Source organism: Pogona vitticeps, chromosome 3 (genome assembly GCF_051106095.1).
Source record: "Pogona vitticeps strain Pit_001003342236 chromosome 3, PviZW2.1, whole genome shotgun sequence".
NCBI classification, from domain to species: Eukaryota; Metazoa; Chordata; class Lepidosauria; order Squamata; family Agamidae; genus Pogona; species Pogona vitticeps.
The window spans coordinates 221,115,239-222,268,671 of NC_135785.1; the positions used below are offsets into that span (position 1 = coordinate 221,115,239).

The 1,153,433-nt window shown below is 39.6% G+C and overlaps 6 protein-coding genes, 4 long non-coding RNA genes and 1 pseudogene across 23 annotated transcripts; 6 read left to right on the forward strand and 5 right to left on the reverse strand.

Moving 5' to 3' along the window:
- The first annotated feature begins 7,439 nt into the window (after positions 1–7,439).
- GABRR3 (gamma-aminobutyric acid type A receptor subunit rho3) lies at positions 7,440–41,048 on the forward strand. Of its 4 annotated transcripts, none has more exons than XM_020811142.3 (9): positions 7,440–7,964; positions 19,599–19,711; positions 23,096–23,163; positions 27,752–27,975; positions 30,739–30,821; positions 31,678–31,818; positions 36,700–36,852; positions 37,524–37,720; positions 38,467–41,048. In XM_020811142.3, the coding sequence occupies exons 1-9, from the start codon at positions 7,831–7,833 to the stop codon at positions 38,767–38,769; spliced, it is 1,416 nt and encodes a 471-aa protein (XP_020666801.3). In that variant the 5' UTR covers positions 7,440–7,830; the 3' UTR covers positions 38,770–41,048. The 4 variants fall into 4 exon arrangements, with proteins under 4 accessions (XP_020666801.3, XP_020666808.3, XP_072850079.2 ...); XM_020811149.3 differs by having other exon boundaries at positions 37,665–37,720; XM_072993976.2 differs by lacking the exon at positions 7,440–7,964 and adding an exon at positions 19,014–19,111.
- A 464-nt stretch (positions 41,049–41,512) lies between these two features.
- Positions 41,513–66,590, forward strand: RIOX2 (ribosomal oxygenase 2). 4 transcript variants are annotated; one of them, XM_020810428.3, is made up of 10 exons: positions 41,513–41,601; positions 49,224–49,656; positions 53,583–53,702; positions 54,089–54,217; positions 54,903–55,006; positions 56,605–56,707; positions 58,937–59,102; positions 59,544–59,632; positions 62,924–63,028; positions 66,321–66,590. In XM_020810428.3, exons 2-10 carry the CDS (start codon positions 49,228–49,230, stop codon positions 66,477–66,479), a joined length of 1,404 nt encoding a protein of 467 aa, XP_020666087.3. In that variant the 5' UTR covers positions 41,513–41,601; positions 49,224–49,227; the 3' UTR covers positions 66,480–66,590. The 4 variants fall into 4 exon arrangements, with proteins under 4 accessions (XP_020666087.3, XP_020666067.3, XP_078245952.1 ...); XM_020810408.3 differs by lacking the exon at positions 41,513–41,601 and adding an exon at positions 42,437–42,537; XM_078389826.1 differs by lacking the exon at positions 41,513–41,601 and adding an exon at positions 43,267–43,388.
- Positions 66,591–71,796: 5,206 nt separating this feature from the next.
- Positions 71,797–148,171, reverse strand: CRYBG3 (crystallin beta-gamma domain containing 3). The gene is made up of 22 exons (XM_078389825.1): positions 147,898–148,171; positions 134,694–134,772; positions 132,231–132,670; positions 117,379–122,068; positions 115,436–115,483; positions 114,682–114,797; positions 112,363–112,507; positions 108,812–108,945; positions 106,950–107,064; positions 106,631–106,666; positions 105,702–105,835; positions 103,481–103,607; positions 101,498–101,640; positions 95,952–96,078; positions 92,062–92,094; positions 89,901–90,010; positions 88,195–88,321; positions 83,791–83,930; positions 81,717–81,840; positions 79,747–79,905; positions 76,966–77,125; positions 71,797–75,076 (listed from the first exon to the last, which is right to left on the reverse strand). The coding sequence occupies exons 1-22, from the start codon at positions 148,029–148,031 to the stop codon at positions 74,988–74,990; spliced, it is 7,410 nt and encodes a 2,469-aa protein (XP_078245951.1). The 5' UTR covers positions 148,032–148,171; the 3' UTR covers positions 71,797–74,987.
- An 11,145-nt stretch (positions 148,172–159,316) lies between these two features.
- ARL6 (ARF like GTPase 6) lies at positions 159,317–182,679 on the reverse strand. The gene is made up of 8 exons (XM_020810367.3): positions 182,589–182,679; positions 181,198–181,366; positions 178,358–178,419; positions 176,753–176,821; positions 170,540–170,634; positions 168,614–168,743; positions 163,973–164,028; positions 159,317–160,333 (listed from the first exon to the last, which is right to left on the reverse strand). The coding sequence occupies exons 2-8, from the start codon at positions 181,318–181,320 to the stop codon at positions 160,308–160,310; spliced, it is 561 nt and encodes a 186-aa protein (XP_020666026.1). The 5' UTR covers positions 181,321–181,366; positions 182,589–182,679; the 3' UTR covers positions 159,317–160,307.
- Positions 182,680–193,333: 10,654 nt separating this feature from the next.
- On the reverse strand, positions 193,334–751,516 carry EPHA6 (EPH receptor A6). Of its 5 annotated transcripts, XM_020810341.3 has the most exons (18): positions 751,312–751,516; positions 718,576–718,640; positions 629,651–630,314; positions 476,824–476,979; positions 472,831–473,166; positions 349,498–349,622; positions 338,435–338,597; positions 317,781–317,889; positions 313,313–313,383; positions 304,070–304,195; positions 297,689–297,874; positions 278,759–278,884; positions 262,875–262,936; positions 237,974–238,183; positions 203,132–203,281; positions 200,585–200,778; positions 199,368–199,517; positions 193,334–197,540 (listed from the first exon to the last, which is right to left on the reverse strand). In XM_020810341.3, exons 1-18 carry the CDS (start codon positions 751,412–751,414, stop codon positions 197,426–197,428), a joined length of 3,111 nt encoding a protein of 1,036 aa, XP_020666000.1. In that variant the 5' UTR covers positions 751,415–751,516; the 3' UTR covers positions 193,334–197,425. The 5 variants fall into 5 exon arrangements, with proteins under 5 accessions (XP_020666000.1, XP_020666008.1, XP_078245953.1 ...); XM_020810349.3 differs by lacking the exon at positions 278,759–278,884; XM_078389827.1 differs by lacking the exons at positions 338,435–338,597; positions 349,498–349,622.
- LOC144588514 (U1 spliceosomal RNA) lies at positions 667,397–667,549 on the forward strand (annotated as a pseudogene).
- Positions 751,517–841,569: 90,053 nt separating the features above from the next.
- Positions 841,570–861,314, reverse strand: LOC144587995 (uncharacterized). Its single transcript, XR_013543289.1, has 2 exons — positions 861,195–861,314; positions 841,570–853,856 (listed from the first exon to the last, which is right to left on the reverse strand). It is a non-coding gene; the product is annotated as an uncharacterized LOC144587995 (long non-coding RNA).
- An 842-nt stretch (positions 861,315–862,156) lies between these two features.
- On the forward strand, positions 862,157–867,864 carry LOC110088168 (cytoplasmic tRNA 2-thiolation protein 1). 3 transcript variants are annotated; one of them, XM_020810310.3, is made up of 3 exons: positions 862,157–862,307; positions 863,835–864,655; positions 866,404–867,864. In XM_020810310.3, the coding sequence occupies exons 2-3, from the start codon at positions 864,154–864,156 to the stop codon at positions 866,958–866,960; spliced, it is 1,059 nt and encodes a 352-aa protein (XP_020665969.3). In that variant the 5' UTR covers positions 862,157–862,307; positions 863,835–864,153; the 3' UTR covers positions 866,961–867,864. The 3 variants fall into 3 exon arrangements, with proteins under 3 accessions (XP_020665969.3, XP_020665978.3, XP_078245956.1); XM_020810319.3 differs by lacking the exon at positions 862,157–862,307 and adding an exon at positions 862,454–862,750; XM_078389830.1 differs by lacking the exon at positions 862,157–862,307 and adding an exon at positions 862,454–862,750 and having other exon boundaries at positions 863,835–864,119.
- A 12,989-nt stretch (positions 867,865–880,853) lies between these two features.
- On the reverse strand, positions 880,854–922,238 carry LOC140705634 (uncharacterized). 2 transcript variants are annotated; one of them, XR_012085069.2, is made up of 3 exons: positions 922,150–922,238; positions 894,580–894,737; positions 880,854–890,542 (listed from the first exon to the last, which is right to left on the reverse strand). It is a non-coding gene; the product is annotated as an uncharacterized LOC140705634 (long non-coding RNA). The 2 variants fall into 2 exon arrangements; XR_013543290.1 differs by lacking the exon at positions 922,150–922,238 and adding an exon at positions 895,629–895,902.
- Positions 922,239–925,333: 3,095 nt separating this feature from the next.
- Positions 925,334–926,322, forward strand: LOC144587996 (uncharacterized). The gene is made up of 2 exons (XR_013543291.1): positions 925,334–925,409; positions 925,781–926,322. It is a non-coding gene; the product is annotated as an uncharacterized LOC144587996 (long non-coding RNA).
- Positions 926,323–1,025,322: 99,000 nt separating this feature from the next.
- Positions 1,025,323–1,079,369, forward strand: LOC144587997 (uncharacterized). Its single transcript, XR_013543292.1, has 2 exons — positions 1,025,323–1,027,760; positions 1,072,428–1,079,369. It is a non-coding gene; the product is annotated as an uncharacterized LOC144587997 (long non-coding RNA).
- Positions 1,079,370–1,153,433: the final 74,064 nt, after the last annotated feature.

Genomic DNA, 1,153,433 nt, shown 5'->3' on the forward strand with positions numbered 1-1,153,433 from the left:
GGCGATGTGCGCAAGACAGCTGTCATTGACATGGAACTGAGTAGGCTGCAGATGGACATTGTTGCCCTGCAAGAGACAAGACTGCCAGACTCGGGATCTGTCAAAGAAAAAAACTTCTCATTCTTCTGGCAGGGAAAACCATCGAATGAGACCAGGGAGCATGGTATTGGCTTTGCAGTCAGAAACACCCTTCTGAGATGCATTGTTCCACCTACTGTGGGGAGTGAAAGAATCCTGTCTCTGCAGCTCCACTCATCAGCAGGACCAGTAACCCTCATTAGTGCATATGCACCAACACTGTCAGCCACTACAGAAGTGAAAGACAAATTCTATGACGATCTGGCAGCTACTATCAAAAAAGTCCCTGAAAGAGAAGCACTGTTCATTCTTGGAGACTTTAATGCTAGAGTTGGTGCTGATCACAATTCTTGGCCCACTTGTCTAGGCCGTTTTGGCATTGGAAAGATGAACGAAAATGGCCAACGCTTACTGGAGTTTTGCTGTTATTATGGTCTTTGTGTGAGCAACACATTCTTTAATACGAAGCTGCAACACAGAGTTTCCTGGAGACATCCAAGATCCAAGCATTGGCATCAGCTCGATTTGATCCTCACTAGACGTTCTAGCCTTCCTAGTGTTACGATCACACGCAGCTACCAGAGTGCTGATTGCGATACTGATCACTCCCTGGTGTGTAGTAGAGTAAAACTGCGAACAAAGAAATTGTATCACACGAAAAAGGAAGGAAGACCGCGTATTGACATCAGCAAGACTCACGATCAAAGAAAGGTGAAGGAATTTGCCCAAGCACTTGAGGAAACCCTTCCAGGTCCAGCTAATCTAAATGCACCTGAATGATGGGAACACTTCAAGACCGCTGTGTATAACACCGCCTTGTCCACCTTTGGCAAGAAGACCAGAAAGATGGCTGACTGGTTCAAAGCCCATTCGGAGGAGTTAATGCCAGCCATCGAGGATAAGAGAAGAGCTCTAACAGCATACAAAACCTGTCCTAGCGAGTACAACCTGCAAGCTCTTCAAGCTGCTCATAGCCAAGTCCAACAGGCTGCCAGGAGATGCTCCAATGATTATTGGCTTCAGCTCTGCTCTCAGATACAGATAGCAGCGGACACAGGTAACATCAAAGGAATGTATGATGGTATCAAGCAGGCCTTAGGTCCACTACAGAAGAAATCTGCTGCCTTGAAGTCTGCTAGAGGTGTGATCATCCAGGACCGAACACAGCAGATGGAATGCTGGGTGCAGCACTACTCTGAGCTATATTCCAGAGAGAGTGTAGTAACCGAAGAAGTATTAAATAACATTGAGTGTCTGCCTGTCTTGGAAGAGCTGGACAGCGAACCAACCCTAGCAGAAATAACTGCGGCCTTGGATTCCGTCGCCTCCGGCAAGGCACCTGGAAGGGACAACATCCCTGTTGAAGTGCTGAAATGTGGTAAGGAGATCATCACCACCGAACTGTATGAAATCTTTTGCCTCTGCTGGAGGGAAGGTGGAGTACCACAGGACATGAAGGATGCAAACATCGTCACATTGTACAAGAACAAAGGAGACAGGGGCGACTGCAATAACTACCGTGGTATCTCTCTTCTTAGCGTTGTAGGGAAGCTGCTTGCCCGTGTGGTGCTGAAGAGGCTCCAGATGCTTGCAGACAGAGTCTATCCAGAATCACAGTGTGGATTTCGAGCTAATAGATCGACCACTGACATGGTATTCTCCCTCCGACAGTTGCAGGAGAAATGCAGGGAACAACAACAGCCACTCTTAGTGGCCTTCATAGACCTTACAAAAGCATTTGACTTGGTTAGCAGGGATGGCCTTTTTAAAATACTTCCCAAGACTGGATGCCCACCTCGTCTCCTTAACATCATCAGATCCTTCCATGAGGGAATGAAAGGCACTGTAGTTTTGACGGCTCAACATCAGATCCCTTTGACATCCGAAGTGGAGTGAAACAGGGCTGTGTCCTTGCGCCGACCCTTTTTGGGATCTTTTTTGCTGTCATGCTGAGGCATGCCTTTGGAACTGCAACAGAAGGTGTCTATCTCCGGACTAGATCAGACGGAAAGCTCTTTAATCTCTCCAGATTGAGAGCAAAGACCAAAGTCCAACTGAAATGCATGCGGGACTTCCTCTTTGCAGATGATGGAGCCATTGTGGCTCACTCTGCTGAAGACCTCCAACAACTCATGAATCATTTCAGTAAGGCCTGTCAGGACTTTGGACTAACAATCAGCCTGAAGAAAACACAAGTCATGGGCCAGGGCGTGGACTCACCTCCTTCTATTACCATCTCCACACAAGAATTGGAGGTTGTTCATGACTTTGTGTACCTTGGCTCAACCATCTCTGACACCCTCTCCCTGGATGTCGAGCTGGATAAACGCATTGGCAAAGCAGCTACCATGTTCTCTAGACTCACAAAGAGAGTATGGCTCAATAAGAAGCTGACAACACATACCAAGATCCAGGTCTATAGAGCCTGTGTCCTGAGCACACTCCTGTACTGCAGTGAGTCCTGGACCCTTTGTGCACGTCAGGAGAGGAAGCTGAACACCTTCCATATGCGTTGCCTCTGACGGATTTTTGGCATCACCTGGCAGGACAAAGTTCCAAACAGAGTAGTCCTAGGACGAGCTGGAATATTCAGCATGTATACATTACTGAAACAGCGACGTCTACGTTGGCTTGGGCACGTCGTGAGAATGGCTGATGGTCGGATTCCAAAGCATCTCCTGTATGGAGAATTAGTGCAGGGAGATCGCCCCAGAGGGAGACCACAGCTGCGACACAAGGATATCTGCAAGCGGGATCTGAAGGCCTTAGGAATAGACCTCAACAGATGGGAAACCCTGACATCTGACCGTTCAGCCTGGAGGCAGGCCGTGCTTCACGGCCTCTCCCAATTTGAAGAGACCCTTGTCCAGCAGGCCGAGGCAAAGATGAAGTCACAAAAGCAGCAAAACCAGGGAGCTGGACAGGGGACAGATTGGATTTGTCTTCAGTGTGGAAGAGATTGCCACTCTCGAACTGGCCTCTTCAGCCACACTAGAGGCTGTTCCAAGTCCTCCATACAGAGCACGACACCATGGTCTTTCGAGACAGAAGGATGCCTAACTAGGTGTGTGCCTGTCTAGGGTTCCAGTGGGTATACCATTGTATCACCAAACTGTTTTATCTAGGGGTTGCCTGGCCATGAACTGGGGTAAGGGGGGGGGTCACCTTAGACAATTGAACGGATAATGTAGCTGAGTGGGAGATGCCATTTCCACCCACCCACTCCTGCCTGTGCCATAACCCATTGCCACTTCCCTAAATTGGCTGCCTCCTAGCCAGAAATTTACAATGGCTGGTTCATAGGGAGGTCTTGGAGACAAGGCACTGTGGGAAATACAAAAAAAGCAATCCCCCCCACAAAAACTCATCCAAAACAACAAAAAATTTTGGGGAGGGATGGAGAGAAATAAAATTAATTCACCTCTCCTGCTGTTTGTTTGTTTGTTTGTTTGTTTGTTTGTTTGTTTGTTTGTTATTTATTTATTTATTTATTTATTTATTTATTTATTTATTTATTTATTTATTTATTTATTTATTTATTTATTTATTTATTTATTTATTTGATTTTTACCCCGCCCCTCTAGACCATGTCTATTCGGGGTGGCTTACAAAATAAAACAGAACAGTATAATATATATATAAAATCATAAAATTACAATTTCAATTTAAAACAATTAATTTAAAGAGAAGATTACCAAGATGGAATAGCAAAGACAAGAAAAAAGGAGAAAGACTTAATTGACTGGAGGGAAGGCCTGCTTGAATAACCAAGTTTTTAATTGGCTTTTAAAAACACCCAGCGAGGGTGCCAGCCGAATTTCTGTTGGGAGGGCGTTCCAAAGCCGAGGAGCCACCGCCGAGAAGGCCCGGTTTCTTGTTTTTTCCTTCCGGGCCTCTCTCGGCGTCAGACCCCTCAGCCGCCCCTTCTGGCTATGTCGGGTGATTCGGGTAGATCTGGGTGGGAGAAGACGGTCTGTTACTAAAAAACTAGTTCTTCTTATGGATAATCTTCTACCTACACAATAAACTGGGACATAAACCCTGACCAAACGTCAGGTGGGGAGCTTAAAAGTATTTAATTTTATGTGGACCCTGTAATTTCCAAATACTGTTGTCATGACTCTCCAATTGCACATGCCAAAGGTCTTCTTGTGAGTATGCCAATCAATTCCTGAGGTTTTTTTGGGTGTATCTCTACTTGACCTATACATTCTGCAGATGAAAGGTCCCAGGTTCAGCCCCAATTCAAGCATATATACTTTCTATCAAGTGATTAAAAAATTCCATGCAAGCACCAGAATTTCATTGATTCTATAAAGGTTAGATTTGGCACATTCTCTATCAGCTGCCTGTTGTCTGATTCTGTGGAAACCTCATTTGTGAGCGATGTACAATCCAAAACATATACTGCTGAATCTCACACAGCCTTGTGAGACAAGATTTCATATGTATTGACAAAGCTAACAATCTAGTTGGGAAAAAAAAATCTAGATTTACCATTTAAAAAAAAAGAATCCAGTGGTTTCATCATTCTCTAATCTCAGCACTATTTTATCTGGACCAGCTGTTGGGGTCCAGAGTGAAATTTAGCATAACTCAAAGTGTCAGTCTTCTTTGAATTATTAATGTTCCTTTGTTTTTAAATTGTTTGCCTGTCCTGCATGTTATTATGAGGAAAACTACAGGTCAAACAAACGTGTGTGGAATGAACCTTTATTTCTTTTAGTTTTCACCCACAAGCATGAACACAGAGTTATGTCTATGTCTGTTATTCCCATTTGTAGGACTACTGCAGTCTATTATGTCATCCTTAAAAGCTAAGCATTATGAGCTTTGTAGGGGTAAAAAGTGGAGGGATAATGTTAAGAAAACATTTTAATGACAGCATAAAGCCAAATGTTCAGGTTTAATTGTTTGTATTTCTGGAGGGAAAATATATGTATCAATGACTAACCCATTATAAGCTTTGTCCATTAACTTTCTTTTATTTGATAGCATGGAAAATATATCTGTTACAACAGAAAGATTAACCTGTTCTTTAATGTCAGTTTATAATGATGCATAATACTCCAGTACAATTTTTCCCAGAGAAAAAGGAGATAACCGTGTAAGGGAATCAGCCTGTTGTTGATAGCCATGTTTGGTTACCTAACTGATTAAAACTGAACGTCTCTTGAAGGGCAGTTGATATTATTGGATTTTTTTTGGTAAAATTTTTTTGATTTAAACCACTCAAATTAGTAGAGAACTGATTTACACAACCTATTTTGTGTGGAGGGTTTTCCTGCACAAATGCAATTACAGCCTTTAATGGTTGAATGTAATGTGAACATAGCAATCATAAGTAAACATAAATAGGTATAGAAAGCACCAGCCAGGATCATAAAATGTGTGTCTGGCATGACCAGTTTGGAAAGTTGGCCTGCTGTTTGAATAAGACATGGTTACCCCTCCCAGTGGTTAGGTTCTGAGGATGCTCTCAAAGCCAGCCACTATTCAAATAGATGGTCTGCTTCCTCAAACAGCCAGGCACTGAGGTGTGGAAAACCTCTGCTTAAAGGTTGTAGCTGCATTCTGTTCCAGTGACGTGCAAACACTCCCGGCAGGATGCGGCAGCTGCCAGCAGGCGGGGTAGCCCCTTATTCTGCCCTTTTGCTTAGAGGTAGAGCATAAGATCAAAGGGTTGTTTTAGCCAAGCCTAGTTACGATTAGGTAACTAGCATCCTATCTGTTTCTCTCATAACATACTATGTACTAAGTCAATAAAAGAGCCCTCAGGGCATTGCCAGTTGGCTCCGCTGGCTCGGACTTTCGCTGTCAATTCCTTTGTTCTCTCTAAGGCAATTAGACTTCCTTTGTTCCGTGATCACCCACACTGAGGCATGGAGGAGATAGCAGCAGCTTTATCTTCACTGCTCCAACACTCTGTCACCTGAGGTAATTGCTTCACCTTGCCTAATGGCCTAGTCAACCATAGCAGCTGTTATTGGTTGCTAGTTGTAGCTGTATTTGCTCAGCTTATACCAATCTTTCCTTGTGCCAAGAAGACTGGACTTGCTGGACAGAGGAGAAAACCCAAAACTTAACATTTGAGCCACCTTTTAGATACAGGAGACATATATTTCCTGATATGTTTCTACTTCACTTTACTTGGTATTTCTCCACAAATTAGTGGTTTGAATTCTGAGCAAAAACATCAGCCCCCTCCAAAAGAAATAACAATTAATTGAGAGCCTAAAGCCTGAAGCCCTGGTCACACAAAGGAAATGTTTTCTAGTTCTTTGGATATTTTCCATACCTCAGTTGTACTGAATCGTGGTCACGTGGTTTATATTCCAGGACGAATATTCCAAGAATTTTAGCAGTACCAATTTATTTCCCCCTTTTTGAATCGTAATGGCTGATTACCCCATGGTACTGGTTTATTTTCTCTCTTGCTTCAAGGGACAATTTAGCCTCTTTATAAATATATATATTTCAAAAATAATATTTATTGATACATCAATATATCAGAAACAAGTCTCCCTCTAAGTTGCGTGACTGCTCAAGCATGACTGACTCCTCCCCTGCTCCGCACAGCTTCCTCCTCCTCCATGCACCCACAGCTATCATTTTGAGCCCTTTCATTCCTGTCACATCGGAACCTATGCAGGACTTGCACATGGAGGGGTGAAAATTTGAAGGAACATTGATGAGAAAGGGGGTTCTGTTTAGGAAAATGATCCTGAAACTAGGATCCTAAAACTAATCCTGTTTCACCACCCACATTGTCATCTTCTTGTTATGTCCCGTCAAGGTACAGGTACTTATAGCAATCCTAGTATAGTTGTCATGGTAACTGAGGTATTTAAGGTGACGAAGACAGACACATTCCCCCTAAAATATTTAATAAATGCTTCACTTTAATCAAGAAAACTGCAGTTTCCCTCTTTGCTGCAAACAGGAATCACCATTTTCACTCGTGAGTCAGGGTGAGAGAGAAAGAGTAAATTCTTATATCTTACTAAGAGTTGCGCCTTATGAATTTTTGGGGAAAGGAAAGTTTCTTGGCATTTCCAAATTTCAGATTAACTGCCAAGTATATTGACGCTAGCGAGCTATCCTAGTCAAAATGGATACTCATTGCTACATAAGGCATTTGGGGGAAATGTTTTATAGTCTGTGAAGCAAACATGCTACTTTACTAATTTAGTTATTATATTTATGTTTTCCAAATGATTTTCTTCTTATGCAGTAAGTAAGATTAATTTCCTGGCCTTTTCTCATTAATCACAGATTTTCATAGGGTAATGAAAGATTTTTTTAAAAAAACATGGTGTCGTGTGGGATTAAGGAGATTAAATCTTTGACATCACTCTTTTGTCTGTGTAAGAGCTCTATCAAAGAGTACACTGAGTGGGTGTTAGAGCACTGGCTAGGAATGTGCCCACAGGCAATGAAAGAATTGATGAAAATGGGGACAAGCTACATACAGTCTTCTCATATGTAGTTTTCTGAATATAAAACTGCAGCATCCAGCTGATGAAGCTGTACTGTACAATATGGATTTTATAGAATTATAAAACTTCAGGGGAAAAGAGGAGACACTAAAGAAGAATGAAAGCTGAGATGCTTTTGCCTCCTATATTCTCCAGTGCCTCATATTATTTACATCCTCTTCACTGTATGATGTTTCTTAAAATCTGGAGCACCAGAATGAAAGGATACTGATGCGGGCTGACTGAACCTGTTTTATTCCAGTGATTGGAAGACATGGTACTTGCAATAAAACTGTTGCTCCTTTTCACCTGTTTTTGGCCAACTTCTCTTTTAAACAATAATAGTGACCACCATCATCATTACCATCACCACCATCTTCAAAGGTCATTTATGAAAAGGCATAATAGGTGAGTAAGCTGGTTACTGGGCATCATGCCTGCCATTATGTTTATGTACTCTCTGTCTATCACTATCCTAAAGCTGACTTACTTCTGGCTCAAGCTGAAAGGTTGTTTTTGTTTGTTGATTTCGTACCAGGAAGATAAGAGAAGAATGCAAACGAAAGAGCATTTGGAGATGAAGCCAAACTAGTACTCTGACAAAAATCATCAAAAGTAAACACTTAAGCCAGTAAAATTTTCTTTCCAATATTTCTAATATGTGTTTTGCATATATGGAGTTTGTTTGCATTACATGCTAACGGGTGATCCACTTATAATTCTGTATCTAGTACAATATTTGGCTGTAGCACAATATACTGCAATAGCCCAAAGATGTAAACTGTTAAAAGGCTAAAATAACTGTTTTAAAGCCCAGTTTGCTCTTTGCAATATATTAATACCTAAGTTAGTATGATAATTTTAGAATTACTTTAGATATTAATAGTAAAGGTATACAATGAAGATTCTGTTTTTTATCAGGCTCAACTTTCATTCCAATCATATTACAGAAGGCTTGCTTTATAAAGTGTGCTTTAATTTATGGAATTGTTTTATCATCATTTTTAAATCCCAGTCTTAAAGCTAGTAATGTATTTCACTATTTCCAGTTGAGCATATGACTTTAATCACACTTAATATTATACACACGATTGCCTTGGGAGACAGTCCCCTGAAATGTTTGCGGACATTTTAACAAAAATGTAGTAAGGAGCTGTAAAACATTAGAATGAGGAGAATTTAAGGAAGACATTGTATTTATAATAATACACAATATAAGTGGGGTGGATCAACTTTCCAAAGCAGATTCCTAATAGAGCTAGGTTTTCCCATGTTTCATTTCCATCCTCCCTTCAAAAGGCTGCAACGGAAGAAGAGTGAAAAGCATTAGCCTACTATTAAATTATATGTTTTACATGTAGACATTCCAGCTGGGCATCTCCTAGTAGTCCTGCCTGAAATGCTTGAAATCAGCTGCTGCCACAGGCAGGATAGAGGAAGGACAATGGTAAGATGTACTAAGACAATTAGTGCCAACCACAGAGAGGAGCACTGACTGAGAATGGAGACACTGGCTTCATTATCTCATTCTCTGAATGAGGTTCTATGTGCATGGCAGCCTTTTGATCTTCTTTGGACAGAAAGGATAGTATCCTGACAAATCGATCAGTTGAACACAAGAAAAACTTACATAACAACAGATATACTTTGAAAAACTGTGACTTAAGGACCTGGCATGATTCCTGAGATTATGAGATAATATCTCCTTCCAGAGTGAAATAAATCAGGTGTATTGGATTTGTTACCAATAAGATAGAAGGTTTAAGGCAGTCCAGCTAGTGGAATGTTCTACAGACTGATGGGAGTTCCCTATCATCCTGCTATATAGAAAAAAACACCCTTTATTTTCTGAACCATTTAACAATCACCACCGTCACCACCAATTTGTTAAAAATAACACAAAATTTATTTTTTATCTTGTTTTAATATTCTTGCTGATATTGTTGTTAGCCGCCCAGAGTGGCCTGGTTGCCAGATGGTGCAGGATATAAATTAAATAAATAAATAAAACCCAGCGATATTACAAGCTTAGGTTTTTTGTATTTTTGAATAATGATAATAATCTTGCTTGTGGATGAAACATACTTCAGTAGACCCCACAGTCTTTTTTATTGGCTATGCCTAACAACAACAACAACGACAATGACAACAACAACAACAACAACAACTACTACTACTACTACTACTACTAATACTAATACTAATACTAATACTAATACTAATACTACTTCATTCAAATTAATCATTTGAATAATAATTATTATCTGGTAGAGAAGGTTTCAGAAAATGGGGACTTCCCCGATCCAATCTATTACTACTATGTCTGATGTGTTATGTTCAAGGTGTCTATCAATTTGGATCCAGAAATGCCAAATCTTGTTGTTGTTGTTGTTGTTGTTGTTGTTGTTGTTGTTGTTGTTGTTGTTGTTGTTGTTGTTGTTGTTGTTGTTGTTGTTGACACCTGATGTTCCCATGGGTTTTTTGGGGGTTGGCAAGTTATATTTTTTGCATAATGAGGAATGCACTAATTTTGCCATTCTGTCATGTCTAGTTTTGTAATCTGTGCAATCTTTTGACATTTGCAGATGAGGTGTGACCCAGTTTCATCTTTTTCTTGGCAGAATCAACATTTTCTGTTAGCAATAATTCCTTGGATCTTAGCTTTCATCACATTGGTTTGGAGTCCTTGTTCTTGTGTAGCAAAAATCAAGCCTTTGGTTTCTTTCTTAATTGACCCCAGTTTTAGCCATGCCCCTGTTGAATTACTATCATGCTTTCCATCAGTATTTCTCAGGTGTTGTCCATGTAGTTGTTTATTTTCCAGCTGTTTAATTTATTTTCAAATTGTTGTTTCTTATATTGAGCCTTTGTTTCTGTTGTTTTCAAAATATTCTCCATTTTCATCACCTTAACTAAGTTTTCTCTACTTGTACTAATATAATCAATTAGTCTTCTTTTTTCTTCCTGTACTACCCACTCTATTTGCAGTAATCTATGGCCTCCAAATTTTCATGGTAAATATAGGCTGTCCACATCACTTTTTGGAAGTAGTGTATGTTGCATTTTCATAAGTTTCTGTGTTTTTTGATCTGATTTTGATCCATTTTGGATCCAATCTATTATTCCAGCTGGGAACTTACTGGAACTGCCCATAAGTTTAAGACTTTGATAGTATTTCCACCATTTAATTTTGATTTTAAGATTTTTCCACAGTCTTTTGATGTATTCTCTTTCTGTGAGTTCTTTAACTTTTATGTGCAAGATGTTATCTGCTTCTAGTATCCCAAGGTATTTATAATTTTCATTACTTGATAGTGATTTTATAATACAATATCACAGTTTTGAACTCTATTCCATCTAGTTTTTGAATCTTGCCACAGTGTATAGACAGCTACAGATTTGTCAATTCCAAATTTCATTTGGATATCTTCACTAAATATTTGCACTGTGTTCAGCAGTGATTCTATCTCTGTGGAACTTTTTGCATATAGTTTTAGGTCATCCATGTATAAGAGATGATTGGTTTTTCCTCCTTGTTCTGAAATATGGTAGCCCAACACAGTTTTATTTAAAATTATTAATATGGGGATTAGTGAGATGTTAAACAGTGATAGTGACAAGGAATCCCCCTGAAATATTCCTCTTTTGATGCCAACTTCCCCATTTTCTTCACCATGTGCCATTAAGACAGTTTTCCATTTTTCCGTGTTTTTCTTGAGAAATTTCTCAATATTTTTACTAATCCCAAAAATTTTTAGGCAGGTGTTAATCCAGTTGTTCAGCAATGAGTCAAATGCATTTACAGTTTATCCAGGCCATGTTAAGATTTGTCTTTTGTCTTTTTGCATTCTTTGGTGTCTTTTTGTCAACAAACAGCTGATATTTCATGACTCTTAACTTTTTAAAATTACCTTTTTGTTCAGTTGGGTATAGGCAGTTTTCAGTGAAATAATTATATATTGACTTTGCAAGTACTCCTGTGAGGAATGTGAACATTGTTGGAAGGCATGTAACTGGTTGATAATTACTGGAGTCATTGCCCTTTTGATTATCTTTTTATTATCAGAAATGTGTGGCCTGTTGTCATCCAATTTTCAGTTGTAGAATTTTGAAATAAGTGATTAAATTACACTGCTATACGTTGATGGAGATTTGTTAAATGTTTTAACCACAATCTGTGCAGCTCACCTGAAGCAGGTATAATCCAGTTTTTTACATCCTTTACTTGTCTCTTAATCATTTCAGTTCACCCATATGTTTTCCTTAAGTTTTTTTTTTAGAAATTTCTTTAATCCATGTCCAGCTTTCCCAAATTTCTTCCCAGAAATAATAATTTCAGAATCATCATCATCAAGAGCATCTAATTCCTTTATGATTCCTGTTTGGTGGAGATTCTAAAAAGGGAGTATTTAAATATCTCCTTCTCTTCAGCCTTCTTTTAAAGGCAATAAAATTTGAGGATTCACTTTTAATTGATACCAGGATTGCTGGATACTCCAGAACCAGATTTCTGAATGACATGTTGCTTTTTAAAAAAAGAATATCACATGAAAATGTTACTTTTGTTATGCACCTTTCATCAGATTAATATTGTGTCCCGGTTCCCTCTTCCAAAGCTGTTTGTCTGCATTGCCTTGGAAAGATGATTTTAAAGCATTATCATTCCATGTCTGCATAGGGAATGTTATTCTTTTGGACATTAGCAAATACTCCAATGTATTTATTAAAACGGATATCCATTTATTTTTAATACAGTTGACATTTCCAGGTAAGTAGGTATAGGGTTGCAGCCATAGAGATTTAACTGGACGATTAAGCATGAATAGATTGACCTTTGTACCTCATTAAACAGAGTGGGGCCTACTTCTGAGTAAACATGAATGGATTAAATTTCACTGAAAGGCTCCAGTCTTAGGTACACTAAATAGTGAGTCAACCCAGTGGAACATTTGATTAAATATGAAATTCCGTGACAAAATATGAGTACTCAGTCGTATTATTTACTTAGTTTTATATATGATATTATTGTCATATATAAACTATTATATATAGTTTATATATAATAGTTTATATATGTAAACGTACTACACTATAGTTGAATGAATAAATATACATTGAAGTTGTTCTGGGGCTTTGGGAGAACTAGAATCTAGTTCCTCTTGAGCCATGAAAACTCACTGAATACTGTTGACCTTCCTTCCTTCCTTCCTTCCTGGATTGTCTTTCTCACCTAATTATTTACTGTGGGGCCTTCTTTTTCTCCCTTAATTTCATCTTCACTATGAAGTGAGACACAGAGATCTGTGACAGAAGAAAATGCTGATGGAAACCATACCTTTGCATAATTAACAACTTAATTATTAAACTAGCAACAGGTGTCTTTTACTTGTCATCTTTATTTTGGACTGTTTTTATATCAAAAGGGCAACCTTGCTCAATAACAAATGGGATAAGCATTAATGTCAGAATCCAGAGTGCCCTAGTATTGCTATTGGAATTAAATATGAAACAAATTGCTAAATTTTTCTTGATATCAGGTAAATGCAAACATGGCTAATATTATTTGAATTTTAGCAACATAATGTGAGTAAAGTCAGTTTATTTTCAGCCTTGTGTTTACATTTGATGAACAGCAATGAGGTAAACTAAAATTTACCAACCTTGGGCATCTTGCGGGAATTTGGGAAGCCACTGTCTGCCACCTGTGACATTCCCATGGAAATAAAGGCCGTTCCCCACTTAGTCTTGAACTTTAAGCAGCAAATCTAAACCCTCAAAATGTTTATCATTTTGCTCTAAAAAAGCCACAGCAGTTCTGCTTATATAAGCCAAATACTCCCCTCATAACTCTGGATTGTAGTGTAAGTTGTAGCCATAAGAAATCAATTTCTAAATACGCATTATATTAACATTTTGTTATGTGTGACCAGGAATGATCTTGTGTGACTGATTTTCAACAGTTTTCTCTCATGTGACATAGCTAGGAGACGAGATTTAGAAACATAGCAGTCAGTAATTTGATTGACATGGACGCAGACTTTCAGATGTGACTTCTGGCTAAATAAGTGCCAGCTAAATGAATGGTGTGTGCATGCAAAAGCTCTAAATATATGACCATCACTAGAAAATGGAGGTGAAATGAAAAAGTGCAGGTCAAAATATGAACATGACTCAGATTGTGAGTACCAAATAAATTCATGTGTATTTGGTACTCACAAATGTGCTTGGTTTTATCCACGTACAGTACAATGATTTCCACTCAGTACATTATTTCTTCTCTTCCCCATCTTCAATGTATTTTTCATGCTGGCCTTTATAATTCCTCCACTCCAGTAACCATTCGCCCCAGTACTAAAAGTTTGTTGAGCATTCAAACCACCTTTCACCCTGGAGCCATCTCTTTTTTCTTCTTTTCCTACCCCACCCCTTTGTTTCTTTTGTACTGGTTGGTTTCCCCCCCCCCCTTCAGCTTGTGCCACCTTAATGTAAAGCCCAGGAAATGACTAAAGCTGGCTGCTACCCAGTGCTAATTATCATTGGTCCCAACTGGGACTGGGGAAAAACCTATTTTTGACTGACTGACTAAATGACCTTTCTTTCTTTCTTTCCTTCATCCATCCGTCCATCCATTTATTTGATTTATATACCACCCCATTCATGCAAGCACTACTCTGGGCAGTTTACAAAATTAAACCTTAAAGCCCTCAAACCCTTACAGTAACACAAAATACATTCATAAACAGTACAGTACGGTGATACATGAACAGTAATTAAATCATAAATATAAATGACCCTATAGTAAATGCATACCTTAGTTACATCATACTTGGATTACTGTAACTTGCTCTACATGGAATTGCCTTGGAAGATGATTTGGAAACTACAGGTGGTTCAAAATGCAGCTGCTAGACTACTGATTGCGGCCACTTATAGGGAGCTTATAATGCCTCTGCTACAACAACTGCACTGGCTACCAGTCCGTTTCCGGGTCCAGTTCAAAGTGCTGGTCATTACCTGTAAAGCCTATATGGTTTGGGTTCAAGCTACCTGAAGGACCCTTTCTCCACATATGAGCCTTTTCAATGGTTAAGAGCTGTCTTCTTGGTGTCCGTGCAAGGACAGTTGATGGAGACACAAAAGAGTCTGCTCTCAGGTTATGGAATGCCTTGATATGGCATCCAGGAGATTCTCTTATTAAAAGAAGCTCTAAATAGTTCCGTCTTCACCAGCTTTCCAAACACGAAGAGGAAAGGAGACTCATGTATCTTGGTTGGCATTTTGTTCCAGACGCTAAAGGCCACAGTAGAAAAGTTTTGGTCTCCCTTGGTGTGGTCACTTCTAACAACATGGATTAATCCAATTATTTAAATTAGGAAATCTTTATTATCTCTTCAAAATTTAGTATTTCTAGCTCTTAGTATTTCAAAGACCTTTTAGGACATACAAACTGGAAAATAAACAAGCCGGGGTCAATGATTCCCAGTCTTGGGTCCCCAAATGTTATTGGACCGAAATTCTCAGAAACTTTTGCCACTAGCTGTGCTGGTTAGGATTTTTGGAAGCTGTAGTCCAAGATCATCTGGGGGTCCGAGGTTGGGAACCACTGCTCTAGGGAAATTGCTGCTGAACTATAGTTTGTCCAAGTTATTTAAACAGAGGAATGAGTAGTACTCAGCCATACAAAAGTAACATGCTTCTGGTTCATATAGTTTCTGAGATCTTTCAGGAGACAACTGCCCCTTTCAACCATGCTTATAAAGTAAGAGATACAGAGTTGGCCGAAAGCAAAAGCAAGCTAAGTGCCTTGTGTCATGGGAAAAGAACCCTGCCAACACAATTTGAAAGAGCCATGCATAGGCTATGTATAGTGCATCCCATTGGCTTGATAATACCAATTGCAGACCTGAGGACATAACTGAAAGGCTTCTTATTAGTTGCTTAACACATAAAAAGGAAAATGGAATGGAGACATTATGACCGAAATTGAGAATATACCACTTAACTTTTCACCCTTTACAATGTGTTTTTCTTATCTTGTTCTGGGGAAAGTGACCTGGAAAGCAAGACTGGATCCACAGAGTTGTATGGTGCTGGGAACTCAATCAAATTAATCTGAGGCCTGTGTATGGTATATGAGCTATAGTTCCCCCACCCTACATTACATTTGTGACCACATTATTTTCTTGAAAGAAAAGTACTGCTTTCCCTTCACCCTCCGTACCCCTTCTTATTGAAAATTCTGTGTGAAATGCGGTTGTGCACATGTTTGTAACATCTGTTCAGAAGTGTTTGTGACATCACAATAAAGCTATTTCTTTCTCTGAAACCTATCATATGCAAACTTGATGTGTTAGCACACACGTACGGAGGTGTCTCCTTAAGGCAGGGTTATGTTTCTGGCACTGCCTGATTGGAGGGGAAAGCTCTGGATGTGAAGACGACTTCAGAGCACAACCATAGGTCATTGGAAAACCACATGCTTTGCACCCAGAAGATCCTAGGTTCAGTCCCCTGCATCTGCAGTGGGGAAGCTAAGATGACAAAGGACATGCTTGACACCTGAGAAATCACTGACCACAAGAATAATCTAGCTGGAGAAAAAGCCTACTCCCTGTATTATCTAAGGCATCCCTCCATGTTGGGCTTTCAATATTAATCACTCTTACTCAAAGGCAAAAATGTGGGCATTGTTAATGTGGTTCTATCATTTGAATCCATAGCCTTTTCTTGTGATGTTGTAAAGAGTTCGGACTCAAGTTATTTGGAGAACAGCTTTAATTAATATTAGCCAGTGTGCACTCTGAGATGATCAGCAGATCATTTGGCTCTTACCAAGCATGGTTAATACAGCTCTGGATGAATACAAGAAAGAGGTCATTTTTTTATTTTGGTCCCACAACTTTACCATACTTAGGTGACAGGGAATGAACATACACACACACACACACACACACACACACACACACACACAAACACACACACACACACACACACATACAAACACACACACACACACACACACACACACACACACACACACACACACACTATTGGCCTGACCGTGCTACAGCCACTTGGGAAAGGCTCCATTGGTTTCCATTGCTTTCCAGGATAGCACTTTCCTGTATGAATTGCTCCGAGGGTGCTCAGAGGAGGTCTGATTAAAAACATTGCCAGTCCTGTGGCAATTAATTGGTGATCATTTTCATTTGTTTTGCCTGTGTGTCTGATTTTAATTTCCAGTAATTCTATTTCCATCTTGCTGTTATGCACAGTTAGGTTATTCTTTGGCAGTCATCTGGCCCAGGTACATATGGCCATTGCTTCTGATTTCCATCCCAGAGATCCTGGTCTCCCCCTCCTCCCAAAAAAATCCCTCAGAGAAATTTCTGCTGAGAATCCCATGTTCATTGGCCTGTATGTATTATTATATTCATTTGAAATATGGGACATGTAGCAGGCCACTCTCAAGCCTCTACCCATCCAGGCGTATAAGAGTGCCCACTACTTCTCTTCAAAAAACTTGCTGCCACCAACCTATCCTTATAATCAAAAGGACCAGGGTTTCTTTCAAACAAATAAAAGGTTTATTGATTACATGAAATAAAAGTAGTAAATCACAGGTATATAATCAAGTTGACAATCACTGTTTCTCAGACACTAGCTCACACAGACTTTTCCCTCACTGACAGGCACTTTCTCACTCACTATCAGTCTCTCTAATCACTCATCTCTCAAACTCTGATCTCTCCTCACACCTCACACACACCTTATATAACTCAGCTCCTCCCACTTCTGCACCACCCTCCGTCCTCTCATTGGCTGAGGTTCCCCTGCCCAGCTGTGATGGACAGGTGAGAGCAGAGCTGAATGCCACAGGACACATTAATATAAGAACAAGGCTTGACTATATATTTTTCACCATCATTGTTACTGCCACAATCATAATCCATTATGCATAATGACAGGAAGTGCATGAGCCTCTCCCTCCTCCATTGCCAGTTCAATTGCCCGCTAGATGTTGAAGGCAATGGTGTTACCAGGTGTGCTCTCAGAGCACATGTATGTGCCCACACTTTTGGATGCTCACACATTTGGACACACACCTGTAAGGAATCTTTGAACCATGACAATAGTGTATCCTGAGACGGATGGGACTCTGTATATCGCACTTACACAAAGCTATTTATAAGGGGAATTTTATTGAATTAAAATATAGCAAACATTCACAATAAAATATCTAATTAATATGAGGAAATGAAGACTCAAAAGAAGCAAACCTATATGGCTGATTCAGGCTGTTCGGCAAAGGTCTGCAGTACCTGAACAGACTATTTTTAGATGTACAACAAGGATTAGAAGAGGAAATAAAAGAAGGTTCTTTCTTGAGAAAGTGAGAGAGAGAAGAAATTAGGGGGCAGATTGAGAGACAAGTATTGCCTCTCCTTAGTCTCCTTTGACTGACTTGAAGCTGAGGAACTCCAGCTGGAACAATGGGAGGTAATTCTAGGGCAAGAATCAGAAGAGAGAACAGACTAACAGAGGTTCTAGGCCAGAAACTAGGAAATCAGGAAAGCAATATAGAGTAGCAGGATTCTCTGGTTAAATCCTGGATTTCTGAGGGTTATGATAGTGATTTCAGCTAAGAAATGAAGTTAGCACAAAGAGGCCTGGCAGAGACAAGTAGAGCCATTCAGGCAGAGAGAAAGCTAGAGAAAGAAGCTTCATCTGAGAACACCTCCTGAACAACTAAGGACTCATTTATGTTGAACTGTTTGGAATGGGCTGCTATGGTCTATAGTATAAAGACTTCAAGTGACCCTATTTAGTCCAATTCCTTTCACTGTCAGCTTCCAATATTGTGAAGTGAATAAGTGAGGTATTTCAGAACAGGGGCAAATGGAACACTTATTCTGCTTCTTGGCAGAGGGCCAGGGGAAGTGAAATTATAAGTAAAATAACATACCAGCAGCCTCCAGTGAAACAGAAATTTCACAGGTGAGTAGAAAGTAAAAATTGCTTTTAAAAACTCAAAAGTGATGACACCAAACTATTCAGCTTTGTAAGGCCTAAGAGGACTCAGCAACGATTGAGTTTGTACAGGGACACAGAGGATGTAAGGCAAGTTGAGTTGGAAAAGTAAAACAGAAAAGCGGAGTGTTGTGCTGAAAGAGGAGCAAACTGATCTGTCAGTTATATTCTCCTGTAGATGAACATGGCTTGGCAAGCTGACTTGTTGAGTTGGCAGTATGTCTTTTATATGGTTTCTGGCCAGGCTGACCAGTGATCTGGCCCGGTGTTGGCCATGTGTCCACTTAACATGCTTATCTTAGTCCTGCTCACTGGCTAATCCTATCTGATGATCCAGGACATTTCACAACAAGAAGAAGATGGACAGAGACTGCTTATGAAAATATAAAGCATTCTAGGCTGTTTGCTTCCCAGCCTTCCAGATAGTCCTCGCAGTACAAAAAAAGGAAAAGGAAAAGAATATGATCCAGTCTGTATGACCTCTTTACAGATGGGCTATCCTTGGAGATGACTCTTTGGCTGGGGTAATCATGTCTTCTTTGCAGTCTTGATGTTGTTGTTATGTATCGTCGAGTCACCTTCAATTTATGATGACCCTATGATGTAATTTTGATAGATGTCTTTTAGAGCTATATTCCAGTCTTTTCCTCTGGGGGGTCTTTCATCACAGCCACTGTTTTAAACATATACTGTACTTGTCTGTGGCCTGACAGGTTTTCTAGTTAAAACAGTCTGTGGCATACACATACATATCTTGGCAAAAAAATGCAACTCTGCAAGGGTGTTGTACAAACCTGGCCAGTGGTCTGAAGGGAAGCAAAGAGAAGAATAACCTGTTTCTCTGTTATTTTACTACTTGTTTTTTTTTTTCTCTGATTAGGAACATGCACTCCAATATAATTGTTCTTCTTTTACATATACTCTGTTAAAACTCTTAATCATGGTTTTAATTGTCTTAATAAAATAAAATCATATAAGGTACACACTTTATCTTAATTTTTTTTAATGCAGCAAACGAGAAATTAAGATGAGAAAACTAGACAGTACCAAAATTCGGCCCATGAAATCTGAACAACTTCTTCGCATAGAGGACCATGATTTTGCAATGAGACCTGGGTTTGGAGGTAGGTAAAGGTTAAGGTTCCCCTTGACAATTAGTCCAGTTGTGTCCAACTCTAGGTGCTCATCCCCATTTCCAAGCTGTAGAGCTAGCGTTTGTCCAAAGACATTCTTCTGTGGTCACGTGGCCAGCGCAAATGGACACGGAATGCCGTTACCTTTCCACCAAGGTGGTACCTATTTATCTACTTGCATTTACAAGCTTTCAAACTGCTAGGTTGGCAGGAGCTGGGACAAGCCACGGGAGCTCACTCCGTCACGTGGATTCACTCTTACGACTGCTGATCTTCTGACCTTGCAGCACAGAGGCTTCTGTGGTTTAACCCGCAGCAGCACCATGTCCCTCGGGGTTTGGAGGTAACAGTAGTTACCGGTAAATTTGTTTAACTGTACTGTTTTTGTTACTGTTGTTATTTTGGGTGGGTAAAAGCTCAGCTTGACTTCACACAATTCTTATTTGTTCCACATCCAACCCTCTGAGCAACTATTTTACTTCCAGGTGTGACATTTTGTTTCAAGCAAAGGATTATATATTGTTTATTATACTGACCATGCCCTAGAATTTATTTGCTTTTTTGTTTAGGTAACTGCGCTTAGAACTGAGTGTGTGTATGAATGTGGGATGGACAACTCTCTCTCTCTTGTGTGGGTATTGATTTCATAGGTCAAAGTAACACCAGGTAGTCCCAACCCAAATGCTGTTTTCTACTTTCCTTTAATTTTTTAAATGTCTGTTGTTGGTCTTTCTTTGTAGAACCATATTTTTCTTGCTGCAGGTGCCTCTGTTATGTTGTAGAATGGGTGGGTAGCAAATGTGCAGCACTCTGATTCTGGGCACACAGTGAGATCGCACACTTGAGAAAGCCTGGCTACTGACTGAGAATGCTAAGGGGACATATCCTACACTCCAAATTCATGCTTTCCCTGAGCACAACTCCAGGTAAAGGGTGGGTAGAAAGAAAGAAAGAAAGAAAGAAAGAAAGAAAGAAAGAAAGAAAGAAAGAAAGAAAGAAAGAAAGAAAGAAAGAAAGAAAGAAAGAAAGAAAGAAAGAAAGAAAGAAAGAAAGAAAGAAAGAAAGAAAGAAAGAAAGAAAGAAAGAAAGAAAGAAAGAAAGAAGCTGCTTACAAACATTCCCAAAGATAATGAGGCCATGAGGCACCCACATCCAGGTCAGAGCAATTTATTTTCCATAGACTGCCCCTTGATCAAGAAACATACAAATACATACTAAAATCTGCAGAAACCTAAGAATAGGTTCAGACCACTGCCACACCAGCTTGGGGTGCATTGCTCCTGATTAGAGATGGGCAGGGACTGTGCCATCAAGCTAGTTCTGACTTATAGTGGCCCTTTGTATGGTTTTCTAGGTAGAGAGTATTCAGAAGTGGTTTACCATTCCCTCCTTCTGGGAGCGGGGAAGTGTGCCCTAGGACTGTACAGCTTGCCCAAGGCCACACAGACTGGCTCTTCAGGGATGCACAGTGGGGAATTGAACTCTTAACCTCTGGCTCTGCATCCAGGTACCTAACTCAATGAGATATCCAGTCAGCTCAACTGGCATTACTAGATGGCAATTTAGACGGTCTGCAAGGGGTACTCAGTAGAGTCACTAAAGTAATTAATGAATACAGTGTAAAATGGCAAGATAACCAAGTTCACAGCAAACACTGAAAGGCAAGCAACTCCCCACAAAAGAAAGATAGACAGACAGACAGAAAAGAAAGTTAAGAAATCGCAATTAAAGTGCAGAGCATGTTGAGCAATATAACTACTTATATTTAGTTGACTGGATAGTGTTCATAGCCACATAATAAAAAACAGCACACGGATGGTTAGGGACAGGTTACTTGTAATGAAGAACATAATATACAACAAAATCTTAACATTGACTTGAAAAACACTCCTTGCATAGCACTATGTATCAATGATCTATAGCAGTGGTCCCCAACCTTGGGCTTCCAGATGTTCTTGGACTTCAACTCCCAGAAATCCTGGCCAGCAGAGGTGGTGGTGAAGGATTCTGGGAGGTGTAATTCAAGAACATCTGGAGGCCCAAGGTTGGGGACCACTGATCTATCTATAGCATTGAATTGGGGACTTTAACACAGGTTATTATAGCAATAAAGAAATATTTGAAATGTTAATTTATTGTACAATGCTAAACATTTCTTGGTTCAAGCGGGTGATACATGAGAAGTACTAAGGAAACTGTACAGAGACCAAGAAATTATAGAAATGGAACTTGTAAAAAAACAAAAAGCTAGAATACTTGGATTGCATAAAGAGAAATCAGAGGTATGAATTGTTGCTACTGGACATTCAAGGTAAAGAAAAAGGAGGAGAGGACTGTGTTGTCTGAAGAACCTGACAGATGGGTTTATGATGTAGCACAAATATATTGTTTAGAACTGTTATAATAGACTCCAGTCTCTGGTATAAGAGAAACAAGGGAAAGAGAAAAGAGACACATTTCTACCAAAACCCTATCTGATAAATTTAGTAGAAAACCACCGGAATGTGAACATCAATTGCATTTTCTCTGTGTGTCTGTTAATTACACCCAGGTACCCATGAGGTGGTGGGTTATTAACTGATTGATTAAGGAGCCTTGTGGTGCAGTGGTTAAACTGCTGTACTGCAGCCAAGACTGTGCTCATGACCCGGGGTTCAGTCCCAGGTAGCTGGGTCAAGGTTGACTCAACCTTCTATCCTTCTGAGGTTGGTAAAATGAGTACCCAGCTTGATAGCGGGGCAATATGTAGCCTGCATAATTAACTTGTAGACTGCCCAGAGAGTGCTTTGCGTGTTATGGGGTGGTATATAAGCAGCACACTTTGCTTTTTTTTTTTTTTTTTTTTTTGGCTTTGCTTTCTGACTTTGAACAGTCCTCAAACGGCAGAGAATAAAAAATGTTACCATCTGTATGTGGCACAGTTTTTAATTATGTAGCACCCATATGCAGCTACAATCTTTCCTTCACACCATTTAGGAAAAACAAACTAAAGTCTCTTAAGTGGTTTCAAATACAGAAAACAAGGAAACAAGTTTCATGTTTGTTAACTGTGTAAGAAATGTTATTTACAAATCACTATTGAAAACGATGTTGCAGAAACATGCCAGCAGTCTTTAAAGTTATAATGTTTAGAACAGAATGTGGTACTAGCTTAACCCTTAAACTGTTCTCAGACAGTTCAACTGCTGTCTTCCACAGTAACTTTCCCTATTTAAAAATGTGTACACACTCTCACTTCTGTATGCATGTTAACATGTACTTTGATTTTGACTGAATTCCGCATGCCAGTTCTGTCGCAGGTGATCAATTCATCTTACATTTCTAAAGGTTATAGTTATCCTGTCTGATAGCCACATAATCTCTGTTATTTTAAAGGCTCACCCATACCAGTGGGTATTGATGTACAAGTAGAGAGCATTGACAGCATTTCAGAAGTTGACATGGTAAGTTTTTGAACTAGAACTGTGATTTAATTAACTAGCAATTAGATGTTGGGAACGGAGGCACACAGCATTGTCTGTACTTCAAATAATGTTGTCTAGAAAAGTATAAAACTTCAAAGAATGGCGTGCTTCTGATGGATCCACACATTAGCCCAACTTTGCTTATTTCAGTTCACTGTGACCTTTCTACAGTATTTAGGATCAGGTCACAGTAATATTGTTATATATCAGCAATTCATTTTGAACGTCTAGTGACTCCAGTAAGGTTTTAGAGGCAAGTAAGATGTTCAGGCAGTGGTTTAACACTGTCACCAACATTGTTGTTGTTATGTGCCATCAAGTCAGAAACAATTTATAGCAACCCTAACAGGGCTTTCAGGTTTTACTTGGATTCCAGGCTTGCTGCCCTGCTGGTCCAAATTCCAATTTGCATTTTAAAAATATATACTGTCTCTAGTCCTTACAGACTGGAAATATGAAGCAAAACATGCACTAACCATTTTGTCCAATTATTTATTTGGGAAATTAGCCGTTTAAGATGATTAATCAATGGAGGAAGCTATCCACGCTTTAATATGATCTTATAGATTTACAAATAAAACCCTCATGATCTCCCAATTTAAGAGTAAATTTGCCATTGTGGGAAAGCCTTAGTTACTTGCAGATAGTTTAAACAACTTTTGTAGAGCTGCTCTGCAAATTTTTCATAGAGCCTGTCCACACTCTCTATGGATTGTTGAGTGCACAATTAGGCTTTTAAAAAAAGCTTGTGCCCACTTGTGTTTATCTTTAGATTGACTAATCCTTCTCTTTAAGAGCTGTTGCACACCTTTCTGACACAATAGTAGGGCACGGTGGGTTGTTTTTTTTGCATGTTCTGTTTAGCTGGGAGAAAGCACTCTCCAGCAGCCTCAGTATGGTGACTGCAGATTCCAAACGAGAGTTGGGGGAGAAGAAGAGAAAAGAAGCAGGGGTGGGGAGGGGAGGGAGAAAACAGAATGGCAAGGACAGGGGGAGAGAGGAGCAACTAAAAAGTACTTTTCCAGACAATCAGGCAAAGTGCTTAATTGACAGCTGATCAGGCTACAAAGCGTTGTTTGCTGTTGGGATGGGAAGAGCATTCCAAGTGGCATATCACTCCTTTCCCTACCTCAGCACACCCTTTGTAGCCCACTCCACTCCACACCCAAAATGGCCAGTCTGCACAGGCAACACAGAAGGTGGTGGAACCACAGGAATAAAGCGGTGTGTGTGTGTTTACAGGAAAAGTACCCATGCAGAGAAGGGTAGTCTTTTAATGACATTTTTGCATTTAAAGTGCTGTGGACTCTTGTTCTTGTTACAACAAAGTCGATACAGCAATATTATGTAAAGCTTGCAATTCCCTTGCTGTCTGGAGGTTATGGGAGCTATACTCCTAAAAAGGACTTATCCCAATCTCTAATAATAATAATCTCTAATAATAATAATCTCTAACAACAACAACAACAACAACAACAACAACAACAACAATAATAATAATCTCTAATGCCTCCTCCCAACAAGGTCTACCCAGATCACCCGCGTGAGTCAGGAGGTGAAGCTGAGGAGCCTGACGCCGAGAGAGGCCCAGAAGGAGAAGACACGAAACCGGGCCTTCTCGGCGGTGGCTCCTCGCCTCTGGAACAATCTCCCTCCGGAGATTCGCGCGGCCCCCACGCTGGGCACCTTTAAAACCCAATTAAAAACATGGCTGTTTATTCAGGCCTTCCCTCCAGCCAACTCTTGATTTTTTCTTACTTTTCCTTTTTATTTTTACTGCTGTTCTTGTTTGATTATTATGTATTTGTCTAAGTTTTATTATTTGATTTTATATTTGGAAGCCGCCTAGAGTGGTCCGGTGGGCCAGATAGGTGGGGTATAAATTAAATAAATAAATAAATAAATAAATAAATAAATAAATAAATAAATAAATAAATAAATAAATAAATAAATATTATGTATTTTAGTAGGTTTCTAGAAAATTCTAGTTTCTTTCTGCCTTCCAAAGACTTTGGGGGACTTAGGTGGGAATTTAACTAAATGATAAAATGAAGCATTGTAGAAACAAGAGAGAGAGAAGGTCGGATCATTAGAAATCTCTTTGAACTTCTGGATAAATTACAGTGGGGTCTTGACTTGAGAACTTAATCCGTATTGGAAGGCGGTTCTCAAGTCAAAAAGTTCTCAGGTCAAATCTGCATTTCCCATAGGAATGCATTGAAAACCATTTGATCCGTATCTGCTCTTTTCCGTCCATAGAAACTAATGGGAAGCTGCTATTCCGCCTTTGACCACTAGAGGGGGATATTTTTTCTTTTTTTCATAGGTCAAGAAAGGTTCAGGGAAGGCAGGGAAAATACAGTCCAGGCAGTACAGTACCAGGCAGTCCGAAGACTGTCTCCCAATCCACTCTCTAAACACTGGGAGGAGTGAGGAAGCAGACAGGCACCCTTTTCACTGGCCAACAGTTAACTGAAAGTTCTAATTTTGCACTTTCCCTGCCTCCCACGTGGTTTTTTTCAGTTCTTAACTCAAATCTAAGTATGTAAGTCAAGTCAATATTTTCCTATGAGAGTGGTTCTTAAGTCAAAATGTTCTTAACTCGAGCTGTTCTTAAGTCAAGACCCCACTGTAATGGTTTAGAGGTTGAGAGTTCAATTCCTCACTGTGCCTCCTCGACAGGGACTGGAGTCAATGATCCATAGGGTCCCTTCTAACTCTGCAGCTTTAAGGTTATTATCATTATTATATCATTATCTTCTTCAACTTATGATGGCTGAGTATCTGATATTTCTGGAAAGAGATTTCAAACCACGACAAGCCATCACAGATGGAAACTTTATTCCAAAAATTATGCCTTATCATTGTTTGAAACCCCTTTCCAGAAATATCAGATTTACATCAGCTAATGATAAGGTATATAAATAGCAGGAGTTTGGGAAGAATTAATTCCAAATTAGTTTTGGAAGAAATTGATAATTTTATCAGAATAACTAATTCTATATGTATCTGTATTAGGAATATGCTATGGCTCTTAGAAATGCTTTGAACTGCTGGATAGCTCTGTAGTTTTGGCGGGGTTGTGAGTTTGATTGCTCAATGTGCCTCCTTGACAATTGGTTGGACTCAAAGTCCCTTCCAGCTCTGCAGTTTTAATATTCTTAGTAATAATAAAACTATTATGTTTTGTATCTCAGTAAATGTGTGTTGAAGATTGATATAGTTATATTTATTAGGAAGTAGAGTTTTGCCTGACCCTGAAGTTAGGAAAATGTGAAGGCAAGAGGAGAAGGGGATGACAGAGGACGAGATGGTTGGACAGTGTCATCGAAGCTACAAACATGAATTTGACCCAACTCCGGGAGGTAGTGGAAGACAGGAGGGCCTGGCGTGCTCTGGTCGATGGGGTCATGGAGAGTCGGACACGACTTAACAACTGAACAACAACAAAAGAGTTTTGTCAGGTCATTTTATCTCCCAGAATTTCCTAGTCAACATGGCCCAGTAATTTTTATGGCTGAGGGATTCTGTATTGTGCAACTGAAAAAGTAAAATATCCCATTTCTGCTATGAATTTCATTCTTTCCTGTACTGTAGCCTGGAGCAGAATCAAGACAACAGTTAGGAGGGTTGGAAGATTACACAGGATTTATAATGTGGATAAGTGGAAGCAAAACATTGAAGCCACTTAACAGATTCTTGCTTTCATCTCTATCTGTATTGATCTGTATCTATATTGTAACCGTATCTATTGTGATGAAGGGTCAAATATGACAAAAATAGATTTAAGCTAGAGTACTTTCTAAAACATTCAGTGTATATCTCTGAAGAACACCTTGTTTTTCTGCAATTTGCCCTCATTTCTCCTTACATGCCCCCCCCAAAGATACTTTGGCACTCTTATGGGATTCCTGTGAAATTCTATATCATAAGTAAAAATGGATGGCAAAGAACAAGAGGCATATGATAATCATATCACCTATCTGTGACAAAATGCATTTATGTGTGTATATCTGGCAGAGCACCTTCTCCCACCCAGTTCAGCCAGAGTCACTCGTTCCAACCAGGACGGGCAACTGAGGGGCCTAACGCTAAGGGAGGTCCAGAAGGAAAGAACAAGGAACCAGGCCTTCTCGGCAGTGGCCCCTTGCCTCTGGAACAACTTGCCCTGGAGATCCGCCTGGCTCCCTCTCTGGGTGTCTTCAGAAGCAAACTCAAGACCTGGCTATTTTGGCAGACTTTTCCTCTTGCTGTATCTTAAATTCACTCCTTACCATTGTGGATTTATAGTGCATGTTTATTGGTTTAACTGTTTTTAAATTTGTTATTCCGCCCAGAGTAGACCTTTGGTCTAGATGGGTAGGGTAGAAATCCAATAAAATAAATAAAATAAATTAATATATGCACCAGCAAGGTACATAGCTGTTTTACATGATTTTTCTTCAGGGTAAAAATCTTTTGCAATGGCTATTTCTGAAGATAGTGGTATTAAGCTGATGAATTAATTTGTTTTGATTTATTGCTTTTTACAAAATCTTCCTCTGAATCTCTCTCTCTCTCTTTAAAGGACTTCACAATGACTTTGTATCTTAGACATTATTGGAAAGATGAGAGACTCTCATTCCCTAGTACCAGAAACAGAAGCATGACCTTTGATGGAAGACTAATTAAAAAGATCTGGGTACCTGACATATTTTTTGTTCACTCTAAAAGATCTTTCATCCATGACACAACTATGGAGAATGTTATGTTACGTGTCTATCCAGATGGCAATGTCCTCTTCAGTTTACGGTAAGTGGAATTGTCTTTATCTTCTAATCACATGAAAACAAATACCAAAGTGGCAGAAATGCCAGGAAACAATAAGTTAGTTTATTTTGGTATATAGGACAAATATGTATGTAACTACACAAATGGCATAATGTCTGGAGGCAAATTACTCTAAGTTAAGACATTTTCGTAAACATTACCAGTTGCATGCTGAGCCAGACAAGCTGGAGCAATTTGCCTCCAAACGTTATGCTATTTATGCTATGCCAGCATAACTAATAATAACTAGGTAAGAGAATTTGGTCCAATGTCTATGAAGAGTTAGGAAAAGTTACCTTTCAAAACTACAACTCCTGCCAGTTCTAGTCCAAAAAAGTAATAATTTTTAAGCTGCAAGCTTTAGTTTTCCATTGTGTGGTTTCCATTGTTGTCACTTGCTGAACTCACACAGATCAACTCCAGTCACCCAGAAACTGAAATCATAATTTGAGGCTCTTGGGTCCAGTCTTAAAGGTGAGATGGGCAGCAGCCATTTAAAGGTCTTTTTGAATGGAAGCCCCCCTTTGTGTGCAGCATTTTCCTTAAGAAAGCTTGCCTACTGCTCCCTTTGATGTAATTCCAGTATCAGACAGATTTAAAAATAAGTGTTCCCAGGCCTTTTAATCCTTCGAAGGACTGGAGGATTAACACACTTGTGCTCTGTGGAGCTTTTATTTCTTATGTTCTGCCGCTGTTTTTAATGGTTGTGTCATAATTTATCATTGTATTATTTAAACATATTGCATTTATTGTTGTTATTATTATTACTATTGGTAGTAAAGGTATAGTAGCAGTTGTTGCTTTTTTAATATTGTGTGAACTGCTTTTTAAATTCTTGCCCTTGGAATAATATTTGGTGAACATGTGTGATAAAAACAATAGAACTGCATTAATGAATAAAAAGCCATTCAAAACTGGAGCATTTGAACACCTAAGGCAGAAGTAACTTTGAGGTCAGTCTAAATTTTATTCCTAGTATAGTGAGTTAACAATCATATATGTGGTATGGACTGTTATATTTTAGGGTTTATTTATTTATTTATTTATTTATTTATTTATTTATTTATTTATTTATTTATTTATTTATTTATTTATTTATTTATTTATTTATTTATTTATTTATTTATTTATTTATTTATTTATTAGTAGTAAGACAGGCAGTTCTAATGGTTCAAATTTTACTGCTGTCATGAACTTTCAAAACAGTCTTAGGCAAGACAAGTTCTATCATCCTTTCTCACTCCATTCCCACCTGTGCATTAGGAATAGTAGATCACTATTCTGAAATTACTGGGATAATGTTTGCAAAACATATACATTACTCTTTTTACTGTTATTATTACTTTACAAAATATATTTCACCTAGTTTCGAAAATATTCACAATTTCAAATGTCCCAGTCTTACATGTCAGAGGGTCCCTTAGCCTATGATGTCTTCTCATTTTCCTGAGTAGCTCCATAGATAAATATATGCCATTGGCCTTATCCCTTTACCTAGTAGAGGTGTAAAAGCGTTTCTTCTTCCTGGCTAAATAAGCAACTGACCTGGGCCTCACAAGGAGCCAGCTTGTCTGCCTGCTCACTGGATGTTTTGTCAGGTTCTGGCTCCAAATAGTCATTTCTCCTGTTTTTCACTTTACTTATTGTTTCAAGAAGTTTGAAGAAAATGCCAGTTGCAAATCTATTTTGTGAAGCACACAGTATCCCTGGTGCTTTCAGTGTTTTGACTACAACCCTTATAAGGTCAGCCAGCATTACTACAAGTCAGGAATTATGGGATTTGCAGTCCAAAACATATGGAGTACCCTGTTTCCCCCAAAATAAGACCTAACCTGAAAATAAGCATAGTACGATTTTTCAGGGTGCTCGTAATATAAGCCTTACCCCAAAAATAAGCCCCAGTTAAGTGGAACCCCGCCTTCCACCATTGTGCAGCAACCAGAAGAAAATGATGTGAGTGGATGTGAATAAGTGTAGAATGCTGTACATTTTTTTTTAAAAAAAAATCCCCTGCAAATAAACCCTAATACATTTTTGGAGCAACAATTATTATAAGACCCTGTCTTATTTTCAGGGAAACATGGTATATATTGTGCCTACCCATAGGAATTGCACTGCAATTTCACCTTGGGAAACTTGAGGACAAAGATTAAGAATACTGAGATGGAAAAAAAAACCCAGAAAACAAAATTACAAAGAATTACAGCTATATCCAAAGCTGGTGGTAAACTGGTGAGAAAGGAAGTAGGTAGGAGAACTTGTACCTATAGTGCAAACCTCCTGCCTCCTTATAAGAGGAAATGAAAGCCACTTCCCATAGGAGAGAATTATACAAGAACATTTTCCCCATGTTGATAGAATTTATGGCAGTAGAGGACCATGAATTTACATATAGCACCACAGTCCTATGTTTCTTATCAAACTAGAGGTGATAAACCCTCATGACGAGTGGAGGAAGATTGGATTTTTAAGACATGATGCTTGGAATCAAATTTACTCTCAGGTGGCCTGCTGCTTTGCCAAAACAGAGGGAATTGGTCTTCCCTGTGGATTTTTCCAAGGCAGCATTATATTTTTTTTACTTCTGGATTAAACTATAATAAGGAAAAAAAGACTTGTTTGAGGAATATAGGAACCCCATGAAATCTGTCTTCACAGATTATAGTACTCTCATATACAGTATAACAAAGCTGTAATAGAGACACATAACATTTCAGATATGCTCCTCTGTTGGCTTTTTGACAGGATAACAGTGTCCGCCATGTGCTTCATGGACTTCAGTAGGTTCCCACTGGATACTCAGAACTGCTCTCTAGAGCTGGAAAGCTGTGAGTTTGATTCTACTATGGCATTATATATTCTCCATACCCATAGCATTATCATGAATGATGCAAGATATATGAGTGACTTAAGAATTTGAAATTTGTTCTAACTTTTCTTAGTTTTACTTAACAGCAATATTAACAAAAGCAAAGGATGCTACTGAATGTTATTGATCTGTCTGAAGACTTGGTTGCTGCCAGTTATTAACATTATAATGAGATGGAAGATTACACAGGTCCATGTTAAAGAATGTCCAAAACCTAATATAGTCTTGTCATCAAGTTCTCATGGCAGTTTTATTTAATTTTTAATGCAAAATATTTCTTCAGTGATCTTCTCCTCTTAAAGTATGAGCTTTGTTTAAGCAACCAAACTGTCTCCACCTACAGAGACAGATATTTCCAAATGTCATCTAATCCATAGCAAGTTAAAGAAACATCTATGCTAGGGATGGGACACCTATGAAGTCCATTGCATGGACTTCCTCTTTTTCCCAGTTCCCACCTCCACATCTGGACATGCCCTATTGTGTAGGTATAGGTATTTAAAAAACAGCCCAATCCATGCCTTTTATGCATTGTTCTCCAAATGTATGTATGATTTAAATTATACACATTGCTTGAATCAACTTCTTGCATTGAATGAAGTGTCTTGTGCACATTTGAAAGGCATACTTATTTCAAATGTTTTTCTAATGTGCACATTATTTAAGACATGTCCATAGCTGTCTGTCAGTGTGCAAATTATTTAGTGCAAATGGCACCCGATCTACAAAGTCTGCTGTCCTTGGACATATTTTGTGTGTGTATCTACCAGAAATAAGAGGATGGTATACTAATTTTTAAAGAAATTGTCCTACAGATGCCTACAATGAAGATGACTTGATGCTGTATTGGAAGCATGGGAATGAATCCCTCAGCACAGATGAACATATTTCTCTTTCCCAGTTCTTCATTGAAGAATTCAGTGCTTCTAGTGGATTGGCATTCTACAGCAGTACAGGTATGTCAAAAGACTTCTAAAACTTAAAAAATTCCTTCATACACTTCAGTGTTTGTTTGTTTTTTAAGTGTATTTGGAGGACAGGAATGCTGAGGGCCCCAAGATGTAAAAAAATTTGCTCTAGAGTGTACAAGGGGATATTTTGAACAATAAAACTTGGCAGGGGTGCTGCCTTTGAGCCCCTCTGGGACCTATTCAGTCTGTAGGCCACACATTGCTCACCCTCTCTCACATCCCCATGAAACCTTTCTCCAGTCATGGTCAGTCTCTCTCTCTCTCTCTCTCTCTCTCTCTCTCTCTCTCTCTCTCTCTCTCTCTCTCTCTCTCTCTCTCTCACACACACACACACACACACACACACACACACACACACACACACACACACACACACACACACACACACACACACACACACACACACACACGGCTCAGGAGAAACATGTCTGTTTCGAAGAAAGGCCATAAATGGGTGTACACACACAGCCTGTGCTTTTTGTTTGGAGAACTACTCTAGGTTGTTACACTCAATCCACAAATGCCAAAGCTGTAACTATTAAACAGCATCCAGTCTTCAGATGTACATCCAAGAGAGACTTCTAAGAGAGACACGCCTTGCGATTTCCACCTTGCCAAGAACTTTTTGAACTTTTCATCCAAGAGCAAAGTGCTTGGCAAAACCCATCATGCCATGTATGTTAGGACTTTACATTCTTCGCACTGGTACAAACCTGATGAAGTGGTGTTTTAATCCAAGAAAGCTTGTGAACTGCACAATGATTTTTAGTGATCTATAAAAGTATTGCCTATTTTGACACTTGTACTAATAGCTAGGGGGAAATAGCTGGAAGGCTCTAATAATAGAGCTAGTTGTGGCAGAGATGATGATGTACACGATATGCATAACTTTAGACAGAATTATTAAAGTGACATATAACACATTGTGACTTTCACCATAATAAGGAGAAATCTACTCTTGCAGTTACAGTATCTTTTAATTCCTTTAACATCAGTCCCATAGAATTGTGCTGGCAATTCACTAGATGGCAGTGTCTCTCCTGGATAGTGGGGTTGATCTAACAATTAAATGCTTAGTTTAACAGTAAAACAGTGAAGAAAATTATCCTTACGAAATTACTCAGAAAGCTTTTCACAGGGATAGGAGTGCTAACTGTGTTTGTCATTGTGAAGTTAATTTTGGGTTAATTGTAATTCTGTGTAGTTGTGTTCAGCTTGCTTTTTTCACTGTGTTTAAACAAAAACAACTTATGATCATTTAGCAATAGTCCTGCTCTTTTACATTGTTCTGATTCTACTCATTAGAGGTGGAAGAACTGTGTTAGTGAGCATATGGTAGCCAGGATTTAATCAGTAAATTCTATTCACTGGTTTCTGTGCTGCCGAAGTCTAACAACACTCATTCCCAACCAGGGGCAGCTTTACCATCAGGCAGAATGAGGATACTCCCTTAGGCAGCAGAGTTTTGGTGTCATATACTTTTCTTTTAAACAAAGTCCAAGATGGCAAGCTGATACTCTTGTTGGCAACAAAGATCTCCATTCAAGAGATAGTCATACAATTGGAGATTTGTACTATAATAAAAATCTGCGAAGCAACCAACATGAATTTGACACAACTCCGGGAGGCAGTAGAAGATAGGAGGGCCTGGCGTGCTCTGGTCCATGGGGTCACGAAGAGTCGGACACGACTAAACGACTAAACGACGACGAAAAATCTGTAATGAATGTTAAGGATCAAATGACAGAGAACACAGAGATATAAAGAGCAGTATAGCAAGAATGTACAGTCCTACTATCGATTCTCATTTTATACTTGTGAGCATCTTTAAATATACAGTACACTTGATGATTCAAATACAGTAAATGCATAATTTTCAATAGAGGTTATCAACAGCATCTATTTTGCAGGCAATACATTATTACTAGCTAGCTATATAGTCTGCAAAGCTTAACCAATAATGTCAATGAAGCAAGTCTCGTGGTGCAGTGGTTAAAACGCTGTACTGCAGCTAAAACTGTGCTCACGACCTGGGGTTCAAATCCCAGGTAGCTGGCTCAAGGTTGACTCAGCCTTCCATCCTTCCGAGGTCGGTAAAATGAGTACCCAGCTTGCTGGGGGGGGCAATGTGTAGCCTGTATAATTAAATTGTAAACCGCCCGGAGAGTGCTTGTAGCGCTATGGGGCGGTATATAAGTCCAATAAATAAATAAATAAATAAATAAATAAATAAACAAATAAATAAATAAATAAATAAATAAATAAATAAATAAATAAATAAATAAGTCATTAACTAGGTTTGGAAATTAATGTAACCAAAGGTAACCAAACTAATGGTAATCAATAAAAATCAAGAAGAACAGCAATTAAGGATTCAAAATGAAAGTGCAAAGTGCACCTTGGAATTCAGTTAAATGAACAGTGGGATCATAGCTACATAATAAAATCCAGAATAGAAATGCCCTAGAGAAGCATTCTAGTAGCAACAGACCCAAGTAGAATATAATTTTAGATCGTCTAACTTTAACACAGGGTACTATAAAAAAAATACAAGCAATGGAATTGTGGTTTTATTATAACATGAGAGGATGATAAATGCAGAAATACAATGGCGATTAAATAAAGACCAAGAAATCTTAGAACATATAAAATGCAAAAAGCTAGAACACCTCCATTACATAATGAAAAATGAAAAGTACATGCTGCAGCTGGTAATTCAAGATAGAATAAATAAAGTGCAGTGGAGAGAGGAATGTATGGATCGAATAACCTGAGATACTAGTTTAGAACTAACATACCTGTTTAATTTTGCTACATCCAAAGCTGAAAAAAGCAACGATGGTGATAGAAGACTGAGAAGAAGGCAAGAAGTTATGAATTAGATTTGTCATTATATTGTTGTTAGTTTTTTTTACTACTAGGGATGGAGAAATGAACTTGCTGGATTTTTAGCTTCCTGTGGTTATTACTGTGTGTGACGTCCACCCTCGTGCCCCTTTGCTTGACCTTCAAGCCCCAGAGCACATGAAGGCAAACACTCTCTTCTTTTACACTTGCTGCCACCAGGTGATCTCTAAATCACCATTACTTCAGAAAGATTCAGGTCCACACTTCAATTTCTTTAAAATAAAACTTTGCTTTATTGATTACAGAGATTCATAAATATCTTCAATAGCTAATCACACCTAAATTTCCCCAACTATACACTCTATTACTCTGTCTGGCTTTTCTCTCCTGCCTGACTCTTACATTTCTCTAACTGACGCTATCTGACTTAAACTGCTCTCTGACCCCGCCTCTTATAGCATCTCTCTTGACTCCACCTCTCAGCAACATGAATATTCATAAACCATTACATAATACAAGAACCATAGATCTAATAAATGGAAAACACTACACTGTGATTCCTCAAAAATAAGACAGGGTCTTGTATAAATTTTTGGTCCAAAAACCCATTAGGGTTTATTTACAGGGGATTTTTTTAAAAAATGTACAGCATTATACACTTATTCACATCCAGTCATATCATTTTCTTCTAGTTGCTGCACAATGGTGGAAGGCAGGGTTCCACTTAACTGGGGCTTATTTTTGGGGTAAGGCTTATATTACAAGCACCCTGAAAAATCATACTAGGGCTTATTTTCAGGTTAGGTCTTATTTTTCAGGAAACAGGTTAGCATGGTTCACTTTAAATACAAGGTAACTTGACTTAGTTGTATGACGGATGCTGTTTGCTGCTCCTCTTATGTGGCAATTTAGCTTGGACTACCAATTCTTACCTAGGTTGCTCAGTAACAAGGCATAGAAAAGCTACACATATGTAGCAAATCAGAAATACAGTCCCTGTAACACTTTGCATATATAATATATAATTGGGCATCTGCATTTTCCTGTTGTTCACAAAGTAATAATTTTACATGTACCTCTATGTTCTTTTCCAAAGAACCGTGCATCCGGTTCAGTAAGGTCAGTAGTGGTTAGACTTGGGACCTAGTTCAGCTTCTTGACTGAGCCATAGAACTTATTGGATGACCTTGGGCCAGCCACTCTTTCCCAGGCTGACCTACCTCACAAGGCAGAGGATAGTTGTGTTCACCGTCTTAGTTCATTGGAGAAACATGAAGAGGAAGAAGAGCAAGTGGAGGTGAAGGTTTTCTACCATTGCTATTTGCCCCATTCTGCCTAATAATGATAGGCCTAGTCTTTATAGACATCCCAATTAAGAATAAACAACAGTAAGCAATCTATCTATTATGGCAATAGGTGGAAGATATATCACTCTGGACAGGATTATTGAAGTAGAATTTTCCTACACAGACAGCAAAATACCTAAAGCACCTCTTTAATATACCATGGCTAGAACCCAAAGAGTTGCTTTAGGTATTTTGCTGTCTGTGTAGGAAAATTCTACTTCAATAATCCTGTCCAGAGTGATGTATCTTCCACCTTAAATGATGAGGCGCCTAAATGAGGTCCTGAGCTTATATCCTGTAGTAAAGCAAATATTTTGCATGCAGAAAGTCACAGGTTCAATCCTCACTCTATCCAGATAGGGTTTGGGAAGCCACTGCTGTTCAATATTGACATTATTGAGCTAAATGGACCTATGAAGGTAGCTTCCTTGTGTTCCAGTGAAAAAAATTTAAGCAAAGGAATGAAACTACCATATTTGTATATGATGCTAGATACTGACAACTTCCAGCTGATCCCTATTGCGAACACTGCGGTATTACAGGTCACTATCAAAGAAAAATATTGACATAAATAAAGAGTATGGGAAGTATATAGTTCTTAGTAAGGCTGTTGGGTGGAAGAAAGAATGGGTTGCCAACAAATGTTAGTAAACATAGTGTGATCTCTCAACAGGTTGGTACAATCGGCTTTTCATAAATTTTGCCCTGAGGAGGCATATATTCTTTTTTGTTCTGCAATCCTATTTCCCATCTATGCTGATGGTAATGCTGTCATGGGTTTCTTTTTGGATTGACCGAAGAGCTGTTCCTGCAAGAGTATCACTAGGTAAGGCTGCATCTGAAGATATTTTATTAAGAAAAGCTTAACAGTAGTTTGAATATGTTGGCTTTACAGGTAGCTTACAGATGCTGCCTATCTGTGTTATTAATATCTTTCTCTTCCTAAGTGATGTAACACTTATTTCATTACTGAGAAAAGAAATTTAATATTTCTGTGCTTATACCTGTTACATCTGAGATGTAGGGGCTTGAGGATAACCTGTACAACTTGTATGTTTCTCAAGAAGATAGTTACTTTTTACTAGCATTTTAACTGTCAGGATCTACTATATTAAACAAAACACAACATGTAGTTCCTACAGTGCAATTTATATCATTGAGTCTGTTTGTCACAGCAGAAACTTTTCACATATTCCTGGAATCTGCAAAGTAACTTGTTTTGTGATTGGTCATTGGGAGATATACAAAGGCTTCATGTGCAAGTATGGTTCCTTAAACACAGAACTCTGCCCTGAATCAGGTTTCTGGAACACTAATGGATATTAGCTTGTAATGATGGACTGTTTGTATTGTATAGTTTGGCCCTAATTTCTTATTACATATTCTATATTTTCTGACAGTGGAAGGCAGACACCAATCATATGCACCACCAATTTTAATGTATATTTTAGCGAAACACAACAGCAAACTGATGTCCTTTCCCCTCCCTTTTGGCAGGTATAACTACTGTGCTAACAATGTCAACCATAATCACAGGAGTAAGTGCCTCAATGCCTCAGGTGTCTTACATAAAAGCAGTGGATGTATACTTGTGGATCAGTTTTCTCTTTGTCTTCCTCTCTGTCATTGAATATGCAGCTGTAAATTATCTCACCACAGTAGAAGAACGAAAACAACTGAAAAAGAGAGGGAAGGTATACATTTGTTTGTGTTATATTACTTTTTTTTTTACATTTTAAAATTATGTTTAGACTGTCAAGGAAAGAGAGAGGAACCCATAACAGTGATAACAATACAACAATAATTTTCTAGTCTTCAAGACTGACATTTTAACATTTGAATGTGAATTTTTTTAAAAAAGGAAAGCTTCTCTGTTTTTTATTACACAATGGCCAGAATCCAATTAGCAATTTATATGTATGTGTAAATTGTGTAACTCGTCATCACAAATTGTCATTAATTAATCAGATGCTATTCATATTACTGTACCTTTTTGCAGACAATTACACACACACACACATGTATCCCTCATAAACTTGGCCAGTGCCTTATTAGTTAGTGGTAGTTCATTGTACACATGTAAATCAACAACAGAATTTAAGCCACTAACAGCATCAAATAATGATTGATGCATTTTAGATGGTGAAAATATCCTTACCATTGATACTCTTTTATCACATTACTCTGAAAGAGGGAACTTTTAAAAAATTGGTTGAAAGCCAGCAGTAATTCACAACTAGAGTAAGCCCACTGAATCAACAGAACTTACATGGGCATTGACTCACAAGATCTTCCGTTATTAAATGGATCTGTTCTAGTTATGATGTAGTACTGAATTCCAGCCATTATGTAGTACAATTACTGCTGAAATGGTCTTTGTTTTTCTGTGCATTCTTGCTCTTCTATCATCCTGCTCTGCTAGTAATCCTTTCTTTTGTAGGCTGCTGGACAGTATAACATTGATACCGTGCAAGCAATGGCCTTTGATGGCTGTTATCATGAACCAGATCCTGACATCGACTTCACTACCTTTTCAGTTCATTCCACAGAGAGTTCGACAAGGGAACGAGCACCTAGTATTGCCAATCCAGATGCACCTCGCATTAAGAGGAAGAGATCATTGCGAGGAAATGTAGGCAGAATTATTTTGCAGAACAACCATGTTATTGACACATATTCCAGAATTATATTTCCAATTGTATATATTGTGTTCAACTTTTTTTACTGGGGGTTGTATATATGAATGAAGAGGACCATAACCAAAACCTTTTTCGAGTACACCAGAAGAGTGGGCGTCACTAAATACATGGCATTCATTGAGATGCAATGCTTGAATAAGAGTAACAAACATATGATTCTGGCTGCTGAATGAAAAACCTGTGAATTAAGAAGAAAGGCTCCCACTGGCTCTGGGTTTGTTATGTGTTTGCTGTACTTTTGTCTCTGCTGTACTAAAAGATGAATCATTTTAACTGGCTTGCATATCTACTTTTGCTGTGTCACATGCAGAATTGGCATTTATGAGATTTGCTGTCATATTGATACATAGTGTACAGAACAATTTAAAAGCTACCATGACCACACTACTCTTAAAGCACATAATAGCCAGTCCTCCATTCTCTGTCCTCTCTTGCAAAGATGATCCAAACTAGTATGATGAAATCAGCACCAGATTTCTTCCCCAGATGATCCCACTCCTCATTTACCCTTCTGCATTCCTGGAGCATTTTTATATGTCCTTCAGTGGAATTCTGAAGGATGAATTCTGCCTGATGGGTTGATTAAAGACCAACTGTATCCATAGAGAAAGTCAACGAGAAGCCAAATCACACATAATGTTGAGATCAAGTAACTGGTGTACATGTGCAATCTGTCTGCCATGTGTTTTAACATGTCCTGTCATGCGCTTGGTTGTGCACTTAGGTGTCTATGCAGACATGTGATAGATGCCCCAAAGTGGTGAAAAACATATTATGTCCCTGGTAAAATATAGAAAGTTCAAAATATTAAAATATAATCAAGTCACTTATAATGTTAAAACACACTTAAATAGTTAAAACTTCTCAGTGAAGGTTAAAAATAAAAATAAAATTTAAAATAAAAAAGTAGGAAAATCAGTGAATCCATTTAAAACTCCTATCTTTTGCATGCTATAAGTAGCCAAAGGCTTCTACCTAAATAAAAAAAAAAGCTTTTTCTGCCAGTGGAAGGACAACAGGGACAGGCCCACCCTGAATTGTGTACCTTTCTTCATATCAGCTGGGCAACACAGTACAGGAAGGGCCCTGCCACTTTCCTAATCTGGATCGCTGCCACAGAGTCACCATTTGGCCTGCAGGAGGATATTTAGTGGTAGCTGCATGGAGCATGTCAGATTAGGAATTTTGAAACAGGAAGGTAGAGGGGTTAACCTCTCCTATCCCAGTATCTTCCCCCAATCCAAATTGTAGCCTCCCACTTCTGCTCTTGATATTTTTAAAAAATCACAGGACATCTTTCTGATTACAGATTTCCTGGATCACGTTGGATTGGTAACATGTGGTGGAACAATGGAGGCACACATTTTAGGCTACCCTGTAGCACTCCATTCAGATGCACAATGTAGAATGACTGAAAGTGAAGTTCTTTAAAATCAGATCTCTCATCTAAGTACCACAATAAGAAGATTGGGCTGGAAATATTTTCTGAAGTATTAATTCATAAAAATTAGAAAATGAGTTCTGATCTGTCAAGGAGTAAAAAGCATTTAATTAAATCAAACTATTTTAACATAGTATCTTTAAAAAAAGTTACAGCTGGAACCAAAATTTTTGTACTCTGATCCTATGTATATTTATTCAATAATAAACCCAGTGGTTTATGTGGCACAGACTCCTGGATAAGTCTGTATACGGCTGAACGGACACTGGATCTGGCACATGATTTCAAGTATAAACCACAACAGTTTTGAACTGCTGTGACTTTGAGTAAAAGAATGGCAGGGCATATAGAGACTGCTTAATACTTTTTTCCATTGGTTCTTTCCCCAATCCAAATCACCCTGTGATGGAAAAATGTAGATAGTCTCTCATTTTGCTACAAGACAGACCTCTAGGCCAGGGCATTGGTACCCAAGCATCAGTCTTCAGATGTTGGACTTTAACTCCCAGACATGTCCGCAATATAACCAATGATGGTTCAAAGTTGTGGTCCCAGTGAACCATTATTCCAGAGGTAAGTCACAATATTTGAAAAGATTGTATGTGCCCAGGACTGTGGGAAATGCTTTAGGGGAAAAAGAATATAATGTGAGTTCGCATGGGCAAATGACATCAAGATTATATTTCATAGCCTCCAATCCCAGATGAACAGTGGTGCAGAAGGCATTGTCCTTTAGTACACTTAAGCAACTGTGAAGCTTTGCCTTTGTTTCAATACCTACAGTATTTGCAAACCATGTTCAAACTCTGTTTGGGGGTCAATGAAACTATGTAAGGTATTAAGATTAATTAAAAACAAGGTGAAAACATTTTCCAAAATTGATCATGGCTTCCTTGATTTTCTTGACTGCAGTTACAGTATCACAAACACTGGAGAAATCCCACTGACTGTAATGGAACTACTCTAGAGAAAATGGTTTTTAGTTTGCAGTTTCTATTTTATGTTTTATAATGCATAATAATTCTGTGGTTTGATATGCAATATGGAACAACAACATACTGCCAAGTTAATTCTGATTTATGGCAACCCTTTCCAGGTATAAAATACTCTGAGGTTGTTTACCATTGCCTTCTATAGTTGCCTAGGACTGCATAGCTTGCCTAAGGCTACATAGAGTGGCTCTTCTCCCAGGATGCACAGGGTTCCCAACTGCTGGCTCTGCAACCAGATACTTACCTCATTGAGCATCTACTGATTTAAAAAAATGAGAAGAATATGGTATTAGTGGGTTAAATAGAATTTTTTTAAAAAGGTGTTAGCTGGCACATACATTTTCTCTGTTATGACAGTGAAAGAAATTGGGCTTCCAGTTTAGCAAAAAGTACTACCCAAAAGTCTCTACCCATCCAAGCAGAGAGAAGTTCTAAGGAGCACAGTGAGTACATGTTTGGTTTCCTTTAGAGTTATCCAAGGCAGTGAACTTATTTTGAGGATTGGGTTCAACACTCCTGTTGAGAGCAGACTAAAACTTGGAATAGATTCACAGCACCCTTGAAATTGCAGTTAACAGGCACCATTGCCTCCAAAAGTACTTTTCAGAAATCGCGGCCAGGGTTTTGCCTTTCTCTACCCAGCACAACAACTGTCGTTTGGATTATTTATTAAATATTTTGATTAAGTAATCCTTAGCTACAGGATACAACTTTGCTAAAATGTTGCTACTGTCCATTATTTGCTTTTTAATCCCACCCAACTAGTAGCAGTACTTCTGTTCAAGCCATTGAAACACTCAGACTCTTTGCTGTTAAATCTTACTAATGAGGCTTTCAATTTTTTCCCTAATTGTCCTGGCACTTAGGGATTGATAATGTTAGGAATTGAGTTCCGAGTGTTGTCTGCAAATATATAAACAATAGTGCAATGGCACAATTGCCACATATATCTAATACAGCTTCGAATCAAGACATTTGCTATAAAGCTATGAAACAGATTTGATACTTCTTGATTTTTATTATCGAAGACAGAAAAATCATAGAGGCACATCTCTGGGCACAACACTTGAAAAAAATACAGCAGTGGTAAAAGAAACAAACATACACAGGCATTTTGGGTAATTAACATAACCCAACAGAATTATAATCCTTGATGCCAATCAGTTTACTATAGTTCTGACTGTACTAACAGCCTCTAGTTAGTTCTCATCTCCCATAATCCAGGCATCAACTCTTCCACCTGGCCAGCAAAAAGGCAGGAAGGAGCAAGAAAAGAAGGTTCTTGCTTGTATTTTTAAAAACCCTTCAAGGACTCTGCATGATGTTAGTGAGGCCTTGGTTCATAGCTTTCTTTGGGTGTTCCCTTTCAACTGTCCCAGGTAGGTATGTGCAGCATGATAGATGAATCCACTGTGTTGATAGCTTCCTATCCAAAATGTTGAACTTTCTAATATTTAATCTTGTGCAAATGTGCTGCAAGAAAACAAAGCCCCAAACCTGCAATAATGACTTTAATTTATAAATACAAGAATATTTGTACGTATTCAGATTTCTGTTGTATTTTACAGTAATTTTAATGCCTCTTTTTGCTGGTCTTGTTTGGTGAAAAAAAAAGAAACCATGTATGTAGACAGTGATATGTTATCATGCTAGCTCCAAAGTACTATCTAAAAGTATGCTCAGGCAAGGCTCTTCCAGTCAAAATACAAAACTACCTCCACTTGTCGATTTCAAGCTACATCCGATGGAGGCCAGAAGTTAAAGGGATGCCTTGAAAGTCGTGTCTGCACCTTTAAGGTTTCATCCCTCCCACAAGGAACCTGTGGACTGCCAGTGTCACACTGCAACTCCCATGATCCCTTACAACTGACCGTACCAGCTAGTGCTGCTGGGAGTTGCAGTTCCAGGTCTAGAGGGCTGCAAATTTATCCCCGACTTGTATGAGGCACCTTCAAATCCCTTCTGATTGCTTGGGTACTATTCCATCTATATAAAATAGATGTACGTCGGGTGTGGAAAGCAAGAACTAACCAAGGCATTTACGGTATGTCCTCCTCCGACCCCAATAAAATATATTTTAAAAAAAAATCTGGTTCGATCCCAGTTTTGCTCCAGGGCTACAAAATTCTGTTGCAAAATCTCGCAGGATGCCACCTCCAGGCTTGTTCCAATCCTGCTGCCTTGGGCAGGGGCGGCGAAGGGTGAGAACCAGCTTGGAAAGCTGCAACAGGTGGGTCTCCTTTGAACTAAGTTGCAAACGCTGCGTCCTGATTTATTTTTATTCGCTTCCGTCTCAGACTTGGAAAGGGGAGACTCTCCACATGTTGCATACACTTCCCATCATCCTCCACCACGGGCCTTTCCAAGTGGGGCTGCTGGGAGTTGCAGTCCAAGTTCCTCTTGGAGCCGCGCTCCCCCACCGGTGCGGGTCCCTCCCCTGCTTTGGAAGAGCCTCGTTCCTTTAACCGCCGGCTGCCTGGTGAAAGCTCAACAGATGCCCCCGTTTCCTGTGAGGGAAACGCAAGCGGCAGGATCCCACCCCCTTCCTCCCTCGCTTTTCTCCGCCTCACGCACGACGCTTTTTGCGGGCACCTCGAGGCCGGGCCACGGTCCCTGCCGGTCTCCAGCGCCCTGACCGGGTTGAGCCACAGCTCGCGGTCCCGCCGAGTCCCTTGGCGGCCGGCCGGCGGGCGGGCGGGCAACGCAACAAGCCCCTTTCACTAGGAAGGAGCCCGGCTGGCGGCAAGAGCAGGAAGGGGCGCGCCCGCTGCTCGCTGGCTGGCTCGCCGCGCAGGAAAGGAGCCGCTGGGCCGCAGCCTTGGCTCACGCTGCCGCCCACGTGGCATTCATTGCTGGCCGCGCCGAGGCAGCGCTGAAGCCCGGAAAGGTCGGTATTACATTTCGTTGTTGTTTAGTCGTTAAGTCGTCTCCGACTCTTCGTGACCCTATGGACCGGAGCACGCCAGGCCCTCCTCTGTCTTCCACTGCCTCCTGGTGTTGGTAGCTTCGATTACACTGACACTGTCCAACCATCTCATCCTCTGTCGTCCCCTTCTCCTCTTGCCTGCACACTTTCCCAACATCAGGGTCTTTTCCAGGGAGTCTTCTCTTCTCATGAGATGGCCAAAGTAGTGGAGCCTCAGCTTCAGGATCTGCCCTTCCAGTGAGCACTCAGGCTTGATTTCCTTCAGAATGGATAGGGTTGTTCTCCTTGTAGTCCAAGGGACTCTCAAGAGCCACCTCCAGCACTACAGTTCAAAAGCATCAATTCTTTGGCGGTCATCCTTTATAGTAACTGCTCTCACTTCCATACATCACTACAGGGAAAACCATAGCTATGAAAGCTATGCGGACCTTTGTTGGCAAGGTGATATCTCTGCTTTTTAAGGTGCTGTCTAGGTTTGTCGTCGCTTTCCTCCCAAGAAGCAGGCGTCTTTTAATTTCGTGGCTGCTGTCACCATCTGCAGTGATCATGGAGCCTAAGAAAGTAAAACCTGTCATTGCCTCCGTATCTTCCCCTTCTATTTGCCAGGAGGTGATGGGACCAGTGGCCATGATCTTTGTTTTTTTAATGTTGAGCTTCAGACCATTTTTTGCGCTCTCCTCTTTCACCCTCATTAAGGGATTCTTTCATTCCTCCTCACTTTCTGCCATCAGAGTGGTATCATCTGAATATCGGAAGTTGTTGATATTTCTTCCAGCAATCTTAATTCCGGTTTGGGATTCCTCCAGTCCAGCCTCTTGCATGATGTATTCTGGATATAAGTTAAATAAGCTGGGGGACAATATACAGCCTTGTCACACTCCTTTCCCAATTTTGAACCAATCAGTTGTTCCAGATCCAGTTCTAACTGTTGCTTCCTCTCCCACGTATAGATTTTTCAGGTGATAAATAAGGTGTTCAGGCACTCGCATTTCTTTAAGGACTTGCCATAGTTTGCTGTGGCCCACACAGTCAAAGGCTTTTGTGTAGTCAGTGAAGCAGAAGTACAGTGGTGCCTCGCATAGCGATGTTAATCGGTGCAGCGAAAATCGCTGCAAAGCGATTTCGTCGCTATGCAATTAAAAAAACCCCATAGAAATGCATTGAAACCCCTTCAACGCGTTCCTATGGGCTTAAAACTGACTTTTAAGCGTAGACCCTCCATATGGTGGCCATTTTCGCTGCCCGGTAAGTGAGGAATCCGTCCCTAAACACAGCGGCTGGCCATTTTGTTTACCAGGTGGCCATTTTGAAATGGCGATCAGCTGTTCAAAAATCATCGCTTTGCGATAATCGGTAAGCGAAACGGTACCGATCATCGCAAAGCGATTTTTTCCCATTTAAAACATTGCAATGCGATCGCAAAAGCAATAGCAAAAAGTTCATCGGTATGCGATTTTGTCGTTAAACGGGGCACCCGTTAAGCGAGGCACCACTGTAAATGTTTTTCTGCAACTTTCTGGCTTTCTCCATAATCCAGCACATGTTAGCAATTTGGCCTCTAATTCCTCTGCCCTTTCGAAATCCAGCTTGTACTTTTGGGAGTTCTGGGTCCACATACTGCTGAAGCCTACCTTGGAGGATTTTAAGCATAACCTTTCTAGCGTGTGGTAAAGGTAAAGGTTCCCCTTGATATTTAGTCCAGTCGTGTTCGACTCTAGGGTGCAGTGCTCATCCTTGTCTCCAAGCCGTAAAGCCAGTGTTTGTCTGTAGACGGTTTCCATGGTCACATGGCCAGCGCGACTAGACATGAAATGCCATTACCTTCCCACCGCGGTGGTACCTATTTATCTACTCGCATTTACATGCTTTCGAACTGCTAGGTTGGCAGGAGCTGGGATAAGTGATGGGAGCTCACTCTCGTGGATTCCATCTTATAACTGCTGGTCTTCTGACCTTGCAGCACAGAGGCTTATGCAGTTTAACCCACAGCGCCACTATGTGTGAAATGAGTTCAATTGTACAGTAGTTGGAGCATTCTTTGGCGCTGCCGTTCTTTGGGATTGGGATTTAGACTGATCTTTTCCAGTCTTCTGGCCACTGCTGAGTTTTCCAAACTTGCTGGCATGTTGAGTGCAGCACCTTAACAGCACCATCTTTTAAGATTTTAAATAGTTCAGCTGGAATGCCATCACCTCCCATTATCTGGGTTGTCAGGAATATCCAAATCTTTTTGGTATAGTTCCTCTGTGTATTCTTGCCACATCTTCTTGATGTCTTCTGCTTCTGTTAGGTCTGTTAGGTACATATTAAATGCATATGGGCAAAAGAGCAATGGCGGCAGGACCAACTGCCTGTCTTCCAGAAGAAGATTTGCGCCCCTTTCCCATGAGAAAAGGATCCCGCCGAAGGAATGGGGGAGCAAGGCTCAGCCGCCCGTGCTCCCTTACCTCCTGGGCTGGGCAGGTGAACCCCTCTTGGCACGCCCTCCGAGCAAACTCTTAGAGCCATCGTGCCAGGCCCGACAGTTGTCCACCATTGGTGATACAGCCTGAGGCCTGGCTTCTGGGATGATGCCATCCCACTTTGTGTCCGCTTCCCGACGTGCTACATATAAGCGAGGATATTCCGTCGAGACCCGTGTCCCCATTCCCAGCTTTTGCCCTGCCGGTTTCTTCCCTCACCCCCCCCAACTTCCACGTGTTTTTTTTATTAGCTGATGCTCATTTTCTGCCCCATAGCGCCAATCCCCACGTCCATGCCGAGTTGCAGAGAAGGGTAAGGGAGCGGAAGGATGTCATCTGTTTTCTGGAGGGGCAGTGGCAGTAGCCGTGGGAGGAGTGACCTGTGGCCTTCCAGAGGTTGCCAGGGAGCAGCTCCCAACATGGACGATCACATGGGATTCTGGGAGGTTCAGTCCAAGCACATCAGGAAGGCCCCAGGTTGCCTACCCGTGGTTCTGAGGATTGGTCCCGTGCTGGGGAGCTGAGAGAGTGAGGAATACTGCCAGCCTGTGTGGGCCCATTTTCCTTCAAAGAAACAGCCTAAACTTGCTTGCAAGGCAGACAGTCCTTTTTGCTGTTGTGGGGCTGGCATTTGCTTCTTTGGGTTTGGTGGTGGGTCGTCTTTCAGTTTTGTCAGGCCCTTGGGGCAAGAGAGGGTGTAATTTGATAGGGAGCATTTCCAGATAACAGTCCATTTGTTCCTTTTAGATAAGTGCAGTGGTCTGTTCACTTGTTTTATTTTATTTGTTACTTTTATATCTCCCCTCTTTTCTCATGGGATTAAGGCAGAATGCAGGGTCTCTTTCACATAATCTTAATAGCCATAGAGCTGGGGTCATGTTAAAAGGGAGTGTTGTGGGACAACAGTCCAACAGGATGATGACTGGCCCAACCAGTGTTGGGAGTTTCATGGCTCAGTGAGGACAAAGATTTGCAGTTTCTGAGTCTGAGATTTTAATAGTGAGCACTACTCCAGCAGAGGGAGGATTTCCATGACATGTCATATTTCTTCTGCAGCCTACCTTAGAGTTTATGGGTGGTTTTGAACATGTTTACGAGTAACTGGTGAAAAAGGACAGATTACTCATAAACATGTTTGAATTTATGGTTTCAAATACAGGTTGCAGAGAAAATGTGAAACATCATAGAAATCCTCACACTATGATCCGTATATCTATCTCCCCTCCCACTGTGATTCACCTTTCTAGTTTCCATAGGCAATAGTTAGGGTTATTCTGAAACATTTCCAGAGATTGCAGGTCTGTGATGCTTATATTTCTTTTTCCAATATTTTGTTTTGGCTGCTTTCAGATATGTGTGTGGAACAAATTCTTGTTCCATTGTCCCATCTATTTGCTTCAATTGTTTCATATTTGCATCTGCCTTATCTTATCAGCACTGTTTTTTTCCTGTAGCTCTCAAGTATTTCTAAATGCAGGAGGGCATAAAGTGGTGCTCCTTAAAATATTTAGTTTAAGATGTAGCAGACAAGAAGAACTAATGTTTTATGAATTACCTTCATTACCAAGGGGCTGGCACAGGTTGTTAAATGGCATGATAGTGATGTGTGCATCATATATTGGTGCTCCTATTTCTGTGTGGCTTTTTAATCTCAAAATATTCTACATGATATGTTTCTCTGGCGATTCTAAGGCTGAAGCCAGCTGCTAATAGGCAGGCAGTGTTCTCCCAGCAGGGAGAATAGAAAGGTGGATTGAGGACACCAGGCAATTACCATTGTCACAGAAAATATCATGGGATCTCAGCAAGCAAGACAGAACAGCATTTTAAAAGCTTTATCTTAAAAGAAACATGTGTGCAATCTGATAATGGAGGTCTGAAAAGCTGAGGTGGCCCTGCTGAGATGAGATCCACCCACCCCCCACCCCACCCCACCCCCAGAAATCTGATTTTTTCAGACCTAGGAGAGAAACTGCAAGTCTTTCTGTAGCAGGAAAAAGTGTAAAAAAGGTGCTAATTCATGCCATAGTAAATTGTTTCAAATTAATTCACATACATGAACACCAGTGTCTTTATGCTTTTCCTCCATGGAGAGTAATGGGAATGGGAAATATTCATTGAATTTCTTTCTGCCTGTGCCCCTGGTGGGTTTAATTTTCACAGATAAGGAAATTTTGACTTGTGATAGTGACCCTGAACATGCATATTTGGTATGCTTTACCTCTGTTGATATGTGGTTCCAATACATGTTGTCCAGGGTTGCAGTCCTGTAGTCTGATTCCGGTACATGTTCACTTGGAAGAAGGTCTTGTGTAATGGGCTGGGAATTAAATGACTTGCTACAGCACACTGGCAAAAGAATAGGACCCTTGATTATGGATGGTTATATAGTATGTTCTTGAGCACATTGACTCAGAAATAAGTAATACTGAAATGAAGCAGTCTCAAAAGTGTCTACAGGAATTTTGGGGAGCATAGTGATATGTTAGCCTGATTTGTATGTATAGCTCATGACTACAGGGAAGCTGAAATCTCTACTATCTCTGTACTTCAAAATAATACATTTAGTGTTCTCCCTCCCTCCCCAATATTCATGAACAGTATTAAAATAAGCAGTGTAATACTTCACACAAATATGTGCTGGATGACTGTGTTAATTTCTTTTTTACTTACATAGGATCATGCCCAAGAAAGGAGAGATACGACGTAGCACAGAGAAGGAATCACATTTGCCATGCAAACAGGCAAAAGTGGAAGCAACCTGCCCTTTACTTTGGAAGTATGACCACCCAGAGAGTTTGTTTGAGTGTTTGATCTCTCCTATCAAACAAGATGTATTCTTCAGAGAATACTGGGAGCAGAAGCCGCTATTGCTTCAGAGAAATGACCCTTCTGTGGCATTGTACTACCAGTCTCTATTTCCATTAAGTGACTTGCAAGACATAGTCAAGCAGGGTTTATACTATGGAAGGGACATTAACATCTGCAGGTGTGTGAATGGGAAAAAAAAGATTTTTAACAAAGATGGCAAAGTCAGCTACACACAGCTGAAGAAAGACTTTGATCAGAAAAAGGCTACAATACAATTTCACCAGCCCCAAAGATTTAAGGTAAGGTTCCAGCAATTCTCTGTAGTGTGAAGTTGATTTTGCAACTGTAACCTTGGCTTGACATACAGGTAGCAAGTGAGCAGGCTGTGAAATTGTATGTGCCTGTTCTCTGCCAAGAGTTAAGGCTACATGTGACTCGCTGACCTGGATTGAAAAGTGTCCAGGGACATATCTAATTTGATTATGAAGCCGTGGATTGCTCAAGTTTTATAATATTGTATATCATCTGCTTCATGCACAGTTGCTTTTTTATTGAAATCACAGGAGTTAGAGAACTAATTTCAACTCATTGAACTGGGGATCACTTGGTAAAGAATGGAAATATAGTGTTTTAATACAGAATTTTGGAACTGAGGAAAATATTAGAACAGTGTATCTGCTGTACAGATTTGATTGAGAATGAAGATTGTGTCTTTTAAAACTATCATTGTTAGTGCTAATGTGGTTTTGTAAACACAAAATTTTTCACTACAGTGGGGTCTTGACTTAAGAACGGCTTGAGTTAAGAACATTTTGACTTAAGAACCGCTCTCATAGGAAAATATTGACTTGACTTAAGTACTTAGATTTGAGTTAAGAACTGAAAAAAACCCACGTGGGAGGCAGGGAAAGTGCAAAATTTGAACTTTCAGTTAACTGTTGGCCAGTGAAAAGGGTGCCTGTCTGCTTCCTCACTCCTCCCAGCGTTTAGAGAGTGGATTGGGAGACAGTCTTCAGACTGCCTGGTCCTGTACTGCCTGGACTGTATTTTCCCTGCCTTCCCTGAACCTTTCTTGACAAGAAAAAAAGAAACAAAATATCCCCCTCTAGTGGTCGAAGGCGGAATAGCAGCTTCCCATTAGTTTCTATGGACGGAAAAGAGCAGATATGGATCAAATGGTTTTCAGTGCATTCCTATGGGAAATGCAGATTTGACCTGAGAACTTTTTGACTTGAGAACCGCCTTCCAATACGGATTAAGTTCTCAAGTCAAGACCCCACTGTACTTTATATGCACTGCAGTTTTGGAAGCTATGATAATCAAGCATCAATTGATAGACTTGCCGATCTGTTCCAAACAGCTGCCTATGCTGCCTTTTAGGGGATGCTCTGTTTCTGCTGGTTTTTCTATGAAAAAAAAAACTTTGGTTGAAATCCAGTAGTAGGTTGCTGATAGAGTAGGCCCATTGAATCACTGGCAGTTAGAGAGGACTTGACTCACCAAATCCTGCTGATTCTGTGGACCTACTTCAATTGTGACTTACCACTGAATTTCAGATATTAATTCAAGAATATTTGTTGTGTTTGAGTAAAAATGATAGTAACTGTATGAATTTTGAGCATTTGTGTATGCATTTTGTTTGTTTAGTGTTATTTACAGTTGTGTGGTATGTATTAATAGGGTGATACTTGTGAGGGAGCTATGGTTTATAGAGTTAACACTATGTCTGTAACATCTACGGAGTGAGTAGAGGGTTATCAAGTTTTAAAGTCCTGCGAAATGCACCAACTGGGCTCGCTTATTTTGAGACTGGATTGTTTGTATCACTGTTCCCAGATAAGGAAGAAGCTAAGTCTTGACCTTGAAAATTCGTCTCAACTGGAGTTGAGCTAATTAAGCAACTTGATTGGTACAGCTAGGGCCAATTACAGGAAGACACATGACTGGTTGGTTTATGGGCTTGTGGTTGGTGAGATGAAGGATTTGAAGTAAGAAAGAACAAAGACACCCTCCATCTTGTATCATCATCATGGGCTGGTCATCATGATGTAGCATTCTTGTGTCATGCTAGCATGCTGTCGCCTACGAAGAACTTGTACATGTCTGTGAACATAGCTTAGAGCAGTGGTTCTTAACCTTTGTTACTCAGGTGTTTTTGAACTGCAACTCCCAGAAGCCTTCACCATCAGCTCTGCTGGCTGGGGTTTCTGGGAGTTGCAGTTCAAAAACACCTGAGTAACAAAGGTTAAGAAGCACTGGCTTAGAGAATTAGCTTTTCTTTGTTTTCTTTGGGAACAGCCTTGAGCTCTAACTGATGATTTTTTAAAAATTAATTGCTGGAATTAATGGAACCTTTTGGCTATGCTATGCCCCCTTTTTTCTTTTTAATAAAACAATATTTTTTTTAACTGAAGCTGTGGTTGATTCAGACAACTGTGAAAGATTTGAAGGTGCTAATCCAGTGTTTGAGAATGCTCAGAGATTCAGAAGTATTTTGGGTTATTTCATTTTCTGTGCAGGGTTAGTTTGCAACTAGGAGCAGCAATCTGCTGCTTGTGTATTTTCTCTGAGTTCCCTGGAGTAAGGGGCTCAGAGTGTGCTAGGGAAAGGCATGGGCCTTAGCAGGCATTTCCTGACCATTAGTACACTAGCCTCCTGGACGTGACCCATCCAGGCAGAGAAGGTAGTATGCCTGAGTGGTGAGAGGAACACCTCTATGTAACCCGTGGGTAAATAACATTTTTTCACAATTTATTTATTTGATTTATATACCGCCCATTTGGCAAACAACTAGACAGAACAGCAAAGTAACAGAATAAAACAATATCAGTACATTAAAAAGTGCAAATTAAATACCATAAAATGCAGTGGCGACAGAAATACAATACAAGAAATTACAATTAAAAGCATCAAAATGGAAAGAGTGCCCCCCCCAAAGGGAGGCACCTAGACTACAGACAGGGGGGCACCCGCAGGATTTTTGTCTTGTCCAGGTTCAGCCTCAGTCTATTATCCCTCATCCATCCCAGCACTGCATCTAGGCAGTGCTCAAGGGATGGGACAGCATCCACTGCAGAAGGATGGAAGGAGAAATAGAGCTGAATGTCATCCGCATATTAGTGACAAAAAGCTCCAAAATTCCTGATGACCTCCCCCAACGACCTCATATAGATGAGATGATTGACCCCTGCAGGACTCCGGAATTGAGAGTCCACAGAGTGAACAGCATCTTTCCAAGCTGAACTCTCTGAGGATGTTCCTCCAGGAAGGACTGAAGCCAGCCCAAGGCCTGACCACCAATCCCCAACCCCGAGAACCTCCCCAGGAGGATACCGTAGTTGATGGTACCAGTGGCTCAAAGGCCACTGATAGGTCCAGGAGGACGAACAAGGACGTTTTGTCCCTGTCACCATCCCTCAAGAGGTTATCCTGCAGGGCGACCAGTATCATCTCCATGTCGTGACATGGCCTGAACTGGAGTAGATCAAGGGCATTGGTTTCCTCCAGGAGAGCTTGAAGCTGGTCAGCCACCACTCTCTCCACCAGCTTGCCAATAAAGGGGATACTGGTGACTGGGTGATAGTTGTTAATATCATCAGACACCAGTCTTATTCTAGGAATATTCTTTACATATTCAGATCTTGATAGTGAGCTTCTTTTTCTTCATAGAGAGAAGAGCTTTGCCTGATATTTCACTGACTTACCTCTTCACACTTATCCATATCATAGCTCAGGCTTTTCACTGTGGAGGAGGAGGAGGAGGGGAAGGATCTTCCTCCTAACTTCCTTCTCACAAGTTTCCCTCGCCTCCATGAATTTAGTCTGAGAATTATAATTTGCCAAACTCCTGCAGTATAGGATCTGTTCAAATAGATTCAGAACCCCATGGACCAGAGCACGCCAGGCCCGCCTGTCTTCCATTGCCTCCCGGAGTTGGGTCAAATTCATGTTGGTAGCTTCGATGACACTGTCCATCCATCTCGTCCTCTGTCATGTGGCACAACAGCTGTATGTGCCAACAAGCTCCTTTTTTTCCCTAAGGGATGGTGCACAGTTTGCTGTTTGCCTTTTTGTCATGTAGGTCATTTGTACATCCCAATTAGAATGTTATATCTGTTTGGAACCATACAGTGTAGGCATGATGAATAATGAGGCTGGGAGGGGAAGGTCACTTACCCTTACATACTGACATGTCTGTTTCTCTCTTCCCTGCTCTCCTTTTAAGGATGAACTCTGGAAGATCCAGGAAAAGTTGGAATGCTATTTTGGTTCACTGGTTGGATCTAATGTTTACATTACTCCTTCGGGGTCCCAAGGCCTGCCTCCACACTATGATGATGTTGAGGTAAGGGGGACCTATGACCTATGATTGCACATCATAAATGTTTTCAAAAGTACAGTAAACTTTACTGTAAAAAAAAAATCAGAAATTGAATCTTTAAATGTTTTTGTCCAACCTTCTCTAAATTCGGCACAGAGCAAGCCCATAGTGTCTTCTGTTACTTTGCCAAATATGGTTGTGATTCGAGAACCCATTTAAAAGTTAAGATGCACTATTTGGACTGCCCTGTCCTGTTAGAAATGGCTTATGGTGGTTGTTTTGACTAATGGTGCAACATCAGTGGTGCTTTCCTGGGAACCTCTGTGAAAGGGGATTATATCTTGACATAAGACCCTCTTTCAGTGTTACAAAGAGATGTTTTGCTACTCATTGGCTTGTGTGCTTTCCAGGTTTTTATCTTACAACTGGAAGGAGAGAAACACTGGAGGCTCTACCAGCCTACTGTACCTCTTGCACAAGAATACAATGCTGAACCTGAGGAGAGAATTGGAACTCCAACACATGACTTCCTATTAAAGGTATTAGTGCTTCCTTTCCCTCCATGCTAAGCCATAGAGAAAGATAGATTTGTTTTTGATACAGTGCTTCCTTAAACATCTTCAAGAAACATTTCACTTGGGTTTTTTTTCATCCCAAAGGCCCCATTTTCGCACATCTGATCGGCGGTTCCAAAATGGCCGCCCACTGTGTTGCCTCGTTTTAGAGGCACCGAAAATGGCCGCCCCATGGAGGATTTTCGCATAAGGTGAGTTTTTAAGCCCATAGGAACACATTAAACACGTTTTTATGTGTTTCTATGGGCTTTTTAAAATCGCTTAGCAATGAAATCACTTAGCGACGTTTTTTCCTGCACGGATTAATGTCGCTAAGCGAGGCACCACTGTATTATATCATAATATTTAATGAGTTTGCAGCCACCATGAAAAACGTGTGTAATGATAGTGAATTAATTTCTCCTTCATCTGAATTGTGCAGTTTAAATGAAATATTATATACACGGTATAGTTTGCATACAAGATTTTGGATGAAAGTCGTGCTATAGTATAGCTCAGCATGAGACTGAAATCATTTTGTTGCAGGACAGAACTGTATCTTCAGTGGTTTGTATTTTTTTTGTTACTGAAAGTAATTTTTTTTTGTTTTTGCAAGCATAGCACTAAAACAGTTAAAATAGCTATTTGTCTTGTTTGCACTTCCTTCCAGCCAGGAGATTTGTTATATTTTCCAAGAGGAACTATTCATCAAGCTGACACACCTCCTGGGATATCTCATTCTACTCATGTGACCATCAGCACCTATCAGAACCAGTAAGCACCTTGTATATGTTGCTAGTTTAGGTTTCTTGCTCAGGACAGTGAACTGAACAAATCAGTGATTTTGTTAGCTAAAATGCTTTGCTTTGAGTGAAAGTGGGGAGAATCCGGACATGATGAGAATTGGAAAATTGCTGAGAATGACAATTTCTTTAACTGCTCATCACATCCTTAGGTTCCAATATAGTTATCCCATGTTAGATTTGGGGAATTGTTCCTCCTTGTATTTGTTCAGAAAGGATTGTGAAACTGCATTTTTTGATCTAGATTTTGTGACTTGTTCTAAGGTTTTTATTTAACTTGCTGTCTCATTTGTAGCTTTGTGTTTTTGGACATTTTCTTTATTTTACATATATTTTCCTTATGTATGATGCTTATAGGTCAGCTGATGTGATAACCCCTGTGCAATATGTTTGTCTCCCTGGGCACTGATACTCGGCTGCAGCTCTCTCCCCCCCCCCAAATTATGGCATTACATTCTCACTTACTGATCACTTGATTCCATTACAAGAGTTTGTTGGCACATTGTGAGGAATCATTAGAACAGAAAGTAAAGTGGTTGTGCTGCTGCTTTCTTCACTTCCTTGGGAAGCACACAAGTTTTCTTATAAAGATCTGTTAAAGAAAGCATGACTTTTTCCACCTTTTCTTTCAGTGCTTTTTGGTATTCTACAAGCTAGCCCTTGGTTCTGGTACACAGTTTGAGACAAATAATTTACTGACTAAAATCCAATAGTAAGTCGCGTGTCAAATAGGCTCATTGAATCAATGGAGCTTACATAGGTTTCACTCAAAAAATCTGATTCAGTTGCTCTACACCAGTTGCAACTTACTGGATTTCAGGCACTGTGTAATAATGTATTTCTCTGGAAGTAAGTTTCACTATTTTTTCAACAGGGGTTACTCTTAGGTAAATGTTCATTGGATCACAGTCTTGGTCATTTCCACACAGTTTGTTGTGTGGGATGTAGATTCAATGATCTTATCTCTTAATGCTGAAATTTTATAAAACTTTTAAGGCTTTTTTCCTAAACAAAAAAGTTATCTTAAGGAGTGCAGGCTCCCAGAATTATTTTCAAGTGAGCTTTGATTTATTAACAGAAAACCCCAACTCAGTGAAATTGCAGCTAATAAATTACTGAATGTGACTATAACAACAAACAGTTATTGAGATCAGACTATTAAATGTAACATGGAATTTTTGTGAGGGATAGGCAAAGGGACTTCAATTGCTCTTTCATATCTTGCTGAAACCAGAAATCTGCAAAACTCAACAGGCAAAATATAAAGAAAAAAAGGCTCTTTTAAAACTCAGTCATGCTGATCTTTGGAACCTTAGATAATATGCTGACGATTGCACAAGTGACTTCATAACAAGGGAAGAGCAACTGGATGGAAACAAGGAAATGTTGATTAGACTCAGAATTAGTCATAGTAAAGCCAGTGAAATCAGTGACAAACATAAGTCCCGTTTATTTTACTGAGTTTTTGAGTTAACTTTTAAAAATATGCTCTTTATTTTTAGCAAGAAACATTGCTTTAAACAGACATTTTTTTTTACCAGTGGCTTTGTTTTATTTTTTGTATGCCAGGTCTTGGAGAGATTTCTTCTTGGATGTAGTACCTGGACTTGTTTTGGCGACAGCAAAAGAAGACATAGAGTTTCGGAAGAGCATTCCAAGACAGTTATTGATGGTAATGTTTCAAGACTGAAGAAATAAAAAAAATCAGTACACATTCGCTCCTAGAATAAAAAGTTAATAGTTTCAGTTTTAAATATATACCAAATTCTTTGATCTGTACCAGGAGTTCCAAAACGATACTTCTTGAAAGAGGTATCTCTTTGCAGCAGGTATCATATTCTGTCTGGTTCCCTTTAACAGCCTTATGAGTAAAACCAGTATGCTGCCAGGTTTTATTTTCTCCTGTAGTTCTCTTATGTTAGAGATACTGTTTTTATGCTAGATTGCTTCCTGATAAAATCATAAAATAGCAACAGCTATTGTAGAAAGTCAAATCAGTCTTCAGAAAAGTTTTATTTTTAATTTTTTGCTTTAAAATGTTAGGCGATGTGAATTCTAATGCAGTATGATTGTTTGTTGTTGTTTAGTCATTTAGTCGTGTCCGACTCTTTGTGACCCCATGGACCACACATAGCACGCCAGGCCCTCCTGTCTCCCACTGCCTCCCGGAGTTGGGTCAAATTCATGTTTGTAGCTTCGTTGACACTGTCCAACCATCTCATCCTCTGTCGTCCTGTTCTCCTCCTGCCTTCACACTTTCCTAACATCAGGGTCTTTTCCAGGGAGTCTTCTCTTCTCATGAGATGGACAAGTATTGGAGCCTCAGTTTCAGAATCTGTCCTTCCAGTGAGCATTCAGGGTTGATTTCTTTTAGAAGTGATAAGTTTGTTCTCCTTGCAGTCCAGGGGACTCTCAAGAGCCTCCTCCAGCACCACAATTCAAAGGCATCAATTCAGCTTTCTTTATGGTCCAGCTCTCACTTCCATACATCACGACAGGAAAAACCATAGCTTTGACTATTCGGACTTTTGCTGGCAAGGTGGTGTCTCTGCTTTTAAAATGCTGTCTAAGTTTGTCATTGCTTTCCTCCCAGGAAAGCAGGCATCTTTTAATTTCGTGGCTGCTGTCACCATCTACAGTGATCATGGAGCGCAGGAGAGTAAAATCTGTCACTGCCTCCATCTCTTCCCCTTCTATTTGCCAGGAGGTGATGGGACCAGTGGCCATGATCTTAGTTTTTTTTATATTGAGCTTCACACCGGTTTTTGCACTCTCCTCTTTCATCCTCATTATGAGATTCTTTAATTCCTCCTCACTTTCTGCCATCAGAGTGGTATCATCTGCATATTGGAGGTTGTTGATATTTCTTCCGGCAATCTTAATTCCGATTTGGGATTCCTCTAGTCCGGCCTTTTGCATGATGTATTCTGCATATAAGTTAAATAAGCTGGGAGACAATATGCAGCCTTGTCATACTCCTTTCCCAATTTTGAACCTATCAGTTGTTCCATATCCAGTTCTAACTGTTGCTTCCTGTCCACTTATAGGTTTCTCAGGAGATAGATAAGGTGGTCAGGCACTCCCATTTCTTTAAGGACTTGCCATAGTTTGCTGTGGTCTACACAGTCAAAGGCCTTTGCATAGTCAATGAAGCAGAAGTAAATGTTTTTCTGGAACTCTCTGGCTTTCTTCATAATCCAGCACACGTTAGCAATTTGGTCTCTAGTTCCTCTGCCCCTTCGAAATCGAGCTTGTACTTCTGGGAGGTCTCAGTCCACATACTGCTGAAGCCTACCTTGGAGGATTTTGAGCATAACCTTGCTAGTATGTGGAATGAGTGCAATTCTACAGTAGTTGGAACATTCTTTGGCACTGCCCTTCTTTGGGACTGGGATGTAGACTGATCTTTTCCTGTCCTCTGGCCGGGGTTGAGTTTTCCAAACTTGTTGGCATATTGACTGTAGCACCTTAACAGTGTCATCTTTTAAGATTTTAACTAGTTCAACTGGTGTGATTAAAGGTAGGCAAAACCTGACTTGCGGGGTTGCTGCAGAGTTTGTTTAGATATCTTGTAATAAAAGGTGGACACAGATGAGGCTTTTATCCCTGGGGAAATGACAGACATGAAAGCTTTATAAATAAGAAAGTAGGTGAAAACTAAGCAAAAATAAACATCTGGATATTTGGTTTTATCATTGGGGCATCTGGTTCTATATAACTTGATCAGCCTTGCTTTCCAAAACTGTGGCAGTTGGAAGAGACATTCCAAAGAATTCTAGCCTTATTTCTGAAATGCTCCCAGCAGTGACACAACATATGGAATGCCTGAAGGATTTTAAATTGCCTTGTCTAGTAAGCTAAGTTCTTAGAAACTTGCATTCTTTTTGTTCCCTGTGTTTAGAAGGTGGATTTGTCTGAATCATCAAGGCAATTAAGTGGCTTCCTGAGGTGCCTTGCAGACCGTCTGGAAAGTGGCAAAGAACTGAAGTCATCTGACATGAAAAAAGACTTCATTATGAACAGATTGCCTCCCTTTTTGGGGACCAATTTTGACTCTTTAGCTGCAGGTGCTGTTTAAATTTATTCCGGGTGCTTTTTAATAAAGAGTAAGAAGTAATTTGTACCATAAGTATGTAGAATAATGTATGTATCAGACACAAAGAAATAACATAGCTAAATTAAAATGTGGGTTGTGTCAGGGATCGAATATAGATGTTATATTTCTGAGGAGTCTTCTGTTTTGCTGTTTTTTCTTTCATGTTGTCTTTAGTGTCTTTAGGGTGTGCATCAAAGCATGTGCAGCTACTTCCATTATTTTAAAAAAATGTATTTTGCAGTCTTTCTAATTAGGGAAATCGTCTCTGTAATCATCTCTGAGTCTTTACTTCATATAGTAATAGTACTCTTGCAGGAATTTGTCAGCTCTACTACTTCAAAATAGACAAAGAAGCATAGAGGTCTGGTTGTCTATCCTTCTGTCCAAAGTAATGTGACTATTCTTTATTTAGGTGGAGCTATGCCAAGGTTAGGCAGCACAATCAGATTACGGTTTAAAGACTATACAGTAATCACAGTAGAGCCAGAACAAGACCTTTTGGTGAGTTCAGATACTTGATTTTCATTGAAGATTTTTTTTCCTTATAGTGGCTGTGTGCTATTTTTATACTGCTTAGCTGAATCCCACAGCATGTGGTTAGGACTTGTCATGACATCACAGCAAATCCTACTGGACTGTTCAGAAAAAGAAAGGTGCTAACATTTTGTAGGAGTTGAAAAGCTAGATGTGGTTTCTTCTCTAAAATTGGGTTTAAAACACAAGGGAATGTGTGCGTGTGCGTGCACCCCCCCAAAAAATTTAATAATAGCTTACTATAGTCATAGCTCAACAGTATCTCTAAATAATGTTTGAAGAAATATATTTAATGAATGCTGGAATCCTGTTTGCAAGGTGCAATGTAAATTTATGCTGTTCTGAAAATGCTGGGTGTTCTTTCAGGTCAGGGAGTCTGATGCCCGAACCGCTTCCTAAGAGTCATACAGAACTTTGTAGACGTCCAGGTCAAAATCAGAACCCTGTGTTTGTCACAGCTGGCATTTATCTCCAAAGTGTTAATTCCAGTATAACCCAAAGGAATATTTTGCACATTGTACAAGTCTCGCTTTTTCTGAATATCCTTTAATTTCTTTGTCCCACACAAGACAGACAATAAATGTCCAATAAATTTTCTATTTTTTTCTTTTTATTGAACACGCACATTGCAGGCATATATAATAATAAGAATAATAAGAATAATCTTATATATTGTTGTTCATTGAATTTTCTATTGAAAATCCAAAAAAACTGAACTATAAAAACTCAATATAATGTTATAGGAATTTAACTATGAAAACTTAATGGACTAAATGGAAAATATCAGTAACTACTCTAACATTACTTAAAATGGTTAACAAAAATTAATATGGTGCTTAATGATGAAATAATTATCTGTAACTTAAGTGTTACAAATACTTAATAAAAAAGTATTACAAAGACATATTCTTTCAACTATAGAAATTAATTCTCAAAGTCACATCTATGAACATCTTGAGAGACGATGTAGTTAAGAGACTAAAGCAATTATTATAAGCAATTATATCAGTATATAAGAAACAAAAATATTACACACACAAACAAAGAGCAGAGTTTTCTCCTTTCTAACGGTGCTTTCCTGGCGTCCATTGCCCGTTATCTTTTCTGGCTGTTATTTATACCCTTATCTTTCCTTTATCAACTCTCAATAATTGTCTTTGTGGGACTTGGAGGTCCAGGGGCTTGGAGCACCAAGAAAAAAAATTAATAGGAAATTCTATGATTGTTGTATCTACTGTACCTCTAAGGGTGTCTAATTCAGAACCTGGCAAGCTGCCACTATGATGATAATGGAACTGTTTTGAATAAAATTTTGCAAAGCTTGGAGTAATAAAGACCTGTGGCATAAAGCATTTGATGCACCCAAGGTTCTAGAACAACAGACTGTTGTAACACAAAGGTATTAGAAATAAAAATATTACAAATTATATGTCTTACATCCTTTGTTTATGCTTTATTATCATTTGTAAAACATTTGTTGAACCACCAGAATTGTTATGGTATAGCAACTAGTGCTTTTAATTTTCGGGGATTTTTTTCCTGCACCTCCTTTAGTTATTTTAACTCTCTACACACCATATTTTATGTCTTGACAGTTCCACCCCAGCAACAAACTTTATAAGTTGATTGCCCGGTTAACCACGTGGTTCCCGTTTCAATTGATTGGTCAATACCCTGGCAGAAATGTTTCATGAATAGTATTTTTGTCTTGGTACAATTGTAGTGACTGTGTGCATAATGTCAGGTTCTTCTTCGTGGCCTCTGCGAATCACACCCTAGGTGATCCGCGCCTGCGCAGAGCTTCTTCGGCTCCAGAACCTTTTCCTCCAAAAAGAGTCAAATAATCTGAGGCTGTGGTCATCCGTCCACAGCCTCAACAACTCTCTTGAGTCAATTTTGGTTGGTTCTCCTCTGATGATCACAGACTCCTGTCCCATCAACCATGTTCTCAATAACCAGAATAAGATGATAGAGTTGATCGTCCTCTCCTCCTAGTCTGCAGCCTTCTATTCCATCGAGCAACCCCTCAGTTATTATTTCACCCGAGGGCATCTATCCTGAGGGACTCTACACCATTCCCTACTCGGTGCCATCCGACTGCCCACCGGTCCCTAAACAGAGGCATCGACAACAACAATCTCAACAGCCGGCTCCATCATATGTGGCTAAAACCCATGCTCAGCACAATCATCAGATTGCCATTTGCCTTGACCAGTGCTCGTTTCAACAAGCCTACCAGAAGAACCTACCAGCCGACCGGCCATTTTACCTGGTTCGATGGTACCATCTAGTAGTCGGCCTCCCTCTCGACAGCCATTGGTGTTGAAATGGCCATACCACCAAGACTCTACTATACCTCAAGCCGCTCCCTACCTGGTGCTGAAAAAGCCCAGAAAGGTCGAGGAGTTCTCTTCCACTTGCAAGGATTTTACAGCCCCAGCCTCCCAATAAGTTTCCTACCAGACCAGAGGATGGAAATCATTCTTCACGCTTGGCATCGCCAGTGTCTGTATATTCTACTGCTATGCCATCGCATCAGCAACCTCCATTTAGACACCACAGGGACACAGGCTCTGATATTGACGATCCACTATATCCATCCTGGTTCCATGGACATCCACTCCATCCCGTTACCTCTACAAGATTCCTGACCTCTGGTGAGTCCGAGACATCGACCCCGACACCATTATGATACCGGGCTTGACACTGAGGTCCATCCACACCAAACAAGGTCCATGCCCTGCCTCAAGGTAAGATAGCTTATTAGTCACCCAGGGTGTGATTCACAGAGGCCATGAAGAAGAACGACAGGTTACCCACCTGTAATTGTAGTTTTTCGAGTGGACCTCTGTGATTCACACATCCCACCCGTCCTCCCCTCTGTCACACCATTTTGCTTACTCTAAGCGGAGATTGATGTAACTGAAAAGGGACGCTTGGTGCCAAGGTACTTATACGGGGGAGGGGCTTATTCTAATGTGTTTTTTTGCTACCGCAGAAGCTCTAGAATCTTCTGATGAGGCTCCGCGCAGGCGCGGATCACCCAGGGTGTAAATTACAGAGGTCCACTCGATGAACTACAATTGCATGTGGGTAACCTGTTGTTATACCAGCCATAGTTAACTATCCCGAAAAGGGATAGATGGTAAGGCTTTTGAATTATCAAGCTCTGAAGGAGGTGGAAGTTGTACTACAACCTTCCATGTTGCTTGCTAGGCGATACATAACACGTGAGTTCTTTTTGTTCTTGTTTTCCAGGATGATTCTACCAAAGAAATTATTTTTGTGTATCATTCCTTAAAGAATAATAGGCAAAACCATATGATGGGAGATGAAAATATGGATGAAGAAGAAATAAGAGAGGTTAGTTTTTTTCCCTTGATTCTTTCCATTAGGCCCTTTTAGTGATGCAATCTGCGCTGAAATTCCTCATTTAAAAATCTCAGTTACCTTTGAAGAAATTGCACGGTCTGGCTGTTCTTTTGTCCCTTTATGCTGGTCACATGTCAATACTGTGTTAGGGTTTTGGTTAGTAGCATCCTTCTTCCTCTCTCTTTGAAGTTGCTTGCTTTCTTTGGAAACATGAGCATTCTCCCAAGTAGACCAAGGAGCCATGTGGACTGGCATCCTCTGTTCAGCAGTAGTTAGCTAGATGCCTTTAGGAAGCCCAGAAGTCAGGTATAAAGTCAACAACCCACCTTATTTATACTAGAGTAACATTCTGCTGCTGCTGCTGCTTCTTTTTTTAAACTTGTAATTTCCAGGATCCTTCAGCTAGCTTGACCAGTAATTATGCTGCCAGGTGATTCAGTCCAAAGAAATTAACTTTTTCAAGCTGCAGTACCTTTGATCCCTGAGGCTGAATTTGGTTTTTGTAGTAAACAGCTTTTATAGAAGTGACTGTGTTAGTTTGTGCAAGCATATCCACTCAGTAGAAACTGACTTTATCTGCAAAAGCTCACATGAAATGTAAGCTTTTAAGGTGTCAATAGCTTTTTGCTTTGTTTCTATCTGAATATAGTAAACAGCTGTGATTTTTATATGTGTCTTGTTCCCACTGTCGCATACTGAGTCATGTTTTAAAATACCTATGCTGTACATCATCTTGAATATTATTCATTGAAGTATGTTCTACTGAATTTTTAGATAAAAGTGGGGAATGGAAAGAACAGAAATGAGATGGATTTGGTTTGTTTCAGGTTTATTTATTTACAGTATAGCTATTTACTGTGTTGTAATGAAAGTTAAAGTCAACCTTCTGTGTAAACCTGTCTGTTGTTTCATTCTTGGACTGGGATTGGAATGTTCTGGGTTCAAAGTCCTACTCGGCCCTGAAGCATTTGGTTGGGCCCAGAACAGTCGCCCAAATGGGAAAGCCCCATTGTTGGTCCTCTGCTTCTGCAAGCCAGGTCGAGACAGACATGTAATGAATATAGCGAGTTACTGTAGTTTCTTTCCAAGTGTCTGTTAATTTTTCTACATCAGATTTTTTAGTGGGTAAATTGCTGTTTCTTCTTTCTAAAACAGCACTCTTCCTCCTACATGCTTGAGAAGGAGGAATTTTGTCTTACATTAAGGGCATTCGATTGTACATTTTTTTGGAACACAGAGGTATTGTTTTCGATAAGCTCTGCAGCTGACCTAACATGAATCGAAGCTGCTTAAAGCTCTCTTTTGGAGTTGTGTTAGTGCTGCACTTCTGCTGGTTATTGAAGTTTTTCATACGCCACCTGTCTTAAGAAATAAGAACGGACAATGAATTAGAATAAAAATGATGTGGCGCATAACTTTTCACAAACATATTAGCTAGCTGTCTCTTGGCCCTGTTCTCCAGGAAGCATTTCAAGCATGTTCTCCCAAAGTGGCATTTTGAGGCAGATTAATTGTACATTTACAATTTTGCAAGTAAGATTCTCTTCATACAAGGCTTTTGCTTTCATTGCTAATGAAAGCACAGCATATGAGAACAACATCCTAGATATATTTGCACTACAGGGGTGGACAACCTGTGCTCTCCAATTATTGTTGCACAACTGTTTCCCATATGAACTAATCTGACCTAAGACTGATGGCAGCTGTAGTCTGATAGCTGGAGGGCCATATGTTGCCTCTAAGGAATTAGGGATTCTGACATTGCCCACCCAGAATTGCCATCAGCCCTAGTTTTTAGCTGCAGATGTAGCAGCAAGGCCTGTTAACTTCAATAGCACTTAAATTTTCAAGTAGCCTAAGACATTTAGCCTACACCAACCTAAAAAGCTATAAGGTCCATTGAACGTGGTTGGATTTCCTTCTATGTGAATACGCTTTGGATTGTGTTGTGGAAGAAGAGTAGCTGATATGTGTAGTTAAGATGTTCACTAAACTCACATAGATTGGGCTGACTGCTTTGAATCCAGTTAATCCAGTAAAGTACTCTTAGTTTCCCTGGGGCAGGCAAATATTTGGAGTAAGCAAAGCAAGAAATGGCTTCTAGATTTAAGATGCTAGAGCTGCCATAAATATGATGGGAGTGTACAAGATTGTATGGTCCACAGCTTTTGCTTACGCACAGTAGATATTCTTCCACATTGCTGACACATACTGTTTAGTTGTTCAGAAATCACATTTATTCACCCTGGGAAACACTGCAACTGTGGCCTATTCTCTCCAGTGGAGACAGTGAGTCTATTTGTGGGTGATTTCCATGTAAGTCAGGATGCTGATTTTCCAGGACAAGGATTAACATGCAGAGTCTAATGGAAAGTTGGACACTCCCTTTTTCAGAGTTGTTTCTTTCCACATGTAAGGGAATAATGGCATCAGAAATAAGAGAGGATCAGGGCCACCATGTTCCATTTTACTGAGCACGTGTGATTTCTGAATGACTGAACAAAGCTGCCGTGTGCTCATTCTGTCCTGCTTCCTAGGCCGCTGCTAGAAATTTAATTCCCTGTATCAAGATGGCAGATAGCTTTCTTGTGATGATAAAACACACAGGATGTTGTAACCTTAACACATTAGGGATCATCAAGATAATTCAGCTGTACAGTGGACCCTCTACTTACGGAATTAATCCGTATTGGAATGGTGGCTGCAAGTCGAAAAGTCTGTAGGTCGAATCTCCATTGACCTACAATGCATTGAAAACCAATTAATTCCATAACTAGCAGTTTTTTTTCTATTTTTGTTCCATTTTGGTTTTTTTCTGGTCTGTAAGTCGATTCTCCTGCTGCAAGTCGAATCTAAATTTTGCGACCAGAGAAGTCTGTAACTCGAAAAGTCTGTAAGTCGAGCCGTCTGTAAGTCGAGGGTCCACTGTAGCAGGAATCTTAACTTAGCCTTTATAATTGTAAATAGTTCTAGCCTGTGATCAGCGGTTTAGGTATATGGCTGCAGAGCCAAAGGTTGGGAGTTTGATTCCCCACTGTGCCTCCTTGACAGGGGTAGGACTCAGTGATTCATAAGAGTCCCTTCCAGCTTTGGAGTTCTATGATGGTGATGGTATAAGAAGATACTTATAATGAATAGTGTTCATCTGCACAAGAGCAATTGTTAGTAGACCTGGTTACATATAAATCTGTGTAAAGTATTCTGTAGCAGATGTCTTAGGTTTGTTTCAATCTGGCATCCCTAATGTGCTTCATTTCTGTTCTTTTTTTTTTCTAAAATAAAGACTCATGGGCTACGGTTTCCCCTGTCTCACATGGATGCGCTGAAGCAGATTTGGAACTCTGATACTATCCGTGTTGAGGAATTGAACCTTTCTTCAGATGCAGAAAAAGAAAACTTGGTTCTTTCCCTGTGGAGCGAATCCTTAATTGAAGTAAATTGATACCCTGGATTTTGGTGGGTGGGCAAAGCATATGTGTAAATCTCTTGATTGCGGCAGAAGGGATGTAAAGCATGACCCAGCCAAAATTAAAAGTCTGTTACAACACAGGAACACCATGTTGTTGCCTCTTGCATGGTACAAAGGGTCCCTTACATGTTTTTTCAACAGATGTTGTGAAAATTGTGAAAGGCAGTTTGGTAGCCCAAAATTTGAAGTACTGTCAAAATTTATTTCATAAACTGAGACACAGACAGGTATCTAAAAGCTGGGAAGGATATTGCTGTTCCCTCTGCCGTCCGATCACCTCCTCCAGCGCCACTACCGGGGCTCACCTCCAGCTCATGTCGCCGCCTTGTCCCCTGCCTGAAGGGAGCCCGTGAGTGGTGCTGGAGGAGGCGATCCTGCAGCAGAGGCAGCAGGAGACGGAGGCAAAGGAGCCGCCACGGTCAGCTGCCTCTCGCTGCTGCCCATTGACTGCTGCCACCACTGCCAGATCGCCGCCTCCAGCGCCACTCGCAGGCTCCCTTCGGACGGGACAAGGCAGCAATGTGAGCTTGAGGTGAACCCCGGCAGTGGCACTGGAGGAGGCGATCAGGCGGCAGAGGCAGTAGCAGCAGGAGGTGGAGGCGGAGAAGCAGCCACGCTCGGCCACCTCTCGCAGCTGCCCAAAAATAGGGGGTCGTTTTATACATTGGGGGGTCATATACATGGAAAAATACAGTAATACTCTGGCCTACAAAGCCAAAAGTACTTTTTAATTGAATTGATTTTAGTAATTTTATGGTACATAGAAAACACTCTACATTCATATGTTACAAAGGTTGCAAATAGGGGAGTATTCCTGAACAGGGTCCAGGAAGGGGGATCCTTGAAAATGAGGTAGAGCCACTTTTGGTGACTGGAGCCCTTTTGTTCACAGATATCAAATTTGAGATCTAGGCTATTATCTGTTGGTACCATCAGAAGGCATCTGTCTAGATTAGCGATGGTGAACCTATGGCATGTGTGCCACACACACACACACACACTCACTCACTCACTCACTCACTCACTCACTCACTCACTCACCCCGGGCATGGAAATACCCGGCGCCTGCGCCTTTAAGGATTGCAGCCAGAGGTGGACTGGGGAGTGTCCCAGGCAGACGCTGGAGGTTGTGCGGCCAGGGGAATGGGGCTCTTCGGGATGGTGATGGTTTTGTGTTGTAATTTGGGCACTCATGCTCAAAAAATTTTGCCATCACTCGTCTAGATGTACCTTTATTTTAGAGGAAACATGCAGAGAATTGCAGCTTTAAGATTATGTTAACCTTCAGCTTGAAATCAATGGAAAGTTAAAAAAAAAACTAAATTGGGGGGAAAGCAAGTAGGGGATTATGCATTAACTGGTGACATGTGAAACAGTGCTGGAAGCACAAAAGTGACAATGGGTTATTTGTGTATTTTATGCAAATTTGCCTTTTGGAAATTATTGTGTATAAAAAACCTGTATATCCACTTGCTTAAAATAAATTTTCTGCCACCTCAGTGATCTCGCCAAGGTAAAACATTAACATACCTAGGAATATTATAATAGTAACATCAATTCTCTGAATACATTTTTGGGCTCTGTATTTGGGAGTCTTATGAGCACTCTCAGTTCCTGACAGTTGACACAGTATTATCTGAGGGTTACAGTTCAGAGAGAAGTAAACTAGGTTAACCTATCATTATAGATATGCACCTAACAGGAAAAGCACTATGTCAATGTTGCATGTGAAAAAACATTAGTTAAGCAACAAAGATTTGCTTTCTTGTAAGAGTTTTATAATATATAGTGTGATATACATGCATCATAATATAAATATATTGACAATATATGTTTTAAAGCTCTCCATCTTACAGGGAAGCAAATATTGTTGTTTGACTTTCATGTGCTATGGTGAGAGAACATTTTCCCTGTTAGGTAAACCTACAAGCTGGGGTAGAAAAAGTTAAACACAGTGTATAGTAGTTTTTCCCCACCTTATAATCTGTCTTTATTTGTTGTTAATAAAATAATAAAATAAACAAATATTTAGGCCACCCATAATTGCTTCCTTAATGCTTTATATATATATTTAAAGCATTTACCATAAAATAATGTAGCTGGAAGGGGGCCATAAAGCTATTAGTCCAACCTGTTTTCATTGCAGGAAACTAAATCAAAGTGTGTCTGACAGAGGGCTATCTAATACTTCCAGTGTTGGAAAGCTCATCAATTCCTGAGGCCATTGGTCCCACTGTCGGACTGCTCTAACAGTAAGGAAGTCTTTCCTGATGTTCAGCTGAAATCTGGCTTCCTGTAACTTGGGCCTCTTATTACATGTCCTGCATTGTGGAATGATTGGGAACAGATACTACCCCTCCTCTGCATGACTACCTTTTAAGTATTTGAAGAGCACTATTATAGAAAAAGAAGAGGTGGCAAAAATACACAGAGGAATTATATCAGAAAGAGTTGGATATCCCGGAAAACCCAGACAATATAGTTGCTGACCTTGAGACAGACATCCTGGAGAGTGAAGTCAAGTGGGCCTTGGAAAGCCTGGCTAAAAATAAGGCCAGTGGAGGTGATGACATTCCAGTTGAACTATTTAAAATCTTAAAAGATGATGCTGTTAAGGTGCTACATTCAATATGCCAGCAAGTTTGGAAAACTCAACAGTGGCCAGCGGATTGGAAAAGATCAGTCTACATCCCAATCCCAAAGAAAGGCAGTGCCAAAGAATGCTCCAACTACCGTACAATTGCACTCATTTCACACGCTAGCAAGGTTGTGCTCAAAATCCTCCAAGGTAGGCTTCAGCAGTACGTGGACCGAGAACTCCCAGAAGTACAAGCTGGATTCCGATGGGGCAGAGGAACTCGAGACCAAATTGCTAACATACGCTGGATTATGAAGAAAGCCAGAGAGTTCCAGAAAAATATCTACTTCTGCTTTATTGACTATGCAAAAGCCTTTGACTGTGTGGACCACAGCAAACTATGGCAGGTCCTTAAAGAAATGGGAGTGCCTGACCACCTTGTCTATCTCCTGAGAAACCTATATGTGGGACAGGAAGCAACAGTTAGAACTGGATATGGAACAACTGATAGGTTCAAAATTGGGAAAGGAGTACGACAAGGCTGTATATTGTCTGCTTATTTAACTTATATGCAGAATTCATCATGCCAAAGGCTGGACTGGAGGATTCCCAAAATGGAGTTAAGATTGCCGGAAGAAATATCAACAATCTCAGATATGCAGATGATACCACTCTGATGGCAGAAAGTGAGGAGGAATTAAAGAACCTTGTAATGAGGGTGAAAGAGGAGAGTGCAAAAAACGGCCTGAAACTCAATATCAAAAAAACTAAGATCATGGCCACTGGTCCCATCACCTCCTGGCAAATAGAAGGGGAAGATATGGAGGCAGTGACAGATTTTACTTTCTTGGGCTCCATGATCACTGCAGATGGAGACAGCAGCCACGAAATTAAAAGACGCCTGCTTCTGGGGAGGAAAGCGATGACAAACCTAGACAGCATCTTAAAAAGCAGAGACAAACCTTGCCAACAAAAGTCCGAATAGTCAAAGCTATGGTTTTTCCTGTCATGATGTATGGATGTGAGAGCTGGACCATAAAGAAAGCAGACCGCTGAAGAATTTATGCCTTTGAATTGTGGTGCTGGAGGAGGCTCCTGAGAGTCCCCTGGACTGCAAGGAGAACAAACCTATCAATTCTGAAGGAAATCAACCCTGAGTGCTCACTGGAAGGACAGATCCTGAAGCTGAGGCTCCACTACTCTGGCCATCTCATGAGAAGAGAAGACTCCTTGGAAAAGACCTTGATGTTAGGAAAGTGTGACGGCAAGAGGAGAAAGGGACGACAGAGGATGAGATGGTTGGACAGTGTCTGCGAAGCAACAAACATGAAATTGACAGAACTCCGGGAGGCAGTGGAAGATAGGAAGGCCTGGCGTGCTCTGGTCCATGAGGTCACGAAGAGTTGGACACGACTAAACCACGGCGATTATATCTCTCCTCAGTCTTCTTTTTTTCAAGGTTAAGCATGCCCAGCTCTTTCAGTCTTTCCTTTTAGGACTTGGTTTCTAGTCACCTGATTGTGTTTGTTGCCCTCCTTTGAACTTGTTCTAGTGTGTTGGCATCCTTCTTCAAGTGTGGTACAGTATCTAGAACTGGACACAGTACAGTAGATGAGGCCTAACCAATGCCGAATGGAGAGGGACTAGTAATAGGATTTGCATTGCACTGCTGGCTCATATTCAGCTTGTGATCTACAATTCCAAATCCTGAACTGGCCCACAATATGGCTGAGTATTTAAGCCAACCTGTGTTATTCTTTGCGTGTAAAAGTATTGGTCTACAATGAGACTGAATTCTGGTCCAAAAGCGTAATGAACTTAGTGAGTGAAAACAATGTTTGCCTATTATATTGCATATAAGGAAATGGTGGGTTATCTTTATTTGGTTTATTTTCTTCTTTCCCACTATACAGTAAAAAGCTGCTTATATGCCGCCCCATAGTGTTTAAAGCACTCTCTGGATGGATTACTTATCAGTATATATTAAAACATCAGTCTTGTTTTGTATCCCAGTAACTGGTACTTCAGAGCCACAGTAACCTAACCTGCTGGGAGTCAGCTTGGGAGAAAAGCTTGAGAGGCACACTCCATGGTGGGCCATTGGTATTTGCCTAAGCAGGGATAAAATGCCAACACACTATGGCAGTGTGTGCAGCGTCTGGTGTGCTGTGCCTCAGCGGGCTGCAACACCTGACATCCAACCCCATTGGCTAGGAGTATGTGCTTGTTAGGATTAATACCAAGCACGCTACACCTTTTGGAGGGCCACAAACTGCTCACACCCTTCTCTTCAGGCATCCTGGGAACTGGCTGACAGGGGAAGGGATTAAGATTCTTTAATGTGCTGTTCTATGTATGTTTACTCAAAAGCAGCACTCACTGTATTTTTAATTGGACTTACTCAAAGTGTGCTTCTAATTATGGCCTTATAGTAGATTCTGAAACATGTCTACTTTTAGAATTATGTCACGAGGCAGTTTGAACATTGGCAGGAAAAACAGGATAAAAATAAACTGAATAACGCAAGTCCTGTTAAATTCAATGAACCATAATGTTTTCCCCCCAAAAGCAATGTATTGCAGCCTTAATTGTGTAACACTGACACACCTGATGAGACCATCACAACTCCTGACTGAATTTTGCATAGTTATGGAAGTATATATTTTTAAAAAAGAAATACCAAGTGTATTCAAGACGTCTTTGACAGAGTAATATAGGAAAAAAACTTTATTAAGTACTTTGGAGGAAAGACACAGTGAAAGATCCTACTCACATAAAATATAAACACAAAAAATTAAGTACATAATTTATTTACAATCTAAAGTGCTATTAGGGTGCAATACAGACAGCAGCACACCCTTAGGAAGATCTAGCTTTACTACAGGATTAGGAGAGTGCAGGGCTGTTTTTAGTGATGGAAGTTATTGCAACAGCTTGGGGCTGGAAGTCCAGGTTGTTCTCAACAGCTCTCCCTAGTTTTCTAATCAGAGGCAGCAGTTTGACCTTTGGGCCCTGTTTCTCCAGATCCAGTCTGTTTCTGGGGTTGGTTTTGTGGCTGTTGACATAACAGATCCGAGTTGTAGATCAAGCCCTTAGGCAGATTTTCTTAAATATATTAATAATGCCATGTCTTCATATAAAAATAAAGGTTTTTCATTTGCCTGCTAATAAAATCTGTGCAGCGGTATATTAAAAAAAAAGCATGAGAAATCTCATCTACCTTTTGGTTTTAGCCAATTAATCTCGATTTTGTTAGATTCTGAAAGTACATTTAAGATACACTGAAACCTTACACTTTACAATCCTTAGTGTGCTCTCCCAGTTTCCAAGCACACATAGTCACCTTGCTGATGAACCAACTGTGCAAATATGTTGTGAGCACATAGTTCCCCTTTTCATTCATGGCAGCTCATGCTGCATTGATGAAGCCATTTAAAAATGATTTAAAATTACTTTTGCTTTACAATTGCTTTAGTTCCTACCAGCCTCCCCCTCCAAAACAAGAAAATCAGAGAAGGATTCATCATTCAGACTTTACTGTTCCATGTGCACTGCTTTGAACTGGAATAAACAGCTACAAAAATGCACTGCATTTACTGTTACACTGAACCAGTGTTGTGTATAACAATGCCTATTGTGGATGCAGTAATAGAAAGTAGAAGGGTTCTTTGGACAGTTAAAAAGGTGACCTGACTCTTGAATTTCAGTTCTACTGGCATTCTCTTGTGCATTTACACTACAAGTACAGACAGCTTTTGCATATCCATTTAAAAGCTCTTATGTAAGATGGCAGTTTTAAAAAATAACTCTGTGTAGGCAGAAAACAAGCTACAGTATTATGTCTTTTATTGTTTTGCTTTCTAGTGGGGACACAGTGTACAGATACGGTACGAGCCCTTGAGTCAGTTCTGCGCTATGGCAAGCATAATGGGGTCTTTGGGTTCCCCAGGTCTGTGAGACAGATAGAGGTTTCATTACTGTTGATTTGAATGACATTCTCAGAAAAGGGCACTCAATTAAAAATACAGGACAATCTAGCCAAAGTAACGGTGCAATCCTATACATTTTGTCACAGAACCTAAGTCTCACTAAGTTTAAGGGGGGCTTGTCCAGGCAAGTGAGTATAACGGTCCAGACTCTCCAGGAATCAGTGAGATTGAAGTGCTCAACTCTGACTCAATTGTACCCAAGGTAAACTGACCTCCCACCACCCATTGCTACCCAGTGCTGCCTTCATATTTAAGTCCTTTACAGGCATTCAGAAGAGATTTTAAGCTCCAACTGTGAGGAAATGGAGAAGGCTAGCTGTGTCCTGCATCTTCTCCGCATGGCGCTTCTCCACAGGATTGGAAACCCTGATTTCCACACGCATTACAGTCTTTCCTTTTTTTGGGAAATGACCATAACAAAAGGGAGGAAGGCCATGTACTTCTTTTTCACTCACATTCAATTTAACCCATGAATGCCTAAATCTGGCTCTTGGTTTTACTTATTTAGGTAGTTGCAATTGTCATGATAAGGTCCCCACATTAATTAACAACCAAATATACATTACATGGGAAATCTGTGAACTAGCTCCCAAAATACATTTTTTTCCACTTCAGTGCAATAGCAGGGGCTCTCCGCTCTGGACGGGAGCAGCATTTATATGGGAATAGGCTGTTTTATTTCCCCAATGCCATTTCCTTAATCAAGATCCTCAACCTCAGCTTTATTTGTATAAGTGTAACCTAGATTGGGAATGAGGGCCTAGGAGAAGCATTAATAATATACACTGTTATTAAACAGCAGTGCTGCTTCAATTTGTACTACTCTGAAGTAAAAACAAATCATGAGATGCCCAATCCTGAATCATCAACATAAGCTGTTTGGTCACTGTTCTTTGTATATATAGCAGTAGAGGAACAGCCTGCCACATATTTGGCATTTGTATATATTGCAGAACTCTTAAATAAACATGGCTAGGCTGCTATTCAGATAAATCTGTTAACTTCTGACAGACACAAATAATTCTTTCTTTTCTTGCAACAGGTGTAAACAAGGAGTTTCTATACAGAAGTCTGACTGCAGGTATTTTACTGCAACGGAGCTAGGTAGAGGCATTTTCTCTATCAAGCTGCCCTTTTACAATTTTGCTGTGCAAACAGCTGAAACCAGTCACTGGAAGCTTTACATAAAATTATCCTGCAGCATTTAATGAATAATAGAATACTTTTGAGAACAGAGAATTATCTGTGAGCTTAACTGGAAATGAGCTCCCTTTGACATACGGTATGAATTTCATCTCCATTTTGAGTTTTAAATTCAGGCAGCTGATGACCTGATGTGACTCTGCATTTAAAAATAGTCCAAAAATATATAGTGGATGTGATGTACAATTATGAAACATACCTGAGGCAGACACTCATCATTTCTATAAACTGTGAGCTAGTATGACAGAACAGTGCAAAAATCTAAAACTTCCTCTTAAGAGTTTAAGAACTGTAAAATATTATAGATGTATTCTAGTTTAGAGTTTTGCAGGTTAGTCTCACTAGCTCTTACATAATGAGGTAAAGCTTTTAAAGAATCATACGTTTTTACAGGACCATAAAGTTAAAAAGAAGACAAAAGTCTATGTAGCCCACACTGTAACATCTGATATTTGTTATTGCTTAATTATGACTCTGTCCTATATACCACATTTTTCTAATCTAGTACATCTGTTCACAAGTACAATCTGGTTAGTAATAAACTTAGCAGAGCTTTTCATGGCCTATTTAAAGACATGAAATGTGACAGTTGGTAGTTAGGCTGGTCCTACAACATGCATCATTTTTGTGTGGCTTCAGTAGTTAATTCAGTAGTGTTTTCCACCAACGTTGGTCCATATTTTTAAGTGTCTTCAATGTAGTGAGACTGACTCACAATATTTCAAAGTCCCATTTCTGTGAGCATTCGTTGTTGTCAGCCTGGTTTACAACAATGTGGTTCCTGTCGTAATAATATCCTCCTAAAACAGAAGTTTGAGAAAGGTCAGTTATTGTACAGCCCTTTTTGAACTATTTTGCTTGATATGTGCTGTTCTTATAAAATGACTCCTTTAAAAAAAACTTAAAATTGTCATTTTTTGCAATCTGGAAATATTATGCACCTGAGATCTATAATGAATTAGTTCTATACAACACAATTTCAGGAAGAGGAAAGTAGTTAGGAAGATACCACAGTTTAAAAGGTCAGCCAGCGCACAATATAATGGCTTAAAACACCCCTTTCTATCTTTGCTTTACAGTGGTACCTCGAGTTACGAACTTAATTGGTTCCGGAACTATGGTCGTAAGTTGAAGCACCATTTCCCATTGAAATGCAATTAATCTGTTCCGGCCAGGGGAAAAAAAATCTCTCTCTCTCTCTCTCTCTCTCTCTCTCTCTCTCTCTCTCTCTCTCTCTCTCTCTCTCTCTCACACACACACACACACACACACACACACACACACACACACACACACACACACACACACACACACACACACAAATCACTGCAAGATCAATTGGAAACCTGATTAATCCGTTCCGGCCGAGGGGGGGGGTAAGAAAAGCAAGCAAAGTGTGCAAGACCCATCGGAAATGCAAAATAAGCAAAGCAGAAAGCAAGTGAAGTGTGCAAGACCCATCAGAAATGGGGTAAAACTCCCAAAAAGCAAACAAACCCCCCAAGACCCATTGGAAATGAGGAAAAAACCCCAAAAAACAAAGACCCACCACAGCACAGAAACATAACCCCCCCAGTCCAAAACCATGCTGCAAAATTCACCCAGAACAGTTTTTAAAAAGCAGAAAGCAGCACCTTATGTTACCAAGCAGTCCAAAGCCTTTGATTGCACTCACTCTAACCTTTGGGGCGAAAGAGCTACAAAGAAGTAGCCTCTTTGCCTACCAACGGTTAGCAATCTGAATGTCCTGCCTTTTCCCCCTGCCTTTTTCTGTTCATAACTGGAAGCTCCAGCCGCAAGGCGAAGCAAAATTTTGTGGCCATAGCTGGTCGTAACTTGAAATGGTCATAAGTCGGGACATTCGTAAGTTGAGGCACCTCTGTATATTGTTTTCTGCTTATTGAGGTGTTTTCTATATAATCCAGTAGGTAACAGGTTTTAACCACTAGATAAAATTTTCTCTATGAATGGGACTTAAAGAATTGCAGCTACAGACACACGTGTCTCAGGATCCCACAGAATTGTTAGTTCTTTTCATTTAATACCCAGTTTTTTTTATCATAGGATGTTTATGAGAATTTGGAACACAAATTGAGAAACAGACCTACAGTAATTTGAGTCAGGCTGAGGTGGCTTATTCTAAAGTTCAGCATTTCAGGGGATTTTGCTTGGAAAAAAAAATAAAGCAAAGCATGAGCCATCTTCAACCTAATGCATTTCAGATGTTCAGGATGACAACTTCTTTCAGCGCCAACTATCAAGGATGAAGGCAGATACAGTTGAAAAATGGCTCTGTGCGTGTGTTTGCGTGCATGTACTAAATGGATGATTTAGAAAGAGTCTTTAAACCCATTGTTCCAGGGGGCAGGCTGGAAACGTATGTTGTGCATTCAATTTAATTTCAAACTGCAGCTGTTTGTACTGCAAAATACTATTATTATAGTTGTCCATGTAACTGGCAGCACAGAGCTGAGTACTTCTCAGACCTATTGAATGCCTGTTCCCAGGAAGTGTAATCTTTAGTACACATTTTGTTTTCATACCTATATGCACTTACTACATTATTCTAAGTAAACACAACCTCACCTTAAACTAGTGTAAGAGCAGTAAAAAGAAAAGGTGAAGTCATTCCTTTTTTGTTCTGTCTTAAAAGGGCAGATAAAACAACCAACTGGATGCTTGTCAGTACCTTTGACATCAAGAACAAGCTGATCACTGAGGTACGAACTGATGGTCCCATCTTTGTTAAATGTCCATTTCTGCCTTGCCTTTCCATGCTCTATCCACAAAGCTACTTTGGCTCCAGGTACGTCTCTGCCTCCAATGACATCAAGGCAAGCATCGTTAGCCTATATGTGTGCAGGGGTGAGGATGAGGAAGACAATTTATTCAACATTTCTCGCAGAGATATCTTTACAGAAAACACTTGTCAAATATGCTATGAAAACCCTGCAGCAACCACAAAGCAAAGTAATGAGGGAATCCCACTGAATAACTGCTATCTTAAGTCATTTGATACATATTACTGTGGCACAATCCAGCCACCGGTTAAGAAGGCAGCATTTGAATTTCTTGTTGTATGCCAAGTAATATGAAACCACATAAAGTTACAGTTGTTCTACACTCACTTATTCTTAGCCTTAAGTGGTCAAGAAGCCACTGCTGACTTGTTATGTGTTATGGCATCCCTATGAATCAGCAGTCTCCAGAATGTCATGTCCACAACAGTCCTGCTCAGCTTTTGTAGACTCAAGCCTGAGGTTCTTTTAGGGAGTCTGTCCATCTCATATTTGGTCTTCCTCTTTTACTGCTACTTTACATCTTTCCCAGAATGATTGTCTTTTCCAAAGAATCCTTCCTTCTCATGATGGACGTGAAAGGTGTCTGTCTCCTAAAGGTGGCAGTTTACCCAGAAGGCATAAGTAATAGCATTCTGGCCACTGACCTTTAATTCAGTGAAGGCTAAATGCATTATGATAGTGACACCTTAATTAGATTCTAATTAGTTTAACATTTGCCCACAACTTTAAAAGATTTAGCAGTTTTAGTTAATCTGTGTTGCTGGTCACGGAAAAGGTCTAAGCCACAACCAGGAAATGTGGGAGAGATAATTATGGCAGCAACAGTGGGCAGGAGCTGCTCCTTACTTCTATATTCTCTGACTGTAGCATAAAACTAACATCTGGGAGTGGCCAGAAACAGAGCCAGGTATGGTGCAGGATGTGTATATGTGAAAGAGAAAGAACACTGCACCCATCCTTTTAGATGGAGAAGAGGGAAATATATCCTTTGATTTGTATTCCTGTATCGAGCAGGGGGTTGAAAATGTATATGTCTGGACCTTTTAATACTTTAAACCATTCTTCTTAATTCTAAGTGGATGAGGAGGCAAAGGATGCAGCTATTCAATGCTGCAGAAAGAGATACCACATAAGCTCAGAGGCACTCAAAAGTATTTCTGCTTAATAATTCTGTACACTTTATCTACTGTACCTGACTAACCTTTGGAGTCATTAACCATTACATTTTGGCATTGCACTGGACCAGTGTCCCTTAATTGAACTAATGGCATCATTTTTTCATAACTGCTATTCTACTGAGATATGCAATCTGCAGTGTTTGAAGGAATAGTGAGCAACACAGAAATAGCTGGCAGGGAGAAGGGAAAGGAGATTCAGATCAACAACAAAGCTTAATTAAACAGATTGTTACGACCATTCAGCATTCTCCAACATGGCACTTTGTAGATGTGTTGGACTACATCAGTTTGAAGTAAACAACCAAATGCTACCTGAGAAAAGGATGTAAACCATAGTAATACATACTGTATATCATTTTCTATGGTTCCTTAAAAACTTAACAATTAAATGACTGAAATATTATTGCTTTAGCATAATAAGATGCACTAAAGTAGGCCTGCTGAACCTGGTGATTTGGTGAGTCACCTCCTCTGTAAGTTCCATTGATTCAAATAGTGTTTTTACACCAGTGTAATGCAATCTGCCTAAATATTGTTGGCAAATTATCATGTTCCGAAGTTAGCATAGACATTTACTATTCTGTACTGAGTTTAATGAAAAGGCATAAAAAGTGTTGATGGATAGAAATTATTACAATGGTTTCATTCCAAATCTTGATGCAAAATTATCTCTAACATCAAATATAAACTGGCATATCCTTGTGATAAAAAGGCACTAAAACAACATTTTAGGGAAGTTACAAGGAGGCTTTGCGCAAGTGAATGCACCACATTGAGCGCAACCGATCTTTAAAAAAAGACACAGAAATAAGAATTTGTTTCTCCCTCAAGGCTGATATAAAAACAAGCAACCTTTAAGTGATAAAAGTACTCTATTTGCTTTTAAAACATATGACCTAGTTTGCAGTTTTAAGTCTTTTTACAGTTTAAAGTTTAACAAGTAGGAAACATCAATTTGTGAATAGAATAAAAACATTGGCTAAAATCCTGTTGTTGTTTTTTTACACGACTAGAAGGCAAATGGTGCAACGCTCACTTGCTTCCAGCTGGCAATTAAGTCCCCACTTGGGATTCTTGATTGTACACCAAGCCAGTGGATGTGTGTGCTTCCAAGAATCACAGTGGTGACCTTTTAATGCTGGCTGGAAGTGATTAAATGTTACATGATTTCCCTTCTCCCTGTGCAGCCGTGCAAGAAGATCTCGGCCATTGGTTTGGAATCTGGATGGGCTAAGAACTCAGTTGGTGGAAAGGGCAGGCAAATATCAACTCTAGAATGATCTGAACAATCAAATGCACAGGCACAGAAGTCCATTGATGTAAGTGATGAAGACCACAAAGAAGAAGGGTTACATACCCTTCATCCCAGCTAAAGTTTATATGCCACAAATCACATCTTTCGATTCCTATGTACACTGTAGGAATAGCCTGACTTTAATGAGCCTAGGGAAGTGAAACAAGACATTGCAGTTTCAACAACTCGCAAAGTACCTTTGATTTGATAAGGCCACAACTGTAGCGCCAGATCTGGGTATTCTTGCAGTTTAATGGAGAAAGACATACTGATGTAGCTCTTGCATCCATTAGCTTTCCAGTTACTGTCAGATATTTGTCTTGGGATCTGTTCTTTATCCTGAAGTACACTGCTGGCTGAAAACAGAACATTTCATCATCTCATGCCTCACAGGAAAGATCTATCCTCTATTATTAAGCCATATGTATGAGTAACTTTTCCCCTGATAGAGGAATAGTTGGATCATGCGCCACTGTTGCAACACTTCTGTAACTGGCAGAAAGCTGAATGGCTTTGGTCATTTCACAAAACAGAAGCTCGGGTACATTTTTAAAAAGTGTGCATTGTCACCATTTTAAAACCACACCAGGGCTTCCATTCCAGCTGGCCAGTGCTGGGAGGCGTCTCAGCCGCTGACAGTACTGAGGTCAGGACTTGATGTGTGGCAAAAATGGAGCTGCTGAACTTGCCCCTCAAGCAAGAGCAGTGTCACCACCTGGCCAGTGCCAGGGAGGCTTCTCAGATACAGGTGGGCTGGTGACGTTTTAGCTTGAGGGTAAGCTCCAGCGGCTCCTTTTCCCCTGGCACAGGCTCTGGCACTGTCAGATTAGGCATCCTTCAGTCTTGAAAGACTATGGTTAACGTGCTCTGTATGGAGAACTTGGAACAGCATCTAGTGTGGCTGAAAAGGCCAATTCGAGAGTGTCAATCCCTTCCACACTGAAGACAAATGCAATTTGTCCTCTGTCCCTGATTTTGCTGCTTTCGGGGCTCCCACTTTGCCTCGGCCGGCAGGACAAGTGTCTCTTCAAATTGGGAGAGGCCATGATGCAATGCCTGCTTCCAGGCTGAACGCTCACCGATGTCAAGGTTTCCCATCTGTTGAGGTCCATTCCTATGGCCTTCAGATCCTGCTTGCAGATATCCTTGTATTGCAGCTGTGGTCTCCCTCTGGGGTGATTTCCCTGCACTAATTCTCCATACCGGAGATCTTTTGGAATCCGACCATCAGCCATTCTCATGACATGCCCAAGTCAACATAGACATCACTGTTTCAGTAATGTATACATACTAAAAATTCCAGCTCATTCTAGGACTACTTTATTTGGAACTTTGTCCTGCCAGGTGATACCAAATTTGCGTCGGAGGCAACGCATATGGAACGTGTTCGGTTTCCTCTCCTGCTGTGCACAAAGGGTCCAGGACTCACTGTAATACAGGAGTGTACTCCTGTACTGCAGTGTCAGTAGTGGCTGGCTGTAGCGTTGACTGGCTGATGGGTTAGTGGCTGCTCCATGTCTTGCTTTAAAGTAAGGACATGTGAAACAGGTGGTTTCATGACTGTTTTCAGATAGCCCATGGTAAAAAAGAAAAGAAAACCTCACTGCAGGTTATCTTAAACATCTACTTCCTGCCCTGATGTAAGATCCATTTGGAGGCTGGGGGGGGGGGCTTGGTGTCTTCGTGTTTAAAGAATTCAAGACCAAGATAAAAACACACATGCCTGTACAGTGGTGCCTCGCATAACAAGCGCCTCATAGAGCGATTAAATCGCTTAACGAGGGGCTCTGGGCCATCGCTGGAGCATTCGCTCAGCGATGGCCCCTATGGAGGTTTTTCGCATTGTGATATTCGCTAAGCGATTCGCTTAGCGAATATTGCATAACAAAGCGGGGGAGAACAGCTGATCGGCGGTTCCAAAATGGCCGCCGGAAGGTCCCCACCACATTTTCGCGCCCTGCCCTCGTTTACCGAGGGTGCGAAAATGGCGGCGCTATGGAAGAACTTTGCACAACGGTGAGTTTTCAAGCCATAGGAACGCACTGAACAAAGTTCAATGCGTTTCTGTGGCTTTTTTATTTCCGCACAGTGATGTTTCCCATAGCGAGGCACCACTGTATTTCTCTGTAAGAAACAAACTATTTGAAGGAAACCTTTGGTACAGTACCTGCTTCACAGGACGAAGGGAGCCAATTAATTTCCAGCCACTAAACTGAGTCCAGTTTGAAATCTTGCTAGGTTCAAGGAGAAATTGCTTTCCTAAGAAGTGACATCCTTCATATGCAATCCATCTGGTTTAAAATGGAATGTAAGTTATATTAACACTACCATTATAACTTTGTAAGTTTGAGATCAATCTCTTACATTTAAGAATATTCACGGTTTCCACAAGAGCATTATGCTAAATGCCGTTATAGGTAAGTTACGAAGGCTGCAATCTTATGCACATATAAATGGGAAACATACACATGCAGGATAGAGCACAAGCACTTCTACTAAAGTAGCCTGTTGGGGGGAAATGACAGCCAATCTCAGCTGTAAAGAAAGGAGAAGCGTTGTCATGTCAAGTCTTCACACAGCACATACTATTACCTTCCCCATTTGGATACAGGTTTAGTTACTTTAAAAATATAGGGCAGTAATTGGCATATTTGCCACGTTGGAAGTGCGGCAAATGTTAGCACTGTGCAATTTAGATTAATACATGTTTCAAAGAAGTAAACAACATTGAGTAAGCATTTGAAATGCTAAATTCCTTTAGGTGTATTCGAAGTGTAATTGCCTGTTTAGTCGCATCCCATTCCCTGAGATTTCAGGGTCAAAAACTGAGGGTGTGGTGGCTTTGTGGGATGTCACAGGTAAGTCACAGTGTCCAAAACTGCTTCTGATTGTGGAAATGGGCACTAAGAGTAAATGAGCCTAAGCAATTTGGCACCTACGTGACACCTCCAGGTAATATGCAGCTGCTTTGGTTTGTGGAAGGTCCACAGGTAGTTTTTGCAGCCCCTGGGTTGCTAGTGCCAGAGCTGTTGTCACAAGACGGACTGCAAGTTACAGCAAACCATTCCTTGTCTTCTTCCAAATGGCATGTGGGTCCCTATATTAATCAGCTTCTTCCTAGCCCCTTCACCCACTTCTGGCTTTTTGATGCACTAACATTCTGCATATACAAGCTGCATACAAATAGCTTCATGTTGAGACAGTGAACCCCAGCATTTGCTGGAAATGGGTGGAGATGGAAGGAAGAGAAAGATAAGTGCTGGAAGTCAAGTGCACAAACAACAACAAGTCTTTCTGCAATGCTGCTTAAAGTGAGACATGTCTCTAATCTTAGAGACCCAAAGAAGTATAGCAATCCCTGTGTTGGGGATCTGAGACCTGGTGGCTATAATTCAAAGCCTAGCACGTGTTCACAAGATCTTTCATTTGCTTTTTCTAAAAAGAGGCTCATTTTTCCTCCAGCTAACAATTTCTATTAAAATCTCTTATATGAGTCAGCTTTTGTGGGGGCACAGAGATAGGCATGTATTTTTGTCATGTAGTCTTCAACTGTAAGTGACTGGACAGTTCAGTGAGTTACGTTTCTGGCTGCAGTTGCCAGAAATTGGGGATTCTATTCTCCACTGTGCAGTTCCTGGGTGCTTCCAGAATAAGGGGCTGGTAAACCACTTCTGAGTATTTTGTACCAAGTAAACTCTAGAAAGAGCTGCCATATGTCAGAATCAACTTGTGATATTAATGATTATTATTAGAACATATTCAAGGCATGAACAGCTATCTAATTCAGTGCATCCATAAGGGATTGTGCCCCCCCAAAGAGCATTATCAAAGAACCACATGTAGAATCTAAACTGGCTGACGTTCAAATCTTTTGCTGACGTAAGTTTGTGTACCTCCTGTTTTGCAAGTCAGATGCTTTGATCTAAAACTGCAATTTATTGATGCACTTTTTCTCTTGTTCCAGCTTGTCTGCAACATATTCACTTCATGGTGGTGGCATGGCCATGGCTGATTACATCACTGACATAACTTATGCCAACAAAATTCCAGCCATGGTTCTATCCAGTATCATCCACTGTTATTTTTTAATATGGTCTGGAAAGATTATTACCCTCTGCCTTGAGTTCAGCTTGCAAAGACGAGGGAGGAAGCAGCAAAAGCTTGTTCCACTGTAGAAATAATGCAGAGACCCAGTTCTCAACATATTGCTGTATTCTATGATGTAAATGTCTCATACTTACAGTCCACTCCTCACCCACACAGACTGAGTAAGAAAATGAAGATCTTTATTCAGAACTGAACTGACAGCTTCTTGCAAACGCAGCTCCTTGCCTTCATAATTCTCCAAAGCAAAAAGGCTGATGAAAGGCTCAGCAAAAACCTGCAAGAGAGATTGGTAACAACTGTACTGTGCAAGACACTAATAATAGACTTTCTCCACTTCTCCAGCCTTCCAGCTTACAAGGTGACATCTCATTGCTGCCTAAATGTTATTTTGTGCAAACCCTGGTTAGTACTAACCTTGTAAATGTTCTGGCTGTGCAAAGCTGCCTGTTTATGGAAGGTTCTGCAGAGGTCTTACAAATCTAAGCAACTGCAAAGAAAACTATAGTTGCAATGGTTTGAATGGAACAACAAAAAAAAAAAAAGGCAGGGGAAAATTTTAATTTCCTGCCCTTTTCCCGTCTTTTTTCATTCGTAGGCCGAGGCTCCGTTCGCAAGTCGATACAGATTTTTGCGAACAGAGCCGTTCATAAGTTGAAATGTTTGTAGGTAGGGATGTTTGTAAGTCGAAGTCCCACTGTATGTATGTCACAGGAACTTTATCTTTAATCTTGCCGTACCACATGATCAACAGTTCCTACGTCTGTATCATAATCTTCAGTTGTTCTTGTTAGGATGGATCATTTGTTAACCTGTAATATTTTTTCCTAGCAGGAAAAACTGGCAATATTTCAGTATAACAAAGCTCTTAAGAGACAAACTAGCTGACACACTTTGTAGTCTGAAGAATAGTTTGTCAAAATCTAGATAAAATATATTGCCAGAAAGTTGTTTCCTGATTCTACTAGCTATTCAGCCATACAAAACAGTCATTGAAGCAAAATGAAAATGGGATGAGCTTAAGGTAAATACAACTAGGTAAGTGGTATGCTAGAAGTGTATGTGCAAATTATTTAAAATGTTTATGCAGCTACTGGTCTGTTATACACATCTGAGGCAGGAAATTGAAGTACACCCAGCATAAACATAGGGCTGGAGAAATATAGGGCCTAGTAGGGACCCTCATTGTTGACCCATATGTGTGCATTGGATAGACTCTTTAAAAGAACCCCTTGGTTCCCAGAGGGGTGCTGCATGCTTGTGGTGAAAGAACCAAGATTTTAATCCTTTCTCAAAGCTCCCAATGTGCTCTGGAGCAACACTAAATTGGTGACATGTGAGAGTGATTAAAATGGGCTCCCTTGTTTGCCATAAGCTGCTCCTATTAGCACTGAAGAGCAAGAGGAAAATATTTTTCCCCACTGCCCCCAGGGTGCTTGGTGTAGCTTCTCAGAGCTCCCCTCAATGCTCAGTGAACAGAGGAAAACCTTTCATGAAGGGATCTAATCAGCCTGATTGAGGTGGCTGCGCCAGGCCTTGCTGAGGGTAATTGTCAAGGGTACAAAAACAGCTGTCATTTTATTCTCTTGCTCCAGAAGCAGAAGCACCACATTGGGAGGACTGAATTGCTGCAGCAACATCCTTACTTCAGCTCCATGGCACTAATCCCAGTGCCACCACTGTTGCTTAATCTGCCCGAACTTCAGGAAACCCCACTCATGACAGAGGCAGGTTATCGAAGGCACTTTACGCAGTCTTCCTTCAAACGACACTATTATGTACCTTAAATGTGCTCCACATGAGGGAGAGGAAATAGCCAATACAGTGGTGCTTCGCATAGCGAGGTTAATCCGTTCCGGATTAACCTTCGCTATGTGAAAACTTCGTTAAACGGAAAGCAAAAAGCCATTGGAACGCATTAAACTTAGTTTAATGCGTTCCAATGGCTTCTGTACTCACCGTTCAGCGAAGTTCCTCCATACCGCTGCCATTTTCGCGCCCTCGGTAAGCGGAGTGCGAAACTGGTGGCCATTTTGGAACTGCCGATCAGCTGGGAGGCGGGCTCTTGCAAGGAGGGAGCCACCTCCCTCCTCTGCAAGAGCCCGCTGCCCAGCTGAAACGCCGGCCGGCTCTTGCGAAGGAGGGAGGTGGAGGTCCGTGCTCTCCTTCGCAAGAGCCTTTCTACCCAGCTGGGAGGCGGGCTCTTGCAAGGAGGGAGCCACCTCCCTCCTCTGCAAGAGCCCGCTGCCCAGCTGGGTAGAAACGCCGGCCGGCTCTTGCGAAGGAGAGCGGGGACCTCCACCTCCCTCTTTTGCAAGAGCCGGCCGGCGTTTCTACCCATCCTGGGCTTGGATCCGCCCTGTGCTCGGCTGAGCGCGGGGCGGATCCAAGCGGCGGCGGCGGCAGGGTGGGGGGGTGTCCCGAAGGCTTCCAGGCAAAGCACTGGAAGCCTTCCGGACCCCCCTACCCTGCCCCAGCCACCGGGAGCTGACCCGCGCCACCTATCCCAGTCATGCTAGCATGACTGGGATAGGCAGCGCGGGGCGACTTCAAGCGGCGGCGATGGCAGGGTGTGTGTGTTCGGGACGGCTTCCAGTGCTTTGCCTGGTAGCCTTCCGGATCCACCCAACCCTGCCCCCGCCGCCGCTGAGAGCCTTCCGAGCTCTCAAAGGGGTTCTCTCCAATGTCGGAGGGGGGCCCTTTGAGAGCTGGGAAGGCAAAATGTTGGCAGTTGGGCGGTGGCTTCGGGGTCCTTCCGAGGCTGCCGCCCACTGCCGACATTTTCCCCCAGCTGAGTGGTGGGAGCGGTCCTTCAGAGGCTCCCGCCGGTCAGATGGGGGAAAATGGTTGCCTATGGGGAAAAATCGCAAAGCGATTTTTCCCCATAGGCAACATCGTAATGCAATTGCAAAAGCGATCGCAAAATCCGCATCGGTATGCGGATTAATCGTTAAACGGTGCACTCGTTAAGCGAGGCACCACTGTAATGGCAATTTTGTTTTCTCCATCTATTTGTGAAGCTTAGAAGGAAATAGTTAACTGTTTGCAATTAGTTTCCAGTTCCAGTAACTAGAGTATAACTGTACTAGAACTGCAGATTAATAAGAGACATCAGTCCTCTTGGGTCACAACTGTAATTTTCAATTTACTTTTGCACTTATAGGAGTATAGCCTCACTAAAAAGCTGGAGTAAGAATAGGGCATGGTTTAAGTGCAACCTTGTGCTGTGCCTCTTGCTTCTGCCTTGAAGTCTGTGGTAATATTGAGGTGATGGTAAGGTAGATGGGAGGAGAGTATGTTTTATGCCAACAGTGAATGGCTTGTAGCATTCAGATATGTTTTTTAAAGAATCAAAAGGTAACTCAGTGCTGACATAAAACATACTCTCCTCCCACCCACCTTACCAACACCTCAATATTACCACAGATTTCAAGGCAGAATCAGGTTGCACTTGAACCATGCCCTATTCTTACTCCAGTAAAGAGAGAAGAGTTACTTAAAAAACACACCATACAATGGTAAAAGGGTTAATTAAATAATTATGTTGCCCAGAGAGTGCTTCAGCAGTATACAAATCAACAGCAACAACAATGACTACTAGCTACTACTTTTGGGGATCTAGGAATTATAATGGTAACTTGTTACTTATAAGACCTAGGAATTATAATGGTTGTTGTGGGTTTTTCAGGCTCTTTGGCCGTGTTCTGAAGGTTGTTCTTCCTAATGCTTCGCCAGTCTCTGTGGCTGGCATCTTCAGAGGACAGCACTCCATGCTCTGTGCTGTCCTCTGAAGATGCCGGCCACAGAGACTGGTGAAACGTTAGGAAGAACCACTTTCAGAACACGGCCAAAGAGCCCGAAAAACCCACAACAACCATTAGATCCTGGCCGTGAAAGCCTTCGAGACTACAAAGTATAATGGTAACTTAGTACTTTTAATACTCTGCTTATACCCATCCTAGACAAGCAGTATTAAGATGTGAGAGAACTACTATCATGTTTTGGCCACAAGGTCAGTTAGACTTGATAACTGCTCCAACCAAAGTTTTAATAACTGCCTATTTAAAATACAGGCATTTCTCACAAAAGATTAACATAGCTAAGCAGCCAAGTTCTGAAAAGCAATGCACATACTGTACATCTCTCTTTAGCCCAGCATTTCTTGGTATTATAAGCATATTTCTCAGAAATAATATGAATTAGGTTCCAAATGCAAGTAGCTGCTTTACTAGCTCTGCCAGACTGGTATGTGTGTCTACAAATCCTATTGTAGTCATGCTCTCCATTGTGTCAAGGTGTGTTAATACTTTGCTAGACCGCTTTTCAACCAATAATTAGTTTCTTTAGATAAATAAAATCAAAATCCCACTAGTATCTATGTACTTGTTTTGTCCCAACTCTCTTGCAGATCAAAATCCTTGAGCCAAAAAGACAATTCCTATGCTGAGTGCTATTTTCTCTGAATATAAGGCTCTGCAGTTTAGTAGATTTCCTCTGAATATAGCTGGTTATGGAAACAGACCTTTAAATAAAGTTCTTACATATTCAACAGGCTTAAGGGACTTGACCGCAGCGGCTGGACAGCCACAGGAAGCAAGGTCAGCATAGAGGTCTTCTTCCAGCACACACCAATTATCACCAGTTTCCCCTTGGTAACAGAGCAACCAGCTGAAAGGAGAGATCCAAGAAAAGGTTAACTGTTGCAACAAACCATTATGTTTTCCTACAAATAAAACAGTTATAGAAGAAAACTCTGAACAGACATTGATTCCATTCTAAGGAATTCGATCTAAACATAGCACTTTAGTAATTTAGCAGAAATAGAAAATAAAGAAATCAATCTGGCTCCAGGCTTGAGCTCCTCTTCTCTCAAACCACATGCCTTTCAGTGGTAATGGCCCTTGCAGGACCCTGTGGACGTCCAGGGAGAAGGGCTCAGAGCATACTGTTGCAGTAGAGATGGCAAAGAGAGGAACACTGCGCAGCTACGGTGCATGGATTTAAGTCTCTCAATGTCTCTTGAGAGAGCAGCCCTGTTCTGTCATACAGGAAAAAGTTACTTAATCAGAAGATGAAGTGTAATCCCTGGCCCTCCCCATTGCTTGCTTCATGTACAGAGCAAGTTTGAAAAGGAAAGCTTCTACTACACTGGTATTTTTTTAGTCTCCATTTGCACAGAAAATTTCTTCAGACTGTCACTCTGCACGACAACAGGGGGCGGGGGCAGGGGCTAGTACCGCCTCCTCCTCACAGATTAACCGCTTTCTGAATGCCCCGAACAGGGCCATTGTTGATCCAGAAATATACAGCTCAGTCTTGTTTAGTGAGACATTCTATGAAATTCAATAGCATTTCCTCCCAAACAGGCACTGTTACTTGCATTTACCTGAGTACATCCATGGCACCAAACCACCCTGACTTTCTTTCAAATGCATTATAATTAACATATGGGTATAAAATTCTAAAAGTAATGGAAATGAAAGGTGGATGGGTTGTTGCAATAATTCAAATTAAAAAGAGTATGAGTTTCGTTGCTTTAATGTATCTGGGGGCTTTTGCAAGTTAAATTAAATCGAGACAGGGCCATTTCATTTGAAAGGCAAACCTGCATACCCCTGCAAAGGCAGTCCTATTACACCATTTTGAACAAAATGTTTTGCAGTAAATCCCTTTGATCTCAGTGGGGTTTATTCCCTAACCAAGTGTAATGAGGACTGCAGCCCAAATCAAGAATACATTTCCATCTTTTGTTACAATGTCAAAATAATCCCAAAAGAACCTTTACTGAGCTTCTGGCATTCCTTACTCCCCACCCACTCCACCCTGGTTCTCTCTAGAACAATAGCAATGTCCAACAGAGACTGCTGCTACAAATAGCAACTTGACATGCCACACCACCAGCTTTTTCCTGGGCAGAATCTCTCTCAACCTTTTCACTGATCTGACCCTTGCAATGAATGGCTATCAAGGTCTTCTGCTTAGGATGTTAGGAGCAGGAGCTTGCAGAGAGAAAAAAACCTAAATTATCATTCCCCCTAAAGTCTGTACCGGACAGACACACCTGGAAGTCCTTCCCTCCTGCCCTGAGCTTTTCTCAATGCTAAGTGGGGTGGCAAGGGAGACAATATTTTCAAAAGGTCTACTGGTGCAGAAGTAGATGGCACTCGTGATGGTCCCTGCTGAGGCCCAGGGGCAGCAGTTTATAAGGGTTTCCAAGAGGCTTAAAAATGATTATAAACTCGCTCACCATCCCCGCAGAACCTTAAAAGAGCAAGGTGTGAATGATTCCAGGTCAGTGGCTTCTTCTGTAAAATCTATACATGTTCCCTGAAAATGTGTTTTATTGAAAGCTTTGATCTATAAAGAAACAGAATTTTGAAAAAGAAACAAATGTATACGCAGTTCCTAGAAAATTAATGTGTATAATATAATAAGTAGTTTTCTACAAGAAACAGTACTCAATTGTCTCAAAATTTAAAGAGAAAAAAATGCTATCGCCTAATCCAATAGCCTAAATTGGTCCATGAAATTTACATAAATGTTGACCTATGATTCAGCAATTTATTCAACAGCTGGAACTAGAAAAAAGATTTAGGTCATTCTTGCATCATAATTAATATCTGATTTAAAAATCCAATTAAAGAGTGCTAATAATAAATATATTCTAAACAATGCAGCAGTTGTGTATGTGGTATTTTTTTCTGTTTGGATTTATAGATATATCATTTCACAATACAGAATATACTATTTCGAATAAAATGAAATTATAGTTTAGAGGTCTTGGCAATGATCTGAAAACAAATAACATTGTTTTTAGTATGCTACCTAACTATTTGCAAAATATACATCTACTCAAGCTTGAAAACTGATGGAATGTGGAAAGTTTTCCCCACAAAAATGCTATAGTGAGGTAGACTAGAAGATACTGGTGTATAGGAAAGGATTCAAAAGATATTAAATACTGGAAATAAATCATACAGCGTACGAGTTGAAATCAGATCCCTTAAAGAAAGGCAATGCAGCAGATTTGGATGTCAGGATAAAACCAAATACAGTAGGTACTACTACAAGGGAAGATTTGCATCACCCATCCTTAGAGCCAATGGAAAAAGGGAAATGGGCAAAGCCATCCCTTGTGACTGCCTTAGCAAGAGTATGGGAGACAGGCCAGTTCTTCCCAGGACCCAGAAAAAGCAACAGAAATCCCTTGAAAAACAGGATTCAGTATTAGTTTCATACTTGTCATTCTCAGCATGCAAATCAGTGGTCCTCAGGAGGACATTGTAAGAACTATAGGACATTGTGGGTCTCCCCTTTTTATGGGAGGGAGCAAAGTCTAGAGCTAAAGGAAATCCACCACTGTTTAGCTTATTTGCTAATTTAGTTGAATAATCAGCAGGACAGAAAATCCCAACAGATTTTTTTCATTCTTAGGAATACTTCATTTTTGTACCGTTATAACAAATCCAAAATATAATCTTATTAGATAGCTAAAAGGGAAGGAAACGTAAAACTACAAGTAGAAGAACAGAGTTATTCCGCAAGAATGTGTAAAAGTGAAAAACATTCATCAGTTTAGACATGATTAAATACAGATGTTAGAGAAATAATTCATTCTTTAGGAAAATAACAAAGAATGCAAAGTGTAATGCAACAGTGAAATCTATTAATAAAGCAAAGCTTTGATGCTTAGGGTCTCTGATGTTTCCAATTTTTTCTACTCTTCCTTTTGCCCTCAGCTGTGGTTATGTTCCTCTCTATAATTCACCTTTATAAATACATCACATGTGTATGATTTGCATTTATAAATGTATGAATGTATAAATGTGTTATTCACAAATCTGAAGAAGTGAGCTCAAGTCCACAAACACTTACGTTCAATAAGATTTGTTAGCCTATAGGGTACCACTAGACTGTCTCTTGCTTTTGTTGCAACAGACTAGCATGCCTATCCCCGGTCCTGAAAATGATAATATCTGCCACGTAATCGTGCAGGAAACATACGTCTGGTAGGATTTTCTATTCTCCTGTGTTTTTTTTTTTTTACTAAATTATCAGACAAGTTAAATCAGTTAAGGTGCAGCATTTTAAAGAAACCTGGAGAAATCACTAAATCCTCTAATGGTGATTTTAGACACTGCTTAAGAAGTCCTTCATGTTCAAGAGGAAAACAGAAACACTGACAATAGCGGGGGGGAGGGGGAAGCAAATCTTTTTACAAATACCTTGTTCAAAATTCTGTAGTAGCAACTCATGAGTAATTTAAGGTCCACTGCTCTCTGACTTAGATCACAACTAATTTTAGTTGAATTTGGAATCCAGACTTAACGTTCAAAGAATTTTACAAAATACAAAGCATGTAACACAGACTTTTAAGAGAAGAATTTTATGTTCTTAGAAGAACTCACCCAGTGTGTGGGTTCATTGTTTCCTAGTGGCTCCTGCAAAAAAGGGCATGTACATCATGTAAATATGGGCACTTTATTAAGGGAATAACTGCAAACTCTCATAAAGGGCAAGGGAGTAGCTACACAAGACTGTGGACCTCCCTCTTTGCACTCAGAGTGGGAGGTGAGTTGTCAAAGCCTTCCACACTGCAACAATCAAGAACTGCTACTGTTGCTGACCTGATGGAAATTCAGGACCCAAAACCTCCTCATTCCACAAGACATTCTCCCATATAGGCTAAAAAAGTATGCCAACTAGTATACTGTACTTAATTCTTTCATTAAAAACAATTGGAGACAAAATTTAAAAGAACATGTTTTTCTCGGCTGACACAAATTGGTAGAGCTCTGAATGAGGTGCTCATTATGTCACAGATTTCCTTTATACAGGAAAGCAGGATTGCTATGCAAGAATTCTCAATTCACGCTAGAGGTTAAAGTTCATTTCTCACTACACACTTCAAACAAGTGAAATGGATTTCTCAAATAAACATAATATATATATTTATCCTATCTTGTCTTGAGTTTTATTACTTATAAGGTGAATAAGGTGCAAGTACTTGATGTTCCCATTAAAATTATTTGTAATTTTGAAACTGTAATTTGAAAATATTGATTTTTCTATGCTAATATCAATATAAATATGAAGGTGGTGTCATTTGCCATAGACACTTTTACAATTAATGATTCTTTTGAAATGTTGAACATATTGAATTACATCTGTTCTTATGTCTTTTGAACCAAATGTATTCTCTTTGAAGTGTTGTTGTTGTTTAGTCGTTAAGTCGTGTCCAACTCCTCATGACCCCATGGACCAGAACATACCAGGCCTTCCTATCTTCCACTGCCTCCCGTAGTTTGGTCAAATTCATGTTTGTAGCTTCGATGACACTGTCCAACTATCTCGTCCTCCGTCATCTCCTTCTCCTCTTGCCTTCACACTTTCCCAACATCAGGGTCTTTTCCAGGGAGTCTTCTCTTCTCATAAGATGGCCAAAGTATTGGAGACTCAGTTTCACAATCTGCCCTTCCAGTGAGCACTCAGGGTTGATTTCCTTCAAAATGGATAGGTTTGTGCTCTTTGCAGTCCAGGAGACTCTCAAGAGCCTCCTCCAGCATCACAATTCAAAAGCATCAATTCTTCGGCCTTCAGCCTTCTTTATGGTCCAGCTCTTATTTCCATACATCAGTACTGGAAAAAAATAGGTTTGACTTTGTGGACCTTTGTCGGCAAGGTGATGTCTCTGCTTTTTAAGATGCTGTCCAGGTTTGCCATCGCTTTCCTCCCAAGAAGCAGGCATCTTTTAATTTCGTGGCTGCTGTCACCATCTGCAGTGATCATGGGTGCAGGAAAGTAAAATCTGTCACTGCCTCCATATCTTCCCCTTCTATTTCCCAGGAGGTGATGGGACCAGTGGCCATGATCTTAGTTTTTTGATGTTGAGCTTCAGACCATTTTTTGCGCTCTCCTCTTTCACCCTCATTAAGAGGTTACTTAATTCCGCCTCACTTTCTGCCATCAGAGTGGTATCATCTGCATATCTGAGGTTGTTGATATTTCTTCCGGCAATCTTAATTCCCATTTGGGATTCCTCCAGTCCGTCCTTTCGCATGATGTATTCTGCATATAAGTTAAAGCCGCCTAGAGTGGTCCATTGGTCCAGATAGGCGGGGTACAAATCAAATCAAATCAAATCAAATCAAATAAATAAATAAATGAATGCTCATATTTGAGCAAAATGTTCCTCTAATATCTCCAATTTTCCTGAACAAATTTCTGGTTTTTCCTTTTCTGTTATTTTCCTCTATTTCTTTGTTCATTTAAGAAGGCCCTCTTGTCTCTCCTTGCTATTCTTTGGAAGTCTGCATTCAATTTTCTGTAACTTTCCCTATTTCCCTTGCATTTTATTTCCCTTCTCTGTTGTTTGTAAGGCCTTGTTGGATAGCCACTTTGCTTTCTTGCATTTCCTTTTCTTTGGGATGGTTTTTGTTGCTGCCTCCTGTACAATGTCACGAGCCTCCATCCATAGTTCTTCAGGCACTCTGTCCACCAAATCTGTTCTTCACTTCCACTGTGTATTCCTAAGGGATTTGGTTTAGATTAAACTGACTAGCCCAATGGTTTTTCCTACTCTCTTCAGTTAAACTTGAGTTTTGCTATAAGAAGGTGATGATCAGAGCCACAATCAGCTCCAGATCCTGTTTTTACTGACTGTATAGAGCTTCTCCATCTTTGGCTGCAGAGAACATAATCAATCTGATTTTGATATTGCTCATCTGGTGATTTCCATGTATAGAGTCGCCTCTTGTGTTGTTCGAAAAGAGTGTTTGTGATGACCAGCTTGTTCTTTTGACAAAACTTTATTAGCCTTTGCCCTGCTTCGTTTTGAACTCCAAGGCCAAACTTACCTGTTGTTCCTTTTATCTCTTGAGTCCCTACTTTAGCATTCCAGTCCCCTAGAATGAGAAGAACATATTTCTATGGTGTTAGTTCTAGGTGTTAGTTTCTATAGTGTTAGTTCTTGGCCTCCTCAGCCACACTAGACGCTGTTCCAAGTCCTCCATACACAGCACGTTACCATAGTCTTTCGAGACTGAAGGATGCCTACTAGTTCTAGAAAGTCTTGTAAGTCTTCACAGAGTTGGTCAATTTCAGCCTCTTCAGCATTGGTGGTTGGTGCATAATCTTGGATGACTGTGATGTTGAAAGGTCTGCTTTGGATTTGTATTGAAATCATTCTTTCATTTTTCAGATTGGATCCCAGTACAGCTTTATTAGGCCTACTCCATTTCTTCTACGGGATTCTTGCCCACAATAGTAGATATGATAATCATCTGAATTGAATTCGCCCATTCCTGTCCATTTTACTTCACTGATGTCCAGAATGTCAATGTTTATTCTTGCCATCTCCTGTTTGACCACATCCAGCTTACCAAGGTTCACAGACCTTACATTCCAGGTTCCTATGCAGTATTTTTCTTTGCAGAATGAGACTTTCCTTTCACTTCCATGATTGTCCGCACTGAACGTCCTTTCGGCCTTGGCCCAGCCACTTCATTAGCTCTGGAGCTACTTGTACTTGTCCTCCGCTCTTCCTCAGTAACATGTTGGACGCATTCCAGTCTGAGCGGCTCATCTTCCAGTGTCATATCTTTTAGCCTTTTGTTTCTGTACATGGAGTTTTCTTGGCAAAGATACTGGAGTAGCTTGCCAGTCCCTGCTCCATGTGGATTGCATTTAGTCAGAACTCTCCACTATGACCTGTCCATCTTGGGTGTCCCTGCACAGCATAGCCTATAGCTTCTCTGAATCACTCAAGCCCCTTTGCCACAACAAGGCAGCAGTCCATGACAGGGCTTCGAAGTGTACCCAAAGTGAATCTGGCTGTTTCTTCAATTTGACAGCACTTTTGATTCAATACAAGAAAAAGAACTCCATTTTTTTTGTCAAATATTTGATTTATCAGCACCTGGGTGTCTCCAGGAACAACAGTTTACAGTGGTTGAGGGCACCTTCCCAACCCCATTCTCAATTAAAATTTGAAATATGTAACCAAACAATTTTCCTCTCTTATTTGCAGAAGTACTTTTGGTTCTTTCCAGGCAATCTTGTGGCCAGTGGCAAATAATGGAGTTAAAATCTGGCCCACGAGTCTACCAAAGTTGTCCATCCCTTTCCTAACAGAATAGGAAAATGGTGAATAAATTTTGTAAAAAGAAGCCAGAATGCAAGGGATGAGAGAACATTTTTTACACAATGGGACAGTTTTAAAACTGCAAAGCATCTCATTTTGCTGATCAATTCTGGTCATCCTCTGCATTAAATAATTTTGTAGGCTATGATAACTCACCAATTTAACAGGACGTATTGACATGATATTTTCACTTGATCCTCCCCAGTCCAAAAAACATTTATATTTTCCTTTCTCCAATACATATTGCTCTCCACAGAAGTACTTCTGCTGGTACGCAACCCACCTAGATGTGACACACGATAGCAATACTGAATCAGAAATCCACAAAGACATTTGGTCATACACAAGTAATGTTCACTTCTGCATCTGTTCATCCAAACAGGGACGAGCGTGCCTGCTGACAGAGGGAACAAGAGACCATCTGCTGGCCACAGCCCACTGGGTGAGAGGCAGTGGAACTGTGGTTGGGCCCCTGTTGGATGCCAGCCCTTTCTCAAGGGAGCTGGCTCAACCTTCCCCTGTGCCTGCAGGATCAGGCCCTGCTGCTCCCGGCTGCCTCATCCCCTACCAACACCGGCCACCTGGCCCAGGGGGAGAGAAAGGTTTTAACCGGAGCTTCCTTTGGGACCTGACCGGATGAGCGTGCCTGCTGACAGAGGGAACAAGAGACCATCTGCCGGCCACAGCCCACTGGGTGAGAGGCAGTGGAACTGTGGTTGGGCCCCTGTTGGATGCCAGCCCTTTCTCAAGGGAGCTGGCTCAACCTTCCCCTGTGCCTGCAGGATCAGGCCCTGCTGCTCCCGGCTGCCTCATCCCCTACCAACACCAGCCACCTGGCCCAGGGGGAGAGAAAGGTTTTAACCGGAGCTTCCTTTGGGACCTGACCGGACGAGCGTGCCTGCTGACAGAGGGAACAAGAGACCATCTGCTGGCCACAGCCCACTGGGTGAGAGGCAGTGGAACTGTGGTTGGGCCCCTGTTGGATGCCAGCCCTTTCTCAAGGGAGCTGGCTCAACCTTCCCCTGTGCCTGCAGGATCAGGCCCTGCTGCTCCCGGCTGCCTCATCCCCTACCAACACCGGCCACCTGGCCCAGGGGGAGAGAAAGGTTTTAACCGGAGCTTCCTTTGGGACCTGACCGGATGAGCGTGCCTGCTGACAGAGGGAACAAGAGACCATCTGCCGGCCACAGCCCACTGGGTGAGAGGCAGTGGAACTGTGGTCGGGCCCCTGTTGGATGCCAGCCCTTTCTCAAGGGAGCTGGCTCAACCTTCCCCTGTGCCTGCAGGATCAGGCCCTGCTGCTCCCGGCTGCCTCATCCCCCTCTCAACATGAGCTACATGGCTGGGAGGGAGAGAAGGGGCTTTAGAAAAGTTTTATTTTATATATGTTTTAAATGTTTTTAAATTGTTATTAATTGCCATCAATGAAGAAGAGACCCACAGTGGATCTAATGGAACAGGAAGGGGGGAGGGTGTTGGAGGGGGCAGCCATTGAGGTGGTGCTGGGTAGGGGAAGGAATGGTGGTGGGGGTAGGACATGCCCGCGTAGGAGAAGAGAGGTTAGATATCTTACATCTATCCCCTCTTCTAGTTCTACCCCCAACCAGATGGTATCAGGCGACCATATCAGCAAACCCTCGAGCCACACGGTGCTGTTGATGAACGCCAGGTCAGTACAAAATAAAACTGCCCTCATCCATGATGTAATTCTGGATGAGGGGTCTGACCTGGCGTGCATAACTGAGACCTGGGTGGGAGAGGAGGGTGGTGTTCCCCTCTCCCAGCTATGTCCGCCTGGGTACTCAGTCCAGCACCAGGGTCGCTCAGAGGGTCGGGGAGGGGGAGTTGCTATAGTCTATAGGAGTTCTATCTCCTTGACCAGGCTTCCTGTCCCTTTGAGAGGAGGTCTCGAGGGCCTGTATTGTGTGTTGGGCTCGCGAGACAGGTTAGGGATTCTGTTGGTGTACCGCCCACCCTGCTGCGTACCAACAGTCTCCCTGCCTGAGCTGACAGAGGTAGTCTCGGACCTGATGTTGAGGACTCCCAGGCTGTTGGTGCTGGGGGACTTCAACATCCATGCCGAGGCTGCCTTGACCGGGGCGGCTCAGGACTTCATGGCCACCATGACAACCATGGGGCTGTCTCAATGTGTCATCGGTCCGACGCATGAGAAGGGCCACACCTTGGACCTGGTTTTCTCAACGGGACTGGAAGATGGTGGTTTGGATGTGGAGGGGCTGGTCGTGACCCCATTGTCATGGTCAGACCACTTCCTGGTCAAGTTCAGTCTATTAGCGTCTTCTTCCCTCTGCAAGGGTGGGGGATCTATTAAGATGATCCGCCCTCGGAGACTAATGGATCCAGATGGATTCCTGAATGCTCTGGGGGATTATCCGTCTGATATGGTCGGCGCTCCTGTCGAAGCTCAGGTCACCCTATGGAATAGGGAGATGACCCGGGCAGTTGACACGATTGCGCCTAAGCGTCCTCTCCCTGCTCGCCGAGCCCAGACAGCTCCTTGGTATACTTCTGAACTGCGGGCGATGAAGCGAGAGGGGAGACGGCTGGAGCGCAGGTGGAGGAAATCCCGCTGGGAGTCCGATCGAACACGACTTAGAGCCCATTATCGGGCCTATTTCGTGGCAATACGGCTGGCGAAACGGCAATATTTCTCCAGCCGTATTGCTTCCTCAGAATGTCGTCCAGCAGAGCTGTTTCGGGTGGTCCGGGATCTTCTTCAACCGGGAAATCCGGTGGAGGTCCCGGACTGCTCATCAGCTCGCTGTGATGAGTTTGCTATACATTTTGAGGGAAAAATCGCTCAGATTCGCAGTGGGTTGGACTCCACAGTTACTGCAGAATCAGAGGATGTGTCCAGTGCGCCGTGCTTAGGTCCAGTATTAATGGATGAGTTTCAATTGTTGAGACCCGATGATGTGGACAGGGTGCTTGGATCTGTCCGTTCTACCACCACTCCGCTCGACCCTTGCCCATCCTGGCTAATTGGAAGATCAGCCAGGGGGGTTCGCACCTGGGTCCAGGAGGCCGTGAATGCCTCTCTGAGAGAGGGAGTGGTCCCTACCGCCTTGAAAGAGGCGGTGATTCGACCACTCCTTAAAAAGCCTAACCTGGACCCAAGGCTGGTGGTCAACTACCGACCAGTGGCGAACCTCCCTTATTTGGGCAAGGTGTTGGAGCGGGTTGTGGCCGGGCAACTCCAGGCGCTGCTGGATGAAACGGATTTTCTGGATCCATTTCAATCGGGTTTCAGGCCGGGTTTTGGTACAGAGACTGCCTTGGTCGCCCTGTACGATGACCTTTGCCGGGAGAGAGACAGGGGGAGTGTGACCCTGTTGATACTCCTGGACCTCTCAGCGGCTTTCGACACCATCGACCATGGTGTCCTTCTGGATAGGCTGGCTGGGTTGGGAGTTGGGGGCACTGTTTTACAGTGGTTCCGCTCCTTCCTGGCTGACCGTGTCCAGAGGGTGGTGCTGGGGGACAGTTGCTCTGCCCCATGGCAGTTATGTCATGGGGTTCCTCAGGGCTCAATACTGTCCCCCATGCTGTTCAACATCTACATGAAACCGCTGGGAGAGGTCATCAGGAGGTTTGGGCTGAGGAGTCAGCAATATGCTGACGATACTCAGCTCTACCTCTCGTTTTCCACCAATCCAGGTGAGGCAGTTTCTGTGCTGAACTCGTGTCTGGACCTGATAATGGACTGGATGAGGGTTAATAAATTGAAACTCAATCCAGACAAGACGGAAGTGCTGTTAGTGGGTGCTTCGCCGGACAGGCTGGAGGGCCATTTCCCCGCCCTGAATGGGGTTACACTCCCCCTAAGGGACGGGGTCCGCAGCTTGGGGGTGCTCCTGGACCCCAGTCTAACACTGGAAGCCCAGGTGGACTCGGTGGCCAGGGGCGCCTTCCTTCAGCTGCGGAAATTATACCAGCTACGGACCTACCTGGACGAGCGGAGTCTCATGACAGTCACACATGCACTGGTAACATCCCGCATAGATTACTGCAATGCGCTTTACGTGGGGCTGCCTTTGAAGACGGTCCGGCGATTGCAACTGGTCCAGAATCGAGCTGCGCGGCTGGTGAGTGGTGCAGCTGCCACAGAACATATCAAGCCGATTCTGTATAAGTTACATTGGCTACCAGTTGCTGCCCGGGCCCAATTCAAAGTGCTTGTTTTGACATATAAAGCCCTAAACGGCTTGGGCCCTGGATACCTGAAGGACCGCCTCCTTCCATATGAACCTTCCCGGCAGTTAAGATCTAGCCAGGGGGCCCTTTTGAAAGAGCCGTCCCTTAAGGAGGTAAGAGGGACGGCTTGTAGACAAAGGGCCTTTTCGGCAGCTGCCCCCAGACTATGGAATGCCCTCCCGACTGAGATTCGTCTGGCGCCGACGCTGATGACATTTCGGCGCCAGGTCAAAACCTTCCTGTTCCAGAAGGCTTTTAATTGAAATTATATTAGCTGTGGGTCTGATGGCAATTTTAATTGTATTTTAATTGTATTTTAATTATTTTATCTTTTGCTATATTGAATTTTAATTATTGTAAGCCGCCCAGAGACCTCTGGGTAGTTTGGGCGGCATATAAATTGAATAAATAAATAAATAAATAAATAAACTGTTGCTATGACTCAATAGGTCCTAGTTCACATATGAACACCAATGGAAATTATAACCTTTCTTATTCTATTGGTCGTAGGAGAGAATGACTCAAGTACTTCCTATGCCTGCTACTTTCTAAAGCAGCAGGCAGAGGAGGCTGAGAACATCAGTACAAGACCTTCTAACAGAAAACACAGGACCGGGCACCTTCGTTTCCAAGCATGAAATTCTATCCAGGCAAAACACAAGGGCGGAGCAAACTGCTAGGGTGGGTAGTCATATTAGTCTTGTAGAACCTTAAAACTTAACCACTTTTATTTTGAATACATTTTCATGGATTGTATCGCTTCTTCAGATACATGACAAATCCACCTGAAGAATGCAAATATTTCTCTAACATTCCAAAGTCACTTATGCAGTCACTTTTTATGTGACCATGCCTGTTTTCATACTGAATTTTACTACAATGACCATGTCAAGTAGTTATAGTTGGCTAGATAGCTCACTCATCTGAAGGAAGAAACTGATTCCTCACTGTGCCTCCTGTGAGAAGCAGTCTGTATCATCTTGGGTCAAGCAACACAGTCTCAAAGTACACCCAGAAGAATGGATTGTTAGACCATTTCTAAGTATTTTATACCTAGAAACCCCTGAAAAGGGATGTCATAAATTGGAATCAACCTGACAATGTTAAAATAAATTGCACTTACAGCCTTGGGTCTACCAGCCAAATACATTGAGACATGGGTTGCTGAATGTTTTGCACTTACTTTCAAGTAAGTACAACTAAGAAAAACTTAGCATCTGAGTGCAGCTGTTTTTTTTAAAGTTTAGAGCTAATCTATTTAACTCTGAGTTAGTATTTACAGTTGCTCTCAACGTCAGAATTATTATTTTTACTACCCAAATTTTGTAAAGCCATGGCTGAAATATAGAAGTTAATTCTAAGTGAATATTTGCAAGATACCACTTAAAACTCAAATCTTCATTTAACAACCAAAAAGAAAAACTAATATATAGAACACAGGGAAGTTAATTACTTCAAAACACACATACATCTGAAATACAACTTACACTCCACTTTTCACATTAATTGATCTTGTAACTAAACCAAATCCAGCCAGTTCCAAATCAGGAATTTCTTGGTTGACAATATTTAACAATTTCCCATCATCTTCACCTGTTTTAGAAAGTGTTACTTCAGAATCCATAAAATCCTGGAATTTAAAACATAAAAATTAGGAAGCAATTTAGTCAAGTTCCTCACTTTTTATATACAATATAATCATAAACCAGTTGCCAAGTCTTACATACACATTTAGAGTTGACTCTGTTTTGGAATAAAGGGGATATTTTCATCAGATTATCTGGACAGTCCTGGTGCAACTATCAATTTAGTTTCCTTAACTAGATGCAAGTCTGTATTTTTCTGGTCAGAATTATAATTACCACTGCAGCAGTTGTAATTATGTTGACACAGGCTTTTATACAAAAGTCCTGCAGCTGACTGCAACTTTGTCCTCTAATATTCCTAGAATATTAGATTCTATGTGGAAGATGAGCCTTTTAATATCCATAATGATTCAGTCACTACTAAAGATATATAAATCCTATTCTTAAGTGGTACTTTTCTTCCTGTTTTGAATCTAGAAGAGTTTTAAGACTATGGTTAGTAAAGAAATTTTAAAAGTTCAGTGTTCAGTTCCAAATATATGCAACAGTTGAATGCCCACATGATGTCATGGGTCTATGTAGAAATAATGATTGGATGGTAGCCTTCTTTTTTCAGAAAAAGAACTTTATTGAACAAAACAGGTGCTTAATTTAGCCATCTTAAGAAACCCTTAGTGGATCAGGTTTCACCTATGAGCCCATAGTTTTTTGTGATTTGCAAGAAAAATGGGTATGTCAATCTGTCTCCAAAAAGAACGATGCACAGCATAAATAAGATTTTTTTTGGGGGGGGGATATGCCATGCATTAGACTCTGGTTTTCCTGGGGTCGCTGCTGACATTGCAGCTGGGAGATTCAGAAGTTCATTTGAGAATAACTTTTATTTTTGCTCACAATGTCTCTTGCCTTTCTATTTCAACCCTTATAACCCTTTTTCCTTACATAGTTCCTACACTTTAATCCAGAGAATGAGAGCTATGCATATTCAAGTGTGCCTCACTGAAACACAAAAACATTTTCCCCGTCAATTAAGTATATGTCACATTCAGGTGCACATCTGATTTATCCTTTAGATTTCTAATACACATACAGTGGCCCGATTCTACCTGTGTATCATCTTCTTGGATCAGGATGCTAAAATACAAAGCCCATTTATGTTCTTCCTACTTTAGTATATGTAAATTGTATTTAAAAGACTTAAGGCTGCCTTTTAGGGTGAGCTTTTTATGCATATAAAGCCACAAAACCTTGTAAAAATAACAAGGACAATGATAAAATCAAATTAACAGTTACATCATGGATAGGACACAATTCAGTTGTATGCCAAACTCAGCCACCCATCTTTAAGTAACATTTTTCCTATGTTGCTTATAGAATTGATTACATTTCACTTTGAGGAGAATTGTATGCTCTTTGTTAATCTGAGTTGCAATGAAAAAAGCAAACATTTAATGTGCCACCACCCACCCAAATTGATCCACAGATTAATCTGCTAAACACAATTACAAGGCTTAGAAATACAGTACTAAGCAAAATAATTCCAGTTTTGATTTTTACCCCACAATTAAAATGCCTGAAAAAGATCTTTTACATAAAAAAGTGAAAATGCAAGCCTTGTGCTCTTCAGTTTCCATAAGCACTCCAGTTAGTTGTGTATCCAAGGGGGTATGTGTGATATATATGAATAAAAGTAATGAGAAATGCAAAGAGGGAAAACAAATGAATTTTGCAGATACGTGAAATTCAGAACCAATCCTTTCTATCCCAAACTCTCATGCAGCTGTGAACAGTACTATCTTAATTAACGGATTTTGATGAAACAGAAAAATTAAGCAAGAATTAAGAAAGAACAAATAAATCCTGCAGACCAAAAGCACTTCTTACAGCTTGCAAAAACCGAAGAGACATCAAAGAGTTGTTCGTTCCACCCCAAGAATGCCAGTCTTCATATTCGCCCTCCTCTAACAGGTATTGCTGGCCCTTATATCGTTCCTTCTCATAAGCAACCCATCTGTAATTGTCACAACATACAAGGGGAAAAAGTATGAATTTCCCAGCAATAATGCTACAAGCATACCAAAACCATACTGTACTGCAACAGGCTTAGAAGTTTACCTTTCATGGATTATGAAAAAGTCAGGGTCAAAACACACATCTACCTACATTAGTACCCTGTTTCCCTGAAAATAAGACCTAACCTGAAAATAAGCCCTAGTATGATTTTTCAGGATGCTTGTAATATAATCCCTATCCCCCCAAAAAAGCCCATGTTAAGTGTTCGCCCACCCTCCACCATTGTGCAGCAACCAGAAGAAGATGACATGACTGTATTTGAATAAATGTAGATTGTTGTACATGAAAAAAAACACCACCCCCTGAAAATAAGCCCTAATGTGTTTTTTGGAGCAAAAATTAATATAAGACCCTGTCTTTTTTTCAGGGAAACGGTACATCCTTTAATCCAAGCAGCTCAAGGTGATACACAGAAGTTTATGACATAGTGCATGACATCCAGTAGGTTTTTATCTTCATAAGTGCTTTGGAGTATGATGGATCACCATCACTAACTCTCAGCCTACAGTCTGCTGTATGAGCTTGAGCTTCCAAGGTGAACAGGCAAACTGCATACTTATCGGACATTGCCAACCCGATTTTCTTTTGACTTGTTTGGAAATGCAGAATGAACAAAGTCATGCTAACAGTGCTGCTGCTCTTTTTACAATGTCTTTACTAATACTGGGGAAGTTCAAACACATCCACCCCAGGCAAGGTTTGAAGATACCCAGCAAAAACCTCTTAGGGATCCTCTTCACCCCTGCTGATCAATGAGATGTACAAATGTTAACAACATTAAAAGCTACAGAATCATCCCTCCAGTTAGATGGAATCTCTCTAGCAGTCATTATCTGTATACAAATTCTATAAAGGCTACCACTTTGTGTCAAAAATGGATTTTACTTTCAGTATTTGTTCTAAATCATCTCAATAATGAATATTACTTAAATACAAAGACAAATGATTGTGCAAGTGAGAGAATCATTACTTGTTAGATCTAGGATTTTCCACTTCAAAATAATTCGGAATTGTCCCTTTTTTCTGGCTGGATAGCTCAGTGGTTTAGGTATCAGGCTGTGGAGCCAGAGGTCAGGAATTTGATTCCCTGCTGTGCCTCCTGCAAAAAAGAACCAGCCTGTGTGGCCTTGGGCAAGCTGCACAATCCCAGGGTGCTCCCAGAAAAAGGGAATGATAAACCACTTCTGAGTATTCTCTACTTGGAAAACTCTGGAAAGGGTCACCGTAAGTCAGAACTGACTGGAGGGCATGCAGTTATTATTTTTTCCTGCCCAGTTTTGAAACACATGAAAATTGCAGAAAACCCAGAAATATTAAATTATCCATCACTTTATCCAACTCTATGCATTAAATGCTCTAGTCATCAGAATTATCACTTTCCATATATCAAAAAGATGAACTCTATAATTATTTAGAGCTGAAAAGGCATATAAGTATTTATTAATTAGTTTTAAAATGACATCTTTTAGCACAGAACATTTTAACCTTCAAAGCTCTACATAGTGCAAGACTAGGGCACCTAAGGGACTGCTCAACATAATGGTAAGCAGAGAGATCTTTTCTGAGGCACTCTTCCAAATTGCCCTTAAACATGGCAAACAGTAAATGGGAAAAGGTTTTTTTTTTTGGCTGTAGCATCCTATCTGTCCAGGAATGGTACTCTGGGCTGACTATTGTTTGCTTTGTTACGGGGCAGGTAAAGGCCTTGTGCTTATCCAAGTATTATACCTGTATATTGTAACACTAATGGCTTTTTCTGCTTTGTTGTTGTAATTGCATTTTATTTATAGAAATAAACAATTTAAATCTAATTTTTTTAAAACATTGTTCTAGACAGGCCTGGAAGATTTTTGTACAATACAGAAGTGGAACATTAATTTATTATTGAGCACTATAAGATGTTTCAGGGCACATACTGGTCAGGTGTATTGCAGGGAAATAAGGATTTCTCACGCCACTAGAATTAGAACCAATGTGGGATTCATCTGGAACGTGTGGAATAGAATCTAAAAGGGAATCAAATCATACTTACATTCCACCAATGACACGTACTGATCCAACTCCCTGGAAATCACCAGCATTTTCAAGGACCATTGGAACACAATCAGTATTTTCAGAGATCTCTTTACACCATCCTCCAAAGTGTGATTTTTCATATATTATCATCTGCAGAGGGCAGGACAGTTGGTCAATTAAAAGGTGCTTCTAAATCCTAGGTCTAATTACTAGGTGTTCTATGAGATTTTTTAAAACATCCCTTGTAATATACAGTTTAGATTACCTATTCCATTCATTTAATTCTTTTTGATGCTATGTATGCTCTCTACTGATAGCAAAACACAGCTGCCTGAAATGTTCAAATCAAATGCAGCACAGAATCTGATAGTTATTCCCTTTTTTGGACCACTAACTACCCAATTTGGCCCATCTAGAATTCCTCCTCGTGGGACCCTCCCACAGGGAAGAAGAGGGGAGTGGGTTTCACCAATTCTACCTAACTTTTACTTCCCCTTGTGCTCATAGATAGCCTTTTCCAAAGAGCAGGAGAATGCCCTACAGCAGAATAAGAAGCGATTTGGGGAGGGAGGAAATAGAACAATCATTTCTCCTCTTCTTCCAGTGGGAGCCTCTGCTGGATTGCAGTCTCTGCTGTGATGGAAAATATCTTTCTATTTGTGGAAGGACAACTTTTTCTTTCTTTCTTTGCTGCTTTTGCTCTTCCTCCCTCCCCCCCCCCCCTTCCCAGCTACTGTGTGCTCTAGGAAACATTTGCCTGGAAATTGGATGAGGGATATTAAGGTGAACAGGTAAGCTTCATGTCAGAGCATCCCCTACTATCTGTTCTCATATGTAATAGGTAATAGGTAAGAGGGAAAAAGTAAAATGTGTTTCTAACAGCAAATTATTCTTTAAAATTTATTTTTAACAAATTAATTTACTGATAACATGCTCCATACTTACTTTAACATTATGAGGCATCTGCACTTTTAGGCCTCCCTAAAAATGTAAGACAAATCAACATATTAGAAAGTATGTGAAATTTGAATGTCAGATGATTTGCATCAAAGGGTACCAGAAAAACTTGCAGATCTAGCTTTTGATATCAATACTTGAATTCTTGGAGGTTTGCTTATATTGGGATTCATAATATGGTACACTGATACAAAGCCATCCTCTGTGTTTACACCCTGAATAGATTCAGAAACAGATGCAAGAGTATAGTAGGGAAAAGACAGATTGGTGTAACATTGATTTTTTAAAACCTCTGTAAATTCTTTACCATTTTCAGTGGACGAAGGGATTTTATGTCAGCTGCTGAAGTTTCACATGAACCATGATTTTCTTCCAAAACCATCATTGTTCCTTTGTAATTAACATCTGAATAAGCAAGCCATCTATTACAGTGAAAAGAAAATGGGTGATTAACAGTGGTAAATCTGCAAAATGAACTGATCCTGCAAGGCTATCCTGTATTACTGATATAATCTCCAATGGTGGCCATTAAGATGTTTCTAAAAAACAGTCCAGCAAAAACGCCTGAAGGAAAACAATCATCTTTTTAATCCCAATGTGTTGGTATTTACCAAGAGCACTGCCTCTGAACAAGTCATTTTCATTTATTTATTATGGATACTATTACCACAGCCCTAATTTGTGCATCATGATTAGGCAAATAGCTTAGAATTGTCTTAGTGTGTTGGCTCTATAAGAAGAAATTAGCCCCATGGATATGTAGATAATTAGGCTACTTGGTGAGGGTACCCAGTGTGTGAGGGTACCCAGTGTGGTGGAGTGGATAGAGTGGTCAGCTAAGAATGAAAACCAGGGTTGAAATCCCTGCACAGCCATGGAAACTCACTGGGGGACTGTAACTGAGGGGGAGGGGAATCCTTAAGTATCTCACTCACCTTGAAAACCCTACGACTACACTATCCCCCTTGACTACACATAACTAAGAGTACTTAGCAGATGGAACTGCAGACACAGAAGGTCATACAGGTGCAAAAAGCAGCAGAAAATTCTGACAGATTCGAGCCTATGCAGGTGTTACTGCATCAGTTGTTTAGAGCAGTGGTTCTTAACGTGGGCGATAATGCCCCCCAGGGGGCGATTTCATTTTTCAGGGGGGCGGTAGAACAAAAAGGGGCGGCAGGGGGGCACTGGAGCAGAAGGGGGGTGGCAGGGGGGCACTGGAGCAAGCCAAACCTGTGAAGATGGCTGCAACCTTTTTACAATGTGCATGAATATATATTTTCCTCCAATCTTAATTTAGTTTCAGAGTTTTCGTCTTGAAATTTTTAGTTCCTGCATTGCGGTTTGTTTTTATGCTTTTTTATATTTCTTTTTCTGTCTTAAAATTTGCTTGCAACTAAATCATTAAATGTTACTTTTTGGGGGCATTTCATTTTCTTGGAATTGAATTTTGTTTTCAGGGGGTCATTGGATTTAAGTGTCTTAAATAAATAAATAAATAAATAAATAAATAAATAAATAAATAAATAAATAAATAAATAAATAAATAAATAAATAAATAAATAAATAAAAAGATATCATCACCGCGGGGAGGGGGGCGATGATAACTTCCTCAATGGTTCAAGGGGGCGTTTCTTTCAAAAAGGTTAAGAACCACTGGTTTAGAGGGGAGTTCTTGGCTCAGTTCCTCCATCTTCACTTTCTCTATCCTTCAGCAGTGAATCTCAAGAGAACAAAATCCTACTTGTACATAGATTCTTCATGTAAGGAAGAACCTTGGAAAATCTGGGTTCTTGGAAAATCATGGCAAACAAGGTGCAGAAGCAGTTGATGAAGAGGACAAGGCGGCTTTAAAAGGCCCAACAATACACATCTCAGTGCTGCTACACAAATGTGCAACCATAGTCACACCCAATATGAGAAAAATCTTAGGAAATCGAGTCAGTTCTTGTCAAACCTGTTTGTTTTACACTACTAGCAACAGGAAAGGCCTGCTGAAATGTGGTTATTTGATATTAGGGACAAATTCATTTGAAGGATACGCTTCTAAATTTTATGCCAAAAATTACACATTATTTTGCTTCCTCTTTTAGCTTTAGCCAGAAATTGCTGATGTCTTATTTGCTATGTCATTCCACTGTCCACAGACTTTTTAATATATATACTTACACTCCTGCTTTCACAGAAAGAGCAGGGTTTCTGACTCTTAGTTCCCCTACATCAGTAACTGCACTCTGAATGGAGATAGCAAAACAATCTGAACCATCTTGTGGATAAAGCTGAATCTCAGGCACACTGCAATCCTGTGCAAAAACAACCACAAATCAGACTGTAAGAATATGGCGATTTAAAAAAATCATACTAAAAAGAAAAAAGAGAGCAAGAAAATAAAAAATAAATTATTAGTATCATGCCATAATAAATCTGTTACTCTTTACAGTGTTACAAGCCAATCTGTGGTTTATGGTGCACATTAACATGGCTATATTTCCAGAAATTAAAACAATATATATAATCCAAGGTCCACAAACTCTGATTTCTACCTCTTTTTAACATATCTTTATTTCTAAATTCACTTTATGATTTTCATCACTACCTTTATGCTGAGCTCATAAGCTTGAAGAAAAAAAGAACTTACACAGCTAGAAAGCATGCTCTTTCTAGAAAAGCCTCAACAATTTGACCCTATTTATTTCAGTCTATGAGAGGAGAACATCTAAGTAACTGGAAAGAATTACCAGAGTGCCCCTGAAATCTATTTGAAGCAGACTATTAAGTAACAGTAGACTTAAACTATAGTGATTTAAGCCACCTTTTATACATTGTCTGAAGCACTGGATACTAGTTATTATTGTCACTTAATTCTGCCTAAGGTGAAATTCAACTGGTACTCTAAAATTCCTCTTGGGTAGAGATGCTGAGAAGCTGTCACAGCTGTTGCATGTCATTTGTGTTGATGAGGTGGAAGACAAAGTAGACCATGGTGGACAGAGGTGGGTGACAGGAAGACTTGGGGAAATAAATGAGTATTCATATACACACAGGTGCTGTCACCCATCCTGACTCACCCACATAGGCAGGCACGCATTCAGACATACATGCCCACCCTATTAATTCCCTCCACAACATAACTCAGCTGAGGAGCATAAAAATAGGCTTTCCTTCCACAGGGAAATAATTCCAATCTACTGCTGCTTGCCTCTATGCCTGCATTCAAAAGCTGGTCACAGGGGGCAACTAACTTGTTAAAGCACATGCATTATTTCAATTTCATTTGCCTTCCTCCATCCACACAGTCACACAGAATATGCTGAGGGTTCAGCAGGGAAAAGCGGTGTGTGCGTGTGGTAAGTCAGGAGGAAGGCAAGAATGGGTTGCCTGGGGAAACCCAAATTTCACATGTGTTAGTATTCCATTTGCCCTAACAGACCAGCTGCCACTGATGCCAAGACAGTCTTATTTGCCCCCGACTATGGAATTCTGCTTGCTTTGGAAAGAGTAAACAACTTAGTGACCTCCAGATATTTTATACCAGTGGTCCCCACCTTTTTGACACTAAGGACCAGTTTAGTTGAAGACCATTCTCCCAAGGACTGTATGCATGTGTGTCTGTGTACTTGTTATGCAGTAGGTTTTTGTAGGATAGCTTTGAATGGAAATTACATGTATTGTGTCGGGACAGATGAGCGGCGAGCAGTAGCAGGAGGGGAGCTGCAATTGAAGCTCCGCCTCCTGTTAGAATAGCAGCAGCTTAGAACCTAATAGGGAGTGCAGTTTCCTATTAGATTCTAATGCCACAGGCACAGCTGATCTAGCAGCAGCAGGAGGAGGGGAGTGGGGAGCAAAGTTCTGCCTCCTGTCAGATCAGCAGCGACATTAGAACCTAATAGGAGCACGCTGACAGGAGGCTGAGCTTTGCTCGCCACTCACCACTTGCTCGCCACTCATCTGTCCCGGCAGCCCAGTCCTTCCAAGGCCACAGACCAGTACTGGGGCTGGGGACCCCTGTTTTAGACTACAGCTCTCAAAAGCACAGCTCCTATCCCATGTGGGATATGGCTGATGGGATCTATAGTCTAGAACCCCTGGTCTAACAATTTAAATTTCAGAAACAATGGAAAATTTCTTCTGTGTTTGGGCTAATAGTCAACAACCATGAACAAGCAGACTACATGTGTATGATAACTTAGAAATAATCTGGAATAATTACAGCTCCCTAAATAGGGACTGATCAATAAGATTGCTCGTAAGTATCCATATGCAAGTATGAAAACAGGTTCTAGCATGGTCTCAGTGATCTTTCTACTTTAGCACAAGATCGATGAATCCAACATAACTATCATACCAATTTGCAAGTTATAGGTGCCCATGTTTTACCATATAAAGAAGACAGGCTTGTCTTCTTTATACCGTAAAACCAAAGGCTGGCTGAAATTAAGGCCTAGTTTTCTGAAATTTCTATTCTATACCTACTGATAGAACGCCTCCTCCTAATGAGATGTGCCCACCCTATACAATCTTCCCATGCTGGGCAGTTAATAGTATTGACCCCGAGAGAGGTCTGGAAAGAGAGAATCAAAAACTGGGCCTTCTCGGTGATGGCTCATCAGCTCTGGAATAACCTCCCACCCGAAATTCACCTGCCCCCTTCACTGGGGGTTTTCAAGGAACTGTTAAAAACATGTTTTTTGGGGGGGGGGGGTTGATAGGCCTTTCCGGACCTTACAACACCTTAATAAAGTGATTGGTCTTAAATTTTATTTTATTAGTCCTGCTGTCCTGCTTTTATAATATTTTATATTATTTTAATTAATATTACTTAAAATGTTGCTTGTTTGTCCTTCTTTTAATTTTACAACTATTATGTTTATTGTTTTCAATTGTTCATGTTTAATACGTAAACTGCCCAGAGTGGCCTGACAACCTGACGGGCAGTATAGAAGACAAACAAACAAACAAAGAAGCAAGCAAACAAGAATACTTAGTTTAGTTTTCCATTTAATTTCCTTCACCACTCATTTTTCTGATTTTATATCTCATTTTCTGCTTTTAGTTTTATTTCCTCTTGGCCATACAAAACAGTTCTCCTGAGGAATATTCTCAACATATACTTGTTTAACTTTATCTCTCTATATATTTTTGATTACTACATCACAAACTCTAGTAGTGATTAAATGTTTGACTGGCTCTAATCTCAAGCACTTTAGGTCAGGAAGTTGCTGATCTACATGTTTATTTTTAAAGAACAAGCAGATATGCCAGTTTTAAGTTTTAAGTGCAATAAAAAATCTACTTGAAGGAAAGAACATAAGTTGGCAAAGAGGTCTGATATGGAAGAGAGTGGAAGAAAAATCTGACGTACAGAAATAGAAACAAGTGGTATTGAAAAGCTGAGACAAATAGCTGGATCTATAAGGCTCCCTGTAAAGTTTCAATGATCAGGAAACTGTAGAAAGTAGAAAGAAGATAGAGGCAACAACAAGAATAAGGAGAAAGGCATTTTTGCCAGTGAAAAGAGCATTTGCTTTTTAACACTTAACATAAAAATGTCATGTTCCAACAATTCAATTACAAGTTACAGCAACCTTACTAGAATTTTCAAAGTACATGAGATTTTCAAGGAGTGGTTTATCACAGGGATTTGAACCCAGATCTCCTGAGTCCTAGTCTAACATTTTAGCTGCTACACTACACTGATTCTCTAACAGCAAAGTACACACCTTCATTATTTGTCTGACTGAACCAATGGTGATGTTTCCTTGGTGTTCCTCACAGTGAAGATTCAGGATATCACTTAGCATCTTCTCTCCTTCTTCTAGAATATATTTCTGACCTTGGTATCTTGGTTTTTCATACAAAACCCAGCTATATTAAAAAATATTACAATATAAATAAGCTGCCACACAGTTACCATTGCAACAACTATAACAGAAGCACTTGTTCCTTTTTATTACTCAACATTTTTGTATATACTCTGCCACAAAAGCATTGAAACAAATGCAGAATGAGTGCCCAACTGAATCCTTCCATTTTCTCTCTCACACACAACTTTATAAACAAAATTTTAACACCTTTAACAGCATTAACCCACACTTCATACTAACACTCAGCTCTTACTAATACTCTCACATTTAGTCCCATAAATACACAACAGGAGCTCTTTAGCCAGGAACCAAAAGTTTGTATTTCCATTCATAAATATTCTCTCACATATATCAGTTGTCAGAACTGCTCCTTCTGATATGTATATCTTCCATATCAATCAACCCCAGTAATTTACCGTGCAAGTCAATATACAAAATATATTTGTAGTGTAAAACAGGGGTTTTGCCTGTTGCTAATTCCACTGCTTGGCACAACTCACTCTTTGTCTCTTTTTAAAATGTGTTTTTTTCAGTCCCTTTCTAAACAACAAAACATGTCAAGTGTGTTCCTGAGCAGCTTATTTGACTAATTAAAAGCACTGGGGAAAATATAGTTTTCTAAGCACACTCTATAGATTTGGATTGTTACAGTATTGTTGTATATAGTTTGTCCTTCATTTTCAAAGACAACAATTTCCATGAGATTCACAATTTAGAGAAAAAAGAAGTGAGTGGCTAAGGTTTTGGTGACCATGCAGATGACTAACTAGCGCATCCCATGCCTGGAAGATACAGAAACAGTAGGGTCAAGTTAAAAGATCTTGACTTTATTGGGCTACTGAGATTTTACACCCTTGCCTTTTCATTCTCTTCTTCCTTTGTGCATCCTTGGTTCTTTTTATTTCAAAATGTTCAGCTCCTTGTTTGACAACATTTCACCAGATGTTTTGGTCAAAGGAGACAATTAATATTAAATTCCATCAATATCGTCTTTAGTGCAATGGTTTCCAACTTTGGGTCCCCAGATGTTCTTGGATTACAGCTCTCAAAATCTTGGCGAGCACAACTAGTGGTGAAAGCTTCTGAAAATTTTACACTCAAGAACATCTGCGGACCAGCATTTAGGAAATTTAGCAAAATCCAATGCCATCTGGCATCCTGATGACATGGCCAGTTCAATGAAATTGTCGTTGGTTCAAGAACATAAAAACATTTCTTGCACAACCGTTCTCTAAAAGCATGTATACAGAACATGCTGAGGAAACTATGTAATTAGTGATTGCTGGAGGCTACTCCAGCACTTGTAGTCTATCAGATGTGCTGCATGTGTTTTTGCACAGATTGCAATTTAAGTAAAGAAGCTGAAGAAAAGGTGAGTTTAAAACAGAGAAATACTGATCAGCTGGGGGAACGGCAGCTCCCATCAGGCTCGGGAGAGGGACTTGTAAAGTGGAATGAGAAATGGGATGAATTAATAACTCTCATTGAAAAATGTTTGTCCTGTGAAGCAAACAATGATAATGTTAATAGATGGCCTGATATAACATGTCAGGCCATCTATTTGAAGAACATAACATGTTTCTTTTCTTCTCTCTTTTTTGTATTTATTTATTTATTTTATTTATACCCCGCCCATCTGGTCTTACGACCACTATGGCTATCAACTCTGCTATTTTCTTTAGTCTCTCAAGTTATATATGCTATTTAGATGTTTTCTTACGCAACATTTGTTACATGCTAACCCACAATGGAAAATTATTTCCAAATATATTCACAAACATCAAATGTGATTGATTTTGCCAATTCTTGTAATTAACATCATACATGTTTTTCATTCTTTCAACTGAGTTTTTCTTTCTATTGTTTAGTTAGTAAGACATTATTTTTAACTTAAAGACATGCCAATTTTCAAGACGTTTCTACTCTCTTAGATGACAATCTGCATATATTCAAAAATGCAAATATTCAAACCATTGTATTAAATAAGTATTACTAACTATAGACTCCTCCTTTACAGTCAAAACTGACTACAGTTAAATGGATATTTAAATCTATTCCTGCTGTTAAATATCTGTCAAATATTCCTATTAATATATTATTTTTAAAAAATCAAAGCCAGTGTCATTAATTACAGTAAGCTAGAGGCCTTCAGTTATAAAAATACATGTTTCTTACCATCCTCTAACAACTCTGATCAATACTTCTTTTGACAACACCCATGCTGTAGCATCTACCACATCATGGTAAATTTCATGCTTCTTTATGTTGCCGTAAACACCACAAATAACCATCTGAAATACAATGCAATGACATTAATCAAAGGCTACAATATTTAGTTCCTTAACAAAACCAAAACACTGATGTACATATATTTACATATATGTTCTGCTCCCTGTTTTATGTAGTCAGCACTTTTAATCCATGCAACATACTGTATACTCAACTTGCTTTCAAGTTAAAAGTTTGCAAATGAAGTAAAAAAAATTTTAAAAGTTGTAGTTTTTCAGGTTGTTTGGCTGTGTTCTGGAGGTTTTTCTTCCTAATACTGCAGACAAGGCAGTAATAGTGGTCCGGTGGGCCAGATAGGCGGGGTACAAATCAAACAAACAAATGAACAAACAAACAAACAAACAAACAAACAATACAAACAATAACTCCTGTCCTCTGAAGATGCCGGCCACAGAGACTGGTGAAATGTTACAAAGGAAAACCTCCAGAACATGGCCAAACAGCTCAAAAAACCTACAACAACCATTGAATGTGAAAGCCTTCGGGAATAAATTCAAAAGTATTCTAGCGACCAGGTATGCTAATTACATTCCAGAAAAATGTGGATAGATTTCCACATTCAATAGATTCTCTGAAATGTTTCTGACAAAGAAGTCAATTCTTTATTCATATTCACTTATACAATGAAACGGTTACTCACTTTTCCGGGTCTTGGATTACATTTAAGCCTTTCCCTGTCAACAGGACACTGAAATTATAATGAAGAGGAAATAATTATTTCAGTGCTGCACTACACTAAGTGATATTTTAAGCAGTAGGCCTTTAGAGACATGTTCCTTTAATTGTATAAGCAGGCCTCTTGGGGGAAATAATTGGTAGTGGGTGGATGAAGGCTTATAATTTTTGCATTTCTTGTGTCACGTCTACACTAAAAATCACTGACAGGCGAAACTCACTGATTACTTTTATTTATTCAAAACATTTTCGGCCTGTCCTATCTCACAGGATCTCAGGATGGGTTACAGAGCAGTATAAAACCATTTGAAAACAAGATGTTTAAAACAATTTAAAATGAAACTGTTTAAAATGCAAAATTAAAATGTTCAAACATTAAAACCATTGTAAAACCTAAAAAGGTTACAATCCTCAACCCCCAGTTTCCTCAGGTCACAAGGTACTGCAAAGTGTTAACGTATTTTCTCCTTAAATGACAAGATTCACTATCATGTTCAAAACTCAGATAATATGCTGTGAGATCCTCTTTTTTAACTTTCATCCTTATACACTAGCAGTGAGATCCAGTACTAATAAGCTAGGCTGGAAACAGCCAAAAGTGTCTTCAAACATAAAATTGGTATATTAATTCAAGAAAAACCTAATCTGAATGCTTTGATTAAAGGCAGAAGCTATGCCCTGTGAAAGCATCCTGAGATCAGACTTGAAACCCCTTGCTATAGCCCGAAACTGACTTGATGACACATCGTAAATGATTAATGCATGACATTTCTGTCCCTCCTGTCCCCTTTCCTATATGACAGAAAATGGCAAGAGAGAGATGTGTGTTCTTCACTTCTGGTAATTGAGGTAATCCTCCTTTCATTTTACAAGTCTGTGAAACAAATAATCTCTATACCAGGTGAACTAGATGAATAAACATAACACATAACATTTCTCTTGCTCACTACAGCATGGATAATAGTACTGTATAGTGATACAAGAAATGGACTCCAACAATGTATTCAGCACAAGGATGTGTGCATGTTTCTTTTACTACAGCTGAACTATGGAAGTAATATCACCCCACCAACCATGATGACAGGATTAGTAAACCAAACCAAACCCAATTAAAAATGAAGGCCACATATTTTGGCCAGTATCCTGTTCAATCAACTGCACACATAGTTGTGATGACAGAGACGTCCAGTCACTTTCCTGGTCATGTAAGCTGCTGTGTGACCACACAGGCAACTGGACTTCTCTACACGGCTATACAGTGGACCCTCGACTTACGAAGGTCTCTACTTACAAAAATTTTGAGGTACAAAATGCTCTGGCCGCAAAATTTTGGCTTGACGTGCAGCCGGAGCTTCAACCTACGAAAGGCAGGGGGAAAGGGCAGGAAATTCAAAGCCGCCCCTGCTGCCCTCTGTCTCCCGTCCCCGTTGCCCTCTGCCTCCTGTCCCCACAGGAGGCAGAGGGCACCGTGGACAGGAGACAGAGGACAGCGGAAGGAGTTTTGAAGCCCGGGAAACCGAAAGCCGCTCTGCGCCTGCTGCCGGTTTCGGCTTCCTGGGCTTCGAACCCCCCTCCACTGCCCTCTGTCTCCCATCCCCGGTGCCCTCTGCTTCCCGTTGAGGGCAGTGGAGAGGGTTTTGAAGCCCGGGAAGCCAAAAGCTTGTGGCCACTGTTCTAATACGGATTAATTCTGTAAGTCGAGAGTCCACTGTAGCTGTTTTAGAAACAGAAAACCAACAAAAATATTGAACATAGTCAACCCAAACACACCCACACATTTGAATACAAAAGATTATATCTAAATAAAATGAAGTACATGCTATAGTTTTGTTACACATGTAATTCCATAAATGAAGTTAAATGCATATAGTTTTGTTATATACATGAAGTTGATGAAGAGCATTTTACCCCTTGAGAAGTTGTCAGTTTTTGTAAGCTGCTGTTTTCCGGTTGCTGATCCTTTGGCAGCAAAATGCTTCCAAACTGAGTTTCTTTCTCACCTAAGTAATTTCTCCTACTGTGCAAACGTTCACTATATGCACTTCTGGAAAAAGACTTGATGCTAGAATCAGATTTTTGTAAAAGGTGAGCCGAGTACGTTGATTTAAAAGGTAAGGCCTCTTCTGTGTTAAGAGCTTCACTAGAAAGAAAATGTGAGCATCTAAAAAGCAACTCACTCTGTGTAATGTTTTCTGGGACTGCAGTGCTTGAGTTGTTTGAGTAATGGCTATCAATATAGGCTTCTTCCTCATTCTCCTGGCTGCTACCTTCACATAGTTCCTCCTCCTCCTCTTCATTATAACAGTTACTAGATTTAAGTCGTTCAGATACTGACTGCAGAAGTGATAAAACAGATAAGGATTGGCTCTCTGTGGATTTTTCATTAAGATGACCTCCTGGTGATATGTCAGTGGAATGTATGTCCTCTTGAGAACTATCATCTTCGTATATAGGAGATAAAGAGAAGGGGTAAACTCTGTACCGTTTTGCTTCCACTGTCAGAAATGTTTCTGGACAGGTGTTGTCTAGCATTTTACGTGACTGGTCATTTTCTTTATAACGATGATCAGACTCAAGCTTGCCCTTTCCCGATACACACATTGCAAGCTGCTGATTATTATCCAAGGAATGATCAGGGGGAGATAAAGGATGCTCTGTTTCTTCTGTGGAAATACAGTCACTTTCATTGTAAAGAGCATCTTCATATAAAATTGTGAAGGAAGAATTGCCTTCCCACTCTGCTGGAGGAGAAAAAGTTAAAACCTTTGGGGATTTTGCTTCATCTCTGTCATCATGAACATCCAGATAACTTTCTTTGAAAACATTAGCCATACTAAAATCTTGCCCAGCTACTGCTTCTTCCTCCTGAGCAAAATCTGACTTTGGGCTTGTCTTTGGTGACTGGCTCGCTATAGACAAGTCAGATGCTATGCAAGATTTTTCAACTTTGCTGTAGCCTCCTTCACCAATTATTTCATAACAGCTTTCATGTGATTTCTCTCTTAAAAATGCAGCATCTTTGACTTCTTTGAAAATACATTCAGGATGAACTTTCCTCATATTATCTCCAAGGGAACCTATAGGTACATATTCATCTTTGGCTTTGCCTGAGGTGCAGGTATATGTCTCAGAATCTGAGGTGCAAGATGTCACACTGACTGACACCAAGGGGCAAGATAACAACTGTTCTTCTGTAATAACCACCTTTCCATTTATTGAACATGTAGAAATCTTAGATTTATTATCAGCAGTCCAGTTACCAATGTTGTCACCAGCATCTGTCCTATGTGTAATGTAATTGATATCTTTAGTATTTTTGTTATTATCTACTTCCGTATGACTGGGTTCTACTGCAACTATAGGGCCAAGCTGCTCATCTCCATTTGTCTGGCATGGAAAAACATTGTTTGGTATTATTTCTTGATCTTTGCTTTCTTCTTTCAAAGGTGTGAAGGAGCTTGCTACCTTACCCTGACCTATTAGTCTAGGAACTGCATCAGAGGATACTGAACAACATTCATCTGTTAATTCCCTGACTGTTTTAAGTTCCTCTGATACTTTGGTCTTAGACCCAAGACCTGAATTCTGAGAAACAGTCTTACTCAGATTTTCCTCGTGATTACACATCAGATTTTGTTTGGCTGCATTAATAACTTCCTCAACTATTTCTTTTGCTATTAGAGCTAGGTCAATTTCATCAGTAATGCCAAATGACATCCTTTTATCTGTGCCAAGTGTCTCTTCCCCTTTAACTCCAGCAAGCTTTCTGATACAACTTTCATTAACATGTATTAAAGCTGAGTTCCTTGATGGGATTTCTTTTGATTTTGACAGCATTTTTCTAGTTTTCTGATCTTTTTGAAGGCTGGGTTCTAATAAATTGTCCTTAATGTCATTAGTCTGGCAGACACCAGCTGTTTGCTTTGATCTTAATTCTTCGATGGCTAAATGCAGAACTGCATCAACCAGTTCATCAGCTATTTTAAACAAAACAGTTAAGTCTGGAGATCTATTTTGCACTCGCTTTTCTGTTTCAACATCTTTCAATGTTTTCTCGAAGAAGAGGCCATTTAATTCTGCAGACAAGGCAGTAACTGCTGGATTGTCCATTTCAGCAGGGTTTTTTGAAGTAGTCCCCGCAAGAGAGTGAAGGCTTGGTTGCCCTGAGGATGTTTCTTGAACATCTTTGCTTTCCTGTGTTCTGGAAGATACTCCTAAGACTGCTTTCACAGGTTCTACATCTGTCACATTATAGGCAACTGGCTGTAATAATGGAGACAGGTAAGCATGTTCAGAAGGTGATTCAGGGGGCAAAAAGTTTGATTCACGTTTAAGTGAAATCTGGCCTGCAAAATTTTCAGACTTAATAGGAAGAAAATTAATTTTGTGCAAGAAAACAACATCTGTTGTTTCACCAACAGGCGAACAACATTTTGAGGTATCTTCAGAGCAAGTAGCAGAGGAAGAAGTCTTTTCAACTGCAGAAATGGGAAGGTCTTCTTTTGCCAAAACTGATTTGGAGTGCACTGGACAAGATTCAGTTTTGTTGTCTCTTTCTTCAGAGCATGACCAAATCTCACATCTAGTGTCACTTATTTCAGCAGGGTCAGAGTGAATATTATTTTTAACGGTATTGCCAGCTTCCAGGGACGCATTAGAAAAACAAATTAGATTTTCAGATTCAGCAGCAGAAAGAGGACACAAGAATCCAGAGACTTTTGAATGAGGTACGTTTTCAAGAGGAGAGACTCTGCTACAGTTAGACTCTGCAGAACCAACTACTGCTGGGGCTCTCAAAGACTGCTTAATGTTTTCTTGTTTATCAGTCAGAGAACCTGAAGCCTCCAACAAACTCTGTTTTTCATAATTAGGCACAATTTTAGGCACAGTGTCCAAATGCATGTTATCTTCAAAGATGAAAGAATTAGCAACAAAATCTGTTAATGAAGGAGAATTAAAAATAGGTGCGGTGTTATTCTTTTCTAGATTTATATCAGGAAGAGAATCCTTGGGAAGGCATATGTCTGTAGGAGACACTGTGGTGACATCTTCAGTTTCAAGAGCAGGAAGAATTATTTTACTTTCCAAATGATTTCTCATTTCATTGAATAGTGGAACATTTGTTTCTGCAGATTTAGCCAAGCTATTTAGTGGTGAAAAAATATGTTTGGGTGTAGTAGCAGTTCCTGTGTTGTTTTCCAGTTGAAGAAGAACTTTTAAACTGCCTGATGTTTTGACCAGAATGTCAGCTTCATCTCTCTTGGCAAAATGATGGCAGCTGTCATCTTTAGCTTCAGAGCTTCGAATGACCCCATCTACTGGCACCACAGTTAAGTCAGGAGAACATGCTACCTGGGATTCCATATTGTTATATTCAACAACTAACAGACAAGTGTTTGTATTGTTTATCTCTGTAGCATCAAGCGGAACCTCTGTCATCCCAACGTGACCAAACTCCATAGCAGGCACACACAAATTTCTTATGGCAGCATCATTAATTTCAGTTTCGGAAATCACTGAAAAGTTAGAATTGTTCTGCATACCAGCATGCATCGGTAACCCAGTGCTATTTTCACTCTCTGTGCCATTCTTGTTGAATGTGCCTCTATCTGTAACAATGTCTGTGGGTTCCGCTGGGGTATTCACATCAACCTTTAATGTGACTTCTTTGCATTCTGAATTTTGCAGAAGTACTGGAAGTTCATCTTGTAAAATAACTTGATAGTTTTGTTCCTTGTGTTCAGTTTTTACATTTTTGTGTGTATCTTCCTTTATATTTACCACTTGGTCAACTGCTTCACCCTTCGAAACAGTATTATTCAAACTACATACTTGGCTAGGTGATTTTGATTTGAATTCCTCAGTCCAACTATAAGCAGAAGATTTATCTTCCAGCAATGGTTGCTCATTATCAGTTGAGTGTACACTGGGATGAAATGAAAATTCATGTTGTGTTGTTTCTTTTCTTTCTTTGTTAGAAAAAGCACAAATATGCATTGCTTTTTGAGAGCCAACAATGGCAGCACTGTTTGACTGGAGCTGCATTTGTATTTCTCCTAACATCTTCTCTCCCTCTCCAAGCAATCTGCTGTTTTCTGAATTCATTTTAACAGGATCTCTATTTTGGCAACTGGAATTGGCTTCCTTTGGTAGCAATACTGGCTCCAGAAAAAGGTTCCTATTACCTTCTGGGGTGTTGGAAACCAATGAATGTTTCACAGAAACTAGTTCTTCAATGCAATTTTTGATGGTTTCCATTTCTGTCATGAAAGTACTTTTGTTTTTCAGTTCTCTGTGTTCACCACTATCCAAGATATCCTTGGAACTTCCTTCCAAGTCCATTTCTGCCAAAGATATGTTTACTTGTAAATCCTTTTTGTCATCCTCACTTTCTGGGTTTGTTTTTATTGTAATTTCTGAGTTCGGAAAGTTTGCAGTCTGATTTTCCTTGATCTCAGTAGTAGAACTGTTAATGCTGGTTAGGTTTCCTTCTTCTTGCTCCAATTCTGCTTGCTTCTTAAGCAGCTGTTTAATCCTTGTAGACCCTCGATAAGTAGCATATGTAACTGAAGGTGCACCCAGGTCACATGTTGTTTTTCTGGAACGAAAGGGATAGCATTATTGGCACATTAGCAAACATTCCTTGGTGCGCTCAACCAAGCAGTTTTAAAGGAGGCACAAATATAAATAATTCAGTCCCCATAGTACTGCAATCATTAATGTAGTGATTTAAAAAAAACAGATTTGAGGCACACTTTGAGGAGTATTTCTGTCTAGGTAGGGCTAGGATCTGGTTAAATGCAAGCTATATGCAAGATCTGGTTAAATCCTAGTCCAATAACATCTGTCATGTTATTTTTGTCCCTACCACTGAAGATTGATGACATGTATGTAAACATGCATGCCACATTCTTCTATAATTTTAGCTGAATGCAGAAACTGCCTTCACAGAAAATATTGTGCAGCAGATATGAAAAGGGCTACTTATAGTTTTGATCTCTGTGATGCTCATTCAAGATGCACCTAAATGTATAACTGTGATGAATAAAGGGCAATTTCAAAATGAAATGGAGGAAAGAGATGGCTATGGGCAATCTCAACATTTTACCCTTGTTAGAAGAAGAGTTACTGAAACTGTGGAAAAGGATGACAGTTTCACAATGGAGTTATTCAATCAACCCATGTGCACAAGCTTTACAGATTAACCTATTATTTCAGTGTGCAAGAAGCAATCAGAATGTCAATTCAGAACACCTAACACGTTTTCAGTGACCCACAGTGAGGTGTCCAGCTTTATTAAGGCTATGGGGAAACTACTGCTTTTCTGTTATGGATACCTGTCTCTTGGATGGAATAATCAGAAGCACCCACACCTTATTTTTACAGTTAAATGTAATTTTAATGCATGAACTGAAGCAACTTACCTTTTCACTCTGAAGGTAAAATGTATTTTAGAAGTCTAAAACTATTCTAGACATAGAAACCTAAAGTAAATATGATACATTCTCTCTGCACATATAAAAACCCTAGTGCAGCTAATGGGAGTCACAGAGATACAGCTGGGACAGATTATCTGTATATAATTCAGGTGCCATTCTTAGTCTCTGGAGAAAAAGAAAGCAAATCATATATTCCAACAGCTCCATCTGTCTACACACTCTACTGCCTACACATTAAGAATTCTACGGTCAACATTTTGCCACTGCTGTGAAGGTCATAGCAGTGCTCAAGGCTAACAGTAGAGGGAGAGTAACAGCCGTTAAATGAAACGTTTTAAAAACAAGGTATCAAACTACTGAGTTATATTTTCTAGACATTTTTGAAATAATAATTCAGTTTACAACTAATAGTTTAAGTATTGTTTTAAGGTACATGAAACATACATGAAACATTGTGACCAGACATCATTTATTTCATTCTAGTAGCACTTTTTGTTTTGTAACATATGAAATTAAGGTGTTTCTCTTTACAGTACATCAACAGCACTCAATCCACTGAATTTTAAGTAATGGGAAGTTTTGGAAAATACATTTTGATCAACTGCATTAAAATAAAACTAAGCCTATGAAAAGTCAAACATTACCACAGTATATTGGTTTAATTCTGAGCACTTTTCCCTATGAAGTAGTAAACGTGGGAACTTCGTATTCATCTCCCAAGAGAGATAAATACGAAGTCTGCCAATACAGATGTTGTGACAGTTCTTCCCTGCCCCCCGGAACCAGCCCAGTCCACTTACCAGGCTCTTCAGTGCACATACACCTGGCAGTAGGGACATCACACCAACTGCAGAGTTAGTCCTGCAGGCACTGCCTTGCCTCTTCCCACAGCTGGCCATTCAAGTGAGGAGGTGGGAAGACAAGTCTCCCCGCTAAGCTGAATGGTCAGCTGAGGGGACAGGTGGGGAAGCACCAGCAGAACTACATCTGTGAGTGGTGTGATGTTGTTGCCACTAGTGCGCATTTGCACAGAGGAGCAGTAAGTGGACCAGGCTGGTTCTGGGAGGCAGGGAAGGACTAATAGGACACCTGTGCTGGTGGGCTTCATATTCGTCTCCCCCAGGAAATGAATATGAAACTCTCATGTCTAAGTACAAGTAAGCACGCACGCTTATTTAAACATGGAACAAAAGGTCTTCCCTTTCTTCATGCTAAAATTAAACCTTAATTTTACATTATTTAGATCTGGCTTTATCAACATGTCCATGAATCAATCAGGAGGAGGGCTCTAGGGGAAAAGGGAAGAAGCTATGTAAAGGAAACTATAAGGGACGAGAAGAGCTAGATCCACATGAAGTAAGAGTAATCTCACTATTTTACTTTCCTGCTAAGAAAAGTGGAGGGAAGATAGACATGGGTATATAGATGGGAAAGTGTGTGCATGCCTAAATATTTAGGTCCTCATGCTTCATGTACAAAACATGAATTCATTTTGTACTGTCAAAAAGCCTTCCAACCCCATAATCTTCAAACATACACTTGAATATATTATCCACTGTCTTTCTTTCTTTCTTTCTTTCTTTCTTTCTTTCTTTCTTTCTTTATTTATTTATTTATTTATTTATTTATTGCATTTATATGCCGCCCATCTAGACATAGTCTACTCTAATAAAAAGATTCTAGAATATCAGGAAAGTAATTATCCAAATTTAAATTCAAATTAATTAATTGTACTTTATTAGCTGGGTATTTTGCAGCCATGGCAATTGAGAAGCTAGGGCTAATACGATATAACACAAGTGGGAAGACATCAGGCACATGAAGAGAATTCTATCCACATTTCCTTCACAGCACAGTATAAGAATCACTGTTCAATATTTTCATATCTACCCACCGTTAGCTAATCTTACAAAAATTACAAATAGGTGTGGTGAAGAGGACAATAATAGATTCTCTAAGTTACTCAGTTTGCTGAATATATACTGGTCAAATACAATACCAGTGACTACATTTGGAAAGTATACAAACACTCTTAAACCTGATAAAGAGACAATAAGACACTATACCTGCAAATAAATACAATAAAGTTGCATAATTCTTGGGCATTCAGAAGCAAATTAGGACAGGTACTCAAAACTAAGTTTCCTGCTCATTTATAACCTGGTTGAAGGTCACTGGACCTAATAAGGATATGCCCATTTTCAAACCCATTAGTGCTACTAACATTTTAATTCTTTCTGGGAGGCCCATGGTCCACGAGATATGCACACAGTGAATGAACCACGTATACATTTCTACATAAGAATCACAAAAGTTGTGAGGCTCAAGAGACACAACGATGCTTGGATGCAATTTTTATAGTTCTTCAAAGTCTTACAAGGATCTCTTCTTCTGGCAATAGTTCGGGGAGAGAAGGAGCCACACGGCAGCTGGTCTCTCACCTACAGTCATGGCCAAAAATATTGGCACCCTTGCAATTCTGCCAGAAAATACAACCCTCCCCTCAGAAAATTGTTGCAGTTGCAAATATTTTGGTACTCACATGTTCGTTTCTTTGGTTTGCAATGGAACAACACAAAAAATCAGAAGAAAAGACAAATCTGATACAATCCCACATATAAACTGAAAAATACACTGGCCAACATTATTGGCACCCTTAACTTAATATTTGAGAGCACCCCTTTGGAAAAAAAATAACTGAAATCGATCATGAATGAGTTTCTTACAGATCTCTACTGGATTTTGGATCACTCTTCTTTTGCAAACTGCTCCAGGGACTTCAGACTTGAAGGATGCCTTCTCCCAACTGCTGTTTTGAGATCTCTCCACAGGTGTTCTATGGCAGGGGTCCATAAGCTAGTCCGTGGGCTTCCTGGAACTGGGCCACGGAGACAAATCTCCACCACCCCCCTGCACGGTGGGCGTGTCACATTTGTGGGTGGGCATGTTGCACTCATGGAGGAGCATCACGCTCGTGGACGGGCGTGTCACAATTGCAACACATCCTCTGCGAGCACGACACACACACCCCACGCAGAGCCCACACCCCCCAACCGGTCCATGGTCCCAAAAAGGTTGGGGATCGCTGTTCTATGGGATTCAGATCTGGACTCATTGCTGGCCATTTCAGAACTCTCCAGCGCTTTGTTTGTAACCATTTCTGAGTGCTTTTTGAGGTGCATTTTGGGTCACTGTCCTGCTGAAAGACCCATGACCTCTGGTGGAGATGCAGCTTTCTGACACTGGCCACTACTTTGCACCCCAAAATTCTTGGGTAATCATCAGATTTCATGATACTGTTTACACAGTCAAGGCATCCAGTTCCAGACACAGCAAAGCAACCCAAAAACATCTTTGAACCTCCAACATGTTTGACTGTAGGGACTGTGTTCTTTTCTTTGAATGCCTCATTTCTTTTTCTGTAAACAGTGTCAAGATGTCTTTGACCAAAAAGCTCTATTTTTGTCTCATCTGTCCACAGTATGTTTTCCCAGAAGGATTGTGGTTTTGTCACATAAGTTTTGGAATAATCCAGTCTTACTTTTTTATGCCTTTTTGTCAGCAGTTGTGTCCTCCTGGGTCTCCTACCCTAGCATCCCTTTTCATTCAGATGGTGACAGATAGTGTGAGCTGACACTGTTGCACCCTGCGTTTGCTGATCAGCTTGAATTTGTTTGGAAGTTAATCTGGGTTCTGTATTGACCATTTGAACAACCTGTCGTAAATTTTCAGTAATTTTGCTCTTCCGTCAACATCCAGAGAGGTTAGCTACAGTGCCATGGCTGTAAACCTCTTGATGATATTGTGCACAATGGACACAGGAACATTAAGATCTCTGGAGATGGACTTGTAGCCTTGAGATTGTCAATGTTTTTCCACAATTTTTTCTCTCGAATCCACAGACAACTCTTTACACTTCATTCTTTTCTCCATGCTCAGTGTCACACACAACACAAAGGTTTAGTCAACCTTTTTAACTGCAGAAATGGGAAGGTCCTATTCCTATTAAATATCTTGCCAGATATACTAGACTCTGAAAAATCATATTTAACTACAGTGGTGCCTCGCTAGACGATGATAATCCATTCCACTGAAATAGCTGTTTAGCGAAATCATTGTCTAACGAAAAGTATTTCCCCATTGGAATGCATTAAACCTGTTTAATGCGTTCCAATGGGGAAGAATTGTCATCTAGCGAAGATCAGCCATAGGAAAGCCGCTTTGCAAACCACCAATCAGCTGTTTTTAATCGCCGTGTTGCGAAAAATGGGCCCGAAAACACCCGGTTTGCGAGGATCATCCCTAGGGAAGCCATTTTGCAAACCGCCAATCAGCTGTTCTAAATTGTCGTGTTGCGAAAAAAACCGTCCATGAAGCACGGCCCAAATCCCCCATAGGAATCACTGTTTTGTGAAGCAAAATGGCTGCCGCAAAACGTCGTCGTCATGCGGATTCGTCATTTTGAGGGGTAACCGTCTTGCGAGGTACCACTGTATTCATATTATAACAGCAGCAAGAATAGTTTTTGCGAAACACTGGAAGGAACTTAGAACACCGCAAATAGATGAAGTAACAGATAATATCCTTGAAACCGCAGAAATGGACATACAGCAGTGGTCCTCAACCTTGGGCCTCCAGATGTTCTTGGACTACAACTCCCAGAAGCCTTCACTACAACATCTGCTGGCCAGGATTTCTGGGAGTTGAAGTCCAGGAACATCTGGAGGCCCAAGGTTGGGGACCACTGACATACAGTACTATCAGACTGGCTACATGCAAAAAAGAAAAAAGACCATCGGAAAATTTGGTCACAATTATATAGATGGTTACAAGGTAGATAGAATAGTGGACTGATACATAGTTATCCATATGGCTGCAGAAGAGACAGGATAGACTATCAGCTACATAATCAATAATTAGAATAACAATATATTTGTCTGAATTTGATTTTTCTGTCTCGTTCACTGTTTATATTTCTTTCTGATATGCAGAACTATTACTAGAAGAGAATGTATAGAATTACTATGAAAAATATTGATTTGTGTGTATCTGTTCAAATCCCCCCCCTCCAAGAGTACTCCTGTCCTCTGAAGACGCCGGCCACAGAGACTGGCGAAACCTTAGGAAGAACAACCTTCAGAACACGGCCAAAGAACTTGAAAAACCTACAACAACCTTTAGATCCCGGCCGTGAAAGCCTTTGCGAATACAAGTCTTTATTATGTTCTTGAGAATTGCATGAACTGAGGCTTCGCTCTATATATCTAATAAAGTAGCTTGCATTCAAAGGAAGCTTTCACCAAATAAATGTGTCCATCATCACAATGCCACAACACTATTGGCTGTTTTTCCTGCAACACTTGAAACAGTAAGGTGTATAAAAGTACTCCTATCTTCTGATCATTGAAACATATAACAAGGCTACTAGATGGAGGTATTTTAAAACACACAAGTTGTTTTACCAATGTTAAAATATTCAGATCTGCCACACTAAAAAACAAAGAATTGTTTTGTACAAATTTGATAAAATACATCTAATTTTTGAGCATTCTGAAAATCAAATAGCACTCAATTTTGCCTGATGGTAACCTACCATATTTATTCACTTTGTAAATATTATACCATGTTTTCTCCAACAGACTATGTATGCCATCCAGCTTTTCAAGTGATAAACTGCTGTACTTATCATTCCTAACTAAAAAGTGTCATACATCTGTCAGGGACAACTGTTTCTGTGAATCAGCCAGCTGGATTTGCTTAAAGGGTATTGTGGCCTCTATCCTTTGTTTCCTGCAAACATGCTGCAGGCTGAACACATGAATTCCACCTTTCTTGGCTCAAGGCCTGGAAAATGATGTCTTTGCCAAAAGCAAGTTATCCTAGGGAGTGCAAAATTAACCTCAGTCTTCACAGGTCACACAGTAGTTTGATTTCCTAGCTCTGCTGAAAAATATTGTTACAAGGTATTTGTTGAAGAGACGTGCCATTTAAAAAAGTTTTATAGGATTACTTTTTTTATGGGTTGCTTTTGCTATGGGACTTTTTCCTGATGACACAATTCAAATTGAGCTTTGCAATTTAAAAATCATTTAAATCATTTTAACTATACACAGAATGGCAGGAAATTAAGAAAGGCTAGCCAAAACAGATACAGTCATGCCCCGCTTAATGATTACACCTTATAACGATGAATCCGCTTCAAAACGATATTTTAATGGGGTTTTTTCGCTTTGCGATGATTGGTTCCCTGCTTCGGGAACCGATTCTTTGCATTACGATGATCAAAACAACTGATCATTGGGTTTCAAAATGGCCGCCGTCTGCTCAAAATGGCTCCCTAATGTTTTTAGGAGGCATTTTTCGCAAGACAGGCACCCGAAAATGGCCGCCATATGGAAGATCTTCGCTGGACGATTAGGTATTTCGCCCATTAGAACACATTAACCAGTTTTTAATGTGTTTTAATGGGTTTTTAAATTTCGTTTGATGTTTTCGCTCTACAGCGATTTCGTTGGAACAAATTAACGTCATCAAGCGAGGCACCACTGTACATGAAACCTATAAACAATGATACATTTACACTTGTCTTCTACAAGCTCTGGATCATAGCTTTTCAACACATTTTTCACAATGACCTTTTTCAAGTAGAGAAATAAAGTTGCATTAGGGGTCTCTAGAGAACTGAAAAGTAGAATATAACTTTAATTACAAAATAAGATGGAATTATTAAATGCAAAAGCACTGCAGTTGAGGAGTCCTCCACCTATCACATAAACCTAAACCTTTCATGCCTATATAAAAAGGAATGGCATGGATATACTGTATAAAGTTTGTTAGATCTGTGAAGAATCTGGCAAGATAGGGAACGAAGAAACAAAAACTAAAAATACAGTGCTATACAATTTAACACCATGATCTCCATGCCTGCCTCTCCTCTTGACATTCTCTCTTATAAAACAAAATGTGAGCCAAGCTCCACTAAAGCTGCTTACTAGGAGGTCCAGCTAATACTTTGCAGGAAAGCTGTAGTCACTGTGCCACATCATGTGAAATCAGGGGATCAGCCACAACTCAGTAATGCAGCAAGGGCATACTCTGCCTATAGAAAAACCATGACTCAGATGCTGGAATGGCCAGGAGGGACTTTGCCTGACTCTTGGCAAGCCATAGAGTATAGAGAGTAATGGACTGTGTCTCTATAAGGAAGCTTCTTAAAACTCAAATGTTTCAAAATTGGCCACCTACAGAAGAAGTTTGGCTCTACTGGCTTTGTATCTTTTTGGTGCTGCACTCTAAAAGGAGCATAGGCACATAAACTGTTGTTTCTCCCCCATTACTGTATCTTTTGTTTCTCATGCTGGAACATTTGAAACGTTTTCATCTTTTCCCTTCACTAGTCTCTACTGTTTGCTAGAATGCAATGAAATGATTTAACTACAGAACACTTCCTTGTATCACCATACTGAAATGAGTTCTATGTGAACTTTCAGAGAATAAGTGAAAACAAACATGGGCTATACAGTCATCAGCTTGGCAGGAAATACAGTCAAAAATCCCACACTAATGTGGCATGCAAGGTTGCCAAACTGGTTTTCAAACTTGGCAGTTATCCATAATCAGTGCTTATGTGCCACAAAATTTATTGAAACTGTCACGTCTGTAGTTCTTTAATGTTTGAATTATATTCTAATCTATATAGGGTGTGGTAGGACAGAAATATAACAATTTTCAAGAGATGGATTAAGTGGAAAAACAGGATATATTTCAGAGGAAACAGCCAATGCTTTTCAGACAATGTTTATAGGAGCAAAGTGATTTATTTAAAATAGGTGATTAGAGACTTCATAATACAGAACCCATGATTTCTGTACTTAAAAATGTTAAGTCCCGGTGGGGGGAGGAAGAGATAAAATGGAAAAGTTTGAATCTCTCCCATTTTTTTTCCATAGACAATTTTTTTAAAATTTCCAGTAGAATAAGTAGAAATGGGGGGGGGGGAGGGAATAACCAATAAGTATTTTCCCTTTTGGAAGTGAAATTGTTCTTAAGAACAAGTTTTACTCTCTCAAAATGCTAGGGATCGTCTAACTAATGCATCATCCAACTATGTCTACATAAAGAAGGAGAATTTAAAACAATTCATGTACATATTTCATAAATGTGGCAACTGTTACAATTATATATGTTAACTAAATTATGAATGAAGCATTTTATGTTGTTAAAGCAATAAAGTAAGTCTTGGTTTGATATGAAAATTAGTATTGATGATATTTCAATTTTTCCAAAATTTCAATTTCTCCTCAGAACAAACAAATGTGCCCCCACCAGCTTCAGAAGTCTGGATTTCTTTGTGTACCACACTCTGTCTACCATGACAATATATTACTTGTTAATTTACCAGCAAAGCAAAACTGAGAGCTAATACATTGCTTCCTTCTCTCTCCCCAACCAAACCATGACCTTGTAGGATTTTTTTCAAATCCTGCCCTGGTATATTTAAGTGTGCCTATCCAGCACAGGGTTGAAATTGTTGCTTCTGATTAATTTCAAAAACAATTTAAAAATAAAGTTATAATGGATGCTACTGACAAATAAAGCTTATATATCTGTTATTTTTATATCATTTAAAAGATTTTCTAAGAAATGAAAATTGATTTCAAACTTTGAGATGTATTTATATTTAATAGTAACAGTGAAGTACTACAATACTAAAGATTATTACTTATGAGTAGGGGAGGATTTCTATGACAGTTCACCCATAAGCAAGTTCGAACATGTTTATGAGTAATCTGGCTTTTCTCACCAGAGTATTCATAAACATGTTCAAATCTACCCATAAGCTCAAACATAGGCTGCAGAAAAACATATGACATGTCATAGAGACCCTTTCCATCCCACTTATGAGGTTTCCCCCCCATTATTCTGTGTTATAGTGTTACCGCTATCTAATACTTAAAATAAGAACCTGTATTAAAACAGTACTACCTAAATTCATAGCCTACAGTAGAAATGTAATTTCTGATAAATATGTTTATGATTAAACAGTGAATCCAACTGAATTCCATAGATTCTGCTACCCTGTAAAATGTAAATAAACATAGTACCCTGGATGGCTTTCCTTAGACATTTTTAATACACAACTAAAATACTACTATAGGGTCAGAGTTACTCTAGTATTCCCATATTGAGGCAACATGTATCTTCTAGGAACTGTCTGTCCAAGGACCTTTTAACAGATGCAGTACCGAACACCCCCACCCCCATGTCAGATCTTGTTAGCACAGATAAAAACATATTTTATATAGCTACTTTGGAACTTACTTAGATGCTTCAGCAAATTGCTTCTGTGGTTTCTGTAAATGCCATGAGCCAGAACTGGTTGCTTCAACAGCCTTAATGTCTTCATTTTTGCTTGATGCTCCCAGTTCATTTTCAGTAGTCGAAATGACAAATATTTCTGATTTGAGATGTTCGCTAGGTCCACTTTTATGATGGCTTGATACATCTGAAATGTCTTTTTCAGTTTTGTTTTGTACATCTCCAACTGTGGCTCGCTCATTTTCTTTGTATGAAGATTTTGAAGAAATACCAAATAAACTCCCAAGATACTGGAAAAATCCTTCTTTGATCTGTCTGTTATTGCTGGATGTTTTGCCTTCATGAGCCAAACTGGGAAGGCTTTTGGCTTTCTTTAATTCTTCCTGAGTGCTGGACCTGCTCAGCTCTTCTGTAGAGAGGTTCTTATTGTCAGAGATTGAAAACTATGAAGAAAAGAACAAGAGGATTTTATTAATGAATGATGAGAATGGAACTACATTTCATTTTAATGCAAAAGATTAATTTTATTTTACTTACTGCCTACATTATCCTGCCTGTCTTACAAGCTTGCACCACCAGTCAACAGTTTTCCCCTTTCAGATCTTGCCAACCACCTTATGAGGTAGCCTGAGGTAAGAGACTGCAATTGGTCGAAGATCAGAGAGTGATCCATGGCTGATAGCAAATTTAACCTGGGTCTCCCCAGTCTATGTCTATTATATGTTTAAACACAGTGCCCAATGGATGACAGTGTCATTCAAGAATAATTAATATTATCATATGTTTCATAATGGTGCCAAATAAACATCTAGCATCATAGAGAAATAAATATAGATGGAACATATTTGACATATCACCTGCCATTAAATTGTATCAATCAGCACGACCACCACATCTTATAGTAACAAATAACCTGTTATACAAAGATACATAAACTGAGAGGCAGAATAGCAGGTTAGACCTATGTTGTGCCTCATCACACAGGATGCCACTGTGATAACAATGACACATGCTTCTGTATGCTATTTCAGCTATGCATATTAACATGACAATTGCTCCTTGCTTTGATTGACTGCTGACTGTAAGATTTTGCTTTTATAAAATGCACCAACACAGTTGCAGATCCTTTTAACCCTGCTTACTCCTGTGTTTGGAATATAATTAATTCAATTCCAGTTATTCACATTATTTTTTTAATAAATCTGAACTGGGTCCATTTGTCTGATGACATCTGAAGATTCACATATTCAATATGATACCTGAAAACCGATGCAAGTTTGAATGCTGATCCAACAGAAGCTGTGACAATATACAATTTTACTTATTCTATGTCAATAATGTATTTTTAAAAACTGTAACATTTAATTGTTACATTGAATTAAATGAAAGGTCAAGCAATTATGTATGTAATACTCCCAGTGATCTCAAAATATGTAATTATGGGCAAAATCCAGTTGGGGCAGTTATGCCAGAGTAAACCAGATCTGTAAACACACCCCCATTTCAGCTTCTAAGGCACCCTAGGGCTGACTTTGGGGGGTTTGTGATGGAGGGGCAGGTGGGGATCTTTTAATATTAAAAAACCATCACCAAATTGATCCCAGTCCCAGTGTTAATTTCGTACTATTAAAATCTCTGCCCTCACCTGAAGCTTCCAAAGACTTCTGTGGGGCAAAATAGATTCTTGCTCATTACATACCATACCCTTAGACATACAGAAAACTTTGATCTAAACCTGGCGCTTTGCTCATGTTTAATTTCCTGGCCAGTCTGGTCAATACCCAGCTGCGTCATTCTGCAAATGTAAAATAATGTTACACTCCAAGACATCAGGTTTCAGGCTATGATTAAGGGGGAATCCAACACCATTTTCAGCTGCACTACTTGTGCAAGTGATCTGCCAAGGAATCATAAGAACAAGTCATCACCATTTGCACAACTGAAAAAAATTCCTTGATTTTGCTAGTACATAGTTCACATCTGCAAATGCTATAGCTCAGTGGTTTAGGTATCTGGCTGCGTAGCCAGGAGTATAGCCAGCCTGCATGGCCTTGGGCAAGCTCCACAGTTCCATCCCTCAGAAGGGAATAGTAAACCACTCTTCAGTATTCTCTACCTGGACATGCCTGAAAAAGGGTTGCTATAAGTCAGATTTGGTGGCGTATGATTACTAATTAATGTTATTTTGGATTTAGGCCTTAGTTTCCATGGCCTCTATTTTCAAATGACAGATTTCTATTTCAACTTTTGTCTATTTACTAATACATACATACATACATACATACATACATACATACATACATACATACATACATACATACATACATACATACATACATACATACATATATATGTATACACACATGTGTATGTTCTTCTTCACATCCTCCAGCTACTGAACACTTTGTAACTAAAGTGAAAAATAGTGTTTCCTAGCTCCTTAAAGTCAACAAATAAAAATCAGACCTTTAACAGCTCTGGAAGAGGGTTGCTTTCCTTTCTCTGACCCACCACATGTGCAGATTCGTGTTCATTAGTTTCAAAGCTGAAAAAGAGAGAAACAGCTACTCTGAAAGTCTGAACTGATTTGGAATATTCTGACAAAATACATAGGAATTAGGTATTTTCATTTTTTGTTTTTTGATCATAATCATTTCTTTTACCTGAACAGCTTTCTCATTTTAGTGAAAGCATTTCTTTTATCTGCAGAACACTTCTCCAAACCCAGTACTCTAGAAAAAAACATTATTGATCTACCAGTGTTTTTTCTTCTTCAGCTCAGCACCTTCTTCAGTTACTTCTTCACTAAAATATCCCAAGTTCACCAGTTTCCTCTCTCTAATTTCATCTTTCTGCTTTTCAACATGGCAGTTTCCCATACATCTTCAGAGGCATCTTCAGAGGACAGGAGTAGCACTCTGTGCTCTGGTGCAGTTTGTTTCTCAAACAAACTGCACCAGAGCACAGAATACTACTCCTGTTCTTTGAAGATAACAGACACAGAGACTGGCGAAATGTTAGGAAGAAGAACCTTCAGAACACGGCCAAAGAGCCCAAAAAACCCACAACAACCAATTTTAGGATGGATAAAACTGTGGCAAAAACAATGAATCTAAATACTGTATATTTTTCTGACACATTGTAATTACAGCTTAAACCCAATAGCAGCAATGTGGATTTGATTTAAATCAAATCAATATAATCATAATTTAAATCAAGATTTAAATTACAAAAAACAGATTTTTGACAAGTTAAATAAATAATAACGATTTAAAATTAAATTGATTTGATTTTTTAAAAAAAGTGTTGGTTTTTATTCACCCTGAAGAGCAGACACACTGAACCAATCGCTGAATAGCAAGTTGATATTTCTATAGTGAATTCCCCCAAACTATGGGCAGAATCATGGTGAGGAAGCACAGAGCGCAATACCCTATGTGTGTATTGCTCCACATGTACTTCAACCTACAGCTGTGTGGGCCAGAGATCACCTAGTTAAGTGCAACAGAGCCTCTGCATGCACAATGGAATAGCAGATGCTTACCAAAAAACCCCAAAACAAAACATGCATATAAAGGACCATTGCATATGCTGTAAAAATACAGTAAAAGTAATAAACAGGCAAGAAACAATTTCTGCCCTAATTTGCTTAAGTAAATCAAGCCTTATACCATCATTGAAGACCTATTATATCATTCTGTATCATATTAGGACAAAATTATTTTTGTATTGGGCCTTACTTCTGAGTGACTCTGCCCTCTACTATAGCTTTCAAGACACTTCAAAGACTTGTGAAGGTGCACCCTATGTAACTTAACTGAAGATAACTTTTTTTGCTATTTTAAAAGATAAACCTAAAAGACATGACAGCCCAGTATAGTGTGAAATTCTTGAAATAATTCATAAGGAATAAGAATCTATACATTAGATGCAGAAAGATTTATATAAAGGATAGGAGACAGTTATCAACCTTGACAGATTAGTAGCAATCAACATATTTATTGCACAAGAATTTCTACATTTTGATTTATGCTGTAACTCATATTTAACACTTAGGCTAACATAGTTCCTATTTTCACAAATAAGATTTGCCATACAACACTTTTGAGAACTGAGCTACAGTACTGTATAATTTACACTACCTGAAATCAAAAGCTATCACCTGCACTTACACAAACTGTGACTTAATTACAAAGACCTCTAAGATGAGTTCTGGTCACTGTTTTTACAAATTCCTGAGTATGTTATTAGTTGATTTAGTGTGCGAAAACATTGTTTTAAATCCAAGATCACTCTCTGCAGAACAAAACAAGATGAAAAGAAAAAGAAACAGCTATCAGATTGTTTATTTCTAAACAATCTTCTTTCTGGTTAATTGCAGAAACCTTCAGAAAAGAAAACAGTAAGCGTACCAACTGCATGTCCAAAATTATACTTGAAACTGGAGAATAAAACATTACTATAAAAGGGGGTAAAATCCTATTGCTTCTATCATAGAATGTTTGCATAACATGAGCAAAATAACAGAATATGGGGATGTGCTCTTGTGGTGTGTCTCCATCTCACATACTCCAAAAACTCTACTAGGATTTCCAAAAGTGAGAAATGACGAGACAGCAAAACAGCTCTTTATTCAGGATTTTACATCTGAGATTGACTAGGGTGTGTAAGTAGGAAACAAATAATTATTTTTTTATTTGCAATAGTACTGTTAAGAGCCAAAGATCTCTGGTCTTCCAAAGGGGGGACTGCTGTTCCACCACTAGGTACACTAGAGGGGGCCCCCCCAAATACTATACTTTTGAGTAAATGAAATGAGACAGCACACCAAAATTCTTTGGAGACATAGGCATAACTGAATCACCATAACTATGTTTAGACAAGCTTTCTTTCAGAAGAGGAGCATACAGCATATTGAGAGGAGAAGGTCATCTGTAGAGAAAACCAGCTAGTGGGAATGTTTAACCTTTACCTCTTCTTGTGAATTTCTCGTGCTTGTAAATGATATCTATTTTGTCCATTTGTTTTCCAATAGCTGGCAAATGGTTCCAATAATATGTATGTATGTATGTATGTATGTATGTATGTATGTATGTATGTATGTATGTATGTATGTATGTATGTATGTATGTATGTATGTATGTACGTACGTACGTACTTATTTATTTATTTATTTATTTAAATATCCCACACCATCTGGAAACCAGGCCACTCTGATGATCTGACTGGAACCTTTCCTTTACTATTTTTCCCTTCTACCATTCCTTCCTTCAGCTATTCTCTCCCCTCCTTTTTTTCCCAGCTAGTTCCAAGACTGGAAATGAGCACACGTCGAGGAGCTTAGACTTGGACATAGGCATGGACATAGGCGGTGGGCTGTGAGGAAGAACTGCCCACGTAGTAGAAATGTTCAGTCCCAGCTATTTATTTTCCCTAGCAAATGTCTGACCATATTTTTTGCTCCACTAACCATATACACAGATAACAGAAGAGAAATATAAAAATATTTAGTGCAATACCTTTCATGAAGTTGGCATAAACACATTAGTAAGAGATGTTCTGAAAAGGTTTTGCACTCATACAAGTAAAACAATGTAGCTTTACAAGTCTCAGTTTCTTAATTTAACAGTTTAAATTAAGAGAAAATGAAATCAAACTAAAATGTATACAGACTATTACTACAAACTCAGTGGCAACCTGCTAAAATGACTCGGTTCAATCACAGAAGCTGAAAACTTTTTCAAGCTTTCTTTGTAAAAAATTCGCATAAATGCACAATTAAATCTTCAAAGACTATCCAAGCATCTGATCACAAACACTTCCCTATCTTTGTTCTTTTAACAATGTCTTGGATGTATGAAAAAAAGCCCATCCCTTCTCTTCCTCTATTGAGTTACTCCACCCTAATTATGTACACAAACTTTTATTTGCAGTGTTAGACATCAATGTTTGGAACTCAGAAGGAAACAGAGCACTGGCAGAATAATTGAAATGTGTATTGGTTTCTGGTAATACAACTAGTGAGTTAGAGTAAGTGGCTAAGCAGCCTGGGACAGGATGTTTGATTCCCAGATATGTATTTCAGGAGAACAGCCAGTCTATGGAGCCTTGGGAAAAATACACAGTTCCAAAGCATCCCCAGAAGAAGAGAATGATAAACCATTTCTAAGTACCTTATACGTAGGGAACCCTGGCAACGACCACTGTAAATCAGAGGTGCGTTGGTGGCACATAATTATTAATTATCAAATTAAATGACATGGCTATGGCAACAGCAAAGGAAGAGGGATACTAGTGATGCGAAAAGATTCAAATTGCAGAAATTAGTGCAGAATGACAGATGATGACCAAAGCATGAATGGCATCACAGATCATTCCTCTAGGAGGATGATATGAAAATTGTTTCCAATTCAACAAACAATATACACATTCAGTGGAAAACTATTTCCTGTAGCATTCTGAGGTCATCTCATTTTAGGCACATTTCAAAAGTACAAATAATCCAAAAGGAAGCTCTAAGATATTTAAAAGATAAAAATTAATATTGATAAAATACAGTCTAACCAATTAGACACTTAACTACTGAGCAGCTGAAATGTCAGCACTGTGGTTTTATTTGCCTGTTCATTACTAAACCCTTTGATATTGAAAATGCAATTAGGGGAAGTGATTTTCGGATGACTGGAAGGCTATCTAGATTCCTGACATGGTTCAATGACTCTCCAGAACAGAATGGAAAGTGGTCCAGAGGTGTCATGGCTTCAGATGAGGTGAAATTTTTAAAAATCACCTTTAGCCATTCCATTCTACACAGGACCAAAGGCCATTACATTCACTCCTGATAACTATGCTTCAAAAATATTTATTAGGTTGTTTATTATTATCATTATCATACAAATATATTTTATGACTGTGTTTTATCCATTGATGTTTCACCTTTTCGACGTTTTTTTCTCAGACATTACATCATTCCTCATTTTTTATTTTTTCTGTGCATAACCAAATCACTATGTAAAGTATTCTGGGAAACTTGAGTCTCAAACCATCCCCCCCCCAAAAAAAACCCCTGCATTGAATGACCAACAAAAGTGAGGTTTGTTGCTGAAGTTATCCTGTGCGAATTCCTGGAAAATAATAATAAATCATCTTAGAACTGCAGAGCTGGAAGGGACCCTATGGATCATCAAGTTCAGCCCCTTGTCAAGGAGGCACAGTGGGGAATTGAACTCCCAACCTCTGGCTCTGCAACCAGATACCTAAACCACTGAGCTATCCAGCAGCTCAAAAATCAGCTGGAAGACAGCAATACCTTTGTATTAGAGCATAACTATTACTATATCAACCCTCTAGTACTATAAATACCAATTGTACAATGTGTTTTTCCAATGCATTCATAAAGGATACGTAGCATACTGCAGTGGAACAAAGAAACTGTTTGGAATGACTGCCGTGTAATTAATGTATAATTCTTTTAAAATGTGAAAAAAAGATGTGTGCATAATCTCTCTCATGAATATATATCAGAACAGTAAGAGAGTGGAACCAATCACCTCAAGAGCTGGTGAGTGCTCCAACATTGGAGGCATTCCAGAGAAACTTACGACAGCCACCTGGCAGATATCCTTTGATTTGTATTCCTACATCAAGCCAGGAGTTGGACTTGATGGCCTTATAGGCCCCTTCCAACTTCACTATTCTATGATTCCACCCAAACAAACAAAATCTTGCAATCATGAAGAAGGGTCTCATTTGTTCACCAGCTAAAAATGTTGGCCATTTCTGCTTTAGAGCACCAACTAAACAAAAATAATAAATACTACATTTTCCTTGATCTATCTATACTGCTTATGTTTTACATTTTTAATATGCCTGGGCAGAAGAGCTAAATGGAACAGCTTCATAAATTTCACTTGTCCAAAATACTAGGTAAATCTTTACAAATCAATCTTGCTTGTAATATAAACAATCCCAATTACAGTGGTGCCTCGCTTAACGAGTGCACCGTATAGCGATGTTTCCGTATAGCGATCCCTTTTTCGGGATTGCTATACGGAAACATACCCGATCTTTGCAATGGGGAAAACCCGCATTGCGAAGATCGGGTATTGCGGCGGCCATTTTGGAGCCGCCGAACAGCTGATCGGTGGTTCCAAAATGGCCGCCGGAAGCCCGGAAATGGCTGCCGGCAGCCGTTTTCGCGCCTTGCCCTCGCTTAGCGAAGGCGCGAAAATGGCTGCCGGCACCTGGAATCCTCGCTGAACGGGTAAGTAACGAAGGTATTGGAACGCATTAAACGAAGTTTAATGCGTTCCAATACCTTTCCCCTACCCATTTAGTGATGATTCCGTATAGCGAGGGTTAATCCGGAACGGATTAACCTCGCTATACGGGGCACCACTGTATGTTAAAATACATGTTTGATTAACATTTAACCTTCGTGAGGGAAAACTCACAAGTACTACAGCTACTCACATCATCAGAACCTTCTTACACATATTTGAACTGCTCAAAAACCTTTTTCCAGATTTTAGTTCCAACACTGAAAATCAGTACCATTGACCCACATGATTCAAAGCTAATATTTTAATCTGTACTACATATAAACAGCAAAAATGCTTTATTTTATGGGTCAATATTGAGCACCAGGCTTAAGGCAGATTACAGATTTTTCTTTTGGCATCTGTCAAACTCAGCAACTAGTATTAATACAAACAATGCATTAAACAAATAGGTCACATAAAATTTTCAACATGCTTTTCAAATTAAAAGGAATGCTGCTGCCATATTCATGTGGCACTCTGTAATAACACATTGGAAGCCTTTAGCTTTGATAAGATGTTAATACCCCTACAAAGAAAGCAGTAATATAAATGCATACATATTTGGAAACAAAATACTGGACTTAATATTTAGCAAATGCTGACCCATAACTCCAGTACATTAAACAAGATTATGTAAAGATTTCAAAAGTCTGATATTTATGTTTTTAAAAAGATAAAGTGAAATTTACATAGCAAGTATTTTAAATATTAAGAATTAATTTCATTTCTGCTATGAAATAATGGTACAAGAGCATTCTAGAGAATTTTTATAAGCTGAAGGAAATTTTATGTTGTAATGAACTATCACTTGTTGTTTTCAATGGCCACAAGAATTTCTACAGTTTGTACTTTGTCCTGTACAAAACTCAATTCCTTCTTTTCAAGGGATTAGTTGCAACACTGAATTTATTTACAGCATGTATCTGTTTTCATTCCTGAAAAGTTCAGGCTAACTTACAGAATGTGATCTTTTGCAACTTTGATACATCTGTATAGATTGCCAGGGAGAAAGAGAGGCAAATCCTTGTCTTCTTAGCTTTGAAATTCCTCTACTATTCTTTAAAATAGACAGGGGCCACATTAGTTACCTACTTTCTCCCCAACATCTAGCTTCTAAAATGTCCAATAATTTGGGATGTGTAATAAAGTCATCTAACACACTGGTTCCCATATGTGTTTGGCATCACACACTCCATTCTTATTACTGAAATACCCTCATGTCAACCCCTCCAAATTTTAAATAAGAGGTTGAATTTAAAAGATGGAGGTGGCAGTGGCTGTCAGGGGGCAAAAGGATGCAGACACTCCTACCTGCATGTTCTTGCTTTTCATGCCTGTGTACCACCTACTCATGGTGGTGATGGATGGCAGATGGCCAGGAGAAAGAGTGCTGCATACAGGCAGGGCCACTGTCCGTTCCTGGTGGCCAAGAGCCGCCACCACTTATCTTCAAGCTGCTTGTCTGGAAACTCCTTTGGCTTGGTAAAGGACAGGGCATAGAGGAAAAGAGGGAAATGTAGCCACCCAAATGTCTTCTAATAACCTGTCTGGGGATCATGTTCTCTATAAAGTCCCCATGTAATGGAGCCTACCTCTCCATATTATTTGTTGTATCTTGTTACTCCCACCTTCATATCGCAAAAGATATGTGCCCCTTGTTTGGGAAGCAGTGATCTACACAGCAGAAGCCAGTACAAAAACATTAGTTAAGGGACAGCTAGGAGTGACATTGGTAATGTGGATGGCGTAATCAGGAATATTCACCACAACTCTAGTTGTTGTTTGAAAGAACAAATATAGGGCCATGCCACAAACTCTTAGGCTTTAAGACTCTGGTTGTTGACGAGCCTCACAGCTGCCAGGTCCTTCTGTCAAATGCCCTCACAAAACCAGCAAATGAGAACATCCCCCACTGGACATCCTGTGCTCCAAAATCTCTTAGCAATGGTCACGGCATTGTTGTCTATTGACTCCACTGCGTTGCTACTCTCTTTCTATTGAATTATCTGCTTTCCAACCTATGCAGCTCAACCTCAGATGTACAGGCCAACATCAAGAGAAAGGTTTCACAGAAATCAAGCAAACAAACAAATGAATGTTTATATAGTACTTCTATATATGCAACCCTGAAAAATTTGGTTGTGAACAAAAACTCACTGTAGCAGATATACAGCAAAACTAGACTAAAATGTCCTATACTGAATATGTGGCTCACTAATATAATTTTATACAACACATGTAGAGATACAATACACAAGCACAATCTCTTAGAGATTAACATTTAAAAACGGGAAAAAGAGAATCAAGAGTGACAAGAGCAAAATAAGGGCATTCAGCCATGTTTGAAAGCTTAAAACAAAATCAGCTCATTTATGAAAAGACTGATTAAAATGTAACAGTAAAATCAAATAAAAGCCAGTATAAAAAACAGAGATATTTTTAAAATTAGTCTTTCAAAACCTGTATTAGCACACCCATTCTTAAAATTGTAAGTTTTAAATACTCCATTTTAAAAATACCACTGTCATATGAAGGCTTGATAAAAATTGCATAATTGATCCATGTCAACCACATACTACAAGCACAACCATATAGTTCAAATATTTGACGTCCAATTACACCATCCAAAGTTGCCATACAGCAAAATCTATTATCCTAATCTGTATCAAATTACACTCTCAGAAGATTAAAAAGATCTCATAAGCACTGTACACATTGTCTAAAAGTTTACCCAGTAAACCAAAGACTTGAGGGGAAGCAATCAGGTCAGCAGCCACTGATTTTCACTACATCATTGTAAAGACTCCTGTATTAGGCTACATCCAGTATCAATGAACATCATAGTCACTCACACCATCTAACTCTCTATGTCACAAAGCAGAGAGAGGCAACCAAGTGTCTAAATATTTGTTAACAGCACTAAGGTATTTGCATGAATCCAGTGGGGGGGGGGATTCACACATGTGAGAAAAACATGCCTAGTGTGGTCTGCTTCCAGTCTACAAATAACCTGATAGCTGTGTCCGAGGTGGATGGCTATTCTGTTCTAGGGTCTGGTCAGACACAATTAAGAGCAACCAGCAGTCAGTCTGGAAAAAAAAACCCTTTGCTTTAAGATTCATTATCTTAATTTTTCCCCCCAAAATGATATATCCATTGTATTATATACACTATATAGATGACTTAAAATCCTCAAAAAGTAAATGCTGGAGGTGTCGGTGATGTAATTGTTTAACAGCAGATATCCTGCATAGTTAAATTGTAGAAGACAAAAATAATACCTTTGCTTAAGGACTGGTTAGAGAAAGTACGACATGTGGTACAGTGGGGAAAAGATACATTCAAGAGAGAAGAGAACAATATCTGCGACAGGAGAACAGGCTTATACAATGATGGCCGTTGTTTTTAAATCACTGGAATAACGAGATTAGTTACAAAGTTTACTTACATAATTTATTTACCAAATTATAATTAAAGCAAAGCAAAGTATGCTGCTTATATACCACCCCATAGTGCTTCAAGCACTCTCTGGGCGGTTTACAAGTTAATTATGCAGGCTACACATTACACCCCCCCCCAGCAAGCTGGGTACTCATTTTACCGACTTCAGAAGGGTAGAAGGCTGAGTCAATCTTGAGCCGGCTACCTGGGATTGAACCCCAGGTCGTGAGCACAGTTTTAGCTGCAGTACAGTGGTTTAACCATTGTGCTACAAGTGGTTAAAATTGAGTCCTTTCTTTCTCCCTTTATAAAAGGACAGGTAGGAGTTGTTATAAAAGTGGCATAAATCATCAAAAGAATTTAATATGATGACTTTCTGGTTAATAGAAATAATATAGAATAATAACAAAATACAAAGTGATAAGACTATGTATGATTTTATGAACTATTCTTTGAGCTTCTAACAAATTCATTTTAAACTGATTTGTGGCCTATGCACAATTATGAACCTCACATTCATAATATTTTCCATCTGTATTACAAACTATAAGGAAATTCCAACTTATAGTAAGCAGACAAAGGGCCTTTGCAGGAGTTACTTATTTATATACACTTACCATAAACAAAAAAGGAGTGCTCTAGCCCTGCTATCTGTTACCACTTTTGTTGGTCTCATACACGTGGAGGGTCCCATGTCTTAGGAGCCCTGTTATCGGTGCAAACTCTTGACATGAGTGTGAGTCTAGAAAATCAGGATCCTGATTCAGATGGAGCACCCCTATTAATAGCAGCGCTTCCTTCTTCAGACTTACTGCTCCATGAATAGGAGGACAACAAAACTAAGTATTGACAGGTGCTGGGCTAGAGCACTCCCTCTTACACACAGTGAAATAAATAGATAACCCCTGAACAGACTTAAAATCCAAGAGCTAGTGAGTAGTTCTATACATTATTGCAAAAACTCTATGCATTAGTGCAAGGAAGTGCAATCTAAGTAAAAAAAAGAGGCTGAAGCAATTCCCTTGTGAGAAAAGGAAATGTCACAACTTTTGAGGCTTTTCAGCTTGGAAACAAGAGAAATAGCAGGGCACATGATAGAGGTGCATGAAATGAAGCCTCCAGTAGAGAAGGAAATATGTATTCCCTTTACTCATAATACTAGAACCCAAGTTATCCACTGGAGCTAACTGGTGAGAGTTTCAGGACAGATAAAAAAAATGCTCAGCAAAGAGCCTATAGCAGACCTGGGCAAAGTGTGGCCCACAGGCCACATATGGCCCGCAAGCCGCTCCTGTCCGGCCCACGCATCGCCGCTGAGTGAGCCAGAGCTCCGGCTCTGGTCAGCCAGCACGGCAGTAAGCAAAACTTGTGAGATCTGACGCTGGGACCTCGCGAGTTTTGACTGTTACTCTTGAGCCACAGGCTGCGGAGCCTGCAGCTCAAGAGGCCGGAAGTGATCCTTGCGCAACTGACGTGATGACGCATCACGTCTCATGCGTGGGATAGAAGACAGAGAGGAAGGCCGTGGGGGAATGGAGAACAGGTGAGTTAGCTCAGTGTCGGGGGTTTTTTCCTCCCCCCCCCCCCGCGGTGAACAAATTACAACACTCACATAGTTAACTCCCTAAAAAGTTTAGGGAGTTAACTATGTCAGCCTTGTAGTTCATTCACCACAGGGCCTCACCCAATGGGGTCCTATTACTACCCACAAATTTAGGGGCCTATTACTACCCACCTAATGGGGGCCTATTTTTAAGTAAAGTTGGTTAGACCCCTGAACACAGTTCAGATTTTTCATGTGGCCCCCTATAGAAATTAATTGCCCACCCCTGGCCTATAGGATTCTGCTACCCCACAGTGTCACAATTAGACACAGTTATGCAGAATAAGGCTACTACTAGTTACAACAACAACAAAAACTAGTACTACTACTAATAATAACAATAATAATGTTTACATTCATTTGCACAGCTTGTTGAGGCTCAATTTACGAAGTGCAAGGTGCATCTCTGCTGCATTTCTAGTCATGCCCCTGGTGAGTCCTGGTACCCTTTTAATATGCTGTAATATGTTACAGGAGCCTTAAGAGAGCACCAGTAGGACCTTAGTCATTCTGTATTACCTTCAATGTCATAGACAGCTTGCCTCTCAGTATCAGCTGTGGGGGAACACAAGTAGAGCAAGCAGTTGCACTTTCTACCACCCCAGGGTTTCCAGTGGGCACCTGGAACGCAAGTCTAGGAATGGAATGCTGAACAAGACACAACTTTGGTCTGATCTTGGGGGAAGAGGTCCTTTTATGTCATATAGTTTTTATATGTGAGCATGAATTATCCCCTATTTAATATTTAATAATCAAGGAAATTCTGTCATACTGTAACTGTGCTCATTGCTGAACAAGACAAGATACAAATTACCATTTCCCATGTAGTAAAATCCAAAGCATAAAGATAATTTTTTTCTCTGTGGAAGCATTATTCTTTAATTTCTACCAATGAAAACAGTAGATTCTAATTATGATTTAACTAAGACTCACAATAATATATTTACTGCCTACTTTAATATCCAATATTTCATACTGAATGGCTATAGGCACTAGTAATATTTTTTGAAAAAAAAGAAAAATTAGGTTACATTCCTAGATTTGGGCTACTAAATTACTTACCACTTGCTATTTTTATATGTACTTTTCTCTTACATGCCCACCCAAACTAAGCAACTGCAACACAGAATTAGGAGCACTTAAGTATTATTAGTACTTATTCAATTTAAGACAGGTTAACTCTGACTTAAGTATTAATACAAACAGACTCGAGGCAAGCAAGTCGTCACATATGATTTACTAAGAGAATTGCTGCACATTAGTGATGGAGGCTGGAATTTACTTATATAATTTATATGCTACCTTTCTTGCCATAGGGGCTTAGATAATTCTACCTGTGACTATATTTCAGTGGGGTTTAAGTCTGAATAGATATGGGTAGGGCTGCACTATAATTCCAAGGAAACTCATCAAACAGAAATCTGAAGTTGTATCACTCATAACTGAAACCTATACTAAATTGTACTTCTTTTCCCTAAATTTCCTAAAGGGAACCAGAACCAAGAGTGTATTTGATACTGTAGGAACCTGCTCTTCAACCATATTGATGTGAAGTATATAAACCATTGCAGAAAGCTCGATTCTAGAAGAGCATCTGCCATATGTAAATATTGCTGCAACGTATTTAAGGTCATTCGTAATATTTGCCTATCATAAAGTGTACTCCAGGGCGGTTTACTGCAAAATACAGTACAGTGATTTGGAATGCACTGCCCCGATGAGCTATCATCAGTCCTGACACCGATTCTCTTCAAGTGACATTTAGCACAGAGAGTTAACAGTTGATTAAAACTTTTTGTTTCCGAATAGAGTACCTCGCGTTTCGCAAGGGCTTTGGCAATGCTGCGCTCCAAATGTGCGCAAGCTCTTGCAATCAAAAATAGTTATTTTCCAGAGTTGAGGGAGCAGGTGGAAGGAAGAGTTAAGAAACAATCCACGAAACGCGGGCGACCCCAGCAGAAAAAGCACTCTGGTCACTTCCATAAACGGCTCAAAAGCGGGTCCTTCCCACAGAGCTTGGCCGTCTCGTCCCACCAGGAACTGCTTCAACGCCGGCTTCTCCAAGCAGGTGACGGGGCTTCCAACCCGCCCAAAGAGTGGCCTCCTCATCCCACCTACCCCCCCCCCACGCCCTATCGACTGTAAAACAGAATGGGAAGCGAGCGAAGGAAAGCGCGCCAGAGGGAGGAAAGAAAGGAGAGGGGAGGAAAGGCAGGAGTCACAAACTGGCTGACGGCGAGGCGCAAGGAAGCCAAGAAGCGCGGGCGGCCTCGGCTCTCCGGCGGCGGCGGCGGGTGGCTCCTACCTCGAGGCGCCCTGGCGCGGAGGGGCCACTTCGCTCCCTTCCTCCGGCTCCTTCGAGGGCGTCCTGGAGAAAAGTCGGGAGAAGCCACTGTGCCAAGAGGAGCCGGTTCTCCTCCGGCCACTCCCGCCGGACATCTCCGGCCGGCCGGGACTGAGGGCAGCACGCTGCCCTTCTCGCTCTGCGGCGTGGGCTGAGAGGGAGAGGCGGCCCCGGGTGGCGGAAGCGCTTCTTTCTTCCTAAGTTTCTAGTCCATTGCTCCGGCGAGGCGGGGAAACCGAAGCGCCTGAAGTAGCCAGCCGGGCTTTGAGCCCTGCCCCCGGCCGCGGTTGCACGGCGCCTCGGCCGCCCGGCCCACGAGGAGGAGCGAGGGCCGCGAACGACCCGCCTCCTCACGGCTCACGGCCCGCGTTTCCCGCGCGTCGCCTCCCAGGGGCCGGGCAGGCGCGCGGTTCCCGCCTCTTCCCTTCGGCCGGGTGAGCGAAGAACTTCGGGTTGGGCGGGTGTTTGCTTCCCTCCAGAGCTATCACCACAAAGCACCAATGGGCGCCTTCCTTTCTCGAGGGCAGCGCGAAGAGGACGCCACATTCCTTTTGTGCTCCGGCGCGGCGTGGGCGGCCGGCGCTCAGGCGCCTCCTGGTTAAGTGCGCTGAACACGAAAATGTTTGAAATCCGCTTGTACGTATCCCACCCGCGTATTTCCCTCCCAGAGGGACAGCCCTGGATTCCGAGGGCGCAAGTGGAGGTTAAACTTGGGTTCCACTTGACGAAGTGTGGCTGTGCCAAAATGAAACTCTCGGTTCTGGGCTTTAAAAGGCCACCAAGGTCTTTCCTTTTGCTGCAAGAAGCAAAAAAATTAAAAATAAAAAAACCCCACACGGCTACCCCCTCGGAAATTATAATAAACTGCCTTTTGCAGCAAAAAGTAACTTTGTGGCCCTTTGAGCAGCACCTTCAAAGAGGTAATGATGAAACTATTACTTCATTTAAGGCAGCAACAAGAGTTTGTGTCTGTCCCGTTAAAGCCGGGTTTCCGCCTTTTCCAAATTTTAGATTTAAAGAGTTCCTTTTAAACCAATTACAACTTTCTGTAAAAGAACTGGAATGAAAGTTGTCCACTTCAAACAGCCCCCCCCCCCGGCCATTCACTACTTTCAGTGGAAAACGAATCAGTTGGCTGCCTGTTACTGGCTCTAATGGCGAGGTATTTGGCCTGATCAGTGGGGGGGGGGGGTAGATAGAGGAGAAATAATGATTAAAAGGTGGCTAAGCTTGGAAACGGGATGAGCACTGCCCCTAGAGTCGGACACGACTGGACTAAATGTCAAGCGGACACTTTACCTTTACTAATCTTGTATTCCTGTCTCTCTTTGTAAAAAGCACAACCTGCAAGGCATTAGTCTTAAATAGCATCAAGTGCCTGCCTGTCTTGGAAGAGTTGGAAAGTGAACCAACTTTAGTAGAAATAAAAGCGGCCTCATCTCCAGCAAGGCACCTGGGAAGGATAACATCCGTGCTGAAGTGCTGTAAAGAGATGATCACCACCCAGCTGAATGAAATCTTTTGTCTTTGCTGGAGGGAAGGTGGAGTACCACAGGACATGAAGGATGAAAACATCGTCACATTGTATAAGAACAAGGGTGACAGGGGCAACTGCAATAACTACTGTGGCATCTCTCTTCACAGAATTGTAGGGAAGCTGCTTGCCTGTGTTCTGTTGAAGAAACTCCAGGTGCTTACAGACAGAGTGTATCCAGAATCACAGTGTGGATTTCGAGCTAACAGATCTACCACTGACATGGGATTCTCCCTCCAGTAGTTGTGAGAGAAATGTAGGAAACAACAATAGCCACTCTTTGTGGCCTTCATAGATCTTACAAAGGCCTTTGATTTGGTTAGCAGGGATAGCCTTCTTAAAATACTTCCCAAGATTGGATGTCCATTTCGACTCCTTAACATCATCAGGTCCTTTCATGAGGAAATGAAGGACACTGTGGTTTTTGATGGCTCAACATCAGATCCCTTTGACATCCGAAGCGCAGGGCTGTGTCCTTGCGCCAACTCTCTTTGGGATCTTTTTTGCTGTCATGCTGAAGCACGCCTTTGGAACTGCAACAGAAGGTGTTTATCTCTGGACTAGATCAGATGTAAAGCTCCTTAATCTCTCTAGATTGACAATGAAGACCAAAGTCCAGCTGAAATGCATGCAGGACTTCCTCCTCACTGATGATGCAGCTGTTGCGCCCCACTCTGCTGAAGACCTCCAACAACTCATGAATCGTTTTAGCAAGCCCTGCCAAGACTTTGGATTAACAATCAGCCTGAAGAAAACACAAGTCACAGGCCAGGGTGTGGACTTGCCTCCTTCTATTACCATCTCCACACAAGAATTGGAGGTTGTTCATGACTTTGTATACCTTGGCTCAACAATCTCTGACACCTTTATTATCCTGAAGTTGAGCTGGATAAATGCATTGGCAAAGCAGCTACCATGTTCTCTAGATTCACAAAGAGAGTATGGCTAAATAAGAAGCTGACGGCATATACCAAGATCCAGGTCTATAGAGCCTGTATCCTGAGTACACTCCTGTACTGCAGTAAGTCCTGGATCCTTTGTGCACAGCAGGAGAGGAAGCTGAACACATTCCATATGTGTTGTCTCTGAGACATTTTTCGTATCACCTGGCAGGACAAAGTTCCAAATAGAGTAGTCCTGGAACGAGCTGGAATTTTCAGCATGTATACATTACTGAAACAGCGACGTCTACGTTGGCTTGGGCATGTCGTGAGAATGGGTGATGGTCAGATTCCAAAAGATCTCCTGTATGGAGAATTAGTGCAGGGAAATCACCCCAGAGGGAGGCCACAGGTGCAATACAAGGATACAGTGATGTCTCAACTTACGAAATTAATTTGTATTGGATCGGTGGCTGTAACTCAAACATTTCGTAAGTTGAAGCAAAATTTCCCATAGGAATGCATTCAAAACCATTTAATCCATTCCGGCCAAAGAAAAAAAAACCACACACAAAAAATAAAATAAAAGCCGCCCCCGCTGCCCTCTGCCTTCCAAATCCACCCCTGCTGCCCTCTGCCCTCCTGCAGAGGCGGAGGCAGCGGGGACGGGAGGCAGAGGGCAGTGGGGACAGCTTTGGAAGCCCAGGAAGTGATGGTAAGTCTAATGGATAAAAATGATAAACACAAATGAAGGATTTTTTTCCAATGGCAGTAAAACTAACAAAGTTACAGTGCCTCTGCAAAGTAATTAATAACTCAATGAGTTCCTTTGAAAAAATAACATTTCAAGTACTGGACTGGAATCCAGGAAAGCATCTGCCATAACATATTTCTGTATAGTCCTGTCTGGAACGTATTTGCTCAGAAGTTAGTCTTTCTAAATGGGACTTCTTCTTCTGTTAGGTATGCACAGAACTGTAGCTTTAGATTGTACAGCTGTACTCAGTTACTGTACATTGGAGTAACCCACATTGAACTCAGTTTCTGAGATCCTATTGCATAACTTACACATGTGCACGTACACACACACACACACACACACACAGAGTCATATTCACATAAAAATGGTACATACTTTCTGCCTCTAAGGTAGCTGGAGGTAGCCTAAAGTGAGGTAGCACCCCACTTGCCCTAATGGGTGTTCTGCTAGTGCATTCTAAATAGACACATTTTTCCATTTTATTACGTTTTGATAACAAAAAGCACTCAAGCCAGTGTGTTCTTTACAAGTTCTGAAGGGTAGTGACTGAAAACAAAATACATGGACTAAATTCCATCAGTGGGAAAATGTGTTTGATTCTCTCCCAATATCAGTGTTATTTAATTTTGGATTGATCATGCCAGAAATACTACAGTGTCATCCTGGGTAAGAGCCAAAGTACTTATGAATTGGGCTGGCTTCATGTTTTAACCCTCTTCCTTGTAAAGATCCATTTAGTATCTTCCCTCTCCCCCCCTTCCACATGGCCTACCAGGAGTGGTGGGCAACAAACAGTAGTACTGATAACTGACAGATGATATAAAATGTCCTGATTTTTTTTTATTTTTTCACAATATTCTGATGTAGCATTGCAGTGAAGGATTGTGAGAAATGTAAAATGGCAGGCTGCTCACAGCCACCTTTCATAAGGGGTAAAAACTAAAGGATCCGGTGGTCTCAGACATCAGCATTGCCCACAGATACTGGGTGAAAATGCTGGTCCTGTGTATTAACAGCGTCCATGTGAGAAACACAAGTCAAAACAATTTGGGACATAGGGAACTAGCGTGTGACTCGTTGGTCATGCCACTCTGAATATCTATTCTTGATTTTAGGGAGTCTAATACTTCAGATAGGTGTGCAGGAGCACGGTTATGTGTTTTGTTTCCTTGGTTATTGTAAATAACCCTTATCTAATCTAATGATTATACTAAGCCACAGTGTGCGTCTTCACCCTTCCTGGAAATGTATTCATTTATTGAGATACAGTATCCCTATTAAAAGGATTAATCACCCTTTTCCAGCTCACTCTCATTACAACTTGTGGCCCTGCTTTTAGTTTCCTGTTACATTTATAACTAACTGATAATTTCTTTTCAAAACTTTTAAGCTATGGAGCCATGAAAATCTAATCAAGTGTTTACAGAGATTTGAATTCTAGCACAGGAAGTCCCAGGATGTTGTCCTGTCCACATTCTCTTACGTCTGTGGATACATTACTTAGAAAGGTCATTTCACTGAAACATGTGAATTCTGCCAATAGTCTTGTTATTGGCCCGCAGACAAAATGACTACGTAACCACACTTCAAGCTCTCATGCAGAAACAGTCTGTCCGCAGGTTTAAGAGCTGTGGACAGTGGTTTCCTCTTCTAATCAGTGTTAAAAAGCAGCTAATATCAATATGTAGCAGAACACTGTTCTGTATTTTTAAATGGTTACACTCAAAAGCTAAACTCCTCCAATTAACTGTACACTTTGGAATAATTTAAAGGTTATACCCTAAGATAGTTCATGTTGTTGTTGAATTAGGAATAATTACAATTTAAAAGATCTGGAATAAACTAAAATAGGACAAGTCATAGTTGATACCATGGACTTACAGGCAGTTTTTTTAAAAAACAACTCCCCCCCCCATCTTATTTGCTTCTACCACAGTATCTAAACTTTGAATGAAATATGGATGAAGTTTTGTTCCTCCAATAATTGAATTTGCCCAACATTCACTCCTCCAAGCTCCTTTCTGTAAGCACTTCAGGGACTAAAGGAAATATTTTGAATGGGTGCATATGAAAGAATGTAGAGGAGCGATATATAGTAAGAGGCAAGGCTGGACCACTACCTTGGCTTATTTAAATGTTGCCCTCCTCTGTCTGTTTGTCATCAAATAGTTACCATGAGACATGACAAAGATGTGGCAATATAAATTTGGGTATTAACCATCCATTCATATTTTTTATATAAAAGGGTATTTTATTATGTGGCAGGTGGCAGTGGTCTCTGGACACAGCTGTCAGCAATGATGGCCATGGAAATGCATGCAAATCAAGCAGATGGCAACGAGTCCTTAAGGTGCAGTGAATACAATGTAATAACATATGGCCCAAGGCAGCCAGCATGTCTGTAAAGAAAGAGTACTAAACACAGAGCATAGGGATGTATCTTGCACTTTAAAGTATCTCAGCTCATTTCCCTTAATTTTCACTGGACTTACAGCCTCCGAGGACAAAGAACACTGAATCTACATGACAAGCTGTTGTATCTGTTGCCATTCAGGCTGGAATAGTTTGCCCACATGGGGAACCTCTTGGCTGATTGCTGTTTCAGTGTGAACAGATGGAGGAATTAAATAATTGTACTTCATTTTCTGTATTTTCATCTTACATGTGCTATTTTAAATGTTTTGTTAATTTTTTTGTGTCCCAAAAGGAAGAAAACATTTTTAAAGATAATTTTTTTCTGACAAAATGCAGAACTTGGACATTTTGAGTGGTGGTTGTGATGATGATAGCAGTAGTAGTGTACCATCAAGTAAATTCTGACTTATGGCAGCCCAGTTTAGAGTTTTCTGGGAAGAGAACACTCAGAAGTAGCTTATCATTCCAGCCTTCTGGGAATGCCCTGAGGCTGTGTAGCTTGCCCAAGGCTACACAGGCTGACTCTTATGGGATGCACAGTGGGGAACTGATCTCTCAAACTCAAGCTTCGCAATCAGATACCTAACTCTCTGAGCTATCTAGTCAATAATAGATTATATATCAAGAAAATTTGAAACCAGTTATCCTTTTTAATTCACAAAAGGTTTAAAATCAGACAATACTACGTGAAAGCTATACAGAGATTTATTTCCAAGAATCCAGAGGGAATCAAATAATAACACAGTTTGTGGCTAAGATTTTATTTTCAGCTATGAGTATTCGCAAAACACTATAGCAAGATTTTTAAAATATACTATGTATTTATTCTATGTATTTATCTTTGTATAATGGGTCCATGACTGCATAAGAAAACTTCAAGATTATATAGCAAGAAAATGTGAAACTAGTTACCCATTTTAATTCACAAAAGGTTTAAAATCAGACAATACTATGTGAAAGCTATACAGAGATTTATGGGAGAAGATGCCCCAGGGCAAAGGCTCTAGCACGTGGGAAAAGAACCTCTGGAACATGAAGGCTGTTTGTTTTTTTTTGTTTTTTGGAATGTCAGAGCAAACCCACCCTCCCCCTTTCAGAAGGACCTCCTACATTTCTAGCCTACCTATGTGCAGCAGCTCCTGCAGCAGGGGTCTGGCACACCCTATGTGCAGGAAGAAGCTTTCACATATACAGTATATTTAGTTATACTGTATTTGGCTCCCTGTCCAGCTATATGCCTTACATATGGGATTCTAGGAGCTAAAATCCCAGCATATTTTTTTTGCTAGCGAGAATTAGGTGTAGTCCCTTGATTCCTTTTCCCCAGCAATCACAGTTACTGCCAAAAACTGAAGTTCTCTGCATCCTATTGAATGGATCAGGATGAGTCTTATGTTACATTAACAGAGGAACTTGTTTCTGCACTAATACACATGCCTGTATTGTTAACAGCGAGAGTTTATGATGAGTTTTTCTTGATCCCATGTTTGAACAGCAGCAGCACATAGGATTAGCTATTAGGCTTCAGCACAATGATACCATGACCCACATTCTATGAAGTCAGGACTATATAGTTTTAGTTCAAAGTGGCCTGTAATATTACTTGAGTAAACAAGTTCTGTTTGCCCTTTGCACAACAATGTATCGTAACTGAACTTTCCATAGCAACATTTAATTATAAATGGAATCAAACGACAATTCCCTTTTTACTGTGATCCCCATGCACTCACTGGACACCTAGAACAGAGAGGTTACTTACCTGTAACCATGGTTCTTCTAGTGGTCCTCTGTGAATTCACACAGTTGGGTTGTTCTACGCCTGCACAGACCTCTTGGAAGTTTCTAGAGCTTAAAGACGTGATTTGTGGGACGTTCCCCTGTGGAGCGCATGCTCCACCCGCCAGAAGTCCCCTCAGTTCCCAAAAGAGTCTGCTGCTGTCAAAGAGCTATATAAGAAGACAATATGATGGACAGAGGGGAGGCAGGGCGGGATGTGTGAATTCACAGAGGACCACTAGAAGAACCATGGTTACAGGCAAGTAACCTATCTTCTTTGTGGCCTATGTGAATGCACACAGTTGGGTGACTGGCAAGTTCACTTACCGTATGGTGGGACGTCACAATAGAAAGTAAGAAGTTGAGACAGCTCTGCCGAAAGCAGCATCTTTCTTTGCCCGGACATCCAAACAGTAATGTGTGACAAATGTTGATGGATTGGACCATGTAGCTGCACGGCAGATGTGAGGGATTTCTATTCCTCATTGGAAGGCAGTGGAGGTAGACAGTGCTCTAGTCAAGTGAGCCTTCAAGGGTTCAGGTGGTGTTTTGCCTGCCAGTTCATATGCCAGTGAAATTGTTTGAACAATCCACCTAGCCAACGTTTGAGGTGAAGCTGATTAACCTCTTTTAGGCCATGAAAACATAGGAAGAGTCTTGATGCTTTCCTAAACAACTTGGTTGTGTCAATTTTACATTGGCACTTAGTATTGGCACTTAGTATTGTTCTTGGTAGCAAAAACATTGACAGAAGGAGTCCCCCACTGATGGCAAAAAAGGGCGAAGACTTCATTGTCTAGAGACCACTCATGCGTCCTTGTGGTAAGGCGACTGAGATGGTCTGCAAGCAGATTGTCATCCGTAGCAATATGGCCTACTACTGGGAAGATGTGGTTAAGGTAGCACTATTCCCAGAGCTCAACAGCTATGTACAGTAAGGAAAGGGAATGTGTATCGCCCTGCTTGTTGACAAAATAAAGAGCTGTTGTATTGTCCATAGCAAGTTGGACTGTGTGTCCTGCAATGATAGGTAGGAAGGCATGGAAAGTTTTGCTAATAGCTAAGAGCTCTAGGACAGGAAGCAACAGTTAGAACTGGATATGGAACAACTGATTGGTTCAAAATTGGGAAAGGAGTACGACAAGGCTGTATATTGTCTCCCTGCTTATTTTATATGCAGAATACATCATGCGAAAGGCTGGACTGGACAAGCCGGAATTAAGATTGCCTGAAGAAATATCAACAACCTCAGATATGCAGATGATAGTAGTCAGTTGACTAAATGGGCGGGGTACAAATTCAATAAATAAAATAAATAAATGATACCACTCTGATGGCAGAAAGTGAGGAGGAATTAAGGAACCTCTTAATGAGGGTGAAAGAGGAGAGTGCAAAAAATGGTCTAAAGCTCAACATCAAAAAAACTAAGATCTTGGCCACTGGTCCCATCACTTCCTGACAAATAGAAGGGGAAGATATGGAGGCAATAACAGATTTTACTTTCTTGGGCTCCATGATCACTGCAGATGATGACAGCAACATGAAATTAAAAGACGCCTGCTTCTGGGGAGGAAAGCGATGACAAACCTAGACAGCATCTTAAAGAGCAGAGACATGATCAGCAAAGGTCCGCATAGTCAAAGCTATGGTTTTTCCAGTAGCGATGTACAGAAGTGAGAGCTGGACCATAAAGAAGGCTGACCACTGAAGAACTGATGCTTTTGAATTGTCATTCTGGAGGTGACTCTTGAGTGCCCTAGACTGCAAGGAGAACAAACCTATCCATTTTGAAGGAAATCAACCCTGAGGATTCACTGGAAGGACAGATCCTGAAGCTGAAGCTCCAATACTTTGGCCATCTCATGAGAAGAGAAGATTCCCTGGAAAAGACCCTGATGTTAGGAAAGTGTGAAGGCAAGAGGAGAAGGGGACGGCAGAGGATGAGATGATTGGACAGTGTCATCGAAACTGCCAACATGAATTAACCAAACTCTGGGAGGCAGTGGAAGACAGGAGGGCCTGGCGTGCTCTGCTCCATGGGGTCATGAAGAGTCAGACACAACAACTAAACAACAACTAAGAGCTCTAGGTGCTTGATTTGTAATGACTGCTCTTGTTTTGTCCATAGACCATGGATCCTGTGATGCTGACAGTGGGCGCCCCATCCCAACGGGCTGGCATCTTTGGTAACCTGTACTGTGAGCTGGAGACAGGAGAAGGGTCTTCTGACAAGAAGATGTAGGAGAAATGTCCACCACATATGTTGTTGGGCTAGTTCGCTTGTGACTCTGAGGCATCTGGATGGGTGATGTGTCATGGGGTCGAATAGGGAGAGGTATCATGACTGAAGAGACTTCATCTTTAACCTGGCATGCTGGATAACGGGAGCAGTGGAAGCCATGAGTCTGAGATGGTGTTGGGCTTGATGAGCTGATACTAAAGCATGAGGCTGGAATAGTTGTATAGCCGGTTTGAGTTTGATTATTCTCTCATAAGGGAGAAAGGTTCTGGCTTGTAGGAAATTGAAGTATGCCCCTATATAGGTGGCTGTCTGTGATGGTTCAAATTGGGATTTGGCATGGTTCACCTGGAGACCAAGGTCTTGAAGAGTGTCGAGAGTAATTTGGGTAGCTCTGACGGCATCGTGGTAGGAAGCAGAAACTATCATCCAGTTGTCTATATAAAGGAATATAGTGATTTCCTGAAGGCGGAGGTAGGCAGCAACTGGTGTCATACACTTGGTGAAGGTCCTTAGTGTGATGGAGAGTCCGAACGGAAGAGAATGGAACTGGTACGAGATGCCATCGAATCGGAATCGAAGAAATTTGTGGTGACTCGGATGGATAGAGATGTGAAAATACACGTCTTGGAGATCAATGACAACAAATCAGTCTCCCTGTGAAAGAAGAACGATAGTCAGCATTCTGAAACTAGGACGAATGAATTTATTGAGGTTTCTAAGGTCAAGGATGGATGGAGTCCATCCTTTTTCGGTACAGTGAAGTATCTAGAGTAGAAACCATCATGCAGGGCAGATGAAGGGACTAAGAGTATGGCTTGGAGAAGAAGGGAAATTTCTTCTTGAAGTGCGAATGAGTGGGGAGTAGTTTTAATGACAGTGAAAGGTGGAGTATGCTGAAATTCAATGAAACAGCCCTTTTCGATAATTGAAAGGACCCATTGGTCCTTGGTGATTCGACACCATGCACTGAAGAAAGGGTATAACCTGGTTTGAAACGGAGTGGAAACAGTGGTGGAAGATGGAAGGGATGCATTGATACTACTTACCCTTCTTCTGTTGGTGTCGAAAGGGTTGTCCCACTAATCACATGTCTTTAAGCTCTAGAAAATTCTGAGAGGTCCTGCGCAGGTGCAGAACAACCCAACTGTGTTCATTCACAGAGGCCACGAAGAACAAATTACACAAAACCTTGCAATTTAGCGCCAAAGTATTTCTGTATTGTACTTGTTACATTTGGTGTTCAACAGATTGTTCACAGAATGGTTGGAATCCTGTTCATGGAGCTGCATATGCATAAGCATATGCATATGCTGTAAGCTGCCCAGAGACCTTTGGGTAGAGTGGATAGCATATAAGTTAAATAAATAAATAAGGCTGATGATGTCATGAGTGATGGACTTTAATCATTAAGGCCTGAAAACTGCTGCCAATTCCATCCCATTCCCAAGGACCCCAGAGAATTTTCCCCAGGTGGAAAAGTTCCCTACTAGGCTCTGAGCATTGAGGTAGATAGCTTTTAATTAGAGATGAACATCCATGGCTGATTACAGCATTAGCCTTAGCCATGCAGAGCTATGTGAACAGAATTCCAGTCAATGAAGCATATTTACCAGGCCCTTTCTAATAGAGTTGTGCTTGTCATTGCTTATCTTCCCAACACACTGTTGTCACCTAACAATCTGTACTGGTGCTGCCATATATCTAAAGCAGGTCTGAAAGAGTTTTAAATGATCCAAACTTTGAAGAAAGTTTAAAATAAACACAATAGTATGTTAAGGATATTCTATATTTTATTTATCAAAATATTTCAGTTGTTACAGAACAGAATATAATTCAGCACATATCAAGGACAAAGTACTCATACACATCCATAGTGGCTTATAAAAACAATTCACATACAACTAAAAGATGGCAGAGAAATATTAAATGGTATAGGTCATTTCTATGAAAAATAGAATTTAAAATTAAGGTAAAATTCCACTGCAGTTGGCTAGCTTGCAGATTATGCTAAATCATGGTTTAACAAGATGTATTCAGTTAGGAAGGATATGGTGTAAACCCCAGTGTGGCATGCTTTCTTGTTTTGTTTCCACATGGCCTAGAGTACAAATTGGGCACCTTTCAGTTTCCCCAAACTGCCGTATCATTCAGAAGAGGGATTGTATTTTATAATACTCTAGTTGTTTTAACAAGACAGCTTCAGAAACCATTATCTGAAGTTGGCTGATCTGGAGAATAACCAGTTTGTATAAATTACATCCTGTTTGGATGATATAAGTCAATGTTTAGACAAACCACAGGAAGAAGATGCAGAAGTTTTCCTCCCAGGTAGATAGTTGAATAAGGAGTGGATATGAAAGCCTGAGAACCCACAACAGCTTCTTCCACCTCATGCACCTGTCACTAAAACAACATTTTACATGACTGGTACATTAGCCACTATGAGACATTATAAGGAGCATTAAGAGAGCAAAATTATTGTAGCTGCTTCTTTGGTCTCACTTTTTTTTATTTTAAAAAAGCATCTTTTGTTTGTATACAATGATTTTGATGTTCCATCAAACCACTTCCAAATTTTTGGTCAGTATCACGAATGTGCATGTCAGCAGTTACGTTTTTTACAAAAAATAATATTTTACTTTACGGGCTTTTATAAAAGCCAACAAAAAGAAACAAACAGACCTAAAAAAAGTCTTTATGATCAAGGCTCTTCATTTATGTCTACAAATGTTCTTTATGACATTTTCACAGCTCATTGGTTTTTCATGTCTTCATTAGCTGGATCTGATCTATGTAAAAATAAACAAAATTAAAATTAAAATGCTGCTTTCATTAGAAAAATTATTCTGTATTATTATTCTGAATACGTTTATGAAGTCAAATGAAATTATGTCATCAAATCTGTTTAGTTCCTTCGCAGAAATATTACCAAATTTGGGTTCATTTCAGACATGACCATGGTTTGATAATCCAGAGAATCTTTACAGTTCTACATAATCCTGTTCCCTCCTCCCTTTTTTTCTTTGCTAATCCTGCCTGCTGTTGTTTCCAAATTGGACCTTACAGGAAATTAAGGTTAATAAAATCTAGGAAGCAGAAGCAATAGGGTGTGCATTAGAGCAGAATAAGAAGCTTGTGAGAATACTCACAGTTCCCAATATGTTGACTAAATTTAGCCTTCCTGTTTCTATTTCCCTCTTAGAAGAGAAGGACAAACAGATGAACCTCAAACAAAATGTTTTAGTATGCATGTATTAAAATTCCCACCCACCCACCCCAATTCCTTGTAAAATCTAATTTTAGTCTTTGGCATCCTCCTCTTCTGATAATATGTAAAAAATTGAATTATATTAATAGCTTGGAAATGTATGCTTCAAGATGTGTATGAAGAGGTAATGTCTTCTGTACAAGTGCATGGCTTTGTAGAGATTGCCACGTATCACATACATTGAAAACAATCTTTCCCTTATACAGTACTTTTTAAATCTGTAGGTGTAAAAGATGTTTTGAAGGCAGAAGGAGAAGTTGCAAAAAACAAAACAAAACATTACTCTGCAAAAAAAACAAAAAACATATTCAACATTTTTATGGAGCTGCAGTGGATTTTAACCTTGGGTTAAAATGTACAGTCCATCAGGTAAACACCCCCTCCCTGCTCTCTACTTCCAGTCTCTGCTGACATCTAGTGGTCTATAAAATACTTGAGTGAGCTCAGTAACATAGAACATTTTCAAAAGCAGTGCTAAAGTTTTGGCCACTGGACTATGTAAAAGTTACAGACGTTCATCCTTAAATTAAAATGTATAAAGCCTGAACATTTATAAATTGTATGTATTATTTTTGCAATGCACTTTGAATCAAAGGTTGTAAACAGTGTGTACTGGTCAAAATCAAATGATTCATATGGAGTTGACTCCCATTGATTCAGTTGGTCTACTTGAATGAGATTTATTACACCAAGCAACAGGATTTGGGCTGCTGTGTTTTATTCCAACATCCAAACCCAACAGTGCTCAGAAGTCTGCCTGGCAGAGCTAGCTGTGTTGTCCTGGAGTTGGTGCTAGAGTTATCTCAGCTTGTTGTGCTGGGACACTTAAACATTCCTGCTAAGACTATGCAATCAGCTCAGGACATTGTGTCTGCCACAATGGCCATGGGGGTATCTCAAATTATATCTGGCCCCACACACTCTGGACCTGATTTTTTGTATTGATGGGATGACTGTGATCTAGATATGCAGGAGCTCTGTTGTCATAGGCAGATGGCTACCTGGTAGGGTTCAGATTCACTGGGACTCGAAACATCTGCATGATGTGGGACCAATTAAGATGATCCACCTGAAAAAGCTGATAGATCCAAATAGTTTTCAAACAGCTCTTGGGGAGGTTCCTGCCACCTTAGCAGATGAACCTTTTGAAGCCCTTGTTGACCTCTGGAATGGGGAAATAAAAAGGGTGATAGACATCATTGTTCTTAGGTTCCCTTCCCAGGGAATGGAGCCAGGCTTGTTCCCTGGTTTACTAGGGAACTGGTGGTGACGAAGCAAATGGGACATAGACTAGAATGATGATGGTGGAAATCTGGGAACAAGTCTTGACTAGAAATCATTGGAAAAACCTATTCTGTGGCAGTGTTGGCAGCGGAAAAAGTCTTTTGTCACCACTGTGTCTGTATAGAGTCATCTACTGGAGCTGCTTTGAGTCATTAGGGTCTATTATGATCTAATCTGCAAGAGGAGAATTTTAATCACTCAACAGCCTACTGTGAACAATTTGCATGACAATTACTCTGATCAATTCTGACTCAGATGCTGGAGTGATGCTGGAGTAAATGGAGGTCCTGGGATGGGCCTGGAAGGCACTATGTTGCAGTAGCTCTAGTTTTTACTGGGGTGGGGTGTGGGCACACCCAGAATTTGGTGGTGAGGGATGTCTATTTGACCAATACCTTAGCTGTTGGTCTGTATTCCCTATGCTATTTGAGCATCTACATGAAATTGCTAGAATTCTCCAGTGGTTTGTGATTTATTGTCACCAGTATGCCAAGGACACTCAACTCTATCTCTCTTTTCCATTTAAATCCAAGGGAGCTGCCTCTGCCCTAAACTAGTGCTTGAGATTGGTAATGTACAACAGTGAACAAACTGAAGCTTATTCCAGGCAAGGTGCTCTTGGTCAGTGGAAAGGCAGATCAGGAAACAGAAATTCAACCTGTGCTGGTGGAGGTTACACTTCCTCTGAAAATTCAAGTTCATAGCTTGGATGTTATTTCTGAGCCAGGTTACCCAGGTCTCAGGAGTGGTCAGAAGTGTATTTGTACAATTAAAACTAGTGCACCAGCAGTGACCATTCCTTAAGAGGCCTGACTTGGCTATGGTGACACAAACCTTGGTTACTTCCTATTTAGATTACTGCAGTGTGACAGACTGCTGACGGAGATGGTTTGGAAACTTCAGCTGGCCCAAAATGCTCCAGACAGACTACTGACAGGCTGGCTACTGGATTATGTTACACCCACCCATCCTTATTACAACTTTTACTGGCTGCCAGTTTCTGTGCACTATTCAAAATACTGGTCATGGCCTTTAAAGTCCTTTATGGCCGAGCTCCAGGCTATCTGAAAGACTGGATCTCGGCCCCAAGAGTTTTAAGATCCTCAATGGAGCACCTTCTTTCAGCCTTACTACTTTCTCAAGCTTGTCTGGTGAGGACATAAAAGAGGGTGGTTTCTTTGCCTGCTCCCAAATTATGGGACTCCCTTCTCTTCATTCCTTCTCTCAGCAATTGAAAATGTACCTTTTAAGAAAGGCCCTTGAGGTGAAGCAGTGATTTAAAATCTGATTCATCATTTTCAAATAATGTTTCTCAATGTTTGTATACATACTTTTGAGTTTTATTGGTACGTTTTTAGTTGTGGATTTAAAATATTTTTGTATACCAGTTTAGGATTCCATTAGGGAAGAAAGGTATAATAAATTTTTTATAAAAAATATATCATATCATATCATATCATAACATATGGAAGACAATAATTCTTGTACTAATTGTTCATAATGATAGGCATAAAGGTATGAGTCAGAAATTTAAAACAGTAAATATTTTATATTTTACACAGACTACAAGCAGCACTTTCGAAAATAATTTTAGTCTAAATTAATGTGCAAATTAGGAATAAACCTTTTTACTTTTTCTTTCCTTTTTTGTTAGCTTAAAGGGAAGTTCTAATGAGAGAGAAAGAGAAGTGCAGGGAAAAAGAAGAAGAAACAAGGATCTAAAAGACAATGGTTGATAAGGATACTCACTGTGTAATTTGATCTGGTGGCAGAAATAGGTGGGAAAAAAAGCAAAATGTAATGGTGGAAAAGATTATAAAAGAAAAAGAAAAAGATTAATGGAAAAGAGAAGGTAAGAAAAAATGATGAAACATACCTTGAAGCCAATCTACACCTTCTTGCAATCCTTCGCCTTTAAGAGCATCACTTGCACTACAATGAATAAAGAACATTAAGTAGGACCAGAAGTAGATGACATACGTGTAACTGCTGCCAATGTGCTGCTTCTACTAGTAAAAGAAAATGTTTTACTGGCAACCTGGCACCTCAGTAATTAGTTGCAGCAAATTACGCAAACACAAATAGGATTCTGGCTATTATGCCCAGTTTTCTGCTCCATAAGAGGTAGCTAAGGAAGTAAAGTGGGGGAGGGGACATCGAAACTCAAACTCTATTCAGTTGTGAGCCAGAACATAGAAAAAAGCAAGTTCTAATACATGTGGTGACTATATATGGAAACAACAGTTTCTTCCTCTTTGGACTGATAGCAAAGGGAGCAGAACTATTGCATACCCCTTATTGCATGTGTTGTCCACACAGTTTTAACACAATAGTGCTCTGTAAGTGTCTAATTCCAGTATCAAAGAGTCTTTAAATAGCTGAGACAGAACTGGTGAGATACCCACTGTGCTAGCACCATATTAAAATTCAATTAATACTCTTTACGTGCCAACATTATTTTAATTCTTTACCTTGATATTGGTATGGCAGAACAAGTGGTACTGGATCCTAAAGGTCATCAAATCCTTGTTAAGAGAGGGAGTAGTCCCTGCCCCATTAAAGGAGGCAGTGATTCGCCCACTCCTAAAAAAGCCTAATCTGGACCCAGATCTAGTGATCAACTATCAACCAGTGGCAAACCTCCCTTTTCTGGGCAAGGGGTTGGAATGTTTGGTGGCTGAGCAGCTCCAGGCTCTCCTGGATGAAACGGATTATCTAGATCCATTTCAATCAAGTATCAGACCGGGTTACGGGACGGAGACTGCCTTGGTCACCCTGTTTGACGACCTTTGCCGGGAGAGAGACAAGCGGAATGCATCCCTGTTGATTCTCCTAGACCTCTCAGCGGCTTTTGACACCATCGAGCATGGAGTCCTTCTGGACATATTGGCTGGGATGGGAGGCACCGTTTTACGGTGGTTCCACTCCTACCTGGCTGATTGGGTCCAGAAGGTGGTGCTGGGGGACAGTAGCTCTGATTCATGGCAGTTGCATCATGGGGTTCCTCAGGGCTCTATACTGCCCCCATGCTATTCAATATCTACATGAGCCGCCCAGAGTAGACTATGTCTAGATGGGCGGCATATAAAAGCAATAAATAAATAAGTAAGTAAATAAATAAATAGATGAAACCGATGGGGGAGGTCGTTAGGAGGTTTGGGCTGAGGAGTCAGCAATATACTGACGACACCCAGCTCTACCTCTCATTCTCTACCAATCCAGGTGTGGCAGTCGCTGTTCTGAACTCATGCCTGAACTCAATAATGGACTGGATGAGGGTCAATAAACTGAGGCTCAATCCAGACAAGTCTGAAGTGCTGCTGGTAGGTGCTCCACCAGATAGGTTAAAGGGCAATTTCCCTGCCCTAGACGTGGTTACACTCCCATAGATTAAAGGGCAATTTCCCTGCCCTAGACGTGGTTACACTCCCCTTTAAGGACAGCATCCACAGCTTGGGGGTGCTCCTTGACCCGGGTCTGACCTTGGAAGCCCAGGTCGACTCGGTGTTCAGGGGTGCCTTCTTATAGTTGCGGAGAATATATCAACTTCGCCCTTACTTGGATGAGTGCAGCCTGGCAACAGTCACACATCATTGGTAACAATGGAGTACTGCAATGCGCTATATGTGGGGCAGCCTTTGAAGATGGTCTGGTGACTGCAACTGGCATAGAACCTGGCAGCGCGGCTAGTAAGTGGTGCTGCCACGCAGACTCATATCACGTTGGTTCTGAAAAATTTACACTGGCTGCTGGATGCTGCTCAGGCCCAATTCAAAGTGCTTACTTTGACATACAAAGCCCTAAACAGCTTAGGACCTGGTTATTTAAAGCACTGGTTCTTAACCTTGGGTTACTCAGGAGTTTTGGACTGCAACTCCCAGAAGCCTTCACCACCAGCTGTCCTGACTGGGGTTTCTGGGGGTTGCAGTTCAAAAGCATCCGAGTAACAAAGGTTAAGAACCACTGATTTAAAGGACTGCCTTCTTCCGTACGAGCCTGCCCATACTCTAAGATCACGCCAGGAGGCCCTTCTGAAGGTGGCATCCCTGAAAGAGGTGAGGAGGATGGCATGCCGAAATAGGGCCTTCTCGACTGTCCCCCCCCCCCACTTTGGAACACCCTCCCTATAGAGAGCCACCTGGCTCCAACACTTTTGGCTTTTCGATGCCAGGCAAAGACCTTTCTGTTTAGCCAGGATTTTAATTAAATAGTATCCTTTAGCTGGCCGTATGAGCAGCAGGATTTATTAATGATAAATTGACTGTTTTAATATATGGTATTATTATAATATTACCTATTTTTAATGGTTTTAATGTTGTACACCACTCAGAGCATTGGTAATGGTGCGGCTAAAAATCTTGTAAATAAATGAACAAATAAATAAACAAATAAATAAATACAGACGTGAGACCACAACACATGTCAACAGATTATCTGTTCATCTATTGACTCTGCTATTTTGCATGTTATGTTATTCTTTGAAAATCAAAATTAGAGTGCTAATTGATATGAGAGTAAACATATGCAGTGTTCATTATATGTAATGAAGCAACAATACCCAATCAACTTCCTTAGAATTTTCTCCTTAGTGTTTGCAAAGGAGAACAGGCATTTAGGTAGATTTATCAGAAAGCGTGAGCTACTGAAGGACCAATCCAAATCTTTTACCCCATTACTCTTTGAAATGTATTATGCAACCTTCTACATCTACAATAACAATGGGGTGGACAGGATCAAAATAATGCATGTGCTTAGACCTATGGAGCAGATGGTGAGCAGGAATAGGATTTCTACCATGTCTACCACTTCCCTCTGACTAAATGAGGACTCCTAATCCTTTTAGCTAAAGAAAACTTAGTAGGCTAAGCGCCTGTAAATAGTTTAGTAACCAAGTAGTTCATGATGATGAGTTTTCTGTTAGGTATTTGAGATGTGTAAGTTTGGGGAGGGGCACCTTTTGTTCTCATTCTGTACAAATATTACAGGATTTGAAATGTTTTTATTCATCCCAATATTGCTGAATGTATAGTTTTCAGAATAAAATAGATAATGAATTATACACAGATTTGTTAGATAGCACAAATGGACAGCTTTTTCAGTTGCCAGATGTCTCATAATGAGCAGAACAAACATTTTTCCAATGAATAGAGGTATCAAATAGAGAAAATTGCAAAAATATTCAACATGAAAGAAGGTTAGTCTAAAGATTTGTTTCTATGTCAAATCAAAGAAAGATCATACAGCAGACAGAAGCATGCCAATGGGCAGTGGATGCAATTAGAATACATATGGAAGACTGCATTACAAGGGAATTAATAGTACTTGGGTTTAGAAGTGTACCTAATATCTTACCATAACAACCACAGATATATATTTCATTCAAATAAGAAAGACATGAATCTGAGAAGAGGCAGGAAAATTTCACACTATTTACTACTGTAATTCACTTTTTGGTAGAGTAATGGGCTAGCTAAACATTCTACAGGTACTTAATACATTACATGAATATTACTTCAGCTGAGTCCAACAGGCTTTGCAGTAGGTGTGTCTTTAAAGATAGTGAAAAACATCCATTGATGCTTTCAGAAGAGTACTAGTGGAAGCACACTACATTGGTTACCCTGGTTGCCAGTGCATGTCTGGGCTGAATTTAAAGGGCTTCAAACCTTTACATTGTTTAGGGCTACATTAGTTGAAGGACTACCTTTACCCACATCAACTTCCTTGCATTTTGCAATCAGTTTTCAAAGCCCTGCTATCATTTTTACTACTTAAGAAAAGCAGGCTGCTAACCATTAGGAAGCAGATTTTCACAGCTGTAGACTCACAGTGGTGGACCCGCAGTTGTGGAATACATTGCCAACTTGTCACTATAGGCCTTTTAAGAGTTAGTTGTCGTCTCTGAATTTTTACTAAAATATAAGCGCTTGTGATGGGTTACTGTAGTGAGATGGTTTCAGTACTTTTTTCTAGCCGCTTAGAGTGGTATAGATTTACCAGATGAGCGGGATATAAATCAAATTAATAATAATAATAATAATAATAATAATAATAATAATAATAATAATAATAATAATAATAATAATAATAATAATAATAATAATAATAATAATAATAATATTTTTCTATTTTCTCTTTTTTAAGTTTTGTAACTTGTGGATTTTGAAAAGCTGGTTTATGAATGGTTAATTTTGCATGGATGTTTACTAATTTATTGTTGTGTTTATATGATCCCTTGGAAGCTATATATTGTATATAAATACTTTGATGGAATTAAATTTAGAAACAAATATAACCTTAAGCATGAATTCCTCTTATGGTTTTAACCATACTATAATTTGTTAAGTTTCAGTCCATGTATGTAATCTGGTCCCAATAACAACAAGCTTTTGCAGTTTCTACAACTATGTACTACTACGTATGCCACTTGAATAAAAGAGCACTTCATGATACCAAAGTCAGTAGTTTAAACATTCCAGACCAATGGAAATACAAAACAATTGTATGCCAATTTTACCAGATATGCCATGGCTTGTCTTTGATGTTTTCCAATGCTAGTAAGTGAGAAACCTTTACAGAAGACACAGCATCTCTGAGGTCCATCTTGTTTGCAAAGAACAAAATTGGTATTCGTCGATGCTTAAGATCTAGGAGTAAGACAAGATTTTGCTAAATTTGTCACAATTTACAGAATACAAACTTTGAGAAAGAAGATGGATACATATCTTGCTTAGCTGCATCCTAGTAAAATGCACATTCTTTGGCCACAGTGACTCATGTGCCTGTTTCTGTAGAGTTCTGAAAGTAATATTCCCCAAACTCAAACAGATGTTCAAGGCTGCAGGTGCAAATTGTTTATAATGGAAATCCCCTATGCATCATCATAAACTCTCTCTTCAAATTAAAGTCGTACTAAGCAGGTCTTCATCAAGAATTAATCAAAGGAGCTAAGGAGATGATTCAGGGATGCAAAGTCTACTATTAAATGGTGGCACACCTATATGCAATAAGAATCCACATGAACAAGTCAACTTACTACAGACAGCATCTGGCCATTGTTACAAGCAAGGTTTTGATTTCTTAAAAAAAGAAAGATATTAAGCCTGCCCCAGATCCATGCCACTTGCCTTGGTAAGCTGGTTTCCCGAGCAGTTACTGTTGCTCGGTGATAAAGGAAAGGCACACAGAGACACTTTTTATTACTGTTATTACATCAGAGTCTGGACTCTGGCATAAAAAAATAGATTTTAGTACTGAATTCTGGTGTAAATTTACATTTAGGTTAAAAGACTCAGTATACCAAAGTACTGATCTTAATAAGCATAAATGATGTTCCCAGAATGCATGGGAATTTCAAAAGCAGAGGTCTTTCCCTTGCACACATCTACAAACAATGCATATTTAGGACATGGACAACAAACCATATTATGCTGGAAGCAGAGCCAGAGGTATGGCCCTACAGCTCCTTTTTCCAAGTAAAGGAAGCTGCTGTATTGTTGGTATAAAAAACACAAAATTAACAATAGTTTAAATAGAAAATAATGTATTGTATTAAAATTGTTCCCAAGTTGTCCCACAGCTCATTCAGAAGAATCCTAACTGATACCACTTCCTGCCTACAATCCTATTGCAAAGTTTCAAAAGCAAAACCATTGATATGCATTTTTGTTACACCCTACTCACCCCATTTTTCAACAGCACATAAATAGGAGGTGGGAACATGAGTTAGCTCTTGCTAGTAAAAGGAACAAGCCACAAGTAAAAAATTCACTAAGCCACAAAAATAATGTTCTCCATTTCCTTTTTGTATTTTAGTTTTCTAATTATTAAAAGGCATTTTATTACTTTAGCTCTTACTGCCTTCAGTTCAAATCAGAGGGTTGGGTTTAATGTTTATTGTATTAATTTTGAATTAAATCAGTTCCATAGTTGTGACATTTTTAAATAGAAAAATATGCCACAGGACTGGGAAACCTGTGACTCTCCAACTGTTGGACTGTCACAGGTTTCCCAGTCCTGGGCAGCACAGATAATGGTGAGGAGTAAGATGAGCCACATTTGACCAACATCTGGAGGACAACGCCGCTAAGTCTTTGTGTGTATTATGTGCTGTCAAGTCAAAACTGACTTGGAACAAACCCAATAAGGCTTTCAAGGATATATCCGGAATGTATTCGGGAAGGCTTTCACGGCCGGGATCTAATGGTTCTGGGTTTTTTTGGGCTCGTTGGCCGTGTTCTGAACACGACCAAAGAGCCTGAAAAACCCACAACAACCATATATCTGACATCTTAGTTGGTCACCCTCTCCACTACACCACATTGGGTGTCTCAATTTTGGTACAGCTACCAAAATTCTTTAATTCAACTCCTACCAGGAAAAGAATTGTTTTACACTGAAGACAGTTCATAGGATTAAAGCAAAGGATAAAGGGTCTCCTCACCTGGATGATTCAAGAGAGTGTCAAGTTCTTCTTTGGCCACAACCATTCTTAGTTTGTCACTGCTATCAATGACAAAAATAATGGCCTGGCAATCTCTGTACAATATAGAAAGCAAAAGAGTATATTACCGGTTCTCTAAAATAATGAATAGCAAAGTAAGTAGTCAGAATTCTACTACAATTATATATTGTTTTATTTTATTTTACAATTTATCAATGAAAGTACCACTTTTGTATCAGTGGGGAAGTATCTCAAAGCAGAAGATGGTAGTTCAACAATTCTTTAGACCAGACTACTTCCCCAGTTTCAAACTTGAACAAAGTTCACAGCAATGCATTAAAAGAAACCATCCAACCAATCACTGAATGCAAGAGTGCAAATTTCAAATACACAGACAAATTTAAATTATAGGTAAAGGTAAAGGTTCCACATGACATTTAGTCCAGTCGTGTCCGACTCTAGGGGGCGGTGCCCATGCCCGTTTCCAAGCCATAGAGCCAGCATTTGTCCGAAGACAGTTTCTGTGGTCACATGGCCAGCTCAATTAGACACGGAACGCTGTTACCTTCCCACCGAGGTGGTACCTATTTATCTACTCGCATTTTACATGCTTTTGAACTGCTAGGCTGCAGAAGCTGGGACAAGCGACGGGAGCTCACTCTGTTGTGTGGATTCGATCTTATGACTGCTGGTCTTCTGACCTTGCAGCGCAGAGGCTTCTGTGGTTTAACCCACAGCATCACCACATCCATTTTATTTAAATTATAATAACATATAATTATATGCTACCAAGTCAATTCTAATGTACGGTGACTGCCATTTAAAATAATTTGTATTACTGTCCATTAAGAGCCAAATAACTGGAATATACCTCTAGGCTTAAATCACCCCTTTTGATATTTGAAAGTATTTATTCTAATATATCAGCCAATAATCTATAAAAACAGCACTTTAGGCCAAGTAAACACTCAAAACACAACCAGTTACAAAACTGGTAAGTCAAGAAAAGCCTTGAAAAAATGTTTAACTGAAGGAAAAATACAGCACAGAGCAAGGAAAAGCAGGCATGCATGCTCATACCATATATATATACACCATCTAAAAAGCTAATAATAATAATAGATTGATTGACAGACAGACAGACAGATAGATGTAGAAAGCTAAAAATGATATCCCACAGCACAATTTGGTCTTTGAGTTATCCCATATGTGCAGTAACTAAACATGTATAATTGGATTATCTCCAATAAACTGTTTCAGGTTTTTAATCATTGCTGTTTCTATTTGAATCAACTGCTTTCTTACTTATACTCAGTCCAAATTAACAAATGACCAAAGGAATAAAATTAAATAATGAAATCTGTGAGTACCACACTACTATTTCTTCATATTTGTTCTTATCAACTTCTTATTTCTTGCAACATGATTTTTTTTTACCACTGAACACAAAACAACCAAAATTATGGTAGAAAAAGAAGGCAGAACCCCAAAAACTGTAACGGGGGGGGGGGAAATTATTTTTAAAAAGAAAGGTTACTTACAGTACCTGTAACTCTGGTTCTTTGAGTGGTCATTTGTGAATTCACACTATAGGGTTAATCTGTGCTTGCGCAGAAGTTCCTGGAATATTCTAGAGCTTTATCACATGTTTGTCAGGATCGCCCCATAGTACATGTGGTCTGCCCATCCCTGAGGCTGCCTCAGTTCCTAAGAACAGCCCGCTGCTGTGCAATAAGACAGATGTGACGGACAGAGGGGAGGACAGGTGGGAAGTGTGAATTCACAGATGACCACTTGAAGAACCAGAGTTACAGCTAAATAACCTCTCTTCTTTGTGGCCTCTCTGAATGCACACTATAGGGTGATTAACAAGCTGACTTATCGGAGGAGGGATGTCACAGAAGGATTGATGAGAGTACAGCTCTGCTGAAGGCCACATCCGTCTTGGCTCTAACATCAAGCCAGTTCGTTCGTTCGTTTAGTCGTTTAGTTGTGTCCGACTCTTCGTGACCCCATGGACCAGAGCACGCCAGGCCCGCCTATCTTCCACTGCCTCCCGGAGTTGTGTCAAATTCATGTTGGTTGCTTCGCAGACACTGTCCAGCCATCTCATCCTCGGTCGTCCCCTTCTCCTCTTGCCGTCACACTTTCCTAACATCAAGTTTTTTTCCAAGGAGTCTTTTCTTCTCATGAGATGGCCAAAGTACTGGAGCCTCAGCTTCAGGATCTGTCCTTCCAGTGAGCACCTAGGGTTGATTTCCTTTAGAACTGATAGGTTTGTTCTCCTTGCAGTCCAGGGGATTCTCAAGAGCCTCCTCCAGCACCACAATTCAAAGGCATCAATTCTTCAGCGGTCTGCTTTCTTTATGGTCCAGCTCTCACTTCCATACATCACTACAGGAAAAACCATAGCTTTGACTATTCGGACTTTTGTTGGCAATGTGATGTCTCTGCTTTTTAAGATGCTGTCAAGATTTGTCATCGCCTTCCTCCCAAGAAGCAGGCATCTTTTAATTTCGTGGCTGCTGTCTCCATCTGCAGTGATCATGGAGCCCAGGAAAATAAAATCTGTCACTGCCTCCATGTCTTCCCCTTCTATTTCCCAGGAAGTGATGGGACCAATGGCCATGATCTTAGTCTTTTTGATGTTGAGTTTCAGACCGTTTTTTGCACTCTCCTCTTTCACTCTCATTACAAGGTTCTTTAATTCCTCCTCACTTTCTGCCATCAGAGTGGTATCATCTGCATAGGCGAAGCAAAGGTGGACGGAGTCGACCAGGTGGAAGCCTTGCATATATCAGGAATAGGTACAACTCTGTGGAAGTAGCAACAGCCCTTGTGAAGTGTGCAGTAAGGTGTGATGGCAAAGGCTTACGGACAGGCTAGTAAGCCAGACGTATTGTTGCCATAATCCAGTGAGAAATGGTCTGAGAGGAAATACACGATCCCCTATTAGGTAAATGTGGAGTAACGAAAAGTCTGTTGGATTTGCGGAAAGAGGAAGTTCTGTTTATGTAAAACGCAAGGGCCCACTGAATGGGTAGCAATCGTTCGAGGTCGTTGGATGGCGATAGGGAAAAAAGATAGGTTGTTTTAGATGAAATTCAGAGAAAACTTTTGGTAAAAAGGAGACATCTGGATATAGAATGACTTTGTCCAGGTGAAGCTGGAGGTAAGGTGGGTCTATTTGGAGGGTGGAGAGTTTGCTTGCGGGCAGAGGTGACAGCAACAAGAAATAAGGTTTTGAATGACAGAAGGCGTTCAAATGTAGTCACTAGTGGTTTGAAAGGAGGTAAAGTAAGACAGCATAGGACTCTGTCCTTTGAAATTCTACTTTACATCATTTTATAAAACAGCAATGTTGTCATTAAATCATGTCCGACTCTTCGTGACCCCATGGACTAGAGCACGCCAGGCCCTTCTGTCTTCCACTGCCTCCCGGAGTTTAGTCAAATTCATGTTGGTAGCTTCGATGACACTGTCCAACCATCTCGTCCTCTGTCGTCCCCTTCTCCTCTTGCCCTCACACTTTCCCAACATCAGGGTCTTTTCCAGGAAGCCTTTTCTTCTCAATGGCCAAAGTATTGGAGCCTCAACTTCAGGATTTGCCCTTCCAGTGAGCACTCAGGGTTGATTTCCTTCAAAATGGATAGGTTTGTTCTCTTTGCAGTCCAGGATACTCTCAAGAGTCTCCTCCAGCACCACAATTCAAAAGCGTCAATTCTTTGGTGCTCAGCCTTCTTTATAGTTTAGCTCTCACTTTCATACATCACTACTGGAAAAACCATAGCTTTCACTATGCAGACCTTTGTTAGCAAGACAATGTCTCTACATTTTAAGGTGCTATCTAGATTTGTCATCGCTTTCCTCCCAAGAAGCAGGTGTCTTTTAATTTCATGGCTGCTGTCACCATCTGCAGTGATCATGGAGCCCAAGAAAATAAAATCTGTCACTGCCTCCATATCTTCCTCTTCTACAGTAGTGCCTCGCATTACGATGTTAATTCATTCCAGCGAAATCGTTGTAGAACGAAAACATCGTAAAGCGATTTTTAAAAGCCCATAGAAACACATTAAAACCCGATGAATGCATTCCTATGGGCTTGAAACTCACTGTTCAGTGAAGATCCTCCATAGCACGGCCATTTTCGCTGCCCGTGCAGTGAGGAATCCGTCCCAGAAAACAGCGGGTGGCCATTTTTTAACGCAGCAACCATTTTGAAACTGTTGATGAACTGTGCAAAAATCTTCATTTTGCGATAATCGGTTAGCGAAGGAGGTAACCAACCGATCATCACAAAGCGAAAAAACCCCATAGGAAACATCGTTTTGCAATCGCTTTTGCGATCACAAAAATTCTTCGTTATGCAATTTCATCATTAAACGAAGCGCTCGTCTTGCGAGGCACCATTGTATTTGCCAGGAGGTGATGGGGCCAGTGGCCATGATCTTAGTTTGTTTGATGTTGAGCTTCAGAACATTTTGGTACTCTCTTTCACCCTCAATATGAGGGTCCTTAATTCCTCCTCACTTTCTGCCATCAGAGTGGTATCATCTGCATATCTGAGGTTGTTGATATTTCTTCCGGCAGTTTTAATTCCGGTTTGCATATAAGTTAAATAAGCAGGGGGAAAATATACAGCCTTGTCGTACTTCTTTCCCAATTTTGAACCAATCAGTTGTTCCACGTCCATTTCTAACTGTTGCTTCCTATCCCACATAGAGATTTATTAGGAGATAGATAAGGGGGTCAGGCACTCCCATTTCTTTAAGAACTTGCCATAGTTTGCTGTGGTCCACGCAGTCAAAGGCTTTTGCGTAGTCAATGAAGCAGAAGCGGATGTTTTTCTAGAACTCTCTGGCTTTCTCCACAATTCAGTGCATGTTAGCAATTTGGTCTCTAGTTCCTCTGCCCCTTCAAAATCCAGCTTGTACTTCTGGGAGTTCTTGGTCCACATACTGCTGAAACTTAACTTGTGGGATTTTGAGCATAACCTTGCTAGTGTGTGAGATGAGTACAATTCTATGGTAGTTGGAGCATTCTTTGGCATTGCCCTTCTTTCGGATTGGGATGTCGAACAATCTTTTCCAGTCCTCTGGCCACTGCTGAGTTTTCCAAACTTGCTGGCAAATTGAGTGTAGCACCTCAACAGCATCATATTTTAAGATTTTAAATAGTTCAACTTGTATGCCATCACCTCCACCAGCCTTGTTGTTAGCCGTGATTTCTAAGGCCCACTTGACTTCACTCTCCAGGATGTCTGGCTCAAGGTCAGCAACCACGCTATCTGGGTTGTCTGGGACATCCATATCTTTCTGGTATAATTCTTCTATGTATTTTTGCCACCTCTTCTTGATGTCTTCTGCTTCTGTTAGGTCCCTACCATCACTTACAAAACAGCAATAGTCCTCTCCAAATTTTAAGAGCATATAAGTTATATACAAGAGCTGTACTCTCCTGTTTATATATTGAAGCCATTATTATTAAAAAGTGCTACAACAGGCCCTTTTACTGGTGTGTTAATAATCCTGATGCAAGAACAACTACTTGACTTTTTCATACCCCTACCTCCGCAATATCCTCCCCATAATCCTTTCTCATATCCCTACATCCCCAATATCCTCCCCATAATCCTTCATTACTTACAGCAGCGGTCCCCAACCTTTTTGTGGCCACGGACCAGTTGGGGGGAGCAAGCTCCTTGTGCAGGGGATGGGGGAACCCCTGCGTTCACATGGTAGGCATGTTTGTGAGTGCGACACGCCTCCCGCAGGCACAACACATACACCACATGAGCGCGACACACCCACCGCGCAAGCATGCAGGGGGGAGATCCGTATCCGCGGCCCAGTTCCGGGAAGCCCACGGACCGGGACTGGGTCGCAAATCAGGGCTTGACGACTCCTGATTTACCATGAAGATTTTATTGCTATGCAACATATACATCAGCAACTTATTTGTGAGGTACATACAGCTTTTATATCTGCGTGACATTTCCACACCTGAACTTTTACATTCATATTATAAATACTGGAAAACTCTGGAATACTGAATTCTGCATTGTTCCGGCCTGGTAAGGTTATTCTAGTTATACAGAAGCATCATAATCATATTACTCCACAACTTCTCAAGCCAAGTAATTAAAATAAATTTCATACAGAAAATATTAAATACTTAAAGTTTTTGATTGTGTTAGAACTAAAGACGACTTACTTGTAGTAATGCTCCCACAGATTTCTGTACCTGCCTTGACCTGACATATCAAATACAGTGAACGACAAACTGCAAGAAACAGTAAATCATAAAATTAAAACTGAAACACATTTAATGTAATCCTATGTAAAATCTCTGTGCCTACTCAACACAATAGTCTTTATTTCTCAGTATGTATTTCATAAAAAGTTTTGGGTAGCATATTAGTTTACTCAAGGTTTTGAGTGAACTTTCAAACTTACATAATCCTATACACATCTGTAGAGTCCTCTCCGGAATGGAACACACCTTCACTTAATATGCATCAGATTGCACTGCAAAGATCAACATCAGCTTTTGCAGTAATGAACATTTGTTGTTATTGTTTAGTCGTTAAGTCATGTTCGACTCTTCGTGACCCCCACGGACCAGAGCATGCCAGGCCCTCCTGTCTTCCACTACCTCCTGGAAATTTAGTAACAAAATTTATGTTTGAACCTGAATTTTCTATAAAAACCCAGAATATTGGGAAAAAATTTCCACTGAATTTAGGGTGTGATCAGATGGTGAGAAAGGTGTGTGTGACTGTACCAGAGAGGGTCTCTCTGTGATCTCCCTTGAAGTGGGCCTTCCGTCCACTGAGAAATCACTCCAGCCAAGCCCTCCTCCCCCCAAAAATAGTAGTCCTATTGCTGGCTTGAAATGGTGCAGCTTCGGCACAAATCGGGGATGGGCTGGAGTGCTATTGTGGGGAAGTAGCTCACACCAAACTGTTCTACAACTGTCCAAAATGTGAGCCCATGTGATCATACCCTTAGTGAGACTTACATTCAAGTTATCAAGCTTATATGTGAGCACGTCAAGAAACCACAAACAATATACAAATAACATACCGTATTTTTCGCTCCATAAGACGCACCTTTCCATAAGACACACCAATTTTTTAGGAGAAGAAAACAGGAAAATATAATCTGTTTTCTTCGCTCCATAAGACGCACAGACTTTCCACCCCCCTGTTTTGTGGGAAAAAAGTGAGTCTTATGGTGCAAAAAATACAGTAATACTCTATCAAGATCTCCACTATCTTTACTTGTTCATCTTTATGATTCATAAGTTCCAAACAATAATAGACTCAATAATACACGTTGAATGCTAAAATGGCTCACTTCCAAATAAATGCACACTGAATTCATGCTCTTAGCAGTTTTTTATGCTTTCACATGCCTTTTTGCTATAGCACAGTGCATGATGTTCAAAGTAAGAATGTTGAACATTTCAGATGATATGCCTGAGCTCCCAGTTGCAGCTTGGAGCCTCAGAACATTTCCTTTTAGCTCCTCCACACACTCATCAACTTTATTTGACAAAAACTGACAGAACACTGAAAGACATCAGAATTTCGCACAGTGTCCTTTTCAAGTCAACAGACAACTTATTCATATAGTTCTAAATGTTTGCAACTTGTGAACAACAGGGTTCTCATAACAAAGATACAATTACAGGTAGCATAGGATGAAGATATGACAATTCAAATGTTTTCACCAGTACACCCCACTAGAAAGCTTGTTCTTTAATACACAAATGTATAGCTTATTAAACAGGATATCCAAATGAAAAAGGTTCTACCTTGATGTCTTGAATTTTTCTATAGTAAATCCTATTGTGGGAACAATATCTTGGGTCTGAGCCTAGAAAGGACACAAATTTATCTTAAAAACAACAGCATAATTTAAAATGAGCAACTCTTCAGTTCTCCCTGATCCAAACAACACTGCAAGGATCAGGTGCAATCATATAATGATTCTTAGAAAATTTATGTTATGCAGTGATGTCTCCAATAGAAAAAAAAAAACACAAAAAGAAAGGGGTTATGAATAAATGAAATATTTTCTTTTAAAATTTGGCTCTCTGATTCTTATTACACAGAACTGCAACTCTGCATGGTTTTTCTAAAATTCAACTTGAATTCAAAATCAGCAGTCTATCACTTAAAGCATATCATACAGTGGTGCCTTGACTTATAAACATCCCTACTTACGACCATTTCGAGTTACAACCAGCTCCGGCTTATGAACAGAAAAAGGCAAGGAAAAATGTGAGAAATTCAAATTTCTAACTGTAGGTGGCGATGAGGCTGCTTCTTTGTAGCTCTTTCGCCCCAGCAGAGTGTGCGTCGGAGGCGGCTTTGGACTGCCTCCTTCTGCTTCTGAGTGAGTGTGTGTGTGTGTTTGCAAGGAGGCTTCGAGCTGCCTGGTAAGATAAGGTGCTGCTTTTTGCTTTTTAAAAACTGTTCTGGGTGTTTTTGCAGCGTGGTTTTGAGCTTGGGGGGTTATGTTTCTGTACTGTGATGGGTCTTGGGGGGTTTGTTTTTTGGTTCCCCCATTTCAGATGGGTCTTGGGGGTGTTGCTTTTGGGTTCCCCCCCATTTCTGATGGTTCTTGGGGGGCTTGTTTGTTTGGGTTGTTTTCCCATTTCCGATGGGTCCTGCATGCTGCCCTTGCTTTTTCCTTTGTTTTCTTCGCATTTCTGACCTGCGCCCTTTGTTCTCTGTGCATTTCCAAACTGCTGCATTTGTTTTCTGTGCATTTCCAATGGGCCTTGCATGCTTGATTGCTATTCTCCCTCCCCCCCCGCCAAAAGGGATTAATCGTGTTTCCAATGTCTTGCAGTGATTTTTTTTTGTGATTTTTTTCTTCGGCCGGAACACATTAATGGGGTTTCAATATATTTCTATGGGAAATGGTGCTTCGACAGACCATCCAATGGTTTCCAATGGAGAAAATTAAAAAAATCATCATAAATTAACGAAGTGTCAGAACAACACCAAAATCAGTTTGCATAGGTTTCAGGAGGTGGACTAACCATTGCAATCATTTAAAACAGTGTCCAAACATTGTAAGACACTTTTACAGGAGCGAAAAAGGACTTCGCAAAGGCATTGAAATGTATTGAGTCGGCTTCAATACATTCCAATATAGGAAACATTGTTTCACTCAATGATGTTTCCTATGGGGATTTTCACTGAACGATGGCAATCCGTTCCAATTGGAACGGATTAACCGGTTTTCAATGCATTCCTATGAGAAATGGTGTTTCACAGAACGATGTTTCACACAACGTTGATTTTTTTGGAACCAATTAACATCGTTGTGTGAGGCACCACTGTATGTGGGAACTGAAGACACTTTTGGTATCTTCAGAAGCGCCTTAACATGTGAAGACATTTTAGATGCTCCAAATATTTTAAAGATTGAAGGCAGTCTATCTTAACTCAGAAGGAAAATTATGCAACTGAATTTTATCTTGCAATATTAGCTGTTTATAAAATTGCATTATACGTTTAGGGTGCTTCTAATTTATGTGTGCATGTATGTTTTCTACCTTACTAACCATGGATTCAAATTACAAAATATAGCATTTCACCTTCGAATTTTCTGACATAGAGCACTATTTGACAGTGGTATGAACTATATCAGAATATCAGAAAATGATGGAGTTTCCTTTGGTGGTGGTTTTTAAGGAACGATTTGATGACAATTTATCAGGTATGCTTCAGCTGTTTATTTTGTACACTGCCAGGAGTAGACTTAATGACCCACTGCCAGCTTTATAATTATAGAATCCTATTCTAACCTGTTTCCCTGAAAATAAGACCTAACCTGAAAATAAGCCCTAGTCTGATTTTTCAGGATGCTCGTAATATAAGCCCTACCCCAAAAGACCTAATATCTTTATTCCTATCTGTTTCTTAAAAGCCAAAAGCATTAGAAAAATGATTTAATTTGAAAGCACAAATATGATAAAAAATCAGGTTAAATAGTATTTATTAAAGGTACATATACATATATGAGAAAATGTGTGTATTAGCAGATTTTCCTTCCTGTTTGCTACCAATAGCTAAAGCACACACAGAATCATCCAGAGGCCAAAGCAACAACTAAACTAAGCAAAAATAATTTTGAGTTTCCATCCAAAATATATACTGTATTGTATATTACATTATAGTTTTCAATCTATTTTTTACTTAATCCTTTGAGAAAAAAACTTGGCATAGCAGGTTTGTTTTATTTTTGGTATTTTCATTGCATTTCTTCTTTCAGCTGCACTATGCTGAACCGTATTAAACTGAAGGAAATTTTGTTTGACTACTCTGGACTGCTAAAGTTGCGTTCTTCATCTCCCTTATTAGAAAATACTGGCATATACTTCTGTTTAAATATCTGTAGGATTGCGCTGCAAATTACACGTAGTTGGAACATATGACAATTCTCATTAAAATACACATTTTAGTATTGTGATGCATATCAAAAATTAATGTAACAAAGTGATCTGTCCATACACACAATATCTTAAATGTTAATATCCTAACGTTGAACACAGATTTTTTTACAGATCTATCCAATGACAAGAATTAGTTTCTCAGCAGAATTTGTCAAACTGTGGATTGCATTGAAATGACTACTTACATTAGAAGGTTTCAGCTTGTTAATAATAGTTGTTTTGCCACTATTGTCTAATCCAAGGCACAAAACATGAACTTCTTTCTTCTTCAGGCCAAGCCAGCCTGCTAGTTTGTCAAACAATCCCATAATTTTGAGTGAATGGCACAAACAAAGCTGGTATCTGAGAAGTTGCCTATTTGAAAAAGTTGAAATTAGAAAATGTCCGGAGACATTAAAGACAAAACCATTGTGAGAGAAAATGGTTTCAAACAGTGTCACAGGAGGTTGGTTAATATAAGTAATTAGAAGATAAGCTGATTATTTCGGAAGAGTCTTCTTGTCAAGCAGTCTGACTACTTATTGCTCTGCCTAAAACAGCGTTATCTTAAGGTTAGTGGACAACTGTGAATTCAGTGCAACAAGATGCATAAATCTATTTAAAATATAAGTTATTTCTAATGCCATTAACACCTTGTAATTACATAATAAAAGAATGGGAAAAAAATCTGTGTACAAAGCTGTGCTGCTCAAAACTGTGCAATTAAAGGGAGAAGTGTAGATGCTGTATCATGTTTCTGCTGAGCTACTTTTATCACAAACATGAGATAGCTGGGCGCAACTAAGGTCAAAAGAAATAGCTCAGTTTTTCCTTAACAAGTTCCCACCTATGGGAAGAATATATCTACAGTGCTATAGGAGACAGCATAAACCAGTCACCCTAGGGTAGCACCATTCTTGAAGAAACCAAAAAGTTCTGACAACTTACACGTGAAACAGCAATATTTTCCAACCGGTTTTTAGTAAGAACCATAAATAAAATCGCCCAACATTCTGTGTTAAAAGACCAGCAGTAATAGCCATCTTGTTTATTTCTCTCGCATGCCAGAGCAGAGCCTGAGCATCAGGCCAGCAACCCTATGCCTGTGTAAGAGACGAGGAAACCCCAATAACGAACAGCTTCCTTTCAAACAGAACCGCGGCCTCCGCCTGCCATCCTACGACAGGCTCGGCAGATAGTAAATGATCCAGCTCTGAAGAGTCAGGTGGGGCAGCAGTGCCTAGTAGCCACTTCAGATGGGGAAGGCCCCGGTTCAAAATTCCGCCTCAGTTCGGAGACAGAACCTAAGGAAAGCCCCCTTGTCCTTCTCAGCCCAATTTAATTATCTCACAGGCATCTCGCAAGGGAGGGAGAGAAGAGGCTGCTCTCAATATCTCAGACGAAAAGCACGACACAATAATAACAATAATTTTTATTATTAATCTCCAAGCCGGGGCAGAACTCTTCAGCTCAGCCGATGCTGAGGGACTAAATATTGTAACACACACACACACACACACACACCTCACGCGCCAGCGCCTCTCTTTTCCTATCACTTCCTACGGGGGGGGGGGAAGGAACCCCCAAGGATACTCACGTAGGAAAGCCGTCAGCTTGGCCTTGAGAGAACGACCTCCAGCCTCCGGACGCTTGCGTCGTTGCCTAGGTAACAGAATCTCTTTCCCCCCCCCCGCCGCCGCCGCCGCCGCCGCCGCCGCCACGCCTTCTGTGGGATGGAGCGCTCTTTCCGCACCTTCTCATTGGCTGTATTATTTCAATAGTCCTCCGCGCCGCAAGGGACTGCTATCGCCGTGAAGGGCCGAGGGGGGGCGGAAAGACACCATAGAATAATAGAGGAGACCGTCACGACGCAGGTGGAACCTTTAAAGCAGACGCGCTCAGCGCAAGCCCCGGCATTCTCAGCTTGCCTGTCAGTCAGAGCTCATCCTGCGATAGCTCCGGTGGAACGGCAGAGGCCGCCACAATCCGAAACACAAAGGACTAAAGCGGCCGCCTGACAAAGTCCCCAAAGAGGGGAAGATGGAAAGAGGAGGAGTTCCCTCTGGGAGTGACTAGTCAGGATCATGTCCTTTCCCCAAGAGGAAGCAGGCAGGCAGCAAGGAAGATTGGAGCGTCTACAGTGTTGCTCAAGGCTTCACTTCGTCGTTTAGCGCTGAACTGGGGCGGAAAGGTGTCTGAGGAAACAGTTTAAATAGCGGGAACTTATTTGTGCCCCATGGCGTTGCCATGAGCTCAAGAGCTCCATGGTTTCTGTAGTTTAGGCTGTGGGCAGAGATGGGATCGATGATCCCGTAAAGAAAAAAAAATCATGTGAATCCCTGGGGATGCATGCATTGGATCCATGTTTTAGCATTACCATGCAGCAATGAACCCGTGATTTCTGTGGTTTAGTCAATGGGCACAGATGGGCTCTCTCATCTGAAGTTGGTTTGGGGAAAATCCCAAGTAAAAATCATGTGGATCCCTGAGGATATGAACCTTAGATCCACGTTTTTATGCCACTGAAAAGCTGTGTCGCAAATGGTTTGTGATTTCTGTGGTTTATTCTGTGAGCCTGGATTTGGTACTGTGGGTACTGGGATTCAATAGTGGTTTGGAGAGAGTTCAGTATAAAAATGGTAGGAAATCATTGGGATCTGTGCTTTGAGCCATGTTCTTGAGTCATCGTGAACTCTACTGGTCTGTCCAGGCAGCCAGAAATAGACATTAGAGATCATAATTAGAGCTGACAGAACATTACTGTTACAGGGAAGTGGCTGAGGTAGTCTTTCAACATTTTTGAAATCAGATTTCAAAGAAACTGTGCACTTAAATCTGGAAGACCAATAATGAAACAAACTCAGCTGATCTTCATAATCTTAGATGTGAGAGAAGCTGATGTTATGACACTCAGGCACAGAATTGTTAAGAATTCTCTTCATCCTGTCACTGGCTGAAACCCTTTAGTAATTCACAGCTAGGGCAGACCCATTGAATCAGCAGAATATTTGGTTCACCATATCCCCACTGATTCAGTGTAATGTAATTATCCATTATGGGCTATCTCTAATGTCTTTCTGGTGACACAAATTGGTGTTCAAACTTAACTCAAAGGATAAGTATATGAGTGATGTGCATATTTGTGTATAATTTTTTTTTCCTATCTGCTACTTTGGATACATTATGAATGTACATCTATGAATATGCTAATATACCCGTTATTTAAAAAATTGTTTCCAGAATTAATGGAGAAATTCACTGCGTCCATGCCAACTGTGCAGGTTTTCTCCTGGTTCTTGTTTTGTTGTCAGAGTATACCTTGGGTCTTTTACTGGTAGTGCACTTTGGATCGTGTTTGAGAGGAGAATCAGTTCAGTCACTAGACTGTTCATGTTTCTACATTCCATATGTGGATAGTTTACAACACTAACATTCAGAACAATAAAACAATATAAAGCAGAGAGATATAAGAAAGTGCTTCACAATTAATTAATTAATTAATTAATTAATTAATTAATTAATTAATTAATATATATATATATATATATCCTGCCTATCTGGTCGATAGGACCACTCTAGGCAAAGTTAAAGTGTGGAATTACAGCCCCAAGATATAGTAGCACCTGCAAAGCAGGATGCATTTATAGGAGGATTAGATAAATTTGGGAGGTTAAGATCATCAATGGCTACTAGTTAGGATGGCTGTTATAGATCACATAGTAGGCCTCTTTCTATCAGTTGCTGAGGAATCAGAAAGGGAAGATGCAGTTGCCCTCGTGTCTTGCTTATGGCCTTTCATATGCAAGTAGTTAGTATTATGAGAACAAAAAATGCTGGACTTGACAGGCCTTTCATTTGATTCTGTAGGACTCTGTTTAAGTTCTTAGGTCCTGGACACAAAGAGCTACTGCATACCGTGGCCCTTCCAGCATGGCAGTGGTAAAACCTTCCTTGAACATTTCACATACCTCAGAACCCCTCACAGCCTGTAAGTCAGAACTTACTTAATGGCACATAATAATAAACCTGTCTACCCACATTTGGAATGAGGTTAAAATGCTCTACCTTAAGTTTATTTTGGTTCCTATGTAATTTGATGTCGGGTTGGTTTTTCTTTATGATCCATAAGAACTTTTTTTGCTGTCCACAAGATTTCAGTTTAAAAGATGCACAGTTCCACTCAGAAATAACCACCAATACTGTACTTTTATTTGCTAATAAATATCATAGGAAACAGGCTTACTTCATCTGTAAGACCTGATAATGCCTCTTAGGAAATAATAGAAAAATAAAATACAGTAATCATCAGTAACTTGTACGTTGTACAAATATCTTATTATGTTGCTCAGCATGTAGCTTCGCTAAACCCCATATTCTTTCTGCAAATAGATGGCATATGAATGCAATTCACCTTAAAACGCCCTAGTTATCAGAGCTGAGCATTTTATTACACTACTAACTTAACAGGCATTCCAGGACATGAACATTTACAGGGAACATCATATTATCATAGTAGTAGATTGCAAATGAGGAAACCAGTAACAAGTCTCAAGTAAATGTGGATTACTCCATTTCTAATTTAAAATAGGAGCATGTCTATTTCCCCCTTAAGACATCAATTCAGTATGCAAGACTTTCTTTTGACCAATATTCCTGCTTTCTTATTAATGAAAGGAAAACATAAATAAAATATGAGTAGGAGATACATACTAAATGAAATGAATTGGAAATTCCAATGGGCAGCTTTGGCCCTCTACATGTTGTGCTAAAGCTTCTGTTATCTCCTATCATTGGATACATTGCCCAGGGTTGATAAGAGCTGCAGTCCAGCAATGGCTGTAAAGCCTCAGGTTGCCCACCCCTGCTGTAAGCAATACAGTAGTCCAAAGAGGAAAATACATTTTCAAAAAACTGTTTTTTTTAAATAAATGCACACCAAGCCCTTCTCTTCAAACATTATAGTTTTGATTTGCAGTTGGTAGTCAAACACACAGATAAGTACCCATAATTAGGATGGATATAGCTTTGAGTAGCCACATTTTAGAGGAGAGTATTGGCTGAAATCCACATGTAGAGGACTATAGGGAGATATGCACATTTCCAACAAGCAGACATGGGAACCTATGCATGAATTACCTTCCTCTTTTGAAATGGGTTTGAAGATGTCCAGAGTGGAAGCTCCTGCACTGGAGTGCTGAAACCCAGAGCAAACTGTCCAGATATTTCATTAATTAATTAATCAATCAATTAATTAATTATTCAATTTCTACCCTGCCCCTCTAGACAGTGCCATTGAGCACTGCTGAATGTACAAATATTGTTTGTTTTATTTTTAGGCCACCTTTCTCCAGATAAGGGGACCCAAGGTGGCTCACCATATTAAAATAATAGAACTAAATACAGAAGAAGTAAAACATTACAAAGCAAAGCAATTTAACTATACACTAATTAAAATAGAATTGAATAATTAAAATCAGATAAACATTAAAAACGATCTTCTTAAAAATAGCATCCTGAGACTCAATCATGATTGTTAAAGGCCTGCCTGAAAAGATGAATTTTCAGCTGTTGGTGGAAAGACAAAAGGGAGGGAGCCAACCTCATCTCCCAAGGGAGAGCATTCCTTAATGTGGGAACTGCCACAGAGAAGGCCCTTGTGTCACCATCAGCCATGCATGTGTTGGCAATTACTGATTTTTTTATTTTATTTATATCCCGCCTATCTGGTCGTGTTAGGACCACTCTAGGCGGCTAACAACATAAAAATAATACAATAATATACATATAAAACCATATTACATAACAGAAAATACTAAACAGAATGGGAGAGCTATAGGAGAAGGGAAAAGTCGTCAGGAGTTATCTGTTGGGAAGGCCTGCCTAAACATCCATGTTTTTAATTGTTTCTTAAAAATACCCAGCGAGGGAGCCGCGCGAATCTCAGGAGGTAGGTTGTTCCAGAGACGAGGAGCCACCGCCGAGAAGGCCCGATTTCTAGTCTTTTCCTTCTGGGCCTCCCTCGGCGTTAGGCTCCTCAGCCTCACCTCCTGGCTCGCGCGAGTGACACGGGTAGATCTTGGTGGGAGAAGGCGTTCTGCCAAGTATCGAGGTCCTAAACCGTTTAGGGCTTTGTACGTGAGCATCAACACTTTGAAGTCAATGCGGAATCGGATGGGCGGCCAATGCAGTGCGGCCAGAGTGGGTGAAATATGTTGGTATCTTCTCACTTCACTGAGTAATCAGGCCGCCGCATTCTGCACCACCTGTAGTTTCCGCAGCAGCCTCAAAGGTAGCCCCACGTAGAGCGCATTACAGTGGTCTAATCTTGAAAATACGAGCGCATGCACCAAGGTAGTGAGCGCCCCAACACCAAGGTAGGATCGCAGCTGGGCTATCCGCCTAAGATGAAAAAAGGCGGTATGGACCACGGACACCACCTGAGATTCCATAGTGAGCGCCGGGTCCAGATGGATCCCCAAGCTGCTGACCCCATCCTTGGCGGGCAGGGTCACCCCCCCAAAAGTGAGGGAGTTTCCCAAATCCCCAACTGTGGGGGCGCCCACCCTTAGTACCTCTGTCTTGTCCGGGTTTAGTCTCAGCCCGTTCTCCTGCATCCATTCCAGTACGGTCTCCAGGCAGCGCTGAAGGGACAGAACGGCATCTCCTGCAGTTGGTGAAAAGGAGATGTAGAGCTGCATGTCATCCGCATACTGATGACACAATGCTCCACACCCCCTGATGACCCCACCCAGCGGCCTCATATAGATGTTAAACAGCATTGGGGAGATGATCGACCCCTGTGGGACCCCACAATTGAGGCTCCATGGGGCCGAGATGCTCTCCCCAAGCTGTACTCTCTGGGGACGGTCCTCCAAGAAGGAACGGAGCCAGGTCAAAGCCCGGCCACCTATTCCCAACTCAGTGAGCCTCCCCAGGAGGATACTGTGGTCAATGGTATCAAAGGCCGCTGAGATGTCTAGGAGGACCAGCAGAGACAATTTGCCCCTGTCGGCCTCCCTCAATAGGTCATCACACAGGGCGACCAATGCCGTTTCTGTACCATGGCGTGGCCTGAAACCCAATTTACTAAATGTCATCATGATTTCACCCAAAAACATTTCCAGGAAAGAGTTGCATATGACCATTTACAAAAGCCGCAGCTTAGCTTTTAAACTGATGACACTTCACACACACATGCACACAGACACACATGTGCACGGACACACCAAAACGAGGTGAATTTCTTGGTGTGTTGGGGCAAATCTTTGAAGAGCTTGAATCCAAAGAACATGTCGCTGACAAAGGCAAAGAAGTATACCAGCTGTGGAGATGACATATTTTCACGCCTGTTAGGGTCAACATGAGGAAGAATGTTCAAAAGACAGAAAGGCGCTGGAAAAAGGGGTGGAGGGAATATTATCTATATATACTTTCTGTCTTGTTGGCATATGTTGGCAGAAATGAGTTCATTGACTAGTTACAGTATTCTCCTTTCCATGCCCTTATACAGTAATAACGGTAATAATGTTGCAGTTACAGAAAACCATGTACCTTGTGATTGGATGTAGCTGTTGTAATTATTCTTTAAAATGTTAATCATTTTATGTAATTCAACTCATTTCATGACTCTGTTACAAAAGCAGACAGTCCGGGACAGTAACCATAAAAAGGTAATGATAAAAATAATTCATTTATTTTAATTTTTATGTTTCAATTACTGATTGAGGCTCAAATAAGAACACAAAGTAATAGAACTTAGTTATTGAAAGAGAGCTATCGCCATGTTAATGCTCCAATCCATTTTTGGAGAATGGCAATGACATTTTAATACAGAAAGTAACTAAAAAGACATTACCAGAAAAAGCACTGATTCAATACCAGGAGTTTTACTCAAAATCATTCCTAATTAACCTCTGTAGAGTCAATTTCAATGATCTGCTACAAGAGTTTGGTATCATTTTATTGGAATATTTCATTTATAGGAGTGATCCTGAGAGTCATGTCTGTCATACGTATAAATGGCATCAAGTTCCATTTTATATTTTTTAGTTGTGTGCTAGGTGTTTATTATATGGGCCAGTATTCTACTACGTATTCTAGTAGCAAATTGCCACTTATTGAGACGGGACTGGGACCAGCAATGGTGGGTTTTGACACTAAAGACACCCACACTATCCTAGGGCCCTCAAAGTTTTCCCAGGTCAAAAGGGATTACTAGGGAGCCTCAGAACCTTGAGAGGACAGGTAAGATACTTTTAGTTAAAGATAAAAGACTGCAGCTGATGGCATCAACAGCCTTACATGTTCAGAGAAGCACCAACAGGATTCCAGCTATTATCTGCTTCAAAGCAAAAAATACCTTTCTCTTAACTATATTAAGTTCAGCATCTACCAACAGTACCTCAAAGCCGACTTCTGATGTATACTGTGAAAGAGTTCAGGTTTACAGTGCAGGTGAGAACAGGATTTCTGATCTACCTCATGATGTGATGGTTCAAATTTATAAAGATAGGATAATGAGGAAAAGTCCTTGCTCTCAATTGAGGGGCTCCCATTCATATTCCAAGTTTGCCTTTGGCCATATGCTGTTGTGGGCGAAAAGTGAAAACATTCAAGATCCACTTTATAGGCTGTTTGGGTACTGTATTGTAATGGTCATTTCACATGGTTAATAATAAAATAATTGATATTGGTACAGTACTTCAAACTCCTTTCATTTGGCACCAAAAGTTTTTTAAATCAGCCACAATAACATCTCACCAGTTCATAGCCAGGAATTCCTATGATGTATGCTGTAACAGTAACAAAATCAGTCTTAGAGACATTGACTTGACAATATAATCTACTGAAATCAGTGGGCTTCATTTTCAAGCATGTATGTGCATAGCTTGTAATGATGGGATGTGTGATCATAAGCCATTTACTTGCAAGTAAATTCAGCCTGAGATCAGCAATATAATTTTCTTTATAATAAGTTTAAGATCTGGATGTGAGTTAGCTGAAACAGTAACTTGAATAAATATGCCTTGTGACTGCTGGATAGCTCAGTGATTTAAGTATTGGGAGTTTGAGTCCCCACTGTGCCTCCCTGACAGGGCTGGACTTGATGATCTAGAAGGTCCCTTCCGGTTCTGCAGTTCTAAGATTATCAAAGTAATTTGATTCAGAGGTTGTTTCACATCTGGTCAGGAAAACAAAATGATTTTAAAAAGGAACACAACAACAGCAACAGCAAAGGTAGAGTAGGAAACTTAATATGATTATGGGTTGAATTGTTGTTGTTGTTATTATTTTATTTCCATTTTGAATTTTCTGTCATTTAAAAAAATCTCCATATATTCATAAAAAGCAGGATAGTATGCCAGTTTGCATAATGGAAACAGAAAGAAAAGGCTTTGAAATGACATCCTAGGACAGTGGTGATAAACCTTTTTGGGCTTGCGTGCCCAAACTGGAAAAAAAACACAAAACAGCGGGCGATGTGCTGCGGTGGTGGCGGAACTGGAAGTGGTAGCGGAAGGGGGAATCCTGGCAGGGAAGTGCCCCGAGACCCCACTCTGGATCCGCTGCCAGCACCAGCTGCTCCGGATCCGCCTGTCGAAGCGCCAGCACCGGCTGCAGCTGCCTTCTCAAGTTTGGCTGCATGGGGGGTGGGTGGGTGGAGTAGAGATCTGGCGACATGGCTCACGTGCTGGCAGACAGGGCTCCACGTGCCAGCTGTGGCATGCGTGCCATAGGTTCGCCATCACTGGCCTAGGAGATAATGAAAATCGATACTGGAATCAGTGTTTTTAGTATTAAAGGAAGTTTCCTAGTATTTAAGATACTTTATTTGAAAGACATGCCCTACATTATATGCTAGTAAAGTGTACTAACATTTAATACATCTTGATTTTTTTTTGTACTTTAACAATGCCCATTACAAAGAGGAAAAGCAAACTATCAAACTACATCTGAGAATACTATGGAAAAAACAGCAGTACTCTGTTTTTATTGCCTCCCCCCCCCTCAGGTGGTTTTGCCTTCTCTATAATTCCATATTATTTTGTTAAATGTTGTATATAAATTGCACAAATGAAATTATAGTGAAAGGAATCTAGTTTTAATGTTTTTAAATTTACTTCATTTCATTCAGCATCTGCTAGGCAGATGAAGTTAACTCTCATGTAGTAGTAGTAGTAGTAGTAGTAGTAGTAGTAGTAGTAGTAATACTAATAATACTAATACTAATACAGTACTACTACTACTACTACTACTACTACTACTACTACTAATAATAATAATAATAATAATAATAATAATAACAATAACAATAATAACAACAATAACAATAACAATAATAATAACAATAATAACAATAATAATAATACCATCTTTCCCTGAAAATAAGATGGGGTCTTATATTAATTTTTGCTCTAAGAAAGACATTACGGCTCTTTTTCAGGGGATGCTTTATTTTTTCATGTATAACAATCTGAATTTATTCAAATACATTCATGTCATCTTCTTCTGATTGCTGCGCAATGGTGGAGGGCAGGCTTTCACTTAACTAGGGCTTATTTTTGGGGTAAGGCTTACATTACGAGCATCCTGAAAAATCATAGTAGGGCTTATTTTCAGGTTAGGTCTTATTTTTGGGGAAACAGGGTAATAATAATAATAATAATAATAATAATAATAATAATAATAATAATAATAATAATAATAATAATAATAATAATAATAATAATAATGGTTGCATTTTAACATAACAAGGCAGGATGTTCATACTGATAAAAAATAATAACTTGAAGTTCAGTCCTTGAACTCCTCTGCCTGAAGTCTTTACTGAAAAGAATAGAAATAGGTCAGAGCTTTCGCAAAATAAGAACCTCTTGTCATGCAGCACAAGCCCACACATAGTTGTTCAGAATTAAGTAGTGTTGAGTTCAATGAGATTTTATAATTATGTGGATAGAGTATTATAGCCTCAAAGTTACAGACAAGCTATTCAGAATTACTTGCATTGAGCAATAAATACTCCTTGTTAATTAATTTACCTCGATCCAACAACATTATCACATACTGCATTGATCACCCTTTTGTGTGTGGTTTCAAGTGCAGCAAAGGAAGTAAGAGCAACTGGGGAGAAAAAACCTGGAGCCCAGCACAGCCCCTTTAGAATTTGAAAAAAAAGAGAAACAGGAGGGGAGAACTTCTTCCTCTATTTAAAAAAAAAAAGGCCTTTGAATCAGTCTGGTGAAAAGAAGTAATTCAGCAGCATATACAGGGCTGAAGGGTCCTTATTAAAAGCCATTTAAAACCTTGGCTGTTTAGGCAGGCCTTCCCTCCAGCCAATTAACTGATCTTTAGTCTTTATCTTTTAAACTATTTCATCTTAGCTATCATTTAAATAAGTGTCAAATTATGAGGTTTTAAATGATTTTATGATATTTGTTATATTGTGACATTTTTATTATTTATTTATTTATTTATTTTATATCCCGCCTATCTAGTCAATTAAGACCACTCTAGGCGGCTATGTGTGTAAGCCGCCCCGAGTAGACTTTGTCTAGGGGGCAGGGTAAAAATCTAATAAAAGTAAAAAGTAAAGTTATGCTTGGTGTACTCTGACTAGCACTTGCTTTTTAGAGGCTGAGGAAGAATCTTTGGCCTCACCTGCTACCTGACATTTTGAACAGGTGAGGGACTGAACTCTGGGACCTCTTGCAAGCAAGGCATGTAGTTTACCATGGAACTATGGTACCTCCTCTAAGATAAATGTCAGCCCACTACAGACCAGTGAAATCAAGATTCTGAAAGGATATGTAACTTATGTTAAAGGAAAATACAGGGGAAATTCTTGCCTATGAAGGTAATTTCATGTCCCATGGGGCTGAAGAGCATCCCGATTTCCTCCCGCTACCACAGTCTACGTCCATCACTTGAAATGAACAATACACCATAATGTGTGCCCTTTGTTCCATCTGTCCCCCCCCCCCCCACACACAAAGCTCTGTGAAGTTATTCAAGTTTGACTGACTGGGCAGAATGTGGCACATATCTATCACCCGCTCTTTATAGGCCTTTCATCCTGCCTTCTGTGAGATAAAAAATAAAATATATCTCTTGTCGTTTTTAAAATGCACTTTAAAGATTGTTGTTGCTGCAAATCAAAGCCTAAATCCCACTAGCATCCACAGTGCTTCGTGACATCCCAAAACCTGATGAAAGCTGTTCTATTAGCAGAACAGTCCCCTTGGATCCTCGTCCCAAAGCCCCAGAATAATACTAAAAGGCTTTAAATCAGCAGAAACTATGCATCACTTGGCTGAAGGAGACTAAAGCATACAGTATGCTGCATTTCTATCCAAGCAGTCTTGGTAACCAAATGATTTATTATTGATATAAACAGGTAATGTTAGTCCTCACATATTCTCATTTCTTTTCTACAGACACAGAATATCGAAGTGCAAATAAATAAACCTACATATAATATAGATCCTTGCTGCTTGAGAAAGCTTCTGTATGTATTAGAATGCAAAGGTTTTGCTTAGTGGGCTGAAGCATGATGATGACATTAAGTCGTCGTCATCCAGCCCATCTCAGGGATAAAACACAATTGTGTATCCTCACTGTTTAATTTTTTTTATATTGCTCTAAAAATATTGCCCTTTCAAAGTATTTTAAAGAATAGGCATTTACTTTTTCTTTTTAGTCTAAATTCCTCCCAAAACAATGATACACATACATAATTTATTTCTAAATATTTGCAAAATCTTTGTTATTAGATAAATAGTGAACTTGCACATGAAGGAAACAGTTTTTTACATATATTTGAGGTCCACATATATAATTTTGTGGAAATAAGAGCATAACAGAGAGTAATAATCTCCACTTTACCTTGTAGTCAAAGAATGATTTCACATAAGAGAATAAATTTACAAACACTCTTCCAAGGTGCAGCTTCTAATACTTGCTTATCATATTTTAAAACCATTCTTAAGGAAAACTTAAACAAGGCAGGGGAGAATAAATAAAGAAATCCCAAGCCAATCCATAAATAGCAACAAAATCCAGAACATTTTAAAGATTTTAGCGAGATAGTTATAAATAATGTCATTCTTTCCCACCTTTTCAGATGATTATTATAAAAATATATTTAATAAATGTTTATACTGTGATTTTTTCTATCATTTTCTATTGAAAATATATATTTCCATAGAGTGATAAATCTGTTAATGAATTTTTCATATAATGTAAGTACATTAATGAGTGTACAACATGCAACTTTTCAGCCACACAAATGGAAAGGTACACGTGTGTACATCTACGTTTGAGGAAGGGCTTGTCCATATAGTTTTAATAAAAGTTGAATGATATCAAATACTTGTTTGATTAAATAATGAGTTTGCAGTTCATATATTTATATATATACGTACCTTAGACTTAATCATATTTCCTTGAAAGCTAGGATTCTCCTCTCAGTGGCTTCATGTATCACCAGAGATATGCCCTCCTCTCAGCTAAATGCCTATCACATCTGCATTCATCTGGTGCTTTCTGGGCTGCACAAAGTAGAACTTGCATAGGAGAAATGTGCAGGGTGTTGCTGCATGCCACATCTGCAGAAGTTCCCTTTTTATATGAAACACCACCAGCTCAATGCGGAAACGGCTGTGCATCCCATCTGGCCACAATTTCTGAGATTTTCAATAATAAGTTCCAAAGAAGGATTGCATCTGTCTTGTCAATAAGTGTCTCCTTAAAACCACATACAATTACATTATTACGTCTGATTTTTTAAAATCGTTTTTTCATATGTTGAGCAAAGGGATTTGTGCCCTTTAAAATTGCCTGGCAATTGGCATTTGACACATTGACAATCTACAGAGTTTTGAAAACGAAGTCATTTAATGACAACTTCAAAATCAACCACGTGGAGTCTGTTCCAGCCAGTCAGCAATCCATGTAAAGCTGTTTGTTCTATGGGTGGTCACCACTGCTGTATGAGAGAAACTAATAAGAGGATGGCACTATAACTTGGTCGAGTCTATGAGATAATAGAGAAGCTCTAGTGGAGAAAATGTGGCTTCATGTCTGTTTGATGAACTAGTCCACACTCGTGGAATCTCAGCACAGCTTTAAAAGGATTGCTGGAAAGACCATCAGAGGAAGCAAGTGGAAAAACCAAACAGAAAAGAATTATTTTGTATGTGAGGCTCAACTTTTAGAAACTACAATTTGTATGGCTGCTTTCCCATAACAGATAAATACCCCCCCCATATTAAATGAGCATTTGAAAAAATGAAGTTTGTATACATGAAGGAAAACAAAGCATATTTCTTTCAAGCCTGCAGACACAACCTGATACACCGAATAGAAGTGTTTCTGTACATGAAGGGAACTTGCTTCATTATAGTCCAAACTTGCAAAAGAACCCTAAGAATCTTAGAATCTGTTCAGTAAAAGAGCTGTTAAAACGTTCTCATCAATCCCATTCCACCTTTTTAGAAAACCCTTTTTAAAAGGACTTGAATTACAGATAAATCCCCACAGATTTATAGCTCTTTGATAATGAAATCCATTTATACAGATAAAAATTAATAATTTTCTGGCAAGCCAACTGGGATTGTTTAATGAAACTTGATCAAAGATCAGCCTTCCTGGGTCATCTTGCTCTCTCTAACACAGTTACACGCGGGCCCCTGTGCATGGACACAACCCGTTTCAGCATCTCTGTCTCTTAAACTTGAAGTTGTAAACTGTAAGCTTCAGTTATTGTGTCATCTGTACATAATTGATTTATTTGGCATCTCCTTTGTTTAGATGCTACCCATAAGTTTATATTAGAAGTGCATGAATATAGTGTTGCTTTACAAAACAGTATAATGTTTTGCACTGTCCCTACATGTGAGATATTTGTAATTGTGCATGGCTTTCAGAGCATGCAAATGTGCTCATTTCTGTTACACAGTATCATATGTTCCATGCAGAGTATGGATGAAATAGCCCAGTAGATTTATGCTTTGCAGAGGTACAGATTTTCTGGAGCATTTGCCATCAGGTATATTATATGGCAATTAAAGTTTATAACTGTAAGGTCTAACTTATCTAAGGTATCATTAATGAGCAGTTAATCCACTTTCTGTATATCAAACTGGTTTCTATTCCCTCTAGCTTGGGTCATTTTTTGTGTTCATTGGTCATTTATGGATTATGGCATGATCCCTACTTCAAAGTATATGGTCATTACGGAGATCTCCAATTTGTATTAACTGGAAAGCCAGGAAACTGAAAATATCTTCAAGGCAGGGAAAAATGCAGTAAAATGAAGATTTTTCATGATTATTTTGGATTTGTTTTCAAACGTAACATTTTTGTTTCTTTATTTTTAAAATGGTTAGGCTGCCACAGAAGGTGAGCATGCCACAATCGAACTGCCATAGTTAAATAAGAAATTCCTCATGTGCAAACAGCAAATGTTTCTGGGTGTACAGCTCAAGTCGACATTTCTAAATACAACAAATAAACAAATAAAGTCTGCATAGATGCATTGCAGAATACCTGATAATTATCATGTATTGCATGTGGCTTTAAATCAGTTTTCTGGAGATTATTTAGTATGCAGTGGAGACATAGATTAATTTTTTTTTTCCAAAGTAAAAATAAAGCTAGCTGACAGTGAAAGTTGTTTTCTATGTGATTATAGTACTCTGAAATTTATAGGGTAAAAAAAAAACCTTGAAGTCAGAACAAATAAATTTAAATACTAGGCATCACAAAAATGTGACAGCCTGTTGTTCTCTTCAGTTATCCATTTCATCCTGTTCACACATACAAGCAATCACTATAAGTTGTTGTTATTCATTTTGGCCAAGAATTGTTCTATACTGGCATACCAGCAATTTAACTACTGTAATACAAAGTAAACATAATACAACCCATATACTTGGGATTTAGTTAACAATAAAATAAATATTTATGTCAAACTCTTTTTCTTCATTGCACATTTTATACTGGAAGCTAAATGGTCACAAAACATGAATGAAAATGTCAATTACTTTTTGTTTTGTTTTTGTAATCTACCATCACATTCTAACACATCAAGAAGGTAGTAGCCACTCCAAGCCACAATGGCTTTAACTTTCAAAAAGTCAGTGGAAGTTTTCCAAATATTTTTACTGTTATACAAAGTTTTACATCCATGCTGAGCTATTCACCGTTGTATAGCAATAGGCTTGCACTGGGGTCAAGATGTTGTTGGCAGTTAACTGAGGGAGAAACTATGCCATGTGATTAAAAATTCCAAGTTAGAAGGATTAACAGAACTGTTATGTGTTTATAGAATGAACCGGAAGTTGCAGTTCTCAAAGCTGGGAAGAGCAGAAAGAAGAAATGAGATTTTCCATTATAGAAATGTTGAGGCACAAAACACAGTCACTTCTAGAACTTTCATACATGAAATCCTTTCTCCTGTATGTGCATCATGTGTAATCGCAAAGTCTGTAAACTGCTCACTATTCGTCTCTGGTGTCCAATAAGTACAACACCAATTCTTCTAATATCACTGCAAAAGAAAGATTAGTTAAGGAACCATTTCAGGAGAAGCAGGTGAAATCATATCAGCATTATTTATCTTATTAATTTTATTTGTCTTATTTATAGGCCACCTTTTTCCTGATTAGGGGACTAAAGGCAGCTCATAGTATTAAAAATAATAGAATTAAAAATACCATAAATTATACATTAAAACAATTAAACTGTAAAACTGCTTAAAATGTACTGAATAATCAAAAACATGTAAAATAATAAAAATCATGGTAACTAAAAAAACGGCATTCAGAGACCTAGTCATGATTTATAAAAGCCTGTCTGAAAAGGTGGGTCTTCAGCTGTTGGAAGATGGATACTGATAGTGGGACAAAGCTTTTCAAGGAAGACATACTTTTTCACTATACATTTATTAAAAAATGCTCAGAAACATTTACCCCTCTCTCACAGATATGTCCCCTGAGGTATCCCTCATCTTGTAACATTTTAATTTAAAATAATAAATAAAAAGGATGACTGGTAGACACTCCCTCTTCCTCCCCTCCTTCCCTCACAATGCCCAAAGGCATTTTTATGAAAGGAACAGGTAAATGTGGGGCACTTGGAAGCAGGTGTTCTACATTTTTATATATAAAAAGAGTGAAAACTGTCTTTCTATATTTAAAAAAATTGGAAAAGGAGTGGGGAGAAGAGGGAAAACCTGCTGCCCTGACAAACTGATGGGCTGAGAGGGACGGGGCTTTTTAATGTGTAGACTGTACACTTCTAATGCGTGTCTCAGAAACACACAAAGAGAGCATTAAACAAAACCTAAAAACTTACTCAGTTGCCATGAACTTTTCATAATTTTAAGTATTCTATTGCAATTTATCATTGTGCTGTGGTATTTTGTGATCCCTGGTCATTCGACTGCGAGCTGTTATTGTCAGCTGTCACTTTTTAATTATGTAGTCTTTTTATTTAGAATTTCTGTATGATTTTTCAAATGTTGCTACATATTGGCTAAAACCTTATTGCCTTTGGTGTAGAAATAAATTAACACATTTTTCCACTTACAAGACGACCCAAAGTATAAGACGATCCCCCTTTTCTGACCCCAAATTAGAAAAAGGAGGTATCAAAGGGCTCCCTTTTGGCTGAGCCCAGTGCACCCTCGCCTTTTGAGAAGGCACGGAGCTTAGCAAAAAGGAAGAGAGCATAGCCTCCCCTTCCTTTTTGCTAAGCCCTTCACCTTCCCAAAAGGCAGTGGTAAAGAGCTGCCTTCCCTGTATAAAACAACCCTCAGTTTTTTTCCTCAAATTATTTAAAGAAAAAGTGTTGTTTTATACACGGAAAAATAGGGCATGCCTGCAGAAATTCACAAGGAGTTATGCCCAGACAGCCTACGTGTCTCATTGTGTAGCTGCCCAAATGCTCCTGCAGAGCTGCTTCATTATCCCAACTCCTGGCTTGTGCAACTTCAAGTAATGAAGGCGTAACTGTAAAACAGGATTTTGGTCATTGTTTTATTTATGTAACATTGTAAAGTGCTGTGTATGTCCGAAAATACTCAAAGCCTCATAACACAATGAGTCGGTCTTGAGTGCTAGGAATGTAGGATGATTCTGAAAAAGAGAAAATTGTGAGCTGAAAGGTTTGTGTTTCGAGGCACAGAATCTATGTCTGCCTTTTATTCTGTTATTCGTCTTTTACCTTTGTTTATCTTTCTGTGAAATGGGTGTCATGTGACCATTGGTACCTTCAATGGCAAATATCCAGTAATGGTGCCATTGACATTTCCTTACAACTCTAAATGTGCTCAGTGTCCTCCAGAAGCTGAGATTCTTCTAAACAATGTACTTACTCAATACTCATTCTTGAAACAAGATCCATAGTTGTATAACCTGCTGCAATGAAGTTTGTTTTGTATTGGCCCATTTTTATTGAGTCCAGCCAATCACTGACTGATACATAAAAAGGATATTCTGGAAGTTCACCAGGTGAATCTGGTATTCTGTAGAAAGAAAAGCAAATGCAAAATGCATGAACTCAAGGACAACGAAAACACACTCCAATATATTAATGCTTTTGTTGTTTGATACTATATTTGTAACTCATGTGAAAAATAAATCAGATGGCCCAAGTGGTGAAATTGTATCTAAAAGCAAAGTCATATTCACCACTAGGTTTTCTTCTTTTGCCTGAATATAAATCAACTCTAATTGTAAAAAATAAATTTGGCTTTGCCTTCTGTTTCTATTTAAAACCACACACCAGTAATTACTAAAACAAAATTGTGTGAAATCTATGTACTGTACTGTAGTTAATTCAGAATGGAACTGCCTGCCCTACTCGTTCATCCCAGGCGGGATGTCGGAGGGTGCTGACCCCAAGAGAGGCCTTGAGGGAAAAGACTAGAAGCTCGCTGGGCCTTATCAACAGTTACACACCAACTCTGGAACCAACTACCCCCAGACATCCGCCTGGCCTGCTTGATAACTTTTAAAAAACTTTTAAAAACTTGTCTGTTTAGACAGGCATTTCCATCAATGGAAACCCATTGAAATTTCAGCTATCAAGACAATCATACTGTCATTTAAAATATTTAATGTGTTAATGTGTAATTGTTTTATTGTTGTTTTATTTTGTGATGTTTATAGATTAAATTTATTTTATATTTGTAGTTACGTTTTATTATTTGACTATGTTGTGAACTGCCCAGAGTAGTCTTGGTCTGGATGGGTGGTATACAAACTTTAATTAATTAATTAATTAATTAATTAATGTATGTATGTATGTATGTATGTATGTATGTATTTATGTATGTATTTATTTATTTATTTATACCCCACCTATCTGGTCAAACTACCACTCTAGGCGGCTGAACTAAATAAATCTGAACTGGTAAATCACACATCAGGTACACAGAAAAATGGCGATGGGAGAGTTATAATGAAAAAGGAGAGGAATTACTAAGACAGTTGCCCATAGAAGACCTTGCTTTGTACAATTTTTCAATTAACATGATGCTCTCTGATGGCCATGACATACAAAAAATAAGCACACTGAGATGGATCTTACACAAGGATATCTTCTGCTAGGGTATGAAGAGAGCTGGGGTTGCGTATCAATTTGTCTAGGAAGCTGACAATGTCGCTGAACTTTGGCCGATGGTTTCTTTCCTTTTGCCAGCAATGAAGCATTAGTTGGTGGAGAGAAGCTGGGCAGCCCATGGGAGCTGGAAGCCTGTAACCTTCTTCAATGGACAGAATGACCTGAGCAGATATAGGAGAGGGAGGGAGGGAGAGAGATTGAAAGAGAACAAGGCAAGATGAGGTTAGCTGCTGGCTAGAGTCTCAGGCCAAAGATTATAGCCTGAATTGAAATAGAAGAACAATAATAGTTAATAAGGTACAGAAAGTCCCATGTACATTCCCTGCTAGTAAATAAAGACCCCACTGGGATTCTCAGGGTGCAAGCATCAAGCCAGCATGACTGCAACCCCACAACAATTGCAGTGCAGATTCTTTATTTACCAGCAAACAACAGATTGAAACTTACGACTTTGCTTTCATTATGCAACAGGATTTCATTGCCTGTTGTAGGTCATTATCACAGATTTAAAAATATAAAGTTTAAGCAATATTCAAACTATTTCATATAAGACTGTGATTTGCTCTAAATGCTAATAAGAAGAAAGGACATTTAAATAATCTACTTGTATGGATCAGAAATAGAAGAAGAATTATGCCTTGGTCTTAAAATCTTTGATTTCAGAGGAATTCAGTTTCAAGTACCTGTATTCAATATTAGAGCCTAAGCATAACTCTTAAAACATTTATCATCAAAGCATCTTGATCTCAGTGACTCTTGCTCTTAGCCTTGAACAATTTCTATGATATGCCCAAACCACTGGCTGAAATCCTGTTGCTTTGCATCGTATATCACAACTACTGTTAAGACCATTGAATCCGTGGAGATTTAGTGAGTCGATTTCTCTGTAAACTCCATTGATTGAATATGCCTACTCTAGTTGCGGGGTTCCTCTGCATGTCCTTATTTTTTGCCTCTGTGATGGAGAATCATTTTCAGATAGTAATGATTATAATAATACACCATCAAATTAATTCTGACTTCTGATGATCTCTGCTAGGGTTTGCAATGTATAAAGTGCTCAGAAGTGGTTTACCTGTCCTTTCTTCTGGTGGCATTCTGGGCCTTGGTAGCTTGTGTAAGGCTGAATAGTTTGGCTCTGGGGGGAGGGGGCATGGTGGAGATTCAAACTCTCAACCCACAGTTCTGCAGCCAGGTACTCCAATTCACTGAACCATCCATCCAGCTATTTCGGCATATTAACCATGTACAAAATAAGATTGATCTTAAAATGCCATGAGGGCTTATAGATTTCGTCACAGTATGTGAAAAAGCAGAGGCACACAAGGGACTTTGCCCCACACCTCTTCTCTCCTGAAAGCGCCAGTGAATATCCTTGCCAGCCTAATACAGTCTAGGCAGTTACATAAGCATAAATGTCTGGATTTAATAAATGCCCATTTATTTTCCTGATTTAATTTCCCTTCAGCAAAGAAGGTGCCATATGAAGTTTTCTAAGGGCCCTGTGGAGAAATCAGGGTCTCAGGGCTGCCTTCAGCTTCCCCTCTGGTTGTTAGAAAAGGTTAGGCACATTTGCTATCTAATGACTAAATATGGTACTGTAAGCTACATACAGACTTGAATTGATTAAAATTAATTGACGCACTAAAAAAGCTTCAGGATGCACATCCCTAAAGACCCTTCGTATCCATCGCAGGTTTCATGTGTTTAGGAAATGGACACATCCATTGTTTTTTATTATTAAAAATAAAAACGTGAGTACTCTGTCTCTAAGCTTAGGAACCTTACAAGCAATGAATACTGGCATAAATGCTAAAGCAAAACTGAGAAGATGTGGAAGGGTCAGCCGATACCCTAAAGATGAGTAGTTTACAAAAATGTCACAGAAAACTAACGTATCTCATTACTCTTCTATGTAGTAACTGTGCTGAATTTTACTATGTCCCAAAGCTAGGATATCAGCTTAGTCTGTGCATCAGCTTATTTTTCATAGAAAGTTCAACAGCCCCAGGCCAATATTTATTAATTATGCAATAAGGCATGAAAAAACGTGCAAGACCCACAATTAATGAATATTTCTAGTGCCTACCGCATTTTTGGTCAGATATGCTGGCTGGATGGCTCAGCAGTTTAGGTATCTGATTGTGGAGAAATAGGTTGAGAATCTGATTCCCCAATGTGCCTCCTAGGAAAAGAGCCATCCTGTTTAGCTATGAGCAAGTTGCATAGTCCCAGAAGTGCCCCAGAAGAAGGGACTAGTAAACCACTTCTGATATGTAGAAAACCCTGTAAGTAGTCTACATAAGCCAGAACTAACTTGATGACGTGCATTAATCAACAGTGCTCAATAATTGTCATGGTATACTCCAACTGATAATAATAAGAGTTATTCCCAGTAAGTTAGGTTAGACGCCTTCTCTCAAATGTATTCAGTAAACACAATGTAGGAGGCACGACCTGAAAACAGTACCACTCGCAAAATACAATCAATCTTTAGTAACTAGAAGTTCTTACATCCTGGTTGGACATCTCCCAGTATGGTCTTTCTCCGTATGACATAACTTCCCACATCACGATCCCGTAACTCCATGCATCACTTGCTGAAGAGAACTTTCTGTAGGCTATAGCTTCAGGTGCTGTCCATCTTATAGGAATTTTTCCACCCTGGGAAACATGTTTAAATTTTCTTTATATATAAATATAACATATAGCATTCTGCTGCTCACTGATTACTCTACACATTTGTGTGAAAAAAAGAGGAATATATATTTAGCTATTGATGGGAATATCAGATTTCTCCAGCAGTCTCATTCACCAATATGACACTGCTGGAGTAGTATCATCATTGAAAATCAAGAGCATCTTAGTCATTTTAGACACTGTATGTTCTTCAACATTCACAAATTGAGTCAGGCAACATCTTGCAACATCTTTGATAATGTTTATTATCAAAGCTCATCAAACATAACCAAGAAGTGAGAACTTCAACATTTATCATATTAAGATTTTATTTTAAATCTTTTCCCTGATATGTGCAGCTGTTGCCTAAATAGTTGAATTTTGTTGTATGCTTCTGTTTGTTTTTCAGGGGCTGGAGGTAGGGGGCGGATGCACATACTGCTCTGTAGGGGCAGCTCTGCATTCGGTGTGGCTGAGGGCGAAGGTATCAGCAATAGGTTTAGGGAGGAAGCCTTCTTAGAATGGGGTGGACAGCTGGACATGTGATGGGATGGCCTCAGACTAGTATTGGATGGGGAGCATACATTGTTGGTCCCATAGGTGGTCCTAGTGCATGGAGGGAGGGGCTCCCAATGATATAGATCTTACAGGAAAGAAGATCATTCAGATGGTTCAATGCAGATGGTCTGGTACAATACCGGTGTGGCTAGCCATTCTGGCCAAGAAAGTGTGGAGGAGTGAAGGGGATATCTGCTGCCTGGATTGGACCCAGAGGAGGACAAACAGAGGTTAGAGGATGAGTCTGTAAGAATTGATTTTTCCCCCTGGAACATCTGTTTTGATCACCCAGAGTTGTTTTGGGGACAAAGTGCACTTGTCTGACAGCAGGGTGTATATGTCCTCCGAAGACCTTGGTGGTGGGTAGGGGGCTATGTGTGACTTAGCCTCTCCCATAATGTGTAGTGCTGGTGAAGTGGTTGGTAGTGGTGAACTCTGGAAGGTGCTGTTCTGCCACTGGGCATCTTGGGTGTGTACCACGAATCACATGATTTAGTGACACAGGTAGGTGATTCTTCCAAGGCCAGCTTGGAGGATATAAATATGTATTGCTTATAATCACTATCAGAATTGATTGACCAGAAGAGGATAACTTTCCTCTTCACTTGTTTTCTATGTTTTCCTTTCAAATGTTTACCTGTAGCTTAATAAAGTTGGCTCTGGTTTAAGCCTCTAACCTAAAAAACAAAATACTGATTTTCCTTCTGTGGCACATATAACATAGAACTATGCTACAAGGATCCATATTCAAATTTTTCTTTCCTATGCATTGTTTCTTCCCTCTGCCCCCCCACCCCCATTGCTCTGTCATATGTGGCTTACTAGCCTTATTTCAAAGCATGTGTCGCATCAGATTCCTACTCTGTGATCTAATCTACTTTTCAAAAAGTTAATAATGTGTTCCCAGATTGTTATCTGCTCTGTTGAGTATAATGGCCCTGGATAATTTTCTTTGTACAGAAGGAAAAACAAAATTGGAACAGAAACAGCCACAATAATTCAGAGATAAATCTCGTCTGTAGATGGCATGTACGGGGTTTGACATGAGACAATCTCTAATGTTACTCCTAATAGCTGAGGGAAATTATGGTACATTCCATTGTTTATAGCCACATAAACAGTAATTTTTTCTAAAGCTAAACCATTATATACACAGTAATGGGAAATTTCATTACTTAATTACTTTTCTAAAGTATATTTTTTCTAAAAAAAGAGAGAATCTTTTATACTTTCCAGAGTTAAGTGAAAGGCTTAGACTAAGCAATATCTGTTCATGAATAATAGAAGGATACATTTGCTTCTGCACAGCTAAAACAATATTTTCAGTGCTGAATGGAATAGTAATAATAATATAAAAAAACCTTCTAGCTCTGCTGGGCATCTCATTCTAATAACATGATTATAATGAAAAATATTTATTACATTCTATTGTATACAATGTACTTCATCACCAAATTAAAATAAATATCCATTGATATAAATAACTAATTTCTATAGCAGATTGATCAAAAATTGGCAATGCCCACACACAGTACTAATTTTACAGGAGCAAGCATTTTCCTCCCATTTGAAGCCATGCTGCATTTTCACCTCGTTGCTTAAATTTATAATGAGCTTGGGGAAATGCTAATTTTGCTTTCCTGTTATAACACAGCAGTAATGGTGCTATTCAAATGCTTATGATGTAGCCTGATTTCATCTGCTACCTCCTGAATTATTCTTGATTGCAGCTCAGAGACAAGATGTCACCATGTGCTGCCACAAGCCCTTTATTTAATGAGTGAGGAAGTGCCAGATCACTCAAGCAGAATGACATATCAGTTTAGCAGGATCATCTCTTAAAATGAATCTTTTAAGGCACAAATCTGCTGGTCTTGTGGGTTGGAAACACAACCCACTGCTCTAAAGATAAGTGATGGAAATAAACCACAGATAATGCAAATTTTCTAGCTTTAAAAGTCCAGCTCACTGTAGGACTCTCTATCAACTCTCTAGCTTTTTCAGCCCAGCACACAGTTTTTTGGGCTTATCTATACAGGCTGATTTGGAATGGGCTGGTGCAGACTAAATAGGGTCACCTAAAGTAGAGGCCTGGTGTGCCATTGGGTGTGGTCCTTGCATCCAAATGGCATATGCATCTCAAGTGATCCTAATTGGTCTGGCTTCTATAAGAAAGCAAGAGAAATGGGAGGATGAGCCCTCCACCCTTGGCCCCTTCTGTCTCCTCTTGCTTCCAGGAAGAAGATTTCAATTTTTAATTTTTTTTTTCTAATTGATGCTGTGCATCAGCACTAACACAGTTTTTAAAACAGCCTTTTCATTTCTCTGTCTCTCCACAGAGAGTTTAATTTCCTAGTATTGTGAAGTAGCTAAGCTGTCTTCCTAATGAGGGGATCAAATTTAATCCCACAAACTCTACTTTGGTTCATTTCCAGCTATCACACATGCTGGAAATGAATGAAAAATGCAGTTGGTCCTACGCACACCAAAAAAAGTAGAAGCCCCCGATAAAAACCTAGAAAGGTGTGGGTAGGAATGATCTGCAGATGGGTTGGTTTGCTCTAGGAATTACATCGACAGATCACCAGAAAAAGGAGTGAACCAGCCTGCAGCAGAACAAATGTCTGATCTCACCTGTTGTTTATGATGGCACTGGACCAGGCTAATGAAAGCTGATACTCTGGAGTGTTTTGTTAACTGACAAAGAAGTCCACTAAAGTGAATACAATGAAGTTGTAAAATTAGGATAATGTGGATACCACCCAAACATCTTTCTCATTAAGAAAATTTGCATTTTCTAGGCACCTTGAAGAACAGAATGAAGCTGCCATAATAAATCATAAATATTTTCAACTGTCTTTCTCATTCCTGTGATATATGAGGCAGCCTCCAGTTCACCTGGTGTGCCTTCTTATGCAGAGGTTTGTCTCACGTCTGGTGCAACTTCTGTATGTAATTTGAGGTTCTTTCCCCATGTTGAAGTCACTTGCACCTCATCATACTGACTTGCCCTTGCTCCATCTATCATTCTGCTTTCTTCATATAATCTCTCCTACTAATAGTGCTCCTACCTAACTGCAGGCCTGAATAATGAAGGCATTTAAAAAAAACTATGTATAGCATGGGAAAACACCTTCCCGCAGATGACTTAAAAGAGGTAGTGACAAAGCCAAAGTCTTCTGAAAAGTACTTTTCATAATTTAGGAAAGTAGAGCATGTTATGTTACAGCTGGTGAAAAATGTCCTTAATAATTTGCTACTTTTTCTGCTACAATTAATGGCCAAAATCCAGTCAGCATACATTTACTTATTTTATTTATTTTTTGAAAATTTTACACTACCCATTTACACAGTGGAAGCAGATGACATTATCAGCTGACACATGTAAAATATAATTTAAATGAATTAAAAGCGTCCTGTCTCTTGCTTTAGGTTCTGAGGACCTTGGACTCCTTTTTGCCTGGGGAAAACCAGGACTGCTGGCAGTGACCTAGATTAGGCATCCTGCAGTCTCGAGAGACTGTGGTAACGTGCTCTGAATAGAGGACTTGGAACAGCATCTGGTGTGGCTGAGAAGGCCGATTCGAGAGTGACAATCCCTTCCACACTGAAGACAGTGTCCAGCTTTCTGATTTTGCTGCTTTCGTGACTGCCTCTTTGCCTCGGCCTGCTGGACAAGGGTCTCTTCAAAATGGGAGAGGCCGTGATGCACCGCCTGCCTCTGGGCTGAACACTCAGATGTCAAAATTTCCCATCTGTTGAGGTCCATTCCTAAGGCCTTCAGATCCCGCTTGCAGATATCCTTGTATCACAGCTGTGGTCTCCCTCTGGGGCGATCTCCCTGCACTAATTCTCCATACAGGAGATCTTTTGGAATCTGACCATCAGCCATTCTCATGACATGCCTAAGCTAATGTAGATGTTGCGGTTTCAGTAATGTATACATGCTAAAAATTCCAGCTCGTTCTAGGACTACTCTATTTGGAACTTTGTCCTGCCAGGTGATACCAAAAATGTGTCGGAGACAACACATATGAAAGGTGTTCACCTTCCTCTCCTGCTGTGCAGAAAGGGTCCAGGGCTGACTGCAGTACAGAAGTGTGCTCAGGACACAGGCTCTATAGACCTGGATCTTGGTATATGCTGTCAGCTTCTTATTGAGCTATACTCTCTTTGTGAGTCTTGAGAACATGGCAGTGACCTAGCAGTGCTCTTTCTGGCAGCTGTACATCCAAGCACTTTTCCATTAGAACTTGTCAGCTAAGGAGTGCTTTTCCTGACTTAAACCCAAACTGTATACAGTGGACCCTCGACATACAGATGGCTCGACTTTCAGACTTTTCGAGTTACAGACTTCTCTGGCTGCAAAATTTAGGTTCGACTTGCAGCCAGAGAATCGACCTACAGACCAGAAAAAAACAAAATGGAACAAAAACGGAACAAAAACAGCCGGTTACGGATTAATCGGTTTTCAATGCATTGTAGGTCAATGGAGATTCGACCTACAGACTTTTTGACCTGCAGCCACCGTTCCAATACGGATTAATTCTGTAAGTAGAGAGTCCACTGTATTGCTTATCTTACTTTCACAATTTACTTAAATTTTTTCCTTTATAATTTGAAGAAAGATCTTTAAATCTGGCTTTGTGAGCCTGCCCTGGCCACTGCTGGCCAGCATAGTAGGCAGACCACCTTGTCCAGTGTGGCAGGCATCATTTCTCAGAGTACTACACCTAGATCCTGGGGCAAGGCTAGGGATAATGCTACTGATGCCCTCACAGGTGTAGCTGTGGGGATGACTGAGCTAGAGATAAAAGGTGAATTGGAAGACTCAGAGGGGAAGGAGCACTGGCAACATGCAAAAGATTGGGCTGCGCTTGAGGGAGGAGAAGTCTGTACTGAAGTGAAGAGGGTTGATTGCAATGCCTGAAGAAACTGCCAAGCTAAGACAGGATGAGGTGAGGCTCAAAGAGCCAAGGCTGCGGGAAAGCTAGAGAGACACCAGGCACTGCTGGGGAGAAAGCAGGCAAGCAGCTGGTCACCACACTCAGCCTGGTTTTTGCCTCCATGCCATGTGCCCAGTCATCTCTCAAAGCAGTTTCTGCCTTGCCTCCAGTTGTGCCACCCAGAGGGATGTACAAATGTTCCTCCTGTTAGGAACCAAAGACTAGGGGGTGTGGCCTCAGAAGGGCAGGGGGCCTTCGACCTGGCAATTTTCTTTACAGACATTCTGGACTAATTAACTTTAGGAGTGAAGTAACTCTCTGGTGCCCATAGAACTGTGTTAACCCATTGGACTAGGGTCTGTGGCCAGGAGCTGGACCTAGTGGGGGACTTGCTTGTTACCTGCCTTGAGAGGCCTGAGTCCACAAGGACTTCTTCCGTCCTCAGATTGACACAGCCTGGATCTGACAAGAGTTGTGTTATGCCAGGCCCGGAGGGGCCCAATCCAGCCCAGGCGGTCTCAGGTCTGCAAAGGGCTATGTACTCACTGCCTGTAAGGGCCTAGATCTGCCAAAGCCTATTTCTGTTCGGGGGGAGGGGTTCAAGCTGGACCCAATTCTGCAAAAGACCTTTGGCACAAGTTGATTTCTCCCCTTCCCCACTTTAATAAAGCTTCTTTCCCTGCAAAGATTCATCTTCTCACCATGGGGGGCGGGGTGTGACCAAGAGTGGCTCACAGGCTTATCAACTAATTCTTCTATATTAATTGCACTTTTTTTTGCATTACTGTTTTTTGAATCATGAATTCAATGCCTCAAAAAACTCTGCAACCACAATTCAAAATGCCCGGAAGTGACCCAATATTGTTGCACAATATCGTGACCGTGTTGCCAGCAGGAAAAAAGATTCCAAGCTTTACATAGCTAGTCCTTCATCATTATCATTGGGATGATTTTGATTCTACAAGTTATAAAACTTTTCTTTAAAGTAATATACATACTGTATTATATTGCATATATAAATTAATACAAGTATGCAGAAAGGGGTGGAATTTGAAGTTTTTCTGTTAAAAAATTAAGAAGAACATCCTACTAGATGTTTCCTTTTGATTCAAAACAGCCAAAAAGTTTTAAAAATGATATTTTCTTTTCTTTTTGTATATTAATTAAATATTGGGGCAAATTAACACAGTCACTTCATTTTGGTACATGTTCACAGAAAGAAACCTATCCTACTGGATTTCAGTAAGGAACCCAGCTTGTAGCATTCAGGCCTTCTGTAATTAAAATGCATCCATCTGCTTAAATTACATCCAGATAGGTTTGACTGTTATCCTGGGGTACAAGCAATTGTCAGTGATGGGGCTATGGACATTCTGCCTAATAGTCCAAGTGTAATTTCAGTGGGGATCCTGTTCTGTGTACTACATAAAACAGGCATGTGTTCTCAATTTCTTCTTATTTTTGTAATCTCTGCTGATGTAATAGCTATATTAAAAAGCATTGAATAAAGAATTTCTGGAGTGCCAGCATGTGATCCGCTGGCATACAAACTTATGTGGATAGTACAGAAAGGAAGACCAAAGAGAATTTGTAGACATTAATCACAGACCAGGAATGCTCGCATCGCCTTTTCACACAAAGACAGAGCTTCAGATTTTGCTGCCAAATAAGAAAACATGGTCATTTGTAGGCTATAGTGTCACGCCTCAAGTAAGTTAAAATGAAATATTGTTACCTAGTAAAGGTAATTCAAAATGAACTATGAAAAGACTAATTCATATTGGGTGAGATGCATGCAAATGTAAAGTTTGTTTTTTCTTACTATTTCACAGAACCAAAGAGTGTTTATGACTGTGAAGAATGAAAACGTCTAGCCATTTTATATTTCTCTTTAATTATAATGTGGTTGCTTCCTGTGTACACATGGGGTTATTTGGGGTTTAGAGAATATCCTCACTAGGGTGCTCAAAAAGTCTTAATAGGCTGAATGCATCAGCCCAGAAAACAAAACCTAAAGTGGTTTTCTTTAAAAGGTGCTTGGGTTAAAAGGCGTTCTGTTTAGAAGGTGTTCCCTCCCCCCACCCTCTTTCCTGCCCTTTTTTTGACCTAAGTTCATCTTAGGTCAAAAGAAGAAGAATTCTCCCCCTAGTGGTAGAGTACGGATCAACTGGCTTTGCATTAGCACCTATAGCCAGTTCCTATAGGAACTAATGCTTCTACTTGCGAACGGCACCTCTAGATAAGAACGAAAAACAGCTGGAATGGATTAAATGGTTTTCAGTGCATTCCTATGGGAAATTTTGGTTCGATTTATGAATGTTTCGATGTACGAACACCGTTCCAATACGGATTAGGTTCGTAAATCGAGGTTCCACTGTATTATATTCTTATGCTGAAAAATACTCATATCTATTCTCTCTCTTTTAGCTTCTCTATAATCACATTTAATTTTAATATCCATATTTGATAAAGCATGGTCAATTACCTTCACAATGCCTGTATCAATATTAATTAGTCTAGAAAGCATATTCAAATATATAATCTGTCCTATATTAGTTTTTATACGCTGAAGAATTAAAAAATTAATATTTTATTGTCTCCTTTCAACTCTCTCCAAGCATATTTCAAATCAGCTTTACTTATCATTTTACAGTGGTGCCTCGCAAGACGAGTGCTCCGTTTTACGACGAAATCGCATAATGACAAAGTTTTTGTGATCGCAAAAGCGATTGCAAAACGTTGTTTCCTATGGAGGAATTTCGCTTTGTGATGATCAGTTCCCTGCTTCGGGAACCGATTCTCGCAAAATAATGATTTTCTTACAGCTGATCGGTGGTTTCAAAATGGCCACCAGGTAAAAAAAATGGCCGCCCGCTGTTTTCTGGGATGGATTCCAAGCTGCACGGGCAATGAAAATGGCCACACTATGGAGGATCTTCACTGGACGGTGACTTTCAAGCCCATAGGAACGAATTAATTGGGTTTTAATGCATTTCTATGGGCTTTTTAATTTCGCTTTACGATGTTTTTGTTCTACAGCGATTTCGCTGGAACGAATTAACATCGTAATGCAAGGCACCACTGTATTCAAAATTGCAGTGCTTTTTTTTGCTTTTTTGTGGGGTTTGATTTATTTTTCTTTATCCATTACCACATTAAAATCACCTGCCATTACTACAAACCCTTTCATATCTCTTCTAATAATTCATTAGATGCTTATTTTAAAAACCCACTCCATTATAATTCGGTGAATAAATATTAATCAAAATAACAAATGATGATGATGATGAAGAAGAAGAAAAAGAAGAAGAAAGGAATTAATACAAACTTATGAGGAAGGAAGAATGCCCAAAATTTAGGAATCAGACACCTATCTTTCTCAGAATTTATGTTTATGAAGTATAAAATGGAAATTGTGAGCATGGTTTCAGTTTAGCTCTAGCTTTGTTTCCCTGAATGTTATGGTCAAGGAAGAATTTGATGTTCATGCCCACCTGGAAAAGAGAGGCTTCTAATGGGACTTTGGAGAAAAAGACTTTTGAGGTATAACTACCATTGGATATGGGTTGTACTTGGTCAATGCGCTTACACATTCTCTGAGTAGGGTGTTCTACAGGTTTCTAGGTCTGGAAATTTTTACCTCTGAAACCAATATTTGCAATTGTTCTTGATTGGCTTGAGCAAATGTATATGTCTCAGGCATATAGCAGGTCTCTAGCTCTGAAAATTGTTTCTAGATCTGAAATGGGCTCTTGCGAGTCTTTACTCTTACAGCTACTGTTCTTATTGTCCACTTGCATGCATATCCTGGCCAATGTCCCAGTTGTTTTGGCAGATCTTAAATGGAGGTCAATATAAACAAACATTGGAAAGAAAAATCAAATGACAGCTTTGCAGCCTTGCACTTCTGAAGACATCTTATATAATAAATAATTCAAGGCTTTTAACAGGATGTTTCTGGGCACTCTTCTGAAATGGAAGACTACTCTGGATGACTATAATAACCACAAGAAATAAAGGCACTTGATTTTTGATCAACACATTGTTAAAATAGCTCTGGCTTTCTGAGATCCAGTTTTCATGTCAAATGTGCTTTAAAGACGGCCTGAGTCAGAAAAAAAAGCTTGTTTTCTATTGTTTCAAAAATATTTCTGCTGTTAAACGAAACCTCACAGCAAACTCTGATATAAAGATTTCCTGCCTGGAGACCAAAATCATTTGTCCATAGCTGTTTTTATATCCTGTTTCCCCTAACTATCTTTAATTACATTTAAAAAAAAGTTTGTGGAAACTCCTTAAAGTACAGAATTAATTTTCTCCAATTAAAGCCCTTGGCATTTTTTATTTTCAGTGTACTTTATACAGCTTTAACTAATTATTCTACATAAATTCTAAATATCTTCATTCATTTCTGTTTAGGGCATGCCCAGACCTATATTCATGTCACTTTTCATTCTCTTTCTTACTTCCTGGGAATGAATCTTCACATGTGTTCTGTATATGAATGTTTCCTTTGCCTAGAGGTGTGCCACTGGTTTTTGACTGTGTTCTGATTTTTCATGAACTAAACAACTTTGATAATGACAGTGAGCTCCTAAATCGGCTTTGATGCTATAGGTTTGGTGACTCTGTTTTAGATTCTGCTTGAAAACCAATCTATACTGGTGTTCAAGAAAAGCAAATGGCACTGCAGGGGACCAACCTCTTGATTCAACTACACTTGTTTTTTTTAATGCTGCTAGGACATTTTCTTTTTAAATAAAGACACTAAATGTATGGGGTAGTGGTGGTGACAGCACTGGGAGAAGAACAATGCATTTGCAAAATCAGTGCTCTGCACCTGAGGAGGACTGGTAATGATGAGTTTGCAAAATCTACTTTGTTTTTTTTTTCTCATTAGAGCCCCCAAATTCTTCAGCTGGAGCATGTGCAAGCTATGAAAGGTGAATGAACAGAGTTCACATTGAAAGTTGACCTAGTAAGATTCTAGCTAAACAGAGCAAGACCCAATTGTGTTTTTATTTCTGCAATTCTCTGCTGACAATGAAAGATAATGACCCCCACCTCTGTTGTGGGTAGTGGGCAATTTCCTCAGACTGTAGATGTTTAACAATCAATCCTTTATGATGAACTAATCCAAGCCTCACTGTACTGCCTTTAATTAGTTGGTTTTTACTTAAACAAAATCTAAGGCCCACTATTCTTTTTTTTCATAAACAAGCACAAATTCTTTTTCTTAATTTGATATTTGTCTCTGTTCCAACACATTTAAAGCTCAACACAGCCACACTATGTAGCAATCATATGCTTTTGGCTGGTTCTCTTTGAGCTGTTTAGATGAGACAGAGTATGTTTTTGTTTAATGAGACAGTGAAAGGGGAAATACAGAAAGCAGGGCATAGCCACTAAATACTGCTGAGATGCAATGTGGAGTTTATATTCCTTGAGTGCACATCCCTTGGTGAACATATTTTGTAGACTAGGGAAAGAAACTGGTATTCACAACATACTCTTTATTATTTCATTTCTTTTTCCTCTAAAAGAAATCACCTGCTAGCTACCTTCTTTGTTCTCTGTCTTACATCCGACAACTATGCCTTCTTCTCTGACTCTTAACACATATACCTGAAAAACCATTCTCCTACACTTTTTTGTCAAGCTATTTCATTTTCCTTCTTTAAACTTTTCACCCCCAAATCTACAAAGCCATCCTTGAATCACCTGCTCAATGCTGTCCGTTATACTTAACTCTCCCCCAGAAGCCATTTTTTTCTGCTTCATCAAACTGTGCCTCTCTGTTTAGCGCTATTTCCAGGCACCATAACATATATTGTGAGCCCACTGTGCAGCAACAACTTTAGTTCTGTTTTATGTGTCAAGCACAGTATTGATAGGATATGAAGGACCGGCAAGAACAGCAACAACAACATCCATGTAGACGGAGTAGTGACAAAACAGATATACTGGTGAACCAGTCAAAGGTTTGTCTGACATTCAGTTGACATTCAGCAACACTGAACACCTATTCTTCCTCTGAATCCATGCCAGAAGTAGAAACAGTTTATCCTCAGTAAACTTGTTCTCACAGTTAAAAGACTTTTTCCAGCACACAGTGTATAATAATCGTAATCACTATTATCATCATCACAATCCCTTTAGGCAGTTCCTGATTTAATACAAGTCATTGTTCTGTAGTCTAATTTCTTCTCACATGAGGAATAGTGTTGTAAGCCTGAGCAATTTGTACTGTGAAACACTGGAATAAGTACACCTTATTTTGTAGAAGCTGCATATGCATATTGTGCAGTAAGCCCCACTAGAGTCAATGAGACTTATATCTGAAAAGATATAAATGGTATTGTACTACTCAAATGTGTTGGACAGATAACAATAATTTATTCAAGTTTGCTTATTTATTTACTTTATTTATATTATATATTTCTTCCAATAAAGGAACAAACAATTTAAAAACTATGTGTATAAAATCACAACAAATTAAGAGATTATTATTAAAAGAGAGTTAAACCAAAAGAATAGTAAAATACCATTAGTTTAAAAAGTTAAAACAAATTTAAAACACTTGACCCCAAAACATACATATATACTAATAGAAATGTGTTGCATGCCCTCCTAAAAAATTTCAGAGTCAACTTCAGTTACCATTATCTAATTTATAAGGCTTTTACCCTATTTGATGAATCAGGTCAATCTGTTGAGTGGGAGAGGCAGAATAAAGTATGAATATATGCCTTCTGTGACCTTTTCTGGGTGGGAATGTTTTTTGTTTTGTCTTTAGAATGTCCCTGTATCTTGTTAAAAGCATTTAGAATTTGGATATTCCTTTTTCTGGTGCAAAGAGATTTGCTCAGTCTCACCCATTTCCTTGGAAAAGGAAAAATAATCACTCAGAATGTTTCTTGCATGATGTGTTTTGGAAACACAGTATAGAAATAAAATAAAATGAAATAAAACCTATAGTATATTAATCTTTTTTTTTTGTTAGATATACAATGTATACAGGAAGATGTTACTAAAGACAAAAAATATTGATGGAAGTTCCATTAACAGTGAGTAGCAAAAATCTTAGGTATCTGATGGGCGAGCAGAAACACATGGATCCTAACAAAATCTTGCTGTCCTCTGAAGATGCCAGCCACAGAGACTGGCGAAATGTTAGGAAGAACCACTTTCAGAACATGGCCAAGAAGCCCGAAAAACCCACAACAACCAAAATCTTTCTCTGTTACACCAGGTAGTAATGCAGAATCCCTAGATTTCCTTCACTTGCTGATTCAGTGTGTGGCCTCTAGCCTGACTGTAATCTTAATTCCCGTGGCTGGTCCATCTGGTTCAATGCCTAACCTCTAGCTCATTCGGCCTATTTGTTCCTTCTCTACCTGTGTTAGAGTCAAAGCACAGCTGCAGCTTGACACATCACTAGATTTGACATGGCATTACAAGAACAAAGATTATTTAATCACCAAGAATAACAAATCATACATCACCATGTCTTACAGCACTCATATCTCCAACTGTGGAACAATAAACAACCATAAAGGATAATAAGCCATTTCAGCTTGATATTTGTCATCTCGTCTGTAGTATTGCTAATGGTTTCTCTTTCATCTAAATGAGTGGAGTAACAATAATACAATGATTATACTCTTCAAATATCATAATTGTGAAAAGCTAAGAATAATTCAGGAGTAACCCCTGTGAATTTCCCATTCAGAAGCACCATGTGCTCAGTTTAAGAGGAAGGGGCGTGTCCTGATAATTGTTGAGAGCACTAGGCAGCATCTGTGAGTGCTGGGAGAGTCCTTCTGTTTGCTGACTCCTGAAAGAGCACAGCAACTGAGAGCGACCACAGGGAGCAAGCAAACAGGGAGAGCTAACAAGACTCCAATGAGGGAGGCCCAAGGGGAAGGCCTTTAACAACATATTTGGTCCTGGATATGGTTATATTTTAATGGACTTTTACAGCATCCGTCAAGGGAGGCAAGACAAAGTAAAGGGGACAACCAGAATAAAGTTTTAAAAAAGTAACAGGGATTATGGAAGGAGGAGACACTTCAGTGGTGGTGACTAGAGATGGGCAGAAATCTCAGTTTGGAGGTTCATGCTGGTTCAGAGCATTTCCTTCCCCCACTTCCCTGACTGTATCTCCCACTCACCAGGCAGTGTGCGCTCCTCTCCCCCTCTGTCATGAGTGCAGCTGAAGATCTGGAACCTGAAGGGTTAACTGTAGCTGAGGAGGATGCTGAGAAATCAGAAATACAAACACCTGAATCCCCTCCAGATTCTCCTCCCCCAGTAGACAGGCTGAGGGCCAGGCTGAGGGGAAGACTTATGACAAAAAGGTCAGAGAATCACTTGAAGGCTGCCCGCAGAAACATCTGATCAAATAGCCCTGAGTTCTGACAGGATGAAAAGGCTTCCAGCAGTTCAAGGGGCTGTTTTACCATATAAGCTCTCAGATGGCTGAAAATCCATGGAAGCAACAAGTCAAACCTCTGGCTTGCATCCACGCTCCTGACCACCTTGAACCTTGTTCCCTGGACTCTTGGCTTTGGACTCTGACCCTGGACTACGTTGTGCATTTTAGCTTTGGACTCTGATCCTGGACTACGTTGTGCATTTTGGCTTTGGACTCTGACCCTGGACTAGGTTGTGTGAGTTGGCTTTGGTATTTGGATATCGGCTCTGCATTCCCTGAATTCCTGACATAGGACTGGCTTATCGGACTCTGCTGTTGTAACCCCTGGGAATGTCACACCCTCCTCTTCAGCTGTTCAGTGACTATCTGGGAGGAGCACTGGCTTCCCTGCCTTGCCTCCTTGGCTGATCGCTCACTCAGACAAGGAGGCAAGATGGGCAAACAGCTGAAGAGGAGGAGGAGAGGACTATGCTCTGACCAGTGAATGGGTCATTAGCCACAAGGTGAGGAAAGGGAATGCGCAGCACATGAACCTTCAAACCGAGGTTCATGCCCATCTCTAGTGGTGACTTACAAAGTATGTGCCATGTTTGCCTTCACGCCTGATAATAACTGTGCACATGCAGCAAATACAAAAGTGTTAGCAATGGTGGAAGAAAAATGAAAGAGTTGTAAGAGTGAGTGACCATGCTTAATGCTTTAAGAAAAGATAAAGAGTACATAGACAGAACTCTTTAGCAGCAGCAGTCCTGGGAGGCACTGGAGGTGGAAGAGCAGCAGGACAAAGCAGAGGGGGAGAATACTGAGGAGAAAACAAAGTGGAAGAAGCATCATGGAAAAGAGTCCCAATTAGGAGCAAAAGAAGAAGACATTCTTCATCAGTGGAACTGCAAAACCACTTTCAGATTGTTTTACTTACAGTTAATGGCTTTGTTCTTTTCTAAATATAGTGTGGAGCTACAGTATAGCCCCCCATGCCCATCTTCTTTGGAGGGCAGAAAATGAGAGATTAAGGGCGACTAACAGAAGACAGGAGGGCCTCTCGTGCTCTGGTCCATGGGCTCACGAAGAGCCGGACACAACTTAACGACTAAACAACAATAGAAGAAGCAACAGGAAGAAAGGGGTGCTCACCCTGAGATATGTCTCCCTGCCTGAGTAGCATAGCCGTTTCGTGAGAGATTAGTCAGTGCCCTGAAACTTGCCAACCCTACATGGCAAATGGATGAAACTTGGGGATGCTGCTCACAACTCTTCAGGTAGCAATATCACAGAAAGCCTAGAGTATAAATCTGTTTTGTTCTGTGAAAATTCTTCAACAAAGAATGTTCTCATTTTGCTCTGGGGAATCAAAATGTCCTATTCCAGTGCATGACAATTAAAGGTGGTCACATTAGAACTACATTAGCCTAGAATGATTTTGTGGAGCTGCACTATCATCACAAGCTACAGTAGCAATCAAAGGTAGTCTTGGAAATGTGTAGAACTTTGTATTGCACAGGTCTCAATAAACTGAGGAATTTCACAAAAGAATATAATTTTTTTAGCTGTTTGCTGCATGACCAAAGAGCGTGGCCTTTGGTTGAAATATGTGTCCCCTTTTTCAAGAATTGGCTTGAAAAAACAGATCACATAATAAAAAAATATATAAAAGCACATGCTTTTTCAAGTTCTTAGGTCTTAGGACCACAACCCTCCCCTTCCCCCTGCACACTCCATGCTGAACCCAGTATTATTGCTCATATGAACAATGACACTTTCCCCATGTAAACAAGGATGGGACAACATCCAATTGTCAGAGAGACTAAGGGTCTTACTGCAAGTACAGGAATGCATATTAAAGAAAATTTGTTTTCCAAGGAAGCACATGCAGATATGTAAACTCACTATTAGAAATATATAATAAATTATTGTACTTATCAAAATTCAAACAAAACAACCTATTGTCCATTTAGAACATGAGAAATATGTTAATTTTGGCTAAAATGTACCATCAGCATAAAAGCTTTAAAAACCACACACAAAATCCATATATTAACTTAATGGATTCAAAATATTTATTTCAAACAGCAATCAGGCAGCCTTTTAAATACTTTATGAGGATTCTTCCTTGAGTCATAGCTTTTGTTAGCATTCATTTAGAAAACACTTTAAAAAGGGCTCTATATGTACAGCATCCATTACTTTTACTTAATAATTTACAATGAACAAAGGATAAGATTTCACTCTCTTTTTCTGTTGTTAGCTATTTTTGGTAACAGTGTTTCGCATTACACTGTGAGGTATATTTTACCTTGCGGCCATTACAGTTAGGAAACCAACTTTTCATTTGCTTTCCTGTTCCCTTTCCAATAATGACGATACAGTATTATTTATTAAGAGACAATCAAAATTAAGTTCATCATATTAATGAAAGGGAAAAGATTCAGTGCCCATACATGGCAAAAAGGTCTATTATGGTATGCAGCAATATTTCTCTTTGTGTCCAATATTTTAAATGCTGAAATAATATCAGCTGTGGGTATGATGGCGATTTTTAGAATATATATTTTAATTGCATTTTAATTATTTTGCCCTTTTATTTTGCCTTTTTATTATATTTTAAATGCTGTAAGCTGCCCAGAGACCTTCGGGTAGTGTGGGTGGCATGTAAGTTAAATAAATAAATAAATAAATAAATAAATAAATAAATAAATAAATAAATAAATAAATAAATAAAATATTTGAAGCAACAAAAGGTCTGGTTTATAGATGGATATCACCAGCCAGTCAATATAAAAATCAGATAGACAATACAATTGGAAACAGAAGGTAAAGAAGCTGTATGCTTTTCACTGAAACAAGACCAGAACTTGACTCTTATACAGACCTAGAATTGTTAATATAAAAAATTAGAATAAACCAGAAGAACAATAAAAAAGTTAATGCTAATATATAATTTAAATAATAATCCTGATAAAAGTAAAGTCCATGTAGAAAACAAATTGAACTATGAAACTCAATTGACTACAAACCAGAAGTGTGGATTAAAGAAAAAATTATCACAGAATACTACAAAAAGACTGTTCCTGTAGCCAAATGCAAAGAAAAGCCTCAATAGATAACTGAGGAAATACTTTAATTAGTTAATAACAGACAAGAAGTGAAAGCAAAAGTTGTCAGAAATAGGGTCAGATGGCTAAAATTGTACTTTTCAGCCACTTGCACATAGGAACAAAGAGAACAGTTATAATAATTCTTGCAGAGACATAGCAGAGCACATCAAGAGAGGAAAACAAAAGTTGATCCAAGAAAACTTCCTCTGGGCGATGCCTCTGAGTGGGCGCTTGCTGGAGGAAGTAGGGCTGGGAACTGCTGAACTGATGGTTCGTGCCCATCGCTAATTGGAACACCGAGGGTAGAAATGAACCCCTGCTGGTGGAGCTTCTTTCCACCACCACAGAGGCACCTCCACTCCATCTCAAACCCCATATGGATGGCTATGTCAGGACAGCTAGATCGTTCTGTTGATTTATAAATGGCTGGAATCCTGTTGCTTTGTGGAGTAAGTTACAGTAGAACTTATGGAGGAGTTGACTCACCAATTCCCCACTGATTCAATGACTCTATTCTAGTGCAGTTTACTACACTAAGCAAAAGGAGCTCAGCCAATACGTGTGGGCGTGTATGTGAAAAAGGAGCCATAAATTTGTATAAATCATAAGTACTCTCAAGATCATATTGTAAATGTAAATGTACTAGAGTGCACCAAAAAAATCTCAGATCACTCTATAGACTATAGCAAAGCCTTTGACTATGTGGCTGATGAGAAGCTGTAGATTGTTCTGAAAGAAATGGATGTGCTTTAGTAATTGATTATCCTAATGCACAACAAGAAGCTACTGTTAGGACAGAATATAAAGAAACAGAATGATTTCCTATAGACAAAGGGAGACAATGCATTTTATTCCTTGATCTGTTCAATCTGTATGTAGAACACATAATGCAGAAAGCTAGACTGGATTAAGATGAAGAAGGCATGAAAACTGGTGGAAGAAACATCAGTCATTTAAGATATGTAGATGACACATTTTATTGGCGGAAAGCAGAAATGACCTGAAATGACTTCTGAGGAAAGTGAAAGAAGAAAGTGCCAGAGGAGGACTGCAGTTGAACATTAAGAGGACAAAAATCATGACTACAGAAAAAACTACACAACATTAATGACAATGAAGAAGTTGAAATTGTTAAAAATTTTGTATAACTTGGTTCAATTATCAATCCAAAGGAAGACTGCAGCCAAGAAATCAGAAGAAGACTGAGAAGAGCAGCAATGAAGAACTTTTAAAAGGTAATAAAATGTAAGGATGTCTTACTGGAGACAAAGGCCAAGATCATCCACACTCTTGTATTCCTGATGTGCAGATGTGAAAGCTGGACAGTGAAAAAGGCTGATAGGAGAAAAAATGATTCTTTTGAAATATATTGTTAGAGGAAAGCTTTGTCGATACCCTGGACAAACCAAAAGATGAAAAAGTGATTCCTAGGTCAAATCAAGCCTGAACTATGTCTGGAGGCAAAATGGACAAAATTGAGGCTGTCATACTTTGGGCATATCATGAAAAGGCAAGATTCTCTGGAAAAAAAACAATAATGCTAGGAAAAGTTGAAGGCAGCAGAAAAAGAGGAAATCCAAATATAAGATAGATTGACTGCATAAAGAAAGCCACAGGCTTGAATTTACAAGAGCTGAAGCAGGGCTGTTGAGGACAGGAAAATTTGGAGGTCAATCATTCATAGGGTAGCCATAAGTAGAGGCAACTTGAAGACATGTAACAGCAGCAAATGATATATCAACACTGAGATGTTCAGATTAGTAGATACCCGGCAGATTCATGGCTTGCACATTTATTTCTGAAAAACAAGTCTTTACAAAAGTTATCCACTAAAGGGTCTGATTAACTGTAGCAATCTATTCCCCTTCTCCCTAGCTTTTCAAGCAATTTGTAATCCAATGAGATTTTTGTCAACAGGGAAAAGAAAAGACTCGGACAGTGGGAGCTTTTTAAAGTTTTGAAGCTCATCTATTCATTTATTTGATTGGTAATTAAAGTGCTCGTTTAATGCAATTTGGGAAGAAAGTCATGCATGACAAAAAAGTAGTGTCTAGTACCCAAACGGCTGATTTTGCCTTTAGTTCAGGCTAATTTCAGTAATAGCTGTGTCCTACAGAAGAATATTGCAAGGATACTGGATGAATCAGATTGCACCAAGTACAATAGCTAATCAGCACATCAAATATATAAAAAGCAAATGTAACTAAACATAATACAAAAGAAATAACTGATTATTTTGAAAAGTGAAGGTTAATCTTCAGTTTCTGAATCCAAAAATTCAGCATGGTACAGGAATGGACAATTTAAGCTTGTACTGTTTTTCCTGGTCACCAGACATACATGCACAGAATGGATGTACATTTAATCTATAGAGGTGAAAGATTTCCAAAAGCAGCTTGCGATTTGACATTTGTTGACAATATCAGTGTTGTGATATAATTCCAGTATAGCCACAGAGGGGCAGTCAAAGACAATGAATGATATACTAAATACAAAGGGACAAAGTTCTATGGAAAAAGTATTTACCTCAAGTAGGTAGATTTCCTGCTGAAACCATACAGTTTTTGTTTCAGTATTTACAAACTGAAATATGTGGTATCTGTGACAGGTTTCTTTAAATTAAAGAAGTCTGTAGGTGACAATTCAACACAGAACCTAATGCTCAACAACTTGAACTCTGCATTGGATTGTGATCACACTATAATATTTTAACTCACTCATTGGCTTGGATCTCTTTGTTCTAGTAAGAAACATTGTTCCATCAAGATAAATGAGAAAGCTAGATACATACAGGCTGAACTGACAAAACCACTGGACATATCAATATTAAAACAATAATAAGATATAGTCCAGAAAAAAAGATCCTAATCTCAATTTATTGCTTCTGAATTTGCACAAAAAATCCAACATATCTATTAATTTGTCTTCCTAATTAATTAATATTTTACATATCAAGTGAAGGAAACTTGTAGCATATGATGCAGAGTGTGTTGGACTCCATGGAACAGTTTCTGGGTCTTAAGTCTACACACTAGAGAAGAAGTGTATTACTTTTTTTTGGCAGAAGGCCTTCTTTAGCAATGAAAGACATATGCCATAGTAAGTGGTTTAACTCACCTACAAACCTTACATTTAGTATGCTTTGTTTTGTGACTGACCACTGGAAAGTAAACATGGCTTAATTTGCAAGTGTGATTGCTGAGGTATCTCTATGGAAACTTCCCCATGGGAGGTGAAATGGCTTAATCCCGGGGAGTCACTATTCATTTCAATGTCTAAACTCAGCAGAATGTCAATATCAGTAGAATGAAATACCCATTTAAGAAAAAATAAAAAAAGCAATTTTATTATAATAATGCTAAGGAAAACCCAATTTTATTTATCATTTGATATTGCATTTACTTATTGCATTTATGGAAAACCTATATGGAAATGAAACAATGCAAATCCTAGTTCTAGACGAGTATATTTTCATAAATAGATAAGTGCATTCTGTCCTTCCATAGAAACATAATAATTGTAATGAAGGTGTTTTATACTGTTTATAAAATAAATAGTTCAACTAGCATGAGCTAACTTCTATTAAAGTGAGCACATTATGCCCTTCCTTCCTTCCTTCCTTCCTTCCTTCCTTCCTTCCTTCCTTCCTTTTCTTTTGCTTTCTTTAAATACTAACCAAAGACAATCATATGTCATTTAAAATCTAAAAATAATATATAAAATAAAATATGTTTCATCCATACTTGGCCAACTGGAATCAAAAGGACTTAACGTTAGCCAAACAAGTTCCATAGATTTGAACTGAATAACTATAAATATGGATATGGCCAAATTACATTCCTATACAATTAGACAGACATTTTTAATTGGTTATTAAAAATAAAAATAAGGTAAATCTAATTTTTTACTCTTCTTAGCACATTTAAAACTTTATAATAACTACAGAAAGTAATTGTTCATCAATGGTTTATATAGACAAGACATTGCCATATATCTAAAGATGCCCTTTAGCTTGGAACCTTTTCTGAAATAGGAAGGCAGTAATTTCCCTGAATCCCTTCACGGATTGCTGCCTTGTCAGGGTGAAGGGGCTTGAGTAATTCAGAGAAGATATGGGTTATGCCATGCAGGGAGAGTTCTGACTAAAAGTCATAGTGGAGAGTTCTGACTAAAAGCGATCTACCTGGAGCAGGAACTTGCAAGCCACTCCAGTATCTTTGCCAAGAAAACTCCATGAACAGAAACAAAAGGCTAAAAGATATGATGCTGGAAGAAGAGCCCTTCAGGTTGGAAGGCGTCCAACATGCTACTGAGGAAGAGCGGAGGACAAGTACAAGTAACTCCAGAGCTAATGAAGTGGTTGGGCCAAAGCCGAAATGACAGTCAGCTGCGGACGTGCCTGGAAGTGAAAGCAAAGTCTGATGCTGCAAAGAAAAATACTGCATAGGAACCTGGAATGTAAGATCTATGAACTTTGGTAAGCTGGATGTGTTCAAAAAGGAGACAGCAAGAATAAACATTGACATCCTGGGCGTCAGTGAACTAAAATGGACGGGAATGGCCGAATTAAATTCAGACAATTATGATATCTACTATTGTGGGCAAGAACCCCATAGAAGAAATGGAGAAGCCCTCAGTCAACAAAAGAGTGGGAAAAACTGTCCTCGGATACAATCTCAAAAATGAATGATTCCAATACGAATCCAATGCAGACCTTTCAATATTACGGTCATCCAAGTTTATGCACCAACCACCAATGCTGACGAATTATATGAAGACTTACAACACCTTTTAGAATTGACACCAAAGAAAGATGTTCTTGTCATTACAGTATAGGGATCTGGAATGCTAGAGTAGGGAGTCAAGAGATAAAAGGAACAACAGGTAAGTTTGGCTTTGGAGTTCAAAATGAGTTAAAAAATACTTGCTTCTTGGGAGGAAAGCGATGACAAACCTAGACAGCATCTTAAAAAGCAGAGACATCACCTTGCTGACAAAGGTCTGCATAGTCAAAACTATGGTTTTTCCAGTAGTGCTGTGTTGAAGTGAGAGCTGGATCATAAAGAAGGCTGACAGCCGAAGAATTGATGCTTTTGAATTGTGCTGAAGGAGGCTCTTGAGAGTCCCCTGGACTGCAAGGAGAACAAACCTATCCATTCTGAAGGAAATCAACCCTGAGTGCTCACTGGAAAAACAGATCCTGAAACTGAGGCTGCAATACTTTGGCCATCTCATGAGAAGAGATATCTCCCTGGAAAATACTGTGATGTTGGGAAAGAGTGAAGGCAAGAGGAGAAGGGGACGATAGAGGATGAGATGGTTGGACAGTGACATCGAACCTACCATCATGAATTTGACCAAACTCTGGGAGACAGTGGAAGGCAGGAGGGCCTGGCGTGCTCTGCTCTATGCGGTCACGAAGAGTTGGGCATAACTTAACAACTAAAGAACAAATTTCCCTGACTGCCACTTCATCTTGTAGCTCCAAAGTACCATATCTATACAATTCTAAAGGATTCCTAAGCCCTCCATAGCAGAAATTGGGGGGACACAATGACACATTTGTAACTAATTTTTCACTCTGCATTATATGATGCTGACTAATTTCCACAAGTTCATATTAATATTCATTTTATTCCATAGCCCAAATATTCACAAACAGTACCACAATCTGATCCTGCTCTTGTTTTGATGGAGAGAATACAGCTTCTCCAGTGATAATGGAACTTAGGATTGTTTCCTCTGAAGGGCACGGTTAATACTAGCTGAAATGGGAATTCATCATTGTATGATGGTTTGTGGGCATGGGCATGTTCTTTCCATTAAGCATGCACCACATGGATCACCAATTTATTTAGAGAGCAGAATGATATATTCTTATTTGCAAATGTATAAACCATAATGCCAAATGTCATGTCATCCATTCTGACAGCAGGCATACATGTGTAAGCTAAATAAGGCTTGGTATACAAATTAAATAAATGAAAGTTAAAACACATATTTACTACCATATAATGCCTAGACAATACTAGGCTTGGTGACTACATAAGCCAGTTCTTTCCTAATGAATGACATATTATGACAGAAGAATTTAATCTTATTTTTAAAATGCAGATATTATGTTAAACCATAAAGTGGTCAAGAGTTTATTCTCTCTATCTATGGATAAGAATTTCTTCCTGCTCATAAAATAGACATACCAATGTATTTGCAGTTGTCCTGGCAACTTTCAGAATATACTGCTATAACGTTATGATGGCAGAAAAACAAGCTTTTGTGCTATCTTCTATGTTTCTTTATCCATTCGTGACACACAAATGCCATGGGTAAAATATTACTAGCTTGCAACAATTCCTGTTTTTCATTTTGTTTTGTTGTAAAATTATAGGTGACTACAACTCTTGCTTTCAGTGACATCTGGCAGAGAATTATCTCTTATTTCTACAAAACACAGAAACACTGAAACGGGATAAAGAAGAAAGGCATTTATTTAATTATTTTAATAATTAAACCATTTATATTCTGCCCAAGGAAATTCAAGGCAACTTACAATTATATCGATAATTCAGAAGCCACTGGCAATGGTGCGGCTAAAAAATATTGTAAATAAAATAAAATAAATAAATTATCCAAAAATATATCCTTCCAATTTATAACATAACATAAACATTGAATATATTATTTGTTTAAATAATAATTGAATAATCAAAACATTTAATTATTTTTTATCAATAGATTTAGAAGTTAATACAATTTATAGGAGCTTCCCTAATGAACAAGAAGCATGTTGGGGAGTATATCTGACTGGAAGCAAAGGGTTAAAGCTCCTTCCCCTACATCAAAGCCCAGTTTCCTCCCTTCTCACCACCATGCCAGCTATTTTTTTAAAAAAACTCAGTGACCAAATCCCTCTTGCTGTTCATATAAGGTCTATATAACTTATAGGCTGACTACACAGTCAATTTTCCTGCTGTTTAGTCTGCTGCTATGGGAAGCTGGTTTGGTCCTAAAGATGGCAATCAGACAATGTCTTTGCTAGAGCAAAGCAGTCTGCCTCCAGAGTAGTCCTAGCTGTACATTGGGCCATTTACTTTTTTGGTGCAGGTAGTGTTGCTCCAGTTTGGTTCCTTTCCAACACATGAATGCTGGAAATAAACCAACAGTGAGCCTTCTGGCTGTGAAGGCTCCTTGCAGTGCAAATTTCAGATATTGTGAAGTGGGTTAGTAAAACAGCCACTTCAGGACACTGGTTGGGAAACTGCCCACAGTTTACTAAGAAGGTGGAAGAAGACTAGGCATCTAACCTTGAGTGAATGTCTCAGGAGCAATTATCCTGCCTTCTCTATTCATTTGTAGCAAAAGCTGTATAGATGAATTTTTACAAACTGCTCGAAGTTCTAGGGCTTGATGGACACCAGCAAGAAGAGAGTTCTACAAGCAGAAGGAGATGGGTGATTATGGTAATCAGTGTGTTTTTGTTGTGGGTGTATTGTGATAAGGAGGAGAGAATATCTGTCACTGTGATTGATGGGTGTTGTTAGCTGGTCTTTTGTGTGTAGTGATCAACGGTCCTTGTGGTGGGGTAGAGTTCGTTGACCTTTTGCACACTGTAATTTTCAGTGCTGGGAGCCAAGCTTTGTTGAGTTTTAAACTTTCCTGAAAAGGACAAAAGCTGATCCCACAGCTATAAATACTCAACTCCCAAACAAACTGCTCCAGAGCACAGAGTGCTGCTCCTGTCCTCTGAAGATGCTGGCCACAGAGACAGGCAAAACGTTAGGAAGAACAACCTTCAGAACACAGCCAGAGCCAAAAAAACCCATAACAACCATTAGTTCCCGGCCTTGAAAGCCTTCGTGAATACATTACAGTGGTGCCTCGCACAACGGGCGCCTCATAGAGCGATTTCCCGTATAGGCGGGAAATCGCAGAACGAAGGTCGGTAAGCTGCTCGCTTACCGACCTTTGCTTTGCGACCCGACAATCAGCTGTTCCGCGGCTTCAAAATGGCCGCCGGAACAGCCGAAAGGGGCCGGGGTGCAGCGTTTTCGCGCCCTTGGTAAGCAAGGGGAGCACGTGAAAACGCTGCGGAAGCCCCGAAATGGCTGTGCGCAACCATTTCGGGGCTTCCGGCAGCGTTTTCGCGCACTCCCCTTGCTTACCAAGGGCGTGAAAACGCTGCACCCCGGCCCCTTTCGGCTGTTCCTGCGGCCATTTTGGACCCGCCGGACAGCTGATGGCAGCCATTTTGGCGCCCTCGTTGTGCAAGGGGAGGGCGCGAAAATGACTGCCGGCCCCTGGGAAACATCGCACAACGGTGAGTATTCTATGGCATTGGAACGCATTAAACGCTGTTTAATGCGTTCAAATGCCTTTTTGTGTTCCGTAGTGCGATGTTTCCCACAGCGAAGGTTAATCCGGAACGGATTAACCTCGCTGTGCGGGGCACCACTGTATTACTAAATTCTTTCAAAAAAAAAAAAAAAACCTGTTTATGAATGTGATATGTTGTGTTTCTCTAACTACGATACAAAAAGCCACGAAATGGCCCAATATTACTGCAAAATATTGTGTCCATGTTGCTGGCTCCTTTTTTCATCAGTTAACCACTTTTTATCCAAACACAAAACAATGATCATAGCTGTTTTTCAACAAATGTGAATGATAACATCATGTAAGACCATTTTGAGCCACAAAGCAAAAAGCAGTAAATTCACAACTTAAATGAGTGAGCTCCTAAATATTTATTCTCTTTTTACACTAGAAATAGAAACTCTTTTTAATGTCTGTTTGACAAAGAAGAAGTTAAAAAGTTCTACTCCTGAGAGTTATTTAATTTGGTCCTGGCTGGCAGCGTCAAATGTTCAGATCTTTCTTCCTGGCTTTCAGTGTTTATGTTTAAAATGTCAGTGCAGATAAGCAGTTGTAAGAAAGCCAGAAAATCAAAGTTTTTTCCACTTTGAAATGAGTTTTTTTTCAAAATCAGTATGACAGTCCCTAATGCTTGGATTCCTTCCAACTTTTTTTAAAGCAGCTGGGAGTAGCTATTCTCTTTCAAGATAAACAGGTTTGTTCTTTTCAACCCACAGGTATTTGACATGTTTTAAATCTGCAGACAGAAAAAGTAACCATTGTCTGCATGGGGCAGGGGTTAAAACAGTTTTGCTTTAAAAAAATTATAACTAGAAAATGTCCTCAAATTTGGCACAGAGCAAGAGCAGACTTTCTGCTATATCTCTGACAAATTTGGTGCCAACGTTCAGTTTCAACGTTATAATTTTTTTGTTTGGGGTGTCCAAACACAGAATTTTGCTTCTAACTCATATCATCTTTCTAAAAAGGACCACACCTCCCTAAATCCCTCAGCTAACTTCATCCTACAACAGCATGACCGCTGGAGATGAAAATTATCAAGTTAAATAAGGTGGGGAATCATTACTATCCATACAGATTCTGGCTGTTTTGGTAAATGGAATACAACTCCCAAAATTGTCCAGGCTGCATGACCAACAGAGATATAATCTATCCAGCTATACATATAAGGGTGTTCATCAGTGGTATCCATTCAAAGTTCACTCTTCTAGTTCTTACTGTTTTGATAATCTTTCAGAGGTAAATAAATACACGGATACAGATACTTTTGGCTCTATTTATATGAAGGTTATGCTTTTGTATACAACAGCACATGTTAGCTGGAGTATTCTATGAGTTGTACTGGGGAAAAACTTTCAAAAGCTCTGCCCATATCAGGTCAAATCACTGGCATAGGCAAACCAATACTGACTGACAGCACTTTTCTGGGATATTGAATGGAAGAGAATACATAACTAAAAAAGTACTGTAAACAAAACAGTCAACTACGTTTCGTACAGTATTCTGTGTACCACATCTTTTTGCTGAAAAAGTGTAAGAGGAGATTAATTTTACTAGCTCATTACATTACACATCACTGGCCTTTAACACAGCTGATGGCATTCTCTCTAAGTGTTCTCAAAATGATTATTCTTAGCTTTGAAAAAACAAATTAGGACTAACGATGGGGGTATTCTTATACGAATATCCCTGCACAGGTGGTGTTACTGAGGGTCCAGCCCCCTGCAGTCGGCCGGTCCGCTCACCAATCTGACATGGACACAGATGGTGCTGTTCTACGAATGGCTCCATAGCACACAATCTGCTCACCACTCTTCAACTTTGCAGCGAGGCTTGTCAGGATTGGCGAGCAGATCACGCGCTGTGGAGCCATTCATAGAATTGCACTGTCCATGTCTGCAGTGGACTGGTGAGTGGACTGTCCGGCCTCATGGGGCTGGACCCTCATTAATGCCACCTGTGCAGGGATATTGGTATAAATAATACAAATACCACCATCTCTAACTAGGGCATGACACTTTACCTCCACAAGGGTAGCACATGGTTAGGTTAGCAGTAGTGATCTGATATGGAGTAATGCATATTTCTTTAATTATAACCTAGTTATGTTAGTTGAGTTTCCTTTTGACAATCATAAACCATTCTAAAATTAAAATGCCTTTTGCAAATGTAAATGTAATATTTTACTTTACACAATTGTATTATCAATGAGTGGAACCCCATGCTGTGATCATGCCGCTTGTCATCTACCTTCCCTTTCTTTACTTTGTCCAAAGAAGAATTTGTCACACCCAATTCTTCTAATAAAACCGGTTTATTGTTTAACATGGCTTCTTTGATATTTTGGTCTTGTTTGTCATCATCCAACTTCAACAACAAATCACAAGTCTTTACATTATTAAAACTGGGTATCTCTTCGTGGTAAGACAACGGGGAATAACTGTTAACTTCTTGGGTCCATTTGGGTCTGGCACCCATCAACTCTCATGTGTTTTCAGCCCACTTCAAGTTTGTGGATGAGACACGTAGTTCCCTGCAGTCCCCCATTTGTCGAGCCCTGTATCTTTCTCTGTTGGGGTTTGAAGAGGTTAGGCCCACGGGACTTCTCGGGAATCACTATACATTTTTGCCTTTCTCTCCTTTGTTCTTCTCTCTTCACCCGCGCCCTATATTCCTTCCTTTGCTTTTGCTCCTCAGTCTCCCCCCAGTATGGTGGCTTACTATACTTTTGTTGCCTCCATTCCCCTTCAGCGTACTCACGAGGTACCTTGAATTCTACCCACTCTCCTGTCCAAGGATCTTCCTCGATCAACTTTACTAGCTCTTCCTTTTTCTCTCCGTTCTCCTCTTTTCCCCCACATGCTTCTGCCTCTTCCCCTCCTCCTCTCTCCTTCTTATCCTCTTCCTTTCCTGCCTGATTTGCGCCCCCTTCAGCCTCTTCTTTCATTTCTGCTTAATTTCTTTTCTATCACTCCTATCTCTTGTGCTTCTTCCTTTACTTGAGAGGCGGACGGTACACTCTCCTGATCCTGGGCAAAGTGGCTCGTCGCCTCTCACACATGCTTAGGCATTGGTGGCTGCTACTTTTTCAAGACCCCCTATTTATAGCCAGTATGATTTTGCTGTTTCCAAGCCTGTCCACCACAGCCCTTGTTGGGTAACAGTCAGATATGCTTATCCTACACATATGATCTTATCTGATGTTGGAGATATTAAGGGGATTTAAGACACCAGACTTCTCTTCCTAACAGCAAACTCTAGATCAAATGGAAAATGAACAGCAGCTGAAGAACTACTGTTGTAATCACAAAACTCTTCTATCACAAAACTATCCCTTTATCACTTCTATAATCTTTCCTCAGCCCAGTTTTATAGTACTTTGCATGTTTTTAAAGCTCTGAAATAGGAAGCATGAGTCACACTTTATCATTGATCTCCTACTAAATTTAATGAGGAGCTTGTTTTCTCCAGTGAGAATATCCACATCTTCACACACAAATTCCCCTTTACATGTAGAGAAGTGTGAAAGCAGGAAGTGTGCTTTCCTCAGGCTTCCTGTTTCATTGTCTTTTGGAGTGTCTTAAAGCACAAGATATGTCCTTTGCCTTTGAATACAAAGAGAACTGTAAATATTTCTGCAAGCTCTTCTCCAAATTGAAAACAAAAATACTTTGTGAACAAGGGTGTGGGAAAAAAGTCTTGTCATTATATATGTAGGCAAACCGATCTTTCTTTATGTGTATCAGAGTGCTACATAATTCCAAATTATGGATGTGCTGTATATGAAAATATAGATAAAATTAAAACCAAATTAAAATGTTAAGTTAATTAGACTGTTGTTCACCAGAAGCAGGCTGATTCAATAGCATTATCTTAGCCATTTGATAGATCTTCTTTTGTACACGTGATGGGGTAGAAACTGCACGCATCTAAGTGCTGCATTGATTGGATTTCTCCAGTCACAGAAAACCTCTTCTGTATCCAAGTAGCCCCATTTTATTTGATTGTCCTTTGAACTTCCTACTGAGCTTTGAAGTCTATTAAGTGACTTATATATGGTCCAGCTAGTGTCTTGTACTGATAATAAACTGATGATAAATACTTAACAACTAATGCAGAAAATAAAGTTCATTTTAATTTTGGGAAAGTCTTATTGAAAGGATATATTCAATTTTTAACATATTTGGATATTTAAAAGCTGTATTAACCATGCTTAAACCATTAAGAATATTACTCATTTTCATCTAAGGCATAGGTCAGGGAACAGGGATAAATTACCCCAAATGTGGTAAAAGTGAAAATCCTGGGGGTAATGAGCAGAGTGCTACCCCCTCCCTCTCTCACCCTCTGCAGCCAAACATCAAATTGTAAGCCACCTCTCCCTGTTACTTCTTTGGCTGCAGCAGGCACTTGTAAATCCACTTGTAAATGCTGTCACCCTCTGCAGTGATCATTTATTTATTTATTTATTTATTTGTTTATGTATGTATGTATGTATGTATGTATGTATGTATGTATGTATGTATGTATGTATGTATGTATGTATGTGTTTGTTTGTTTGTTTGTTTGTTTGTTTGTTTGTTTGTTTGTTTGATTTTTGACCCGCCCCTCTAGACCATGTCTACTCGGGGCGGGCCCTTCAGCAATAGCTACTCAAGAGGAAGCCCAAGAAAGTAAAATCTTTCACTGCCTCCATATCTGCCCCTTCTATTTGCCAGGGGGTCATGGGACCAGTGGCCAGGATCTTAGTTGTTTTGATGTTGAGCTTCAGACCATTTATTGCACTCTCCTCTTTCACCCTCATTAAGAGGTTCTTTAATTCCTCCTCACTTTCTGCCATGCTTTTGCGTAGCCAATGAAGCAGAAGCAGATGTTTTTCTAGAACTCTCTGGCTTTCTCCACAATTCAGTGCATGTTAGCAATTTGGTCTCTAGTTCCTCTGCCCCTTCAAAATCCAGCTTGTACTTCTGGGAGTTCTTGGTCCACATACTGCTGAAACCTAACTTGTAGGATTTTAAGCATAACCTTGCTAGTGTGTGAAATGAGTGCAATTGTTCGGTAGTTGAAGCATTCTTTGGCACTGCCGTTCTTTGGGACTGGGATGTAGACTGATCTTTTCCAGTCCTCTGGCCACTGCTGAGTTTTCCATTGATGATGATAAAAAAGCACACTGCTCCTTTGATATTGGGCTGTGGCACCTGGGTGGTGGTGACATGGCCTTTAGCCTGGTTTGTTCCTTTTTGCACACCACACATAGAATGATTAAAGTGGTAGGGAAAGCCCCCTTTCCAATTCTGTGTTGGCTGTCTCTAGCAAGCATGTCATTGCTAGCACCACTCTGGCAGCCACTGATGATGATTAAATCCTCTGTGAGCTAGCAAAAATTTAATGCAACTTGCTAGGCACGTTGGACACCTTACTACTGCCTATGCCACACTATGGCTGAAGTATAATGTGTTCCAGCAAAAATAGTGCACATCTTTATCAAATTTGGTGCATTCTGCTAGTTTGGTACACAGCCTGTGTAGATTCAATAATATCTTCAATTCAAATAATATATGATTTCCTTCCTTTCGAATCAAGGGGATAATGTTGGAGTATATAATTTTTTGGGGGGGAGGGAAAGGTAAAAAAGTTCCCTGACCCCTGATCTAAGGTATAGATTCACAGAATAATTTTGTTGGAAGGACTTATAAGGTCATCAAGTCCAACCCTCTACCCAGTTCAGCAATCCATATCAAAGCAGATCTGACAGGTGGTTGTCCAATTTTATCTTGAATTCCTCCAGTGATGTAGCACCCACCGTCTCCTTAAGTAATTGGATCCACTGTCATACTGCTCAATTAGAGAGCTTTTCCTAATATTCAGTTAAAATCTGGATTCCTGTAATTTGAGCTCATTATTATGTGTCTTTGGAATGACTGAGAAGAGATCCTGCCCCTCCTCTATATGACAATATTTCAAGCATTTGAAAAATGCTATCATATCTCCCCTTAATCCTAATTTCTCAAGACAGATAATGCCCGGTTCTTCCAGTTTTTCCTCATAGTCTCCTGATCATTCTTGTTGCCCTCCTCTGAACTTGTTCCAGGCTTTCAGCATCCTTTTTAAAGTACGGTGTCCAGAACTTGATACATGCCCTAGATGAGACCTAACCAGTGCTGAATAGAGGGAACTTTGGAGACCAGACTGGCCCCATCTTTGCTATCCTTCCACAAGCAGGCAAAGACCTTTCTCTTTAGGCAAGCCTTCTGTCAGTAACCAGTTATCTTTGTGTGATTTTTAGATAGATTGTTATTATTCATTACTGCTTTGACTGGATTGTTAGTACTACTTGTGTTTTCCTCTCAGAGCGACATTTTTAAAAATTTTGTATACTTATTGATCTTTGCCTTAATATTGCCTGTTAATGGTGTTCATAATTTTCAAGTATCTTTTTTTAATTATGTTAACCACTGTTATATCCTCACTGTTTTCAACTTTAAATATTGTCTTTCATTGTTGTAAGCCGCCTTTGGTCCTTTTCAAGGAGAAAGGTAGGGTAAAAATAGATGAATGGATGGATGGATGGATGGATGGATGGATGGATGGATGGATGGATGGATGGATGGATGGATGGATGGATGGATGGATCGATCCTATACTTTTGCAGCCTAAAATAACATTTGCCTTTTTTGCTCACATCACACTGCTGGCTACTGGCTCTTATTCAGCTTTTGATGTACAACAGTTACAGGATTCTTCTCACTTGTAGTATTAGTGAACCAAGTACCCCCATCTTGTAACATTGGGTGCACATGCAGAATTATTGCTTTATAATCTGCTCCAGAATTTTCCCTGTTATTGATGTCAGGCTGATTTGTAGTTACCTGGTTCCTCCTTTCTTGCCATTTTTGAAGATAGGGACAATGTTAGCCCTCCTCCAATCGTCTGACATTTCACCCATCCTCCATAATTTAAAGAAAATAATACAGTAGTTCTGAGATCTCTCCAGCCAGTTCTTTCAATATTTTCGGATGCCGTTCATCCAGCCATGGGGAACTCATTCAAAGTAATAAGGTATTCATTGACTATAAAGTAAAACAATACTAGAACCCAGGGTTTTTCTGTAGTGGCACCCTCACTGTGGAATAAACCTTCACAAGAATTTAAGACAGCCCCCCTCCCTACAGATCTTCAAGCAATCAATAAAAACTGAAGTATTCAAGGAGGCCTTTGGCAACATCCTGGGTTAATTTTTGAGACTCATAATCTATTGCAGTTACTGATTATATTATTATATTGCTGGATATTTTGTTATTATGTTATGGTTTATATAATTTGGTTCACCTAAGCCACTAGGTGGCAATCCTTGGTCACCTTCCTGGTTTTGTTTCTGCTTTTCTGTGATATTCTCCATGCATTCTTAAATTATTTTAGTTTGTATGGTTTGCTTAATTACATAAACCACCCCGAGTAGTAGTTCACTAAGTTGGGTGGTCTAGAAGTTTAATAAATAAATAAAATAAATAAATATTTGTTTATCAACCTCAAACTGCAATCTTGTGCCTTCCCTTTGTACTTCACATTTGCTTGGAGAGTCATAGCCTGTCTTTTGGGATACTGAGCTAAAGAAGGAACTGAGCACTTCTGCTTTTCTTTGTCATCTGTTATCATTTTTAAAAATCCCCATGGAGTAGCTGTGCCACTGTTTCTTTTCACTAACTTTTGCTATGCATGTACTTGAAGAGTCCTTTTTTTTTGGTTACTTTCAGCATCTCTTGCTAACTTCCACTCATTCTCCACTTTTCCCCTCCTGATGCCATCCCCTGCAATTCTTTGCTACTTGCATGTACTCTTCCTTTGTTACCTGGCCTTCCTTCTACTTCCTATATGTGTCCTTTTTTGTTTTCAGGTCCTCTCTGAGCTTTTTGTGAAGCAACATTGGTCTTTCTCTCTCTCCCCCCCCCCCCCGGTCTTCCACCTTTTTATCTTGTTGGAATTGTTTGTAGTTGTGCTTTAGATTTCTATTTTTAAGAAACTCCTACTCCTTTATCTGTTAGGATCTCCTGCCATGGGAAATCACCTATCATTTTTCTGAGTTTAATTCATATTGGCTTTTTAAAAATCAACCATATACATATGGCTACACTCCACTTCTGCTCCTTTCAAAATCAAGAACTCAAATATATCATGGTCACTTTCCCCCAGAGTTCCCCTTACTGCTGCTTCTTCCAGCTGTACGCTGTAATATGTAAAAAGAATTATTGGACAATAATTTCTCCTATTCATTCAAGAATGGAATAAAATCTGAGCAGACAAAAGAACAGGCATGGAAGTGAAATGAATAAGAAAGCCCTCACATATGGGAAAAGTGGGCATAGCAGTCCTTGTGCTTATATGCAATTGGCAGATCAAGGAAATTAACTGCATTCCTCAGTTTCATTACAAATGAATTAATCTTGGTTAAATTAACAAAACTGCTGTATGTATAACATAGCTGAGTCTTGGTCTTTCTACTTACAGCCATTCTAATGACAGAAATTGAATTTATGTATATAGAGGAAGCTATGAAATTAGATCTTTGTTATAAACCAAGCTGTAGGGCAACACTCAAGCGAGTTTCCATTTCTGTGTGTCTGTGGCCAAGATCAATTTTCTACACTACTGTACGCCTTCTCACAAAAAATGAATAAAATGCCATTATATATTGGGAAAAACTAAGACAAACATAACCAAGGTGAGTTGAAGGAAAGTGTCAGTAAGTAAACACATGCACTGCAACACTGTGCTCAGGTAATTCTCTATTTCGAGATTTAAAATATATCTCAAATAAAACTAATCATGTTTAAAGAGTGGAAATAAATAAGTTACATTGTTCTGTTATTATATTGGCTGTGGGAGATGAAGTAATAATATCAATTCAGTAGGTTTATTTAGTTCAAAAAAAATAAAATTCTCACATGCTTACAAATTCAATCAGCTTCCTGAAAAATTGTGGCCCTAGGAAATGAAAGGAATGGACTAAAGCCACTTAGATGAACAACAAAGAATAATGATAAAAAAGCTACGTTGAATATAGTACCATGGTAAAAACAGAGGTCACTTGAAATATCCAGTTTTCTGCTGAAGAGATCAAAATTACAAAGGCAGCCAATACAAGATGCATTGAGAGCAAACATTACTGAAACAGCAGTGAATAAAGATAAGATGGGCATGCCCTCCCAAAAGGGAGAATGTCTAACCTCCATCAATAATCCTTTGACATTAGAAACACCAAGGAACTTACACTTGTTGTATAAGCTGCTTCAGGGTCATCTTCTAATACTCGTGATAATCCAAAATCAGAGACTTTACACATGAGATTGCTGTTGACCAAAATATTACGAGCTGCCAAGTCTCGATGTACGTAGCCCATGTCTGAGAGATATTTCATGCCAGAAGCAATTCCACGTAGCATGCCAACAAGCTGGATGACTGTGAAGTGGCCATCATGCTTCTGCAAGAAAAGCAGAGTATCAGTTTCAAGAACACTTACATTTTAAGTGTTTGCTGGTTTAACTCAACTTTTTTCAACTGCCCTTGCAAAAATGCCTAATCCCTTCCTGCTCCACCACACCTTCTTAAACTGGCAGATAGGGGAAAGTTATCAGTTTTGGATTATAACTTCCACTGTGAGATTCTGCAAGTTGTAGACTTAAAAACATCATTTATTTTTTCTTTTTGTTAAGTGAAGCATATCACCCAATAGTGCAACCCATTATCACATTTGTAATGTTCACCACCACCACAGATCTTTTCCAGTTGTTCAGCTAATTCCTATCTTCTCTTTTGTTGCATTGACTATAAAACCTGGCTCTGACTGCAACTGATCCATTGCCCTGTTGATGGATATCTCCAAGCTGAAAACCAAATTATGTTCTTTAACATTCTTACAAGCCCAGTGGGAGCTGGTAATAATGGGAATAGTTTACAGCCCCATCATGAACTCAGAAGGGACTTATAGACAGGGATGTAGTCTTGACACAGTCCCAGGACGCACAGTTCTCGACTACTTAATGCATATGTATGCCCAGTTTCACAGAGACACCCAGGCTGATTCAGATGACCACTGAAGTTCATTTGCACTCTTTCTTTAGTGTAGCTTATTTAGCAGGAGTGGAACAGTTTGTTACATACAGCACTGATGTTACCTGTCTGTCATGGGTTTGGAGGGAAAGTTCCATCCTATGGGGAGTGGAAGGCGGGACATCAGGAGGAGGGGCTGTACTGTATATATATGTGGAGCTTGTGTGGAGAAGTTTAGAAGCTGGAGAAGAGCTGAGAGAAGAAGCTGGTGTGGGAGTCTGTGTGTCAGACAGGGTACTACTGTGTGTCAGTCAGTACCAACCTGATAGGTTCAGGTGTCTGTATGGTTAGCCAGAACTGATAGGTTCAGGGTCTGTGCTTTATTTAAGAGTGTTCTGAGTGAACCAAACTGGTGTATGCATGATTGAGACTAAGCCACGTTACTGTATCTTATTCACTTGATCATTTTATTTTCCCTGTGTGTTAATTAAATAAACCTTATTCCTTTATTTGTTAAAAATCCATTCCTGGTCTGTGTGACTTCTTATAGGGAATGGTTGGTGGCAGCTTAGTGAAAGTGTGGCATCCTCCAGTAGGTCTGGGTTTGTCACATTGATTGGTGTCCAGCGTGTGGGATACGACTGGTCCAGTTGTCCAGTGGTCCAGAAAAGCCTTGGCAAGTGTGCCCAGAGCAAGGGGGGTCTAGTCAGGGACAATCTGAGGGCGCGTAGGTAATCTTCTAGGCGTACCTCACGGGGAGGTGCGCTAGTGGAAGAACGTGCCAACTGGGGACTAGATTAGGGAGCTCTGAGGCAACCTGTTTTGGCGGGAAAAAAGCTGAGGCAAAACTGTGTAAAATAGCAGTGATCTAGCCTGCCTGTTGAGAGGCCTAGCAGAGGGGGGTAGACTCTGGCTTGCAACAGTTGCAAGTTAGTGCTGAAGAACAGCAGCAAGCTATAGAAGGCTGGTTTTGAGGCAAAAGAGAAAAAAGTGGTCGCTTTATTTTGAGGCTTGACTTTTGAAAGCAGCCTGTTCTGGGGGGGGATTATGCCCTTGACTCGAAGCCAAATGGCAGAAATGGGTGAAGTGAAAGACCCCCAGGTAGACCAAGGTTCTGAGGATGAATTTGGCTCAGTGCAGGGTGACAGCACGGGAGAACAGAACCCAGAACTCAGAAAAATACTCCTAGCCCAACAGCATGAACTGAGGGTGAGGGAAATGGAGGAAAGATTAGAGAGAGAAAGAAGGGAGGAAAGGGAGAGGCAAAGACAATTTGAATTGGAATTGCAGAGAGAGAAAATGGCGTTTGAGTTAAGAAAATTGGAACTGATGAATCAGAACAATAATAACAATAGGGATTCTGAGGGAGGCCAATTGTCTAAAGCTGACCTGAAGAAATTCCCTGTGTACCACAAGGGAGATTGCCCTGAGGTGTTCTTTTCCTTAGTGGAAAGAGCGTTTGTGGACTTCTCAGTAAGGGAAACTGAGAAGATGACCATTATGCGGTCTTTAATCAGTGGCAGCCTGGCAGAAGTCTATGCAGAGATGCCAGAGGAGCTGCTAAAAGACTTCTCTGAGTTTAAAAAACTGGTGTTTGCCAGACATGGGATAAATACGGAACAGCTGAGGCAGAGATTCAGGTCCCTCACAAAGAAACCAGAGCAGACTTTTACCCAAGTGGGGGCCCAACTGGTGAGGCTGCTAGAGAAATGGCTATCTCAGGAGGGAACAGAGACCTTCCAGCAGCTCAAAGACCTGATAGCCCTGGAACAGTTCTATGCAGTCCTGCATGGGGAACTGAAGTTCCAGGTGAGGGTAAGGAAACCGAAATCTGTGGCAGAAGCAGCCGAAATCGCAGATTTTATTTACCAGATAAGAAAGCCCTTAGGTGAGGAGGAGAAATCTGTAGGAAAACCTAAAGAAACCTACAGCAAGTACTCTCAGGGACCAGGGAAAAACCAGCAAGGGGGAGGGGCCCATGGTGAAGGGAAGCCCTCAGATATGAAACCAAGACCTCAGATTTTGGAGGGAAAACCAAAACAAGATGAGAAAGACTCAAAATATAGCAGAAAATGTTATTTCTGTCAGGGAAAGGGCCATCTAATCTCAGAGTGTGAGAAATTAAAGCAGCTAAAAGGAAATGTGCCTCATGATTCGAGTGGAACCAAGCCAAAAGCTGTGTTCTGTGTCCAGAAAGAGCAAAGCTCCTTGGCACTGAGGGAGCCTGTTGCCATGGCTACTCAATCTGGAACAGTGACATCTGCTGATCAGGCTGAGGAAAATGGTCCTCTTGTGGAGGTCAGGCGCTGCTTACTTGTGAGAACAGATTCTCAGTTGTTTGAAACAGCAGGGGTGGACGTAGGAATACTTGACCATCAGTATCGGGGGTTAAGGGATACTTGTTCCCAGGTGACCCTGTGCCATCCAGATATTATTCCTAGGGAGTATGTAATCCCAAATGAGAGCATAAAGGTGGCAGGGATTGAGGGACAGGCGATCTCGCTGCCAGTAGCTGAGGTACCTATGAACTTTCAAGGCTGGAGGGGAGTTTGGCGGCTAGCGATTTCACCGACTCTGCCAGCAGCCGTGCTCATGGGAAATGACCTGGCTGAACATGTGAAACGGGTGCTAGTGATTACACGTTCACAAGCCACCACGGGGACAGGTCAGGGGGGTAATGATGAGCCCGAGACGGAAGCAGGTGGGGGGAGTTCCGAAGCTGTGGTGGAAACCTTAACCACAGACAGCCGATTTGGCCAAGAGCAAAAGGCAGACGCCACTCTCCAAAAGTGTTTTGAACAGGTGACAGACACCCAGCTAACACCTGAGACCCCAGTGAGATTTTGTGAGAGAAAGGGAATTTTATATAGAGAGACCCTGAGGAATATCTCAAAAGGGGGAGATGGGATCAGAAGTCAGCTAGTGGTACCTGAAAAGTATCGCCCCATGATCTTACAAAGGGGGCACTCTGACATGTTTGCTGCGCACTTAGGGGTGAACAAAACACAGCAGAGAATCACACAGAATTTTTACTGGCCTGAAATAGGGAAGCAGATCAAGGAGTTCTGTAAACAATGTGATGTGTGTCAGAGGCAGGGGAATAACCGTGACAGGACCAAAGCAAAGTTGTGCCCTTTGCCTGTGATTGACACTCCGTTCAAATGCATAGGGGTGGATATTGTGGGACCTTTGCCCAAGGCCACAAAGAGGGGGAACAGGTTCATTCTCACCATTGTGGACCATGCCACGAGGTACCCTGAAGCCATACCCTTGACTAACATTGAAACTAACACAGTGGCAGATGCCTTGGTGGGGTATATGTCCAGGATGGGATTTGCCTCAGAAATAATCACAGATTTGGGCGCATCGTTCACATCGAAGCTCATGAAACGCTTATGGCAAATCTGTGGAATTAAGCACAAGGAAACCACTGCCTATCACCCTGAAAGTAATGGGTTAACTGAGAAGTTCAATGGGACTCTAATGCGCATGATTAGGGCTTACTTGGCAGAGAATCCAAACAATTGGGACCAGAAGCTGCAATCCCTTTTGTTTGCTTATCGATCAGTGCCACAAGCCAGTACCGGGTTCAGTCCGTTTGAACTTTTGTTTGGGAGAAGGGTGAAAAGGCCACTTGATTTGATCAAACAAAATTGGGAGCAGATCACCCAGAATGACCCACAAGATGTTGTGACATATAGAGACTCTTTAAGGAATGACCTAAAGAGAAACCTAGAGCTAGCAGCAGAGACCCTGCAAGCTCAAAAGGTCAGAAAGAAAGCTTGGGATGACCAGAAAGCCAGGGAGAGGCACTTTGACCCAGGGAAGGAAGTGCTTTGGCCTAGGCTTTGCAAAGAGAACAAACTGCAGCTGGGTAGCCCAGAAATAAAATATTTGGGTCACATAGTAGGGGGAGGAGTGATCAAACCCCTAGAGGCCAAGATAGAAGCAGTTCGTGATTGGCCCAGACCCAACACCAAGAAAAAAGTCAAATCATTTCTTGGGTTGGTGGGCTACTACAGAAAGTTCATCCCGAGGTTTAGCGAGATTGCAGCTCCGCTGACCGATCTGACGCGGAAGAAGACTGATGACCGCATCCCGTGGACCAGCGACTGTGAGGAGGCGTTCCAGAGGTTGAAGGAGGCCCTCATCAACTATCCAGTGCTGCGTGCTCCAGACTTCGACCGGGAGTTCATCATCTACACCGATGCGTCTAACAGCGGGGTAGGAGCAGTTCTTTGCCAGGAGGATGAAAATGGTGACCAGCATCCAGTGTCCTACCTGAGTAGGAAACTCCAGAAAGGTGAGAGACATTTGGCAACCGTGGAAAAGGAGTGCCTGGCCATAGTCTACGCGATCCAGAAGGCCAAGCCTTACATCTGGGGAAGACATTTTATTCTGTGCACTGACCATTCACCACTGCAATGGTTAAAGACAATGAAAACCCACAATAGTAAACTTATGAGGTGGGCTTTAAACCTGCAAGACTATGACTTTGAAGTGAAGGTGGTCAGAGGGTCAGTGAACTGTGTTGCTGACGCCTTGTCAAGAAGACCTGAAGAATGAAGACGGCGAAAGAAACATGGACTATGTATATAATTTGGTGACAAAAGGTTAAATGTATCTGTTTATTAAACATGCCTGGTTTGTATGAATAAAGGTAACTTGATGTATTGTATTGTAAATGTTTAAATGCCTAATAGAGTGTAAGTATAAGTGAGTATGATATTGTATGTATAACTGTTTTTGTGTGTTTTATCCAGGTTGTTTTTTTGTGAAAAGCACCTTAGCTTTCCCCCTACAAAACAACTTATAAAAAGGGGAGGTGTTACATACAGCACTGATGTTACCTGTCTGTCATGGGTTTGGAGGGAAAGTTCCATCCTATGGGGAGTGGAAGGCGGGACATCAGGAGGAGGGGCTGTACTGTATATATATGTGGAGCTTGTGTGGAGAAGTTTAGAAGCTGGAGAAGAGCTGAGAGAAGAAGCTGGTGTGGGAGTCTGTGTGTCAGACAGGGTACTACTGTGTGTCAGTCAGTACCAACCTGATAGGTTCAGGTGTCTGTATGGTTAGCCAGAACTGATAGGTTCAGGGTCTGTGCTTTATTTAAGAGTGTTCTGAGTGAACCAAACTGGTGTATGCATGATTGAGACTAAGCCACGTTACTGTATCTTATTCACTTGATCATTTTATTTTCCCTGTGTGTTAATTAAATAAACCTTATTCCTTTATTTGTTAAAAATCCATTCCTGGTCTGTGTGACTTCTTACAGGGAATGGTTGGTGGCAGCTTAGTGAAAGTGTGGCATCCTCCAGTAGGTCTGGGTTTGTCACACAGTTGTCTTCCTGAATTGTTTCCATGTGAGTGAGAAATTGTAAGCCAGTAGCTTGTGAAGAAAAGATTCACAGAAAAAAAAAAAAGGGTCTGCACTTTTTTATATAAACGTAGTGTATTTGATAACTTTAGCCAATGATTTATAGCTTCCTTCGGGGATATGGGTTAACGTATTGAAGAAACCAAGACAATGCTTTTATGAGAGTTCTGAGGATGGATAAAGCTAGGGAAAAGTTTGGGTTCAGGGAAAAAAAGAAATTGAGAAAAACGCAAACAAATATATATATTCTGCTGTGGTAGAATAAGCTTAGATTTAGAGAGTAACTCAGCATGCAGACTGCATGGAAGTGCAAGAGTGATTCTTGAGCTATTATATTCTCCATCATTGCATGCATTATTTATAGATTTATTTAGAGTACTTTATACCACCCTTCAATCATCTCCACAGGGCAGTGTGTTCAACATATACTAAAAAAGAAATGCAAAAAAAGATAATAAGGTAATAAGTTATATGCCATAAAACATAAAAGCACCATAAAACTGATGGCAGGATTAGCACTGGATTTAAAAGCCCAGGAAAGTGAAAATGGAACCAGGAGGACCATAAGGAGGTTTCGGCTGAACCTCTTGACAGACTGTGTTCCACACTTGGTGTGCCACCACCAAGGCTGTCTCCCCTTCAGATGGTAGGGGCAATTTTCAGGAAAACCTTCTCTAAAGATCTTAATATATTGGCAGGTACATAGGGAGACAGGTGGCTTTTCAAGTATCTTGTTCCTAAGGCTAAAACAGATAAACAGTCCTATAATCCCCTCAGTCACAGACCAGTGTTAAATGCTTTTGAGCCAGATACTGGATCAGCCCTCAGTATTTACAGCTTAACATCTAGCAACCATTATTGTCTTGATGTCTAAGACAATAATGTGATATACATTTAAACCCAATCATACGCCCTCCACAATAAATAAATAAATAAACCTGTGGTAATACATGAATGAAAAGATTGTGTGTTAAAGAAGAAGTTATCTCACCTTCCAGCTTATGACAACAATCTTTTAATTAAAGATCAATACTAAGGAAATTTTACCAAACTTTGGAAGGCAGTGGAAGACAGAAGGGCCTGGCGTCTTCAGGTCTATGGGGTCATGAAGAGTTGGACACGACTTAACAACTAAACAACAACAACAACAACAAGAATGCTAAAGAACAGATACACTGTTCATCAAAGTTCAATATTTAAAATGTCTCCATGGAAATAATGCTGGAAAGATAACCCAAAGAGGGAAAAGTTTGGTTTTATTGCCGAATATTATAAATTCATTTTCGGATGCAGAATTCATGAACTGCCATCAATAGATTTTAAAACTATAATAAATAAATAAATTACAAATTAAATTGAAATTTTCTAAAAGACTACCATTAGTAAGTTGCAAAACTTGTTTTCAATTTGTTTGAACATATGTCAGTTATTTATTAGGTGTGTTAGAAACTTTGTAGGGGTACATCCAGAGCATTTCTTTTAGGAAATTCTCTCTCTCTCTCTCTCTCTCTCTCTCTCTCTCTCTGTGGATATACTTGCCATGTGAAGAATGGAGTTTTCTAACCCCAACGCTTTCTGGTTCAGTCACCACCCTACATGTGGAAAGTAATGAATATGAAGAGGAAAAGCCCATAATGAGAGAATGTATATGCTCCACAAAAACCAGAGCCTCAACCCATGTGGCAAGCATTCAAGGATAACAAAACTCCCTCTCTTCAGACTCATTACATTCCAAGTGCAGTAGGGTGGTACAGACAATGATGGAAGGGCCAGGTCTCTCCCTTTGTGTGTGGTGTGGTGAGTGTACCCATATGTTTATCTCCTGAAATTAAACCAAGTTATCTAGTAGACATTTGCTTTTGGACAAACTGTGGGAAGAAATAGGCACCTGGGTCTGTCTTCCAGTATGTCACAGCCACACAATGTAACAATGCCCTAGGAGGATAAGAGTTTTCACTGAACTTGTGGCAGCCTCTTTTCAAACATAATTTCTTCACTTCTCTTGGATGTAGGGGCAGGCCATGTTCCAAGAGGGAGGCACACTTCATCCTGCAGTATCCATATACTCACTGTTGGAGAACAACTTCAGGGTCTCTCATCTTCCTCTTTATGGCTACTCATATTTAATTTAGACTTAGGGTGTGATCACATAGAAAAATAGATCATAATTTGCACCACTTATGAAGGGGTACAGTGTGATCTATTTCCTGGAGATCATACAATGCAGAGGTCAATATGCTCCAGTCTGACCCCAATCTATGCCCAAGCTGAACCTTATTGGTCCAGCTATAGGGGGGAAAAAGAACAAAGATATTGTGGCACTTTGGAGACTAACAGCTATATTTTAATGTGAGTTTCCATGGAAATTGTCCACTTCTTCAGACATAAAAGGGAGAATATGGAGACTAAATGGCAAAATAGTCATGTAGGAGTCCAGGATAATGGGACAGTGGGTGTTTGGTTGCATTCCATATCTAGTAATGATTTAGGACCCTGTGTGGTATTCTTGCCCTACTCTCTGCCAAAGCATCCTTGATAGGTCTTTAAATGAAGGAGAGTCCACCACAAGGCAATCCATTCCACTGTCAAATAGGTCTTACTTCAAGGTTTAGGTGAAAGATTCCCTCCTTCAAGTAGAGAAACTTTAAAAAAGAGGATTGCCTCTCCCCTGGCAGCCTACGAGCAAGAGGAAAAATGCTACAAGATGGCAAACAACTGATTTGAGCAGGTGGCAATAGATGTCTCTGCTGGCTGGTCTTTTGCTTTTAAGTTTTTCAAATCATTTTAAATATTTTATTAACAATTACAAAAAAAGAATATTAAAAAAGAAATTACAGTATATTACTAACAAATTAACAACTTAAATCCATTTAGACAAAGCAATACAACAAAATGTGCTCTCCCCCACTGGGACCAATTTAATCATTATCAGCAGCAGCAGCTTAGAACTGCAGAGATGGAAGGGATCCTATGGACCATCGGTTTCAGCCCTTGTCAAGGAAGGAGAATGGAGAATCGAATTCTGTGGCTCTGCAGCCAGATATATAAACCACTCAGCTTTTTGGAGATATAACCAATCCAAAAAGTGGGTGGAACCAACCATTCTCTTTCAAGATAAGCAGGACTAGTCTTTTCAATTTCTATGAGCTATTTTAAATCTGGGTTTGTTTAGGATTGCTCATTTCTGCATGGGGTTGGTGGGGGGGGGGAAGATTCTTAAATTTAAAAATTCATAATTCAAAACCCTTCCCCCCAATTGTCCATTAATTTGACACAGAGCACGATCCAACTATCTGCTATATCTTTGTCAAGTTTAGTGCTGTTCCAAAGTCTAGCTTTAAAGTGATATGTTTTTTGTTCATGCTGCCACCATTTTTAGAATTGCCTTGTAGAATGTTGAATTGCTCTGCTCCAAAATAACAGAGATGCACTAGCGTGCAGCTATAATGAATACACATCATGATATACAGACATTCTCTGACTATTTTAACTCCTTTCCTGTTTTATTTATTTGTGTGTAGAGGGAATATACAATACTGCTTTTAGTGAGCATTTAAGTGACATTACACTGCTATCTAGGGCTTAGTTGTTGAGTCTTGGGGATTAGCAAAAGAAGTACGTTTGATGCAGTTCCTGGTTGGCTGCTGAGGGTGTTTACCAGCCTTGGCAACAATTCATAGTGCAATGGATTTATTCAGAGCACTGTTCCATCAAATTCTAAATAGTCTGTAATAGCTTTGCCAAACAAGCTATCCTTGACAGCCAAAGGTATATCTAATGCCTGGCTGGTTCCACATTTATGGTGCCCATCTGGTGCACATGAAAGAAACTGTTTTTATGTTCAGCATCCGATGACACTTGTAGAACCTGAATAAAGAAATATTCCAGTCCAGTTACAAAACACTGCATAAGGAATAATGCACAATACATCAAACCTCTCTAGTAGACATTTTTCACTATGCAGGAGTTTTCTTTTTAAATGTCTCACAGAAGCCATCATTTAACAAAGAAGAGCAAAATCTGAATGAAAGTTGCAAGGTCTACTTCAGATTTTAATCACGGAAAACCATGAAAACACAACATTCACATTTCCGCAGGCCAGAGATGGCATCTTTGAAGACAGAACAAAGGAAATGGGGGACCAAGCCACTTGCGGAAAAATTCTTTCATTCATTCACTCAGTTTTTCCCAATAAAAAGAGAAAAAGATTAAAATTAGTATGAAAGAATTAAGAACTGTACTGTTTCATAGAGCAAATGGGACAATTTAAAAAAATATTATCCTTTATCCAGATCTACTTGTGGGTAGAACTAAGGATCAGAGTTGGATCTAGCTAAATCCTGAGTTAAATCAGGCCACTTTGGAAAAATTAATTTGCTCTTAATGAATTGGGATCCCTTTTGAAACAAGCAGAACTTAATCCAGATCTCCTTGAAGCTTTGTGAGCTCACATATTACTCTCTTTCTTAGAATAACTTTGAATCATAATGTAGCATTGGAAATGTTGTAGTAAAAGTTCACACTTTTTCTGTTCGAATCATTAAGAGCCTCCTTAGTTATATGATTTAAACACTGCTGCCAGTCCCTGTTTAGCTCTAGTTCACAATACTCATATGTTTCCTACATTTCAATTTTTAGGATCACACAGAAATGCTATTCAAACTAATCACTACATACGACTTAGCATTTATCTATTCAATTTATAGCCCATCTTTTTTCTTTGCAGGACTCAAGACAACTTCAGCACAAATTTAAAAAGCAGAACTAATTACAGTAAAAGTCTCAATATATTGTAATATCAAAACATAATCACACTACAGTACTTATTGGATTAAAATCATACAAAAGGGACACAGTTTGAAAATCTTGACAAACAACAAGCTATACAACACCAGTCATTGAAAGGTCTTTCATCAGGAGTCAATAATTCATGGAAGCCCTCTGTAAATAAAAATCTTTGCATGCCAGGAGAGGGAGGACAGGGAGGGGGTAAGCCTAGTTTGCTTTGGAAGCAAGCAGCCATCCAGAAAGCCTTTACAGATATGCTTGTGAGGAGAGGGGGAGAAAGGCCTTTCCTGATTATCTTTAGACCTGGGGGGGGGGTTCATATAGATTGGTGCAGCCCTTCACACAGTCTGGAACCAAGTCGTATGAGGCTGTATAGGTCATAGCCAACACTTTGAACTGTGTCCAGAAATGAAGAGGTAGCCAAGGAAGCTCTTGTAAAGAATTTCTGTTCTTACTATAACTGTGTCCTGTCACCAGCCTGGCCACAGCATTTTGGATCCAATTCTGATTCTGAGCACTTTCTAAAAGCAGCTCCATGTAAAGTGCATTACAGTAATCCAAAAGGAACATGATCAAGTCATGTGTGACCATGGCCAGACTAAACTTCTTCAGGAATGGGCATATAAGGCACATTATGTTTAACAGATTCACTCCTGACCATCACCAAGATTGGGTGGATGGGTGGGATCTTGGCTCAGTGCTGAATTTGGAAATACAACGTAATTATGACCTTATGTTTTCAGGAGGTGTCCAGCACAGTTTGAATTCCTATTCCTTGATCTGCCTTTTAACTGACAGTAGCACCTCTGCCTTGCCTGGATTATGTTTCACCATCATTCATCCATTACTGAGAACAGACATCCAGTTTAGAAGCAAAATAGCTTCCTTGGATTTGGATGGAATAGAGAAATAGTGTTGTGCTACGTAAGCATACTGTAGTCTCAGCATGAATGTGGAAATCCACCAGCAAGACAGCTCTCCTAGACACCTCCTTTCAAATACACTTATTCAAACTCAAATACTCAGTCTACTGCAGTGGACAGAGTGATGGGCTACGACTCAAGAGGCCTGGGTTTGAATCTCCACTCAGCCATGGAAACTCACTGTGGGTGCAGGACTCCTTGAATATCTCACATACTTTGAAAATCTTATTAGTTTTGTTGTAAATCAGTTCTGACATGACAGCACACAACAACACTCAAAGCCAGAACAGTGTGGGACTAGGACCCAATTCAAGGTGATGCAATCATAACAGATTACTGCAGTATCGTTTCATCCCTCAACCCCTGCCCATGGCCTCACCTGCTGGCAGAGAGAGAATCTAGGTGGACAAAGGTCTTAGACATGTCATATCATCTGCCACTCAGTGCCACCTGAACCATCATACGCCCCACATTTGAAAGTTTCATTTTTAAAAAATGAATCTCTAGCCCTTAAACAGTTAAATATATATACAGTGGAACCTCTATTTACAAAATTAATCCAGCCTAGATGATGTTCATAAGTTGAAATGTTCATAAGTAGAAGCACCATTTCCTATAGGAATGCATTGAAAACCGATTTAATCCATTCCGACCAAAGAAAAAAAAATACCTCCCCAAATAAAACACTGCAAGCCCCTGGGGCTGAAAAAAACAAAACAAATCCAAAAATAAACAGAAATATAACCTCACCAGCCCAATCCCACCCCGCAAAAGACAAAAAAAGTTTTAAAAAAGCAAAGTGCATCACCTTACCTCCATTGCCACAACTGCCGCTGCCAGGAGACCTCCCGGGCTCCAGCCGCCGCTGCCGGGCCAGGGCTTCTCTACCACCATCGCACCATCGGAGGCTTTCCCGGGGTTCACCGCAAGCACCGCCTTTCTCCGCCACAGCGTGGGTTGTCCTTCACCATGGGAAGCTTTCCTGGGGCTCGCTGCAAGCACCTTTCTCCGCCACCATCTGCTGCCGGGCCAGGGTTTCCGCACCACCCCTTTCCCAGTGGAGAAAGGCAGCACTTGCGGCGAGCCCCAGGAAAGCCTCCCATGGTGGCAGACAACCCGTGCAGCAGCGGAGAAAGGCGCCATTTGTGGCAAGCCCTGGGAAAGCCTGCGGCGGCAGCACTGGAAGCCCGGGAGGCTGAGCCCAGCTGGGATGGTCCAGTGGCTCGCCTCCTGGAGGCAGTAGCAGCAGCGGTGGGAGCCCAGGAGGCCAAGCCTCCCTTTTCCTAACTGTTGGGGCAAAAGAACTACAAAGAAGCAGCTTCTTCGCCACCAAAGGATAGCAAATGTAGATTTCCTGCCCTTTCCCCCTGCCTTTTTTCGTTCGTACGTTGAAGCTCCATTCGCAACTAGAGGCAAAATTTTGTGGACGGAGCTGTTCATAAGTTGAAATGTTTGTATTTAGGGACATTTGTAAGTAGAGGTTCCACTGTATAGAAAATGTGTGGTCACTATTTGGGCCAGTTGTTCTGGTTAGATGCCCTTCTAAGCAGAATTGTTCTGATTAGATGCCCTTCTTGTGAAAAGAAGCAAGCTTTTTCATGTGATTAGCCAATGAATGACACCACTTGCAGTTTAACAGGAACTTAGAACTATGTAAATTAAAGATATATAGATACATGTTACCGCTCACCTGGGGCTGAAATTAGGGTAGCTTTGCCCCAGGACTCCAAATTCAGAATTGAACTCCCAACCTCTAACTTCACAGGGAGGTACTTAAACCACTGGGCAGACCCAAGCGGACAAAGGTCTTGGTCTTGCCACTGAGTTATCCAGCCAGCTTCAAATACTTAGTAGGCTGCAATAAACTTTGGCTAGGTTGTATCTGGCTTGAGGTAGGGACGTGGTGGCGCTGCAGGTTAAACTGCAGAAGCCTCTGTGCTGCCAGTTCAGAAGACCAGCAGTCGTAAGATTGAATCCTCTCAACAGAGTGAGCTCCCATCACTTGTCCCAGCTCCTGCCAACCTAACAGTTTGAAAACATGTTAATGCGAGTAGATAAATAGGTACCACCTTGGTGGGAAGGTAACAGTGTTCCGTGTCTAGTCACGCTGGCCACGTGACCATGGAAATTGTCTACGGACAAACGCTGGCTCTATGGCTTGGAAACGGGGATGAGCACCGTGCCCTAGAGTTGGACACGACTGGACTAAATGTCAAGGGGAACCTTTACCTTACCTATCTGGCTTGATGGCTAATAAATTGTATTATGAGAGTCAGAATCTTATTGGTGTTCAGATAAGTTTGTGGAACTTGTTGCAGCTAATTGCTGAGGAAACTCTCAGTTGCAACCAAGATGTACCCTGTACTTTGTCAATTAGCCTCAATTTTACATAACAAGTTATACAAAATTCAAGCTGGTATATTACTTGTAATGTGCTAAACATGATATAATCTGGCAAACAGTGTAAACTGCATCTAGTTTTGCATAGCAGATTGCTTAATGTTTTGGGAATCTGTTGCTAAGTTCAGACACTGTGCTGAACACAAGCATTTTACAGTTAAGACTGAATAGCGTACAGTAAGTCACTATGTACTGCTGCATACAATCACAAGCTCTTAAATCAGAACATAAGTGTATGTGTTATATATTAACAGGCATGGGAATGTGCAAATGCCTTTAGCTTTCGACACTTTAACAGAAGCTAAATTTTAGCTGTCAAGATTTTAGAGAAAATTTATAGAAGTAATTTCTATAGAAATTTCTGCTAAACAAAAAACTAGGGGAGTCCGTATAGGGATCCATCTAGCCAAGGAGTGGTACAGCTTTGCTCAGTTTCCAGTGCTCAATTCCTACATGCTTCCCATCATCACATTCTCTAAACCTGTGAGTCATGTATGTTTTCCCACCATCTGGAGCCAAGAAACTGACTAAGAGCCTCGTGGTGCAGTGGTTAAACTGCCGTACTGCAACCAAAACTGTGCTCACGACCTGGGGTTCAATCCCAGGTAGCCAGCTCAAGGTTGATACAGCCTTCTATCCTTATGAGGTCGGTAAAATAAGTACCCAGCTCGCTGGGGGGGGGGCAATGTGTAGCCTGCATAATTAACTTGTAAACCACCCAGAGAGTGCTTGAAGCGCTATGGGGCGATATATAAGCAGCACACTTTTTGCTTTTATACAGAATGATTTAAAATATTTTAAAATAAAAAACAGTATGTGTTCATAATATAATCATACATATGTAAATCTATTAAAACATCCCTCTACAGCAGCAACTGATGTTACGGAGTACACTGTGGGAGGTAATATATAGGTATAATGACTAACAGTGATTAATAGTTCACCCTATATGGATATCTAAATTGGTGACCATGACGTAATCTTGTGGTAGTAAACCCTATCATTTATATATGTGCAATGTTGAAGAGAGAGTCCTATTTTTGGTCTTGAATCTCCAACTATACAACTTAAGTAGAAGACTCTAATTCTAGTCTTATGAGAGAGGGTGGAAAAGTTTTTTATGCCCACTTTCTTTACACAAGATTGCATAGTCTTATAGATGTTTACCATGCCCCCCATTTATCCACCTTGCTTCTAAGCTCAAAAGGACCAGATGCTGTAATCTCTCCTCTGCAGAGAGGTTCAAAGGTCCACAAAAAACTGTGAATGGTGGGATGAGAATATGCCCCATCAACATTATGGTCAACCTTTCTCCCACTGTACCATTTATTTTGGTACAGTAAAGATTAAAAACAAATAACATCTCTTAAAATAATATAGCCTGTTTTTAATTTGAGATAGGAAAATGTTATGTCACTCTGTTGTTGGGTAAAATGAAAATCAGTGTTAAATTTCATGTTTTGATTATTTTTCAGTGTAAAAAGAGCGTGTTTTCTGAAATATGTAAGAACAAAATGAATGAAATAATTGAGGAGGGGGGAAATTTACAGTTTCGTTGCAAAGGCTGCTCTTAATGGAAGGGGAAAGTAGGCCCGGTGTAAGCTGCTGTGGGAGAAAACAAGGGGAAAAGGTAAGAAAGAAGAAACACTTATCTTCATCTCTTGCAGCAGACCGATAGAGATGGGGCTATTAAACTTCACAGTGTTATGTGGGTCTCTTCCACTCAAAATGAACTCTGACTAGAGAGTCACTGTTAGATGGATTTATACCCCACACTTTATGGCTTCATTTTATAGAATTCTCTTCTACTTTCCCAAGATTATTTAACACGGGCTTCTGCTGCAGCATCTAACCTCTAACTGACAGAAAGGATGAGGTTAATGGCAAGGCTGTACTGGGAATTATATAATGGCTGTTTCATTGAAGAGCAATATATCCTGACATTTCTTCCCTAAAGAAAAATATTTTTTACTTGCTCTCCTCAGCCTGTCTTCAACTTGCCTTTAGGAATTCAAGTGTGGTAATAAGTTTTGGTCTTTTTCTTTGCTGCTTTGCTTATTATTAGTGTGCCATTGAAATGAAAGAGAACATGTTATGGTGTGCTATGGCATTAAGCGCTGGGCTACAAGCCCACAATAAAAGGCGTAGGTATTATAATAGTCTCTTATTTTCTCAAAAGATACAATATAGATTTCTTGTCTTTTTCTCTTTCTATAATATGCCCTCCTGAACTATTAGAGCAACACCATTTCTTCTGAATTTGCAGATATTAGTGAATTGGACAGTCAGTACTTCTTCTGAAGGACCACTGCACTGGGGATTGATTTCCCCCTGACATCACTATTTGCAACCCAACCCAACCCCAACATGTGTATGTTGTTATATGCCATCAAGTGGCTTCCAACTTGTCTCAGTCCTCATAGGGTTCCTGAGCTATATAAGATGTTCAAGGGGTGGTTTATCATTTCTGCTCTCCTCAAGTGAGTTTCCATGGCTCAGCAGGGATTTGAATACAGCCCTTCCATGTCCTAGTCCAACAAACTATATACTACATCACTAGTTCTCGGAGGTGGAATAATACTTAATGCCTTACATAATAATAAATATCTTGGACTGTAAGTCTACATGACCTTTTGTTGTTTTTGCTGGATCATTCCGGATAATGGTGCTCTGAACTTTTTGATTTAATAAAACATGATGGAACCAGTCAATAGCTCTTTTTTTTGGCTTGCTTCTTTCCTGTGCAGCTTATGTTTTTCATCTGGTTTTTGTTTGTCTTAATTAAATTTTGTTTTTACATTCATTTTTTCAAAATGTTATTTTCACATGTATACATATGCTCTATCTGGGTAACACTTAGAAAGCATTTGGCGGAAGAGAAGGATAGCAAACATGTAAATAAATAAATACATGATTTGAAGCACCTTATGCATATGATTCAGTTTTTTAAAAGCCAACTAAAATTAAATGCTATGTAGAAAACTGAATTGTGCCAATTCACCCATTGCATAATTTCAGAATGCTTTTCCTTCTGGGTCAGGAAGCATTGCTCTCTATCTGCACTAAAATATTTAGAACAATCAGACAAAACAGAAGGCAAATCAACTAAGTATCTTTGGACATGGCTTTGTTAGGTACAATGTATCACAGAAATACGGAACTGATTTGAATGTACATTTGGTATTGCTTTTATTTACTGCTTCTTAGAGTGGTATTGTTTGATCCTTTTTAGTATTTCTATACTTACTGTTTTTTTAAATATTGTCTTTTAATGATGTAAGCTGCCATGGGTAAAAAAAAAAACAAAAAAACTAACTAACAAAATCTCAGTCCCCTCTTCATCAGGCTAAACTTATCCAACTGCCTCAACCATTCCTTATTCGCCTTGGTTGCTGACTTTTTATTGCTTTGTTCATGACAGTATATCTGGATATATTCCAGTTTTTCTGTGGTGCTCAGTACTTGACAGAGTACTCCAGGTGAGGTCTGGCCAAAACAGAACACCCTTCCATGCCCTTGATCTGGACACTATCCATCTACTGATGTAGCATAGAAATTCATTAGCCATTTTTTGCTTCTGCATTAAACTGTTGACTTGTGCTTAACTTTTGTCAGCTAAGATCCCTAGATATTTTGTACATTTAATACTGCCAAACCTGGCTACATCCATTCTATATTTGCCCATCTGATTTGTTGTTGTTGTTGTTGTTGTTGTTGTTGTTGTTGTTGTTGTTGTTGTTGTTGTTGTTGTTGTTGTTGTTGTTGTTGTTGTTGATGATGCTGCTGCTGCTGCTGCTGCTGCTGCTGCTGCTGCTGTTGTTATTTTGCCCAAATATAGAATTTCATGTATGCTGAAACTCATTTTCTTAGTTTGGCCCAGTTCTTCTGTCTGTTAAGATCACCTTCAATCCACACTTTGTTTTCTCAGGTACTGACTGCTCTGTCCAGTTCAGTAATATCTGCAGATCTGATGGAGATCCCTTCTACTCTTTTATCCAACTCATGTATAAAACTCATGTATAAAGGCTTTGAAAAACAATGGTCCAAGGATAGAACCCTGCAACCTCACTGTGTCACCTCTTTCTAGGATGACAAGGAATCTATCAGAAGTGAGCACTCTGAGTATGATCCTTCAGCTGGTTACAAATTCACCCAATGGATAGCATTGTCTCTAGCCCACATTTTACTGACATGCCCACAAAAATATCATGTAACTGTTTACCAAAAGCCTTGCTGATATGGAAACATTTTAGATCCACAGCTTTCTCATGATTTATAAAGGTTTTAACGAGAGAGGGAGGGAGGGAGGGAGGGAGGGAGATTATTTTTGATATAACTTATTTTTGAGAAGTCCCTTGTGGTGACAGTAGTTCAAAAAAGTTGTGATAAGACTGTTCACAGATGCAGCAAGACATTTTTTAAAAGATCCAGAACAACAAAAAAGTAGGAAGTAGTAGCTGAGCAAGAAATGACCTACAGTTAGCATGCTCACCAGGTAAATGATTTGCTAATGGTTGTGTGTCATGTGCCTGCAAATTTATGATACAAACCCAGTGGGGGATGGGAAGGCAACATTTAGCTTGTGTGACCATGGCCTCTATCTTCTCCACACAGTGTCACTATTGCTTCCTAGTTTCTCTGATTCCTAAAGCACAGCTGGACAACCATTTTATTGTTTTTAATCTTTCTTTAAAGCCTGAGCTCATTCTGAGTTTTAGCCTACTGACCTTCTTCCTACAAATACTGGGTACCTGTACTTGTTTGTACTCTTCACTGGTAATTTGCCCCTCCTCCTGCTCTCTGTACATGGCCTTTTTATGGAGGCTAAAAGCAATGCAATAGGGAACCCTGCAATTAGCAGCTGAGTTGATGCAAGAAGAAAAGGACATGTGATTATCCTTTACCATCGTCCACAGCCTTACAATTTGAAGTTTGCTTCTGTTTCACAACTGGTTCTCAAAAAGAAACAATGAACCTTCTTGGCATTCTGGTCTTGGGAACACAGTAGTGTTGACGATAAAGCTATTATGATATCATTTCCTTATACAAAGTTGCCTGTCTCATGCTTTGGCCTGAAGGTAGGCTGCAACCAAATAAACACTGAATGAAATTGTTTCAGTAAAAATAAGCTTGGCTCACAGACACATGTTTATGACTTGATGCAGCAATATCAAGAGATAACTTGCATAGTTAAATTAGCACAGATATAACACTTCAAGTTTTCCCATCAAAGGCATTTCAAGCACAACATTTTCCTGGGCCAGTCCACATATTTAAATGCCCATCACCAAGTGCTAATTTGCATATATAAAACATCTCATAGTATAGAACAACCTTAAAATGTCTAATTTAAATAGTTTATAAATGTATCTGCTTGTAATTCTGGTGCAGCATATGTTGCCATGTCATGTTGTGGCTCAGCATCATATACAGTATAGTGGGACCTCTACTTATGAATGTCCCTACCTTACGAATTTTCATCTATCTATCTATCTATCTATCTATCTATCTATCTATCTATCTATCTATCTATCTATCTATCTATCTATCTATCTATCTATCTATCTATCTATCTATCTATCTATCTATCTATCTATCTATCTATCAAAAGCCTGTCTAAAAATTGGGGGGGATCGCCACCTGTCTCCTAAAGCATAGGACAGTGGGACCCCTACTTATGAATGTCCCTACTGGTTAAGAGTGATCTTAACTGACCAGATAGGTGGGGTATAAATAAAATAAAATAATAAATACCTACGAACAATCCAACTTACGAACCGCTCCGCCATGTAGCTGTGCTGTTTTTCAGGTAGAATATAATAAATATAATAAATGATTGATCAGAGAGATATTAATCCCTTTACTGAGGAATCACACTTCCCTACAGGAGGCTCCCCAGCTCTTAATATTTTTAGGGGAGCCCCTTCTACCAGTCCTGCTGCCCTCACATACACATCTGGCGAAGACTTCAGAAGCTTTCTCTGTGTCTTCTCCAAGGTTGTAAATGCCCTCCTTTGGAGCTGGAGTTAGTTCCATTCGTCCTATGCTTTAGGAGACAGGTGGTGATCCCCCCCCCCCTATTTTTAGACAGGCTTTTGATAACTGAATGAATGAATGAATGAATGAATGAATGAATGAATGAATGAATGAATGAATGAATGAATGAATAGGCCAAGAAAGGGGTTTTGATTCTGAGATACTTCACATGATCATTATTATAGTTTTTATGTGTGTTTTAAGCTAATTTATACTCTGGTTGAGTATATGACTGAGGAGCAAGATAATGGAAGATCAATTCCCCACTGTGTGTCCCAGGAGAAAAGCCAGCCTATGCAGCCTTTGACAAGCTGCACAGTTTCAGGGCACCCACAGAATAATGGAATGGTAAACCAGTTCTGAGTACTCTGTACCTGTAAGATCCTGGAAGGGACTGCCATGTCAGAATGGACTTGGTGGCACTTACTTATTCTTAAAAGTGTTTTAAACAATTTAAAACTTACTTACTGTTTTAATATTACTGTTGTTTTAGGGTAGCTAAAACAATTTTTTAATACCTTGTGAGCTATATTAGGTCCCTTCATTGGGTAAAGGTAACATAAAAATAAAGTTAATGAATAAATAAGGTAGTAAAAATCAATAGACAATTTAATTTATTTTATCTCAAGTCCAGTGTGTGAAGATGGCTTCTTTCAGGTACTACTATTTATTTATTTATTTATTTATTTATTTATTTATTTATTTATTTATTTATTTATTCATTCATTCATTCATTCATTCATTCATTCATTCATTCATTCATTCATTCATTCATTCATTCCATTTTACCCCACCTATCTGGTCATATTGACCACTCTAGGATTCAGACAGAAGGCTCTGAGTATTAAATTAGAGACCATTTTTACATTTTTCACTGGAGAAGACAGAGAATAAAGTGCTGGTGAATTTGAAGTAAGAAAAAAGAAGTAGAGGAGTAAAAATCTTCAGCTGCTGCCATGACAATAATAGACCAGTGAGATTCTATAAGCAGCTGGTCTCATTGCAACTGCTATTCAAGATTCTTTCCTTTTACTTCAGCATATTGTTAACATAGCCTGTCTTGCAGGCTGGAAAGCTTTGAAGCTTAAATTCTCCAGAGCAATGCAGAATCTTCAAAAGTTTGACTGCAGAAGTACAGAGAGATAAATATGTCTCAATAATAGAACAGTTTGTTATTTCAGCTATTACAAAGTAAAAAGATGAGAATTTGTTAACAGGTGGATTTCCCTTTCTATCCTTTTCATCTACGATGAGTGCTCATTTTTCTATTTTGTCCTTTCCTGTCCACCTTTTCTCCCCCTGAATTGGAAATCCCATACCAAAGGTTTCTTAGTATCTCGTCTTATTGCCTCGAGCTGTACTGACTAGCTGTTTGTACTGGAGTCAAGTGAACTGTTTGTACTGAAGCCCCCTTCTTCAAGCACCAGTGATGTATCTTGGTCTCTATGGTTGCCATCTTTTTTTACTGCCATGGCCTTTAAACTCTAGCAAGTGTGAGAGTTAGTGTGAGAGTGTGAAACTTTCTAACCCTGCTTCTTTGTGGGAGGGAAAGTTTCCTTGAATTTCTCTCATGCAGTTGACAATAGCAGCTCTTTTCTCCTTACTGTAGGCATTAATCTTCCCTATTCAGGGGGACAAAATAAAACAAAAACAAAAACCCAACACTGCCTCTTTAGTAGTACCTACTAAAGGTTTTCACATAGAAATCTAATTTTGAATTTTAAGTAAGGCTGGCTGCATTCCTGAACAAGCTTCTTTAGAAATTTCAAGCTAACCTATGCAGATTACTATGAGGAGACATGTTTAGGAGCAAACCACAAATAAGAAATATAGAAATATTTCTGTATGGGACAATTTACTGTGCAAGACAAATATTGCCCCTTCAGAATTTATTTTGCTCCTTTTCTGCCTTTCCTCATGCTTTGTAACTATCAGTTCCACTGCTTAGTTCACATGTGTAGCACAACACATCTTGACATCAACTTAGGATAATATTACTATTTCTTTGTCTCCAAATGGAATGAGAATCCTAGCTTCACTGGAATGTAATTTATTTATTTATTTATTTATTGGACTTATATACCGCCCCATAGCGCTACAAGCACTCTCCGGGCGGTTTACAATTTTTTAATTATACAGGCTACACATTGCCCCCCCCAGCAAGCTGGGTACTCATTTTACCGACCTCGGAAGGATGGAAGGCTGAGTCAACCTTGAGCCGGCTACCTGGGATTTGAACCCCAGGTCGTGAGCACAGTTTTAGCTGCAGTACAGTAACCATCTAAGGTTAAAGCTTTTGGAATAAAATGTTTACAAAAATCTACTATCACTTTTTGGTAACCTGAGAAAGTTATAGGAAGAACATTCTCCATATTTAACATTACTAGTCAAACACCTTCAAATATGCTTTTGCCAGGAAGTGTGATCAGAATCATCAGCTCCTCATGAACAAGCCACAGATTTATTTCTAGAACTCTGGAAAGACAAAAAGTTGAAGCATATTTATTTCATGTTGGGTTTTTATCGTTTGGCTTTGGCTTTATCTTTATTTTTCTATAAAAATGCTTGAAGGTATTATTATATATGAAGAAATACTGACTTTACAAAAGTCTTTGAGATCTCTAGATTCAACTCTCCTTGTAAATGTAACATCTTATTATTGCTTAGAGATAAACGTATGTGGGTTTGTGGTTTTTTTTTTTTGTATTCCCATAATAATTCCCATTTAAAACTTTACATTTCAAGTAACTGGCAGGAAATAACATTTTAAAAAGAAGTAAACTTCTTTCTAAATCTGGAGCTTTAGTCTTTTGCTATGCTAATTATTAATGTGATTAAGATGAAATGTCTACAGTCTTTTTAGATGTTAAATGTAATCAAAAGACAACTGAGTAGATAGACCACAACTGAAGCAAAAAAAAAAGCTGTTTATATAACTCAAGATATGACCTCTGGTAGGCCCCTCCTATTCAGAATCTTTGCAGGCAAGCTGACCTGATGGAGGCACGCCAGTAGTGGTGGCTGTGCTGTAATCTCCATCTGGCGAATAGTAAAAACTTGTCATTTTAGTTTTTTACAATGCAGTGGTTCCCAACCTTGGGCTCTTGGACTGCAACCCCCAGAAATCCTGGCCAGCACAGCTAGTGGTGGAAGCTTCTTTTAGTGTGTAAGTGTGGTATATTGTCATAAGTAATTAGCGTGGGCCTGTAACAGGAAACTATAGCATGAAAAAAGTGTCTCATCTGTTCCCAAATAATACCACTGTAGTTATGCACATCTAAAAGACTGGTGGATTAATAATGCACAGTACAAGGAGACATATCTGTTATTCATGCAAACTTTTTCTGCCATTCCCTTATCATATGTTCTTCTCTGGTATACAAAGACTAGAGATGGGGATGAAATGCCATTTTGGCACTTCGTCTTGATTGGCACTTCGTCATGAACAACGAATTGCCCCCCAGTGACCTGACAAACAACAAATCAATTTGTCATTCGTCGGGTCATTCCCCCCCTTTTCCTCTTGCTATGCCCCAGGGTATAGCAAGAGGAGGGAAAGTAGGGATCAAAGCAATTGCACAGCTGCAGCTGTGGAATTGCTTTGATCCATTTCCCCTCCTCTTGCTAAGCCCCACGGGGCTTAGTAAGAGTGAAAGCAGGGATCCAAGCGATCCTGCAGCACTTTGATCCCTTTTCCCCTCCTCTTGCTAAGCCATAGCAAGAGGAGGGAAAATAGGGATCAAGTGATCCCACAGAGGCTGGGGGATCCCTATGATCCCTCTTTGATCCCTGCCCTCCTCTTTCTTATGCCACACAGGCATAGGAAGAGGAGGAAAGAGGAACCAACCCATCCCCCAGCCCCGGGGGGTGGGATTCCCTTCAGACAGGCTTTAGCAAACCGCCTGAAGGGAAAACCCCTCTATGCTTATGCCTCTGAGGAACAGAGGTAGGGAATGATGGGACAAATATAAAAGGGTTATATTTGTTGCTTCATATTTTTTGGGGTCTCTGGACCCCAAGAATATGAAACAACGAATATCTGATGAATCAAGGATATTTAACGAATATCCTGATTCATTTTTATATTTGTACCCATGTCTGCAAAGACTCAACAACTGACCTTAAGTGGAATGAGGTTATTGTCAAGCCACTCCAAGAGTTCCTAATTCAATTTGTTTAAAAGCAAGAAAATGTAAATAATTATAAATCAGTGACTGAACCTGTGTTGTAGTTCCCAAAGGAAAAAAAACCCTTCATATAAAATATTTTTAAATGACTGAGCAGAAGCCATATGGCAAGGCATTTGCATTTCAATTTATCTTTTTGTTCATAATAACACCATTTCAAATGCATTTGGCTAAATATGGGAAGAGAACTTGTAGAAGAAATCAATTATATTCTTACATTTAAATCTTCTTTTCCCCCTGGCTATGTTCTAATGTATCACTGTACCTAAAAATGCACCCTGGGGAAAATACTTCTGTACAACTAAAAATCCATGAATAACATTATGTAAAAATTAATTTATGATAAATGATTTTAAATCTCTCTTATTCAAAGGTTTCGTATTCAAATGTCCTTAGAAAATGACACCTCACCCGTAGAAAAGAGTCAAGGGATCCATTCTCCATGTATTCAACCACAATCATTACTGGTCTGCCTACAAAGAAAGCAAAGGAATGTGTTAGGATTATAGACATATTAAAGGCATGTTGTATTTCCAGCTGTTAGGAAGAGATTATTTGCATTAGTAAAATATGTTGCTCATTTTGCAATCCCTCTTTTTGCAGAAAGTACCTCATTGTTCTATTATTACTAAGCTGCAGTTTCTTTGGTCATGCCAATGGGTTATCTTGAGGTATTTTATTTTATTTTTTTTTAATTAAATGGCTCCAATCAGAATATAATATTAACAGCTCTTTCTCTGCATTCAGAATGGTGCTGGAGAGATATTGCACATATATCCAGGGTTGTAGGCTGTGTGGGTCTCCCTAGTAAAACTTTGTTGTTGTGTGCCATCAAATCACCTCTGACTCATGGCGACCCTATGATCATCAAAAGGTTCTGGCTTCAACATCCCTAATCAGCTCTTGTAAACCCAAGTCTGTGGCTTCCTTTAGGATAATGTACTGTACTTGGTTCTCCCTTTTCCTGATGCCCTCCACTCTTCCCAGCATTATTGTATTTTCCAGGGAATCCTTGTCTACTCATCCTGTGCCCAAAGTACAACAGCTTCAGTTTCAACATTTTTGCCTCCAGAGATAGCCCAGGCTTGATTTGATCTAGGACCCACTTATTTATCTTTCTGGCAGTCTAGAGTACTGTACCCACAAAGTTGTCCTCCAGAACCACATTTCAAATGAATCATTTTTTCCCTGTCAGCTTTCTTTACTGTTCATGTTTCAAACCCATATATGGTGATTGGAAATAACAGAGTATGGATCTTGGTTTTGGTCTCCAGAGACAGATCCTTACATTTTATGATATTTTCTAATTCCTTCATTGTGGCTTTTCTGAGTTTCAGCCTTCTTCTGATCTTCTTGGCTGCAATCTCCCTTTGGATTTATGATTGAACCAAGATGTACAAAATGTCTATTTCAGTTTCTTCATTATTCATGCTAAAGTTGTATAGTTCTTCTGTAGTCATAATTTTTGTTTTCTTAATGTTCAGTTGCAGCCCTGCTTTAGCACCCCCTCTTTTCACTTTCCCTAAAAGTAGTTTCAGGTCATTGCTGCTTTCTGTCCATACAATTGTGTCATCTGTAAATCTTATTAATGTTTCTTCCACCAATTTTTGCTCGTTCATCTGAATCTAGTCTGGCATACCGTATCATACGTTCTGCATACAAATTGAACAGACAGATTCAGTCTCTGTGACTTGAAACAATTCTGCTGTTATCCCACCTATCCCAGTGATTTATTTATTCCTAGTGCAATCAGAGCAGCTTTCACTTTGCTTTCTAGGACTGCAGGTTCTTCATCATAGGATTCCTCTTCAAATGAGTCTGCCATCCTTATGGCACTTCTGTATAGGTCTTCAATATGCTGTTTTTTCCTTCTCTTTATTTTTTCCGGGTCAGATAGTGTGCTTCCCTATTGGTCATTCAGCATTTCTAATCTAGGCATAAATTTCCATTTGATATTTTAGATCTTCTGGAAGAGGTATCTTGTTTTCCCCATTTTGCTGTTCTCTATTTCTTCACACTAGTTGCTGTAATATTTCTCTTTGTCTCTATGTGACAGTCACAGAAAAACTGCATTCAGGATTCTGGCCCTATTTCTGTCACTTTTTACTTTCTTCTCACCTTTCCTTTACAATTTTAAGTGGTTATTCCATCATCTAGCTTGAGTTTTCTTTTCTGTTTTACTAGAGGAATTGTCTTTTTGCTTTCTTCTCTGATAGAAACTCCAGTTTCACTCCATAGTTTTTCTGGTTCATGGTCAATTGAGTTTAGTAATGCAAACCTGTTCTTTATGGGGACTTTAAATTAATCAGGAATGTTGTTTAGATTATATTTTGGTACTATGATTCTTTTGGTGCTTTTGTGCTTTTCTCCAATGTTAGATATTAACAGTTCATGATCAGTACCACAGTCCACTCCTGGTTTTGTTTTGGCTGAAAGAATACAGCTTCTCCATTTCCTGCTTCCAACTGCATAGTATATTTGATTTCTGTATTAGCTATCTGATGATGTCGACATGTATAGCCGTCCGTTTGGTTGCTTGAAGCATATATTTTCTATAAATAAATGGTTTGCTTTGGAGAACTCTATGAGTCATTCTCCTGCTTCATTTCTGTCCCCTAGGTCAAATTTTCCAACAACATTTGGTTTTGCTTTGTTCCCTATCTTTGCATTCCAGTTGCCTATGATCATCAACATTTGTGTGTGATTAATTTCCTCTTGGACTCTTGCATAAAAACTTTCAATTTCATCTTCAGTGTTATGAGTTGGAACATAGACTTGAATGATGGTTATGTTGATAGGTCTTCTACAGAATCTGATTGATATTATTTGGTCAGATCTTGCATTATAGCTCCTATCTGCCTGTGCTACATCTTGTCTCTGTATTAGAGCTACTCCATTTCTTATGTTTTTAATTTCCCGAGTAGAACACTTAGTAGTTGTTTGACTGAAAGTATCCTGTTCCACTCCACTTGAGTTTGCTGACACCAAGCACTGTAAAGTTTATGCATTCCATTTCTGCTTTGTTGTTTCCAATAGAGTAGTATAATTCATCTAGACAAAAACTTTTCTTACCTGTCATACTAGGTGTTTTGTGATCTGACTTTTATAGGATTTGTGAAAATGACAACAGTACATTAAAGTACAACCAAGTCAGTAGAAAAACACACAGCCATACTAGCAGATCTTCAGTAAAACAGCATTACATTCAATAAAGTACATTAATTTAAACCCTTTTCAAAATGTGCAGAGTTTCAAAAGCCTCTTTAGATGACTTAAAGGTGAGTCCTATGAGACAGAGTCTACTACTGAGAAGGTCCTGTGCATAGTGTCCTTGAATCTAACCAAATTAAGAGTGGGCTGAAGAGTTGTGCCTCCAGCCCTTATGAGCAGATTCATGTGTGCCCAGCCAGTCCTTCAGAGAATCTGGCTCCAAACTGTTAATATCTTTAAACTATATGTTTATCAGTGCTAAGGCCAGCAGGTAATCAAAACCAATGTCCGCCTAGAGTGGACGAGTCGCTCAGATAGGCGGGGTATAAATCAAATAAATAAATAAATAAATAAATAAATAAATAAATAAATAAATAAATAAATAAATAAATAAATAAATAAATAAACAAACAAACAAACAAACAAACAAACAAACAAACAAACAACAACAACAACAACAGATTAAAATTTTGGATGAAATCCTACTGCACAGCTATACAAAAGACATAACTTTTGGAGGAAAACTGCCTCAGATTAAGAAATGTCCTTAGACACTATATGTTGCATAATATTTACTGAGAGTTCCTAAATTAAGTCAATTCACTTCTAAACGTTACATCTTTTTTGTAACATGGCAACAGGATTTTAGCTATTTAAAATAAATTAAAAACATTATTTAGATGGATACATTTTTTATGGCTCAGCATATATTTAGCAATAAGAACAATCTTGTCTGAATTCAGTTATGTTGTATTTAAGATTCAGCATACATCCTTTTTCCTTTTGGCTAAAGGCCAGTTTACACACATCTTGCTTATACCTACTCACTGTGTGGATTTGGACAATGTGATAATTAGTCAGGCAACTTTAGGGAGTGTAGCTTGCAAAGTGTGAGCATTATGCTGCTTTGCTTTGTTCTACGGTTGTCCAAATACATGTATTGACTGTTACCAGAACCAGTCAATAAAATGCCCATGACTGAATTAATAGATTTGGCTGAGGGCAATTTCTCAACTGGCCCTTCAGACAAACCAAAGAAAATATTACTCTTTTAAAAAATGATGATGTGCCTCATTGATAATCTACCACAGTCTTTTTAAAAAACTTTCACTTCCTCTGCCAAGGTGCAGATGAAGTGTTCAAATGCCAACATTGTGAATTAACTTCTGTGTTAAGCCAGTTCACAATATTGGAAGGCATTGGATGCAACAGGATCACTTGACTTGCCAGTATGTCACTTGGATGTGAGAATCACACCAAATGGCATATTGCACATCCACTGACTTGAAGCAACCCTATTTAGCCCACACCAGCCGACTCCAAAAAACCCAGTGTAGATCTGCCCTTACAAATGGAAGGATATTTTTATTGAGTCAATCCATTTCATATATAGTGTTCTTCTTTTTCTGATGTCTTCTGTCTTCTCAAAACATGCCCAATGTATGGCAGCTTTCCCCTTTAGACTAGCACACACAATTAATATTCAGTGTATGTGACAAATATATCCAAGTCCTTCTGCTATTTGTTGTGCTTCCCTGTATTTATTTGACAAGTCTTTTACTTTCTGTGTTCAAATGTAAACCACCTCTCAGAACTAACTAGGAGATATGGAACAATTTACATACTAATCAGGGTATCCCATCAGATGTTATTTAGGCAATTTTAATAATACAAAGGAATGAATAATATATGCAGGACTATTCTATGCAAGCCTAGAAATAATATAGTAAAATAACAGACACATTTACTGGGAATGCCTATACTAGTTCTACTTGAAAGGAAGGCCAGATAAAAGGATAAAAGAAATAAACAGCATTCTTTAAGAGAATCTTGTCTACATTTTGTCTGTTATTGTAACTTCCCATTATTTTTTAGCAGTGTATATACATGCACACATATGCACACAGCATAACAGGAACTCCACACAATATTCATAATAAAATTCTATCAGAAACGGGGGGAAAGGCATTATTATGCTTTTAGCAATTTCCCTCTGCTCAACATTCTGTTTTGTTGTGTGGAACAGATAAGAGTTCTTGAATGACTGATCAAGCAAGGGCTAACAAACCAGACATTGTTTTATCAGTACAGCAGCTGGTAACAAAAGAATATGAAGAAAATGTAAGTAAATTGACAGTAAGGGCCAGAATGCAAAGATTGGTGGTAAAGGACTATTGTTATACATATGCATGCATACCGACACTTGTATCCACCTCTTTGTCCACAAAGCAAGAGGGTGCCTGTTTCTATGCACAAGCAGAAAAAAAACAACCAGCAGCAATCTGGCCATGAAAAAAGGAAACACGACTCTTCTTATATGCTTAGATTATCCATGAAAGCTCACATTTAAATAAATTTATTAATTTTAAAGGTACCACAGTACTGTTTGTGTTTTTACTCCTGTTACGGTGTAATTGCAATGTTCTAATCATTTTTACACCTGTTTATAAAAAGGATACAAAGGATACAGCTTGAGAACTAGAGGTAAACTGCTTTCCACTCTTCAGAAGAGTGAGGTTTAAGTGGAATGAAAGAAAGTCTGTTTTGCTCTCTGTGCATGTGAGTGCCTCTCAGCCACATTGTATATCCCAGAATATTTCCTAGAAAAGCTGAAACAGATGGCATGCCACTTCAATTACCAGCAGTGTGATGAACTTGTCTGATTCTTCAGCAAGTTCTTGTCATCTAGTAAATAAGTGGAACCATAGAGTGGTGTCACAAAGAAACCTTGTTAATTGTGACTTGATGCCTATGCCTATTGCTTGGTCACACATCCAAGATGCTTGTTGGGTTCCTTTACACTTACTGCCCCCATCCCACCTCAGCTTTCCTATTGAAAGAGATTGTAGCTCAGTAGCATGTACAGAAGGTCATAAGTTCAAATCCCTAGCATCTCCAACTAGGTCTAGAAAAGAATCCTGCTTGAAATGCTATACATTGCTGGTCAGAGGTGACAGTACTGGCACAAATGGGCCAAGGATCTAACTCAATATAAGATAGTTTTCAATGTGTCTGTGATGCTAGACCATGTAAAAGTGGTCTAGCATCATGAATACTGCAACCCCACAAGCCAATGTGAGTTTTTTTCCAAAATGACGGATAATCTCATTCCTGATAGCATATGCACTGGATGGATAAGATCCAGACAATCAGGTCCAACCTGCAGTTTGATTCATGAGTATACAAACTGTAGGATTATTGTTTCTTCCTTCTGCTTGTTCCTTTTACCATTGTAAACTATTTTGGTAATAACTTATGCTTTATTTGGTTTTACGAGCTATTGTAAACCATGCTCTAAATGTTTAAGAGAAAAGGAACATAGAAATGTTTCAACTGCATAAACAAACCCAGCTTTAACTAGAAATGGGCGAATGATCCTTTCAGCAGTTGTAGAAAAGGCTGAGTCCCTTGTTACGGTTCTCTGGATTCTGAGTACTTCACCCAATTTTCTTATTTTAAAGCATATTGTAGAAATGGTGCACAGCCAAGCCTGTGAGAAGAAGGTATGGTATCATCAATGGACAACATTCAGAAAGTGCTGGGGCCTTAGCCCTCAGTAGAGGGCAGTTCACAAGAGTTTTGCCAACCCTGGAATTGTCTCTCTTGAAGAGGACTGTTTCCATAAAATGACAGAGAGTGAAATAATTGTGCAGTAGGGTTGCCAGGTGTCTGGCTGCTTGTCAGATTCTCAGATAAGTTCTCTGCTCTTCTGGTTCTCCAGACAAGGATTCAAATCTCTTGACAAACAGCACTGGAGGACATAGCCGTTCAATTTTTACATGTGAGGTAGCTTTAAAGGCTGGTCACCCATGACCATTCATGATCAGTTGGTGCCAGAGGTTATTTTCTCTGCATGAAGTTGTCTCTGTGTGCACTTCTCCAATTACATGCTGGGCCAAGTGTCCACTGGTTCTCTCCACCGTTCTTTCACCTTGCTTCTGGCTTTTTAACATGGCAGTGTTCAGCTCCTTCTGCTATTTGAACAAGGCAACCAGTAGAGCATCCACCTCACAATTTGTGATTTTTCTGGCACAAGCCCTGGCAGAGATGACACAAAAGCTGGGAAAACTCTCCACATATATCCCTTGCTTGTCCTGTCCCATGAGATCATAATGGCTCATCATGTTTTTGTTTTGTCATGTCAGGACACGTGATTCTGTTGATTTGGCAACCTTACTGTGAGAACTACTTTAATGGATGTTCCAGTTTGACTTTTTGTGTATACTACAAGACATCAGATATGATGGTTTACATTCTAGGAACAAAATGGCTACCACTGCATCAAAGTACTAAAGGTTCATATATTTATCTTATTGGTTCATAGATGGAAGCATTCTACAAATAAATTCCATGAAGCTTCTATCACAATAAGTCAAGCTACTACCAAAAAGCACTGGTGAGTGAGGAAAAAGGAATTGTGGAGCATCTTATACATTTTCTTGACTTAAGTAGGAACCACTGGTTTAGATTGAAGAAAGTAATGAAAACTATGCAAGTGGGGTAAAACTGATATTTTTACCCCAATATCAAGAGTGATGCAAAAGAATTATCAGAATGAAAGGAAACAAATGTTCTGAAAAATGCAAGCTAATGGGGAGTAGAGTATTAAGGATACATACTCTTCATACCCTTCATAACCCCTCCACAGATTGCTGCCTTGTTGTGGTGAAGTGGCTTGAGTAATTCAGAGAAGCTATGGGTTATGTCGTGCAGGGACACCCAAGACGGACAGGTCATGGTGCAGAGTTCTGACTAAACGCAATCCACCTGGAGCAGGAACTGGCAAGCCACTCCAGGATCTTTGCCAAGAAAACTCCATGGACAGAAACAAAAGGCTAAAAGATATGACGCTGGAAGATGAGCCCCTCAGGCTGGAAGGCCTCCAACATGCTACTGAGGAAGAGTGGAGAACAAGTACAAGTTACAGAAAATTGAATGCAGACTTCCAAAGAATAGCAAGGAGAGATATGAGGGCCTTCTTAAAAGAAACAGTGAGTAGAAATAGAGGAAAATAATAGAAAGGGAAAAACTAGAGATCTGTTCAAGAAAACTGGAGATATTAAAGGAACATTTTGTGCAAAGATGGACATGATAAAGGACAGAAATGGTAGGGACCTCACAGAAGCAGAACACATCAAGAAGAGGTGGCAAGAATACACAGAGGAATTGTACCAGAAAGATCTGGATGTCCTGGACAACCCAGTTAGTGTGGTTGCTGACCTTGAGCCAGACATCCTGGAGAGCGAAGTCAAGTGGGCCTTAGAAAGCATGGCTAACAACAAGACCAGTGGAGGTGATGGCATTCCAGCTGAACTATTTAAAATCTTAAAAGATGATGCTGTTAAGGTGCTACACTCAATATGCCAGCAAGTTTGGAAAACTCAGCAGTGGCCAGAGGATTGGAAAAGATCAGTCTCCATCCCAATCCCAAAGAAGAGCAGTGCCAAAGAATGCTTGAACTACCGTACAATTGAACTCATTTCAGACACTAGCAAGGTTATGCTCAAAATTCTACAAGGTAGGTTTCAGCAGTATGTGGACCAAGAACTTCCAGAAGCTGGATTTTGAAGGAGCAGAGGAACTAGAAACTGCATTGCTAACATGTGCTTGATTATGGAGAAAGCCAGAGAGTGCCAAATAAACATCTACTTCTGCTTCAATGACTACGCAAAAGCCTTTGACTGCGTGGACCACAGCAAACTATGGCAATTTCTTAAAGAAATGGGAGTCGCTGACCACCTCATCTACCTCCTGAGACATCTATATGTGGGATAGGAAGCAACAGTTAGAACTAGATATGGAACAACTGATTGGTTAAAAATTGGGAAAGGAGTACGACAAGGCTGTATATTGTCTGCTTATTTAACTTATATGCAGAATACATCATGCGAAAGGCTGGACTGGATGAATCCCGGAAGAAAAACCAACAACCTCAGATATGCAGATGATACCACTCTGATGGCAGAAAGTGAGGAGGAATTAAAGAACCTTTTAATGAGGGTGAAAGAGGAGAACCCAAAAGAAGATCTGAAGCTCAACATTAAAAAAAAAACTGAGATCATGGCTACTGGTCCCATCACCTCCTGGCAAATAGAAAGGGAAGATATGGATGCAGTGACAGATTTTACCTTTTTGGGCTCCGTGATCACTGCAAATGGTGACAGCAGCCACGAAATTAAAAGACACATATTTCTTGGGAGGAAAGCCATGAGAAACCTAGACAGCATCTTTAAAAGCAGAGACATTACCTTGCTGACAAATGTCCATATAGTCAAACCTATGGTTTTTCCCAGTAGTGATGTATGGAAGTGAGAGCTGGATCATAAAGAAAGCTGACCGCCGAAGAATTTATGCTTTTGAATTGTGGTGCAGGAGGAGGCTCTTGAGAGTCCCCTGGACTGCAAGGAGAACAAACCTATCCATTCTGAGGGAAATCAACCCTGAGTGCTCACTGGAAAAACAGATCCTGAAACTGAGGCTCCAATACTTTGGCCATCTCATGAGAAGAGAAGACTCCCTGGAAAAGACCCTGATATTGGGAATGTGTGAGGTCAAGAAGGGGACGGCAGAGGACGAGATGCATGGACAGTGTCCTTGAAGCTACCAACATAAATCTGACTAAACTCGGGGAGGCAGTGGAAGACAGGAAGGCCTGGCATGCTCTGGTCTATGGGGTCACGAAGAGTCGGACACAACTTAACGACTAAACAACAACAACAACTCTTCTTATATAAATTGAACATGCAGAAGATGGAAAAGGTTTGTGTCCACTGTCTTCAAATCCTGATTTCTGTGCAATTAGTTGACAGGGGTTTCATCAGGTGATAGGGAGCCTTAAACAAGCAGTTTACCTGATGCATTTCAGAGTCAGAGTTATTACACCCATTGAAAAATACTGTAAGCACTTGGGGTATGAAGTAAGGACAGTAAAGATTTCACTTCTGCTTAATCAGTTAATGGCAAGAAGGCTTTTTATTATCTTAGAAATGAACAAAAGGAAAATCATATGACCATGTGACTGACCATGGTTTTTGTGTGTGTCAGATTTACTATTATGTGGTTGTAATCCATTGTTTTAATGGTGCAAATATTTCTGACAGAACAACAAAGACAGAAGAGTGAAGACATTGCAAAAGAAGATTCAAGAAGAGTTTTGCATAGATGTCATTGTGAATGGACGTACAGCATGCCACTATGACAGAAGATGGTATCCACTTTGGAAGGATAATCAAAGAATGGACTTCCAACTGTACAAAAGTGGAAATAAGCTTGAATGTTCATACTATAATATTTTCTCTGTGAAATCATTCCCCATCCCCACCCACTCCACTCCCAGATAAAAGCATCTCAGAAAGTCTGGAGTCTTTGATGTAAGAAAAGGTTAAATGGACCTAGATAGAAAACCAAGAGTTAGTAATAAGGTACCATGTGGCAAACTGTCCAGCTGAGAATTTGGACTTGCTGTAACGAAAGCCAGAACTAATCAAGATGCCCTCAGTGGAGTCCTACTTCTGTACTTCCTCCGCAACTCAACATGTTATTCTCCCCCCTCTCATTTATCCTGCTTGTACTTCTGCTGTCTCATTTTTATTTCTCTCCAGCTGCACTTGGCCAAATCAAAGTGTTGGGATACAACTATAAGCTACATGACTAATGCCAGAGCAAATGAACCATGTGCACAATGGGCAGAGCAGCAGTAATAAAGCAGTCCAAATGATTGCCACTGAAAACCTTGCAGAACTGTATAGCTTGTTATAGCACAACCACCACTATATAATGCAATACATATTATAGGTCGTGTAACTACGGTAGCTATTCTACTCTTTTTTTAAAAAGGAGAAAGAATCATGAAGTTGGTCCTCATAAAAATGGCTACAACCTATTGATTCTCTTGCCAAAGGCTGGTCTTACATTTACTTGTATGGAATAATTCGGGCTGAAGACTAGGGAAGAGAACTATGTTGATGAGTCTTTCAAGCATACAATAGAAACAATCATCACATATAACTTTCAGCTCATGTATGTGTTGTTTACCCGGTGCAATTTAGGTTTATTTACTCATTTGTTTGTCTGGCATATTATTCCTCCTTTCTAAAACCAGAACATAAAGTAGCTGACAACAAGATCAGAATACAGTACAGCCCAAAGTTTTAAATTTTATAATAGTAAAGCAAAATTCCACAAACGATAATATTAACATTAAAACATCAAAGTAGTATTTTGAATTAAAATGCAGTAGAAAAACACATTGATTAAAAAATAGCTTCTCTCAGCAGTAAATGAATTTCCCAAAGTCTGCTTGGGGAAAAAAAAATGTCTTCACATTACAGCAGAAGGACAACAGGAAGGGGGACAGGCTGGTTTCCTTTGAAAGGGGTTTCAACAGCCTCAGAGCAGCTGCCAAGAATGGCACCCTAAATATGGGTTTGTAGGAATAACTCTGATGGAAGAAGTAGTGTGTGAACTACCTCTATGAAAGCACACACAGAGTTGCACTTCTGAAGCACAATCACAATTAAAATGTTATACAAAAATTATCGTTTTAAAGTAAAATTGATTTTTGTGAAAGAGATTTAAGCAGACATGCTGCTCTCCCCTTTACAGCACAGAGACTTTGGTTACCAACATTGTTTGGAATGGGCCTTTAGCTATTTTAAAAACAAAAATGTTGAACTATCTAAATTCCATTCTAAATAATGTAATTTTAAATTCCTTTATATACAGTTCATGTAAGGTTGTTTTTAAAAAATTACTTCTAATATTTATCACGGCACAGGATTTTAGCAGTGTGCAATTTAATTGAATATTAGAGTGATGAACATGGATGAGAACATAAAGTGCCATTCCAATGAAAAAATAGTCTCCTCTTATAATTCGAAGTATTGAATCAAAGCTTATGTTAATGAATTTTTGAAGAATAAATTAATCTTCTAAATCATAACCATAATCAAACATACACTAATATCTACGGTTTTAATTTAAAATGAAATGCTCAGAATTTGTAAATGTTAGAGAGTAAATGAACAACACCTGGAACATATCCAGACCCTAAGGCATGGACGGGCAAAATGTGGTCTGAAGGCTACATGTACTCCCTAGCAACACTTTCCTATTTTTTTTAAAAATAGAAATAAAAATAAAATTATCTTTACCAACCTTGAGGCAAAAATGTAGGTGTGGGGAATGCCCGTCACATCTCCTGTGGAGTATAGGGATGATGATGATTTGCAAAAAGGCAAAACAAAAAGGGGGTTTGGTTTAGGAGCCTGTGCAGCCCTTGGATCTTTCAAAATTGGCCACTCTTGTCCCAAAGTAATCTTGGGTCTTATCCTAGTGCTCTTCCCAAATAAGATAAGGCAGGTAGTTATAAAATATATATATAATCTGCAGAATGCCTTCTCCTGAGAAGCTTGCTAAGTATCTATGTTATGATTTTTTTTTTTTTTGGTAACAGATGAATAATTTTAATAAATTCTTAACTGTTAGTTTTTTTGTTTTTCATACTATGTAATTCCCACCATTTTCCTTGGCCTAAATCCAGTTGTTCAATAAATCACTGGGCTAAATCAAGTTGCTACCTGATTGAATCAAAGAAGCCTATATAAGTGTGAACTAAGTAAAGTCAATTCATCCAAGGGGTCTACTATAGTTCAGACTAAAAATTGAATCCAGATCCTTATGTGATGTTAGTTAGTTAGTTAGTTAGTTAGTTAGTTAGTTAGTTAGTTAGTTAGTTAGTTAGTTAGTTAGTTAGTTAGTTAGTTAGTTAGTTAGTTAGTTAGTTAGTTAGTTAGTTAGTTTGTTTGTTTATTTATTTATTTATTTATTTATTTATTTATTTATTTATTTATTTATTTATATCCCGCCTATCTAGTCAACTCGGACCACTCTAGGCGGCTAACCAAAACATTGAAGATACTTGCAACATGTCATTTTTTGGACAGCAAGTTACAATAATGAACAATCACATATACTGCAAAGTAGAAATAAAACAAAGACATAAGATAGCTAGGACCACCTTTATGAAGTTGATGAAAATGCTGTATAACAAACAGCTTAATATATCTTTTATATGGTCAACCCTCCTCTATAGATGCGAGGTTTGGACTATTAAGAAGGAGATGCTCAAAGAATAAACACTTCTAAAATGTGGGCATTCAGAAGGAGCCTTTGCATCCCACGCAGTGGGAGAAAAAAGAATAAAGAGGTACTTCATAGGAAAAGAAACTTTTCAAGGGATAGGAAAACAAAAAATAAGAAACATTAGCTCTCATATGTTGGACACATAATTTGGTTATGACAAATACAATATAGTACAATATATAATTGAAGAGAAGATAGGATATAAATATGGAAGAAATAGAAAATGGATTTCTTGGATCAATAACATCAGAGACTGGCTAGGTCTCAATAGAAAACAACCAATCCACATAGGAATAGAGAGATGGAGGAATGCCATAATGGTGTCACCATTGTTATGTGCCACAAAGTTGCCTTCAACATATGGCAACCCTATAAATTCACAACCTCAAAAAAAAAAAGTCTGTTGTCAACAATGGGGATCACCTCTAACAAATTCAAATTATTGGGGCGTGGGGGGATAAACATATAGCTAGGTAGGCTGGGCTTGATTCCCATGGCTTTTTATATTCTTACTGTTCGTTCAATTCTTCATTCTTCAAAAACGTTATTTGTTTCCTTTTTTCTGTGAAGAATGAGACTCCCTCTCCATGGAGGCCATCAGCACACAAACATCCCAGATCCAAGGATTCTAGTACTATGGATCTAAATGCTCGTTTTTCTCATACTGTACTTGTATACCATGAGAATGAACTGAAAAAAATTATTTGCTTTGCCCTCTACAAGATATTTTGTGATGCTCCCAACAAAAGAAGAGGATGAGAACAATTCATTGGAGCAACACAAGTGAAACTACTGAAATAACATTAAGTGCAAAGCAACATTTTAGCACAGAGGACACAAACTGCAGGAAACAAAGGTGGCTGTTGTGTTTTACAAAGAATCAGAAGTGAGAGGGGTTGCTTACATCTTTTTACACTATCAGCCTATTGTTCTCTGCTCGCTATTAAGTGTGTTCCTGGCTACTCAAAGGGAAATAAAATTAGTTTTGTGGATGGAGATGTTCTATACATTACAGAAATATTGACAAGACAACAACAACACTTCAACATTCTCTAGCCTGCAGGGCATGAAAGTGTCATGGGGTATGAAAGTTTCTCTAAAAAGTGTCTTGTTGAGTCAAGACAGCTGAAAACAACAGGAATAATGAATACAGCTGTACATTCCTAGATTGTAACAATGTCTTTATTTTAACCTATTTTATCTTGAATAAAAGACTATTTTTTGCCTTTGACCTTATCATGTGGATCCTTAAGACTACTTCTAATTCATGGTCACAACCTTGTCTTTGCAACTTTCTGTTCTCTGCCAATGTAATGATCAGCAATTCTTACAGGCCTTTGCCTTATCCTTGCAGCCTATGTGTCTCCAGAGTCCAAATGTTCTTATATTTCCACATTCTGGCTGTGCCCCTGTTTTCCCTTGGCCCTAGAAACCTCAATTTCCCAATCATTTCAATGGATCTGCTCTAAATATGAGTAAGTCTGACCCCAACCAAATATGTTGTTCTTTCCTTAATCACATACAGAAACTAATAATTAACCAGGACAACTTTCCAGATATTCCAGAAAAACATAATTCCAAGCTCAAGGTAAATATAAAATATTGTAAAGTATGGATTCATTTATTCATTGAGTAGTCTCAAGAAATGGGAAGTAGTAAAGAGTTATTTTCTGCCCGTTTGGCACTCTTACAATGTATGTGAAATTTTGTCGTAATTTAGTGAAACGGGGTAAGAAGTGCAGGAGAGAGGTACCCTGGACAAAGGTACTGTTATCTTTATCAGAGCTGACAGTCCTAATGACCTTATGCAAGAGAGTGTACAGCACTTAAGGAGAACCTACATGTTCTGGCATGCATAGATGCTCTTAGTAACTCAGTGTAGAAGAGTTTACTTTAAAATGGGTTATTCGCTTCTAACTTAACTTACATTTTCAAATGAATGAATTTTAATAATGAATGCACATTGTCTTCAATGTTTCGAATGAATTCCATTTGGACATTGAAATCAAGGTGCATTTATTATTAAAACGTAGAATGCTGCATTCTGGTTTCTATTATGCAGAACTGCAAATAATATTATTATGAAGTTATGACCAATGGAAGAAAATTAATGATGCTGTGATTAAAATGCATATTGCAGTATTTTAAAGTGAGAATAAAGAGATCTGATCAAAAAAATCTAAAAAGACTAATTTTCTTTGTACTGGAATGCAGTAAATTGTATTTGAATTTCTAAATGAATAATTGCTCCCTTATGGTAATCACTGTATATTTTTTTCCTCAGCAAGTATTTGTTAATTCAATCTATTCTTAATTGTCAATTTATACTGCAGGAGAACAGTCCATTTATATTGTAGAAAGGTAATTAGCTCTCAGGTGCATATGGAAATTTGACTTTGTTTTAACTGCATTCTGTTCAAAAGTCAAGCAATGCTTTTCTGCTATAGATTAACAGGTAATAATTTGAAAGGGTCTAACCTGGTTTCTTAAATCTATTTTCACAGTAGACACATTGGCTATACACAATATTTTATACCATAGTAGATTCCAAACCATTTTTACCTGGTCATTTGGCACGATCTATTATAGCCTGAGACCCCATAAAGTTATATTCAAGTGTGTACTTCATTTCTAACCTGTATCCCTTTTAACTGTATAATCCACTGATTATACAAAACACAGTTCAGTTCTGATATATTTACTTGGATTTACTACATTTCTGTTAAGGTTTTATTACATTTCTGATTAAGTCAAGAATCTTGCTCCCTTTTACATTAACGTCTTAAATTCTATTTGTGTAATCTATAAATGGAATGAAGTAATAAATATCTATGCAACAAAAAGTATGTTAGTCAACATAAATGCACTTAATTCACATGTTGGTCCCATGAACCAAAACATCCTAACAACTAATGGTATGAATGTTCACATGGAATACCTACCAGAGGAAATCCTGGGGGGCAAAGATCCTCCCCCTGACAGAGGATGTGGGCCTGGAATGTTATTTAAAAATCCTTCTCTCAGGATTCTTGGGCAAAGAGACTGCACCCCAATGGTCGGGAAGGATCCTTATAAAAGATAAAAATTATAATTAATGAGACAGGAAGTTATATGAGTTGCTGAAAAAAAGTGTTGGTCAAGAGACAAGAGCCCACTGAAAAAAATGGAATATTAGTTTGAAACCAGTTGTGTCTAGGTCGAAAGTCAGATCAGTGTGTGAAGCCAAAAAGTAGTACAAAGAAAGTAAGTAAGAAAAAAAGAAAGAGAAAAGGAAAAGGAAAAAGGAAAAAGGAAAATTTTAAAAAGGTGAAAGTTGATTCCAGGAGTGAAATTTTATGATGGTACAATGACAAACATTTCAAATGTCAAAAATGTGAAATTTAGAAAAAAATTTAATGTGTGTAATCTACTGTCTTTCTTGTTTCCAAATGTCATGCACTGTCATTTCCCCAGGATAAGACAATATTTAGGTTAATGCCTTAAATCAGCTTCAACCAGCATTGAGAAACGCAGCTTTGTTTCCAGATATTTCAGACTTCAGATCACAGTATCCCTGACAATTGGTTCCGATGACTGAGGCTGATAAGGGTTGTAATTTAAAATGTCTGGAGGGTGGTTTATAAGTCACTGTGAGGGGGCTGCCCCTGGTGCCACTGGCAAGACAACTGCTCTTATCCCACACCTCCTGGGGAGGCTGCTGAAGTCATCTTCTGCAAGACCTCAGGTGGGTACTGAAGCTGGTCGGCTGTTTCAAGGCCAGGAGGGAAAAGCCAGATGTTGGGAACCACCTGTGAGATAGTGCAGGGCCAGAGCTCTATATCTAGCTGCTGGAGGTAAGTTGGAATGGGAGGAACAGGAAGCGGCAGTGGAGGTAGGAGAATATGAGAAGTCAGGAAAGGACCATATGGTTCAGAGGATGATAGAACTTGGGGAGATGTTGTGAAGGAGCTGGAAGAGGCTTTGCTTGGAGAGGGCATCGAAGACCCCAGGATGAGCATCCCTGTTACATTCCAGTTCCTGCATGGCCAGGGCTGAACAGCCAGGAGCTTTTCCCATGCCAGTCTTGACCTTGCAACCAGCATCAGTGGAGACCATTTCCCTCCACTGAACACCCAACCCTAACTCTGACCCAGAAGAGGAACTTGAGGTGCACTAAAAAGAGAGACAGTGGCACCTCAAGGAGAGATTGGACCATCCAGGGACCATCCAAACAATGGCTGCCCACTGGTACAAGCCATCCTTAAGATATGGACTGTAGACTGTGCCAGGCCTGGTGAGGGTAACTAAGGGCTGCTGAAGGGAATGAAAGGACCCCAGGCTAGTGAAGGCAGCAGAGTCCAGAGCTGAACCAAGTGAGGATGAAATGAACCCTGTACTTGAATTGTCTGGCTTGTCAATAAACTCTCTTTTGAATCTTACACAGAGTCCTAAGTGCCTAAGGAAGTCGCTGTCCTACAAAGGGACACAGAACCATTTTTTTAGAAACATGTACATTATTTAGGCTACAGACAGTTATGTCTGAAGAAATGGATTGTAATCCATGAAAGCTCTAACCAAAAGAAATGTTAGCATTAAATGTACCATACTATTTTTTTGTTTTGTTTTCCTTTTGTTTTTGTTATATATGCTGAAACACACCAAAATGGCTGTGTGTCTGGAAACTGATTAACTGAGAATGGTTTGTCTTATCTGAGTTATAACAGAACTGCGTGATCACACAATGAACTGAAGCTCTCCACCCCTTGCCATATTCAGCTCTTGCTCTTGAGATTTTCTGGTCTGTGAAATCAGTTTCTCAGGAAATCCCAATGAGGAAACTGGTTTAAGCAATGCTTACAAACTGGGATGTTCCTCTTAGGCTTACAGGCAGGGTTGAGATCAAATTAAGTTATAAATTGCAGTGAACATTCCCCAGCCTTTTAAAAATTATTGACAGACAACCAGTGTTGAGGGTATAAGAAGTCTAACTGGAATAAATTCTTGTTTGTATGGCTTTACAGCCAGTTTTCTTTATGCAATGAAAGCCGAAAGTGGCTATATTCTGATTAATATTTTTAAAGAGCAGTAGGAATTATTTCTTGCTCCTATGGTGACATGAGTCTTGAACCAGCCTTAATAATCTGATAAATGTAATAACATAAAAGGATATAAGATGAGACAGAAAGCTTTGCTGCATGGGGAAAGCCAGTTCACTCCATCTTACAAATCCTAAATCATGCTGCTATCAGTATAGTAAATAGAATGGTGACATTTATTAGAACATATCACAGTGGTTTAGGGACAAGTTGTTATCTGGTGTTAGAAATGTCTTGCTTTCTTTTTTAAAGGCACCACAGCAGTGGGTTTGAAGGGGTGCACCCATCATTTCATACATAAAAGAAAGATTATTTGGGGGTGAAAATGTTAAAAAAAACATTATTACAAAAAAGGCACAGAACACTGACAAGTAAAAGAGGAATATACAGTGGTGCCCCGTATAGCGAGGTTAATCCGTTCCGGATTAACCTTCGCTATACGAAAACATCGCTGTGCGGGTAAGGAAAGCCTATTGGAATGCATTAAACTTAGTTTAATGCGTTCCAATAAGCGTCCAAACTTACCCCTCCAGCGATGTTTTCGCGTCCGGTGGCCATTTTGGAGCCGCCGATCAGCTGATCGGTGGCTCCAAAATGGCCACCGGATGACCCGAAATGGCCCCCCGCAGCGTTTTCGCGACCTCCGTAAGCATGGGGAGGGCGCGAAAACAGTGATAGGGGCCATTTCGGGTCATGCGGAGGCCATTTTGGAGCCGCCGATCAGCTGTTCGGCGGCTCCAAAATGGCCGCCGGACGCCCCAATCGTCGCAAAGCGAGTGCGGCGATTGGGGCAGATCCGTATAGCGATCCCCAAAAAGGGATCGCTATACGGATTCTTCGTTAAACGGTGCGCTCGTTAAGCGAGGCACCACTGTACTTATTAAGGGTTCTGTTAAAAAGGCATTCTTGACAATCATGCTTAAATGTACAGTAAATGTCTACTATAAAGTCCCAGAATATACTGCACTTCTGATCATTAGTTTTGGGCTTCTGAAGGTACATGAAGTATACCCTGAAACATCTGAATTGAGATCATGACAGGTCACCAAAAAGTGGTCAATGATAGCCCTGTAGTTCTGCTAGCTGGCTGTAATTTTTTTCATGTATGATCTGTTGAATTAAATGTATGTGCCACATAAGGTTGCCCTGATAAGAAAACAATGAGGCGCAATTACTAAGAATGGAACAAGACAGGATACAATACTTTGGTCTATTCCTTTTTAATTTGACAATAAAACCTCGTGTATCTCAAAATGAGGAGATATAAACAATAGGAAGTTTTTTTTTAACAAAGGTAATTAAGTGAAACTTTGCAAATAGTATTCTCTTCACAATGACATCATCACAACCAATTGACAACTTTGAATAATAAGAGTTGGATCATAAAATAAATTGAGCTTCATATTCCTCCTAGATAAGCATTGGCAAAATTCTTCTTAAGGACATGATACATGTGGACTAATAGCTGAGACTTAGAATTTTTAAACAAATTATGAATATAAAACTAAGCATTATTCTTTGCTCAGTATGTGCTTTGTATTAACAGCACATGGCAATACCACCTCATTATTTTGAGACATTTCAACCTATATTTCACATTTTATTTAGGATTCTAAGATCTATGACAGTCTATAGTTATCTGTGGAAAGAAACAGATTTAATTTTGCATGTTTGAAACTGATACAGATGAAATGGCCAAATATAAAATCTTTTGCCTGCCACTATTGATAAGTGGTGCTACTTTTACATCATATGCCTGCGAACATCAGAGCTAACCATTCCAATGGCAATGTTAATGATAATAAAGCAATAACATTGTTTTTCAAGAAGTTCTACAGCTGACACCATCACAGCTGAAGTACAAGAGTCATGTTCACATTTCAGAAGAGTTCTGAAATGCATTTTTGAACTAGACTCCCAATAAGCTTCATGGCTTGCCTGGATTACTAACTCAGTGAAAGGAGGTACTACTGCTCTCCTTTCACTTATTTATAAGCTCTAGATACCTCGTCCACTGTCTGAGAACTTCAGTTTCTTAAACAGAAATCTAGTTAAGTTAGAGAAGTTAATAAACTGAAATGTGGCAAGGCCGTGTAAAACATAAGGGTTCAGTAAGTAAGTGGCAGGCCATGAGTCCAGAAAGTTTCCCTAAACTGAAGGTAACACAACAAGATGTCCTAATCGCTAACTTTTACCCCCCACCAAATTTATCTCCTATGACTAAAATAACTTCAAGTATATCTAAGTGTGGCAAAATCTACTGCAAACAGTAACTGAGTTAATTGTTTCCATTAAAGGAGGCTGTTTTAAAAGGGGAAGCACCTCTTTTAGTAAATGGTGCTTCTCCTTTTTAAATCTCCCCCTCTCCCATTTAGTGACGTGGTGGCACTGCGGGCTAAACCGCAGAAGCCTGTGCTGCAGGGTCAGAAGACCAAGCAGTCGTAAGATCGAATCCACGCGACGGAGTGAGCTCCTGTTGCTTGTCCCAGCTCCCGCCAACCTAGCGGTTCGAAAGCATGCAAATGCAAGTAGATAAATATGGACCACCTCGGTGGGAAGGTAACAGCGTTCCATGTCTAAGTCGTGCTGGCCATGTGACCACGGAAGATTGTCTTCGGACAAAACGCTGACTCTATGGCTTGGAAACGGGGATGAGCACCGCCCCCTAGAGTCGAACACGACTGGACAAAAATTATCAAGGGGAACCTTTATCTTTACCTTTTACCACTCCCATTTAGGTCAGATGTCAACCCAACTTGGTTGTCAACTTCAGAATTTCCACAAAGTTACGACCATTTCAAGTTGCAACCAGCTCCAGCTGCAAAATTTTGCTTCTATGAAGAAGCTCCATAAGTGGAAGCGCCATACTTGTGACTCGAGCTTCCACTTAGAGACAGAAAAAGGTAGGGAAAAAAGGTGGGAAATTCAAATTTCCAACTGTAGGTGGCAACGAGGCTGCTTCTTTGTAGCTCTTTCACCTCAGCAGTTAGAGAGTGTGTGTTGGAGGAGGCTTTGGACTGCCTCCTTCTGCTTCTGAGAGCATGTGTGTGTGTTTGCAGGGAGCTTCGGGTTGCCTTGTAAGATAAGGTGCTGTTTTCTGCTTTTTCAAAACTGTTCTGGGTGTTTTTGCAATGTGATTTTGAGCTGGGGGGTTATGCTTCTGTGCTGTGATGGTTCTTGGGGGGGTTGTTTGTTTTTTGGCTTCCCCCCATTTCCGATGGGTCTTGGGGGGTTTGGTTGCTTTTTGGGGTTCCCCCATTTCCGATGGGTCCTGCACACTTCCCTTGCTTTTTCCTTTGTTTTCTTTGCATTTCCGACTTGCCCCAGCTGCAAACGGAAGCAAATGGGCTTCGGTTATGTGTGCCTGATGGAGTGGCATGCTCCTGCATACCCACCCAGCTTAGAGGGAAGGTTGGTCAAGTCAGTGGACAGGTGAAACTGACTATTTCAAACATCCATGAAGAAACAGCAACAAAAATAATTTCAGAACAAAATTCTGTACTTTTCAAATCTTACTGCATGCTGAAGCATGTCTTGGTTAATGTGACCACATTCTACTGTATTAAGAAAACAGTGCAGAAATCTAAGTATCAGCATTATGTTGTTCAAAGATCCTGAGAAATTAACATTACTGCACACAATTACTTGAGGATGCACTAGTTCCAGAGGTATACTTTCAGCTGGCATATACTTGGGCTGTTGGTGGAGGAGAGAGCCAAAGAGATGCTACAAATATTAAGAAATGTCTTGCCAGGAAGCTTACCAACACATTTTGCTAATTCTGCTTCATATTCACATTGTTTTCAAAAGGAACTGCATGCTTGCTCCTCAGAGACAGAAAACACCTGCCTCTCATTATAATCAAGAAATAAACAGGTTCCTTAATCTTCATGGAATGTAATTTTGAAGTGATTAACAGAAATGCAGAAAAATCCCAGGAAGAAAATTCAAATAAAATATTGTTCATGTGTAAGCTTCCAAGTTTATCAGGCACAACAAAAAGTAATGTTGTCTCCATGTAAATTCAGAAAGGTATAAATAATGTTGAATCACTGATCTTGCCAAAATCTTATCATTCTTTTACACAGTATATACACTTCAATTGTATCGTTCAGTATGAACATAAATAGTTGGAGAAAATACTTATTCATAGAAATTGACAGATAAAGTACCTTCATTACAGTACGTTTCTCAAAAGAACTCAAGCCTAAATGAGATACTACACATAGTAACAATAGTTTGTTAATATATAGCTAAGGAAAAGAAAGATGCAGGGAAAGTCAAGGGCACTTAACATTCTATCTTCTTTTCAGACCTTGTAAGAAAAAGGTTACAGACATTGCTTTTAGTCTACCTGGATAGAATTCACTCTGAATTTCCAGTTGATTAAAGCTTTTGTATTTCTACCTGGAAGATACTGTCCAATATTTCATTAAGAACAAAAGAGTAGAATCCAAAGTATGAAAGTCTAAGCTAGTTTTTTAAAAGTATCCTTCTGTTTTCTGGCACTCTAAAAGCCCCAAAGAAAAATTACTTCCCCAAAATGTAATTAATCAGAAATTAATTAATTAATTAATTAATTAAGACTTTCCACTCAGTAAAGAAATATGAGTGACTGAAAGATCATTCCCACTAATGTAGATTATTTTTCAAATGCATGTGTCAGCTTTCTGGATAACACACTTCGGAATACTGATTACTGAAATCAGTATCTGTTGTGGATGGAAATAAAGTTAAATTTGTACAACCAAGGGCACTTCATAAAATGCTTCTGAATAACTAGACACATTCAGGGCCCATTAAATGCATCATGTATTGCTTTGCTGTGGGTGAAATCAATTAGGTCTATTCTTCATGTCTATGTCTGTGGTGATTTCAGCTTACTAACATTATACATACCGTACAATTGCACTCATTTCACATGCTATCAAGGTTATGCTCAAAATCCTACAAGGTAGGCTTCGGGAGTATGTGGACCGAGAACTCCCAGAAGTACAAGCTGGATTCCAAAGGGGCAGAGGAACTAGAAACCAAATTGCTAATATGCGCTGGATTATGGAGAAAGCCAGAGAGTACCAGAAAAATATCTACTTCTGCTTCATTGACTATGCAAAAGCCTTTGACTGTGTGGACCACAGCAAACTATGGCAAGTCCTTAAAGAAATGGGAGTGCCTGACCACCTTATCTATCTCCTGAGAAACCTATATGTGAGACAGGAAGCAACAGTTAGAACTGGATATGGAACACGACTAAACGACTAGATGATGAACATTATACAAGCCAGGTGGTATAGGTCTGGCAGATTCTGAGCAGCATGCTAAAAGCCAAAATAAGTGTACATCTCTGGGACATACATGGTTTCCTTTGTATGTCATAAGGTGGCCTGAGCACCAACATTTGCGAAGTCTTTCACGGCCGGGATCTAATGGTTGTTGTTTGCTAGAGTTTTTCGGGCTCTTTGGCCGTGTTCTGAGGATTGTTCTTCCTAATGTTTCACCAGTCTCTGTGGTCGGCATCTTCAGAGGACAGCACTAGAGAACAAGCTTTGTATAAATCAACCCTTAAATTAGGTAATCCCTATTCATGTACTTTTTCCTTTGCAGATAAGTTTAATAATTGCCTTTAGTATCCTAAAAACCTTATATCCACATGACTCCAAAACTGCATCAGCTCTCATTGCCTGCAGAGAAAACTGCTGCAATAGAAATTTTATAAATGAAAACTGATATTGGCATAAGAAATATAGTATATATGTCATCTGTTATGACTGTTGACAAGAAAGATATTTGCTAGAGCAAAAAAGGGAAGTGCAGTCCAAGCATTTAATCTCCAAGGGTCTCTGAGATGTCAGAGAAGATCAAGCTGGACATGATCTACAGGCAGGCTTTTAGTTTTGTAGTTTCTTTTTTTCAATGCAATGTCTCTTTGGGGTAAGGTTACATTCTTTTTGGAGAATAAAATTTAAATTTCGGGAGATTCCTTGATTCTTTAATAGCTGTGAACAGGAATTCTTTCATCCAAGTCAGGCTAGTGCTGTAACTGCATTGATCTGGAGCAAGGAGATTTGGGCATGGCAATATGTACATCTTTTATATTGAGATCAAGATACTGTAATTGCTGTATTTTGAAAAAAAAGGTTTGGAAATATCTGTTGATTCCAAATGCTATGGCTGATGTTCAGACTAGGACCAGGTTTTTCCGGAGCATGGCACTTGTGTATTTTTTCATTGGTCTGAGGTCCATTTCTGGTCTCTCAGTTTGCTAGAGATTTCCTTTGCATTAAAGTCGGAAGTAAGATAAATTAAGGATAAATGAGCATATCCTCCAGCATGATGGTCTGTCCATTTAAAATGGCAAAGAAGGTTCTCTTGCAGGTCCCTTGAAAATTGCCCTGTTCAGGCATTGCTATCTGTGTAAAAGCATTTGCCTTAACTCCTCTTTCATAATTTCTATAACCTTCCTACTTGTGAGGGCAACAAGTCAGAAGAGAGGAACATTCATTCTGCTCAGCTGGCCACATATCCATAATAAAATGCATAAAAAGCCACAAGGAGCTGCAAATACTCTAGAGTACGGATGATGTGCATTTTGTCAAATAACCTCTTAAGAGTACAGCCTGTACCTCAGTTGGGTTCAATTCTCAAAAATTTTCTTAGGGCAGAAGAGTAAGCAGGATGTTATTTTAGAGTTCAGTAAAGAGAGGCAACACCCATATAGTTTTGGCAAATGAATAAAGTAAAATGATCGGGTGGGGGGAGTAAGAAGCATATACATCTGATCACAGATATCTGAAACAGGGTCCCATTCCGAATGCTCACTATGTGAAAAAAGCACAGGACTGCAGCCAAAGAGGGGAGTGAAGTAGAACTGACATTTGTACATTGTATATTGATTTAGCAAAAGCCAGTCACACTTAACCTTAGCCATAACTAACTTTTCACATTGATATGAGTGTGATCTACACTTCTCCCATGAATTGTATGGGTTTGAGCAGCACATTTGGTTATACACTGATTTTTTCTCAATACATAAATAAATAAATATTTAGTAAATACTGTGTCTTGAGGAAGTGGCCTGAAAAAGGTACATCTCAGACTTACTGAGACCCCTGTTGTTGGTGAGGTAGGCCCAATCTAATAGTGACTCTCCTGGCATGGCAGCTCCACGTGTTGGCTGGGGAGGGTGCTGGGCCATGCTGTACAATTAATGCAGTAAACTCATCTGTTCTCTCTCTCTCTCTCTCTCTCTCTCTTTCTCTCTCTCTGTATTAATCAATTGTTCATGCTTTGTAGTTATGTTTTTGTAAGAGTTATATACAGAGTTTGAATTGCACAGGGGTCTGGTGCCCCTAACCCCAGCATTGTTGAAGGAAGAAGTATAAATGTAAATAACCTACTCTAGAGCCATTTCTCTGTCTTTGAGAAAGTTGCACAAAGTAAAAGATAATTGTTGGGCCTCTGTTTTAAAATGGCCCTATCACAATGCATAGTGGTATGATTAATTTCCCCATTTGTCAATGAGAAGGAGGAACCAGTCCCGATCCACAGTATAAATGTGTTACACATTCCCCCCGCCTCCGTGAAATAATTAGTATACAGTACTGTTCTTTTGGTGCAGTTGAAAGACAGTAACCGGCATGGGGTCAACAAATAAGGTTCCATTCACAGGACCAGAAGCATAAATGCTGTATGAATTCATCCCGATATGTACTACCATTGCAGAGACTGAAATTTAATGCCCTTTATGCACAATTGCATATGGCGTATGGTCTTACTAGCTGTGCAATGTATGGGAGCATCTACTAGCTCCCTTCTGATATTAAGCATGTTATTGCAATTTTTTAGCATTGTGTATAACAAATTTACTTTAAAGAGGTAGGACTGTCCTCAGTAACTGTTTATGTATTATCTTGGGTATATCTAATGATAAAGCCTAGATAATATTATTGCAGCATTCTGCAGTTAAATCTTGTTCAGCTTTGGCAGTCCATAATGAGAAGACTGAGTGGGAGTCAGGTATATTCAATTCTAAGGACCAAATAATGTCATTAAAAAGATTCATGGCTTTCATTTAAGCAAGTTTTTTGGCAGTGGTGTGCATTGTTGATAATGACCTCATTAATGGATTCCTCAGAGGAAATTACAAGTATGATGCTCTAGTATAAAAACAATTATTGTACGATTGCACCTGGCTGCTTATACAGTGCGGTACACCATTATTAGCCTTTGGAAAATAGTAGTGTTTACTGCTATGTTGAAAGTTTACATTTGCTATATTAATAGAATCCCAGCATAATAAAACACAGTGGGCTGTATCTAGACTTAGCCATACTCATGCAGAGAACTCTTGGAGGGGCAAAAGCTATAATGCACATGCATCCCTGACACTCCTGGCTCTCCTGGTAAGGGAAGAGGTAAAAGCCTTTCTGGAGCAAGCTGGGCTTCTAGCCTGTCTAAAAGAGGTAGTAGTAAACTGGTGGCCAAATGCTTGGTTTGCCATTGGCAGAAGCAACGGCTAGCTACAGAGCAGTACAAATGTATGAAAGAGATACTTTAGAGGCAGGCGAGAAATCGTTCCCTGCTTAAATTCTTTTATGAAACAGAGCTTTTCTTCCTGCCACTTGACTCCTCCGGCCAACTGACTCTTTAGATCAGTCTGTCCAGTCTATCAGCTCACTTTGTGACAGTCTTAAACCTAAGAATTCACACTAAAGTACCAGATTTTTTTTCTTTTGGTTCTTGTAACATCTACACAGGCTCCACAAATTTTAAATGCTCCTAATCAGAGGTGAGTATATTTGTCAGCTGAATTTTTATCATCTGACTGTCAAGCTCAGTCTGCAATTCAGTATACACTTATCTTTCCACCTGCAGTTCATGCGTAAGAGTAGCTATGGGGAGTATGTATCTGCATCAGGAAATAAACCTAGCCCTGATCCAAATTCCACTTATAGCTCCATGCTCCAAAGATACCAGGAGATTCATTCCTGTCTGACTGATAACATAGAATGAAGTATCATAACCATATAGATATTGAGCAAATACGTTCCAAATGGTAAGATAACAATGGAGATCATAATAATTGGGTATTTGTTTATTAGATTTAATGCTGATATAACTCATGTGCAATGTTGTCATCACATTTGGGAATCAAAACTAAAAATGTAAAAAAAATTCAGACCTATCTGTGCATGGCATCTCAGATAATGAAATTAATCATTTTGATAAAGTAATTTGAACCATGTGCCACACAGGCAAATACTGTGTTGGCACACTGAAAAGCAGTCAATTCTTTGGTACTCTGAAGGCCCATAATAAGAAAACAATGGGAGTGTCCATTTGATTGTGTGCCATCACACAATCATGTGTTTAAGGCATAATAAATTTTGAACATTAACATAACATCAGTTCACTTCCTTTTGCTTGGTAATGGTATTAAAGGCAGATATATGATTTATCCTAGGAAAACACTGTCATTGAAGAACACAGGACTGACATTTATTCACATTTATTCAAGTTACTGAAATCTGCACAAAACTGAAGTGCTTATTACACTTCAGTCCCATTAGGTTACACGGGGCTTGCTACCAAGACAGCGTGCAAAGGAATGCAGCCTCAGAATAGCTGAATGGTCCAAGTCTGAATCATTCAACTAACATAAGATATTCCCTCAGCTCTATAAGTTTTCATACATATTGTTATGTGAGCATAGTACATACCATGAGAGATAATGTTTTGTCTGAAAACAATTGTGGATATATTGAAATCTTTATGAATGGTGGTATTTAATCTGTTATAAAAATGAATATTACCTTCTGCAAAAGGATCCACTTAGCTGAGTTTGTATAACTTTTAATTTTGAAAACAGTGATTCTTAAATCAGCCCATTTACTTCAACATAATTTTTTAAAATGTGTTCAACTTCTCTCTGAGCAAATACTATTTCAAAAACCTATCCTCCTGTTAACAGAGAAATGGATACAAAGTTTGCATTGAATAAGGATTTTCCAGAGCGTACATAAATTCTATATCTCATGCAAAGAGGAAAGTCAAATGAATGCCTGATCCCCAGGAGTTCCCACACTGGTTTATCAATATTTGACCAAGATGCACATCTATTTTGGAAAGGTTGCGGTTCCATACTTTTAAATTCAGGCAAACAAGCACAGTGTGAAATCCCAAACTCGCACATGAAGAAGCACTTTCAAAGGCAAGACGAAAGCAATCACTAAAGCAGAGTGACCTCAAACAACAACAAAAAGCAGATTCTCTACCTATACTACTTCCAACAAGTGTATCTGTCAATGGATTTTAAATAAAACAAATGAGTATTTTTTAAACCAGGACCCACACAGTCTGTCAATGGATTTTAAATGAAACAAATAAGTATTTTTAAACCAGGACCCACACAGTTAATACCTGTTTCTAAAGCAGTGCAGTGAACACAAAGTTGTCTTTTGGTTTTTTGTTGAATAACTGTTGTGTGAACTGCATGTCACACACTTTGTGTAAATGGCCTCACCAAAGTGACTACAACATGTGCCAATGCACTGGCACATGTTGTAGTCTGTAGTCTGTTGCAGTCTGTAGAACTGCTGTCTGACTCAACTTCACAAGCTGGAAGTATTTCAGAAGCTGCAGTTTAATACTGTAGAAGAAAAAAAAATGGGTTTAGATGTGAGAACTGCTCTTAGAATTCTCCAGAGAATCCTTAACTAAGCATATACTAAGATGATATGAAATTAGAATCCATGTGTAGAGTCCACTGAAGAAATGCTCCTGGCTCCTGCTAATGAAAGTGAGATACCACGTTTTTGCCAGTTCCCTTTCACATTTCAACTGCTTGCATGAAAAGCTGTTCAGGCAGCTGGGGTGAAGGGTAGGGTATGAGAAAAGGCAGACAGTTGCACCTCTGAGTGGAAATCCCCACTGATCTGACTTAAAGGGCCACTTTGGATGAAACATGTACTGTTTTGTTTTTTCTTCCTTGAAGAAAAAGGAATGGATCTTTGGACTAAATAAAACATGCATTCCTTCATTTTGGTAAACAAACAAATAAACAAACCACAGGCTTGGATATGGTGAACACAAATTAAATGTAAGAGCCAAACAAACAAACAAACAAACAAACACCCCCCAAAGCCAAACAAGACAACTGTAATCATTAATTGTTCCCAACACATTTGGAATCATCAAGGTAAATTCTTTTCTTGCTTCTAAAACGTCCTGAAAAATTTCTCAGGGCTACCCCTGTTCAGGCTGTTCCAAGAAAGATATTGAGTAGCCCTTCCATGAATAGAAGGAATCGCTCTGCTCCACCTGCGGCCTGTGCTTTCAGCAGGAGGAAGGCCTTACTCAGCCATGTTGGGGTGAGGCGCTTCACCCTGCTGAGATCATGCTCACCTGTGCTGTTCATAGAAAGGATCCCAATATAACAAAGATTCCTGCTGGTTAAAGCAAAGCAAGGTAATTTTTTGCCAATCCTACTTGTGGCCCCTCAATGTTATGTTATTCTGGGCTATCCTTCAATCCAGATCAGATATTTGTAAGGCAGAGGGGCTGAAGGAGAAAAGACAAATGGAATTTTGCCTCTTTTTCCATCTAATCAATAAGTATATTACGTGAGTAGAATTCCATTTACAAGCACTCAGCATCCAAACTATACCATGGAAATGATTGTACATTAGTGGGGAGATATTTTCTTTTAAATTTTTTTAAACAACACAGAACAAAATAATTCTTGCACTATATGGCAGCACTTGTTGTTTCATTCATCAGTTCCTGATTGGACAGAGCTTTAAAATTTATTGCAATGAAGTAATTTGGTGGCTTGAAGTTGTTGGATTTTTTTTTAGGTCAATAGATAAAAACATTGTGATGTATCACATTTCCTACTAACTGAAGCAATATATACAAGCAATGGCTACAGCTTAATAACTAATGGCTAACAGAGGGGAAAGTGTGTGCCTAAGCACTGTAGATCAACTCTGTTTCTCACTGTCAGACAGTGATTCATTAACCACTTACAGTGTTGTGTGTCTCAGTGAGTTCAGTGTCAGATTCTATCTGATAATTATCTCTCAGCAAAGGATAAGGTGCTGCAACTTAGAAACTGCAGATGCTACAGTATCCCCACAGCCTCAACACTGAAGAACTTTAGTTTTAAAGGGTTTTCAAGACATAGTTTTACGTTTAAAGAACTTCAGCCCCTTAAAAAGCTTTCTGCTCATTACTGTAATTATTTGCCTTTTAAGTAATCTATTTGACTGAAATGCATTTCTATATAATCTAAAGCTCAGTTACCTCATTTTTTTGGGAAGAGTAAGTTAACTTCTAGTCATAAAGAGAAACCACTCAGGGAAGCCACTGTATTTTTTAAATTTCCTATCACAACTGGACAATCAACTGCAAAATTTCACACACACGCAGATCTAGTGCTCTACTGGTCAAAACTGCTCACACAAAATGTATTATTATGATTATGATGGAGCTGGCAGAAGTCAGTTTGCAGATATAAAGAATTCGCCTTATGACAAACTGATGTAAGAATCTTTTTTTATACTGTACCATGTTTACAAGCATTAAACACATTTTTCAGATAACCAGAAAACTCAGTTAACTATGCAGTTCTGAAAAGCTGCAAAATGTTAAAATGTAATCTTCATTTATAGGACCTATAATCTATAATAAGAACATTCAAAATGTTTTTTTAAAGGAAATACATCCACAAGGACTGAAAGCAAACACAAGCACAAGCATAAGAAAATACAAGAGAAATATGTGAAATATTCAAGAGCTCTTATTGCTGTCTAGAATAATTTGAAATCTTTTCATTTCCAAAAAAGCCGCCTTTGAGACCTACACAACCTGTCTTCCACAAAGGCAGGAAAACATCTTATTTCTTTGTTTTGAAATTCTGAGATTCAGAAATTTGCCCCACAGCAGAACTGCGATGCCTTCTCTGCAAGGTCTCTCCACTTTCCAAGCTCCTTGAACTCAACAAGAGTACTGTCCCAGGCTCTGTCCAGAATTGTAATTCTCCCACTCCTACATACGTGCCATTGTCCAAAAGTGACATATCCCAGTGCCATTAATTGTGGACATTATGTTGAATGCAAGGCTCCCTGAAAATTTAGGCGAAAATCCAACTGTTGATCCCAGCTAGAGCAGACCCACTGAACCAGTGGGATTTACAAAAGTACTAAGGCATTCATTCAATGCCTTTACTACAATTGAAATGAATGGTGGGATTTAGTCTATTTCCAGGTCCATATTTAAAAAAGTCAAGGAACCATGGCAAATTTATGTTACTGGGTGTCCTAACACTTGAGATGCTGCTGTTATAGAATCCTAGCTGTGAGGAAGAGAGGGGAAGTGAGGAGGTGCTAGGTTTTTTATCTGACCTGATGAAGAAACTCTGGAGAAATAATGCTTATTTATAGAAATCATTAAGTGTTATGAGCAGTAAAAGGTTGTATTCTGACATAGGTAATTACAATCTTTCTAACATGATCACGCCACTATCCCTAAATATGTAGGGAGATAGCCATGTTCTGACTATTGTGAACAAAACTAAGAGCTACACCAATAAATATGCTTGGATTTGCTCTGCTTATAAACTGGATGAATTTGAAGTATTTTTTTTCCTAGCCTATATGACATGAATTGCCAGCCAAATAAACCTCATTAGTCTTTAAGGTGGCACCGGACTATTATTCATTTTAATCCAATTCATGTTAATGATATTACCACTGATTATTTTGTGCTTTTCTCTATTTGTTTTTTTTGGCATCTTACATTGTGTTGTGCAATACTGCTTTGAATTTTACAGTCTAGAATAAATGCCAAAGTCTTTTTTAAAAAGCTTAATCATAATGCTTTGATACCAGGACATAATTTTCTCATATTGTCAACACTTCCATTTTCAGAAGTCTTAGAACAGTTTTAAAATAGCAATGAACATAAGGAAGCAATACATGCAATCAAACCTGATAAAATGATGGCAGTTATAATTTTTCTTAAAATATGATATTGACGGTATAAACCTTGGAATTAAATGAATAGCTGCTCCTTAACAAATATTTTTCCACATACGTATAGTTTATCACATAGTTTAAACAGCTTTGCTTTTTGTTACAGTACTAGAAAGGCCTCTTATGACACAATAGTCTGAAAGAATCAGGGATTGCTTAAAACTATATTCTGTTAAAGGTACAACCTTCCTAATAGTTTAAGTGGGTATTTTTACCTTTTTGAAAGAACGGTGCCAAAGCAGATATGTAATTTTTGACTGGGCAGAATTTGATTTATAGGAATAGGAGTTGGGATTGCCATTCATACTTGCTAAATTCCTTGTCAATTTAGGCTGTTTCCTCTTTCAACTTCAATGAGACACCTCAATGAGGGTTTTTAAAGCACTGACAGATTTCTTATCTCTAGTCAAAAAGAAGAGCTCCTTTTCCCATCTCAAGGTCTCTGCAATTTGTGCAAAATGTCTCTGGTATCCCTTCCATGCGAGAAACAAAGCCCAAACATAGAACAAACACAAAAGAACTGCCCGATTGTTAAGAGATATAGCAAAAATAGAGATGGGGACAACTCACCATTTTGGCGAGTCGTCTCACATCATGAGCTGTCAAAAGCTCACAAAGCATGGAGTTGCCCCCATGAAGCAATGAATAACAAAGTTATTTGTCAGTTTGGGGGGGGGTATTAAAAAAGGCAGGCTAAGGGAATCCAGGCTGCTCTTTGCAAAGATGGCAGCTGCAGCCTCTTTACCCTAAATGAAGCTGCAGCCACCGTCTTTGCAAAGGGCAGCCAGTTTCCCTTTTTACATGCTGCGGCTGTGGAGGCCTGATTGAGACCTCAGCAGTGGCAGTGACAATTACAGTAAGGGGGTGTCGGCGGCATGGGGGGGCTAAGGTAGGGAGAGGAAGCGGGTGGGGGTAAACTGTGGGGTGGCTGGCTGTGGGGGCAGGTGACTGCGTGGCCGGTAGGCAATTTTTAAAAATTTATTTACCGTATTTATTTATTTATTTATTTTATTTATTTATATCCTGCCTATCTAGCCAACTTAGGACCACTCTAGGCGGCTAACGATCATCAAATAATAAAAATATACATATGTAAAACAGCATAAATAAATTAAATTATGAAGGATGAATAAAATGGGGAAATATCAAGCCGTTTTCATCAGGATTTAAAATTTGATGAATACGGATCAACTAATATTTAATGAAGCAGATATTCATCACCTCCTGGCAAATAGAAGGGGAAGATATGGAGGCAGTGACAGATTTTACTTTCTTGGGCTCCATGATCACTGTGGATAATGACAGCAGCCATGAAATTAAAATATGTCTGCTTCTTGGGAGGAAAGCCATGACAAACCTCAACAGCATCTTAAAAAGCAGAGACATCACATTGCCATCAAAGGTCTGCATAGTCAAAGCTATGGCTTTTCCAGTAGCGATGTATGGAAGTGAGAGCTGGAACATACTGTAAATAAGGCTGACCGCCGAAGAATTGATGCTTTTGAATTGTGGTGCTGGAGGAGACAAACCTATCCATTCTGAAGGAAATCAAACCTGAGTGCTCACTGGAAGGACAGATCCTGAAGCTGAGGCTCCAATACTTTGGCCATCTCATGAGAAGAGAAGACTCCCTGGAAAACACACTGATGTTGGGAAAGTGTGAAGGCAAGAGAAGAAGGGGACGACAGAGGATGAGATGGATGGACAGTGTCATTGAAGTGACCAACATGAATTTGACTAAACTCGGGGAGGCAGTGGAAGACCGGAGGACCTGGTATGCTCTGGTCCATGGAGTCATGAAGAGTCAGACATGACTTAAATGACTAAACAACAAATGAGCAACTGTGGGCAACCTGAAGCCTTAAGAGCACATGTATCTGGCCACATTACTTCATGCACTCTTCAGTCTAATATCTCGGCATATAAGAAATTTCAAAACTCTGGTAAGCAAGACCTGCCACTTTCTGATCAGGGAGGGGAAGAAAGAGACCGAAAACGTTGGTGAAAAGGAAATTGAGAGATGGGAGCCTCTGACCTTGTCTACAACTATCTTCATATCTTTCGCCATCAACATACATGCCTCTGAGAGTTTAGTACAACTTGGAGGAATTACATTTTGGACTATAGTTTCCAAAATCCACCAGCAGTATGGGGCTATAGGCAACACTTCTCATTCTTTGCTGACTTAAGTTAAAAAATAAAATAAAATAAACATCTAAGAATTTTTATTTTGTTTTGCTTTTTGATCCATAACTCTGCATAATCCCATTTCTCTTTTTTTTGTGATGTGCAGATTTTTTTATTCCCAATACAAAAAGCACTTTTATTTGTCACATAACTAATAACTTTTAATAGCCTTTAAGAAAAGAAAAGAATCTAGGCATTGTAAGTGAAGATGTTTCACAGATAATCCTGAATTCATGAATAACTGTATTTATCTTCTGTAATTTAATTTCCTGTAGAAAATAATAAAAAAGTATACTAGGCAGTATTTTAATGATGATATTGCTTTTGAATAGATGTCAGAGAGACTGCCCTTACCAAAAGATATCTGATATTGTAACTGCTAAGCATATATTAACCATGGAATAGTTGGTTCCAGTACATTAACTCAAATACACAAACACTCTTTTGTATTTACGGTTCCCTAAAAAGCAGTGCACAATCATGAAAATTTTCATTAGCCTATGTACTATCTTTACAGGATTGGGATAAATGTACCAAGACTACAAGAATATAATAATAAAATTGCCAAGCAACTTACTTTTTGTAACAACTCCTTCAAGGCGAATAATATTTGGGTGGTCAAACTGTCCCATGATACTCGCTTCTCGTAGGAAGTCCCGTCTCTGTCGGTCCACATATCCACCTTTTAAAGTTTTTATGGCTACTGGAATCTCCTTTTTTCCAGGGGTTTTCAGACGACCACTGCACACTTCTCCAAATTCACCTTAAGTTAAGAAATGTCTAATTAGATTGATATCTAGTTAAGAAATAGGTAGTTATATTATTGCACTGGAATTATATTATTTCACTGTAGCCACTTCAGTAACTACCACAGTCCTTCACCACTACAGATTCTGGCTGATGTAATCCTCTCACTTTACACAGCTCAAGAGGTCTCTATAGAAAGTACTTAACACTCAATTATAAAATAAGGACACATATGGACAAAGGCTTCTATCAATAACTTAAATTGTCACAACAGAGTAATGCAGGAAGAAAAGAGGCCAGGTCATAAATTATTACGGAAAGTGGTGATCAGAGATGGGTCCCAAGGAAGTCCATCCCCTTTCTTTTCAGGAAGACTTACAGACATTTGAGTTCTCATCAATGGACATAATTAAGTCTAGCCTCGTTGGAAATGTCAACTTCAATCCCTTTCCAATGCAGGAAATCCACAGTCAGCGCATCCCAGATAGATAGTCACCCAGCTCTGTCTAAAAACCTCCAGAAATGAGAGTCCATCACTTTATGAGACAGTCATTAGTGTCACAATGTTGTATCTAATGCTTAGATGGAACATTGGTTAGTTTTTGCCTTGGGAACAGTAGAAAACCAGTGTTCTCCAATTTCTAGGTGACAACGTATCTGAAATTTGAAGACAGATCTCTTCTCCAAACTGAACATACTCAGCTTTCATAAGCATTGGTTGTTGTGGGTTTTTCGGGCTCTTTGGCCGTGTTCTGAACACGGCCAAAGAGCCTGAAAAACGCACAACAACCATTAGACTCCAGCTGCTAAAGCCTTCGCGAATACATTTCATAAGCGTTCTTTGTATGGCTTCCAGATAGACTCTTTGGTACTTTGGCCCCCTTCTCTAGACAAATTCTACTTTGCCATTATTCCCCTTCAATTTTAGTGCCCAAAATTGATCAAGGTATTCAAGGTGAAATTTTACCAAAGCAGAGTGGAACTATTCCTTCCCCTGATCTATATCTTACACTTCTGTGATATAGCTTAGAATTGTGTTTTTTGTTTCTTTTGCCAATGCAAGACTGTTGAATCATGCTTAACTTGTGTTATACTAAGACATCTAGATACTTCTCATATATATTCCTGCTAAGTCAGGTGTGACCTATTCTGAATTTTTGGTTCTGGTTTTTCCTGCCTGAATGTACAACTTCACATTTATCCCTGTTGAAATTCAATTTGTTTGTTTTGGCCCATTAAACAATCACAACTCTTACTCAAAGATAGTTAAGATACCATTTTTCAGTCCAGGCAATGGAAAGATTGAATGAAAACAATGTGCCCAAACTATCATTTGGATACCTGAGTGGAGATAAGTCTGTGTGGTCTAGTGGACAGAGTGACAGACCAGGACACAAGAGACCTGGGTTTGAATTGTTGGTTGATCGTGAAAACTCATTTAGAGAGTGTGTGGAAGTGGTAAATCTTAATATCTCTCATATTTATTTTATGTTCACTCTAAGTCTGCTCTGACTTGACAGCACATAACACACTACATGCTTGTGTGTAATAATTTTAACTCTGAGCCATTAAAAGAAATAGTCCTGGATCAAAACAACTCTCAGAATACTTAATCAAAAGTACAGATTAGTTTGGATTCTTTCAAACTACTCCCTCTTTCCAATTTGTTCTTAGGATCCTTGATTGAAAGGAAAACACAGATTTTAATGTCATATAGGCTTTTCTCAACATGTAATAAAAGTCAGGAAAACACTTTAAAGTGATGAAAGGATCTATCATGTTTCTAAGTGATGCAGCTGCATTCTACTCGGCAGAGATGAATGAAGTATCTTTATATAAATGAGAAAAGGCATATTGGAAAATCTGGATTCAGGCAGTAATTTACTGAAAAACAACTTGCAGTATGTAGAAAACAGGCACAATAATGGACTCACTTTTCTGACTCTAAGGTTGAAGAAATGTTTAATTAAAAGTCGCCCATCTTTATAACAACTGTTTCCTCCACACAAGGCTGTGTGGCTCAGACTGATGTGAGTTGAAACTGTGGTCCCTTTTTGCCAAAAGGTCCAAGATTCAGAATCACTCACTCCAACCTTCCATACCTGTTAGTCCCTCTCTTAAAATTTATACTTTTTGTCAATTTTATTTATGTCCCAGGCAGCCTTTCAGATGGGGGGGGGGAAGAAACTGAAAATAAGTTGCTAATAGCAACAGGAAGTCAGTTCTACTGGAGAGAACACTCCTAAGTCTGACATAATAGCTGATATAAGGGTGGTTCTAATTAAACATACTCCCTTAGGCTTGTTCATGATAAGAGGATCTGGAAAGACCAGGGCTAGAAAAAAATGAACAAATAAACAAAAACCCAGCTCCAGGTGAGGGAATGGGAGAGAAGTGGAAGAGACAGATTTGTGTTTCAAGAAACCTCATGTGGATCTGTTAAACCAAACTGATGGTCCAGCAAACCACCTCTAAAACAGATATAACTAGCATATATGGATAAGTGCGGAGTTAGGGTTACTAAGACTCTGGTAATCTTCTGGTTATTAGAAAAAAAATAGCTCAAGTAGTAATTGATTGCTCCCACTTCCATGTCATGCTCATCTATATGTCTTTCACATACCTGTGTGCATGGCTGTTCTGACTATACTAAAAAAAGGCTAGGGCAGAATGTAAGGAGCACAGAATAACTCCTGGGACACATGTGCTCTTTCTGTGGGGGAAAAATCATTTATTTCAGGCAGGGGAGTATGTGCCAGCATTTCGCTAAATCCTATTGTTAGGCCTACTCAGAGGGGGTCCATTGAATCAATGGGATTTGGTAATGTAAATCAACACTAATATAACTTGGGAAGTGTCATTCTTTGAATAGATCTGCTCTATCTGGAACTAGAAATTGGATTTAGCCTATAATGACAGTTTTCAAATAGTCCAGAATATCTTGCACACAATCTCTCAGAACTGTTACAGATTTTACATGGGAAACAAGCAGCACTGGCACAAGAAAATTTGATCCAAACAGCATATACGCATCTGATTTCACCCACAGTCATCACTGATGCTCAATTACAGCATCATATTTTGTTGTGCCCTACAGAAAAATATGGAAGATTATCCTGGCATTTCTCAATGACTCATCATGATTTATTTTTCATTATGATTTTTTCCTGCTGCCATCTCTGCTTTAATCAGCCTTCCCCATTCATAAGAGCAAAAGTTTTTCCCATTATCAGCAACATATTTAGCTGATACAGCTATAAAAATACCACTCTATTAATTCCTGAGGTAACTAACATCTCTGGTGGCAGATATTTTAACCTGAAGTGCAATTACTAATTCCCTTTGCTAAAACTAAATTGTTTTTAAACACACAAATGAAAAAAAAACTTCACCACAGAAATAGGTATTATAGTACATAAAGGGGACAAAAGATAAAATGCTTTGTTGATCCCTTAAGCAATAATTCCAATATGTCAGGCAAGCATTAATAAGGAACCAATTAGTGCCACTCAATTTGTATTTATTCTTAGAAATCATGGTTATCAAAAAGGAATTATGGTCAACACTAGAGTTTAGAAATGTTTTTTTTTTTACTTATTTCTCATAACCCCCAACCCACATGGTCAGTTACTTCCACTTTACTTTTCTGCATATATTTATTTGGCCCAATTCTTGTTTACTCAGTTTAATGTCTCTCATATCTCTTCCCATTAAAGCAGGGGTCTCCAAACTGCAGTCTACAGGCCACTTCTGGCCCGCCTTGCCATTTTATCTGGCCCCTTCCCTTCAGGCCGTGGGGTTGCGTGTGCATGCTTATGTGCGGGCATCTCTGCATCTGTGTGTATGCACGTGTGCACATTCCTTCAGCCCTAAAAAATATGGAAAATATATGATGTGGCCCTCACACTCAAAAGTTTGGAGACCCCTGCATTAAAGCAAAGCAAAGCAAATATTATTTTGATGTTTATTATATTATATGCAGATGAAAAGCTTCTCAGTGTGTTACATATATTGCTAATGCAGATTTCTGCAAATTTTCTGAATTTAGCTCGCAGTGCTGGCAAGTCTTGCTATTATTGAAGTCTTTGAATAATATTTTGCTTGCATGGGAAATTAATGTGATGGTCCTATTATTACTCTTTGACATCTCCCTTTGTAAGAACTGGAATGTATATTAAAGTAAATGATTTATAAATTGCTCTAGAGCAGCCACTCTCAACCCTTTTTTTGGTTGTTGTAAACACAATGTGAAAGAAATTATACAAATCTGGATTGTGTAAGTCACATAACAAACCTTATAAGGTAGTGTGTGAAGAATTGTTTCCAGTCTGTGGTCCCATTAAAATGTGCCAGGGGCCCCCAGGGGACTGTATGGTCCCTGGTGAGAATGGCTGCTCTAGAGTGTTCTACAAAGCTTAGGTGTTGGTTTAATGAATCAATTTCCCTACGTAATTATAATTATATTAAATTGTATGTTACTTGATATACCAGGAACTAAATTAGTAATTGAATTTAGACCTATATGCTACTTCTTGATGTAAGACATTGGAAGTTCCACTACAACATATTTGAATATGGGATTATAAAATTATAAAGTATAGCATTACTAAGCTTAATAGCAATTGGATAAGACACTTGTTTCTACAGTAGGTTTGTGAAAAGAAAAATATTAGAGGAAATATCTGCTATAGTATTTTCTGTGGGGAAGCCTTTCTGCAGGTTTCTCTCATACAAAACTGAAAGAATGCCAGCAGTAGCTACAATTTATAGCATTAACATCAAGTATACCCTTAAAATTTCCCAATTATACTCTGCTCACAGATTTAAAAAGGTCATTTCTCCCCTATAGAAACTGTACATTATTTTGGTTGTGACTTTTCTTCTGTACAGAAGAATTTTAGTCCAGACACAGAGTATATCAGAGTGCAAAACATATATTGCTCTGATCATAAGGTACCATAAATTATTAAATAACAAATATCTGAACAAATAATGCTCTGACAAATCCAAAGGAAAGAAGAACTATTTTTCCATTCTTGTCTATCCTACTACATAATTCAAACTCAGCTCCATGAATAGTGCAAAAGGTATAAATGGAAATGTAATATGGGCTATAGAGCTTTTACTTTATGTTCACAGACTAATCTTTCAGCAACTATTTTAGTAGATGTTTATTAGTTTATACTTTCATAGATCAAATTATGCTGTTGTTGATGGAATTAATTTCATCTGAAACATATATGACCCATGACTGTCCATGTAGTCAGGAAACAGAAGGATGGAATGTAGAATAGTTCAGCCATACTAGATCCCTCTTCCTAGAGTACTAGTAATATTCTTCAACCTATGAGAAAGTGCCCCTCCCTCATCCCCAAATTTCAAAGAGTTCATAGTTCTCTTTCTATTAATGACAGTGATAACAAAACTGTGCCACAAAGAAATGTAAAGAAGACCCTTCAGAGGAAAAGCAGGGATAAGTGTAAGTAAACGAACACAACATACAGACACAAACACACATAGAAACAGGCCATAAGAAAAAAAATTGCTTTTGTATAAACCCTGTTCAGGTTTTGAATCAGAACAAATGATTTATTTTAAGCTTATACAGTTGTCATTGGGGCCTTGGTCTGCCTTTATAACAATCAATTAGCATTATGTTAAATAAACCCAATATGAATAAGGTGGATTTAATATATCTCAGTCAAAAACTGGGAGATAAATCCTCTTACAAATATTCAATCTCCAATGAAATTTCTTTTAGAACAAGTAAGCTGGCTAAGGACTGATCCTTAGTTTCTTGAGTACTCACACAGGGACACTTGTATTTTGTACACTCAGAGTCAACTTTTCCAAATTAAGAAACTGGAAGAAGTGGGATAGTGTGACTGTTCAACAGAAAGAGAATTTTTACAGAGGGTGGACAAGAAAGATTCTTGAGTTCTGTCATCCTTAGACAGCAACAGATGCTAACCAGGCTTGGCCAGTTTCAGTATTGGAGGTGGAGGAGCTCAGAGACACATTTGTTTGCTTAAACATTTACCCACTACTTGGTCCATGAGGCCATCAACATGTGGGTGAAAACCGGAGTAATTTTAGCTGCTAGGATGCATCAGGCTTCAGTATTACGTTTCTGTACAACTGTTGATGGTCCTGATTTCTCTGTGTTTAAAATAGTACTTATATTTGCCAAAAAAGTGTTATTCATGTTTACCTGCCCCAATAACTCTCTCAATACGAATTCGTGATGGATCTATTTCCTTAGCAAATTCATGAACAGCAAGTGATGGGTCTTCGTATGTGTCTGGATCAATATATGTTTTAGTTCCTGGGAAATGCACTGTAAAAACAGAAATAAAGTTTTTGCTTTAGCTAACAATTATTCAGGCAACATAAACACACATATACAGAAATAAAATGAAATAAAATAAAAGGAAACATTAGGTGTTGGTATTACTTTGATTATAATGTGAAATCTGTGCCTGATTCTGCTGCTCTGAATGAATTCAAACATATTTACTCATTCTTTTCCAAATAATGCTCACAGCACTTTCTTCTAGGAATTACAGTTTGGATTGGTTCAACAGAATCCGAATATAACATTGAGGAAAATGGTTGACATCTTCCTCCATGTTCTTTAGCATGAGAGCAGACAAGCTAACTATGGGTCTTGGTGGGGAAAATCTTTGGGAAGCTCGCTCTCTCTCTCTCTCTCTCAGTCCCAAAATGAAAGGGTGAAAATCTTCACTTAATTTGTTATCTCAGACAATAACAAAAAATTCAAAGGTTTTTCCCACCAGCTAGGCAAGATGATGACAATCTCTGTGCTTTTTTTCTCTCTTTGTATCTAGGATTTTTTTTTTCTGGGAAAAACCTGTATTTCACACAAAAATACAAGATTTTGAAAGCAAAATAAATGTTCTCACATCTCAAAAGCCATGGCTTTTTGTTGTTGTTGCAAGTACTGTTGCTGACAAAAAAAAGCTCTTTGGTTGTTCTGGGTTTTTTTGGCTCTTTGGCCATGTTCTGAAGGTTGTTCTTCCTGACATTTCGCCAGTCTCTGTGGCCGGCATCTTCAGAGTACAACCTGCGTACAGGTTGCTGTCCTCTGAAGATGCCGGCCACAGAGACTGGTGAAACGTCAGGAAGAACAACCTTCAGAACATGGCCAAAGAGCCCGAAAAACCCGGAACAACCATTAGATCCCGGCCGTGAAAGCCTTCACAAATATATCTGATATTTTTGCTCTTGTTTAGGAGCAAGAAACCTCACAGTGACTGCCCACCCCCCCTTTCTCCTGATAGCTCTATGTGTCTTTTCCATGGAGGAGAGGGAAATTGTGAATAACTTAAAGCCACAATAGAGACACTAGAGTGTAAAAACTATACTGCCTTCCATGCAGTCTGACAGCTGAATACCGTATACCCAACTGCCTATTCTTTTCATGCTGCTTTTTAAAGCCAGGTTATCCTTGGGGTAAGATGTCAGATGTCGAGCAGCAGATGGGCATGATGGTTTCCAAGCTAGTTTGTGACAGCAGTCTGGAATGGGTTGAGGCACCTTCCAGCGAAGACCAACAGGAACTGAGTAATGACATTACTGTTTTCACTGAAGGAGTCATTTGTATATACAGGTACTCCTACAAGTACTCCTACCTTGTTTCCAACCTGTGCTATCACATTGTCCTACAGACTGGCAAGGGGCTATCACATTTCCGATTAGGTAGAATGATAAATTGATTCATGTGTGGATTCTCAGTTCAGGCCACACTGACATTGTAAGATGTAAGTGTTTTAATTTTTTTTCTATTTTTGTTTTTGTTTTGTGGAAGGAATTACTCATGTTTCAATGAAAAAAGAAATCCCAAGCAAAAGGATGAGCATTATATAATATGATTACAGCAGGCTGGAAAGTTCAGAGAGAGGCACATAATGAAGAACAGGTGGAAACTCATAAAGAATCTTCAAAGCTGATGACAAATGTTCATTTTGAAGCACACAAAAGTTATTGGAACTGGGGGTTTTCCCCTGAGAGAAAACACTGGAAAGAATGGCTCCCGATGCGGGGCTGTTTTATATATATATCAAACTCCAGAGAGTTTATATTTAAATAATAATAACAATAATAGGTGACGGAGCTGGGCTTCCAGCGTGAAGCTCCAGTTTATTATTAACAAGGCTTTTGGAGAAGGGGACAGGCTTTATTATATGGGATTGGGTATTTTTAAGCAAAGCAAAGCAAAAGGTGCTGCTTATATACCGCCCCATAGCGCTTCAAGCACTCTCTGGGCAGTTTACAATTTAATTATGCAGGCTATACATTGCCCCCCGAGTGAGCTGGGTACTCATTTTACCGACCTCGGAAGGATAGAAGGCTGAGTCAACCTTGAGCCGGCTACCTGGGATTTGAACCCCAGGTCGTGAGCACAGTTTTAGCTGCAGTACAGCGATTTAACCACTGAGCTTTACAGATGGTACAGTAGAAGCTACTGGGGTTCCCCCCTGCACCCCCACCCTTCCAGTACCCCCACCCTTCCAGCACCCCCATATGTAGGCATCCTTCAGTCTTGAGAGACTATGGTAACATGCTCTGTATGGAGGACTTGGAACAGCATCTAGCGTGGCTGAGAAGGCCAATTTGAGAGTGACAATCCCTTCCACACTGAAGACAAATACAGTCTGTCCCCTGTCCAGCTTCCTGATTTTGGAACTGCCTCTTCACCTCAGCCTGCTGGACAAGGGTCTCTTCAATTTGGAAGAGGCTGTGATGCACCACCTGCCTCCAGGCTGAGGCTGAATGCTCAGATGTCAAGGTTTCCCATCTCTTGAGGTCCATTCCTAAGGCCTTCAGATCCCGCTTGCAGATATCCTTGTATCACAGCTGTGGTCTCCCTCTGGGATGATTTCCCTCCACTAATTCTCCATACAGGAGATCTTTTGGAATCCAGCCATAAGCCATTCTCACGACATGCCCAAGCCAAAGTAGATGTTGCTGTTTCAGTAATGTATACATGCTAAAAATTCCAGCTTGTTCTAGGACTACTTTATTTGGAACTTTGTCCTGCCAGGTGATACCAAAAATGTGTTAGAGACAACACATATGGATTGTGTTCAGCTTCCCCTCCTGCCATGCACAAAGGGTCCAGGATTCACTGCAGTACAGGAGTGTGCTCAGGACACAGGCTCTATAGACCTGGATCAGGGTATATGCCATCAGCTTCTTATTAAGCCATACTCTCTTTGTGAGTCTATATACATATATGCATGTGTGTGTATGTATATGTATATGTATAATAAATATATAGCTAGGAACATAGGATGGTTAAACTGTTAGCATAGGGACTTTATATTCTAGTTAGGTGGTTAGTTAAGTCTCTAATCAATTGATTTGGGGCTATTTAGAATAAGATACATAAATAAATGAATAGGTTGCATATATAAATGCATACCGCTTTACAGCTGGGACTATATCTACATACATACATATATATATATATGTTTCGGGATATAAATAGTTAGTTAGGCAAGGGTGTACTTAAATATTGATAGGATTAGGATTATTAATATATAGGACCAGTTAAGAGGTGGGCATTTGGTTGCTTTATATTTTACATTGTTAATGCCTGTGCGGGGGGGAAAAACACTAATTCTGCTATGGGACCTAAAAAGAATCATGGTGGAAAGAAAGTGAAACAGCCAGCTAAGCATTATACACCCCCCCCGTGTTCGCCTCCAGACATCTCCTCTTCAGAAGACGAGGAATGACCAGACTATAGGTGTATATGGGAGAAGCTAAGTACGTTAGAGTGAGAAAGAGTGCAAAGGTGTGAGGGTGATGGTACACCAGCTGTGTGCAGGTCCCGGAGGGAGTCTAAAGTGCAGAAAATGGCTGAGCTCAAAAGAATGGGGGATGTCATGTTGTCTCGTGCTGCTGTTTTGGAGGTGGAGTGTGTCAGCCCATCAGGTTTGTCCTCCGTGGTGGGGACACCAGTGAATCAACAAAGAGGATCGCGGATGGTGGAGCAGCAGCACGGGAGATCAAGCTTGGCATCAACCAGCACACAAACACGAACAACTGGTGAGGAGGCGGAGAAGGACACATCTGCTGCAGCTGAGGTAGATCAATAAGGATTGGGTGCAGAAGCCAGAGTGGGTGCTGCACTGGGGCAGCCAACACCTTCAAGTGCACTTTCAGTGTTGCCGAGAGTGGCACAACCAGGTGAGGGTACTGTTACACCGGGCACTACATAATATGGGAGTGTTTGGCCATGGGGATAGCGGGAGCCTTACGGTGCTGGTCCCTTTGGCCTTACCTCTGCAAACACCAGTTCTAGGTCATCCCACTTTCCAAGGGTGCACTGTGGACACAACCCCAAATCAAGCTTATATGCAGCAGGCTGGTGTGACGGCAGGCACTGGGGGTACACTGCCCCCGGCTGTAGTTGACAGAGTGCTCCCAGCCCCTGCTTTTGGGAGATCAGCTTCTTCCAGCCATGGTAGAAATGATCTGAAAGGTAAGTATGTTGATGTTTTTTGAACTACTTAACAGAAAGACTGAAGAGAAGAAGAAGGATAAGGAGGAAGATAGGGAGAAAGAGAAGCTACATAGGCGTAAACCGGATAGATGCTGGGTAATTTGGTTGCCTGGGCTTTTCATTTATGCAGGTACAGTGGTTTGTGCACACCCCAAAAGGGCTTTTGCGTTGATCCAATATATGGACCTTATCTATAGAGCCTACGTGGATTTCCCTGACCACGCATGGCTTCTTTATGATGAGGGGTTCCGTATGCGGGCTGTGCTGGGATGTCCTGCATGACACCCTGTGGCTGAGGTTGATGACCCCATCCTGCCCAGTACTGGGTGACAGATTTGATAGTGGGCATTTGGAGCAAAGGGCACAAACCAGTAACTCCCGCATCGCAGCAGGTCAGGTGGTTGAACCCCACCTGTTTTGCTGGGAATTCAATGCCTGAGGGTCATGCAATAGGAGACCATGTAAGTTTCGACACCAGTGTTCCATCTGTAATGGTCCACATGCCTCAGCAGCTTGCCCAACGGGCCGACCGGGGGTAATGTGGGTAGGGACTCCAGGGGTAATTGCAAGCCAGCCAATATACAGAAAGGGCGCTAGCCCGATTAAAGTACCAATTTTGTAGCAGTGGCTTAGACGCTACCCAGACAAAAGGGTTGGTCAGTTTTTGTTAGATGGTTTCAGGTTTGGTTTTCATATACCGTTCATGGGCACTAGCATAGCCACATGGTCCAATAATTTGAAATCTGTCAAGGGATAGGAGCAGATACTAGGAAAAAATAGATAAAAAAGTTAAGGAGGGATGGGTGCCAGGTCCTTTCTCAGTTCTCCCAGTTGAGCATCTGTGTGTGTCCCCATTGGGTGCTGTACCAAAAAAGGTGCCTGATGAGTTTAGGTTAATTCACCATTCATCGTTTCCTGAAGGGGATTCAGTTAATGACAAAATCCCGCAAGAGCTATGCAGTGTGCGATACATGTCTTTTCACGAAGCAGTGCACATGGTGTGGAGTTGCAGGGTTGGTGCAGAATTGGGGAAATGTGCTATAAAATCGGCATTTAGGCTTCTTCCAGTCCACCCAGATGATTTTGTTCTTCTGGGCTTTGCTTTTGAAGGAAGTTATTATATGGATAGGACATTCCCAATGGGATCTTCAATATCTTGTTCAGTTTTTGAACAGTTTAGCTCCTTTTTTGAATGGGCTCTTAGGCAAACAGTTAGGGATGCTAGGGTTGTCCATTATTATGACTTTTTGTTTTGTGGGATTTGGGGTACATCAAAGTGTCAGGAGCTTATGTCTGCATTTCAGGAGTTGGCTAGGTACTTAGGGGTTCCTCTAGCGGAAGAAAAAATGGAAGGTCCTAAACAGAAACTGGTTTTCCTGGGAATTGAGCTCGATATTGTGCACCAGGCTAGTAGATTGTCAGAGGAAAAACTGAGTGACCTGCAGGTGCTGCTGCAGAGTATGTTAGAGCAGCGCAGGACCACCTTAGGAGAGCTGCAGCAAGTTGTAATACATTTGAACTTTGCTTGCAAAATGGTGGCTCCGGGCAGGGCTTTTCTCAGGCAACTACATGAAGTGATGAAAGGCCTTAAAAGGCCACATCACAAAAGGAAGATAACCCAGGGCATGAAAGAGGATTTGAAGGTGTGGCTACAATTCATCCAAGGTTTTAATGGCACTTCCTTTTGGAGGGACAAAGTCAGGTTGGGTTTAGATTTTCAAGTGCAAACAAATGCTGCAGGTTCACTGGGTTATGGTATCTTTTTCAGAGGTCACATGGCCTGAGGAGTGGCACATGCTGGGATTTACCAGAGATCTCACTTTCTTGGAACTATTCCCGATTGTAGGGGCATTGTGGCTATGGGGCGACCGATGGGCCAACTTGGTAGTCACCTTCTGGTGTGATAATCATGCAATGGTGCACATAGTTAATTCACTGACATCTAGGTCAGGAAGGATAATGGGATTAGTTAGGGGTATGTTGTTACATTGTTTGCAGTTCAATGTAGTTTTTCAAGCCCATCATGTTCTGGGTATTGACAATGCCATAGCTGAGTCCCTGTCCCGCCAACAGATGGACTGGTTCAGGGCGTTGGCATTGCAGCACAGGGTCAAGAGGATGTGCTTCCGATTGAGGTATGGACTCTTGGCGGGCTGAGGCACACAGAGCAATGAGCTTAGCTATAGCTCAAGACTGAATGCCAATGGATGACCATATGATATAGTTTACGGTGCACCTGCACCGCAGAGGGTTAACACCTCGGTCGATTCAGGAACATACGTCTGCTCTGGCATTTTATGCCAAAGTCCAAGGATTTTCGCATAAAGAAAATGATAGAAGGTTGGAGTAGGGAGCGAGGGAGTGTGAAGGATGCTCATATACCATTTTCCCCAGCTGTCTTGGCAAGTTTGGCAAGCACCTGGCCTTTCCTTTGTAGGGATCACTTTGAGACTTGCCTGTTTAAAACTGCAATGCTCATCATGTTTTCTGGAGCCCTTAGAGCAAGTGAGTTGGTTGCCTGCGCAAAAACTGACAAATCCCTATCCTCTTTGCAGAGGAAGGATGTGCCATTATCAGAAAGTCATTTAGTTATTCATTTGCGAAGATCAAAAACTGATCAACAAGGAAAAGGAAAGTTTATTGTGCTCGGGCAATGTTCAGCAAAAGAAATTTGCCCCTTAAACGCCACACAAGATTATTTACTGCTTAGAGGGGATGATGGGGCAGATTTCTTAGACATGAGGATAGGTTGCTCCTCACAAAATATCAATTTTGGAAAGTCATCTCTAAGGCCTTTTGCAAGGTTGGGATAAAAGGGTGGCACTTTGGGACACATTCCTTTTGTGTAGGGGTGGCGTCTACAGCAGCAGCTCTAGGCTATAGACAGGAGGACATCAAAAAGGTGGGAAAGTGGGCTTCATGCAGGTATTCTGATTATATTCGCCCCTTGCCACAGTTCTAGGTGCTGCTGTGTTTTTGTTTGGATTCTTTCTCGTTCCAGACCCACAGAGACTGTTTTGGACAGTGAAGTACACCAGTCGGACCAGTTGAGGTTGAAACCTGGGACTTGGTGCTGTAGCTGCATTGGACTGGAGGGGGTGATGAGGTCTGCTATGGGACAGGTTCCTCAATGTGGTTACACTGGATACCACACAGGTGGTCCCAGACATTTTGGTGATCCACCTTAGTGGCAACGGCTTGGCTGGGAAACTGGGCAAATACTGCAGATTCAGGCAGACCTTAAAGTCTTTGAAGCCAGCTGTCCGGTGACTCATGTTGTTTGGTCAGCTATTATTCCTAAGGGCATGTAGTGAGTTAGTTGTGACCCCAAGCATATAGGGCACGAAAAGGGGTGAATAGGGAAGTTGGTAGAGCCATTAAGCAGGGTTTAGGGTCAGTTATAGCTCACCAGAGTCTCCAGGCTCGAGTTGTATTGGCCAGATGGAGTTCACTTATCTGACATGGGGTTAGACATTTTCTTGAGGGATTTACAAGGGGGCCTTCAGGCCGAAATTTGTGGGGTAGTGGGGGGCACAGGGTGTATGTTGCCATGGCAGGTAGTGCATAAGTAATAGGTTCAAGTGAATTCAAAAGTGGGCAATCAGGGGGTGCCAAGTACCCCTCTTCTCAGGTTGGAATTAGCGGATGTTAGCTGAGGGGAGGGGAAGCAGGGTATCCCGGTTATATTATGCCCGGGGGCACGCTATAAGGTAAGACAGCAAGCTTCCAGAATAGGAATTCACGTAAGCAAGGGTCTGCTCTGGAACATCAAAAGTGACTCCGGCCACAGACCAGAACTGCACTACGGTAGGCCCCCTTGTGAAAGGGGTACTAAAATTTAATAAAATTAATGAAATTGTGGCCCAATTAACCCATATTTTAATTGAAATAATATCAATTGTGGGTCTCGATGACAATTTTTAGCGTATATATTTTAATTGTATTTTCATTGTTTTATCTTTTTTACTGCTTTTTAATTGTTGTAAGCCGCCCAGAGACCTTTGGGTAGGGTGAGTGGCATATAAGTTAAATGAATGAATGAATGAATGAATGAATGAATGAATGAATGAATGAATGAATGAATGAATGAATGAATGAATAAATAAATAAATAAATAAATAAATAAATAAATAAATAAATAAATAAATAAATATTACGTGTCTCATCTCTTTATTCCGGGCTAGGTGGGCAACGTATTATATCTTTAAAAACTTGCAAATGTGTGTAGTTCTTTGGTGCATTTGGCTTTTGGGTGCATATTTGGAGTTTCTGATACCTTTGTTTACTTACATATTACATAAACAGACCTTTCTAAGGAGGAATTGCCCCATCACTTTAGCACTGAGGAATGTTTTTCAGAGATTATTGAACCTTCTTCAGTTTTTAGGTGAACATAACTTCTCCAATTCACAGGGAGCTCTAAGTGCACACTGAAGACTCACATTTATCTTCCTGCACTAAGATGACAAATTCTAACTCTGTAGGACCCACTTTAAAGAAGGGGCGTCAAACTCCTTAGTGGGTTCAGAAACTATAAGAGGTGTACACTGAATCCTGACTCTAACCCTAACTACAATCCCAATACTACCACTAACCCTCAATACTGTATGTTGAACTTGCTATGAGGTCAAATATACCCAAAAACAAAGTACAAGTTTTTTTATCCTTATGGATGATTTTTAATTCATACCAAAGTACAATGATAAATAATTACATGCCTTTAAGTGAATGCCAATATATGGAAACCCTTTCCAGGATTTTCTAAGTATGCAGTGATCAGAAGTAGTTTACCATTTCCTTCCTCTGAGGGGGGTGGCGCTCTGAAGCTGTGCTTCTATCACCTAGCTATAAGATAGGGCACTATGTACAAATGCAGTAGTTAATTTTATTCAAGTATAGAAAATTGCAGATAGCTTTGCTTACAATGTCCGTTCTGCAAATGAGCTCTTCGTTTTTCTTCAGACTTCATTTTTGCTTTTATGTACCATTGGCACCTTTAAGAAAATGAACACCATTTCACTTATTAATATGTCAGAGAAGAATACTAAATGTACATTGTTGGTTGTTACAAAATATAAATTCAGAAATCTTTATTTAACTGAAACACACAGTTGAAGAACAGCAAGCAAATAAAAGAAATAAAAGAAACTGATATGATTAATACAGTGAACCACAATAAGTCATTTTTATTTGTGAAATATAATGTTTGAAGAGGATCTAGGCACATGCTGGCTAACTATGTGCCATAGACACAAAACATTGCACTGGACAAAGTACACTTACTGACTCTTCAGCCACATAGTTTTTGATAATGTGAGGCATTTTACTCATGCCAAAAAAAGAGGCAGGTGGGGGGAGGGAAGCGCAGTTTATTGTTTGTTTGTTTTACATATTTTATCTCACCTTTGTTCTTAAAAAGGACCCAAGAAGGTTTACATCATTAAAAGACAATATTTAAAGCTAAAAACAGTAAATATACAAATACTAAAAGGATCAAACAAATATCACACTAAAGAACGGCAGATACTTCTTTAGTAGAGATGGGCACAGACCACCAGTTCAGGAGTTCATGCCGATTTTGGGGAGGGCCAAACAGGTGTTCCGTGGTTTGGTGCCCACTTGGTAGCAGTGCCTTGGCTCCCCTGCCTCACCTCCTGGGTGCTGCCTCTGAGTGGGTGCCTGACAGAGAGAGTGGGGCACCAGACCATGGAACATCTCTTTGGCTGTCCCCTGAACTAGCACAAACCACCAAACTGGTAGTTCTATTGCTTAGTTATTCTTGTCGCTGGGATCCCTTCCATGACCCACTTTCTGGGACTTCCAGATTTCTTTCAGCCTTCCTTCTTATTAAAGAAGTTACTTCTGTCTCTAGGCTTACAATTTCCCTTGCCAGATTGAGCTTTCCTTTCCATCAAAGAACCTAAACTGTTTATGAACATTATGTTGTTTGTTGCTGATAGTTTCATTTTTTCCCCCTTAGCACAAATGCTCATGACTAACATTCTGTGTCATTAAAGGAGCTCAGGCACTGCGCAGCTTTACTGACCTCCACAAAACCTCACTACATATTGCAATCTGTGATTCTTCTTGTTCACACTAGACTGCACAGTAAAATTTGTTAGTATTTATCTTTCCCCTTCAAGGTTTCTAGTTTTCATCTTTATATTTCATTATCCAAAACTTGGCAAACTTGTCCAGTGTCAGCAGAAAATCATTCAGTCAAGTACAGATGCAAGTGTTTACGTTCTCATGCCTCTTCAGTATGAATAGACTCATTAGCATTCAACACTACTTCAAATTGCTAATTCTAAAAAGTGAACCAAAGAACATCTGTAGGATGTAAGACCAATCTTCCACATTAAGATTTGCTTCAAACACTAAAATAAATTATTTATTCTGAATTGTCTTGCCTTATCCCCCTTTTCCTGGTGTTTAAGTAACTTCATGAAATAAATTCAGAACTTCCACAACTGAAAGGGACCATTTAATTAATTAAATATTGATTCATTAAAAATTTAAATGGTTTCCAATATTTTAAGTATGAACTTACACATCTGATGGAAATCAAAAGTTAATCAAAATATATTTCTTTTTCTTCTCAATGAAGTGAAAGGCGCTGAAATAAAATTTCAATATAGCATTTGTTTGCTGTATAAAATTATTTCTTTCAGTGACCTGGTATTTTTATTATTGCATGTATCCTATTTTCTGGTCTGGTATCTGTTTACATGCACTTTTAGTGCTAAATCCAATTGCTAGTTCCAACTGGAGTAGACACACTTGATGAAAATCTGGGTTGGGTAATATTGTCATTGCCTGGGAGGGGACCAATTTATTGTGCTGGCACCAGGAATCAGCTGACTGAAAAAATAGTGGGGCCCCAAATGAAAAATTATAACTGTTAAACTGGACCTTGGATCAACATCAGATTTGGCATGTAGTTAGCAGAAAGTCTGCTCTTGCTCTATGCCAAATTTGGGGGTGTTTGGGTAAAGGGTTTTTGAGTTGTGATTTTTAAAAAAGTAACATTGTTCTACCCCCAAGCAGAAGCAAGCAACCAGAAATTAAAGCCAATTTAAAACAGATAAATATGTTGAAAAGACAAAATTTGTGTATTTGGAAAAAAAAACCCTGCATTTTATCCATTTTTTCACAAAGTGATACCACACAAGGGAAAATTCCAGAAGTTGACTCCTTTTTTCATCAGTTAACAACTTCTCACTCAAACACAAAGCAACCGTCAGGGCTGTTTTTCTAAAGTGTGTATGGTAGTTAGTAGAAGAAGGTATCCTGTAGACCATCGTGACTGCTCCCATTGGTGCTGTCAACATTTAGGCTGCCCTTTGCCATGTACAGCTTGGAATCCTTTTCCTGCTGGCAACATGGGCACAATCTTGTGTAGCAATATTGGGCCATTTCCTGGCTTTTTGAATTGTGATTACAGAAGTGCAATATCCCACATTCATAAAACAGAGGTATTTTGAAGAGTTGATCTTTATTGAATTACAAAGCAGACAAGCTTTCCAGTTCTCGAGAATCTTTTCTAAGACCTAAATATTGCAATATATGGAAAAATGGAGAAGAAGCAAACATTTTCCCAAATCCATAAAAATCTGGCTAGATGTAGTAGCAATTAAATGAACAGGACCTATAAAGCCAATGTTTATGTAAATTCTATCAATTCAATGGGTTACTCTAAGAGGATTAACAGTTAAATTTAGTCCTTAGAATTTGGTTTGCCATAATTTGACCTTTTGGAATTAACACTCATAATTTGAAATATAAGTAAACAATTAAATGTTAATTTAATTGTGATAGGCTTTTCAAGTGATAAAGAGTTATTGTTACATGACAAATGCATTGAAACCTTGTTTCAATTTCCAGGCGAAGCAGGGGATGCCCGTCTTTTTGACTCAGTGGTGTATTCAGCTGTAGGCAAGTTCTTGACCAGACCTTTAAGATGTAATGAAAGAGAAGGAAAAAATATCCCTCATTGCTCCATTCTGTCTCCTCCCACTTTTGGGAGGATGTTTTCTATTATTATTATTATTATTATTATTATTATTATTATTATTATTATTATTATTATTATTATTATTATTATTATTATTATTATTATTATTGATGCTTCTTAAAAATGTACTTCAGAGAAGCAGAGGTAGTATGTAATTTTCCAATATCTTGAAGTGGCTCTCTTTTTATGTCACTTCATGATACAGTGGGGTCTTGACTTAAGAACGGCTTGAGTTAAGAACATTTTGACTTAAGAACCACTCTCATAGGAAAATATTGACTTGACTTACATACTTAGATTTGAGTTAAGAATTGAAAAAAACCCACGTGGGAGGCAGGGAAAGTGCAAAATTTGAACTTTCAGTTAACTGTTGGCCAGTGAAAAGGGTGCCTGTCTGCTTCCTCACTCCTCCCAGCGTTTAGAGAGTGGATTGGGAGACAGTCTTCAGTCTGCCTGGTACTGCCTGGACTGTATTTTCCCTGCCTTCCCTGAACCTTTCTTGACCTAAGAAAAAAAGAGAAACAAAATATCCCCCTCTAGTGGTCGAAGGCAGAATAGCAGCTTCCCATTAGTTTCTATGGACGGAAAAGAGCAGATACGGATCAAATGGTTTTCAGTGCATTCCTATGGGAAATGCAGATTTGACCTGAGAACTTTTTGACTTGCGAACCGCCTTCCAATACGGATTAAGTTCTCAAGTCAAGACCCCACTGTATGGCAAACTGACAGCAGAAGGGCTCTTAATACCCAAAGGTTCACTTTGATTTATTTCCAGAGATTGCACATGCTGGAAATGAACCAAAACATAGCAATCCTTCCCATACCAAAGAAGTAGAATCCTCTGACAGAGATCCAGAAAGGTTCAGGTAGGAATGCTCTGGAGATGATGGGCTGGTTTGTTCCAGCAATTACATTGTGTGATCATCAGAAAAAGGAGTAAAGCAACCCATCTCCACAGTGGACTAAACAGCAAGCTAAAAATGTCCACTGGGTTATACATTCACTTGGACTCTGAAATGCAACCAAAACTACTGATACTGGGGGTTTAAAGATGTTTGCAGGTTGTAACGGAGGAAAAGAGAGGTGCCTTATGGAGCTTCATATCACACAGTTTCCCTAGCACTGTCAGCTATTGCCACATACCATCCCGTATTGACTGTGGTCCCTTAAGGACTAGACTTTAGGGTAGAAGTCCAGGTTCCCAATCAGCACAAATGAATAGGACTCCCCTAAACTCTCGCACAGTTGGCTTACAATGTTTGCACTACATGTTATTACCTAAACAACATCAACTATTCTGTAACACTATCAATCCAGACTCTAACATCATTACTTAATTGCACTACTGGACAAAATGATTTACCATGTAAACATTACCTTCCAGTGATGAGGAAGAACAGTGTGAGAATGACCAGGAGGGTGAATCCACCTACAGCAGCTGTTGCGATTACTAGGATCTGCCCCTGTTCTGCTGCTATATCTGAAGCTGAAACAGAAGCACACAGAAATAAACATACAAACAAAGTTGTGTGGTTCTTACACAATACAAAAGCAAGGGCAGGTTTTATTAGACCACTAAAAAAAAGCAAAAAGCTAGCTTTCAACCTACACTAGTCTTCATAAGGCTGTGTACCAATATATTGTAGACAGTGGACAGAAATAAGTGTCTGAGTAATAGTTTTATTTAGAAGAATTTGCATTATTCTACCAGAGAGCTGAATTCACTGTTATTACTTTGGAAGCTGCAACTGCTACAGTATAGGGCAGGTAGACTGTTAATGGGTGCTTCCAGTTGTGATCCCATTTCCTAATACAATAGTCTATACTTGAACTTCTGAAGGCATACTTGAAGTGTGTGGAGCCAAAAGGAAGAAAGACAGCAAGTTCATTCCTCTAATCACAGCAACAGACTGAAGAAGGGAAGGATGCTTTTATCTTGGGGGCTTCTCCACGTGAGCCAGAATTTTTTTGGTTCATGTGGAGAGCTACCCAGATTGAGCAGCCTCCCCCTCTTTATATTATTGTGCTCCTGTAATTAAACTGAGGCTGGGGGCAGTGCTAGTAGACATATAAGGTTCAAAAGCTGTAAGCACATCTGAATAGGGCTTGCATTTTCCTACATTTATACAGGTGTTACTGATGAAGGTGGGCACAGAAGCTGAAGACAGAGATTCAACCCTGCCCTACACTTTTGTACAAGCAGTCCCCTGTAGATATTAATACACTGAGTATGAAGGTATATGACTAAATGTCCTTGGAATGGAGTGTGTGGCCTTTAGAGCAGGAAGGGCAGATCCCCATTATCTTTCCTACTCCCTGCTAGCCTCTCTCTGTTTTTTTAAGTCAGAAATTTGCTACTGCTTTCCTTCTGATCTTTGCAGCAGAGCTGATCGCAGACAGAAAACCCATGCCAAAGTTTAGAGCATGCCTAGTGGGTGTGTCAGCTAAGTTCCTACTCTACAAAGCTAATCAGGCAGAGTTGCCATGTTTCAATTTTCTTTCTCTAAAATGTGGGTGGGCTAATTTGCATATTATCACTAGGCAGCCTTATTTATGCAAATTGCAAATGCAAATCAAATAAAGTTATGTAATTGCTTGTGGATTTTTAAACAATTAATATGCTTGATTATCCAAACTAAGCATATAAATTTTTTTCTTATTTTCCTATCAATATGTTGGAGCTTTGTCATCATATATGATGACTACTGATCTGAGACAGCCAGTATAGTGTAACTATATAACTAATGATTTTGAAACAGGGAGGCCCAAGGTCAAATCATAAAGCTTACTGGACTAATGGTGGTGGTGGTGGGAATCTGTGTCTGTTTTCTTTCATGTTGATTCCCCAATGCAAAGTAAGAGCAAATATCTGCCGGCGTATAAGACGACTGGGCGTATAAGATGACCCCCCCAACATTTCCACTCAAAATATAGAGTTCCTTATATACTCGCCGTATAAGACTACTCCCTCTTCCGCACACCTTCCACACACCAAACAAAAGGTAAAAGAACATCAGATTTGATTTCAACATGTTAATTTATATTCAAATGCTTATGACATGCAGGAAAACTGTCACAAGGCTGTATGTTATCAAACATGTAAACATAAAACAGTGCAAGTTTATTAAACGTAATTCACTAAAGACAACACACTCCTCTCCTCCTCAGCGCAAGCAACACTCCAAGTGGACCCTATGGATGGGTAGATGCTTCTCAGGAACACAGACAGGCAGCCCACAACCCAGAGGGACTTTGGAAACATGCTGTTTGTTTTCTAAGCTGTTAACCAAACTGGAATTATCAATGATAGAAAGAAGATAACAAATTTTAAAAGCCTTCAAACTCCTTTTAAAAGCCTTCAAATTCCTGTTCGTCATCTGATTTTAAAAGTTCATCAATGACGTCTTGGGATACAGTTGCAAAGCAGTCATCGTATGGATCTACCGGTAATTCTGTGTCAGATTATGTGGCCTCAGCTTCAGCTTCCTCTTCATCTTGCCACAAGTACTCGTCTTCCATACCATCTAATGAATTTGATATGCCACACTTCTTGAAAGACTTGATTACTGTTTGTGCATCAATATCATCCCAGGCTTTTATGACAAATTGGCACAAAACATCCAACTGCGGAGCACGCATGTTTCCTCCTTTTGTGTATGACTTTTCGCCACTAACCATCCATTCATTCCACTGTTCTCGAATGCAATCTTTAAACGGATTGTTTAGGCACACATCCAGGGGCTGTACCAATGATGTCAATCCTGCAGAAATAACTGCTGCATCTGTTTTTATTCTCGCAAGCCTTTCCTTGGTGGTGAGAGTTGTATGAGCCCTGAACATATCCCACACAAGTAGACTACGTTTATGAAGTAGACCACCTGGTTGTCTGCTCCATACATTATCCAGCCATAGTTTCACACCCTCCTCATCCATCCAGCCTTTTTCATGCACGTGCACAAAATAACCAGCAGGGAACTTGAGTTTTGGCATTGTTTTCCTTTTAAAAATAATGATAGGTTTCAGTTTGTTGCCATCAGCTGTGCATGCTAGTACCACTGTAAAACTTGACTACTCATGTCCTGTTGTTTTTATCAAAATAGTTTTTTCACCTTTTTGATGGATAGTTTTATTTCCAATCATATCAAAATTCATTGGAGTTTCATCCATATTTCCAATATCACTTAACACATAGCCATGTTTAGTGCGCTGTTGTATTACGTATCGATGGAAACTATCCACTTTGTTAACCAGATCTGCAGATAATTTTGGGGCAATTTTTGTCTTTTGCCTTAGTACCAGATCATGCCTTGACATGAATCTACTACACCAGGATATAGTGGCCTTAAAATTGTTGCTGTATTCTGAGTTAGATTTGGCCCACTGAAGTGCAAACAAGCGTATTGTATTTCGTGTCACCACATAACCATTTTGGCGATGCTGATCCACCATGTCTGCTACATGTTTTTCAAGTTCTGGCCAATGTGGGGTGCCTCTTCTTAATGCACACTTACCCCTTGGCATACTCTGTAATGCTTTTTCATTTGATTTCTAGTCCCGAACCATCTTTTCTGTTACTCCATATTGTCTTGCAGCAGCACAACTATTATGTTCCATGGCAAAGTTTACAACTTTAAGTTTAAAACTTGCATCATATTTCTTTTTGCTGGTGCCATGATAGGGGTTTGACTGCTGGACATTTTCTTTTTTCCTTTTTTCAATTCTTTTGGCGTTTGCCCTGTGCCCTGTGTCTCCTTTCTTCAATCTGCCTGTTTGTTTGCGAGCTAAGGTGTCAGGAGTCGTGAGGTGTCTGTTTCAAAATGTCTGAAACACTTTGAAGTGCTGCCTCCATTTGTTGCCTGGAGGACTCTGCTGCTAGGGTGACTCTCTTTCCCTCCAGAAGACCAACGAGACAAACCAGAGAGACGAGATGAGCCGAGGTGGGGAGATACTTTCGAAAACCGGCTCCGCGTATTGTGCCTGCAGGGAGTTGGGAATATTTGTGGAGCTCTGCCTGGGCTTTGACTCGGGGAAGCTCCCTCCTAGACTCTGGAAATGACGCTGGGACCCGACGCCTGTCAGGGGCGTGCGGATATACCTGCTCTGGGCTGTTGGTGTTGAAGCGCACCCGGCGTACAAGACGACCCCCCCACTTGGAGACGTGTTTTTCAGGGCCAAAAAGTTGTCTTGTACGCTGGCAAATACGGTATTTATTTATACAGTTACACAATTTCTACATCAATTATCACTTACAAAGCATGGCATATTTGTCTCATTGCTAGGGGCCATACTCTGGAAGGGAATGACATTAAATAGCAAAGCTTGAAAATTATCAGCCAAGGTCCCTTCACCAGAATCGTCATAGATGGTGGCTGAAGGATTCTGAGGGCTGTCGTTTTAGGAAATAATATTGCTAATTTCTGTTTCCTAACAAGTACAAATATTTCAATTTCTTATGAACATTTAGGGAGCTGCAAAAGCACTTAATTTAATAGAATATATATAAGAGTTTGAAGAGCAATGTCAAAATCACGGGAAAAATATTGAAAAAGATATTATCAATATCTTTCAAAAATTAACAATCAAAACAACAAAAACTAAATCGTAACAACAAGCAAAAACTTGTTATAATTTACACTCCCCTCTTGTTTTTTATCAAGTCAGATGCAACCTCCATTTATTTTAACCAACTTTTCTTTCTGTATGACAGGAGGACCTAGCTAAATTCTCAGTCATTGAGTCCAACTGTCTTATCAAAGCAGGAATTGCAGTGAAATCCAAAATTTCAGACCTTGGAAAAATTCCTTTTGTGCGCCCAAACCTTCATAACCTCCCAATCAGCAATCACTGATATGAATTGTTTGTTTTTTATGCCATGTTTACAGGCAGCTCTGCAAAACCAAGCCTTCCCACAGTTGTAACATTTACCCATTAGTCTTTAGTTTATGTATCTGTGAGCTCCTGCTAAAATTGTTGATGTTTAATCCTATGAAAAATATTTGTTTCTCATCAAACAAGTGGCTAAATGGCCAAGACAAGTGATCACATGTTTTGCCTTTTACTGTTAGTTTTATAAGGAATGGAGATTCCCCCCTCTCTCCAAATTAGCCATTGAATTTGGGCTGGCTGATGAGCTACATGGGCACTGGATGGCATGTCTAAAACATAGACAAAAGCCAGCTAACCAGGTTTTGTGCGAACTTGACAACTAGGATCACAAGGGGGCAGTCATGATGGCACTCCTTGATCAATTATTCTTTCTGTTAACTTTCCAAAGAGAAGTCTTGTATAGAGTATTTGCTTCTGTTTTCCAGTTTCAGGGAAAAGGAAAGAAGGCACAATGGCCAGGATACAAATGTTTTTGATCAATGATTCTCTTAATGAAGTCAGAAAGAAGAAAAGCAAGCATAGCTTTGGTTTGGGGTGTTTGCTTTTAGTCGAGAAAGACAAGATCCATACAATAAGAGGGTGTAATTTTTTTTTTGTGAGTTGGTTTGTAATGTACAGGCAAATGTGTGCTCCAAAGAGTGGCTGGAATGGCATAGAAGAGCTTAGGTAGTTCTGTTCAGCTTTCAGTTTTCTATTAAAAACTAGAGAGAATGAAAGCCTCTCTCTCATTAGCAGCTTCACTGGCTCACCCCTTGCTGGGATCTTGCTGTAAACAGCTTTTGCTGGAGACTGTATGTACCTCTCCTCCCCACATGCCATATCTTAGCTGCCTTGGATTGTGTTTCTAAAATAAAGTCACTTCAGCTCTATAAATGTGCATCTAGCAGAAGGAGACAAATTTCTAAATGTACCCGCCACCTTACTGTTCATGTCAATGTGTGCAGCCAAATGGGCTTAAACCCCCTCACAGATTGTAGTGCTAAATATACAACGGTACTTAGAATAATCCACATGCCTACATATGTTGGGGGCAGTGGATCTATGAATGCTGTCCCCATCTTTTTAGCCCACATATCTGTAGATTGAGCACTATCATAGGGCTACACATTGCTAATAGCAAGTCATGGTGGCAAACAAAAATTTGACAGCAGAATCCAAGGCTAATTGGACAGAATTTGCAAGGCAAAGTGAAACTGCCTGTCCCTGGCATTTTGGTTTTCCTCCAATTTGCTAGTATTATTTTGCAGCAGCCATTTATTTTAATTTCTGCATGAATTTGTTTTTATATATTAAAACACAAATTAGTTAAATAAAATAAACAGATGTAAAATAAATGAAAAAATAATAAATACAAATGTCCAAACTCCACAGTATCTGCTTTATAGATACTAGGGTGGTGTACAAAGACAGAGTTCTAAAACAAGTCTTTGAAACAAAGAACACACACACAATTAGCCAGTTAATATGCCCTGGCAATGAAAAAGATTCTGAACTAGTGCTGAAATAATTGCTATGCTGGTACCAGTCACACCATGAAGGGGAGGATGTGCCATACTTGGGTCATTACACCTGGGGGGCCTCTCACGTTTGGTGTCACATTTTGTATCCATAGCACTAGGAGAAGATGATCTTAATTATGTATCCAGGAAGCCAGTGGATAACTGTTGTGTTCATGCTGAGGAAAACACCTAGAGGAGTCTTGAGCACGACCCTCAGCATGACATTCCAAGGGTCATCCATGCTTCTAAAAATATTTTGGAAGGAAATGTGGGAGACCATCTGGCATAAGATGCTATTTTCACTATCCTAATGACACTGAAAATAGAGACAGAGACAGTTTGGCTGTTGTATGTATGTATGTATGTATGTATGTATGTATGTATGTATGTATGTATGTATGTATGTATGTATGTATGTATGTATGTATGTATGTATGTATGTATGTATGTATGTATGTATGTATGTATGTTACTTATCTGCCACCTTTATCTCCATAGGGGACCCAAGGCCATTCACAATTAAACTATACAAGAACCACAAATTTAAAATGCTCTTAAATCTATATTAAAAAACAATTAAGCGTTTATCAATATTAAAGCCACACATTAAAAACAATTACAACATTTAAAAATATATTTAAAATCTCTAATTTCAATAACTATAACCAAAATGGTGGTGCATGGTTCGTGGCTACACATGAACCACAAACCATCTGAACTTAAACAAAAATGAACCAGAAACCAGTTCATTTTTAAAAAAAGTTTGTCCCTGAGGGAGGGGAAACTCTACCCCACCCCAGCCTGCCCTGTTCCCACTGCCCCTGTCGCCACCCTACCTGGTCCGGTTTGCTCCTCCTCCTCTATTGCTGCAAATGCATGATCTGGCACCACGGGTGTGGGGAAATTGTATGCTTTTATAATGTATATAGCAGACATTGTGCTTGGGCCCAGGTCAGTTTCCAGTAAGGATGATCATTAACCTACTTTGGTATCTAGGATAATTTCCTGTCTCTGGGTAAATTGTATTAACTTCATGTGTATTTAAAGGTGTTATCTGTCTTGTTTACCTTGCCTGTGTATTTGGGATTTATCTGTCTCTGTTTACCTCTGTTTACCATGCCCGTGTATTCAGGAAATTACATGCATCTGTTTAGAACAGTATTGATTAACTAGTGCAAAGGTAGGAGAAAACAATAAAGGGGGTGCGGCGAAGGAGGGGGGGAGATTCCCTCTGAACAGCTGCCTCACACTCGAGTGTCCTGTCTCTTTTTTCCCCCCTTGCTGGTCAAAGGGGAGGCTTCATCTACAAATTCCTGCACTGAGGCTTCATCTGCAAGATCCCTACTTCCCCTCATCTTGCAGATCCCAACACACGGGCCCCCGATTTGGCACTACATAGTACTAGATTTTCCATTTGCAGCCCCACAGCCTGCCCACTGCCCCCATTGCCTCCCTACCCGGTCCTGTTGCCTCTTCCTCCTTCTCCCCTGCTGTCATCTTGAGAAACAGGCCGAACTTCCATTCCAGAAGGTGGTCCTTTAATCTCTGTGCATGTCCTGTCTATTGACTGATAGGTGGGAGCATGCACAGAGAGTGGAGGCCCAGTTGCCAGAATGGAAGCCAAGTTTGCTGTGTCTCAAGATGGCAGCCGAGGTGTAGGACAAAGAAAAGGTAGCAACAGGACTAGGTAGAGAGTTGACAGGGGCAGTGGGAAGGGGGCGGGGGCAGGCTGTGGGTGCCAAGAGAACAAGCTAGGAAGTTAATTAAATGGTAAAAAAGGTTTGTGGTTCAGGTTGGTTTGGGTTCATTGGTTTTGATGATTCTTAACCAACCTGAACCAAGGAATTATCAATTTTTAATGAACTTCCTGGTTCGTGTTTTAGTTTGGGCCTGTCTCTAAAAACCATCCATGTGAACTACACTCCCCCCCCCCGCTAAAAATCATGACTGTCATTTTCAATTTCCACTGGTTTCAGTACGGCCAAATTCTGACTTTAGGAAATCAGTGTGAAGACTACGTGCAAATGTTCTAGATACAAATAAAAGCAGCAATAATTCTTGTTCAATTTCCGATGCAAACTACTGTTGTATGCTTAACCTTAGTTTCTTGGCACGTGATGACAGTAAATCATTGTAATATATTTCATGTTTTTGTTATGATTATATATGAACTACAGTGGTGCCTCGCTTAACGATGTTAATTGGTTCCAAAAAACCCATCGCTATGGGAAAACATCGTTAAGTGAAACACCATTTCCCATAGGAATGCATTGAAAACCGGTTAATCCGTCCCAATGGGAACGGATTACCGTCCTTAAGCGAAAATCCCCATAGGAAACATCGCTAAGTGAAACAATGTTTTCCCCAAGGGAAAGCCATTCAAAAGCACTGAAGCCGGCTTCAGTGCTTTTGAATGGCTTTCCGATGTCCGTTTTCGCTCATTTTTAAGTGTCTTACAATGTTTGAAACCTGTTTTAAATGCTTGGATTCGGTAGTGCACCTTGTGAAACCTATGCACACTTAGTTTGGCGTTGTTCTGAGTCTTCATTAATTTTTGGTGATGTTTTGTTTTTTCTCTCATTGAAAACCATTGGACTGTCCGTCCAATGCTTCTCAATGAGGGAAATAAAAATTCACCAAAAATTAACGAAGACTCAGAACAAAGCCAAACTGAGTGTGCATAGGTTTCACAAGGTGGACTAACTATTCCAAGCATTTAAAACAGGTTTCAAACATTTTAAGACACTTTTAAATGAGCAAAAACGGACATCGTTAAGTGAAATTCCCCCATAGAGAACATCGTTAAACGATGGGGGAAATTCCTCAAAGAAACCCATCGCAAAGCGAATACATCGTTAAACGAAGCAATCGCTAAGCGAGGCACCACTGTATTAGTAAGTCAAGCATTCAGAGTGACTACACTGTAAGGAGTTAAGCCTTTTTGTCAAACATTAAATAACTAATCTTCAAAATAGCAAATTGCTAGTTGTGTCGAACCAATGAGTTTCACACTTCACATCATGTTCTGCATGTCAGTATTTCAATTCCTTAGAAAAAGTGAACATAACAAAATGTGATATAATCCAAATAACTACACATGTATGGTTCTCAGGAATCCATTCCAAATATCTAATGCAATTTTCGAACTACCAGTTGCTGTTGCAGAGGTCAATAATAGGGGGAAAAATTAAAGCAATAAAAAGGAAAGGAAATGGAAACAGTTGAGTGTGCATTGCCATCATTTTTGGAAAAGCAGAAGCTGCAGCTCTCTTTATTTAAGACCAACACAAAAACAAATTTGGCTTGAACTCAGTGAGTACAGAAATAAAATGATTAAAACCTGACTCCAGGGAAGCAGTCAGTTACCTCTACTTGCCTTGCAGAACTACCAACTTGTTCCTTGTACAATACCCTGCTCAATCAGCAGAGAAGATTGCTCAACAACTTCTGAACATTTTCAAAAGCCAGCTGTGACAAGGCACAGTGACAGGAATTTTCTCTTCCATGAAAAGGAGCTTTGTGAAACACATGCAAGCCCTTGGGTGGATTCTTGTTTTTTGAATCTTTTGCTTAAGATGAATTAAGTAAGCCATCAATTTTCTGATAATATTTAATGTAAATAGATTATTATAGCATTGACTCTTCCTGCTTGGACATTTAATTTCTGCAGACAGAGATGATAACTGGATTCCAGCAACAAAGCACAAGAGCGGACAAGCAGCTACCATGGTGCAGTAAAGTAAAAACACACAATGCCCATTGCTAGAGCACTCAGTCTGAGATCTCTGGTCTGTGACAGCCACAATATATAGTTTGAGAGCTTGTTTGTCATAGTGGGTCACAAATTGTGTGAGGTGCTCTTATCTAAACTACAGAAAATATGTTCCATATATCTTCATTATTGTAACACCAGTTAGATTACTAGGCTTTAGTTTGTACTGGCGCTCAAACTGAACATTTGAAGACATCATGTATGTCTCCCACAGTGAGAAAATATATATCAGATCTGTTACTGAGCTACTATGTTATTCAGGCTGCATGCAACTGGGAGGCAGCAGTCCTCTTTCCTTTCACGAGCTTTGGATATCTCTCAGGTTTACAGTAAAGAATGAAAAAAAAGGTGACCTGAACTTAATTTAAAGGGTGCAAGGATTTTTCTTGCAGTCTGAACACTTAGCTATCTGTGAGCTGGCACCCGATTACCAGCTCAATTTTGTCTGTTAGCTACATGCTTTAGTTATTGCAATTTGACATCTATCAGCCAGCGGACCCTCCAAGAGAGTGAAAGATAGGAAAGTGACAGAAAGACAGCCGGACAGATAAAATTTAGAAGCTGTAAGACATATAACTACAGTTTGCAGGACCAGAGCTAGCTCCAGTTGGGTGGAATTCACTGTCAACAGGGTAAAGCAGGGGTGCACAATCTTCAGCCGTCAGGGGCATGTTTGGTGTTGGCTGAGCAAGCTGGAGAATTTTGAACAAAAACAGGCATATATATACACATACATGTGTATGTATATACACATACATACACACACACACATACACACACACACACACACACACACACACTATATATACACACACACTATTTAATGTATATATATACACACTGTCTGTGTATGTGTATACTAAAATATATATACACATACACAGCCTGCCATACCTTTGCAAGCTGTCATTCCTCTGTAATCTCCCCTAATAATAACAATTGCAAGTCATCAAGTCAATTCTGACATGGCTACCCTTTTCAAGGGTTTCTAGGTAGAGAATACACTGAAGTGGTTTACCATTCCCTTTTTCTGGGGCCACACTAAGACTGGGCAGTTTGCTGAAGATCACATAGGCCTGCTCTTCTCCCAGGAGGCACAGTAGGGAATCAAACTCCTACCAATGGGTAAATAATGGTTCCAGATGCCAGAGAATAGTGTCTCTCCCTTTTGGCATCCAAGCCCCTCATCTACACAGGAAGCAGATGGAGGGCACAGAATGTACTTCCCTAGTTTAGATAGATGCAAACAAAGTGTGCTGCTTATATTCTGCCCCATAGCACTTCAAGCACTCTCTGGGCGGTTTAAAGTTAATTATGCAGCTACACATTCTCCCCTCCCCAGCGAGTTGGACACTCATTTTACCGACCTTGGAAGGATAGAAGGCTGAGTCAACCTTGACCCGGCTACCTGGGATAGAAAATGATGTTTTCAAAAGTCTGTTTAAAAAGCTTTAATTTTCATTTTAAAGTTTCTAAAACAGCTATCTGGTACACACTGGTAAAACCCCATTGATAGCATTTAATATGATGGAAAACACATGGGAATTATTAAACAGTTTGCAAGCTTACTGCTTCAAAGATTCCAAGGGCTAGCAGGGCAATCCTGGAATGTTTCATGGCAATTACCTGGATTCTACCATTTCCCTTATATCAGATTTTGCGTCTCTGCACAGTGGGAGAAACTACACCATTTTCTAGCACAGGACTGATCTAAAGCCCCATTTCTGATTACTGCAACTCTTCTCCCAGCCAAGATTGTTCCATAGCATAAGGTTTTTAATGTTGTTCCAGGTTTTCTAGCTCAGAAATTGTATGGGGATGTTCTGACTCAAGGAAAGCACATTCTTTGTCCAGTTTCAGGTGGGACTGGGCACTACTCCAGTACAACAATAAATGAAGATTCCCATTTAACCATTTGTTGCAAATGAAGTTCGGGCCTCTGCATTACAGTTCCTGGGGTCATACCTTGAAAGAATTGCATATGGATTTCTTTGTCTTGTATTTTCTAATTTGCTGAAAAAGGCAGGAATTGCCTTTTAGTAACAACTGTAGTGATCAGCAGCTAAGGAGGGAGGGAAAGGGAGGTGGAACAGATCCAGCTTCTCCCTGTGCCAAATATCTAATACACAGAATTACTTTTTGAAGAGGGCTCCATCCAGACGGCAGCTGGATCCAAGGGTGGGACTGCATGACCTCAATTTTACATGCTCAGTTCCTATCCAGCTAGAGAAATGAAAGCAAATGTGTGGCTGCCAGATGGACCTGGGGGAAGACTACGTTGATAAAATGGCTGAATGGAAACTGTAGTTCTACTGTTCAGTGCCATGTGCGGGAGAGGAGAATAAATTTAAAAGCATGCCACCAAAATTCCTGTCCTATATTATGAATTCATAACCATATCTCATCATGTAGGTACTATATATTCTCCCCTACCCATATTTAGCTGATCATTGTTTTCAGTGATGCCTTTTCTAATGTTTGCTCTTGTACAATTTGTAATTATACAGCTCTTTTTTGCAGCAATGAAATGATGTAAGTCAGATTTTCAAAACTATATTTCCATACTGTATCATATGGCTAATAACTGAATACTAAAGTTGCAGTGCTAGACATAGTGATTAGTGAACAAATTCAAGATTGGATAGTTCATTCCTTTTTATTCTCTACATGCTCTGATTGCCTCATACTCTTTATTGAACACTCTGACAATTGAGTGAAGTGTATTTATCATATTTAATTCCTCCAGGACTAAACAACTGTAATTATCTCCACAAATCTGTACTCCAGATTAGTTATTCTGTACTTCCCAAAAATATTCTGCAATATTATTTCCTGTCTTCCCAATTCCTCCCCTTTGCACAGTTATATAGGTTTCTTTTTATTCCCCACACATTCCTGTTGCTCATATACTTCATACAATATCTCATTCAAGGGTGCTTTGCAGTGCCATTCATATTAAGAGTATATTGGTTCAATCCATTTGTTTAGCTGTAGCAAAGGGCTATTCTATTAGCCATAATTTCAGTTATAATGGGAGTGCACCATTTTGTATTGCAAGACATGGGGGCAGTTTGGGTATCTAAACTGGCTGATTCTTTGTGACCCGCTGCTGGCACTTTCTGAGAACCAAATAAAGGAATCTAAAGTACTGGATGATTAGCAGAGGAAAAATGGATGAAACAGGCTGGAGCGAGAAAAGTAGAGAACAAAGAGACATGAAAATACGCACACACAAAAAAATGTATTCAGAACATTTGTCTGAATTCTTAAAAGAGGATATGGTCTGTTAGGTTTGTTCTATTATACGTCTGCAAGTAAACAAAGAGTCATCATCCCCTAAACATGCCCAGTTTTGTCTGTCTTGTTTTGAGATTCTTTTCTGGCATGATCTAAGAAGTTTTGGTGGAAACCTGGAAGGAAGGCAAAGGCAAGAGACTGTGTTTGAGCAACCTGAAACATTTTATAAAGACAAGAACCCTGATATCTCCAGGAACCACTTATAACACTTGTTCTTCCTCATTGTTTTTGTGACAACGCCACCATCATCTCAGACATATTACCACGTCTAGTCACCAATACATCCTATAGTGAGAGATAGGGAAATAGTCACTATGCCCAACAGGTCTGGAAACAAAGACTTAAAGTACGTTTCCATGGGTTAGCCATGCTAGTGAGTCTTGTGGCACTTTAAATACCAGCACATTTTATCTGGCTTAAAATGTCATGCTTCCAGCCCACATCTGTCATAGATTGTTGCCCACTCACATCTGATGAAGTATGCTATAATCTGTGAAAGTTTATCATTTCATGGACTACATTTCTGGATTGAATAGATGGAATGCCATTAAAAAACAATATATGGACTGCATTCCTGATTTAGAGGGACAAATAAAACTTCTTAGTTCTTATAATGGCACAATGATTCTTTGTTGAAAGAAGTACTCTATATAAAAATGAACAATGAATCAGCACAGGTACAATCAAGGAATCACCATTTCTGTCTTTTCCTTTTTTGGTTCATGTCAGAAGCGTAATGGGACAATTAATATATGAGACAATCTTTTGCTGAATAACGGGTAACATGAAGAGTATTTGTGGCAGCCAGATCAAGTATGGTGCAGTGTTGGCTGTACTCTGTGCTGTTTTCCATAGTACACAAACCCACTGATGCTGTGATAAATTTTACAACAAATACAGGGATTGAAACGTGCAGCTTGAGGTTGCTTTTCATACATGATTGGATTGACAACGCAGTACTAAAGTTAATTTCAATATGATCATTCAGTATATATCAGTGTTCTTTCTCTGCAGTAGTCTGATGTTAGAGAAAGAAAAAGCACAAGCCAGCATCTCAAAGAAGAGAATGTGGATAGCATGGAAGTATGAACCAAGGGAACAAGACATTTTCCAAATCCAGCTCAAAAGGGAAATGGTGGTGGGGGAGGAGGAGATTCTCACATGTACACTCAGTTACAATGATCTTTGTGGCTGTATTTCCACACAATTCCTCACCTTCTGGTAGACATCTAACTAGCATAGCAAAATTAGACTTTGTTGAGGGCCACATCCTGTAAGCCTATTATTGATTAGAATAGTTTCCAGAGAATATGTTATGCTCTACTACATCTCTGACTGTTCATGTAATATAAAAACTGTATCCTCTTTGATTAATTAACTTTTTTTATTACTCCTGCAGGGTCAGACAATTCTTTTTCTGCTTCACACACCACCACTAATAACTACTCCAAAATTTCTGGCTGCTCCCAGTAATGATGTATCTAATTTCATTCTAAATAATTGAACCAGCACAGATTGCATTCCATCCAGCAAACTGAGGAAAACGCAACACAGAAGTCACCCACGAAGGGATAAAGTGCCTTTAGAACTAGCAAATAACTTTTTCCCATAGCATATTATATTATGCTTTATATTCCTTATTGCCTTTTGCAGAAATCCTCATGACACTATAAAAATCTTATGATGAATCAAACTTCAGAGTTCTTTTTTCTTTCTCGAATTTTAGAGAACTAGTGTTTCTCCTCGATGTGTGTGGGGAAAATGAGATCTATTTTCCAGACATGTAAATGACTGAAAATCCAGTCCTTTGATGAAATACATCCAAGTGTAGTCAATGTAGCATGCATCTAAGTAAGAAAGCACAGGATTCCAGCCTTTGCATGTGACTGAACAAATAACAATGTACAGTATAAGACTCCATGTGTTTACGGTTATATTCTTGGTCAAGAGACAAACTGCTCAATATATCCGTGCTCAGCAGAATTTGAATCCTGGGTCGATAGAGCATGCCAAAGTTATGACAATGGGAAAACCTTTCCACTCATCTGGACCCACATCATCCCACTAGCAAAAAATAAGTTTCTTATTTAGGTAGGCCTTCAGAAATTGAATGACTGCTAAAGCCTTAATGAATGTGATATACTTTTCAATTGTTAATTGCAATTAATATTTTAACTGAGATTTTAAGGTGGCTTATAAATGCATTCTGTTTTAATGTAAGCGATTTAATTATATTTGAATATTTACAGTGCATTACTTTTTAGCTATGTTTCTCAATCATATTGCAAGCTCAGTTTTGGGTAGAAAGGTAAAGGTAAAGGTTCCCCTTGACAATTTTTGTCCAGTCGTGTCCGACTCTAGGGGGCGGCGCTCATCCCGCTCTTCAAGCCATAGAGCCAGCGTTTTGTCCGAAGACAATCTTCCGTGGTCACATGGCCAGTGTGATTTAGACATGGAACGCTGTTTACCTTCCCACCGAGGTGGTCCCTATTTATCTACTCGCATTTGCATGCTTTCGAACCGCTAGGTTGGTGGGAGCTGGGACAAGCGACGGGTGCTCATTCCGTTGCGGGGATTCGATCTTACGACTGCTGGATCTTCTGACCCTGCAGCACAGGCTTCTGGGGTTTAGCCCACAGCGCCACCAAATAAGTCAAATAAAGAAATATGAAAGAAATGAGGGCTGTATCAGTTCCTTCCAGCAGAATGAGAAGTGACATATTCAGTCACTTTTCAGTTACTTTTAGTGTCTTCAAATGGTTTGTACAGCATTTCATGTTCAGGAAGGGCATGCCCTGCTTTGGAAAAAAAAATCATATCTCCTAGAGACTTTCACGAGAATGATTCTCTTCCTTTCCTCTAATTTATTTTGCCATGGAAGAAGAAGAAGAAAAAAAGGCCTTGGGAGCTCCACATAGCCCTCAAGCCAATGTTTCCCATTCTATGTCTCAGGCAATAGAAGCTAATGCAGAGGTGCACAATTGTGATTAGTAAACTCAGGGCTGAAACCAGGTGAAGGAAAGTGCTGCTTTGCTTCAGGGCACCAAAATTTATAGGTTACCAAAATCTAGAGGTGAATCTGCTGATGAGTGTTAGAAAAATAAACGGCAAAACCTTTTGACCCTATTCATTTTCTCTCTCTCTTTGTTTTGTTTTGTTTTTAAAGTGCAGACTTTCTCGTGCTTTTTTTGGGAGGGGTGACAGATTCTCTTCCCTCTTTTTTCTGGGGGTGGGGGAGCTCATATATATATAGACACATTCATGTCTGGTCTATTTATTTATTTATTGGATTTCTATCCCACCCATCTAGACAAAAGGTCTACTCTGGGTGGTATATGCCTATACCTTACAGACATTAATAATGACTTATAGTAAAATACAGATGTGTGCAGTTTTCTCAATTACCTATGGTATAATTCTACTAAGAAATCTCATTTCCAAATGGTAACGACAAAAGACTACTGTATTTCCATTGTGCAGAGTTTCTAACATCCATAGTTAGGTTTCTAACCTTCCATTGCTATTGCTGAAGAAAGAATACTGTACAGGTTCACCTGGCTCTTTGTCTATGGAAGCAAGGCAGTTGTTAAGCCCTTGTATCAACTCTTAATATTTGCTGTACCTCAATTTTTAACCCAATGTAAGCAAACCTTGGAAACTCTTAAAGAAGGGTTGTTTAGGAGCAATAAGAGGAACTAATCTCTTATATCTATCTGTGGTTCTAAAGTTTAAATACACTTTTCTAAAAATCTCTTTTACTGTATGATTCTACCAAAACTATTTAATGTATGTAATGAAATGAAATTAAAACTTTCCATTGTAACCTCCAGCCCAAACTCCAGATCCAATTACATCCCTTGATTGCACTTATAGCTTGCATAAATGCACACCAATTCTTTCTTCATTATAAATCCTTTAATTGAATAATTTTCCATTTACTCCTTAGGTTTAAAATTCTCTTATTACATCGAATAAGAACAAATGAGTTTTAAGGAAATTTCTCAACTGCACAGTATGTTTTTGTACATGCACACTTGTTCTTGTGTCTGAATTTTAGACAGTGTGTCATCATTTGAATCTCCCTTAAAATTCGTAAGGAAATAAACAAGCAGAAAACTGAAGTACTGAGGAGGTTCTCTCTTACAGCCTAGTATCAGTTCTCACCTGAACTTTGGGGTGGAAAAAACTTCCTATTCATTCCGAATGCATGAAAAAAACAGTAAAAATGAATAGACCATGGAAAGTGAATCTAAACAATTTTCATCCCAATCGGAGCACACATAGACTTAGTTCAGAATCCAACTGATTTAGACACAGTTTACCACCACAGATTGCAAACCAAATTGACTGAATCCCAAAGAATAGACAGCAGGTGGGATTCTAAGATGATTTGCATTAAAAAAAAGTCAGATTAATGTCAGATATTTGCATGGTCATCTGTAGTACACATGCAACGTTCAAAATATATGGTGATGCATAGTTTTGATTTAACAAGGTATTTTACTATAGCACCTACCATACACACTTGCCATCAAACACACATGCACGGAGAAATGTGCCATATGGCTTAACCCAATGTGTGGAATTTCCAAACTCTAGATGTTCTAGGTACAGATAAAAGTGGCATGGAAACTGCCTGCATGCTGGAAATAACCTCTACACCTGTTCTCTGAGTGAAGCAGTCACGGAATTTGGACTGTTTGAGATACTTCACATGGTACAGATATACTAACAGATTTACATATACATAGCAGGTGCTCCCCTTTCCCTCCTTCTCCCACAGACTCAGGCATTCCCAAATATTTTCCAGACGGTCTCTCTGCAGAGGAATGAGAGGAATCAATCTGATTGTCTCCATTTTGCTGGTGGAAGATCGTCACTAGATACAATGTCATCATGCTGAGATGTTCTCACATCTTATCTTTATCTGCAAAACTTTCTGTGGTTGCAATCCACTTTCTAGAAAATATTTTGAGGAATGGTTTTTTGGACAGTGAGTCTTAAGGTATTGTTTTATTACGTAGCCACAGTCATGATCTGTAATACAGCAGGACAAATTTGTAGCTTTCAGTCACGATAACTAGAAATCACTGGTTGTAGCTGTTACAACCTGCAAGTTCCTGACATTTTGCAGCTAGTAGCAACATGGGAAGTTCTGGATTTAATGACTAACCCCCTTCATAATACAGCAGTGCCCTGTTTAACGATTACCTCATTGTACCATGAATCTGCTGTACGATGAGGTTTTTGCGATCACAATAGCAATTGCAAAATGATGTTTAGATAGGGAAAATTCGCTTTACGATGATTGGTTCCCTAAATGACTGCCCTGCCGTACGGCTACCTAGTTTTAGCTGCCCACGTGGCAAAAGCCAGTAAGTGAGAGAGACTGGGGCCATGTGTCACAACAACGGAGGGGAGCGGAAAAATTCGCTGCCTCCTCAGCAAGGGAGGCAAGCAGGGGGTGGGGGGGGAACCAACAGACAACTCTAACAGCAAGAGTTAAATGGGAGAGGAGCCGCCGCTGCAGCCAGTCAACGCCAACAGGCAAGGGCTATAGGGTAAAGAGTTCCCAGAAGTGTGGAGGGGGGGAGGCGTGGCACAAAGAGGCAGCAGTAGGGAGCAGAACACCACCACCGTGGCAAGCAAAAACCAACAGGCAAAGCAAGGTAAACAAAAAGGTTATGAATTAAAGTGCTCCAAGAAGTGGGGAGAGGAGGTAAAAACTATGGTAGGAGAGACCGAATCCGAGCCTGTCCCAAAGCAATGCCAAAGCCCTCACTAAAACAAGGGGCAGCAAAGAGGGAGAGGCAAAAAAGGGAAGAAATGTTGCAGCCAGGCAATCCCAGTCAGGTTTTAAAACCACTCACCTTCGCCAAAATGCCACGGCGTGCACAAACTGCGGCACAGCTTTTCTCCTGGCACGCTTTTCCCTGGAGTTGTGGGCCCTCCTTTCAGTTACACACAGTCTCAATAGTCCCAACAGTCACTTCCCGACGATCCAAACCAGCTGATTGTCGGGTTTTCAAAATGGCTCCCCGCTGTGCTTAGGATGGATTTTTCGCATTACAGGCACCTGAAAATGGCCGCCCTATGGAGGATCTTTGCTGGACTCTGACTTATTTTGCCCATTGGAATGCATTGAGCAATTTTCAATGCGTTTCAATGGGCTTTTTACTTTCTCTTGATGATGATTTCATTCTACAGTGATTTTGCTGGAACGGATTATCGTTGTCAAGCGAGGCACCACTGTATATATTTATATGAACTGATAAAATGCACAGATTAGATTAGGCATCCTTCAGTCTCGAGAGACGATAGTAACATGCTCTAAATAGAGGACTTGAAACAGCATCTAGTGTGGCTGAAAAGTCCAATTCAGGAGTGACAATCCCTGCCACACTGAAGACAAATACAATGTCCCCACCATCCAGCTCCCTGATTTTGCTGGTACAAAATCAAACCAGCAAATGCACAGAATCTGTTTCATTATTCATAGGTGAAATATTATGAGTATTCATGATGTTTTAAGAACATGCAGCAATGGCCGGCAATTGCATTTTGTGAATGTTTCACAAGCTGTGGTTGCCCACAGAATATGGACTTGTGGACACCAATCTAGCGGCTGTGTAACCCTAGCATATAGTATTCATGTTGCAGAAATGCAGCACATGTATTCTGTGTTAAAGCTCCAGCAGAATCAAGGTGAGCATTGCATCAATTCCGTATGAACCAGGGAATTCTGGGACTAATAGTCTCAATCTCAGCCTCCAGGGGAAAAAGATGATCTGCCAGGACATGAGGTGCTCAGAAGTCTGTCCTGAGAAATTTTGTTCCCTGAGGCCGAAGAACAACTGATACGTCCCTGCCATAGCCATTCATGTCCAGGTACATAGTAAAGGCAGCCAATTCCTTTTGATGAGATATTCCACATGTGCTTCTCTCACTCCCTTTTAGAAAAACTACAATGATAATAAACTAACAACTCAGAATGTGACATCCTTTCAGTACACAAAATGTGCTCACTGATGAAGCCACCTCGCCATGCCAAACTGTAGGGCAAGCCATGGGTGTCCATTACCTCTGCCTTCCCATGCCTGCCACAAGGTGTCATTGGGCTGAGAAAGGGTAACTGACCATGCACTGTTTGAATGTGTCCTTTGTAGAAGCATTCAGACCACAAAAAGTTTGATCATTTGTGAGTAGTTGATGTGAATATTTGCAAAGAATTGATTCTTTCCAGTGCAAGCAACAGCAAACTAATTCAGAACTTTAATTTCATTGGATCTTACTGAAAAACAGGATGAATTCATTTGTCATGACTGCTGAATGGCTAAGACTCATGAAAAAAAAGTAGCTGAAAAAAAATCTGAGGAATACACAGGAGGTTGGTCCTTACGGGGTCAGGGTTTATTTGTAAACAATATATCCTTAAAGTGGTTTTTTAAAAAACACACCTTCAGATTTTGTGTCAGTAATGGAATTTGTTATACCTAATACTCTTAATTTCTAATCTCCATGAGGCTTAGATGCTACTTCTGTCATATATGCCACCTTTCTTTATCTTTAAGACTTACTTTCATCTCCAGTTTCAAATTCAAACTTCTGGCTATAGCCGCTGTATCCTGTTGCAGTCCTGACTCTGATATGAAATATGTACTTGGTGGCTGGCTTGAGGCCTGTGACGATAACACTTGGAGCCTTCGACCTTGTGGAAGAATAGCTGAGCTGTTCATGCTCCTGAGGGACAAAAGAGGGGTGGGGGGAAATGTTGTCAAGTTGAGTTGTGAAAGCTACATTATAATAATCCTTTAAAAATGCATTTCTTATGAATGTAATAATATGTTCATTAAAGGGGCAAAAACTGTTGTATGACAGACTCTTAAGAAATGTGTTATCATTCATAGGGTGAGAAATGTCTCCTTGTGAATTGGGTTAGTAATCACATTGGGGTCAAAATAATATTAGTACAAGACTACATTGAAAGATTTGACCCAAGTCCGGGAGGCAGTGGAAGACAGGAGAGCCTGGCATGCTCTGGTCCATGGGGACACGAAGAGTCAGACATGACTAAACAACTAAATAACAACACTGAAAGAAAACGTAATCTAAAAAGGCAGCTGCATACTTCAAATAATGGACACATTAGGATTTCAGTAAATCAAGACATCATAATGTGTACATCTGGGAAACATTTAAATGCCCACTATTCACTTCTACCCTCAGGTAGTGCCAAAATGCTGGCACTGTCCATGGGTAGAGTTCCGGGTAAAACAGAGTGAAAATTAACACAAAATTAAATTTTGTGTTTGCAATCCTGAAACAGGGCCCTACTGTCTCAATAGTTTGGAAATGTATTTTAAATAAATAAATTAAATTAGTATTCTTGCATCTACATAATATTCACCATACTAATAAATCTGAGGGGTGGGAGAAATGGCTTGTCAAATTCAGATAAAGCATTTAGTAAGTATTTTGAAGTATTTAGAACACTGCTCATCACATGGTACAGAGTTCAGGCACATAAGAGTATAGATGGAAATATGTGAATATATTGTACAGACTATGACATGTGAATTTCCACAAAGTCCTACTGTAGCCGAGTGACACATGCCTTAACTACATTCTGGCTGGATTACTGTAACATGCTGTACATGGGGTTGCCTTTGGAACTTCAGTGGCCCTAAAATGCTGCAACCAGATTGTTAACTCAGGCTGGTTGCAGGGATCACATAACTCCCTATTCCCCATGAGAGCAGCTCCATCAGCTGCAAATCCACTTTTGGACACAATTCAAAGTGCTGGTTCTAACCTATCAAGCCCTAAATGGCTTGAGCCCAAGCGGTCTCAAGGACTTCACCTCCCTTTATGAGCCTTGCCTGAGTGTTAAGATCATCAGGAGAGGTCTCTGTCTCCGTCCCACCACCCTCACAGGTGTGCTTGGTGGGGACACAAAAGAGGACCTTCTCTGTTGCTGCTCCCAGACTCTGGAACTCCTGCCCATGAGAAACCAGGCTGGGCCCATCTTTGCTGTCCTTCCGCAAGCAGACAAAGACCTTTCTTTTCAGGCAGGCTTTCTCTTAGTGATTGAGAGTTTTTTTTAAAATGTATTGTGCTTTGTTGCTTTTAAATGTGCTTTTAGTATTTATTTCCCATTTTTAATATACTATTTGTTTAATTCTTGTTTAATATTTGTATATTTACTGTTTTTAGCTTTCAAATATTGTCTTTTTAATGATGCAAGCCCCCTAGAGACCTTTTTTAAGGAGAAAAGCTGGGTAAAATATTTTAAATAAATAAAATAAATGATAATAGTATTGTGCTTTCTTATTATGTTATTATGAGGATCCTGAGCTACTTGAGGCTACACGAATGAAGTATAAGATTGTATCAACTTCCTAAGACTTAGTGTACAGTATAGCCTCAATGACAGGCTGTTTAGCTGTCAACCAAGACCAGCCTAGCTAAATGCATAGATGCTCAGAAGGTTGGCACTGGGTGATTAGTTGGTCATAGCAACTATGAACATAAGTGCTGTGGAATAGTTGTGATTTACAGTATGTCAGACTTTCCATTCAGATGAAATCACAAATGTTTAACTATTTCTGATATGACATATGAGGCTACCAGAAGTTTGCATCTTGATATGTATACATAGACCAGAAGACACTAAGTATGTTGTAAAGTAGATGGGTGTATGATGTTCACACATGATGCTGGAAACGAACTTTTCCCTGGATCTTTTCAGGAAAAAATGTTGTGCTTGAAGTGGCCCCATCCTCTGCTGACAGCAGCATTATTAGGGAGATCAGCTTGGCTACATTACAGTGATATGATGTCTTTTGTAAAGAAATAAGAAATAATCATTGGGTTCTCCTTTAGATACTCTTTTGTTTCCAGTGGTTGCAGTGCAACAGAGCCAGGCTTGCTTGAATACATCAAAATCTACAGGCTTAAGTGCTACTAACTATAACTACAGTCATGCGCCACTTAACGATTACCCCGCATTACGACAAATCCGCTTCACGACGATGTTTTTGCTATTGCGATTGCAATTGCAAAACAATGGTCTAAATGGGTTTTTTTCACTTTGCGAAGATCGGTTCCCTGCTTTGGGAACCAAATCTTTGTATTATGACGATCAAAACAGCTGATTGTCGGGTTTCAAAATGGCCACCAGGTGCTCAAAATGGCTCCCCGCTGTGCTTAGGGACGGATTCCTCGCTATACAGGCACTGAAAATGGCCGCCGTATGGAGGATCTTCGCTGGACGGTGAGTTTTTAGCCCATTGGAACACATTAACTGTGTTTTAATGCGTTTCAATGGGTTTTTAAATTTCGCTTTACAACATTTTCCCTCTACAGTGATTTCGCTGGAACAAATTAACGTCGTTAAGCGAGGCACCACTGTAATTCCAGCCAGAGCAGGATTCATATTAAACCATTGTCTTTTGTAAGGATTGGAGGGGTAAGTGACAAAAGGATAGTCAATATACTTAGCAACAAACAAGAAATATATTTGTAGTTCCCTAGTTAACTACATCTCCAGGCTTACTCTTCTTTCATATTTTTCTAATTTGCTTGAAGTTACTGAAAATTTTTGTCAATAATTCAGATGAGGAGAGAATTATCGATAAGCATCCCCATGAGATATAACTGGTACTCAAAAGATACCATAAGAATAGTTAATAAGATAAAATAATGTTCAGGAATTTGGTGTATTAAATTATCAGAGGTCTTTCTTAGGCTACTAATGTGATGAAAATATGGTTCATTGAAAATGTATTGGAGAAGGGAGAAAAAAGTTTTACTGCATTGGCAGAATGGGAATTGTTGGATGTGGTTATCTACTATAAAACAGTGGTCCATAAATACAGTTGGCCTTACTGTCTCTACTCTAATACAACTAAAATGAAGTGATTTATGGCACAGCAAAGTTTTTGACGCAGCTCAGGAAGAACAGTGCATTACCCCTATCTCAGCAGCATAAATGAACATAACAAATTCTATATAATTAAGTTGTAGTGTTCAGGGAAAATGAAGCACTAGTGGGGAGAGAAAAAAATGATCTGTGGTGCTCATAATTTAAAATAGGGCAGACTCTTTTAAAAAAAATTGTACTATAGGGTGTCTTCAGGTTGCTATTTATTTTTAATGAAGTCTCCAGCATATTATTACATTTTGCAATAGCAATCAACATGTAAACTGAACAAGAAAAACGTAAAATATTTATGTACATATAAATAGAGTATACAAAGGATACAAACAGCAAACAGACTATTACCATGTTCTCTAAAAACCAATTAAGTGTTGGCCACTCAACAAGTTTTAGGATTAGGGTATAATTAAAAAGGCAACCAGACTATGTTAAATTCATGCATATTTGCAGTGGGAGATTCTATGATTCAAACAATCACATAAAAGCCAACAAAACAGAATAAAATATTAGCTTACATCCCAGAAAGTCTCATCTGCAGGTGAGTGAAAATTCCAACGTTTAGTTTAAAGGACAAAGAAATGAATAAAAAAAAAAATCTCCAAAACACTTTTCATTTTAGGTACAAATTCTGTCTTACTAGAACATTCTTCAGGAAGACTTTAGAGATAAGATCTAGGATCCAAAGCAGTTAGACATGAATCCCCATTGCACATGTCCCATGTTGGACAAAAATGTGCTATGCTATCAGTACACCTAACCACAGGTTTAACACTGTATTCACTGCTATAATCCATATAGAGAGAATACATTCCTCTCACCTGCCTTATTTCTGATAAAAATTACTTTTTAAGTTTATGTTAGGTAATTGAAACACACTAAACGGGGCTAGAGAGACGACTAGGTTTAATGTATCTGTGCAATGTTGAAGTATAGGGCAGAAAACCATTATTTTTTAGGAATAACCCACTGAGTTTTCTTTGGACCTAGGTAAATAAACTATTGTAAAATCCTGTTGCTATACAGGTAAGGTTGCATAACTTGCCACAGCTAACTGCACCTAACTGATGAGGTCAAGGGCACATCTCAGTTGTGGAATCAGGTGTGTGAGCAGACACACGAACAAGATGTACTGTGGCACCTTCTCAGTTAGCTTCAATTTGTTGTTGTTGTTGTTTAGTCATTAAGTCGTGTCCGACTCTTCGTGACCCCCATGGACCAGAGCTGTGGCAAATTGTACAAGTCTCAACAGTTCTCTTTAAAAAGGCAAAACCACTTTGCAGAATGGAAACATATTTGCAATTTCAAAAGACACATGGAAAATAAAATGTTAACATGTCTGAAACATGACCCTGATTGCAGTCCAGTTGCAATGTATCCTTGGAAGAGTTGAGCACTTCCATATAACATATGTAAACAGAAAGAGGAAAATCTCTCTCTCTCTCTCTCTCTCTCTCATGCTGTGCAGGTAAGATTGCATGACTTACCACAGCAAATTGCAGCTAACTGATGAGGTCCAGGACACATCTCAATTGTGAAATCAAGTGTGATTCCACTTGGAGTCAGGTGTGATAAGAACATAATAGGAAAGGTTATCTAGCTTTGTGAACAAATGGCTGATAGTTCCTGCTGTTCATCACTATCTGAGAAAAAAAAACCCCAAGTAAAATGAGAGCAGTAATTACAAAGAAGAGTATAAAGACCAATATATAGAGAAATAAAGCAACATGGCCTCAGGCAAGACAGTAGAGATTATGGATATGGCTAAAAATTATTTAATAATGGAAACTGATTGACAATACAACCATACTATCATAAGATACAACAAACAAGTTGAATATGCCTTTTAATGTAGTAGTGAGGAGTCTTCCTATTCAGATTCCAGCTAGGCTACCATGGCATCTTTCAGGATATTACTGTTTTGAAGGTTCTGTTGTTTTGGCTCTATAAATAGCTAAACTTTGAAAACAAATTAGTGTTAATATAAAGGATAACTGGTTCACTTGATGTGTGAAAGTTCAGATTAAGTGCTTAGCTGCTATTATTTAATGTTATGTTATGGATGCCTAACAATTGCTTGCAGTTTTTTTTACCCTTGAACATTCGTGAGCAATGTACTGGGATAATCAATCACATGCTGATCACATTTCTGTCTACATCTCCATTGTCTCTAATCTGGAAAAAAAGTTTTGCTGCTTGAAATACTGAATATGCGTTTTGCATTTTGGAAATTTTAGATTAGATTTCCAGCCAGGGCCTTACCAAAGCTACCAACAAAGTGAGGAAAATATGCACAAATAATTGAGTAAAATCAATTCCACTGAAATATGACTTTAAATAGATTATACACCATGAAAAAAAGAAACAAGGAATAAAGATGAGGTGAGTAGAGACAGGGAACAGACAGAAACCAAGAGGGTTACACACAGTACTTATACATTGTATTTTCATAGCTAGCAGAACAGGTTATTTATAATTAGTGATATATAATAAGGTCAATTTTTTTTAAAAAAATCAGAGTTTACATACTGGCCATGATCTAATGGTGCATTTTATTTATTTATTTATTTACTTATTTATTTATTTAATTTAATTTAATTTATATGCCGCCCACTCTACTCAGAGGTCTCTGGGTGGCTTACAACAATTAAAATTCAATTAGGATACAATAAAAGATAAAATGATTAAAATACAATTAAAATTGCCATCAGGACCCATAGTTGATGTTATTTCAATTAAAAGCCTTCTGGAACAGGAAGGTTTTGACCTGGCACCGAAATGTCATCAGTGTCGGCGCCAGACGAATCTCAGTTGGGAGTGCATTCCATAGTCTGGGGCCAGCTGCCAAAAAGGCCCTTTGTCTACAAGCCATCCCTCTTACCTCCTTGAGGGATGGCTCTTTCAAAAGGCCCCCCTGGCTAGATCTTAACTGCCGGGTAGGCTCATATGGAAGGAGGTGGTCCTTCAGGTATCCAGGGCCCAAGCCGTTTAGGGCTTTATATGTCAAAACAAGCACTTTGAATTGCACCCGGGCATTTTCCATTCGTTGAGATTCTTTCAGATTCAATACCAACAGAATCAGAACTTTATTCCTCTTCTGTTTCTGCTGCAGCCCTTGGTGGCACCAAAAATCTGCTTCTGAGGGTTTCCCAGCCCTTTGAAGCAAGTTTTTAGGATGAGTAACAGGGGTCTGTGGGGGGCAAGAGGGACGATTACTAGTTCTGATGGAAACAGTAGAACCCATCAGAAATATAGCACTAGATCTTGGTTATTATTTCTTGAGGAACTAGGGATTCAAAGAGAGAAGCTAAAAACAAATCAAATATGCAAGGTTCAACAATATTGAATATTGAACCTTGCATATACCGAGAACTCCCAGAAGTACAAGCTGGATTCCGAAGAGGCAGAGGAACTCGAGACCAAATTGCTAACTTGCGCTGGATTATGGAGAAAGCCAGAGAGTTCCAGAAAAATATCTACTTCTGCTTCATTGACTATGCGAAAGCCTTTGACTGTGTGGACCACAGCAAACTATGGCAAGTTCTTAAAGAAATGGGAGTGCCTGACCACTTTATCTGTCTCCTGAGAAACCTATATGTGGGACAGGAAGCAACAGTTAGAACTGGTCATGGAACAACTGAGTGGTTCAAAATTGGGAAAGGAGTACGGCAAGGCTGTATATTGTCCCCCAGCTTATTTAACTTATATGCAGAATACATCATGCGGAAGGCTGGACTGGAAGAAGCCCAAGCCGGAATTAAGATTGCCGGAAGAAATATCAACAACCTCCGATATGCAGATGATACCACTCTGATGGCAGAAAGTGAGGAGGAATTAAAGAACCTTGTAATGAGAGTGAAAGAGGAGAGTGCAAAAAACGGTCTGAAACTCAACATCAAAAAAACTAAGATCATGGCCACTGGTCCCATCACCTCCTGGGAAATAGAAGGGGAAGATATGGAGGCAGTGTCAAATTTTATCTTCCTGGGCTCCATGATCACTGCAGATGGAGACAGCAGCCCTGAAATTAAAAGGCGCCTTCTTCTTGGGAGGAAAGCGATGACAAATCTTGACAGCATCTTGAAAAGCAGAGACATCACCTTGCCAACAAAAGTCTGAATAGTCAAAGCTATGGTTTTCCCTGTCGTGATGTATGGAAGTGAGAGCTGGACCATAAAGAAAGCTGACCGCCGAAGAATAGATGCCTTTGAATTGTGGTGCTGGAGGAGGCTCTTGAGAATCCCCTGGACTGCAAGGAGAACAAACCTATCAGTTCTAAAGGAAATCAACCCTGAATGCTCACTTGAAGGACAGATCCTGAAGCTGAGGCTCCAGTACTTTGGCCATCTCATGAGAAGAAAAGAGTCCTTGGAAAAAACCTTGATGTTAGGAAGGTGTGATGGCAAGAGGAGAAGGGGACGACCGAGGATGAGATGGCTGGACAGTGTCTGCGAAGCAACCAACATGAACCTGACACAACTCCGGGAGGCAGTAGAAAACAGGAGGGCCTGGCGTGCTCTGGTCCATGGGGTCACGAAGAGTCGGACACGACTAAATGACTAAACACACACACAACAATATTGAAATTCGGGCTCATCTCTTAAATCAGACTTAAAGCAACTGCAGTCAGAATTAGTCAAGATGGAAAGTGGAAAGGATGGGGGGAAAACACCACAATGGCTCAAATATTGATCACCACTCTTCAAGCTGCCATATAATGCTCCAATAATGCTTGTTTTCCTACAAGAAAGGTTTAGAATCAATATGTCAAAAACTATGTTTTGTATGTTTATGGAATTGGCCCAAAATAAAGCAAGTGTTGTCATTAATCCCAATTCCCAATGTTGCAGAGCACTGAGAAGGGAAAAAGAAGAGAGATAGCAATGCTGAAAGATAATGACAGTTTCATCCTACAACATGCTTGAACTACCACAAATATTGATTTGAGAACATTCACGTTCATTATCAGTATAATCTTTGGGATTTTATAAATTTGGCTTCATATATCTTTGTGGGATTTAAGTTTAGCTGTCTGAATTGAACCAACTATAAACAAACCTTTATTTATACAGTGGTTGTAATTCAAATCCCTTCTGTAAGGTATTGCTATTAATATTTTTCACAGTAAATTATCTAGGACCATTGGTTCATTAAATATCCCCACAGCTCAGTAAGTGGAGAACATTTCTTAAACTTTAAAGCAGAAATGTTTTCCACATTGTCAGGAACTGTATTATCTTTGTCACTGAGAAAACACACACTAATGTAGCCTGTAAAGTTCAGTCTAATAGACAAGGCTAAAGAAAGCCGAGTAGCATGAACAGTAACCTTATTTTCTTTGCCAATCCTAGTATTATCAATCTGAATTACATTCAAGTAAAAAAGATGAGCAAATATAGCCCATCAGGCTCTTGTAATGTATAAAATACTACAATACAGTCATGCAGCTCAACTTTACATGAAGCTATTTCCACTTGTCCAAAGGACATCGCATGAAGGAATTAAGTGCCACAGATGTACATGCAAGTTTGTGTGTGGTCCCTCCAGCCTTTCACAGCTACTCAAAGAAGGAACCATTATGCAAAAGATGAGTATCCTGCAAGAGGCATTTCAGGAAAGAAAGGGCTTGTAGGGAAAGAGAGAGCCTATGCTAATCTCTGTGAGGAACTGGGTTTCTATTGCTAACTAAAGTAATCTTCAGTCAGCCAATTCAAGATGGTTCTCTCCATCTGTGTTTGCAGAAAAAGCACAAAAGAGTCCTTATATACAGTAGTAGGGGTAAAAATCCTCTCTTGTCTTGTCCTTGCACATGAGGAATAGGAACTACAGTATTATTCTGCGTGTCCTATGAGTACGCGAGGTGGTTGTGCATTTTTCAGGCTCTTTGGTCATGTTCTGAAGGTTGTTCTTCCTAACGTTTTGCCAGTCTCTGTGATTGGCATCTTCAGAGGACAGGAGTCAGAATTCTGTCTGTGCTCTGTTTTTTTTTTTTTTTTTTTTGGCCTTTTAAGGCACTCTTGACAAGAGAAAAGGATAACTGTTTTTATTTTTCACAAGGTATGAAAAATTGCAGCACATTTCAATGGAAATCCAACAGGAAACAAGAATTTGCAGGGATGTACAAGTACTAATTTCAGATAATATGCTCGAACAGGCATCAGATCTGCTTTTCATAAAAGGTAAGGAATTTTACTGAAATATTTTGAAATCAGGCCAGTTGTTAATGCAGTTTGTGCAAGGTCACTGGAAATACAAGATGTGTCATCTACGCTAACTATCTCCTACAACAGAATGTTTTTATGAGCAGCAGGTGCATTCCTGCAAAAGACCATAAAGCTATTAACTGCTCAGTAAGGAATACATAATAATCGGTTATTAACTCAACTGCTATGACAAGAGCAAGGAGAAAGGACACTCTAAAATCATTAGTAAGAGCTGTAGAAAATAAAGATAATCAATACACTATGATTCTGAGTCAACAATGTCTTTGAGTCAAAAAGACTCAAAAGATTAGATACCAAGATAAGTAAGGTAGTTCACAGGTTGTTACTGTGCCTTCTTACCACCTGCAGTTGCAAAATCTTTGTGGTGGATTGGGCCATTGTGAACAACAAAGATTGAACATGGGGAGAGGAAAAGGATGATCTAGGTGGTGGAGGAGAGAAGAAAGTCCTTCTGTGAATTTTCTTGCATTACAGTCTTAGAATCAAAATCTGATTTGGGGCAATTCTGCTTTGCTGCATCACCTAATTATCCCATATTATTTGGAGGCTCCCATACTCTTTGCAATAATGTTTCGGGGGTTTTCACATGCTTGCAGTGGAAAGCAGGGGATGGGAAACGTTCCCTCTCTTAACATTTTAAAAATAATATGCTAGGATCTAAGCCAGTGTCCTCCTGAACCAATATATATTGGGGTACATCTTCTTGTGAATCTTTCTTTCCTTTCCTTTCTGCCCATAATGATAAAAACATTATTACATGACATAACATGTCTAGAGCAATGTTGGGCAACTTCCAGAGATTTTGGTGACACATACTTACCACTGGACTTTAGATGGATCTCCCTTATTCTGCCTCCATCAATCATACTTTTAAATGTATTTTTTAAAAGCCCCCTCATGGCCCTTGGAGGGCAAGGAGGAAATTGTGCTAAGTCCTCCCCCTCTTCTGGTTTAGGCTCAGAAGGACTTGTTTTATTTGAAAAACAGCATTTGGATCTAAAACAGTGTGTGTGAGGCACAGTGATTGCTTTCATGTCCCTTAGTAGGCATAAGGGTCCTTTCTTAGAGTGCAGGGGCACAGGTGTGCTGGGTGCTTTCCTTAGGCTAATGGGGGCTGCAGGTAGTCTGCAAGCTGCATGTTGCCCATTCCTAGCCCCAGATTGTTTCCCAGCCCACTGGAGTAGGTTTTAAAGGTTTGTAAGGCAAAATTGTGGTGAAAGATAGGGGAATTTCCTCTTTAGTCCACTAGTGGAAGCAGCTTCCACCAGTACAATCAATGCACTGAGTATTGGACTAATTGGCCAATTGCAGGGAAAGCTACTATGAAAATAATGGTGACCTAACACAGTAACAGGCCCACTATTTTAAGAGGAACAAGAAATAAATAGCTACAGGCTATATTGTATGTTGATCTACAGTAAAGTAAAAATATTATAACACAATACTTTGAGGGTTTTATTTCATTTTAGTCAAGACCTACTTTCTCATAGTACTTGATCTCGTAGTCCAGAATGGCTCCATTAGGAAAATCAGGCTGTTGCCATGAGAGGGCAATGCTGTTTTGGGAAGCCCAGTCCTTCCTGACCATACCTATCAAGGAGGGCGCTGAAAGGAAAAGGATAACTGCAGGTTAAAGGCAATGAAACATGTTGAGGTATCATAAGGAGGTAATTTTGGATGGTGTCCAAAAAGCATGATCAACAGATCACATTGGCAGATTTAAGATACTGGAAAATGATGAGAATTAGAGCTATGCATTAGTCAGCTTGCTATAAAAATTAGACCCACCCCAGAAATATGTGGGGCATGGTGCTAGCTTGGTTATTTTATCACAGCAAGAAGAACAAGGAGTATTTTGGCACCTTAATGACCAACAAGTTTATGTGCCATTAACCTTTCATGGAATGCACTCCATCTGATCAGATGCATTTGTGGTCTACAGTTCAACAAAAGCTTATAGCAAATCACACAACTATATTTTTTCTGGAAATATGCTGGCATGTAATCCAGCAAGTCGTACTGTTCACAGTACTATGTTGTATTATCTCAGTGCCAAAAGTACATTTATTATTTTTAATTCTATAGCAAAATTATTATTCTAGAGTTGTAGAAAATATCTTTGCATACTTTTTATCTAGCCAGTCAAGGCTTTTCCATATATAGCAAAAGTTGTATCGCTTTCCTTTCTCTCACTTGGTTGTGAAGGAGTGTGGAGTCTACCAGGATTTGTGTCCAAACTGTAAAACAAAACACCACATTTCTTCTTTTTAAGCAAACCGCATTTCTTTATGAAATCATTAAGCATTCTTTGAAACTCTCCTTCTCCACTGGAGAAGTGTCTGGAGCTGCACAGAGCAGGCAATGTGTGTTTGTGTTTGGGGGTGACGAGGAGGAAATCAGAATAATTGGCAGTTTTTTGGTCCTAGGAGAGGGGTGTTGAAATTTCAAACCATGCTACACAAAGACTTGAAACCCATATTCAGGAAGACTTACATCAACTCTAACGGACACGTACCAATAATTTTTGGATTCTTGTTTACAATTTTTGTACACAATACATAAAGGAGTTGTGCTAATCTTAAAGAAGTGTAATTTTCTTCACAAAAGCTTGCAAGTGGTTTCATTTTTAGTAGTCTAATAAAAGGTATCACCCACTCTCACATTTGTGTGATTCCCAGAGTTTTATTTCTCCGAGTGATAATTGAAAGCATCTGACCAGGAAGTTTTCTTCACTAGACAGAAACTTCCAATTGAATGCACAATAATGCTAAACTGCATACCCTGATACTAGAATTTGTATTGTTTTCATGAATGTGCAGCCTTTTCCTGATTTTTCCTGAATGGTAAGATACCACAGAATGGCTGATCAGAGCATCAACTGAAAACCAACACGAGTTCTCGAACATCATGGACTCTTGACATCAAACAAGCAGTACTGCATGCTAAAAAACAGCATCCACCAGGTAATACTATTTATTTGGCTTTAATTTGGCTTAAATTCGCTATTTCTAATGGTTTAACTAAATTCCTAACCCCAACTCTGTTATAGGCAGGCCATGTTAACTGGGCAGTCTTCACTCCGCCAGCTAAAGAGAAACTCCTTGAGTTTCAATAAGGGAGAAAGGGAGAAGGAGGACCCTCCCCAGATTGCCTGTGACTGTTTTCTGTTTTAAGTGATAGGCCATAAATTCTAAATTGCTAGCTAAAGACGAGCTTGAAACCAACATGCATGCTGCAGCTGTTTCCATCTAAGCTTACCTGGCTTCTACACCTTCAGCCATGTGAATTTGGGATATTAAAAATAACACATACATTTAGAACTGCTCACAAAAGCTTCATGCACAGCCTTGAAGAAAGTGATTTATCATCCAAAGCTTGCTATTTGTTATTTTGTTTGTTTTATATTAAAAATAAACTATGCTTTCAGGAGTACAGAAAGTCAAGGAAAATGTTACTGTACTAAGCAAGACAAAAGGAACATTATATGCATAGTGGGGGGGCAGTATCATTGGTACAGAACCTGGTACATTACAGAGAATAAATGCTACATCTGGAAGAGCCCCAAATAAATATAAGAAGAACTGAGATTGGCCAAAGAAAAGTTTAAAAAAGAATTCCTATAGACCAGAGCTAGGTTGCCTGCTTCAGAAAGCAATTAGTAACATTTCTAGTTCTAACTTCTCTTAGATTAATTTGTTTCATTACAGTTACAATGTTAATTGTCCTGCAGCCACTAGCTTGTGCTACAAAACCCACTCTTTCCTCATCAACTTCATGGTCTCATCAGTATCTAGATCACAAATGTGAACCTATACAATTAGTGTAACTAAAAAGTTACAGTTATATATATATAAAAGAGTGATGTTATCCCCTATTACTCTAAGTTACAATTGTATTTTAATGTAGTTCTGCCATGAAAAGGAGAATTAATTATATATAACAGTGTTATTACTTGTAACAAATTGTCTCCAAGTTCTGAATGAAGGTAAAAGCATATTACTGTACTCTATATGGGACATGTACACACTGTGCATATATTTTGTATTGCATACACACACACACATACTATGAACTGCCTTGAGCCCCCAGATCTCAGCATCCTATAAATAAAACACATAAAATAAATGCACATACACACATGCCATACTCTTTCGTGCTGTGTGTGTAGGTGAAGAGAATGCAGAGAATGCTTTCTCTAAATGACAAAGTGGCTTCTTGCTTATATTGCAATAAACTTGATAGCCTTTAAGTTATCACAGGATTCTTTGTTGTTTTTGCCATAACAGACTAACAAGACTACCCCTCTGGAATTTGTTACCTTGCTGTAGCCATCTGCCAAATCACAGTTCTCCAATTACTTTTGAGAATGCCATCTGGAATTGTCAGAGGCCTTGCCAAAGCCATATTACATACACTACATTTCCCTTATCCATCAACCCAATTACCCTGTCAAGGAAGGGAATGAGATATGTTTAGTGATTTTTTTTCTGCTCCACCTTCTCAAATTGTAGGAAGTTCAGAGCAGTCTTTAAAGGAAGGAACAGCAGTAGAAAATGAGAGTTTCTAATTCTTTACAAATGTACAGGCTGGGCAGCCATGCATCAGCACACAAAGGAAACACAGACAGTATGAAGAAACTGTTTTGCACCTTCACCACCAGCCTTATCTTGGTATAGGAACATTAACATTGTTTCCAGAAAACCAGTCTTCTCAGCCCCTGTTAAAATGGCCAAAAAAGCCATTTCTAAATATAATTTTTAAATCTATAAGTTTTATAATTATAATTAAAACATACTCTAGAACTATAGTGCACTGTTGGTGGATCGTTCCCATTGTGCCCTGCAACAGAGTAAGAACAGAAAGCTCACCAAGAACACAAACTGTGTTCTTGATAGTTTCCACAAAAGTGACCAGGAATTGCCTATGACAAGTATTCCAGCCTAGTCTCTGTAAGCATTGCCTCTGAATCTGCCATTGCCTGAAATGAATCAGAGTGGTAGTGGTAGAGGCTGGCTATGGGAAGGTTATTTTTTCTGGCATACAGCCAAGACTCCCCTAGGCCAGTTCACTACTGTTACTTGTAGGGCCTGACTGTGTGGCTCTGATTAGGGCCATACTGGGGTTTTGTCCACTCTACGTTCTCCTTTCCCTTTTCTCTTTCTCCCTGTTTGGTTCCCTGCCCCAATGATCCTTTCTCACCCAGCTCTGGTGCCATTTTCACTGGCCAACAGTTAACTGAAAGTTCAAATTTTGCACTTTCCCTGCCTCCCACATGTTTTTTTTTCAGTTCTTAACTCAAATCTAAGTATGTAAGTCAAGTCAATATTTTCCTATGAGAGTGGTTCTTAAGTCAAAATGTTCTTAACTCGAGCCGTTCTTAAGTCAAGACCCCACTGTATTGCCATCTGCTCTTCGGAGGCTGCAAGTTTGTTTAAAAGATGTTTAGCATAAAGTTTTCCTATAATAGATAGAAGACTGATTGGTCTATAATTACTAGGGTTTAGGGGGTCACCCGATTGAAAATACTATTGCATTGGTAATAGGCCCGTTTTGTCTACCATGGCAAAAAAGGCAGCCAATGGTGCTGTCCACTAATCCATATCAAACTTTAATATTGTATATCAGATCCTGATGATTTGCCCAGTTTTAACTGGGAGATTAGTTCCTTCATCTCTGTAGAGGTGACCAGAGCCCTTCTGGGAATTTCTTAGGCAGGACTTCACCAGTAACACTGGTGGAGTATTCTTTATTGTAAAACAAGATTGAGAAATGTCTGGATCAAATATTTGGTTCAATGTTAGCTGGATGTGAGAAATTGCTTTTAGTTGTATTATTCACTACACCCCCCAAATAGTTTGGATTTTCTAAGGGATATTGTGGTAAGTACTTGCTTCCTTTGGTTATGAATAAAGGCTTGTCTTTTTTCCTTACACAATATCTGCATCTGATTCTTTAGTTCATAGAATTTGTGTGTATGTATGCTAGCTCCTGTTCCTTATATTGTCTAAAATCCTCCTTCTATAGTCCTAATCTATGCTTTATGATGTCTAGACTCTGCCACCCTTTATGAGTTCTTTAAAACTCTGACATGACTTGGACTGTGTTTTCTTTTTATATCACCTGACTTTTAATATTGACCTTTCAAGTCAATAACTTCTTAATGGGATGTCTTGCTACGAGTGTGTGTTGATCTAATCTCAGGGCTCATTGTTTTTATCCACTAAAGAAATGGCACAGTACATTTTTCCTGGTCTGGATTTTTCTTAAAAATCTTGGTTATGGTGAAGCAGCTGGTGAAGCAGCTGTTATATAGGATTTAATACAGAATCAGATTGAGAATCCCATTAACAACTTTACACAGATAGACTGAATAAGCCAGTTATAACCACAACAGAGCACGCATGTTACTTGGTCACAACAGAAAGTTAGGAACTACTGTGTAAAAATTAGGTTCAATACAGTGTTTGTCTGACTTCATACTGGTAAGAGAAATAATTGCAGATTAAAAAAATTCTCCCATTTACTTTTGGAAGGGAGTATACAGTTGTATAGAAGACCAGTCATGAAAAGGACACTATATTGCAGACTTGGACAAGCTACATGATCTCAGAACATCTACAGAAGGGTGAGTGGTAAGCCACTTCTGAACACTCTACACCTAGGATGCAACTGCCCTGCCAAGAGAAAAACATATTTGCAACCACATCCCATAGAGTGGTCTATTGACTAGATAGGCGGGATATAAATAAAATAAATAAATAAATAAATGATGTCAAGCCCTACTGTGCCTTCAAATAGTGTATATTCCAGTTTTTCTGCTCCATGTTTTACAGATGTTCTGCAGTTTTAGTTAATACAAGGATACCCCTTTTCTTTGACAGCCACTTTTGCCACCCTTTTTATCATATCTGTTTTCAGGATTATTTTACAATTAACTTAGTAGGTGTGGTTACTTAGGATAAAACAAGAGGCGCCTCTTGCTGCTCAGAAGACACCCTTCAGAGATGCCAGGGAGCTCAGAATTCAAAGCTGTGGATTCAGCTTTGCCCACCCCTTCCTCATCGCCTCCATTCTGCAATCACTTGCTCTCCCCTCAACTACTGTCACATCATCAATCCCCCCCCCCCTTCTGCCTCCATTCACAGTTTTGGACATGTTATTCATTTTAAAAAAACATAATTTAATTGCACACCCTCATGTGTGCCTTAACACTATTTTTAAAAGGAAAAATGGTGGGAACAGGAGCATCATGTGACTTGCAGACAGCCTTGACATGTCAGTGACAAGAGTGTGCATGACAACCGACACACACACAAAAAAGGGGGCTGAAATTTGGGAATGTGTAACAACCTATCTTGTGCCTATTTGCTGCTAACCCGCAGAAAACACCTTTCCTCCAGAGTATTACAAATGTGCAGTTTAGCCCAAGATAACCTTTGGAGGGTAGTAGTAGTAGTAGTAGTAGTAGTAGTAGTAGTAGTTATTGTTGTTGTTGTTGTTGTTGTTGTTATTTATTTATTTATTTATTTATTTATTTATTATTTTCCAAGTCCTATTTTATAGTTTGTTTTACAAAAGTTTTATGAACCACTAAACAACAAGACTTTCCTGCAGGACAACACATTTTTTAACTTATTTGTCAAAGCCATTCCAATGTATCCCAAAATAAATCAAGTAAAATGTAAAATAAGTAACCTTTCTAGTAAGCTTGCCTGCTAAATATAGTACAATCCAGTCTTACTCCTGTTTTCAGATGGTTATCTCTAAACCATTGTTAGTGGAAGGCTGACAGACAAATATATGCTTACTTATATGAAGAGTGTATGTTTCTTTCAGCAGGGATATGCATGGCTAGGAGAGAACAAAAACAATTTCCTTTCCTAAATAAGTATTAACAAATATTATTAATTATAAAATGTATTGTACACTTTTGTGCATGGCAAGTTTTCTGCTGAAGTTATCTGCAAAAATATGTACTTTTAGCAGTTCCAGAAAGTACTATTATTTGTATGTGAAGTGCCTCAACCTTGATTTCTGTAACTGAATTCCAGTGTATATGAAGTTTGACAGTAAGTATAACGTTATCTCATATCCAGCAATAAAGAGAGCCTAAGGTCATTCACAATCTTGAGCTGAGAAAAATGCTATTTCAGTATTACTGCTGCAAAACTATTTATTTCATTTGTTATTTTGAAAAGACTGCAAGCAAAAGCAATAATATTTTTTTCATTAAAAAGACATTCTTAAATAGGAACACAAAATGTTGTTTTACGTGTATCCTGAATCTGATCCAACATACTTTCATACACCACTGTGTGCCAGGCACAGGGCATATGGCAGCTGACTGAGCCCGCACTTAAGTATATTCCCTAGGGTACGTGGCCACTTGGTTTCCACCTCTGATTCAGAGTGGGAGCTATTAACATCCTGATAGGAACATTCTGTCTCCCACAAGGATAAGAGACCCCCTCATTTGCCACAATATGTCCTGTTCTTCCAAATTTTTGGCTTGAGATGCTCTAGTTCAACCTCTGAAGGAGATTCCTTTAGCGGGTCTTGATAAGGATAACCTAGTGTACATTCTAATTATAGTCTTGCAAATGTAACTGCTGTAAACCATTAGTTTAATTATATAGTAATAACTTGAGATGCAAAAAAAGACTTGTCTCTATGTCACATATACAATAAGAAAGATGTTGATACATAAAAAGCAAACAAATCTATTGAAATATTGGTTAATGTAAAAAACACATTGTAATTTGTCAAAACTGCCTGCTAATAAGCATGAGCGCTCATAGATGCACACATCAATTTAAACGAATGTGCCAAATATTCCCACACCCTGATATCTATTTTAAAGGACTTTTCATTAGCATCCGTCATGTGCATCATCTGCAGTGAAAATATGAACAACTTAGGAAAGGGATGGTTTGTTAATTAAAAAGTTATTGTAGTCCAGTTCTCCTGATTTAAAAAGCCTATTATTTATTAAATTTTAGTCAAATATCTATGTTCTAGTGGTCAGTGCTACTCAATTTCATATAAACATTCCATGCCTTTATGAAAGAACAGCCTTAGTAATGATTGAAAGGAAGACTGAAAGTTAAGTCCAGTGATTAGTTGCAATTAAAGTAGATCCAACAAATGAATTAGACTTGTATAGCTTCCACTTATTCAGTGTGCCTTCTTATTTGAGCTAAAATGGTCCCAAGTTTCCTTTATTCAATCAAAAATAGCTTTGGAGGATATTTATGTGATTAATGAATATATTTAATAGATGTTAGTGTTACATACAGCACTGATGTTACCTGTCTGTCATGGGTTTGGAGGGAAAGTTCCATCCTATGGGGAGTGGAAGGCGGGACATCAGGAGGAGGGGCTGTACTGTATATATAGGTGAAGCCTGTGTGGAGAAGTTGAGACGCTGGGATGTGAAGAAGCAGCAGCTGGGAAGAAGAAGCTGGTGTGGGTGTCTGTGTGTCAGACAGGGTACTACTGTGTGTCAGAGTACCAACCTGATAGGTTCAGGTGTCTGTTGGTTAGCCAGAACTGATAGGTTCAGGGTCTGTGCTTCAAGTTAAGTGTTCTGTGTGAACCAAACTGTATACATGTATGAATGAGACTAAGCCACGTTACTATATCTTATTCACCTGATCATTTTATTTTCCCTGTGTGTTGTATTTAATAAACCTTATTCTTTTATTGGTTGAAAATCCATCCCTGGTCTGTGTGACTTCTTATAGGGAATGGTTGGTGGCAGCTTAGTTAACGTGTGGCAGATCCCAGTAGGTCTGGGTTTGTCACAGTTAGCACCTATATGCATTTTTGATTATCAGTGACTATAACCATATTTGAAACCACTCAGCATCTTGCTGACAGTATAATTAGCACAGAATCATAGGAATAACTAGGTAGTAAGGGATGCTTAGAAATGGTCTCAGCAGTACCTGGCAAGCACTATTTTAGGTCTACTGTTACTTCAGACAAATAATCATTCTATTGATCTATGATGAGCAACAATACAAACTCTCCAACTATCTAAGGCAAGAAAAGAACCATTTCCTCTGGAGTTTCTGTCCTCACCACCATCACTGCCCCACCACACATGACAATACTCACAGGCAAGGGAGGGAAGGCGGGAGGAAGAATATAATGGCATTGGTGGCCTTTTTTCTTCCAATCGCCTACTGTGCGCCTCTGTAGTGTCTGCTTCTCATCTGAGTATATGAATAATGCCTAGCTACACAGGTCCTTGGATTCCAGGCATTATCTGGGAGAGTGGTCAGCTGAGGACCTGAATGTATGAGGGAAATGTTCCCTAAATCTTCCAATACTTTCCATACCTCTGTTGTACTGAATCATGGTCACATGGTTTATATATCAGAATGAACGTCCCAAAAACGTTTAGTGATACTAATTTATTTTCTCCTATTTGAATTGTTATGGCAGGTTACACATTGGTACCAGTTTATTTTCTCTCGTATTTCAAGGGGAGATTTAGCTCCTTGATTTATATATATGTGCAACGGTGCAAGTGTGTGTGACTCCACCCTCCTCCACACAGTTTTTCTCCTCCTCCATGCACCCACAGTGATAGTTTCTGTCCCCTTTCATTCCAGTCACAATGGAATCCCATGGGGGGGCACAGACTCACACAGCAAGGCTGAATATTAGAAAGAACATTGATCAGGAAGGGTTTTTTTCTTTAGGAAAATGTCCTCTGTTGCACTGGCTGCTACAGTGCACACAATGCACATGGGATATCTGCACACAATGGACATGGGATATCTGCCCAGCAATACTAGTGATCACCTCCCTAGTAACACTGGCATAGCAATGGTTCAATGTATCTTCCCATAGATTTTTTTTTTAAAAAAAAACTCGCCAGTAATGTAATGGAAGCAGATCCCCAATGACGTACTTTTACCAGCCTATCAATATACTGGGCACAATTGTTTTTTTAAAAAAGGACATTGCAGTAATGGTAACCACCTTCCGGGCTTCAGTTTTGAAAAGAAGCAGTCATATACACTAGCAATCCCTGTAAGGAATGCACTGGTACAACAAAGGTAACAAATAACACAACCCTCTGGCAATGGGGAAATGTTCCGCAGTTATACCACTAGCTCGGAAAATGTCTTGATCTTGACCGTGTGTTGTGTGACCAGAAAAAAAGATGAAGCAATGTACTAACTTGGGGACAACTAGAGAACATTTCCCTTGTGTGACTAGGCCTGAGAAACAGCTGTGCATTAGAAGTAGCAATAAAGAAGAAAGAGGTGGTTAACAACTGGTTCAGACAACGGAAACTGCATGGTAGATGCAGCTTTGTCACAGCCAACTGTCTCACCCCAGCTAATAGCTGTCCTAGCCCTGTCTGTAGTAATTCCGGAATCACCCAGTACAAAGTGTAGTACAGTGGTGCCTCGCATAGCGAATGCCTCGCTTAGCGATGAATTCGCATAGCGATGGGGTTTTCCGATGAAAATACTGCCTCGCATAGCGATGTTTCCTATGGAGGAAACTCACATAGCGATGGTTGGGGCCATGCTTCGCATAGCGAATGCTGTCAATGGTCCCGTTTCGCTTAGCGATGTTTGCAAAAAGAGCGGGAAAACTGGCTGTTGCAATGCTAATTTCTTAGCGATGTTTGCAAAAAGAGCGGGAAAACTGGCTGTGTTGCAATGCTAATTTCTGATGTTTGCAAAAAGAGCGGGAAAACTGGCTGTGTTGCAATGCTAATTTCTTGTTTTCCTCAAATCCTAACTGCCAGTACCCAGGATGCTTTGTGCCTGTGCGGGGAAGGTATAAAACCCCTTGCCCATGCATCCTTGGTTCACTCTCCCATGTGCGCTTCCAAGGTTGGCATTTGTCACTTTGGACTGTGTTTTGGGGGTGCATCCTGTGCTTGAGCAAGAGAAGGTAAGCTTGCATTTCTGAAATGCTACATGTTTTTTGCAAGGGGGATTTTGGGTCTGCATTTGTGTGGGATTTTTCTGTTTTAAATGTTTTCTTTCTGCCATGTGGGGATGTTGGGTCTGGCTGGCTCTGGCTTTAGTTATGGGGGGGGGTTAATTGGGGGAATTGCAGGGTTTTTTTTGCTGGGGGTTTCTGTGCTGGGACTGCTGTTTCTGGTGGAGTTATGCTTGCCTGAGCCTGGCAATGGTGGTCCTTAAATGAAAAGCCATTTTACAACTTTTTTTCTATGTGCCTGGCTGCCCATGGGGTGGGGGTGCTGGGGTCCAAGGGTGCTGCAGCCACACTGGGATTGCTGTTTCTGGTGGAGTTATGCTTGCCTGAGCCTGGCAATGGTGGTCCTTAAATGAAAAGCCATTTTACAACTTTTTTTCTATGTGCTTGGCTGCCCATGGGGTGGGGGTGCTGGGGTCCAAGGGTGCTGGAGCCACACTGGGACTGCTGTTTCTGGTGGAGTTATGCTTGCCTGAGCCTGGCAATGGTGGTCCTTAAATGAAAAGCCATTTTACAACTTTTTTTCTATGTGCCTGGCTGCCCATGGGGTGGGGGTGCTGGGGTCCAAGGGTGCTGGAGCCACCCTGGGACTGCTGTTTCTGGTGGAGTTATGCTTGCCTGAGCCTGGCAATGGTGGTCCTTAAATGAAAAGCCATTTTACAACTTTTTTTCTATGTGCCTGGCTGCCCATGGGGTGGGGGTGCTGGGGTCCAAGGGTGCTGGAGCCACACTGGGACTGCTGTTTCTGGTGGAGTTATGCTTGCCTGAGCCTGGCAATGGTGGTCCTTAAATGAAAAGCCATTTTACAACTTTTTTTCTATGTGCCTGGCTGCCCATGGGGTGGGGGTGCTGGGGTCCAAGGGTGCTGGAGCCACACTGGGACTGCTGTTTCTGGTGGAGTTATGCTTGCCTGAGCCTGGCAATGGTGGTCCTTAAATGAAAAGCCATTTTACAACTTTTTTTCTATGTGCTTGGCTGCCCATGGGGTGGGGGTGCTGGGGTCCAAGGGTGCTGGAGCCACACTGGGACTGCTGTTTCTGGTGGAGTTATGCTTGCCTGAGCCTGGCAATGGTGGTCCTTAAATGAAAAGCCATTTTACAACTTTTTTTCTATGTGCTTGGCTGCCCATGGGGTGGGGGTGCTGGGGTCCAAGGGTGCTGGTGCCACACTGGGACTGCTGTTTCTGGTGGAGTTATGCTTGCCTGAGCCTGGCATTGGGGTCCTCAACTGAAAAGCCATTTTACAACTTTTTTTCTATGTGCCTGGCTGCCCATGGGGTGGGGGTGCTGGGGTCCAAGGGTGCTGGAGCCACACTGGGACTGCTGTTTCTGGTGGAGTTATGCTTGCCTGAGCCTGGCATTGGGGTCCTCAACTGAAAAGCCATTTTACAACTTTTTTTCTATGTGCCTGGCTGCCCATGGGGTGGGGGTGCTGGGGTCCAAGGGTGCTGGAGCCACACTGGGACTGCTGTTTCTGGTGGAGTTATGCTTGCCTGAGCCTGGCAATGGTGGTCCTTAAATGAAAAGCCATTTTACAACTTTTTTTCTATGTGCTTGGCTGCCCATGGGGTGGGGGTGCTGGGGTCCAAGGGTGCTGGAGCCACACTGGGACTGCTGTTTCTGGTGGAGTTATGCTTGCCTGAGCCTGGCAATGGTGGTCCTTAAATGAAAAGCCATTTTACAACTTTTTTTCTATGTGCTTGGCTGCCCATGGGGTGGGGGTGCTGGGGTCCAAGGGTGCTGGAGCCACACTGGGACTGCTGTTTCTGGTGGAGTTATGCTTGCCTGAGCCTGGCAATGGTGGTCCTTAAATGAAAAGCCATTTTACAACTTTTTTTCTATGTGCTTGGCTGCCCATGGGGTGGGGGTGCTGGGGTCCAAGGGTGCTGGAGCCACACTGGGACTGCTGTTTCTGGTGGAGTTATGCTTGCCTGAGCCTGGCAATGGTGGTCCTTAAATGAAAAGCCATTTTACAACTTTTTTTCTATGTGCCTGGCTGCCCATGGGGTGGGGGTGCTGGGGTCCAAGGGTGCTGGTGCCACACTGGGACTGCTGTTTCTGGTGGAGTTATGCTTGCCTGAGCCTGGCATTGGGGTCCTCAACTGAAAAGCCTTCTTATTCCAATTTTGAATGTTTTTCCTGTAGGTGTGGTGTGGTGTGGTGTGCTGTGGTGTGGTGTGTTGTTGTGAGTCCTTTGGTGGCTGTTTGATCCTGAGGTAGGTAACGTTTCTTTTCCTGTGGGTTTTTTCTCCTTTGTTTGTGGTGGAGGGTGTTGTAAGGGTCAGTCTAATTGTTCTGAATTTTTCTTTGCTTAGGCCTTGCCTTCAGGTGTGCTGTAGCCTTTCCAGGCTTTTCCAAACGATCTGTTTGATCCTGAGGTAGGTAAGGTTTCTTTTCCTGTGGGTTTTTTCTCCTTTGTTTGTGGTGGAGGGTGTTGTAAGGGTCAGTCTAATTGTTCTGAATTTTTCTTTGCTTAGGCCTTGCCTTCAGGTGTGCTGTAGCCTTTCCAGGCTTTTCCAAACGATCTGTTTGATCCTGAGGTAGGTAAGGGTTTATTTCTTCCCCCCCCCCCCAGGTTGTGGTGCATGTGTGTGTGCCAAAACTGCCACTTGCCTGTCCAGGGCAGTTTTGGCCAGGTGTGGGAAGGTGAGGCAGATGTACTGTACATCACTGACTGTTTTTTTTTTCATTTAACGTAGCTACAGCGTTGGACATGGGTCCAAAGAAGACTGCTTCTGCCCAGGTTGGCAAGCCGACCAGGGAGAAGGTCACGCTTGAAATGAAGAAGGAGATCATTCGTAAATACGATGAGGGGAGACGCATTGCGGACCTCGCCCGGGAGTACGGGCGCAATGCATCGACGATCGGCACCATCGTGGCCAAGCGTGACAAGATCCTTTCAATGGATGCCGCCAAGGGTGTCACAAGGATCGCCAGGAACCATCCAGCTGTCCTGGAGGAGGTGGAGAAGCTCCTGGTGATCTGGATGGAGGAGAAGCAGCGTGGAGGGGACACGGTCACTGAGGCTGTGATCTGTGAAAAGGCCAGGTCCTTGTACGCCGACCTCATGGCAGAGCAGCCCGGAACATCAGCTGAGCCTGAGGAGTTCAAGGCCAGCAGAGGCTGGTTTGAACGATTCAAGGCAAGATCTGGCATCCACAGTGTGGTTAGACACGGAGAGGCAGCGAGCTCAGACACCACTGCTGCAGAGGACTTTGCTGTGGAGTTCCTCGAGGTCGTAACCACAGAGGGCTACCTTCCAGAGCAGGTTTTCAACTGTGATGAGACCGGCCTGTTCTGGAAGTGGATGCCCAAAAGGACCTTCCTCACCCAAGAGGAGAGCAAGCTGCCTGGCCACAAGCCGATGAAGGACCGCCTGACCCTCCTCTTCTGTGCCAACGCCAGCGGGGACCTGAAGATCAAGCCGTTGCTTGTCTACCACTCTGAAAATCCACGTGCTTTTAAGAAGCACAAGGTAGACAAAGCACGGCTGAAGGTGATGTGGCGTTCAAACTCCAAGGCTTGGGTGACACGGGTACTCTTTGTGGACTGGGTCAATCACGCTTTTGGCCCAGCTGTGAAGCGGTACCTGTTGGACCGTGACCTGCCTCTGAAGGCCCTGCTCCTAATGGACAACGCTCCTGCCCATCCTCCAGGCCTTGAGGATGACTTGTTGGAGGAGTTCTCCTTCATCCGGATCATGTTTCTCCCTCCAAACACCACCCCACTACTCCAGCCCATGGATCAGCAGGTGATCGCAAACTTCAAGAAGCGCTACACCATGGAGCTGTTCCGGCGCTGTTTTGAGGTGACTGATACCACCAGCCTCACCCTCCGTGACTTCTGGCGTGATGAGTTTGACATCGTCATCTGCCTGAAGATGATCACCAGGGCCTGGGACGGTATCACCCAGCGGAACCTGAACTCTGCGTGGCGCCCGCTCTGGCCAGGCTGTGTGGCTCCTGGTCCTTCAGCACCTGCACCTGAGTCCACAGTGATGCAGGACATTGTGGACTTAGGGAGGGACATGGGCCTCGATGTCACTGAGGACGACATTGCAGAGCTGGTTGAGGGTCATGACCAGGAGCTGACCACACAGGAGCTGGTGGATCTTCAGGCGGAGGCGAGGGAGGAGCACGAGGAAGAAGAGCAAGAGCATGCAGAGCTGTCGACCAGGGACCTTAAGAAGTTTTTGACCAGCTGGAATTATGTGCAGACTATAGCACAGCGGTATCACGAGGACACGAATCTGGCACAGAACTTATCGAATTCCTATGACGAAAGGATCGTGTCCCCTTTCCGAGGAATTCTGAAAAGGCGGCAAAGGCAGCTGACAATGGACAGGTTCCTCACCAAGAGACCAATGCAGGAGGAACCTGCTCCTTCCACCAGTGCTGCTGAGTTTGCTTCAACGTGGAGCATTTCTTCTTCCTCCCCCTCATCAACCCCCTAAAAGAGTGCTGCATTGATTTGGGGTGGTTAGGGTGGTTTAGATGATTCCACCTCAATTGTTGATGTTAAAGTTGAAATGTTTACTGTAGTTTTTTGCTTCTTCACTGCAAGAAGGTTTTCTGTAGTGTACTGATGCACTTTCAAAAAAGTTTGTTGTGAAATGTTATGCTTCTTCACTGCAAGAAGGGTTTCTGTAGTGTACAGTACTGATGCACTTTCAAAAAAGTTTGTTGTGAAATGTTATGCTTCTTCACTGCAAGAAGGGTTTCTGTACTGATGCAGTTTCAAAAAAGTTTGTTGTGAAATGTTATGCTTCTTCACTGCAAGAAGGGTTTCTGTACTGATGCAGTTTCAAAAAAGTTTGTTGTGAAATGTTATGCTTCTTCACTGCAAGAAGGGTTTCTGTACTGATGCACTTTCAAAAAAGTTTGTTGTGAAATGTTATGCTTCTTCACTGCAAGAAGGGTTTCTGTAGTGTACAGTACTGATGCAGTTTCAAAAAAGTTTGTTGTGAAATGTTATGCTTCTTCACTGCAAGAAGGGTTTCTGTACTGATGCAGTTTCAAAAAAGTTTGTTGTGAAATGTTATGCTTCTTCACTGCAAGAAGGGTTTCTGTACTGATGCAGTTTCAAAAAAGTTTGTTGTGAAATGTTATGCTTCTTCACTGCAAGAAGGGTTTCTGTAGTGTACAGTACTGATGCACTTTCAAAAGTTTGTTGTGAAATGTTATGCTTCTTCACTGCAAGAAGGGTTTCTGTACTGATGCACTTTCAAAAAAGTTTGTTGTGAAATGTTATGCTTCTTCACTGCAAGAAGGGTTTCTGTAGTGTACAGTACTGATGCACTTTCAAAAAAGTTTGTTGTGAAATGTTATGCTTCTTCACTGCAAGAAGGGTTTCTGTACTGATGCACTTTCAAAAAAGTTTGTTGTGAAATGTTATGCTTCTTCACTGCAAGAAGGGTTTCTGTAGTGTACTGATGCACTTTCAAAAAAGTTTGTTGTGAAATGTTATGCTTCTTCACTGCAAGAAGAGTTTCTCTGCTGAAAGAGTTATGCAGATGTTCAATCACCTCGATTTCTGAGTCTAAAAAGTTGTCTTATGCTATAAAGTTTATGATGTTTAATGTGCACTTAATAAACCCTTTGTTATCCTGATTTGACTTTGTTCTGAGTCTTTTTTTAATTTGTTATAAGTTCTAAATGCTTGGGGTGGTCAGTGCAGGTTGTAAAACCTGTGCAGACTTAAACTTGGCTTGGTTGTGACTCTTAGTTAATTTTGGTTGAATTTTTCCCTCCCCCATAGAAATCCATGGAGCCCAAATTTTGACAGCTCCATTGTTTCCTATTGGGGAGAAAAAAAATCACCCTAAATTAATTAAAAGTCAGATCAAAGCCAAATTAACTTTTGCACCTGTTTTAGAAGGTGCAGAAACTATTCCAAGCATTTAAACCCATTTTTGCCCCTTGTATGACACATTTAAAATTGCAAAAATTGACTTCGCAAAGCCCTTGAAATGTATTGAGTCAGCTTCAATACATTCCAATGGAGGATACATTGTTTCGCTTAGCGATGTTTCCTATGGGTTTTTTCGCGTAACGATGGCAATCCGTTCCAATTGGAACGGATTAACCGGTTTCCAATGCATTCCTATGGGAAATGGTGTTTCGCATAGCGATGGTTTCACATAGCGATGGTTTTTTTGGAACGAATTAACATCGCTATGCGAGGCACCACTGTATTTTGTTTGCAACTTGGTTGATTTTGTTCCTTTATTTATTTTTACTATTTACTGATCAGCATCACCAGCATCTCATTTTTATGGCAGAAAACATTTTCAAATCTCAGTCTAAAATCAAAACCAACATACTTTTTTTTTAAAAAAAATGTAATTTATAATATGTGTTTGTGACAACAGTAATTCTAAAGTTTAATCCTTATACAGAGCAGAAATGTTTCAATTTCAGGTGAAGACATAATGCGGCAAAACAACCTTCAGAGTTCATGCCCACAGCAAGGCAAAGAGGCAAGATGAACATGTATTTCAGGTGCATCTTTGGCTGAGGCTGTTATACTCAGCCACATATTCTTTACACAATCAATTTTGTATTAATCAAATAGAGAGCCTTTGCTTTTTTCAGTCCTATTATTTTAAAAAGGAGGATCAGTGCTACCTACTGGGAAAGCAGAAACTGAGTATTTATTTAACAGCAGCAGCAACAACACTTATAACAGAAAGATCTAAAGGGAGTAGGGAAAAATCCAATGAATTCCAGGCAAAGAAAGTTTTCAAAGATGCTTTTTCATCGTGATAAGAATAGAACACTGTGGGGGAAACAATCATACCATCTAAGAGAATGTGTGACAGCCTCCTTCTCCTAGGGTAGCACTATAAACACTGACCTTATACTCTAGAAGGTTCTGAAGATTACTCTTTCAGGTTACAAAACTCAGCTGTACAAAAAGCAGAAAGACCACAAAAACAACATGAAGTGTTATGAGCATATGTTTCTAAGAATACTTGGTATTTATGCTAACACAACGCTGTAGGTTAGAGCTGAGTGACTTCCTTCAGAACATTGCCATTAGATAAAAAATAGTTCACTTCGAAAAATCCATTTGGAGATACTAAAACGGGAAAGAATCCTGAACTTGGCAACAGCAATCCCTAATGCTAGCTCATAAGAATGGAGGCTTTTTTTTTTTTTTTTTACAACTGTTATAGAGAAGACTCTGGATTCTACCTATCTTTAGAACAGAGAACAATAACTGTACCGAATTCAAGGAAGAAGTAAGAAGTAAAGTTTAATTGTGACAAACTGCAAATCAACAAATTTATTCAGAGAAAACAAAGAGCCAGCTCAACTGGCTATGCTTCTGTCTAATGCTCTTTTTCTTGTTACTTGTGCTGGTGCTTTAGCTTCCAACAACATTTAGTCATATGTGTAAGCACCCTCAAAAACATTATAGATAGCAAATGTGAGATTCAGAGTCCAATAGTTAATCTTCTGTTGCCCATCTGACTGAATTCCATTAGATGAAAATGTAATTAAAAATGATGTATAGGAGTGGCTCCGGATATAAAAGCAAGCCTCACCTCTGTTTGCATCACCTGTTGTTTTTATTTTTGCACTCAAAAAGTACTTAGCTCCACCACAGGTAACTGAAGTCCATAGTGTACTGTTATTTTTCAAAATAATATATTTTAAATCATTCTCTGCTTATCGTTATTTGAGGACCTTCTTTTTTTAAATTTCCTCCCATTAATGTCATGTTGATTATATTTCCCATGAACAATCCACAACTAGACACAAAAAACCCTACATGCATTTTTCATTAGCACCTGATGCCGCCACCCCAAGCATGAGACAAAGATTAACCTTCAGAGATTAATGCACTCCTAAATTCACAGAAAGGTTGAAACATTATTTGTTTTTAAAATTATGTTCTATGTGCCTTACGATGACATATTTTTAATGAACTCAATGGCACCTGAAGTATCATAACCAGCAAACAGCTACCATTTCACTGAATTAAAAATGGCCTGCAAGTCAGTGTGTTCCTACGAGGAGACTTATTACTTAATAAATCTCGCACTATGCACTGAGGCAGGAAGTAAATCTTGACATCTTGATTCACTAGTTATATTGTGCAGCACATAAAACAATAATAATGCAGAAACACTCCAAGGATAAAAATTTATTTAAGAAAATAACTAAATATTACAAAATATTTTAAAGCACTTTGGGTATGTTGAGGTGCTAGGGTTATTTTTAAGTTTCTCTTGTTTACTGAAACACCCTTATATGAAAACCACTAAGCCTCCAATGGTTTTCAAAGTATGCCACCATGCATTTGTAATAAAGTATCATTATTAGAGACGGGGGTATTCATATTTGTATACAAATACCCCCGCACAGGTGGATATTACATCCACTCACCTTCTGCTGTTGCTGTGAGCTCCACACACCCTTCCCATTGCTCTGGAGCTTGCAGTCTGCAAGCCGCTCCTGGCAGGAGGAGGGAGGACAAGGAAGAGTGTCTCGTAGACTGCGATCTCCAGAGCTGATGATGAGTACCCCAATCTGCTACTAGTCTTGTTTTGATAGAGAGAATACAGCTTCATTATCTCCAGATTCCAAAACACAATCTTTTTGATTTCTATACTGTCTATCTGGTAATGTCCACATGTAGAAAAATCTGGTTGGTTGCTTGAAGCATGCATTTATGATAAACAGATCCTTGGCTTCACAAAACTCCATGAGTCATTCTCCTGCTTTGTTTCTGATCTTTAGATCAAATTTTCCAACAGTGTTCAATTCTGCTTTGTTTGAACCCATTATTATTACACAAGCATAAATAAAGAAAGAAAACAGTTATTATTTATTTGCAGGGCAACCTTATTTTTACGGTATTGTGGTGAAATCTTGTAACTAATGTTTGTAACTAATTGTGTCTGCTGAGGAATATGTACTGTATAGTGAAGAGCTATTCTTATAATCATCTTAGAACTGCAGAGCTGGAAGGAACCCTATGGCTGGTCAAGTCCAGTCTGCTTGGCAAATCATCTATTAACATAATAACATGTTGAACTGGACCAATACATTAGCCAGGCTGTGTCAGAGGAACCAATTGAGCCTCTTTCTCTAGGTGGAGAAGCATTATAACCAAGGCCAAGCATATCATCTTGATACTTATGACAAGTTCCTTTCCCTGGCAGTAACAACAACAACAACAACAACAACAACAACAACAACAACAACAACAACAACAACAACAACAACAACAACAACGAATAGTTTGCTATTTATTGTGACACCTGCCTCACACTGCCTAATCACAAAAATAGTCTATTGAGTGCATTACAGATACTGGAAGCATTTAGGAAGTTAAAAGGACTTAGTGATGACACATTATGTGCCCCAGTACAAAAACTGATCACTGGCTTTCTAACTTACAATTTGGTTTCCTGAGTTATCAGTTTAATAATTGTAATTATAAGGTGACTGTTCTGCAGCATTGCCTCCTGACTAGGCACAAAGTGTGTGCCATCCAGCTTTACCTATTTAATTGGTCAGCGTAGTACCTGTTTTCTCATTATATACACCAGCTGCTGACGTGTATTGAGTCTGTACTTCATCAGAGTGTGCCCGCCAAATTTATCTACTTTGGCAGTAGGGTGAGGGATGGGGAGCTCTTATGTCGGAAGAGAAATGCACAAAATAAATATCAGACATCTGACTGTGAAAATTTGCATTTAAATTCAAGTTTCAAGAATTCATGGGAAGCGGCTGTTAGCAATGAATGGATGGTGATATGGAAACTATTTTTGTCTTGTATTCATAGCTCTGTATACCAGGAGTGGAGATTTTTGATGCCTCTCTTGTTTTAGAAGGAGAACCATGGAATTACATATACATATCAAAGATCAGTTGCAAATAGGATGGTCATTGCCACTGTGGGAGTGAAGAGGACAGAAATCAACAAAAAGGTGGACATGGAGGGCAAGGACTTACTACTACTGCTCACAATATAGCCCAAGACTGTGACTAGGTAACCCCTTTGGAATACAGAATTGCAACAAAGATGGGATATAAATGAAATAAAAAAATAAGACACAGAGTTTAATAACTCTCTGAAATCCTCTTTGCCTTGTGGTTTTCTGCAGCTTATGGAGAAAGAGAGAGAGAGAATAAACAAAGGTAACTGTAGTTTTGTTGAACGATCTAGCTAAGCAATTGTCCGATATTTCATAGGAATGGTCTGAAAAGTGCTTTCAGAATGTCTATTCCTGGGATGGACAATTCATACAGAATTGACATGTCACATCATATAATTCCTCCCATTCATTGGTTGTCATCAGTATGTGTCGATTTTGTCTTTTCTTACAAAATGAAGTACCCAAACCATTTTACTTTAAAAATGAGAGAAGGCTGATTAGATATTTTAATAATCAAAGCCAGTACTTTCCCTCTAGGCCAGGAAAATTCACGGGGGTGGAGTGTAGGGAGGCCATTTATATGCCACCAAAAAAGGGAGGAGGGCTTCAAATAGAGAACTGTAATCTTTAAAGGAGGACATACGGCTTCAAGTCCACACTTTTTGATTCAATTGGACTACTCTTGTTGAGACTAAAAATTGGCTACTATCCACTGTGGTCAAATAATATTTGGTAAATTAAAATATGTACAGAATATCAGTGGTGGTAGTACCCTTCTTCTTCAAATGTCTGTACTAGGGACTCTCACCTCAAATCTGCTATAACTTTAGGAACACAGAGAGAGATATTTTATTTTATTTTCCATGTGTTTAAACATAGCAGCCAGAATACTATTGCAGATTTATGGGTGCATAAATGAAACTGAAAGTAGTATTGATAAATTGCTGCTAACTGAACTTTTGATTTAGTTTCTTTTAAATACTGTAAGCTGCCTTGGCACAGCTACAAAAAAAGTGGCTCCTTAATTTTTTAAATAATTTTCTTGACAATTCATCAATTAAATTTTAAAGAATAATTAAATTGATGGAGGACTAAAAGGAATGATCTACCCAGAACAGTGTAATAACTTATATTTTATTTAACATCTACATCAGTGACCAACCACTTCCTCAGTTTCACTTATGCTGATGGTTTTGCACTTGCTGCTCAGTTGGGTGGCTTTCAGAGAACAGAACATCTTCTGATAGATGCACTGAAATAACATGATGGATATTATGAAATAAATCAATTTACACTCAACCCTACTAAGACTCAAATATGCACCTTTCATCTTAGAAACATGGAGCCTTCTTGAAAACTTCAGTTTACCTGAAAGACTAGATCATTGCATTTGCCACTAAATACCTAGGTGTTACACTGCCAAAATACAAAGCAAAAAGTCTTTGTACAAGGAACAATATTCTTTGAAAACTATTGGGAATGAGTTGGGCACACAGCCAGAAATAGCCTTGGCTCTATGCTACTCCATAGGTGAATATGCTAGCCCAGTGTTCAGCCAGTGTTAGGCAGATAGATGTAGCACTCAATGAAAGCTGTAGAATCATTACTGGATGCCTGAAGCCTACCATACTAATAAAACCAATTAATTAATAGTTATTGCAATCCGTGACATATGGAGAGAGGTAACAGCTATGAGTGAAAGATTCAAAGCACCTACATCAAATGTGCATCCAGTCTTTGATTACATTTTAGGATTTTAGGATCAGATCTTCTTTTTTCCTCTTTCAGTACAGTACTTGCTTTACAAAAGGTTAACATTTCCATTCTATTTCCTTCATTCCTTTTATTTTGCTGCAGTGAACCTGTCCCTTATATTTGCTACTCCTTCAGTGGAATTTCTTAAAAGCTGTCTAGATTATCTTGAATCTTGGGATAAGCAAATTTATTTGATTGTTAGGTCTATATTATTTGTTGCCTCTCAGGTGTCTTGTTCTTTACTTTTTGTTCAGGAATCCTGAATAACTTTAAAATCTTTAGTAATATGAGTTTATCTTGGATCTCTATTTTCCCCTGTTTTTCTCTCCAATATGGCTGGTATTTCTACTGCTGTTGTTTTACATTACAGTCAGCTTTCATATGTCATAATTAACTTTTATCTATTTTTTTCTTGTTCAGTATGAAAAGTTAGTAGGAAAGAAGCAAGTTTGCAAAACCCACAATAGTTCTCAAAATGTAATTTTACTCAGCTAGATATAATTTTTACTAAATTAGTATCATATTCATTCCTAGTTTAATTTAAATTATTATTTACTTAGTCCATCTTAACTTAACTATTTACAATAACATGTATGTATGTATGTATGTATGTATGTATGTATGTATGTATGTATGTATGTATGTATGTATGTATGTATGTATGTATGTATGTATGTTACATATATATATATATAAAATAGTTCCTGTCACCCTCCCTAAGCATCAATCACTTAAAATGTAGTAAACCATACATTTTCACTCTGATGAAGCAGGTTGTAATAAAATGGCTCTTGCCCATAGGAGTATGGCTTTATCTGCTGTTTGCTATCTACTTTGATGCAAATGTCTTTGAACCTTCTTTAGTACCTTCTCATTGGGGAAGTGGTAAATCTTTAAATAATACCAAATACTGTGAAGCAGTAGACCTCCAGAGTAAAGGATAGTATAAACTCTGGGTCAGGCTCTTTCTTTCTGTCTCGGACACAGCCTCCCTGCCAGTGGTGTAGTGTGAATTGCCAGCACCTGGGGCAAGGCAAGTATTGTGTCCCCTCAAGGTCGCTGTGGCGTTCGCCCTCATGCCCCTTGCCCGACCCTCCAAACACAGAGCACATAAAGGGAAACTACTACTCCTTTTTACCCTGCTGCCACCAGTTGATCAACATTAATTATGGAAGGATGAAGATGCAGGTCCAAACTTCATTGTCTTTTAAATAAAACATTTTTATTGATTACAGATATCAGAATATTAATCATAGGTAACTTCTATTATCTCCAATCTCAACCATCTATTTGTCATTACTGTTCTATTTCACTTTTCACTCTAATCACCTCAGATCTCCCAAATACCACACTCTATCTCCTTCTCTACTCTCTCCCTAACTCTTACTGAATGACTCTGCCTCTTTATTACATTTCTCTTGGCTCTGCCTCTCAGCAACATTAGCCTACAATATGAATATGCATGATTACCTTACATATTAAGGGTGAACACTACAGTCGCCCTGGGAAGCAGCAAGGGAGGGGGTTCAGAACCTTGTGTTCACCCTTAATATGGGGCCCCCTTCCCACACCACCCTTTCCCCGTGGCCGAACTGCCTGCTTTGGTTATGTTGGGGGATGGAGGCAGGGCTGTTCCAGGCTGCCCTTCACCCTTGGAGCTGCTTTGTCCAAGAAAGCCATTGCCAAATCTCTCTGCCCACTGGCCATAGGGGTAAATGGAGCAAGTGAAGCAGCTGAAGCCAGAAGAGGGGAAGTGAAGGGAGGCAACGCTCTTATATTTTCTCACCTGCTGTGTGCTCTGCCTTGCCTGATGGCTCCATGACACGGCTAATATTTTGCACCCCTAAGAATTTTGCACTGAGGGCAACTGCCCCTGTAGCCCCACCCATGCTACACCACTGACCCCTGCTCTTCTTCATTCTTTCTCGTCAAACAGCCAATGGCTCAGCCAAGTAGCAATGCCCTAAATAGAATGACATGTTGGATTGACTGCCTAAGAGCTGGACTTCTGGTAGGAGTTTTTTATTTTTTATTTTTTGCTCTTTTTGTCTGTTTTATTTGTTTGTTTTTCTTCACTCCTTCCAGGTTTTATATGTTTTGTTTTTAATACCATAAGCCACCTTGCATTCTCTTCAGGAGAAAGGTATTGAAATTTCTGAGGGTTTGTACACAGCAGATCAGGCATGAGTATAAAAAAATCGCACAGATAAGGAACAACATTCTCCCTTAATGTATACACATATATGTGTATGTCAGTAGTTGAAAGAATTATCATGTAGTCATAGCAAACTCTAAAAATGTTTCTTGTATAACATGTTGAAGAATAAACTAGCAGTACCTGAACATTTGATTTGGTATAGATTTCTGTTTGTTTTAAAGTTACTCTATTAAGTTGATGTCATGAATTTATAATGATACAGTACAGCTCTGTTTATAGATGAAATAGTTTTGCAATCCACTCTTGGGACACTAGTTGGTCACAAATGTCACCAGTAAATAAATGCTTGGTCCTGAATGATTAAAGCCACATGGACACACTGTGGAAGCTGGAAGAGTGTTGAAACAGTAATGCCCTTATGTACATTTACTCAAAGGTAAATTGATGAGGTTCATACCAGCTTGCACCATATTATTTATTAGATTCTTCATTTTTATCAACAGGCAAGGACTCCATTTTTACTTTAACAGGTTTATTTGAAATAACAGATAATGCTTCTCTTTCTCCTTTAACAAAACTCAAGCCTTATACCTAATCTTTAGCATTCTAGAAGTCCTTTCCCACATTCTCTTTTTCTTTAACAGCAGATTCAACCAAACAACTCACTGATAGTAATGTATCACTAACTAGAGGATAGAGACGTTATTCACAAGCTCATATGAGCTTAAGGGTGAAGCACCCATACCACATTGGGTTCCCATACCTTCCCACTGGTATCTTTCTGGACTTTGAGTGGGAATTGGGTTACTCTATGACTGATCCCAAGAAAGCTGAGATATTTTTTGCCTCTCTGTTGTTGGCTTCTTGTTGAAATCTTTCTTTCTTTCTTTCTTTCTTTCTTTCTTTCTTTCTTTCTTTCTTTCTTTCTTTCTTTCTTTCTTTCTTTCTTTCTTTCTTTCTTTGGTCCCTCTCTACTGTCTCTCCTCAGTATGGAGGCTTATAAACTTCTCTTTGCCTTCACTCTCTTTTGCCTCCCTTTCAAATGCTCCCATCCCCTTGTCCAGGGGTCTTCTTTTATAACCTCTACCCACTCCTCTTTTATTTCCTCTTCGTCCCCCTCAGCCCACCACTCAACTACCTCACACTGTAGTTCTTCTCCTCTCTTTTTACCTCCCTCATTTCTTCTCCAAAACAGCACCTCCTAACAGCCATTCTGTTCCTGGGCTTTCTACTTGCATTCTGTTTAAAAAGATACTTCTCAGTTTTTGCCCCTCCCATCCGTTAACAATTCTTTTTCCTCTTGTGAAGTGGATGATCCACTCTCAGTCTCTACTTCTTTCTTACAAAGTTTCAATATATTAAATGGAGCCTACTCCCATGTCTGTGTGCATAAGATTTGTAACTCAAGACCACACATTTAATGAATCATTTGAACTTTAAAAGCAGAAGATATTTTATGTTTTAAAGGAAATAAATCTACTGTCTAAATCAGGGATGTGCAATGCCTTTGGGCAAGTGTGTAAATGTATAAATATGGACCAAACTGAGGAATTTGTGCTTGTGCTGAGTGATAATGGAATGGATCATAAAGCTCAGAGGCATTGACAAGGCAGAATGGCATCCTGTATGGATCCCTCACATTAAATCCAGCATTTGTGAGGTTTAAGTGTTGAAATAAAAAAAAGGCACAAATGTGATTACTAGCAGGGAAAGGAAAACACAAACTAAGAAAGACACTGGATTGGTGCCAGTAGATGGGAATTTGTGCTTTACCTTAGAAATCAGCTTTTCCTGCTGCAAAATCATTGATTAAATAATCAAAGCCTATGCTGTTTAGAGACTTGTTTCTGTACTCATCCATCACCTTGAACACCAGCAGTCACAGAGCTGCAGCAGCACTAATTTCAGATGCAGAATAGAGGAGGAAGAGGAAGTAAGAGAGAATGAAAGGGGAGTAAGTGCAGGGATAGGGCTGACTTTCTTTCTTTCTTTCTTTCTTTCTTTCTTTCTTTCTTTCTTTCTTTCTTTCTTTCTTTCTTTCTTTCTTTCTTTCTTTCTTTCTTTCTTTCTTTCTTGCTAGAAATAATTCCCCTCCTTAAATAAACTATTTGCTATGGTAATGGCACATTTGGAAGCTGGAAAAACATTGAAACGGTAAATGTCCTTATGTATGTTTACTTGAAGGCAGATGAGAGGACGGAGAAATTCCAGACAGTGTTGCAAAGAAATAGCATTGCCCTTTAAAGATGGAATAACAAGGACAGTGCACACTGTCCCATTAAAGTCTCTCTCTCCCTCACTTTACTGTGGCTGTCCTAGGAAGTAGCTCCATAAGTTTAGGGCTTCTTCTTGGAAAAGAAGAAGAGGGGGAAAATCCAGAGAACACAATTATGTAGACTGCTACTCCCCTGGTCAGAAGCCTGTCTGTCCACCTTGCTCCTTAGTATCCCTCACCTCATCCTACCCCACCCCATAACCTCTTTGCCTTGGTTCATTTGCAAAGCTTGTTATGATTTGGTCTTCCAAACTGATAGGAATTGCTGGAGTTTTCCCACCTGGTGATCCAAAAACACACAAATACTCATAGGAACCTAGACAAGCACCAGGCTGGAATGTCTCGAAAGGGCAAATGACAGGTTAGACACACCAATCCATGAATTGATGTGGTAAAGTGCAACACATATCCCTTTGTTGTTTAGTCACTAAGTCGTGTCCGACTTTGTGACCCCATGGACCAGAGCATGCCAGGCTCTCCTGTCTTCCACGGCCTCCCGGAGTTGGGTCAAATTCATGTTGGTTGCTTCGATGACCCTGTCCAACCATCTCGTCCTCTGTCGTCCCCTTCTCCTCTTGCCTTCACACTTTCCCAACATCAGGGTCTTTTCCAGGGAGTCCTCTCTTCTCATGATATGGCCAAAGTATTGGAGCCTCAGTTTCAGGACCTGTCCTTCCAGTGAGAACTCAGGGTTGATCCCTAGTATTAACAGATATCCATAGTATTATCCAAAAAGTTGTAGGATTTCTACCCTAGTATTAACACATATCCATAGTATTATCCAAAAGGTTGTAGGATATCTAGGCCTTCTAAAGGGGGTTTGAGGACATGTGGGGAAATGCACAGCAGGAAGAGGGTCTCAATTTCTTTCAAGTTTGGAAGTATGTTAATATATCTTTAAGAGTTTAGGAGCAAATAATATGTACTGTAGTACAGAATCATGTAGATTCAACTTCCTTTAGGAAGCAAATACAATGCTTTAAGAATAACAGAGAAGCCTAAATTGTGCATGATCTTTCAAGATACAATTCAATAGCTAAAAAACCTTCACATGCTATGATGAAGGGGCCAATCCTCATTATTAGCAAGCCAATGAAACTGTCACTGGTATAAAAGTATTTTTATGCCAGACTTTCTAACAGTAGCAGAAGGAACGATGATGGCTAAGGGCACTTGCCAAACCTTACATGAAAAATTAATAATTTTATCCTTGAGACAGGACAATTCCAGGGCTATACAGCTTAAGATCCAGCAAAAGGAGAATTTTTGAACACTGACAAAAAGAAGGAAAATAAAGTGGGGGTGGGGGGAAAAGAAGAAAAAACTTCGAACAGCTACATTGCATTACTGCTTATGCAGTAAAGATAATAATTATAACAATAAACTATATCCTTAATCTTTCTTTACATCATGCTTCAGGGAAATAGTTAATCTAAAGCAGTGGTCCCTAACCTTTTTTGGGGCCATGGACTGGCTGGGGGGAGCTGCTCCATGCATGGGGGGGTGGGGGCATCCCTGCATGATGGTGGTGGGAGTGTCATGCTCACACAGGGGCCATGTCACGCTCGTGGGGGTGTGTTGTGCACGTGGGGGGTGTTGCACCCCAATGTGAGTGTGACACGCCCACCACAGGTGCAGCACACCTACCACACAAGTGTGACACGCCAACCATGGGCGCGATATACCCCCTGTGTCAGCGTGACACGCACACTGAATGAGCGTGACACACCCACTGCACATGCGTGCGGAGGGGTGGAGATCCGCATCCATGGTCCAGTTCCGGCAAGCTCATAGACCAGCACTGGACTGTGGTTTGACCTGGTCTAAAGGTTTTAAGTGCGAAGTATAAGTAAGGAAAAAAGAGAAAGCAAACAAAAAGAGAGGATCTAGATCTACCAGGGCCTACCCTGTCTCTGGTGTCTCTAACATGGCAGTGCCCATGTGGCAGCACTGCATGGAGTCCTGCGTGTGGGGCAACTTGGCTGGCCCTGATTCGCCAGTGGACCTGAGGAATTGAGTTTTCACTCAAGTCCACTGGTGCAACATAAAAGTTGGCAGATGCCAGCTGGGGCCTCAGTCCAGGTTTGGATGCCATTTTCCCTCTTCCACCCATCCTATTATTCCTGGGCCTAGCCTTTATTTTAATCTGACCGGGAGTACATAAGGTGTTTCTTCAAGGCAGGCTTGCAGGTTGTAAATGATTTCTGTCTGAACCTGTAACAGCTATCCTGGTGGTTTGGAGCCCTGGGATGGTTATGGGGACTGATAGACAGCAGGTGAGAACCTGCCTCTCTTGATTGGTATGGAACCCTTCAAGGGGCCCAGGGAGCAGGAGCAGGAAGTGCCCTAGCTTGAAGGCTGGCAGAAGCCTCACCTTCCCCCTGGGTGGCAGGGAGCCATGCGGCGGTTTCCAAGGGTCTGGCATTCTGGGTATGTCTCCCAGAGGGTGGCATTCAGGATGGAACTGGATCCAGTCCCAATGCTAGGTCAGGGAAACGGCTGCCGTAATCAATAAATTTGTGGCATCCTTCTTCCAGTTATGAGTGTGATGGGTTTCTTTTTTTGGGCTGTGTGTGGATAATTTTAATCTAGATAATTTTACCATGGTCACAATTAACGGTGCCCAACATGTGGTTGTTGGAAACCAAGCTACATATTACCTTTACCATGTAGCACACAACATGTCTGTTTTTTTTCTTTATTCTATATGAATGTGAAGTAGTTAGGATTCTTTAATGGAAAGTGGGTGGGACTGGCCCAACCCATATGCTCTCCTACTTTAAATTTGCCTTTTCCCCCCATTAAGCAAATTGGGAAATACAGATTATAACCATAGTGGAGGGCAAAGATATCTTCATTGGCATAGGTACCTCAGCTGACTTCATAGAGATAAATTTTGGTTCACAACAATAAAGATGTGGCCAATACTTTAAAATAAACCGTTTGAACATTAGAGGTGCTGGTATTCTCATACTTCTACAAGTGCAACAGGATTTTATTTCTCTCTCTTTTTTCCCATAGCACTTCACATCACCCCAAAATCTGATCCAGAGAGTTTCCAAGTCATCTGCAAAACAGTTTAAAGACATGCAGGTACTATGTGAAAGAACTACTTGCCTCCTGGCTTTGTCAATAGAACTGTTTCCATTACTTGGACAAAAATGTTGGCGCATGGGCTAAATTTGCCACATACATTGAATCAAATTGATGTCAATATCGTATGGTATTATTAGCTGCCTACACATATGGGGAAGCAGATGAAAATAGCAATGCATAGTAGTTATTGTTTCTTAATTAGGAAAATTTATTTCAATTTATTACCAGATGTTCCCAACCCATTAATATACCTCTACATATGAACTGCTATAACTCAATGGCTTAAGGACCTAGTTGCAGAGCCATAGGTTGGGAGGTTCCTCACTGTGCCTCCTTGACAGGGGCTGGACTAAATGATCCATAAGGTCTTGGGATTCAGTGATCCACAGGATCCCTTCCAGCTCTGCAGTTTTTATTATTATTATTATTATTATTATTATTATTATTATTATTATTATTATTATTATTATTATTATTATTATTATTATTATTATTATTATTATTATTATTATTATTATTATTATTATTATTATTATTATTATTATTATTATTATATTTTTCAGCTCTAAAGATTATTGAATAGTGAAAGGAGCCCCCAAAACAGTAATGTCTTACTTTACATTTACCACTTCTATTGCAGGTGTGTGAATAAGACAGATGTCCATGAAACCAAGAGCTCAAACCATCCGATGTTTAAGCCAGCTTGAGTAATCCTGATTTTAAGAATCATATTTTTCCTGAAGTATGTCAATGAGTAAATAACACTGTTCATGGGTTTGCGTTCAGTCCTTTATGTCCCCGTAGTTTGATAGTTAGGAACAAGAAGAATGCAGAATCTACCTGTTTTGTAGATTTTTCATTGCTTTCTCAATCATCTTGCTTTTTGATTTTTTCATTCATTATTTAAAATCCCCCACAAATACATGTTAATTACATTTACAGGACTACCCTGTGATTAATAAATTTATACTTTCATGAAAGAAACCTCAACTGTTTTTGTAACCAGCATTCAAAATAAAATACAAAGGTTAAAATAATACTAGAAAAGCAAGAGTTAGAAACCATATCAGAAAAAAAGATATAAAACAATTTTTTTGGGGGGGGGAAGACACAGTAGTTATTTCTTTTTCTACCCAGGACAGGTGCTTCAGTTTTTAAGCTGAACTCTGGGCACTGACAATTGTCTCTGGGGAAGGGGGCTTTTGGTGGTTCAGTCCATGCATTGCCCAGGTGGCACTCTAGCAGCATGTTGCCTCAGGTCTGCTTTCTAATCTCTGATCATTTGCTCTGAACTACAGTAGCATCCCAAGTAAGCCACACTGTCCTTTTCCAACTATATCAACATGCAATCTTCAATCAACAAATTGTACTTTGGCACAAGCAGAAGGTTTTGGATGGACGTGTGCCACCCTCCCAGTCCTGGACTAAATAGCTTTGAACATATGCACAAAGTGTGCTGTTCATTTTCAGGGTCTTTTGATGGCACAGTTAATTGTACTAAAACTGCAGTTGATGGAAAGTGAGTTACACATTGGACAGGCAGTGCAACAGATGCAGAAGGTCATTCAACAAGGACTACTCATTACTTCAAATTACTGCCCTCGAGGAGAAACTATGTTGTATGCCAGGATGAAGCTCTTTCACTGACATATCATCTTTCAGCTTTGCCCCAGAGGGTTCCTCCTCTTCTTGTTGTTAACACAGCCCAATTAAAACTGGTTGCCTAAATTTATATGAAATCTATTGCCATTTTAGATATAAATATTGGATGATATTATATCAGTGGGGAGTTGGCTATCAAAAAGGTTATGAACTATATTTTTTATGCTTCCACACGAACTTTACCCCTTGTCTACTATGAAATTATATTTAAATGTTCAATTTCACTGTTTAAATAAAAGTCACAAACTGTTAGTTGGATTTTTCAAAAAAGGTTTTCATGACTACTGTTTTGCATATTTGAAATTCTTTGCACTCTTTAAACCTTTTATACCTATCATATCATTTGAAAGATAAAGAGTTCACACAAATCAAGAACAGAGAGAAATCTTGTGATTTGATCAAGGTCAAATAAGGTATTTATAACAAAGCATTCAAAGGACCTGAGCATTTCTATTCAGAAAACAGCCTGCAACAAATTGCTAACATGCGCTGGATTATGGAGAAGGCCAGAAAGTTCCAGAAAAACATCTACTTCTGCTTCATTGACTATGCAAAAGCCTTTGACTGTGTGGACCACAGCAAACTATGGCAACTTCTTAAAGAATTGGGAGTGCCTGACCACCTTATATATCTCCTGGGAAACCAATACGTGGGACAGGAAGCAACAGTTAGAAATGGATATGGAACAACTCATTGGTTCAAAATTGGGAAAGCAGTACGACAAGGCTGTATATTGTCCCCCGCCTTATTTAACTTATATGCAGAATACATCATGCGAAAGGCTGGCATTGAGGTATCCCAAGCCGCAATTAAGATTGCCGGAAGAAATATCAACAACCTCTGATATGCAGATGATACCACTCTGATGACAGAAAGTGAGAAGGAATTAACGAACCTCCTAATGAGGGTAAAAGAGGAGAGTGCAAAAAACGGTCTGAAGCTCAACATAAAAAAACCAAGATCATGGCCACTGGTCCCATCACCTCCTGGCAAATAGAAGGGGAAGAGATGGAGGCAATGACAGATTTTACCTTCCTGGGCTCCATGATCACTGCAGATGGTTACAGCAGCCACGAAATTAAAAGAGGCCTGCTTCTTGGGAGGAATGCGATGAGAAACCTCGACAGCATCTTAAAAAGCAGAGACATCACCTTGCCGACAAAAGTCCGCATAGTCAAAGCTATGATTTTTCCAGTAGTGATGTATGGAAGTGAGAGCTGTACCATAAATAAAGCTGAACACCGAAGAATTGATGCCTTTGAATTGTGGTGCAGGAGGAGACCCTTGAGAGTCCCCCTGGACTGCAAGGAGAACAAACCTATCCATTCTAAAGGAAATCAACCCTGAGTGCTCACTGGAAGGACAGATCCTGAAGCTGAGGTTCCCATACTTTGGCCATCTCATGAGAAGAGAAGACTCTCCGGAAAAGACCCTGATGTTGGGAAAGTGTGAAGACAAGAGGAGAAGGGGGTGACAGAGGATGAGATGATTGGACAGTGTCACTGAAGCCACCAACATGAATTTGACCAAACTCTAGGAGGCAGTGGAAGACAGGAGGGCCTGGCGTGCTCTGGTCCATGGGGTCACAAAGAGTGAGACACAACTAAACAACAAAACAACAACAAAGGTTCCCCTTGACAATTTGTCCAGTTGTGTCCAACTCTAGGGGGTGGTGCTCATCACTGTTTCCAACCCATAGAGCTAGCATGTGTCCAAAGACAATCTTCTGTGGTCACGTGGCCAGTGAGACTAGACACGGAATGCTGTTACCTTCCCACCATGGTGGTAGGAGCCTCGTGGCGCAGTGGTTAAACTGGTGTACTGCAGCCAAAACTGTGCTCAGGACCTGGGGTTCAATCCCAGGTAGCCCGCTCAAGGTTGACTCAGCCTTTTATCCTTCCGAGGTCAGTAAAATGAGTACCCAGCTTGCTGGGGGGGGGCGACAATGTGTAGCTTACATAGTTAACTTGTAAACCACCTATTGAGTGCTTGAAGCACTACGGCGTGGTATATAAGCAGCATACTTTGCTTTGCTTTTGCTTTGGTACCTATTTATCTACTTGCATTTTGAATTTTGCATGCTTTTGAACCGCTAGGTTGGTGGGAGCTGGAACAAGCAACGGGGGCTCACTCTGTCATGTGGATTCAATCTTACAATTGCAGGTCTTCTGACCTTGCAGCACAGAGGCTTCCCAGTTTAACCTGCAGCGCCACCACGTCCCTTAAACCCCTATCGACATATTCCATACTCAAAGCATCACCTTTTGAAAGTACTCTACGTAATGCTTCTACCTTGCCATCAGTTACAGGATCTGCAGAGGAAATGCAAGTAAAAGGGGAAGAACAGCTCACAGTATTCAGCACATGTGTTTACAGGATCTTGTAAAACAAAATACAGAAATACTTAGAGTGCTAAATGTAGTCCATACCAATAGCTGTTGGCAAATCATTCTATCCTCATTCTTTTTCTTCTTACTGTAGAGATGCTAGCAAAATTGTAGAGTTCAAACCAACATCTTTTTAGCAGTTCTTTTAGGGAAGCCCACTTTGATGATAAACTACATCTCACAGTTTGTTAGGCAGATTGTGCTTCCCGTAGGCTGATAAATACAGAGGTTGGGGTGGGGGGAGGACTTGGGGAAGTAGATATGACTCCACAGGGCTTGAACTACTTGCTCTGATTAGATACAATACACCTGTTGACTTCAGGAATAGAATTCTATTATGGAACCTGGGATCAAACTGTAAAATAGAGTACATCATTTAAAAGGGGGATTCCTTATGGTACGAAAGCATCTGATTGTCACAGCAGGAGTTTTTCACACCTTCTGTACTTTGCTTTACTTTGGTCTTCTGGATGAAAGCACAAACTTCATTTGCCAGTCTGATTTCTCAAACAAAAAGATCTGCCAGAATTACAGCTCTGGAACACAAGCATGATTTCAGGTAGAATGACATGTTATCTGCAATGTGTGATGTATGGTTTAGCCTTTGAAATGTCAAGAAATAGTTCCTGTTTTTGTCAAATGGTTGTAAATATTTCATCCTAACAAAATGTATATTTCAAAGAGGTGAGAAGAGGATTGCACAAGTTTGGCTGATATCACAGCTAGCTTGCAGGGGACATTGTCCATGCAGTTGTACTTTGAAGAATATACTGTATTTCATATTGCATTTCTAAGTCTCTTACTGTTCTTAAAATGAAGCAATGAAGATGTTGTCTTCAGTTGCTGGTTCTTTTGCTTCCAGCATTGAAACTATGGAGAAAATGGCATTGGATCATATTATGACTCATCCTTATCTATTAACATCTTTACAAAAAAATTAAGTTCAATTGCATACTTAAATTGCCTCAGTTTTTAGCATATTCTTCACATTCTTTCCACCCCTCAACACATTCTTAGTAGGGTTCGATGGAAATCTGATTTTTACACTAGCAGCACTTTGCACAGGTTTCTTTAAATGACAAATATTTATACATTCAAATAACAATGTTAGTTTGTTGCAGCAAAGCAGCAAAAGTCTGTGACACCTCAGAGACTCGCCAATTTATAATGACGTAAGATTTCATGAATTAGAACTTACTTTGTGCATTTGATAAAGTGCGCTCCTGCCCATGAAAGGTTACACCACAATACATCTGTTGTTCTATTAATGGGTTCTATTAATCAAAGAGGACTTGGATAGAGATAATGTCATGGTTTTGCTAAATGGGCCTTTGTGAAAGTCGTCTTAGCTCCATAATACGTTTTAAATTTTAAGCTAGGTTAGCTAGCAGATATCTGATTATATTATTTATTTCATACAACTCGGGCTTTAATGGTTGAAAATGTCAGTGCAAAGTGAAGACTTCAGGGAAGTATGGATTGATTAATAACTGATGGAAATGAAACAACAAACCTCTCCTTATTCGATCTGTTCTGATTTGTTCTGAGAGAATGCTTTATCATTTTAGCAGTTGTTTTCTGACAGCTTTGGTGTCCAAGAAACCTGTAGTTCAACAGTTTCTCAGAAAGGAAAAATCATTAATCATAGGACAGTGGCACAGCTATCAAGTGCCGAGGTTGTTCCCACAGTTTTAGTCAAGGTGTTACTGCCCTGAGACTGGGGAGGTGAATCTTCTCAAGCAGACAGATACAAAGTTATTTTCTTTCTCCCCGATTCTTTGCATTTTTGAAGCTATTAAAGCATTATTATTATTATTTGCAGAAAAATAAGTAATCATAATGAAGAGGCAGAGCTTAGATTTCCAGACTCTTGTATTCTTTACTATAAATTTTTATTCAGGGGAACAGAAGCACACTAGTTTCTGAAATTTGATTTTTTTAAATGTAATAAATATCAAATGATAACTTAGAAAGACACATTTGAAATCAGGTTTATATTTCTTTGAAATTAATGGGGCTAATAATCAAGTGTGCCTTGGCAATTAGTCATGTTCAGTCTTTCTAATTTACATACACCCAAGTAGAAATATATTGAGCTTAGTTTTCTTTCAAGATTCTTCTAATGCCAATTCTAACATGAGAGTTTCAAACTTCTGTCATGCCACAAAACAAATTTGTAGTACTTTATATGGTGGCACTACAGTACCTTATTCAACAACATCACAAAGAATGATGATAAATTAGTTGTTGTTCTGTGCAGGTTTCCTAGATTTCATAATAATTCTTTATTAATTATTAATTCATTCAGTAAATGTCAAAACAATTTATGTAATGATTTGTAACTATTTTTGTCAGTGCAACTGTCATGGCAATGTCCATGACACAAGCTGGCACCATGAAAGGAAAGACTAGTCAGTGACATTGGTGATGCTGACTCATGGGTATAGGTGAATCAGGCTCATTTAGAGATCTTTAGACTGGAAGGCTGGGAAGATTTCTTCCTGTCCTGATTCTAGCTATGGAATGGTGAAGATCCTGAGAGAGGTGAGCCTGTGCTAGGACAAAGGCTGGCAAAGAACAAAGAGTAATCAACAGACCATCTGGTGGAAAGAGAGACATAAAAGAATGTGAAGACTATGAACATATTTGAGCATCTTTTGAGCAATGATGACACCCTGTTGGCTGATCATTCCAATCTAGAAGCACTATTGGATTGCTTCTGACATGATCATAGAAGTGATGGGCAATGTTTAGTGGTCTTATAGCTATACACATCTATCCCTACACCTTTGACAGCTGCAACCAGTCCTGTGTCCATCACCCATCCACAAAAAAAATGGTCCTTATAAAAACTGGTACCTTTTTACTGAAAAAAAATTCTTGTGCTTCCAGTGACAAAAAATAAAATTAAAAAATGTATGGTGTGTGGGCACCAGCAGATGTTCTAGAGGGTACAAAGGGACCTTTTGAATCATTAAAAAAAATTAAATATATTGAAGATATGGGGGGCACATTTGTGTCTCTAGGGCTTCACGTAGCTCACAAACCACATGTTGCCCATTTTAGTCTAGATAGGTATGAGGTTCATCTGTTTTGCCTTACTGTCATGACAATTGTTCAGAAATGCTGCCATATAGTTTATTTAATTAAGCTGTGCCTAGGGAAAAACCCGGTATTATTTTTCTACCTTAGTATAGTGTCTTCTCATTCTCTTTCTTGAGTTTGTTCTTAAATAATGTGCTGTACTCATTTTTTCTTTGTTAAAATATAGTACGGCTTAATTCTTCTTCGGGTAAAATTAGACCTTTCTGGTGCTTTTTATGCTCTGCATACTTACCAGAGATTTCTTCATTTGAGGAAAGAAGAGGCAAGCCTTCAGAGCTTAAGTTCTTATTTACTGAGTCCCCCAGATAGAAGGAAGGAACTATATTTCCCATAACAGCATGTGGTTGTCATAGAGAGAAAGTAGGAGCTGATTACAGCTTTATTACCAAGTAAGTGGAACCTTCTGTCTCCTCACATAAGAACCCCTTGCAAAAAATATAAGTCAAACAAATAAACGTAAAATAAAATTCACAACCTAAGATCAACATCAAAAGTAGTACAGAAACCACTTGAAACCAGCAGCCATTATCCATGCCGTAATCAGATTAAGTCACCATCTACTGGCCCACATACAGTCACTACTGTAGCCAGGCGCTTCTACTGTATCAGTTGATTTGATTAAAAAAAGAAAGATCTAGCTGCACAAAGGTCTCTGCCTCAGGTTTAGAAGACAGGTGCCCAATGCACATTTAAGGAGAAGGTATTATATTATCTGGGAAGACCACTAAGCAGAAGCATTCACAAGTGGCCACTTAACTCAACTCCATAGGTTGAGACATGTAAAGCAAGGCCCCTGATTTTGATCTCAGAGCATGAAGAGGAATATATGGAAGGAGATGCTCCTTGAGATACTGTGGCCCCACGTTGTTAATAGCTTTGTAGGTGAAAAACAACATTTTGAAAAGCATTGGAAACTAGTGAAAATTTTCCAGTGAACAATTGATGCTAGAGTGATGTAATAATAACATCCATATATTGCAGTAATCTAAGCAGGAGGCTAGTAGTGTGTGGATCATTGAAGTAAGCTCTCCAGGTAAGCTCACAAATAGCTTACTAGGCTAAGTTATTAAAATACGTTCCTTGCCACTAAAGGGGCTTGTGCAGCTACTGAAAAATATGGAGCCACTCCCAACGTATGAGCTTGATTCTTTAGGGCTTGTTGATTAGTAGGGTAAGGCACCCTCACCATACCATGGACTTGTTACAGGTCAAAACCTGTTTCCCAATTTTCTCTGGCAAGGAACCAGGCATGACTCAACCAGCTGAAACAAAGTCTATATTTTACTGATTAACAGCAAAATCAGCTGGGACTTCTCTTAAAAGCAAAGAAGTCTGCTTTTAAGAGCTGAAAATACAGTTTACAGATGTTTAATAATATTACAGACAAAGAGCCACAAAGTTCTACAATTCTATCGGTCAACTTTACCCAAAATCAGGATCCTGTCCCTTATTGGATAATGATACTACTAAGATTCACTAAAGTATTGGTTACCTATAGATATGCATAGAAGGTGACCAGTAACAGGGATGCACCTCAGTGTCTGGAGGAAAGTGTACTGTATCCATCTTCCCCTTATCTATTTGTATGTTTATGTGCCCTTCCTGGGCTCCCCTGCTGGGTTTCATGTTTCGACTATCATCTCCTTGTTTCTGCCTAAATTCCTGAATTGAATCATCTGCTAGATCAAAGTTGAGTGGGCATAAGATGAAGTTACAAAAGAACCTCTATACTACAGTATCCATGAATATTTTCCCTTTTGACTAAACTATGTCAGAATATGTGAGGCCTACACTTTGGATAAATCTGTGAGGCCTATTACATTAAAACTTAGTTTGAGCATATCCAGGTAGCAGACCCCTATTGTTTTTGTGGAAGTGGAACCCTTTAATGAACAGGCTGAATAGCACTGTCCCAGAAAAATGAACCATCCACCATCAATTTGTTGTTGTTCTTTAGTTGTTAAGTCGTGTCTGACTCTTTGTGACCCCATGGACCAGAGCATGCCAAGCCCTACTCTCTTCCACTGCCTTCTGGAGTTTGGTCAAATTCATTTTGATGTTGAGCTTCAGACCATTTTTTTGCGTTCTTCTCTTTCACTCTCATTAAGAGGTTTATTTATTTCCTTCTCACTTTCTGCCATGAAAGTGGTATCATCTGCATATCTGAGGTTGTTGATATTTCTTCCGGCAATCTTAATTATGGCTTGGGATTCATCCAGTCCTGCCCTTCACATTATGTATTCTGCCTATAAGTTAAATAAGCAGGAAGACAATATGCAGCCTTGTTGTACTCCTTTCCCAATTTTGAACCAATGAGTTGTTTTATATCCAGTTCTAACTGTCCCACATATAGATTTCTCAGGTAATAGATAAGGTGGTCAGGCACTCCCATTTCTTTAAGAACTTGACACAGTCTGCTGTGGTCCACACAGTCAAAGGCTTTTGCATAGTCAATGAAGCAGAAGTAGATGTTTTTCTGGAACTCTCTGACTTTCTCCATAATCCAGTGCATGTTACCAATTTGGTCTCTAGTTCCTCTGCCTCTTTGAAATCCAGCTTGTACTTCTTGGAGTTCTCGGTCCACATACTGCTGAAGCCTACCTTGTAGGATTTTGAGCATAACCTTGCTAGTGTGTGAAATGAGTGCAATTGTATGGTAGTTGGAGCATTCTTTGGCACTGTCAAAGTAAGCACTGATCTGAGCCACAATCAGCTCCACATCTTGTTTTTGCGAACTGTATAGAGCTTCTCCATCTTTGACTGCAGAGAATATAATCAATCTGATTTCGGTATTGTCCATTTGGTGATTGTAGAGTCACCTCTTGTGGTGTTGGAAGAGAGTGTTTGTGATGATCAGCTTGTTCTCTTGACCAAACTCTATTAGCCTTTGCCTTGCTTCATTTTTAACTCCAAGGCCAACTTTCCTGTTGTTCCTTTTATCTCTTGACTTCCTACTTTAGCATTACAATCCCCTACAATGAGAAGAACATATTTCTTTGGTGTCAGTTCTAGAAGGTGTTGTAAGTCTTCATAAAATTGCTCAATTTCAGTCTCTTCAGCAATGCTGGTTGGTGCATAAACTTGGATTATTGTGATGTTGAAAGGTCTGCCTTGGATTCGTATTGAAATAATTCTATCATTTTTGAGATTGTATCCCATTACAGCTTTTCCCACTCTTTTGTTGACTATGAGGGCTATTCCATTCCTTCTACATGATTCTTGCCTGCAATAGTAGATATGATAATCGTCTGAATTGAATTCACCCATTCCTGTCCATTTTAGTTCAGTGATGCCCAGGATGTCAATGTTTATTCTTGCCATCTCCTGTTTGACCACATCCAACTTACCAAGGTTCATAGATCTCACATTCCAGGTTCCTACGCAGTATTTTTCTTTGCAGCATCGGACTTTCCTTTCACTTCCAGGCACGTCCGCAGCTGAGTGTCCTTTCGGCTTTGGCCCAACCACTTCATTAATTCTGGAGCTACTTGTACTTGTCCTCCGCTCTTCCTCAGTAGCATGTTGGATGCCTTCCAACTTGAGGGGCCCATCTTCCAGTGTCATATTTTTTAGCTTTTTGTTTCTGTTCATGGGGTATTCTTGGTAAAGATATTGGGGAGTCTTGCCAATTACTACTCCAGGTGGATTGCATTTAGTCGGAACTCTCTACTATGACCTGTCCACCTTGGGTATCCCTGCAAGGCATAGCCCATAGCTTCTCTCAGTTACTCAAGCCCCTTCACCACAACAAGGCAGCAATCCATGAAGAGGGGAACCTTTACCTTTAACTATTTAGATAGGGAAATGGTTTTGGTGCAGTTGTTGCTAAATTTAAATTGAATCTCAGGGTCAAAGGCTAAAGCTTTGGTCTTAAGATGTGAAATCCAGATTCAAATTATTACTTAGTTATGAAACTCACAGAGCAGTCTTAGGCACATAACTATCTTCCAGACTGTTTAGTCACTATAGTGGATAATAATGATAACAAAAAATCACTCTGCCTGTAATATTTTCTTATCTGAAGAAAATAAAATCTTATCAATTGGAATGGGGATATCATAGTTCAAATCCACTGACTTCTGCACTTAATGATGTAGCTCACACTCATCACCTTATGCACAGTCATGATGCGGGATAAATGGATTCTTTCTTGTTTAGCTGACTGAACATAATGAGATCCAGAGAATTTATTTGGGATGTTATTGATAAATCAATTGACTTTTTGTTTTGTTTTTAAATTACATTTTGAAAAACTCTGAAGGAGAAAAACACAGTCTATTGAATCAGCACTGAAATAGTTCAGCACTTATGCATCCTGTATATTGTGTCAAAAATATAAGCAAATGATTTCAAACATTCCCTTACACACACAATGCGAATCAGCTTTCGAAGTATGACATTTCCAAAATGATAAATCTTAAATTAAATCAGTTTAAATATGAGAATGAAGGAGGGAGCAATCAATAGCTACAGGAGGACAGTCATCTTATGCTACAAGTATCAGCCTGATATTATTAAAACTATTTAATAGAAATAGTTTAAAATATATAATGTTCAAAAAGTGCTTCAAAATAGTTTTTAAAAGAGTGAGCAGCCTATTGACAGAAGTTAGTTATTAAGCTGTATTTTTGAGAGTGCTGAAAGCATGGGAAGAAACAAGCTTTAAAGCTATGCAATAACTAATTTATTATGTGCTGCCATATTCTATCTACTTCTTAGCAACTATACATTATGAACACTGAATTATGCAACCATTATTCACTGTGGTGCCAAACTGAAATAGGAACATTGTCCAACTTTTCTTGATCCTGGACTACTTTCCTTGTTTTCTATATTTCTGGTACCACTTTATGAAATGTTTAAATATGCATTGATGTTATTGTTTAATAGGTTTTTAGTTATGTTTGCTAATTGCCCCAAGTGCTATATTTAGTGGAATGGTGAGACAAAACTGTAATAATATGTACAATAAAATGAAAAAAAAATCTCAAATATGAGGGAATCCACCACTGTAAACAAAATAAATGGCACTCTGTAAAGGTGCAGAGCTGCCTGGGTGGGGACTCTTTGCTTGCCCAATTGAAGAGTGACAGGCAGGCCTGACTCAATGTGAGCTTTTAAAACGGGTCTAGTGCCCTGCTCCATCATCTTCCCTGCCACCCAGGGTAAGAATGAGAGTAGCTGGTCACTTCACGGATGGGAATTTTTGACCTGCACCAAATTGGTTCTAGGCTGCTGGTGGTTTTTCACCCATCCTATTCTTATTCCCAGGGATCACACGGAGCTAAATAGGTCACTGGCAGTATGGTTACAATGACAGGTACAGTGATGCCTCGCAAGGCGAATGCCTCTCAAAATGAAAAGATTGCAAGACAAAATTGTTTTGCGATTTTTTGGTGACTCGCTAGACAAATTTTTCTATGGGCATGATTCGCAAGACGAATAGGAACGCATTAATTAAATTTCAATGCATTCCTATGGGAAACTGCGCTTCGCAGGATGAAATTTTCACAATACAAAATGACTCACAGAACGAATTATTTTCATCTTGCGAGGCATCACTGTAGTGCTAAACAGGGTAGATTCAGGTAGTTCCAGGTTGGGTACCTAGAGAGTGCAAGAGATCCCTCCTCTCAGAAGTGCATTTACAGAGGTTTGGCTGAGGGGAGAGAAAACAGGGAGACCCCCAGGGGATGCTGGGCACTTGGAGTCTAGAGACTCCCGTAGAGGTCAGCCCCTGGCTGAGAGGGTGCTGGACAATTGTGCTGGGGTACGAACTCCCAGGGGCAAAGGTCTGGACCGGTTGGTCAAGAATGATGAGGGTTTCAGACCTGTTAGCTCTACGGCTGGTCCCCTTGTTAAAAGGGGTAGTTAAAAGTTAAATAGTTCATAAAGTTGTGGTCCTAGTTTTAACCCATATTACTGTCTTCTCTCATTATTTTGGGTTGGGTGGGCAATGGGACAGTAATTCCTTAACTGGATCTAAGTCAGCATTTGCAAAGAATTTACTAGTAAATATGAATGTGGTATGAATTTGCAAAAGATGTGGATGGAGCATTGTCTTAATTGCTTAGGCAACGAGGAGGCATGCTTTCTACAGACAAAAGGGTTCTGCTCACTGATAATCAACTCTGCTCTGGGGTCCTTGACTACTGTGTAGCATTTTCAAGAATCATGAGGGGCCCTGGTGCTAGACCCTTTCTCCTTACATCTAGTTTTCCATGTATAGAGATTTTTGTGAGGAGAAGAATAAAAGATCAAATGTCATCTGATGTATGAGGAGGCAAAGTATAGTTACAGGATCACATGCTATTAATTTAACTCAAACAATTTGCAAATGATGCATGTGCAAATGGAAGCCAGCAAATGCAATGTACCCAAGGCATGACAGATGGGAGAATGTAAAAACTAGAGGACCCAGAATTACCACTCCCCACCCACAAGGCATGCAACTAGCTTGAATATGAATGGAGTAGCAAGTGTGGTTTATAAATCTATTGATTACTGCTTTAAGCATATACTATATTTATGTCTTCCTTCAGGAGGGAATGTTTTCACTCTTGTCTCTGGCCTTACCTCCAGTTTTTGACAAAAAGATCTCAGTTCAATTGTTGAGTCTGAGTTTACATTAACCATTAAAAAATCCCAGTCTTCAAGCTTGGAAAAAAAAACACCCTATGAACCAAAGATTTGCAGAGATGCACAAAAAATAATCTGATGATCACAATCATTTGTGGTTTTAAAGAATGTTACAGTGGAAAATGAATATGGCTGTATAACAACAACTTGGACATTTAAGGCTGAACAAATAAGAAATGTATGCTCAAACTGAGCACTTAGAACACTCCAATCTCCATCCACCTGTGAAAACAGGTAGATTCAATCAATTCTTATTATTGCTTTAATGATTTTGTTATTAAGCATACTTTATTAAAGAAGAAATATGTCCTTGTATTTGCGAAGGCTTTCACGGCCAGGATCTAATGGTTGTTGTGGGTTTTTCTGGCTCTTTGGCCGTGTTATGAAGGTTGTTCTTCCTGACATTTCGAAACGTCAGGAAGAACAACCTTCAGAATACGGCCAAAGAGCCCGAAAAACCCACAACAACCCAAATTAGTCCTGTTTTTCCAACTGGATCAAGAATTACAGAGCTACAATACTGTATGTGTTATGTTAGATAAATTTGAAAAGACAATTAGAACCCAATAGTGTGAACAAAACACTCCTCTGCAAGGTCAAACAAGATGCTAAATAAATACATGCCTTTACACATATCTCAGAAGAATACACTAGTATGAGTAGAACATTTTATCTTATTTCATAAAAATGCTTGCAGTATAAAAAGACCTAAGTTAAGATGATATTTGTACTCCACAGCAGTAGCTGTCAATGAAAGACAATCTGTTTTATCGCATTCCTCTGGTGCAGTGGAGTGCTTCACAAGTAAATAAAATAAATGTTTGGAATGCTAAACAGGTTCACTTGTACTACTGTATCAGACGGAAATGATGAGATGACCCAGAAAAACATAGGTCAAGCACACCATACAGCTTGAATCTAAGACCTACTATAGCATGAGTTGTATTTATGAAGTGAGTGCACCAGGGGGTATGCTATCAAAGTAGACTGTTCCACAGACATACATCATCAACACTGGATTTTAATGAGGTTGCTTGCATATTTGAACAAGCTGTCACAGTGAAGACAGGGCAAAAAGAACTTTCACAGAAAGCAGACTACCTTGTATTACCTTAAACATAATACATTTTGATGGAATCAGTTCACAAATTTCAGATTTGTATTATCAGGAATCTAATAGTCATATGATGTGAATATAACATATTAATTGTGTGACTCAGTGTGCAATAGAAAATGCCTGCTCTGCCGTCTGAAGTTTCAACAATTTGCCACTGAAACTCATATCACCAGCATTATGCTGGCAGAAAGCCTAGAGAAATAAAAAGGTGTGCTCTTGATAGCAGACTGAAGTCACATTGGTGCCTTTGGTGTGCACACTTTGGAAGAGTATGTTGTGATCAATCTGTCATACAGAAAAGGCTGTCTCTTATGTTTAGTGTAGCACTAAACAACAACAATGTGCCATCAATATAATTGGACTCATGATGACCCTTTTCAGGATCTTCCAAGTACTCAGGAGTGGTTCACCATTCCCTTCTTCAGGGGGCATCCTGGGACTGTGCAGCTCCCTCAAGGTCACACAAGCTGGCTGTACTCACAAGAGGCACAGTGGGGTACCAAAACCCCAGCCTCTGCCTCTGCAGACCACTGTGCTGTTCAGCCAGCTCTAGCACTAAACAAGGGTCTCTGAATATAAAGGCAGGGAGTGGAAAAAGCATGTTGTATGCCGAGGCCTGCAGAGCTTTCTGAGTCCCAATTGCCAAACAAAGAAGACGTTTAGCTTATGGGCCTGCAACTCCAGAAGATTCTAGAACCACTGCTGTCCATTTTAAGATGATTTTGTACTCATCATACTTTTAAATATCCTAGTCTGAAAAACGGAAGTGACTATTGATGGGTTGAGGAATGGGCCAAGATGGAATATGGGGCAGCTGCTACCCCCAGACGTTCCAGCAGCTGCCCATCCTTACATTCGGGTATCATATGGAGAAATGGAATCCATTATGTTCTGAGCTTTTAAGGTCTGTGCTATCTATCTGTATACTGACATCTCAAACCTATATCTGTTATCACTGTATCTCAAAGATAGTTAATAACTGATAAGTGTATCTGATAAGTCTATCTCATTGTGGTACAACAGATGGCTTGCCGAACATGCAGGAGACTTAATTTTTCCTCTTAGGGTTAGATGTGGCTGAAATCCTGTTGCTTAAGCATAGTAAAATACACTAGAGTAGGCCCACTGAATCATTAGGGGTTTGATTTGTCAACTTTTCTGTATGTCCAACTAACTCAAATGTGCTGGGAGAAGTTGCCTGGTGTTTTGGGGTTTGGTGTCACCAGTATGTAGATGACACCTAACTCTACCTCTCCTATAAATCTTAATCCGAGGAAGCTGTTTGGCCCTACTTCAGTCAGTAATGGCCTGGATGAGGGTGAATAAACTGAAACATAATCCAGACAAGGCAGGGGTGCTTTTGCTCAGTTGAAAGACAAACCAGGGAATAAGGATGGAGCCTGTGAGAGTTCCCTCTCAAAACACAGGTGTGCAGTCTGGATGTGCTCCTGGATTCCTATGAGCCTCCATGTCCAGGTTTTGGCAGTGGCCAGAAGTGCATTTGCACAGTTAAAACTAGAATGCGTACCAGCTTTGCTCATTCCTGGAGAGGTGTGATTTGGCCACAGTGGTGACACATGCCTTAGTTACATCCCAGCTGGATTACTGTAACATGCTCTACATGAAGCAGTGAAAAGTGTTTGGAAGCTTCAGCAAGTCCAACATGCTGCAGCTAGATTGTTAACTTGGGCCGGTTACAGGGATCCCATAACCCCCTATTACAGCAGCTCCATTGGCTGCCAATCTGTTTCTGGGTGCACAATTCAAAGTGCTGGTTTTAATTTATAAAGCCCTAAACAGCTTGGGTCCAAGCTATCTCAAGGAGTGCACCTGCCTTTATGAGTCTGCCCAGGTTTTAAGATCATCAGGGGAAGCCTTTTTTCTCAGCCCCACCACTTTCACCAGTGCATTTGGTAGGGACACAGGATGGGCCTTCTCTGCCATCGCTCCCAAACTCTGGAATTCTCTCCCATGGGAGTTCAGAGTGGCCCTATCTTTGCTGTCCTGCAAGCAAAGATCTTTCTTTCAGGCAGTCTTTCCCTTAGTGACTTGCTGCCCGAGAGGGGTTTTTAGATGGACTGTTGTGCCTTGTTGCTTTTAAACGTGTTCTTGGTTTTGATTTTGTTTACCATTTTAAATATATTTGTTTAGTTATTTAAAAAAATTAAAGTATATTGACTGTTTTTAGCTTTTACATATTTCCTTTTAATGATGTAAGCCACCTTGGATGCTTTTTAAGAAGAATGGTGGAGTAAAAATGTTTTAAATGGATAAATAAATAGTTGCAACCTACTGTACTAAATTAAGTCATGACTAGACTAGGCCCATTTGAATCAACCAAACTTACAGAAGAGTTGACTTATCAGATCCCCACTGATTCAGTGGGCCTACTCTAGTAGATTTACTATGCTAAGCAACAATATTTCATCCAATGTGTTTAATTTTTCTTATTTCTTTTAGTGCCATTTATCTGAAAAATTGGGGTGGAGTATGATGTGAGATATAGCTGAATTTCATGCTAAAAGCTGTATTATGTGCACCTGGAAAAAGCCATCCAACTTGCAAAACAAAACAAATCATTCAGCTGCTTGCTCCTGCCCCAGTACAGTCAAAGTGTCAAGCCATTGGCGTTTGTGTGAATTCCTTTATTAATGATTGAGTCTACCAGGGAACTTGCAATGTAATAGATAGATGCTGTTTTTCCAGACCTGGTGGGATTTTTATTCAACTGAACATGGTCAATAAAATTCAAAATGAGATAACATTTATTATCTTCGAAGAGCTTACAGTTCAATACTTTCTGTCAAAATACCTAGGCTTTTACTGTGGCAATTGATTCACAGACACAAGTTTCAAAAACACCATTAGCAAATAAATAGAGATGTGGATGCAAACTGATTTCCTCAAAACAATTGTAATACAGGAATTGGGCTCCAAGGACTAAAGCAAATTAGGTGGGGGAGGGGCTGTAAAAACTGTGCACTCTGGTGATCAGGCATTGTTCACTTCCCTAGGCTTTAAGCAAAGATCGGAATGTAGGCATTTGTAAGAAAACAGAGAACACAGGTTAGCTAGTGGAGAACAGGTCATGCATTAAAGCTCGCAAAAGCCACAGAAATTAATGTGGGCAGCACTTAATCTGGGAGAATAAGAACTAGTGAAACTTTAAATGGTAATCACAGAAACCTTCTATTGGAACAAAAATGCCTTTAGCAAACGTATGGAGATTGTTACCAACATCTTGGGTGGGCAAGGAGATCTGAGTTTCATGATACTGAGACAAAGTCATTCTTTGTTGAGCAGGTGTATGCACTGTAGAACCATTTAACTGTTTTAGAGTACAGTTCCCATCAATCCTTGTCAAGGATAATTTATTTTTAATCACTTTAAACTATGACTCCCACCAACCCTAAGTAGTGTGGCCCATTGTTATGGATCAGTTCAAAATATCCATAGAGGGTGCTGATTTCTCCATTCTATTTATTTTGTTTATTTGTTTTATTTATAGGCTTCCTTTCCCTTAATAAAAGCTCTGAAGGGGGCTAGGGGACCCATTCTAGACAAGTGGTTCTCAGCCTTTTGTCCTTTAGATGTTCTGGATCTCAACTCCCAGAAGCTTGAAGTCCAAAAAATCTTGAGGACAAAAGATTGAAAGTCACTATGATAGATGATACAATAGCTACATCCCAATCATACACACGTTTTCTTGGAATTAGTCCTAAAGTTCAGTATCCCAAATAGACATGTGATCCATCCATAGCAGCAGATTTTGGAGTGAATAAAAACCTTTAGTAAACCAATAAAAAGTTACAAAAACCTTTGAACTTCAACCGATGAAGAGCTCTACCAGAATGTGAATGCTTGACTTTTTTGTAACATTTTAGTAATCCAATACTGTATAATTATTACCCAGGCCAGAATTTTGCTTCCAAGTAAATATGGTTCTGATGCTTAGTCTGAACAAATTACTAAGAAGTGATATGATAGCAAGCTTCAGATATTTGCATAGTTGCCATGCAGATCAGTGGGCAGATTTGTTTTTCTTTGATTCAGAGGCTATGACCAGTTTGAAACTCATGAATTCAAGTTACAGGAAATGAGATTTTGGTTGAACATTAGGAGGAATTCCCTTACAATGTGCTAGGAAAGAGGCAAGGCAAGACTGATTTGGCACTACCAGCAGTAAACGGAGGTAAGTGGAGGTGCTATAGTTTTATGATGTCCGCCTACTGATGTTGATTTTTAAAAATACCAGTATATGTGTATGTGATCCACAGGAGAGAATTTAACAACGGGTTTTGTTTGGAAATGTAAAAATGCACTTACTGAAACTGTATATTTCTTTTAAAAACAAGAACAATATATCAGTAATGTTCAGTTTTTCACTGAGATAATTGGTTTTCCTTGTTGAATAAAATTATCGGCAACCTTTGTGTATAAATACATTCACTCCAAAGCTAGAATAAACAGTTGTACAAAACACAGACTCCCTTTAAAGATTTGCTTTCTAAAGAAAATATGCATATGACTGAATATACAGAAATGGTAATTAGAATAGGAAGAAGGAATTCTCTCTTTGGGACTCATGGAAACCCAAGATATGCCTTTTCTCATTTCCTGTGCACAGGCATGAAGTGAGAAACCTCCCAAAATTACTACATCATTGCATTCTACATGACATACAATTTAAATGCCCAATGTAAATTGTTTTGTTCCTTCTATCCCAGCTGCCTCATGCAAGGTTAGGAGAAATGTGCCAAAATCGCTATGGCATCATATGTACCATCAAACAAAGGCCAAACTTCCTGTTACTCAGGAATTAGATCTCTTAAAAACAGGTTACTTGAAATGAATCAATGTTTGTGTGTGCATATTTGAATGCATCCACTTCCTCACTTACCCCGTTGTATGTCCCCCGAGCTACAAAGCAGAAAGGAGGATGTTAGAAACCCACCACTGCCATCTCACCCAATCATTCAATCCACATGCAGAAATGCTTCCTATGGCATCGTGCCAATTGAAGTTGTCACATATCCAGCTGAATAACAACACTGCAACAAAAGCCTGCTCATACTGGCAGGAGAGCAACAGCACTCAGTTTGGGATAGGGTGAGAGAACTGTTGATATTTGGTGGCATGGCTCTGTTACTGGGGGGACTAGAGTATTCCATTCCTTTCCTTTTTACTCTGGAGACTGCCTGCTTGCCTATGACTGTACTGCCCTGTGGATGGTCTGTGCTGGGTGGAAGCCAAGCCATCAAAGTGGTAGGGAGGAGTTAGTCTCCTCCATTCCCCTTATATCTAGTGTCTGAGGGCTCATACTTTTGGAAATTTTCCCCCTGTATGCGTTTGTGGAGGGGAAGACAACACTGTTGCACCATTGCTTTTATCTATAGGACTGAAGTATCTCTTAAAATTTTTATCAATTATTCTGTTTAGTGTTTAAAGTTCCGGAGCTGGAGTCCCAAAGGCAGCATGTGTCGTTCTGCCAACTCCTGCGACATTGCTGGAACCAGTTGTATTGGCTCTTGCCTTTCCATTGGACCATTTCAGCAATGTGGAGAGGGGGGATCTGCTGCTTGGGTAACAGCCTATCCTCCATATTACCTTACCCGGGCTTCATGCTCTGGAGAGGACACTCCTCGATTCAGAGCATGTTACCATAGTCTCTCGAGACTGAAGGATGCCTATAGTGATATAGTTTAAAGTTGCATTGGGCATTGTTGTGTCAAAGCTTCAAATTCTGTTTGTGTAAACTCTTTCAAAATTGCTTTGCAATTTGTAAGCATTTTGACTTTTCCAGTGCTTGAAAACGAAAACACTGAGTATTCTTTGAGCAGAGAAACACTTTGAATCTCTGAGCAGAGAGATGTTTTGATGACTTTGGTGAGATAATTGGCACTGCACAAGGAAGACCAGGAAGACAGATGTTCCTGTTGAAGAGTCATAGTGCTTCAACCCAGAGCCCACATAAACCGCCTGGTCTGTCACCAAGCCTACTATGTGGCCCCTTATGTGGGACAATGAAAGAGGGGACACCACACTTTTACTCCTGCGAAAGTGGGAACCAGAGGCCTCTCAGCTTTGGAGATTGGACAACACCTCTTAGGAGAGAAGCGGGAGCTGCTTTACCCCTGGTGCATGACAGATATGAAGACTGCCTTGAAGCCAAGGGACAAAGCATGAGAGGAGATGGTTATTGTGGGTTTTTCTGACTCTTTTGCTGTGTTCTGAAGGTTGTTCTTCCTAATGTTTCGCCAGTCTCTATGGCCAGCATCTTCAGAGGACAGGAGTAGCACTCTTGTTGAGAGGAGACTTCTAGAAGAGAGGAGGAAGGGAACCAAATGGACCCAAAGAAGGGTGAGGAGTCTGAGAAAGGGGAGAAAAGGTCATCAGGGAGACGTGGGCTGGGAAGTTCAGTGGTAAGAAACAGTCTCATTGGCCAGACGTCTTCCCTCTCTCAGTAAAGAGAACTGGGGGGGGGGGGCAAAGAGCCTTTAGGCTCGTGCAGGAAGCTAGGACTAAAGACTAAAGACCAGACTATTCACAGAGCCAGTTGGTGTTACCCCCCACTCTCAAGTTCAAAAAAACCTTTTCTGTTTCAGGTGTCACAAAGCTTTTGTCTCTTATTTGTGTGTTTGTGAGGGTTTTTTTTGTCTTTTTATGTTTTATTTCTTGATGGATGTGCTTGCACAGACCAACACAGCTACCATTTTGAAAACTAGAATTTAAAAAGTTTGAGTTACTTCAAGACCTCTGGTTGTTAGATGGATGCTGAGTAAGCTGGCTCAAGGCAAATATGCCTTGAGGTACAGAGAGAATGCTCCTTTCTTTGCTGGCAGATGAAGGCATAATGTTGATAAAACTGTGGATGAGAATTTGAAAATGTTATAGGAAGACCACAGAAGATGGGAACTTAAGAGTGATATTGCAGGAAAGAGTTAGCTGCTGTTTACGCTTGACTGCCTGGTGCCATGGCTGCGAGGACTGGTGTGGTTACGGTAAAAATATCTCTGCACAGTGTCTGTGTGACAGAGTCAGACACTGGGTATTCTAGTTGCATTTCTGATAATGACTCATGACTCTATGTGGGTGAAAGGGTATGGTCTGTGATGAAAACAGGGTTTGGCAAGGCAGCCCACTTGTTGGAGGCTAGCCAGACCCAAGAGAGGAAGAAGGAAAAAGAAGACAGTGTATGATGTCAGTCAGTAAAACTTCATGCTTCTTCATCAATTTCCTAATCCAGCCTGTTGTATCCTATCTTGCACCCAAAGGGTCACTTGATGATTCAATGATTGTGATATTGATTACAATGATGACAATTATAATTGATGACAATCTGATAAAATAAAATAGTCTCACCCTATATATGTCTGCTGAATGGTGATGTTAATCTGATGTGATAATTTACTTGACGATTCTCTTCATCTGTATTGTTTTATTTCCTGCTGATTGATTATGAAGAATTTAATTTATGCTATTGAGGATGTGATGTGAATGCTGATAATGAAAACTGTAAGGTGTCTGCTGCCTAGAACTGGTGATCATTTATATTTTTCTTCAGGTACTATTGTGTTGCCTACCTTTGAGGTTGACTGTCTGTTGCCTTGCCCTCCCCCCACTTTGTGAAACAGTCTGTAGAGCTTAAATCAGTCCAGCACCAGAGGCCTGAAAGGAAAAACGGAAATGAAAGCATACGAAAGTATGCCTGGTAGCAGGAAGACCTAGCAGGAAGACCCCCTCCAAGTGAAAGAGTAATTCTATGAAAGAACTCATACAAAAACAACTTTTTAGACCACAAGAGAAGACTAAAAGTTGCTTATTCCTTATACTTCGATAATCACTATCAGTATCCATAATAGGGGATGAAAAGTACAGTAAGTTGTGAAGGACCTGGCAATATTGGGAAATAAATGATGATAAATTGAATGATTTTATATTAATTGACAAATATTTAAACAATAGGATGTTGACACAAAAACAAGATGTAGGAATCCTGTCTGTTTTTTAACATGTTCAAATAGGAATTTTCTTAGGAGAGAGAGAGAGAGAGAGAAAGATTCTTAAAGAACCTAATATTTTAGGAAACATTATGTTTAAGAACTGTATGATAACCGTTCTATAGATATATTATAGAGGTGAGAAAAGACATACATTAAGACATACACTGAATAAAATATCTGGAAGTAGTAATTTCAGAACAATTTTTTTTTTAAATGTAGATATATTTTAAGTATATTTTATTAATTCTTTCAGTATGGTAAATACAAAACATTGCCACATTCCTGTCTTTTAAACTGGATGTTCATGAAATAGGACAAATGAGATTATTTTGCAGCAGACAAGAAAGCAGACAAATGGGGTCTGAAAATAGGAATATGACAGAAAATTATTTTAGTAATTTTGTTCTTTTCTTAACTTTGATTAGTTGTCATTCTCATCATCATAATGCATTCATCCCCAGAAATGGATAGATAGATGTGAATCTAAACCAACAATATAATCAATGTGTAATGCTATAAACAGAAATATTAACTCCCTGTGTTGACAGTGAAGAAATTGAAATAAATAGAGATTTTATAAAGTTGGTTCAATCATCAATCCGAATGTAGACTGCAGCCAAGAAAACAGAAGAAGACTGGGGCTTGGAAGGGCAACAATGAAGGAACTAGAAAAGATAATCAAGTATAAGGATGTGTCACTGGAGAGCAAGACCAGGATCATCCACATCCTTGTTTTTTCAATCACCCTGTATGGATGTGAAATCTGAACAGTTAAGAAAGGTGACAGGGAAAAATGATTTGTTTGAAATATGGTGCTGGAGGAGAACTTTGCAATACCCTGGGACACGAAAAAGATGAACAAGTAGGTAAAGCTGAACTATCTCTGGAGTCAAAACTGTTGAAACTGAGGCTGTCCTACTTTGGGTACATCATGAGATGACAAGATCGTCTGAAAAAGACAATATAATGCTAAGAAAGGTGGAAGGCAGCAGGAAAAGAAGACCAAATATGAGATGGACTGACTCCCTGAAAAAGACCACAGGCTTGAATCTGCAAGATATAAATAGGGTAGCTGAGGACATGACATTTTGGAAAGTGCTCATTCATAGGGCACCATGAGTCAGAGGCACCTATTTTATTTATTTATTTATTTATTTTATTTCTATCCCGCCTATCTGGACATATTAGCCCACTCTAGGCGGCTTACAATAAAAGAAACAATATAATTTTAAAACATTGCACCTAGACTAAGATAGAAATCAAAGAAAGATATAAGAAAAGAAAAATCGTCAGGAGTTTTCTGTTGGGAAAGCCTGCCTATACATCAATGTTTTTAGTTGTTTCTTAAAAATGTCCAGCGAGGGAGCCACGCGAATCTCAGGAGGTAAGTTGTTCCAGAGACGAGGAGCCACCGCCGAGAAGGCCCGATTTCTGGTCTTCTCCTTCCGGGCCTCTCTCGGCGTTAGGCTCCTCAGCCTCACCTCCTGGCTCGCACGAGTGACACGGGTAGATCTTGGTGGGAGAAGGCGTTCCACCAAGTATCGAGGTCCTAAACCGTTTAGGGCTTTATAGGTAAGCATCAACACTTTGAAGTCGATGCGGAATCGGATGGGCAGCCAATGCAGTGCGGCCAGAGTGGGCGAGATATGTTGGAATCTTCTCACTCCACTAAGTAATCTGGCCGCAACATTCTGCACCACCTGTAGTTTCCGCAGCAACCTCAAAGGTAGCCCCACGTAGAGCGCATTACAGTGGTCTAATCTTGAGATTACGAGCGCATGCACCAAGGTAGTAAGCGCCCCCACATCAAGGTAGGGTCGCAGCTGGGCTATCCGCCTAAGATGGAAAAAAGCGGTACGGACCACAGACGCCACCTGAGATTCCATAGTGAGCGCCGGGTCCAGATGGATCCCCAAGCTGCGGACCCCATCCCTGGCGGGCAGAGTCACACCCCCAAAAGTGAGGGAGTTTCCCAAGTCCCCAACTGTGGGAGCGCCCACCCTTAGTACCTCCGTCTTGTCCGGGTTCAGCCTCAGCCCGTTCTCCTGCATCCATTCCAATACAGTCCCCAGGCAACGCTGAAGGGACAGAACGGCATCTCCTGCAGTTGGAAAAAAGGAGATGTAGAGCTGCGTGTCATCCGCATATTGATGGCACATCGCTCCACACCCCCTGATGACCCGCCCACAACATTGTGGTTACTGCTGCTAAAACTGTGATTGATTGACTGCCTGCTAGATATTACAGTACATATGAGATTAAGTCAGGAGTATAATGTGAAAATGAGCATATTCTTCTATATTTTTCTCTGTATTTGGCCTGGCTTTCTCTGTAATGAAGTCCTGAGTCTTAATAAAGTAAATTTCATGTGTTTGATATTGTTCAAGAGCCATACATCCTGATTTCTATTTTCAAATTTATGGGAAGTTATGGCCTATGGTCTCTTCCAACCCAATACCAGTACGAAAAAAATGTACCTTGGTATAGTTCATTTGTTGAATCCCTCTCCCCCCACCCCATTCTGTAAACAGTACCATATTTCTTGTGGTATTAACTGTTTAAACAAGCCACACTGGGTTCAGCTATTGAAGACAGTCTATAACTGGAAGTTTCTGAAAACACAATACCATTTTTCAGTAGTGAAATAGCATCAGTGGCTACTGATCAGTGGCCCAAAGCCTCTTATTTAGTTACACTGGCACAGAACAAAGAGTAGGTTTTGGAAGGAAATTCCCGCAAGTTATGAAATCACTGTGGATATTATTAGTTTCATACTGAGGTGCATGGCTTTGCATGCAGCTGATGATTTCTTAATTTGGGACACTATGCCTCCAAACATCTTGCTATTTGCATATGTAAGAGGATTTTGGCCATTGTGTACAAAATTAGAGATTTCTTTGTTTTTAAAATATCGTAACAATTCTGACTTACCATAAGTGAATCAAACAGTAAGAATCAAATTTGTTCTTTGTTTTTTTAAGGGATTCCCCCCCCCCCCCGGCATGGAACTTTATTTTTTGCCCTCCCACATGATTATTACAATTTCCTTCTTGATCCTAACACTGAAAAACACAATTTCTGAGTGGTTCTGTGGGGTTTTTGGGCTCTTTGGCTGTGTTCTGAAGGTTGTTCTTCCAAATGTTTCTTATTTCTTAGCCTGGTAATGCTTGATATACCCCTCTTCTTAACCAAGCAAGGTGTCAGCCCAGAAGAAACCAATATACCATTTGCTCCTTGTTGTTCTTGGCCAGCAGGTTTGCTGAACATAGGCCTGTTTCATTTCCTATTTTGGTACGAGTTCTGCCCTTGAGTAATTACCTAAGGTTGCCAAATCTAAAGTTTGATTTGTATGTTAGATCTTAAGATAGCTGGCTGACAGAACATAAATTGGATGTCCTAGTAAATAAATAAAGGCCATACTAACTTGAAACATTTTTACCTCTTCACTGTTTTCATTAATAGTACAGGTCAGTGCGACAGGTAAAAGAAATAGGTGATTGGTACAGATGTTTTTGATAAAATTGGAAACAAACATAAGTTATTTCACTCTAGCTACATTCACACAGAAAATAGTTTTTGGAAGCTTATTGATGTACTTGCTTCCAGGATGAAATGTTATGATTGCAATATTGACTAACATCATACCAAAATAAGCAGCTGAAAATGTTGAACTTCTCATACCGACAAGTCAAGACTGTTATATATCTCCTGACTACAGAGATTTTACTCTGCCAAGGCATTTAAGTTACTTTGCATTCTGAGCATGAACAATGGCAGTAGTAGAACAGGGCACTACTTGGACAGCACTGAGATTTAGCATCTTTGGAAGCTCATGTCTGATGCTTATTCAAGACTCTGCTATTTACTTTCTGCTGTTTGTCTTTAAAACAGCTGGCTGCCATCCTAGTGTCCCCACAATGTTCTGGGAATTCCCAATACACTATGGAGAAAACTCTGGGAAAAGTACGATGGTGCCTATAAGACTGCCCAGATAAGGTCTCATCACCTGCTATTGGTGTCAAGAAATGAAGCAATGAAATTTTATATGTAGGTGCATGCATACATATGTGTGAATGCATGTGCAAAACATAGGATGTTTAAAAGTATGCCACTGCTATTATTAGGCATTTGGAAAAATTCCTGGTCGTAAAACAAAAACAAAACAGAAAAAGAAGCCAAAAGCAGAGAAAAGGAGACATTAAGGAGAGGATTGATTCACTACGGGAGGTGTCATAGATATAGATGGACATAACAAAGATTTATTTCAAATATCAAGATTTTGAATTTAATCTCTGAGAAGTTATTTAAGTATTAGGACACTGTATTCAGGACATGTATGATTTCATAGGAAAGATGTAAAAATAATTCCCATGATTTGTGTAATTCCAATGAGTATATACTGTACTGTATAGGCTTTATCATAAACAGCTCAGGAGATTGCTTTGTGGTGGGGATATTATTCATAGTAGAAGGATCCCTTCTCCAATACACCACATGATTGATTAAAAGCAGAACGAAGCTGCAGTCTGTATTACAGTTACAACGATTCAGTGTCAGTAGATTACATTAGTATTATTTTTAGTATTAAAATAGATAAAGTGCTTTATTTCTTTTGATAAATAGTTTACAATTCTTCAGATTTCCCTCTGTTGCTGCACCTAGCTTATTGAGGATTTGGACTGGATTTTCCAAAAAGCTTTTCACAGAATACTTCATCAAATTCTCCCTAGGGTCTGTAAAATCCAAGGATTAGAGCCTGGTTCCTCTTATGGATTACTAAATGGTAATAGTAATGATCAAAGGAAAGTAAGTGGGGGAGAAGGGTGTCAGCTTTCGCAGTGCTGGATATTCATAGCAGGAATGGGGATGCACTCTGTGCATGCTCTAGGACTATGCTGATGCTATGTTAGTTATTAGACAGCTTAGCTAGCTTTCTTATTTTCTGATTTGTTTCTCTTTATTGGTTTAGCTTTAGATTCTAATTGACTGTTCACACCAATACTTCTGATTCTTTTTTTTTTTTTTTTTGGAAATTTTTGCCTTTTTTCACTACCTTTAATAAAATATTAAAAAATTATCCATTCAATTGTCTGGTTTCTTGGCCAAGAGGGTTGGTGGTGCTTATAATCAGGTCTTGCTTTGACCAGCTGCTGGGATATTTGGTATTTTTGTGGGTGTCAGGTCAGTTCTACCTTGCAGGGTTGGCATAGTAGTCTTAATCACTTAACCTTGTGGATTTTGGAACTCCCTGCTTAATCACTGCTTAACCAAAAGATGGACTAGAGTGTTGAGAGGTACTGGGTCCAAGCAGGTTCCCCAGCCATCATCACATATAATTTCCTGGGTTCACCTATTCCGAGATTAACAGGGTAGTATGGCTAAGTGGTTAGTGAACTTGATCTTCCATCACAGGTACTTTCTGAAGGAAAAATCAAAATTCTTTCAGGAAATAACTGCTCAAAATGAGTGACAAGAGAACATAAGTGGCAGGATTTAAAATGAGAGCAAAGTAATGCAGATTCAAAAAGAAATTGCTAACAATAATGATTTTCACTATAACCATCATGGCATTGGAGGAAGGAGATAACTGCTTCTCCGCAAACATTACAATTCTTTTATCCGAGCCATACTACTGCATTATTTTTAAAAGTGCACATAAAGTGCAGAACTGCTTTTGTCAAATCCATGTTCATTTTTTACTAAGACAAAGCAGAATGAAAGCCATACTGGGTTGAGCATTAATCACCCCATGCCTAGAGAATACAGTTTATAATCTTGGGTTCTGGACCTATCATTCCTTTTTGATTGGCAGGTCGTGGCTATGGCCAGAGGCATATCTATAAAGCAGCGGTTCCCAAACTTTTCCCACTTGGGGCTCCCCTGAGTAGCAGTGGAGGTGGTGGCACAGGAAGAGCAGCACGTGGTGCTGTGTGGAGCAGGAAACAAAGAAAGATGAAAGAGCCAGAGCTAGATGGAAGAGCAGCAGCAGCAGCCGTGCTACCACAGGCTCTGTGAAAAAACAAAGAAAAGCTTCCATGTTGCTCCTGGCTGGTTTGGCAGTTCCCCAGGGAGCTGCAGGGCCCCATGAGAAGCAAGGGGCACTATGGCACACACTTTGGGAAGCTCGGCTATAGAGGTTCAGCTGTGGGTTCCTAGCAAAGCTCTTTCATATTACTGCTACTGCCAAGATTCTGTATGCAACACAACCACTTTCCCACATCTTGGTTACCTCCAAGTCAGTGCTGTTGTTGGCAGCTGATAAGTATATCTGACTCCCCCAGTCCAATTGAGTTTTATAGACCTCCCAGGCAAAAAAATTAGAACTCTCTGATTTGTAATGTCTGATATTATCCCAGTAAACGGTTACTCCCAGAATCAATCGGTGACAAGCATTTCTGAAATCATCTGGGTATCTCATTGTAAGTGTTTTCATTGTTACAATAATTCCAGTCTATTACTTAAAGTTTTGTTAATTTACATTATTTCTAGGTTCCATATGAAAAACATAAAATCCACAAGTATTACAAATGTAACTTTTGAGAAGCACAGGGATGTCACTTTATCTTGCAAAAATCCTCCTTACTGCTATGAAAAAAAAGCTGTAGGTATAAATATTTTAAAAATATGGAAAGTGAACTTAAGTTGTACTTGAATATAAAACGTAAGGACAATAAAATATATAAAAACGTTTGAACAGCTTAAAATAATATTCATCTTCCCCCCCCTTTCCCCCTTTTCCTATTCTGTAAAAGGTTCAGTTTTTCAATATATTGTTAATCTTATTTGCCTAACACTGGTTTTAACATCTATTTTGTGGTATTTCTTTGTTAATTAACATTTTAGGCAAAACACAACATAAGCAACATTTTAAATGTATTTCACTTATTTTTCATGTTTTCTTGTTCACATTAGATCATCATTCTGTTATTTACTTTTTCTTGCAAAAATTGGCATGAATCTGAAAGATTTACTTCTGCTCTTCTACTGTTACTTCTGCTTCTGCTATGTTATCAGTAGCTTTCTACCAAAACAAGTGAGGCAATTTGATTTTGTAATATAAACTATCATCACGGAGCACTTTTCTAATTGTACTTTCACTTTTCTCAGCAACCTCTGAGGAATGTTTTAAAATAACTTTTCATTTTTAATGCAACACCGCCACATCCCATAAACCCATTTTTTCAAAATTACTGACATTGTTGTAGTATGAGGGAAAGCATCAATTCCTTGAGGCTGCAAGCTGCTTTGACTAGATTTTTTCTCCTTCCATGTGTCTTTTCAACAGTGTTCAGTGATGAGCAGGGATGTCTCTATCACTAAGGGCAGTTTGGCAAGATCAGATTTTGGCTCTCATGAAAGTGGAATAAATTCTTAGTTGTTTGCTATGACTGTATATTTACTGCCAGGAAGGAAGACAAGTGTTTGTGAAATATTCTGTCTCATGTACAAAAATAACGTCACCAGCCTATGGTGCCATAAGCACTTTAACTTTGGGAATAGGAGTGTCAGTTACTGCCTCAGGCAGCAATTATCTTGGGATGGCCCTGGATAGCAAAATTTCCTTAAATTTCTCATATTATAGAAAATATTGTCCATGTTAGCAGGTAAAAACAGTCAGAACTAGCCAAACAAGCAAACCAAACCAAACAAAAACCAAATCAAAATCAAACCTCCCATAAAAACATTAAAATTCATGTTCTGATACCTTGAATAATGATGCCAGATTTAAAACAGTCACTCCCAAATATGCTGATAAATCAGTCTGATTTTACCCCACAATTAGGGTGTAGCAATGAGCTAAATTCTGACTTATTTATATAAGGAAGTCAGAGATAAACTGGATCAGGCTGCAGTACATACACACTTACTGAAAATGCACTAAGTTAAAATCGAGAGCAATTACTTTTGAGTAGAAATGTATTGGAATGCACTGGTAAAACAGCAACAGCTACTTAAGCTGAATTGACTGTTCTGCCTGTACATAGGAGTTATTATCAATGTTAAAAACACAAACATTCATGAGAAACTGGAAGGAATGTATAGGAGTAGAGCTGCTTAGTTGCCTAGCTAAGAGTGACTTGCCTTTGGAATAAAAAGATGTTTGTCTACCTTGTGTGCTTCAGCATTTATTTGCAGGGCTTGAAAAATTTTAGAATGTTTCACCGGTCAGTCAAAAATTTCACCAGGCAGCGTGACCAAACTATAGCCTTGCAATTTATTGGGATTGGGAATCACTGATTTATACCTTCAAGACTTGGGTTGCTTAATTACCTGCATGCCTGTGGGGTGATGAAGATTGTATTTTGAATGCTTTTCTTTTGAATGTCTCCAGCAAAAATAAAACTGAAAGCAAAAGCGCCCGGCCTCCTAAGGAGCCACAGTTCTGTTCCACCCCAGGATGTGTCCTCGTTCAGTTGAAATTGGGAGCAGGGAATCTCCATATTCTTCAGCATGGGATTACTCAACATTCTAAGCTATGTCTCTATATACTGCTCAAACTCTTCTCTATCTTCTCAGTTTTCCTTTTGCAATGGGAGGGAGAATGGGAGGACTGCAGGATTAGAGAGAGAGAGAGAGAGAGGTGGAGGGGAAGGAGGCAGGCAGGCAGGGAGCTGCAACTCATTTTGCAGCCTTTTTCACTCATCACAGATGAGTGGACGAGTGCATTTTTCAAGCTCTGTTTATTTGTTTTGATGCATTATCTGTATTGTGGACATGAAGCTACAGACAGAATATGGATGGGCAGAATGATTTCTTATACATAAAGATATCAGACAAGGGTGCATTTTATCTCTTTAGCTGTTCAACACATATGCAGAACATAGCATACAGAAAGCAGTACTAGATTCAGATGAAGGAGAAGTGAAAATTGATGGAAGAACCATAATTTAAGATAAGCAGATGATAGCATCTTGCAGACAGCAGAAATAACTTGAAACAACTTCAGATGAAACTGAAAAAAGAAAATGCCACAGCAAGTTAAATATTGAGACAACAAAAATGACTACAGGACTTTAATGTTGGCAATCAAGAAATTGAATTTGTTAAAGATTTTGTATACCTTGTTTCAATGAACAATCCAAATGGAAACTGCAGCCATGAAATCAGAAGACTGATACTTGGAAGGGTAGCAATGAAGGAATTAGAAAAGATCATCAAGTGCAAGGATGCGTCACTGTAGAAAATGGCCAAGATCATTCACACTACTGTATTCCTCACTGTGCAGGGGTGCGAAATTTTGTTTGTTTGTTTGTTTGTTTATTTATTTATTTATTTATTTATTTATTTAACTTATATGCCACCCACACTACCCGAAGGTCTCTAGGCAGCTTACAACATTTGGACAGTAAAGGAAGCTGACAAGAAGAAATTTGATCTGTTGGACACATGATGCTAGAAGGTAGTTGAAGCACCAGAAGGACAAGCAAGTGGGTCGTAGATCAAATCAAACTATTTCTGGAGGGAAAAATGATGAAACTGAGGCTGCCCTTTGGGTACATCATAAGAAAGCAAGATTTTCTGGAAAAGGCAATCGTGCTGAGAAAGGTTATTTATTATTTATTTGTTTGTTTGTTACACATGTATATCATGCCAATTAGTGCTGGGCACTACTCTCGGTGGTTTACATCCAAAGTTACAAAAACAAAATAAATCACAAATAATATATTAAAAAATAAATAATACACATACACAAATAACAAGTGCAAGAATCTAATAAATCATAAAAAATTCCCGGAAATATGGCAAGTGAGAATAATCAAAATTAACAGTCTATGGAATATTAAGAGCAAATGCTCTCAAAGGCTCTGGTAAACAACCTTGTTTTGAGCATCCTCTTAATATTTCTGAGGGAGGAGGCCAGGTGCAACTCCACTGGGAGAGTGTTCCAAAGGGATGCTGCCACTACCAAGAAGGCTGTATTTCTTGTAGATGTTTTCTTGGCCTCCCTGGAAGTGGCAAGCTGGAGGAGCATGACCTGAGAGGATCAGGTGATGCAGGTAGATATTTTTAGGGGAAAGACACTTTGAAAAGTAGTGAGGTCCCAAATCATGGAGGGCTTTGTAGGTAGGAAGCATCACCTTGAATCTAGCCTGGTACAATACAAGTAGCCAGTGCCAACTGGCCGGGACTGGGGAAACATGATCAAACTTATTCACATTCAACACCAGCCTGGCTGCCACATCTGCACCTGTTGAAGTTTCTGGGTCAGCTTCAAGAGATGTCCCAAGTAGAGTGTGGCAGTAGTTTATCCTTGAGATCATGCATCAATGTTTCAGGTCCCTCAGTCCGGGTAAGGGCACAACTAGGTGATTTGCCTCAACTGGTTAAAGGTTGTATAAAGTTTAACCTGGTTACAAGCACAATCTGGGATTCCCATGGAAGGGCCAGATCCAGAAATATGTCCACACTGTGCACTTGGTGTCCAAGAGGAAAGGTTGCACTATCCAGCCTAGGGAGACAGCTCCCTAACCTGTCCAGAGCCTCCCCCTCCCCTCGTAGGAGGATAACCATTTTTTCTGCTTCATGAGTTATGATGACACTCATTCCAGAACAGACTAGGCAATACTCAAACATTGAGATAGCATCTACTGAAGAGAATACAAAGGAGAGACAGACTTTACACTTTAAATCTCTGGATGATTGAAGGCAGCAGGGAAAGAGGAAAACAAATTTGAAATGGTTTAACTCCATAAGGGAAGCCAAAAACTTGAATTTATGAGAGTTGAGCAAGACTGTTGAGATAGGACATTTTGGAGATTGCTCACTCACAGGACCGTCAAAAACTACAGCTTGTAACAAGAAATTTCTGAAAATGGTTATTTAAGGAGGATGAGAACAAAGAGCTACAGCCAGCCAATGTTCATCTCCTACCTGGTAGCTGACCAATTTCCTTCATTAACTGGATTAATCCATAACTCACAGGACTGCATTAAAAGTAAAGCAAACCTTTTTGCCCCAAACACCTTTAAACAAACATGTCTGCTGCCATCTATTACTGTCCATTTTTAATAGAGTTCTTTCCTTGTGGGCTTCAAGCTGAAATATTAAACTTAATGCTTATTATGCAATTTTGATATCCTCCCACTCAGTTGTATATTGTATGGTGTATCTGAATTGGCTGGTATTTGAGAAGATGGTTTTCATTTTTAAAAATCTGAAAATCGGAAAAGATTCACTTAAAAAAGGGTAACAAAACAATGATTAGTTCAATTTGTTTTAAATTGTTTCAGGCAAATAGACTAGGACAGTGGTGTCGAACTGTGGCCCTCCAGATGTTCTTGGCCTTCAACTCCCAGAAATCCTGGCCAGCAGAGGTGGTAGTGAAGGCTTCTGGGAGTTGAAGTCCAAGAACATCTGGAGGGCCACAGTTCAACACCACTGGACTAGGACAATGACTCCCCATGATTATGACACTCAGACTCATGGGTGCCACATGGGAGGGGAAGGAGGTGTGCCCCTCTAGAATCTTGAATTTATTTATTTATTTTCCATGTATGCAGGCAGACACACATCCAGCAAGTCTGTTCTTGGAAATTATGAGGGCTTTTTTTTCACACACAGCCGAAGCAGTTCCACAACATCTGTCCAGTTCAAAAGTAAAGAAATGCAGAAGTTCTTTCACGTTGTTGTTTAGTCATTAAGTCGGGTCCAACTCTTTGTGAACCCATGGACCAGAGCATGCCAGGCCCTTCTGTCTTCCACTGCCTCCTGGAGTTTGGTGAAATCCATGTTGGTAGCTTCGGTGACACTGTCCAACCAACTGGTCCTCTGTCATCCCCTTCTGCTCTTGCCTTCACACTTTCCCAACATCAGGGTCTTTTCCAGGGAATCTTATCTTCTCATGAGATGGCCAAAGTATTGGAGCCTCAGCTTCAGGATCTGTCCTTCCAGTGAGCACTCTGGGTTGATTTCCTTCAGAATGGATAGGTTTGTTCTCCTTGCAGTCCAGGGGGGGACTCTCAAGAGCCTCCTCCAGCACCACAATTCAAAAGCATCAATTCTTTGGCGGTCAGCTTTCTTTATGGTCCAGCTCTTGTTTCCATACATCACTACTGGAAAAACCATAGGTTTGACTATGCGGACCTTTGTCGGCAAGGTGATGTCTCTGCTTTTTTAAAAATGCTGTCTAGGTTTGTCATCACTTTCCTCCCACGAAGCAGGCGTCTTTTAATTTCATGGCTGCTGTCACCATCTGCAGTGATCATGGAGCCCAAGAAAGTAAAATCTTTCATTGCCTGTGACAGATCTGTCTTTCATGTTAACTGTTCTTTAAAAATGCTGATAATGATGAACTAACGGTTTACCTCCTCTGGAACACTTAAGCCCAAATTCTGTCTCTGCCAATTTCCCACTGATACTCTCTGTACCTGCACTGCTGCTCTTCACAGCACACAAGCATTTCCAAGAGGAATGAGATAATTCTGAAACCTAGGGAACATTTTCCTGTAAAGTTTTGGGAAGTTGTCAATGTTCTGATAAGGACCATAATGACAAAAAGCACCCAGTACCAGTCCTGCCTTTCTCTCTGTAAGTTATTTTCCTTCTAAAATTTCTCATTTCACACAAACTTTTCTTTCAGTTCTCTTGATGTCTCTTGTCTTCTTTGTTAATGTTGTCAAATTCCAAATTCTGAGAATTTTCCTCCCACTGTTTGTAGACTTCTAAAAGTTATGGAACATAAATTAATACAAAGACTCAAATAATGTATGCAGAAATACATGTACAAGGTACAGGTGTATTGCAGTGATATGTGCTGTGCATTATGCTTGTTAGCTACTAGATCTACTTTTTCCTCAGTCCTGCAAACAAGAATATAATCAATAATCATGACACCTGTTTTGTGTTGTATGGTTTTGTTAATATTTTAGATATTAGGAATTATACACAGAAAGGAGCTTTAAGCCTGATTTCCCCACAGCAGTCAATGTAATCATGCTCATGTGCAGTAATAAGTGTTTTTTTGGGGGGCAACCCTCCACTGATATCAATAAAATAGGTCATTAGGATTTTGAAGCTAAAACAATAAATGATTAAATTGGATAGTAAGCAGGTTAGAACAGAAACAACTTTAGCGCACTAAATTGGGCTGTTTTGTTTTTGTTTAAATTTCTTACCTGTTAGTTTAATGTTATTTTATCTATATTAACCGGAAGGAAATATTTGTGGCTTCAAAGACCAGGATTATTCAGTTTATAAATATTTTGCAGGCATGAAACACAGCCAATTAGTGCCACAGAAACAGAAACAAATATGGATTTATAACGATATGCTAAATAATTAGAAACAAAATAACAGGAAAGTGAGAACAATGAGAACTGCAGTTCTCATCTGCATATGTAGAAATGCAATTAGCTGCAATAAGCTTGTAGATACACAGCAATTCAAAACTGGTCCACTGTGCATTTATACTGCCAGATTGGTTTTCTTTCTCTTCACTCAGTAATGTAGATGGTGTAGGTGAGGAATAACCATAACTGTAAGCTGTAAAAAATGTACAGATAATTCCAAAGAAGCTTCAGCAAGGATGTGGATTCTCTGCCAGTCCCATCCTTTACTGGTGCACTCCAGGCAGGGTGAAGTGGCAGTGGACAAAATGTATCTGGCTTTGTGGTTTCTTTTTAAAACATTATCTTCCAGATGGCTTTAACAGGGGGAAAACTCCCAAAACACCTGTACGCAATGCGTTCAATGCAACAACCCTGCAGTATAATGAAAGGGTTTTGGATCTAGCAGATCTAAAGCTTCTTCCTCCCCCATCTCCTGAATGTGAAAAAATTGAGTCTACCACCAATAGGAACTCTGACAACAAATTTATACCCATTGAGCTTTTGGTGGGCATATTTAAAGCCAAAGATCGACAAAACGAGCTTTCATGCTGCATCTCTCAGAATCCCCCAATGAGCCCAACAGTGGCCATGCTGGTTGGGGGATTCTGGGAATTATAATTCAAAAGAGTAACTTTTTAACAGGTCATTCAGTATTAGGGTCATATGATCATGATGCATGATTCCATGTACCACTTAGCAACCTAGCTACTACTTGTTGCACCAAATGAACCCTGTGGGTTTTGTAATTTAGGTAAGGAAGACTGTTGTATCAGTATTCTGGCAATGCATATCCAATCTCCTGGGTGAAGAAACAAAAAACACAAGCAACACATGTGTATAAAATTTACTAAAATAAGTGTGCGCGCGCAGGAATAGAGCCAACGGCCCATTGAACTGCGCTGCTTTTTTTTGCTTGCTCGGCCCCGGGAGAGACAAGCAACACGGGCCACGTGACCCCTTTTGGCGCGAACTGGCACTATATAATAGCGTCGGTTCGTAGTCGGGTTCTCTTTCGCTTTTTGCAGCCGGGAGATCGGAGCGATTGTGAGGAGTGCTGGCTGGCTGGAGAATGGTTTGCGAGGGCGGCATTGAGCTCCCTCATTAGCTGGTTGCTTCGCTCTCGAATACTTGTTGCACCAAATGAACCCTGTGGGTTTTGTAATTTAGGTAAGGAAGACTGTTGTATCAGTATTCTGGCAATGCATATCCAATCTCCTGGGTGAAGAAACAAAAAACACAAGCAACACATGTGTATAAAATTTACTAAAATAAGTGTGCGCGCGCAGGAATAGAGCCAACGGCCCATTGAACTGCGCTGCTTTTTTTTGCTTGCTCGGCCCCGGGAGAGACAAGCAACACGGGCCACGTGACCCCTTTTGGCGCGAACTGGCACTATATAATAGCGTCGGTTCGTAGTCGGGTTCTCTTTCGCTTTTTGCAGCCGGGAGATCGGAGCGATTGTGAGGAGTGCTGGCTGGCTGGAGAATGGTTTGCGAGGGCGGCATTGAGCTCCCTCATTAGCTGGTTGCTTCGCTCTCGAATAATTATTAATAATATTTATTAATATTTATTAATATTATTAATAATAATAACAATAATAATAAATAATAAGAATTAGTTTCCTATCTAGGCAAGGGAAGGAAGGTGCGGAAGGGGAGGTTGGTAGGTGATCGCCGCTTCTACCGACAGTCAGCTGTCCGGCGGGGTGGTTTACATCAGCTGTTTCGCGGGTCTTCCCTACTTTCCATAGCTGCGTTTTATAAGCGGCTTTTCGGCAGGCCTTTTCCTCCCCTCCGTAAACGGTGTTTTGGGGCAGTAATAGGGATTAAGGAAAGGGAGGGGGGAAGAAAGGGGGAAAGAATATAGAAGCCCGGGTGACGGATTGGAGTGAAGGGGAGAGGTTTGGTTGAGGCGCAGGGAAGCTAACGGAGGGGAGATTTGCTTCCCACAGTTGCCTACCTTTGTATTGGTGCTGCTGCTCTGTCGTGGTGTAAAAATTGTGGGGGTTCTTGTTTATATTCCTCTGGCTTCTCCCCTTGCCTCGTTCATTTTTTTCTGTCTCCTTTTCTCACGACTCAGCTTGGTTGGTAAGAGCGGCCCTATGGAGGGCGGGCAGGGGTGTGTTTAAGCAGGTGCCATTTTGTGTTTCAGCCCTTGCTGCTTGCCCTGCCCACCATTTTAGGTTCGAAAGCAAAAAAAAAAAAAAAAAAAAAAAAAAAAAAAAAAAAAAGGGAAGGAGAAAGAGATTGGAAATAAACATAAGCAAAGGGTAGATTGGACTACAGCTGTTTTATAGGGGTAACGGGTTAGGGTTGGGGGGAAGGTTGGGGTTAGATTAGGGGGGATTAAAATAATAATAATAATAATAATAATAATAATAATAATAATAATAATAATAATAATAATAATAATAATAATAATAATAATAATAATAATAATAATAATACATAAATAGTTAAAAAGAAAAAGAAAAAGAAAGAAATACGAAGGAAGAAAGGGGGTGAGGGGGTTAACATTCTAATTGAGCTTGGGTAAAGAGGGTGTAAGTGGAGGTTGAATTAGGACTGGATTACAGTAAATTGCTTGAGCATCTGGCGGTAAAGTTTGCGGTTGGGAGTTCAATTCCTCATCGAGCCTCCTCTGGATTTGAGATCTGGTTTAGGACATTGCTTCAATAAAAGGAAGCTAATACACTCCTTTGGAAGGGCAGGATCTGTGTTGGGCTAGCCCTCAGCCAGTGGCAGGACATCACGAGTGGGTAGTGGCTGCTGAGACTTTGGGGTTTTTTAGGTACTTATAATGGCCCCGAGGAAGGAAATTGGAAACAAAAAGGGTAAGGCGCCTGCAAAGAAGCAGGTTCCTCAGGTGTCGCCTCTTCAATCCTCATCGGACGATGAGTCATGGGCAATGTTGAAGGATTTCCAGGCCAAAATGGCAAGCTTGGAGGCCAAGAAATTTGAAAGGCAGTTGCCTAAAAGTAGTGAGGTTACGCCACGACGTTCAGCTAGGGAAACGAAGGGGTGTTGTAGGGCTGAAATGAGGGCGATTACTATGGAACTAACAAGGTGCTTTGATGCCCTTGAGTCCGAACAGGGTAATGAGGTTGAAGGTCAGAACGTAGACGATGGACCACCTGCAGTCGCTTCTGGGACAGGAGGGCGAAAACGCAAGAGGTTGGAGGCAACAGAGTGCCAGGATGCTGCAGAGGGAACGTCATACGGGCAAGATCCATATGAGGAACCCTCCACAAGCTCACAAGGGGCTATTGGGGCTCCAAGATCTGCGGCGAACATGGGTGGTGAGTACGATGCCATGCACAACACTTCAGGTCAACCTTCCTCATGGCCTTGGTTTGGAGGTTTGCAACAGGGTATAGCCTCACCCAATTATGGTACCTCACCCCTCATGACGTGGCCGGGTGGTTTTTGGACCCCAGGTAGCGCGCATTGGTTTGGATGGGGCATGCCTTCACCTGGCCTTGGCGTAATGACTCCAGCTAGTGAAGGGAAGAGTTCAAGAACTCAACAGCACCCCTCGGTGCCTAACACAGGTTATAACACAGCTCTGTTTTTGGCTATGCCGTACTCGGACTATAATTCGCCTCTGGGTGATCATCTGACCTCAGCTGTTAAGGAGAAAATTTGGTCAGGACAATACATTGACTTCTATGAATTGCTTAATAGGGAATACCAGGTGTCAGAGCTTGACAAGGACGACGAAAAGGTCAAGGAAAAGCATAGGCGCAAGAGGCCAGATAGGAATTGGACCAGTTGGGTCACTGGCTTTAATATATATGCAGGGATATTGGTAAAGATGCAACCCTGGAAAGCATCCACCTTATTTCAGTACTTCGACATCATGCGCAGAGCAAAGGCAGAATTTGAAGGTCAGGCATGGTTGAGGTATGATGAAGCATTCCGAATGAGGAGTGCGATTAGACCTGAGTTACGTTGGGATGAAACCCATCCAGGACTCTGGCTCCAGCATATGTCGCCTGCTAAAACAAATTTAGGAGACAGATTCGATTGTGGGCACCTGAACATTAAATTTGCAGGGAACCCCGGTACCCGGCAGGGGGCGGGGCAGGCGGTTCAACCCCGGCTGCCTTGCTATGAATTTAATAATAGAGGGTCCTGCGCGAAGTCCCCATGCAGATTTAAACATGAATGCCTCACATGTGGTGGAAAACATCCAAAAACCAATTGTTTTAAAGCAAGTGCACAGCAGCAGAGCAAGCCAGGTGGGGCCAATAAGAGATCAGATGGGGGTGGTGGTGCCCCTGGAAAGGGGGCCCACACCAATTAAAATTGAAATATTAGAAAAGGGATTGGCACGCTACCCCAAGAAGGAAGATGCGGAATATTTACAGTCGGGTTTTCGGTTTGGATTTAGGATACCAGCTTTAGGTGTCAGGAAAGCATTTGTGGCAAAGAATTTGAAATCAATAATAGGTATGGAGGGTGTGGTATTGGATAAGATTAATAAGGAGGTTAAGGACGGTAGAGTCCTGGGACCCTTTAGGGAACCCCCTATAGAGAACTTAAGGGTTTCACCTTTGGGGATAGTGCCTAAAAAAGCCCCTGGTGAACTTAGGTTGATACATCATTTATCGTTTCCAGAGGCGGAGTCGGTAAATGATGCGATCCCTGAAGAGCTTTGTTTGGTACGATACACCTCATTTGACGAGGCCGTTAAGATGATTAGGTCTTGTGGGGTAAACGCTGAACTGGCAAAGGCTGATGTGAAATCAGCTTTTCGGATTTTACCTGTTCACCCGGCAGATTTCAACCTGCTGGGTTTTCAATTTCAAGGCCAATATTATGTGGACAGGGCCCTTCCTATGGGGTGCTCAATTTCGTGCTCAGCTTTTGAAAGGTTTAGCACATTTCTTGAATGGTTGCTTCGACAAAAAATGGGCTGTAAATCTACAGCACACTATTTAGACTATTTTCTATTTTGTGGTAAAGCAAATTCTGGGAAATGTCAGAAGTTTTTGAATATATTTAGGGAACTTGTGGATGAGTTGGGGTTGCCATTAGCAGAGGAAAAAACAGAAGGGCCAGCAACGACCCTTACGTTTTTGGGGATTGAATTGGACGCAACCCATCAGACTTCAAGGTTGCCACAAGATAAATTAGTCAACATTAGAAGAATATTGCATAACGTTAGGATTAAGAAGAAGGTGACATTGAAAGAATTACAAGAGGTGGTGGGACATTTAAATTTTGCAGGCAAAGTTGTAGCTCCAGGAAGAGCCTTTGTACGGCGACTTTGCAGCGCCATGTCAGGGCTTAAGAGGCCATTTCATAAGACCAGAGTAACGAAGGGTATGCGAGAGGACTTGGAGGTCTGGGTGCAGTTTTTAGCTCAATTCAATGGGGTGTCATTTTGGAGATCTGAAGTAAGTTTGAAGACAGAAGTCCAGGTGCATTCAGACGCTGCTGGGTCTTCAGGGTTTGGAATTTATTTTCGTGGCAGGTGGTGCGCAGGGAGATGGCCTGAGGAATGGCACCAGCAGGGCATAACGAGGGATTTGACATTTTTAGAATTTTTTCCAATTGTTGGAGCCCTTTGGCTCTGGGCTGAGGAATGGTCCAATACAGTAGTACGATTCTGGTGTGACAACCAAGCAGTGGTGTACATTATTAATAAATTGACGTCATGCTCAGAAAGGGTTATGGATTTAGTTAGGGCATTCACCTTAAGGGCCCTGCAGTTTAACATTGTGGTGCAGGCTCGGCACGTGCCTGGCATTGATAACAGGATAGCCGATGCTCTTTCACACCAACAGATGCAGCGTTTCAGGGAACTGGCTCCGGAAGCCAGGGATCTGCCAGAAGTGCTCCCAGCAGAGGTCTGGCAGATTGGTGTGAAGAAGCGTCGAGAGCAATAGGTATGGCGCTGGCCCCGAGAACACAGGTGAAATATAGAGCAGTGGGTACCGAATTTGCAGAATTTAGGGAACAGCTACGATTAGACCAAAAGTGGCCAGCACCAGTGGAGCATATTCAACAGTTTATCGTGGCCTTGCATAGGAAAGGGTTAGCGCCAGGCACCATACAATGTAAACTGGCAGCATTAAGTTTTTATGCAAAGGCAAATGGTTTTGAGGATTGTTCGGGTGATTTTCGGATCAGGAAGATGTTGGAAGGATGGTCACGAGAGAGGGGAATGATAGGACACCCATATCGCCGGTGCTCCTGGGACGTTTATGTGAACTATGGGGTTCTTTGTGCTCTGATAAGTATGAGGAAGCACTTTTTCACGCAGCAGCTTTGGTAGCTTTTTTGGGGGCTATGCGGATTAGTGAGTTAGTAGCATTAGGCAAAAGGGACATGTCAAGGAGAGCCTTGCAGCTGGATGACATAATCATTCATAATGGGCAACTTAGGATCAGGATTAGGAGGTCTAAAACTGACCAGCAAGGTAGGGGTAGACAGGTAATATTGGGACAGTGCAGTTTGGTAAATATCTGTCCTGTAAAGGCAGTAATTGAATTCCTGAGACTTAGGGGAGTTAAGAACGGTTATTTTTTCCAACATAGGGATGAGTCCCCTCTCACTAAATATCAATTTTGGAAGTTGACTGACATGGCGCTGGAAAGAATAGGGATTAAGGATATATTTGGAACACACTCTTTTAGGATAGGGGCTGCCTGAACAGCAGCTGCTATGGGTTATAGCATGGAACAAATTAGGCAGATGGGTCGATGGTCATCCAGTTGTTATCATAAATACATTAGACAACTACCTAACGTATAGGTAGAGGTTGTTTTTGTCTTTCAGGAGGTGAGATGCTGGCAGCCCGCTGGAATATTATGGTTATCGGACATAGCTACATCTATTGGGCGGCACGTTATGCGGCATCTTCCCCCTGGGGAAGCAACTTGGGGGTTGGTGCCCAGGCATCCATTTCTTGGAAGGGCATGCATGGCATGCAATGGATTCAATTTGGAAGGATGACCACCTTTGGAAATATGCCTCCAGACATATTGGTGGTTCATTTGGGGGGCAATGATTTGCCCCAAGTGCCGGGAAAGGCTTTAATATTGGATATATTGCGGGATTTTAAAAGGCTTCATGCTTTATATCCCAAAATGCGGATCGTGTGGACAACGATCATACCACGTTTAAATTGGCATGGGGCAAAAAGTATCGACAGGGTAAACAAGGCCCGTCGTTTGGTCAATAAGAAGGTTTGTGGAGGCGTCAGCAAATGCGGCCTTGGATCTGTGATTAATCATCGCAGAATTCAAATATCTAATCTGGATCAATTCCGTGAGGATGGAGTCCACCTGTCTGATGCAGGTTTGGACATTTTTTTTGAAGATATACGAGGGGGCCTGCTGGTGGAACTTGGTCTGCTTGGTGGGTACATGGGACATAGCCGACGCTAGTCCTCATGCTTTGACGGGTAGTGCGGGAATAACTGGTCACGGTGTGTCCCTTTTGTAATTATCATAAAACAAACAGCGCGTCAGTTCTGATGGTTCTGCGGATCGTGTGATTACAGGGCTGAAGGAGGCTGATGCGCTGGACCACTTGTGGACCAAAGGTCATCAAATACGATGGCTAGAGGTTCGGGGTGTTTAATTGAGGCAGTCCAGGTTCCTCCGGTCGTTAGACAGTGGAACCTGGGGCCTGGGACTCGCCCATTGACAAATTTGGAATTATTTGGCGTTATTTCCCTGCACTACCGCAGGCCCCCTCAATTTTGGAATGGGTTGATTTGATGGCATTTAATCTGGATTAATAAAGTGTGGCCCATATTTAAATCCAAGAATTGTTGTCTTGTGTCTTCATTTCGGGGCCTGAGGAAGCAAAACAAAATCAAACAAAATCAAATAAAACTTGGGTGAAATGTTTTACTGTAATAGAACAATGCAAGTGTAGGAAGTGGTGATACTTTAACTGGACCACTAAGGGAAAAAAGATTGAACTTTTTATAATAATTCACCTTCCTCAGGCTCTGCACCAAATTCTCATGGGCAGCTCCAAATAATATGTCCACTGTTGGGGGCCAGGCTCAGCTTCTTAAATGGAGATAGCTTTAGTTTGCAGTCTGCAAGAGCCAGTGGTTTGGAATTTATGATCCATTTCTCTCTTAACAAAAAGTGGCCAGCAATCTGATTTTCCCCCTTCTTCTCATCCTTTCCACCTTCATTTGAAACTCAAAGAGTTTCTGTTTGACTGGAGAAAATCAGCAGGATAAGAACAGTTTAGGGTACAGCGTAAAAGAAGTTAAAAGAATCAATGCTGTTCATGAACGGGAGGCACACCAAACCAATGTGAGATATGTCTCCTGATTGAGGCAAAGTGTTTCATTCTATTCCTGTGACTGAAATGGTTGCATTATATTTAAAAATTCACCCATTTTTTCTGGTTATTTTATCAAATGTCATTGTGAGGAGGACAGTGGCATGGATACCCCTGTTGGCAGGCTGTTGTGCTCCAGTCCATGGCCTGATATGCCTATTGAGGTACCCCCAGAATCTACCGAGGGTTCAGGACAGAGAGTAAACCTGGGTTGCTGATCTGACACTGTCAGAGAAAACACTAATGGGAATGAAGTGGCAGAACAAGAGTGAAGAGACAAGGACTTGAGCCAGGGGAATCAAGGATTTCCAGGAAGAGACCTCTCTCCTACTTGCCCTACTTGAAGGCATACCCTTGCTCCTAGGTACAGATCAGTACTGGCTAAGTACCAGGGCTCACTTAAGGACTGACAAGGAACTGGCTTCCTTGGTCATGAAAATGAGTTGTTGAGGAGCGTAAGGACCTCCTGGTGAAGGGAACCAGGAGGCTACAGACTCTAGAGCCAGACACTAAACCAGCGGACTTAACTAACTCAGAGCACTTTAAGTGTATTATTGAAATGTTGAATGTTACCCCTCTCCCAATTCCAATAAACTATTTTGTATTTGAACATTCCCATCTCTGAAGTTTATGGATCAAAGAATGGAGAAAGGATGCCCTGCAAAACAGACCAGAGCTGATCAGGCTCACAATTATGTACATTTGTGAATTTTTTTTTCTTCATTTAGTAAATATAATGAAAGGCAGTATGGTGTAGTGGATAGCATGTCAGACTAGGATTCAGGTGACCTAAATCCTTGTTCAAACATGAGCCTCCCTGATGGATGGCAAATCATCCCTTGAAAGCACATAGCTGGCCTTTTCAATGCACTTGAAGTTTGTAAAAAATAATCTCCACATCCATATATGCTGAGTGAAATCTTTCTATTCTCAAATCAGTGACAAATCTCTCATTACTACTAAAGCTTGTGGACTACATTTAAAATGTTTATAAAAACTTTGCAAAATAAAGAAGTGATTCAAGTGCACAAATGAGAAAAGTCCACTAGCTTCATACAGTATATGGAAAATGTTTGCTATTTGAGAAACAGGTGTTTTAATAATTCAACAAATCCTTTCTAGGGCTTCACAATAAGATATAAAAATAATACAGTTACAAATAATACTGCACATTGTAGATAGGTTTAAAATTATTATTTCATAATAGTTTCTTTTTTACCCAAATGAGAGACAATGTTATCATCTCAGGAAAGCCTATTAACTTTATAGTAAAAATAAAGCTAAATTAATTAAGGGAATTCCTTGAAATTCAATAAAAGGCAGAAGCATAGTGCTTTGCGTTTCCTTTCCCTCTATGTATACAGCAGCATTCCTTAAATTCACTTCTCTGAATGTTATTGTTATTATAAAAAGAGATACCCCAAAGGTCCAAAACTCCAAATGCTATTCTCAAGATATCTTCTTAATGTGCTTCTGTAATAGAATTTGGGAACAGGTGGCTAATAAATTAACCAAAGGTATGCAATCTATTATTGACTGGCACAGTTCCAACCACATAGCTCTCACATGACAGCTTGTTTCATGTAAATTTTATTGTATTGCAGGTTTCATTTGTCACTAAGGGATTGGCTTGTTAATGGGGAGAAAATGCAAATGATATTTTATCCTTTAAGCAGAGCTAAACAAAAGGCAGGTGTGCAGTATTTTATGTACCACGTTACCCTTTATGATGTAAATTAATGAGGAAGTAAGATACAGGGAAAATATTTAGTTCATTAATCTACTGAAAACATTTACATCTAAGCCAATTCCCTCTTTTAGTTTGCATTCTATGTGCAACGTTTGTTCTAAATGAAATCTTTCTTGTTTTGGGTTTTGTTTTCCTTAACACAGACACAGACCGAGTTTGATCTGTGTATCTGTGAGCCTGCTCTTTCACTATAGAAAGGAACAATCTGAAACACGGTCATTCTGTTTTAATCCTCATGCACTGGAATGGAAAACATAGAGGGTGTGACTAATGGTGAAGTTATCCCGAGCTGAATTGGGCTCAACAAAGTCAAGTGAAGGTGTGCTCTGAGACTTAGAATGATCCTTGCATCCACACAAAAAGATTAGGTGAGTTCGGGACAGGAAACTGCATCACACTTCAAAGCAAGCTTATTTAGCTTCCATTCCCTGCATTCTCTCCTGTCTCCCTCTCTGTTGGGCATGAGGGGAAGCTGGATTTTGTTTTTCATTTATTGATAAATGACATATCACTTCATTGGCTTGCCACCAAAGTGAAACAGGGCTGCATTGCAAAGAGAAAAGACTAGAAAAGAGAGAGATCCAACTCTTCTTTTTCTATACCCCACCTCTCGTGGGGGTATGGGAAAAGCTGGGGAGCAGGTTAATTTATTGGTAAATGATGCATTATTTCATTGGCTTGCCACAAAATTGAAACAGCACTGGATTTTAAAGAAAAAGAAAGGGGGGGGAGAAAGAAATCCTTTTCCACATCCTCTCCACACTGCAAGGAGCAGAAAAAAGCTGGATTTGTTTTTCATTTGTTGATAATCCATTTACTCACCAATCAAATTATACAGCAGTGAATTCTCAGGGGAAACAGCGTTGCTTTTGTCCAATGCCAGGAATCAAACATGTTTGAAAATGAACTTAAAAAAAAATCTGTTTGGCCTGAGTCATCAGGCTGGTTCAATATTACCAATACTTCATGTAGTCACCAGAAAATAGACTGTGCGAAAATGTGAGTTAAAGCATTGTCTGATCACACCCTGAGTCAGTTGTAGGGTATCAACTGGTCTGAAGTAGGAATTCAGTATGGTTGTCTCTATGTTAGCTTCTCAGTTTCATAACTGCTCACAAAAACATGTGACTAAGAGAGTCATAATTTAGTGGAAACTAAATTTAGTTTTCATATTTTAGTGAAAACTGAAAACTCTGTCTTCTCAGGGGCAACTTGGACTCTCACTGCGTACTGGGGTTGGCTGAGGTTGGCGAATGTGGCAACAATGCGGATAATGGCAGAATCAGAGAAGTAGATCTTGCTGTGTCAATTTTCAATAGATGAGAATCTTTCACTCCCCAACATTTGGCATGAAACACATAGAAAAAAAATCCTCTTCCTTCCTCACTGCAAGTTGCAGTGAGCAAGCCTCAGACCAAAACAAAAACAAATAAAAACTTGCAGGATTTTTTAGAAGTTTTGTGCTCATTTTATATCAAAGAAATAAGTGTCCTTGTTTATTAATCTTCAGAGACTGGAACAATAATATTCGGCTTTTGTCTCTTTCTCAGTATTCTCTTTTCTGTGTGTTTTATTACATGACGCACATTTCATTAACAACACACAGCTGAATCTATATTAAAAATCTTATTGACATGGAATATGCTGTGCTGGTTATGTTCTAGTCAGACCCTTTAAATTCTTTTCTTTAAATTTAATACTTCGTAATATCCTTTAGGATGCTTTTGGTAAGACGTTGAATGAGATTTGTTAAGAATTTGTTATACCTAAAATTTTATAATAAAAGGTACCTCAGAGGTCCCAGTATATAGAAAAATCAGCTTCCAACTCTTAAATGACACAAGGCAATAAATGGTTTTTTACTTTATCATCTTACTTGTCTAGCATCTTTGAAAGCCAAATAATAATGATGGACTAGAAACCACCTAGAATTACATATTTGTGGCTACCCAACAAATCTTTTCCAGATGGTTTTGTAGAGGTAATTTGATCTCATTCCTAAAACAGTCATGACAGACAAGTACCGAACCTTTTTCTTTTTTCTTTTTATCTCTTTACACATTGTATTTGGGTAAGGGTGGACTCCCTGGAAAAGTATGAGGGCAACAGGAGTATGAGGGCAACAGGAGAAGGGGACGACAGAAGATGAGATGGTTGGACAGTGTCACCGAAGCGACCAACATGAATCTGACCCAACTCTGGGAGGCAGTGGAAGACAGGAGGGCCTGCCGTGCTCTGGTCCATGGGGTCACAAAAAGTCGGACACAACTAAACAACTAAACAACAAAGGATGGACTTTCGTTTAGCTTCTAGTTAAGATCATAGTTATCTCAACAGACATCATAAATAGTTTGAATGAAAATATTTTCATAAAATAAGCATATGGAATAACTTGACAGCAGAGTATGATAATGTCTTAGGGTTCGGGAAACATTATCATATTCCACTTTTCATCCTTCATGTTTTCCTCCAATCTTTTTCCTCATCGTGCCTACATACACATACATGCATACCCAATTAAGGAGGAAAATATGAAATAAATCCACAGTGTCTTTTGATTATCGGGAATGACTGTCAGTCAAAGACTATACAGAAAAAGTATTTGGTTCAGAGCATCACCTCATAGACTTATATCAACTCAGCAACTCTCATATGCATTCTGCTTTTGTTTGGATATAAAGCACAGTTCAGTTTTAATTCATTTTTGAAAGCGTTGGACATCTCCCTCCCAGACCATATAAGGAAATGAAGAAAGACTGCAGTTCGTGTAGCACTAAGGGGACAAAGCATGTAATGTTTCAAACAAATACTGTATGTGCAGGATATTTTGGACTAAGAGTCATGAAAAAGGCTTTTCCCATGCTGCCTAAGACATCTTAAACATGCGGTAAGAACATAGCATAATGTTAACAGAGCTCTTACTAAGAACAACCAAAAACAATTTTATTTTCTGTGGTTGTTGTGGGTTTTTCAGGCTCTTTGGCAGTGTTCTGAAGGTTGTTCTTCCTAACGTTTCGCCAGTCTCTGTGGCCGGCATCTTCAGAGGATAGCAATTTTATTTCTTATTTCCTTTTATTTTATTTTTTTATCAAGCAAATCAATTAAACATCATGTCAGATTGAGGGCAACTAACCCAGCTCCTCATGCCTACTCACCCAGGCATACAAAATTAACTGGTCAGGTGAATTTGTAGCTAACCACAAGAAACAAGAAACCAGGGTATAAGCACACATTTCCCTCAGTCTCAACTGCTATGTTGCTGATTGTTTCCAAATCACTCTTCTTAAGTCCAGCTCTTCTATGACTTCTGCCTTCTCCTAGCAATTCTCCATCCTCAGTTCACCTGTACCATTCATGGTGTGATGGGTGGACATCTGCTGATAGCCATCTTGGCACCCTATTCTCAAATTCGAGAAATAGAGCTATTCTAGATTCACTACCATTTTATAGCCAACAACAGTTGTTAACATCTGCATTCTTGTGGCTTTAAAACTGTTTTGTCCTTTTCCTTCTTTTATAGTCATCTCTTTCGTCACCACTGTCCCTGGCATCTTCAGCTAAAGCAAGATCCACTCAACCATTACCCACATTAACATAAGAACATACGAAGAGCCCTGCTGGATCAGGCCAAGGGCCCATCTAGTCCAGCTTCCTGTATCTCACAGTGGCCCCAACCAGATGCCTCTAGGAACACATGAGACAACTAGATACCTGTCTCCTGATACCACTCTGCTGCATCTGGCATTTTGAAGTACCTTCCTTTTAAGCCTGGAGATTATACATCTCCATCACGGCTTGTAACCTGTGGTGGACTTTTCCTCCAGAAATTTGTCCAATTCCCTTTCAAAGGCATCTAGACCAGATGCCATCACCACATCCTGTGGCAAGCAGTTCCACAGACTAGCAACACCCTGGGTAAAGAAATATTTTCTTTTGTCTGCTATTACTCTCCCAGCACTGAATTTCTTCTTCACGTTCTTCCTGACTCCCTATTCCTTATAGTTCAGCCTAACAAACAAGTACCAAAATAGTTCAGAACAAGTCAATAGAAAAGAGATGAAATGGCAATCAGACTTATAAAAGCAAAATGCCAGCTTCATGGTTATTAGGTCTCAGTTAACCTACCTCTAAGAGATCATCAGTCCATGCTAAACCCACAACAGCCTGCCATATAACAGACTGTTATATATAATCTGACAGATGGATTTGTTCAAAGTTGATTTGTGGTCACAGAAGATTATTTTACCACTGCTTCTTGGTTTGTTTCTGTTCCTTCCAAACTTATGTATTTTAGTGCTTTTGTACAGTAATGTGTAAAAGAATATAGATACAGAGGCCTAATCTGAATTGTTAGTCTCAACTAGAAAAGACACATTGGGCAGTATTCTGTTGCTTAGTATAGTAAATCAGAGATTATTGAATCAATGGGATTTAGTTAATCAACTCCTCTGTAAGTTCCACTGATTTAAATGGACCTTGCTAAAGTAAGTTAGTTATGGAGAAGCTTTGACACTGTAACATACAGTAACATACAGGTATGTGTGTTTCTAACTCTATGATCCTATGTCACTTTTAATTTTCAGCTTTGCTTCAGATATATTGACCTCAGATATATTGACCTTTTTAATATATATTAAGCAAAGTTTGGGCACACTGCTGTTGATATCTACATTGTATTTTTCTTTAAACAGGAACAGTTGATTTTTTCAAGTGCCTTAATTTGTGTTGGCATTCATTTTTAAGCTGAACATTTCCTATGAAAAAGCAATGCTGTTTAGAGGAAGTATATTCAAAATGGGTCACATAGAGTGATATCTGCAGGAATCTTATTTTCCAGCAAGTAATTTCAGTCAACAAGCCCTTCTGATGATAAATCAAGACATTTAAAATCACTATGTGTCAAATAAATTACTCAACCTCTCTGCTATTTAAAGAAATTGAAAGCAGTGACAATATTTAGACCTCATTTCTAACTGTTGACAAGAATTTCACATCATAACCAAAAGAATGCTTGACATTTTTAACAATTATGTAGCCTTTTAGTGTCAGTCATTAGCAAAATTTAGGTTGACATTTTGTGACTGATCTTTTATGGAAGCAGAAAAAAAAAGATGAATGCAAAAATACTACTGACTTTCTTTTTGCTTTGACTGGAAACCAGAAATGTATTTTTAAAATAAAAACTATTGTATTAGAGAATAAAAATGCATAAATAAAAGTTATTTCTTTTGTAGAATTGTATCTAATTTACTACTTCAGAAGGTTGTTTCTCCTTCTACTTTAGAGTGCATTACTACACCGTTATAGTAGTTTCGTACCATTGAAACTTTCATGGTTCCATCCAGTGAAAAATTGGGATTGGTAATTTGAAATATAGAACTATTATGCCCTAGAATTCTAAGGACACCATCAGATTAAAGATCTCAAGATTTCATACCATGGTAATAGTACAATGGCTACCTCTGTCAAAATGCAAAGCCCCTCCTCAATTAATGATTTATGGTCGTTAAGCCCAACTGCAAGCCAAAAGACCCACCCACTGCCAGGAATTCCATTCCCATCCAGAAGTCCTTTCTGAAGAGCATGGCATCTGGAGTGGGCCATGCAACACTTCTATGATAACACATAGCCAATGTGAACAACTAGGAAGAGGTTATACAGCTCTAAGAACCATCTTCAGGCGGGCTTTTAACAATTATAACTGAATCCCTGAACCACATTTTAGCAGATAATTTTAATCTTTTTCATGTTTTCATGTTTTAATCTTTTAATTATTTTAAATCATATACAGTGGTGCCTCGCATAACGTTTTTAATTGGTTCCAAAAAAAAAACCTTATGCGAAAAAAACTTTATGCGAAACACCATTTCCCATAGGAATGCATTGGAAACCGGTTAATCCGTTCCAATAGGCACGGATTGGCATCCTTAAGCGAAAAAACCCATAGGAAACATTGTTAAACGATACAATGTTTCCTCCATTGGAATGTATTGAAGCCGACTCAATACATTTCAATGGCTTTGTGAAGTCAATTTTTGCAAATTTAAGTGTGTCATAAAAGGGTCAAAATGGTTTTAAATGCTTGGATTAGCTTCTGCACCCTCTAAAATGGATGCAAAAGTTAATTTGGCTTTGATCTGACTTTTCGTTAATTTATGGTGAATTTTTCCCCCCAACTTTTGACAGCTGTCAAAATCTGACAGCTCCATTGTTTCCTATGGGGGAGAAAAAAATTCACAAAAAATTAACAAAAAGTCAGATCAACGCCAAATTAAGTATGCACACATTTTAGAAGGTGCACTAACGATTCCAAGCATTTAAAACCGTTTTTCAACATGTTAAGACACTTTTGTAATTGAAAAAATGAACATCGTTAAGTGAAGCAGGGGACCTAAAACAAAAAACGTTAAGCGAAGCATGGTCCCAAAATCGCTATGTGAAAATCGGCCATAGGGAAAAACGTTATACGAAGCACAATCTGACTCTGAAAAAATAAACGTTAAGCGAAAAAAACGTTAAACGAAGCAAACGTTATGCGAGGCACCACTGTATTGGTTAATTTGTCTTTTAATGTTTAACTTATTGTGTTTTTAACTGTGTGAATTTTAATGTTGTGAGCTGCTTTGGGTCCCTTGTTGGGAGAAATGCAGCATATAAATAAAACTAATAATAACAAAACTCATCATCATAATCTACCTTATTCCAAAACTGGCCCAATAATATCATGTTCATGTAGGTGAAATTTTGAGCAAAATGACAGCCTATGCCAAACATGTTTTAAAACATTCAACATTTCTCCTTAGCAGTTTATATGATTCACAGAGTAGAATCACATGCTCTGCTGCAATAAGTCAGCAGAGCGATGCAAATCCTCTTGGTGGCTATTTTCTTGCATGTGGTCCACAGGACTCTCAAGGCTCTAAGAGCTTTTTCTTCGGGTTCAAATTTTAATCATGAGCTCATAGGCACTACTGGAGCTCTGCTGGGTCGGTCTAAGAATGGTGGAGCCATTTCCGCCCAGATGGAGTTGTAAAAGTTCTTCTGTTTATCGACGGTGATAACACATGCTGAGAGAGTGGACACAGTGGAGTCACTGCAGATGTCCCTCTTTACAGATAAAACTTCTGACTGAGGGTGGTATTTTTGTTTAGGGCAAGACTTCTATCTGGAGATGAGGCTTAACATGCATAGGATAGAGCTTAGCATTTTGAAAAGAGGTGCCTTGTGATACACTGAAAGAGGCACGAATGTCAGACTGAAACAACTGTGTAGTAACACTGGAAAGAATACTCACTGAATTCTTCATTCTCATCAGTTTAAGCTTCCTTAGTGTGACAAAATCCTTGAAAGTCTTCTGAGATTCCTCACCTCCAGCTGAGAGCAAAACAAAGGTTCTTTCTCCCCACCTCGAGCTCTCTCTAATTTGTACAAAATGTATCTAGTATCCTTCCCATTTCAAAAACTGAGCACACAAACACACACATACAGAGAGAGAGAGAGAGGGAGAGAGAGAGAGAGCACAGACTGGCTGACTATTAAGAAAGATGCACACACTCCATCTAGTGCTTCACATTCTCAAATAAATCAGTGGTCCTTTCCTTATACTTTTAGGCAACTTGCACAAAAATGTGCAATTTTGCTCAAGAATGGGTGCATCTGTGCAAATATTTTCAGCAATGGTGGACATCTGTTGAGAACATCAGGAATTTCATCATAAACGAGGACAAGAATGTTGTGGTTCCTTTCCTAGCATGCAAGGGCAGTACATTCTTTATTTCATTTTAATCTTGCTCTTGCTATAGTTTAAAAGAACAAAAGGGCTTGTGGTATCTTGAAAGCTACAGCATTTTACTTTGCATGAATTTTCATGGGTTGTAGCCCTCAATCAGAAGTGGGCTACAATCAATAAAAGGTTATGCCAAATAACATGCATTATCTTTAAGATGGCACATGTCCTTACCCCATTTTATTTTCAATAAACTAACACAGCTCTTCCTGCAAAGCTCTTTAGATTTAAGACACCTGAGTGTTCTTCACTATGGAATCAGTTTAGAAGGGAATGGAGCCAATTAACTAGTTAGGGTTTCTCATACAGTATATACATCCCAAAATTAGCAATCTGTCAGATAAATCACCAAACTATTCTCTCATCCAGTGCTGGACTACCTCAGAGAATGGCCCCTTTCTCAAAATATATAGCACAATTTTCAGACTCTGAAGGAAAAGAGATAATGTGTATTCTCCTTTACTTTAAGTTTTGTTCATAAAGTGACAAATTTTGAGTTCATCCATTGGTAATGTGTTACAAATAGAAAGTGTATTAAGCCATTAAAAGCCTTCAAAGCTGGCAAATGCTTCAGCAGTTTATTTCTTAAAGAAATATAAAAAAGACTGCAAAAGACAGGGACATGCATTTATAAGAGGGCATATATTTCTATCTTCACTTCTGTAAAAGAGACTGAAAGGCCTTGCAATCTAAGAGGTATAAAAGCCCCTGCCAAATTGCTGTAATTTACAATTTCAAGGTGCTTTACAAAAATTATGTGTGATTTTTGCAGAAGGATACCATGGAGGCATCTTAAATTGCCACAAGCTCCATTTGCCTGGTTATATCTTCTGCTCTGAACTTGATCTGAGATGTAAAATTCTTAGTTAATCACACACTCAGGCCTAGTTCTGAGAATACTCACGAGTGGCAAATGTATATGAGTCACAATTGGCTTTTGTCTCTGGAATTTCATAAATTGTTCCTCAAGGCACCATATTGACAATTCCTACTTAATGTTTGGTACTAGCAGCCAACACTGAGATATTATGGCTAACTTCCTTCAGTGGGTGTGGAAAAATTAATTTGTAACTACAAGAAAAGTATACAATTTTCTGAGACACGTGTTTGCTGAATTTGCTATAACTCTGATTTGTATCTTTCTGGTGGAAAAAAAGAAACCCGGATCTAAAGATAAAAATGAAATTTCAAATGCATTACCTGCTTGGTCAAATTTCATACATGAAATATAATTTCAAATATAACAAATAATAACCTTTGAACTGCAGAGCTGGAAGGGACCTTATGGGAGTCCAGCCCCTCTCAAGGAGGCACAGTGGGGAATTGAATTCCCAACCTCTGGCTGCGCAGCCAGAGACCTCAGACACTGAGCTACCCAGCGTGTAAAGACTGCCTGACCAACAGGAAGTTGAAAACTGCTGAAAATTGTTGCAATATGCCAAATACTTGAAACATTTTTTCCTGCAATTTTTTTTCTCTCTTGCTTTGCCCAGAATAAGCCTTCTACCTGCACCAGCAAAATGTATTATCTTTTCGGCAAAAATGAGGCCTGAAAATGATCAGGGACCCTGGTCTCATTTCCCCACTTCTTATTTTATTTTATTTTATATTTTGCTTTTTCTTCTATGCCAGAAACTGCCAAATCCTCTGCAGTTTAATGCTCTCTAGGTTGAATCCTGTGCAGGAAAGATACTGTTCTACACAGGAATTGTAAAAATCCTATGAGTTCAGTATATTCTGATGCATTTGGACCGAACCAAGTCTGTTAGACACACATGCATGCACATGCACGCATGCATGCACGCGTGTGCACGCGCACACACACATCCTCATATTTGCTGAAAGTGCTGGAAGGAAACTACTGAGTGATTTTTGTTGTTGTTGTTGAAAAGCTCCCTGAATATTTGCATTCAGTTCTTTATTCTGTATTTTATTTCTTTTTTCTTTTGAAACATAGACTCATAATCAACAACGTTTGGCATCCAAGCTAATTATACTGTGGTGGCAGCTCTGTCTGTTACACAGTAGTTCAAAAACAGTGTCCCTGCTGCCCATGCGTTCTTCTTCGACCTATCTTTAATATGAAAAATGAGCTAGGTGAGGTGAAAGAAAAGTTCCTGGCATTATGCAGGGAGCTGAGGTAGAAAAAGAGTAATGGGCCAGCTCATATTGTCTGCAGACTGAAATTAAAGATATATTCAGACATGTAAGTATAAAGCATAACTTGCTTCAGCTGAACTTGTAATGTCTTATGGGCCTTATTTTGGGCAGAATTTGGGTTGAAAGTTCAAGAGCATCCCGTTCTTTGAGATTTCAGTGCCAAACCTTGAGCTGGAGCGGCAAGGCCATACGATGGCAAAGAATCAAAGTCAGGAAGTTTCAGTTATGAGACGCCCCCCCCCCCCAAGTTTCTGTTACTGCTATTAAAGTTGTGGAATGAGAAGGTTCATGATATCAGTGCACCACTCCCTGTTTTGCTCCAAATGGTACAATGGGCCTAACACTGGATCATCAAAAAGCCAGGAATTAGAAGAAGGGAAAGTTGATGGTTACACATATTTGGGCCTGTTAGGCCATATGGAATAGCATGCATATAGATGCTAGCTGAAAGTAAATTAAATGGGTGTCCAGGCTTTAAGCTCAGCTCAGATATAAAAATCTAACTATTTCCTACTCCAGGGTAACTAGACACCTGAAGAACTAGAGAGGAATAGTAGTTTCCCAAGACTCCAGGTGATGTCCTGAGACCTGGCAACTTTAGGTAAAATATTCTTCTAATTATAGATCCATTTTCTCTGCAATGTGAGGCATTAACTGAAATAGTGTAAGAGAGGCTCCAAAGTAATTTTGAAGGCTCATGTAAAAATATCCACACACTGAATATTTTTGAGTCTACTACCAATGATGTTTCTGAAGATGCTAGGTCTCAAAAATTATGGAATCCAAAGTCCTGTATATCCTATGAGATGCTCTAGGACCAGTCCTCTCACATATACTAGCCTACATATTTTCTATAGGACTGAACAAGTATGCGAACAGAACAGCTAGAGAAGATATCAAGGAAGGGCTGTTCCTTTCTCTGTCCCCTGCATACTCTCACTAACTTTGGAAACAGCTTATGGTCCATTATTTCACTCATCATTTATTGTTGTTGTTTAGATGTTAAGTCATGTCCGACTCTTCGTGACCCCATGGACCAGAGCACACCAGGCCCTCCTGTCTTCCACTGCCTCCCGGAGTTGGGTCAAATTCATGTTGATAGCTTCCATCATACTGTCCAACTGTCACTGTCCACTGTTATCATTTATACTGCTTAGCATTGCTCTGTTGAACTTCAGTAGTATGTTCTTAAAACTGCAGTCTTCTTTAGGGAAGCCATGAAATTCAAATCAGCTTGCTTTAGCAAATTGGCTTGATAGAGTGAATAGCATCTGTCAAACAGAAAGAAAGTTTGTAATATTTGAAAGATTATCTATTAACTTATTATATGAGGAGTCAGCACAGTTGGGAGAAGATTGTGGTTTAGCAGCATCTCTCTACTGAGATCTTTTTTAAACTGAAGTCCTTTGTTTTTCAAAAATGCACTATGCAGAGACACACAGCAGATTGAAAAATTCTGAGTACAAGCATACACTTTGAGCACTAGAATTGAATGTGGTTTCCAATCCTTCTACACAAAAATCTACTCTTGATTACATCAAGCTTCCTTGATTTTGGTGAGAGAAGAAAAAAATTCTGCTAATGCTCTTACTAAATACATGAGAATCACAAATACTTGCCTATCTGTTGCAAGTCGCAGATCCAGGTATGTATTCTTTCTACATCTGACCTTGGACTTTTAAAAATGATAAAGAAGCATTACAGAACAGGATTTTGCCTTGCAGAACAATATCTGGTAGAATTCTTTGTATACAGAAAAATCTTGCTCTGGGTGAAATAGATGAATAAATAGTAAAAATGTTTGTGTAGCCCCTTTGTTTAGAATTTGGTCTGCTCAGGTTCTGGGATATTTCCTCCTCTAACTTTCCTAGACCTATGCAATAATCAGTTAATTAATTGGTATGTTGAAATGGAATAAATTATTTAACAAATTCATCACTGGAGGGCTGTACTTTGTTCCTCCTCTCAGTGCAGGCAACAATAAGCTATTAAGCCTGAAGGAATGGCAAATCCTATGTTGATGAAGCAAATCTCACACTGGGAATGCTTCACTTCGGTCCATCTATTTCAAAGGCAGACTGAAGATCAAGGAATTTGAATGGCTTCTTATTCAGAATATATCTGAACATCTGGCAACAATTCACTTTGAAAGCACAGAAGTGGCTTAACAATAAAAAACCTTGCATTATATAAGATGTGAGGCATATTCTGACCTCATGAGAATTTCAGTATATTTAGGCTAAGGTTAAATGTACATGTCTTGTATTTCCTTTCTCTCTCTCTCTTTCTCTCTTTTAAAATAATTTTACTGAACAAAAGAGAAAATAACACAACACACAGCCATTACTGTTTAAACTGCTGGCAACAAAAATGAGTACACCCCTAAGTGACAATGTCCAAATTGGGCCCAAGTAGCTGTTTTTCCTCCCAGGTGTCATGAGATCTGATAGTGTCCCAAGTCTAAAGTATGAAGGGGGAGCAGGTGTCATTGCTCTCACTCTCTCAGAATGGTCACTGGAAGTTCCACATGGCACGTCATGGTAATGAACTATCTGAGGATCTGAAAAAATGAATTGTTGCTCTACATAAATATGGCCTAGGCTATAAGAAGATTGCTGAAACCCTGAAACTGAGCTACAGCATGGTGGCCAAGACCATACAGTAGTTTAACAGGACAGGTTACACTCAGAACAGGCCTTACCATGGTCGACCAAAGAAATTGAGTGCACATGCTCAGCATCATATACAGAGTTTGGCTTTGGGAATTAGATGTATGAGTGATGCCAGCGTTGCTGCATAGGTTGAAGGGGTGGGGGTCAGCCTGTCAATGCTCAGACCATATGCCACACACTGCATCAAATTGGTACCCTGTATTTCACAAAGCTACCATGTATGTATGTACATCCCCTTTCCTTTTTTACATCTTCAACATAGTGAAGGTGTATTTTTATTTCTTATATTCAACTTTACCGGTGTCATGTACCATCTCCAAACTACCTTGTCTTGTATTTCCTGAAGCCATTGAGAATCCCAGTGTTCTCCATGATAAATCAACTGTTTTTTTTTAGAAAGGTTATTCAATTTCCCTGTTTTAAATTACTGTATTCTCCCTGTGACAGCTGAGTACAAAGGTAATTAGAATTTCATAAATATAGATTATGCAGATACAATTTTGTTAAGTAACATTGCAGGCTTTTTTTTAAAGATCAGAATTCAGCTACCTAGTGAATACGATTAAAGCAAAGAGACAAAAAAATCCACTCCAAAATCTCTAGATGAAAGTCTTGTAATGAACAGAATCAGCAGTTTCAGATACAAAATTGCCCAGTGCCTGCCTTACATATGAAAAATTAATGTGGACAAAGTATTTTAGCTTGAAAGTGTGTCGTTAAATTGTCACAGTAAGGGATTTTCTGAACTTCCCCAAACAGATCCCAAGCTCATTCCTTTCTGTAATTCAGATGTAAATAAATACCAGACTTCCCATCCTATAAAATATTCTGCATCTGATTAGTTCCAAGGAGGGTTGTTCTGAAACTTGCTCAGGGGCTGACCTGTTTCTATGCACGCACCGACTTAAAAATTCCATTTTTCTTCCAAGAGCAAAGAGCAGCAACATTGAGTTTAGCCCTATAGAAAGAGAGCTGAAACATTTGTACTAGTCCTACAGAGTCCTCTGAATGACAGTCACCACATACGGAAAGGATAATGTGAACAGTCATTACAAAAGAAGGCAGGAACCCAAGTAATTGCTTCCTACCTACCCCAGTCAATACTAGCTTTTTTCTCAGCTGTGATTTCATATCCGAGAGTCCGCTGCCCACTGTACAAAACTCACTTAGGAAAACAGTTTGTTTTCCTTAAAGAAAGAAAGAAAGAAAGAAAGAAAGAAAGAAAGAAAGAAAGAAAGAAAGAAAGAAAGAAAGAAAGAAAGAAAGAAAGAAAGAAAGAAAGACCAACTTCCCTTCTGCAACATAAAAATTTGCTAGTTCTCCTTTGAGGATAAATTAGAAATTCACCAAATAATGGCAACTCTTCTAAACAAAGCAAAATTTTCAAAATGACTCTTTTAAATTTACCAGTAATTAAGCAGCTCCACAGTGTCCTTTTTGTCATGGGCAAGATCAGATTCTTTCACCATAAACATGACAGCAAGTAACAAACATAGAGATATGAAGAAACTATTGATTATGGTCAACAACAGTGTGTGCACAAGCGGTCTCTTATCTAGCAGAGGACTAAAGAAATAATGTGGAGCTTTTGAAGGGTGTGTGCATGTCATGAATTGTACAATGTGTGCAAATTGTCCTTAGTTTCTTTTCCTTTTAAAAGTGCAAATCAACACGTTGTTGTTGTTGTTTAGTCGTTAAGTAGTGTCCGACTCTTTGTGACCCCATGGACCAGAGCACGCCAGGCCCTTCTGTCTTCCACTGACTCCCAGAGTTTGGTCAAATTCATGTTGGTAGCTTCAATGACACTGTCCAACCATCTCATCCTCTGTCATCCCCTTCTCCTCTTGCCCTCACACTTTCCTAATATCAGAATCTTTTTTAAGGAGTCTTCTCTTCTCATGAGATGGCCAAAGTATGGGAACCTCAGCTCCAGGATCTGTCCTTCCAGTGAGCACTCAGGACTGAATTTCTTCAAAATGGATAGGTTTGTTCTCCTTGCAGTCCAGGGGACTCTCAAGGGTCTCCTCCAGCACCACAATTCAAAAGCATCAATTCTTCAGTGATCAGCCTTCTTTATGGTCCAGCACGCACTTCCATACACAGCTGTTGGAAAAACTATAGCTTTGACTATGCAGACCTTTGTTGACAAGGTGATGTCTCTGCTTTTTAAGATGCTGTCTAGGTTTGTCATCACTTTCCTCCCAAAAAGCAGGTGTCTTTTAATTTCATTACTGCTGTCCCCATCTGCAGTGATCATGGAGCCCAAGAAAGTAAAATCTGTCACTGACTCCATATATTCCCCTTCTATTTCCCAGGAGGTGATGGGACCAGTGGCCATGATCTTAGTTCATTTAAATTTACGCTTCAGACCATTTTTGGCCCTCTTCTCTTTCATCTTCATTAAGAGGTTATTTAATTCATCCTCACTTTCTGCCATCAGAGTAGTATCATCTGCATATCTGAGGTTGTTGATATTTCTTCCAGCAATCTTCATTTCGGTTTGGGATTCCTCCAGTCCAGGCTATAGCACGATGTGTTCTGCATATAAGCTAAATAAGCAGGAAGACAAAATATAGCCTTGTTGTTCTCCTTTCCCGATTTTGAACCAATCAGTTGTTCCATGTCCAGGTCTAACAGTTGCTCCCTGTCCCATGTATAGATTTATCAGGAGATAGATAAGGTGGTCAGGCACTCCCATTTCTTTAAAAACTTGCCATAGTTTGCTGTGGTCGACACAGTCAAAGGCTTTTGCGTAGTCGATGAAGCAGAAGTAGATGTTTTTCTGGAACTCTCTGGCTTTCTCCATGATCCAGCGCATGTTAGCAATTTGGTCTCTAGTCCTCTGCCTCTTTGCAATCCAGCTTGTACTTCTAAAAGTTCTCGGTCCACATACTGCTGAAGTCTACCTTGTAGGATTTTGAGCATAACCTTGCTAGTATGTGAAATGAGTTCAATTGTACGGTACTGGAGCATTCTTTGGCACTGCTCTTCTTTGGGATTGGGATGAAGACTGATCTTTTCCAGTCTTCTGGCCACTGCTGAGTTTTCCAAACTTGCTGGCGTATTGAGTGTAGCACCTTAACAGCATCATTTTTTAAGATTTTAAATAGTTCAGCTGGAATGCCATCACCTCCACTGGCCTTGTTGTTAGCCAGGCTTTCTAAGGCCCACTTGACTTCACTCTCCAGGATGTCTGGCTCAAAGTCAGCAACCACACTAACTGGTTGTCCAGGACATCCAGATCTTTCTGGGACAATTCCTTGTGTATTCTTGCCACCTCTTCTTGATGTGTTCTGCTTCTGTGAGGTCCCTACCATTTCTGTCCTTTACAGTGGGGTCTCGACTTAAGAACTTAATCCGTATTGGAAGGTGGTTCTCAAGTCGAAACGTTCTTAAGTTGAATCTGCATTTCCCATAGGAATGCATTGAAAACCATTTAATACGTATCTGCTCTTTTCTGTCCATAGAAACTAATGGGAAGCTGCTATTCTGCCTTCTGCCACTAGAGGGGGATATTTTCTTTCTTTTTTCCCTTAGGTTCAGGGAAGGCAGGGAACACTAAAGGCAGCACTTTAAAACTCTTTTTTTAAAAAAACGAAGCCAATTTTAAATAATGTTTTAAAGCATGTTGTGCTGATTTTTTCAGCACAAAGGCACTGAGGCAGGCTTTTTAGGTGCTGAGCAAGCCTCCGGAAGCCTGCTCAGAGCCAGCCGATCAGCTGTTAGGCAGGGAAAGGAGGGGGGGGGAACCACAAAATGGCTGCCAGGCTCTTTCTGGGTGTCGGCTTTTAGCTCTTTCCTGCTCTTTTTCCTTTGGTTTGGGGGCTACCAAGGCCTGGTAAGTGACTTTATTTAACAGTACAGTATTTATTTTTAAGTTTCTGACCCTTCCCCCCCCTGCGGAAGCCTCTAAGGGGAGAGAGGGGGGACTTTTTCCCCTGTTCGTAACTCGAGGGAAGTTCTCATGTCGAGTCCTTACTTTCCCTATAGGGCAGGTTCGTAACTCGAATTGTTCGCAAGTCGGGTCATTCGTAAGTCGAGACCCCACTGTATCATGTCCATCTTTGCACAAAATGTTCCTCTAATATCTCCAGTTTTCTTGAACAGATCTCTGGTTTATCCCTTTCTATTATTTTCCTCTATTTCTTTTCACTGTTTCTTTTAAGAAGGCCCTCATATCTCTCCTTACTATTCTTTGGAAGTCTGCATTCAGTTTTCTGTAACTTTCCCTATCTCCCTTGCATTTTGTTTCCCTTCTCTCCTCCACTATTTGTAAGGCCTCGTTGGAGAGCCACTTTGCTTTTTTGCATTTCCTTTTCTTTGGGATGTTTTTCGTTGCTGCCTCCTGTACAATATTGCGAGCCTCCATCCATAATTCTTCAGGCACTCCGTCCACCAAATCTAGTTCCTTAAATTTGTTTTTCACTTCCACTGTGTATTCATAAGGGATTTGGTTTAGATTATACCTGACTAGCCCAGTAGCTTTTCCTACTTTCTTCAGTTTAAGCTTGAGTTTTGCTATAAGAAGCTGATGATCAGAGCCACAATCAGCTCCATGTCTTGCTTTTGCTGACTGTATAGAGATTCTCCATGTTTGGCTGCAAAGAATATAATCAATCTGATTTCTGTAATGCCCATCTGGTGATGTCCATGTGTAGCGTCACCTCTTGTGTTGTTAGAAAAGTGATAACAAGCTTGTTTTTTTGACAAAACTCTATTAGCCTTTGCCCTGCTTCATTTTGAACTCGAAGGCCAAACTTACCTGTTGTTCCTTTTATCTCTTGACTCCCTATTTTAGCATTCCAATCCCCTGTAATGACAAGAACATCTTTCTTTGGTATCATTTCTAGAAGGTGTTGTAAGTCTTCATAGAATTGGTCAATTTAGCCTCTTCAGCATTGGTGGTTGGTGCATAATCTTGGATTACTGTGATGCTGAAAGGTCTGCTTTGGATTTGTATTGAAATCATTCTTTCATTTTTCAGATTGGATCCCAGTACAGCTTTATTAGGCCTACTCCATTTCTTCTACGGGATTCTTGCCCACAATAGTAGATATGATAATTGTCGGAATTGAATTATCCCATTCCCATCCATTTTAGTTCACTTATGCCCAGAATGTCAATGTTTATTCTTGTGATCTCCTGTTTGACCACATCCAGCTTACCAAGGTTCATAGATATTACATTCCAGGTTCCTATGGAGTATTTTCTTTGCAGCATCGAATTTTCCTTTCACTTCCAGGCACATCCGCAGCTGAGTGTCCTTTCAGCTTTGGCTCAACCACTTCATTAGCTCTGGAGCTACAGTGGTGCCTCGCTAGATGATTACCTCACAAAACGGTTAATTCGCAAGATGATGGTTTTTGCGATTACTATAGTGCTTCGCAAAACAGTTTTCCCTATGGGCGATTTTCCCTAGGTGATGTTTTGGTCTGTGCTACACAAGATGGTTTTTTTAGGGATGGTTTTTCACAAGACAGCGATTTTGACAGCTGAGTCCGCGTTTCGCAAAACAGTCTTCCTATGGGTGATTTTCACAAGACGATTTTTTCCCCATTGGGACGCATTAAATAGATTTCAATGCATTCCAATGGGAAACCGCATTTCGCAAGATGATGTTTTCGCGAGACGGTGATTTTTGCGGAATGAATTAACATCGTCTTGCGAGGCACCACTACTTGTACTTGTCATCTGTGCTTCCTCAGTAGCATGTTGGACGCCTTCTGACCTGAGTGGCTCAACTTCCAGTGTCATATCTTTTAGCCTTTTGTTTCTATCCATGGGGTTTTCTTGGCAAAGATACTGGAATGGCTTGCCAGTTCCTGCTCCAGGTGGATTGTATTTAGTCAGAACTCTCTGCTATGACCTGTCCGTCTTGGGTGTCCCTTCTTGGCATAGCTCATAGCTTTTCTGAATTAATCAAGCCCCTTCACCATGACTTGTAGCATGGAGCATGTACAAAAGCACAGGCTGATCACTCACAATTAGCTCACCCAATGCTCCTGGTTTTTACTAGTCTATGCAACAAGGCAGCAGTGAGTTGCTAAAATCCTGTTTATATTGACTATGTGCATAAACGAGCTGTTGCATGTGCAGTTCCACTTTCATGCTATTTTTGTCAGTGGCATTCATTATCCACTTATGCTAATACAAGCCCCCATTGTTTTGAATGAAGTGATCTTCTGCTCATCCCAATAGGGGTCAGAAATTGCAGAGACTGAAATGCCTGTAGAAGTGTTTCACCCCACAAATGCCAATAAGCTTCTGTCCACTTCAGTTTTAAATTTAAACTGCGAAAACTGTCCCACAATTTGTCTTATGTTCAAGAAAAACTTTGTTGCATTTTCTCATTTGGCACACAAGAATGAAGCCTGTCAAGATTTCTATCCCTTCGAAAGTCAGAATGGAAACAATAGATACCAAGTGGTGCTTATGTGAAACACACAGAATCATAAAACATAGGGTCAAAGCCACACATTATCTTCAGTACATAACACATAGCTATTTCTCTCCCCTTTGCCTTTCCCCACCACTTAGTCAGAGACTTCATGATGCAGAGAGACACATTTGTGGCAAAAAAAGAGCTTTTTTTAAGCTATAGTAATTATGGTAGCTTAGGGCATGGGTTTAGATGAAACAATAGCTAGGAAAGAATGTGACAATGTCCTTCTGCCAGCAGAACAGGCACTATTGAAGGACTGAATTGTTCCTTCCCCTGAAGCTTCGTATGTTCCCCAATTTGCTTCTGTGTAGATGGGGCCTATTGGGGAAAAAATGGTGTGTATGTGTGTGTGTTTGTGTGCAGAAGATGGTTGAAGAGGAAGGGAAGCTTCTGCTACATGAGCAGAAACCAGAGATGGGGACGACGCATCATTTTGGCAAATCATCATGCTTTGTGATCGGTCAAAGTTGATGAAGCATGAAGCTCCCCGCCAATGAACCGACGAAGCACAAATTTATTCGTTGGTTCATGGGGGGGTTAGACAGCCAGAGACTGTCTAAAAAACAAATCTGACCCCCCACCCCCACAGCCTGCCCCCCTGCCCCCATTGTCTCCCTATCTTGGCGGCCGCTGCTGCACTGCTTTGGCTGCCGGAGCGCAGCTGCTGGACTGCCGTTGGACCGCCACTGCCAGGCCACTGCTGGGCCACCGTGGCCAGACTGCTGCCACTGCCACCAGACCGCCACAGTCTGCAGCTGGCCTCCACAGCCATGGCCTGCAGAAAGGGACACTGACTGTCCTTTGGAACAGGCTGCAGCTTCCCTACCCTAAATGAAGCCACAGCCGCCATAATTGCAAAGGGCATCCAGTGTCCCTTTCTGCAGGCTGTGGCTGTGGAGGCCAGCTGGAGATTGCGGTGGTGGCAGTGATTGATAATGGTGATGCCAGGCAGTGGCAAATGGTGGCAGCACTAAGATAGGGAGAGGAAGGGGTGGGGATAGGCTGTGTGTGGGGGGTCAGTGGCTGTGGTGCTGGCTGGCTGCTGATCGGCAGGCCCACAGGCAGAAAGGGAAGGCTGGGGCAATATTCATCCCTTCGTATTTGTCTGGGTCTCTGGAACCGATGACTATGAATGGATGAATATTTAATGAATCAGAGGTTTTAAACGAATAATGCAATTCATTTTTTTTTAATTCTTCTCCGTGTCTAGCAGAAACTCATTTGCCTAAAGGGCAGATTAAATCTCTCCCTTTGCACAATGTGGCACAGATCAAGACTGCTACTGCTTTTGCTCCTCTTCAGATTCTGGCGCCTTCTCACTTCTTTGCCTCCTGTTCCATCCCACACCCCATGCTCCTCCTCCTGCTCCTCTGCCATCATTAGCACCACTCAAGGGAGCTGCAAGCTGGAAAAGTTTGGGAACCCCTGTCCTATGATTACACCACACTAATCCTCAAGCTGTTAACATCGCTTTCTTCAGCTGTGCCCCCTGCAATTTCCTTCTCTTATATACCAATGTCAAACTCTCCTTTGTCTTGCCACTTGACTATTTTTTTAGGTAATGGTAATATAATAATGCATTCTGTGCTAAAAATCTTCACTTATTTCCTCTGTTCTTCTTTTGCTGCCATCAACAGTTAACTCTCCCTTTCTGGTCAGGTACGGTGATGAAAATGACAACAAAGTTCAGAGGGAATACGGAAGCCTGATGGAGTGGCAGACCGTTTAATAAAACAGTTCAGGTGTTTTGACCATGCCAACGTCTGGGCTCCACTATAACACTAGGAAATATACTCTTGAGTTCTAACTGGGGACATGAATCTTAATGCGATTTGTCCTTGTCTAGCGAACAGGAACATTTCAAATATTTTCTCTTTATCATAAGAAAGCAGGCTTTTTGATATCAGAGAAAATCTGTGCATTTTGCATGTTTTTTTATGTGAACATTTCTGTAAATATTGGAGTCTGGGATTCTCTTTACCTAAAACACGGTGTATGGGCACACATGCAATGCTGGGGTGGGCAACAGCTAGGGATGTAGGCTGGATTTGAGCTGAGAAGCTCTAAGGGATCATTCTAAGGCATTTTGTTCCAACTCACCTGGTCTTTTTGGCAACACTGACAACAAATTAATATTTATTTAGAGTTCAGTTTCCTAGTGTATACAGTACCTTCATTTAAAGTGGTATATGAAGCAGGGCACATTCTAAAACAGCACCTTCCTATTGTGTGCCTATTTAAAATTGTCTCATTGACTTCAGTGGGGCTCACTCCCCAATAAACAAGGAAATGGATCTCAGACTCAGGTACTGTGTGGTGAATTTCTCCCAGGAGCTTTGTTCTTGCTCATTAAAAAAAAAAGCCTTGTAGAGCTTCAAAGACTGATACAGATGGATGAGCCAATTAATATTGTATGGTACTGAAACGGTAGGAGTAGAGGCTGTGCAGTTCTGACCACCTCACAATTCTGTGCATGTCTGCTAAAATGTAAGTCTCATTACTCCCACTTACGGGTATCTAGGATTGCAAGAGCAAGGTGCCCAAGGAGTGGAACAGCTACCTGTTCTTTATTCTCTTTTAACAAGTGCTGCTGGAGGCTTGTTCTTTCTCTTCCCCCCACCACGCCCAGCATGTAGGAGGTGGCAGTGGGAGTGCCTGAGCATGGTTCAGTGGTGGGATGCCACATGGCACTTTACTTCCCATCATGTACAGGCAAGCTTGAGCTGCATGGCTGCCTGCTTACCACTTCCAGGACAGATCAGCAGAGCAACCACAGCTGTGATCTCTAAATTTGGTGCATGATGGAGGTTTTTGTTTGTTTTGCCCTAAGCACCAAAATTATTAGTTGTGAGTCTGGAACAAAGCTAGTATTTCCTCTAGGAATCTTTGACCCAATGATACAAATAATTAACTGCCATTAGTCGTTTACAGCTCAGGGAAGATACCAAAAATGTCCAGTTATTTTTCTAGGGAATATTAAGTAGCAATACATTCCTAGCTGAGAATACATAGCCACATGTTGCACAGCTTTGCTATAGAGATCCTTTTTATAGGCAACCTAAAGCAGAATAAAGGAGAAAATACTTACAGAGACATGTAACTTACAGTGACTTTTGGTCTTTAAGGTCACAATCACTTAAAGAGCAATTGTTGATCTTGGCACTTGCTGACTCAAGAGCAGCTGACAGCAACTAATACCTACTCAGGAATGATGAGAGATATATGGTTCCTCTCAGTAAACCACAAAGCTCAGGTACAAGATTGTGTCTTCCATTTTTTTCATTTTTAGACTAGCAATTGCATCTTTATACACATGCCCACGACCATGCATAATCAGCATATGCCTCGACATCAGTTATAATTATTTTTATCAGTGATCTCCCATTTATTCCAACACATCAAACATGTTGGTGGTGCAAAACTAAACAGTAGCTTTATGATGCCTTCTCCAATCAGCACCCCTGCATTTTATTCCAAGCCCCCAATTAACTAATTTTTCAGACTCAATTTGAAATGATGCATGCACTGATGGTCACTGCCACAGTCATGGTGTTTGTGCTTGTCTGAGACTGCTAGCAGCAGCTTCAATTTATCATTTGTCATTTACAGTGGCATGTCAGTGATTTTAGGTCTTAAAGGCTATGTCAGTTGTAGATTTAAAAAACCCCAAAGCAAATCAAAGGCAAAATATATAATGGACAGTTATTTTAAACCTTGATGCACTGTAGTTAAATCCCAGGGGCCTGAAAGAAATAGTTTAGAGTTCTAAAAAAATTCTTCCCCTCCAGAATAAATGTCCATTACAACAGGCACTACAGGATGACCATAGGTAGGACATCAGACCTGAATGTATATTGAAACAAGAAGCTTAAAGTAGACTGTGGCTAATCAAAAGAGAATCATCGGAAATCTTTTCAATTTACTTCTTTACCTTTTTTTCGTAGAGCACAATTCATGCTTCAAACTTTTTAAAATAAAGAGTAATGTTAGTGGAAGAGCTCACTTAATTAAGCCACTCCCAGCAACTGGGTAAGAAGAATTACTAAGGAAAACAGAATAGGTTTCCAATGATAACAAAAGAATATCAGTATTACTAGATGATCTAGTTCACTTACTTGGTGATTTGCAATGCACCTGCTAGTTATTGCAGTTGACTTGAACAGGCTGCAACTCTATGTTATAACTGGAAGCACACCAGGAGGCATTTCTGATGGCAGTCCTAAACAGACTTACAGGGAGCAAGCCTCACTGAGCACAGTAGGATTTATTTCAAGCAAACAAGCACCGCTGTGTTAGGAGAGAGCAAGCAAGCAGTTAGTGTGGGAACACAATATACATGCACTTGACTTCTTGCTTTAAGGAGCCAGGATGGAGTCAGCAGCCTTACAGGGCGAGGGGGTGGCTACTGACTTTTTGCACCACTTGTTTTCTATTATTCAAAAGCTGCAGAATTTTGTTTAATCAGATGTAAAGCAACTTTCAGCATACCCAATTTCAGGTCAGCTCAACAATTTCTCCCTACTTGGCAGCAGCCATGATGGTGCAAGGAATAAGGTGTCCATGACCAACCAAGAAAGATGAACAAGTGGTCTTATATCAAATCAAACCATAAAAGCAAACTCTCCGTAGAAGCAAAATGATGAAACTGAGGCTCTTGTAGTTTGAGCACAGCATGAAAAACACCACTCACTGGAAAAGACAATAATGCTAGGAAGAGTTGAAAGCAGCAGGAAATGAGGAAGACCAAATATGAAACAAACCAACTCAAAAAAAGAGTCACAGCCACAATCCAACCCCCTGCTCAATGCAGGAATACAAATCAAAGGATATCTGCCAGGTGGTTGTCTAAATTACTTTCATGACAATGTGCTATCAAGCAATTCTCAGTTTTCTATCTGCACCACTGGTCCCATGTTATCTATGTGTTTTTTATGTTTCATGTGCATGTCTTCACACTTTTGTCATATAGGTTTTATCATTTCACTGCCTAGATTCCTGAATTTAAAGGCAAGTTTTCGTTTGTTTTTACATCCACAGCAATTCATTCCTGAAATCACTTCCTGATAATTATCTTGACCTGTTTGCTTCCTCAGGAAAGATTTCCCTCTTGTAAATCAAGACTTTCCCTTTTATTATTTTTGAATCAGATTAACTAGACATCATCCTGGACTTGCCTTGTAAACTGTAGTATTCCATTTATTTATTTAATCCATTAATTCATTTGTATCACCATGAACCATTAGGGTTCCCACAACTGAAATGATTATAAAAGATTATTTTAATTTTTAACAAATAAATCCAAAGCATACAATCAATTCAGTAAAAACACGACTGAATTTCTGTCCTGTCCTGTTGTATAACTTTTAAACATAAATAGCTATAAGTTAAGAAATCTCCACAGACTTTATCTGTTGTATACAGAGTTGCATGACTCGATATGAAACAGATAATGTCTACAGAGATTTCTTAACTTAGGGCAATTCACTTCTAAAAGTTACATTGTTTGTGTAATTGTGCAACAGGATTTCAGCTAATAAAACACAAGAGACCACCCTGCCCAGGCAGTAAATTATCATCTCACAGGCAAATTGTTAATGGCTCAAAGGAAGAATTGTAGCACTCCTGCACAGCTTGGCATTTCTTTCAGAAAAAAATAAATTGTCACAAGACTCCTCAGAAATCCTGATTTCTCAGGAATAGAGAAATATGCAGGAAGAGAAGATAAATCATCGTAGTTTCCTTCCTAGAGTCATCTTTGAGATACATATTCCTGGAGAATTAAACCATCAAAGCTGATGACTTGGAACAGGCCAGCAGCATGTTTTTAGAATTACTAATAGTAACTATTATTGTATAACTTTTATTATTTGTGTCATTATTTTAGCTTACTACTTTTATGCACTGTGATTCTGAGATTGCATATGTTTATTCTAATAATATATGTAAAAAACCTCCTGGGGAAAAAGATGTAACCACAAGCAAAGCGAAACAAAGCAAAAATGCCCAAAACAACAGTTGGAAAACTCTATGCTAGTTAGGAATAGGCAAATTGTTCATGGAAATGCCTGCACATGACTGATATTCAATGTCCGTAGGTGATTCCAAAACCAAGGCAGCCACATATCTTTCCTCTCCTGCACTTCACTATTGCCATATGTGGTCTGCCTTCCTTATTCTAGTTGGTCAGAGGTATGCAGGAGCAGACTTCCAACTGGGTTGTGCAGTTTGACACTATGGCCCAATAATAAGGCTGCTCTTGTTGCAGATTAAACAGAATGAAAAGAAGGATTTGCCTACCACAAGTATCATTGATCACTGCATACAAAAGACCAGCTAAGACACCCATCGATCACAGTGACACAGTGACTTATCACAACAATACACCCACAACAAAAAACACGCTGATCACCATAATCACCCAATCTTCTGAAAAGGACAAAAAGCTGATCCCACAGGTATAAATACTCAATTATCCCACAAACTGCACCAGAGCACAGAGTTCTGTCCTCTGAAGATGCCAGCCACAGAGACTGGCAAAACCTTAGTAAGAAAAACTTCAAGAACACAGCCAGAGAGCCCAAAAAATCTATGACAACCATTGGATCCCAGGTGTGAAAGCCTTCAAGAATACAAATTTGACTACCATTATCTCTAATTCTGTTCCCCATTTTATTTCTCCATGGCTACAATGCAGCTTTGTTTACAATGTCCAATTTACTGTACTTGGTGAGTGCACTTGATCTGAGAAGATCATGAACTAGAGTTGCTACATGCTTTCCTTTCCGCATTTGCTCACAGATCTATGTAACAATCCTTTTCATTTATTTAAATTTATTGGTATCCATATGTGATAGAAGAATGAGCTCTAGAGGAACTGAATGTATATAAGATTTTTAACTATCAGCTTGCGACCGTGTTGTTATATATTTTAGTCACCAAATAGTATTGGGTTTTGTTGTATAACAGTGGAACCTAGAATTCCCTGAGCTTATTCTTTTCTTGCTTTAGAGAAACAATAAATTGTTGTCAGATTTCTTTGACTAGTATGCCTTGCAAGCATCATGGAGTCTGACTGAAATCTCAAGACAGATAACTAAGTGTGCAAAATGTGCATATAGTACAAGACCTTGACATACCTCACTACAGTTCATAATGCCAGTTTCATATCACTAAACTGAAATAGGTGTAATAAAAATTATGAAGCATTTTGTAAAATTCAGTGTTAGGAATTAATCCACTAAGCACTGTTTCTACACAGCAATCTTATAAGCTTACATCCGAGATTCAGAAGATATGCTGTAAATACAGCAACATATATGAAAAAAAATAAGAACAGCAGGACTTAACAACTGGTGGACCAGTGTGGAAACAGAAGTACTTGATCATATAGTTAAGCCTGTATTTATGATTCATGAATAAACATGCACATGAGGCAGAATTAAAGTTCTTGTAATGATGCTAACTTACTCCAGGGAATGAATTACTACATAATTGGCTATACACTTTTTTGGATAAACACATTCTGCTTTGACCTTAATGCAGCATAATACATTGTACAAGTGTTTGACATTAACTTTTAACCAAGGTTTCAGTTTTAAATACTCTGATTTATAAGTTACATGTAGTGAATTACTGGGAAATCCAAATAGCTTAGATTTAGCATTTTTACATACATGTACATCACATCTTTTGCCCTAGGCCTCAAGACATCTTACATTAGATTTAAAGAAAAATAAAAGAAAAGGAATAACATTCAGAATCTAAAAACCCACAGATTCCAACAATTTTTTTAAAAAAACCCTTCTCAGCACAGCCGCTGATAAACCCAGTTACTGAAATCCAGTCTAGCAACATAGGTCCAGAAACTATCAGTGTTATTCGTAGAAAGAAGATACCATAACTGGAAGTCCCCACACCCTTGATGAGAGATGATAAATGATAAAGACAAGTAGATGCAGAACATGGCAATTAGACATTAGGTGAAGGCTGCATGTAGATCATTCTTCGCTAACCGGATAAGCGAAGCGTCCAACCAGCAGGCGGAGCTTTTCCGTATAGTGCGTGACCTATCCGGAGTTGGTCCGGGTGATGGGCCTCCCCCTAGTTTTTCACCTGACCAATTTGCGGCATTTTTTAAATCTAAAGTGGAGGCCATCCGCCGGGAGCTCTCTCCTTTTTTGAATGCAGTGAATCAAGCTGAGATGTCCAGCGCTCCGTCTTGTCCGGTTATTCTCGACTCTTTCCAGCCAGTAACGGCTGATTCTGTGGCCAGGGTGCTTGACCGCTGTTGGGCCACCACCTCCTCCTTGGACCCTTGCCCGGCCTGGCTAATCAAAGCAGCCCGGCCGAAAACAACTGAATGGGCCACAGCAATAATAAATGGGTCTTTCCTGGAGGGCAGGTTCCCGCCTGCCCTCAAGGAGACACTCATTAGGCCCATACGAAAGAAATCTAGTTTGGTGGCGGACGAAATTGGCAACTATAGGCCCGTCACCAATATTTCTTTCATGAGCAAAGTGGTGGAGAGGGTGGTGGCAGACCAGCTTCAGGCACTCCTGGATGAAACAGATGCCCTGGATCCATTCCAGTCGGGCTTCAGGCCGCGTCACGGTACAGAGACGGCATTGGTCGCCGTGTATGATGACCTGCTGAGGGAGGCCGACAGGGGCAAAACGTCTCTGCTGGTCCTCCTCGATATTTCGGCGGCCTTCGATACCGTCGACCACGGCATCCTCCTGGGGAGGCTCTCCGAGTTGGGAATCGGTGGCCTGGCGTTAGCCTGGCTCCGTTCCTTCTTGGAGGACCGCCCCCAGAGAGTTCAGCTTGGGGAGAGTGTCTCGGCCCCGTGGAACTCCAACTGTGGGGTTCCACAGGGGTCGATTATCTCCCCAATGCTATTTAACATCTATATGAGGCCGCTAGCGGGGGTCATCAGGGGGTGTGGAGCGCTGTGTCATCACATACCGATGACACCCAGCTCTACATCTCGTTTTTACCAACTGCAGGTAATGCCGTCCTGTCCCTCCAGCGCTGCCTGGGGACTGTACTGGAATGGATGCAGGAAAATGGCCTGCGGCTGAACCCGGACAAGACGGAAGTCCTGAGGGTGGGTCCCCCTGTGGTTGGTGGCTTGGTTGGCTCTCTTTCGTTTGGGGGGGCCCACCCTGGCTCCGGTGAGTGGGGTTCGCAGCTTGGGCATACATTTGGACCCGACCCTCACCATGGAAACACAGGTGGCGTCGGTTGTCCGTTCCACCTATTTCCACCTTTGGCGGATTGCCCGTCTGCGGCCCTATCTCGACACGGGGGCGCTCACCACCTTAGTACACGCGCTCGTAATCTCAAGATTAGATCACTGCAACGCGCTCTACGTGGGGCTACCTTTGAGGCTGATACGGAAACTTCAGATGGTGCAGAATGCAGCGGCCAGACTCCTTACTGGAGGGAGAAAATTCCATCACATTTCTCCTATTCTGGCTAGTCTGCATTGGCTGCCCATTCATTTCCGTATTGACTTCAAAGTTTTAATGCTCACTTATAAGGCCCTAAACGGTTTGGGACCTCGATACTTGGCGGAACGCCTTCACCCACCAAGTTCTACCCGGACCACCCGCGCGACCCAGGAGGTGAGGCTGAGGAGCCTGACGCCGAGAGAGGCCCGGAGGGAGAAGACACGAAACCGGGCCTTCTCGGCAGTGGCTCTTCGCCTTTGGAACAATCTCCCTCCTGAGATTCGCGCGGCCCCTACGCTGGGTACATTCAAAACTCAACTAAAAACATGGCTCTATGTCAAGGCCTTCCCTCCTGCCAGCACCTAATCTAACTTAATTTATTTTCTCTTCTTTATCTATTATTTACGATTATTTATGATTTTTGTCATTTTCTGTTAATTGATATTTTTAATTTATTTTATTATAATTGTATACATGCGCCTGTTAGCCGCTCAGAGTGGTATAGATTTACCAGATGAGCGGGATATAAATCAAATAAATAAATAAATAAATAAATAAATAAATAAATAAATAAATAAATAAATAAATAAATAAATAAATAAATAAATAAATAAATAAATAAATAAATAAATAAATAAATAAATAAATAAATAAATAAATAAATAAATAGAGAGTGCAATAAAGGAACTGTGAGTTGTGCTCAGTGGGTATACAAATCAACACAATAAAAACTCTTAGATACGTAGTGCGCTCTAGGTAGGCTGCTGCAATCTGCCTCTAGTATACCTTTTGAGATGAATTTTCAAAGGCAGCCCAGCATGCAACACATTATAACATTTAGTATAATGGCACTGAAAGGACTTGATCATTTTTATTAGGTATGGTTGATTAAATGAACAATTCTTCATTGCCAAGTGCCAGAGCCTGAGACACAGAAGTAGCTCAAGTGTGAAGGTGAGTGACAAATGATACTGCCTATGACATCAAATGACATCTTTGACTCATATGCTTTCTCTTCAGCACAGTCTTGTAAAGCATGTGTACAGACAGGGTTTTAAGATTTTACATTATAAGGGAAAGTTTGTTATTTATTTATTATATTTGTATTCTGACTTTGCCGTGGTAGGTTTAAGGAGGACTACAGAGCTCTCCTCCTTTCCATTTTGTCATTGTAAAATGCCTGTGGTGTTGGTGGGCAGAAAGAAAGTGACTCAGCATTTCTGAGACCACCTAGGGAATAACTCCAAGTCATCCAGGGAGTTTTATGGTTAAATGAGAACTCGACACTGGATCTTCCAAATCCCTATGCAACTCTTTTAACAGCAAAACAACACCGGCTCTATGGCATTTTCTGTTTTCTTAATGATGATGATGATGATCATCTATTTTACCCCTTGTAGATTTCACACACAGAAAGACTGAACCAAATAGGTGCATTGACGATCTGAAAACCAACGTAATGCTGTTTCATTATGGAAAATGGTCAATACGATCCTCTTAACATGATTTAAACTGTCATACTCTCTTAGTGAAAGCATGTTAGCAACAAGGTTCTCATTGTTTAGTAGATGAAGTTTTATGATGGACATAACAAAAGTCTGGAATAATATGTAGTAATCTTAATAATGCTGAGTCACCCAGTGGCCTGCTGTGAAGATTTTACATGGCACTTTGCAGAAAAGTCTCTAGTATCTGCTCTGACTTAGACACTGTAGTTGACGCAGGTCCAATTGATGTAATGTTGGCTCCTGCTTATCTTATCATAATGGATACAATTCATTTGGTGCAGCCTGATGATGTCGACGGGTTCTTTGGAAAGGTGAAAGACATGTACGCTGGACACTTGCCCTTCCTGGCTTATGAAAGCATCCAGAGGGGGACTGTCTAGGTGGATTTGGAGAAGTGGTGAATGCTTCTTTTCAGCAAAGCAAGTATCACAATGGTTGTTGTGGGTTTTTCGGGCTTTTTGGCCATGTTCTGAAGGTTGTTCTTCCTAACATTTCGCCAGTCTCTGTGGCCGGCATATTCAGATGAAGAACAACCTTCAGAACATGGCCAAAAAGCCCAAAAAACCCACAACAACCATTAGATCCCAGCCGTGAAAGCCTTCACGAATACAAGTACCACAATGTTTAAAAGAAGTGGTAGTAAGAACTTTGTTTTAAAAAAGCCCTCCTTCAATCCCATTGTATTGGATAATTATCAGCTGGTCTCCAATATTCCATTTTTGGGCAAAGTCATGGAGTGTGTTGTGGCACCTCAGCTCCAGAGATTCCTGGATAAAGTGGATTCTCTATATCCATTTCAGTCTGTCTTCCGACCTGGTTATGGAACAGAGATAGCTTTGGTTACCTTGGTGATTGATCATTGCTGAGACCTGGACAGGGTATGTGTGTCCCTATTTGTTCTGCTGGACCTCTTAGTAGCTTTTGATACCATTAGCATAGTTTCCTTCTGGAGGTACTGTTTTATGGTGTTTCCAATCCTTCCTGCATGGTCAAACTCAGAAGGTGGTGATAGGGAAATCCTGTTGACACCCTGCTCATTGGTCTGCAGTGTCCTTGAGAGGCTTGGTCATGTCCCCATGTTATTCAACTTCTACATCAAACCACTGGGAGAGGTTGTCCAGAATTTGGAGATTTCCCAAGGAAACTGTTCTGTGCTTAGACTAGCATTTGGTGTCATAAATAGAGTGCATGAGGATGAACAAACTGAAACTTCATCCAGATAAGACAGAGGTGCTCCTTGTCAGTCACAAGGCAAATTTGTGGATTCAACCGTTACTGGATAGGGTTACACTTCCCCTGAAAAGTCAGTTCCACAGCTTGAGTGTACTCTTGGACTCAGCCCTGAGCTTGAATGCACACATTTCAGCGATGGCTAGCAGTGCATATGCACCATTAAACCTTGTGTGCAAGCTGCATTCATTCCTTGAGATGTCAAATCTGTCCACAGTGACACATGCCTTACTTACACCCCATTTGGATTACTGCAACACAGTCTTCGTGGGGCTGTATTTGAAGAGTGTTTGGAAAATTTAGCTGGCTGGTTCAAAATGTTGCAGTGAGACTGCTGACTGGCACTGTTTACAGGGAACATGTACTGTTTTATTACAACAGCTTCACTGGATGTCAGTCTTTTCTTTTCTTTTCTCTTTTTTTGCCCAATTCAAAGCCTATATAGGGTTCCTACTTATAAAGCCATATATGCCTTGGATCCAGGACATTTGGGAGGATTGGATCACCCTATATGACCATTCTTGGCTCTTAAGATCTTCTGGGGAGGCTTTTCAGTTCTACTACCTTCCCAACTTCATTTGGTGAGCACATGATAGAGAGCCTTCTAAACGGTTGCTTTTCAAATACACTGCTATAAGAAGCCAGATTGCCCCCCCCCCCTTGTTTGAACATCATCAGGCAAAGACCTTTCTCTTCTGACAGGTTTTTAAGCAGTATGTATTTCAGGAGTGCCTGATAATTAATCTACAGGGGTTTTTTTAAAAAAATTAATCTTCTTGCTGTTGTTTAGTCATTAAGTCGTGTCCGACTCTTTGTGAACCCATGGACCAGAGCACGCCAGGCCCTCCTGTCTTCCACTGCCTCCCTGACTTGGGTCAAATTCATGTTGGTTGCTTCAATGACACTGTCCATCCATCACATCCTCTGTCGTCCCCTTCTCCTCTTGCCTTCACACTTTCCCAGCATCATGGTCTTTTCCAGGGAGCCTTCTCTTCTCATGAGATGGCCAAAGTATTGAAGCCTCAGCTTCAGGATTTGTCCTTCCAGTGAACACTCAGGGTTGATTTCCTTCAGAATTGATAGGTTTGTTCTCCTTGCAGTCCAGGGGACTCTCAAGAGTCTCCTTCAACACCACAATTCGAAAGCATCCGTTCTTCAGTACTCAGCCTTCTTTATGGTCCAGCTCTCACTTCCATACAACACTACTGGAATAACCATAGCTTTGATTATGTGGACCTTTGTTGGCTAGGTGATATCTCTGCTTTTTTAAGATGCTGTCTAGGTTTGGCATTGCTTTCCTCCCAAGAAGCAGGCGTCTTTTAATTTTGTGGCTGCTGTCACCATCTGCAGTGACCATGGAGCCCAAGAAAGTAAAATTTGTCACTGCCTCCATATTTTCCCCTTCTATTTACCAGGAGGTGATGGGACCAGTGGCCATGATCTTGGTTTTTTTTATGTTGAGCTTCAGACCATTTTTGGCCCTCTCTTCTTTCACCCTCATTAAGAAGTTCTTTAATTCCTCCTCACTTTCTGCCATCAGAGTGGTATCATCTGCAATTTTTAATCTTAATATATGTTTAATTATTTTTGATATATTTATATAGTATTTTAAAAATAGTTGTTGTTTTATATAGGGCTGCCTTGGGTTCCCTATGTGGAGAAAGTTGGCATATAAATAATAAAAATAAACGAAATTAATATGCAGCACACACAACAAACCGGGAAAGATATTTTATAGTAATACCTGGTATTCTGACAGGAGGGATATTTCCTTATTTGAAGTATATGAATAGCACCAAATATCAAGAAAAATTAAATATCGCTTAGTATCATTTATAGAAGCAGGAAAATTACAATTATTTACTCACATCTTTTTCTAAAAGCATGAAACAAAGGAAAATTCCATGACACTAACACAATGTTTCTGTTTTAGTTTATTTTCTCCAGCCACCTAGTACAAATGAGGATAATCCCTGCCTAATTCTGGACTGGATATGTTTTTCTTTTGGCTGTAAATAATCAATAGAATTATTTGCAGAAGTGGGCATTGTCATGGGCAGTGTCCTAAGCAGGCTGTCTGAGATCACCCAGCGCCCCCTGGAAGGCTTGCTGGACCTCAGGCGGATGTCCACAAGGGAGAAGCAGCTGTGTGGCATAAGGATCCACACCTGAGCCAGGCTGAGGGAGCGGGTTGTGTGAGCAGGTGTGGACCATAAAGGTGTGGGCAGAAGAGGTGGGAAAAGAGAAAAGGGAAAGAACATGACTCAGAAGAGATTGAGACGGGAAGAGGGAATTAGGAGAGGAAGAGTAGTGAGTTGATATGGAAGAGACTTCCATGCCTGCCTACATTGCAGAGAAGCTCTTTGGATGTGCTCTGGAAAAGGATTCCTGGATGGGAGTCCTGGGAGAACTATGGGAACAGTGAGAGCCCATGCTGTCCTGCAGAACAGGATATCCCCATTGAGATGCTCTGTCTGCTTACAGGCCAGTTCCCTTCTGCCTCTGCTACCTGCTCTGATTTCAGTGCCCATACAGAAAAGGCACTGGAGGTGACAAGTCCAGTGCCAAAGCGAATGCCTGCAGCCGCTGCAGGCAAGGGCGACCCAGAGCCCCATGTTGATGGTGATGAAACCAGAACTGTAAGCCCCACATTCTGCCCATTATAATTGGGTGGGAATGCCCACCACCCCAACTCTTGGTGTGGGCATAGTGTTCACTGTAATCAGTGCATAATTAATTCTAGTTTAGCGAATCCCTTAGAACTTTATCAATTCTTCTTGATTTTCTTTCAATAGTAAAATTAACATAAATTTGTGATTCTCTGCACATTTGGAGGGTACTTAATGGGTGAACAATAAGAAGTAAACTTTGATGTGGATAGGAGTACTTTGGTATTACTCTTAGCCAGCCTCAATTCCAGCAAGAACAAGCTAGGAAATTAAACATAAAATTCATAACACAATACAAAATATTGACATATCTCTATCAAAATCATAAATAGTAATAATACTTATTCCAGAGGGGTTCTATGTAGTACATTCAAATGTAAAATCCATATACTTCATAATCCAGAATAACACTAAGAATAGCAACATTAGTCTTAAAGCATAAAAATGAGAAAATGTAATGCCAATTGAATAAAAGTATATGTATCAGGATTTGAAATCACATAGAGAACATCTACTGTATAAGTGTTTCCCATTTTCACGAAGTCAACCTCCAGCCATACAAGGGGACAGAAAAGATGATGGATGGAAATGTCAAGTGCATTCTTGATCCATGCATGGTAGTTTGCTTGGAATAAGAGCACTGGAAGAGAGCCACTCTGCTCTTCCATCAGGAGAACATATGCTAAATCCAGGCAGGTAGCTGACTTTAATTGCATATTTATTGGCTGGGGGATCAGAAAGGTAAATTAGAGCTATGATTCATCCCCTGCAACTCTTACCAATATGTGCACAGCATCCCTAATAACCCAATTCACTGGCAACATAGTACTGTGTAGTGAATGTAAGCATTTGGTGTATGTTTAATAGTGAAGTGGGGGGTTCCATACTTCTGCATGTCTATCAAGTTTACTATGGACAGAAGCAAGTAAAGGAGCCTACTTCTGCACATGAATTGCTCACTTCATAGCTATTCATCAGAGCTGACAATATTTTATCACAGAAGAAATATGATTATACAGATAGGGCCTGTTTAACTACTGCTTTGTAGCTGAAGAAACCATATGCACTAAATGTCATATTGTTATGCAGCTGTTCAATAAATGAATACCACTTTGTGATGCTATATGTAGCTGATATATAATTGGAAACTCTCATGTAGCAGCAATCCATTTACCTAGATGTTGTGAAGACATAGGCTTTTCTTTTCTCTGTGAGCGGTAACTTACAAAATATTAGCTGTCTTTTGGAAAGAGGACATCTAAGTAATACAGAATTTTTGTTGCTTACCATAGTAATTTGTAGGCCAATTGAATCAATAAGAGGTTAGTGAGTCAATTTTTCTGTAAGTCATATTGTTTCAAATAAGCCTACTCTAACTGCAAATTAACATAGTACGTTGCAGTCAGAGTAGGGCTATTTGAAAAAGTGGAACTTACGAAGGAGTTAACTTAATAAATCCCTATAGATTCAATGGGCCTACTCTAGTGTGATTTACTACGCTAAATATCAGGATTTTGACCACTGATTTTGTACAACAAAACCTCCAAAGGCATTGAGGGATTCTAACAAAAATAGGTAAACATAACTTTTTTAAAACATGAAAAGAAAAGAAAAATCTAGTTTCAAGACCACTTTTCAATTATGACAAATAGTATAAAACAAACCTACACATAGAGCACAAATCTTAGTAGCTCAGCAAACAAAAATTATCAGTACCAAAAGGGCAGTCTTCATGGATAACAAACAGAAAAAGATTCAAAGGATTTTTTTGTAATCTGTGGAAACATAACTGGCAAACTCCAAAGAATTGCAATAGGAAAATAATGGCTGTTCTAATTGTTGGTTGTGCAAGACATCTCAAACCACTAAGACTGAAGCACGTGTTGTAACTGCAGGAAGATTAACTTCGAAAGAGGAAATTGAAAAGCCTTCAGTTGAAGAGCTAAGGAATATTTGATTATATTAGATAGTCTAAAAGTCCTCTGTTTTAAGAGATGGGCCATATATTCAAAACTGCTAGCTGAAGAAAGACAGCATGGGGATCCCTTGGCCAGCATCTTCAGAGGACAGGAGTAGCACGCCACAGAGACTGGCAAAACGTTGGGAAGAACAACCTTCAGAACATGGCCAAAGAACCCGAAAAACCCACAACAACCATTGGATCCCGGCCATGAAAGCCTTCGTGAATAAACTATTGTCGTATTGCAAAATTTGAACAAAAACCTTTCTTGCAATACAGTCGTGCCCCCCTTGACGATTACCCCGTATAACAACGAATCCGCTTCACGACGATGTTTTTGTGATTGCAATTGTGATTGCAAAACAATGTTTTAAATGGATTTTTTTCGCTTTGTGAAGATCGGTTCCCTGTTTCGGGAACCAATTCTTCGCATTACGACGATCAAAACAGCTGATGGTCGGGTTTTCAAAATGGCCACAGGCTGCTCAAAATGGCTCCCCGCTGTGTTTTTGGAAGGATTCCTCGCTCTAAGGGAACCAAAAATAGCTGCCCCTATGGAGGATCTTCGCTGGACGGTGAGTTTTTCAGCCCACTGAAAGGCATTGAACGGTTTTCGATGCATTTCAATGGGCTTTTTTATTTCGCTTTACAACGTTTTCGCTCTACAGCTATTTCGCTGGAACGAATTAATGTCATTAAGCGAGGCACCACTGTATTGCAGACTCTTGTTGAAAGCACTGGAAAATATTAAGCCACGTCATGGTTATGGAGAATTTTTTTGAGTTTCTTATTCTCATGCAAAAGAATGAAATAACTGAGGATTTACAGTTTTCTCTGAAATACAGCAATGTTTTAGAACAATATTAATTCAGCCTTTAATTGATCTCCAACTTTAGCAGAAAGCCACCATTAATTAATACAACTGAAACTATCAACTTTCATCTTGTACAAGAGCAGTGAAATAAACATAAACCAGTCATCTGAACTACCCACTTCTTTTTCCCCATTGGCATACAAGATAATAGGACTTCCAAATTGTGGAAGTATAAAATGAGAAATTGGCAATATATCTGGTTAGTACCTTATGTGATCACATTATAGATTCTTGAATTGTAGAGTAAATCATAATTTGTTGATTAAAACCAGAGTTGAAACCTAAACTTGCTAGCAATAGTATGTGTAAATATAATGCCCTCCAAACCAGGAAGAAACGTGATGCAACCTCAGTCTACAAAATGGTACCATTTTCATATCTAACCCTGCAGTCAGTACCTTTGCATATTTTTCTGGTAAATAAACACACAGTTGGCATGTTCATTTTTGGCAGTACTTTAAACCTTGTCCCAAAGCACCCACAAGCAAGCCTGAGAAATTGGCTCTTGCCTTTCTGTCTGTCTGTCTGTCTTTCTTGCACATGTTATGCATAAGTGAGATTTACCGTATTTTTCGCTCCATAAGACGCACCGATTTTTTAGGAGAAGAAAACAGAAAAAGTGCGTCTTTTGGTGCAAAAAATACGGGGTAGTTATTTGTGCAGAAATGGTCCAGAAGCCAAAGGATACAACATCTGGCCTCATCACATACTATGTATTTCTATCAAATCCTCTTCCACAGCCAAATGCATTTCCATACATAATTTAGTTAACCAACCATAGAATTAGGACATTACTCAATTAATTATCTAATTATTTTTGCTGACAGTTGACGATAATCTATATTCCATCTCTTTCCTAATTCTAATGCAAAACCTAGTGCCTGCTAACTCTGGTAAACCTATACTATGTTAATATATTCTTCAATTCTTTAAAAAAGTCAATTCTTTTCTACCCTTATGCTCCAAGGTATAGAGGCTGAACTTTTGGTAACACTATTAATCTGTATGGTGCTGTTTAGTTTACACAGTTACTTTACTGATTTGAATTCAACTGTAATTAGTTTCCAATGTCATCCAATATGTCAAGTTTCTTTGAATTTACAGCTTGCTGGTCTTTCCATTTATCTTTACAAAGAAAAAAAAAACATTGCAAAGATGTTTACCTTGGGGGAAATGAGAGCTGATAGTCTTGGTTGACTATTCATCTGTGATATTAGATTATGCAACTTTAAAAATATAATTTTTATTATACCAAGATATATAGTAGATGGTTTTTAAAATCTATTTTAAAAGGTCATAGTTTTCTTGATATGCTATAGCAGTGATTATTCCAAGAATAGAGACAGAAAGTTTGCCAAAACATTCAAACAAACATTGATGCTAATGTTAATATGTGATTGTCCAACAGTACTTAACAATGATTTGATTCTGTTGTTGCATAGTAACATACAGATGATTTCCAAGAGAGACCATGAATCTCTTACTGGATAAAATGCCCCTTAGTGACTAGGCATTCTCAAATGAGACTAACTTGAGGTAGACTCATATATATTTCTTTCTTTCATACATATTTGGCAACTCTCTTGGAATGTTGCTACAGTTCATTTGTCCAGAACTTTCTTGCCATGTTGCTTGTTTGTGGTGGGGTGATGGTTTCCAAGGAAAATGTGCTTGAAGTTCCATAAAGCATGTTTATGTATTCAAAAGGGAAAGTTTTACTGTATGTTTCTGGAGTGAAGTCTATCTTCTTGCAAAAGCTACTTCCTTATGTTACTGTTTCTGAAGATGTAAGGTTGAATTCTACTTAGCGATGCAAACATATGCAAAGTTGTAATCTGAACCTGGAGCAGAAAGACAAGACTTCTTCATAATAAAACCTGATCAGGAATGGGTATGTGCATGCTATTAGAAATACTATTTTGAAGCTGAGTTATAAAACCTGTACAATTTCTAAAGGTTACAGAAGTATGAAAACTTTAGGCCATTTTATATGTTTTCAACACTACTCCAACATGCACAACTTTGTACTATGTGAATATATAAATGAAACCAGTCTCTGATCTGAAAGCCATAGGCTAACCTATATGGAGACAAACACATTAGACAAAAGGAGTTATGGAACATAATGAAGAAACTACATTTTATGAATCAAATGAATTGAAGTAACCTGTTACAAGCATAATTGCTTTAAGGACCCCACAGCAAACACCAGCAAAATTGCTTTATAATTTACCATGTCCTTCACTTTAAACATGTTCCCTAAAGGTTTGTGTGAAAGTCATGACACCTACAAGCACAATTTTTCCAGACTGACTAGCCATGATTAATGTCTTCTTTTACAGCTTTTGACCAAACTAATTCCTTTTGCTAGGAAAGGAAAGAAACCTTCAGTTTGCTTGTCAAGAAGTCGGAACACGAGAGATCGTGTTTTAATTGAAATCCCTTTCAGAAATGTTTAGGTAAGCTTTGGAAACAGAAGGTTGCTAATTTGACTGAAAAAAATTCAGTAATCAGTCAATTACGTATTGTAGCAAAGGTTTCTAATTACAGTATTGAAGTCACAGTCTTATCCTGGGAATATCTTGTACTGCTCTTAGGCTAGAGCATTCAGTAATGACTCTTCTAACTGTACCAGTCAGTGATAAAGATTGCCACTAAATGAAGTGAGCCTGATTACTTTAATTTGATTCTTTGCAGTGGTGGGATTGTGTAACACAAGGTGGTTTGTTCTTGAGAGAGGAGAAAACACTTAATATGCTGAAAACTTTCAACAGCTTCTTGAGGTTAAACATACCACCTTTGCAAAGACATATGCACAATTCTGCAACTACACTGGGAAAAGCCCATGAAGTAAACCTATGCTTTCTTATATAAAGATATGTTGATTATATGCAACAATTTGATCAATATTTCCCCTATATATAAACTTACTGTATTTAATAAAACACACACACATGTCATATGTAAATCAATACATAATTTAACAGAAGTCCTAACACATAAAATGGAGAAAGCTAGACAACTTAGGTCATATAGTGTGGAATTAAAAATACAAATTAATACAGCTGATAATTCAAGGCAAAGTAAATATGAAAATAAGTGCAGAGCAGAACAGAAATTATTGTATATAACTAGAGGAATGCTTTTTATGCAGCAGAACATTGTGTTTTTTTTCCAGCTATCACATTCAGAGTCAAAATACCTGTAATGATATCAAACCTCCAATACAAAAGGAACAAGAAGACTGGAGATGCAAAGCATAACCTACCCTAGGGTCTGTGAGGCACATGAAATGAGATACAATGAAAAATTAGTGTGTCTACTTTTCCCACTTAACATGGTAAATAGAAGTTTACTATCTCTATTGAGTGAGAAGAGCCAATCTAACATTGTGGTTACTGTGTTGGAGAGTGTTACAGTAAGACTTAGGATACCTGAGTCCAAATCTCAACTTGACCATGAAACCCACTGGATGCCTTTGGGCCAGTCACAGTCTCTTAGCCATACTTACCACCACAGGGAGAATGTGATGATAATATGTGAAGAGCCATGCACAGCAGCCTGAGCTCAATGGCCAGAGAGAAATGTAACAAATAAATAAAGAGTGATGAAGAAATTCTGTGCGGTTAATTTGGGACTCAAATCCACTTATTTAAGCCCTGTTGCACTTCTAATAACATTGTGTTAATTGCCACCTCTTTGGGGGCAAAAATGACAAAACTGACAGTGTTGTACCTTTCATGCGAAGGTAAAGTTCACTGCAAAAGGGAATAATACTTGGAAAAGTTAAAAGCAAAAGGACAGGAGGAAGACAAAGGGCACACAAGCAGGCTGTACTCACAGGAGGCACACACAGGGAATCAAACTCCCAACCTCTGGCTGTGCAGCCAGATGTTTAAATGACAGAGCTATCCGGGCAGCTTTCAATCACCAATCCAAATGGAGGCTGCAGCCAAGAGATCAAAAGACTGAGACCTGGAAGGGCAGCAATGAAGGAAGTAAAAGAGATAATCAAGTGTAAGGACAAGTCACTGGAGGCCAAGATAAAGATTATCCATACTTTTATATTCCTGATCACCATGTATGGGTGTGAAAGATGGGCAGAAAAAAAAAAAGCTGTCAGGAAAAAGAATTGTTTCATTAAAAATATAGTGCTGGGGAATGCTTTGTGAATACCATGGACTGTCAGAGAGACAATCATGTTGGTCTTAGATCAAATCAAGCCTGAATTATCTTTGGAGGCAAAAATGATGATACTGAGGCTGTTATTCTTTAAGCTCATTAAGAGAAGACAAGAATCTCTGGAAAAGACAATAATGCTTGGAAAAGTTGAAGGCAGCAGGAAAAGATGTAGACCCAATACAAAATGAATTGTCTCCCTAAAGGAAGCCACAGGCTTATATTGTTTCAGGAACAGTTATTATTATTCCCAGTATTAGTAATTTGTTTACAAGAGCTGAGTTGAGCTACTGAGGAAAAGCCATTTTGGAGATCTCTCATTTATAGGGCCCCCATAAGTTAGGGGCAGCTTGATGGTATGTAACAACAACAAGGATTTACAAAGTTTTAAAACATTTTAGATTTCCAAGTGTATCAGTTCACCTCTTAGGATTCATTCACAGTGCAAATCTCATTCCATTCATCCTTGATCAAAAATAATCCCTGAACTGAAGCACTGACATTTTGCATTCCTTTGCCACATTTTTTAACATCATGCTAGTAAAACTAACAGAAATATTGGCACAAATGCTCTGAATGCCAGTATAAACATGCATGCTCAGAGATGACATGAGATGCAGCTTGTTTTTAAATCAGCTCTCTCTCTCTCTCTCTCTCTGTGTGTGTGTGTGTGTGTGTGTTTTCCTCTCATGTCTACTTCTTGTATCACCATGTTGGTTTTCACTGTAGTTCATCCAAGCAGGGCAAGTACCATTCCTTGGCAATCTATGATAGCTTGACAGTAAAACCCAAGTGTGTACGTTGCTTTCCTCCCTCACAATAATTCTTACATTACTAAAATGCTACTGGTAAAGCTTCAGAGACTTTAAGGATCACTTTTCAGAGTCTCAGCCAGTTTATTTGGATATAAAGGGGCAGTTTTGCAGAGAAAGACACGGTGATAAATGAAATGGCAAGCCTCTATAAAACATGTTTATGAAGGCAACACATTTTTGTTCCTTAGAAATTGTATAGATATACAGAAGAGGGACCACTGAAGACTATATATTTCAAATATCAAAGAAAAAATCTGTTACTGCCTGGTTAATGGATTCCCCCCCTCTTCTGTTGTTAGACATTTTTTAGGAAGTGCAGCAGACAATTTAAAACTGAAGGCTACACATTAACATGTTTTAACAGTGACAGTGCAACAGCACCCCACGCCCTAGTAATCCAAAAAAGATGAAACACAGAGGATACGATGTGAACTAAATGTAAATACAGGGATGAGACACTGGCATGTTTCAAGGACAGCATAAATATTTGTAGAATGGACACACAGTGAGAGAGAATGACAAGGATAAGAAAACAACAACAGTCAGCTAAAAGGTGTGCAATAGGGCAACTGAAAGAGAAAAATAAAAATGAGAAGGTATCTTATGTAGACTACACCAAATTATTTATGTTCATGTTGTCAGTTCATTAACATGATTTATCTGTCCTTTATTATATTGTTTCAGGAACAGTTATTATTATTCCCAGTATTAGTAGTTTGTGAATATGGGATGAGTAGCTGAAGGAACACAAGAAACCGGCAGCGGGAACTGGGAATAAATGGTTGGGAAATCCCAGAGCTTAGAAATAACTCAGTTTTCTAACAAGATATTTTTGTAAACCATTATAATTTGTGATTACAAGCTGGAAGGAAGTTACTTTTTGGCCTGTAATAGCCATGGTTGTAAAGCCTGCACAGGTTTTAGTGCAATGTTTCAATTATGTAAGTGTTTCGATTTTTGGTGTTTGACTTTAAATTGTTTTAAATATCTTATGTTTCAAAATTCTGCTCTGAGATCCTATGACATAAGGCGGGCTATGAATGTTTAAACACACACACATACACACACACTTTTCAGTGAAACAAGAACTGAGTATAACCCTGTTACAGTGGGGTCTTGACTTAAGAACGCCTTGAGTTAAGAACATTTTGACTTAAGAACCACTCTCATAGGAAAATATTGATTTGACTTACATACTTAGATTTGAGTTAAGAACTAAAAAAAACCACGTGGGAGGCAGGGAAAGTGCAAAATTTGAACTTTCAGTTAACTGTTGGCCAGTGAAAAGGGTGCCTGTCTGCTTCCTCACGCCTCCCAGCGTTTAGAGGGTGGATTGGGAGTCTTCAGACTGCCTGGTACTGCCTGGACTGCATTTTCCCTGCCTTCCCTGAACCTTTCTTGACCTAAGAAAAAAAGAAAGAAAATATCCCCCTCTAGTGGTCGTAGGCAGAATAGCAGCTTCCCATTAGTTTCTATGGACAGAAAAGAGCAGATACGGATCAAATGGTTTTCAATGCATTCCTATGGGAAATGCAGATTTGACTTGAGAACATTTTGACTTGAGAACCGCCTTCCAATACGGATTAAGTTCTCAAGTCAAGACCCCACTGTATTTGTCACTTTGGAGTATGTGTGTGTGTGTGTGTTTAGTCTGATCTGTTTGAGGGGGAAGGATGTGTAGCCTTCCTCCTTTTTGTGTTGTGCAACTATCAAGGATCACACAGCACAAGACAAGAGGGATTAAGAATGGGCAATCGACAGCAAAGTGAGTCCCAATGGATGAAGAGATGGAGGAGTGAAGTGAACTGCTCCATGGAAAGATTCAGCATGAACAGAAGGGGAATCTTTTGTGAGTAGTGGAAATAAAACTCTTTATCTCCCTCTGTGTGCTAGTTCCATATGCTGGCTCACCAGCCACTTTTGCTGCATTTTTCAGTGGTGCAATGGTACTGCTAGTGAGTTCAAAATGAGCAGTGCAAGGAATTACTCTTTTAGGCTGCCATTATGTTAATGGCTTGATGTTCAAGCTCACTTACAAACAATGCAACATATTCATTTTGAAAAGTGACATTCAATATTGTATGCTGACAGATGAGACAAAGCTAGGAACATAGGCTCTCCTTGCAACAAACACAAAGTACATAAACATACCCTTTCAGAAGGAGTGCAAATCCATGGCTGCACAAGCCAAGCTATTTGTTCAGTTGCTTCATCTACCAAGATTACTTCTGTCTCACCAGGATGATGCTTCAGCTTATTTTGCCTAAACCAGTCTCTCACAGCTGCCAGACAGGTATTAATACCTGCTACTTCTCTAGGCTCAAATGAAAATAAGAGAGCTGCATATCATCCACATAGTGATATCCTAGTAATCCCATGCAGATGCTGAACAGCATAAAAAGTGAGAACAGCATAAAAAGTGAGAACTCCAACTCCTGTGGAACTCCATACACCAAGGAGAGGAATAACTGCCCCTGTACATCATTCTGGGTCCAGTCCGTTGAGAATGGATTGAACCAGCTGAGCTTCATATTATCAAGATATGGTCCAGAAGGCCATTATGGTCAATGGTACTGAACACTTCTTAGAGATCCAGAAAATCAACAGGATTACAAGGTTATCTACTAGGGCAAACAAAGCAGTCCCCAAACCAAACTGAAAGCCAGATTTGAAATGATCCATATGATCAGTGTCATTCAGCTATTTAACGCCACCACTTGCTTACATACTTCGCTCAGAAAAAGTATATTTGAAATTGGATAATAATTATTCAGGTGTTAAGAAGCCAAACAATCTTTTTTTCAACAGAGGGCATACTCCCACATCTTTCAATATTATTGGTACACATTCTTCCTTTATTGAAGCCTTTGCTGCATGTGCAAGCTTGTCTTTATTGAATTCAGAAGGTGCAGTGGGCAAAGGTCAACTGAACAAGTGGTTGACTGCATTTCTCCAGGGACTCTATCTACATCCTAAGGGCCAACAAGAACAAACATACCCAAAAATGGCAGATGAACAGACTGTAAACTCTAGCACTGATATTGAGAAATTGGTCCATGGCTAAACAAGTCTCGGAGATAATATATCCAAAGTACTTCATAAATAAGTCACTACAGTTCTCTGAATAATCTTCCACCTGTATCGGAGAAGGAAATATGACTCTTTTGAGATCTGCTGACAGGCTTTTACTAACAGTACAAGGACCCAAAAGAATATTAGCCACTGTAGTGTGCTCTCCTTAAGAAAGATATTCAGGTTAGACCCATCCAATTTTTGTAATTTAAAAAAAAATTAAATTCAATATGGCTGAATATTACTTTGTCATTAGGACTATCAAAATGAGTGAGGTTCACACAGAAACAAATCTCACTATATTGTACTATTCTTAATTCTATAAAGTTAAATGGAGGAAAATAAAGAGGTTCAAGCATGCCTTAGAAAATGTAAGCATATAGGTTACATTGTATCAAGAAAAGTGAATGTAACATTTTGCTTAAGTAGCCTGGTTTTAATAGCCAAAATCCTGATCTGTAGTTACACTACCGGGAAAAATAAGCTAATTGCTGCTAATAATGAATCCCTACTTAGATTCCACTGTGACTAAGAATCAAATGAGGAACCAGTTAATTAGTGGCTATAAACTGCTATAATCTATTAATCGCTCAGCTGCATCCCTACCTTGACACTGGGTCCCTCACCATGCTGGTCCATGCACAGATAGTCTCCAGATTAGACTACTGTAATGCTCTCTATGTGAGGCTGCCATTGCTGCTGTCATGGAGACTTCAGCAGGTCCAGAACTCAGCCACCAGACTACTAAGTGGGGTCAGAAGGCATCAACATATCTCTCCCACCTTGGCTGCCTTGCACTGGTTGCCTGTTCATTTCCGTGCCAACTTCAAGATAATGGTGTTAACATACAAAGTCCTAAACAATTTGGGACCACGTTATCTGGCAGAATGCCTTCTTCCAACCAGATTTGCCCGTCCTGTAAGATCTTCGCAGGCTGGACAACTGAGAATTTTGACCCCCAAGAGAGGCCCAGAAAACAGTAACCAGAAACCGGGCCTTCTTGGTGGTAGCCCCACAATTATGGAATACTCTCCAGCCCAATATTCACCTAGTGCCTTCATTGGGAACCTTTAAGTTATTATTAAGCATTTTTTCTATTTAGACAGGCCTTCCCAGACTCTATGACATCTGATACAATAGCATATAATAACCAGAATTCACTAATGTTCAACCTCTTAAAATATTGTATAATTATTTTATTTTCTGCTTTGTATTGTTTGTCTTTATATTTTGTTTTATCGTATTTCGTAAACTGCCCAGAGTGGCCTGGGTTGACAGATGGGCAGGATAGATAGATAGATAGATAGATAGATAGATAGATAGATAGATAGATAGATAGATAGATAGATAGATAGATAGATAGATAGATAGATAGATAGATAGATAGACAGACAGACAGACAGACAGACAGACAGACAGACAGACAGACAGACAGACAGACAGACAGACAGACAGACAGACAGACAGACAGACAGATAGATAGATAGATAGATAGATAGATAGATAGATAGATAGATAGATAGATAGATAGATAGATAGATAGATAGATAGATAGATAGATAGATAGATAGATAGATAGATAGATAGATGCCATTTTTCTTCTGCTGGTGTAAATAGAGAACAGGATTTTTGTCATTATCTGTGAAGTCTCATTCTGAAACCAAGAAAAGCGAAAGCAAAAACGAAAACTGGTACCACAGAAGTGCAGATGGTCCAAGTACATACTGATTCAAGCCAGCAGGTGGTGGTCACAGGTAGGTATGAAATAATTACAGAAATGCACAAGCATTGGAAGTAAATCAGGCCACAACTTCATTGGTAACAGCTGTCACTAATACTGGCACTAACATTGACGATGGATCAACATCAGCTGACCCATCTCCTGAGTGATCTTATAAGCAAGTGAACTGGAAAATGGGGTTAACCACATGGGCATGCATCACTGTGTGGCCTCTTCTAGCACACCTACAGTGAAGAGTTCATGGTCTCCTGAGCTGAGCTCTGTAACCTCTCTCTGCCCCACCCCTTAAAAAAAATCTGCTAGAGAGGATAAAGCAACTGCCTGACCCCCCATGCAACCTGATCCATCTTCTTCCTTCCAATTGCTTCCAACAAAGCTGTGACAGAACACATACAACCCCTTTTACTTGCTAACTAAAAACACCAGATGATCAAAGGGGAAGCAGGTGAGAGAAGATTCAAAACCGAATAGTGACTCCAGGTCTGCATTTTCCTTTTTAAACCATAGATACTGGCCAGATTTGAATCCTCCAATCTGGACTTTCTATAGGAGTTGATGACCCCTTTATCAATCAGGGATCTCCACCACAAGTTCCTCTGTTCCAGTGCACTGCCTCCTGGGAAGGCAATAGCCTGGTGGCATCCAAAATGGTGACTGACATTCTGCCCCCACCCACAGCTCCCACCTGAACAACAAGTATAGCCCTTCAGTGAGTTGGGGGGCTGTTAGTCATAATTCACAAAAGGAACTATACACTATAATCACAATTGTAGGCTTTAACTGGTTCACAACACAAACTCACCATCTTGGTCCGTGCTAATGGTAATAGCTGTGAACTGCTTCGGTGAGAAACTTAATTCTGAAACTCCATTCATGGCTTCTATTTCAAAAGTATAGTTCACATGGGACACAAAATCAAGCACAGTCACTGAGGAATTGATTAGCCCAGTGTGTCTGGGAATGAATCGTATCCCTCCTCCACATAGTTCACATTGACTGGTGTCAGATCCACATTTCTTACAAATTACACTATAGGTGAGGTCTTTTCTCCCTCCTGTGTCACTAGGTGGGCTCCATTCCAACATGAGAGCTGTTTCATTTATGTTAAAAACAACATTCCTTGGAGCAGAAGGTGGTCCTAAAAAGAAGAAAAAGAAAGAAAATAGTTTATGTAAGTTCTAGTGCGTACACACACACACACACACACACACACACACACACACACACACACACACACACACAGACAGAGTGGTGCCTCACTTAACGGGCACCTCGTTTAATGATGAATCCGCATAGCGACAATTTTTTGCGATCGTTTTTGCGATCGCATAACGATGTTTCTAATGGGAAAATATCGCTTTGCGATGATTGGTAAGCTGTTTCGCTTACCAATTTTCACATAATGATGTTCTCCCAACAGCTGATAGGCGGTTCCAAAATGGCTGCCGGGTAAAAAAATGGCCACCCTCTGTGTTTTCGCGCCCATTCCTTGCTTACTGGCGAAAATGGCGGCCGTATGGAGGATTTTCGCATAAAGATAATTTTTTTGCCCATCATTGTCATTTAATTGTTTAGTCGTGTCCAACTCTTCGTGACCCCATGGACCAGAGCACACCAGGCCCTCCTATCTTCCATTGCTTCCCGTAGTTGTGTCAATTTCAGGTTGGTTGCTTCGCAGACACTGTCCAGCCATCTCATCCTCTGTCGTCCCCTTCTCCTCTTGCCGTCACACTTTCCTAACATCAAGGTCTTTTCCAAGGAGTCTTCTCTTCTCATGAGATGGCCGAAGTATTGGAGCCTCAGCTTCAGGATCTGTCCTTCCAGTGAGCACTCAGGCTTGATTTCCTTCAAAATGGATAGGTTTGTTCTCCTTGCAGTCAAGGGGACGGGTTTTAATGCATTCCTATGGGCTTTTTTATTTCGCATAGCGATGAATCCGTATAGCGACGATTTTTGCTGCACGGATTATCGTCGCTATGTGGGGCACCACTGAATATATATATATCGAAGCAAAAGAGTCTGGGAGAGGCTTGGCACAGCTGCCATCCCTGTTACCATGTAAGCCCTTCATTGTTATGACCATCTTTGTTGGAGTCATCATGGACCAACTCACTTTCTGGGACTCGACCAAAGAGAATGTCATTGAACAGGTGGGAAAGACTGAGTTTTGAAGGTTTTCTTAATTGTATTTTGCTCCAATTGTTTATAGTGGTTCTATGTAGTTCAATGTTAAACTTGTTACTGACACGTGTTATGTTTCAATTAACCCTGTTGGTTTTGATATATGTCTGTCTGGTTTCATGGAACAAAATATAGAATACCATTAGACTCTGTAACAACCATTGGGGATCACACTAGGATGCAGATGTCTGCCCCATGTGGACTATGTCTTTAGCTAACTAGAACAATTATTTTTACTAATGTATGTGTGTACTTTCATACCTCCTAGACTATTTCTATGAATAGAAAACATATATTGTGAATTAGCCTTCAGTTTAACTTACCACCAGATATAAGTGAAAAGCTCATAATTATGTTATAGTTACTGAGATCATAGCTTTATGTTATTTTTATTTATTCTCCTTGCATATTATTGTATCATTCTATATTGATGGCACCTGAAAAAACAAACTATGCACAGTTTATTTTTTGTCTTACAATTTGCTGGCAATTGGTAATAATTTTTGTGTATAAAAAATGTGTACAGGGAATTTGGTTCTTTGTTTATAACAAAACATGATTTATTATGTATTCATATTGCTATGAATAGGAAAATTGTTATCAATTGTGGCAGTAGTGTTTAAAAAGTTTATAAATGTCCGCCTGCAGACACTGAAGAAATAGACACCCTTCATACTCAAGGGCTCTCATGCCAATTTGCATGACGATTAAATAGCTTTTTAATTGCCATTAAATTATGCCATCTAAACTGTGATTTCATGCAAATATTAAGCTGTAATGACATGCAGTGAATCATTTACTAAGATTTAGAACTTGGAACAAAGAGAGACAATTAATTCTAATCCTCAGATTCTGCTAAATTATGTGTCATTGGGATTTTTATGAATGTGGCCTGATTGCTTTGTTATCATTTATAAATTATACATAGATTATATGTCACATTAAAAAAAAGCTGGCAGGCATAACCTTTCCACAGACATCTGTGAGCAATATGCTCAGGAACCTCCTTACACTATACATGTTCTTTAGGCAAGTAAATATGCTGATGATTTTAAATAATTAATTTATTTCAGCTACATACATCAGTCATCATGTCTTTTCTAGTTTCAAGAGGAATGATTAATAATGTAAGTAATGCATGCAAAATACATTTTATGAAGAAATGTTATATCCAGGATCCAGAAAACTAAATGGGACACCAACAAGGACCTTCATTTATATCAAGAAATTCATGTCATTTTTTCTGCATTGCCAAATTCTGAAATGGAGATAAAATTCATTGGATCTATCAACTCAAAGAATAGATGTGATTATGTAACTCCCCCTGCCCTCATTCTCTTCAGCCCTGCTTCACACTTTCAGATCTGTTCTGGGAGGCTGTGGAGCATTTTGGACTTGTTCAAGCAGCAGGTTGTATGTCATTTCTATGATAAAGAGAAAGTAACACACTACACATAGCTCATTTCTAAAGTTGTGGTTTTCTTTTGGTTTAGGCACAATATAATGGCCAAGTCTTCTCTTTGGAGTAGTGAAACTTCTGATTTTCTCCTGGATATTCTTTGCTGGGTGAACAACATCCAGAGGAAATGGAGAGGGAAATAGGGCCATGCCATACTGAAAGTCATTGTCAGTTCCCATGCTACATTTTCCAGCTCTAGGTGAAAGATATGTCCTAGCTGAACCAGAGTTTAAGAAGTCTGAAAAAGTATAAAACTATCAGATTACAACTAAAGTTATGGAATGAAGAAAATGTTATTTCCTGCTCTTGCAGATACAAATGTTATAGGCTGATACCTGGCTGGCAAGTACCATCAAGGACATGCTGTTTATCAAATAGTAGGTGCCCTCTTAAATGGAAATATAGCTTATGGGCAAACATAGCTTGAGGATGAATTAGCCATAGAACAGGATGACACACACACACCAAACCCTACAGTGACTTCCAAAGCAAAATGTTAAATCTTGTTCTTTTGGACCTCCATCAGCTTGCACGTTGGACTACTGTAACTAAGTCTTGCATTTGGTTCTGTAATGGAAATTATGACTTTTTATACAGTTAGAGTAACCTACTTGCCAGCCAAGATTGCCTTTAGGGACAGTGTTTCAAATACGCCCAAGAATGGCTGATTATGTGCTTCTTTTTTTCCCCCTCATAGTTTTTTTGCCTATATGTCAGGAAGATATTTGTGGAACAGTTGCAACATTTTGAGATCATGCCTGAGAAAAAGAGGCTTGATTATAAGTGTTGGCAGAAATTTTGTATTTATTATCAAATTATCACAATATATATTTTGTACAAGGTTATATTTCCCACATCATGTATATTATATATTTCAGTACCCTGATTTGAAATGTGTGGCCAGTTTCTTATTAACAGAAGTGTTAGAAAGTACACAGGGTTTTTTAAAAGTACTTCAGACTGAAGAATATTTTCACTTATTTGAAGGAGTACTGGGAATAAAGGAACACCTAATTTGCATTCTTGATTAACAAAAACATGCTCTCATACTTTCAGGTTTTGTGAGAGGAATATAAAATAACTGCTATTTTTGTCTTTGGAGATGATGAGATGGACAAGGGAAGAATTTCAAACACCAGACTGAATCAAACTTACGGGTACATGCCATAGTTGGTGGATCCTTCTCAGCTCGGAAGTAACCTTTTTCACATTGGCATACAGATGTTGCTTCTACAAAGGTTTGGCTGTGTGGAGGACATTTGGAACACTTTATATTCCCAGCAAATGCTTTATAGAATCCTGACCTGCAAGCTGTAAATAGAGAAACAAAGAGAATGAAGTAAATTTATCCAGCTATCTGAAAAAGTAATTTTCCAGCTTTCTGTATAACTCTCCCAGTAATCCTTGACCTTGCAAAAGAACACAACATTGACTTAAGACAAGGCTCAGCTTGGGATAGAAATAAGTTTGATTCCCAACAGTCAGAGCAAGCACAGGAAGGAAGGAAGTAGCCTTCACAAGTTGGTTACCAGTGAGTGTTTTACTCTGCATTTCCCACAGAAATGAATAAAAGTAATTCCTTATATAAGAGAAAGTAAAGAGGAAGAGTTTATGAAGATGTATGTATAAGGTGTTAACATAATTAAAGGGATGTAGAAAAGGTAACCCTGCAAATGAATGTGCTGTTAAAATTAAGGCTTGAACAATACAGTAGTTTACTAATGTCATTGCAAAATGTTTAGATAAATCCAGCTAACCAAGGCTACTCTACAATAACATCCCTGAAATCTGAACATCCAATATGGTAAAATATGTAGGTGAAATTTGTAGGTACTATAGCTTGCATTCTCTATAATTACAACATTCTAGTTTTCCCAAATTCTGGTATTCCAAGATCCTGATGCAACAGATGCTTTATGCTACAGGCCTTTATTCTTCTCGGCTTTGCAAAGTTATAGGGAAAACAATGACATTATCATCATAGTGGTGGCTTGCCAGATTCTGAATCACAAGCCCTTGGAATTAAGTAGTGCAACAACAATAAGATTTCTCCAGGACCCTGGAGAAAAGGTTGTTTATAGTTTGAAGGAAAAGGAAAACAACAGAAAGAACTATAGATATAGAGAGATATGACACACAGGCATGACTTTTACTCATCATTACAAGACAACTTCATGCTACACCCCACATACTGGATGCCAAAAATCAAGTAGTAGAGAAACATGAAGCTTCATTCCCAGAAGCCAGCACATAAACAGCATATATTTCCCTGGATATGTTGGCAAGTCTTTGGGTCCAAGTCCTGAGTCTGAGTCTTCAGTATCAAGTCCCAAGTCTGAGTCCAGGTCTTTAGTACCAAGTCCTAAGTTCCAACCTCCCAAATCTAAGTTCTCTACAGGAAATGTCATAGTTTGAGATATATTTTACGAAGAAGCAGTCCTTTAACAGATGTAATATGTCCATGCACAACATGTTGCAATTGCACATAGCTGACATACTACATCTATGGAAAGTATTGCTCAGTTCTGTGAAATGGTTCTGATAGTTCATTATGGGACCCTAGACTTTCTGCACAAATGATGTGCTCCAAACCCAAACAGTTCTGCCTATGCTTTGTTGTAGTAGAGAACAGAAGCCCTTTTCCTTCCACTAGGAACCTACTTTGGAAAGGGTATGAGAGTCACAATTTTTAGTAGGAGAATCATTGTACTTTTAAAGCTTCTTTCTATTTTTGCTGGTCATAAAAACACACACCACTTGTTTGTGTGTGCACTGTGTATCCATCTTTATTTTTATCTCTATAGTTAATTTATAAGAATCTTCAGTAACAGGCTTCTGAAGGTGACATACAATTTAAAAAATAGGTACAAAAATAGTAAAAGCAAAAGTAAAGGACCCACAAAAGCATAGATGGTGCAGCAAAACTGTTAAAATACACAACGGTAACACTGGATGACAATGTGTGCACCTGCCTTCTCATCAGGCCATCAGAACAGAAATCAGGCAAGCGTATAAGGTGGGGGAAGACCTATTAAAGACAGCAGCTAATAAGGTCATCTTTTCACTCGCACACATACATTCTGTCTACGACAACTTGCAGTAGTTACAGTTAATTCATAATACAGCTACTGGGCACATGACAGGTAATATATTTGAAACAATTGTACTCTACCTATGTTTCTGGAGACTTCAAAGTGATACTTCTTACCTGTATAAGACTTAGGACCCAGGAACCTAAAAGATCACCCCTTCCTACACAAAATTGTCCTTGTATAGAGTTAATCTATGGACACTGTTCTTTAGGGGTCACCACCATCTGAGGTAAACTGAATGGTAACCAAAGAGAGATAATATCCTATTACTGATACTCTGTTTACAAAATTATTTTCCGAGGAGTTCCAATTTTGTCAATATTTTTGAAGGAAGGGACATCAGACTAACATGTTTCTTTCCCCCTAAATTTCTCCTGATACCCAGTGTAGTGTAGTGGACAGAATGCAGGACCAGTACTCAGGAGGCCTGGCTTCGAATCCCTACACAACCATGGAAGCTCACTGGAGAGAAGAACAATTAAAATCACTCCTTAAATGTCTCACTTGCCTTGAAAGCCCTGTTGGGTTTGCTATAAGTCAGTTCTGAGTTGATGATGATGATACGTAACAAGATTCTCCTAAACTTTATTATAACACACTATACTTTATTATTTTTTTATTTAAACGTTTGCATTTTGTCTTGTTTTCTATAAATCATTCCAGTTTTACTGGAAAAGAGTGTACAAAGATTTCAAATAAATAAACAATTAATATTAGATGCCAAAAGGACCAGGTCATGCTGCTACTTGTGTCTTAAGTATCAAACTATGGTCAATTTCTTCTCTCATATTCTGGCCTTGGTCATTAGGCAGAGTGCAATCCTATTTGGAACAGGTTGAACAACAACTAGCACGGACGTGATGGCACTGCGGGTTAAACTGCAGAAGCCTCTGTGCTACAAGGTCAGAAGACCTGCAGTCGTAAGATCAAATCCACGCGACAGAGTGATCCCCTGTTACCTGTCCCAGCTCCTGCCAACTTAGTGGTTCGAAAGCATGCAAAATGCAAAATGCAAGTAGATAAATAGGTATCACCACGGTGGGAAGGTAACGGTGTTCCGTGTCTAGTTGCGCTGGCCACGTGACCACAGAAGATTGTCTTTGGACAAATGCTAGCTCTATGAGTTGGAAACGGAGATGAGCACCGCCCCCTAGAATTGGACACAACTAGACAAATTGTCAAGGGGAACCTTTACCTTTACCTTGAACAACAACTCCCTAGTCAAACAAACCACACACAAAGAGGAATTCCATTTTGAGTGGACTGACTTGAATAGTGTCTGTCTGCTACTGCTTCAAAACACTAATTCACTGCTTCCACTGTCTGATGGAAAGGAGAAACAAAGCTTGGGTGACATTGGCATGTTGAGGATGTGACTCTATCCTATATATATATAGGACTTTGAGAGATCAAGAATTAACAGAGTCATACTGTTTCCATCCTGCTCAGGTTGATCAAAGCAGTTTCTGTGCAGAAACAAGGACGAAAATGAGATGGAAATGGATTCAGGTCATCAGTCTCCTCCAAAAGTGACTGGAATGAGTTGTATAACATACAACAACCCACATAAATTGCTCAAGGGTATATTTGTGATAATTCTTATCAATCAAACATTACAATTATATACAAGTATATTTCCCCTGGAATTTAGCCCAGAGAGAATCACTCTAGTAGGAAAGGATAACATAAACAACATATTTTAGAGTATAAGACAATTTCATTTCACAATAATGTCTGAGTGAAATAACTAGCTAATAATCAAGTTATGACTTTGTGCAAGGTGCTTAGTGCAAAAGCTTTACAGTTAATTTTACAAAACCACTGAAAACCCTAAAATGAAATTGTCATAGTTAAGCAGACACATTAAAATAAAAACCAGTGCTTTGTAGATATTATGTGATAATAATCTGAGAAAGTCCTAACAATCACTGGCTGAAATTAATTGCAGAATGCTGATTGAGGGTTCAAGAGGAACATGAATAAGCATGTTCTTTTTACACACCAATGAATATGCAATCAGAATCTGAAATAAGCACCTCAGTGCTCATGTGTTGTAGCAGTGTGTAGGTGATTTTTAGTACTGGAATTTGAACTTCAAACTAATCATATGCACATGTGATTTTTACCAGCAAGCTTTTAACAGGACCAGAATTACTACCAATGCTATTAATTGTTCACCAGTAAAGGGTATGGAGGAGATATTTTAAAATTAGCGAACTGAATAGATGCAAACTTCTACCAGAAAAACAGTGATTATAGGCAACCTATTGTACATTGCACATTAATAGAAAAAAGACTGACTTCTCTAAACTGCCTAAATGACATCTAAATTCACACTCCAAACACATCAATCAGCATTCTGTCTTGCATTTAACATTTTATCAGTCATCCAGCAATCACTCCAGCACTGTATGTATGTATGTATGTATGTATGTATGTATGTATGTATGTATGTATGTATGTATGTATGTATGTATGTATGTATGTATGTATGTATGTATGTATGTATGTATGTATGCATGCACCATTCACTGTAGCATACAAATCAGCTATTATTATTTTTAAATAAACTATGCACAGCTGTTTAGAATTGGTGGAATTGCCACACAAATACAAAGGAATGCTGCAAAGCTGTACGCAATGACACAAAACAGTGAGTTGTCTATACTCAGAAGTCATTAATGATTCTGGTTCTTGGTTCATCTTATATACGTTAGTTTGCATTTTGACAGCAGACACAGGTTAACACATGTATGCCTAGAAGCAGATGAGAACAAAAGTCTTGGTGTAGCTATAATAAGCAGTTTAGAGATCATTGGACATTTACTGCATGTCTTTCATACAACCAAGGTTATATGGTATATAGTAGAATCTTCTGAGTTTTGTTATCCTAAGAACCTAATTTTATTTTCCAGACAGGAGATGTGCATTCCTAATAGTTAGAGATGTTAGCGAGTACATTAACATTAAGTCAGGCAAAACCAAAACCAAAATAAAAAAGACAAAAGAAAAAAGTTGTTGCACATTAAAGACTAATTGCTATATTTTAATGTGAGCGTTCATGTCCGAGAAAGTAAACTTGTCCATGACTTGCTATTTATATTACAACCATCTGTGCCAGGTAAACGAATGTAAATGAAAGCTAGTCCTGGTTCAAAACGGGAAGAGTAGACATAATTGCAGAGTAGAATTGGATGTTTTAATTGCATTAGATCTACATTACCAAGTCACTAGCACTCTTCACTCTCAAGCACTATACTGAAGTTGTTAAGACATGAAAAGGGGACCATTTCATTCACTTTGATATCAACAAATAATTTGTTGCTGCTAAAGATGATTTTCTTCTTGAGACAAGCTCTTGTGAGACTCACATGTTTTCTTTAAGAAGCTATTTGTTCAGAACAGGTTTTTCCTAAATATGTAGGGAATCCATCTTTTGCGCTAATCAGCCTTTTGACATCTAATAGCTCAACTGTGTCGCTTTGTCTGGAAAATTGTAACATATAATGGGAGACAGACAAGCATGGGAACTGGTCATTAAATGTAGGAGACTTTTTTTCTTCTTGGTTCTCTTCTGGAATTCTCTGGCAGAGCACTGAAGAAATGGGATAGCTAGTTATCACATTAGATATACAGGCCACAATACAAATGTCAGTGAAATTTCTATAACTTTCCAATGTAAATACATGTAAATATATTTCCATATTGAGCAATCTAAAGTAAGATTATCTGTCATCCTTTTACGCTGACTCAAGTTATCACGCTCTACGTGGGGCTGCCTTTGAAGATGGTCTGGAATCAAGCTGCGCGGTTGGTGAGTGGTGGGACCGCTAGGGAACACATAAAGCTGATTCGTTTAAGTTACATTGGTTACCAGTTGCTGCTCGGGCCCAATTCAAAGTGCTTGTTTTGACATATAAAACACTAAATGGCTTGTGCCCTGGTTACCTGAAGGACGACTTCCTTCCATATGAGCCTACCGGGCAGTTAAGATCTAGCCAGGGGGCCCTTTTGAAAGAGCCATCCCTTAAGGAAGTAAGAGAGACGGCTTGTAGACAAAGGGCCTTTTCGGCAGCTGCCCCCAGACTATGGAATGCTCTCCCGACTGAGATTTGTCTGGCACCGACGCTGATGACATTTCGGCGCCAGGTCAAAACCTTCCTGTTCCAGAAGGCTTTTAATTGAAATAACATCAACTGTGTGTCCTGATGGCAATTTTTAGAGTATCTATTTTAATTGCATTTTAATCATTTTATCTTTTATTGTATTTCAATTGTGTTTTAATTGTTGTAAGCCGCCCAGAGACCTTTGGGTAGAGTGGGCGGCATATAAGTTCAATAAATAAATAAATAAATTATAGTTCTTCCAAAAAGTATTATGAAACCATTTATTTGAAAGATACATATAATCATTTTGAATATTCTCTTTTCCCCATAATTGATTGTTCTTATTTTATGCTACCAAAATCTTTTTGTAGTATTATACCTTTGTGTGATTGCACCACACTAAGTGCAGCAGCTTCAGCAACTCATGTAGCAAAAACAAATATTCAAAGAGTCGGACATGACTAAACGACTAAACGACGAGTATTTGTAGCTCATTTATGTAACTGTCATTTTTAGTTGACTTTTGTCATAGGTAAAACCAATAAACTAAACTAATTGATAGCTGTTACTGCCAAATCCTCAAATAATCATAGACACACAGTACTTTAACTACACTTACAGCACAATCCTATGCATATCAATCAGAAGCACTTTCCATTTAACTAGTTTAATTGCGCCCCTTCATGGATTGCTGCCTTGTCGTGGTGAAGGGGCTTGAGTAACTCAGAGAAGCTATGGGCTATGCCGTGCAGGGACACCCAAGACGGACAGATCATAGTGGAGAGTTCCGATTAAACGCAATCCACCTGGAGTAGGAAATGGCAATGCCACTCCAGTATCTTTGCCAAGAACGTCCCATGATCAGAAACAAAAGGCTAAAAGATATGACGCTGGAAGATGGGCCCCTCAGGTCGGAAGGCGTCCAACATGCTACTGAGGAAGAGCAGAGGACAAGTACAAGTAGCTCCAGAGCTAATGAAGTGGTTGGGCCAAAGCCGAAAGGACGCTCAGCTGTGGACGTGCCTGGAAGTGAAAGGAAAGTCCAATGCTGCAAAGAAAAATACTGCATAGGAACCTGGAATGTAAGATCTATGAACGTTGGGAAGCTGGATGTGGTCAAACAGGAGATGGCAAGAATAAACATCGACATCCTGGGCATCAGCGAACTAAAATGGACAGGAATGGGCGAATTCAGCTCAGATGATTATCATATCTGCTATTGTGGGCAAGAATCCCGTAGAAGGAATGGAGTAGCCTTCATAGTCAACAAAAGAGTGGGAAAAGCTGTAATGGGATACAATCTCAAAAATGATAGAATGATGTCAATACGAATCCAAGGTAGACCTTTCAACATCACAATAATCCAAGTTTATGCACCAACCACCATTGCTGAGGAGACTGAAATTGAACAATGTTATGAAGATTTACAACACCTTCTAGAACTGACACCAAAGAAAGATGTTCTTCTCATTCTAGGGGACTGGAATGCTAAAGTAGGGAGCCAAGAGATAAAAGGAACAACAGGGAAGTTTGGCCTTGGAGTTCAGAACGAAGCAGGACAAAGGCTAATAGAGTTTTGTCAAGAGAATAAGCTGGTCATCACAAACACTCTTTTCCAACAACACAAGAGGCGACTCTATACATGGAAATCACCAGATGGGCAATATCGAAATCAGATTGATTATATTCTCTGCAGCCAAAGATGGAGAATCTCTATACAGTCAGCAAAAACAAGACCTGGAGCTGACTGCGGCTCTGATCATCAGCTTCTCATAGCAAAATTCAAGCTTAGACTGAAGAGAATAGGAAAAACCACTGGGCCACTCAGGTATAATCTAAACCAAATCCCTTATGAATACACAGTGGAAGTAAAGAACAGATTTAAGGAACTAGATTTGGTGGACACAGTGCCTGAAAAACTTTGGATAGAGGCTCGTAACATTGTCCAGGAGGCAGCAACAAAAACCATCCCAAAGAAAAGGAAATGCAAGGAAGCAAAGTGGCTGTCCAATGAGGCCTTAGAAATAGCAGCGAGGAGAAGGGAAGCTAAATGCAAGGGAGATAGGGAAAGTTACAGAAAATTGAATGCAGACTTCCAAAGAATAGCAAGGAGAGACAAGAGGGCCTTTTTAAAAGAAACAATGCAAAGAAATAGAGGAAAATAACAGAAAAGGAAAAACCAGAGATCTGTTCAGGAAAATAGGAGATATTAGAGGAACATTTTGCACAAAGATGAACATGATAAAGGACAAAAATGAGAGGGACCTAACAGAAGCAGAAGACGTCAAGAAGAGGTGGCAAGAATACACAGAGGAATTATATCAGAAAGATGTGGATATCCCGGACAACCCAGACAATGTAGTTGCTGACCTTGAGCCAGACATCCTGGAGAGTGAAGTCAAGTGGGCTTTAGAAAGCCTGGCTAACAACAAGGCCAGCGGAGGTGATGGCATTCCAGTTGAACTATTTAAAATCTTGAAAGATGATTCTGTTAAGGTCCTACATTCAATATGCCAGCAAGTTTGGAAAACCCAACAGTGGCCAGAGGATTGGAAAAGATCAGTCTACATCCCAATCCCAAAGAAAGGCAGTGGCAAAGAATGCTCCAACTACCGCACAATTGCACTCATTTCACACGCTAGCAAGGTTATGCTTAAAATCCTACAAGGTAGGCTTCAGCAGTATGTGGACCGAGAACTCCCAGAAGTACAAGCTGGATTCTGAAGAGGCAGAGGAACTAGAGACCAAATTGCTAACTTGCGCTGGATTATGGAGAAAGCCAGAGAGTTCCAGAAAGATATCTACTTCTGCTTCATTGACTATGCAAAATCCTTTGACTGTGTGGACCACAGCAAACTATGGCAAGTTCTTAAAGAAATGGGAGTGCCCGACCACCTTATATACCTCCTGAGAAACCTATATGTGGGACAGGAAGCAACAGTTAGAACTGGGCATGGAACAACTGATTGGTTCAAAATTGGGAAAGGAGTACGAAAAGGCTGTTTATTGTCCCCCAGTTTATTTAACTTATATGCAGAATACATCATGCGGAAGGCTGGACTGGAGGAATCCCAAGCCGGAATTAAGATTGCCGGAAGAAATATCAACAACCTCAGATATGCAGATGATACCACTCTGATGGCAGAAAGTGAGGAGGAATTAAAGAACCTTGTAATGAGAGGGAAAGAGAAGAGTGCAAAAAACGGTCTGAAACTCAACATCAAAAAAACTAAGATCATGGCCACTGGTCCCATCACCTCCTGGGAAATAGAAGGGGAAGACATGGAGGCAGTGACAGATTTTATTTTCCTGGGCTTCATGATCACTGCAGATGGAGACAGCAGCCATGAAATTAAAAGACGCCTGCTTCTTGGGAGGAAAGCGATGACAAATCTTGACAGCATCTTAAATAGCAGAGACATCACATTGCCAACAAAAGTCCGAATAGTCAAAGCTATGGTTTTTCCTGTAGTGATGTATGGAAGTGAGAGCTGGACCATAAAGAAAGCAGACCGCCGAAGAATCGATGCCTTTGAATTGTGGCGCTGGAGGAGGCTCTTGAGAGTCCCCTGGACTGCAAGGAGAACAAACCTATCAATTCTAAAGGAAATCAACCCTGAGTGCTCACTGGAAGGACAGATCCTGAAGCTGAGGCTCCAGTACTTTGGCCATCTGATGAGAAGAGACGACTCCTTGGAAAAGACCTTGATGTTAGGAAAGTGTGACAGCAAGAGGAGAAGGGGACGACCGAGGATGAGATGGCTGGACAGTGTCTGCGAAGCAACCAACATGAAATTGACAGACCTCCGGGAGGCAGTGGAAGATAGGAGGGCCTGGTGTGCTCTGGTCCATGGGGTCACGAAGAGTCGGACACGACTAAACGACTAAACAACAACAACAACAACAAGTTTAATTGGGAATAAGTCATACTGTATATAGTAGAACTTGCTTCTGAAGAAACAGACATAGGATTTGGTTATACTGTGACAATCCTTGCAGTAAGTAGAAGGAATTGGGATCTACTTCACAATATGCTTCTGACTAAGATACTAGAATAACTAAGGTGCCACATATAGAAGAGTACAGGGCGGTTACACAATAAATAGGCATGTAAGAAGATGTGTAAAAACACATATTTCTGGAGCAAGTTTGACTTGCTCCAAAAATTGCCAGAGATAGAGGTAGTGAAGCAAGTTACCATTCTCACATCAGATAGCCTGGGAAAGAAAGAATAATGATGTTCTGTTTTCTGCAACTGAAAAGGTTTTTTTATAAAAAAATAAAAATAAAATTGCAGGGATTTCCCCCCACTGCCCCCGACAGTCTGCAGGACGGGGCCACAATACTGTTTAAAAATGAGCAGCCACTGCTTTTGTTCACAGTAAGGTGGCAGGCAGGATCAGGATAGCCATAGTAGTTTAATCCTAAAATGAGGCAGTTCCTCATATTTCTTGATGGAGAAACTACCACTGCTTCAGTGTTACTCACCCTGAGATTTGTCAGTCTAGAGACGAATGTAGCAATTCTCAGAGACTTTATCTATTGCCCAGAGACCAAAGAAATCTACTGCACAAGCTTTGTTCAGCTTTGTGGCTAAAATTTTGTTCTGTAGTTACCTGTATACTGGGAAAAGGGGAAGTGGCATGGCCTCTAGAAGGGGCTAGTTGCCATTCATTAATGTGTTTCTGCTTAGATTTTTAGTCATACGCCAAACCATTTGACTGGTGTGCAATTAAGAAACCAACAGAATAATGTTGCAGAGTTTTGAATCTTTGCTAAAATTCTCTTTTTGTTACACCACAGCAGTACAGAGATTCACAAAGATGAACAGCTACAAGGTCCCCAGAGTCCACTCCTTTCTCATTAACTGGCACTTAAAGAAGTAATTACTCATTCTGAGATATTTGTAGAAGAATTTTTAAAAATTGTTTACTTACAGTTGCTTGAAAGTATAGACTAGTGTATGCTGCCTTTTTTTATTGCACACATACTTAATAACCAACTGAACAGTTCAACAGGAAAGAAACAACTGCCATCTATGGATTCTCTTTAAAATCAAAGACTGGAATGAATAATTGGTTAGTGCTAGACAGATAATCACTCCAGCCCAACAAATTCCTTTCCAGTCAAGCAAACCTCAGGCAGCAAGCAAGATAGCAAATAACTCCAACAATAACAACATGAAAACTGAATGTATTTTGAAAAATTATATTAAATAGAAAGTAATGGAATCTGGAAGAAAAGTGTTTCACTCTGACATGAAGAGTCCTTTTGGAAGAGGTTTGAACATTAGGTTTCTACAACATTTTCATTTTTAAAAAGTGAATCCCAGCTTTTCTGTTTTCTGGTTCTTATCTTTATCTTGCAATGAAATTATCTTCTGGAAACTGCATTTATTTTTTTCCATTTTTGTCATGGTGACATGCTGCACAATTGTAAGCTGGAGAGAGGTAAAAAAATCCCTTAGAGATACAATTAGATTGTTAAAAAGTTTGGGACACATTTGTCATAGAAAAGGTCAGAGAAATGCCAGAATGGATTCTAGTAATTTAACGTTCACATTGACTTCTGTGCCCCTTACATTTGACAAAGTAATCTTTTCAAAATTGTTCAGAAGTGCAGGTAAGTACACCCCCACCTTATGAAAATACCTAGCATAGTTGCTAACTGGCAGAATTCTCACTTCAATGAGACAGTTAAAAAATTTGTGTCCTGGGTCATACCGTAAAGCATCTGTTTGAAATCTTGCACACAATTACTATGAAATAAATGCTGTTTAACTTAGGTGAAAATTTATTATAGAAAACATTTTTATGATTGGGCCTGAACAGGGACAGCTCAAGGACTGTGATAAAGGGGCACTTCACCTAAAATTTTGCAGGTAGCTGGGGGGGGGGGGGGGAATGGGGATTCTGCTTCTTTAGAGCTACCATTTTTGTTACCAGGAAGCACTGGTAAACTTGCTTCGAATTATATTGCTTCTCTTCTGCGAAGCGTGGCCTGACGTTTGGATTTTTCAAGGAGAAGAATATTATTTCTTCGGTGGGTGGGGAATCATTGAGTGGTACTGGAAAAAAGTGAATTTCATTAAGAGATCAATTAGAAAACAAATAACTGCCAAAGATTTTGGCGCACATCTCAAGTGTTTTGGAAAATCGAAACACTTCATGGAGACTTGGATTCAATCAATTCATATCCAAGCTATTTTGGAGATATTCCATTGAACAAGTAATTCACTCAGTTTTCTGAACTACCATGGAGTTTTTATTAAAGTGCACATATATTTCAGATTCATATTAAAACATGTCCACAATCACTTAAGCTTAAAAACCCTCAGAAAACAACCCATATGTTTTACATATATCAAAAGTCTGGATGACAATGTATCTGATGAATTGGATTGTAGCCCATGAAAACTCATTCCATAATAAATTTGTGGGAAAGTTTTAATATCATGAATTTACTCTTATTTTAATCATATTGCATTTAAAATTTCTGTTATTTTTAATTGTTTTGTAAAACACCTTAAGTCTTAAGTCTGGGAAGAAGGCGGCATATAAATACTGTATAACAGACAAATAGATGAATTTACCCCACTATTCTCCACAATCATTTAACTTTCCTGAGCACATATAAATAACTGTGTAATAAATATGTCTTTACTTTCCCAGAAGACTGAAATATGCCTTTAATAATTTAGGGTCATGTACCAAAGTAGAAATCAGAACAAGGCTGCATGGTTGTGGATACAATACAAATGCAGAAGTAAGTGATATCTTTAATTGACCATTGTCTTAATGGTCAATTAAAGATATTGGCCATTATATAAAAATTTATAAAAAACAAAAACAAAAAACAGATAGCAAGCTTTCAATGATAAATCATCATCTTCAAGGCTGTGCATCAAGTTTTTGTGGGTGGTTCCTAACTTATGTGTTGTTTTTAATGTCCCAAAATCACATAGCTGATGGTGGAGAGGCCAGGCAGGTTTCTTAGATAGAAACAGCTGCAGCATGCATATTTGTTTCCAGCGCTTCTTCAGCCAACAATTTGGAATTTATGGCCCATCTCTTAAAACAGAAGACAATCACAGGCAATTGGGGGAGGGTCCTTCTCCCTTTCTGCCTTTTTGAAACTCAAAGAGTTTCTCTTTGAAGATGTTTTATCATCGAAAGCTCTCTATTTGTTTTCTGTTGTTTTTTAAAAAAATATTCTTAATGGCCAATTAAAGGTGTCACCTACTCCAGCATTTGTAGCAAAGTAGAGAGGACGTGGTGGCGCTGTGGGCTAAACCACAGAAGCCTGTGCTGCAGGGTCAGAAGACCAGCAGTTGTAAGATCGAATCCACGCGACGGAGTGAGCTCCTATCGCTTTGTCCCAGCTCCTCGCCAACCTAGCAGTTCAAAAGCATGTAAATGCGAGTAGATAAATAGGTACCATCTTGGTGGGAAGGTAAAACAGCATTCCCTAGTCACACTGGCCACGTGACAACGGAAAACTGTCTTCGGACAGGCGCTGGCTCTATGGCTTGAAAAGTGGGATGAGCGCCGCCCTCTAAAGTCGGACACGACTGGACTGAAAATGTCAAGGGGAATCTTTACCTTTACCTAGAGAGGAAAAAATCCTGAATGTTTCTTCACTTAAACATAAACTATCAAAAATGTAATTTTCAAACAGTTTTTATTTGTTGGTTATAACGATGTATAAACTGACTTTCAGAACAAATCCTAAAAAATTTGGTGTATAAGAAAATTAAAAAGCTACAAAATATGATAAAGTAATGAGAAAATCAGAAGATCAGTCCATGAACTGTTAAAACCAAATAGCATCTTAACTAAGCAGGAATTTATTTCTTACACAATATACTTTGCAGTGCCAGGAAGGATATAACCTGGAGATTGGTGGGTATGGAGACATTTAATATAAATCCTAGCTTCAAACCAGGAAGACCATCACTAAAACATTTTACTTGATTTATTAATAGACCAGATTACTAATCAGTGCTTGATTAAATTTGTAAATTGCTAGCATATAATGTGACCCCAGTTAGATGTACCCATTAGTGCTATATCATATCCTACCAAGTGACAGGATAAATTACATTTATTCATTGCCAATGGACAGTAATATAAAAGATAGAATGATGCATTTAAAACAGATTCCTGCTGCTCAAGGAAAATTACAATGTGTAAAATCTGTTACATAACAGACCTCAAGAACAGAAAACTTTGGTAGAATTCAAGTCTTGTATTGAATTTAGGAGTCAAGATGTGAATATACAATGCATGTTGGACATTTCCAGAGGACTGCTACTGGAAAGAAGTCCCTAGGCTTGCTGTTGACTCTACTGTCACTATGAGTTCCATTCAAAAACCCTGAATGTTCTCAGGGATAAGGGTATGCTTTTTGGTCTAGCCAGCTAATGACATGTGTCTCCCAATAAAGGGACCCAATCCTTCCACAGCCAGACATTTTTGGCCATTCTCCTTGTAGACAGAGGTGAGCCCTCTGGATGTTGTTCAGTTCCAAATCACTTAATTTCTCACCATTGCCTATGCTTGGCAGCACTGATAGTAGCTGTAGGAAAAAACATCTGGAGTAACAGAGCTGCCTACCCTTTATAAGAAAAAACGAATACTGTTGTTGATTTGAAAGAAACTAACTCCTCCAGCAAAAAGAGTTTAGTAACAATGTGACTTGAATATTGTAGCCAGAGATTGTCCATTCTACATACAAAAGCCAACATCCTGTTACAGCAGATATAAACTTTTTTCTTCATCATAAGGGATCTGACATTGTCATTAACTGAACAGTTCCAGTTTTTATCCCAAACCTCACATGACTTGTGCACTGTATGAGAGTCATACAGGACTCCTGCTAGTAATATCATTTTCCTCACACTGGAATAATTAACACATGATTTTCGTCAATAGCACATAAAAGAGTGTTTGTCACACACTTCCATAAAACCTCAAAAACAGCGAATAAGCAGTGTTGAGATGTGAAATTTTATATGTATAATATAATAAAGGAGGATATAGCCCTTAAAATGAAAGTGCTTTTAAAATTGAGGTTTGAACAAACGTTTTATTATAGTAACTAGCTCTCCAGACAAACACAGTAATCCTACAATAACATCCAGACAGCTGAACTTGGTTATGTTGACATGAGTAAACACAGAGGTGGTGTCTGTGTGTCCTATAGCTTGCATTGTTTGTAGTTTCAATGCCTTGGAGCTACAATATTCTGGCATTCTAGGACCTTGGAATTACAATATCTTCGCATTACAGGGTCCTTGTACAATAGGAATTTATTCCTCCAAGCTCTTCACGTATTCAAAATAATAATGTTAATTCTTAGTGGCAGCTCACCAGATATTAAGATACATAGACACCTGAAGTTACAAACTCTGCATGAACAATTGAGATTCTTATTGATTTTTTTTCTTGAAGCTCCAGACCCCTGGATCTCCAGGCATTTAGGAAAGAGAATGTGTAGTGATTGGGAGGAGCTGTAAACAACTGAAAAAAAAATATAAATACAGGGAGATAAGAACACAGAAATTCATCACATCATCACAATTGCATGCCACTTTGGGCACCAGACATGAAAGAACAACAGTCAACATGGATTTTCCTCCATAGGTTCAAACTGGTTTGGATAGATGGGTGTTTAGATTTATTTTGTGTGTTCTTAATACACTTTTAAAATATAATTTTTAAAAGGGGACTTTATAAAGTTACTTGCTTTGAATATTTCTATTCTTAGGAAACTAGATGTTTAACAGATGTATTCTCTGGATTTCAGTTTCCTTTTTTATGCTATAAGCTCTTGTATTTTTAGAATGCAAATTAAACATTATGGATGATATTTTTATTATATTTTTTATGCTTTTGTATTTTGGATTGAATTCAGAATTCAGTTTAATAAAGGCATTTGCCTGAAACTTTAGTTTTCATATATTTTTAGGTCTTTCTGCCTACAGTTTCCATAGCTGTAAAGCTTTGGGATGTTTTCAGACTTTGAAGTATAAGAACTTTTGCATATATGGGGACATAGGAGCAATGTAGATAAATAAGGCTTGTAGAATTCAACAAGTTGATGTTGCCTAGAATTACTGGAACAATGACTTATACCTTGATACTCAGATAAATTATATTATGTTTTGAAATTATTGTTTGGTTTCATTTTGGAATTTTGTCACCTGGGATGAACACAGTCTTCTGATTTTTCCCTAGAGGTCCATAAAGTTCTCTAGAGCTCTTAGGGATATGTTCAGGTGTCAGTATCCTTGACCTGACAGCAGGGTCATGGGTATCCGTGGCAGATAGGGCAAGAAGACTTGCCACCAACTGGAAATGAAAATCATTTTAATATTTAATTGCAAACAGACAGATGTGTTGTATGTTACTCACTATGCCTGCAAATTACACCAGCTTACTACAGTGGTGCCTCGCATAGCGATCGCTCCGTATAGCGATGAAATCACTTTGCGATGGACTTTTTGCCATCGCAAGAGCGATTGCTTTGCGATGGCCCCTATGGGGAAATTTCGCTTTGTGATGATCGCAGGGAAGCGATCATCGCAAAGCCCCCATTTTCGGCCAGCTGATCGGCAGTTCCAAAATGGCCACCGGGTAAACAAAAAGGCCGCCCGCTGTTTTGCCTCGCTTTAGAGGCACCGAAAATGGCCGCCGCAATGGAGGATTTTCGCATAAGGTTAGTTTTTAAGCCCATAGGAACGCATTAAATGCATTTTAATGCGTTTCTATGGGCTTTTTAAAATCGCATAGTGATGAAATCGCTTAGCAGCGATTTTTGCTGCACTGATTAACATCGCTAAGCGAGGCACCATTGTACTTTGCAGATTTACTCTATCTCTGGAAAAATCCTAAGGACATTCTTCAGGAGGTTCCATGCAAACATTAAAAAAAGATATAAAATTCTAATTTTATTACTGATAACATCAAGAAATGATAACATGCAGAAAGCTTCTAAGTACATCCTCAACCCTGTAGCAGCAATCATTTCTATCTTTAAAGAAAACTTATAAAACTACAGTAATTGTGAGAAACTCTTATTAAATACAATTAGGAACAAAGTTTGAGAGTTATTTTAAAGATGCATATTAAAATTGCCATGACATATCCTAGAATATCTTTTAAAAAGATATATGCCTTGGGATCATATATATTCTCAAATGTTTTATTCTAATATCATAGTACACTCTTAAAAATATAGAGTAAGTAGTATTCCCTGCTTTTTGATGAAGAATCATTTGTGGAATATTTGAGCTACAATTTGCTATACTTTTTTGTACCATCTGCATTAAAGTGAATGTGTATATTGGTTGCAAATAGTTTAGATATGGAGTGTCAAACTAGGTTGATATTCCAATTTGTACTTATAGTTTATTGAGTCAGTTCAACTCCTCAGGGTGGTAATTCTGATAAAGAATTCAACAAATTTCAGAGATTGAATGATACATAAAAAGCCAAAGATTCACTTCATTAGCTAAAGAATATTGGGGTTCTTAATGATAAAATAAACCTTGGGTGTACATTGCAGGCAAAAATCTTTCCCCTGTATACTATGGGTTGTTTTCTTGTTTCTAAATGCAGGACACTTAGGAGTTTGCTAATTCGTAGGATCGCCATATGTCGGAGCTGCCTTGATAGCGAGTAACAACAAAAACAACAAAAACAGTATGTGATAACCACAGTAAACAAACAATCACCTGAGCTGTATGTTTTGGCACTTCAATGGTTTGTTGACTGCCTGAACATTTTTTCACTGGATCTCTGAAGACTCTATCCTCATTTTGAAAACAAAGATCTGTAAAACGTTTCTGCAAGTTTCTAAGAGTTGAGAACAACAGGGGTTGGGTACTCTTTTTTTTTCTGGCCCAGAAATATCTTCTATTCACATTGTCAGTTCTGTGGGCCTGATCAAACAAGGCATAGCCCAGTTAGATAATTGTATAAATTTCCGGTCACATGACGCAGAGCCACTATCACATCATTTTTCCAGCCAGTGGTGTAACTGTGGTTTCTTTCCTCCTTGTTAGGAGAAAGGCCTATGGGGCTCAGAACGGGGCAGGGGTGAGTATGTCCAGCCTTTGCTGGTGGAGGAAGGGAGGGAGGCATGGGTTAGGGGTTTTATAATTTTTACCTTTAAAAAAATAATTAAGGGGCTGCACTGCCCCAGGAGACAAGATAGAAAATAATTAAGTTCCATGATGCAGCGAGCCATAATGTTTCAAAAAGGAAGAAATAAATTGGCAATGTTAAAACAAATGAGAATATACACACGCCACATGACCATGATACAGTGCAACAGAGGTATGGAAAGTATCATTAGATGTGAAGAACATTTGCCTCATGTGATCAGGCCCAAAGACAGCATTTTCAGAGCTTTAAGAAAGAATAGCCAGTGGAATCAAAACAGGGCTGTTGCATCACAACAAGATGCTACAACAGATCCACTCCATGCACTGTCTTTTCCATATTACCAGTGCAATTACATGCACACTCACTTGGGGTGGAAGAGAGAGCTGCTGTCTTAAATAATGAGTGAAGAATTTCAGGCTAACTTATGTATTCGAAAACTGTGTATAAATACATCAACTATGGGATATGTAGGAGTACAGTAAATGGCTCAGCAACTAACATCAGCCTCAGACATCAGTAATGATTAATTGACAGCCACACTGACCAATTATTGCATCTAATCTACAACCTCTGAGTCCATCCAATTTTGCAATTGTAGCTTACATCAGAAATATATGTGTATGACTCTGAAGCTGATGGAGCAAAATTCAGCATCAGTCGTCGATATCAATAAGCCAAATGTCAGTTTTAATAAATAATACATCATTAGGTGTTATTTCTTGCTAGCTTCAGCGCTGTCTGAAATATATTAAACAGAACTTCTATTAATTGTCTAGTTCAATTCATTTGCAAGTGATTTTATGGTGTATAAAGCCCTTCATGTATTAAAATATCCCAATAGCTACTTTTCACATATTAAATAGAAAGTCAGAAACAAAATTGCTCCAGGTAAATGCAGGATGTTAATTGGGTTGCGACAAATAGTTAGCACTGTAGTATTCAGTATCTTTAAATATGATTCACTTATCTCAGAGCTTATTAGACAGGTTATGGAGCACAAAGTCTTGGGTTCAAACCCTTCTGAACTGCAGACCCCATTCACTCCCAACTATGGCGTTTTCAAACTACTGCCAACTATTACTCCTACTATTGCCTTTCTCCTTTATTTCCTCAGCTTCCTAGACAAACTGGAAATCTTTCAACATCTTAGCTCATTCTACTACCTTGTGTGGGACTGCCATGCTTCTATAACCTGACTCCCAGAAGTACAAACTGGATTTTGAAGGGGAAGAGGAACTAGAGACCAAATTGCTGACATGTGCTGGATTATGGAGAAAGCCAAAGAGTTCCAGAAAAACATCTACTTCTGCTTCATTGACTATGCAAAAGCCTTTGACTGTGTGGACCACAGCAAACTATGGCAAGTCCTTAGAGAAATGGGAATGCCTCACCACCTTAGTTATCTCCTGAGAAATCTATACATGGACAGGAAGCAACAGTTAGAACTGGATATGGAACAACTGATTGGTTCAAAATTGGGAAAGGCTGTATATTGTCTCCCTGCTTATTTAACTTACAGTGGTGCCTCGCTAGATGATGATAATCCATTACACTGAAATCGCTGTCTAGCGAAATCATTGTCTAGAGAAAAGCAAATAGTCATCTAGAGAAAATCGGTTTGCGAAGCAGTGACCAAACATTGTCCAGCGAAATTCCCCCATAGGAATCACTGTTTTGCGAATCGCTATAGCGAATGCAAAAAGTCAATGTCTAGCAAAAAAACTGTCATGGGTGTAACTGTCTAGCGAGGCCCCACTGTATATGCATAATAAATCATGTGAAAGGCAGGACTGGAGGAATCCCAAGCCGGAATTAAGACTGCCGGAAGAAATATCAACAGCCTCCAATATGCAGATGATACCACTCTGATGGCAGAAAGTGAGGAGCATTTAAAGAACCTCTTAATGAGGGTGAAAGAGGAGAGCACCAAAAATGGTCTGAAGCTCAACATCAAAAAAACAAAGAACATGGCCACTGGTCCCATCACCTCCTGGCGAATAGAAGGGGAAGATATGGAGGCAGTGACAAATTTTACCTTCTTGGGCTCCATGGTCACTGCAGATGGTGAGAGCAAGGAGAACAAATCTATCCATTCTGAAGGAAATCAACCCTGAGTGCTCACTGGAAGGACAGATACTGAAGCTGAGGCTCCAATACTTTGGCCATCTCATGAGAAGAGAAGACGCCCTGGAAAAGACCCTGATGTTGGGAAAGTGTGAAGGCAAGAGGAGAAGGGGACGACAGAGGATGAGATAGTTGGACAGTGTCATTGACACGACCAACATGAATTTGACCCAACTCTGGGAGGCAGTGGAAGACAGGAGGGCCTGGCATGCTCTGGTCCATGGGGTCACGAAGAGTTGGACACGACGTAATGACTAAACAACAAAGCGGTGTCATTTGGAACACTCCTACATATCTGCCTCAGTTCAAGGAGTTCAACCTCCAAGACCTCACATGTCTTGAATCCACACTGGATTCAAGACATGGAGAGCAAGAAGGTGAAGACAAAGAAGTAGGGATGAACCTTACGTGTCACAGAGCCTCTGATTTAGAATAGTCAGACCCCATTAGCTGGAAATATTGCATGTGACATTACAATATATCCAACAACCACATCCCATCAGAAGTTGTGCAAATATTTGTATGTTCAGTTGAAAGGTATTTGAAAGGTCACTCAACTGAACATTCTTATAGCTTTGTGGCGCAGTAGTTAAACCACTGTACTGCAGCCAAAACTGTGCTCACGACCTGGGGTTCAATCCCAGGTAGCTGGCTCAAGGTTGACTCAGCCTTCTATCCTTCTGAGGTCGGTAAAATGAGTACCCAGCTTGCTGGGGGGGGCAATGTGTAGCCCTCATAATTAACTTGTAAACCGCCCAGAGAGTGCTTGAAGCACTATGGGGCGGTATATAAGCAGCACACTTTTTGCTTTGCTTTTCTATAATCAGTAGCCTTTCCTTCCTATGACTATTGATCATAGAAGTGCTGACTGCACTTACAATACTGATTGTAATATGGCATTTGAAGGTCTGCATGAGTTTCTGTGAATGAGGTGGAGACGTGAAGCAAGGCTTACCTACATTCAGCATGTTGCCGCTACCTTTTAAGCTATATGTGCTTTCAGGAGCCTCATGGCACAGTGGTTAAACTGCTGTACTGCAGCAAACTGTGCTTATGACCCAGGGTTCAATCCTGGGTAGCTGGCCCAAGGTTCACTCAGCCTTCCACCTTTCCAAGGTCAGTAAAATGAGTACCCAGCTAGCTGGGGGATGCAATGTGTAGCCTGCAATATTAACTTGTAAACTGCCCAGAGACTGGTTTAAGTGCTATGGGGTAATATATAAGCAGCATGCTTTGTTCTCTTTGCCACCTCAAAAATGCTGACCCAAAAGCACTCATGAACAGAAAGAAACCCATTTCTCAAATATTTGATTGACATCTTCTATTGCTGTTACCTCTATCTAATATAATTCCGCCATTTCTTACAAAGCATGAAAACATATTGCATTCTTGTAACAAAGAAGACACGATAAAACAATTAACACAGACATCTTCAACTCAAATCCATCACTTGAATAGGCCAGATGGAAAGGAAATGTTACAAAACATCCTGGAAGGAAGGAACTTGAAAGAAAGATTTTGCGAGAAAGAAAGCTTGAAAGGAATACCAATTTTAATTACTTATTTATGATGTTGTGTAACCATCTATAAAACTATCCTATGCATTCTGCTTTTCAGACTTCTTTAATGCACATTGTTGTGTATGTATTGATTTCCCTGCTGGGTTTGGACACTTTCCTTAACTTCACAACTGAAAATGTCTCCTGGCAGGTTTCTATAAGAAAAGTCTCTACACCTCTACATCCCTTCTTTTTAAGTAGTATTACATCCATAAAGTCAGTTTGCACTATTAATGCAAACAAGGAAGATGGCAAAGATCATTTGCTGCTTTATACAATTTATGCAAATATTTTTGTGATTTGGTTCATAAATCAAACAAAAGGTAATATGTATTATTTCCTTGATCCATCAGCTGTTTCCATACTAGCCAGAGGTACAGTATCTTGTTGTCCCCATTGATACATAGATGATAGCAAAGCAAGCCCAAAATACCAAAAACTTTTCTAGGCATATCAACGCTATCAGGTGTTCTCAATGTATTTATGACTGTTTTCCTTAAAATTTTTAGCTACTTCAGTAGACATTGTTTTCCTTGGCAGACACAGAAACTCTATTTGGTTTCTGATGTTTCCTCCTCTCAAACATTAGGAAACTCATGTTGGAATTTAGCTAAATTTCTTTTAAAATCAGAATAAGAAATTGCCAACAACTTTAATGTAATTTCCTTCTCAAACCCTATTTCAAAATACATATACTTTTTTTTAGAATACATGAACCTTCTTTTAATATACTATGTATTTATCCTTCAAAATACAACTTCCTTACAAAATACAATCCTAGCCTTCATGATAGTGCTTTCATGAAGTTTCTCATCTAGCCATTCTGTGATTCCTTCTTAGTCCTCTTAAGCCACTGTGTTAAATTTTGGAACATTCACTTATATTTTTTCTACTCTCCACAAGATTTTGATACATTTCTGAAGAAGTGATCTTTAAAATCATGAAAGCTTATGAAGAAGGTTTGATTTTAGTCATCTAATAAAGGTATCACCTCTTCTGAACTTCTATCCACTGTAGCACCTTTCTAAAATACTTCTCATTTCTGTCTATTCTGCAACACATTTCATAAATTTTAACAAATAGTGACTAAATTATGGACAATATCTAAACAGTGAAAAAATCATAATACTTCTTAGGAATCAGGTATTACATGAATCACCACAGAAATCACTACCTTGTAACTGATAATAGTCCATGAAAAAGCACTTGCAATTGTGTACCCAATAACCCTAGAATTCACTTGACTCGAGTATAATCCGAGGGTAGAAAATGCAGCAGCTACTGGTAAATTTCAAAAATAAAAATCGATACCAATAAAATTACATTAATTGAGGCATTAGTAGGTTAAATGTTTTTGAAGATACCGCCCTTCTGAGCTGCGAGACACACTTCACTCCCTGCGGAGGGAAGATAAGCTGTGCTTATCTACTACTCTACTGCTGTGTAACAAGATGGAGGGAGATGGACGATGGAGGAGGAAGATGGGTACATAGAATATACAGAAGGAGGAGGATGGGAGTGTCCTGGAAGCAGAAATGCAGTGAACTTAACCCAGGTCATCGGACCACCCACAGAGGCTGCAGGTGCCTATAGATGAGTGGGGGAGTCCAGAGAACATCTGCACTGTAGGTGAGAACATGTAATTTGACACTGACTCGAGTAGGGGGTGCTTTTTCAGCAAAATAAAATTGTGCTGAAAAACTAAGCTTATACTTGAGTATATACAGTATTTTTTATGACATCAGATATGGAGAACACAATTCACTCTCAACGAGAAAATTAACTCTCAACAGTGCAACTTTCTGCAGATAATTTTTCACTTATATTGATGCTATTGACTTCTAGGTTATCTTAATCTTTCCCTTCAAGTTCTCCTTTTTCAGAATGTTCAGACTGAATTTCTACCTGGATTGAATTCAAGGGAAATTGTGATGATGTTATAGGAACAGATTGTTCACTGTGGTTTAGTGTAACACCTTTTGAGTGGCCAGATCAGAATGGATTCACAGCCCCCACATGTCCAATCTTACCACAGTCATTGCTTCGACATGTCCATCATTTCTTTCTCTTTTCCTACTATGAAAAATATCTATCAAACCTTTACCAATATCATTTGCAGTTTTCATTGTATTATTTTTCTTTAACCACAAAGAAAATAGAGAATAAGAAAGAAAGACAGAAAGACAGAAAGAAAAAAAAAGAATTTGCAGTATATAAAACCTACATACGTGCTGCTTAATGCAGCAATCTATCCAGGACTTGTGGTTTCTGGCTCATAAATCTAATGAAACTAAAACTAAGGGAAATCCTCTCCAACAGCTGTGTCCAGAAAACAGGACCAAGACACCATCACGCATCAGAAAAGCACAGTCACACGGTAGCAAAAACTCATAGGCTTACAACAAGAGTTTATAGCTAAAGATGAAACAATTTAAAAGGAGAAGAAAACAAAAGAGATACTGTAACAAATATAATGTATAGAAACAGTGTATGTAACAATAACAGAAAGAGCAATGACATAGTAACTTCAGAGTGCACAGGAACAATACAAATAAAAAACAAATTGCAAAGAAAAGAACAGACTATGCACTCAATAACATTTATTCTTGAGCCATACACAGAATTTGTTTCTTTAGCACTTCACCCTTGCTTTCAGCAACGGTTCAGACAGTATCTTGCAAATTCACACATCCTCTATTTTGAATGTCTGACCACAAGAAAAGGGGTTATTTCCCAGATCAGTTTATTGACACCATACTTACAATGCTTCATACTACAAGTAATTAGCAGCAATCTAGGACAATCAATCAGTCAGATTTTCCAGTTTATTTTTCTGGAGCCCCCCAAAAGTAAAACAAAACAACAACAACAAAAAAACAAAAACAAAAAAACCCCCACAAACCCTCAGGCTTCCTTTGGCTTGATCGGTGGCTCCTGAGAAATACCTCAGTTCAATACTGCAGCCACCAAAAACGAAACGAAACGAAACGAAACGAAACTAAACTAAACTAAACTAAACTAAACTACAACAACAACAACAACAACAACAACTACTACAACTACTACTACTACTACTACTACTATTGATAATAATAATAATAATAATAATAATAATAATAATAATAATAATAATAATAATAATAATAATAATAATAATAATAATAATAATAATAATAATAATAATAATAATAATCCTTCAACATTTTTCTGTGGTTTCTGAAAAAACCTAACCTTCACACAAAGAACGCTAACCCACTGATATCAATCATCAGTCAGAGTAGTGCTTAAGCACTAGATGGGCAGGATACACATGTAATGATAAATAAATAAATCTAAGAAAAGCACAGCAAATCACAAAATCCTGACAGAAGACAGAAATAACCATCACAAAACTTTCCTGATTATTATTCAGCAAGTAGCAAGAAAGCAAATGCATGAACCAATGGTCAGCAATCTAAATCTTAAAAACACAATCCGCTCCTAATGTCCAACCAGGTGTTTAGCCCATATCCATCTAACCTCTCTGAGATGCTCTTGATTGACCAGAAAATGCTTGTCACAATTAGCAATGAGTGTACCTCACACAAAATTTAAGGACAGTTGCCTAGGAACATCATTACATTTGTATGCTATCTCATTTCAATCTTCAATCAACAGTCTTCATCAACAAAACAGTATTTGTTAAATATTTGATTGCTTAATTCTAGCTGGGGTTTTCTAGAGCCCTTAATTGTTATAAATTTTTTAGAACTTGTTATCATTTGTTGTAAGCCGCCTAGAGTGGTCGAAATGACTAGATAGGCGGGGTATGTATAAATAAATAAATAAATAAATAAATAAATAAATAAATAAATAAATAAATAAATAAATAAATAAATAAATAAATAAATAAATAAATAAACAATGTGCTAGTTTCCCTAAAATGCAAAGCAAGAAAACACAAGACCATCCAAACAAAAATTCCATCAGAAAACCTCAAAGAACAGCAGCAAATGTATCCCCCCCCCAAATAAAACAAACTTACCTCCCACCTCAAAAAGGAAAAAAAAAGCCTGTGGTGAATCAGCTAAATTTTTGGTTCAAATCTGTGTTTCTTCAGTAGCAATTGAAAAAAAGAGACAGCAGTTGGAAATTCACTGAAGTATTTTTAAAAGGGACATGTTTTTCCATCAGGCCCAAAAGCCAATTCAGGGAGGAATACCCAAACTGAGCTACTCAATGAGTCCTGTGAATTTCCAGCCAATGCACCAAAATTGTCAGAAACAAATCAATTTTTAAAGTAATACATCATAATAAATTTCAGACATGGCCGTTCTTCATTGAATGGCACAGTACCCCTCAAGTCCAATCTGGGCAAAGGCACCATCCACCCAATTTCACAGATTTTTATACTTTTGTCAGAACATGGATGCTGGAGGTCATCAACTCCTCGTTAAGAGAGGGAGTGGTCCCCGCCCCGTTAAAGGAGGCAGTGATTTGTCCATTCTGAAAAATGCTTAATCTGGACCCAGGCCTAGTGATCAACTTCTGACCAGTGGCGAACCTCCATTTTCTGGGCGAGGTGTTGGAACGTGTGGTGGCTGAGCAGCTCCAGGCTCTCCTGGATGAAACAGATTATCTAGATCCATTTCAATCGGATTTCAGGCTGGGTTATGGGACAGAGATTGCCTTGATTGCCCTGTTTGACAACCTCTGCTGGAAGAAAGACAGGGGGAATGCATCTCTGTTGATTTTCCTGGACCTCTCAGAGGCTCCTTCTGGAAAGATTGGCTGGGATGGGAATGGGAGGCATTGTTTTACGATGGTTCCACTCCTACATGGCTGACTGAGTCCAGAAGGTGGTGCTGGTGGACAGTAGCTCTGATCCATGGCGGTTGTGTCATGGGGTTCCTCAGGGCTCTATAATGTCCCCTATGCTATTCAATATCTACGCAAAACCACTGGGGGAGGTTGTTAGGAGGTTTGGGCTGAGGAGTCAGCAATATGCTGATGACACCCAGCTCTACCTCTCATTCTCTACCAATCTAGGTGTGGCAGTCGCCGTTCTGAACTTGTGCCTGGACTCGATAATGGACTGGATGAAGGTCAATAAACTGAGGCTCAATCCAGACAAGTCGGAAGTGCTGCTGGTAGGTGCTCCGCCAGATAGGTTAAAGGGCCATTTCCCTGCCTTAGATGGGGTTACACTCCCCCTTAAGGAGAGGGTCCGCAGCTTGGGGCTGCTCCTTGACCCGGGTCTGATCTTGGAAGCCCAGGTGGACTCGGTGTCCAGGGGTGCCTTCTTACAGCTACAGAGAATATATCAACTTTGCCCTTACCTAGATGAGTGGAGCCTGGCAACAGTCACACATCATTGGTAACAACCAGACTGGAGTACTGCAATGCGCTATATGTGGGGCAGCCTTTGAAGACAGTCTGGCGACTGCAACTGGCATAGAACTGGGCTGCATGGCTGGTAAGTGGTGCTGCCGCACGGACTCATATCACGCCGGTTCTGAATAATTTACACAGGCTCCCAGTTGCTGCTCAGGCCCAATTCAAAGTTCTTACTTTGCCATATAAAGCCCTAAATGGCTTAGGACCTGGTTACCTAAAGGACTACCTTCTTCCATACAAGCCTGTCCGTCTTCTAAGATCAGGCCAGGAGGCCCTTCTGAAGGAGCCATCCCCAAAAGAGGTGAGGGTGATGACATGCCAAAATAGGGCCTTCTCGGGTGTTGCCCCCCAACTTTGGAACACCCTCCTACAGAGATCTGCCTGGCTCCAACACTTTTGGCTGTTCGGCACCAGGCAAAGCCCTTTCTGTTTAGCCAGCATTTTAATTAAATAGTATTCTTTAGCTGGCCATATGAGCAGCAGGATTTATTAATATTCATGTTCTAATAACTGTTTTTAATATAGGGTATTATTATAATATTGGCTATTTTTAATTGTTTTAAATTTTTAAAGTTTTAATATTGTTGTACGCTGCTCAGAGACCACTGATAATGGTGCGGCTAAGAAATATTGTAAATATATAAATAAATAAATAAACATGTGCCCATCACAGACATCATTTCACTTACACATTATCAATTAAAATTTGAAACTTTCCAAGTTGCAACCCATTTTAGACAGCATGTTTTGTGCTGTCGATTTAAATTCTGGTTAAATCCCCCTTTTTAACATCTGTTGTAGTGGCTAATTTCCACAATGCTGAAACAATTTGTCAATAGCTTCTTGCTCAGGGCCTTCAACTTTGCAAGAGAGGTCATCCTATCTGCCTGTTATTAAGACATTTCTTGACTGATATGGTTAATAAATATATTTTCTAATAGATGATTTAATCTACCACATACAGAAGACAGCTGCTGTATGCATCCCAATACAGATATGGTATCAATATTAAATGAGCAAAAAAAAAAAAAAAAAAAAAAGTTACCTTGCACTTTCCCTCCAAAAATGTCTGAGTCATAATGATGCTACCAAAATAGAGATGGTGGCGGGGTGGGGTGGGGAGGGAATACAAGGTGACCACACATTGAAATATTTCTCTGTCTACAGGCAGGGACCTGAACTGAGTCCTTGATAGATGATTCTGTGCCCATTTGTTAATGTGGTTTATGCTTTGTATTTTGTTACTGATAAAGTATGGAATTAGTTCTGCTTCACTGTGGCATTATATCTGGCAGCAGTTTCACTTGGTAGCTGCCAGACCAGAGACGCCAGGCTCTCAAGAGAGCTCTGGAACCTGCTGACTGGCAGGCCTAGAAACAACTCGAGGGACAAAGGACTCCCGGAGCAGCAATTTAACACTAAGCACATTCAGGGTTGCTCTGTTTGATAGGGATCCATTTTTCACATGCCATTTTCCATTCCACTGAGATGCCAGTGAGCATGTAACACAGAAGGTTCGGATTTTTGCCAGTAATAAGAAAGAACAAAATGAAATAAAAATAACACGCTCTCCATCCTTGTGCAGAACTACAGATGGTTCTGCGTCCTTGATCCCTCCAGTGATGAATGCCAATTATTTTTAAATGTAATATATTGACACAGCAAAAATCAGTTATATTTCTTTATAATTGGTAAAAATGTAAAATAGTACTGCTTTTGAGAAATCTAATTCTTTTAAGCGGAGAGCTTTGTTTAAGCAATCACAAGCTTTTTAATATCAATATCTTTTTAATATCACCACTAATCTAAGCCTGTACTTAGAACATTTATATATTATTCAACTAGCTTTATTGATTCTTAAAAAAATGTTTATAATAACAATGGTTAAAAAATCCCAATATATTTAATACAGTACTTGTGTTTCAAGAACTGAGATACAGTTAAAAACTGTGGGGAAATTGTATGCCTTTAAAATGTATATATCTATGGCAGTAGCAAATGTATATTATAAATGTATATAAATGTATATATCTGTATGCTAGTAGCAGACATCATGCTAAAACTGCAAGGCTAACGTCCAGTAAGGATGATCATTAACCTGCTGTCTATTGTCTCTGGGTAATGTAGTTGAAGTGTATACCTCAGGAATGTTTACATTGTCTGTATATTTGGAGTTATCGGTGTCTGTTTACTATTAACTGTCCGTTTACCAGCCTGTCTGTTTACCAACCACTCTGTTTACTGATGCCTTTGTATTCAAGGAAATTACCTGGCTCTGTTTACCAGCACTCTGGTTATTCTGGCTGTGTATTCAGGAAATTAAATGCCTCTGGTTAAAATAGTATTGATTAACTAGAGCAAATGTAGTAGGGGATACAATAAAAGAAGAGGAGGCGGGGGAACAAGAGATTCCGCCTCTGAACAGCTGCCATACACTCGAGTGTCCCGTCTTTTCTTTTCCCCCCTTGCTGGTCAAGGAGAAAGATCCCTGCCCTGAGGCTTCATCTGCAAGATCCCTACTTCCTCTCATCTTGCAGATCCCGACAAAATGGTGCCCTCTCTGAGGTAATTCGCCTATCGTCCTACTCATCACGCCCGGTGTGGAAGGGCTACAGCGCGCGCATGCATCCTCTGGATCCCGATGAGTAGGACTGAGGTCAACTTTCGACAATTCGCACTCATCTCGCCTGGCACAGGCCCCAAGACGTGTCAATCATCCGCAAGGATCCCTCGGGTGAGTGGAATTTGTCAAGTAAGACACCTACACGTTTAGCAACATGGGAACTTCTTTATCAAATCTTCAGGAACAATTTGTAGTGTGTAATTGCCTCCAAGACACACGTAACATCTTTTTCGATCCAGAATTCGAGGCTAATCTGATTAAACAACTCCCTCAAATTCTGCCTCCGCTCCCTTCAGCCTCTTTGGCTTGCCTGGAGCAGCATGAGAACATCTCCTGGGAAACCCAGGATGAAGCACTGCCATCTCAGGCAACTGAGATTGATAACCATCCTTCAATGGATACAACAGAAACTTGTCCAGAAACTAGCTGTGCAATTTCTGCTGTCATGCAAGAATCTGCCATAGCAGTTCCTGTTGGATCTGAAATGCCCCCATCTCAAGGCATTCGCAAACTGCAACTCAGTCTTAAAGACATAGAGACAGAGGCTCTCCCAGACTTCTCATCTGCCCCATGGCTTAATGACTGCAAGGCCTTGATAAAAGATTTTTTTTCCACCAGCAGAAGGACTCATTTGCCCTAAGCAAGTGGAAATTAATGCTGATGCATCCCCTGATGGTCCTCTAATGTTTATGGGAGGAGCTGCATTTGCTACTGCTGTTCAGCAAAGCTTCATGACAACAGCTTTAACTCAAGCAGCAGGAGTATCTATAAACGCATTCCAATCAGCAAATCAAACTGCATGCCTGACTCCCTTCCTTGCTGGTCTGAAAGAAGCAGCGGCTACCTCAGTGTCTCCGCCGGTTCAGCCAAAGTTGCATTATGTCCCAGCGCATTGGGACCCAGGCCCAGATTTCTGTGATCATGGACTGGGGTACAAAGCAGCTCTACAAGCATTTGATGGATCATATAAAGAAGGGGAGAAGGAAGGGAATCTAAGGGGTGACTGCTACACCCAACATGAAGCTTGTTTTGAACTGCTTTTCCATGTGCTAATCTTGTTTGGGTGAAAAATCCTACTCAGCCGGACATGGCAGTTATACAGATCACCAAAGAATGCCTCCCACCTGGCCAGTAGAGAGACTAATGCTGCATACTGGGGTGGGAGGAGGCGAACCAGAAAGTTTTCCCCCATCACCTTCCAATTTGGAGAAAGCATTGTTTACACTCAAGCCACTTGTAAGGATCCAAATGATGTCCTGCACACTCTAGGTTCCATGTTCTTAGAACTACAAATCACATCACACCTTGCATTGCTTCCTGAGTAGCTTAGCATATGGGACTTCATACAAGCCTGCATTCCTGTCTCTGCCTTCCCGGAGTAACAGTGTCACATCCCTGAGAAAATGTTTGTTCCTAATGCTGTAAATTGTCAAAAATGTTTGTTTTTCTTTCTGCAGGATAAGGTTGATAAGAATTTCAGAGAAACAATTCTTAGTTTTATACTCAGAATTAACTGCAGTTTTAGCCTTTGAGTTTTTCCTACTATGAATTTAATTTTGTTGTAGACACTGTATGTTTATTGTTTTACATGTCACAGTTTTCCTTGAAAATTATTTTCTAATGTAATATGAAAACTTTGTCTGTTTATCCCTGAGACAGAGAAGCATATTATTCCCTACAAGTAGGCCCCACAGTAGGCAATTTTGTACACTGTGATGCTGATCCATCTGACATGCTTGCCTGTAGAAACATATTTTCAGTCCAGGGGAAATTTAAGGGCACTAGCAGGCAATTTTTTAATTCAGTCAGTTGTACAGTTTAAGAACTTTGCCCCGGAGCCTGGCAGATGCATACAAGCACCATTCTTTACTACTCATCCCTCAAAATAAGTTGCTGTTCTTTTGCCAAGCTCTATATGTATCTCTTCAGTCAAGTGTCATACAAGAAATTCATGGTGTGTGTGTCTTCAGTGGGGAAGTTGTCTGTGTCACATATTTCTATGCAAAAAATCTGTATACCTTAAAATGTTTTGCTTTTGCCTCTTAGCAATATGCTGTGCTTATATATCTGAATAATATGTTTTCAATATGTATTCTTTTCCTGAAAATTGTTATTACTCCTGTTATGCAAACATTATTGTAATTGTAATTCTACTTATCCAATAATGTGTTTTCTGTAATCTACACTGTAATGTTGATGTCATCAGAATATGCCATCTAATTCTCTTGCCAAGATTCCAGGTTTCATTCCATCTGAACAATGTTTTAAAGTTGTAAATAATGAGTTTTGCCTCTCAGTGCAACAAGGAAGCAGGTTTGGCTATTTGAATGCTTCCCTTATTCCCAGTGGCCTGGAACATGCTATTCCGCCCTCTGCTGAAGATGAGCCTGATTTCATACCATCATACCTGGATTCGGAATTTTCAGGAGTTTACAACAGCCATTGTCTTCAACAAAATAAATAAAAAACGGTTGGGATGTGGGGAAATTGTATGCTTTTAAAATGTATATATCTATGGCAGTAGCAAATGTATATTATAAATGTATATAAATGTATATATCTGTATGCTAGTAGCAGACATCATGCTAAAACTGCAAGGCTAACGTCCAGTAAGGATGATCATTAACCTGCTGTCTATTGTCTCTGGGTAAAGTAGTTGAAGTGTATACCTCAGGAATGTTTACATTGTCTGTATATTTGGAGTTATCGGTGTCTGTTTACTATTAACTGTCTGTTTACCAGCCTGTCTGTTTACCAACCACTCTGTTTACTGATGCCTTTGTATTCAAGGAAATTACCTGGCTCTGTTTACCAGCACTCTGGTTATTCTGGCTGTGTATTCAGGAAATTAAATGCCTCTGGTTAAAATAGTATTGATTAACTAGAGCAAATGTAGTAGGGGATACAATAAAAGAAGAGGAGGCGGGGGAACAAGAGATTCCGCCTCTGAACAGCTGCCATACACTCAAGTGTCCCGTCTTTTCTTTTCCCCCCTTGCTGGTCAAGGAGAAAGATCCCTGCCCTGAGGCTTCATCTGCAAGATCCCTACTTCTTCTCATCTTGCAGATCCCGACAAAAAACCACTGAACTGTTTTAAGAATCCATTAACATAACTAAGGCTCTTTCATTGTAAGTACAAAATGCACCCACACTGATGTCATAATAAAATTTATGCAAAATATAAGCTTATAAAATAAGTATCTTGATAATATAAGGTAACATGGAGTATGATACATGACGTTAGCACAGGTCCCAGATCTCAGGGCATTGACTGGAGTTTCAATGTTTGAAAACAGTTTTTTAAAAATGTACTGTATGTTGCACCTGTAAAACATTGGTTCACCAGAAAGCCAGGAGCAAATAGAAAAGACCGAAGAGTGAGACAATGGGCTGAAGTGCAAAGGCCAGTTTTGCCATATGTGATAAGACTGGGAGTAGAGTATCAACATTACCATTTGTAAGCATCCTTGTTACCCAAGCTTTGACAGCAAGGGCAATAGTCCAGTAAGGGAGGGCTCCCAATGAACTGGAATTTTTCAACAATTATAGCAGCAACATAAGGCCTGGGAAACTTGTAGTTAAGGCAAGGCCGCATGGGACACAAGCCCTAGCAGAAATATGGAATATGGCCTTAATTTTAAAGACTGTAATGTTTCCCATAGACACATATTGGGAAGAGACTATTCCATGCATGCCCTGTATGTGCACCTAGCTTTCACTTTCCATGTGAACCACGGCTTGAATCCTAATTGTCACTGGACTTTGCTCATGGGGTACTCTGAAGACCAGCAAAAGGAGAAAGGCACATGTTACATCTCTCCCCCAGCTCCTTGTATCCCAGAACATCAGCTCCAAATTATTGGGAGACCATCTTAAATAGTGTGTGGGGAGACTGTGGAGATTAATTTTTTTAATAGAAATTAAACCTGCATCCACTTTTTCCAGCAGACACACTTTCTGAGTGTGAGTCACTGCTATAGATGGAGGTACTCAGAAAGTGCTTCAGTTCATAGAAGATGATTCAAGACCCATCCAATCTAATGGCAGAAATCTTGTTGCATGGCTATGCATGTATAATTTGATGTTGTGGAATCAGCAGAAGAAATTGCAGCAAGCTGCAACTAATATCTACTAAGAACTTCCCCAGGTATGTTGCACAACAATCCAGATGTAGATTGTGTGATCAATTGCACAACTACACAATTGTAAACTGCACGACTGTGAACTGCACAAAACCATGATGGGAACCAAGAAACTGATTGTGAAATGGTGACACCTTAGGCATAAATCCTGACACATTTCTGCAAGCATAACTTTATGTTACATCAACTTAAAAAGGATTTCAGTCAATGTGTTACCAGTTATGCTTAAATATTTGTCATTTCAAATCAGTGTAACTACTCAATCAGTGCAGTGCAGCAGTTAGAGTGTTAGAAATGTGGATTCAATCCTCGGAGAACCATGATCATCAGTGGGTAACTTAGGGTCTGTCACACCCTCTTGTCCTAACCAACCTCACGAGACTGCTGTGAGGACAAAATGGAAAGGATGTGAATCATGCAAAGTGTCTGTATGAAAGGTGGGATACAACCGCAGCAAATAAAAATTAAAATAAGCAGATGACTAACTAGTAGTTTAAAGGAAAAAAATGAGGGGCCCATTTTTAGTAATGCTTGCTCTACAGCTGAAGGTCCTTGAGAGAGAGAGAAGTCTGGCAGAATCAATTTAAGTGGCAGCATGAATTTTGGCAGCTTTCCTTTCCTTCTGTGATTAATCCAGTTGCTGCTGCTGAACTCATTGATCCTTTTGCTCATCGATTGGTTAATTTAATGAAATATGAAGCATTAGAAACCGAACAAATTCACACTGCTGACAAGACAAGATCCTGACAGAAGCTACTTCTGCAGCAAATCTGCAACACAAAAATCAAGACAAACACAGAGCCAGCTTCCTTTAGCATTTAACCTGATAATGCATTATTAAATTCTGTCTTATTGCTGGAGAACATGACATACAACCTGGATTTTATGTTGATACAAGTATTTAGCATTACTTGCTAACAAAATCAGGATTTTGATTGATTTCCACATCAGGACATCAGGGAATGGTTTAACCAATGACACTTTTGCCATGGATTTCCATGGTCAAACAGATTTTAATGCAGGTCTCATGAGTACTAGCTCCCTACTCTGTCTACTCCCCTTCATGGATTGTTGCCTTGCCGTGACGAAGGGGCTTGAGTAACCCAGCGAAGCTATAGGCTATGCCGTGCAGGGCCACCCAAGATGGACAGGTCATAGTGGAGAGTTCTGACTAAATGCAATCCACCTGGAGCAGGAATTGGCAATGCCACTCCAGTATCTTTGCCAAGAACGCCCCATGATCAGAAACAAAAGGCTGAAAGATATGACACTGGAAAATGGGCCCCTCAGGTCGAAAGATGAGATGGTTGGACAGTGCTATCGAAGCAACCAACATGAATTTGACACAACTCCGGGAGGCAGTGGAAGATAGGAGGGCCTGGCGTGTTATGGTCCATGGGGTCACGAAGAGTTGGACACAACTAAATGACTAAACAACAACAATGACTCTGTCTAGTACAATTAATACCTAAAGCAACATGGTTTTACCCCTAGAAGCCTCCAGGAATGGCAAGTGCTAGAATTAATCTAGTTCTCTAGGTATTTCATTTGAGAGTTAGATACCAGCAGTATCTAGAAGCATGCTGAACAAAAAGTCAAAGGTCAAGGGCAAACCATTACTATTATTATTATTATTATTCAAAAATGCCAGGCACAGTCAAAATTATAAAAACATTGACTGGTATTATATAACAGATACAAGTTTTAACCAAAAACCTAAGTATTTGTTAAATATCTGTGCAGTATGTATGTTGTGCCTAATATTACCATTTTTGTAACTCTGATGGTGTGATTTCTGAGATTTGCAACTGTTTATAGTACTGTGTGAAGTTTCTTGACATTGTTTCCAAAGCCCCAAAGACTATGGAGACCACTGAAGTGTGTTTCTTCCAGAGGCGAAATGTTTCGATGGCCAGGTATCTGTACTTTGTTAACTTTTCCAATTCTTTATTTTCAACTCTGAAATTGCAATGTCAATGATCCAGACATTTCTTCATTTGATTACTACTGTGTCTGGTGTGTCTATCCAATATGTCTATCAGTTTGGATCCAGAAATCCCACAAGATCTTGACTTCCTCATTTTCTGACACCGTCTCTAGCTGAAGGTTTTTGGAGACTGGCAAGTTATATTTTTTTCATAATGACCAATGCACTAACTTTGCTACTCTATCATGCCTAACTTTGTAATCTGTTTGTGCAATTTTTGGACATTCACAGTTGAGGTGTGACACAGTTTCATCTTTTTACAAAATAAAAAAAGAGAAAATACAAAAGAGTTCCAAATAAATGATCAACTTGCACATCTAACTGAGGAATTTATGAAAAGATACCTCCTTTGCCCATTACTGAAATATAAAAGGGAAGTTCCATTCTTTTCAAAATAGTAATGTGAAAGTAATTGCAATGTTAAAATAATGTAAAATTTATTTAGCATAAAATCTAAGCGGTTATGTTTTGCTTTTTTAAGCAAGGGGTTTTAGCTGCTAAGGTGTATCTGGAAATATTATGCAGTATTATTTCCATATGGTCTGGCAAATAATATTAGAATAATGCCAGCCATGCCATCATCTCCTGTTCACAAGCTTCCTGGAAGCTTTAATTGTTGCAGAGTTTTGGATCTTTGGTTAAATTCCTCTAGCTGTGCAGCAGAAATGCAGGGATTTACACAGCAGAAAAACCTCAAGTTTCCCAGAGTAGACCATGCTTTTCTCATTAATTGGCACTTACTCAGTAACTCACTCTGCGACATTAATAGTAGAAAGAACAGAAACATTTCTTTTACTCACAGATCAACAGCAAACTGACAAAAATGTCTGCTTTCAACTACAGATTTCAACAGATTTTAAATAGGGGAAAACACTGAGCAGAGAAGCAGAGCTTTCTTTGAATTCAGATACAGTTGGGAATAATTAGTTAGTGCTTAATAAATAGACAAACAGCCCAGCCCAAAAATGTCCCATCTAGCCACACCTTCTCCAGTAAGCATGCGAGCCTGTAAAATATCCAGCACCTTTTCTCAAACTTTCATGCAGCAACCCTCCTGAAACCCCATCTTGCTTCTCAAATTCTGGAAGTGGTCTCTTGGAAGAGGCTTGGTTAAGATGTCTGCTGTCATCTCAGTGGTTGGACAGTAGACCATCTCGATGATGTCTTTCTCAGTCAGGTCATGCACCAAGTGGTATCTCCTACCAATGTGTTTGGTGCATGCATACATCTTTTCATTTTGCAACAGCTTGATACTGCTCTGGTTGTCTTTCGTCACCTGAAATGGCATCTTTCCATTTATCCCAAAGTCATTCAGCAGCTTCTCCAGCCATAGCAGCTCTCTGCATCTTTCAGCTGCTGCAATGGATTCAGACTTTTTGGGAGACAAAGCTACAACATCTTGTTTGTGACTAGCCCATGAAATAGGATCATCATTGTACATCAACAGGAAACCACTAGTGGATTTATAATCTGTATTATCCTCTGTCCAGTTTACATCAGTGTATTCTACAAGCTTTGGGTTTTTACTAGCTGGCAGTCTTAAAGTTCATGGTTCCTTTCAAATATCTAGCTACTCATTTTTACAGGTGTCAAATCACTCTGTGTTGGAGAGCAATTTTTTCTGTTTAACATTCCAATGGCAGTAGCTATATCTGGTTTGGTACTGGCTGGGAGGTACCAAAGCTTACCTAAAGCTGTTCTGTATTTACTGTTATTATTTGGCAGAGGTTCAATTTCCTCCTCCTTCTTCAGAAAATCTGTTTTCTATGGGCATCTTGGAGGCTTAATGTTTCCAGACACTCAGCTTGCATTCTGTTGATCCAGTTATAGACACCATTAGATCTTGCTGCATGAAAATACATTACACTATTTTCAAAATGAATAAAAAACCCTTTATCACCCAAAACTGATGCACTTAACATATTCAGGAACAAACAATACATTGCTTACAGTAATCTCACTCATTTCTTCTTCTGGCAGATCACATTTCAGAATACTAGTCCCTTTACCTTAAATTTTCATGGAATCACGACTAGCAATTTGAATAATCCCAAATATTCTCAAATTTCATTTTGATTTATTTATTTATCTAGCTATTCATTATTTAACTTATATGCCGCCCACTCCACCCAAAGGTCTCTGGGCAGCTTACAACAATTAAAATTCAATTAATATACAATAAAAGATAAAATGATTAAAATACAATTAAAATTGCCATCAGGACCCACAGTTAATATTATTTCAATTAAAAGCCTTCTGGAACAGAAATGTTTTGACTTGGCGTTGAAATGTCACGTCGGTGCCAGACGAATTTCAGTCAGGAGGGCATTCCATAGATTTCTTATAAAGAAATCTTTTCCATGTGTACAATGACTAGTGCACTCTGAGTCAATGATCGACTAATTTGATTTCTGTTCACAATTATGGACCATGCATGCCTTCTATTTAAATTTCCTTCCAGCCTCTTCTTTTGTCTCTCTTTTAGCTTCACTTATTACCTGCATTTTGGCAATAACTAAGAGCTCTACATTATGGGGAATCATAGAATAATTGTGTGGAAGGGGTGTATAAGACAACTGAGTCCACCCCCCACTTAATGCAGGAATACAATTCAAAGAATCTCTGCCAAATTGTTGTCCAGTTTTCTCTTGAATGCCTCTAGCTATGGAGTGCTCAGCACCTCTCCAAGTAATTAATACCATTGTCATATTGCTCTAACAGTTAGGAAGGACTTCCTGATATTCAGCTGAAATCTGGATTCCAGTAATTTGAGCCCATGATTATGTGCCCTGAACTCTGGGAAGATCGAGAACAGATCCTGGCCCTCCTCTATATGACAGCCTTTAAAGTATTTGAACAGTGCTATCATAACTCCCCTGAGTCTTCTTTTCCCAAGGCTAAACATGCAGTTTTTTCAGTCTTTCATCATACGTTGTTGTAGGTTTTTTTGGGATGTCTGGCCGTGTGAATATTGAACCTGAAGCTGTAGCACTTTGGGCATGTTATAGTAAGACAAGGGTCACTGAAAGGTCAAGAAGGCTAGGAAACATGGAAGAGGAAGACCACATATGAGATGGAGGCTACAGGGTTTATTTTTAAGAACTGAGAACATCTTTTTTTTAAACTGGTTTTGATAGTAGGATTTTGGTAGTCATTCTTTCAGAGGGTCACTGGCGCACAGCAGCAACAAAATAATGTGAGCAAGATAGCTCTTAAAGAAGAAAAGAATTATAGTCAACATCATATTGGAAATCTTACTTCAGTCCTGCTATTTTATATACTGTATTTTACTGTGTACGACCCTTATTCCTAAAATAATCAGAGGAAAAATTGAGGGTCGTCTTATAAATGGAAGGAAGCAGTCGCATGCACATTTGGGCGCCTCTTGCTGCCGCCGCTGTCGCCCAATTGCCTCTTTCAGAGCTCAGAGCTTGTCCTGTCCGTGGCTGAGGCAGCAGCAGGGGGAGGCAGAGATGGAAGCAAAGGAGCATTCACCCTCTTGATGCCTGCCTCCCCCCGCCCGCCTGATCACCAACTCCAGTGAGACTGAGGGGCTCAGCTCAGTCTCTGCCTTGTCCCCTCTGTCCCCTCCAGGGACAGAGACAGCAGGAGGCATAGGCGAAGGAGCATTCACATGCGCTCTGGCGCCTCCGACTGCTGTCTCCCCCCCTGCCCGATCACCAGTGCCTTGTCCCCTCCCATGGTGGAGGCAGCGGGAGGTGCGCACTGGGGCGCCTCTTCCTGCCTCCTTAGCAAAGGAAAGGCAGCAACAGTTCCCCTTCCTTTTTTTGCTAAACTCAGCATGCCTTTTGCTAACCTTCTCAAAAGGCGAGGAAAAGCGGCAGTCACTTTGACAGCCACTTTCCTTGCCTTTTGCCAAGGCACGGGGCTTAGTAAAAAGGGAACCCTTTGATCCCTGCTTTTTAAAATTTGGGGTTAGAAAAAGGGGGGTTCGTCTTATACGTTGGGTTGTCTTGTAAATGGAAAAATTTGGTATAATACAATCTCTTTTTCAGTTGCAAAAAACTTTATAAGTCAAGGTGAGATGATTTATTTGTATTTCTCTTAATGAGAAAGATATGCCAGTTCCCTTCTCCTCATCAGTCATGGGGGAATGAAAGTCAAAAGACAATATCTTCTAATTTCACATCTTAGTTACATCAGTGACAATCTTCCTAGGCTCCACTTGCTTCCCTTTTTAAAATGAACCCTAAATTCCTCAGGGTATGAAAAACCTTTCTTGAAAATCTCTCAGCAATAATGGTGGCCACTTCTGTCTCTGTAGTTTTAACAGGAAAGTTCAAAACTAAATGTGTCAAATCCAAAATGACAACAGTAGCCTGTAGTGTTTCTACTTCCCACAACCATTTCTTTTTTATTTTGTGCCCTCCTGCTGTTGCTTTCACTGTCATAGAGTAGCCACAGCAGGAACCAGAAATGAAAGCAATAGCCACAAACAGTACACAAGGGGTTGTGTTTTCCTACTGGAACAGCAGGAGGTAAAAATGATAGAAATTATGTTACTACTTCCTTTAGGCAAAATATTAACCTATGAAGATGCTAAGTTATGTCTGGCCCTCTCATTAAAACAGATGGTCTCTGATTTAGGAAACTGACATTTCATACCCTTAAAAAGCAAGAGTTCTGCAGTTTGCAAACATATTGTTTTCTCTGGTTATCAAAATAAGCAGACACAGCCAAAGGCTGAATTCTGACCATGAATGGCAGCACTACCTCCCCGGGCTTCAAGGGGTGGCACTACATGTTGCTTTTCAAAGAGATTATGTCAGCAAACATTTATATGAGAGCACCGTTATTGCCAAAGCAAGCATTTTCTCTGTTTTAAAGTCCCGCAAGAGATCTGTGGCTAAAAACAAATTTAGAACAAAATGCTGGAAGTCTATTCTTCTATGTCTAAAATATGCTTAAGAACACAACAACCTGAACTGTAAACTAATCTGTCAATCACTTAATTCATAGAAAGTCATTTGGCAGATTCTGTTGAATAGAATATTTTCTATTAAATATTCTGAATCTTGATAAACATTACTATTTACTGTTCTTTTTTGGAATCTGAAGGAAACCAATCATATCACTGTTATTTCAGTCATATATATAGAAATGACATCTGCTAAATCCAAGCTGTAAATTCTGAAAACCAATTTCATAGTCAATCATTTTGACATTCAGTTCCTTGTTGCTAAAAGTGCAAGCTATGTTTTAGTTCCAAAAAACCTCAAAGTTAATTAATAACAGTAACAATTGTTACCAGTAATGAATTACTTGTATTGGGGAAGTGGGAAGGGATATAGCTGGTTTTGTTGAAAATGCAATGACAGTTCATTTTAGTTCTCCCTCCAAACAACACATTTTTTGGCATTAGGGTCAGGAGCCTATCCAGGATGACACCCCCCTTTCTAAACAAGTGAATAATGTTTTTGCATCGGAACCTCCTTCACCACAACCAAACATAGTGTCCCCTAGATTTTTGGATCACAGGGACGGTGGCATATCAGTACTAGGCTTGTGAAAACATAATTCTCTTTTTCTTGGCAGTTCCCTGCTGGTCAGTGACAGGTGGTTCATGTTCTGGTAGTGATTTGTGGATTATCATTTTGAGAAACACCAAAAGACCAGAGTCTAGTTTGCTCGCACTTACAGAACTCTTCCATAGATAAGAATTTTGAGGTGACAGCCAATAGGAGGAACATGGTACTCGTGAACCATCACAAAATACAGTGAGCAGTAACTGAAGCAAGTGAAAAAGGGGGGAAATGGAATACCAAATTTGTGTCTGAAATTCCTTTCCCTAGTGCAGTAGGGACAAATACTATCACAGTCAGAGACACAAAGCTCCTAGTTATAGCCAGAACATTTCAAGGATTATCCCAATCCTGAATTAGTTTCATGACTAAAAAGTGCCACTTAGTTTGAGTGACTAGTATTTTGAAATCTTAGCTATTTTTCTGTCACAGCAAAATTAGAGAGGGTTAAAACTAGAAGTGCTGTGTACATAAAGATATGAGGAAAAGGTGATTAAGAAATGCATATCCACCACAAGTACAAATAAATTGTCATAATACACACCACTGAGTTTCAGAAAATATAATCTCTTCAGAGAATATAACTTTAAAATATTTTAAAGCAGAAAGGTGGGATAAAAATATTTCAAATAAATAAATGAATAACCTTGAACTTGCAGGAGGACATTTTGGTCTTTGTTACTTCCTGATAATTGCTGGCATCACTGAAGTGCCAAACAGATAATTTATGAACTGAGAAGTGTGATAAACCCAGACCTACTGGGATATGCCACAGTTTCACTAAGCTGCCACCAACCATTCCCTATAAGAAGTCACACAGACCAGGGATGGATTTTTAACAAATAAAGGAATAAGGTTTATTTACATAACACACAGGGAAAATAAAATGATCAAGTGGATAAGATACAGTAACGTGGCTTAGTCTCAATCATACATACACACAGTTTGGTTCACACAGAACACTTAACTTGAAGCACAGACCCTGAACCTATCAGTTCTGGCTAACCATACAGACACCTGAACCTATCAGGTTGGTACTGACTGACACACAGTAGTACCCTGTCTGACACACAGACTCCCACTCAAGCTTCTTCTCTCAGCTCTTCTCCAGCTTCTCCTTCCAGCTTCTAAACTTCTCCACACAAGCTCCCCACATATATATACAGTACAGCCCCTCCTCCTGATGTCCCGCCTTCCACTCCCCATAGGATGGAACTTTCCCTCCAAACCCATGACAGACAGGTAACATCAGTGCTTCAGAGAATATAACTTTAAAATATTTTAAAGCAGAAAGGTGGGATAAAAATATTTCAAATAAATAAATGAATAACCTTGAACTTGCAGGAGGACATTTTGGTCTTTGTTACTTCCTGATAATTGCTGGCATCACTGAAGTGCCAAACAGATAATTTATGAACTGAGAAGGACTTTAATTAAGTCAATAGATATATTAAGTCCTCTTTGAACTGATTCTCAAAGGTTAAATGAATTAGACTTATCTTTTATTTTCAACACAGCTCTTCCTCAGCTTTTTCATGGAAATTTTTGTAGTAGGAGATATTTTGTTAAGTTTATAAGCACATTTTTCTGATATATTTATTTCAAGTCTAGAAAACAATGCTACTCAATTGTTAATCAACAGATGTGATATTTCAGAACATTTTTTTTGAAACTTGCATTTCGTTTAGGGCAAAGCTGATATAAAACTTCGTAGAAGAAATTTTTCAGAGAACATTTCTGAGGGCTTTTTCCTTCTCCCTAGAAGCAGATGACCACTTTGCTATGCTCTGAAGGGTCTCCACCACTTTTGTGGTGGCTGTCATTTTGACTTACAATGTCCTTGGACAATGCTAGGATTGAGACATTGTGAAGAAGGCCCTATTAGAGTATCAGCCAAAAAAAAGTGGGGTGGGGAAAGGACAACATTCTTCTGTTACATGCACCCTTTCAGCATATTATTTTCTCCACCCTAGTTCCTCTTCTCTTGAGAAAAAAAATGCTGGATAGCTCAGTGGTTTAAGCATGAGAGTTGGATTCCTCAGTGTGTCTCCTTGACAGGGGTGGGACTTGATGATCCATAAGGGTCTTCTCCAGCTCTGCAGTTCTAAGATATTATTAAAACTCTGCTGCAGGCCTATACTTTTACAATCTTGCCAAGACGTTGTTAGGTCAGCAGACAGTATTCCCTTAACGTGCCCTCAGAAACAGCTCTGGATACTGCTTATCTTCCTGTCTCCACCTCAGTTTGAGAAATTACAAAATATGAAAACAAGCTGAAATATGACGACCTAATCCAATAAAGGAAAGATAAACTCAGTACTAAGCACTCTCTAGACATAATACATAGCAAGAGCAAAGTGAGTAGGGCCCACGAAGTAACTTTCAGGCTAGTGCTATAACAGCACCATAGCATGGCTAAAATACAGTTCATAGGGAGCTTTCCACTAGGTTCAATGATTCATAGCTCACATGTTCATCTTCTCCAGAAGAGGCTCTTTAGAAAAAAAAAAAACATGCTGAAATCAGCAATGGTGGGGAACAGCAACAGCAAACTCCAAGAGATAACAGTAACATGGCCTAAATATTGCACAGAGGAGTGTTGTTCCACCAAGATAGATGGTTCTTGCCATCCCTTCAACTGTGGAGGAGACCAGCATGTGTTTCAAAAGATGACAGGTGAAGTTAATGAATAAATGGGATCCCTCTCCCTTTCTGATTCTATTGCTCTAGATTCACACACACACACACACACACACAAAATAGCACACTCTTTAATTAAAAGACCTCTTATACCAAGTGATTGCCTGCTTATGGAATTGCCCACATATTTTTAAAATGAGCACCATGTTGCATGCAGAAAGGGCGCACCTGGCTGCTTGTTGAGAAGCACAAATCAAAACCTTCTCTGAATGTAGATCTAATCTCATATTTCATTCAGCGTATTTTTATATACAGATATAAGTTGCACTTTTGCAAGACTAGTTTCTCAGGAAAGTAGAAGTAATTTAACTAAAATGTAATTTGACAGTTCCCTTTCCTTCCCAGCTTAAATTTGCCCACAGCCCATATTTCACTTTCCAATCAACTGTCTGTTGGCAAGATTTCAAATCTATTGTGTCACTTCTGCATGTCAGGACAGTCTGCACAGACACATACATCAGAATTCAGTCTTCAGTAAGCATCCTGATTAAACCAGGAGAGAAGACAAGAAAACAGAAGTCCTAGTCAAAAGAAAGAAAAGAACACACAAAAATCCTCAATTTCTTTTAACCTGATGAAAGTCATATTCTTTTGTATTCACGAAGGCTTTCATGGCCTGGATCTAATGGTTGTTCTGGGTTTTTCGGGCTCTTTGGCCATGTTCTGAAGATTGTTCTTCCTAAGGTTTCACCAGTCTCTGCCGTTGGCATCTTCAGAGGATAGGAGTAGCCTTTTTGTCCTGAGGAAGGCTGATATGGTTTTTGTGTCTCTGTGCAGTATAGTAGAAATGTTAAGGAACCCACAACAACCATCATATTCTTTTCATAATCAAAATCATCTTCAAAGAGACTCTATCTCCTGGAATAACAGTTTATACACATTTATACTGCAAGACACAAAAATATTAGAAGAATATGCAATTATTTCACTTATGCATCATTTGGGCACATTAGAGTATGTTATTAAAAATGGGAAATGTTCTAAATGCTTCCTGGAAAAGGTGAGTTTTGAGAGAGTTTTAAAATGTGTTTAATTTGGGGGATTGGCTTACATTGCTGTTTTAAACAAAAAAAGGGGATTGATTTTTTTTAACCACTAAAATCTCACAAATGGATGTTAACTTTCAAGTTTGCAGAACTTTTCTTCAGGATAGACACTACACAGCTGTCATGTGTGCAAAAGAAAAATACCCCATGCCCCCAACTCATGCTGGACTTTCTGGCATACTATTTTCCCCAGTACACTCAAGAGATCACTAAGGTCATCAAACCAATAAGTCCAATAAATAAATAATAATAAACCTTAGCTATGTTGATTTTCCAGAAACCTTCATATTATCATGCCAGATGTTGTGAAGTGCCTTTCTTCATGGTGGCATCCATCTTTTTGAATGTCCTTTATTTTCATACTTACATAGGAGGAAAGAACTCTGGCATGATTTAGATCCCTATTAAAGATTAACTTCTTCACTTAAAGGTAAAGGTACAATTTTGACAATTTTTGTCCAGTCGTGTTCGACTCTAGGGGGCAGTGCTCATCCCCGTTTCCAAGCCATAGAGCCAGTGTTTTGTCCGAAGACAATCTTCCGTGGTCACATGGCCAGTGCGACTTAGACACGGAACGCTGTTACCTTCCCACCAAGGTGGTCCCTATTTATCTACTCGCATTTGCATGCTTTCGAACCGCTAGGTTGGCGGGAGCTGGGACAAGCGATGGGCGCTCAGTCCGTTGCGTGGATTCGATCTTACGACTGCTTGGTCTTCTGACCCTGCAGCACAGACTTCTGCGGTTTAGCCCACAGCGCCACCACGTCCCTTCACTTAGGCATTCTTCACTTCTTCACTTAGGCATTCCCAAATTGACTGCTGCCTGTTTTATAGCAGAGCTGGAATGGACCCTATGGATCATCGAATTCAGCCCCTGCCAAGGAGGCACAGTGGAGAATCGAACTATCCCAAACCACTGAGCTATCCAGCAATTCATCAGCAATATTTGATTTCCATATTCAAATATATATCAATGAACAATGAAAAAAAAGAAATATTATGACTTGAAAGTGAGACACCTTGTATTTTCTGAGTGACTTGTATTGCTGAAATATTTGACTAGGTTTCATTTAGTTGTAGAGAAAAGACAATACATTAAATTCATGATGTAGTGTAACTAGCCCCAGTATGTTTCCACAGTAAAATAGCACATGAACCATAGCAGAAATCATAGACACATATGTGTGTGTGTGTGTGTGTGTGTGTGTGTGTGTGTGTGTGTGTGTGTGTGTGTGTGTGTGTTTTACTGACAATAACTTCAGAGTATCAAGTCATTTCCAATTTATGGTGACCCTTTCCAGGTTTTATAAGTGCAGAGTGTTACATACAGCACTGATGTTACCTGTCTGTCATGGGTTTGGAGGGAAAGTTCCATCCTATGGGGAGTGGAAGGCGGGACATCAGGAGGAGGGGCTGTACTGTATATATATGTGGAGTTTGTGTGGAGAGTTTGGAGAGCTGAAGGAGAGCTGAAGGAGAGCTGAGAGAAGAAGCTGGTGTGGGAGTCTGTGTGTCAGACAGGGTACTACTGTGTGTCAGTCAGTACCAGCCTGATAGGTTCAGGTGTCTGTATGGGTAGCCAGAACTGATAGGTTCAGGGTCTGTGCTTTATTTGAAGGTGTTCTGTGTGAACTTACCTGGTGTATGTATGATTGAGACTAAGCCACGTTACTGTATCTTATTCACTTGATCATTTTATTTTTCCCTGTTTGTTATTTAAATAAACCTTATTCCTTTGTTTGTTTAAAAATCCATTCCTGGGCTGTGTGACTCCTTACAGGGAATGGTTGGTGGCAGCTTAGTGAAACTGTGGCATATCCCAGTAGGTCTGGGGTTGTCACACAGAGTACCCTGAAGTTGTTTGCCATTTCTTCTTCTAGAGAACTTCTAGGTCTGTGCAGGTAGCTCAAGGCTATACACAGGCTGGCTTTTCATCATGGAGGTACAGTAGAGAATCATTTTCCCACCCTCTACCTAACTAATTGAGCTGCCTGTTGTACTTCTGAAAATGGCAATACATTTCAAGAGCAAACAGATTCTGTAACTTGCCTTCTCTTCCAAAGAATCATATGTGTTCTGGAAATCATGTCTATTATTTGCAGAATATTGTAATGAAATAATTCATGTATTCCTTGAAGTGTATATTTTTCATTTTATGAATATTTTCCAGTATTTGTTTTGATTTTTAAATATCTCCTTTACCTTGAAAACCCTATTAGGACTGCTACAAGTCAGATGACACTTGACCACATATAACACAGATAGACACTTATAATGGGTCCACCCTTTCCAACAAGGGTGTAGGAAAATATGTGAACTAGGGGCGCCTTGTGGATTGTGACAATGAAGTGCTTCATCCCAACATCTGGGGAGTGCCTTCCTGCCCCAGTTACAAGCTGTCTATGATGTAAATACTGTCACTGCACACATATTTATGAGGAAAAAAAGGTTATTAAAGATTTCAAAGAGGACTTCCGGGTTTTTTTTTGGGGGGGGGATTTGCACATTTTTTCCTTACTTGGAGTTTTGCAGAAGATGCAAACTTGTTTTGTATACTGCTTCCCAGCTGTCACTATCCACTTGACATGAAAATTAAAACTATGATGGCACATACTGCTTATTATGCTGAAAGATGAAAACAGAAGCTTGGCAATGCAGTGAACATCTTCTCATACTGAAAAATTAATAATAAATGCTGCAAATATATATGACAGGAAAAGTATAATTCCTGCTTCATTTTGATTGTCAGGCCCATGTTGCATAAAGTCTATTGAGTCATTTAAACAGACAGCTCTTTTAAATATAATCCACATTTGTAGGCTTTTTAAAATTCTTCATTCCTTCAATGTAAATTAAGACACCACATTTCAGAATATCTGAGTTTTTTGGAATAAATGAAAGAATACAGAGCAGGTGTAGTAAATTTGTGTGTGTGTGCGTGTGAGTGTGTGTGTGAGTGAGTAAGATTTGATATCAGAGAAGCACATTGTGCAATTAAAAAGGTAGGCTGCTATTTATAAAAATACTGTCATGGGCTACAGATTTGGAAATTAAAATCATAGATACTGACAGGTGAATGGATACTATTCCATCTGACAATTGACAGAGATCTACATGTAATAAACATTACAACCTGGTTGTCGTAGAATGATTAACTACATATTGTGCTTGTTGCATAGAATTTCAGAAAACTACATTATCTAATATTCTGGAGAGATAAACCAGCTTGGAAGAAGGCCTTTCTATGCATCTGTTCAAGTAACACCCCATATGACTGTCACTGTGATGCAGCAAGGGGCTGTGCATCTTCCATGTGGCTGGCTCTTTTTGTGTTTTTCTGGACACAAACTGTTTTGCAAGGAAACTAGCAATGGAGTTGTTGGCATGTGCAGTTCTCCATTCTGGGAATTCCATCTGACAGATCCATACTTACAAACACATGAATGTGGCTCACTGGAGAAGGTCCTAAAATGGAAGGCTGCATGGCCTACTTTCCTGTTTGAAATGGAAACTGCCTCAGTGCTTCCCGGGAGACTTACAAAAAGCACTGGGGAAATTTCCTTTTTGTACTGGAAGGCAGGAAGTTAGGCTGTGAAGTCTTCTGGCTAGGCCTTTCTCCCCTTGAGCTACATTTAGGTGTCTGCTAGTCATGTGGAATTCTAAGAATGGATGTCAAAAAAAATCCAAAAGTCACATCCCTAGTCAAGTTCAATAAAGCAAGGCACAGCATAACTAGCAATGAATTATTTGGTAAGGTCTTGTCCCAACTGGATGTTTTCAGCAAAGGAGGGCTTAAACAGGTCAGTCAGCTAGGAATGTAAATCTTGGCTTATTTTGTTTTTGCAGGTAAGAATGAAAAGTTTCAAAAGCACCTGCCCCCAAACAAGAGGAGAGAGCAATTCGTGTGTGTGTGTGTGTGTGTGTGTGTGTGTGTGTGTGTGTGTGTGTGTGTGTGTGTGTGTGTGTGTGTGTGTGTGTGTGTGTGTGTGTGTGTGTGTGTGTGTGTGTGTTTTAGTTTTGCCATGCAGAGACACTGTCCCACATTTCTCAGATTTCTGTGAAAACATGAAATTGGTCTAGTTTCTCATCTTTATTTTCTTGTTTTTTGCCTGCTGTTCTGTGCAAGACACTGCTATTTAATCGTATGGCTTTATGAGCAGAAACTGTAATAATCCTGCATATCTGGATGTCTTCTCTGCCCTTTCTGGGTGAATTCTGCACTGGAATGATGCCATTCTTCACAGGAAATGTAGCAATCCTGCACAATTTAGCATCTCTTTCAGCCAGCTAAGAAGAAGGATTCCAAGAAAGTACCATGAAATTCTGGAAGCTCTGTCATGAGATTCAGGGGATGGAGTGGGAATCTTAGAAAGATAAATCTTGAGGTGAGGAGAAAATATAATTTCTGTGTTTCTTGAAGAGCATAAGAAGCAGGGTATCTTGATGAGGATAAGAAAAATTGTGAGCATTTGTGACCTCCTTAGTTCAGAAAAAAGTAAAGCATGTTGCTTATATAATACACATAGTGCTTAAAGCACTCCCTGGGCAGATTATAATTCAATTATGCAGGATACACATTTTCCACAACTCCAGCAAGCTGGGTACTAAATTTACCAACCTCAGAAGGATGGAAGGCGCAGTGAAACTTGAGCCGGCTACCTGGAATTGAACCTGGACTGTGAGCAGAATTTTGGTTGCAATGTTGTTGTTGTTGTTTAGTCATTAAGTCGTGTCTGACTCTTCGTGACCCCATGGACCAGAGCACTCCAGGCCCTCCTGTCTTCCACAGCCTCCCGGAGTTGGGTCAAATTCATGTTGGTCGCATCAACGACCCTGTCCAACCATCTCGTCCTCTGTCGTCCCCTTCTCCTCTTGCCTTCACACTTTCCCAACATCAGAGTCTTTTCCAGGGAGTCTTCTCTTCTCATGAGATAGCCAAAGTATTGAAGCCTCAGCTTCAGGACCTATCCTTCCAGTGACAGATCCTGAAGTTGCAATACTGTAGTTTAATCACTGCACCACAAGGCTGCTAGTTCAGACTTCTCAGAAGCTCTACCCCAACTGGCTGCTAGCTGTGGCCATCAGAGGATCCATAAACCTACATGAGGTCTGAAGCTTCTTAGTAGCTGAGCAGTTGGGTGGACTGGGAAGGACCTTCTGTGGTAGGAGAAAAGGAAAGAAGAGCTCCTTTCATGACTTCAGGAACAGGAGTCATGCTTACAGTTCTTTGGAGATTAGAGGGGGAATCCTCATATGGCTAAGAGTTTTCTTTGCAGTGATTCCACCCCTTGGACTCTAGGGTGATGACTAGTATGTGCTGCTGTACACGAAGCTGCTCTATAGACCTGGGCTGCACTTTGTGCGCTCAGTGATGAAACAATTTTGCTTTTGCTTTGCCCTGTGCCTAGAGCTTCATATACTGACACACTGCTGAAATGCAGCCCCCTCAGATTCTTCCTAAACTGGAGTTCAATCCCTCAGTTGAAAGAAATACTGTGTATGTATGTATGTATGTATGTATGTATGTATGTATGTATGTATGTATGTATGTATGTATGTATGTATGTATGTATGTATGTATGTATGTATGTATACATGCATCTTATTTTATTTTATTTTATTTTATTTATCTAAAATATTCATACCCTACCTCTCTCAAAGTGGCCTACAATATTAAAAACTTTAAAAAATTATTGCAATATTACAAAAGAATTAAAGAGAAAGCAAATTTAAAATTATTTATTAAAAACAATTTAGAAACATTCTGTTTAAAAGAAGCTACCCGAATTTCAAGAACTACTTTTTAGGTAGATAGTTAGTGAGAAAAGGCTTGCCTGGAGAGAAAGATCTTTGCCTGCCTGCAGAGGGACAGCAAAGAAGGGCCAGCCGGGCCTTCCACAGCTTGAGAGCAGTAACAGAGAATGCTCTCTCACATTTTTCACCAAGCACACCTAAGTAAGTTGTCAGAGGCAGGACCCGCTATCCCTGATTTAAAGCATGATCACACATATACATGCTCTTCATTTAAAAGCCAAAAAAGCTTTTACATTATAATTTACATTCCACAGAAATCAATTAAAACACTCAGTACTTTTGGTAACAACCAACACTCAATTTCCCCATCTGTTCCCATAGGTAAGTCTCACTGGTTTCAATATGTTTTTTTATGCTGGTAATGAAAAGAAAAATGATGAGCCAAGCACCTGATCCAGCTCTGCTGTAGTTCTGAAGTATACATGGAGCTTCTGTGTCAACAGCAGAGCTGTAACCAGCAACTGTGGTGACTGGGGCAAGCAATGCTTGCAATTTATGATGTCCCCCTCTCCACCACTCCAGATACATGAGAGGGGACAGTGATAAAAATCAGTCAGTGATTAAAATGTTATTTGGCAGACCCCAAACAGACTCTTCCTCTCTCTTTTGTATTTACATGCTCCTGAAGGAGAGATGCAGCTTAAGTTCATCACTGCACCTGCATTTCCAGATTCTAGAGCAGTACATAGTTCCTAAACTTGAGTCCCCAGATGTTTTTGGAAATCCTGGCCAGCATAGCTATTGGCGAAGGGGTCTGGGGACACAGGGTTGGGAACCATTGTTCTAAAGGCTGAAGAAGGACTGTATAGTGGCTGACATTTAAAGACAAGTTGCCAGAGGATGTGGGCAGCATATAGATGCCCAGAACCTGTTTGGCTCAGGTCGGCTATATCATTTGTATATTTTTATTTTCTTTAAAAATGTATATAGCAGCTTTCTTCCAATAATGTCAAGGCAACATGTATGGTTCTCCTTCTGCTGCTCTTATCTTTAAAATAGCTCTCTTAGGTAAATCACACTGAGACAGTGTGGTTTACCAAGGTAATTTCATGGCAAAGTATGAATTTGAACCTAACTCCCCTAAATCATAGTCCAGTCTTCTAACCACTATACCACACTGCCACAAGTACACTTCCACTTTATGGTTGCCTTGGCAAGGAAACAGTGAAGTCTCTACTTCAGGTTCTCTACACGTTCATCTTATGAACTATGCCACCTGTGCAGTTTTCACATTTCCTACTACTGAGCACCAGAATACAGGGCAATCATTTAGCCTTTTCCTGGGTGTTGCAATGAATTCCTGAAAAGCACATGAACACTTGTGGTTAGTAATGAAGCATGCTGCTAATATAGTCTGATTTCAACTGGGACTCCTTCTCCAATTCGTCGTCTAGTCGTTTAGTCGTGCCCGACTCTTCGTGACCCCATGGACCAGAGCACGCCAGGCCCTCCTATCTTCCACTGCCTCCCGTAGTTGTGTCAATTTCATGTTGGCTGCTTCACAGACACTGTCCAGCCATCTCATCCTGTCATCCCCTTCTCCTCTTGCCTTCACACTTTCCTAACATCAAGGTCTTTTCCAGGGAGTCTTCTCTTTTCATGAGATGGCCAAAGTATTGGAGCCTCAGCTTCAGGATCTGTCCTTCCAGTGAGCACTCAGGGTTGATTTCCTTTAGAATTGATAGGTTTGTTCTCCTTCCAATTAACAGTACTTAAAAGGTTGGGGTGGTGAACACATAGAAAGCCATTTGATATTTTCAAAAGTCTAATAAAGCAATCCTACAAATCTCATTGTAATGTCACACTCCAGTTGGCTATACGGTGGTTTTCTCCATGACTTCTTTGTAACGATCTGGATTTTGTTACTAAATTGACCTTAATGTTATCTAATTCATATTGATCTTGATGGTGCGTGTGTCACACTCTGCATTTCCAGTGGCTGACTTAATGTAAGAGATTTTTGAACCTAAACAGTAGCCCTCTCTTGTGGCATCCCTGACAGTCTGAACACACAAAGAACCTTTTGTAAGAAAACAAAGTTGCCAATGCAAGCAATATTCTCATTTAACAATACATTTGAAATATATTTCAATGTGAAAATACTACAGTAATACTAATAGACTTTAAAAAAAAAACGAACAGAAAACTGGTCCTTGAGGAGGGGAGTGCAAAATATCAACCCAGCCAAATCACAGTTATTCACTGCCCACAGCCTGACAAAAGCCCTGGCCTGTGCTCTCATTAGCATTCTTGTGATGTACAAAGGAATCTGGTAACACAGCTGGGAGCAGGTGGCATAAGCACAGGCTTAAAATGAGTTGAAAGATTCATTAGGCTATGGACTAAGTAATTGAAAACCATAGCATCAGACATGGCTGGGCTGGAGAAAGAATACTTTAAATGCTATTGAGAGAGGCCAATTCTCAAAGTGCTACATTAATAGAAGTCTTACTGAAATAAGTTTTCTGAATAATTACTATAGGGTAAAAACAGTATGCTTTCAGAAAACTAACACACAGAGACGTATACCTTTTTTCTTAGAAAGTCCAGCAATAAATTAAACCTGGAAATACATGAGATTGACTGTGACATTGAATCGCAAGAAGAAACCTGGCATTTATTCAGTTTAAAAGACTTGGATTTTTCCACTCTAGCAACAGGTACACACAAAGTATGAACATTCTTACTGTATTACTTCTGACATGACAATATCTGTATAGAAATCTCTACATGCAAATTAATCAGCAGACACCTAAATATCACCATCATCACCATCTTAGAATTGCAGAGCTGGAAGGAACCCTATGGATCATTGAGTTCAGCCCCTGTCAAGGACGCTCAGAGAGGAACTGAATTCCGAACATCTGGCTTCACAGCCACATTCATAAACCACTGAGCTATCCAGCAGATCATAAACTGGTCATCTCTGTCTAACTGCAGCCTTGTTTCACATATGGGCACCTCCCAGGCTAATTCCTATCAATTCAATTAGTAAGTTACACATAGGCCTACTTTGGGATATATTGATGTGAACATCAAATACTGTATTTTCCCGTGTATAAGACGCCCCCATGTATAAGACGCCCCTCACTTTTCTAACCCAAAATTAGGAAATCTAAATGGGGCTTAGCAAGTGTAGGGGGAAAGGGATCAAAGCACTGCAGGATCCCTTTGTTTCCTGCTTTCTCCCTTCGTGCTAAGCCCTGTGGAGGGGGAAAGGGATCAAAGCTATCCAGCAACTGCATGATCATTTTTGATCCCTTTCCCCCTTATACAGCCATTGGATTGCTTTGAGCCTTTCCCCCTCCTTTTGCTAAGCCCCATGGGATTTAGCAAGCAGAGCGGAAAGCAAGAATCAAAGCCATCTTGCAGCGCTTTGATCCCTGCTTTCCTTTTGCTAAGGCTTAGCAAGTGGAGGGGAAAACAGGGATCAAAGCCCTGCAGGATCACTTTCATCCCTGCTTTCCCCTCCACTTGTTTTTCTCTCTCTTCTCAGCTTACTTCTGTGTCTAAGACGACCCTCAATTTTTAGTCTAAAGATTTTAGACAAAAGTATAGTCTTATACATGGAAAAATACAGTAACCCCTAAAAAACTATGTTTCCAGTCTTTTATAAAGTGCAACACTTGTGCTGATGTTTTATAAGTATGTGGGTTGAGAAGATGCTGTGCTGATTTTAGAATCAAGTAAAAATTATAGTTTAAAAATAATGGCATGGCATAGATATTTTTTATATAAAGTATGGCATAGATATTTTTATATAAAGTATCCATAATATCAATGGAGACTCATGTTACTTGTTGCAGGTTACACATTATTAAAATGATGTACTAAATGTACCAAAAGATGTCTCATTATTGCCACAAGAGGTTTTACACATGCTATAGATTGCAAATTATCTTAGTTTGTTTTGTGATTGTTCACTGGAAAGCAAACACGTCTGCAAGTATAAGTTTAGGCACAAACATCTGCCAAAATTGCATTTCTGGAACACTAATGTGCTTTCAGTTTCTAACAACATTGCTGTCTTTAATGTGTACTTTGACCCTAAGGGCACAGTCTTAATTGAACCAGCTGTATCTCAGTTCCATATTCCAAAGGCTCACATTGTACAAAACGAGAAACCAAAATGAATGATCAAATTAAACTCACTTGCATCGTATTCACCATATGATGCACTGGTTTCATGAGACAGATGTGTAAAATAGTACCATTTTAAATGTTTAGATAAACATACATCTATGTGGATTTTTGATGGAATACAGTTAGTCAGATTTTACATCTTGTAACTGTTAAAAAGAACTGGTTTCCCACTAAGTGTTCAAAATCAATTTTGCCAGTAAGAGTCTCTAACTAATTACATGCTGTGAAGTCACTTAAGAGTTAGGGTGACTCTTTCCAGGGTTTTCTAGGTATAAAATATTCCTAAGTGCTTTACCATTAATTTCTTCTGGGATTCTCTGGCATAGTAAAGCTTGCCTAAGGCTATAGAGAATGTCTTTTCTCCCAGTAGGCACAGTGGGCCAACTTTTGGCTCTGCCGCCAAACACCGAAATCATTGAGGTATCCAGTCAGCTAATAATTGTATGCCGTGCAGGGACACCCAAGACGGACAGGACATAGTGGAGAGTTCCGACTAAACGCAATCCACCTGGAGTAGGAAATGGCAAGCCACTCCATGATCAGAAACAAAAGGCTAAAAGATATGACGCTGGAAGATGGGCCCCTCAGGTCGGAAGGCGTCCAACATGCTACTGAGGAAGAGTGGAGAACAAGTACAAGTAGCTCCAGAGCTAATGAAGTGGTTGGGCCAAAGCCGAAAGGACGCTCAGCTGTGGACGTGCCTGGAAGTGAAAGGAAAGTCCAATGCTGTAAAGAAAAATACTGCATAGGAACCTGGAATGTAAGATCTATGAACCTTGGGAAGCTGGAGGTGGTCAAACAGGAGATGGCAAGAATAAACATCGACATCCTGGGCATCAGTGAACTAAAATGGACAGGAATGGGCGAATTCAGCTCAGATGATTATCATATCTACTATTGTGGGCAAGAATCCCGTAGAAGGAATGGAGTAGCCCTCATAGTCAACAAAAGAGTGGGAAAAGCTGTAATGGGATACAATCTCAAAAATGAAAGAATGATGTCAATACGAATCCAAGGCAGACCATTCAACATCACAATAATCCAAGTTTATGCACCAACCAGCATTGCTGAGGAGACTGAAATTGAACAATTCTATGAAGATTTACAACACCTTCTAGAACTGACACCAAAGAAAGATGTTCTTCTCATTCTAGGGGACTGGAATGCTAAAGTAGGGAGCCAAGAGATAAAAGGAACAACAGGGAAGTTTGGCCTTGGAGTTCAGAATGAAGCAGGACAAAGGCTAATAGAGTTTTGTCAAGAGAATAAGCTGGTCATCACAAACACTCTTTTCCAACAACACAAGAGGCGACTCTATACATGGAAATCACCAGATGGGCAATATCGAAATCAGATTGATTATATTCTCTGCAGCCAAAGATGGAGAAGCTCTATACAGTCAGCAAAAACAAGACCTGGAGCTGACTGCGGTTCTGATCATCAGCTTCTCATAGCAAAATTCAAGCTTAGACTGAAGAGATTAGGAAAAACCACTGGGCCACTCAGGTATAATCTAAACCAAATCCCTTATGAATACACAGTGGAAGTAAAGAACAGATTTAAGGAACTAGATTTGGTGGACAGAGTGCCTGAAGAACTTTGGATAGAGGCTCGTAACATTGTCCAGGAGGCAGCAACGAAAACCATCCCAAAGAAAAGGAAATGCAAGAAAGCAAAGTGGCTGTCCAACGAGGCCTTAGAAATAGCAGAGAGGAGAAGGGAAGCAAAATGCAAGGGAGATAGGGAAAGTTACAGAAACTTGAATGCAGACTTCCAAAGAATAGCAAGGAGAGACAAGAGGGCCTTCTTAAATGAACAATGCAAAGAAATAGAGGAAGATAACAGAAAAGGAAAGACCAGAGATCTGTTCAGGAAAATTGGACATATTAGAGGAACATTTTGCGCAAAGATGAACATGATAAAAGACAAAAATGGGAAGGACCTAACAGAAGCAGAAGACGTCAAGACGAGGTGGCAAGAATACACAGAGGAATTATATCAGAAAGATTTGGATATCCCGGACAACCCAGACAATGTAGTTGCTGACCTTGAGCCAGACATCCTGGAGAGCGAAGTCAAGTGGGCCTTAGAAAGCCTGGCTAACAACAAGGCCAGTGGAGGTGATGGCATTCCAGTTGAACTATTTAAAATCTTGAAAGATGATGCTGTTAAGGTGCTACATTCAATATGCCAGCAAGTTTGGAAAACTCAACAGTGGCCAGAGGATTGGAAAAGATCAGTCTACATCCCAATCCCAAAGAAAGGCAGTGCCAAAGAATGCTCCAACTACCGTACAATTGCACTCATTTCGCACGCTAGCAAGGTTATGCTCAAAATCCTACAAGGTAGGCTTCAGCAGTATGTGGACCGAGAACTCCCAGAAGTACAAGCTGGATTCCGAAGAGGCAGAGGAACTCGAGACCAAATTGCTAACTTGCGCTGGATTATGGAGAAAGCCAGAGAGTTCCAGAAAAATATCTACTTCTGCTTCATTGACTATGCGAAAGCCTTCGACTGTGTGGACCACAGCAAACTATGGCAAGTTCTTAAAGAAATGGAAGTGCCTGACCACTTTATCTGTCTCCTGAGAAACCTATATGTGGGACAGGAAGCAACAGTTAGAACTGGTCATGGAACAACCGAGTGGTTCAAAATTGGGAAAGGAGTACGGCAAGGCTGTATATTGTCCCCCAGCTTATTTAACTTATATGCAGAATACATCATGCGGAAGGCTGGACTGGAAGAAACCCAAGCCGGAATTAAGATTGCCGGAAGAAATATCAACAACCTCCGATATGCAGATGATACAACTCTGATGGCAGAAAGTGAGGAGGAATTAAAGAACCTTGTAATGAGAGTGAAAGAGGAGAGTGCAAAAAACGGTCTGAAACTCAACATCAAAAAAACTAAGATCATGGCCACTGGTCCCATCACCTCCTGGGAAATAGAAGGGGAAGATATGGAGGCAGTGTCAAATTTTATCTTCCTGGGCTCCATGATCACTGCAGATGGAGACAGCAGCCCTGAAATTAAAAGGCGCCTTCTTCTTGGGAGGAAAGCGATGACAAATCTTGACAGCATCTTGAAAAGCAGAGACATCACCTTGCCAACAAAAGTCCGAATAGTCAAAGCTATGGTTTTTCCTGTCGTGATGTATGGAAGTGAGAGCTGGACCATAAAGAAAGCAGACCGCCGAAGAATTGATGCCTTTGAATTGTGGTGCTGGAGGAGGCTCTTGAGAATCCCCTGGACTGCAAGGAGAACAAACCTATCAGTTCTAAAGGAAATCAACCCTGAATGCTCACTTGAAGGACAGATCCTGAAGCTGAGGCTCCAGTACTTTGGCCATCTCATGAGAAGAAAAGAGTCCTTGGAAAAAACCTTGATGTTAGGAAGGTGTGATGGCAAGAGGAGAAGGGGACGACCGAGGATGAGATGGCTGGACAGTGTCTGCGAAGCAACCAACATGAACCTGACACAACTCCGGGAGGCAGTAGAAGACAGGAGGGCCTGGCGTGCTCTGGTCCATGGGGTCATGAAGAGTCGGACACGACTAAACGACTAAACACACAATAATTGTATGCCATCAAATTGATTCTGACTTCTAATGGCCCTTTTCAGGGTTTTCTAAGTATAAGAGTACTAAGATGTGGTTGACTTATCCCTTCTTGTTGGCCTAGTGGAAAGGAGGCCCTAGCCCATCCCCAACCCCCCCACACACACACCATAACTGGAGTAAAAATTGCCACAACTTTATTAATTACTGCAGCAGTTAACCTGGCACGCATTGGGTTGGATTCTGCTCTTCAGGGCCCCCTAAATGCCTCCTGATGTTACCCACTGCCTCCTCAGGACTCTTCCTGTGAGACCACTTGGAATGGCAGATTTCATGGAGCCACACAGATGTATGCCACCCATGGCTCCTTACCAACTGGGGCAGGAGCAACTGTCCCACCTGAGCTGGGACAGCTGACCCTCACCCAAGTTCCCGTTTAGGGATTCCATACTGTCCATAACCTTCAGGCTGTCCCGTGACCATTGTGATCCACCCCAGTGCCCAAAACTGCCCAATTCTGACAACACCTAACAGAACAACCAAGTAACTTATATAAGAAAGTGCAAGTAGTGGGCCTTGCTTTGTGCCTTTCCCCCTCCTTTTGCTAAGTCCCATGGGACTTGCGAGGGTGGGCTGGGGGGAAGTTGCTTGGAAGGAACTGGGGCTCAGCAGGGCCCCAGCTCTACCTTTCCAATCCTGCCAGCAGACTGGTAAGAGACCAGGCCTCTTCTGGTCTGCTGGCTAGTCCCGGCTCTCCCTGCTACCCTTCCTGTTGGGGGTGTTTGAGAGCCAGACAATTTCCTGCTGGCCCAAACCATGCAGCTGCTGCCATTATGCGGCCCACAAACTCAGAAGAGGTTTGGCCTCTGCACTGGCCAAAACACAGGAACTGAGTAAGTCCGTGTTCCTATCTTTTCCGGGGATGCTGTAGAACTATGTAGGCTGCCCAAGGCCACACAAGCTGGCACAATGGGGATTGAACTCCTGACCTCTAGCTCCTCAACCAGGTGTTCAGGATTGGTGATCAACCTATGGATTCATGTAAATCCTCAAAACCTTCATACAGCATCTCCTGAGCCCTAGAGGAAAACAAAGACTATCACCCCAAATGTCAATTTCACAACAGTGCTTAATTATAAACAGAGTTAATTTTAACTGAAAAACAGCATTTATTAAACACTAGGGATTGGCCTCTCGTATTTAAATGAAAGACCCAACATACTAAAGAGGTGGTTCTCCTTTGCGTAATTTGTGGGGGTTTTTCCTGAGAGCCTCTGAAACATGAACATTCTATGTTTACAAAAGAAGAGTATATAAAAGTTGCATGTTTGTTTTGTGTTCCCATTTCATGTAATAAAAGAAATACAAAACTTTCTGTTATGTACATGTACACTAATAAATGACATCTTTAGACGATAAATAATGCTGGCATACATCAAGGATAATTTTGAACAAGAAAAATAATAAAAATTATTTTTACCATGAAAAGGAAAAGTTCACATCTTCCATATGAGCAAGGGGTTTTTGTTTAGAGGAAATGGCCAACATAGTCCTGGCCAGTGAGATCATCACAGTTTTATTGCTCAATTGAGATTAAATACTAACAAGGTTGTCCTTCCAGAGAAGCACACCCATTAACCTTTGTTTATGTAGATGAACCTTGAAATCATTGTAATTCTCTATGCAAAGTAGAAATTAGACATTCATAATGCATTAAAATTTTAATTAAAGTAATGCTTTCCGATTACAAAATTGTGAATTATTCTGGTGTTTAGTATAATTCCCCAAATAGTACAGTGATGTGAAATTACACTCTGCGGTTTACAATAAATGCTATATTACAGTCACATTTGATTGAAACCAGGAGAAATAGAATATAATTATTTTTCCTCTTTTTGTAATATGGAATGCTTAAAAACATTATCACAAATATTTCCTCTTTGGGACTTTTAAAGATAACATTAGAAGCGATCAAATGTTATGGTTGGTAGAGCATGATGGGTAGGTTTTCAATCTCCTTGCTGAAAATAGATCTCCCAACTGTGATTAACAATGAGAGTGCTTATATTGAATTAATGAATATACATGTTGACTTTCAGCTCCAATTCACTGGAATAATTACTTCACATTAACATATCAACAAGCCAGGAACCAACAGTATAATGTTTCAGGTCAGTGACTATGTATAACAAAGGGTTTTGTTTTGGTGGCTTCTTTAAACAGCCCCAAAGCACGTTTTCCACTCTTTCTATAATTCTAATTCTAATTCCTTGTTAGTTGGTATGTGTAACTGTAAGCATGATCTAGCCAAGACTGAATACTTTCCTATCCCACTGATTCCAATGAAGCAGACATAAGCATATAGTAGTTTTTGAAGTAATAGGTGTGTTACTTAACACAGTTGATAATCATTGTGAATATTAATAATAATCAAGTTAATTCAGATTTATGGTGACTCTTTTTAGAGTTTTCTAGATAGAGTGCACTCAGAAGTAGTTTACCGTTTCCTTCTTCTGGTGGCATCCTGGGACAGTTCAGATTGCCCAAGGCCACATAGGCTGGCTCTACTCACAAGAGGCACAGTGGGAACCTCTGACTACACAGCCTGATACCTAACTCACTGAGAGATGAATTTTGCTTCATATGGATAGGTAAGGTGAGCTGAACAGCATGGACCAGAGCACGCCAGGCCCTCCTGTCTTCCACAGCCTCCCGGACTTTGGTCAAATTCATGTTGGTAGCTTCAATGACACTGCCCAACAATCTTGTACTCTGTCGTCCCCTTCTCCTCTTGCCCTCACATTTTCCCAACATCAGGGTCTTTTCCAGGGAATCTTCTTTTCTCATGAGATGGCCAAAGTATTGGAGCCTCAGCTTCAGAATCTGTCCTTCCAGTGACACACAGGTTGATTTCCTTCAAAATGGATAGATTTCTTCTCTTTGCAGTCGAGGGGACTCTCAAGAGTCTCCTCCAGCACCACAATTCAAAAGCATTAATTCTTAGGCGGTCAGCCTTCTTTGTGGTCCAGCTCTCATTCCCCATCTGCAGTGATCATGGAGCCCAAGAAAGTAAAACCTGTCACTGCCTCCATATCTTCCCCCTCTATTTGCCAGGAGGTGATGGGACCAGTGGCCATGATCTTCGTTTTTTTTGATGTTGAGCTTCAGATCATTTTTGACACTCTCCTCTTTTACCCTCATTAAGAGGTTCTTTAATTCCTTCTCACTTTCTGCCATCAGACTGGTATCGTCTGCATATCTGAGGTTACTGATATTTCTTCTGGCAATCTTAATTCCTGTTTGGGATTAATCCAGTCCAGCCTTTCGCATGATGTCCAACTGCATGTAAGTTAAATAAGCAGGGAGACAATATACAGCCCTGTCGTACTCCTTTCCCAATTTTCAGCCAATCAGTTGTTCCATATCCAGTTCTAACTGTTGCTTCCTGTTCCACATATATATTTCTCAGGAGGTAGATAAGGTGGTCAGGCTCTCCCATTTCTTTAAAGACTTGCCATAGTTTGGTGTGGTCCACAGTCAAAGGCTTTTGCGTAGTTATTAGCCAAATATTCTCAGTCAAATTTTTTTTCTGTGAAGAGATGTTTTGAGGCAGCTTTTCAGATCTTTCTCTACTTGCCTTTTAGCACCTTATTTCAATGCTGATTTGAGATCTTGGTAGTAATGGTGTTTGTATTCTCTGTGCAGCTGGGCAGTATTTCCTCTACCCGAGTCACAATAGTAAAACTAGTGTGGAAAACTCAAACTCACATTTGCTATGTGGCAATGTCACAAAGTCTAGTAAAAACAATGTATTGTCCTAAGTGAGGCTTGGTTTTCTGACAGTGCCACATAAACAATCACAGCAAATACACAAATGAGATTTCTAGAGCTTGAGAAATTAGGTTTTTTTTGAACAGCATGCCAGAACTCTACCCCTTTCTTTACTTACATTTTGAAGGTGCAAACACTTCATCATGTTTACAAGGTTCTCCCCAAAACAGATACACTTTTTCCTTAAGCTGGGAAAGTATTTTGAATCGTATACTTTTTTAATGGAAAAATGTACCTTAGAATGTCCCAAATGTGCACTCATTTGGAACCACTTCCATTCTACTTAAATTGTTGCATCTGCTTTCCATTTAACCTGCTTGGGGAAAAACCTCCAAACCCTTGCATTTAACATCAAACATAAGTCAAACTAATATTCACACACATACATGATTAAACTTATTTGACGTTTATTGTCTTTTTCTATGTTACAAAGGAAGCCAGAGTCAGCTGGTTTCTCAATGAATGTTGGAAAAATTACATTTTTAAACTGTAAGTCTCAGAATACTTTAGCCAATGTGGTTGTATTTGGAATTATGAGAGTTGTTGCCCCCAAAATAACTTTTATAACCTCTGGATTTGATCAATGCATTTAAATTCTAATGGTTTTCTTCCAACTCTATTACAACCTAATAGGTAACAGAGCAAAACAGCCAGAACTTTGTGATCAGGAAAGGATAACCTATCTTAAGTCAAATCAGAGAAAGCTCAGTCTATTTTAAGCCACAGCTTTTATACTATAATTGACAGAAGAAGAAAGAATTCCAGTGCTATTGACTTTAAATGATTGAATAATTCTTAAAACATTTCTATAAATACGTAGTGCAAATCAACATAAAAATTTAGACCACTGGCAGCCTACCTTAGGAAAAAAAATCAGGTGTTGAAGCCTGAATTATAGCAGCTTGCTATCTGAATCATTTAAACCAGCACAGCTGTTTTCTCACAGGAGCCCAGACTTCTAGGCTGATGGAGAAGAAATAACACTTCCTCTTAAAGAATAAAAATAGTAGCATTTTTTATTCCTTAAAAATAAAACATTCACACCTCTATCTAGGTTTGTACAAAAATAATGCATATGATAATAAGATCACTTCATCCACACTGCTCATGTGAAGTTTATGTAAGAGCTATATCACATTTCTACAGTGGATTACTTGATTGCAGCTATCACGTAATGAATGTGAAAAAAAATTCTCATCAGGGAAGTTTGGATAAATCATTGGATTTTACGGAGTCACATATACTCTTGAATTAGGCGTTAATACTTTAAGAAGGTAACTTTTTGGGAGAGAAAATCGATATAGAAAGTCATTTTTGTAGCTAAAAGTCTTACAGTACTGGAATTGTCCACATCTCACCACTCTGAGAATTGAGGACATCCTAACCCTTTCAGCATTTGAACATGTGTTAGCTTTGTATTGATGTAAGTTGGACCTTTGATCATCCATTTTTTAAGCTGATGCACAGATATTTTATACTGTAAATGTATTCTCTTCTATCCATTTCATTTACAGATTCTTTTCTTACATATCCATATAATACTACTTTCTTGAAGAATTAAAAAATCGCACCAATAAAGTCTATGGTATAGCTTGTACTTAAACCCTGGCTTATTTAATTTATATGCAGAATACATCATGCGGAAGGCTGGACTGGAAGAAGCCCAAGCCGGAATTAAGATTGCCGGAAGAAATATCAACAACCTCCGATATGCAGATGATACAACTCTGCTGGCAGAAAGTGAGGAGGAATTAAAGAACCTTGTAATGAGGGTGAAAGAGGAGAGTGCAAAAAAAGGTCTGAAACTCAACATCAAAAAAACTAAGATCATGGCCACTGGTCCCATCACCTCCTGGGAAATACAGTGGTGCCTCGCATTACGATGTTAATTCGTTCCAGTGAAATCGCTGTAGAACAAAAACATTGTAAAGTGAAATTAAAAAGCCCATAGAAATGCATTAAAACCCGATTAAAGCGTTCCTATGGGCTTCAAACTCACCGTCCAGTGAAGATCCTCCATAGCGCGGCCATTTTCGCTGCCTGTGCAGCGAGGAATCTGTCCCTCGCTGCACGGGCAGAGAAAATGGCCACGCTATTTTTCTAACCCGGTGGCCATTTTTTTAACCCGGTGGCCATTTTGAAGCCGCCAATCAGCTGTAGGAAAATCGTCGTTTTGCGAGAATCGGTTCCCGAAGCAGGGAACTGATCATCGCAAAGTGAAATTCCCCCCATAGGAAACATTGTTTTGCGATTGCTTTTGCGATCGCAAAAACTTCGTCGTTATGCGATTTTGTCGTAAAACGGAGCGCTCGTCTTGCGAGGCACCACTGTCGAAGGGGAAGATATGAGGCAGTGACAGATTTTACTTTCTGGGGCTACATGATCACTGCAGATGGTGGCAGCAGCCACGAAATTAAAAAACGCCTGCTTCTTGGGAGGAAACCTTGACAGCATCTTAAAAAGCAGAGACATCACCTTGCCAACAAAAGTCCGAATAGTCAAAGCTATGGTTTTTCCTGTAGTGATGTATGGAAGTGAGAGCTGGACCATAAAGAAAGCTGACCACCAATGAATTGATGCTTTTGAATTGTGGTGCTGGAGGAGACTCTTGAGAGGCCCCTGGACTGCAAGGAGAACAAACCTATACATTTTGAAGGAAATCTACCCTGAGTGCTCACTGGACGGACAGATCCTGAAGCTGAGGCTCCAATACTTTGCCCATCTCATGAGAAGAGAAGACTCCTTGGAAAAGACCTTGATGTTGGGAAAGTGTGAAGGCAAGAGGAGAAGGGGACAACAGAGGACGAGATGGTTGAACAATGTTATCGAAGCAACCAACATGAATTTGACACAACTCTGGGAGGCCGTGGAAGACAGGAGCGCCTGGCGTGCTCTGGTCCATGGGGTCACGAAGAGTCGGACACAACTAAATGACTAAACAACGATGATAGCTTGTATAAAGGATAGAAATTTCCTTATGCTATTTTCTGAATTTTGTTTTCTGTTGCCTACTTCTGATATCTGCAATATAAAATGCTATTTCCAGGGAAATAGGACTTTCAACAGGCCACTCCTGTTATGTAACACAGACGAGGCTTTAGGTAAAAATGTTTGGGATTTGTAAACATTAATGAGGATATTATATGACAAAGACTATTCAGCTATTTAATTAATAGCATTATAAATATTCATAAGCCATTTTCAGTTCTAATTATTCAAAGAAGGTCAGAAAAGCACAAGCATTTCACCAGAGCCTCAACCTCCTTTTAACCCTTTTCCAGTGGTATACTTCTTTCTGGCAAAACATTCCATCTGCCATTCAGCACTGATTACTCATTAGGACTCAGAGTTTTTTTCAGGAAAATTATAATGTCATTGATAATGTTGTATAAATTGTGCAAAAACTATAGTATAGCATTTATTGATCATTTTAAAAGGGTAATCAAGAATTTTTTAGTCTTATAATAGTATTATTAAAGTGTTACTGTCATGATCAGCATAACTATGCCTACCAGTATTATTCTGCCCACATATAAATCATTGTTGAACAGATATCAGAAACTAATAAAAACAAAAAAGTTTATTTCCCCCCTGGTAATCGCTGTGTTGTTGTTGGATGTATTTTAGTGTAATTATAAAATCTAGTCTCATGTATCAAAAAAAGAAAGAAAAGTGAGTATTCCAGAATAAGAGTGTAGAATGAGGCACATTTAATCACACATTAATCTGAAGAAATACAGTGTAGACGGGCATCTGGATGCTTTCATATATTGAATATGGATTATGATGTATGTTTACATGGGTTTTATCAAAGCTTCCAGCACTGGTAGCAGCTTTGTTTTTGACCTTGCACAAGTGTCTAATAGATATATGCCACTTGTACAAGTGCTTGCACAAGCCATTGCACAACCGCTTCACAGATTAATTGTGACTTCAAAAATAATAGTGACTGAAAAGACTTGTGACACCCTCTGAAGAGGAGCAAGTGCTTCTAAGCTCTAACCATGGCCCTTGATTAAAAAATCCACTAAACTTAATGCTTCCCGCTTTTTGGTAGGCCAGGTGGTTCAACCCCACCTAGTTTGCTGGGAATTCAATACTAAAGGTTTCTGCAACTGTAAACTGTGCAGATTCCGACACCAGTGTTCCATATGTGGGGGCACACATAGTTCTATATCCTGCTTTAGAGGACGCCGAGTATTAAGCGGTGGCAAGGATGGAGGCAGGTCAAAAAGGCCTGCAGTGAGTTCGGTTACTCATGCAAAGGGGCCCCAGTCCAATTAATGTAGTGGTACTGGCCAATTGGTTGCTGCTTTACCTGCATCAGGAGGCAGCAAGTTGTTTGTTAGACAGGTTCAAATTGGGTTTTAGGATTACCCTTCAGGGTGATGGGTGTGCAACTTTGGCAAACAATTTAAATGTATTCGCGAAGGCTTTCACAGCCGGAATCCAATGATTGTGGGTTTTTCGGGCACTTTGGCCGTGTTCTGAAGGTTGTTCTTCACAGCCACAGAGACTAGCGAAACGTTGGGAAGAACAACCTTCAGAATGCGGCCCACAACAACCAAACAATTTAAAATCTGTCAGAGACAAGGAAGATGTAGTAATAAGGGAGATTCAGAAGGAAGTAGCAGAAGGGAGGGTAGCTGGACCTTTTATGGAGCTTCCTGTTCCAAAGTTGCACATTTCCCCTCTGGGAGTGGTCACGAAAAAGACTCCAGGAGAGTTCCATCTAATTCACCATCTATCGTACCTTGAGGGGGAGTCTGTCAATTACATGATTCCCCAAGAGCTGTGTACAGTTCGTTACACCTCTTTTTGTTGTTGCTATACAGATGGTTAGATCCTGTGGCAATTTGTGCCAAACTGAGGAAAGCAGACATTAAGTCGGCTTTTTGTTTGCTGCCAGTTCACCCAGATTATTTTAAATTACTAGGCTTCCAATTTGAGTGTTGTTTGTTTGTTTGTTTTACTTTATTTATTTATTTATTTATTTATTCATTCATTCATTCATTCATTCATTCATTCATTCATTCATTCATTCATTCATTCATATATTTAACTTATACGCCACCCACTCTACCTAAAGGTCCCTGGGCGGCTTACAACAGTTAAAATACAGATGAAACCATTAAAATACAATTAAAATATATACCCTAAAAATTGCCATCAGGACCCACAGCCTACTGGAACAGGAAGGTTTTGACCTGCCGCCGAAACGTCATCAGCATCGATGCCAGACGAATCTTAGTCGGGAGGGCATTCCATAGTCTGGGGGCAGCTGATGAAAAGGCCCTTTCTCTACAAGCCATCCCACTTATCTCCTTGAGGGGCCCCCTGGCTAGATCTTAATTGCTGGGTAGGTTCATATGGAAGGACCCGATCCTTCAGGTATCCAGGGCCCAAGGTAAGGCAATGCCCATGGGATGCTCAATTTCTTGGCTGTTTTTGAGCACTTTAGTTCATTTTTAGAATGGGCACTTAAGTATAAGGTGGGGCTGTCCCATGTTGTCCATTATTTGCATGATTTTTTATTCTGAGAAGCCTGGATCAGGGCAATGTGAGTTTCTCATGCAAACTTGTCAGATTGTCACAAGAGAGCTGGGCGTTCTCTTGGTGGAAGAGAAAACTGAGGGCCCATCCACCGTACTTACCCTTTTGGGGATTGCACTGGATACTATTCAGCAAACCAGTAGACTGCTGGATAGTAAATTGGCAGATTCGAATCTGGAGCCTGTTTATGACACAGCAGAGCTACTCTGAAGGAACTTCAGGAGGTGGTGGGCCACCTAAATTTTGCTTGTAAAATCATTGCTCCTGGCTGGGCTTTTCTGAGAAGGCTTTATGGAGCCTTTAGTGGTTTAAAGAGGCCACATCATAGGAGGAAAATGTCAGCGGGCATGAGGGATGACCTGTGCACCTGGTTGCAATTCTTAGATGGATTCAATGGAATTTCATTTTGGAGAGATGAACTGCACTTGGGAGCTGAGTTCCAAGTTCACTCTGATGCTACTTTAGACGCTGTTGCTCTGCTGGTCTGTGGCCCATGGAATGTAGTGACTCCAAAGTCACCCAAGATCTCGTATTTCTGGAATTCTTTCTAATTCTGGGAGCTTTATGGCTTTGGGCTGATGTTTGGGCCAATTCTGCAGTCACCTTTTGATGTGACAATATGGCAATAGTCCATGTAGTGAATACCCTCACATCTAAGTCACTGAGGGTTATGAGACTTGTGAGAGCCTTTACTATTGTCTGGAGTAAAATATTGTGTTCCAGGCATGTCACGTGTCTGGTGTAGAGAACGGTTGGCTGATGCCCTGTCCCGTCAACAGATCGACCAGTTCAGGGCGTTGGCCCTGGAAGCTCAAGTTCATCCAGAGATATTGCCTCAAGAGGTATGAAGCATTGAAAGATTGAAGCCAACAGGGTGATAAATTTAGCTATTGCTCCAAGCTCCAGGTGCAGCTATGCAGCAGCATGTGAAGATTTTTTTTGCATTTTGCAAAGGCGAAGGCATGGACAGACATGGCCTATAACGGTAGACCATGTGCAGCAATTTGGAGTTCACCTCCATTTTAAAGGTTTGGCTTCTCGCACCATTCAGGGAAGAATGTCTGCTCTGGCCTTTTACGCTAAGGCACATGGTTGCCCTGATCCAGCCTGTGACTTTAGGATCAGAAAAATGATTGAAGGTTGGAGCAAGGAAAGGGGTAAGAAGGAAGATACGGGCACTCCAATGTCCCCCAGAATTCTTGTTCAATTAGGTCGAGTCTGGGATGTAGTATGTTGATCAGTATTAGGTCAAGTTACTTAGGGCAGCTTCCTTATGTGCATTTTTGGGTCTTTTTGAATTAGTGAACTTGTGAGACCATCCAAATTGGATAATTCACGTACAGTATTGCAGATGGACGACCTATTGGTCTCTGAAGACAGGGTTTTGTTTCATCTCCGCCAATCTAAAACAGATCAATTTGGAAAGGGACAAGTTATAAATTTGCCTCTTTGTTCTGTAAAAGAGCTCTGCCCGGCTAAAGCCCTTGCTGACTTTGTACGATCAAGAGGGGATTCCGGTGGCAATCTATTTTGCCACAGGGATAGCTCACCCCATACAAGGTGCCAATTTTGGACAGTCACTTCCTGGGGGCTTCAGGAAGCAGGTTTTGAGGGTTGTAAATTTGGTACTCATTCTTTTCGAATAGGTGCAGCATCCACAGCTGCAGCTTTGGGTTATGGTGAAGATCAAATAAAGAAAATGGGGAGGTGGTCTTCACATAGGTTCAAGTCTTATGTTCATTCCCTCCTGCAATAGATGTGACTCTTTTCTTTTGCAGGATCCAGGGCAGCTTCTACATGGCTGCGAGTGGTTGTCATTGGCCACAGCTATATTCACTGGGCAGTGAAACACGCTTTGCAGACAAGTTGGGGTTGCAATTTAGGTTTGGGGGTTTTGGCCACTCTGGAATGGAAAGGAAAGAGGGTATGCTATGGCTTGAGCTTTTGGAGCGAGTCCTCCCAAGTATTGAGGATGCGCCCCTGATAACTTTGTGGTGCATTTGGGAAGAAACGACTTGACAATGAGAAAAGGCAAGTCGTTGATTCTGCAAGTGATCCAGGCCTTGCAGACATTCAAGGATAACTTTCCTTCAATGAAGTTGTTGTGGTCTAATATTATTCCAAGGCTTTTCTGGAGAGCTGACTGTGATCCTAGTTGGATTGATCGCTCGAGGCATGTTGTAAATCAGTGGTCTCCAACCTTGGGCCTCCAGATGTTCTTGGACTACAACTCCCAGAAGCCTTCACCACCACCTCTGCTGGCCAGGATTTCTGGGAGTTGACGTCTAAAAACATCTGGAGGCCCAAGGTTAGGAACTACTGATGTAAATTGCAAAACTGGCCACGCAATGAGGTCGGGACTTGGGTCAGTGATACAGTGTCCTATCATAAGGTTTTACCGGCCTGAATTATACAGAGAGGATGGTGTCGGAATTGGGTATGGGCCTCTTTTTGAGGGATCTACAAGGGGGCCTCAGAGCCAAAATCTTCGGCTTGGGTGGTGGGCTTGGGGCATATAAATAGCCCCAGGCCATGGCCGGTAGTGCAAAGAAAAAATCTGGGATGAGTTCATGGATGACTCGTGGTATGAAAATTATGCCATCTCTCTGTTAGGTTGAGCCAATCAGCTATGAGATGAGAGGTGGTTTTACATGGGAGGGCCTTGTAGCCAGCAGCCCACTTAGGGTCACAAGACTCAGTGGGATGAGTCAGTGGGAAGTACCCTTTCGCAGAGCACCTAAAAGCGTGCTCTACAGCAGACAGCCGATTCAAAAATAGGAGCTCGCCCTGCTTTATGAAATGTCCAGAGGTCTAGCATTATCCGGACATTGAAGAATATCGCACTACGTTAGGCCCTCTTGTAGTTTTGAGGGATATAGTTTAAATAGTTAATAAACTTGTGGCCCAAGTTTTAACCCAACAATCTGTGTCTCATCTCGTTATTTCCGGGCCGGGAAGGCAATGTGAAATCAGGAAATCTACTGTACATATCCTGAGGCTTTTGGATCCAGACTATAGGTTGGATTCCAAAAAATATGGATAAAGTGGTGGTAAAGCTTTGAACATCTGATTTGAAATTTGAAGTTAACTCTGGAAAGAGGATCTGAACCCTTGTGCCCCCCTTTTTTGCAGAGGGCATGTTTCTGGGTATCCCTTCTGTTTGATAGAAACAACAGTGGTCATTTCTTTCTGGAACATCAGAGTTCTTTTAAGTGACAGTCATTCTCCTCACCTTCACAATCCATGCTATGTTATGATGTCCTAAGAGGCAGTGAGATAGCAAAGTAGAGGAATCATATGGGAGCGAATGAGAGAGGTTTTACTGTTGATACAACAAAATAGTAAGACCTACCCCAAAAGCTTGAAAAAGGAAGCTCCATGAAAAGAATGCTGAAATACTTTTCTCCAATTCATCACTTTCCCATATATTCTTCTACATCATGCATGAAAACTATTTTTAATTGAAGCTAACTTGGGTAGGATATTGAAAAAGTAGGTTGTGATGTGGCTTTGTGTCTGTGTGTTTGTGTCTTTGCTAAACAAACAAGCACATATACACACCTATAAACACCATATCCATTCCACTGGATACACCGATGAATATAATGTAGAATTTTTTTCCCTTTAATCCATCCTTAGTGCTCTTCTAAACTGGACTTATTACTTGTTTACTCTCTAAATCTACAAGTTTTCTTTCAGAAAGCAATAAATTGCACCAGATATATAGATATAAATCAAGTCAGAGAAGCTACTTTGTAGCCAAATAAAGCATAACTTTAAATTGATTCTGTTAAATTAAGTATTTGCTTTAAAGTCTAATGCTTTATTTGCATATCACCTGCAAGCATAACTTTCCAATGATATATTATATATGAAGAAGCACACTGTGAAACATATGACGTTTAAGAGATACACACTTCCAAACCAAATGAATTTTAAGCACTGTGATATGGAATGATAAAATGTTCCAGATAAGAATAGCTATCGACATGTTTTTTGTTATCAAATGCATGAGCTGTTAAAAAGAAAGAGCTTGAGAGAAGTATAGCTAATGGAACGAAAAGCGTAACAGCTCTGAAGAGAAGATTTCTGTTTTGAAGTAGTAATTGGACTGCACTGCAAATATATGAGTAATGAAAAAACTGTGGAAGCAACTAAATCCAACCCACTTCAGATGGGCTATTTTATGCTTCAATAACAAAAGTTTAGGCACAGTGCTTTTAGGAAAATACACACCTTTATCTAGTTTCAATATGAATCTCTGTATCCATATATATTAATTATTAACTCAGATCACCATTGATACTTCCTTTGTAGATTCATAATCATACAACTAAATATTTGAATGCTAAACTTAATAAATTGTGATCTGGAAATTCTTTATTATTAGACATTTGAATACTTGTAAGTGTCCACATTTAATCATATAAAATTGGTCTAACCATTTAGCTCTGTTGTCATCATTTGTCATATTTGACATCAGATGTTTCAAGTTATGCAACTTGAAACATCTGTTTCAGTAACTGTGGCCCAATAGTGATTTGTGAATTTTTTAAAAATACAATCATATTATTATAGCCATTTCATGGGATGATCTGAAATTGGGCCCCTCATCTACATATTAATGTAGATACAAAGTTAGCTGAAGGATAAACAGCATCCTGGAATAGAATCTTCATTATCTTTCACTCGTCAGTCAGATTTGCTGAGTTGCCAAATTGTGGTTCTCATGTTTGCAGTGCTTTTAATATTTGGTAATATTGCCTTAAAATAAAGTCCAGTTTTGCACTGAGTTCTTTTTTGTGGTTAGCACCCAAACAATATGCAGAATCTGAAAACAAATTCTGAAAAAAGACTAACAGTGTGAACGAGCCTCAAAAATGCTCTGGCTGTAAAGGATTAGGATCAGGGAGAAGCCTTTTCTCCTTGCGGAAACACAGTTCTATTGGCAGAAATGCTATTGTGCTGGCAAGACTCTCTTCTACTGGCTTATTTAGAGATCTGCCAAAGAGAAATCTGCTGACTAAGGTCTGCCAGTAGAAGAGTCCACCAAAGAAATGGAGAAGGGGTCAGTGAGAGAAGAGCAGAGTTATGTCTGATCCAAACCCCCATCACTGCAGGAATAAAGCCACTACTGTATATTATTACAAAGGTATGCAAGGATACAGGTAGTCATAGGTCATTCCCAACATCCTTAGACTGGCAGGTGTTTGAATTCAGCTCAGCTTCAGCCCAGGTCACATTGTGCTGAGTCTAAATCCACTCCAGCCTGGGGAGGTTCAAAATGATTTGGGACTGCCCTCATTCTTGTATAATTTTGTCATCCTGGGCAGCTTACATTACACTCATGACAAAAGTAGGTTCCAGTAAATTCAACAAGATTTATATTTGAGGAGACATGCATGAGATTGCATCCTTAAGGAGCTTCGTGGGACAGTGCATAAACTTCTGAAAACTCTGCTCATGACCTGAGTTTTATTCTGGGCTCAGGTTGCTGGCTCGAAGTTAACTCCACCTTCCATCCATCTGTGGTCAGTAAACGGAGTACCCAGCTCACGGATGTGTGTGTCAACAAACATTGAGCCACCAAGCTCATTTCAGTTGCTTCCTTCAAAGCAACTACACAGTTTGTCCATCCCTAAAGCTAGCCTTGTCTAAATAACTTTGCTGAGAAAGGAGGTGCTCATATATTAGACTTTTCAATGTTAATAAACATGGCAGAATATAGGTATGGCCAACAGTACACTGAAGCAGTCCTACAATATTTTCAACATCCTGCACTAGTATCTGTGAAGATTCTCAGTCATCCAGGTGTGATTATCTGGAAGTTGAGTCATGGCAACTAGACTTCTTTCTTGCTACTCATCCAAGCAGTAGATGGAGGATATATCAAGGATCTCCTACCAACTCTCTTCTGACTGAAGAAGCTGCTTGGATGAGTAGCGAAATATTTCAACCTAACAAGAAAAAAGTCCAGTTGTCATGACTCAACTTCCAGATCTTGCACTAGTATTGGGCTTGGAGTACTCCTATAAAACCATATACTGTGATTAAGAAGCTAGAGCTATCAGTAAAAAAAATATATAAATGTAACATTTTCTGTGTGAGGCTAGCCCTGAAGAGTACTCAGAAATTTGAGCTGGTCCGCAAAAGTCTTGTATGAAGTGCTGAGATCCTTTCATTGAATTAGCTTCTGGTCATCTTTCCAGCTGGAACGTAAGGTACAATGAAAGCTTTCATCAGCTTTGAACCAAACTATTCAAAAGACCACATTTCCCCCTGTAAATATACCTGTATTAAAATCTGCCACTGGATTTGTGCAATATAGTTTTCTTTGTAACAGTTCTCTCTATTTGATACTTTCTTCCTTATTTGAGCTCTGTTGGTATGTAAAGAGATTTATTTTCCCAAAAGGCTTTGATTTTAATTATGTTTATTTCTGTTCAGATCTGATGTTTTCTTTAGCTCTGATTCTCCATGTTGTTTAGATTTTCTCATTGCTTTGTGTGCTGCTCATTTTTATTTGTTGCACATTAATTTATTGCAAAGGTTTTTTGTTTCATATTTTTGTCAGCTACTTTGAATGTTTTTTTCTAAAAAATTAAGCTACTTTGAATGTCTTCATTTGTGTATGAAGAGGGGCATTTTGCCTAATATCCAGCTCATGTGGACTGCTGGAATCAGAGACTAACAGACACACACCAGATATGTTTACAGTCTGAATACAAGAGTGGACTGCTAAAATCTCACAAACAGAAGATGGCTTTTGACTTCGTAAAAGTCTTCATCAGACTGGACATTAATGAGAAGTGAGTGATACAGAACAAACATAAAAGTTCCAAAATCCATGGCCAAATGTCTGGGATAGCTTTCCTTGTTTAAAGAAAGTTCTAAATTGCAAAATAAAGAATCAGCTTAGAGGTAGTAGTTTTCAGACCTCTGCTCTGGTTGTGTGGATTACAGTGCTTCCCTCCTGAAACCTGTTAGATGAAGAGCTGCCAGTCACTCATCACCCCTGTTGCCTTCTCTGACACGACGTTAGTCACATTTCTGTGTGTCTCTGTACCCAGCCAAAAAGGTAAGATGTTTTTATAAAAGGCAATGTTTGGGAGCAAACACCCTGGCCAATTGATACAATAAACAGTTGCTGTGACCCACTTTGCAATTGCACAGAAATGGATTCTCCTATAAGAGAATGGTAACAGCAGCACAGCAGCAGTAATTTTGTGAACTTTTGGAAATCCCCCATTCCATCAACATAAAATGCTTAAACCTGATGAACATGCAAGGAATGCAACATTTCCCCAAATCTTTTCTTGACCATGCAAAAAAGAGTGGAAGGATAATGAGTTCACAGAGGTGAAAAATCAGGCTCTGCCCTACAGAAAAAAGTGACATAAGGATAGAGAATAGCCCTCTCCTTACGAAAAGCTAGTAGAGAAAGATTAGTTCTCAGAGCACATAATTCACTAGCTCAACAAGAAGGTATGGTTCTAATGAGGAATGCAGTTTAAACTGTATGCAGACAAAACATTGTTTTAGGCAAAAATTAAAAAGTAATAACAGAAGTTGTGGCGAGACGAAACAGAGAGACCATCTAGGCATTGCCCTGTGACTGGAAGGTATTTACTGTGAAGTTGACTTTTTTTTTTTAAAAAAAATTTTTTTGCAAAGGATTGAAAAATAGCAACAAAAAAGGTCCTATCTCTAGATGGTATACCACAATTGCTGCCCAAATTTACTTCCATGAAAGGCTATTTATTTATTTTTATTTATTTATTTATTTTATTTATATCCCGCCTATCTAGTCAATAGACCACTCTAGGCGGCTCACAACAGGGGTACAACAATGACTAAAAACGAATTTACAAAGAAGAAAACTTTCAACCATAAAATTATAAACTAAGAAAAAGAAAAAAGGAAAATCAGGATTAGCTAAGGGGGGGTGGGGGGGAAGGCCTGCCGAAACATCATTGTCTTTAATTGCTTTTTAAAAATACCCAGCGAGGGGGCCGCGCGAATGTCCGGGGGAAGGTTGTTCCAGAGGCGAGGAGCCACCGCCGAGAAGGCCCGATTTCTTGTCTTCTCCTTCCGGGCCTCCCTCGGCGTTAGGCTCCTCAACCTCACCTCCTGGCTCGCGCGAGTGACACGGGTAGAACTTGGTGGTAGAAGGCGTTCCGCCAAATATCAAGGCCCTAAACCGTTTAGGGCTTTGTACGTGAGCATCAACACCTTGAAGTCGATGCGGAATCGGATGAGCAGCCAGTGCAATGCGGCCAGAGTGGGTGAGATATGTTGGAATTTTTTCACCCCACTAAGGAGTCTGGCCGCCGCGTTCTGCACCACCTGAAGTTTCCGCAGCAGCCTCAAAGGTAGCCCCACGTAGAGCGCATTACAGTAGTCTAATCTTGAGATTACGAGCGCGTGCACCAAAGTGGTGAGCGCCCCAACATCAAGATAGGGCCGCAGCTGGGCCACCCGCCTGAGATGGTAAAAGGCGGTTCGGACCACCGACGTCACCTGGAATTCCATAGTGAGCGCCGGGTCAAGATGGATTCCCAAGCTGCGGACCCCATCCTTAGCGGGAAGGGTCACCCCCCCAAAAGAGAGGGAGTTTCCCAAGTTCCCGACTGTGGGGGCACCCACCCTTAGTACCTCCGTCTTGTCCGGGTTCAGCCTCAGCCCGTTCTCCTGCATCCATTGCAGTACGGTCCCCAGGCAGCGCTGAGGGGACAGAACGGCTTCTCCTGCGGTAGGTGGAAAGGAGATGTAGAGCTGAGTATCATCGGCATACTGATGACACCGGGCTCCACACCCCCTGATGACCCCACCCAGCGGCCTCATATAGATGTTATGCTCTCTTAGTCTGTTTTCAAATGTGATATTTAAAAAGTGCTGTCTCAGTTGTAGCTAGCTGATATGGAAGGTTCTGAGAAACAGCGGAAGTTATGAACCATGTCAATTTATGAGCATAAGAACATTGAGTGGAGGGTTTCCTTGAAGACCAAAGTATGTGAAGTGTGGCTTGCAGAAATGTTATCATGAACAAATTCTCCACGCTGCTAACTTCAGTCTGTTGACATCTGGGTGTCACACTCAACCTTTGTGATGAATGAAAAGATTCTGCTGTACAAACTGTTTCTACAACTTCTTTCAGGGAAGAAATAACGCCAAACTATGGTTGACATAGCCATCATGGTCTTCTTCATTTATGTCAGAAGCAATTCAGTGGTCCCTCCAGAGTGCAAAGACCAGCCAACAAGGCATTGTCATTGCCTAGAGGATGCCTGAATGTACTCAGAGTCCTCACATTCTTTTGAGAGTCTCCCTCCATGTCCACCAATACTCCCAATGCCATCACGGTGTTTATTATTATGCCATTGGTCCTACTGTATTTGAACTGGACTAGTGTCTGAGAAATATCAAGCAGGTGGGGAAAACACAGGGGGACTGCTTGGACCAGTGGTGAAGGAAAACATATCCCCATATTACTAATGGCAACATTTGCAATTCTTTCAAGAAATAAACAGTTCCACATGAGGACAATCCCGACAAAACACTGGTAGATAAAATGCCAATTGAGCAATTTCCCATTAGTGTGACAGACCATGCTGGCAACTCAAGAAGTGTGCTAACTGATGGTCCTTCCCAGCCATGTGCATCTGACTGGGAAGACTATGCCTGACTGGCATCTGAATGGTAAATTAAAGAAGCTTCAAAGGATACTTTCCACCCTGCTCATCAACGTCATATATTGTGGGTGTGATGACTGTAGCTACATGGATCATTTCACTTCTGATGAAAGTTTTGAATTTTTTCAGAGTCTTGAATATAGCTGGATGTTTCAGGACATTAATGTCAGACTGGAACTCTGATATGGACCACATGGCATATACCCTGTGGCTGCAGCAGTGTGCTCCAGGATCATCATGGATGGATGAGGAAGCCTGAAATATTTTCACATACATATGTGCAGAGTTTCCACCACTGAAGATCCTGCTGAATTGAATATGGTAAGGTGTGCATGAGGTAATCAAAACTGGCTAGGAAGCAAATTTGGATAACTTTTACATCAGGGGTCAGGGAACTTTTTTATCTTTTACCCCCTAAAAAATGTATATATGCTGACATTACCCCTTGATTTGAAAGGAAGGATCTCGGTCACGTGCAGCCAATCGAGTGCCGCTGCCGAAGCCTTGCTGCCCGCACCGAGGCTGCCGCCACCTGGCGGGGCAGCACTCAGTCTTTGGCCTTGCGGGGGCAGCTCCCTTTCTCTGCTGGTGGGTGGCTCCTGGGCGGCCATCGAAAAGCAGCAGGTGGCTCACCTGCCGGGGGCACCCAATGGCACCTCCCACACCACCTCCTGCAGCTGCTCGCCAGGGTGGCTGTGTCAGGCCTCGGTGTCAGGGCTCCCATGGGCCTCACCGTCAAAGCACCATGACAGCTGCTGCATGGAAGGCAAGAGGCTCCACCAGGCCCAGCCGGCCAGCATGGAGGCACAGCAGAAGGAAGCTGCGCAGCCTGGCAAGCGCCACTGCCGCCCAACGAGCGCCTCCGGGAATGGGCATGGGGCATGGGGTGGTGGTGGCGTCCCAGCGCCAGGAGGCTGAGCTTGGCGTGGGCTGCCGTCATGGCTGCCCCTGCACCCCTCCACCAGGATCCACCTCTCCAGACACTGGAAGGAGAGGCTCCTCCTGGTTGGGGTGTTCCGAACACTCGCCCCAGCCTCACCCTCAGACATAGCCGGCCCCGCCGCTGCTGCCTCGGCAGTCATATGCCGCTGGCCAGGGCCTGTCGCCAGCCACCAGCCACCGTGGCTCGGTTGCAGCTGAGCCGGAGAAGGGGGTGGAAAGGGGGCGATCGGGCAGCTGAGGACCCCCCTCCAGGCAGAAGAGGAATGAGGGAAGCTGCTAATAAAAACCAATCATGTATATTTAGAAAAATGGCAATTTCTTGTACATAAAGACACATTGCTACTTTCTGGGAGCAAATGAATGGTACTGGGACTCTTGAAGCTTCTATTCCTGATACTGTGAGGATGTATGTTTGGAGAAACTTGACAGTGGCAATTGAGACTCGGTTCACTGAAAGGAGTGATGGCAAGTAGTCTTGATTTACTTGAGGTGGTGCTTTTGCTGAGTCCCAGTGCCCATCTTCTTGGCTAAAGTACATTCTTTGAGAAGTTCATTCATAGCATTGTCAAAGCACTCACATAGCTTCATCAAGGACATCACAGTAGACGGCAGACCTTCACTACATATTTTAGTAATATCAGTGATACATGCGGCTCTGACATAATTAATGGGTCTCTCCTTGAGGGCAGATTTCCATCTGCCCTGAAGGACACACTCATTAGGCCCATTAGGAAGAAACCTAGCTTGGCGGTGGATGAAATTGGCAATTATAGACCCATCGCCAACATTTCTTTCTTAAGCAAGGTGGTCGAGAGGGTGGTGGCCGATCAACTTCAATCACTCCTAGATGAAACAGATGCCCTGGATCCATTTCAGTCAGGCTTCAGGCCATGCCACGGTACAGAAACGGCATTGGTTGCCCTGTGTGATGACCTACTGAGGGAGGCCGACAGGGGCAAACTGTCTCTGTTGGTCCTCCTCGATATCTCAGCAGCCTTTGATACCATTGACCACGGTATCCTCCTGGGGAGGCTCTCCGAGCTGGGAATCGGTGGCCTGGCATTGGCCTGGCTCCGTTCCTTCTTGGAGGACCGCCCCAGAGAGTGCAGCTTGGGAAGAGTGTCTCGGCCCCGTGGAGCCTCAATTGTGGGGTTCCACAGGGGTCGATTATCTCCCCAATGCTGTTTAACATCTATATGAGGCCGCTGGGTGAGGTCATCAGGGGGGTGTGGAGCTCTGTGTCATCAGTATGCGGATGACACCCAGCTCTACATCTCCTTTTTGCCAACCGCAGGAGATGCCGTTCTGGGCCTTCAGCGCTGCCTGGAGGCTGTACTGCAAAGGATGCAGGAGAAAGGGCTGAGGCTGAACCCGGACAAGACGGAGTGAAAAAATACCAACATATTTCACCCACTCTGGCCACATTGCATTGGCTGCCCATCCGTTTCCGCATCGACTTCAAAGTGTTGATGCTTACGTATAAAGCCCTAAACGGTTTAGGGCCTCGATATCTGGCGGAACGCCTACTTCCACCAAGATCTACCCGTGTCACCCGTGCAAGCCAGGAGGTGAGGTTGAGGAGCCTAACGCTGAGGGAGGCCCGGAAGGAGAAGACAAGAAATCGGGCCTTCTCGGCGGTGGCTCCTCGCCTCTGGAATAATCTACCTCCTGGGATTCGCGGAGCTTCCTCACTGGGTATCTTTAAGAAGCAATTAAAGACATGGATGTTCCGGCAGGCTTTCCCGCCAAACAATTCCTGATGTTCCTTTCATTCCCCTTTCCACTGCTTTTTACTTTTGCAAAGTTTCTATTATTTATGCTGTATTATATATTTTTATTTTTATTATTCTTTGTTTGTTAGCTGCCTAGAGTGGTCCTGAGCTGACTAGATAGGCAGGCTATTAAATAAATAAATAAATAAATAAATAAATAAATAAATAAATAAATAAATAAATAAATAACTGTTGCAGAACAGTTTACTGCATGTCTTGCCAAACACATCTTTGTGTGCAGCTAACACATGACACTTTTTCATTCCTTTTTGAAAACAACCTGTCTAAAAATATCTCCTGCCCTGCCCCTTAGCATGAGAAAGTAACAAGCATTACTTGTTACATAGATAAACAGTGTGTTACCAGTTGTTTTATTATGTACAAAAAGGATTTTATTATGACCTCTGTTCGCCCCAAAAGTAATTCATTAGAATAACATCATTACTTGTGTCACATTACACTCAAGTTTGGCTGTCAAGCAGCTGAAGCTGCATGTGTGGTCTGCTGGCTTCCTTATATATAACATTAACTTAATGCTTCTCAATTATTATCTTACTATAAATGCGGAAAAAGAAGCAGAAATGAAACAAGCGCATGGGCTGGAAAAATAAATATTTAATATTGTGGAATCTAGACATGTGAGCCGCATGTATCAGGCTAATGCATAAGCACTCTGCCTGTGTGCAAATCATGCTTAGGGTGACAAGGACAGCAAAATGCATTAGGCTATGTAACCCTAATCCCTGGAGGAAATTTGTTCACATCAGAAGGCTACTCCACAATTCAGTATGACTGCTAGTATTTTCCTTAAGAGAAGCTTGAGGCTCAAAGTGAAGGTTTTTTCAGGACACGAATTAGGTGAAGCAACACAGTGTATGGGCAAACACTAGATAATCTAAATAACAGTCACACACATAGCATACTATTTAGCTAACAGGAGAAACCGGAAATATTCCCTAGAAGTACCAGCATGTGAAATAAAACGTATAATCATCAAACCTTTATATTTCTTTATAAAGATATTAGGACTGGTTAGCTCATGGGAGAAACAGCGTATTTCCCAGAACACCAAAATATATAGGTCCATAGGCTGGATTTCCACTGCTCTTAAGCAGCTAGTAGTCATTTTTTAAAGGTTTGGCTGTTTTTGTGTGAAAATAGCATCCATTGTCACTGCCTAGAAGAAACTCTTCAAGAATTTGCAAGCCAGTAATGGATTACCAGGGCAGAAATGGCTGAGTCTGGTGGTTGCCAGGCAACCATAATATCTTGCCAAAAAGTTGCCCAAGAATGAAAAGGTGGAAAGCTAGCCTGCTCTCTTGTTCCAAACTAAAGGCTATTAGTCCTGAAAATAAAGGGTATGTGCACACGTAATCTGGAAACTGCACATTTATTAGGACAAAGCTGTTCCACTGCATAGAATTTGGACCATTCACTTTTGTTGTTTTTCCTTGTAAAAGGCAGAGTTATTGAGCAAAGTGAAATTAATATCAAAGTGATATAAAACACAATCTCACACTTTGAGCCCTCATTATCATTTCAAGCTGGCTAAATATATCACAGACTTTACCCATTTCTTGTTAAGCAACGTTTCTAGACAGTGTTAATAAAGAACAGTCAAGAAGGAGATATGTGTGTGTGTGTGTGTGTGTGTGTGTGTGTGTGTGTGTGTGTGTGTGTGTGTGTGTGTGTGTGTGTGTGTGTGTGTGTGTGTGTGTGTGTGTGTGTGTGTGAGAGAGAGAGAGAGAGAGAGAGAGAGAGAGAGAGAGAGAGAGAGAGAGAGATTCTTCCAAATGCATTTTCAAGTTTATTTATTTTGGAGGCTTTAAACTACATACTATAACCTGCAATAAATGAACCAGATAGGCAGGGTATAAATAGAATAAATAAATAATAAATAAATAAATGAACAACAAATACATGAACAACATTGTTTCAGACGTTATCAGTCATAACACAGATGAAAGAACAGTTTTGGTGCAGTTGTTTCTTACACTGCTGATGACTCAGAAACCTAGGCAAGAATGAGAAGATCTCCTCTGATTAAGCACACCCAGTAAGTTTACTGTTAACTCATAGTAGGTAGTTTCTCTCTTTTTATTTTCTTGTTCTTTTTTTTTTTTTTGCTTACATCTGATATTTGCTAAGGTTAGTATCCTGACTTAATAGTGGATGTGTTTATATTCTGCAGAACCAAGATGTATATTTCTTTGTAGCTGTACCACCTGAGCCTCTAAGTGGAAGACAAATTTCCCAGAATAAAGAAAATGTATACAAAAAGGTGAAGGATGATACTGGTCTAGGAAGCCTAACAAAAGATTAGAATCTGAAGTGTTCAGTGCAAGGAAAAAGCTAAGAGACAGCTGGAAGCAGCAGGCTGAGCAGTCACAAGGGAGTGAAAAAAGACACACCCAGAGAAAGAGGATTTTGGTGTGGAAGTACCTGAGGAAAGCAATACCTGTCAGGAAGAAGAGGCGGGACTGGAGAGGGCAGAGCCCAGAGGGATGTGCAAAACTACTGACCAACTAGACCCGAGTTGGCACCCTGGGGTGAAGAGAGGCTAATTGGAAAGTTTTGTTTCCAGAATGGGAATTTGACATATTGAAAGAGGCCCCTTTGACAAACAACAAAGGCAGAAAGTGCCACAGAGATTAAAGGGGTGGAGGAATTCTGAAAGGGCAAGACCATGGCTTGATTAAAGGGAGAATCTGGTTAGTACTTATTACGTTCACCCCATGCCCCTGTTTCTTTTTCTCAACCCAAAGGGCTCACACTGGTGACGTTCCCTCTTTCTTTCACTGCCACCAGTGGATTTCTTTATTCACGCTGTAAAGGACTTTAGTCTGACACTTGCTGCCCACAACAGAACTTGTTTATTAAAGGGTATTAGGGTACTTAGGATAATTCAGGTTCACAGATGTTCTTTACTCATTTCATAGAATCAAAATCATTGAAATATCATGTATTCTGCCACACATTCAATCACCTCCTGTTTTATTTATCCACTTTAACCATATTATCTTTATTAGTTACAGTTATCACACTTTCTCTATCTCTCTCGGCAAACCTCTCTCCTCCTCTTCTCACTCACTCACTCACTCACTCACTCACTCTCTAACTGACTTAACTGACTCTTTGCCTCCGCCCCACCTGTCCTCTCGTAGGCTTATGCAAATGAGCTCCAGCTATGATTAACAGGCGTGACGTGGGGCATCCGTCACAGTACTGTAATCTGGTAAAATAAAGCTGACAAGTTCATGCAACCTTCTGTTTCCTCACTTATTTATGAATGAGGTCAACAGAACCTAAAGGATGGTGCTAAGACAAAACTTATTTCTTGCACAAACAACATCATAATGTCCTTGCACAACAGTATCAACTTTATTATGACTAAAATGTTAGGACCATATGCGTTCAGTTGGTTGGAGCACCTGGCTGTGGGGCCAGTGCATAAGACTTCAATTCCTTACTGTGCCTATCAGTAAGAAAAGAGCCAGCTTGTTTAGCTTTGGGCATGCTGCATGCTCCAGCAGCATCACCAGAAGGAGAGACTGATAAATCATACTGAGAAAGTGTTGGAATAGGCTTGACAGCATCTACCAAGTGACATATTAACCGGAAGTGCCTCTGAACTTAAAGTAATTACAAAATGTTGCCACAATGCATAAAAGAGTACATGTTAATTCCTTAGCAATGAAAAAATTCCAGAAAATACAATTTCAAAAGACATTGCAAGCATAGGAGTGGCATGCTTTGACCCTCCAGATATTGCTGGACTATAAGATGTATTTTTTTCCATCATCCACTAGTAGTGATTTTGAATAATGACTTCCTCTTTCTATCCCATGGCTCCCACACAATGAGAAGGATTCCAGGTGAGATGAAAATGTTGTGGGACAGAAGTAGGAAGTTTTAATAAGTGAAAATCATTGAATGTTGGTGACATGATGACTTTTCTGCATAACAGGATTTCAGCTAATAATGCTAGGAAAGTTGGATGTTAGTAGGAAAAGAGGAAGACCTATGATTAGATGGATTGGTCCAATAAAGAAAGTCTTTATTTAACTTTTAATAGCTGAGTAGGACTGTTAACAATAGGACCTTTTTTTATCGGACCTTTGGCTAGAATAAATTTGTATTGCAATAGAACCTTTTGGATATCATAATTCAAAAGGTTGCCATAAGTGAGAATGGACCTGCTGGCACATAACACCAGTGTAACAATGCAGTTATAAAACCCCACACTTTTATTTACTATTTTATTTATATATGTTAAATTTATTCTGCTCTTCCTTAAAGGAACTCAAAATTCCCACCACCACTGCTTTATTTGTACAACAGCCCTGTGAAGCAGCTAACACTGAGAACAGACTTTGGAAATGGTATATTTTTAGTAACAACTTACAGAAACTTCTACCCAGCATGGCTGCTTGGCTCTGACTTAATTTATATGGTTCTTGCCAAGTTACACAAGCTTCATAGCTAAGTTGGGATGTGAATCCAGCTCTTCCTGACCTAGGTTGATATGCTACCCATAGTGTCAAATTTGCTGTATTGCTGTTACTGTTCTGGGAACTTCAGCAAGGCATTGCTTTGAGTACTGGTGTCAGATGTTACTTTCCTCTTTGGGAATCATCATATAAAACTGGCTTTCTTGCCTCTCCATTACATGCCAAAACCTGCAGGCAATGCACTGCAATACTGTTATTGTCTAGCTGTTATTCTACCCTCTGTGAAATAAAACCAGCAGCCCATTTTGAATAAACTGTGGTAAATTTCTAATTCACATTTTTATATGACAGGAAGATAAGAGTTTTGTGAATAAGACCTCTATTAGGACAGAAGATGCAAGTGGCAATTACAATCATTAAATGTAATTACATTTAAAATGATTAGCACTTTAGCTATCAATTATTGTGCATTGCACAGCAATTAAGGAGACAGGCCAAATTTCAATTTAATTTTTATTACTCTATTTTCCATTCAAAACATTAAATGTGCTGAATATTTTCTTTTTATGTATGCCATGTTCTTTGTTAAATTATCACCATACTTTTTCCTAATAAGACAGTCATTGCCAAAGATACAGATGTCAAAACAATACATTTTGGATTTTTTTTTTCACTGTGTAAGGTGAGGAACTAAGTTAGTAATTTTCCCCCACCCCCGGAATATGTATATTTAAATACCTGTCTTTTATTCCCACAGCTGAATAGATTTTCCTCCCATTAAGAACCATGATGTGTTAAAATAATAAATTGGTCAGTTATGATTATTAACCAACTATGGAATCAAATTTGCTGTCTGGCATTGATCCTGAAAACCTTAAGTATTTGAATGAAAATCTTGCACCAAAGCTTGTTTCTGGTTATCAGGAAGTATGCAGCTTGTAGGGTGGACTGTCAGAATTCTGCTGTGTACTGTCTGGAAATTTCCTCTATTTTTTTTAAAATGTTTTTTGAAATAGAGTTACATTATTTGTTATAAAAATGAATTATTAGTTCCCATCAGGACAGAGAAAAGCTTGCAGTTCCAAATGCAGCAACTCTCGTGCTGAGAAAGGCAAGGATGGCTTCAACGTGAACTTGGGCCTTCTCGGTGGTGACTCCCACACTTTGGAATGGCCTCCCTTTAGAGATGAAGCAGGCCTCCTTCCTCCAGAGTTTAAAAAAAATAGCTGAGGAAACCTTCAAGGATATCCTCTCCCTCAATTCATTTAGTCTTTGGCCCTGTGCCACCTGAGGGCTGTTGCTGCCATTGTGTGTTATTTGGTTTGTTTATTTTGTTTGTTTTATTGATTCAGAGGTTATTTTTATTCATCATGTTTTGGGAGGACCCACAGTTCCTGCCACCACAGGAGGTGGAGGCAGTCACATGCTACATGGCTTGCCAGAAGCTAACTATGTCTGACTCAAAGGAGGGCTTTAGATCAAAGCAATATTTGAGGGATACACAAAAAAATCAGATCACGATCACTGAAGGATAAGCTGGCTCTGACTTTGGTTCTGGAGCAGTGGGAGCCATTTTTGACACTCCTGCTCCTTTACCTCCAGGGCCAGCAGTCTCATGGTGGTAACTGTTAATGCAGATATCTGTTTCACATATTAAAACATGTGAAACAATTGGGCAACATGTAGCCCACCAACCCAAAGCAGCCCCCAGGGGACCAAATTCAGCCCCCAGCAACTCTGACCCTCCCTTCTCAAAACCCACCCTGTATCCATGAGGTGTGGGGGACATTTTTTGCGATATTTTAAGGAACTCCAGCACTCCTGGAACTTCCACCAAATTTCTAATATTTTTAAATATATATTTTTATCACCATTAGAGAGAGCAGGTGGGCTTTTTCAATTAAAAATTCTGTAAGAAAAGATTTCAGGGTAATGATAATAAAAACAGGTGCAGCCATCTGAGGTCCGGGGACAGCAGGAACAGTATGTGTTTGTCTTTAGTTTGGACTAAGGCCATGATAATTAATTTTTCAGTAAGATTAACAGTGACAGAAGGATATTTCCACTTTGACGCAAACATTGGGAAGTCAATACATATACAAAGTTTCTGATTAATATCTGAGATGCATAGTTGTACTAATCTCCATGGATTAAAGTGTTTTTAGACAAAATATAGAGATTACTATCTATATTGGTGGCATTTTGAGGCAGTCCAAAGGTGTCTAATACAAAGAAAGCACTTTCAGTATTGAGCATTTGAGATTAGTAGCATAGATCAAAGGAGTCAGCACAGATGGGCAGAAAAGTCAGTTCTATGACCAATGGGAATGCTCAAATCAGATGGGCTTCCTATGAGACTTGGGGGGTTGTGTGAGGTTGAAGATATGTTTGACATCTTACAAATGGCAAAAGATTCTGGATGATAGAGGAAAGAACAGGAAAAAGGCCAAACTTACCAAAAACAACCATATCATGCAACATTAAAAGACTGTTTGGAATAACTTAACATGAGTTACCTATGTTAACAAGCAAACAAGTAGTCATCTCATCATAATGTTTGTTCTTATAGAGGTGGAATGTTTTCTAGGATTCTAACCTATTCTTTTATATGTTCCCCCAAAACGAGGGGCTCCAACTTTGATGTTCTGGTTCCTCCTCCCCCCAGTAATGAATCTTTCCCCGGTATTTTATTGTTTTATCGTTTTATTTATGCAGCATGCCAATAAAGGTTTCTGTACTGTACTGTACTATAAATTAGATTGTGATCTGTAAAAGTACAGTGGGGCCTCGACTTACAAACATCCCGGAGTTATGAAAAGCTCCGGCTGCAAAATTTTGCTTTGACTTGTGGCCGGAGCTTCGAACTATGAAAGAAAAAAGGCAGGGGAAAAGGGTGGGAAATTTAAATTTACTAACCATTGGTGGTGAAGAGGCTGCAGCGGCAGAGGCAGCGGGGACGGGAGACAGAGGGCAGTGGGGGCAGCTTTTGTTTTTTGGTGATTTTTTTTCTTTGGCTGGAACAGATTAAACGGTTTTCAATGCATTCCTATGGAAAACAGTGCTTCGATTTACAAAACGGTGCTTTAACTTATGAAATTTTTGAGTTACAGCCACCGTTCCAATACGGATTAATTAAGTCGAGGCACCACTATACAAGTATCAGCAAAGCCGATTGCACTGCAACTGAGTTTTTATTCTGTTGTTGTACAATTCCTAGTGATATGGATAACTGTTTGAAAACTATATGGCCAGCTTGAAGGGCCCTGAAACAGCCTGGAAAGGAAGGGTAGAAATATTTAAATTCACCTCCCTCCATGTGTAAGAAATTGCCAGAACAAGAACTAGGAACCCAGCTGGCCGGTGCAGTAAACCAAACCACTAGAGCTTCAAACGTTCTCTTGGCTAGCCTTCTCCAGTCTAGTGCTCTCCAGCTAAAGCTCTCATTATCCTCAAGCAGTTCAGCCACCCCATGACAGTTGGAGTCCCAACACATTTGGAAGTCAGAAGTAGGAAGATATAGACCAGTGATGGCTAACCTTTTAGACCATGCCCAAACTGGAAACAAGAACAAAAACCTAGCAGACGGTGGCAGAAGCGGAAGTGGTGGTGGAAGGGGGAAATCCTGAGCATGGAGGCACCTTCAGACCCCACTCCAGATCAGTGTCTAATCATGCCCAACCCCCGCCAGTGCCAGCTGCTCCAGATCCTGGCCCACTGCCTGTTGGGGTGCTAGCACCATGGCTGCAGCCACCTCCTCAGGTTTTGCTGCCTGGGGTAGCGATCCAATGGCTTATGGCTCACCTGCCCGCAGAGGAAGCTCTTCATGCTAGCTGTGGCACGCGTGCCATAGGTTCGCTATTGCTGATATAGACCATATAGTATTCCTGAATGACTATCTAAACACAGTGACAATCAATTATCCTTGGAACGAAGAATTATAATGGCTTCCATTACTACTAGCTGGGACTTTGCCAGGGGAATGATAAGTCCTCCTCTGCTTCCTAGTTCTGATCTCTGGTTTCACCCCTGCCAGTTTCTGGCTGTCACTCAACATCTGTTTGCAGCTGAACTCTAACAACCCATCAAGCAAATGGCTAGTTAGCCATATATGGTATATTTGATATATTAAGGCAACTTTATAAACTCCTTGTACCACTTTTTTGGGACAGAACAAGAGGAGAGCTTTTTGGTACCTTGCAATACCTGATACATGAGTGATGGGCAGCCTTTCATTAGTTGTTTATGCCTGCTATACGATATAAACAACAGTCAAATTCATTTCTTATGTATTCTCACATAACATTTGGCTGTTCTATGTTTAGAAAAGCTTTCTCAGTTCCAATTTGAAGTATTTCTACATAAGATGGTGCATTTTTGCTAAGCCTTAACAAGACTCCTACTGCTATCATGCCTCAATGGTGGACTGGAACATACAGTGCAACTAAACTGTGTTCCATATTCAGATCTTTGAAAGATCTATAACATGTACTTTGAAAATGTGCAATTATACTCCAGGAACCTGGCTATAGGTTCAATCCAATAATTAATATAGCTGCAAGATGCTTTGTTTCTCTCATAAGATTTGAAATTGGAGCACTGGGTGCCCAGAAGACCAAGTAAAGAATGGCAATGCAGATCCAGAAATATAGAGAAATCATTTAAATATATAGTACCGGGAGTAGCAAAATGCTAGAGCCAGAGTATCAAAGCTTCCTTTGAATTAACTCAGAAATTAGCCCAATTCTTTTCAAAAGGATCCTTGAAATGCTGAGATCATTTTTCTAAGCCAGCCTTACTTCAGATGCATTTTTCTTGCACCCATAGGCTCTAACTGCTTCATTCACATATATGCATCCATGAAGTAGTTGTCAGACACCCTCTATTAAGCGCTTGCAGAGCCTATTGCACCTCCACAATAAATAACAATTACTTCTAATGAGGCTGAAAAAAATTGTGGTGTTGCAAATGTTGGTGAACATTACCACCATACACCTACCACAGATAAGCTCATGAAAGATAGCTCACCTATCTTCACTTTCATCTTTTACCCAACAACTCTACAGATTGGCCCATTGGAATCAAACACCCTGGATCCCTTCTGTCATACAGGGCCAACTTAAAAAACCTTGGGGATTTTTGCTGGCAAAGCTACACCAAAATTGGCTGCCAAAATACCAAGAATTCCTACTTGACAAAGGCTTTGATCAGGTCACATAAAACATTTGTCATATATGAATACTGGCAATTTTAATCTCGAGGCTCCCAAAGACATCCTCCCACTAGGATTAAAACAAATCATGCCAGACTAACCTGATCTCTTTTTTTGATAGAGTTATAGGCTTGATAGATGAAGGAAACACTGTGAAAGTAGCATATCTTGATTTCAGGAAGGCCTTTGACAAAGCTCCCCATGATGTTCTTGCAAGGAAGCTAGTAAAAAGTGGGCTGACAGTGCTACTGTTTGGTGGATTTGTAATTGGTTGACTGACCAAACCCAAAGGGTGCTTGCTCTCCAATGGTTTCTCTTCATCCCGGAGAGAGGTAACTAGTGGGGTGCCTCAGGGTTCTGTCCTGGGCCCTGTGCCATTCAACATTTTTATCAATGACTTCGATGACGGAATAGAGAGTATGCTGATTAAATTTGCAGATGATATAAAATTGGGAGGGATTGCTAATTCCCCAGAGGACATGATTAAAATTCAAAATGACTTTGACAGATTAGAGTTTTGGGCCAAAACTAACAAAATGAATTTCAACAGGGAGAAATGTAATGTCCAACACCTTGGCAATAAAAATGAACTGCACCGATATAGGATGGAAGACACCTGGCTAGACAACAATACCTGTGAAAGGGATCTAGGAGTCTTAGTAGACCAAAAACTGAACATGAATCAGCAGTGTGATGTGGCTGCCAAGAAAACCAATGCAAGTCTTGGTTGCATCAATAGGAGTATAGGGTCTAGATCAAGGGAAGTGATAGTACCACTCTATTCTGCTTTGGTCAGACCTCACCTGGAGTATTGTGTCCTATTCTGTGCACCTCAATTCAAGAAGAATGTTGACAACCTGGAATGTGTAGAGAGTAGGGAGACCAAAATAGTCAAAGGTCTGGAAGCCATGTCCTATGAGGAGCAACTTAGGGAGCTGGGAATGTTTATTTTATTTATTTATTATTTATTATTTAATTTATATCCTGCCCATCTAGACCAAAGTCTACTCTGGGTGGCTAACAACACTCAAGAATAATATAAAATAAAACAGCAACATTAATACAATTGAAAATAACAAATAAATTAGGTATTGACAGGAGGGAAGGCCTGCCTAAAGAGCCAGGTCTTGAGTTGGCTCTTAAAAACATGCAGCGAGGGAGCCAGACAAATTTCTGGGGGAAGATTCTTCCAGAGGTGAGGGGATACTGCCAATAAGGTCCGCTTTCTTGTTCTTTCTCTTTGGGCCTCCCTCAGCATTAGCCCCCCCCCAGCCTCCCATCTTGACTAAAGTGAGTGATTCAGGTAGATCTAGGTGGGTACCGCCAGATATTGAGATCCTAAACCATTTAGGGCTTTATATGTCATCATTAGTACTTTGAAATCAATGTGGAAACGAACGGGCAGCCAATGCAGGGCAGCCAGAGTAGAGGAATATGTTGATGTTTTCTCATCCCAATAAGAAATCTGACCACCGCGTTCTGCACCATTTGAAGCTTCCACATCAATCTCAAAGGTAGCCCCACGTAAGGCGCATTACAGTTGTCTAATCTTGAGATTACAACCTTTCACCACTCTGCTTTCTGTGGAGAAAGCAGAGTGGTGAGGGGCCCCACAACAAGATAGGAATGGAGCTGGGCAATCTGCCGAAGAGGGAAAGAGGTGGTACAGACTGCTGATGCTACCTGGGGCTCTATGGTAAGTGCCAGGTCAAAATGGACCCCCAGACTGCAAACCAAATTCTTTAGGGTGAGAGTCATCCCCCAAAAAGAGAGGGAGTTCCTCAAACCACTGACATCAGGGTCACCCATGGTTAGGACCTCCATCTTATCCGGATTCAGCCTCAGACCATTCACCTGCATCCATTTCAATACAGTCTCCAGACAGTGCTGAAGGGACGAGAAAGCATCCACTGTTGTTGGGAAAAAGTAGATGTAGAGCTGGGTGTCCATCAGCATATTGAGGACACAAAACCCCACACCCCCTGATGACCTGACCCAGCGGCCTCATGTAGATATTAAACAGCATTGGGGAGATTATTCGAGCCCTGTGGCACCTCGCAATTGAGGAGCCACAGAGCTGACACACTGTCCCCAAGCTGTAGTCTCTGGGGATGGTCCTCCAAGAAGTATCGGAGCCAGGCTAGCACCAGACCACTGATTCCCAGCTCGAAGAGCCTCCCCAGGAGGATACCGTGGTCGACGGTACTGAAGGCAGCTGAGATATTGGGAAGGATCAACAGAGACATTTTGCCCCTGTTGGCCTCCCTCAGCAGGTCATCAAAAAGGGCGACCAATTCCGTTTCCGTACTGTAGCGTGGCCTGAAGCCCGACTGAAATGGATCCAGGGCGTTGGTTTCATCCAAAAGGGCCTGAAGCTGGTCAGCCACCACTTTCTCTATCACTTTGCTGAGGAAAGAAACATTGGCGATGGGCCTATAATTACCAATGTTGTCCACCACCAAATTTATTTTCTTCCTAATGGGCCTAATGAGTGTCTCCTCTCAGTAGTCCATTCAGTTGTTATAGGCTTGGCTGCTTTGATTAACCAGGCCAGGCAAGGGTTAAGGTAGGAGGTGGTGGCACAGCAGTGGTCAAGCGCTTTGTCCACGATATCTGCCATCACAGTCTGAAAGATATCAAGTCTCGTTGGGCAAGATGGAGCACTGGATGTCTATGTGTTCAAAAAAAGGAGAGAGCTCCCTTACAAAAAGAAGGTTAAGAGGGGACATGATAGCCATGTCTCGAGGTTAACTCCTCGAGTTAACTTCGAGACAGGCCTCGAGGAGTTAACCTCGAGGCAAAATCCGGAGCTGGAGTCCCGAAGGCAGCATGTGTCGTTCTGCCAACTCCTGCGACAGTGCTGGAACCAGTTGTATTTCCATTGGATCATTTCAGCAATGTGGAGAGGGGGGATCTGCTGCTTGGGTAACAGCCTATCCTCCACATTACCCTACCCGGGCTTCGTGTTCTGGAGAGGACACTCCTTGATTCAGAGCATGTTACCATAGTCTCTTGAGACTGAAGGATGCCTATGATAGCCATGTTTAAATATTTGAAGGGATGTCATGTTGATGAAAGGACAGGTTTCTTTTCCATGGCTCCAGACACTAGGACAAGGAGCAATGATTTCAAACTACAGGAAAACAGATTCCACCTGAATCTCAAGAAGAACTTCCTGACAGTCAGAGCTAGTTGGCAGTGGAATAGGCTGCCTTAGAGTGTGGTGGAGTCTCCTTCCTTGGAGGTTTTGAAGCAGAGGCTGGATGGCCATCTGTCGGGATTGCTTTGATGGAGTTCCTGCATGGCAGGGGGTTGGACCCAATGGCCCCTGTGGTCTCTTTCTACTCTGTGATTCTATGATTCTATGATTCAATGATCAGTGGGGGCGGGGGAGGGAAATTCATCAATTTTACACCTGCAGCAAATTTCAAAGAAGTTGTCTGTGTATTTCAAAGAATTTGTTGAGACTTTTTTCTTATTGTGCCAGAAAAGACCTCTTTACACAACTTTTCTGAAGTATAGAGAATCTTAAAAGGATTATCTTCTGAAATCCTATTGCTTTTCACTACTTAATAATTTTATTTACATTAGATTTGTTATTAGTTTTAACATATTTCAAAAAGAATCCTTCATCCTTGAGATTTAAAGATAAAGTCATTCTAAAATAATTATGTGGGTTTTTCAGAGATAAAACCGTGTCCCTTTCTACTTCTGGAAGTGCCTAATCTGCCTAATTTACTGTTTAACATCTACTTGGTACACTTTAGCCCTGTTAAATTATTACTTGCTTGATTCTCAGCAGAATGTTCACAGAAGACCAATCAGCTACTTCCTCCTCAATGTGGAAAGCAAAGGGTCTGAAGAGGAAAAGAAAATTTGCCAGAGGATAGGCTCAAAATGTGAACAACACCCCGCCCCCCCCCCGAAAATAGTGCAGCATACTTCTGAGGACCAAGTAAGTAATGACTGAATAAAGGTTATTTGTTGAAAATAGAGGGTATACATTTTATGTTTCTCTTCTGTGGAGACAGATATGGAAGGAAGCTTCTTCTACTCTGTTTCCCTGAAAATAAGACCTAACCTGAAAATAAGCCCTAGTATGATTTTTCAGGATGCCCATAATATAAGTCCTACCCCCAAAATAAGCCCCAGTTAAGTGAAACCCCGCCCTCCACCATTGTGCAGCAACCAGAAGATGACATGACGGTATTTGAATAAATGTAGATGGTTGTACATGAAAAAAATAAAGCATCCCCTGAAAATAAGCCTGATTGTGTTTTTGGAGCAAAAATTGATACAAGACCCTGTCTTATTTTTGGGGAAACACAGAAACAACAAAATCTCCTAGTAGGAATATTTCTTACAGGATGTTCTTTTTTCTTTCAACCTGTGGTACAGAACATAAATTCTCAACATTTTTTGGTCATGGCCATAAACACGATATGAAAGAAATATAGGCCAAATCAGGATTGTATAAGTTACATAACAAAGCTTATAATGTGGTGTGTGAAGAATTCTTTCCAGTCTGCAGCCCCCTTCAAATGTACCAAAAGAACCCAGGAGGCCATATGGCCACCATTAATAGCTGGTGTAGAAAATGCAGACTGTGTCTGTTTCTTGTGCAAGACACAATCATGCATCAAATGCAAGCTTGTGAGTAGACTAGTCAGGAAGGGTAGCAAGCATGTTGAGGGTTTTTGTTGTTGTTGTTTTTGGATGATTTTTGTTGCTGGTACCGGTTAGCTAGCAGAAAATATGCTTATGAAGAACACTAACTAAACACTTTGCCTCCAGACCAAGAGGAAGACAGACAGTGTTCCTCCATCAAGATTTTTCCAACTATCACATAATTTCTCTAAAGCAACCTGCAAATTAGTATCTGTTTTCTCTAAAAAGCAAAGCACATAGACATAGCTAGGAGAGAAGGATGGACTGACTGATAAATTAGGTAAATAACTCATCTCATACTTAAAAATTTATACAAGGCAGCAGATGCCACCTTTAGGAATTTGTGCAAATTGAGTGAAAAATGTAGTTTGTACTAGTCATGTAAATGTTCATCTGATTTATGCAAAAAGTATCTCCCCACTGGTAGGAGTAAGAGAAAAATTTTACAATTCTTCCATAGATGATAGAAGCAAGAATTTACATCCCTAAGCTTTTACTATTCACATCAGTGGCAGATGTTTTATAAAAAATTCAGAGGAAGTCCAATTATTTATGCAGCAATCCATGATTTTCCTGTTTAGAAAATTAGGGCTAATTGGGGAAAAGGTGGGTCATCCAGCATCACACTCCAGCAGCAAATCTTGCAGCAAGAACATATACACTTACAATTTTTGCACCTTGCTTGTGGGTTTCTGCTTCTCTGAACTGCAGACTACACTGCCAAACAGCACATATTTGAGGGCAACTGTCCATAAGGAACAGAAAAAGAGAAAGAAAGAAGGTTTATATATATATATATATTGAGCACACATTTTAAGGAAGCTGTCTGTGAATGTGTTGTTCTGTAATTTTTCTAGTAACTTGATTGTGCAGCAAATGTCAAAGCCCTATCTCACTGGGAGATTACTGAGCCACTTTATCAGAAATGTAGGAAAGCCTGGGCGTTCCTTATTTCCTCTCTTGCCACAGATACATAAACTATGAAATATGTGGAAAAGTCTGTTGAAAAAATCCTTCTGAGTTAGATTTAAAATTTCCCACCATTTTGACTTTTTGCAGCTTGTTATAGAGCCAAAAGAAGCCTGTCACACTATAATTACACATAACAGAGTAATACCACATCATAATATCTACACTGATCAGATGCAATAATAGTTTTGTAAAAGAAAAGGCATAATGTAGAAAGATTAAAAGAAATTGATATGATTAATCTGTCAAAATGCCAAAGAAACAGTAGCCAATATGAAAAATCCATTTTCAGTGAATAAGGTATAATGGCTTTAATATTATTGTAATAAATATGCGTGTGATTTGGAGAAATGATACCAGATAGAAAAGAAAGATTAAGCAGTGAATATCGTCAACAGGTGCTAAAAGTTAATTTTTTTCCCCAGAAGTCCATAAGATTCAAATTCACTAAAAGGGAAGAACTGTTTATTCTGCTTGAATGAAATGAAGTGTGTATAAAATAAGAATTAATACAGTATAGCTCATGAACAATTATTTTATATCATGTATGTTGTTTAAAACTGTATATTGGGCATATTAGTCATCCAGGTTGGTTGATATGGTATGAAAGGTGTATAAATCAGTTACACTAGTCTTAATGGCAGCAGCAGGAGGAGCAAAGCTGTAGAAGCGATTGTTTTTCTTTGACTTGTAATGAACAAAAAATAATAAAATAGATTCTTTATTTTAATTTTGGATTTTTTTCAATCATTTCTGAAAGACAACCTCCGAAATCCAAATAATTTGTTTTAATGTTTTATTTCGTCATTTGGATTACCTTCATTTGACACATGTGTAACATCATCTTAACCATTTCTAAAGCCAGCCAGGATCCTCTCTTGCATCCCAAAGGTTTCTCACATGGTCTGAAAAGAACTGGATGCTGGCAATATCCTGTCATGATCACTGAGGATGTTGGTGGTGAAGAAGAAAAATATAAAGTAGTGCTGTCCTACACAGAGTTGGTGTTGATGATGATGATGATTTCTCATAATCATTTGTACAGTTTCCTGCTAGTGAATTAATTGGAGGAGGAGGATGGTGATGTGATGATAAATGTGAACTTTCAAGTACTGTTAATTCCTGCACATATCTGATGACTGATTTTTCTTTCTCATATAGTGTTGCTATTGTCTATTTTTGGAATATTGTATGTTGCCTTTCCCCTCCTTTTCTGGAATTGTTTTAAGGGCAATGAAAGGACTGGTACCTGAATGATCTGAAAATGAAGGAGGCACCTTCTGAAAGAACCTGAAATGAATGAAACTTAAATGTTTTTCCCACACACATGCCTAGTTTTTATTATTAAATAACAAACCACTGAATTATGCCACTTCTGCTATATAATAATATTTTGTTATTATTATGGCATTGCTGTATAAAATGGTGGAGGGTGGGGCACTAGATTATTTGATTAGTATACAGAACTGAAGAATTTCAGGGAATATTTTGACATGTGTTTATATTATGAAACATGCAGAGAAGACAAGAACAGCCATAAACTCTTATGTGGATTTTATAAAGGTAGTATATCTGTTGCGACACTATTCAAAATAAAAACCTGTGCTGTGCTGATACATAAGGCATTAACAAGAAGACAAGGAGAAAATAAAGAAGAGTTTTTCATAAAAAGTAGTCACTACCATCTAATGATACAACTTTGTAGTACTTTTCTAAAGTGCACAGCAAACTATCTTCTACAATCCTGTAATGCATTGATTATTTGTATTCTGATACAGTTTTGTGTTGGCCTTGGGAGAACAGACATCACTTGAGATAGGGGTAAGACAGATCTCAGGGAGTGATAGAAAGGTGAACTTTAATACAGTATAATATATGGATTATGAACTCAACTTAAAAGATTATAGTGGAGTTCATCTTTAAGCCAGTTTTGTCAACCAATGTATTATACCAGCTCTGTAATCTATACCAGTAAAGAAGGCAAAGCAGGGAGGATCTTGCAGGGGTGTGGGCAAGCAGAATCAATTGTGAAACACAAAAGAGAGACCAGAAAGATTTAGAATGGCAATGAGAAAAAAAATGAGCCATCAATTTACCCATTCCCCTCTCCCCAGTGTATCTGATGGCTGAGCCTGCCCTACTGGTGGCATAGCCACTACAAGCAGATTTACAATGAAATGACAAAACATCAGTGGCAGTGACAAAGTGAAAGAAGAGCAGGAATGCTGGAATTGTTTCCTAGTTAATGCCATACTAAATTATGTATAGGATGATCAAAGAACCCATTATAAATTTTCTTGTGTAGTTTCCCATTCAATAAATCTACATCTGAGTAGGAAGCCATGTCTTGGCAAGTTACATTCCCACTGGAATGGGTATATATGTTACTAAACAGATCCTAATTCATAAATGGTCAGTTAATGATCTATATGTGTTGTTCTCTCTCTGCCACAAAACAAAACCCTTAAATGGGTTTTCACTATGTGACAGGAATGAAAACATTGAATAAATGAAATTACTTTCATATGTAGTAAAATGCTGTTTGCTGTACAAAGGAATTGAGAGACAAAAAAAAGTTAGAACATTCATCCACTGATTGGGGTAACCACTATCTAATGGCTAATCATACACATTCTCTCTCAGTCTCATAAATATATATAGAAAAAGATCAGTAAAAGAAAAATATTGTAAAATTTTGCTAGTTAAACTGTTGACAACTTACTGTCATGTTCATCTGGTTCAAGTCATACATCATGAGAATTGCTAAATGCTTTTCAGCATTCTACAAGCAGCTTATCTAAGGCAAGGTCATATGCAAGCATTAAATCATCAAAATGCTAAGTGGGAACATGTTTGCTACATGGTGCATCACTTTATATTTATAGCACCAGTGTTACACCACTTTTATGACCCTGAATGTTCTATCATTTAGAGACTGTTAGTCAAATCCAGTTATTCTATCCATCAAGATAAATAGTAGATTCGACAGAAGAAAGTGCTTGTAAGAAGCAATTTCTATCCCACTCATAAAAAGTTTGCTAGTTAGTTTAGCAATTATGAATCTATCATTGATTTAATTTTTTTGTTAAAATAGCAGGTCTTAACTTTTTATTAAACATGGATCCCTTTTAATTATTTTTGTTGTTGTCACAAACCACCAAGACCTAATATTTATTTAAAGTTTCTCATGAAGGCTCTTCAAATTTGGAAAGAATGGAGAAATAAATTAATCTGTTAATGCGCACACTCTTATTATAATTTATTTACAAGACTGCATACAAATTTAAAATTATGGTCATCATCCCCTTCATAGGCACAGGCCTTGTTGGGGCAGAGGGGCTTGTGTGCTTCAGTGAGATTGTGAGCTATGCTGGTGATCGTTTTTGCTACTTGAAGGGTCTCCCCACAGCATGTGCTTTTCAAAAAGGGATAATGAAAATTTGGAAAAGGAAACGCCCAAACAGTGATATAACTGAACAACAGTTAATGAACCAAAGAAGGGTTATTATATGGAATAAAGCGTTTTTAGAACTGGAATTGCAATAAAAGCTGACAAAACAAAAATTAACACAGAACAATGACCATAGTATGGAAGACAAATGGAGGGTAGAGTTGATGCAACAGTGTAAGAGAATGTATCAGTAAAGGGAAAGCCTGTGGAACAACCCAGAAATTATGAGTTGACAGAACAGCAGACATGATGGAATATGATGCTGTGTGTTGTCTTATAACAATTAGATGTGATAAACTAATTCTGTTAAAAAAGCATATGGATGCTTATGTGTTCTTTATTTCAGTAATAACATACCATTATAGAGGAGAAAACTGGCTTTCTTTTTTAAAAAAATCATTATTTTGGAGTTTTTAGATGATTATGACTGAATTTACACACAGATGTTAAGAGTAGGAGGGCTTATGCAAAATTCAGTAGAAACATAGAAGGACAACAGTTTGAGTATTGTCAATGATATCAACCCACAATGCACAGCAAACAAAAGAAGGGAACTATCCAACTCCAATCAAACATTTGTGTAGCCACAGTATCATTCTCAGACATGTTCTGGTACAAACCATTGACAGGCTTAGGTTTCACAGGTCTCCACAACATATCTGCCATGAAATGTGTCTGTCTGTTTGTCTCCGTGAGAAATGTGAAACTAGTTTCTTAGTTTGGAATCTATGTGGGAAAAAAGCATCTTCCTGTTTTCAGGAATCTTCTCTTCCACCTGCACCACAGTCACCCATACAGAAGATTCACCTAGCCCTCTATGTAGCATTTCCAAAGGAGTGGAGGGGTGAACATGAGAAACAGGGATACAGTATAGCAATCCATTTCAGCCACATCTTTGAACAGACAAGGAAGCAACCCCTAAGAGAAACCAGTCAGGTAAACAAGAGGATCCATTCAGCTTAACTTCAATAATAGAGAAGATGCTAGAATAGACTGCTGAAAAGTTTATCTTTGAGCACCTAAAAAAGAACACAGTAGCTGGAATCCTGTTAGTGGAGCTGCGCAGTTTTAAGGCTAATAATATAACCAGCCATGGATGTTAATCTTGAAAGCTTTCTGGTTCCTCTCAACCCCAGGTTCCCTGGTTCCCTAAACAGTGGTCCCCAACCTTGGGCCTCCAGATGTTCTTGGACTTCAACTCCCAGAAATCCTGGCCAGCAGAGATGGTGGTGAAGGCTTCTGGGAGTTGTAGTCTAAGAACATCTGGAGGCCCAAGGTTGGGGACCACTGCCCTAAAGAACCTGGCCTGGGGAAGTATTTGGAAACCATGGGATGTGGGTGGTGGTGGTACTGGTGGCAGCAATTTTCATCTATTAAAGATTTCTCCCTAAATTAAGGCTCCCAAAGTCTTCCCAAGCTCTTTGAGAAATAGTTGAGACAGATGGGTATGTTTTGCCTGGAAAAGACGTGTATGATAGTTATGTTTAAATATTTGAAGGGGTGTCACTTGGCTGATGTAGCAACCTTCCTTTCTGCTTTTCAAAATAGTAGGATTCAAACTATAGACTCAAATTACAAGAAAGGCAATGTTTGACTGAACATTAGAAGGAACTTCCTGATTTTAAGAGCCACACAGCAGTGGGACAGACTACCTTGGATACTTCACTGAAGGTTTTTAAATAAAGATGCATCTGTCAGGGATGATTTAGCTGAGATGTTTTGCATTGGCAGGAAATTCCAGGGTCTGGATTAGATAACCCTTGAAGACCCTTCTTACAATGCAATTCTACATTTCTATGAATCTAAATCTGGATAGAACTCAATAGCTAAAATCCTCTTGTGTAACTTTGCATCATGTCATCATCCAGCAATGGGGATGTTTGAAAACTTCCTAACTCTCTGATTCAGGTTTTGAGGCTTTCTAGGGCTCCCTTTTGCCCTGTGAAAACCTTTGGTAGTTGTGGAATACAGGGTAGCCTTTAAAAGCGAAAGATTGCTTCTGGATTGCCACAACCAGGCTATTAAAGGCTCCACCTCTGCATTCTGAAGTTCTCAAGGATGTCCCCAGGGCAAAAGGAAACACTAGAGAGCCTCAGACCTGAAAGAGGAAGCTTTCAAGTACTGTAATTTAAACTCAGTACTCCCACTGCTGGATGATAGCTTCATCTGGCTTCCATGGTGTGAGTTACGCCAAGAGAAATACAACCAATGTATTTGAGTTAAGGTGAATTCTTCAGCCTCATTGGATAGATTTTAATGGGTCGCCTTCTTCTGTGGCCATTCTGCAGTGCTGAAACACGGTGAATGGGTGCCCTTGCATTATCAAACTGCAAAACTGAAATCATCCAAAAGAAAATTAGTTTAGTTATCAATGTTTACTATGCTGTAATTTACCACATTCTTTGGTTAGATGAAGATAATTTCCTGTTTTCTCACATTACTTCTCATTCAATGGAATGTGCCTCCACCAGCATGCCAAGCCTGTGAGCTGCAGGAGCAGGGAATTGTTACCTCCCTCCATGAGAGGGTAAGAGTGATTGGTGAGTTTATGAGAATTGTGGTGCTAACTGCGTTGGGGCTTTAGGATGCATATATGCTTCCCTGCATAGAATCCAGCCCTTTTTTGATTTTGCTGGTCATGCCAGCCCACCCTGTAGGTCCAGAGCAAGCATAGCTGATCACTTGGGAGCCAAAAAGGAATGTTGTTCCTGGTTCACCTGATTGGAGTATTGAACAAACAGTGGCCTTTTTTTTTGGCTTATACTGCACTGACTACCCATGGGGCATGAAGGGCAGACTGGAGGGCATGATTAGAGTAACTGGGCACTCACAATTGAGCAGGAAGTGTGGGAATCAGGGGGTTGGTGGTGCGCTCCAAGTAGCACCATTGGTGAAAGGGAAGACTCAACATGTCAGCTCTTTGGACCTTGGGGTTCAGGGGCATGTCCTGGAGAGCACTGTTTGTGGCCAACCCAGGTAAAGTCTATTTCAAGTGTTGAGGCTGGAGGAGAAATGGACCTGGGAAGGTCTTCCAGTTTTTGACATCTGGTGTTGAGCGTAGCAACACAGCACATGACTCACTGGCCCTGAATTCATCTCAGTGTGACAGGAGAGGGAGTGCAGAAGGATCCCTGCTTTTGTTCTAGGATTTTTGCTATGTTATACCCCACTGCAGGTAGGGAAGTTAAATAGCCAAAGAAGTATTTGGTGCACTCTTCAGGTTAGCTTGTGATTACAACAGGAGGATGCTCCTGGTGCCCATCTAGCTTGAGCTAAAATCCATCCCAAAAGACACTGTTGTCCTTACAGTCCTTTTTGCTACTGTGCAAATGGTTACATTTAGCAGCTGTATGCAAAAGTCTGCAATCCAGAAATTAAATTATTTGCTGCTGAACATGTCACTTTTCTCCCCTTTCCTATCCACATCCCACCCCTGAACTGTCCTCCTTGTTGGCAGTACAGTACAGTCAAGTACAGTCCAGGCACCTCTCTTAATAATCTCTTTCAAGTGAGAAGAAAACATTGCCATCTGCATGCAGAGAGCACTGTCTGAGGGAGCTATGTATCTGCTGTAAAGGCTGTGATAATATCATGTCTGTTTGTAGAAACAGAATAATACACATTCACCAGATGTTTTGAATTTAATAGCTACATTTCTAGGGAGTGTTATTTGAATTGAAAATGACCTTTTCTAATGTAACGTGCCACATCAACCATTTTCACAACAACTTAAAATCAAATGAAACAGAGAAAGCGGGTATTATCCTCTGGTATTAGGTATATAATATGGTATTATTTGAATAAAAGATAAGGTGCTGAGCAGTTTCATTAAATCAGTCTCTCTCCTTCCTACCCCCTTCCTGAAAGTATGCTAAGCCTTACAGGGCCAGAGTGAGACACTTGTTGTCTTCTAACATCTACTGTGGTTATCTCGGAACTGGAGAGCTAGAATGGACCCTCTGGATCATTGAGTTCAGCTCTTGTCAAGGGAGTACAGTGGGAAACTGAGCTTCCAACTTCTGCCTGTGCAGCCAGATACCTAAACCACTGAGCTATTCAACAGTTTATCATCAGTATTTGATTATCATATTCAAAGCCTTTCTCTTTATATATCTTAACATATAGATTCCTTTTTGTCTTCCAACATGAATAAAGAAGCAAGACTATTCTTGATTGGGACATGAAAAAGATTATCCATACTAAATTTTACCTGATAATATGTAGGGTGAATCCATATCTATAGTCCATTATCTGAGGTGCTACAGCAAACCTGTATTTGATACTAGGGATGTGCATTCAGATTCAGAAATATTCAGAATTAATTGAAGAATGCTATATTTAGGCAGACTGGAATATCTCTGAATCCAAATTTGATCATTCTGAATATCAACAATTCCTAAAATTTTGAGTCCCATTTACTTCTATAGATAACAAAGCCAACCATTCACATTTGTCAAAAAACAGCCCTGACTGTTGCTTTGTGGGTGAGAAATGAAAGAAGGAGTTAGCTTCTGGGACTTTCCCTTGCATGGTGTCACTTTGTGAATGGTAGTGAGCACAAGAGAGTACCCTATAGACCAGATTGACTGCTGTAACTGATAGTGTCAATATTCAGGCTGCCCTTTGCATGGCTTCCTTTTTTCCTGTTGGCAATGCAGACACAATATCGTGAAGCAATATCGGGCCATTTCATGGAGTGTTGAATTGCGGATACAGAAGCACACTATCCCACGTTCCTAAACCAGGGTTTATTTTTTTTAATAAAGAACTGGATTATAATAGGTTTAGGTCTCTTTGGGGTATATCAGGAAGTAGAATACGTTTTTGTCATATATAGATAGTTACACATGTCTCTTGTGTGCATGTGTGATTTTCATTGGAAGGGTTTCTGCTCTGCTGTAAGAGAATCAGAAGCTGTTCATTTTTGGGCAGAGTCTGAAAGCAGCATGAAACATGGGGGTGGTAGAAGAAGTAGGCAGTTGGGGAAGGGTGCAGGAATGCTGCCTGGACTCACTACAGCACCTCTACTGAGTGGAGTGGGAGTAGGAGTGGCTAACGTCCACAGCTGCTATTATGAGCCAGCCAAACAAAGTCCATCACCCAGCTGTATTGTTCAACATTGACTCTAAGAAAGAGTAGCAAGCAGCAGTACAGGATGTGTCTCAGCTAAGGAAGTGACAGAGAAGCCTCTATTTCAAATTGGGGTAAATACGAGTGAACCTCCGACATATTCCAGTGGTGTCTTTGTGCAATCCAGTCAGGGCAAGGAGCCAAAAAAAAGATGGTAAAGAAGGCACTTTTCTCCCAAAGAGCCAATATGCCAGATAGGGACAAGAATGGCACTCAGACTGTCACTGTCAGCTTGGAAAACAGTGGTGCTGCCGGCTTTTGTGTTTGGGAAAGAGATTCATAAAGAGCACCAGACATTGATTCCACAGCCATACCATGCTCCATCATAGTCAATAAAGGATTTACAGCCAGCCTGAATTCTCATCAAATCTCTCCTTTTCAAAGCAGCATTGTGGATGGTGGGAAATCCGCTTCAAGTACATACACATATGAAGTGGGGGAGAAGGAGACTGGGCAAACAGCAAGAGGTGGGAGGTAGCAAATGCCAGACCCACATCTCAAAAATGAGTTCCAGGCTATCCTGGAGGAATTTAGAGGAGTGCAGGGAAAGGTGTTCTGCAAACATAAAAATGCCAGGTTTACTCATTGTCTAGGGGATATGATAGCTCTGGATGACCAGCCATTCTCTTTGGTGAGGAATACTGGTATTCATAGGTTTGTGGCAGATCTGGCACCCTATTAACCATTGTCATCGTGACAATGCAGGCTAGTGTCAGATTAATACTGAGGTGATGGGCAACTGGTACAGCAGCAGTGATACTTTTTCCAAGTGACATCTTGAGCAGCAAGGCTGTCAAACGTGTTTATCTCTCTCTGACAGGATGCTGGTGGGAGGTGGAGGCATCAGGCATAGGGAAACACACAAAGGCATGAGACAGGTGGGCTCTGTTGAATGTGAGTGTGATGCAGGGCAGCCACACAACTCACAACATTTAAGAGGCTCTGCGGGACATCATGCAACAGTGAAGTCTAGCTATAGAAAGGTGTCAGTACTGCAGGCTGGGAAGATGACAGGCGTGTGGTGTATTGCTCACATTCTCAACCTAGTACCTGTAGTTTTACAGGGTACAGAAGACACATGCATGGTTAATTGAGTTGGCCAGGAAGGTGGCAGGGCATTTTCATCATGGTGTTTGGTTGTAATAGCCACTGTTCCACCAAATCTAGGATGAGGCAACTTGATGGAATTCCACTTTCCACTTGCTTGAAAGAGTGCTGGAGTGGCAAAGGGCACTCCACGATTTAGCACTGAAGACTTTGTTTAATGTAACCACTTCAATGTAGGCACTTTAGTGTAGCCACTTCTGGGTAGAGAAGAGTGGGACATAATGGGTCAAGTGGTCTATGTCCTCTTAAGTTTTGGCAGTGCAACACAGATCCTTAGTGGAGAGACAGCTATCCTTAGTCAGGTTATCCCAATGTTCCAGGGCTTGGTTGGCATGATGGAGGGCATAATGAGGGAGTAATCTAGGTGGATGGGGGAATTCCGTAGAGGGGAACAGATTTTTTTCCATACTGAAGTGGTGGCCCTCACTAGAAAACTAAAGGACCAGCTCCACTACAGGTTTGCAACCTAGTGGAAGAATGAGGAATACATTCTCCAACCCTCTAAGACCTCTGAATTTAACACTGGGCAATGGATATTAAGCAGCAGCAAGAAGGTGGGCATTGTCAACCAACTTTCCATCATATGCTATGAAGAATGTCAGGCTATCACTGAGGTTCTCACACAGCAGGAAAAAAAAACTGGTGATGCTCATAGTACCCCTAACAGCAGGAACAGCAGTTGTATTCAGAAGTCCAAGTCCCTCATCCCTGCAAAAACAGGCAATGCTTGCTCTGTTTAAGAAAAGCCATCTGTCCTTGGGGGAGTTGTTTGGCATACAGCAGGAGAGGATCTGCCGTCTTCGTCAATCTACAGTTGGCTCACAGTGAGTAAAAGTCCTCCAAGGAACAGGGTGGAATAACCTGCCCTTTAATTGGTTTATGTTTGAATGTTTACCAGAGCTAAGAGGTGTTTTTATATACAGCTACTGACCGTAACTGTGAAACCCATATTCTTCTCCCTCTGAGTGGAAGTTTGTACCTGCAGAAGTAGAAGGGGACACTAAATAAGCTAAATTTGTGGAGTATAACTATGGTCACTACTAGGACCAAAAAAACCTATGGCAAGATAAAAAAGGCTCCCAAAAAGCCAAATCAGAAATCAATAGCAGACTTCTGTGTGGGCTCAGATCTCAGCAGCCAACGTGAACATGTTTCCTCTTATAATCAAAGGCCACTGAGGGAATTTACATCAAGTACCCCACTTACTACAGACAATGGAGAGACATACCAGCGAGTTGCAGTCGGAACCCCACACTCTGGAGGAGAAATCGGCAATTGGTCTCTATACCCAGAACTCTTAGAGAAGGCTCTCTCTGCCTCTATGGAATCATTCTACAAACACCTAAATCTGTCAAAACCTGGGCCCAAGGAGGACCATATGGAAGGAAAAGTAGGTCCCCAAGATGCTCAAGGGCCCGAGAATGAACAAACTAGGATTATTTACACCCAACTACGTGATCAGTGCTTCCTTTCAGCTAAATCCAACCAGAAAATTTTCAATAAGCTGCATGATCTAAAGAAAGAAATCGCTGATATTAAAGCAATACTACAATGCATTGCTGACATAATAAAGTTAGGGATTTTAAAAGCAGCACACACACACCCCAAACCTTTAGAATACTGAACAGAGAGGACTTATGGCAAAAAAGGAGCTGGGCACAAAAGATCAAACACGAAAAGATAACTGCCCAGCATTTAAAGGTCAGAGTTACCCATAGTTATCAGAAAAAACAATTCAGGACCGAATGCCCATCTCCGGGATGACCCTAAAGGCCCGGGCAGACCCTTATGACCGAAGTGAGGACACAGAGGGACCTGACCTAACATCCTCCAGTCCAGAGCTAATAACCACAGATGAAGGGTGGGGAAGCACTCCAGAAGAACACTATCCCCAGCATCCACTTGCTGTGACAGCATGCAAGGAAAATATACAGATAGAAAAACCCCAATGGTCAGCAACCTCAGACAGTGAAGAGTCCACCCTGGTTGAAACCTCACCACCCAAGCCCATGAACCATATCACCATCTACAATTGGCCACTAAGAAAATCAAATGGCATCTGGGCCTCCAATTCAGAAGTACTGCAGACAATAACAGAAATTCTGGGCAAGGATTGGGATGCTCAAAGAACACAAAACGTTCCTGTATCTATCCCAGTAAGCCCGGGCAACTAAGAGGAAGGGCGCACATAATCGTCCATCATTTTTGGAGCCTGTTATACAAGTTTGAAAAATTAGCTGTATCATTCAAATGGGGAATACATACAACTATCAACTTTAGACCGATCACAAAATTGGACTAACAAACTAACAAATACATCTAGAGAAATTCAGGTTCCAGAACAAAGAGATGGCCCCTCAGCCGCTTCCATAAGGAAGATAACAGCCGAAAATCCCAGCTTTGACCTGTATAAATTTGTGGCAGATCAGGGAGAAAGATCGGCAAATAGCATAGTAAAATTCCATCTCTTGAGTTCCTTCTCTCAGATGTTGATGTGCAGATCACCTGTTGCAATACTTCGACTGCGGAAGTCAAATACCAATTAGATTGCAGTTCCCAGTTGTATGTATGCCAATATGTTTGAATTGAAAACTGAAAGTAGTTTTAAAGTTTTATAAGGTTTTATACTTATGTGACTGGTCTAAGGACCGTAAATAAACTTTATTATTATTATTATTATTATTATTATTATTATTATTATTATTATTATTATTATTATTATTATTATTATTATTATTATTATTATTATTATTATTAACAGGCAATGCTTTCTGGGACACTGTATTGACAATCATAACAGGGGCCTGTCCTTCAGGGACACCTCAGAGGAAGGACATGGGTGAGGACAAAGCAAAAACATATGTGCAGGTGCCCTGCAAACCAAAATTAAGGACAGTATTTAACATCTAGTAATGACTTTTAAGAACCCTATTTGATATTCAGTTATTGTATAATTAAGACTTATGTCATTACTACTATTGTTATTCTATGCTAGGGCTCCTACGCCCACTAACCACATTTTACAGTACAAAACTTCAATAGAAAAGATCTAAACATCAAACAAATGTCATTATCTGATGTGAAATACCACATTGACTCACACAACTTGCAATTTACGTTTCTTTATTTTTGTATTATGTATAAAAACTTGTCACATTTTGTACTATGTCTAAAAAAACTCATATAATCTCACTCTTATGTCTGAGGAAGTGTATTTGATCCATGAAAGCTCACATTAAAATATAACAGTTCATATTTAAGGTGCCACAATGTTTTTGTCTGTTCTATTTTTATCTTTATGTTTTTGTCTTTTCTATTTTTATATACTGTCTCTTTTGGCACTTGCTACTTACTGGAAATATGAACATTAAAATGAGGTTGCATTTATTCTTTTGAAGACCAGAGCTGAGTCCAGTGGCTATTAGCTGTAAATCATAACTTCAGTGAGAACTGTAATAGGCCCTTTCAAAACAGAATTATTTGTTGTGGAGTCTGAGAATACAGCACTGTTGCACATGACAGCAGACAACAGTAGAAAAATAAATGTTTTAGGTGAGAAAAGAAAACTTCATCATAAAAACTTGTGATCCATGGGAGATTCTCTTAAAACTAAGAATAAACCTCAGAATAAACAAAACCGATAACTAAAACATGGAGGATAGTGTATACAGAAACTCATTATACAGTAAAATCAAATCCAATACAACATGAGGTATATATTTGCGGAAATTCTCCATTTAAAATAAAAGGTCAAGTAGAATTGTACTGAATGAACCTGAGAAAATAATTTTACCCAATTCCAAAGTTCTTATTATAGGAAGATGTTAAGAAACATAATAGTTTTAGAAAAAAGCAAGTTCACTTGAAAAAAAAAACCAATAACAAAACCCAAACCGAACAACCCATAGCTGTGACATTTGGCTGTAAGGAGCTAAACAACTGACAGCATGAGAATCTAAAGCTCTGAGATAAAGATTTGATATCATTTTCAATCAATACATTTAATAATCAAGAACAATAATGAAGCTGTCTGAAGTCAGATCAAGTACTCATGCTGCTATTTTCAAATCTATGAGAAAAGTATAGCGTATACCCTGAAGTTAATTATTGCACTGGGGAAAGAAATGCATGATGAGGGCTGATGAAGCTTAGGATATTTTCCAAGTTTATTGGGCACTTGGCAAATGGAACAGATTGGATTCAAGAGACTATGTTTCATGAGTGCCAGAAGGCATCAAAGATTACAAGCATATGCTCAAGGAGTGTGAGCAACAAGATTTCATAAAAGATACAGTACTGTATCTGCACTGGCTTATAACGGCATAGGAGTTACTATTGAACCCAACTACAGTACTTACATACTTCTTGTAACACTTAGAATGTCACCAAAGAAGCAAAATTCTTAGCAGTAATTTAACTGCAGTTTCAAATTAGTGCTTTCTTTTTTAACTAAAAGTTCTGCATGTTTTATATAACAATTAACAATTACAATATAACAATTAACAAGTATAAAAGCTTTATAAGAAAGGTAGCTAATGTTTCCAATTCAGTTGAAGAAATTGTGTCAAAGAAAACCCCTATTGCCTTCCAAGTACAGTACAGTATAGTGGTTCCCAAATGTGGACCACCAGATATGGTTGGAATTCAGCTTATTAATTCCTCACCCAGGATATTCAGCCGTGAGTGATTCTTGGTGTTGTAATCCAACAACATCAGGGGATGAATGTTTTGGAATTTTTGGCCTAGTGCACACTTGTACCAAGTTCTGTTTGCCTGCAAACATTCAGTTCTACTTATTTACAGATAAGTTTGACATATCAAAGCACTGGATGAGATATCCTTTCATCAGGTGTATGCTCCACTAGGGTTTATCAGTTACTGGTGGCAACACAGAAGGTTCCATGCCCTGCCTAGCCTAACTGTAGTCCTTAACCTTTCTTCCTGATTCCTCACTAGGGCTTTACTCTCATACTTCTCGGTGCATTATTCCCTGCTCCAGACTCATAATACTGGTAACTCCTGTTACCACTATTCATGTCTCTTGTTGCCTTTCTATCTACCTTGTGCCATTGTAATGCTATCTCCTGTTATCAATGCTAATGCTAATATACATATGCTGTCAAGTGATTTTTGACTTATAAATGCTCTTCTGAGTGTTTCCTAAGTCTACAGAACTCACAAGTGGTTTGTCATTTCTTCCTGCATGGTTCAACAAACTACAGTTGTTCTGTTAATAATACTTTATCTGATATTTCCATTTAAAAGCAAGGAACTGAACTAAATAACCCTTGGTGTGACTTCAAACCTATACATCTGATTTTTCAAGCTTTATTGTGTTGATGTCTACTAGAGATAGGCATGAATTAAAACAATTTCATCAAATTCATTCAAAAATCACTAATTCATTGATTTGTATTCATACAAACCAATGCCCAATGAGTATGAATCAATGAATTATTAGCAAATTTTGATTCATTGATGTGTTTGGCTGTAAAATGCCCTCCTCCCCAGTACCTAGAAACACAAAAATTGCAGGGAAACTAACTTTCTCTGACTCTCCTCTCCATTCCCTCCAAGCTTGGTGAAGATTGAATTTCTCCATGTCAGCTTCTAAAGAGAATTTACTACGGCATATTCTTTGTGGTGTATAACTTGGATGTTGGAAACCCAAACTTCACCAAACTTGTAGAGGACTGTTAGGGAAAGCTTCACTAGGCACTTGGGGAACTGTTTTATGGGGTTTCAAAATAAAAATGAATTAAGAAATTGATTCATCAGTACATCAGGAAAAAAATCATAGATTTGTAATTTGTGATTCATCAACCTTGGCAAATCATTTATTTTATTTATTATTTCTTTTATTAGATTTATACCCCACCCAATGGTCTACTCTGTACATGAATGGTCTACTCTGGGCAGCATTACAAAATTTAAAAACAATAGAACCAATAAACATGCAAAAATCCAAGATGTGAAAATGTAAATATTAAGAAAATGTAAATATTAATTTACATTAGAAAAAAATCATGAATCAAAGCAAATCACAATTTTTTCTGACTTGTGCCCATTCCCTAATATCTATGCATATGGAGCCAAGGAACATTGAGGGGCATACACTAACCCTAACTTCTTTGTTGGTGGTATATAAGCAGCAAACTTTGCTTTCCTAAGGAGAAAGTTTAAAAAGGCACTTGCTTCCTCAAAGACGGTGATCTCTCAGGGGTTGAAAATCCCTAATTAGAGTGCTCTGTCAAGTTGAAACAGCTTAAATTGATAAGAACAAAAATAATTAGTGAATATTCTCTTGATCTCTATCAGTGTGTCCTTTTGTATTTGTTCTGTATTTGTGTATAGTTGCTTAGCTACACAAAGGGAAAAGATACTAATTTTGCCTGAGGATATTTTTGTGCTAATTCTCCTGTATGGAAAGTGCCCCAGAGGGAGACCACAGCTGTGATATAAGGAGATCTGCAAGTGGGATCTGAAGGCCTTAGGAATGGACCTCAACAGATGGGAAACCTTGACATCTGAGTGTTCAGCCCAGAGGCAGGTGGTGCGTCATGGCCTCTCCCATTTTGAAAAGACACTTGTTCAGCAGGCCAAGGCAAAGAGGCAGTCCCGAAACCAGCAAACTCAGGGAGCTGGCCCGGGGACAGATTGTATTTGTCTTCAGTGTGGAACGGATTGTCACTCTCATTTTGGCCTTCTCAATTGCACTAGACGCTGTTCCAAGACTTCTATTCAGAGCACGTTACCATAGTCTCTTGAGACTGAAGGATGCCTACAGTGGGCATTTTTGTGCTGATTGCATTATACATGGAGAGAAATGCATTTGAAGTCTCACTCTTGCACTGGATATGAGATCTCACATGGACAGTTACAGAATTCCCAACAGGCTATGTTGAGTCAGCCTGTTTTGACTAAAATTGAAACAATGGCAAAAACTCTTCAAATTCCTAGTATCCAGATTTTTAGTTGATTTACAGTACCCTTTTTTTACATTTTATTTTAGGCTGGAAAAGACATTATTTTTGTCTCCCCCCCTTTCTTTTGTAAGAATTCTAGATAATTTTAGAAGTACTGAAATACTTTTAAAAGACAAGTTTCTGAATTGTCCTTTTTGCCTATGTGATTTTTCATGATATGGAAACTATTACTTTTACAGTAACTGTGAGTGTTCATTATTTGTACTCGGTCAATCCTCTTGCTAAATTAGAAATTCTTAGCTCTCATATCCTTCACCTGCTGGTTAAATCAATACTGAAACAGTGGTAGTCTCAGTAGAGTTATTTCTGGTTTTGAGATGCATCAATCTAGCATGGTATACATGGTATAGTTATTATACCATCTAGGATGGTATACATACATACATACATACATACATACATACATACATACATACATACATACATACATACATACATACATACATACATACAATCCTAGAATGTATGTATGTATGTAGCACCAAAAAGCACCTAGGGCCGGAAAGGGGCAGGACAGCTCTAAAAAGGGGTGGGGTGGAGTGCTCTAGAGTCAAAACATATGTAATCTGTAATTTGATATGAATCAAACCACATCAAAAGCAATCCGAAGAGAGAGCTATATACCTGTCTGGCCAGTTCCCAAGTATTGCTGGTATAATATAGGCTTTAGGGATGATGTAAAGCAATATTGTATTGCTGTACTAAATTAAGTATACCCATTTCTTATGTTTCCCTGTTGTAAAGTAATTATATATGCTTAAGACATTTCAAAGCTGTTCCAAGATCCATGTACTTGGCGAGCATATTTTATCAAACTGCCAAAGCATCCTCATCTGATTCAGCAGTTTCAAACAGAATGTGTGCTCATATTGCAGGAATGGGGCCTGCTAGTATTTTCCCCTTCAGCCTCAATGAAATAACGATGCACAAATGTCTGGAAAAGGATGAAGACTCATGCTTTCATGAATGAAAGAAAACAAGAAACAGATTTCAAAAGTAACCTTGTGAATACACTTTCATGCTTTCTCACCATCACATCTGCACTAGGCTTGTTATGAACAAAACCACTGTATCTTTAAAGTGTCAAAATCCAAATGAGTGTGGCTATTATTGTCTAACAACAGGTGTGCCAAGCACATATAGATTTCTGCATAGAATTAACTAAAAGCTGAACTGGATTGATTTTTTTTAAAGTGTGCCACACAGACTGGGCTCCAAACAATTGTATTTCAGGAGACTAAACATGCCAGTTTCTGTATATGCCATCCCAGGGAGAAAATCGAGACTACAAAAAATATCAAAACGGGGTTTAATACTTGAAATTATATGAAGACTGTGTTGTGGCATCTGCAGCTACTACTGAGCAGCTTATTGGGAACTCAGCCAGTGACAGCTGGTCACCTTCTGGAACAGTACTGTGGAGGGCAGTGAGGTCACAGAACACAATACATCTTTTTCCAGAGATACTGATGATTTGTGAGCTTAGAAGATTTGAAATACCTCTTTGGAGTATGGCTACATCCCAAGTGTATCTCTAATGAATCTCTTTCTTGCTTTTCTCTGTTGTTACCTCTTCTGAGCAAGCTGTCGTTCAACTTATAAGTAGCTCAAATTTAGATCCAAGAAGTATTCCAAGATGGCGACCCGATAGCAGAAGTGTGTTTTTCCTCCTGCTGGGTCGGCTTTTCCCTTTTCTTTTTGGTCTCTTGCCTTTTGCTTTCTTTATTTTTTCTTTGTTACTTGCCTCCCTCCTTGATACAGCTGCTATTACCAGCGAGAAAGAACAACAACATTGGATAAAAGAATAAGAATGTCGTTGCAGCTGTTGCCCTTGAGGAAAACAGGCAGACAGGCTGGAATATAGTGAGCTTTTTTACTTTTCTGTGTAACTGGCTTTGCTTACCTGCCTGGCTGTTGCTTCCCACTGGAGCCTCCCAGTGGGTCTCTCTTGCTGGAGCTTCCCCATTTTCTGGAGCTTTTTCTGCCTTGCAGCTTGTTTCCACCCCACCCACCACCCACTCCATGCTGTGTTTGCTAACACTGAGACCAGGCTGAGGGCTTCGTTGCTGCAGATCTTGTACATCGCCAGTGCAGGACCAGTTGTGGTTACTTTGCTCTGCTTTATCTGGCCCCGAATTCTTTATCAACATTGGGACCAGGGCTCGCTGTTGCCGGCGTGGGAGCTTTTACCTGTAGTCCTGAGGTTCGACGAGCCAAGCTCGTTGCTGCTCAGGTGCCTTGTTGTCCATTGGGAAGGCCATTTGAAGGCCAGGTTGTGGTTTGAGCTTTGAGCCTTGAGCTCCGTTGCTGGTCCCATCATTGCTGGTCCATGGTCTTTGTGGCACGACTTCTTGGACAGCGATATCGTTGCTCTGAGCCCCCAGCGTTACTGAAGAGCAGAGTGCCGGGCGGAACGTTGAGCTTCCAATGGAACACTGTGCCGCCAACAGAATGCCGAGTCCTGGAGGAGAGTGGTTGAGTGATGGTGGTAACAGTAACAGAAGTGGGAGGAGGTGAGAGGAACGAGTGTCGGTCATGCTCTTTGCCTTGCATGCCGCCTCGAGTGCCTGTCGCCTTGGCCGTCATTTCTACATTACTTTGACCCTGATCGCCTCAGACTTTTCTACCTCAGCTCAACTTCCATCTGTCCCCCAACTGCCACCCAGGCTGGCCTTGGCCAATGGGATCCTCAATTTATCTGGCAGTAGGAACAGCAGGAGACCAGGACCTGGGAGTAACAACTGTAGATGTCAGCTCAGCTGTGAGGCCTGGAACTGTCTCTGGACATGACCGAGGCATACGTGATCTGGGTGGAGGGTATTCTGTTTTGTCTCTCCCCTCTTCTAAGTGTTAATTTTTTGTTACTTATATTATTAATTTAATTTCATTGCATTTATTATGTAATGGTTTGTTTGATTGTTTATTTGATTTGATTTGTTAATTTTTGTCACTATTTATTGGTTATTTTTTACTTTGTTAATTTTTGGTTTCTTTTTTCTCCTTTTGTTTGGCATGGAGTGGGGGCTGTTCAGCAATTGATGCACATGAATAGACTGAGGCTGAATACGGGCAAGACGGAAGTCCTTCAGGGGGTGCTCCAGACATCAGTGATCTGGGAAACAACCTTTCCTTTGGGGGCGGGTGACTCTTACCACCAAGAGTGAAGTTTGCAGCTTGGGTGTACATCTGGACCCAGCGCTCACAATGGAGGCCCAGGTACCATCAGTGGTCTGTTACGCACATTTCCACCTTTGGCGGATTGCCCAGCTGCGTCCCTATCTTGATCGGGGGTGCTCACCACTTTGGTCAATGCATTTATAGTCTCAAGATTAGACTACTGTAATGCGCTGTACTTGGGGCTGACACTGAGACTGACGCGGAAACTTCAGATGGTACAAAATGCAGTGGCCAGACTTCTTACTGGGGTGAAAAGGTACCAACATATTTCCCTCACACTGGCCAGCCTGCATTGGCTGTCCATTCGTTCCTGCATTTATTTCAAAGTTCTTACAATTACATATAAAGCCCTAAACAGTTTAGGACCTCGATATCTGGCAGAGCGCCTTCTCCCACCCAGTTCTGCCAGAGTCACTAGTTCCAGCCAGGCCAGGTGGCTGAGGGGCCTAACGCCGAGGGAGGTCCAGAAAGAAAGAACCAGGAACCGGGCCTTCTTGGCAGTGGCCCCTCGCTGCTGGAACAACTTTCCCATGGAGAGCTGCCTGGCTCCCTCTCTGGGTGTCTTCAGAAGTAAACTCAAGACCTGGCTATTTGGGCAGGTTTCCCTCCTGCTGTATCTTAAATTCACATCTTACAGTCTTGGATTTATAGTGTATGTTTATTGGTTTTAACTGTTTTTAAACTTGAAATGCCACCCAGAGTAGACCTTTGGTTTAGATGGGCGGGGTAGAAATTCAATAAAATAAATAAACAAATTATGGATACTGTGGATCTGAGTGAATGCACATGTTATGGTAAAGACAGAGATGTTGCTAAAATTTCCATGGTGGAAATCAGTTTGAAGCCCAATATTTTTGTAAAACTTCTAATCTTCCAACATTTGTGCTGACTTAACAGACAATAAATTAACTTTCATGTCTTAATTAGATAACACAAGCCAAGATAGGATATCCATTCCTTCATCTCCCAGTATCTAGTCCCAGCATTCTAATAATGGATGTTTTGGATGCTTTGTCACCTACTACTGCCACCAACCCTGGTCCACATGGTCATCTCTTAGCACAGACAATAAAGAAGAGAATTGACTCTCCAGTTACTGCTGCCCTGGCCTGCTTGTAACTATACTGATACACCAGGGAGAATAACCTGAAGAATTTCTTTTACTGCTATTCCTTTGGTAGAATGAACAGGAGGCAGAAAGCTCCTGATGTCCAACTCACTGACCTACCACTTACAGCATTCAACTTTAAACACAAAGAGAACAGGCTACAGAAGAAGAATAAATTATTCTTATGTCACTGCCTCCCTGAACTACACTTCAATGCCATGAAAAGCAAAGTTGAAAATTTTAATACATGCACACATATGAATTAGCCCTGGGTGACTTTGTTTCTTTCATGGAAGTGAACTGTTTAACCTCTTTAGAGGAAATTAATAATCAATTTTTTCTCAGGAAAGACAGTTCTCATGAAAATGTTCTTCAGTAAACCCCCACACAGAAAGTCTGAAAGTGGGCAAACACAAAATTCATTAATAGCTTTCTGTTTCAAAAATCATTTGAGGGAAATTCAGCAATCCACTCTTCTTGAAAACATCACATAAATCCAGTATAGCAATGCTTACTTTTTAATTGAGTTGCATTTGATGAAATATAAGATAATACTTTAGGTAAAAGGTAAAGGTTCCCCTTAACAATTTGTCCAGTCTTGTCCAACTCTAGGGGGGAAGTGCTCATTCCCGTTTCCAACCCATAGACATAGTGTTTGTCCATAGACAATCTTCTGTGGTCACGTGGCCAGCGCGACTAGACATGGAATGCCATTACCTTCCCACTGTGGTGGTACCTATTCATCTACTCGCATTTTGTATTTTGCATGCTTTTGAACTGCTAGGTTGGTGGGAAGTGCGAGAAGCGACGGGAGCTCACTCGGACACATGGATTTGATCTTATTTATTTATTTATTTATTTATTTATTTATTTATTTATTTATACCCCACCCCTCTAGACCATGTCTACTCGGGGCAGCTTACAACATAAAATATATCAATATAAAATATATATAAACATAAAAAATACAATTACTATATTAGTTAAAACAATTAATTCAAGAAAGGATTGCCAAGATGGGGTAGGATAAGGAAAGAAGAAATAAAAAAAAGACTTAGTTGACTGGTGGGAAAGCCTGCCTAAATAGCCAAGTTATGACTGCAGGTCTTCTGACTTTGCAGCACAGAGGTTTCTGCGGTTTAACCTGCACCACCACCACATCCCAAAAGATAATACTTTAAGTTTTAGTAAAGCCATAGATCAATATTTTAGGTTTTTTTCAACAGAGCACTAAAATAATCTGATTTCATCCCTTCAAGTATATGATCCAAAAAGGGAACAAGACCCTAATTTTTCCATTGACATTCATGAAATTTGTTTACAGTGCTATCTCATTTGTGTGCTGTCAAGCTGAAACTAACAGCAATCTTAATAAGGCTTTCAAGATAAGTGAGATATTTAAGGAGTGGGTTTTAGCAACCTCAACCTAATGGAGATTCTATTGCTGAGCAGGAATTTGAACCCAGGTCTTCTATCATTCTAGGGACGTGGTGGCGCTGCGGGCTAAACCACAGAAGCCTGTGCTGCAGGGTCAGAAGACCAAGCAGTCGTAAGATCGAATCCACACGACAGAGTGAGCGCCCGTCGCTTGTCCCAGCTCCCACCAACCTAGTGGTTTGAAAGCATGCAAACGCAAGTAGATCAATAGGGACCACCTCGGTGGGAAGGTAACGGCGTTCCGTGTCTAAGTCACACTGGCTATGAGACCACGGAAGATTGTCTTTGGACAAAACGCTGGCTCTATGGCTTGGAAACGGGGATGAGCACCTCCCCCTAGACTCGAACATGACTGGACAAAAATTGTCAAGGGGAACCTTTACCCTTTACCTTCTATCACTCTATCAACTGCATCACACTGTGACAGAGGTGCTGCGTTACCAGACTACGCCAGGGGGCGTAATGGTGAAGTGAACTGCTCAGAGATGAAACCAAACAGACACTGTTGTAGTGTTAATAGTATTATTTACATTAAAGTCCATATATATAGGGGTAAATACAACTTCTCTTGGTCTTTATACAGTCCTGGTTATTCACAGTAGTTCTTCAGTATGCAATGGTAAATTACAGTTTCAGTAACCAAAGATTGTTACCAATGTAAATAGTCCAGCATCCACGAAGTCTTCTCCTCTCACCACGGAGATAGTGTTCCTCCAGGACCTTCTTCTTGCAATATGGCAAATCTTCATCCAGCGATGCAGTATATACAGCTCTCAACAATACGACCACCAGCAACCCAAACTACCCAACAACTACCCAACAGTTTGTGTCTGTAAGCTTGGCTAGTTTTATCCTTGGTTGAACCAATCAAATTGGTTGTCACACAGCTGCCTCAATTAACTCAGCTGTGTTACTCTTGTTACATGTTGCTTCACTAAATTCTGATTCTGTAACAACTTATACACTGAATTGCAATGAACAATTCCTAAGGTTGACTTTGAGACCTGTCACACTGAGTAGCCAAGTTTAGTATCATCTGACTCAGTGATGTCACTAAACACTATTATTATGGAGTAAGTGCTTCTAAACACTTTGTGATTTATATTTTGCCAAATGTACATAGGATTTATCTGATAATTAAGTGAAGAATCCTGAAAAGTTTTATTTCCTATTTAGCATCATCATCATCACCATCATCATGAAAGCTAAGATCCAAGGAATTAGTGCTAACAGCAAATGTTAGCTAAGAAAAAGATGATACTGTGTCACGCCTCATCTGTGAATGTCCAAAATTAGACATGATAGAGTGGCAAAATTAGTGCACTGGTCATTAGGCAAAAATACAACTTGCCTGCCTCCAAAAACCTATGGGAACATCAGGTAGAGAAGGTGTCAGAAAATGATGAAGTCGAGATTTTGTGAGATTTCCGGATCCAAACTGATAGATACCTTCAACATAACACACCAAATAGTAACAGAATGAAGAAATGTCCGGATTACTGACATTGCAATTCCAGGGGGTGGCAAAGTTGAAAATAAAGAAAAAATAACGGCAAAACTAACAAAAGTACAGAGACCTGGTAACTGAAACATCTCTCCTGTGGATAAAACACACTTCAGTGGTCCCCGTAGTCATTGGGGCTTTGGGAACAATATCAAGAAATTTCACACAGTATTATAAACAGTTGCAGTTCTCAGAAATAACACCATCAGAACTACAAAATACAGCATACGTACTGCACCAATATTTAACAGATAATTAGGTTTTTGGTTAAAACTTGTATCTGTTATATAATACCAGATAATGTTTTTGTAATTTTGATTGACTGTGCCTGGTGTTTTTTAACAACACGATGACGACAACGACGACGACGACGACGACGACGACGACGACAACAACAACAACAACAACAACAACAACAACAACAACAACAACAACAACACTTTTCCAGCTTGACCCGTTTCCTACAACTAAAATAAATGAATATAACATTTTGTGATGTCAGGAAGCAAAATGAGAAATATATCTTAGCGGTTCATGATTTGCAAAAGAATTTTTAAAAATATTTGTTAGGAAATACTCTTTATCCAGTCTTTCATTTGTTTAGGTGCGAAAGTTTTGCAACAAATGATATATACTATAGACAGCTCACTGAAAATTCAAAGGAAAAACAGTCTGGTCTTGAAGGACAAACATTTCTTCACTAGTACTCAGTTTTATTTTAAGTCTCAATGGGGAATGAAATCACAGACAGAACCATAAAGTATGTTTACTCATACTAGGCCTTTGATATGTAAATGACTGTTCTCAGAGAATTAGAAATACACTGACCAGTAGACATTCTTTTAGAAGAGAGAAAGCCATTGCTACCTAAGGGAGAAAGGAGATAAACATTCCTCAGAGCAGACACATGGTGAATAACTGAGTACTGACTGCTGGTAGAGTGTTTTCTGGAGGGAGTTGCAATTGCAATGCAACATATTTTCTGTGTTTAAATGCAAAACAAAAACAGGTTATAAAAGACATAAGAAAATTTTCAAGGGGTTTTCTGATAATCATCAAAACAGGATCTTTCAGATGCCCTATTTTTATGGCAACGTACTAGCATGTATTCAGAGAAACAAAGATAAATTATATCTTCCATTCATATTTTTGTTTTGTGCTGCCACATATATTATTTTTAGAATATAGTGGTTGGGGCCCAAAGAGCTCCATTATGCATGCCTACAGGCTTTGGCATGCCCAGTGAGATTTTGCGGCATTTTTCTTTGAACAGATCTTCGTATTGTATCAGAAAATAACTTCAAAAGTTCCCTTCATTTCAACCATATCTTACTATACAACACTTACATCCTAGGGAATTGTTAGTCAAAGAGGATATACTCAGAGTTATCTGGGCACACATAACAATTACATTCAGCCCAAGCCATGGTACTTTTATAACAAGAAATGTAATTAGTATGGTAGAACACACAGGTAGGTGTGTTCATCTATAAATAAAGTGCAACATTCATATTAGAATGTTTATTAGGCTAAAGTGCCTCTCCTTGAAAAAGAAAAGGCAATGCAAGAAGACCCTTTACTTAATGGTGTCATAAAAGGAAACAAGGGAAAAGCACAGAGGGAAAAGCACAGAAGCTGACTCCTTTATTCATCAGTCAAACACTTCTCACCCAAATACAAAGTAATTGTCAGGGCTATTTAAAAACAAACAAACAAATGTGAATGATAATTTCACAGCTTAAACAAATGAATTTCTGAATATATTTTTCTCTCTTCTTTGTTTAATATATTTTAAAAATATTTTCACAACCAGACACAGAATCCCTTTGCCAGCATTAATTTGGCCAGGATGGACACCAAACACCAAACAGAAAGTTGCCACAAGAAATAACAGTTAGGACACTGGCTGGGTCAGACCGGGGTACATACCCACAAACAATAGGAACAACAGTGTTATGGAAATATCCACCTATTGTAGAAATAAATCTAAAAAGCTGGGGTGGAAGTGAAAAGTACTGTTATGGAAATATCCACAAGCTTTGTCCCTGTGCTGCTGCACAGCAGAATATGCAAGTGTGGTATAGTATAAATCAGCACATGTCAAATAAGTGGATGTAGCTCTTAATGAAGCATGCAGGATCATGAAATGTATCCCCTTTGAAAATGTTTATTATTTGGCTAGCATTGCCCCTCTGGAAGTGTGTTGAGAGGTGCTGGCAACTAATGAATGTAATAAGCACCAAACCTATCCACTCCTGGACACCAAAATGTTTGATGGTGGCTAAAATCAAGGAAAAGTTTTATGCACACCTCTCAAGCCTAAATATTAAACCAGAAGAGGCTAAGCTAAACGTATGGACAACGAAAACCACGCACTTGCCTGCTGGATGAATGTCAAATAATGTCCCCCATCAGGACAAGATTGTAGCTGGACCATCTGGAAATCACTTAATAGACTTCAAAATAAAGTAGGAAGATCAAAGAATAATCAAGTAAAATGCAGCTGCTTGGATAAAGGAACAATTTCCACTGTGAATGTGGAGAAATTCAACCAAGGCAGCATTTATGTTACTTTTAGATGGATTGTTATGCTGCTCTGGTTGGGTCTTCAGTACTATTTGCGTTTACCATCTCTTTGATTGGTATTTGTTCCTTTTTAGTATTTGCATACTTGTTTTAGCTTTAATATTGTCTTTTAATATTGCAAACTGCTTCTTCATATTCACTGGTTTTAGCTTTAAATACTGTATTTTAATGATGTAAACCACTGTTGTACACTCATTGTTTTCAGCTTTAAATATTGTCTTTCAAAGATGTAAGCTGTCTTGGGTCCTTTTTAAAAAGGCAGGGTAAAAATGTTTCAAACTAACACACAAAAAACATAATAATAATAATAATAATAATAATAATAATAATAATAATAATAATAATAATAATAATAATAATAATAATAATAATAATAATAATAATAATAATAATAATAATAATAATAATAATAAAAACAGTGGTGCCTCGCATAGCGAGGATTAACCTTCGTTCCGGATTAACCTTCGCTATGCGAAAACATCGCTGTACGGATCAAAAAAAGCCATTGGAATGCATTAAACATCGTTTAATGCGTTCCAAATTGGTAGAAAACTCACCATACAGCGATGTTTTCCGGGTCCGGCAGCCATTTTCGCGCCCTCCGTGAGGGGAGGGCGCAAAAACGCTGCGCGCGGCCATTTCGGCTGCAGCGAGACCGCGGATCAGCTGTTCGGCGGGTCCAAAATGGCCGCCGGAACACCCGAAATGGCCGCGCACAGCATTTTTGCACCCTCCCCTCACTTACCAAGGGCGCGAAAACGCTGCCCGTGGCCATTTCGGGTGTTCCGGCGGCCATTTTGGACCCGCTGAACAGCTGATCCGCGGGTCGCAAAGCGAAGGTCGGTAAGCGAAACACTTACCGATCTTCGCTATACGAATTTCGCCCATTGGGGCCAACGCGATGCCTTCGCATTAGCGATCCCGGAAAAGGGATCGTTATGTGAATTCATCGCTGTACGGGGCACTCGTTAAGTGAGGCACCACTGTAATAATAATAACAACAACAACAACAACAACAACAACAACAACAACAACAACAAGACAAGAACAACAACAATAAGAACAATAACAATAATAACAACAACAACAAAACAGCAACTAGATGGCTTCCTTCAGTATGATACATCGTATGAATGAGGCAATAATAGATGTAATCTTAATGATAACTAAAATCATTTATGGTTCTTTTGCTAGTCATGGTTACAATCATCATGACTGCATGAGAAGATACTTCATAGTTTCCTATATGGAAAGAAGTCCAAGTGGTTCCATTTATCAGTAACTAACCTATTACGATAATCTAAAAAAATTAGTCATGGATACCTATCCTCTATCTTTGCACAATATACTACAGTATTATAAAAAGGCAGGTTTTTATTGCTAGCACTCTAATTTGTGACAATGCACATAAACCAAACTGAAGCCTATAAACACAAAATTGGTGGGATGGTCACAGAAATATCACAACCCAGAAAGGTGAATTATAACTTGGCAAACGTTTCTAAAGTGATTATTGCATGCTTTATCTTATCTTTCTGTAGCAGAGCAACAGTGCTTCATCACAGAAATGGGATAGAAAGGTCTCATTTATATGTTTGGTGCAAAAACAATGAGCATCAATAAAGTGGTTGCTGGTGTTATTTTGCAAATAGAAATATCTTCTCTTGTAGTTCTTATACTTCTAATATATTACACAAAATACTGAGAAACTTAAAAACACTTCTGGATTTAGCTTTACTTTGCTCATGAAAAAGGTTAGTGCAAGGAGTAAAACAGTCCCTTTGTAAATGCAAAGCACTTTCCTGACAGGGAAAGGGGATATTTGCCTCCAATCCATTATTATTATGCAGAATTTCTTCCTCTGAAGAGATGGGATACTATACAGGATATCTTGACACAATGAGACTTCTTTTTTATACTTTTCTATATTTCTTTTTAAGCATTCAGAATTCCCGCAAATTTTCCTTGATTCTACAACTAAAACGTAACCATTATATTTTACTATTAAAAACCTATGAAAAACAAGTCTTGATTTAAAGTTTATTTAACTTCTGATGTGCTACACTGCTTTAAACAATTTGTATATAGAGATTTTATTTCATCTCTAACCTGAGTAATGGGCTTTTAAAATTTTTTGTTACTCCGCAGGGTAAGTAGCTGTTTTAAAATGTCATTGAAATACATTTACATGCAGATGTCAGTTGACTGATAAAACTGATATTTAAAACAGATCTATAAAACCTTCTGGCAGGTTTGCTTCATGCTCTGTCCAGTCGAACTTAACACATTCATATGCAGAGGAAGCTCAAGCATAGTAGCTATTACATATGTATAGAATCAACAGCTCATACTAAAGAGATATTATCAAGGTCACTTTCCCTGCTGGTCCTTCGCCTTCCTTAGTCCCCTTCACATCATAATTCAGTCATGAAGACATATTCAATAGTTTTGTTTTTAGAGACAAAAGGCATATTCAATAGTTTTGTTTTTGGAGACAAAAAAATTATGGAATTAGTTGCACGCATAGTTGATAATCTATTATATACGAGATAATCTATTATATCCGTTATATGTCTATTATATACAATTATATATGTATCTCGTATACTGTAGATTCCTGTGAACACCACAGAGATTAGCCCTCAATTTGTGATTTAATATATCAATCAGTAATAGACTAGGTAAAAAAATAAGATCAGCTAGTTTTAATTTTTACATACCAGCTCCAGATTATTCAAGTTACTGCACTTTAATGCTTAGGATCTGGTGGGGAGACCACTTCGACTGTTGGGGAGTTTAAAGCACAACTTGAAGCACTGTGCTGATAATGTGGACCAACTAGAAATGTTGCATCAATAGAAGTCAGTGCTACTGTGCTAGCATTGGTTAACATAAATAGGTGTGCTCAGTGGGCATAGCTGATGGCATGGAAATTCTGTTTGGTGGACATGTTAGAGCATTTTGCCTAAGGAACCACAAACCTATTTTTTAAGCCCCAGCAACTTAAGTGATCCTTGTGCCCAGCAATCCTTGTTTCCTCTTTTCAGGTGATCAATACAATATTTCAATATAACAACTATGGTAAAAATTAATTTAATGCCATTTTGCTATTGTTATTCACCAAAGTCCTGTTAAGAAAAAAAAATACATGCATGGGGCAGCCACACAACATGATTGTGTGGCCTCCCTTTTGACTCTGGCATTGGTCATGTGACAGGCCTTTGACAGGCCTGTCACATGACCAATGCCAGAGTCAAAGGGAGCTTGCCAGAGAGATATGTTTATGTGATTCCTTTCTGTTCTGCATTCTCTCCGTAAAATTCTCACCATTACATTCTATATTGTAGGAATGTCACAGTTTCTAAAGGACATGACAATTTGATCCATATTAGAGGTCATCCTATCTCTGTAACTTTTTAAACTAATTCTTATTCGAGATGCAATTGGGTTATGCATCATCTTGATTAGAATTAACACTTTCATCTTGTCTATCAAGAACATGTAAGTTTTGAAATACTTAACATGTGAGAAAGCAGTCAAGCTGTCATAGCAGTATTAAGACATTTTACATATGTAGTGACTATTATATAATAAATAGATTCCAAATAACTAAGCTTTCATTGTTGGCGTTTGGAGTAAAATCCTTCTGTGCATATATTCTCATGTCCTTTGGGAATTTATGCACACTTTGATCATTATCCCTTTGAAGTAATGCTTCTTTAAAGAGAGACATTTCAAGTGCAGTCCAACTCTGTTAGATGTTTTACTAGTAGGTAGAAGACTTATTTTACATAATTTATTCTGCAGTTAGGAAGCATATCCTGGTGAATGTAAAATGCAAAAGATAAGTTTCAAATATCCATCTTTATCTCTAAGGAACATTTACTTTGTGGGTTACATAAATTTCTAATTAGAATTAGGGAGATCATTATTACTAGGTCACAACACTTTCATCACACAGTTTGGCCTTTTTAATTATGTCTTCCAGAATTTTGACAGGTTTGTAGAAGGTTTAAAGAATGAAGGTGCTTGCCACACTTTGAATGCAGTCCCAGATTATGATGTATTTCATTGTTAAAATATGAAACATGACATATGTTTTTCCTCTCCTTGAAATTTCCGTCACCCCTTGAAATCTGTTCCGAATGTTCCCCAGTTATCTGGTTTGGGCAGAGGGGAGGCTGTGGAATCTTGGCCACTTATAAATGCACCTCTGTTGCATGGGATGCAGTATGGAATGCAACAGACTATTCCTCTTATCTTAACACTGAGCTTGTGTATCCCTCCCCCTTCCAATTCAATTTAAAACCCTCCTGATGAAGTTCTCCATGCTGTGGTTAAAAAGCTTTTTCCCAGTCCTTGTGTGGTGTAACCCATCCATCGCCTACAGTCCACCTTCCAGGAAGCATTGCTGTTCCACTTCCAGTGTCTTCCTTGGCTGCCAGAGTTCTGTCTATGTACTCTTCATCTTCTCTTATAGCGTTAAGTGTGGCCAACTCGCTGCTATATTCAGAAACCAGTTTTTTTTGTTATGGGCCTTTCTCACAAAACTCCCCCTCACATTTTTGTTAGCAATCTCTATTTGCTCATTCCTTGGGGTCTGTCTTAGTTTTATTCCTCTGCCATGTTCAGTTAGGAGTCAGTAAACAGAAAAGGAACAGAACAAAAAAAGAACAAGAAGAGATCACTTTTGCAAGATCTAAGGAAGCAAATGGAAACTTAAACCAAGATTAAGCATACTGAAATATAAGCAGTGGAATATATTATTTGACCATGATAAAATAGAAGATGGAAACAATAGTCTGAAGAGCAGAGACAAGCAAAAAAAGAATTCTTCAGAGAAGAACCTTTTGATCCATATTACCAAATGTAATTTTAGAAAGTGACATGAAATCTGCTCTCATGGTAGCTGAAGAAAATCGTAATTGGGGTAGACGGGATATCAATATAGTTATTTCAGACTCTAGAGAGAGGGCTTTAAATGGATTCTTGTACTCTGTTATTTTAAACGTGTTTTGATTTTATTTACCATTTTAATATAATGCTTGTTTCATTTTTAAAAATATTTTGTATCCTTACTGGTTTTAGCTTTTAAATACTGTTTTTAATGATGTAAGCTGCCTTGGGTCCTTTTAAGGAGGAATTGTGGGATACAAATATTTTAAATAAACAAATAAAATAAATAGAAACGGAATTCATCATAAGCCTGAAACGCATACGCATCTGATACAGAAAACAAAGGAATGCAGCAGTGTTTTCCTGCCACAAAGCAGAAGTAACTATCCAGTAATTTCTGATTTCTAAAATAAATGCGACGGGACTAGGGAAGGTCTGGAGTGATGGTAGGGTGGATACAGTTAGACACTTACAGTTGTCTATTCTACTGTAAACCACAGCTCTTGTCTATGACTAGGTTTCACATTGGAACGTGATGTCTGCTCTAGTTATTCAGGTTTCTTGAAAAAAAGAGGAAGAATCAGTGATGTAAGATAAATACAATTTACCATGTTTGGAGTGTAATCTGCAACAAGGGGATTTACCACTTGTCACTATATAAACTAATAAACAAATAAGTAAATGAATACATTTTGATGCTGACTTTACCTAATGTATCCTTAGAAGACAAAAGGTATTGCTGGAATTCATTTAATATATATCATCTTAAACTCTAGAAACATATTAAGCTACTTTGTACCACATTACATTGGTTTATACCGTAAGCACAAATATTTTATTCTCTAAAAGGTATGTGTAGAATGTGAATGTTAATATTATATTGTTTTATGGCATAAGCTGCAAGAATTGCTGGAGGTTTTCCACCCTAAGAAACTGAGCAGAACACATATTCAATAAGACAGCAGAGAAAGAAAAGCAGAGACCTTGTTAGCATTCTGTTGATAATGCTGAGTCTTGTCTAATGACTTTGGAGTAAAAAAAGAGCTGAGATTGACAGCATAGTTTTGCTGAAAAGATTGCCCTAGTTTTCTTGAGAAGTTCAGATTTACCACTTTTCCTTCTGGGACAATAAGATGCAGCTGCTTCTGTGTGAACATGAAGCTAATTTGCTTGTTTAGGTAGTAAGACTACTGACCTAAAATAACTATAACCCTCTTTATAGTATAAGATGAAACAGATTTTAAGGAGTTGGGGTGCAGTGTAGTGATTCCATTAGAACAGGAAAAGCATGCAGTCCTAATTGTTTTAGGACTGTGAAGATATGTTTTATGTTAACTGTGGCTAATTAGTCCATGAATGCTCCCAAACTCTGGCAAACTACAGTATTCTGGCGAGTGATATTATCTACCCAAACAGGGACTCCTCAAATATGCTTCTTAGTTTAAAGGACTCTACAGTAGAGATTCTCACACTTTTGTTCTTCATGAGCAACTAAAGGGGAAGGATCCTTATTTTCTCCTTGCAACAGTACTTCTCTATGCAAGGGTGCAATCAGATAGTACGAAAGGAACATGTCTGATTGCATCAAAAAAGGCACTTTGCAGGGAATTATATACCCATACTCTTCCATCTGTCAGGGAATTGCTCCTGCCCAGCCCCTCAAAAATAGTATCCCTGCTTCGTGGTATTTTACTTGAAATTCTCCATCCTGTATAGTTCTGCTTTGCCCTACTTGGTTGGAAGATTTCCACCCCATGTTCTTGAGCAAAACACATATTTGATAAGAATGTGGAGGACGGAAGACCAAAAGGGCATGGATCAGGGCTGAGTGGATCACAATTTCCTGGACACATGTGATTGCCAGGGAATAGATAACATCGGACTGTTCCAGAAACATTCCAAAATGCAATCTATTTCTCCATGTGATCAAACCACAATTCCTTTTTTTTTCATAAGGAATCCCATGGGAAATTTTGAAAGACATCTTGGATGTTTCATAGTCGTTGTCCAGAAGTAATATTGATATCTGCAAAATTCCTGCAATTTCTGCACAAATTGGCATCTTTTCTGTGAAAGAGTCTTGGGGAAAGTACTCAGCTGTGCAAAATTTGGTAGCTTCTTTTGAAGAGTAATGGATGGAAACGGGAGGAAAGGGGAGGAATGAGATTTCTTCACTGCAAGATGGCAGATCTCTCTGGTGCAAATAGATCTCAGTAAGGAGCCTCAGCATGGCATGACCTGGAAAATTACTAAGAACAAATAAATGTTCTAGTGGTATCCATGTCCCTACTCCATGGGCTCAAGTTAATATTCTAATTCAATAATTGCTGGGATAGAACTAGAGAAAGCTTGCAGTTTTTAATTTCCAATCTGCTTTTATTTTCCCAATATCTTCAAGAGGCTTAAGCAGATAGCTTGGTCTCTGAATGATACTGGAAAATTAAAAACTTCCTTTGCTTCTTCATGGAGGTGAATAGGAAAGAAACAAAGTTTTTTTAAACTGTTTATTAGGGCAGTGCTGATGTGCTGAACCTTTTAGAGACAAATATTAAAAATATCTCCCAGAAGGAGGATGAAATAGGAGGGATAAAGGAGAGGTATTTTGTTTTGATTTTCTGGTCTTTTTTCTTTCCTTTTAAAGGGAGGTGGGCCCAATAGGGTTACTTGATGTGTATATTCCATGTGAATGGAAGGATCACACCATATGCTACACTGAACCTCTATGTAACTTTAAGTGGCTTATTTAGCCTGCTCCAGGCTCTTCAGATTTAGCTATCTAGCCAAGACCTTTCTCTTATGAAGGAGCCCTCTTTTCCTGCCTCTATTTAAGTGCTCACCATCTACCCACATACTTCTATCCTGGCATGAAATTCCTTTCAACTTCTAGCGATATCACAGCACTAAAACTACCTGAACATTTGTATTTCATCATCATCATCATCATCATCATCATCATCATCATCATCATCTTCTTCTTCTTCTTCTTCTTCTTCTTCTTCTTCTTCTTCTTATTATTATTATTATTATTATTATTATTATTATTATTATTATTATTAAACTAATTTCCCATAATAATGCTTGAGTACTGAGTGACAAGCACTACTATGTATCTATACGCCACTGGTACAAATTTATTGATAGCTAAGATTTATGGATGTTACTAATGGGGAAAAAACAGAAATATAGAAGCATAGAAGCTGGGCGGGGAACTGAGGAATAACAACTGTCATAGCTATTTGAAAGGAGTGGGTGGAATATGGACTTTTTATACAACATTGTGTTAATAGCCACCTTCCCATTAAAAACAAAACAAAAGGAGGTGTGTGGGGATTTTGTAGTCTAAAGTTCCATCTTGTGGCTATTAAGGGATACATCACTGGTGTTTAGCATAATCAAGCTATTGTAGTATAAAGATGCATTGTTCTATGATTCTCTTTGTGCGCAGGCGTGGAATGCCTTAAGACTGATAACCACACGACGCCTCTATGGCCAAATTCTTATCTTATGCTAATTTTGCTTGTTTTGTGTGCTTAATAAAAACGTCTGGGGTGAAGAAGGTAGCCATCTTCTTCTTCTTCTTCTTCTCTACCGGTACCTGAATACTAACAAGATAAAGTCTGCAGTGTCTTCATTTATCAGAGCTCTCCCTGGTTTTCATGCAACTGCTGCTTGGCTGGCTTCCAAGCAGGGTTCCCTGGGGATTTCCCCACATTTTGGCGGCCCGTGTGAGGCAAGAAGCACGGGACAAGCTGAGCAACGCAACAGCGCGACAATTCACACTGCCCTCGCCCTGCAAGGGTTCCAGACGTCACACATCCGCAAGGATCCCGGGTGAGTGTTGAATTTGTCAAGTTAGACACCTAGACTCCTAGCAAACATGGGGAGCTTTGTATCTAATCTTCAGGAAGTACAGGACCTCCACTTCTTATTAAAAAGGAATGGTCACACGACCACACGCACAGAAGTGGAAGATTTAGTTCATACTATTCGGGATGTATGCCCCTGGATCCCCGAAGAAGGGACACTGGACCTCAAGGAATGGTCTAAAATAGGCAGCTGTTTACAGGGACATCCAAGAGTTACAGCAAAAGTGCTTTCTACATGCTGCAAAGTGCGTACTTGCCTTCAAGGCTTGGCACCACCACGGAACATTCTTTTCGATCAAGAATTTGAAAATAATCTGTTCAAACAACTCCCTCAAATTTTGCCTCCCCTTCCTCTCACACCAGCCCCCTCGGTTCCACTGCTGGACTCTCTGTTTCATTCTGCCCAGCCAACCGAGCCTCAGCCTGGGAACACCTCAGCATTGTCTCCCAGTCCTGCCGTTCATCAGGCAACTGAGAACAAAATTTCTAACTGTCCTTTAATGGATACAATGGGTGCTGCTTTAGAAACTGCTTATCCTGGCGTTCAGGGAGCACAAGCACAGGCACAGGGAGATGCCGCGGCAGTTTCTCATAGTTCTGAACTGCTCCCATATCAAGGCGTCCACGAACTGCAACTCAGTCTCAAGGACAAACAGACACAGGCTCTCCCGGAATCCTCATCTGCCCAACAGCCAGCCCCTAGTGACTGGAGTAGGGGTCTCCTTCCACCAGCAGAAGGACTCATTTGCCTTCAAGGATGGCAAGATTTAGCAACTAAGCAAGCAGAAATTAATGCTGTTGGTTCTGTACATCAGCCAATTATTATGGGAGAAGGTATATTCACTGCTGCTGTTCAAGTCCGTCTCATGGACGCAGTTCTCAGTCAGCCAAGGACACATGGGAAATGGGACCCAGGGAAATGGGACCCAGGGCCGCCCCCAGGCCAAGAGAGAATAATAGGGGATCTGCAGGATTCATGTGATGTCACGGGCTGGTATACAAAAGAAGCTTTACAAGCATGCCATGTGTCTTGTGAGAAATCAGAAGGGGAGGAGGAAGAAAATGTAAGGAGGGCAGCCCAACAGGAGGCCTGTTTTGAACTGCCACAATGGGTCTATGTTTCTAAAGCTAAATGTGCCGCTTTTCCTCAAGGCTACACTGTTCTGGTTTTTACATGCGCTGATTTTGTTTGTCTCAGCTTGAATGTTGTGCCAGGACTGATAACTCGCATGGCAAACATTCAGGTTTGGGTGAAAAATCCTACTCAGCTGGACAGTCATAGCTGAGAAAGATTGCCCCCCCACCTGGCCAGTAAGAGAGAAAAATGCATATGGGGTGGGAGGAGGTCAGCCAACTCCTTAAAGCGCTTCCCCCATCACCTTCCAATCTGGAGAAAGCATTGTTACTCTCAAGCCACTTGTAACATCCTGGACACTATGTTCCATGTTCTTTCTAGAACTACAAATTCTATCACACCTTGCATTGCTTAGCAGTTTCCTGAATATCTCAGCGTGATGGGACCTATAATCTCATCCACGGATTCAGGACATAAAGTCTGTATTGTTTTCTGTGCCTCTGGAAGTAACAAATTCAAGGTCCACACCTGGCACAATGCCCAGACTTGGTTCTCTCCTCTTATCAGCGATTCTGGGCGTTCTGCCAAGAGAATGCCATTGTGTTCGGACAGTCTAAATGGAGAATCATTTGGCAACCTACAGTCTTCTTGCAGAAGGGTTTTTGTGCAGCCCACAGAAAAATCAACAGACTGGGCATAAACTTTTGCATCTATACCATTGAGATATCAATTGGGCGCATCAGTTTTGGTATTGTCTACTAATGATCTCTCACAGTTGTTCTCTGCACTCCCTGGTCGTTCTTCACCTGTTATTGTTATTGTGGTAACTCCAGCTGACATCATCCTTATCACTGCATCAATGAAAGCCATGTTACAGCTGATCTCTCAGCAACTTCGACTGCAAGCTCGCCTGCCTACTGAGAGCATTCCTATTTCAAGTCCAATCTTAGCTACGCCATGGCTGTCAATTGCAGTTCTCTACACCCCTGACAAGGATAGGATCATAATTGTTGAATGGATGCACTTGCCACACACTCCCTTGAACTTGTACTCCTGTGTTAAAGCAGTTGCAGATTTGTTTTGCCAAGGCATCGTTCCAGATGTTGCCACAATTGTCAGGGACGTATTAACTCTATTTTTCTTTTCTGCAGGGTGATGCTGAATTCTCCAAAAGACAAGTGACTGCTTTCCTGTATTTCTTATCACTTAACCACTTGTTTTTCCACAGACACTTTTTTCAGATGCTTTGCCTTTCCAAGGTGTTTTCACGTGGCAGCGTTTGAACTTTTTTCTAATGATGAGTTTAACTTTGTTGTAGACACACGTTTATAAGCTTTTTAGGCATTTGCTTTTTTTAAATATCTGTCTCCTTCCATAGATAAAGATTTGTTTTCATTGTTTTCCTGACTTTGTTACTTTAAAGCAGAACAGCATTCTGTTCCATTGCCCATATATGTTCCCACCCTCAACTTCCGGGATTTTTTACTGAAGGGAATGCTGTTGCTGATTCAGCTTTCAAGCAGAATTCATGTGCTTTAGTCTTTTTTCTGATCCTATTTGCTTCTCATGACATGTTTCATTACTCTGTAAATATGTTTCACAGAATGTTTTCTATCCCAATGACTCAGGCAAGAGACATTGTAGTTGGTACGTGGATGTCACACAAGTGCAGGTTTTTGCCTAAATTACATTTGACTGTGGATGCATTTTCTGGGTTTATTTGGCATCTCCTCTTCATGGAGAGACTGCAAGACAAGTTATTCAACATTACATTTGGAACAATTGCTGTAATGGGCCATCCTAGGCCTGAAGACTGGACAATGGACCTGTCTATATATCATCTGCCTTTCAAGAATCTTATGTTCATTGGGGACTCTCACTGAAGCATGAGATTCCTTTTAATTCCACAGGGCAAGCAATTGTGGAAAGAGCACACTTAACCCTTAAATTTCTTTTGCAGAAGCAAACCTTGGGCAGAGGGGTTTCTGGGTCAGATTGTTCCTATGGTTGTTGCAAAAGTTCTGTATACTTTAAATTTTCTGCTTTTTCCTCATTAACAGGGTTCACAACCCAAGTTAAAGTTCATTTCAGGGCAGAAGAGCAACTTCCTCGACCACCTGAGTGGTAAGGGACCAGTTTTCTTGATCACCTGGGACAAGGATGCTGCAGTTGCACTGGACAAAGGCGCTGTTTGGATCCTGGCAAGATGGTGTGTATCTCTGCCATCCGACTCCTAGGACTGCTTGAACTGTTCTTGGTTCCACGTATTTCTGCTCCGGACAATCAAGGCAATTTTTGGGTGCAACATGCTCAGTATATATTTGATGTTCATGGACAGAATGTTTCTCTTTTATATGAATCATGAGCTCACTGCCTGGTCTTATTGATGATCCAACCTTAATTCTTGCCTCTTTGCAAAGTCTTTTCCATGCTGTTCCTCCTACTTCTAATATTTCAAAGGTTCGATTTACGCACCACATCTGAGCTTTGTGTTTCTGTTGTATTCATGCAGGGAACTGGAATGCCAAGGTTCCAGGTTTCACTTGATCTGGACAATGTTTTAAAAGAATGCCTCCCTTAATCCCAATGGCCTAGAACATTCCACATTGGGATGAAAATATAGTGGGCACCCAAATCTTATTACAGGTGCGCTCACATTGAGGTCATATCCAGGCATTATTGCACAAGAACAGGCATAACATTTTGGGTCTGACTTGTCGCCTGGAAGAAAAACAGTTAATGCTACTACAAGAATCATGGTAGATCTGCAGAGTGAAATAGACCAGTTAAAGCAGCTTTCAGTTAAAGCATCGCTAATTGCTTGCACATACTTATACTATGTTTTATTGTAATAGATACTCAAAGTATTATTTGCTTCCATAATTTGCAGCTTTCAATTGAGCATATATTAGTTGATTTGAGTGATACCATTATTACCAGTGATATTAACACTTCCCTATGGGATGGCTTTGCATACTACTAATGCATGGTATTATTTTACTGAAAATTTGTATTTGCCTTATGCTTGTTTTAATGAATGTATTCCTTCATTGATTACTGTTTTCACTAAGTGATACCAAACATCTGTACAATCAATGTCTTTATCTGCTACGCAATTGTATCAATTCTAATATCATGTGTTACTTTCTAGAGTAGGTGAGGATTTGTGAGGCTGATGCACGATATACAGGTTGAGATGACCTGGCTGTTGCCCTCCATCAATGAAGAGCTTCCATGGATTCAGAAACCATCAGGAGTCTTACTGGCAGCAACTTGCTCATCCAAAATGAAATATAAACGGAGGGAATGTGGGGATTTTGTAGTCTAAAGTTCCATCTTGTGGCTATTAAGGGATACATCACTGGTGTTTAGCATAATCAAGCTATTGTAGTATAAAGATGCATTGTTCTATGATTCTCTTTGTGCGCAGGCGTGGAATGCCTTAAGACTGATAACCACACGACGCCTCTATGGCCAAATTCTTATCTTATGCTAATTTTGCTTGTTTTGTGTGCTTAATAAAAACGTCTGGGGTGAAGAAGGTAGCCATCTTCTTCTTCTTCTTCTTCTCTACCGGTACCTGAATACTAACAAGATAAAGTCTGCAGTGTCTTCATTTATCAGAGCTCTCCCTGGTTTTCATGCAACTGCTGCTTGGCTGGCTTCCAAGCAGGGTTCCCTGGGGATTTCCCCACAAGGTGAATGCTATGATCATCGTGGAAGAATATAATACACAGAGAGAAAAACAGAAAATACTTCCAAAAGGTACAGAGAACGGGAATGTTGAGTGGCGACATCCCACTATGAAACAACACTTCAGGAGACAGTCATTCAAATATTCTTCACAGAGTATGAAGATTAACATCAGAAGATGGAGGCAGGATCTTTTGTTAGAATTTGGTTATTTCTTTTTAGGTGCAAAGAAAAGTATGCAGCATCTGCTCAGTCTTACTCAATTAGAAAAAGAATGATCAGTCTGGATAAGAGATGTACCACATTGTACAGCTTGCACAGCACAGCGCCACAGCTGCTGTGTGTTCCCTCTAACCAGCCTTGGCCAGCTGCCCCACTCACAAGCCTACACATGCAACACCCTGATTATCCTCTGTCGCCAGAGGCTCAGTCTGGGAAGGAGCTCAGGCTGCACCTTCCTGCCTCCTCTGGCAGCAGATGACTCAGGCAAGGAGGTAAGATGAGGGTTCTCCCTGTCCAGCCATTGAACAGTCCAGTCTCCTTCCTGGACTGGGCAGCTGGTGACAGAGGACAGCCTTGGCATCATACAGAGGCTTATGAGTGGGGCAGATGGCTGGGAGGGTGGTCAGAGGGCACGTGCGGCAGCTGTGGGGCCACATGGCACAAGTTGTACAATGAAGCATGACTTAAGTCATACCCATCTCTAGTCTGGATGTTTACTGGGTAAAGAAAACCAATATTTCAACTAATAGTACATAGCCATTCCACCCATCCCACCTTCTTTAATATAAGATAACGCTATATTTTCGCATTCCTACCTATAGAAAGTAGAAAATGCTGGAGAGGGGAAAGGAGGCTAACACAGGAGCAGCAGGAAGGAAGGGTGGTGTCAAGGAACCTGTGGTGTGGGAATAAATGTCTCATGTCATTCACAAGTAGTACCTGGGAACTAGAAACAAACAGGGCATGATTCCCACTAACAGTGAGTATTAAACGAGAAGCATACTGTAACAGGCAGCCCTGACCTCACCTGTCCATTACAGCTGGGCAGTGAATCATCAGCCAATGGGGTGACGGAGGGTGGGGCTGAAGAGGGAGGAGTTGGAAAAAAAAGGGGTGTGAAGTGTGGGGGAAAAAGATGAGATCAGGAGTGTGTGAGAGAGAAAGAGCTTGTTTAGAGGCCTGTGTGCCAAAGTGTTCAGTGAGGAAAATCTGTGATTGATTAAATAAGATACAGTGATTGACATCGTGATTAGCTACTTGTGATTTTCATATTTTATTTTGTTATCTCAATAAACTTGTTTTGTTTTGAAGGAAACCTTTGTCCTTCTTAAATAGTTATTACAATTGGTGGCAGCGAGAGTGAAATAGTGTGGTGGGCATTCTGAGAAGCCTGAGTTGGCAGTGACATCAGAGTGGTCTGCCATGTTACACATACATTATTGCATTTTTTAACAATATATTTTAGTGGTACAAGTAGCACAATTTTGGGAAGAAATGAATACTGTAGGATTTCTTTGGTACAGGAAAATTCAAATAATCATGGAAAAAATACTTTTGATATTGATTTAAAAATACTGCCTGGATGTTGAAGATAATCCCTATAAGACAGTGCTCAATGGGGAATTTAAAGATGCAAAGAACACATATAAAGGAGCCTTAAACTGATTGGCAAGTGAGTGATGACAGAGAAGGGAAAGTACTTTTGCAAATAGTACACAGTACTAGAATTTTTGGTCAGAAGGTGTGGCCACAGCTTTTGATAGTTTTAAAAGTGGATTTAGGACGTTCATAAAAGGTAAAGCCACCAATGGTTACTTGTTATGGTGCCTATGTATGTCTGAATACTAGTCATTGGAAAACAACAGAAGGGCCAGGTTGTTGTCTTGGTATATTGAACAGGGTTTTCTCATAGACATTTTGTTTGACCACTATGAAAACAGAATACAGAACATGACAGAACTTCTGTTTCATCTAACTTTCTTTTTTTGCATGTCTGACTTCTCAGCAGAATATAGTATTACTCATATTCTGGATTACCAGCACAGATATTTTGATATTTCAATTGATTCACATAAAATGGTTATATTTATAATGAATGCAAAATTAAAATGCATCATATTTCGATGAAAAAAGGCTGAACATTTACTAAAGCATTATCGTAACCTGAATATGAATTCTAATCTAAGTAATAAGCTTTAGGCAAGCAGCAGCTAAGTAGCTCATTAGGGGTTGATTAACACATTTTGCAAAAATCTGAAGTGCTTGATAACCTGAGTCAAAAAAATTTACAGTTTCTCTTATAACACCTTTCTGGTCATCAGCATCAAGAGGATTATGGTGATCTACAGCAGATGTGTCCATGTCTCTACCAGCACTGGTTTTTACACCACACTGGGTTCCTCAGCTTGGGGTGGGGTTACAAGGTCTCAAGCAGTTTTTCATCCTACAGCAGTCTTCTCCTGTTCTCCAACTGCCTGCGGAACCTGTTCTTATAACTTCCTTCCTGTTTTCTCTTTTCAAGACCAGCAAATGGAGTAAAGGAACTAAAAGAGCACCAGTCTTAGCCTTTGTACTTTATTGCTCAAAGCAATAAAAAGAGACAGTATGAGGCTTGGGAGCCCAGCCATATGGTTGAATGAGAGAACCACATGTTTCATGAGGGACTTGCTGCTCAATTAAGACAAATGAAAGTCAAGGGCCTGAAGATTATTAGCATGAATTAAGCTGTGGGAGAAAGTAGTGAAATGTATCCCTCAAGAAATGGAGGCAAGGTCCCTCTCCTATGCAGTTTGTACTTCCTTTTAGTGTAACATACTCAGGTTCTATGGGATTCTCTCTCTCTTCTCCATAACTATACTGTATATGTGTGTGTATATACATACATATATAGAGAGAAAGAGAGAAAGAGGAGAGAGAATGAGAGAGAATTGCAAACACAATCTCTCTCTCTCTCTCTCTCTCTCTCTCTCTCTCTCTCTATATATATATATATATATATATATATATATATATATATATATTAGATAGATAGATAGATAGATAGATAGATAGATAGATAGATAGATAGATAGATAGATAGATAGATAGATAGATAGATAGATACAGATACAGATACAGATACAGATACAGATACAGATATAGATATATAAGATAGATAGATAGATAGATAGATAGAGAGAGAGAGAGAGAGAGAGAGAGAGAGAGAGAGAGAGAGAGAGAGAGAGAGAGAGAGAGAGAGAGAGAAAGTGAGAGAGATAGAGATTGTGTTTGCAATACTTTCTCTCTCTCAGTATGTAGAACAAGGCAACAACAGTGATATCACAGCCCCAAACTGGATGCTACAAACTGTGTACCCGAAGATCTTTTTGCTGGCAAGAGCAAGAGTTGTTGGAAGAAAAAAGGAAAAATGCAAATATCTCTTTGAAATCAAGTAAGAACAAAGTACCAGATATATATTCATAGACTGAGGTGGGAAATCCACAACATAAAAGCATACAGTTTTTAAAGCCCCAAAATAAAATACAAATGCAAATATATAAAATCACTACATACAGACTCACCCTCTCAGTGCCTGTCCCACACAAGCATTTTGAAGTTCTGCTATCTAAACCAAGGTAGTAAGGGACTTATTCTCCAGGGGAACAGAAGCTCCCCCTTCCCCTGCTTTCTGAAATTTGAGTCACACAGTCCCTTCCTTAAATTTATCCACCCATTGGGCTGAACCAAATACAGTATTTCATAGGGGTTACATTACTAGGGACAGGCCTTCTGTATTTAAATGAATGCTGAAAAAAGCTTCTAAAACATCAATGACTCATGTTACAAAAGAACAGTACACAAAAGTTTCATGTTTCTTTCAAGTTCCATCTTTCATATAAACTTTCACTACCCTTTACACCTCTGTCAATGTTCTGAACAATTTTTCATCTAATAGAAGTACTGACAGCAACAACACTCAATCAGGATGTCCAGGGAGGGGGACTAAGGATGTTAATGTGATCCCAACAGTTATTTATGCAGTGAGACTTAGAAAGCACCAGCAAGTATCAACAAGAAGCTCGATGTCTTCCAGCAGAAGTGTGTCAACTGAATCTTAAAGATCTCATATTTCAATCACATTACGAATGAGGAGGTAATCCGAAAGAATGGTTCATGTGAACTTCATAACACTGCCACACATAGAAGACTCTAACTCAGTGTTCAGGGAACAGGGGTAAATTACCCCAAATGAGGTAAAAATGAAAATCCTGGGGGTAATGAGGACGTGACTCTAACCCCCTTCCCTCCTCCTCCTCTTCTGACCAGAGGGGGTGGGGTTCCTGGCTGTCTGATCACTCCCTCCCCACCTTCTTCTCTGGCTTAGCTGCAACCAAGCCACAGCAGATGGTGGCCGGCTATGGGCCCCAGCCGGTGGCATACAGCAACCAAAGCGGCAGCGGCAGGGCTGGCCATGGCAGATGGTGAGGCCAGGGCGAGTGGCTAGAGTGCCACAGCCAGGAGGATCAGGAGGAGGAGGAGGGCACCCCGGCAGGTGAGCCACCTGCTGCTCTTTGATGGCCGCCCAGGAGCCACCTGCCGGTGGAGAAAGGGAGCTGCCCCCCTGGGGCCAACGACTGAGTGTGGCCCCACCAGGCAGCAGAGGAGGAGGAGGAGGCCCAGGCAGAGGTGGCAAGGAGGCGGCGGTGGTGCTCGACTGGCTGTGCATGACCAAGATCCTTCCTTTCAAATGAAGGGAGTAATGTTGCCATATATACATTTTTTAGGGGGTAAAAGGTAAAAAGGTTCCCTGACCCCTGCTCTAACTGGTTGGCCATATTTTTCATATAGAGAATAACTGGACCCCTTAGGTAGCAATGAACTGGACCCTTCTGGCACCAAACAACAATGAGGACACCCTTGAAGAACATGGCGAAGAACACTGATGCAAGATGTGAAGGCACTATACATTACATGGAAGGACATTGAAACACTTGCACAAGACTGCATGAGCTGGAGAATCCTTGCTGCCCAATACCTTATATAGCATGGAACTGGATCATCACATGGCTTGATTTTCAATGACAAGCTGAAAAACATTTACCTAGATATAAGTATTAACTTACATAGAAAGTTTAGTCTGCCACAGAAAGCAATACTGAGTATCACTCCTGGGTTTATTTAGCATTTAGAGTGAACAAAGCCAATATTCATTTAAAATGCCCTGTGAATCTAGAGAAAGATATCATATGTGGGGATATTCAGTCAAAATTAGTGCTACTCTTTTCCTGCATGGGCTGTTGACTCCACAGACCTGGTTGTGGCTCATCTGAAAACTCATGACTCACAATTAATGCATAATGCTGAAAATACAATTAATTGACATGTGATGGGGAGGCATGATATTGGGGATGTAATCAATGGATTAAAGTAATAAAAAAAGACTGTCAGCAACAGTAAAACTCTAAGGAAATTCTATCTGCATACTTATGGAAGAGCTGAATTTGCTGTTTGACTAATGTAACAACAATCAGCAGACCTTTCCACAAGAATAAAGAATTTAGCACAGGACTAAATGATCTCAATGGGACTGAGAACCATTTTGCAAATTTGCTAGCAACTGAAAGGCTGCATTCCCAAGGGGGTAGATCTAAAAGGAGTAATTTGCATTTTTTTTAATTTGAAGAAGTAATATATTCTGCATGTTGCTACAGTGGATTTTTGTTAAGTAGAAATGTGTTTTAATGGGAAAAACAATCTTAATTTGACAAGCCCACTTTTATCACTTGGAAACTTTTAAAGAATAAAATTTAAAAATATAATAAAATACAATATAATAAAAGGGGAAATGGGTTTCCTGGGATAAACTTGTCTCCTTATCTTACTAGAGGGTACAGAAGGCCACTCTCAGCATTTTTGAAATTTTAAAGGTATTTTGACTTGGCAGTGATTGGTGTCCCCAAGTGACAGGGGTCAGCAAAAATGGCTCATCAGGAGGGGGTGCTGTATGCAGCCCACAGGCTGCATGTTGTCAGCTCCAGGTTTAGTATTACAGAATTTTTTCACATATGCCTGAAAATAACCTGATCCATGTCCTGGTCTGCTAAACATTTTCTGCATATGTACAGCATCCATTTTTGAATTGTAAACTAGGAAACAGGCTTTTTGAATCATAACCTAAGAAACAAGAAAGATCACTGCATAATGGTTTTGAAGATTTCAGCATCTGAAAGTGTTGCTACAAACTGGGAAGGAAAAGGTTTATGCTGTCCTTTGTATTATAGGAAAGACAGAAATTCTGCATATGTGGTGATATGAAATTAATGTTTTAGGAAACAACACTGTGAAAATAATTCAAACATATTATAGAATATGTGTTCAGATGTAAAGCAAGCTCAACATTATTAAAGTGTTTGAGAGACTGGGTAAATAGGAAAATTAAGTTGTTGGTCACGAATTTGTTAACATGTGGTGGATAGAGTAATGGACTAAGATTCAGGAGGTCAGGGTTTCAGTCCTCACTCAGCCATGGAAACTAACTGGGCTTTGGAAGTGGTAAACCCACTCCTTACATATCTCACCACGAAAGCCCTATGAGGTCTGCTATAAATGAATTCTGACCTGATGACATATAATGTCAAGAAATTGAGAAAACAAGGAATCATGTTGCTATTCTGGAAACATTAGGCACTGTAGACAGTGGGATGAGCTGGCTGAGAGAATGCCCACCAGTAAATGGAAAGCAGTAACACCTGCAGCTTATTGCTGGAAGAGAGATCTCCTAGGACAGGGATGGCGAACCAATGGCACATGTGCCACAGCTGGCATGTGAAGCCCTTTCTGCTGGCATGCGAGCCATATGTTGCCAGATCGCTACTCCACCCCCCCTGCACAGTCAAACCTCAGGAGGAGGCTGCAGCCGGTGCTGGCACTTTGGCAGGCGGATCCGGAGCTGCTGGTGCTGGCAACAGAGGGGCCTTGAGGCACCTCCATGCCATGATTCCCACTTCCGCCACCACTTCTGGTTCCAGGTCCTCTGGGTCCACTGCCGTTGTTGTGGGGGTGGCACACCACCCAATGTTTTTTTTCCTTTTCCCCAGTTTGGGCACATGAGCCCAAAAGGTCTGTCACCACTGTTCTAGGCTGAGGTGGGTTCATTCTCTGATACTGGTCTAATTAGGAAAATGGTTTCAGCTGAGTGAGAGGAAGGAAAAGTTACTCTCTTCTTTGTGAAAGTCTGGGGAAATTTGATATCTGATTGGAAAAGTTTGGAATCTTTGGGTATAAAAATGGGGCAAAATTTACTTTAGTTGGCTTAGTTCAGTAGTTCCCAATCTTGGGTGACACAGGTGTTCTTGGATTGCAATTCCCAGAAGCCTTCACCACCAGCTCTGCTGGCTGAGGTTTCTGGGAGTTTCAGGCCAAGAACACCTAGGTTACCTGAGGTTGGGAACCACTGGCTTAGTTATGTTTTACAAGAATGGTATGCCAATTTGCTACCAGGAACACACTCTGTATGTACTCTGAGACTATGCTAAAGCTATGCTAGGATGGAAGGGTTAGAATAATTTAGATAGCCTTTTTATTTTATTGTGGGTTTGCAATTGCTTCTGTCTCGAACCTTTGATTGCCATTTGCTTTGCAGCTTTTTGACTGCTTCTGCAACTGCTGGAAGTGTTTTTAATGTTTTTTTCTGTTCTTTTTACTTTTTTTACCACCATTAATAATATATATTAATATATACTGTATTATACATATACTGTGTTTATGTGTGTATGTGTATGTATGTGTGTGTGTATATATATATATATATATATATATATGTATATGTATATGTATATGTATGTGTGTGTGTGTATGTGTATGTGTATATATATATATATATACACACATATATATATATATGTGTATATATATATATATATATATATACACACACACATACACACACACATACATATACATATATATGTATATATATAATTGTAGCATGCACTGATATATATCAGTGGTTAGTGTGGCTCCCCCAGAACCTGGCAATCCCTGACATGTAACAACAAACTAGAAGTATCATGGCAAGCAAACTACCAAACCAGAAAAGTATTTTGAAACTGACAGCTGAGAATTATTGAAGAAAAATTAGATATGCTGTAATCCAGTGTAAAGAAACTGCTTACATTAAAGCATGTTTAGGCAGCAAAGGAGCACTTTTGTGCAACAGTGAAAAATATTTATACTAACTTGGGACAAAAATTATTCCATGGAGAAAAATGGTTCTGCCAGTACAGAAGTTTATTGACGGGTGTATTAGTTAATACTTAACAGATATTTTAGCAATGTTTATTGAATTGAAAACTACTTTTTAAAAAAGCTTTCAAAACTATCAAAATTCACCACTTCATGACTCTAGTAAACTAGAGTAAATGATAACTTCTCCTTGAGACCGAATATGAGGTCTCATACAAACTTTGTTGTCAGAAGCATATTTCAAAACTCCTTCACCATTGTTTTGTTTTCTAAGGCCATACTGTGCAACAGGAAATTTTCTATTGTTTTTGAAATCGCATTTCTCAGAATACTACTTTAATAGCTGAACATGAACCCCAAAGGCAAATAGGTAATAATTTGTGGTTTAGATAAGAATATGCCAGACACTGATAACTTCCTTCAAGGAAAGTACAGATGATTATCGTATATATATGTATTGGATTTTATGGGGTTTTATAAAGAATTAGATCTGTAGCATCAATAATAAAGGTTGTGATTGTAAGTCTGTGTTATTAGCCAGTTGTCCACTGCACTACTATGCACCAGTAGAACAAACAAACAATAGAGCATTCCCGGTTGCACGCTCAAGCACAAGTCAGACTCAAAGTGAATGTCCTGTTACATAAACAGGACAATCACTTTCACTGTTACATGTTACATAAAATCTTCTCCAACAGGATTTTTGGCATTTGGCCTCTCCATAATCATATGCCATTGAATTTAGGAGCAAATGTTATCTTTTTAAAATAACATAATATTGTTTCCTTAATTTCCAGCAAGGTTTAGACATTGCATTCTTTCTATTTTTAAGATCACGTTTGATTAAGATCCTGTATGTTTTCATGGGAATAATGTAGCATGTAATAGCAGCATATGTGTATCTTATGGCAGAACACAGATGGGAAACTCAGGGAAACTGACAATATTGGGTGCATGTATTCCAACTGGACAACATATCTTTATCTCTAGGTAATGATTTGAAGCCTCTAAGTAAATAACCATAAGTTTTTACTGTACTGACATTTACAAATTTGGTTATGGGTTTCTTTTGTAAAAATCAATAAATGTGCTAATTCCATTTCGTTTAGGACTTGAAAAAATCATCATCTTCATTTACTCATGCATCTTACAAATATTTGGAAAGATGTTATGAGTTGACTTAACAAATTATGCTAAATCTACATACTATTCAGCATGTCTAAGAATGAATGTGCAGCAATAACAGAGTGCTTTTAAAGATCTTCAGAATGAATTTTCCACATCAGTGAGAAGTAGGTTTGCCATTTATTAGAGAATTTTTAGCTGACCATTTACTGTTTGAACAACTATTTGATTAAATGTAAATGGATATGTATTTTACCAACACCTCAATATAGTTATATTGTTAAAGAAATTAAAAATTAATGGAAAGTAAAATTAAATTGCAAGTTAGCACTCACTGCTATAAGGGGAAGCCTTTTTAACTTTCTGGTTTCATTCTCTTTTACAATAACACCTATGAACATAAGCATTTCCCCTGCAAAGAGTACATTGAATCCTCAGTTGTCTGACTAAAATTTGTCAGTACCAATTCAAACTGTCTCCCAAAGCTAGACTTTTCAATGCTTAATCCTCTGCATGCCAAAAATCACTATCTATCTTCATACAAGCAGGGTCTCCTAAGCAAACACAAACCTTCAAGGAAATTCTTAACTTCAAAAGAGAAGACACAAGATTTAGAATTGGGAAGAAGTACCCCCTGAAAGCCTCAAATTATTTATAGCATATTACAGTGGTGCCTCGCTTAACAACGTTAATCTGTTCCAGGAAAAACATTGCTAAGCGATTTCATCGCTAAACGGAATAAAAAAGCCCACAGAAACACATTAAAACGTGTTTAATGCGTTCCTATGGGCTTAGAAACTGACCTTATGCAGAGATCCTCCATAGGGGCGGCCATTTTCAGTGCCTCTAAAATGAGGCAAAACAGTGGGTGGCCATTTTGTTTTTCCAGCGGCCATTTTGGAACCACCGATCAGCTGGCCGAAAATGGGGGCTTTGCGATGATCGCTTTCCCGCGATCATCGCAAAGCGATTTTTCCCCATAGGGGCCATGCTAAGCGATCGCGCTGGTGATGGCCAAAACCCCATTGCTAAGCGATTTCATCACTCAACGGAGTGATCACTAAGCGAGGCACCACTGCAATTGTAATGTCATACTATCATGTTGAATGAAGTTTCATTAATTATGACTTAATTAATGTAGAATTAATGTATCAGAGTAGTGTTTTTGAGGTACAACTTTGATGGAACTAATTTTTAGATTTGCAACCTAAGATCATTTAATTACATTGATACGATTTGTGATTAGGGGATAAAATACAGTCCTAGAAAATCATAATGAATAACTGGGCAAATATTTAAAATTGACTGTGTTAATGTTCACTGTCAATTATGTATATTTTCAAATGGCATTAGGAAATTCCACAAAATAAAAGTAGGTATAAGTTAGCCTCAAGAACTACAAAGTGCAAATGCCTTTGAACATGAACTGAACTCTTCCCATATCACAGTGATTTACTGAGGCAGGCTGTAAAAACATCCATACTCTAAATCCCACATATGACTCTTGCTTGGTAATGCAAAAATTGCCCTATTTTGCTTGAATGTAAGTATATACAATAATCAATGTGTTATTCACCAGAACTTTATTGCTTTTCCATCTTCCACTTGGAAGATGGTAGAATATTGGCTAATGAAAGATTTTGTTCTTAAAATAATTATCACACATACCTAATCTAAAGCACTTAAATTTTACAATAATCTTGCTGGCCTAAGCAATTTGCACACAGTTTTTGAGGACTATGAAATGAAACACATGTCTACAGCTGTAACAGCAAGAATAGGACTCTACTTCATAAACTGTTTCTAAATTCTGAAATAAAGCACCCGTTTATTTTATCAGCAAGTCATAAAACAACCTGTAGCTAGCAGTATCAGTTACTCAGAAGCACTATTTAGAAAAGATTGATAAACCTGCTCTTCAGAATGATAGCACTGCTTTAAAGGTAAAATGGTCTTCTAAAGCAGATCACCTAAGTTGCAACTCCAGTCAATATAGAAATGCAGGTAATATACACAGTGATATAGTGCTGGAGGTAGATGTTGATATAAAGAGAGAAATACAGGATACATTGACTTACATCCAATTGGGTCTAAAAATGATTTTACACTCATAGTCAATCAGTTCTGCATCTGATTGTAAAACCAATTGCACAACATGTCTGGGCATTGGAAGGCCAAATATGCTACCGCTTGTGAAAATGGTAGGTCCGCTGATGAGCTTGCTTCATCAAGACGACCCTCTTTGCTCTACCTCCTGGGATAGTGTGAGAAGAGTCAATCACATTCAGCTATTTGGGAGGGGAGGGGGAAGGAGCAGCTTACTTATAGCTGCTGCTTCCCAACATCAGCCTCTTTTGAAGCTTTCAACCCACCTGCCCACCCTCAGTTCTAGTGTGAGTTTTACTGGTCACATTTGGGGGCCAGGTAGGAATTTTTGACCTGCTTCCTGACTGGCTGGAGGGAGTGGGGTTTTTTCCCACCTATCCCACACTGGTAGAGGGCATCAGGCATGTTAATTACAGGCACCAAGTTTTCATTGGTCACGCTGGTGGAGGGGAGGTTATATCCCATCCAAACTCCCTGCACTGCAAATTGTGTGTGTGTGGGGGGGGGGAAGGATGAGCTGAGGTCACCTGTGGGCCAATGGCCACCTCAAGACAGGGGGTTTGAGGCTTGGGGGTGGTCAGAGCATAGCTGCCTGGTGCCATGCTGTCTTCAGGACCATGTGACCTCAGGGCATGGGACTCATCTGTTTTCATGAAGAAAGGGTCTGGTGAGATATCCATTACAAACCCAATTCTGTACTTTGGCAGGGCCCTCTTTTGGTTGGACTCTGAAGTTAATAACTTGGCTAATGTTAAGTGTGGGCCTAGTTTTCCGATCATCTGCGTCTTGCCTCATTATTCTGAGATGGGAGGCCAATGCAAAACAACAAAATTGTACTAGTGTGGTGTTTCTCCTCTAATGAAGCCTCACAACACATATTCTCAATTTTGATGAAATTTATGCCAGTTACATTACTTGAGAGGGAAAAGCAATGTTAAGTTCATAGTCCCATTCCACATATCCCCATTGCCTTTCTATATATATTTAAATCTTTTGGGATTTTTTTTGCTCCTTCATCAGTTCTACAAAGTTTTCCTAGATGGCTAGATGTAGCCAGATTTTGCAATATCTATGCCTGATGAAAACTTCTTTCTAACTTTCTTTATAACATTATACAGTTTAGTGTTCCAAAAGGGTATTTGTTTCAATCCATACCTTCAGCACCACACTGGGAGTGAACTACAGGAACAGGGACATGAAGTTGATGATGCAGCCAGCAGGTTCAAGCCAATCATAGTAGAGCAGTTTCTTCTAATACCTCTCAATACTATATAATGTTCAAGGTCAAATGTGAAGAGAGGCCTGTGTGGCAGCATCACATCAAGAACAGGCTCCCTATTCTGGATAGGAAATTATATATTTTCTTTTATCCAGCGTATCTACACATGCATCTTTTCTGATAATGCAGTCTTAATAGTTCTTAATTCTTCATCTACAAATTCATTAGTATAGATGTTTATGATGAAAACCTAGGAGCTAAAGTTGCTGCCAACGTACTCCAAACTTTGAGAACAGATTTAGCTGAATATCTTTAAATTATAAATATATGATTTTAGTTTATGGCACAATAATCTCCAAATACATTTTTCACAAATATTTAATAGAAAAGTATTTAATACTTTCTGAGATAAAATACATCAAATCATATCCCAATTATAGGTGGAAATAGAAAGATATATTACAACTTAATCTTGAAAGCAGTCAATCAGAGTGGGATTGGCTGTTTAATAAAGTTCCTCTAATTCTGATTCATTCAAATCTTGAAGAAAACTTTTTCAAAATGATATAGCAGTGATACTATAACCTATATAGAATATCTTTCAAAAGAATATGTCTCATTGGAGACGTGGTAATTCAAAAGCAAATTCCCTTCATCTTTTCAGTTTGTTAGAAAAATTCAAAAAAACAAACAAACTGGAGGCTGTATTTGATTTGATTCAAAAGAGCATTGAATATAACATAACAAATACCTTTTAAAACTTCTGGATTCACAAGGAACAAATTTAGAAGTATTTCTAACTCTTTTGACAACAACAAGAAGCTGTATAGCTAAATTATAGAAGACAAAGGAAATACATTTGCTTAATGACTATTGAGGGAAAGTATGACAGGTGGTTGAGTGAATTAAAGCAGCATATAAGAGAAGAAAACAATACATGAACAGGAGAATAGGGATATAGCTTTATTTTTTAATAAATGGAGCGATCAGATTATTGATATAATTTATCCTTACAATTTATTCACTGAATTATAATAAAAGTATTCTTGCTTCATCCATTATAATAGCATAGGTAGAAATTTTTATTAAAAGAGGTATGCTTTGCCAAAATAATTTAATATGGTGGATGGGGCTGTAGTGAATAATATAGAATAACAGTATAAAATTAAAATGACAATGAGACTGTGTTATCATACATATAATGATAATGAAGAATTCTCTGAGAAAAAAAAATAAAAAAGGCTCACCCTGCAATTGATACATCAGCTCAAATGAACATCGGCTCTCCTAATCCAGAAGTAAAAGATGGTTCCCAGCAACAGAGCAAGGGGAGGAGGCTATATCTTGCTCTACTGTTGCTTAGTATTTATTTATTTATTTAATTTATTTATTAGATTTATATACCACCCATCTAGAACATGTATACTCCAGATGGTTTACATGTAACATAAAAATAAAAAAGTAAAGGTTTCCCCTTGACTAATTTCCAGTCATTTTACTAAGGTAAAATCCAGTATCTGATCCTATGCTCTTTTGTGCATATTTTAGACCTTTCCAGATTGGATTTGTAGACTTCAGTGCAGCACAGCAACTGATTGCTTATACAACCATGGCAACTGAGCCAGAAGATTCAAGCTGTTCACTTTTTAAGAGTTTGTGGACAGAAGGGCTCTGCAGCTTCTCTCAGGATCATTTATACATGCATAAACAACAAGGTTGTATGTGGAATTTAAAAATCAGAGTGAGAGGAGGCTGCCTCTGCCCCCTCTGTAGGTCATCTGCTCTCACCCTGCACCTCCTTGACTGCCCATTGGAATTGCCTTCTGTCAGGCCTTGGGCTGGCATTAAAACCAGTCAGCCAGGTCAGGGCTGGGAGGGGAAGCTAATGGATGAGAATGACTTGGGTAGCAGGGTGGGGCCAGAATCCTGCTCCCAGATAGGTTGAATCAAATGGAAGCAGAGCTGTGTGTGCGTGTGGAAGGAATGTGGGAAGTCAGAGGAGGAGGCCACTAGGTAGATGTCATCAAAGAGTAGGAGGAGGTTCTGCTGGGGGAGGGGGACTCTGACTGTGCCCTTGTAGACGATCCCTTGGACTGGACATTGGTAGTTTTGCAACTCCCACATGGCTATGGGTGAGGCAGAGGATTTGAGCTCATGCCCAGTAACCAGTGGCATGGGGCCATTCAACCGACCAGCCAACCCCGATGCAGAAGTGACACTAGAAATGCAAATATCGAAAGGCAAGACAGCTGGATCTCGAAAGGCAAGACAGCTGGAGTTTAAGGGACCTGTAGCACAATGGCCACTCACTAGGACAAACTCTCCTTGAAAGAGGCAACTTGTACGGCTTGGACTAAAGGAGTGTTGGTCTGTGTCAGCCCCGGCAGAGTTAAACAGGGGCTGTCAGAGGGATGGCAAGACCCCTGGGTTAATGAAAGGAACTGAGCTCTGGAATGGAGCCCGGGAGGATGAAGTGAACCTTAACTTGCAGATTGTCAATAAAATCACTTTGCATTTTGATCCTTAGTTTAAGAGTGAGATTACCTGGTTGCCGGTTGGAGCCCGATGGGAATTTTTGGCCTGCATCCTAGTTGGCTTTTGGCTGCAGGTATGTTTTTACCCATTCCATTCTTAATCATAGGTTGTGGTTTATCAGTGGTTCATATTGGTTAAAGTCATCATCAGTCACAGCTTCGGGTAGTGTGATGGAAAAGTGGGGTGAGTTTATGATTGACACATGGTGCCCAAAATTAGGTCATCTCTCTGTCAGGTCAAGACAAGTGGCTAGCAGATGAGAGGTGGTTTTACAAATGATGACCTCCAGGCAAGCCCGCTTAGGGTCATGAGGCTTGGCAGGATGAACTGGTTGGGGGGAGACACAATTTCACAGAGCACCTGAAGGTGTGCTGTACAGCGAACAGCATGATTCAGAATTAGGAACTCACCCTGCTCTAGCAAGCATCTAGATATATATGGTTATCCTGACAGTAAAGAACATCACACTGCAGCAGGTCCCCTTGTATTTTGGGGGATATAGCTCTAAATAGTTAATAAGGTTGTGGCCCAAGTTTATAACTTAACAACCTGTATGTTGCATCGTTATTCTGGGCTGGGAGGGCAAAAGTATATGAATGTGTATAACCAGTTATACCTAAAACAAGTCAAACAGGGAAAATAATAAAACAAGTTACCTAATACATGAACTGTTTAAACACTAAATACCTGCTCATTCAGCAATTAAATAAAAACGTTTGAATAAACATGCTTTTACGCACTCCCACAGTTCATTATGCTTCTGCCTAGTCACTGCTTGTTCAGCAGCATATCTTTTCTCTTTACTTAAAATACACAGTCATAAAACACATGAAAGCAAGAGGAGGGAGGACCAAAAGAGAAATAAAGTAATATATAAAATTAGATTGTAAGATACAATATTTAAAGAAAATTCTACCTAGAAATGCTGAATATATTTTGTGCATAATTAATAGATCAATTTTATTGACAGAATTTTGAAATTCTTATCGAAAGAAGGTAATATTGTAGTCATATCCTGCATTTGCAGCTTCAAGTACTAACAATTAGGGCTTGATCATAAAGTACTATGAGTACTTTATGATAAAAGTACTCGTAACAATTAGGGCTTCACAGTCTTACTGGGCTATGTGAGCTACTGTTCTGTGGAACAACTCAGTCTGTGCTGGTAGGAGAGTTTACTTGTATTTTTTCAGGAAAGTTTGTTCCATTTGACGTCCACATCTATTGATTTCAAAAACTCCTAATACAGTATTTTTTGCATATAGCCCCATATATAATGTCAGAGAACAAAGGGCCCACTTCTTTGCAGTATTTGAAAACTTGTTTCTTTAAAAGGAAGGAATTTGGCAAAAATAGATGGAAATCGCAAGGTCCACTAAAGTGCACTATTTTAACCTTTACAGTAACAGTAGTTTTGATCACATACCCACAATCATTAATTATATCAGGAATGCCTTAACAATATATAAATCTCCATTCTTTTCTGAATATGCTTCACAATGAATATTTGTGTTTGTGTGATCAGAAGCATAACTAGTATCAAAGAAACCACACGGCAACATGACATATGGCATTAAATTTCTTCTAGCAAATATCCTGGTGTATTCACTGATTGCTTTTTGACCAGCCCATGCGGTAAAACCAAACAAAAGATGTCTTGAAGTACATGCAAGAACAAATGTCTTACCATGGCAGGAGCCATCCACTTCTTCGTACCCAACACTGCAGATGCATCTTCCTAGAGGAACAAGCCAATCTCCATCTGCTCCACAATATAATTTTGGAGTATCCCTCTCTTCAGCACTCTTCACACAGGAACCTCGTACTTCCACTAAGGAGGAAGAATCAACCCTTGGAATAGTGTCAGGAAACATAGCCAAGTTCCGAACGGTGAAAGGACACTTTTTGTAGTAAACACGGACAGAGACCAAAGCAATGCATGCTCCAATGTCTTGAAAAGCAAGGAAAAATCCTTTCCTGTTTATCGGTCCCACCTCACGTACTTCTGTGTTCAGTTTAAGGATGCGATCACCCAAATCCATCTGAGTAAAACTTTCATCAGCAGCAATAGTATCAATTTTATTGTACTGGTTTGGCTTGAATTTAATTCCATGAGATTCATCTGATTCCAGGTAGTAGAGGTTAAATGTTTCTTTGCATGTCCCCAGTACCCACGGAATGCTGTTGCAGTCCCTCAGTGTAAACTTCATTTCCACATAAATTTTCTGGGCTGCATCACGGGATATCCAATTTGTACGAAGCCAGTTGTTTTGGTTGGGTTCCATAACATTACATACCTGGTAAGTGTGGATGGGACGATTGTATTCATCCATTTCTGTTATGGCATCCCACTAGGGAAAAAATACATTTCATGAAGGAATATATCTTGATATACGTAGTTATAGATTATACATACACATTATGTCTTTGTATAGTTATAGATTATACATACAGATTATAATTAAACTAATTTGAGCTTGAAACTTTTGTCAGTGCAGGAAACTGATCTGAAATCCTAGCCACAGAAATAAAGCAATGGGATGCTCTGTCATTCTACTGACTATTGTTTTATTTCAAGAATGTGTTTCCTTAGGATGACAGCAAGCCTGAACCAATCATATGTATCAAAATTTACATTTTATGTATTAAAACATCAATACCTTACTATGTATCAAAAGTTCTCAAGGCATTTGTTTGTTTGTGTTTAATAAAACAAATTAAAAGAATAAGGAATTTTAAATGGTTTAAATTATCTAAAACAATTTAAAATAGTGTACATAGTATCAGAACTCCATGAACAATTCAAATCATGATCCCTAGTCTTCAAAAGTTCTGATACACAATGAGTAATGTGGTACACTTTCAAGGATGGGGTAACTCATCCATGTGGATCTGAGGTAATATAGTAATCGCATATGAACTATACAACCATAGTTTCACATGGGCAAGCATCTGCCTGAAATGATCTACATGCAAATATTGAAGAATTTACAACAGCGGTGTTTTATGTCTTCCTTGTGTCACATTAATGTCCATTAGCATGCTTTTATGTCATGACAATTTGAGCAAATGGCTGTACAGGTGAAATGGAGATGGTATAACTGTCAAATCAAGCGGCAATCATGATGGAAACAACAACAACAAAAGACCCACTTAACTTCTACAAGCAGTCAAATTCAGACTGGCCTGCTACTTGGAAGGCCTGCACTTTTTCCAAATTGTGCTGAGTTGCATAGCTGGAAGTAAATAGGAGAGGGGGTAGTACTATCCCATTATCTCTTGAAAGGAGCAATGCCATTCATATCAGACAAATTTAGCCCAGCTACCAGATAGTTCTTATTGCTTAGAAGTAAACATTACTTTTGCCACATGTCAACCTATGGGAATGGAGCAAACCACTGATAATGACAACAGATGCCATACTGGACAACACCAGCAACCATTATGTTAGACTGCACCGGGAAGCCATTGAAATCCATAAACATCAACAGAATTTCAACAAAAAGGAAGAAGGCCTAAACCTAAACATGGCCTGGCTCCCAATATTGAAAAATATAGCCTGTAAAAGGTCAATGAACTCTACCCAGCCAGAAGGACAAGGGATCATTGCACAAAAAAGACCAGCTAACGACACCCATCAATCACAGTAACAGATAATCTCTCCCTCCTTACCACAACAAAAACACGCTGAAACTGAGGCTGTCATACTTTGGGCACATCATGAGAAGGCAGGATTCTCCGGAAAAGAGATGCTTGAAAAGATTGAAGGCAGCAGGAAAATAGCAAGACCAAATAAGAGATGGGTCTACTCCCTAAAGGAGTTTAAAAAAGCTGAGCAGGGACTTGTGGACAGGACATATTGGGTATTCCTCTTTCATAGAGTCAGCAGAACTTGATGGCATATAACAGCAACAAAATCAATAATAAAGTTCACCTGCTGAACATGTAGTTGGATGCTAAATCTGTAAGAACTACTGTACAATATGTTAAGCTTCTGATTTGAACCTTATGCCAATACACTGTATTAAGAGCTCTGCCTCTCTGCATTGAATATTTCCTTTTCACAGATCCTCCACTGAAAGAATAGAGCAGTATGTAATATTATTTAACATGTACAATCATCTGGAGCAAACAGTAACCATATTATACTATGTATATTTTTTCATTCTGTTGCATGGGAAGCCTCCTAAAGGCAGTGTCAGAACTATTATTTAAACATGATATGAAGCTTCTGCTAAAACATCAGAACTGACATTAATCAGCCTGCATGGGAAACCTTTTATGAAAACTTGGGTATAGTCAGCACTATTTTCTCCTTCACTTAAATAGAGCATGAAATTTTCATGAATATAAGAGTATTGGTGGAGAGATTGAGAGAGGATCACAAGGAGAAACACTTTGAATGAAAAATTTGATGTATTAACATTTCTTTTATGTTTATAATAACTGTGTTTTCCTGGGCTTGAATGGAAATGCATCACAAAGATCTTCCTGACTTTATGAGCAGTTCAGCAGTTGATTAAAGTATTTGTGCAACCTGTTTTCTCGAAGATATATTTAAAGAAGGAACTGATTTACCTTAATTGTTGAAATTTTCTACCGTTCTGTCTGTTTCACATTCTGAGCATGGAGTGACTCAACAGTGGCCAAAATCCTGTTGCTTAGAACAGTAAACAGCACTAGAGTCAGCCCATTTAATCCATGGTGATTTGGTGGTTTAATTTTTCTATATATTCCACTGATTAAAATGGGCCTGATGTAACTGCCATGTACTTTAGCATAGTAGGTCACAGCTAGAGTATGCTAATTTGAATCAGTGAAATTTATAGAGAAGTTGACTCCACACTAGGAATCACACAGTGACATTAGTGCTGTACATTGAATAACTGTGCCCACAAATTTCCATTTCAACCTGTCTCCTAAGTGGATGACTGCTTATATGAAAGGTGACTGTATTCTAAGACCATAACAATATCCAAAGTGGACATCTTTGCTTTTTTAGTAGCCACAGAGTTCAATAATTACATAACTACATAAATTATGACAAATCTGTATCTGAGATTAATCACATGAAACAACTTGGATGAGTACTTGTCTGGCTGATTTTGTAGTGATACTGATTGTCATGAAGAATCCCAACTACAGTACCATAAATAGGCATATTGCATGAAAAGAAAATAATTCTGATTATTTATGTCTATCTCTATAGATTTATTATAATCAATAGGAATATAGTGTATTTACCACAACACTCTCCATGCCTCACTTGCTTCATACAGATGAATTGCATAAAACTGAATCCTTTTCCGGTATTTTGCATTTTTCAGTTTTAAAGCTTTAGAAGAAAAGTTTACATTAATGCCAGAGATATTCTCTAGTAATGGCATTTTATTGCCATACTGCCAAATGTGCTTGAATAAGCATTTTTATACTCACAACACTTTTTGAATAGCTAGTGTTTCTTTTTTAATTTCTACAGATATTTTGCCTGTGTGATAAAATAATCTATAACGTAATTCCTGCATCTTCTTGTTAAAGATCTATGACTCAGACTGAAATTGAGTACTAATGAAATGTTCTGTTTTGTATAATATACCAGGGGAAGACACTGGATCTGAAACCAACAGAATCCCACAGACATAAAACCTTTAACTCTTACTCCCCATGTCAGGGTTATTATAGTCACAGCTTCTGATATTATCTATAATTCAGAGCTATTAACATTTACCTTTAAGAATAAACATGCTCAAGGGAACTCAGTATTAATATTTTTGTCTTTCCTAAATGATACGTGCATTTTTCAGTCTTAAATCATAGAGATCCCAATGCCCCAAATAATTTGAACAGATATACAATATTTGGCCATCAGGATATAATCAAGACTGGCTTCAGGTTATGACATGACTGGATTAGCTCATTTAATATGGCAAGAGAGCAGGTGGGCATTTTATTATCTCCACCACTGACACAGCTTGAAGTGGAAAAAGTTATTCATGCATGTAATAATTTATGTCTCCTTGATGTAAGCAGCCTAATTTTGCATTAGACTACGACTTCTTGTCTTGGGGGAGGAACTTCCAACCAGGGCCTGCTGAGAGGGACCTCTCTTGGCTGTGGTGGCTGTCAATCAAAGTCAAATGCAGACTTGTTTCATGTAATTCATCTCAGATGCAGACTTGACATGAGTAGTAGGATCATGTAGCTCCTATTAAAAATGATTTATGGCCTAAACAGGAGACCCTGCTCAGAAGTCCCACTCCTATAGTGAAATGTGTGAGGTGGAGTGCTGTGCTCTAAGAGATTGTGAGGTCACCATGGACCTATTGGCAGAGGTTTTAGTTCCTTGTAGCCATGCAACAGCCCCCGGATTGGCACCTCAGAGTTATGGATGTGCTCACACCCAATAGGATAGATAGATAAAACTTTATTACGGTCAAAAGACCAGCCACAACACCCAATAGGAAATGAATTGATAGCCTCATTCTGTAAATAGGTGGTCATTTTCCTTGTCTGGGTATGTACAGAGGAGAGTGGGAGAGCTTAGAGTTTTGCAGGTCCAGGCAAATTCTGATGAGAGAAGACAGAGACCCAAAGCACTCTGCAGACAACTCAGCCTTCCTCAACATAAACCGAAAAGGTAAAAAGGCCCCAGCTAAAACCTAGAAGGTGTTTGTATATCAAATAAACCATGGTCCTGAGAGTATTTCCAAGTCCCTTACACCTTCCAGTATCCAGCCTAGAATGTAGATGCTGTTTGCAGCTCCCAAAGCTGTAAGAAAAAAAGTGTTTTTCTGCAGACAGCTTGCCTATACTTACAGCACAGCAAGCTTTGGACCCTGAAATCACACCCAAGGTAGAGTGGAGTGTGGACTGCACTTCATGATGGTCTGATATATGGTGTGATCATGGCCATGACACAAAACCATTCCTGTTGGTCTGCACACCTATGAATGGACCTGTAACTCTAAAGGACTGCTCAACCTTTTCTTTGTTGCTGCCATGAAGTTTGGACTCAATACTCCAAGCCACTACTCACCACATGCTATTGTTCAATCAGAAACAGACACAGGTCTGCATTTATTTCCAGCACCTGGTTCCTACCACAGTGGTGGGGAATGCAACTCTTGAACTGCAACTCCTGTCAGCCATTGCTAGCATAGCCAATGATGAGGGCGGGTAGAAGCTGATAGATCTTGTAGTCCAATGATATCTAAAGGGCTGATAATGTTTATAAGAAACAGCAGTTGCCTCCCTTTTCTCCCCAATGCAGAGTGACAACCACTGTGTGAGTGCGTAATTACTAGGCATCCAGTTAGAGTAAGGAATCAAATGGGCTAAATAGTGAGTTGTTTGCCTACAGCTACCTAGGGAGTTCTCAGCATATTTAAGATTCAAACTGGAACTTCCTGATTCCTAAATTACTGCACTACACCAATCCTCACTGAAGCCCAATGACAGAATATAAAAAGAGTTCTACATCTGTCATGTTCTCTAATAGCAATGGCATTGTCATGTGCTATGTCAAAGAGTAGAAGAAGAGATTTGAGAAAGCTTTCACTGTCAGCTGGGAAGTTCTTCCTTGTTTTAAGTTTCCGGGCATTTTCGTATTGCACAATTAATTTATTGATTTTTGATTTGGAACACTGATAGGTGTCACAGGAATGCCAAAATGCTCCCAAAACTGTCCTGCCTTAGGATAACAAATTTTATAATATCATCCCTTTTATCTTTCTGCATGGGCCCGCGATTGAGAAAAACAAAGTAGTGAAGCACATCCCCATTGGTGGCCAGTTGAGATCCTTTTTGGGTGGTCAAATCTTGCAGTAAATCACCTATGAGCCACGCTTAAGACACTTCTTTATCACCTTTACTAAGTACCAGGTGGTTTGGTGTGGATGAAATTGGAAGAACTACTTCTTCCATATTTTCTCTCATTGCTGCCTTGGATACCAAGTTATAAAAGATAAAGCTGCCAAGTTATAAAAGATAAAGCAAAAAGTTTACAACTTGCTACCATGTTGTCAATGTCCATTTTGAACAGAAAACTATTTTTTGAGGTGGGCGGGGGTCAAAACATGGCCTAAAGACCTGAAAATTTGCAGGCAATTATGTTTCAGGAATGGTAACAATATGGCAGGGGTGCATAAGGAACATTTGATTTTTTTAATTTATTTATTTATTTATTTTGCAATAGCCTAACCTGGCTGGGTGGGACTCATTAGCCTTGGAAGGCAACCCATCTAGGAGAAAGAAAACTCTGATTTCAAACTTCCACTGCCTTATGGTTATATCCACTGATGGAAAAGGCTTCAGGAGTTAACCTCGAGGCAAAATCCAGAGCCCGACTCCCAGAGCTAGTTCGTGACTGTGTATAGTCACGCTCTGGCAACTCCTGCGATGTCGCTGGAATGAGTTGTATTGGCTCTTGCCTTTCCATTGGACTATTTCAGTGACATGGAGATGGGGGATTTTCTGCTTGGGTAACAGTCTATCCTCCATATTATTTTACCCAGGCTTCATGCTCTGGAGAGAACACTCCAGCTTCGCATACAGCATCAAAACAACATGGGAAGTAGAAGTTACTAGTTGTAAGTCTTTGCTCGATTGGCATAGAGCATGATGCCAGGGGCTACTTTTGATGGTGGGAGAGGGCATTGAACCTCCCTAGGTAGCTACCACCCACCTTAAGCTGGGCAATCCACAGCCAGTAAGGTGCTGCCTCACCATGGTCCGTTAACCTCATGGGATGCATGGGGTTTAGGGTGAAAGCCGACAAGCAGATTTATAACCCTGCAACAATCACAAGAACTTCTGCCCTAAAGTTGGGCACCTGAAATGTTTGGACAATGACATCTGCTTTTTCTGATGACCTGCAGGAAATAGACAATGAGCGCAAGACAGCAATTATCGACATGGAACTGAGTAGGCTGCAGATGGACATTGTTGCCTTGCAAGAGATGAGATTTCCAGCCTCGGGATTTGTCAAAGAAAAAAATTCTCATTCTTCTGGCATGGAAAACTTCTGAATGAAACCAGGGAACATGGTGTTGGCTTTGCGGTTAGAAATACTCTGCTGAGATCCATTTTTCCACCTACTGTGGGAAATGAAAGAATTCTGTCTCTGGAGCTCCATAAGAGAACAAATAACTGGCCACTCAGTGAGTTCTGTAGCTCAATAGGGATGTGAACCTGCTGCCACCTTCCAAATCAACAAGGCACTGGCTCTTCTTCAGTGATCTACAGTCTGTCACAGAAGATTCCAATCACTCTTTCTTGATAGTGAAATATTTGTGGAAGATGTGGATGATTTGATAATTGGAACCAACAAAGGCTTTAGTATGAAGAGCCAGCTTTGTTATGGAATGTTTTTAATGTGACAAAATTCTGGTCTTTTGTAGATTAGAAAAAACATATAGAACTCTGAACTCATTTTCAGAAGCTAAGAAACATGCACAGGTGTGTTTGCAGAGAAAAGAAAGCAGAGATTCTTTCTTGCCAAAATCTATTTTGGGGGAAACTGTGCATGTGAAGGCTGTTGTGCAATTCATGTTGGTAGCTTTGATGACACTCTCCAACCATTTCATCCTCTGTTGTCTCCTTCTCCTCCTGCCTTCACACTTTCCTAACATCAGCGTCTTTTCCAGGGAGTCTTCTCTTCTCATGAGATGGCCAAAGTATTGGAGTCTCAGCTTCAGGATACAGTATGTCCTTCCAGTGAGCACTCAGGCTTGAATTCATTTAGAATGGATAGGTTTGTTCTCCTTGCAATCCAGGGGGACTCTCAAGAACCTCCTCCAACTCCACAATTCAAAAGCATCAATTCTTCGGTGGTCAGCTTTCTTTATGGTCCAGCTCTCACTTCCGTACATCACTACAGGGAAAACCATAGCTTTGACTATTCGGACTTTTATTGGCAAAAGTCTGGCTTTTTAAGATGCTGTTGAGGTTTGTCATTGCTTTCCTCCCAAGAAGCAGGCATCTTTTAATTTTGTGGCTGCTGTCACCATCTGCAGTGATCATGGACCCCAAGAAAGTAAAATCTGTCACTGCCTCCATATCTTTCCCTTCTATTTCCCAGGAGGTGACGGGACCAGTGGCCATGATCTTAGTTTTTTTGATGTTGAGCTTCAGACCGTTTTTTGCACTCTCCTCTTTCACCCTCATTACAAGGTTCCTTAATTCCTTCTCACTTTCTGCCATCAGAGTGGTATCATCTGCATATCGGAGGTTGTTGATATTTCTTCCAGCAATCTTAATTCCGGCTTGGGATTCCTCTAGTCCGGCATTTCACATAATGTATTCTGAATATAAGTTAAATAAGCCGGGGGACAATATACAGCCTTGTCGTTCTACTTTCCCAATTTTGAGCCAATCAGTTGTTCCATGTACAGTACTAACTGTTGCTTCCTGTCCCGAGTATAGGTTTCTAAGGAGATAGATAAGGTGGTCAGGCACTCCTATTTCTTTGAGGACTGGCCATTAGGAAGCTTAGGTGTCCAGAAATAACACTGATGATGGAAGTGTGAGGTATCAGACCATAAAGTGCAAAGCAGGATTGTCAGAAGGTGAATACGCCTGACACTACATTGCAATAACCACATTCACATAATTTTCATTGTTCTTCTGTGTTTCATTATTGTTTATATTTTAGTGTGCCTAATTCAAAAATTAAAATTTAAAAGCATAGTGTTAAAATCATAATGTTAAAAGCACAGTGTTCTCTCCATGAAATTCAATCATCCAAAGCAGTTTAAACCCTGGCAGACCCATTCTTTGGGTCCAGGTCAGGTTTTCAGAATACCTGGAGCAAAGTCGCACAGATAATCTACATCAGGATTCATACTAGCTTGGTAGAAAGGAGGGGAGGTTTCTTGCAGGAAAAACGTTTCTCTCACCATTTAAGGAAGGAATTAATAAATTAAACTTTAAAAGCATATTTGCTACGTGGTTGCTACTATCCATGCTTTTCAGTATCCACGGGAGGGCTTGGAACCAGTCTCCTGTGTATATGGGACTTCTGCTTTACTTACAAAAAGAAGATACCCCAAAGAACCTAGAGCAGTAAACTATCATACAGAATACCATGAAAGATTCCGAGACATTGTTTTCCTTTCTCATTATTTGTGCACCACAGTGTGACTGAACATTTTCAAATACAGATCAAAGTACTGAAAGTTCCATTAAGAATGTTTTAGCTTTTGCTTCTGCTCCTCACATGTCACTATTCCAAAACCAACCCCATGAACCAATTGACTAAGCTTACAATAACTTTTCTCCACGGGGCCATTATTACTGAATATTATTTTTAATTGAAGGAATGCAGATAAGCTATGCTCTTTCCGTGCCTGAAAAAAAGAGAGGAAATTATGACAAAGTTCCCTTCTGCTTTTATGGAGGCCAAATTCCTACTCTACTACCTCTATAAATTCACAAGAAGACTTCACATGGTCACACATCAGTATGATGAGCTATCAAGCTAGCTAGTTATTTTTCCTTAATTAAAATCCACTGAGGTGAAAATCATTAGCGTGAAAGTGAAAAAAAACCAAACAACCTTCAGACTATTTGGCATGGGCAATAAAGTTTTGTTTTTAACTTCATGAAATCATCTTCGAAGGTCACATTGAAGGTTAGTCCAGTAGGAAAAAATGAAGGCAGTTTTTAGACCTTTCTTACCTATTGATCAATATTTCCTTTGTTAATTAGGAGCTGAAGTTCTCATTTGAAGTGTATGCATGTGTCTCTGTGTGTCTGAATACAGAAACATAAGATCATAACCGGTCATTTACAGCTTATGATTTATAATTGGTCTGAATTGTTCATAAACTTATATATTGATTTTATGACAATTATTTTGAAAATAGAAGTATAAAGAAACAACAGTAAAAGCTGTAAAACAATAAATTTTTACATATATTTTTGAAGGGAAAATGTATGTTAAAAACACAGAAAAAAGTCAATATACTTACATACTTGAAAAACAATTTTTTCCCAAAAACATTTCACACACTCTCTTAGTAGTAATCTGGCAAAAAAAAATTGCAAATCCAAAGTATACATCAGTTTAACTTCAGAATAAAGCTGATGCACAGAATCTTTCAGATCTTTGGGTAATTTACTTCATGATAATGTAACAAGAGTTACTATTTGAATGACAAGAAAAAATTAGTATACTGAATGGTCCATGTAAAATAATCAGAATGCTGTCTGCTATGTTGGCTATTTTTAAAATATTTTCATCATTTTGTTCTCAAGCTTTTAAAAAACATTTCAAGCTGTAATCTAAATCTATATATTTTAATATATATATATGTAGAATATCATACATTGCTTACAGTTTGTCATAAGAAAAAAATTAACATTATTAACAGGACGAAGTTTATCCCGGACTGTACTATTTCAGGCCACAGAACAAAGCATGGTGTACAGTGGGGTCTTGACTTGAGAACTTAATCCGTATTGGAAGGCGGTTCTCAAGTCAAAAAGTTCTCAGGTCAAATCTGCATTTCCCATAGGAATGCATTGAAAACCATTTGATCCGTATCTGCTCTTTTCCATCCATAGAAACTAATGGGAAGCTGCTATTCTGCCTTCGACCACTAGAGGGGGATATATTGTTTCTTTTTTTTTTCTTAGGTCAAGAAAGGTTCAGGGAAGGCAGGGAAAATACAGTCCAGGCAGTACAGTACCAGGCAGTCCGAAGACTGTCTCCCAATCCACTCTCTAAACGCTGGGAGGGGTGAGGAAGCAGACAGGCACCCTTTTCACTGCCCAACAGTTAACTGAAAGTTCAAATTTTGCACTTTCCCTGCCTCCCACGTGGTTTTTTTTCAGTTCTTAACTCAAATCTAAGTACTTAAGTCAAGTCAATATTTTCCTGTGAGAGTGGTTCTTAAGTCAAAATGTTCTTAACTCAAGCCGTTCTTAAGTCAAGACCCCACTGTAACTGCAAATTCCTCTATTTTATTTTATTTATTTATTTTTGGACTTATATACCGCCCCATAGTGCTACAAGCACTCTCCGGGCGGTTTACAATTTAATTATACAGGCTACACATTGCCCCCCTGCAGCAAGCTGGGTACAGTGGGGTTTTGACTTAAGAACGGCTCGAGTTAAGAACATTTTGACTTAAGAACCACTCTCATAGGAAAATATTGACTTGACTTACATACTTAGATTTGAGTTAAGAACTGAAAAAAAACCACGTGGAAGGCAGGGAAAGTGCAAAATTTGAACTTTCAGTTAACTGTTGGCCAGTGAAAAGGGTGCCTGTCTGCTTCCTCACTCCTCCCAGCATTTAGAGAGTGGATTTGGAGACAGTCTTCAGACTGCCTGGTACTGTCCTGCCTGGACTGTATTTTCCCTGCCTTCCCTGAACCTTTCTTGACCTAAGAAAAAAAGAAACAAAATATCCCCCTCTAGAGGTCGAAGGCAGAATAGCAGCTTCCCATTAGTTTCTATGGACGGAAAAGAGCAGATACGGATCAAATGGTTTTCAATGCATTCCTATGGGAAATGCAGATTTGACCTGAGAACTTTTTGACTTGAGAACCGCCTTCCAATACGGATTAAGTTCTCAAGTCAAGACCCCACTGTACTCATTTTACCGACCTCGGAAGGATAGAAGGCTGAGTCAACCTTGAACCGGCTACCTGGGATTTGAACCCCAGGTCGTGAGCACAGTTTTAGCTGCAGTACAGCGTTTTAACCACTGCACCATCCTACAAAAGGATGGCTAGACAAAATTTATAACATTCTAGTTCTCGATATGTAAAGGATGCGTATGGGGGGCATCATTCAAACATGTAAACTTACAACTGCAGTGAAATGTTACAGCTCAGTTCTGATGATTAATATAATCTCTAAATAATAGGCCTTTCCGCAAGAAATATGGAAGCATGGGTCATGTTAATCATTCTGTGCATTTTTCTATAACATTCCACATACAGTACTTACCTTTTGACAGAACAGCTAATATGGCTACTGTGTATCTTTTATATAGTTTCTGGCCAGGCTAACTACTCATGCCCAGGCCCCTAGGCTTTCAGGTATTTCGGGAGCCCTCTGGCACTTGATTCTTCCTTGGAGCTGTAAGGTACCTCAGCAAATTCTTTTGACAGGCTCACTAGTCCCTGCAGAATATATAGGCAGATTGTTTCCAAAAATACAGAACATTCTAATGTGTTTGTTCTCCCAGACCTCCAGACAATCCTTTTGGCATAAAAACAAAAGAAGGTGATCTGTCTGGCCTCTCTGCAGGAAGGCTATCTTGTGAAATAACTCTCTATCTGGGGTATTCATGTCTTCTACGCAATTTTGATAGGGCTGTTTACGTTTTCCATTTAAAACAGTCTGTGGAGTGCACATACACAGACATACATGTCTTTGTGAAATTGAGACTCTGCAGGGGTGTTGTACAAACCTGGCAAGTTTGGTAACAGTGCAGTCACAGCAAAAAGTGACTATCTTTAAGTGTGTGAATTGGGAATGACTCATGGAGATGGTGCTCTTGTCACCAAGTTCCTGTTCTAGTCCATTTCAAGAAAGACCATGAGGGTATCAGGATTGGACAGGATGCTTTTTGCAGCATACTCCTTCTATGTTGGAGCAGCTTCTGCAACAGCAGCTCTTGGAACCCTGCATTGCAGGCTGGGCAGATACTTATTGCTATGTTTTTTTTCAAGTGTCATGGGGCTAGACTGGATGCGCATGCTCCTTTCTGGAGATGGCATTATTTTCTGGACAGCTGGGGAGGTGAAGGCCATGTGCATTGGAGCCCTATTTGGCTTGAGAGGGGCAGCCTCATTTGAGTGGAAAGCATGTGAGGTCATATCACGGGGAGGTATTTTCCTGCCTGATTTAGGAATGGGAAGATAGAGGTCCTCACGTTTTGCTGAAACACCTGGAATTGGCCTGGGGTTATGGAATGGCAATGAGCAATTTAAAAGGGATATAGAACTGGTGGCCTGAAAGAGTTTGGTTTGATCTAACATTTTTCTAAAGAGGGTGTGGAGGGGCAAAGGTGACCCTAGAGGTCGGACAGAGCCAAGGAGTGGAAATCAAGAACCAGTTGCATACAATGATTCACAATGTTTTGTTTTTAACATCCAGACATCTAGTATGATTGCCCTGGGTTGTTTAGGGGTGATGGGGTCCATCTGTCTGAATGAAAATTCTTATTATTTCTGGGAAACCTGCAGGGGAGTTTTAGGACCAAACTTTAGCTGGCTTCTGGCTATAGTGGGAGGTGCAGAAGGAGCATAGATGGAAGTGAGTTCTAGAGAGTGCCAGTTGGCAATTTGGGGTCCCTCACCAGGGTGCTTTGAATCACAGCATTCAGGAGCTCTAGATGTATCAGCCTATAAGTCTAACCTGGAAAATCTCCACAGGGTTTGTGTCATATCACTCTGGCAAAAAAATCACCTGCACTTACATGGAGTATCTGGGTTCTACATTGACTTTTGATGCCAGCTTCAGTGCATCTGATAGAGGTTCCAGCATTGGCAAGTACCCACATATTCTAGGTATCCCACATGAAACAGGGAGGCATTTGGTATCAATATATTATTGAGCTCACTAAAGGAGGGGGACTTGCTGTGTCACACTGTGTCGTTAATATCTGAAACAGTTCAAAGTTCCACTGGCTTCAGTAGAACAGTCTAGGGCAGTGGTCCTCAACGTTGGGCCTCCAGATGTTATTGAACTACAACTCCCAGAAGCCTTTGCCACCACGTCTGCTGGCCAGGATATCTGGGAGTTGAAGTCCAAGAACATCTGGAGGCCCAAGGTTGGGGACCACTGGTCTAGGGATCATAGTTAAAGATTACAGCCCAAATATAATTTCCCTCCCCCAGAAACCAAATTACAATCAATATTGTGACCAAATGGATAACATCACATCAACATGACGGGCAAGTTGTTTAAAAGGTTATAAATGGTTTGTGGCAAATGTTAAGGTAAATGCTATATGGTTTTATTTTCAGTATCTGCAGTCTTTAACTAAAGCATGTTTCCTTTTACATGACTGATGAATCCCATTTGTGTTCTGGTTATTGTCTATCTGCAATAAAATAGTAGCAGCAAATTAAAATAAGATATACAATATCACAGCCATACTGAATCAATGAAATTTCAGCGTAACACTGCGTAGTTCAATATATCTTTCACAAGTCTTTATATTCAAGCAAATGGTAATCTATTTAGCTAGGAATGTTTTATTACATAAATTCAATAAGCTTGAAATAGTTGATCCATAAATGGCAGTTCAAATCTGACATATTTAATTTAAAATTTTAATGTAATAATAAAAGTTTTGCTCAGTGGTAATATGATAAACTGAAATATATCCAAACTCGTTACAATTACAGTATATCCCAAACTTCTAGCTAAAGAGAAGATGCAAAACAAAATAAAACAAAACAGTTAATGTTGAAAAGAACACCTGTTTAATAATCTTTTCAAGCTATGTTAGGTAACTGTGCTGGTTAAATGATACACTATTAGAAAGTCATGAGGCTACAAGCCTTTGACCTAGTAGTCTACACAATTTTTCTTGGCATAGGAACTTTTCTTGCCAGAGCTATAATGTCTGACATTGGCTTACTATTAGAAACTTCAGTATCTGATGGAGAATTTCTACAGCACGGATAGATGCTATGTGAAACACTGGAGATATTGTATGTAAGGATGGCTCTGTTTGGATGTTAAGATCTTCAGGAGAGTCCCTCTTGAGAAATATCATCAGTTTCCGGCCTAAGAAGCACGCAGAGGAAGGCCTTCTCCTGCAGAGCTCCCTTTAGAGTCGTGATCTGTTTTCACTCTGATTATATGAAGGGAATAAAACCACATATTTTTAGACAGGTTTATGCTGTCTAATCTGCTCTGCTTTGTTTTTAACTATATCCTTTGCTGATTTTAATGCGTTGAACATAAATATTTGATTTTGATGGTTTTAAAGGAAGATATGTTTACATGATTTTATGATTTTTTAAAACTAATTGGGGTTTTATCTGTTCTTATTCTTAAGAGATTTATAAGCCAATTTAGCACTATGTTTTCACAAAAATAAGTATAAAAGTAAGAAATAAGTAAATAATAAAACCATACATTTTCAGAAGAATGTCATTTGGCATTTAGGAGCTGCAGTAAGAGGCTAACCAAGGTGAAGTTGGTTTTCTATTGGAGGAAAGACTAACATGTACACTAACTCTAAAAGAAAAGGTTGTTAAAGGAGGAGGAAAATAATGCATTCAAAAGGGTCAAAAGGAATCTATGATGCCTCCACTACTACAGTAGGGGCTGTATTATGCCTTAGAGCAATAGTGAGCCCCAGGAACAATTATGAGCCCTGTGATGCAGTGTTAAACTACAGTACTGCAATCAATAGAGGGACGTGGTGGCGCTGCGGGCTAAACTGCAGAAGCCTGTGCTGCAGGGTCAGAAGACCAAGCAGTCGTAAGATCGAATCCATGCGACGGAGTGAGCGCCCGTCGCTTGTCCCAGCTCCCGCCAACCTAGCGGTTCGAAAGCATGCAAATGCAAGTAGATAAATAGGGACCACCTCGGTGGGAAGGTAACAGCGTTCCGTGTCTAAGTCGCACTGGCCATGTGACCACGGAAGATTGTCTTCGGACAAAACACTGGCTCTATGGCTTGGAAATGGGGATGAGCACCGCCCCCTAGAGTCGAACACGACTGGACAAAAATTGTCAAGGGGAACCTTTACCTTTACTGCAATCAAGCCTCTGCTCACAATCTGAGTTTGATCTCTCCCATCCTTCAGACGTCAGTAAAAGGAATACCTTGCTCAATGAGGGGCAAAGTGTTCATTGCATAATTATGTTGCAAATTGCCTAGAAAGTGCTCTAGCGCTATAAGGCAGTATATGTGTTGAAACAACAAGAGTAACAATAATCTATGTGTTGCTAAGAAAATAGAGGGGAAGTCTTCTCATAGTTCTATGAGATATAACACACATAAAGCCAGCAGGCATGAAAGGAGAACGACTCCCTTGTGAGCCAGCCAACTACAGTCCAAGCTAGGAAGGAGGAAGAGAAGAAGTGAAAGCAACTTTTTCATTTCCTGGACTGAGCCCCTCTCAGGACAGATGCAGTCTATCTGATGGCTGGATAGGGGAAGGGAACCCCAGGAATGTGAAGACCTCTGCCTTATTTTTGCAGTGTTCCTCTAAATCTCACCTGATTTTCTTCCTGTCTTTGATTCATATCATGTTGCAAGACTTTGTGAGCTTTTCTTCTCAATGAAAATTAATGTTCATTTTATAACACATTTTCCCACATGTTCACATTTATTTATGTATTACATTTAGCTTACACATTTCCCCACCAGCACCCCAACTACTGCAAGTTTGTGTATATTTTTTCAAATTATGCATGATGGCAATTCATAATTTTTAAACTATGTACAAAGTTTTCTGTAAAAAAAAACCCTAAATTCTCAAGGCAAGATATATTCCTTTTTGCTACCTATCTTCAGAAGTGTAAAAAGGTTACTTTCATTGAAAGTGCTGAATCCAATAAAGTTATTTCCCATCCCTGGGTAACCATCTTCCAAACAATTGCCTCACTCTTCTCAACAATGCCTTTTGGCTCACATGGGCAAGCTGTGAATTATGCAGGCTCTTAAGTAACATGATGATGATATAAAAGACAGCCAAATGTTAACTTTCAATTTAATGTAGAAACATTGGAATTAAACGTGTATTCATGCCTTCAGTAAAAGTTAGCCCATAGAATTTGTGCATTTTATACGTCAGAATGCACATTAAAAAAAACAGATTTGTCATGGAAACGCAGGTGGCATCGGTAGTCCGTACTGCCTTTTTCCACCTTTGGCGGATTGCCCGGCTGCGACCTTACCTAGACAAGGGGGCGCTCACTACTTTAGTACTTGTGCTCATAATTTCTAGATTAGACTACTGTAACACGCTCTACGTGGGGCTTCCTTTGAAGCTGATGAGGAAACTTCAAGTGGTGCGGAATGCGGCGGCCAGACTCCTTACTGGAGAGAGAAAATACCAACATATCTCTCCTACTCTGGCCATGCTGCACTGGCTGCCCATCCGTTTCCGCATTGACTTCAAAGTGTTAATGCTTACATATAAAGCCCTAAACGGTTTAGGACCTCGATACTTGGCGGAACGCTTACTCCCAACTAGTTCTACCCGTGTCACCCGCACGAGCCAGGAGGTGAGGCTGAGGAGCCTGACGCTGAGGGAGGCCCGGAAAGAAAGAACTAGAAACCGGGCTTTCTCGGCGGTGGCTCCTCGTCTCTGGAATAACCTGCCTCCGGAGATTCGCGCTGCGCCCTCGCTGGGTACTTTTAAGAACCAACTAAAAACATGGATGTATAGGCAGGCCTTCCCTTCCAGTTAATTCCTGTCCCCTTTCATTTTTTCTCTCTTTATTTGATTTATTTTTATTTTTCCCATCTTATAGAATCATTTATTTAATTAATTGTTATAATTTTTTAAAGATCTTGTTATCCTTATGTTGTAAGCCGCCTAGAGTGGCCGAAATGACTAGATAGGCGGGGTAAAAATACAATAAATAAATAAATAAATAAATAAATAGATAAATAAATAAATAAATAAATAATCCCTTGTGATTTTGGAACTATGTTGCATTTAACAGGAGCTCTACTTCATGTGATAAAAGATTACCAGATTGGGAAGAATTTTTATATGAAAGATGTTGCTATTTAAGTGATATAATTTTCCTTGCATTAAATTCATTTGTTGCATTTCTCTGAGAGAATTTGTATTTCTTAAAGGCCACATTTTATATATACTTTGCCTTTGTCGCACACACCCCAGTGACCCCTGTATGTTTTGCCTCTCACACAAGTTCACCTTCGGACATGACTTGTTCTTTTCACTTTTATTCACTGCCACCAGAGGATATTATCCTCACTATATCAATTATGAATCTCACACTCTTGCTGCCAAATATAACAAGGTTTATTTAGGGAGTAGTAAGTCAATCACAGAAGGAAAATCATGGATATTCTATTATCATTCATTCAATAAACATGGATTTGATTACTTATAAGCTTGCTTGTATTCATTTACATTAATCAAGGTCTCAACATATTCTGCCTGTCTATGTACTTCTAATTCCTTTTAACTCTTTAATATTCTCTAACAGACCAACTGTCCAATATCTAGTCTAAACACTTCACAGTCTTCTCCCTAACTGACCTTCTGTCACCCACAGTTCTATTAACTCCGCCTCTCTTGCCCTGTCATAGGCTCCTGCACTAGAGCTCTAAAATGACTGACAGGAGTGCTGTGTGGGCTGTCTGCCACATACCTCCCCCCTTGGAAAGTTTGTATCATGGGGTAACACCTACAGTAGGTTACCATCATGAACAATGCATGAGATAACTTACCCATATTTTAAATATCTTCTTTAAAACATTGCTCATTTAAACATATACCATATATACTTACTCAATTACATAGTTTAAAGCAGGGGTCTCAAACATGCGGTCCGGGGGCCATTTGCGGCCCGTCAGATGAAAGTTTGTGTCCCTCGCCTTGCCTGCCGCCCCTGAAGCGCCCACGCGTCCTCTGCTGTCAAGAGTCAAAAAAAGCCTTGCCTTGCTTGCTGGCTCTCCCCCAAGACAGCGCCTCTTGCACCCTCCACCTGGAACTGCAGCCTGCCAGCCAGCATACCTGTCTGCTGGGCTGCAGTTCTGGATGGAGGGTGCAAGAGGAGTTGTCTTGGGGGAGAGCCGGTGAGCAAGGCGCACTGCCAGCCCTTTTCCCCAAGTGGCCAAGCCACCGCCGAGCCATGCTTGAGAGCAGAGTTCACTCCCGGCCTGTCCTCGAAGAGTTCCTCCAAGTCGCCAAGAGGAGCTGCCACCGCCACCGCCTCTTCCAGGAAAGCAGCTCTCTGACTCTTTCTCTCTCGGCACCCCCAGCACCAGCCCAGCCAGCAGCCACCTCAGCACCTGGTGGTGCTTCCTCCTCCTCCGCCGCCTCTTTGTCCGCCTTTTCAGCCACCTTGGCTCTGGAGGCTGCCTGGGCTCACCTCACAAAGTTTGCTCCTCTGTCGTGGTGGGGTAGCTACTGCTGCTGAGTGCGCCTTTTTTGAGGGGGGGCCTCCTCAGAGGAAGGTTGCTGGACCACCACGCGCACGCGAGTGGGTGTGTGTGTGCGCGCATGCACCTGTGGGGGCCCCACTCCATTCTGTTTAATTTCACGGGTACCGATGGGAGCTTTTCTCCTTTGGCAAGGTGAATTCTGTGAGGGTTTTTTAAAATTTTATGTTGTGCCCTTCTCCCCCCTCCCCTCAACCTCAACCCCTGGCTAGGCAGTCACCAGTGCTCCTTCCCTTCTCCGCTTCTTCATCCTGCTACTGCTGCTAGTGGTGGTAGTGAAGAAGGAGCTGGAGGGGGCTGTGGCTGGTGACGAGGTCTTGCACCCCCCCCTTCGGAGTCCCAGCCGGGCTAAGGAAATTCCTGGGCTGCTTCCTTGGGCTCTTGCTCCGCTTGGTGGAAAATGTGATGTGGCCCAGCCTCACCCAGACTCTGCCTCCAGTGTCCCCCAGGTAAATTGAGTTTGAGACCCCTGGTTTAAAGCATATTAATATTATATTATATTTAAATTACTTATCAACATTTTTATTACTTACAATACAAACTTTTCTTACCGTTAATTCCTATATAACTTACATTTTTAATTATTTTTCAAATTAATACACACTTAGAACTTTTAATTAGAGCAGTTTTTATAACATTAAAGTTACATGTTACATTAGCCCCTTTTGTCAGTCTTCTGGTCTTCTTGACAAGGCATCGGCCCCCACATTTTGAGTCCCTTTAACACTCTGGATCTCAAAGTCACAGTCTTGTAGGAGTATGGCCCACCTCGTCAACTTCTTATTGTTCGCTCTAATAGTCTGCAACCACAGTCGTGGGGAATGGTCTGTGCATGGAACAAAATGTCTTTCCCATATGTACAGTCCGAGCTTCCGCAAAGACCATACAATCACCAGACACTCACAGTCTATGATGAAGAGGTGTCTCTCGCCAGCCTGCAGCTTCTCGTTCAAGAACGTCACCAGATAAAGGTCCCCATTGTCATCCTCCTGGCTCAGCATGGCTCGCAGTCCGATGTGGGATGCCTCTGTGAAGACGGTGCACCCTCGATGGAACTCTGGTTCTCCCAAGGCAGGACCGGTCGTCAGCACAGTCTCCAACCTCTCAAAGGTCTCCTCACAGTCGCTCGACCACTGGATCCTGCCTGCTTTTCTTTTGTGGGTTAAGTCTGATAAAGGGGCCTCTATTTCACTGAAGTTCTGGATGGAGTGCCTCTCATAGCTAACTAACTCCAAGAATGATCTGATTTTTTTCTTTGCTGTTGTTCCAGGCCAGTATCTGATTACTTTAATCTTCGATGTAAGGGGTTTGATTATGCCTCTCCCAACAATATGGCTTATGTCCTTTAACTTGGAGTTACCCAGCAGGCATTTACTAGCCTTCACTGTTACTCCGGCCTTATTTAACCTCTGTAGCACTTTCTCAATATGGTAAAGGTGATCTGTCCATGTCTGACTATATACAGTATTCTTATCTCATTGATGTATGCTACAGGGAATTCCCCAAAATTGCTCAAGTTTACATGGACCACTCTTTGACCTTCCTTTCCTTCCTCCTGAATTATGTAATTTACTTCATTCATCTTGGATGTTATGCTAAAAGGACCTGCCCAGTTTATTTGCATCTTATTCCATTTTATAGACCTCAGCCTCAGGACTTTCTGTCCCAGAATTCTGCCACAATAATGTACTGCAAATGTTTTGTGTTGAAAAAAAAAACTATCCTAAGCTCAAAATAAGTATGCAAAACAAAGTATGAGCAGATCATATTGCTTCTTAATCAAAACAGAAATAAATACAGTTTTAATTTAAAACTCTACTGAAATCTAGAACAAAAACTAGTTAACTTTACCATAAACTTTGGTTTGGCTGAACTTTACCAATCTTCACTGTATGTTCTGGTGATTGCCATTTCTCCCCTCTCACAGTTCCACTGTGATGATACTATATCATCATGCACCATTGTTTTGAGACATTTGTGGGGGGGGGAATGGCAGTTATTCATTAGCATCAACCATCTCCCCCCCCCCACAGTTCTCTTATGGATTATAGTACTTGATCATGTGTGCTACTTAAACCTTCTGGCATGTGGTTAAAAGGAAATACTTGAGTTAAGAAAGGGATCAATGAAACTGCAGAGAATCAAACAGATATCAACAAAGGCACTTTCTCTCAACCATTCTCTGAAGAGTTCACAGTTAAAAATTGGCAGTGACAATGTACAAAAACAGTGATCTTGATGTTAGAAACTTTGAGACAAAATTCTACCTGACATGTTGTTACTCGTGTTAAAAGCAGTAGGAAACTGAGCCAGAATTTTAAAAGAAAGAAAAAACTAGGTGAAGAAGAAGAAAATAAGCGTGCTTGAAAGATCTGTGTTGATAGCAAGCATGGGGCGGGGGGAACAATGGGAGGAGACCTATGACATGCATTATGGTACCACAGAAGAAACAAAGATAAGAAAAGATGAAAATATGTAAAGATTTTTTTAAAAAAATTGTAGATGGGTTAAAAGAGGCCTTTCACCTACAACATTTCAACAAACTGTTGTTCATAAATATTACACAGCCATAGAGTATTACAGAATATGTACTTTGAATTAGTTTGGCTTACATTTTTATCTTAAAAAGGGAAGTCAGACAAAATGGCTGAAAAATAGATTAATGAAAATTCCATGGCTTTTTTTAAAACTGTGAGATATATTTGCAAAAGCTACATAGAGTAAAGACTTCATGAAAAGAATTGTGATAAACTGCAGAAATAGAAAATGCTTTGAAAAAAAATCTCAGATATGAAACTGCACAAAGGCTCATACATAACATTCACTAGCTGTAGCAGTAGTAGGAATCCAAATTTATACTACATATTTATTAGACAGTATATCAGCAATCTTTTATTAATCTTTCCACAGGTTATTCTGTCAGTCAGAAAGACAAACAAATTTGTAGTCTGCGTTCTGTACTAGAGAACTGATTCCCCTGAAGGCAGGAGAAATGGACCAAAGGGTATGCTATAATTGATCAACTGTATGGAATAGTGAATGCAGCACAGGAATTAGAGCACCATATTGGTTACACTTGAACACATTGTCTGTTAACCTGCTTGGGCAGCTTTTGGAACTCTAATTTTGGTGCAGATGACATTCTTATGACATTCTGGTACAAATGGCATAGTCAGTGGAAGAGCACACAACCTCAGTTGAATATATCTATGAAGATTCTCAGTCATCCAGGTGAGGTTATCTAGAAGTTGAGTCATAGCAACTAGACTTCATTCTTGTTAGGTTGAAATGTTTCGCTACTCATCCAAGTAGCTTCTTCAATCTGAGGAGAATTGGTAGGAGATCCCTGATATATCCTCCATGTTGGCTTCACTTCCCCCTGGTCTGAAGTAGTTCATTAGAAGGACAAAGAATCAGGGGTGAGGGATAACCCCAGTTCTGCAGTCATTCTCCACCCATCCCCAGAAAGATTAGGAACACAAACACCAGAAAGATCACTGTTAATTACCATTACCTATAACAATGGGTGGAAAAGGGATTATAAATTATTATTTCAAAACTTTTCATTTAGAGTATATTGAACATTTAGATACCCTGTCATTTGTATTAGTCAATAGTACAGTATTTGGAAATCAGAGAGTCCAACATGGCCCTACCTTTTTCATTTTCTTTTGGCTTTCTTGTCCATCCATAACTCCTCTGTTACAGCAGCACCACTGGCTGGTGTTCCATTTCCAGGCACAATTCAAAGTGCTGATTTTAACCAATAAAACCCTAAATGGCTTGGGTCCAAGCTATCTCAAGGATTGTGTCTCCTTTTGAGTCTGCTTAGGTGTAAAGATCATCAGGAGAGGCCTTTGTCTCTGTCCCACCACCTTCACAGGTGCATTTAGTGGGGACACATGAGAGGCCTTATCTATTGCTGGTCCCAGACTCTGGAACTCCTCCCACAGGACCCATCTTTGCTGGCCTTCCACAAGCAGATGAAGACCTTTCTCTTCAGAAAGGCTTTCACAGTGATAGGCTGTCTGAGAGGAGTTTTTAAATGGAGTGTTGTTCCTTGTTTCCATCGAAATAACACGGCAAGTAGCAGTTACCGGTTATAAGTCTTTGCTTGATTGGCATAGAGCATGATGCCAGGAGATACTTCTGATGGTGGGAGAGGGCACTGCAACTCACTAGGTAGCTACCGCCCACCTCAAGCTGGGCAGCCCCCAGCCAGTAAGGTGCTCCCTCACCACGGTCTGTTAGCCTCACGGGGTGCGTGGGGTTTAGGGTGAAAGCTGACAAGCAGATTGATAACCCTGCACCATGGTTGTTGATTAGGTACCTAAAGTTGGGCACCTGGAATGTTCAGACAATAACCCCTAGCTTTTCTGACAACCTGCAGAAAATAGACGATGCATGCAAGACAGCTGTCATCAACAAGTTCTCTAGATTCCCATAGAGAGTATGGCTTAATAAGAAGCTGATGGCATATACTAAGATCCAGGTCTATAGAGCCTGTGTCCTAAGCACACTCCTTTATTGCAGTGAGTTCTGGACCCTTGTGCACAGCAGGAGAGGAAGCTGAACACATTCCATATGTGTTGTCTCTAACACATTTTTGATATCACCTGGCAAGACGAAGTCCTAAATAGAGTAGTCCTAGAACGAGCTAGAATTTTTAGCATATATACATTACTGAAACAGCAACATCTATGTGGGGTCGGGCATATCGTGAGAATGGCTGATGGTCGGATTCCAAAAGATCTCCTATTTCAAAAATGAATTGAGAAATTGATTCGTAAGTTCATCAGAAAAAAATAATAAATTTGTAAGTTGTGTTTTATCAACCTAGACAAATCATGAATCAAAGCAAATCACAATTTTTCTGAATTGTGCCCATCTCTAATATCTATGCATCTGGAGCCTAGGAACACTGAGGGGCATTCACTAACTGTACCTTCTTTGTTGGTGGTATATAAGCAGCACACTTAGCTTTGCTAAGGAGAAAGTTTAAAAAGGAACTTGCTTCCTCAAAGACAGTGATCTCTCAGGGGTTGAAAATCCCTAGAATGCTCTGTCAAATTGAAACAGTTTAAATTGATAAGAACAAAAAAATTAGTGAATATTGCCTTGAGCTCTATCAGTGTGTCCTTTTGTATTTGTTGTGTACATTTGCTTAGCTACACAAAAGGAAAAGATACTAATTTTACCTGAGGATATTTTTGTGCTAATTCTCCTGTATTAGCACAGGAGAATTAGTGCAGGGAAAGTGCCCCAGAGGGAGACCACAGCTGCAAAACAAGAAGATCTGCAAGTGGGATTTGAAGGCCTTAGGCATGGACCTCAACAGAAGAGAAACCTTGACATCTGAGAGTTCAGTCTGGAGGCAGGCAGTGCATCATGGTTTCTCCCATTTTGAAGAGACACTTGTCCAGATTGTATTTGTCTTCAGTGTGGAAGGGATGGTCACTCTCGAATTGGCCTTCTCAGCCACACTAGACACTGTTCCGAGTCCTCTATTCAGAGCACGTTACCATGGTCTCTTGAGACTGAAGGATGCCTAATCTAATCTATCTATGCCTTGTTGAATGTGTTTTCTGTGTTGATTTTATTTACTATTTTAGTGTGATATTTGTTTGGTTTTTTAAATTGATAATTCTATACAGTGGTGCCTCACTTAGCGACCTTAATCTGTTCCAGGAAAAATGTCGTTAAGGGATTTCATTGCTACGCGATTTTTAAAAGCCCATAGAAACGCATTAAAACGTGTTTAATGCGTTCCTATGGGCTTAAAAACTGACCTTATGCGAAGAGCCTCCATGGGGCGGCCATTTTTGGTGCCTCTAAAGCAAGGCAAAACAGCGGTCACCATTTTATTTTCCAGCGGCCATTTTGGAACCACTGATCAGCTGTGTGAAAACGGGGCATTTGCGATGACTGCTTCCGAAGTCCACATTTTCGCCCAGCTGATCGGCGGGGATTTGGGATGATGGGGGGAAGCGCTTCCTCCCCATCATTCCGAAGCCCGCAATTTTGCCCAGCTGATCGGCAGGGCTTCAGGATCATGGGGGAAGCGCTTCCCCCATCATCTTGAAGCCCGCATTTTTGCCCAGCTGATCGGGGGGGCTTCGGGATGATGGGGGAAAGTGCTTCCCTGTGATCATCCCGAAGTCCCACCGATCAGCTGGGCAAAAATGGGGCATTTGCGATGATCGCTTCCCCGCAATCATCGCAAAGCGATTTTTCCCCATAGGGAACATCGCAATGCGATCGCAAAAGCGATCACAAAATCTTCATTGCTATGCAGATTCATCGTTAAACGGGGTGCCTGTTAAGCGAGGCACCACTGTACTTATTGTTTTTAGATTTCAACATTGCCTTTTAATTATGTAAGCTGCCTTCAGTCCTTTGAAAGGAGAAAAGTGGGGTAAAATATTTTATAGAAATAAAGAACTATCAGCTACACTTTGGTAGAAGTAAACCAAGACAATTTACCTAGCCTATGTTCACTATTCGAATCCTTGGTATCAAAGTTGCAGCAGTTTACTCAGTTTACACAACAAGTTTTGGTCCTCTCTATATAATAAGGAACAAGAACAGCAATGCCTCCATAAGGTTTGACAATCCTGTTCCTATGCTGAATGATGTGATGAGTAGAAGCAGGCCTGGTATGATGCTAGCAAATATTCTTTCTATCTTTATAGATATCGATTAGAGCCAGCAGAGCAATCTTATTCTCCAGAATGACAGTAGAGGTGAGATGAAAATTTTTTCTCAAAGAGAGCACTCAACAAATGCTCCAAACAGGACATCTGCTGCTGGGAGGGCAAAGGTGGCTGCTCGCTATAGTCAGTGTCAACCTTTTCAGTAGGTACTGCAGATCTAATAAGGATTACATCATCTTTTGGCAACGGAGTCTTATCCTGATGGACCTGTGCATCTGAAGAACAAATCTGAACATGCAGAGAACACACAGTAATAACAGGGTATAAGAGGGAATATTTCTTGAGGATGTATTTTCATCTTCTTATCCTTCTTCCTTTCTCCAACATCTACTTAGTTTCTTTGATCAGCTTTATCTTAGTCTTGACAAAACTGGTTATGGATACTGATGGCGATGCTGGAGGTATAGATGAATTTATAAGGGTCATCACCATCACAACCAAGGTAGTTGGGTATGAGGTCAAAGATGAATTCAGAACTGAGGAATGAGTTATCAGAAGAAAGGACGAAAGAGGTGGATATTTACAGATCACTTATTTCTGAGTTTGTTCTTTAGTGATTTTCTTAGAAGAAGAGAAAAAGTCCTTTTCTAAAGTAATAATTTTAAGTCTTGCATTAGTTTTTCCTGCCTTGGAGGACAAATGCCACACAAAGTTTGCATGTTTGTTTGTATGGATGCAGTTTCCCTAAGCAAAGGAGGCAATTCAAGTATCCCTCTTCAAGAGGACATTATAGAGAACATCACTTCTAAAACAGTGGCAGTGATAATGTACAAAAACAGTGATCTTGATGAAAATGGGGAGAAAGCCCAAATGACTAGAGATGTATGGCTTTACATGCTTCATCCTTCTATAATAAACAAGAAAGTGAATTGTTTTCTCTTTGCATTGAAAGGGTAATGTGTGCATGTGTGGGGCTATCAGGAAGTACTTGCAGATTTGTGGGACCAAATTTTTGTGCAATCTCAACTGCTACCTTTTTGTTAGATTTTTTAAAAAGCAGAAGCATTAGATGGCTTGTTTTTTAATCTTTCTGAGCAATTGCCCTACATTTGTATGTGTGGGGGCTTAAACCTCAGAGAAGAAATAATGGAATCATGGAATTCTAGAGCTGTAAGGGTCATCAAGTCCAGACTCCTGACAGTGAAAGGAAATTTACAGCTAAAGCATATCTGACAGATGGCCACCCAACCTGTGCTTAAAAATCTACAGTGAAGGAAAGTCCACCATTCTCTGAGACAGTCAGGTTCCATTGGCTCCTGCTGTTAGGAAGCTCTTCCTAATGTTTAGTCAAAACTCTCTAGCCACCTAGAGTGGTCCTGACACGACCAGATAGGCAGGATATAAATAAATAAATAAATAAATAAATAAATAAATAAATAAATAAATAAATAAATAAATAAATAAATAAATAAATAAATACTTGTAACTTGAATCCAAAACAAGACTGCTCCACAAACCACAATGATACAATAAGTGCTTGGTGTTTTCTTCTTGAGCATGCAAGACTGCTCATGACAGTTTCAGAATCCTTGCAAACGATTGCATCATGTCTAAATAGCCTGTTTTCACCATGAAAAATTGAGAAACATCTATAATTTAAGATACCCAGATTACACTATATTACTGGCAGAAAACTAAAAAATGATTTGAAGCAAATACTGAGGAACAGTAAAAAGGAAAGTGAAAATGTTGGCTCAGCTGGTGCTTATTACTGAGTGGAGTTCCTATGCCGTCCCCTCGGGATAGCGCGAGATGCACTATTCTTGTAGTTACCAGGGGGGAGGGGGGAGCATTCTTAAAAGGATATTTGTAAAAAATTTGAAATTTGTTCAAGGTATGGAGGAAATAGTTAGACAAAAAATTGAGAAGGAGGTCCGAGAGTGTTAGGTCCGTTCATTCAGCCACTGGTCCTGCATCTCTGGGTGTCTCCTTTGGGGACTGTACCTAAAAAGGCCCCAGGTGAATTCAGGCTCATATATCACCTCTCTTACCCAGAAGATGGCTCTGTCAATGATGGCATACCACAGGAGCTTTGCACTGTGCGTTATATGTTGTTTGACGAGGCAGTGCGCATGATTAGGGCATGTGGCATAAGGGCAAAGATGGCCAAGGCTGATGTAAAATTGGCTTTTTGTCTGCTGCCAGTTCACCCAGAGGATTTTGAGTTGTTAGTTTTTTCCTTTGAGGGTGCCTTTTACATGGATAGAGCATTACCCATGGGTTGCTCAGTATCCTGTGCAGTGTTTGAGGGCTTTAGCTCCTTTTTGGAATGGGAACTTAGTCGTATTGTGGGGCTGCATAGCATGGACCATTATTTAGATGATTTTCTTTTTTGTGGTACAAAGGATTCTGGGAATTGTAGGCACTTGATGGAGAATTTTGAGAAATTGGCTAAGGAGATTGGGCTTCCTTTGGCTGAGGAGAAAACAGAAGGGCCAATGTTTAACATCACATTCTTGGGTATACATCTGGATACCTGCCACTAATACTGCAAGCTTTCTGACAAAAAGCTGGTTGACTTGCAGGCCAGATTGAGGTGTCTACTGAGGAAGAAGAAGGCCATGCTAAGAGATTTACAGGAGACAATGGGCTATTTGAATTTTGCTTGTAGGGTAATTGCCTCAAGTAGGGCCTTTTTGCTCAGACTCTATGCAGCCATGAAGAGTCTCCGCAAACTGTTCCATAGAACTAGGATTATAGCAGGCATGAGACAAGATCTGAAAATGTGGCAACAATTTTTGGACAATTTTAACAGATTTTTGTTTGGGCGAATTACACCTCCAGAATGAATTCCAAGTTCAAACAGACGCTGCAGGGTCATTAGGTTTTGGCATTGTAGCGGGTACCCCAGTCGGCACCTGTCGGTCACAAGGGAACCTTGGCAGGAGGAAGATGGAAGGCGGGAAGAGGAAATAAGGGGAGTACAAAAGGAGGAGTCTGAAGGGGAGAAAGGAGGAGTGGTTTAAAAGGGGGATTGATTGAGGTAGAGATCAGAGATTGGGAAATATATTGAATTAATAGAAGGCATTAAATACACCCTTGTTAATATATGTGAGTTGCTTCCTGTGATTGACTCTGTTATTCCCAACCAATCATTAAACCCATCCTGATAAATAAACTGAATGCATTTGATAACTGAATTGATTGATGCTTAATTAAAAACATCTGGTGGCAGTTTGAGGAGGATGAAGTAGCTTGGGTCTTTGTGAAGGTCAAGAATAAAATAAAAGCCTCAAAGATGGAGCCGCGACAGGCATCTATTTCCGGGGTCAGTGGTGTGCAGGGACTTGGCCTGAGGAGTGGCAAAGGTCAGGCCTGACCAAGGACTTGACATTCCTCGAGTTTTTTCCCATTCCTAGTGCCACATGGTTATGGGCTGAAGAATGGGCCAATTCAGTAGTCAGATTCTGGTACGATAATATGGCAATGCTGCATGTCATTAATAACATGTCATCCAGATCTGAAGGGGTCATGAGGCTTGTGAGGACGCTTGTATTATGCTCCATACAATTTAATATAGTATTTCATGCAAGGCACATCCCAGGCATAGACAACAATATAGCTGATGCCCTGTCCCGTCAACAGATGGAGAGGTTCAGGGTGTTGGCTCCAGGACTTACAGGTGGCCAGAAGTCCTCCCACAAGAGGTATGGCAGATTGGAGGTAGGAGGCACTATGAGCAATAGGGCTGGCTCTTGCCCCGCGTGCTTGGCAGCGTTACTATGCATTTTGCGAAGAGTTTAGATAATTTAGAGTTCACAAGCAGATGTAACAGGTGTGGCCCATACCTGTTGATTACCTACAACAATTTGGCGTTTTTCTTTTTCGAAAGGGCATGACACCTAGCTCTGTTCAGGGCAAGATGTTGGCATTGGCATTCCAGGCTAAGGCCCTTGGAGTAGCTGATTACACAAGGGACTTTAGAATTCATAAGATGATTGAAGGATGGAATAAGGAAAGAATTAGAATGCCCGATGATAGCAGCCCTCACCTTAATAAGGTAGTTGTTAGTTACGATCCTGACAGCTTTCCGATTATAATCCGTCGGGTTCCATCTCCAAATGCACTCTAGCCTTCTGTTTGCTTCATAGCTTGCAGCTCCTGGTTAAGCCAGGGCACTGGCCAAGCTCTGCAATGGAGGGGACGTTTAGGAGCAATCGTATCAACAGCCCTGGTGGTGGCAGCAAGCCAGCCATCAATCAGAGCCTTGACAGGAATGCTGATCAGATCAGCCAGAATCCCTCTCATGGCATCCTGGAATCCTATAGGATCCAGTAGCCTTTGAGGGCAGACCATTAAAATAGGTCTTTGCTCCCTGCAGGGAGGGAGAGCCACTGAGAGGTTACATTTTATTAGGTGGTGATCCGACCATGGCAAGGGAACTGACACAAGGTCAGTTACCATCAGACCACCGATTGTTGTTGTTGTTTAGTCGTTAAGTCATGTCCGACTCTTCGTGAGTCCAGAACATGCCAGGCCCTCCTGTCTTCCACTGCCTCCCGGAGTTGGGTCAAATTCATGTTGGTAGCTGTTTAGTTGTTAAGTCATGTCCGACTCTTCGTGACCCCATGGACCAGAGCATGCCAGGCCCTCCTGTCTTCCACTGCCTCCCGGAGTTGGGTCAAATTCATGTTGGTAGCTTCAATGACACTGTCCAACCATCTTGTCCATCAGGGTCTTTTCCAGGGAGTCTTCTCTTCTCATGAGATGGCCAAAGTATTAGAGCCTCAGCTTCAGGATTTGTCCTTCTAGTGAGGGGATTTGTCCTTCCAGTGAAGTAAATCAGGGTTGATTTACTTCAAAATGGATAGGTTTGTTCTCTTTGTTCCTCTTTGCTTAATCATTGTATTATTTTCTATACCATGGTTCAGTCATCAATCCTAAGAGACTGCAACCAAGAAATCAGAAGACTGAGAGACTTGGAAAAAACTAAAAAAGATCTTGAAATGTAACAATGTGTCACTGGAGACTAAGACTAAGATCACCTACATTATGGTATTCCTGATCACTATTTTTGCATGTGAAAGCCAGACAATGAATTATGCTGATTGGGGAAAAATCAATTCATTCATGTTATGGTGTCAAGGATAGAGATATCAAGTCCAAATGATCTTTAAACAGTTGCAAAGCAGATTCTACTTCCATGTTTTTCCTTTACTTTTTTAGATCAGGAGTCTCCAAAGTTTTCATACAGAGGGCCACATAATATATTTTCAATATTTTCAAGAGGAAGGAATGTGTATGTTTGTGCACATGCACTCCCCCACGCTTTTCCGCACCACAAGCACTCCTGCCTACCCACCTGCATGCACACATGCCTGCCTACCTGCCCGCATGCACACACTCCAACCTGCCTGCACATGCACAAACTCCCTCCCACTCGTACTCCCACCCACCCACGCACTCACACTCCTGCCTGGCCACCAGCCGGCACTTCCACATGCTTGCATGCACTCCCTCACACCCGCATACACACACTCCCACCTACCTGCCTGCCCACCCCCGCGCACGCAAGCATGCGTGGATGGGCCGGATAAAAAGGTAAAGTGGGCCGGATGTGGCCAATAGCCCATACTTTGGAGACCCCTGTTCTAGATCACTGTTTATAAGTGAAACATCCTGACTGTAGGGATGATTACTAGATAAGACAGCCCCTGATTTTTAGCTTTATTGAGTCACTAACTTATCAGAAATTACATTAATGAGTACAGAATTTATTTTTGTAAATGGTTAATACTCAAACTGTGAGTATATCCTCAAATGGTATATATAGATCAGGTCTTGCTAGATCTTGTTCTTGTAACTTTAAATAAAACTCCCAGTGATTTGCTAAATTTATATCAACTATGTAACTTAATTTGCCTATTGTTGTCTAGACAGACATCTAGAATTAAGGTACTACCTTAACTTTTTCACGCTGCCATCTATGCAATTACAATAGTTAATTTATAAAGAATCCTCTTTGCTTGATCAATCAATTAATCAATTAATTAATTAATTAAGTCAATTCAGATTTATGATGGCCTTTCCTAAGTTTAAGATATAGAATACTCAGAAGTAGTTTAACATTTCCTTCTTCTGAGGGTATTCTGGGACTGTGTAGGTTGCCTAAGCCTACGTAAACTGAATCTTCTCACAGGAAGCACAGTGGGGAATCAAACTCCCCAACCTTTAGCTCTACAGCTAGATATGAGTTCACTGAATTCATTTATTCATTTATTCATTTATTTATTCATTCATTTTCATTCATTCATTCATTTATTCATTCATTCATTCATTCATTCATCCATTCATTCTTTATTTATTTATTTATTTATTTATTTATTTATTTATTTATTTATTTATTTATTTATTTATTTATTTATTTATTTATATGCCACCTATCTAGACATAGTCTACTCTGGGCGGCTCACAACTTTGGTTTAGATTTCATAACCACCGACTAATGTGTCCTTAGGTACCTTTGAAAGCCTTTATGGGATCTTTATGTTTGATATGTTATTTTTTTTTATGGTCCGACAAATCAGATAAATGCAGTAAGGAAATATTTATCTTGTTCAGTGCACAGGAAAACCTTGATTCTGGATAGATGGTATTTACAATACACTGTACATTAGGCATCCTTCAGTCTCAAGAGATTATGGTAACATGCTCTGAATAGAGGACTTGGAACAGCATCTAGTGTGGCTGAGAAGGCCAATTCGAGAGTGACAATCCTTTCCACACCGAAGACAAATGCAATCTGTCCCCTGGCCAGCTCCCTGATTTTGCTGGTTTCGGGACTGCCTCTTTGCCTCAGCCTGCTGAAAAAGTGTCTCTTCAAATTGAAAGAGGCCATATCTCCAGGCTGAACACTCTGATGTCGTTTCCCATCTGCTGAGGTCCATTCCTAAGACCTTCAGATCCCACTTACAGATCTCCTTGTATCGCAGCTGTGGTCTCCCTCTGGGTCACATTCCCTGCACTAATTCTCCATACAGGATATCTTTTGGAATCCGACCATCAGCCATTCTCACAACATGCCCAAGCCAACATAGACACTGTTTAAGTAACGTACACATGCTCAAAAATTTCAGCTCATTCTTGGACTACTCTATTTGGAACTTTGTCCTGCCAGGTGATACAAAAAATGCATCGGAGACAACACATACGGAACGTGTTCAGCTTCCTCTACTGACATGCACAAAAGGTCCAGGACTCACTGAAGTACAGGAGTGTACTCAGGAAACAGTCTGTATAGACCTGGATCTTGGTATATGCCATCAGTTTCTTATTAAGCCATACTCGATTTGTGAGTCTAGTGAACATGGTAGCTGCTTTGCCTATGCATTTATCCAGCTCGACATCTAAGCAGAGAGTGTCAGAGATCACTGAGCCAAGATACACACAGTCATGAACAACCTCCAATTCTTGTGTGGAGATGGTAATAGAGGGAGGTGAGTCCATGCCCTGGCCCATGACTTGTGTTTTCTTCAGGCTGATTGTTAATCAAAAATCTTGGCAGGCCTTGCTAAAGCGATGCATGAGTTGTTGGAGGTCTTCAGCAGAGTGGGCAACAATGGCTGCATCATCTGTGAAGGGGAAGTTCTGCATGCATTTTAGCTGGATTTAGTCTTCACTCTCAATCTAGAGAGATCAAAGAACTTTCCATCTGATCTAGTCTGGAGATAGACACCTGTTGCAGTTCCAAAGGCATGCTTCAGCATAACAGCAAAAAGGATCCCAAACAGGGTCGGCGCGAGGACACAGCCCTGTTTCACTCCTCTTCATATGTCAAAGGGATCTGATGTTGAGCCATCAAAAACTACAGTGCCCTTCATTTCCTCGTTTCCTTAATTTCAAATCCTTGGGAAGGATTTGAAAAAGGCCATCCCTGCTAACCAAACCAAAGGCCTTTGTGAGATCTATGAAGGCCACAAAGAGTGGCTCTCGTTGTTCCCTACTTTTTTCCTGCAACTTTCTAAGGGAAAATACACAGCCACACTGTGATTCTGGATAGACTCTGTCTGCAAACAAGCACCTGGAGTCTCTTCAGCACGACACTGGGAAGCAGCTTCCCTACAACATTGAGATGCCACAGTAGCTATTTCAGTTGCCCCTGTCTCCTTTGTTCTTATACAATGTGATGATGTTTGCATCCTTCATATCATGTGGTACTCCACCTTCCCTCCAACAAAGACAAAATATTTCATGCAGCTCGGTGGTGATGATCTCTTTACAGCACTTCAGCAGGAATGTTATCCTTCCCAGCTGCCTTGCCAGAGGTGAGGGAATCCAAGTCTGCTTTTTGTTTCTGCTAAAGTTGTTTCGCTGTCCAACTCTTCCAAGATAGCAGGCACTTGATGTTATTTAATGACTCCTCGGTTACTATATTCTCTCTGAAATATAGCTCAGAGTAATGCTGCACCCAGCGTTCCATCTGCTGTGCTAGGTCCTGGATGATCACAACTGTAGCAGACTTCAAAGTAGCAGATTTCTTTTATATTGGACCTAAAGCCTGCTTGATACAGTCATACATTCCCTCAATATTACCTGTGTCTGCTGCTATCTGTATCTGAGAGCAGAGTTGAAGCCAATAATCATTGGAACATCTTCTGGCAGCATGTTGTACTTTGCTACGAGCAACTTGAAGAGCCTGCAAGTTGTACTCACTAGGACATTCTTCATATGCTGCTAGAGCTCTCCTCTCTTCCTCGCTGGCTGGCATCAACTCCTCCAAAACTAAAAACTAAAAACATTGATGTATAGGCGGGCCTTCCCAACAGAAAACCCTTGACGATCTTTTTTCTTATTCTGTTCTTTATTTTTTTTTTATTTACGTTTCTGCTGTAAAGTCTTAAAATTACATTGTTGTTTTTACTGTAAGCCGCCTAGAGTGGTCTAATATGATCAGATAGGCGGGATAGAAATAAAATAAATAATAATAAATAATAATAATAATAATTCTTGGCAAATGTGGACAAGGCGATGTTATAAACAGCATTCTTGAAATGTTCCCATCATTCAGGTGCATTTGCATCAGCTTGGCCTGGAAGGGTTTCCTCAAGTGCTTGGGTAAATTCCTCCACTTTTCTTTGATTGCGAGTCTTGGTGATGTCAATATGTGAGTCTTCCTTCCTTTTTTGTGTAATACAGTCTCTTTGTTCACAATTCTACTTTACTACACACCAGGGATGACCAGTATTACAATCAGCACCCTGATAACTGTGTGTGATCGTAATACTAGGAAGGCTAGAGTGTCTAGTGAAGATCAAATCAAGGTGATGCCAATGCTTTGATCTTGGATGTCTCCAGGAAACTCTGTGTTGAAGCTTCAAAGAACGTGTTGCTGACACAAAGACCATAGTAACAACAAAACCCCCAGCAAGTGTTGGCCATTTTCATTCATTTTCCCAATGCCAAAACAGCCTAGACAAGTGGGCCAAGAATTGTGATCAGCACCAACTTTAGTGTTAAAGTCTCCGAGAATAAACAGCGGCTCACTCTCTCTCTTTTTGACAGTAGCTGCCAGATCACTGTAGAATTTGTCTTTGACTTCTGTTGTAGACGACAGTGTTGATGCATATGCACTAATGAGGGTGACCGGTCCTGCTGATGAGTGGAGCTGCAGAGACAGGATTCTTTCACTTCCCACAGTAGGTGGAAAAATGGATCTCAGCAGAGTATTTCTGACCTCAAAGTCAACACCATATTCCCTGGTCTCATTCAATGGTTTTTCCTGCTAGAATAATGAGATTTTTTTTCTTTGAGAGATCCCATGCCTGGCAATCTTGTCTCTTGCAGGGCAACAATATCCATGTGCAGCCTACTCAGTTCCATGTTGATCATAGCTGTCTTGTACATGTCATCTGTTTCCTGCAGGTCATCAGAAAAGCCAGGGGTCATTGTCCGAACAATGCAAATTAAGCATTGTATGACATGTTTGGATCTGAGGGGGGAACCTGTACTATCTCCAGTCCTATGCACCGCTGCTAGGCAAAGTAAGGTGAGCAAGAAAGTGAAGAGTTCTAAGAGACTTCATGATTGCAGCCTTACTGTTAACTGTAAAGCACAACAGAAATGGACTGCTTATTTCATTTATCTTGGCAGCTCCACAGATGCCAGAAGAAAAATAGCTTTCCTTAACAAACAGAGTCACTTAGGCAATAAAATTAGAAAATCTAAGGATTTTTTTATTATAGTGTCCATTTACATTATTAACTGACTTCCTGTTCTGTTTCAGTCTGTTTCGTTCCATAAAATGTTCAATTAAGAGAAAAAATCTACAGAAATTTAACCTTTTCGTGATGTAGCATCATCTCACTCATGTCTACTATTTTAGTTCATTTCATCTCATAATTTGGAGATGATTGTGATGTTCCGTCTATGAGGCACCTACTTTTTGTGCCCTCACAAAGGTTGCAATTTTTGTTTCCCTCATTGCCACCATTGGATTACCTCTGTCCACAATATAAAAGACATTTGTCCAAACACTTCTCTGATAAATGCAAACAGAACTTATTTATTGAAGTGTAGCAAAGTTAATAATAATCACAGATGTTCTTCAGTTGTTCATTGTACACAAGCAAATCATTCACAGGTCTCTCTAGACATACTTTCTTCATTCCATATAATTAATTACCGTATTTTTTGCTCCATAAGACGCACCTCCAAGTAAGACACACCTCATTTTTAGGAGAGGAAAACCGGAAAAAAAAATTCTGGCAAATTCATAAGGCAGTAGCAATAGACAGATGTTGTCACATCAATTACCTCAAACTTCTTGCAGTGTACAACACAGTGAGAGCTTTCGAACAATTTGTAGTTGGCAAAGTTATTCTAATAGCCACAGACAACAACACTACAATGCTTTATATCAACCACCAAGGAGGAACAAAATCCATGTCTTTCTTGCTACTAACAGTACAGTTTTGGGACCGGTGTATTCTCAAGCATGTCATTTCACAAGTCATACATGTACCAGAAGTGGAGAATCATGAAGCAGACTTCTACAGCAGGATGACACACAATGAGTGGGAATTGCCATCTCAAGTTTTAACACTTATAATGAATTGTTATTGCACTGAAAGAGATGAATAAACAGATTGTTGCTGGGTAGTCAATAAGAGCTATGATGAAGAAATCACCACCAGCACAGGTGTAAGCAAACAGCAAAGTATGCCTCACTTCCACTCCCTCCCTTCTTTCCTTCCTTCCTTACAGCAATAAAGTTCTCTCTCTCCATCATTCAGTTCTTTACTTTGCAGCATGCAGCATGTCCACAGAAATTGTGCTTACTTTTATCAGCTTTTTGCAGCTGATCCTCCTGTTTCCTCCACTCTCTAATCATTTTTTCAGATGAGGAGGCCCAAAATGTTTCTGCACTGTTCACTGTTTCCATACTCCTTAGCATATCTGTGCACTGAAGGATTGTGGGAGGAACATCCAGCTCCTGATGGGGGTCCTGCAGGGCACCCCAAAACACTGAAGAGCTCTCCTGGCCTCTTTTGGGATTGGGGCTGTGCAGCCCTGTTCTGATCAGGAGGTGCAGCCGGGGGTCACCTTGCCTTTGGAGGGTAGGGCACACAAAGGGGCAGGAGGTTTAGGGGCCATTCCAACTCATACCTGGCAGGTGAGATACCATTATTGTAAAAGTGGTTTTCCCAGGGTAAGGCTCATCTATTGCACTTTGGATGTGCTGACCCCTGTGATTTCCCCAAATGTGGGAAAATCAACTGCTTAAGTGAGAGACTGTGTTTATGGTTTCCCCTGGTCTTTCTAGAACCACCCTTTGGCCCTTGGCTATTTTCACTGCCTGCTGCCATAGGCCTATTGGCCTTGCTGGTTTTCCAGGTGGGCTGCAGGAAGCAGATCCTGGAAAGCTAGCAGTGCAGAATGGTGAGGTCCAAACCTTAACCAGTCTCTAACTCTATCTCTTCTGACTCTGACTTACTCACTCTTGACTGACTCTTGACTGACTAACTCCTCCTCTCAGGCTCCAACTTTTAACCTCTCTCTCTCAGCTCCGCCTCTCTACCACATTGGCATAGACACAATACATGACTTATACCTAACAAAGGGTGAACACTACAACGAACAATATCATCATCATCATCAAAGTGCATTCAAGTCAATTCCAGCTTATGGTGTTCAGGATCATTGTGGAAAACTAAAAATATTAAGCACTGTGATGGAACTATGGCCTATTGATCACTTTTCTGTATCTCCAAAAGTTTTGCTGTGATAAATCTGTCTTAAAAGTGTCAAAAGACTGTTAGTTTCCTTCAGTAGACTAACATGGCTACCTTCATAAAAGTTGATGTTTCTGATTAAAATATTGGTTGAAATCTGTTGAGTAACTATGTGCCATTCTCAAATTCCCTTTCCTAATCCACTGAAAATCTGGACATCAATTCACATTTCAGGAGGTTCCAGATGAATTGTACTTTTCCTGCTGTAGGAATTTTCAAATAGGTTTGTTGCACTATATCACTTTTTTGTAATTTCAAAACATTTTTCATTCACCCATATTGTGAGCACAGGAGGAATTCCCGATTACAAAAATGTGAACGGCTTCATGCAGGAGAGTTAACATATCTCAGGATTTAAGATGCCACTGAGAATTCTGGTTCATGTTAAGTTAAAAGCATGGCAGATATTTGATTGGGTGTCAGAATTATGGGATGACAATTTAAAAGGCAAGAATTGCAGCACGTTTTGTGAATTCTGCTATGTAGCTGCTAATCATTTCCGAAAAGTAAAAGTGGAGTATATATGGAAACTACTGTTTGCAAATCTGCTAGGTCTGTTTACATGCACCTCTTTCTCTTTCCACAATCAAAGTTGCAAGAAAAGATTTTTTAATTAAAAAGATCTTATTATTGTGCACATTTTTAAAAATATACTGACAAAGTGATGCCTGCCAGCATTGACTAAAATATATATTGTATATGCATTTTAGGAATTCTGACAGCATGGGATTTTGGTGCATTTTAAAATGCGTGCATATCAAACTCTTATTTTTGTTTCACCAGATGCACTACAAGCCCAAAAATATATCCATTTTCAACACAAGTTGTATTTGGTTCCATGCTCAGTCAAGGGGGGTTGGAAATAGATTAATTTATTTTTTTAAAATTGATAAGCCACATTCCTCATACAGCCCTAATCAAAGCAGATAAATTATCTGATAAATAGTTTTGGCACATATTAAAATCTTAATGAACAGTGCAGAGGCAAAAAAGTCACAGGCCTGAAAATGCTGACTGGTCTTATGTTTCGTTTTGTTTCCTCCAGTCAACAGCTCTAATATAGCAATGTTACTAAGAAGCAGCATTTCTTTAATCTACAGGAATTAAAATAAAGAAGAAAGCACTTCTCAGTTTCTAGCCAGCTTCAAAAGGTATGTCATACTGAGTCATCCGTAGGTTACATAAGTAATCATATGGCAGGAGAAGGGAAAAAAACAAGTTCAATAGACTGAAGCTTTGTGGTTCAGTGGAGCAGCATTGCCAGGGCCTAGGGCAAAAGCATTGCAGCACATGTAGGCAGAGAATTAATTGTCTTTTTCTACAATACATATTTGATTTTTAACCTAACCTAATCTAACCTAACTTTTGATCTTTACTCTGAACATCTGTTTGGGAAAGGTAGCATCTGGCCTGCAACTAAACACTTCAGTGTGCCATTCTGATCAGATGATCCTCTTTGAAAACAGTGTTCTGATGTATACAGAAACCTTCTCACTCACTTTGACAGAAAGAGCATCTATTGATTGATTGATTGATTGATTTAATTTGATTTGTATCCCACCCATCTGGTCTATGCGAGCACTCTTTGCATACAAACATTCCTTGTGTGAGACGTAACATGAGGAGGAAGCTCATAGGGAACTTCTCTTAATCTGAGTGACTGACAAAGCCTTCATAAAAAAATCCCTATATTCACATCATAGTGCACTTTAAATCTCAAGCCTTATAGGCAAAAACAAAAATAAAAAGTTGAAAAGACAAAAAGGTGGTGACACCTTAAAGACTAACTTTTATATTTTTTAATGTGAGCTTTCATGAACAGGTTCTCTTCATCAGACATAAGGGAGGGTGATGTAACATGGCAAATACTTATACTGTACGCGGCATCAACGTATCAGAATACAGAGATCTTGGTTGGTTGGTAAGAAAGTCAGTGGGTGTTAAACATTGTGATGATAGTGTCTTTGATATTCAGGCCTTTCGTAGAAGCTTGTGCTGTAAAGCAGTGGTTCTTAACCTTTTTGAAAGAAACGCCCCCTTGAGCCATTGAGGAAGTTATCATCGCCCCCCCCTCCCCGTGGTGATGATATCTTATTTATTTATTTATTTATTTATTTATTTATTTATTTATTTATTTATTTATTTTAAGACACTTAAATCCAATGACCCCTGAAAACACAATTAAATTCCAAGAAAATGAAATGCCCCTCCCAAAAAGTAACATTTAATGATTTAGTTGCAAGTGAATTTTAAGACGCAAAAAGAAATATAAAAAGGGCATAAAAACAAATGCAGGAACTAAAAATTTCAAGACAAAAAGTCTGAAACTAAATTAAAATTGGAGGAAAATATATATTCATGCACACTGTAAAAAGGCTGCAGCCATCTTCACAGGTTTGGCTTGCTCCAGCGCCCCCCTACCGCCCCCCTTCTGCTCCAGCGCCCCCATGCCGCCCCTTTTCGTTCTACCGCCCCCCTGAAAAATGAAATCGCCCCCTGGGGGGCATTATCGCCCACGTTAAGAATCACTGCTGTAAAGGATATAATTAACAATGGTAAAATAACAATGGTAGAGTAACATGAATGTTAATTAGATGTGCTATTTATAGTTGTTGATGAGATATCCCCCTACAAGCTTTTCTTTGCTATCAGTTACAATGATCTATGAATTACTCAGACAATGGATGACCACAAGAGCAGAGTAAAGAACTGTATGACCTTAGATATTTCTGGGATGGATCTGTTAAGGGGGGGGGGAATATCTGGGAGATGCAGCACAGTACAACATTTGTAGTGTTTATTTGTAGTGTTTATATCTGGCATAAGTCTCAACAGAACTAACTTGTCTGTTTCTCAATATTAAGACAAGTTCTTCATGTGAGACAGAGTAAATTCCTTGCTTCAGGTGAAAATTTGAGAAGATCATGTGCTTCTTAACTGCTGGGAAGGTTGCCTTTCTTGGCATTGCTGATGCTGGACTCAGCTGATGACTTAATTCAAATTATGGTTCACTCCAAGCTTATGGTCCTCCTAAAAAGTTAAATAATGCAGCTGTCAGTAGTAGTTGCTGCTGCTTACCCAGGTCCTCATTCAGAGGATGGCATAGAGTGGGTGGCCTATCCCAAGGGGTGCTTTCCCTTATGAATGAATTATGCGAAGAGATTGTGGAGGTGGCTATACATTTTAATGGTTACAAATATACAACTTGTCTGCTTCAGAAAGACTGAAAGAAATACAATATATGCATGGTAGTACCAGTATGAAAGTATATCTGATACCCTTAGGAGTGAACGGTGTTGGCTCCCTAGATGTTCTTGGATTGCAACCTCACTGTGATTATTCTGATTAGGCATATGGAATATAGAATATGTAGGTAAATAAAGCTTGTAGAAATAGAGAAACTCATGTTGCCTAGAATCATTACAACAATGAAAAGACATATCTTGACACCTAGATGAATTTGATATGGTTGGAAATAATTGTCTGTTTTCATTATGAATGAACACAGACTCCTGATTCCCCCCCCCCCCCCCACAGAGGTCTATAAAGTTCTTTAGAGCTCTTTGGAAGCTGTTCAGCATCAGACTCTCTGACTTGACACAACAAGTTACACACACCTTCCATGAACACCAACAAGATTTTGGCAAAGCTGTCTACAGGGAAGCCTCAGAGCAGTTTCACACATTGCCCACATTCTACCAACTCTCCTCAGACTGAAGAAGCTACTTGGATGAGGAGCAAAACATTTCAACCTAATAAGAAAGAAGTCTAGTTGCCATGATTCAACTTCCAGATATCCTGACCTAGATGACTGAGAATTTTCACAGATAAACAGGAGAGGTTTCTGAGGAATCTAAACAGAGACAACTGAAAAACAAAAATCTCCTCATGACTGAAAAACAGGGAGAAATACTATTTATAAAATAGAGTACTTCAGTTGTTTGTTTCTTCTTCTGTACCAGCTACCATTGTCCTGAATGTCCTATAATAAATACATTCAGTTGTTTCCTTACTTTTCTTGTGTATTAGCAAATAAATTCAAATAATGAAGAGAGAATACAGTTTTAGCTCTTTGCCTGCATATATGAACTCTAGAAGTAATTAAATTATGCAGAATGGCTTCCTTACAATAGTGACCTTCCAACAAGGTGGTCTCATCACCTGAAATTACAGAGCAATTAGATGATGACTCAGAATACAACATTTGCAATGTGTTGCCCACCACATCTCTTTAAAAATTAAACACTATTGGACACGCTCAGTTCTTTGCTGACTGAACGACTCATCAGTTACTGAGCCAAGGCTTTTGCACCAGAACTCCGATACTTTGTTTTACAGGAAACTCTGCTGTTTGCATCCTTCTGAACTAGGCTATAAATTTATTGAAGTCAATAAATTAAGATAACAATCCAGAGTCAGCAGTTTTTCTGTGCTTGGTGAATTCGGTCTTTGACTTTTAGTCCTTTACCTTCTTTTTTGCAGTTTGATTCAGTTTAAGGAATGCTGTGAACTGCAGGGTACTTTAGCTCTTCACATTTGTTACAGAAGCCAAACGAAAATAACCTAAACACTATTTTTATTTCTGGCTATTTGGTGATTAAAGACATTTCTCTAATGTTCAGAGACCATAAATCACTTTTCCTTGGGCTGAGCCCTAGAAGAAAAAGTTTAAAAGTTACATTTTTAATTGAATTTTAGCAGCTAATTGGGTTGGTGTAACTAATCCACCTTAAAAAAACCCACCTCATTACTTTTTAATCCTTTTTTATCCTGGCATAAATATCTGTTTTTAAGACAGTGCTTTCAATGGTTGGAAATTAGGCAAAAGGTTTTCAAGAACTGTATCTAAAATTGACTTATATTTATGTGGTAAGGGTACATAGATAAAGAGGACATTAATATCACTGCACTTGCTTTGTGTGTTTAAGTTGTAACAGAACCTGGGACCTACAGAGCTAGTTCAGTAATATACTAGGACTGGTGTACAGCTAGCAAGAGTTTTAAGTAGGATTTCATCAAATTTTCACTCATCTCAACTTAGGGATCAGGAGTAAGACTTTGAGGTAGGGCAGAAAAGGTTCTGGAAAGAAACCTCTTAAATGTTCAATATCTTCTTTGTTGAAAATGTATTTAAAAATTTAAATGTGTCACCATAAATTCTATGGAAAGGACTTGAGATTAAAAACATTCAAATGTAGGAAGAAACCAAATGGACAGACCCATCAAGTTCCATTTTCTTCCACTGTAATGTTGCTTTGATAACTGTTTTTACTGCTAAGTCTTCTTTCACCTTTTTGCCTTAAATAAATGTTCTTCACTGTAAATTCCACTACACAAACCTCTACTAGCCTCTTTATTGATTCTTCCTACAATGTCAAGCAAAGCTGTCACACAACCAACAACCTACATGCCAAAATCCTTTTATACCTCTGACTGAATTGTTCTAGCAATCATATTTAATAAAGATACTTCATAATGAACTACTCTTATTATGAGCTACTTCACTGCCTAAGGTGAGAATGTTGACAGGTCACCTCAGCTTTTCAATTGTTAATGACATTATTTATACAGATTTTGTTTGACCTTGTGAATTGTTTCATCTTTTTTCATTACCTCTATTCATCTTGTGCTGCTTCCCACTAACAGATTTGCTGATTGTCAGCCTTCCTATTAGGAATTTAAAGGAAACATAGTGTCTGAATTGAGCCTGAAGCAAATTTGCATGAGAACTTTTGATGTGTGGAGGCATGTTGCTCTATAAAAACAATACTAATGCTGAATTTTCATTTCTTTGAATAATTCATGTGCTGCTGTTGCCTGCTGTTTATACTCCCCCCTTGCTCTCGACCTTTTCTATGAGGCATGGTCAGTGTGATTTCAGGTAAGGGGGAAAAACAGTAATCAACAAGCATTAATGGTGTAACACTAGTTGTAGCATAGAATAAGAATTTTCTGACATCTAGGGGCCCTTATAGTTTACTTTTCCTTTTTATAAGTATAATTCAAACAACATTATTGTGTCTCACTAGATTTGAGACATTTAAGTTTTGGGTATCCTGGCATCTTTTCCACACCTTGAATAAAGGTTACTGGGAGATGATACACAATAAAATACAACTTCATTTTAAAAAAATAACATTTCCTCTGTACTGGGATATGGCTATTCTATTTACATATATTCAATGATACTGCATCGTAAACCTTTTTTTGAAGGAAAGGGGATAGGAAAGGAAATTAGCATTTACAACACTCTGTAGTCACTTTATAGGCATAGATTCTAAATATTTAATCATCCTTTGTTGTGATATGAAATAAATATTGTGATCTTTTCTAGAAATACAGGGATGGAAATCTGTCACGTTATATTCTAGAACATTGTGTTTTGGTAACAGGAATATGTAAGTATGCCTTCATTTTGTCTTTCAGCTCCATGTCATCTCTTAACCAGTTTCGAGATCAAGAAACAAAAGTGGGTGGTGTCTACAGTACTTAATCAGTGGATGTAAGTTCTATTAGCTTTGCTGGTTGTCCTTGGAGAGATATAGAAAAACAGAACGAGAACTGAAAGATTGTAGAAAACCATTCCTCATTTCTTTCCCAGGACTCTTAAACTTTAACCTTGCTATGTAACAATCAAGACTGTGTTACATGATGATGTACACTTCTTGTTTTTATGCGGAAAAAAAGCTAATAAGGAAAAGAAGCAAAGGGATTGTTGTTGACAAAATATGGTTGGCATCAAAGTGTGTGCAAGCTGTCTGGATTAATAGTGTTCACCTGCCCGTAAGGATTTTTGCACATCAGCTGCAATCATATCCATTCATATGGATAAAAATGAATTGGAAGTAAGAGGACAAAAAACTAGGTGACATAGAATACAGCAAAAGCAACGAGAAGAAATAAAAGCTAGAGGAAAATGCAGCTGGCAAAGCAAATTTGGTACAGCAACAGTAAAAAAGAACCTCCTGAGGAGAATTTAGCAGCCACTCTAGACAAGAAAGGTAACAGGTTACTAAAGGTAGTTGCCAAATAAGAATTAGTTCATGCTTTCCAAGAAGGCGAAACTGAATTAACATCAAAGCTCCTTAATATAGCTGCCAAGTTCAGGGGGAAAAAAGATGAAAGGCAAGACAGAGACCAATTTTAGAAAGGAATTACTTTTCAAGAATAAAAAGTACATTAAGATGACTAGTGTATGTGTGTAGAAGAAATGGAAATTTAGCCCTGGTTGTCAAAGGAAATAAAATTGGTATGCGCAGTTGAAACAGAACAGTCTTAACTACATGGAAAAACTTCCTGACAATGAAAACAAATGTATTTTTCCTTGTAGTGTAGCATATATGGCAAAGAATCATTCCCATATGAAGCCATGCAGGCAGTGTCATAAGCCATATTTATTGATACTTGTGTTCAGACTTCCTTTCACTAGTTGAACTGAATTTCATTCATTTTCTCCTGAGATTTCTGGGATGTTGTTCTTAAACAGGCATCAAAAACACACAAAACCCCCGATTTTGTCCCATTTAGCCACAATGTTTCAGATAATTTACTTTCTTTTAAAAAAGGGACAAGAAATAGAAAGAAATTAAAAAAAAAACCCTAAAATACAAATTTAGGGGAAAAAATTGATAAACACGAAACCAAAATAATATAAACTATACAATTGCACAAATTATTACACAAACAGTGTGCACCAGTCCACTGAGACAACTGGACATATATTCAATGAATTTTTCACAATTTACTAATTGAATCTTGTAAAGGTACACAACTCTTCCCTTTTATTAGTACATAACAACAGTTTCCCCAAATCACTAAAAATATTCTTATTTATCAAGCCCTTTTTACTCTCATATTACACATTAAGTTATCATAGTTATATTCCAAACTTATTTATACCAACTATTTAATTGAAAATTATGCTATGCTTTCCATTTCTTTATTATCATTAATTTTGCTACTGTTAATAAGTTTGTAATAAATTCTTTTACCATCCTATTCCATTGTTTTCTATCAAATAGTGAAAAAATTCTAGAGCATATTTATATACTTAACATCAATATTCATTTCCTTACATACCAACTTCCAAAATTTCAGTATGTTCTTACATTCCCACTACCTATGAAAATAAATACCTACATCCTAACCACATCTTCAACATATATTGGAATATTTATTATCTAATTCAATTTCAGTAGCTTTAGATACCATCTCCAAACTAATTTACAGAAATTTTCTTTTATACTTACAATCATCCACTTTAATATTCTTTTACCTCAAATATTCTTCCATACTTATTACCCCTCCCAAATCTGATTCCCATAATACTTTAAAAGTATCATGTTGGTCCTCTACTTTTACCAATATCTTATAAATTCTACTTGTTAGTCCTCTCAATATCATATTTCAACTTCCTTTTCCTTTTATACTACCATTTCTTCAAATTTTGTAAGATCCCTACATTTACTGTTTCTTTTTACTGATTTTTAGTCCATTGCTCCAGTTGAATCGAATTAAACCAAAACATTTTCCCTTCTAATACCGCCATTACTTGCCCCTTATTATTCATTTTCTCCATTCAATTTTTTAACCTCTTGACTTGGTTTCTCCTTAATATTTTTTCCAAACTCTCTTTCAATTCCCCAAACACTTCTCTAATTCTATTACTAGATATAATTTGTAATATTTTCCTAAGAAAAAGGTTTTCTATATTTTTATAATACTCTTTTTATTTTGCTTAAAAGAAAATTTTCAGAAAACTCTTCTTAAAATTCCAACTTTGCCCATATTAAATTATCAGGTTGAGATATACCCACTGTGTGTCTCAATTCATTAGCTATACAATATAACCTTATATTGAGAAGACTTTGCAATTTTTACCACCTTTTAAAAATTAATCCTCACTCTTTTATCATCATTACAAAATGTATTAATAATATTTTACCATTCCTTTAGTTTCTTCTAGTGTCTTTAACAGTTGTGTCATAAACAAAAAAAATAATTGTAGGTAAAATCTTCCTTTTAGATATTGCTACTCTACTAAACCACAATAATCCAATCTTTCTAAAATCATTCAATTTATTCTGTATTTCTTTTTTTAATATATCAGAAAATTCATTTTTAAACATTGCTAATTTTATGTCATATATATAGCTAGATAGTTAATAATAATGCATATTTTAACCTCACATTTATTCCTAATCTTCTTCTCTTCTTTATTATTTTTAATGTTCTGTTAGGGCATTCTTTACAGGTTCTCTTTTGTGGTGCATTGCATCTTAATTACTGTAATGCTCTGTATGGGGGATAACCCTTGAAGAGAGTCTAGGATTTTCATGGGGTACAAATCGGCTTTACTTAAAACCTCTTATGGAATAAATATTCTGTCTATTCCAGCCCTACACACTATTGCAGTTAATGCCACTATACATATTCAAAAAATGCAGTGATAATGAAGGAAAATTAACTTCCTATAAATTCTTTCTAAATTGTTGAAATAATTGTGATACTGATATTAGTTAGTTGTATTTATGTTCTCCCTTTCCTCCAGAAAGCTTAAGGTGGCTTATAAGGCTTACTTCTGCCTCCTCACTTTATTCTCACAACAGTCCTGTGAGAAATGTGTTCAAAGTTAGCAAGTTAATTTTATGTAACTAACTGGCACCCAACTCTGGATCTCCCAAGCACCAATATAACATGAAATAATATTAAAAAGCTGGGATTAGATTCAGATGAAGGAGAGTGAAAAATGGTGAAAGAAACCCCAGTAATTTAAGGTAGACAACATCATATTACCAGTGGAAACAGCAATTATTTGAAATGATTTCTGCAGAAAGTTATAAAAGGAAGTGCAAAAGCAGTATTAGACCAGAATATTAAAAAGATAAAAATTGTGATTGCAGAAAAATTATACAAATTTACAGTTGACAGTGAAGAAATCAATTTTTAAAGCTTTCTACACCTTGGATCAATCATCAATCCAAATGAAAACTGCCAACAAGAAATCAGAAGATGTAAGCCTTAGAAGGATAGCTGTGAAGGAACAATAAAAGACCCTTTAATTTAGAGATATGTCATAGGAGACAAAGGCTGCCCGTAGTATGTTATTCTTGATTACTGTATATGGATGTGAAAGAAGGACAAAGAACAAATCTGACAGGAAAAAATCATTTGAAGTGTGGTGCTGGAGCCTTTTCCTAGAGACTCTATGAGAGAGTCAAATAAGTGACTGCAAGTCAAACTTGAAATTTTACAAGAATTCCAAGGACTAAACAGAGGTTATTGTGCTTTGGACATAAAGTACCAGGGAAAAGCAAGACTAATGAGGAAAAGTAATTCTAGGAAAAGTTGAAGGCAGTAGGAAAAGAGGACATATAAACAGGAAAGAGGACATATAAACAGGAAAGAGGACATATAAACTCAGTGTCTGAAATTGAGTTACTTAATGTAGTAATTTGCTCTTGAGTAGACCCATTGAATCTGTGGGAATTTGGTGAGTTGATTTCTCTGAAAGTTCCATTGGTTCAAATAGATCTACTCTAGCCCAGAAAGTCACAAGTAGTTCAGGCCCCTTTGAATCAACTGACCTTACAGAGAAGTTGATTCCCCACTGATTCACTGGGGCTACTTGAGGGCAACTTTCTACACTATTGTCGGCTTCCATATTTATTCACAGTAGATACAAAGAAAAGTATTGGGTGTGTCAAACCAAGCACTGTCTACTCCTGACTGCCAGTGACTGTTGCACTGGCGATTTCCACCCAGACATCTGATGTTACTCCCTTTATCAGACAAGCAAGGGACAAACAGTTTTATATATGCAGAACATGTAGTCTACCATTGAGCTATTGCTGTCTTAATGAAGTGCCACATCTTTTCCCACTGAATATTCCTAAGGTAAAGCACATTAATAAGGCGCATTATCTAGTAGCAGTACATCAAAAAGACTGCCATTAGTAGGAATTTAAACACCCATTTAGTGTTCAGTACAAAGCCGAGCATGAAGTTGCAAATCATCACAACTATAATATATAGGCTGAAATTCTGTTGCACACTTGGTGTAACCTTTGGAAGCAAACTGCTGTAAATTAAGAAATATCTATAGATATTATCTGTTGCATACTGAGTTACATAGTTTGCAGAAATAGTATCTATGGAGATTTCTTAATGTAGCATTCCTCTAAAAGTTATGTCATCTACATAACTGTGCAACAAGATTTCAGCCATAATGTCTTACTTCCTTAAAATACTTTGCATATGTATATTGAACCTTTAGATATTACCAATAAAGTTACAGTCCTTCCCCTAATTATGTATAAATACTAATGCCAGTATTGATGTCACTAATATTTACTAGTGCAAGGCAGCTTGAAAAAAATGCACTGTATAAGTATAAATGGCTGGGAAATTAAATCTTATCATACTTTATAGGTAAAAATCAGGGAAGTCAATGTAAAATTAAGGCTAGTGAAAACCCAGGAAAAGACTCACTCAAAGAGAAAATATTATGGAATTATGTACATGTTGTAAGGACGCCTGTGTTATATGCTCCTATACTGTATATATGCCAAAAGCTGAAAAGAAACATTCACTGGACTGAAATGTGAAGCAGAGGAAAAAGTCTTAGGATATTAATTAAAAGTGGGCTTATTGCACTTTAAAAATTGCCCAACCCATTTTGACCCAATCTATATGTAGCCTTAATCAGGTGCATAAATTTGATAAATACTAACATCCAGTCTTTATCACTGAAAATAAATAGATCTTTTAGATTTAATTGTGAAAAATGTATATAAATTGTGCACAATCCTTTGCCCATAATGATCAGATTGCAGCACATATCTTAGACTTAATCACTCTTACTCTAGATCCTTGAAGTCTACTTCACAGTGTGGTCAGTGCTTAACAATTAAGAGATATGATACAAGAGTGGAGTATTTCTTGTATGGCAAATCAAAAAGAAAAAGAAAAAGAAAGAAAGAAAGATGATGATGATGGGCGGGGGAGAATATGATGATATATGCATTCCTTAAAGCAATGCTGGGCTGAAGACAGATGGAGATATCTAGATTATCTTTTTCTTTTCCCTTCTATTTTTCTTTTCTCTCTCTTCTCACCCCATTCTTTTGCCTCCCTTTTTGAGAGATATATCTCTTGTCTGAACACTGAGGGAGAATGGAATTGTGAGAGGGAGAACTGTGACACCATATGGAGGGCTATCTGCATAAGAATATTCCAACTGTGACAGGCAGAGTCAGATATTATGTACACAGGGCTAGGCCTTGATTGTTTATCTGTCCCTTGCTCTAGCTGTCCTGCTGGCAGAAAGGTACAAGATAACCAGATCTAACCCTCCTATTGTATAACGCCAGGTCAGCACAAACTAAGACCCATTTAAGCCATGATTTGGTTCTGGATGAAAGAGCTGATTTGGCTTGCATTACTGAGACTTGGGTGGACACAAAGGAGGAGCTGCCCTCTCTTTGCTGTGCCCATCAAGTTTTCCATCCAGTATTAGGATAGATTGGAGGAGCAGGGTGGGGTTGACATGGTCTACAAAACATCCTTCAAGATCTCTAGAATCTCTGCCCTTTCGAGTCCAGGCCTAGACGCCCGTCACTCATCTTGTGAGCCTCAGGGTTAGAATGGGGATAGTACTGGTGTACTGCTCTCCTCATGAGCCAATGCATTCCCTGATGTCACTGACAGATTATACTGCAGCTTTGGCTTTTGGCTCCTGGGAGACTTCAATATCCATGCTGAGGCGGTGGTTTCTGGATCAGTGCTGGAGTTCATGGATACCTTAACATCCTTGGGCCTATCCAGCATATCACTGGCCACATACACATGGTAGGGCATATGTTGGACCTGGTTTTCTTACTGGGACAGGGACATACTGGTCTTAGGGTATCAGATTTGGAGACACCAGTTTTGGAGACATCCCCCTCTCATGGATGGACCACCTATTGAGAGTTGGCCTGAAGATGCCACCCTTCTCTTCACAGGGAGGCTGGACATCTTAATATAATCCACCCTCATAGACTACTGGATTCAAAGAGTTTCTATGATACCTTGGAAGGGTTTCTAGCCAATCTAGTTGATGTTCCTGCTGAAACCCAGGTCACTTCATGGTATACTCAGGTGACCTGGGTGGCTGGCACAATTGCTCCCAAATGCCCCTCCAATGCTGAGCCCAACCTTCTCTGTGGTGCACTGATGAGCTTAGGGCAGTGGTCCCCAACCTCGGGCCTCCAGATGTTCTTGGACTACAACTCCCAGAAGCTTTCATCACCAACTCTGTTGGCCAGGATTTCTGGGAGTTGAAGTCCAAGAACATCTGGAGGCCCAAGGTTGGGGACCACTGGCTTAGGGGATAAAGCAACAGAGGAGGAGGCTGGAGTGCATTTGGAGAGAGACCTCTTCAGTGGAAAATTTAGCCTCAGTAAGAAAAATGTCCAACAAATATGCCACAGCAAGTAAAGTTGCAAAAAGGGTGTACAACATCAATCATATCAGTGAGGCAACTAGATACAACAAGAATTGTTTTGTGTAGTTCATGATCTCACTGAATTTGGACATCTAAATTGGCTTCAATTGACAGACATCTCCACCTGTAATCAGTTTCCAGCTCATTTTAAATAAAAGACTGAAACCTTCTGTTGGGATCTGGACCCCTTTAATTGTTCAGTAGATCAGGCTGAGACATCCAGGTTGCCTTGCTGTAATTTACCGGATCTGTTTCAACCAGTAACACCTGAAGAGGTTGATGCTTGCTCCCTGTGGGCCCACCACCTCTTCTCTGAACCTTTTCCATCTGGGCTATTGAAAGCAGCCAAAGAAAAAAGTGTGGAATGGGCCTTTCATATCATCAATGCTTCATTGCAGGAAAGGATTTTACCCTCCTGCTTAAAAGAAGAAGCCATTAGTCCCATTCTGAAAAGAGTTGATTTAGCAAGAGATGATCTGAATAATTTCAGGCCTCTCGCAAATAGCCTGCGTTGGTTACCAGTCTGCTTCTGTGCTAGGTTTATGGTGCTGGTTGTAATATATAACCCCCTGAATGGTTTGGGATCTTGTTATCTGTTTGAACGTCTCCTGCCAAGTTTGACCAGCTCATCAGAGACTACGTGCCTATAGACATTAACACCTCTGCAGACCCCCCAAAAGAAAAAAACAGAAGTTGCACCTTCTCTGCTGGGGCAGCACTTCCCTTGTGGAATGCACTTGCTACCACAGGAGTTGTGCCAGGTGCCCTCCCTCTGCGCCTTTAAAAAACAACTTAAATCAGAAATTTTCAAGGAAGCTTTTGGGGAAGTCCTCCTCAATTGATTAAATGTGTGTGTGGGGAGGATAAAGATGAGTTCTTCTTAGCCGCCCGACAGCTTCTTGCCACCTGTCTTTTTTTATCCCCCCCTTATTCTTTATATTTTAGAATGTGTTTTTATGATTTTTGCTTTACTTTCTGTACACTGCCCAGAATAGGCGGTATAAAAATTGTATGTATGTATGTATGTATGTATGTATGTATGTATGTATGTATGTATGTATGTATGTATGTATGTATGTATGTATGTATGTATGTATGTATGTATGTATGTATGTATGTATGTATGTATGTATGTATGTATAAATATAATAATCTCACTAATTAATTTTTCAACAAAATTACACCTTATTAAGTACCACTACAGTGGTGCCTCACTAAACGATGACAATCCGTTCCACTGAAATTGCTGTTTAGCAAAATCATTGTCTAGCGAAAAGCATTTCCCTATTGGAATGCACTGAAACCTGTTTAACGCATTCCAATGGGGAAGAATCGTCGTTGTCTAGCGAAGATCGGCCATAGGAAAGCCACTTTGCGAACTGCCGATCAGCTGTTTAAATCGCTGTCTTGCAAAGCTTAGGTGCCAAAAACACCCGTTTTGTGAGCGCGGAGGGAGCTGTCAAAATCGTTGTCTAGCAAAAATTGGTTTGTGAAGCAGGGACCCAACATTGTCCAGCGAAATTCTCCCATAGGAATCACTGTTTTGCAAATCGCTATAGTGATTGCAAAAAGTCAATGTCTAGCGAAAAAACTGTCATGTGGGGTAACTGTCTAGTGAGGCACCATTGTATATAGAACTGTAAAGTGAACATGTAAAATAGCTCACCATCTACAGTATGTTAAACTGATATAAAGGGAACAGTTGAGTATGTATTTGATAATCAAATGTATTTGCCTTAGAAGACATTCTCTTCAGTTCTATTGCTTCCCCATAACAGTCCTCTGAAGTAGATTAGGCAGAGGAATGAAGACAGTCCAAAGATTACCTGAAGAATTTCATGAGCAGGGACATCTTTCACATCCAAATCTCTTGATTTGTTATGTTACATTTGCTCACCAAATTTCAGTAAAGAACTGTGAAAGTAAAAGGCAGATGATCCACATCATATTCTGCTAAAGCTGTGAGGGTGAACAAGGACAAGGAATCTGAGGGAAGGAAATGAAGTAATTTGGTATACAACATATTAAGGAATTGCCCAGTGAGTGCCATGAAGGCACGAGAAACAGACAGGTAGAAAGAAGATGAACTCATGCTCAATGGAGAGACAAGAAGTAAAAGGTATAAAAATATATGACCAGGACTGTGAGGTATGCAGCTTTCTCTTTTTTTAAAAAAATTCCACCGTATACAGAAAGGGTGGCAGGTTAATACTTAAGGGGAAAAAATGAAAGATAATGTATTATACAGTGTATGCTAACTATATATACATACAGTTAAACAATGATGATGATGATGATGATGACGACGACGATGACGATGACGACAACAACAACAACAACAACAACAACAACAACAACTTCTTATCTGATTCCAGCAGCAAATAGACAAAATAGTTTTAAAAGGCAGGAGTTCTCAGTGCAACTAAGTGGGCAGCTCCAGTAAATGCCCTTAGTTACTGTGGCATGAAATGAGGAGCTAAAGCTAATCCCTTTAGCTATCCCACATGAAAATGAGATCTAAAGCTAATCCTTTTACAGTAGCTATACCACATGAAATGGGGTATTTAAGCAAATCCCCTTAATCATCATGGCAAGAATCAGGGAGCTAAAGTCAATCCCCTTAGCTATCCCACATGAAACAGAGAGCCAAAGCAATCACTTTAGCTATGCTGGAGTTAAAAAGGAACTCCATCAACCCTTTAAGCTGCTATGACTTGAAATGGATACTAACACATTTCTCAACACAAGAACGTCCTAATTAGGGAAACAATTATACCTGCTGGTGAAGAAGCTGAACTGTTTGTCATAGTAAATTAGGCGACTATTGTTCTCCTTTATATTGTTCTTTTTTCGAAATATAACTCACAGCATAAATTGTGCAAAGCAAAATTAAAGTATTTTTAAAAAAATATTTCATAAAAAACAATTGAGAGATGGCTAAATAAACTATGTGCTCTAGTGGTAATTGCCATGAAATCCTTGCTATTCATGCAAACCTTGGAAATTATTCCACATATACATGTATATAATTTTCGGCCCAAGATTTGGTGAATCTGGCCCACGTGTCCATGCCTACAAAAGCACCATATGTGCATTATTCATTCTTAATTTAAATTATCAAACATAATATAGGATCAAACCCAGCTTCTTTTAGAAACTTGCCTTCTTTGTTAAGCCAGATGTTTTACTGACTAACATTTCTGTTATGTTCCTTCATGCCAGTAACATAACATTTTTTTTCATACAGACAATACTATTACATTACTTCTGTAAAACAGCTTTGTAGTACACCCACAAATACAGTTTTATATACTAAGATGAGCCACATTGTACAGAGCTGGACAACAGTAGTTTTTGTTCCGATATTGACAGTGGCTTATGAATGCAGCTCTAAGGTCTTTCCCAATGCTGAATTACAATTAATGAATATGTTGAAATTTGCAAATGTGCATTCTGTCTTGAATGGCATCATCCATCTCCTACAATAGACCTACGGAAAATATGGAAGCATTCCCAAACTTCAATTTAGTAGTAATTATTACATAGTGCACTTCCTGATTGTATAAGATCCCAAAATAGGGTAGTAGAACAGGAAAGTGGAACAGGTTGACATAATTTGTTTTAATATATCCATGTTTCTACAAGTAATTAGTTACTAAAGCGGTTCCCCCCATGTGATTACAGAAGATTCTTAACACCATTTCATGTATTTATGAGGTCTGGAAATAATTTTACAATTGACTTCTATGATTTACACATGAGAATTATAAAATTTGCATTGCATTTGCAACTTCAAAATAAGCTTATGTAAGGGAGGGCTATTTTTTGAATTAAGCATCTGTTGTTTGCACTGTTTATTAACATGCTGAAATTCATCAAGCTGATATTTAATATTAATTAAATCACAATCTTCTCTTCATTAATTCAGCATTCAAATCACATTTCTCATTTCTTCAGCTAGAAACTTGAGATGAATAGATGTCTCTGGGATAGGGCACAGATTCACCAGTGAAAAATAAATTGGTATTCTCCATGCAAGTAAACTAGACGTCGTCTTCCTTCTGGAGAATGAAGTGAATAATCAAAGAATGGGAGATAGTAACTTTATAAATAATTAATTCCTCAGACAATTTCAACAACAGGTCACAGTGTACAAGGCCAAATCTAGGTCAAGCTCTGAAGCACTCAGGCAAGATTGAAAGGGACATTGATACAGCTGAAGATAGGTGGAGATCTGGTTTTGAACAGGCAAGAAAGGACATGGGGAGAGGAGCCCATCCAAAACCTTCACTTAGGGATGGGTTTGTCAGTTAGGAGAAAATTATGCATCACCAGCCATTATCCTCTTTGCTCCTCAGATGACTTGGTTCAGCTGGGATTGAACAGCCACAGAACTAGTCACTTGATTGTTTTTTCTCTTCTTTTTCATTTTGAAGTACACAAGAGGATAGAAACCATCTAAACCTAGAGATTTCAGGTCTTACAGAGCATACCTTATACATGTCTACTAAGAACAAAACCATCCTGCAGCCTTAATATGGTCCAGTAGGTCCATTCAAGACAATTGATTTCCACCACACTCAAATACCGCAAGCAACTGCATAGGATTCCATTCCAAACAATTGAATGTTTTTACATAGTTTCTGTGATGCTGAGTGTTACATAATAGGCTGGTTGCTGGCCAGAGTCCTTTGAAAAAATGCCAAAGCAGCTATTGACTTACTAAATAAGTTGCTATATGTCTCTGCCTCAGCTTCTCATTTGTAAAATGGAAAACTTGATCACATACTTTTAAAGCTAGGTGAAATAGTTAAAACTGTTAGTAAGTTGACTTTTTTCCCAGCATGTTATTTGACTGCTCTTCAAACTACAGTATATTGATACATGCACTGGTGTGGTGCTAAATTAAAGAGTCAGCTACCTAATTCTAAGGTGCCCAAAGTCCCCACTGGGAGGAAGCTTTCAATCTTTTTGTAAATAATGAAGTCTTTAATGACAAATCCTTGAATTCCCCCACCACATTACCGTATCTGGGGACATGTGACAATTTCTGAACCATTTCTGTGGCAGTCATATGAAACTGGTCCACTTGATAAATTGAAGGAGGTGATAGTGAATAAACTGATTGTCCGTGATAGTTTTATAGCCTCTAAAATGTTAAAACATATAGAAAAATGTTTGCAATGCATCACAAATTTCCATAAACACTGGCTTTATGTTCAATATGCAAGCTCATTTCCCATCTTTTGAAATATTCACGTAGACTTATTATTCCTTATACTGCCTGTCTTTTTCACTATTATATGTGAAAATAATGACACAAACACAGAAGACTATTCTGGCTGGATACATAATAAAAAAGAAATACATTTCTTTCTTCACACCTCAGTAGTTGGGTTCATTGGCCTTAAGAGGATTGTTTCTCACAGAACTTGAGAAATAATTTTTGGGGGTGGAAATTGAGCAAAATTGCACCAATAATTCACACTATACAAAATGATAAATGGCTGCTTCTCTGCTGCAAATATTTCTAAGGTCTAAAAGATATTTAAGACTTTGTTTTCAATTTTTGTTTTTAACAATGAACCAGTCTTTCTGTAGCCTCAGACAACAGAGACATGTAATCTTCTGAGTGGAACAATTTATGAAAGGCCAAATTATTAGGTTGCTGAGAATCTGACTGCTTTCACTCCTCCTCTTTTTCTGAATAATCTAACTGCAAAGTAAAGCTGTTGCCACTGCTGTCTTTAAAACTGAATCCTTAAATTCATTCAAAGATTCAGAAGAATGAGCCCCTAATTATTTTTCTGGATTTGCTGGAAAGCTCTGTGGTTTAGGTATCTGACTGTACATGCTGCCTTTAGAAGGTTTACAGTCTTATATGCGGTATTCAGCAGGTTTGTCTGGGAGACACATTTCTGGGTTGGGGTGACTGTAAATCTACCCAACACTAACCAATCATTCCTTCCCTGCCTTTAAATTCAAAGAGATCCCTGCCCCTCTGCTCAGTACTCCTCTCTAGAGTGTGTTGAAGTCTGTTAGTTTGTTGTTTGATCCTATTTATTGTAAATAAATGGAACCTTTTTTCCCCTCCTACTAACATCTCAGAGTGTGTTATTCAGATTGTAACTGCCAGTTAATGAGAAAAGGGATGGATTAATCTGGGGAACTTGAAGCTATTCTGCTCTGTGTGTTTCTGCACTTCTGCTGTGCAGCCAGAGGAATTTATGCAAAAATGCAAAACTCTGCAACAGAGAGTTCAACTCCCCTCTGTGCCTTCTGTGAGTAGAGCCAGCCTATGTATCCTTGGGCAAGCTGCACGGTCCCTGATTGCCTCCAGAAGAAGACCAATTCTGAGTACTCTCTACCCAGAAAATCCTGGAAAGAGTCACTATAAGTGAGAATCGACTTGACAGCACACAATTATTGCTGATGAGTCGAGTCAGCCTGTGTGGCCTTGGGCAAGCTACACAGTCCTAGAGCACCCACTCTTACCCTGAAGAAGGGATTGATAAACCACTTCTGGGTATAGTATTCTCTATCTGGAAAACCCAGAAAAAGATCACCATAAGTCAGATCTGACATGACTAGACATGATTATTATTATTTATTTTTCTGTGCCAAAGGTTTAATGTCTAAAAAAATATCCCTCTGTGCAGTGATGAATGCACTGTCCAAAAAAGGGGGGCATTTCTTCATGAAGGAGATACATAAGTATATCAAAATGCATGAAAGAAGGGGCAAAATTCGTTTGCATATCTCCCGTAGTATGTACTAAGTAGCTGTCAGTCACAGGTTTTCTCAGAAGATACCAGCACTCTTAGAACAGCCCTTTCTTTTATGTATAAGACTTTTGACATAAGACCTTTTGTACTGAACTGGTTTTTTTAGGGTTGGTGTAGTTTTGACTGTGCAGTCAAATAAAAATAAACAAACCAATAGCTTGTCCTTCCATCTATTATCCCGCAACACCTGGATAAATATGAACCTGATGAGGCCTTGTGATCAACCAAGTGCACATGACTGCGTGTAAAATCTATAAATCTGATCGGAATAGATACAGAGTGTTCTCTGTTGGGATGCCATCACCAAGGAATGTTCTGCTACGAGATGGACATAATTCTTTACCTAACTGCTTCAAATGCACTTTAAAGACTTGAGTATTTCTGACTGCTTTTATTTTTTAAAATTAGTTTTTTGTTATGCTGTCATGGTAATTTTAAATATTGTTTTAATTATTCTTTCACAATTTTGAACTACCTTGAGGAAGCTTTGCTTGAAAATGCAGTGCAAAATATTTTATCTATTAAATAAATATTACTTGGATCCAGACTGCAATTCTTGGTTACTCCCATTGATTCTAGAAGGACTTAAATGATCTGTGACTGAAAATGTAAAGAATACTTGCTAAATTCATCAATCTCATTGATTTTTAGAGTATCTCAATAAGACGCCTCCAGGAGGAATGTTCATGCCTCAGAAGATTCCTCACCTCTAGGTGACAAAAAAATCAAGTAGTACTTCCTGCTCCCATTAAGGTTTGCATAACATGTTCATATTGTCTCTGAATAAAATTAGTGTCCTTTCCCTTTCAGAAGCAAAACACTCCCAGCAAACACAGAACAAATGGCTGTTGAAAAAAAGACAAAAAAATTATCTGTGATGTTTATAACATCCTCAAATGTTTACATAACAAAGCCTTGCTCACTATCATCCTATGCACTTTGGTGGCATTAAAATACTATTTCATCAATTTTGATTATTATGGGCAAAAAAGGATTCTTGTTCTCATTGTTTTCCTTTGCTAAGGATTCTATGTATCCTTCTCCTAGTGCTGGAAAAAGAAGAAAAGCAGGAACTGGCATCCATTGCCATGACACATTTATCCCATTAATTTCAAAGGGACTTGAGCACGATTCATTTAGTTTAGATTCAGCTGCTCTTGTTGTCAGGCTTCATTTACTATTTGGCAAATTGTCATGCAGCTCGATCTAAACAGTATTATGACATTATCACATTTATTTGGTGATCTCTAAATTGTCTGGACTTTCCCATGTAGCAGTAGAAGTATGCAAATTCTAATCTCTTCCATTTGAAAATCGATCACAAATTACAAATATTTTAGAGAACATTTGGGATACTGTTCAATTGGTTTAAAAATTTAAAACTTCATATATAATTTCTAGAGACTCAATAGCGCATTTCCATCGAACTCCAAATAAGCTTCAAGGTTCTAAACTGGCATATTCTGTCAGTAGTGAACATGATGAGGGCAAACAAACCGAATGTCAGTGCAGACAATACAGATGTTAGCCTGGTCTGTCAAAAGAGAGATTAAGAAATACACGTTCATTCTGTGCTGTGTGGGTTACATTCCCCCTGAAAATTCCGTTTGCAGCTAGGGTGTACCTCTGGATCCATCCCTGAGCCTGGACATCCTAGTTTCAGTGCTAGTCAGGAATGCATTCACACAGCTGTGCGTTTTCCTGGAGATGCCTGATAGGGCTATGGTGACTTATGCCTCAGTGACATCTTGCTTTATTCTGAAGTGTTGTACAAGATGTGCCTTTGAAGAGTATTTGGGAACTTCAGCTGTTCCAAAATGCTGCACCCAGACTGCAGAACAGACAAGTAGCCTACAACATCCCTGCTACAAAAATTAACTGGCTGCCAGTCAGTCTCCATGCCCAATTTAAAGTGCTGATTATGATATACAAAACTGTTGACTCCCTCCCTGCTATTCTTCTGGTGACAAAGTCTTTTCTTTTTTAAAGGTAAGTTTTAATAATTTAAATTTACATAGAAAGGAGTTTTCATATGGAATACTGAAGGTTTACTTGGTTTTGTGGTGTTTTGAAGTATTTTAAAACTGTTTCTAAATTATTAGTGTTTAGTATTTTACTTTATCATTACAGCTCTTTAGTACTGTAACGTACAGTATAACACATTTTGTTTCATCTTTTTAAATATTTGTGAGCAGACTTGAGTACCTCCATTGGGAGAATGCTAGAACAGAAATAAAGTAAAATAAACAAAATACACTTGTGTACTTCCATCAGCTGCAGTGAATAGTACTTGGCTTTTATCTCCTTCAGAGTTCTTTATGTTAATTGTCACAACAGGCATTGAGGAAGAAAGGAAAGAACAGCTTCCTAACATGAAGTCATAGAGCTCATAATGCTAAAAAAAATTAGCAAGGAACATTGTTCAGCTTTGCAGATTCACTGAACTATCAACTAGCAAAGGTAGCATGTGTTACATAACAGCACTGATGTTACCTGTCTGTCATGGGTTTGGAGGGAAAGTTCCATCCTATGGGGAGTGGAAGGCGGGACATCAGGAGGAGGGGCTGTACTGTATAAATATGTGATGCCTGTGTGGTGAAGAGTAGATGCTGAGACAGACTGTGAGACACTGGGTTGGGACGAAGCAGCAGCTGGGGAAGAAGAAGCTGTTGTGGGAGTCTGGGTGTCTGACAGGGTACTACTGTGTGTCAGAGTACCAACCTGATAAGTTCAGGTGTCTGTGGGTTAGCCAGAACTGATGGGTTCAGGGTCTGTGCTTTAAGTTAAAGGTTCTAGGTGAACCAAACTGTATGCTTGTGTGTGTGAGAATAAGCCACGTTACTTTATTTTATTCACCTGATTGTTTTATTTACCCTGTTTGTATTTAAAATAAACCTTATTCTTTTGTTGTTTAAAAATCCATCCCTGGTCTGTGTGACTTATTATAGGGAATGGTTGGTGGCAGCTTAGTAACTGTGTGATAGATCCCAGTAGGTCTGGGTTTGTCACATTGATTGGTGTCCAGCGTGTGGGATACGACTGGTCCAGTTGTCCAGCGGTCCAGCAAAGCCTTGGCAAGTGTGCCCAGAGCAAGGGGGGTCTAGTCAGGGACAGTCTGAGGCGCGTAGGTAATCTTCTAGGTGTACCTCACGGGGAGGTGCGCTAGTAGAAGAACGTGCCAACTGGGGAGACTTAGATTAAGGTGCTCTGAGGCAGCCTGATTTTGGCGGGAAAACGCTGAGGCAAAACTGCGTAGCAACAGTGAGCTAGCTTGCCAGCTGAGAGGCCCAGCAGAGGGGGGTAGGCTCTGACTCGATACTGTTGCAAATTTAGTGCTGAAGAACAGCAGCAATCTCTGGGGAGAGCTGGTTCTGAGGCAAAAAGGAAAAAAGTGGTCGTTTTATTTTGAGGCTTGACTTTTTAAAGCAGCCTGTTCTGAGGGGGGATTATGCCCTTGACTCGAAGTCAAGTAACAGACATGGGTGAAGTGAAAGACCCCCAGATTGACCAAGGTTCTGAGGATGAATTTGGCTCAGTGCAAGGTGACAGCACAGGAGAGCAGGACCCAGAACTCAGAAAATTACTCCTAGCCCAACAGCATGAACTGAGGGTGAGGGAAATGGAGGAAAGGGAAAGAGAGAAACAGCGGCAATTTGAATTAGAGAGAGAGAGAGAAAGAATGGCGTTTGAATTAAGAAAACTGGAAATGATGAACCAGAACAATAATAATAATAGGGATTCTGAGGGAGGCCAACTGTCTAAGGCTGACCTGAAGAAATTCCCTGTGTACCACAAGGGAGATTGTCCTGAGGTGTTCTTTTCCTTAGTGGAAAGAGCGTTTGTGGACTTCTCAGTGAGGGAAACTGAGAAGATGACCATCATGCGGTCTTTAATCAGTGGTAGCCTGGCTGAGGTTTATGCCGAGATGCCTGAGGGACTGATGAAAGATTTTGCAGAGTTTAAAAAACTGGTCTTTGCCAGACATGGGATAAATGCAGAGCAGCTGAGACAAAGGTTCAGGTCCCTCACCAAGAAGCCAGAGCAGACTTTTACCCAAGTGGGGGCCCAATTGGTGAGGCTGCTTGAGAAATGGCTATCGCAGGAAGGGACAGAGACCTATGAGCAGCTTAAAGACTTGATAGCACTGGAACAGTTCTATTCAGTCCTGCATGGGGAATTGAAATTCCAGGTGAGGGAAAGGAAACCGAAATCTGTGGCAGCAGCCGCAGAGATCGCAGATTTTATTTCCCAAATAAGAAAGCCCTTGGGTGAGGGGAAATCTGTAGGTAAACCCAAAGAAACCTACAGCAAGTACTCTCAGGGACCAGGGAAAAGCCAGCAAGGGGGAGGGGCCCATGGTGAAGGGAAGCCCTCAGACATGAAACCAAGACCTCAGATTTTGGAGGGAAAACCAAAACAAGATGAGAGAGAATCAAAATATACCAGAAAATGCTATTTCTGTCAGGGAAAGGGTCATCTAATCTCAGAGTGTGAGAAATTAAAGCAGCTAAAAGGAATGGTGCCTCAGAATTCTAGTGGGACCAAGCCAAAAGCTGTGTTCTGTGTCCAGAAAGAGCAAGGCTCAGTGTCACAGAGGGAGCCTGTTGCCATGGCTACTCAGTCTGGGACAGCTGCCTCTGCTGATCAGGCTGAGGAAAATGGTCCTCTTCTGGAGGTAAAGCGCTGCTTGCTGATAAAAACAGATTCTCAGTTGTTTGAGACAGCAGGGGTGGACGTAGGAATACTTGACCGTCAGTATAGGGGGCTGCGGGACACGTGTTCCCAGGTAACCCTGTGCCATCCAGATATCATCCCTAGGGAGTTTATAATCCCAAATGAGAGCATGAAGGTGGCAGGGATTGAGGGGCAGATAATCTCTCTGCCAGTAGCAGAGGTACCTGTCAACTTTCAAGGCTGGAGGGGAGATTGGCGGATAGCGATTTCATCGACTCTGCCAGCAGCCGTGCTCATGGGAAATGACCTGGCTGAACATGTGAAACGGGTGCTAGTGATTACACGCTCACAAGCCACCACAGGGACAGTTCAGGGGGGTAATGATGAGCCAGAGACGGAAGCAGGTGGGGGAAGTTCAGAAGCTGTGGTGGAAACCTTAACCACAGACAGCAGATTTGGACAGGAGCAAAAGGCAGACGCCACTCTCCAAAAGTGTTTTGAACAGGTGACTGACGCCCAGCTAACACCTGAAACCCCAGTGAGATTTCTGGAGAAAAAGGGGATTTTATATAGAGAGACCCTGAGGAATATCTCAAAAGGGGGAGATGGGAACAGAAGTCAGCTAGTGGTACCTGAAACGTATCGCCCCATGATCTTACAAAGGGGTCACTCTGACATGTTTGCTGCACACTTAGGGGTGAAAGGGCCCCTTGATTTGATCAAGCAAGATTGGGAGCAGATCACCCAGGATGACCCACAAGACGTTGTAACATACATAGACACCTTGATGAAGGACCTAAGGAGAAATCTAGAGCTGGCAGCAGAAAACCTGCAAGCTCAGAAGGTCAGACAGAAAACATGGTATGACCACAAAGCTAGAGAGAGGCACTTTGACTCAGGGGAGGAAGTGCTTTGGCTTAGGCCCTGCAGAGAGAATAAACTGCAGCTCAAATGGGCAGGACCATATAGGGTCATTTCCAAGATGTCAGACCTGAACTACCTAATAGAGCAGGAGGAGAACCAAGCAAGGAGGGTGGTTCATGTGAATGCCCTAAAACCCTACTACAGAGGGGAACAGAGGGTTTTATTCGCGATAAAAGCAGCTGAGAGTGAGGAAGCTGAATTACCCTTCTGGGAGGGTAGAGGGGAAGTAAAATACAACCCAGAGGAGGTAAAGATCAGTCCTGCACTCACCCAAGACCAGCAGCAAGAACTAAAAATGCTGCTTAGTAAATATCAACAGGTGTTTTCCAACAAGCCGGGGATAGTGAAGGGAGTGATGCATCGGATCCACACAGGGGATGCACCCCCGCAGGCAGTATCCCCATACCGAGTAACGGGACCCTATAGGGACAAGGTGCGGAAGGAGCTGGACGAAATGCTGAGGGAGAACATAATCGTCCCCTCTTCTAGTCCTTGGTCCTCTCCAATAGTCCTTGTGGACAAGCCTGATGGGAGCATTAGGTTTTGTGTTGATTACAGGAAATTAAACCGTGTAACCACTCCTGATGCCTACCCAATGCCCAGGCTAGACAACCTGATTGAAACCATAGGGGGTTGTCGGTTCATCTCATCATTGGACCTGGTAAAGGGATATTGGCAATTAAGAATTGATCCCAGGGATCAAGAAAAAACTGCCTTTTGCAGCCCTTTTGGTCTCTATGAATTTCGAGTCCTGAGCTTTGGTCTCAGAAATGCACCAGCCACATTCCAAAGGCTGATGGACCAGACCTTGGCAGGGCTCAGTGACTTTACAGTGGCCTACATTGATGACATAGGGATCTTCAGTAATACCTGGGAAGATCACCTGATACACCTGGAGTTAGTGCTGCAGAGGTTAAGTGCAGCAGGGCTAACAGTAAAGGCCAGCAAGTGTCAGCTGGGTAGCCCAGAAATAAAATACTTAGGTCACATGGTAGGGGGAGGAATGATAAAACCCCTGGAGGCCAAAATAGAAGCTGTTCGAGATTGGCCTAGACCCACCACCAAGAGAAAAGTCAAATCATTTCTTGGGTTGGTGGGCTACTACAGAAAGTTCATCCCGAGGTTTAGCGAGATTGCGGCTCCGCTGACCGATCTGACGAGGAAGAAGGCTGATGACCGCATCCCGTGGACCAGCGACTGTGAGGCGGCGTTCCAGAGGTTGAAGGAGGCGTTAATCAACTATCCTGTCCTGCGTGCTCCAGACTTCGACCGGGAGTTTATCATCTACACCGACGCGTCTAACAGCGGGGTAGGAGCAGTTCTGTGCCAGGAGGATGAGAATGGTGACCAGCATCCAGTGTCCTACCTGAGTAGGAAACTTCAAAAAGGTGAGAGACATTTGGCAACCGTGGAGAAGGAGTGTTTGGCCATAGTCTACGCGATCCAGAAGGCCAAGCCTTACATCTGGGGAAGACATTTTATTCTGTGTACTGACCATTCACCATTGCAATGGTTAAAGACAATGAAAACCCACAATAGCAAACTTATGAGGTGGGCTTTGAACTTACAGGACTATGACTTTGAAGTGAAGGTGGTCAGAGGGTCAGTGAACTGTGTTGCTGACGCCTTATCAAGAAGACCTGAAGACTGAAGACGGCGAAAGAACATGGACTATATGTATATAATGAAAACAAAAAGTTAAAATGTACCTGGTTTTAAATTGGTTTGTATTAATAAAGGTAAATTGGTGTAATGTATATGGTAAATGTTTAAATGCCTATTTGAAATGTTTAACTTAGAATGTAAGTAAGTATAATATGGTAGGTATAATTGGTGTTGTGTGTTTTATACAGGTTGTTTTTTTGGGAAAAAGCACCTTAGCTTTCCCCCTACAAAACAACTTATAAAGAGGGGAGGTGTTACATAACAGCACTGATGTTACCTGTCTGTCATGGGTTTGGAGGGAAAGTTCCATCCTATGGGGAGTGGAAGGCGGGACATCAGGAGGAGGGGCTGTACTGTATAAATATGTGATGCCTGTGTGGTGAAGAGTAGATGCTGAGACAGACTGTGAGACACTGGGTTGGGACGAAGCAGCAGCTGGGGAAGAAGAAGCTGTTGTGGGAGTCTGGGTGTCTGACAGGGTACTACTGTGTGTCAGAGTACCAACCTGATAAGTTCAGGTGTCTGTGGGTTAGCCAGAACTGATGGGTTCAGGGTCTGTGCTTTAAGTTAAAGGTTCTAGGTGAACCAAACTGTATGCTTGTGTGTGTGAGAATAAGCCACGTTACTTTATTTTATTCACCTGATTGTTTTATTTACCCTGTTTGTATTTAAAATAAACCTTATTCTTTTGTTGTTTAAAAATCCATCCCTGGTCTGTGTGACTTATTATAGGGAATGGTTGGTGGCAGCTTAGTAACTGTGTGATAGATCCCAGTAGGTCTGGGTTTGTCACAGCATGAACAGCATCCATTACTACAAATATATTGGTCTGTTGCTTAGGGTAGTGAATCACTTATGAAGTATCATTTGCAGTAGGCCTATTTGAATCAATGGAACCTATAGAGGAGTTGACTCACCAAATCCCTACTAATTCAACAGGCTTCCTCTAGTGCAATTTACTATGTTAAGAAACAAGATTTTGGCAATTGATATACTACACCATACATAACATTCATCCTAATATAAAAGATATAAAGACAATAGGTTAAGCAGAATACTTCCCAGGGGACCCCATATGTAATGAAAGGGCTCACTGAATAAATCCTCATTATGCAGGTGCTGTACCATACAGGTACTGCATGCCTATCTATATGTTCATTTTTGTTGTGTCTTGAACAATGTGGGTAGTTGTTGGGAATATTCCTCTGTCCAAGGCAAGGTCTAGCAAGATATGTATAACTATGAACTGGTTAAAGAGTTTTATAGCAGCATGTATGACCCCTAGGTTTGTGGCCAGAGAGAAATCTTGCAAAGGTCCCTTAATGTGAACAAACATCATATAAGTAAGATTTGTATATGAATAGTTGACATAACTGCCACATGTGGAAAGTGTTTGCCACATGGCTGCATGTGGGGAACACTCCTCACTCGGGTGTTATAAACTTTTGAGTTTTGACACTTTTAAAACAATATTGATATGAGTGTGGCAAGTACTCTATATGTTCTCAAGATGTGAGCACGGAGGTCTCCAAGTAATGTGAATCCATGCCTAAATAGGCCAGTTGTGACACGATGAATAAAAAAAGCAAAATGCTGATTTCATATTAATGCATCCCCCCCACAGAAAATGTTCTATAGCTTTATCAAACTGTCAAGTTCTGCCTGATGCTCATTGATCTATTAAAATAAATGGCCATTCAAAATATTTCAGTCATATGTTCCAACATTATAAAAAATTATTACCTTTAAAAAAAGGCAGATAAATAATAGTACATTCCAACATGTTTATCATGTCAATGCTACTGAAACAGGCCCTTCTGGTATTTTTTGTAGGATGTTGATTCCTAGATGGACTAAAGTGCAAAGCTCTAGAATTCAACCATTTTAATGCCCATCTTAAAAAAAGAGAGACTTGAATTAAACAAACAAACAAACAAACGAATGACACCAGTAGGGGCCATGTCTATTATCTCATAACAACTATTTTAATATAGCTTCTCAAGTAAGCTTACTGCTCTAAAATTTTCCTATAAAACAAACACTGTTTAGTACCTTACAGGCATGATAGGTCTTTTTAAAAAATTGTATCTTTCATTAGTTAGCTCTGTTCCGCTTATCTACGGTAACTCTGCATGGCATCCTACTATTGTCCCTCTATAGTTGAACAGAATCTGTCAGCTGAATATGAAAGAGAATTATTTTTGCTTACAAAATAATACATGTAGATCCCACCAGCATCTATTTTTGGATATCTTTGTTCATTTTCTCTCTGAAGTATAATATTTACAGTTGCAATAGGTTTAAAATAAAAGGATGATTGAAGAGAGTGGAAGAACAACTGTTGACTTGTAGGATAAGGTTTCAAAAATGTGTGGGTCATTTTTGTTAGGTATTTTCAATAAAATGAATGATTTAGACAATGGACTCTTGACTTTGGAGAACAGTTGATTTATATAACCACAGTGCATCTTCCAGCATTTTTACTCTATGCATTATGGAGGGCTGTGTCACATCTTATGGTCACTATAAATTTCCATGGTTTATCAGTCTTAATTTTATCTGCCACTCATAAGAAATGGAGAAGAAATAATTTGACTTGCATATATAGGATGGTTTAATACAACACCAGCTATTTTCCTCTGGTAATTCTATTTTGCTAGATTGAATATTTCAACAAATCTTGAATACATAAAAAGCATTCCTGAGGTTTGAATGCAAATGGATATTCAGCAGGGATTAACAGGTTCCTTGTTTTTGTTTAGTCGTGAAGTCGTGTTCAATACTTCGTGACCCCATGGACCAGAGCACGCCAGGCCCCCCTGTCTTCCACTGTCTCCTGGAATTTGGTCAAATTCATGTTGATAGCTTCAATGACACTGTCCAACCATCTCGTCTTCTGTCATCCCCTTCTCCTCTTGCCTTCACACTTTCCCAACATCAGAGTCTTTTCCAGGTTTCTCATGAGATGGCCAGAATATTGGAGCCTCAGCTTCAGGATCTGTCCTTTCAGTGAGCACTCAGGGTTGATTTCCTTCAAAACGGATAGGTATGTTCTCCTTGCAGTCCAGGGGACTCTCAAGAGTTTACTCCAGCACCACAATTTCAAAGCATCAATTCTTTGGCGGTCAGCTTTCTTTATGGTCCAGCTCTCACTTCCATACATCACAACTGGAAAAACCATAACTTTGACTATTGGGACTTTTGTTGGCAAGGTGATGTCTCTGCTTTTTAAGATGCTGTTGAGGTTTGTCATCACTTTTCTCCCAAGAAACAGGCGTCTTTTAATTTTGTGGCTTCTGTCACCATCTGCAGTGATCATGAAGCCCAAGAACGTAAAATCTGCCACTGCCTCTGTATCTTTCCCTTTTATTTTCCAGGAGGTGATGGGACCAGTGTTTTTTTTTTTTTTTTTTTTTGATGTTGAGCTTTAGATCATTTTTTGCACTCTCATATTTCACCCTCATTATGAGGTTCTTTAATTCCTCCTCACTTTCTGCCACTGAGTCATATCATCTGCATATCGGAGGTTGTTGATATTTCTTCCAGCAATCTTAATTCCGGTTTGGGATTCCTTCAGTCCAGCCTTTTGCATGATGTATTCTACATATAAGTTAAATAAGCCGGGGGACAATATACAGCCTTGTCATACTCCTTTCCCAATTTTGAACCAATCAGTTGTTCCATATCCAGTTCTAACTGTTGCTTCCTGTCCCATGTGTAGGTTTCTCAGGAGATAGATAAGGTGGTGAGGCACTCCCGTTTCTTTAAGGACTTGCCATTGTTTGCTGTGGTCCACACAGTCAAAGGCTTTTGCATAGTCAATTAAGGAGAAGTAGATGTTTTTCTGGAACTCTCTGGCTTTCTCCATAATTCAGCGCATGTTAGCAATTTGGTTTCTAGTTCTTCTGCCCCTTTGAAACCCAGCTTGTACTTCTGGGAGTTCTCGGTCCACATACTGCTGAAGCCTACCTTGTAGCCTACCTAAGTTAGCTAAGTACAAATATCTATATCCTAGTGTTAAACACAAAAATAATTCCAGGGAATTAACAAGTAAAGCCACAGCATAGTAATAAAATAACAATAAAAACATCAAACTAAAATTTAGTCAAGACCTTTCCCACAGAGCAATGGATAGGAAACAGTCTGGTCCAGTGGTAACACTTGTGTCACATGAATTCCTTCTGAAATATTTTCTTCCACAAGTTAGTTCAGTTTTAGATTACATGTTCCAGGAAGTATCTAAGCCCTGTTCTTCCACTGTCACCCAAAGGAGTACAAAAATATTTAGAATTTTTCCTCCTCTTTGCACCCCTTTTGTCCCATTTTGCCCAGGAGAATTAGTGGATACCATAAAACTGGTAACATTCAAAATTGCTTTCTTCTGCAATTTTTATGGATTTCCTCCATTAGTAGAGGTATGCTAATTGGATATCACCTAATGACTTCCACAGAAATAGAAAAAATCCAAAATTAATTCTGCATTTGAACACATATGAGCTTTCCATTCCTCCACTGCTTCTATATCTGTTTCCCTAGCACTGCATCTTTTAATGAACAGCATGCACAAACTACTCCCCCCCAGTGTTTTATAAGGGTTGATGAATTCATGTTTTTGCAAATAGTCATACAAGCAGAGCATGACTTTTTTCTATTGCAGATTTTTATCAGTAATGTAAGGTGCAGGAAATACATGAAGAAGTGAAAGCCGGTGTAAACTCCACATACAGTAATGCATGTGTAATGCTATATTCCTAACACTTCAACTTGCGTCTGGGAAGAATAACATGTATTTTGGGACTTCAGATTCCAAGCAGAATTCTGGAAAGAGAAACATTTCCAAAGAGTCTCTAACAGTTATCCAAAAAGGAAAACCTGCAGTGACCACTTGGAAATAAGGTCACTTTGCCCATTTCTCATCATAGACGGCCAACTTATAGAGACTGCACTTCTCATTTTAAAAAGAGAATTCCTAGATGACATTCTATGGTCAACATTTGGCTACACCTCAAATTTATTTATTTATTTATTTATTTATTTATTTATTTATTTATTTATTTATTTATTTATTTATTTATTTATTTATTTATTTATTTATTTATTTATTTATTTATTTTATTTTATTTTATTTTATTTTATTTTATTTTATTTTATTTTATTACCCCGCCCCTCTAGATGTCTACTCAGGCGGCTTACATAGGTTAAAACACATCAAAATAACATATATAAAAATACAATTCTTACAGTTAATTCTAAACACATTTGCAAGATGGCAAGATTCAAGAAGATGGCAAGATTCAAGAAGAGGGGGGAAAATCACTTAATTGGCTGGAGGGAAGGCCTGTTTAAATAACCAAGTTTTTAACTGGCTTTTGAAAATGCCCAGTGAGCGTGCCAGCTGAATTTCGGTAGGGAGAGTGTTCCACATCTGAGGGGCCACCACCGAGAAGGCCCGGTTTCTTGTTTTTTCCTTCCGGGCCTCCCTCGGCGTCAGGCCCCTGAGCCGTCCCTGCTGGCTATGTCGGGTGATTCGGGTAGATCTGGGTGCGAGAAGACGATCTGCCAAATATTGAGGTCCCGAACCGTTTAGGGCTTTATATATAATCATTAACACTTTGAAGTTGATGCGGAAACGGATGGGCAACCAGTGCAAGGCAGCCAGAGTGGGGGAGATGTGCTGATATTTTCTCACCCCAGTAAGAAGCCTGGCTGCTGCATTCTGGACCATCTGAAGTTTCCGCGTCAGCCTCAAAGGTAGCCCCACGTAGAGTGCATTACAATGGTCTAATCTCGAGATTACGAGTGCATGGACTAGAGAAGTGAAGTGAGCCCCCCCCCCAATCAAGATATGGTCGCAGCTGGGCAATCCACCATAGATGAAAATAGGTGGAGTGGACCACGGACACCACCTGGGTTTCCATGGTAAGTGCCGGGTCCAGATGTATCCCCAAGCTGTGGACCTCACTCTTTGTGGCAAGAATTATTAAAGATTATTTTACAAAAAAGTGAAGAGTGCAAGCTAAATACATGTACAGTGGGGTCTCTACTTAAGAACGTCTCTACTTAAGAACAATCCAACTTAAGAACAGCTCCATTTGCTAAATTTTGCTTCTACTTGAGAACAGAAATCCAAGATAAGAACAGGAAAAAAAACCCTTTCCTGCTCTTTTTTTAACCTTAGGTCATCTTAGGTTAAAAAAATTTCTCCCCCTAGTGGTAGAGTACGTATTAACCAGCTTTGCATTAGTTCAATGTATGAACGCACCTCTACATAACCAAAAAAAAAACAGCCAGAACGGATTAATTGGTTTTCAGTCCATTCCTATGGGAAATTTTGCTTCAACTTAAGAACGTTTCAACTTAAGAACACCATTCCAAAACGGATTAAGTTCTTAAGTAGAGGTTCCACTGTAGTTTCTATGGACGGAAAAGAGCAGATACGGATTAAATGGTTTTCAATGCATTCCTATGGGAAATGCAGATTCAACATAAGAACTTTTCAACTTGAGAGCCACCTTCCAATATGGATTAAGTTCTTAAGTAGAGACCCCACTGTATATAAAAAGCACTGACTAAGAGCCAAATTAACTGGGGAGTTTTGCCCATAGTTTAAAAGTAAATTGCAGTAGGAACAGCCTCCCTTGTACACTCTCTGAATTATATCAGGAAGGCAGCATAAAAAACAAAGGCTTACATGATTCCTAATGATGTGTTTAGTCACATTTACCTTGGTTTCTATACTTTGAGAAGCCACAATTCTGGATCACAAAAAACTGTATCTGACAAACTGTTTAGTGTTTATCTCTACCGGTATGCAGTGGTGGATACCAGATAGTTGAACAATGTTATCAAATTAGTTTAGAAGGAGGCAGCTATTTCAGTTCCAGGTGAAAAAAATATACTCCAAACTGTTATAAAAAGAAAGAGCAAAGACATACATCAACTGGGAGCAAACAACAAACCCCACATCCTCAAAACTGAGAAAGCCAAGCAACTGTATGTATAGGGTGACAAATTTAGAACCATAGACTCTTTTCAAACTTTTAAAAAGATAAATCAGCAACTGGAAATTATTCAAAGCCTTAGAAGAGCTCACTGGGGAGTGGAATACATTTCTGAAGTGAAGTAATTACATCTGTGGTTAATTTCATCGGAAGCTTGCTAACTGACAAGGAAGCATTTACAATAGCCACAATCAATGGGATTACAAGTTCTCAGGAGTCCTACTGTAGCCAAACAATACCGGGTGCTCATACTAAAATGTGTAATGCAGATGTGTTCTAATTAGCTATTTTAGAAACAGGTGTGCATATAAAAGGTAAGCACAGTGTACTGATGAGCTGGAAGATGCTCAAGAAACTCCCCTTTCAGTAGCGGCACCACATGGATTCCAGACTCAGCATTCACTTAAAAACTATACAGTGTTTGATTGTTGTGGGGTTTATTGGGTTCTTTGGCTATGTTCTGAAGGTTGTTCTTCCTGACGTTTTGCCAGTGTCTGTGGCCGGCATTTTCAGAGGACAGGAGTAGGAACTCTGCAATCATCAGATCCCGGCTGTGAAAGCCTCGGAGAAGACGTTATACAGTGTTTGTTACCTTTTCTTTGTAAAGATAGCTTTGAAAACATGGGTTGCAAACTGATCTACTTTGATGAGAGGAATCAGACTTGAAACCATAAGGAGCATATGTTTTCCAACCCTTTCCATGGCATGGCTCCATATCCTTCAATATGAACTTGCCACCTATTTATTAAGAACTTCAGCAAAGATTTTAATATTGTACTTCCCTAGTACAATATTGTCCTTTCCCAGATGTTAACCTGATGGGCAACAGGGGTATCACTTTCTTAGTGGTTGCATCAGTATCTGAACTATGTATCTCTCAAATGCTTTTAAATAAAAAAAAAACTTTTCGTCTAGAGGTCATAAATATTCTCATATGCTGAAAATTCTTTTTCTTTCTCACTCAGCCTAGAAATCGCAAACTTTAATTTAACAATATTGGGTTTACCTTGATATTTTGTACTGTGACAAAATTAAACAAGTGGACAAAAGAGGGGAGAAGGAAATAATGAAAAGTTGTGGCATCTTAAAGTCTAGCAGATTTGTTTCAATGTGAGGTTTTATGCATCAGAATCGATTTCCTTAGACATGGAGGATTTTTGATCCATGAAAGCTCACACTGAAAGAAATCTGCTAGTTTATGAGTTTCAGTTTCTGCAGCCTGATGATGTGGTCAGGACCCTTGGGAATGTAAGGACTACTATATATGTGCTGGATCCTTGCCCTTCCTGGCTCATAAAAGCTGCCAGAAAGCAACTGGTTGAATGGGTAGGAGTGGTGAACATCTCCTTGCAACAGGATTCCATCATGCTTAAAGGAGGCCACTGTTAAAAAAGACCATTGTTTTAAAAAAACCCACTTTGTATCCCACAATACTGAATAATTGCTGACCACTATCTAATAGCCCTAAAGTGATAGAGTAGGTTGTGGCTTCTCAGATCCAGAGGTTTCTAGATGAGACAGATTATCTAGATCCATTTCATTCTGGTTTAAGGCCTGGTTATAGGAAGATGACTTGCGCTGGGAATTGGATAGGAGATCTGTGTCCCTTTTAGTTTTGCTGGACCTCTCAGTGGCTTTTGATACATAGTATCCTCCTGACCCATCTCTGGAATGGGACTTGGGGGAACTGTTTTATGGTGACTCCAGTCCTTCCTGGAGGAAAGAACTCAGAAGGTGGTGTTGGAGGATTCCTGTTCAACACATTGACAGCTGATCTGTGGGATCCCTCAGGGTTCTGTCTCCTACTGTATGTTATTTAACATGTACATGAAACTGCTGGAAGAGATTATCTAGAGTTTTGGGGTTCGGTGGACACCCAACTCTACCTCTCTTTGCCACCTAAATTTGAAGAAGCTGTTTCGGTTCTAGGTCAGTGTTTTGAATCAGTAATGGACTGGATGAGGGTGAATAAATTGAAACTTAATCAAGACGAGACAGAGACGCTTCTGGTCAGTTGAAAGGCAGATCAAGGAACAGAGATGCAGCCTATACTGGATGGCGTTACACTCCCCCTGAAAAAAAAGGGGTGCAGCTTTGGGGTGCTCCTGGATTAATTTCTGAGCCTGGATGCCCAGGTCTTGGTGGTGGCCAGGAGTGCATTTGCACAATTAAAACTAGTGCATCAGCTACATCCATTTCTTAAAAAGTCTGATCTGGCCACTATCACACATTCTAGTTACTTCCTAGCTGGATTACTATAACTTGCTCTATATGGGGCTGCTGATAGAAAGTGTCAGGAAACTTCAGTGAGTCCAAAATGCAGCATTTAGACTGCTGATTGGGGCTGGTTACAAAAAACCCACACCTTTTTACAAGGGCTGTGTTACATAACAGCACTGATGTTACCTGTCTGTCATGGGTTTGGAGGGAAAGTTCCATCCTATGGGGAGTGGAAGGCGGGACATCAGGAGGAGGGGCTGTACTGTATAAATATGTGATGCCTGTGTGGTGAAGAAGAGATGCTGAGACAGACTGTGAGACACTGGGTTGGGACGAAGCAGCAGCTGGGGAAGAAGAAGCTGTTGTGGGAGTCTGGGTGTCTGACAGGGTACTACTGTGTGTCAGAGTACCAACCTGATAAGTTCAGGTGTCTGTGGGTTAGCCAGAACTGATGGGTTCAGGGTCTGTGCTTTAAGTTAAAGGTTCTAGGTGAACCAAACTGTATGCTTGTGTGTGTGAGAATAAGCCACGTTACTTTATTTTATTCACCTGATTGTTTTATTTACCCTGTTTGTATTTAAAATAAACCTTATTCTTTTATTGTTTAAAAATCCATCCCTGGTCTGTGTGACTTATTATAGGGAATGGTTGGTGGCAGCTTAGTAACTGTGTGATAGATCCCAGTAGGTCTGGGTTTGTCACATTGATTGGTGTCCAGCGTGTGGGATACGACTGGTCCAGTTGTCCAGTGGTCCAGCAAAGCCTTGGCAAGTGTGCCCAGAGCAAGGGGGGTCTAGTCAGGGACAGTCTGAGGCGCGTAGGTAATCTTCTAGGTGTACCTCACGGGGAGGTGCACTAGTGGAAGAACGTGCCAACTGGGGAGACTTAGATTAAGGTGCTCTGAGGCAGCCTAGTTTTGGCGGGAAAAAGCTGAGGCAAAACTGCGTAGTAACAGTGAGCTAGCTTGCCAGCTGAGAGGCCCAGCAGAGGGGGGTAGGCTCTGACTCGATACTGTTGCAAATTAGTGCTGAAGAACAGCAGCAATCTCTAGGGAGAGCTGGTTCTGAGGCAAGAAGGAAAAAAGTGGTCGTTTTATTCTGAGGCTTGACTTTTTAAAGCAGCCTGTTCTGAGGGGGGGTTATGCCCTTGACTCGAAGCCAAGTAGCAGACATGAGTGAAGTGAAAGACCCCCAGATTGACCAAGGTTCTGAGGATGAATTTGGCTCAGTGCAAGGTGACAGCACAGGAGAGCAGGACCCAGAACTTAGAAAATTGCTCATAGCCCAACAGCATGAACTGAGGATGAGGCAATTTGAAATGGAGGAAAGGGAAAGAGAAGAAAGGGAAAGAGAGAAACAGAGACAATTTGAATTGGCATTGGAGAGAGAGAAAATGGCGTTTGAATTAAGAAAACTGGAACTGATGAACCAGAACAATAATAATAATAGGGATTCTGAGGGAGGCCAACTGTCTAAAGCTGACCTGAAGAAATTCCCTGTGTACCACAAGGGAGATTGTCCTGAGGTGTTCTTTTCCTTAGTGGAAAGAGCGTTTGTGGACTTCTCAGTGAGGGAAACTGAGAAGATGACCATCATGCGATCTTTAATCAGTGGTAGCCTGGCTGAGGTTTATGCCGAGATGCCTGAGGAACTGATGAAAGATTTTGCAGAGTTTAAAAAACTGGTGTTTGCCAGACATGGGATAAATGCAGAGCAGCTGAGACAAAGATTCAGGTCCCTCACAAAAAAACCAGAACAGACTTTTACCCAAGTGGGGGCCCAATTGGTGAGGCTGCTTGAGAAATGGCTATCGCAGGAAGGAACAGAGACCTATGAGCAGCTTAAAGATTTGATAGCGCTGGAACAGTTCTATTCAGTCCTGCATGGGGAATTAAAATTCCAGGTGAGGGAAAGGAAACCTAAATCTGTGGCAGCAGCCGCAGAGATCGCAGATTTTATTTCCCAAATAAGAAAGCCCTTGGGTGAGGGGAAATCTGTAGGTAAACCCAAAAAAACCTACAGCAAGTACTCTCAGGGACCAGGGAAAAGCCAGCAAGGGGGAGGGGCCCATGGTGAAGGGAAGCCCTCAGACATGAAACCAAGACCTCAGATTTTGGAGGGAAAACCAAAACAAGATGAGAGAGAATCAAAATATACCAGAAAATGCTATTTCTGTCAGGGAAAGGGTCATCTAATCTCAGAGTGTGAGAAATTAAAGCAGCTAAAAGGAATGGTGCCTCAGAATTCTAGTGGGACCAAGCCAAAAGCTGTGTTCTGTGTCCAGAAAGAGCAAGGCTCAGTGTCACAGAGGGAGCCTGTTGCCATGGCTACTCAGTCTGGGACAGCTGCCTCTGCTGATCAGGCTGAGGAAAATGGTCCTCTTCTGGAGGTAAAGCGCTGCTTGCTGATAAAAACAGATTCTCAGTTGTTTGAGACAGCAGGGGTGGACGTAGGAATACTTGACCGTCAGTATAGGGGGCTGCGGGACACTTGTTCCCAAGTAACCCTATGCCATCCAGATATCATCCCTAGGGAGTTTATAATCCCAAATGAGAGCATGAAGGTGGCAGGGATTGAGGGGCAGATAATCTCTCTGCCAGTAGCAGAGGTACCTGTCAACTTTCAAGGCTGGAGGGGAGATTGGCGGATAGCGATTTCATCGACTCTGCCAGCAGCCGTGCTCGTGGGAAATGACCTGGCTGAACATGTGAAACGGGTGCTAGTGATTACACGCTCACAAGCCACCACAGGGACAGTTCAGGGGGGTAATGATGAGCCAGAGACGGAAGCAGGTGGGGGGAGTTCAGAAGCTGTGGTGGAAACCTTAACCACAGACAGCAGATTTGGACAGGAGCAAAAGGCAGACGCCACTCTCCAAAAGTGTTTTGAACAGGTGACTGACGCCCAGCTGACACCTGAAACCCCAGTGAGATTTCTGGAGAAAAAGGGGATTTTATATAGAGAAACCCTGAGGAATATCTCAAAAGGGGGAGATGGGATCAGAAGTCAGCTGGTGGTACCTGAAAAGTATCGCCCCATGATCTTACAAAGGGGGCACTCTGACATGTTTGCTGCACACTTAGGAGTGAACAAAACACAGCAGAGAATAACACAGAATTTCTACTGGCCTGACATAGGGAAGCAGATCAGGGAGTTCTGTAAACAATGTGATGTGTGTCAAAGGCAGGGGAATAACCGCGACAGGACCAAAGCAAAGCTGTGCCCTTTGCCTGTGATTGACACTCCGTTCAAATGCATAGGGGTGGATATAGTGGGACCTTTGCCCAAGGCCACAAAGAGGGGGAACAGGTTCATCCTAACAATTGTGGACCATGCCACAAGGTATCCTGAAGCCATACCCCTGACTAACATTGAAACTAACACAGTGGCCGATGCTTTGGTGGGGTATATGTCCAGGATGGGATTTGCCTCAGAGATAATCACAGATTTGGGCGCATCGTTCACATCAAAGCTCATGAAACGCTTATGGCAGATCTGTGGAATTAAGCACAAGGAAACCACTGCGTATCATCCTGAAAGTAATGGGTTAACTGAGAAGTTCAATGGGACTCTAATGCGCATGATTAGGGCTTACTTGGCAGAGAATCCAAACAATTGGGACCAGAAGCTGCAATCCCTTTTGTTTGCTTATCGATCAGTGCCACAAGCCAGTACCGGGTTTAGTCCATTTGAACTTCTATTTGGGAGACGGGTGAAAGGGCCCCTTGATTTGATCAAACAAAATTGGGAGCAGATCACCCAGGATGACCCACAAGACGTTGTGACTTACATAGACACCTTGATGAATGACCTAAGGAGAAATCTAGAGCTGGCAGCAGAAAACCTGCAAGCTCAGAAGGTCAGACAGAAAACATGGTATGACCACAAAGCTAGAGAGAGGCACTTTGACCCAGGGGAGGAAGTGCTTTGGCTTAGGCCCTGCAGAGAGAATAAACTGCAGCTCAAATGGGCAGGACCATATAGGGTCATTTCCAAGATGTCAGACCTGAACTACCTAATAGAGCAGGAGGAGAACCAAGCAAGGAGGGTGGTTCATGTGAATGCCCTAAAACCCTACTACAGAGGGGAACAGAGGGTTTTATTCGCGATAAAAGCAGCTGAGAGTGAGGAAGCGGAATTACCCTTCTGGGAGGGTAGAGGGGAAGTAAAATACAACCCAGAGGAGGTAAAGATCAGTCCTGCACTCACCCAAGACCAGCAGCAAGAACTAAAAATGCTGCTTAATAAATATCAACAGGTGTTTTCCAACAAGCCGGGGATAGTGAAGGGAGTGATGCATCGGATCCACACAGGGGATGCACCCCCGCAGGCAGTATCCCCATACCGAGTAACGGGACCCTATAGGGACAAGGTGCGGAAGGAGCTGGACGAAATGCTGAGGGAGAACATAATCGTCCCCTCTTCTAGTCCTTGGTCCTCTCCGATAGTCCTTGTGGACAAGCCTGATGGGAGCATTAGGTTTTGTGTTGATTACAGGAAATTAAACCGTGTAACCACTCCTGATGCCTACCCAATGCCCAGGCTAGACAACCTGATTGAAACCATAGGGGGTTGTCGGTTCATCTCATCATTGGACCTGGTAAAGGGATATTGGCAATTAAGAATTGATCCCAGGGATCAAGAAAAGACTGCCTTTTGCAGCCCTTTTGGTCTCTATGAGTTTCGAGTCCTGAGCTTTGGTCTCAGAAATGCACCAGCCACATTCCAAAGGCTGATGGACCAGACCTTGGCAGGGCTCAGTGACTTTACAGTGGCCTACATTGACGACATAGGGATCTTCAGTAATACCTGGGAAGATCACCTGATACACCTGGAGTTAGTGCTGCAGAGGTTAAGTGCAGCAGGGCTAACAGTAAAGGCCAGCAAGTGTCAGCTGGGTAGCCCAGAAATAAAATACTTGGGTCACATGGTAGGGGGAGGAGTGATAAAACCCCTGGAGGCCAAAATAGAAGCAGTTCGTGATTGGCCCAGACCCAACACCAAGAAAAAAGTCAAATCATTTCTTGGGTTGGTGGGCTACTACAGAAAGTTCATCCCGAGGTTTAGCGAGATTGCGGCTCCGCTGACCGATCTGACGAGGAAGAAGGCTGATGACCGCATCCCGTGGACCAGCGACTGTGAGGAGGCGTTCCAGAGGTTGAAGGAGGCGTTAATCAACTATCCTGTCCTGCGTGCTCCAGACTTCGACCGGGAGTTCATCATCTACACTGATGCGTCTAACAGCGGGGTAGGAGCAGTTCTGTGCCAGGAGGATGAGAATGGTGACCAGCATCCAGTGTCCTACCTGAGTAGGAAACTTCAAAAAGGTGAGAGACATTTGGCAACCGTGGAGAAGGAGTGTTTGGCCATAGTCTACGCGATCCAGAAGGCCAAGCCTTACATCTGGGGAAGACATTTTATTCTGTGTACTGACCATTCACCATTGCAATGGTTAAAGACAATGAAAACCCACAATAGCAAACTTATGAGGTGGGCTTTAAACCTACAGGACTATGACTTTGAAGTGAAGGTGGTCAGAGGGTCAGTGAACTGTGTTGCTGACGCCTTATCAAGAAGACCTGAAGAATGAAGACGGCGAAAGGACATGGACTATGTGTATATAATGATGACAAAAAGTTAAATGTACCTGGTTTTGAATTTGGTTTGTATGAATAAAGGTAAATTGATGTAATGTATATGGTAAATGTTTAAATGCATAATTGCTATGGTTGACTTAGAATGTAAGTATGAGTAAGTATAATATGGTATGTATAACTGTTGTTGTGTATTTTACCTAGGTTGTTTTTTGGTGAAAAGCACTTTAGCTTTCCCCCTACAAAACAACTTTTAAAGAGGGGAGGTGTTACATAACAGCACTGATGTTACCTGTCTGTCATGGGTTTGGAGGGAAAGTTCCATCCTATGGGGAGTGGAAGGCGGGACATCAGGAGGAGGGGCTGTACTGTATAAATATGTGATGCCTGTGTGGTGAAGAAGAGATGCTGAGACAGACTGTGAGACACTGGGTTGGGACGAAGCAGCAGCTGGGGAAGAAGAAGCTGTTGTGGGAGTCTGGGTGTCTGACAGGGTACTACTGTGTGTCAGAGTACCAACCTGATAAGTTCAGGTGTCTGTGGGTTAGCCAGAACTGATGGGTTCAGGGTCTGTGCTTTAAGTTAAAGGTTCTAGGTGAACCAAACTGTATGCTTGTGTGTGTGAGAATAAGCCACGTTACTTTATTTTATTCACCTGATTGTTTTATTTACCCTGTTTGTATTTAAAATAAACCTTATTCTTTTATTGTTTAAAAATCCATCCCTGGTCTGTGTGACTTATTATAGGGAATGGTTGGTGGCAGCTTAGTAACTGTGTGATAGATCCCAGTAGGTCTGGGTTTGTCACATTGCTGATCAGTTTCCAGGCACAATTCAAAGTGCTGGTTTTAACCTATAAAGCCCTAAATGGCCTGGTTACAAGCTATCTCAGAGACCATGTCTCTCACTATGAACTGGCTTAGGTGTTAAAATCATCAGGAGAGGCCTTGCTCGTGGTCCCACCAACTTCACAGGTGTGTCTGATGGGGACACAGGAGAGAATCTTCTCTGTTGCTGTTCTCAGACTTTGGACCTCTCTTCCACAGGAGACCAGAATGGCCCCATCTTTGCTGTCGTTTTGCAAGCAGGCAAAGACACTTCTCTTCAGGCAAGCTTTCTCTCAGTAACTAGTTACATGTGTGTGATATTTATATGGATTGTTATACATTACTGCTTTGACTGGATTTTTAGAACTACTACTCTTCAAGTAATAACCAAGTCCAATTCTACTTAGCTTCCAAAATCAGACAAAAACTCATGTATTCAGAGCATTATAGCTCTATGAAATGGAAGACATTTTTGTACTGGAGTAGGTCCAGCCACTTGACTGTCTCAGACCTCCATGGACTAAAAGAATAATGAGCAGGGCTTGAAAAATGCACTCATCCACTCATCTGTGACAAGTGAAAAATGCTGCGTGGCAGCTCCTACATCTCCATCTCCTGCTGCTGTTGCCTCCGCCATCTGATTGCCTCCTCCAGTGCGACTGCCAGGGCTCACCTCCAGCTCACATCGCTGCCTTGTCCCCTGCCCGAAGGGAGCCCATGAGTGTCTCTGGAGGAGGCGACCTGGCAGCAGTGGCAGCAGTCAATGGGCAGCAGCGAGAGGCAGACGAGTGCAGCTGCTCCTTTGCCTCTGTCTCTGCCTCCTGCTGCTGCTGCCTCTGCCACCAGATCACCTCCTCTAGTGCCACTCGCGGGCTCCCTTCAGACAGGGGCAAGGCAGCAAAGTGAGCTGGAGGTGAGCTCTGGCAGTCACACTGCAGGAGGTGATCGGATAGCAGCAGCGGCAGTCAGTGGGCAGCAGCAAGAGGCAGCTCCTTTGTCTCCATCTCTTTCCGTGTATAAAACGACCCTCAATTTTTCCTCTAATGATTTCAGGAAAATGTGTCATTTTATACACAGAAATATACAGTATATCGTGCCTTGCTCAACTTTTCATGCACAGGTATTCTTTCTGTGCTTATGTCCAGCATTTAATGAAGATAAGTAGATTCAAAGCACAGTGAAATTATAGTTTTCCAACAGCTATCCTATATTGTTCAACAGAAGCATAAGATTTTTGCCTAAAAATAAGTTCAGAAAACAGATAAATGTTCTTCTTGCTCATGTGATGTATTTAGAGGTGGAATCTTTATGCACCTTTATTGTTACATAGAATTACAGGGAGGGAGGCTTCACTTTTGACTAAATATCCACAGTATCAGGTTGCACATCTAATGGAGTAAACCAAATCAAACTCAATGAGATTTGCCTGAGATAAATATGGCTGTAATGTGGGTACACTTGAATGCATGCATGCATACTTGGCTTCTCTATTTGTTATCAACTTGTTCTATTTTGGAAGAATATGTCTGTGCAAATATCAACTTTAAATCTTCATTTTATCCTCAAAGGATGTCTGATCAAGTGGTAAGGATCAGACAAGTCACAACAACTATCATTTATATTTGACGACCTCTAATCTAATCTAATCAGATTCTCTGGGAGCAATCTCCTGTTATGAACTACATTTTTCAAAGAGCAGGCAATAGCTCACATTCATTTATCCCCACACTTTCAGTTAAAATCATCCTTCCAACCTTTATTTTGTCCACATCTGCTAGCTAGGAACAGCTAGGAAGCTTGGATAAAGTGCTTGCAGGAGTTAACACCACCCTCCACTGATGGCAAAAAGCAGTCATACTGCCCTCAGTCTCACTCTGAACAGAAAGATCCTAGTCAAGATTTCCTCTCCATCTTATCTTTCAAACTCATTTTACAGCCATAGCATGGTCTCATGTCACTACCTTGTCCAACCTACTCCCGAGAACTCTTGTCTGGTCACCTGCTTTCTACAGTCTTGCAAGTCCTGATCTTGCTTGCTAAATTTATGTTGTGACCTTCAATGCACCCATTCTTCAGATTTTACTTCACTTCTGTCTTTGGCTTGTTTTTAATATAGCAAGGACAGGTATGTCTTCCTCTTAATGTGTGATGCTCCTGACCCTCTTAGGGTCACACAGCTCTGGCACTTACTTACCACCTTTATGCTGGGCCGAGTCCCTAGACCCCAGCACTGCGTAGCATAAGCCCTTCGAAACAATTCTGACCTAAAAAGAACATGTTGCACTTAGGAACCTAGCAAGTACAGGCACATGGGCTTTGTGATTCCTTAGAACTCACCAAAGCTCTATGAGGTAAGATTCTTAAATGACAGCAAATCTGTGGCCCTCTTCACCACTGGAATTAGCCAAACCTTGCTGTTCAAGAGACCAGTCCTCAATAAGGAGTTTTAAAAGTAAATTTTAATTAGGAAAATAGAGTTTCATAGAAAATCAGTTTATATTACAAAAGCAGTAGCATTCAATAACATATTCAAAGACTATGCAGTTAAATAAAATACTTGTTTCCCATTTAAAATAATATACTTCTAAAAGCTAACCTAGGGTAGGCTATAGAGGGCTAGCCCCCCCCCTTTCTTCCTCCTTCTAGCTACATGCTCATACCATCAGAACAGAAATCCATCATCAGGAATCACTGAACACACTGGAACACAAGTGAACAAGAGTGAACACAGAACACATAACCCATCTTCCATTTTCTACTTTGCTAACTCCTCCCTTCTTCTTGGCTCCCTCTAGATGTTAACCAATTAACTTTTTGGAGGTTGTACCACCTCTCTCCATGAGAGTGCAGGTGTTATTTGTCTTCCGTAATAGGCTTGGAATGTTGAGTCTTCCCCAGCCTCTCGACATGGCCTTCAAGATAACAGTCACAGGAAAACAGTCTCATGATGCTTTAGAAAAACACATTCAAAAGTCCTTCAAATCATCTCTATACAGAACCAATCTGACTCCATTTTTTATTTCTCTGATTACATATCCTATCATCGTGACACATTTCTAATCAGATATCCCATGACAATGAGCATTTAAATTTCTTTGTTATCTTTTTCTCCAGCTTTCCTGCATTCTCTTCACTCTTCTTTTCTCGCATGCTGAAGCATTGTTTAACATCTGTCCTTGGCTCACTTCATCATATGCCCCTTCCAAAACAAGCCTTCAAAGGATTGTAGTCTTTGGAATGTTTTCTGTCTATGTTGTTTATACTATGTACAGATCTGGTGTGCATAGATTATTTTTCGGTGTTTTGGTGTTGTTTTTTAACTCTGGAAAACATCCTTTGATCCACAGTGGATAGAATATTAGGCATATTTTAGAGCAGTGGTTCTCAATTTTGGGTCCCCAGATGTTCTTTGACTACAAATCCCAGAAATCCTGGCCAGCACAGCTAGTGGTGAAGGCTTCTGGGACTGAAGTTTGGGAATCACTGAGTAAGTAATCAGGAAATTTCAGTAATCAGGAAATCTCGGTGCATCTATGATGGAGTTTTTCATTTGTTTGTAGTACACTTCTGATCAACAGAAAATATCTAGAAGACGCAGGTTTAGCATTTTACTACAACATTTACAAATAGAGAAAGTGGTTGCCACAGCTGGTATCTGTTCTCTGTTGCCTTTTAGATTTTATGTATTACAGTATTTTGGCATAATTTACACTACAGTTACAGCTCAAACTTCTGATTATGCATGCTACTGACTCCACTGGCCTTTTAAAAGGACACTTAAAATGTACTCTGCTATGTTAAGCTGTGCCATTTTGGGACAACTCTGACGCTTCAGGAAACAGAAAGTAATAACCTACCATGCATTTTAAATCCCAAATGTATTAGCACTGGATTGTATTGTATTACTATTTTTTTAAACTGTTGGTCTTATGCCTGCTATCAGTCTATTATTCTAAAACGGATTCTGCAGACGAACATAATGAATAAACTTGCTATAACCTACAGTGAGCACTCACACAACTTTTATTTTACCCATATTTCCTAAGGAACACACATTTTAGAATTCAAAATCTAAACTATAATACCTGCAAGACAAAATATAAATGCTAACTAGGAAATAAAGTCTGATAATGAAAAGTACTGTAAACTGCTGCAAAACGTAATCCATAAAGTTGAAAATAGGCTAAGATTAAAAATGCCATATTACTTAAATTCCCTGAAGGGAGACTTTTAAATATATATATATTAAGCTACTAAGAAAGGATCATATATATTTCCTCCTAGAATAAATAGGCTATTTGCCTAATAATTTTAGCATTCTTTGGGCAAAATCCAGTGGACATTCTCCTGTGCAAATTCCACCAATCTGAATTGGAGCTGTGCAAGAGAAGATCCTTCTAGCTTATGTCACATACATCAGTTTATTGGTAGCATCTCAGATATCATCATAAATACTCAGCATTGAAAATATCCACACATGAAAATAAATTAAACTATGGGAACAGAGCTGCTTAATTTAAAGACTTCTCAGGATAAAGAGCTAATCAATAAAATGGATTAAGTGCTTAAATATACAGCATCTTAATTAAAATTTGAACTATACAAGTTTCTCCGATGTGTTGTTAAGTGAACTGGCCAAGTGGAAAGCCTAACCTGATCTTTGAGGTGTAGCCACTTGAAACTAATGACATCAAGCAGAAGGAAAAACTTTATTGCTTCCACCCCTCACATTCACTAAACTGAATTATGAACTCAAATCTCTTCCCTATTTTCTGTTTCAATCAAAAGAGTAATCATACCATTGACTTCCTACTGCAAATACACACAGCCTATTGCAGCAGCCTTGCTAAGCCTCAAGCAAGCATAATTGATCCCTTGACCCAAAGGTGCCCTCCTTTGGTCACAGAAATCATTTCAATCATTTTTTTAAGGATAAATTAGTATATCCTCCTTTTTGCCCCACTTATAACTCATTATACCATTCTAGGATCAGGTTGAAGGGACTGCTGACTAGTGGCCTTCCCAACACCAAAGATACCCGTTATGAAAACTGAGTCAATCAAATATAGGACTGCCTAAGTAACACAGTGGTGTGATCGGCACTGCGGGCTAAACTGCAAAGCCTCTGGGCTGCAAGGTCAAAAGATCAGCAGTTCGAATCTACACAACAGAGTGAGCTCCTGTCGCTTGTCCCAGCTCCTGCCAACCTAGCAGTTCAAAACCATGTAAAAATCGTGAGTAGATAAACAGGTACCACCATGGTGCGAAGATAACAGCATTCCATGTCTAGTCGCGCTGGCCACATGACCATGGAAACTGTTTATGGACAAAATGCTGGCTCTGTGGCTTGGAAACAGGAATGAACACTGCACCCTAGAGTCAGACATGACTGGACAATTTGTCCAGGGGAACCTTTCATCTTTACCTAAGTGGCACAACATGTAACAAGCACCGACAAATTTCTGATTGCTTCTAATGAGAGCAGGCACTTTGCAAAATATCCCAAACAGTGGTTCTTATATGCAATTTTACATATTTTCATAACAACATGGCAGAAATCCAATGGCAAAATGCTGCAAATATCTCTAATGCTTTCCTCTTGCTATGGAGCTGTGATTGGGTCCTTTCTCTGTGGGGGACGGACCAAGGGATTTGGCGGGAATAACCGCAGGAGTCGATGTAACGGTCAAAAACGGGTTTGCTTTATTAGCTTTCTCATCGAGTAATTCGGGACCAAACGGGTCCGGCAACTCTTCATTTGTTAACAGGTTATATTTCTTGGGTTTTACCCCAGGCATTACATCTTTGGTCTTCACTATTTCTTCCCCCCAAAAAGAGTGATTGCGTTCTGACTTGCGGCCGACACAGTCAGAACTGAGCAGGAAGTCCTGCAGCAAGGATGGATCACTACAGATCCCTCCAGCCTGGGTAGGAATGGGCTGGCTCCACCAAGGGTTTCTCTGTCCATCATTGGGCAAGAAGCCGAACCCACTCCCGGTCTCCATCCCCTTGAGAACTCACAAGCTTCAACTTTGCTTATCTCTTTCGGTAGAGGCAACAGACCATCTTCCTTCATTAAGTTCGGGAAATTCTTTACCAGTGTCGCAATCTTCTCTCTCTCTACACCTGTCTCCCTTGTTTGCGTACTCTTTTCTTCCTTTCCCCCTTCTGACTCTTTCTCTCCCCTCTCCTCCTTTATAACCTCGTCTCATCTCCAGTCTCCTGACTCCTCCCCCAGTCTTTTGTCCTCTCCGCTAGAAACACCTCTATCGCTCTATTAGTACCCCCCTCTTCATCATCCAGTTTGATTAATTCACCCACAGCGCATCCCTCACTTTCTTCTTCTTTAGATGTCTGTGAGGACGGCTCACTTTCCTTCCTTCGCTCACAGGAGCAACTTGTAGTATCTGATCTACTGTGTTTCCCCGAAAATAAGACAGGGTCTTATATTAATTTTTGCTCCAAAATGCATTAGGGCTTATTTTCAGGGGACGTTTTATTTTTTTCATGTACAACAATCTACATTTATTCAAATATAATCATGTCATCTTCTGGTTGCTGCACAATGGTGTAGGGCGGGGTTTCACTTAACTAGAGCTTAATTTTGGGGTAGGGCTTATATTACGAGCATCCTGAAAAATCACACTAAGGCTTATTTTCAGATTAGGTCTTATTTTCAGGGAAACAGGGTATGACTTCCATAGCTTGTTGTGTGGATGATTCAGTGGGGTGAATATTTGTAATACTGAACCTTTAAATCCAACAAACAGAATTCTAGATCACATTTATATTCATAACACCATGTTTCTCAATTATGCTGCCAGAGTAGCCCTACTAAGTAATATAAATCATGCTAAACATACTTGGAAATATAGTCTCCAGTTTCATTATATATTTTAAAACTTGTGATATTGATACATTCAGAAGTTTGCATGAAAGAAAATTTTCATGTTCAAATAAAATTGAGTTAGTATTGAATATTTCTTAAGAACAAAAATAGTGAGATGGTAACTATATCATGCCATTTCATGGCTGGAATCTTGTTAGTGTAGTAAGCTGTAACTAGAGTAGGTCCATTGAATCAGTGCAACTTAGGGAGAAGCTGACTCACCAAATGACCACTCATTCAATGGTTCCACTTTAGTTGTGACTTGCTATGCTAAGCAACAAGATTTTAGCCACTATGTTTATTCTTTTATTTATATAGTTTCTTTTTAGAAATGTTTACCAGAAAACAATTTCACACTGAGTTGAGTAAACTTACCTTTCTTTTACTGGACCACAAACACAGACATTGCACATTCATTTCTCCTAGTCCATTCTATAACTTCCCAATGTAGAACAATAAAAGTCCTTATAAGCTGACTTACCCCATTTAGTGGATACGTCTTCCATCCAAGCTCTCCAATGGCAGTGGTTGTATCAAGTAATACAACTAGAAATTCAAAACAAAAAACACAATAATAATATATTTTGATAAATTATTTGCAATAAACTCACAAATTAGTTGAAAGAAAACCTTAAACATCTGTCCAGTTATAATAAAAGCCCTCTTGTGTAAATAAGAGCAGCCTTTGTTTCTTATGCCATACCTCAAATCAAGATAACTGATTTGTACCAAACTCTGCGATCTTAACTGTAGCAAATCTCCTATTTGTTCCATAAAGACCAAAAAAATATTCTCTGTATGGAGATTTAAAGCATAAAGATATAGTTGTCTGTTAAATATAAGCTACAGAAACATAACCACAAGCAAGAAGTGTGGCTTAATTTAATTTAAAGGTGTACTGTGCTAAAGTTTCTCCTATAAGAATTTTAGCCATTCTCATTTAATTTGGCAGGAAGAAAAAATCGCTTTGAAAAGAATTTCCAATGTGGAGAACCTTCAGAGAAATCTTCACAGGTTCTCACGCTTTTCTTACTTACGTATCAGGTGGCTGAGCAGTGTGTGTACATGTCTTGTATCTCATTATATAGCCTTCTTTTCATCACCTCCTACCTCCAGCTTCCCATAACTGAATTAAAATTCAGGTGAACATGGATTAATGCAATTTTTCACACAGTTTTTTTTTTCAGGTCAGGAAAGAGGACCAGACAGAGAACCTACAGAATAATGGAGATGTGTAATCGAAATAAAAATATTGGCTATCTTGCAAAGTTAACAGTTATGTCAAAAATGTCACAAAAAGATGTTCTAAAGGCTCCTGAGAATGGAACAAAAAACTAGAAGCCTCTTTTATGGGGAAATAAAATGTTTGGGAAATTGGAAGACAAATTATGGAAGACAAAAGGCTTCACCTTTTTCCTGGAAGTAGACACAACCATTATCTGAAGCCTACTGGCATATATCAGGGTAGGTGCAATAGGATAAATCGCAGTGGTGACTTGCTGCTAGTTAAAGGGTAGAAACATGTATTCCTCATCATGTGCCAGTCATGAAGTTCGGTGCCAACAAGGAATACAAGCAGTGATTTCTTAACTAGCAATTGGTGTGTTTCAACAATAGAATTCTGACCATTCTCCCCTCTCACTTCTGAGAAATTGTTGGTGAATTTTTCCTTCCCTGGAAGCATTCAAAATTTTCTCTAATTTCCTAACATCAGAGTCTTTTCCAGGGAGTCTTCCCCAAAATTACTAACATTTTGATAGTAATTTTTACATATTTCCAGGGACAAAAACAGATCTAAGGGCTTAAAAATTGTTCCTGCTGTCAGAAATCCTTAACAACATTTGCATATTCTTCTAGGATATAATACATGCCTACGCAAGGTTAGTATTTTTAACAATAATTTTACCACTGTGCAAATTGTTCTGCCTGGAGAAAGTGCATTCAGAATATATTCAGAAGTTCTAAATAGCTGCCTGTTTTCCAAAAGAGCTTAATCCATAGACAACAAAAAGCATAAAGGGGATTTTAAAAATTACATTAACACTGAGTGAGGAAGACTTGGCACTTTTTAGGCTTGAGACTGCTGATGGAAGCTTTCTGTTTTCTACATTGGAAATGATTAGGGGATGAAAAAAGAAGAACAAAGTTATATTGGACTCAGCACATAAAAAGAAAACATACTGGGTTTACCTGATTGTGAGCAATCAAGAAGTCAGAAGAAAACTGACACTTGGGGTAGATTTTTTTCTCTCTTACTGTATTAGGATAAAATGCTACATGTTTTGGTTGATAACATGATACAGAAAGGAAGGTGTAAGGGGTCAGATGAGAAACAACCTCTCCCACTGCCAAAAAAGAAATAAGGTGTAAGATGGGTGCCACCTGGAACTTTGCCACCTGAATAAACAATTTTCACTGGGTAAGATTCAGAGAAATTAGGAGTGAAAATTCTTTATTCAGATGGCAAGGTTTCAGCTGGTGCCTATCTTCCACCTTTTTTGTATGATATGTTGTTCACTTAAATTGAACAGATAAGGAAAAAAACACACCCCATTTGACATCTTTGCCAATAGCAAATCATTTTGCTTCACCACACTCTATCTTGTCCAGAGTATCAGTTACACATCAAGACTAGAGATGGGCACAGACCTCAGTTCAGAGGTTCGTCCCAATTCATACACATGGCATCACAGGTATACATTCTCTTCCCCCGCTTCCCCAGCTGGATCCCCCCCTCACCAGCTAGCACGCTGTCTTGTCTCCTCCTCCTTTTTGGCTGTTTGACCAGTATCAGCAGGAGCATGGGGTTGCCTGTCCTACCTCCTTGTCTGAGTGGGCAATCAGCCTAGAAGGGAGGTAGCATGGAAAGAGGAGGAGTGCACACCAACTGGTGAGTGGGGATGCAGCTGGGGAAGCAGGGGAAGGGAATACGTGGCGCCTTTGATGCTGCGCATACAAACTGGCACGAGCCTCTGAACCAAGGTTCATGCCCATTTCTAATCAGGACAATCAAATGTTGTAGCAAAACAACTTCTTTGAAAATGATCTATTGCTTTCCATACTCCACATAGTCAAAGGCTTTGTTGTAATCTATAAAACAAAGACTTTACTCTGACATTTAGCAGTCCACATATATTTGCAATATGATCTTGAGTGATTCATGTTTTTCCTGAACTTAGAAGGAGCATCTGGCAGTTTTTGCTCCAAATATGGAATTTTAATTTCAGTTTGTCAAATTATTGTTTATACGTTTATGTTGTTCATTGCCCAGAGTGACCATCAGTCAGATGGGCAGTTTAGAATAAATAAATAAATAAATAAATAAATAAATAAATAAATAAATAAATAAATAAATAAATAAATAAATAAATGTCTTTGTTGCAAAATCTGGAGCACCACTCTCAAATCATCTTTATTTTAACTTTGAGGTAGAGCAAAGTCTATGGGAGAAATAAACCATATAATGCATTACATCCTGTTAGTGCAGACATAACTAGGGTTTTGCAAATTTGCTGGGTATTATGCTAAGAAAACAGAGTATTGTTCAATTCAATTTCAAGTGTGATTATTGCACAATGCAATGGCAGATGTTCTTTATATATACTGCAGCCCTTCCCCCCGGTGCTATTCCACATACTGTCGGCATATTATCAAGTTACCCACCCCAGCTATGGTACAGGATTGTGATCAATAATGTCAAACTCTTGAAAGTCTCTCCCTCAAAGCTAACTCCTAATCAAGCTTTTTTTTCCCTACTCCAAATTAGGACAGACTATCCTCAAACAATCCTCTTTGATGTTACCAAATTTCAGTTGAAGTTGTGCAGCTGTTTTCTGAGGATAAGGCACAGAAATGACTTCATTCCTGACTTTTGGTTGCAGTAGTGGAATGAGATGCATCTAAGCACAGCCTTAACATAAAACTATCTGGGTATCCCAGTAACAGAAACAATTGTTCTATAAACTGATTCCATCTAAGAACAAAAACAACACACTTGTCTTAAACATTACCACAACCAAGCAACTGGCATGAAATATAGGTTAAATGATCCCTATTACTACTAGAATTCTTTGTGAGAATCAAGATTTTTCTAGATAAAACAAATGGCTTATGTAAAGAAGATAGTCAGAATTAACATTAAATCTCAATGACTTCAATCAGTCTTCATTTGTCTGGATTTACAACATTGTTATTATTTTCAACTGGAAAATGCAAGGTATACGTATCTGGTTTAAAACATTAGTGTACAATCTATATTGTAATTCAGTAAGGCTTGTTTGCTTACAGTAGCAGTGCTGATTCTATATCTTTCTTGTTACCCTAATATAATAGCTTGGAATATTGTCAAACATTGGTAGAAATAAGAACACTTCCATTCAGAAACAAACTCCTCCATGAAACTTTAGAAATGTTTGAAATGACTGTTTATTTATTACATATAACCCCCATATGGCAATATCTTTTAAAATGTTATTGGAATTTGTATGCTTGCAGCAGAGTTGACTTCATGGTGCTTGCTCTGTGGACAACATGAATTTGATGTTCTTATAACACAACCAAATGCTGCTAAGATTCTAGCAAAAACTCTGCTATTATTCTTTAATTGAACCCAAGAGACTCCTGCTGCCACTATTAAAAATAAATACTTTCTGGATTTCATGTTGTTTCATAGTTAATATGTATGTATTTTGTTTTACAACTGTGTAATATCCTGCAATTTTTCAATTACCGGTAATCTCATGTATACATAAATTAATACCTATAATGCACATATTCGCCTTTTTAAAAAAGCTTTGTCTTCATTGCAAGTCAATCTCACATCTGCAGCACGCTGAGCAAGCTACAAAAACAAACAACCAACCCCACCCCCCCAGGTAAGGTGCAATCAGACCTGCTGAAAGAACAGTGTCATCCCTTTAAAACTCCACTGGCTATAGCTACGGCCAATAAAACAATCCTAGTTCAGAAAGACCATTCCATTAGTGTTTACCCAATGAATTTTAAAGGTTCTGTCACAGCAAGGGGAGACAGTTGCTGTCCTCCAGATGTTTTTTGGAACAGAAGTTTACAGCGCCCCTCAACTTTGGCTATGCTAAATATGGGCTCCTACTTCTGTTTTGTGTGTCATGTGCTCTTAAATCAGAACTAACTAACAGTGATCCAAACAGAACTTTCAAAGTACATAAGATGTTTAAAAAGTGGTTTTACCAGTCCCTCCCTACCCACTTGGGTATGTTTCCATGGCTGATCAGGGATTCAAGTTCATGTCTCCTGAGCCCTAGTCTGTCACTCTGTTGACTAAAACTTATTGGTTACCTTGTTTTAGAGTAATCCTTAGAACTTCAGTCACCTTAGCGCCTTTTAATTCTCTGGTCAGCATTCACTTTAATAATGGCTCATAATTAAAGGTTCTGCTACCCTTAAGAAACATAACCTAGGTGCCTATAACTGCCATGCATGGTAACCTTTGAAAATGCCTGAACAAAGAAACAGTTTATATAAACAGATAAACTTCTGCTACTTGTTTCTCCAGGTCTTATCAGTCTGCCAAAGCAAAATTGTAAAATATGTTTGACTGTATTTCTTAAATTTGTTTCATTTTCAGTGGAGGTATTTAACTAGAGTTCAAAACTTTTAGCTATCATAACTGTAAATATAACAGTCAATTTACATTAAATAATAAATGGCTTCCTCACAAGTTTCCTCCTCTGAGGCTCCAGAAATTAAATGCTGATGGTGGATGCATCCAAGCAATCTAGGGCATGATCTTGTCAGTTTTTCTCTGTAAATTTTCTGTTTAGTCACCTGTTTAGCTCACTATCTATGCATTTTCTTTTCTTTTCTTTCTTTTTAAAATCATATCAATATGTGCTTTGGGAAATGTTTGTTTGCAGCTGTGCTTTGCTCTGGTTTGTTTCATTTATTTACTGAATTGGTGTGGTATAATTTTTAAATATTGTAAACTACCTTGAGCAGTGTGAAGGCAGGATAAAGAGACAAAAAAAGTCATCCAAATAATTAAATTATTAAATGCTGGACTTGAGTTAATTGTAATAGGCTTACTGGGAAAACCCCCCAGATAACTTGGCAATATATAGGAGAAGGTTACAGGACTGATTTTTTTTTATTTTTTTTTTTATTTTTGGTAAGGGGCATTGATAAAATAGTAAATAATGGGCTAAAAATGAGGATGTGAGAGGAAGACGCCCATAGGCACAATATGTAGATTAGCAGTGGCAGAAGATACTTTGAGGTCAAAAGGCAGGTAAACAAAACAGAGGCCTCAGGAAAACAAAGGAAAGGAGAAGGCTTGTTTAAGAAGAGGTGTTACAAAGGTTGAAGAACAGAAGTAGCAACTGGCGGGGCTGCAGCAGAAATGAAAGAACAAGAGATGGATTAACAGGGATAGAGACAGAGGACAAGGAAAACAAGAGTAGGTGAGACAAAAAGATAAAGCTGCAGGGCCTAAGCTTAAGGTTTCTAACACAGTACCCCCTATACCACCACAGTTTTATATGTGAGAAAAACACTGCATGAGATGACTTTGTAGTCATATAATAATGGAATTGGAAGAGGCCTATAATGCCATCAAGTCTAACGTCCTGCACAATGCAGGAATACAAATCTAAATACAGTGGGGTCTCTACTTAAGAACGTCCCTACTTAAGAACAATCCAACTTAAGAACAGCTCCATTTGCTACATTTTGCTTCTACTTGAGAACAGAAATCCAAGATAAGAACAGGAAAAAAAAACTTTCCTGCTCTTTTTTTAACCTTAGGTCGTCTTAGGTTAAAAAAAAAATTCTCCCCTAGTGGTAGAGTATGTATTAACCAGCTTTGCATTGGTTCCTATGGGAACTAATGCTTCAATGTACGAACGCACCTCTACATAACAAAAAAACAGCCAGAACGGATTGATTGGTTTTCAGTCCATTCCTATGGGAAATTTTGCTTCAACTTAAGAACGTTTCAACTTAAGAACACCATTCCAAAACAGATTAAGTTCCTAAGTAGAGGTTCCACTGTAGTTTCTATGGACGGAAAAGAGCAGATACGGATTAAATGGTTTTCAATGCATTCCTATGGGAAATGCAGGTTCAACATAAGAACTTTTCAACTTGAGAACCACCTTCCAATACAGATTAAGTTCTTAAGTAGAGACCCCACTGTATATCTAACAGATGGTTGTCTAATTTTCTCTTGAATGTCTCCAGGGTTGAAGCACTTGCGAACTCCTGAGATAATTGGTTTTTTGTGCTGTGCTAAAAGGAATTTTTTCCTGATACTCATCCAAAATCAGTCTTCCTGTAACTTGAGCTAAATATGCCATTTCCTGCATTCTGAAATGATTGAGAACAGATCCTGGCACTCCTCTGTATGACCATCTTTCAAGTATTTAAAGAGTGCTATCACATCACCCTCAGTCTTCTTTTTCACAGCTAAACATGCTCAGTTCTTTTAGTCACTCCACATAGGACTTGATCCCATTCCCTGATCATCTTTGTTGCCCTCTTCTGAACTGGTTATAGCTTGTTAAAGTGTGGTGTCCAGAACTGGACACAGTACTCAAGATGAGGCCTAACAGAGGGCAACTAGTGCTTCACAGGATTTAGAGACTATACTTCTATTGATGCAACCTAAAATAGCATTTTCTCTATTTGCAGTCACATCACACTGTTGACTCATATACAGACTGTGATCTACAACAATTCCAAGATCTTTCTTGCATGTAGTATAACTGAACCAAGTATCCTCCATCTTTTAATTATGCATTTGGGGTTTTTTTCCCTTAGGCGCAGAACTTTGCACTTATCCTTGTTAAATTCATTTTCTTCTCTTCTGCCCATTGCTTGAGCCTATCAAGATCTTTCTGAATTTTGTTTTAAATAAGATCACCATACCTAGGACTGGGCCTTGTGGTATCCCTTGTTATCTCCTCTCAGTTTGAGAAAGATCCAATGATAAGCATTCTCTAAGTATGATTCTGTAACCAACAGATTTCTTTCTAATCAGAAGGCCATGGAGGACTTTCTTAAAAGCTTTGCTGAATTCATTATATAGTATATGTACAACATACCCCCATCTACCAGGGAAGTTACTCAATTGAAAAATAAGAGAAGATTAATTTGGCAGGATGTGTTCTTAACCAATTTGTGTTGGCTTCTTATTATTACTGCATTGTTTTCAAAGTGCTTGCAGAGTGAGTGTTTTATAAGCTGCTTTACAGTTTTCCCTGGGATTGATATCAGGCTGGCAAATTGCAGTTCCATGATTCCTCCTTTTTGCCCTTTTTGAAGAAAGGAACAGTGTTAGCCCTTCTCTAGTCATCTGGAACAGCACCCATCCTAATAGTGGTTCTGAGAGTTCTTCAGTTTTGTCAATACTCTTGGGTGCAGTTTATTCAGCCCTGGAGATCTGAACTCATTCAAAGTAGTAAGTTATTCCTTGATTATTTGTTTATCAATCTCAAACTGCAATCCTGTCCCCTCTACTTGTACCTCACATTTGCCTGGAGGGTCATAGTCTGTCCTGTGGGAAAAGACTGAGCTAAAACAGGAATTGAGCATACCTTTATTTTCTTTGTCATCTGTTACAATTTTCCAACCCATTGAGTAGCTGAATCATTATTTATTTTCTGTCTTTTGCCATGCACATACCTGAAGATTTTTTTATTGCTTTTAGAGTCATTTATTGCTTTTAGCTTATTCACAGTGTTTGCCTTCCTAATGCCATGTCTAAAATTATTTGCTACTTGTGTGTACTCTCATTTTGTGACCTTGCCTTCCTTCCACTTCCTAGGTGTGTCCTTTATTATTATTATTATTATTATTATTATTATTATTATTATTATTATTATTATTATTATTATTATTATTATTATTATTATTATTATTATTATTATTATTATTATTATTATTATTATTATTATTATTCAGTTATCCCTATCAAGTTGTATTTACACTCCTGAATGAAGATTTTCAAAGCCTCCTGGAATAAACTTCATGTTTATTTCCCATACTCCTGACTTTCATACATATATAGATACTGGGGATTGTGTGATTTATGGCCTGCTTTCCTTCTTTCATTTCTTTTGAATACTGCATTTGAGCTCCTTGCTGTGTTCCTCTTATTGTGCATAAGCTTTCATCTGTCTTTTCCTAGTTTGCATCTTTCCTCCCCTTAAAGTTTAAAGAACCTTTCTGATGAAATTTTTCATGCTATGGCCAAACACATTCTTCCCAATCCTTGTGAGCTGCATTCTATCACTTTCTAACAATCTCTTCCAGGAAGTGATCTCAAAATCCAAATCCCTCTTTCGGCACCATCTCTGTAGCCAATCTTCCAGCTAAAATATTCCCCTTTCCCTTCCTTTTCCTCTTCTGAGTACTGTCAGAAAACTACATGGGCCCTGAAAACTTGAGTTTTATTTCCAGAGCTTCCAAGTCTGATGTGACTTCTTTGTAGTTCCCCTTACCTGTGTCATTTGTTCCTACATAGATGAGAAAAACATGATATGCACCCATGGGTTTTATAAGAGATGGAAATCATTTTGTCACATTCCCAATTTGCCCTCCAGGAAGTCAGCATACCTGGTAGGTCCACGGATCTTCCTGGCATACAGTACTTCAGTTTCAGTCCCAGGCAGTACAGAGTATCCTACTACATTACTTTCCTCTTCTTCTTTTTGAAGGGTATGGGTTCAGTAGCTCTGGTTGGTTGAGTTTCAGCTTCTCTCATGTCCTTTCACATCTCCCGTATATCTTCCTCTGCATGTTGTCTGATAGACTCCTTTTCAAGAACCTAAAAGCACTTTTGCAGTTCCACTGACGAAAAGTGTCTTCTTATGCTCCTAACTGTGACCGCTTTCTGTAATGCGTCCTCCACTATGTTCGTTCTCTCCTCAGCTTTTTGGTACTACTTTGCTTTGTCTTGCTGTCTTCTACTTCCAATATCTCCCTCAGTGGCAGCTGCTCAAGAGTTCTGTTCTCTTCATCTTCTCTTATAGCCTAACTTCAACTAACATTAATTTTCAAAACCTCCTGGAACAAAGAGCAAGATCTTTGAGGAACCATAAAACTTAACCAAATAAGTCCAGACTTTTCCTAAGTTTTATGTGGTGATATAGGCCCCAATTGACCTCTTAGCTTCTGCTCCAAACTGAAAGCACTCCTTCCTGTTCCTCTCACAAGGCTTGCTAGCGTTTTCTCAGTTTGTCTCTTTAAGAAATAATACACACAACCTGGGTACCCAGTGTGATTTAATGGACAGACTGGCAGACTAGGACTCTAGAGACGAAGCTTCAAATCTTGGCCCAGTTGTGGAGACTCACTGGTGGGGCAGAACTGCTAAATCCATTCTTTAAATACCCTATTTACCTTCAAGGGTTTATTAGGGTGACTATAAATCAGTTTCAACTTTGTGGCACGTACCTAACACAAAACCGACTCTCTTACTTCAGTCATATTGAGATTCCAGAAGCCAAGAATGGCAAGCTGTTCACTGACAGATAGATGCGTTATAGAAATGCCATTGTAACAACATCATGTACACTTGCCAGAAAAAAGAGGTTTCTCCACCAACTGAGAAGATGGGACAAGAAGGTTCACGTTATTGTTTGCTGAAATGTGAAGATGGAATTCAGCATTTTCTTCAATGGTGTTTGTAGCTTAACTAGTTAACAGACAGGGTTTTACACAGCTCCCTGGCAGGGCTATAAAAAGGCAGTACTGCAGCAGAGTCTCTCCTTTGGGAGCAGATGCTGGGCTCAGCCAAGCAAGTTTGTGAAAGGAGAAATTACAGACAAATGTATTTCTTCCTTTTCTTCAGCCTCATCCCCAAATACTCTCCGAGTCCTTACAGTTATTACTGTCTAAAATTTTGTAGGTACTGTTTTTCATCTCATGCTATGATGGGAATGGCTGCAGCTGTTCTGTTCCTGCCTGTCACACAGGTTTTTAAAGGTACAGAAGCAAGTTACACAAACCTTATGGGAACACAAATAGAATTCAAGCAGTTGTGGGTTAAAATGCAAATAACATTATATTGTTTATGGATCTTCTTACCCAACAATATTATAGTCTAATGCAGGGGTGTCCAACCTTTCACCTTCCCTGGGCCATATTAGAAGATGAAAATTTGGTTTGGGCCGCACATACATTTGGTTTGGGCCACATGGGGGGGCAGTCCTAGCCATCCTCCGCAGCCCCGCTCCAAGCGCACTTACCGGCAGCGGCGATCTTAGACAGCAGAGGCTGCCAGCTTCAACTTCGGCAGCTTTATGGGGCCAGGAGGGGGTCCACCTATTGACAGGGATGGCACAATGCAGTCACACAGTCCCCCTGTCCCCTCCCCTTCCTTCCTTCCTTCACTCTCTCCCCCTCTACTGTTGTGACATGCCCCGGCCACATTCTGGCCGCAAGCGCCGGCAGTGTAACTTGAAACTTTGGAATTTCTTTAAAAATAAAAAATTGCACTGGGCCGCATTACGAGCTGACCTGGGCTGCATGCGGCCCTCGGGCCGCAGGTTGGACAAGCCTGGTCTAATGATTTTCCATAGTCAACTTTCTGATATAGCTGTATCATCTGATTTTAGTTTACCTTAGTTTTAAGTTCCTGGAAACTGGCACATATCTTACTAATCATGTCTCTGATAAGCTGCTATACTTTTTTCTCATGGCTGGTTTTGTTCACTGAGTTTTGAATTTCTAGTAAATTTCCTTTCATTATGCACAAGAGGTGCAGAGATCCACAGAGGGGAGTATCTACAGGTTCACTAAGTCCAGCTCTTTCTCATTAACTGGCACTTAAAGTCTCAATAACCCACTCTGAGACATTTGTAGGAGAAAGAATTTTTAAAAAATATGTAACGGTGTTCCGTGTCTAGTCGCACTGGCCACGTGACCACGGAAACTGTCTTCAGACAAACGCTGGCTCTATGGCTTGGAAATGTGGATGAGCACCGCCCCCTGGAGTTGGACATGACTGGACTAAATGTCAAGGGGAACCTTTACCTAGTGAGCTTTTCTGCATACATACTTAGCAAACAACTGAGCAGATCAACAGGAAACAACAACTGCCACCAATAGAGGAAAGAGAGGGAAAGAAAACATTCAGTAGACAGGTAGGGTTCTCTTTGAATTCAAAGGCTGGAAGGAATGATTGGTTAGTGCTGGACAAGTAGACAATCACTCCAGCCCAGAAAAACTCCTCTTAGTCACACAAACTACAGACAGCATGTGAGATTGCAAATAAAGATCTAACACTGTTTTGAGCTAAAGGTCTGATCCTATGTCTGTTCACTTAATAAAATTGGCTTCTTTCAGTGGGACCTAAATCCTACTGAAGAATCATAGCCTAATAGCAAAATCTTATGTCATACATGTCCACTCAGAAAGAAGCCCCATTGAGATCAATGGGACTGTCTCTCCATCAAGTGCACATAGGATTATGTATCAAGAGTAACATGGGAATTTTAAAATATATTAGTATGTTTTATTGCAGACAGTTAGAAATCACTGAAGCTGTGCCTGTTGATCCAGTCACAATAAAGAGATGCACTTTTAAAAGTTTGCTTTTCTAATGATTTCTATTTCTTTTTATTAAATGCCTGCATAGCTAGACAGTTTGATGTTTTCTGTTTGCCATAGTCTGTTCACTGATTCAGTCAGGCATTTTTTGCATTCACTGTTCATTTATAATTTACAGTGTTAAGCACCAAACCTTTACAGCACGTGCATCTTACAGGTGGTGGCCAAGCTGTCAAATTGAAGTACATGCTACTCAGAGAGAACCTTGAAAATCGCATTCTGTGTTATTCACAGACTGATACCAAACTGTTGTTACAAATGAAAAAAAGCCTTTGCGTGATAACATATAGTCCTCTGCCAACAAATGAATGTGCTGTGTATAAAAATAAGCAACTCTTATTATTCTAAAGAGCACATGTATTGCTTATATCTTACATTTCTCCCATAATGTGCTATCTGGTAAAATTATTTTGTGCACACGGGAAAAATAACCCACATTTTCAAGTTTGTTTATGTACAAAGTGAAAAACACCACAATTAATGCTTATATTTTATGTCCCATATATGTATAAATATGAGAACTTAAAATGTAAGATACGCAGTCGTTTGAACACACACACACACACACACACACACACACACACACACACACACACACACACACACACACACGTTTAAACTACTGCATATCTTATATTTTTAAGCCTCACCAAGAGAGTAGAGATGTTTGGATCAAGAAAGAAATGAGACTGAAACTAAAGAATTTCTCATTTGCCAGTGCTATTGTGTGAGGGACAACATCTCTTCTTTCAGTTTTTACTCCTTTCTTTATTGTCCATGCTATGTTGAATTTCAGTTTGTTGAAGCAGGGATCCAGTTATGTCTCTGATAGATAATAGCAAAGGCAGAGACTCTGGACACAAGCTTAATTAGCCAAGATGGTTGAGGTTCAGCTGAGTAGATGTTAGACTAGCTGATTCTATACTGAAGCCAGAATGTTCTTCCAACAAGAATTGCCTGCCCTGCTCGTTCATCCAGGCTGAGATAGGCCCAGAGGGAGAAAACCAGAAACTGGGCTTTCTTGGTGGTCACACCCTGACTTTGTAATTAGCTACTTCTGGATATCCACTTGGCTCCCTTGCTGGTAAATTTTTAAAGGCTTTTTAAAACCTGGCTGTTTAGACAGGCATTTTACTCAGTTCCATCATTGAAATCCCAAGAAATTATCAGTCACCAAAACTATCATATCACAGTTTTAAACATATAATGTAAATGTTGAGCTGTTGTGATATTGTAGTAGTAGTAGTAGCGGTAACAAAAGAAGCAGCAGCAGCAGTCGTAGAGCTTGTGCAGTTATTAGCAAATTCTCTTCTTAATATTACTGTTTTTGTTGAAGGTCACTGTGGCGTCCGCCTTCGTGCCCCTTGCTTGACCTTCAAGCCTCAGAATACACGAAGGTAAACAAACCTCACTCTTTTCACTTGCTGCCACCAGGTGATCTCTAAATCGCCATTACTTCAGAAAGACACAGGTCCACAATTCAAGTCCTTTTAAATAAAACTTTAGTTTATTGATTACAGAGATTCATAAATATCTTCAGTAGCTAATCACTCCTACATTTCCCAAACTACACACTCTATTACTCTGTCTGACTCTTACTCTTATTGACTTAAACTCCTCAATCTGACTTCTGACTCCGCCTCTTATAGCATCTCTCTTGGCTCCGCCTCTCAGCAACATGAATATTCATAACCCATTACATAATACAACAAGAACCATAGATCTAATAAATGGAGAATACTACAGTCACAATCATAATCTTAGAACTGCAGAGCTGGAAGTTACCCTGTGGATCATCATGTCCAGCCTTGTCAATAATGGACGTAAGTCTAGTGCATGTTCCACATGCATAGAGTACATGAAATATCTGAATAGGAATTGTTTACAGCTTCTTAGACTTAAGTTGTCAGGGCTGTCAAAGAATTACAAAGGATTGGGCAAACCAGTTTGTCCCCAACTGATTGTCCACCTTGATCCCAAGAAGTCAACAAATCTACTATGAGGTGTAACAGCTTTATATGGTCACTGTGTAGTGATCTCTTCTCTTGTATCAGTACTCAAGTTACCTGTTTAATTTTCTCCCCAGTGCAAATCTGTATGCTTTCTCCTCAGTGGGAAGTAAACTTTCTGCTTTGCCATTAAGTGAAAACACAAGCAAACATCTTAATTAAGAGCATTCAGTGGGCCAAATCGAACAACATTTCTACAGAATTTAATATTAATAGTGTGCGCCAGCCATTATATGTATTAATTTCATAAAGAATTATTAAAAATCTAAGGTTTCATTAAAAAAAAGATGTGTGCAACAAATGCCCTGGGAAAGCAGAATAGGAAGCTGTTCTGAGACTTTCAGTTGTCGGTAATGAATATGTCTGGGAAGAGGATGATTAGGCAGGTAGAGTACAGCAGAAGCATTGCATCACTACTCTTGAAAATGAAGTAATGTCACTTTGAGTGACTTAGTTCAAAGTAATTCTCCAAAGGGCCACTTCAGCCTTAAGTGCCTCTTATGTAACCCAGTGAGGCAAGGGGAATGTCACTAAGGATCTTTGGAGTGCTGCTGAGTAGCTATGAAGGCAAATCCAAATATATATGTTGCATGCTACACTGACAATCCATGTTGGAGGGCTTTAGAAATGTTCTATTTACAGCAGCATCTATTCAGCAAGATGTATTTTTGTGATTATATATATAAAGGCAAGCATTTGAATAAAAATTTTCTTCAGAGAGAAAAATGCTAAATGTTGTAAAACACTTGGCAGATTTAATTCTGCAAAAAAGAAGGCAGATATAAGCACAGAATTAATTGGGTACAGGTATATGTTTTCTTATATTTGTGTGACCTTTCTAAACAACAAAAATAAGAGAACTGTAAATTCTTAGTTCATGACTGACTTATAGAAATAAAGCACAGAGACAACATATTTTGTCTTTGCTGCGCTGAAGTGGCCCTCAAGTGTTTGTCCTACTGAAATGGAACCACAGAGTCTCTCAACACTGAGAGTGATACAAACAAGAAGAATTAGATTAGTTCTATTCTATTTCCCGAAAATAAGACCTAACCTGAAAATAAGCCGTAGTATGATTTTTCAGGATGCTCATAATATAAGCCCTACCCTCAAAATAAGCCCTAGTTAAGTGAAACCCCTCCCTCCATTGTGCAGCAACCAGAAGATGACGCGACTGTATTTGAATAAATGTAGATGGTTGTTCATGAAAAAAATAAAACACCCCCTGAAAATAAGCCCTAATGCGTTTTTTGGAGCAGAAATTAATATAAGATCCTGTTTTATTTTCAGGGAAACATGGTAAGGGTAGGGAATGTAGACAAGAGCAAAATTTAAATTTCAGTTATTTGTAAGATATACTGTATAACCTATGAAAGTTGGAATTCTAAGTAAATCTCACTCTAAGTTGATATGGAATACAGTATCTTTCAAGTATGTTTTCTCCAACTAATTCATAAAAAATTGCTTTTTAAAAAATTAATTCTTAATTCATTGCATGATAATGAATATGGATCTAAATATATAGGCTGCATTCCTATATCACTGTTTTGAAAATAAGCGCCACTGAACTCAGTGCGCCAACTATCTGAATAGACATACCATATTTGCTGGCATACAAGATGACTTTTTGGCCCTGAAAAACATGCCTCCAAGTGGGGGGTCATCTTGTACGCCAGGTGCATGTCCAGCAAACCCTCCCTCTCTTCCAGCGAAGTCACTTACCTGGTAGTAAGACTGAGTAGGGCCCCGCTCCTAGCCTGGGAACAGCCTGACTCTAGTGCCAAACAGCTGACTGTTGGAACAGCAGAGAGGCGGCAGCCATTTTGAGATGCCACCACATGGCTGCTGCCTCTCAAAATGGCTGCCGCCTCTCTGCTGTTCCTTCTTCCAGCAAACCCTGGCTCTCTCCAAAAAGGAACCAAAAGGGGCAAAAGGAACTCTCCCCATGATGCAGCCAAAGCAGAATAACACATGCGAAAGAGGGGATAGTCTTATACAGCAGGTATATAACAAACTCTACATTCTGAGTGGGAATGTTGGGGGGTGGTCTTATACACCCAGTCGCCTTATACACCGGCAAATACGGTATATGGCTGTATTGTTTTAAAAAGCTGCATAAAAATGAAAGCCTATATATGAGGAGGGCTAATCTCTGTAACTGTGGGCTCATAGTCTTTCATAGTCATTTCATAGCAAAGATCAGTAGAGACCCAGTTTTTGAAAGCAGTCCAGCCTATACTCAGAAATATCTATCAATAATTTTTGGTATAATGAATATTGTGTATTTTCCCTTACTGTTGAGTAGATTTGATCTAAATGGTACTACAGTTCACAACACATACTGTAATTCATTTGGATCATTACCAGAGCTGTTCCAAAAAGCTACTCTGCAATAGAAAATGTAGCCTGGTCAAATAAGCTTCTGTTGCAAGTATTAAAGTACTGAATAAAACAACAGGAACAGATATTTGATACACATGCTGAGAATTTCTGAGGCAAAAAAACCTGTGTTTTAGTATTAAACCTACTCTAATTATGAAGTCCTGATCTACAATCCTACTCACTTGTGTATTTGTTAATACCAGAAGCAGCTGATTAATATATTAAGAGGAAACTGAAACAGCCTGGAAAACCCACAACCAAACTGATTATTTTTTCCATTAGGTTAAAATGGGTGACAATTAGGAAGAATACTTCTGAAATATATGATCTGCAGAGAAGCTTCACAAGGGAAGAATATGGCCCAAGATCTTCAGTTATACCACCAGAAATGTCAGGAAGTTTAGACATACAACATGCCATATTAAAATATGATCACCACCATGGTTTTGAAACTGAATTGAATGCACTCCCTCCCTCTGCTAGTTTTATCATCTCATCTACATTAGCCTTTACAAATCATGTTCTACATTTGAACCCAGGAGAAAAGTATATTTGGAGATAAAAATGAGAATTCATTTGTTGTCAATATATTTTCATATCCTAGGTATGGCACAGTAAATGTCAACATGCAATCAAATCCAATCTCTTACTGATTCTGTCTTCCTGCTTAGAAATTGTCAACTGTGTCCATAGTTTTAATACACATATTTTCTGGGGGGTACATATTTTCTGGAGACATACATTTCAATTAAGATACACGATCCATTCAAAGCACAAAAGGAAAATAGGTAACACGTAAATCCATCATTAAATATTGCTGAATGTTGACAGTACACTGCACTCATCTCCCTGCATTCATATTTTGCTTTAGAAAATCTATTGTTTTTGGAAAACACTTTTCCACTGCCTTTTTTTCCTGGCCCCTCATTAGCGCACTAGCTTAAAAGACTACATACTGACACAAGAGAAGGGCTAGTAACAGTTTATTTATTTATTTATTTAACTTATATGCCGCCCACACTACCCGAAGGTCTGTGGGCGGCTTACAGCATTTAAAATACAATAAAAAGGCAAAATAAAAGGGCAAAATAATTAAAATGCAATTAAAATATATATTCTAAAAGTTGCCATCAGACCCACATTTGATGCTATTTCAGTTAAAAGCCATTTGGAACAGGAAGGTTTTGACCTGGCGCCGAAATGTCATCAGCTTCGGCACCAGACGAATCTCAGTCGGGAGGGCATTCCATAGTCTAGGGGCAACTGCCGAAAAGGCCCTTTCTCTACAAGCCCTCCCTCTTATCTCCTTAAGGGATGGCTCTTTCAAAAGGGCCCCCTAGCTATATCTTAACTGCCAGGTAGGTTCATATGGAAGGAGGCGGTCCTTCAGGTATCCAAGGCCCAAGCCGTTTAGGGCTTTATATGTCAAAACAAGCACTTTGAATTGGGCCCGGACAGCAACTGGTAACCAATGTAAATTAAACAGAATCGGCTTGATGTGATCTCTAGCAGCTCCACCACTCACCAGCCGTGCAGCTCGATTCTGGACCAGTTGCAGTCGCCGGACCGTCTTCAAAGGCAGCCCCACGTAGAGCGCATTGCAATAATCAATACGAGATGTTACCAGTGTGTGTGTAACTGTCATGAGACTCCGCTCGTCCAGGTAGGGCCGCAGCTGGTATAATTTCCACAGCTGAAGGAAGGCACCTCTGGCCACCGAGTCCACCTGGGCTTCCAAATTTAGACTGGGGTCCAGGAGCACCCCCAGGCTGCAGACCCTGTCCCTTAGGGGGAGTGTAACCCCATTCAGGGTAGGGAAATGGCCCTCCAACCTGTCCGGTGAAGCACCCACTAACAGCACTTCCGTCTTGTCTGGATTGAGTTTCAATTTATTAACCCTCATCCAGTCCATTATCAGGTCCAGACACGAGTTCAGCACAGAAACCGCCTCACCTGGATTGGTGGAAAATGAGAGGTAGAGCTGACTCTTCAGCCCAAACCTCCTGATGACCTCTCCCAACGGTTTCATGCAGATGTTAAACAGCATGGGGGACAGTATTGAGCCCTGAGGAACCCCATGACATAAATGCCACGGGGCAGAGCAACTGTCCCCCAGCACCACCCTCTGGACACGGTCAGTCAGGAAGGAGCGGAACAGTGCCCCCAACTCCCAACCCAGCCAGCCTATGCAGAAGGACACCATGGTTGATGGTGTTGAAAGCCGCTGAGAGGTCCAGGAGTCACACTCCCCCTGTCTCTCTCCCTGCAAAGGTCATCATACAGGGTGACCAAGGCAGTCTCTGTACCAAAACCCGGCCTGAAACCCGATTGAAATGGATCCAGAAAATCCGTTTCATCCAGCAGCGCCTGGAGTTGCCCAGCCACAACCCGCTCCAACACTTTGCCCAAATAAGGGAGGTTCGCTACTGGTCGGTAGTTAACCACCAGCCTTGGGTCCAGGTTAGGTTTTTTAAGGAGTGGCCGAATTACCACCTCTTTCAAGGTGGTAGGGACCACTCCTTCTCTCAAAGAGGCATTCACGGCCTCCTGGACCCAGGTGTGAACCCCCCTGGCAGATCTTTCAATTAGCCAGGATGGGCAAGGGTCAAGTGGAGTGGTAGTAGGACGGACAGATCCAAGCACCCTGTCCACATCCTCAGGTCTCAACAATTGAAACTCATCCATTAATACTTGACTTAAGCACGGTACACTGGACACATCCTCTGATTCTGCCGTAACTGTGGAGTCCAACCCACTACGAATCTGAGTGATTTTTCTCTCAAAATGGATGGCAAACTCATCACAGCGAGCTGATGAGCAGTCCGGGACCTCCACCGGATTTCCCGGTTGAAGAAGATCCCGGACCACCCGAAAGAACTCTGCTGGACGACATTCTGAGGAAGCGATACGGCTGGAAAAATATTGCCGTTTCACCAGCCGTATTGCCACGAAATAGGCCCGATAATGGGCTCTAAGTCGTGCTTGATTGGACTCCCAGTGAGATTTCCTCCACCTGCGCTCCAGCCGTCTCCCCTCTCGCTTCATCGCCCGCAGTTCAGAAGTATACCAGGGAGCTGTCTGGGCTCTGCGTGCAGGGAGAGGGCGCTTAGGCGCAATCGTGTCAACTGCCCGGGTCATCTCCCTATTCCATAGGGAGACCTGAGCTTCGACAGGAGCGCCGACCATATCAGATGGATAATCCCCCAGAGCATTCAGAAATCCATCTGGATCCATTAGTCATCTTAATGGATCCACCACCCTTGCAGAGGGGAGAAGAAGCCAATAGACTAAACTTGACCAGGAAGTGGTCTGACCATGACAATGGAGTCACAACCAGCCCCTCCACATCCAGACCACCATCTTCCAGTCCCGTTGAAAGAACCAGGTCCAAGGTATGGCCCTTCTCATGTGTCGGGCCGATGACACATTGAGACAGTCCCATGGTTGTCATGGCGGCCATGAAGTCCTGAGTCGTCCCAGTCTCAGCATGAATGTCCCTACAGCCTTCATAGTATTTTGGACAGAATATAAGGAAGAAAGGTTTAATTCTATACTTCTACCCTTCCTCTCATTTTTAAGTTGTACTTCCATTTTCCTTCAAAAACTGAAGAAGTTACTCTGAATTCTTTACTGTTCATTGTCGGTGTAGCTTTGCCTTTTGCTCCCCCTTTCTCTCTTTGTGGTGGCCTTTGAATTTAATTTTAAATCCAGATGTTATCCACAATTAGGGGATATAATTTATTATATCAACATTTATGAAGGTCCTTTTGATTCAATGGGTCTAATCTAGCTGGGACGAACAACTGGATTTAGCCCTAAACTGCCATTTTTGAACAAAAACAGTTCCTGGAAAGTTCTAATACTGGTTGTTTTGCTCCTTGGGCATCTTAATAAATTTTTCCCTACTTAGATTGCATCAGAGTAACAATACAAAGTTACTCATACGGTGTTGTTAACTTTTAATTAAAATTTTCCAGTTTTTCAACCATGTTTACCAGACAAGACAGCAGCCTTTCTTCTGCCAGTATACAGCCAGGACTACAGTGTAGAATGTGACAATTGACACAACTGAGCCAAATTTTCTCCAGTCATTCTCCATAATAGCTTGTCTTTGGATCTGAAGTGGAGATTCCCAGTGTTTAACAGCTGCTCTATCATTATAGGATTGTGGTGCTGCTAGCTTAGATTGATGAAACCAATTTAAAGGAACTAAATTAAGACATTACTGCTCCAGTTCTTAGGCATCAAACAAAATGCTAAGAGGAATGTATATTCCTTATGATCAACACATGCGATTTGTTCAGGGTTGGGTCAGCAATCAGTTGCAAAGTTAGCTCATGTTTATCTTCTAATGATCAATAGCAAAACAAAGCACAACTAAGTAAAAACTATGGGGTGAGAAAAAGCATTTGCTATGAGAAAAAGACATGTGTAATGACTTGAGAGGGCACCATTTTTAAGCATATTATCTCATTGTTACTGTTGTTAATATCTTGGACACTTACACCTGGATCATAAAAGATTCTGGCTGATATCTAGTAGTAAATAGTAACTCACGTAGGCCCATTGGGGATTTTATAAGTCTTTGCAAGTTGAATTGATTCAAATGAGCCTACTCTAACTGCAACTTACTATGCTAACTGACAGCTAGAGTAAGCCTATTTAAATCATTGGAATTTATAGAAGGGTTGATTCACCAAATCCTCATTGATTCAATGGTCTACTTTGGTTTATTATGCCAAGCAACAGGATTTTGGCCAATATGTAGAAATCTACAATATGATTTTTCTAAGTGGTATATAAATACTGAGCTGATACAAGAACTGGAACAAAATGGGATAGTAACTATGTTTTTTTAAACATTTAGAAACACGGAATCAAATACAAAACAAATCAGGGATAGTTCATGGTCTAAAAAGGGAATATGATTTACCCCAATAATGCCCCTTTCTGTTTGGGCTTGAGGCTGCCCATCAGCCAAACTTAAATGGCATATATTTCTGGTGATTTTTATTCTATTCATCTAATTTTACTCTCTTTTTTTTTGTTCTTTTCAATTTTACTAGCATTTTTTATGTTTAAACTATGAGATACAGAGATCATTGCCAGATATTACAAGTGTGAATGGCACTATTCAGGGGAATTATGCCAGTAAGCCAGTCCTCACTCTCTACAGAGTATTTTAATAATCTTGAAATTCAGTTAATGAGACTGCTGGGAGCTTCCTAATACATGTAAAAACTCTTCTCAACTTGGAAGCATTATCATGCTTCAAAGTCATTTAACTGGTCAGTAGGAGGTAGAGATGAAAGACCGGGATCTGAAACCTAATAGAAGCATTGCTTGGAAAAGGCACACATTCAACAGAAATTGATTTAAAGAACATGAGAGACTTTTGCTTACTAGTATGCCACATTCCCTACTTTATTATCACATACACAAGGAAGCAACACAGTCAGTGTGATTCTGCTTTTTATTTTGTCCCGTATGTTATCGTAGTCTATAATCAGAAAAATGACTACAGTGATGCAGTGAGGGTAAAACAAGAACTGTTTGCTATCTTTCCCAGAGCTTAAGAAGAAACTACTGCTCAATTACCTATGCTAATCAATGCAAAAATATATGCACATTTAAATTTGCCTGCTGTTCACATCTGAAGCTGAGCTAAAAAAGAAGTGCATCTAGCATAAGCACTTGAAAAAAATGGTTGAAAATGGACTAGTAGCATGTTTATGGAATACCACAGCTTTTTTTTTAGTTGTACAGTGATTCACAAAGAAATTTAGAACTCCTCAAGAACCAGTGTATCTCAGGGATACACTTGCATGAACCAAAAATCTTTGATATTTTATTTCATGGTTTATTTGTGCCAAATAAAATCTGGGCTGGTTGTATGAAAAGGAAAATTGTATAATTGAACTTAAGGAAACTAAGGAAATTGCAGCTGCAGTTCCTTTTCATTTACACTGGGAATTAGTCCTTTTTAATTCAATGATATTTAATTCTGAGTAAATATTGTATATATAAAACCATGCTGCAAGAAATTCAACATGTGACAGTATGCCACCAAACTAGTGAGCCATTTCTATGAATGTTCCAAATATTCTCAAGAAGAATGTCACGGGATGTGGACTAGGGCGGGGGGGGGGAAGTAGGGTGGAAGTGTGCTACTGATATTTAATGACAAATGAGAGGGATAGGGCTCAACATTTTTTACTTTTTAGTAGAGACATACAATCAAAGTATTCTTTTTCTTTAGCATTTCCCCTTTCTTTTTTAAAAGGGATTTGTGCTGCTTCTTTTGTGCAGCAATAGCAGTCATCTGATGAGACATCTGGATGGCATCTGAAACTCTGGGAGCTCTAGTTGTAAATCTGCACCTCTGACAGAAGTAATTTCACCATAGACTGCTTCAGAGGAAAAACTCCAGAATGTCATTGTGGGGGTAATATGGTCCCTGACAGAGGATTCTCTGCCATGACTTTCACAAAGTTATGGTTTAGCCACTTAAACAAAGCTCAAAAACCAGTTTATACTGTGCTACTGTATGCGAATGAAAAACGGTATATGTCTTCCAGCCTAACAAATGTCACATTTGCATGTGAAAGTTCAAATAATGGCTCTCTACAATTGCAAGATATGAAGGAAACTAAGAAGATAGGAGGTACTTTCTGATACTTCCCTGAGCTCTGGTTCAATGAGCAAATAATCTATGAAATGGTTGTGGGTTTTTGGGCTCTTTGGTCCTGTTTTGAAGGTTGTTCTTCCTAATATTTCATCAGTCTCTGTGGCTGGCATCTTCAGAGGACAGCACAAAGAGCTCGAAAAACCCATAACAACCATTAGATCCCGGCCGTGAAAGCCTTCGCGAATAAATCTATGAAATCATCATCATATTAGAACTGAATTGCTGGAAGGGACCTTATGGATAATGAACTCAGCCAGATATCCAGACCACTGACTAGACATGGGATATTTGTATTCATATTCTTGGGGATGCAATATGAATATTGGCACCACAGGGGCCTGGGAAAACCAGACTCTCCCCCTCAAACTGACATGTCCACTTACTGGTCATCATGTGGTGCAGGCAGCTGGGCACATGTGCCGTGCAGTGAGCAGTAAGTGGACCTGCTGATTCAGGAGGGTAGGGCTGGTTTTCCCAGGGACCAATGGTGCTGATATTCATATTCATATCCTCAGGGATATGAATGCAAATATCCCATGTCTATCACTGACCTATCCAACAGTTCTCTTCAAATATATAGGCCCCCACAAAGAAAATGCGTATTTTCATATCTTGAAGATTTGGGGTGGAAAAATTGCATCACATATTGTCACCCAGACATCGGACCTTTACAATGTGTCATATAAGCTTCAACTGTAATTTTAAAACATGCTTATATGAGATAAAGTCCTACTGAAATGCACAGGGGTTTATTCCAACCACTGAAAGAAGTGGACACATCTTGGACAACAGTGTAAGACCCCTTTCCGAATACTGTGTAGACAATATTGTAACAGACTCTTGACTGACTGACTCCTCCTCTCAGGCTCCACCTTTTAACCTCTCCACCACATTTGCCTAGACATGAATAATACATGACTTATTTTGCATAACAAGGGGTGAACGCTACACCACCAAATTGGCAGTTCATGCCCATCTCTAACAGGCATCTTTGGAAATCTAAAGGGCTGCCACATGGAAGATGGAGCAAGCTTGTTTTTGTAGCTCCAGTTTAGGAACCAAAGTACTGGATTCAAATTATCATATGCCAATAAAGGTATCGAAATCGAAATCGAATCGGATTCAAATTATAAGAAAGGAAATTATGCTGAAATGTTGGAGAGAAGTTCTTGTAAGACCTGCCCGATGATAGAATAGACAGCCTCAGGGTGGGGTGGAGTGTGTGTACTCTCCATCACTGAAGTTTCTAAAGCAGAGATTAGTTATATGCTTGTTAGGGACATATTAGCTGTGGATTTCCAACTTTTGTAAGGGGTTGGTTGATGACATTTGGAGGTACCTTCACGATAAACAATTCCATAATTCTATCATTTTCAATAATTTTCTAAATATGCCTGTTGAAAAAGAACACAAGATGAACTAAAAGTTAAGTCAGTAAAATTTCTGGCTTTTTCTCCAAAACTTGGGAAATAAAACAAATTGAATGTGAATGTGACAGTTCTCTCTTTCATCTACTCTTTGTATTGCATGTGAGATCTATTGAGATGGCTGGTTTGCCTGAGTGTTCTGCTTTGGGCATATGCAATAGCTTTATTATAAGAACTCCCAGTGTACCTTAGACTGCAAACCTTTAACCTAAGGGATCTACTGTTCCTTGAACATCTGCATACAGGGGAAGTTGGCAGCCATGGTTTCCCCATTACAGTGTGGCAGAATCAATGTAGGGAGGAAGACAGATGGAGCAATATGTCAACAAATACAACTATTGTCATATTCTCCACACATATGTTAATGGAGCAGGAGACATCTTTGCATAAGGGCTAGTAATCTAATAGTGGCTGTTTGCTACTTAAGCCAGTGTCATGTGGAAATTCCTTAAAACATACATTACAATAGATTTGAGATTTCTCATGCTAATTAATGATGATACTCTAGCATGAATCACTGTTTCCTTTAAAATTCTAAATGTGAAAGACTGCATGATCAATTTCTATGATCTTTCAAAAAAAAAATTCAGTGCTTAATAAGAGAGAGGGGGGACTCACTATCAATAAATGCATACAGGTCAAAACAGTGCCTTAAGAATAATCCAAACTGAAATGTGCTCAGAAAATTCTTACTAATTCTTACTTAATCAAACAACTCTTAATCCATCATTCTCCTTTTTCCTTACATTTTTATTGTGTCCTTCACAAAGGAACTCAGGGGATTGCATATGGATGGAGTTAACCCATTTTCCTCACCGTGCCTTTTTCTTAAGTACATTAGAGGGTAATGGTGGTCCTTATTTAGTTGCGCTAGCCATGTGACCACGGAAACTGTCTACGGATAAACGCTGGCTCTATGGCTTGGAAAGGGGATGAGCACTACCCTCTAGAGTCAGACACAACTGGACTAAATGTCAAGGAGAACCTTTACCTTTACCTTTTTACACAGGAATTTAGCCCTCTGTTTGATCCACTGCAGGGATGAACTGGTTCACTCCTAAAGATGGTGATCAGACAATGTCTTCACTGGAGTGAACCAGCCCAACCCAGAGTGGTTCTATTCACACCTTTCTGACTCCTGTCACGGGCTTTTACTTTTTGGTACAGGTAAGATTGCTCTGTTTTTGTTCATTTATAGTGCAATCAATGGAATTGAACCAAAAATGAGCCTTCCTATTTGATTTGCCAATATTGTGAAGATAAAAAGAGAGCCACTTCAGGATATCAGCAAATTAAACACTTCCTAGGCTTTGTGGAAGGACAGAGAAAGAGAAAAATAAATGTTTAAGGTGTATTAGCACAACGCATATGTGCTGCATTACTTTAAAAAAAAAGACAAGGCAAATGGAAAACTTCCTCCTGGAGGTGGGAGGAGAGCGAAGTAGGCAATGAGGAAGATTTCTGTTTGCTTTTCTCTTAAAAGTCTGTAAAAGAGCCTGCCCTGTAATCATCTGCAGAGCAGCAATGCATTGGCTTAGAACTAACCATATGACCAGAGACTCCAAGTAGCCATTTGAAATCAAAGTTATTCTAGGAATAGATATCAAAAAGATAATATTTGAAAACAGAGAGACATCACCTGAGAATAAAGATACAATCCAGTTTAAGGTTATGAGTAGACCTTAAATTTTGCACATTTTTTTAGCACAAGAATCTGCTCTTGGTCTCAATGAGATTCAGACATAACCTAACCAAGTAAGCTAGGGATTCAGGGAAGGTTCCAGTGGGCAGAGAACTCTTTTATTCTGTGCCACTGATAGAAGACAAATATATATGCCTAAACTTGGGCTCAACAGGAATAACAAGTAATTTAGCTGTGTTCTACATAAGCACCAAACTAAAAAACTAATTCAGATGACTAGCAGCCACACATGTTTCATGATTTATTCACAGTTCCTTGTTAGATTGATACCCTGTCATATCCATCAGTTATGTAACTGAACTTAAAATTCCCAAAAAAAAACAAAAACAAAACAAAACAACCCCAAAACAAATTACATAATCAAAATAAAGGATACAACTTAAGACGATCTTCTAAATTTACACAATGTGCTTAATTGTTTCTATTTGTGTTTTCTAGGTGTGAAGTTTGGGGTTTTCAAAATGAGGAAAACCAAGCTGTTCCCCTGAGATTACACAGTAAAATGGGTAGGTAACATGAGTTTGGCAGCCAACAAGAAAACTACCATGTATACATTTTTTAAATTTAACCTCACAAACAGCTTGACTACTGAATAAATAGCAGTGACAAAGAACTAGTTTTAAGCCAGGGGAGAAAAGCTATTTAGAGGCAGAATCCATGCGTCTCAAAGATCCTGATTTCAAGTTGATTTTTGATGCAGTACTTGTGCACAGTGTTCTCTGAGCAATTATCTGGGCTGTCCACAGATCTTCTCAATAGTGGAGACCAGTGCTTACCTTGGTCACAATTTATTTTTGAAGTTACTACTCAATTAAGATGAATGAAGTTCACTCCTTTGTCAATACTATTGTTTCGGTATATCTTGGCAGACACGGAACACAGCACCATCCATTGATTTACAAGGGAGTGAAAACAATTGAAAAGCTCAGGAAGTAAATTTAAAGAATTAAAGCTTCGGTTTTATTTGAACAGCAGAGAAGAGTGATTGTTGCACAAATGTTTGAAAATAAACTAAATAAAGAGGGATGCATATATCTATTTATATAACTATGCATATGCGTGTGTGTGTGCGCGCGCGCACACACACACACACACGACACACAAAATTAGAATTCCATCTGCTATTTTGTGAAATTATTTTTTCCTTAGTGAATATGTGTAGATGATACAACCTTTTCTTACATATGATGCTATTACATATGACCTGGTATCAAAGAGACTATTTCTGTCTAGCCCAACACTGCCTGTTTTAACTGGCTGTCAGTCTATAGGGTCCTAAGCAAAGATATTCCCCATATGATATGCTATGATGACATTTTTTGACATCATCAAAATATGAAGGAGACTATATACAGATTTATATTGGATCACATCCTTGGAAGAAGAACAGTTTACTATTCACCAATAGAAAAACATAGAGAACTTCAGAGATCTACATAAAGACCCAAGGGCAATTTATTTTAAAAGAAATTGCCCTTGGTTCTTTATGTAGCTCTCTGAAGTAGTTCTCTATGTTTTTCCATTGGTGAATAGTAAACTGTTCTTCTTCCAAGGATATAATCCAATATAAATCTGTATATTTTGATGATGTCAGACTAATTTACTTCAGGATGAAGTTCCACTGATTTCTGTGAGATAAAAGGTTATAAATGTTTCCTCTCTGTGCATAACAACCAATATTTTATTTTTCAAGGGATCATTCATGTGCAATGTTTACTTTATGACTGCATTAAATTGTTACTGTTTCCAAATATTTTGAAACAAAGGAGGTCCAAGATGTTCAAAGCAAAACCAAGTTCAAAATGTTATTTTAGCTTTTTAGTTACAATAAAACTTGGCTTTATTTTGAACATCCAATACATTAAAATAAATATTTGGTGCTTGTTCCAGCATGTTTATGAAGTCTGTGGTTTTACTCTTGTGATACTCGTTTATAACATTCTATTTCAGGGTTATATATTGGGGACATGGAAGGAAACTGAGAGGAATGTGATAACATTTGGGTGTTCCCTGGGCTATGACAGCAGCTATCCGCTGATTTTCAAATTCCAGAAGTTTTCTTGTCCAGAAGCACCAGTGAATTCTTTCTGACATGAATGAAGAAGATTTTTTCAGCTTACTTGGAAAAGAACACTTCTTGCTGACACAAAACTTCTGTGGCATATACTTCATTGTGGGTACTGTGTTATCTCTGTGTTTGAGGAACAAATTGATGAAGTTCTTACTAATGAACAATTCTATTATTTTTAAACTACACAATCAATAGTATGATCTTCCTGCTTAAGATATTTCACAGAATGCAAAAAGGGGAAAAAGTACAAAAGGAGAAAAAATATATTTTAAAAAGCACCACATAAACAGTTTTTTTTTCTCATCTGCAAGGCATATCTTTATATTATGTAGCATGGGTTAATTTAATCATTCCACAATACCATACATGTTTGGTCATAGATAAATCACACCAGATTCACTGACACCTACTTCTAATAAGAACTTTATACACAGTCACCTAAACTACCTCCTTTAGAGTCTTACAGTGCAATTTTATTCATATTTACTCATTACACTCTTCCTATATAAAGGGGTTTATATAGGTGTCTTTATTGGGATTTCAGCCTTAGACAGTGTAGTCAGAAAATGATCAAAGGATGCATTCGCGAAGACTGGAAGTCACTAGTTAAAAATAAGTTGTTATTATTTTTATTTATTTATTTGTTACTTTTATAGCTTGCCTTTCTTCCTTTGAGCTCAGGGCAGCATACATGGTTCTCATTCTCCCCTGCTTTCTAACAAGTTACTTGTAGTTAATTTCTTTTTGTAATAACAAAGACATAACTAAATTACATTCAGTAATAATTTTAAAACGAATATTGTCTCTCATTTTGAGGTTAAACTAATTTTTCATTACTTGTATATTTATGTGCTATATGTGCTCACTAAATGGTGAATGACTAGTACATGATCCATGTCTTGAATCTAACTTTGCCTGATGCTGTTCACATATGGTTTGTTATTGGTGTTAAGAAACAGTAATGATGAAGAAAATGGAAGGAGAGTATGTTTTCTACAACAAGTAGTGGCTCACAGTATTTAAATTGGAAAAAAAGCAACCAAAAACTCTTCTGGTTACTTTTGATAAACATGAAAGTAAAGAGTTATTTTTTGAAAATTATAAGAACAACAACAATTGACTGCTGTTATAATTACCTCAGAACTGTAACAGCATTTTTTTCAAAAATACTTTTCCAAACATAGTGGTGACAATATAGTAAGTGTTGAAATTTGCATTAATTATTGAACTCAATTATTAAAACTGATTATTAATTTGGACTAATGAGTCTGATGACAAACAATAAACAAACCCTACTTCATCTATTCTCATGAGAAGAGAAGACTCCTTGGAAAAGACTTTGATGTTGGGAAAGTGTGAAGGCAAGAGGAGAAGGGGACAACCGAGGATGAGATGGTTGGACAGTGTCATCGAAGCAACCAACATGAATTTGACACAACTCCGGGAGGCGGTGGAAGATAGGAGGGCCTGGCGTGCTCTGGTCCATGGGGTCACGAAGAGTCGGACACGAATAAACGACTGAACAAACAAAACTTCATCTATGTTGCAGAGCTGATTAACAGATTACTACAGGCTCAGCCTTATGGACATAAGCAACTTGGTCACCATTCCCCTATGGCTTTCCATCCATAGCAATCAGATCAAATTCTGAATGTTAGAAATCCCATGGGATAGGTCCTGCTTCCCTGGTGTGGGTAGTTCTGGTACAGGAAGCATCCACCAATCACTATTTGATTTCTTATATACATATATTAGTTGATCCAAATGGGGTGAATTAAAAAGAAAACAGCAGCCATTCATTTCTGATAACAAAATATCAGACCAGGGATGTGTGTAAAATGCCTTGAGCTTCTGGAGAAAGATTGCATAGCTGTTATAGATTATAATTATTGTTGTAGGCCATTTTGCAATACATCATGCACCAGTTAAAGTGGAACATGAGGAAATGTATTTTATCTACTAGCAGTTGTGCACATAGCTATTTATCCATATAAGAGAGCATTTAAGAAAATATCTTTTTTACTATAGTATGATTCTAAATGGTAGTCAAATGGACCTTCACCACAAATATGTTCCCTGGATATGTGTGTGTGTGTGTGTGTGTGTGTGTGTGTGTGTGTTTCTATTCATGTACCACACAAATAAAACACAGTAGTAGTATGGACTTTGCACAAAAAGCTAACAGTCATTGCATCGTCAGGTGAGAAACAGCTCTTGCTACCTTTTTTATAATGAAGCTAGACATAGCAGTGTCTTTTGGGTATGAATAAATTGTACAGAGAATGAAAATATAGCATGACAGATACAACAGCTGAATTGAATCAGGCACATACAATCAAGGCACCAATTCTAAAAGTATTTTGATAATCTTTTAAAATGGTATTTTAAGACTGCAACATCAGCGGGTGTCAATATTCACTATATAAGGTAATACACAAAAAGCCTTCTGTTGTTTGCTGAAGGTGGAACCAGCCAATCCATGTTGAGTTGCAACTATCTGTAAATTGCATCCTCTGTGTGAAAACTGGATTAGATATAGCCAAAATCCAAGCCTCAAATTGACGTTTGGATTTAAAAATATACTATGTTTCCACAGCTTGACTGTCCTTTTTTTTTTTTGGTCCAGAACAGCTTTGATTATCCAACTGAAAATTTCTCTAACTAATCCTTAAAAAGAAGAAGAATAAAACTTGCATTTAGCCTTACATAAAGCAGATTTATTACTGTTTTTATCTTATACTACAGGTCTCTTTATGACATTCTCATAGTTAGAAGGCTTCATCAATTTAACCTTGCTCATATATATAGAATTCTGAAGGAGCAGAATTCTGTATTTTTTAAAAAAAATCAATAGGAGTTAAAATGTTGACATTCTGTGGCTTTTTCCCCTCAGCACGAGTGTCCAACAGATCACAAAGCAGTAACAAGGCTGGTTACCATGAAATTCCTAAAAGAAAAAGGGGAACCAGAATGGCTTTGATGAGAACTCATATTAGAACAATTATGCTGACAGGCATAATTTGTTTCGAGTTACCCTGAGGTTTCCTGAAAAGAATAAAATCCACCTGAAAGTTTTCCAACTGTGTTTAACCAAGACTGCTAAATGTCATTTTAATAGGTTCAAATGTTTGCATAATCACACACTCATTGACTGGAAGCTTTAGTCTTCCATTTATAAATGGGAAAAAGGATAACCTGTATGAAGGACTGATGTGAGGATGAACAAGATAAAGAATGGGAAACAATCTTGCCCTTTGAGAGTATAAATAATCAGGTTGGCAATGATGATCAAAGATAAGCACATGAGCATATGTGGATAAGACACCAAATTTTAAATGCTCACATGTGTAACAGTTACCTTTTGCCACAGAGAGCTAAAGCTGTTGTCCGAATCTTCTATGCATGCACAGGGGTTTGCACAGGGGCTTTCTGGGGTTTCCCCTACAATTACATTTCTTATGAAGCACTGGAAGCTGCCTCACAGAGTTTTTCTGAAGTGACATGAGACATTTTGGGGTCAAGGTGGGCCTCAGAAGCCCAAAGATTCCTCCCTGCACTTGGAGAAGCAATATCTGTATCTTTAGAATGTTCAAATATCTATACAGTCCAGAAACTGATTTGATGAAAGCTTCCTAGCGTGCTTGTGTTAGGATGTCAACAGAGGGGGCATGTCCTTGGCATGGTGATGAGGCAAAACAGAGAGCAAAAATGAGCAGAAGATTAGAGAACTTGGCTTTGAAGCTATCATTCATATAAAATGAAAGAAACAGGATCCCTCTGTTTTTTAATTAGTTTTTAAAATCCACCCACCCATCTATGAGAAATGGGGTTGTGTGTGAAGGAATAAATGCTTTGGATCAAGAGGTGTTGTGAGCTCGCAGCCTATTTTCACACTCTGCTATTTTCACTCCATTTTCACTTGAGCAAAACAAAACTGGAGATCTTTATGTCAACTAAAATGGAGAGCGAAAGTTTCACCTAGGTTTCTAATCAGCGACACAGCTTCAGATCACCTCAGCATAAGTGACCCACCACCGTGGCTAGGGCCAGGGGAACCCTGCAATTACCACCTGAACCTGACTTCATTTCCTCCATAGATGAAAACATAACCCCTCTGTCAGTCACTTAAGTGTAGCAAGTCAGCTTGGTGTTGGCAGCTGAGATGAAGCAAAGCTCCCTTTAGCCCATCGGGGAGACCCAGGGCTCTCTTTTAATGCTTGTGGGAGGTCGCCCTGATCACCAGCCGCCCTGCGGTGTTAGACAGGTTGTGCCTCCCCCCCCTTTTTTTTGGCCCATTCAGTAATGATCTCCTAGACAGCCCATCAGCCACCCTTCTCGCCCGCCCTTTACCTTGGTTGCTGGAGACGTGGCCGCAGCCCCCCGGGCGCGCAGTCAAGAGCGGGAAGAGCAGGCTACATTTCCACAGGAAAGCTCTCATTTCACGGCTGCCCATGGCTGGCGCCTCAGCCCCCGCGTCCTGGCCCCCAGGAGGGGAGCGGGGGGCTTCAACTTCTCTCTCTCCTCCAGGCTAATGGGCTATGCCTCAGGCCCCAAAGGGAACGAGGGTCCAAGTTCCCAGGCGCCGCCAAAGCGGGAGAAATGCGCATCCAACGGGGGTGGTGGGTCGGAAGGGAACGTCCCGAGAAGACCTCGCCTCGCCTTCCGGCAGCCACCGAGGGCCAAGGGGCACCTTTGAGTCGAGAAGGCGGAGGGCTCGCTGAGAAGGCAAAGAGCTCAGCGGGCAAACTTTCAGGCTGGCTCCAGCGTTGTGTGTACGTGCGGGCGAGCGAGCGCGCCCCTCTCTGTGTGTATGTGTGTGTGTATGTGTGTGTGTGAGAGAGAGAGGGAAAAGGGGGGTTATCCAGGTCGGTGTGCCTTCTTCCGTCTCGCTTCTTCTCTCAGCCTTCCAAGAGTAGCTGCCCCCTCACCGGCAAATCCCCTCACGAGGGCGGCCGCCCTCCCCGGAGCAGCCTCTCCGCCCCGCTGGTGGGCTGCCCATGCCTGCCTCAGACCGTGAGGCGACAGCGCCCGGGAAAGGATAGGAAGGTCCTTCTCTCCTGAAAGAAAGTGTGTGTGTGTACGTGTGTGTGTGTAAGGGGGGGATAGCTTTCAAGGAGGGGGAGGGAAAACCGCTCCTCCTGCCACCGGCTCAAAGGCGCTGAAACGCTGGACAGCTCCGCGCCTTTTGCCCAAGCCGTGAGGAAAACTTGCCAAGCAGGATTTCCCCGCCGCCGCGACGGGCTCCCCTTGGCTGGGACGGGCGCTCTGTGGCGCCAAGCGGTCGAGAAAGCGGCTCAGCTGGGCTGGTCTTCTCCCCGGCGCCTACCGACATCTCCGTGCCTTCCCATCGGCTTCGGTGTGGGGCCGGACCACGGATTCCTACCCCCGCTCTCGTGGAAGGTTGTCGTTTGGAAGGCGAGCAGCCCTCTTTCGGGCATCAGCGAGGAGGAGGAGGAGCAAGGCTACCTGGTGTCCAAGCCGGGCAAGGAGGAGGGATGCTCAGGTTTCCCGGGAGGGAGAAACATTCCAGGCAGCGGCCACCGCTTGTTGCGGGGGGGGGGGAGGGAGGACAGGGATCCCGTTTTCCGCTTTCCTTCCTCGCCAAAATAAAGGAATGAGTGAATGAATAAATAAAGATGTATATTTTAGAAAAATAAATAAATAAATAAACGGGGCAGGGAGTGGAAATCGCACCAGCACGGGATCATGAAAGGAGTGCGCGGGAGGCGAGGCAGGCGATGAAGGGAGCGGGATTCTCCTCACCTCCTCAGTGGTCCTCTGGAGAAGAGGCGAGACCCAGTTTGCCCAGTTCTGGGGGCAGAAGAAGGCGCGAGGGAGAGAACGAGCCGGCGCCTCGCTCGGAAGCTGCGAGCAGCCCGCAGGTCAAATGCAGCCTGTTCGGCACTAGAGGGGGTTAGTTGACAAGCCAAAAAAATTTAAAAAATTTAAAAAATTAATAATAATCTCAAAATATCCCTCGACTTTGCTTTCCGAGGGCGGCTCTGGCTAAACTTTAAAATTGTATTAGATTAAAAGGACACTGGTAATCCTCAGGGCACGGGTGGCAATTTATTCTCTTTAGCTTTTCCGTCGCTCCTCAAGACAAGCTGTTTCCTCCTTTGACTGGGGAAGAATGGCTTCCCCTGCTGTTTTCCCTTCCTCAGAAAAGTATAAGGCTAAGGTCGTGTATGAGCTGGTGAAAAAACAACAACATGGAATATTGATTCCTTTTCATTGCTAAAACGGGTGTTGGGTGCAGAACAGGGATAAAACAGTTTTCATACCTTATACAGTTTATGGAAGGGTCACTATGCTATGTCATTGAACATGAATTTGACCCTAGGCAGTGGAAGACAGGAGGCCTGGCGTGCTCTGGTCCATGGGGTCACGAAGAGTCGGACATGACTAAACAACAACAACTATGCTAAGTGGAAAAGATAAAGCTTGGAAAACATGAAAGCAGCAGGAAAAGAGGAAGTCCAAATATGTGGTGGATTGACTCAATACAAGAACCCATAGGTTTATGTTTGCAAGACATGAATAAGGCTGTTAATGATGAGATTTTTTGGAAGTTGTTAATTCATAGGGTCACCATAAGTTGGAAGCAGCTTGGTGGTACCTAACAAAACAACTATGCTAACACATTAGCAGGATATGCTAATATGATTTTTGGGAGAAAGTTGAAATATATGTAAATAAAACTGAATAAATAAATAGTTGTATTTTTCCCTTTAAATACCGATCCATCATTCAAAGCACTTCTGATAAATAAATAATTGGATGTATATTTCATGTCAAAACTCAGCTCCTTTAAGTCCTTTGGCGTGAAAAAGAAATCATTTCCCTCTGCCCCTGGCACTCACCTTGTAAATTAGATTTAATATAACTCGTTCGGAGCTCATGACAAATAAATCATTGGAAGTAACAAGTTCTTCTTAAATTTGATTTTCCCTCTGCCCCACCCCCAATTGCACTTCAAACTATGCATTCTGAACTTTTAGGACAGTCCACCATTTTTCTTATAGGAGACAGGAAAAGCTGGTTAGGAGCAAACAGACTAACGAGATGCTATAATTTAGAGCCTATGCACTTTGTGTATAAGCTATGAGTATAAATTTCATTTTAGCTGTTTCCATTCCCATCCCAAAGTGAAGCATTTTGAGCTTTGAGGAATGTTGTATAACTGCTATACAAAAATAAAGAAGAGATGTGAAAGAAATGTAATGGAACAAATGATAATTACAAGCGTGCAGTGGGAAATCAGCAGGACATAGACAACCCCAGAAAAAATTATGCAAAAGGAAGAATGATACAATAAAATGAGAATGTGCCTCCTATAGAATGACACATCCTTTCCAGAACTAGGAACCATTTAAGTTCATCAACAAACCACAAGCTATCTCTTTCAACTGACACTGAATGAGAATTGACACTGAATGAGAACATACAAACAGCCTAATTAAAATATTGTTTCATTTGTGTGTCACAAATTTCAGCAGATTAAAAAAAATGGCCAGAAATCCATTGTGGTGTAAGTGAATTTGGATAAATTGTGGCAGTCAATTGCTGCTATTTAGCAAGTTATTATCCATATTTCTAGTCATGCACAAGTTGTGTGATTTGGTACATGACTAGGAATATAGCGAAAGCTGATTGATTAGTGGCAATTTACTGCCACAATCTCTAGTATTACACTTATGTAGGCAAAAAATCCACAGTAGGCGATACTTTTTTCATCAGAGATGTTAGACTTATAAACCCCTCACATGCTGTATTCTGTTCCAACTTCCAGTGGCTTTCTGAGGTCTCAGACAGGGTCCTTCTTAATCCAACTACTTGAGATCATGTAAAGTGTAGATATCAGGGTCTGAAATTCAGTTGGACTTCCTGTTTTTTCAAGCTGCATGCCTTTGAACACTGATGTATAGTCACTTACCCAGTATGTTGGAAAATGTAGCAGCACTGGGATGAAAAAGTAAACAATTCTTCCACTTTGCAAATTCAGTTATTAGTTACATGTTCTGACTAGTCCTAGTTAACTCTTCAGATGACTAGTAAACAAAATGGACAGATGGGCCTGTGACAAACCCAGACCTACTGGGATATGTCACACAGTTACACTAAGCTGCCACCAACCATTCCCTTTAAGAAGTCACACAGACCAGGGATGGATTTTTCAAACAATAAAAAGAATAAGGTTTATTTTAAATACACACAGGGAAAAATAAACAATCAGGTGAATAGGATAAAATAACGTGGCTTATTCTCACTCATACAAGCATACAGTTTGGTTCACACAGAACCCTTAACTTGAAGCACAGACCCTGAACCTATCAGTTCTGGCTAACCAACAGACACCTGAACCTATCAGGTTGGTACTCTGACACACAGTAGTACCCTGTCTGACACACAGACTCCCACACCAGCTTCTTCTTCCCAGCTGCTGCTTCGTCACAACCCAGTGTCTCCCAGCATCTCTTAGTCACCACACAGGCATCACATATTTATACAGTACAGCCCCTCCTCCTGATGTCCCGCCTTCCACTCCCCATAGGATGGAACTTTCCCTCCAAACCCATGACAGACAGGTAACATCAGTGCTGCATGTAACACCTCCCCTCTTTATAAGTTGTTTTGTAGGGGGAAAGCTAAGGTGCTTTTCACCAAAAAACAACCTGTATAAAATACACAACAACAGTTATGCATACCATATTATACTTACTCATACTTACATTCTAAGTTAAACATTTCAATTAGGCATTTAAACATTTACCATTAACATTACATCAATTTACCTTTATTCATACACACCAAATTCAAAAACAGGTACATTTAACCTTTTGTCACCATTATATACACATAGTCCATGTTCTTTCGCCGTCTTCATTCTTCAGGTCTTCTTGATAAGGCGTCAGCAACACAGTTCACTGACCCTCTGACCACCTTCACTTCAAAGTCATAGTCCTGTAGGTTTAAAGCCCACCTCATAAGTTTGCTATTGTGGGTTTTCATTGTCTTTAACCATTGCAATGGTGAATGGTCAGTACACAGAATAAAATGTCTTCCCCAGATGTAAGGCTTGGCCTTCTGGATCGCGTAGACTATGGCCAAACACTCCTTCTCCACGGTTGCCAAATGTCTCTCACCTTTTTGAAGTTTCCTACTCAGGTAGGACACTGGATGCTGGTCACCATTCTCATCCTCCTGGCACAGAACTGCTCCTACCCCGCTGTTAGACGCATCGGTGTAGATGATGAACTCCCGGTCGAAGTCTGGAGCACGCAGGACAGGATAGTTGATTAACGCCTCCTTCAACCTCTGGAACGCCGCCTCACAGTCGCTGGTCCACGGGATGTGGTCATCAGCCTTCTTCCTCGTCAGATCGGTCAGCGGAGCCGCAATCTCGCTAAACCTCGGGATGAACTTTCTGTAGTAGCCCACCAACCCAAGAAATGATTTGACTTTTTTCTTGGTGTTGGGTCTGGGCCAATCACGAACTGCTTCTATTTTGGCCTCCAGGGGTTTTATCATTCCTCCCCCTACCATGTGACCCAAGTATTTTATTTCTGGGCTACCCAGCTGACACTTGCTGGCCTTTACTGTTAGCCCTGCTGCACTTAACCTCTGCAGCACTAACTCCAGGTGTATCAGGTGATCTTCCCAGGTATTACTGAAGATCCCTATGTCGTCAATGTAGGCCACTGTAAAGTCACTGAGCCCTGCCAAGGTCTGGTCCATCAACCTTTGGAATGTGGCTGGTGCATTTCTGAGACCAAAGCTCAGGACTCGAAACTCATAGAGACCAAAAGGGCTGCAAAAGGCAGTCTTTTCTTGATCCCTGGGATCAATTCTTAATTGCCAATATCCCTTTACCAGGTCCAATGATGAGATGAACCGACAACCCCCTATGGTTTCAATCAGGTTGTCTAGCCTGGGCATTGGGTAGGCATCAGGAGTGGTTACACGGTTTAATTTCCTGTAATCAACACAAAACCTAATGCTCCCATCAGGCTTGTCCACAAGGACTATCGGAGAGGACCAAGGACTAGAAGAGGGGACGATTATGTTCTCCCTAAGCATCTCGTCCAGCTCCTTCCGCACCTTGTCCCTATAGGGTCCCGTTACTCGGTATGGGGATACTGCCTGCGGGGGTGCATCCCCTGTGTGGATCCGATGCATCACTCCCTTCACTATCCCCGGCTTGTTGGAAAACACCTGTTGATATTTACTAAGCAGCATTTTTAGTTCTTGCTGCTGGTCTTGGGTGAGTGCAGGACTGATCTTTACCTCCTCTGGGTTGTATTTTACTTCCCCTCTACCCTCCCAGAAGGGTAATTCCGCTTCCTCACTCTCAGCTGCTTTTATCGCGAATAACACCCTCTGTTCCCCTCTGTAGTAGGGTTTTAGGGCATTCACATGAACCACCCTCCTTGCTTGGTTCTCCTCCTGCTCTATAAGGTAGTTCAGGTCTGACATCTTGGAAATGACCCTATATGGTCCTGCCCATTTGAGCTGCAGTTTATTCTCTCTGCAGGGCCTAAGCCAAAGCACTTCCTCCCCTGGGTCAAAGTGTCTCTCTCTAGCTTTGTGGTCATACCATGTTTTCTGTCTGACCTTCTGAGCTTGCAGGTTTTCTGCTGCCAGCTCTAGATTTCTCCTTAGGTCATTCATCAAGGTGTCTATGTATGTCACAACGTCTTGTGGGTCATCCTGGGTGATCTGCTCCCAATCTTGCTTGATCAAATCAAGGGGCCCTTTCACCCCTAAGTGTGCAGCAGACATGTCAGAGTGACCCCTTTGTAAGATCATGGGGCGATACTTTTCAGGTACCACCAGCTGACTTCTGATCCCATCTCCCCCTTTTGAGATATTCCTCAGGGTTTCTCTATATAAAATCCCCTTTTTCTCCAGAAATCTCACTGGGGTTTCAGGTGTTAGCTGGGCGTCAGTCACCTGTTCAAAACACTTTTGGAGAGTGGCGTCTGCCTTTTGCTCCTGTCCAAATCTGCTGTCTGTGGTTAAGGTTTCCACCACAGCTTCTGAACTCCCCTCTGCTTCCGTCTCTGGCTCATCATTACCCCCCTGAACTGTCCCTGTGGTGGCTTGTGAGCGTGTAATCACTAGCACCCGTTTCACATGTTCAGCCAGGTCATTTCCCACGAGCACGGCTGCTGGCAGAGTCGATGAAATCGCTAGCCGCCAATCTCCCCTCCAGCCTTGAAAGTGGACAGGTACCTCTGCTACTGGCAGAGAGATTACCTGCCCCTCAATCCCTGCCACCTTTATGCTCTCATTTGGGATTATAAACTCCCTGGGAATAATATCTGGATGGCACAGGGTTACCTGGGAACAAGTGTCCCGCAGCCCCCTATACTGACGGTCAAGTATTCCTACGTCCACCCCTGCTGTCTCAAACAACTGAGAATCTGTTTTTATCAGCAAGCAGCGCTTTACCTCCATAAGAGGACCATTTTCCTCAGCCTGATCAGCAGAGGTAGCTGTTCCAGACTGAGTAGTCATGGCAACCGGCTCCCTCAGTGACACTGAGCCTTGCTCTTTCTGGACACAGAACACAGCTTTTGGCTTGGTCCCACTAGACTCCTGAGGCACCATTCCTTTTAGCTGCTTTAATTTCTGACACTCTGAGATTAGATGACCCTTTCCCTGACAGAAATAACATTTTCTGGTGTATTTTGATTCTCTCTCATCTTGTTTTGGTTTTCCCTCCAAAATCTGAGGTCTTAGTTTCATGTCTGAGGGCTTCCCTTCACCATGGGCCCCTCCCCCTTGCTGGCTTTTCCCTGGTCCCTGAGAGTACTTGCTGTAGGTTTCTTTGGGTTTACCCACAGATTTCCCCTCACCCAAGGGCTTTCTTATTTGGGAAATAAAATCTGCAATCTCTGCGGCTGCTGCCACAGATTTCGGTTTTCTTTCCCTCACCTGGAATTTCAATTCCCCCTGCAGGACTGAATAGAACTGTTCCAGCGCTATCAAATCTTTAAGCTGTTGAAAGTTCTCTGTCCCCTCCTGCGATAGCCATTTCTCAAGCAGCCTCACCAATTGGGCCCCCACTTGGGTAAAAGTCTGTTCTGGCTTTTTGGTGAGGGACCTGAATCTTTGTCTCAGCTGCTCCGCATTTATCCCATGTCTGGCAAACACCAGTTTTTTAAACTCTGCAAAATCTTTCATCAGTTCCTCAGGCATCTCGGCATAGACCTCAGCCAGGCTACCACTGATTAAAGATCGCATGATGGTCATCTTCTCAGATTCCCTCACTGAGAAGTCCACAAACGCTCTTTCCACTAAGGAAAAGAACACCTCAGGACAATCTCCCTTGTGGTACACAGGGAATTTCTTCAGGTCAGCTTTAGACAGTTGGCCTCCCTCAGAATCCCTATTATTATTATTGTTCTGATTCATCAGTTCCAATTTTTTTAATTCAAACGCCATTTTCTCTCTCTGCAATTCCCTCTCCATTTCCATTCTCTCTCTCTCTAATCTTTCTTCTTTTTCCAACTGCCTCATCCTCAATTCATGCTGTTGGGCTATGAGCAATTTTCTGAGCTCTGGGTTCTGCTCTCCTGTGCTGTCACCCTGCACTGAGCCAAATTCATCCTCAGAACCTTGGTCAATCTGGGGGTCTTTCACTTCACTCATGTCTGCTACTTGACTTCGAGTCAAGGGCATAATCCCCCCTCAGAACAGGCTGCTTTAAAAAGTCAAGCCTCAAAATAAAACGACCACTTTTTTCCTTCTTGCCTCAGAACCAGCTCTCCCTAGAGACTGCTGCTGTTCTTCAGCACTAAACTTGTAACAGTATCGAGTCAGAGCCTACCCCCCTCTGCTGGGCCTCTCAGCTGGCAAGCTAGCTCACTGTTACTACGCAGTTTTGCCTCAGCTTTTTCCCGCCAAAACTAGGCTGCCTCAGAGCACCTTAATCTAAGTCTCCCCAGTTGGCACGTTCTTCTACTAGCGCACCTCCCCGTGAGGTACACCTAGAAGATTACCTACGCGCCTCAGACTGTCCCTGACTAGACCCCCCTTGCTCTGGGCACACTTGCCAAGGCTTTGCTGGACCACTGGACAACTGGACCAGTCGTATCCCACACGCTGGACACCAATCAATGTGACAAACCCAGACCTACTGGGATATGTCACACAGTTACACTAAGCTGCCACCAACCATTCCCTTTAAGAAGTCACACAGACCAGGGATGGATTTTTCAAACAATAAAAAGAATAAGGTTTATTTTAAATACACACAGGGAAAAATAAACAATCAGGTGAATAGGATAAAATAACGTGGCTTATTCTCACTCATACAAGCATACAGTTTGGTTCACACAGAACCCTTAACTTGAAGCACAGACCCTGAACCTATCAGTTCTGGCTAACCAACAGACACCTGAACCTATCAGGTTGGTACTCTGACACACAGTAGTACCCTGTCTGACACACAGACTCCCACACCAGCTTCTTCTTCCCAGCTGCTGCTTCGTCACAACCCAGTGTCTCCCAGCATCTCTTAGTCACCACACAGGCATCACATATTTATACAGTACAGCCCCTCCTCCTGATGTCCCGCCTTCCACTCCCCATAGGATGGAACTTTCCCTCCAAACCCATGACAGACAGGTAACATCAGTGCTGCATGTAACAGGGCCCACTGACACATTGGAATATACTATCTGTCTGTAGCCAGTCTTAAAAACTCTTATAAAGAATTAAAATAAATAAACTATTTTATCTGTTTCTGTATTTATATTTGTATACTATCCCATAGGCTATAAAAAACACTACAGGGGAAAAATCATTTTCTGTTTACTTCTGCTACCAAGCAGAGTAAAGCTGAACTCCAAATAACCTTGAACTCTACAAGATGTAGGAAATGATCATGCAACAGAAAAGTGGAAAGAGCTAAGAGTTTAACTTAGATACCAACCAGATTTTTTTTCTATTTTGTTAATTTCTGGTGATTTGCCTTTGACCACAATTTTAAAAAGAGAATGTGATGCATACTTATATTATTTTTTTAAAAATGTGTATATTGCACATTTAGGTTGATGGATTTTGGATGGTATATATGGTTGATTAAATATTAGTCTGATTCCTCCATGCCAAAACATTTTCCCCATAGATTTTACTGTGTTGGACTTTGATCTTTAGGTCTGGCTTGCCAAGTACTGGGAATTCCATGCATTTTACTAGGCATGATTTATCTCAAGTTCTCCCCCGCCGCTGCCGCCCTTTTATCTCCAATGTATTTGGCTGTTTGGCATTTTATGAGATGATTGAGTCAGGAGGTGAGGCTGAGGAGCCTGACGCCGAGAGAGGCCTGAAAGGAAGAAACAAGAAATCAGGCCTTCTCGGTGGTGGCTCCTCGCCTCTGGAACAACCTTCCTCCAGAGATTCGCGAGGCCCCATCGCTGGGTATTTTTAAGACCCATCTAAAAACTTGGATGTTTAAGCAGGCTTTCCCTCCAGATAACACTTAATTTTTCCTTCTTTAATCTATTTTTTATATTGCCATCTTGAAGAATATGTTTATTGTTTATTGTCTGTTGCTTATTGTTTATCGCTTATAGTATATTATTGATTTTTACTTTTTATTCATTATATATATATGTTACTGTATTTTATATGCCTGAAAGCCACCTAGAGTGGTCATATTGACCAGATAGGCGGGTTATACATAAATTAAATAACTAAATAACTAAATAACTAAATAACTAAATAACTAAATAACTAAATAACTAAATAAATAAATAAATAATACCTGAATTTAAAAAAAATTTTTAAAAATATTCATACTGTGTTTGGCCCTTGCAACCTGGGATTTCTAGTGTCCTCTTTATGGGCTTGGCCTGCATGTTTCCATTTGAAAACTTTAGCATGCTTTATCTTGACTACAATTGATTGCCCAGTTCTTCCTAATCTCTTTGTACAAAGCATAGTAAGTATCATTGATTGCTTTGATGGAATGTCATTTGTCTTCTGTGCTGCTTCATGAGAACAATCCTAGATTTTAAGGAGAAAACTGTTTTTGGGTATCACGTCTTTAACTTCAGCTTAGTCTCTACATTCAGCCTTCACTTGCATGCAGGATTTTACATTTCCTTGAATTGTGTTGGACTTGTATGATGCATCAAGTACAAAGTGAGAAACTTGCTTTATTGTATTATGTTCTATTTCTGTGAGTTTCATGCCAATCAAGCTATTAACAAATACCATTTGTTTTAGTCCTTTTGCAGGACTGTAAGAATCCAGCAGAAAAGAGCATCTTACTGTTCGATGACATATCTGGAGAGATCTCCTTGCTTTCCAAGGTGGCATTGCAGGTGAGTTAAAGAAATGCTTGTGGCTTTTGAGTGGGGGGTAGTTTCTACCATGTTACAATGATCAAGCAAACTCTGTCTCTCAGATACGATTTCTGACAAATGAATTGTCTATCCAAGTCTGTAATTCCCATGGTTTTCTATTTGGACCTTTATTCTTCTTCCATTTCTTGCCATTTGCTCTCCAACAAATATTTGTACTACATAGGCATCCCCCTCTAAGATAACACTTGACTCACTCCCACAACTCTGTTTTATTTCTTCCCTGTACTATTAACAAGCAGTCAGCATCACATTCTGGCTTTGTGGCTTAAGAACTCTTTTTCTGCATCATTTGCTTTCTGTTTGTGAATAGATTTAGAGACAGATATGAGTCAGAAACTTGAAACATCTTTCAGAGAAGATCAAGAAATAATGAGCCATATGAAAATCACATGGAATATGTGCTCAACTTTCATTTTGGGGTGCATTATAGAGAAAATGAAGAGGCATAAACAAGTAGAATAGTGAGCCAGTGTGGTCAGGATGTTGACTAATATCCAGGAGAACTGGGTTAATCTCCTTTACACATGAGACCAGCAGGGAGATCTTGAGCCAGGCATATTCCTTCAGCCTTGCTTTCTGTCACAACAAAAAGCAGAGTGTAAGGAGGCCATGTATGCTGTCTTGAGTTAGTTAGGAGAAAGCCAAGAAATGTGTAATTAATTATAATGTAATGTGTAATTAATTATATTAATTAATATAAATAAACAAAGAACAGATACATTGTCTGAAAATCATTGATTGCATATGTTTCTGTGCAGCTTTTGAGCTGCTACTTCATAGCCATGTTTAAATGGAAGATTCATCTAGTTCAAGAGTTTTCAATCAAATGGTGAACTTCATGAACTCCACCTACATAGTCCTACAGTGTTCAGGGACCATTTGAAGGCCACCCAACATAACTGCTGGACTGGATCTTGACAGTGAGGAAAGGTCACATCAAATTGCATCTGAAGAACACTCTTTTTGTAACCACTGCGACATATAGGATGACATACAGCCAAACCATTTGGGTTTTCCAGTACATTGATGAAGAAGTGATAGAATGCTTTTTCAGATTTATGCTACCTACCAGAAAAACGTTGGGCAAAAAACATAGCTCCAAACCAAGAAGAGTAGCTTCAGCAGCCTTTCCAAATCTACCACTCCAGTTTCATTAGTTTAGCTCAGCACACAACCAAGTATGAGAAAAGACCAATATTCTGAACCAAGATAGGAGGCTGTTCTTCAGTTTAAGTGATGACATACTACCTTATGTGTGTTTAAGCTTCACTAGCCTCTCTAAACTCGCAAGGTCAGCTTCCCCATCACAGTGTGCAACTGAGTGTGACTGCACTTTCTGAACCAAGGTAGGAGACTATTCTTCAGCTTGGCCCAAGGCATAGCTTAAGTATTCTTAGCTTCACCAGTCTGTCCAAACTCACAAGACTAGCTTCATGAGTATAATACAGAACTGACTGTGACTGCTCCCAGGTTTTGGAATGCCCTGCCCTGAGAAGCCTGATTGGTCCCTCTCCCTCTTGTCCTTGCATTATCAGACAAAGACTTTCCTTTTCAGGCAGCCTTTTAAGCAATACGTGGGGGTTATTTTTTCTTAAAAATATCACCTTATATGAAATGTGGGGAATGTGGTTTGGTTTTCTGGGGGAATAGTCTAAACTGCATGCTGTGATCATTGTTAAGAGGCAGAGCAGTACTTCTATTATTGAATTCATTCTGCTGTTTATGCCATAGGCCAAATAACTATCTCCGCTCATTTCTGCTTATCCAAGTTGCTTTATTCAGTCACACAGATACTTTGAGACAATTGGGTCATTCTGTACTTCATATACAAAGTGAATGGTCTCCAGTTTCCAGTAAATTCTATTCAAAGTTGTTGTAGATGAGAAGAAATATGAATGTTTAGTACAGGATTTAGTATTAATAAAATGCAATAAATGGCCCTCAAGTTGCTCTCTACCCCTCTTATTTTTGTAGTTAAAATGCTGATTGATATTCCATTAATTTGTCAAGTGTTCAGTATTATTAGTAATTTTGAAAATGCATTTTTGGAAGAGACGTAAGTATGTGGTGGAAGGAAAAGCATTTCTAAAGAACACACACCCCATAGATATTGTATATATGCTAGTGAAATGGAAAAGAAGTAAAACACATATTAGTTGAAAAAACAAAGAGAAAAACTTAAATGTCTTAAAATATTTTAAGAATATGTTTCCTACAAAGATATATAAAATATAACTCTTTCCATTGGAGACGTTGGTGGTGAAACAGACATTGTAAATCTCTATTATCAGTTCTGGAAACAGTAAATTTCAAAAACTTAGCATTAAAATAAATTAAATACAAATTTTAGTTATTTTCTTTTTAATAACCAGCTCTATAGTGAATGATGTAAGAAGTGATATAAATTAGTATGAGCTACTTTAAAGAAAAATGAAATATTTACAGATTGAGTCTCAGTGAGGCAGGCTATGGCTAGAAATGTTAAGCTTATTCATAGTCTGATCCTAAGCATATTTATTCTGTAGGTTCTTTACTTTCAACAGCAACTCTTTCCAGGTAAATCTATCAAGATTATATTGCAGTGTGCTTTAATTTGTACTGTACTTCAAATCATATGGCCATAACTTATATATTCTGATAGATTCTAAAAATATACTGTAATTAGTTTGCATGTTATGCTCTATTTTTATCTAATCAGGTAATTCTAATAGGGATGTAAAAAAATTATTATGTACCATTAAGTCAGTCTTGGGTTTTTTAGGTACACATTATTCAAAAGCAATTTACTTTTCTTCAGGGTTCCCTGGGACTCTGCAGTTTGCCTAAGGCTACACAAGACTTTCTGTAGAAGGTACATTGGAGAACTGAACTCCCAACCTCTGGTTCTGCAACCAGATACCTACCTCACTGAGCTATGCAGCCAGCTAGCTACATCTGAAAATGCTGGCTAAATGTTTTGCTCTTGTCAAAATAAGCTGTTGTGACTCAATAAGACTTCTTGATGAGGAATTTTCAAATCCCTCGAGAGTCCTTATTTCCAGGCAATGGCAAGGCAAGGGGCACTATTTAGTTTCATTAAAGTATCTATACTTTGAATAAACTGTATCTGTGCAAAACTAGTATTCTTGCCTTTCAGAAGCAAAGGACAGACATACAAAAAGCACCAAAAGACTGCCAGTTTCTTGATAAAGCTGCAACCAACTCTTCTGATGCTTCTAATCCTTTAGAACAGTTGCCCCAACCTTGGGCCTCCAGATGTTCTTGGACTACAACTCCCAGAAGCCTTCACCACCACCTCTGCTGGCCAGGATTTCTGGGAGTTGAAGTCCAAGAACATCTGGAGGCCCAAGGTTGGAGACCATTGCAGAAGACAATGCAGTAAAGCAATAGCCATCCTCACTTTGTGCAATGCATGCTATTTTTGTTAAAATATTTTTGCTTTAAAGTTTTATTTTGAAATGCTGCTTGCAAAGAAGTTCTCATTCTCTTATTTTTCTTGTTTGGAGAGCTCCATAAAATACACCACCCTCTTATGAGACAAAGAGTATAATAAGGTGATTATTTGACTTTGCATGAGATAGCAAGACAAGAAAGAATGAATGTATTTGTCTAATTTTTGAGTACCTTGTGTTTTTTTAAATAATGTGTATTTATTTATTACAGTCAATGACCTGGAAGATAAAAATACATTATTTAGATAAAATCACATAATATCAGATAATACCAAAAGACATTGGACAAGACATGTCACCATCAATGCACCATCTGACTCTTTTATGACATTAAAGTTAACAAATAAGTTCTAAGTTAGTTATTTTTAATAGTAATAACTTCAAAACAGCCACAGCAAATTTAACATCTTTTTGGGAAGCCACTTTTACTATACAGTGATATACTTTATTTTTTTTAAGTAGGTGTATTTTTGCTTTAGCTTAAACTCATTCCTTGAAAAAGCTGGCTTGTCTTCTTATACCCAGTGGTTCAGATTATTCTCAAGTTACCTGGTTTCAATTCTTTCATCCTGCTGCTGATCCATCCTTTCCGCTGTTGTTGTACTTTTCTTTCCCTCTAGGTCATTTAAATTTTTGTTAAGTACATAATCAAGAGTGGGCACAATATGTTGGATCTTATATTGCCTTTTCAAATGAACGTTGCATCTTTTAAAACAGCAGCTGATAGAACATCTTACTTATACTGTTGTACAGGAAACACAAAACTATTATAAACTGTAAAGTCCTCTGCAGTGCAACAGATTGTGCAAGATTCTGTAGATATATAATAGATGTTTGAAATTTTCAGTTCCCAACAAAAAAGGAAGTTATGACACATCCCATTTAAAAAATTGGCAAAGAGTCTTCAATCCTGCAAGAGGGTGAAAGAGTACCAGTAAAACTTCTGAAGAAGCTTTAGCAAAAAAATGGAAATTTCCTCCAAGAAATTGTATTTTGCAGAAAAGCCATATATTTTGTGCAAAACACAGGTTCTGTGCAAAAAGCCACTCATGGATTTTTCTGAAAAAAGTCAGAAAATGCAAAACATTTTTGTACTCACAAGAATTTTTGCAGTCTTGTTTAGCTTGGAGAAAAATTTTAAAATATTTAGTTCTCAACTTTAAGAAGGAAATAAAGGAAGATATGCAGTGCATCTGGAGGCCTTTACACATGCAGAAACATAAGAACTGATTGTAGATTTTTCATCTTGTAGTACTGCAACCTGATTTTGCAAACTTCTTCACAACTGTTTGAGAAACAGAAGCTATTACTTTAGCTAATAATTCTTTGGATCCAGTTCTTTGATGTCGATGGTGTCAAGGAAGAGAAGTTATCCCACTAGCAAATATCTTTCCTGCCAAATATGTACACACATTTCCTGTAATGGAAGCTCAAATAGTATTTGAAGGATGAACTACTAATATTGGGCTACTGTATTTTAAATGTTTCAAATTTCAGTAGCTGACTGCAATTTCATTACTCTTCTTTCACCTGTTCATATTTTTCTGTAATTCATCTTCATATAAGCTGGGTTTCAATGTCTTGATCTACCATTTAGTTCTCAGTTGTACAGGATATCATGATGACGACAATGATAAAGGTATATATATTTAAGGAGTTACAAAAACAATGGAAAATTAAGTGGTGTCAAAAAGACTTATGAAGTTGACACTTCTTTTTAAAAAGCAGAATCCTGTATATATATATATATATATATATATATATATATATATATATATATATATATATATATATATATATATATATATATATATATATATATATATATATATATATATATATATAATACACTCAGATGTATGTCCATGGGAATTCAGTGGATTCTCTTAGATATTCATTCATTCATTCATTCATTCATTCATTCATTGGTTGATCCATCCTGCCCAAGTGGATCCATCCATCCTGCCACTACTCTGGGCAGCAAACTAATCATAATAACAAAATACAAACAACCCCAGTAACACCCACATAATCCATGAATATAAAACATAATAGCAAAAGATAAAATACCTAATAAAAATATAGCCTATAAAATATTTAAAATATTAAATACAATAAAGGCTGCAAAAACAGGGCAGGTACATAAACAGATACTGTAGGAGGAAAAAAGCTCCATTAATCGGCAAGATTTCTCTGGGGTAAGGCCATAGAAGACTTGTGAGAAAAACCTGGTATTAACTTGTCTCCTGGAACCAAAGAGGGATGGGGCTAATTGACTTCTCATCAAGAAAGGTGGATATAGGATTGCAGCCCTTTTTTTCTTACACAGCTTGCAACTACTATTTCATTTAAGACTAGTGTATACTGGATCTTACTTTGATTTCAATACGGCACAAACATTAGCTTAGAAATGTTAATCTTAATTATTCACAGATGAAATTTGATGATGCATTAGGAGAACATTTGTATAGACACACAGACCTGACATATCTATCACCACATAATCTTTGTCCCTCAGGTAAATCAGTGACATAGAAAATAAAGTTAAAACTTCTGTTCTATACATAGTTAATTGTATAGCTAACTCAATGCAATAAAGATCCACTTCTTAGTAAGCATGTGTAAGAAGGGGCTATGAAAGACACATAATTAGTGAAATATCTTGAGAAATCGCAATCCTTTTCCCGATAGCTTTTTAAAACAAACAAACAAACAAACAAACAAACAAACAAATAAACAAATAAACAAATAAATAAGTGACGAGATGAAACTCTTATGACACATTTTATGGAATAATGGGGGGGGGAATCATAGGTATCTATAATGTACATTGCTTTTGAAATCAATGCATTTGGCTACTGACTGTTTGTCACAAGCTTATAGAGAACCTTTGTAAAGATTTTAATCTTCCCTATTCTTTTACTCCCCCCCACATCAACTTTCCTGTATAGGTGTCTTCAGCAGAAAATGAGAACACACTGAGGTTGTAAACCACAGCAAAGTACAAATAACAAGAAATGCAAACAACTCGACTTATTACCAAGACATATATCTCTGCTCTTATCCAAGAGAAACATAATGAAGAAAGTGCTTTAGGCCCAGAAGCAGGCACGTTTATTGTCACCATAGATGAATGTTTTGTTTGAACAATAACTCTGCCTTTTATTGTGCCTGTGTTATCTTGGTGTTTGGCATGACGTGGCATATATGATTCTATGCACAGTGCTGAGGTTGTTTGTGATAAAAAGAAGCAATTCTTCCTACAGGGCACTATGCTAATGTAAGGTGTGATTGTGATCCTTTGCACAGAACACAATTCTAATATCAGTTGAATATTGTTTTTATTATTAGCTTACACCACTCCCAACTTCTTCTAGTCATGTGCAAGAGTCTGCAACTGCAGCATATAAATTAAAGACAAGCCTTCACTCACTGGTTGCACTCTGTGACACTGGCAAAATATTATGCTAGGCAAATATTCTTCCTTTCTTTCTCGCAGGAATTTGCATCTAACCCCTTCAGAAGAATTGCCATGATGACTAAGTTACAATTCAGGAGTAAGCAATATTCTTTAGTTTCTTTTATTAAAAAAAAAATAAAAGAAATTAAAGGCAGCTGAATGTAAACAGATAGCCATAAGATAATGCAGCCAAGCTCAGCTTGGGTGATTCATATGTTTGGCTTACAAATCATACAAGCTGACAGCAGCATGACTAATGGGCAGGGATAACAGGAGATGTTGGCTATGGGTGTGATAAGCAATCAAAATTTTTCTTATTATCAGCAGTTTCATAAGTCTTGCCATGCCAAGGCTCCTTACTTGTATAAGTAAGAAATCACTACTAAGATTTTGGAGGTTCCTGTCATGGTCCCACTGTCCTGTTTTTAGTTGAATCTTCTTTCCCCATTGTTTTTACTGCCCTCCTTTTTTTGTTGCTTCTTCTGTGCATAAAACAGCCAAATTTTGTGCAGCTCAGGGTTCTTTGTTTGGAGAATGTTATGCAGGATTCCAGGTGAAAATGTGCAGGAAAAATGTCATTCTGCGCAGAAACTGTCAAATTCTATGCAGCTTAATGGTCTTTCTGAAGAAAAAAGTGCAAGAAAGATGCCATTTGGCCCATGAATGAATCAGCTCTGGGCAGGTTGATGAGCTTTATTTTTTTTCTGGATTGTAAATTGCATGAGTAATTTGTGTATAACAGTGAGAAGTTTCTAAAAAAAACAAAACAAAACAAAACAAAAACAAAAACAAAACCCAAACCCCACAGTACAAAAAATCAGCAAAGAATCTACTTACAATAATTAAGTAGAAAACCCTACAGAAAAACTCTGTCCAAGTGTATTTGTTTGGTTTTTTGTTGTTAAGTTTTATTATACGGTCATAGATCTCAAAAATTGTTTGTTTGCTTAGTATTATTTATTTGTAGGTGTTCTTTCTCCCAGAGAGGTTTCATTTACTTGGAAAAGAAGATGTTATGTCATAATAACAGAATCTTCTTAATTTATCTAAAAATGTAGCCACAATCAGAATCCAGTAAATAAGTTTCCCTGCCTCTTGAAAATGATGTGCCATAAATACACCATCTGTCACTAAATAGGCTTGGCTTAAATAGACTTGGCTTAAAAACAGATGCAAGGCAACATAAACTCATGCAACTAGCCTAATCCTTTTCCCCAGTCCCCAAAGAAACATTTCTAGTTAGAGATAATATTTCCTGGAACTCTTTTGGGCTTTATCAGGTGGGCTGCCTTTTGTATCCCCAAACCATGACTCTTTGCAGAAGTCCATGATGGCACATTGAGGCTGCCTGCAACTCATGATAGCCTGAGTGCAAGTAAGTGTCTGCCATCTATAGCCCAATATAGTGTGACATTTGCATCTAGGAATCATAGCTAATTGCAAACCCTTGTGATCCCTAGGTGATAGGTAAAAGTCAGGAAAGACATGCAGGGAACATGTTAGAAATTCTTTGCAGTGTATTTTAATTATGAGTCTCAATAGCTGTGAAGTCTCTATTGAACCTCTCATTGCATTACTTTTCTGTTGTTCTGAACATCAAATGATCAAATGCTTTAGCTGTTTGTTATTGGGAAAGTGCTTTGGTCCCTTGAACATTTTGGTTCTTCTTTCCAGCATCTGTTCCACAGGCTGTTGCACCAGAGTTGTTATTTGGTGGGAAAGAATAATTAGAGGTCTGGTCAATATTTGTTTACTGGCTATTGAATGTGTTTTTACAGTGAAATATTTGTAACTGGATTTATAGTACAGTAGCCAATTCCACTGTGTTCCTTGGGCCTTACTCTCAGGGATTCACACTCAAGGAAATGTTGCTCCTGAATTATTTATCTCTGTTTAAATTAAATGACCAATTATTTAACTAGTAAAATTCAAAGGTGCTATCTATAACTAATTCCAACATTAATCTCAGTCTCTGCAACATCTGAATCTTGGGCAGGAAATTGTCAGCCAATTGTCAGCCAATGTTGACTGAAGCAGCATTTTTTAAAAGCAAAACATATCACCTTAGGCAAAATTCAAAGAAATGAAACGAAACAAAATAATGCAAAAAAAAAAAAAGAGAGAGAGAGAGAGAGAGAGACAAAACATGTGACACCTTAAAGACTAACCATTATATTTTAAGGTAAGCTTTCGTGGACACACCCACTTGGTTAGACATTAAGAGACAGAATAAAATGTATATGAAATATCTGTTTCACATTCTAAATGTTCATCCGTTACATGCAGTAATTAGGTCTGTGTTTATTTATTTTATTTATTTATTTATTTTTGGACTTATATACCGCCCCATAGTGCTACAAGCACTCTCCGGGCGGTTTACAATTTCATTATACAGGCTACACATTGCCCCCCCAGCAAGCTGGGTACTCATTTTACCGACCTCGGAAGGATGGAAGGCTGAGTCAACCTTGTTTGTTTTACAATCTTGTTGTAAAAATACTTCAGGAAGACAGATGCCAGGTCTGAGCAGAGATGCCAACTCTGCCTACACACCTATTCTGGCAACACAATCATGAGACCTAAAATTGCCACACACAATATCAAAGGCAGCTTCACTTGTTCCTCAGCTAATGTGATCTATGCCATCTTTTGCCAACAAGGCCCCTCTGCACTCTACATAGGACAAACAGGACAATCTCTATGGATTGACAAATGGTCACAAATCTGACATCAGAAACCACAACAGACAGAAACCTGTCTTCAACCATTTCAGTCTATCAGATCACTCTGTGGAAGATTTAAAAAGTCACTGTTTTAGAACACAAACATTACAAATCAAGAATACAGAGGGAAACAGCTGGAACAAAATGTACATGCATGATGGACACTCATAGAAATGGATTGAATATAAGCCTAGGTTTCTTAAGCCATTACCAAATGTAACATATTGTTATTCACTGCCATTGTTATTTTCTTCACTACTACCATGCCTATCTCTTATCACAAGGCTCTATGGTAAAAACTGTGTATATTCCCTACATTAGTATTTCTGTTTTCTGAAGTATTTTTACAACAGGACTGTAAAACAAACATAGGCCTAATTACTGCATGTAACCAAGGAACATTTAGAATGTGAAACTAATATTTCTGATGTCTGACAAAGTGGAAATGTCCACAAAAGCTTACATTAAAATATAGTGCTTAGTCTTTAACTTTTGTTTCTTTGGATTTTGCCTGAAATGCTTGCACAGACTAACACAACTACCTCTTCTAAAACTACACATATCACCTTGTTAATATTGATGGAATTCAGAGTGGGTGTTTAGCTTGTTCATTATATCAGTGAGGCTGATATGGCTTGAAGTCATGCAACCTTTTCTTCCTTGGAACTTTGCCTTCTCTCTCTCTCTCTCTCTCTCTCTCTCTGTCTGTCTCTCTCTCTTTGAACATAACAAAATACAGTTCTTTCTCAATTAACTAACTGATATGATTTTTTTTAAAAAAATCCGTGATTAAACTTGGACCAATTAACCTCACCTCTTAATGAAGCCTTATAGCAATAACATTTTATATACTGTAAGTTGCTGAGGAATAAATGAGTGGAGAGTGATATCCAGAAAAATACCTTATACCAATTCAGATTATTTGTCTCAGCATTGACTCCAAAGATTGGTACAGCTTTCCAAAGTTTTCAGGTGGGTCTTTCCAAGTCTGATCTGGGAATGTGAAGAACTGATCCTTGGCCATTTGCACATGAATTATATGTTCTATCACTGAGCTGTCATATTTCTCATGAAACAAAAAGAATCAAAACCAGCAATTATGTGGAACATGATCTATGCAAAGTCTCAGTAGTGGATCTCAGCATGATCTGTATTCTTCCTGATTCCTATCCAATCTTCATGGCACTAGCAATTAATGACAATATTAAAATAAAAACTTAGAAGATGGTGTTGAATACTTATGCAACTAGGGTTATTAAAATCTGTCAGTTTCACCTTCCACAACATACTGATTTTAGCAAAGTTTTTAAGAATGGGGTTTTTTTTGGTTCAAATTGGACCATAGGTGAGATTTTGGGGATTTTTTCAAAAACAAACTGCAATGAAATTATTTCCCATTTTCACTGGCCAAGTTAAATATGTAGAACTATTTCCAGCCAGGAAAGAATCATGATGTGTTTGCCTGCTGAGGTTTTTTTTGTTTTTTGTTTTTAAAAAAACCCTCAAAACATATCAACTTGAATATAAAGAAATGTGCTCATTTTGATAATATTGTATATATATAAAAATACAGAATTTGCCCACATCAAATAATACGGTTTCTTTAACATGGGAGAAATACAGTTTGCAGTTCTTTCCTGTGGGCACTTCTGAATTGTCTTCTAACTGTCACCACTTCATTAGAGATTTTTGTCATTTGCTTTCTGATTTTATCTGTACTTGACTCAGATCACACACTGGGGAGTGAATAGTAAGATCTCAAGCACAGATTATTAGCATTCTCTGTTTAGGTTGGTGGCCTCTTCACCTAATCCTCACAGTATATGAAAGATACACAGTGTGGGGAAAGATTTAAGCTAGGGATGTGCTATATGCATGGCCAAGTCTATTCACTCGCATTTAGCATGGAATGTATAGTATACAATATGACACGGCTGAGAAAATCCAGGGAAAGCCTCTAGAACCACAATATGGCTTTGGCATCTCATCCAGACCTTTCATAAAGCTTAATGACATCTTGTTTGACAATTCTTAACTCAATTCTTCTCAAATGTCTTACTGCACATCTTACAATGAGTGGATGAAACTTACGGACTGAACTTCAGAAGTAACTCCCACTGACTGCAAGGAACTGATATTCAATAATCATATTTAAAATGATAGCTAAGACAAAGCAAAACAAAAGGTATCAAGAAATTTTCTGGCACCTAAATGATGAACATTTTCAATTTGGCATTTTTGTTTTTCTTGTAGCGTGTTTAGCCTCCGTTTTAGTTTTGTTAAGCTTTAAAAATAAAATATTTCTATACTAGTCGATATCTGACATTTTGACATATTATTTTATACTGGAATACAGCCTGTTATTTTGAAAACTCTGTATTCTTCTTGCCAATTATGTTTTTTAAAATGTTTAATATCTCATTCTTCGCAAAGTAATGTAAAATAATAATTATAATTCCTCTGTCATGACAAAGCTTTGGATTTGCCACATTTGCTTAGGAAATATACCATTTGATAGTTACAGTGCTTGTTTTTTTAAAGACTGACACTCATTCAGTTGTTAATTTATTGAGAAAATCAGAGGGAGAGAAAAGACTGAAAAGAATATATTCTGGAATGTCCAATAAAATTGTTTAACAAAACAATTTTTTGTATAAATATTCAATCCACTGAGAATTAGATGTTGTAAATACTAAATTAATACTTCACTCCATTAGAAAGTCAGGTCAGAATATTAATAAAATAAATATTGAAAATATGGTAGATGGCAACGTAAAAGCATGGTTTATAGTATATACATTGCTTTTTTATTTCTTCCTCGTTTTTTTCTAATACTGATCATTACAGAAAACTATTCCATTCCAATCATGTATAATCACAGTAAATTATCTGACACAGAATAAATGGAATCCATCTATCTTCCAGTTTGACCAAGAGGAAGTAATTTGATCAATTTCAACTATATTCAACCACTTTATGTAAGTGGTAAAACTATTGTTCCTCTACTGTAAGATACTTCACAAGAGATCTATATGCTTCTTGATAGTCCTCATTTGCAAAATTCATCAATAAAACAAATTGATTTAACCCCATGTAATCTCCATGTTGGAGGAGATTTAAACTTACATGATTCTCAAAATAAGATTTCTTTTCCCTTCACAGTTCTTAATATGAACAATTCAACTTATATATTGGCAGCAAGGCCACTATTTTTTTATCCTCTTAGTGTTAGTCCTGGCCATTATCAGGGAAAGATGGCAGCCATCTAAATGAAAATCCCCCAAGGTAATAATCTGGCTTAGAGAAAGGGGTAAAGAAAAAAATACATTTTTTAAAGTTTTCTGAATTATTTTGGCTTTGCTATAGTTGATAGTAATAGCAGTGAAGCACATTCAGTATATTTTCAAAGCTCTCAATATATTTGAAAGCATCAATATATTTTCCCAGCATAATAGGAGTAGATGCCAGAGTCATTTAGCAGCAGTTCAAGACAGAATGTAGAAAAAGAAAGGAACAACATCAGGCCCTGTTAAATCACAATGATAATGCAAAACATTTCCCAGAAAGTGCCATCTATGTAGGTTTTTTATAGCTAAAGTAGATTGAGGCATGCAGATATGTGTAAAAGAAAATATCCAAAGTACATGTGACATTGTGGTTTGGATAAAGCAAATTGGACAAAGTAGGTTGATAGAATCTGAAGCTGATAATGCTAGAGGTTGAGAAAGACACAGGGAAAAGAAATGAGATTGTCTTGTTTTTCCAGCATTTTATATAATGCATCCGGAAAAATAATGGATCAGGGCAGAGGGAGGATAAAGCAGATGTCTGCATTCTTGCACATATATCTAACCATTTCATACTGAAGTTATTAATTTTTCCTGTTGCTGTTGTTTATACATACACTGTTTTCTTTAAAAAGTAATAAAAATTAAAATTAAAATAATTTAATAATTAGATACTGTTGAGCTTGAGGGATTCTATGCTATTATAGTATGTGCAGGCAAATATTGTATGGATAATGTGACCACAATGCTTAAAGTCCTAGAACTGGATCTTTTAATTTAAATTTGCCACAGCCTTCAGTATGATGTGACCACAAAATTGAATGGCAGTTGTAGATGGCTATATTTTTAATGACAGTTTTAAAAGTGCTCTTTATTATCATAGTTAATAATGATGTAGGAGACTTTATTTCAAAAACATTCTTCCCCATGCTTTGCTTTCATTAAAAAAAAACACCTCTGTGAGACTACCTTCCTTCAATTACTTCTCAAAATCTGCATTTTCTATTTAAATAAGCCCCTAGTTCCCAATTCCCTGGTGAAAATAAGCCTAAGTATGGAACTGAAATAATTGGAAATTTCCCTGTCTATTCTTGCCTCCACTCACCTCTTTTTAAGTTTTGCATTAGTATGCAGTTTCTAATTTCTTATACATTGCTCACTGCTTACACTTACTGTGTTATGTTTTGAAAGCCCCTATACATGACAGGAAAAGTATGATCTACATAGACGAAGCACTGAAATTTGCATGAGCACATTTGCTTGCACAAGATATAGCACCTCTTCAGGACCTTCTCAAACAGTATGTCTTATGGTGTGGAGAACTGCAGTAGGTAAGAGGGGTCAGTGAAAATCAGAGAGCATGTCTTCTATGACCCAAAAGCATATTCTTTTCACATGAATCCATTACTGGATAAAAGCAGGTATGATGGTGATGGTACATGCAGCATTTAAGTTTTCTAGTTTGAGATGGCGAGCTTGAGCTATGATGACAAGACACATTTTTCCTGCATATAAATATTTCTATTTTGAAAGCCAGATACTTATATTGTGGCTAATGTTGAATATATACATTTCCAAGTGTATGAAATTCATTTGATGCCAGGAGAGAAAGAACACAGTATATTTATTCATCTTCCTCTTTTGGTTTGATTTTTAACTTGTAATCCAGGAGTTCCATTTATTGCAGGTATTGAGAGATTAAAATTGGTTGCAAATATGCACATATAATTTACATTTTTATAATTTTTCCTCTGTGCAAGTAGCTGAATTATAAAATAAAAAATCCAACCAAAAACATACCATACTGTCCCTTTAATTCTAAAATTGCTCATAATGGTTTCTGCTGTTCTGCACACATAAGAAATATCCATGCTGGAACATTTTGTATAATAATCCATGCACTGTTTCAGAATATGAATATCTGTCCATGGTTTGTTGAATATATTTGTGTAATATGGAATCTGGTTGTGTAAAATAGACCTATAATCATCAGTTTTTCACAGGACACCACTAGAGGGACTTATGCAGCCAAGATTCTCTTGCATGGACCACAGAAAGACATGCTGCAAATAGATTGTTATTAAACAAACAATAGATAAATAGTTCTTTTCTATATTTAGGCTGCAAATTTCATGAGAATTGAGAAGGAAGGAATTTTACATAATGCATATATCTGTTCTGCCTTTGCAAGATGGTGTATACTATTACAATAGAAGATGCACTTACATATTCACAAAGTTCTTCATCTTTGTGATTTTTAGTATTCTTGCAGCATACTATATGGTAGCAATCCTAACTACAGTATCAGGAAGCTCCTTAGCCTTTGAGAATAAATGAAAGAACCTGTAAATAACAGAGGGTATGGAAAACAATTTGCACAGGTAACAATTTGAATGAATAAGCTTTCATAAACATAGAACAATAGATTCATAAAGGCATTTAACCATAAACTGGAGTAATCATAGAAGATTTTAATAATATGTTTTATGTACACATCTGATCCCCCTCGGTAATAAATGCCATAGATGTGCATGCATCAATGTATCTAGGTTTAAGAGGAATACCTGTGTAGTTTCATTTTTCATTTTATCATTTCACTCTCTCACTTCAAAGAGTCGTTGCTCATATAATTGTTTTATATCAGTTTAAAGTCATTTCACATATACATACCTCCTTTTGGCCACTTAAATAATGATTTCAATTTTAAAATGATGGCTTGCAATCTGAAACTGAATGCAGGAAAGAAGGGAAATGATGAAGAGGAAAATGGAAGAGAAAGGAACATTATAGTCCTAGCTCTTATGAATGGGAGCCATAGTGAGAGATCGTTCCAGGAAAAAAGAAAAGAAACCCAAAGGCAATTTGTCTTAATCAAGGGACAAACTATACATTACATACAACCCACAATTAGAAGAGGGATTTCCTCATGTGCTGAAAGACATACAATCTCACAGTAAGAACTTTTTACTCTTCCTGTAGTTTGCAGATTAGTTTACTTTGTTTGTGATTGGTCTTCTGAACTTTAATATGGACTTTGTTTGCAAGTATGATGATCAGTCATGAAGCTTTACTTGAACCAAATAACAGATTTGAGCTTCAAATGACAGTATTGTAAAATATAGTTTGGTTCCAGGTTGATAAAGAAGGTTTCCCTTTTTCACCTCTTTCTCTTTGAGACAGTCAGATTATTTATCATTGTTTACGTAATGGATTGGGATCATACTTGCTAAGCAACGAAGAGGTATTGATAGAAGGGAAATGAGAGGACTCTGGAAAGATATTCTAGTATCACAGTCCCTTCCCGTTCTTCTCCCTTTCTTTCCATTTCATTAGTGATCCAGCAGGAGTCCTGTGTACAGGTGTGACAGAAATGTCACTCCTTGCTGCCCTACAGCTGAAGCTTTATTCACTGGTTAAACATAAAAGGAACAAGTTAAACATAGAAGTGTGCAGAAATGATTTTTGTGTGTGGGTAAATGCTTTTGCTAGGCACTTTTTAACTGAATAAGCTTTCAGTATGCTGAATAGTAAAAACAAGAGGACGACAGAGGATGAGATGGTTGGACAGTGTCACTGAGGCTACCAACATGAATTTGACCCAACTCCGGGAGGCAGTGGAAGACAGGAGGGCCTGGCATGCTGTGGTCCATGGGGTCACGAAGAGTCAAACACTACTAAACGACTAAACAACAACAATGCAGAATACATACCTCTATACATTGATTAACAGATATTAGCATCATTGCTGCTCTTAATGCTCTCAACCTTTTATAGAATCAATGAAATCAAACCTTCGTGGGTCCTTGGGGAGGAGGAGAATTCATGCCTGCTGCCCCATTCACACCTGCTTTCACACCAACTTCTATCCTATTTTCCAGGTGCTACTGTAGTTTTGAAGGGAGGGGGGAGGAGAGGAAGGACTTGGTCTGCCTTCTCTCAATTCTTTTCCTTCATTCCCAGCACATGAATTGTTACTGTGTAGAAGGTGCTTGGAAAATTTGTTTTCAGGAGCCTTCAAAAGCAGTCCCATTCTCAACAGGACCCAAAGTAATGGATTCAAATTACAGGAAGGGAGGTACTGCCTGAACATTAGAAAAAGACTTATTGATCATAAGAGCTGCTTGACAATGGAGTGAAAGACTTGGGAAGATAGTGGACTTTCATTTGTTGTAGTCTTCTAAGTAGAGGTTAGATGGCCACATGCCAGGATGCTTTAGCTGTAGCTTGCCTACTTCGATACAGGTTTGGATTGATGACCTGGGGTCCCTGCCAGCTTTGAAGCTCTATGATTCCAGAATTCTGTCATCAAATCAAATTTAGAAGAATCTGAACATCCATATCTACCAAATGCATTAGCATTACAAGGGAAATCAAGTTGTGAAGCTCCTTCACAATATCCATTTTTGCTTTTAATCAGGAAAATTAGAGGCTGCCATATGACGTTTTCATTCTGACAGAGACTAAGAAGAAATCAGTTAGATATCTAATTTGAATTAGAAAAGTTGCAGAGTTTGGAATTTCGGTTGAATTCCTTTAGTTGCACACCAAAAGTGCAGGGACTCACAGAGCAGAATAGTTTCACAAGTTCCGCAGTCCACCCCTTTTTCTCATTGACTGGTATAGTAATTCACTCTGAGACATTAAGAGTAGAAAGTACAAAAAGTTTCATTATTTACAATAGAACAGATCAAACCGCAATCTGACAAAACTGGCTGACTGACTTTCAACAATAGGCCTCAACAGACTCTCTGACTTCCAAGAGACAAAAGAGGGGAAAAGCTCAGAGCAGAGAGATGGGGATCTCTTTGAATTCTGAGGCACGAGGGAGTAACTGCAGCCCAGAAAGGTCAGTCCCAGCCAAACCTAATACAGGCAGCATGTGAGGTTGCACAAACAAACACAAACACCGCCCTCCAACAATGAATAACATTGTAATGAATATCATTGGTACAAAAACTCTCTACGGCTTATGCTTCCGCCCATACAACATTTTATCCCAATAAATTCCTCGTGTACCGAACTGAGTAGAAATATATTATATTTTTATTTATTTTGATTTTTAAAATATTATTATTCATGTCATACACCAACTACCCCATCAGTATGTTCAGAACAAAGTTGCCCATTCCTTTACTGCAGTGAATTTGTAACTCCTCTAACCTCTCTCTCCCCCAAGATCTCTTAATCTAAAGTCTCTCTGTTAATCTAAAACTCAGGATTCTATCACAACCAAGGCTAAATCCTGATTTCAACAAAGAAAGCTCTTCATGTGTGCCTTTAAAATTGCAATACAATGCTCAGTGTTTCATTTCACCAACGGCCAGTAAATCCATCCAATTTTATGGAACCCCTCTTGTTTTAATCACTGGACAAAAAACAACAACTGTTCATGGGATCTTGGACTTCTAGGCATTCCTTTATTTGCCTTACCTTCACACTTCAGAGATCTCTGCCTGTGGGCAGAAATAGCAATCACTGTTCTCAGAATGACTTCAACTTCTTATGGAAGACACAGAGTGCCTTCATACAGAATTTTTTTTCTCAGTTTTGGAAGTAATTCACTTGAGAGTGGAACACTAGTAAACATAATGTGAACCATTGCTTGCTCTTTTCCTAACAAATAAAGGAGGGGGAAGAATACATATTGTCACTTAAAGTAGCTAATTTAGACTGCAATCTGAGTTCAAAAGAATTTAATACTGAAGGGACATACTGTATATAAGATTACTCTATTAGCTAAGAATGCCAACAATTTAAGATTTGTTAAGCTAACATCATGGTTATCAACATCACTATGATTATCAACAACAAAGAGAATTACAAAGTCAACAAAAGAAGGAATTGTAATGTTGAGGACTGCCATCTTTTCATATGAAAACAAGATGATCAATTTTAGGCAGTGTTTCTATTTTGGTGTCCACACCAGAGACACATATGTATAGCCAATGCTGCCCCAAAGATGGACATATCTTTGTGGCTGGATAAAGGCAAGTTCAAAGTCCATTTTCCAGTGAAATTAATTTTTTAAAAAACTATTGTATTGTAAAACTAGGAAAGATCTTAGAGAGTTTCTATCAGTGCAGTTTTAGAGAACCAGCATAAATGACTAAGTGGTCTAACTTAGCATAAAGCTGAATTTCATGTATATGTTCAAATGTCTTTGCTTGCTTTATTAATCTTCATCAAGATTTATACAAAAATGAAAATTGGACTGAATTTAACTAAAGTGTTGGGCCTTATGCAAAAGCAATATTGCAGTATATTCACGAAGGCTCTCACGGCCGGGATCTAATCAACCAATATTGCAGTGTTTATGTTAACTACACAGGGTTTGAAGCATCATGATGTAACACCTTGTCTGCCTAAAATGAGTTTCAAAAGGCTTGTTTTCATTATGGAAGGAAGGAATATAGCCTTGTGCAACATGAGAGTTCTCAACTGAAGAACATCTGATGTGTCAAGCAATAGTTTCCTTTACAAAACAAAAACACAATTGCTGAAGGATAACATGCATAAGCACAGTTTAATAATGGACTTTGATTTGTTAAGAACACTCTGATTAAGTATTCAGACTACATTGTGGTAGTTTATGTTTTCTACTAAAAGCATGCCTCTTGCATCATTTCCAAGTTGTAAATTATTTACAGCAGTTGAGCATTATGCTATTAATAATGTATTTACTTATGAAACTGTAAATTATAATATACTGACAAATTCCATACAAGCTGGTGTAAGTAATCAGATATTTCAGGCATAATCCAGGGAAAACTATGTTCCTGGGTGAAGCTGAAAAGTGTAAATGCTGACATGCTTCAACTGCTTTTATTTCTCTGGGACATAAATGTGCCAGACTTGCTGTGGTTTGTGCCCAATGAATACTGATATTCATAGGGTGCCAAAGAAATATAACAAATATGTAAAAATTTCATAAAAGTGATAAAAACCTCTTTCACATAAATAGAGCATTTTAATGTTAACAATGGATTTGACCTGGGCTTAGCATTACCCAGAACCTGCCACTGAAATCAATCGGAATTAAGTTAGTTATAACTAACAAAAGTCTTTTTATTTTTGGTAGACTTACTTTGATTAAGTATGGATTAGCCCTGATCTTTATAATTTCAGACTATCTTGGGATATATGTTATGAAAGATGGTATATATATTTTCTATAAACAAAAATGCACATCTTCGACATTTTAAAATTATTTTTCATTTCCCATTGTTTCAATTGGCCTCCTCTCTGCATAAGTAGGGCTGCATCCAACCCATTGTGTTTTATACTTTTGTTCATACACTGATTGTGGATTTTTAATTTAAAACTCTGTTTGAAAGTAGATATATAAATTATAGAGACTATAAAGGATCGTTTGATGTTATAATTATTTTACATTTTTAAAAAAGTAGTGAGAACATAGCCCAAAAGATCTGCAGAAAAATCAAGGTTGCAAATACTGCATGTGCAAGTGCATTTAAAAGTATATTAATTAGTCTATAGTATGTGAAATGTTATAATGTAGAACAATGTGTTGAAATGTCCACTAACTGGTACTCTGCTTGCCTAGCAAATTCCTAGATCAGTAAATGTCTTCGCCATCAATTTGCTCTCCTGACATTTGCTGGGTTCGCAGGTGTTCAGGAGATCTAGTCAAAATACAAACAATGTTTTGCTGTCATGGCAGTTTGCTCTTCACAATTAGCTGGATTGGTGGAACAATGTGGCTGGGTTGGTGAAATCATTGTAAGTTCCCATTAAAAAATTCAAGAAATGTGTTTAATAGGTTAGCAGTTTGCTCCTCAAGCAGGCTTCAATTGTTGACAGTTGCAGAGGTTAAAAAATCTCAAAAAGGTACAAAAACCAGCCGAAAAACAGCTTAGGCAAGGAATAAAGGAATAAAGGCAAGGAATAAAGGATGGAAAGAGAGCACCTGTAGAGGGGAGGAGACTCTGTTGTGGTATAGGAGGGAAAGAAGTTTTAAAATACAGTGGTGCCTCATTTAGCGATCACTCCGTTGAGTGATGAAATCGCTTAGCGATGGGGTTTTGGCCATCACCAGAGCGATCGCTTAGCGATGGTCCCTATGCGGAAAAATCACTTTGCAATGATTGCAGGGAAGCAATCATTGCAAAGCCCCCATTTCGGCCAGCTGATTGGCGGTTCCAAAATGGCCACCGGAAAACAAAATGGCCACCCGCTGTGTTGCCTCGCTTTAGAGGCACCGAAAATGGCCGCCGCAATGGAGGATCTTTGCATAAGGTTAGTTTTAAAGCCCATAGGAATGCATTAAACAAGTTTTAATGTGTTTCTATGGGCTTTTAAAAATCGCTTAGCAATGAAATCCCTGTGACTTAATTGAAAGAATATTTAAACTTAGTTACTATACTCTTACAATACTTTTTAAAGTGCCTATTGCTTCACTTTGAAACACTTCATTAGGTTTTCATTTTTGAGACAGCATACTAAGCTTTTATAGTCAAAATGTTTGAATATTCAATAGATAGAAGCATACATGCATGCATGCATGCATGCATGCATGCATGCATGCATGCATGCATGCATACATACATACATACATACATACATACATACATACATACATACATACATACATACATACATACAGGTAAAGATAAAGGTAAAGGTAAAGGTAAAGGTTCCCCTTGACAATTTTTGTCCAGTCGTGTTTGACTCTGGGGGGCGGTGCTCATCCCCGTTTCCAACCAAGAGCCAGTGTTTTGTCCGAAGACAATCTTCCGTGGTCACATGGCCAGTGCGACTTAGACACAGAATGCTGTTACCTTCCCACCAAGGTGGTCCCTATTTATCTACTGTCAAGATCTATAGGGTTCCTAGGGAAGGTGTTCAAATATTCTGACCTGATAGATGACCAGTTTCTGTGATTCTTGAATTAAAAAGAATTAGATAGCAAGTGAAGGAAAAGAATTTGGCTTCTGATCTGGGAGTGCTGCTGCCAATCAGAGTACACAACATTGGTCTAAAGGAACCAATAATCTAATGTGGTATAAGGCATGTGTATGAATATTAAACAAATCATGAGTTTAAAAATGATATATGGTATGGAATGGCGAATGGAATATAAAATGCTGACTCAAAATTCCTTCTCCTTGCTGTAGACTTCTTGTGTCATCCCTTCTGCCTTACATGGTCAGCAACAGAGCTTGAAAATTTTACTGTTTAGGACTACAATTTCAGAATCACCAGCCAGCAGGCCAGGTCACCTAGAGGTTTCTGGGAGCTGTAGTCCAAACTGTTTCTTTACCAAGCTCTGAAAATTTGGAGGCACAGAAGATGCAGAAGAGGGATGTGAGGAAGGTCCGGTAGCTGGTGCGCCGTCTCAACCTGCAGACATAAATGTCAAAGAGGTTGAAAGAAAGGAGAGTCTAAGAAGGAAGAAGGGCTAGAAGGGGTTAAAACCAAAGAGTGCCTGTCTGAAGAGGGAGGAAAGAAAGGGGAGGAGCAATGGGTGGATGTTTGGGAGGTGAATATAAAAGAAGGTGAATGTGCACAGGAGTTTCAAGTTGTAATGGGCAAGAGAGAGAAAGAGGTGGAAGAAGCAAAGGCATGCGGAGTGAAAAGTCTGATCGATGACTTCCGAAACCTAAAGGTGGGAGGACTGTTGCTGGATCTCGCGCCTAGCCCTGAAGGTGTAGTAATACAAGAGACATTGGAATGGATGGTGGCAGTCTTCCCAAGAGGACGTGGTCACTGGAGGAAGATGGTTCGGCCAAACCAGACCTTCAGCAAACCACCATCCGAGGGGGATTGGGCACGCCATCCCTGTTGTGGGACAATTTGTGCAATAAGGAGCGCCCCATTGCAGAAACCCACTGACAAGGAGCGGTTCGGACCGGCTCCCCCGGTTGGAAGCAAAATTACCATGCTAATCCTGATGGATTTATAGAAAGGAAGTTTCATGAGTGGGATATGTTTATGCTCACCAAAGTTGTGGTTGACACCCCATTGTTAAATGTTAATAAATCTGTTTCCTTGAATCAAGCTCAAGAGATTCCGTTTCCTCCATGTGTTAGTCTGCTGCCAAACATCTCACACAGACATTTTGACAAGGGAGAAGAAGTATAGATCACATATAAATGTCCTCACAAGAAGTTGAAATAAAAACTAAATGTTATTAAACCCTTCTATGTATTTTAGCTTTAAAGGTGCTTCAAGATACTCACTCCTACATTTCTCACTTCATACATTTATTGTATACATTCATTTGATATTTCAGAGTTGACCTTGATATGTGAGGTGGGCCCCAGATAATTATAAGGTCATGTAGTACTAGTCATGTATTACTACTATAAATAATGTGAAGTAATCAGGTGTAAGAGAAAGGAATTAAGCTATTATGATTAGCTTCTAATGTACTCAGCATGCAACGACAAAATTTAAATTCACTGTAAGAGGTCTGAGCAGCATAATGTTTCACTGTACTATATTATTTTATTTGTGCAAATCATTTGCCATGCAGAAAGTTCACCACATAATATGACATTAACTGTTGTCTTCTGGATTGTAACAAAAAGAAGCCAGAAATACTGACTGAAATGAAGGGTGGCCATGTGGTCATAACAAAATAAAGTCCAAATGCAAAAACAGGTGATACCTTTATATATCACTTTTTAAAAAATCACAAAATAAATGAGCTTTCATGGATTAATCCAGAAAATCACCTAATTTTGCAGAAATAATGGTGTAGCACTTGTACCCTGTTTCTCCAAAAATAAGACCTAACCTGAAAATAAGCCCTAGTATGATTCTTCAGGATGCTGTTAATATAAACCCTACCCCAAAATAAGCCCCTGTTAAGTGAAACCCCACCCTCCACCATTGTGCAGCAACCAGAAGATGACATGAATGTATTTGAATGAATGTAGATTGTTGTACGGGGGGGGGGAATAAAACATCCCCTGAAAATAAGCTCTAATGCATTTCTGGAGCAAAACATGGTAAGTGTTGCCTCCTAGATTACCTCTTCTGGATTGTGTTTATCCAAGGTTGTGCTACTTATTGTCCTTTCAATTATATAAAATACAAAAAAATAAACCCTGTTTTATAATCTATTTCCAGTTTCCTTCTAATATGTATCAATATTATGGACATCACGTTTTAACATATGTTTTTGTTTTAAAACCTCTCATTTCCTGTGATGCCGGTATTCATAGGCTCCATGATACTCCATCTATGTACATTTGTTACTGTCCATGTAGGCTGGATGGAGATCCGAATAAGAAGTGGATCTATTTATAACTCTTGTGTATTATCTGAATATTTTATTTGGCCTTTGTCTCATTAAAATGAGGTTGCAATTTTATTAAGTTGCTTACAGGACTTACTGACAATTTGAAGGATTTTTGTGTGTGATTAATTCAGTGTTTGAATTTATTTATTTATTTATTTATTTATTTATTTATTTATTTATTTATTTATTTATTTATTTATTTATTTATTTATTTATACCCCGCCTATCTGGGCTACCAGTCCACTCTAGGCGGCTTCCATACAAAAACAGACAATAAAACACAGATAAATTTTTATTTATTTATTTATTTATTTATTTATTTGATTTTTACCCCGCCCCTCTAGACCATGTCTACTCGGGGTGGCTTACAAAATAAAACATAACAGTATAAAAATATATAAAATCATAAAATTACAAATTTCAATTTAAAACAATTAATTTAAAGAGAGGATTACCAAGATGGAGGAGCCAAAGAGAGAGAGAGAGAGAGAGAGAGAGAGAGAGAGAGAGAGAGAGAGAGAGAGAGAGAAAGACGTGCTGATTCAGTAACAGCTACAATAAAATTTTTAAAAAAAGGAAAGTAAGAGAAAGAAAAGGAAAAAAATTACGAGTTGGCTGGAGGGAAGGCCTGAATGAACAACCATGTTTTAAATTGGGTTTTAAAGATGCCCAGCGTAGGGGCTGCGTGAATCTCTGGAGGGAGACTGTTCCAGAGGCGAGGAGCCACCGCCAAGAAGGCCCGGTTTCGCATCTTCTCCTTCCGGGCCTTTCTCGGTGTCAGGCTCCTCAGCCTTACCTCCTGTCTCATGCGGGTGATCCAGGTAGACCTTGGTGGAAGCAGGCATTCTGCCAAATATCAAGGTCCTAAACCGTTTAGGGCCTTGTAAGTAAGCATTAAAACTTTGAAGTCGACGCGGAAACGAATGGGCAGCCAATGCAATGCGGCCAGTGAGGAGTCTGGCCGCCGCATTCTGCACCACCTAAAGTTTCCGCATCAGCCTCAAAGGCAGCCCCACGCAGAGCGCGTTACAGTGGTCTAATCTTGACATTACAAGCGCATGCACCAAGGTAGTGAGCGCCTCCGTGTCGAAGTAGGGTCACAGCAGGGCAATCCGCCAAAGATGGAAAAAGGCGGTGCGGACTACCAACGCCACCTGCGTTTCCATGTTGAACGTCGGGTCCAAATATATGCCCAGGTGCGAACCCCATTCTTCATGGCCAGGGTCGCCCCCCCCAAGTGTGAGAGAGTCACCCAAGCCACCTACCATGGGGGCACCCACCCTCAGAACTTCCATCTTGTCCAGGTTCAGCCTCAGCCTGTTCTCCTGCATCCATTGCAGTATGGCCCCCAGGCAGAGCTGAAGGGACAGGACGGCATCAACTGCAGTTGGTGAAAAGGAGATGTAGAGCTGGGTGTCATCGGCATATTGATGACACGAAGCCCCACATCCCCTGATGACCCCACCCAGCGGCCTCATATAGATGTTAAACAGCATTGGGGAGATGATCGACCCCTGTGGGACCCCAAGCTGTACTCTCTGGGGACGGTCCCCCAAGAAGGAATGGAGCCAGGCGAGTGCCGAGCCACTAATTCCCAACTCGGAGAGCCTCCCCAGGAGGATACTGTGGTCGACGGTATCAAAGGCCGCTGAGATGTCGAGGAGGACCAGCAGAGATATTTTGCCCCTGTCGGCCTCCCTCAGCAGGTCATCGTACAGGGCGACCAATGCCGTCTCTGTACCATGGCGTGGCCTGAAGCCCAACTGAAATGGATCCAGGGCATCTGTCTCATCCAAGTGGGCTTGGAGCTGATTGGCCACCACCCTCTCCACAACTTGTTCATGAAAGAAACATTGGCGACAGGCTGATAATTGCCAATTTCATCCGCCATCAAACTAGGTTTCTTTCTTATGGGCCTAATGAGTGTCTCCTTGAGGGCAGATGGAAGTCTGCCCTCAAGGAGAGACCCATTTATTATTACTGTGGCCCATTCTGTTGTTATCAGCCTGGCTGCTTTGATTAGCCAGGCCGGGCAAGGGTCAAGGGAAGAGGAGGTGGCTCGACAGCGATCAAGCACCCTGGCCACAGAGTCAGGTGTTACAGGCTGAAAGGAGTCAAAAATCACCGGGCAAGACGGAGCGCTGGACATCTCTGCTCGACTCACTGTATTAAAAAAGGAGAGAGCTCCCGGTGGATGGCCTCCACTTTAAATTTAAAGAAGGCTGCAAACTGGTCAGGGGAAAAACTAGGGGGAGGCCTGTCACCTGAGCCAGTTCCGGATAGGTCGCGCACTATACGGAATAGCTCCGCCTGCTGGTTGGACACTTCGCTTATTCGGTTAGCGAAGAATGATTGACATGCAGCCTTTACCTTAGTCAGGTAAAGGTTAGTTGCGACCCTAACAGCTATCCAATTATAATCCGTTGGGTTCTTTCTCCACCTATGCTCTAGCCTTCTCCAGGGCGCAGGCCGAGCTCTGAGCAGGAGAGGGCGTTTAGGTGCGATTGTGTCTATAGCCCTAGTGGCAGCGATGGACCAGCTGTCAACCAGAGCCTCGAGAGGAGCACCAACCAGGTCAGCCGAAACACCTCTCATGGCCTCCTGGAATCCAACAGGATCCAATAGCCTTTGAGGGCAGACCATAGAAATAGATCCCTGCTCCCTGCGAGGGGGGAGTGCCACTGAGAGGTTACATTTTACTAGGTGGTGATCTGACCATGACAAGGGGACCAACATGAGGTCAGTCACCACCAGACCACACTCACTCCAATTGGTGGAAAAAAAACAGGTCCAGCGTATGGCCACCCATGTGGGTGGGGCCGATGACATGTTGGGACATGTTCAAGGAAGCCATGGTTTCCAAGAACTCAAGTGCTGGCCCTGTAGTCTCTGCCCCTGTGTGCACATTGAAATCACCCAAGACGAGAAGCCTCGGGAATCCCAACAATGCTGCAGAGACAAAGTCGGCCAGCTCCGGTAGGGAAGTGGCTGGGTCACGGAGAGCATGGTAACCCAGCAAAATCCCAATACCATCCCTAGCCCCTATCGACACGTGGAGTGCCTCTAGACCTGGCTTTACCACCGAGGAGCGCCTAGTAACTTCCAAGCTGGATTTATAAACCATGGCTACTCCCCCCTCCAGTCTACCCTGGACCCCCCTCTCTGCCAATCCACGTTTCGGTTATGCATGTCAGATCTGCATCCTCCTTCAGGATAAGGTCGTGAATCACCTGGGTTTTATTGGATACAGACCTGGCATTCAACAATACCAGGGTTAGAGTGGAGGGCTGGCTGGGCTGGCTACCTCGATACTGAGGGTTGGTCACAGTCTCAGAACAATGAACAGCCGTCAAACATCTGTTCATCATTCTTCTGACACGAGCAGGGACTGTGCCAACGCCATATCTCCCTCTACCCCTGATCACTGGGATGTTAAAAGGCCCTTCGCTGGGCAGACAGGCCTTCCACTCCATATCAGACAGAAAAAAAGAAAAAAGAAGAAGTAAAGAAACAAAAACCCTAGATAATAACACAATTTAGACAAAAATGCATAAACAAATACAATATTATCCAATACTATAATTAAAAATCCCACTACAAAAACCCCATATAAAAAATAAATTAAAAAGAAAAATTTCCAGGAATTGCCCCACATATAGTCTATGAGTGTAACAGCTATAAAGAGAGCAATGTGCTCATGACACAATATTTATTTAAAATATTTTTGCCTCAACTTCCTCTTTAAAAGGACCCAACAGAAATGTAGGAGCAGGTAGCAACTTTGTATACCACCAAATAAATCATATAATCTGCTAGCATTTGTGGGTTAAGACCACTTTTTCAGGATTGCACGGGCATCATGAACATTTCAACACTAAGACACAGCCTGATGAAGTGGGCACTGATTCATGAAAGCTAGGAAATTGTATGATTTATTTAGTGCTCTATAAAGATATAAAGTCAACAAAAAAGTGGGAAAAGCGGGTACTGGGATACAACCTCAAAAATGATAGAATGATTTCAATATGAAACAGGAGATGGCAAGAATAAACATTGACATCCTGGGCATCAGTGAACTAAAATGGACGGGAATGGATGAATTCAATTCAGACTTTTATCATATCTACTATTGTGGGCATGAATAGCTTAAAAGAAATGGAGTAGCCCTCATAGTCAACAAAAGAGTGGGAAAAGCTGTACTGGGATATAATCTCAAAAATGATAGAAAGATAGAATGATAGAATCCAAGGCAGACCTTTCAATATCACAGTCATCCAAGTTTATGCACCAACCAGCGATGCTGAAGAGGATGAAACTGACCAATTCTATGAAGACTTACGACACCTTCTAGAACTGATGCCAAAGGGGACAGGAATGTTAACTGTTCTTATAGGGGATGGGAATGCTAAAGTAGGGAGTCAAGAGATAAAAGGAACAACAGGTAAGTTTGGCCTTGGAGTTCAAAATGAAGCAAAGGCTAATTGAGTTTTGTCAAGAGAATAACCTGATCATCAAAAATGCTCTTTTCCAACAACACAAGAGGCGACTCTACCCATGGACATCACCAGATGGGCAATAACGAAATCAAATTGATTATGTTTTCTGCAGCCAAAGATGGAGAAGCTCTATACAGTAACCAAAAACAAGACCTGGAGCTGATTGTGGCTCTGATCATCAGCTTCTTATAAGCAAAATTCAAGCTTAAACTGAAGAAAGTAGGAAAAACCACTGGGCTAGTCAGGTATAATCTAAACCAAATCCATTATGAATACACAATGGAAGTGAAGAACATATATAAGGAATGCTATTTGGTGGACAGATAGGGACAGTACTTGAAGAAATATGGATGGAGGCTCGTAACATTGTGCAGGAGGCAGCAACAAAAACCATCCAAAAAAAGAGAAGGAAATGCAAGAAAGCAAAGTGGCTGTCCTATGAGGCCTTACAAATAGCAGAGAAGAGAAGGGAAACAAAATGAAAGGGAGATAGGGAAAGTTACAGAAAATGGAATGCAGACTTCCAAAGAATAACAAGGAGAGACAAGAGGGCCTTCTTAATGAACCGTGCAAAGAAATAGAGGAAAATAATAGAATGGGGAAAAACAGATATCTGTTCAGGAAAATTGGAGACATTAAAGGAACATATTGTGCAAAGATGAACATGATAAAGGACAATAATGGTAGGGACCTCATGGAAGCAGAAGACATCAAGAAGAGGTGTCAAGAATAAACAGAGGAATCATACCAGAAAGATCTAGATGTCCTGAACAACCCAGATAGTGTGGTTGCTGACCTTGAGCCAGACATCCTGGAGAGTGAAGTCAAGTGGGCCTTAGAAAGCATGGCTAACAAGGCCAGTGGAGGTGATGGCATTCCTGTTGAATTATTTAAAATCTTCAAATATGATTCTGTTAAGGTGCTACACTCAATATGCCAGCAAGTTTGGAAAACTCAGCAGTGGCCAGAGGATTGGAAAAGATCAGTCTACATCCCAATCCCAAAGAAGGGCAGTGCCAAAGAAAGCTCCAGCTACTATACAAGTGCACTCATTTCCCACGCTAGCAAGGTTATGCTCAAAATCCTACAAGGTAGAATTCAGCAGTATGTGGACTAAGAACTCCCAGAAGTCCAAGCTGGATTTCGAAGGGGCAGAGGAATTCAAGACCAAATTGCTAGCACATGCTGAATTATGGAGAAAGACAAAGAGTTCCAGGAAAACGTCTGCTTCATTGACTACACAGAAGCCTTTGACTGTGTGGCCCACAGCAAACTATGGCAAGTCCTTAAAGAAATGGGAGTGCCTGAACACCTTATCTATCTCCTGTGAAATTTATATGTGGGACAAGAAGCAACAGTTAAAACTGGATATGGAAAAACTGATTGGTTCAAAATTGGGAAAGGAGTACGACAAGGCTGTATATTGTCTCCCTGCTTATTTAACGTATGTGCTGAATACATCATGTGAAAGGCTGGGCTGGATTAATCCCAAACCGGAATTAAGATTGCCAGAATTAATATCAACAACCTCAGATATGCAGATGATACCACTCTGATGGCAGAAAGTGAGGAGGAATTAAATGATCTCATAATGAGGATGAAAGAGGAAAGCACAAGAAATGGTCTGAAGCTTAACATAAAAAAACCAACTAACATCATGGCCACTGGTCCCATCACCTCCTGGCAAATAGAAGGAGAAGATATGGAGGCAGTGACAGATTTTACTTTCTTGGGCTCCATGATCACTGCAGATGGTCACAGCAGCCACAAAGTTAAAATATGCTTGCTTCTTGGGAGGAAAGTGATGACAAACCTAGACAGAATCTTAAAAAGCAGAGACATCACCTTGATGACAAAGGTCTGCATAGTCAAAGCTATGGTTTTTCCAGTAGCGATGTATGGAAGTGAGAGCTGGACCATAAAGAAGAATGGATGCTTTTGAATTGTGGTACTGGAGGAGACTCTTGAGAGTCCCCTGGACTGCAAGGAGAACAAACCTATCCATTCTGAAGGACATCAACCCTGAGTGCTCACTGGAAGCTGTGGCTCCAATACTTTGGCGATCTCATGAGAAGACTCCCTGTAAAAGACCCTGATGTTGGGAAAGTGTGAGGGCAAGAGGAGATGGGGACGACAGAGGATGAGATGGTTGGATAGTGTCATTGAAACTACCAACATGAATTTGACTCAACTCTGGGAGGCAGTGGAAGACAGGAGGGCCTGGCGTGCTCTGGTCCATGTGGTCCTAAGAGTCAGACATGACTTAACGACTGACCAACAACAAAAGATATCACCTACAGCTTTAAAGAAGATTCTTTATTTGAGTCAATTCACACATGCATGAACACACACACACATAGAGAGCTATTTTGTAACTATAGTTGATTGTTTCACATGATCATATACCATAAGTTGCTGGGGAATTTAAACTAGTGGGACAGGCAGAATCAGTAGAGCAGCTTGGGAAACAAAGGCAACAGCTATCTCAGTTTGGTTTCTGCTGCTTTGGCCTTTTGAGGACTATCCAGTATATTGCAGCCTTCATCCTAGATCAGTGGTTCTTAACGTGGGCGATAATGCCCCCCCAGGGGGCAATTTCATTTTTCAGGGGGGCGGTAGAACGAAAAGGGGCGGCAGGGGGGCGCTGGAGCAGAAGGGGGGCGGTAGGGGGGCAGTGGAGCAAGCCAAACCTGTGAAGATGGCTGCAACCTTTTTACAATGTACATGAATATATATTTTCCTCCAATCTTAATTTAGTTTCAGAGTTTTCATCTTGAAATTTTTAATTCCTGCATTGTGGTTTGTTTTTATGCTTTTTTATATTTCTTTTTCTGTCTTAAAATTCGCTTGCAACTAAATCATTAAATGTTACTTTTGGGGGGCATTTCATTTTCTTGGAATTGAATTTTGTTTTCAGGTGTCATTGGATTTAAGTGTCTTAAATAATAAATAAATAAATAAATAAATAAATAAATAAATAAATAAATAAATAAATAAATAAATAAATAAATAAATATCATCACCGCGGGGAGGGGGGCGATGATAACTTACTCAATGGCTCAAGGGGGCGTTTCTTTCAAAAAGGTTAAGAACCACTGTCCTAGATAATCATGTGACTTGAGCAGCCAAGCTCATATGACTCTATCAGCTGGCTGGCCTGCTCCCGTATCTTATTCAAGATGTTCAGTGTAGGTTGAAGTGCTACAGATTTCTGACCAAGTGGTTTTAACACAAAAATCTATCTATCTATCTATCTATCTATCTATCTATCTATCTATCTATCTATCTATCTATCTATCTATCTATCTATCTATCTATCTATCTATCTATCTATCTATCTATCTATCTATCTATCTATCTATCTATCTATCTATCTATCTATCTATCTATCTATCCTTGTTTCATTTAACTTTTGTCCAAAGATATTTCTGTTCTAGTCAGTAAATTCTTATCTTCTCAAAGATGTGCTGATTCTGGATCATCAGTCCATCTACATGATTATTCTTAAAGTCTCAGTGGAAACTGCTCTCCTAATGAGCCAAGATAAAAATCATTAAAATGTAATTGTGCGCAGGTTTTACAGATATGTCTCTGCTGTGGGATGAGGCAGTCATGACAGACGGCAATATTTCTAAAGCAATATACTCCTCCCTACCTGTTTAATGAGCCATATATTTTTAATCTGGGAGGTTCTGGTACTCGGCAGAAAGAATACCTAAGAGGTTTTGTCATAGACTATTTCATGATGGGCACAAGCCCTTAACAGAAAGGGACCTGATGCAATAGATGACAATGAGAAGCTTTTTCTTTCATCATTTTGCCTTCACCTTTCTCATCCTTTGTTTACCTAATAAGTTTTTCTGAGGCATGCCGAGGAGCTCTTAAAGGAAAAATTGTGCATGTATCCAGACGTGTCTTAAAAAAAAAGAAAAAGAAAAATCACAACAAATCAATATAAAATATGATTTTAAAATTCTTAAGTGATGTTCGAATTGCTAATTGTCTCACGGTTCAGAAATAATGACCAATATCCTATTACAGTTATGCCTATCAGCACAATACAAACAGCATAAATTGTGGAGGCAAATTGCCACAAGTTACAAAGACAACATAGATATTTATCTGTTGTGTGCCAAGTCACACAACAAGACTTTACATGCAACAAATAATGTCTATGCTAACTTCAAACTTGCAGCAAGTTGCCACCAAAGTTTGCACTGTTTGTGTTCTTCCACTGAAAAATGATGATAGGACTTCAGCTAAAAAAAGAGTAAATAAAACAAATATTCATAGGAAAGAATTGTCATTTGTTTCCTGTAATAACTTGTGCACATGCTTGACAATCAGACATAAAGGAACAGGTTCCTTTGACTCTGTTAGCTTATCTGTTTATACAGAAAATAAGGCATAGGTGTGTAAGAGCAGCTTTAGTGATTGTTGAAATGACAGTGGCAGTGAATAACAGTAGAAGTATTACATTTGGTAATTGCATAAGAAATTTAGGCTTATATTCAATCCATTTCTATGGATTTCCATCATGTGTATAAATTTTATTTCAGCTGTTTCCCTCTGTATTCTTGATTTGTAATGATTCTGATATTAAAGAGTGACATTTAAATCTTTCACAGAGTGACCTGATAGACTGAAATGCCCATCTCTAATAACAAGGCTAGAAGTTAAAAATTGTATATATTCCCTGCATTAGCACCTGTGATTCCTCTGCTAATTGCTTTAATTCTTTCTTTCCCCTCTTGGAGTTAATTGCATTTTCAACCCCTCCAACCCACCCCTCTTCTCCCCCTCATCTCTGTTCAGACCTGGTGTCTGTTTTCTGTTTTCCTGAAGTATTTTTACAACATGACTAGAGATAGGGATGAACAGCCGAAATGGTTGATGATCCTCACATTTCCCCCAGGAATTCCCAACAAACCTGTGGATATCTTTAAAAAGGCAGAGTCCCCCTCCCTCCTCCCCACTGCCCACCTTTGCTTCCTTACCTTGGTCTGCCACCAGCGGCAGTGCTGGAACTGAAGTTGTGGTCCCAGCAGGAAAGTCTGGTCTCTCTGCCTCTGTGGGTGCCTCAGCCTACATGCATGATTCCAGCCAGCTAGCCTGCTCTCTTTGCCTATGGGCCAGGCCCAAAGACAGACAGAGAGAGAGAAAGCAAGCTAGTCTGGCAAAGCCATGCCTGCAGGCTCTGTCTGCCTCCGTCGGTGCCAATCAACTGAGCCCACCAGAATGGCAGTTTCCTTTCTGCTTGTGGCAAGGGCAGTGGTGACGGGGACAAGACAAGGTAGGGAGGTGATGGGAGGAAGAGGGCAGGGGGTGGGCTGTGGGGACAGAGAGTACATCCTGCTGCATTTAGCAGGCCCATAAGGACAGCTGTTCCGGCACCCTAGCTTCCTCTTTGGGTCCAGCGAAGGGAGGAATTAAAAAAAAGGTAAATATTCATCGCTTCGTATTTGTCATGGCTTCCGGAACTGACTAATACAAAGTGATGAATATCACATGAACCAGTGATTTCTGACGAATATAACAATTCCTCTTTTTTTGTTCCCACGTCTAAACAGGACTGTAAAACAAATATAGGCCTAATCACTGAATGTAACAAATGAACATTTAGAATGTGAAACTGATATTTCATATATATTCCATTCCATTCTATCTTAATGCTTGATGAAGTGGCCGTATCCACAAAAGCTTACATTAATATATAATGGTTAGTCTTTAAGGTGCCACATGTTTTTGTGGATTTTTTTTGTATTGTTTTGTTTCTTTGGATTTTACCTGATATGCTTGCAAAGACTAACATGGCTACCTCTTCAAAAACTGCTTGAGTATTGATATGGATCATACAACCTGGAAGAACCTCAGGGATTCCTCCAGCCCTCCTCCCATTGTGAGGTACTACCCATCTTTAAATAAAATTGACATCTACATGTAGAAACTGAATCACGTGCCCAAATTTCTAGCAGACTGATATCAATATGCTTTTCTCATGCCCCTGTGCACATTGGGATTTTTGCTGCTCAGACAACTGGTATCATGCATGCACATGTGCTTAAATGGCTGCAGCATGGACAAAATGAGAACAGTGGGAATTGGCTCTGGTGACATCTTTTGAGTGATGTTAAAGTGGTGAGTGTGAGCACCATTACAATGAGATTTAGATAAAAACTTAATTTTGTTCTTGGCTCTGGGATTTTAAAAAGTATTATATGAAACTGTACTGAAAAAATGGAGGATATACAAATTATATGACATGCCTCATAGTACATTTTAAACATCTGAACATGTTTGTATGCAGACAATTTATTCATCCCTCCCCCCAATCTTAGGTAATCACATTACCAGACTGATCCCTTGTCATTCGCCTTATGAGAAATTTAGTAAAAAAACCATAAAAAATTATAGCACATATTGTTTTTCAGCAGATTGATTTTTTCAAAAAAATCAATTAATTAGTGACATTTAAAATAATTCTGATCTTCATTAACAACAGGAAACATAACTTTAAAAATTCACATGTACTGAATTTGCCCATGTAGTAAAGCTCAGTATGACTGTATCTGAAATGACCTAATGGATCTAGGTTTTATGTCTGCCTACTTCAGAGAGCCAGATGGATTCAGTTCTTAATTGCCCCCACATCTCAGGACAGGAGTAGAATAAAAATGTAAAATTAGCTCTGATTTTTCCATTCTCTCTGTGGTGGAGCTGCAACAGAGTGGTGGAATATGAACTTCTTCCCCTTTTAGGCATATACCCTGCAGTGCATGAGTTTAAAAGTTACATTTTGTGTCTTTAAAAAAATCTGAACACAGCATTATTTGGCACAAAATGAGTCCACGTTTAAATGAAATAATATTTTTCCTTCACCATTTAGTGAGGCTGCAACTCTGAAACAAAGAAACGATTGCTTTAAAAATTCCAGTTACACTGTACAAGGAGTGAAGTTATATTTTGATAAGGTACAGTTGAAGTGTAACTTAGTTTGACTTTTGTTTTTGGGGGAATGAGTTAATCCTGAGCAATTTGTTATTTGTAACTAACTTCATGCGGATTTTGGAAAAGATGGTATACAGCAGGACTCCATTTTACCAGGCATTAATCTGGCAGGCCTGGTGCAATTTGCAGATGAAAGCCCCCAAATCTTGGAAAAGTGGATGTTTGGACCCCGTTTTCCAAAATCCCTGATACTAGCATGGGATTCTAAGAGCTATAGAGAAAAAAGTATCTTTTCCAGGACCTGGAATGGACATCTGATGCAGCTTCTCTACAACATGATTCTACTGTTGTCTCATATTCAATATTTGAAGAAGGGCAGATTATGAAATTTATGAGATAAACATAGAGCACCATCACTGGCACTCATCAATTATTAAGGAGAAAAGTACAGTCATTTCTTGGTGAAATGAATTTCATGTTTTCAGTAGGATTGTGTATCCAGTACTACTGAAATATTTGGAGTTCACCAAATAATGCCATATTGGGATAGTTCTAAATGTATCTGAATTTGATAGTTCCGAATATCTGTAATAATAATTCCTAATGTGTGGATCTCCATTTACTTCTATAAACTAGAAACTAAAAGGCCAGGCTTCTGTCTGCTAGAGGAAGAAGTGATCATGAAATCTTCTTCTCAGGCATCCTGGAGTGATTTCTTGAGAAATGAAACTTAAAGGCAGTCTGCATCAAGGGTAGTGGGGACAGAGATCTCAGTGTCTCCTTATTGAGGTTGCCATGGGTTTCTCAAGGGAGAGGGTTTGGGGATGAGAGTAAGCCCTGTAAATGATATTTATCTGCACCAGTGAAATCTAGAAGGGGGCACAGAAAACAGGTGTTTTCTCTCACTGTTTCTTCCCATTTGAAAGATGAACACAGATGCTTATAAATCATCTGAGCATTTGCTGTTAGGTTATGTTCTGATACAAGCCTGCACTACAGCAGTTTTCTCTGTGTCCTTTTCTGAACCCTCAATTTAAATTTACATTGTCAAGATCTCATTGTATATTGTTTACTTAAAATGGTTAGGAATAATTATAATTTGGGTTAAAAGTAATAGTAATATCAACTGCCCAGTCAAGAAGGTGAAGATCAAACCTTTGAAAAACAAATTACAAGAATTTCAAAGACACAATAAATAGCAGTAATGAGATATTTCACTTATCCTGATATCTGCTAGGAGGCAAAATCTGTCAGATCTGGCTGTTCCAAGAAATTTTTGGCTTGTGAGTTTAAATTTTGACTAAAATTTTACCATATGTTAATATGTCTATAACTCCTGCAGCTGTAGTTCCTCTGTTATTTGACTCCTTAATTTGATAACGTGATTTACTGTAGAATACTTGCATTCCAATCAAAATTCTCAAGGATGGAATTTGAAGCCTTTACTCCTGATGTGATTTCACAGCCTCCATTTTGAAACTCACTTTTTAGAAAGGAGTTTACCGGGGACATCTGGCCATGATATTTGGAACTTTTTTGTTTTCTTCTGTACCATCCATGACTTTGTGGTACTGAATTGGATGAAGACCTCTGTGAGGTCAAAAGCTAGCATGAGTGATTGCTGTTTTGAAACATGATAAAGAACCTGCAGATCCAAAAAGATTCAGGCTGCTTTCATTACTTCATCATTTTCAAGAAATCCTGGAAAAGAATGTCTCTTAACTCTCTGATGGACAACACTATTATAATATCAATACCGTATTTTTCCTTGTATAAGACTATACTTTTTACCTAAAATAGTTACTGCAAAAATTGAGTGTTGTCTTATACACGGAAGTATGCCAAAGCAGCAGCTGGAGGCAGAGGCAGAGGCAAAGGAACAGCCGTGCTCTGCTACCCCTCGCAACTACCCATTAACTGTGGCTGCGGCTGGCCAATCACCTCCTCCAGTGCCACTCGCGGGGCTCACCTCAAGCTCACGCTGCCACCTTGTCCCCTGCCTGAAGGGAGCCTGCAAGTGGTACTGGAGGAGGCAATCAGTCAGCGGCAGTCAATGGGCAGCTGCAAGGGGTGGCTGAGCATGGCTGCTCCTTTGCCTCCGCCTCCTACTGCTGTTGCCACCGCTGCCTGATCGCCTCCTCCAGCATCACTCATGGGCTCCCTTCAGGCAGGGGACAAGGCGGTGGCATGAGCTTGAGATGTGTCCCGCGAGTGACGCTGGAGGATGCAATTGGGCGGCCACAGCTGCAGTCAATGAGCAGCTGCGAGGGGTGACTGAGTGCAGCTGCTCCTTCACCTCCACCTCTGCCTCTGTGAAGGGTCAAAACTGGGGGTCACCTTATACATTGGGGGGTCTTATACACAGAAAAATATGGCAGCATATTACTTTAGGCCGTGCTGGCTGAGACATTTTGGTAGCTATAATTCAAAACAGTACAGTGGTACCTCGACTTGAGAACATCCCTACACATGAATGATTCGAGTTAAGAACGGGTCTGTTCACAAAAATTTGCTTCGACCTGAGAACGGAGCCTCGACTTACAAACCAAAAGAAAAAAAAGAAAAAAAGAGAAGAAATAAAAACGTTTCCTGCCCTTTTTTGACCTAAGTTCATCTTAGGTCAAAAGAAGAAAAAAAATTTACAAAAATCCTCCCCAGTGGTAGATATGGATTAACCAGCTTAGCATTAGCTCCTATGGGAATAATGCTTCTACTTAAGAACAGTGCCTCGACTTAAGAACGAAAAACAGCAGATACGGATTAAATGGTTTTCAATGCATTCCTATGGGAAATGGTGCTTCGACTTAAGAATGTTTCAATTTAAGAATGCAGTCCCAATACAGATTAAGTTCTTAAATTGAGGTACCACTGTATTATTTCCCATCTCAGCCTGGAACCAACACAGAGAAAGGAAATATTTCTTTGTTTAGGAATAGGGTTTTAATTTCTATGTACTGGTATAGTGGTGAAGTGCAAAAGCTCATTGCAACACTCCGCACAACCAGCCAGCCAGCCAAATCAGCTAGTTCTACATCAGGAAAGCTCAAAAGTGCTGGCAACTGGATCAGTACATGTCAAAAATAAGATAACATTTTGTAAAGATAATGGGTCTAAGCTGCCCATTTGAGTCCAAATGCACTCAATGGCTGCCTGCGTTGTAAAAGGCACAACTTTTAACAATATATTATTCTCAGGAAAATCCACTACTTTCCCAGTTACTATAAAGATTTCAGCTAAGCACAGAGAGAGCAGAGAAGCCTGAAGGTGGTGGCAGATGATGCTGTAGTCCTTCATAATTAGAAAACCCTGGGACTTAACCCCATGTGTAGAATGATAAAAATAGATTATGGAAATACACCTTGAAGTGAGATGTGAATCAATTCTTGTCCTAGGTTCAAAGTAAATGCTATTTTTGGAAAGCACTCACTGTTCAAAATTCCTCTGTGGAATTTTTTCAGATATTGGTTCAATTATGACAAATATCTTGCTTGGAATACCTTCTAATTTATCATATTATGACTATTTCTGTTTTGTTTTAGTGTCTTCCCTTTGCTGGACTTTGGTTAAATTAAAAACAAAACACAACAGAACTTGACTAACACAAAGCATAATTTCTAGCGTAAAATAAGGAAACTGAAGACAATGAAGATAGAATTTATACATCAGGGAAAGAATTGTTCACAAATTATGGAGAAAAAAGAGCACTTCTATTTCTTATAATATGGGAGCTCTTGTTAGATTGTTCTTGAAATATGAATAAATTGTGTCTCTACTCACTATCTGTGTGAAATGGTTTCCAAAGGGGATAATGCAGTCTTATAATATCATGCTGAATTAAAACATTTAGCAGTAAAGATGTATGCAAACTAAATAAGATAGCATACTGAATTATATTCAAAGACCTACAGAGGCAATAAGCCTTAAATAAGTATAATGATCACATGTACCTATATATTCTTGGGATTGAAAATAAAATTAGTAGTAAGTAGGACTGAACTGAACTGGATAAAATGTATTAGTTGTTAGCATTTTTTAGTGATTGCTAAAAATTGTCTTTAAAAATAAGCCGGTGCCAGTTTAAGAAAGATGATGCTCACTGAATTGTTCTAGTTCTCCTTAGAGATATCTGATGCCATCTGTTTTGGCAGTTTAACTACAAGCCATTAACTGTATGATCCAAGACTGGTTACAATCACCCATCTGAAACTACCTACAAGGAATTATCATTGATTCCATAATAGATGCTCTAGTATCATTGGTTCCATTCAAGAAGCTAAGGAAATATCTCTTCAGTACTACAAGTACTGTATCTAGTTTGCACTCATGCAAAAGAAAAAGCAATACTTGGTTATAGTGATAGCTGGATAAAGACATAATCAGTTCTCTGCAATTCATGTTTACTGCACTGCAGTTTCTTCATGGCAATAGAGAGTAGAAAATGTGTAGACATGGAAGATTAGTATATCCAAAAATGGCCACAATAGATAATTCCTCTATCCAATTGTTTTTTTTTTTCCTTAGGATGCATATGATTGTTTTATAAGTTTTAAAGAGTATTCTGATAGTTGTTAATGTTGTTATGTGCTGTCAAGTTGGAACCAAATTGTACTGACCGTAATAGGGCTTTCAAGGTCAGTGAGGTATTCAAGAGTGGCTTTTCCTGTTCCATACAGCCAGTGAGTTTCCATAGTTGATTCAAACCCAGGCCTCCTGAATCCTAATCCATCGTTCTACCCACTGCACCACACAGGGTATCCAGTTGTTAATGAGGATAAGAGAAAGATATGTCACACATCATTAAAAGAATCAATATAGTGTATAACTTCTGAGATCTCATAAATTATGCAGAGAGCCATATTGAAGGCCTTCTGTAAAGGCTGGGTCGGATGAGTTGCATTCTACTGTTATAGCCAGAAACCAAGGGGGCAGGAGCTTCTAAGGCTTATTCAAAAATTGGTTCAACAAAATGATTAGAATATTGGGTTGAAGATGCTCTGTGCTAATCTCAAGGCTTCTGGTCTACCCAATGGGAGTAATCAATCAATCAATCAATCAATCAATCAATGAATCCATCAATCAGTCATTGGCATATACAAAACATCTAGTAAAAAACTACATTCAATAAATCTTTTTTGCAACTTTCTGGAACAATATCAAAGTTTGTTCAGATTCAACGTAGTTTTACTATTTATGCTGCAAGACACGCTCTCCACCCTATCCTATGTACCTTATAATAATAATAATAATAATAATAATAATAATAATAATAATAATAATAATAATAATAATAATAATAATAATAATAATAATAATAAATTTTATTGTTGTAATTAACCCAGTGATAACATCAGAAGATCCTTAAACCTGGGTCAAGGAGGGATTGCTGGTTCAAACTGCTATTTTTGGCATGTTCACTATGTGTGCAAAGAAGCATGCTACTATCCACCCCGTCTTCCACCCTGTCGTTTAACAGAAAACTCATTCTGTCTATATCTGACCACCCTCTTACCTTAAGCAATACTGAGCTCAGATATTGAGTGTGGGGTTCAGAATTTTTAAGAACAAGCGGAAGACTTGGCTCTTCAGGCAGGCGTTCCCCCCTTCCATTTCTTAGTTCCTTGTGTCTTACCATCTTGGACTTTGTTTATCTCTAAGCTGTTTGGTATTGTTTGTTTTAATTCTTGTTTTTATTCGGACTGTAAGCCACCCAGAGTAGATTTGCTGAATCTAGATGGATGGGATAAATGCCGAAAATAAATAAAATAGTGAGGGCAGTATAAACACATGTGTACCAGTGACTCAATTCCTCCCAGTTCACAAAAGCAGTTCATCTCATTGTAAGGAATAGACTTTGTCTAAAAGGGCAGAATAGAAATCTAATAAATAAATAAATAAAATACCCTGAAACCTGCCAGATAATACTGCTAAGAGCATTACATTAAATCTGGCCAGGGAATAGGCTCTGCATTTTTGAGACAAGTGTAACAGATGATAGTACAGGGCCCTTTGGGCCTGCCTAACAGGAATCAGGTGGCTTAGGGGGAAACAGGTCTTGTTTGCTGCACTTAGGAGATCCTGGAATTTTATATCTCATATCTTGCATTTAATCAACTGAAATGCATGCGGGACTTCCTCTTCGCCGATGATGCAGCCATTATTGCCCACTCTGCTTAAGACCTCCAACAACTCATGAATCGTTTTATCAAGGCCTGCCAAGACTTTGGACTAACAATCAGCCTGAAGAAAACACAAGTCATGGGCCAGGGCGTGGACTCATCTCCGTCCATTACCATCTCCACACTAGAACTGGAGGTTGTTCATGACTTTGTGTACCTTGGCTCAATCATCTCTGACATACTCTCTCTAGATGTCAAGCAGCTACCATGTTCTCTAGACTCACAGAGTATGGCTCAATAAGAAGCTGATGACTTTTACCAAGATCCAGGTCTATAGAGCCGGTGTCCTGAGCACACTCCTGTACTGCAGTGAGTCCTGGACCCTTTGTGCACCGCAGGAGAGGAAGCTGAACACGTTCCATTTGCGTTGCCTCTGATGCATTTTTGGTATCACTTGGCAGGACAACGTTCCAAATAGAGTAGTCCTAGAATGAGCTGGAATTTTTAGCATATATACATTACTGAAACAGCAACGTCTACGTTGGCTTGGGCATGTCGTGAGAATGGCTGATGGTTGGATTCCAAAGGATCTCCTGTAGGGAGATTTAGTGCAGGGAAATCGCCTCAGAGGGGGACCACAGCTGCGATACAAGGACATCTGCAAGCGGAATCTGAAGGCCTTAGGAATGGACCTCAAGAGATGGGAAACGTTGACATCTAAGCATTCAGCCTGGAGGCAAGTGGTGCATCATGGCCTCTCCCATTTTGAAGAGACCCTTGTCCAGCAGGCGGAGGCAAAGAGGCAGTCCCAAAACCAGCAAAACCAGGGAGCTGGACAGGGGACAGAGTGGATTTGTCTTCAGAGTGGAAGGAATTGTCACTCTAGAATTGGCCTCCTGAGCCTTACCAGACGTTGTTCCAAGTCCTCCATACACAGCACGTTACCATAGTCTTTCGAGACTGAAGGACGCCTAACTAATCAACTGAAATGCTTCCTTGTGGGGCAGGGAGCCAAGTGATTCCACTGACAGGCCTATTAGCGAGATCTTCTTTTCAGTATTGGCAAGCTCTCTAGCGATGTTTGGATCTCAGAAAATGTGGTGTAAAAAACTGCCCTCTTTGAAGTTATAATAGATCTTCAGCCAATATTTGATTGATCTCAGCCATGCCTGAGGTGCTACCGTATTTTGGCCCATATCTAAACAGGGGGCCGCATATGGCACACAAGTTGGTACTTCCAGGATTGTCTGCAGGGACATAGATTGGATTTGCTCTAGGGAATGATCCCAGGCCTTTATCCATGAAGGTGTGCCATAACTGTGGAATAATCTTTGCATTAAACTATTTTAATGCAAGCGGTACATATCTATTTCCTGTATTATAAAAGAATCTATTGATTAACTTGGTAGTGCCCTTGGCCCGTTGTATTTCTGCTTTACAGTGTAGGACCCAGGCATGTTTGAAATGGAATGTAATCCCCAGGTACCTGAGGTGTTTAACCTGCTCAATTTTTCTTCCCTCAAAAATCCACTGGAGCAGTTTCCATGATTTTGCGAATACCACTAATATAGACTTATCATAATTGAGTTGTAAATTATTATTGGCTAAAAACTCAAGGCATTTTTACATCAGATGTTTTAAACCAAGTTTGATATGAGACAAAATAACTGCATCGTCTGCATACTAAAGTAGAGACCTGCATAGAGCCAATTTTAGGAGGATGGCCCTCAGTTTTCAATAGGAAGGGGGCTAAATCATGCAAAAACAAGTTGAACAGGGAAGGGGCTAATAAACAGCCCTGTTTTACCCCTCTGTTGGTGGATATCCGGTCAGTTAAGATCCCTGAGTTTGAACATTTGATTTGTCAGGAGGTTGTAGAATACAGTCTCTTAATGAGAAATATCAGCCTTCTGTCAATTGAGAGGCTGGCTAGTTTGTTCCACAAATTTTCTCAATCAACTGAGTCAAAAGCTCCCCTTAGATCTAAAAACCTTACATGTAATTTAGATTTGGCCTGCCTTGCATATTTATTTATCAGATGTGCTAAGGTGAAGCAGTAATCAAGGGTGGATTTCCCCTTCCTAAATCCCACTTGTTCTGGTCCAATTATTGCCATCTGCTTTTTCCAGGCTGCCAGTTTATTTAAAAGATGTTTAGCATAAAGTTTTCCTATGATAGATAAAAGACTGATTGGTCTATAATTTCTAGGGTTTGGGGGGTGTCACCTGATTTGTAGATTGGAACTACTATTGCATTGGTCCAGGCTTCTGGTAATAGGCCCGTTTTGTTTACCATGGTAAAAAGTGCAGCCAATGGTGCTGTCCACCAATCCATGTCAAACTTTAATACATAGCTCTGGGGATATTATATCAGATCCTTGTGATTTGCCCAGTTTTAACTGAGAAATTAGTTCCTTTATCTCTGTGAGGGTGACTGGAGGCCACTCTGGGACTCCCTTAGCAGGACTTCACCCTTAACATTCGTGGAGTTGTCTTTTTTAAAAAAACTATTTTTAAAATTAATTTTTCATTCTATCTACATTGAATTGTGCTTGTTAAACATTGTGTTATATGGGTTGCTTACAATCATTTGTTCTTTGCATTGCCTTTCTCTCCCGCCCGTGGTGTCATTAGTTACTGTTTTGCTTCACTGCTATGGGTCACACAAGTAGGGAATGAAACTAATATCAGAGCTTGAACTTTTATTTTTTGATTTTATCATTTAGAGTCCCTCAGTTGGAAGAGCCACTGGCCATGCTGACTGGAGACTTCAGGAAACTATAGTCCAAGAAAGCAGCATTGTCAATATGTAATAATCATTTTCCAAAGCACATTTACTAACATGTAAGACCCATGAATTTTAGTAGGATATATATTTCAGTAAGCAGTTTAAGGTGCTGTAACATACTCCCTGGACAAATACATGTATTATTAATGCTTTGAAAAGGACTTTACCATGTTGTTTTCACCTTATGAGTAACCAGTTCTGAAAGTACAGTATATGAACATGCCTTTACTACAGTGGATAAATTCATGTATCTTGGCAGTACTGTTTCCTTCTGTGTACTCTTTGATGCTGAAGTCAACTCATGAATCTCTAAAGCCAGCATTGCCTTTAGAAGACTTTGATCTCTTTGATACATTGAATCAATCTTTCTGTTAAGCTGAAGATGCAGAAAGATGTTCTATATTCCTACTTTATGGTGTAGAGATGAGGACTATCTATCAACACCTTGCAAGAAAGTGCAATCATCTTACTTGTCTTCAGAGAATTCTCAATATCAAATGGCAGGATAAAATCCCTGACATTCACATCTTGGTGCAAACACAGATAGCAAGCTTTTTTACAATCCCAAAACAACAACTTCAGTGGGCTGGCCATGTCATCAGGATGTCAGATAAATGTCTCCCAAAGCGTATCTTGTTGTAGGCACTCAGTTCCATGGTGAACAAAATTAATGTTTCAAGGATAGACTATAAAGAAATTTCCCTAATATGTAACAGGTCTAATTTCATTGGGCAAACTTCCCTCAAAAGCCTGCTCAAAAAGCCAGCTCTTTTGTATTCTGCTGAAAAGACACAGATCAAGCCACTCTGGCCACCATGTCATTTTGATTTTCAGAGAAGCAGCCATTTTAGTCAAGTTCGGCATGTACAAGTGAAATGGGTTGACTTGACCCATAAGCATAAACACTGTGTATTAGAGATGGGCATGAAATGAACCACAAAGAAAACAAACAAATAAACAAAATAAAACAAAAACAAAAAGGCCCATGAATTGGGCCATTTTCTAGTTTGTTTGGGGGCACTTCGGGGAAACATACCTGCTCAAAACTAAATGAAATGCCAAACTATTACAGTATTGGCATTGGCAATTCGTACACTTTCTAAATAGCATTTTCCTGGGAGGACCTGCTTTGGGAGGCTATAATTTGGACATTCCAAATCTAATCTTCACCAAAATTGGAGAGAGTGGAGAGGACTGTCAGCCAAAGACTTGCTTTGAGTTTGGCATCTTTAACTTCTGCAGAGGCTATTCTACTGCTCCCAGAATTCCTAAATTGCATGAACCATGAAACAATTCATTTTGTCAGAAAGTTTGTGGAGGTTCATGGTTCACGATTTGTGAATAATGATGAACCATCATGACCCACTGTTTTCCTTGTTCATGCCCATCTCTGCTGTGTATACAAGCCTGTGGGCTCAACATTGTACTCCATTTGTCTTCGGAAATGAACCATAATTCATGAAGGCTCACACTGAACTAAATTGATTAATCATGAAGAGGCAGGCTTATGATTTTTTGTTATGATTTAGTTTGTTGGTATCATCACAGTAGGAACAAATGGATGAATGGGCTCAGTTCTTATCTACACATTATATAATGGAATTTATTTCTGAAAAAGCCAACGTCTGTTAACGATTCCCCAGAAAACACCATGTTACTTTCAATGGATTTGGAGGCCCTCCAATCACCAACTCATCCCCAAGATTTCAAGTTATCAAGATTATAGTTCCAGATATGGATGCTGCACATCTAGCCACCAAGCTCTCTCATGTACAAATAGTTCATCTTTGATGAATACATATTCTGCACATCAAAGTCATTTCAAAGGGCTCAAATATGTACGAACAATATGCTTAAAATATTTACAAATGGATTGATTTTGTCTTTTGGAATCTCTCTGCCTGTTTGCTGTTGATACTACAACTGCTTAGATTGTGGCTTATTACTTGATTTTGGATCATCCTCACTTGTTTAAATTACTCTCTGGTAGGAGTTCATTTCTAGATCTTGGCTTTGCTCTTTGAATTTTCCTTGTTATCCAACTGTGGAACAGTTCCTTGGCAGTGGGGGGTTCAGCCACCCAGAAACAAGATAGAATATGTTAGGATACCTTTCTGTTTTATGGAGGACTATTAATCTGTTTTGAACAGCAGGAATGGTGTAGTGTTGGCATGAATGATTTTCTAGTTCATGATGCTAGAGTTAACAGTAGGCTAGTAATAAATTCAGTCAGGTGACTGCTACAAAGAGACTCTGCTAAACAATTTATTTCTTTGCCCAGTAAAGGAATTTGCTGCAAATAATACAGTATTTTTATTATGCTGGCTTTCATCAGAAAAACCAATGTCCTGTTCTGTTTAATGGTATACCTATAAAGCATGGAGGTTGATCAAATGTCTTCCTTAAAAACAGGGCTTCAGGTGTCTGTTTTATATGAAAGTTGCTACATTTTGGTATGAGTCCCATGAGGGAAAAGCGATCATTTACACATCAATTTCTAGGCTGAGTTTATTGAATCCATGCAGAGTGACTAAATATAGTGTTCAAGAGAACAGTGACTGAGCTGTGGCTTAAACCTTCTCACTATAGCTATGAGATGATTTAAAGTGCAATTTTTCAATCTTGACACTTAATCCATGGGTGTATATTACTCCAGGGGCCAATCAGTGTTCTATTATTTAATAGAGGAGCTAAATATGATGCTGGATTTCTTGCATCCTCTAAGCTCTTATATGCTGCCCTTATCAAACCATACATCACAAGGGAAATTTTCAAAGCAGACAAACTGAGTTTGGCAACTGGAGCAATTTGAGAAGAAATGTAAGGCTAATAATTTCTTTGGGCTATATAACAAATGGTACATCTTGCTGAAATGCATTGAAAACTGTAAATAAAAAAAATATATTTAAGGAACTTCCATGGACCAAAAAGATTTATAAAGAGTCTTCTAAAGAAGGATTTAGTCCAGAGGATGCCTTGCAGCCTAACAAACTCAGGGTCAGTTAACCTGCTCCCACCACTTTCATATTTTCCAGGCTAGTACTGGGCTAGTTAATCACCTGTGTGCCCACCACTAGTCAAACTCTTCTTCTTCTTTTCCTAAGTGGTGAATCTGAATATGGTGGAGATCATTTTCTTTGGAAACAAAGGACAAACTGTTACTTCTAGACATGACTTCAATACAAGTAGCATTTGATTTCATGACATCCTTATAATTCATTAACAGAATATGTACACATAATGATTTTTAAAATTGAACTGGAAAATCATCTCCTGCACACACCTAAATGCACAGAGGAAAGAAGTAGCTAAATTTATTTATTTATTTATTTATTTATTTATTTATTTATTTATTTATTTATTTATTTATTTATTTATTTATTTGTGGCATTTTTATATCACCCCACTTAGTGGAAATCCACTGCTCTGGATGGTCTTACAACACAACCTTTCCCAACAGAACCCACCCTCCCATCATTAAAGTCAACACATAATAAAAAACAAACAAACAAACAAACCAATGAAATTCCCAGCAAATAAATAAACTAAGAAAAGAAGCTAAATGGTGGTGATAACCCTCAAAAGCACAACTGAGAGCATAGATCACACAGCTACCTGGGTCGGGGGAGGATGCCCCTAAAGGCTTCTTATAATGTTTGGGTTTGAGTAGTTTCTTGAAACCTGGAGAGAGGAGGCCTTTTCAATCTCCTGAGGGAGACTATTCCAAAATAATGGGGCCACCACTGAGAAGGCCTGGCCCCTAATAGAAGTCCTCTTTGCTGGAGTGGCCATCCACAAAATGAAGGCTCGGAGGTGAAATGAGCAACAGTTGTTTTGGGGGAGATACTCCAACAGGTAATGAGGTCCCAAAACATTAAGGCCTTTATATGTTAAAACCAAAACCTGGAACTTAGGTCAGGAAAAGACAGGCAACCAATGTAGATGGGCCAGCACTGGAGAGATGGGATCAATCTTCCTCACTCCTGAGACTACTGCTATATCCACCCCATGGCATGGCCTGAACCCAGACTGGAATGGATCCAGGCAGTCCATCTCCTCCAGGAACACCTGCAGCTGCTCTCAATCACCTTCACCACACAACCTTTCCTCAAAATGAAAGAAAACAAGCAAAAAAATACTGTAAAGGCAAAAGCTGCAATCGCCTTTCCTTATCCCCAGGTAGAACATGCATAGCTATAATTTCTTCTATTGAAGAAATGAAAGGGGAAAATCTCTCTCTCTCTTGGAAAATGAGACATTTGTGTAGACCTGCCTTTCAGCAATCATTGAAATAACACAAATTGCATTTAAGAGGGCCTATTCCAAATGTTGGGTATTTCATTTGGATAAAAAATGCCAATCACTAGTTAATATTATTTTTCCTTTTGTCATCATTGTGTTTAGGGGCTAAGAATGCTAGGTCACAGGGCACCACCTGGAGTCTCAGCAGATTGTATGATTCCTCAAATCTCTAGCTGTGTGACAAATTTCAGAATGGCTAGTACTGAGATTATTTTGATATGTGAGTTGACTTTGAAACCTGGGTACACTTGTCCGTCCACTTCTGGCTCAAACCATGGGTTCCTAGCTCAGTGCAAAAGATTTCGCATGTGTATTGTGTTTGCCTGCCTCCCACCCCTTATCTGCATTACCTCTGTGGATCACAGAGGCCCACCCTGGTTTCTGTTTGCTGCTGATTTAGCAATTCTATCCTGTATACAATTGTGCAGTAGGAAAAAAAAATCACAGCTGGTCTTTGTGAACCAACCTTATGTAAATTTGTTTCTTCAAACAATAGTAATATTTGAAAGCTGTAGACTTTGGCTTTGTGTTCAACAGATGGTCACCTGATAGAAGAATTTCTCCCCTTCCCTGTGAGACTTTCTATATTTTCTGTTGAGCACTATAAAGCCAATCCATAAACCCAGGAAATGACCAATTCATTCTAAAATCCACCTCTGAAATATCTGCATTATACACTGAGTGAATAACTGAAGATTTAGTTGCAAAGACAAGGTCAGAAATATGTGTGTGGGATGGGTAGAAAATGATTTCTCTACATATGAAAAAAGATAGCTTGTGTATATTTTTTAAAAATAAATTTTCCAGTTTTACGGAGGTTACTGCTTCTATAGACAAAATTATGTACTCCAGTGAATACTGATGTGTGGCAAAGTATGAAGTTCAGTACATTCAAATGTAAATTAAATAAAAGAAAGAAGAGCCTGTGAATAGCATTATTGTACTGAACCACTTCCTTGAGATTTTACTGAAGCCCATGTACAATCACACTTCATGCAGTAATAAAATAAGCTATGGAAGGAAGCCGTGTAGTTCCACTAACATTGTTCAAAATCTATTGTGCTTCTTACTAAGGCAATGTTTGAAAAAGAGTGAGAGCTGGGTTATCATTTTCCCTAGCAAAAAGGACTGGAAATAATCTTTCTCAACTGCTTCAGAAAGCTTTTGTTGATAGTACTTGTTTTAATGATAAAGCTGCCTTTGAAAAGAATGAAAAAGAACACTCCGAAAACATGAATAGGACTGTAAAGAATATCAAATGGTGTCAAAGTTTAACACCCCCCCCCCTCGGATATATGTTTTTAATTGAATTCTTGATTTAGCCTTTTGGTGATGAAGAAAAAATGTACTTGATCGGAAATATATTAATGCTCTAATGGCTCATCAGAAACAAAAATGCCCATGTTCACTCCAGAAAACAGTTTCATCTCAGGATCTGAGGAAGTTTGTTGCACAGACTAGTAAAATGATAGCACTGGCTAGGTGTTCACGTTCTTGTGAGCATTCAGACTGTCTTTTTCTGCTTGTGATATATGTGCATGCTTAACTTTAGAACAGGAAAAAAACACCAGCATTACTCAGACATTTTTGTGTCAATTGCAGTAAACCAAATAAAAAAACTGTATTTCATGTGTTTATCTTGCACTAGAGGTCAAAGCTCTTAAAGAGCTGAGGAATTCTAGATAGGCTGTTTCATCATGCTGAAACATCCTAGCTGTTCAGAGGTGTTAATATTAAGGAACAGTAATTATGCAGAAGAGTCTAGAGAAGACTCCCTGGAGTGCTCACTGAAAGGACAGATCCTGAAGCTGAGGCTTCAATACTTTGGCCATCTCATGAGAAGAGAAGACTCCCTTGAAAAGACCCTGATGTTGGGAAAGTGTGATGGCAAGAGGAGAAGGGGACGACCGAGGATGAGATGGTTGGACAATATCATCGAAGCCACCAACATGAATTTGACCCAATTCCGGGAGGCAGTGGAAGACAGGAGGGCCTGGCATGCTCTGGTCCATGGGGTCACAAAGAGTCAGACATGACTAAACAACAACAATTACGCAGTCAGGTGATGCCTTCTAGCCCTTCCTATTTTACTATCATTTCAGTCACCTTGGCTGGATACTGGTAAATCTGAACAGGAAAGCATCCGCTATCCATTTGGACTTGCCATGTGAATTCGAACCCTGATTTTCCAGGGTTCCAATACATATAGAGAGCCTTCACATGTATGTGTTCAGAGCAATGCAAACAGAAATGGAGGAGGCCAGAACATGGTGAGCATTCCTTCATATTGATGCCTGAACAGGGCTCCAGCCTCTACTGAAATCTAAAGAATTCACATCCCTACTCTGTAGTGCTAAATTACTATGTAGTTATTAAAGATCTACTGAATACTCACAAATGGTCTTTCTCAGCAAAGAAAAATAATTTGGAAAGAATGAGCAACTGTGGCAAGTTTTTTATTCCTATGCAACAGCTAAAAGACCAGGATTTGTTTTCATTGGTGACAACACTGAGGAACAAAATTGTGTTTCCCTTTTAAAGAACACGCATTTTGCATTTAAAAGCATACATTTTGTGTCTGTGCAAGTGCACTTTTTAAAAAGTCTGTAAAATTTTCAGAGAAAAATGCTAAAACATGCTAAAATGAGTATACAAAGTACTCATTTGAGCCAATGAGGAGAAAACATTTGAATTTGCTTTGCTTTTACTGGTGACTACAAAGGGAATGAAGGCTTACATCCCTATTTATGATATATTAATCAAGATGGAAAAGGCTGCATTTAGGCTCTTACTATTAGTGCTGTAAACATTGTTATATTTAATTTCTAAGGATACAATATGCAATGTAAGGAGCTCTGGAATGATATTATTATTCTTTTTAGACTGTATTTTTTCTCACCTAGGATTATATATTAAAATACAATTGTGTAACATTTAAAATAAGTGTTTCGAGCCTATTGCAAGAAACAGTCATATGTTTTTTACAATCCACATATGGTGATTCATACAGTAGTAGTAACTTTACTAGCTTAGGGGCTGTCATTGTTGACTTTCTCTTCACCAAAGTTGATGGGTAGGGGCGATGATAACATTTCCTGACTGTCACCTGGGTAGCAAGTAAGCCTGCACTAAGTTTGAGGAGCTTGGTTTAATCAGTTACAAATGTTTCAGATCAATCAGACATACAGATTAATACCATTGCAACCCATTGTGCAATCCAGGTGCTCTTCTATCATTCTGGGACAGAAGAGAAAATAAAAATGATTGAAAGCTGAGTAGCACTCATACTTAACTGAAAAATAGCATGGAACATTGAACGTCTATGTTGGCTTGGGCATGTCATGAGAATGGCTGATAGTCGGATTCCAAAAGATCTCCTGTATGGAGAATTAGTGCATGGAAAGCACCCCAGAGGGAGACCACAGCTGTGATACAAGGAGATCTGCAAGTGGGATCTGAAGGTCTTAGGAATGGACCTCAACAGCTGGGAAACTTTGACATCTGAGCATTCAGCCTGGAGTGCAGCATGGCCTCTCCCAATATGATTACACCCTTGTCCAGCAGGCTGAGGCAAAGAGGCAGTCCCGAAACCAGCAAAATCAGGGAGCTGGACAGGGGACAGATTGTGTTTACCTTCAGTGTGGAAGGGATTCTCACTCTTGAATTGGCCATCTCAGCCACACTAGATGCTGTTCTAAGACCTCTATTCTTAGACTTGCTCTCATCTTAAGAGCTTCAAAAGTGATTTGATAGAGACTTGAAACTATCGTCATATAAGTAAAATTCTAAGAATTCCCACCATCACTGTTACAATAATCATATGCCATCAAGTCAGTTTTGATTTATGGTGCCCATTTCCAGGGGTTTCCAGGTAGAGAATATACAAAAGTGTTTTTACCATTCCCTTCCTCTGGGGGGTGCCCACCCTGAGATTGTGCAGCTTGCCCAAGGCCTCGCAGGCTGGCTGTACTCATAGGAGCCATAGTAGGGAATCGAACTCCCACTCTTTGCCAGAAAGCTAAACCACTGAGCTAACCAGCCAATGGATTACTATTATATTTTTGAAAAGAAAACCTTTTACTTTTCTGTTTCTGAAAGGTAATTAAAATAGACTATTTATAATGACTTTTTAAAAAAATCTGAATGCTACAAGCTGCTAGACCTGTGATACAAAAAACACATTTCATGTATTCATTTCAGTGTGGCCTCAACACTTACAACAAAGCTAGCCACTTCTACTTGAAGCATACCACATTTTTCCCCCAGTAGCTCAAAAAATTGGTAACTACTTGATGTTACAATTGCAACTTAAGGCTTGTCTCTGCTGGTTCTTTTGGAGCATGCTAGTGCAGGCTAAACAGAGTTGCTTGGAGTTGGATGGAAGTGCAATATGACATTTGGAATTCAAGTGACGCTATTTGGTTAATTTCCTATCACTTGCGTTCCTCAGCAAAAGGATTCCCCTCCTGCTTTGCTGCAGCCACATGGAATTTGGGGAGGGTGGAAACTGGTTGGAGAAAAGGATCTGACTGTTCCCTTGCACCACCAGGAATTCATTCCCCTCAAAAAATAACCAAGCCTGGGTTGATGCCACCTCTGTACAGCTCCAGCAAGAGCCCACCAGTTGTGAAAGAAACAGCCCTTTTTCCAAGTAGGGGATTCCCAAAAGTCATGGGGCTGTGGATTGTGCCCCTCCTCCCTCCCCTTTTCCATTCTTCATTCCCTTGCCTTGCATTGCTGCAAGCATTGTGGCCCAGCCAGATTTCTTGGGCTCCGGGCAGTGCACTTTTCACTGGGCATGCACCTTGGTGGTGCCACCATTATCTCTCCATGTGGAACTGCTACCTGGATTGCCATCTTGTGACTGCCACAGATTCTTTTTCCTCCACAGACTGCTTACCTGGCTGATGATCAGGGCTCGGGCTCAGTGCAGATCTGGCACCAGCCGTCACTGGGTCATCATCGGCCAGAGGTGGTGAGCAGGCTTGCCTTTCTGGGGTTGCACGGACTGAAACATCGTCCAGTGAAAATCACCCATAGGAAATACTGTTTTGTGAAGCGCAGTGGCAATTGCAAAAACTCATCGTCATGCGGATTCATCATTTTGTGGGGCAATCGTCTAGCGGGGCACCACTGTATAAAACATCAAGGAGCAGATGAATTGTTGAATTTGCTGACACCTTGAAATGTCTCACTTATCAAGCCACTTCACAACAGAACAAATTGACAGTCAATGGAGCCTTCACAGCTTTGACAAGGCTCACTTTTGGTCCATTCTCAATAATCGCAGATGCTGGAAACAGACCAAAACAGAGCAATCCTACCTGTGCCGAATAAGTACAAGCCCTTGACAGAGGCTCAGAAAAGTGTAGGTAGGAACACTCTAGGAACCAGTTTGGTTTTCTCCAGCAAGTATTTGTCTAATCCATAACATACCATCTTAAGAAAGGACAGTATTAAAAACATGATGTAATCTGATAAACAATAAAATAAAAGCAAGCTATTATATTAACTCCACCAACATTGTGAAAATGCTGAAAAACCTTTCAGCTGCATTGATTTTTATAAACAATAAGATGTTATTTATTTAGTTTAACATTGACCCAAACAATCCTATTCCTGTCTACTCAGACGAAAGACTTATTGAATTAAATGGGATTTACTTTCAAAGCATGAAAGACTGTGTATGTATGTACTGCTTCAACAGAGAGAATCAGTTGCATGGAGGGACTATATTATTTTAGTTAGAAGATGGCAGGCTGTTGCTTAGAAGAGTCATGCTTTACAAGAATCCTGGGGGGGGAAAGCAATGAGGAATATGCAAGAAAATGAAATATTATAGTATGTCCTGCTACTATAGGAATAAAATTCAGGTTTCCTTAGCTTCTGGATTCTAAACTTGTTTCTCTTTTTCCCTTCCTTTTAGCATCCTAGCCTTAAGTGGATTTACTTCAAAATGCATCCCACTGATTCCAATATGATACTTATTTCCAATTTAGTGTGCTTAGATCTGAGATGAGGATTAGCACTTTGCTTTCAGTCCTCCAGTGGAGGTAGTTAATTGGCACACTTACATGTGCTTCCTATCTGGTTTAATCAGGTCTTCATTGCCTTTGGAACACTAAGTTTTGGTCTCTTTTGAATTTTAACAAGAAAAACCTGTTGATTTTTTAAATCATCATACTTTATGTTGTTTAAGGGATTTATTCTGGGTGAGAATCCACAGTATACTACCAGTGTTACTTCTTGATCAATGAAGTGTCCTCAACAGAAGCCTTCATTCCTATATTACATTGTGTCAGCCAGAGGCTTTAACACATTGAAGCCTCTGCTGTGTTATTATTCTCCATTCAGTATACCATTGCCAGAGAGCACCAGGGAACAAATAGATTTTGTGTCCAAATGTTATATCTGTATTGTGGACCTATCAGGTTACTGATACCACATATCCATTCTCTGGAACAACATAAAGGTGAATCACTAAGGTGGCAATGGAGTCCATGTACTCCTAACACAATTTTCATTTATGGAAACAATAATTTGGGTGGTGGTTGTGAGAGATGGGTCATTTGTATCCATGGGAGATGAATATGAATATCACCACCACAGGTGGCCAGGCCCTTTGGTCCCACCCCCCAGAACCAGCCAGTCCACTTGCTACTTGTGGTGTGCCGTACCTTGTAGTTCATGCCATGCCAATCGCGGAAGTAGCTCAACCGGCTCTTCCCATTCATCATCCCACTTCCTCATCAGAGTGGTCAGCAGTGCAGGGAGGCGGGAAAGTATCCGCAAAGCTACTTCTGCTATTGGTGCATGTGAATGGCACCATAAGTGGTAAGTTGACCTTCTTGTTTTGGGGGATGGGTCTAAAGGGCCCAGGCACCTGTGGTGGCCATATTCATATTCATCCTCCCTGGGAGAAGAATACAAGTATCCCACCTCTAGTGGCTATCTCTTGGCCCATATTTGGAGAGTAAAGCTGCAGTCCAATGCCCCAGGGATAGAAAGGTTTAGTAACTCTGATGGTTGATTTTACCACAAGAATCCTGTGTGGCCTGTGTTACCCCTAATTGTGTTATAGCCCCAAACTTCAGCAGCCACTATCTAAAAGCCCACTTATTTAAAACCCAGATCATCAATTTGCAACTGACACACAGCAGTGAGGTTTACTGTTGAGTTTCAGCAACTTCTGGGACTGAGAGCTACAAAATGGCCTTGGGGGTGACATGCAGCCTACAGATGCTTTATTCTTCATGTGATACCCACACTCCTATATCCTTACCTGGGAACAAGCCCCATTGAATTCAATTAGGGCTTCTTTTGAATAGAATGTGTTAATAGATAAGCAAGCAAGCAAAATAAGTTTATTGCATGGCACACAGGCCATTGCAACATACATCGGATAAGACAATATAAAACGGTATAAACAATATAATATGCTCCATTAAAATATAGTACAATAAAATATTAAAAGACATTTAGAATCAGGTTCATTTCTATTACAGCACAAATTTTTGACATCTAAGGAGAGGACAAAGATAGATGGAAAACAGTAACCAATGCCAGCAGCAAGCACCTATCGTGGGGGAAATATCCCTAAAGATGTAGTTACTTAAGTATTGACTCAATTGGTAGAGGCGGGGGATACGGATTTCATTTCTACTAATGTAGAGATAAAGTGTGCCATTCAGAAAGAGACAAATTTGTCTCTGTTGGAAAGTAGAATCTTGAATTTTTCTTGTTCAGAATTACTAGAGTGTTTTTGTAAAATAGGGTTAAAATAGGGTTTTGCGATAGGTGTCTAATAGTGGACGATAGAGCACTAAATGTGCCAAATTCTCCACTGATTTTTTTTATCACAAGAGCAAACTCTCTCATGATACGGAATTTGTGCATAGCGGCCTAATAAACTGGATAGTGGTAACATATCAAAACATGCCCGAGTAAAAGCTTTTCTATAACCAGAACTCATTAGATCAGTGAAATAAGATGGAAGATTCAAAGGCAAGGATAGAATGTTCTTACATAAAGGGGCCATTTTTAGGGTGGCTAACAGACCTAACTCTGCTTGAACCCAGTGGTCGGACAATCTCTGTTTCAGTAAATGTTTCGCAGCAGGTAGGCCAAGGTGTCTCACATACTCTTCTGAGAATCCAAGTTTAGCAACTAGTTGCAATGCAAAAAGTTTTCACGATCCAAAATGCATCTCCTCATATGATGCTATTAAAAATTCTGACTGAGTGATGAACAGAATTTTCAGCCAGTAATTAATTATTAACTTGTAGACTAAAGTTATTATTGACATTAATACCAGTTCTAGTCTAAGAAATGCTGAGGCAGTTGAAGGGGGGAGTGCCAGGAGTAATCAAGCAAATTTATTTCGGATTACTTCTAAGGAGGTTAGGTTTCCAATTCCCCATATTTCAGCACTATACAGGATCTGGGGAAGTAGCTTGATTTTATAAATTTCACGGATGGTGGGACCAAATGCCCTCCTTTAGTTCTATAAAATCTAAGTATACCAAACATGGTTTTTTCAAATTTCTGCTTTGCAAAGTCAATCTGCTGCCAAGGAACCAGACTGGTGGAACATCATGCCCAAATATTTATAATGAGTTACCTGTTCTAATATTCTCCCAACCATTGACCATTTATGAGCCTGAGGTCTTTTGTTGAAAACCATAATTTTGGTTTTCTCATAGTGAATATTAAGGGAATTTTCCTTACTAAATTGTTTCAATAATCTTCTAAGTCCTGTTTGAGTATGAGGTATTAACAGGGTTTCATCTGCATAGAGTAGTATTGAAACAGCCTTTCCACCTACTCTTCTGGGAAAGAAATGTAGTCCCGCTAACCTATCCACCATGTTGTTGACATATAAGTTAAAGAGCAATGGAGCCAGGATGCAACCTTGATGTTTTAACTATATTGGATAGTTGGCCAGAAATGCCGACTCTGACCTTTAGGGAGGAGTCACTATGCAGATCTTTAATTCTTGCTAGCAATCTAGGATGTATTTGTAAGTTTTCCCCATAGTCGTCCTCTTGGAATGGAATAAAAACTAGCTTTGAGGTCACTCAAGGCCACATATAATTGTCCTGAGGGTACTATAGTATATTTGTTAATTAGATGGTTTTTTTAAAAAAAGGATCCGACATGAAGTGACCCGCCCTAAATCTGGTTTGTTCTGGAGATAGAAGATTATTTTCTGTTATCCAGACTTCCAGTTTAAGGAGAAGCTTTGTGCGTAAAGTTTGCCTATGACATAAAGTAAACTTATAAGTCTATAATTAGCTGGATCCTTTCACTCTCCTTTCTTAAAAATGGGTATAACAATTGAGGAGGTCCATTCCTTCAGGATACTACCCTCCATATCTCTAGAGGTAAAGAGAGTGGCTAAAATCACTGCCCACCAGTCCTGAAAAGATTTAAGTAAATCTGGAGAGATGTAATTTTCCCCAGGGGCTTTATTGTTCTTGATTAATGAAATCAATGGAAATTTATTTCTTTAGTTGTAACTGGTAGAACAGTTTCACTAGTAGGGGCTGTATCATTAAAAAGTTTAAAGCAGTACTCTTCCCAGCATTCAGCACGTACATAAGAGTCAAAATCATGACAAAGCCTTCCTTCTGCTGAAGTCAGGAGTTGCCAGAGTTTCGGCATATCTTTCTGAAACAAGGCCAGGGCGAGTTGTCGACAGGAATCTTTAATTGAGGCTTGTTTTTTTCTTTTTAAGGAGTTGTTTATACTTATTACGTAGGTCAAAAAAGGATCTGGATAAACTCATAGACCGGTTTTATTTATGCAACCTGAGGGCTCTGTTTAATTGATGCTTCATAGTTTCGCACTCTTTATCAACCAGTTATTATTAGTTGGCCAGCTTCTAGATGGTACTTTTACATTCTTAGTTAGGACGGGTCTCACAGTATCAATTAGTATGCCATATCCTGTCAAAGCAGACTTAATGTTTTGGGCTGTCCCAATTTCTCCTTTCAGTTGAAGTACTGTATAGGGGTACAATACAGAATTTGTTGCATTTTTTTCTCCAGAGTAGGTGACCACTTCACCCTAATATCCGCTGACACCAGCACTTGATCCATTGGAAGAGGGTTGTCCACCCCCTTTTTAGTGGGGATTTGAGGGTATACACATAAAATATAAGAGGCTGATGGTCGCTTTCTGGCTGCGTACCTACTGTAAGATATAAAATTATTTAATAAGGAAGGGGTGATGGCTAAGTAATCGATTAAACTAGCTCCATTTTGACTGAAATATGAGAACTCTCCTAATTCGTCACCTTGAAAATTTCCATTTAATATAACCAAATTAAGCTTATCGATCAGTTGCCAGATTTTTTCCACAGAATTATTCAGGTGAGGGCCTTTTGTATTTCTTAGCTGATTATAGAAATCACCAATGTGGTCAGCATAAATAGATCTAAAATAGCCATTGCCCAAACATGTATTAAAATCTCCAAGTAATATTGTTTGGGCTCGAGGAAATTTTGTTTCAAGATCATATATATATATACATTTCCAAGTCATACCAATGATGTTCATAATAGAAAGGAGAGAAGGGAATATAGACATTCACAATCAAGATTTCTCAATCTTTAAAGGTCAGAAGAACAGTCATTGCAATAGGTCTTAAGGGTGGTAATAACAGAGCCGTACAGACCACTGAGGTAGATATCATACAAGCCAGCCCTCCATTTGGGCGGCCTCTAGCTGCAGGGGAAGTGGCAATAAGAGTATATGAGGTGAACCCATTTAATATCAGCTCAGTTAATGACCACATCTCCTGGATACAGATAATATTAAAACTTTTCATAAATTGTAGAAATAATGGATTTTGATTTTTGTTCCGCCAGCCAGACACATTCCATGAAATACATTTTAGATATTGCTGACTCTGGCTCCTAGATTGTCAGTTTGAGATATGGTGTTCCGTTGAAGATTCTAGATCAGGCAATGAACTTGTTGCTGAGAGGTGGGGCTGATCCATAAGTAATGGTGATGATGGAATTAAAGTTTGCTATGATCCAAAGGGAAGAGAAGGAAGATCCTCAGGTTTTGTCAAGCCTGTAGGAGATGAACAATCAGGTGAAATGGTATTACAGTTGGAGCTATGATGTATTTGAGACTCTAAGCAAGGATTAATTAACACACTGTGGTTTAGAATAAGAGCTTCAGGTGGAGTAATTCTGATGTTGTTATCTTCTTCACAGACATTTATTTATTTGATTTATATCCTGCCTATCTGGTCTCTTGACCACTCTAGGCAGCTTCCAGATACATACATAAAACAACAAATAAATATTACACAGAAAGTTATTACCTTAAGTAACAGATTCTACAAGATGGGAAGAATAACACAAATAAACAAAATAAGTAAAAAAAACATCATTTGCTTTTGCTACATCTAAATTCTTAGAGTTATTATGACATGGATTGGCTCACCAGACTTACAGAAGTCTTCCTAGTCACATCCTTCTCCATCATCAATCTCCTCACATAGAAAGTGATGTGTCTGCAAAAGAGTCATCAATTTTCTGTACCTGTTCCCAGCAGAAAACTGATATTGTGAAAAACAGCCCAGAATGGTGACTTTCAAGTAAAACAGCCCAAGTAAAACAACCCATCCCATTCCAACAGAGGGGAATTGGGTCTCAGATGTGTCAAGAATTTGGGTCATTTACCCTACTCAGGAGTTGCCATTCTGGGCCACTGTGTTATGTTTCAACTGGTTTGGGCAATAAAGGATTAATGAAAGATACATATTTTGGGGGTTAGAGGTCTAAAATATGGCTTGGATGTTTTTCCATCACATACCACTATTCCTTGCATCAGTTTTTGTTTGTTTGTTATGAAGTCTCTTTTCTGCCGTTTCATTCCATCTTTTACCTGCCCCCTTTTAAAAATGCCTTTTCACTATTTCTGCATTGTTCCATGTAGCAGGATGGTGGTGTTTCATGGTAGACCATTGTTTCTATAGCAAAATGCTGGGAAATGGCAGGTATTGGGAAAGGACACTCCCCCCCAAAAAAGGGCTCTACTGCCACCATTTTTTTACAACAACAAAATAAATCTTTCCACTATTTTAAAAATGAAATAAATAACAAACAACAGGCCATACTACAAGTATAGCTGCTCTAACCTTATAGGTGAACTCAGGTTTTATTGCTCTTTCTCAGCTGCTGAGATGTTCTCTCTAAATTTCTGAACTTCAATCAGGATAGCAGTTTTGGCAAAGCAAAGCACCAGTGTATTCCTTTTTTATTATTATTATTGCAAAGTATTGTCATCATGTCTGGCAGAGGATATCTAATATTGTAATTGCACCAGCTTGTAAAATATCTGAAGTATCATATTACATAATATGCCAGCAGGATTGAGCACAATGATAAGTGCTTTTGGGAACTGTAAGGGCCCAGTTGGGGGATACTGCAACTATAGCTGAAGAATCAAGTAATGGATATTGATCTTGATACCTTTGTTAAAGGGGAAAGATTTACTGCTGCGTTATGGACTCATTGTAGTATCTTCAGGTGTTGAATAAGATTTTAAAAAATGTTTTAACAAGCCCATAATTCTAAATATGTTTGCAGCAGATATTTTTGGGTGGTATATATTGAGCAGAGAGTCAAATGATTAGGCACCTTGTATCTATTCTCAAAAAAGTTAAGAGGTTAAAGTTGCTGGCATGTTTTGGAATACTAAGGCTGAGATTTAATTCAACACCAAGAGACCAAAAAGCCTTACTGGTGTTGTTCTACTGCAATGGTTCCCAACTCCTGATCCACAGATGTTCAACTGCCAGAAATCCTGGCCAGTATAGTGATGAAGGCTTCTGGGAGTTTTAATCCAAGAACATAGGGGGACCCAAATTTAGGAACCACCATTCTACTGGATCTGTGTGGAAAGGGAGGAAGGGGACATCTGGCTGAAAGCAGCTTGTGGTGAAGACAGAACTGTGCTTGAGCATTTAGTCTCCGGCACCAGCTGTTCTCTGCCTTTCTTTTATACTGCCAATGCCCCATTTATGCACATAGGTCTGGAGTGCTTTTTTTAGATGGACATGAAAAATGTGTAACCACATGTGTATTCCAGATTTGCATGAAGATTTTGCCAGGGCCAAGTCTTCACATTCTCTGGCCACTGGGATAGCAACAACTGACTGATATTAATGGGATTGTGCATATGTAACTACTCTTTAATTTTATCCTCAGTTTTACTGAAGTACAGATGAGAGAAAATTAATTCACTGCCTTACCCTGTACTGTGTTCTACCCCACCCCATCCCTGAAATTCATACATTACAAGGAGACTGTGCAGTCATATAAAGTACTGTTTCTTAAACTGTCAAAAACATGGTAATTCAATCAAAAGGAAATACAGTGACATTATTATGTATTTTTTTAAAAAATCAAAACAGGAAAATAGGGGACTGAAGGTGTGGTTTGTACTGATTTAGCTGCTGTTTTGAATATGTTTTTAACATATAACATTGCATCCTGGTTTGCAGCCTTTTTATACTCACATGTTCAAAGAATAGTTGTTTGTGAAGTGACAGCCCAGCTCTATTTTTATGTTTTCCTCTGTTCCTTTTAGCATTTCAGCATGAAGCCTGCACAATACTCAAGTGGATGCAAATGAAGTATGTGTAACTGGTACAAAAGAAGATGGTACCAAAAGGTATCAAAAGCATTTCCAAATAATGGCCAGAATTCTATTACTTATGTACATCAAAGTAATTCAAATGGAACACTCGGAAGTAATGAATTGCTATAAGTTAAGAAGTTGATGATTGTATTGCTCATTACACACCAGTAACATGAGTTGGAGCACAATGAGAAATACAAGCACTGACCTCTTTGCTAGCAGTAATTCACTAGTGTGATTTATACTGTTTGACTTAATTTGCCATAGGTGAGTAATAGGATTCTGGCCACTGTAGCTGAGCTAATTGTATCTAAAATATCCCTTTCTCCACCCTTGGTGAACCACAGGTTAGGAATTCAAGGAAAGTCATTTGGTTCATATCTAATTGTAAAATTACCCAATTCTACATTTTGAACTTTCATTACATTACACAGATTGAAAATCAGTTATTTCTGAAATTTACAGTGGTGTTTTCCAAACAGTAATGCCTAGGGGGAAAAGAGTGTATTAGGAAAGATGCTCTGAAAAATGTATAAATTAGTGAATATTTATCCACAGGGGAAAAATGTACAAATGTTCATATAAATTTTCAAGTATGTCAAAGTATGGCATTAACTAAACCTAAAGTTTTGACTACCCTGTCATTTACTCCTCTGTTTTTTTCTGGAGTTGGCATGGTGGAAATCAAAGTATATGACATAAAGCTGATTGAATGGGCTTTTGATCCCTTTTGATAGGCTGGCAAGGGTTATCACTATTATGTGGTGATCCTGCATGCACTGCTTTGCTTGGGTTTCTGCAACGTGTGATTGCTTGGATTGGTTGAGAAGGTGCCATTTCAATTCACCTGTCATTTTTTTTAAAAAAGGAAAACAAACTCTTCCCTAGCTAGGTTAAGGACAACAAGAGAGCCCATATGGTAGAGCAGCAAAGTGATAATTTCATTCAATCTCTTTGGAGAAACTTGCCATGTTGCTTGCCAAGAGGAGAGAGTGCCAACAGTACATGTGGCAGTCACCCTCCTCAGCAATCTCCATGTGTTGTTGACATCTATGTTCAAAAAATTCTCATACTTTGGAATCAATTGAACTTAATAAGGGAGATGTGAAAAACTGAGACAAACTAAAATCGACAGAGTTGTCCACACCTGCTACATAGAAATAAGTCATTGGCAGTTCTACAGATCTCTCTATTTATCTGGATCAGTGTTATATCTATATTTAGGATGCAGTCCCTTGGTTTCTTTAGCATCTGTTCCTGGGCTTTTTACCTCTTTCTCTAGCTGACAAAAGGAGGTAGTGTGTGGAACTGGCAGAAAGAGCGAAGAATGATGACAGTCTATATGCTACCTGTATAAGAAGTAAGAAGAAGTTGAAATCTGCCCCAAGCCCCATTGTCACATGTAAAGAATCTTTCTCTCTTTCTATGGCTTGGATAAAAAGTCAATAGTGACAGACTGTATGAGTCCTCTAACTGTTGGCAGGAGTGCAGGAAAGGACAGAGAATCCAATCACAAGGCCCTGAGACTGTTCTCTTCCTTGGCATACCAGCTTTTGTAGTGCTGATAATACTGTCTTTTCTTCTCTTGAGGACTAGGAGACTAATTCTGTAGCAAAGGAGCCCAAGGATCATGGGACTATTCTTATGATCATGTATCTGGAGAAGGAAAATAATATCTTTCAATTCCCTTTTCACATAAGTAATCAGGTGGTTCCTAAGGAGTTTTATAATAGCTCAGTAGCCCTGATAGATGCTGTCAGTTTTAATTAGTTACAGTCTGATCCTTTGCCCACAGAGGTTAGTTACAAAATTGCCATTCATTGACGTTTATGCTGGGAGAAAGACTTCAGCAATGATACCTATAAGATGTGTCTGTATCTACTTCTGTTGTGGCTGAAACACTTTTCTTTTTCTTTACTGTCCCTGAAAAATGCATTTACCAACATTCTTCAAAGGTAATATTATACTGGCAACCAGTACAACTGTTACTGATGTTGGTGAAGGATTTCTTTGAAGATTACAAAATTGTCTTCATGCATGTACAATGATATACAGTATTTGTAAACTCTGCAATCCATTTGTTTAATATTTCCCATATGGCAGATTACTGGTATAAGAAAATAATCACTTTCATGTAATTCAAAGTTTGGCACTGAACCATTGCTTTCATGCCTTCTTTCTAACTTTAAAAAAAGTTTTTGAGCCATATGCTGTAAATAAACACAGCATACCCATATTAAAGTTATAATCACATCATACATGTGATGTCCCAATCATTATAATTAATCAGCCACATTTCATGGAAATAAGAATAGCCTTACTAGCATCATAACAGATGGGCAAATTTATCATGTTATTTTTGGGGACAACCTTCTTTCCCTCCTTCCATTCTATTTAATAACTGATCTGAGCATTTCTAAATCTTGTTTTTCCTTATGATGTTGGATGCATAGGAAGTGTATATGAAATGTATATGATAAAGGAAGCTTTGTTTGAAAATAAATGCAGATTATCAGTCACTTCTTATAATTTGATGAATGATATGCAATTTGTATTAATGTATTGAGCAGATGTGAGAGTGACATAGATCAGATGTGCACTCATTTATTCATTCTTACTAATTTGGTAGGAAACTTGCCTTTTTCTCACTAATGTGTATGAGATCCTGTGACTAAGCTTCGGAGCAGTCCTAACTGGCTAAATTGGCTGATGTCTTGCTGAACAGACACTAAATCAAGTGACCCTGTGCTGAATCCAAACCCCTCTCAACTTAGGGGTATTGGAAATACCTGAGAAATAGGCTTCACTTTCACTTCTTCTTTTACCAAGTAAAAACCCAGCCTTTTGCTTTCTGATCTATAGGAATAAATGGGAGTCTGAATATTAAGAATTATCATTATAGGTATCTGGATCTATCAATTTCAGATTCAGATATATTTGGAGCTGCCGAAAATTGGCATTATTCAGTGAATTTCAAATATTTCTAAATCCAAATGCACATCCCTAGTATGAAGACAAAGGAATTTTTTTTCACAATTAAAAAGTATCCCTTTGAGGTTTGAGAGGGTTCCAGAGAAGGAAACTCAAATCAGTTCATAACTTTTGATGACCCAGTCATATATTCACATGTCTCCCTTCAGTTCTGGGGTCAAGACACACTATATGGTTAGTATATCGTTTGACAGTCATATTCCTTCCCTAACATTACATTTTCAGCTCCAAGTGGTAAATTATGTAGCTTGCTTCTATTTTATGACTGGTCACTGGAAGCTAAATGCAGGCTTGTTTTGCAGGCATGGTCACAAGGATACAAGGAATCAGAAAAAGATGAAGCTTTCATGTCATCTTTTTGTGTCCTTAGTTAGGCTTGAAAGGTTACAGAAACTCTTGTGTCTCTTGTCACCTAACATGCCTTAGTTTAGGTGTCTATGGCACTTCAGGGGACAGGGGAGTCTCTCCCTTCTTTGCAGCCCAACTGCAGAAATAGAAGGTCTGGAGTAGGAAGGACAAACTTCATCATGATGGTGGTGCAGAAAGAAAGTTAATTCCTCTCCATTTCATTGCGCTGTTGCAGTTCCAATTGAGATAGTGACTTTCTGTGCCTATTTTTAAACATGTGCACAACAGATTATGCTACCTGAGAGGGGCTGGATATGATGATCCATAGGGTCCCTTCCAGCTCTGCATTTCTAAGATGCATTTTACATAACATGTAGTCTGGTGCAGGTTGGATGCCTAACGATTAGGTTTCTGATCTGTCCATTAAAATCCTATTTGCAGAGTTCACTTTGAATGTATTACATAATTTGGGAGATTTACAGAACTTTTATTCTGGAACACTAGGCAGCAACTATTATCCCAATGCCCATATGATTTCTCTTTCCTAGAATATTGAGACAATAAGCTATTAAGGGAAAGGAGCATACTGTACAACTTACATGTTGCACACTTGCACTAACTCATAAATGCATGGTACAATAATTTTCATTGACCATAAATAGCAAATGCAATTTTGCAGCATAAAACAGTTTTTACTAAAATAGTTACTTACTTTCCAGGTATTGGAAAATATCTGGATGGATTGTTTCCTGCTTTAAAACCCTTCTGTGTCAATTGAAAAATAGCAATCTGGTGCTACATCAGATTTATAGGAAGCTAATATTGCATACCAACATGACAGCATGCTACTTACAGTAGAAAGAAAAAAGTTGTATACTGTTCATAACAAAACCCAATGCTGTAGTAAAACAATGCAGGATCTGGGGAAAAATGACTTTTGTTTGCAGAGTGTCTGCTGATTATGCTTTCTTGTACCCTTCATTCCCAGTTGAATTATATATCTTGGGAATGGGCAAAGTCTGACCCACGGATCATATGTGGGCTGCATTTCTCCCAATATGCCCTCCAGATGCCCTGCAACTAAAAGGGAAAAAATAGTCCCTGACTCAGGAAACTCTACCCCAGTAACCCTTGGGAGAGGCACGATCTACCCTCTGAATCACCTCTTGGGCCTCTTAAGGGCCAGAAAAGTCCTCTAGAAATAGGAAGGGCTTCTAAAAGTCCATTTTTGCCATAGCAGGAGGCTAAAATGATTTTCATTCCCGAAGTTTGGGGGTTAGAAGGAGTATAATCCCTGAAAGTACAGAAGAAGACAAACAAAAAATGACCCTGAAACCCTCTGAGGTTGTTCACACTTGGTTTATCTCAAAAACTCCACTTGTAATCAAGCTGGGAGTTATTTTAATTTCATGGTTAACATCTGTGTTTTAAACAAAGTTCACATCAGCCAGTCATGGGGAGTAATTGTTATCAGGACTAAAGAGAATAAGGGAGGACGGTATGATGCTGGCCAGCCTCCTATGCTGCAACCAGCCTTTAGAAAAGATTCTTATTGAAGCCAGTGTGAGCCCTCCTCTAAAAAGGTTATCTGCAGGATGTAGTATTGGGAAGGAGATGTTTGTCTTCAGCACATCTGGGGAGGGTAGAGATAAATTGTGGTTAATTCTTTAAAGACCACCCTACCACTTGTTAAATTTCCAGAAACGCAGATATGGTTGCTACCCATGTCTGTAAGATGCCTCCAGTTACAAAATAATTGGCATGCAGCAAAAATAAGAGCATTGCAATACTCTTAAATAATAAATAAATAAATAAATAATAAATAAATAATAAATACATCCTTAGATCACCTGTACATCCACAACCAGCTATCAGTAATTTGTTTGAAATCATGCTAGAGTAGATAGTTATGGGTAATCTATCCTGATTACTTGTAACATATTCACAATGCAATATATTTACACTGTAATATCCGTCAATAATATAGAATGAAAATGTAATTTTGATTAACCGGAGAGTTCATCAGAACTGCATACCCAGCAAATCTTTAATGATGTTTATAGTACAGAAACAACTTTCAGTATCATACATTCCATACATATAGGTTCATGATTCTGCTTGGGATACTGTAACACTAATGATGGAACACTTTTCAAAAACATCTCTCTGCTCCTCAGCTTCCATTTGGATTTCTTTTTGTTTGTTTTCTAAATGCCTTCAGAGTTTTTCCTTCTGAAGCTTCAATATGTTGCAGTTCTTATTTTGGAACTTTAGTACTTCAGATGAAAAATGACTATTAGTAAGGGGAACAAGAAAATAGAAATAGTGGCAAGTCCCCTTCTTTCCACAAAACTGCCTGTCACAGGAGTCAAAATCCCCTGTAAACACACACACACACAAACACACACACACATTATATATATAATTATATATGTAAGATATTTTAAAAATGGAGAAATAATATTTTTTGCAGCAAATCACATTAGTGCTTGGTTCACTAAGTAATGTTTCTGAAAAAATGAAAAGAAAAACCAACCGTCTGTCCGTCCGTCCGTGCGTCCATGCATGCGTGTGTCTCATGACAGTCAGGCCCTCTTTTAACCCTGCCAATTCTGTGAAGGCCAATAAAAATGGATCACTCATCCCAATTTCAAAACTTGTGCCAGCATGTATAAGGCTAGATATTAAATTAGTGAACTGGGGACATTTTTGTGATGCTGTCAAAGAAGCCCACTGGCTAAAAGTCAATTTTGTTGCAAAATGAGAACAGTACTCTGCAGGTGACAGGATTAAATAAAAGAAAATCAACCTCTTATCTCAGACAAAAAGTTTTTTGAACCACCTGAAATGATGCATTGCACCATGGTGGCATAATTTGTCCTGAAATATTTATCAAAAAGAAGACATGAGCCTGACTAATTGAAAATAAGAAGTAAGCAGGTAAGCTAAGATAAATGAACAATGTTTGCTGACTAAATGCACAAATACTTCCATTCTTCAAAAGAATATGTAAAGGATGTCATTAGACCATTGTACAGGCTAACCTTGCCGAGCTCCATGATGAATGCTGCTTGATAAAGGTGCATTTGATGTTCACCAGAAAGAGTTCTCTGCATACAGTATAAATGCATGTGGAGGGAGTATAGTTTTGAGCAACATCAAATAGATGTTCACTGCAGGAATATGGCACTCTGTGCAAGCAAAGAAAGCCTCAACAACCTATGGCTCTTTCTGCGCATTTATGTAACATTTGTATCTTCCCTTTGGTTTATATGTGGGAGGAATAAGGAATGTCTGCAGCAATATTTGGGGTGGGTCAGTGGATGATCACAGTGAAGCCCTTCTTTACTATGAACCCTTGGAGTAATTAAAATCTTCACATTACAGCACATTAGATTGAGATCTCTGAGGAATCAGAGCAGATCTTTCTTGGTTTGGGCACCCCATTTTGAAAAGAAATAGAATACAAAACATACCCAATCCAGAGTAGGAAAATCCATGTGGGAGCATCTTTTCAAAAACTAGACTTCTGACATAAACAAGCCAGGAGGACACTTATACATTTTGTTAATGCCACCTTTTTAGTTCAAAAAAGGTTCCTATGGAGTTTGTCCAACATTTGCAGTCTGGGATTATGCCAAATTCATGTGTTAATTCCAGATGTGCTACTTGGTGCCTCTTTCTTGAAATATTTCCACCATCCCCACTATTTCAGTTTTCGCTTCTAGTGCTAATTTGATTTTAGAGGAACTTCATTCATGGATGTAGCCTCACTGCATGGCCATGTATCATGTATATCTGTTTTATATGCCTGTCTTTCCAAATGGATGATTGGATGATTTCTTATTTTGGCAACCTGGTTTGATTCAGTATGTATTTTGTTTGAGAAAGAAAGAGATTATTCATAGAAAGGGAGTTAACTAAAATGGATGGCATTTCAGGGAGATCTGCCTGTGACTTAAGAGAAAAATTCATATTTTGTACAGCTGTGGACAGTAAAGTTTTGGTTTGCTGGACAGAGGTTTGCAGAGCAATTTCTCTCCAGCTTTGGAAGCAGCTGACAGGTATGAAAAAGATGCATTCACAATTGGGCTGTTTTCTGTGTTTTTTAATAATTTGTTTTAGATGTACAGTGGTGTCTCGACTTACGAACGTCCCGACATTGAGTTATGACCAGCTCTGGCTGCAAAATTTTGCTTCGACGTGCGGCAGAAGCTTCAAGTTATAACAAGAAAAAGGCAGGGGAAAAGATGGAAAATTCAAATTGCTAACCGTTGGTGGTGAATAGGCTGCTTCTCTGTAGCTCTTTCACCCCAGCAGTTAGAGAGTGTGTGATCGGAAGAGGCTTCGGACTGCCTGGTAAAGTAAGGTTCTGCTTTTTAAAAACTGTCCTGGGTGGGTTTTGCAGCGTGGGTTTGGGCTGAGGGGGGTTATGTTTCTGTGCTGTGATGGGTCTTGCAGTCTTTTTTTGTTTTGAGTTTTTTCTCCATTACCAATGGGTCTTGCAGGGTTTGTTTGCTTGTTGGTGTTTTTTACCCCCATTTCTGATGGGTCTTGGGGGGTTTGTTTACCTTTTGGGTTCCCCCCATTTCCAATGGGTCTTGCGGGGTTTGTTTGCTTTTGGGGTTCCCCCCATTTCCAATGGGTCTTGCATGGTTTGTTTGCTTTCTGCTTTACTTTTTTTTTTTTTTTGCATTTCCAATGGGTCTTGCACGGTTTGTTTGCTTTCTGCTTTGCTTTTTTTTTTTTGCATTTCTGATGGGTATTGCATGATTTGTTTGCTTTCTGCTTTGCTTTTTTTGCTTTTCCAATGTGTCTTGCACAGTTTCTTTTCTTTTCTTTTTTTCCCTTCGGATGGAACAGATTAATCGCATTTCTGATGGATCTTGCAGTGGTTTGTTTGGTTTTTTTGGTGATTTTTTTTCTTTGGCCAGAACTGATTAATTGCATTTTAATGCATTCCTATTGGAAATGGTGCTTTGACTTATGACTATTTTGAGTTACAACCAGAGTTCCGGTACCAATTAAGTTCGTAAGTCGAGGCACCGCTGTATGCTCTTTTAGATTATTCTCTCTGTTCTGTGAATTTCCCAAAAAACGATGGTTATTAATCATTATAGAACTATGGTAAGTAAATACATTTTCAACAATTTGGTTTTTTTGGTGAAAGAATAATCAAGAATCTTAAGTTTGGTCTGTACACATATTTATTTATATATGGTTTTGGAAGGGCAGCTGAGGGGCCTAATGTGGAGGGAGGCCTGGAGGGAAAGAACAAGAAGCTGGGGCTTCTCAGCAGTGGCCCCTAGCCTTTGGAACAATCTGCCCCCAGAGATCTGTCTGGCTCCCTCGCTGGGTGTTTTTAAGAGCAAAATTAAGACCTGGCTCTTTAGGCAGGCTTTCCCTCCTGTCATCACTTGAATATTTTTTCCCATCTTGAACCACATTACTACTGCTTTTTACTCTATTATATGTTTTTATTATATCTATTATTGTTAGCTGCCCAGAGTAGACTTTGGTCTAGATGGGGGGGTATACATTTAATAAATCAATAAATCAATAAGGACCACATGACCTTTACATTTCCCCCCCTTAACTATAGAGAGTATGCAGGATGGCTACTTTGAATAGCCATCCTAGAAGACAGCGTGGACTCTTAACATCAGCCAAACAGAACTACAAACTGAAGAAACATCTACGTACTTCCACCCACTAAATAGCACTATTAATTTGGCTTTTATTTGGCTCCAGTTAGCTTTTCCTAGTGGGTAGACTAAATTCAATTCTAATTCTCTGATGGAGTCTTGCCATATTTCTGTATGAGTTTTTCTCTGGCCAAATAAGAACCTTGTATTTCAAGGAAGGAAGGAAGGAAGGAAGGAAGGAAGGAAGGAAGGAAGGAAGGAAGGAAGGAAGGAAGGGAGGGAGGGAGGGAGGGAGGGAGGAAGGAAGGAAGGAAGGAAGGAAGGAAGGAAGGAAGGAAGGGAGGGGGGGGAGGGAGGGAGGGGGGGAGGGGGGAGGGGGAGGGGGGAGAGGGGGGAGAGGGGGGAGAGAGGGAGAGAGGGAGAGAGAAAAGAAAAAAGTGGGGTTGGTGGTAAATGTAGATGATATGGTGGGGTTTTTTTGTGGTTTTTTTCTTCAAGAGTAGGGAAGAGAAATCCATCCAATTGCCACCTGAAGTGGTGTTTGAAACCAAATGACACTTGCAGACTCACTTTATGAAGCAGATCTGACACAATCAGTGTCATGAATGTTTGGACTATCATACATATTTTTATTTCCTGCACTTTCCACAAAATCTTGGTGGAGAGCTGAGGAAGACAAATTAATGCTGAAAGCTGACTGTTTGTTCAATTTTTTCAGTCGTTTAATAAAGGCATCACCTGCTCTTGCATTTGAAGGTGCTGTGATTTAAGGTAACAGTTATCATGCGCTTGGAAGCACAGGTTGCTCTATTATTTCTTCTGGGAGATATAATTATTCTTTGTGCTTTGAGCAAATTAAATATTGACTTAATGACTCACAAGAGTCCTTTAAAGATTCTATGAAACAGGTTTGTGTACAGCCAGTGCACAACAAAAATGCACAACTGAGTGAAACAGCAGTTTATAAAAGCAAGACAAATTAGACGTATCATCATTGTGAATTTTCTGCAGTTGAAAGGCATTGATCTGGATGATCTTCAGGTACAACTTCTACAGTTTTATTCTGTGACAAACCTGCCTATTACAAAATGTCTTACATTTTTGTGGAGTTAATCTGTAAATAGCAAAATTCCACTAAGGAAGTTTTTCTTCCTCGATGTGGCTCTATGAGACATATCTCAGCTTTTCATGATGATTATTACAACTATGCTCTGAGAAGTAAGCCGCTTTTGGCTAAAAAAATGCATTTATTATGGATAACTACAATTCATTCCCCCATTCTTATTAACCATTTAATCTGTCACAATTTTTCAAGTTAAAAATTACCTCATCTACCTTTCTACCAGTGGGGGAAGAAATGTCACAGTCTTTCAATCTACATAGTATCTTTTTCTCTCTTTCCAAAAAAGTGTGTGTGTTTTGTTTGTTTTTTAAGGAATTGAGATTTTTATCTGACAGGAATGAACATGAATAATCACCTTTATTCCACTCAAAAACAGGTCAGGTTCATTTCAGGAAAACAGCCTTGAAACTGTAAAATATTGTTATACTGTAATTATAAATGTGACTTGTGTTGTGTGTTGTATCCTTCCATTACTGATAAAATAGCCTCTACAGGGCCATGTATAGTGTGATGGGGAGAGGCTTTAACACTTTTTCTCTGTTGTGTCCCTAATTAAATTGCTGCCCCATGACTGCTATATGGAATAGCAGAAAAGGCTCTGTGGGTGCCATTTCAACTGAAGATTTATTCGTATTAGCCAAAGTCTAGTTGGGTTAAATCTGTGCACAGAAGGGCAACTGTGGAGCAATTTCCCCTTTCTGTGCTTGCCCCTTTGTGAAATCAGGCACACAACTTGCTGCATGCCCAGTTTCTCAACTCTTGAGAACAGACATGTGAAGAAGAACCTGCTGAGGGGGTGGGGTGATGCTGGTGCAATGTAAGGAAAGACACTTATCAAAGTCATGGCTAGGAAAAAGGATTAAAGTCTCCTTCTCTATACCATGAACTTGAGCTAGATCCAACTCATTCCCAACACAAGTCCTAATGACAGACTTTTTTTAAAAAGCAAATAAGCAAAAATAAACGAGATGAAAGCGACTGCCAGACCGGCAGTTCCCAGCCTGAGGTTCTCTCTACTTACTGTTAAAATGAACTGTCTCTGTCCAGAAGTGCTAAGCCTTGTCTTTTTTTTTCAAATCTTAACTAGCAATAACAGCAGGGTGAAGGTGGCATGGGTGAAGTAATATGTTTAAGAAAAATGAATGTAATGCAATGTAGAAGTGTTTTTGGTTTGGTTTATGTTGTTCTTAATAAAATAAAAACAGTAGCAAACAAAAAAAACACACTTTAAATGGTCTTTTTAAGAGATCCAGCGAGCTTGAGATGGTGAGTTAGTCAATTCCATAAATGGGTATTTTTATATACCATGTTACTGCTGTTTTAGAACATACATTCATGTTTTTTTATACTTTTAGTGTACTTGTAGTTTCCCTGCATGTCCCTCCCTTACCACACCCCCTCCATCTCCACCAGTGGCCTGGAGATACGCTACTCCTCTCAGATGCCTTTTCCAAAATCCACATGGACCTGTCTGGCATCTCCCACATAGTGGGGAGGAGGGTGGGGAGGAGTGAGATGCAAACCCTTTTGGGACTAGAGAGAGGGTGGATGCTACTGCTGCTTCTGTCAGCAGGCCCACTGCTGGTTCTTTAGCCTCCAAACCTCACCTGGTCCCAACAGACCCAGGTGGATTTCTCTGGTGGCACCAGCAGCTTCACCCAATAGCTGGTTATAGGATCATGCCTCTGGACCATCTCCCAGCCAGCCTTCAACTTCAGTGGCAGTGGCAACACCTCCTAATCTATAATATCCACCCAACAGTAATCCTTTCCTGTCTCTCGTTCCTCCTTAAGACCAGGTCCTACTATGGCAGCACCTGTGGCTTCAAGGGCATTGTCCACCTCAGCCTCGCCAACACCCCAATCCACAGGTGATCTGAAGGTAGGGAATCCAGCCAGTACTCTCCAAGAGGTGGAGAGCCCACTCTCATGGCTGGAGGGACCCTCCCTGGTCCCACAGTGTGTTTTTCTTGCACACTTTTCAGATGTGCAAGAAAAATTCACACATTTCCATTTTTTTGCAGATATATGCACAGCAATCTGTTAATTTGAGGATTCTGGGATGCAAATTGGATCTGCCCCATGAATAAACCACAAGCACATTCCATGACAAGGCCACTGAATCTCTGGCTGAAACTGGATTCTGTATATATTGTCAGTCTTGCTGGATTATACCTGCCAGAGCAGTCAGTGTGAAATGCTAGGGCTAATCTTTGCAGCCCAGTGGATCCATGACTTTCTAACTCTGTCCACTTTCACCCTAGGCCAGCAGAATGTGCCAACACACCACCCTAACCTTTCTAGCCTTCAGTATTTGGGGTTGCATACTGAGAGAAATGAACCAATAGGAAATGAACCAGTAAGATGTGGTTCTGTGGAATAATTCCTCTGGATGCAGTTGTATGATTGGAGCCCTTTTGCTAGCTACTTGCAGGCTAACTGATAGTTTCTAACATTACATAAGGAACCAGGAATCTGTAATGTCTCAAACATGTGATTCATGAAGGAATGCTGATGAAGCAAAAAACACGACTGAATGTCCATGGCTGCTCAAAATCCCAGGAATGTTTAATTGCAACAAGATAGATAGCAGCCTTGGTGGCTATGGATAGCTGCTTCCTCATGCAGTCAAGATACTATTTCAAAAGCTTTTAAGAAGATATCATATGCTCCCCAGCTATCTAATCTCACTTTAAATTGTTGGCAGTTTCAGAATTGAATTATGTCAGTGAAGCTTCTGTCCACTGATGATTAATTAGTGATAGATTAGAATGTTCTGCCCATTAAATATATGTCCAGGTTATCTAAGAAGATGCGTGCTCCAAGGTGAACCTTCTTGTATAGCTAGGTCACCAGAGATATCCTGTTCTTTGTGCCTCAACAGTCTCCATTTAAATGTGTAGCTGCAAGGTATGTATATTTCTCAGTGGTGCTATTCTCATGACGGAGCTCCCTGCTAAGACAGGCACGTTAGGCTAGTTTTTCAGAGCATTTTGGAGGCTGGCCAGAATACCAAGTTCACAAATCCTCTGAGAGGATGAACAGTTAAATGAGTATTATTTATGCTGAGGCTGTGTTTTTGTAGGTTTTAGATCTTGCTGATTTTTCTTTCTAAATGTGTTTCAGTGTTTCTGGACTCTAGACTGTTCTTTAGATGATGGAGAAAGACATAATTTTAAATTAAGTTGGATTATAGACCAAAAGTGGAACCTGTGATGTCTCCTGGGTTTCTTTCCCCTATGGACAGGTGGCATTCTGGAAAGGGAATTGGAAAACATGTCGCTCATTTCTAGCAATAGGATGGTGTATGCCAGTCAGAAGAGTCCAGCAGACATGATCATATAGAAGACAAGGAAGTAGGGAAAAAAAGGGATTAGCAGTGATAATGTTATTCCAATATCAAGTCGCCCCTAATACGTGATAATGAGTGGTGTGAGGGAATCTTACCATGCATTTTGGCAATTTCCCTTGCAGCCAATACAAGCTCAGTTATAAATAAGGAAAAATGAGAGAGATACAATAGTTTACTCAGTTTCATTATTTTTTATTAAATTCTTTTAACTTGCTTATTTAGAAAATTAACATTAATTTAGTTATTCAGTCAGCAAAATTATATACAGTATGTTGCTTGGTTTTGTAGAATGTTCTTCTTCTTGTTCCCCTTTTAAGCAGCTGTTGTTATAAAGCTGATGACAGCCATCCCCTCCCACTGACACTCTGGACACTATTAAGCTCTGGGACACTCTGCAGAAGAGTGCATGCCTATACAGTATATCAAAACTAGTTCCTGCTGGAGGAAAGGCACCAACCAGGTCTAGGTACAAGCCACTTTTCTTTCAGACACAAATAAAAGTGGAACTGATTGAGCCCCATTCTGATCTGTTTCCAAAGTAGCTATGTTAGTCTGTCTCAGTATATTGGCAAGAAAAGGGGAAAAATACAAATTATTGTAGCATTCTACTTTCTACATAGGATGAATACGACAATACCTGCACACAAAAAATGAATAGACACAAAGAAACTAGTTTCAGAACACATCAACCTCCCAGGACATTTTTCTTATGGATCTCAAATTGGCTATGGGGGGGGGGGGAGGAATTACAGAGAGGGACTTGAGAGGGTGACAATATAAATTGGCTACCTAAACACATTCCAGTGCATCTCTAAGGGCCTAAATAGAGATCAAGGTTTCTTAGTGTGCTATATATAAAAATAACCTTATCTTAAAGGATAGAAATAATTGTCTTCCTTGACAGACTCTAATCTTTGTCTCATAAACACTTAGATTTCCTATGACAGCCAAGTCCACATGGCATACAGTTTATCAGCCTGGCTAGGATCTGCTAAATTACAGACTGATAGTCTGATTCCTGTATTAAGAAACAACATTCGCCTTGTCTGCTATCCTTACCTGGGTAAGACTCTTACCACCATGGGAATAAATATAGGAACTATGTATTTGCATTTCCTGCAGGCGCAGAATCTCTTAACGCAACTACCTCAGCAAAGCCAAGCCAACCTCCTGCAGTCTCAGCCAAGCATCACTTTCACTTCTCAGGTCAGTGTTCTCTTTTCTAAAGCTCTTTGTACTTATTTGGTGGTAGCAGGATGAAAAGATTCTTGCATGGTATGTGATAAACATTGCGAACTTCATTTTTCTAGAAAACCTCATAGTGATAGTTCTCTTAAAATGTCATTGGTACTTCCTGAATACAGTTTCTAAATAAATGTGCACTTTGGGCATGAATGTTTTGGTACAGTTCATGTATATGTTAAACAATATTTTCTACTAATCTCCAAATTATTGAAAAACGCCTTAACTTGCATCTAGAAAGCTGTCATCTCAAATGCATGGTTTTAATTTAAGGCTGTTTTTGTTTGGAGACATTAGATGCAGCTGCCAAATTAATCCACAACTAGCATTGTGTCCTTTGGAGGGGGGTCTGGCTAAAAATGTTTTTTAGTTGACCAGGTGTAAACCCTTCCTCTGCTTGTCTTATATGTTCTTTCCCACTCACTTCACTGAAAGTGTAAATGTATATCCAGATAGGGATAATCTGTGTTTGTCTCAACTAGCCACCTAGAGTGGCCTTTTAGGCCAAATGGGCGGGGTATAAATCAAACAAACAAACAAACAATAAAGAAGTGCATTTTGATCCATTAAAGCTCTCAGTGTAATAAATCTGCTGATGTTCAAAGTGCTACAATATGTTCACTCCCCCCCTTGACAATTCTGCTCAGTTATTCTTTTGTTCTGAAATAGATATTTAATGCTAGAACACCATTTCCATTTCCCACATTAGAAGGAAAAATTTCATCTGGAGGTGCCCTGAGTTGTGGGTGGCGGCCACATTTTGGTTAAGATCCCTTTTAGAATGAATCATAAAAGAATGGAAGATTTGAATGTAGGAGATAAAGTGAGTAATAACTTAGCTGACCGAAATCACAGAATACATTGTTGGTCACTGCTGATTAAAAGACATTAATTGCTATGCCAGTAAAAGGAAGAAATCTGTACTCAGTAAATTGTTTCCAAATTAATACACATTTCCTCTTCATTTTTAAAGGAAGGGGAAATTAGCACTCTGGCTGGATGACAGATGCTCAGCCTCAAGCTACTGTACCTCCTGTGGCTCTCGTGATACGAGTTTGATTGAATATGAGCACAGCAGTGCTTTCTCTCCTTGAGATAGTCTGACAAATGTTCTTTGTGTGAAGGGGTATTTGGTTGTTCTAGTAAACAAAGCCTTTCTCCTTTTCTCCAGATGTCTGTAGATACAATAACACCTCACAGTTACATTCCCATGCAATCCGCCGTATCTCATTCTCTCTCGAGATGTGGCAATGTGCAGATGCCATCAGATAGTGTTTGCCAGTGACGCAAAGATGTTTACAGCCATCAGGCTAAATGATCCCTAGTCAAGCACAATCCACAGAAGATAAGAGTAGCTCGTTTCCTCCCACAAACTCTCTTTTATGTCAGTGGTGGCAATGAGTATGTCGAACTCTTTTCTTTGTTATTCTCTGCATGTGGAAAGCAGCCTTTGTAAAGGCAAGTCTCCTGTGGACCCTCTCCATGTGTAGATTTTTCAGGGTCTCCAGGTGTGAAGGGGGGTGTCTCCAAGTGTAACAGACTTTCTCTTCAGACTGTTACACTTCACATGTGCAGTTTGACAATGAAAAAAATCATTGTGAATCTTTTTCTGAATACCTGAATAAACTAACATTTCATTTCTAAATGTCTGTTAGCCAAATAGACACAACTAGGGCTGGGCAGGTATTTTGGATGAACCCTGAATCCAGTTGGTTTGAACTGGAACAATTCAGATCAAATCTGGATTAGATTAGTTGGAACTGGATCCAGAGTGGTGCAGATGATGTCAGACTGATTTGGCAATTCAGACATGGAAATACTGTAAATCCATACAGTGTGTTGTCAAAGTGTTGCAAAACAGCATTATATAAGGAACATGCCAGGCTGGGGTGATGAGGAAGGGACAGCTGGGAGGGGAGGCAGACTTTGCTTTTTGACAGCTGTAGCTTGCTGTCTCAGACAACAACCACACCAGCACAGTCCTTGCAGAGAGGCATTGTGTGACATCACTGAAATTATATATTCTGTAATTTATTTTTTTATTTTTTATTTGTTAGCAGCAGTTCACTGAAAGAGTTGTAGTGAGTGGTTTGAAGGTTGTTGATTGTCTTGATTATCCTGAATTTGCCTCCACTTCCAAACATTTGGTCTTGTTCGTTTAAATCTCTTTCTGTCTTTCTTGTTCATTGGTTTATTTGTTTAGTAACCAGTCTATTGTGTGTGAATCTTAACATCTTAGGTAGCAACATCAGTTCTTCTTCTATCACCATCACCACTTTGCCCCTCTAGCTTCCAAACTGGGCTGGGCAAGAATCTCTATAATATTCTCTGATAAGTTTTGAAATAACTTGTTTGGTGGTAGTTTAGTTCCATAGTTCTGTTACAGCCTTCATTGTACTGGTGCCTAATGATCAATCTTTCTTTCCCAATGTACCCCTATCCTTCTGTACTCATTGTAATGGTTGCTTCTTTGAATGAGTCCTTGAGGTGTCCTCAGTGTTATTTTAAATGCTTTTTTAAAGAAAAAGACAGTGGCTGTTCTTTGTTCTCTTATATATTTTTGTGCTTGTGCTTGAGTTTGAGTGCAATACATATTGCTTAATCTGTTGCTTTTTTCTTTACAGAGTATTTCATAGTGAACAAAGACCACTCAAATAAGTCACAAACACTATCATAGGACAGATTAGGAGACCTTGCATATTAATACATATCTAAAAGTTGGATCACACAAATTGCACTGAATTTATTTGTATGAAACTCATCACAAATAGTAAAACTAAGAAAAATTATAAAGTCTCTAAATTATGTTAAAAAAAGAAGTTATAATTATTGTTATGGAGGAAAACAGTAGAGAACACAGAAAGATCTCATGCAGTTCATTTGGAATTAAGTTGGAGAACGTCTCTCTTAAGGGGCTACCCTGTCTCCACATGTAATGCATATCTATGGAAGAAGGAGTTAGAACTATTTTTTTCCTAATTCAAAGTGATGGCAATTCCAAATTTTAATTCAAATTTCAGTCTGAATTGAATCACATCAGATCCAAATTGGTCCTGATTGAATTAGGCCTTGATATAAGTCTCCAAATTGGGTCCCAAATCAGGGAATACTTGTATGGCCTCAATCACAACATAGTGGCTAAAGGCTTGTTACATAAATTTGCCAGTGTGTAACTCTATCAGAATAAGTTTCATTCCCCAAAACATTTCATGTAAGATATGAAAGACACTTCTGATCTTTTGAGTGGTGCCACTTTGTAGCTGAAAGTTGGAGTTAAACTGGTGGGCACAACAAACAGGATTCTGGCCAAAGTCTCAGGATGTAAGTTGTGGACCGAGAAAGGACTCCTCCTTGTTCATCTTGACCAGAATCTTGCATGGTGGCTTTAGGCAAGATACTATTTGTTCTAGTTCTGCTTCTATTTGTCATGTAAAATACTATTAACTAATTATACAGCATCAAGTCAGAACTAATTTATCACAGTTCCCCTAGGATGTTGTTGATATAAGACACTCAGCAATTGTTTGCTAGTATGTAGGACTGTAGGGCACTGTAGGGTGGTGCAGCTTTCCCAAAGTTACATAGCAGCAAGCCATGTAATCCCATCAATCCTGCATGTTCCAGCTGATCTCAGATATCACTTCTCCCTGGAGGCACAGTGAGGATTTGAAATCCCAGGTCCATCTCTCTATCAGGTGCTCCAACTCCAGAGTTATACTAGCTTTTAGTTTTGATATAGATCAACTGTCAATATAACTCGGCTGTTAATCATGATAGAGCTATCTTTGGTAGTTTAAAAGGAAACTGGAGACATTGATGGAAGATACATCTATGCAGAATATGGCCATAAAAATATTGGCTTGAGATAATATATATGAAGATCTTGATACTCTATATGAATGGTTACGTCTTATACTGTAGTTTTGTTGATTTGGGGCTATTTTGTAGCTTTTCAGCTTGAGAAAATGGTGAGCAACTGGGAGGCATAATACACGTATATAAAATGCATGATGTGTAGAAAATAGATAGGGAGAGACTTTTATCCTCAAACATAACACTAAAATATAGGGTCATCCATGGAGGTTGAATGGGGAAACATCTAAGACTGATAAAAGAAAGTATTTCTTGCTGTGTATAGTTAAATTGTGTATTCACTGTCACCAGATGTTGTATTAGTTGTCAAAGAGCCTCGTGGCGCAGTGGTTAAAACGCTGTACTGCAGCTAAAACTGTGCTCACGACCTGGGGTTCAAATCCCAGGTAGCCGGCTCAAGGTTGACTCAGCCTTCCATCCTTCCAAGGTCGGTAAAATGAGTACCCAGCTTGCTGGGGGGGGGGGCAATGTGTAGCCTGTATAATTAAAAAATTCTAAACCGCCCGGAGAGTGCTTGTAGCGCTATGGGGCGGTATATAAGTCCAATAAATAAATAAAAAAAATAAATTCGGACAGATTCAAGAGGGGATTGAATAAATTCACAAAGGATGAGGCCCTCAGTATTTACAAATCATTATGGCTCTATATGGCGCAATGAACAAAACCCTGTTGGCATAAAGTTCCATGGTGTAAACCAGGCCTAGGCATCAGTAATAATTACAATGAACTGAAAGTGCCCTAACCACCACCTTCAGGTTCCCAGGCTCCCTAGGGCTCCCTTTGGCCCAGAAGAAGACTTAGCAAGCTCCAGGTGGTGCTGGTGGGGGAAGTCTTTAGTAGTAAATAGTCACCACCAGGTTTCTCCTGGTGGGATCAAGACTGCTGGCAGTGATCCAGAGGCAGATTTTGATTATTAAAGGCTTCTTTGATGGGGCTTCTGTTTACCAGATTTTGTGTGGGTTTTTTTATTCTTTATAGAATTTGCATACATATTGTTTTTAGCTTTGAATATTGTCTTTTAATTATGTAAGCCACCTTGGATTCCTCTTAAGGAAAAATGTAGGGTAAAACATTTTAAATAAATAAATAAACACACCTGTATCCTAAAGCTCCCAAAGGTTTGCCCAGTACAAAGGGGAGTCTCAGAGCCTGAAAGGGAGGGAAAGGAAGCTTTCAATTCATGTAAATCAAATATTACTGGCACTGGATCCATTTTCTGCAGCATAGCTTTGCACAGCAGGATTTCCCTTCATGACCTATAGCAGTGGTTCTCAACCTTGGGTAACCCAGGTATTCTTGGAATGCAACTTCTAGCAGCCTTCAGCACTAGCTGTGCTAGCCAGTGTTTCTGGGAATTGCTGCCCAAGAACATTAGGGTTACCCAAGGATGGGTAATACTATAGGTAATTCTATAGGTATTAGAGGAAGTGTGCGCCTTTTATCTCAGTTATTTGACTGCACTCTTCTGACAAGCTTCCCATGGGTAACTGACTGGCTACTCTGTGAGCTTGATTTTGGGACAGAGAGCAAATGTCTTTCATCTATATTTGCATTTCTATTCTGCCATAGAATGAATGGATCCACCCTTGATATGTAGTTCTGAAGCTTCCTAAGCTTGCTTTTTTATGTGAACAGCTCTGGTGTGATTTACTTCAATCAATGTAGCTGGCTGGTATGAACATTCCTAATTTTGCTGCAGGTCTATAGAAACAGGCTGGCACAATGAGTCATGTGCTTCGAAGGTTATTATTGTTTAAAAACAGTGGTAGGACTTTAATATCTGGAAAAGTTAAAGGGAATTACCATGTGCTTAAACATGCAAATATAGAACTTTATGACACAACCAAAAAATGCAAAGCAGGTTTAAAAGCCTTTAGTTGATTTGCATTTCTAAGGCAAATCTTCCACTACAATATTAATTCACATTGGAAGGAACTATTTGACAATACAGCTGTATTGATGACAGGATGGGATCAGTTTTTTGACACCAAACCTGCCAAGAATCATCACTAGAATATTAAAAATGCAAACCAAAACATATACACAGAAAGAGCAGCTGGACAGTGTTATGCAAATAGGTAAGAGGGAAAAACTACTTCTACTTGTGCAGCTTTGCAAATGACTGAGCATTTGGTGCTATGTATATTCTCTCTAATATAATGGATTGGCCAAGAGAATGAGATGTAAGCTAAGGAGTAGAGTTGCCAGGTCTTAGAGTGCCAGCTAAAACTTCCTGTAATTGCTGTGCTTTCCTGGTTCTCCAGGCAGGGAAACAATCTCAGGATTAGTGATGCTGGAAAAAAAGGAGAAACATTGGTTTTTGTGAGAAGTAGATTTGAAACCTTGGCACCAAATTCTAATTATTCCCAGCAGATGTGAAGGTTCACTGGCTGGGAGTGGGTAATCTGCATGTGGGGGCTTGCAAATGTCCATCCCTGGACCTTGCAGAAAAGCAATCTTTCCTGCAACATTCGCCCACAAAACATCTTCCTTCCTTCCTTCCTTCCTTCCTTCCTTCCTTCCTTCCTTCCTTCCTTCCTTCCTTCCTTCCTTCCTTCCTTCCTTCCTTCCTTCCTTCCTTCCTTCCTTCCTTCCGTTTTTTAACATAAAAGTTCATTTTCAACTTCTAGTGGCAATTTAAAAAAGTGAGAAAACAAATAAGAAAATGTGAGGATATAGTGGGCCCCAGGGATGTTGGTGGCTATGTTCAGACCATAAATGCCTCACTGGATACATGTCCCCACCCCACCCCTTGAAAGCCTAGCACCTAACTCCAATAGTTGTCACCTCGTACCACATCTCAATGGCTTAGTATTCGTGTTTGGGTGCTCAAATATTGCACAACATTAGTGCAATGGAAAGCCAGGAAGAAAAGGAAGGAACTTGGAAAAGAGATGGCAAGTGTATGCTGTTGGGTCCATTGGACCAAATGGAACAACTAAGGAAATGAAGTGTCAGCATTGCACCTTCTGAGACGTCTTTCTGTACAAGCCATGGCAGTAGTGATACAGGGTGTGAGGAAACAAACAAACAAGCAGATAAGCCACTTCCTCGAGGGCTGGCTATTAACCTTCCAAAAGCGCCAGAATCAATCTACGCCCTGGAAACACTCCTCACATGCATGTGTGCTATTTGTTAATTTGCATTGGGACATAATCCCTAATAAGAATGGTACTGTCATGCATCCCCAGTGACCCCTGCGTGTTTTCTCACTCAAACAAGTTCACCTTCAGACACTTATTCTTCTCCCCTTTTTCGCTGCCACCAGAGGATATTATCCTCACTATATCAATTATGAGTCTCACACTTTTGCTGCCAAATAAAACAAGATTTATTTAAGGATAAATAAATGAATCACAGAAGGAAAATCATGGATCTTCTCTTATCATTCATTCATTAATGAATGATATTTGGTGGAACGCCTACTCCCACCAAGGTCTACCCGGATCACCTGTGCGAGTCAGGAGGTGAGGCTAAGGAGCTTGACGCCGAGAGAGGCCCGGAAGGAAAAGACACGAAACCAGGCCTTCTTGGCAGTGGCTCCTCGCCTCTGGAACAATCTCCCTCTGGAGATTCACGTGGCCCCCACACTGGGTATCTTTTAAAAACAACTAAAAACATGGATGTTTATTCAGGCCCTCCCTCCAATCAATACTTGATTCTTTCTTTTTATTCTTTCTTTATTTACTTTTTATTTTATTTTTTGTTTGTAAACTGTTATTGGAGATTTATGTAATACTTTGTGTTATATTTATTAGTTGTTTAAGTTATATTGGAAGCTGCCTAGAGTGGTCGCATAGACCAGATGGGCAGGATACAAATCAAATCAAATCAAATCAAATCAAATCAAATCAAATCAACAAATAAACAAACAAATAAATAAATAAATAAATAAAATGTGGATTTGATTTATTATAAGCTTGCTTGTACTCATTTACTTTATTCAAGATCTCAATATTTTCTGACTGTCAATGTACTTCTCATTCCTTTTAACTCTTTAATACTCTCTGACTAACCAACTGTCCAATATCTAGTCTAAACACTTCCCAGTCTTCTCTCTAACTGTCTAAACTCTTCACCATCTTTTTCCTAACTGACTCTCTGTCACACTCTAACTGCCACTCTGGCACTCCCAGTTTTCTTGCCTCCGCTCCTCCTGTCCTATCTAAATAGGAGCTCTAAAATGACTGACAGGAGTGACATGTGGGCTGTCTGCCACAGGTACCCACTGTTGCCACTGGCCTGGTCTCCGCAAAATGTTAACTTTGCCCTAGCTTTGGTTAGCTTGGTTTTACTCAGATTCTGGGTCCATTAACCTAGATTATCCTCAGGCCTGTTTCAATAATCACGTGGCTGTTTCTAAGGACCGGCCCAGTGGAGGCTCAAGGGCTAACCTCCCTGTCTCTGCTTTTGGCACTGGATCTTAGGAAATGAGATGCTGCTCAGTCAACAACTCTTGTGGGAAGGAAAACATCCTACTTTGAGGGAGCTTGAGGCAATATATGCCCTACAAACCTTTTATGGGAATGGAGGTATCAGCAGGGAGAAAGAAGCACAGCTCAAGAGCCACAATGTACTACTGTTTTAACTTGACACCATGAAGAGAAGCACTGGACAATGCAGATGCAGTGTCTGTAGGAAGTGAAAGCCAGAAACATTGGAGATAAATCCACAAGAGAGCAGGGACATCATAGTTAGGTTCTTGCCCCACCATCAATTATGGGCAATCTCACCTCGTTCCATTTACGGGGCCAAGGGTGTCTGTGAAGAGAGCACCCCCCACTGGCTGAAACAAAAGTCTATGTCTCTTCACTGAAGTCATTCCTGTTTGTCCTTCTAGATACCTAGGCTAAAAATCATGGGGGGGGGGAAGATGCCTGGGTTTCACCTATCCAGAAGATTCTCCATTCCTATTCTTTTTGCCCAGATGAACCAATTTCACCAGCGTAGTGAGCTGCAGACATTTGAACTTACAGTTAAGCAGGCCAGAAGTAAGGTCTGGTTTTCTTGGGTCTAGTCCTGAACCAATTGCATTTATTCTGACCTGTTCACAAGATCCCCTGCTGATACTGCAGACAAAGCTAATGTTGTCACTTAATGACTTACTGTGGTACTTTCTGAGGCTACAGATACATTTACACTGATTATAATTCATTAATGCATTAAAAAGAAAACCAAAAAAACCCCACCAACTAACCACATTATATGCACCCTAGGGTCCCTTTACTATCCACTCCAAGGTTCAAATGTGTAGGTTTCATTGTCCTGAAACTGTGGCAGACACACCTTCTGTTAGACAATTAACTATTTAAGTTAGAAAGATCTGTAAAGCAACTTTGTACCAAGTGTGATAATGTTTTGCAATTTTGAACAAATTCTAAGTTTTCTTTTCAGAGAAGTGGGAAAAAAATCCCTGCCATATATTGCTACATTGAGATTTATATAGTGAGAGAATGTGGGCCTCTATCTTCACCAAACCAAGGAAAACCAACACATATTGCCCAGTAACGTTAGAGAAAGGATTATTTTTATTTCTAGACAATCTAGGCAATTGTACTTCCCCTCATAGTGTTGTCATGAAAGAATGAATGCATAGTAGAAAGATGGTTGCGTCCCCCATCCCAAAACAAGAGATAGAAAAATTTACAGAGCACAGTGACAACTTAAGTGTAAAAGAACAAGGTGGGTTGAAAGGACTTTTGACAGTTTTCATTAACAGTGTTGTCTAAGGGAAAATGCCTACTTTGCCATTTTTGGCAGTAAGCTAAGAAAGCAGTACAGGAGTCATAATTACTCTAGGCCCTGAGCCAAGTGGTGAAAGCATTATCATGCAAAACACATTAAAAGTCTATCAGAAATTAGAGCATCTTTGTGTATTTCCTTTTTAAAATGTCATGCTCTCAACTTAGAACTTGCTCTGACAGCCATCAGTGGAAGCATTTTGTCTTAAACAAAATAAGTTTTATCTTCTCAAACTTATTTGATATAAAGACCAGAAAGAGTTCAGTGAAAAACATAATGATTTTTATTTCCACGAAGCACCATGCAATATATATTTTTATTTGGTTAAAAAAAAAAAACTTGTAATATGCTCTCAAATCTGCTTTTATCTTTGGAAAGAATCAATTCAGTGTGTGAATTTGCTCATGCTTCCTCAAATGAAGGACATAAAGCCAATGAAAGGTGAGCACTCACATCAAACTGAAACCAATGGGAATGAAACTCACAAGTAAACATCCACACAGTAAAAAAATAAACATACCTAGATCATCTCCTCAAGTGATGCCTTATGGTAATATTCCACAAATTATTAATTCTTGAACTGTCCTCCTTAGGTTAACTAGGCTGCTCATGAGTAAATGATTAACATCTGATGACCTTTATATGAATACCTGAAATATTCTGTGTAATAATTCAGTTCTTTCATCATCTTTTGGTGAGTTCACATATTCAATTTAAATCATTACATCGAATAATACATAGATAATTTTGACTGACTTGGTATCTACCAGGATGACACCCCTCTAGGATTATCACCTGACATAATGAGATGTGATGATCCCTAGTGGTATATCATGCATTAATAGCAGCTTCTAGTTTTTTAGGCTCAGATGAAACATTATCTGTACTGTACTTAATGTTTCAAAATGTATTCCTGTAAACCGAAATTCAAGTCAGATCCAGGCATGATTTTGCCAAATAGTTTTCTTCTCCATTTAGACTGGCCTCTATTTTCCAAATAAATTGTTTATTCTGTGCAAAACTGTTGAACATTGTGTGATTTATGTGGAAATAAGCATGCATAGGAGCAGGATGTAAGACTATGCATAGTACAACAGAACCACTATGGGTACAATTGATCACAGATATTGTCTTTGTGAGAGACAATAGTTCCTAACACCGATTCTGCAAAGTCAAGGTGATGGTACATCCTACAAGGGTAAAGTGACTTGATTACTATTGATCTTAGTTTCTCTGAATTAGAGCTAGTTAGAAATTGGAAAATGTTTTTTCATGATAGGCTTCACAATTTCCCTCTCAGTGTTCTCTCCATCAGTTTTGCAATTACCCAGCCAATGTTGCCTTATCCTTCTTCAAAAAGGTAAGGCAAGATTGATTAGAAGTAAAGGTTATTGGTGAGCTAACAAATGCTGTCTCTTCTACTCTATGGTCCTTTGCTAATTCCCTCATGAACCTCAAGTTGCTTAATCTGCTTTCCAGCTCATTGTCATGTAATTGACTGCCAACTCTCTCAAAGTGATACATAACACAGCAAAGAACGCAGACTATGAATTGTCGCTGCTATTATTTTTTTATCTCTTCTTTACCATATCTACTACATGCAGTTTGAAAAACACACATAAAGAATAGGATCAAACAAACAAATGAATCAACTGTGCCCTTGCAATTTGAGAATAAACAGTCTAACAAATTGGTACCTCTCCCAACTGTATTTCTCCAAATCATTTCACCAATCCTTCAACAAATTTACTTGGAAGTAAGTTGTATTTAGTTCACTGGGGCTTTTGATTTCATATTTTCTTGAATTCAGAAAGTATCCCTGAACAGAGCTGAGAAAAGCAAAATGTAGCTTTAAAAAGAGAGCATTTTGAGGTGGACGAAATGGCCCTTATTAAGTTTCTTCCAGATCTGGGTGGATGAGCTAAGCTCTCAAATGCACAACATCTCTCCAAAGATAAAGGTCACAGTTATCAAGATACTATCTCCTGTACACCCCCATTATAAAACAACACCCCAAGATAGGGCACTAAAAGCATATTTTATTTATTTTATTTATTTAATATTGAACACTTGTCACCATGTAATGGAAATACAAATTTGTTAGTATTTCAATTTCTTGGATCTCTTTTCCTGGGGTGGGGAAGAAGAAGATTCTAGGAATGTAAAAGGAATAATATATAAATGTTAAAAATGGTTAAAACCAACATATAATGCAAACAGCAGCACTCCTTCCTTAGAACAAAGTACAGTACAAGGAAATCAAGTGGCTTAAAGCTAATATATAAAACTGGCAGATCAATACATCCCATGAAATACCTGGGAAAAGATATTAATAGCAGACCATGAGAAGAAAAGTTACTAAATACAGCTAAGTCATAGCATTAATAAAATCTGCTCAGTCACAAAAAAATATAAAATTATTATTCCACAGTTTTTCAGATGAAAGAAGGAAGGAAATGTACCAGGAACGTTACATTGTGTGAATAAAACATTCTGCTCTTTCGGCATTTTTTTTTACTTTTGCTGAGTTCTTTTGTTGTTGTTTTTGTTTAAGTAGCTTTATATTAGTTTCCCCACTGTGGAATCTTTTATACTAGCAGCTTTATGCTTTTCTCTTTATTTTTATGACTATTGTTTTCCTCTTATTTTCCTTCTCTTTGCCTGTTTGCCTTTGATTTCTTTTGCCCAGAAATGTTTGAAAGAATTGCGTCTTGAAGATAGATGCTGCAGGGGTTTTCTCCTCCCTATTGCCAGCTGAAAAATTAAATGCTTGGTAGAGGATGTTTCTGTCAGTAGTTCATTGAAACACTCCCTTCTTCTTAGCAATAAAAAAATGAAAAATAAATAATGAAAAGCCCATTTCTATAAAACAAACAAGTTGTTTCTTCAAATGTCATAAAAACACTTATTTAAAACAACAAGACTGCACTGTCCAGGGCACTCAGGGGGACAAGAGAGTGATTAAGAACCAGTGTGGTGTAGCGCTTCTGGTGTTGAGCTGATACCCAATAAGCGATGAAACTCTCTAAGGTCCCTAGGTTGGCTATTTTCACTCGGCCAGACCCATCATACTGTATAGGGAGCTGTGTAGAAAAAATGGGGAATAATTGATATGGTTGTTGTGGGTTTTCCGGGTTGTTTGGCCACATTCTTAAGGTTTTTATTCCTAACGTTTTGCCAGTCTCTGTGGCCGGCATCTTCAGAGGACAGGAGACAGAACTCTGTCTGTACTGACCAGAGTGCAGATAGAGTTCTGACTCCTGCCCTCTGAAGATGCCAGCCACAGAGACTGATGAGACATTAGGAAGAAAAACCTTAAGAACACAGCCAAACAACCCGGAAAACCCACAACAACCATCGGATCTCGGCTGTGAAAGCCTTTGAGAAAATTTGATATCCTTGGAGTAAATGTGGAGAATATAAATGTAGATGAAGTATAGCTGAAACATCACTTTGGGCAGGAAATGGACACTCAGTGATAGAAAATATGCTGTACGCAAAGCAGATCCTAGATTCAGCCTCAGGATCTCCAGTTAAAAATATATAGCAGGTAATTGCCCTCTCTTCATGAGCCTGGGAGCTGCTGTCAGTGGGAGTAGAACAGGGAAGGGCAACACATGGCATACAGCCTTAACAACTTCTAACTGTGGTGTGAACACTGTGCAACACAATAGAATTTTGGTATCACATGTGTTAAAGCACTTTTTAAAAAGCGTAAAATGTTTGTGTTCATGGCTTTTAACTTGTTTGCCACTGGGGATGTTGTTCATGGTAGATCCCAAGTGGATGAAATTTGCCCCAGATCCACCAGCTGGCCCACTTGTGGAGTAGTGAGTATTGAACAAGATGGTCTGACTCATTACACACTAGCTTTGTATATTCAAACAGTAAATGCTCTATGATGATAGTTTGAGGTCCAGAAGAAGATTTCCTGAGGACATCTAGTTTTCAAAATTTCTGAAAGGTAGCACAAGGTTTTATTTCTTGAAAACATGATTTCTAGCAATGAAAATAAGAGAAACCCATTCATCCAAGAGTCTGTTTAAGTCCAAAGGAAACAAAGTTCCAAGTCCCTATGAAAGCTACAGCGATATATTGGATAGAGTACTGGATATGGGCCAGGTATATCTGAGGCAAGATCACTGTTCAGCCATGTAGCTTGCTGAGAAACTTAAGACTCAGACATTGCATATCTCTCAATCTAACTCAGTTCAGCAAATCCTTATGAGGATAAAATAGGGAATTGGAAGAACCCATTCGAGCTGCCGCCTTGAGCAAAGGGTGGGGTAAATGGACTAAATGCATAATAAAAATAAATCAGCCTGGAGCAAGTGCCAACCAACTAGTTATATATTGCACTTAGGTTGAGTTCATGTGTGCCCATTCATAAGTGGTAACTGTCAAAGAGTCCTTATGTCTGTCTAAATCTGCAGAAAGGCAAAATACTCTTACAGGTGTCAATTGCTTCTGATATTTTGATGCTTTGCAATTCAGAGGCAAATGATGCTTTAAATGTCAACATACTAAACTGCTTCACTGGCCATTAACTCATAAATCTTATTAATTTTCACAGGGCACAGTGTAGGAAGGCAATAGATAATGAAGGTTTTGAGAGGGCACTGAAGGGAACAGGCATCTGGCTTAATTTCAGGTTCTTAGAACATACTGCCAAGTTTTTCCATAGATGACCGAGGGGCTTCTCCTGTAGAAATGACAACAAAAACAAAGTTTACCATGGATCACTGGCAGACAACGCTTGGAGAGTTTTATAACTCAATCTAGGTATGTATACTTAGAGATAAGTAAGTCTGCTCCCAGTCAAGTGCCTTACTTCTTCATGAAAACAGTACCAGAAGTTATTATTTAGTTCAATGGTCCCCAACCTTGGGTTTCCCTGTTGGACTAAACTCCCAGAAGCCTTCCCTGCTAGCTGTGCTGGCCATGATTTCTGGGAGATGTAGTCCAAGAACATCTGGGGACCTAAGGTTGATAACCACTGATTTAGATAAAATCCTGTTGCAAATAAGTTGTCCATTACTTTAAATACTTTATCAGTCTATGGATAGTCAAATGAGTTCTTAATATGACAAAATCAGGAATGCAATATGTGGGTTAACAATAAGGATAATAATATGCTATCAAGTCAATTTTGACTGATGGTGACCTTTTTCAGGGTTTCCCAGGTAAAGAATACTCAGACGTGGTTTACCATCCCTTTGTTCTGTAGATGTCCTTCAACTGTATCACTTGCTCAAGGACACACAGGCAGGTTCTACTCACAGGAGGCACAGTGGTGAATTGATCTCCCAGCCTCTGGCACCACAGCCAGACACCTGAACCATGGAGCTATCTAGCCAGCTACAGAATAATAATATATGGATTGCATACCTTAAATTTGACTAAATCACAATAAATTGTTCTATATGTAGCTAGGAAGTACTGAGGTACAATATAATGTTTGCATGAATGTGTGAATCTGTCCTGAGTCCCCTGGTGGTATGGTAAAAGCCTCAGAAATCTGTGTATTATCTATGTATGGTTCCCATTTCGAAATATAACTTCTCAGTAGGAAATGAGACAGGAAAGATATGGGAAGCTTAAATATGGAGAGAAAGGTAAAAAGAAAAGATCCTATTTATTATATATTTTTCTGTGTAATGTATTTTGCCCAGAACTGAGACCCAAGACTGATTACAGTGATAAACTATATTCACAGATGGCTTGAGAACCAAGAGGATTGTGCATATGTGTGAACATATGTGCATTTTTGGAAATGCATTGCCTCCTGTGTGTATATTTACTCTCCAAATATGGAATTCCTGTAATATCCTAAGCTGTTTCATAAAGAAGCAGGTACAAGTACAAGTAAACAGGTACACTAAGCAAGTCACTAAAGAATTAAATGCTTTTTCATGTGCTTACATTAATGCCAACATTCCCGTATCTTCCACATCATGTACTGGACATAGCCTAATATTATTAGGCTGCCAAATTAAGCCATGAAATGCTAGCTATTCTTTCCTACTATGGATGTAAGAAATAGAAATGGCATTTCTCATGTTCATTTGTACACATGGACATGAGAGAATTTGTAGACATGAACATAATTTCATGTACAAATGCACACAAACACATGCAGAGCCAATTAGCTTCTGGAAACACAAAAGCAATATTTTAGAGTTGATGAAATTTTGTTTGTTATCTGTTCAAGTATTCATTTGTGGGTTTTTTAGAAAGTTTACCATAAAAATATTATTTGTTATGTATGAAGTTTGGAGTAAATTACATTTCATCCCCTGGACTGCAAGGAGAACAAACCTATCAATTCTAAAGGAAAACAACCCTGAGTGTTCACTGGAAGGACAGATCCTGAAGCTGAGGCTCCAGTACTTTGGCCATCTCATGAGAAGAGAAGACTCCTTGGAAAAGACGTTGATGTTAGGAAAGTGTGACGGCAAGAGAAGGGGACGACAGAGGATATGATGGCTGGACAGTATCATCAAAGCGACCGATATGAATTTGACATAACTCCGGGAGGCAGTGAAAGATAGGAGGGCCTGGCGTGCTCTGGTCCATGGGGTCATGAAGAGTCGGACATGACTAAATGACTAAACGAAATGAAAACGAAACATTTCATCCAAAAGGAAAAGTCTATGAGGAGTTATGTATCAGAGTTACAATATTAGACTTACTTCCATTGTTTCACAGCATCTAAATGACCCTGCAGTAAATAACTGCTTCCATAAGCAAGGTTTTCCTACTCCTCAGATTTCAAGATTTGCTAATAAAGTAGCATTAATCCTTGTGGTGTCCTTTTGCTTGCTACTCAACTGGAAGCATCAGAGGATTTTAAACTGAAGCTAAACCTCAAAGGATTGCATTTCAGGTTTGGATTAATGTTGTCCATTATCTCTTGCCATTAAAACTTTTGAAACATGAGCCTTATACAGAGTGCATGACATAGATGGAGATCTTATGTCTGATACAGAGACTGAGTATTTATGTTACTAAAATTGGATCCCTGCACCAAAGCTTCATGATGGCTCTTAGGAAGGGCCAAAATGAGGTTATTTTAACAAACTCCATGACACTTTGTCACTTTCTTCCTTCCTAATAGGAATATGGATGCTCTTCTTTTCAAACAGATTTATACAACAATGAACAAAAACCTCATACAATTAACCATGAAGGAAATGATATTGAGTTTTGTATGGATAATGCATCAGAAATGACCTTAAAATTTTGTTTCCCGCAACTTCTTTCCATTCAACTATACAGCATCTTTTTCCCCCACTCAACTACATTGCATCTCAGGGATGTGGTGGCGCTGCAGGTTAAACTGCAGAAGCCTCTGTGCTGCAAGGTCAGAAGTCCAGCCGTCGTAAGATCGAATCCACGTGATGGAGTGATCTCCCGTCGCTTGTCCCAGCTCCTGCTAACCTAGCAGTTCGAAAGCATGTAAATGCGAGTAGATAAATAGGTACCACCTTGGTGGGAAGGTAATGCCGTTCCGTGTCTAGTCGTGCTGGCCATCAGACCATGGAAACTGTCTACAGACAAACGCTGGCTCTGTGGCTTGGAAATGAGGATGAGCACTGCGCCCTAGTTGGACACGACTGGACTAAATGTCAAGGGGAACCTTTACATTGCATCTCCTCTCTCTTGAAATTAGACCTTCATTGTGAGTAGCTTTGGAGGAAAAATGAAAGTTTAAAAAGTACTGTGGGATACTTGACAGTGCAGGTTGATTTATGAACTTTTCCAATAATTTTAAAGAGCATATTCAATTCTTTTCAAAACAACAACAAAAAAACTGGTCTATAAATGTGGGATATAAATGTGCTTCTGTACCCATCATTCAAAAAAGCCAGGAAATAACCTAATATTGCTGCCTAATAACGTGCCTGTGTTGCCAGCAGGAAAAAGGATACCAAGCTTTACATAGCAAAGGGCAGTTTGAATGTTGACAACACCAATGGCAGCAGTCAACATGGTCTACCTTTCACACTTATTGAAAAACAGCCCTGACAATTGCTTTGTGTTTGGGTGAGAAGTGGTTAACTGATGAAAAAAAGGAGCCAGCTTCTGAGATTTTCCCTTACTTGATATCACTTTGTGAATGCTAGTGGTGCTGGGGGACTCCTGTTCAACACCTTGACCATCAACCTGTGGGGTGTCTTGGGGTTCCACCATTCCCCATGCTATTTCCCATAAACATGAAAAACCTGAAAGAGGCTGTTCAGAATTTTGTGGCCTGGTACCACTAGTGTAATGATGATACAACTCCATCTGCTTTTTAAGATCTTCCAGGAGGTCCTGGAGGCCCCAGTATGTGGTCAAACACCCTCCCCCCATCAATTGCACCATAAAATCTACAAGAGATAAAATATTTCATTTAAATGTACTTTTGCCTTTTTGTTGTTGTTGTTTAGTCATTTAGTCGTGTCCGACTCTTCGTGACCCCATGGACCAGAGGACGCCAGGCCCTCCTGTCTTCCACTACCTCCTGGAGTTGGGTTAAATTCACGTTGGTAGTTTCGATGACACTGTCCAACCATCTCATCCTCTGTCGTCCCCTTCTCCTCCTGCCTTCACACTTTCCCAACATCAAGGTCTTTTCCAAGGGCTCTTTTCATGAGATGGCCAAAGTATTGGAGCCTCAGCTTCAGGATCTGTTCTTCCAGTGAGCACTCAGGCTTGATTTCCTTTAGAATGGACAGGTTTGTTCTCCTTGCAGTCCAGGGGACTCTCAAGAGCATCCTCCAACACCACAATTCAAAAGCATCAATTCTTCGGCGGTCAGCTTTCTTTATGGTCCAGCTCTCACTTCTGTACATCACTACAGGGAAAACCATAGCTTTGACTATTCGGACTTTTGTTGGCAAGGTGATGTCTCTGCTTTTTAAGATGCTATCGAGGTTTGTCATCGGTTTCCTCCCAAGAAGCAGGCGTCTTTTAATTTCGTGGCTGCTGTCTCCATCTGCAGTGATCATGGAGACCAAGAAACTGAAATCTGTCACTGCCTCCATATCTTCTCCTTCTATTTCCCAGGAGGTGATGGGACCAGTGGCCATGATCTTAGTTTTTTTGACGTTGAGTTTCAGACCGTTTTTTGCACTCTCCTCTTTCACCCTCATTACAAGGTTCCTTAATTCCTCCTCACTTTCTGCCATCAGAGTGGTATCATCTGCATATCGAAGGGTGTTGACATTTCTTCCGGCAATCTTGATTCCGGCTTGGGATTCCTCCAGTCCAGCCTTTTGCATGATGTATTCTGTATATGTTAAATAAGCAGGTGGACAATATACAGCTTTGTCGTACTCCTTTCCCAATTTTGAACCAATCAGTGTTTCCATATCCAATTCTAACTGTTGCTATCTGTCCCACATATAGGTTTCTCAGGAGATAGACAAGGTGGTCAGGCACTCCCATTTCTTTAAGGACTTGCCATAGTTTGCTGTGGTCCACACAGTCAAAGGCTTTTACATAGTCAATGAAGCAGAAGTAGATGTTTTTCTGGAACTCTCTGGCTTTCTCCAGCACATATTAGCAATTTGGTCCCTAGTTCCTCTGCCCCTTCGAAATCCAGCTTGGACTTCTGGGATTGGGATGTAGATTGATCTTTTCCAGTCCTCTGGCCACTGTTGAGTCTTCCAAACATGCTGGCATATTAAATGTAACACTTTAACAGCGTCATCTTTTAAGATTTTAAATAGTTCCACTGGAATGCCATCGCCTCCACTGGCCTTGTTGTTAGACAAGCTTTCTAAAGCCCACTTGACTTCACTCTCCAGGATGCCTAGCTCAAGGTCAGCAACCACACTATCTGGGTTGTCCGGGATATCCAAATCTTTCTGGTGTAGTTCCTCTGTGTATTCTTGCCACCTCTTCTTGATGTTTTCTGCTTCTGTGAGGTCCCCACCATTTTTGTCCTTTATCATGTTCATCTTTGCACAAAATGTTCCTTTAATATCTCTGATTTTCCTGAACAGATCTCTGGTTTTTCCTTTTCTATTATTTTCCTCTATTTCTTTGCATTGTTCATCCAGAGTTAGTTTTTAAGAAACTGTATGTGACCAGCCTGTCACTTCCAGTTTTTGACTAGCCAAGGTGCATGTATTGTATTTAAATGGGAAATGGTTCTCCCAAGGTTTCTGAGACATATGAAGAATTGAGAGACTATGATGCAGCCCACCAAACATTGGAGATGGGTGAGAAACAAGAGTTCCCAGCCCCAGAGGTTGCCTGGCCTGCTATAAAACACAAAGAATTTTTAAAAAATCATGCTTCTTAAGGATACCCATAAGCAGACACCAGGCGTCTTTCTTTGGCTTATTCATCAAGGGCTTCTTCCAAGCGATAATGTGACTTAAAACATCCTTAGAAGTGTTGTGTGTCATGAGATCTTTCATGGCCATGTCAATGGCACAAAGTTAGTTCAGGAGTGTGAGGCTTTTGGCTCTCCATGTGTATTGGAGTTCTAACACCTGTAATTCTCTATCACTGGCTAAGCTGGGAGTCAAAATATTTGACTCAATTTGGTGTTCATAGAAGAATACTGTTCTTTTTCACACAGAATTTTTAAACTGATGAAACTAAACACATAATGACTATAATGTTATTTTTAATAGAATTTCAACTGTCTAAGAATGCACTGTAGATTCTAGAGTGAAATTGATTGTCGGACTTAGTGAAGATTGTTTTTTAAAAAAGCTTTTTTGCTGAATTGTGTACATATGAGGTTTTAAGATTTAACTTTCCCACGTACTCTGCTCAATTTTAGGTAGGACGTGGAAATGTTACATTTTTAAACACAATTCCCAGAGGCCTGCCTGATGAAGAAACAGTATTAAACCACTATTTGGTTGGTTTAATAAAGGTATCATAATAAATTTTGGAATTTATTATGTGCTGGCACAGTTATCTCAACTTTCAATGTAAGCTTGTTATCAAGAGTACTATAATGTTTTCCAGGTATCCTAGAGGTACATATTTTGGGGTTTTGCATAATAAAAATAAAACAAGAACAAAAGCAAAAATATTGTAGCATCTTATAGAGTTAATGTATTTATTTTAACAGGTATTTTCAAGAGTTGTCAGAGGAAGTGGACTGTAACCCTCAAATGTGGCAAATGAGAAGAGCATAAATAACACAGAAAATGAGTTTTCAAAATGCTAATTGGATCAAGAGAATCATAGTGGAAGAAGGCATTTGGAGTGTAAAAAGCCCAATCACAAGTGTTTTAAGGGCAGCCGTATGCTACCCACTTATCTGAAAGTACCTCCCAATGAACTCAACACAATTTACATCGGACTTGACAGGTATAAGATAATGGTACTACAAATTATCTATGCACTACATATTTTAAAATACAGTTTTCTGCACATTTTGCTGAGAGTGAAAGTAAACATGCACTGCACTTCCTAAAGAAATTCTGAATAAATTAAACATAATTATTTTCTTTCATACTGATATTAATAATTAGCTTCAAAACGGGAAATGGAAAGAGCTGCCCAGTAGAGCAATGGCAGCACCTAGTTGGCTGATTCTTCTGCTCCAGAAGCACTACAGGATTGCCTTTGACATGAATGAAGAAGTCTCAAAACATATTTCCCAATCTGTAAGTGTTCCTGGGACACAGTAGTTGGTCCAGATTCATTTCCCATTTACTGTACAACTATAATTCAACCTAACTGTACCTTTCTTATTTTAATAGTATCCAATTTTAAGAAAATGTTACCTTGCTTTTAATATGGTTGCAGTAATTAAACATTTAATCTAATCTTCTTCAATGAACAGAAGCATGCAATAATGAATGTACATATAATATAAACTGCTATAAGACGGTATATGAATTCTCCCCTACTCCTTTCAGTGTTAATGTGTATATATGAACTATCTCTGGCAATACTGTAACCAGAGCTCCCTAAAAGGATTGTTAATTGCTACACAACATTCTGAATTATGGTGGAAACAACACTATCTCTCTCTATTCTTATTCAAGCTTGTGGGGGGAATATTAGCAGATAATTTTTGTACCTTGGAATATGTATGGAATCTGCAAAGTACAGCCCTCCTAGTCTTCTTGTATTGCTCCATTCTGTTCAGGACTGATAGCTGCAATCCAGTAATGCTAGGGCATGCTTACTCCAGCTCTGCTATAAACAGTGAAAAGTAATCTGCAGTGCAATCCATACAAGTCTGCTCAGAAGGAAATCCCATTGAGTCAATAACTACAACACTTAACTTCTCTCATAGATGAGATACATTATTTTTAATGGCTTTATTGAAAATGTAAACATTTTTGTACCATTTTCACTTTCTATAAACTGTATGCATGTTCCCCCTTTTCAAGAAAATATCAACGTCTTAAAGTAGATAAACCATAGCCTTCAGTTCTTCCAACTATCTGTTATCTCCTGTTAGCTGATAGAAAATAAAACAAAATGTGACATAAATAATAAATAAGCTACACAGTGTAGTAGACACAGGAAGAATGGAAGGCTATGATTTGATTTGATTTTTTTAATAATATGCTGTATTGAAAAAAACAGAATATATTACATTATAATTGTAAAAGAAAAACATACAGCTAAGCTGTTTTCCCTTTTCAAATATAGATATTTAAAAGCTATTTAAGAAGCATGGAAACAATACTAACTTAAACAAACGCTCTCTAACAACAGAAACATCGGAGGATCGCATTAGACATTCTTGCTGCAGCATCGCAAGAAAAGCTGGGCTAACCATCTCATTTGAAGGAGTAACCCCGCCCCGCCGTCCCATTGTCCGACGCCAGGTATGGGTAAACAGCGCGATGCACCTGCGTGATCACTCCAAGGCCTGGGAGACGACGCGGCCCCTTTAAGAGCTCCTTCCCCCCCCCCGTCCTCTCTTCAAGGGGCGGCAGCATGCAGAGGAAGAAGAGAAAAGGGGGGAGGGTGGGGCTCGAGGTCACGTGCCGCCGGCCCCTGCCGAGGCGCTCCGCGGCTGCAGGGTCACGTGATTCGCGGCCTCCCTGCACTCGGCGCGGCCCGGCGCAGAGGGCGGACGCCGAAGCTGGAGTGGGCCTCGCACCGGGTTCTGGCAGTTGCAGGCAGAGCTGAGCGAGCAAGGGGTGGCAGAGGCTTCCTCAAGCGCCTACTGCCGCGGGTGAGAAGAACGTGTTTGAGGCGGCCCTCAGCTTTTCGAGCGGTGGGGGGGCGAGCGGGTTTGGTTCCAATGGATTCCTTTGGTCTCTTGGAGGAAATTGGCCGGCCAGGCCTGGAGCCGCCGGGGACGGAGATGCCGGCGGGGATCCGTGACGTGGCGCTGAGGAGGCGGCCTGAGGGACCGTCTCCGAGGGGGGGGGAGGAAGGAGACTGCGCAGTGGCGCCTCGTTCACTTCCTCTGCGTCGTCCCCCCCCCCGTATTCGCCTTCACGAAAAAAAAGTGGGACGCTAGGTGGATCGCTGGGGTCTCCAAGGGAGGAGGGTCTCCCTCTTTAATCCCCTCCTATTCAATGGTTAAATTATAAGGGTTGTCTCCGAATGCAGTGATGGACAGAGTCTCCTCCCGCCTTTACTTTTCTAGCGGTCCTAGAAGTACAGTATGGGGTAAAATTTACTGTATTGAGGATGTATATGTGCCCATCGCAAGGAATAAGTGCCTAGTTTTCTCTTCTGTACTGGGAAAAACACATTTTTCTAGGTTTTTGCTTTTCGCTCGTGTGTATAGTTTTCAGTACAAGTCTGTCGAGGTCCTGCTTACCCTTTTCCCCCCAAAATAAGCCCTAACCTGAAAATAAGCCCTAGTATGATTTTCATGATGTTCCTAATATAAGCCTTACCCCCAAAATAAGCCCCAGTTAATCTACCATTGTAGATTATGACATGGCTGTATTTGAATCAATGTAGATTGTTGTACATAAAAAATAAAAAAAATAAAACAATCCCTGAAAAGAAGTCCTAATGCATTTTTGGGAAGCAAAATTTGATATAAGACCCTGTTTTATTTTAGGGGAAACGTGGTAGTTGGGTGGTATTTATGTGATGATTGCTTTATTCTGGAATCCCTTTTAGAAAAAAAATAATTGTCTACAATTAGTTAAATATTAAAAACGAAATTCATGGTTGGTATTAATTATGCACAGTAAATTGTGTGCTTTAAGCTAGACTTGCTATTTTGAAGGTACAGATATACCTTTAATTTTTATTGGAATACTTTATGTCACCATATCTTTTGTAAAGTAACATTGAAACATCCGTTTACCTTTGCAGTAAGAAAAAATTGAGGGTTTATAATTTAATCCTTTCCTACTTGGAATTATTAATACTGTAATTTTATTTGCAAACAGGGCTAATTACTTTTCTTTCTATCTTGCCATATCTATGTGTATTAAAGATATATGGGGAAAAATAGTTCTGTGCTGGTAATTTTAATAAGGTATTGGAATTGTATGGATGGAATTTTTGTTGTTGTTTAGAGCATCCATATTTTAAAAAATTTCCTTAAGGAATGCTTTTCTGGTCCTCAGCCATAATATAGTAAGATGGTTGTCTACTCTCACTGTTATGTTTGAGGAAATGGGCTTGATCCATGAGAGCACATATTAAAATATTGCTGTTAGCCTTTTAGACACTGCATTGTTTTTGTCTCTTGGTTTTATTTGTGTTTGTTTTGTCTGATGTGCTTGCACAGATTCATGGATCGAAAACTACAGACACAAGAAGAGCAAACACACATCTTTGGCGTTTGTACATAACTCCATGGTACTGAGACTCTTGAACAGTTTTCAAGGTTGCATACAGGACTGGTTTTGTGCTGCAAAAACAAGGCATCTCACGTGCTGGCCCAGGAGGACACATGCCGGGAACTGTAGTCTTCTGTTTGGCCCCTCTTCCTCGACCCACGGCCAGGGTCCACTCAGCTTGCACAGCACCGGCCTAGGACCTTTCAAAGGGAAGCCTTGGAGGGAAGCAGCAAGTGAGTGAGTTTGCTTCCTCCTTGTCCTCCAAGAATGCCGGCACCTGTTCTGTGTTCGAGCTGTGGGGCTCAGCGTGCTGCCCTTCGCCGGCCCAAGACGGGCCAAGCGCTGTGCCGGGAGTGCTTTGTGGCAGCCTTTGAGACTGAGGTGCACAATACCATTGTGGCAGCGCGGCTCTTCCAACCAGGCGAGACAGTGGCCATTGGGGCCTCGGGTGGCAAGGACTCCACAGTGCTGGCTCATGTACTGCGGCTGCTGAATGAGCGCCATGGCTATGGTTTGCACCTCCTGCTCCTCTCTGTGGATGAGGGCATTGCCGGGTACCGGGATGACTCACTGGCGGCTGTCCACCGCAACCGGGGCCGGCTGGACCTACCGCTCCACATAGTCACTTATCAGGAGCTGTATGGGTGGAGCATGGACCGCATTGCTCGCCATATTGGACCCAAGAACAACTGTACTTTTTGTGGTGTCTTCCGACGACAGGCACTCGACAGAGGTGCTGCTTTACTTGGAGCAGATAAGATCGCCACAGGTGGGCTCAAAAATGGGGAGGGGAGTCAGAGGGAACATCACTGTACCAGGAATATGTGTGGAAAGGCCATTTGGGATTCCTAGGGAGTATGCAGAGCAAAACAGAAGTCTCTGAGTATCTGCAGAGTGCTAACGTGTACAGTGCTTTTCATACAACCTTTTAAGAGCATCTGGGCTTGAAGAAAGTGAAACTCATGCAACTGTGATCTACTGAAACCTCAACAAGGCTAATATATTAATTACAATTGAATTTTTTATTTGTAAAGTGATCCAGGAAGGATTATGGACCTTGTCCTTTTAGATGTTTTGCTGCATAAACCCCACCAAGCATGGCCACTAGTAGGGCATTATGGGATTTATCGTTCCAGACATTTTAATTGTTAAAGCTTTCATATCCCTGGTCTAAGTCTGATTAGGGATAATATATAGTGCCGTGGCAGTCCTTTGTAGGTATTCTGAGAAGTGAGCCTTGGCATGTATACCTTACTGAAACAGTGACATCTACATTGGCTTGCACATGTCATGAGAATGGCTTACGGTCGGATTCCAAAAGGTTTCTTGTATGGAGAATTAGTGCAGGGAAAGTGCCCCAGAGGGAGACCACAGCTGCGATATCTGCAAGCGGGATTTGAAGGCCTTAGGAATGGACCTCAACAGATGGGAAACCTTGATATCTGAGCATTCAGCCTGGAGGCAGGCAGTGCAGCATGGCCTCTCCCAATTTGAAGATACACTTGTCCTGCAGGCCAAGGCAAAGAGGCAGTCCTGAAACCAGCAAAATCAGGGAGCTGGACAGGGGACATACTGTATTTGTCTTCAGGGTGGAAGGGATTGTCACTCTCGAATTGGCCTTCTCAGCCACACTAGACACTGTTCCAAGAACTCTATTCAGAGCATATTGCCATAGTCTCTTGAGACTGAAGGATTTAGCTTTATTAAATTTAATGGCACTGCCTAAAGCAGTCTTGGAGCTTTATAAACATCTGGGTAGTTATAGTTTAATTTTACTGGCATTGCTATTGGTAGCTGTGTATTCTGAATGTGGCAGTGACTGAGGACCTATTGGGCATGAACAATGGGGAAAAACACTAAAATACTGTAAGCAGAAGCTAGCTTTCAACTCCCTAGGAGTCTTCATCAGGCGGGCATTATAGATGTGAGGGTGGTGTAGAAAAAATGTTCCAAAATCCATAGCCAGGTGTGCAACCCAAGTCTGTAATGCACAGCCTGATGAAAAATCTTCTGGAATTAAAAGGATAGATTTAATTTAAATCAAATTGATTTAAATAATGATTTTAAAATTGGATTTTTGACAGTTTAAATAAAAATGATTTAAATCAAGTTAGTTTTTTTTAAAAAAAACATTGATTTTTATCCACTCTGATTAAAACCTAGTGTCTACTGATAAAGGTATCACCTACTTTTGCTTTTGAATTGCTTAGGAGGACCATATATATACTTTCCCCCTATCTTTCTTAGTGATAGCACATACTTTTTCAGAATATACATTATATATACAAATATACAAACAGTTCTCTGGCTCTGCAGTAGAGTCTGATCTAAATTGTGTTGTGGAGCAGAGCTTGGAAAACTGGTCTATGATAGCAGGGGTATTATGGAAGGTTGGTAACTTCACTAAACTCTGTCCTCATGTAAGGTTTGGATTTCCTGCCTGCACATATTAAGATAAAACAAAAAGAGTATACTATCGGTTTGATTAAATCTATTGCTTTTTTATTCTGTTTCCAGGTCATAATGCAGATGATGTTGCTGAAACAGTGCTGATGAATTTCCTGCGGGGGGATGTAGGGCGGCTTCGACGCTGTGCAGAGATTCTGACAGGTAGCGAAGGGGCATTGCCACGCTGTAAGCCACTCAAGCATGCCTACGAAAAGGAGATTGTGCTGTACGCGTACTTCCAAGGCTTAGACTACTTCAGCACTGAGTGTGTCTATGCTCCTAATGCCTACCGGGGCCATGCCCGCACCTTGCTGAAAGACCTTGAAGCCACACGATCAAGCGCAGTGGCTGACCTGGTACACTCTGGTGAGCGGCTGGCAGTGCGTGGGGATATCCGTATGCCCACACAGGGCACTTGCCAGCGTTGCAGCTATCTCTCCAGCCAGCCTCTCTGTAAAGCATGTGTGCTGCTTGAAGGGCTTAATCGTGGTCTCCCAAGGTTGGCCATTGGCAAGCCCAGCCGCCTGCAGAAGGCTTTGCTGAATGGGGAAAAACCACAAGACAACCTGCAAGGAGAGGAAGATTCTCGGCAGGCAAGCCGGCACCTCAGAACTATAGACTTTTGATTCTGGCCATTTCCCTGGCTCAGTTTTCTGCTAAGATATGCTTATGTTGTCTTAGATCATTCCAGAAGTCACCGGTTTTATGCTTTAGTAATAATCTGTGTGGATCAGGGTGGAGAGTGCTAGGCCTTCCAGATGAAGCCGGACTCTCCCAACTCCCATCAGGGTTGGCTAAGATTGCCAGCAGTGTGAAATTGTGGGAGTTACAGTCCAGTAGTAGTATGAGAAGAGGTAGGCAAAGTGTGACTGCATTTAGCTCCAAAGATCCCAGTGCCAGCCCCCAAGTCTCCACAGAGCACTTCAAACCCCCAAATATTCAATTTATGCCCCCTTCCCACAAATTGCTCCCTGAGAAGCCTCTGGGGCCACCATCTTCCCTCTCAAACTATTCTCACCCTCAGACTGTTAGTTTTAAAGACTTAAAAAAATTAAAAAGGGGGTATAATGTTTGGGAGTGTTGGAGGGTGTGTGTGGCTGTCCAAAGCCCAGGGTAGGGCAAATATGGCCCCACAGATTCAGGGAAACTGCTCACCTGGATATAGAGGGACACAGGTTTTCTATTCCTCATGTAGAAATTGGTCTTTTAAATTAAGAGGCAAGTACATTTGTGTCAAGAATGGGGAATAGGTTGCTGCCCAGAAGCTGGACTGTGAGCCATATGATTCCTCACTTTTGGCTGTACTAACTCAGGATTATGGGAGTTATGATCCAACAACAATTGGAAAATCAATGTTCCCAGTCCCTAATTTATTCTCCTTTAGCCATTGTCAGGTATGGATACAAATACAACAGGCTGGAATATTTATGTTGTTGAAAAGGCTGTTCTCCATTGGACAAGGAGTGATTGGGAGAAATTGCTTCTAACATAATCAGTTTAAATGATATTAAACTTGACTTTTGAACCCCATCCAGCATTTGTCTTTCATTCTAATCTGGAATTTTGGATTTGAGGAAAAGAGAGGAAACTCTGTTGAACCAGTATAGATTATTAGTCAATCTGATTCAGTAATGTCTGCACTGATAGACATATCAGTGATATACCAGATTTTCCAATAGAGATCTTTCCCATCACTTCTTATTGGAAAGTTGCAGTCATCCAGATGTTGGTCTCCAAATCCCATCAACATTGCCAGTTGCAGTGATTGAAAATTGTAGTCCTGCAACATCCACAAGGTATTCTCTATACCTGTCTATGAAGCATGGACAGCCTGTGACATTCCAGATGTCAGATTATATGTCCCATCATACCTTAAAGCAGTTGACATAGCTGCAGAGCCAGAGGTTGCCTGTTCCTGATCTAAGAAATGATGAATCAAGCTATAGTCATGTTGGTTTAGCATACAAGGCAATTGCATACCACTTTGTGTCTCCCTTTTTAACTTCAGGAACACATAAAAACGAATAGCTAGAAGGATTAACTCATTAACAGAAACATATGCTGTAATATGTAATACAGGTTTTACTTTTATACATATGACTGTCTGCCAAGTCAGGTGCTCAAGAACTTTGCAATGTAACAGGCTTTATGGGAGAAGGTGGTAAAACACAAACAGTGTCAAACAAGAACAAACGTTTCCTTCAATATTTAAATTGTAAGGATAGAATCAGGAAGACAATAGCTAAGAATGAGTTAAGGTTAGCAAGAATGCTAAAAGCAACAAAAATGCATTCTTCAGATATGTACGTAGCAAAAGACAGAAAAGAAATAGTGGCTCAGTTACTCAATGGAGATGAAAAATGATAGATGACAAAAAAAAGGCAGAAGTGATCTATTCTTACTTTGGCTTGGTCTTTTCACAAAAGCCAGTCTATAATCCTCCATGCAAAAGTGAAGTAGAAATAGAGGGGAGAGGATTCCAGTTTGAGATTGATAGAGAAATAGGCATAGAATACTTTATTAATTTGAAAACCTTCAAATGTTCAGGTCAAATAAATATCCAAGAATATTGAAATAACTGGCTGCAAATGAAATCTATGATGTGACTTTAGGGAGGATAACATCTAAAAATAAGCAATTTTTAATGAATATTGTGACTTGTTTTTCATTTGTTGCCATGTCTCGTTACTATCATGCATTCCACAGGAGTATTACTATATATGGATACAGTGGTGCCTTGACTTACGAACACCCTGACCTACGAACAAATTGGCTTACGAACAGCTCCAGCTGCAAAATTTTGCTTTGACCTGCAGCCGGAGCTTTGACCTACGAACACAAAAAGGCAGGGGAAAGGGCCGGGAAATTCAAAAAAACTAACTGTTGGTGGTAAAGAGGCTGCTTCTTTGTAGCTCTTTCACCCCAACGGTTAGGGAAAGCAAAGCAAAGCAAAGCATGCTGCTTATATACCACCCCATAGCACTTCAAGCACTCTCTGGGCGGTTTACAAGTTAATTATGCAGGCTACACATTGCCCCCCCCCCAGCAAGCTGGGTACTCATTTTACCTACCTAGGAAGGATAGAAGTCTGAGTCAACCTTGAGCTGCTAACCTGGGATTGAACCCCAGGTCGTGAGCACAGTTTTGGCTGCAGTACAGCAGTTTAACCACTGTGCCATGAGGGGATGGTGGGGGTCCGGCTGGGAGGCGAGGGGCCATCCCACTGGGCTCTGGCTCCTGGCTGGACTCTGGAAACCAGATCCTGGCCAGGAGGCGAGGACCCATCCCGGCTGGACAGCGGTGGTGGAGCCCAGTCCAGGCAGCGGTGGAAGGCCGGGTGAGCTACTGGACGGCTCCCACTGATGGCATTCTCGGCGGCGGTGGAGCCTACGCGGCGGTGAAGGAAGGCTGGGAAGCCTCCCAAAATCGACATCAGCGGGAGCCCTCCGGGAGCTCACTCGGTCTTCCCCGCTGCCAACAAAACCACCCCGCCACCACCGACACCGCTATCTGGGAGCTCACCTGGCCTTCCCCGCTGCTGTGCGGGCCCTGCCCCTGTTGAAACCACCCTGCCGCCAAAACTGCTGACTGGGAGCTCACCAGACCTTCCCTGTCACTGCATGGGCCTCACCGCATCCCAAACCACCCCACTGCTACCAAAACCGCCATCTGGGAACTCACCCAGTCTTGCCGGCTGCCGGCGAAACCACTGTCGGCGGAGGAAGGCTGGATGAACTAGAGGGGCGGGGCAAAAATCAAATAAATAAATAAATAAATAAATAAATAAATAAATAAATATTGTCTATCTGGATTTTCAGAAGGCGTTTGACCTTATCAGAGGCTGCTGAGAAAACTCCACAGTCAGGGAATAAGAGGGCAAGTCCTCTTATGAATTGAAAATTGGTTGAGAATCAGGAAACAGAGAGTAGGTGTCAATAGTTTTTATCCTAGAGCTATAATTGCACTTAACAAGGAACAAGAATAATCAGCAGTGAGTTGTATGACTGTATTACTATTACTTGGTCTGTTGTATGTTGTGTGGATACTATGAACTCTTGGGTGGGGTTTTGGGACTTAGGAATCGTTATGACGGTGTGTGTGTGTGTTTTGGTCTGGTCTCTGAGTGAATTTCGTTGTATGTGTATATGGTATATATATGTTCAATGACAATAAATTGATCTTAATCTTATAGGCAGTTTTCACAATGGAGAGAGGTGAAAAGCAATGTAGCCCAGGGATCTGTCCTGGGACTGGTGCTTTTCAACTTGTTCATAAATGACCTGGAGACAGGGATAAGCAGTGAGGTGGCCAAGTTTCCAGATGACACGAAACATTTCTGGGTGGTGAAGACCAGAAGGGATTGTGAAGAACTCCAGAAGGATCACTCCAGACTGGGAGAATGGGCAGCAAAATGGCGAATGCATTTTAATATAAGAAAATGTAAAGTAATGCACACTGGGGCAAAAAAATCAAAACTTTATTTATCAGCTGATATGTTCTGAGCCATCCATGACTGATCAGGAAAGAGATCTTGGTGTTGCTGGTGGACAGCTCAAAGAAAGTCAATCTAGATGCCTTGAAAACGGGATTGAACAGATTCGTGGAGGAAAAGTCCATCACATGTTACAAGCCATGATGGGGATGTATGATTTCAAGACTTAAAAGGAAGGTGCCAGATGCAGGGAAGGGTTATCAGGAGACAGGTATCTAGTTGTCTAGTGTGCTCCCAGAGGCATCTGGTGCGACCATTGTGATATACAGGAAGCTGGACTAGATGGGCCTTTGGCCTGATCTAGCAGGGCTCTTTTTATGTTCTTAGGAAACTGGAATGTAATATTTTCACCAATATTAGTAAAGGACTGTTCTTTTGGAATTAAATCTGTTGGGTTCATAGCCTGTAAACTTCATTTTACTAAATGACTTTACAGATAGCTAGCTGCTGGAATGTTTACAAATCTACCCTATGAACTGAAATGATATCAAAAGAACTCTTTTCCTTTTTGCATCTACTGTGTGATCAGTTTCAGTAATGACAAGGTTAGCCTAGAGCAAACAAGTGGAATGAGTATTTCCTGAACTGATGGTAGAAGATAAAGAAAGAATTAAAAGAAAACGTCAATTTTATTGACTTTTTTTCATAAAATGGGTAATAGAAACTGCTTTCTGTTTCTCATAAAGCAAGACTTTTTTTTTCTTAAACTGCACAGAAGTATATTTTTATATCATAAACACTGAATTGAATTAGAGCTTTACTCACTTCAATACAGCTATAATTTCATTTGCTCCTTTTGCCATTCTGTGACCTTGAAAGCTTTATTCTCATCCAACCTGACACGTGCAATGGTTTCTAATCTTTGTATTATAAATATTGCATTCACAATAGATAGGCAGTGATGAGAGTCGAGCCCTAGCATTTGAAATTTATGTATATATTTAAAGCATCCCACCCCACCCCATTCAGCTCCAAAATCTCCTGGTGTGGTTTATGTATAGTTTGTACAATTGCATACAACCTGCAGCCAGCTTACAATGGAGAAGAAGAAAGGATTGGGAGGAAGAGCAAAACTAGGCATGGATTCTTAATGGTAGCTTTCGAGCGGTTGGAATGGAAAGAAGATAGGAAGAGGAGTCTGATGAAACTGGTCTTTTACCAAGATTGATAGAATGGTCCTACTTCCAGGCTTCCCCGGCTGCAACCTGATTTCACAACTATATTCAGCTACTGACAGAACTGTCTTCAGGGGCTTTTTGGGGTGGGGTTGGGGGAAGAATGGTGTAAGGGAAGTTTTTGTTGGTAGGATACAACTGGTGGAGCCCACTCCCTATTAGTTTGTTAGTTGTTCAGCAAGCTATCTGCCTGCTCATATGAGTTATGTGCACTACTCTTTTAATTATGACAGCCTCCCTCTAGCTGAGATATTATGGGCATAATTAAGGTTATAGTTGGCAGTCTCTACATGTGCAGGTCTGATGCTCCAGTTTGTTCTCCTCCTGGCCTGCCATTAGGATCAGGCAGACAATCCGCCCAGCAGTGGTGGTGGTCCAGTGGTACTACTGACTACAGATTCAAACTAGGACTCCCATAAATGTGTTTCTTTTCTGAATCTTCTGCCTCCAATCCTTTTCACTGGGACTAACATGATCTCTTATATATACTCACTGGATATACTGAAATACAGCTAAATATATGAGGAAATCAGTCAAACTCCTTTACAGGATAAGCTGTTGGTAGATATGAAAACTGCTAGAACTGGTTTGATATGAATCAACAAAGCTCCCTCCTTTTTTGGCTCTCCTGGGATGTTTGGATGCCAGTACTGTTATGATTATCACTTCAACTTCAATGACATGTTTTTAAGTGCAGAAAGTGCCTAGGCAGACAGACATGCAAAAGTATATTTATTTTCTTCTCCACTTTCTCTCATACTAAAACGAATGTTCAACCCTACTAGGGTTGGAGGCAGAATTGTTTGGGGGCAGAAATTCACAGAAGAAGCACATCCTAAATGATTCTAGCTTCCAAAAGTTTGTAACAAATTAAAGTATACTTTGGGAATTAAATTTAATAAGGTGTGTTAAAGGTAGTGGTCATGCTGATGAGTTAGTATGACACTGAAAAGAGTTGCTTTTCCCTTTGGTCATTTTACAGATATGGTGAATAATGCTGGTTGAACTACCAGTCAATATGTGGTTCCACAAGATACCTCTTCATCTTTTGATTTGAAATTGCTTGATAATGTGTTTTTTTGTCTGTTGCCATTTCCTATACTTATCGTAACATTGCAGTACTTTATGAGCTTTCTCTTCCTGATCTAAAATGTTTCTTTTCAAATTTACATTAAATATAAGCATCCTCTTTCCTATCCTTGGAAAACTTTTTATTTTTATATGTTCTGCTTTTCCCAGGTGAATTTGAGTTATACAGTAATGCATTGAGTTTTATTGCTATAGACAGCCCATGGTATGAGTAGGGGTGCACTTTACTCTGAAATGTTTCAGCATTTGTCTCCTTGTTTGGACAATGAACTCCCCCTGTCTAAAATGATTGGTTAGGAATATATATACTCACAGTAAAGGTAAAGGTTCCCCTTGACAATTTTTGTCTAGTCGTGTTCAACTCTAGGGGGTGGTGCTCATCCAAGCCATAGAGCCAGCGTTTTTGTCCGAAGACAATCTTCCGTGGTCACATGGCCAGTGCGACTTAGACACGGAACGCTGTTACCTTCCCACCGAGGTGGTCCCTATTTATCTACTTGCATTTGCATGCTTTCGAACCGCTAGCTTGGCGGGAGCTGGGATAAGCGACAGGCACTCCGTCACGTGGATTCGATCTTATGACTGCTGGTCTTCTGACCCTGCAGCACAGGCTTCTGCGGTTTAGCCCACAGCGCCACCACATCCCCTATACTCACAGAGCCAATTGCAATATTTGTTATAGAATTATACTCAGAGACAGATTCAGAGGTGGGCATGGATTTCAGAAATATTCAGGCATTGAACTGAGTGCTCTAAACTCCATAATGAATTTAGATGTCCAACCTCCATTAGCATGGATTGAAAGTGGGTGTCCAACTTTCTTTAGCATGTGGAAACATTATTGGTTGGTATTAAAAATAAAAAAGTCAGCTATCTTCCTGAAGTTGAAGTTGTAACAAATATTTTACCATTGTAGGTTTATGATTTGCATAGATATTGTAAAGCTAGGATCTTTTAAAGTTTATGTATAAAAATGTAACCAAGGCAAAACATCTTCATGAATTATTGTCACACTTGACGCTAACTGTAAATCCTTCCCAAAATGAAGACCCAGTCAATCATGAAGGCTGCAATAACACAGAGACCTGCTTCAGAATTGCCTACTAATGGAGTGTTTGGAAACCCTTCTTAAATGCAGATATCTTGAACAGTGATATAGACTGGGCTACAAAGCCTTTATGATTCCTCTGCTGAAGTCCTGGAGGTAATATATAACTGTTACGAGTAGTAGCCACTGATAGCTTTACCCTTCATGAATTTGTCTAATTCCATTTTAAAGGCATCCAAGTTGGTATTCATCATTCTGGGCATTCTGTAGAAGTAGATTCTACAGTTGAGCTATGCGCTCTGTGGGGAGCTATTTCTTTTTATCTGTTCAGAATTTCTGCAGTTTAGATTTCTTGGATGTATTTGAGTTCTAGTGCTATCCCTGGTCTCTTCACTGTGTATTATTTTATACATATCTATCACCTCCAGCCTACTAATTTTTTATCTATACTAAAAGGCAGCTCCAGAATGTAGGCTTTGCTTCTAAGGAGCTATTTCATCCCCTTGATAAATTCAGCTCCTCTTTTCTTGCCTTTTTTTTCAGTTCTGCAATACTGTAACAACCAGAATTTTACACTTTGTATGGTCTCCCCTGAATTTGTATAAAGGCAGTATGATGCAGACAGTTTTATTTCCCATTCCTTTCCTAGAGATCGCCATCATAGAATTAGCTCTTCTCACCCTTTTTTTTTTTTTTTTTTTTTGCCATCTTACACTTGGTCAGTGTTATCTACCATAGCCCACCCACAGCTTCTTGACCAGTCATGGCAAAGTCTGACTCCACCAGTATATGTACATGCTGGCACTTTTTGCAGCAGTACGCAATACTTCGTGTCACAGCTTTGAAAGTTGCTTTTAAAAAAGCAAATTACTTGTGTGGGGAGGGGGTTGAAAGAAGTAGTGTATTAACATTCTTTGCCACTCATTATTGAAAGTGTAAATCCTTATTGAAACTAAATCCTCCAGAGAGAAGGTTGCAGCCTACTCCTATTGAGATTTCTCGATCTCCTATGACACAGGGGGTGTTCTCCCACACCGCCCTGCACTCAAAATTCTTTGAGGGAATCTTGATCTGCTGTATACAGCCAATCTTCCCCAGAGCCCTGAGGAGACCTGCTGCTTTGCTGCTCACCTTGCCCCCTTCTCCAAAAAGGCCAAATCTTAATATCCCAATGATTACACCTCTCCATATAAGAACTAGTTGTTTATTTTAACTCTGTGCTTCACTTATTATTAGACCATAAGATTTTTTTCTGTTTCAAATGGCTGAGAAGTTTGCTCAAGAATCTTTGGAGATGGACTTTGTCAAATGACTTTGAAAATTAAAGAGGAATAGCTACCATGATAGATACCTTAGTTTTATCTACTAGACCAGCAGCCCCCAACATTTTGTTGGTAGGGGGAAGCGAGCTGCATGCGCGGTGGCAGGGGCACCCCTGCGCTCGCATGGTGGGCATGTCGTGCTCGCACGGGGGGTGTTGCGCTCACGCGCACGCATGAAGCATGACACAACCACTGCACAAGCATGACACGCCCACCGTGAGTGCTACATGCCCACTACACAAGCATGACATGCCTCCTGCGGGTGCAACACGCCCACCACATGAGCATGACACACCTCCTGTGGGTGCAACACACCCACCGTGTGAGCATGACATGCCCACCACATGTGCGTGGGGAGGCAGAGATCCGTATCCATGGCCCAGTTCCGGCAAGCCCACGGACTGGCATCGGGTCACAGACCAGGGGTTGACGACCCCTGTACTAGACTACTTCAGGTATGTTCTGAGTGGACCTATCATCAAAAGCTGTGGAGAAATAGCAACTGATGTAAAGCGCAGCTCCTGTGGTGCTAGTTGTGGACATGGCACATCAAGAATTTTATAACAATCCTGTCAGCAGCATTGGTTATTAGTTTGTCATCGGTTTGTTTCTGGAAGGCCCGAGATACTTTAAGGACTATCTGCCTCTATGAATCAATTTTTATGTTAAGATGTAACTTGGAAACTTTGCTTCATAGGTTTGCCTTGTACAAATTACTGTTGATACTGAAGCAGGATAAATCTTCTTGTGATATTATGAAAGCAATGGAATACTTTTCCTTGGAAAGATTACCTTGACCATTTATTGCCAAATTAGAGGAATCATGAGTTCCTTTTAAAATGAAAATTTAATATTCTTATTTGGATCTAGTGTTCGCTAGAATTTTATTGCTTTTATTCTTAATAAAAATGGTCTAAATCCAAATACTGGTCCCGTCTAGAATGGAACCACTGATTCAGATATTGAATGGTAATTCAACACTTAGGTACATCCTATTGATTCAATGGGTCTACTTTAGTTGTGATTAGTAAGTGAATTAGTTTGTGTGCACACGTGCGCGTGTGCATGTACATTCAAATCAGAACCAACTTCTAGCGACCCTGATAGGGCTTTCAGGGTCAGTGAGATATTTAAGGAGTGGGTTTACCAGTTCCACTCCTCTAGTCAGTTTCCATGGCTGAGGAGGGATTCAAACCCTGTTCTCCACTACACTGGATTTAGTCATATATATTTAAAGCAATGTGTTAATTTGCCTTATTCTTATATTTTAAAAAATATTTTATTGATATTTTAATAACACAGCTATTTATGGATTGCATATAATTTTTCAATGCAAGAATTTTAAAAATGTAAAGAAGTACAGGGCTAAAAACAGACAATTTGAATAAAAAGCATTACTTTTTTCTACTGACAGTGAAAAGAACTGTCTTCCGTGGTTTGACTTCTGACTGTTTTTCTAAAATGGTATACAAAATTATATGCAATACATACATATTAAACAGTGGAACAATGTAAATCCCTGCTTTTTAAAAATTCTTCTTTTATAGCAAAGGTAAAGCTGACATAATTATTATATCCACCCTTGTTGTAGTCATTCTTCCTGACACCCATGTGCCCTACTGGTATTTTTACAGCAATCCAATTTTCTACATTGTTTGCGTTTGTTCCAGCAATACAAGTACACATGACATTTTCAAAGGAAGTGACTTAAAAATGAAAGTGTGGGGGGGGAGGTTTGGGGAGTTTAGAGGTTTAATCATGACTCTTCTGCTCTTCATAGGGCAAGGGACAACAATGACTGATTGACAGTCAGTTCTCTAATGACACTATGGTGAATCAAAGCTGTGCCGAGTATAAACAGTCCTAAAATAGAAGAGCTTGGATTTTGGGGGATTTGGCATGTGATTGTGGAGGAAAGAATGTGTGAAGCCTTACGGTAATCTTCTTTAATTAAAAGATCAGGCAGTATGGGGGCTGGGTTCAGGTCATGGATTCCATATTGCAGCTGCTTAACCCGCTTACATTTTGTTCCAGTAGATTCGTTCAATGGAAAGAATCATTCGACACCAACATGCTAATAATACAACCTTTATCAATCTGACTGAGAATTGCTGTAGGACAAGCACCACTAAGGGACAAGAGACCTCATTAGCATTATATCACTGTTGCTGCAAAGTGCTGCATAGATGACTCAGTGACTTAAGATGGAAAGTAACAGAGTTTAATCTTATTGGATTCCTGGAAATTGTGAATACATAATGTCAAAGATAACTATTTCACTGGATGGAAATCTTTTAATCTCAGCTGCCTCTATGTGACAACTTTCCAGAAAGTTTGGAAAAGAATTAGCAGAGCTTCATGAATTTAATGAAGCTGTTTTTAACCTTACACACATGAAAAACAAAAACCTGAAATTGTCTGAGTTGTGGAGTATTTGCTGACCTCAGACGTCCGATGTAAAAATACCCATGTCCAAAGCAGCATTTGTATTGGCAGACTCTGATGTGTTCCATCAAAACATATACAACTGGAAAGCACAAGATGGAATTAAAGCAAAATAAAGTCGACTAAAATGAACAAAAATTGAATGTATACTACTTTGTTGTAGAGTACTTCCTGATGCCAATTAATTTTATACTGCCCTCATGAAAAACAAAAACATATTTTTTTCCACATGGTCCAATCTATAGATATCTGGAATTTATCTTCAGGACATCATGGTTTGCTAAAAAAATTATATATATATTTCTTTTTAAAATATGCCATCACATTATATTGGCTGGAGCAAAAAGTTGTCTAGACTTGTTTAGATATCCAGTTTTTGCTTGCAGGGAGAGAAAATGATACATGGCAAGTGGCTGAAATTTGAAGACCTTATTTACAGCTGTACATGTGATATTTTGTTAGATTGCCTATATAATAGGTTTAGTTATGTGTGGATTCTGCAACATGTTGTGACTTTATAGGATTGAGACATCCCATATCAATGGGTAAATGTTATAGCTTAGAAATAAGTAAATTATGGCATTCAGAATAACATTTTAAATCAACCATTCTCAACGGGGGCTATATGACTCCCTGGGGGGCCGTGGCACATTTGAAGGGGCCACAGACTGGAAACAATTATTCACACACCATCATGTGATTTATACCATCTATATTTCTTTCATATTGTGTTTATCGTGTGGCCAAAAAAGAGAGGTTGAGAATGGCTGTTTTAAATCATTATATTTTGGTCTGTAAAATTTTATTCTTGTAATCATGTCCTATAGCTTCCTCTACATTATTAACTGCATTCTTGGGGGAATAAGAAGTTTTGAAAATTTGATAACAACTGTTTTAGTTGCATTTTTAATATATTGTCTCCTACTAACATGCCATCTAAACCAGTGGTTCTTAACCTTTGTTACTCGGATGTTTTTGAACTGCAACTCCCAGAAATCCCAGCCAGCACAGTTGGTGGTGAAGGCTTCTGGGAGTTGCAGTCCAAAACTCCTGAGTAACCCAAGGTTAAGAACCAGTGATCTAAACCAGTGGTTCTTAACCTTGGGTTACCCAAGTGTTTTTGGACTGCAACTGCCAGAAGCCTTTACCACCAGCTGTGCTGGCTGGGGTTTCTGGGAGTTGCAGTTCAAAAGCACCTGGGTAACCCAAGGTTAAGAACCACTGATCTAAACAGACATTATATCAACACATCTGCAAATCTCAGATGAGTACATCTATGGTGGAGTATCTTTCTCAATTATTTTAACAGTGCGTCAAATTCTAGAATCTTTTGCCAAACTGAACAATTCCTGCTTCTGCTAAATTTGATATACACATCATACCTGAATGTGTGAAATAGAGCTGTAGAGTCAGTTACAGAATGTATGTTCCGTATAAAATAAGAAGACTATTTAAAGTGTTATTAATATAATATTGGGCATCCAATATATCGTAAGATACAAAATAACTCAATAATTATGAGACAAGATTAAAGATGCATAAAGAAAGCATTTAACTGTCAGGAATACAAAATATTATTAGATTCAGACACAACATGAATTAAATTGATCTTTTCATTGTCAGAGAACTCCTGTACCTAGTGGAAGCTCCCTGGCATAGGCTATTGCCAGTTTGATCAGTTTTCTTCCGCCTGCAACTTCCAGTGATACCTCAGACACTTGTTGGAAGTTTCCCCAATCCTTCAAAACTGATTTTTGGGGCAACAAAAGTGGAGGAGAGGAAAACAATGAATATCTTCACACTCTACTTCTGATTCTGGGACCATTCTATTTGTAGAATGCTTTGTGTAACTGTGAAACCAACCCTATATATTTGACTATAGAACTTCAGATTTGCACTCTCTGCATCTCATCCTTCGTACAAGAAATGCCAGGCAGTTTAAAGCTTCATAACACTTTCTGGGACAAATAAAACCAAGAAATAATGACTTGCCCAAGGCTAATAACTGATTTTCACAGCTCACAAGGGATTGAATCAGTTTCACACAGCTAGTTTAATAGCTACAGTGCCACATTAGTCCTGAAGAACACAATGCTATGCAGACCTACTAGGAAATGAATCCCATAGCAATTCAGCAGGACTTAATCTTGGAACAACATTCATAGAATTACTGTGATATGTCATAACTTTGTAAATAAATGAGTCCTGTGAACTATAACCAGAGCTCTGCTGTGAGAACTTTTGCAAGTTTCTTCACCTCCTTGGAAGCCTGGAAGTTACTTTTGGACTACAATTCCTATCAGGGCTTTATCACCTTCGCTGTGTTCCACTGTTTCAAAAGCAGACACTGCATACTGCCCTCATTTCGTAGTACTATGGTGTCTGGATTTGCTGAATCACGGTAGCAAAAAGAGGAGTTTCATTTTTAAAGGGGGGGGGGAATCTTGTACATCATATTATTAGGAAGCATGTTTTAAGACATGTCCTATGCTTTTAATGGTGCTTTTCAACCTTTCCTCAATTTTTACACAAATATAATGAATCAACTGATTAATTATAGCCTTGTGTTTTCATAACTGATGTATTTGAGGCATTGCATGACAAAGGACAGAAATCCATCTCAGGTGAACTCAGCTGTACTCTTGTAATGACCACACACAAATAGAGCTTTAAGAAATCTCTTTTTTAAAATAAAGCTGTCAACTAAAAGGACATATGACAGCTCTCTGGGTATGATTCTCTTAGATTCACATATAATAAAAGAGAAAGACAGATAAAAATATCAAAGTTGGCTACTCTCAGACTGTTGAGTATTTGAATCCCACCAGAGTCGACTGACTCTCTCTCTCTCTCTGATAGTATATAGGGCATATATATATATATATATATATATATATGAGGGCAGATTTTGGACTGGGGAACAGTCAGCAGAAAGAAAATTGATTTCCTTTTTGTTTGGGAAAATGATCTGATGATTTGGTAATTTCAGCCTAAAGTAAGCCCTGCAGCTTTACCTGTATTTTCTGTGCCAGCAACTAAGGCAAGCTCTACTCTTGAACACAGCTTTTGTGCAGTCAATACATTCCTCAATACACAATTCCTTTGTGCAGTACAAAAAAGGCCTTTTGAGATCTGTAAAAAAAAAATACACATTTGCTTAAAACATGGAAAATGTTGTGGTAAGCAAACAATTAGTACAACATTGGAATTGTTGCCAGATAGTTTTAAATTATTGTAAGAGATAAATGTCTTGATTATTTATTTTACTATGAAGAACAAATTAATGGGTCTTAGCATGCACAACAGTTTTATTCATTCACTTAGATGTCTAAGCATGCACCAGAAACAAAATTTTGAGGTATATCTCCAAAATATTTTGAAGCAAGTAAAAGGAATTTTGATGGGACTAACTAAAATTTCAGTTTGTCCCCAAGTTCCTGGATGTCCTGCATATTTGTGACAACTCAGAGTGCAGTAAACAGTGGCGAAATTTGCATTCATGGATTTAACAGTGGTTTCCTAGGAAAGATACACAACACTCCACCGCTAAACTTCACCGCTTCTCATGTCCCTGTGCTTGGACCCAGGATTGACATGTAAATGATGTGGAACAGTACTACCACAACCAATCTTTTTACAGGAAATCCCAGTGTCATAAGTGGGATTGTAGGGCGCAAAAGCCTTGACTTGTTAATCATTATGGACATTTCCAGTCTATGTTGGCATACCAGTTCTGGGTCCAGCAGTGACCTTACTGATGTTGTATGAAAGGCATAAGTGGATGCCACAAGGCAAGATTTGATTGACCCCATCAACATGTCTGGAACAGTATCAGTAAAGTTCAAATATATCATGTTCTTTATACACTAATTCACCATGAATATGTTCCTTCATCCCAGAAAATGGTCCTCTTATTCTGAATCAAGAATATTTTTTTTTGTGCATCAGTTTTCTGGGGCTTTCACATTTCTTCCTTATTTTAGATGCTCATGGTACATCATCTGTATTGGCAGATGCCCAGTGATTGCTGAAATGGATGTAACCATTTCAGAATGGTATATAAGTTATAGAACAGTGCCCCTGGCTGAATTCTAAATTTCTAGAACTCATCTACGTGCAGAGAAAATACAGCATGTATTGTGTGATGTTTAAAACTAAAGCTTGCAGGTGTTGTGCTTTCTGAATAACGAACTAATGAATCCTTTTTTAAAAATAGTGATATTCAAACCAGCCAATCAGTCGTAGATTTCGGAACACCAAATGAGGCATGCTGAAGCAGATAATCTGTAAAAATAGCCATGGGGGGGCGGAGATAACAGAAATTAAAATCACAACTGTAGTAATGTAGTGAATTTAAAAACCCTAACGTGTTCCTGTTACAAATCTTAACTACTGGAAGAAAGTGTATGCGCAATGGATAAAGAGTTGCATACACAATAGTTATGTGTTGATTTAAGACTTGGAAGAAAAATTAGATGCTTTTGGAAAGTTCTAGGGACAGTGTGTGATCCAAGCTGAAGAGCAGTTCCATGGTGATTGCTGAACTATTTCCAATCTGAACCAAGAGAAGTTTGGACATGCATACTTGCCAAGTCTTAGCTCACATACAATGAAAGCTCCATTGCAGAAAGAATCAGTTTTTACATTATTACTATGGCAGTCTGCTGAACATCTATCAAGTCATCCTGTTCTGCATGACCGATTTCTGAACCAGCCCCCATGAGATCCTTTTACCCAATTTTTGCTCCAAATGCAATGTAAAGTAGGGAATATATCTTCCCTTATTTCAGTCTCACAGGTGAGGACAAAAGCTTCCAATTGTTCTCCCTGCTGGACAAGATTATGAAAGTGAAGGGGTCCAGTTAATACATACAAAATATAAACTATATTTTAGCCTAATCGTAGCCATTTTGCTTTCTGTAACTTGCTTTGCTGTATGAATGTTTTGTTTAGGCAGGCAAGCATGAACAAGGGAGGGGGGGTCCGTCAGAGGTTCTTCCCATTTACAATTAAGGTATTTCTAAATGAGAAGTTTGGCCTTGGAGAAGTCTGAGTGTCTTACTCAGGGCCGTAGCCCGTTGCCCAGGCACCTGCAGTCCTCCTCCTCCTTTTCCACACCCCTTTGCCTCCTTTTCTTGTTGAACTTCTAGAAATATATACTTTGGTATGGGGGGCACCTTCTCCCTCTCATATTTTTCCAGTGAGTGGAATTTGCCTTATTTGCTTACTTTCAGCTGAAAATAAACAAATACATATACTGGATCTCTCTGTCTCTGGCTGATTGCTTAATGTGTTACAGGCAGGCAAAAACCCAGGAATTAGTCCTGGATCCTTCACTGATTAATCCTGGTAACCTTTAAAAGTTTTGTGTCTTTGTGTGTGTGTGTGTGTGCGCGCGCACGCGCATTTTGAGTCTTTGTGAATTTTCTATCTGCTAAACATGTTGTATTTTATATATTTTAAATTTTGCAAAATGCAAAGTTTAGGGTGTAAAGTGTCAAGTATAATTTTGTTTTTTTGCTAATGTTGCTGGTGAGCAAAAACAAACAAACAAACAACAACCCACAACAACAACCTCATAATCTTGTGAAAGACTAAAGAACATCATGGTGCTTGACAATGGGATATTTTGGTATTTTGAGACACCTTGTCTCTAGAAGGACATGAAAATTGTTAATATGTGCTGCATCTAATGTGGGCAGCTCTATGTGCGTAGCAGTACCTTTCAGGGGAAAGGTAATCTTTGTGCCCAACAGGCTTTGAATCATACTTATTTCATAATTTTATTCTTAGAATTACTGATTCCTGAAAGTAAATATCAGATTTAGTGCAGACTATTGACATTTAGCTAGTCTGCCTATATAAAGAAATCAATTTGTGTACAAGAGAAATCAGAATATACTTATGCCTTAACATTAGGAACATTCATATCTACTTAAGTCCAATTGATTTCAGTGGAACTTGCTTTCCAAGTAAGTGCATTTAGGATCGAAGTAATTGAGAACATCAATCAATACTGTATTGTAGGACCTAAATTAAGAGACAATAATTTGTTTGTGTGAATTTAAAGTAGCACACATGATTAAATTGAAAATAGACAGAAGAACTAGACTCTAATGGGAAAAAATTAGTTTATTATAGTACTATGTTTTTTTTTAAACAAACCTAATTCTCATTTGATAAACCTTGCTCCCCTTTCCAAGAATTTTTCAAAGTATTCTAGAGACTGGCAACATTTTCTAGATGTATTCTGTACCTTCAAGTGGATTTTGATACCAGGTTTTTATGGAACATCTCAGTATCTACTTACATTCTTCTTGGTTGAAAGAGTGGGAATCTTCATGCACATATGTAACCATTATAATGTCAATAATTCCTTTTGAATAGACACTAATAGGTGATAACCATACTTCCGTTTTGATCCATACTTGTTCAGGGCAATGACAATAGGCAGACCCCAGGATAGCTTCTGACTCCATCAGAAGTACAGTATGTTTTGAATATCACTATTTTGTTTTTTAAAACTCTTTATTAAATAAAATAAATGATCTAAACTGCATTTCAGGGTGTAATGCCCTTTATGAGCTGGTGCTCTGTTCTAGTATGAAACATAATATTGACAATAATTTAAAACACATACAGTCTGTCAAAATGAACAATATGAATTAAACGAACACATAAGAATTTATAAAATGTAGACTGATATAAAATATATTGAAAGTTTTCTTTATTAAAAACAACTAATGATGAAGCAACTACGCTTACTTTCAGAAGGAGTGAATTCCATTTGAAAAAACACATTAAGGGTGCAGTTCTATATCCTTTTAACCTTGTATTTGTCTCAGTTTAAACATGTTTGAAATTGATTTACAAATATCAGTCTACATGAAGTACAGCTAAGCATGCATTTAGGGGAGGGGCAGTGTCTGGGTGGTTTTGGTCAGAAAGTGCGCTATTTTCAATGGGGTTGACAGGGTTGTTTATTTTGCATCAATTCTTATCTTGCTTTCAAAATCATTTTGACATGCCAGTGTAATCTGTCCCTAGAGATGGGCACAAACCAGAAAACTGGTGGTTCATGATGCTTTGTGGATCCTGGCTAACCATGAATCCCTGGAAAAATGGACCGGTTCATGGTTTGTTTTCCCAGTTCATGCCGGGCAGGATGGTGGTTAACTGCTCCTGCTGCTGCCTCTGCCTCCACTGCAGGTGCATGCTCAAAGGCAGTAGCAGGTTCCCAGTAGGGATGCAAGGCAAGGCACTGCCTCTGAAAGGCACCCACCTATCAGCTGGGTGGCAGGTGCAGGCTCAGAAACAATGGCCTGGCTTCCCAGAGCCAGGCACTGCTTCTGAACATGCACCCACCACCCACACACTTGCACAAGGAAAAAAAGAGAAGGGGAGAGGAGTGGGTACTTGGGGAACTTGTCAACTTCCTGACCAAGTTGTTGTGAAATCTTGCCTCCAACAGGAGGTGAGGGGGAAGAAAAGGAAGAGAAGCATGAAAACAGGCTAAGCCAAAACACCCTTCCAGGAGATTGAAAAGGTAAGCAAAAATAGGGGAGTGCTTTCGAAGGAGCCAAACAAAAACAGAACAAAAAAACAAATTAAATATTTTCCCAGGAAAATGCACACATGGCCCCAAAACTACATGACTACCATGTGATTTTAAACCAATTTTAAAAAAATCCTGATCCTGGCTTACGATTCATTTACATAGTGTAACCACGCCCTGAACTACATAGACATGTTAGAAATATTGTGTATACCTGTATTATATTTTACAGACTATAAAATGATGTGCTTTGCAGTGTAACTCCATATGAACAAGTGTAATCCTTCTGTAAATGGACTACCTATTTGAGAAAAGAAGGGTATTTTTCTGTTATAAATACATTAAGCTTTTCTTCAGAAGGCAGAATGAGAATGAAGTGTCTTGGAGGATCTCCCCAGGACTGTTTGACAGACCCGTCGTAGAAGACCCAACTTAGCAAAGGAGGGACAGCACTGTGTGGGATGCAGAAAATTAGATCACTGCGGGTGTAAGGCCTAGCTAGTATTGTTGGAAAATAAGAAGGAACTGTTTGTAGGCGGTTCTTCATATTACAGTAGATAGCCTTCAGACTCAGTTTAGCTAAAGGGTATATCTGACGTAGAAAAATTATTATGCTGCTACTTCAGAAACTCCTCCAGGTTCTTTTCCATTTCAAAGCTCAGTGTCTGATTGACATGTCAGCTTTCTAATATGAATTTTAAGCATGACTGTGTACTAGTTTCTCCCCCCCTCCCCTTTTTTTTGGTAAGCACATATCCCTTTAAAGTAGTCTAATTTGCCCAGTAAATCATCGGCATGACAGACAGTACCAGGCGATGCTACATATTTCAAAGTCTTGGCTATTTTAATTCAGTGTGTAGACTGGGTCAATGATGATACAAAATAAATATACTGTGAAAACAAAATGGTTTTAGTATATTAAATCTTAACTGCCTTTAGGGTTTTACACGCTTTGCTAAATTGAAATTTCATACACAGAAGATACCTCCAATATCATGGTGGTTCCTAATCCCATGCTTTTGCGATAATTTCCTTTCTAGGGAAGGAGGGGAAAAATAAACGTAATTGCTTAAACTCTGAAAAATGCTTTTCTTTGAACTCAGTGAAGCACAAAGATGAATAGTGTATTACGAAAGGGAATTCAGCTCTATTTATGTCTGCTTGTACTGTGAAATTGGTTGCTTGTGATCTCTAAAGACTTGTTTTCTTTTCAGCATATTGCACTATAGCTCAAACCAAACAGGAAGTCCAGATTGTGAGAAAATTACATCTTTGGGACTCAGTATATCTACATTTATGGAAAGTACCCGGGCTTGTTTTACTATCTTTGGGGTCTGGTGTGGTACATGTGAGTAAAAACCACTGAAATATCACCTACCAAAAGTAGCACCCACATGTTTTTTATCAACGATTCAGGTGCCTGACAAGAAGTAAGAGGCAGCCACCAAAATTAAACAAAATCCTGTCCTCGGTGTTTTCAATGATACAAGTGTGCAAAAGCTTTGAATTTTTGGTCAAATTCCCTTTGGGTATGCAATGTAAGTACAGACATCCACAGAGGAGAATAGCTACAAGTTCCCCAGAGTCCACCCCTTTCTCATTAACTAGCATTTAAAGTCTCAGTAACTCACACTGAGGCATTCGTAGGAGAAAGGATAAAAACATTTTTCCACTTATAGTTGTTTGAAATTACAGAGTTTTGTATGCTGCTTTCTTTATTGCACACATATTTAGTAATGAACCAGACATTAACAGCAAACAAGAAACTGCCACCTGATTGAGAAAAGAGGGGGAGGAGAACACTCAGCAGAGAGGTGAGCTCTCTTTGAATTCGAAGGTCAGAAGGAACAATTGGTTAGTGTTGGATAGATAATCACCCCAGCCCAGAAAAAGTCCATCTCAGTCACACAAACTACAGATGTGAGGTTGTCGAGTTTGTTTATAAATTGTAGTTATCTTGGTCCCACAAGGGCAGTATTGAGGTCAAATTTTATTTATTTATTGTGCTTTTACCCCACCCATCTAGATTCAAACAAATCTACTCTGGGCAGCTTACAGTTCAAGCAATATAAAACAAGAATTAAAACAGACAATATCCAAACAAAAAAGAGAACTAAGCAAAGTCCAAGATAGGAAACACAGGGAACTAAGTGATGGAAGAGGGGGGAGCCTGCCTGAAGAACCAGGTCTTCAGCTTGTTCTTAAAAACTCCCAGCGAGGGTGCCAGGCAAATCTCAAGGGCAAGATGTTTCAGAGGTGAGGGGCCACCACCGAGAAGGCCCAGTTTCTAGTTCTCTTCTTCCGGGCTTCTCTTGGGGTCAAGCCCGTCAGCCGCCCATCCTGGCTAGATCGAGTGACAAGAGTAGAGCTAGGTGGGAGCAGGCACTTTGCCAGGTATCGAGGTCCTAAACTGTTTAGGGCTTTATATGTAAGCATTAATACCTTGAAGTCAATGCAGAAATGAATGGGCAACCAGTGTAAGGCCGCCAGGGTGGGGGGAAATATGATGATATTTTTTCACCCCAGTTAATAGTCTGTCGGTTGTGTTCTGGAACATTTGTAGTTTCCACATCAATCTCAAGGGTACCCCATGTAGAGTGCATTACAAGTGTCTAATCTCAAGACTATGAGCGCATGGGTCAGAGTGGTGAGTGCCCCAACATCAAGATAGTGTCAAAAGGTGTGAATAGCCCTTTCAGCTCTGTGGAAGGGCAAACATGCCTCCTGAAGCTGAAAAAGTTGCTCATCTTTGCTGTAAGGATGCTTGCAGTCTTTAACACCTACATTAGGGTCACCGTGATAACCTTTCTGGTATTGATTGTGGTACTGACCATAGCAAGGAAGGAACATAGGGAAGGAACCACTGAAAACTTGAGCCTTCTCTCATTATTTGCACGATCAGAACAATACTTCTAAAAACCACCATAAAAGATAATGCAGGGCAGGAGACCTGTGGTCCTGCAGATCTTGCTAGCCTCTAATTTCCAGCATCTCTAACATGAGATGTTAGGGCTGAAGTTTGGAGTCCAGCAATATCAGGAGGATGACAGGATACCTATCTTTGCTGTAAATCATAGTAGATTCAAAGGTAAGTTCCATATTGTGGTGCTGGGAGATACAAATGATGCTTTCATGTGATCTCTCTCCATTCCCAAGCCAGACAAAGGTTTCATATGCTTCAATAGTATGTGTGGGAGGGTTACCAGTTAACATGAATCAGCCTTTTGAATCACATGCCACATATTCTCCCTAGTGCCTGGCAAATTAGGCATAACTGTGCTAGTGAAGTATGCTGTATGACTCAGTTCAGGCAACTGAAATATGTGGAAGGGCATTCATTTCATTTATTATGAAATCACCAGGATTTATTTTGCTAAATCAAGGGCAACATTGTAAATCTCTCCTCCACAAAAAAGGTCAATATCTTAGTGAAAATAATTCCATCTCAGAGCAAAGGCATGCTGAGTTCAAATGTGATCTATCACTTCTAAGCAATCAAGTTCAATTTTTCAATATTTTATTTTCCCCTAACTTGTACTCATTCAATGCATTCAAGGAAATTGTGCTTCACTTGTACTTGTTCTTTGAGCAGCAGGAAATTAATTTAAGCCACCACATGCATTTTTCATTGAGAACTGTAAGCAGACATTGCAGTTTATTGTATTTTATTCATTACTTTTCCTTCTGCACTCCCTTCTCTCTCTTCATTTCAGTCATCTCTCTTTCTCCTTCTTGCTGGCCATTTGGCTTACCTGAGGAGTGCCACCCAGCATGGCTCTTGATTAATTAACCTGTGATCTCCCAATAAAAGTTTAACATAACTGACACTATGCAAATTTATGCAATCCACTTGCCCACACTTGTCAAACAATGTGTCATATGATTATTCAGGCAATACAAATATTCGGAGTTCCCTTAGGAATGCCCAAAATGATTTTTGTGTATGCCATATTGTCTATATTTTAAGTCAGACCACCCAAAGATACCTTTCAAATTTGTTAAAAATCCAACTAGCTACCTAAGATGAAATAATTGGGGTGCAGCCAAAGGTCTCTAAAGTGGTTTTCTTTTATGTCACAAAGCCTATATTTTCAGTCACAGCATTCCAAAGATTTGGTGAAAATGCAAAAGACAAAATAAGACAAAATAATTGGGGTGTGCCTGAGAGCCCCTAAATGGTCTTCATATCCAGTATGCAACCCTATGTCAAGTTAAAGCATCCAAAGTGTATCCTCCAAATTTCGTACAAATTGAACGACCTATTTATGGGAAATGAGCTGGATTGTCATGGGGACCCCTGAAGTGAATCAGGCATGCCACATAAACCACATTTTAAGTCATAGTACCCCCAAATATACCCACCAAACTTTGTGAGAATCTTTCCAGACATTTTTCATGATGCAATAATAAACAGGTAGGTGGACAGACAGAAACATATTTATACACATTAGACTATATTTCCCCTGCCGCCCCAAAACAGGGCTCAAGCTTTTCAATGGCAGCAATATTCCAGAGAGACCACAGTGCCCTGCTATAATGCATACTTTGGATGCAGCAAGTCCCATTTTCATCTCACTATGGAATCCTGTGATGGAGTGGAGCCATGGCATGTTGATCAGATAGAAGGATGATGTAATATGCCTTCATATTTTCCTTCCAAGTTTTGGTGCAGTCCTCACAGTTGCAATGGGAGGGGAAGAGAATTAATGTTGTAAGAGAACCAGGAAGCCCAAAGCAGAAGAAGATTGACAGCTGAAGGGCCGATGAAAAGCCCAGTGTCTCCTGGAAACCCCACTCACACAGTCTGGGGTGGGGTAGGATTCCTCTGCCCATGTAATTGGCTGCCATTGTGTGAGGGCAAAATATTGGAGAACAGAGAGAGATTGCTATTCACCTTTATTTTGAGGAGCTAGGGAGAATGGAAAGATTTATTCTCCTCCTCTTCTTCCTCCTCCTTCTATATGCAGTTGAAGATCACCAGTCCCATCATCTGAGTGTCAGCGTGTGTGAAATTTCTCCCATCATACAGGATCTGAGTTAGGTCACATCATGTATGAAGAATAGGACCTAAACATGATTCCCCTATGCAGGGGAAGGAAAGAAGGAAAGGAAATTGTGGGAGATTTGTTTGCATAATTGGAAGTCAATTGAGTTCATGGTGCTTCATTACCTCCATCCCAGATCAGAATCCTTTATTTCTCCAGTTTTCAAGCCCTCCACGGCAATATTCAGACACATCAAAATACGTATAAAAACTCTGGAATGTTTAGATATGAATCAAAGTGAATAGGTTACATACCACCTCAAAACTCGTGTATTGCAATTTGTAAGACAAATAATTCAACCAAAATTGAAGACGGTGGCATTTCCACACTCCTATGAAAAAAAGGAACACATCCCACTTGACGTATAAGAATTCTATCACAGACTATGAAGAATACTTCCAAGTTGTAGTGTCAGATCCAATTTAATCATATTTGGAATGGAGCCACTGAAAGCAATGGCTTTCCTACAGGCATGACCACAGGTGTATCTACACAATAGAGAATAAACAATCTGATATCACTTAACCACCATGTTTCTCTCCTATGCATCTGAGGATTTTTAATTTGATGACGTATTTAGAATTCTTTGCTTTGGAGCTCTAGTACATAAGTTCAGGGGAGTGTGCTACAGGTCTGTAGCAGAGAATTCTAGGATTTCACCAAACTATAAATCCTGGGGTTCCAGAAGACTGAGCCATCACTGTGACAGGGGTTTCAAATGGCAACTCTTATGTAGTGCAAATGTGTTCTTAGTCCCCTGAGGAGCTAAGGGTGCAGTGATAGAATTCATAGCACTAGGTTAAATGCATGACTTTGAGCAGGTATTAAATGGTTTTCCTGCATGATATTCTCTCGCCTTTTGTTACCTTTTTAAGCAGAGAAATTTATGTTTCTCGCTTTTTTCTTTTTTCTTTCTTTCTTTTTTCTTTTTTTGGAGAGTTTAGATATTTGCTTAACAACCTTTTAGATATTTTGGTATTACATGGAGAGCAGTTCTATGCAAAATGCTCTGTAAAATCTCTAACACAGTGAAAGTAGAGGTGAGTGAACATGATTAACTGCTAGCTATGATGCTACACATATTCAGTTATTTGGCCATTTTTTTTCTCTGCTGGATAATGAGAAATGTATGGATTAGCCTTTTCCTACTTCATTGATAATTCCTCCCTCCCGATATTCAGGAATGAGAAGCCAAATGATGAAATGCTCACTTGATTTCTGCCAATAAAATTTCCACTTCTGTTTTTCACATTAAACTGCAAGTATTATGGAAATCAATGGAGTTGCAATGGCATGAAAGATACATATCCTGAGGTGACTAATGATTTGGAATGTTCACTAGATTGATTGGGCTTGCCCTGTCAGTCTCTGTAGGTGTATCTGGTTTATTTTAAGTTAAGGAAGCCAGGTTGTCCACATGTAATGAACTGGATCAAAGAGGTTGGGCTGAACCTGAATCTTATCTCTGCCACAGACTCACTAGATAGCCTTGGACCAGTCACTCATGTTCAGTGCCATCTCACAAACTGTCTAACAGGAATAACAAAGTCCTATCCCCCTATGCATCATATGAAAATAATATGTAAATACAATTCTATTATCCTTGTTTGGACAAAAGAGTCATTTCATTTAGGCATTGTATTGTAAAGGATTCTGTTGATTATCTGTTATCAGTCTTTAAATTAGGTGGGCAAGTGTGGTCCTTCAGATAGTGTTATTCTGCAACTTACACGAACATTTATTTATTTATTTATTTATTTATTTATTTATTTATTTATTTATATCCCGCCCTCTAGTCATTGGCTACTCTGGGTGGCTTGAGATTGTCATTTGAGGACAATCTGGGGAAATTGTCCATCACTGGTAGAGCTGTCTTTTTTGTGTTATGACTGTCATTCCCCATTTATATCATTGTTTACATTTGTGTCTACTGTTTTCCTTCATCTGTCTCTAATGCTTTTTTTTCCTCTCCAAATAGTCATGCTGGAATTGGACAAAATCCTGAACCAGAAAGATCATTTTTAGGTGCTTTTGTACCTTTCAGTGTCCCCTTCAATACAACTTGTAGCCTTTCACCCACTTTCTTGTTGCACCCATGTTAAGTAATTTTATACTATTTTGGAACCATGTTTTGTTTGGAAGCTAAGACACATAGATGTAGTCTCTTCCTGCAGAGGGGACATTTGTGAACAAAACACCCTCTGAACATTCATAGCAAGTCATCTTTAAGTGGACTGCCATCTGGATCAACACATGCCACAGAATGTAGTGTAAGCAAACCAGTCCTGAAGGGTGAGATGGATCATATGATTCCAGGTATGAAAGTACACATAGTGTAATTAAGAAACAAAGACTATAGGAACATGGGCAAAATAAGCCTGGACTGAGACAGAAACTTTTTCCATGATGTGCTAGCTTTCTAGCTAGTTGGATAGCTCAGTGAACTAGAATACCATTGGTTAATAGTTTGATTCTACACTGTGCCTTGAGGAAAAGAACCAGCCTGTAGGCAAGCTACTGAGCCCCAGAATATCCCCAGAAGTAGTGAAGGGTAAACACCTTCTTCATAAACCCATTCTTAAAATCCTTCGAAAGAATCACCATAAGTCAGAGCTGACTTGACAATAAGCAATTAATTATCATTGTGCTTCCTTCCTAATTGTATGAAGCTTGACACCTGAGGGAGTAATAAAATGCATTATCTACTTTACAGATATAAAATGATACAGTCCAGTTAGCAATCTCCGAATTCTACTACCTAATTCTGTCATACACATAGACCAGACAGACTGTTTCAAGAGCTGGATGTTTTTCTGGTTGCAAAATAAAATGTCTGCAGCCATTTCAGGTGTTATGGTTTGCAGTTAAGGGTATATTAAACTGGAGATTGTTCTTGTTGCTCTGTGGTCTTATATTCCTTGAGAAACACCACACACAGAGAGATGAATACCTGCATGTGAACACAAACACATGGCCTCTCATATACTTGGGTTTTGGTACTCCTCTCACAACCAATTGGAATAAATTTGATACAACTGGCAAACAGGATTAAGGTCAAAATATCACAATTCATTACAACAGTATCTCTGTTGTGGACTAATAATAGCCATGTTCACATAGCAGCCACGGAGGTGTAATGTCTGGGCAATGAAAGACCATAAATAAAGATCTGAACTCATTGGATCCTGTTATGAATAGAATGATTGTTTGCCTTTTGGACTTCCATCAAAGTGATTGATGAAGGGTTTTCTTTCCTGGCTACTGAAAATTCAAAGTAATAAAAAAAGTATCCAATTCCAAGACTTTCAATCCCCTCTACCTGTTCCTAGGAGCACCCACTCCCGTGAATGATTGAGGACCAGAAATGCATACTATGAAGGACAGCAGGCTCAGAAAGAATATATGAGATAGTAATCCAAGCGGCAGTAAAACTGGAGTAATTTAAAGAGTCATAGCCTTAATGGGATATTTTACTATAGGATGAAATCCTGTTCTAAAAGGTTTATTATATCCATTAAAATCAATATAGCTGGAGTGCTTTACTAACATTCCATTGATTTCAGTGGAACTTAATTGTTTTTAATCGTTTCCAGCTGGTGGTGTTAATTCTCTATTAGTATTATGCTCAACATACATTATTTTAAGCATTACTTGGATCATATTTCTTTCTTCTTGGTCACTACGCCACTCCAGTTTTTGCCAACAGACACATTCCTGCAACCCGAGAATAACAGAAATTCAGACCCCTTAAACCCAGAACTATACATGCTCCGTTCATATGACTAGTTCAGGGATGGGCAGTCTCCAGAGTAGTGGGGGTCACCAATGCTCATTTCTGGATTTTAGAGGTTCACTCCTGCTGCCACTATGCCAATTATATTTCTTACAAAAATTATTGTTTTTTAACTGAAAAAGCTCTCTTCTGCTGCAACTGTCCCAAAATGAATGGTTTAATAATAACATTTTTAAAAGGGCCAGAAAAACATGGAAAAACTTGGACCCTCAAGCATGGAAAATTGTCCACATACCACCTGAAGAGCACAAAGAGAATTTTTTGAAATATTTAATTCTTACTCTTTTTTGGAGGAGTACTGGTGGATTCTGTTGAGTGCTTGTTGCATTAGGTCACATTGGATGAGTAGCTGTTTGCAATTTGGGATATGAGGGTTACTGAGGTTACCATTTAGCATGTCACACTTGACTGCATCAATTTAGAATCGTCTTCATGTGATCTGTGAGAAAATGAAAAAAGAATTCTTGGGGTAAGATGAGGCTCTTTTTTTTTCTCCGTTGGATAAAATATTCACATTTTCCTTGCCCCATAAACATCTCCCAGCTATCACACTTCGGGTTAAAAACTGGGCTGGTGGTAATGTACGTGCCTGAGGTCTGGATATGTGCTCTAGTTTTGATGTACTTTTCTTTGACCACCTGATACAGATCACTTTCCCCTCACTTCCTTGTTTGTGAATTATTTCCAGAAATTGAGACAAATGCCTCATGTCCTCCAGTTAGACCAAGCCTTTCTACCCTTATTTCCCAGGATTCCATTTCTTCATCTCTCACTCCCTGTATCCTACATATAATTTTTACCAGTCAATGTCAAAATTAAAAAGTATAGTGTAAGTGATGGTTGTTAGTGTACCAGTGGGAAAAACATGTATTTATAGCATATAATACTCATCAGATCACCACCTGATGTAGTAAAAGCCCTGCACCTTCGTGAAGGATGGAGGACATAGTTAATTATTATTCCCTGTCCTGCACGAGAAGGAATGTGTGGTTTCATTGTGAAAGTAGGCTCCTACAGAAAGCTATGTTTAGTTTGTGCTTCACATATTTTGAAATTCAGTAAAATTGCAGTATTTTTTTTAAACAGTACATACATGAAGAAACCACTTCACATGTATGTCAGATCTTAATCCAGCACTAATTTGTGTAGGCTATAGTCCTATACATTGAAACCTTTGCACAGAATTAGGAATGTGCTTCAAATAGCCATGCCAGTCCACTTCTGCAATATGCAGATAATATATGTGCCTGTTTATGTATAATTCATTTGAAATATTGTGCCCTAGAACCATATTCTGTTTACAACAAATTATAATACAGAAGAAACTCACATGATTAGTTGCAAAAATTACAGGAAGGTAATGACATTCATTTGGGTCTTAATAGGTTACTTCTGAGGGGTTTGGTTTCTTAAGGGACCATAACTCTTTACAGTGCACTGAAGAAGGAGAAACAAAAGAAAATCACAGTGCTCAACAGACTAATCAAACGATGTGGCATCAAACTGCATTTTGACTTCTTGAAGACTATAATTCAAGATACTTTCTGATCATTGTTTCAGCCAAAGCTGTACTCATCTGACTTAATAGACTTTATTCTTAAATAATTAGAAACCCTTTGTTGCCGTGGCTTAATGTAAGTCCTTGTTCTGTCATGGTATCCTGGCAGTTTATTAGTCTTGTGGCTTATTTGTGCTAGAGTGTTTATATTTATTGTCATATTAATAGCCCAGATTAGTAATGTAAACTGCTCGTGTACATTCTAGGCACCAAACTTCAATGAAAAGACACTTGTACATTTAAGACTCTTCACATTCAATTGGCAGAACAATCATCATCATCATCTTAGAACTGTAGAGCTGGAAGGCACCCTCTGGATCATCAAGTCTAGCCTCTGTTCAGGAGACACGGTGTAGAACTGAGTTCCCAGTTAGGCTTACATTTCAAATTGAAGCCAGTGAAATTTAAATATTTTTCGGTTTTTCTAGATTATACTCTTTCTTCAGTGTTACGTTTTTGTTCCAGTGTTTCTGCAAGGCAGTGGAAATAATTTATTTATTTATTTATTTATTTATTCAATTTATATGCCGCCCAAACTACCCAGAGGTCTCTGGGCGGCTTACAATAATTAAAATTCAATACAGCAAAAGATAAAATTAAAATACAATTAAAAAACAATTAAAATTGCCATCAGACCCACAGCTATTATTATTTCAATTAAAAGCCTTCTGGAACAGGAAGGTTTTGACCTGGCGCCGAAATATCATCAGCGTCGGCGCCAGACGAATCTCAGTCGGGAGGGCATTCCATAGTCTGGGGGCAGCTGCCGAAAAGGCCCTTTGTCTACAAGCCGTCCCTCTTACCTCCTTAAGGGACGGCTCCTTCAAAAGGGCCCCCTGGCTAGATCTTAACTGCCGGGTAGGTTCATATGGAAGGAGGCGGTCCTTCAGGTATCCAGGGCCCAAGCCGTTTAGGGCTTTATATGTCAAAACAAGCACTTTGAATTGGGCCCGGGCAGCAACTGGTAGCCAATGTAACTTATACAGAATCGGCTTGATATGTTCCGTGGCAGCTGCACCACTCACCAGCCGCGCAGCTCGATTCTGGACCAGTTGCAATCGCCGGACCGTCTTCAAAGGCAGCCCCACGTAAAGCGCATTGCAGTAATCTATGCGGGATGTTACCAGTGCATGTGTGACTGTCATGAGACTCCGCTCGTCCAGGTAGGGCCGTAGCTGGTATAATTTCCGCAGCTGAAGGAAGGCGCCCCTGGCCACCGAATCCACCTGGGCTTCCAGTGTTAGACTGGGGTCCAGGAGCACCCCCAAGCTGCGGACCCTGTCCCTTAGGGGGAGTGTAACCCCATTCAGGGCGGGGAAATGGCCCTCCAGCCTGTCCGGTGAAGCACCCACTAACAGCACTTCCGTCTTGTCTGGATTGAGTTTCAATTTATTAACCCTCATCCAGTCCATTATCAGGTCCAGACACGAGTTCAGCACAGAAACTGCCTCACCTGGATTGGTGGAAAACGAGAGGTAGAGCTGAGTATCGTCAGCATATTGCTGACTCCTCAGCCCAAACCTCCTGATGACCTCTCCCAGCGGTTTCATGTAGATGTTGAACAGCATGGGGGACAGTATTGAGCCCTGAGGAACCCCATGACATAACTGCCATGGGGCAGAGCAACTGTCCCCCAGCACCACCCTCTGGACACGGTCAGCCAGGAAGGAGCGGAACCACTGTAAAACAGTGCCCCCAACTCCCAACCCAGCCAGCCTATCCAGAAGGACACCATGGTCGATGGTGTCGAAAGCCGCTGAGAGGTCCAGGAGTATCAACAGGGTCGCACTCCCCCTGTCTCTCTCCCGGCAAAGGTCATCGTACAGGGCGACCAAGGCAGTCTCTGTACCAAAACCCGGCCTGAAACCCGATTGAAATGGATCCAGAAAATCCGTTTCATCCAGCAGCGCCTGGAGTTGCCCGGCCACAACCCGCTCCAACACCTTGCCCAAATAAGGGAGGTTCGCCACTGGTCGGTAGTTGACCACCAGCTTTGGGTCCAGGTTAGGCTTTTTAAGGAGTGGTCGAATTACCGCCTCTTTCAAGGCGGTAGGGACCACTCCCTCTCTCAGAGAGGCATTCACGGCCTCCTGGACCCAGGTGCGAACCCCCCTGGCTGATCTTCCAATTAGCCAGGATGGGCAAGGGTCGAGCGGAGTGGTGGTAGAACGGACAGATCCAAGCACCCTGTCCACATCATCAGGTCTCAACAATTGAAACTCATCCATTAATACTGGACCTAAGCACGGCGCACTGGACACATCCTCTGATTCTGCAGTAACTGTGGAGTCCAACCCACTGCGAATCTGAGCGATTTTTCCCTCAAAATGTATAGCAAACTCATCACAGCGAGCTGATGAGCAGTCCGGGACCTCCACCGGATTTCCCGGTTGAAGAAGATCCCGGACCACCCGAAACAGCTCTGCTGGACGACATTCTGAGGAAGCAATACGGCTGGAGAAATATTGCCGTTTCGCCAGCCGTATTGCCACGAAATAGGCCCGATAATGGGCTCTAAGTCGTGTTCGATCGGACTCCCAGCGGGATTTCCTCCACCTGCGCTCCAGCCGTCTCCCCTCTCGCTTCATCGCCCGCAGTTCAGAAGTATACCAAGGAGCTGTCTGGGCTCGGCGAGCAGGGAGAGGACGCTTAGGCGCAATCGTGTCAACCGCCCGGGTCATCTCCCTATTCCATAGGGTGACCTGAGCTTCGACAGGAGCGCCGACCATATCAGACGGATAATCCCCCAGAGCATTCAGGAATCCATCTGGATCCATTAGTCTCCGAGGGCGGATCATCTTAATAGATCCCCCACCCTTGCAGAGGGAAGAAGACGCTAATAGACTGAACTTGACCAGGAAGTGGTCTGACCATGACAATGGGGTCACGACCAGCCCCTCCACATCCAAACCACCATCTTCCAGTCCCGTTGAGAAAACCAGGTCCAAGGTGTGGCCCTTCTCATGCGTCGGACCGATGACACATTGAGACAGCCCCATGGTTGTCATGGTGGCCATGAAGTCCTGAGCCGCCCCAGTCAAGGCAGCCTCGGCATGGATGTTGAAGTCCCCCAGCACCAACAGCCTGGGAGTCCTCAACATCAGGTCCGAGACTACCTCCGTCAGCTCAGGCAGGGAGACTGTTGGTACGCAGCAGGGTGGGCGGTACACCAACAGAATCCCTAACCTGTCTCGCGAGCCCAACACACAATACAGGCCCTCGAGACCTCCTCTCAAAGGGACAGGAAGCCTGGTCAAGGAGATAGAACTCCTATAGACTATAGCAACTCCCCCTCCCCGACCCTCCGAGCGACCCTGGTGCTGGACTGAGTACCCAGGCGGACATAGCTGGGAGAGGGGAACACCACCCTCCTCTCCCACCCAGGTCTCAGTAATGCACGCCAGGTCAGACCCCTCATCCAGAATTACATCATGGATGAGGGCAGTTTTATTTTGTACTGACCTGGCGTTCATCAACAGCACCGTGTGGCTCGAGGGTTTGCTGATATGGTCGCCTGATACCATCTGGTTGGGGGTAGAACTAGAAGAGGGGATAGATGTAAGATATCTAACCTCTCTTCTCCTACGCGGGCATGTCCTACCCCCACCGCCATTCCTTCCCCTATGTATATGAAATTATAGTATTCTGGCCCCTGTTTACAATTACCTTGTAAGACCAAGACACATAGTTAATGTAATAAACAAGAGTGATTTAAACACTGGACTCTAACATCCATGTCTAAATAGTACTGATTATACTACACAATTTTCTCCATATCATCAAGAGGACTTGGCTGGCAGGCATTGCACTGTACTAGTCTGAGTTGGGAGTATCTTTCAGGGTGCATACAGGGAATTAATTCCAATTAAGGGGTATCAGATGAGAGGTGGAGTCAACCTGTTGGAGCCACATTCCATCAATATTTATTTCTATTGAATAACAATGGTTTCAACAAGGCATGAGATTAAATAGAAATGAACTCTAGTGCTCTGTTTTCAGGAGAAAAATACTGGATTGAAATGCTCCAGCTGTGCAATGCCTGCCAGCCAATTCCTCTTGACGATATTGGGAAAAAGTTCTAAATTGAAAACACAAACCATCTTATGAACTTTATTGATTCTTTGGCATAAGAGACTGATTCCCATTTCAAATACATATCACTAGCAAAACAGATTGTTTTGGCAACTCTACCGAGTATGATTAAACAATTATATATAATTTTATTGTGTAATTTGCATAGAAATATTAAAACACAATTAATCATTCTCATGTATTGCACTGATTTAAAGAAAGGTATACTGCTTTATAAATATATGATAGAAAGTTTTATGAACAGTATTGAATTACATAGGAAATGCACTGCATTATATTCATATATTTCTGTTATTTCAAACAATTGCCTTTGGATTAGCGAATGCAGAACTTCTAATAACATCAAAATATCTACATTAGAAGTGAAACCAACTTAATTATAATAGCTTCCACTCAAAAAAGAACAAAAAGTACTATTCTATGTAATTAATAAAAGCTGTGTATAACAATTCACAGTATCTGCAGGTATTCCCAACATTATATGGAAGAAACCATGATAATATAACCACAATTTTAGCTAGTTTAGTTTTGCACAAAGGCATGGTTTTTAAGACTGAATCATTGACTCCTTTAAGTTATTGCTTCCTTATGTTCAGTAAACATATTAGAGGAGATAAAGACTCTGGCCCTATTCACTATGCCTTTAAATTCAAGAAGATTACCGGTAGCTGAAAAGCTGGAAGGAAGCACTTGTATGCATGAAGATGGCAACATAGTTTTCCATCATTACTATACAGAGTTCCAAGTCACAATATGTGCCTGTGGAGAATTCAGCCACCTTACACGCACAGAGCCCACTTCAGATATTCTGGCTAATGTGCCACCTTTCTCTTCAAAGTGGGCCCAAGGGGCTCACAGCAGAAAAAAACTATAAAACAACCAATAATTTTAAAAATACAATATAAATATCATATTAAAAGAATTAAATGTATATTAAGAATAAAATCCAATATTAAAAACTATTTTAAAATATTTAAAAAATGTATAAGTTAGAAATCAGCATTCCTGAGACAGCTTACTTCTTAAAAACCTGTCGGAAGAGAAAGTTCTTTGCCTGAAGACAAAAGGACAAGAAGGAGGAAAACTGATAGAATAAGCCTATATAATGACACAATATTAGTGACAGAAAGCAGGAACTATTTGAAATGACTACTGAAGAAGGTGAAAGAAGAAAGCACAGAAGCAGGATTACAGGTAAACTTCAAGATGAGAAAAATCATGGCTCCAGAAAAATTATATGAATTTAATGTTGATTAAGGAGAGAAGAAAATAATTAAAGATTGTCTAAACATGTGTTCAACAATCAAACAGAAACTGCAACCAAGAAAGCAGCAGACTGGGAAGGGCAAGTATGAACTAGAAAAGATCCTAAACCAGTGGTTCCCAATGTGGGGTAACCTTTCTAGAAACAAAAATTACTAAATGAGGCTATTATGTTTTCGGGAATGCCATTAGAAGAAAATATTTATTGTAAAAGTCAAAAGCACCAGATAAAGTTCAAGACAGCAGGAAAAAAGAAAGACCAAATACGAAATGAATTGACTCAGTAAAGGAAGCTCTGGCGTTTAGCTTGCAAGAACTGAGGACGGCTGTTAATGATATGACCTGTTCAAGGTCACCATAGGGCTGTTGTAAGTCAGAAGGAACTTGATGACACATAATGATGGTGGTGTCATGACTACATCAACACAAAATAATTGTGTTGTTCATCTCTAAATTTTTCAGAAAATTTCAGGGTGACACACACACAAAATTGGTTACCTTCAACATCTTATGTAGTAATAGCTACTGATATTCTAACTTTTCCTTATGTGTTTTAAAATATGAATTGTGAGTCACAGGTTAAACACAAACACATTAAACATAAACAGTTAATTATCTTCAGCATGTAGGAATACTTTGCTGACTCCAGGTAGTGGTGCGTCTTTTTCTGTTCCATTCTAACAAAAAGACAAGCAGATGAGAGAGGGACAGGGTTCAGTATCAGTCAAGGAAAAAGATACCTGTGTTTATCCTTTTAATAGAACAGAATGACTGGGAGGGATTTTAAAGATTCTAAGTACAACTTAAAGATGTTCTAGTTAGAAGGCAGAGAGGCTAAATTATTTATAATTAATTTATATCACTAAGTTTTTTGGAAATTATTCTACTTATAGGAGGGTGTGCTTTGGCTTATACCCTTGCACATTCTTGAACTGAATTCACATTAGCCACATTGGATGCTTGTAGCAGATGACTATGAAGATGACAATGTGACTGTAGGAGCAACAGTCTCAATTTTGAATGTTGTGTCTCCCAACTATTTCTAATAAGAGGGTTTATCTTCCCTGCCAAAAGGATAATATTTTGCAACACAGATCTGTGATGGGATTTTTATCACGTGGTATGCAATGAAACAGGCACCTTTTAATTCCGAGTGGTGTGAGGGAACACAGTGTCTTGGCTTGGCTAGGCAGCATGATGCGTTGAATTGCTGCACTGGTACAACACCCTTGTGTGAAATGAGACTTCTTCAAGTGCAGAAAGCTTGCACAAAGAGGGGAACACTCCAGTCCAAAGCCTTCTGTTGCTATTTCCATCACCCCTCTACACCTGAAGGGTGATATATCTGGAGAGAGAAATCAACCACTATTCATGGGGACTTTCGGTGTGAAAATCTGGATTCTGAATCAATCGGAGGGTACCCGGAAAAAGTGGAGGATCTCAACTTCAGACTGCTCACCCTCCACACACAGAAAGGGTTTGAGGGGACAAGGATAGATTGCTTCCCTGTTTACATGTGATTTCCACATGAATAATGACAGTTGAATAACGTTACAACACTCCCTATATCTAGGAATCCATTATATAGCACACAGAAGCCTAAGCATAAGATATTCTCCCACCAACAGGGAATTCCACTTTCATTTCAAGGCTCAAGGCATCTCATGAGTACATACTTATAGGTCCCATCCAAATTGGCATAGGGAAGACCACATGCTCTGAGGAATCTGTGTATATCCCAGCATTCACAAAGTTGTGAAACAGGCTGATAATTGTATTGTTACCATAAATTATAATTGACTCAACCTATGACTGCACTTTTTGCTCAATAGGAGGTACACATATTCTAAATAGTGTTTATATATAATGTCAGAACTCTGTAAACAATGATGGAATTAGTGAGATTAGTAAAAAAAGGTATCCATTATTTTTTAATTATGCAATTACAAGCATACATTGGACAAAGTGTACACTTTCACAGTACCAGCATTATTTAGATTTGCTGCCTAAGCTTTTCTAATTACAATCTGTATAATTATGTAACTCATGTGAATTACTAGAGGCAGCTTAATTTAAATATTGTTAACATTTTAAAAAAATATGGCAGTACTAATATAGCACAATAATCAGAATAAATCTATTTGACAGAGTCAGTAATTACCAAGTTGAACTTCAATTAGTTCTGAGCAGCTAGGCTAATTCCAGCTCTTTTCTTGGACTTAGCAATAATTACCTTTTATTTCCCTTCCCAAACTTTCTGAAACATCCATGGGGTGAAAAAGGCAATGATCTATTATGTAAAAACAACATGTGCATTTAGCACCTGCTTTTTCAGTAATTCCACTTTCAACCATGAAAAAGTGCACATGCTGATAAAATCCATCTGCTGGAGACAGACAAATCGTTACTCCTTTGTTACATTTAAGTAATGAAGACTACCAGTGAAAGGGGCCTGCAGATGTGGGAAATAGATCCAAATGACTCAGTGAATAATGTGGAATGGATGGAAAACTGTTTTAAAAAGTGAATAAAAATATTTGTTCTCAATGTGTCTCACTCTTTCTTTTAATTTAAATTTACCTGTCCTTCGCAAAAAATTTATGTCAGCGTGATTCTGTTCCCCTCTCAGTGGAATTAGTTTTCTCTGGTATAAACAGGGATTTCAGATAATTTTGATAATTAATAGCTAAGAATTTCTTGGACAGGGAGGGTGATCAATGAAGTAGTACTAATGCAAATAAATAAAAACATGGAATCATAAAAGACATAAATTGCAGAAAACTAGAATATTTTGGTCACATAATGAAAAATGAAAAGTATTGATTGTTACAACTGATCATTCAAGGTAAAATAAATGGAAAATGTACTGATTTAAAAGCTTAGAGACTGGTTTGGCTGCAACACAAAATCATTGTTTAGAGCTGCTTGATCTAAACTCCAGATAGCCATGGTCATGACCAGCCTTTGGAATAAGAGTTACAATAAGAAGTGGAAGATGTGAATGACAAGAGGAGTGCACTCTGTATGTTTCTGTTCTGTTTGTAACTCCACTCATTTTTCAACTGACAGAATTGCCCAGGTATCAGTGGAAATGAATAGGACATTTTTCCTTCTGTATGAATATTTTAAAATCAGATACAGTTGGATCTGGAATTGGTTTTCTTTGGCTTTGGGCCTTTCCCATCTGAAAAGGTCACCTCAAACAAGCATTGACCAGTCACTTTATGCTACAATATTACAGCTGCACTTTATGCACAGCATTAGAGTACAGTTATGATGTTGTGCAGTAGAGCAAATAAATGTTCTACAAGGCAATTCTAAAAATGGGAACAGCCCAAAAAACATTTATTACTTTTAAATGGGGCTTTGCATAAACACTAAATTTAGCACAATTGTAGCAGACTGACTACTCTTGTTCTGTGCCTCATTTGGGGAAGTTTGGAAAAGAGTTTTTTAAAATTATTTATGACCTTTTAAAAGACAAACTGTTTTACCCCGTTCAGAAATAGGTAACCCTAATCTACCCCAGATTTGAAATAGCTCACATACATTGAAAAGACCAACCTTTCTTACCTTGAAATAGAATTGTTGGCTCCACCCTCTTTTTTATTTGGAAAGCCACAGGCTGTAAGGGCTGAAATATTCATCCTCAAAAAAGGCCTTTTAAATGGGCGATACAAGTTTTTATAACACTGGGCATGCTTGGAAAAGATCTGGCAAACTATATTGTAATTTGTATTTTAGCTAAGAAAGGAAGGGCAACTAAAAGCTATTATGAAAGAAGCAAAAAACAGATTTAAAGAAAGTAATGGAGTGGCAATTTTCCAAAAGGGAGTCATTTTGCCATATATCTTCAGGGAATTAGCATACAATTTTGAAAGTCACATTCAAAGTATTTCCCCATATCTTAGAAAAGCATATATATAAGTTATACACAATTGTCTCCTATGATTGCCTTGTTGAATATTGTTAATGAAAAACAAGTAAAGAGGGAAGAAAAGGAGTTAAGTACCATAATGTAACTGTGACAAGGTTAATAATTGCAAAGAACGGGAAAAATGAAAATTAGATTAACATGGAGATATGTTACAAAGAAATGTGGAATATGACAATTAATGATAAATTGACTTGTGATATGAAAATCAGAAGAGGAACATCAAAATGATATTAGAGAAATATGGAATGTATTTCTGGAACATGGCTTGGCCATGGGAAGGGATACACACTAGAGATGGGGATGAACCACCAAAATCATATGTGAATCATTAAGCTTGATGACCCATGAACCACAAATTTGCCCCAGTGACCTGAATCGTTTAGTCCATTTGTTGGGTCCTTTTAAACTGGGTCCCCACCCCGTGTCCACTGCCTTGTGACTTCCCAATCCGTACCTTATCCTTTTGCCTCCTTGATGCTCCGCTGTTGCTGCTGTCTCCACTGGAATGGAAACTAGGCTGGCAGAATGGCAGTTTCTGTTCCTGCAGCCTAGTTTCCATTAGAAATTTAGGGGGGACAGGGGACAGGGAGATCCCTTTCAGTCAGGCTTCCTCTCTCTAACCTATGCCCACATGGGTTCTGTGTTGGGCATGGAAGCCTGATTGAGGAGAATCTCCCCCCGCTGTTTGCAATGATAGTGGGGTCAATTCCCTTCACTCAAGCTTCCTCTTTCTGCCTGTGCCTGCATCGATCAGCTGATCTGCACAAGCATAGTCAGAAAGATGAGTGCAAAGCAGGTGTATATTAATTTCTTTGTATTCGTAGGGGTCTCCAGCTCTTACAAATAGGAAGGGATGAATATCTGATGAATCAGCGATACTCAACGAATATCATGATTCAGTTTTATGTTTGTCCTTATGTCTAGTACACACCAAAAGAAGAAGCATTGCGTTTCTGGAAAGATATGGGGATGCATGAACTGTAAAGTCGAAGTACTGGAACTTAATCCTAAAGGGGAGAGTGGCAGTGGGTGGAGAAAATATGTAACGAGTGGTATTGTGCAAGCATAGTTAATTTAAGGGAGTGTAATGTTGTTTATGTTTGATTTTTTTTGTCTTTTTCTTGTATGTTATATTAATAACTTTTTTAGGCCAATAGCAGTTGTATCTCAGGCAGAGACTTAACCCATTAGTGTGAATTCACTGATGACCACTCGAAGAACCAGAGTTACAGGTAAGTAACCTCTCTATTTTGTTCTAGCTCTTTCAGTAAACATTGTCTCAGATTCTCTGTCATATGTTTTCAAAGGGGAAATCAGCTCCATATAAGGGGCAATCTGAACTTTTAAACCTGTCAATGAGGACCCAATTAGCTGAGTCCCAGCTAACTTTTTAACTGCTTCCTGGACAAACAGCTGCTCGGGATTCATGCTTACAAGGGGATTATGTGTCTGGTTTTAAAAATGAAGACAAAAAGAGACTATATTAAAAATATATTAAAATATGTTAAATATTTCATAAAGAAAATATTAAAGAAAGAATACAGAGCAAATATTCAGAAGCTCACTCATTTAAGCTGTGAAATTCTCTTGTTTTTCTTTGTGGCTGGGAATGGTCTTACTGCCTAGCTTTGTGCCTATATCCTGTCATAATCTCCATTTGGTACCTAAGCCATTCCACTTGTCTTGTCAGTATACAATTGCTTGATAATTAAAAAGCAAACACACCCCACTAAAGATATTATGTGCCATCAAGTGACTTCTGATGTGTTGCAAAACAGCTCTGATTGCTTTGAGTTTTTGTGAGATGTGGTTAACTGATGAAAAAAGGAGTTAGGTTTTGGGATTTTCTCCTGCTTGGTATCTCTTTGTGAATGATAGTGAATACAAGAGTGTATTCTGTAGCCTATCTTGACCACTAACATTGGTGTCACCAACATCCAGGCTCCCCTTTGTTACATAAAGTATTCACAAACAGCTTCTCACATAATAGATTCAGGAAAACTAGAACTGGGAGTCTTTCTCGGTCTTTGATAAACTCAACAATCCCCCTTTTTACTGGCTCAGAGCTGACAATAATGATAGGATCTTCTCTATATATCTTTCAGAGATTTGGAAAGTAAACAGCAGTTATAAAACTGGAAAAAGTCATCTCCTAATTCTGAGCCTAGTAGAAATTATACCCACAGAGTTTGGGGAGGTTGCCATTAACTAACTAAGAAAGCTGAATATCAAACATGTGATTTAACAGAGTTGTTACCTTCATTCATTCATTCATTCATTCATTCATTCATTCATTCATTCATTCGACTTATATACCGCCCATCTAGAACATGTCTACTCTGGGTGGTTTATACAAAAAACAAAAATAGAAATATAATAAATGAAACCATAAATACATTAAAAGATGGGGCCCAATTTTACTACAAGAGTTAAAACAACAACAACAACAACAACAACAACAACAACAACAACAACAACAACAACAAAGTGATGGCTGTTGGGAAGGCTTGTCTGTAGAGCCAGGTCTTTAGTTTGCTCTCGAAGGCCCTCAGTGAGGGGGCAAGGTGGATCCCTAATGGTAAGTTGTTCCAGAGACAACGGGCCACTGCTGAGAAGGGCCGGTTTTTAGTTGTTTTTTTTCCCCTTCGGGCGTCTCTTGGCGTTAGGCCCCTCAACCACCCAGCCTGGCTGGAATGGGAGATATGGGTAGAACTAGGTGGAAGAAGGTGCTCTGCCAAGTATTGAGGCCCTAAAACATTTAGGGCTTTATATGTAATAGTCAGCACCTTGAAATTGATGTGGAAGCGAATAGGTAACCAGTATAAGGCAGCCAGGATGGGGGAAATATGATGGAATATTTTCACCCCTGTTAATAGCCTGGCCACCTGCAGTTCAATCATTTACTGTATTAACTTGTACGTAGTGTCTCCCTTTTGAGGATGCTGACACATTTGCACTTTTTGATGATTTTACACAGAAAGAACTGAAATAATTCAGGCTGTGTCCTTTATTCAATTTACTCAAGAATAATTGTTATAGTTTGCTTTAAAAATTAATACCCTGCTGATTTTGTCAATGACCATGCGCAGATGGCTAAAAAATGCAACAAACAGATCAATAAATCATTAAAAACACAATACAAATGAACTAACAAAAAATCAGAAATGTAAAACCAATTAGAGCATAAAAACAAACTTCCACTCTAGGGTCAACTGAAGGTAATTTATTTACTACAAGTAATCAGTAAAGTGGGGATTTATAAGCTTATGCTACCCAACAGATTTTAACTGCTGTAGAAGAAAGACAATCACAGTCAAACTAACCTCCTTAGCTATTGCTTTCTAGTATAGGAGAAACTGGAGAGGATAATAGCCAATGATCCCACAGTCTACTGCTTTCTAAAGGATTTTATCTTAACCCTTCTAGAGAAAAATAAACCGTTTCCCTGAAAATAAGACCTAACCTGAAAATAAGCCCAGTTTGATTTTTCAGGATGCTCATAATATAAGCCCTACCCCAAAAATAAGCCCCAGTTAAGTGAAACCCCACCCTCCACCATTGTGCAACATTGTGCAGCAACCAGAAAAAGATGACATGACTGTAAAATAAAACATCCCCTGAAAATAAGCCCTAATGCATTTTTGGAGCAAAAATTAATATAAGACCCTGTCTTATTTTGGGGAAAACATGGTATTAACTGGACTGATTTTCATTTTGCTTTCTCTGCTTCAGAGTATATGAAATGTGAAGAGTGCAGATGTGCAAGGAGAAGCACAGTCATTTCCCAAATGACAGCTTTTATGCATCTTTAAAAAAAATATCAGGGTGCACATATTTTGTTTCTACAAATGTAGCTATGTTGCTCTGTTACATCTAGACAAACAACAGTGGTACCACACATGGGTGAGAAATTCATTTTTCTTTTTTTGGAAATAAAATTTTAATTCTAAAATTTGAATATGTATCCATGATCAGAATGGGGAAAACTGAGGTTTCTTTTATCAAATCAAGAGTGGGAGAAATCTGAACTGATAAATTTCTGAACCAAGTTCCATGCTTTTATTCCTTAACTCTTTAAAATCTGGATTTGAGACTCTGTATGTAAACATACTAATATTGGATTCAAGTTGTCATCTCTTTGTTCTGATTTTTAACATTTTTAACAGAAAAAAAAATCATGCCATGGTCCACTACATTCTGGGAATAGCTGGAACACTGAATCCAGCCACTGTGCAGGAATGAAAATTTCATTTCATACTAAAGAATCTACAAGACTTCACAAATCACATATTCTGGTTGGAAGAATTTGAAGTTTCAAAGATGACAGTGCTGGAGAGAAAACAAAACTGACAGATATTTCTGCTTCTGCAAAACTCTAGCCCATTTCGGTGTTGCTTTAACATCCACAGCTGAGTATGATGCAGAAGTGTAAAGCATAGCATAATCCAGGAATTCAAGCAAAGAGAAGTCCTCTTCCACTATTTAGTATGGCTACAATTTCATTGCTATAAAAGTACCTAAATATTACAGCTGCATCACAAGAGAATAAAATTATTTCTTGTCAAGGCATGGTTTTAATGTAACTTAGGCCTTAAGTATTGAAAAAGAACTTGATTGTAAGTAACTAGCAAGCTCAATTAGAGTAAAAATAGTGATTCTTAAATAGGAGAATCAAGTGATAGATGGATGAAGTTTGTGAAAGAAGTGATTTTTTCCCCCTTTGCCTTCTGCTTCACTGAATTGAACCCTCCCACCTCACCACAGCAATAATGTAACACAAATAGAGATGGGGGTATTTGTATACAAATACGAATATTCCCCCACAGGTGCAGATAATGAAGGTCCGGCCCCCTAGGACCAGACCATCTGCTCATGATTCTGTCGTTGTCATGAACTCTGCAGTCCGTTCCTATTGCTTCGTTGCTTGTGATGGATTAGCCACTCCTGGCAGAAGGTGGAATGAGAAGCTTCTCTGCCAGGTCAAAGAGTGGCCAATCTATTGCGAGCAATGGAGAGACAGGAAGGGACCACAGAGCTAGCAGCAGTGGCAGAATCGTGAGTAATCGGTGTGGCCCCAGGGGGCTAGACCCTCATTATCTGCACCTGTGGGGGGATATTTGTATTCATATATGAATACTAATACCCCATCTCTAAACACAAATCATATGTATTCCAGAAGAAGTAGGTAGATAATCTAAGGGTCCAGCCAGATGATAGATTTAGCACATTTTTAGGAACTGTGCACATTTTCAGAAAAACTGAAGTGGTGAAGAAATCTCTTATAAGATGCCAGGAGATTTTCCTCACCTATTCCTTGCTTGAAAATATTTTGGGTTGTAAATGGTCTTTGGAAGGTAAATACACGTTTAATTTGCAAATCTGATTGCCAGGTCGCGAAAGTACTGTTGTGGGAGGGAAGGCGGTTAAGCATCTGCATTTCCCTTAACATTTTGACTCTAAGACAACAACAGTAGGGGCATGAAATGATTTCATTTGGCTTGAATTTTGAAATGGTGTTCAGTTTGCAACTCCTGGATGGAAGTGCAAATCAGGACATATTTATGACCCAGATGTCACCATTCTCAGTTTGAAAATCCAACAAAAATGTACTTAACTGTGTTTAGTTTTAGATACCATCAGGGTCGCTGACAACAGACTGAACCATCTACCCTAATCAAATCACATTTGCTCTTCAGAGTCATCCCATAGTTACCTTTTCAGCTGTCTACTTCCCCAGCCCCCTTTCCATGATTCCCAGAGAAACTGTATATTTTGGGGAGTGTTGTTATTTGCTTATTGCTTCTGATCTTTCAAAAATATATTTAAGTCTACTTTTTAAAAATTCTGTTTCTCAGACTCTCTTCTCTTTTTCATTCCAATATATCCTGCACAATAATCCATTTATTTTGTGTTTTTAAATTTTCAATGAGGTTTTTTGTTTTGTTTTGTGGGGGGTGGTTATTGATACTTGCCTTGAAGAGTGTGGTCCAAAGATGAAATAAAATCAAATATATAAATGAACTTCAAAGGGTTGGATAACTGATATACTTCTGAAAAAAAATTGCATCTGTGATATGGGAACCAATTTTTGCCCCTTCTTCTTACAACATCCTTCCAAATATGTTCTGAGACATAAGGAACATTTCATGTATAGTGAACTACAGTATATGGAGCAAGAGGAAACTGCTATATCCATAAATAGCTTCCCCTTCTTGTTCTATTGATAGAAGCATGTTATGGGTGAAGTATCTTCCTATTCCATTAGTGGAAGGCCAAGTGGATGTGTATAACAGCCCTTAAAAGAAAAAGTGTACATAATTATGCTATGATTTGAATTAAGATCCCCCTCCTTTTTGCATACTATGGATGTTGATTAGGACATTGCAGAACCAATAGGGCCACAGGTTTTTTTAGGACAGGTAAAGGAGGCCCTTTCCCTTTACCCTGTTATAGTTAAAGCTAATATATTGCATTTAGGAAGATACATATTAGCTGCTTTTTCTGAGAAACGAAAGCTCATCATTTCAGAAGTAAAAGGGAAGAAAAATAAAACTATGCTGATAGGTCTCAAAATGGCTGTGATTCTTGTATACATATGAATCAACGTGGTCAACCAAATTAAAAAGAAGATGACGACGAAGTACTGATGCCAGTAAATCCTTTACTATATGCCAGGAGATTCTTGTTAACTCTTGTTTCAGTGCTGAAGGCTGTGGCAATGAGTCTATAAAATCTCTGTGATGATAATGTCTAATTAAAAACCTTCCTGTTTCAATACAGCTGTTTAATGTACTCTGGGAGACCTTTGGGATGCCTTCCTGTGTGCTTTCTCAAGCAAAATTATGTTGTATGTAATAGAATTCTGCAGGTTAGAGATTTGTGTTGATTATAAAATATTATATAAATAAACAGTAGATAAAAGTATAGTAAGGGGACGCGGGTTAAACCACAGAAGCCTATGTGCTGTAAGGTCAGAAGATGAGCAGTTGTAATATCGAATCCATGTGACAGAGTGAGCTCCTGTCGCTTGTCTCAGCTCCTGCCAACCTAGCAGTTTGAAAGCATGTAAAAATGCGAGTAGATAAATAGGTACCACCTCAGTGGGAAGGTAATGGCATTCTGTGTCTAGTTGCGCTGGCCACGTGACCACAGAAACTGTGTTTGGACAAACACTGGCTCTATGGCTTGGAAACAGAGATGAGCACCACCCCCTAGAGTCAGACACTGCTGGACTAAATGTCAAGGGGAACCTTTACCTTTAAAAGTATAGCAGTAGCGGAATGTAGCAGAGAGCAGCAGGAAGGGTGTGTTTCTGAAGAAGAGTATGGAACAGTACAGAAAATCGAATAATCTCATAAGAAGAAATGCTTGTCAAGCACAGATAAACTGACAACTACAGAACAAAAAAAAACTCTCAAGCCTGCATTGTTTATGAAATATTTGGAAACACCATTTACACCAACAGTCAGCAGAATGAGCTAAGACACCAATCAGTGGACACAAACTGGGGCCACAATTTCCTTTACATCTGGTAAGAATACACTTACCCTCCTGTACTTATCAAACAGCATCCAGGATCCAACTGAATTTTTTCTGCTGGATCCATTTATATCATGGATCCATGCTGGATCCATGCCATAAATCATAGTGGCAAATGGCCACAATTAATCAGGCGTACACATCCACCATTGTATTCCTGATTGCTTACGGAGTCTTTTAACAGAAACATGTCTAGAAGTTCATTCAGAGACTTATTAATTAGTGGCTGTTCACCACTCCAAATTACTCCATTGCACTAACACTGACATAAATGGTTAACTAGATTCTCACCACTGAGCTCTAAGACTGCTTGCTTTCTTAACTTAAACACATACACTCACAGTCTTCAATCATCTAGCCCTATTTGGAACATGGTTCAAATGCTCTGCAGCACCCTAACTTCTTGGAGTTAGGACAAGCTAGGCCAGTCCATGTGTTGCAAATCTACCCAAAGCCTCCTTGTGTGCCAACCAGTTGCCACCCAAACAAACTGTAAAATCTTGAAGAAAAGGTCAAAGCTTTTTGCTACCTTAGCTTGGTGTAGAGATTACCTTTAATAAATGTAGCCCTGAATCCAACTTGTTACTTCTTTTAGCTTTATGTCCGCTTAGCTCAGCTTTGCTCCTCCAGCTCAGCTTAGTGACCACGTGAACGGAGTTTGGTGTTCCAGGAAATAATTCAGTTCACCCACCCTTAAGCCTGGCTTTGAACACACCAATCTCACCTGATTTTGGAAACAAAGGAGAATGGGGAATGAATAGGACTTGCATGGAAGGCTATCAAGGATTTTCAGGCATGGCGAATTCTTGCTCAAATCCTGGAAAATCACTGCACATCAGTGTAAATAAAACTAGGCTACATGGACAAAAGGTTTAATTCAGCATAAGGTATCTTCTTACATTCCTAGCAGTGTTCTTTATGGAGCATGAAAAATACCATATTAAAAATAATGGCTGAAATCCTGTTGATGAGCATAGTAAGTTGCACTTAGAGTAGGCCCATTGAATCATTGGGGATTTAATGAGTCAAGTCCTCTGTAAGTTCCATTCATTTCCTCTGTAGGTACCACTGATTTAATGAGCCTACTCTAGTTGCGAATTACTATGCCAAAGTAAGTTGCAACTAAGAGTAGTCCCACTGGAATCAATGGAACTTCTGGAGGAGCTGATTTATCAAGTCCTCATGGATTCAGTGGGTCTATTCTGCTGTGGCTTATTATGTTAAGAAACAGGATTTCAGTATATTTTAGTTAATGCTATTCAATACACTGCTGTGTTAAAATATCTGTTTTAACCAAATCAGAAATATCTAATATACTGTTATTTATGTTCCAGGAGTACAGTCTTTTAAAAAAAGGGGCACAGACAACAAAGAAGCAGTGGCTGCTAAGTGAAGAGAGCTGAAAAGTCTTGATTCGAGTTGAAAAATTACAAAGAACTTGAGTTCGTAGAAGCAGCATCACATGAGTTACGGCTTATCGGGATAGTCTTCCATGTTGCTTCACAAACTTTCTGTCATGGCAGAGCAAGGAACAGTTGGAAGGCACTGGCACTCGTGAGAAGGGAAGGCTCTATTTAGACCAAATCTGCTCCAGCTGGTGATCTTGCTGATTTCCCGTCTGTTGATTTAGCAACTGATTCAGCTATATTCTTTGCTTTTGCTCACATTCTGTACACTCATTATTTAAGGGTCAGCAGTTCAGGATTTTCTACATGACAGGAAGATGAAATCCTTTTAAGCCAACAACAACTGCAACTGCTGATCAAGCTGGTCAAATTGAAATCCAGCCCAACTTTCATGGCAATGTCACCTTCCAGCCTTGTTTTAATACTTCCTGCCTGAAATGACACAAATAGGGTGTTGTTTGATGCTGTGGAAGAAGAGAGCTGAAAATGGATGGTTCTGAGGCATCCAGCTCCTAATCTGCTCAAAAAAGGAATCTGGATGTGCTGGATAGTTACTCACTTCCACTTTTCTGCTACCTATCAGACTTTACTGAGTAAACATCATAGAATCCATACAGGATAAACAATTTGACTTGCCAGCTCCCAGATTTTGCCTTGAGACTCAGATTTGGGGATAAATGCTCTGGGACTCAGGCTTAGGACCCAGAATGTATATCCTGTCTTTCCATTAAACAGTAGTGCTCAAGGGAGTGTTCAATTTTTTAAAAGAATAAAAAACAGATAAAACTACATCTAGCTTGAAAATTAATACAGCCATATAAACTAAATTGAATTTTCTAGTGACTCTGACTTGTCAGGATTTATTTTCAACTTGTTCACCCTCATCCAGCTCAATATTAACTGAGGCAAGATTCAAGGCTCACGAGTGCTTCCTCAGTGTTGAGGGACATGGAACAGTAGAGGTGAGTGTCATCAGCATATTAGTAACACTTCAGTCAAAATTTCCAAGTGACCTATGCCAATGGCTTTATATAAATGTTAAATAATATAGGGTAGAACCCTGGAATGCCACAGGCCAAAGGCATTATTAACATGCTAATTAAAATATTTGTTTATACACTCTGAAGGCACATGTCACTTACATTCCCCCTTGCCAAATGGAAAAATGCCTATATACCTACTGAAAAAAAGAGGGCCCTGAGGGTCGCATAGCTTTGGAACCTATAAATATATTTAAAACTGTAACAGCCAAAAGTTGTAATGAATATACCCAATAATCTGTGGTACTTTTCATGGCTTCTGGAATATTTCTATTGCACCCAAATCACTGCTCCACAAATGAGGGGAAATGGCTTAGTCCCATATAATGCTTTAAAAACATCTGTTGCGTGAAGCAACCCAACAGAGTCTGTGCAAGAGAAAGTTGTGATCATTCACATGTCCCATCTATATATGGCAAAAGAGGTCCAGTCTGTAGCTGGAGTCTTGTAAAACTGCTTCTCCCATGGATGAAATATTGGTTGTTGTGGGTTTTTCGGGCTCTTTGGACGTGTTCTGAAGGTTGTTCTTTCTAACGTTTCACCAATCTCTGTGGCCAGCATCTTCAGAAGACAGCACTCTGTGCTCTGTCCTCTGAAGATGCCAGCCACAGAGACTGGCGAAACTTTAGGAAGAACAACCTTCAGAACACGGCCAAAGAGCCTGAAAAACCCACAACAACCATTAGATCCCGGCCGTGAAAGCCTTCATGAATACAGTTGAAATATTGTTTGAATGAAATCCAAAATGAAACAATTGATTCATAAATGTGGGAAAGAAAAATAGCTAAACCTCTACTTGAGCAGAAAGGGGTTCTTTTTTTTCTGCAGCCACATACATGAACAACATTCAAAACGTAGCAGTTGAGTAGCTTGTGTCCACCAGTTCAACAATACAGTCTTGATAATATGAAAAAGAGCTCCTCCTCGAACCAAAGGCCTCAACACTAAATGGGATCACATAGCCAGATCCCTGAGACAGTTTTTATTCAGGTCTACACTTTCAATTAAAGCTTCTTACAGTGTTATGGTCAAGAAATGTCTTTGGAATGGACAAGTTGGCTGTTCATAGAGCAATGGTCCCAGCCTTGGGGCTCTGGATATCTTGGACTACAACTCCCCTAAGCCGTACATAATACTATAGATTCTTGAGTGTGTTGACCAGGCACATTATTCCCGTTAGATTGTTGCATAAATTTCCGGTCACATGACACATGGCTATTATTGTAATCATTTCCCCAGCTAGCAGTGTACCTGGGCAACATTTTCCCCTCACTGGGAGGGCTGCTTTATTTTGTAGCAATGACCTATCAAAATATTCCTTACTGGTATTGCTTGTGTAAATGTCATTGGTTCATTTTCCCCTCTCTTCTCTACGTCCTCCAAAGCTCTCATGTCTTGTCACAGCAAGCAAGAAAAGAGAGGATGGGCTGGCATGGCTTAATTTCACCAACCCAGACACAGCTCTACCTCCTATGCCCACCCAGCGGTCCTCCCTCCATCTTTCCACCCACCTCCCCATCTTGTCACTTCGGACAGGGCTCAACATCTAGAGCCTTTTCTGGGCTGGGCTGTGCACCCATCTGAGATCCAGGCTCCAGCAGTGGTGATTGTGCTCAAGGCACAGTGGTGGCTTCCTGGCTTGTGGGCACCCTTGCAAGCTCTGTGGCAGTGGTCCAGGCTGGCACTGGCAGATCCAGGAGGCCATAGGGTTGGAGGTAAGGTGGCACCTCGGTTCATGGAGAGGCAGTGGTGGGAGACGTTGGGGAAAAAAAAGAAGTGTGGAGCCCGCCCTACCATGGGGATGCAGGGAGCCCTGTGGCCTACTGGTAGACATTTCCTTTCCTTTCCTCTCTTTCTCCTGCCCTCCTCTCAGCCTGCGTGGAGCAGCCACCTGGGCAGCTGCAATGGTGGTGGAAGCAGAAGGCCTTCTTCAGAGTGGAAACCAACCAGGCCCTTCCCCCCCCTCCAGTCCAAGTATAAACAACAGCTGCGCTGGTGGGGAGCACAGAGAAAGCGAAAGGGACTGCAAGAAAGAATAAATCAGTGTAGCCAGCCATAATGTTACAAATAGGAAGAAATGATTAAGTAACCTTAAAATAAATGGGAACATTTGTATATACCACATGACTGTGATTCAGTACAAGAAAGGTATGGAAAGTATCATTAGAAGTGGTGAATATTTGCCTCATGTGATCAGGCCCCAAGTCTTCTAACTATTACAGTCTAAGTCCATTTAGGGCTGCCATTGGACTACCTGCTGAAAATGTAGTTTTTATAACAATATTGTTATTGTTATTATAACAATAACAATAACGAGCTGGCTGGATAGTTCAGTGAGTTAGGTATCTGGCTGCAGACCCAGAGTCTGGGAGTTCCCCGCTCTGCATCCCAGAAGAGCCAGACCATGTGGGTCTTGGGCAAGCTGCACAATCCCAGGTCGTCTCCAGAAGAAGGGAATGGAAAGACCACTTCTGAGTACTTTCCACCTAGAAAATCCTAAAAAGGGTCACCAAAAGCCAGAATTGACTTGACAGCATGCTATTGTTATTTTAAAACCTTTATCCTTGGTAGAGGGGGAATATGGAACTTATCGCTCCCTTGCAGAGGGTCATGCAAAAATAAGGTGTTTAATGTTTCTTCTTAAAATGTCGTTTTTACAGATTAGATTTCAGTTACTCTTGTTCCTTAGAAATTCGTAAGCCTTTCTCTCTTTATGCCCCGCCTGATGTAGCATTGTTTATTGTTATTGTCTCAAGTCTTAAGATCATGACAAAATCATAAATCAACTAGTAAAGAATACATTATTCTTTTAGTTTCCACACAATATTTAATAATTTCCCTCTTGAATTTAAAGATACTTTAAATGGCCTGAAATCTAAAAATATTTCTGGCAGAAGCAGTTATAGCAGACATCTTAATTATTATGTTTCCAAGGAAATGACAGCCTGTGTAAGGGAAGCTGACAAGTCCCCCTGCAGCTATGTGCTTTTTATATTGGAACTTTAGGCTATTATAAATTACCTAGGACTGAGACTGGCATGAACACAGTATGTCAGCTTTAAACCAGCTGCCACGTGATGTACTGAAACTGTTAACCCTTTCCCTACCTACTGGCCCACCTGACCACAACAGACACAATGCTGGGCATTCCGAGATGCTTGAAGAAAGTTGTTGAAATTGTGCCCACAGCTTCTCCCTTTGCCAGCCCACAACGATTCATTTGAAATGATCAAAATGAGCTGGAAACTCAGTATGAAGTTGCACGGCTGATGCACGCCTTGCCCGCTGTTCTTGACAGCCATTCTTTGATTTGAGGCACGGCTGGATATTCGGACTGCCAGATCTCTGCAGTAGAAGAGGCACTCCATCTTCCTGCCTGTTGACTCCCAGTTAGAAGTGATGGGGAGAAGGCAGGGCAGTGATCCAACTTAAAGAACAGCAATGTTATCAAGTCACACAAACATGGTAAAGTACAGCTTGATGGGCACAAACTTTGGGGACTGCAATGCCACACTGAGAAATATTCACCTGACAAATGAGTCTAACTTGCTTCATACATATATGAGATCAACAGGAAGAAAGGATGGAGGAAAGGGTGATTTTGTTCTGAAATGCTACTTTAAGTTTGTTTCTAAGTTTGCATGGTTGTGTGTCACCAACAGAGCTAAGTATGACCTTGTGGTGCTACACCCCAAACAGGCTGGTGGCTGTTTTAGGCAGAATTTTACAGGTGCTTTCCTTACCCCCAAAACAGGATTAGCATTTTGGATACCTCCTGTCTCTCTGACATTGGTGTTATATCCCTGAGAACTGTCATTATGGAAAACTAAATTTAAAAGGAGGAGTGGGTGGGCAGAATATATTTTTTAGTTTGAAGCATCTGTATGCTTTATTGTTTCCTCTATCACACTGGCCAGAATTCTGTTTGGGTTTTAACTCCAGAGTTGGTGAAATAATGTAAGATGTGGTGGAAATTTTCAGCTAATGCTAGTCACTAACCAAAAGCACAGAAGGCATGAAACCATCATCCTATTAAGCAGCTGCAATTTGCCACATTGACTTCTTCTGGAGTAAAATTTAGATAGGATTCTGACCTTCAAATGCAAATGTTGCAGCTAATCAGCAATTCCATCAGGTATTCAGGGGGTTTCACCAGCAGAAAGATTTGCATTTTCCATACATATGGAAATATTTTGGCATAAAGGGACTACAACCACATCCAACCTGTTCTTGATTCAGTCTTCTCCCAATAACCGTAGTAGAGATTGTGTGCTCATCTTCTGGAATTCTCTAGCACTGGGTGATTCTGCATGAGGGGAATTTTTGTTGGAATTTGTGTGTAGTGTATATTTAAACTTCCATTTAAAACAACCCAGGAAATTCAGTTCTTAAAACAACAACAACAACAACACTGCTTTATAGGCACAATTCAAAAAGCCAGGAAATGACCCAATATCACTGCACAATATCATGCCCAATTGCCAATAAGAAAAAGGATGCCAAGCTTCACACAACAAAGGTCAGCCTGAATGTTGACAACATCAATGACAGCAGTCAAGATGGTCTACAGATACCCTCTTAATCTTGATGTTTTACTGATGTCATTTGCTTTGGTGTAGGGATATCTCTGTTTACCTACCTGTTTCCTTGTATTTTTTTTCCTATTGTGTGGTCCAGGGTCATATATTTTGTTGTGCAAGGTGGGTGGAAGTGAACTCATGCTGTTATTTTTAAATTCATTGTTGCATTTGTGAGGTTGGCTTGTAGTTTTTTGTTTTGCTCTATAATTGGTGTCTTGTGTCTGCATAGTTTTGATGATGATTTACTTTCTCATGTACTGTTGCCTGCTTTTGGGGTAAATTTATTCTCTGTTGCTGTGTCTCTGATTTTTTAGAGTAGTTTTAAGCGTGCTTTTGGAGTGCCAGAAAACATGAATGGGAAAAGAGGCTTTCTTTTTCATGTAAAATGAAAGAATCAATATGTGAAAAATAGGGGGGAGGGGTTATTTGTATTATTATTAAACTGCAAAATGTTCAAGAACTGTGCTGATTCATGCAGACTGTTTACTCCTGTTTCAGGATTAAATGAATGAGTCAGGAAGAGAAGAATTCAAATTGAACTCAGGATTAGGGTTTATTGGACCAATATTATCTACAATAATCAGCTAGCTTTAGATTGAGGTGTTGTTATCTGCCTTATCTATCTTGGCTTGTTTAATAATCTGCGTTTAAGATATAAAAAGAAAGTATTATCTTCCTGGTTTATTTGCTCATTCATATTAAAGGAAAAAGAGTAGCAAAAATCAATAATTTGTTGCTTAATAAGCCAGAAAGTTTGACTTATTTTTAGGTACAAACGTATCAACAGTACCAAAGTAGAAGAATAATAGGGGAAAGTACTAAGTAAACAGATAATCTACAATCCAGTGGGCAGTCTTGTCCATGACATTTCTTTAATAATAAATTCATCAATTGAATTGAAGGGTTCAAATTGTATTAAAAATTGAATCAGAACAGGGGGGAGATGGTGTTTGCAGTTCTAGTCTAAAATTATCATTATTGAATTATTATTTCTTTCCTACTAAATAATTCTCTCTTTTCAACTAACTGCCTGGCTAAAGTATCTTCAGTTATATGTAATCTATGTTCATAGCACATTTATATTTGGTATTCATATTTTTAAGTGTGTGGATTCTTGCCTCAGTAATATTCACAGAATAATGTTTAGTATTTTTCAGAGATAATTGAAGAATTTGTGGTATATATATAGTGATACACATTATTTTCTACAGATTGTTTTTTTGAATGGAGATAAAGTACTGTAATAAAATGCTTAAAATGTATAGAATTGTTTTATTTCATAAATATAAAAATACATTTATGAAAAACTACACATCAATGATGCTTAAAACAGTAACTCAAAGGGTAGATTAGTGTCTGTGGAGAGAAACCAGACTAAGCCATAATGTTTATTTAGTTAAAGGTAAAGGTTCCCCTTGACAATTTATGTCCAGTCGTGTTCGACTCTAGGGGGCGGTGCTCATCCCTGTTTCCAAGCCAGCGTTTTTTCCGAAGACAATCTTCCGTGGTCACATGGCCAGTGTGACTTAGACACGGAACGCTGTTACCTTCCCACCGAGGTGGTCCCTATTTATCTACTTGCATTTGCATGCTTTCGAACCGCTAGGTTGGCGGGAGTTGGGACAAGCAACGGGCGCTGACTCCGTCGCGTGGATTCGATCTTACGACTGCTGGTCTTCTAACCCTGCAGCACAGGCTTCTGCGGTTTAGCCCACAGCACCACCACGTCCCTCTATTTTATTTAGATGGAACTAAAAGCAGCTGTTCCTTTTAAATTTTTTCTTTTGTACATTCTCTTTTATCTCATAAGCCATACATTCGAAAAAAGTTTGTAATGAATTTAGAGTCACCTGTTTGTAGCATTTTAAATTCAGTACTAAACCTTGAAAGACATCTGTCCTCAAAGTCACAGATCTTCAGAGTTCATCCAGCAATTAACTCTGGTGATGTTGAAAGAGAATAGGTGAGGAAAATGTCTCAATAATTTGTATCAATTGCTTTGGGAATCATTTTATTCTTTACCTATGGATCTGTGTGAAGTTCCCCACCACCACCACCTTCTCTTGAGTGTTTCAAGGTTGGAATTGAACTCATATCTCCACATTTGGAAAGTAGTATTCCCATGTTTTATGCATAGTGGTAAGGGGGGGGCCTCTAATTATAAATTTCAGTGAAAGCAAATGCATAGAAAGACTTAAAACATATAGATTTACCTTTCATTAACACATATGAGACACAAGTAAAACAGCTAGAGTGGCACTTCATATTTCTGTACATTCTCCACTTCCTAAAGTGGTGAAAAGTTTCCTAGATATTATTATATTTAGAGGCAGAGTATATAGAAAAACATAATGCACACACTCCCACCCAGTGCAAATCTGTTATTCAACAGCTGATATCAGAAAACAGATATTGTGATGCATCTGGTTCTCTCACCTGACTTCTTGTTTCCATTGTTCCTTTTAAAAATCACTGCATTTCTATTTCTTTCACACACATGTGCACACTGCTTCCCTTTGCTGGATAGAATGTGGCACCTAACGCTGGGTAAATACCTTCCCCATGTCCTGGCTTAACCTTCTTCCACTGCAAATGCAAAGGAAAGAACATTGGGTTAGGAGCAGGAAGTTTAAGATGGGCAAGAATTTTCAAAGTACTCATTTGCTGCCTCTGGGAGCAATGTGCACCTTGGTGTTTAAAAAAAGGGGCAGAAGGAATTTGTCTTCGGCAGTCTTGTGCAATGTAGACATAACTAATTTGCCACCCCACAAACAAAGCAATTAGGCATCCGGACCAGGTGTTCCTCCTTTTGATTCTGGGAGAGGCTTTGCCTGGCTTCAGAAATGGAATTTGGCTGTGTTGAAACAAATCTTCTCATGCTATCTTCTAACTTCTGATAGCTAGATAAGATAAAATTTTGTGTTTATTCCAGATATGTCATTCTTCTCATCATGATCAAGCAAAGACTACCTACCATTGGAGAAAAGGGGGGAAGACAAGGAGAAAGGTGCATTGCATTGTGTTATTGCTTTCAGTCACATATTTCTGCCCCTGATATTTCCTACAGTTTTCTAACCTCTGGAGCAATTTGAGGGGAGACACAATGGTCAGTAGCGGGAAGTGGAAAATCACATGGAATTCTTCCCTTGAGTTTTCTGGATCCAGAGCAAGATGAAATACAACTCAAAGTGTTCCAATTATACTGCTTCTATGTAATGTTTTGGTCAGCCTAATATAAACAGAAGTTACCCACAAGACTAATAGTCTGGAGAGATCTGTAATGCAGACATTTCTCTGGAGACTGCAAAGATAGGCTTCCAAGCAATGTTTCATGCTCGCCTTTTAATAATAATGCCAGTGTAGAGAATGGTAGCAAGTACCTGCTTCTGTGAAGTGGTATCTTTGATTCTTTCACTTTCTTTCCAGCTGGCTACCTGCCAGATGTCATTTTACAGTGTAAGGCCCATTGCTACAAGTCTTCCCCGAAACCTTAATGAAACTTGTTTAAAATTTAATAAGTCTTCAGACAGCAACATTTGTGGCTAGGAACAGTACTGTGGAGAGCCACTCAGTACTGTGAAGATATTTTATGTAATGATGCCATAAACTAATAAACAGTACATAAATATACTGCAGCAATTGTCTCTTTGTCAACTTTTCATTACCACTGTATAAATAATTTCCACATACTGTGAAATGTCCCAGTAAAAGATGGCTTAAAAATATGTTTCTGTTTTTGTTTTTTCACCACAGCCTCTCTCTTTAAGGAGAGTGGGTTGAAATTTGTATGTGAACTATTACTAAAATAATAATGTAAACATATTTATATAAAATAATTACAGCTGTAATACTATCCACATTAAACTGTGAGTAAGTTCTGTTGAACCCACTTGATCTTTACCTGTAAATGTAAAGACCTGTAAAATGTGTCTGTAAAGACACAAAATGGTACTGTTGGCATATCATTGAAGGATATACCACTATTATTGCTTTTCTGCCCTTTGCCATGCTTTTAAATGGTAGAAAATAGATAAATTCAGTCCATGTTTAAAATATATAGCTTTCGGAGAGAACATTGAATTTACGATTGATCTCAAATTTCTACTGAACACCAAGTACTGTATATCTGTACAGACAGATACTAGCTAGATTATCTGGTTAGATAATCAGACAATCAGATATTTCAGCTTTTACAAATAGTATCAAATCATTTTCTCAATTTACTTTTTTCACCCCAAAATTAATTTAAATGTATTTTTTTGTCTGTGGCTTCAAACCGTTGACAACATTTAGACTAAGAGAGATGAGGAATATTACTCAAAGCAGAGATAGATGATTGGACCATTGGCAAATTGACACAGCTGCTGCTCATTTGCAAGTTTTATCTATGCTAAGTTTTAGGTATTGTTAATTAACATAATTAAGTAAAATTTCAAACTTTTTTGTAAACATTTCTATTGTATGTCAATTGCAACCATCCTTTCTCCCTGTCATATACCGTATTTTTCGCTCCATAAGACGCACCAATATTTTAGGAGAAGAAAACAGGAAAATATAATCTGTTTTCTTCGCTCCATAAGACGCACAGACTTTCCACCCCCCTGGTTTGTGGGAAAAAAGTGCATCTTATGGTGTGAAAAATACGGTAACTATCAACTGTATATCAACTCAAAGTTGATGAACAGTTTTATACACAGGGTTCCTGGCAAGCCAGAAAATATTTAACCAGAAGTATCATTTATTATAATGAAATTTATGTCCAGGTAGAGTATATGCCTAGCTACAACAAAATTTAAACGACCTAGCAATGTTTGCAATTTCTATTTTAGTAAGTTTTTCCATTGTTTTATCACCCATACAATTAAAATGTATAATATTTTCATAGCACTTTTTTGAGCTAAGTCAGGACTATATTTTATCTTTAATTTCCACCTCATGATGATGAAGTGCCACTATCTATTTAGTGTCTCCAAATCAATCCTGTGAAACATCTCTGGAAGCACTTTTATGGAAACCACTATGTTACTTTCCAACACATTTTTTTCTTACACAAGTGACTTATAACTAATTCAGTACAGTATTTCTTTGGCTTATATCTAATAGCAGCACCATAAAATTATTTTTCTTTTCTTTTTAGTAAAAGGGAACTATTCAAAATGGGGGGGAAATTAACAGTAGAACTAAGTGTATAATTAAAACCAATGCAATTTGAATAACTGTTTGACTAATATATATGGTACATTAAAGATGTCCTACAGTTGCTTAGTTCTGAAATACTTTTGGGAGAAGTACAGCCTACCAGTCAATTCAACAGCTCTCTGTGTCTTTTTCTAAACTGAAGTACAGTATAAGAAATACAAAGCACAGACGTCTGGAACCAGTTGCAGCCTAAGGAGTTCCTGTTGCTTCCAGCAAAGCAGCTCTAACTAAGAAGGCCCATTATAGTCATTATAATTCTTGCCTTGAGCATCTCCTAACCTTCAATTCCATTCCAACCACAGGTGTCAGGAATCTTCCCTGGTGGCACCTGCTATATTAACATATTTTTTCCTGCAATGTCTTGAGCTGCTGCTGTTCTTGGGAGTAGACAGTGGTTTCATCTGCACTTCTTTCCTCTTTAGCTGAATGTTTGTCTCTTTCTCTTCCAGCTAGTTTGGATTCTTCTGGTCCCCTTCATCTGATAAAGACACATCCAGGTAAGGCATGACAGGGAGTGAAAGGGAAACCACCTATGTCAGGAAGGTCTTCATTTTTCTAACCAGAGCCTCATAGTCACTTCCAATACAATTAAGAGTATATGTGGCAGCATCATTTGGCCTAGGAAGAAAGGATAGTGGTTATAGGACTTGATTAATCTTGGCAAATTCTCCTGAATTTTTGCAGGGAGACCTCACATCTCATGAGCAATCCTATCAAATCTGCAATTTATAATAATTACTGAACAAACCACCGCTACAGCCCTGTGCTATAATTAAATCAGTTTTATAAAAGGAGAACAAGTTTCTATAAAGAAGACCAATTATTGGGGTGGATATAATTATGTTTAAAACTCTCTGCCCTTTCGTAGGTTTCTTCCTTGACAATAGCAGTGCAGTTGGGAAATCTGACCTGTTACAGTGTAAGGTATGAAAGGTTTACATTCTGCTGGTGAGTCTCATCTTTTCTAGCCTTGAATAAACATTTATTTTGCTGTTTGGGAACTTTATGGCCACAATTGGACTGTGTGCAGCTAAAACCATTAGTAAAACTATCACCTGAGGTATGTTTCAATTGCTAAACAGCTTGGGCATTATCTGAACCTCTTATCCATAAAGCACTTAAAAAGACTTTGTAATGAGATTTTAGAAGGACATGGATTGATTAGCTCTTATCCTCATTTAGGAAATGATACCCCCTCCTGGATTTTAACGTCTGTTTTTGCTAATGCCTACAGTTTAGATCTTATAATATATTTAACTCTAGTCTAGGAATGCAGTATCCCTGTACCAGAACAAATGCCATTATAGTTTAAATGAGCTGGTTTCAAGCAGAATGTTTCAGTACGACAGATGATGTAAATGCCAGTACTAAAGCGTTTATAGGACTCCATATATTTGCTTTTCCCCTATGCTTTTATCTCTATGTACATAGTATCTAATTAAAATTTTTATTTTATGGTCATCTTGTAAGGCTCCACTGTGTATCCTAGTTTCTGGATGTTGGCACCATTTGCTAGGGCCAGGGAAGGATTAGAAGGAGTGTATGGTGTCATTTCATCAACTGGGCACCTTCCTATAGGGGAAAGTGTAATAGACTTACTTGGTTGTTCTGGGAGTCTAAGAAACATCCTTTGATTTCCCAGAATACTCTAACTTAGGGCTTTCTAGGAAACAGAAATTGTTTCTTTCAGACCTATCTGCCTGATGCTAAGAGATTAAGGAACTGGACTTTGACTGGAGCACAGGGCAAAAAGCATCAGACGTGACCCACCCTAAAAGCTGCCAAGGATATGCTGTCTTTCTGCTGATGAGGATAATGGTGATGTCAATTAAGGTTTGAATCATCTTGTCCCAAGATTGCTTTGAACTGCATTTCTGTTTTAAAATAGTAGAGGATGATATTCTAATATGCACCATAGAGGTAAAGACTTTGTTTCAGTTGCTGACAATGTACAACATTTATAGCAAAGGTATGTGACATCCAGAGGTTCAAGGGCTGTACCTACCTCTGGACTTTGGATGGCTGCGTGTGTTTCCACACCATTCCCACCCCCAAAAGATTGAAAAGATTCATTGTATCTTCTACTCATATATATTTTTTAAAAGGAGTGCCTTGCTCTAAGGCAGGCTGAGCCCAGGGATGCAGTTTTTGCAGACTCAGGCCCAGGAATCAATAAGAAGGGATCTAATAAGCAGAACCTTGCTGGAGAGTCAGGTAAGTCAGGTGTGAGGGATCCAAATTAAGGTCGAGAACAGCCCAGAGGTCAGGCCAGGCCAGTAGTCACTGCAAGCTATCAGAGAGAGTCTAAGAAGCTAGTTCAAAGAATCATACATAGGCAAGGAGTGTGCTACAAGGATCAGAATGCACAGCAGGTAAGAGCTGGAATTACAAAAGATACTGCCTGCAGCAAAAACTCACTCCAAAGCTGAGTTTGATATACTGTATCTGAACTACTGGAGACTCTCTGCTCCTGTGGAAGCCTCTTGAGTACCTAGCTTGGAGGGAGAGGGAGGGATGTGTAGCTGGCATAATTAAATTGTAAACTGCCCAGAGACTCTCTGGAGTGGTACATGAGCAGTGTGCTTTGCCTTGTTTTCTCATGAGCTTACTTCACCTGTGCACCTCCATCTCAGCTCACATCTTCAACCTGTGACATCCTTTTGAGCTTGGAAGTGGCCCAGTCTCTCCTAACTCAGCCTCACAACTGCCTTCATCCAAGGATTCCAGTTTCTGATCCCTTCCCCAGTACAGACTCATATATAGACAAGACATCATCGGGGGGGGGGGAATTGGCTCCCTGGATCTCAGAGATTCCAAAGCCTATGGGATCCGGCAGTTCTTCTCTAATCCTGGCTTTGAGGGGCCTTGCTCATTCTCATTGGAGAACTCATCCACTGAAGCTATGAAACATGTTCAGGATGCCAATGGAGCCTCACATGGCAAAATGCAGGGGTTCTTGGAATGCTGGGCATTTACCTGATACCACACTTACACATTTTTATGTCAAAGAAAGTCTCTCAGGGACGTGGTGGTGCTGTGGACTAAACCGCAGGAGCCTGTGCTGCAGGGTCAGAAGACCAGCAGTCATAAGATTGAATCCACGCAACGGAGTGAGCACCCGTCACTTGTCCCAGCTCCCGCCAACCTAGTGGTTCGAAAGCATGCAAATGCGAGTAGATAAATAGGGAACACCTCGGTGGGAGGGTAACAGCGTTCCGTGTCTAAGTCGCACTGGCCATGTGACCACGTAAGATTGTCTTCAGACAAAACACTGGCTCTATGGCTTGGAAACGGGGATGAGCACCGCCCCATAGAGTCGAACATGACTGGACAAAAATTGTCAAGGGGAACCTTTACCTAAGTCTCTCAGATGTCTGTGAATAATACACTAAGTGTATATGAAACTGCAGTCCTACCAGTTTCAGTTTTTAATTCTAGACTAGAAATCAGTGATAGTTTTGTTTGTTTGCTTCTACATATAGTGGCTGGATACAACGGGAACTTCCATATGCTGGAAACAACTGTACCTACTGAATTTGGCCAGAATGGAAAAGTGAAGAGTTCTATTTTGTTGCGTCATTCTTCTGATAACATGCAGAACCCCTTATAAACAGAACTTAAACAAAAATTCAAAGAGGAAAAAACTGAAACATTCATCTATTTCTACTGCAGCCAATTACTAAGTTAGATCTGTTCACGGTTACAGCTGGTGAATTTTCTGTAGAAGAGGCAACACTGGTATAATGAATGCCCAATCATTAATAACCAGAGACTGGAGCCAGGAAGGCTGAGAGAGAACTTTCAGTAGCACTGTGTTTGACAGCACTCTAGATTCTTCCAGCACCCATACTGTTAAACCCTGCATTTGGGATGTATCATTAGGATTTTTTAGACTTTCATTTCCTGCAATTTACCATTCTGAGGTTCCTCCTGATAGTCCCACACTCATAGACACCTAAATGTGAAAAAAAAATTACAACTTTCTTGATCAACCTGACAATAATCTAGAATCGCTTCAGAATAAGTGGAACTTCTCTAGTTTGGAGAACACATCTTTTTTCTTTTTTCTTTTAAACGCAATTAGGCTCTGATCAACTTTTTGAGGACTGGCTGCTTTAGACAAAATTTCAATAGGTCAGATTCCAACTGCATAGCATTAGTTTTGTTAACTAGAGGTTAAACTATTTTTCATGTTGGAAAGAGGTCTTGGATCATGAAAATACAAAACAATTTGTAAGGGAAACAGTTCAGAGCATAGGTGGCATTGATTGGTTGCACATTCCTTTAATTGAAATTGCCTTTGCATGTAATAGTCTTCAATAAGTTTTTTTTTCCTTTAGTGTATAAATCATGGCTCTCTAATAATTGTCCCAAATGTCTGGATAAATAAGACTGTAGTTTACTTAGGGTTACTTATATATCATTAGGGAAACATACTTTTAGATAATTGTAGGAAGGGTCACAAAGCTGTGGTTCAGATAATGGGAATGTCATTGTATTGATTTTGTGTTCAAGAATATAATCATACATCTGAAGCAAACATAATGATATGTTGTTCTTTTTCATAATACCAATTGCAAAAGCAAAGTAGTACTTAGTTTATACTATTATAACAAACACTTCAGCTACTGTTTACAAACCAGACTATTTGACCTTGAGCTGACTATGATCCAGACAATATTTATGTACAAATCTAAATCTAGACCCAAATATCAATGTGGATATTGAGGGCTGTGGATTTGTCTCAGATAAGGCACTAATATTAGGTGATTGTAGGAGCATAGGAACCTGTGTCTACTGACTCAGCTCATTTGTCAAGATATACTTATATCTCCAACTGTGTGTAGCTCTTCAGTGTTTCAAGCATGGTTCTTCCCCATCCCTAAGCAAACATTCCTTGTTTTCCCTGTTGTCCTCCCATCAATGCATTAACCAGCACAATCCTCTTTAGATTCTCAAACCAGGAAAGATTGGGTGAGTTTGGGATGGGATGGTGGTCACTAACATGGGAAGTTTTGAATTGTCTTGGACGTTGAGGGGGCGCAGATCCAGACCACAGTGAGATCTGAGGTTTTAGAAGCCTACTGAAGTCTTGCGTTCTAAAATGTTTTAGATATTTGGAAGGCGCAGCAGTACAAACAATATGCCCTGCTATTACAGAAGCAATTTTCACAATTGTGCACCTAAACCATGTAGAGGATTGGGCTGTGCGTCTTCTTCATTACCATTAGATTCCTAATGGCATTTTAATGCATAACAGAGAGCAACCTCAATGCAAGTCTAATTAGTGATGAAGGTTTTTGTATCACAGGGATTAGAGATGGATCCTGGTTTTGCTATACAGTAATTTCATGAGATACTACATTGTGCAGGACTCATAGTGTTTAGCTACACTGAATATTTTTCAATGAAAGCATAACATATGCATACAATGAATGAATGAATAAATGAATAAATAAACAAACAAACAAATGGCCCAATTTTGCATATATTGCAGTGGCAATTTGTTGGTAATTATAATGTGATGTTGGCTTCATTCCAGTTTTGTGCCCAATCTCACAAGAGGCAGATAACTGGGAATAGGACTGCATCTTGTTCATTTGTGACAATCTGATGTTGAAACCTGAGCAATTTCCCTGACGCATGCATAACCACCAACGGTAGTGTGGCCATTGTGTAGCAACTCCTTGAAAAAATTAATAAAATGTCGGGGACAGTTTTCCACAACTGTTTATAACAATTTTCAACCATGATGAGGCTATGATTTGCCATACATTGTTCCAACGTCCCTACTTAATTCAGAAAAAAAAATGGATGGTTTTACTGTGATTTGTTCCCAGTTTCACCCTATTACAAAGACTGGGACAGCTAAAACAACCTTAAGATGCAAGGCCTCAAGAGTGTCTCTACCCAAAATTCTTTGAAGTTATTAGCTATTGGTCATCCATACAGATGCTACAAGGTGTTATATTTATCGTTACAAATTCAAATTTCTTAAAATATATCTACTGTCATTTAATTATCATTTAACTTTCCTTCTTATTTCAATGTTCTTATAGCCTAATTGTACAGTTTTTGCAATCCTATGTGTTTTAATTTGGATATACAGTAAATCCTGATGAAACCAATGAGCCTAATGAGATTTCAATGTTAATTTATTTTTAAAAAAGGTTTAGTTACGTTGTTGTTGTTATATGCCATCAAGAAAATTGTGGCAGTATACTGTTAAAGAGGACAGTCAGGTGGCCAAGAAAAGTGATCATGTCAGTACAGAATGACTACCTTGATCTGTCACTTGAGGAACAACTGAAGAGTCAGCCTCTGGATTTACTTCAAATTAAACATTTATAAAATAAGATATTTTTTAAAAAAGTAACCCCATCATAGTTCTCTGGGAAAAGCAATAATGCTTAATTTTCAGTTTTATCTCAAGCCTGTAATTTCTTCCCTTTTGTTATCCAACTTGAACATCAAGCATTTCTTGCTCCCTATAAGGCGAAAGCCTTTGTTGCAACATCTTGAGCATCACTTTGCTTGTGTGAGAAATTAAAACAATGGTCCTATAGTTACTGCACTCATTGACATTTCCTTTCTTAGGGACTGGAATGTATATTTAGCATTTCTAGTCTGTAGGCCATTGTTTTGTTTTCCATGTTTAGTTATACTCCAGATGATAACCAGTGTGATGTAGTGGATGGAATTATGAACTAGGTCTCAGGAGATCTGGGTTCAAATACCCTTTCAGTCATGCTGGGTTCAAATACCCTCAGTCTGGGTTCATTGGTGGGAGGCAGACCTTTTAAACTATTCCTTAAATATCTCAATTACCTTAAGTCCTGCTAGGGCACTATTAATAAAAGTTTTTGTACTTTAGATTTATTGGCCTCAGTGACTTATGTGCAACTATCTTGTTCTTGCTGGCTGGATAGCTCAGTGAATTAGGTATCTGGCTTTAAAGCCAAAGATTTAGGAGTTTAATTCCCAAGTGTGGATGCCAGAAGAGCCAGCCTGTGTGGCCTTGGGCAAGCTGCACAGTCCCAGGATGTCCCCAGAAGAAGGGAATGGTAAACCACTTCTGATTATTCTCTACCTAGAAAACCCCCAAAAGGGTAATCATAAGTGAGAATTGACTTGACTGCACACAATTATTATATTATTGCCTTGTTAGGCCTTGGTAAAGATATGTTACTAAAACAAATAAACAGACAGTGTTACTCAGAACTATATTGAATAGTTATATTATTTTTATATTTTATGGGTCATATTTGACTGTGATTCTGGATTGGTTCCACCATTTGTACTACTGCTGGAATAGTAAGCTTAATTTTGTGAACTTAGTGAGAAAAATAGACTCACTGAAGAAACTGGAGCTAACTTATTACACTCTTTGATTTGTTTTATTGATCATTGTGTTAGAAAACACCGTCTCAGCAGTGACACTTTATATTAGTTCATTGTAAATTTCTGAAGAGGGAATAATTTTCAAACTAGGTAAGAACAAAAACAAGTCCTGTTGCTCCTTTAAAACTAACCAATTTATTTCAACATGAGCTTTTGCAGATTACAAAAAAACTTCTTCAAATGCATGGGAGTGTAGGCTGGGTAGTCTTTCTTTGCAAATTTTCAGTCACTGAAGACTTGCTTTCATTATGTAAATATGTATCTGATTTGTTTTTCTGCTTTTTTAAAAAAATCAATTCACTCTTTAGCTTGACTATTTGCATTTTCCTTAAAACAAGTTTCCTATTAAAGACTTCTTATCCATTCAGAATATAAATATCATTTTTCTCAATTCCCAGAATGCACAATGAGATGTAGTTGTTTATAAACAGCAAAATTTGAACATCTTTCCAAATGCCACAGATGATTTTCCTCTTTTAAATAAGGTTATTGAAGGTCTGCTTATGTTAATGAAAATTACTTAGGAATCCACAATTGCATTAATTTCAGGGAGAAATGATAATATGCCCTTTAAAACAAGAGTCCCTTTTGAGCTACAGTAAACTTCAGATGCTAATACGGCAACTTAGCTCTAAAATCCGTGACCTCAGCAAATACCAAACATATTTATAGTTGGCTAAGAGTGCACTTCTTAACTATATCAGTCAACTCATTCTTTTTAAAACTTGACCTGCTGTTCCTTAGAGTGCACTTGTGACTTCTCTCCATAAATGAAAACTCACAACCAGCATCAGTCAACATCTAAAAACTAATACCCAAGTGAAAATATTGCACTTCACAGCTACTGCTTATACAGTCTATTAAGTTTCGTCACTTGTGTTTTTAAATAGCCATTTCATAGTCTTCGCCTCTGCATTGAAAAAATCCTGTAAGTAAAATTGAGAGTAAAGTAATTTTATTAAATAATGCAACGTGTTAATTTAAGGAAGGTCACATTTAATTCTATATCCACTAAATAACTGTAACAAGAGCTCCTCCATACAGTGCTATCAAGAAACTGCAAACGTTAATATGCATTTTACAGTATCTCTGTTTTTGTGCATTTCCCAGAAAGTGACTTCAATAGTATGATTATGCTAGTGCCTTTGAAACAAGGAAGGCTAAACAGACACTGAATGGAAGGAGAAGCAAATGAAAAATCCCAAACACCTGGGAAGTGGTGTTAGACACAGTCAGCCATTTGACAAAACACTGTCACTATGTACATCTTTAGCACTATACTGCTGACAGTACAGAGGTGGCTGTTGCACCTAGGCTGCAGGTGAACACTACTGTTGTGGCTATGAATCAGGTCTACATTTGACTCTCGCAGTGCAGATTTATTCATTTTAAAAAATTTTTAGTTTGCCTTTCTCCTTAAAAAGACCCACAGTGGCTTACATCATTAAAAAAGACAGTATTTAGAAGCTAAAAACTGTAAATATACAAATATTTAAAAAGAATGAAACAAGTATTATATTTAAAATGGTAAATAAAATCAATGCTAAAAACACATTTGAAGGCAATAGACAATAATCTATTTTTTTAAAAAAACACCCTCTCAGACTGCCAGTTACTAAAGAAAAGCCTGCCTGAAGAGAAAAATCTTCAGCAAAAATATGGCCAGTCTAGCTTCCCATGGGATGGAGTGCCAGAGTCTGGGAGCAGTGACAGAGGCCCTCTCCTGAGTCCCCACCAAGCGTACCTGTGAAGATGGTGGGACCCCCAAAAAGGCCTTCCCAGATGATCTTAACACTTGGGCAGACTCATAGAGGGAGATGCGGTTTTTTAGATACATAGCTTTGACCCAGGGCTTTTTAGGTTGAAGCATTTTGAATTGTGTTTGGAAATAGATTGGCAGCCGGTGGAGTTGTTGTAACAAGGGAATTGTATGTTCCCTGTAACCAGTCAGCAATCTGCCTGCAGCATTTTGGACTCACTGGAGTTTCCAGACACCTTCCATAGCAGCCCCATGTAGAGTGCATTACAGTAATCAAGCTGAGGTATAACTAGGGCATTTGTCACCATGGCCAGATCAGACCTCTCAAGAAACAGGTGCAGCTTGTGCACTAGTTTTAACTGTGCAAAGGCACTCCTGGCCACTGCCAAAACATGAGCAACCAGGCTCATCTTTCTTGTATGCTCTGCCTATTATGTCCAGAGCTATGTGATGAAGGGAATAATAGGTAGTAAAGCTCAGTGGGTTGGATTACCTGGCTGCAGAGCCATGGGCCAGGAGTTTGATTCCCTACTGGACTTCCCAGAAGGGGGACCAGCCGAGATTATCGAGAGCGTATGTGGTTGATGGGATAATGCACCCTGACAATTGTGCAGTTTTAGGCAATCTGGACAGTTGAGTGCCACCAAGTGGAAGGACTGGTAAACCGTTCCTGAGCAATTAATGTTAGGAAACCTTGTAAGGATTGCTATAAGCAGAATCAGCTTGACAACACATTATTATTATTGTTAAATGGGTTGAACTAGAGGCCACTTTTAAAACATATGCTCGTGGTTTACATACAGTTAAGTGGCTAATTAAATAAAAGTTCCCCTGCTTTTTTGTTTTCGACAGACAACTCTTCAGGCCTCAGGTCACTTTTATAGTAATTCTTTGTTTCTTCCTTTGTTTTCACATATTTTGCAGCTCTACTGTGGGGTCTTTTTAATCTCTTTAGTCCAAGGAATAAAGCAAAAAAGCCATTGATCATCAGAGCCTCAGAAATAATGCTTAACCTTCATTCTAAGAGGTTGGATTGTTTGCCATGAGGCAGAGCTCATGAGGCATGGGATATATCTGGCAACAGGCCACCTATATCTTGAGACACATCTGCCCCTCCTTTCCTCCATCACAGTGATTCCCAACTTTTGGACCCCGGATGTTCTTAGACAAAAGCTCCCAGAAGCCTTCACCACTAGCTGTGCTGGCTAGGGTTACTGGGAGTTATAGTCCAAGAACATCTGGAAACCCAAGGTTCGGAACCACTGCTCTAGTATATACTGAATCTCATAGTGTGACTTGTTTATAGGAGGAAATACTTACAACTGATCAGTGTAGGTGAAAATGTTCTGAAGCCAATTTTGAATAAGAAAGTCTTTTTAAAACTACCATGACAATCTCACTGGCAACCAGAGTAGTGTCTACCCTGTATATAATCCAGTAGATTATTTAGAGGCCAGTGATTTTTACCCTAGAACTTTTCAGCAGTCAAATAGCTTTACTTTGAAAATGTCATGTCTGAAGAGGTCATAGAACTGTCTGGCCCACAGAGCATGTGCAGTTTATTGTCTTTGTGTCGTGTGAGCGATAACATGCAACATAAACTTCAAACCTTTTGTTTAATAAGACGTTAGTAAGTATTTCATGTAATATGTTTGTGAAGATTCTTAGTCATCCAGGTGTGGTTATCTGGAAGTTGAGTCATGGCAACTGGACTTCTTTCTTGTTAGATTGAAATGTTTCACTACTCCTCCAAGAAGTAGCCCCTTCAGTCTGAGGAGAGTTGGTAGAAGATCCCTGATATATCCTTTTCCATGTCGGTTTTACTTCTCTCTGGTCTGTACACGTACAGGCTTAAACGGTGACCCTTGTTACCATCTGCCCTTTGTTGCATTCAGGAACAGGAGAAATAACGTGGTAGCAGTGTGCATGGGAACAGCAGAAATTCTATGCCAACTACATCAATGTACAGAGGAACTGTTTGAATGTCTTTGGAAGAACATCACTGCTGTTGTTTTCAGATGACTCAAAGCCAACTTATATCAGAAGTGATCTATAGCATGTGGAGCAAATTCCACTAAGAACTCCTTTTTTTCCTGCATTGAACAAATCCTACAATGACTCTAGACTTACTGGTGCCACTGCATTTAGAAATTAGAAGAGATAGCTAGAATATTTAATGAATCTATGTCCATGGAATAGAATAGTATACATAGTGCACTGAAAGGCAACAAGATTGGTCTTGCCAATCTTGATTGCTTTGTATATTTGTTTTGTTGATAGAACTGCTTTGCTCCACAGGAAAAGCAGTGGCACAGGTTTTTAAAGTTAGCTTACGTTTTGTAAAGGAGCACAAGATACTTGTATCTTCATATTGTTAAAATGACTGTAAAAACTTAATGTTCTTCTTGCTTCTGCAACAAAGGTGTCATGTGCCATTTCAACAATGTATATGTCTTTTATTTATTTATTTATTTATTTATTTATTTATTTATTTATTTATTTATTTATTTATTTATTTATAGCCCGCCCATCTAGTCATATAGACTACTCTGGGTTGGTAACAACATATCATGTAACAATTAATAATTTAAAATCATGATAATATATTACTAAAAAACACAATGTCATGTGCAGAAAGCTGTGTAAACAAGAAACTAAGAGTCCCAGCCAATAATTTCCTAGATACTAACCACAGGTGATGGTCAAAAGACATCATCTCCAGTGGTTTGAAGCAATTTGAACAATCTAATAATCTACTCTACTTTATTGCCAAGGGTTATCTGTAAGTCATTCATCTAATTATGACAAAAAAGGCTTTAATTCTTGCAGTACAACTTTTTTTATTGCTTACTCTCTTGTGATCTCATGTATTCTTCCAGAACAAAAATGCAAGCTCCTCTTGACAGATTGCTACAATGAAACTTATTGTGTGCTAAGGTTTATATTTACTGTTTACTGCTGTTGGGTCACACTGAAATAATAATCTGAAAATGTGAAAATCCTGGGGCACACTTACGCAAAGTGGGTAACTTTGGGGAGTGAATTGTCTTCAGTTAAGAAATCTGTGTAGATATTATCTTTTATATGCTGAGCTGTGCAGCTCAGTGTGCAACAGATAATGTCTACAGAGGTTTCTTGATTTAAGGTAATTCACTTCCAAAAATTATGCCTTTTGCATAATTGTGCAACAGAATTTTACCTGGTATTTTTGTTGTAGGAAAGCTGCATTTCTAATACTATTAACAAGGAATGGATTAGTAACTGAGTTGCAGATATATTGTTTTCCTCCCAGTTTCAAAATCCTAGATCCCAGAATCATCCAGTTAATTTTAGCAGGCATAGATTTGTCTTCTGAAATGTGGATAATGTGAATTTCTTGGATAAAGAAGATGATCAGCAAAGAAATATTAAAGTGAGAGTATAATAATAATGTTGTGCTGTTAAACTGATTTTATGGGAACACTTTCCAGGGTTTTCTAAATATAGAGTACCCAGCCGTGGTTTGCCAGTCCCTTCCTCTTGGGCACTCTGGAACTGCAGTGGCTTGCCCAAGACTGCACAGGTTGGCTCTTTTCTGAGGAGGCACCATGTGGAATCAAGCTCCTGACCTCTGGCTTCACAGCCAGGGAGCTATCCAGCCAGATTAAGTGGATATAGGCAGATCAAGGAATCATAAAGAGGATAATTTTAGAACAATCAATAAGAATAACAGATTGCTTAAGTGGATTATACAGAGTAAAATACACGGAAAAAGAAATTTAGGGAAGAAAATAACTTATTGGCTGAAGAACCTAGGAGACCAGTTTTGGTACAGCTCATTCAAGCTACAACATCCAAAGTAATGACATCTAGCAAAGGAAGAGGAAAATATCACAAAGAAGACATAAGACAGAAAATGAAGTACTGGCATCCATGGAAATCATTGCCACATTGCATAGAATTATGGACACTACATTTGCTGGCTTTGAAAAAAAGGAATACATAAAAACAGAAAGGATGTCAAGTGACTAGTTTAGTGAAATCTTCATATTCATAGGCACAAATAGCATAAATGGCCTGATACATCAGACTAAAGGATTCTCTAGCTTAGGATTCTCCCAGCCCACTAGATGCCTGTGGGAAATTCCAAAGCAGGACATGAGGGAAATACAGACCCTCTACTTACAGAATTAATCCGTATTGGAACGGTGGCTGCAGGTCGAAAAGTCTGTAGGTCAAGTCTCCATTGACCTACAATGCATTGAAAACCGATTAATCCCGTAACCGGCCGTTTTTGTTCCATTTTGGTTCCATTTTGGTTCTTTTGTGGTCTGTAGGTCGATTCTCAGGCTGCAAGTCGAATCTAAATTTTGCAGCCAGAGATGTCTGTAACTCAAAAAGTCTGTAAATCGAGCCGTCTGTAAGTCGAGGGTCCACTGTAACATGCAAGCTGATGAGGAAGTACACTGGTTTATTTATTCTGTCTTCATGCCATTTGGGTTTTATGAAACAGATTCCGCCCCCTAGAATATATCATAGTCTCTCTCCTTCTAGTATGAACACTACAAAGAATTTCATGAAAAGGAAAGCATTTGGAGCTAAACGGTCTGCTACATCATACTTTAAGTTGTCCGATGAAAGAAATATAGATGCTCATCTTCTCCAATAAGTCTGCATTAAAGAAAATAAAAACCCTCAATGTTCTTTGGGCAGAAGCTTTTTGCTGTTGTCTGCAAAAGGTGCTCTCACAGGTGGACATGTAATAAGATTCCTCTCAGCTGGAAGATTAATATCAGCTCACCTCACCTCTCTTGTACAGTCAGATGAGAATAATGCAAGAAGCAGAAATTTTGTTTCAAGCTTCTCCCAATAAATAAATGATGACTGATTATGAATAAAATCAATTTGACTTCCAAATTGCTGATCCTTCTATTTATTTTTAATTTATGTATTTTCTTCTACAAGAAATAAGCTTATGAGATATTTTTAATTTTAAAAAAAACAAAGTATCTCTTGCTTATTTTCCTCCTCACCTTCCATCATTAACAATGCAGCCTGCACACAACTCATAATTCTACTCTGCTGGGAGCAAACAAAAGCCTCTGCTCTCACTGATACAAGAAGGGTGCTGCGAAGCATCTTAATATGGATGGAGAAACTGGCTTTGACCACACTTGCAACTCTAGAGGGCCTTCCACTATTCTACTGTGCCCTGAGGTTTGCAGAATATTTTTCTATAGAACAGTTAAAATACATGCAGAAAATAGTGACTAACAGATAATATGCACTAAAAATTATAGTAGCCATGTTTAGTGGAATGTGCCTTTGAATCTTATAATGTGTCAAATTTAAGGAAAATGCGTCCAAAGAGTAAGTCTAAGTATGTATCATGTTGTGAAGGCAGGAACATTTTCTGGTTTTTTTACACCTCCTTCTGTATTGCTATCACAAGGAATACTCATGTGAAAAAAAACTACAGGCCAATGTTTTCAGTCACACCATTGTCAGGAGCCACTAACACTTTCTCACCTTTGCATCAGGAGCATAGGGAAAAATAATAATTAGATAAAGTTTTAATGTATAAACTGTGTGTTCACAAAGCAAATTCTGTTCAGTCCATAGTATATTCAATAAGCAACAGATCTTAAAATTTAAGATGAAAGTTAACACAATTTCTTCAAAGTTAGGAAACCAGACGTTAAGACCAAAGCCTTATTAGACATGCCCCATGATCAAGACCAAGGGCTGGCTTGATTGTTGCTTGCATCAAAATCCAGAAAAACTGGTTTGGAAATGGCCTTCACATCATGATTGCCTTTCCTCTAACCCGTATTTCATGGGAATAAACTATACTGTGCTCCAAATTACTGCTGTGTGAGAGACAGACCAATTTATGACAAACTGACGTATAATTGTTGTGACCATAGCCCAGACGTACTTAATCCCTACTGCAGACCCAATCAAAATTACCACATTTTTTCTTGCAATTTATAAAACAGTAAAGCTGCTTGACACCAAAATTATACAGCAAAGGCAGTATTTGTTAATAAGACATTTGCTGTATAATTTTGGTGTCAAGCAGCTTTAATGTTTTATAAATTGCAAGAAAAAATGTGGTGATTGTGACTGAGTAGAGATTAAAGAGTTAAAGTCCCACCAGTTTCTATATTAACATCATGATCTATACTAAGCCTTAACTTCACTGGTGATTCATTAAAAATGAAACAAACAAAAGCCTGTGCTCAAGGTCAGAAATATAGAGTAAGGGAAATATGTCAGAGGAGTCTCATTCGATGTGGGTTAGTCAATCTGTTAGACACTGTTGTCTACAACGGCTGGTATGAAAGAGCCAAATGCCAGCCCTTCTCATAAGTTCTCAGGTTCTTGCATCCTTGAAAGCATTCATCTCTAAGCATCCCCCAAGGGATGCTCCTTGCATATCAATGCCTGTCAGCACCAAACAGCATGACCAATGGTCAGGAATGACAGGAACTTAAGCTCAAAATATCTGGAGGGCAGCAAGTTGGGCAAGGCTGCTTTACAGTGATAACAGAGATACAGAACTAATCCTAAATATAAAATGAACCATATAGGCTGAAATCTTGTGGCTTAGGATAACCAAATCATAACCTCTACTCTGTTCCTCCCTAGTAAACTTAATTATTCCTGCCACAATTCTTTAGAAACACAGGCTTGAGGCATGTGCATGTGTGCAGGGAGAACTGTGATGAGGACGCTTTGTTTATCGGGGAGAAATTGACTGTAAGTTACAACTTGGTTTACACTGAGCAACAGGATTTTAGCCACCCAGTATATCTGAAGCAACATTTATTTTTTGAATGTGCAAAAGATGCCATCTCACATTGGTCCATGCATCTACATGAAATTTGCTGTGAATTTTGTCATTGCTGAGCATCTCACTAGTACCTCTGGCTGCTTCCTGGAAAAGTCCAACTCTCCAGAAACACATTCAGGTATAAAATCTGCTATTTATATTCACATACAAATGTTCTTTCTCCCACCGTACTGTAAAACATTATAATTTTCAGCAACAATAGGTTATGGTAAATGAATAGCTCTTTCTAGATTGCTACTGTTGAGATCATGAACTTGCCAATACAATAATCTCATCTCAATCACTAATATATAATATCCTGCCCTGAGTGAAGCCTATGCTAGTAGAATTTCTGTAATTATACTTTTTAATGGTTAGAGTGCATCTGTGTTTCTATTATGCCTGGCAGCCACAACTAATATCAACCTCAGCATCATATACCCTCCCAAAAGCAAAATCAACCGCGCCATGACTTTAGAAACAAATGTCAGTGCAGAACTGATACTAGCACAGCATTGCAGGAATCTCTGTTGGCACCCATCAACCTTAAGTAGACTAGGTGCAGTTTACGGGTGCCCTGATTGTCTGTAGGGTGAACCCAATCCTTCACTGTCACTTTGGTATCACAGAGAGGGGAGGAACAATATGATTTCAGTACTTGGCTGAATATCTGCCACCAGAAAAATCTGTTTGTGTGGGAAAGAATGATTTTCAGAGGTAAGATAAATTCTAAACAATGGAAGTCTGCCTTTCCAGATAAAGGAACAAAATATACTTTTCTCCTCTTTTTTGGAAGATAGGAGAGGGGATTACTGCCACTTGAACCAGTGGTGGACTTGCTGAGGTGGCCCTCTACCTTTCAGAAAGGTAACTTCTTCATTTCAGACACAATACATCCTTTGGGAATGGTGCCATGGTATGATGGAGTATCATTACCAGAGATATTACTGGGAAAAAATGTGGCTCTCCCCACTGGACAGTTTCCCAAGAGCAAAAAAATATTCCCAGTCTTTGCCTGAAGTACTGTACAGCAAAAATACAGCCTGTTGCTATTAGCCTCAAGCTCTCCACTAATGGTTCCCAAACAGGAGCTAGACATCTCTACGGATGTGTGGTAAAAAAATACATGGGGGAGGCTGAGACTGTGAGGTTGTCACAAGGAGAAGGAGAAGAAACAAAACAAAAAGACTCCTTAAGCTACTTTTTTTTTCAGATTTCAGTTTTTTGATTTCCTTAAGACAAATTAACAGTTTACTATAGTTTAGAGTTTACTTCGAATTTTTGTTTATGTAAAGTTCTAGTAAGAAGAAGCTTGACAGTGGGTAAAAGAGGGGGGGAACTTGACATTTTCTCCAAAGTCAAAAAGTTTGGAGACTGCTGCATTATGTTTTTCTTCCCATGCATAATTTTAGCTCTTCATTGGGAATGATACAGAATTCTGAGTGAGCAACTGATTTCCATTTCTATGTTACAAGCATTGCACCCATTATAAGGATACCGCTAAGCCCTGTTCATCAATCGTTATGTGCAGGAGGGCAATGAAATAATGGATGGAAGGAGTGGATCTAGAGCACTTGCCTCAATATGTGGTTAGTACCTTAACAGATAATGCCTGGATAGGCTCAATTTTGCTGTATTTTCCCCCTCTGTTACTTGCCTCTACGTCACTGTAGTGTTTTGCTCAACTGGTTCATTGATTTTTCTGGAGCAATGCAGTTACATCTCCTGCTTGACTGGTAGTTTAAGTTTATAGAACAGACCACATCACAAGTCATTTAATGAATTTCAATATTATTATTATTATTATTATTACAAAGGTTGGAAAAGTTCCTTTCTTGAGTGATAAGTCCCAGTGTCCCCCAGCCAGCATGGCCATTTCCAAGCTCTGCATGACTCATAGAAAAAAAGAAGAACTCCAGACAGAATGTTTTCCCTTCAGGAGTTTTAATGCACAGGGAATACATGAATCTTAGCCAGCATGTATTTTTATATTAATTACACACCAGGGAAGGATTTTGTAGACATTAATCTCCCAAAATAGAAAGAAATATTTTTGATCAAAGAATTGTTTATAGAACAGGAATGAATCACATGAAAATTTTATGTGATATATATTCCAGTCACAGGGGAACAAATAGAATCTTTATGTGATGAAGCTGCAGTCTGGAAGACTGCAATATTAACCATATAAACCCTTCGCATAAGTAGGTTGCTTCACACCTGATTCTGGTGATAACATACAAATCTTTTCAGTATTTGTCCCAGTCAAATAACCTGAAAGATGGCTTCTTCAGATGGTTCACATTGATGAGACCAGCAACATGCTGTTCGAGAACAGAGCTCTGTGTGACACACAGACTGCCTGCAACCCCTAAAGAAGGGTGCTGCCATTAAATAGAAGAGATGCCTCATTGTGTTAACCTAAGATTCAATTGCTAGCCTGTTTGACCCTCCCCTGTGCAATTGCCTGCAAGTCACCATTTTGTCCTTCACCTCAGACAGCAAATGACTTGGGCCCTGTCCTAAAAACTTCCCAAGCACAGGCATTTCAAAAGCTCTAGAAATGCAGTAGAAGAACAAGGTATGAATATTTTATGGGTTTCAATGTTTTTTTCCTGCTAGAGGAAAACTGTAAAAAATAAAGGAGTTCTTAAGCACTGAAATGCATGGCTAATAGGCTAAGTTCAGCTTTCTGGGTGCCGCCCTATTTCACAACAAAAGGCCTCATTCAGTGAATGGTAAAGCAGAGTGTAGCTACAGTTTATGGTGATAAAAACCAGTGGAATGCAACATTTTATTCAAGTGCTCCTGTTTTCAGTTAGACAAAGACGGTATTTGGATATTTGCAGTGTAGTCAACAAATGAAACCAGTTCCAAATCTCAATTTTTTTGCATGCATCTACTTCTTTTAATTTTGATTGTGAATTAAATGTTATCTTCCAGCAAGAAAGATATCACATTTCTCCCTTTTGTCATGTTTAATATGTTGTAACAAGTGGAAATGGCTAGAGAATATCTGACACTTTGGCATCTCTCTCTCTCTCTCTCTGTGTGTGTGTTAGAGAGAGAGAGAAAGGGAGAGAGAGAGAGGTTCTAAATAGCCTACTATTTCACAGTATTTAATCCTATTTCCCCTCAGAGTGATTATCACAGATTGGCTGGTACAAGCTTTGTGCTGTTCACTGTGTCCCATAGGGACTGTCTCATGTCCAAAACTGGATTAGTCCTTCCCACTTACACTGATCTTGCCTGTTAAGGGCAGAATAAGACTACTGTACTTTTCTTCCCTCCCTTTGCAAAAATGCAACAGAGCCTTGGGTATCATGAGATCATGCTTAGTGAATTATTATTTTTTAAATTACTTTGTTTCCTAAGGATATCGATTTTGTGGTGGGATCATGGCTCAATGGCTCACGTATGTACACATGATTCTAAATTCAAAATCCTGTCATTTTCATGCAAAAAGATCAGGAACCAGGTGGTGTGGAAGATTTTTGCTTGAGATGATGAAATGCTGCTGCTAGGCTATACCTGCAAATAATCTTACATATGGTAGTTTGTATGAAGTGGATTCTTATTTGTAGAACTAAGGATTCCAGGACTTTCTGTAATATAGCATTTTGGTTAGGGAATATAAAGGGCTTTGTAATCCTTGTGAACATTTATTCTATTCTGCTTTTAACAGTCCATGTAAGGTCTGGTTTCCTTAATTTTAGTTTTAATAACTAAACATAATTTTAGTTGTTGATTATTGCAGTTAGCAGGGATGTGGTGGCGCTGCGGGCTAAAAAGCAGAAGCCTGTGCTGCAGGGTCAGAAGACCAAGCAGTCGTAAGATTGAATCCACGCGACGGAGTGAGCGCCTGGCGCTTGTCCTAGCTCCCGCCAACCTAGCGGTTCAAAAGCATGCAAATGCAAGTAGATCAATAGGGACCACCTTGGTGGGAAGGTAACAGTGTTCCATGTCTAAGTCGCACTGGCCATGTGACCACGGAAGATTGTCTTCGGACAAAACGCTGGCTCTATGGCTTGGAAACGGGGATGAGCACCCCCCCCCCCCAAGAATCGAACACTTCTGGACAAAAATTGTCAAGGGGAACCTTTACCTTTACCTTATTGCAGTTAGCTAGTTTGATACTTAGATAGCTTCCTTCATTTTTGAGTCACGCTTAGGGAAAACATTTATTTGGTGTGTTTCCATTTAGTCATTAGCTTGGCTTGCACATGTGTGTGCACTCGCTGCCTAGCCCAAATCTGAGTGCTACATATTTGCCTGCCATCCACCCACTCTGGAACATACATACTCACTCACGGCAAGGCAGGGAAGGAGGCATCCTTGGTGTCAATAGCATAGAAGAGAGTGCACTGTCCCATGGAGAAAAACAGCAGGAAGCCAAGTTCAGGCATAGGTTTCTTCTGTGGTGCCTTTACAGTGCACAAAACAGTAAAGAATGGGAGAAAATATCTGTTGGGGATGGAGAAAATGTGCCCCGATATCTTCAGTCATTAGCCTGGCTTGCTCAAGAATCCTTATTTACTGCCTACCCCAAATTCACATGCTGCATGTTTGGTGCTCTCTCACTCTGGAACATGCACAGAGACCCAAGGCAAGGGGAGAAAATGATTCTGCAGATAAAACCTAACAGCAAGGTTTTTTAAAAGCATAAAATAGGTGGGGAGAGGAAAAAAAATCCCTAGTGTTTCTTTAAACCTAACCGATCAAAGCCTACACATTCATACATACTTAGTGTTAAGAAGACTCAGTGTTGAATACCTAAGAGAAAAAGAAAGAAAATCTTGAACATAACTAGTCTAATAAATAATGTACAGCCTTCCCATTGCTACGCCTGGATGCAAAACAGCTCCTCAGTCAGGTGACTGGAAAGCAATGTCCAAGAAGATTAGTTTGAGTCATCTCCAGAACTCAACAACTGGAATTTCCAGGAGAGATATTGTCTTTTACTGGGGCTTCAACTGTCATTCTCCTTCTGCTTTGACTGGACATCTGTAATGAGTATCTCACCATACAATGTTTCTGACAATATGCGCTGCTCTGTCACCTTACCTTAGCCTCTCTATCTCACCTGTTCACTTCAAGCTCACCTTGCCGCCTCATTTTACCCTTTAAGTGTTCTCTTTGAATTCTTTTAAACCACAAGGTTCACATTCAAAGCACATTTAAAAAGAAAAGATATTGAACAGTTCTGATCTCCTGTCTGTATAACACCGAGCTTTTTGAAAGGGAAAGAACACCAAAGACAGCTTAACACTGGGTTTGAAGTTGTGATGTTTCTGGAAAGAATTTGCAGGGTACGTGTGGTAAAACTGTAATTCTTTAACTATGATGTTATTTCTTGTTTTAAACTGCTGTTGTATGTAATGATATAGAGAGTGATATACATAAATATAATAGACAGAGAAATATTTCAAGCTCCCACTTGAACTTAACCTGCCTTTAACCTTTTGTGAAAGAAAATGCTTTTCCTATTCATGAAAAGAGTACATTATATAAACCAAGGGCACAGTCCAAAGGAACTACAGAGAAATGTTTCAGTTGATTCCTGGTTTGTGTCATCTCCACAAATGCTGCATGTGAATATATGCTTAATTAAACATTTTAAAATATATTTATTATCTCAAAAATATATGTTCTGAACTGATTTTATTTTGACTTTTTAAAAAGCAATTTTCATAGAAAGACAAGAGCCAATGTTCCAGTTAGAGATGGGCATGAACCAAAATGAAGCAGGGAGTTAATTAAAAAATGCTGGTTTGTTAGTTCAAGTGGTTCTGAATTGTCAAAGTGATGAACCAAAACAAAACAAACAAGCTTTTTTAAAAAGTGATTTTTTTTGTTTGGTTGGTTCATTTGCCCGTATTCTCCTGCCTCACTCCCAACAGCCTAATCCTGTCAGTCAGATGCACTAGGCGACCCTGAGAGGGACCTAGAGATTACTGGATTGGCAAGCCAGGGCAGCCAAATGCATGGCTCAAAGGGCTCTGGGGGAGTTGCTTGTTCTTATTTGTAAGACTTATCCACAGGAGCCATTTTCACCTCAGAGCCACTTTTGCTAGTCAGAGGAACCTTACTACCTCAGAACCAGGTTAAGTCAGATCTCTAGCAACACACTGCTTCATATGTCAGGCAGCCTGCCTCCCCCTCCCCCGCACTGACCACACAACAACCTCTGTACCTCAGTTCAGTTGTTCAGTGTGGCATTTTCCCTCCTCAGTCCACCTCCAGATGAGCAATATCCTGTGTCAGGTTCCTTGGCACGAACCACTGCTGTAATTTCCCCCAAGCTGGCTAGCTGCTAAAGGGCACTTTCTGAGGACAACCTGTTTTGGGGGTGTACAACTTGGATGATCAAAATCATCAAACTTGGAGGAGGTTTAGAGGAAAGTCAGGGAAGATACTCTGTAATTTTTGTACCTCTAGGTGGCTGGAGGCCATTATAGAGCTCCTGAAATTCTGAACCAAAATGAATTGATTTGCGATACATTTTTTCCAGTAGTTTGAGAAGTTCATTTGAACTGTAGAGCTGGAAAGGGACCCTATGGATCATTGAGTTTAGCCCCTCTCAAGAAGGCCCAGTGGAGAATTGAACTCCCATGAACTATGAACCACCATTTTGCTGGTTCAAGCCCATACTTAGTTCCAATGCCATAATTTGTCTTGGAAATGAGATAAACTATTGCCATGAATGAAGACTGAATTCCTCAAGCATCTCTAAAAGTAGCACTGAACGAGCCCAGTTATCAACTCACTGCTAATTGGGGGACAAGAAAGTATAAGGAGATGTACAAAATATGATATTCTTTTATTTACTAAAGCTTATTAGTAGCATGATTCTTCAATATATTTGAAATTGATATTTGATTATCTATTATGCATTGCCCGGGGTAATTCTGTATGCAAGAAAGATATATAAACTCTGGGAGGTATACATTATATTGGATTACATCAGTCTTTCTAGTCACACACAAGGCTATGAGAAATTTCTGATTGGGAAAAGTATCTTGATTTAGTAGATCTTAACATGTGCTGGAACTCCCCATAAGTGCTGGCTCCCAATTAGCCAAAATCTAGTTTAAAAACAGATTTCAACAGCCTCTCTAAATCAGAGCTGTAGACCAAGGCTACAATTCAAAGCACGATATGGTTAGCTGAATATTTGTCCCTTTTCTAATTATATGTATGCATTTTATCTTGGCAGAGATTGCTTAATGTTACAAAGCTGTCCTTCAGTTGTATTTGAGAAATACAAGCAACAGAGCCATGAGCCAAGAGCCAAGGCACGTTTCTCAAGCATGCAAACTGAACTCTCAGCCAGTGGCTCTGCAGTCAGATACCTAACTCACTGAACTATTCAGCCAGCTATAGATACATAGATAGTGATAGATATATCTCTACTTTCCCAAGCATGCCATGCCATCAGAAAAGGGTGGATTTTGGTAGCCCTCTTCAGTTGCTCCTTACCCAGATAAGCTCACCACACTTAAGAGAGGAGAAGCAGAAGTTAGTCCTTCTTTTCTGTCTTCGATTTCTAGACATGGAAAGTGCCAGGTTCATAGGGGAGATGTTCATGTGTAGACTCTACATACAGCTGGGAAGCAGGTGTTAGAAATTTCAAATGTCATGCAATCTGTGCATGGCTGGATTCAGTTGGACCTGTGCCTATTCCTCTGCCTTCCATGCTTTTCTGATCTCCCTGTAAGTTCTGTGTTAATTTGAAATGGACTTTGCTTTGGGCCAGAACTTTGCACTTCATATGCAGGGTTCATTTCTCTTTGAGAGACTGGTAGCTGGAATTTTTTAATTAGCCCTTTAATCAGTTTTAAAGTGGGGGACCGAGAGCAAAGCTGCTGTGTGAGAGAGGAATTTCTAAGCACTTCTTCTTTTTTTGGGGAAGCGTAGAGCAATAATTTCAAGGACAGAGCAGTGTAGAGATCAATATTGGTGACCTCTGTTCCACGCCACAAGGAGCAGAACACTCATTTACTGTGGTATTTCTGTACATCTGGACAAGCCCACATTGTTGAAGTAAATGGCACAAGGTGGCTTGTTTTCATGGTTAAAATAGACACTGTGTTGTTAATCTTGTTTCTTGTTATTTATGTAGTTACCGTTAAATAAAATAATAATCACAAAAGTAGGGGGGGCAAAATTTTATGTTCTTGACTTGGATTCTGAATTATCTAGTGATGGTTGTGTTGAGCAAACAGCTCATTTAATTCTAACATACGTAAGTTAAAAACCTCATCCAAGAAACAGCTTTGCATTGCAGTTTAGGTGGGGAATACCTTTAAGAAAATATTGCTCTCTGTAAGACGGTGTTTATTACATGCTGTCTACCAACATATCATTTTGGGTATATACTGGAGTTGTGCCCAGAACTTGTGACTAATGTTCACCGCCTGCTGAGGCTATGAGATGAGCCTGACATCAAAGGCAGAAATGTGTTTTCAGCAGTTCATCAATAATTCAGCAATCGCTGAATGAAGCTGTATCGTCTGACCTGGCAATGGAGTAGGAAATTGTCTTTGGCCATCCTGATTCAGAGAGTTCCCATTGGACACATGCCATGGTCTTCACTTCCAGTAAGCATTTATCTGTCCGGAAAGGATGAAATGAAATTGAACGGCTACAATCTGCCTTGAAGTAAGGAACCCTAATGGTTTTCTAATATTCACAGTAGTTCTGAAATTTTTGTCAGAACTACCAGATATATACAAGCAAAAAACTGGATGAGGCACACACGACAGTTATCAGGCACATTAGCAAGAACACCACTGCTTCCTTCTTTGGAGAGAAATCAATATAAAGAAAACCAAGCCTTCCATTGGAATCCTCTGTATCTTCAGTTCCTGCATGATCATATCTAATTTTATTCAAGTGGCTCATTCTGTCACCTCTCAATGCTGGCACCAGTTGAGTAAGCTTGGTGTGAGTCAATCCTGACCTTTCATGCTAGACTTTGCCCTAAAATAACCCACAACAAATATCTTAAAATCACAGCTGAGAAAAGTTCCTTTTTTGGACCACCATGCCCAAAATCCTTCCTGCCAGCACGGCCACTGGGGGTCAAGGGAACCGTAGTCAAAAACAGCTTTGCAAAATATGACATAAACAATTTATTGCTATACATGTTAGAATCAAACAGGGTTAGTGAGACCAATTTAACATTACAATGAAATGCTATGATCAAGTACAGATGGAATATCAGAATTACCGGGAGGGAGGAAGTTAACCCCATGCACACCAATTGTGCTGGCACTGGCTGTGCTAATTGTGTACAAGAACCCAGTTTAATTAAGGAGACAAACCCTCACTTGTCTTGTTCGCATGTATACATGAGGAAACTGCCAAATTCTTATGAAACTATATTTACTCCTACTGTTGCCAACAGTTCTTGTACTTGTGGGGGGTGAACTTGGGACAAAACAACTAATTGTGCAAAAGTTGCAATTGCTAATAACTTGTTGCAGAGGCTTTCAAAAGCTGAAGTATCAAATGGGTTGTCTGTGTCCTTTTGTTCAATCTGCCAGGCTTTTATACGTTTCCTGGCTAGCTCTCTGTGTATACACTTTGTTTCACAAAGGGTAAAGACCCTTCAGTGATAAATGTTTGTTGTCTGGCAGAGATCAGCCACTTAACAGATTTTCTTAATAGGTTGAGACAGTCTGTCTTATCAAAAGTGAACATCTTTTTGTGAATCTGTTACTTTCTTTTTAAAAGTTCTGTTAAAATGCATGATGGATAGGTTTGCCCTAACCATAGGGAGGGATAACACTTTTGGAAGGGGCCCCTATCGGTGATTGGAATGGGTCCTATACTCTGATTTTTTGTGCAAGATAGTTGTCTTCATTCTTGATCAGGAGAAACCTACTCTTGACTCAATCTACTCCAGGAAAGTTGTTGGTTCTACAAACTTTCCTTGGCAATGAGCCCTTAACCTGACTTAGGATATGACTACATTGGAAAGCCAAATGGGAATGGTTTTACTTTGCTGTGCTTTGATTTGCAGCCTGTATTATGCACGAAATTGCAGACAGTGCTCAGATAGGGGCTGCGGATTGGTTCAGGAGTTCATACTGGATGTGATATGAGTTGTATTCCAGCGAACAGTCCTCCTCCTTCCTTTTCTTTCTCTAGACTCACCTCTGACGAGACTTTTTTATGGTGTATCTTGCAACATTGCTTATAATGTATTTAGCAAAATTACGGTACTCTTCAAACTTTTGATGTATTCAGAGCCTGTGAAGCCACTTTCTCATTAAAATTTGGGCTACTATATGTCTGTAAAAGGTTTCTACAGAAAAAATAAAATGGAAAGGTACTTCGCAGTCTCAGATTGCAGATCATCATAAATTTGAAGAATAATTTTGCAAAATACATCATGATTCATAACTCAGAATAGTTCTATAGGGGATTACTACTCCCCATCACCCATCTGTTACTCTTTTCCCTTAATTTCAAGTAATACATGCAGGGAATTACCTCATTTCTGATGACATGGTTTCCAAACTAATTTAAACCAGATATGAGGTAATTCTGGATTTGAAGTGCCCTTCCACATGGAAGGGGTAGGACATGCAGCAGCTTCATGTACCTCTCATCCACAATTACCTCAGGACTTTTCTTCTCTGATCTGGTATTGATGTGCTCATCTATTGCTTGTATATATAGAAAAAACACCATACCAAAGCAGAAACATAATATAACAAATAGTACAAATTTGGTTTCTCTCCTTGTATGTTATGAATGCACACACAGTATTTATATAAAATGTGTGAATAAAAAAAGACAATGGGTTCCTAATCATTTAGCTTTGAAGGAGGGGAAGGCAGTTTGGCACCCCACAATCTGCTGAGAAAATTGAATAGGAAGAAAATATGGTTGAAGTAGTTAGGATGTTTGTCATTCTTGAAAACGGTCTTTTCATCAGTTGGAGCTGGTCTCAAAGTATGAAGACTCTTTCTGAAATGCAGAGCTTTTAATGGATCACTGAAACAATAAAATCAGTATCTGTGTCTGCCATTAGCAAAAGCTGCCTCTTTATCTGAAGTTACAAATAATATTGCTTCCCAGTTTTTAATAAAAATAGTGTTGCAATCCCACATAATTTTGAGATTACCCTCACTAGATGCAGCCTGAATACACCTAATATCTATTGTGTATTTTTTTTTTAAAAAAAGTTATTATAAAATGTTATAATCTCTAAGAGATGAACATAATAATTTCCATGTACAATATTGTTGGCTGGTTAACTTGAAAAACTAAGTAGATTTTGCCTGATTTAATTCTGAAAATTGACCTTTTGACTTTGTTTCATTCCATAACAGAGGCAAAGGGATATGAAACATTTGTGTGCAAAATTGTTCAAAATATTTTTAAAATAAAGCCCATACAGACAGGGCATGTTCCACATACTTTTGAGAAAAAGGCATTTGTGTCTCAGGGCCCACTGAGAACAATTGAGGGAACACCTGTTCTTTTATCTGTATCTCATCTTTTCTCTCCCAAAAAGTCATCATTCGATAACCATCTCCAGTAACTAATGAAGTACTCTATATGCAGAAACCTAATAAAGACAAAAGGCTCCATCAAACATTATCTGAGTTATATATTATCTGAGTCATGTTTTCCCTATGCCCTTGTTAAAGGCAAGTCTGTCAGCTTTATTCCTGCATTCAGCAAGAATCTAAGGGCATTGCCCACTGTAACTGATAAAGATACAGAAATCTGGTGGGTTTGTTAGCACATTAACTGCTGATACCAGTGAGAAAAAATGCCCCCTTGTAAACATTTCAGGAGCTGTAAAATAATTTAATAAAGTTTATTATGGTCATATGACCTATGCAAGTATATAAAGATAGCAAATACATAAAGAAAGGACAAGAAACAAATACAAGGATCAAGCATCAGCAAACAACAAATCTACTCTGGAGTAAGGCTGAGGGTAGGCATGAATGGCAAGCATGAATGCCCTACAGGCCTAGGGTGGTTGCAGCATAGTTAAATACCTTGCTAGAGTCCCATAAGATGGAAAGGCACCACTTGCCAAAGGAGAACAATTCTTATTTCACAATATCGAAAATTCTCTGGGTAAGTACCATGTAGGCTTGTTGTCTGAGCATTAGAATAGAACCAAGAGGCATATTAGAGGATCTAATTTTATGCTGGACCAGGGATAGCCACTTGCTGGAGTAGGAATTAGTTGGTGTATGGTACACATAACTGAGGTGCTCAGCTAAGAAGGGTAACTGTAACCAGAATTGCAGGGTCTAGTTCTATGCTCTGGTTTCTAATCAGCCAACTCTAGCTTCTTAGCTACAAGGTAAAGGTTCCCCTTGACATTTAGTCCAACTGTGTCCGACTCTAGGGGGTGGTGCTCATCCCTGTTTCCAAGCTGTAGAGCCAGTGTTTGTCTGTAGACAGTTTCCGTGGTCACATGGCCAGTGCGATTAGACATGGAATGCTGTTACCTTGCCACTGTGGTGGTACCTATTTATCTACTTGCATTTTTATATGGTTTCGAACTGCTAGGTTGGCAGGAGCTGGGACAAACGACGGCAGCTCAGTCCATCACGTGGATTCGATCTTACGACTGCTGGTCTTCTGACCTTGCAGCATAGAGGCTTCTGCAGTTTAACCCACAGCGCCACCACATCCCTTTCTAAACTACAAATCCTATGCAATTATGAGCACCCAGGATACAACACAGAAAGGTGATGTTGTTTGTTTGTTTATTTGGCTTTTATAGTACCCATCTGGCTACCAGGCCACTCTGGGTGGTTTACGTATTAAGCATACACAGTTCAAAACAATAAACATAATAGTATAAAATCAAAATCAGGATAAACAACCAGCATTTTAATTAAAGTAATATAAAATAACGTAAAGCAAGACAGCAGGACTGATAATATAAATGTTAGGACCAATCAATGTATTAAGGTGTTTTAAGGTCCAGGAAGGCCTGTCGAAAAAGCCATGTTTTTAACAGTCACTTGAAATTCCTCAGTGAAGAGGCCAGGCTGATTTTGGTGGGAAGTTCTTCCAAAGCTGAGGAGCAACTTCTGAGAAGGCCTGGTTTCTGGTTCTCTCTTTCTGGGCCTCTTTTAGTGTCAATACTCTCAACCGCCTGGTCTGGGAAGATCATATGGGGCAGGCAAATCTCATTGGAAGGAGGCATTCTGTCAGCTATAGAGGCCCCAAACAGTTTAGGGCTTTATAATTTAACCTTATCACTTAAAGCTCGCAAGGAAATGGAGAGGTAACCAGTGCAGGGTGGGCAGGGTGGGAGAAATGTGTTGATATTTCTTCTTTTCTTGCTCTGGACCTGCTGAAGTTTCCACGGCAGCCTCATGGGCAACCCCACATAGACAGCATTACAGTAGTCTAATCTTAAGACCACCAGTGCATGAACTAGCATGGTGAGGGACCTGGTTTCAAGGTACCCAGCTGGGCAATCTGCTTTAGATGGATAGGTGGAGTGGACCACAGATGCTATCAGAAGCTTCATTGACAGTGCTGGGTCCAAAAGTACACCCAAGCTGTGAACCTCATCCTTAGTGGAGAGAGTAGCCCCCCCAAAAGGAGAGGGAGGCACCCAATCCACAAAAACTAGGGGCACCCATTTGCAGGATCTTGCCCAGGTTCAGCCTCAGTCTATTATCCCTCATCCACCTCAGCACAGCATCCAGGCAGTGCTGATGGGACAGAACAGCATCCTCTGCAGAAGCATGGAAGGAGAGATAAGAGCTGGGTGTAATCCACAAAGCTCCAGAACTCCCTATGACGGCCCGTAGGGGCCCCTCATAGATATTAAACAGCATTGGGGAGATGATCGACCCTGAAGGACTCTACAATTAAGAATCCAAGAGGTGGACATCATCTCGCCAAGCTATTCTCTCTGAGGATGGTCCTTGAGGAAGGACTGGGGCCAGGCCAAGGCCATGCCACCGATCCCTAACCCAGAGAGCCACCCCAGGAGGATACCATGGTTGACGGTATCAAAGGCTGCTGATAGGTTAAGGAGCAACTACAAGGACATTTTGTCCCTGTCGGTCTCCCTCAAAAGGTTGTCTTGCAGGGCAACCAATGCAATCTCTATGCCATGGCGTGGCCTGAAGCTGGACTGGAATGGATCAAAGGCATCAGTCCTCCTCTATGAGTGCCTGAAGCTGATCGGCCACCACTAGCTTGCTAAGGAAGGGAACACTGGAGATTCGTTGATTCTTGTGAATTCTTACTAAAAAATAAACTGAAACAATAATGCTCGCCCATCTTTACCTTCTAATTATTCTGCTGTTGCCTATGCCAACAAAGTATTTCAAGTAAAGACATAGACAAAGAAACTGGTGTGGGCATTGCCACATAAGATAACTTCACATGAAACAAGGTCAGGCAGTTTTCTATGGGTTTCTTCACTATGTCAAGGTCTTAGTTGTTGTTTAAAAATTTAAAGTTACAAGATGTGTACTGGTCTGTCCCCTAGAGGATTATGATAGCTGTGGTGTTTAACACAAACGTTGGACCTATTGCATGAGAGACGGTGGGGCAGGAGACAGGTGTTGATTCTACATATGTTAGAGTTGAAATGTGGCCAACATTTCTATTACAACGATAGACTAATAAAATCCGTCACCTGCTTTAATGTAAAGGGGTTCAGCCAGTTCCCCCCTTGCATAAAATATTTTATCATTTTGCTGCTATGCAATTTTCGCAAGTTATCCCAATCATATTAGTGTTTCATTTCTTCATGTTAATAATGTCTGTTGACAGTTTATCTTCTAAATTAAAGTGCTTTTAATTTAATCTTTTCTGGGATAAGCCAGTTCACTTTTGCATAATAGTGTTGTTGTTTTGTAGGCGGAACATGGCATTAATCATTATTGTTCCAGTAATGTTCTTGCTTATAGCAGTGATAAAAAAAATGATGTTTTATTTTTTTCCCTTATATATAGACTTGTGATTTCTGTCACAGTATCTTTGCTGAGATCAAGGCAGGGGTTCTTGTTATGCTAACACAGATTCCATCAATATAATTTTGGGGAGTGAAGGAAAATGGTCAGCTTTGTTGCCGTGAAAATGTAATCCCATACTACCAGCGGGTGTAGTTTTTTAAGATCAGCTAGGAACTAAAAAGAAATATTGGGGCGTGGTTAGCCAAGTAATAGGGAAGGCATTTAACTAAGTAAAGGTAGAATGCAGATTGCACACCTCAGTGAGATGAACAGCGGTTCAGGTGATTGCATGCTTCAAAAATCTCCTCAGTTGTGAGGTAGACAAGGCTGAGAGAGAAATATTGGCCTAAGGCCAGCTAGTGAATTTCACAGCATAGTGAGGGCTTGAACCTGCATCTCCCAAATCACAGTTCAATATGCAAACTGCTACACCACACAAACTGAAAGGAAATAACTGATATGTCTCTAAGATCCTACAGTATTGAGTTAAGTCTCTTTTTTTCAAAAAAAATAATAGTAAACTACTGCAGTTTAAAAAGTATTTTTCTGAAATACTTTTCTGAACCTGCAAAACTTCTGTTGTACCCACAGAAGCATGACCGTTCAAAATTCCAACTAAAGCTTTGGCCTCAGTTTACCTCATTGTGTTGAGAGATGGGAAGTTCTTCAAACAACAAGTGATTTCTCTTAACAACAGTGTATATGTTGTGGTCCAAAGTGAACTCATGGCACAGCTTACACCTCAGCTCTGAGATGCCTTGAAGCAAATGTGAGTCCGACCTGCCCATGTTAGCTCAGCAAGTTCTAACTCCACCACTCCCTGATCCATGAATCCAGTGAGTGAATCAAAGCAGGGTTTGTTATAACTGGGTTGGGATTTTCTTATTGTCTTTGGACATTCCTAGAGAAGTTTCCTTCAGTGCCAGAACACTAGTTTTCAGATCTAATGAGTCTGAGTCCTCTATCCCTGCTCTTAACTCCATCAGCAGGGGCTTCTTTTCAGTTCCTTTCAATAGGGATGCACTTACTGATGTGAGGTGGGGGGCCAACAGCAGAAAGATTGATATGCCCACACTGAGGGCAATGATGCTGACCTACATCTCCTAATGGGTCATGAGGTGCTGGCTTTGGCATGCCCACTGATGCTATCTCTGCCAGCATTTCAACTGGGTCACAGTACAATCCCTGGGATTAGGTTGTCTGATACGGCATCATTGCTCCTTCTTTTGCCACCTTCCCCAATAAGAAGGATGAGGGAGAGTAAGAGTGGGCTTAAGATGATATCATCATCATCATCATCATCATCATCATCATCATCATCATCATCATCATCATCATCATCATCATCATCATCATCGAACTAACTGTAGAGCTGGATTCTGAGAACATATTGCTGTGGGAACTGCTTCCAGTACTACCCTTAGACATACAGTTTTCCCCAAAAGAATTCTTATATGTCTGCTTTTCCTTTTTGTGTGTTCAGCTATAGTAGTGCTGAATGAGAATACTGTAGCTACTTTTTTTAAGTTTAAGAAGCTTTAACAACCTGTGTGTCCATGAGATGTGACCTTTTCTTCTATGCTTGGAACACGTTGTTTGGCCTAGACAGGGCGAGGGGAAACTGTTTCTGCTGGCTTTTTTAAGAATTTACCAGAATGAATGACTTTCTTACTGTTCATGACAGAAAGGGCATTAGAATGTGGGAGACAATGAATCTGTGCACTTGAAACTGCAGCAGATATTAGTCTAATCCCCACCTATATCTCGCAGTTCTTTTTCATGCCTAGCAACAAACTGAGTTTAAACTGAGGAAATGATGCCACAAGTCTGGAAGCAAAAAAGAAATTTAAAAATAAAATAGCAAAAAGATGAATGGCAATGTCAGATGTGGAGAAACATGAACAAAGATGAAACAGGGAGAGAGATGAAAGGCTGAGAAAACAAGGAAGAGGAAAATGAAGGAAAAATGGCAGGAAAGGAAGTGTAGGCCAATGAACCATGTCAAAGTTAATCTTTATGGCCACATTATAATGTACATGTTAATTGTTTAGCTGATGTATTTGTGTACAAACGTATATTTGCCACATATTTAAATCAACTTTGTATATTAAGCATATGTAAATATATATGCAACCCATGTCTGAATAAAGCATATTGAATAAAATATGACATATCAAATTAGAATTTGTGAAGTGAGAGATTAAGGAAAGGAGCAAGAGACAGGCTGAAATCCTGTTGCACTGTTATGCAAAAGACATAACTTGTGGAGATGAATTGCTATAGGTTAAGGACTGTCCATATGAATTATCTGTTGTATACTGAGTTGTGTGACTTGGTGTGCTACAGATGATGCCTGTGGAGATTTCTTAACTAATAGCAATTCACCTCCAGAAGTTGCTACTTTAGCATAACAGCACAGTAGGTTTTTAGCCAGAATGAGATAGAACAAAAACAAAACACTAGGGTTCTTTTTTCCTCTGTAGTTTGCACAATTTATTTTTGTTTTTTGAAAGCAAGATGCAAGACAAAGTTAAACATTATACTCCGATATACTGTAAACTCTTTATTCTTTCCTAGATCTGTTTTCGGCTGTTCATATGTTCATTGCTACTTTTCTTAGGAGGAGAAAATAACTCTGAATATTGAGTCAAATTTGAGATTCTTGGATAGATTAATGCTTTTCTTCCTTCATTAGCTGTTACAGTCCTTATATGTGCAATTATTCTTTTCCTGTTGAATTAGAATCTTCAGGATAAGAAAGGCAACATTTGCTGAGCCATATGGGGACTAGAAGGCTCACTGGTGATACATTAACCTTTTATCCCTGAGACTTGAAGTTCAGACTTTTTATGTGAAGAATATGGAAATACAGTAAACCACTGTCGGGCATATGATGATTAAATAGGAAAAGTGCAGCTGCAAATTAGCTCTTACTGAACCATGGTCAGTATGTGCTAAGATTACGGTTACAACTATTTTATCGTTAGCCCCTGCTGGGAATTTACCAGAATGGCAGACAGATTTAGATTTTGAGCAGCATGGTGTATTACAGAAATGTCTTTCAAATTGCTTTCTTCAGAGCAAAACAAGTAGACAATGATTTCACAATCAAATTATAATTGTAAGGGAATTAAAGAATGGCATATATTTTGAAAGACACCTATGCCACAATGTCTAGGCACCATACACACACACACACACACATTCATTTGCTTATACAGTACAAGAAATAAATCTGTAAAGTTGCTATACTTTTTCTGGTGTTGTGCTCTTCTTCCAGCCAAATCTGAGAACAAAGGATTCAGGCTTTGGTTCCTCAAAAGGTGTTTCACTGCTGTCTCAAGAAAAGCAAAAACTACTCCTCAGTCAGAGAACCATTCACTATTTCTGAGGTCCAATTTTGGTACATTTCAACAAGCTATCTATCTGATTATCTAAAGTTTATAAAGCATATTGTTTAAGTTAGTGGGGGAGATTCTGGAGCTGGTCCAGGTCATCACCCCATTGCAAGCAGTTACCAGGACCTCAGCAGGACTAACAAAGTTGTAGTAAATCCCCTGGAGAAGTCAGGCATGGATGTATTTCAGATTCTTCAGTCTTCAAGGGTGAGCAAGCCATTCCAACCTTCTGAGCATATAAAGGTTACTGGTAGGGATGAGACATATTATTTAGTGGACTTCCACCCCCATAATTTGGCAGGAACTCCCCAGCCAAATTGTGGGAGTGGAAGTCCCAAAGCAGCAAGAGGTTGAAAAGCCTGTCTACCTCTATTATAATTCTCCTGCCATTTTTCTGATCAAAAGGAAGGAGAACATCTTGGTGCTGTGTGGGAACTGCAAGATTCCATGAGACTTGCAAAGGTGCCTGGTGTTGGAGTTTTTACAATCTTCAGGCAATGGACAGGCAGACACCCTCTTCAGGCATTATTGAACTGTAGACTTAATGCACAACCAAGGTGAGCACACCAGCTTACAATTCCACCTACATTTCCATGATGGAAGAGACAGTGTAAAAAAACGATGGAAATGTCCATCAGCATTCATAGGGGCTTTCCACATGGTCTTATCATGTAAAAATCATGTGGAGAATCTCCTAAAGTAGACTTCGGAAAGTCACTCTCTATATGTAGACAATCATGGAAAGACTCAGTGAGGGGTTGGCGTGGGATTAGTAAAGTGCCCTTCCTTGTGTATTTTTTTTCTATAGTTTAAGAATGTTCAGGAAGGTTTCTACAGTATGTGTATACATGCACATATGTGTATGTTTGAAACAAAACTATACAAATATCAGCAGCTTTAAAAATGAAATCTTTTCCAAATTTTGAAAAAAATCAATGTATATCCTAGGATTTGTTTCAACTTGATCGTATACATGTATCTTCAGTATTTTTTTACACTGTCTCTTCTGTTTATGTCAGCTAACAATGCTGTTGACCTTTGCAGAAGTCATAACTCAACAGATAATAAAAGAAACTGAAAAAAAGAATATTATCTGATTAGTGATGTGAAGAGTGGCATTTTCTGGACCGAGGTGACATTTTATGAGTTGGAGTGCTAGCAAGTATTGTGTAACCTGCTGTGAGAGCTTTCATAAAATCCATAAGTCTAACACAGTCACTTTGAAAAAGAAGAGATGTTTATCAAGTCACAAGCTGGAGAGCTTATCTAAAGTCTTTGTATCTTCCTGAAGCTTTCAAAAGTGTGTGTACAGATATCCTTTGGGATTCACCTATGCCTTTTCCTCCTGTGGTTTGATGTACCAAAAAGAGAGTTTGCTAATAGCAATCTCTAATCCAGCCACCACAAAATAATGCAATCTTTCTGTCCTGTATTATTTTATTCTCTACTATAGCACATATTAAAAGAGAGAGGATTGCATCAGTGATAAGAAAGCAGTATGTAACAAAGAACAAGGATAAGGATAACGGTAGTTCTAGTGTGTGACGTGGTGTGTAACATAGCAGTGCTTATCTTAAAAACATGATAGATCATTAAGAAGATAGCAGTGCATGAATGTCCATTTTGGAATCCTGTGCTCCATTAAATTCATGCACAAGGTCATGCTGCAGAAATGAGATTTTGTTTCTTGCCCCTTATATTCTGGGGTTCTCTGCACAGGAAGCTATATTTTGCAAGGAGACAACATAAGCATACTAATTTATTTTTCTGATAAAACAGCTTCAGCCAGAATCTAGCCTGAAAAACTGGCCCACTGGGATACTGTGGATTCCCCACCCCTCCCCCTTCAGTCTTTTGGAATAGTGTGTCTTTACTAGCTGGTAGTCAGAAGGCTTTCTTGGCCCTCTACCATTGAAAGCACAGTGAAGTGTAGGTTTTATAACTGCAGTATGCAACAACATGGATGCAATTTCACCTGATTGCTCTGGCAGGCACATTGTCAGCATATGAATGCTACACATGAATAGGACAAGTTGCCTGGTAAATGCATGTAACTAAGACATAATTCATGTGGAATACTTAGAACTTGGGAAAATTACTCTTCTGTGCTTTTGAAAAGTTACTCTTTTGCATCTCCCAGCCAATACCCTGATTCCTCAGCCTTTCTTGAGGCACAGTTTCTGGAATTTGGAGAAAAGCCTGATTTATCTTGGATTACTTTGGAAGCCACATCATTTGACTTGAATCCAAATCTCAACCTTCATTTGGTAACCTACATCTTCATGCTTTCCCTAGAGTATCATTTGAAATAATCAAACAGCAAAGAACTATAATAGTTTGAAGTAGTTTTTTTTAAAGGGTTAGCTGATATTTGCAAGTATAGCAGCCACTTCTAAGAGCACTACCCTGTTTCCCTGAAAATAAGACCTAACCTGAAAGTAAGTCCTAGTACAAATTCTTCAGGATGCTTGTAATATAAGCCCTACCCCAAAAATAACCCCCAATTCAGTGAAAACCCGCCCTCTACCATTGTGTAGCAACCAGATGACGTGACTGTATTTGAATAAATGTATTGTTGTACATGAAAAAAAATGCAACATCCCCTAAAAATCAGCCCTAATGCATTTTTGGAGCAAAAAGTAATATAAGACCCTGTCTTATTTTCAGGGAAACATGGTATATGTGATGTATTTTAAACAAATAGGTGCAAGCCTACATACTTTGATAGTTTCTTTTAAATAGGAAACTGATGCCTTTTGCATTTATGTAAAGAACTGGATGAAATTACAGGATTCCTCCTCAATTTTAGTCATCATCTAGGGGGCTTGTGTTCATGAAGAGTACAGGTTTGGTGCTGTATTACCTTATTTTGTTCATTATTTGCTAGCACCTCTTGATATAGTTCTAGAGCAGCAATGCCAGGCAAATAATAGACTTTTTCAATGGGGGTAGGTTTCAGACAGCGAGTAATAATCTTGCATGATTCAATATAAACTAATTCACTTGTTTGGCATGTGTTGATTTGTACTATATCACATTACCGTATTCTGCTGTGGGAGTAGCACAGGGACAAAGCAGTTGCTCTTATTGTTTGTGGGTGTGCACCCCAGTCTGACCCAGTCAATTACCGGTAATCTAAGTACATTGTTTCTGGTGGCAACTTCCTGTTGGTGTTTTTGTAGGTCAAAGCTTGATCCTGAGTGACACCCACTTTGGGTTAGGGCAGTGTTCCAAAATCTTGCCTTTCCAACTAACTCAGAGCTTCCTTTCTGCTTCTCTATTCTTTAAGTGGATGACACAGAACTGTGCTTTTAAAGGAGTTGGTTTCAGCTGGTTATATTCATAATATAAGGAAATATCTTCTAATGCAGAGGTTAGTTGGTGCTTGATGGCCCCAAAAGTTTTCCCCAGGATTGTCAGGGCAAGATCATCAGCATAGATGAAACTCCTGGAGTATATGGATGTTAGTTATCATTTGTTACCTGTCTGTCACACTGGTTACCTGTCTGTTTCTGTGCCAGCTTCAAGGTGATGGTTTTAACCTATAAAGCCCTAAACAGTTTGGGACCTCACTACCTGGCAGAACACCTACTTCCAACAAGATCTGCCCCTCCTACAGGAACATCCTGAACAGGCTGACTGAGGATGCTAACCCTGAGACACGCCCTGAGGAAGAAGACGATAAACTGGACCTTCTCAGTGATTGCTCCTCAGCTGTGGAATGAACTCCCCTCTGCAATTCGCTTGGTCCTTTTGCTGGCAATATTTAAAGTCACAAAAAAACTTGGCTATTTAGGCAGACATTTGAAAACATCATACCTACAAACTCAGCTGGGTCTAATTAGCCTATGTGACAATGTCCACTATCTTAAATGGTTTATTTCAGTGTTTTTAAATGTTTTATTTAATGTATTTTTATGCACTGAGTTTATTGCTTATTTGTATTTTATTATTCTTATTTTTGTTATGTTAAATTGTACCTTGTGGCATTTATATGTTGTAAACTGCCTTGAGTGGCTTTGGCCAGATGGGTGGTATAAAATGAAATAAATAAATAAAACTTTAAAATGTTTGTAAATATTAAAAAAAAGTAATGGTGGCAGGACACTACCCTGTGGGTGACCTTTCCTTTGATTTCTTCAGAGATTGTGCCTCCCTTGAAATTCAATGAAGAATCTTCAATTTTGAAGTAGAATAGAAACCATTTCTGTAAGTCCATGATCTTTAATAACGAGGTAGAGCTTCTTGAGCAGTAACTAGGGCACATAGAAGGAGCCACCCTGGAGAGTGAGAAGGCATTGTGAGTACATTCAGGCATCTGCATGCAGCCAGCCAATCCTCACTTCCAGAAGCTCTGCACTGTAAATTTTTCAATGAACAGCTTGTCATTTTTTACAGGCAGGGTAGAGACCAAGGGAAAACAGCTAGAGTGCTTGCAAATTGTTCAGCTCAGCTCAATTTGGCATATACAATGTATTCTGCTATTTAATGGCTTTCTTTGTAGAATCTCTCTAAGTGAACACATGTTGGGGAGGGTGACTATGCTTATGTCTCCTGTGCTAGTTTGTTGGAAATACGTTTCCATAGCTGTAGGCCATATAATCATTTTCTGCCTTATTCTCAGCTCAATTAAGATGAGACATATTTTTCCTGTTCAGTGGTTTCCTTTTATCTTTCTTCCTTCTCATGTTTCTATGGTTTTTTGTTTTTTCTCCTTCTTGCAATGGACTGATGTTGAATACTGATGAGGCAAAAATCACTGTAAACTGCCATGGAAATATGTGAGACGTGTAGTTTGACATTTTGCAAAATACCATTTTTTGGGGGTGGTGTGAGGTTAAAAATAACATGGATTACATTTTTTTTACAGTGTCATTTTGGCTGAGGAGATATGTTTCTAAAACAGTTGAGTTTTTATTCAATAAAAACTCTTGGCACAAATTTAGTGTCTTGTGTAATGTTATTTTGCCCCAGGATTCAAGTACCATTTCATTTTGATGGGATTTACCTTTTAAACCCATTCTTCTATCCTGTAAATAGTTTTGGGATTCTTGTTAATTATGCATACAGTTCCTGTGAGGCCTTATTCATTAGATTTGTCTGATCAAGATAGATAAATATAACTGGTTGTGCATTCATAACTGAATGAAGTTTTGATTTAGTTTAAGTTTGGGGAAAGTTTTCCAAGGGAGAAAAAGAATAATTTTCAAAAATATCCCAGAGCAAAACTAAAATGATGGAATAACAATGCAGAAAAAAATATCTAAAAGCTAATATTTAAGGACATGTTTACTGCACTTTAAAAGTGCTGTCATTTTGAAAATCAGATTTCACAGTGTGTCTGTATAGTGTTCTTTTCAACATTTCACATGCTATTCACTCCTCCAGATTTTTCTGCATTATTTTCATGGTTACATATCTGCTTTTACTAATCTTTGTCTTTGAAGCACTACTGAATTGTAATTCAGTGCAGCAACTTTTAAAAGGCACTTTTTGAAACATATTTTAGATATGAAGTTTGATTTGGAATAACTGAGAGTTATTAAAATAATTAGCCATATTCAATTTCTTAGGAGTGATTTTTAAAAAGTAAATGTGGTGTGAGATCCAAAAATGCACATTGTTGCGCTATAAGATTAAATCATATGTATCATATTCAGTTTTTCTTCACTAAATATATTTATATTATAGTAGTTAGTTACATGTCATTAAGTCAGAATCAACTTATAGCGACTGTAACAGGATTTTCAAGGTGAGATATTTAAGGAGTGGTTTTACCAGGTTCACTCTCCCAGCCAGTTTCAATGGCTATGTGGGGATTTTAACTCTGTTCTACAGAGTCCTATTTCATCACTCTATCCACTAAATCACACTGGGACCCAGGTTATAGCTACAACTAACATTTTGATTTTGTATGGACGGAGAACATCTGGTGCAGCAGTGACCAGTGAACATATAGGCTGAGAATGATCAGGTTTGCTGTCTAACAACATTTGAACACCTACAGGCCTCATTTTAATAAGCTGTCTTGGCCTCCAAATTTTATTTCATGAACAGAAGGAGCTTGGACTCAAAAAAAGGACCCATTTTTGAACTCTCCTTGTGAGCAGATGCTGTTTCCACAATAGAACTGTATCTTTGTCTTAAACGAGCAGTTCCCTAGATTTCCCCATTTTGCATCTGTGGTTTTGATGAATGAAGACACCAATACAGTTGAAGATATCTGTTTTAAGGATAAGCCTTGTACATTTTAAAAAACACTTTAGAATGATCTCAGATTTTTCAAAACTGTAACCTGAAAATAACCTCCTATGATTCAATACTAACAGATGTGTTCCTGAAAATTAAGCACATGCGTAAGTACCTATGGAAGACTAATCAATACTAATAGGATTACTTTCAGGAATATGCATACTATTTACACACACAAAAATCTCAGTATGGTTGATTAAATATTCAGCAGTTTGTTCTTCCTCTTCTTTTTAAACAATCTTTGACTATATTTAATTGCCATATTTGAACCAATAACATGTAGCAAAATATGTAACAAAAAGTTAAAGCAGGAATGCATTTGTGTAAAATGTTCATGCCAAAAATGTTTGGATTTTCCATTCTCCGTTTATTGTTTCAGTAAAGTTACTGTTCAAATTCCTCACAAGTTATATTTTGATTAGTCAGTGTTTTCTGGAATTGTAAATGTACCATATTGTACAGTGCTCCCTTTACAAATACAATAAATAAGTGAATGAGTACATTTATCCTAATTTAATGACATTCCACATAAAAGGTATCTAAATTAAACAAAAAGTGGTAGCCATTACTAGAGTAGAACTGAAAAGTGTTGTTAAAAGATATCAAGCCACTTCTAACTTTTATGGTCACCCTAATAGAATGTTCAAAATATATGAAATGTTTATGGAGTAGTTTAAGCAGTGCTACCTGGAGTGAGATTTCAAAGCTAGAATATTGGACTAGGATACAGGAGGCCTGGGTTTAAAAATCCTGGGTTTAAAATTTTGTATCTTAGTCCAATACTTTTTTTACTACGTAATACTGCCTATAGGACTAACCTGAATCATATTCTAACTATCTGTCCTCTGTACCACACCGGTTCTCAGAACAGAAATATGACCAAATAAAAATGTGTTAACACAGTCTTCATGTAAGAAAGGCCTTAATTATGAGATTCTGATGTAATTAGGGTAGCCATTTGAGCACGGTATGTCCTCTGCTCACTTTCTGAAATACTGTTAAAACTATTAAAGCTGAGGACTGTTCTTTGTAAAGCAAGACACAGGGACACCCTGTATGTAATGAGGGAGCAAAGGGAAATGAATTAATTGGGGTTTAATTTTGAAATATTTGCTTTTTAGTTACAAAGGCTAAAAATTCAATGGAACTCAATTGTGGGAGTCTGTTCATTTGTGAGGATTTGATTTTAAAAACTGTACAAATCCATGCATACTTTCCAGATAAGTGCATGACTAAAAATCTGAAGGATGATTAGAAACAGCAGTTGGCCAACAGAAAAACTGTGTTTTTGGCTGATACAAAAATATAAGTACATCTGAAAAATGTGTACGAAAATATCTGCATTTGTGAAGAAAATGTACACCAAAAGCCTTACAAAAAGGCATGTGAACTTCTGTGAGGGAAAGAAAAGCATCTTGCAAGCTGAGATGGAAGTGGGAACAAAACAAGACTGCTTGTGGGGAAACAGAGAAATGCTATGAGAATGACATTTTTTTTATTCCTAAATATGATCAAGTTCAGTCCATGAATTGGATATCATTCTTTATATTTTAAATGCTTATCTTTAACTTTATATTATGCAACTGCTATGCAAGCAGTGGGTTGAGAGTCACTCTGCAGAGCACAATGAATACCCCCCCTTGAGCACATATTGATACTCTTGTCAGACTGCAGTGAGGGGATGTCTTCAGACAGTCTGGCTCCAGGAAAGAAGGAGCTGGTTGTCACTCCAGGTGCTCTAAAACAGTCATCAGAGAAGCTAGAAGCAGATATCTAGATAAAAAGCCAACCAAGCCAGTAATTCAAATATAGGAAACTGCCCTACAATTATTGTACATTTAGCCCAGTCTTCATGATGCTAAGGGGCAGTACACTTAGGATTTCTGGAATTAATTTCTGCATCTCTATCTGGAGATGCCAGGCAATGAAGCATGAATGTCTTGCAGTGTCCTCCCATGAGAAATAAGTTGGTCATGCTGAGGGAAATGTACTGTGAAAGCACAAACCGCTGATGGTAAGAATGGTTTTAAGCTGCTGGAGCCAAGCTTTTGAAGACCTCACTTCAATACTCTGTATTTTATACAATGCTCACCAGTTGACAATGAAGAGGAGATACGTTAATCCAAATCTTCTACTGCCAAATAGAGTTTGGCACGGTGTATCGTAGGTGGTGTTCCTTTTGAATATAAACAATACACAAAAATTCACAAGTCCATTAAAAGAAAAATGTTTCTTCTCGAGGAACTGTTGATGCAATATGGGGAGGGGGAGTGTTTAAATAAACATATAAACAAAGCTGTGTATACGTATTATTATTTTGAACTGCTTCTTTGTAAATAGTAACTATAATTGCATTTACTTGCTATAAGAGAAGATTGTTATACAATTGTTCTGATGCAGCATTAGAAGTGGTGTTTGAAAGCAGTTATATCAGGATGTATTTTAAAAATGTTCCTGTGAATGAATATTCAGAGAGAAAAAATCTGTGAAGAATTTTAAAGTCCTGTGAGATTTTTCCACCTCCAGAAGAAAGCAAAACAAAGAGTTCTTTGTGATTTGTGTAAAATATGTCCAGTATCTTTTCCTTTGTCCCATGAACTGGGTACACAGGTGCATGGGTGCACGAGTGCACGTACACAAGCACGCACACAGAGCAAGTGCAGAAGGGCCAGTTGAATATAAAGAAAGATGCCAACCATCACCCTAGTGCTTGAAATGCTTAAATAAAGCTGCAGTCAGTTTAATTATGGAAAGTTCAGACAAATTGCACAAATTAAACATTATATTTTTCTATAAGCCACCGTGTTTCCTCACCAATATAAGAACTGTACCAAGTGTGTCAGGGAATTATAAGTTATCTTCCCTAACTATGGGAAGAATGTTTTAGTTCTTCATCCTTGCATGTAAGGACTGGACCTGTTCTACTATAGACATTGGGACACATCTGGATAATACATCAGTGCAGTACCTCTAAATGTACATCATGCACATCTGATTTATACTTACAATACCTGATTTGCCTCTATGCACAGCTTTCCTCAGCTGAATATCGGTATATTTGTGGATTCCAACAGTATAAACCTCTTAGTAAAATTACAGAAAGGAACCCAAGGAAGTAAGGGGTGTACATCCTTTGCATACTCTCTGCACAGCTGGCAAAGCCACACAGTTGGGCTGCAAAGAGAAAAACATTGTTCCACTGCTTCCAAGGTTGCTATTAATTTGCTGGTAGTAGCAGGAGAGATGCACAAATGGATGAGGAAATATGTGTTTGCACTGGAATAAGCATGCATAGAAGTTTACATGCACACCGATTTATGCACATCTAGTAAAGCCTGAGAGCCTCCTAACCTGATGGTTTTTTTAGGGTGAGAAGAATTGTAGACAGAAGAATCTGATCTCTGAGCAGACATATTTCTAACTTCCTTGTGGGCTATTTTAGGTGAAACCCGGTACCACTGCATCACTTGATGACACCTTTTCCTTCATCCCGTATCTCCTGCTTTATATTTTGGAACAGCAGGCAGACCATAATGACTCAAGATGAACTTCCCTGCGTCTGTTTCCATCACCCTCCACTCCTTACTTTTAACATCTCATCTGATGAAGAGACAATGATCCTGATACTGTGTTCTTTTGTGCATCTCTGCACCCTTTTAATGCTTTTTCGTTGGCCTCAATATAGACCTGGGGTCTAATCCTACTGCTAACTATCACTATGCCAGAGTTCTACTGGCTTCAGAAAATACCTCACAAGTCTGATTGAAAGTTTAAGTGAAAATGAGAGGAGTAATATTGAAGTAGTATAGACTAGCACAGTGTAGAAATCTACCTGTATTAATGTCTACAGGGTCTAGTATCTCTCTATGACTTTGACTTTATTAAATTTGAAGCCATGGTCTCCTGAACTTTTACGTAGAAAACTAACAGGGCCCATAGATAGGCCAAAATGCTATTGTTGATTTAGGTTTACCTCAGGGGAAGTTGCATATATTTTCCTAACAAATTTGTTTTCATTAATGAGACGCATACCAGGCATGCAATAGAATAAACTGGTGACAGGATTACAGCCAAAGACTTAGAATTATTCAGTTCATATTTAATTTCTGGAAATATAAACACTTCTCAATGAGCACCAAATGTGAGTTTTTCACAAATGCCCAATTTTTGTTACGAAATTCCAGGACTTCTGAAATTGCGGATCCATTTTATAGCTTTTATTCTTCCTAGTAATGATGTGGCATCCAGTTAATCCCCCCCCCAAAGCCCCATCACCAATAATATTTTAAAATATACTTTGACAACAGAATATATCTAAATTAGTGAAATTTACAACTCAATTCCATGCAGTACAACACTCAAATTCATCTCAGTGAGGCTGACTTTCAAAAGAGGATTGCAGCCCAATGCAATCCTTCCTTACATTTATTAGAAAACAAGCTCCATTGAACAAAGTGTGATTTACTTCCAATTAAATGTGCATCAGGATCAGGTTGTGAACTCTATCAGCCATGGTTAATGAACTGCCTAATCCACAGGTGTGTTCTTTTTTTCATAAAAAGTCTGTTCTATGGTAAGATGAAATAACTGTACAGAGATTTTAAAAATTTGTTTATTTGATACAGTGTGGTTTGCTCAAGCAGTGATATCTTACTCTGGATTATGTCCTATTGATATCATTTAACAACAACAATGTTAAATATATGCACCAGCCCTTTTGCCATTGTTTGCTTAGTCAAGTGTTAAACTCATTTAGCTTTTCCTCCTCTTTTCACCAAAGTCTTTCATCTCCCCTTCAAAACTTTGATAACTCACTGCTTTCCACCTAGCTTCAAGGTAACAAGAAATCCTGTATTTCCTTCTCTGCTTACTCAAGCTTTTCTTTCTACATTGGGGTAAACTGGACATCACAAATTATGTGCATACATAAAGATGTAAAAATATGTCCCTGAAATAAATGTGCTCATCTCAGAGTACCACAATACTCACTTCTCTACTTATTGCATTTCCTTTAGCTAAAACAGCCTAATATTGTCATCTCTGAAAACAGGAAGAAAAAAGATATTTTTGTACATTTGAAAAAAAAAACCCTCTGGATTTTTGTGTGCATTTTATGCACTTCTTTCATCAACTAAAGGATATCATGTTCTTTTTTATTTTTTGCAAATATGTTCATTTTTGATTGTAACTATTTCCCAATTTTTTGCATGCTTGCCAGGACCATTTCCTGGGATTTTGAATCATGGACACAGAAGCACTAATATCCCATATTCATAAACTGGAGGGTTTGTTTGTTTGTTTTGGTAGAATTGAATTATAGTTTTCAACTTCTATCTGAATCTGGGATTTGCTGGAGAAGAGAAGAGCTTCTATGAATCAGAAATGAAACCGTGAGAAGCCAGAGGTTTAAAAAGGCACTCATTGGCTGCTCTTCTCCTTGCTCCATCTTTCCGTGACTATTGCAGAGAAACTGGGCTGATGCTAATCCAGTAGGACAGTCACACCTCATGAAAGAATCATCACTGCTAATCAAATCAGAGTGAAAACCCACCACTCTGCATCACTGGAGACATTTCAGGTACTGCATATTTCATGACATAGGGGCTGTGCCCATAGACAAAACACTTCGAGCAGCTCCTTGTTGCGTGCAAATATTTACTTAAACAGTCCAGTGTGGTCAGACTGACGTGCGGCAATACCAGCATGCCTGGTGTGATCCTTATAAATAATAATAATTACATGTGACACTGCATTTGCTAGGTTGTAGTGGATTGCTGTCTGTTCCCCTTGCTGCCCTTGTCCGCTTGATTAAGTGGGCAGTGCCCCACAGGAAATCTGATGCATATGAGATGACAAATGTCTGTTTTGGCTGCAAAGAATTGAACTCAATCGTCAGATCTGCAGAAACATCACAACACAATCAAGGACTGACATCAACCCTGTGAGCCAAGAGATTTCCTCGGGCAAAGAGGGCTGCATTTGAAAGAACAAGAAAAGAAGGCTTTAGTGTTTCTTAAGATGCTTCAGCAATTAATTTCTGCTGAGTTTTTCCAAAATAACTCCTTTCTATCTTGTCTTTTTAGTGCTTTTTTAAAGATATGGATTGCAGTATATGATTAGCAATAGAATAAAGTACAATGAAGCAAGGAGTTCGCTTACAAGGGTTTTCAATTCCCTATATATTATTCCTAGTAGCTAGTCATGAAATGGTTCTCATTTATTTTTCTCTTTTGGGGATTTTTCTAATCTATTTCATTCTTGAAGGTTCAAGCAAAAAAGAAAAAGAAAGAAAGACAAAATATATAAAAAAGAAAAGACTGAAGGAGAACTCCCTATTCACTACAAAACAAAACAAAACAAAAGGCTTGCTCCAGTGTTCATATCTTGTGTTTTGAATAACCTGGGAGATCAAACATAGACTAAGGTTCTTCCTGATCATGGACAAGCCATATGCTAAATATTAAGAGTAAACATTAAGAGTTACCTTCAAGAATTCATCTCTGTTTATTTGAAGGCATTATTCACTGATATGGAGAAGCAAAGTGGAACCCCAGAATAGAGGTAGTTTTGTGATATGACTATACTGTACTACTGTACTTTGCAGCAGATCTATTTTTCAGATACAGGGATTCAGATGGGTCCCACATGTGGACAGAGGCTGATGACTGAATCAAAATGTAACTCTTCTGGAGCAGACCACACAAATCTGAACTTTCATGAAGATCTGTTAGCAGTTTAGATGTTGAGGGACACAGATGCTGTGTGCCTCCTTAAAAATTTCTCCTCAAGCTTTTCATATAAAGAAAAGTCTAGCGTGTGGAATAGAGAGGTGCAGTTATGTGACTGGAAGAAATGTTAAAACTAGAGGCGTGCAGTTTTGTGTTTTTGGCATTCGGATTCCAAAAACTCCCTAGTAATTGTGGGAACTGTAGTCCAAAAGCACAAATTGGCACATTTCTAGTTGAAACTGTTTTTGTGTAGCCTGTGGGTTGCAATGTTTGGTGATTGATTGGAAAATATTGATATTTAAATGCAAAGCAAAAGTGTCCTGCTTATATACCGCCCCATGGTGCTTAAGGCACTTTCTGGGTGGTTTATAATTTTATTATGCAGGCCATACATTCCAGCCTCCTCCCCCAGCGAGCTGGGTACTCAATTAACTGACCTCGAAGAATGGAAGGTTGAGTCAACCTTAAGCCACCTGCCCGAGCCCAGACTCGAACTCTGATCATGAGCAGAGTCTTCACCTGTAGTACTGCAGTTTAACCACTGCACCTCTGACTTCTGCCGCTGTATGCTCTACATATTTTACTTACTTACTTTTATTAGATTTTTACCCCGCCCCCCTAGACAACATCTGCATACATCAGCCACCTTGTCATGAGTGCAGAGCCACCAGGCAGAAAAGGAGAAATACACGCACAGATGCTGTATCTTTAGAGGTTTTCCTTTCATCACATTTCTCTGGCTCCTTCTTTCATAAAAATGGCCTTTGTTCCCAAATTTGAATACTAACTTTCTACTGAAAATGGATTTACCCTTGTGAATTTTTTCAGGGTTTGCATGGACTGCCACCTCTGGTCTGTATGTTTCACAGCAGTTGCCCCCACAAACAAAAAGATAAGCACTTTTTCTAAAAAAAAATGCTGCACCATGCAAGCTGTTTATGCAAATACCACCCAGTTCTACAAAGTAATTAAAAAGCAGCAGTTCCCTTTAAAAAATTAAGAGCACACTGCTGCCCTGACTCCCTGAAGTGAGTGAAAGATGGGATATAAATGAAATGAGATAAATAATGGCATGAAACGTCTGCACATATTTGTCCAAAATCTAGAAGGCTTATTCCCCTGCAAGCTTAATCCTCTTACAAGGACAACTTTTCATCTGATCTAACTTGGACATACAGCTGCCTGTTAATTGGTCTGAGCCAAAATGGGTTGTTTTCCCAGTTGCTGAAAACCCCTTGCTCATAGTTTGCACCAATCCATTCCTGTGTAAGTGAAGAATACTGAAAGTCATTAAATGACTTCAGTAATTGATTAGGATGAGTGACAGTTTCACATCAAGGATTGTTGCCAGAAATAATACACCTGGCATGACTTAAATTATTGTCATCTGCAATTGCAATTATGTTGTCAAATTGTCTAGTAGAAAAGAACTGAGTTATTTGTTAGGCTAAGTACACTAAATCCTTGTCAAAATTTCTGCTGAAATATGAAAGAAGTTACTCGCCGGCTCAGGTATTATAAAAATATGAGCTTTTCTTTTACCCATGCATGTATAATATATTTCTTTGGTGAATTGTGGGAAATTCTTATACTGAGTGCCAAGCTCAGAGAACTAGAGGGACAAGAAATATGTCTGAGATTCTGTCATGACTTATCTAAAGCTTGGAATTATGTCAGGCAATATGCAATCAATCTGCAGATTGCTACCTGCAGAGACTGGCTGGGTCCATGTACCTGCTCCTGAACAGACTCTGCAACCAGTGTTCAAGGCCATTCACTCAGCTGCAAGACCTACCTGGCTGTCAAGGGTAGTGCATCAAGGAAGAATCCCAGTCATTCATTTTAAGACCTCCAGGTTCCCCAGGGGGAATTTCCTGAATCTAGGCACATATTCACAGGGAGGTTATATAAACCATCTAAGATTAGTTAGTGTTCCTTAGGCAAGGACACCCAGCTCATTGAGATCCTCTTTCCCTTGGAAAATGAGGAAGCCATAATCATATTTCAATAAAACCACCACTTAAGCAGAAATATAAACAATTCACAGCCCAACAATACACCATAATAGCTTCAAACCATGAATTAATTCTGTAAGAAAAAGTATCCCCACATAAATATGCTTTTGAGACCCATTTAAACTTGTATTCCCTTTCAAAATATGCAGGATAGGTTATGTTACATATTTTAAATGTGGGGATATTTTAGGGCCACTTCTTTCTGCATGGGAGGGTAAAACAGCTTTCCTTTTTAAAAACTCATAGCTCAAACACCCTTTGTCCTAACTTTCCCAAATCTAGCACAGAACAAGTACTGACTGTCTGCTATATCTGTGCCACATTTAGTGATGAAACTCAGTTTCAAAGTTATAATGTTTGTTTGTGTTACCTCCATTTTTAGAAATGCATTGTAGAATGTTGATTTCCTCTGCAAGCAGAAATCATTGCTGTACTCTTCTGCAGCAATAATATTGATGTTCCATATTCTGTCAACTGCAGTCTAATCCTGGCAGTCACATATAAGTAGGCTTGATCTTAGGGATATAAACAAGGATGCTGGCTGGAATCTCAGAGAACTGCTATCCTTGTCTGATTCTCTAGATGGAAGAGAAATTTCAGGATGAATAGCACTGAATAAGGCAAAAGTTTTGGATTTTTTAAAAAAATCTTCCTCCATTCCTAGCTGGCACCTGAGCTCATTGGCTCATCAGTTTTTATATTGTGTTGTGCCTGTGTAACACTGATGATCCAAAAGCTGGTAGCAATGGAAAGAGACTGAAGAGAGAGCCAGTGGGATGTATGCACTGAGGCCATCTGATGTTGCCCTGGCAGGCAACACAGTATCCTGCATTATGATATCATAACATCCTGTCCCTATGACATCAGAAGAACACATAGCCCAGTCTCTTGGTTTAGCCTGAATTGTCAGGGAATAAGATGATAATTATCTGGTGACACTAATTATATTTTTCCAAACTGCCCCTCCCCCATAGGCCACTTGGATCCCATTGCATTTCTCTAGTCTGGATGTCACCAATGCACAGCTGAATGCTTTATGCAAGTCCAGCCCACAAGTCACCACTGAATAAATAACAAAAGTCTGCCTTTCCCTAGATAGGGTGACAAACGTATCACCAGCCTAAGTGCTAAAAAGTATTTCCTGCTATCAACAGCAGAGGTGGCAGTAACCTCAAGACAAGCTCCAACCTTGGAACTGGTATTTTAAGAGGTAATAAGAGCCCATTCCAAGACCTGTTACAAATCTCCATTCAGACTGGCTGGTTTCTTTACTCTTACCATTGGTTTGGCACTGCCATGCAGAAAATGGAGGAAGCTTTACTCAGGCAATGGAAGGTCTGAGGCGGATGAAGGCAGGATCTGGAACATGATTTGCCTGCCAGTGTAGCAAGGGAGGCATTTACTGTATTACCCTGCTTCAGACAATAAAAAACTTTAAGCCAGCGCTGTTTTGGGATAATGTGTAACTAAAGAGCAGTTATCTATTACATCATGTATGTATTTGAGAGGTCTCCTCCTTTTAAAAAAGTTCTGTTAAAGACATCACTTCCCCATTTTTAACCTTGGGCATCCCTTCTTATGGTTTCCATTCTGTCATGGTGCTAGCAGCTAATTTTGTTGCTCTCTCTCAGATATTTTGTGACAAGACTGGGGTAGAGCGCATCAACCCTTCCAGCGGAAACACACTTTGCTCATCCTGATGAAAAGCAGAGGCTCATGGCACTAATTGCAAGCACTTCCAGAATCTCATTAACATGCCAATTGCTATCAATGCTGAGTGGCACAAAATCATTGAAAATAATTATTTTTTAAACTGTCCCTTTTCCTAGTTACTCAGGAATTCTGAAAGCAATAAAGTTAGCCAAATAAAGGGCATTTTTCTCTTGATATGACTTTTTAAAAACTCTCAACTTATTTTGTTTTTTCCCCAGTATGGACTAGGTTCTCCTCTCAAATATAAGTGCAATGTCCTACCTCAAAAAAAGTTGGAAAGTCCTCAGTTACACACAGAAAACTATAACATACTCCTACAAAACTTTCCTGTTTTGTAGGAGTGTCTTGTTGAGTGGGCTTCTAAAAGAGCTCACCAGGCCACAAACTGAATAAAATGTGTGTATCCAAAAATATTTCATCCCTGTTATTTTGACATATACATAGTGCATTCCTAAATGCATTTGCCCAGTAGTATGCCCCATGGAATTCAATGGAATTTTATTTTGAAGACAGGTATATTCATTTCTCTCTTCCCCCAGCTTTCTTCCCTCAGCTCCTTGAAAGCTCCCACACTTCTGCTGACAGTGCTACTGGCATGATACTGGCATCACTGAGTTGCTGATCACCCTCCTGCAACCACAGGGTACACTGCTGATATCAATCCCCCTCACACATCACAAGGAATGGTCCAGCACCTGATGGGGGTTGCACAGCTATTCTGCTTATTATCTGCTACAAGTAAGAGTGAGAGAAATTACTCAAATTGCATAGAAAACACATACTACACATAACTGTTATATAGTACTTAAAGGCAGTACTGCAGGAATCCCTGCCCTGCCTCCTCATCTGAGTAGCCAGCTGCTGGAGGAGGCAGAGAAGGGAAGTCTGGGCTCCTGCTCAGACTGGGGGATCACATGACAGGGAGGAACAGAGCAGCACACGCTGGCTGGTGAGTGGAGGTGCTAGTGAGAGGGGTTGGGGAAAGGAATGCACCGCAGCTGTGCTGCCATGCAGACAACTTAGGACAAAAGGGCACAAAATACATCGTGCTCATTTTCAATTTATACATTAGAGTAATGTATGCAATAAGCATAAAATTGTTCTGACAATTGTGCAAACACTGGTTGAGAGCATAAAAAATATTTCACTATCTCACAGGATAGGTGAAAGGAATAAAACTGACATTTCTCATTGTTGCTCACAAGAATGTGACAATTCAGGATTCAAATGCTTAAGAAGGAATGCCATATATTCCCCAATGTGCTTATTGAAATGAGGCAGGGATATATAGTAAATGCAACTAATAATAAAGATATAGATTTCTCTACTGAGTCTAATCATTTCTGGCATCTTTTTCTAAACTTTTCTGAAAAATTCCAATCTTTAACATGTTTTTAACCTGGAAAGATCACGGAATCACAGTTTATTTTTAGGCTGAACATCTGTATGTGCTCTTTTGAAATAAGTTCCTTTGACCAATAACTTATTCAGTATGGGATTCCAGTTGCCACAGCTATCTGGTGAAGTGTCGGTTGTGTGCCTGGTCATGCACAACTGGTTTCCCCTCAAACCACTGTGGCAGTTGCCACAATTGGTGCTCTGTGCACATGTAAATATTGGATAGGATACTGGCCTTTCAATTTAATGCTGCAATCGCGTGCAAGGCATAGCCTTTGCAAACATGATCGCTCTTTGCTGCCCAGCCGGGATGGAGAGAGGCTGCAACAATACCACATGATGTGATGCAAAGGGCGGGAAGGCTTTGGCTATATAAGCAGCCTTCCCCTTTCGCACCCTCCTCTTCTTTTTCAGGCAACCAAGCAAGGAGAACGTGCTTTCTGGCTGACAGTCAGCTGCGTCATTGGTCTGCATTGGAGGAAGCTCCGGCTTTCTCCCCCCGGGTTTGCCTTACAGTTTTTGTTGCTTGATTCAGTTTATTGTCTTAATTGTTGTTTCTTAATTTGTGGTATTTAGGTTGGTGTTGCCGGGTGATTGTAGGGGAAGCGGTGGAGCGACTTCGTGCCACGATGGCACGGGGGTCTCCTCTGCCGGGGAAGATTTAAGTTGGCAACCACTTCTGTTAGGTCGTAGTGACAGGGAATCGGGTGAAGTTCAAAGGAAGTGGTTTGATTTTGCAGATCGACTTGTCTTTAAAAAAATAATAAAAGAGAATAATAAGCGTAAAGTGCTATATAAAAAAAGAGAAAAGAAAAAGAAGAAAAGGGGAAGGAAGGAAGGAGCGAAGCTAGGGTGAATTAAACTGAGCACTTGCTCCTTTTAGGGCGTGATATTCCCTAGGACTTTTTTGGTTTTCCTGTCTCAACAACCTCCTTCCCACCATTAGTTTCACTGTTAAACCTTAGCTTGTGGGACTGGGAGACATATCGGGACCTTTTCCCCATTGCCATTTTGGATTTTTGTGCCAATTTTTGAGCTCCCATGCCATTTTGGGCTCTAGTTTAATGGCCATTTATTTTAAAGTTGGCTGGCCGGCCAAGCGTCAATATTAGGTTTTAGTTAATATTTAGGTCTGGGGGAGTTTATTAGCAGCTGGCCGGGTTCCTGCTGTCTATTGACAGTGGAAACTTGGGGCCGGGAACTTGCTCATATTATGACCATGGGGTGTCGGCATACCCCTGCCTTTAACCTGTTTCTGCACTACCCCTCTTTTTAAACAGGATTGCCAGTATTATTATTCTGTGTTATCAATAAAGTGGCCCAATTTTAAGTGCCTCGTGTCTTTATTCCAGGATTGGGTCAGCAATGAGATTTGCTTGAAGTATTATGTGCCTGGGATTGCACTACATGCTTTTCTTTCCTAGTATCTTCATCTGTCTATCATGTCCCCTTGCAGAGTGTCTAAATGCAATTTTACCCTACATTTCTGTGTTTATATCATAAATATATAGCTGCTATTCACTTGCTATTCCATTTTAAAACCATTTCCTAAGAATTCTTTACAGTGATTGCACCCTTTTCAGTTTCACAATAAACTTGAAAGCTCTCTGTCTCTCATTCTTCATCCATCTCTCTCCGCTTATATATTAATAATCTGGAGCTCCTTCTGTTACAGAACCTTCCAAACCTATTTGATCACCCTTAATAATGTCTAAGCATGCAGAGCTTGTGAAGTGGGCTTTTAAATGAGCCCACCAGGTCAAAAACCAGAATCCTTACTTCAGAATCCCATTTGTGTTTGCATAAGGTTTGCATAACGTATTGTAGCTAATTGCAACTAATTGATGAGGTTCTGAGGTGTGATCTGTTTGAATACCTGATCATATACCCATTTGCACAACTGATATCCCAGCACTGCATCAATCAGTCACAATTAACTATGGCAACTTGCGCAAAACCTATATGAACACCAATAAGATTCTAGTCTTAATATTAGCCCCACAGCAGTACTCCATGGCAGTTCTTTCAGAATTCTTTTCATCAAAGATAAGAGTTAAATATTTTTCTTTAAATATCTCTATGAAGGAGCATGTCTGGTCACATATAGAACTAAACTAGAGGGAAGGGGCATTAGTTTCTGCATACCTGATAGTAACTTGATCTCTGTAAATTATGTTCATCCAAGCTCAGTTTACAGATCCCTAGCTGGAGCTGTGTAGTGTCACACTCTTGAACAAAATTCATAATAGTCTTCACTGTAATAAACAATATAATGGTTTTCTTTCTCCTAAACAAAAGGAAATATAATTGGTTAATTTGACCTATGGATAAGCCATTAAAACTATTAGACTTTGACTTTAACCTTTATAGAAACCAAGGGAATGTACAATGTAGGTTGATAGAAAAGAGCTGCAGATCATTTAAACTCCCCCTATCCCTGAGGAAAATGGGCCTTCATCTCCAGAAGCCTGCACTGAATTTGGTGTCTTCAGGTTTAATGTTGACTATTATTTCTGCTGATGAACAGGGTTGATGCATTAAATCTGTCTTAGCAAGTGGCCATCAAGTTGAAGACTGTAAAGAGGCCAGCTGCATCTCTCATTGACTTATGAAGGTCAAGTATTTCTAATGCTGTCACTGCTTATAAATAAAGCTGTGGCCGTGATGTAGTTAGGTACTGGGACTGAAACCTCAAGGATCTGTCCAACCTTTGTTTTGTCAGAAAAGGTTGTTTTCTTTATATGGTATTCCAGATGGAGCTTTCCTGTGCATGTTGATGGCAGCATGTGTCAAAGAGGCAACACATTTTGAAACAGCAGTGACACTCTCCCCAATGTCCATGAGAAACAAAAGTCATAATGCCATATTCATAACCGACAGAACATTACAGCATGGAAGCAAAGGGTCAAAGCAGTCAACCCACTTAGGGTAGTACAACTGAAAAGCTGTGGTTCAGCTGCTGCCTTGGCTTGGAAGAGAAAACAATCATGATCAGTTGTAAGTTTATAAGCCCTTGACGCTCCTGTCAAGGTGAAGCCTTTGCAAACACAGTATTTGCTATAGATTTGCAAGAAGATGGAAATTTGGGTTAAAAAAACACATAAACTAAATCAATTCATCTGTGACAGGCATACTCCATAGGACCTTAAGTTAAAATGTAACAGTAAATAAATAAACAGATCATCTGTATGCCCATCATGACACCCATCAGAAATTCAATCAATATTGTTCTCTTTCTCATAGTACTGTACCTGTTTCCTACTCTGGAAAAGGCTTCATTGGCTCATGTTTTTCCTACTGTACCTGTACTGAAAGAAGCAGAAGCTTAAAGAAGAAAAAAAGTGGCAACACTGTGTTAAAAGAAGGCAGATAAATTAGTTGCTTCATATGCATGTTTCTCCAGCAATACTTTTGGTTTTCTGCAACAGTCATAGTTTAAGAAATTATGCTCATGGAGATTGAAATGGATTTTTCAATTGCTGGGCATTCACCGTTCTCATTCCATCCCTGCTCTTTATTGTTAAGATCTCAATCTAGCTGGCAGTCCCACTTAGAAGAGACCTATTGAATCAATGGGGTTTGTATAAGTGTTGAGTTGATTCAATAGGTCTGCTCTTGGAAGGACTACTGGTTGAATTTAGGTCTCTGTGATGTTCTGTCAAGCTGATTCTTATGGCAACCTTAGTAAGGTTTCTAAAGTATGTTAGAAATTCAAAGAGTGGCTTTACCATTGTCACCCCCCAGTGAGTATCCATGGCCAAACCGGGATTTGAACACAGATCTTGTTGAGAGTTGTGGGAACTCGCTTGAATTCCACAAAAATGTGCCGCAGGAAGCACCAGCCGGTTGGGCAGAATTAGCTAGAAGTTCCCTTTTTGTACCCGCCCCTCACCAAATACTAGCACTTAAAAATAACACTCAGGAGGCCTTTTTGTATTAAAGAAAGAATTCTATATTCTACTCACATGGATAAGCATTCAGAAGGTTTCAGGTCGATACAGACAGAGAAAAGTAGCAAAAGACAATGTCCTTCTCCTTGGCCCACGTGGCTGGAGGGATCTCCAGGCTCAGAGAGCCAGCCTGGAGGCGTTACATCCTTCCAGATGAAAAGCGTGTGCAAGAATGGTGAACAACAATGGAGGTCTAAACATTTCATGGCGAGAAAGGCCCGAAACAGGAGTGGAGCCTCCATAGCCCGGGAACAACAAACTCCGTCTAATTGGTTAGTATGTAAACAAACAGGTAAACAAGTTAGTTTGTATGCTGAAGGCCCTTCCCCTTAGAAATTTACATCTAGATTGCTTATTTATTTATTTATTTATTTATTTATTTATTTATTTATTTATTTATTTATTTATTTATTTATTTCCCGCCCATCTGGTATATCATACCACTCTTGACCATCCAACAGATCTCCTGAGTGTTACCCCATCCCTCTATCAACCACACATTACTGGCTCTGGACCTAGGCCTTGGTGCTTCAAAGTTGTTCCTCTCAAAGTTGCTGTCCTCTGAAGATGCCGGCCACAGAGACTGGCGAAACGTTAGGAAGAACCACCTTCAGAACACGGCCAAGAAGCCCGAAAAACCCACAACAACCATTGTTCCTCTCTGTTCTCCTTTGTATGCTGGTGGCTGAAATAGGTGACAATATCCACATCAATGACTATTTGCTACATATTTTACTACAAGTTCACATCACGTCTTCATGAAATGTTTCAATACCTTCATTGGCAAAGATTTCAGGTTTGTAGCCATGCAACAAAAACAATAAAATTTTGTAGCTTTTTATGAACAAACATATATTTTTGGCATTAAGCTTTGGTGGGCTCCAGTCCATTTTACCCTCAAAATACAGAGGATTAAACTACGCTGGGACAAAAAATGGTCTTCCCAGGGTGCATATGTCAGTGGTCCCCAACCTTTGGCCTCCAGATGTTCTTGGACTTCAACTCCCAGAAATCCTAGCCAACAGAAGTGGTGGTGAAGGCTTCTGGGGGTTGTAGTCTAAGAACATCTGGAGGCCCAAGGTTGGGGATCACTGGCATATGTCATCTGTATATGCTCTGTCTGTAGGTGAGGGGAAGGTTTCTACATTTAGCAATTCTACAGTTTTGTACTGTTGCAGTATATCAGGTTATCTTATATGAATGAAGAATAAATCATTTTACATTACAATATATAAACTTTTAAAACACTGTTACAAATGTGATCACATTTGCAAAGTAATGAATAGTCCAATAAAGATTTCAGTATTTGGTATAAGCATCTAGATATTCTTTTTTTCAATTTTCCAATAAATTAAACTTCATGAACTTGTCTATAAAATTCTATTTTCAGTAATGTTAGTCAATATATGAAGAGAAAACTCTCTCTTTCTGTCTCTCCTGTATGTAGCAATATTCTCTGGAATATGGTTTTTCAAATGGAATATATATGTGTGTCTATAAGTATTTCACATATTTAAAACTAGGTAGGTGTGAGCACTCCTTCATGGATCACTGCATTGTCATGGCGAAGGGGCTTGAGTAATTCAGAGAAGCTATTGGCTATGCCGTGCAGGGACGCTCAAGACAGAAAGGTCATAGTGGAGAATTCTGACTAAATGCAATCCACCTGGAGCAGGAATTGGCAAACCACTCCAGTATCTTTGCCAAGAAAACTGCGGGGTTCCACAGGGGTCAATTATCTCCCCAATGCTGTTTAACATCTATATGAGGCTGCTGGGTGGGGTCATCAGGGGATATGGGGCATCATGTCATCAATATGCTGATGACACCCAGCTCTACATCTCCTTTTCACCAACTGCAGGTGATGCTGTCCTGTCCCTTCAGCGCTGCCTGGGGACCGTGCTGCAATGGATGCAGAAAAATGGGCTGAGGCTGAATGCGGACAAGATGGAAGTTCTGAGGGTGGACGCCCTTGGGGTTGGTGGCCTGAGTGGCTCTCTCACATTTGGGGGGGGTGTATGACCCTGGCTGCTAAGAGTGGGGTCCGCAGCTTGGGGGTACACCTGGACCCGATGCTCACCATGGAAATGCAGATGGCATTGGTAGTCCACACTGCCTTTTTCCATCTTTGGCGGATCGGCCGGCTGTGGCCCTATCTCGACATGGGGGCGCTCACTACCTTGGTGCAGGTGCTCGTAATCTCATGATTAGACCACTGTAACACGCTCTACATGGGACTGCCTTTGAGGCTGATGCGGAAACTTCAAGTGGTGCAAAATGCGGTGGCCAGACTCCTTAGTGGAGTGAGAAAATACCGGCATATTTCTCCTATTCTGGCCATGCTGCACTGGCTGTCCATTTGTTTCTGCATCGACTTCAAAGTTTTAATGCTTACTTATAAGGCCCTAAACGGTTTAGGACCTTAATATTTGGCAGAACGCCTGTTCCCACCAAGGTCTACCCGGATCACCCATGCGAGTCAGGAGGTGAGGCTGAGGAGCCTGACGCCGAGGAAGGCCCGGAAGGAAAAGACACGAAATTGGGTCTTCTCGGTGGTGGCTCCTCACCTCTGGAACAACCTCCCTCCAGAGATTCGCACGGCCCCCACGCTGGGTGCCTTTAAAAGCCAATTAAAAACATAGACGTATATTCAGGCCTTCCCTCCAGTCAATACTTGATTTTTTCTTTTTATTCTTTCTTTCTTTATTTCTTACTCTATTTTTGTATTGTAATTTGTTATTGGATGACTTTTGTAATATTCTTGTGTTATTTTATTATTTTTATGTTATATTGGAAGCCGCCTAGAGTGGTCGTATAGACCAGATGGGCGGGATACAAATCAAATCAAATCAAATCAAATCAAATCAAATCAAATGAATCAATCAATCAATCAATCAATCAATCAATCAATCAATCAATCAATCAATCAATCAATCAATCAATCAATCAATAAAAATACTGCATTTATGTACATTTCCTCCAGGACACACTTTCTCCTGTCTTTTCAAATCTCAAATATGGGTACTATATCCTGCTGCTTTTGCCCAGATTTAATTTTAAATTTGTATCAATGCACAATGTCAAATTATCCCCTTTTATAAAAGGTGTCTCACTAAAAACATCCATTTCTCGTACCAAAGTGTTTCTTTATATTTAGGTTACATCTTGGTTACACCTTGGACACTTTAATGATGGCATATCAAAAAGAACAGCATATGTAACTGTGTTGCATGCCAAATAACACAACTCTTTCTTTCTGTTTTTTTTTTCTTGCTTTGCTCAATGTGCAACTTTGTGATATTGGATAGTTACAGCAGAATGCGCTTATAGCCTCTCATTGGTTGCACATTTTACCCTTCAAACAAGAGTTTCACTTATTGATTCTCAGACTAGGCATTTTCATTTTTTTTGTTTCCATACTTTGACCTGTAACCCTAGCATCCATTAGGATACCGAAGCAGCAAGGTGTAGACACATCGACTACAAAGGAATAGAATGAAAATGACACTGTCTCCAGCTAGGGATGCATTAATAGACTTGAATTCAAACACAGAAAAGGCAATTTTTTCCTGCTGGGAAGTGAAGTCCTCAGGAGAATCATCTCAGACTGAAAAACATGATATGAAAATCAATAAAGGCCCCATTGTGCTAGTGATGTGTCCGGGAAGTGTCATTTTATATCTTGCTAGTGGATAGCTGAAGGAAGTTAAAGCTACTTTGCAGATAATAATTGGATAAATCCTTTTTCATCAAGTGGTCTAGCTTGCTGTTCAGTGTAAAAATGAATGGAGGGGGAAAAGTGTGCAGAGTACGGATTTAACCCAAGTAATTGCATACAATAGCTGTTAGATTTCTTCATTAGAAGAATATAATTTATTTTCCAAGAATTTATTTCTAGCTCTACTTTTTTTGAATAAAGATGTCTGTAAGAAAATAAGATTATCTGGTCTACTGAACTGCAAGCTCAATATACTAGAATGTTTCAAAGTGTAGAATTTTACTTTTGTCTATGGTTTAGATATTCAAAACTATGTAAAAGTGCAAATTTAAACTTGCTCATTTATTTTATATCTTTAAGGAATGTATACTCCATCTTTTCCTAAAAGTTCACAAGGCAGAACATGGAAACCCCAGTTAAAGGTTGCACCTCAGCCGAAGTCTAGGTTCCACATTTCAGCCTTCCTCTTCAACTGACTGCCTAGAGCACAGACGGACAAAATGTGCCCTCCAGGACCCTCAGTGTAGTTCTTCAAGCATTTAAGATAGTCTCCTACCACCACACCCAGATTTATCTCCCAGCTGGCCAATGTCAACAGTGCACATTCGGTTATTTTGTACCATTTTCAGTCTCTTCAGCTCAGTTTTAGGTTGGATGATTTTTTTTCAAATTTGTCAAAATCTAGAGGCAAAATTAGGGGAGTACAGGAGAGTGGTAAACCAGTTTAGAGGGCCTAGACACAGGGTTGACCCACCAAAGGTCTGGGGAGTATTAGGGCAATCATAGGCAGGCCTGCATCATAACTTGGGCTGGCATGAGCATACCATTCCCCACGGAGAGTACTTGTTTTTCAGTAGCATCATCACATCCTTCTTCCCCTTCCCTCTGAAGTTCAGATGTAGAGCATGGAATCATAGTTTTGTGTGGGGGAAAAAAAGAAAATATTTGTTATATGCTTTGCTAGTGAAGGAACTGAGACCAAAAATCACTTGAGGCGATAAAGTCCAGGGTCTGAATTTACATGGCTGAATTTCAGCTATGAAATCCAAAGAATAAAAAGACCGTTTTCCTAAGAAGTGTCAGAGAACACTCATAAAATGGTGTTTTATGACAGAGATGTAAAATCCCTAGAAGGCCTGGAAGAATGAAAAGAGTCTTGTCTGACTACTAAAGGAAGCCAGAGTAGGTCAAATAGGCTTTTTGTAGGAAGTTGTACAAGTACAATAAGCAAAATGCACACACTCTCACACCATACACCTCACCTTCATTATTGGCAATCATCATCATCATAGGCATCCTTCAGTCTCGAGAGACTATGGTATCGTGCTCTGCATGGAGGACTTGGAACAGCGTCTAGTGTGGCTGAGAAGGCCAATTCGAGAGTGACAATCCTATCCACACTTAGGACACATACAATCTGTGCCCCGTCCAGCTCCCTGATTTTGCTGCTTTCGTGATTGCCTCTTTGCCTCAGCCTGCTGGTTGAGGGTCTCTTCAAATTGGGAGAGGCCATGATGCACCGCATGCCTCCAGGCTGAATGCTCAGATGTCATGGTTTCCCATCTGTTGTCTGGCAATCAGAGATCTGAAAATAATAATGTGTAGATGATTGCAATGTCTGAGTTAAGTTGAAATAAAAATTAGAGGCAAATCTTTAGACATCAGAAACCCAAACTAGTCACCATGATTCTAAAGGTAAAACACTGCCACCTTGAATGGGAATTAGAATCGACTTGGCAGCTATAGGTGAAGTTAATTAGTTGAGTGGTCATTCTCTTCTTGGTTGGGTACCTATGGCATACCATAAGAATCTGTCACCAGATTACTGGCAGTGAGATTCCATCTTTCTATTTTGCCCTTGTGACATTGTCATAGGACTGTATCCTAAAGAACAGTGAATCTTTTCTATAGGGTGTCTGGAATTTTTACCTCTTATTTCTCACAGGTTTGATCAGATGTCAAAAGGCAATGTAGCAAGAATTAACACTCTCTTTTACTCTAACTGAAGATTCACTTGACTAGCTCGTTAATTAATAACTAAAGGTTCACTTCACAAGCTAGTTAAGCACTTTTAAATCCTGTCTACTTCAGTGGGGATGTGGTGGCGCTGTGGGTTAAACCGCAGAAGCCTCTGTGCTGCAAGGTCAGAAGACCAGCAGTTGTAAGATTGAACCCACGGACGCCGTGAGCTCCCGTCGCTCCTGCAGCAGTCAGCTCCTGCCAACCTAGCAGTTTGAAAGCATGTAAATGTGAGTAGATAAATAGGTACCACCTTGGTGGGAAGGCATTACGTGTCTAGTCGCACTGTCCACGTGACCACGGAAACTGTCTTTGGACAAACTCAGGCTCTACGGCTTGGAAACGGGGATGAGCACCGCACCCTAGAGTTGGACACGACTGGACTAAATGTCAAGGGGAACCTTACCTTACCTTACTCCTAGTGGAGTATATTTCAATGGATTTTCAGGGCTGGCCCTTTTGAAGGTGGTATCAAATTGTTTTGCCCTCAGGTGTTGACATTTAAATTGTTCAACTTTTTTAAAAAGAGATTTCCGCCCCCCTTGCATGATAATGTTGTTGCTGTAGTGCATTGCTTTCTGTGCCTTGTTTCTGAGTGGAAAATCAGTTCATTCATGGAAATATAATATTAGCTCTTCTGAAAAATATTAGGAGAATATAGACCAAGAGAAATAAGAATGAAGAAAAATGTGAAGCTGGGGAAATCTACCTCACTTCTAAGGTGACTGCATTAGTGAATATGGTTATTTTTAAACAACAGTTCCCTGCATCACACGTAAGATTTTTAGGGCAACTCCCAACTAATAATAAATGGTATCATATTCTGAAAGTGAACACAGCAGCAACTCCAGCAGCAGTCAGATGCTCGATGCCAGTATTAACTATGAAACTAAGCAGTGAATTTTCAAGATAGGCCTTGAACCTCCTGATAAAATGTATTAAATTGAAGGTTCAGAACTTTGTTCCAATTTGCACATTAATCTGGGAGGTGCTAAATGTGCTTCAGAACATCATCTGAACAAATTGCCTGACCATCCTTTGTCATGACAGTTGTATGAGCAGAAGAAGGAAATTGTTTTCTGTCATTAGAAATAAAAATGTCCTTCACATTTTCTTTCCTAGTAGAAACAGTTACATCTCCATATGAGGCAGAACAGATCATATTTCTTAAAAACAATGGGCTTATTTTTTCACTTCTACTTTAAAAAAAAGATACAAATGGGTGTAGTATAATATCTTTTATAGCTCATTCCTATCACTTTTATTGCAGAGACATGAAATATTTATAAATGAATTCTTTCGTACATATTTTGTTCATGCATTCCCTGTATTTTTCTGCTCGTTCTATCACAGGTACCTCTGTTTAGTCTGATAAAATGGAGAGGTTGCTGTTGTGTCACAGGATATCTACTTCTGTGATTAACTCCTCTTCACATCTCACCTCTTTTTAACATAAATTCATTGGAACAATGTGCACTGAGTTAACATTTCCTATTCACATTCAAGATCAGTAATTTAATGAATGTTTTCGACATGCTCATTAATCTGAATAATACATTTTATTAAAATTAGATTCTAAATTCAGACCTATCATTGCAGCGGTAGCTCCTTCTTTGTCATTTCACCTTATTCCCTGGAGAAGACATAGCACTAAATTAAAAACACACTTACCAAAAATGGTCACCTATTTGGAAGTTGTATAGGATTCTGACTTTTTAAACTTCTGTTCATTTTATGGACATAATTTCTGAAATCAGAACTTTGAGTCAATGTGCATGTGTATGGGTATATACTTTTAAATTGAGAGAAATACAAATTCTGTAGATGTTTTTGAAGAGGTAGCTGTGTTAGTCTATTTCAGTGCAACAGAAAGGAAACACAAGAGTCTTGTCGCATTTTTAAGACCAACAGAGTTATTTTATTGAAGTTTGAACTTGATTAGTGCTTTTATTGGACCAAGGAAATATTAAAAATAACATGAGTTTTTGAGTACTCTAGAATGCTTTATCAGGAAAAACATGGTATAAATTAATGGAGTTACAAATAGTTCTGGGACAGATTTGATGCTCATGATGGCAGAATGCCATCAAATAGAGTTTGGTCACCTGCTTCAAGCTTATAAAAGAATTCTGTGTCTTGACCAAATTAATAACCAACTCATTTCTGACTTACGGTAACCCTTTTTCATGATTTTCCAGATAGAGAGTACTCAAAAGTGGTTTACCATTCTCTTATTCTGAGGGTGCTCTGGGACTGTGTTGCTTGTTTGCCCAAGGCCACACAGGCTGGCCCTACTTGCGGGAGGCACAGTGGGGAATTGAACTTCCAACCTCTGACTCCATAATCAGATATCTAAACCACTGAGCTATTCAGCTAGCTGCCTTGCCCAGAAGCAACTATCAAAGCTGCAGGGAGGAGGCAACCTAGCTTTTTTCTGCAGAGGGTGAGAGACTGCAAAATGATCCCTTTGTCACCTCTGTCTCTTGTGGAATCTGAACTCCATTCTGATTTGTCAGCAGTGACACTCTGGCTTCATGGGTTTTGAACTTTTTGCCTTAACCTCATGTTTCATACCATCTTTACTTGATGATGAGTTACTGAGACTGTGAAAGCTCATCTTATTTGTAACCCTTTAGCATTTCAATGAAATATATCTGTTATTTATTTATTTATTTTATTTATTTATACAAACATTTTCTACTTCCTTTCTAATGTTGTAGGCATAGGTGTTATGTGTGTTATGTGCTGTATATAAGAACTGACTTATAGCACTCTGTGGTTTAGATACCTCGTTGCAGAGCCAGAGGTTGGCAGTTTGATTACCCACCATACCCCCTAGCTTGTGTAGTCATGGGCAGGCTGCCTAGTCCCACAGTGTCCCCAAAAGAAGGGAATGATAAACCACTCATATATATTCTCTATCTAAAAAACCTCAGAAAGAGTCACCACAAGTCAGGATTAATATTAATAAGGCTTTCTGTGTGAGATATTTAAGGAGTATTTTCACTAGTTCCACCCCCGTGTGAGTTTCCATGGTTGAGGGGTAGTTTGAACCCAGGTCTGCGGAGTCCTAGTTGGTCACACAATCTACTACACCTAACTTGGTAACCCTTTTAAATCAGTAAACCTATTTATATGAATAAATAGACTCACTTAAATCAATGGCAATTAAAATAGTCATGACTGTTTTAAGTAGATATTGATGTTTTCCCTGGAAAAATAAAGCCAGTTGTTGGGGATTTACTTGAATTTTGCACCCAGTTGCTTAGATTCCATTGCCAGTCTCCATAATCAACTGGTCCAGAAGCAGTTCTGCCTCTCATTCCTTTGCCTACCCTGCCTCTGGGACATTATAAATATCTGTCCCCTAGTGTCAGGTTTTTGGTCCTGAACTCTTAGGGATGGATGCTACCAACTTGGCAACCAAAAAGTAGATTTGACGAAACCATCAAAAGGAGGATTATCTACCAGTGGGACTTCAAACAGAGGACTCTTTTCCCTGAAAGAGGATATAAGGTCATCCCAGTTGGATCCTGCCAAAGAATGATATCAAAATTTTTCTTCTCTAGTGTTCTGATGAGTTCCCTCTCCCCCAAGATAGGGTTTGGAGGATGGAGCTGCAGAGGAATAAGAGGTCAGCAAATACTACCCTTTCCTCATTCCACCGACAGGGAAAAAGGCAGTTGTCGACCACCTTCTGTCTCTCAAGGAAGTTGTACTAAATTGTATATGCTAGCAAAAATGTTCAAGCTAAACAGCACTCTTAAAAACAACAACAGGAAATTGATAAAGATTCTAACTAGAATTTTAAATAACTCTGTGTGGTTTTCTTTGTAAGTTTCAGCTCCTTGAATGTACCATACCCTGAAGTAAACAGGCATTACATTAGTTTTAACATCTGTCTAGCTTAATTTACTGCACACATAAGGTTGGTGCTGGATAATAGCTCACTCTTGATGGCTGTAGAATTTACACGATGATATCTTTATAGCCAGTTGCTTGGTTCCATTCAATCTTGGAACAACGGTGTACCACACATATGACATGTTAATAGCCTAGTCTCTGTTGGGTAAACAGAAAATAAAAAGAACTAAAGGCCAATTTATGTTTCATGAAACCAAATGTTGTAACCATGATGCACTACAAATAATTTAAATGGCGAGAGATGGAATTTAAACTCAAGAGCTAGTCTATCTGCCCTGTGAGCCATGCGGTGGCCACTGCAGTTGGCATTTGGCTTATATAAGATGGTGACAAAATTTTGTATTAACATGTGGAGTGACATTGAACAACAGAAGGGAATTTCTGGGAAGCAATGGGCAGATAATAAGCCCTTTCTCTAGTTCCGGAATGGAGAATGAGTGACCCTTTGGATCTTGATGGACCACAAATCCCATTAGCCCATGACAGCCAAGCCACTGGTGAAGGAAGGGGAGACCTGTAGTTCAACAGTATTCTGAAGTTCACATTTTCAGCATCCCTGTTGTACCTGCTTTTCTCCAGGAATCCTTCAATTGCTTAGAGGAGCTTTGTCTGATCTCAGCATCCAATGTCAAATGAACCAAACAAAACACTGGAGGCTCATTGCTGTCGCCTAGTGGTTGCTTTCTTCTTGGAATATCTGCCCTTATGCCCTTCCTGGTTAACAAGAGTTGTTGCTCTTATGTGTTGCACTTCATCCTCTGAGTGCAGTTACAGCTTGTATTTTCAAGGTCACATTGTGGTTTCTGTTTCCAGCAAGCAAGAATAGGGGTTTGGGAATTGGAAGCATCCTAAGTAGTGCAGAATGTACGGGTGGGAAAAAAAATCTGTCAGTTTAACTTTCTCTGAAACTCAACTTTTTGAAGCTTCAATGTTTTTTTTGTCAAATTTATAAACAAATTTGAAAAATCTTATAAATCTGCACCTTTCTATTTTTTCCCCTCAGAAACAAAATTCTCAGCCATTTGCACTTGTTAGTTCAAACAGGTACATATGTTTTGAACATCAGGAGGACCATGTTGTTGCCCTTCTAATCTAAGTAATAAAGACTTTCAGAAGGCGTGACAAGTTGGTTTAAGCACTTCAAACAAAGCTAAATATTATGGGGTTTAATTTACTTATTTAAAATATTTTAACCCACCTTTCTGCTTAAAAAGTACCCAAGGCAGATTGCAACAATTAAAAGACAGTGTATAAGTCAGTAACAATGAGTATACAATACTAAAAGGATTAATGAATGCAATGCCAAAAACATAAGCAACACCAAAGCACATTCAAAGCAAATACAAAGTACAACAATCCATTTTAAAAATCCCACTCAGCAACCGTTCACACAGGGAAAGCTTGCCTGAAGAGAAAGGTCTTCTGTTATATCTGTGAAAGGTCTCCTGTTTGCAGAAGGACAGCAAAGATGGGGCCAGCCTGGCCTCCTGAGGGAGGGAGTTCTAGAGTCTTGGAGCAGCAAAAGAGAAGGCTCTGTCCCACCCCACACATGTGAAGGTGCCAGGATAGAAAAAAAGGCCTCTCCTGATGATATTAATATTTGGGCAAGCTCATAAAGGGAAATGCAGTCCTTGAGATAGTTTGAGCCCAAGCCAATTGGGGTTTTATAAGTTAGAACTATCACTTTGAAATCTGCCCAGAAATGTCCATTGAGCTGGACTTTAAAGAGTTGAGCAAATACTCACAGTCTTCACCTGAATCAACACATCTCTTTCCTTTCCTTTCTTCTCACATTCCATTGAGAAGTAATCTCAGATTCTTTCCATCTGATTAGTGATGAAGTTTGCAAATTTGGGAAGTTCTTATGCAGAAACCCATTTTTTTAAAAAAAAAATACACCGCCTTGAGTCCCTTCAAGCAAAGAAAGGCCAATAAAACAACAGCAGCAGGAATCATAATCGCAGGGCAGAACTGGGTACAATTGCCTGTAGTCCCAGAATCCATTGTTTGCCATATGAGTAGAGCAATTTTCTAATTTTCTCTTTATCATCACATAGACTTCTTTTTAACTACTTGGTGTCCCTCTGCATGGTAAACTAAATATAACAAGAGCTGATCTCAGTGTAGTTTCCTTCACATAAATCCAAGGAAATGAACTTGGAGCTGTTGTTGTTCTTGTTGTTGTTAACAGCCACATAGTACAATTGAATTGTGAGCTTTTTGACAAAAAATTGAATTTCTTAACATTTCAAACTCAGTTTAATGATTTATTCTCAATGTTTCATCTCCAATGATAAGACAGTAAGTCTCAATTGTGACTGTGGATGAAATACCCAGTGCCAACAGTACATTTTACATGTAGGATTCCATTTACACAGAGTAAGAATGTCTTTAAAATTGTTGTAAGTGGAAAAATCCACTTATGAGAAATTAAGTGGAATGCCTTCATTGTACATTGTACTCATCTGCCTCCTGTCAAGGACAAAAACACAGAAGGAATGTCATGGCAAAATCAAGCACTGAGGCTCTGCTGGGCCTCCAGTTGTTGGTCATATTTCATGCTGTAGAGTTATTGAGCTGGTAAAAGTAAGGCATAAAATGCCAGCACTAGGCACAGTAGAGTGAGGAAGAATGGCTGGATAACAGTAGTTTGAAAGGTTGCAACTTCATAGCTCAAACACAATAAAATGAGAGAAATGCCTTGCCAAACTCTCTCGCATTGATTTCAAAAGGATTTACAATGTGATGCTTTCACAGCAGTAAATACCACGAGTCCAGTGGTAAAGAAGCCTAAATGGGCTTTTAAGCCCCAATCTTCCTTTATTTCCTCCAGAATATGGATGTATCACAATATGTGCCTGGGACCTCAATGACCTATATGTATTATCTTTATTTTACTTTTGATCAATTAGATGGACACAAACTTGAGGTATTCCACTGATTTGTGGTTTTGCATTATATTCTATATTTTTGATATTCTGTTAGATAAGCATGCTTATAAAGAATAAGTCTCAAAATCAGCATATAAGTGGATAAATTGCTGGATCCATTTCAGTTGGGCTTCAGGCTGCCCCACAGCATGGAAACGACATTGGTCGCCCTGATGGATGACCTACTTAGGGAGGCTGATGGGAACAAAATGTCCTTGCTCGTCCTCCCTGATATCTCAGCCGCCTTTGATACCATCAACCATAGTATCCTCCCAGGGAGCCTCTCTGAGTTGGGGATTGGTGGCCTTGCTCTCGCTTGGCTCTGGTCCTTCTTGGAGGACCTTCATCAGAGAGTCCAGCTTGGGGAGAATGTTTCGGCCCTGTGGTCCCTCAACTGTGGAGTTCTGCAGGGGTCGATCATCTCCCCAATGCTGTTTAATATCTATATGAGGCCGCTGGGGTGGGTCATCAAGGGATGTGGAAGCTTTGTGTCACCAGTATGCTGATGACACCCAGCTGTACATCTCCTTTTTTTCCATCTGCAGTGGATGCCATTCCTCCCTTGGGTGCTGCCTGGAGGCCGTCCTACAATGGATGTAGTTGAATGGACTGAGGTTGAGCCCAGACAAGACGGAGGTCTTGTTGGTGGGCGGCCCCGATGTCAATGGTTTGGTGAACTCTCTCTCTTTTTTGGGGGGGTGACTCTCACCATAAAAAATTGGTTCACAATCTGGGGGTCCATCTTGACCCAGCGGTTACTATGGAAACCCAAGTAGCATCCGTGGTTTAGTCCGCCCACTTACATCTTTGGGGTGCTCACTAAGCTGGTCCATGTACTTGTAGTCTCAAGAATAGACTACTATAACACTCTCTATGTGGAGCTTCCTTTGAGACTGATGCAGAAGCTTCAGATGGTCCAGAACACGGCAGCCAGGTTATTGACGGGTGAAAAAATGTCATCATATTTTCCACACTCTGTCCGCCTTACACTGGTTACCTATCCACTTCCACATTGATTCCAAGCTGTTAACTATTACATTTAAAGCCCTAAATGGTTTAGGCCCTCAATACCTTACAGAGCACCTTCTTCCACCTAGTTCTACCCGTATCACCTCTTCCAGTTAGGCTGGGTGGCTGAGGGGCCTAACACCAAGATAGGTCCGAAGGGAAAAAAACTAAAAATTGGGACTTCTCAGCAGTGGCCCCTTGTCTCTGGAATAATTTACCTGCAGAGATCTGCCTGCCCCCCTTGCTGAGGGCCTTCAAGACCAACCATAGGTCATGGCTATGGAAAGAAATAGGCTAGATAGCCAAAGGAAAGAAATAGGCTAGATGATGGCTGTAGGGAAAAAAGGGATGGGGTAGGTAGGTCCTGAATTGTGAGTTGTGTCCAAGTCATTGGAGGGGGAGTGAATCAAGTCACTAATGTAACTTATGTCTGATTTAAGCAAGTCCCATAACTTGAGTCCTCATTCCTGGTAAGCAGAAGCACTACATAACTCAGTTAAATGGTGACTGTTAGGTGAGGTTAATTAATTAATTAATCTGATAATGGAAAAGGCAATTGTTTTAGGTAGAGAAGCTTGGTCTGGGGGGTCTCTGAAGCCTTGGGGAGCTATATCACCTTTAAAACCTACTTGATGTAGGACAGCAATAATTAGCAATTCCAGAGACTAAGGTCAAGGGATGCTGAATAATCTGGCCATATTGTAAAATGAGTATATTAAAGACCTATTTGAAAACCGCAGATCAACAGAATTTATCCTCTCTTAGGAGGCACAGTGGGAAACAAACTCCCGACCTCTCGCTCCACAACCGGATACCTAAACTGTTGAGCTATCCAGCCAGCCTCAAGATGTGCATATTGGATCAAAAATACAGAAACTGAGTACTGAAAATGCAATATGGCCAACAAAATTTAGCAAAGCTCCTACCTAAACAAAGTAGAATTCAAGTAGCAAATGAAAAAAACAAACAAAAACAGCACAGAAACCTATAGATTTAGTAACATATTTACTCAAGAGTAACCCTCATTGGACTAAGTGGTATTTGATGCTTTATAGGCATCACATTGTAACTCTTTTTATAATCAATGGGAAAAGTTTAGACAAAGCATTTCTTTGTTTTATTGCATTTGAACTATTAACCCGTAATCTTCCAGACTATCGGTATTATGTTACATGTAACATTTCTGTTAATTTTGGTTAGATTCTAGCTGTGTCCAGCATTGGGTTGGTTAGATTTTGTTTCGCTTTGACTTACTGTGTGCGCGAATAACTGTATTGGGTGTTCCTGGATTCCTGCCTTGGCTTTGAGCCATTAGGCTTAACAAGGAAAGGGTCTTTCTTTCTCCTTTTTTTCTTTCTCTATGGGTTTTGGATTTTTCTCCCTTGTCTATTGGTCATGTGGATTCTACCTTATCTGAGTTGGGGCTTTCTGCCTGAAATCAGCCAAAGCAAAGCTTTTGCTGCTACTGATTTCACACAGAGTGAATACTGCTTATGCCCATGCAGGTTTGTTTTTTCTTTGTTTCATGCTACACTGTTCAGGAGGGGAACATTTCTGCCAGATTTTAGCTGAAGCAAAATTGCTCATGCTTTGTCATTGGCTTGGCCATGGTGTACATTGGCCCTTTCAGGGAATCTGCCCACTCCTCCCTTGTAATGTAAATACAGTATACCTGAAATTTTGGATAAATATTTCATGTGTTTGATGAAGTAGGCTATAATCTAGAAAAGCTCCTGTTATAACCGTTTGTATTAGCCAGAATCCAACTGGGCCATTACACTTGTGCATGCAATTGTATTTTTTTTCAACATTGTAAAAGGAGTGTTTCAATGCCTTTTTTTTTACTTAAGGAATTCCTTTCATCATCCATCCAGTGCATTTTTGGGTCACATATCAGTCCGATACATGGGTCCAGTTCTTTCTACAAGAAAAACATTATTACAGTATAATGAAGAGAAAATCAGTGCACAAGGGCAATCATATTGTTATGTTAAAATCAGGTAATGACAGCTTAAAGAGGTCTAAACCAATGCACTCTGAGGGAACAAAATGTTTAGGAAACCTTAACTTAAGGGTATGACTTTCCATCTGATTGATATGAAACAGCATGGGTGATTCAATCTGGATAAAAATTTTCTAATATCAAGTTATGGCAGGCATAAATGGAGGTTACATACACAAAGGAACTCCTCTGAAAGCCAATACAAAGAAGCACTTAGTTTGAGTCTGGACACAATTTCAGGTGCTCGTATGAATACAATGCAAAAACATTTTCTGGAGTGGAAGAAAATGGCACAATATGGTTGCAGAGGGCAAAAACTCTTATGTCTAAAATGTATTTAACTTTTTTTTAACTTATTTTATAAATCTTAAACATTTTATTTCTTATCAGAGAGCAGTTGTTACATGGTTTTATAAGCAAATCCAGTCCCTTCTGTGTCTTGGAAACATTGCTTTCACCTTTTGAATGTACTGTATTGTTAAATTGTTGATGATAGGGATTCATAGAGTTAGAAATATTCTCAAAATATCTCATCTTGTTATCAAAACAATGGAAGCAGAATCTCTTTAACTAATAACTTGTTTACATGTGGAAAAATTGGTTTTGAATTGGGCTTAGCATGTTCAGTTTTAAAAATTATGACTATAAGTCTCACAGGGAAGTGTGGATTTTTTTTTTTTTTTTTTTTGGCCTGGGAAACTTGTTTTTATTTGAAAGGGTATTTAATTTTAAATTGGTTGTGAAATCAATTCATTTTGAATTGTTTTAGCATATGTGAACACCTCTGTTGCTGTAAAGTGTGTCTGTGGGGTTTGCCAAGTAGTGGATGCCAGGATCAATTTTGGGTAACAAGAAACCTTGTGGTCAATTCTGAAAAGAGAGCCAGCAAGAGAGGGGGGGTTGACTAGGGAGAAGGTAGTGGAGAAGGAGAGGGAGTGACTGAACTGGCAGCTGGAGATGGCAAGAGGAGAAGCAGGCCAGTGGCTGTGTGGCTGTTTGACTCCATACAATTTGTTTGTATTTGTCATACTAGTGCTATGCCAGATTGCAAGAATTTTTTTTTAAAAAAACAACAACATTGCAGCAGCAACTAGTCACTGTGAGAGGCAGCATGTGTGAGGGCAGGCAGGCAGAGGACAAAGCCCTAAATTCATTAATAGCCATGTAGCCCCCTCTACTGACATACAACACTGTTTAGAAAAGGATTAGAACTTTTCCCAAGAGGAATCACTTCTGGATGACAGTGATTATTGAGATCCATTTCAGTTTTTCCTTTAGCTAGTCTGTCACACTGAAACTGCTTTGGTTGCCTTCATATCTGGCTTATACTGTGGATTGGATAAGAGAAGTGCAATCCTATTAAGTTCTTCATGTCATTGAACATGGAATCCTGCCAGATTGCCTGCTGGGTTGGGTAACAGGACCACTATATTGTGGTGGTTCCAATGCTGCCTGCAAGGGCATGCACAAAAGTGGGTGGTGGGGGGGCACTCTCTAATACCATGTCCTGAGGTATGTGGTGCCTATTCGGTCTTTATCTCATCCCTACATTATTTAACATTTAAATGGAAACAATGCAAGGCGTCATTTGAAGTGAGGAGCTTCCAATATCCTGATGTCCCCTGTTTTATTACTCCTTGCCAGCTATTAACGCTGACTGAACTTGATGATGGGATGGAAGAGGTTGAAGAAGTTCTAATTAAATTCTGAAATGAGGGAGACACTGCTGATGAGTAGAAAGTCAGGCTTAAATGTTGGGACTGAACCTATTCTAGAACATGTTGGGTTCCCCTGACTGTTAGGTTCATTATTTTTATACACTTGTGATTTTTCTAAAAACAGAGAGATTAGAGAGAATATTTGGGACAGTTTTCCCCCCTCATATATTAAGTTTAGGTAAGGATAGAATTAGAATCTGTAAAAAAAAAACCTGAAGTGAATTAGTAATCTCTTTGTGTTGCTGGTTGTTTCTGTTGTTGCATTGCCCATTTCTAATTATACTAAATTGGTGTTGATAGTATAGTATAGTGTAGTACAACTTTAAAGGAGCTGAACCTATAAACAGTTTAGTCAGGTATTTTAAATTCAGGGTTTAACGAGGTTGCCAATTTGATTCACCCATTGTGTCTTCTGGGGGAAGAGCCATCATGTGTAACCTTGGACAAAGTGCATAGTCCCCGCGTGCCCCCAGAAGAAGGGAATGGTAAACCACTTCTGAGTACTGTACTTGCTACCTAGAAAACCCTGAAAAGTCAGCACATGATGCTTAGTCAGAATTGACCTGCCAGCACATGATGATAATTAATGAGAAAAAACCCATTGCCATGTACTGATGTAATTGGATGTGTGCCAGAAATACAAGCAGCACTTCACTAATGAGCAGCAATTTGCCTTCCAGACTTATGCCATTTCACTTAAAGCATAAAATGGCAGTAGGAATTTGGCCATTGCTTTTTCAGTCCCTGCCTGATAACAAAGATAACATTGATAACAAAGTGAATCACTTCACTTCAGAGTGTGAGACACAGACCTGGTGGGATGAGGGGAGGAAGCCCTGCTCATTTGTGTGAACAAGAGCCTAGATAATTTCCCCCGAAGTCTTTCTCCGCTCTCCCATTGCTTTTTAGGTGACAGAATTAACTTTCTTTGTTTCCCTTGAATACATTATTCTTATAGCTGTTCTTCTGAAAGAATGCATCACAAATTATATCTGACAAAAATATGAAGATTGATTGATTAAAATATTTCTTCTTTGTTATGTGCTGTCATGTCACATCTGACTTATAGCAATCTTAATAGGGTTTTTAAGGCATGTAAGGAGTAGTTTTACCAGTGGCACCCCTAGCTGGTTTCCATGTTTAAATAGCAATCTCAATCCCAGTCCATCACTCTACCCACAGGGCCATGTCCTATTTCAGTAGATCTTCAGGCAGGTTATCAATAAAGTTTCCTTAAAATAATCCAAAACAATTAAAATACTTTAAAACACATTAAACAACTTTACCTATTTAAACAACACCCCAATTCCAGCAAATGGAGCTATTGTAAATGAAGGCCCGATCTTACAAAATAAAACAAACCTGTGTGAGGCCATGAAAAAGCAGTTCCATCAAGGGGGCATTACCAACAATAATACTCTCTCCTATGCCTCCACGTAGCATGCTACTCTCAATAGTGGTACACAAAACAGCTCCCTTTCTTCAGTTTTAAATGGATAGATCTATAGAGAGAGAGGCATCTCGTTAGCTATTTATGTCCCAAACCATCTGAGGTTATCAATGTATCAGACTGGAGGCATATTGATAATCAGTGCAACTCCCTTTAAATCAGTATTAAATGGCTTCCACGTAGTGTTTGAGCTAGTAGTCTAATTGCTATCTATTACATTAAGTGCTGCCTCCATGTCAGATTTGAGGACATCATACAGAATGTATTGAAGGAGGATGTTTCTTCTGAACCAAAGAAACCCCTTGTATCTCTGTATTCAAATGAAATACAGTGGTATCTCTATTTCAAGCAGCACCTGTGTCTTGCCTGTGTTGTCTGGATCTGTCCTTTTTATTTTTTTTGATTCAGAACTAAAAGACATGTTTGATTCATGTGGCTATCCACCAAATTCTAATAATGAACCACACAATTGCTGCCTATATTAAAACCTATAATCTATGTGTGCCTTTTAAAATCTCTATAGTCATAGATTGCCAACATATTTTGTCACTGGAATCAGCTTTGTTTAGGAAATTTTAAATTAACCCCTTGAACGTGGTTAATTTGACAGTCTAAAATGCTTTGTTTCACTGGGGCTTTGAAATGAGCTTCTTTTTCTAAATAGAAAGTACATATTTGAGTGAATGTATTTCTCCAGACAGGACAGACTTGCTTTTCTCCTTGAAGAAAACAGAAAGCTTCAAAACATGCAAGGATCCAGATCACAGGCATGACTAACACATAAATATTGGTTAAATTCATTGGGGAAATAGGCTTAAAAATAAATTAAATTGACTGATGTAAGTTACACAGCTAGCAAAGATACAAATTAGATTAAGTGAAAATGATACTGAATTGTTAAGGTTAAATGGTATAAATGATAAATGCACAATAATCAGCGCATATTTTAAAACTAGAGTTCTTTGTTAAATAAATGTGAAGAAAACTTAAACTAGTTGAAATGGAATTCTTCAATTTAGCTTCTTTATGTTCTTGCTTGTAATTCATTTATCCACATAATTTATTCATTATAATCCATTTACTCAATATAATTCATTTACTTGATAATATAATTCATTTACCAGTTTTATTCATGTACTTAGTATAATTAAGTCTTTTGAAATGAATTTATATTTGTAAAGATTCACTGGGTTTCTTTAACAAAAGCACTAAGATGTCTCTGTTAAGTCAAAAGAAAAATAGAGACTACTGTCATACAGATTAAAATTTCCATAGTAACTTCTGTCATTTATAGCTCAGACATCCTTTGAAAATGATATTGATATTTCCTGTTGTTTCCTAGTATTACAATGTTCTAATAGGGGGGAAAAGCCCCTGGACACCACTGGACTATTTGGGGCATAATGGGGGTTTTCAATACATAGTGCAACGTCACAATGCAAAGAATCCTTTTGGAGTTATTGGACTGGAAGTGCATAACAGGTAGGTCTGACTTTGGAGAGCTGTCTCAACTTCTACATTCAAATGGCAGTTGGTTTTCTTAGTGGTCTAGCAGCTGGGGCATAGCATCCATCTTTGGTTGCCATTCTGGGCTGAGAAAGGAGCATAATTGACAGAGATGACACCTGATGCAGGTATTCATTCTTTATGCTCCAGCAATACTAATTTTACTGTAACAGATAAAACTGTGTCTTTTATTTGATTTATTCTGAACTGGTGTCTGGTGTGTTCCTTCTTGGGGCTAGGAGCAGCCCACCTCAGCACTTATCTGATGCCCACAAAAACATCTTCTTTCAAGTATTCACACATTCTAACAGGATGTTTCTTTGCAGGAAAAATGAAGTTGACATTAAACTTTGTGCACTTTTTAAAATGTGAGCAGCTAAAATTCATATAACTGGAAAAGAAATTACTGAATCGGAAATTAGGGCAAATGGGGAAATAAATGCACATTTGTTATTGGCTGTCACGTAAATATCTGCCAGATTGCTGAGGGCAGGATTGGGACTGCTGGCAGCAATCCAGTGGCAAATTTTTGACTATTAAAAGCTCCCACTTCCATGTCCAGAGTCTCCTAAAGGCTTCCCCAGGGCGAAAGGGAGACCCAGGGAGCTTCAGAACCTGAATGGGGGAAGCATAAGAAATTTTCTATTCATATAAATCAAATATTTCTGGCACTCAGTCCCAATTATGTTGGTATAAACAACAGGATTTTGCCTGTTATGTTAAAATGTATAAATGAATGTATATATTACAAAGTGTGTGTAAAAACTGGGTACACAGAGAGTGCAAATGGATTTTAGATCAACATAACAGAACAAATTTGAGAAATTACTTTCTTAAGATCACATCTTTTACACAAGAAAATGCAAGGCACTCAGAACAGTGACATATACCTAAAATGGTTCATGAGCAAGAACAAATCACAGTGCAGGGGAAAAAATGAAGTACAGAGTGATCTTAGGGAACAGTAGTTCAGAGAATAATAAATTGCAGTTCATTAAATTGGAATTATAATGGAAAGAATTTCAGGAAAAGCAACGGCAATGAGAATGAGGAGCAGGAGGATAAATCAGTAACTCACACAAGGAACAGGTTTTCCCCAAATGTATAAGAGGAAGAACGCATGAAGGCTTTACCCATCTACCTTGCATTAAGGGCTACACTTGGGAAAGCAAAGTGTACAAGTAGAAGACTAATAATAATGAAAATTATTAAAACACACCATACAAATGCACACACATACTGTCAAACAGAGGTGGGCAAAGTTCAGTTTTCTGACCAAAAAATGAAGAAAAAAGAAAAAGGAGGGAAGGAACAGGAAGTGGTGGGAAGTCGATTTTTGTTTTTGCAAAATGGAATGTGTTTTAAAATACTGTAAGAGGGTGCTATAAACTATTTTAAAGCTGAGGGAGTGCTTCCAGAAGCTTCCAAGAACAGCATTTTACCTTTTTTATTGTTTTTTTTTTTTTAACTAGGAACATGGGCAGCCAAATGAAGTAAAAATAGCCTCAGGGATTGCATGCCATTTATATCCCAGAGCAGGGTGAGCAACATGTGGCCTACAGGTTTTTTTTTGGCCTCTAGAGAGTACAAGGGAGATTTTTCTTTTTAAGGTGAAACCCATTTCACAGTTAAGAGAAGCCCATTGCAGTAACCTTTAAGCACATAAGCACTGCATTTTAAAAAAATAAAATGCAAACTAGCTTAATTGGCCACACACCATTGAGAAGATGACCCTTGGGCTCCTGGATATCTGAAAAATAATCCTGAGGCCGCTGAATTTGCACACTTCTGCTCTGGATTTCAAATATAGAGAAATAAAGAACCTAAAACAATGGCAGAGCAATGGGTCTGATAATAAAGTGGTGAAAAATGATATCTTTGACAAAGTGAGGGAAATGAACAAAGGAGAAGGGAAGGCAGGATTTCAAACAATACTTGAAGTTGCTGCCCCATGACAGGCTGTGGCCAACGTTACATTAGTGAAACATTTCTTGCTTGCTACAGGGAAGAAACACAAAGAGAGGGGGTAACTATACCTTTTATGAAACTCACTTCTCTCCCTTAAAGCATAATGAGTGGAGAACTTCTTATACAACATGTCATTGGATTACAAGGTGGGCCTCCTAATCACTGAATCCCCCCTCTCCCCATCACTTCTACTCTTAGCTTTTTCACTGGAAAAACATTGAGAAAAGATGTCAGATGAGTGAGTTAGGAAGAATGGTTTAAGAATAAGAATGGTGTGTGGCTGAGAATAGGTGGGTGTGAATTACAATTTTGACACAGAGTCAACAAAGCCAGGAAAGGAGCTGTATACCGTGACAAAAGGTAGCAGATAGCTTGCAGAGTTCAAGAGTGGCAGGTGCCTGGGATAAAGAGATCCCTCTCAGATTTTTGGGGTAAGCCCCCCCCCCCGTCCAGCAGATGAACTGCCCCCAGCTTTGTAACTAACAGTTTTTAGTCTATGGAAAATGCAATTAATTCTATACACCTCAAGGTAAAAATTGATGCCATCACACCTTGAGCTGATTTTTCAAATCTATGCTCTGCATCATGGGCCTTTTGTCTGCTTGAAAAACAATGTTCCAGATGTCTTTCAGTTTTTTGGGTTTTTCTGTCTAACTCATATGCTGTCAGACAGATGAAGATTTCTAGATTTCTTTGAAACCTGACCTTTCTCATAATGTCTTAGTGATCTGATTAATGTATTTCTGGATAATAGTATGTGAATATGCTCACAGGCCTCATAATTTTGTTTGTAATAGTTAATTTGTGTGGGAAATAGTTATAATTCATGTATTTATTTTCCTTCTTCATCTTCTTCCTTTCTAAGTAAGAAGCTGATATTTTCTCTGGATGCTATCTGATAATTACAAAGATGTATTTTTATTTCAGTGAAGTAGAAGACTCAACAGCAGTTCTAGTATCTGTAGTTTGTCATCCTGACAGAATATTTGAAACATCAGAGCTACAGTGCACATCAAAAAATAAGCTCTCTTAAAAAGAACCCTTGGGTTATAAATACAAGAATCTCTGCAGAAGATGATTATAGATCGTAAACATTTGTTACCACAATTTGGCTTCATAGCTGTAGCAGTACAATCTTGAGCATGAACTATCTGGAACTAAAATGTTTCAAATATAGGAGCTTTATGAGTATAAAACAAATATCTGTGAAATAAAAACTCACTTGTATTTTACTTTCAGTTTCATTTGATCTTTTAGTAATAATAAGTTGCAACAATTTATTATTGCAGCAGAAAGCATGTTGCACAAGTAACGCAATTCATGACTGAAGATAGGTAAAGCAAAGAGAATATACTATCAGAGAAAAGCTTTCAGGACAGACTGATTTTGCTATTTAGAAAATATTGCTATGACCAAGAATCTGTACACCATTGTTTTGTTCTACCTAAACAGTTTTTTTAAAGAGAGGAAAACATGTCAGTAATATTGGATTGCAACAGATAACTATCAGAAGAGAGGTTGTTTAAGTGATACACATTTGAACAATAGAAACCTTTCCGGCTGGTGTGTTTTTATTCATGACTGAACATACAGTTGCTTATGAAATATATTCCAAGAGCTGTAATATTTTTAGGGAACAGATATTAATTAAGGCAAACAATAAGATTTGAGAGGGGAAAAATCTGTTTCCAAATAGCATACGTATTTACCCTTTGTGTTCTTGGTTGTGTAATACAGTCTTTACCAATGTTTGTAATGCACACTGTAAAATATATTAGCTTTGCAGGTTATTTTTCTTTGAGAAGAAGAAAAGACTGAAAAAAAAATCCTTCTTATTGCCTTCTATTTTTCGAAAGAGATTTTAGCTCCATTGAGGATACAATAATTGTTTCAGACAAGAATGAGAAATGCAATGTGCCATTTATATTCTCAGATAAATATGAATGATATAATGTTTAATTATGTTCACTTCCAAATTCTCAGTGCAGCTGACATTCAGAATAGATTCTAGCTTTCAAATAACACTCAAATCAATTCCAGGTCTATGTAAAAACTTACTAGAGTTTGAAAACTGTCCTTCCCTCTTCCCATCCCCTCCCCATCCTTCATAGACTACCTAGTGGAACCATAAATACCTAAAAATGTCAGACAGTGCAGATGTATGAAGAATACTGCATTCATCCATGGTATCTTTTACAGTATAAAATTATTATGTATTAAGTTTATTCTATGAAATCTGTGGAGACAGTTTAGAAAACGTTAATCACCAGAATTATATTAAGTCTGATTGGTTTCAGTGGGTCTACTCTAAGTATTATTAAATTTGAATCCCAATGTAGAGATCCCTGGCCTGTCCATTGAATGAATGAATGAATTTATTTATTACGGACGGGTGACCAGCTTATAAAACATATTTATGACTAAAATATACAAAATGCGATTTAAAAATGTACAACCAGTTCATAAAACATATTATATGGCTAAAATATACAAAGTGCAGTTTAAAAATGTACAACCAGTTCATAAAACGTATTATGTGGCTAAAATATACAAAATGCAATTATTTATTTTTTTAATTATTTATTTTATTTACTTATTCTATTTATATCCCGCCTATCTGGTCATTGTGACCACTCTAGGCGGTATGCAACAATAAATATAAAAAGAAATTATAACACTAAATAGCCATTTAAAAATTAAATTAAAAAGTGCACAACCAGTTCATAAAACATAATATATGGTTAAAATATACAAAATGCAATTAAAAATGTACAACAGATAATTAGCTATGTACTGGTTGTAAAATATGGGGAGAATCAAATACAGCCATTTTATAGCTATCCTTTGAACCATTGGATTGTCTATAGGGCAAAATGGTTTGGACAGGGTCTTTGACTTATAGGGTGTCCTTCCAACATATTTGTAAAGTTTTGCAAACATTTTCTCCCTTCGGCTGGGACCACAACATTTCTTTATGCTGAACTATAAACCACCCTCTTGCTAAAACCAGTCAAGGCCTGTCCATTGGTAGGGTGACACTGAGGGGCCTACCAGGGGTACTCCTTAATCTAAAGAAGGTTTGAAGATACTTTCAACTCAACAAAACCTTTATTAGGGAACTATTTACAAAGGGCCAACTGCCCTGGGTCAGTCTTTCTCCACCTTATCACTCTCAATCTCAGTCAGCCCCAAGAGGTTTTAAATCATCCTTTGGCTCCCATTGTCACAGTTCAATTGGAGAATAACTTGCCTCCAAAGTCCTATGAGGCAACTGAATGGGTACACATCACCCTCAATGCCCAGTGAGACTCAGAGACCACATAAAAATCACGTGGACCCATGAAGATCAGTGTTTTTACACTGCTGCAAAACTATGTGCAGAAAGAAGTTCTTGAAACCCTTTGTTTGCTTTTCTTTTAAAGGTCTGGTTGAGAGCCTGACTGATTTGAGCCTGCCCTACTGAAGAAAAGCAAACAAACACTTCCAGGAGGAAGCTTTCTATTTGCATTTATTTATTTTTTTAAGTGGTGCAATGAATATATACTGCCCCAATGAACACTAAAATTTTATTTACACTTCCTTGACCCCTCCATGGAGCTAAGGAAGTGATTAATTTGCCAATATCTTGAAGTGCCTGCAAGTCACTTCAGAATACTGGCAAATGCTGCAGATGGATTTCAAGGCTTGCTTGAGGCCTGTCTGCCACTTTAATATGAAGATCACACCAAATGGCATACCAGACCTCTTGGTGACCCTATTTAGCCCAATCCTGCCTACTCCTTTCACACCATGTACATAAGCCCTAAGATAACTTGAGAAATCATTTATATGAACCTAATCAAATTAAAAGCACAATGTTGTTATCAGCTTGCTTCCTTCTGTGGCCGGATCAAACAAGGTGCAAAATGATGTGAAAAGAAAAATTGCATACCTTGTCATATGGTGACAAATTACCTGAGTGAGAGATTGAGCAATTAGAAAACCATTTTGCAACATAGCCAAACATAATCTGTTATATTTCCCATATTTGAGCTAGCCCAGATGTTTAAAGTATACTGTACGTGTTTTTAGACCTTACCTTAAAATTAATGAACATCGTTATGCACTTTTTCATTCCGTAAACTCTCCTTTGATTTGTTAATCATTTTTTATTTCAGGGATAAGCACACACACAGACTCGTACACATGTACAGTACACACAATGAGCTAATGCAGAAAAATCTGGTTGGAACCTCAGATTAATAATGTTCTGATACTATAACAACATAGAATTGTCTGTTCACTTAGCAGCTTTTCTATTTTTCTGAAAGCATGTGCACAAGAATCCTTAATTAAACTGGATAAGTTGGTAACAACTGATAAAAATAAAATACTTAATGTAAGCAGTAGCTTGAAACTAAGCTACTTCACTGAGCTGTCAAAATTTAGACACTGTGGAGACAAGCACTCATTGGGCACTGCTATTAGTGTTTGTGGATGACTTCCCAAGAACGGCTTAGAATTTTAAAAAACCAATATCCCTGCTTAACTTATTCCTGCCACTGCTACTCATTTAAAGGATTTTCTCTCACACATGTGTAAATAATACTAAGTAATGGTTTACTGTTTAACACCTGGAGTTGTATGCTTACATATCCTTCAGCTGCTCAGTAATTACTTACTGACTGTCAGGCACATCTTTATTATTTACAGAAATGACAGTGTTTAATTCACATCAAGTCAGATTTCTGTTTCATTTTAAGCAAGCTATGGAACAGACAGTTTCACACTGCACTGTAAACAACAGAGAACCCAGCTGCTCTTCTGAAGGGAGTTTTTAATTTCTTCTTGTTAGAATTGTTCACAGCTAATTAAAAATGAACGTTAAAGTTTGACATTTTAAAACAGGCCCCATATTGTATGTCTGCTTATATCACTCCAGTATGTTCTTCGTTTTAAAAAACTGAATTGCAGTTTCTAATTTTGGAAAACTTCAACTAAGTATCCACATTTCTTTAGAAACAACTTCCACAGGTTGCATATGGATACTTTTTGTGGTTTTATTATATGTTATTTTTATTATATTTACAGATGTGTGTGTGTGCGCGCGCATGCACACGGGTGTGTGCTGTAATGCTTTAAATTAAAGGGGCCAAGGAGAAAGGTGCCAGCATCCTCAGAAAAATCAGAGGAGAATACTATGCTTCCTTAAGTACCCAGGAAGGTAAGGAGATGAGTTGATTTTGGTGAGGTGAAGTGAAGTGGCTTTAACATTTGAGCACTCTCTATTCTTAGGTGGTGTCAGAACTAGAGATGGGCATGAACTGGAAAACGTATGGTTCATGATGGTTTGTGGTTAATAGCTACCCAGAAACCATTAATCACAAACTATCATGAACTCATGCAAGGAGTGGGCCTGCTGCCTCTTAGGATGGTGATGGTAGTGGTGGCTGTGGCCGTGGTGGCTTCAAGACAAGGTAGGAAGGCAATAGGGGCAGTGGGATGGCATGTGGTGGGCATCCCATTTTGCCAAAGCAAAATGAAGTGCTGAAGGGAAAAAAGTTTAGTGCTTTGTTTCATTCTGACAAAACGGGATCTCTGAACTGAACCACAAGAGGAACTGTGAACCAGTCCAGTTTGTGGTGGGATTTTTTTTCTGGTTTGTGGTTTGGTTTTTGTGCCCATCTCTAGTCATAGCTCAGTGGCTCAGCACATTGCCGCCTTTATGTGTGTGTTGGTGTATCAAGAAGACAGGAATAAGAATGGGACAAGAAAGGAGAGAAAAGACTTGGGGCATGCATTTGGGCCCAGTGTGCCATTTCAAGCAAGGCAGAAGGTGGAGTATCATCATCATGACTCCTGAGCCTTCCTAATCTACAGGTTGAGGCAACGGTGGCATGGGGTCTGCCAAAACAGAAAAGCAAAATCAGGACCAAAAACAAAACAAAACAAATCCCATAACAAACTCTCTGAGTTCTGCAGATAAGATGGGTTTTCCATTTAGGTCTGGAAATCTCTCTGTCTTTCATGTGTTCTGTTGAGAATGCCATGAGTGATGTCAGACCTAGTGGGAATGGGGGCAACTCCTATTGCTGCCATTGGCATTTTACTGCCTGTTTGACTGGCAAAAAGTAGCTTGTTCTGCTCCCACCACTGGTGCAGGATGGTCCATTAAAGAGGACATATATTTAGATTTTTCTAAATACATTGCCTCTTTAACTGGATTGCCTTCAATCATTTCACCTAGCAGTTGTGCCCCCCCATCTAGATATATTACAGGAAAAGAAAAGAACTTCAGATATTACGTATCAATACAATTATCTCTACTATACAATCAGTAGTTCTATGTTTTTGTTGTAATAAAAACATGGTTTTCTAACAGTGTAGTAATTATAGACAAAGGAATAATGTTTTAATCCACTTAAGATAAATTAATGTTTTATAGAATTTTGAAAATCTTGTATATTTCTACAGCACCTAATAAACCTGATTAGTAGACTTCTTTAAAAAATGAATCTATGTAAAATTTCACATCAAGACAAATGCTTATTAACTTAGTTGATTGCCACTGATGACTTACACAAAGCCACTAACAATTTGAAAGACTGCAGGGTTCTGGACTCTCTGTAAAGTATTCAAGAAACAGTTGTTCCTCCTTTTTTCTGTTTAATTTGATAACAGAAGAAACCTTCTCTGCTAAATATATGACTGGAATCCTGTTGACTGGAAATATCTGCATTTAAGGGGGAAAAGGGAAAAGAAAAGAAAAATGGAAATGGAAAAAGACAAATCAGGAAATAGTTGATTCATTTTAACACACTGTTACAATTAGATGCTAAATTGTTCTTGGAAATGCAAGTATATAGGGAATCTGGCAAGGTTTTATTCAAAATTACTTCTTTTAAATGACATCAAATTTTGAGCCTAGTCTGTACATTTTTCAATGTAGTGTACATTAATTCTAATTATAAGTCAAATCTGCTATAACTTGTTTTCATGTGACCAACACCCATCATGGGCACCATAATTTAAGAAGAATGCTGTTAAACTGGAATGTATCCAAACCTTGGTAACGAAAATGGTGAAGGTGCTGGAGACACCTATGATCAAATATTAGGGACTTGCTGTGTCTTTAGTTGATAAATGAAATGACAGCTGGAGTGCAGCTGAAGGCAGCAGAAAAAGAGGAAGGTCAAATACAAGATGGATTGACTCCCTAAAGTAACCCACAGGGCTCAGTTTGCAAGTGCCCAACAGGAGTGTTGAAGGCACGACATTCTGGAGATTATTCAGAACCCTTGATGGCACATAACAACAACAATGACCTAAAGAAGATATGAGAGCTTATGTTTCTTGCACTGAAACAGGTGTCACACAGACAACAAGTCAAATTTGTTTTCTGTTATTTCAGAGGTTAAGACCAAAACAATTAGGTTGAGATTCCAAAAGTGTAGATTTTGGCTAATTTTTCAGGAAAACAGCTCTTGAAATATGAAGTACTTGGATCAAACTGCCCCAAAGTGGATACCTACCTATGAGGATTGGACCACCTGTATGAGCAGGGGTTGCATAACAGAATTTTTGAGATTATTCTAGATCTATGAGTCTATGATTTAAGGCATTTACTACTATGAGATGTGTTGATAGGAGTTCTTCCATCCATCCATCCATCCATCCATCCATCCATCCATCCATCCATCCATCCATCCATCCATCCATCCATCCATCCATCCATCCATCCATCCATCCATCCATCCATCCATCCATTCACAAGGAGATTTGCCAATAACCTGAAGTGATGTACAGGAGGGAACCATTTGGCACTGAATGACAGGACATTATACATCGGTTCCAAAACATTATGCTGGCTCACCATTATAGGCAGACCCAAACTTCAATGGAGGTTTTGACTTGGCTAATAGTGGGTATTGGGAGAAGGCATTTACCTTTGACTTTCTTTTATGAGCTTCTTCAGAACTCTGAATGCATCACTAATCCTTCAATAAAGACAAACCTGAAAGTATGCTGGAAAAAGTATATCATTTTTATCAAATGTGTTACTATTTCAGCCTCACCAGGCACTAATTATCCACAGGATATTCTTCATCATTAATGACAGAAAAGAGAACTTTTAGACCAGCTTTGCACTGAAAAAAAAGGGGGGGGGAACTCACCAAATTATTAAACTAAAGTCTGTGAATTTTTCTCTCTACTTGCACGTCAAAGCCACAAACAGTGGAGGACATTTTACAAAGTACCGTGGGTAACTACTATAACAGGGTTATACTGTTAAAAGCATTTAGGGTGTACCATTCAGGTTTTTAATGTTTGCTGTTTGACAGCACAGTTTATCATTGGGTACCTGTTAATGAGCCATTGCAAAAACTTCAGAATGGCACTGAAGAGTAGATGCAGATTGCCCGACGTGGAAAAGAAAATACGTTTCGGCTTATGTACAAGTTCTATCATCTGCCCAGGGTGCTCTTTCAATCATTTTAAATGCACCATTAAGTAGTACTGAAGGAATTGGAAGACGTGTCCCTGATTGTAAAAATGGCTCTAATATTTCAGGAACTGCAAGGTACAGTATGAGCTGTACTCCTTGTCAAACGGGTCACTTACTTTTTCATAAACAGAGACCTTTGTGGTTTAAAGTTGAAAATTATCCTCCCAAAGTGTCAAAAATGCCATTTCAATGGGAGTTCAGGAACATGGTATAATTGTGTGGAAAAAAGCAGATTAATATAAAAGTGCTTCAGTGGTCGACCTCCTTCATTTCATTAAAATTGGGTTCCTGAAAATGAAATGAGTGGCTTGAAGCAAAGCTTTAATAAATCTCCAACTAACTACAGATTGCATTAATTTTTCAGGAGCAACTTATCTCCCAACTTTTCAGTACTCGTGAGCCCCAAAGGAAAAGATAAACTACTTTTTTAAAATGAAAAGGAACAGGCAAGCTATAAGCACTTCTTGTGCCCAGTGTTCAAAGGATCATAGATATTTAGAATGTTTCTGTTTTAGACATTGGTGGTAGACATTTTTTCAAGGTACAGCCCTGTTGCCACAGTAATAATATCTTAAAGAGTAACAAGTTTATTACAGCATGAGATTTTGTGGACTGCACCACATTTGACCACAATTAAACTCTTGGCATAATAAACAAATTAGTCTTCAGAAGTTTGACATTCCTCTTTATCAGTTACAGTCACAATTAGAGTTCCAAGATTGAAAAAAGTACAGAATTATCACTGAAGTGAAGCTCTGAAAAAACAATTTGTATTTTTCCAGTTCCTTGAGCGCAGCTCAGATAAACTTCATTTCTAGAAAAGTGTCTGAATGCAGAAGCCCAAGACACAGCTGATGAGCGGAGATGGTGTTTTTAGCAGAAATGGCTTAACATGTTTCATTTTTTAAATAAGTGATACAGCACTCACCATGGAATCCCAGGTGGCGTTGGTGGTCCGCACCGCCTTTTTTCACCTCAGGCGGATAGCCCAGCTGCGGTCCTACCTTGATGTGGGGTCTCTCACTACCTTGGAGCATGCGCTCCTAATCTTGAGATTAGACCACTGCAATGTGCTCTACGTGGGGCTACCTTTGAGGCTGCTGCGGAAATTACAGGTGGTGCAGAATGCGGCGGCCAGATTACTTAGTGGTATGAAAAAACACCAACATATTTCACCCACTCTGGCCACATTACATTGGCTGCCCATCCGATTCCGCATTGACTTCAAAGTGTTGATGCTTACCTATAAAGCCATAAACAGTTTAGGGCCTCGATACTTGGTGGAACGCCTACTCCCACCAAGATCTACCCGTGTCACTCGTGCGAGCCAGGAGGTGAGGCTGAGGAGCCTAACGCCGAGGGAGGCCTGGAAGGAAAAGACACAAAACCGGGCCTTCTCGGCGGTGGCTCCTCGCCTCTGGAACAACTTACCTCCTGAGATTCGCGGGGCTCCCTTGCTGGGTACTTTTAAGAAGCAATTAAAAACTTGGATGTTTCGGCAGGCCTTTCCATCACATAACTCATGACCTCTTTCTTTCCTTCTTTACTGTTCTATGTTTTGTGTTTTGGCATCGTAATGTAGTGTTTTTATGATTTAGAACTGTTTGTTTACATTGTTTACTGTATTATTTTTAAGGTTGTTAGCCGCCTAGAGTGGTCCTTGCTTGACCAGATAGGCGGGATATAAATAAAATAAATAAATAAAAATAAATAATAAATAAAAATATTTTTTCAGTTCTCCTGCCCCTCCATTGAGGAGCAGAGAAAGTGTTCAATTTGCTGATATCCTCAAGGGGCTCATTTATTAAGCCACTTCCCCGTATCAGAAATTCAAAATGGAAAGAGCCTCGACATCCAGAAGACTTTTCCTTGGTCCATTCCCACTGATCACACATACTGGAAATGGACCCAACTAAAGTGATCCTGTCCTCACCAAATAAAGTAGAAGCCTCTGACAGGGGCTCAGAAAGATACAGGTAGGAACCCTTTGTGGATGATCTGGTTTGCTCCAGTGATCATGTCAACCAACTGATTGCTGGAAAAAGGAGCAAACCAACCCATCCCTGCCTTGGACCACAAACTGAGTTAATGCCCATCTGATCACACGCATAATTAACCAACATGCCATTAATTCTGACTGTTAAGTTGCTATTCTCTTTACCGTTGACATTAATGTTAGAAGTGAAGCCATAGGACTGACAGAGAAAAAGGTATAGAATAATTGGTGTAACACATTGTCTAGAAGTGGCATCTGTACTTGCTGGCTCCGTTGGAAGTCCCTTTGGGGAAAAATTACCAATCTGGTATTATCAAGATGCATAAAAATCCTACAAAAGGGCACAAAACGTCTTAGATCCTGTAAAATGGTCTTTAAGTGCCTCTTTTAAAAATAACTAGACTAGTTTATTTGTTGTGTTACATAATCCCATTACATTGGTTACATTGTTTTTAAATGTAACTCCACTAAGCACTGTGCAATCTTCATTATTGGGATAAGAAAGATTAAAAATACAAATTATAGTTATAGGTAAAAAATTTTAAAAAAATAATTCAAATTACTTTCAGGCACTGGGATTTAATGTGTCCCAGGCCTCTGTCTCTTAAAGCTAGTTCCTCTTGGTGGTTTTTATTAAAATTAAGCAGGAATGTGAAGAAATGCCAATGTCTTATTTCACATTGATATGTTTCAACAAGGAGAGATGACCTGAAAATTTCTGAGACTCCATGAGAATTCTGTCCTCTAGCACAAGAACAAGAGAACAAAAAGACAGCAAAAAGGACACATAAAATTTCCTGATCAGTTCAGTACATTTAAAAGAAGATATCTAGTACTTCCTTGCACAAACTGAATCTCTGTTCTTTCTTTCTTTCTTTCTTTCTTTCTTTCTTTCTTTCTTTCTTTCTTTCTTTCTTTCTTTCTTTCTTTCTTTCTTTCTTTCTTTCTTTCTTTCTTTCCCACCTTTCTTCTTGAAAAGGACTCAAGGTAGCCTACAACAATGAAAGACAATATTTAAAGTTGAAAACAATGAGTATACAACTGTGGTTAACACCATTAAAAGACAATATTAAAGCTAAGAACAATAAGTACACACACGCACACACATACACACAAAACAAATGCCACTCTGAGAAATGGAAGACACAAAAATGGAAAACACAAGTAGTACTAAAATGCAGTCAAAGCAGTAATGTGTAACAATCCATCAAAAATCACACACATATAAAATCATCATTGGTGCAAAAAGAAGCAGAAGATCATGTAGAACTACCTGGACAGAGTGTTCTGTTCCACTTATGTTCAAAAGTATTCCAGCATTAGTAATTTAGATCTAAATGTTTAGATCTTGAGTGCACTTTACCTGCTTTTGTGTATTGTCAAAAATTAATGGCCAACATCCTGTTGTGGAACTGTGCCTGCATACAAAATTTTGGTTTGACCAAAAGATTGAAAAAATTCTCACCAAGGTGGAAGTCATTTTTAGCAAGCAGTTCTACAGCCTGCTTGATTAAAACTCCATGCAAACTTCTGCAAGCATTATTCTATGCCAGGTGCAATAGGATTTCAGGTGTTAACTCTACATATTTTAATGTCTCGAGTCACAGTCCACAGAAAATGAAGTAAAGAAGACGTCTTTCAATTTTTTTAAAAAAATGAATCCTTTTCTACAATACAGAAAGAAAGTGAAAGTTGTTACCTGAGGCAAGGCAGTGCATCAGAAGATCACTACTATAGATTATAAAGACTGGCAAGAAAACTGCTCCATTTTAACACTTCCAGGATGAATCTGGTAGATATTGCTTAAATGTTGTATTACTGTTATTATTGCATTATGATGATCTTTCTTTACTATAAATTGGATCTATGTGCACCTATTCCAGTACACATCAGTTTTGCCTCACCAATTTTCAGATGCCAACAGTCTTCCATGACCACTGTTATTTGAATTTGACCTTGATGTATAAATTGTATATGGGCAGGAAAGCTTCTGAATGGGAAGTCAGTATTGATGCAATAAAAAGATGTGTCAGGTGCTTCAAACTGCAACAAGTTATAATCTGTCATCTAATATTCTTTAAATTGTAGTTCATTTAAACTCTGTAACTAAAGTGAATGGCAGAACTGGCTGTAAATCAGGAGAGATTATAGAGCAGGTAAAATGATAAATGACACCATGATAGTAATGAAAAATACCATGAATTACATTCCTGTAATGTAACTCCTTCCATCATCAGTTTTGAATATGGCCAAATCTGAGCAGTTTCCTAACATAAATGTGAAATAAAATGTTTAAAGCTGTAATGGCAGGTCATAGGCAAAGTGACAAATCAATATGTAATAATGGAATTGTAACAGTATTACAGTGTTAGGAGAGTGTTTTAACATTTAGCAAGACAACATAGGGTATACAAGGTATACAGACTGGTGATAGATTACAGACAATTAATCTTTCTGTTATCTGTCTTATAAAAACTGCCATTTAAGTGCTTAATCAATATTTCTTTACAGATTGGCTTCATTTCTATTCTGTGTTTCTTTTGTGAAGTAGTGCCACTGGAATGGCTCAGTATTAGTGACACAGATTGGGCTGCACATGTTTCCTAAAAGAGGGCATTTCTATTAAAATAGATTCTGGAGCTCATCCTACCATAGAGATTTTTGGGCCAATATAACTGAAATGTACTCAAGATTATATTGTTAACTCAGAGACATATCTAAATTCTCCTTACTGTTTCACCGGGTTGACAAATTTAATACCCCAAAGAGGGAGAACAGATGGTTTTTAGTGATTTCTGTAATATAGATGTTTGGGTAAAGCAGCTAGGGACATACATCTCCTTTGTTAGTTCTTTGACACTAAACAAGAAAATGTCAAAATGTTTCTTCTTGACTAAACTTTTCTGAGCTGGTTTCAGAGACAAAATCTGTGCATTTCCTCAAGTGGGTTTTGTCCATTTCTGGATCATGAGGTAACAAGAACATGTTGAGAGAACTGGTGAAAGCAGAAGTTATCGATGGTTTGTTTCTATCTTTTCAGTCAATCAGACTGTCTTCTTATGCTTGTTATGAATGCTTATGGTCACAGTAAGTTTTATACAGCTTATATTTTGTGCAAATTAGAAAATCATGACAAGAAAAGCAACAACATTTAGTAACCTGGTACTACAGCTCAGATCTTCAAATGGCTTAGAAAATCCTCAAGGAGTTGTCTTGGTGTGCTGAGACAGCAAATATCTACTGGAATCCAAGTGTCAGCAAGACCTCTCTAGATACCTAATGGCAGCACGTCCTCAAGGTAGGGTGTAATATAATCATATTATATTTCCAGCAAAAACTAATGTGGACTTACACATTCGTGTTGTTCTGGATGGACAAAGGTAGGAACTGTGCCTGAATTGTGTTAATAGGACTCAGGAAAGCTGGAAAAGAGACACCTACAGACTACAATAAAGTGTAGTAAACTGTTTCAAGTGGCATCACAAGCACAAGATAGATGATAGTAGGAACTGTTCCTTCATGGTGTTAACAGCACTGAGGAAAATCAGAAAGCAGATATTTGGACTTCATTTCAGGTAACAAAATGTGTTTGGTTAGCCTAGTTTTTTTCAGTTCAGGTCTTGATCCTACTAGCAATAATAACCACTGTTGTACCATGTTCTACTTTTTAAAAAATGTTTAATATAAGGTGTCTCCATGAAGTAAATGAAAGCACAGATTATTTTGGTAGGGAAGTGTGTTTCCCGGTTGAAAAGCAGCCTCAATACTGCTCTGTCAGAAGTCGTTTATTTCAGCATGTGTGTGAAACCCAATTTATTTCAATCATTTCTCCATATGTAGACTCCCCTGTTGCTCCAAATTGAGAAGGCAGTGGGAGAGACATCAGGAAGGAAGGAAGGAAGGAAGGATAGACAGACGCCAGAGAGGGAGAGCACGTCTGCTGGCCAAGTCGCCTGTCCCTTTGGCTGCTTCTGCTCCTTTAAGAATGTTCCTGTTATTCCCTGGGAGGCAGAGAGAAAGGGAGGACATGGTCAGTCCTTCTCTCACAGACAATTCCTGCTCCTTTTTGTAGGTTTTTCTTCCTCCTTAGTAAGCAGTTTGTGTGCACAACTTCATTTCCTTAGCTTATTGTGCCCCACTTTTCCTCCCTAGGAAGCCTTTCATAGAACGAAGTTTAAAATGGGCACAGGGAACACAGGAAAAACCAATGGGGCTGCTTGCAAAACCAGGCAGCTGACAGCTGCTTCAATATTCTTAAAACGACAGAAGCAGCCACACTTTCTAAAGGGACAAGCCGCTTTGCCCATAGACCCTCTCTCTTGCTCACCTCACCACAGCAGCAGGGGCAAATAACCAGTGAGGGAGGGTGGTGCAGGACAAAACTCCAAATGCAACGATTCTGAAACCCAGTGTAGCTCCCTCAACTGAGATATAACACAGCTTAATTTTTCCCAAGAGAAGGCACACACTGACCCAAATATCACATGACGCCAAGTGCTTTCTGAATCGATTCCATTTAGTATGGAACTTATTGCAAGGCAAATGTAAAGGTAAACAGGCCTTAGACCCCACATTTTTGTTGCAATTGTTCCCTCCCTATGAACGTCCTTCTCCAAACACATATGCCATATTTGCTACATGCAAATCAAGCAGGAGCTCAGCATTTGCACCCAACTCACTGAGGGCCCAGTTTGCAGCCTAGCAGCAGGGAACAGGGAGGACAAGTTTTAACTGCCATCTTATGGTGTTCAGATGGATGTTTGTTCCATGGTTTGGTCTCGGTTCAGGATGGGTTGGTTTGGTCATTTTCCTGATGAACACATAACATATGTGGCATCAGTGAATCAGCCCACCCATGACTGATGCTTACCTCTACCTTTTTGGGTCCTTGTCAGGGGCTACTGTTTGTTTGTTTGTCTGTTTGTTTTGTTTGTTTGTTTTGGTGTGACTAGGATTGTTTCTGAGGATTCCAAGGGTGGTGAAGTGGATAGAGTGGCAGACCAGGACCAGGAGATCTGGGTTTGGCTCCCTGTTCAGTCATGGAAATTCACACTGGGAGTGTGGAACTCATAAACCCAGTCCTTAAATATCTCACTTAACTTTAAAGCCCTATTAGGGTTGCTATAAGTTGGCCCCAGCTTGACAGGCCATAACAGCAAGAACGATCAATCTTTTTTTTTTTGCTCAGTTCCAATGCATGTGATTGTTAGGAGGATCAAACCAAAGTGGATGGCTTAAGCTGTCCATTTCTTCAAGCTGCTTAATGATCTTAAGATTTGTAAAGTTTCCTTCCTGCTAATACATTAGTGATGCTTTGAGATGGTTTTTAAAAGTTCTTTCAATACATTGCTGTTGTGCGGTGTCTTTTAGCAACAATTAAAAAGAAACTGAAAGCTTCAGTCCCTTCCCTTATGCAGGAGCAGAAAGGAAGCTTTCCATATCTCAAGATTATTAAGTGGATTAAGCAAAGAATAGAGGAGAGACAGGAGGGGGATTTTATTTTGTTTCACTTAAACAGAAAAAAGATTGGTCTAGATTAGAGATGGGGAAAACTGACCATTTTGGCGAGTCGTCCCACTTCATGAGTCATCAAAAGTTGACAACACACAAAGCAATAAATTGTCCACATGAAATGATGAATAATAAAGTTATTCATTGATTTGTGTGTGGGGGGGCATTATTTTAAAAAGGCAGGCTAAGGGAGTCCAGGCTGCCCTTTGCAAAGATGGCAACTGCAGCTTCCCTACCTTAAATGAAGCTGCAGCTGCCATCTTTGCAAAGGGCAGTCAGTCTGCCTTTTTACATGCCGTGGCTGCAGAGGCCAGATGGAGACCTCGGTAGTGGCAGTGGTGATTACGATAAGGGGGTGTTGGTGGGGGTGGGGGGGCTAAGGTAGGGTGAGGAAGGGGTGGGGTGGGCTGTTATGGTGGTGTCTATGGGTGAGGTGGCTGCCTATCGGCCGCCGATTAGGTGATCAGTGGCCACTAGGCAGAATTGTGTTCTTTTTTAATATATATACAAAGGGACAAATAAAATGGGAAAATATTCATCCCTTCATATTCATGGGGGTTTCTGGAACCCATGAATATGAAGGGACAAATATTTAACAAGTCGGCTATTTTTGTCAAAAAATCTGATCTGTTTTTATATTCGTCCCCATCTCTAGTTTAGATCAGTGGTTCTAAACTTTGGGTCCCCATATGTTGTTAGACTGAAATTCACATAAGTCATCACTATTAGCTGTGCTTGCCAGGATTTCTGGAAGTTGCATTCCAAGAACATCTGGGGACTCAAATTTGGGAACCACTGGTCTATATCATACTAAACAGGATCACTTGAGGTGTAGTGTTGATTCAAGATGCAGATTCAAGAATCACCCCAAATGACATACAACACCTCAAAGTGCCCCTGTTTAACAGGATCTAGACCAATCCAGGCTTATATAACTGGGTGATCTAGTCACACCCTTAGTTGCTATGGTGATGTGAGTAATTCTGAGGAACTTTTAGGATTCCATTGGCTTCTTCCACAATGTCTATGGAGTTGATTTTTACTCAGGTGTGGAATTACTCAGCATAGGCTGGATTGGAACAGACTTTGTGGGACTGTTCTTGCTGAATATATAAATATTTTCCCCGATGCACATCAGTAACTTTTATCACCAAGACTTCAACCTCCCATGCTCCCTACATTGCTTTGATTGGGTCTGGTCTATCTCACTGGCAGAGATATGGTGCTGAGATTTGTGTGACATGTTCAATGTTATACTTGCCTTATGACTACTTTAGTTGGTTGGATACCCTAAGGGGTCTTGGAATGGTTCATCAGTTGGCAAGTGGGTCATCTGATGCCTGAAAACATTTGCCATATCTTACACCAAAATTGTCCTGGTACAACTGATAAATATGAAGCTAATTTTTCTACAACTGTGTCACCAAGTATGTACCTTGGACCTGCAATAGACTGCCAGAGAAAATTATTTTCCTTAATTTAGCATACTGGTAATCCGTGCCCAAGATGTAAAATGACAAATAGGATTGCCAAGAATTCCAATTATATCATGATTCTTTATAATTAGACTCTCAAGATTTGCAAATAGCTTTGAAATATGTAAGATTTTAGGTGTAAAATCTTATTTAGATGAAATGACTGTGTGAAATAAACAACCAAAATTAAGTAACTTCTGTTTCTTAAAACAAAAGACATTTATCCAAATGTATTTATGAGTGTGATCGGGGGAAAAAAATCTAGCCTAGGAAGCTAGGGACTTAAACATTTTGTACTAGCTATTGTGCGCCATTTTTCTTGCTATAAAAATATTGTCTCTGAGACATTTTGATGCATGTACAGAAAGAGAACAAATTCTCTGTTGAATAAGGAGAGGCACTTCGAGTTTTCAAGTCCCTCTGGAGTTGGTTTAGGAATCTTTCACATTTGGATTCTCTTCAAAAGAAATATCTAAGGGTCTCTGTGGACATTAGGAGTTCTGTGGCTCCTTCTTATTGTCTTCATGGCTTCGGGGTATTTACAATTTGGTTATTCCTGTACATCGATCAGTTTCATCCTCCCCTCCCACTGTCAAACCCATTCATCTCTTTACCGTTCATCTTATATTTCAGTTTAACTCTTTTCAGTTGCTGGGACAGGGGAAGTATAAAAATGACATGTTCAATCTAAGCTGCATTCCACGAAGGACTTCATGAGCTTTATGACATGTTTTTGAAGATAAACTGTTCCTTAGCCATTCTCCCAGTGTTCATGATCTATTAGCAAGAGATCCAGGCTGCTGGACAGTACAAAGGGGATAGTGAATCATGATTTTGTAAGTTTCATTACCTTGAGCGTTTGTTATTTTTATTTTCAATTGATATTTTATATTCTTATTTTGTTTTGTTTTTATCCTGCCTTTCCCCCTGTGCAAGACCCAGGGTGATTCACAAGAGGGACAACCTGGCTTTGTTTTCTATGGAGTTTCACAATTTGAGAGCAGTCAGTGAGAAGTCCTTTCCTTTCCACTTTAATATATATGCTAGTTATAAGCAAAAAGGAAAAGGAAAAAAAAGGCAGACCCCACGTCTCATATAAATGAGTGCTTTCTGTGATGTCAGCTTAGAGATTTAATGCACTATTTAATGTGCATTTCAGGCATACACAACAACCACAAGTAACTTGTGTGTATGTGTATTCTGTGCCATCAAGTCAGAACCAACTAATAGTGACCCTATTAGGGTTTTCAAGGTAAGTAAGATATTTAAGGAGTGGTTTTACCAGTTCCACTCCACCAGCCAGTTTCCATGACTGAGTGCTGATTCGAACTCTGTTCTCTCGAGCCTATCACTCTGTCCACTATACCACACTTGGAATCGTTTTGGAATCATTGCAACCAACTCTTAGGCTGACTTAATACCATTCAGCTATCAGTAATATGTGACTGGCCAAATACAGGCATCTAGACTCTCCTGCGTTGGCAATAATGTGAAAACAGATACATTAAATAAAATATCCCTATGTCTGTCATGTTTCCTTGTAAAACGGATTTGCATTTCTTGGACTGATAACTGGGATAAATCCTTCACTCTGCCTACAGATTTTTTAGAATGAACTTTCTCTCTGTCTCTCTTTCTGCTTACAAATGGAAGATATACTTTCAGATCACTGCCAAGCAAGCAGTTCATCTTGTGACAAATATATGAATTCTTCCTCTCCAGTGTGAAAGGGTATATTTTTCTCCTGTGTATTGTCAGTCAGTTTGTTTGTTTCTCTTTCTAATAGATCATAAGAAACCCCTCTAAATTCTCTATCAGTGTGTCTTTTTGTTGCTGTCAAGTGGGAGTTCCTAAACCATCACTCATGGAAGGATGAGACATTTATTACTCAATTTTTAGGCAGCAACGTGATCCCTTTTTAACATTCACCCTCATGAGTCAACATGGCATGGTGGTACTGTTTCTATAAATATGAATGCAGTCCTACTATTAGCCTTTTCAGCATCCAGCTTCCAGGAAGTGTACTATTCCGAAGTTTCTTCTTAATCTAGAAACATCTAATATTCTAATTCCCTACTTTGGATGGAAGAAAGGAAAAATAATGATAAATATAACCAATCCTCTAAAATGAAGGAGGAACTAAGTGCACCACTTCATTTTTCACGCAAAATTTCAGTTCAAAAGTGATATGTAAATAAACCATACACTGTGAAAAACCTCACACAACTGCACTTATTTTGTCAGAAGGATGTTCATCAACATCTTCAAATCAGTTAAAGAGCAATATTAGCACTAGGTGTAGCAACACAAATGTTAGATCTTAGCAGGGTTGTTTAGGCTACTCTTGCTTAGTCATATACAAGACCAGTTTGGTTGTTATTCCAAGCTCTCATGCTGATCTTTGTCTTTTCTATAGTTAATTCTTAGTTCTGCTAAAATCTTCTATAATTAGCAGCTGTGGCATTCATAAAGTGGGATTATGTTCATGCGGAGAAAGATGGATTGACTTATTTTGACTCGGAATGTGCATGACACTTGCTAAATCTTTCATTACTTACCCAGATGACTAGAATGGGTGTGTGTTCCTGCTTCCCACAACCCCCCCCCCCCACATGAACATCAGTTATGATGGATAGAAAAAGAACCATAACTTTACATGTTACAGCTGCATAGCAGTGGCAGAGCATAAGGATTGGATTCTGTCATCTGATACCCACCTCCCGGCCAGCATGCTGGGAAGCATAGAATGACAGGACAAGTTGAATACCTCCTGGATGTAAGAAGACTCCGAGGTCCCTCTCTTACCTGTTGTGAACAGGGAATGCTGCCTCCCAAACTGAGCATATGTAGTGGCATGGCTGCCCCCTCCTTTCCCTTGTATACATTTGTATGTACAAAACCACTGCAGGTAGAAATACAAACCAACAAAGATCTGATGAAAGAGTGGGAAAGGGATATAATTACAATGGGATTAACAACAGCACCTCTTTTCCCTAGTGAAGTACAGTGGTGCCTCACAAGAGTGAGGTGGTGAGTTGGTAGCAAGCAAGTAATTGGGCAAGCAGGCGGGCAAGCAGGGGGCAAGCAAGCAAGAAGGGCAAGAGAGCAGGCAGGCAGGGGTGGCAAGTGAGCAGGGAGGACAACCAGGTGATTGCTTAGGCAGGCAGGAAGGAAATGAGCAAGGTGGCAACTGGATAGGGTGGCAAGTGAGCGAAGGGAGATGACAGGGCAGGCAAAAGGGGGGGGAATGAGTGAGTGGCTGACTGGATGGGTGAAGAGGTGACCAGATGGACGAAAGAAAGAGTGGGCAAGCAAGGTGGTGAGCAGGCACATGAAGGGGCAAGTGGGCAGGTGCCAGCTTTGCCAGATGCAGGGAAGTGGTGTCAGGAGAAAGGCATTTATTTATTTATTTATTTATTTATTTATTTGTTTGTTTATTTATTTATTTATTTATTTATTTAATTTATACCCCGCCTATCTGGCCCACCGGACCACTCTAGGCGGCTTCCAAATATAAAATCAAATAATAAAACATAGACAAATACATAATAATCAAACAAGAACAGCAGTAAAAATAAAAAGGAAAAGTAAGAAAAAATCAAGAGTTGGCTGGAGGGAAGGCCTGAATAAACAGCCATGTTTTTAATTGGGTTTTAAAGGTGCCCAGCGTGGGGGCCGTGCGAATCGCCGGAGGAAGATTGTTCCAGAGGCGAGGAGCCACCGCCGAGAAGGCCCGGTTTCGTGTCTTCTCATTCCGGGCCTCTCTCGGCGTCAGGCTCCTCAGCCTCACCTCCTGACTCGCGCGGGTGATCTGGGTAGACCTTGGTGGGAGGAGGCATTCCGCCAAATATCGAGGTCCTAAACCATTTAGGGCCTTATAAGTAAGCATTAAAACTTTGAAGTTGACACGGAAACAGATGGGCAGCCAATGCAATGCGGCCAGCGTTGGAGAGATGTGTTGATATTTTCTCACTCCTGTAAGGAGCCTGGCTGCCGCATTCTGCACCACCTGAAGTTTCTGTGTCAGCCTCAAAGGTAGCCCCACGTAGAGCATGTTACAGTGATCTAATCTTGAGATTACGAGCGCATGCACCAAGGTAGTGAGCGTCTCCATGTCGAGATAGGGTCGCAGCTGGGAAATCCGCCAAAGATGGAAAAATGCGGTGCAGACTACCAACGCCACCTGAGTTTCCATGGTGAGCGTTGGGTCCAAATATATGCCGAGGCTGTGGACCCCACTCTTCGCAGCCAAGGTGGTCCCCCCAAATGTGAGAGAGCCACCCAAGCCACCTACCACGGGGGCATCTAGTTTTCTCGTGTGCTCCCAGAGGCATCTGATGGGGTCACTGTGAGATTTAGGAAGCTGGACTAGATGGGCCATTGGCCTGATCCAGCAGGAGTCTTCTTATGTTCTAATGCCATTTTGTTATTGTCTATATGGATTCATTTTGATTTGGAATGCCAAATCATTGCAAGATCTTCTCCTGTTATTTTGTGTCCTTTGTTTGCTGATAGCAGCAGAAGAAAAGAAGTGTAATACATAATGTGCATAATATACAGTACTTCATACACCTTTTGCTGCCTTGCTAGAATGTTTTCCATCCCAGATATTGGGAATTAGTCTTTTCTAACTTCGTATGATATTGTGTTTGTTGTAGTGGGTAGAATGACAGACTAGGACTCTGGAGAACAGGGTTCTAATGCCCCTTGGCCACTCATTGGGAACATGGAACTGGTTAAAACCACTCCTTAAATATCTCACTTACCTTGAAAACTCTATTAGAGTTGCCATAAATTGGTTCTGACCTGATGGCACAGAACACATACAACTGGGTGTGTTTCAGTCTTATCATTGGCAATATCTTGTGGACAAATATGATTCAACAGCACGTGCTGAATGAGTCTTCCTAATACAACTGATTTGGTATGCTGCTAAAGATTGAAGTTGAGAAAAATGACCCCTTTAAAGAAATACAATCTGTAGTGGCACTGTGTATTTTCTAAGATGCACATTTTACTCATGAAATCTGCCTTAATCTGATTCAGTATAGTGAACATTGCCGTTGTCAGATAAGTTATCCAAGGTTTTAGACATATTTTTTTCCCTCTGCCTTACTGGCATATACCAACATATTCACCTCAGATAAGGAGTGTTTCAACACAGACTGTGTACTCAGCCAATGGGTTACAGCACTTTCTTGAGGGAGGACATATGCATGCATTCCTGATACTGAAACGTAGACTTGATAATGTTTCATGCTTATCTTACATTAATATAATTGACTATGCATAATTACTTTACATACAACACATAGCTTTGGTTAAAAGAAAGCTGAAGAAAGATATATGCACCTTTCAAGAAAGTAAATAAATATATAATTCTAGGCAATGACAAATTGTTTATGCTATGATTTATTACAGCTTCTATTGCTGTCCTAAGTCAGAACCACTGAGTTTAACAGGCCTCCCTCCTTAAGAAGTATACCTAGGATTGCACCCTAAATGTGTCTGTTTATGTGGACTGCTCTGTTTTGTAGGGAAAGGATATTATGTTGTTTTCTAAAGGTAGTATGAAATAATTGATAGATGGTTACAGAATAAACAGGAGAAGCTACTGCAGCAGAAATCAGAATATCTTTCAACAAAAGAAGATTTAGTGGCTGTTTTAGAAACATCATGAAAGGAAAAAAATGGTACAAAGGCAAAAATGTCAGAATTCTTTGTAGACGGTTTATGTCTTTCTATAATATATTTCCCAAGCCATTCTCCTTTGCTAAAACGTTGGCTTTACACACTGGTAAAGCCACAATTGTCAGTGAAGGATGCATCAAAGAAAAAATAACTGAAGGAAGTTATTCTGTGATTGAAGGCAGTTCATCATTCTCCCCTCATATCAAACCCTCTATCTCCTTGTTTTATTGTCAGCCATTTGATCGTTTTACCTGTCCCTGTTCTGTGTCTTTCAAGCTATCCTTGTCTTTGATGAACAAGCACAATGATCTGGGCTTGACCTTGCCACCTCTGGTTCGTGGGACTGCCAGATGACAGCCCTGTCAGTGATACGACAAACTGATCAGCTCGAAGTGAAAAGTTTCCTGACAACATAAAGCTCAGGCCGTTCTCAGCACAAGCTACACCAGGGACAGGTATGTGGGCAGAATTAATGCCACACAACTGGAAAGCAGAAAATTGGACATTTGTTTATTAAATGTCACTGTTGTAAGGTGCGTGCATGTTTGGCCTGCATAAGGTGAAGAACCAGAGAGAGAGTTGGGACACAAAGATGGAGACCAATAAAACCAGAGGAACTATGGGACTTTGTATTTCTGGCTATAAGCCCTCATTGTGAGAAATTCAACTCTTGAACTGAACGTTTTGAACTATGCTTTCAGTAAGTTGACAAAAAAAAATCTGCTGCTAATTGAGGGAGTGGAGCAAACTCGGGAGTTAAGAAGATCCTGGTACGAGGATCCTCCTGAGCAAGCAGATTCCACACCTGTCCACTAAATGATGGAAGACACATTAAGCATTCCATACTTCACAATAAGTGATAAGGACCATATATCTAGGGGGAAACAAAGAAACATCTAATGTGCATGCCCAGCTAGCAACCTGCCTAAAAAGAATATAAAAAGAGGGGTCTGGGCAAACATATTTTGTCTGCTGATACCAAAAGGCTTTTGGAACCAACTACATTTTTTGGAACTTGAACAATGCAAAGAAAGAATTCTTCTCTCTTTGGTGAGTACGTATGTGGTGTGAATGTGGTGAATGCATGAAACCTCTTTTATTATAATTGTAATCAATAGGTAATAAAGTATATTCATTTTCCATTTATTAATGTGTCTTGTGAGGTCCTTTGCTGTTTAATATTGTTGTTCTTGGGATACAAAGATCTAGTGTTCACCCCTTTGTGACACTGTTTGCATCACAGAGGGGTATCTTATATGTTTTTGTTAAATGAGAGTGACAATATTGCGAAGATTAATTGTCATTTTAATTAGACAAAAGGAAGTTAGACAAAACAAAAAAGATGTCATACATCATTAAGTTTTAGAATTAATATCCCCTTTGAGCACTGGGAAGAATTTTAAATTCTGGTACCATCACTCCCTCCCCCAAGTAAACCTTTGCTTTCTCAAAAAGTTTGCTCTTCCTTCCGCTCTTTGCTCATCTGCCTGTAAACAAGAATCTCACAGGGATTGTAATGAATAATTAGCTTCATGAAAACAAGCTGAAGTTCACCTGGGCAATGTACGCATGTATGTATATTTCCTGCCTCTTCATAGTCCTTTTGCCTCTCTAGTCAAATAACTTGCTTAAGAATAATGACAAACTGTGCCTTGATTTCCTTTTCCTCATCATTTCTACTCACCCCTGGTGAAATATTATTAATTTATTTCCACCATCACATCTGTTCATTCCTAGCAACATGTCAGTTGAAGGGAACAGTAGGGATGAATATTTACAAAGTTTAAAAAAAAAATAACTAGAAACATAAGCCATTATTATAGTATGTAGTACAGTGATATGCTCTCAGATATCATACTATTAGTAAGCTAAAAACCTCAATTACACTTGAAAAAGACTCCTCTTGCCTCAAATAGAAATCATAGACACTGTTTAGTACAAAGGGGTAGTGATGGGTATGGGGCGAGAAGGAGACTTCCGAAATATCTCATCTCTATTTTGAGGTGAATCCCAAGGGTTGTTTGTGTAAGCCGAATTGCTTACTTCCTGCTGTGTTTCTCATCCTTCCTAAGTTTTCTGTGATTTGGGCTGCCAGGTGAGCAACTTCCCCTCCCCTGGGATTTCAGGCCAAATTGTGAGACTGGAGCTATGTCTTCATGATATTATGGAATTGTATGGTGATTCCACATTTTTATATCTGTAGGTATGTGTTGCTATACACAGAGCTGCTTATAGAGATAGGCACTTACTACAGTTCAGTGGTTTGGTGTGCTTTGGCAGATTGGGCCACATGTGTTGCGTGGGCTCCCTGGATTCTTCCTCCTGCAGGCACCCACTCAGAGGACGAGGTAGGGCAGGGAAGCCCACGGTGCTGCTTCTGATGGGGCACCCATAAGAGTAGGTGGGTATGGAATCAGGGGTACCCGTGCAACATCTGTGGGCCAGATCCACCAAACCATGTTAGAGCACTGAAGCATGTTAAGTGCCCATCTCTAGTTAATTAGTAAATTGTATCTAGAGTAGGCCTATTGAATTACTGGGGATTGAATGAGTCAGCTCCTCCATAAATTCCATTGGTTCAATGGATCTTCCCTAGTTATATCTTGCTAGGCTAAATAACAGGATTTCAGCCAGTGGGTGACTGGGTTTTCATGGAGAGTTGTAAGTTTGATATGTGCCAGGAGAATCTGTAAAGTTGGGAGAGAGAGAGAGAGAGATAAAGCTTTACGTTGATGGAACTGATTGTCTGTTATTCTGTCTAGCTGCAGTGATGATGTTGTATATATTAGTGCATGTATAGAAAATGATGGTTTTGGTTGAGTTTACTATGTTTAAGAGTATGGGAGTTAAGTTTCGGTACTCTTAAAGTCAGAGCCTAAGAGAGATTTCAAGTAGTGAGGGAAAAGAACAAGAGCTGTGATGTAGTTAGTTAAGAGCTGTTTTTGTGTGTTTGTGCATAAGCAAGCATCTATAAAGAAAGAGAGATGTATAGCAAGAACTTGACAGCTTGCAGTATTGAACTGTCTTATTTGCTTTTCTCAATAAACAACTTCTTTGGTTGCAATACTACTTCTGAAAACAGCTCTCACAAGATATTGTACCACACGTACTGTTGGCAAGGACAAAGAGACAAGGTTACACAAATATAAGAGTGGGTGATACCTTTTCTTGTACCACAAAAAAAAAAAAATCAATCAAAGAAATGGCAAGCTTTCATGGAGGAACCCCACTACATTAGACTAAGTGCAACCCTTTCATGCATAGCACAGAAAAACTGTAGACAAAAGAGTCCAAAAATTGATGGTACATATCTGTGAGAGGTAATATCAGGCCACTGGAGGTTGTGGTCTCAAGGATCCTTGCAGAATGACTGGAATTGTTACACTCCACTCTTATGACCTAAAGGTTGCCAATTACACTGTGATTCAAGTCAAAGTTGTGTCACCAAACTAACATAGGCTGTATGGGTTTCAGCCCAAAGTGGTTTTTCCAAAATTGTTTTTAGAAGTGCAATGTAAATTCTGACTTTAACTGTGACAGTGTTTAAGCAGCAGTAGAAAGAGAACACTGGCTGTGTGCCTGGTTTGGTAAAATGAATATTCCAAAGGAAAGAGTCCCTGTTACAAGTTAAATGGTAACCCCAGCCTCAGCAAAGGGTTTGGGGGTGTGTGCCTGTCATCTGATGATGGAACACACCAGATAGAGGAAGGTACAGTAAGCTCTATATGGACTGTCTTCTTAAGATCATTTGGATGGATCCTTGTGATGTTGCAGAAAGAAGGCAAGGAAGGAATAATTAAGAGAGAAGGAAGCACAATATTCAGTCAAACACCTGTGCTGAACCAGTGCACTCTTACATCAGCTGGGAATGTGTGGTCATGGGTGGCTCTTCATTAGAGATGTCTCAAGCAAAACTCAAACTATTGCTGCTTCTGAATTTTCTCCCCTTGGTAAGAGAAAATCACTGAAGCAGTGAACCAATCTTTGGAGAGACTTCAGCTGATGTTTCGAGGTCCATCAACTCCACTTGTGACCCCCAAAATAGCTTGGGGAACAAAGACTATAACATGAAAAAGGTGATATATCTCTGTCAACTGTGGTTGAAATAGTGGCTGGCACTCCCACCTCACTCCTGTTTCTTCACAGGAAGCATAAGCTATACAGATGTATCTGGTGCCTCTGTTATTACAAAAACAAAATATCGGGGAGCAAAATATCTTAGTTCAGCATTGTGTACTATGACCTGCCAAGGCACAAAAATCTGTTTGTCATAGGAGATCTCCCTTAGAAGTAGGCATGCAAAAATTCCTAGGTAAGGGTCTGTTTTTTGTAAAAATAAAACAAACAAAAAAACAATGTAAATGGTATTTAATGTTATGCTATGTTTAGAGCAATACGTTTCATCACTGCATTTTCAGGATTAGAGTCACATCTTCATTTTCAATTTCTAAACAGCCTACTGTTGGGGATTAATAAGCTATTAATCAGATGCTGGCATCATTTTATCTTTTCTCACTGCATATTAACCTCTTTTCCATGAGTAACCACTGACCATTTTATAACCATGAAGCAACTTGAGTGAGGTCCTTGACCTAGTAAATTGCTAATCATTGGTAAATTGGCCGCAATCAACTGGAGTATAATTGAAGTAGCATGCGTCTCTGCATAAGCAAGTGATTTATTTACTGCATCATTCTTATATTGCAGTTTAAAGTGGCGAAATTCATAATTTCATGAATTGAGAATCAATACTGAAGCTTATTTTAGTAATTAGTACATTCTGTTCTAAGAGGAGGGCTACATGAAGTTTTGATTTGAAGTCCAACCCTGAAAATAAAAATGCAGCACAGCTCTTTCTCCATGGTGTCTGTCTTTCTGTCTGTCTGTGAAAATGTCTTCGTGCCTTAAAGAGCAGTGATCTTCCCAGGTGCCCTTAATGTGTCCAAGACTTCAGCCCCCTTCAGTCCGAATGAGGAAATAATGGGACTATTGACAGATATAGGAGATTTCAAGCAGAGGTGGAAAAGTATTCTGTTGGATTCAACAGAAGTAGTGTGTTTCCAGTTCCTGAGTAGAGATGGGCACGAACTGGGAAAATGACAATTCATGATGGCTCATGGTTTATTGTTATTCACAAACCATGAACCACTAACACTCTGATGAAATGAAGCATTTTTTGGTTTGTGTGATTTGGCATGTCTGGGAGCAGTAGAATGGTCCCTACATACAGTAAGTTAGAGATATCAGAGTCACAATGAGTCTTCATTTGTCTCTCCTCCCCATCCCCTCCAAGTTTGGCAAAGATTGGATTTGGGAGGTCTGAGTTATAGCCCATGTACAAATCACCTACGTCAATAATAATGGCAATAGCAGGCTGGGTATGTGGGACTCGTCAGCCTTGGGAGGCAGCCCATCAAGGAGACGGAAAACTCAGATTTCAAACCTCAACTGCCTTGTGGCTATATTCACTGATGGAAAAGGCTTCAGGAGTTAACCTTGAGGTAAAATCTGGAGCCGGAGTCCTGAAAGCAGTTTGTGTCGTTCTGTCAACTCCTGCGACATTGCTGGAACCAGTTGCGACGTGGAGAGGGAGGATTTGCTGCTTGGGTAACAGCCTATCCTCCATATTATTTTACCCAGGCTTCATGCCCTGAAGAGGACATTCCAGCTTCACATACAGCATCAAAACACTGTTCCAAGTCCTCCATACAGAGCATGCTACCATAATCTTTCGAGACTGAAGGATGCCTATGTAGCAGTCGCTGCTGTTAATGACATCATTAGCATTAGCAGTGTAGCTTTCGCAACAGGATATCAGTCAGTTCTTCCAGCTGGGCATATTCCTCTCCTCTATTATAACTAGGGATGTGAAAATCTGAAAGTTTTTCTCACCAGCATTCTCATTCTGTCAAAGTTTCCATCAGGTTGTGAGACCTTTTAAATTTTTTTAACATTTTGCACTAAATACCTCATATTTTGGCACACACTTTTGCAAATGTGTGCTTCTCTCTCTCTCCATCTCTCTTTAAGCCAATTATCAGTGTGCATTTTGGAAACGCACAGTTTTCCAGTTTGTGAGCATTTACCACGGCATAAAGAAAAGAAACAATTTGAGCTTTTCCATTTTCTCCTGCTAAGAGGAAACCAAAATATATGTGCTCGCTTTCGTTAATAGTCTGACAGGCCACAATAAATTAGTAATGAGGATTTCTTTTCACCCCTTGGGATGACTGTAGGGGAGAGGAGGCCATGAAGGAGAGCAGCAGGTGGGAATTAGTTCTGCCACTTCTCTAATCAAAGCATCATTACCTCATCACTTTACAGTGGTTTTCTGACTATCCTAGAATAGTCGTTTCTTGTTTCCTACCTCTCTGAACTCTTCATATTAAAGAAAATATCTACCCCATGAAAACATGAAAGGGAATTTAAAAAGAAAATGTTTTCCACTTTGGAAGTTTAACAGCAGCATATTTCATGGACTGAGCAGGGAGACTACCTCACTCCCAAATTTTAGAGGAGGGCTGCTGTGGTCATGAGCTGGCTATGTTTAATTTGCTATACTATATGCATAGAGACCATGGCTATAATTCTGTTCAATTTAATGGTAATCACAGAAGTCTTTTTCTGGGGGTGTCTGTAACTCCTCCTGAAAAACAAATAAATAAATAGATTGCAATAAATTGAACAGGATACCACCAAATATATTTTAATAATTGTTACAGTGTAGAATAGGAACAACATACAAAAAGATTGCAAACAAAACTGTCTATTGAGTTTTGTCAGAATATAGAAATTTTATAGGCCTGAACATGTATAAGTGTTTCATTAACGAGCTGCCATTGTGCACAGATGTGAGAATGCCGAATCATTCTGGAGATGATGCAATGTCTTGAAACCAGAAGAAGACCAGGTGCAAAGGATGAAGTCATCTGTCTTCTGATTGGACTAAAAATGCCATGTACATGTATATAAGTGGACAGTGTCTTTGTGTCTTTCTCTTCCTCCTCTACCACTTTCTGCCGTGCACTATGTCTGTTTGTATAAAGAGCTCCTGCCATGCTGATGAGATGCCTGCCTGTAAATATCTGTAAATACTTGTAAATACAACCGTCTTGCAACAAAAGAAGAACTTGTGTCTTCAATAACTCTGCGTTTTTCCTGTTGCCAAATCCGTGACAAGTTTTATGCTATTATCTGTTTCGAAGCGTTGATGGCCATGTTCAGTTCCTGGTAGAGAAGAGGCAGAAATAAATATCAATTCATTTTTTATCTCCTTCTCCCCAAGCTTATTAAATGTTCATATTCAGAATGGAAACATTTGAGCATAATTGTGTCCCAGGTTAGGAAAAACTGAAATTGACTAGTTTATCCACCAAAGCCTAGGCCTAAAAGTCCAATATGAACACCTCAGTATTGATAATATTCATGCTCAAATAGAACCCACTGTTTCCCTATTTTTAACACACATTAGAACAGGCGGATGTAAGATGGTTCTCTCCACAGTGGGCATGGTACCACACTGAATTTGTTTAATGCTGATGTGTCCCAATTGTTTACCCAATTTGTTTCTGAAGAATTGACTACAATGTGTAAATTGTTTATTTGGGACAAAAGGTCCCAGGTTTCAACAATTTGAAAGGAGGAGAAAGCAAAAAGGACAGATTTTGCCATGTCTAGATTAAGGCATCAATCTGTATTTGTCAGAAATGTATTGAAGCAGCATGCTTCATCCACTCCAAAGCCCTTGGGATGGTCTTCCTAAAATGCATCATAAAATGCGGATACTGTATTTCATAGATCTTAACTACTAAGCAAATAGCAACTCCAGAGCAAATAATAATTTACTTGCAATATTTGAGATTTTGTTAATGTACAGAGCATTGGGAACCTCTAACAGCTGAGAAATCACATAAGCACTTAATTTGTCCTTCGTCTTTCATGTGGTGAAGTAATACCATTAGAAAGAGACAGCATAATGTGGCTGTTATGGTCTGAACAAATAGCATTAATAGCCTTTAAAACAACATGTTAAAGTGGCATATTGTGGTATAATTCAGATTTGGTGTATGTTAAATAATTGACTACATGGGGGGAGGCAAATAATAGGGTGCTTTAGGGTTGTAAATATATTATGCATTACCATTGAATTATTACAGTAGCAAAATATCATAAAAGCATGACAGAAAAATCAATGGTCACCACTATTTAGTGAATACAGACCATGTTTACTAATTTGACTTTTTAGAATATTGATCATGAGGTGGAAGAAACATAATATAGAAAGTAGCAGAAAGGATTTAAATTATGTTTGTAAGCTGAAAAAACCTCTCATTGTTACAAGTAATTTGATTATATATGTGCTTTGTTGCTGTAGGTTTTAGTACAGGTGGGAAATCCACCATGCTGTTTTCTACTCATGCTGTGAAAATACAGCACAAGGCACTTGGGTGTAACATTTAGTTAGGAAGCGTACCACTGAGGTCTCCACCTCTATGTAAGATCCATTGTTTACTGTTCTAATCAATATTTCATTCAAATAAATCTTTCTTCCACACCTGGCTCCATAAGGGGGAAGGTGGTGTTTTTTTGTTTGTTTGCATTCATCCCTAAGAGTATATATTCTATTGAAAAATAAAGTTTCAAAATCAGAAGAGTCAGATTTTCCAGTTTTAAAGCTAGACCTTATGAACAAGACCTTAAGACAGAATGTGTAGATACATTGCATATTCTGATGAAATTTACCAGTGTAGGAAATAAAACTGTTTTGCAAGTTATGATGAATAATTTGTGTAAAGTCATTTGGGGGAAGGGACATTACATTTTCCTTTTCCCCTCCTTGAGCTTTGGGGGAATCCCTAGAAATTGCTTCTGACTTGGTAATAACTTTGGAACCTGCAGATTGGGGAAGGGAATTCTTTAACACTTGAAAATCACCATGAATAGTCAGTCATTCCTAGCAAGACCAGGAACAGGTGGATTTTGTGAGTTACAGTGTTATTTCCCCAAATCTGCAGCTGTCAAAGTCTTCCCCTTGTATTTCAAACAGCCTCAGCACAGCTTCTTAACTGAAAAAAATTTGGGATGACCAGTTTTGTTACAGCATAACATAATTTGCTTAGAGCTGCTGCATTTGAAGTCAAAAGCCTTGGAGAGAGCTCGTAATCTCCTGAATGAGATGAATAGAAAAGGGAGAAAGCAGCTACCAGGAGAAGGACCTTTTTTATCTGGAAAACAATGTTAAGTCTGCCAGTGATTGGAAAATGTAGACAATTCTGTAAACTCCAGAAAGGATTTTTAAAAAAATCTTTTGGGCTGTAGGTTCTGGAATTCAGTGATGGTCTCATTGGCACATAGTGTACCAGACCATTAACATGAATCAATTAGTAGTAGAATACATTGATTTGAGACAGGGATTTACCCACCTGTCCTGGAGACACCTTGGCCTGTAAAACAGGTCTTCTACCAACTTATACACATTCCATCCTACATGTCTGGTCCAGATGGTTCATTAAATCCTGATGGACAGTCCACATGCATTTTCTGAACAGTTAGGAAAATGTTCTGGATTACTTCCAAAGTAGGTTTGCTGCCACAAATCCCTGTTAATGACTAATACCATGTCTTGTAATGAAACCCATTAATTGCTGCCTCATAATCACTATTATGCACTGCATAGGATTATGTGCATTTCTGATCATTGACACGGAACTGTCTGCTGTCTCTTCTCTTGATGAGAAACAAGCAAAAACAGAAGTGAGCTTCATTGATGAAACCTTGTACATCCCATTATGTTCATATGTCCAGGACACATTATTTTTGTGACTACCAAAAGTTATAAAAGGGATTTTTGACTCCATTCTTTCAGAAGCAAGCATACTTTGTTCTCTGACTCCATCCTTCCTTTCTGAACAGTAAGTATGTGCTGTAACTGAAGCTTTCACTTGCTTTGGAATAGGTGCTGTCAAAGACAGGAATGACTTAGTCTCCTAAGAAAGGTTTGAAAATTAAAAGAATATACAGAATTCTTAAAACCAAATACTTTTTCAGTTCTTTTTTTAGATGAAAGTGTCTTGAAAAATCAACCTCCTGAAAACAAGAAAGTATTTTAGGCCTAGATGAAGGTGAAGGACAATGAGCAACCTGAAGAAGTATCTTTTATATTCAATGTGGGTTTTAATGTTTTAACAACTTTCTTATTTTGCCAATCAGTAAGGAGACTGGAGGAGTATGCCTTCTTCGTGGCTGTGGCTGGTTCTAGAACGTCATTCCTTGGGAGGTTTTTCTAGCTATACTTGTCATTGAAATTCTGTTCCCAAAGGAATGCCTTTCTATCTCTACAGATGTTCAGCCTGTCTGAATGACTCTTCTTGCTGTGTTTCTTTGTTGTTTTTACATCTTATCATCAGTTTTTGCAAAACGATTAATATTTTAAATACTATTTCAACTTGATTGTATGATTTACATGCTTCCTGAAATGAAAAGGCCTTTGGGAAGAGTTACTTCATTATATCCCTCTCATGACTTTACCAAAGTGCAAGAAACTGAGCAAGTTGTTAGTTTTCCGCAGAGATCATTTTATTATGAAAGTTATGACATTGACACACACTCCTCAGCCACCTTACAGGGAAAGTAAGCACAGGCCACCCATCTGTGGAGAACTTTTATAAAACAATATTTTTCTTTGACTTTTTTTTCCAAAAGCAAATCAGTATGGTTGAAAACATGTGAAAGAAAGGTACAGCTTTACAGTTACTGACAACAGAGTAACTGTAAAGCTATGCAACAAATGAATAGAGATTTAATGACATGAACATATGTTCATGTTATTACATTTCTATGTTCATGTTCTTGGTTTTGTAGGGCTATCCTTTTAAACATTAGTAACTTATCAAGTTTTAAACTTTAAATCATCAAAAAGTAATACCATTAATACAGTTACAAATTTGAATACTACTAAAATGTATGCCTTCAGTTCCACATACCACTAAGAAACCAGAATATTTCTTCGCATAAAACTATCTACAGAATCTCTCCAAAATGTTCAGAAATCAGTCTCGGGACATTACAACGTTTCACAAATCCAAGGCCCAAGGACAAAAATGGTAAAAACCTAAGGTAATCACCATAATCGCCATCTTAGAACTGCAGAGCTGAAAGGGACCTTATAAATCATCAAGTCCAATCCTTGTCAAGGAGGCACAGTGGGAAATTGAACTCCAACCATTGTTCCACAACCAGATATTTAAAATACTGAGCCATCTAGCATAAACTACTGAAACACATGCTTTTTTAAAAAAACATGTCATCATGCTGGAACCAACTTATAGTGATCCTGATAGGGCTTACAAGGTAACTGAGATATTTAAGAACTGATTTTTCCACACCCCTGGTGACCTTCCATGGTAGAGCAGGCGTTCAGATCTAGACCTCTTGAGTCCTAGCCTATCATTCTATCTACTACACTGCGCTGGGTATCACAAATATATATGCAAATATATAATACCACTATATCAAACTTGTCTTTCTATTCCCCTCCCTTCTAGAAATAGAATCACTAGTAATAGTGATTCTGTGGGGCCTGAAGTATTGTTCCTTGGGGAATATGTACTTCCTTCCTTCCTATCTCTCTCTCTCTCTCTCTCTTTCTAAACCATAATACAAAAGAATTCCCTGCCCACTGAGCTAAACCAATTAATTTATGGAGTTTATTTACACATTTTCAGAGTAGCTTGTTTTGCAACATTTCTGTAAGAGTTTTAATAGGTAAAGGTTCCCCTTGACATTTTTAGTCCAGTCGTGTCCGACTCTAGGGAGTGGCGCTCATCCCGCTTTTCAAGCCATAGAGCCAGCACCTGTCCGAAGACAGTTTCTGTTGTCACGTGGCCAGCGTGACTAGGGAATGCTGCTTTACCTTCCCACCGAGATGGTACCTATTTATCTACTCGCATTTACATGCTTTCGAACTGCTAGGTTGGCGAGGAGCTGGGACAAAGCGACGGGAGCTCACTCTGTCGCGTGGATTCGATCTTAGGACTGCTGGTCTTCTGACTTTCCAGCACAGACACCAAATGGGCAGAGATGTAGCAGTAAGTTTAGAACTGCAGGTGCACATCATGACAGTGCCCATAACCACTGTAACCTCTAAGAAGAATCTAGATATGCACGCTGCTGGATTAGTGCATATCAACAGTTGAGGGGGTGGGGTCTTTTGTAAGGTTAATATTGCCTGTTGAAGACGAATCCACCTTCAAATACCACAGGCATAGCTAGTAGCAATATATTGTTTCTGGGGAAATCTGTTTCTTTCCCAGTTACTGAGAGGATTTCAGCTAAGCTCCAAGGAAACAGGACACTCTGTACAGTGCTGGCAGAGGATAGCATATAGCCTCTGCTACTCAGAAAGTCCCAGGACTTTGACCCTATAAGCCTTGGCTCTACTATACCACTGACTTTGAAAGCCTCTTCTGTTGAATTAGCTTTCAGAGAATCTCATTTTATAATCCATGCCAGATGAGAACATCTGTTCTATTCATAATACAGCAAAGGATTCTGAACTGGAAAGTCATATTCCAAACCAGGCAATGTTAGATCAACAGCATCACACTTCTTGTTTTCCCTATATTTCTGGATTTGATTTTTAATCATGCCAAATCTCTGCACATAGATGGCACATGCTCAGCCATTTTCAATGAGTGAAAATAGTTGCCTTTCATGACTGTTTTGCACAGGAAATTGTGTGTACAAATGCACTGATTAAATTCACACTTCTGACATTAGGTTTTGCATAGCTGCTGTGGGGGAAGGGGAGAAAACTAAATTTACATTTAAATGTACTCCAGCTAGATGTTAAATCCCAATTTAATTCCTGTCAACAGAAATTAAGCTTATATATACAAAGAGCAAGCCTGATAGACTGACAATCATGTATGATACATATGACTTTGAATTTGATGCTGGTTAGTGCTATCTGAATAGGCAAGTAATTATAAGTTATATCCCAGAGCCTTAAGAATTTGACTGCTGTTTTTCTTTTTAAAGTTACTAAATTGATTTTTCCAGGTTTGAATTGAAAAAGCTGCATTTGATTAGTCAATGAATAAAGTGATGGGATGAGGTAAACAACAGCAGCCTCATGACATACACTACATCTAGCACAGCACCAGAAGAGGACACTTAGTGAGGCAATTCTGAAGAGCAGACTCACCTATGAGAAAGTATTGCAAATTATTTCAAGAATATGCATAAGCATTTTAGATTCCATTTGAACATTAAATAAGGCTTGATTATGGGGTCACTGAATCAGCATACTAAGTATCTCTGTGCAGTGCTCCAGATAGAAAAAAACTTTTTTAAAAAAAGCATTTCAATCAGTTTACTAAAACAGGGCCAGCCTCAGGATTTTTTTGAGCTTATATGAAGGGCAGGGGAATTCACAGCTTTCTGATATTGTTGAGTGTTTTCATCACCCCTCACCATTGTCTAAGCTGGTAAAACCTGATGGGAACTGGCAGTCCAACAACATCTCATAATGGGCCGTGTCTTCTTACCACTGATGTTGTGTGCCTCGTTGTAAACACTTATTGTTTTTGTTTCTAACACTTGTAGCTTTATATTTTCTGACCATCACACATCTCTTGTTGATTCAGGTGCTTACGTATTATTACCTTACATTTTATACAAGGCAATAATTGTTGTTTTTGTTTAGTAGTTAAGTCATGTCTGACTCTTCGTGTCCCCATGGACCAGAGCACACTAGGCCCTCCTGTCTTCCACTGACTCCCAGAGTTGTGTCAAATTCATGTCGGTAGCTTCAATGACACTGTCCAACCATCTTGTCCTCTGTCATCCCCTTCTCTTCCCTTCACTCTTTCCCAACATCAGGGTCTTTTCCAGGTCTCTTCATGAGATGGCCAAAGTATTGAATCCTCAGCTTCAAGATCTGTCCTTCCAGTGAGCACTCAGGGTTGATTTCCTTCAGAATGGATAGGTTTGATCTCCTTGCAGTCTAGAGGACTCTCAAGAGTCTCCTCCAGCTCCACAATTCAAAAGCATCAATTCTTCAGTGGTCAGCCTTTTTTATGGTCCAGCTCTCACTTCCATACATTGCTACTGGAAAAACCATAACTTTGACTATTGGGACTTTTGTTGGCAAGGTGATGTCTCTGCTTTTTAACATGTTGTTTAGGTTTGTCATCACTTTCCTCCCAAGAAGCAGGCGTCTTTTAATTTTGTGGCTGCTGTCACCATCTGCAATGATGGAGCCCAAGAAAGTAAAATCTGTCACTGCCTCCATACTTTCCCTTTCTATTTGCCAGGAAGTGATGGGACCAGTGGCCATGATCTTGGTGTTTTTTATGTTGAGCTTCAGACTATTTTTGTGCACTCCTTTCCCCTCCCCCATTATCAATGAGCAAAAAGGTAATTTTTCCAGAAATAGAAATGCCATTCAGCTCAGTGGATTGGAGTACCGGGCTGTAGAGATAGGGGCTAGGCATTCTAATTTCCACCATATATCCCAAGAGAGGGGCCAGGCAAGATCCCCTACAGGGTGTGTGGCCTGATGAGGTTATATCCCTTCCACCTGGGCAGCTTAGGGCTAGCTGCACAGTCTCATAGCGCCACTAGAAAAAAATGACTGCAAAACTACTTCTGAGGAGCTTAGGCTTAGGAAACTCTTGTTCCACCCCTTAAGTCAATATGATCTTGGTAGTACATAATTATTAATTACTGTTTCTTCTGTAATTTTATGGTTGATTTATTGATTAAGTCTATTTTGTTATGTCAACATACAACAGTAGGCATATTATTAATTATAATATTGAAAACCAGAATTTACCATAGAAGAACAAGAATGAGCTAAACACTGTCTCTCTTAAGTCTTCATAATGTTTTAGGAGAAAACATCAGTGGAATGCTCTGAAAATAATTCTGTCAGAAGCCACTGATGGATCAAATCTTGTAATAAGTTGTATCCAACTATTATATGTTCAGAGTAAAACATGTCACAAAAATGCTGCTGTTCCTTCTGGCCTGTAATTTCTTTGTGGTAGACATGACAGAGAGATGCTCCAATAAAACTGTCCATGAGGGTTTTCTTCTTCTTGGCAGTCAGGAGGATGTAGTAAGGAAGAAGTAGTTGCAATTTTCTTACCATCATGCTGATAGAATTGCACTGTCAGACAGATTGTACAGCATTGTGAGAAACATTTCAACTTGCTTGTTGTATCAGCTGTGTCAGGAATCAATCTTCCTATTGCCACATTTGTCATGTCTCAAAAGTTCTCTTAGATGGATAAATAGGATGAGAAGCATAGGGCTTTTGCTTTTGCTGCCTTTTTTGTGGTGCTAAGATGTACAGACATTTCAGTGTTTCCTTTTTTGAACAATGAACTACTGATCTTTAATTTTGTAGGAGGACACTGGAATCTTTTACTTATTTTATTTCTTTTCTTTTTTCCTCCTAAAAAGAGATCGAAGACAAATAGCTATAGAGAGAGCAATTTGGGACTTCTCATACATGCAAAGAAATGGTTATTAGATGGTAACAATGAACACTGAGATTATGGGCAACATCAGACAAGTTCAGACTAGAATATTTCATGCATTCAGCAGACACTCTGCCCTTTTGATGATTTGGCTAGCCCTTAGTGAATGCTCAACTCTGAAAGAATCTTCAGATTTTTTCATGACAATATGCTGGAGAATACTCATACCCTTATATAGAATGGAACAAATTTCACTGACACAAACATTCTTGATAAATGTATGAATTTTCAATGTTCCTGATCTTTTGTCATTGCAAGATAAGGCACACCTTGTCTTGAACATTCACATGATTGAGCCTTGGCTAAAATACACCACCCACCCATTCATTCATTCATTCATTCATTCATTCATTCATTCATTCATTCATTCATTCATTCATTCATTCATTCATTCATTCATTCATTCATTCATTCATTCATTCAGCCTTTCTCCTAAAAAAAGGACCAAAGATGGTTTACATACTTAAAAAGAGACAATATTAAAAGACCAAAAAAATTGGTTATTTGGATATTTAAAAAGAATTAAACAACCTGTATATTAAAAATGTTAGATAAAAAAAGCATTACTAAAAGAGACTTACAAGCAACAAAAATACATGCATTCCCATTTTTTTTTTAAAAAAAACCTTTCTTAACTAGTCACAAAGGGAAAGCGTGCCTGTAGAGAAAGGTCTTTGTCTGCTTGTGGAAGGACAACAGTGATATGGCCAACCTGGCCTCCCAGAGTCTGGGAGCAGCAACGCAACAGAGAAGGACCCCACCAAATATACCTGTAAGGATGCTGGGACAGAAAAAAAGTCCTGCCCTGTGATCCATGTAAAAGTAAATAAAACCCTGTATAAATTTTTAAAATGTGTAGATTCAAATACCATATAAACATATGCGCAAACACACCTTTAATCTGTGGAGAAAATGCATACAAAATATGGATTGGCATTACCATGCAAACAGAAGAAAAAATATCTCAATCTGATTGATAAAAAATGTGGGACAAAAATGTGTCTAAGATTTGGAGAAATGCAATGAAAGCCAGGATTGAAGAATCAGATTTTAAAAACACACACTACTAACTCTAATAGGAATGAAACATTTGTCTTGTTCAATTAAGCTGATCTTGTCCACCATTCTGCCTGTAAAAGTGGCCAACTAGATACCCATGAGTGACAAGATGTTACCCTCTTTTTGCCACCAGCCTCTGACAGTTAGCTATATTGCTTCTCATAATAAAATTCCATTTAAGTTATCCTGCATAATGTCTTACTGATTTACCAGAGAGATCTGGTTACCTGCCTGGTCATATAACTGCAACAAGAGACACAACTGGATCAATTGCTGAAGCTGCTTCTGTGCTTACAGTTATGAATAGGATACTTGCACTTTAAATCTAAATATAGGTGGTTCTTGGAACAGTTGCATCGTCTTGCGAGGCACCACTGTACACACTATTACCAAAGGGGGGAGGAACCTATTTGAAAAAGCAAACATTATAGTTGAAGCACAGAAATGCAGACCACCTATCACCCCCCCCCCCCAAAAAAGAAAAACAATGATATTGATACACCATATTGTCCCTTCACTTCTGCAGTACGTAAAGTCCAAGAATTATCTGAAGCTCACATTTTGAAACTTATGGTTCCACATGTTTCTTCAACAAACAAGTAGCAATTGTTGTAGGTTTTTTGGGATTTCTGGTCGTGTTCTTGAGGATTTTCTTCCTAATATTTCACCAGTATCTGTGGCCGGCATCTTCAGAGGACAGGTAACAGAACTCTGTCCCACTCAATCCCACTCAGGCCCATTGTAAATGCCATCGGCTCCCCGACATATGAATTTGCATAATACCTACCCACCCTCCTATAGACCCATATTGGACAAACCTGATCCTATATCAAAGACTCAGGACATTTCATAAAAAAGATCAGCATCCTAAAATTCAACCCCAGGGACAGACTGGTCAGCTTTGATGTAGTATCCCTATTAACCAAGGTACTGATAAAGGACACTCTGACACTCGTCCAGCAGATCTTTCCAGAAGACATCAAGGCTCTTTTCCAACACTGCCTACCAACCAGCTACTTTCAGTGGGATAATGAGTTCTATGAACAGACAGATGGAGTGGCCATGAGGAGCCCTCTCAGCCCAGTTATAGCAAACCTCTACATGGAACATTTTGAAAAACGGGCCCTGACTTCAGCACCCTTCTCACCCAGAGTCTGGTTCCAATACGTGGATGACACCTTTGCAATTTGGAACCACAGTGAATAAAAACTGGAAGAATTTCTAAACCATCTCAATAGCATCCACCCAAAAATACAATTCACCATGGAAAAAGAAAAAGAGGGCCAACGCCCTTTCTTAGATGTCATGGTCATACACAAAACTGACCTCTTATTGGTACACAAGAAAACCCACAAACAGAGACCAGTACCTACACAGAAACTTTAATCACCACCCACGACAAAAAAGAAGCATAATCAAAACACCGGTAGACCGTGCAAATGGGAACTGTGAAGCTCAATTTCTGAGCACCGAACTCAACCAGCCAAATGGCTATTCCAAGAATGAAATCACAAGAGCCATCAAACCAAGAAAACAACACCAAACTGAAGAGGAAAAACAGCCACCCACAAATAAAGTATTTCTGCTTTACATCAAAGGGGTCACAGACCGCATGGGAAAACTTTTGAAAAAACACAACCTACAAACAGTATTCAAGCCCACCAAAAAAATACAACAAATGTTACAGTCAGCAAAGGACAAAAGGGACCCCCTCATCACTGCAGGAATATACCGGATACCTTGGCCAGGTATATATTGGAACCACAAAATGCAGCATCAACATCAGAATCAAAGAACAGAGACACTGCAGACTAAAACACCCAGAAAAAATTGGCAGTAGCTGAACATGCCCTGAAACAAACTGAACATGAAATTCTATTTCAAAACACAGAAGTACGGGATAACACCAGCAATCATTATGTTATGCTGGAACAGGGAAGCCATTGAAAATCCACAAATATCAGCAGAGCTTCAACAAAAAAGAAGAAAGTCTAAAACTCAATAAAGCCTGGCTCCCAGCACTGAAAACACAGACTTCAAATGGTCAATGAACTCTACCCAGCCACAAGGACCAGTGATCACTGCACACAAAAGACCAGCTAACGACACCCATCAATCACAGTGACAGATCATCTCTCCCCCTTATCAGAACAATACACCCACAACAAGAAAAAAAAATGCTGATCACCATAATCACCCAATCTCCTGAAAAAGACAAAAAGCTGATCCCATAGCTATAAATACAGTGGTGCCTCGCATAGCGATGTTAATTCGTTCAAAAAAAAACATCGCTATGTGAAACCATCGCTATGCGAAACACCATTTTCCATAGGAATGCATTGGAAACCGGTTAATCCATTCCAATTGGAACGGATTGCCATCGTTACGCGAAAAACCCCATAGGAAACATCGCTAAGCGAAACAATGTTTCCTCCATTGGAATGTATTGAAGCTGACTCAATACATTTCAAGGGCTTTGCGAAGTCAATTTTTGCAATTTTAAATGTGTCATACAAGGGGCAAAAATGGGTTTAAATGCTTGGAATAGTTTCTGCACCTTCTAAAACGGGTGCAAATGTAATTGGGCTTAGATGTGACTTTTCGTTAATTTAGGGTGATTTTTTTTCTCCCCAATAGGAAACAATGGAGCTGTCAAAATTTGGGCTCCATGGATTTCTATGGGGGAGGGAAAAATTCAACCAAAATTAACTAAGAGTCACAACCAAGCCAGGTTTAAGTCTGCACAGGTTTTACAACCTGCACTGACCACCCCAAGCATTTAGAACTTATAACAAATTAAAAAAAGACTCAGAACAAAGTCAAATCAGGATAACAAAGGGTTTATTAAGTGCACATTAAACATCATAAACTTTATAGCATAAGACAACTTTTTAGACTCAAAAATTGAGGTGATTGAACATCTGCATAACTCTTTCAGCAGAGAAACTCTTCTTGCAGTGAAGAAGCATAACATTTCACAACAAACTTTTTTGAAAGTGCATCAGTACACTACAGAAAACCTTCTTGCAGTGAAGAAGCAAAAAACTACAGTAAACATTTCAACTTTAACATCAACAATTGAGGTGGAATCATCTAAACCACCCTAACCACCCCAAATCAATGCAGCACTCTTTTAGGGGGTTGATGAGGGGGAGGAAGAAGAAATGCTCCACGTTGAAGCAAACTCAGCAGCACTGGTGGAAGGAGCAGGTTCCTCTTCCTGCATTGGTCTCTTTGTGAGGAACCTGTCCATTGTCAGCTGCCTTTGCCGCCTTTTCAGAATTCCTTGGAAAGGGGACACGATCCTTTCGTCATAGGAATTCGATAAGTTCTGTGCCAGATTCGTGTCCTCGTGATACCGCTGTGCTATAGTCTGCACATAATTCCAGCTGGTCAAAAACTTCTTAAGGTCCCTGGTCGACAGCTCTGCATGCTCTTGCTCTTCTTCCTCGTGCTCCTCCCTCGCCTCCGCCTGAAGATCCACCAGCTCCTGTGTGGTCAGCTACTGGTCATGACCCTCAACCAGCTCTGCAATGTCGTCCTCAGTGACATCAAGGCCCATGTCCCTCCCTAAGTCCACAATGTCCTGCATCACTGTGGACTCAGGTGCAGGTGCTGAAGGACCAGGAGCCACACAGCCTGGCCAGAGCAGGCGCCACGCAGAGTTCAGGTTCCGCTGGGTGATACCGTCCCAGGCCCTGGCGATCATCTTCAGGCAGATGACGATGTCAAACTCATCACGCCAGAAGTCACGGAGGGTGAGGCTGGTGGTATCAGTCACCTCAAAACAGCGCCGGAACAGCTCCATGGTGTAGCGCTTCTTGAAGTTTGCGATCACCTGCTGATCCATGGGCTGGAGTAGCAGGGTGGTGTTTGGAGGGAGAAACATGATCCGGATGAAGGAGAACTCCTCCAACAAGTCATCCTCAAGGCCTGGAGGATGGGCAGGAGCGTTGTCCATTAGGAGCAGGGCCTTCAGAGGCAGGTCACGGTCCAACAGGTACCGCTTCACAGCTGGGCCAAAAGCGTGATTGACCCAGTCCACAAAGAGTACCCATGTCACCCAAGCCTTGGAGTTTGAACGCCACATCACCTTCAGCCGTGCTTTGTCTACCTTGTGCTTCTTAAAAGCATGTGGATTTTCAGAGCGGTAGACAAGCAACGGCTTGATCTTCAGGTCCCCGCTGGCATTGGCACAGAAGAGGAGGGTCAGGCGGTCCTTCATCAGCTTGTGGCCAGGCAGCTTGCTCTCCTCTTGGGTGAGGAAGGTCCTTTTGGGCATCCGGTTCCAGAACAGGCCGGTCTCATCACAGTTGAAAACCTGCTCTGGAAGGTAGCCCTCTGTGGTTACGACCTCGAGGAACTCCACAACAAAGTCCTCTGCAGCAGTGGTGTCTGAGCTCGCTGCCTCTCCGTGTCTAACCACACTGTGGATGCCAGATCTTGCCTTGAATCGTTCAAACCAGCCTCTGCTGGCCTTGAACTCCTCAGGCTCAGCTGATGTTCCCGGCTGCTCTGCCATGAGGTCGGCGTACAAGGACCTGGCCTTTTCACAGATCACAGCCTCAGTGACCGTGTCCCCTCCACGCTGCTTCTCCTCCATCCAGATCACCAGGAGCTTCTCCACCTCCTCCAGAACAGCTGGACGGTTCCTGGCGATCCTTGTGACACCCTTGGCGGCATCCATTGAAAGGATCTTGTCACGCTTGGCCACGATGGTGCCGATGGTCGATGCATTGTGCCCGTACTCCTGGGCGAGGTCCGCAATGCGTCTCCCCTCATCGTATTTACGAATGATCTCCTTCTTCATTTCAAGCGTGACCTTCTCCCTGGTCGGCTTGCCAACCTGGGCAGAAGCAGTCTTCTTTGGACCCATGTCCAACGCTGTAGCTACATTAAATGGAAAAAAAAAAAAAAAAACAGTCAGTGATGTACATCTGCCTCACCTTCCCACACCTGGCCAAAACTGCCCTGGACAGGCAAGTGGCAGTTTTGGCACACACACATGCACCACAACCTGGGGGGGGGGGAAGAAATAAACCCTTACCTACCTCAGGATCAAACGGATCGTTTGGAAAAGCCTGGAAGGCAAGGCCTGAAGGCACACCTGAAGGCAAGGCCTAAGCAAAGAAAAATTCAGAACAATTAAACTGACCCTTACAACACCCTCCACCACAAACAAAGGAGAAAAAACCCAAAGGAAAAGAAACGTTACCTACCTCAGGATCAAACAGCCACCCAAGGAATCACAACACACCACACCACAGCACACCACAGCACACCACACCTACAGGAAAAAAATTCAAAATTGGAATAAGAAGCAGCAGTCCCAGTGTGCCTCCAGCACCCTTGGACCCCAGCACCCCCACCCCATGGGCAGCCAAGCACATAGAAAAAAAGTTGTAAAATGGCTTTTCAGTTGAGGACCCCAATGCCAGGCTCAGGCAAGCATAACTCCACCAGAAACAGCAGTCCCAGTGTGCCTCCAGCACCCTTGGACCCCAGCACCCCCACCCCATGGGCAGCCAAGCACATAGAAAAAAAGTTGTAAAATGGCTTTTCAGTTGAGGACCCCAATGCCAGGCTCAGGCAAGCATAACTCCACCAGAAACAGCAGTCCCAGTGTGCCTCCAGCACCCTGGGACCCCAGCCCCCCCACCCCATGGGCAGCCAGGCACAGAGAAAAAAAGTTGTAAAATGGCTTTTCAGTTGAGGACCCCAATGCCAGGCTCAGGCAAGCATAACTCCACCAGAAACAGCAGTCCCAGTGTGGCTCCAGCACCCTTGGACCCCAGCACCCCTCACCCCATGGGCAGCCAGGCACATAGAAAAAAAGTTGTAAAATGGCTTTTCAGTTGAGGACCCCAATACCAGGCTCAGGCAAGCATAACTCCACCAGAAACAGCAGTCCCAGTGTGCCTCCAGCACCCTTGGACCCCAGCCCCCCCACCCCATGGGCAGCCAGGCACAGAGAAAAAAAGTTGTAAAATGGCTTTTCAGTTGAGGACCCCAATGCCAGGCTCAGGCAAGCATAACTCCACCAGAAACAGCAGTCCCAGTGTGCCTCCAGCACCCTTGGACCCCAGCACCCCCACCCCATGGGCAGCCAGGCACAGAGAAAAAAAGGTGTAAAATGGCTTTTCAGTTGAGGACCCCAATACCAGGCTCAGGCAAGCATAACTCCACCAGAAACAGCAGTCCCAGTGTGCCTCCAGCACCCTTGGACCCCAGCACCCCCACCCCATGGGCAGCCAAGCACAAAGAAAAAAAGTTGTAAAATGGCTTTTCAGTTGAGGACCCCAATGCCAGGCTCAGGCAAGCATAACTCCACCAGAAACAGCAGTCCCAGTGTGCCTCCAGCACCCTTGGACCCCAGCACCCCCACCCCATGGGCAGCCAAGCACATAGAAAAAAAGTTGTAAAATGGCTTTTCAGTTGAGGACCCCAATGCCAGGCTCAGGCAAGCATAACTCCACCAGAAACAGCAGTCCCAGTGTGCCTCCAGCACCCTTGGACCCCAGCACCCCCACCCCATGGGCAGCCAGGCACAAAGAAAAAAAAGTTGTAAAATGGCTTTTCAGTTGAGGACCCCAATGCCAGGCTCAGGCAAGCATAACTCCACCAGAAACAGCAGTCCCAGTGTGGCTGCAGCACCCTTGGACCCCAGCCCCCCCCAACCCATGGGCAGCCAGGCACATAGAAAAAAAGTTGTAAAATGGCTTTTCAGTTGAGGACCCCAATGCCAGGCTCAGGCAAGCATAACTCCACCAGAAACAGCAGTCCCAGCACAGAAACCCCCAGCAAAAAAACCCCTGCAATTCCCCCAATTAACCCCCCCCATAACCAAAGCCAGAGCCAGCCAGACCCAACATCCCCACATGGCAGAAAGAAAACATTTAAAACAGAAAAATCCCACACAAATGCACAGACCCAAAATCCCCCTTGCAAAAAACATGTAGCATTTCAGAAATGCAAGCTTACCTTCTCTTGCTCAAGCATAGGATGCACCCCCAAAACACAGTCCAAAGTGACAAATGCCAACCTTGGAAGCGCACATGGGAAAGTGAACCAAGGATGCATGGGCAAGGGGTTTTATACCTTCCCCGCACAGGCACAATGCATCCTGGGTACTGGCAGTTAGGATTTGAGGAAAACAAGAAATTAGCATTGCAACACAGCCAGTTTTCCCGCTCTTTTTGCAAACATCAGAAATTAGCATTGCAACACAGCCAGTTTTCCCGCTCTTTTTGCAAACATCGCTAAGAAATTAGCATTGCAACACAGCCAGTTTTCTGCTCTTTTTGCAAACATCGCTAAGCGAAACGGGACCATTGACAGTATTCGCTATGCGAAGCATGGCCCCAACCATCGCTATGCGAGTTTCCTCCATAGGAAACATCGCTATGCGAGGCAGTATTTTCCCCGGAAAACCCCATCGCTATGCGAATTCATCGCTAAGCGAGGCATTCGCTATGCGAGGCACCACTGTACTCAGCTATCCGACAAACTGTACCAGAGCACAGTCAGAGTTCTGACTCCTGTCCTCTGAAGATGCTGGCCACAGAGACTGGTGAAATGTTAAGAAGAAAAACCTCAAGAACACGGCCAGACAGCCTGAAAAACCTACAACAACCATCAGATCCCAGCCATGAAAGCCTTTGAGAATAAACAAGTAACAACCCGAGAGTTATTTCCCGGCCTGTAATAATGGATGACTCTGCTACAGTGATGTACACTGGCAAATAGCAATGTTTCCTAATTTGAAGAAAATAAACATATCAGTAAAATGATTTAATTCTTAAAATGAAATGCTCTGCAGACAACTCAGGATCTTTCATAGAAAATAATGAGAAAATTATTCCATTGTAAATAGTATTAGCGTTTGCCTATTGTTTTCATGCAAATTAAGAAAACTTCCATTTTTGGAAAGGGGAAATAGCTAGAGTACATATATTTGAAAATTTTGATTATTGGTTTGAACTGTCCAAATGTAAAGTCATGTCACTGGAGACCAAGACCATCTGTACCGTGGTATTCCCAATATAGATAAAAAAGCTGGAAATGAAGAAGCATGATAGATTTATTCTAAATGTGGTGTTGGAGGATAGTTTTGCAGATACTATGAATTGCCAGAAATTGAGTTTGGGATCAAATCAGAACTCATGTTTTGGGTACATCTTGAGAAGAAAGGTTCTTTGGGGGGGGGAAGAATAATGCTGTGAAACGTTGAAGGCAGCATGAAAGTAGGCATCCTTCAGTCTCGAGAGACTATGGTAACCTGCTCTGTATGGACGTCTTGGAACAGCGTCTAGTGTGGTTGAGAAGGCCAATTCGAGAATGACAATCCCTTCCACAATGAATACAATCTGTCCCCTGTCCAGCTCCCTGGTTTTGCTGGTTTTAGGACTGTCTCTTTGCCTCAGCCTGCTCTACAAGTGTCTCTTCAAATTGGGAGAGGCCATGCTGTACTGCCTGCCTCCAGGCTGAATGCTCAGACGTCAAGGTGTCCCATCTGTTGAGGTCCATTCCTAAGGCCTTCAGATCCCACTTACAGATATCCTTGTATCGCAGCTGTGGTCTCCCTCTGGGTCACATTCCCTGCACTAATTCTCCATACAGGATATCTTTTGGAATCTGACCATCAGCCATTCTCACGACATGCCCGAGCCAACGTAGACGTCGCTGTTTAAGTAACGTACACATGCTAAAAAATTCCAGCTCATTCTAGGACTACTCTATTTGGAACTTTGTCCTGCCAGGTGATACCAAAAATGCATCAGAGACAATGCATATGGAACATGTTCAGCTTCCTCTCCTGCCGTGCACAAAGCGTCCAGGATTCACTGCTTTACAGGAGTGTGCTCAGGACACAGGCTCTATAGACATGGATCTTGGTGTATGCCATCAGCTTCTTATTACGCCATACTCTCTTTGTGAGTCTAGAGAACATGGTAGCTGTGTTTTCTTCAGGCTGATTGTTAGTCCCAAGTCTTGGCAGGCCTTGCTAAAATGATTCATGTGTTGTTGGAGGTCTTTAACAGAGTGGGCAACAATAGCTGCATCATCAGCGAAGAGGAAGTCCCACATGCATTTCAGTTGGACTTTGGTCGCTCTCAGTCTAGAGAGATTAAAGCGCTTTCCATCTGATCTAGTCCGGAAACAGACACCTTCTGTTGCAGTTCCAAAGGCCTGCTTCAGCACGACTGCAAAAAAGATCCCAAACAGGGCTGCGCAATGACACAGCCCTGTTTCACTCCACTTCAAATGTCAATGGGATCTGATGTTGAGCCATCAAAAACTACAGTGCCCCTCATTTCCTTATGAAAGGCCCTGATGATGTTAAGGAGTCGAAGTAGGCATACAATCTTGGGTAGTATTTTAAAAAGGCAGTCCCTGCTAACCAAATCAAAGGCCTTCATAAAATCTATGAAGGCCACAAAGAGTGTCTGTTGTTGTTCCTTACATTTCTCCTGCTACTGTCTGAGGGAAAATACCATGTCAGTGGTGGATCTATTAGCTTGAAATCGACAGAGTGATTCTGGGTAAACTCTGTCTGCAAGCACCTGAAGTCTCTTCAGCACAACAAAAGGCAGCAGCTTCCCTACAACACTGAGAAGAGAGATACCACGGCAATTATTGCAGTCGCCCCTGTCTCCTTTGATCTTATACAATGTGATAATGTTTGCATCCTTCATGTCCTGTGGTACTCCACCTTCCCTCCAGCAAGGACAAAAGACTTCATACAGCTCGGTGGTGATGATCTCTTTACAGCACTTCAACAGTTTACCAGGTGCCTTGCTGGAGGCGAGGGAATCCAAGGCCACTTTTATTTCTGCTAAAGTTGGTTCACTGTCCAGCTCTTCCAAGACAGGCAGGCACTCGATGTTACTTTAAGCTCCTCCGGTTACTACATTCTTTCTGGAATATAGCTCAGAGTAGTGCTGCACTCAGCGTTCCATCTGCTGTGCTCGGTCCTGGATGATCACACCTGTAGGAGACTTCAAAGGAGCAGGTTTCTTCTGTAGTGGACATAAAGCCTGCTTCATACCGTCATACATTCCCTTGATGTTACCTGTGTCCCCTGCTGTCTGTATCTGAGAGCGGAGCTGAAGCCAATAATCATTGGATCTCCTGACAGCTTGTTGGACTTGGCTACAAGCAGCTCAAAGAGCCTGCAAGTTGTACTCACTAGGATAGGCTTTGTATGCTGCTAGAGCTCTCATCCTTGACAGCTGGCATCAACTCCTCTGAATGGGCTTCGAACCAGTCAGCCATCTTCTTGTGAAATGTGGACAAGGTGGTGTTATAAACAGCGTTCTTGAAATGTTCCCATCGTTTAGGTGCATTTTCATCAGCCAGGCCTGGAAGGCTTTCCTCAAGCGCTTGGGCAATTTCTTCCACTTTTCCTTGATTGCGAATCTTGTTGATGTCAATACATAGTCTTCCTTCCTTTTTCATGTGATAAAATCTCTTTGTTCGCAGTTTTACTCTACTACACACCAGGAAGTGATCTGCATTGCAAGCAGCACTCTGGTAACTTCGTGTGATCGTAATACTAAGAAGGCTAGAGTGTCTAGTGAGGATCAAGTCGAGCTGATGCCAATGCTTCAATCTTGGATGTCTCCAGGAAACTCTGTGTTGAGGCTTTGTATTAAAGTACTTGTTGCTTGACACAAATACCATAATAACAGCAAAACTCCAGCAAGCGTTGGCCATTTTTGTTCACCTTCCCAATGCCAAAATGCCCTAGACAGGTGGACCAAGAATTGTGATCAGCACTCTAGCATTAAAGTCTCCAAGAATGAACAGCGGCTCTCTCTTAGGGACTTTTTTGACAGTAGCTGCCAGATCGTCATAGAATTTGTCTTTGACTTCTGTTGTGGACAACAGTGTTGGTACATATGCATTAATGAGGGTGACCAGTCCTGCTGATGAGTGGAGCTGCAGAGACAGGATTCTTTCACCTACTCCCCACAGTAGGTGGAACAATTGATCTCAGCAGAGTATTTCTGACCGCATTAAAAGAAAATGACAAAATATCGGATAGTTTGACTCCATAAAGGAAGACATGGCCTTTAGTTTGCAACACCTGAGCAAGGTTTTAAGTAACAAAACCTCTTGTTTAGCATAGGATTGACACAGCAGACAGTGAATTACTTGGACTAAAGTTCTAATGCTTGAAACATGAAGTACACTGATTATCATTATGAAGCACTGTCTTTAATGATGGGGAAATTTTGTTTTAAAGTTCTCAATTTAAAATACAAGTTACTTAGACAATATATCTCTCTAGTGTGAGTCTGGAAACAAATTAGAGGTGCCCAAGGTCATCTGATAGACTTAAAACTTTCTTTTATCACCTGAAAATATATGTCTATGATCTCTGGGAATTCTTTGAAATAAAGGAATATAATGTCTAACTATATCCCATAAAGCCTTCTTAGAACTTCACAAACACTACAATAAGGAAATAAAAAGTATGTAAGAGGATCACGTTCCTTATTTCTTGAATATTTTTTGCTTTATCCATCCAACTCCTTTTGATCACATTTTCCAGACCCAAATTAAGATGAAGAAATTCTTTGAACTCAAAAGGATCTGACAGGACTTGATTTGTAACACTGAATTTTTAATTACTAATTCTAGTATATTTTTTAAATCAATAAAGAGCTTTTATATATCTTCTAAATTTCTTCAGTTTCCTTTCCCCTATTTTTAGATGGTGAATAGATTCCATTTTTGGACTCAACCTAGCAAACGTTATGTATGGAACAAATATTTTTCTATACTAGTGGAGCATTTAGCACCTGCCATGGAATTTTAGAAATTCTGCTTCTACAAGCAAAAGAAGACATGCAAATATGTTCCCAAGATGAAACTCGGGTTTAATAATTATGTTGTATTCTGAATCTACCATTGCTGGCTGGATCACTCAGTGCTTTAGGTATCTGGCTGCAGAGCCAGAGATTGGGAGTTTGATTCTCTACTTTGTTTCCTGGGAAAAGAGTCAGCCTATGTAGTCATAGGCAAGCTACACAGTCCCAGAGACCCCCAGAAGAATAGAATTGTAAATTACTTCTGAGTTTTCTTTACCTGGTATACCCAGGAGTCAGAATTTACTTGAATGGCACATGATTATTATTAGCTGACTGGATAGCTCAGTGATTTAGATACCTGGCTATGGCTCCAGAGGTTGGGAGTTTGATTTCCCACCTGTCCTCGTGCAAGTAGAGCACACCTGTGTAGTCATGGATAAGCTGCACAGTCCCATCATTGGTTCCTCCAGAAGAAGGGAATTGTAAACCACTTCTGAATATTCTCTAACTCAAAAACCCTTGAAAAGTTTGCCGTAAATCAGAATCAACTTGATGGCAAACAATGCATACATACTGAAGCTAACTTGTGACAACAGTTTATAATTCAGCGGTTATATATAGCACTACTCAGTTTCCAGCAATTTTTGTATCAACATTTGCAACACCGTGAAGGATCACATAGTCAGGGAAATACAGCTTGGGTAGCTTTCACATAGATTTGGAAATTGTGTATATGCTGGTGTTACTCAAAACAGAAATTACTGTGTGGGCTTCGTACTTTGTGCAAACTAGAACCCTCTGTGCAAATTTTTAAAGGCATTTTACAGCATGCTTTTGGGTAAAGAATTTGCCTATCATTTTACCAAATTTCTCTTGAAAGAAGAGAAACGATTTCTCAAAAAAATTTTGTGGACTGGGCACAACATTAACAATGGAGTGAGCCTTCCTTCCTTCCTTCCTTCCTTCCTTCCTTCCTTCCTTCCTTCCTTCCTTCCTTCCTTCCTTCCTTCCTTCCTTCCTTCCTTCCTTCCTTCCTTCCTTCCTTCCTTCCTTCCTTCCTTCCTTCCTTCCTTCCTTCCTTCCTTCTTGTGTGTCTGTTGCTAAAAGTTCCACCCCTGCAACATTACAAAGATTCATACCCTGTGACAAAACAAGGGCACCAATATCTCAGCTGCTGCCCTAACATCCCTATTTTATTCTTTTTGGGGAGGTGGAGAAGCCTTGATACGTCACCCTATGTCAGGGCCAGTCTTAAGGATTTTGGTAGAGAAGCCTCTGATTCAGGCAGGGGCTTCTCAGGGTATAGGACGTCCCTCCTACCGTCTCCTTGAGATCCCTAAAGTAGCCTTTAAGGCACCCTTCAATAAGCTGCTACCCTCCTGTGTGTCCCTAAGTAAACTTGCTGCTTAGGTGTGGTGGAGGATGCTGTTCCATTGCCAATATTAAATCCAATATGGATGTCAATTCAATATGATTCTCAAAGTAGAATGGGTATATTTGTGGAGGAAGAGGTCATCTCCTTTTCTCCTTCAAGAAGCACAATGGATTTGGCCAGCCGTATCCTACATAAATGAATGATGCAAGCATTAGCAGTGTTACATCCTAGAGTTTTCAACTTTAATAATGTCTTGTTTCCTTTTTTGTTGGTATTTGAGATTATGTCTGAATACCTCAACATCAACTTCATATTGTAATCCCTTCCCATATTAATTATATATATGCAAATAGTTCCCAGTTATTTAGACATTTCTGCTTGCCTAATTCCAAAAGGAGCTGAGGCATGGATGACAAATAGGCAGTCCTATGGATTTATGTACTAGAGATATACATAATTCATAGAAGGAAAGGTTTGGAAAAAGAACATATATGATTTACTGCAGTGAGAACAGCAGCAACTTGCAAGCTGACAATTTATACAAGTTTTATACAGTTATTTACTATGCAGCTAGGACTGTTATTTACAAAATAAGGGTTTTTAGGCTGCAACTTAGCAACTGTCACATTACATGGTTTTCATGACATCTTTAGCTGTGTGATATGATTATGTAACATGAAAACAGAATCAATTCTTTTTGCCCAAATGGAAAACTCTGATAGTGCTAATCCTTTTGGCAGGCTACTGAACATCTAAAACAACTTATTTACAGAGTCTTTGAGAATTGCATACATATATGTAAATCCGATTCATGTGTAAACAAATTATATTTATACAATGTATCAAGGCCAGGGTTAATGCTTGATTATTAAATTGGCAGTTTTAGGTGAAAACTGCTTCCATTGGATGCACAGTGGAGCAAAAGAATTTGCCCCTTGGTTTAAACCTGCTGACGTGCACTTTGTAAGGGTCTTTAGATCAGTGCAGCCAATGATTTGTCAACATATAATGGGTGTGAAGTTACTTCACCATTGTATCATCGAATTAATTATTTAATCTATTTCATTGTATGTATGTATGTATGTATGTATGTATGTATGTATGTATGTATGTAGGTAGGTAGGTAGGTAGGTAGGTAGGTAGGTAGGTAGGTAGGTAGGTAGGTAGGTAGGTAGGTAGGTAGGTAGGTGGGTAGGTGGGTAGGTGGGTAGGTGGGTAGTTATGAACATGCAGAGCATAGAAGCTTGTAGATAAAGCCGTGTAGAATTATTGTAAATGTGGAAGCTCTCTGAGGAGCTCAAGAACCATGTGCACTTCTATGTCACAGGTTCAAATTTCTCCCACATTTTGGAGAGCATTTGAAGGCTGTTAGGCCAGATCAGTCTACATATTGACATGTCAGATTATAGTAAATCAACATAATCTTCCAGATGTTTTCACATACAAGTTCCATACATCCCAATCAGTATGGCCAGTGCTGCATAGATCCCTCATTTTTTTAAAATCAGGACAAGGCAGAGATGACCCTGGGCATTGGAAAGGCAGATCACAGAGTAAGAATACAAACTGTACTAGACTGAGTTACATTTCCCCTGAAAACTCATATTCACAGTTTGTCCCAGGTCTTGACAGTGGCCAGGATTATGTTCCCTCAGTTAACACTACTGCATCAGCTATGACCTTTCCAGGATATGTCTTATTTGGACGTGGTGACAAATGCCTTAATTGCATCTCTTGGAAGTACTGTAATGTGATCTCCCTAAAGGTAGCATTGGAAAGTCCACAACAGACCAAGAGAAGTGCTGGGCAGCTCAGAGGTTTAAGTCTCTGGCTGTGGAGCCAGAGGTTGGGAGTTCAATTCCCCACTGTACCACCTTGACAAGGGCTGGACCTGATGATGCATACATTCCCTTCTACCTCTGCATTTCTAAGATGATGACTGGTTTTTCAAGCTTCAGCTGGTTCACTAGCTATGACTGTCTCTTGACAAGGATGGTTTTGTCATTTATGCTCCTTAGCAAGAGAAATGCCACATATTACAATTGCGTAGATTTATAGTGCCAAAATAAATAGCAATCTGCATTTGAAAGAAAGAGTTGTAGATATTCTTTCTACAGTTGATCTATGTGAACTATCATCCAGATTTCTATTATAAAACATCTTGGCAATATATTAAGCCAGAATTTGGTTATTATCACCTTGACTGCATGTGAATAGTTTGAGACTCCAGTAGTGTTCTGATGTTGTTGAATTGGCCTTCTCAGCCACACTAGATGCTGTTCCAAGTCCTCCATACAGAGCACATTACCATAGTTTTTCAAGACTGAAGGATGCTTAATGAGTGTTCTGATGTACATAAAGTAAGATATTCAAAATAAAATACACATTTTAAAATCAAATTTTACTAATAGGAACCAATTTGCTAAGGTAATAGAAAGAAATAAAGTCAAATAAAGTGCACTTTGTAAGGGTCTTTAGATCAGTGCAGCCAATGATTTGTCAACATATTATGGGTGTGAAGTTACTTCACCATTGTATCATCGAATTAATTATTTAATCTATTTCATTGTATGTATGTATGTAGGTATGTAGGTATGTAGGTATGTAGGTATGTAGGTATGTAGATATGTAGGTAGGTAGGTAGGTAGGTAGGTAGGTAGGTAGGCAGGCAGGCAGGCAGGCAGGTAGGCAGGTAGGTAGGTAGGTAGGTGGGTAGGTGGGTAGGTGGGTAGGTGGGTAGTTATGAACATGCAGAGCACAGAAGCTTGTAGATAAAGCCGTGTAGAATTATTGTAAATGTGGAAGCTCTCTGAGGAGCTCAAGAACCATGTGCACTTCTATGTCACAGGTTCAAATTTCTCCCACATTTTGGAGAGCATTTGAAGGCTCTTAGGCCAGATCAGTCTACATATTGACATGTCAGATTATAGTAAATCAACATAATCTTCCAGATGTTTTCACATACAAGTTCCATACATCCCAATCAGTATGGCCAGTGCTGCATAGATCCCTCATTTTTTTAAAATCAGGACAAGGCAGAGATGACCCTGGGCATTGGAAAGGCAGATCACAGAGTAAGAATACAAACTGTACTAGACTGAGTTACATTTCCCCTGAAAACTCATATTCACAGTTTGTCCCAGGTCTTGACAGTGGCCAGGATTATGTTCCCTCAGTTAACACTACTGCATCAGCTATGACCTTTCCAGGATATGTCTTATTTGGACGTGGTGACAAATGCCTTAATTGCATCTCTTGGAAGTACTGTAATGTGATCTCCCTAAAGGTAGCATTGGAAAGTCCACAACAGACCAAGAGAAGTGCTGGGCAGCTCAGAGGTTTAAGTTTCTGGCTGTGGAGCCAGAGGTTGGGAGTTCAATTCCCCACTGTACCACCTTGACAAGGGCTGGACCTGATGATGCATACATTCCCTTCTACCTCTGCATTTCTAAGATGATGACTGGTTTTTCCAGCTTCAGCTGGTTCACCAGCTATGACTGTCTCTTGACAAGGATGGTTTTGTCATTTATGCTCCTTAGCAAGAGAAATGCCACATATTACAATTACGTAGATTTATAGTGCCAAAATAAATAGCAATCTACATTTGAAAGAAAGAGTTGTAGATATTCTTTCTACAGTTGATCTATGTGAACTATCATCCAGATTTCTATTATAAAACATCTTGGCAATATATTAAGCCAGAATTTGGTTATTATCACCTTGACTGCATGTGAATAGTTTGAGACTCCAGTAGTGTTCTGATGTTGTTGAATTGGCCTTCTCAGCCACACTAGATGCTGTTCCAAGTCCTCCATACAGAGCACATTACCATAGTTTTTCAAGACTGAAGGATGCTTAATGAGTGTTCTGATGTACATAAAGTAAGATATTCAAAATAAAATACACATTTTAAAATCAAATTTTACTAATAGGAACCAATTTGCTAAGGTAATAGAAAGAAATAAAGTCAAGCCTAGACTCAGTGTAAAGCTACTCTATCTTCTTGCTGTCATAAATAAAAAAATAAAAAAAACCTTTATTGCAGAAGTGGGACCCCCTGTGAGGCAAGAGTTCATTGTTCATAAATATCAATCTCTAGTGAATAAGCAGATGTAATGCATCAAAATTCTGGAATTAAAAGGAACAGAATCTTATTCTTATTGAGAAGTTAAATAAAGGGGCTATCACTGCTGACAAAGGAACATGGGCAATCACATTTTAATATACTCTTCAGGAGGTCCTAAATACAGAAAGCTTAAAATGCAAGTACTTGTTATCTTTGTTATATTATCTGTTTCTTTATATATGCTTTTGGAACAATTCACCACAGGTAGAAGTGGAATAACAAAGATTCGAAAACCTGCTTAAAATACAACTAAGGCTGCGATTCTGTGCACATCTCACTTGGAATATTTCCCATTAAATCAAATGTAACAACCATAAAAATGAGCCAAAAGGTAAATTTCCCCAGTCTTCATGTCACTGGTCATTTTGATCATTATGGGTTATATTCCTTGCTTTAATGGGTGTCAGTTTCTTATTCTCTTCAACTTGTATATCCTCATTAGCTTACGTTGTGTACGGTTGTGACATGGGCTACTTTCCTAGGTATGCTCATAAGAAGATGCCTGTAGTTTCTTCTGAGAAACTTGACCATGCTGGAAGGGAGGGGGTTGTCTGCTCCTGCTACCTGCCCCCCATCCCCATTGTTTCCAGCTTCTACTAGGTTGTGGAATGGAGACATCTCAAATATAGAAGCAGTGTTACTCATTGGATGTTTGCTTTATGCCTGTTGTTGCTGCTGCTGTTATTGTTGCATGTTGTTAAGTCAGGATGAATTTATAGCACCCCTAGTAAGTCTTTCAAGGTAAACGAGATATTTAAGGAGTGGTTTTAACAGTTCCACTGCCCCTGTCCACTTCCATGGCTGAGCAGGCATTTGAAACCGTCTCCAGAGTCCTAGTCTGTCACTCTATTCACTCTACCACACTGAGTATCTAGAGCCAAGGATTTGCAAGTGTCTTTAGCTCAGGAATGCATGCCTCAGCTGGAACCTTTGGAGGTGTTCCAGGTACTGCATCTTGTTCATCACCATTATAATCAATAGATCCTATATCATACAAGTGGTTTGTTTTTTTAAAAAAATACTCATTAATCTGTTATCTTTGAGTCATGACTTGTTGGCCCAGTTAGATCACTAAACGGATCTGCTTTCTGAGTAAGCATGCATGGGGCATACACAATAGGAAAAAAAAACAGCTTCAGTTCATAACCCACTTTAAAGACAGCGATGGCTCTGTTTGGACACTTGGATATCCTTAGATTAAGCTGTCCTTCGAATCATTTCCAAAGCTTCAGTTGTTTTTTTCCCCATTCACCACGTTTTCATATTTTATCAGAATTTGATGTAATTTGTGGGCTTTGTAGTTCCTCCAGAGGGAATGGCATCTGTTAATTATGAGATTAATAAGTGGAAATTATATATCTTGAACTCTCTTTGGAAATGAACAGGACTAAAGTGAGGTTTAGGCTGATACCATGAGTAGACAAGACTCAAGTGTAAAAGATAATGGAGGGAGAAATTAAAGGCAGCGGGAAAAGAAGAATACCAAACATGGTAAAAACTGACTGAATAAAGGAAGCCATAACCTGTAGTACTTTTTGAAATGGGGACCTTTTGGAAGTAAAATATTTATTGGATTTCTGTAAGTCAGAATAAACTTGATAAGGTATAACAACGATAATGGTGAGACAAATAGCAACAGTTTTTGGTTATGCACAGCCAATAAACATTAAGGATTTTCTTAAAAAAGAATAAGTGTATACAATTTTTTCATTTGAAGGGAGAATTGGCAAAATCTACAGGCTTATTTAGTCCTTTCTGAGGGTGGAAGAATGCAGTATGGCAGATTTTATAGTAATGTGGTACATACTTTTCTATGTATTTTAAACACTTGTGTGTATGTGTGCAGGGGATATCTTAATTCTGTTGCAACCTCTCCCTCAATTTTTTTAGAAGTTGCCTCAGTGGAAGGCAGTAATGCGCTTTGTCAGGTTTCTGTTTCATCACTGCACACCTATCCTATTAGGCTTGCACACACAGCTGGTCTGCATGCTAGTGGAAAAATGGAAGCATTTTCTCACAGAGGATATTGTGGGAAAATGTTCCCTGCTTAAATCTCTGGGAATGACATCTACTGAGACTGAATTACATCACACCCCTAAACTGATAATGAATGGAGACCAGTGCAATCTAAAAATGGATGCAGTGGGGAAAAACACAATATTTGGAGAAAAAATAATAATAACTCAGGCAAGGTCTTTGGTTTAGTTCAGTGGTCCCCAACCTTAGGGCTCCAGATGTTCTTGGACTTCAGCCTCCAGAAATCCTGGCTAGCAGAGGTGGTGGTGAAGGCTTCTGGGAACTGTAGTCCAAGAACATCTGGAGGCCCAAGGTTGGGGACCACTGGTTTAGTAGACTTTATTTGTCTTAGGGGGCTTTGATTGTTAATACTACTATTGCTATATGCATGCTCTGCCAGCATGTTTTGCTCTTAATAGAAATGGGCCAGATTTCTACTGCCAATGAGGAGAATATGAAAATAGAGGCATTTCTGAAAAGTGCCCTGGAGCTGTCACTTTCCCACTTACCAGTCAATTAGCCAACCTCTTAGCATTAGGTGTCCATTTGGGTATTTTATTCTGCCTTTTAATCTGGTGGCTGGTAGTTGGCAGTCAGTCACTGTGAAAAACTGGGTTGTTGCCATGACATAGGTGGCAGCAAAAGGAAAGAATTATCTATAAAATGGAAGCACAGCCCAGTGATTCATTACTGTCATGCCCTCTGAAGTCTAGCTCAGTTTAAGATACCCTCCTGACATGCTCAACATTCTGTTCAAGGCTGGAATAGTAGCCTCAGACATGCTTTGTTTTCCCCAACTACTGCATAATTAAGGCTTTTAGCACATTATAATTTGAGGAACTGTCCATGGATGGCAATGAAAGATTAATGTTTTAGTGAAGAAAAGGGGAGCTGCATGTTTACAGGAGAAATCAAGATTTGGTTTTCAAAAGCTATGAATCATCTCCTTGTGAATCAATAGGAACACTCTTCAAAATCTCAGCATGAACTTCCTATGCATCAAAAACCACTTTATTCCTACAGTGGAGAAAAGTGTACATTACTGTGAACTTTCCAGCACCTGTTTTTTGGAGAGGGGCTGTTCTGGCAATATGGGAATCTCCTTGTTGCTAGTACTGAAATGGCAGCATTTAGCAGTTTGACTGTAATCGCAGTCAAGGGTGTAAGCAGCTGTCATTTTAGTATTTATTCAGCACACATCACTGGAGAGGCTGACAATTCTTCCTCACTGTAAAACTGCCTGAATGCTGTGAATAGAAAACAACTGACATTTCAAAGGTGAACATTGAGATGTTTCATCTAGATTCTATTCTGGCCACTGTGTTCTCCTGGCTACAGATTCAGATGTCACTTCCAACGGTGACAGCGACTGGCACATTTTTTGACAGTGCAGATGATGGATAAAAACAAAAAACACAAAATCTGCAGGATTTAGCTTTACCTCCTGTGACAACTTATCATTTAGCGGAAAATAATCAACAGACTGGAAAGACAACAAACAAACAACTAAAATGCAAGGAGGGTTAAGCTTGCTGTTTGGACAAATATACATGTTGGTAAGCTGCATTTTGGAGAATTTTATTTAGCTACATTTTGGTGTTTTGTTTTGCTTTAAATATAGCAATCAACAACTATGTTTACTAGCAAAAAGCCAAAGGGAGTCCTGAATAAGCAATTTCTCCTCTTGTCCCCTGAGGAGTATATGCATCCAAAATATACTACATTATATAAAGTGAGGTACAGCTGAAATATCAGGCAAATCCCATCTGCCCTACAGGCACATTTTTAACAGGCTCGCAATAAGGTGAAAACTTTTGGACTGCAGAGTTGGGTAAGAAATTCACTTCATCAAGAATCCTATTATCCCATTACCTTTCTGCTTCTTACCTAAGCGTGTAGAACTTACACACCCAGATTGAGCCCAACCTCCTCTGCTATCACTCTTGAAGTGTAAAATCACTATCTGAAAACAAAGGAGGCTGCTTGTGGCAATCACCCTGCTTTGCTCATTTAGGAGATTATTTGCATGTACCAATGGGAGCTGTTAGGAGGCGGAGCCAGAGAAACCAAAAGGGATGGGTGAGTCAGAGAAGAGGAGTTTTTGGAGTAGGTTAGTCAGTTAGCCAGTTTGAGTCAGAGATGGGAGTCTGAAGTAAAAATTAGTCTGTGGGAGTTAGAGAGTGTGGTATAGTGAGGAGTTAAGGTAGGCAGTTAAGAGTGTGGAAATTATAGAGAGCTAAGAGAGTTAAGAGTGAAACAAGTTATTACTAATCTAATGAATATTTTAAAGTCTGTGAAGAACCTGTTTAAGCAAACTGTAACCAAGAAACCTGTGCTGTTCAACTTTATACTCATCACGGACCTCAGTCTTTTTAATTAAAGGGTGTTGACAGAGGTCAACTGGTGGCAGAGTAAAGGGGAGAACGTGTCGTCAGCCTCAGGCTAGCAGAATAATCTGGGGACACGTGAGGGGCACATCACACTGCTTGATCCATGTTTTCTCTTCACCGGAGCCAGAAAGCACAACATAGCACAGCTAATGGCCTGGGTTTCTGGGAGCTGATCTCCAAGAACTTCTGGGGCCAAGTATGGGGACTAGTGCTTCAGTCAATTCGTGCATGGACATGAAATGTGTGTATTTGGGAACTCTGCTCAAAAATCTGTACAGGTTTCAAAGGGGGATTCTATCGGGAAAAAAGGGTATGACTTTTGAGTAGACATAGGAAATCTTCAATGAGCTTGAACTTTATAGATTTGTACATCTCTACTGGCAAACAGAATTTTGGGGATATTTTATGTAGACACAAACAGCTATCTAGATGTCACCTCCCCCCACTTCCAATGCAATGCTCACTTTGAGCACTAAGCGAAGACTTATAGTACTGTGCCACACTCTCAGACCCACTGCCCAAGGTGTATTTGGAATCTTTGGGCAATGTGGGGGGGGCACAGTAATAAATGTGGGTGATCACAAGATCAAATCAACCTCTTGTGAGACCTGAGGCGAGGCTATAGAAGCGCTTGCCGGAGTGTCATCCTCTTTTAAGAGAGAGAAGGAGACTCAAACGGAATCTACAGCTACTCGCATCGCGGTCAGACATCAGGGTATAGACACCTGTGATTTGGAACAGGGTGTGAGGAGACTGTCAGTGGCTACCCAGACAGGGATAGAAAAGGCGGGAACACGATGGGGGAGTGACCGTTGGTAGAGGCGGGACAAGGGGATATAAAAGTAGAGCGAGACAACATACCAGGAGGTTGGGAATTGATATGGGTGGAGGATCCCTGGGCAGGGAGATGTGAGAAAGTGAGGGTGCCTCGAAAAGAGGCAGATTACAGATGACGAAGAGGTTTACCCTCCCCCCAAACCGTCCTATTGGGGAGAATCAGAAGCTAGAGAGTGGCGGAGAAGGTTGAGAGAGAAAAAAAAGGTGGTAGAGAGGGAAGAGAGGGAAAGGAAAGCATGGTGTCTGGAGGAGGCTCGCCGGAGGAGGTATTTACCGGACCCTGGGACCCCTATGCAGAGGGAGCCAACCCCTATGACCTGGAGAGGGGAGATGAGGAGACCTTACCCCTGATTGATGTGGACAGTGAAGCTAAGGAACCGGGTCCGACTAACCCAGTTTCCAAAGGACCCTGGTATGATCCAAGTTACAATCCCTTTTTACAAGATGTATGGACACCCTCGTTCGACCCGTTGGTGACAAGAGAAAAGAACAATGACAAGTTTAATGTTGACACTTCTTTATTTGATGTTCCAATAAATCCTAGTTCTGTTTTTCAAAAAACCGAGCATCCAGTGTTTGTGTCCGATAAGCCTGAGGTAACTATTAAACCCTCACACCTCTTAAACCTCTTTGCAGCAGTTGAATGTCAAGGACATTCAAACATAGGTGTGTATATTTTTAAGGACACAGTAGTCAAAATTCCTGAAACTACTGTTGCATTTTATATGAGACACAACATGGCCAACTACCTAGCCAGGAGCTTTGTATTATGTACATAGACACTAGTTTTGAGTACAAAAAGAACTGTATTGAAATTGGAGATGCATGAATACTAGATACAAACATGGATGTTTTCTGGAATTTTGGAGATGGAGAGACTGTATTTGGCATAATGTGCATGCATAATTTACACAAGTAAAACATCTGTGAATTTTTGTTCCTTGCAAATGCTTTGTTCCTTGGCATCACATTCAATGACATGTAGAATCCTACACAAAGGCAGAAAAAAATCTTCAGAATTTAGATTCTCCTACCATAATGCAGAAAGCAAGCAGCATCATGAGTTCCAACAGATTTATGTGATGTGAAGAACATTTGTAAATAGAATGTATGGGAGCTTTTTTTTTTTTTGGCATCACAGCACTTATCATAACTTCATATAGCTTGTGAGGGAAAGAATCTGCATGCTGTAAAATACTTTCAACAGAGGACAATGGTTTTACCTGCATGAACGCTTACATACTCTTTCTAATGTTTATATCAGGGGTCAGGGAACTTTTTTACCTCTTACCTCCCAAAACATTTATATACGCCAACATTACCCCCTTGATTCGAAAGGAAGGAAATCATACATTATTTGAATTAAAATATTATTGAATCTACACTGGCTGTGTACCGAACTAGCAGGATACACCAGATTTGATAAAGATGTGCACTATTTTTGCTGGAACACATTGCACTCCAGCCATGGTGTGGTATAGGGAGTAGTAAGGTGTCCAACGTGCCTAGCAAGTTGCATTAAATTTTTGCTAGAGGATTTAATAATCATCAGTGGCTGCCAGAGTGGTGCTAGCAATGACATGCTTGCTAAAGACAGCCAACGCAGAATTGGGGGGGGGGGGCTTTCCCTACCAATCATTCTATGTGTGGTGTGCAAAAAGGAACAAACCAGGCTAAAGGTCATGTCACACACCCTGGTGCCACAGCCCAATATCAAAGGACCAGTGTGCTTTTTTTATCATCATCAGTGGAAAACTCAGCAGTGGCCAGAGGATTGGAAAAGATCAGTCTACATCCCAATGCCAAAGAAGGAAAGTTCCAAAGAATGTTCCAACTACCATACAATTGCACTCATTTCATACGCTAGCAAGGTTATGCTCAAAATCCTACAACGCAGGCTTCAGCAGTAGGTGGACCAAGAACTCCCACATGTACAAGCCGGATTTCAAAGGGGCAGAGGAACTAGAGACCAAATTGCTAACATGTGCTGGATTATGGAGAAAGCAAGAGAGTTCCAGAAAAACATCTACTTCTGCTTCATTGACTACGCAAAAGCAAGGCAGAAAGTGAGGAGGACTTAAAGAACCTCTTAATGAAGGTGAAAGAGGAGAGTGCAAAAAATGGTCTGAAGCTCAAAATCAAAAAACTAAGATCATGGCCACTGGTCTCATCACCTCCTGGAAAATAGAAGGGGAAGATATGGAGTGACAGAGTTTACTTTTTTGGGCTCCATGATCACTGCAGAGGGTGACAGCACCCACGAGATTCAAAGATGCCTGCTTCTTGGAAGGAAAGCAATGATAAACCCAGACAGCACCTTAAAAAGCCACCCTTCCCCCCCACCTTAATTCAAGATTTCTCTTTTTCTTGCTTGTTCTTTTTCATAGTTTTGAGTGAGTCTCTCTCTCACTCACTCTCTCTCTCTCTCTCCCTCACACACATCCATCCACCCACCCTCCCTCCATTTCCTCCCTCCCTCCATTTCCTCCCTCCTTCCATTTTCTACATACATTTAAATAAGCTTGATGAAGTCCTCTGTCTCTCATTCCTTCCTTCCTTCCTTCCCTTGCTTACTCCTTGATCCTTTCCCTCCTGCTGCTTCTTTGCAGTCGCTTCCGGAGGAAGCAGTCATTCAGAAGCCCCAGATTGATTAATTGGTTGCCTGGGGCTAATCCACAGCTGCAACCAATCAACGAGCTTATGGAGGATTTACAAGTGCCTGCTGCAACCAGGAAATAACAGGGAGAGGTGGCTAACAATTTGAGATTTGGCTGCAGAGGGTGGGGATGGGAGGGAGGGGGGTAGAACTCTGCTCATTACCCCCAGGATTTTCACTTTTATCCCATTTGGGGTAATTTACCCATGTTCCCCGACCTATGATTTATATTATCTGGGAGGTGGTTATAAGAAAAAAACAGAAAGGGAAGTTCATGGAAAGATCATGAGCTCATGAAAGATCACTGAGGAGAGCCTGAGGCCATTGCAAGCAAGTCTATTGCAATAAAGCCCATACTGAAACCAAGATGATATTCTCCCCCAAACTTATATCCCATCATTATATTTCTACTGTGTTTCAGTTTTGTACAATTTGCATAAGGAGTATCATTAGATCTGAAAAAGCTGCATGCATCTGGGCTGCTTGCTGGATAAGGGAAGCTATCTTCCAGAGCAGTGCAGGAAGTCTGGACAATCAGAATCTCAATATGAGTGGTCTTCAAGACCTAGAGCTCTTGCTGACTTGTGAAATGTGTGTATATCAATGTACATTAAAATGAATAAACCAAGCACATGGAAAAATTGGCCTACTGATGAAATAGCTGGATTCCTCCCAGTTGTCAGTAATGTTCCGTCTGTAGCCCTCTAGCTTATGTATTTGAAATACAGTAATGTCCGGTGATTTAAAAACTCTGTGTCTTGCATTTGAATTGCAAAGGCCAAAGAATATGGACATATAAACATGTTCTGAGAGACAAATAATGCAACCAGTCTGGTGCCTTAGGAATGTCAACTGAGAGTGTGAGGAAAATACATGCAGTGAAGAGGTCTTGTGATTGCCTGGGTACCTGCACAATAGATTCTACAATGTAATTATGCAGCTATCATTGGTAGCATTTCCAAATAATATGCAAAAAGAGTTCTTTCATAAACCGTATGGCAACACCAACTGCTGCCATTGTTGGTGATCACACTGTGTGTTTCCATTTCACTCTCGGTACAGGAGAATATCATTTCCCTGGATTATTCTGTTTTCCCTTGTTTTCCCTTGTTCAAGTTCTCTCTCCTACTTGGTTCAGCTTTTCCAATCTCCTGATCACACTGTTTAAGCACTGCAGGAATATAAAAAGATCTGACTCCATAGATTTTTTAAAAAGAGAAATATGAGTAGAAATCTGAAGGCAAATGTCTTGAAAGGAAAAGCAAATGGAAACACAGAGAATAACAGCAGGCTGCCGTACACTGCAGAAGAGTGTGCGAAAGTGATGGTGAGCACTTATATGACATTGCAAAAGCATGAGCAATCCAAAACTCTGCAGTAATGTCCTAACTAATCAAGTGACAGGCTAAACAGTTGGAAAGCAATTGTGCAAAAGGCTTGAACAAAGGGAGAGAGAGAGAGAGAGAGAGAGAGAGTTTTAAATCAAAGAAACAGCAGCATTAGCTCTTTCTGAACTCTTTGGCTTTGAGTCTTCAACATGCTTATGTGAACCGTGAAGTTCATGAACGAATAAATCCATTTTAATCACATCTTCTTTGGATTTCCTGGAAATTTGTGTTAAAACTCTTCCTTTTTTAAAAAAGAGAAAACTTTACAAAGGAAAAGAGAAGGCGGCTATTCCCTTTCCACATCTTAACCTTACATTGTGTGTTAGAAGTGTGACAAACTGGTTGGAAATGGTACTTTTTCTGAATAAGAAGTTTCCTTTAGTCTTAGTCTCTTTTCTTTCCGGAGATTATTGAGGTCGTTCATTCGACGGTATGGTCTTTCCCCCCCACCCCACAACAGTGAATATTTACATCTGCATCCAAGAACTAATTTATTTCCATGCATTTATAAATCTTTAAATATGTCACAAGGAAGATTTTTAGAAGCTCCATGTCAGCTACACAATGTTGACCACCTATGTGTGGGTAATGCAAAACTGCAGTAGCAGTAGTGGGGGGGGAAGGGTTGCACAATGCTTTTCTGCAGACAAGTCATGTAACAGTCCTGACATGAAACACATGATTTATTGCGCAGTCATGAACTGTGCAATTATGAACTGAGTGATCAACTGCACAGTTGTGACCACACAATCATGAACTGTGCAACTGATTGTGTTATCATAATGTGAACTGCACAATTGTGACATGAACCACACAATTTATTGCACACTGTTGACTGCCTGGGCATAATGCCCAGCATGTGGTTACAGTCACCTTGGGTCCTCTTAAGGAGAAAGGTAGGATAAAATTATTTTAAATAAATATACGATTAAATAATGAAAAGTTAATATAATTTTATGTGAGACCAACTTGAACAGGATTTCAGCTCCTGTATTAAGAAGCAGATGTTTCCAATATGTAGCATTGTTGTAGGAAGAAAACTCTGTCTCATGCCCACAATCATCATCATCATCATCATCATCATCATCATCATCATCATCATCATCATCATCATCATCATCATCATCATCATCATCATCATCATCTGTTATATAATACCAGTCAATGTTTTTATAATTTTGATTGATGGTGCCTGGTATTTCTGAATAGCAATAATAATAATCTTAGAATTGCAGGGCTTGAAGGAACTCTATGGATCATCTAGTCCAGTCTTTGTCAAGGAGACAATTGAATTCCCATACTTAAACCACTGAGCTATCCAGCAATAAAGCTACTCTTAGGAATAGACGTGGCCATATCCATGTGTTACACTCTAGGCTAGAAGGATGTGTTCAAAAGAAATAATAGGGGAATGAAATAAACTTGGTTCATCAAACTGCTTCTAGCTCCAGTCTCAGAAAATAATGTTGTACTGGATTTGTGGCTAATTTTTTTATAAGCTCAAATGCTCAGAATGGGGACAAATACTTAGGAGATCTCTATTATCCTTGAAGGAGATACTTATCAAGTATCTTGTAAGGCTGGATGGAGTTTGCACTGGAATGGAAGTGAAAAGGGCTGAAAGGAATTACAGGAAAAGCCCCGATGCAAAGTGAGGGACTTGTATTCAAAGGTCAATGTAGAGAGAAGGAGGGGAGTTGTCTAATTCAGAAGCTTCCAATGAGGTAGTCACATTATATAGATATTTAGATTACAGTTGGGTGACAATTTAAGCCCCACCCCCTTTTTGCACTGATTTCCTTTGTTTGTTGGATTTGATCATGAGAATAAAAGCAGCATTTTGGCCCTTCCATTTCACCTTGAGAATCCATTTATTTGTGAAGTTTATGGGGAGAAAGGCTCAGAAAAATAAAAAAAGCTATATTGTGTTGAACCAAAAAATATATATTCACAAATCTGCATTAGTCGGTGTGTGTGTGTATTGGGAACATATGGAAAATGCATAGTTAAATATGCACAACAGTTAAGAAGAGTAAAAAGTATTTTAATCCAGGAAGAAAAAATACACAAAGTTTTGCAACCACTGTGAATCAGGGACAGGAAGAAAATGCAAGTTGGATTTGGAGAAACACAATAAAATTAAGATCTTTACATCCATAGTTCTAAATTAGGACTGCTGCCTCTTTTTTCTTTTCTTTTTTGAGTCCTCATCCATTAGCATCATCTTTCAGATGGCAGGCAGGTACATCATAATAACTGTCATAGCGTTAATAATTGTACCTTTTCATTTGTCTAACGCAGGTGATTGACAGTTTTGTTCAGCTCATTTTTCAAAAAAAAGAGAAAAGAAAAGAACTAGCTACAATTTTCTGATTTCTTTGAAAATGAGAGGGAAATAAATTAAGATCTGAGCAATATACTGTAGTTGCAGGAGAAAACTCACTGCTCTGTTATCCATTTTTAATATAAGGTGCAATCACTCAAATCTAACAGAGAACTTGTTTTTCAGAGTGCAGCTGGGCATTATAGGGGACAAGAGGACACCACCTGAAGAAAAACAAAAACCACCATCCCCCCTAGTGACAGTGAAAGATATAAAGGGCGCAGAGAAATAATGGGTAAGTCCTGAGCCCCAAGTACTCACAATCACGAAAACAGCGAGAACCCGGCCAGCCCAATATAACTACCCCTGGACCTTCAGCCCCCTCCTCATTGTTAGATATTGTTCTGGGAGAGGCCCCAGCAGATCTTCCTCCCCAAGCACTGTAATTGCACGATCCGCAGCACTGGGAGATCAGATGAGCTATACTTTACCTGTGTTTGTGAGGGGACTCACTGAAACCTGTTATATCCACACTACCACCTGTGTGACCAATATAACCACCTCTTAACATGCCAAAGTTCCTTGACTAGTGTGGGATAGATAAAAAATCCCCATATCCAAAGGCCAATCAGGAAGCAGGTCAAAAACTCATACCTGGCCCCAAGAGGCGACCAATAAAAACTCACACTAGTATATAGGGCGGGCGGGCAGACTGCCAGTGAAGAAGAGGCCAAAAGAAGGTGGGGACTCTTTTTAAATACATTACTCCTTCCCCCTCCATTCCTGGTCACTCACACGAGACAACTACTTCTCGCAGTATCCTGGGAAGGGAATAATGGCAGCCCATGCTGGCAAAGAAATTTCACCAGGGGGCTAAGCAAACTTTGTGAAAAATCAGGGTTCCTGACTGCATGGAGAAGCTCTACATGTAGCAGGTTGTCACTTCTTCAGAATGTCCTTCACAAGGACATAGATAAAGGCAGGGGTTGGGCTCTCCCTGTGCAGCTTTTAGAAATTAACTCTTATTTGAATGCTCAAATAGGGCTTTAAGTTGTGGTCAGTGTCACATTTATTATGAAAGCTGGATTTCTTCTGATTATTATAGGGTTTTTAGTATTATTTCTTAATTTATATCACAGAGTCTTATATAATTATATAGTGACGTACATTGTTTATTCACATATCTAAGTAAGTTTTCTAAATGTGCAGTATATAATGCAAAGAATACTTGAGCAATGCTGTATTTTTATGTGACTCACTGTTGTGAGTCAGACATGACTTTTTCTCAGACAGCTTAAACAAATCATTGATTTTCCCAGGTCCTCAGGTTCCAATTTGAGTATTTTGCAAAGGTCTTAGGCTTGCCCATGTGCATTACTGTGAAACACAATTCCTTTTTCTAAGATTTTCAACTTAATGAACTTTTTTTAAAAAAAGAAAAACTATAGTTTTCTGTGTATTAGCTATTGAATTTCATTTAAATTTCAACAGATTACAAGAATGTAGGTACTGTATTATATGGTAGAAAACATTTTTAAATACTGCATTTCTGCAGCAGCTCAAAAATCCTGGGGATTAAATGTATGTGACTCCTTGAGCCAGGATCTTCTGATGTAATCACTGGGCTAATTGTGACAAAAATATATTAATAATTATTATTATAAGGTACATAGGGTAGGGTGGAGAGTGTGTTCTGTGGCATAAATAGTAAAACTACATTGAATCTGAACAAACTTTGATATTGTTCCAAAAAGTTGCAAACAAGTTTTACGGAATGTAGTTTTTGACTAGGTGTTTTGTATATGGCAATAAAGGTTTTGATTGATTGGTTTGAAATGTATGTGGATCCTTGTGTCCTAAGCTGAATATTGTGTGTGTGTTCTATGCTGCCAAGTTGGAATTGTCATGTAGTGACCTTAATAAAACTCTCAAGGTAAATAAGATATTTAAGGAGTGGTTTTACCAGTTCCTCTTCCCCAGTGAGTTTCTATGGCCAAGTGAGGATTATAATCTTGTTCTCCAGAGTCCTGTTCCATCACTTTACAGTGGACCCTCTTCTTATGGAATTAATCCGTATAGGAACAGTGGCTGCAGGTTGAAAAGTCTGTAGGTCGAGGCTCCATTGACCTACAATGCATTGAAAACCAATTAATCCGTAACCAGCCATTTTTGTTCAGTTTTTGCTCCATTTTGTGTTTTTTTTCTGGTCTGTAGGTCTATTCTCCGGCTGCAAGTCGAACCTAAATTTTGCAGCCAGAGAAGTCTGTAACTCGAAAAGTCTGTAAGTCGAGGGTCCACTATATCCACTAGACTATACTGGAAATCAGCTTCATATTATATGGCTTCTTATGATCACTGTACTAAGAGGGACACTATACTAGGAGTGGGAAACCTTTTTCTGGTTGAGACCTGTAAGCTGTTGGTACAAATAGCAATGGTGGAAAGCTGAAGGACCATATATCCCTATGTGAGATCTCTCAGCTCCTTCAGGGGGACGTTTTCCTCCCTCTCTCCTTCCCTCTCCCCCCTCCACCTGTATTTCCTTTCTTTAAAATGATGTTATTGCAATCAGTATCAGTTTGTGATACCATGATGCAGATTGTTTCTTTTATTGGAACTGAGAGGGCTAATAATCCTTTGCTTTTCCTGCAGTCCCTTATGTTTCCTTATAAACCTGTTCAGTGGGCAGGAAAACTCTTCAGATTAAGTTTTCAGTACCACAGAGGGCTTCTGGGGAAAGAGAAGAGAAGAATGCAGCAACACTAGAGTGACTTCTGATTTGGGCCAGCACATTTCATGCCTTTAACAGATGCACGAAAGAGAGGTATTAAACTTTTTTTCTCCCATCTCATGACAGCATCAGCAATATACTTGCTCAGTCTCTTTCCTGTACACTAGTCCAGAATTCACAGAAGCCCTACTCTTCATTGCCTCTTGTCACACAGTAACATAATAATTTCCAGGAGGAGTAATAATATCTGTTGAAGAATCTGAGTGCACACAACCTGTGTGAATACAAAGAAACAATTTCTGCCCCAAAATACTTCCTTCAACTTTAGATTGTCCTCCACATCAGTGCCCTCCCCACTCCATCCTTAGGTTTCCTGTAAATGTTTATGCCTGCTCCGTATTGCTCCGTATTTTTAAAGTTGTCCCTATTTCCAGAACTTGACAGTTCCATTAAATATAACAGATGCTGTCCCTTATTTCAAATGACATAAAATAATGAAAGTATGAAATGGTTGTTTCATAGAATGCCCTAGAGCAGGAAACAGATTTCTGCATTGCCCCTTATTTCTAAAATTTTGATGTGCTGTGCTCCTTAATTTTTAAATCTTGATCAGTTAATTCCTGTGCTTTACAGAAGTCAGAAGAGCACAGTAGCTAGAGGAATGAAGTATCTCTCATTATGTGCTAGCTGAATTAATTGGTGGCAATGGCTGCATTAAAATCACAATGAGTCATTAGTTAGCCATTCATCCAGAAAATGTATAATAAAAATAATGAAATAAACACTTTCTCCCTCATTATCAAAGGCAGGAGGTTATCACACCCAGTTGCTTCTATTAAGAGTTGCTGCTAAATTACAGTACTTTTGTTTCCAAGTTCTAAAGATTAAAAGTTTCCATCATTAGACCTGCACATAAACACTTAACTCAGATTATACAAGAACCTCAGAAATATTTCCTGTGTTTTAATAAGGAATGCCACAGTAGCATTTAAATTAAGGCAGAACTCCATTCTGCTACGAAAACCTGAAATCCCAGATGGAGGTCCAGTTGAGGTCTTGGAAAAGTTACTTTTGTGAATGAAAACTCCTAGAATCCTCCAGCTAGCAAGCCAACTGCAATCCAGTAACAACAAACAACAACAATCACAAGACGTATTCCTCTTCTCCAACTATAATATCCCATTCCACCCTCCTTCTGCTAGGCAACTCTGGGCATGTGGTGATATTGGAAAGCATCCAGAGGACCTTTCTTTGGTGGAGTAAATGTGCTTCTTTTTTCCCCAGGAAGGTTATGTTGGAACAGCCAAATCCATAGCAGAATGGATACAATACAATACGTTTGATTTCAGAAGTTATGAGAGAATGACAGAAAAAAATGTAAAATATTGCTACTATTTTGTCAATAGCTGCCTCTTCTCAAATCTAATCCAGAGGGGATTTTTAGACTACAAAATACTTCATCTAGTAGATAAAAACAAACACCATTCGTTCTCAAAGGCAAAAATTGTTTCATAGTAAATGGCAATGCAGTTGAATCTCCTCATGCTACCAGTCCTGTCTTGGAGGTATTCATACAGGACAGAGCCTCATACAGGGCCATAGCATCTTGGCATGTGGAAATTTCTCCATACTGGAGACAGAGATGTAAAAAATTTCATCCACACTGGGCTAAACTGAGTGCAGCCTTTTCTTACATTTTCTCTTTTGAAACAAGAAAACCAAAAATCTTTCCTAGACTCCCTCAACTCCAGAGGAATCAAGTTTATTTGAGTTTTTTTAATTATATAGTCTGAAAGAGTCATATAACTTATTGCAGACAGACATCTATGATCCAGAGAGCAGAATTAAGTATTCCAGTGGAATAGAACACAGGGATTGTGTCTGCCCTATGATTATGATACACTTCCTATTTCTCAGCATTACTGGTGCTTGGGAATGGGCCAAGGGTCAAGTTTGAAAAGCAGGAGTCAAGTTCCATGAGATGACATGTTTGTAAAATCATTTTTGAATTTCAAGAAGTTACATAGAATCAGGAAATAAAGAAGTGAGACACAAGAAATGGGTTGAAAATGGGCCACAACATAATTAAACTATGTAAATTCCCTAACTGCAGTGGGCCTGAAGGTAGTGCATGAATGTGAGTCAAGGAACAAGTGGCTTATCCAGACACTTCTTCCACCTGGCCAGAGCAAGCCCCTCAACCCTGGAGGGGCTGGCACCAGCCAGCCAATCATTGAGGAGGCCTTCTTGAGTCTGTTTCCAACCAAGTCACACAATTTAAGGCTGGTCATCTGCCTGTATCTTTGAATCACATAATTTATGGGACACAGCTAGGGTACCCAATCATCCAAATAGTTGCCCCTGAGGGATCACTGCTACCACTTCTTATCCCAGCACTACACACCAGATTGTGACCTATTTAAATCAACACCACCCCAGATCTACCCATGTGCTCCAAAGGAAATCAGAATGGGATAAGCAAAAATTTCCTGAGTCCCATTTGTTCAGTAGGCTGTTCAGGAAAACCAGGTCAAAAATTCAGCTCGTAAGTGACCAGCGGAACTCATTCTGGCCAACAGGATGGGAGGACAGAGCACTCACAAGAAAGGAAACCAACACGGTGTCAAGATGTGCCTTTAAGGTCTCAACTCACCATCCCCAACATCAGCAATATCATGGCAGTTTTGGATTAACTCAAGTTGCTGAAATTAATACAGGGAAGAGGGTGATCTAATTCTGTTTCCATATACTTTTGATTATTCGCCTTAATATTTTCTTCTTTGCAACTTTTGTACTTTCTGAACTTTTGAGGTTGCTTGTTGATGGAACTCCCACTTCTATAAGGTATGCTCTTCCTTGTTGCTTATCTAGAGCTGCAATATCTGCTTATTAAATATTTTATCTGTGATAATTCACTTGTACCAGAATAATATTACAATGTCTTCTTCTAAACCTGGAGATGGCTGGAATTTATAACTTGGAGAGTAATCCATAAGATTATGTGAGTAATCCATATGATTTAGCCAATTACTAAAAAATTATCTTTGCAGGTTAGTTATGTCAGCCCATATAATCCAGTAATGCTAGTTTGTGCATCTGACTATGAGATGACGTATTGTTTCATTAGATTTGTGACAGGTACTTGCATGTACACTTACATACTGTTTCATCATTATTTTCGAATAGTGCAAATAACATGGTCATAAGAATCCTTCAATTTCAACCTGAAGATGTCCTAGTTTAATTTATTTTATGTATTTATTTATTTATTTATTGTATTTATACCCCGCCTATCTAGTCATTTCGACCACTCTAGGTTGAAGTCACAGATTCAATGATGATGATTTTGGTAGCTCACTTATGAGAGAGTAATGGCTTCACATACTTTATTTTCCCCTTGATAATTTTATATAAAATAATACAAATTTGTGCTGGGACTGGATTTTGTCTCACTACAACAAATTAGCTAATGAGTACAGTATTTTTATAATATTAAAATCTCTCAGATTTTCCATGATAGTGGCATTTTTACTAACTACCATTTTTTTTGTTATAGTCTTTTCTGTCATCTCTGTATACTGAACAGACAATAAAGAATGGGGCTGGACTCCAGAAATTCATGTAAGTACTGAATGCAAAGTGAATTAGCATTAGTTTCATTTAAAGAGAGAGATAGAGATAGAAAGAGAGACTGAGCAAGTGCAAGATAATGAGAGAGAGGTGCATTTCTGATAATATGGAAACAGAGATACAGAAAGCTATGCTAATTTTACTGGTGATACACCAAAAATACTAATCCTATCCTGTTGTTTGGCACAAGTGAAATGAATCTCTTGTCTGCTACTGAATGCCATTGCATCTGCTCTTCTGAATACATATTCCAGAAATGAATGAGGGTGACAACAATCAAGGCACACTTGCACAGATGGACTTTGAATCACTTAGAATACCAAGCAAACATACACAAATGCTCAGAAAACCATTCACTGGGCCGTAATTGAACTTGTATCTGTCTGCAAATGAGGAATGATTAATTGTTCACTGACTGTACCACAGTACTCACAATCTTGAACATATTGCGGATGTCAAGTAGTTTTAGAAAATCGGTTAAGCTTGAGAGCTGATGACAGTTACAGTGGAAAAGAAGGCTTAGGGATCAAATTTAAACAGGGCCCCACAGTGAACTATGTGGCTGTTCTTTGAGGAAACTGATCCACCCTGACTCTCCACGTTCATTCACCATTGTGATTCTTTAAAGTTAATTTTTTATTCAAAAAGAGAGAGAAAGAGACTTTCAGTTTTGCTGCTACTTTTCTTCTTATTTCCCCACCCCCAGCAGCCTCTGTTTTGTGTCTTCTCGTCTTTCACAATCCATGTCATCCTAACTTCTACTCTGCTCTCTTATCCTTGGGAAAAGTTACATAGATACCTAAGGGTAGAAAGGTAAAAATGTTCACTGGATTCTTTCTTCTTGATGACTTAAGTTATCTCAACTCAATGAGAGAACTGTGTGAAACATTTCAATCCCTGTAAGATGTGAACATGAGACATGGTATGTTGTCTTTCACCCTCAGGGTCTCTGTAAGTTGTATGTATTTTCTCTGCCAAAAACCAGCACCCCTTTCAATAGCCAGACATCTGCAGAATGTTGTTAGCTCGAGAGATTCTAAGGCATACATAATCTGGCCTTATTAATACACCTTGTCTCATAGCAGAACAGACAGTTATCACCAAGGAGCCCTCAATTATCGACATGGGGATGAAAGGTATGGCAAGAGAACTGGGCTGGTGGGTATCCTCTGTGTCTCCTCCATTCATTGTGTCAGGAATTATAAACAGCCCTTCTTTGTCAAGCATTCTAAAGGATTCAGACAGGAGCCTCAAGACAGTCTAGTGAACATTGAATAAAGAGTTATATGTTGGAGATGTAAAAAAGAAAAGGAAATATATTATCATATGTGGTGGACCTATGAAGAGAGACAGAAATAATTGGTTATTATAATTAATAAGATTAAAGAAATTCTAGGGACAGATATACAAAGATGTCCAAAGTTAGCATCATAAAATATATTTAGAAACAGACAATTAGATTGGGGGGCGCGCGGTGGAAATGGAAATAATTGTTCTCATGGTCGAGATTATGTGGGTTTAAAGCATGTATGAAGATGATTTATGTAGTTGTGAAGAAATGTAAAATGGATCCACATTGGTTCGATGTAAGAATGATTCTGTATGATGGGAATGTTGTCCAAGAGGGCTGTGGGAATGTTTTTCCTTTAGGCCAGTACAGCCAAGACAAGATAAGAAGATCAGACACTTGTTATGGTGGAGAAAAGAATAGATGGAGGCAAACAACACCTGTTTCTCACGAGAAGAGAAGGAGGGGATTACTTCTACCATGTGATTCGATGACAGTGTGGGAAACGAAGAAGACAGGAGGAGTCTAGAAGATATAAAAATGAACTTTTGCCATGTGCAGTGTTCCTTCTTTTTCCTTCGTTGGAGTCAGAGATTTTTCTAGGTCTTTTTTCCTGCTGCCTTGTGCTAGGGAAAAGACTTGGGAGATGTAGAGGATTGAAGAAAGAGGAGGGGGGAGACTTTATGCCTTTTACCTACCCTAAAGAAAGCTTTTAGAGATTTTTAGAGCTTTTTGTAATCAAAAGGGGATTAGTTGCCTTAATTGTAATTGTAACAAGCCTTGGAAATGTATTATTGCTATGCTTTTGCATCAAACTGACTTTATTCGGAACCTAGAGTGGTCACAATGACCAGATAGGCGGGGTATAAAATAAATAAATAAATAAATAAATAAATAAATAAATAAATAAATTTTTTTTTCAATAAAAAAGATCAATTATAAAAACTTTTGGTCTCTTGAACAGCAAAGCCTGTCGCAGCCATTCCCAGAGGGAGAGGCAAGGCCACAGTACGCTACTGAGACCTACTTAATTGAGCTTAGTAGATTTTAGGACTACAAAGCTCATGTGCAACTTCTTGCTGAACTCAATTAAGCATAAGCAAGTATCTTTTTAGGGCAGATTTGTAAGAAGGGGTTTGTTGTACGTCCTGGCTGAAGTCACCAAGGACTCTACCCAGCTATTTAGGGGTACTCAGGCTCCCAATTACTCTCTGTCCACCGACCAAGTTCTCCTTAACAGGAAGCTGGATTGTGACAATTGTTACTATTTTAACAGCAGCTAGATTAATATTTGCAAGGAATTGGAAGAATAACAATCAATTGATGTTGGAAGAATGGTATAATGAGATGAAGAATCTAGCTTTTAATGAGAAATTAACTTGTGAATTGAAAGTTAGAAAAGAATTATTGAAAGAAAATACTGTAATTTTAAAGGGATCTGGAATCCTTCTATAGAATACGTATTTATAAAATATAAAGGTTAATCCCCAACACAAAAATCATTATATTTTCGGAAAGAAATGGGGTACATGATATAAATTAAAACGAAACATATATATATATATATATATATACAGTATATATATATATATACTGTATTTTTTAATATTTTAATATTTCTGGACTATGTTTTTAAATATTTTTATTAATATAACAAAATATAACAAAAACATCAATACATTTAACAATATAAACAATCAATAAATTTATAAATATAAATTTATATTCTCGATGGTGGTGGGTTACACTGTATATTTGAGTTACATTTCTATTTGTCATTGATGTTTTTGTTATATTAATTACAAATATTTAAAAATACATCTAGAAAATTGTGTGTGATAAACTGTAGAGTCCCTGCAATAAGATTTGACAAATAAATATAAAACTTAATTCTACAGGTAAGTTCCTAGGGAAAAGACTCAGAAAGCTTCCAAACTGGAGTAATGCATGTTCTCAAATCAGCACTAAGCACAGATCACAACAGACTCTGCTTATTAATCAGAAATGTTTAAGCACATGATACACAATACTGAATAAATGAATTAATAGAAATCTGTATTCAGTAGCATCAAACAAATTCATGCAAGAATTTATTTAAACTGTACTTTGCAAATTTGCAAATTTTGATACATTTTAATCAAAATGTTGATACATTCTTATCAAAAAAAGAGCAAAATATTATAATAATCCCACATTCATCTGAAATGGCCAAAATCAGTACATTTAGCCATACAAATCCCACCATGACCCACAAAAAGAAGGCACAGATTTTCCAAGCTGGGAAATCATGCTCTATTTTGTAACTCTTCATCGTATAATTGTTAGAGATGAGCCACTTCTCAATTTTTAAAAAAATAGCCATTTTTGTTCATCAGTACACAACACAAGGATTCAAAAATATTCTTTAAATTGGTAAACATTCACAGCCTTTTACTTGGATTCATGTTAGATTTGCTCTTTGCCACTTTGTTTATTCTCAAGTGATTTTGTCATGTTTTATGAGGGGATGGGCAATGTCAGTTGGCCTGAGGCCTCCAGATTCAACTGTTGGCTGCAGTAGGTCCAGAAATACTTTGTGCACTCCCATTTTATGAAGCATTTTTATAAATGCACAGAATTCAAAATGATGATACCTCCTGCCTTGCTGTATGCTCCATTAAAAACAAAAGCATTTAATGACATATTTAAAGAGCAAATATAAGTCACTCTCTGTGTACATATGTGTGTGTTTGTAAATATCCTCATGCATGCATGCACATACGCATGCACATACTCCTCTTTGCAGAAAAAAAGTTGCTAGACATTTTGTAAAAATTGCTGAAAGCATGCAGGAGGTGAGTTTTTGTGTTCTGCTATCATGATTCTTGTGTTCCATGGCTGGAACTCCTGCGACGTTGCTGGAATCAATTGTATTGGCTCTTGCCTTTCCATTGGACCATTTCAGCAATGTGGAGAGGGGGGGATTTACTGCTTGTGTAACAGCCTATTCTCCTTATTACTTTACCCAGGCTTCATGCTCTGGAGAGGACATTCCTCAATTCAGAGCATGTTACCATGGTCTCTCGAGACTGAAGGATGCCTATGATGATGATGATTCTAAACAAGAGATTGGTGGAATATCTTCATGTTCCTAAAGCATGTTGATTCTGTGTGAACTACTTGTGTATGTGCTTAGAAAGCTCCATGGAAGTGGGACCTTGAAGGCTAAAAATAGAAATTGGTAAGCTCTCCATGGATTTTTTTTCCTGTGTTGGCTGTTTGTCTGCACAGGGCTTGAGTGACTTAAAATTTGTTATGTTTTGATGTAAGACCTTGAAAATGCATAGAGAATGTAAGTAATTCCTCCTTTTTAAGAGAGCAATAAAATAGGGTACCATTATTCCAAAATATATTATGTTAGAGAAAACACATTTTATTATGAATAACATACTCTTTCTTAAAAATTCTGCAGCAAAGCCGTAAAAGTTGACAAGAATGTTTTATTTGTCTCAAGTGTCCAAATGAACTATGAAGAAAATCTATTTGGCTAAACAAAGAACAGATGCTAAATAATGGGAAAGCATTAAAATGAGTATGTTAGTGGTTAGTGGTTAGTGGTTATATAAAAATAAGCCAGGTTGCATTTTCTTCAGTCTTGATGATATTATAGTGTGGGAAAAGAAATGACCACTTGAGGATAAAGGTAAGTCCCAACCTATTTCTTTTCATTACTGGCATGGTCTTATTGCGAACAGATGAGCAAAAGCCAGCCAAATTTAAGACATAAGAGGGGGAAGATAATTTCTCAGTTTCATTTTCCCCAAACCCCTCATTGGCTGTTGAACTCCAAGAACATTTTTTCAGTATCATAAATGGAAATGTAATTGAGCAATATGTATGAACCCGGAAAAGTCTATTGTTCAATGGTTTAATGACAAACCTGTTTAGAAATCAGCTGTATCATGGAGTGCTCAAGCAAAGGGGACAGACAACATTTTTGTAGGGCAACTTGTGGTCATACAGAAGCTGGACCACTCTCACCACTCCTCACCATCAAATATAGTGGTTAGAGAAAATGGAAGTTGCAGTCCATTAAATCGACAAATTGCTCTCCCTAGTCTACAATGTGTCAAGAATTCTAGTCTATTCCTATTCTTCTCTTCCACCACCACCACCATCATCATTGTTATTTCTTCTATTTAAATAATTTCTCAGATACTTCTCAAAGATACTGCACTGGGCAGTATTGAGGAATTTGAGACAATTCCTTTTGGTCAGGGCAACAGAACCTCTTGATTATTGCCATTACAATGAAGGAGTTAGCAATTACAGCCTTAGGTCCCTTTGGCTCTGCTCTAAAAATGGCTAACATTTGCCCGGGCAAAATATCTGCTGGAACAGCTCAGAAGAGTCATGTGCAATGTACTATGCATATAGTAACTGTCAACCTGCTTCTCCAGCATCTTTGATCCACATCTCCCAGAATTCAGAGTTGAAGGATGAGAGACTACAGGCTCCTTAATATGGTATCCATATGTTTGGATGTCCATTTCCACCTACATATAAAATGTACTGAGTGTATTTTCAAATGCATAATTTTTTGGAAAAACTTTCTGAAGCATCGCCACTTCTTGTGAAAAATCCATTCATTGATGCAGGTTCAGGACTTCAGAATGCCATGGGTTAATCACAGACTATTTCTACTCTAGAATATCTACTAAACTGGAAGATCTAAAGGGGATTCTGAAAGGAAGGGTGGGAATCACCTTCCGGGTTCCCCACCATGATGGTGTGATACGTTGCTGCAGAACTGAAACCTTTTTTTAAACCAACATTTAACTTAAAGAGTCAATGGGTCTGAACAAGAAAAGATTACACAGGGCTACTGGGAGTTCTCTTCACTCCCAGTCTCTTATCTCTAACAAAGCTTAACAGGTGGCTTGCTTCTCCATCAAGTCCAGAATTCCTTGCAGTTGGACAAGGCAGAAGGTGCCGCAGTGAGGTGCTGAATGCAAGTGGTCCCTGAAGGTGGCTGGTGTGGACCCTTCTCTGGCCAAGCCATAGGGTCTATCAGTGACTCTATAATCTCAAATGTGTGGTAGTTCCCTGCACTTGCACAGCAAACTCTAGGTGTAATTGGCTGGCACTCTCATGGGCATGATAGCCTGGGCATGCATGGATTGCCCCAGGGGATCCAGTCCTTGAGGCTAGGTGGCAGACAGAGGTGGCTGAGTTTAAGGCAGGCTGTCCTGGTTCTTGTGCTGCCAGCGCTAGACACAATGCTGGTTCTCCAACCAGTGGGCTTTATAATACCAAGCCTAGTCATCTAGTCACTTTTTGATATTATTACAATAATTTCATGACAATACATTTCAGCTGAGCCTCAGAATGGATTGCTGGCTGAATCTGAAATGTAAAAGAACTGATGCTATTGATGAAGGTGCACCCTGTTCAAAGCGAATGGAAGTTTCTTCCAGTCACCTTAAAAAGCATCACCATTAAAGCAAAGAATATCTGTCAATGAGACCCTTAGTGAGAAACTTTAAATAAATATTTGATACACTTTAGGGTTTTAAATCTTGAGTTTAGGTCTTGGTGGTCCACTACAACAAAATATATTTAAAAGGGGTCTGTGGTAAAGAAAAGTTGAATGCCCACTGCTATAGGTGATTCATTTGTTGAATTAAAAGATAATTAGTTGATAAATGAAATAAAGTACACACATGATTGCTGACCTAGGCAAGATAGGCCTGAATGCCTTTCCACCCCCAGAATAAAACATGCATATTATTAACCTTCACATTTTTATTTGCAGAGAAAAAATGACAATGGCACTGCTTGGATAGTACTGGAGCAGCATAAGGAGAAAAACTCTGCAGTGGAAAACCACTGCCCTCTGATGCCTCCCATCTCAACACATTGCTGGATAACCATAGGAGTTGGTAACCAAAGTGGGTATGAACCCCCCCCCCCGGTGCAAATCCACTATGCTGGGGAGAGAACCATGGCTCAAACTGCAGGGAATTGCAGTGGCCTTCCCAAATGGGGCATTCCCCTATCAGTTCCCCATCTCCTGATCTCCTCATGGAGGGGATTCATTGCCCTTGACAGGGATGATTGCTGATCTCCCTCACTAAAGATTCGCCCCTAAACATCAAATCAGGCTCACAGCTACTACCAACAGAGCAATGACAGGTTACATGCACAATTGACAAACTGGAAGTTGCCCATCCTCCAAAATTACAAACAAAATTACCATACAAACACAGGAAACCTATGTGAAGACCGCTGAAGAGGAACCCTGATTTTCCCTTATATCCTAGTCTGGTGGATCAGACTGGAAATTCCATCAGCCAGGTCATCCTAGCCTTTCAATCCCCCATTTCAAGTGCTACTGGCTGTTCCTGGTTGGCCAACCAGCAGGGTTCACTTTACAACCCTCTCCCCCATCCTAGACATGACCCAGGAAGAGGACCCAAGATAGTGAGTGTCTTGGACTAACCAAGCCACAATTTAGACCCAGGTTAGTGCTTTTACTGGATGACCTAGGCTTACCACCCTGCTTTCTGCCCTGAGAAAAAGATAAAATTACTCCTCCACCAAACTATGTGGGAAATCACAGGGCTTGGAAAATTTCTTTACTTACTTGCATGCCTAGTTATGTGACCAAGATAGCAAGACAACAACAGGACCCTCTAACATTACTTTTTGCATGGGTGTTTGCATGGTTCATCATCATATTTTTTAAAATACCGTTATGACTGATAAGAGAATGGCATGAAATCTGAAAAAAAAGTACTGCCAATATGCTTCTAAGCAAAACTAACTTAAAAGTAACATTTAAAGAAGCTCTATGTTACTTATATTTTCAGAGTAGCTTTGGTTCCCATTATGTTACTTTTTAAATTAAACCTCACTGTGCCATCATTACAACCAAAAGTAACAGACTGCTGGTATTTATATGTTCTTCATAATCCATTATTTCCAGACTTTGATCTGTCACAGCTCCTCATTGTTTTCTCTAACTCAAAAGTGGCAGGATGAGGCGACACCGTTCTATCTCAATCACAGTTCAATTTAGGGACATGAAGAGAGTGCCAGACATTATCTATTGGGAAATGTGCCCCAATCAGCTTTGTATCTTTGGTTTCATTTAAGGCAGACCACAAAGCTGAATTCAGTCCACCAGGCAGGTACTGCAGTCTGCTAGTTGTCTGATAAATAGTTGTGCAGAGCCAGGTAAGAAACAAAGTTTCACTGATGTGTCCCTGATGTGCCTCTATAAATAGCTAGTAGCCTTCATTTGCTGATGGACAACAGGTCGTACAGGTCTGGTTTAATGTCTCTCTGGTGGTTTACTATTATGGCCCTAGCAGGCTGTATAATGCTTCATGAAATAAAGATGGAACTGGAAAACATAGCTGTGATTTTTCAGGGCTATATTACTTCCTCCAGACAACGTCCACTAATCTTTAAAACTCTGCGAGTAAGATTAGTATTGTTGAAGTTTTAATAATTTCAGCAGCAGAAAATGGTTCAAAATTTCTTTTATAACCTGTGATAAAATGTTGCCATCTAGAGTGCTCCTGTTCAGGCCTTTAACTACTCTTGCTTTTTGTGCATTACTCCATCATGTACCCCCGGTTTGTTTTCTGTCTTTCTCCTCCCCAACACATTCTCTTCTGTTAAAAAACAAACTCTGTTTTAATGAATGTGGGATAATGTGCTTCTATGTAAAATATCAGGAAATGGGTCAATACTGCTGCATAATATTGTGTCCACATTGTCAGCAGGAAAAGGGATGCCAAGCTTTATATAGCAAATGGCAGCCTGAATGTTGACAATGCCAATGGCAGCAGTCAAGATGATTTACAAGATACTCTCTTCTGCTCACTACCATTCACAAGAAGATGCCAAGAAAGGGAAAATCCCTTAAACTGTTAATAAAGCTTTACATACTTACATCAGTTAACCACTTCTCATCCAAACACAAAGCAAGTTCCTGGGCTGTTTTTCAACAAGTATGAATGCTAGTCAGATCCTTTTTCCTGCTGGCAACATGGGCACAATATTGTGCAGCACTTTGAACTGTGAATACAGAAGCACAATACACCACATTCATAAAGACAATATTGCTGGAAACAGCAGTAGGAGAAGAGAACAGTCTAACATGCGATGCTGTTCGTTTGCAAGATCTGAGGAGACCTGTTAATGATAGGACATTTTGGAGGCCATTAACTCATATAGTCACCACACATCAGAGGTGACTTGATGGCATATATCATCTTTGGATGTTTTTTCTAATTAGCAATCAATTGGATAGGGACAAGATGGGTGGAATGACTGAGACTATGACAGGATATAGGCAACAAAGCTCTGCTAACATGAAGTAGGATCATCCCCAGATGCAAAGCAAAAAACAATAATTTCACAGCTTAAACAAGTGAGCTTCTGAATATGTGTTCTCTGTTCTTTTAAAATTATATTTTCAAATATTTGTACAACCAGACACAGAATCCCTTTGGTCAGGAAGGGGTTAAAAAGTTCTCATCCGAGAGTCAGCTAATTGGATCCTGACTGACAGGGTCCAAAGTTAAGATTTCCTCAGACCTGGAGCTGATTTCTCCTTTGAAGAATTGTCAGACCTGCTTTGATTAGGATTTCTGAATTGAGCAGGGGTTGAACTTGATGGCCCTTCCAACTCAGTTATTCTATGATTCTGTGATTCTATCACTCTACTTCTGTGACTTTTAATTGCCCTAAATTCTCCAAATATCTTCCTTCCCCAGCCATAAAGTTGCAACAATATCTGTACTTTGCAAAGTTCTTTCTCAGAAGTGTGTTATATACATGCTTAGTGTGATAAGAAATCACTGTTTGTTCTTTTTGAAATGCCATTTTGAGGATCAATTATTTCAGTTCCTACAGCCTGGATTCTTTATAAATAAAAAAGTGGCTGGGAAAAACCATTTTCTTTTGAGATAAGCAATATTGGTCATTTCAGTTTATATGATCTATTATAAATCTAGGGAAAATGAGGATCACTATTTCCTAATGAAGGGCAAAACAGCTGTACACTTAACAAATCACAACTTGAAAAGCCTTTGCACAAATGTCCCTAAACCTAGCAGAAAGCAAGAGCAGATTATCTGCTACAACTGTGCTAATCTTGATGCTGCTCCAAAGTCTAGTTTCAAAATTACTTTGTTTGTTTGGGCTGTCCCCTTTTGAAATTATTTTGCAGAATGTTATTTACTCTTCAGGCAGAAGATCTTTGTTTCATTCCAGTGCAGCAATAATATTTGACCCCTGTGATCACTAAGCATGCCCAAGTCCCAGTGTGTTGTTTTGGATATTCCCTCCCCCTATTTTGGTTCACGTTTCCCTAACTTCTTTTTATTCCAATTGAAGAGACAAAAAGAAGATATAGAAAATTTTACACCAGAATACACCAATCAGTGTATAGGTGGATGCCACCCAATAAAAAGCAGGAAGCCTTCTGGTGAAAGAATTTTCACAAACTGTTATTCATCATGGCATGCAAGTGCCATCACTACAATATAAATGTTTTATAGCCATGACTAGGGATTGTTTGCATTGGTTTTTTCAATACCCAGAAGCTGAAAACATAGGCCAATGGCCATATTTGAAGCATAAGGACAATTATGTAAGTGTTTGTCATTGCAGCAGGCCACTGTTGTGTCATGCAATGATTGGGCTGCACAGTTAATCTTGCAAACAGTACAAGACCAAGCATACAAAGGGGAGCCTGCTGGAACAGGCAGAATGCTTGCATAATTGCTCTTACGCAGTTGCATAGCACAATATTTTACTGGTCATAGTCTCAATGGATCATCAATACCTCTTCCTCAACTAGCTTTATATTGGACATATTGTGCATGGAAACATGAATTTTTATTAGTCTTGTTCAATAAATGAATTATTTGTAAATGATGATGATGATGATGATGAAAGAGAAAAGCAGGTAGAATGGGAGCTTAGTCATTTAAACTACAGTATTGATTATTTTTGCCTCCTGCTTGCCATTTGCTTTTATAGTAGAAGAAACTGTGAAGGTTTATATTATACAATATAAAGCATTTCCATTCACACAGCTTGTCCTCAAAATGCCAGGAAATCTATGACAACCATGGAATTGGCATGTACACTATTAATTCTGTTCCACTGGAAATGGAAAGGATCTTGGAAGAGGGGAGAAATAAGTCAAAATCCTCTTGCATAACTTATGCCAACATAATGGAAATGGCATCAACAACAGATTGCTGCTAAATAAATGGTACCTGCTTCATTTCAGGATAACATATGACATGCAAACAATGCGGCAAAGTTCAAGGAATGAGGAATTGAAGCAGGGACTTTTTAAGTAGCAACAATCTTGTTTTGACACCATCCCCCTGGGACCTATGTTTGTGGCACAAGAAGATTTTAGCCACTGTCTGAAAACAAAGGGGAAACCATGGAAAATATCTTCCATTCATGCTGTGGTCATTAGCTTTGTAAGATTCTGGATATAGAAGATCTCTTCCTTTCAGCTGTACTCACCTACCTTGGTAGGATTTCTCTCATATTGACTGAAAAATATACAAAATTGAGTTTTGTCAGGTTTTATAACCTGATAAAATTTATAATTTGTAAAGTCTGAAAAGAGACAACTATAAATTTGATCACTGTATAAAAACAAATGGGCATTTTTACACGTTATACAATTATTCTGATTTGAAAGAGTATAATGTTCCAATTTCTGATAAATATTTTGGCTTTATTTGTGCTGGTATCAGATCAAGACTATTCAGCCTATTGTTGCTAGATTATAATGCATCTGGGCAGCAACATCATATAGGATTCAACAGCATAAGGGTGAAAAGTGGATTCACATATGTGTTAAAACCCTGACCTCCTAATAAGCCAATTATGATTGGGCTGCCATCCTGCCATGTCTGCTATGGCTTGTAAAACATGTTTGAAGACTGAAACCAGATTGAAGCTACATTTTGAGAGGTGTGTGTGTGTGGGGGGGGGGGTTCGTTGGTTTGTCTACAATGCTGGAGTTGTTCTGAAGAATAGGATATTAAGGGTGACAAGGCCATATCCAGAAGGGGATCTAACAATTCTTGTTGAGTAGCACTGTGATGAATTATCCCCATTTTATCTTGCCAAAGAGAATGATTTCTGAAGGAAGAAAAATAGTAGTGGCTTATAGTGTACTAAATCATTGACTTGTTCAATAAACTGTGGAAAATAGGAAAAAACTCACTCATTCAGAAAACTTTACAGAAAATCATACCAATGTTAGTTCCATTCATGTTAATGAGCTCCTCTATGTAAGAGATTTGAAGACTGGGCATTAAATGATAGCACTTTTTTCCAAAATGAAAACTAAAACACTGAAATAGAACAAACTCTTTACTGTAATCCCAGGAACAGCAATTTTTACAGATTTTGTTCCTTAATTCTCAAGGCATTCTCACTATATAGTTGTTTGTGCAGCATGAAAAGCTAAATCAGCAAAATGGCATTACTCCTCAAACAACAAATTCTTTTGTATATTTTAATTTTCTTTTTTTAGCACTCTAGTTCCATCTGTAATAACTCTGAAACACCCTCCTCTAGGTGGCTTAATTAGCACTGACACTGGCATCATTTCGGTGCCATATTGAGACATGTTTATTAGCGACTTTGGGGTTCAGGATAACAGCCTGCAGAAGTTTTGGAGCAGTAGTTTTAATGTTTTAATTTTGTATTTTAAATTGTTTGATTTTAAATTATTTTAAATATCTTAACATATAGCTTTGTAACCCACCCTGAGATTCTGAGATATAAGGTGAGTTATAAATGTTTACAAGCAAGCAAGCATCTGATTTACTGTAAAATGTTTGGCCATGAACTGTACTAGAGTGACATGCATGCTACATGGGATCTCTGCATATGCATTTTCACATTTGTATTTATGAATAAGATACATGCTTTTCCCCCCAGCTGACCGGCGGGAGCTTCGGAAGGACTGTGGGGGAGCAAAGCGATTTTTCCCCATAGGGAACATCACAATGCGATCGCGGATTTGTCGTTAAATGGGGTGCCCGTTAAGCGAGGCACCACTGTATGTACAAAAAGTGAAAAAAGTTCTTACTTTCTGAAATCCAAATACTGTACTTTGTTTCAATGAGAGAGAATCACGAAGCTCATTCTTTCCATTTCCCTCTTCTGTTTGCCCTTTCTTTCACCTCATGTCTGTCAAATTACCCAGGAAAGATGTACTCAAATAGCATTGCTAAGGTTTCTGTCAGCAGCCAATAAGATCACAGAGGAATGGAAAGAAGTTTGAGTTGTAGAAGCACTTAGATGGGTTGGAATCCAGTGAAAAATGTTCTTTCCTTCAGTCCGTTGTGGATGAGTTCTGAGTGCTACTGAGCCCCATGGTGTCTTTCGTCTTGACTGTGCTCTGTCTATGGTTGTGAATCCTTTTTGCCCTTTTCTATGAATTTTTGGGTGATCCCCCTATTTTTTAAGATTACGTTTGGTGCTGCCAACAGGCAATGTGCCTAAGATACCAGCATACCTCTTTAGGATTAAGCCCCCCTTCCTTTGGGACTGTTTCTCCTCTTTTTTCTCCCTTTTTCTTTTCTGGCTTAAATTTGCTTCTTGCTGCTGCATGCCAATCATGGACTTAAGGATGAGAAGACATCATATTCTAGTCATTTTATGGAACGTAGGGTCTTGACTATATCTCTTTGCCTTTATTTGCTGCATTGTTTTGTTGGTTTTTGGGACAGAGATGGTGTGTGTGTGTGTGTGTGTGTGTGTGTGTGTGTGTGTGTATGTGTGTGTGTGTGTGTGTGTCTGTGTCTGTGTCTGTGTCTGTGTTTTGTATTTTGTTCTTCTCTGTGTATGTGTTGGAGGGGGGCTCTGTTACATTGGGTTCTTTTAATTTGTTATTGGGTTTCCCTTTTCAAAAGGGGTCTAACATAGGGCAGAGACATGCTGTGTGCCCGAGGCCAGACTTGCCTTAATGCAGGCCATAACTGTTGAGTTCTGGTAAAATCTGGAAGCCCCATAGATGCAACCGAAATGATCCTTGGGACTCAAGATGTTCTACACCACAGGGGACCCCCGCCTCCTCCCTCTCTCAGGTGGGCATTCAACACTGTGATGTGGGAAGGCTCACATCCCTACTGGGTGCCTGCTTGAACTCACATTCAAAGTCATGACTTCCACCACTACCTGCCAGTGTGACTATAATATAAATCTCACTTCACCTTTAACAATATCGAAAGGTTAAGTGCCAATCAAGGGCAGGGCAGAAATTCCCATCCGCCCCCAAAGTGACCAGCAAAGCTTGCTCTTAAAAAAGGGTGCATGGTTGGGCCAAAGATGTCTGGTGACAGATAAGATGGCAGGGGCAAGCAGTCTCTAAAAGGGCCCCCACCCCATTGCACTACTCTGCATGCTCTGCTGTGCACGCCTCGCCTAAGCAGGTGGGCAAAAAGCTCCCGCAGCTGCAAACGTGGCTGCAAAAGGAGCCTTGGGGCTTTTGAACTGATTCTCTGTTGCCCATCTTGTAAAATACTACTTTTTGTAGTATTTTAAGGTTTCTTTATAGGTTTACTGGGTAAACTTATTAATTTGGCTATAAATGGCTTTTCCTACCTGCAGAATAGACAAAATCCTAACCCCAACCTTTCAATGGAGACTTGTGTTTCTGTTTTGCATTTTCCCCAGCCAGAAAATAACCATGTTCCAAAAACACACAATGTGTGGATGGGGTGGGGGTGGGGAGGGTGATTATAGAGTAATTGGAAGACCTTTGTCTGAAGAACTGGGTGGAAAATTCCAACCATACTGCCAGAGATAAGGCTTGAGACTATGCTCCCCACCCCCCTCCCTGCAGGGATTACAGCCAGCAATTGGACTGACGTCAAGCAAACCTGGCAGAGACATATGGCATGAATTTTAGGGACTTTTGTTTACAGTTTTTCTATACTATCTGTAAAATACTTATGCATAAGCCTGAAGAAGTGGATTTTACCCACAAAATTTATTTGAATTTTTAGTTGTCTAATAAATGTACAAGGTAGTAAAATAAACAATAAGAAATTAGAGCTAGGGAATGAAAAATCAATTAACACAATTAATTAAAAGATGAACAAATCTAATGGAATCCCATATGAAATACTTAGAATAAGAACAGGTGTCAGAGAAAACATGGCTTTGCCATTATAGCCTAACTCTCCCGAGATATCACATGCACACTTCAAGTCTAGTAAATATGTCTGTTCTTCCTTCCTTCTTTCCTTCTAGTTTGCTAAATAATTTTCTTGTTCCCAAAGCTACAATCCTTCTGTTATGAGAGGCTTTTCCTTTTTTATATTTTCCCTTTGAATCTCATTCTACCTTTCTAGCATAAAGGCTTTGTCTGTTTCATGTAATTCCTCTCTTTCCTTCCCCCCCCCCCATTTCTCTAGAAACCCTGTTCAGCCACAATCTCTCTCTTTTCTCTGACTTTCTCTTTCTTTCACCCCCACCCCCCAAATTTGATCTCTTACTCTTGACTTAGATTTTATCTTTCCTCTTCATTCCATTTCCCCAAATTTTTGTTCTAAAAAACTGGATTCTTCATAGCATCTCTACATTTATCACCTGTTTGGCGGGATAAATTATGCACAGCTATAGTATACTTCACTGTATAGTTACATTAATTCACTTTAATTGGAAACTGAGTTTCTTCTATTGGTGCTTAGGCAATTACAGTCTTTTAGTTTAGTTTGGGAGTGCTGCCTTGGCTGGAACTTGAATACCAGTCTAACCCTTGGTAGCAGTCTCAAAACAATGAGGCAACCTGGTCATATTTCTTAAACCCTTTGAAACATCTCACCTCTAAAGCAAGATCAGGAGCAACTGCTTGGAACAAATTGCACAGAATGTCTCTAGTGCCCTTTCTCTCTGTGAAGATTAGCACATGAGTCACAGCCAGTACAAAAGGTTGGTTTGATGGCTCAGTAATGCAAACAGCTCATCCAGAGCTTCCACCTTGAATTAGTCTCTGGAGGAAAAGGTGCAGTTAATTTTGAATGTTGTGCATTCAGAGAAATGGGCAAACTTTGGTCACACAAATGTACAGATTCTTTTTGAAATATAAATACCCTCTACCTTTTTTATTAATTTGCTGGATAAGATAATTGAGATATCTTCTAAGTTTTGAACTCCTCATTTTGAAATATGACTCTTCAAATAAGCATATTATGTATACTAAAATCCTTACATATAACCTCACATCTTGAATGTAACATTCATTTTCATGGGTTTATTTCATTTACTTTTGCCTTTTCTTCATGACACTAAAGTGACATTCAAGGAAGCATATTTTTTCCACGCATTGTCACAGCAATCCATTGAGGAAGGTTAGACTTAAAAGGATTGACTTGCTTAAGATCACCTGATGCACTGTATGGGCTGAATGGGGATTTTAACCCAGAGTTCTCCAGTCCTAGTCTGTCATTTTGACCACTACATCCACATTACACCAGGTTTCTAATTGGAAATCTGCAATGATACTAAAAATCAAATTATCAACCTGTGCCTAAAAACCAGACATTCATCAGTTTTAGTACTGTACTGTACTTTATTTTGTCTGTTCTAATTCTTCTCTAACATTTCAAACAATATATATATATAATAAATGGAAAATGTCTGATGGAAGACACTTTGAAGTATAATTAAGAAATGACTGGAATCTGATTTTCAATTAACAAACACCTCAGTTCAAAACTGAGTGACAATGCACTGTGACTGACAAGATTATAGAACTTATTGCATATCTGGAGCCATCAAAATTCAACCATATTGACTCCTCAGCAGAGCCATATTATTATTTAACTTGCAGATATACTTTGGTTTATGTAAGCAAAATGATTAATCAATGTGACAGTTTGCTAGAGACAAAATATTTTGGGATCAGTTGAAGCCACCCAGGCATCAATCAAGTGAAGGGAAGTAAGTGAAGTGTAAGTCTGATATAGTGGTTAAACAAGGGCTGGTAGTGTGCATCCCCTTAGGCCACATACAATTCTTCTCTAGAGAAGTGACAAATTCAGGTTCAAGTCTTTCTTCTGATAAAGGGAATCTGACAGAATAGCTCAGTAACATACCTGGTTGTGGAGCTGGAGGTTGGGAGTTAATTTCCCTATTATGCCTACAGGAAGAAGAGCCAGCTTGTGTAGCCTTGGACAAGATTCCCAGGGCACCCACAGAAGAAGGGTGTGGTAAACTACTTCTGTGTATTCTACACCTAGAAAATCTTGTAAAAGGGGACATCATTAGTCAGAATTTACTTGATGGTACATAAATTATTAATTGTGGGATGATACAGGCTGTCAAAATGAGTATGAAGAAAAGCACATGGACACTAAAAGCATAGAAGGACAGGTAGATGGCACAAAAGGACACAAACAATCCACCCTGACACTGCTTATTTGCAAAAATCCACACAAAAAGGCAGCAGCTACTAGTTTTATGCAATTTCTACAGTTTACGCAAGATGTGCAATATATTGAATTTTGTCAAAACAACAGCATTAAAGATATCTTGCCATCTTACACATGGAGAAAAAAATGTCGTGGATTCTCATTCTTTTGTAAGACAGCAAAAGTGAGAATTTTCTTCCCACCTTTTGCCATCTCTGCCCCTCAGCAATGAATTTCAGCAAGGGATTGTTTTTAATGAGGAAGAGATCCGCTTTATGTTTCTCCATTGTTTACCTCTTTTGCCATTTAAGACAATTCAACAACATATTATATCCATCCAGTCTCAAAGGAAATTGTGAGCAGTTCAGAAGTGTTTGCTTCCACACATACACCACTTTCTATATAGAGATGCCAGTACTTCATTTACTCCTGCCAGTTCACTGATGACATACTGGACATATGCCTAAAGAGAATGAGGCAGCCATCTTGACATTTCTTTGGAGTAGCCCATAAAATTGAATAAACTACTCCAGAGAGTAGTTTACAGCTTAAATGTCATTAGGATTGAACATGTTTTTTCCCATTAAATAAATATATATTATATTTTTAAAGCAATAGATCAACCCACCCATCTGTTCAAATCCTTTAAGCAGACTTTTTTTCCAATGGTGATGGTAGTTTGGGTGTAGCAGCACCTGTTGTTATTAACTTTATACAGGTTGTAAAGGACATCTTATAGCCATATTCCTGCTGTGTATTGCAAAATGCTGAACAATCATGATTGATGCTGCAATTATAAAGTTAATGGTTCTGTAAGTCATTGCAAAGTCATCTTTCAGTTAAACATTAAGATTAAGGTTTTAAAAGAAAAGAAAGTGGTTTCGACCTTTAACATACCATGTACTACTTTTCTGAAATATAAACTAGTATTAATAATGCTGCAGAGGAGAGAAACCACACTGTCTCTTGAATATAGATTCATTATATTCATTCACTGAATGTTTACCTACATTTGCCAAAGGAATGCACTTTGATTCATGAAAGATATCTTGCAGTATTCAGAACACCACTAATTTTCTTTAAAAGGTAAAACCAAAGGAAGCTTATGATACTAGTACTTGGAAATGACACACAACCTTAATCCAGACTTAATGAGAGAGTTGAACACAGTGGGACTTTTTTTTCAAGATTAAGCATGAACAGGGTTGTACTGGTAATCAGCTCCAAATCTGCCATTGTATGCTATTTTATAATGGCTATGCAAAAAAATTACTACATTCTGAGGAGACCTATAGGGCCCTATTACATGTCTGTAATTTTGCACCATTATAGAGGGGCTTGAATAAATTTACACTGTGTTTTGTTTCTCAGTACATGAGGATGTACACACACGCACACAATAAATCAACTAGTTGGAACTTTTAATATATAACATACAGTAAGACCCAAATCATTTGAGAGATGGGAGTGATGGGTTAAATACTCTGCTTAGCTGTGAAATTAGATTTCTCATATAGTCTAATCTCCAAGAACAAAATCTAGTCTTCACTAACTTAATTGTAGTAAGGTACTCAAGTGTACACATAATTATTATATTGCTAAGGTTCATTAATATGTAGGCATCATAAAACACTGGACATTCTGCTGTTAAAATTACTGTAGCAGAGCTATCAAGATCATTGCTTTTGTGTATACACACTAAGTTTGAAGAAAACTTTATTTATTTATTTTAACAATTTTCTTTTCTAACATTATTAAATACATATTAAATATTTTGGAAACAGATTCAGCACATTCTTTATAAGCAGATCCACACAATCTCTGAAACTTGTGTCATTGCTATTGTTTTTTAAAAATTCTAAAGTCTAACAACCATTCAGAACTCTTTTAGTTGCCCATAGGAAGCTAAACCCAGATGAAGCCAACATCAAATTCCTTGAGGAGGGAGAGTTCCACAGCTATCCTGTCTTGTGAACCCACCAGTCTACTTTCTCTATGGGACCTTCAACTGGGCCTCTGTTTACGATCTCTGACTTCAGTCAGCAACATGCAGGAAGAAGTGGTTTTTCAATTTTCTGTCCTCAAGCCATTTATGACTTTGCAAATCAAAACTGAATTTTGAACTGAGCTCTTAAATTAACTGGAAGCTAGTGCATTTGGTTTAAGACCAGTGTCATACTGCCTGTGAAATGAACAGCGTACAAGAATGGGACTATCACATTCAGAAACTAGCTGTAGTCTCTGTGAAAATGGCCCTACACATAGCAAATTGCAGTAGTCTGAGAGGGAGATAATATATAGATTGCTGTGGCCAGAGCCACCTTTTCTAGAAGGAGCACAACTGGTTTACCATCTGAAGCTGGGCAAAGGCAGCCCTGGTCTCAGCAGCCAGCTGGCTTTCTTAAAGAATGCTATGCCCAAGAAGACCCTCAAACACTGAAATGGTCCTTCAGTAAGTAAACACAGCAAGTAATATATGCAGAATAATGTCTGTGGCAGTATGCCCATGTTCCACCTGTCCATCATGTGGAGCTCTAGACCTGGAGCCTATGAGAGGACAGGAGAGCGAAGTCAAGGGGACAGTTAGAGGGAGTTGGGAGATGGAGAGGGAATAAGAGAGGAGGTTTTGAGAGTTTTATGAAAGAAAAGGGAAAGCTGATGTGGTATAGTTGGTTTATGGTTTAAAGAATAGTTAAAAGATAGAAGTATAATAAATAGTCATCTGATAGTATTCCAGTGATTAACAGTTATTAATACGAAAAGTGATGCCCATAAAGAAACTTGTTTAATACCCAAGCAATGAGTGCAACGTAATAAAACATCTATGGATAATAATTATGTGATTTAACAACAAAATAATAAATGATCTATTATATTTGAATACATGTGTCTTTGTAACATCTACGGTAAATAGTGGATCAAGATCCATTGGTGGCAGTTGGTGAAAGAAGTAATAAGCAAGTCATGTCCAAAGGTGGACCTGGGTTTGAGGGAAACAAACTAGGGACACTGGGGGTGTGCGACAATGTCTTCTTGCTGGACCACTGTATATAGTATGCTCATCTTTCTTTGCTAATGCATACTAGATTTACACTTTTTGTTTGGTCCAGCAAAAATTGCGATGAAAGCAAGTATTCTTTGCTTCAGAGGAATGACAGACATACTGTATAGTAATTTCTCTCCACTTTTGATAGATGGGAGGAATCAATGCTTTGGAGAAATCTTCTCTTTGACTGTAGTAGAATAAAGTGTTAGGATTTTTAAGAGGTGGGTTACAGAGATAAACCGGAAATTTATCATTATCAAAAGTTTTACCAAAACAAAAGTCTCTCATTACCTTTTAATGTAATATCAATTTATATTTTCCTGTTTTGTATACTAAGAACTACTGAAACCTGAGACTCTCTTTGTCTAGGTCACAATGAAGTCAAATCATCAAAAACACTCTGAGTTGTCCACATGTGAAAGCCACTGAGGGGTGATACATGATGTATTTGAACACCTAGATACAAAAAAAATCATGTCATTTAAATAGCTATATATTTTATTTTTATTTATTTATTTATTTGATTTATACCCTGCCCATCTGGCCTATAAGACCACTCTAGGCGGCTATAAATATAGACATATCTATTCAATGGAGATTTGTTTATAAACACAATGAAATCCATGCTAACATTCTTCATGTTAGCAATCCAGAACCTTTATTTTCTTCCAAGTATAGAAATGAATAGAAATAGCCTGAAGCCAAAAATGTAGGATTATTGAGCTCAGCAATACAGGATGATCTGCAACATGGTTATTGTAGTATTATCACAAGCATTCCATCAGAAACAGGGCTTGTACACCTTTCCCAACTTGTCTGCTTTCTTTAACCATAAAGTAATGGGCAAAAAGGATGAATTATTATAGCCCTACCATTCACACTTGTGGATACTCTCTTCTGCTCACTACAGGTCACAAAGTGACACCATGCAAGGGAAAATCCCCCAAACTGACTTCTTTTTTCATCAGTTAACCATTTCTCACCCAAACATAAAGCAACCGTTAGGGCTGGGTTTTTTTTGACAAATATGAATGATAGTGAGGAGAAGAAGATATTCTGTAGACCATACTGACTGCTATCATTGGTGTCATCAACATCCAGGTTGCCCTTTGCTATATAAAGCTTGCCATCTTTTTTCTGCTGGTAATATGGGAATAATATTGTTCAGCAATATTATGCAGTTCCCTGACATTTTGAATTGTGGATACAGAAGCACTATATTCCAGATTTTGAGCTGTTCTTAAGAATTTGATCACTCTTGTCAGAAGGTGAAAAACTCATGGAGTTTGAAAATTCTTTATCAAAGTGTCTTCTCAAGTCAAGAAAGGTTAAATCAATAAGAAAAAGAGAGTCCTGCTTAAGAAACCATATCAAACTTTTGCTGAGTTTGGCACAACTGGCTAATGTTCAATTTGCCTTTTGGGGATTATTTGTGGGGCCTGACCATATCATTTGCAGTGCACAAACAGACAGATTTTAAATGAATTTAATATCTAGGTACAGCTCTAGAATTTGATTGTTTGGGTTGGTCCAGTTTTCTTTTTGGCTTTGGGATGAAAATACCATTATTTGGTTCAAAAAGAAATCACAAATGTTGTTCAACCTTTGTATGAGAGTTACACAGAGCCACCAAGAAGATTTAATAACCAACAGTGCATCCACGTTTGTTCAAGGAGAAAATAAAAGGAGAGGTCTCTGTGGAGGCTTATGGAGGTTGTTTGATGAACTCACAGGTAATACTGAGAATCATTCAACTTTTTTGCTGTATTTACTCAGATAATCAATTTTGCCTTAGGAGACTGGAGAATAAGAAGCCATTATTCTTCAAGTTACTGCATTTGAAATCATTTCATGAGCTGTGTGGATCATGGAATTAATTTTAATCCAGTATTTTCATATGTAGGTAATCTTAGAAAACAAGTTATGTTCTTTAATATATTTTCACCAATGAGAAAAACGTCAGTAAATGACCTTGGGAAAACTGGCATTTGACTCTTCACAACACTTCTCATTCATTGTGTAGTACTCAACATCTTTAAATTAGGTTGTGTTTCATTCCATACTCAGTCATTTTCAGGTTGAACATTCTTATATTGTACTGATTTTCCAATTCACAGAAATTTCAAAAATGAGTATTTCCTCCCACATTTATTTTTCATGGGGAAAAATGAAATTGCCTTGGAGAGAGAAAAACAGGGAAACAAATGGCATTGTCTTTCAGCGGCTGACTCTGCTTCAGATTGAATCATTAAAAAAGACTTTAACAGCAGTCATTATAAATCACACTGCCAGAAATTTGCTCACCATTGGTTTCAGTTACACAGATAAATGGCCACTGGCTCAGAAATTGAAAAGCTGATGACATAATGGCCTTTGTTATAATAACATAAAAAGCTGTTATCATGCTGATGTTAAAATAACTGTTGTTTGATCTAAATAATTTTGACGGATCATTGCATTTTCCATTCTTTCAATATAGAATACAAGAAGCAGGGGGATAAACAATGCATTATTGTTTATGTACGTTTGTGTTGTCCGTTAAGTCCAGAATGTTTTTTACCATGCAACTATAATATATTTCAGAAATTAATATACACATACACAGATATTGCATTACCGTGAAGCCACACTATTATTCATATGAATAAAAGAGCTTTGGCATGATAGAAATGCAATACACAACATGAAAAGGATTGTTCCTGTGTAAACCCCATTGTAAACGAATAGGCCATGCAAGTCATCACTAGTGGGAGGATTGAGCCTCATTTGTATGGCTGAACAGATAAGATTCTTGCTGTGATGGTAGTCAAATATGTGGTCTCTAGGGAATATTCTAAGTTCATGATGTGAATTAATAAGCCGTTTCTGAATTGCAGCTGTGTTTTAACAGTTCCACAATGAAAATACCCCTAGATATCATCTATGGGATTTATTTGTAAAGGACAAAATATCTATGCATATTAAGGGTGCTTTGCATGCCAAATTCAAGGATGATTTACTGAAAACAAAATTGTTCTCACTGATAGTATATGTTGATTCTAAAAAGGTGTGTGCTTGCTAGAGCTAATCATTTCACTCTGTGTGTGTGTGTGCGAGAGAGAGAGAGAGAGAGTGAGTGAGTGAAAGAAGCTGATAAAATTAGCAATATTGTAATTATATCATGTGTTAAAGTAATCAGTCTCTCTCAAAAATCTGAAAAAAAGTTTTGACCAAAGTAAAAAAACAAACCCAGAGTGCTGTCCTCTGAAGATGCCAGCCACAGAGACTGGCGAAACGTTAGGAAGAACAATCTTCAGAACACGGCCAAAGAGCCCGAAAAACCCACAACAACCATAAAAAAAGTTTTTAGCTTTGATAGATGGATGTCAGGAACTTTGGTTGATAAGTTGTTGTTGTGTAAAAAGCAAAAGAGAGATCTCTTGTGTCAAGATTCTTCTTCTGGACCTCAGAAGCAAAAAAGAGAAGTAAGCCATCCAGGGATAAAGAAACATAAAAATGCAAGGTGCCTGCAGCTCGCTTAACCATCTACCTGCAACTACATAGCTACCCACTCACCCCAATTACTTATCCATACAGCAGAAACCATATTGTGCTATAGAGAAGCATATCAGTTTTCTAAATCAGGCAGCACGGCCCTGGTGTTCTACATAAAACAGATTAAAAAGGCTGAATAATGGATGGCTGAACCTTATAGAAGGACACCTGTGGTAGGGAATCCTATGAGATGTAGGCATCTCCCAGCATCCAAATGGCAGGAGATCTGGGCCTCTCCAGAGTAGTGAATGCCTCCTCGCTGCTCTGTTTTCTAGTTCTCTGCAACTTACCCACCCTCCACTGGGGAGGTGCATTTGTTTGCAAAAAAAATCAAATGTGTTTCAGGCCATATACATGGTCAGGATTCATATGTTATCTCTTGGTGAGCCATTCACTCTTTTCTAAATGGGTTTCCTCAATGAAAATTACAAGTAGCAAGAATCAGTGTTCAATTAATATTTTTTAAATTACACTAATCAGAGAAAAGGCACTTTGCTGATTCTTGAATACAATTACTAATTTATCTAGATTTAAGGTTGTTCTTTTGAACCCTCAATTCTTTCACAGATACAAATAATAGTTTCTGACACGGTCTTACATACAAAAATACAAAGAGAGAGTGAAATTATAGCTGTCTGAAAGCAGGATTTTATTTGAGAAAAAAATCACTAACATGGATATATTGCAAATTCTCTTTACAGTTATTTTAGAGGTCTCAGCCATACAATGTGAAGCAACTTTTAAATAAAATATATTTATGTTGAAAGTACAGAGTGCATTTTATAAGTACTTCTTGGCCTATGTATTTGGAATCAAGGTGAAGTTATTCCTAGGTAGTATCCTTTCATCTTTTTTCTGTCTTTTTAGCATCATTCCTAAAGCAGAAGGAAAAGAAAAAAGAAAAAAAGGTATGTTGGCAATTCCCTTCCTTGCTTCCTAACAAGAGTAAGGAGACTGAAGTTAGAACTGCTCATAATAAAGCATTTCCATCTTCCCCCCCCCCCCCCATATCTTTATCTGCCTTAAAATACAGGCTCTGATTAGAGATGGGAACATTTTTTTTAAAAAAAATCACCAAATTTATTCAAAAATTCCCAGTTTTTTTATTCATAATCGTTTGAATCAATACTTCCTGAAGAATACAAATCAGTGAATTTCTAGTGATTTTTTTATTCATTGATTTATTGGGCTATAAAATGCTCTCCCAGGCACCTTGAGACACCAAAATCACAGAAAAGCTTCCTCTGATTCTCCTCTACAATTCCTCCAAGTTTGGTGTGGATTGGCTTTCCCCAAGCCAGCTGCTACAGGGCACCTTCCTGGGGGCAGACTTACTTTGTGGACATATAACTTGGACTTCTGAAACCCAGCCTTCACCAAACTTGGAGGGATAGTAGAGGAGTGTCTGTAGAAAGTCTTTTGTAATTTGGGTGTCTCTAGGTGCCTGGGAGAAAACTTTCTGGGGGGCGGCTCTTTCTGGGTGTATAAACATTCAAAATCCAAATTTCACCAAACATGCCAAGCTTGTAGAGAAGAGTAATGGAAAGCTCCTTGGCCAATTTGATGTCTCTAGGTGCTTAAGGGGCCATTTTATAGGGTTTTAAAATAAAAAAAAATGAATTGACAAATTGATTAATCAATTCATCAGAATTAATTCATTACTAAATTCATAAAGATATCACCCTCTGATTCATGCCCATTTCTAACAGTGATGAAATGTCACTCACTTGGATATGTTCTTATTGGCTGCTGGATAGTTACTGGTTTATTTATTACATTTCTAGCCTCCCTTTCTTTAAAATAATTCAAGATGACATGCACAGGTCTCTTCCTCTTCTTTATATTCAAAAGCTGAGGGATGGTGACTGGTCCAAGGTCACCCGGTGACTCTCATGATTCAATGTGTTCTAGAACTTGGCCCTCCTAAGTTCCATCTTAAAACTCTAATGTACTAACCACTTCGCCACATTGTTTCTCTGCTGCCCAGTTCCCTATTTACCTCTTGACTATTTGGTCATCTTTTGTTTTCCCCATTTTGGCAATGATTCCTCTCTGTGTTTTTGGAACATAGAACTTGCCTCACCTTCAATCTTTTCTAACTCACTCTTAATTTCCTCTATTTTAATCCCTTCATTTACTAAGCAATGTTCTGACTCATTTCCTCTTTTGGAGGTATTAAGTGCTCTGTTACAGTCCTCAGTGTTTCACACGCCTCATCGGTACGAATCCACAATGAACCAAAAAGTGCATATTTGCAATTAATTTAATTTAATTTTTTGCAGTTCATCTCATGTTATCACCATTAGAGGCATTTCATAAAGGAAACACTCAGTGCTTCTGAGGGATTATGTGCTCCAAGAAGGCAGCTTAATGTGGAGCAGGAACTTCAGTTTGCACAGGGCTCCATTTCCGTGAAGTCTGCCATGTTTCTTGAATTGGTATAAATGAACTGATTTGTGTTGCAGAGTTTTGAATATTGGCTGAATTCTTCTAGCTGCACAGCAGATGTGCAGAGATTCACAGAGAAGAATAGTTTCAAGTTCGCTAGATTAGTCCAGCCCATTTACTCATTAACAGTAACTCACTCTGAGACATTAATAGGAAAAAGAATAAAAAACACTTTCTTTACTTACACTTCTAAACAGATCAAACAACAAACAAACAAAACATGGCTGCCTGCAGCGACATGTCTGAAATAGACATTGGGATGAATATAAAAACGAATTGGGACATTCATTTAATATCTCTGATACATCAGATATTTGTTGCTTCATATTCTTGGGGTCCAGAGATCCTGACGAATACAAAGCAATGAATATAACCATTTAATATTTGTCCGTTCATTCCCTATCTGCATATACCCCCACGGATCAGGTGTTCCTTGAGGGCATAAGCAGAGAGGAATTTTCCCTGAAGGGAATCCTGCCCCTGGGGCTGGGGGATGGCTTGGTTCCCTGTCCTCCTGCTCCTATGCCCACACTGCATAGAAAGAGGAGGGGGAAAGGGATCAAAGCATTTTACCCAGCCCCCCTGCCCTTGCAAAGACAGCAGGGATGAGGATTGCTTCTGACAGGCTACGCTCCTCTTCCTATCCCTGCTGGGGCATAGGAAGAGGAGCAAAGGGGGACCCAAGTGGTGGGGGGGGTCGCTTTGCAAAAGCAGCAGGGGTGCGGGATCCCTTTGATCCCCTTTTCCCTGCTCTTCCTATGCTGTGTGGCATAGGAAGGCTGAGGGGGTCACAGGTTGTTTCTTTGTAAGGTAGCCCCACAGGCTGTCCAAAAAACGTATGACCCGACAAATCAATGAATTGATTTGTTGTTCATCAGGTCACTGGGGGAAATTCGTGGTTCAAGGGTCATCAAGTTTGATTATTCATGAACCAAGATGAAGCACCATTTTGGTGCTGTGTCTCCATCTCTAGTCTGAAATGATCCATAGCTTTGAACAGGCTCAAGAGAAGAAGAGATATACTGAGCAGAAAGATGGGGATTTCTCTGAATCGGAGGCAGGAGGGAACAATTGGTTAGTACTAGATAAATTGGCATTCACCCCAGCTCAGTAAGTCCCTCCTAGACACACCTACTAGAGGCAGCATGTGAGGCTGAAAAAAAAGCCCAACAATTTGTGCTTCAGAGAAATAAAGAAATGGCCCAATTTACAGTGAATAAAGTTCCATGCTTTGGATCAGAGTCCTTTAAGTGGAATTTCAATCAAGGGTGGGATTTCAGTTAAAATAAAGGTTTCCAGATCCAAAGATTTCCAGAATATTTTGTAAACTGAGATTGAATATGGTTCAATGGCTAATGTTGAACTGGGATGTAAGAGTCCTTCCTAAAGAACTGGCCGCATATGAGTCCTGAGTGTGTTTCTATGAAGGCCGTGTTAACTTCTGGTATGGGTCAGAGAAACTCATCTCTGCAGGATAGATTTTATAATATTGTGCATTTGATAGGCTCATTCTGTAATTAAAATTGCGGCCATGTTCTATACCTAAATAAATAGCAGTATTTATTCCTAAGAGCTATGTTGGAATAACACTGATACCAATGATATTGATGAGCCACATTGTCACTCCTATATCCAACATCTTTCACCAATGCACCACATCTTTTCCACTATCAACCTTCATATCAGTGCTTACCAACAGAAGTGGGTTGCTAATATGGTCATATTTATGCTAAAAAAAAACCTGGATGTAGGCAAGACATGGTACTTAAGGAGCATCCTAAACAAGAGGGGATTGCCTTCATGACTTCCTGGATACAAATAGACTGCAGTACTCAAGCATCCCTACAAATATTAGACTTCATGTTCTATACATAGTCACACTACTTTAAAGCACATTCCAGAGAGAAAGAATAGTACAGAAGGCAATATTGATTCTGAAATAAGCCTCGAATGTATAAAGGCCTCAGACAAGAGTGATTGGTCTGAGGATGTAACAAATAGTTACAAGGAGTTTTCACTGCAAATTTTCTAAAGCCATCTGAATTGATGGTCATCTCTAAATCTTGTACATAATACTGCATTGCAAAATTTCATTATCTGTTGCATGAATAAGTATTTATTTGTGTGTTCTTGGATTCAATAAACTGAAAAGAGGAGAATAAAATCTACCTTCTCCATACCAGCATTATTTTAATCACCAATTCTAAGCATCTCTATCTTATCTATCTTCCTCTTTTTCCGAAGCTTAAAAAACCATTATCCCTTTTGAGGTGCATTCACCAGAATTGTACACCTTATTCAAAATCTGGTTGTGACACAGATTTGTAAAATTATTATTTTTTGGTTCCTTTCACAATGATCCCCAACATGAAATTTGCCCTTTCACAGCATCTGCATGCTGATGTTCTAAACTGTAGTGGAAATAGTCACATATGCAGTATTCCAAAGCATTCATTTTCAAGGCAGAGAATGTGATTTCAACCACTTTCACAGTAAGTGGAATGTCCGTCTCCTTTTCTCTTGAGAGATATTCAGTCAAAGCCACTTAAGTCTTAAAGGTCATCCCATAGCATTTCAAATTGTTTCCAGAATTGAACTCCAAAAGAGATGCAAGAACACTGGCTTCAAGTGTTCTAATGTTAGGCAGGTTTTGAAATAGCAGTTTTTCAGCCAGCCTATTGTCATGTTCTTCTGCTTGTATATTTCATCTTATCCACTGTATCCAGATAATTATGCAATCAGACATGACAGGACATGAATTGTTCTCTATTAGTTTGTGCCTCCTGGAATACTCACAGCGTATATCTGGTTTGTTGACAAGAGAGCTGAAAATGAATAAATGTAACATGGCCCATGTACTACACTACACAGAAATATTGTGCATTGTGATTTAATTTGCATAGCTGTTTTAGTGAGCTAAATGTCCACACTATAATCATCACTGACAGAAACAAAAGCTGCAGCTGTAATCATTGTTCTAATGTGTAATGTCATTGTAAAGGTTTTATTTACTATGTAAAGTTAATGGTTGGTAATTGCCCATTCAGGACCAAACCACCTTCAAATATTTTGTATTATCTTGGGGATAGTTTCTATTGATATACTGTTTCAAGGAAAGCTGTTTCTCTCTCATCTGCTGTGAGGTTTGCCATTAAACTAAGAGGGATCAGGGACACCTGGGGAAGTGTGTCAGATGATGCCATAGTCCCTGGTGTTCAGAAAGTCCCAAAGGTTTTTTCTTCCTGTGAGTCCTAGTTCTGTTACACATTCAATGCAGGGAATTATCATCCATGAGCAAAGGCTCCTTGTTATCGTTCAACAAATGTGGGAGCAGAAAGAGTGGTGCAATCACAGTAGCATGGCTAAATATATGGTATCTCAGTGTTTTGAAGTCATGTTGTTCTTTCATATAAATGGCTGGGCACAGAGCTCAGTTTCCTTTAGACATGGGATATTCGTATTTGTATCTTGGAGATACAAATATGAATATCAGCACCACAAGTGCCTGGGAAAACTGGACCCCCCCCCCAAAACCAGCAGGTCCCTTTACTTCTTGCCATGTGATGCACACAGCCAGCATTGTTCTTGTCGAGCCAATCCAGAAAGTCTAGCTGTCTTGAATGTAGCTGGGACATCCAGTTTGCAGCATTGGATCAGGCCAAAGGAATAGTTCATCCTGATATCCACCTGACTGCAAAGGACATCCAGTAGTCCCCAGGTGAAGCAGGGACCATGTTTGCCAGTGTTAAAACTAAGACTATAATGAATTGAGTGCCAATATATATTTGGGATGCTACACAGTTATTCTTCACCTGGATGTTGAAGTTTCATCTTTGGACATCTGGGGCTTGTATTCCATAAGGTCTTCTCATTTTACAAAAGTGACATATCCTGTAGATATATTGATTATGGTTTCTTTTAAAATTTCTTGTAGGTTAATGACTGCCGTGTGGAAGCATTTTCCAGGCCCTTTATATGTGATGCATAAAATCAGAAATAACCTCCACAACAATATTAGGTATGCATAGGTATATGTATGTGGGTGGGTGTAGGTGCACATTGTATGTTTACTTTGAGAGTCATCTTGGCAATATTGAAAAAATAATATTAATACTAAATAGTAATAACAACAATAGCAGCATTGATGTGGGACTAGAATGGAATAAAAGCAGACAAAACAACTGATACAACTCATTGTACATCCCTCGGAGCTGTCAAATCCTTTATAGAATGTCAGAGCAGTGTATTCAAGTTTTTAAAAAGATAATAATGCAATAACATCTTGATTTTAGCATTCAGTATACTAGTTTCCCAAAGCTGTGTCTGCATGTGTGATGTTGCCCTTAAACCTTAGAGGGAAGCTGCCAGTCAGACTTGGCAGTACTGGGCTAGATGAATCAATGGTCTGACTAAGTATAGTGCAGATTCCTGTGTTCCCTAAAAGGTGGGGTTGAGTTTAGATATTACAGCCCTTCCTTCCATTTTCCACTCTAATAAAAATGTGGCAAAAGAGACTGATGGCTCAGCCTTAAAATCAAAGTATGAGTCCAAAAATATCAGCAAGCAATCAATGAGCTAAATTCTTAGGGTCTTATTCTAAAGGAAGAAATATCTGGGTGGCCTCCATGCTTGCTTACTGGTATGTAATAAAATGATAATAAAATGAACTTTTCCAGTCCACTTAATTCAAGATTTGTGAATCAGATGAAAATATCTTTTGAATATGATTGAACATATACTTCACCAAACATCTAAGTTGCTGAATATAGTGGCATCAAGGATGACATTTTTCTTTATCCTGTGCAAATGACTATAAATTTCCTGTTTTGTTATCCCTCAAAGTTGCTGTTGCCATTCCTGGCAAGGCAGTCATTTTGAACCATAATACTTTGGAAATTTGTATTAGTTTATGCTAATAATCTCCAAGATGCACCTCTGAATCCTGCGTATTTTTTATCTGACTTTTTTCTCTGTCTTGACACTTTGAAGTATAAAATACTATAATGTTTTTATAGTTTTATATTTAATCACTCATTCCATATTACTTTTTAAGATTTACTATGTAGTGTTGTACAACCCACTCAGTAGTGGGCTTCTTTGGCCAAAATCCTGTTGTGCATATACAAAAGACATCACTTTTATATGAGAATTGCCAGAAGTTAAAATAATCTCAGTAGCTTTCAAGGTAGCTAAAATTATGCTATAGCACAAAATAAGCTATCCACATAATAAAGTAATGTAGTCCTTTTCTATTTATTAGACTAAGACAAGACAAGTAATTGCAAATAAGTGATTGATTGTATCTAATTATGTCTAAACTTTGCTAACATGCTTCCTTCTTCCTGCTGTAGACCACGAATAGAAAAACAAGCTACTAATTCTGAATGAGACATGATTAGTCCCCACTGAAAGCACCATACCAATGATCCACCAGATTCTGGAAACCGGACTGAAATTGTATTCGTTTTTATGTTGAATTCTGATATACAGTGGTGCCTTTAATTACGAACTTAATCCCTCCCAGAAGATATTCGTAAGTCGAAATGTTCATAAGTCGAATCAGCATTTCCCATTGAAATGCACTGAAACTTAATTAATCCATTAATTTTTTTTGTTTGTATGTAAAGACGCTGGTTGTAAGTTGAAGCATTTGTTCCCATAGAAATGAATGCAAAACCAGTTAATCCGTCCTCTACCACTAGGGGGAGATTTTTTTAAAGCCTGAAATGACTTAGGTTAAAAAAAGACCAGGAAAGGAGGGATGAAACAATGGGGAAAAGAGGAAAGAAAGAAGGTCATCACTGGGACCCCTCAGACAAAGGTTTGTGCTTTTAAGCACAAAAAGAGAGAAGACAGAGAGAGAGAAGACAATGGGGAGGGAGAAGAGTGCTTGGAGTCTAAAACAAATTTTAAACCCACACATGCTAAACCCACACATTTTACACCAACACATTTTAAACCAAACACCTTTTAAACCAAGCCAAGAACCTTTTAAACAAAACACATTTTAAACCAAACCTGGGGAGCATAAAGAGAGAAAGAAGACAATGGGGATGGGGAGGAGACTTGAGTCTAAACTCCATTTTAGAGCACAACAGCCAGCACAGACCCTTGCAAAAAAAATTTCTGATTTTAAAACCAAAAGGCTAAATTCCATTTTAAAGCACACCAGCCAGCACGACCCTTGCAGAAAGGGTCTGCAAGACCCATCAGATCACAGAAACATAACCCCCCAAGCCCAAGCCCAGGCTGCAACACCCCTGTACAGTAAATACAGTGTACTCACCCAGAACATGCAGTCTCTTTGTTTTAAAAAAGAAAGTCAAAAATCAAAATTTAAAAAAGCCAAAAAAAGGATGTACAGTACAGTACCAGGCAGTACAGTACCAGGCAGTACGAGGCAGTAGGCAGTCTGAAGTTTTTCTCTTTATCCACATTCTCTAACCACTGGGGCGAGTGAGGTAGCAGACAAGCAGCCACTTCGCTGGCCAACTGTTAACTGAAAGTTCAAATTTCCCACTCTCCCCACCTTCCCTGCGTTTTTTTCTGTTCGTAAGTCGAAGTTCCATTCACAAGTCGAAGCAAAATTTTGCGACTGGAGCTGTTTGTAAGTTAAAATGTTCGTATGTAGGGGCGTTCATAAGTTGAGGCACCACTGTAATTAAATCTCTATTAGCCTACTCCATTCATGCAACTGTTCACTGTGTGCACAGCTAGGCTTTGCTGAATGTCTACTTTCTGCCTGCATAGTTATGCTTCTTGGCTGGCTATGAATATAACCCCTGGCTGTGAGGGACACATGGGGCCAAGGCATTGTTGTAGGCAAAAACTCACCTTGGCAACCCTTCCTACAATGCCTTAGCTCAAATTCATATTGTGAACAGGATACATCCCTCTTATATCTAAGTGCTTCCTTAAACAACGATTTCATTTTAGTAATATGAAAACATTTAGGAGATTTTTCATGTAATCACAATTTCTATAAATTACATGGGTTATATGAATAACTTAAATTATGTGGGGTTGTATACTTACATGTATACACACACACAAATGCACATTTCTGATTTACACTATTGATCGGGGAATATTGTTTGGCAGGTTGTTAAAAAAAACTGTTTGTATTTATAACAATCCTTTACAATTTGTCAGTTTGTCAGTCAATCTAGTTTACCAATCTGGTGCCAGCATTTTTCTAAACCTTAATCACTAGCTTTCAATATAATAATTAGCAAGTTCTTTTCAGAGTAATTAAGATAGATTATGCCTCCAGATTTCTCTTTCCTCTGCTAACTTAGCTCTATCAAAATTCATATACTGAGGGAAGGGACATGCCTATAGAAAAGGGCAGTAGCAAAGCAAAGGAAAAGTTTAAATTGTAGTTGCGAAGGACAACATTGGATAAGTTTCCAACTACACTAAGAGAAAAACAAATGCTCTTTATGTCCTTCAAATTTCCATTTGTCTTAAACATGCAAAGAAAAAAAAGTCCTAGTAATTGGACATCACTGTTTGATTTTCTGATAGGGATGGACTTGCATTTATATTTGCATACAAAGTTTTCTAATATTTGTATGTCATTCATATTCATGAATACCAATGTGCTGCAGCTTTGTATCAGCTTAACAGCTTAACTGCAGATGGTGACAGCAGACATGAAATTAAAAGATGCCTGCTTCTTGGGAGGAATGCAATGACAAACCTAGACAGCATCTTACAAAGCAGATACATCACCTTGCCAACAAAGGTCCGCATAGTCAAAGTTATGTTTTTTCCTGTAATGATGTATGGAAGTGAGAGCTGGACAATAAAGAAAGCTGACTGCGGAAGAATTGATGCCTTTGAATTGTGGTGCTGGAGGAGACTCTTGAGAGTCCCCTGGACTGCAAGAAGAACAAACCTATCCATTCTAAAGGAAATCAAACCTGAGAGCTCACTGGAAGGACAGATCCTGAAGCTGAGGCTCCAATACTTTGGCCATCTCATGAGAAGAGGAAACAGGAAAGTGGGCACTATTGAATTAAGAGGCATTTCAAATGGATTACCATTTAAGAGTTCATGTGCAGCAAATAGGTACAGCATTATTAAAAACACATGAGCCTAAATCCCATGGGTAGTCCCAACCAGAGCAGAGTGAAGACTAGAGATGGGGACAAATTTAAAAAATGGCGATTTGTTTTGATCCATTATTGATCAAGGTTAACAGATCAAAGAATACAAATGTAAGAATATTCTTTGATGAATTGATGAATCCATCTGTCAATTTGTCTGCACTTCAAACAGCTATAACACTGCCCCCCCCCACACAACCTAGAGACACTAAATTTGCAGGAAGGCTTTCTCAGACACATTTTTTCTACAACTCCTGAAAGTTTGGTAAACATTGGATCATGGACCCCCGAGTTATATAGTCACAAAGAGGACCCCCCATGAAAGCTTCCCCCAGGTACTTAGAGATTCCAGAATCACAAAGGAGCTTCCTGTGTCTTTCCCCAACACGCCTGCCAACTTTGGTGAAGATTGGATATCAAACATGTGAGTTATTCACCCACAAATTGGGTCCCCCCAGGAGACTTTACCACACAGCACAGAAGCCCATTCTGCCTACCAGCTGCCAATCAGCTGATCAGAAGCCGATAAGCAGCCACCTCAACAGCCTACCCCCACGCCCCCTGTGGCTTCATTTAGGGTAGGGAAGCTGCAGCTGCCATCTTTGCAAAGGATAGCCTGGATTCACTTAAGGAAGGCTAAGGGAATGCAGGCTGCACTTTTCAAAGATGGCAGCTACAGCTTCCCTACTCTAAATGAAGCTGCAGCTGCCATCTTTGCAAAAGGCAGCCAGTCTCCATTTTTACATGCGTGTCTCTGAGGCCAGAAGACTTTGGCAGCAGTGATTAAGGTAAAAGTTCATCAACGGGGGTGGGGTGGCATGTAGGGTAAGGTAGGGAAAGGAAGGGGGGTAGGCTGTGGTATTGGGTGGCTGTGTGGGGTGGTGGCTGCCTTTTTGCTGCTGATCAGCTGATCAGCAGCTGGCAGGCAGAATTGTGTTTTTTTAAAAAAACAAACAGAAAACAAAGGACAAATAAAAATGGGTAAATATTCATCCCTTCGTATTCGTGGGGGTCTTTGGAACCCACAAATACGGATCAATGAATATTTAATAAATTGGCTATATTCATTGGAAAAAGTGATCCATTTTATATTTGTCCCCATCTCTAGTCAAGACTTATGTACATGCCATTGATTCAGTGAGCCTGCCCACCTGGGACTACCAACTGGATTTAGTTTTTATTATACTATGATATTGCTTATTTTGGGTCCTTCTACTCTTTTTTTAAAAAGTGTTTTCTGCTAATGTATACTCTGAATTTGAAAGTCTGCATTTCAAATAAAAGATTTCTGAACACTTTATTTCATAAATTGTCACAATTTAATAGTGAACTGTATATTTTCTAACTATTCTTTAACAGAAGCAAACACACACACACCCAATGCGATTTTATTTTTCCTTTTGCTAAAGGAAGCAAATTGCCATTAAGAATTCAATATAAATATGATCTAGGCTTTTACTGATATGTATAATAGATGGAAACTGGTATTCAGTAAGCTATGTACATGAATATAAAGTAGATCATATCCTAATACTGATGGGGCACTTTCCAACTTAAATGCATACGTAAGAAAGAGGAAATTGGTGGTGAAATATGTATGCACAAATGTCATTTGGAAAAAAATGACATGACCATGAATATTCCCAGGCACTTTTTATTCCTACTGTTGCAAATTAGAATAAATGGAACCTGACTATAGTAAAAACCATTATCTACTCTGGTACTGAACAAAGTGTACTAAGAATCCTTGAGGGAGAATCATACAATGAAAGAAATTAATTAACAGCTCAGTGTACAAAGAGCAGACATACAGTAAAAGATGAAGAGGACAGATTTTAAGGACCTGATCTATGTTTTGAGTAGCAGCTAGCATTGGATAGAGTTTCTGAAACATACATGAAATAGGAATGGGGATATTTCCAATCTGGGCTTTTCTTAATTGCTGAAAGATAATTTTTTTAATATATTCATACTTATATTTACAATGTGTATTTTACAAGAAAAAAGACACTTTAAAAATAAGCTTAGATGTGAAGGTTTTTTTTGTAAATTGGTGTATTTTCTGTTTGAATGCTAAGAAGACAGACAAAGAAATGGACCGAAGAGCCCGGATGGAAGTGAGATAAATCTTAACCCACAGATCACAGTTTATCAAGGATGGAAACTTGTGAAGGAGGAACAGCTGTGGGTGACTCTGTCGAAAGTCCAGAGATATTTAATCAAGATAAGCAAGTGGGAAACTTGTTGAATCAGAGGAAGCAGTTGCCTGAAGCATAGCTCTAATAATAAAGAGGAACTTTCTGAGGAAAGAGGATGCATCTGTTTGAAAAAATAGAACTAATAATAGAGATGTGACTCACAATATTCATAGCAAGAGAAGTGAAATGGATAGATTACTAACAGAAGTTAAGAAATTAATGGAAAAAAATCTCAACAATCTTAAAGAAGAGTTTTGGGATTATCAGTTAAAACGCAAACCAAGCAAAACATACAGAAGACAGTGACAAAAATTAAAGCAGAATTAAATAAGTCAGTATATGAGGTTAAAGATCAGTTGAAAATACTGGGTGTGAAAGTGAAAAAAATGAATAAAGTGGCTGAAGCTAATGCTGGAAATTGTATTATGATGTCAAGTTTACTGAAATTGATAGAAAGTTGATTGCTTTGGAGGATAAAAGATGGAGGAAAAATGTAAAATTCTTGGATTCCCAGAATGAGGTGCTGAGGATGGAATAAATCTCAGAAATATGGTGTTGTAATGTATCAAGAAAATGACACCAAATCTGGATTGGGGTCAAGAGAACTTATAGAGAGACTCCATGAGTGAGTTTTAAGCATGGAAGCAGAATTTCTCCTAAAAAACATTGTCATGGTATTTGCAGATTTATACAAAAAGGAGCTTTTTATGAAAGAAACTCTGGACAGTTGTTGTATAAAGATGTATCAAATCCAGTGTTCCAGGATCTTAGTTTTCAAGTAGCATGTGGGAGAAACAATTTAAAATTCATCACCACCATCTTCACAAAGAATACAAGAAGATATAATTGGAGGACTCTCTATACTAGTTTTATTTGATGGAAAATATTACATGATAATATTGTTAAATTAAAGCTTGAATTTGCTCCATAAGTAGAGTTAGATGGATGACCAACAGTGGCAACAGGAGGAGAAGAAGCAAGATAGCCTATAACATCTGAGGGAGAGAGTCAAAAAGATAAAGAAAGAGCAGTTAGTGGAAAGTTGTTTAATGTTGTATAAGTCCAGGAGCAGATGTATCTGATGCCTAAATTGAGCAAGAAGTTATGATATGAAGAAAAGGTGTTTGTAAAGTATTGAAATTTGTTTTTTTTCTTTTTCACTTTTTGCTTAAGTTTAAGATTAATTCTGTTTAAGATTGATATTGGCTAGAAAATGGAAAACAAAGTAAGATTTTCCATTACTTAAATAAGCTTGAGAAAAAAAGGGGTGATTAAGTCAGAATATTTTACATATATTTGGGGAGTATGTATTGATTTTGTATTAATAATAGGGAAAGGATGTGCATCTTTGTAAGAGTCTAAGCAATTCTGGAAGGGTAATGGAGTTCCATAAAGGAAGAGAAAAAAGGTTATATCTTCAAATGGTCCAGATTTTGGGGGAAGAGCATACACATTCTTGTGGGAAACTTCTGCTTAAAGGCTGTAGCTGCATTCTGTTCCAGTGGCATGCATACACTCCTGGCAAGAAGCGGCAGCTGCCAGCAGGCAGGATAACCCCTTATTCTGTCCTTTCACTTAGAGGTAGAACATAAGATCAAAGGGTTATTTTAGCCAATCCTGGTTACAATTAGGTAACTAGCATCCTATCTGTCTCTCTCACAACATACTATGTAGATCATGCTAAGTAAATAAAAGAGCTCTCAGGGCGTTGCATGTAGGCTCCGCTGGCTCGGACATCCGCTATCGACTCCTTTGTTCTCTCCCTAAAGCAATTAGCCTCCCTTTGTTCTGTGATCACCCACACATTCTTTTTCTTTTGTGTTATTAGATGTTTTTGGTTTATATGCTTTTGGTTGTTTTTTTCAAAAATAAAACAAAATAGGACTAATTTTTAAAAGTAATACACATAAACTAGACTTAAACCATTCTCTCTTGTGTTTAATTTTTATGTTTTAAAGAGTCTGTCCAATAAAAATGATTCTTAAGAAAAATGTATACCCTCATGTTTAAGGTAGGGATGGGCAAACTGCAGCTCTCAGAGGACCAAGTGTGCCCCTTAACACTCCTACCACCCTAGTATATCAAGGTTTTTAAAATGACTTTAGTAACAAAAATAGGTCAAATATGAAGAACCATGGGATTTTGTGAAAAATATAAATGCACTGTAGCCAACAGGTATAGAAGTGAGTGAAAACAGGTAACTTGCAGGAATATACAAGGAAAATATGCCAAGTTATACAACCATTTGGGATAGGACTTAAAAGAATAGTTTTTTTTTTTAAAAAGTCTCTTTCTGTCTCTCTTTCTCCCTCCCTCTCTCTTTTCGTATTTGTGTCTTTTGTTGAGTCTTGAAAAAGACCCTCTTAACAATGAATATTTCATTTGAACAAAGAGAGGTGAACAAAAAAAACATATCACTTTCATTTCCTTTCTTTTCTATGTCCTTTCTTTTACCCAGTGTTTGTCAAATTGCCAAAGAAATGTCTAATCCAATGGTGTTGTGAGGGCTGCTGTCAGCCAGTTAGAATGTCACTGCTACCCGATTCCTCTCCCTCCACTGTGCAGGAAGTTAGATCATAGCCAGTCACTTCCTGAGAGTGAAAGACTGCCAGGGCAATTCTTCAGAAACATACAGTATCTTACAGGGAAAAAAAGCAAACTTTGCTGACTTACCTCCCCACTTCTGCAGCTAGACCTTTCTCTCACTGGTGTTTTGGCCTCTCCTACAGCAATTGCCACTTCAGATAAGCATGGGCCCACTGCTGGTTGTCCTGACACCACTAAAATCCTAGTATCACTATGGTATGTTCCTTCATGGTTGCTGTCAGACAGCAGGTGCTGCAAGAAGAACAGTCAAAAGGCAATGGTATCAATATACTGAAGGAGCTCAGCAGCAAACTCAGGTGTACTTATTTTCTGGAAACAAGAGGAAATCATCCAATCAGCCACATGCAGTGCAAGGGTGTTGAAGAACGATGTGTTCAGAAAGGTGCAATCTTACCCTGCAACAAAAAGGGGGAAAAAGTGTATCAGCTCCAAGCAAGGTGGGCGGAAGAAAACTCAGCTATATAATTTTAGTGGGTGGTAATCTAAGCTGGAACTGGCTGGATAACTCAGTGAGCTAGATACCTGGCTGCGACTAGGAGTTCAATTCCCCAGTGTGCCTTCCAAGAGTAGAGCCAGCCTGTGTTGCCTTCTTCAGGTAGCATTGTCTCAGGATGCTCCTAGAAGAAGGGAATGACAAACCACTTTGGTGTACTCTTTATCTATGAAATCCTGAAAAGAGTTGCCCTAAATCAGAACTGACTTGACAGATGAGTGTTGTTGTAAACTATAGTCTGATATAACCTACTGTGCAAGAGTAGTGTCAATTTTAAAGGACAAGAGTTTAGGTCCATGTAGGCTTCCCTAAGCTCCTGTGCAGGACAATCAGTGGTCAAGGTAAATTTTGAAACATTGACAGTCGCTGTATCCAGATGCCCTACAGAAAGCATAATGGGGAAAACATAATGAAAGAATCCAAAAGAAACAGTCCCTTTTGAAAAGACTGATGGATAAAAGACACAAAATAAAAGAGGATTCCCCCCCCCAAAAGACCTTGAAATGAAATAAAACTTAAAGCGTTTGCCATGCACATCCCTCACAACTACACAATTCCAAATAAAGAACTTTAGCTTAATAATATTCTCACTCTAAACATATTCTGTTTATTTGTCTGCATTGTTTCTTTATGTGATAGTTTCTGCATGTAGTGGGAGATGTGTTTTTTTGTGTGCGGGGAGGGGGGAAATTCAGTTTTTTTTCCAAAAAAATTATAGATCAATCATTTCCATTATTTTTATAATTTCTTCTTTTCTTGAAACTTTTTTAAAAAACAAATTCAGAATGAGTTCATTCGTTTTTAGGTTTCTACTATAAAAAGGAGAGCCCCCCACAACCAACTTCTTAGCAAGGACCTTGTTGTCCATGACAAATGGTCAAGTTCCTTCCTGTCATCCTTCCTATCAACCATTTTGGGTTGTAAGTGTGCTACTGTCATATGAAAACCAGCAAAAAATACTGCTACCTTGGCTCATGTAGGGAAGAAGTAAAACCATAGCCCTGAAAATAGCTCCCATGGGCAACAGGCTGTTATATACCTCCGTAACATTGCCCCAGGAATCCAAGGGGGAGAGACCTCTCCACTTCTTGCAAGTCAATGGGTCTGTTACAGTTCAATGAAATTAAACTTATTCTTTTGAAATAAAGCTGTTCAAACTGAATTTTGTTTTTAAAAAAAGTGAGAAATGTAAAGTATATAATGTTTTAAATTTGGAATTACTTAATTTGAATAAACTGTAAATTGCCTTAAATCCAAATTAAGGATGGACTGGACTCTTTGGGATTTATTTATTTTCTTCTAGATTAATGAATAGACGGGCGAAGTGTCTAATCATGTACTAATCACATAGGCTGGTATATTATTGCTTTGCATAGAGCAGACAGGCAGTTATGTACGTTTCTTCCCCACTCTGGCATACTCTTTGTGACATGCACTGGTTGCAAGATTGGTCATGCAAGTGTTCATGTGGCAGGAAGCCTGTTTGAGCATCAGGAAGCCTGCCTGAGTGTCAGGAATACTTATAAGATTGCCCTTCTTCTTTCACATTAAGCAATAGGGTTCTGACTACAAAAAATACTGAGGGAGAAAGAGAGAAATTACGTCTGTAAAATCCATGTGTCACCAATTTACACATGGTGACAAGCTTTCCTACACCACTGTTTATCAACAGACTTTATAGAATGACTGAAAAGAAAATGAAAGTGTGACTTAGCTCTCATTGATTTTTGGAACTTGAGTTATATGTAATTAAGGTCACAGTTTAACACACTTTAATCCTCTGAATGTTTTACCAATGAACTGAATAAGACTATGTACATCCACTGTTCATGTCAAGCAAATACCTCAATTCAGGATATTGTGGCAGTTCAATGACACTATATCAGATACATAACCATTTAAGATATGACCAGATTTCAATAGCTGCAAAGACATTACAGGTACACAGTTGCATTATGGCTACAGATTTATAGATGACTCATCACTGAGGCCCACCAGGATAGCATGAGAAAGGACATTTAGGTTATGTTAGGCACCCTTCAGTCTCGAGAGACTATGGTAACGTGCTCTGTATGGAGGACTTGGAACAGCGTCTAGTGTGGCTGAGGCCAATTCGAGAGTGACAATCTCTTCCACAATGAAGACAAATACAACCTGTCCCCTGTCCAGCGCCCTGATTTTGCTGCTTTTGTACCATACAACAATAATTGAATCCTGAAACATGTTTGAAAGATTAATAGATCTGTCTACCCATTCTTCCATACTTTGTTTAAACTCTTGGATAGAAATGTAACATCCTTGCTTTCCTCTGAAGAGGCAAGTAGTCTTATTAATTTACTCCAGTTCTGCAGATAAATATGTGTTTTTGAGAGTTCCTTTTTTCTTAAGATTAGACTTAAAAGATACATTGCATAACCTCCTCATATCTATTTGTCTACAATTTAGCATGTTTGATCTCCTCCTAAGAGGCTAATATGGCTGTGGTGACATCCAGTTCAAACAAAGAGAACAAAGGTTATAGCCATTTTTGAATTTCCAATGGTAGTCAGTGGGAGGCAAGAACCACTGAACTTGGTTTGATAGCCAAGTTGAAGCAGATGGTTCTGAATTGGTCCAAGCTGAAGCATGCCATCTTTTGAAGGGCATAAGTGGTGTCAGATGAAATATGTGGTTGATGCTTATTCACATTTTGCCCAATGGAGAAAATATGTGCTCACAAGTTGCTTTCAGAAATAACATTTCAGACTCAAATTATGTAAAATATATTCTAAAAAAACATATTAAATTCTGTATGTAATTCTAATGACATATTGTACTCTAAAAATAATATCCAGTTACAAATCCTGTTTTATAGACTTGTATAGTTTGTTCCCAAATTTGATACAACCCAGTTAGTAAAACTGTGGTGCGATTTTTTTTAAAAAAATCATATTTTATTGCTATTGCCCATGTTAATTGAATATGAAAAAAGATTAATGAGCCATAGTAATTGAGAGAATTATGATCATAGGATGGAATTGCTTTTTAATGAAACCTCAGTAAAACATGTTTATGATATGTCAGAAGAATACTCCGATCAATGTTATGATGAATTTTATTTCTACAATCTTAAACATATGCTTTATGGTAAATTAACGTGACAGACCAAAGTATTTTGATGAATTTCATGTAAATTTTCATGTAAATGAAAAAAGTGTTTCTTATCAAGATACTGATAATCACTAATTACATTTCTATTTGTACCACAACATCCATTTGAAGATGAATTTATTGTAGATCATCAGATGAAAAATCCTGGCAGTCAGTAGATTCTTAAATATAGATTGGCAATTATTAAAGCAATTTACACATAGAACAAAACAGAAATTTGCATATATGGGCGATGTCCAACTTTACATTAGCAGAAACAGTGTTAAGCAGATGCTGGTTAACATTGCCCTTACCCTTCTTTTTATTCTGAACATCGTCAGTAATGTGTGAGTTTTAGATTTAGATTAAGCATCCTTCAATCTCGAGAGACTATGGTAATGTGCTCTGAATAGAGGACCTGGAACAGCGTCTAGTGTGGCTGAGGAGGCCAATTCAAGAGTGACAATCCCCTTCCACACTAAAGACAAATACAATCTGTCCCCTGTCAAGCTCCCTGATTTTGCTGCTTCCGGGACTGCCTCTTTGCCTCGACCTGCTGGACAAGTGTCTCTTCAAAATGGAGAGGCGATGATGCTCCGCCTGCCTCCAGGCTGAACACTCAGATGTCAAGATTTCCCATCTGTTGAGGTCCATTCCTAAGGCCTTCAGATCCCACTTGCATCGCAGTTGTGGTCTCCCTCTGGTGTGATTTTCCTGTACTAATTCTCCATACAGAAAATCTTTTGGAATCTGGTAAAGGTAAAGGTTCCCTGTGACAATTTTTTGTCCAGTCGTGTCCGACTCTAGGGGGCGGCACTCATCCCGCTCTTCAAGCCATAGAGCCAGCGTTTGTCCGAAGACAATCTTTCCGTGGTCACATGGCCAGTGTGATTTAGACACGGAACGCTGTTTACCTTCCCACCGAGATGGTACCTATTTATCTACTCGCATTTGCATGCTTTCGAACCGCTGCAGGGTAAGAAGACCAAGCAGTCGTAAGATCGAATCCACGCGACGGAGTGAGCGCCCGTTGCTTGTCCCAGCTCCCGCCAACCTAGTGGGCAACAACAGCTGGATTGTTGGCGAAGAGGAAGTCTCACATGCATTTCAGCTGGACTTTGGTCCTGGCTCTCCATCTAGAGAGATTTCCATCTGATCTAGTCCAGATATAGATGCCTTCTGTTGCAGTTCCAAAAGCGTGCTTCAGCATGACAGCAAAAAATATCCCAAACAGGTTCAGTGCAATAACACAGCCCTGTTTCACTCCACTTTGAATGTCAAAGGGATCTGATGTTGAGCCATCAAAAACATGAAAGGCCCTGATGATGTTAAGGAGTCGAGGTGGACATCCAATCTTGGGTAGTATTTTAAAAAGGCAGTCCCTGCTAACCAAGTCAAAGGCCTTTGTAAGATCTATTAAAGCCTCAAAGAATTGCTGTCATTATTCCCTACATTTCTCTGTTTGAGGGAAAATTCCATGTCGGTGGTGGATCTATTAGCTCGAAATCCACACTGTGATTCTGGATAGACTCTGTCTGCAAGCACCTGGAGTCTCTTCAGCACAACATGGACAAGCAGCTTCCCTACAACACTAAGAGAGATGCCACAGAAGTTATTGCAGTTGCCTTTGTCTCCTTTGTTCTTATAGAATGTGACAATGTTTGCATCCTTCATGTCCTGTGGTACTCTACCTTCCCTCCAGCAAAGACAAAAGATTTCATACATCTCAGTGGTGATGATCTCTTTACAGCACTTCAGCAGATTATCAGGTGCCTTACCAGACACAAGGGAATCCAAGGCCACTTTTATTTCTGCTAAAGTTGGTTTGCTGTTCAACTCTTCCAAGACAGGCAGGCACTCAATGTTATTTAATGCCTCTTTGGTTACTACATTCTCTCTGGAATATAGCTCAGAGTAGTGCTGCATCCAGCATTCAATCTACTGTGCTCAGTCCTAGATGATCACGCCTGTAGCAGACTTCAAAGGAGCAGATTTCTTCTGTATTTGACCTAAATTCTGCTTGATACCATCATACATTCCCTTGAAGTTACCTGTGTCTACTGCTATCTGTATCTGAGAGCACAGCTGAAGCCAATAATTGTTATAACATCTCTTGTGGGTGGGTGTCACACCTTAAGCAGTAAGTGCCCAGACCACATGATCTCCCTGTTTATTTTTTAAAAATATTAAAATTAATGGCAATCATACCACTCTGAGAGGCATGCCACCACATAACTCTTAATTTCATCTCATTATTGATTCTTGATTTATCTTTTCACTTCATACACACATAAGCAGTCATACAAAATATTGCTCATTTTTAAAGGCAGCAGCTTTCTCTCTAGCATTTCAGATTGTCTCTGTTGTTTGGGACAAAATCAGTTGCTGAAACAGATTCAGCTGAGTTGTCCTTTCAAGTTCTAAAAGGACTCCTGAGTCAATATTTCTTTCAAATTTACCCTTGTTGTCACTGCTGATACCCAATTGTTTGCCACCATTCTCTGGAACCAATCTTCACCATTGTCCAAAAGGATAGGAAAAGGAAAGTAGCATGCTGCTCTTTCATTTGTTCCCATTACTTGTTAAACTCCAGGGTGTGACTGCAAGGGAAAATAGATCACATTTTGATTACTGGTGGAGCAGTCTGGTGCAATCTATTTCTTAGTAATGAGACAACATACAGGAAACTGTGTTCCATCAACCCCGACCAGTATCCAATCTGGAGTTTTTTAATCCAGCTATGGGGCTACTACTTTTGGTGGTTAGGCTGAAAAGATTCTCCACACTGGTTCTTAACCTTGGGTTACTCAGGAGTTTTGGACTGCAACTCCCATAAGCCTTCACCACCAACTGTGCTGGCTGGGGTTTCTGGGAGTTGCAGTTCAAAAACATCCGAGTAACAAAGGTTAAGAACCACTGCGGGAGGGTCACTTTAAGGGAGATTGCTCCCTGCAACGTGACCCTTTGTGGTATGATTGAATGCATGCCTTTCCGACCATCTGAGCACACCCTTACTTGCAAAATCAACAATGTACAGGCAGCAACAGCAAGAAGGAAAGGGAAGAGTAAAGGGCTGTTAGAGCCTGCAGCCGATTTCATGCTGGACAGCGGTGTCTGAAAATGCCAAGTGAAGTCAGCCATTGTGGCGATCGCTTTCGTGCTCCCTTGCTTGACTGTCAAGACTCAAAGCACATGAAGGCAAAAAATCCTCTTTTACACTGCTGCCACCAGGTGATCACTAAATCACCATTACTTCTGGAAGATAAAGATTCAGGTCCACACTCAAAGTCTTTTAAATAGGGCTTTTCTTTATTGATTACAGAAATTGATATTGATTCATGAATATCTTCTTTAAGTAAATTTATAATTAACAACAACCTTCTATTTGATAATACACTCCTAACACTAATCACACCTCAGAATTCCCCAAACTCCACACTCTAACTACTTCTCTCTCACACACACTCCACTCCAACTCTCTGGCCCTCTCCTGACTCTCAGGCTCCGCCTCTTGTCACATCTCTCTCAGCTCCACCTCTCAGCAACATGAATATGCATGAACAATTAACATACTTAAACATGAACCATTGACAAAATAAAGGGGAACGCTACAGCCATCTCCTGAGAGCACATGTTCTGCCCAGCATAGCTTCTCCTATGCATAACACTAGCACCTCTTCATCCCCTCACACTTTTCCCTGTTCTTTTCTTGCAGACTCTTGTCATCGGCATTACTTCTCCTGCTTGTCCACATCAGCACAGCTCTCCTTTGCTGACAAGTCTTTCTACCTGCCAAACTGAAATTTCTACCTGCCTGCTGGCTTTCCCTCATTTTAATCTCACACCCCTCTCCAGCTTTCAAAGGCTATGGCCATGCCCCTTGTTTTTAAGTATGTTCTTCTGTCTCCTTCCTGGACCATCGCTGATGAGGAATACCTGCAACACGTTCCAGCTCTTCTCTGGAACCTTCTGGCCTCAGGTAAGTGGGTTTTCAGAGGATGCAGGACAGGGACTTGGTCTGGGATGATTGGCTTTCCCATTCTCTGCCAACAGAAACCCAATATACTTTGGTTAAAAGAACAACATGAAAATAACTGTAGAAAATAATTGTATTATCACTGCATATCTAAAGGAGGTGCTAGTCATACAAACATTTAAACACTGACCATGGATATGATCTCAGAAAAGAGAGCTTGGAGCAAAGCTACAGTGTAGATAAGGGTCTTGTTAACAGCTGTATTAGTGCTCTTGAATGACTAAGCGTGCCACTGACATTAAAGGCGGAATGTTGAATGGCAATCTGGAAATGACTCAGCTGTCATTTTATCAATCAGCCGCATGTGGCTGCAGGCAATAGTAAATAAGCTGGGGTTTGGAGTTTTTATGCCTATTTGTTTTCAAAATTGTTTTTCTAAGTGTTACAATAGTCAGTAGCATAATGCAGCCTTCTGTTTTATTGCCATAAGAGCTCTCTATGGAAGTGTTAACGGCTCTTGTTGTGTAGCTCATTTGCTGAATAATAATAAATAGTTGCTTCAAAATAGCTGTCACTCGATCCAAGAGCTGTTAATGAAATAATGGAAGCATGCTGTGTGGATCATTGTAATTAACCCACATGTTGGAGTGAATCGGGAATTCTAAAGTGTATTGCTGAGAGCGTACTCTGAACTTATGAATAGCCAGCACTGTGAAGCTGTTTTCCAAAAGCTCAACATGATTCAAACAGTCAAGAAACTGGATATACTGCCTTTTTGTGACTGGATTTAATTAATATGACTTAATGTGTAAGGAGCATCACTCTGTCACATCAATAAACAATGTAATTGCACCTTGTCTTCACTGGTCTTTATTGGCAAGCACTTTTCAAGAAAGAAAGCTGGGGAAAGGATGAGAGCAACAATGAACTCTCAGTATGCAGTATGGCATGCAAAAATGATGTTGTTTGACTCTCAATTGGGATTGAATTCATTTACCATTGTTGACAGGAGGAGATGATGTGGTTTGTGGTTAGCTGGACACTTTCCCAGTTTGTCTGACAAACATTTGGGTCCGTGACTACATGTGGTACTGGTACACCTAAGTAGTAATGACACTGATCTGTTGAAGAGAAAAGCATTGCTTTCACTGGCTGCTAGGGACATACAGAAAGTTAGGTCCAGGTGGCTTTCCACAAATGTTGTGTAGTCTGCTGCCTTGCTTTATCAGTGGGAAGGATATGTGCCTTTGATGTATGAACCACACTAGGTAGGAGGTTAACAAGACAGCCATGTTAAAGGGATTGGATTCTACTTTTGTTTGAAAGTCTAGAACTAGTACTGGCCTTCATTCATTCATTCATTCATTCATTCATTCATTCATTCATTCATTCATTCATTCATTCATTCATTTATTTATTTATTTATTTATTTATTTATTTATACCCTGCCTTTTTCTTTAAAAGGACCCAAGGCAGTGTACATCATTAAAAGACAATATTAAAGCTAACAATAGTGAGCATAGAAATACTTAATAGGATCAAACAAATACCATACTGAAAAAAAGAGCAATATCAAAACACATTTAAAGCAGTAAAGTCCAACAAGCCATTAAAAAAACCCACTTTGGCAGCCAATCAAGCAGGAAATATACTTGCCTGAAGAGAAAAGTCTTTGCTTCTGGAAGGACAATAAAGACTAGGCTAGCCTTCAGCAGGAGGGAGTTCCAAAATCTGGGAGCAGTCACAGAGAAGGGCTACTCCCCACCTGTGAAGGTGGTGGAACTGAGAGAAAGGCCTGACTATCTTAACACTTGAACAGGATTATAAAGGGAGATGAAGTCCTTGAGATAGCTTGGGACCAAGAAGTTTAGGGCTTTATATAGGTTAGAACCAACACTTTGATTTCTGCCCAGAAATTGATCAGTGGCCAGTGAAACTGCTGTTAATGGTGGGGTGGGTGTTGTGATCCCTGTAACCAGCCCCAGTTAGCAATCTGGCTGCAGTGTTTTGGATCTGCTCATGTTTCCTGACACTCTCCATAGGCAGCCCCACATAAAGCACATTACAGTAATCTAGCTGGAATGTAACTAAGGCATGTGTCACTGTGGCTAGATCAGACATCTCCAGGAATTGTGTTAGAGTTGCAAGGGGCTATTTGGGCTTTCTTGAAATGATGGGAATGGATTAAGGAGCCTGCTGCAGTACTGCAACTAAAACTCTGCTCAGAACCCAGGTTTAATCCCCGGTAGCCAGTTTGAGGTTTACCCAGCCTTCTATATTTCCAAGGTTGATAAATTGAGTATCCAACTTGCTGGGAGGTGGGGGAATGTGCAGCCTGAATTAAATTAAATTAAATTGTAAACTACTCAGAAAGTACTTTAAGCTCAGGAACATCTGGCTTGATGCTGTGATGAGACAGAAGGAGGAGGATGGAGCTCTGTCCCCTGGGCTGAATTCCAACCTGTTTGGGACCCCCCAGGGAGTTAAAACCACTCCAAAGAGGTAGTGAAATAGAGGAGAAGCCTGTTGGTCATGGGGGAATGGCAGTTACCCACGTTTGATCCCGGAAACTCCCCAATCAACCAGTGGGTGGAAACAAGCAGCTGAACTAGCTTGCTTGCAAGTTGTTGGCAGCCAGGAATGGAGAAGTGATAAATCAGCCTATTTAACACTGTGTTACCACTGGGTGAGGAATATTTTTTAACTGTATTGATTGACTATCCCTGGACAAGACAATTCCTATGGCAGAAACAGGGTCTTCTATCCCTTCACCACAGATTGAGCAGCAGTGAATTTGGAGAGAGGAGGAAACACAGGGAGAAAAATTGGACATTAATTAGACATTTAATTATAATGATATATAACGAATATAATTATAACGAAGGAAGTTTGGTATTACTCTTGTCATTATAAACTTAAGAATCTTTCTCCTGAAAACATTATTGGTAACAACTCTGGGAAACTAAACTTGTTTATGCTACTTGTAACAGCTATCTAAACTATTGGCAAAAAGCCTAGAATCAATGACCTTGAATACTTTATGGCTGTTTGGAATTCACCCCCCTTTTTTTGAGGATGGAACTGAACTACAGATAAATTAACCCTAGAAAGCTTAATCCAGCCAAAGTGGAAATTCTAAACTGTATCCTGGGTTCTGAACTTGATGGGACCTTGAGCCTTTAGGTGGGGGAAAACTCTTTACATCGGAGACTGGATTCAAGCTTAACCCTAAAGATGATCAATTCATTATAGAGGACCTATGGAAGCAAGTATTGATGAAACTGAACTGATTACTTTAAGCATCTGGACAACTTTCACTAGGATTACAATTATTTGACATCTGGGACATAATGCCAAAACAATGACCATTTAGGGGTTAAACAAAATCTACCCTTCAAGCAATCTTAGAAATAGTGAGATCCCACAACAAAGAGGTGAAATTGTTAAAAGAGCAGTTGAAGAAGAACTATAGTCAACAGGAGACAGGGAATAATGAGCAAAGAAATGAGAGGGCGGTGGATGGTGGATGCTGGAGGGGCTGGAGGAAATTAGTGGGGAAAACCTAGGAAATTTAATTCTAACTTTGGAGCCGATTAGAGTTTTAAGAGAAGATAAGGGGAGAAAATCAGCAGAATTAATTAAAAATATCCTGGAAGATTTATTGGAGATAGACCAAGTGCAGAAAGATCTATTTGCCAGGAGGTGATGGGACCAGTTCTTTAGATAACATGTATTATGTGTTAGGAATCAACTCAGTTATTATTGATATAAAATACAAAGTTTGTTGATTAAATCACATCAAATCATATAGATTTGGAACTGGAATTACTTTTATTAGGTATGTTATTAGAAGAATTTGAGAACATTGTATACTATAAGAGCACTATTATGATAGTAGCCAATATTGTATATTAAATACACACATGAATGGTTTAAATGTTTAAAAATGTTTTAAAAAACTAAGAAGACACAAAGAAACAAACAAACAAAAACAAATATAAGCAACCCATGTCACACAATGTTTAACAAGTACAAATTGAATGTAGATAGATTGAAAAACTAATAAAATGTTTTTTTAAAAATTGTACTCTGTGTGGGGTTTTGCTATTAGCAACATGATTTTTGCTTTGGAAAACCATACCAATGATTTTATAACTGATTGTTTAATAGTAATGAGAAGTGATAAGTGTGCTCAATCAAAGCTGTTGTCCTACTTAGAGGAATCTACAAATAATTAACACTGAAATTTTCTGACTTAAGCTGTGAAAATACTTTTGAAATCACTAAAAATAAATAATCCATGGTGCTGGTGCCTCAGCTGCCTTGTGCTGTGAGTTGTATAGAACTATCCATAGACTGCTGGTTTCTTACAGCTGTTTTCTTTCCTGTAGGGGGGTGGAAATGTTTTGCTGGTGCAATGATCCATAATAACTAACTGTCTTTTTAGTCGACATATGATATTTTGCTAAATACTGCTGTTGTGTTGCTTTTAGATTCTTAATGATAGTTAAACTTTAAATATTGTGTAGCTATGGAAGAATCTCATAAAGATCTTCAAATAATGTCATCGACAATTTTGAAATGGAAAAAAATTGTCTCTTCTAAGTAGATATTTTACAGTGGTACCTCGCAAGACGATTACCCCTCAAAACAATGAATCCGTATGATGACGTTTTGCCACTGTCATTTTGCTTTGCAAAACAGTGATTCCTATGGGGGAATTTCGCTGGACGACGATTTGGCCCATGCTTTGTGGACTGTTTTTTTGCAATACGACAATTTAAAACAGCTGATTGGCGGCTTCCCTAAATGGCTTCCCTATTGGCGATCTTCGCAAAACAGGTGTTTTCAGGCCCATTTTTCACAATACGACGATTTAAAACAGCTGATCGGCGGTTTGCAAAGCGGCTTTCCTATGGCAATCTTCGCAAAACGACGACAATTTTTCCCCATTGGAATGCATTAAACGGGTTTCAATGCATTCCAATGGGGAAACCCTTTTTACTAGAAGATGATTTCACTAAACAGCGATTTTCACGGAATGTATTATCCTCGTCTAGCGAGGCTCCACTGTATACCAACTCTATATAATTAGTATAATTTTCAGATTGTTGTAGAGTTATTGGTGAAATACTATGTTCTCTCATACAGTTTTTACCCTATTCTAAAATAGAAATAGCCACTGTGTGGATGTTAAGATAATAACCAGACAGAATAAATATGTCCCTGGTTATATCTACTGACCAGACTTCCTTGGTTTTATGTAAGTTTGGCCATAGCATATGTAGCTTCAGATAGATTCTGGGTGTCATGAAATGGCAGTACATGACCTATTATTTAATTTGTGTGTATGTGTGTTTAATGATTTTTGGTGGGAGGCATGATCAGATGCACCTCAAAATGTATTGATACAGTCCTGGTTATGTGCAAGTTTACTCACTTGTTGGCCCCGTTTCCTCTTTACCGGCTTTGTGCTATTTTACTCCCTGTGATCTCTGAGCAGTCTCTTTCCTCCTGCTAGTTTGACCTTGTCTGGCAAAGTCTTTCACCTGAAAGAGGAGTATCTTAAATGGTCACCCTAACTATCCCTGATTAGTTTGGTCTGTCATAAAAACATATGATCTGTACCACTAAAGTCCATTTCATGTACCATATGACCAATTATGGCTCATTATACCTATTTTCATGGAGTTGGATCCAGAGTCTTTATTCCCTCTATCACACCCAAAAGTCTTTCTCTTTTTGCAATGCTCACACTACATATTTTAGGAATATTTTTTAAAAATGTAATGTCTGGGGAAAAATGTCCCTAGATAAATTTTGCCCAGACTAGCACTAGCCACATGTGAAATAAGCAACTATGGGTATCAAATTTAGACACTTCTGTACTTTTTTGAGGAATTGCACAGTTCATCTGTAATAAATGAATAGCATATATTGTAAAGCATCTGGTAATAGACTACTGACTTCTCTGTACTGTGCAGCATCAAATACACTATTACATCAAATGTTCAATAGTAATAGTTGTATAAGCATGTGTTTAGGGCATATATTTCTTCATCACCTTTAGTTCTCCATGGAAGAGTGACTACTATGAGTGGAAAACACCAGCTGTTAAATGCCTTTAATTGGCTGGCTAGTACTGAAAGCTACAGCTTTTGTCTAATTAGCTATAGCAATTAGATTTTTAACACAGAAAGGAGATTTCTTGCATAAAGTGTCATTGACAAAGTGTAACTAGCACTGGTTTCAAATGAATTGATATAAGAGCTAAGAATCTTCTCCATGTTCTGTAGTCTGGGCAATTACAACTAATGTTTTTTTGGAAAAAATAGAGGGAAGAGAAACTTTCTTGCTGAAGATACATCCAGATGGACCTTTTTTTTTCTTCATTTTTTCTTCTTGAATGAGGAAATGGTGCTGCCCTCGTTGCCTTTTAAAACCTGTGAACACTGTCAGCTCAAGGACCAAACAAAGGAATATCTTCATCCACTCTGTTCCATACTCATTTCAGTGTGAAGCACTCCTTGCTTGGTCTTGAAGCTTCCACCATCTGTTAATGAGAAGTTATGAAGAGTTATATTGAATCAGAATGAAGAGATGCCTAGTAAAGCATCTTGTTGCTCCACAGTGGACAACCAAAAGGCTGAGGAAATCCCCACAGAGAGGCTACAAGAGCAGTATGATAAACTGAAGCAGTAAAAGTAATCAAGGATGAAAAATTCAGCAAATCGTCTTTTCTTCCCTCTCCCACCTTTTTTGTAATATGCTTAACTTCAGAGAAATCTAGAAGAATACCGGATTGAGGAAATAATAGGTAAACAAGCCTGAAAAGCAGTTAAGTAGGCATGCCTTATAAAATGGATTGGGCTATAGGACAGTGGTTCTTAACCTTTTTGAAAGAAACGCCCCCTTGAGCCATTGAGGAAGTTATCATCACCCCCCTCCCCGCGGTGATGATTTATTTATTTATTTATTTATTTATTTATTTATTTATTTATTTATTTATTTAAGACACTTAAATCCAATGACCCCTGAAAACAAAATTAAATTCCAAGAAAATGAAATGCCCCCCCAAAAAGTAACATTTAATTATTTAGTTGCAAGTAAATTTTAAGATGCAAAAAGAAATATAAAAAGGGCATAAAAACAAATGCAGGAACTAAAAATTTCAAGACAAAAAGTCTGAAACTAAATTAAAATTGGAGGAAAATATATATTCATGCACACTGTAAAAAGACTGCTGCCATCTTCACAGCTTTGGCTTGCTCCAGCGCCCCCTACCGCCCCCCTACTGCTCCAGCGCCCCCACACTGCCCCTTTTCGTTCTACCGCCCCCCTGAAAAATGAAATCGCTCCCTGGGGGGCATTATCGCCCACGTTAAGAACCACTGCTACAGGAGATGGAAAAGATTTGATGTCAGGCCTTTGCATTGTAGCACCAGTGAGATTTTTCCAGCAATGAAAATTACTGTCAGATCACTATTTAAAAAACTGGCATTTTCTCTCTGACTATCCTATCAATGTACACTCTGTTTCACTACTCACACATTGGTATTAGGGTTGATTTAGTTAGGATTGCTGCCAATATTTTGCACTCTAGGGAAAGATTCCTCTCTGTGGCAACAAGGCCATGTTCTGTGAGCAGAATAGGAATTACAGAATTGATTCCCCCTATTTACATATTTATTTAGTTTTCCTGGGTCTACATATAAAGTGATTAAGAGCAGAGATTTGCATCATACTCTGTTGAGAGTGTCAAGAAAACAAGATGTAAGATAGCATGAGGTCATTGTAAAGGTTTAGACAATAATTACTCCCTGGTTGCCTTCAATTTTTAATGAATTGCTGAAACTGAAACTGTTCTTTTCTAGGAGATTTTTGTGTATTATTTTCAATCATTTACCTGAGTCCAAGGTCCTGGAATAGTTGAACTGCAGCATAAACACAACAATGAGTGAAAATACTGCTTGACTAGTCTGAAAGAACACAGATTAAGAGAAGCATGTAGCTAGTGAGGCCTATAAAGAACATGTTATATGAAAACAATTAGCCATTATGGTGATAGATTTTACTTTCTTGGGCTCTGTGATCACTGTAGATAGTGACAGCAGCCACAAAATTAAAAGACGCCTGCTTCTTGGGAGGAAAGCAATAACTAACCTAGTCAGCATCTTAAAAAGATTGCCAACAAAGGTCCACATAGTCAAAGCTATAGTTTTTCCATTAGTGATGTGTGGAAGTGAGAGCTGGACCATAAAGAAGGCTGACCGCTGAAGAATTGATGCTTTTGAATTGTGGTGCTGGAGGAGGCTGTTGAGAGTCCCCTGGACTGCAGGGAGAACAAACCTATCAATTCTAAAGGAAATCAACCCTGAGTGCTCACTGGAAGGACAGATCCTGAAGCTGAGGCTCCAATACTTTGGCCATCTCAAGAGAAGACTCCCTGGAAAAGACCTTGATGTTGAGAAAGTGTGAAGGCAAGAGGAGAAGGGGACGACAGGGGACGACAGAGGACGAGATGGATGGACAGTGTCATCAAAGCTGCCAACATGAATTTGACCAAACTCCGGGAGGCAGTGGAAGACAGGAGGGCCTGGCATGCTCTGGTCCATTGGATCACGAGGAGTCAGACATGACTTAATGACTAAACAACAACAAAAACCCACTATGGTCACAATACCACATTTAAAATGTTTAAATGTATAAATGTTCAAATTATTTATGTATTTTATTATGTTTTATTATGCTAGTATGTATGGTTAGATGGGCAGTATCTGAAATTAATTAATCAATTAAAGTTCTCTTTGGTTATTCATTTCTCCACCCCAGCATAGTTGAATTTTAGGTTGCCATGTGGCGCAGACCAAAATGGTCTAACAACTGTGATATGCAATGTACTCTACCACAAACAATAAAACAAGCTAATATGACCAACAGAGCAGCAATGCTTTCTTGATGGTTTAGTCCCTTACCATTGGCAATGTTGTCTAGGTCTATATTGGTGAAGTCCAAAATCTACATGGCTGAAAGGTCCCTGCCCTTGTTGTAGAGTCATACAATTATTTATCTGATTCATTTCTACATAGGTGATTGTTACTAGAAAATTTGTGGGGAAAAAGCCAAATGTCCAGGTGGCATTTGTTTCAGATTAATACCATAAGAACAGAATGCTGATTTATTTTTATTTTCTCAAAAAGAATGGGAATAAAGAAAGAAAAATGGGTAGAGGAAATTTTGATACTTAAAATATTTTCAGATGTAATATAATTGGCTTTAATTCACAGAGAGTGCTGCTTCTAATTTTAGTTTCCTGTCTCAGAACAGTCTGAAGAAATTATTTCAAAAGATTTTTAGATTGCAAGGTGTTGGGAGTGAAACCTGAAAACACTGGGACCACTTAGGTTCTGGTTATCAGCCTGTTGATTTAAGAGAGTGCATATGGTAACCAGATTTATAGCCTAATCACTAATGAAAAGCTCTCTGTCTCCCTCATTTCCCCCCAAAAGGTATTCTTTTTTTAAAAAAAACATACATTAGACATTTCTTCTCTTTTTTTGGTCATATGTATTTATACTTAGCAAAAATGTCAGATAAAGATGTATTTCATCTCTCTGTTCAGTCTATACAGAGAACACATCATAGGGAATGGTGGATTAGATTTAGATGAACGCAAATGAGAAATTGGTGGAAGAAACACCAATAATTTAAGATGTGCAGATGTCATCATATTACCGGCACAAAACTGCAGAGTGCTGAAGGTTAAAGAAAAAAATGTTAAAGCAGAATTACAGCTGAACATGAAGGAGGCAAAAAAAAATTCCTAGAGAAGAATCATGTAACTTCAGTGTTGACAATGAAGAAATCAAAGTTGTTAAAAATTATGTATCCCATGGTTTAGTCATCAATCAAAATAAAGGCTGCATCTTAGTAATCAGAAGAGGACTGAGAGTTGGAAGGGCACCATGAAGAAACTTGAAAAGATTCTGAAGTTTAAGGCTGTGCCACTGGAAACCAAGGCCAATATCATCTACATACAATGGTATACTTAGTTACATTAGACTGAATTCAGAGATTAGGGAACCTTTTTGTGACAGATATTGTGTGCCAGCTGGTCCAGAAATTAAAAGTACAGGTGGGAAGGTGTCCTATAAGACTGATATTTTTAAATTAACACTGAGAAGTTTACATTTTTGATACCTAGCACTTTCTATATGTGGAATGAGAGGAAGGAAGATACAATGGAGTATATGAGAATGAGAAAGTTGTTCAAGAATGGGTAAGATTACTCTCCTTTCAGTTAAACAATTATTGGATTCAATACAGATATGAGATTCTGGTGTATTGAAAGATGTATGCAAATGGAAGGGAACTTTATACTGTACTTAAAAGGAGGAAGGTTGTTGGACTCTTTGTCTGAAGCATTGGTACCTAGTTGACTCAATAACGACATTGACTGGATGGTAGATTTATGAAATGAAATTCCAGTATGATTAGAAGCTCTTTGATTAAATATGCTCCCTTGCCATTATTGACTGAATGTTTGAATACCTAATAGATTCAGTGAAAACAGCAACTGAATAATAGTCTTTTATTTTATGTATTTGAATAACATTTTTCCTTGCCATTGTTGTTAGTAATAATGGTGTTTTGAATATACTGTAATGGCTTGTTTTATAAATTTGAAAAAAAAAATCTGCAGCTAGTTTGGCTTAAATGGATCAACTCAAAGAGTGCAGAGTTGAAGTGTAGATAGCAGCTGTTTGCAAGTATTTGTGGGAGAATTCATAGACATTCTGTAGTAACAAATACTGACTGAATTCTATTTTGTGTTTCATTTTAACATTGCCCACCCAACCTGAAATAATGAGATGAGACACAGTAATATGGGTTAAAACTAGGGCCACAACTACCCCTTTTTACAAGGGTCCAGCTGTAGTGTTAACAGGTCTGGAACCCTTGTCATTCTTGGCCAACCAGTCCAGATCTTTGCCCCTGGGAGTTCCTACACCAAGAGGGTGCTGTTGAACTGTCCACCACCCTCTCAGCCATCCACCCAGAGCACCTGGATCTACCTGAGTCTCTAGACTCCAAGTGCCCAGCGTCCCCTGGTATCTCCCTGTTTTCTCTTCCCTCAGCCAAACCTCTTTAAATGCAATTCTGAGAGGAGGGATTCCTTGCACCCACTGGGTGCCCACTCTGGAACTCACCTGAACCTACCCTGTTTAGCACTACCTGCCATGGCTTAGGGGCTACATTGTATGCCCTGAATCCCCCCACCAAGCCGAAACTTTGGCCCTGAGGCCACCTTGTAAGTCCTGCAGGAAAATCTTCAAGCCAGCATCTGAAAGGTGCACACCATCCAACCTATACGACTCAGGATGACCGCCCCTAATGTTTGGGTATGTAATTACTGACCCCAAATCAGCCTTTATAGCCCTTTCAACCTCCCATTTGACTCCTTTCTGGGACTTGTCAATGCACCTTGTATCACATTTGGCTCTCCATAGTATGTGCGGAATAATTTCAGACCAGACTCTGCATGTGCCAGGAAAGTGTGTAACCAAAGCCTGCAGATCCTCAATGATCTGCCATATTAGTGACTTGCCGACTCTCTGAGTAAGTTCATCACCACTGAAGTGGATCATCACAATATTAGGGGGCACATCCGGTGTACCCTGGGACACCAGTTCCAAGAACTTGTCCCAGAGCATGCCTCTCTGTCCCCTCCACTGCAATGAGGCCCAAGTTCTGACCCCAGCTGGTTGTACTAGCACATTGTGCCACCCAGAACACATAACTGTGACCGCACAAATGAACTTGCACACAGAAGGACAGCATCCCTGAACCTGTCATGATAAGAACACAGAGCAAGAAACACCAGCACCAAAAGCTGTGGCAAATGACTCGCATAGCTACAATATCTGTGTGCGTGGGGATCACCTTTCCATTTCTTTGATGTCTTCAACCTTGTATCCCAGCTTGTATGCAGCACCAATGCGAAAGGAATGAGTACCAAATTGCCATCCATGAATTCCGGCCTTTCGTAAGGTCTGGGACATCACTTTCCAAAATTGATATTTTGTGAATGGTATTCCATCCTCCTGGAACAGAGACTTATGGGATTTGTTGCACAAAAATCCAAAATGGTTTTACCATTGCCAGCTCTTATTGAGTTTCCATGGCAGAGCTGGGAGTTGATCCAAGTTCTCTGGAGTCCTTGTACAACACTCCATTTACGACACCATTTACTACTGGAATTTTACTGATCCTTGGTAATGTAGCACATGTATGAGCACTGAAATATACTCCTGACTAGAGATGGGGGTATTTGTATTTATATACGAATACGAATACCCCTGCACAGGTGGACATAACGGGAGTCAGGCCCCCAGGGGCCCGACTGTCCAGTCACCTTCCCCTGTTGCCACAGGCTCCGCGCACCCTTCCTATTGCTCTGGAGCTTGCAGTCTGCGAGCCACTCTTCAACCTGCCAGGAGTGGCTCAAGACTGTGAGCTCCAGAGTGAGAGGAACAGAGCGTGGAGCCTGCGGCAAGAGCAGAAGGTGAGTGGAGAGTCGGGCCCCTGGGGGCCAGACCCTCTTTATGTCCACCTGTGCCATCTCTACTCCTGACACATAGCTTGAAGCTACCGAATTATATCATCATAGCTATACTATCACCACTGAAGAAGACCCCTCTCCCATTATTTTTGTCGAGGATGACTAAATGCTTTGGAGACGAAAACAACAGTGCTAAAGTTGAATAAAGTCAATGTTGCTGAAACATTATTTTTCTCTCTGTTTGAAGCTTTTCTGTAGTTATAGATGTGTATACATAATAACCACTGTTTCTAAATCATTTTACTTTAATTTGAATAAATTTCTTTTCCTTTTATTTGGTAATTTCTGTATCATGTATATTGAAGAATATATGTGTTAACTGAGCATTGAAGAAAGTTGACTGGGGGGGAAAAATCATTCATTCTAAATGTGGCGTTGAGGAGATTTATACCATGGACTTCCAGAACGACCAAGAAGTGACTTCCTAATCAGCCTAGGAGTTAACAAGAGGCTGTCATACTTTGAACATATCACGAGAAGACATAAGTCAGTGGAAAAGATAGTAATGCTAGGAAAAGTGAAAGGTAGTACAAATGGAAGGCTTAAAATGAGATGCATGACTGAAAAAAGGAAGCCATAGTGCTTAGTTTGCAAGCCCACTACAAAGAAGGAACATGATAGAACTTAATGGAGATCATTAATTTATAGACCTACCATATGTTGAAAGCAAATTGATAGCACTGGAAAACAAGAATCCATCAAGCATTTCATTTTATGATAGCAGATAATAAGTTACACATGTAGGCTCAACGGTACTCTGGGCAAGCAAAGTGTGGGCTTCTGTGATCTTTAGTTGCATCAGGGTGTTGCACAATTTAAAATTGTGGATATATATGAAATATAGGTAAAATTAAAAACTAATTAAAATGTTAAGATAACTAGATTAATTTTTTTTTTACTAGAAGTGGGCTACTTCAATAATCTTGGCCATTTGCTAGATCTCCTTTTGTACTCATGGTGGGGCATAAATTGCATGCACGTAAGAGCTGCATTGGTTGGATTTCTCCACAGCCACAGAAAAATTATCCTATATCCAAGTAGCCCCATTTTGCTTGCTCCTATGATGAAACATAAACTGTGATTAGGAGCGGCTCCTGGTCTCAGCAAGAGGGATCTTCAGATTTTCACCACCTTTGGTCATGAGCTGCCTGTTTCTATACATTTCTTTCCTCCATGCAATATAATTATAAGACGAGGCATGTATAGAGAGTGATTGACAAGTGTAATATGATTGGTGCAGAGAGTGCCCTTGGATGTGGATGGTAATTGGCTGACAGAATTAGAGGTTTTAGAACAGTGTATTGTGAGTAAGAATGAAAAAGTTACTGTTTCTGTTCTACTGGCTTGAAGAGGACAGCTGGAAAAAAACACAATTGGGAAACATTTTCAGGAAACATGCTAGTATGTAGATGGAAGAAATATGCAATAGATTAAGACAGGGCTTCAGAAATTCAAGGCCCCAGAGTTATTGAATGTCATTTCCTGGAAACTCTGATCACTGGCTGTACTAGCCAGCAGTAGAGGGAGGTGTAGTCCAGGATTACCATGAACTCAGATTTAGGAGTCACTGGATTAAGGTATAGCATTAGTTTGTGATTGGCACTCCTGTTAAGCCAAGGCTTTCAGTCACATCAGCTCTGTAAACACATTCACCAAACCCTCTTAGGCTCCACTTAAGGCGTTGCATTCCTTGCACAAAGGTCCAAGTGTCTTCCAGGTGGTGATGGAACATAGTGCTTGGACTTGTTTGTGCAACCCATCTTCACCAGTCTTTCATTGCTCATCATCACATTTTCAAGCATAGTGTCTGTTTAGGTGGAGAGTTGACGGACCTTTCACACTCATTATCACATGTTGTTTAACTTCTTCCATATATAAGTAGTACTCTGAGCATTGTTGACAACATTATGAATATGGGTGAAAATGTATTACTAGGGTCCTTCGGGAGTGGCTATTTACACTGCTATCCCAGATCTTATCCACTACTGTATTATAATTTTGACAGGGCAGGAAATGGACTAATTATGATGATGCATGCTCTGGTTATTAACCATCTTTACCTGGGCCATCAGACTGTATCTTTTCTTGCTTTATTTTTGTTTTTCACTGGCTGTCTGATTGCATGGCAAGAATCAGAAACTTTGCCAAGAGCAGCTTGTATCTCAGAGCGAGAAGTCTCCCTGTACTTTTCTAAAGCTCATCGCATGCTGAGATTCACAAGGACACATTCTGCAGGAAAGAAAAACGACCTACATAGATGGAGGCTTTGTTTCCTGCAGAGCGCAGGATTTTCAAATCTTCAAGAAAAGCTCCTCATTTATTTTTATTTTTAAAGCTATTTCACTGTTTAAACTCCTGCCCTTATGTTGAAAAATACCAATCAAACCCGAGGTACATATTTCTAGCAATTTTATGGTGATATTTTACACTGGAATGAGGAAGATGTAACTGCAGAAATGCACACTTAGGCCTGCCAAACAATGAAAGAATATTAGAGCAATACTAAAATGAGTAAGGCTTACATGCTTGTATTTATTTCTAAGATAACCACTTTATGCCTGCTCAGAAATTCACCATTGAATTAAATGTGCTTTAAACCCTGGTAATCTGGATGGATAGCTTAGTGGGTTAGGTATCTGGCTGTGGAGCTGGAGGTTGAGAGTTCATTTCCCCATTGTGTATCCCAGTAGAAAGGGACGTGGTGGCGCTGCGGATTAAACCGCAGAAGCCTCTGTGCTGTAAGGTCTATAGATCTTCAGCTGTAAAATCGAATCCATGCGATGGAGTGAGCGCCCGTCGCTTGTTCCAACTCCTGCCAACCTAGCAGTTTGAAAGCATGCAAATGTGAGTAGATAAATAGGGACCACCTCAGTGGGAAGGTAACAGTGTTCTGTGTCAAGTCGCACTGGCCATGTGACCACGGAAGATTGTCTTCGGACAAAACGCTGGCTCTATGGCTTGGAAACAGGGATGAGCACTGCCCCCTAGAGTCGAACATGACTGGACAAAAATTGTCAAGGGGAACCTTTACCTATCCCAGTAGAGCCAATCTGTGTGGCCTTAGATAAACTATACAATTCCAGAATGCCCCACCCCCTGAAGAAAGGAATGGTAAACCACTTCTGAGTACTCTCTCCTAGAAAACTTTGAAAACGGTTGTCATAAGTCAGAATTGACTTGACACCAAACAACAGCAACAACTTTTATTGAATCCTTTGTAAGTGTGTATGGGATTGTAGCCTTAGTTAATTAATTGCTGAGTTTATATGGGTTTGGAGCAAAACCAAAAACAAAACCCTGTGTTTGTTGTTGCTGTCCCTTTAATTTCAGTATGGACCACTGTCTCCTGATTTTGAAGGAAATTTAAGATAATTATCAAAAATCAGGAAGGAAAAAAGGCTTCTTTTTTCATAGTACACCCAAATCAAACTAAAGTAACCTCCCGAAAATTGCTTCCTTGTTGCCAGCCATGACAGAATAAATTGGCCAGTACAGATTAATCAGTTAAACATAAGGTCGATTAATCTGTCGGTTAAACTAATTTAAGAGATGCAGACCAATTAACTGTTGTCACAGAACTTCTGATAAACAGTCTAGAGAGCAATCAAAGAAGAACTTCTCTGTGTATTAGATTTGCCGGCATGTGATAGTTTTTGGCTTACAATATGAATACTTATTGCTTCTCATCCATTTTCTAGATACAGTACTTGAAGATGAAGCTAAAACTGTATTTTATCTTTGATTGATGAAAGGCTAGAATACTGTTTTTTACCCAATAAAAGTCATTCATAGAGAACTATTGTACGTTATTTAGAGTTGCACTTAATGTTTGCCCTGGACTGCTTTCAAAGTGAATATAATTTTCAAGAGGCTTAAAAAAAGTTACACTCCCATTCTTTGCATCTTGTTTCAGTCATTCTTGCTTGAGTGTGTGGCTGCTGTTGCTGTGTGTCATTCTCTCTCTCTCTCTCTCTCTCTTTCTGTGTGTGTGTGTGTGTGTGTGTGTGTGTGTGTGTGTGTGTGTAGACAAACAGACAGAGTGACAGCTTCTCTTCGGTCTGTATTGATAGTAGTGTTGGCAAATGTATTACCCATACTTACCCTTTTTTGTCCCACAATAAATAGTCAGATGTGCATTGGATTTCTAATTCAAGCACAAATCTCATTGCTAGCAATGGGTGTCATTCTTCCAGTGTGCATTTCTCTCGTTTGCTGTGCGGTGGTTGTTGCATTGCCACAGTGCAACATGGCAAAGCAAAAAAAAAAACATTTACTAAATCCATGGAAATTCATTCCCTGTTCTCTCATATGCAGCATTCTCACAGTGCTCTATGAAAAATGCAGAAACTAGGGCATCTTTTATAAGTGGGCCAAAAATGCTCATGAATCTTTAACCCCAAGGATTATTCCTGCGCAACTGCAATGGTCCTTTAGTTAAAATAAAACCAAACACTTGCACTGATGCTCTGATAAACCTGGGCCCTTCTGGAGCCTAAGTGACTAGGCTGCTGACTCATATGCAATTACTGAAGACAAGTCATAGTATCCTTAGTTTTTCACTGCACACACTGCTGGATGTTCCCTCAATACAGTACACTTTAGTACACATTGATCATGCCTTTATTGTATTGGAGAATTATAGCCAATTTTGACAACAATGACAGCAAAAACACAAGTGATAAAGAGTGTTTAGGGTCAAGAAGCAATTACAAACTCCTATTAAATCTTGATCCTCCTTGGGCTGCCCATAGTTTGGAAACCTGGAATGTAAGGGAAAAATTGCCACCAACACAAGTACTGTATTTCAGAAAGGAGAAGGTATAAGGAGTGGAGTAAATGAAAATAACTTGATCGACTTTTAAAAACCATTTTGGTGACCTGATGTCCTGAAATGGCAAATTGCAGCTGCCTGGAAACGCTTTGACAGATAAAGTGAAAGGAGAACAGTAGAGATGTGACATTGTGTGTGTCTTGTTCTTTTAATTAAAAGTACATTTGTTGTTTGAACTTCCTTGCTTCAGTCAATCTTTTGCTGGTTTCAATAGGGAAAGCAAGGGGGAATGAATTCCTTGGGGAGGAAGGGAAAGGGAAATCCTATGGGCTTGAGAAGTGGGCAAGATGGGATATACTGTACTGTATGTATGGAAGCTCCACTTTCCTAATGAATACATTCATTGTGCAGAATACAATTTCCACACCTGTGGAAAAGATAGGAAAAGAGGATTTCTCAGGGGCAAGGTCAACATTTCTATGCCTTTCTTGTTTGCCCTCCAGCTTTGGTAATAGTGGCGACTTAGCTGCAGCTCCTTCTGCCTGCTGATGAACACACAATTCTATCTCTCTTTTCCATCTTTAAATACCAGGGAATTCCTGAATAAGTGTACCTGGAGGTGTTTTGGGAATGGATGGGGTGAAGAAGTGGAGTTTTAATAGAAGTAAGATGGAGGTAGCCAGTCATGTGACTATGGAAATATGACCATTACTTCCAGATGTTCAGTGCCCCTCCCAAAGGGCCACATTTCCAGGGTTTGACTCAGCACTGTCTCTGGAAGTATATTGGACTAAGGATGGACCTGGACTTGGGCAGGTGAAGTCCAGTGTGCTTTATGTGGAGCACCTTCCAATACAGTTAAGAAACTCCTGCTTGTGTAAAATAATTATTCAGTTCTTCAAAAAGCCTCCAGTTTATGTATGTGATACATTGTGCTTCTGTATCCACAATTTAAAATGTGAGGAAATTGCTTGACGTTGCTCCATTTTAGATCATATAATAGATTGGCTGGCATGACCTTAATTTAATTTATTTATTTATTGTTTTGTTAGTATTTAAGACAGATGTGAGCTTTCCATTGATTAGCTGGCTGGATGGCTCACTGAATTGGAATCTGGCTGGGGATGCACATTTTGGGAGTTCAATTTCCCACTCTATATCCTCAGAGAAGAGCTGGCCTGGGTGGCCTGAGGCAAGCTGCACAGTCCCAGAATGCCTTGAAGAAGTGAATCGTGAGCCACTTCTGAATAGTCTCTACCCAGAAAACTCTGATAAAGGTCAAAATGAATCAGAATTGCTTAAAGGCATTCAAGTAATTTTTTCCTATTGATTCTATATAGCCACCTTACAAAATATATTTATTAAAATCTAACATATAAGTAACATAAGACATATGCAATACATTTAATTTATTAAATCTTTCAAAGATATAAATAAATCTACATGGAATTTTGCCGCTATCCAACAGAGATCCTTCCTCCTTCATCTAGATAGAGCTACCATGTCCTTCTAGAATTCTGGATTTCAAAGGAAACAAAAGCAGGGTATAGCCACACACATCTGCTGGATTTTTAAAAAAGCTAATTTTAATAATCTCAGAACAAGGATAAGTAAGGTCCCATGGCAGGAGATCCTAACAAGATAAGGAGTTCAAGAAGTGTGGGAGCTTCTTAAAAAAGAAATTCTAAAGGCACAACTACAAACAATTCCAACAAGAAAAAAAGGGGGGGGTCAGCAAAAAAGGCCAGTGTGCCTTCACAAAAAGCTCAGGGAGGACCTAAAAACCAAAACAGACATGTACAGGAAATGGAAAGAAGGCCAGGCCACCAAGGAAGAGTACAGATAAGTAGCAAGGAAATGTAGGGATGGGATTAGGAGGGCAAAAGCTGAGAATGAGCTGAGGTTAGCTAGACACTAAAAGCAATAAAAACATTCTTCAGGTATGTGAGTAGCAAAAGACAAACAAAAGACATAGTGACATAGCTCCGCAGTGGAGATGGAAAAATGATACCAGAGGACAAAGAAAAGGCAGACGTGCTCAATTCCTATTTTAGTCCAGTCTTTTCCCATAAAACAGACTACAAACTTCCAAATTAATTGTAAGTGCAAGGGGGGGGGAAGGATTGCAGCTGGAGACAGATAAACAAATAGTCAAGGAATACCTTACCACCTTGAACGAGTTCAGATCTTCAGGGCCGGATGAGCTGCATCCGAGAGCACTGAAGAAACTGGCTAAAGAACTCTCAGAACCGCTATCCATTATTTTTTTGAAATCATGGGAAATGGGTGAGGTGCCAAAGGATTGGAGGAGGGCCAGTGTTGTCCCTATCTTCAAAAAGGGCAAAAAAGAGGAACCTGGGAACTAAAGGCCAGGCAGTGTGACGTCAATCCCAGGCAAAATTCTGCAGCAGATCATAAAGCTGTCATTGTGCAAGCACCTAGAAAACCATGCAGTAATAACTATAAGCCAACATGGATTTATCAAGAACAAATCCTGTCCAACTAATTTGATTTCGATTTTTGATCAGGTCACCTTCCTGATAGAGGGAATGCTGTAGATGTAGTATATCTTGATTTCAGCAAAGCTTTTGACTAAGTGCCTTGTGATATCCTGATCAGCAAGCTAACTAGTTGTGGACTGGATAGATCAAGTGTCAGGTGGATACACAATTGGCTACAGGATTGTACTCAGAGGGTGATGATTAATGACTCCTTTTCAAACTGAGTGGAAGTAACAAGTTGGGTATCTCAGAGCTCAGTCTTGGGCCCTAGATAATGACCTGGAATGCTAATCAAATTTGCTAATCAAATTTGGAGGCGACACAAAATTAGGTGAAATAGCTAATAGCCTTGAAGACAGAAACAACATTCAAAATGATCTGGATAGGATGGAGCACTGGTCCAAAAGCAACAGAATTAAATTCAACAGGGAGAAGTGTAAAGTACTGCACCTTGGAAAAGAAACCAATTGCACAGTAACAAGATGCGGAATCCCTTCTCAGCAAAACCATGAGCGAGAAGGATCTTGGAATTGTTGTAGATCACAAGCTAAATATGAGCCAACCGTGTGATGTGGCTACAAAAAAGGCAAATGCTATTTTAGGCTGTATTAATAGAAGTATAGTTTCGAAATCCTGCAAGGTGCTGGTCCGCCTCTATTCAGCACTGTTTAGACCTCACCCCGAGTATTGTATCCAGTTCTGGACACCACACTTCAAGAAGGATGCTAACAAATTGGAACAAGTTCAGAGGAGGGCGACAAGGATGATCAGGGGTCTGGAAACCAAGCCTTAGGAGGAAAGGCTGAAAGAATTGGGCATGTTTAGCCTTGAGAAAAGAAAGTGGTCTATGATACAATTATGATAGCACTTTTCAAATATTTGAAAGGCTGTCATACAGAGGAGGGGCAAGATCTGTTCTTGATCATCCCAGAGTGCAGGGCATACAACAATGGGCTCAAGTTAAAGGAAGCCAGATTTCGGTTGAATATCAGGAAAAACTTCCTAACTGTTAGAGCATTACAACAGTTACCTCAGGAGTTGGTGAGTGCTCCAACACTGGAGGCATTCAAGAAAAACTTAGATAATCACCTGGCAGATATGCTTTGATTGTATTCCTGAATTGAACAGGGGGTTGGACTTGATGGCCTTGTAGACCCCTTCCAACTTCACTTTTCTATAGTGTTTATCCTTATAAGAAACTCTTGTGCTTCTTCTGATTCTGCACCATGTTTTCTGGTTTGTCCATTTGTACTGAAATAATCTTCACTCATAAAAAAGAAATAATCTATTACCTTCAGTCTTGCTTTGACTCTTGTGCTAAATTTTTCTGTTGAATATAAACAGCAAATGGTCTTGTGGCACTTTGAAGATTAACAGAGTTTACTTGGCATAAGCTATTGAGAACTAATGTCCCCTCCATCAGATGTAGGAAGTGGGCAACTGTCCAGAAAAGCTTAGGTAAAACAAAACTATATGCTCTTTGTTGTATTTGCTGTGGTGTCTTAACATGGCTACCCTTCCCCCATCGAAACATCAGGATATTTGAAACTTTCTATTAGAATCTGAAACTTTCATTTTTGTGCACATGTCTGACAGTTTGAAAGATAAATCAGTAAAATATAGCCTGATGATTCCCAGTGTACCCAACTAGGATTAAAGATTTGCATGCTGGCACATGTGCACCCATGTGTGTGTGTGCTTCCATTAGTGCATATGAGAATGACTTGTACAATGTGGAAGAATGAACATTAAATATTTCACTTATTGAAAACACATAATGGATACCATCAGGTTCTACAGACATATCAGTTCTGTAGTCAATAGCAGAATATGCCTCCTCTGAGTGATAAGCTGAAATGGTGTTGTGCAATTTAAGCATTTCTGTGATTGGAATTTCAACCCAAGGCAGTATAGAAAGATGAAGTCAATACTACCGTAGTAGGTATGCAGAGGGTATTTATGGTTGGTTTTGGAGCTTTTTAAGAATAGTAAGTCAAAATAAGTTTTCTGTGTTTTTTTCAAAAATGTACTGCAGTTTATTTGAGCTGCATTTTCGTTTGCTATCTATTCCAATTATTTAATTAAGTGCAGGTCAGTTCAACAAATATGGGTTTGAGGGTGGACAGTAGTGTCAAAGGAAACACTAAGTTCTGGGTGCCACAATTTAGGAAAGGTACTGACAAGTGAGAAGATGTCCAGACGATGGTGATCAGAAGAGTAAATGGCCTGGAAACCAAGTCCTGTGAGGAAGCTGGGGATGTTGAGCTTGGAGAAAAGAAGACTGAGAGGTCATATGATAGCCATCCTGAAATATTTGAAGGGCTGTCGTATGGAAGATGGATCAAGAAGCTAGGACTTTAAGTAATGGATTCTAATTACACAGTTTTAAGTAAATATTAGAAAGAATTTGTTGACACTAAGAGTTGTTTGCCAGTGGTTTGGATTGCTAAAAAGGTAATGGATTTCACTGGAGATTTTTAAACAGAGGTTAAGTGGCCACCTGCCAGGGATACTTTAGCTGTGGATTTTCTGTGGATTTTGGCAAGGGGTTGGCCTTGATTATCCTTGAAATTCTTTCTAGCCACGCAATTCTGTCAATCTATGTATGTGCCACAGGAGAGTGTTTAACTGAACACTCATTCACTTTAGGCTGAAACAATGAGATATCATATCAAGAATCACTCATGAAAACGTTGAGTTTCAAACACACTGCCTGTGTGGTCCAACAGGCAGTAGGAGGGCTCAATTGCTGATCAGAGTAGGGCAAGGCATGAGTTACTTTTCAAGCAAGAGCCTGCTATATCTTGATCATTCTACAACATTTTCAAGAAAGAATGGCGAAAAATCAATAATAAAAATGAACAAATCTATCAGTTTTGTTTTCTTCATCATTCAGCTAGTTTTGATCTCATATTTTAAAATTAAATTTGGAAATTAATGATATATAAAAGGTGGTATTGTTTACAGCTTTATTCAGTTCTTGAAACCAAAAACTATGGCTTCCTTTATTGAACCAAATTATCTCATGTTAGATCGTCACTTTTTCCTACTTCCTCCCATCTCTCCTAGCATTTGTGGCCAAAATCTTGTTGTGTTTTTACAGTGGCATAACACAAGTGGCATCAATCTCAGAGACAAATTGCTATATATTAAGAAGTTACCATAGGCTTTTGTTGTTGTTCACTAAGTTCCATGATTCAGCACACAACGTTCAAATGCGTGCACTACCTTCTTAGCTTGCAACAAGTTCCACTATGTTCTATGTCTATTACTTTCTGCCAGTGGATGTAACTGGCAGGATTTAGGGCATTGTCTTTTTAGGGACTTCTATCTTGTTGGGATATGGCCAAAGTACAATAAAATTAATTTAGTAATTTTAGCTTCTGTTGAGAATTTAGGCTTAATTTGAGCTAGAACTCATCTTTCTGGTGGTCCATGAGAACCATAAAACTCTCCTTCAACATTACATTGCAAAGGAATCTATATTTTTCTTGTCATCTCTCTTCACTGTCCAGCTTTAAAATCTAACGTAATTAGGAATATTGTAGTATATATGGGGTCAACCTTGGTCTTCAATGACATGTAATTTTAAGGATCTTTTCCAGTTCCTTTATACAGTGGACCCTCTACTTACGGAATTAATCCGTATTGGAATGGTGTCTGCAAGTCGAGAAGTCTGTAGGTCGAATCTCCATTGACCTACAATGCATTGAAAACCGATTAATCCCATAACCGGCAGTTTTTATTCTATTTTTGTTCCATTTGGGGTTTTTTCTGGTCTGTAAGTCGATTCTCCGGCTGCAAGTCGAATCTAAATTTTGCAGCCAGAGAAGTCTGTAACTCGAAAAGTCTGTAAGTCGAGCCGTCTGTAAGTCGAGGGTCCACTGTATTAGATACGTTAGCCCACCAAAATAAGGCTTTCAAGACAGAACCCTGAATAACAGTTCTGTGAATAAACTTTAACCTGTCACAGAATTCTCTTCTAAAACCTGAGAGTTGATCAAAAGCTTTTCTATATTCAACTATTGCTTCTTCCAAATATCCAGACAAAGTCAAACGATTAGACAGATATAGATTTTGGATGTCATGAAAGGGGAGCAAATTGTTAGTTATTAAATTTATTTTATTTAAAATGTGAAGAAAGGGGAGATGTCTTTTTGGGATTTTCTGTGTGTGAAATTTAATTGGCTTGGTTTGGGTACTGTGTATCTAACTTGAACTATTGGAAGAAGTGTCATTTCCTGCTTCACCTCAGGCAACAAAAGTGCCTCAATGTATTCTCAAAGGCTTTCATGGCTGGGATCAGATGGTTGTTATAGGTTTTCCAGGCTGTTTGGCCGTATTCTAATTCCTGTTGTCTGAAGATGCCAGCCACAGAGACTGGCGAAATGTGAGGAAGAAAAACCTCCAGAACACGGCCAAACAGCCCAAAAAACCTACATCATCGAAAGGTGCCTCAGTCTAGCCTTAAAAGTGTTCCTTTGCTCTTTGCCACCCTCTAGACATATAAACAAAGCATGCTTGTGTGAGAGTCCAGCGGAGTCTCAGAACATCAAGCAGAATCTGGGAATCAGTTCTCAAACAAGAAACACTGTTCAACATAGCAACAACTTGGGGCTGCCTTGAACAGATTGTCAATCATGATGTACAATATTTTCCCCTGAAATATGTGTTTGTGGATGATATGAATAAACGGGCACTGGGCCTTTGAGCAATATTGACAAACCAGAGATTTTCACAGTTTGTGAAAGTGAAATGACTACACGGTGAAGTGACAACACAGCATTGCCAAAGTATTTTATTATCTGCTCTTAATTCACAGAATGTGTTATGTAGCCATATGTTGTGCTTTCATTATATGTAGCAGTCAATGTTACTTGTAGTCATTTTATGTGCCATAAAAACCACAGCATTGTGAGCTTGCAGTCTAAGTCCAGTTTTTGCTCTGAAATTCCAACCCCTGGCAATACCTTTACAGTTTGACACGACATTTGCAGATAAACGACTTGTCAGAGTTCATTTACGTTTGGAAACATTTGGGAAAGAGTGACAGCTGCACAAAGCTCCTAATTTGACAACGCTTTATCTCAATGAAATAAAGGCGCTTCCCAGAGGTGGAAATATGCCAAATTAAACCTTAGGCAGTCAGATAAGAGCTATTCCCCCCTTAAAAAATAAAATAAAATAAAATAAAATTCTGATTTAAAATACGATTGTGTACCAAATAAGAGGATTAGTTCCAGAAGTCAGATAATGCCAGAGGAAAGGAGATACTGAGACTTGCCCCCTCTGAGGCAAAGAAGAAATCTAGATGAATATCAGGGGCTTTGCTAGGGGAATGGAAAAGAAATACGATTGTGATCACTTTTACATTTATATCATTAAGTTTGTCGTTGAATTGTTCATACAAAGGAAATGCTCCCAAAATAAAACAGAAAAATAAAAGTACACATAGAGAAAAGAGGAAAATAGATAATATATTTTAAAAATATATTTTTGAAAAACTGAAACAATTAAGATCTTATACTAATATGTGATTCCCAGTGTGATGTGGTGGATAGACTGATAGACTAGAACTCTAAACAGGGTTTGAATCACCACTCAGCCATGAAAACTCATTGAGCGAATGGAACTGACAAAATCATTCTCTGGATGTTTCAGTTACCTTGAAAGGGTCACTCTAAGTTGGTTCCAGCTTGACAACACTGAACAAACACACACTGAGATATGCGGCTGGCTGAATAGCTCACTGAATTGGAGCACTTGACCTTCAGGGTTCTGGCATTTGATTCCCCACTGTGCCTTGTTGGAGCATCCAGAAAAAGGGAATGATAAACCACTACTAAGTACAGTGGTGCCTCGCTTAACGAGCACCTTGTTTAACGACGAATCCGCATAGCGATGGATTTTTGCGATCGTTTTTGTGATCGCATAACAATGTTTCTAATGGTAAAACATCGCTTTGCGATGATCAGTAAGCTGTTTCGCTTACCGATTTTCGCATAGCGATGTTTTAAAAACAGCTGATCAGTGGTTCCAAAATGGCTGTCGGAAAAAATGGCCAGCCGCTGTGTTTTCACGCCCCTTCCTCGCATACCGGGCAGCGAAAATGGCAGCTGTATGGAGGATTTTCGCTTAAAGGTGAGTTTTAAGCCCATAGCAACGCATTAAACGGGGTTTAATGCATTCCTATGGGCTTTTTCTTTTCTCATAGCGATGAATCCGGATAGCGACGATTTTTCCGGAACGGATTATCGTTGCTATGCAGGGCACCACTATACCCTATATCAACAAAACCCTGTGAAAGGTCACTATAATTCAGAATCAACAGGTACAGACCTGCTTCTAGCCATCTTTTAAGTAGATGCTATGGGTACATCCAAATTAAAGATGGGAATTTGATCTTAGACCCCTGTAGATGCCTTCAGCCAAAAAAAAGTGGATTCCCACTCCTAGAAGCATCCAGAAATAACTCACCTTTAAAATAAGATACAGGCAGAAATTTATGATCAAAGATCGAATAGATCTGTGTTGCTCCAAAATCAAGATATCGATTATATTGGCAGGAAATTAGTAAATCGGATAGAAAATGCCTTAAAGATATTTCACAGATGGCATTTTAAAACTGGCAAAAGGGGAGCAAGAGATGAATCTTGGAAGTATGATACTGGAGCTGAGAAGCAAAAATGAAAAGGGAGAAAGTAACCTGAGGATTAAATGATAAAATTTCTTGATTTGAGAGAGATATATAGTCACACGTAAAGCAATATGGAGGGACGTGGTGTCGCTGTGGGCTAAACTGCAGAAGCCTGTGCTGCAGGGTCAGAAGACCAAGCAGTCGTAAAATCAAATCCATGCAACGGAGTGAGCACACATTGCTTGTCCCAGCTCCCGCCAACCTAGTGGTTCGAAAGCATGCAAATGCAAGTAGATAAATAGGGACCACCTAGGGACAAGGTAACAGCATTCCGTGTCTAAGTCGCACTGTCCCCTAGACTCGAACACGACTGGACAAAAATTGTCAAGGGGAACCTTTACCTTTACCTTAAAGCAATATGAGTAATTACACTATGAGCAATTTTGGCCAGGTGGAAATCTAAATGGTAGACAAGCATATGTAATTATGAATTTTAGAAAGGTTAATGAAGAATAATAATATTAGATGCTTTTGCTTCTATGGTACATATATAGAGATTAAATATGAGTGAATTACTATACTGCTTATATAGACAAGATTAAGTATACAATGTCTTTTTACCTGCAAAAGTGGGGATCTTTGAGAAATGTATTGACCTGGCTTAGAGCTTGTGTGTGTGTGTGTGTGTGTGTGTGTGTGAGTGAGTGAGGTTTTTGGAGCGATCTTGTGCTCCGTTTAGCGATGTTTCCAATGGGGAAATTTCGCATAGCAATGTTCAGGGCCTTGCTTCGCTTAGCGATGACAGTTTAGGTCCCCCTGTTTCGCTTAGCGATGTTTTTGACAGCTCCGTTTTCGCTATTTTTAAAAGGTGTTAAATTGTTTAAAAAGGGTTTAGAGTGCTTGAAATCGTTAGTGTACTTAATAAACCCTTTGTTAACCAAATTTGGCTTTGTTCTGACTCTTTTTGAATTTTTGATGAATTTTTTTCTCCCCCATTGAAATGCATTGAAAAG

Excerpts from the sequence above, each read along its gene's own strand:
- GABRR3 (XM_020811142.3), top strand. The coding sequence starts at position 7,831 with ATGGTACTTGCAATAAAACTGTTGCTCCTTTTCACCTGTTTTTGGCCA. Across the intron at positions 7,965-19,598 it reads TTTATGAAAAGGCATAATAG|CAAACGAGAAATTAAGATGA; the intron begins GTGAGTAAGCTG and ends TTTTTAATGCAG. Across the intron at positions 31,819-36,699 it reads GGCATTCTACAGCAGTACAG|GTTGGTACAATCGGCTTTTC; the intron begins GTATGTCAAAAG and ends ATCTCTCAACAG.
- ARL6 (XM_020810367.3), bottom strand. The coding sequence starts at position 181,320 with ATGGGATTGTTTGACAAACTAGCAGGCTGGCTTGGCCTGAAGAAGAAA. Across the intron at positions 178,420-181,197 it reads ACAAGCTGAAACCTTCTAAT|GCTCAGACCCAAGATATTGT; the intron begins GTAAGTAGTCAT and ends TGTCCTTTCTAG. Across the intron at positions 160,334-163,972 it reads AGGTGTAGATTGGCTTCAAG|ATCAGATCCAGCTAATGAAG; the intron begins GTATGTTTCATC and ends ATTTTTACATAG.
- RIOX2 (XM_078389826.1), top strand. The coding sequence starts at position 43,306 with ATGCCACCTCCAGGCTTGTTCCAATCCTGCTGCCTTGGGCAGGGGCGG. Across the intron at positions 54,218-54,902 it reads CACATGACTTCCTATTAAAG|CCAGGAGATTTGTTATATTT; the intron begins GTATTAGTGCTT and ends ACTTCCTTCCAG. Across the intron at positions 59,103-59,543 it reads TTTTGACTCTTTAGCTGCAG|GTGGAGCTATGCCAAGGTTA; the intron begins GTGCTGTTTAAA and ends TTCTTTATTTAG.
- CRYBG3 (XM_078389825.1), bottom strand. The coding sequence starts at position 148,031 with ATGTCCGGCGGGAGTGGCCGGAGGAGAACCGGCTCCTCTTGGCACAGT. Across the intron at positions 132,671-134,693 it reads CTCTTCCAGAGCTGTTAAAG|TTTTCAATCTCTGACAATAA; the intron begins GTCTGATTTTTA and ends TTTTCTTCATAG. Across the intron at positions 81,841-83,790 it reads GTGTGGGTGAGGAGTGGACT|ATGGATTGCATATGAAGGAT; the intron begins GTAAGTATGAGA and ends ATTTTAAACCAG.
- LOC110088168 (XM_020810310.3), top strand. The coding sequence starts at position 864,154 with ATGCCGGCACCTGTTCTGTGTTCGAGCTGTGGGGCTCAGCGTGCTGCC. Across the intron at positions 864,656-866,403 it reads AGCAGATAAGATCGCCACAG|GTCATAATGCAGATGATGTT; the intron begins GTGGGCTCAAAA and ends TTCTGTTTCCAG.
- EPHA6 (XM_020810341.3), bottom strand. The coding sequence starts at position 751,414 with ATGGGCAGCCGTGAAATGAGAGCTTTCCTGTGGAAATGTAGCCTGCTC. Across the intron at positions 262,937-278,758 it reads GCCCCCCAGGATTTCCTCTG|GCAGACCAGTAATGATTGTG; the intron begins GTAGGTATTCCA and ends CTTTCTTTGTAG. Across the intron at positions 199,518-200,584 it reads CTAGCAGAAGATATCCTTGT|AATACCAGATTCACCTGGTG; the intron begins GTAAGATCCATC and ends TTCTTTCTACAG.